Source organism: Dama dama, chromosome 27 (genome assembly GCF_033118175.1).
Source record: "Dama dama isolate Ldn47 chromosome 27, ASM3311817v1, whole genome shotgun sequence".
NCBI classification, from domain to species: domain Eukaryota; kingdom Metazoa; phylum Chordata; class Mammalia; order Artiodactyla; family Cervidae; genus Dama; species Dama dama.
In genome coordinates, this window is record NC_083707.1 from 38,144,420 (window position 1) to 39,297,852 (window position 1,153,433).

Below are 1,153,433 nucleotides of genomic sequence, written 5' to 3' on the forward strand. Positions count from 1 at the left end.
TACCCGAAAGCCGAAGCAACAGTCCAAGGTCCCACACAAGAACAAGAATCCACAGCTGGCTCCTTTTTCTACTTCCAAGTTCAACGTCACATGCAGTGTCAAAACCAGAATCACCATGTGGGGGAAATACTGGGATCATTTTGATTGTCAATAAACCAATACTTACCAGTCACTGGTATGTGCCAGGCACTTCTAAATTGGGGAAAACTAGGAGGGCGGGACAGACAAGGACACTGCGCTTGCACTTCCCTGGTAGTACAGTGGATAAGAATCCGTCTGCCAATGCAGGGGACCCAGGTTCAATTCCTGGTCTGGGAAGATCCCACATGCGGCAGAGCAACTTAAGCCCTGGAGTCAAAACTACTGAGCCTGCGTGCTGCAATGACAAGCTGGAGAGCCTAGGGCCTGTGCCCCTCAACAAGAGAAGCCACCGCAAGGAGAAGCCCTCCCACTGCAAGGAAAGTAGCCCCCTCTCACCACAACTAGAGAAAGCCCATGCAAAGCAATGAAGACCCAGCGCAACCAAAAATAAATTAAAATTTTAAACCTATATATGTGTATTAAAAAAAGAATGCTGCCTTCCTGCGCCTTAGTTTTCTTGTGAGAGGCGAGATCAGGAAGGCATGCCTACATCCTGTGGGAAGCAGAACTGAGGACCTCTGAGATGGTACCTATGGGTTACTGGAAAGAAAAGAAGGGGGTGCCCACATGGAGCTCAGGGCAGAGCTGACCAACCACAGAGGATGCTCCCTCCAAGGTGGGAGCACTGGGAGAGCTCAAGGAAGGACATACAGATGGTATTTGCTGCGGCATCTAAGTGCAGAATCACAGGGCTTTGGGCAGGGAAGAAATGTGAATTATGTTTGAAAAACTCAGCCTGGCTTCTGTGTGTAGAATGGAGGGCAAGAGGAGCAGAAGGAAGGCATCCAGTTAGGAGGCTGTCAACGATGGTCCAGGCAAGACAAGAGGGTGGCTCGAACTGCACAGATGGTCGAGGAGGTGGCTCTCCTCTGACCTCTTTACTCCACTCCAGCCCTGCCTTGTCACCAGCTCTCTGGCATCGTTTTAACCACATTTATTCTTTTGCTCTGCTTAAAGGCAGATTTGAGAAGACTGGGAGATTGAAAAAAGTTTTCAAGATTAAAAACAACTAAAACTATTTCCTGAGTGCCTTATGTTGACCTGACATATCCCATTCTGTTTCATCCATAGTGGTTATAAAGAGAGTAGTGGAATCTAGCACGTTCTATAAGGCACCAAAGCTAGGACCTTGTTCCTCTCTGGTTCAAGAAATATTAGTGATGATAGTGAAAAATCTCTTATAATATCTTTCCTGTTTTTGAGAACAACTCAGTAATGATCTCTGCAATTGACAGTTGATGCCTTGGCCATCACAGTTGGAATGATTGTGTGTTTGTAATCAGGTAGTTCAAACGATACTGAATGCTCTGTAACAGGCATGTTAGACTACTGGCCTTTGAGGCAGGTTTTTAAAATATTATTATTATCCTTATTCTGGGCTTCCCTGGTGTCTCAGACTGTAAAGAATCTGCCTGCAATGCAAAAGACTCGGATTCAGTTCCTGGGTTGGAAAGATCCCCTGGAGAAGGGAATGACCAAACACCCCAATATTCTGGTATTCTACAGATAAAACACCGAGGTGCAGAGAAGTAGCTTTCCAAGGTTACACAAGTGGGAAGCACTGAGACCATAATTTGAGTCCAGTCAATCTAGCCCCAGAATCTGCCCTTCAGGAAAATAATTGGAGTTAACACCACTAGATTCTTAACCATCGTAGAGGAGTTTTAAGAGCTTTCATTATTGCATTTGATCCTCAGAACTCTAGGAGGTGGATAAGGTAGGCATTTTACAGGTGAGCACACTGAGTTAGAGAAGTTACCCCACTTGCTCAACTTTATGTAAGTAGCGTCTGAGCAATGACTAACTTTTAAGCTTTTTGAGTAAGGCAGGGTGCTTCTCATTAAACCTATAATTTCCTAATTCAATAATTAATACCTGTAGCCTAATCAACATCTTTTTCTCATTTGTCAATAAGTATATACTATATATCATATACATGGAAGTCATTTTATTTATAAAATTGAAATTATGTGTAATTATACCTTTAATGGGGCTTCCCCGGTGGCTCAGTAATAAAGCATCCACCTGCAGTGCAGGAGATGCAGAAGACATGGGTTCGATTCCTGGGTCAGGAAGATCCCCTGAAGGAAGAAATGGCAACCCACTCCAGTATTCTTGCCTGAAGAATCCCATGGACACAGGAGCCTGGCGGTCTACAGTCCATGGGGTCACAAAGAGTCAGACATGACTGAAGCAATTTAGCAAGCACGCATAAAAGATAAAAAAGCACATTCTTTGGAATATAAATATATGGCTACTGAAAAATCTGGTGTGAATAGTATGTCATCTGGGAACTATGAGGATAAAAAAGGTGTATCACATACTGAAATTTTGAGAAAAGATTTCTTGGACAGAGAAACGTCGAAGACTACAGATTGCACGTATTGATCGTTGTACGTTATAATCTCAGGTGAATCTTTTTTAGAGCAGGCAATATTGTCACATGCACTTTTAGGGACAATAACCAGAAGGGTCGCTAGATGGCACTAGTATTCTTAGTGCTGTAATAACCTGTTCTTTCATGAACTTGAGAGTGACAAAACATGAATAAAATACGTCGAGAGCATTAGTCCCAATAATGCTGTAACTTTGTCAAAATTGTTTCTCAAAGGGAAAGAATTGATGACAAAATCTATTGCAATTCGTACTATTTCATGAACCCCAAAATTCAGGGAGCAGTCTCGGGGAGTCCTTTTTTACAAACCAGCATTCTTTCATTCATTCATTCACTTACAAATATTTATTGAGTGTTTAGAAAGTGACAGGATCTCAGTGAAGTTCTGGTTATTTTCACACTGAAGAAATGACTTTTGTTGAAAGTAACATCATGGACTTTGCACTAGTAAGAGCTGACTCCTCTACTTACTGGGTCATATTGAGTGAAAGTGAAAGTGAAGTCTCTCAGTTGTGTCCAACTCTTTGCAACCCCATGGACTCTAGCTTACCAGGCTCCTCTGTCCATGGGATTTTCCAGGCAAGAGTACTGGAGTGGGTTACCATTTCCTTCTCCAGGGGATCTTCCCAACCCAGGGATCGAACCCATTGCAGACAGGCACTTTACCATCTGAGCCACCAGGAAAGCCCAGGTCATCTTGAGTAAAAGTAAATTACTATTATTATCATTCCTAATTTTAAGATGAGAAGACTAAAGCACAGAAACAGTGACTGTATGAAAATACTTCATACAACCATGCTCTGTATGTGAATACTATTACTACCCCAAGAATGTCAGGAACTATTTCTAGTAGTAGTAACATTTACATAATAGAATATTAAGTTCAGTTCAGTCACTCAGTCATGTCCGACTCTTTGCGACCCCATGGACTGCAGCACGCCAGGCTTCCCTGTCCATCACCAACTCCCGGAGTTTACTGAAACTCATGTCCATTGAGTTGGTGATGCCATCCAACCATCTCATCTTCTCTTGTTCCTTTCTCCTCCCTCCTTCAGTCTTTCTCAGCATCAATGAGTCAGTTCTTCGCATCAGGTGGCCAAAATACTGGAGCTTCAGCTTCAGTATACGATACAATAAACCATACAATAAACGTGTATTAAGATCTGCCTCATCACAAGTGACCATGAGACAGTTTCTTAGTGTATCTGTTCCCTGCCTCAACATATGTCTTGGAAACATTATCAGAATCAAAATGAAGCAGACAGATCCGAAATGTTTTGGCAGAAGGATGCTGAAAGTATGTGTGGGGTGTATAAGAACGGGTGTGTTTATATATAAAACGTTGTTTCAATGCATCTTGCAGGAAGCCCACCTCATCTCTTACCAGCCCCACTTCTGCAGTTGGTTTTGCTCCCAGCGCACAGTACTTCCTTTCAGATGCTCATTCTGAATGAACATGATGACAATGCTTATTTCCTCCCGGACGTTGCTAACCAGCACAGCAAAAAAAAAATCCGAATACTTTCTTCACATTTTGTAATAATAGAAGTATAAATGACGATGGCTTATTTAGGAAGTTGCGCTCATTGTACTCTACAAGTTACCTTTTTGCATGTGATCTGTTTATTCAGTTCTTCTTTATGGAAGTGGGTGTTACATATGAGTGTCATGGGTGATACAGAGATTCTGATTCTGTTCACACAAAGTGTTATACTGACCAGCCCTTTGGATGCAAGTATTAAAGGTTGGGTTTCTCCCTTTACTGGAGTCCCACACACAGCTGTGCTGTCTGTCTGTGCTGGTACTACGCCAGCTGATTATCTAATAGCTCGCTGAGGACGTTAAAGATGGTTTCTAGAAACTGCCTGCTCTGACAATGACACTCGGGTCTCATTGCTTGCCTTCCTGCCAGCCAATCACGTAGCTAAGAACTCAAGCAAACACATGACACAACAAACAAAAAACCCCCTCGATTTTAAAAGTTGTTTTGAAAATACACAAGATTTCCAGGGCTTCCCTGGTGGTACAGTGGATGAGAATCTGCCTGCCAGTGCAGGGGACATGAGTTCGATCCCTGGTCCTAGAAGCTTCCACATGCCTTGGAGCCCTTAAGCCTGCATGCCGCACTAAGGAAAGACTCCATGTGCTGCAAATGAGACACGACACAGCCAAAGAAATAAATAAATATTTTAAAAAGCAAAAAAAAACAATCAGTCTCAAGAAACAATCACAGTGGCAAATTTCAGTCTGATTCTGAGAAACTTCCCAAGCAAGATAGATTTGTGTCTCACTCTTGCTCTACCTTCATTTCAGGTCTTTTTTTTTTTTTTAATGTTACATTTTAATTTTTATTTATTTATTTTTTGGCCGTGCCAAGAGGCATGCAGGATCTTAGTTCCCTGACTAGGGATGCAACTTGCACCCCCTGCAGTGGAAGCATGGATTCTTAGCCGCTGAACCACCAAGGAAATCCCCCCTCATTTCAGGTCTTAGTTCCAATTCTAAGTGTTTGCAGCAGTCTCTTTCTTGAACTATATCATATTTGTGCAACTTTTTTCCCTACTTCGTCTGTGAGCCCAGCTATTTTCCCTGGGCAAATAGTCAAAAGACAAAAAGAGTCTACAGCCCCAACCTCTTTATAGAACATCAACCCAACTAGAGCAGGAACCTTCCTTTATCTAACAGGCTAGTTATGCAGAGCAGGCAGTCCGTGAACAGCTGTTGACGAGTTGATCCGAAGCAAATCCATTGTATACTCCTCAGGGAGGGGAGGAAGGCAAGTCCGTTGCCAGCCCACCATGGTCACGATGGGAAGATATACACATCCAAGCTGGCTCTTCAAGCCAACGAGATTGGCTGAGAGCTGAGTGGATACAGTGAAATGGAAGGTACATGGATGCAATCAAATTATTACAAAGAAGAAACAGTCAAGGTTGCTCTAAAGACATGAAAAATAAGCATTTCTACACCCTCCACAATCATGGGGATTGAACAGTTAGTATTCTTGCTCATCTTTTCTCTTCAGTGTAGATTTGTCTTTTTATGTGTGTGGTTTTTGTTGTGATTTTCTTCATTTTTACCACCTTTGTTCCAGATGCCTGTCACCTTCAACAATTTGCTGCCTTGCTTGAATATTTCAAAACAGACTTCAATTTTGAAACTCCTCTGTGGCACATTTTTATTTGAAAAGAATGTTTGATTTAGAAAATACAAAGCCAGTGCCCTACTTTCTGTGCATCAGGGCTAAACAGGAAGTAGGCAACAAAACAGGTTACCTCCTGACTAGTGAAAGAGACACTGACCACAACCGTTTGCTTAGCTGCCCTGCTAAGACTGGGAAAGTCCTTGGGCAAACAGAACAGATTGGTCACACTGCCTTCAAGCCCACTATCAGAAAGATTCCCGTAGAGTTCATGAAATAAGCTGAGATAAAATTTAAATGCTTGAATCACAAGGTTTATTGAATAAATTTATTTGTTTAAAGTATTTGTTTATTTGTCTGTGCTGGATCTTAATTGTAGCATGTGGGATCTACTTCCTGGACCAGGGATCGAACCCAGGGACCCCTGCATTGGGTGGTCCATTAGCCACTGGACCACCAGGGAAGTCCCTGAATAAATTTAAAACACACGGGAATAAACACAGGGTAAGACAGACTTCCCTAGTGGTCCAGTGGTTAAGATTTCACTCTCCCAATTCAGGCACCCGGGTTCAATCCCTGGTCAGGGAACTAAGATCCCACATACTGCAACTAAGACCTGATGTGGCCAAAATAAATAAATAAATATTGATGAAGGATGCTGTCACCATGAGGATAGGCTGAAAGTTGGGTGAAAGAGCCACAGCTCATTTTCTCTCTGTCTCTCTCTCATCTTCATTTCCTGCTGCCGGTATGATCACAAGGTCCAGAGCCAAGGGTGAACAAGGGCACTTAGCCTCTGGAGAAGGAAATGGCAGCCCACTCCGGCATTCTTGCCTGGGAAATCTCATGGACAGAGGAGCATGGTGGGCTACTGTCCACAGGGTTGCAAAAGAGTTGGACACGACTTAACCACTAAACAACAACAAGGGGACTCAGCAGGCTGAAGTTATCTGGAGCCAGCACATGCTTACTCGTTCCAAGAGATGAAAGGATGAGTATCTTGGCACACCTGAAACTCACCAATAACTTGCTGAGGAGCTATGATTTATCTGTGAGTTCAGCAGAGGTCACACAGCATAAAGATGATATATGATCTGTGCTGTATTCATATTGTAGGTTTGACTGGTTCTTCCATTCTTTCCTGTCCACAAGTAGCACTCTGGTTTGTTCCATTCTTTTTGTCTATGTTTATCAGACATATGTGGCTTCCCTGGTGGCTCAGAAAGTAAAAAATCTGGCTTCAATAAAGGAGACCTGAGTTCGATCCCTGGGTCTGGAAGATCCCCTGGAGAAGGGAATGGCAACCCACTCCAGTATTCTTGCCTGGAGAATCCCATGGACAGAGGAGCCTGGTGGGCTACAGTCCATGGGGTCACAAAGAGTCGGACCCAACTGAAGCGACTAACACTTTCACTTTCACTTCATCAAACATATGCTCTGTTTAACTTAACAGATTTCTGACTTAGCACATTTGCTATCTTTCCTCAACATGTTTTACGAGTTTCATCTGTTATTCTGCTTTTTTGTATCACTAGTTATTTTCAGAAGAATTGAAGATTCTCAAATAATATGGCACAATCACGTTATAGAAGTGACTGACAGTAGCTCCCATTTAAAGTTTAGGCCCAATATATACCAATTTGTTGTTGTTGTTGTTGTTTAGTTAATAAGTCATGTCCTCCTCTTTGCTACTCTGTGGACTGTACCCCACCAGGCTTCTCTGTGCATTGCATTTCCCAGGCAAGAATACTGGAATGGGTAGCTATTTCCTCCTCCAGGGATCTTCCCAACCTAGGGATCAAAACCGTGTCTCCTGCATTGGCAGGTGGGTTCTTTACCACTGAACCACCAATGGCACTCAAGGAAAAATACGTGTTAGGGAAAGGAGGGAATCGATCCAGTAGTTGTAAAGTTCTAGGACATACCAAAATGACATGGAAGATGGCCTAGATTAGGCAGAAGAGAAGAAAAGCAGCTGCAAGACTTACTTGGGTAAAAGTAAGGGCCCTTGCACAGGGGAATGAGGTGAGGGGAGGCTGGGTGATAAAAGTGGGGCGAGAGGTTGTAAAGATCAATTGCACATAGCCATTCTCAAAAGCCAGTCCAAAATCCCAGAAGCACACAGGACCTTGCTAAAAATATTTTCCCATTCTGACTCATCCAATCAGAATCCCTGGAGAAAGAGCCTTGGAATATGCTTGCCAGGCACCTCTGGAGACTCTGATGTAGAAGAGTCTAGAAACCACTGAACTATATCAGATAATACACTGGATATATTTTTTTTAACCATCTTTCTTTCTTAACTATTTAAACTTTTTTAAAATTTATTTTTGACTGCCCTTGGTCTTCATTGGTGCATATGGGCTTTCTGCAGTTGCAGTGAGTGGGGGTTACTCTCCTTTGTGGTTCTCGGGCTTCTGTTGTTGCAGAGCACAGACTCTAGGCACAGAGTCTTCAGTAGTTGCAGTACTTGGGCTCAGCAGTTGTGGCATACGGGCTTAGTTGCTCTGCGGCATATGGGATCTCCCCAGACCAGGGATCAAACCCATGTCCCCTGAATTGGCAGGCAGCTTCTTATCCACTGTACCACCAGGGAAGTCCCTTAACCATCTTTCTTGCCACCAAGTGCTCATCAACTGACTGCTAGGTAGCCCAGGATAGAATATCACCTAGTACTTTCATTCTTGGTGGGCATGTGGTCATCTGGATATGTGCTATTTCATTTAATGGCTGAAATATTAAAGCCCAGTAGTGAAGCACTTGGACGAATTTAACCTCTGGGGAAGAGTGTGGTGACACCGTTCACATACCAATAATGTTGGATTTTCAGATTAATTAGATGACCACAGCGTTGCCAGGCTCCCAAGGAGTTGGACCTTGGACAAGAAAAATGGAAATAAAACTTGATGGTTATTTACAAGTTTCACTACTCTGTTTTCAGCCAGACCTCACCAAAAGAGGAAAAAGTAAAGACAGAGGAAACTTCAGGCACAATGGCGAAAGCTTGCTGGGCCATCATGACCTGCGAGTTTGACCTTCCTGTCTCCTTGGTCCAACTAACTGTCTTGTGAAACTCTAGTTGGCAGTAACTTGGCTTGGTTGTCAACGCTGTCCTTATATGGGCTAAGTCATTCAGAGGGCAAACGTGGACTTTCAAGGATCCGAGGGAACTGCCTTGTTAGAATGTTCCCGTTATTTCCTCTTTTCATCTGTACATACCCAACCACACACCCTGCTTCATCTTCTGCCGCTAAGATTCCTATTCCTCTTTCTTTGGCCTGGACATTCACCACTTCCTCCAGATCCTACTTGTTTCTTTCCTTTTATCACATCTGTTCCTCATTCTAGTTCAGCCTGCTTCTGATCATGTGTTTCTTGGCATTCCCAAGCATTTCCAGAAATGGTGTAGTGTTTATACTGCATTAGAACCTTGAGGCTACAGGAGGAATTGAATTGAGGATGTTGATATTTTTTCAATACAGTTACTCTTCAGTTCGCGGGTCCAGTAACACCAGTGAATTTTAAAAGCTGAACAAGTTTTACAGATGCTCTGAAAAGTACTGTTTCCTCCTTGGGCCTAAATGACATTTGGTCAGAAATGGAACACCAGCTTTGGTCAATATGCTAAGGTGATAACATGTAAGGGGGTGAGTTTGGTGCCACTTCTAAGTTATTCATCTACCCACTTCCTTACGCACTGGGAAATCACAGAGTACATTCTGTTGCCAATTTGAAATGTTTTTGAATTATTCACTCCATCCTTTCTCGTTGGGTCACATATCCGGAGTGAGGGGAAGGATTCAAATCAGACTCCTTAAGGCTAGGCTCGACTCTTAAAAACCACTACTGTACCATTTTCGACAAACTTGCAAACCTCTTTAAGCCTCATTTTTATCCTCTGTAAAATGGGGATAATATTAGTACTGACTTCATAGGGATGTTGTGATCACTGATTATTATAATCCATGGTAAGCACCTAACACAGTGTCTGGCTCATGATAAGTACTCAAGGCACTTCAGTCACTAATATTTCTCCAAGTTTTGTTGATAAATATTCTGCCTCATAACACAAAACTATCGTGAATTATAAAGGAACTTTTGGTAAAAATGTGTTGTTATGAATATGATCACTCTGATAAGAGAAGACTAAAGACAGAATCAATGAACTGAATTAAATTATTCATGACTTTTAATATAATTTAGTCCAATATGTTCCTTATTTGTGACTCTTACAGCCTTTTGAACATAGGTTGCCATCATAGATTGATCTTGCAGTGACTGCCCAGTGCCAAAAAACAGACTAAGTCATAATTATCTGACAAAAGTTGCCACCTATGATCATGACAAAGGAATTTCGTAAGGTCTGCTAATTTTAATCTTCTACTTTAAAAAAGGTGTCACAACAGCAAGTATTTGTTTGATACAAAACATCAAACTCTGATCCTATGTATACCAAATCATTCAGTGAGGAAACTTTAATAACATTAAAGTTTAATAACTTTAAAGGATTTTTAACTTTAATAAAATGCACATGATAAAAGATTCAGAGTAAATAAGGATGTAAAAGCAGAAGGAAAATTTCCCTACTCCCGCCCACCTCCTTTCCACTCCCAGAGGGAATTAGGCTGACAATTGTTTATCTTTCTGAAAATGTTTTGTAACTTGTATTCTGGTTTATATTCCGGAAGCTCTGTAGTTCAGCTCAGCCTCAGCGTTCTGCCAAATTCTGCTGTTTGGCTTTATCTTTGGCCTGTGGAAGATTGAAGAGTAAAATGCCAACTTACTGTCAACCCTGGCATGCTTAGTCTTGTGCTTGCACAATTATCAGCTACATCAGGGGGTCTGTAATTTCCCACCTTGAAGCCAAACCTAGCTTCTTTTCTGTTTTTGTAAATAAAGTTTTATTGCAACCCATGACACCTGTCTGTTCAGGTAATTATCTATAGCTACTTTCAAACTAGGAGGCATAGTTGTGTAGTTGAAATCGAAATTGGCCTGAGAAGCCTAAAATACTTCCTGTCTGGCCTTTTATGGAAAATGTTTGCCATCTCTGATTCAACTATCACCATAGCTACTCAGCATAAGACCATCTATCCACACAAGGTCTTTTTTTTTAAACTAAATAATTAACTAATTAATTAATTTTGCTGTGCCAAGTCTTAGCTGTGGCATGTGAACTGTTAGTTGGAGCGTGTGGGATCTAGTTCCCTGACCAGGGATTAAACCTGGGCCCCTTGCATCGGTTGCTCAGAGTCTTAGCCACTGGACCACCAGGGAAGCCCCTCAACACAAGTCATTGATTGTCATCATATGAACAATCACTTTTAAACATAGGAGTCATCTTAGATGTAATTTATTATTTTTGTTTGCTTGTTTCTTTTCTTTTTTTTGAATATAATTTAGAGGAAACTATCACCCCAAGTGTTTTATGTGGAAATTCTTTCAGTTAAAGTTTATATTTATCATTGCAAAAGAAAAATGTTGAAATAACTTGTGTAAAAGCTGTTAGGATTGTGAATAAAAGCCATCATTTAGAATTTCAAATAGTTAAGCAAATGAAGCAATAGATCATCAGTGCAAATATTAAGACCGAGTTTGATAACTTTAGGAAAGATTAAAAAGTCCTTTTTGAAGTCAACAGATGTTTATTTAAAAACTAAGTATTAATACAAGGACAGCAATGGAGATTAGAGAGAATTAAAATTCTAGGATCTGAAAAATTGTTTCCTATAGCTCAAATGGTAAAGAGACTTCTATGTAGCTCAAACGGTAAAGAATCTGCCTGCAACGAGGAAGACCAGGATTTAATCCCTGGGTTAGGAAGATCCTCTGGAGAAGAGAATAGCAATCCACTCCAGTATTCTTGCCTGGAGGATCCCATAGACAGAGGAGCCTGGCGGGCTATAGTCCGTGGGGTTGCAAAAAGTTGGACATGATCGAGCAACTAACACACTAACACAGGTAGAGTTGTTTGAAGTGAATGAGCAAAATATCCCTTAAGGATTTTAATTATTTGTCATTTAATTCCAACTGGGCCATGATCATTTCAAGGAAAAAAGAAATTGTTTAGGAATTCCTTCACATCTTCTCAACATGAATCAAATGCAGAATGTCAGCTTTGTTATCAGTTTAGACTTTCCAGAGAAGGAAAACTCCAGGACTTCCCTGGTGATCCAGTGGCTGAGAATCTGCTGGCCAGTGCAGGGACATAGTTCCATCCCTGGTCTGGGAACATCCCGCTTGCTGTGGGGCAACTAAGCTGGTACACCACTAAATACTGAAGTTTGAGAGCTCTAGGGCCTGTGCCGAAACAAAAGAAACCACCACGGTAAGAAGCCCACACACCACAGTGAAGAGTAGCCCCCGCTCACCACAACTAGAGGAAGCCCATGTGCAGCAATGAAGACCCAGTGCAGCTATAAATAAATAAAAAAATTTTTTAAAGAAGAAAAACTCCCAAATCACATATAACAATATATATACACACATAAGAAAGAGTGTGTAAAAGTACACTTTTAGTGTACAGAAATACAGTGTGTAGACGTACAGAGAAAAAGGATTGGCCACAAACTTTGTTCTCATTCTTCTAACTTCAAAAGGGCAGGCTCCGTGGATGAAACCCGAGACCATTATGCTCAGAGAAGTAAGCCAGCCATAAAAGGACCAATACTGTAGTGTTTCATTTATATGAAGTCCCTAGAGTAGACAAATTCATACAAATGGGAAGGAGAATGGTGGTTGCCAGGAGCTGTGGGGAAAGAGGATTGGGATGTTAGTGTTTAATGGGTACAGAATTTCAGTTTTACAAGATGATAAAAGTTCTGGAGATGGATGGGGGTGAAGGTTGCACAACCATATGAATGTACTTAAGGCCACTGAACTGTATACTTATACAAATGGCTAAGCTAGTAAAGTTTATGTTATGTGTATTTTACTACCATTTTATAAAGATCCTATGAGACTACTTTAAAAGACAATCCTGTATAGCTCTGAGTCTACTGCATTCAAAAACTTAAACTGAGCTTTTTGAAATAATTCCTATTCATTGCCAACCATTTTCAATAACTGAAATAAAAAGATTTTGGAGAGTTGACCAATCTATAAATCCTAGGTACAAAGTTCCTTCTAGAAAACATGTTGCTGAAAAATGACTTCCTAAATTGTATTCTGCTCCAATGAAAGAAAGGAAGGAAGGGAAGGAGGGAGGAAAGGAGTTAGCAGAATGAGAACAAAACTTGGGGCCCCTCCTTTTCCTCTGTATTTCTACACACTCTCTCATATCTATATCTATTTATATATATATAGAGAGAGAGAAATACATATCAGTTCAGTTCAGTTCAGTTCAGTCGCTCAGTCCTGTCCAACTCTTTACGACCCCATGGACTGCAGCACATCAGGCTTCCCTGTCCATCACCAACTCCCGGAGCTTGTCCAAACTCATGTCCATAGAGTCAGTGATGCCATCCAACCATCTCATCCTCTGTCATCCCCTTCTCCTCTTGCCTTCAATCTTTCCCAGCATCAGAGTCTTTTCCATTGAGTCAGTTCTTCGCATCAGGTGAAGAATACTTCGCAAAGTATTAGTGCTTCAGCTTCAACATCAGTCCTTCCAATGAATATTCAGGACTGATTTCCTTTAAGATTGACTGGTTTGATCTTCTTGCAGTCCAAGAGACTCTCAAGAGTCTTCGCCAAAAAAAAAAAAAAAAAAAGAGTCTTCTCTAACACCACAGTTCAAAAGCATCAATTCAAAAAAAAAAAAAAAGAAAACAAAAGCATCAATTCTTTGGCGCTCAGTGTTCTTTGTAGTCCAACTCTCACATCCATACATGACTACTGGGAAAACCATAGCTTTGACTAGATGGACCTTTGTTGGCAAAGTAATACCTCTGCTTTTTAATATGCTGTCTAGGTTGGTCATAGCTTTTCTTTCAAGGAGCAAGTGTCTTTTAATTTCATGGCTGCAGTCACCATCTGCAGGGATTTTTGGAGCCCCCCAAAACAAAATCTCTCACTGTTTCCATTGTTTCCGCATCTATTTGCCATGAAGTGATGGGACCAGATGCCATGATCTTAGTTTTCTGAATGTTGAGTTTTAAGCCAACTTTTTCACTCTCCTCTTTCACTTTCATCAAGAGGCTCTTTAGTTCTTCTTCACTTTCTGCCATAAGGGTGGTGACATCTACCATCTATTCGGAAATTGTCAAATAGGAGATTGCAAGAGTGAATATCGACATTTTAGGAAACAGTGAACTAAAGTGGAATGGAATGGGCAAATTTAACTCAGATGACCATTGAATCTACTACTATGGGCAAGAATCCCTTAGAAGAAATGGAGTAGCCCTCAATAGTCAACAAGAGTTCAAACTGCAGTTATTGGGTGCAATCTCACAAACGACAGAATGACTTCTGTTCATTTCCAAGGCAAACCATTCAGTATCACAGTAATCCAAGTCTATGCCCCAACCAGTAATGCTGAAGAAGCTGAAGTTGAATGGTTCTATGAAGACCTTCAAGACCTTCTAGAACTAACACCCAAAACAGATGTCCTTTTCATTATAGGGGACTGGAATGCAAAAGTAGGAAGTCAAGGGATACCTGAATTAACAGGCGAATTTGGCCTTAGTGTACAGAATGAAGCAGGGCAAAGGCTAACAGAATTTTGCCAAGAGAACACACTGGTCATAGCAAACACCCTCTTCCAACAACACAAGAGAAGACTCTACACGTGGACATCACCAGATAGTCAATACTGAAATCAGATTGACTATATTCTTTGCAGCCAAAGATGGAGAAGCTCTATACAGTCAGCAAAAACAAGACCAGAGGGGATTGTGGCTCAGATCATGAACTCCTTATTGCCAAATTCAGGCTTAAATTGAAAAAAGTATGGAAAACCACTAGACCATTCAGGCATGATCTAAATCAAATCCCTTACCATTATACAATGGAAGTGAGAAATAGATTCAAGGGATTATATCTGATAGACAGAGATACATATATATATATACATACATATATATGTATGTGTATATATAAGGAGAGATGGAGGGAGAAAGAAAGGAAGGAAAGAAAGATGAAAAGAAGGAAAAAAAGATGTTATTAAAGATGCCAATGGGAATTCACTGGTGGTCCAGAGGTTAGGATTCTGAGTTCTCACTGCTGAGGGCCTGGGTTCAATCCCTAGTCAGGGAACTAAGATGCCACAGCCACACAGTCAAAAAAAAGCCACACAAATTGAAAGAGTTATTTTCCTGTTGAAAATGTGTGATACCGTGACAGATCTGCTCATCCGCCAACCCTGCTGTGGAACCAGTTCCTGCACCATGATGGTAGTCTTTAAAGGTGTGACTAGTAGGTTTGTAACAATACTGGAAGTTAAGAATAAGTCTGGAATGAAGTTCATTCTAGGATGATATAATCTGTTCCAGTCTGTTTTAACTGAATATTGATTTTTTAACCACCAGCGTTTTGGAATTCAGCCAAATTATGAATTTGATGTTGAAGCATATATAGAATCATGTGCATTTTTAAAATGTACATGAATGAGACCAAAGTATTCGTATTATATTTATTTTTTAGTGAGTCATATATCTTGGCTATCCCTCCATATCAGGATATACCATTCAGAGGTATTTATCCAAGAGAGATTAAGTCCTGTGTCCACATCAGACTTGAACACCGACTTTCACAGCTTCACTTGCAGTAGCTTCAAGCTGGAAACACCATCCAGTTACTAGCGACAGGTAATGGCTAAATGACGTGTATAGCGTTTGTACAATGGAATACAAATCAACAATTTAAAAAAGAATGAACTCTTGATACAAACAACATAGATAAATCTCAAAATATTCATGTTGAATTAAAGAAGCCAGACAACCAAGGGTATCTACAATAATGTATAACTCCATTTATATAAAATTATAAAAATGCAAACTAACTTATAGGAATAAAAAACAAAATGCTGGTGACCTGAGGATTGGGAATGAGGAGGAAGAATAAGGAGGGGAGAAATTACAGAGACACAAAATAAATGAAATTTTTATTAATTAAAAATAAAAATAAATAAAATTAAAGATTTTATATCTGTTGATGATATTCACTCCTTCACTGCTCACACCTGTACATGTGTGCACGACTCTTTTGTGACCCCATGGGCTGTAGCCTACCAGGCTCCTCTGTCCGTGGGATTTCCCAGGCAAGAATAGTGGAGTGGGTTGCCATTTCCTTCTCCTGGAGTTCTTCCCGATCTAGAGACTGAACCCATGTCTCCTAGATTGACAGGTGGATCCTTTACCAACTGCGTCATCTTTTCAGTAATGTGTGTGGCAAATATTTCCTTAATTTTGTTGCTTGTTTTTTTAAAAACTATTTTATGTGATTTTTAGCCACACAGAAACATTATATTTTTATCAAATTAAATGCGTATCCTTTTTGGTTTTGGCTTGTGCTCCTGTGCTCTGCTCAGAAAGAAGTCCAACTTCAAAATTATATATTTATAATTCTCATATGTTTTATTCTAGTGTTTTTATTGTTTTATATTCTATATGAAATTCTGTCATGAATTTATTTTGGAATAAGGCAAAAATCAAAACTTTTTTTCCCCCTAGTCAGTTGAACCAGCACCATTTATTGAATAATCACTTGCCCCAGTCTTGATTTTTATCATCTCAAAATACTTTATATTTTTAGGGGGAGGTGTAGTGGTGGGGGGTCAGAGGAGCTTCACCTGGGGCCTCAGATTCAGGTTGGTATCACTAGGGTTGGCTCTCTATTTTTGCTGTCCTTGGGTTAACACTCCTGCACCAAAGTTCATTAGACTTTACTGGCAGAGTACATTTACTTTTGGATTCTAGCTGCTCTCCAAGTAAGAGGAGAGCCATGAAGCCTTTGCTTCTGACCCAGGAAAAATGGAGACATGTGTTTGCCTCTCTTCCTCTCTACTGCATCTGCCCATCACCTCTCCCTGGCGGCCACATCTCACCCCTACTCATGCAGGAACTAAAAGATAAGTGAAACCCGTGTGTAGGGAAAACCTGCAGGGGGAAGATGGGGTTTCAAATACAGCTTCGATGTCTTTCTTCTTTTTTCGTTCACTTCGTTTAATTTGAGGGGTGATTCTGGGATCTAGCTTCACAAGTTTTCCATTGTATCCTGTTAGTCACTCAGTCGTGTCCGACTCTTTGCAACCCCATGGACTGTAGCCCTCCAGGCTCCACTGTCCTTGGGTTTTCCTAGGCAAGAATACTGGAGTGGGTTGCTATTCCCTTTTCCAGGGGATCTTCCTGACCTAGTGATCCAACCAGGGTCTCCTGCACTGCAGCAGATTCTTTACCATCTGAGCCACCAGGGAAGTCCCTCAAATATCCCTGGATGGAGACAAAGTATGTCATTGCAAATTGGATGGATAAATTTATCAGAATAAGGAAAACTCACTTCTTTCTGGCTCCCATGTCCCCCTCTTGGAAGCCCTCGCCATCCAGGTAGACCTGTCATGACCCTTACTTATCTGAAGATATACGATTATATTTTTCTTAGGAAAGCGATTACTGGATCATTTATAAAATTAAAATTTTACCACATGTAATAACACCCTCTACCTCATGCTGTTGGCTGTTTTTCAGCTCCTAACTCTGTCAGTTATGGTGATCCATAAGTATTTTAACTCAATAAATGAAGACATTTATGACACTTTAAAATAGACCTTCAGGGATGCTTTAGAAACGATCTTGCTGGTGGATTTTACGGCATGATACTCATCTCTTATATTTTCCTCCTTAGACAGCCATCTCCTAAAAAACCAGACTGGCTTGTAATGATAGTCTGGCTCATTTTGAAGGCCCGATTAGAGTGATGAATACTGGTAAATATAATAATTATAACTAACATTTATTGAGCCCTAACTAATAATAACCCCTTGCTTAAACACCGCTTAGTGCTGGAACTAGAGTTATTTATTTCAAAATTAGACTCCTCCACTTTAGCATGAAAATTTCCTTCCTTTGCCCTCCTGTTTTTAATGGTTCACACCTTCCACTCCCTATATCAGTGGTCCCCAGCCTTCCGGGCACCAGGGACTGGTTTCGTGGAAGATAATTTTTCCGTGGATGGCAGGGCGGGGGGTATGGTTTTGGGTTGAATCAAGCCTATTATGTTTATTGTGCACTCTATTTCTATTTGTCTTTGTTTGTCTTGTTTTTATTTCTATTATTATTGCATCAGTTCTACCTCAGATCAACAGGTATTAGGTCCCAGAGTTTGGAGACCCCTGCCATAAATTATAATACTGGCCTCAGTGTCCAAAGAGTAGTCATATATTGTGTCCTCACTTTCTTGCCCACAATCCTGAGAGATACACAAAACTGTAGCTTCGGTTGTATCTTTGTTTCTCTTGCCTCCACTATGCTTTGGGTCAGTCACTCAGGTGTGGTTGGGGACTGTGGCGATTTGATTTTTCATGAACATAATTCGGTAGCTTTGCTTTCTGAGGGTATGAGCGGGGCTGTCACTTTATATCCATCTTTTGGATGGGTAGAGATAGGAAGAGCTTTTCCTTTCCTTTCATCCCCCTCTTTATCTAAAGAATGTAAATTCAGGGAAAGTGTTAGACGCTCAGTCATGTCTGACTCTTTGCAACCCCGATGGATTGTAGCCCATCAGCCTCCTCTATCCATAGCGTTTTCCAGGCAAGAATACTGGGTGGGTTGTCATTCCCTCCTCCAGGGAATCTTCATGACCCAGGGATCGAACCCGAGTCTCCTGCACTGCAGGCAGATTCTTTACCCACTGGTGATTCTGATTTTCATTTGAATACTCATCCCAATCATAAGAGGTGAGTTGAGGTCTTCCTTTTGTTTCAAGCTCAGAAATCCCAATTTTGAGCTTTGAAAATTGAATAGAGTCAGAAATCGAGCAAACTGAATTTGAATCAGAAATCGAGCAAGAAGAGCTAGAATTAGCTCGAGCCTTGAAATGGGCAACCTTTATCTGGGGAGACATTATACCCTGTGAGAACAGAAACAGCAGGTGACTGCTTCCCGTTGCAAGCCAGCCCTGGCACCTTGGGGACTCACTATGAAAACGCGACTTTTCAGCATTTGCCTGTTACTCCTAATACTCATTTCTAGAGCAAAACATCATTTTGTGTCAGCCTGAGGTTTTCTCTCTAATCTGAGTATTCTGATTTTCTTTCACCACTCCTGGAATGCTTGTATTTCTTGTTAAGCAATGTCAAAAAAATATTTGTAAAGAGTAGTTTAAAGGGTGTAGTGCAGTAGGGAAATTATAGATTTTAAATAAATATCAATTGTCATTGTTACTTCAACCTTATAGACTTTTGGTATTACAGTTTTACACCAGATCAGTGGTGAACTTGATACTTACCGTTCACTTCAAGACTGCAGGAAGTTTATATTCAATTGTTTCTTTAGCTTTCCTATTCAAGTCCCAGCTCTCTGACCCTAAGTGGCTGGGGACAGGGTCACTGTCTGCGGGAGGCACAGCTGACTCCACTACCATCAACTTCCTTCAGCAAGTTAGAGCTTTCTCCATCCCCACAGCCCTGCACCCCAAGAAAGGATCTACTCAAAGTAGGCCGAATCACATGAGGTCCGCTGATGGCCAATTGAAAACAACATCAAAACTCTGGACCCAGCTGTACCCTATTGAGAGCTCCCCAACCCCAATCCATTAGTATAGCATACCAGAATTCCCTTCGGAATACAGTTCCTTTCCAACATGCTTTAAGTTGGTGCTTTGGGGTTCCAGAATAATTACCCCCATACTTCAAACAAAGTCCATTTCAAGAGCTCCTTTTCCCCTAACTCCATAAACTCTACAATCATACTACATTTATTCTTTAGTGTTAAGAAAAATAATGTTTCAATATGTGTGTTCTTAGATGGTACATGCTATAGGTGGGCTTCCCAGGTGGCACTAGTGATAAAGGACCTGCCTGCCAGTGCAGGAGACATAAGAGACACAGGTTTGATCCCTGGGTTGGGAAGATCCCCTGAAGGAGGGCTTGGCAACCCACTCCCGTATTCTTGCCTGGAGAATCCCATGGACAGAGGAGCCTGAGGGGCTATAGTCCATGGGGTCGCAAAGAGTTGGACACAACTGAAGCGACTTGGCATGCATGTACACGCTATATGCCCATTTTGGTGACTATGTAAAAGTAGGTATTGATTTCAAGTAAAAGCAGTGAGAAATAACAGCAGGTTTGGAAAGTAGACCTTAAGACTTAAAAAAAAAATCAATGTCCCTCTGTAATGCTTTTCCTCCTTCCATGTAGTTTTCTCTGATCTCTAGAGCATGCTGAAAGTTCAAACACAAATAAACTACAAAAAGAGAAGCTGAGAAAAATTCTTTTAGAAGACATGTATTAAATGAAAGCTCTTTCACACGGTAATTTTTAAAAGAACACAGTGAACAAGGAAGATAAGTTAAAAGATAATAAGGGGATTTTTAAAAAATGGAATAGTTTAGAGCACTTTTGACCCCTCATTCTTATCCAGCCCATCCCCCCATATCATCAGCTGCCTTTTTTTTTTTTTTTTTAATAATGAAGACTTGAAAACTAATCTTCAGTATTAGAGGCCAGGATAATTATCTTTGTGGAATATTGATGGAGTTGGCACAAGGGAACCTGCTGGGTGCTTGAGCTGGATGCTGCCTACAGGGTATGTGTGTGTATGAAAATTCATCAAGCCGAGCATTTATGACTTGAGCCCATTACTAAATGTAAGTTATACCTCCATAAAAAATAATTTAAATACGTGTAAATCTATGGCTGATTCATATCAATGTATGACAAAACCCACTGAAATGTTGTGAAGTAATTAGCCTCCAACTAATTAAAAAAAAAAAAAATAAGATAAAAAAAAAAATTTAAAAATCCGTGATAATTTGACCTAACCTAAATTATAAGTAGGTCCGAGGACTGTTTCTAGCCCCTCTGTATAAGGCGCTGTCCTGCCTGACGATTCACAGGTGTGTTTGGTGGGCAAGACAGGGACCCACACCCTAATTGCACATTGCAGGAATATCCAGGTGCCAGAGAATCAGGTGGGTGTCTAGCTATCAGCAGTGACCTCACTTTGGAGGGGATTGTCTGTTTCAATGCACTTAGGCTACTTCCAAATGATTAAGTGAAAAGCATTGAATAACTATGAGGTCATTAATTCATATATGTGAAGTATGATGTTTTCTGGCAAAGAATCTGCCTACAATGCAGGAGCCCCCGGTTTGATTCCCGGGTCAGGAAGATCCGCCAGAGAAGGGATAGGCTGCCCACTCCAGTATTCTTGGGCTTCCCTGGTGGCTCAGCTGGTAAAGAATCCGTCTGCAATGCAGGAGACCTGGGCTCAATCCCTGGGTTGGGAAGATCCCCTGGAAAAAGGAAAGGCTACCCACTCCAGTATTTTGGCCTGGAGAAGTCCATGGACTCTGTCGTCAATGGGGTCGCAAAGAGTTGGACATGATTGAGCGATTTTCACGCTCACAGCATTCCACGCACATATTTTTCAGGAAGTCATTATTTTACAATGACGTCTAGATTAATTGAATTTTCAGGGTGTATTTGGAGCAATTTCCTGGAGACATCAAAGTAGCAAAGTGCCGTGGTCAGTCACTTGACCAGGGAACTTGACTTCTCCTGGTGCTGTCACCAGCTTGCTCGATCACTGTCACCTGAACTCTCAGTTTCTGGCCCTCAATTTTCAAAAAAAAAAAACATGGTTAAAAAAAAAAAAACTTTAAACAGCACAGAAAGATATAAAATCTCCCTTTCCACCAACTTCTAGTCCCCCAGATAATATTCACCACCTGTAATATATATAATACAGTATAATTACCTATCCTCCAAGACCTTTTGTGCAAGTATCAATGGATGTATATGTAGATCTTAAAATATTTACACAAATGGCATACTAACTACTGTCTATATTTTGCTCTTGTTTTCCACTTAATAATATATGAAACATACAAATTTACCTCTTTCAATAGCTGCATATTATTTCATTGTTGTTGAGTTGCTAAGTCGTGTCTGACTCTTTTCAACCTTACGGACTGCAGCATGCCAGGCTTGCCTGTCCTTCATTATCTTTGAGTTTACTCAAATTCATGTCCATTGAGTTGGTGATGCTATCTAATCATCTCATCCTCTGCTGCCCTCTTCTTCTTTTGCCTTTAATCCTTCCCAGCATCAGGGTCTCTTCCAATGAAGCTCCATATTTCACTGTGCATCATGATTTATTTAATCAGTCTCCTACTTATACATTTCTGGGTTATTGCCAGAATTTTGTAATTACAGTTTTTTTGTCATTACAATTTATGCTGCAATGAGTATCTCTTTATGCATACAAAGAAGTAGACTTTTGCAAATATATCCCAGAAGGTAAATTTCCAGTAATAGAATTATCAGATCAAATGATAAGTGCATTTTAAATTTTGGTAGACTCTGAAATTACTTTTCCTAAAGGTTTACTAATTTATCTTTCAACCAACACTGCATTCGAGTGCCTACTTCCTCCTACCCTTGCCAACACTGGGCATTACCAATCTTTTATGTCTTTGTCAGTTGTATTAATACATAAAAATAAAGTGAGGGGTAGATTTGAAGGTCAGAATTAAATGATGGAAGATTATCGATCTTAATGTATTTCCTTGTATTTGGTTCAACAGAAAGTTTCCTTTCATCTTTAAGTGTTTGATGTTTTGTATCTATCAGCCTGTTGATTTAATTCTATGATAACCTTGGAAGTTTAACAATTAACCAGATTTACTTATGCTACTAAGGACCATCAAGACCCACCTTCCATTGGTATTGGATTTCAGGCCCTCATTTAATTTCAGAAAATTTGCCCTAATGGGTACATCTTCTGCAATTTAACCAGTATAGATGAAGACACAATGAATATCTCACTAGCTACACTGTGTCCTGAGGCTTGAACAGGGTGTGATAGGGCAGTTCCCAGAAAACCCAGGTTAAAAGGAAAAACAGATTATGCTTTATAGAACATGTACCATTTTTTCAGGTTGACTCATTGTGGAGTTTTTCCCTGACCTAGTAGAATTCATTCTTACTAATCCTTCAAGAAGGGAAGAATGCAATACTTTGTCTCAATACCACTTAAGGCAGAAATATAATTGTTGAATATCAAAGCTTCCCAGACTTCTGTAACACAGTTGGTAGGAACATGTCTGGTTACAGAAAGGGAAAAAAATGACACACAGCAACAATAAGCGATGAAATCAGAGGCCTTACTTTGGGGCACAACTGAAATACAGTTTCACACTTGATGACCTTCAGTGCTTTGAAAATTATCACACACCACTAACTTTCACTGCTCCCACAAGAAAATTCAAATAATCTCTAGAAGTTTTTGCAACTTTTCCTCTAAGCTACAAAAACAAGCATCTATCCACTAGGAACAAACCTCCAGAGTTCACTGATAAATGCTGTTTGTCATTTGTGCTGTGCTTAGTCATTCAGTTGTGTCCGACTCTGCGCGACTCCATCGACTGTAGCCTGCCAGGTTCCTCTGTCCATGGAGATTCTCCAGGCAAAAATACTGGAGTGGGTTGCTATATCATCCTCCAGGGGATCTTCCCAACCCGGGGAACTGAACCCAGGTCTGCTGCATTGCAGACGGATTCTCTACTGTCTGAGCCATCAGGGAAGTCCCCCCGCTCTTTTTTTGGTCATTTAAGCCCTCTAAAAAGTATCTGAGAGTATATTTGCCACAGGCTTGGTTTTTAAACAACCACAGTGAAACCTGGGAGAGAAGAGACAAAGGAAGAGACAAGAGGCAGAGAAGGGAGGAAGGAAAAGAACATTGGTGAGGGTGCAACTGAAGAGGACAAGTTCAGCCAAGGGTCAAGGGTGAAAGGGTAGAATTATCTTCACATTTGTGTTGGTCTAGCCTAACGTACTTCTCCAGTTATGCAAGGTCACAAATATTAATTTAGGAGGTTCTCTTAGGTCATGAAGGAAGAAATGTTCACATATTGAGATATGTGAAAGTCATTCTGGCTTATACCAGATTTGGCTTAAACTTTATGCTCACTACAATAACCTGTCTTATGGTCTGTCAAACACGCATTGTACATCTGCTTTAACCGTTAAAGAAAAGAATGTTTTTAAAAATCAAAATGGAGTTACTATGGTTCAGGCATACCAAATAGAGCTAGGCGACCATTGTGGATACAGTTTCAGACACATTTCTGCATCACTGGAACTTAAGTGTTCTTTCTTTTTTTTTTCAAGTTTTTTTTTTCTTTTTATGTGAACTTTTTTTTTAAGTCTTTATTGAATTTGTTACAGTATTGTTTTGTTTTGTTTTTCTTTTTTTTGGCCGTGAGGCATGTGGGATCTTAGCTCTTCCACCAGGGATCAAACCCACACCCCCTGCATTGGAAGGTGAAGTCCTAACCAGTGGACCACCAGGGAAGTCCCAAATCATTTTAATAATCACTTCCTATTGTTGGAAAATAAGTAGGTTTGGATTGGGGAAATAAGTTTAGTTCTGGACTTTGAGGTTCCTGTGAAACATCTGTGTTGTGATCGAGTAGGCATTTATTTATACTAACAAACCTGAAGCCCAGGGACGAGATCTGGCCTGAGGACAGAGGTTTGAAAGACATTTCAGCATATGTAGGAGTGTGGGACCTGCCCAAGAAGCAGGGCCTCCTCCTTCAAAGACAGACCCTAACATGATATCCTCTAGAAGAACCCAGGGACACTGCCCTTTAGCTGCCAACCACTCTTTCCCAGGAATTTAGTAATTCTTTGAAAATACCTTTTCTACAGTTCTTACCATATTGCCCTATCATTATCTATTTATGTATCTGTCTTCCCTGATAAATAGTGTGGTGAGCCAAGACAGGACTATAACTTGATCATATGTTTTATTGTCCTGGAAAGCAAGAAAACCTTCAGTGGCTAAATGGAAGGAAAGGGACTTCCCTGGTGATCCAGAGGTTAAGACTCCATGCTCCCAATGCAGGGGGAGCATGGTTGATCCCTGGTCGGCACAGCAAAAACAAAAAGGAAGAACAAATGAATGAATAAATGAAAGACCACTCACATATAGATAAACGTCAAATAAACACATTAGGAAACAGAAACATGAAAATGAATAGGTATTAGTTTCGAATATTTTACAAGCTAATTTCCTACTAAGCTGGAATTAGAAAATAGTATAGTATATAAAGTTGGAAATGCAAAGAACATGTGTTTAGAATAAATTTCACTTCTCTCTTGAACTTACTCCTTTCCAAAGACTATTTCTGATTACACAGATTTATCCATCTGCTACTTAATGGGGAGAGATTTTCCCACTAGGTTTACAGATTATATTTTGAAAATACTTTTCTTTTTGTATGAACTGAGGAGTAGTAACTGAAAGTGGGGTCCAGCTACTCACCTCTCAAAAGCCGGTAAAGAGGCCAGGTTGGCCTGCTCCCTCCCACGGACAATCAGTGGGCAGAAGCGGTTACACAGAGGAAGGGGGTCCCATGCAGAGCACCGCCAGCTCTGACAGCCGTCTTGAAACTGGTCATGCAGTGGTCTGACCAGCATCATCTTGATGGTATTAGGTACAGTTAGTCTTCAGTTCCAGGGGTGGTTTGTCCCATTTCCTTGAGGTCAAGTTTCAAAATTGTGGCAGCTTATGTCATGGCTGGCTTCCCAGGTGGCACCAGTGGCAAAGAACCTGCCTGCCAATGCCAGAGACGTGAGAGGTGTGGGTTTGACCCCTGGGTCAGGAAGATCCCCTGGGTTGGGAAGATGCTCTGGGTTGGGAAGATCATGAGAATCCCCATGGACAGAGGAGCCTGGCGGGCTGCAGTCCAAGGGGTCACAAAGAGTCAGACAGGACTGAAGCGACTTACCACACTACACACACGTCATGGCTACAGTTTGGATATCATGGAGTTAATTTCTTCCACCTGGTGGGGGTTCAGTATCTACAAGACTGCTCACAGGATATAGCTCAGAATATTGTCTACAGCTCTTGAGGAGGAACTAAAATGTTTTTGACTATGTTTAATGACTAAACTGTTATTATGTGGTATGTGGTCTCCTTTGACTGTTTTTCTTTGTTTCTGCATTTTCTCACTTCTCTGATCAAACTTATTCTTTGGCTCGGGTTCTCCACAAACCAAAGGCAGGCAGAGGACATGGTGGGAAAGGACCACAGGGTCCTGCCCCCTTCCAATAGTAAAAACAAAACAAAGAAACAAACAAAAAGTTGGAAAATGCCTTAAGATTTTGTGAATTACAGAGATCTATGTTTTGTTTTTTTTTTTACTAAATAAAAGATTTAAAATCAATTAAATGGCTTTAAGCACTTCTTTAATCAAAGAATATTGACTATTTTAGGAAATTATTAGGACTACTAATAAAACCTTTTTTATACCACAGAGTGCAACATATTTTATTTAACTCAATAAAATATAGTTGATTTATGTAGATTTTAAGAAGAGTCTGTATAACAATTTAACTCATATGCCCATAGGTTGTTGTTGCTGTTTAGTTGCTAAGTTGTGTCCAACTCTCTTTTTCGACACCGTGGACTGTAGTCTGCCAGGCTCCTCTATGCATGGAATTCTCCAGGCAAGAATACTGGAGTGGGTGGCCATGCCCTCCTCCCGGGGATCTTCCTGACCCAGAATCAAACCTGTGTCTCATGTCTCCCGCATTGGCAGGTGGTTTCTTTACCACTAGCACCACTTGGGAAGCCTGAACATATATACTCTGCTATATGTAAATGGATCACCAGCAAGGACCCACTGTAAAGCCAGGGAACTCTGCTCAATGTTATGGGGCAACCTGGATGGGAGGGGAGTTTGGGGAAGGATGGATACATGTATATGAATGGCTGAGTTCCTTTGCTATTCACCTGAAACTATCACAACATTGTTAATTGGTTATACCCCAATACAAAATAAAAAAAATTTTTTTAAAAAGACATAAAAAACAATCTATTGTTGGAATGTTATCTAGTGTTCAATAAACATATTTGTAATTTAAATAGATGACACATAGTCAGATTTTATAGTGACTCAAAGTATGTCTTTTTAAGTTGGGTGTTACTTTGAAAATAATTTGTTAAGCCATTGTTAAAACTGTTATTTTCAGAATTAAAAAGAATTTGGCCTAATGATTGTTTAAGCAAATTCCTGTGCTAATAACATTCTACCATTGTAAATATCAGCTCTGAATGACATTACATATTTCAGTAAAAATAACCCCCTGGTAATTGAAAAAAAGTAAAAAATAAAAATAAAAAATAAAAAAAGACATAAAAAGAAAGAATGAAAGTAAGTAACCAGCTTAATATACCAAAGAGATGTATTTTGGGGTGGCATATTCTGCTCTCCATCAGGGACTGTTGGAGATCTCTGAAAAGGACTGTACAAGATGCTCCAGAGTCTCTACAATGCTTCTGATAATGTTGCTTAAATAAGTTTGAGATCAAACCACTGGACTGAATAAAGATTGCCAGAACTGTAGTAGAGAAGCAGATGAGTTCATAAAACCACCAACCAAGATCAAGCAGAACAAGAAATAATTACATGGGACTGGATGAACTGATGAAGGATAATTATGGCCTTTGTTTGTAACCTTGCTGTTTCTCTAGTGTTCTGTATCCTGGATTCAAGGAACTCCTTTCTCTTTTCTCTTAAATTATCTGTAACTCTAACAATTTAACAGATTATACTTCTGTAAACAGAAATGAAACATTTATCTTCCTCTCTGCCTGATTCCCTCCAGAATTCAGAAACTGCCATTGTGTTAGGGGACCCACTGACTGAAACCACTCATCCTGGCCAGGCACCCTAGAAGCCGCTTGTGGGAACTATCCTAAACAGGAGGACCTGGTAAGGAATGTGGAACTAACAAGCTACCATCAACTGGAAGAATTTGGGATAGGGCAAAAGCAGAGAGGAGACGCCAGTCCATGTGTCCTACCAACCTCCCAGAATCCTTCTCACTGGACTCCATCTTGACTGGACGATGTGTGCACCACCAGGAAGGACCCTGAGCCACAGTGATTGGCCAGAGACAACCTGGAAACTAAACCCATCACCATAAAACCCGAGACTGTGGGTTTTATGCGGCAGAGCAGCCCTTCTGGGTTCCCTTACCCTCTTGCTCTCCGCCCAGGTGCCCCTTTCCAAGTCTCATGCCTTGTCAGCACGTGTCTCCTCAGATAAAAGCCTGATCTCAAGCCCTGGAGGGGATCCCCCTTCCTGCAACAAAAATATAGGGCAGTGTGTTTAGCTTTTTTTTTTTTCTCTTCTTTTTTTTTGTAATCTGTATTCTTTCCCTTTGCAGGTCTCTTACCTCACAACTTTTAACCAGAGTGTTTTCTCCACAGCAGTCAACTCGGCTCCTTTTCGTGAGATATCCCATTGTATAGGGTATACAGTATTGTATACCCTATACATGTATACTGTATACATTGTATACAGTATCACCCTCTACGTAGCCAGCCAGCTCTTCATGCCTTTTGCATCTAATTTCCTGCCACCCTTCTCCCCTGTTTGTTCCATTTGGCTCCTTTGCTATTCCTGGAACCTGCCAGGCACACCCTTGACTCACGGCCTTTGCATCAGCCATTCCTGGTTTCAAACCCGAGTCCATGTGTCTGAACCACAATGAGGCCAAATGAACCTAGACATCAGAGTTTAGAGCAGACAAAGGGTTAATCCAGGGCTGAGCAAGGACAACTGGCAACTTGTGCTCAAAAGACTTGAACTGCCTGATGGCTTTCAGGGAAGGGTTTTTAAAGGCAATGTTTGGGGTAAGACCTGCAGAGGGGCATGCCTTTCTTCTGATTCGTTAATGGTGAGGTAACAGGGTTACCGACTCAACAGACATGAGTTTGAGCAAGCTCTGGGAGTTGGTGATGGATAGGGAAACCTGGCGTGCTGCAGTCCATGGGGTAGCAAAGAGTCAGACACGTCTGAGCAACTGAACTGACCTGAACAGGGTCAAAAAGTCAAAGTGTTAGTCACTCAGTTGTGTCCAACTCTTTGGGACCCCGTGGACTGTAGCCCACCAGGCTACTCTGTCCATGGGATTTTCCAGGAAGAATATTAGAGTGGGTAGCCATTCCCTTCTCCAAGGGATCTTTCTGACCCAGGGATGGAACTCAGGTCTCCCAAATTGCAGGCAGATTCTTTACCGCCTTAGTCACCAGGGAAGCCCTGAGGTAACAGGGTGACATTCAGGAATTTCAGTCATCAGCCTCTGGTTCTGTGCAGTCTGGGATCTCAGCACATAGTCACCATCCTCCATCTGGGTGTGGGCCTGAAGGCCTCCTCCAGGGGATCTTCCCGACCCAGGGATCGAACTTGTGTCTCTTACATCTCCTGCATTGGCAAGAGAGTTCTTTACCACTAGCACCACCTAGGAAGCCCCTTACTTCCTGCAGAATAACTCAAAGATATGTGTCAGACTGTTATGTGTATGCCTTGAGGCGGAAGTAGGACTCTGTTTTTTTTTTTTTTTTTTCTTGTTTTTCCTCTTTATTTAATGAAAAAGAAAAGATAACAAACTAAAAATCATCCCAGGAGCCTGTGTGTGTTTGGGCTTTTTGTTTTGGTTTTTTTTTGACACTAACACAACATTTTATTTTATTTTTCTCTATTTTTTTTAGTGGTTTTTATCATACATTGACACGAATCAGCCATGGATTTACATGTATTCCCCATCCCGATCCCTGCTCCCACCTCCCTCTCCACCCGATTCCTCTGGGTCTTCCCAGTGCACTAGGCCCGAGCACTTGTCACATGCATCCAGCCTGGGCTGGTGATCTGTTTTATGACTTAACTATTTCTTCTTGACTGCTTCTCCTTTGTTTCTACATTCCCTCATTTCTCAGATTACTAACTGCTTGAATCTGCTCTTTGGAGCTCAGGGAAGGCCTAGGGGACTAAAACCTTTCCTACAAACAAGAAATGACAGGATGGGGGTTGGCAAGGAAGGGCTATTGTAGCTGCCCCCCTCACCCCACCCCACAGAGTCCTGCTAGGTCACATTCCCTCTGTGCTGACTTCTGACTTGCTCACTTTCCTCAGATCTCTCTGGGACTTTCTCCCTGACATTCTCCAGGTCTTCACTCAAATGCTCAACTGTCACCTTAGCTTTCAAAAAAGTCTTCACCGGCAATCTTATATAAAATAGTCCCTGGCAAGTTGGGTTTCCTGGAGGCAAACCCCGAGAGAGAAGTTAGGATGCATGATGTTTATTAGGGATCAGCAGTTAAAAGGAATTTGAAGACTGAAATTCCTGGGAAAGATTGAAAGCAAAAGGAGAAGAGGTTGGCAGAAGATGAGATGGTTAGATAGCCTCACCGACTCAGTGGACATGAATTTGAATAAACTCTGGGAGATAGTGAAGGACAAGGAAGCCTGGCATGCTGCAGTACATAGGGTTGCAAAGAGTCGGACACAACTTATCGACTGAACAACAGCAACGTGAAAGGAAGATCTGGGAAAAGCAAAATTGGCCAGAGAAGTTGAATTGTGACGCCGGCACGCAGAAGGATCGACGAATTTGGCAAGAAACTCTAGAGCAAGTATTGCCCATCAGAATTCTCCTGGTATTGGTCTGAAATGAGCAGGTCTTTATGCCCCTATTGTACTTGGCCATTGGATACGGGCAAAACAGCAGCTGAAACTGACCGTGAAGGAGCTGACAGCCAGAGACTGCTGCTGGACATGCCCCACTCCCCACAGCTGGACAACAAGCTCCTCCTTAAAGTGGAATCTGAGGGGAGCATCTTGGTGCCTAACACCCATCCCTCCACCCCCATTTTAATGAAGCTGCATTAGGGCAGGGACTTAGCCTCTAATAATCACCGATACATTACCAGCACTTAGAATGCTCCCTGGTTCATTATTTGTTAAATGCATGAATGAATGAAACGAATTGGATTAGGTTGGAAACCTAAGCCTATGCATGAAATGATGCTTTAAAAATGTTTTCCCAGTGAATAATAGAGCTCCTTTAGTCTTTCATCTTCCCTGGTGGCTCAGACAGTGAAGACTCTGCCTACAATACAGGAGACCCGGGTTTGATCCCTGGCTGAGGAAGATTCCCTTGAGAAGGGAATGACAACCCTCACCAGTGTTCTTGTCTGGAGAATTCCATGGACAGAAGAGTCTGGCAGGCTCCAGTCCATGAGGTTGCAAAGAGTTGAACACGACTGAAATGACTAACACACACACAATCTTTCATCATGAAAATGTTTTAATCAATTTCCCCATGCCTGTTATTTCATGGAACCATGGACTAACAAAGTGATGGTGCATCTAACAACTGGAAAAGAAGCGTTCTTTGTGTTCTCTGCAGTCAGATTTTCTTTTGGACAGTGTTTTAATCTGCACAGGCTGCCATCACAAATACCATAGACAGGTGTCTTAAACAACAGAAGTTTTTTTCTCAGTTTTGGAGCCTGGAAGTCCAAGATTAAGGCGCTGGCTTACTCAGTGCCTAATGAGAGCTCTCTTTCAGCTTGCAGGCAACCGCCTTCTCCCTGTGGCTTCATGTGGTCTTTCTCCAGTGCATGCATGTGGAGAGAAAGAAAGATCCATTTTTCTTCCTAAAAGGCCGCTAACCCCATCATGAGCATCCCATCCTCATGACTTAATCCAACTCTAATTACCTCCCCAAGTCCTCACCTCCAAATACCATCGAGTTAGGCAGTAAGGCTTCGACATAAGGATTCGGTGGGGGTGAGGCAGAAGCACTCAGCCCATAACGGGCTGCACGGCAGAGTCACAGAGCACTGGACACAGCATCTGAAAACCCAGGTTTTTAGTGCCAGATCTGTTCCTGAAGGACTTTGACCTTGAACAAGCCACAGCTTTCTTGGACATAAGCTTCCTCACCTAAAAATAAGGGAGTTCAGGGACTTCCCTGGTGGCCCAGTGGCTAAGGGTCCATGCTCCCAATGTAGGGGGCCCAGGTTTGACCCCTGATCAGGAAACTAGATCTCACATGCCATAACTAAGAATTCGCATGCCATAACTAAAGATCCCACATGCTGCAATGAAGATGGAAGATCCCAGGCACCTCAACTAAGGTCCAGTACAGCCAAATAAATAAATAAATAAAATTAAAAAATACATAAGGGAGTTCAAGAAAGTAAAGTAACTCCCAGGATTTTTTCCATCTATCACATTCAGTAGTTTTCTTCATTCAGGCCATTGGACTCTACACTTGTGTGATGTTTTGCCTAGTTATCTTGAGATATTTCACTAGAGAATAAAAATACCACAGGGCTATTTGAAGAATGTGGGTGGGTAACAGACACTGTGAGGAGCTGAAAGAGACAGAAGGGGCAAACTGGACAAGCAGTGGCTGGAAGCAGGTGTCTGTGCAAAGGATGCATCTAAGAGATGACATGTCAGGAACAGGCCAGCTCTAAGACTTGGCGTCATCCCAGGGCAGAGGAACCAGATGAGTCCCAAAGCTGACCCTGGTGCTGGCTTCAGCAGCATCTGTACTAAAGCTGTATCTGCGTGAAGTGTGACTGTGTCATCAGATGCACTGTGACAAGGAAAAGGGCATTGTTATCTGCGTTTATCTCTTCCAGAGTCCTTCTTTCTGCAGTATCTTTGAGAAGAGTTGTCAGTACAGAGAAAGCACTCAACCAGTGTTTATTAAATAAAAGATAGGGTCTCAGTAGAAGCAACATTTATACATTTGTTTTAGAAAGTAATCACTGGGACTTCCCTGGTGGCTTAGACAGTAAAGAATCTGCCTGCAATGCAAGAGTCCACAGTTTGATCCCTAGGTCGTAAAGATCCTCTGGAGAAGAAAATGGCAACCCACTCCAGTATTCTTGCCTGGGAAATCCCATGGACAGAGGAGCCTGGTGGGCTACAGCCCATGGGGCTGTGAACAGTCAGATACAACTGAACGCACACAACTGCATGCACACACACGTCCTTCCTACCAACGTGTTAACTCTCTAAGGTGTCATATTAAACTTGAATACGGTGGTCTTCTCAACGGTTTCCCCCCCTTTACAATACCCAGCATGCTGGCTAATTTGTCCCAACGCTCTGCAGACCTGCTCCTAAGCCAATCCATCGTTCCAAATGCCCATTTTCTGTGGTCCACGTGGGAAGAAAGAAATCTACCAACTCAGCAGAATGTCAGATGAGCTGCTTACATCCTCCCACTCCCGAAACTATTCTCTTGGCTCTCACAGTTACAGCGAGCTATTTGATCCAAAGAGTTTTGTAGAAGACTGCCTCACTTCAGATGCCAATTGAAAAGGATGGATCTCCAGCTCCTCACAACTTCTGTTCAGGCTCTGATTTGGCTATAAATCGGAGATTCCCATGATCCTCTAGTTCAATAATTGCTACAGTAGCTCACAGAACCCAGGAAAACAGTTTACTTACTACAGCTGATTTATGATAAAGCACATTTCGAAAGTTACAAATGAACAGCCAGATGGAGAGGTACATAGGGTGAGCTCCAGAAGGGCTCTGCGCCCATGAGCTCCTATCCCATTGGAGTTGGGGTGTATCACTCTCCAGGGATGGAAGATGTATTCATGACCTGGAAGCTCTCTCAACCTCACACTTTGGGGATTTTTATGTCGGCTTCATCACATAGGCATGACCCATCAGAAACAATCTCCTGCTCCTTTCCCCTTCCAGGAAGATGAGAGGTGGGGCTGAAAGTTCCAAACTTCTAATCTTGACTCGGTCTTTCTGGTGACCAACCTTCATCTTGACATTATCCAGGAGCCAGTTAAGAGTTGCCTCTTTAGGACTTTGCTGGCAGTCCAGTGGTTCAGGCCCCACAATTCCAGTGCAGGGAGTGTTAGTTCAATCCCTGGTCAGGGAACTAAGATCCCACATGCTGTGCGCACAGTTGGCGGGTAAGGAGGGTGTGGTATGGAGGAGAAAGAAAGAAAAGAGTTGTCTCATTAGAACACAAGCCACTTCTCTCACCCAGGAAATTCCAAGGGATTTAGAAGCTGTGTGTCAGAAACCCAGTCAAAGACCAAACAACAGGACAAAAGACGACCTAGTGCTGCTTGCATCCTTTAGGAAACTATTAGGGTTTTAGGAGCTCTGGGCCAGAGGTTGGGGACAGAGACCAATATACCTTTTCTCTATTACATCACAATGTCTTATAATTGACCCTTGAAAAATCATTTCCTTATGTCCCTAATTCTCCATCTGTGTTTACAGCTGCTCCAAGGGTAGGTCTGAAGTGGTTCATCAACATCTCTGGTGAAGATTTTGTAGGACACCTTCCTTCCTACTGCCTGGGACCCGGCCCATCTGTTTCCTGCCTGGCAGCTCTCGGCCTCTCTCTAGCCCGAGCTCTCTCAGCCACCTCTGAGCCTTGCCCCAAAGTAAAACAGGACAGGCATTTGTATCATCTTCTTTATATTATATATATGTATAATTTTATTTATTTATGGCCGTGCTGGGTCTTTGTTGTTGTGTGGACTTTTCTCTAGTTTCAGAGAGTGGGGGCTACTCTCTAGTCGTGGTGTGGGGGGCTTCTTGTTGTGGTGACTTCTCGTTGCAGAGCACAGGCTTCAGAGCGAGAGGGCTTCAGTAGCTGCAGCACACGGGTTCTAGAACACAGGTTCAATCATTGTAGCACATGGGCTTAGCTGCCCTGTGGCATGTGGAATCTTCCTGGACCAGGGATTGAACCAGTGTCCCCTCCATTGGCAGGCAGATTCTTATCCCCTGTGCCACCAAGGAAGTCCACCCCTAGAGCTTTTAAAAACTGCCTAGGCTTAGACTCGACTCCTGCTGGACACCCACCACCCTTCTAAGGGCCTGAGAGCAATGCCTCCTGTTGTTCAAAGCAGACATTCACCATTCACACCAAGTGTTACTGTGAAGCTCCTTCGTTTAGTGCTTCTGCATTCTTGATACTTCTCACCATTATCTATGTTTCATTTATCCTGATAGAGAAACTTGCTGCTCCCATCTCTCCACACCTGCTGGCACAAAACACGCCAGTCTTTTATATGAGTGCTGTAGTTGTTCAGTTCTCAGATTTGTTGTTGTTGTTTAGTCACTAAGTCGTGTCTGGCTCTTTGCACTCCATGGACTGTAGCACACCAGGCTTCCTTGTCTCTCACTGTCTTCAGGAGTTCACTCAAATTCATGTCCACTGAGTCAGTGATGCCATCCAACCATCTCATCCTCTGTCATCCCCTTCTCCTCCTGCCCTCAGTCTTTCCAAGCATCAGGGTCTTTTCCAATGAGCCAGCTCTTCGCATCAGGTGGCCAAAATATTGGAGCTGCAGCTTCATTCCTTTCAGTGATTGATTTCCTTTAGGATTGACTGGTTTGATCTCCTTGCAGTTCAAGGGACTCTCAAAAGTCCTCTAGACCACAATTTAAAAGCATTAATTCTTGGGCGATCAGCCTTCTTTATGACCAACTCTCAGATTTATTTATCAAATCCTCTCTTGGGTGATAATATCATGGAGGTGAGAAGGGAAGGTATGACCAGCTGTGCAGCAGAAACAGGGTAAATACCAGAGCCTGCCTGGGAGGAACCGCCCTGGACCACTTGCTCAGAGATGTTTGGGGCTGCCATGCTCTGGAGTCACCTATTTCCCTGTGTCACCCAGGAATGCAGAGGGAACCTCCATCTCCCCTCTGTCCTTCTTGTGACTTGGAAAAATTTTCAGGTTTTTGAAAGCATCCATCCGTGATGATAACAACAATTTTCCCATATGGAATTACCATGTTCTCTAAAACCTGCACTCCTGGAGGGTTATTCATTCATTCCTTCAGAAATCTTGTAGGTTAGATGGAACAGTTATAACCACTTAACAGATGGCATCTCGAGATAAGAGGAAATTGCCCAGGATGGAAGGTTGATCTACCGATTTAACAGAGGTTTCCCAGATGGTGCAGTGGTAAAGAATCCGCCTGCAATGCAGGAGACTCAGGTTCGATCTCTGGGTCAGGAAGATCCCCTGGAGGAGGAAATGGAAACCCTCCCTTTATCCCAGGAACAGAGGAGCCTGGTGGGCTATAGTCCATAGGGTCACAAAAGAGTTGGACACGACTGAGCACGTACACACATAATTAGTTCTGTTCTGAGGGCTTTGCCAGCATTGACTGTGATCTCACAATTTAACATCAACTTTATTTTATAGATGTGAACGCGGGGCATGGAGAGGTTGTCAGTCACAGCATTTGGACACATGAGCAGCAGGCGGCAGGGTGGTCAGATGCTGGAGCCCATAGGTGGTAATACCCAGTGCCCAGCTGGGAATACTGGGTGCCCAGCTGGAAATACCCGGGAGACAGCTGGAAGGGCCCCACCTCTGTCTGCAGAAATGCACTGAATCCCAGCTGCTACATGAGAGAGAGAGAGAGAGACAGCCCTTCACCTCCTGCTCCAGAGTCTCAGAAGGAAAACAGAAAATAAGTGTTTAATAGAACTAAATAATGGGGCTTTTAAACATCACTAAACATCACTAAAGGGCCTGAAAACGGAATTTTAAAATAAGGAGATAGAATGACTTTTATCCTGATGATCTCACCCCCAAGGATGCAGAAAGGTGGAGAAAAAAAACAAAACAAAACTGCCGCTGCTTATTAAATAGAGTTTCTAGAAAGCAGGATCTGGTTACCATTTCCTCTAGTTGTCTTGGTAAGTGAATTCCTGCACAAAGGAGAAAAAGAGGTCATCGAATCTAAATAACTTCAAACCAACTCCTAAAGCACGCCAGGCAATTATTCTGCTGCCAGAAGCCTGAGCAAGCCGGGCTCTAGGGAGAGCCGCTCAGTTGGGTACCGCCCACCGGGGGCTGCGAAGTCAGCCAATAGACACAGGAGGTCCAGGGATATTTGCATGTAGGGTAAACAATGAATAATGTCTTTTATGAGTCCATCCTTGTTGTTCATCCATTTACATTTAGCTGGGCTTTCTGTATTGTTTCTGGCAACTCTACTTCCAACAGTAAAAAAAAAAAGTGTGCATGGTATAAGCTCCCCTAGATGTATTAGTCTTCCTGCCTCAGTACATCCCAAAGAACTAAACTTCTTTCACTAAAGAGGGAAATTGTACATGAAACGATGTAGGAAATTTAAACACATATCTGATATAAATCAAATCAGGATAAAAGGGGTATGAAGTGGATTTTATTACCATCTGTATTCTTTCCTAGTGGGGGATAAAAGGATGCAAAACTACAGGTCTGGGAATGGAGAGAACCAGGGCTTTAGGGGTCCTCCCCTCCAGCCACAGTTTCTTTCCTTCCCCTCTGAACTCAGACCCTGGACTTGAAGAGGAGCAGAGATGGGGAGGTTCATGTACATTTGTGTGACTTGCAGGTCAGGAACAAACTATAGCTTAATATTTTAAAGTGCACATTAATGTAATAAAATAATCAGATATTTTAGCTATTATAGCCATAATATAAGCACCTGCTGTTTTTACTAACAATGAAAGTTATACACGTCTGCCACTGAAGAGAGCTGAGTGAAATGGGAGTCAGCCTCACTCTGCCTCTGGTTAGCCGCAGAGTGGCTGAGTTAGTGCTGCTCCCAGCGGCAGGATTTTTCCAAACGCCAGATCCTTCAGGTGTGGCATGCAAAGTTGGAATGAAGACCTTCGAGGTCTCACTCTGTTCTAGAACTCTTTGACCTGACAACTCATTCCTCAGTGTCCTCAATGGCCTTTCAAAGACTGCAGGGACTTTGTAAGTCAGGGCACTAAGATCCCAACTAAGCCCAGGCATCACAACCACTGAGCCTGCAAGCCACCACTAAGACCCAAAGCAGCCAGAAATAAACAAACAAATACTAGGATGGGGCTGGCTAAATTCTGGTATAGTCATTCAGTGCAGTTTTACTAAGCAGTAAAAAGCAACGAATTATGGATACACTCAACAATATGAAAACACCCTAATGCTGGGAAAGGAGGAGAAGAGGATAACTGAGAATGAGATGGTTGGATGGCATCACCAGTTCAATGGACATAACTTTGTGCAAACTCCAGGAGATGGTGAAGGACAGGGAAGGGCTGCTGTCCATGGGGTCACAAAGAATTGGACACATTTAGCAACTGAACAACGATATGGATGGAACAAATTAATCATGCAGAGCGAAGGAAGTCTTGCACAAGAATTCAGGTATGATTAAGCTTATATGAAATTCTGGAGCAGGCAAAACTAATGTTTGGTGGGGAAAAAATTAGAAACAGTAGCTTTCTGTGGTGGTTGGAGGCAAGGATTGAGTGGGAAGGAGCAGAAGATGACATGTATTCTGAATCTATATTCTATAACTCAGGTTTATGTATTTGCCAAAACATTAAGTTTGTGGTCTTTTGTTATAGGAGCCCTAGAAAACTTCCACAGATGAGGAGGGATATCTGATTATGACTATCTTACATTAAAAAGTCATTAGGTTTTAAATAGTGGTTGTAGAATTTTTATCATACAGATTCCATCCATTCACTCTATTTTTCTGAGTTGTCCTAACATGCAAGTACATATTTTTAATGTTGTCTGTCTTCTACGCTGTTCCTGTAAGTTTGCCATTAAAATACATTATACTAAAAAAAAAAAAAAAAATCCAGCTTTTGAAAAATAAAGTTCATTAAGTTTTAAACAGTTCATTAAGTTTTTCCGTTATGGTCCTTTTCCTTCCCTTGAACCTTTTCACTGAGGTTTCATGGAGTGAATGCTGACACTCCAAGGACCCTGGAATCACTAGTCCACATTTCTCTGTGGTCCCCAAGGATGTCAGGAGAGACTTCTGGCAAATGTTTTACTAAAATAGCACTTTTGACTACACTTCTTCCTGTTCCTCTAGTCAAGCACTACAAAATAGAAACAAGGTTGGCAGGAGCGAGCTCAGATTTCAGCGAAGAGAGAGGAGGGCCTGGCGGTCACCACTTTCTTCAATAAACATGCATGAAGCCCCTTTAATCATCCATTGTGGGGCTCTGCTGAGGCTCTGCTTTAAACTTTCCTGTTGCACTGGAAAATCTGGAACTCATTTGAACATCTCTGGTCTTTGCAGGCTCTCTTTTCCCCTGACTCCTCCCGTTTGGATCATCCTGTGATTGCATCTGCAAGTCCTTCCAGGACCCTGGGGTGTCATTTATCTAAGCCAACAGTCCTGCCCTCGTTGGGAGCAGCTGGGTGTTCCTTTTGCCTCTGTCTTGGTTTGAAGATCGTTCTGCTTGAGAGGACCAAAGCATTATCATCTGTGCGGTTTTATTATACACACTGCACTTACATTGATCTTTTTTCTCTTCTGTCTTTTTGGTTCTGTCAGTACCAATTTTATTCACAAATATCCTTTATACTGCAAAATGTCATGAAGTAGATACCAGCTAAATTCAGGATATTCTATGGAGAGCTGCAATGATTTCCCTGCAGTCTAAAGATCCATTGATTGTTCGTTTGTTCAGTCTCTAAGTCATGTCAGACTTTTTGTGACCCCATGGGAGGCAGCACGCCAGGCTTCCCAGTCCTTCAATGTCTCCTGGAGTTTGCTCAAACTCATGTCCATTGAGTCGGTGATGCTATCTAATCATCTCATCCTCTGTTGCCCTCTTCTCCTTTTGCCCTCAATTTTTCCCAGAATCAGGTCTTTTCCAATGAGTTGGCTCTTTGCATCTGGTGACCAAAGTATTGGAGATTTGGCTTCAGCATCAGTCCTTCCAATGAATATTCAGGGTTGATTTCCTTTAGGATTGACTGGTTTGACCGCCTTGCTGTTCAAGGGACCCTCAAGAGTCTTCTCCTGCACCACAGTTCAAAAGCATCAATTCTTCAGCACTCAGCCTTCTTTATGGTCCAAATCTCACATCCATACATGACTACTGGAAAAACCAGAACTTTGACTAGACAGACATTTGTTGGCAAAGTCATGTCTCTGCTTTTTAATACACTGTCTAGGTTTGTCATAGTTTTTCTTCCAAGGAGCAAACATCTTTTAATTTCATGGTGGCAGTCACCATCTACAGTGATTTTGGAACCCAAGAAAATAAATTTCCATGCATTAGGAAATCAATATTTCCCCAATCCCTTAAAGAGACAAATGAAAAAATGGGTACATGGGCAATTTTCTGAGATTTATTATTAAATGTTTAAATATTCAGACTATTAAAACAATTACAAGTTTGTACAATTGCTCTCATGACTCAGGACTTACGAATTTCTCATGCATTGCCTACAGCTCAGTTACTAGGTTAGACAGACAACATAATGTAACAGAAATAATTGTCTCATGTGTCAGTCAATTAATCATTCAGTTAAGTCAACAGTTACATGACCAATCCCATAGTGGTCACTGCCATTATTGCAAAATCATAATACCGACTTAGAAGAAAACTTTAAGATCATACATTAAGATTATTCATTTGGAATACAAATTATTTTTTTAACACTTCCACTGTATCTCATCACTTTCGATCATCTATTTTAAACCTGTGGACCAGTATTTTATAAATTATACATATACAACAGATGGCTGTTAAAAGGTAACCTGAAGCAAATTAAAAAACTTTAAGGGTCTATTTGAGCAAAAATCCACAAATCAAGCCAGAAGTGTTAGGAGCACTCCAGGGACAGGAGGTCGGGAGGGGGGCGGAGTGGGAAGACTGTTATAGAGAAGATGGGAAGCAAAGGAAGGAATCCACTGGTTGGCTATAGCCTTAGGTTGCCTTATTTGAGAAAGCCTTGTTGTCTGTGATTGGCTGTCCTTGGGTTTTCATTTTTTAACCTTGAGGCATATCCAGCTTAGGTTTTAGTTTGCTTACTGGGCTCCTGAGGCATTAAAGACAACTTAAGCCAATGGCTTCCTTGTTTTATTAATTTAAGGTGACTGATGATAATCTTCCATGGTGGCCTAGTGGTTAAGACTCTGAGCTTCCGTTGCAGCAGGCATGGGTTCAATCCCTGGCTAGGGAACTAAGATCCCACTGGCTATGTGGCACAACCAAAATAAATAAAAATATAATATCAATTGTTAGAAATTGTTTCTATAATTAGCAACTCTAAACTATATTAGATGGGAAAAGTAGATTGATCATGGGATAAATTATCAGAATTCTCCAAACTATCCAGGAGTACTTTTTTTTTTTTAATGTAAAAACAATGGGACTTCCATGGTGGTCCAGAGGTTAAGAATTTGCCTGCCAATGCTGGAAACACAGGTGCAACTCTCTGATCCTTGAAGATTCCTGCACAGCAACTAAGTCCATGTGCCACAACTACTGAACCCATGCGCTGCAACTACTGAAGCCCGAGGCATTACTAGAAGCACCGAACCTCTATTGCCTGTGCTCTGCAACAACAGAAGCCGCCACAAGGAGAAGCCCGCTTATTGCAACTAGAGACAAGCCTGTGTATAGCAACAAAGACCCAGCACAGTCAAAAATAAATATAATATTAAAAAAAATTTTAATGAAAATGCTGTATTTTAAAACACAGTATTTAAATACTATTCCCAGTAAAAGGAAACAGGGGTCCCTGACGCATGGGTGTAACAGAAACGAACTTGGGTGGCCTTGTCCACTGTCCAGCAAAGCCAATTTGCTGACATCAGGTTGTGGTGCTTCTAGTAATGCCTCGGGCTTCAGTAGTTGCGGCACATGGGTTCAGTAGTTGTGGCACATGGACTTAGTTGCTGTTCAGGAATCTTCAAGGATCAGAGAGTTGAGCCTGTGTTTCCAGCATTGGCAGGCAAATTCTTAACCTCTGGACCACCATGGAAGGAAAGCACTGTGTTTGTTTGCGGGGTACCTTGTGCTGATTAGACCTGACCTCCCTGATGCTTTTCAGAGAAGGGTTTTTAAAGGCAATGTTTAGGATGAGGGTTGCAGGGGGCATGTCTTCCTTCTGATTGGCTAGTGGTGAGATAATAGGGTGCTCTTTCAGGAACCTTTATCATCAACCTTCTGGTTCCAACTGCATGCTTGCATTCAGCTTGTAGACACCATCCTCCACCTGGGCAGGGGGGTGGGGAGTGTTAGTTCTGTCAACCACAAATTGGCACTTGCCATGGGTGCTTGCCATCTGCCTCTACAAGGATTAAATCATGTGCTACTGCAGCTGCTGACCTTCAACACTCTTTGAAGGAATTCAGGGTGGAGAGCAGAAATAAGGCACTCTGTGCTCTGGGAAACTGGCAGGACAGGTCTTCAGATATTCTCAGGAACTGATTTTATGAACCCAATTCTTGTATCTCCTCATATCTAGAAAAGCACTAAAATCCTTCATGGTGATGACTGTTCCTCGTAATCAGCAGAAGCTTCACAAGACCAGCAGAAACTTTCTACCAAAAAATGTGTGCTTGATTGCATGTACACAAAGATCACATCTATACTGTCCTTTCCCCCTACCTCTTTGGAAGAGTTTCTCAGAGCTATCTGAGGTGCTGTCTCCCAGGCTGCAGTTCTCATTTTGCCCCAAATAAAACTTAACTCACAGCTCTCACATTGTGCATTTTTTTTTAAGTCGACAGTTCCCACCAAAGAACATAAAGATGTGTGTTAGATTCTTATGTATGTCCCTTGAGGAGGAGTCAGGACTCTGTTTTACTGCTCAACTATTGTCATGGCTTCTCTTGTTTAGCTTCTTTTCCTTAGTTTCTGCATTCTCTCACTTCCTTAATGAGTAACAGGTTGAGTCTGCTCTTTGGAACTCAGGAAGCCTAAGAGACTAAAGATTCTCTCCACAAGAAATGAGGGAGGGCTTTTGTACCTGGGAAGGCCCACAGGGTCATCCTTGGTTTCAGTCCTGCCTTTTCTTTGATACTTCTCAATCCTGAGGGGAGTAGGTGCCGAACAAGAAAGGTAATACAGTTTTGGATAGAGAGGTTAATCATAAACTCAGCATGGGAACTTGGTTTTAGAAGGAAAAGTCAAAAACTAATGGGACCTTTTAGGGACTTCCCTGATGGTCCAGTGGCTAAGACTCTACTTTTCCAATGCAGTTTTTGACCTCGGTTCAACCCCTGGTGAGGGAACTAGATCTCATATGCCACAACCAAGAGTTCAAATGCTGCAACTAAAGATCCCAGATGTCAGAACTAAGACCCAGCACAGCAAAATAAATAATATTAAAAAAAAAAAAAAAAAAGGCACCTTCTAAAAGAGGCTTCTACTGGAAGCAAACTGGAATAGTTTGCTGCTGCTGCTGCTGCAGCTAAGTCACTTCAGTCATGTCCGACTCTATGCGACCCCATAGCCAGTAGCCCACCAGGCTCCCCAGTCCCTGGGATTCTCCAGGCAAGAACACTGGAGTAGGTTGCCATTTCCTTCTCCAATGCATGAAAGTGAAAAGTGAAAGTGAAGTCGCTCAGTCGTGTCTAACTCTTAGTGACCCCATGGACTGCAGCCCACCAGGCTCCTCCTCCGTCCATGGGATTTCCCAGGCAAGAGTACTGGAGTGGGGTACCATTATCTTCTCCGAAATTGGAATAGTTTGAGCATCTAAAAAACAATGATGGCCACAGATTAAATCAAACTGAATTGAAACAGAATCTAGGCATCCAGGACCCTCCAACAAAAAAGTGGCAGTGAGATAGGCTTTGATCTACAGAAGAATCCCAGCTCTGAAATATAAAAGGAGTGATTGATTTAAAAATCATCATTACTTCAACAATTTAATGACTGACTCAAACAGGTATGAACAAAGAATGCTAAAACCATAGGTGAAAACTGCTGGGAAATATAAGATTTGCACTATATCCAAGGATCACTACCCCAGATTGTTTAACTGCAAAGAGGAAATGAGATATAGTATCTGATACCCCTTAGCCAGATGGTCAAACATGATGTTCTGATGTGAGGACCAACTAAGTCACACACCTGCCAATAGGGTGTGCTAAGAAGGACACAACGATGCTCAGGCCTAAGTAATTAACATGAATTTTATTCAGATACATGTAAACAGTCTAGCCTGTTGTTTTGTATCTTAAAAGGAAAACAAAAAACAAAAAAGGTAGTAAACTGAGATTAAAGGAGACTAAAGCCACATGACAATTAATACACAATCCTAGACTGGATCCTGGATGAAAAAAAAAGAAGGGACTTGTCGGGTGGTCCGGTGGTTAAGACTCCATGCTTCCACTGCAGGGGGTGTGGGTTTGATCCTTGGCCAGGAAACTAAGATGCTGCATGATGTGGCCAAGAAGAAAGAAAAAATATGAACAGTGTTTTGGGATAATGGGGGAATTTGATTTTTGTCTGTAAAGGACACCAGAATATGCATCCCAAATGTGTTGTTTTGGCATATGGGTTATTTTGAGCTAATGGGAGATGCATGTAAAGCTCTTTAAAAAATAAAAAGAAAAGAGCAAGAGTTTTCATTTTGAAAAGGAAACAGAAATTCCATTTGTGAGGATGTTTTGCTCCCCAGCATGAGGAAGAGGAAGTCTCTCCTAATTGTTATCCAAGGAGAAGGCACTTAACTTAAATCTGCATAGTAAACCACACAAAACAATCCAAATTTACCACACTACTCCTGGTCACCTTCTCATAACTTGCCTCCCCTGCCCAAAAGTCGAAAGCCCTTTTCCTTTGTTTAGCCTGAGGTAATACACAAAACCAAGTTCTCAACATGTCTTTGGATTACTCATGGCTGGGTGCTGCCATGTGTATATATGCCTGATACACGTTAATAAACTTCTGTTTGTTTTTCTCTTGTTGCTCTGTCTTTGGCCAATCTAATTACAGGCCAAAAAAAAAAAAAATTACAGGCCAGTCTCCCCCAGCTGGAGAACCTAAGATGTGTAGTGGAAAAGATTTTTTTCCCTCCCCTATTGTTCAGTTGCTCAGTCATGTCTCTTTGCAACCCCATGGACTGCAGCATGCCAGGCTTCCCTGTCCCTCACCATCTCCCAGAGCTTGCTCAAACTCACATCCTTTGAGTTGGTGATGCCATCCAACCAGCTAGCCCTCTGTTGTCCCCTTCTCCTACTGCCTTCAATCCTTCCCAGCATCAGGGTCTTTTCCAGTGAGTCAGTCAGCTCTTCTCATCAGGCCAAAGAGCTAACTCATAGCTTTTATTTTTAATATTTTGATAATAAGTGAATATTAGATAATATAGCAATGCCAGATTTCCTGAATATGATCGTGGTATTGTGGCTATGTAAAAAAAGTTTCTTGCTTAGGAGTTAGTGATTAAGTAGTTAGGAATACAGTGTAATGGTGTCTGCAAGTCACTTTCAAATGATTCAGAGAAAATGATTCAGAGGGAGGGCAATAGAAAGGAAGTAAAAGTGGCCAAATGTTAGGGATTTGTGAAGTTCTTTGTGCTGTTCTTTTAACGTTTCTGTAGATTTTTCCAAATAAAAAGTTTGGGGAAAACTGCATTAACAAAACTCCAATAAAAGGGTCCTTACCACCCTTTTGTTTATTTGAGTTTTTGCTTGTTATTACCTAGTCTCATAGGAGCCTGTATTCAGGCTCATTACATATTTTCTAGTACTTTAAAACATTAGTTATTTTGGACCACATGAGATAGATAGCTAATACAGTTAGATTTTTCCTACCTGAAGATCATCTTTTCAGTAAAATGTATTGGAAAAGGAATCATCTAAGTGCCATGCTTTAAACAGATGGCCCTGGTGGTAAAGAATCCACCTGCCAATGCAGGAGACACAGGAGATGTGGGTTCGATATATGCATGTATATTGAAGGGCTTCCCAGGTGGCTCACTAGTAAAGAATCAGCCTGCGAATGCAGATTAGGGTGTGATCCCCAGGTTGGGAAGATCCCCTGGCGAAGGAAATGGCAACCCACTACAGCAGTCTTGCCTGGAAAATCCCATGGAGAGACGCGCCTGGCGGGCTACATGTAGTCCATGGGATCACAAGAGTCGGACTTGACTTAGTGACTAAACAACAACGAAAAAGTAAAAATTTAATGAAAACTATAAAATGATAATGTAAGTTCCCTTGTGAATTATTCCTACCCTTAGTACCATTTTCCAGAAATATATAATAAGATGTTCTGTGTTTGTTTTTCTGTTACAAATTAGCACTTTAAATTCTGTCGCTGTGTTAAGGCTTTATACTTTGCCTTTCACATCCCCTTCCCTCTTCAGCTCTCAGCATTTTAAACTACGGTAATCTTCTGCACAATCGGTATCTAAATATTTACATACGACTCTATAATCTCCGGGGCCTCTGTGGGCTGAGTGGGCTCTGCTGGGTGGGTCTTCCTCTCTAGGAGAGAAGTGGGCTGAGCTGAGTTATCCAACCGTGGCTGATGCTCCTGCAGACTGTTGGCTGCAGCACCTTCGCCCGGCCTTTCCCGGCAGCCTGTGCTTCTCAAAGAGTGGCCACTGGGTCCTGAAAGGCAGTTGGGTTCCAAGAATTTCCAGGGTGAAGAACTCAAAAGTCACCAGTCCTCTCAGAGGTGAGACTCGAACTGGCATGACATCATTCCTTTTTGTTGACTCTGAGCTAAGAGCTTCCCTGGAGCTTCCAGAGAAAAATCTCAAAAATCTCCTACATCTGACATTCTGGGCTGTGGAATTAACCCTTCTCCTGTCCCTGCAAACTCTTCCACTCTCTTCCATGATGACTTCAAACTGTGGGCCACGCTCTTCCGTTGCTTTTCAGCACTCTTGCCATTTGATTGTCTTTTTGACTCTTTTTCAATTTTATCTGTGGGACCTGGGGAACAGGGAAGAGGGGCATATCTTTTAGGTCAACCACCTTCAAGCAGCTCCAAATCTTTTGTTTTTAGCATATTCCTGATGCGAAGAACTGACTCATTTGAAAAGACCCTGATGCTGGGAAAGATTGAAGGCAGGAGGAGAAGGGGACGGCAGATGATGAGATTGTTGGATGGCATCACTGACTCAAGAGACATGAGTTTGAGTAAGCTCCAGGAGTTGGTGATGGACAGGGAGGCCTGGCGTGCTGCGATTCATGGGGTCACAAAGAGTCGGACACAACTGAGTGACTGAACTGAACTGAGGTTTTTAAAAATCTATTACTGCCAAATTATTATTACTTTTCGTTGTGTAAAATGATAAAAATACTTTTCTGGAGCCAAAGTAATCACATTATCAAAAGCAAATTGTGTGTCCTAAGTCACTTCAGTTGTGTCCCAGTCTTTGTGGCCCTATGGGCCATGGCTCACCAGACTCCTCTGTCCATGGGATTCTCCAGGCAAGAATACTGGAGTGGGTTGCCGTGCCTTCCTCCAGGGGAACTTCCTGGCCCAGGGATAGAACCTGCATCTCTTATGTCTCCTGCATTGGCAGGCAGGTTCTTTACCACTATTGCCACCTGGGAAGCTCTTCAAAAGCAATAGGAATCATGGTGATAATGACTCACTTTGTTTAGCAGAAGACAATGTTTATGGCTAATTTATCACTGTCACAACTTCTCCACTTACAGTTTCTAAATGTGATTCTTCTTTCAGACACCAGGTTATTCCTTCAAGTAGATTTTTCAGGAAGATGTCATTAATGCTAAAATCACAAGGTTCTTAAATATTTAAGAATGTATTTTTCAGGTCTTTTACATTTGAAAGATATCTTGGCTATTGAAAGAATTGTGTCATATCCTTTCTTCTCAACGTTGCAGCATTACCTTTTCTGTGTTGTGGATAGAAGTTTAAGCCTGATATATATTATTTTCCTTTAAAGGTGACAAGTCTCATTTGCCTAGATGCTTGTAAAATTTTTTTCATCCTTGAAATTCATTTACTTTGTCAGAATATGTCTTAATCTTGGTAGAACTCATCACTTTTTTCTCTAAGAAAATTACTGTATTTTTTAAAAATTATTTTCAAAAATTGTTTTGTGGCACTGTGGCATGTGGGATCTTAGATCCCCAATCAGGGACTGAATCCATGCCTCTTGCAGTGGAAGCTCAGAGTCTTACCAATGAAGTCCCCTAATCATTTTTTTCTTGATGAGCTCTTTGAACCTGAAGATTCAGAGCTTTTCTTTCCAGAAAATTGTCCCCTTATTAATTCCTTTCTTTTCTCTGAATATTCTCTTCTCTATGATCACCTTTTATGTACGTATTTGCACTCCTTTATTTCTTTTCACATCTATAACTCAGATGTTAGCTAAGGCCTCTTGGCCCTTTAAGGTCTAGTCCCCAGCCAATTCCAGGAACTATGAGACCAAAGGCCTCACAATAGCTATCAACCAAACCCTGTGTCTCTGTTTCTCTCCATATGCTCAGAGATGTGAAACAATGAGCACACAAAACTACCATACCTTGTTTAAAAAAACTGATTTTCCCAAGAAATCAACTGATATCAATAGTGATTTCTAGTTGAATTTACTTAAGACTTGAAAAGATATGGAGAAGGGTTGAATCACAGGGGGCTGGGCGGCAGGAGGGCCATGGGGGTGTCACCTGTCTTCTCCTTTCTTCTCTCTCTACACCTCCTCCCTCTTCTGCTCCTCATCCTGTCCATCCTGACGGCTGCCCCAGGACCAAATTCTTCCCCTGTCTTTTTGCACAGTAACTCCCCCCTTTCCCGAAAACCCTCTCACCAACTTACCAAGCCTAGGGCTGGAAGTGTGTTGGGGTGGGGACATTATCGGTCATTTTCTACTCTTACAGTCTGTTCAGCTGAACAAAGGCCTTAGTCACAGGTGCATTCACATGTTCAAATGATGTCACCAAGATCATGTTTCCCACTCTGCCTCTCAGGTTATGTTTTTCTCTGCTTTTTTTTCTTTTTTATATGTGGCCCAATTCTCTTCTTATACAACTATGCTCATTGTATATGGCAGGAAATATGGCTACTGGTAGCCCTAGTCCTATGGATAACCCTCAAACTCATGGTATAAAAATGAGACACTCTCTCTTTCCTTATATTCTATGTATGAGATCTCTTGGAAAGAAATATGATTGGACTTGCTTGGGGCAGGACCCAGTTAGGTTGTGGAGACTTGGCTGGGGTGTCATGATTGGATAGTGTGGATGGTGTACCCAGCCCAGCAGCCAGTCCCTTGGGAATCCTCTGGGCTCAGAAGATGATTCCCCTGTGTAAAGAAGAGTGTTGTTTTGAGGAGACAAAAAACAAAAAACGAAAAAAAAAAACAAAAAACAAAAAACGACAGATGTCCTCCACACCTCATACCCTTTGGTATGGAAATGTGCCCTGTCAAATGTAGACAGTGAAGAGCAGCAAATGAGAATAAGAAAGTGGGAAAAGATGCAGAAAAATGGCCTCACCAATTCCACCCTTTCAAAGTGAAGTTGTTGCCTGCAGTGGTTCTACACAGCTGGCTCAGTGAGTTAGACGGAGGTTGAGTCATAACAAGGCACTTCTGTTGGTGAAAATGCTGCAGCAACTATCAACAGGTGTCTGAGTGCTGCTAGAATCGAAGAAAAATCCTGCTCTGGAGCTATTTCAGTTCAGTCGCTCAGTCATGTCCGACTCTTTGCGACCCCATGGACTGCAGCACGCCAGGCTTCCCTGTCTATCACCAACTCCCGGAGCTTGCTCAAGCTCATGTCCATCAAGTTGGTGATGCCATCCAACCATCTTACCCTCTGACATCCCCTTCTCCTCCTGCCTTCAATATTTCCCAGCATCAGGGTCTTTTCCAGTGAGTCAGTTCTGGAGCTATTTATTGAAAACAATTCATATTTATTGAGCATTAAGATTTGTCAGGCACTGGGCTAGTAAAGTCATGCTCAAAATTCTCCAAGCCAGGCTTCAGCAATACATGAACTGTGAACTTCCAGATGTTCAAGCTGGATTTAGAAAAGGCAGAGGAACCAGAGATCAAATTGCCAACATCCGCTGGATCATTGAAAAAGCAAGAGAATTCCAGAAAAACATCTATTTCTGCTTTATTGACTATGCCAAAGCCTTTGACTGTGTGGATCACAATAAACTGTGGAAAATTCTGAAAGAGATGGGAATACCAGACCACCTGACCTGTCTCTTGAGAAACCTATATGCAGGTCAGGAAGCAACAGTTAGAACTGGACATGGAACAACAGACGGGTTCCAAATAGGAAAAGGAGTACGTCAAGGCTGTATATTGTCACCCTGCTTATTTAACTTATATGCAGAGTACATCATGAGAAACACTGGGCTGGAAGAAGCACAAGCTGGAATCAAGATTGCCAGGAGAAATATCAGAAATATCTGAGTAACCTCAGATACGCAGATGACACCACCCTTACAGCAGAAAATGAAGAGGAACTAAAAAGCCTCTTGATGAAAGTGAAAGAGGAGAGTGAAAAAGTTGGCTTAAAGTTCAACATTCAGAAAACTAAGATCATGGCATCTGGTCCCATCACTTCGTGGGAAATAGACGGGGAAACAGTGGAAACAGTGTCAGACTTTATTTTTTGGGGCTCCAAAATCACTGCAGATGGTGATTGCAGCCATGAAATTAAAAGACGCTTACTCCTTGGAAGGAAAGTTATGACCAACCTATTAAATAGCAGATAGCCTATTAAAAAGCAGAGACATTACTTTGCTAACAAAGTAGTCTAGTCAAGGCTATGGTTTTTCCAGTGGTCATGTGTGGATATGAGAGTTGGACTATAAAGAAAGCTGAGCGCCGAAGAATTGATGCTTTTGAACTGTGGTGTTGGAGAAGACTCTTGAGAGTCCCTTGGACTGCAAGGAGATCCAACCAGTCCATCCTAAAGGAGATCAGTCCTGGGTGTTCATTGGAAGGGCTGGATGCTGAAGCTGAAACTCCAATACTTTGGCCACCTCATGCGAAAAGTTGACTCATTGGAAAAGACCCTGATGCTGGGAAGGATTGGGGGCAGGAGAAGAAGGGGATGACAGAGGATGAGATGGCTGGATGGCATCACCGACTCGATGGACATGAGTTTGAGTAAACTCTGGGAGTTGGTGATGGACAGGGAGGCCTGGCGTGCTGCGATTCATGGGGTCACAAAGAATCGGACACAACTGAGCGACTGAACTGAACCAGTCTAAGTATCGAGTATAAACATGGGTGATCAAACAGACTATGTCTTAAGACCTTAAAATCTAGCTTTTGTGTCATATAAATCTTTACTTCCTTCATTTGTAAGTGATGATTTTAGATGATTTTACTGTATCGATTTCCTTTGTTTAAAAAATACTTTTAGGGGGACTTCCCTGGCGGTCCAGTGGTTAAGAATCTGCCTTCCAATGCAGGGGCACAAGTTGGATCCCTGGTTGAGGAACTAAGATCCCACATGCCGGGGGGCAATGAAACCTGAACATGCCACAACTACTGAGTCCGTTTGCCACAAAGAAACATCCTGAGTGCTGCAGCTAAGACCAGATGCAGCCAAATAAATTTAAAAATTGTTTAAAAAAAAAAATTAGGGAATTCCCTGATGATCCAGTGGCTAAGACTCCAAGCCCCCTATTAATACAGAGGATCTGAGCTCGATCACCTGGTCAGGGAACTAGATCCCACATGGCATAACTAAGACCCAATGCAGCCAAATAAATAAATAAATTTTAAAAAGAAAAAAGGAAAACCCTCTGCCCTCCCACATTAGCCAAAAGTAGGTCATAACCTTTTAAAGGTGTCCCCCTTCTCTACAAGGAAGGATAGAAATGAATCACCAGGGACGACTCTAGACCCTGTCAGCCTGGAGGTGGCACTAGAGGAATCCACATGACAAACTGCCAACTAGTCCTTTGTTGTTTAGTCACTAAGTCGTGTCTGACTCTTTTGCGACCCCATGGACTATAACCCACCAGGCTCCTCTCCAAGGGATCTCCCAGGCAATAATACTGGAGTGGGTTGCCATTTCCTTCTCCAGGGGATCTTCCTGACCCAGGGATTGAACCTGCATCTCCTGCACTGGCAGGGGATTCTTTACCACTAGCCACCAGGGAAGCCCTTGTCCTTTTCACTTTCCCCATATATTTGCCTCCCTGCAAGTCCCCTAGAAGCTCAGTTGTTTCCCTCTGTCTTGTCACTTTTCTACAAAATTATCAATCTTTTGTTATGATGCTATATAAGCCCAAGTTCCAACCACCAGCTTTGAGTTACTCATTAGTGGGTTATCCTCCATATATGTATGGTGTATGCATTAAAAAGCTTCTGTTTCTCTCCTGTTCATCTGTTTTATTAGTGTGGTTTGCAGGCCCCAAGATGGATAGAAGAAAACATTTCTTTTCTTCCCTTTCAGGTGACACACCTGAATGGCATGCTTTTACTGATGTATTAACGAATATGACCTTATTGAATTTTTGTCATAGTTGTTGGCAGGGAATTGCCCAGAGTTATCCCACACAGATGAGAGGGGTAGCCAAGATCTGAATTAGATGCAGTATTGAAAAATAACACCCCAAATGTAAAAAAAACAAAATGAATGGTTAAGCAACTGTAATACATAGGTTGTAATGTTACATAATCATCAATAATTACTTTTCAAAAAACTTTAATAACATGGGGAAATGCCCCAAATATACTAAATAGAAAAAAAAAAAGCAGGCTAAAAATTCTAAACACATCATATATTAAAGGAACATAATGTGCATTTTTAAATGATGAGAAGGAAATGCAAAGTTAAAACTGAAGAGCAGGATTTTCCTGGTAGTCCAGTGGTTAAGAATCCAGCTGTCAACACAGGGGACGCTGGTTTGATCCCTGGTCCCGGAAGGTCCCACATGCTGCAGAGCAACTAAGCCTGTGCACCACAACTACCGAGCAAGCACTCTAGAGCCCACGCACCACAACTACTGAGCCCACGCGCCACAATTATTGAAGCCCAATCGCCTAGAGCCCCTGCTCCACGACAAGAGAAGCCCAAGCACTACAACTAGAGAAAGCCCATGCACAGGAACGAAGATCCAGAGCAGCCAAAAATAAGTAACTGTAGAGAGGGAGAAAAGCTGTTCAGTGTTGTCCTGGAAAGTGCCGACCCAGAGAGTTCTAGAAACAAGAAAGAGGGAAAAAAAGCTTCTCTGCATCTATGTTGGAGAAGAGGGTTTCGGACCAGAGGGTAGTAGAGCCCAGAGCTGACAGAGGCGTCATAGGTTCTTAGATTTTGGTAAAAACATTGGATAATAGAATAAGCTCCCCTTGTCGGGATCCTACAAGGCTGACCTAGGGTTGGAAGCGTCAGCAGAGTGAAGGTGATGGTCTCCGAGCACCACCCCCAACCCCCCTCCCTACCCCACCCCCAGGCGTCTTGCTGGAATACTGGGCTGCTGTCTGGGTTACAAAGCAGCTCCTGTCTGAACAAAGTGAGACAGTCACCTCATTCACCTCCAAGTGCAGCAGGGAAACTCTGCAACTTCAGAATACAGAAAGCAATCCCTGAATGCAATCGCCTGGCTGCAGCAAAAAGAAGCCAAACAGGTTCAACCTGAAACTGCCCACCTACCTTTCCCATTTCCTCACCCCAGGGAGTTCTGAGATTGTTCAACGCAGGGACCAGCTTTGTAACTGACATTTGGCCCAAAGTAAACCAAATGTAACTGACACTTGGCCCCAAAGTAAACGCTCACACGGAGAATTAAGACTCTCAATGTTTGATCCCTGGGTTAGGAAGATCCCCTGGAGAGGAGGGCATGGCAACCCACTCCAATATTCTTGCCTGGAGAATCCCACGGACAGAGGAGCCTGGCGGGCTACAGTGCACGGGGTCGCAAACAACTGAAGAGACTTAGCATGCAGGCACAAACGCTCCTGTCCTGGGATCGCATACAGCACGCCTTGCCTCAGACCGTCTGTCCCGGGCAGGCACACCCACGTACACTGGAGGCTAAGAAAGAATAAATTCCATAAACAGAAACTGGGAAACCACTGGTTAGTTGCAACCAGGCAAAAAGGCAGACCACAAGCTGGATATGAGTCAACAAAGCAACAACACACACATACACACCATTTGAGAACATTCAATGAAAGCATTGTTTTAAGACAATTCTACCTATTTCCCTGGGTCCCCTCTAGTGAAGACACAAATGCAATACTGTTGTAAAGAGAACCACGATGACAGCATGAAATCTGGAAAACAGATGAGAGAGTGAATAACAGCAAAGATGTTTTATTGAAGTGCAGCAGTAATTAAGACACACAAGGGCTAACGCTTACAAAAATAGTGAGGAAGAGTGAGAAGGGAAGGATTATGGGGGTTCAGTTCAGTTCAGTCGCTTAGTTGTGTCCGACTCTTTGTGACCCCATGGACTGCAGCACGCCAGGTTTCCCTATCACCAACTCCTGGAGTTTACTCAAACCCATGTCCATAGAGTCAGTGATGCCATCCGACCATCTCATCCTCTGTTGTCCCCTTTCTTTTCCTCCCGCCTTCAATCTTTTCCAGCATCGGGGTCTTTTCCAATGAGCTGGTTTTTCGCATCAGGTGGCCAAAGTATTGGAGTTGCAGCTTCAGCACCAGCCCTTCCAATGAATATTCAGGACTGTTTCCTTTAAGATTGACGGGTTTGATCTCCTTGCAGTGCAAGGGATTATCAAGAGTCTTCTCCAACACTCCAGTTCAAAAGCATCAATTCTTTGGCACTCAGCTTTCTTTATAGTCCAACTCTCACATCCATACATGACTACTGGAAAAACCATAGTTTGACTAGATGGGCCTTTGTTGGTAAAATAATGTCTCTGCTTTTTAATATGCTATCTAGGTTGGTCATAACTTTTCTTCCAGGGAGCAAGCATCTTTTAATTTCATGGCTGCAATCACCATCTGCAGTGATTTTGGAGCCCCCCCAAAATAAAGTCTCTCACTGTTTCCTTAGTTCACCCTATTATGAGAGAGTGAATAACAGCAAAGATGTTTTATTGAAGTGTAGCAGTCATTAATAAACACACAAGGGCTGATGTTTACAGAAATAGTGAGGAAGAGTGAGAAGGGAAGGATTGTGGGGATTAGTTCACACTATGCGTTGGCAGAAGCTGCAGTGAAGTCATCTAACACCACTGTTTTAGTTAAGCATTCTGAATTTAAAGAGATGAGAATAGTCTCTTCAGATCTGAGATACACTCCATCAATGGATGATCCATGTAACAGAGGTTCATCCCTGTTGTGCTATGCCATTTCCTATGTACCCTTCTAAGGGCTGGACATTAGCAGCTTACTTCATCCTCACAGAAACACTTTGAACTGGGAGCTCTTACATCCTCATCTTACAGATGAGAAGACGAGGACACAGAAAGGTTAAGCACCTTGACCAAGGTCTTGCTGCTAATAAGTGTCAGTGCAAGGCTATGAGTTCAGGAAACCTGAGTGTTACCCAGGAGACTGGGGCTCCAATTTTCCCACCGTGGACTCACACCTTGGCCTTCCCTCTTTGAGTTTACAATACCTCTGGTCATGTTGATGTACGGCAGAAACCAACACAATACCGTAAAGTAGTTGTTCTGCAATTAAAAATAAATAAAAACTAATAATAACTCTAGGACTTCCCTGGTGGCTCAGTGGTAAAGAATTCGCCTGCCAATGCAGAAGATACGGGTTCCATCCCTGGTCTGGGAAGATCCCACATGCCGCAGAGCAACTAAGCCCCTGGACCACATCTACTGAGCCTGTATTTTAAGAGCCTGGGAGCCACAACTATTGACTCCACACAGCACAACTATTGAAGCCACAACTACTGTACCACAACAAGAGAAGCCACCGCAGTGAGAAGCCTGCGCACTGCAACAAAGACCCAGGGCAGCCGAAATGATGATAATATCTCCATCTACCCAGGAGCTTGGCATAACTTTGACAAGATCAGGCACGTTCAGGGTGGTATGGCATAGACTTGGCATAATAACTTTGAATATTATAAATGACTCTGTATTCAAGCATTCCTTCCTTCCAGCTTCTAGAAACATCTCAGAATCCATAAGAAATACTTTCCATAGTTATGTCTGCTCACCACAAGAATCTCTTAAAATAGATTATTAAGATTTAGAACAATGTGCATTTGTATACAATTTTGTAGTAAGGACTTTCTTACAGATATTTTTGCCTCTTGCAAATCCTGAAATGTCAATGCTAGTACCATTCTCCCCGTCCTAGAGGTGAGATAAGTACGGTTCTGAGAGTTCAGGTGACTTGGGCAAGGAACATAGCTAACATATAACAACCAGACTAGAAACCATGTTCACAGGGTCCCCCACAGAATCAAGCCTCTGGAAACCAGGGTTCTTTGGAGATCTCCCGTCACTAACATGGCAATTCATAACCCATAATAGGTCTTCAGTAAACAGTGTTGACAGATTCTGGTAGCAGGAAGGACTGTAAAGTGCTGGTATAAAACCAAAGCAGTCTACAGCTGATTCATGTTGAGGTTTGACAGAAAACAACAAAATTCTGTAAAGCAATTATCCTGCAATTAAAAAATAAATTAATTAAAAAAAAAAAACAAACAGAGCAGTGTCTGAGTTCAGCAGAGCAGCTCGAATGGGGCCTTTCTTTTGTTCCTTTTCTGAGTCCTTTCTGTCCCTTGTTCTCTGGGAAGCCTAGCAGTTGAGTCACTCACAAGCACGTGTTTTCAAACCAGGTGCTGTTTAATACAGTAATGCGGGTATTAACGCACCTTTCAATAATAACAGAACAGTGGAGGGTCTTTGTGTCAAGCAGAGAGAGCTGTGGTTTTTTTTTTTATCGTGCTTGGGGGATTTCTGCTTCCTTTACCTGAAAGTGGTGGAGGTGAGGCAGTAGAAAAGGAGGAACTGAGCCCCCACAAGACAGCAGTCAGGTGGGGGCAGAGGACAGATGGCCCCAGGGGACCTCAGCTAAAGGGGTGTGGACAGCGGATGCCACTACCAGTGATGGTAGATGATGCAGCCTCTTCTGCAGAACAGTTCCTTTGTGGGTGTTAGCTTCAGACCTTGGGCAAGGGTGTTAAACATGGCAGCCTTGCCTACATCCTTAGGGAAATAAGAGAAGAGGCTCTTATTACGTGGCGTAAGACAGGAGAGCGGGCAGCTGCATGAAGTGGTTATAAAACAGCCAGCGGTGAATGACAGGAGCTGGGGGCGACATGGGGGGAGAGAGGTGAGACCTGACTCCCAGGAGGGAAGTGAGGACTGGACAAGCAGCCCCTCCCTTCCTCAGGGCTCCCCAGCAATCGTTGGGGAGGAGCTCGAGCATGCTGCCCAGCAGAGTGGGAGCTACAGCAGCTCGTGTAGGTTTGTTTTTTTTGCCATGTCCTACAGCATGTGGGATCTTAGTTCCCCTCCCGGGGATGGAGTCTTGCCCCCTGCATTGGGAGCAGAGAGTCGCAACCACTGGACCACTGGGGAAGTCCCATCTTGTGTAGGTTTAAGTGGAAGTGTTCCTTCACCGTCACATGAATGCCTAAATGTACTCACGCGCGCACACACACACACACACACATACACTCTGGCAAGCTAGAGGACCTGGGGAAAAGTCAGGTGACTTTCGTTAAATGAATGAACTTCCATATGTCCTGAAATTTAGCAGACTAACGTGGAAAACCAGAAAACGATACGGCCTCACACTAAAAGTGTCACTGTGGAAGATGGGGGGCCAGGGGCCCACAGTGAGTTACGGGAAATGAAACCACACGAGTGACAGAACTGCAACCACGAGAAAAGTGATTTATGCAAGGCACATATAAATGTGGGCCGTTTTGCAAATATGATTTCGTCCCTCTTGATGATTTCAGACACTTGAAAGGGGCCCTGTGCTACACAGCCTAGACAGATCACAGTCCAGCTGGAATTTAGACTCTGTCAACACACATTTTTATAAAAAATACAGTAGGGCTCTTAGTCATCCCAAACAGCCTTTCATTATTTGCATTTGTGAAATAGTCCCGTTTATACCTTTGATATCTCTTGGACAGCAAGATCAAACCAGTTAAGCCTACAGGAAATCAACTCTGAATATTCATTGGAAAGACTGATGCTGAAGCTGAAGCTCCAAAACTTTCACCACCTAATGTGAAGAGCCGACTCACTGGAAAAGACTCTGGTGCTGGGAAAGATTGGGGGAAGCAGGAAAAGGGGATGACAGAGGATGAGATGGTTGGCTGGCATCACTGACTCAACGCACGTGAGTTTAAGCAAGCTCTGGGAGATAGGGAAGGACAGAGAAGCCTTGGGTGCTGCAGTTCATGGGATTGCAAAGAGTTGGACATGACTTAGGGAAAGACAAATACCTTTGATATAACCTCCTGTCTATTAAAAGGAACGTTAGTATATAGTACATCTAGTCTTAATGAGCATCTAGATATTTCTGGAAGAACCATCAGCAATGAAATAATAATGATGTAAATATTTAAGTGACAATAATGAGACCTGGCATTAAGATGAGCTCCATATTTATTTTAGTCATTTAGTCACAAAAAGGGCAGTCCTCTGAAGGTAATCTTTGCATTCTAAAAAGACCTAGTTTTCATCACAGTGCATTATTTTTTAATACCCTGAAATTGCTTTTGGAGGAATGAATGTAATTCTGTTACTTCTAATGTGATGATAACTCCTGGGAATATTTTAATGTGTGAAAAAATTTAATGCAAATAAAAATTATCCATTGAAGTAATTTGATTTCAGTAATATGATTTCAGTAATATGATTCTAAAATAAATTCAAGATTTAAAAAATCAGGTTTCCTTTGAAAGGACTCTTAACATGTTTTTAGGATACTGCATAGGTATTTGCGTAAGCTAATTCAGAGAATTTTTTGCTATCAATACCTTTATTCATCAGGAAGTGGTTGAAATAGAGCCCTTGTAGAGAGGGAAACTCAGTGAAGATGGTGTTATGGCTTGAACTGTGTCGCCCCAGAAAGACATGTCTAAGTCTTAACTCCCAGGGCCTTGGAAAGCAACCTTAATTGGAAATAGGGTCATTGAAAATGTAATTAGTTAACATGAGGTCATACTGTGCAGGGGAGCCCCTAATCCTTTATGACTGATATCCTCATAAGTAGACAGCCTTGTGATGCTGTGTGCATGCACACACACACTGAATGCCATGTGACCACAAATAGACTGCAGTGATGCAGTGCAAGCCAAGGAGCCTAGAGCTTGTTTGTGAAACCAGGAGCCAAATAAAAGGCATGTGGCAGGTTCTCCCCCGAAGCTGTGAGTACATGGCCCTGCCCACACTTTGTGTTCCTGGCTAGACTAGCCTCCAGAATGGAGCTCGGAGTTTTAGCCACTGGACCTCCAGGGAAGTCCCAGGGTTATGTATTCTTAAATCTCACGCTAACGTTGAGATTTTAGGATAATATAAAGAGGCCAGCAATGCAAAAGTGAAAAAGAAAGAAAGCTGATTTTAAAAGCCATATTATTCATTAGTAATGATTTGGCTGCGAACAGAAAAAACCTACTTGCTGTGGCCTAAAGAATAAGAAATGTGTTATCTGACATAACAAGGGGTCTCCAAGCAGGGAAGCTACAGGGTGGATTTCATCCTATGGTTCTGGGTCTTCATCAAGCATATGAGTTCTTGCCCTCTTTCTCTCTGCCATCTTCACTTTTGTAAGCTTTGTCTGAAGGCTGGCTCCCCTCCCAGCAGCAAAATGTCCCCTGCTCCTTCAGGGTTCACACCAAACAGGACACAATCCTGAAGAGGACACTATGTCTCCCTGGAGAAAGGAAAACTCTCCCATCAACCCGCTGTAGACACCCCCTCCTCACTGGCTAAAACTGTGCCATATGCACCTCTAAATCATTGTTGAAAAGAAGAATGCAACCAGAGGTCATTCATTGTCCCCAGATATCCTCTTCTTTCTTCCTTTTTATGGAGAACTCCCGGAAATTTCATCTGGAAACATAATCAGCAAGCTAGAAGCCACCTTCCCCAGCTTCCTTGCATCCCCGTGTAGCTGTGTGCCTAAGTTCTGGCCATTAGGATGTGACAGGGGATGATGTGGGTCATTCCTGCATTATTCCTTAAAAAGAAGTGTGCTCTCTGCCATCTCAGGTCCTCCCCTCTGCTACTGTTAGGGGAAACACACTGACTGAACTGCCCACCCTGGCCAGGCACCATAGTAACCATTTGCATGAGTTAGTTTATGACAGGAGATCCTAGTAAGGAACACAGAACTAACAAGCCACCACCAACCAGAAGAGTTCGGAAAAGGTCTAAAGGAGACACCACGTGTCCAACCAGCCTCCCAGAATCCTTCTCACTGGCATCCATCTTGGCTGAGCAATGTGTGCACCACCAGGAAGGACCCTGAGTTAAGAGTGATGGGCCAGAGAAAACCCAGAAACTAATCCCATCACCGTAAAACCTGGGCCTTCGAGCCACATGGCACAGCAGGCCTCCTGGGTGCCCATATGCTCCTGCTTTCTGCCTGGGCGCCCCTTTCCAATAGAGTCTCTTGCTTTGTCAGCTCATGTGTCTCCTTGGACAATTCATTTCCAAGTGTGATACATGAGCCCACTCTCAAGCCCTGGAAGGGATCCCCCTTCCAGTAGCACTACCATGAAGATTTGGTCGTGCACAGTCAGCTTCAGCATGAAGACGTGGGTAATTCCTCTGGGGGTGACAACAACAGGTAGAAGGAACCTGGGACCCAAGACATTCTCAAGAAGCTGAGCCCGGCTACCATGCTAGATCCACTCTTTCTGGCTGAAAGTGAAGCCTCCTCTGGAAATCTTTGGCCACACAGAGGTGGAACTCCCTTCCCTCCCAGGGCTCATTGACCACCCTCTCCCATCTCTGCCCTTCTTCACTTCTCAGGTAGGTAGAGAGTGTTAGTCATTTAGTCATGTCTGACTCATGTCTGACTCTACCCCATGGACTTTATTTAGCCCGCCAGGCTCCTCTGTCCATGGGATTTTCCAGGCAAGAATACTGGAGTGGGTGGCCATTCCCTTCTCCAGGGGATCTTCCCAACCCAGGAACCAAACCAAATCTCCTTCATTGGCAGGTGGATTCTTTACTGTCTGAGCCAGCAGGGAAGGTCAAGTATCCAGAGAACAGCAATTTAGTTCCTTTAGGGGCTCAGTCCTTAACAATTGGCCTGCAATTCACGAGACCCGGGTTTGATCCCGGGTCGGGAAGATCACCTGGAGAAGGAAGGAATGGCAACCTGCTCCAGCATTCTTGCCTGGAGAATCCCAAGGATGGAGGAGCCTGGTGTGCTACAATCCATGGGGTCACAAAGAGTCATTCGGCTCATCCAAAGGTGAACTTCTCTTTAGGGCTGATTAAAATCTTCATCTACTTGAGTGGTCTTTCTTATCCTCTTGATGACTCTGAGATAAAAGGAGCTTGGAGGGTCCAATGTCCAGGCCTGCTCTGGCCTCAGGGTGGTACCGCTCATCTGCTGGGTGAAGTGGCTACTTGTTGGAGGAATGGCTGGCCAGCGCCCAATGGGCTCCTGCAGTCACTCCGAGTCTATGCCACACACACCCCCAGGCTCTTGCCCACCCAAGTCTCTGCTCTCACTCTTCCAGTCCCTGTCCCCTTTGTCCCACAAGGCCCTGAGGTTCTCAAGTCAACCACCTCTGTATCTTCCGGGATCCATGAGAGCCGCCTGTGGGAGCTTCAGTCTGGTGGGATGCTTCCTGGGAGCCATCCACTCTCCTCCACCCCGACCCCAGCGTGCAACCTCATCCCAGGCCAGAGAGAGAAACAAATCCATCCAATCACCCAGTCCCTTACCTCGGGCTCCACACGCCTCTCCGCAGTGGCCTTAGGAAGAAGGCAGGCTTTCCCCTCCTCTTCCTGCCCTGAAGACCATCCCCCTTCATCACATCCTCTTTCTTCCAGAGGTGACTCCTGCCCTTGCCCTGGGGTAGAAAGGATTCAGGAAATAGAAACCAGCTTATCGTAAGGAAACACAGCCAGGCATCATTCAAAAACATCTTATCTGTTACAAAGGGGAAAGAAGTCTCTAGAACAACGACTGCCTCAGCTGGGAAAGGCCAGGGCCTGGCGGAAGAGACCAGCCTTCACGGGGAAGCCAAGGTCCCGGTTACAGCCCGGGGCTCCCAAGGCCCTTGTATGCAGGTGGGAGGAGCCCCGAGCAGGGAGGACCCAGGTACGGGAGGGGCGGGGCCTCGTCCTGCCTCCTCTGCGTCGCCAGCTCCCCCAACCCCCCACCCCCACCCCCGTGCTCAGCCCGTCCGGCTGGTGTCTGGCTCAGGTTCTCAGAACATTGTTTTTGAGCCGACTGAACTTATCCTGGCCTTTCAATGACTCACTCTTTGCCCTTGTCAAGCTTCCTTGCTTGAGTCTCAGTTTTTCCCTCAATAAAGTAGAGCTGATAACGAATAAAACCTACTTCACAAGGATTCTTCCAGAGTGAAAAAGAAAATGTATTGAATCTCTCTTGGTGAGCTCAGAAATGTAGTGGGGAGTATAGATTTCTGTTTACCCTGGAGCTTACCTGGTTCTTCCTTATGACAGCTTCCTCTAATGGCCTCTCTACCCGTGAAATTTTAAAAAGAGGTGCCTCATCTCTGAGTCTGATCAGGCCTCAGGACCCCATCCTATTTAAGCACGTGGTTTCCTTTTACCAACACTCTCCACTGAAGTCTCCCTCAATTTTCCTTTAAAATATATTTGAAAACAAAGAAAATGAGGAATTGGGAAGCATTTTTGTTAATTAAAACCTTACAATACTTAATGTCAGAAAGACTGGAGAAAGTGACCATGCAAGCAAAAGGAGAAAGGAGTGAAATATTTATAGCACCGAAAGAAAATCAGCAACCTAGAATTCTGGGTCTAGCAAAATTATCCTTTAAGAGCCAAGGAGAAATAAAGACTTTTTTAAAAAAGCAGAAATTGAGGGAATTTGTCTCCAGTAGACTTGCCTTATAAGAAATTGTTGAAAGATGTTCTTTAGAGAGAAGGAAAATGCTATAGGTCAAAAACTCAGATCTACATAACAAAAGAAAGTTTGAGAAATAAAAATAAAATCTTTTATTTTTCTTATATTTTCTTTGCTTTTTTTTTTAACCACGCTAAATGGCATGTGGGATCACTAGACACAAGGAGTCTTTAACCACTGGATTGCCAGGTAAGTTCCTATTTTTTTTATTCTTAACAGATTAAACAGTTAACCATTAGTTCAAAGGAATAACAGCAACAATGCATTGGATGATTATAGCTTATGAGTAAGTGAAGGGCCTGACAGCAGTGTTGTAAGAGACGGGAGGGAGGTATTAGAACTATTCATTACCCAGTACCTGCACTGCCTTGAAACGGTATAATGTCATTTGAAAGGAGACTTAGATTAGCTATAAAAGTATATTGCAAACTGTAGGGCAATGACTAAAAAAAATTTTAAGGAGGTATATTGATATACAAAGAAAGAAAACTGAGTCATACAAAATGCTTAATGAAAACTGGAGAAGACAGGAAGAGTAGACAACAAAAAAGAAACAAAGAATGACAACAATGAGCAAAAACAGCTATGTATCTGGTTGTATATATGATTGATACTAATACAGCCATATCAGCAATCACTTTAAATGTGCATGGTCCTAATATGCTAATTAAGAAACAGAGACTATGACCAAGCTATATGTTGTCTATAAGAAATCCAATTTAATTATGAAGACACAACAATTTCCCTGGTGGTCCAGTAGCTAAGACCTTGTGCTCCCAATGCAGGGGGCCCAGGTTTGATCCCTGGTCAGAGAACTAGATCCCACATGCTGAAACTTAAGGTTTCTCATGGATCAATTAAGGGCTCACATGCTGCAACTAAAGATTCCCCTTGCCACAATTAAGACCCATGCCCAAACAAATGTTTTTAAAAAAATTTTTTTTAAATAAAGACTCAGATCAAAAATAAAGTGATGGAGACAGATAAACCATGCTACACTGATCAAAAGGAAACTGCACTAGCTAAATTCACTTAGACAAATCATCTCCTGCAATATCTTGGAATATAATCAAATCAATATATGGTATATATGGGACATGCCAATCAGGTCCATAGCTCTAGGAGAAGTGTTTGAGGAAAGTGTGAATGTTTATGTATGTTGGCTGCTTTTTTCTGCCTTTAGCTAAGGTCTGTGAGAGACATAAGTCCAGGCAAAAGCTAGCCAGTTGGAAAGTAAAGTGGAATGGAATACATTTCCACTAAGGAGGTTTTGGAAAGTCTTCTTGAGTGCTCTTTACCAGACAATGGGAGCCAGACAGATTAATAAAGTTTGGTTCCTTTCCAACCCAAGCCTATTGCTTCACGTGGCCTCAGGGTATCCATCATGATACTTCAAATGTGGGTTTGTGCCATGTGCCAGCCAGTGAATCAAAGCAGAGATTCCTCTGGCTTAAGAACTTTTCCCTGACAAGATGTATGGCTATGGTTACAAAGGAACCTTTGGACCAAGGAACTGAATAGAAGGAAAAACACCAGAAACATGTTAAGAGTCCTTCAGGAATCTGTAATTCTTTAACCCCCCAAAGCAAACCTCAGGGTCCTCAAAACTCAACCTACATGAAAGCGTACTCTTCAATACCACTTCTGGTGTAGTCTCAAGGAGGATAATTGATGGAAGAACCTTCCAGAGGCAAAACCAAAGGCCACAGATGATAATGAACAAGGAAATTCCTTGGCAGAGCCAGGGTCTAATGGAGAGACATACTTCATTGCTGGAGCAGAGTCTCAGTGGGTGTTACATCATTGCAGTGGTCCAGTGATTACTGTTTCCCTCCCTTTCTTTCCTTTTCTGGAAGAGTGTTTTTATGATCCTGTTCCTCATTTGCTGTGGTTGTTCAGTTGCTAAGTTGTGTCTGACTCTTTGTGACCCCATGGACTGCAGCATGCCAGGCTTCCCTGTCCTTCACCATCTCCCAGAGTTTGCTCATACTCATGTCCATTGAGTTGGTGATGCCATCCAATCATCTCATCCTCTGTCATCTCCTTCTCCTCCTGCCCTCAATCTTTCCCTGTAGCAGGGTCTTTCCCAGTGAGTTGGCTCTTTGATTCAGGTGGCCAAAGTATTGAAGCTTTAGCATCAGTCCTTCCAATGAATATTCAGGGTTGACTTTGTTTAGGATTGACTGATTTGAACTCCTTGCTGTCCAAGGGACTCTCAAGAGTCTTCTCCAACACTGCAGTTTGAAAGCATCAATTCTTCACCTACTGATATTGAAGGGAAAAGTTCTTAGAAAAGGCTGATGTCACCCTTACAGATAACCTGCTACATGCTAAGTCACTTCAGTCGTGTCTGACTCTGCAAACCCGTGGACTGTAGCACCCACCAGGATCCTCTGTTCATGGGATTTTCCAGGCAAGAATACTGGAGTGGCTTGCTATTTAACCTAGGGGTCATTTAATGTATGATGAATTTATATGTCTATCCTCTGCATTATCTTTAGTTGCTAAGACTGTGGAGAAACAGGAACTCCTATTCATTGCTGGTAGATATGCAAATTGGTACAACCATTGTGAAGTGGAGTTTGGCAACATCTTAAAAAACCACACATGTGTTTGTTTTTGACACAATACTTGCCCTTCTAGGAAGCTGTCCCAGGAAACACCTTCAATTATATGAAAATACTTTAGCCCAAGATTGTTCACTGCAATATTATTTGTATTAATAATTGCATTCTAAATGCCCAAACATAAGAAAGTAATTGAAGTATGATATTATTCATACAGTAAAATATGATAGAACTATAAAATAACAATAATAAGAACGAACTCTATAAACTCAGTTCAGTTCAGTCACTCAGTCATGTCCGACTCTTTGTGACCCCATGAACTGCAGCACGCCAGGCCTTTTTGTTCATCACCAACTCCCGGAGCCTACCCAAACTCATGTCCATTGAGTCAGTGATGCCATCCAACCGTCTCATCCTCTGTCATCCCCTTCTCCTGCCCTCAATCTTTCCCAGCATCAGGGTCTTTTCAAATGAGTCAGCTCTTTGCATCAGGTGGCCAAAGTATTGAAGTTTCAGCTTCAACATCAGTCCTTCCAATGAACAGTCAGGTCTGATCGATCTCCTTTAGGATGAACTGGTTACATTTCCTTGCAGTCTAAGGGACTCTCAAGAGTCTTTTCCAACACCACAATTCAAAAGCATCAATTCTTCGGCACTCAGCTTTCTTTATAGTCCAACTCTCACATCCATACATGACTACTGGAAAAACCATAGCCTTGACTAGACAGACCTTTGTTGGCAAAGTAATGTCTCTGCTTTTTAATATGCTGTCTATAAACTGTCATAGTATAATTGCCAGAATATATTAAGTGAAAAAAGGAAAATCTACCTGTGGTAGCCATTCTCAAAATGTAGTCCACACACACCTTGGGGTCCGTGAGACATTTGCAGGTGGCCCATGAGATCAAAACTATTTTCCTAATAATATGAAGCCACCATTTGCCTTTTTTCAGAGGTGACATTTACACTGATGGTGCAAAATCAATAGGGTAAAACCACAGGGACTATCACAAATCAAGGCTGTGCCATATACTTTCTACTAGCACACTCTCTTGGTTAAAAAAAAAAAGACAATTTCGCTTAAGAATATTCGGATGAAGCAGTAAAAATTAGTAATGCTATCAGACTTGACTTGAGTTCATGTCTTTTTAATAGCCTGTGTAACTGGACTTCCCTGGTGGTGCAGTGGATAAGAAGCCCCTGTCACTGCAGGGGACACAGGTCTGATTCCTGGTCCAGGAAGATCTCACATGCCTCAGAGCAACTAAGCCAATGCAGCACAACTGCTGAGCCCACATGCAGCAACTACTGAAGCCTGAGTACCCAGAGCCTGTGCTTCGAAACAGGAGAAGCAACTACAGTAGAAGCCCACACACTGCAGTGAAGAGGAGACCCCACCCACCACAGCCAGAGAAAGCCTGTGACCAGCAGCAAAGACCCAGCACAGAGATAAAATAAATGAATTACTAGTCTGTTTGACTCAATGGAAAATACCCATGAAGCACTTCTGACACACCCAGTACAATAGTTACCTCAAGGAAAAGGATTTCTCGTATTGTTTGAGTCACAAGCTGAGCTGGCCACTTTCTCATGGAACACCATTTCTACCTGAAAGAATACCTGCCAGACAAACTTGTTATTCGCCCATGGGTATTTGAGAATTGTTTTTATTTTTCTCAGATATAAGTCAGGTGAGCCTCTCTCTTCAAGGAAACAATTGATAGTATATGCTGCCAATGGTAAGACTCAAAACTTTCAAATCAGAATGGGAATTTTGGGAAATTTCTATCCACCACTGTAGGCTCCTTGGGTTCCTAATACTTGAAGACTTTTCTATTGGTGTCAGAGATGATATATTTTTAATATATTTTAATTTAATTTTATTTATTTGGTTGCACTGGGTCTTAGTTGCAGCACAGGATCTCTATCTTCATTGCCGCATGTGGGATCTAGTTCCCCAGCAGGGATCAAACTTGGGCCCCCCGTGTTGGGAGGTCGGAGTAGTCTTAGCTACTGGACCACCAGGGAAGTCCTCAGATGTGATAATATATCAAATAATTTTTGATACTGTATGATGAAATGTGTCCACATTAGGAAGACCTTCATACTTCAATTAATCATCATTTTCCAAATGTACAAAATCCTGCATGGCTAAAGCTACAACCAAAGTATAAGAAAGATCAATGGATTATAAAGTAACAGAACTTTTAAAAGTTTATTAATATGCTTTCAGAGTCCACACTGCAACTACCTTTTAAGAAACTACTACTACTGAGTTTTAGGGTAGTATCAAAGAACATACACAATTTTCTGAAAAGATTGTTAAAATACTCCTCCCTTTTTTAACTACATATCTGTTTGAGGCCAGGACTCTTTATATGTTTCAATGAAAATAATACGCTCCAAGAGATTTCATGAAGCAGATAGAGAATTTAGCTGCACTTCATTAAGTCAGACATTGTAAAACAATGCCTTCTTTCTTTCTATTCTTTTTGTTTGAGAAAATGGAGTTATTTTTCATAAAAATATATTTATATTTCAGAAGCTTATTACTGTTCATTTTAATAAAAATAATAAATATATACTCTTGACAACTTATCAGGGTTTTTTGTTTGTTTGGCTGAGCCATGAGGCATGTGTGATTTTAATTCTCCGACCAGGGATTGAACCTGCGTCCCCTGCATCAGAAGCTTGGAGTTTTAACCACTGGACCACTGAAGTCCCTCAGTTTTAATTTCTAATGCAGTAAATATAACAGAGAAAGCCCGCATACACAAAAGCTCTTTCACTTTTCAATAATTTTTAATTGTGTGAAGAAGCCCTGAGACTAAAAAGTTTGAGAATTGCTGATCCATAGTGTACCACCTATTGTATAACAAAGAAACATACATCTATCTGCTTTTTTTCTTTTTTTGGTAAAATAGATACAGGAAGTAAAGACTAGAAACTAATGATCCTGCAGGAATTCCCTGGCAGTCCAGTGATTAGGACTTAGTGTTTCCACTGCAAGTATCACGGGTTCAAACCCTGGTTGGGAACTAAGATCCTGAGTGCCTCTCTCCGTGGCCAAAAAAGAAAGAAACCAATGATTGTGGGTATTAACAGAGATTACCTATAAGGTGGGAAGGATCAGCAGGAAGTGAACCTGCCACTTAGTTTTTATTTTGTAATCATGCTGTTCTGCATACCAAAAAGGTCATTATCATCATCATAATGATAAAATCAAACAAATGTAGGGCAACCAGAGAAAGGAATATAAATTTAATAAATGAACCAAAAGAAAGAAAGAATAAAAAGTGAACCTAAACGTATTTCAAAACAGTAACAGTCATATGGAAGGAAGAGCTGACTCAAGTAACCTCTGAACATGGTATTTTGACCTTACACACTCAGACTAAAGAGAAGAAACAAAGGAATATTGAATTATAATAGTTTGTTTTTTGTAGAGGCAGGGTTGGTATAGTCTAGGATTGAACAAGTAGTCATTATCTTGAGGGTAATGAGAAACAGGTTCTTTACTGTCAGAGAAGAGTTGCAACCATGAAAAACAAGAGGACTGAAAAGAGTCTGTGGTGATGAATTGAAAATTGGAGCTATCAGTATGAATTCATGGTTTTCAACTGGATGCAGAGTGTGTGTGTGTCTGTGTGTCTGTGTGTCTGTGTGTTCTTCCTCTATCTGTTGAGAGGACCTAGAAGCAATGACAATCTAGTAGTAACATGCATTTTGCACATTTAGAGCCCAGATCTCAGTGTCTATACATCCTTTTCTACTGAAAAGAACCAGGGCTTCTTGGAGAAATGGTAAATTCTAGGGTTGGGCCAGGAAAGCCAATATGAACCTGGAACAAAAAGTTGTACCAGAAAATAAGAAAGTCCTCAAAGAATGATGGAGTAATAGTATCTCAAAAGCACCCTCTCTAATTTATTTATATAAGTATTTCAATATACTTGAACTTCACTGGAGGGATTTTTGAGAGGCTACAATTAATAAATGTGAAAAATATTGGAAAGATAAATACTATACAACTTTCATATCTCTTTTGCACCTACTCTGGGCTTCCCCGGTGACTCAGACAGTAAAGAATCCACCTGCAATGCAGGAGATGCAGGTTCAAGCCCTGGATCAGGAAGATCCCCTGGAGAAGGGAATGGCTACCAGTATTCTTGACTGGAGAATTTCATGGACAGAGAAGCCTGACAGGCTACAGTCCATGAGATCACCTGGGAAGCCCCAATAAGACCAGGTGCAGCCAAATGAATAAAGAAAAATAAATATTTAAAAAATATGGAGAAGAAAATGGCAACCTACTCCAGTAATCTTGCCTGGAAAACCCCATGGACAGAGGAGCCTGGCAGGCTACAGTCCGTGGGATCACAAGAGTCAGACACAACTTAGCGACTAAATCATCCACCACTGCAAAGTGAATATATGCCTAAAGATAATGTCTGAAAAAGATATTTGCCATATACTAGCTAGTTTTTTGGTGGGAGGGTGGGAGTTAAGGAAGACTTGGGGTTATTTTTTCATCAACTTCCATTTTATACTTATTTATAATGGCCATTATTTTTACTAATACTGTAAAACTATGAAAATGAATAAAATACTGAAAGTTTAAAAAAAATAAATAAAAAAGTAATAAAATTAAAAGTTCCAAAATAAAGGTAAATGAGAAAGTAACAAAATTCTGACACGTGTTATAAGAGGCCGGGACCATGAAGACATCATGCTGAGTAAAATCAGCCATATTCAAAGGGACAAATTCCTTAGGATTGGACTTAAATGAGGGACCTACGATGATCAGATTAATAGAGACAGGGAGTAGAATAAGTTACCAGTGGTTGAGGAGAGAGGAGAGGGTGTTTAATGGGGACAGGGTTTCAGTTTGGGAAGATGAAAAAAGTCAGGGAGATGGATGGTGGTGAAAGGTCGCACAGCAATGCAAATATACTTAATGTCAGTGACCATGCACTTAAAAATGGTTAAAATGGCAAATGTCATGCTGTGTATATTTTACCACACAAACAAACAAACAAACAAAAAAGAGGGTTGGCAACCCCAGCTTCAAACTGAGGTTTCATTCTGCAAAAACAGTTAAGGAACTGACTCCTTCCCATCATCTCATCTTGCCAATCAAGGTGAGAAACAGCCTATTTAAGTAAAAGTTATGAGCAGGCCCCGGGAGGCAGGCTTAATCACCACAGTCATTAGCCAACAGCCTGTTTGCAGGCTGACACCTCCCAGGGATGTTTGGAGAAATCCAGCCTTTTCCAAGCCTCTCACACCCTTTGACCTCTGCAGTGTGAACAGGAAAAATAAAGTCGTGTAAAACAGCTGACTTATGCATTCTGAATTGTGACTCCTGCCTGAAAGCTGGCTCTATCCTGGCCTGAAGGGGTTCCCATTCTCATCTAGTTACTCATTATTTTTTTATAGTCTAAACAATGGTAAAGTGTTTTCTGTATTTTAAGTGTTTGTAATAATTGCATGTACAGGCTCAAATAGGCTCAGTAAATCTTATTTTTAGAAACTTAAAGTACCAAGCAAAAAAAAAAATTCCCATTTTCATAGGCACAATGAAATTTCAGGCCTTTAATCTTTTAAAGCCCTATTCACCAGGCGCTTTGCCTCAAACTTGTTCCAGAGAAAACAACAAACTTCATCTCCCTAAAGTACAGCCAAATGTCATCATTTTCTGCAGAATAAGGCCTGACCCCACCTCAGGCTCATGTGTGTCACTTTAGTCATGTCCGACTCTTGACTCTTTGCAATCCCATGGACTGTAGCCTGCCAGGCTCCTCTGTCCCTGGGATTCTCTAGGCAAGAATACTGGAGTGGGTTGCCATCCCCTTTTCCAGGGAATCTTCCCAACCTAGGGATCAAACTTGGGTCTTCTGCATTGGCAGGTGGATTCTTTGGCATCTGAGCCACCAGGGAAGCTCTGTCACTGGCTTTAAACAACAGGCCTGTGTGTGCATGCTAAGTTGTTTCAGTCGTGTCCGACTCTTTGCAACCCTACGGACGATAGCCCTCCATGCTCCTCTGTCCATGGGATTCTCCAGGCAAGAATACTGAAGTGAGTTGCCATGCCTCAAATTCCTGCCAACTCTACTTCCTCCAATTTTTTCTTTTAATGTTTATTTACTTATTTGGCTGTGTTAGGTCTTCTGTGCTTTCCATTACTTTCTATAATTCCCTCTGTATTTGCCAAATCAGACCACCAAACCTCAGAATAAGCCTCCCTAAGTGTAGGGGCTGGAGCCAAGGGTACACCTCTTTCTAGTACATCTGTACTTTGCTGAGTGGCTGTGACTGGCTTTATTTATTTTTTAAAAGATTTTATTATTTTTAAATTTATTTATTTTACTTTGGGCTGTGCTGGGTGAGTTTTTCTCTAGTTGCGGTACGTGGGCTTCTCACTGCAGCAGCTTCTCTAGTTGTGGGGCACAGGCTCTAGGATGCGTGGGTTTCAATAGTTGAGGCACACAGGCTCAGTAGTTGTGGCTTCTGGGTTCTATAGCACAGGCTCAGTAGTTGCATGGGCTTAGTTGCTCCCACGGCATGTGGGATCTTCTTGGACCTGGGATTGAACCTGCATCTCCTGCACTGGCAGATGGATTCTTTACCATTGAGCCACCCAGGGAAGCTCTGTCACTGGCTTTAAACAACAGGCCTCCTTTCCCTCAAATCTCTGCCAACTCTACCTCCTCCAGTTTGTTTTCTTTTAATATTTATTTACATATCTGGCTGTGTTGGGTCTTTATTGCATCATGTGGGAGTCTTTTGTTGTGCTGTGTGGGTTCAGTAGTTTTGGCATAAGTTCTTAGGTGCCCCAAGGCATGTGGGATCTTTGTTCCCCAACCCAGGATCAAACCCTTGTCCCTTGCATTGTGAGGCAGATTCTTAAATTCCTTCAATTCCTCCAATTTTTTAGATGCCCTGAACAAGTTATCTTTTCTCATCCTTTCTCCTCCTGGACACATTCACCTTTTGTTCTTTTCTTATTTATTTTCACACCAAACAGCTTAAAAACTTGACACCTAGTGAGCACACAAGAATAGCTGTCAATCTTTGTCAAATGAATCACTCTTTCAGTTCACTTAGAGCCACCTGTAATTGTGTCTGTACTGTGGTGTTAAGGATAGGCAGATTAAAAATAAAAATTTAAAAGAGAAACATCACTTTTTATGATGATTAAAAGTAAGAGAATCCAAGCTCATTGCAGAAAACTTGCAAAGAGAATGGGTAGGCATAATGCCACCAACTCAGGCACAGGCATTGATACTTAAGGTGACAAATTGTCAAACTTTGCTGTAGATGAAGCTGAATCCTGAAAAAGAGGTATATAATTTTAGTTTAGTTTTGTTTCTATGGACATTAAGATAAGGTCTGGAACGGGTGTGGGTTAGAGAGTAGATCTGTAGACCCTCAAGGTAAAATCCTGGGAGTAAGAGTATAAACTCCTCTTGCATGACCTACAAACCTTCTTAGCTTTCCTTCTGGAGGACAGTTGATAACTGGGACATCTGCTCTGTGAGAGGGGTGGAGGTGAGGCATTCTAATCCCACAGCTAATCAAGGAGGAGTGAGTGTAAACTTCCCATTCCAGGATTTTCAGTTTGTTTTTTTCCAGCTTAGCCCACCTGTTACCAGATAAGGATTCCTTAACAGTAACTTACTCAAATCTTCTTAACACAACTCAAAGTCCAGCAAACACAATTTACATTACTTTTTCCTGGACTAAAGTTGATTTTTGCATTTACTGAGCAAAAATAATTGGACTGTGGCCCTTTGCAAAACAGTAAGAGAACTATTTTCTGGATGGGTGAGGGAGAAATGGGAGGAGCAGGTGTATGTGTAAGTCACTTTAGAGACGAAACTTGGCCTAAACACCATCTTTAGTATGAAAAATGGGTAGGCTATTTTGTGAACTGGATTTCAGAGCTCCATGGAGGGGCTTGTATTTCAGACTGGGGAGGAGGTGTCCCAAGAACCCCTCCTTTCCGTCATTTTTTTTGGAGGCTCAACAAAGTGACAGAAGGCAAAGCATTGTGGTTACAGAAGCATTAATCCCTTTGGTAAATGCACTTTGTGAGCAGACAGATAAGTGACAAATGACTAATCAAATAGAAGCTTGTGGAGGTTTGGCTTTATTCTTTCCCATTAAAAAACTGGTAGGAGGAACATGTTTTATCACATGAAGGCAAAGCGTTCCTAACTTAAAAAATCTAAACCCCGTTTTTAATTGGTTTGTTTAGTTTAAAAAACTAAATGGGATTCTTGTGAAGTATAAAATATTTAGGACTAATTATTGTCCTGTGATTTCCAATGAGGGAAAATGTGTCTAAGGATTATGAGGGGTTGGGGGGGAAGGAAGGAAGGGAGAGAGGGAGGGGGAGGGAGGGAAAAGTCATCAGATAAGCTATGAGGATTCTACTTTTTTTCAAATCCAGTGGTCAGAATATTATGTTTTAAAACTTTGGAATAAGGCCTGTTTGTGGTTTAATGTTACATCTGACTGTTCTGGTTAAAAAAACCTGGATACTGGAAACAAAACTAGAAACAAATCTTTCTAGACTTTACTCCCTCATCTTCCTATTCATTTCTCTCTGTCTCTTACACACACACACACACAGAAGGAAATAATTTGCCTTGAAGTCCATTGTAGCCACGACTTTTTTTTAAGTCATGTTTTTCTTTATAGTCAGTAAAGTAAAACAACATTTCTATAGACCTCAAAGAGAGATACTGATTTGGTGAATATGCTCTCTGAACCAAGGGGAAAAAAAAAATCAGTGCACATTGTCCGACAAGTTCATATTGAAGAAACTGATATAAATGTTTAAGGGTATTACTGTCCAAAAGAGAAAATGTACCACAGTTACTGCTCTAATAGGGGCTAGCAGAACTAAAAGCTTTAAAGCCCCATCTAAGCATAAATGTGGAGCTTCCCAGGTGGCCCTTGTGGTGAAGAATCTGCCTGCTAATGCAGGAGACACAAGAGACGCAGGTTCGATCCCTGGGTCAGGAAGAACCCCTGGAGGAGGGCATGGCAACCCACTCCAGTATTCTTGCCCATTGACAGAGGAGCCTGGCAGGCTACAGTCCACGGGGTCACAAAGAGTCAGGCACAACTGAACGACTCAGCACACACACAAACATAAAATGTAATTGTTCTCTCTGGTAAAAAGAAAATGTTTAACCATAGGAGCAGAAATAGCTAGAAAGTAAAATACAATTGGGCATAATTCGGAGACTTCTTAGCCCTTTCAGTAAACAAACCATTTAGCCCAGAGAGGAAGGTGTTACTGCTGTGGCAAGCAGAGAATTAATTCTAAGCTTATCCAGAAGTGCCTGGGTGTCTGGAATTGGCTTTGATATAATATAGGAGAGAAGGAGGTTGTTGAGGGTATAGGTGAAGCAAGAGTGGCTATGGGTTGATAATTGTTGAAGTTGGATGATTAGAATTTGGGGATTTATTACACTAGGACCTCCACTATTATATTTACATTTTTACATTATTTAAAAAAAAAAAAGATATTCTAGGCAGGACAAAATCCTTGTTTTTGAGATCACCTGGCTATTTTTAAGATTTTTTTTTTTTTTTTAAATAAAATGCATTCAGGACTTCCTTGGCAGTCCAGTGGTTAAGACTCCACACTTCCAATGCAGGGACTCGGATTCAATCCCTCATCAGGGAACTAAGATCTCACAAGCCACATGGTGAAACCAAAAAAAAAAAAGTATTGGAGACTAGCAGACATATGTATGAATTTGTTGCCAAGTGCAAGCTAGGGGGAGAGACAAACAGGGACAGATTTAGACATTCATTTCCCTCTGCTAATCGACCCTGTAAGTGTGTTGCTGAGGAGAGCTTCCAAGATGGACTGGAAAAAATAAAACAAAATATATGTAAGTTTTAAAAGTGGATCCAAGTAGCTTGGCAGTAAATGTGTTTTTATCCCTTTTAAGAGAATACAGAATAATCATTTTGGCTTTTGCATGACATCCCGTGGAAAGCTGATGAAACACTTTAGGAAACAGCTTGTCCCCTGTACTAACACACCCACCAATAGAAAAGAAAGCCTTTACTTGAGTGATCCATTCCATTTACCAGGTATGTGGACTCCAGCCCTACATCCACAACTTTTACTCATTCATTTTGAGGAAAGCATATTGCTCTCTTCTTATATATTATAATGCTTGGCCAAATTTTCTGTAAAATGTGCCTGCATCAGGATTAACCTTTCCAGTTTTGCAGATCTGGCCATCCAATTCAATAGGGTAAATAGTTTGACACCCTTTGATACTTCTTGGAAATAGCAACAAATAATGAAATCCCAGGGTGTCACTGGTGGTTATTTACACTTGCTAATGATTAACCGTCCCTGGTTCTTGGACTGCAGAATCAGACTTTCAAGGCCCCTAATACAGCTCATCCTATTTTAGACCCTCGCTTAGGTTTTCATAGAAGATCTTCAAAAATCCCCTCCAGCTCAAACCAGGACAAAACCGGTGTCCAATAAATGGGGTTTGGTACATAAATTATATCCATAGTTATAATGGACTATTATTTAGTCATCAAAAATGATAGATCCACCTTGTAAAAAAAGGTTAAAAGAAATTTTTTATTTTGGGGGGCTGTGTAGCATGTGGGATCTTAGTTTTCCAACCAGGACTCGAACCTCCATCCCCTGCAGTGGAAATGCAGAGTCCTAACCACTGTCCACAAGGGAATTTCTAAAAGAAATTATTTAAAGAAGGAAAATAAGTCAGAAACTCAGATCTCCATCAAGAAAGGAAGAGCTCAGAAGAAGGAATAAGGTAAGGTAAAATCAAATGATAATGACCAGTCTAGACTGGGGACCTGTCTTCTCCAACTTCATCTCGTACACTTTGTCTCCGTCTCTCATATATCAGGTTTGTACAAAAAAGTATAAGATGAAAAACAGACCCTCCTTATGCATCATTCTCTTCCCCTCTTCCTCCAAAAGTAGACTTTGTTAATATTTCCCTGAGTATCATTCCAAAAAACTACACAGAAAAAATTGTACACAAAAGGAATACTGCTATAATGTTCTGTACTTTGCTTAAAAACAACTTATATATATTATCAACGTTCCTCTATCAGCACAGTCTAATTTACTTTGCTGTTACAATGACTGCACACTAAACTTTTCTTTTTTTTTTCATGTTTCTGTTTATTTGGATTCTTTTTTTTTTTTTTTAATGTGAACAGCTTATCTATAGACTTTGCCCAACTTTTAAAAAATAGGACTCTTTTTTCCTCTGACTTATATGAGTTCTGCATAAGTTTGGTAAATTGATCTTCTGCCTGACATGTGCTGACAGTATTTTTTCCCAGTTGTTTTGCTTTTGAAAATTTTATGAATTTTCCCTCACACACAAGTTTAAAAAAAAAAACAAACTTATACACATGTGTATCTTTTATGACACACATGTGTGTCTTGGATTTTCTGTCCTGGTTAGAAAGGCCTTCCCCACTCCCTGATTGTATTCATGCCTCCTTCCAGGACAAGTTGTCTCTGACTTTCAGACAGGATGATCTTTCCCTGGAGGTCTAGCCTGTGTGCGGTGAAATGGCAACACCCTGGTCTCTATCCGCCAGAGGCCAGAAGCATTTCCTCCCCCCCAACTGTGACCACTGGCAATGTCTCCAGATGTCTCAAATGTCCCCTGGGAGGCAAAGATGCCACGTTTATTCCACCGGGAGAACCACTGTTCTAGAACATACAGAGGTGCATTATTAATTACTCTCACATTTCAATCTTGATTCAGATGAGTTTTATTTTTGTTAGAGTAACATAGCCAGCTTGGTTTTTTGTTTTTTTTAAATTTTATTTTTAATTGGAGGATACGTGCTTTACAGTGTTGTGTTGATTTCTGTCATACAACCACGTGAGTCAGCCATAAGTATACATGTCCCTTCCCCCTTGAACCTCCCTCCCACTCCCCCACCAGTTTGATTTTTAACTAAAAGTAGTTCACTGTCCCAATTCAATTTACCTCTGAAAAGTCACCTTTACCAAAATTGAAATGTCCATATCATATTCTAAACTGTCAAATTGTTCTTTGTGCTCTCATTATTTAACCTCATTATTAACTTCAAAATACACTGTAATATTTGAAGGGGCTTCCACTGCCCTCCTCCCATCCCTAACTCATCTTTCAGTATTTCCCTGGCTTTCTCCAGATGCTTAATTTTGATGAAGTGTAGCAATTAAAGAAAAAAAAAAATCCTGTTGGTATTTTAATAGAAATTGCTTTGAATTTAAAGATCAGTTCAGGGAGGATAAACATCTTTATGCTTTTGTTATTGAATCTTGCTGGAAGGGATAAATTATGTCTTTTATTTTACTTAAGTCTTCCTTTATGTCTGTCAGTAGGGTTTTAAAGTTTTCTTCATAAAACTTGCACTTATTTCTTGTTAATTTTATTCCTAGATATTTCATCATTCTATTGCTGTTATAAATGGGTCCTCTATAGCTTTCAGAAGAGGTAATGGTGATAAATGGAAACGTGTGAGTGGATTAACCCTTTAATGGAAAGAGGAGAAAGGGACCAAGTTAACGGGTGCAGTATTCTGAAGGTCTTACTTTTACCTCATAAATTTGATACTTACCCCAAACAACATGTATTTTTTTCTTTTTTTAATTGGGATGCATCTCCCCCCTGTATTCACTGTTGGTTCATCTAACCCTGTCCCTTTAGTTCTCTGTCAAATGCTTTTAGGCTTATACAAAAACAAGTTGGTTCTTACCATTTTAAAAAGAGAAGAAAGGGAATTCCCTGGCGGTCCAGTGGTCAGGACTTCATGCTTTTACTGATGAGGGCCCCGCTTCAGTCCCTGGTCAGAGAGCTAAGATCCCTACCAGCAGCACTGGCAAAAAAGAAGAGAGAGAGAAGGAAAAAACCTAACAAAATAGAAAACTTGACAAAAGTTACAAATAAGTGAGTAGAAGAAATAAATAAATACACAAAAATGTGCTCACCCTCTCAAACTAAGACATGGGAACCTTAAAAAAAAAAGCTGTCATTTATTTGCCTAAGAGATTGGCAAATATGAAGTTCATTTATTTATCTTTCGGCTGCTGCACCGCATTTGGGGTCTTAGCTCCCTGGATTGGCCGGGTAGAGCCTCGGCCACTGGGCTGCCAGGGAAGTCCTTTGAAATTGATTGGTAATATGCAGTGTTAGTTAGGGTGTAGAGAAAGAGGTTTTCAAATACCTAAGAAGATTGGGTGGGCAATTCGGCAACATCTGTGAAAATTCTGAATGCACAGACCTTTGACTTAGCTAGGGACTCCTACAAATATACTCTCACAAGCCCCTGAAGATCTGCATACAAGCTGACATCCTGCTCAGGTATTCTGGTTCAGTTTACAATCCGAAGGAGCTCTTGGGATTGGTTGGTGTCTGCGCTCTATCAGTTGTTAAATATTTTAAACATAATTGGACTATCTCTTAGTGCTTAGTTACAAACTAGACACTAGACACTTTTAATGCTTAGCACTAAAGCTACTGTTATGTAAATGAAAAAAGCAAATTGCAGAATATCATTATTGTTTGGATCAGGGACCAGGGGTCAGAACTGGGTGGGGATGGAGGGGAAAGATTGACCTGCCATTCTTCACCTGGCAGCTAGGGATGATGATAAGGTGTGCTTCTTAGGATGTTGTCAGGAATAAAGATAAAATATGTGAAGTATTTAACACTGCCTGGCATGCTATTTACAATAATGGATTGTATTCTTATGAATGATTCTTACCATTTCATTTTCATGCATCATTTTGTTTGATAAATATTTATTGGGTCCCTATGATGTGGGAGGTCCTGTACCAATTGCATGAAGATTTAGTAATGCGCGCATATTTTAGTAGGGGAAAAGTGAAAGAAGAAAGTGCTAGTTGCTCAGTCATGGCCACATCTTTGTGACCCCATGGTCTGTCCATGGGATTCTCCAGGACAGAGAATCCACTGGAGTCAATTGCCATTCCCTTTTCCAGGGATCTTCCTGACCCAGGGATTGAACCTGTGTGTTCTGCATTGCAGGCAGCTGCTTTACCATCTCAGCTACCAGGGAGGGTCCGGGCAGGGGCGGGGGGTGGGGGGGATGTCAAAGGACAAGCACATTAACAGTCAAATAAGCAAAATAGTTTAAAAATGTGGTGTCGTGGAAGAAAGAAAGGATTGAGTTAGACCTGTGGTTCTCAACCAGGGGTCTTCCCACCCACACCAATTTCTGTCCCCTCTGGAGGACATTGGGAATGTCTGAAGTTTTGTGTTTTTTTTTTTGGTCACAATCTAGGGGCAAGGTGTTACCGGCCGGATTGGTTAGCCACCAGGGAAACCCCCTACAACCAAGAGTTTTTGTTGTTGTTCAGTTGCTAAGTTGTGTCCAACTCTGCAACCCCATGGTCTGCAGCACACCAAGCTTCCCTATCCTTCACCATCTTCAGGAGTTTGCTCAAACTCATGTCCACTGAGTCGGTGATGCCATCCAACCACCTCATCCTGTCACTCCCATCTCCTCCTGCCTTCAATCTTTCCCAGCATCAGGGTCTTTTCCAATGAGTTGGCTCTTCGCATCAGGTGGCAAAGTATTGGAGCTTCAGCTTCAGCATCACCACATGATTACTGGAAAAATCAGTTTTGCCTCTACGAAACTTAACTGCCAGGGAAGCCCTCTATAACCAAGAGTTATCCAGCCCTAAACAGCAGTTGAGAACCCCTGAGCTAGATAGTGGCAGCAAGGGTAACTAAATTTAGTTTAAGTGGTTACAGAAGACTCCTCTGAGAAGATATTTAGGCCAAACTTTGGGCTTCCCAGGTGGCGCTAGTGGTAAAGAATCCCTGTCAATGCAGCAGCCCTAGAGATGAGTGGGGAAGATCCCCTGGGCATGGCTTCAGTATTCTGTATTCTTGCCTGGAGAATCCCCATGGACAGAGGAGACTGGCGGGACAGAGGAATCCAGAGATGGACAGGACTGAAGCGACTTACGCACATGCAGGCCACACTTTGATGAGAAACAGATATGCAGCCAGTCCTGTGCGGCTATCCCAGGCAGAGTGGACTTGAAAACAACTAATAACAATGAAAAACCCCCTTACATTTGTAGGTAGTATACATATGCGTATATGGAGAGTGAAATAGTCAATTAAGAGGTCTTTCCTATTTCACTTTGTATACTTTCCTGCTTGTAGTTTTGAAAACAAGCTTCCTCCTCTTTTTGTTTTTGTAAAGAAAAAATGAGTGGTTTAAAAAAAGGACAAAATGCAGGTAGATTGGAAGCGAGCTTCTGGTAAAACTCCACGTAGATTTCGGAGAAGAGGCAGATTTTAGAGTAGCCTCCCCGTGTTCAGATGGCCCTTGTCTCATTATCTGTGGTCAGTTCCTGCCCTATACTGCCTTCTTTATCCACCAGACCTTCCACCAGACATGCCCGAGAACACTTGGTTTAAAGTCTGGCCTTTCCTGGTAACTGAGTGATAAACTATATGCCTGCAATGTAGGAGACACTAGTTCGATCCCTGGGTGGGGAAGATCCCCTGGAGAGAAGGAAATGGCAACCCACTCCAGTATTCTTGCCTGGAAAATCCCATGGTCAGAGGAGCCCGGCTGGCCACAGTTTATGAGGTTCGACACCACTTAGCAACTAAACAACAATTTAAGTCCAGTACTTGGTTTTATACCTTTTAGCTTTGTTATATTTGGATGGGTTATCTTGACTATAGGGGAAAAATCATAATTACCTACCTTATTAAATGAATGTTAAATGAGGTCATTTAAACTGTTTCTTAAATTGTAAAGCACAATACTACACTTGGTCTTAGCCAAAAGGGCAGAAAAGCGATGGGGTCAGAGCCAGACAGGACTGAGAGGCTGAACTGAACTGAAAGCACAACATAGAAACACGATGTTGAGAATAGAGAGGGTAAAAAGAAAAAAGAAAAAAAGAGAACAGAGAGGTTAAAGGCTGTGCTCAACAATGATCTTTTTTTCTTTGTCCTGATGAATTCAAATGCCCTCTAGGTAAAGAAAAAGGAGGCCTGTGGCTACAGAGGGAAAAAGGAGGGGGGAGGTGGGCTGGGAAGGGAAATGCAGGCTAGGAGAAAAGTGATTACAAATAGTAGTAGTATTACAAGTTAAGTATTCAGGTTAACTGAGGGGAGGAGAGTTATCCTGATAAGACTGATATAAACACCACACTGATGGGTTGAGTCCTTGAAAAGACAATGGGTGGCTTCTCCTTGAGCAGCCCAAGACCCTCTGACCTGAGATGTGAAGAGATGATTATAGAACCCTTCTGTGGAGCCCAGCAGTCTGCGTATTTTACTTAAAAAAAAAAAAAAATCTGTCCCTTAGTGAGGAGATTCAAAAGGGATCCAGTGACAGGTGAGTCATCCTTCTTCCACCTAAGACAGTGCTGGGTGGAATCAGGCTTTACTATGCAGTCACTTGATGGACCAAGTATCAAAACAGTAACACAGAATGTATTGATGCACTTTCCTGGCTTATTTGCCTTTCCAAGTTTCATTTTTGAGTTTTTGCCTTTGAAGAGTTTGCAGCTATGAAAAGTAACTTAAGTCTGTGTCTTTTCTTGGCCTTGAGGCAGCCTGGGAAGATAAGACACCACATGGAACTTTGTGTGCTTGGAGGGAAAAAAAAATAATAATGGTGTAAAACGTGATCAAGTACCTCGTCTCCCTTCTCTCTCAGGCAACTTTCCAATATAGTTAATATTCATATGAAGTCAGCAAATAATATGTAGTCAATGTGAATCCACCCCCCCCCCCCCCCCCAAACATGGTAAAGAATTTTTAAAAGTCACTGGATCAGTTTTACAGAGAGGCCCGGCCTGGTACATGAAGGGACTCACAGAGCCAGAATTGAAACTTGTTTTTCCACCTTGAGAGAAGCAAATGAACAAAAATATCCTAAGCAATTGCTGGTTCTTCAAGCCCACTCTGTGGGGCTGTCTTCCTGGCCTGTCACACAGATTCCAGGCACTTTCTTCCCAAAATGCACCAAAATTTCAAATCCTCAGACAAGTTTGGGACAGGCTCTTGTGTGGAGGGGTGGGGGGGTGCATCACCCAGAAGGGTGCCTGGGTTCCTCTCCGGGGCGTCTTGCCTGCTTCAATGTGATTCGCTCGAGCAAAAAGGTGAGCATTGCCCGGATCAAGCCGGACTTCCAGCGAGAGAGGAAAATTTGACTTTCCTCCTCCTCCTAGCAGTTTCAAAGAGACTGTTAATCCTCTGCGCCGCTCCCCTCTTCCTCTGCAAAGTTGGTTTTCTAGCTGTAAACTCCGTTCCCATCTCGGTTGCCTTCGAATCGCCGTCAGGAGCCAAGCTGACTTGGAGAAAAGGACACCTTTGTGCACAAAAGGAGAGCCCCCGCGTGGCCGAGCGGAGCCACGCAGGAGGAGGAGACGTTTCGGGCGCGCGCTGGGGCCGGCGGCCGGGGGAGGGCGAGGCCCACCGGAGGCAGTATGTTTCGTGGAGCCGCTTCGAAAGCGGCCGAGGCAGTCGGAGCGGCTTTCGAAGTCAGCAAACAAAGCGTCTCCGCAGTAACCGCCCGGCTCCGCGGGAGGCTCCTGCCACTCAGGCGGCGGAGGCGCCCGGCTCCTCCTCCCGCGGCCCTCCTCCCCCGCCCAGCTCCCTGTCCCAACGGCCGCGAGCCGCCAATCCTGGCGACTGGCCGCCCTTCAAACGCCTAGAGCGCTGCGGCCCCGGAACGGGCAGCCCCCTACCCGCCTCGCGTCGGTGCTGCGCGCGGGCGCAGCCGCTGATTCGTCTCCAGGCGGGCTGGGAAGAACCCGCAAGGGGCAGGGGAGCCTCCGGGTTGGTGGTTCCCCCCCAGGCCTCGGATCCCCTCTCGGCCGTTTCAGACGCGTGTTCTCTTAGGTGCCGAGCCGTCGGCACACCGCGGGGGGGTGTGGGGGTGGGAATCGAAAGGTTGCCGCCGTTTTAGAGTGACGCTGTTTTCCTTGTTTATTCATCTTAAGTCCTGTAATTGGGGGGGGGGGGGCGGGGAAACACCACCAAACACACGCAAGCTTTGTAAACTCTGGCCTTAAGTCACTCGGGGGGTGGGGTGGAGTGGGTGGATGCCTTTTTTGGGGAGGGTGAGTGGGTGGGAGGCTGGCTTTAATTTTAAGTGTAATCCGAAAACAGAGGCTCCAAAGTTTTAGTCAGTTATGGTTTGGCCGCCTTATTTCTTCTTGGGTTGAACCTTATTTCCACAGAACTTCTGCCGGTTCTTCATCGAGGTTACAAAACAAAGTGCAGAGCACAAGCTGGAGGCAGACTCGGGCGCTGACGTCTCTACCGGGGTTATTTATGTTTGGTTTTTTTTTAAATGATGGGGAAAGTCTTAGTGTGGCATGTGACAGTTCGTTGACTTCAAAACAACGGGACAGACACGCAAAAACTACACCCAGAGGAGAGGGCGGGGAGGGGGCTGCATTTCTTGAAATCAGCCTAAAGCATCTGGACTTTTTAAATGGGTAATTTCATCCAGGAACTCCCGCTGGAGCCCGCCTAACTCTCAACCAAAATAAACCAACAGGAACATATGTTTACTTAATGGTTAGTTTCTGTTTGAAATACCGGGGGTGGGGTGAGGGAAAAGGGGTCCCCTAGCAGGATGTTAAGTCCTAAAAGTAGACTGTTTACTGAAACAGACAAGCTGCCCCGGGGGTCCGGGGGTGGGTGTCAGGCCGAGTCTCAGGCGGGGCGGGCGCGCGTCCGGGCCATCCCCAGGCACCGACTTTTAAAGAGCATGTGAGCATGACAAGTGTCTGTCCGCAACATGTCAGATTTCGAAACTGCCTTGCAATCCAGGCCGGAACTCGCAGCTTTAGCCGGGGGGAATAGACTTTCGCCTAGGGTGTCTGTGTCTCATCCTCCCCCCCATCCCCCCGCCCGCCCGCCCCCTACTGTTGCTTTGGGAGGAAGAGCCCCGGGAGAAGGGTGCGTCGCTCCGCGCCCGCGCGTGTCAATGGCAGCCGCGCGTCCTGGAAGAAGTTGGTTCTTTTCCCGAATACTTTTCCTGCGCAGCCCCGCCCCTTGAATCAGCAGCGGCTGTCTACTCCTGCGGCCCGAGTCGGGCCGGTGGAGTTGGGGCAGCTGTCAAAATCGAAAGGGGAGGTTTTTTTCTTCCCGGGGGTGGAGGAGGGAACGGCGTGGGTTTTTTTTTCCCCATCTGTTGCAATTTCCTAACTAAACGCACCCTCGCCAAACCCGGGAAGAAAGGCCCAAGGGAGCAACTCAGGGCTGGTGTCGCCGCCGCCAAGCCGGGGATGCGGGCGGCGGGCGCGCGGCGGGGACAAGGGATCGAGTTCCTGGGCTCGGCCGTCCCCACGAGGGACCGGTGACAGCCGCCCCGGGGGCGCGGGGTGAGGCGGCGCGGCCCGGGCGCTCAGAGCGGTCCTCGGCTGCTGGAAGGTGCGGGGGAGGGGCGGAGGAGCGGCGGGGCGGGCGGGGGACGGGGCGGGCGGCTGGGGGCGGAGGCAGGACCTCCGGTACCTTCCCTCCCTGCCTCGCTCACTCTGACAGCGCCGAGGTGCGCCGAGCAGGAGCCGCGAACAAAGGAGCGGAGTGGGGAGGGGAGCGGGTTGGGCGAGGGAGCGTCCCCGGCCCGCTGCCAGAAGATCCCGGCGGGAGGAAGCCCGAGTGTCACTTGAATTCCGCCCGAGGAGCGGGCGCCTGGGATTCGAGCGCCGCCGGGTGTAGCAATAACGGCTGGAGCGCGTCCTCCAAGTTACGGGAGAGTCGGCCGGGAAGGAGGACGACCGCTCGGCCCCTCCGTCCCCGCTCCTGGCCCCTCGAGACCCCCGCTGTCGCCTGGCGCTGGCCGGGAAACTCCAGAATGAAAAGCAAGAAAGGTAAGGCTCACGGGCGGCGCGCACTCTGGGCGCGGGTCCCGGGGCAACGTGCTCGCCGGGCGGCGCGGGTGACTTGGTGGATTGTCCGCCCCGGGGGCTCGCGGGCCTGAGCCGCGGCCGTCCTCTTTGTGGAAGCTGCGTCTGGAACGGCCGTTGCTGTTTTCCTTCCAGACACAAAATGAGGGGCTGTTGTGGGGAGACGGGCCTCTCCACGCTGCTGGCACGTTGTCAAGGAGCACGCTCCGCGCCTTGTTTGTGCGCCTCCAAGTTTCATTGTCTCCAAACCGACACCCCACGCTCCGCCGAGCCGCCTTGTTGGCTTCTCGCGGGCGGGGGAGTGGGGTCCCGAGTCGGGGGTTACCCCCGCCCCGCTTTTCTCCGTCGGGACCCGGGGTGGCCCGGCCAGCGGGGTCGCGGCGCTTTGTCTGAAAGTTGGGCTCCGGGGCTCTCCACTCGCTCCCGGCAGGGTCCGGGCACGACTTTTCCCGGGATGGGGCGTTTCACCCTCGGAGGAACGTGACTCTGGACCCCCGATCGCCCCCGGGGGGGTCGGTCCCTTTGGGAAAGTTAAGATTTTCCAGAATTCCTAGCGTCACAAAAGTTTTCCCACGATGAATTTGTGGCAAGAGGAAGAGTTAGGACTGAGGGCGTGCAGTGAGAACGAGTCCAAGTGTGACATGCAAAGAGCGAGTCTGTCATTGTTTCCACCAGGCCTTCTGGAAGCTTTACAACTGAAACTTGCCGTCAGTCTGGTTTAAAAACAAAATACACAGAAAGAAAGAAAAAAAAAACCACCACCACCACGAAAGGTCAAAGAATGTTAACTCCCTTTTGAAGTTAACTTTTTGAGTCCCGGGCAGGGAGGCACCCCGAACGTTCCGTCGTGGGCCGGAGCTGGCTTTTCTGTTGTGATTTATGTCGAGTGGTTCAAAACAGAAGTTAATCGCTGGGGGAAGCCAGCGCGGAGGGGCGGGGGGGGGTGGCGGGCGGCGGGGTGTGCTGCGCATGCCCAGACTGGCTCCTGCTCCACGTTCTTCCAGACTCGTGCGGCGAATACGGTTCACAGACTCAAGTTAGAGCCGGCCAGCCCCGGACCGAGAGAGAGCGTGTGTGTCCTCGGCCACGTTTTCACTTTGGACTTACGTTCGATTGACCCCGGGCCGGTGACTCAAACACGCGGAGCCCCGCACCTCCCGCTTTGCGGGCGGGGGTCAAACTCAACGTCCCAACCCCGGGGGTGGGGGGGGTCGTTGGTAGTTGAGGTTGGACCAACTCCCCGCGTCCCCTCGCCGGGGACCTGGGGGGCTCAGAAGTTTGGATGTTTAACTGGACTGGGAGAGAAAACGCGCGCGGGGAGCGCACAGGGGGCGTCGGGGGATGGGGTATGGTGTCAGTTTGGAGAGGACTGACAGGTTCAGACCGTCCCCGGGAGGGAGGCGTTCCCTCCCTCGTGGTGAACTGCCGGGGATAAGTTGGGGGGAAGGGTGTTTCTGATGGGTGCCCCTAGGGGTGCTAGAGCAGGGCTTGGCTTGCCCCATTGTTCGGGTTCTGGCGCGGGCGGCAGGGATGATCCTCCCCGGCCACCCCCGGGCTCTGGGGTATCCCCTCCCCACCGTGCCTCCCGTTCCGCTTCCCTCGAAGCCCCCCTCCCCCAGCCGGGGCCCGGCAGGAGCCCGCCGGTCCCTGGGGAATCTCCGTGGAGCGCTGCCCCGGGGCGCGCGGTCTTGCTGCCGCGCGCCGACTCATGGAAACAATGAAAGGTGACGTGTTGGAGGGGAAACTTAGCCGACTGCTTCAGAGCCCGTGCGGGGGAGCAGAGGCTACCGAGGTGGCCCCGGTTTCTTTCCCTTTTTAGGTTTTCCTGGCAAATCCTCCGCGGGTGGGCAGGCCCCTCCGGACGTTGAGATTCACGGTCCGGTTTCTAGTTTCTTCTTGTAATCTGAAACTCCGAGGCCTGGGCGAGCTCTCTCGCTCGTGAGCTCGGAGGGGCGACTCCGGCGGGGGCCGAAGAACTGGCGGAACAAAAGCCTGCGGGCCGGCGGGGGCCGGGCTCCTCCCTCGGCTCGTTCCGCCCGGCCCTGCTTGCCCCCGCCCAGGCCTCCGGCCACCTGGGGGCCCCGCGCCCAGCGGCCTCCGCCGGGGCTCCGGAAGAGACCTGTCCCCGCCGGGCTCGCCGAGTCCGACTATTGTCTGCCTGTCTTACGAAAGTCTGAAACTCTTTTCAAGTTTTGTTGAAAATAAAAGCGCTTTTTAAAAAAGTCAATCGTGAAGCCGGGGGGGGGGGGGCGGTTGTAAGACTGGTTAGTGATAATAGTGTCCCGCCTTAGAAAACTGAGGATGCCAAAAGGATATCCCCAAGTGACTTTCAAACGAGCAGAAGACTCGTTGAGGAAAATCCCCCAAGTGTCATTGCTCCCGGCTCCTGACGGGGTGGGCTCCTTGGATCTAGTGTCTGGGGTGTTAAGTAGGGTTCCTGTCACTTCTCCCGAGATGTTAAGATCCGGAAACTTGTTAGGTTTGCTTTTTCCTAATAGTACACTTATAAGTTCCTTCGGTTATTCTTATTCCGAGATCCCTTTCTAGCCTCTTTCAGATTTTATTTTTTAAAGTCCAACTTCACAACCGCTATCTCTGACCCTTCCCAGTGCTCTGCCGCTCCCTCTGTTCCTATTCAGGGGGGAAAAAAGTGCTTTTCAGGGTTGTGGAATCCATAGGCCATCTTGTGGCTGTCTAAACAACATTTCCTTGTATGTGGATGGAGTAAGAGGCTTGTGATCCCCGCTTCCCGCCCAACTCCCCCCACCCCCCATCACCACATTTTTTAAAGCGTGAGCAGAGCAAGACGTTTGGAAACAAGTCGTAACCGGGAAAGCGTTCAAAAGCTCTTTGACAATAGGAAATGAGTAACGTGGAAAAGTCTTTTTGTTTTTCCAAGTTGAGCCACAATCCGGAGGGAGAGTTTTAATGGAAACAGCCCTGACAGCAGCAAACGTGGTTTGCTGTAGTGAAATACCAGCTGGGGCAGCCAAGGGACTGAAGTCTTAACTTCCTGTTCCTTCAGCTTTGTTAAGACGTCCGGAGGCCTGGCACTCATTGATTCTAGTGAACTGAGAGCAGAGTAAAGTCACTGCAGTTTGGTATTGCTTAACTGGTATCTACCTTCTGTCACTCGCCTGTTCTGAGAGTGACGGCTTCTTGTCAAACCAAGTAAGCAGATCAAAGGACACACTTTAGGGGGTTTTTGTTTGTTTCAAACTATTTGTGATTATCAGTTTACAGTTGGGAGTTCACTGTTCAGTGTGCCGATTTTAATTTCTTAAGGATTTTTTGGTCAATACTTCTTCACCCAAATTTTAACATGGGTTTTTAAAGGTTTTCATCTGCTCAACAGTGAAAAGCACTTTCAGTTTTAAATGTGCCTCCTTTTTTTGAAACTTCTTTTTAAAAAGCAGTTTAATGAAATCTTCTGGGGAAAGAGACATCAGATATGTGGCAGCGGTTAGAATTTAAGATTCCGGGGCCTTTTACTGATGGCTGTTTGTTCATGAAGCCTTGAGCTGAAGTGAATTTGCAAGATCATCCTCCTCTTTTGTTAGAACTTGCTTTACTTTGTCTTTGGAAGTTTCTGCGTTTTCTGTGGACACTCCCTCTGGCACCTTCTGCCCCCTGCTGTCCAAAGCTGAAAATGTGTCAGCAAGTAGAGTTAGATTCAGTTAACTGGTGATCCATCAAATGCTTTAAAAGAAAGGGGTTTTGGAAAAATTCCTTTAAAAGCCATTGAATGGTTTATCACTCTGAGGAATATTCTGTTTTTATTTCTTACCAAGGTAAACTACTTGAGGTTCTGTCAACAACGTTAATGAGAATGCCTACCTTTACATTTCATGCTACTTTAATTTCTTTTACATAGAAATACTGGTTTTTAGAGCATACTGTAGTATGCTTCAAAAACAAGAATTCATTTTCTTTAGTCAGAGTAGCCTTTTGTATTTTTGAAAGGGGGAAAGTTAAAGTTCAAAATTTGGGGGCAGTTTCTTGGTTAAGACTCCAAGTTTCCAATGCAGGGGGTTCAGGTTCTGTTCCTGGTTGGGGGAACTAAGATCCCATATGCCTCGAGGCAGAGCCAGAAAAAAAAAAAGTCAAAGTTATCTTTAAATGTCTGAAAGGGCCAAGTTTGAATTTTTGTGGAACCCAGTCTAAGTGTGATTTAAATATTCTCTATGGTGTGTGAATTTTTAAAATTTCTGGTAGGATTAAAGTGCCTGTAAACAAAGGAGTTTCCTTTGGGAGTTGCATATTCAAGTTTTCTTTGTCATGTAATGATTTAAAGCGGAATCCTGCTTATTGGTATGTAGTATTCTAGGTTCAGATTAAGCTGGCAATTGCAATTTATAGAAATTTAAAAATCTACTCAGTATTAGGCATCTTTTGAGGTCTTAACATAAATACTAAAAGTAGAAAAAGCTTTTTATGCCATGAAACTGAAAGCATCAGTGGTTGTTTGTATTTAGTAAAAAGTGACTAGTGCTGTCCATTAAAAGTAGGTGTCTAGTTTTGAATAAAAGGAAGTAGCAGTGAAAAGGAAAAGGAACTGGCAGAAGATTCTGGCATGCATTTTATCTTTCGAATACTAACTGGGTTAAGAGTGTAATTTTCCTTCCTTGTATCAGTGGGAAAAAAACTTCCATTTTATTTCAAAACCTGCAGTGGAAGAGGGAGGAAGAACAGCGCTTGAAACATGCATTAAGATACTGGCTGGCCTGTTTTTCCCAGTTAGCAATGACCTCACCGAGGAGGTTGTCAGACACATCCCGTCTGCTCTGCCACCTCTCCTGTTTCACACGTGGCACGCTATTCGCCTTGGGTGCAGCTTTGTTTCGTTTGTTGGATTAGACTTTTCTGAGCTTCACTCAAAAGGAATGTGAGTCGTTGAGTCCTGTAGGAAAGTGGGTACAAAAGGGAACCTGACCGTGGGCTGGGGATCTGGAATACGCTGCGAGTCGAATTACCCTGCAGATTTCAGACGAGCTCTGGTGTTTGAGGACAAAGAAACACCGGTGCTTCCCTGGACTCTCAGAAGTTGAGAAAATGCGGTTGTGCTGAGTGTTTAAAAGAGGTGAGCTTTGCAGTAGGTGCTCTGCTGATAAAAGCAGCTGATAGCTGGCCTCTGTCCTGTCCTAGGTGTTGTGGCCGCGTCTGGCAGTGAGACTGAAGATGATGACAGCATGGACAGTCCCCTGGACCTCTCCTCTTCTGCTGGCTCAGGCAAGAGAAGGCGGAGGGGCAACCTGCCCAAGGAGTCCGTTCAGATTCTCCGCGATTGGCTGTATGAACACCGATACAACGCCTACCCCTCAGAGCAAGAAAAAGCGTTACTGTCCCAGCAAACACACTTATCTACACTACAGGTAAGGAGAAGGCATTCCCAGGGGTGGTGGGATTCCCCCCCCCAGAATCACTTTACAGCATTCCTCTATAGCAAGTCATAAACTGCCTCCTCACTCAAAGGTAGGGGGGGGCATATCTTTTTCTTGTAAAGTTTATAGTGCTAACAGCTAATAACTGTTAGCTATCTAGAGAAACAGAAACACTTGACAGTCATCTGTCAAACAGCATTTCCTTTAATGCCTAAAAGAGCCTTCCTTTATGCACCGAACATAAAAAGGAGGTTAAATCTTACTCTATTGCCCAGGAAACTGGTTTGATATTTAAACAAGGACAGACTTAAGTGAGGTAATTCATGTCCTGTCTGTTGACATAGTCATTTGAACTGGGAAAAAAATCAGTAACTGGGAGGAGTGGCTCTTTTCATACAGGAAGGTTTTCCTGTAGTTGATTAACTTCAATGCTGGGCAGTAGATAATAGGTTAATATGGGGAGAGTTAAAAGGTAAACTTCCCTCTCTAAAATAATTTTCAGACATTTGAGAACGTATACCTTTTTTTTTTTTCTGTCCTGAAAGGATTTAAGGATGATGAGAAGCCAAAAAGGGAATTTGTATTAGAAAAGGAGGAGGTTTATGACAGGAAGCACCTCTCCTTTCTTGGGTGGGCTCAAAATACCTTGAAATAAATTTGTAGGTTCCTATAAGCCTTTTCATGCCTTCTTTAATGCAAAGAGAGAGACCAGTTAGGCATCCTCCAAGAAAGTTCTGGGTTAAAAATCTGCCTGCCAGTGCAGGTGACTTGGGTTTGATCCCTGGGCTGGGAAAATCCCCTGGAGGAGGAAATGGCAACCCATTCTAGGAGAATTCCATGACAGAGGAGCCTGGTAGGCCACAGTCTATGGGGTTGCAGAGAGTTGGACACTACTCAGTGATTCAGCAACAAGATGAAGGAGGTTCTCAGGCGTGTTGGCAGAGTGTTAACATGTCTAAAACATCCCCGTACAATTTCAGGTCTGTAACTGGTTTATCAACGCCCGGCGCAGGCTTCTCCCCGACATGCTGAGAAAGGATGGCAAAGATCCAAATCGGTTCACAATTTCCCGCCGTGGGGCCAAGATGACTGAAGCCAGCTCTGTGGAGTCAGCAGTGAGCATTAGGAACCTCATGCCAGCTCTAGAGGAGAGCCCGTTTCACTCTTGTACAGCTGGGCCCAACCCAGGCCTGGGGAGGCCACTGTCTCCTAAGCCGTCCTCCCCAGGATCCATTTTGGCTCGTCCATCAGTGATCTGTCATACCACCGTGACTGCATTAAAAGATGTGCCTTTCTCTCTCTGCCAGTCAGTTGGTGTGGGACAGAACATAGATACACAGCAGATGGCAAACAGCAGCTTTACAGACACCTCCCTCATGTACGCAGAGGACTCCTGTAGGTCTGGACCAAGTGCAAACACACAGAGTGGTCTTTTCAACACTCCTCCCCCTACTCCGCCGGACCTCAACCAAGATTTCAGTGGATTTCAGCTTCTGGTAGATGTTGCACTCAAACAGGCTGCAGAGATGGAGCTTCAGGCAAAACTTATGGCTTAACCCCCCCTTTTTTTTCCCAAGCAAAAGAGTTCTCAAAAACAAATGTTATGATTGCTGGGATGATAGCAAAAGATGAATTTGCATTATTTTATATATTTTTTTATTAATATTTGCACATGGGATTGCTAAAAATGAAGCTTCCTGTTACTGAAATGTTGTCAATGGAATACAGTCATTCCAAGAACTATAAACTCAGAGCTACTGTAGAAACAAAGGGTTTTCTTTTTTTAATGTTTCTTGGTAGATTATTCATAATGTGAGATGGTTCCCAAGATCATGTGATTTTTTTTTTTTTCCCCCTTCCCTTCCCTTTTTTTTCGTTGGTGTTTTTTTCAGACTGTGCAATACTTAGAGAACCTATAGCATCTTCTCATTCCCATGTGGAACAGGATGCCCACATACTGTCTAATAAATTTTCAATTGTTTTTTCAAACAAGTATGAATCTAGTTGATTGATGCATTTTTTTCATGACATAATAAAGTATTTTCTTTAAAAATTCCTGTAATACAGAGTATTTTGTTGAGGGAGGCACTTCTTAAAAATGAGTAGGAATATAGCACCCTAGTGAGCAGGAAGTTGGGGGTAGGGTGGAGTGTGAGTTGGGGGGGTGTCACTAACTCTTTGAACAACTGTGGACAAGCCAGTCTGTATAAACAGGATGTGTGATATTTACTCTTGATAGGAGGCATAGCAGGCCCTTAAATCTTTTCTTAAAACTGCATGACAAATTGAAATGAATCATTTCCATCGGTGTTTAGCTAACCAAAAATCCCTTGGTGGTCTAGACTGCATATTTTAAGCTGTGACCCATGTTGAAAAGGAAAGTCTTGAAGCACCGGAATGTGGCCTAAGTTTTCAGAAGTAAACAACAACCCAAGCAGTTCTTAGTATTGCCTCTGTCATGTTACCCTAAAATAACTTTTGTTCAGTGGTCCAGTTAGGTAAGGCCTTTACGTTTAAAATCATTTTTCAAAGCACTGTCTAAAATGGTTAAAACAGCAGAGTTGTGTCTCCCACAACTCTGTTAATTTATTAGGTTTCTTTTCTAAGGTCATGGTTTGGGAAAAGTGGTGCCCGACACAAGTGGAGTTTGTTGGAATAGGCAATTCTTTATGAAGCCAGGATGGCTAGAAGGGGATTGGTGGTGTTCCTTTCACTTACATGGTTGAGCGGGTTTGTCACATGCCACAAAACCATTCTTTGTAGTCATGCTTAGTATGAAGTTTCTTTGTTATTATAGTCATGTTCTTTCCAGCCCTGCCCCAGCTATGAATTGTCCAAGTTTGAGGGAGCGTTAGAGCTTCAGTATTGTTTAAAGAATGTAGAAAAATTCTTGCAAACTCAAGTTTGTCTAATTTTGAAATTCTGTTTAGAAGGTCTCTACAGTAAAAAGAGCTAAACTCTTTTCTAAGTGGAAGAGAAAAACTAATGAGGACAACTAAGAGTTGAAAGAAAAACAAGGGAGGAGAAGGCGGATGCTCTAGTCTGAGAGGGAGGCAATAATGAAGGGGGAGCACGTCAGCCTGGCCTAGGCCCACCTCAGAGTCATAGAAATAGACAAAACCAAAAATGAAATATATAAAAGGAACAAAGTAAACAAAAATGAAATAAACTGCAGGCAATTAAGAATCATTACTGGCTTTAATAGCTAGATCAAAGGCTGGAATTCTTTGAGTGCAGATAAGGGAGGCCAGCAAATCCTGAAAGGCTTCCCTTGATAAGACATTTCATTAATCACACAGTGGGGGGAGCAGGAGGAAGCAGTCATAGTGATTTAGAAGAAAAATAAATGTCAAGGGTCAAATGAAACCCAAACATTAAAAAAAGAAAAATCACCCCGAATAGAGCTGGGTGGATAAATAACTGGTATATAATAAACATAACTGGAAAAGTACATGTAATAAAGTATTTATTCAAGTTGGAGACAAATAGAAATAATTTTTATGCTTAGTATCTAAATGGTATATCTTTTCTCATTTAATTTGTGTTTAAAGCTCATCTCTTTTAAGAATAGAATGTATTTGGGTCTTGCTTTTTAATTTAGCCTAACAATCTCTGCCTTTTACTTTGAGTGTTTGGTTGATTTATATTTAATACAATTATTGACATGTTTGGGTTCAGTTTACCATTTGGATTTTTTTTTCCCTCTCCCTGTTCCTGTTTTCCTGCCTTTTTGGGGGTTAGTTGAATATTTTACATACTTTGTTGTAAGTTTTCTATTCTCTTTCAAACTATATTGTTTTTAATGGTTGTTCTTATGGGATTGCAATATACATCTTTGATTTATCACAATCAACTTAGAATTAATATTACACAACCTCATACAAAATATAGAAACTTGCAACAGTATAGTTCCATTTACTCTCTTCTTTTTTGGTTGTTTTATATATATATTTTAGCTATAACTGATAAATCCAACAGTATGTCATAATTTTTGTTTGAACCAGGACTATTTTTTTTTTTTTTTTTTTCAAAAAATAAGAGAAAAGAGAATGTATACAGGCATACCTTGGAGATATTGTGGGTTTGGTTCCAGACCTCCACAATGACAGGAATAGCACAAAGTGAGTCACACAAATTTTTTGATTCCCCAATCCGTATAGAAGTTATGTTTATACTGTATTCTATAAAGTGTATAGAATCATTAATCCAATAAAAAAAGTATATTACTTAATTTAAAAATACTTTATTTGCTAAGAAGTAACTATCACCTCAGCTTTCAGCAAGTCATAATCATTTTGCAACACTTAATAACATCAAAGATCATTGAGGAAATTCCCTGGTGGTCCAGTGGTTAGGACTCTGCTTTTGCTGCCAAGGGCATGGATTTGATCCCTGGCTGGGGAACAAAAATCCCATAAGCTGCAGAGGTGCAGCCAAAGGCAGGAATAAAAAAGATCAATGATTACAGATCACTATAACAAATATGATACAAATGAAATAATTTGAATTACTGTGAGAATTACTAAAAGGTAGCACAGAGACATGAAGTGAACAAATGCTGTGGCATTGATAGACTTGACATAAAACATACAACATCTGTAAAGCACAATGAAGCAAAGTGCAATAAAAACAAGCTATGCCTGTATATAGTATTTTTTTTAATAGTTCAGTTCAGTCACTCAGTCGTGTCTGACTCTTTGTGACCCCATGGACTGCAGCACGCCAGGCTTCCCTATCCATCACCAACTCCTGGCGCTTACTCAAACTCATATCCATAGAGTGATGGTGATGCCATCCAACCATCTCATCCTCTGTCGTCCCCTTCTGCCTTCAGTCTTTCCCAGCATCAGGGTCTTTTCCAATGAGTCAGTTCTTCACATCAGGTGGCCAAGGGACTCGCAAGAATTCTCCAACACCACAGTTCAAAAGTATCAATTCTTTGGCGCTCAGCTTTCTTTATAGTCCAGCTCACACATGCATGCATGACTACTGGATAAACCGTAACTTTGACTAGATGGACCTTTGTTGGCAAAGTAATGTCTCTTTTTTAATATGCTGTCTAGGTTGCTCATAGCTTTTCTTTCAAGGAGCAAGCATCTTTTAATTTCATGGCTGTAGTCATCATCTGCAATGATTTTGGAGCCCCCCAAAATAAAGTCTGTCACTGTTTCCACTGTTTCCCCATCTATTTGCCATGAAGTGTTGGGACTGGATGCCATGATCTTAGTTTTCTGAATGTTGAGTTTTAAGCCAACGTTTTCACTCTTTTCTACTTTCATCAAAAGGCTCTTTAGTTCTTCTTTGCTTTCTGCCATAAGGGTGGTGTCATCTAAACATCTGAGCCACGTCTGATATTCTTTATTCCTTGCGAGTCCAAATGACACTTCAGCTTGAATTTTCTCGAGAATTGTGCAGGGCTGCTGGTGACTAATCGCTTTTTTTTTTTTTTTTTTCATTGAAAATGACTCTTACTTTCATCTTCGAAGGATAGTTTCACTAAAGATAGAATGCTGGGTTGTTTTTTCCATCATTTGAAAGGCATTTATTGTCTGGTTTCCATGGTTTCTAAAGAGACATCAGTTTTCACTTGTATCATTGTTCTTTTGTATCTAATGTCTTTCTCTGGCTCTTTCATCTTTGCATTTCTGCAGTTTGGCTATGATGTGGAAAATTCTGAAAGAGATGGGAATACCAGACCACCTGACTTGCCTCTTGAGAAACCTGTATGCAGGTCAGGAAGCAACAGTTAGAACTGGACATGGAACAACAGACTGGTTCCAAATACGAAAAGGAGTATGTCAAAGCTGTATATTGTCACTCTGCTTATTTAACTTATATGCAGAGTACATCATGAGAAACACTGGGCTGGAAGAAGCACAAGCTGGAATCAAGATTGCCAGGAGAAATATCAATAACCTCAGATATGCACATGACACCACCCATATAGCAGAAAGTAAAGAAGAACTAAAGAGCCTCTTGATGAAAGTGAAAGAAGAGAGTAAAAAAGTTGGCTTAAAGCTCAACATTCAGAAAACTAAGATCATGGCATCCGGTCCCATCACTTGATGGCAAGTGGATGGGGAAACAGTGGAAACAGTGGCTGACTTTATTTTGGGGGGCTCCAAAATCACTGCAGATGGTGACTGCAGCCATGAAATTAAAAGACGCTTACACCTTGCAAGGAAAGTTATGACCAACCTAGACAGCATATTAAAAAGCAGAGACATTACTTTGTCAACAAAGGTCCATCTAGTCAAGGCTATGGTTTTTCCAGTAGTCATGTATGGATGTGAGAGTTGGACTATAAAGAAAGCTGAGTGCCAAAGAATTGATGCTTTTGAACTGTGGCGTTGGAGAAGACTCTCGAGAGTCCCTTGAACTGCAAGGAGATCCAACCAGTCCATCCTAAAGGAGATCAGTCCTGGGTGTTCATTGGAAGGACTGATGTTGAAGCTGCAACTCCAATACTTTGGCCACCTGATGCAAAGAGCTGACTCATTCGAAAAGACCCTGATGTTGGGAAAGATTGAAGGCAGGAGGAGAAGGGGACGACAGAGGATGAGATGGTTGGATGGCATCACTGACTCAATGGACAGGAGTTTGGGTAAATTCCGGGAGTTGGTGATGGACAGGGAGGCCTGGTGTGCTGCGGTTCATGGGGTCACAAAGAGTCGGACATGACTGAGCGACTGAACTGATGATGGGCCTACGTATAATTTGAAAAAACCCTGATGCTGGGAAAGATTGAGGGCAGGAAGAGAAGGGGGCGACAGAGAATGAGATGGTTGGATAGCATCACCAACTTGATGGACATGAGTTTGAGCAAACTCCGGGAGATAGTGAAGGACAGGGAAGCCTGGCGTGCTGCAGTCCATGGAGTTGCAAAGAGTTGGACACGACTGAACAACAAAAGGTATAATTGAAATTATCCTGCTTGGAATTGTTGAGCTTGAATCTGTAAGTTTATTTTGTTTTTTTACCAAATTTAGGAAATACTGGCCATTATATCTTCAAAAATTTTTTTTCTCTTCTGTCCTTAAACTTCAGTAGATTTATATTACATTATTGTCTTAGATTCTGTTTTTCTTTAATCTCATTTCTCTTTATTCTTCAGATTGGATAGTTTGTATTAATTTTTAATTCACTAACTCTTCTACTGTCTCTAATATGCTGTTAAGGCCATCCAGTGAATTTTAGTATTAGTTATTCTATTTTTCACATACAGAATTCCCAATTAGTCCTTTTTTTTTTTATCATTGCTATTTCTCTGCCTAGATTCCCCATCAGTTTATTAATTATGAGTATGTTTCCTTATGTTATTTACTATAGCTTTATTAAAGTATTTGATGTCATTTTGCCTCAGTACGAGTCAAATATTGATGCTGTTTTGCTTGTCTGATGACATTTTATTATACCGTAGACATTATGGATGACATATTAATAAGGACTCTGGATTCTGCTACATTCGTATGAAGAGTGTTAATTTTTGTTCCAGCAGCCAGTTCATTTGGCTGGACTGAAGCCTCAGTCTCCTTCTCCCCTGGAGTAGATAGTAGCTCAGATCTCTGAGCAGTTCTTTCAGCTTCCAGCTGCTGCCGTCCAGTGGCCTCACTGGGATCTCCCTGAACAAGCTGATTTGGATAGAGTTTAGGTTCAGAGTTTGAGGTTTGCTCCTTCTGCAGCTCCTTCCTTTCCAGGATTTCTCTCCTAACTTTCCATCTGTTCCACCAACCCCAATTCTGTCCTTGACATCTCAGGTCAATAAGGCTGCAGCTCTCTGCCACCCTTAGTCTTCTGAAGAGTGAGGTGTGCCCTAAGGAAACCAGTATGCACTTGCACATCTTACCTCCTTGAAGTTCCTTTCTTTTGAAAGTAACTGATCCTTTAGTTACTTTTAAACTCTAAATTAAGAGTTCTCAAATTTATCTGCGCATTGGAAACACCTAGAAAGGTTTGAAAACAACTGTGATTTGGGTTTGGGAATTTTTTAAAGATCCCTTGGTGATTCTAATGTATAGACAAATTTGGGAACCATTGCCCTATTTTTTAGCCATTGTTTCTCTTCGTTATGTAGAACATGGGGAACTGACAGTTTATTTTTTTTCCCAGACCTACCTAGAAAAAAATGTGTGTGCTTTTGTTGTTGTTAAAACAAAAAACAATTTACTGTAAAATTATCACCCAGGTCAACTTAGTCAATGAGAGTTCCATTTGGGCTCATACTATGGTATACATATTTTGTATACTATATTGTACATATTGTAGCTGGTAGCTCAGATGGTAAAGGGTCTGTCTACAATGCAGGTTCAATCCCTGAGTTGGGAAGATCCCCTGGAGAAGGAGATGGCAACCCACTCCAGTATTCTTGCCTGGAAAATCCCATGGACTGAGGATCCTGGTAGGCTACAGTCCATGGGGTCGCAAAGAGTCGGACGCGACTGAGCGACTTCATTTCACATATTGTATATATTATGGTGTACATATTGTATAGCCCATAAAATATGTAAAACCAGGACACTAACCGATAGACCTAACACTGCAGGAAGGTAAACATGCATTCAGATCAAACCAAAAAATAACGTTTATCTCTAGAACCCAGCCAGAGAATAAAAAGCAATGTTCAGAGATCAAGTTTTAAATGGTCTCACTGAAAAAAAACAGACTCTCATCTGAGATGAGTTTGATTCTGAGATTGAAAACAAAATATTCAATGGATGCCTGTGGCTGATGAAAAGAAGTAACTTAAAGTTGACAGTCACAATTGGACAGATGACAAATAAGGACAGCATGATCAAGATATGCAGCCCACAGTAAGTACTATGAGGATTTCACCAAATGTCAAAGAAACAGTTTTTGAATGAAATGTTTCATAGACACTGAAGAATATACAACCTTTGAAGCACCGGGTCAATCACTTACAAATGGGATAAAAGCCCATGATAGGAATTTACTCAGACTTGGACATGCATTTAATATTCCTGTATAGACAAGGAAAATGAAGCCATAGAGGAAACTAGAAGGTAAATTGTTATCCTAGGAAGCCTTGCCAATTTAGGTTTTGTTGGTTAATATTCCAAACTTGTCTTTATAATTAAAATTACTGAAACTTGAACCTGGTCACATTTGATTGGATCACTCAAATTTATGGTGGTTTAGTTGCTAAGTCATGTCTGACTCTTGCAAGCCCATGGACTGTTACCTGCCAGGCTCCTCTGTCCATGGGAATCTCCAGGAAAGAATACTGGAGTGGGTTGCTCCTTCTCCAGGGTATCTTCCCGACCTAGGAATCAAACCTGGGTCTCTTGCATTGTAGGCAGATTCTTTACCAACTGAGCTACAAGGGAAGCCCCTCAAAATTATGATCTTGGGACAAATTCAGCTTTTCTATCTTATCTCAAATTATTGGTAATTATTGCTAATATATATATTTAATACTTTAAAGGCATGTATTCTTATACATTTTCATAGAATAGGGCTTTTAGAGACTAGAAGTAGATTGAAATACAGTAAAAGATAGTCTTTTAACTCTTAATGTAAACTTTAAATAAATTTATGTTAACTTTTGTCTCGTTAACTAATGAGACAAAATAAATAACACAAAATAAATTTGTGTTCACTTTTGTCTCATTATATTAAGGGTCTTAGTTGTGGCATGTGGGATCTAGTTCCCAGACCAGAGATCGAACCACCCAGGTCCTCTGCACTGGGAGTGTGGAGTCCTAACCACTGGACTACCAGGGAAGTACCTGATTTTTGTTTTGAAGTTTGATTTATTCATATGAGTTTGTGAAAAGCCAGTGTATATATATATTTTGTTAGGTAACCTTTCTTTTCCCCTAGCCTATTTGTACAGTCAGTCTCCTCAACCTGGACCATCATATATTTTACATTCTTGAATCAAAAGTCCTTTCAACTGTAACGTGGTTTTCTTGGTAGCATCTGTAAATCTAGTATTGAAATGAAAACTGTTAGACTGATTTTGAAAAGAAAAGATATAATATTATATAAATATAAAATATTGAACACTTTGTTATATTATTATTACAATAGCTCTTGAACACATTTAGCCCTCACAGCCCAGATGAGAGATACTATTCCTACTGTGTAGGTGAGGAACTAGACTCATCTGAGTTCAGTTTGTGTGTGGATACCAGCCATAATAAAGCCATGTTCCCTAGGAGATTCTGCAAGTTCACACTTAAAAAAAAATATGTATTTACTTATTTGGCTGCACCAGGTCTCACCTGTGGCGCGCAGGATCTTCAGTCTTCTTTGCGGCGTGTGGGATCTAGTTCCCTGACCAGGGATCGAACTCAGGCCCCCTGCATTGGGAGCATAGATTCTAAGCCACTGGACCACCAGGGAAGTCCCAAGTTCACACTTTCCACACAATATGCCTAAAATGAAAAAACTTGGAACCGTCCTACTTTTATCAGGCTGTTCAGTAAAGATTTGACTGTCGCTTTGGCAGACAATCATATACAAGTTTTCTCTTTCAAGTACCTGCACTTATGTTTCTGCTCTCCAACACCTCCTCCCCTCCCCACTCCATTTCCTCTTGGCTGCATCTGCTTCTCTGGGAGACTTGCAGGATTTGACACATCCTCCTGATTTCCTAAACTGTATGACGAGCCAGGGCCTGAAATAATGAACTCTCCAAGGCCAAGAAATCTGTTTTGTAGTTTCTCTGTGTAAGTCTTAACACTTAATCTTCTATCCAATGCGGTTTTTTTCCCTTTCTAAGTATCGGCTTTCTGAGCCTGTGACCTTGGCTTACTACCTTGTTTAGTACATTTCTGCTTTTTATTTTGACTGTGAGAATCTTTAGATTTATTCTAGTGGCTTCAGTTACTCTGCACTATTTTCAATTTCCTCTGTAAAAAAAAAAAAAAAAAAAAAAAGCGTCTTTTAAGCTGTATTTCCCCAAATAAAGATGAAGTAACTGCTCTGGGACAAAGCTACAGCTTCATCAAATAACACAGTTTTCTCTTTTCTTTTTTTCCTTTTTGGCCACACTGCACAGCTTGTGGCATCTTAGTTCCTACACCAGGGATCGAACCCAGGTCCTCAGGAGTGAAAGCTCAGAGTCTTAACCACTGGACCTCCAGGGAATTCCTACAGTTGAAGTTTTAAAAAGCAGGTAGAGATTTATGACAGTGTCTCTCCACCCCTCTCTTCCAAATCCCCAAACATCTACCTTTTGCGAAACCAGGCTGTGTAGTTGTTAGAGCCAGAGGTCTTAAGCGGTATACACCATGTGGCAAAGATCAGCTTTAAAATAAATAAATACTTCTATGGGAAGAATATAAAGCAGAGCATTATTTTCCCTTCAGAGGCCTAAGACACAGCAAGAATAAATTTAGCCTGTGTACATTTTCTAAAAGGACCGCCACCTTCAAGTTTGACTAAAAGATGAACTTTCCTTGGTGGGATGTGTTGCTGTTCAAAGGCAGGTGCAGTCCTGATTCGCCAGCTCCCTATTAACCTGAAACTCCAGAGGCACCTTTGATCGCTCGCTCAGAGCCTCACTGGCTTCCACAGTTGGCTCAGAAAACATCAAAAGAACCATAAAGCAGACTCTAATCTCAGCCTTCCTGTTTCTCCTTCTGCCCACTGTGTTCACGCAACAGCACGTTTTCTTCAACTGCACGGTGTTTTCCACAATAATACTTGGAGTCACAATGTCAAACGGATGGGTGAATGGGATTGGGGGTGTCCCTCTTTGTAACTCAAATCTCTGCCAGTGGAGGATCAGGGCTCTTAAGCTCACTTGCAAGGACATGCATGCAGATATGTAAATTAATGTATGCTGGCCTGATGCTCTGTAGACTGGAGAAACTTCAGTTTAGGGGAACTCTTACTAGTACAGTAGCTACTAAGCACGGTATGTTATATCCATCATGACAGCCCTCAGATAACAAGTGTGGGTGAGTTAATTGGGACTCTGGCAGTGGCTTGGAATTCTGAGTTACAAACATATAGCAATGTTCCTTATCAAGATACAGTTATATTTTTTCCAGCATTTTCTGTCAATGCTTTAATTTCATTTAATATTTCCAAAAGGATCTAAATGCTCCTGGAACAAAAAGCAAAAAGGTCAAATGAGTTACTAAGACTATGCAAAGTGTGAAAGTGTTAGTCGTGTCTATTTGAGACCCCATGGGCTATAGCCTGCCAGGCTCCTCTGTCCATGGAATTCTCCAGGCAAGAATACTGGAGTTGGTAGCCATTCCCTTCTCCAAAGGATCTTCCAGGAATCAAACCCAGTTCTCCTGCATTGCAGGATGATTCTCTACCATCTGAGCCACCAGGGAAACCCCCTCTCCTCTATTCCTCAACCACCCAGTTCCCTTTCCTTGAGAAAATCATTATAACCAATTTCTTATTCATTTTTTTCCAGAGCCAAGATGCAGTTATATTTAAGGGTGATAGGTTAGATAATATTGAGTCTTTTTTTAAATTCTACAGTTAATTACAAGTCAGTACTAGTCATTGAGTTTTATTATTTCTCTTTCAAGGTTCATCCAATGTTGGCTTCCAGGATTTCATGCATCTGTATTTGGATTTAAAAAAATGCTTTAGGGGAGAAGGAAATGGCAACCCACTTCAGTGTTCCTGCCTGGAGAATCCCAGGGACGGTGAAGCCTGGTGGGCTGCCGTCTGTGGGGTAGCTCAGAGTCGGATACGACTGAAGCGACTTAGCAGCAGCACAGAAGAGTATTTAGATTGCCAAATCTTTTCAGTAGGACCAAAGTAACCTGTTTTGAGGTCCTTGTTTGCGTCAGTAAAATAAGTGACAGCGTTGTGAATAGGCTCTATTTTTGTTATTTTGGGGAGAATCAAAGCATGTTTTTTAAGAAAGTTGATCAACTTAGAAGAAGGGTAATGGCAATCAATGTTGCCAATAAAATCAGAAAGGGCTATTTGCCATTCAGTATTTTGAATATACAAATGTTCAATTTGTGTTTTTGAAAATGGTACTATTATAGTCTTTGGATCATAACCAGACAATTGTTGAATACGAGTTATCATCTTAAATATTAACTTGCTAACCATATCCACATAAGTAGTCAATAACTTAGTTTGTTTATGAGGCAAAAAGACTCATTCATTTATAGCCTCTGTTTGCCAAATTATTCCTGTAGGAGAATATGGAGTGGGCATAATTAAGGCTGTTATGGGCTAACTTAATTCTACCCTAGTCAATTGTTGATTTTGAATTGCCTGATTAATTTGTTGTATTTCTTTTTTGGCTTCAGGGGTTAAAGAGCGAGGACTGTTTAATTCTCCTTGTAATATATTAAATAGATTTTTTAAGGCATAATTAGGAATCCCTAATACTGGATGAAGTCTGTTAATATCACCAAATAATTTTTGAAAATCATTTAAAGTTTTTAATTGATCAGCTCGAATCTGTGTTTTTTGTGGAGATATTAAGTTTATATTTAATATATATCCCAAATATTGATAAGAAGCTTCAGTTTGAACTTTATCTGCTGCAATAACTAATCCGTATAATTCTAAAATATTTTGGGTTTCTAAAAATATTTGTTGAAGAATTTTCTTATCAAAGTATGCTAATAAAATATCATCCATATAATTAAAAAAAAAAAAAAGCTTTCGGGGCTTCCCTGGTGGCTTAGTGGTAAGGATTCTGAGCTTTCAGTGCTGCTGCCTTGAGTTCAATCCCTGGTCAGGGAACTGAGATCCTGTATGTCTGAGATCCCACAAGGTGAACGGCACAACCGAAAAAAAAAAAAAAAGGCTTTATTTTTTATATTGCTCTAGGAGGTATTTTAGAACTGGGGGCACAGGTGAAAGCGATCTGAATTTATAAAGCCTCAAGCAAGTTATTTGTCCTCTCTCAGACTGGCTGCTGCTTCTCTAAATTTGGTAAAAATGAACCCTAAATCTCAAAGGTCTGAGAGGATTAAATGAAGTAATGAAGGGAGAAACGCCTTACAAGTTTTAGAGCAAAGCAGATGGATCTACAAATGTTGTTGCGCCTTAGATAGAATAAATCTAGCTCCACACACCCACCATTACCTGGCCAGGTGCAGAGTCCTGCCTGACAGAGCCACCTGGCAGGTAAATGTTCCAAATGCAGTTCAGCCTTTGATCTTGTCCTGCCAGACCCGGCCTTGCCTGTTCTTCCCGCCTCCAGCCTGTCTTCACTGACAGCAGCGATTCGGGTCTCCCCAACCCCCACCGCCACACCCGCCCCTCCCCGCCCCTACTGCTGTGTCCACTGCTTTTTCTCTGAAGACAGTCTACAAAAAAAAAAGCAGTTACGAGGACTTCAGAAACGGGTAGTAGGTTGGAGACGGTGGTGGCTTATGCTGAAGACCAGGTAATCATCATCTTTCTCAAACTAGCTATTTCAGTTTTTACCACTGGCATCGTTCCTGCAAAGTTCAAAATAACATTGCTTATTAGTTACTAAAGGCTTCCCTGGTAGCTCAGATGGTAAAGAATCCGCCTGCAATGCAGGAGACTTGGGTTCCATCCCTGGATCGGGAAGATCCCCTGGAGAAGGGAATGACAACCCACTCTAATATTCTTTCCAGGAAAATCCCCTGGACATGGAGCCTGGTGGGCTAGTCCATGGGGTCGCAAAGAGTTGGGACACGACTGAACAACTGACACTTTAGTTATTAAAAGGTTGAGCATCCAGAGCCTCTGACTTGCTCTCTCCTCCATGTTCTGGGCTCACTTAGGACTCCTCTGGAGAGATCTCATTTTGCCTTTTGTTCAGTCGCTCAATCGTGTCTGACTCTGCAACCCCATGGACTGTAACTCACCAGGCCTCCTGTTCTTCACTATCTCCTGGAGTTTGCTCAAACTCACATCCATTGAGTCGGTGATGCTATCCAACCATCTCGTCCTTTGTTGCCCCCTTCTCCTCCTGCCCTCAATCTTTCCCAGCACCAGGGTCTTTTCCAGTGAATTGGCTCTCTGCATCAGGTAGCCAAAGTACTGGAGCTTCAGCTTCAGCATCAATCCTTCCAATGAATTGTCAGGGTTGATTTCCTTTAGGATGGACTGGTTTGATCTCCTCAAGGGACTCTCAAGAATCTTCTGCACCACAGTTTGAAAGCATTACTTCTTTGGCACTCAACCTTCTTTATGGTTCAACTCTCACATCCATATATGCCTCTTGTGATATATTTTTTTAATTAAAATTTTTTTTTATTTTTCAGCCACTCCACTTGGCATGTGGGATCATAGTTCCCCAACCAGAGACTGAACCCACACTCCCTACATTTGAAGCGTGGAGTCTTGACCACTGGACTGCCAGGGAAGTCCCTTTGGTGATTTTTTTTTTTTTTTTTCCTGTTCTTCTGAAAGATGTTAAATTTATTATGACTGGAAATTTTTCATTTCTTCTTGGAGGTAGAAGGACTTCGGGGGATCATTTAGATGAGATAAGAAAACTGAATTTGTCTCTTAACATTTTCAAGTTATTTACTTCTCCAAGCCTCAGTTTCTTCATCTCTCAGTTTTACACTCCAGAGAATATTTATCACATAAGAGAGTTTTTACCAGAAATAAGAACTGGTTGAAGACAATCTCCCTTGTCTGTTCTTGGATGGTTTGCCTTTATTTCCTTCCCTTGTTACTGAAGAACACTTTCTCTCCTTCAACTCTTCCCTTCCTTCATTTTCTGCCCTTTTTTCTGGTCTTTCTTTACCTTTTAAAAAATACCTTTACCAGTTTGTTATAAAGGAGACTTAAAAGATACAGCAGCCAGATAAGGACGTACGTTGGGCAAGGTCCGGAAGGGTCCCCTGTATAGGAGCTTCTGTCTCCAAGGAACTGGGTGCTGCACCCTCCTTGCTTGTGGATGGGTCCATGAACCCAGGAACTTTCTGCCTTCTGTGGAATGGATACACAGTTGGCTCTCTGTATCTGCAGGTGCGAACCCCAGGACACCAGACACTGTATTCAGTGTATTAAGGGGCTGCTTTATACAAGAGACTTGTGCATCCACAGACCCTGAAACCAATCTCCTATGGACGCAGAGGGGCTGATTGAGAAACTGTGGGTAACCACTGGCTTAATCCATTTCACCTGTAACCTGCCTTCGCTAATCAAGATCGTTTCAATTGTTGCTGCGAAAAGCCTGCTTGTCCTCTAAGCAGCATGGAGTCTAAATAACAAGATGTTCTCCAGGAACCCGGATCAGCTGTGTCTAGCTGGAGCTGAGCTGGTTAAGACCGGGAAGGACTACCCACCCTCCACCTGGGCTTGTGTGAGTGTCACTGAGTGACCTTTTGACAGTTAGAGGGCTGACAACTCCACCCTCAGACCTTGCTAAGTGCTTCTTTTTTTGAACTTGCAGAGGCTGTGGCTGAGCTGCGCCTGTGCAGAGCAAAGAGGTCGCACCTCTTTCTCATCACCTTTCCCCGAGAGCCCCACGTACCCACGCCTGGGGATGCCAGCTCATCCCATAAATACCTCAACCCCTTCCTTACGGGAGGTGCATCTGAGTCTTTCTCCTCTCATTTCTACCTTAGGCTGCCTTGCACATAAACCTCATCTCTGCTGCAGAGCTTGGGGTCTCAGCATTTGGCTCGCTGGGCGTTGGGGAAAAGAAACCTAGTTAGGTAACAACTTTACAACTGAAGCTGTCGCCTGGTGCAGAAGGAAAAGCGTTGAGCTGTACTTTAGAAGAACTAAGAATGATACTAGGCCAGTATGACACCGACTTCTCCGTGATGGTTTTCTCACCAGTAAAGCTAAAAGGTTGGGCAGATGATTTTTCTCTTCACCTCTGAAAGCTCTAACTTTCTAAGGACATGAGTACTGTTACATACAGATCTGATAACAGTGTAGGTTGCTTGAAAATCCCCCCAAATACGGATTATCGTAAGTCTAAGTAAAAAGTCTACTGTGTCTACAGTATCCAAGTCTACAGAATCCAAGTAAAAAGTTTAAAATATAGGGGTTCTCCAGAGGTGGGATGAACTGGGAGGTTGGGATTGACATAGATATACTACTATGTATAAAACAGGACTTCCCAGGCAGTAAAGAATGTGCCTGCCAATGCAGGAGACTTAAGAGATGTGGGTTTGATTCCCTAGGGTGGGAAGATCCCCTAGGAAATGGCAACCGACTCCAGTATTCTTGCCTGGAGAATCCCATGGACAGAGGAGCCTAGCAGCCTACAGTCTACGGGGTCACAAAGAGTCTGACACAAGTGAGCTACTGAGCACATGTATAAAATACACAACTATTGAGAACCTATGGTTAGTACAGAGACCTCTACTCAGGGCTCTGTGGTGACCTAAATGAGAAGGAAATCCAAAAAAAACCAGGGGATATATGTATAGGTATAGCTGACTCATTTTGCTCTATGGCAGAAACAAACACAGCATTGTAAAGCAACTATATTTGACTAACATAAAGTTTTAAAAATATAGGGATCTCAAAATGATGAAATGATCCCTTTCTTTGGGCAAAAGTATCAACAGCGTGACTACATTTTAGGGATGATACTTCAGACAAGAGAGGAGTGTATGTTGAAATATTAAATTGGAGAGTCTCATGGTGTTTCACTTCAAGAAGTAAATGGGGATTGATGAGGGGGATACAGGGTGGGGGGAAGGAAGAAGAGGGGAAGATGGGGTGGTTCCACAAGATGGAGGTGGGAGGGGGTGCCCTGTGGCCTCTTGGCTGCGGAGTGCCAGTCGGTCCTGCCAAGACCAGGTGTGGTGGTCTTCATTGGAGACAGAACAGGGGAGCAGCTCAGGGCCCTCTGGGATTTCTTGAGAACAAACAGGGCTCCAGGAAAGCCTGGAGCTGATTAGGAGCTGATTAGGAAAATGACTGTAATTGTAAATGTAGAAATCAGAGGGGCATCTGGAAACCCAACAGGAAAGAACCTTCTGACTCCAAGGAAGAAAAATGTGTAGCCTCTGAAGTCAGGATGGAGTGCATTTAAAACTGAGCAGCCTTTACAGAGTAGCTGGGCAACTGTATGCTTAACATTGAGGACATCTGAAGAATAGTTTAAGTCCTTTTTGAGAGATCCGCAGCTATGCAAGGAGATAATTTTCGTGCTTGGAGAATCTTGTGTTCAGGATTTTACTGGCCCAAGGGGAGAAGGGCAGGGTAGATGGAAGAAGAGAACTCTGGGAAGCCTTTGAAATAGAACCCAGCATCTAGATTCTGGCCACATTAGAATCTTCCAGCAGGAGGCTTTCAAACACAGATGTCTAGGCTCCATAATTCAAATTCTGGGCTGGCTCTGTAATTTGCAGGGATTGGTGCAGAATACACAGCATGAGGCCACTTCAAAAAACAAGAAAAAAATGTCATTAGAGGTACAAAGATGTAAAAGATGTAAAGCTTTTTCCTTTCTGTCTACTTGTCATGATGTTTTGCTATCATTTTGAATTAACAGCATGAATTTTTACCATCCATCTTTATATTGTGCAATGCCAGTTTAAAATACAGTGGCATGTAACACATACAAAATCACCCAAAGGACATACTTTCTATTTCAAAGCTTGTACCTGCACATAACAAAATATATGTATGTGTTCTTCCTAGAACAGGGAACAGTACGTGAAAGTAAACTTAATTTTTTTCCACTCAATATGCTCACATCCTACCAGCATTTTCCATCCTCAGTTGAGTAGGCAGGGTTGGGAGGGAGGAGGCCCCATGGCTGCCCTCTTTCCGTTTCTGTCGTCCTTGTTGGCATAAGTAGTTGGTAACGCAGGGAAGTCATGAGGGCGGGAATAAACGTGATAGGATCCTTTGTGTGTGTTTCTTAGAATGTCACTGCTTTCTTTCTCTAGGAAAGCATAGCTTCTTGGCACCATCAGCTCCTTTGATGACTGGGTTGTAGGTCTAGCAGCTTACCTGGCGCCCAATTTGAGCTTCACTGATGCCCCAGGTATCACGAGTCCACTGGAGCCCTGTGTTCATGGGCATGGGTACCACAACCCAAGGATGAGGCTGCCAGAAATCGCTGCAGACAACACACGCATGCGTACACACATGATGCGCGTCCCTGCTCCGCTCAACGCAAGTCCACCCTCGGACTTAACTTACAAAGCACATATTCGAGGGTACAATGATTAAGACTTGTAAGAGGGTGCTAGCAGAGTGTTACACCCAGCATAGGACCCTCCAAAGCGTGGAGCCCTGGGGACCTCACGTTATCCACCTCCGAACCGCTCTGGCTCTGCATCGGTACTTCCCACCCCAGACTTACCTTCTTGCTGGTAAATGATCCCGGTTCCAAGCCTCCGGCCTCTGAAATGAAGGCCAGGTAAGGGAGAGGGAGGAGGAGCCAGGCCCCACCGGTGGTGCTGAAGGTTGGGGCGAAGACAGAAGGAAAAGGAACTCTGGGTTGCTTTTTTGTCCCTGTCGTCACTGCCAGTGGGGACACTGACGTGTTCACACGCGAAGCTGCTGCAGGCCAGTGCGGGAGAAACTCCTAACGAGGCCCACACTGTGTGATTTTGAGAACTGGACCGAGACAGCCGCTCCCCCACCCCCACCTCCCAGCCCGTGGCTTTGGAGAAGGATATGTCCTTCCCCTCATCCTGAGCTTGACCTTCAGCTCTGCCAGCTGAGGCCAGGGTCTCCTGTCAGGCCCCAGATAGAAACCTGTGTTCTCGGGGAGGGGGGAGGGGCTAGCAGTACACTGTCACCTACAACCCACCTAGCTGTATCAGTTCTGGAATTCCTTGGCACTGCCACGCCTGGGTTCCACCCCTGTTTGGGGAACTGCGATCCCAGGAGCCATGCAGTGTGGCCAAAAACAAAAAACAAACAGCCCCACACACCCTCGAAAAAACCCAAACTGTATCAATCCTAACCTCCCACCCTCCCACTCCCAGAAGTTTGGTGAAGAACACTTGGGCTCTCCCTGCAATCAAGGCTGGTGTGTAACTTACCCTCTGTTTAAACCCCAATGTAGGGGCTTCCCTGGTGGCTCAGTGCTAAAGAATCCACCCGCTAGTGCAGGAGACACCGGTTCGATCCCTGATTTGGGAAGATCCCGCATGTGGTGCAGCAATTAAGCCCGTTCACGCCAACTACCAAGCCTCGGCTCTGGAGCCCGGGAGCGGCAACTCCTGAGCGCTCGTGCCATAAAGCCCGCGCTCTGCAACCAGAGAAGCCGCTGCAATGAGAGGCCCATGCACTGCAACCAGAGTAGCCCCTGCTCACTGCAACTAGAGAACAGCCCTTGTAGCAACAAAGACCCAGCACAGACAAAAATAAGTAAGTAAACCCCAGTGTAGACTAGGTGGCATACAAACTAGTTTTTCACAGTCTTCTCTGGAGATTTAAGATTGTCGTTCACAAAAGTAGTACAGTCAAGAGGAGGTAACTGGAATCTGTTAATGGTTCATATGTTGCTTTCATGGAGTGAAAGTGAAAGTCGCTCAGTTGTGTCCAACTCTTTGTGACCCCATGGACTGTATAGTCCATGGAATTCTCCAGGCTGGAATAGGTGGAGTAGTGGAGTGGGTAGCCTATCACTTCTCCAGCAGATCTTCCTGACCCAAGAATACAAAACGGGGTCTCCTGCATTGCAGGCAGATTCTTTACCAGTTGAGCTATCGGGGAAGACTGTCAAATTACTGGGTGGGGCCCTACTTCCCAATCCTCTCTCAACATGGCGGATGGGGAAAGTGGTCACATTTGTACTATGTACGTGGCATCTCAAGGCTGGCGGGCCTGCCTGGGAACCCCAGAAGCCCCCCACCCCTCGCTCTCCACACACCTCAACTCCATCACTCCGAGGCTTAGGTGCACTGCTCTGGAAGCTCCGTGGTGGTTCCCTTTGTTGGGTCCATTCAAGGGAACTACAGGATTTAGGGGAAAGTGTGGTCACCTGGCTAAGGCAACTGTTTTGCCTTAGGTGCATCTATTTTATAGTAAGACATGCTCTGAAAAATATTAGTCTTGAAAAAAGCACAAACATCTGAAAAATGAAATGGAGAAAATGCTAAAATTTGGCTCTGAATATTGTTGGGGGATCATCCCTCTCAAGGCTAATGCCGTTTCCAGAAAACACGTGAACTGGCTCAGTTTCCACATCTATGGAATGAAGGGAATAAGACTGAATGATCTCCAATGTACCTTTTAGGTCAAAATTCAGGGATTAAGACATGTAAACAAGCATTAAACCCTAATCTGAGATAGGTATGCTGAGGTATCCAAACGTGAATGGCTGCAACTTACTTTGAAATGCATAAAAAGGAGATGGCTGGGTCGGCCTGGGTGAGGATTGGATAGTGAGCAGATTGATGATAAAGTAAGTCCAGGAGGATGTTAACAGTAGGAGCCAGGCAGTGGGTAATGTGGGGGTGATCACCGTCCAAGTCTTCCAATTTGGCTGCAAGTTTGCAATTTTACTTTGAGAAATGTTGGGGGAAAACAATGAGTGCTTTGGCCTCCAGTCTTCATGACTAATGCAGAAAAAATGAACAACACGAAGTAACCTGTCCAACTGGTTAAAAAGTTGTTAGATTTAATAGCTAATCTAAGATGTTGTAACTAAACTATTTTAAGCCTTTGTGCAAGAAACAAAAATTCAAAACTTCTGCTATTGCAAAAATGTGAAGGTACCAATTATCAAGGACTTAACTGTGTTCCAGGACTCTGCTGAAAGTTTCCTCTGAAATGTCATCCCTGCAGCAGCCTACAGAGTATAGGTATCGTCCTCTGCCTTTGACAGACAAGAAAACTGGGGCTGGATGAGCTTCTCCAAGGCCGTGGAGCTGGGCCCTGACAGCACTGGGATTTGAGTTCTGGGCTGAATGATCTCCCGGACAAGACAGCTCTTTGCCAGTATTGAACTCTGCTCCACCTGCTGCTTCAATCTTATTGACACTTAGTCATAAACTCGACAGGAAAGTATGGGTTATACACACACAGTACATGAGCCGACCCTGAATAGCCTCTGAGCAGACCCTTGATGTAGTACAAAGCTATGGTGTGTACCCAGTTCAGCCATGTATCCTGGGCCTGGCTATGAACTTGCTCAAGACACGCGATTCTGCACCTCAGTGTCTTCATGTGTAAACGGAGGCAGATTTCAGGCGGATTCCTCCACAAAGCACTTAGTAACATTCTGGATACATGGACAAGTTTGCTTTCCACCTTGTGCCTTCATGCCTTTTCTGTCATCCTGTGAATTCTCAGTGCATCAGCTCTGGATGACTGGGGTGTGTCGTTCTTTTTGTGTAACCTCAAATTCCAAATCTTCCTGCTTCCTGTGTTCAGTCATCTTAAAATAAAATTTGTCTAAAAGCACTACAGCCCCCATCTTATCCTCTGGGTGGAGTTTAGTATCCACACAATCCCCCATATTTCTGAGAGTTTCTGGGGACTGGTTAGCATTCTCATTCACCATCTTTTAGTCTGAATTGGAGAACTTTTTAAAAATATCTTTTATTTCGCTGTACCGGGTCTTGGTTGCAGCATGTAAACTCTTAGTTGTAGCATGTGGGATCTAATTCCCTGACCAGGGATTGAACCCAGGTCCCCAGCATTGGGAGCATGGAGTCTTAGCCACTGAACCACCAGGGGAGTCCCTAAATTAGAGATTTTACCCTGCTGCCGCCTCGAGTCTTGTGGGAAATATCCTCTTTCCATCCAAGTGACCCCAGGCCCTTTTGACTTCAATTCCCTCTGTAGCTAATCTAACTGGAAAACAAGCAACTGCAGCAACTTTTTAGCAAAGAAATGAGAATAGTGAGAGATTATTAAAGAAGAGGGGAGAAATAGCTTCAGCTGTCATTCATCCACTCAACTAATATTGACTGAGTGCCTTCTATAGACTAGATATTTCTAGATATTTCTGGGTCTGGAAATATCAAAAGGAATAAAACAGACAAGAACAAAGAAATCCCATACCCTCTTAGTTGGGAGATGGGAAGAAGAAATTTTACTCATGCATTTTGTTGATTGTCTCTTTTAGGTTAGATGGTGAGAAGAGGTGGCGAGAGGGGTGCCTGTAGGTAGGGTGGTCATGGGAGTATGTGATTTTAAACAGGGTGATAGGAAAGGACCCACTTAGGAGGAGACCTGGGAGAACAGAGTAACTGGTGTTGTGGGAGTCTTTGGGAAGATTTCAGCTCAGACAAAGATGCTCAGTCACTGCAGAGGCTCTATGAGTGCTGGGTCTAGAGCATGAAGTGTCAAGTATCATGATGAACTTCTGGATTTTATGCATTTGATGCATTTCAATCCATTGCAGTTGATGCTCAGGTTGTCCCATTTGTGGCCAGGGAGAGGAGGATGAGCAAGATGGGGAGCTGCAGAAAGTCAGTGCAGTGAAACTGGTCCCAGACTTCTGTGGCTGAAAGATGTATTCAGAATCCTGCTGGATCTAAATGCTGCATGGATTTGTGTATATTGTGTGTATGTATGCTTTTGACAGTCACTCTGTCTTCTTGCACCCCATATCCTGAATTTATGAAGGCTTTTGGATTGTGTGTGTATGTGCATGTGTCTGTATAGAAATGGAAAGAGGGACTGAGTTTGAGGCCAATTCAACATGATACAGAATATTACTAAACATCGTGTAGCAGGATTCCAAAGACCTAAAAAGACCACAGAATTTAAGTTCCAACCTGAGAATTAATAGAAATCCAGTTACTTTGGACTTTCACAGGTAGGGGTTGGAATGGAGAGGGGGGAAAAACAGAAAGGATAGCTCAAAATAATTGAATTTCTGGGGCCGTGGAAAGCCCATGCAATCTCTGATATTTACATACACATATATCCATGTGACCAACAAGTTTGAGAGCTCTTTTAAGAGCAGGGAGGATGACTCTGGAAGTCAATGAGATCTGCAAATTACCATTTGCAGAAAAATCTGCATCGACTTCTGGGTGAGGGAGGAGGAGTGGCAGCGATTTGATGAGGGGTAGAGCAGTTTGCTTTGGAACCAAGTATGGGGTGTTTGCTCTGACAGAGAACTTTTTCTTTTGTTCTGATTTGTATATCCATCGATACTAACATCTAGAGACAAAAACTCTCACATCTAAATTGTCCTGGAAAATTCAGGATCTGTGGTTTCACCCTTAAAGTTCAGAACTCATTCTTATATAAAATAGCCAGAGAAAATCCCAAATATGACTTACAAGGGGTTCATTGTAGTGTAGGTTGATTAACATAGTCTGTTTACAGACCAAAGTTTTAGGGTCGGGCTGTGCCACAAATTGGCACTGTCTTTTTGCTGTGTAAGATATGAGCTGTCAGACTTGAAGCCCTGGTGGGAGAGTAGCTCTTTGTGCATGCGTTTGTGCTGAGTCACTTCAGTCGTGTCTGACTCCTTGTGACCCGATGGGCTGTAACCCACCAGACTCCTTTGTCCATGGGATTGTCCAGGCAAGACTTCTGGAGTGGGTTGCCATTTCCTTCTCCATGGGATCAAACTCAGGGATCAAACCCGAGTCTCCTACATTGCAGGAGGATTCTTTACTGCTGAGCCACCAGGGAAGCCCCAAATAATTGAGTGCACAGGACCAATATTCTCAAGATTCTAGGATTATTCAAAAATAGGAAAGTTTCTGCTATAGACAATATCTGTGTTGGTCACAGATTCTTATGCTGAAGCCTAATTCTCAGTGTATGTGGAGGTGGAGTCTTTGGGGTGATTAGATTGTGAGGGTGGGGCCCTCATGTATGGGATTAGTTTCCTTATGAAAGAGACCCCAGAGAGCTCCCTTAGCTATCTATGAACTAGGGAGTGGACCCTCACCAAACACTGTATCTACTGGTGCCTTGATCTTCAACTTCCCAGCATCCAGAATTGTAAGAAATAAATGTTTGTTGCTTAAGCCACCCAGTCTATGGTATTTTTGTTATAACAGCCCAAATGGACTAAAACAGTGATAGACAAGAAAACTGTCATTTTAAACTGATTCTTTATAATATGTGATTCTCTTTACCAGGTGACTGCAGAATGGTCTCAGGTGCATAGTAATTGATTCATATTTTATTGCAAAGGGTATTTTGGAAAATAAGCTGATACAAGCTAGTCACTTCATAGAAATACACTGTATGATGTTGCACATTCTACCTTCTGGCTTCTAATTCTCAGAGTGAGAGCCAGACTGACAGAGATGTTTAACCTCAATGGGAAACCTCACTCTTGATGGACTTACTTATGCCCCAGACAGGCTTCCCTTAGATAAAAATGGAGACATTGTGCTCCACAAGCAAGTGGGTCATAAGATTCCTAGTAATGATTTAGGTAACAATAGAGTTTTTGTCCTGTGTGTAGCACACTGGTTCTTATTTGTCCTTGTCCTGGCATATGAGTTAAAGTACATCTTCCACAGTGCATCTGCATTCTAGCCACACCTATGTGCTTAGATGATGGACTCTTCAGACACCTCTACTTTGTCTTTCCTCTGTGCCTCTGTTCAACCCGTTCCTCTTGCTTAAGACACCTCTACAGTGGGGGGTTCTCAGCCTCCGCTGCACCCAAGTTCAGAAGTATAGTCAGTCCTTCCTGCCACCCTCATTCTGATGTAACTGATTTGCTGCACTGATTTCTTAAAGCTTCCCATGTCTAACACTGCTAGTGGACCTGCCTGTGGACTCAAATGGTAGGACTCCCTTGGTGAATCTGTTAGAAACACAAATTGTCTCTCAGAGCAAACGTACTGAGTTAGAATCTGCTTGTGTGTGGTGCTGCTGCTGCTGCTAAGTCACTTCAGTCGTGTCCGACCCTGTGCGACCCCATAGACAGCAGCCCACCAGGTTCCTCTGTCCCTGGGATTCTCCAGGCAAGAACACTGGAGTGGGTTGCCATTTCCTTCTCCAATCATGCATGCTAAGTCGATTCAGTCATGTCCAACTCTGTGTGACCCTATGGACAGCAACCCACCAGCCTCCTCTGTCCACAGGATTCTCTAGGCAAGAATACTGGAGTGGGTTGCCATTTCCTTCTCCATGTGTGTGGTGAGAGAGGGCTGAACAAATTCGGCTCCAAAGGCATCTTTTCAGGTCTGGAGCTGAAATGTTAACCAGACCTTAGGACCCTAAGTGCTGTGTGAAGTCCTCTGTGTGTGTCCCCACGTGGAGGAAAACTCTTCTGGTTTGTTTTTGTTTTTTTCTTTAATTAAAAAAAATTTTTGCCTGTGCCTCACAGCATGTGGGATCTTAGTTCCCCAATTAGGGATCAAACCCACGTCCCGTGTAGTGGAAGCTCCGACTCTTAATCATTGGTCTGCCAAGGAAGTCCTTCTTCTGTCCTAATGTGTGTTAAAAGGCACAGAACAGTTTGCCCTCTGGGTTACGGCACAGACGCCAGTGTAGGGTGGTGACAGCCCCAAGGGACAACAGAGTCTTTCCGCTGAGACAGCTGGGCTGAAAGGGCTACAGCCTTTAGCGTGACACAGAGATGTGTTTGGGAAACAAGAGTTCCTGCTCATAGACCAATCAGTCTCGACAGTCACACGCTCTGATATGGGCCTGTCTGAACAGGAAAAGGAGGACTTCTTATTTGTCAGGAGGTCTGCTAGAAAAGAAAACAAAAAAGACCCACTGAAATATCGCTTACTTCCTACAGGGAAGGACACATTCTTGGACTGAACACAAAGGATGTCAGGCCCAACAAGGATGTCAGTTAACTCTAGGGTTATTTGTTTGCCAAGACTGAAAAATATCACTCAGATTGCTTAAATGAGAGAGGGTTGGTTTTAAAGACACAGTCGTCAGACTCCATTCTTCATGGTCGCTTGTGATTTGAGAGGTCACACCTTAAGTTTTCGGCGTCTGCTCGGTTTGGTAGCTCTTTACACATCGAAGGGGGATTTTTAAAGTTTTGGTGTCTCCAAACTCAGTGAAGTAAACTGTAAAGAACACTGACTGCTTTGCCCTGACTGCCAGGAAGCCTAGAAAGAAATTTAGGATTTACAGGGGGTTACTCTGGCAACTTGGTAAAGTTATTTATCTAGCAATTTTCTTTCTTTTTTCCTTTTTTTTTTGGCCACACCAGCTGCTTGCCTTGTGGTGCAGATGGTAAAGAATCTGTCTGTAATGCAGGAGACCCAGGTGTGATCCCTGGGTTGGGAAGATCCCCTGAAGAAGGGAATGGCTACCTACTCCAGTATTCTTGCCTGGAGAATCCCAGGTACAGAGGAGCCTGGCAGGCTTCAGTCCATGGGGTCCCAAAGAGTCAGACAAGACTGAAAAACTAACACTGCGGCTTGCAGGATCTTACTCCCCCACCGGGATTGAACCTGGACCCTGGCAGTGAAAGCACCAAGACCTAATCATTGAACCACCAGAAAATTCCTCCCAATTTCCTTTTTTTATTTCTTTTTAATTTAAAAAATTGTTCAGTGTTTTATATTTTCATTCTGTAAATCATCTTAAAGACTTTTTAGAAGTGAAGTTTCACTTAAAAAAAAAAAAACTAATAAAACAAGAACAACCATGCATAGCTGCTGGTGTCCTGGTATAAACCTACTCACCATTCAAGTGCGTCCACTCTGCTCCTGTCCTGGCTCTAGCCTGGGGCTTAGCCTAGACCTTGCTGTAGAAGCCAGTGGGGATCTTAAGCTGCTGTCTCAGTTCAGTTCAGTCGCTCAGTCGTGTCCAACTCTTTGCGACCCCATGAATTGCAGCACGCCAGGCTTCCCTGTCCATCACCAACTCCTGGAGCTTACCCAAACTCATGTCCGTCGAGTCGGTGATGCCATCCAACCATCTCATCCTCTGTCGTCCCCTTCTCCTCCTGCCCTCAATCTTTCCCAGCATCAGGGTCTTTTTCAATGAGTCGGCTCTTTGTATCAGGTGGCCAAAGTATTGAAGTTTCAGCTTCAGCATCAGTCCTTCCAATGAATATCCAGGACTGATTTCCTTTAGGATGGACTGGTTTGATCTCCTTGCAGTACCAGGGACTCTCAAGAGTCTTCTCCAACGCCACAGTTCAAAAGCATCAATTCTTTGGCGCTCAGCTTTCTTTATAGTCCAACTCTCACATCCATACATGACTACTGGAAAAACCATAGCCTTGACTAGATGGACCTTTGTTGACAAAGTAATATCTCTGCTTTTTAATATGCTGTCTAGGTTGGTCATAACTTTTCTTCCAAGGAGCAAGCGTCTTTTAATTTCATGGTTGCAGTCACCATCTGCAGTAATTTTGGAGCCCCCCAAAATAAAGTCTGTCACTGTTTCCATTGTTTTCCCATCTATTTGCCTTCAAGTGATGGGACTGGATGCCATGTTCTTAAGTTTTCTGAATGTTGAGCTTTAAGCCAACTTTTTCACTCTCTTCTTTCACTTTCATCAAGAGGCTCTTTAGTTCTTCTTCACTTTCTGCCGTAAGGGTCGTGTCATCTGCATATCTGAGGTTATTGATATTTCTCCCAGCAATCTCCTTTCCCTATTCAGAACCTGTTGTTCCATGTCCAGTTCTAACTGTTTCTTCCTGACCTGCATACAGATTTCTCAAGAGGCAGGTCAGGTGGTCTGGTATTCCCATCTCTTTCAGAATTTTCCAGTTTGTTGTGATCCACACAGTAAAGGTTTTGGCGTAGTCAATAAAGCAGAAATAGATGTTTTTTTGGAACTCTGTTGCTTTTTCAATGATCCCACCATAGAGCCACCAGAACTTACAGAGGACTGGGAAACAGACTCTTGGAGGGCACAAACTAAACCTTGTGTGCATCAGGACCCAGGAGAAATGAGCAGTGACCCCACAAGAGACTGATCCCACCAGACTTGCCTGTGAGTGTCCAGGAGTCTCCGGCAGAGGCATGGGTCGGCGGTGGCCTGCTGCAGGGCTGGGGGCACTGAGTGTAGCAGTGCGTGCATGGGACCTTCTGAAGGAGGTCGCCATTATCTTCATTACCTCCACCATAGTTTGGCCTCAGGTCAAACAACAGCGAGGGAACACAGCCCAGCCCTTCAATAGAAAATTGGATTAAAGATTTACTGAGCATGGCCCCGCCCATCAGAACAAGACCCAGTTTCCCCCTCAGTCAGTCTCTCCCATCAGGAAGCTACCATAAGTCTCTTATCCTTCTCCATCAGAGGGTAGACAGAAAGAAAACCACAATCACAGAAAACTAACCAATCTGATCACATGGACTGTAGCCTTCTCTAACTCAATGAAGGTATGAGCCATGCTGTGTAGGGCCATTCAAGACTGACAGGTCATGGTGGAGAGTTCTGACAAAACATGGTCCACTGGAAAAAGGAATGGCAAACCACTTCAGTATTCTTGCCTTGAGAACCCCATGAACAGTATGAGAAGGCTGCTGTCTAGGGAAAAGTGAAAGTGTTATTCATTCAGTCGTGTCCAACTCTTTGCTAAGCCATGGAATGTAGCCCTCCAGGCTACTCTGTCCATGGAATATCTCGTCCAGGCAAGAATACTGGAGTTGGGAGCCAGGCTGCCATCTAAGGGGTGTGCAATAAGACCCAGTTCCGGGAGGAGTTCACCCCATGGGGTTGATGTTACAGTACATCTACCTCCCCATATTTCTAGAGACATTTTTCCTTCCTTTTTGAAATTCAACTGGAAGATGCCGGTTTTGTGGTTGCTGTTTTAAGCACTCCTCTGAATTTACTTTATGAAAGCTTTGTTTCCTTGTTTGCAAAGGTAGGTGCTGAAACTTATATGTGCTTGGTGAAGTAGAAATCAAAGCAGCCATTTTGGAAGGCCAATTCGCAATATTTAAAAACAAAAGTATGCATTGATTTGTCTAGAAACATAACCCTAAGATACACTTCCGCATGCCCTAAAGATCCACTGTAAAACAATTTTCATTGCAGGTTTTTTTTTTTTTTTGTCATAGCAAATGGTGGAAATAGCCTAAATGTCCATCATTGAGTGTATTATGGTTCGTTCATGAAGTGGAATGTTATGGAACCATTACAGAGAATGGCTGAGTCAGAATGTTCTAAAATGGAGTATTCATTACTAAATGAAAAAGCAAATAGTAGAAGCATGTGTCTAGTATGCTTCCAGCCTGTGGGGAAAGGAAAAAAATATACACTTGAATGTGCATTGAAAAATTTTGAAAGGATGTACAACCAAGTATTCAAATACTACAGCAAAGAACTGGAGTGAAAAGTAGGCTTATATTCATTATATGCCCTCGTTCTTTTTGAAATTTTCATATGTGTGCATTTTTCACCTGAAAAAAACAAATGAAAACACCCAGATACATTGCTTTGTCTTTTTGTCTTGCATAAAAATCTCCCGCATACAAAGGATCTGGAGTTAGATTGGATTCAAATAAGCTCTGTCATTTACCTGTGACCTTGAGGTCTCCCTAATTTATTTGTAGTATCTATTTCATGGGGCTGCTGTGCTGATTAATTACAGGATGCATGTCAAATAGTTCTTTCTCAGTAAATGTGTGGTGATGTTATAGTGAACATTTATTGAATGCTTACCATGTATCAGGCACTGTATTAAGAGCTTTGCCTATATTAATTTGGGGCTTCCCAGGTGGCACAATGATACAGAATCCCCTTGTTAATGTAGGAGATGCAAGAGACTTGGGTTCAATCCCCAGGTCAGTAAGATCCCCTGGAACAGCAGATGACAACCCGCTGCAGTGTTCTTCCTTGGAAAATCCCATGGACAGAGAGCCTGGTGGGCTACAGTCCATGGGATTGCAAAGAGTTGGATGTGACTGAGCATACACACATATATTAATTCATTTAATCCTTAGACCAACCGTATGAGACAAGTACTGTTTTCTTGTTTTAATTTCTATTTTATATCAGAGTATAGTTGATTAATAGCGTTGTGTTAGTTTCAGGTGTACAACAAAGTGACTCAGAGAGGCATACACGTATAACTATTTCAAATTCTTTTCCAATGTAGGTTATTACAGAATATTGAGCCAAGTTCCCTGTGCTATACAGTGGTCCTTATTGGGAAACAGGTACTATTTTCATCCTAATTGTACAGATGGGGAAATTGAGGCACAGAAAGGCTAAGCAACTTGGCCGAAAAGACACAGTGAGCTGAGGATTTGAACCGAGGCAGTCTGGTTCTGTAGCCTGCGTTCTTCCCCACTTGCCCAATGGCCCTGTCCCTACTGGGCAGACAGGTCTACTCAGGGCAGCATGAGGCTGATGAGAGGGTCGGTTCAGTTTCTAAGAGAAAGGCTGAGGCTATTTGTAAATGTCTTATAAGCATTTGGCAATGCTTTCCTACCAACCTCACGTCAGAATGTTACAATCAGAGTGACATGGCAGGGGTGTTTCTGCTGGCGTGTGTGGGGACTTTTCCCTCTGTCTCTGTTTTCTCCCAGCTGGGTCCTATCTGTATGTGTATCTGGAGTCACTGACAGGAGCCCTGCTGGGAAATCTTGACTGCAAGATGAAGCCAACAGGGACCCTGGGGTGTGGAAGGGTGGGGGGACCTGTCTTTTCTGTGTCTATCATCTAACGAACACATCTGAGCACTAAGAGCCACAGAGGACCTGCCCTCCTTCAAGAGGATCATTGAGGTGACAGTTTTGTCAGGATGACCATCTCTGGGGACAGTATACTAGCTCTCTCAGAGTGGTCAAGACCTTGTATTTCTTTAGGCAAGTATTTCCTTAATATTTAACCCAAATTCTCTCAGTTAAATATTTAATCCAACTGTAATGTGCTATTTTTACTGGAAGAATAGCTGGTCTTTGGCTTCCTCATAATCTGTCTTTAAAAGAAGTGCCCTTGACAATGATGACATGTTGAATTCTGCCACTGACAGACCCTGACATTTTTAGATCCCCAAGAGTAGGGTATTTTTCTTTCTTTGTGTCCAGAATTACTCAGAATTATCTGAATACCTATTCCTCACGTCACTACTATTCCCAAAGTGCTTCACAGGCATGTGCGTTCAGTTCTGAAATTGCCGTTTTGTGCTGTGTCATCATCTTTCTTGTGTTCCAACTTTCCAAACTATTGATCAATTACTTACTCTCTCTGTAAGATTTCTTTCAGATTTCATTTTGAACAACCTGCTGGTCAAGGGATCTTTGGGGCACTGACTTGAGACAGAAACAGACACCAGCTCCTTGGAAAGGATCGCCTTTCAGCCATTCCAGACTCCTTACCTTGCCCGACTACCTTAAGAAGCAAGTCGGGAGACTTGAGCTGCTCTTTGAAGTTTGTCAAGTTCAATCTTGGCAGTACCAGGCTGCCCCTGGTCTTCCTGGTCCTGTTCTTGCCAAGGGGCCAGGCTGCAGAGAAGAAACCTGTCAAGTCCTGCCAGCAAAGACAGTGAAAGCAACCAGGCTCTCTTCCCTCTAAGGGAATCTAAGAGTAAATTATTTAACTCACCTCCTTCTTACCTTTGTTTAAGATCTGCCTCTTCAAAAAAAAAAAAAAAGATCTGCCTCTTCTCACACTTGGAAATTTCAAATCACAGACAGACATTGTATTGGCTGAGGTAGCAAAGTACATTAGGCTTTATTCTAGAAAGGAAATGGCGTGATGAAGCTGGTGCTTTTTCTAGCAACGTGCTGCTTGTGGGATCCTAGTTTTCCCCACCAGGGATCGAACCTGTGCCCTCTCCAATGGAAGCATGGAGTCATAACTGCTGGATCTCCAGGGAATTCCCCAAAGCTACTGGTGTTTTAAAAAATGTCATTTATAGACATAAATATTTTCTATAGCAAGAGGTTATTCCCTAAGACTAAAACGCCTTGAAAATGTCACCCCGTTACAGTGAATAGAATATTTTAATTGTAATCTGCAGAAATGACATCCATAGTATTATCTAATTCCCTAGATGTTCCTCTTCATTTTTCATAATAGAAATTGCTGGTAGGCATTGCACTTGAATGCCCTAGAAAGAAGGAAGCGGTCTTCAACCGATCATTACTCGTGTAGATCTCTGAAGGCTAGCTATGCAGGAATGTTTTTTATTCGCAGAGCACTGGTCTTCAGAAGCAGTGAAAGCACCAGAATTTAAGATTATAAAGCTTATAATTTTTCTTTAAAACCTCCTTGACTCTAGTCAGTAGGAAGAATGCATTTTCCCTCTCTGTAATAGAAGAGAAAACTAAGACTATTTGCGTCCCCCATCCTCCTTAAGGTCAACATCTTAATGTCTCACAATTGACTATCAACACTGCTATAGTGTACATGCAGCGATTCTACATGATTCAGTCCTTTACACAATTCCACTGAAATGTAAGTATAATTTTTTTATATGGTATAATCCTTTTGTGATTAATTTCAACTTCATATTTCTTTTGTGGTTGATCTTTGCTGAACTGGGATTTGAAGTTTAAAATTTAGTATTGATCACTTTCATTATATGTCACACTGCTATTCTGGATCCAACCTTCCAGTTTTCCTGTTTAGTGTCTAGCTAGTTGTTTAGCTTTAGTGCATTCTTAGAGTAGGTGGATTCCCTAATAAGACAGATCATTGAACACCTAGAGTTAACATTTTTGGGTTGGGAGAGTAGCATTAAAGAGGAAACTATGTTTAATTTAGATGTAACTTTTGAACTGGTTAATAATATAGGAACAGGAAAATAAGTGAATGTTAGTCATTTACATTTTCTAAAAATCTTTGAAAAGAATCCAATCAGTGTCTGGTTGAAAGGTGAAGGTACATTATGTGATGACTGGGTGATGACTTTTAAGACAAGAAAAAGAAAATAATAGTAATAAAGGGATTTTTTTTTTCTGGACAGAATTGTAAATAATTCTATTTTCAGTTTTGCTACCTGAAATGGTCCTGTTTAACATGATTGTAAATGACTTGGAAGCAAGTGCATAGTGATATTCCAATTGCAGGTAAGAATATATTTGTTTAATAAAATCACAAGATAATAGGGCTAAACTTGATGAATACTTCATATGAATTTATGAGACAAACATTTCATTATTTTTTTAAGAAAAGGTTATGTTTTGAGGTAAGGTGTTTCAGACTCACCCTTAGGATAATAGGGTTTGAATTCTTTTTTTATGCCATAGGAAAAGAAACTGAAAAGCAAGATATTAGTGGGTTCAGTATTGGGAATAATTGTACAGGAAACCCTGTAGATTTGTGGATTAAATATCCTCAATTTTAGCTGATTATTCAGTCAATTTGGCTGCCTCCTATCCTTAACCTGCCTACCTCCTCTGATTGGCAGAAACACATTCTTCTCAAGAGAAGCATTTACTGAGGCTGTCTGATAGCTCTAGAATAGAAAGTAGTAGGTCAAAAATGGAATTTGAAGAGGAAGTCCATTGTTGTCTTGCCCCTTCTAAAAGTATTCTACATTTCTTTTCTTTTATTATGGTAAAGATTTGAAATCCAGGGTGAAATACATCTCAAATCAATTTGTCCACTCTGTGCATGTGTCTGTGTATTTATATATATATGTATATGTGTGTGTGTATACGTATGTATGGGTTTCCCTGATAGCTCAGTGGTAAAGAATTTACCTACCAATGCAGAAGATGTGGTTTCAACCCCTGGGTCAGGAAGATCCCCTGGAGAAGGAAATGGCAACCCACTCCTGTATTTTTGCCTGGGAAATCTCATGGACAAAAGAGCCTGGTGGGCTGCAGTCTATGGGATCATGCAAGAGTTGGACACGACTCAGTGACTAAACAGCAAACATCCTCCTTTACAAAGTGAAAAAGAGGGACTTTCCTGGTGGCCCAGTGGCTAAGATCTGCCCTCCCAATGCAGGGGGCCTGGTTTCGATCACTGGTTAGGGAACTAGATCCCACATGCCGCAATTAAAGAAAGATCAACTAAAAATCCTGCATGCTTCAGTGAAGATTGAAGATCCCAAGTGCTGCAATTAAGACCTGGCACAGTCAAATCAATCAATAAAAAAAAAAAAAATATATATATATATATATATATGTTTTTTAAAGTGAAAGGAGAGGTTTTTTTTTTTTTTTTTTTTTTTTTAATGAAAGAGTCTCTCTCTCTCTTTTAATTTTTAATTTATCTATTTGGCTGCACTGGATTTTAGTTGTGGCATGCCGGATTTTTTTTTTTAGTTGTGGCATATGGGTTCTAATTCCCTGACCAGGGTTCAAACCCTGACCCCCAGCACTGGGGGTGTGGGGTCTTAGCCACTGGAACACCAGGGGAATCCCTAGAAGAATCTCTTTATTAAGTTCTCTGTGACACTGATTTACCTATCAGGTAATCTGGAAAGAGGACATTAACATCTATATCTCCCAGAAGCCAGACTAGAAGCGTGAAGTGGAAGAATTGGCATTTTTCATCTGTTCTAGTGAAAACATATGGTGAATAGCAACAGTTCAATCAGCTACATGGCAGAGTATGACTTTTGATATTTATTAAAATGTTTTCTTGCTTTCAGCCATGTTCTCTAAGTTCAAGCTTGTGCTTATTTGCATACAGGTCATATCAAAATAATCCATTGACTACTGCACTGGGGCTTCCCGTCCCTGTGATTTTCCAATGATGCCTCCCTGGATCAGGAAGAAGCCCAACCAGGAAGAGCACATTGTTTCCTCTCTCTGCTTCAGGGGAAATAAGGGATTTGCAGAGAAATTTAAGATGTATTCTGTAAACTGAGTTGTGAAATGAAAGTAAAAGTTGCTCAGTTGTGTCTGACTCTTTGAGACCCCATGGACTATACAGGCCATGGATTCTCAAGGCCAGAATAATGGAGTGGGTAGCCATTCCCTTCTCCAGGGGATCTTCCCAATCCAGAGATCAAACCCAGGTCTCCCACATTGCAGGTGGATTCTTTATGGCTGAGCCACCAGGGAAGCCCAAGAATATGGGACTGGGTAGCCTATCCCTTCTCCAGCAGATATTCCCGACACAGGAATTGAATTGGAGTCTCCTGCAGTGCAGGCAGATTCTTTACCAGCTGAGCTATGAGGGAAACTGAGTTGACTCATTGGAAAAGACCCTGATGCTGGGAAAGATTGAGGGCAGGAGGAGAAGGGAGCAACAGAGGATGAGATGGTTGGATGGCATCACCAACCTAATGGACACGAGTTTGAGCAAACTCCAGGAGATATTGAAGGACAGGGCAGCCTGGAGTGCTACTGTCCATCGGGTTGAAAAGAGTTGGACATGGCTTAATGACTGAAAAACTGTAAACTTACACCAGTAGAGATGAGTTGGGACCAGAGAGGTTTTCAGGCTGGGCCACTGGTTTCTGTTTGCAAAAGGAGTTGATCTGATTTTGGTTTAGCAGCTGAAAGACAAATAGCCTATCGAACAAACCCCAGGTGGATTTCAACACCCTTTGGTGACAATGGCATTCAAGAATGAACACAGTCAGACACTAGGATTTTTCATATGTCGTTTATTTAAATCAAAATCAATTTATATTTTCAAGGGGCTGGATTTCAAAGCCATAAAAAGAAATTCAAACCATTTTGTTCAATACCTATCTATAAAAAACGAAATTACATTTTGTGGGATGAGTGGACCCTGTAACATAGGAAATTTCTTCATTGAAATTCAAATTTTTGCATGCAAAACCTAATTTCATTTTTGGATTGGCTGAAATGTTCAAGGAGCCCTGATGAAATATCAGAATTTGTTAAAAGTCAAGAAGTATAACCACGGTTCAGACTACGTGGTCAGCGCGTGAGCCAAGGTAGTGAGATCTTTGCAACCTCGCCTGTGTACAGCCACTTGAGCTCTACTCTTCTGAAGCATTTTCAAAAGTACATTGTGTTATTTTGGTGACTAGCACAGGTTCTTGCTTATGTATAAAAATTGGACAAAATGGCTTATTTGCTTAACAATGTCCAAGTCTGTGCCATATAGTTTGGTGGCTCTGCCCAAGAACCTGGTGGGAAGGAGTACTGTGGACACAGGTTTCAGAGTTGTGGCATTTCCAGATCATTGCACGTCCACTTTATAAAGCGTTCTAATTTACTTTGTTTTTGGTGAGTCTCTATTTTTGTGTATAAAGTAAGGTTTACAGATATGACGTAGATGAAAACCAGGGGAGATCAACAGTGGCAGTTACCAATTTTAAATGTGGGAAGAAAGATAAAGACATCACAGAAGACGAAGCTAAATGGAAGTTTGGATTTTGGGCGTAAATTGCTCACTTAATAATTGTGTCATACTGGGTGAGTTACCAAAGCTCAGGGAGTAGTTTTTCATTAGTGCAAGGGTGAAATGAAACCCACAATGCATTACTCTGGTCTTTCCTACCCTGGAGAACTATGTAGGAAACAAAACTGACATGTTTGGCAAGATATGCACATGGGTTAAAATCCATACAGATTTGCACCTGTTTGAGAAACTGATAACTCCTTTCATAAAACATACAGTCCCTGACGTGAACCTTTCAGAAGTGTATGATCATCACAGTAAAAGGACTTTTAGTTTTCTGTATTTAAATCCCTTCCATAAGGGACAAGGTCTACCCACAAGCTCACAGGTACTAGAATATGTGTTGTTACAATGAAAATCAGAATGCTATGCTTCTGAACTGCTTAATTACTCCCCCAAAGACAATTACTTCTCTTCCGGAAGAAGCAGGACTCTGTAGTGAAAACAGAGAGACCTGAAAGCAGTGCATTAATTATTTTATTAATTTCTTTTTACATCATGGGAAACATTCATCTATTTACAATTATTTTTTTGTCCGCACACAATCTAGGTAGATAAGCCTATGAAATTCCAATTCATAAAGCCATAAAAATGTTCCCCACCCCTCCATCTGAAAGCTTTCAAATGAATCTTTTTTTTTTTCCAAACCAAAATAATTTTTAAAAATTACATTTGGGAATTCAGATATGCTAGTGATTTACATTCCAGTTATTTAAAATATGCATCTAGACATGTTTTAAAAAAGAAATGGTAAATTCACAAGGATAAGGCTTAAATTAAAGTGGTAATGCACAGTAAAACATTAAGGAAACATCTATAAATAACAGAAATATAGTACAAATAAATTAGTTCTATTTACCATTTCAAATATTAAAAATCTTTAATCCATTTCTTCATCTCTCTTTACAAAAAGGTTATGTGAGTTGTATGGAAACATCTGCAAAAAATATAATAAATACTTAATTTCTTTGAACGTTTTTTTGATGTGGGAGACAAACTTCTTTTGTAATTCCCCCCTCCCCAAGAAAATACCCAAACACCTTTGTACCAAAGTTAAACAAAATAAGTAATTTTTCAGGGTACATACATTTTCCATTATTAACTAAAAAACATTTCTACAAATTACATCAAAAAGAACAATGTAACAAGGGTTATGCTCATGGATGTCAGGCTTAACAGGGCAAGTGATCAACAAGCAGTTTTATGTGGGGTCATGTCTTAACATCAATAATTAGCTTTTTATAAAGTGTTTGTACAATTGGTGTTTTCAAGGAAGGCAAAGGTCATGATGCCTGTAGGCATTCTGCTAAAAGATTTAAAATTCTTACCAAAAATAGCTTATGAATATACAAATACCATTCATGTAGACAAGATAAATAGGCCACCTCTTGTCTCTCTTAAAATATCCTGGGCTAAACCAGTTTCCAAAGAAAATATTGTAGGATGATCTTTAGAAATCTATTTCTTCATCCAAATCTTATCTCTCCCTCAGGGCACAGAGCTGTGGATGGGAACATGGGTCTTCAAATGGATGCTGTTTCCTTCACGTTAGACTGTGAGTTCTGAGTCATTGTCATGGCTGAACATGACCATAGGCTACCCAAGGTGGCAGTTGGCCTTACCTGATACAAACTTTGTGTGACCTTCCCCGGCTGCTACAGAGTAAAGAAAACGTGTATTCTTTTAAAACCAGAAAATACTTGAAGCTTAAATTCTCTATCTGCTCCAATTTTACAAAGTACTCAAAGGTGCTTTGTCCACTCTAGTTAAAAGTTGGTTTGTTTTTTAATAAGTTAGTAGCCCTTTTCTTGTAAACCACAGCAGTAAACATTTGTGCCCTGTTTATAAAGATAGCTCAAAGCATCAATGGCTCTGAGAGGTAGCGAATTCTCTAGTGGTTTTAGAATATGTCCATGAAAATAGTTGTTGCCAGAACCCATCACTTCTCTTAATTTTTAAAATAAAATTAGCACCTGGCTATGAGAGTGTATTTTTTTTAAAAGCGTCTCTGGTGCAAGTGTATCTGATATATCTTTTTAAAAGTCTTTCATTTTTCAATGGTAATATCTAACACTTTAGGGAGCTGGATAAAATGCCAGTGATCATGTAAGATCACCTCATTCTAAGTGTTTAAACTGCTAGGAGTAAGGGCATTTAAAGATAATGTCAGCTGGCCGCAAAGGTCATATGCCATCCATCATGACTAAAAACAGAAATCAACCTTCTCTGCCAAATCCCTGGGTCTCTTCAGTATTTAGGAACCACAATGCTATCCCCCTCCACATGGCTGCTGAACCTTGCAGGTCAAATTTCTTTTCTCTCTACTTGGGACCTCAAGATGAGTGGCTGCTCTTTGAAATGAGACAGCACGTCTACTGGGACAGAAAGCTTATTTGATGGGTTTGACATAGGACAAAATCCTGATACAGGGGTGTGATAGGACTCTGGAGCAGTGAGGAAAGACTGATGGAGACAAATGTCTGCCCTATGAACTACTGGGTTAAAAGAGACCGAATGTGTAGCATTCGAAGGGGATGATGGGAAAATCCCGACTCTTCTCCGAAAGCAGGCCGGCTGCCATTTACAGCACTTGGTAAGCAGAGATGTACTTCTATCTGTGTAATTAGGTAGGCTCCCCTCCTCCCCAAGATGGACACTAACAAAGTAATGGAACCAACACTTTCCCCTGTAAAGACCTCCCCCCGCCCACCACCACAACAACAATATAATATACATAGTACAAGAAAAGTTGAGAAAACACTTCAGGTCTAAATTGTCTTAAGAATAGGACAAAAGAAAAAAATCCCTTATGTAGTCTCTTAAGCTAGCAGTGCTTCCTTGGTCTTGCCTTTCCCGTCTTCATTTTATTGCCTTTCGGAATAGATGGATGTCCCTGAAAGATCAAATTGACAATCTTCTGCTGAGAGAGACATTTGAAGCAGTGACTGATGACACAACAGTGAGGCAGTTTGTGCAGCTGTGAGCGACGCAGGTACCCGCACCCCACCCCTCCCCCCCGGGCACCTGCAGACTTTGCTTCTCTTCCCCACCCACCACACATCCTGGTCCCCCCGCGCCCAGCCCCTCTTCGTCCCCTCTCGGTGCGTCACTCCTGGACTCTGGTGACAGGGTGTGATGTCTGAGGCTGGACATCAAGCGCTCCAATCTGCTCGCCCAAAATAGGAAGCGTGTCTGGGAAATCAAGGGGATCGGAGCCCTAGTTTCTTTCGCGTGGAAGACGGCGAGGTCCCTAGGGACCCCCGCTTCCCCACCCCCGGCGGGATCCTGGATGTCTGAGATACCCTACGGTTGGATATTGCTGGAATCTAGGGACGGACTAGCTCGAGGAGGACGGAGGATGGATGGCGGGTGACCTAGAGAGGGGCCGCGTCTACGCGGGTGGGCAGGCGCCGGGGAGGCGGCGGCGGCGGCGGCGGCGGCGGCGGGGGCGGCGCGGCGGCCGGGGCCTCAAAGCCGGGTCTGCGCCTCGGGGATGTAGATCTCGATGCTCTCGGCGCTCTCGGTGGCCGAGTTCTGACGGACGGACGCGGCGCGCTTGGCGGCCATCAGGCGCTTGCGGGCCTCCTGGCGCTGCGAGCTCTCCAGCGAGCGCTCCCGGATCAGCGGCGCGGGGCCCTTCGCCGGCTTCTTGGGCACTGGAGGAGGGGCCCTTCGCTCCTGATCAAAGCAGAAGGTTCATGACATTACACAGCTTCTCAGGACAAGCTTGGGGGAAACTGGGATAGGTCAGTAGTTAGCACACATTTCTTTCTTTTTAAGCCTAAGGGTGGTGAAGTTAGTTCTGATCTGCACACCGTATACATATTTACATATATATATATATATATATGTATTGGAGAAGGAAATGGCAACCCACTCCAGTATTCTTGCCCGGAGAATCTCATGGACAGAGGAGCCTGGCGGGCCACAGTCCATGGAGTCTCAAAGAGTCAGACATGACTGAACGACTGAGCACATAAAATGTATATATTTTTTTCTTTAGTATTCTGGCTTGGGTTTTCAAAAAGATGCATGAGGGTAAAAAAAAAATACTGGGAAGTTTAAGGCCAAGGGTAAAGCTGGAGGGCAGAACTAGTCTCTCCAAGGGAAGGATATGGGTATTTAAAATCTAACCAGCCCCCGCCCCCTGCCCCTCACACCTAAAGGCTGCAGCTTCCAGCATATTTACTGTGGTTTTTCTCTGGAGACTCCAGACTCTTCCGGATGCCAGAGATGGGAAGGAGGGGGCAGCGGTCGCCTCTTAGATTGTGCACCCCCTCTAAGCAGGGCGGCAGCGTGTGGGTACCAGCTGGGTTCAGAGTTTAAAAACATCCCTGCCCTCTCCCCGAGCCCACCCAAGCCTAAACAGCCAAACGAGGAAGAAGCGATTGTTAAAACTGTGTTCATTTAGCTTTGCTGGTGTCCCAGTGACTTCCACCCATTTACACATCACACACAGACACACAGAGATGTACTCCGGCAGGGTCACCCTGGAGGGAGGACTTGGACAGTTCCTACCCTTGGGGATGTGGAGTCAGTTCCTAAAACATCCTGCTGGACCATCATGAATTAAGGGCCTCGGGGTGACCTTGGTGGCCCTGAAGGCTGTTTCATCATAGGCACAGACATTGTGCCAGGACATCTGAACACAAGACTGAAAGAGTTCATCCCCGCTCCCCTCCCCCACACCCCCACACCCCCAGCAGCAGCAAACTAAAAAACAGTGGGCTATTTTTAAATGCCACTGCAAAAACAAAAATCATTCATTGCTTGGACTGGAAAAAAGAAAATACAGTGGGAAAGGGAATCTACATCACAAAGGATTTTTAGGAAAAAGATAGTGAGTTTTCAGGCTGCAAAAAGGTCCATGTGAATCTGATGATTTCATCTTGTAACAAAATGCCTTAAATTCTCATAAACCTAAATGTGACAAGTATCTTAAAATATGGATTCCATGATTCTCCAAAGGGCACTCTCTGTGTCCTTCTTTTGCTGGCCTTCGTGAAGTGCCTAGTTACCCTTACTGCAGTGGAGTTGCCCGCCGGTTGTTTAGGGTGGAGTCTCGAGTGGATTAAAAAAAAGGAAGCACAGAGTGCAAACTGTATTCCAGCAACTCTGATTGCATTTGTTCATTGTTTCCCCTCCAGTTCATGGGGTTTGATGCAAAGCTCTGATCACAGATACCATGCATGAAGATTTAGAAATCAAATTAATAATGATTTACCATATAACTGTCACTAGGTACCATATATCAATTCTTAGCTTCACTCCTTTTGGACATTTAAATTCTTCATGATCGGGTCACTCAGTAGATACTTTAGAAAGTACGATTGTTGAAAACTTTTTAGTCATATTTTCCTTTCCTTGCATAGTTTATTTTTCTTTAACAACAATTTAAAAAAATTGATGAATGAGAAATTAGATGGATCAGCTCTAGAAAATCAGTTACCAGTATGTGTGTACATCTGTAATGTTTTCTTAAAACCAGACCAATTAAAAAACTTGTTTAGCAGACAGTTTTAAACCCAGATTAAAGAAAACTAGAATGAATGCAAATGTTTGGCTACCCCAGTGAGAGGCCACACAGGCATCAATGGTACTTTGATGTTTCATACCAAAACCCGCCAGGTGGATGGTGACCGAATTAGAGATGAGGGACAGTGATGAGCGTGGTGGCCCCTTCAATTATGCACCGGCCCTTAGCACTAGATTTCTCCTGGGAGCCCAGGGACTCCAAGAACTCTGATATTATGATGGGCAGCAGCAGAATGGACTGGACTGATAGGTGAAAGGATCAGGAAAAGGCATCACAGAAATGGCTGTGCCTGACTCCAGAAGTTGAACCTCTCAGAATCATTTGACCTCAGGCTGTAGGAAAGCAAAGGGTTAAAAATGTCATGCCTCTCCGCTCAGCCTAAGAGGGTGGACATTGGATACCTGGGCAAGCCTGGTGGAGCCACCGTGATCAAATGTGAAAACTGCAGTTTGTTAATTCAAGTAAAAGAATTTGAGTCTTTATTTCTAAGCTCTTGCATGAGGAACCCAGTGAGCAATACTCCCCAAGGCAAATCAACCAAAGGTAAAACCTTTTTTTTTTTTTAAAAAAAAAGATCCCAACATTTATAATTACTGTGAAACTATACGGTGTGTATATTTTTAGACTTGAACAACAGTGGTTTCTTTATTACTATATTTATGAAATGATTATCAAAGTCGGTTAGTTTGCAGGGCTTCCTATTTTCTCGGAAACACGTTCTAGGGGTGTAAGGAAGTTGAACTCTTGCTCTATGTAATCATGCACTGAAGATGTCATTTATTTTAGTTTAAAAAGCAAAATGGAGGCAGTTCCTTCCAGTGACTAAAATGGTTTAACTTAAAGTTTAATTAACAAAAAAAAAAAATAGCCACATTCCCATTTTCCAATTCACAGACAGGTTTTTCTTTAAAAATATGCCTGAAACATATTACAGATAATATCCCAAATGATTACTATGTAAACATTGTCATTACAATGAAATTAATATGATTTCAGCTCCATTTCACATTGTAAACAGCAAGACTGAGCAGAAGCCTATTTAGACTGTCCAGGGTTTGTGCAGGTTTTTAAATGAACCATACAAAATCTACATTGTTCTACCTTCTTGTCAAGAGGATCCATCTGTTTCCAATTATTGGCCTTTAACTGATGAAGTTCATCAAATTTCATACTAATGTTTTCTATGGACAACTGCAGCATGTCCCAGAACCCCGCCAGATCCTGAGAGGTGGGCCTTGGATGAGCATTGGGATTCTGTGCAAGAGAAAGAAAAACAGTCACGCTTTAGAAGCGATGTTTGTGACAAGCCCAGGATCAACACGGCATTTTCAAATACTTCAAATAACAAAAGGAGGATGAGTTCCTTTTAGTTTTCAGATAGGAGAGAAAAGTGAAGTTAGTGATGGTACTGTGCTGTGCTTAGTCGCTCAGTCGTGTCCGACTCTTTGCGACACCATGGATTGTAGCCCGCCAGACTCCTCTGTCCATGGGGATTCTCTGGGCAAGAATTCTGGAGTGGGTTGCCATGCCCTCCTCACTGATGGTACTTTTATTTGTTTATTTTATATTTTATAGTTACATGTATATATGTTTTATGGGGCTTCCCAGGTGGCACTAGCGGTAAAGAACCCACCTGCCTCGGCAGGACACATAAGAGACAAGGGTTCGATCCCTGGATGGGGAAGATCTCCTGGAGGAGGGCATGACAACACACTCCAGTATTCTTGCCTGGAGAATCCCATGGACAGAGAAGCTTGGCAGGCTACAGTCCATTGGGTCTGAAAGAGTCGGACACGACTGAGTGACTGAGCATATGTGCGTACATTAGATACATATATATATATCCATATATTCACCTTTATTAAGGACTAATTGACAAATAACATTATAAGATATTTAGGATGTACTATGTGATGATTTGATATAGACACACCCTGCATAAGGACTTCCCCATCGAGTTAAGCAGCACATTATCACCTCACATCTTTATCGTTTTTTGTGTGTGTGTAAGAACATTTATCTTCTACTCTTTCTTAGCAAAGCTCAGTTAGACAATACAGTGTTATCAACCATAGTCACCATGTTCTAATTAGGTCCTCAGACCTCATTCATTTTATAGCTGAAACTCTGTATCATTTTACCAACGCCCCTCCGTTTCCCCTACCCTTGAGCCCTTGGCAAACACTTTTATACTCTCTCTATGAATTTGGCTTTTAAAAAAAGAAAAAAGATTCCACTACAAATGATAATTTTATATAATCATTTTAGACACATTTGAGTCACTTATTCTCAATGTCAAGGTAAAATTCTTTTGTAATACAGCATCTATCAGCATGGTATGGCGGGGCGCCTAAACATTTGGAAAAAATCCAGAATGTGTGATGTATGCCAAAATGGATTTAAAACTATATTTAAATGAAAACACCATATTACCAAAAAATACACTCCATTGTTATTAGAGTCAGTATTTGACTCCATGGCATCCAACATACTCAGAGAACAGATAAGGAATCTAAAGTAAGATTCATTTTAATACTTACGTTGAGTGAAATAATAGGGCAAACAAGTGATAAGTAATAAAAGAGTTAGATTTTCAAAGTATTGTGTGTTTAACAATTAAGATATTTCTAATAGGAAGACATTTTATCATATAAGTACTTGGACATAATCATTTGGAAATGAATTGGTTTTAAATTGACCATAACATAATACAGCAAATGTGAGAACACTTGTCTGTACATACACATAGATTTCTGTGCATTTGCTAGATAATATTAAACATTCTTTGATGTCTGGATTGACCTTCTTTGCCCTCATTCACATAACCCTGACAAACACTAGCGAGTAGGAACCACTAATTTATATGATCTGAGACAGAAAAACCATAACTAAGAGACTGAAGGTATTACTACCAGCAATAATCGCTAAAGGTATTCATGGGCAGATAGCAGGGGCTCATACTTATCAGAGGTTTCTATTGAGGTTCCATTTGGTTACCTCTGGGTATCCCAGGCAATTGGAAAGACTGTGAAATCTCATGCCATATAATAACTTGAGGCCCGTTCTTACTTTTAAAACAACCCTAAAGAAATGACATCATCAGAATTTCAGAAAGCACAGGGTCAGTGACCATCAAAGTAAATAGACTGGAAAAAATACTTTTAAGCCTTTTGATGGATGAGTATTATTGGTCTGACTTCAAAATAAATACAAGAATGTATTTATAAACTTATACTTTTAAAACTACCCATAGTTCATTGGAATAAATAAATTCTAAAATTTGTAAGTATTTGGTTCACTGTTAAACTCTATTCCAGTGACACCTGAATTAACAAGAGGGCTTCTCTGTAGCATTTTGATATAGTAAACTAGAATGTTTCTTAATATCTAGGTTCAGAATAGACAGATAATAACTGACAAAGTACTTGTCAACTGGAGTTTTATGATCTCACAATATATTACCTTATCTTATTTGTAATTAAAAGCTAAATTGCTCATACCTTGAAGTTCACTAAAGCCTTCTAGGTCACAAGCCCTGTTGTTAAACTGTGTTAGTGCATTAATAGATAGAATGATAGCATTTAACTCTGTAGTAACACGGGAAATTTGTTCCTTTCCCACCAAGAATCTCTTTGCCCCCTCATCATCCAAGGGATGAATGCGGAAGCAGAGAGAAAGAGTCTGGGTGCTCAGCCAGTCTCTTACTCAGTGGCTCCTGTGACACCCAGCCCAAGAAGTAGTTGTGGAACCTGCCTCAGTCTGAATCAGGTCACTTGGAGGTCAGAGGTGATAGAGGATCAGAAAGATAAGGAGGGCCAGTTTGAGAAATATGGCTTTATATGAACTTTTTAAAGAGTTAAAGAATGATATGAATTAAGATCTGAGATACGTGAGCAAGTTTACAAATTAGAAGGAATTCGGTACCTGACACATAGTGAAGCTCAATAAAATATTTGTTAAATCACTGATCAATATTTGTTAAATCACTGATACGTTTACTAATATATATTATCTCATAATTCAGAATATAATTTCTGAGAAGGTGAAAGAAGGGCCAGGTCATTTTTGCTGAGGAAGGGGTAAACAAACTATAGGTGTGGGGGTTGGGGGTGAGGAGGCAGTAAAGAGAGGTTTCAGAAAGAAAAGCCTGGTGAAGGGGGACAAGAGCACTGACTTGTGCAGACTTTTTATCTGCTCTTGGTTGAGTCTTGTCTAGATAAATCCCATTCAGTCTGTATTTGTCCTTCTTAACAAGATGTGGTTAGAACGCTAAAAAAAAAAAAAAAAAAAAATCGTTTGGGTCAATCACATCACAAATGATTGTGTTTTGAACTTTCCAGAAGATTAAAAAGAATTCCTTTTCATTTTCTTTATTTTAGATGCAGTTTCCACCCCTGGGTCGGGGGTATCCTCTGGAGGAGGAAATGGCTATCCACTCCCGTATTCTTGCCTGGAGAATCTCATGGACAGAGGAGCCTGGCAGGCTACAGTCTATAGGGTCACAAAGAGTTGGACGCAACTAAGCGACTGAGCACACAGATGCAGCTTGATCATTAATTGGCCAATAAAAGCTATTTTTGTGGAATGACACTTGTGGAATGGCAGAATTTAAAAAAAAAAATGTGAGGAAGCTCTTGGCCTTGCATTTTGCTGACAGTTTTTTAAAAATATTGTTGCTGCTAATACAGGTTTTGTCTGTTCTGCTTTATTTCATTTCTGTGTATCCAAGAAAGATGAATGATTCGTTGTTCTCATGGAGATCAAATCTACACTTTCTGACACATTCCATCTCCAGTTCTTGAATTAAAACAGAGCTCTCTGATAAGGAAAAAGGACCCAATGGCTACTTCAGAAAGAAACTCATTATCCAAAATGATTTTTTTCTGAAATATTATTTTTGAAATAGCAGGCTGCTCCAATTGGGTAAGAATAATAAAATCAGGAGGCCAGGAAAATAGAAAATATTCAGCAACCAGAAAAAAAAAAAAAAAAGGATATGGAGTTTTAACTTGATAACTTGATTGGATTCTTTCTTCGAAGATAATTTAATATTTTGTATTATTTTAAAAGATAAATATTTTTAATTTTAAGAAAAGCAGGAAATATATGATTCATTGGAAAATTCTCTCTTTCAGGTTAAGAGAGTCCAGTGAGCCCTGGCTTGGTTCTACTTCAGTTGGACTGGTCTTGACCACGTGTTCTCACGGGGAGGAGCAGGGAAAAAACTAGTATTGACAGGGAAAGATACTTACCAGGTTTTCTTCACACAGTTCTCTGAACTGGTAGAATTTCTGGGCCATAAGAAGTTGGGCACTGCCCACTGCGGTTCGGATTTTCCCTAGAACTGAAAAAAGCAAACAGACAAGAAGTTTACACATGTCTCATTGTTGAGACTTAGTCTGGCAAAGCAAAGAGGAAGTTGCTCTGTAGTAATTGGAGAAGAGCGCATGCAGACCGCACGGCGCGCACACGCACACAGCCAGGTCGTGCCGTCGCTCTGCGCGTCTATGCAACAGAGACTCCTGAGTTAAAGTAGAAAACCAGCTTGGAAAAACCCACATGCTCACCAGGCATCTTTCTTAGGGATAACGGAGTTTTCCATCACAGCCCTGGATGTTATCAGGAGAGGAGGCAAATACTTCTGCTTTGTTTTTTCCCTTTTACTGCAAGGATGAATTTCCAGTGTTTACCAGTCCGGTTAGGGATGTATTTGTGTCAGCAGTCATGGTCTGCTAGCTTGTTTTTCTAATCCGAAACCAAACACAAGGAAAGCAGCCCCGACTTGCAGGCGGGTAGGGATCTCATGGCACTCACCAAATCCCATCCACAGCCTTCCTTATTTTCCCGGAGTTCAGCCACTGGGACTGTCAGGAAAGAGCAAGCCTGGCCAATTGAAAGATTTTGTAAAGAGCGAACATTTTCAGCCCGTTGCCTAGGGAACGCCAGCACTGTCCCAGCTTTTACACTCCACGGACCAACGTTATTGTTAGGTTTAATCCCCTGTGCTCTGTGCTGAAAATCTTCCCCTTTGCAACCTACTTCCTGCCTTGAGTGAAGTTGAAGGGGAGAACCTTCCAGCAGTGGGCGAGCTGAGCAGCCCTGAGCATCTCTGAGCATCCCAAGCTCCGGATTATCCCAGAGGCGCTCGCTCCGCCTGGTGGGGACTGCGCGGCTGGAGCCTGGCCACCCGCCACCACCACCACCGGGCAGGAAGGAAGGGGAGACGGCGGCCGCAGAGAAAAACAGAGCAGGCGGGCCTCCCAGGGGCGCTTGCCCACTTGAATTTCTTCACTGGGCCCGGGGTGAGGGGGGCGGATTTTATGGCACTGCAGCAACATTTTTGCTGCTGTAGTTTTGTTCTGACTTTACCATGCCTGAGACTCAGAGTGGAATTAGATCTCCTTCTCTTGACCCCATTCCCCACAAAGACTGAGAAGACAACAGAAGGACAAGCAATGTCGTTTGGCTCAGGGTTTCCTGGTCAATTGCTTCTCTGTTAGTTTAAGGCTGCCAGGCTGGATGATGGTTCCAGTGGGCCACCACTGGTCTCTACCCAAATACTTCACACACGCTTCTGGGTCAGGAAGATCCTCTGGAAGAGGGGACGGCAACCCACTGCAGTATTCTTGCTTGGAGAATTCCCATGGACAGAGGAGCCAGGCGGACTACAGTCCGTAGAGGCACAAAGAGACACAACTGAAGTGACTGAGCACGCGCACACATGTAACCAGGGCATCTCTGGACTTGGGAAGTCACCAGTCACGCCGGGAGGCTGAAGTGCAGAGACCACTTCCCTAGGGAGAGCTGGGGTCCTCCTTGAGAGCATCTGGCACAATTCTTCAGGTCTAAATGTTGGATTTTTTCAATCTATCTGCTTTTATAATATTTGGGGATGGTTGCATTTTCCTCTTTAATCGATCCATCATGTCTGTGAGGCCTTCCTCCCTTTTCTTTTTTAATTAAAAAATTTTATTGGAGTAAAGTTGCTTTAAAATATTGTGTTAGTTTCTGCGGTACAGCAAAGTGAATCAGCCATACATATACATATATCCCCCTTTGTAGATTTCCTTCCCATTTCAGGTCACCAAAGAGCATTGAGTAGAGTTCCCTGTGCTATGCAATAGGTTCTCATCAGTTACCTATTTTATACATACTGTCACCTCCCTCCATCTCTCAACACCCCAAAGCAGAAAGGACATGGGGAAACAGGGCACCATAGAAGCTAAAGGGTCAGGCTCTGAGCTGGCTGAGGGTCCTCTCTGGAAAATTTAGCATCCATTGCTCTGGACAGGTCACCTAATCTCTGTTTTCTTATACGTAAAATGGGATCGAACCCAGGTCTCCTGTATTGCAGGTGGGTTCTTTACCACCTGAGCCACTGAGGAAGCCCCATTTTTTTTTTTTTTACTGTATGTGGTGGCAATTAACTTTGCAGGGACTGGGCTGGCCCTCAACGCCAAGGCCAAAACAGCCCCAGAGGAGGCTGAAAAGACATGTGGCGTCTCTATAAATGCTGCTGCAAGGACAGTCCATGGGGAGTCTGGGAACTCATTCATTCACTTAGAAATACTGGGACTGGAAGCAATCAAACACCCAGTGCTTCCTGACTATGCCAGCTCCCCCATCAGCATGTCAGATCTCAGCAATAGAGCAGAGGACTTCCCCGGTGGTGCAGTGGATAAGAATCCACCTGCTAAAGAAGGGGACAGAGGTTCCATCTCTGGTCTGGGAAAATTCCACATGCTGCAGAGCAGCCAAGTTTGTGTGCGTCACACTGCTGAGCCCATGTGCTGCAACTACTGAAGCCCACACACCCTAGAACCTACGCTCCACAACAAGAGAAGCCACAGCAATGAGAAGCCCAAACACCACAATGAAGAGGAGCCTCTGCTCGTCACTAGAGAAAACCTGCACAGAGCAACAGAGATCCAGAGCAGCCAAAAATAAATACATAAAAAGTTAAATGGAACTCACAGCTCTTAAAAAAAGAGAGAGAGGGCAGAACAGACATATTTTGTATATCTTCAACCTGTCAATTCAAAGGGGTCAATCTGGCTGTCCTACCAGTGGTGAAGTTTCTACAGTGGGTAGGCTAGGTGAATACCTTCCAGACCCAGCTGCCTACACCTAATTTACCTGTTCTGCTTCCTTGCCTGTCTAACTTCCTCTGTGTAACATACCAGAAAAAGCACAGACGCTGGAGTCTGAAATGCCATTTATCAGCTACGGATCCTGGGAACATTTATTGTACTCAGACTCTGCTCTCTTTATCTGCCGAGTGATCATAATACTATCTTCCTAGGATTGTAGACTGTAGATATAATGAAATCATGTGTGAAAATCCTTAGGGTGTAGCAGGAATTATAACTCCTATATACTTTCGACATTCTTGGTCATTCACCAGGGAAACAAAAGGTGACATATTCCCAAACGGGATTATTTCTCCTGCGAATCTTCACACTCCAAACTTCTTTCCAACAGTGTGGATTGATTGAATGTCCTCTTTTTTGATTGCTGCCATGCAGGCAGACCTAGACAAGTGTCAAGGAGTGGGTGAATCATGTCTTTAATCATGTCTTTGTGTATATAAGGAATCCATAAGAATTCTTCAGGGCCCCAGATTTTCATCCCTATCTGTAGAGTTTGGCATAGCTCCCCACCTATCAGAGCTAGAACAGTGGTTAACTGACAGAGACACACAGAGGAGACAGGACCTTAACCAAGGATGCCTAGACCACCCTGTTGGAGCCTGTGCAGAAAAGAGACTTGCAAAATCAAAGATCAGATTCTTCTCGGGAGCCACAGTTGCTCCAGGCAAACAAGGTCCATCTTCAGGTGCAGAGCAGACCAGATACACCCTGCTGGCCTGCAGGGTGCAGGGCCCTCCCTTCCTTCAGAACTGTCTTTCACCACATGATTGAGAGCCATTCAAATCCGCGGATTCCAAACTCAGTGCGTCTCTTGCTGCTGATCATTAGTCCTTGGAGATGGTCTTGGTCTGCTCCCTCTCTGACCCTCCTTTTCTGACTCTCATTCACTGGCAACTGAATCCCTGCTCCCTTGTCTTTAGCAAAAACCTTGTCTGCTATGAGATGAAGAAAACAGAGGGAATCAGGCATGAATATTCTCAGTGTTCTGCCTCTCCTGACACTTGCCACCCCCCCCATCCATGGTTCCCTAAAACTCTAAAGAGGTGAGGTTTTGCATGATGGATGAGCAGTGATGCGGCTAGCATCAGAGATGGCAGGTGTACGAAGTACTGCCATTCATTCCTGATGGAATCAGCCCAAGATTGACAAGCACCCCTGCGCTAAACAGCTCTCCGCATCAACCTTTCCCATCTCCCTGTATCCTTGGTCCCACTCCCTCCTGGTTGCTCTTCCATCTCAGTCCCTCTTGACAGCTTTACCTGAGAGGCCTGGGAGCCACCTCAAGTCTCTCCCATCCTAAGGGGAAAGTCCTCCCCCATCTTGTGATCCCCTCTAGCTAACATAAAATCCCTCTCCTCCCCTGTTATGGGCTGACTTCTGTCCTCCCCAAAGTCATCTGTTCAAATTCTAACCTCCAGAACCTCTGATCGGGACTGTATTTGGAGATGGCCTTCAAATCTGTAGTTAAGTTAAAGCAAGGTCATTAAGGTGAGCCCTCATCCAACATAACTAGTGTTCTTATAAGACAGTGGAGTTAGGACGTAGATACACACAGAGGGAAGACCAAACCAACGGGAGAGGCCTCGGGAGAAACCGGCACCTTGATCTCAGCCTTCTAGCTGACAAAACTGTGACAAAAGAAATTTCTGTTGGTCAGGCCACCGGGTGGTATTTTGTCACGGCAGCCAGAGCATATGAATACATCCTGTTAGATGCTGGATTCTCCAAAGGGCAGACTCCTTTGCTCTCTACATCCTCAGCTCCCAGTGGTCCTGCCTCCCTGCAGTCTGGCTCTCCCTGCCCGCCCCCTCTTCTGGACCTCTGCATTTGGCACAAGGGAATTTCAGCCCCCTGGGCACTCACAGTGCTCTCTGGTCCTGACCTGGCTTCCCTCTTCCCTCTGCCTCCTGAATGCTGAACACAAAACTCTGTCCTGAGTCTACTTCCCTTGACTCCTGCGAGTGATCTCATCCACGCTCCTGGGTTCAGCTATTCTGTAAAAGAGGTTTATTTTGCTCAAATTTGTAACTGGGGTTATAGCAGCCCCTGGTGTAGCATGTCTGAGCACCTGCTCGACACCTCTTTGGATTTGTGTCCCCAGATCCACATTCCCTTCAGGCAATCCTAGTTGCTTACAGTGAGGGCTACAAGGCTCCATCACCCTTCCCGTGCCAATTTGGAGGTTTGGCTTTGTAAAGGGAGCCGGAGAGATTCTTATCTCATACAATTCTCATGCTTAATAAAACTGTTCTGTGCTCCTCTACCATCCCTAAGATAAGCGAGAAACTCCTTTTAATGGGCCACCTGTTTAGCCTCACCTCTGCCCACTCCTATGATGCCCTAGGCTCCCAATCTCCCAAAGCTGGTCTCTCCACAGTGCCTGTGCTCAGGCTAAACACTGAACTGAGGGCGCCTCCTGCCTTGGGCCCACACTGACCCCACTCACTGGCCCCCGCTCCTTGCTGGCCCCCCCCCTTTAACCTCTCCCTGTCTTTGCACCTCAAATTCCCCTGCACAGATCTGTCTCTGCCCTCTCCAAATTCTTTGCAGCATCATCCATTTGTCTGGCTTTCTAACCAGACCAGGAGCCCCTTGATGGCATAGACTGAGCCGACGTAACTCCTGATATCCTGCAGAAGGAGTAAGTTTCAAAGTGAACTGACTCATCTGTAAACTTTATGTTAACCTGAAAAATTAATGGCAAGATTCCAGGCCTTAAGCATTCCACTTCTTTAAGATTTTACTGTGTCCAGCACCACTTTTTCATTACAATCTTGATTAATTAATTAGCTAATACAGTCTTGGTTGGGTTATTGTTCCTCTTGTATGCTCAGAAGCTTCGGTCATGTCTGACTCTTTGCAACCCTATGGACAGTAGCCCACCAGGCTCCTCTGTCCATGGGATTTTCTAGGCAAGATTGTTCCTTTTGGTTTTCTGTTTATCACACTAGTTGTGCTGACTCTGGCTGGAAGAGCCAGGCCATTTGGGATAAAGTTGAACATGTCTCTGGATGAATTAAACCTCCTTATCATCAACTTTTGACTTTTTTTTACTCACTTGGCCCCCGCCACCATGTTTTATTTTTATTTTTTTTATTTTTTTTTTCCGCCACCATGTTTTAGACTTTAGGGGTAAGGAGGAAAAATGAAGTTTTAAAATAGTAGATCCACCCACTCACTCCAAAGTCATGTGGATTTGTCAGACCAAAATCTGTGTGACTTCAAGTCAGATTATCCACGCGGAGACGTTTTTATTTACATGGGAAAGAATTTTGCCAACCAACTGCCCAGCTGTTTCTCAAATACGTTTGTGATCCAGAGCTGCTGTCAATAAAAGATCTCCACAGAAAACATGGATCTGTTTCATTCCTGGCTGACAACGGCTGCTCTGAATGTAACATGAGCACTTTTTCTTTTTTTTTTTCTTAAAGGAGCCAAAACTTAAATGAATAAAGAATGATGAATTTATTATAGGTTAATGAACAAAGAATAGAATTCTCAAGTAGAAATGATCTCATAGACTAAAACCAGAGCTTCCATGGGGCTAAGCCCTGGGGGAAATATTATTTTGTTTGTAAAGAGCAACTTTTCAAACACTCAGCTAATTTTATTTTTCCCCAACTCTTACTCCAGGAGTCTTACTTGTAAAAGATGTTTATATTCCCATCCATGTCTCCATTTACATCAGCCATGAACTAGAAACAGCATCTACATCACATAGACAGATACAGCCTTTGAAACTGGAATGAGATTAAATGAGTTAGCATTTCCCTTGGGAATTGGGAAGGACTAAAGACTGCATATGAAGTCCATTCCAATGATCCTCCACAGAAATAGTTATGGTTAGAGAAAGCAATGGGGAATTGTGCTCCATGAGGCAAGCCCTCTCTCTGCAATCTCTGCCTCTCTGTTGAGTAGAGATGTCTGGAATATTGAGAACAGCGCTGGCCCAGGAACCAGGAGAGCTGCTTCCAGTCATGGTCCTACTTGCCTCTGTCCATCTCTACCTTTCCCGGCCTTCATGTGTCTGAGCCTCTGAGCCTCAGATCACTCCCAGTAAAACACATCTGCAAAAGGATGTCCAGACCAGCACCAACACCTTCCTCTTTGTGCCCAGCACTGTGCAGAGCAAAATGCACCCAGCATTCTGGAAGGTTAAACATAGGACACATTGCACCCAGTTTTCTTTTCATTACTGCCACTTCCTTTGTGGTCATTAATTTCAGGTTGGTCAGACCTTAAAAAACATGTATGGCTGTGTGTGTATGTGCATGTGTGTGTTGGGGCGTGGAGGTGGGGAGGGACCTTTTGAAGGTCAATTCAAAGGAAAGATGGGACTAGAACCGGAAGGAGCTAGGATGCACCCACCTTACCTGCTTAGAAGCACTCAAGGCTTGAGGCAGCTGAGCTGCAGAAATCACAGCATGCTCCTGTGCCTGCCACCCACCAGTCTTCAGGCTGCAGAGAGGCCACAGGCAGCCCGAGCAGAGCAAGCTTGGGATGGCACCCATCAACCATCGAGGCGATGACTGTGCACAGCTTCCCCACTGTAACTCAACCTGAAACCTGGCAAACCCCATTTCAGGTTTCATTACCAGCCGGACGTCCGCTGCCAAGGCTCCCAGGCCTTCTGGGGGACTCAAGGCCAAGTTTCACTAACAGGGGATGCTTTTACCAGGCAAAATGAAAGTGTTACTAATCTGCCTCCCTCCCACACATGCTTTGGGTTTATCCGTTCCTTTCAGATAAAGCCTGAAAATTCCACATAGAAATTGTCCACAGGTCAGGAGGCAAAGCTAGATTTCCAAGCACAATCAACCAGTACATTTCATCCTGGGGCCACTGAAACCCGAGCCCATGTTTGGAGCCGGTGGTGCTGGACTGCATTCCTGGTGGGAGCCCTGTGCGCTCCATCTGGGCGTTTCATCCTGGTCAGATAAAACCAGACGGGTCCCTGTAACATGCAGGCCCTCTCCAACAGCGTGAGGGACCATCTCCCTGGGACAGCTGTTTCACACAAGGGCCCATTGTCTGAGACAAGCTCGGGTTGGTTTACTTTGAGAGCTGCGGGAACATTCTGTCAGCTGCTACGGCTCCCTTGCTCACTGCAGATTTCTCTTAGTCTGTTATTGAGCCAGAAACCTACCATCAACTGTTAGGGAGGAAGGTTTAACCCAAGAACCAAAGTCTTCACGCTGCTTTTATTTTATCAGGAAAAAGGATAGCTCCCCACATCTGAAAAATTTATAGCTCGATTTTTGGAGAGCGGTGATTGTTAAGTGTTTATTTTCTTCCTGGACTTCCTTAAGTACATTTGTCCAGTTTTGGGGAAAGCAGTGTTTTCCAGTCCTGGAAGGCCACAAACAAGATCCTTAGGAAGCAGCAGTCAGAATTAGGATGATAGCAACGTAAAATGACTGATCACTGAATAATTACTGCAAATTGGGTGACTCTTTTTTTTTTTTTTTTCTTCCTTCAGGGCTTCCCTGGTGGCTCTGATGGTAAAGAGTCCTCCTGCAATACAGGAGACCCAGGTTTGATCCCTGGATCAGGAAGACCCCCTGGAGAAGGAAACGGCTACTTGCTCCAGTATTCTTGCCTGGGAAATCCCATGGACTGTGGAGCCTGGAGGGCTACAGTTCATGGGGTCACAAAGAGTTGGACATGATTGAGCAGCTATCACTTTGTTCCTTCAACTCTCCTATAAAGAAGGATGATTGCAACCAACCCAGGCCCCCAGATCTGAATCTCAGCTTCCCATTAAGCAGTCAGTTCTTTACAGGGGAGGGAGGCTGTGCCATGCGGTCTGTGGGATCTTAGTTCCCCAACCAGGGATCAAACCCACCCCTCTGCACTGGAAGCAGAGAGTCTTAATCACTGGACCTCCAGGGAGGTCCCAGAGCAGACGGGTGCTGCTCCTAACTTCTTTTTTCCCCCCTCAGACATGCTGTGTTTTGATTTAGGAAGATATTTAACTTACATTCCTATAAGCATGATGAATAAGTATGGATGTGATGATAGCAAGTCTGACTCATGTACCTTCAGCAGCTACACAGTATTTTTTGGGGAGGGGGGATATTTTTGTGTGTGTGTGGTGAAATATACATAAGATCTACCATTTCAACCATTTTTAAGTGGGTCATTCAGAGACATTAAGCATATTCACTAAACATTTAAAAATATTTAAAATATGGAATAATTCTTGGGCCCCACAAGATAAATTAAGCAGGTGTGATTAGAATCATCCTTTCTCCCACCCAATCCTGCTTATCTTTCCCTGCTGATGGTGAAGATCAGCTCTCCTGGGAGGGATCGCTCACGGAGCCACCATTGTCCCGTACCCTGAAGGATGACCCTCCTGTCTGGGACTCAACACAAAAGGTGGTTTGACGAGCAGACACAGAGATCTGTGCTTGACCCATCTATCAAAGCCCTTTTTCTGTGTACACAGATTTTTTTTTTTTCCAAAAGCCGGTTACTTAGACATTGGCTATGCCTGCCAAACAGAACTGGCTCCCCTTCCTTACTACCCTCCCCCTTATTTAAAAAAAAAACAAGCAAAGGTTAAATTAGAGACTTACTAAAACAAAGGCCCTCTGCAACCCCAGGCCCACTTATCAGAACAGAAGTGAGGTTGCCAAGGAGGCAGGGGCAGATATGTATGGAGAGCTTTGGAGGAGGCACTCAGGAACACACAAAGTGTTATTGTCTTGTCAGATGTTATTCATGTTGTATCTATTCCACCAGGCGCTTCTGTGTTCTGTGACCTTGGACAAGAGACTGCCAGAGAGCTGTTTTGAGGGCAAATAAAACAACACCTGTCAAGGCCTGTAGCCCACGGCCCGGGGAATGTGAGGACAAGATGGATATTCTTTCATGAGCTCCTATTCTCGATTTCTCCCTGTTCTCTGGTCAGATCCTCACTGATTTCCATTAGCCTTATTTGAAATTGGCAACTCTGACTGCGCATGTGCATGCTCCTCTGTGCTGTTTAGAATTCTGGAACGCTAGTGGGTGGGAGCTTCCGTTTCATACGTCCCAGAGCATGAAAGACAGAGAAAGTTTTCAAGTGCTTGTGAGTGGAATCTCATCCCAAGAGCTAGAAGGGACATGCGGGTTCATCTAGCCCAGGCAACTGACAGACATGAAAGTCCTTTCCAGCCTTTTGGTGGTAGGTGTTCATATCTCTCTACCGGATCCCGCTCTCCACTTCGCCAGGCACTGCCCCTTCCAGCTTTGGGCGACAATAGCAGCGAGTTACTTGTTGAATATTTTGTAAGCTACTTAGGAAGAAAGGTTTGGCTAAAGAAAACACTTCTGTAAAACAGAATTTCCAAAATAGTTTCAGGATTCAAATACATATTTACCAATTCCCTGCTATATGTCAAGAACTGTCAGAGGGACGGGGATATGAAGATGAATGACACAAGAACAATTTCTGTCCTCAGAACTCACTTTTCAGTCGAGGAGAGAGATACATAGATTATCATCAAAAAATGTTGGAAATACCTGGCAGACAAATGTATGGCTATTACAGAAGCACCCAGTTCAGCCCAAGGTAGTGCATTCTGCAAAGACTTCTAGAAGGTGAGGCTCAAGCTGAAGGAGGAGCCTTTTTTTGTCGGCTAGATGGGCTTATATGAACAGACATTAGACATTTCTAATTTGAATCACTTTGATACATTTAAAAAACCATGTAATAAAGGCATTTACCTCTGAACTTTGTGTTAGCTGTTTGAGCTAAAGTTCTAAAACAATATTTTGAAAAATTAATAATTTGGACTTTTCACTATAGATGATTGGTTTTCCAACCAAACTCGAAAAATCTGAGGAGCTTTTTGGTTGGTAGGGAGGGACATTGTTCCAGGGACTGAGACGACAGAACTCTGAGCCCTTATCAAAGAGCTTAAAAAAAAAAAAAAAAAAAAGAGCTTCACTGTTCTTCCTATTATTTTATTGGTGTTGGGTGTATTTTTTTTTTTAAACTGGGAAAAGGGGGCTCTGATATTGAAATATATTTCAAACTACAAAGGGAAACTCACTCCCCAGTGAAACAGGTCTCATTGCATACTTGCCATCTAAGATTACTCAGTTGACTGCTTTAAAGCAAAGCACCAAAAACACTCCCACGCTTAGTTACCTTTGCTTGTTCTGCAGCCATGACCCTCACACCTCCCCCACGCCATCGCCATCCCCAGGCAGCAACCTTGTAAAATAGAGGTAGAGCTAAAAAAATCACTACTCTAAAGAAAATGTCCTTAAGACATATGACTTCTTAACGGTAAGACAAGCAGTACCTTCGTGTACAAACAGCAAATTATTGTTAGAACAATCTAGTTATAACAAAATATTTTCATATGGAATAGGTTTATAAGTCCTATTTATAAATCAATATTTTACTTTATTTTTTAATAAATTAATAGTTTAAATAACATCTGAAGTAAACATTCTGGAACAGTGAATGAATGAGCAGCTCCTTCATGTTCAAGATACAAACATACTTCTCTTTCATCCCAAACACAGGATGAGAATCTGATTTTCTGGCATGATTTTCACCTTTCAAATACACACGCTTGTATCAAAATACATTGACTTGTTTTCATAACTTACACTTACCAGCTATGTAAGTGTCAAGGAAGATTCTCCTAAATCTTTATACATTGGCTATCCTCATGCATCATTACAAAGCTGGGTTGAGAGAAATAGATCTAGTCTCAGATGGGAAGAAAAGATAAGATTAAAAGAAAACACCACATGAACAGCTTCCCGGGTCATACTGGACGTTAACTGGGGGAAGCTAGAACAAGTGTGAATCAATGCAATGAATGACCTGAAATCTGCAAAATAGCTTGCCCTGTTGAGCAGGGCACCCGAGGCCATTGTTCCTTAGATGTGGGCAAGTTTACCACATCCCAGTAAAGTTTACTAGGCTTTGGGTTTGCTCATAAGGGGAAAGGAGAATAAGAAAATGCAACTGCTAAGACTTTCTTGGCTTCCCAGTGGCTCAGTTGGTAAAGAACCTGCCTACTAGTATAGGAGATGTAGGAGACATGGGTTCAATCTCTGGATCGGGATGATCCCCTGGAGGAGGAAATGGCAACCCACTCCAGTATTCTTGCCAGGAGAATCCCATGGACAGAGGAGCCTGGCGGGCTACAGTCCAAAGGGTTGAAAAGAGTCAGACACGACTGAGCATGCATGCATATATATACACATAGAAGACTTTCTTATTGAAACCTGCCCCCACCCACCACTATTAGGTGTTGCTTCATAACCCTGTCACCAGGGCACAGAGCATATTCTCTGTGGCTCCACACCCAGGTGAGCATGCAGTGGCATGGACCGTTGGGGCAAGTGTCAAGGAGATTTGCTTTTCCACTGCTAAGTTGTTTGCACTCATCATGAAAGAACAAAAGGAACATTACAGAAATATACTGATGGGTTTTCTAACCTGCTCTGAAAGGGAACAAATAAGCTAGTCAGTGGGTGGATAGGGGTCTGGAGGAGGAAAGAGCAGAGAAGAGCTGCGAGCAAGATCCAGAGCAGAAATCTTGCAACATGTGAACTGTTATTTTCCAGTCTCCATTCTCATAAAAATACTTCCCTAATGGAAAGCTCACTGCTCCCTGACACAGTTAGCTTGCTTTACTTAGTAAGTTAACTGAACATGATTTATAGAAAGCCCTAGATCTCTTTATTAAGAAATTATTGTTTTTGTTAGGGATGATAATACATGATTGGTTATTAAAAAAAAAAAAATCCTTATCAGAGATGCACAGTGAAGCGACGAGATGTCTTGGATTTTCCTTAAGATCCTCTGGCAAAAATGATGACAACATGGGGGAAGTTGAGACTGGCCACTCATTGAACTGGGTGATAGGTACATGGAGATTTATTATAATAAATGCTCTACTTTTGTATTGTACGTGTTCTAAGATTTTCATGATTAAAAAGTTAAATGATGACTTAAAAGACAAGTCTAAAAAGCCACATCATGACAATACTCTTTCAGGTGGTTCCCACCCCAAAATGAAGGCAGGCTTAGATGCCTACCACTGATTTTCCCTGATTCAAATATATTATCAGTAGGAAGATCCACTGTTCATTCAATAATCGTTTTTCACAGGCATATAAACATCCAACATTGATATACACACTGATTATAAACTATTTTCCAAAAATTTCAGTTTTTGGCAATGCACAAAACATGTCTCAGGACTGTGGACATCTGGTAACTTCTTTGTCGATTGTTAACAAGGATTGTTGTTAAAAGGCCAAGTTTGAAAAGAACGGTGTGTGGGGCCTCCATTATTTATTTAACTTATCCACCCTTTATCATTTATTTAATCTATTAAACTGTGTTACTTGTTTTAGCAGCTGAAGATTTGCTTAAACCTAAGAAGGAAAGTGCAGGCTAAGCAAGGCTAAGAATGTCAATAAGCGTGGCGTCTACCGGCCTAGACACGACCAGCCTCGTTTTAATCTTGTATGTTAGTGAAAGTAGTACGTTTGGAAGATTATAAATATCCAAAGGATGCCTAGATGGGGATCTTGAAACTAGTTAGAATTACTGTTCCTTCCCTGAGGAGTAACACCAATGGGGGAGCGTCTTGGGGAAGAGGAACCATTCAGAAGCCTCAGCACACCCCACCATGGTCCAGAGCCGAAAGTCTCCGACGCAGAGATACAGAAAGTGTGACAGCTACATGAGCAGCTCTGCGCAACAGGAAGGAAGAAAGTGTCCCCGCCCCGCCCCGCCCCATCCCGGATGCCCCGCCCCGCCCCAGATGCCCCGCCCCAGATGCCCCGCCCACAGCACCAGGCGTTTGCGCGTGCGCAGACGCGGCGACGCACTTACTCTCCTCAGGAAGGTTGTTCTCCCGCTCTTCTCTCTCCATCTGCTGGCACCAGCCTTCCATGCGGTCCCGCTCCGCCTGGAGAAGCTTCAGAAACCAGTGGCCGTCCCGGTGGCACACTGATCTCTGCACGGCCTCCAGGGGGTCTTCGGTGATTGAATCAATCCAGGGGTCCGGGGGCGGCAGAATGGAAGGATCGAAGTCCGCGTCGAAGTCCTCGTCGACCGCGCAGGCGTGGTAATGGTTTCCTGAGCCCTGGATGCTGACGGTGGAGGTGCTGGCATCCCGGGAGAACTGTCTGGCCACCGGGCCGGGGCACGAATTGTCCTCTATCGACTCCAGAGAGTTTTCCAGGTTGTCGTGGAAGTCCAGGTCGGCCTGCACGGCCGTCGTCACACTGTTGGAGCGAGTGAACCTGCGGAAGCTTGGAGGGATAGAGAGAGACTAATTAGTTAAGGATGTTTCTTGAAGCAAAACCACATTCTGCTTCTCCTCATGGGTGTGCCAGGAGGGGGCGGGCAGTCCCATCCTCTCCATCTGTGGAGGTAGCTCCTGGCGGCCAGCGCATCAGTTGCCATAGCGCTAGTGTAAAGAACACGATCCCTCCTCTCTGGTCAGTATGGATGGAATGTGAAATCGTATTTGGAGAAAGTTTAGAAGTGGACCAACAGGCACCAGCTCTCAAAGCCAGATCGATGTCCAAGGTCCACCTTCTGCCCCAGTCTGCCATGGCTTGGATCCTTACATACAGTGATCAGTAAACTTGCTGAGGGGTAAGGAAAACAATTCAGTTATATCTTGCTTTGCTGTAATTTTCTTTGAAACAAGGGGCGGGGGGGAAGGGAATCCAACCCAACGTGGACCAAGACTATCTTGAATCCTGCATAACCACATTTCCCAGGGACAGCTCTTACCTGAAGACAAACTAAAATGCCATTAAGCTCCTCTTAAAATTAAAGCTCCTTCCCCTGGTAATTCTTCTCTTGATCACCTGGTCATAGTGATAATTTGGTACAAAGCCTTTGGGGCAAAATTAGCTCAGATCTAGAGTTCTCCAGTATCGTCTTTCCCTGTACCTTTAATGTCCCCTCCACAGTCCTCCCGAGATAAAGTACAAGACAACTTGATAACAGCATTTCGTATGGACATCCATGCAATCAGTGTCTCTCAGCCAAATGGCTGGAGACACCTACAGTGAAGGTGAGGACTTATGGAAGGTGAGAGGGGTGGGGAAGGACAGGGGAGCAGCGAGTTCTTTCTCAGACAAGGGGCAGGGGAAGGCGTGGGTCTGAAGTAATTTAAAGCACACTCGGCAAAGTTTCCCTGGCTTCAAGAGCAGACAGGAAATGACGATTTAACAAGATATAAGAGTTTATAAGTCTATAGAAGGCAGCATCAGGTGTCTGTTACCCCACTTGATACTTATTTTTTTAAGGTAACTTCCTGATCTAATATTTTTTTATTCTGAAGAAATAACACATAACATAAAATTGACTAACAACTTTCAAGTATATGATTCAGTGGCGTTAAGTTTGTTTCCATGGTTGGGCAGCCATCACCACCATCCCCCTCCAGAACTTTTTCATGTTTGTCAGCTGAAACTGTACCCATTAAACAACTCCCCACTCCACCTCCCTTCCCTCCAGCCTCTAGCAGCCACGATTGCACGTTTTGTCTCTCTAAATTTGATTACTTTCAGTCCCTCATGTAAGTAGAATTATACAGTATTTGTCTTTTTGTCGCTGGCTTATTTTACTTAGCATGATGTCTTCAAAGTTCATCTATATTGTAGCATGTGTCAGAATTCCCTTCCCATTTAAGGCTGAATAATATCCCATTATATGTATATACCACATTGTGTTCATTTTTTAATCCATTGATAAACACTTGACTTTGTTTCACTTTGTGGCTATTGTGAATAATTCTTCTATGAACATGGGTATACAAATACATCTTTGAGATTCTGCTTTTATTTGGTCTGGGTACATAGCCGGAAGCAGAATTGTTGAATTATGTGGTAATTCTGTTTTCCCTAGCAGCCATACCATTTTATATTGCAACCAAAAATGCACAAAGTTTTTAATTTCTCCACATCCTTGCCAACGCTGATTTTCTGACTTTTTCTATAGTAGCTGTTTTAATGGGTATGAAGTGGTGGATTTTCTTGGCTGGTTCATGATTATGCCATGTTATGATGGTTTATTTGCCAGTTGATTTTCAATTAACATTCAGTAGCGCCAGCCTTAAAGGAGAGTGCACTAAGGTCCATACAACATTTAATAAACCAGATAATATGTTTTTTTTCTTAACTCTCCTGGAAACTCTGTAAGAGCCAGTGAGCACCAGTATTCTAGTCCCTCAAAAATAAAGAATGAACAGACTGGAAATCACAAAAAGGAAAAGGTATAATCATCTCAATCAGTCCATTTCCCCCCCTAGAGAACAAATACCAAGACAATAATGACTGCACAATTGATATGTATTAATTATTAGGATGATCACAATAATAAAAAAAATGTTGTGATGCTCGCCATTCATTTTATGAGGATAGGCCAGCCAAAAAAGGCTGGTCCATCTCACTGTTTGCTGTTTTCAAGAAATTACTTCTGCAATCAGAGAAGAAGAAATATCGTGTGATATGCTTTATATGCAGGATCTAAAAAGAAATGAATCAGATGAACTTATTTACAAGACAGAAACAGACTTACAGACTTAAGAGAATGAACTTGTGGTTGCCAGTGGGGAAGGATGGGAGGGAGGGATAGTTAGGGAGTTTGGAATCAATATGTACACACTGCTACATATAAAATGAATCACCTACAAGGACCTACTGAATAGCACAGGGAACCCTGCTCAATGTTATGTGGCAGCCTGGATGGGAAGGAAATTTGGGAGAGAATGGATACATGTATATGTATGGCTGAGTCCCTTTGCTGTCCACCTGAAAGGAATTGGCAACCCATTCCAACAGCCTTGCCTGGAGAATTCCATGGACAGAGGAGCCTGAAGGGCCACAGTATGGGGTGGCAAAGAGTTGGACATGACTGAACAACTAACACACACACACACATGGCTGAGTCCCTCTGGTGTTTACCTGAAACTAGAAACTATCACAATATCGTTAATCGGCTATACCCTAAAACAAGATAAAAAGTTAAAAAAAAGTTACTTCTATGTAAGGTATCAGGCATGGTGATTTTATAGGTGGCTCAGTTGGTAAAAAGTCTGCCTGCAATGCAGGAGACCTAGATTCAATTCTTGGATTGTGAAGAGCCTCTGGAGAAGAGAATGGCAACCCACTCCAGTATTCTTGCCCAGAGAATCCCATGAACAGAGGAGCCTGGTGGGCTATAGCCCATGAGTTCGCAGGGAGTCAGACACGACTGAGCAACTCACACTTAACTCTGAAATGGGTCACAGGAAAAACTGCCCAGTGTGAAAGTCTGAAAGAATGTCCTTTCTGGTACTCTCTGTGAAAACAAGAATGATTCTGCCACCGTGATTCTCCCAAAAGTCAGTGGTTTCTTGGCTTTAGGAGGCCACTTCTGCCGCCTTCTTGCTCACCCGCCAACATGTTAAATGACATCTGAAGCTGAGCTGTCTCTCCAGCTGCACGTGTGTGAATTGGATGACTTTCCTCCTAACAGTTGACATCCTGCCTGTTCCACTGACACAAAATCCTGACTATGAAAATACTTGGCTCCACTCTCCAAGATCATGGGCTGCCAGAGGCATGACATTTCCAGACTCAAGGAAGGCCCAGCGCCTTATTGTTTCCAACTGGAGCAAACTTGCCAGAGACAGAGTCTGCCGCGCAGGCAAATCACAGAGACCCACTTTCCTCATGCCTCTGTTTTTATCTACCCAAATCCGTACCACCAGCATTCCTGATAGAGGGCTCCTGGCTATGAATCTTGTAAAGTATCCACCTTCTTAAGAAAAATGACTTGGCAGGAGATGAGTGGAAGTCTGCAGGTTAGTCACCCGGAAAGAAAGAAAGGTAAAATGGTTTGGGATTAAAAGCGGTGCCTTTGAACTCAGGCAGCCCTCTCTGGGTTGCACTGCTTCTCTCAATTAGGTTCCTTAAACGAGTGCTTTATTCTGCCCAGAGTTTTCAAAGAATGTTCTGCTCTGTGAAACACTTTATGTTTTTCATGTGCTGAGTGTCCTCTGGGCGAAGGGTGTGATCAAGTTGTTGTTTAAAAGTTTGATAGGAACACAGAAGGAGTCACTGGATTTATTTCTGTGTTTTTGAAAAGAATGGATCAGTTGCTGGTGGATGGTACGAACCTAAAAGCTGAAACCAGTGGCTTCAAGACAGTTTCCAGTCTTGAAACTTCCTTGGTCCTTCATGCCAAAAGGTAAAATGTGTAATAATTACAAATTCTGAAATGAACTGGCTGATATTCTGCCCAAGGGATTGAAAAACCATGAAATCAAAGACTGAACCAACCAGTACAGGACAGGATACTGTGTCTGTTCTGAAGGCAGGAGAAAGGACACTTATGAGCATTCACCTCTGCTGTCTTTGTGCTCTTTCTATGAAACAAGTTTATGTTTCTGATGAGAGGATTTTCCGTCCCTCTCCCACCACTTTTCTGTTCAGCAGATTACAAATCAAGGAATAGATGGGAAATCTTGGAGGCTTATTCTCATCTCCCTTGTCAGGTGGAGGTGTATTTGAATAAAATGAGTCATGAACAAAAACTAAGCAGAGTCTATATATCTTTAGAACACACATGCTTTGTTCCTGCAAGTTCAGTTATCTGAGCTGCAAATCATAAAGACCCTTGCTCCTTGGAAAAAAAGCTATGACAAGCCTAGACAGCGTATTAAAAAGCCGAGACACCACTTTGCCGACAAAGGTCTGTATTAAAGCTATGGTTTTCTCAGTAGTCATGTATGGATGTGAGAGTTGGTCCATAAAGAAGGCTGAGCACTGAAGCATTTATCCATTTGAATTGTGGTTCTAGAAGACTCTTGAGAGTCCTTTGGACAGCAAGGAGATCAAATCAGTCAACCCTAAACGAAATCAACCCTGAATATTCATTGGAAGGACTGATGCTGAAGCTGAAGCTCCAATACTTTGGCCACCTGATGTGAAGAGCTGACTCATTGGAAAAGACCCTGATGTTGGGAAAGATTGAAGGCAAAAGGAGAAGAGGGCGGCAGAGGATGAGATGGTTGCATGGCTTCACTGACTCAATGGACAAGAATTTGAGCAAACTCCAGGAGATAGTGGAGGACAGAGGAGACTGGTGTGCTGCAGTCCATGCGGTCAAAAAGAGTTGGACATGACTGAGCGACTGAATAACGAGTCATAAACTTATCTTAGGGAAACTCACACCTGTTACAGAATTCTGTACTCCATGTGTCCTATCCACATAAAAGGTGCCTTTCAGGACTAAATCTAGGCTCAAAGAGAGAAACGCCAAGTCCTATGCTGTTCTTTCTTCTTTACACATTTTTTCCTGTACCTCCTGTCAAAGGCTGAATACACATGGAATTTGGAGATACTGTCCTTCAAAAGTTCAGTATCTTGGTGTTTTGGGAAATGGTACTTAACTGATGTAAAAATCCAAGATGTCTCATTACATAAAAGACAGGTGGAAAGGATGGTAAGGGAGGTGACGAGATTGAGATCAAGAATTAAGACAACCTAACAAAGAGATTCACTCTTTCTTGTCAGACCAGCTTCCCAGTTAGAATGGAGGACAGAGGAACCTACGGGTAATGCAGCCCTTGTTCACAAATTCAGTGAAAGTGTCCTGCTCCCCATTTGAATGTGCTTAGCATGGTCCTATTGACAGATTTTAAAACTACTCAACACAAGCATCCATTGGTCATTTAAAACCCTCCATATTCATCATCCTTTTGCCCAAAGCTCTCTTTAAGCAAAGAAAATGAGAATAAGTTTTCTACATGAAGACTCACTCTAGGCCAAATAATTGTAATGCATTGGTCAAGTAAAAGGGAGGGAGTGGTAATGATGAGAGTGGGCTTGGTATTAGCTGATAGTGTCTGTGAGGGCCCGGCTTGTTGCCATTCCCCTGTTAGTGCCAGCTGGGCAGGCTCTGTATCCTTGATGGGCTGTCACCATGGGAACCTTGGTTGGGAGCCTCAACAAAACATCCTTGAGCTGACTGTGCCCCAGAAGGAACCACTTTCCCTCCGCAACAAGAACGTTAGGTCATTTGTTGGCCCCTGACCCCAGGTACCGAACAAAAGCCCGAGAAGTCTCACCTACAGTTGTCTTTCTTTGAGTCCTGTTTTGGGGTCAAATGGGGGCCACTGGCTTGTGAGTCAGATGGTAATTTTTCTTTTTTCAAAGTAAATTATCTTGGAAAGCATGTAAAAAGGAAGCAAGAGAAAGATGGAGGGAAGTAGGAGGAGGAGGCTGGGCAGGAAGGAAAGAACGAAAAAGAGAAGGAAGGAAGGAAGAAAATGTATGAGGCATTTAAGGAATTATGCCAGTTTCCAGGCTTTTGAAATCTGAAATGCATGAATGCCATGCCTTTAAAACTCAGGTGTAGCAGAAGGAACTATTTGGCTAGGCCATAGTATTGTTAACTTGGCAAAGAAAAGAGATTGTTTGTCGAGTATAATAGGGAGGGTGGGTGCTCGTCTGTGCGATGCTCCAGGGGAGCTGAGAGCGGTTGGATTGATTCAAAGCCTCTGGGTTGGCAGATGCTGGATGTTTCTGACTGCCAAAGGTCTTGCCAAGTCTCTGGTCCCTGAACAGGCTGTCAGAAGATGCTGCCTCGATTTTGGCTTTTTGTTTTTAACATCCTGCTTAGTCAAAAAGGCACAAATCGCTGCAAGCCCAAATGTTTACATATTTAAGTCAGTCAGGATCAAAAGAGGTCTTTTGTAGCAGTTGACACAGTGTTAATACAGAGAACAATGCTCCTTTCCCACAGGGTTGTTCCCCCCAGTTTGAGGCTTTAACCAAGTGAAGCTTTAACATGTGAAGCAAGGGAGATATTAAAAACTCAGAACTGTATAGGAATAGAGGTAATTTTGGTGAAGGAACAAAAGCAGGTATTGGTTTCTAGAAATAGGAAACAAGTCCCATAATGGGCGCTCAAGCTTTCCTTCCACACTTGTGTTCAATCTGTGTGTTCACAAATCTGCTGAAATGGCAGGTGTCATTCACAAGCACTTTTTTTTCCTTGCTGCTCAGCATGGCTTGCAGGATCTAAGTTCCCCTAACAGGGATGGAACCCAGGGCCCTGGCAGTGAAAGCAACGAGTCCTAGCCACTGGACTGCTAGGGAATTGCCCACAAGCACATTTTAATGTCAGCATTTCCTCCCTTAAACATTAAGTGTGTCCTGGAGGGTCTCTGTTTTACAAGGGAAGAAGGAGATGGTTCCACCAAGTGGGGATGAGAAAGGCCAGAGGCTAGTATGCAAATCCATCTGCTCCCATTCCCATACCATAAATGAAATATAGATGAAAGATCTTGTTTTCTTTTGCATACACACACCTCCAAATATGCACACCCTGCCCTGAACCAGACAGCATATTAAAAAGCAGAGACATTACTTTGTCAACAAAGGTCCGTCTAGTCAAAGCTATGGTTTTTCCAGTAGTCATGTATGGATGTGAGAGCTGGACCACAAAGAAAGCTGAGTGCCAAACAACTGATGATTTTAAACTGTGGTGTTGGAGAAGACTCTTGAGAGTCCCTTGGGCTGCAAGGGGATCTAACCAGTCAATCCTAAAGGAAATCAGTCCTGAATATTCATTGGAAGGCTGATGCTGAAGCTGAAACTTCAATACTTCGGCCACCTGATGTGAAGAACTGACTCACTGGAAAAGACCCTGACGCTGGGCAAGATTGAAGGCAGGAGGGCAAGGGGACAACAGAGGATGAGATGGTTGGATGGCATCACCAACTTGATGGACATGAGTTTGAGCAAGCTCTGGGAGTTGGTGATGGACAGGGAAGCCTGGTGTGCTGCAGTCCATGGGGTCGCAAAGAGTCGGACACGACTGAGCAACTGAGCTGACTGACTGACTGACTGCCCTGGACATTCACTGTCAGCTAGCCTCACCTATGTAACAAGGAAATGGTGGGGACTGGGGAGTTGATGAAGGAGGAAAAGGCCACAAAATGACTTACTATCCATTTATTCTGGGATAAGTTTTCTCTTCTAGTTCCCTCAGCTCTGAAAGTAAATAGTCTCTTCAGTAACTATCTCTCACTTGGACGATTTCCAGATAAAGAGGCCAGTCAGTTAAGAAGTAGTTTACAAGACATAGGAGGAAATATTAAACACACATATGCTAGGAAAATAACATTCTGGAGTTTTCTTGGCAGAAAATTGCTGTGAGACCAGTAGCTTTTCTCTGTGCATGTCCATTTGTCATTTTGACAATGTTAATAAATAACCCCAAAGCACACCATTTTGAAGCTTTCAGCTCCCCTTAACTCTTTCAGTTGCGAAGACCAAAGATGATTGCTTTATAAATTGTTCAAAAATACATCACAAATATCTAACCTTATAAAATGTAGTTGAGTTGGGATGGGGATAGGAGACTGGAACCTGTACTGAATGCTTATCCACACTTGTCTCTTGTTTCTGAACTAGATATTATGAGGGCAATATAGTGACCTGGGAAATGTAGGAATAAACAGAAAGGCAAGACCCAGGAGATTGGGTCTAGACATCAACTAAGAGTCTTCATCTTGGGATTTCCCTGGTGGTCCAGTGGCTAAGACTCTGAGCTCCCAATGCCGGGGGCCTGGGTTTGATTCCTGGTCAGGGAACTAGATCCCACACACCACAACTAAAGATCCTGTGTGCCTCAATTAAGACCCAGAGCAGCTAAATAATTAAAAAAAAAAAAGAGTTTCCATCTGTGTGTAATGCTCTTTCAAAATTGAGGGAACACTGCTGGAATGTTGAATCAGAGAACATATACCTAAAAATGGTATAGGTGGTCACTACATCCAACTCAAAAACTTTAGATATGGAAAGGTAAAGTTACTTTTAATTTGGATCTCTTTGTCTGGAATGCTCTTTTTCTCCCTGTGATTCCAGTATATTCCACGACCTTCCAACCAGAGAGGAGTGCTGATAACTGGGCTTACCCCATCCACAGGCCAAATAAAACCTACATTGATGACTTCTGCTTCTGGCCAAGAATAGAGTAAGAATGACTGAACCGATTTACACGTCTCTCTGAAACAACTGTAAAAGACTTACATACACGCAAATAAATTGTATTTACATGACCTAACAATGGACAATTGGAAATGGAAATAAAAATAAATTTACAACAGCAAGAAAAATATGAAATATCAGTGGGTAAACTGACAAAATATGTGCAGGACCTAAAATAGCTGTAAAAATTTTAAAAAGCACTTTGAAAAAGAAGGAAGTTGGTGGACTTATATTACCTGATTTCAAGACTTACTATAAAGCTACAATAGTCAAGACAGTGTTGCATCGGTGTGAAGATGGATAATTAGATAAATGGAACAACACAGAGAAGGCAAAATTATATCTATCTTTATATTAATAAATATTTGAGAGAAGGTTAAAAGGATATTCATATGCAAAAATTAAGCTTTGATCCATACCTCACACCATGTATAAAAATTACTTGAAATATAGGTCCTAGACCATAAAATCTAAAATGACATTCTGGAAGAAAACATAGAAAAACCTTGTTACCTTGAATTAGCTAAAGATTTCTTAGCTATGACACTGAAAGCACAATCCAGGGACAGGAGGAGGCTTTGGGGAGTGATGGATGTGTTCTCTGGGTTTCTCCAAAGGCTCAGCAGTAAAGAATCTGCCTGCAATGCTGGAGACCCAAGTTTGATCCCTGGGTCGGGAAGGTCCCCTGGAGAAGGGAATGGCAGCCCACTCCAGTATTCTTGCCTGGAGAATCCAATGGCCAGAGGAGCCTGGTGGGCTACAGTCCATGGGGTTGCAAAGAGCTGGACATGACTGAGCACACATGCAGTGTGAAGTTCTACCTCCTGCACATTTTTTTTTTTTCTTTTTAAAAACGTGCTTAATGTTTATGTGTACTTGTGCTTAGTCGCTCCAGGGAATCTTCCCAATCCAGGGATTGAACCCAGTCTCCCACATTGCAGGCGGATTCTTCACCATCTGAGGCACCAGGGAAGTTTTATGAACAAAAGTTTTATGTACTTAACACTTAATCCTCAAAATTCCCCCAGGTGTATAAGCATCTTCTCCATGCATTGGATCAGATTAGGAATTTCACCAGTCTTCCTGAAGAAATCTTTAACAGCTTCTGACCTGTCCCCTCTCACCCGGCCTCTCACCAGACTTGCCTCACCACCGTTGTCAGGAGATTCCTCTCCATCATCCTGAGACTTCCCTTTCCCCTTTCTTGTGCTGGATCACCTGTTTCCTGGATTCCATATTTACTTCTTTTTTAAAAAATATTTATTTATTTTGGCTACGTCGGGTCCCACATGTAGCATGTGGGATCTAGCTCCCTGACCAAGGATGGAACCCAGGTCCCTTGCATTGGGAATGCAGAGTCTTAGCCACTGGACCACCAGGGAAGTCCCTGTATATTTACTTCTTTCTTTGCTTTTTTCCTTTTTGTACTTTTTTCTAGAAATGTCTTCAGTTTTATCTTTCAACTCTTCTGTTGGGTTTTCCAGTTCTCTGTTAAGTTTTTTAATTTTTAAGAGCCCTTTTCTTTCCATCCCACCTCTCCACTCCCCACCAGGTATACAGGAAGATGCTCTGTAAGGGACTGCATCAATTTCCACTTCCTTCACAGGGACTTCTTGCCTAACCTTCCTCTCTTTTCTCTTAAAAAAAAAAAAAAAAAACTTTAAAAATTTCTGGATTTTCCTGAAAATGTTTGGTTCTCATTTCATGGCTTTTTTCTGGTCTCTGTGAGTTTGCTGATTCTTAGCTGTCTGCTCCTCCTTGAAAGTCATAGAAAAAGCCTCCTGAGAAGTCTGTGCTTTGGAGACAGGCTCATTCATTGTGATCCTCAGCGTTGGGTGATCCAACTGCCGAATCCCTGATGACAGTTTCTTTGGTTCTTTGGGCTCAGACTGGCCCATTCCTCCACTGCAGGCTGTTCATACACCTACACAGAGGGAATGTGTTTGGCTGCCGGGATCCTGGGAGCCGAGAGAGCATAGAATACTTAGGGCAGGTGCCTCGACATTCTGTTTGTGAATTTTCATTTATCCTCCTATTTTCAGTACAGCAACCCTGCCCTCAACTGTTTGCCTGTCTTCCAGACCCAGGACCATTTGTTTTGGCCTCTTAAGGGAAGCCTCCAGCTTCCTGCCAGAGTAGGGAAGAGCCATCTGTCACCTGACTGCAGATTCAGGCAGTTTTAGCTCCACCCCCAGCCCTATGTCCAGTGCTGTCAATGCCCACGCCTTTTATAGGTTCTGAAACTTAAGTTGAATTATATCTTAGATTTCTGCATGGCTAGCTTTAGATTCAGCTTTCTCTGGTCACCTAAGCCAATTATCATGTGTCTATCTGCCTTCCAGCTCCTGCTGCTGTATTTTTTCCTCTCTTGTTCTCATCCTCCACAACTTGTGCCAAAACAAACACAAAATCCTTTTACTGTCATTTAGTTTCAGAAGGCCTCAAAGATCGATGTGTATATATTTTTTTCACCACCTTTAATCAAAAGTCAATCTAGCAATAATGCACATATTCAACAGGGAGAGAAATTTAATTCATATTCTTAAATATTGTATAACTATTAAAAGAAGTATTTGTCATGAATTTTTAATAATGAGAACACTTTTGTTGTAATATTAGTTGATTTTTAAAATATTACTGAGTTTTTTACAAAAGAAGATTTCAACAACTTTCAAAATGTTCATGGAGAAAGCATAGGTAAAAATATACCCCTCTATTAGTTCATGGTTAATGAGTAGGATTATGGAAATTTTTATTTTTATTTCTGCAATTTATAAATTTTCATAGTATATAAATATTATCTTTTCTTGTCATTAATAAGATTACTTAATGATTCACAATTATAGAAAAAGTATTGTTGTTGCTTAGTTGCTAAGTCATATAATACTTAAAAAGGTATCTGTCTATCCACACATATAATCACAGTTTTTTCAGTTGCTCCAAAGTTCACTGGAGAGTTATAGACTGTTAACATGCTGCTGTATGTTTTCCTCTCAGTAAATATGCATGCTATTTTTATAATAAAAATAATAATATTCTTCCTCTTTGTATCCACTGTTAAGACTTTTGGAGTCAGTCATGGGCTAAGGTAAGAAAGTCTAGTTTGAACTACTGTTGAAATACAGTTGTTACTTGGAAAGAAAGGGGAGATCCCTGGGAGCTTTTTAGCTTTCTCATCTTAGTCAATGGAAAGGATTGGTTTACTAGATTTGCTAATTATCAGCTTGGAAGACAGGAAGACCATGAGAACTCCTGGGGACCAGTCCAGGGAATGGGAGGGGATGGAAGCAGGATGCTTGGAGGGCCTGGGATAGAGCACAGAGCATGGCTGAGGGGAGCGTTCCTAGGAGAGGGCTTGACCCACTTTGCTTAGGATCATTCCCGCAGAGCAGCAAAAATAATGCCATGTGGATCCTATCGAATAATCCTACTGGCTGACCTGTGAAACAGGAATTGGGGACAGATAGCTAATGTTGGGGGCCTCCCAGGTGGTGCTAGTGGTAAAGAATCTGCCTGCCAGTGCAGGAGATACAGGAGACAAGGATTCCATCCCTGGGTTGGAAAGATTTCCTGGAGGAGGAAATGGCAACCCACTCCAGTATTCTTGTCTGGAGAATTCCATGGTCAGAGGATTCTGGCAGGCTATAGTCCATGAGGCTGCAAAGAATCAGACACGGCTGAGTGACTGAGCACATAAAGCACACAGCTAATGTTGGATGGAGAGGAGACATTGCTTTATTAGCCTAAAGGAAGTTTTGAAGTCTTACTTCAAAACCCCATGCATTCATCGACCCTGGCTTGGTGCTGCCATAGCATTTAAACTAGTGACCTCCAGACAGCCTTCCTCTGTGCATGGTCCCTGCCTGCAAATAAGTGAGGAAGATTTGTGATCCTCTGTTTGGATTCCTTTTCTTGAAGTAGATCGGTTATCAGTGCATCTTATCTTTTTAGTAATGAGTTACTAACTTTTTCTTTTGTTTCAATAGGGAGCACTGAATAACACCCTGAATTTACAAGTCTACCTTTTAATAGATGAATCAGCCAGATGGACTCTGCTGTTGGATTTAGTTCCTAAACTGTGATGGTTTCAAAAAGTGATGTTGAGTCTCAGCCTCTTACAAAGTCTTTTTTTTTTTTTTAATTAATTTGCTTTTATTTTTGGCTGCACTGGGTCTTCGTTGTGCTGTGTGGGCTTTCTCTAGTTGCAGCAAGCAGGGGCTACTCTTCACTGAGGTAGGTGGGCTTCTCATCGCGGTGGCTTCTCTTGCTTCTGAGCTTGGGCTCTAGGGTGCGTGGGGTTCGGTAGTTGGTGGCTTGATGGCTCTAGAGCACAGACTCAGTAGTTGTGGTACATGGGCTTATTTACTCCAAGGCATGTGGGATTTTCCCAGACCAGGGATGGCACCCATGCGTTGGCTGGCAGGTTCTTATCCACTGCCACCAGGAAGCCCATCTTACAAAGTCTTTTAATTTTCCTCTCTTTGCACTATCTCTTTGTTTCTCTTGCTATATTTTCTTTCTTTTTTCACTTTTTGTTAGGCTAGTGTCATTTATCAGTCTGTTTATTTGGGAAAGTGAGAGATGGATTGTAATAGCCATTCAATGTGAAAACAACAGTCCTATCTTTTATCATTAGATAATTAAAAAATAATTTAAAATATTAAAAAAAAACCCAGCTGTCTTTAAGAAAGCTCATCTACCCAGTTTTGTATTTTAAGATAAGATCCTATCTAAATGAATGACTACCAGCAAAATTATAAAAAGAATTAAAATTAGAGACAGAAGAAACAAGCAATCTCTGCTTGTTTGACAGCAAATTTCTTACGGCAAGGTTGAAAACAATCATGAACATCAATTTTTAATGCTTATTTATTTCATAGCAGTTAACTACATAGTGACCTTTGAGAATGGGTATGGTTTGGAAGTTTAAGCACCACCAAAATTGGGGCTGCCAGCTTTTTGGGGGGATGTCTTTAAAAGAAATTACTCAGTTTACTGAGGAACAGCAATAATTTATTAAATGTTCAACTTTTTAATAACATGATAAAAATAGCTCATTTGAAGTTTGGGGGTTGCTATTAAGCATATAATGTTTAACATTCCTACAGAAATGGACAAGCATCAGGGCATGAATTCGATCATATAGAATTGCTAACTGCAGGGGAAATGTTTGAAGTACATTTAAAAAATTAGGATGATTTTCTCTTATCTTTAAAGAAAAGATGGTATAATTGCTTTCTTGAGACTTCACTCTTTAGAGAGATTTATTCATGTTATATATAATATAATGTAATATCCTTCCTTATCTCTGATAATTTTTCTTACTCCGAAGGCTCCTCTGTCTGAAATTAATATAGCAGCTCCTGTTTTTTTTGTTGTTGTTGTTTTGTTTTTGCTTTTTTTTTTTAAACTTTATTTTTGGCTGCGCTGGGTCTTCATTGCTGCTTGAGGGCTTCTCTCTAGTTGCTTCAAGCAGAGGCTACTCTCTAGTTGTGGTGCACAGGCTTTTCATTGTGGTGGCTTCTCTTGTTGTGGAGCATGGCCTCTAGGCATGCAGGCTTCAGTAGTTGTGGTGCATGGACTTAGTTGTTCCGTGGCAATGTGGGATCTTCCTAGACCAGGGATTGAACCTGTGTCCTCTGCATTGGTAGGCAGATTCTTAACCACTGGACCACCAGGGAAGTTCACTCCTGCTTTCTTTTGACTAGTATTAATACAGAATGGACCTAATAGAAGCAGAAGATATTAAGAAGAGGTGGCAATAATACACAGAAGAACTATACAAAAAAGATCTTCATGACCCAGATAACCACGATGATGTGATCACTCACCTAGAGCCAGACATCCTGGAATGTGAAGTCAAGTGGGCCTTAGGAAGCATTACTACAAACAAGGCTAGTGGAGGTGATGGAATTCCAGCTGAGCTATTTCAAATCCTAAAAGATGATGCTGTGAAAGTGCTGTACTCAATATGCCAGCACATTTGGAAAACTCAGCAGTGGCCACAGGACTGGAAAAGGTCAGTTTTCATTCTAATCCCAAAGAAAGGCAATGCCAAAGAATGCTCAAACTACCGCACAATTGCACTCATCTCTCAACACTAGCAAAGTAATGCTCAAAATTCACCAAGCCAGGCTTCAACAGTACATGAACCATGAACTTCCATATATTCAAGCTGGACTTAGAAAAGGCAGAGGAACCAGAGATCAAATTGCCAACATCCATTGGATCATCAAAAAAATGAGAGTTCCAGAAAAATATCTATTTCTGCTTTATTGACTATGCTAAAGCCTTTGACTGTGTGAATCACAACAAATTGTGGAAAATTCTTAAAGAGATGGGAATCCTAAACCACCTTACATGCCTCTTGAGAACTCTGTGTGCAGATCAAGAAGGAATAGTTAGAACTGGACATGGAACAACAGACTGGTTCCAAATTGGGAAAGGAGTATGTCAAGACTGTATATTGTCACTCTGCTTATTTAACTTATATGCAGAGTACATCCTGTGAAATGCCAGCTGGATGAAGCACAAACTGGAATTAAAATTGCTGGAGAAATATCAGTAACCTCAGATATGCAGATGACACCACCCTTATGGCAGAAAGCGAAGAACTAAAGAGCCTCTTGATGAAAGTGAAAGAAGAGAGTGAAAAAGTTGGCTTAAAACTCAACATTCGGAAAACTAAGATCATGGCATCTGGTCCCATCACTTCATGGCAAATAAATGGGGAAACAATGGAAACAGTGACAGACTTTATTTTTTGGGCTCCAAAATCACTGCAGATGGTGACTGCAGCCATGATATTAAAAGACGCTTGCTCCTTGGAAGAAAAGCTATGACCAACCTAGATGGCATATTAAAAAGCAGAGACGTTACTTTACCAACAAAGGTCCGTCTAGTCAAAGCTATAGTTTTTCCAGTAGTCATTAATGGATGTGAGAGTTGGACCACAAAAAAAGCTGAGTTCCAAAGAATTGATGCTTTTGAACTGTGGTGTTGGAGAAGATTCTTGAGAGTCCCTTGGACTTTAAGGAGATCAAACCGGTCAATCCTAAAGCAATCCTGAATATTCATTGGAAGACTGATGCTGAAGCTGAAACTTCAATACTTTGGCCACCTGATGTGAAGAACTGACTCATTGGAAAAGACCCTGATGCTGGGAAAGATTGAAGGCAGGAGGAGAAGGGGACAACAGAGGATGAGATGGTTGGATGGCATCACCGAGTCGACGGACATGAGCTTGAGCAAGTTCCAAGAGTTGGTGATGGACAGGGAAGCCTGGCATGCTGCAGTCCATGGGGTCTCAAAGAGTCGGACACAGTTGAGTGACTGAACTGAACTGAACTGAATGCAGTATATTTTTCTCCATCACCTTACTTTTAAACTGTCTTTTAACATGGATTTTAACATGGATTTCTTATAGAAAATACAAAGTTGGGTATTATTTTTTATGCATTCTGACAACCTTGGTCTTCTAATTGATGTATTTAGACCACTGACAAAATGATTATTGATATAGCTGGATTAATTTCTACGAGATTTCTGTTTCCTTGTCCTCTGTTCCTATTTTTGTCTTCCGCATATTTCCCTCTTAGCATATATGTTATACTTTCTTGTTTTTACTTTTTTTAGTGGTTGCCTTAGTAGATTTACAACTGGTCCAAGTTCATTTTCAAATAATACTATATCACTTCAAGAGTGTTGAAATACTTTATAATAATTAAGTAGCCCTAATCTTACTTCTCATCCTTTGTATTATTGCTGTCATTCAATTTACTTTTACTAAAGAGTATAAGATATTCATATATATTGTTCCTATTATTATTTTGAAAAAAGTATTACCTGTTAGATCCATTAAGAATAAGACAAAGAAGGTTTTATTTTACTTTCATTTATTCTCTGATGCTCTTCCTTTCTTCATGGAGATCTGAGTTTCTGGCTTATATAATTTTCTTTCTCTCTGAAAAACTTTTTTTAACATTTCTTACAAGTTGGATCTACACATTTACAAATTTCCTCAATTTTTGTTTGTCTGAGAAAGTTTTTATTTTTTCTTGTCTTTAGAAGGATAGTTTCACAGCACACAGGATTCTAGGTTGGTGTTTTTATCTTTCAATATTAAATATTTCACTCTATTTTCTTCTTACTAGTGTGGTTTTTGAGGAAAAGTCACATACAATCCTTATTTAGCTCCTCCATAAGAAAAATGTTTTCCTTCTGGCTTTTTTCAGGATTTTTTTTCCCTTGGTTTTCTTTGAATATAGCATGCCTAGCTGTGATGAATTGGGCATTTATCCTGCTTGGCCTTCTGTGAGCTTCCTGGATCTGTGGTTTGGTGTCTGACACTCATTTGGGGCCGTTCTCAGTCACTGTTGGTTCAAATATTTCTTCTGTTCCTTTTTCTCTTTTCCTTCTGGTGTTCTCATTATGTATGTTAAACTTATATAATTGCCTCATTATTCTTGGATATTTTGTTGTGATTTTTTTTCAGGGTTGTTTTTTTCCCTCTTTGCTTCCAGTTTGGGGAGTTTCTGTTGTTGCATCCTCAAGCTCAGAGGTTCTTTCCTCATCTGTAGCTTATCTGCTAATAAGCCCATCAAAAGCATTCTTCATTTCTGGTAGTGTTTCTCATCCCTAGCATTTGTTTTTTATTCTTTCTTAGAGTTTCCATCTCTCTGCTAACATTGTTCATCTATTTTTATATGCTGCCTACTCTTTCCATTATGGTCCTTAGCATTTTAATTATGGTTTAAAAAATACCTGGTCTGATATGTCCAACATTGTTATAGGTGCCTCTGGGTTAATGCTTGTTCAATCTTAACAAGTTGTATTTTTACCTTTTAGTATACCTTGTAGGGTTTCCCTGGTGGCTCAGCTGGTGAAGAATCTGCCTGCAATGTGGGAGACCTGGGTTTGATCCCTAGGTTGGGAAGATCCCCTGGAGAAGGGAATGACAACCTATGCCTTGTAAATCATTGTTGAAAGATAGACATGATGTAGTGGCTAAAAGGAACTGTGGTGCGTAATAAGTGAAGTGAAGTGAAAGTTGCTTAGTTGTGTCTGACTCTTTGTGACCCCATGGACTATACAGTCCATGGAATTCTCCAGGCCAGAATACTGGAGTGGGTAGACTTTCCCTTCACCAGGGGATCTTCCCAACCCAGGGATCAAACCTAGGTTTCCCACATTGCAGGCAGATTCTTTACTAGTTGAGCCACAAGGAAAGCCCAAGCATACTGGAGTGGGTAGCCTATCCCTTCTCCAGCGGATCTTCCTGACCCAGGAATCGAACCAGGGTCTCCTACATTGCAGGTGGATTCTCTACCAACTGAGCTATCAGGGAAGCCCATGGTGAGTAATAAGTGTTTAGTAAATGCAGTGGTTAGGTGAGTGTTGAGGGGAAGCATTTTCTAGCCCTATGATTAGGTCAGTCAGTGAGCCTGTGCCCTTGGACAGTGAATTTCTCCTCCTCTTCCCCTGCCCACCGTGGTACAAGTTTGCAAGAGGGGGCTGAGGTTAGGCATTTCCCTTCTCTCTTCTCATTAGAAACCCAATAGATTAGGCTTTGGGCTTCCCGGGTGGCTCAGCAGTAATGAGTCTGCCTGCCTGCCAATTCAGGAGACATGGGTTTGATCCCTAGGTCAGGAAGATCCCCCGACCTAGAAGGAAGGAAATGGCAACCCACTCCAGTATTCTTGCCTGGAGAATCTTATGGACAGAGGATCCTGGTGGACTGCAGTCTGTGGGGTCCCAAAGAGTTGAACCCAACTGAGCAACTGAGCAACAACAAGATTAGACTCTGGTAAGTTAGTTTCTCCCGCAGGCAGAGCTTTTTAGGAACAGAACGCTCTGGTGTATTTCAGAATGGTTCCTTACCCCCTCTTTATTCCAGAAGCACAGGGTGGGGATGGGGCTCTTCTCTGCTTTCTACCGTGAGGACTTGGTAGAGCTTCTGCAGGTAAAACTCATGAACTATGGAGGCCCCCCCATAACTGGGTCCCCATTAAGTTTTTAACTCTCAAACTTGTCCTCACTGAGCTGCCAGCAGCTCATCAATCACTGTTCAGGTTTTCCTGTCCTGGCACTGGTTCCCGTGGGGCTTTCTTTTGTGGGTTTCTACTCCAGCAAAAACAAGACTGGGAGCTGACATGGCTCAGACCATGAACTCCTTATTGCCAAATTCAAACTTAAATTGAAGAAAGTGGGGAAAACCACTAGACCATTCAGGTATGACCTAAATCAAATCCCTTATGATTATACAGTGGAAGTGAGAAATAGATTTAAGGGACTAGATCTGATAGAGTGCCCGATGAACTATGGACGGAAGTTCATGCCATTGTACAGGAGACAGGGATTAAGACCATCCCCAAGAAAAAGAAATGCAAAAAAGCAAAATGGGTGTCTGAGGAGGCCTTACAAATAGCTCTGAGAAGAAGAGAAGCGAAAAGGAAAGATTATACCCATTTGAATGCAGAGTTCCAAAGAATAGCAAGGAGAGATAAGAAAGCCTTCTTCAGTGATCAATGCAAAGAAATAGAGGAAAACAATAGAATAGGAAAGACTAGAGATCTCTTCAAGAAAATTAGAGATACCAAGGGAACATTTCATGCAAAGATGGACTCAATAAAGGACAGAAATGGTAAGGACCTAGCAGAAGCAGAAGATACTAAGCAGAGGGGGCAAGAATACACAGAAGAACTATATAAAAAAGATCTTCATGACCTAGGTAATCACAGTGGTGTGAACACTAACCTAGAGCCAGACATCCTGGAATGTGAAGTCAAGTGGGCCTTAGGAAGAATCACTATGAACAAAGCTAGTGGAGGTGATGGAATTCCAGCTGAGCTATTTCAAATCCTAAAAGATGATGCTGTGAAAGTGCTGCACTCAATATGCCAGCACATTTGGAAAACTCAGCAGTGGCCACAGGACTGGAAAAGGTCAGTTTTCATTCTAATCCCAAAGAAAGGCAAGGCCAAAGAATGCTCAAACTACCTCACAATTGCACTTATCTCACATGCCAGTAAAGTAATGCTCAAAATTCTCCAAGCCAGGCTTCAGCAATATGTGAACCATGAACTTCCAGATGTTCAAGCTGGTTTTATTTATTTTTCAAGCTGGTTTTAGAAAAGGCAGAGGAACCAGAGATCAACATGCCAACATCCAGTGGATCATTGAAAAAGCAAGAGAGTTCCAGAAAAACATCTATTTCTGCTTTATTGACTATGCCAAAGCCTTTGACTGTGTCAATCACAACAAACTGTGGAAAATTCTGAAAGAGATGGGAATACCAGACCACCTGACCTGCCTCTTCAGAAACCTGTATGCAGGTTAGGAAGCAACAGTTAGAATTGGATATGGAACAACAGAATGGTTCCAAATCGGGAAAGGAGTACGTCAAGGCTGTATACTGTCACCCTGCTTATTTAACTTATATGCAGAGTACATCATGAGAAACGCTGGGCTGGAAGAAGCACAAGCTGGAATCAAGATTGCCAGGAGAAATATCAATAACCTCAGATATGCAGATGACATCACCCTTATGGCAGAAACTGAAGAAGAATTACAGAGCCTCTTGATGAAAGTGAAAGAGGAGAGTGAAAAAGTTGGCTTAAAACTCAACATTCAGAAAACTAAGAGCTTGGCATCCGTTCCCATCACTTCATGGCAAATAGATGGGGAAACAGTGGAAACAGTAGCTAACTTTAATTTTTTGGGCTCCAAAATCACTGTGGATGGTGACTGCAGCCATGAAATTAAAAGACGGTTACTCCTTGGAAGGAACATTATGACCAACCTAGATAGTCTATTAAAAAGCAGAGACATTACTTTGTCAACAAAGGTCCTTCTAGTCAAGGCTATGGTTTTTCCAGTAGTCATGTATGGATGTGAGAGTTGGATTATAAAGAAAGCTGAGCACCAAAGAGTTGATGCTTTTGAAACATGTTGGAGAAGATTCTTGAGAGTCCCTTGGACTACAAGAATATCAAGCCATTCAATCCTAAAGAAAATCAGTCCTGAATATTCATTGGAAGGACTGATGCTAAAGCTGAAACTCCAATACTTCGGCCACCTGATGCAAAGAGCTGACTCACTGGAAAAGACCCCGATGCTGGGAAAGATTGAGGGCGGGAAGAGAAGGGGATGACAGAGCATGAGATGGTTGGATGGCATCACCGACTCAATGGTCATGAGTTTGAGTAAACTCTGGGAGTTGGTGATGGACAGGGAGGCCTGGCATGCTGTGGTTCATGGAATTGCAAAGAGTCGGACACGACTGAGCGACTGAACTGAACTCCAGTAAGTTGTGATTCTCTGTGTGTCTGTTTGTCTCTTTGGTTCTTAGAGCAGTAATTTGCCCTGTGGCTTCACATCTCTGCCTGGTTTAAGAAGAATTGTTGATTTTTCAGTTTGAAAAGTTTTTTACTTGTTAAGACAGAGTGATGACTTCTAAGCTCTTTACCTGCTGGACCAGAAACTGCCTGTTATCTTCTTTTTACATATAAAGAAACCAAGGCACAAAGAAGTTTAATAATTTGATCAAAGCCTCCCAGCTAGTATGTGGTAGTGCCAGGATTCAAATCTCGGTGCTTTAGCTCAGGAATCTGTGCCCTTAACCGTCATTGAGGAGAACAGGCAAGTTGGGCCAGTGGGGGAAGGAGAAATGTGTTTTCTTACCATGAGATCTTTTATATCTCCTAAGTTTACATTTTCTTTTGAATTTTTTTTTTTTGGCCATGCCTTGTGGCATGCCATCTAGTTCCCAGATCAGGGATTGAACCCATGTCCCCTGTGTTGGGAGCTCAAAGTCTTAACCACTAAGACCACCAGGGAAGTCATTACATTTTTTTCAAAACATTTTATAAAACCGTGAAAGGAACATGTGCCAGAAGGGTTGGTTTGAAAATGATGATTACTATAACTTGAAGTAGATATAATAATTAAACATTTTAGAGTAAAGGGGGGAAAAATTCACTCCTAAATCTACAATTTTTACAGATTACATTTCAGTCCTTATCCATCTTTGTGAATATTGTATGTGGGTATTATGTCCTCTTTTTCACTTAACGTTGTACCATGGGAATTTCTCCCATGTTTCCATATCTTCTTTACAAATCATATTTAATAGCTGTATAATAGCCTGTCTTGGCAATGTGCTATAATTTACAAAACCATTCTTGTTTTGCTTGACATTTGATAACTGATTTTTTTTTTTTTTTTTTACAATAATAGATAATGTTCCACAGTTGTTTCCCTTTCACTGAGTGATTTCATTCAGGATAGCCTCATGAGAGGAATTACTGGGTCAATGTATCTGGATAGATATATAATTATCACCAATTTTTGTCATATTAATTTCTAGAAGGACTGTACCAATTATCTGGGCTTCCAGCATTGTATAATTACATCAAATATAACAATATAAAAGGTTATATGTACATATATGGAAAATCTTTTAGATGCAAGGGTAGTGTCAAACTAAGAGACTGTAAAATAAGACTCCTTCCATGAACTGAAACATGGCTTATTCTCAGATTTAAGTTTATGTTACATGGGGCCTTGCATATAGGAGACATTCCATAGAATTTTTTTTTTTGGATGTGGACCATTTTTAAAGTCTTTATTGAAGTTGTTTCAATATTGCTTCTGTTTTATGTTTTGGTTTTTTAGCCTTGAGGCATGTGGGATCTTAACTCCCTAACCAGGGATTAAACCTGCACCCACTCCTTTAGAAGCTGAAGTCTTAACCACTGGGCCGCCAGGGAAGTCCCTATATATATTTATTGATTGGATAGATGATGAATGGATGGATGAATGACATCCAAGTGATTTCTCCTAATTAACACTTAAAAAGTTAGTGACAAAGTCAAAATGATTTCCTGATTTAGGATATAGAGTTCTTTCACCTATGATAACTGCATTCTTACCCCATCCAGTCAGCAGTTACTATAAACTTAGTATATGAAAAGCATGGTCTGGAAGCTGAGGGTCCTGTGTTATCAGTAAACATAGTCCCATCCATCATGGTCCTCACAGTTTGACTGGGAAACTCACCTACCTCTCCAGACCAAATCCTCATTATAAAATGAAGATGCTGACCTCAGAAGTTCCCTTCAGCTTCTGGATTCAGTGATCTTCTCAAACTCTAAATTTGTTACTTCTGGATACTAAGACTCTAAGCATATTTTAAAGAGTAATCTAAAAGGACTTTCTTGGTGGCCCAGTGGTTGAGAGTCCACTTGCCAAAGCAGGGGACACGGGTTCTGACCCTGATCTGGGAAGATTCCACATGTGGCAGAAACCTGTGTTTTCCACAACTGCTGAGCTACTTCAGAAGCCTGTGCGCCTTAGAACTTGTGCTCTGAAGCAACAGCAGCCACCACAATGAGAAGCCCTCGTCCTGCAGCTAGAGAAAGCCTGTGTGCAGCATTGAAGACCCAGTGCAGCCAAAAATAAATAAGTAAATCAAAATATTTTTTAAAATCTAGTTTTTTTTTTGTTTTTTTTTTTTTTAAAGAGCAACCTAAAGAAACTAGTGATTCTGTGTAATGACAGGAAGTCTTCTTCCTACTCCTCATTTGTTCTTTCGGTCATCATTCTTTGAGCACATGCTAAACATGAGCCACTATTTAGTTCTAGAAATAAGAAAGAAAAAAAAAAAAGAGAGAAAGCCATCTTCTCTTAAAACGTCTTATCATCTAAGATGGGAAAGCTTTCTGATGAAGAGGAGTAGTTTGGGAACACAGCAGTACTTCACACAATGCTTGTATGTATGTGTGAACGGGATGTGCTTGTTCTGCTGTCAGGGAGGGGAGAGGCTCCCCTTTGCTCCTCTCCGAGTTCCTGAGGCTAGACCAATCATAACATTGACACAAGACAGCTTTACAGGAGAAAAAGAAAAATTTAATTTGTGTGCACAGAGGTCGCAGAGAAATGGAATCTAAGAAGTGGCCAAAGCAAATAGCCTTTTACTTTGTAGACAAAGAAGCAATAAATTTGAGAGGGAGTGACAGGACAAAGAAACAGGTTTGGGTGTTTAATTAGTAAGGAATTTAAGCAGAGTTTGGACTTGGGTAGTGATTTAATAAAGAAACAACAAGCATGCAGGCTTCTCAGCCCTGAATTCTGTCTCTGGTGATAACAATATCTTTCCAGCTCCCAATACAAGAGGGGCATCTTTCATGTGGAAGATTTATTTCCTGCTTTCAGGGATTCTAGAAAGGGTAAAGGTATCATTCTTTGCATTGACTGTTCCTTAAGTAATTTTAATTCAAACTAATCATCATGCTATTGAGGCCTATTTTGGGCCCCAATACTATTATTCTGGGACTTCCCAGGTAGCACTAGTGGTAAAGAACCCACCTTCCAGTGCAGGAGACTTAAGAGATGCGGGTTCAATCCCTGGGTCTGGAAGATCCCCTGGAGGAGGGCATGGCAACCCACTCCAGTATTCTTGCCTGGAGAATCCCATGGACAGAGGAGCCTGGCGGGCTACAGCCCATAGTGTTGCAAAGAGTGGGGCACAACTGAAGCAACTTAGCATGCACTACTATTCTAGCTAAAATGTAAATAAAATGGTCTCCAGTAATAAAGCAGAGAAAGGAACAGCTAATACTGACTTAGGCTTACCCTCTAATGCTCCCAGAAGCTAATGGGAATTATCACTGAATATTGAAGGTTTATCATGGGGAAAAATACTTGTATTTTTGTACTTGCCAACATGAAGATGAAAGAGGATGAATGGTAGACTCACCATTTCTCTTCTTCTACTTGCACTCCTACGGACTGGAACTTACTGGGTGCTTTATTTCCCCCTGTCTTGTCAGGTTCTTCAGCATCATCCACCTGAAGAAATAGCCACAAGTAGAGGTGCTCTATTTTAGTCATCTTGCTTGAAAAACAAAGTCTCATTTCATTAGAAACATCTGTAGTATTACTGGAATGTTTGGTGATATGTTCAATATTTGTGTATTTGATGAACAGCATCACTACATAATTAGCGTGTACTTTGACTCTGCTGATCTTAGTAAAATGCAGTTTTGTTCACTCCTAAGTTGCCCAATAAATGTCTGATTCCTGCAGAACTTTGTTAGGATGTACTTACTTGTGAGCGCTATATTAGGAAGAAGTACCTCATGGGATGGGCTTCCCTGTTAGCTCAGATAAAGAATCCACCTGTAATGCAGGAGACCCTGGTTCAGTCCCTGGGTCGGGAAGATCCTCTGGAGAAGGGATAGGCTACCCACTCCAGTATGCTTGGGCTTCCCTTGTGGCTCAACTAGTAAAGAATCTACCTGTAATGAGGGAGACATGGGTTTGATCCCTGGGTTGGGAAGATCCCCTGGAGAAGGGAAAGGCTACCCACTCCAGTATTCTGGCCTGGAGAATTCCATGGACTACAGTCCATGGGGTCACAAAGAGTCAGACACGACTGAGCGACTTTCACTTTCACCTCATGGGATTGTGCTTTTTAAAGTTTTGAATTTGCACATAACAAAATACAAAAGAAGGAAGAAATTTCACTTATTGTAGTTAGAATTGTTGATACTGGGATATTGAGCTATAAACTTATAAACTGTAGAGTACTTCATTTTTTTCCCCTTAAATTAAGGAATTGGCTTTGGATATCACTTCATAGCTTCTAAATAGCTATGAGCATGTTATAATTCATATAGAAAATATATCTAAATATAACTGATAGTTTATGTGACAGATCAGACCCAACCCACATTTGAAACAAATTTTGTGACTATTCAGAGCAATTAGTTTTATTCATCTTTTTTCTTAATAAATTATTTCTTTTCTGAATATAAAAACAATTTAATGTAAGTCTTATAAAACTAAAACACAACTACTAAGTTTGAGAGCCACAACTAGTGAAGTCCATGTGCCTAAAGTATGTGCTCTGCAACAAGAGAAGCCACTGCAATGAGAAGCCCACACATTGCAACTAGGGAAAGCCCACATGGAGCAACAATGACCCAATACAACCATAAAAAAAAAAAAAACAAAAGAACCAGGATGAGCCACGCCCTGAGAAAAGGAGAAAGAAAGGAAGCAGGGGTCCGAGGATGGGAGAGGAAGCTGCTGTTTCCTGTCCTAGACTCGCCCCCACATCCAGACGCATAGCTTATTTGCATCAAAGTGTTGTCATCTTCTTAAGCTTTAGTCATTGCCAGTAAATTTATCTCTGACTTTAATCCCCTTAGATCCAAATATTGACAAACGTCACCTCTCTCATATAGTGTGTGGGCTAATCTATTTAAACTTTTGAAGAGACACTTAAAATTTTGAAATATGTTGCAGGATTAATTAAATCTCTGTCCTGAAAAAACTAAGAAAGCCCATGGCAGATGATACAATTTTAGCATTGTTTGGATAATCATCATCTTAAAGGAGGATGGGCTTCCCTGGTGGCTCAGCTGGTAAAGAATCCACCCGAAATGCGAGAGACCTGGTTTAATCCCTGGGTTGGGAAGATCCCCTGGAGAAGGGAACGGCTACCCACTCCAGTATTCTGGCCTGGAGAATTCCATGAACTGTATAGTCCATGGGGTCATAAAGGGTCGGACACGACTGAGTGACTTTCACTTCACTTCAACTTATTATCACTGTTACTTTTCTTGCTCATTCCCCGGTGGCTCAGATGGTAAAGAATCTACCTGCAATGCAGGAGATGTGGGGTTGATCCCTGGGTTGGGAAGATCCCCTGGAGGAGGAAATGGCAACCCAGTCCAATATTCTTGCTTGGGAAATCTCATGGACAGAGGATCCTGGCAGGCTACAGTCCATGGGGTGGCAAAGATTCAGACAAGACTGAGTGACTAACACTTAAAGGAGGATAATACTAATAATAACAACTAAGCCCAATATTTATTGAGCCCTTAGTATGCCAGGCACTATGCTTTGAACTTTACATAGTTGTACCCATCAGTTTGTATTATAACCTATAAAGTACCAGTGCAACAGCACCTATTATTATTCTTATTTTCCAGATGAGGAAACTATTAAGTAATTGGCCTAAGTTCACACAGGTTGTGAAATAAATGGTTATAATGTTAACTATTAGATATAGATTAAATTTAAAATGTTGGAAAAGATTTGAGAATTCTGACCCTAAAAAGGTAAAACTGTGAGGAGTCTGAGGACCTAGTAATAATCTCACATATTTGAGGGATTCAGATTTAAATTGGATTGCAGTGTAGTGAAATTTGGTGACTATTTTGTAGCCTAAATTGTAATTTACTTGTTGTTGTTCAGTCGCTAAGTCGTGTCCGATTTTTTGCAACCCCATGGACTGCAGCACACTAGGCTTCCCTGTATTCCACAATCTTCTGGAGTTTGTTCATGTCCATTGAGTCAGTGATGCTATCTATCTCATCCTCTGCCACCCTCTTTTCCTTTTGCCTTCTATTATTATTCTTCATCAAAGAAGCTGCATCACATGGTCACATTAAATGTGAAGGCGTAGGGATCTTCCTGATGGTCCAGTGGTTTAGACTTCAAGCTGTCAATGAAGGGGCCTGGGTTTGATCCCTGGTTGGGGAAGTAAGATCCCTCATGCCATGTGGCATAGCCAAAAGATTAAAAAAAAAAGAATAAATTAATTAAAAATAAATGTAAAGGTACAATCTAGGCTCTGTCAACATAAGAAGTGTGACCTTGGGTTCTCATTTCTGGGGAATTGGTGATCATACCACATATACCAGAAGGCTGCTGGCACATGTAGGGGCTGGATGAGACAACCATATAAAGCGTGCAGCCCTCTCATATAACTTCTGTAGCTGTGAACAAAGATTTGCAGAAGAGCAAGAACAATTCTTTGGCTCACTAAAATATCCAGATATTCAAGAAGCAGTGCAACCTCTGAAACAAAGTCTTTGTTCTCAATATTTTTTGTGAATTTCAGAGTAGTTCCATCTTACTGGCTAATAATAATAATACAAGTTGGATGTCATGTAGTGCATGAATGCTTTATTATTTGGAGAGTTACCTAACCAACCAGTGGACCTGGGAGGTGATAAAGATAGAAGCTTTTAAATAAAGTGAACAATAAGACTGATAAATAATTACCTTTAAATTATATTGTTAAGTAAAAAGGGCAAGATATAGACTAGTGAGAGGTATATGCTGCTAATATTTGGGTTAAAAAAAAGGGTATAAATAAAACATATATGTGGTTGACTATGCGCAAAATAGGGATTCCCTGGTAGCTCAGCTGGTAAAGAATCTGCCTGCAATGCAGGAGGCCCCAGTTCAATTCCTGGGTCAGGAAGATTGCCTGGAGGAAGGGACAGGCTACCACTTCAGTATTCTTGGGCTTCTCTGGTGGCTCAGACAGTAAAGAATCTGCCTGCAATGCCTGAGACCTGGGTTCAATCCCTGGGTTGGGAGGATCCCCTGGAGGAGGGCATGGCAACCCACTCCAGTATTCTTGCCTGGAGAATCTCCATGGGCAGAGGAATCTGGTGGGCTATAGTCCACAGGGTCACAAAGAGTCAGACATGACTGAGTGACTAAGCATGTGTGCAAAATAACCCTGTAGGGAGATGCAAATATTGGTAATATTAATTCTCTCCAGAAAGGAGAACTGACTGGTTATTCCTTCTCCCCTGGAGAAGGAAATGGCAACCCAGTCCAATATTCTGGCCTGGGAAATCCCCTGGACAGAGGAACCTGGCTGGCTACAGTCCATGGGGTCACAAAGAGTTGGACACGACTTAGCAACTAAACGAACAACAGCAGCAAAATGGACATAATATAAAATTCTCCATATTAACCTGTTTTAAGTGTCCATTTCCAGTGGCATTAGGTACATCCACATTGTTGCACTATCAGCAGCATTATCCATCCCCAGAATCTTTTTTCATCATCCCTAATGAAACCCTCACAGAAAGCTGCATTCTGTAAACTCAGCCCTCCAAATAACCCTAGGTGGGCTATATTAGAAAACAGACTCCGGAAGATGAAATAATTTGCCTGGGACAACACAGAGGAGGGACCTCTGCTCTTCCCCACTCCTCAGAATCCTCTGGGCAGTGAGAAGGAATCAGCTCCTGGGATGTGGTTGGGGCAAGGGTGGGTGGAGACTCGCTCCAGACCCGGCCTCCTGCTAGGTCATCTGGTCCCAAGCCACCAGCGCTACAAGTTCTTTTGGGAAACGACAACTCGTGCCATGGTAACCTGTAGGTTACATAAAAGCATTTGACTCGTTGCTACCAGAGAAAGTCTAATTGCCCTTTCAAAGTGGACGCTGCAGAGTGGATGGTGAACATCCATCATCGCTGTGAAAACGTACCCCATGCCTGCTCTCAGATGTGCCTTAGAGTTGGTTTAGCATGGACAGATTTATTGGCTGCCATGTCAGGAAGTTATTATTCAAAGGGCACCTGCATAATGGTACAGCGCAACAAAAACAGGGGAAAGAATGACTCCTCTACATTGATGGAAGGAACCTTCCAACAGAGTAAGCCAAGCTGAACCAATCTACCAACCAAGAATCAGTCCGATCTTATCACCTGGCAACAGAAAACAGTGACCTGAACTGAGAAGCCTGCCAGAGTATCCACCTTTTTAATGACACGCATGATTAAGTAACCCACAATCACACTGGCCCTGGTGCACATTCTTCTCTCATGATGCTGTGATGTGAGTTATTGCTTTCCATGCTGTCCATCCCTTTTGGTTTCACTGGTCATCACTCCCACGTCTGTGCGAAGTATTTCACATTTTTGTTCTCATGCGGTTACTCAGTAGCATCAAACACACCGTAACACCACCCAGCAACCCAGGTTTTTCTTGGATGCCCACTCTTTTTTTGAGACTTAAGATGTGCCTCAGGAATTGAGGGCACTTCATGTTTGATATTGAATCCATGTTTGTTTAATTATCATCCCCTTGTCTCACAACATTCAATTTGAAGAACAAAAATAAAAGCAGCTAATCAACTATTCTTCAATTTTTAAAAAATGGAATATTTTTTGGGAAAAAATTGCTAATAATGTCTATAGACAAACACTTTCATAATTTTTTTAAATCACTTTTTTTTTTTTTTTGGCCACATGGCTTACAAAATCTTAGTTCTCTGACCAAGGTTTGAACCTGTACCCGTGGCAGTGAAATCGTGGAGTCCTAACCACTGGACCACCAGGGAACTCCCTAAAATTACATTTAACTTAGGGGAGTCCAGAGCCAATAATTTGAGAGTCTGGTTCTACAATAGCTACATCATCCAAAATGGCAAGAGAGCAAATCTTCTGGGAAGACAAAAAGTTTACATTTCTTGATTTTGGGTTCCTATTTCAAAGGACAGAAAGTGAAGTTGTTGGGACTTCCCTTGTGGTCCAGTGGTTAAGAATCTGCCTGCCAATGCAGGGAACATGGGTTGGATCCCTGGTCCAGGAAGATTCCACATGCTACGGAACAACTAAGCCCATACACCACAACTGAGCCCGTGCTTCCCAACAAGAGAAGCTACCGCAATGAGAAGCCCTCACACGGCAAATGGAGAGTAGTCCCTGCTCACTGCAACTAGAGAAAGCCTGTGCGCAGGAACAAAGACCAGAGCAGCCAAAAATAGCTCGTTCAGTCATGCCCGACTCTTTGCAACCCCATGGACTATTACAGTCCATGGAGTTCTCCAGGCCAGAATACTGGAGTGGATAGCTGTTCCCTTCCCCAGGGGATCTTCCCCACCCAGGGATCAAACCCAAGTCTCCTGCATTGCAGGCAGATTCTTTACCAGCTGAGCCACCAGGGAAGCTCCCCAAAATATAACTAATTAATTAATTTTTTTTAAGGAAGGGAGGCTGTTACCTGGATCCCAATGGACAGGCATCGGTTTTTCTTGAAGTGGTCCTTCTTCCTGTCTTCTGCAGTGATGGTGGCCATGGCGGTGGTGGTGGTGATGGTGGCGGCGTTGTTGCCCATGTGTTGACTCGCAGGGCCATGGATCTGGGCATTGGCGGCCTCGATGGCGGCTGTCAGAGCCTTCATACTGTCCAGGCTCTCCGTGGAGTTGCTCAGTCCAGACTGGCTGATAATATCCCCTCGCTGGCCCTGTCCGTCCATGTAGGCGTCCTGGGCTGACTCTGTGCTACTCTGGGCTGTGATAGAAATGAAAGGTTTCGTGGTAGTTCTGGGTGGGACTGGAGGTGGTGTCTTCTTATATGTTGTAATGCAAGATGACACTGGAAGACAGCGAAAACAAAGACACTGATTTCTGCATGGGTTTTAACTGCTGATACTGTAACTGACACCCACTGGATATCAGGGCCCACGAAACACATCAAGACATTGAACATGAAAGCAGGTCTGTCGATAGACTAAGGTCCCTGCTTAGGGGGCAGGTGTGGGCCTCCTCCAAGGTGACACCCCCCACAAGACTGAAGGAGAAAGAGACTGAAAAACACCGATCTCTGAGATGGAAGTTTCTGAAACGGAGATTAATATGAACCGACATAAAACAGACAGGACTGGCCATCTGTAGAAATCTTCCCAGGCAACAGGGAACCCTGAGAAATAATGAGTAACACGGATGAGGCCAGGGGCAGTCTGCCTTCTCGGGAAAATATTAACCACAGCTAACGCTGAACAAAGTAGCTCATGAAGATTCTGGTGGTTCATAAAGAACATGGGGAAAAAAAAAAGAACATTGGAAAAAAGAAGAAAGCAAAGAGGTTGTAAACCTGTGTGTTCTAACCCTGAGAACAGGGTAAAGTGCTGGTGGAGGGGGGTTTGGATGGGAAAGGAGAGAGGGCTGGGGAGGGGGTGAGCTGAGCACACTGTTGCACACCTCCTGCAACTTGTGTTCAACTGCACTCAGTTCCTCCTCCCTTTCTTCATGCCTTTCTTTTCCTTTGTCTTCCCTCCCTCCCTCTCTCCTCCTTTCCTTCCTTCCCTTTTCTGGGTATGTGCTCACTATATAAACTTTTGTTCTGAGTTGTGTTGTTGTTTCTGAGAGGGATGACGCTGCACATGCATCTCCTATTAGAAAATATGTAAAATATTGTAAAAATGCACCCACTAGCGGGAGATCGGGCTTCCCTAGTGGCTCGGATGGTAAAGTGTCTGCCTGCGATGCAGGAGACCAGGGTTCGATCCCTGGGTCAGGAAGATTCCCTGGAGAAGGAAATGGCAACCCACTGTAGTAGTCTTGCCTGGACAATTCCATGGATGGAGGAGCCCGTAGGCTACAGTACCTGGGGTCGCAAAGAGTCAGACAAGACTGAGCGACTTAAACTTCACTTTCACTTAGTGGGAGGTCAGCCCTCAGGCAGCCCATAGGAGCCCACTCCCTGAAGCGCTGTCCTTCAGGGGGTGTGACCAGCACGGGTGCCTGAGTCTCTGCAGCCACCAGTCCTTCCCTGCAAGCATCTGAGGGTGACCCCTTGGTCTTGAGGAAGCTGGATACACTATTCTCAGCTTTGCCTGTATGGAGCACGATGGAGGAAAACACAGAAATGAAGGAAGTTTCGAAGTGGGAACTAGCCCCTTGGTAAAGAACGAGTCCTTAAACAGCTTTCCACAGACCCCTTAAAAAGTGGTTCAGACCATTGTGTTTCCGTCCCTTTCTCCCCCACCTCATTCCCAGCCCCACCCCCAGCCTTTGGGACTGTCGTTAACACTCACAGCAAATGCCAGCTAGTTACCCCGGTTCTAGCTGCCACTTGGGCCATACTTGCTTCAATATTCAGGGTGTCTCTTGAGGTCACTAAAAAAAAAGTGTCCTGTGATGAACAGTGAACAGGAGGATTGATTTTCTCTGTCCTGCTGTTCTGCTGCCCTGAGATTTGGCGTAATTTCCTAGCCCATAAAAGACAGGGACAGAGATACTTGACTACTTCCTAAGGGTTGTCTAAGAGTTGAAGGAAGAGGAAAGCACAGATGAAACATTTCGGTATCAGGTGTGCTCTGAGAGCGGGGGCAATGAGAATAATAGACATGTGGCCTCTGCTTAGTTACCTGGGGCTGGCAGAGGCTCCCCCGGGAAAACCTTCCATCCCAGCTCTGCGTGACTCACACATCTTTACATTTGAACACAGCTCAGCAGTCTGCACTCCATCCTCTGCAGTTTTTAGCTAAGATGCCTGAGAGATAACAGGGCCAGCAGAGGCTCACGGTAGCCAGTGGAGGCAGAGCTGGAGCAGGGCTAGGCTGGGCTCAGGTTCCCCACGAGCACAGAGAAACCAAGGGATGCAGACAGGTGCATGGTTGATGGCTCCCCTCACTCGACTGAGTTTCCTGCACTGTAACCACAAGGGAGCTACCTTCTGACTCGCAGGAAGTTTGGAGGGGACAATGCTCAGTGTCACTTACTCATCTGCGGACCACAGTGGGTGGGACAGGGAGTGGCCATCATTAGGGCGTGTGTGTTACTCGCTCAGTTGTGTCTGACTCTTTGTGACCCTGTGGACTATTAACTTGCCAGGTTCCTCTGTTCATGGGATTCTCCAGGCAAGAATACTGGGGTGGGTTGCCATTTCCTTCTCCAGGGGATCTTCCAGACCCGGGGATCGAACCAGTGTCTCCCACATTGCAGGTAGATTTTTTACTGCCTGAGTCACCATCTGATCTAAGAAACTAGATCATCTTGGGACTTCTACAGTGTGAACTCATTATTTTGTTCAAAATGGGTTCTCCACACATTCGGCCCACTGATACACCAACAAAATGAAATTCCACCTTCCAACATCAGATGCCTGATATTCTGAATAATCTTTTGATTGCATGTCACCTATCCCGTTTCCTTTCAGCATGGATAATCAAAACAGGATAATGCAGCCAAATACAGTATCATATCATTTGCTGTGATTTACAGTAAAAATCCTGCCACAATGTGATACCTGTGATTTGGGGGGTGGGGAGTGTCACATTATTCCTAGAGTGATGATGGGGTTGGCTACACGCCCCATAGGGCCAAATACAACTTGGCGCCATCTAGTGACCCTTATCATCTCTTCTTCCATGTCAATAGGAATCATGTCAATGATTCTGGAGGCTGACCACCTGACCTGCCTCCTGAGAAATCTGTATGCAGGTCAAGAAGAGACAGTTAGAACTGGACATGGAACAACAGACTGGTTCCAAATTGGGAAAAAGGAGTACATCAAGGCTGTATATTGTCACCCTGCTTATTTAACTTATATGCAGAGTACATCATGAGAAATGCCAAGCTGGATGAAGTACAAACTGGAATCAAGATTGCCGGGAAAAATAGCAATAACCTCAGATATGCAGATGACACTGCCCTTATGGCAGAAAGTGAAGAAGAACTAAAGAGCCTCTTGATGAAAGTGAAAGAGAGTGAAAAAGTTGGCTTAAAACTCAACATTCAGAAGACTAAGATCATGGCATTTGGTCCCATCACTTCATGGCAAGTAGATGGGGAAACAATGGAAACAGTGACAGACTTTATTGTTTTGGGCTCCAAAATCACTGCAGATGGTGACTTCAGCCATGAAATTAAAAGACGCTTTCTCCTTGGAAGAAAAGCTATGACCAACCTAGACAATGTATTAAAAAGCAGAGACATGACTTTACCAACAAAGGTCCGTCTAGTCAAAGCTATGTTTTTCCAGTAGTCATGTATGGATGTGAGAATTGGACTATAAAGAAAGCTGAGTGCCAAAGAATTGTGCTTTTGAACTGTGGTTTTGGAGAAAACTCTTGAGAGTCCCTTAGACTGCTAGGAGATCAAACCAGTCCATCCTAAAGGAAATCAGTCCTGAATATTCATTGGAAGGACTGATGCTGAAGCTGAAACTCCAGAACTTTGGCCACCTGATGTGAAGAACTGACTCACTGGAAAAGACCCTGATCCTGGGAAAGATTGAAGGCAGGAGGAGAAAGAGGATGAAAGAGGATGAGACGGTTGGATGACATCATCAACTCGGTGGACATGAGTTTGAGTAAGCTCTGGGAGTTGGTTATGCACATGGAAGTCTGGTGTGCTGCAGTCCATGGGGTCGCAAAGAGTCGGACACAACTGAGCGACTGAACTGAACTGAACTGGACTGAACTGGAGGCTTGGATCAACCGGGACTCTCAGGGCAGGGATATCAGACATCTACTAGGCTCAGACTGGACAGAAAGAAACCCTAGGACATTGCTTCCCCAACAAGTTGGTCAAGCCCCAGTGCCCAAAGGAGGTAAGAATTTGTGACTGGCTCCCTCTGAAACAGGGAACCGTCCATCATGGGGTCGCATCCCAGGGGCTTCTGTGTTGTCATCATTGTTCAGTCCCTCGACTCTTTATGACCCCACGCACTGCAGCACACCAGGCTTCCTTGTCCTTCACCATCTCCCAGAGTTTGCTCAAACTCATGTCCATTGAATCAGTGATGCCATCCAGTCACCTCATCCTCTGTCACCCCTTCTGCCCTCAATCTTTCCCAGCATCAGGGTCTTTTTCAATGAGTCAACTCTTTGCATGAGGTGGCCATAGTATTGGAGCTTCAGCTTCAGCCTCAGTCCTTCCAATGAATATTCAGGGTTGATTTCCGTTAGGATTGACTGGTTTGATTTCCTTGCAGTCCAAGGGACTCTCAAGAGTCTTCCCCAGCACCTCAATTCAAAAGCATAAATTCTTTAGCACTTGGCTTTCTTTATGGTCCAACTCTCACATCTGTATATGCTACTGGAAAAACCATAGCTTTGACAATATGGACCTTTGTTAGCAAAATGATGTCTCTGCTTTTTAATATGCTAAGTTTGTCATAGCTGTTCTTCCAGGGGTTTTACTATGAGATTTTTATTGGTGTGTAGAGCCTGGCATGATTCTGCCAGGGTTATTGGAGTCAAAGAAGTACCACCTGTCGGTCATCAAATAGGAAGTTAAAAGAAATTCAGATCTCTCATACTGTACTTTGAGGACAAAACTCAGACAAGTACATCCCCCAATTTTCCCCAGCATCACTCTTTCTTCATTTTGCAAACTAAACACTCTCTTCTCTCTTGTTTTCTTTTTTCTTTTTTTTCCCTTCTTATAAATTCTACTTTCACGATTCAGCACCACGAATGATTTAGAATCCACTGAGGGGGGCATCCCTGGTGGTTCGGTGGTTAAGAATCTGCTTGCCAATCCAGGGGACACGGGTTTCATCCCTGTTCTGGAAGATTCCACATGCTGTGGGACAACTAAGCCCATGCGCCACAACTACTGAGCCTACACGCCCTAGAGCCTGTGCTCGCCAACACGAGAAACCACTGCAATGAGAAGCCTGAGCGCCCCAACAAAGAGTAGCCGACACTCCCCGAAGTTAGAGAAAGTTCATATGTGGCAACGAAGATCCAGTGCAGCCCAGAACAAATAAGAAAATAAAGCCTTCTGTCCAAAAAAAAGAATCCACGGAGGTCTGAGCTCTAGGGGGGGTGTAGTAGAGTGAGGCCCAAGGATGGGGAACATAATAAATCTCATCAAGAGAGAAACAGAAAGTGAGGGGCTTACATGCAGTAAGGGAAACACTTCATTTGTTTAAGAGGAAAATTCTCAAAAAGATTGATTAAAAAAATGCACGTGGCCCTTCTATTCCAGTGGAACTTGAAAAAGAAATGATGCTGTAGATTTAATCGTTATGGCTGCTTTCTTTTGTCTGGCTTCCCTGGTGGCTCAGATGGTAAAGAATCTGCCTGCCAATGCAGGAAACCTGGATTTGATTCCTGGGTTGGGAAGATCCCTTGGAGAAAGAAATGTCAACCCACTCCCAGTATTCTTGCCCGGAGGATCCCATGGACAGAGAAGCCTGGCAGGCTGCTGTCCATGGAGTCCCAAAGAGTTGGACAGGACTGAACAACTAACACTTTTTTCACTTTCACACTTTTCCCCTGGTAGTCCGGTGGTTAAGATTTTGTACCCCCAATGCAGGGGGCCCGGGGTTCGATTCTTCATCAGGGAACTAGATCCTACATGTCGAAATTAAGCCTTCACATACCACAACCAAAGATCCCATGAGACAACGAAGGGCGAAGATGCCTCCTGCAGCAACAAAGACCTGGAGCAGCCAAATAAATATTAAAAAATACATAAAGGGACCTAAATGCTATTTCTTCATTCCCATTAAAAAAGAAATTCAATAGACATGGTTTCATGACCCAGGAATACGGATCTCACTGAACCCATTTGTTTGATAGTAAGACTGAGGCTCAGGGCAGGTAACTAACTTTGCTGAATCATGCCACTCACAGGGCCTCAAATCCCATCTCTTCTGTTCAGCCAAACCACCTGTGTTCATCCACCTAGTAAACCTTCCCTGAAATACCGTGTCCAGTAGAAGACAATGCTCTCCAAGAGGACCTCCATGAAACTGCTTCTAACTCAGTTGTCTGGGTCTAAGGTCTGGAGGATGACTACATTTGGAGTGGTCAGCAAGGGGTGCCCAGGTGCGACCTTAAAACACTGCAAAAGGAGAGAAACTGCACGAAAACAAAATACACATGGAAAAAGCGCTCCCTTATTTCAAAATATTTACAGCTTAACGTTTCCAGGCCACCCAGAGTGTGGTGGTCAGCGGTCTCACCGGCCCCACGGTGAGGAGGCGGTGATCAGAGGGCTCCGGGGGACGGGGCGCAGGGCTCCTGGGGTTGGGGGCAGGGCTTCTTCTGGCCTCTGTCCTGGTTAGTTTTGGCTCAAGGGCTGTGGCCAGGAGACCGATTTCCACCAGAGCCACCCTCCACGTAAACCACAGAAAGGAGTTAAACTTTTCCTCCTTGTTAAGTAGAGAGAAGCAGGCTTGTGTGCGGTGGAGGAGGGCGGAGAGGGATGTGGACAGAGGGCGGGGCGGTGTCATAACTCTTGTAGTCATAGGACTGGCCAGTTGGTAGTTACCAGTGTTCCAGACACTTCCTAATGCCAGACAAATGCCCCAAGCCCCAGCTTGTCTGGCTTCGAGATCTATTCAACCGATAGCAGCCGGGCTCCACCGGGGAAAGCCGACTTCTAGCGAGCCTCCGCGGCTAATCAAACGCAACATTGTTTTCAGAAGGAAGAATGGAAAGGTTTGTTTCAGAGTCACAGCTTTTTTTTTTTTTTTTTAAAGAGGCACCCAAGTTGTTTTAACAAGCTGCTAACAAAACTTGGGCTTCCTGAGGTGAGGCTGTCGTGCACAGTGCATGTACTGTCCCAAACTCCAAGGAGGCAGGGATCCGAAAATTAGTTATTAAAAAAAAAAAAGCCCCGGGCACTTCATGCCTGGAAATGATGTAAGACGCAGCCACTCCTCTGTTACAACTACAACCAAACTGCTCGGCGATCGCAGCAGCTGCTTTCCAAATGTCAGCGCCCAGCCGGGGCAAAGGGCTGCAGAGCCACCGAGCCCGAGGACTGTGCGCGCTACCTCTGTCGCCCACATTTTCTCCAGGCACTCGCAGGACCCTGGCAACAGGTAACGTGGCAACCTTGGCCTTCTAAACTGGCAAGCGGCAAGATTACAGAGAACAAAAGGATTTTTTTTTGAAAACCAGCTGCATCTCCCTCGCCACCCCCACCCTTCCCTCCGCCCCTTGCCCTTCCCCCGCCTCCCAACTGAAAGTCTGAGAAAACAGAAGTATCGCTCCGGGCAGCTCTGCTCGCGCGCGCCCCCTGGTGACCAAAGCTCGGAACATCATTGATGTACCTTGAACTCCGGGTCTGGGCTCCCAGGTAAGCCACGCTGGGAAAGGGGATGGACCTCCCGGGTGGCTCAGTGGTAAAAGAATCCGTCTGCCAATGCAGGAGACGCGGGTTCGATCCCTGGATCGGAAAGATCCCCCTGGCGAAAGATATGGCAAACCCATTCCAGTATTCTTGCCTGGAAAAGCCCATGGACAGAAGAGCCTGGCGAACTGCAGTCCATGGGGTCCCCGAAAGATTAGCCCAGCGACTACTGGGCTAAACAACAACGGGCTGCGTTGCTCTTCTCAAAAAAACGCAGAGTAGAAGTCACGACTCAGAATGTCTTGCTTTTTAACTTATCACCTCAACAAAATTTTTCCCCTTACTGAAAGGTAAGACCTGTGGGTTGAGGTTGCTGTTCTTCCCCCGCCAACCAGCACCTGAGGCAGCAGTGTTTGCTTCCTTGGCAAGTTGCAAAGCAAAAACTGCTGTGGCCTTGTGGTTAGGTGGATGGCTGTGAGGATGAATAGCCGGGAAACTGAGGATTCCTGTTGGGTGGGACTTGCATTTTCCATTTCTGTCTGAATTTGTCTTTAGTTTGCAGGAGACTTTTAGGGTAGAAGCATTTCTAATTCCCATCGCTGGTTTCCGGTTTGTTGATTTGCAAGGATGACTGAAGATTTCCAAGATGCAGGCCCAGCTTCCAGAGAACTTGCTTTGCAGCACATTGTCACCCCCCACCCCCAACCCTTTTATCTGTGTGTGGGGCAAACACCCATGAAAATGCCAAGGGCAGGATTTTCGACCAGCCTTCTTCCTCTCAGGCTCCTCCCACCCTCCCAGGTCTCTGATTTGGAGGAAAAACTGCAGTTGTGAGCTGCTGGTAGCTCCACCCCTCACCCCACTCTTGTCTTGCTCTGGAAATGTTAACCGGAAACTAAGAAAGAGGTTCAGATCAAAGTAACTGTTCCCTTCAGAAAATTCCATTAATTAAGTAAATTAAAGGAAGTTAAATGATGTTTGGAGGAAAGTCATTTTAGAAGGCCCAGGTCCAGGGACTGAGGTCAAAAGCCTCTAATGTGGATCTTTAATGAAGCTTGGCAACCTGTTAAACCCTAGAGAAATTGAGGGTTGCCCTTTGTAAAACCAGTTGTTGCCTAAAATCAATCATTTCAAAGGAACATCTTGAAAGTACATGGACATTTGGCTAGCGGTTGCCTCGATCATTTAATATTAAAGGTTAAAAACAGAGCTCTGAGTAAGAATCATTTGACCGGTAACTCAGGTGAGTCACAGCCTTCATAGAACTGGGCACAAAGGTTCCAGGCAGGATGTTGAGAACGCCCGGTTTACTAATTTGCCAGGTGGGGCCGTTGCTTCTAGCAGGGAATGCCTTCAGGATTTCACGGCTCATTTTCCCAGCTTCTCCAACAGGTGCTACTGAGTCATCCACGCACACAAGTAACTGCCCCGGCAGTGTCATCTGTTAGGATTAGACTTCCATTTGTTCCATGACTTTATGAAGTGATTTCTAACCACTGAATCAGATATACCACTTCCTCTAGGGCCTAGGGATTTTTTTTTTTTTTTCTTTTTTAATGTCTGTAACATTTTGTGCAGTTTTCGAAATTTGTCCCTGCCAGGTCAGCAAGTCTTCCTGGGTTGAATGGACTGTTGACAAGAGGGGAAGGTTTGGGGCTCAAGGTCAGGGATACAGAATGAAGTAAAGTTTCCTGTTTGGGCAGCTGGTCCCCTATTTCCTCAGGCTCCAGCAGACTTGAGTCTTGTAAGACAAGCCTGGGAAGCCTGTGGTGAGGATGGTGTCAGGAGTGGGGAAGGACATTTTTCTATTAAGCTTCTCATCAGCCAGCTTTCCTTTCTTGTGAGATGTCACTTCTCAGCAACATTTGCCTATATTCTCTGTTAGCTGAATTTCCCCCCTGTCCCCAGACTGAGACAGAGTAATTAGTTAAGGATGTAAGGATCACAAGGTCAGGCATTGTTGTCCGTTGTGTTCATGATGACTGCAGTACTTGGATCATGCATGGCACATAGTGGAATGGTGGTAAATACTTGTTACCTGAAGGAAGGAACAGGGATGAGAAGGGACTTCCTGGAGAAGAAAAAGGGACTAATAATCAGGAAAGCAAGGTCACCAGGGTAGAAAGAAAAATGAATACTCAGCAAAGCCAGTCTGTGACCTTGGATGTTGTGACACAACCTCCTGTCACCGACACCCGTTTCTCTTTGGCCTTGGTTGAGTGCTGGCCAAGTCCAGCTGTGACTGGCCGACTTTTGACATGGACTGTGAATGGCCCACCTCTGTCAGCTGGAAGCAATGAGTCCTGTGGATTTATCTTCTGAACTTCCTCCACCCTCTCTGTTGGGTTTTACCCTGGGGCACAAGTAGCTGGCTGTGGGAGGTGCCAAGTGCTCACTGCCCTTGCCCCAGGCAGCTGCCCTTCCTCCTCAGCTCCTTCCACTTTTACGCTTTGTTGTTGTTCAGTCCCTAAGTCCTGTCTGACTCTGTGACCCCATGGACTGCAGCACGCCGGCCTTCCCTCTCCTTCACCATCTCCCAGAATCTGCTCAAACTTATGTCCGTTGACTCTGATGCCATCCAACCATCTCCTCCTGCCCTCAGTCTTTCCCAGCATCAGGGTCTTTTCCAATGAATCGGCTCTTCGCATCAGGTGGCCAAAGTATTGGAGCTTCAGCATCAATGAACATTCAGGGTTGATTTCCTTTAGGATTGACTGGTTTGATCTCCTTGCAGTCCAAGGGACTCTCAAGAGTCTTCTCCAACACCACAGTTTATTCTTTGGCTCCTCATTATTCCTGGTCTCATTTCATGAGAACTAGTGTCACATGCACCATGGGACCTGAAAAGCAAAAGACACCCACCATACAAACACAGCCCAGCAGGACTCTTCCATGGGGCTGTGTCTGGGCCATACAGCAGACCTCAGGGATGCCAACCCCCCCCCTGGAGAGAGTGACTGATGGGCACCAGCTGGGAGTCGGGTCTTGGGCACACACTGCCCACTGGTCTCCCTTGAAACAGTGAGCTGGCCATGCAGAGTCAGTGACCTGTGTCCAAACCAAGTGAGGCCAGGAGTGTCTGTCAGGCTGAGTGAAACGTGTGGCTGAATTGATCAGGAACCTCTGCTCACTGGTCAACCCTCTGGACTCCGGAGAGAAGGCAGAACTCGTGATGCTGCTGCCCTGTGGACACAGCGTCTGGTGGAAGAGCTCGGCCTGGAGCAGAAGCTTCTGCTCCAGACAAACCTGGCAAGACAGGCAGGATGTATGAGGAAGCAAAGGAGCAAGAAGCTGCCTCCAGCTCACCTTCTTGCGGGCTGGAGTACGATGAGGAGGAATGATTACTTGTGTCTGCAGAGCAGGGCATGTGAGGGCCTGGTCTGTGCAGTGAGGCAGCTAATTATTCATCCGGCTCCTTTCCTCCTTCCTCCCTGGAACCCCCCTTCTCAAAGGAAAACCAGGAAAGACCCTGTGGGTTAAATTGTGGAATACCATCTACCAGCTCACTGGGCCCAGACAGAACGCCAGCGGCCCCTTGCTGACTCCCAGATGACAGGATCAGCCTTCAAACGACACCTCATTAACCAGCTGTGTCACTGACAGATGAGGACACAGGTCCAGAGAATTTGGCCAGGCCCCAACCTCCCAACCCCCCACCGGTCTCTCTCTATCCACACCACACAGCAAACACCATCAGCCTTTACAGTGGAGGGGGTAAAGGGCCATTTACAGACTGAATTTCCATTTCCACTCTTCAGTGGGGTTTTGGTCATTGCCACCATTGAATAACATCCAAGGAACCCTCCCACACTGTTGGTGGGAATGCAAACTGGTACAGCCACTATGGAGAACAGTTCCTTAAAAAACTAAAAACAGAAAAAAAAAAAAAAACAAAAACTAAAAACAGAACTGCCATTTGATCCTGCAATCACTCCTGGCCATATATCCAGGGAAAGCCATTAAGAAATAAAAAAGATTCATGTACCCCATTATTCCTTGCAGCACTATTTAAAACAGCAAAGATATGGAAGCAACCTAAATGCCACTGACAGAAAGACTAGATAAGAAGATGTGGTTTATATATATATATACACACACACACAATGGGCCATGAAAAAGAACAAAATAATGCCATTTGCAGCAACATGGATGGACCTAGATATTATCATAGTAAGTGAAGTAAGTCAGGGAAAGAGAATATCACATGATATATAGCTTATATGTGGAATCTAATTTCTTTTTCTTTTTTTGGCCATGCCATGCAGCTTGTGGGATCTTAGTTTCCTGACCAGGGATGGAACCTGGGCTCATCTGCATTGAAAGTACAGAGTCTTAACCACTGAACTGCCAGAGAGTTCCCTGTGGCATCTAGTTTTTTTAAAAAATGACACAAATGAACTTGTTTACAAAACAGAAACAGACTTACAGATATCGAAAACAAACTTAGGATTACTAAAGGGGAAACATGGTGGGGATACACACATTCTCCACCTTGGGGTCTGATTGGAACCTGGGTTCTTCCCATCTAAGCCTTCTTTCTCTTCTGTTAAAGAGCCATCCTATACTTGGGTCCTTAAGAGTCTCCGTTGAACCCTCATGAGAACAGTGTCCAAAAGCCCTTTTCTGACTCTCTCAGTCAAACGTGCTAGGGACTTGTAACTTCTTGGATTGTAGAAAACTGATATGCGTGACACACCCCGGGAGCATGCGGACGCTAAGGTGTCTGTCTGCTGGAAGAGGTGAAATGGTCACGCTGCAAGTAGCTGCCAGGTCAGGTTTTGGTCTCTGGTTTTCAGAACCTCTGGAGGCTTCTAGTGGCTCAGTAGTAAAGAATCCACCTGTCAACGCACGAGACACAGGAAACTCAGGTTTGATCCCTGGGTCAGAAAGATCCCCTGGAGAAGGAAATGGAGAATTCCATTAACAGAGAAGCCTGGCGGCCTATCGCCCACGGGGTTGCAGAGTCACTGAAGGATGGTGGCCACAGCTTCAGGTGCCTCGGGCATCAGAGCCTCCTTCTCCCAGGCTTGTCTGGTCCTGGCTAGAACTCTGTCCCAGCCCAGCCCAGGAGGAGGGTAGTTGATGGGTACTGACTGGGCGGTGGTGGGCTTGCCCTGGTGGGCGGGCAAGGTTTCTAAGAAAAGGTTTAAAGGAAAAGAGGAATCAAATTCAATAATACTTTTAACAACTTCTCTCCGTCCTTGACCGTGTGGAGTTGTGGACGTTTGTTGGTTTGTCACTGTGTGTGTTTTCACATGCTGTCCTTAGAAACATTTTTTTTTTTTAAATAATGGTAATAGATGCTAAGTCGTTTCAGTCCTGTCCCACTCTTTATGACCCCATGGACTGTACCTGCGGGGCTTATTTGTCCACGAGATTCTCCAGGCAAGAATACTGGAGTGGGTTGCCATTCCCTCCTTCAGGGGATCTTCCCGACCGAGGAATCGAACCCCTATCTTTTGCCTCCTGCATTGGCGGGTGGGTTCTTTACCACTAGCACCACTTGGAAAGGGGTACTAATAGTGGCTTTTAACTGGCATCTTTCTACAGTGTGGAATGTTATCTTCATAAATTACAGAATGCAGTAGTCTGATGTGTCCTTGGAGATAAAAACACTTCATATCTGCAAGGTTGTGTGTGTTCTGTGTGTGTTTTGAGTCATTCCTTCCATCATTCTCTTCCCCATTCTCACCCCCTACCCTCAGCTGTGATCTGACTTCAGGGCAAAAGAGATAAAAGTAACATTCTTCTCCTCGACCCACCCTCATGTGTCCTGACAGGAGGGTGGTTCTGAGCTAAGTCCAGGCTGGGTGCAGCACTCTCTTGATGCAACTCAGGAGTCGACACAACTGAACGACTAGGCATAGCACAGCACAGCTCAGGACACTGGCCTAGAAGAGCATTCCTCACTCACTAAGGCTCTACCCAGGACACAGTTGGAAAATCATTTTCAAAACAGAAGTTTTTAATCCCACATTTCCCATCCAAGAGATAACCCAGAGAATCCATGTAAAACAAGCTTGATTTAAGAATAAACCAATGTGTGTCAGTGAACTGCAAACAGAAATACATCAAGCATGAATTCTTAAAATAATCTAAAACAAGGATCCATGTACATGTATAGCAGTCTGTTCACTCTTCACCTGAAACTATCACAACACTTTGTTAATTGGCCATCCTCCGCTACGAAATAAAAAGTTTTTGTTTTTAATTTTATAAAAGTAAAAGAAGCCCTGAACTGCCTCCTGATGTAACCTTGGCTAGTAAAGGTAATAGAGTTTGATTCTTTTGGATTTCTACTGTCATAGGGGAAGGGTTTTATTAATCAATTCTTTGAAAAAAAGCAACTATGCCCACTGCAAAGCTACCAAATGAGAACTTTAAACTATTCTGTGGGTTGTACCTTTGGGGCCGTGGTTAGAATGCCAAGCTTCTGTTACAGGATTGGCTGGCAGTTGCAATTTACACCGTACATCTGTACATGGCTGAAGTGTAGGAATGCGGAAACACTGGAGGAAACCACCAGCGCTGGTCTTTGGATCAAAATTAACTACCAATAATGAGTTAGGAAATTGATCCCAGTGAAGGGAAAGCATCTTAATGGCCACTGCTCAAAGGTTCAGCCCCTTTCAGTTGCTGATAACCTTGTCACGTCTCCAGATAAAAGGCAGCCTTGTCACCCCCAGGCACCTGGCTGAGAGGTAATAAAACGGTTACCTTATCTTCTAAGGGTGGGGTTAGTCCAACCTCAGCCCGAAGTAATTACAGTAAACTGAAATTGCCTGTCATTTACAAAAAAGGGGGAGGGAAAGGCCTAAGACGGAGGAGACGTTTGTCTCTCCCTCCCTGGATTTTAAAAAAGAAAGGGAACAAAACAGCCAGAAGTCTTCCAGGGAGTAAGAAAAACAGCCTGGCGTGGCTGCCGGCTCCTGGGAGGTCAGGATGGCTGCCGGCTCAGGTTACCGCGACGATCTGAAAAAGCGGCTCAAGCTGATGAAAATCCGAGCAATCTTCTTAGGAGCCGTCCTTTCTAAATGTAAATGCCTGAGAGTCAGAGCCCTGCCAGGGAGGGGAGGAAGTCTCAGCCACACTGAGTGACTCATCCAGTGCTGTTAGCTCCGGCAGTTGGATAAAAAGTTCCAGGGAAAGCAGCAACAAATCTACTTTAAATACTAGCACAGAAAGGAAATTCCTCTCTTTGAGGCCGAATGCAGTCCACACAAAAGAGCTCCTGTCGACATCTCATTTACAATCCCCCCCAGGACACCGACAGGACCATTTCAATAAACCCGGCTCAGAAACACCTATTGTTCAAAATCTTCAACTAGCCACAGGCTACCACCCCTCCCTATTGTTTTGTAAAAGAAAAGATTTAGAAGGAGCCAGATTGGGACTCTGGAAAGCTCTCAAAAGAGGAAGGGAAAAAAGCCCCTTTGACCTGATGCTGTCGGAGAGCGTGCGTGAAGAATAAAGTTAATGGATTTTCATTTTTTACAAGAAGTGCATAAGCAACGCCTGCTCCCTTCCTGAACTAGCGATCAGGGGTTCTAAAAGTGGTGCCAACTTTGTAAAGCAATTAGCTCCTGCCAACGGTTTGCTATGTGAAAAGTCAAAGGCTATACTTACCCTGTTCTCAGTCTTAGAAAAGCTGGTGGCAGCCACAGCAAAGAACCAGGTGAGACTTTGATCTGGGTTATTTCCTGGGGATGTGAGCTTGCCTGTTCTTTCTAAGTAGGATTTTGAGGCTCGCTGCAGAGCCTCCCCAGGAATGATTTCTTCCATTTCAGTGCCACCATTCTGCTCCCTCTTTTAGTAAAACTTGACCATTTTCTGGAGTTACATAATTTAATCTTTAGTTTTTCTTCAGATAGACCTCAAATGAAGGGCTACACTTGTACTGACCAAACAAAATGGGATTTTTTTTTTTTTCCAAACACCCAGTATCTTTACCCTCCAGGTAGATTCTTCAAGTTAACATACCCCATCTTAGCCAAAGACTAGTTTTCATATGAGTTCAAGCCACAACCTCTTAATTCCTTTAGGCCCTAACCCTCCTCTCTCTTAAATCCTTCTGGAATCTTTCCACCTCCTACAATCCTCCTTTCTGCTTTCCTGGATCCTGTTATCTCCTCTCTGGAGGATGACAGCCAAAATTCCTACCTCCAGGTGCCTCAGACTACCAGGTGTGACTTATTAATGGGTCATGAGTCAATTGAGGTGGGTCCCATAGTTTCACCATTAAAAAAAGGAAAAAAAAAAAAAAAAAAAAGTGGATTAGAAAACTTAAGAGTCCATCAAACAAAGGCAGTCAGTTCAGTTTTGTGACGCTTGTTTCAGTGTGTGTCCCCAGGTCTGGGTACATCCTGGCTTAGCACGTAAAATGTAACTTGTTTGTCCAAAGAGCTTGAGAAATATTTTTTCTAATCAGTCTCACTGAGTCTGTCTGGTCCTCGCCTCCAAACTGTTGTACATTCTCTGAACAGCAGTGGGAGATTCTGAACGGATCCAGCTGACAGTTCTGCCCTCGGGATAAAGACCAGCGTCCAGGGCTTTGGAGATTCTGAATTACTTAGTTTCTCATCTTTAAGGTCTCAGAACTTCATATCCTCTTGACAGCTTTTACCTTTAGATGTTTGAGCCACTGAGCTCCCTGGCCTCTGCAGATGGAATTTCCCTGCAGGAACTTTCTGCTCTCTTTCTCCTTCATGTACCAGCTGGGATGTCACCTCTTCCAGGAAGGCTTCCAGAAGTCCTCCTAAATGCCCTTAGTTCTCATGAGAACACCTCACTTTTTATCTGACAGAGCACTTACTACATCATGATTATCTTCAGTTCCTTTTTTTTTTTTTTTAAAATCTTCAGTTCTTTACTGGATTTTAAGTTCCAAGGGGGTATCCCATAAATATTTGGAGGGGGGTAAATATTGTGCATAGAATGTGTCACGTCTTAGTTCACATTTCTTTCCTACAAACCCATTTGGATAGTTATTATAAAGAATCATACCTATTTCTCAAGGCCTTAGTTTTCATTCTTTGATACTGAAGTCTCTTGTTCATTTGCTCTTGAAACACAACCCAATTAATTTCTAAATTCACTGGACTCCTTTTAAAAATCAAAATGTTAATAGAACACTGGGGAAGCTGTCGGACTTTTGGCTGGTCACTCACCCTCTCTGAGTCCCAGATCGTAAGGAGGAGCAGAGCTCCGTGATCTCTAAGATCTCTTCCAAGCTGCCACTGTGAACCTCTGCCTTGAACTTTCTGAGGACCAGAGAGGTTAAGTAACTTTCCCAAAGTCATACGGCTCTCTGGTGGAAGGATACTGTTTGTCTTTCAGTAGATTTTTAACAGCATGCAGCAAGCAAACCATTTACCCAGAAACCAGTAGTGCCACTAACAAGTGTGCCTGAAAGAGAGTCATAAAAATAAAGAAAAAGAGGGCTTAAAAAAAACAAAAGCCAGCAGCATTCATAACAGATTCCTGCCCAGGCAGGTTCCAGCATTTCTAAAAGCAGCCTTGCTGTTGTTTGCTGTTAGATGCAGAGATGTTCAGATTTCCTTTTAAGAATTGAAAGTGCAGGGGCTTTCCTGGTGACCCAGTGGCTAAGACTGTGCTCCCAATGCAGGGGGCCTGGGTTTGACCCTTGGTCAAAGAACTAGATCCCACAAACCAGGACTGAGACCCAATGTAGCCAAATATATATTAAAAAAGTGGAAATACAAAATTAAACTCTTGCTCACCCTGCCCCCTTGTAGGGGCTGCTTCGAAGAGGACAGACAGACAAAGCCTTTCTGAACATGCCAATGTGAGCACTCTAGTGGCTTTTCTAGAGCTGAGGCCCCGGTGCCCTGGCCTGATGTAACTCTGAGGACCACGGCTGTAAACCAAGGCTGTAACTCACCAGGCTGAGACTTGGCCTCGGTTCCCGTACCTGGTTCCCCGTTCCTCCCAACCAGAGCTACCCCGCAGACCTGGCTCTCAAGGATATACTTGTGTTCTTTCCTCACTTACAGAGCTGGCGGGGTTAGACCTGCTCTGTAAAACAGAAAGTCAACAAACCAGAAAGACACCCCTTTAGGGAAAAAAAGAAAGAAAACAATGACAATTCTTCCCCTCTGCCCATGTTATGTGCCATGTTTCACTCTGTAACTCAACCTGTATATTTATTTGTTGCTTTCCCCCCTCTAAACGGACTGGCAGTAGCTTGCCTTCATTTGGCAGAAAATTTGAAGTCACTTTCGACTGCGACTCTAGATAAACACACTCGGCACTGAGTCGTGATAACCAAGTGGTGGTCTGTGGATGATTTTTACTTTATACTTTGGGCTTCTCGGAATTTTCCAATTTAAAAAAAAAAACAGTGAACATGCATTACTACTATAATCACAAAAAAGTACAAATGTCAGAATAAAAATTAGGTACACTAATATTTCTTTACTCCTGAGGCCTGATTAAATAGTTTTACTATATATGGTTTTGTCCATTTTGTCTTTTTTTAAACCATTTGTTTTTGAAGGAAATTTCATACAATTGCCACATTAAAAAAAATAATGAAAACCTCTTAACATTGTTATTTTACTGATTTTTTTTCTTTTTCTTTTTTATTTATTTATTTTTTATTTTTTTTATTGATATTTTAAACGTAAGGAACATGTACCTGTGAGATAGCCAAACACTGGCATATAATCCCTCTTCCACCCGACTGCAGTGTCTATCAGGCTTTCCAGCTGGCGATTGTTGTAAAGAACCCATCTGCCAGTGCAGGAGACGAAAGAGACCTGGGTTTTATCTCTGGGTGGGTAAGATCCCCTGGAGGAGGGCATGGAATATTTCCATTGACAGAGGAACCTGGCAGGCTACAGCCCATGGGTCGCAAAGAGTCGGACTTGACTGAAGCACGTACGCACGCAGTGTATAATTTTAGCCTCTCCCGACATTTTCACAAGTAACAACTATGGGCATGCATGACTTTTCAGGGAGGTAGACCCCTCCCTAGATGTGAAGGCTCAATCTTCACCGTTCTGCAAGATAAAGGATGAGAAGAAAATTCTCTTGCAAGTGCTTTGTTGAAAGTTAGCCTCCTGTTTTTTTTTTTACAGTGACACAAGTCAGGGACATCCCTTTTCTTCCGCTGGACATTGTCATCAGTGAGAGACACCTTGAACTGTGGCTGTCATCTGGGGACCACAAGGAGCCTCGACTCCAGAAGACAGAAGATGACAAGAAGCCGGTTTTGTATATTCATTGGCTGCCCTGCCTCTAGACTTGCTGTGATTGGAGAAAATGAATGCCTTTAACATCTGAGTCACTCTTCATTTTACTCTTAAACCTTTTATTGATTTACTAATTGATCTGTTTGGCCTGGCACTTAGGCAGTGACTTTACAGATGCTAAGCCTCCTTCCTGGCTTGGGAAACTTCATGCTTCAGGATTCACTTCCTTTGTGTTCCGTGAGCATCTCCTACCTATCTTTCCTGTAGCACTTGTCACGCTCTGCTTATTCCGGTCCTGCGCTGATGCTTTTGGGATGAGAGCAGAGAGAAATTAGTGATAAAGTAGGTCTTTGACTCCTGCTCGACTCGAATGTTGGCTTAAATGATTTTGTTTGGCAAATGCGATAACACAAGAGATCACCAAACCAGGTCATCTCTATTTCAGAGATGTGCTCAGCTGTGGTGGCCCAGCTTCCTCCAGTGGTGCCTTAAAGGTGACCAGAGCTGGTTCAATCCTGACTTGCCAGTTACTGGAGGGACTTCAGATGACTCAGCTCTCACCCTGTTTCCTTATCCATTGAGTTAGGGTGATGGCATCCATGACCTCACAGTGTCACAAGACAGATGATGTCTTTTTTTTTTTTTCCATTTATTTGGGGGCACCAGGTCTTAGTTGCAGCAAGCACAATCTAGTTCCCTGACCAGGGATTGAACCCAGCACCCCTGCATTAAAGAACAGGGAGTCTAACCCACTGGACCACCAGGGAAGTCCCAATGATATAGTTGATATCATAAAAGAGGATTTGGTGTGGCACTAACGTCTCAGACACAGGAAAAGTGATAGTCGCTCAGTCATGTCCGACTCTTTTTCAACCCAGTGGACTGTAGCCCGCCAGGCTCCTCCATCCATGGAATTTTCCAGGCAAGAATACTGGAGTGGGTAGCCATTGCAACCCAGAATCAAACCTGGGTCTCCTCCACTGCAGGCAGATGTTTTATTTCTAAGCCAGCAGGGAAGCCCCACAAACACAGGAAGGAGGCTCTTTCTTCTTTCCTTCTATGTTATTTGATACAACAAAATTCCAGTATTGCAAAAACCATCTTGAAACCTCCCTGAGGAGGTTTTACTGGAGCAGGGAGATCCTGTCCTTTTCAGACGTTGGGGTTTCTCCAGCATAAAGAGTCCACGTGGACGTCCCATGTGTGAAATAGCACACTTCCAGACGCTGTCCCTAGTGCTCACTGTTAAACTTTCTTCTCATCTCTCTGGTCTCAGCTCATAAATCCTCTCTTTAGAGAGGCCTTTCTTTACCACTCAGCTTCGAGCAGCCCCATGCTCTCCCTCCCAGCCGTGGAGCCATCCACTGAGAGGAGGAGATGCGGAGATAAAATGGCCTGTGAAAGTCTTGCACCTTTGCTAAGCTCGAGCCCTCCCCTCTGGTGGGGGTTTGTGGCTTGCCTGGTCCATTTTTATCAGCTTTGCCCCACTGCGCCCCATCCCCAAGTGGGCTTTCCAGGTGGTGCAGTGGTAGAGAACCCACCTGCCAATGACCAATGCAGGAGATGCAAAGGACTCAGGTTTGATCCTTGGGTCGGGAAGATCGCCTGGAGAAGGAAAAGGCAATCCACTCCAGTATTCTTGCCTGGAGAATTCCATGGAGAGAGAAGACCTGCGGACTACAGTCTATGGGGTCGCAAAGAGTCAGACACAACTGAGCCCGAGCACACACACATACACACACGCCCCATTTCCATCCTCTGAAGCTTCCACCTCCTGAAATCACATGGATGACTGGCCCCGGCCTCTGTTGTCTTGTACCTTGGAAAATGCAGACATTGCAATGAATTTCTGAGGTCTTGCAGGATGGATCCCCATCAGTGATTAAAACTTTTTTCCTACTTTCTATATAATATAGAAAGTTCATAAAAGGCAAAACAGACAAACCAAAGACATTTTCAAGTATGTTTTCCTTTGCACTCACAGTCAACACGATTGACTTCCAGCTAGAGAGGACTGGAGAGCAGGATGTGCATGGGACTAGCTCGCTCTGTTTAAGTTCAAGTGCTTGAGAATTTAAAAGCACAGACCCTCTCCAAGCTCTACTTAAGGCCAGTCAACTAAATTTCCCTAGTTTGCACAGTAATTAGGTAGGATACTAGTCTTAACATGATGCACTTAAATTACTAAAAACTTATCAAACAGACAACAATAACTTTATATCTGTTTTCAAGAGGCAATCGTGCATGATGTCTCAGAATATAAGTTTTGGAGGCAGGCCTAAGGAAGGCTGTTTAATCTGTTTAATAATCAGTTGTTATTTTAACTATGTGAAGTGAGGGTAGTAACCCTTGCAGGGTTGTTGGGAGGATGAAATGAAGTACTATCTGAGAAATGCTAAGACTATTACCTGACACATAGTAAGTGCTCAGTTAATAGTATACGGCTTCCTAGGTGGCTCAGTGGCAAAGAATCTGCCTGCAATGCAGGAGATGTGGGTTCTATCGCTGGGTTGGGAAGATCCCTTGGAGTAAGAAATGGCAACCCTCTCCAGTATGCTTGTCTGGGAAATCCCATGGACAGAGGAGCCTGACAGGCTATATATAGTAAGTGGGGTCCCAAAGAGTTGCACATGACTTATCGACTAAACAACAACAACATCAACTATTTCAAAACGGAAATCTGTTTTGTCTATCAGCTAGTAAGCTGGCAGTACCCCTGCTCCTGTGCAGAAGGCCTGCAAAACTCTGAAGCTATACTTGTACGCAGATGTGGTCAAATGATGCCATCTCATCTCATTGGCAACCAGATGTCTCAGTTGCTGTCTGGTGCCAGGTAGGTGGTAAGTGATGAAACAAACTGAATCTCAGGCTAAAACTCTGTCGTCCAGTACATCCACCAGCTGTTGCTCCTATTACAGACACACACACACAAATCCTGATTTCATGTGACCTTTACATTCACAATTTTAGTCAGAAAAGTACAAACACTGACCACATCAGACGCGTTTTTATTTTTAGTTACTCCCCAGATGTTTACCTGAGCTAAAAATAAGCAAAACAACCAAAGCTTTTCTACTAAATGTGTCTCAAAGGCTCTCATTTTAGTCCATTTTCCTATTGCTAACCTAAGAGGGTTACGAAGTATGTTCTCAAAAAATGTTTTTGAGCTTAAGAGAATGGTTGCTCATGCTTAGTGGCTCAGTCATCTCCAACTCTTTTCCACCCCATCAACTGCAGCCCGCCAGGCTCCTCTGTCCACGGGATTCTCCGGGCAAGAATACTGGAGTGGGTTGCCATTTTCTTCTCCAGGGGATCTTTCCCACCCAGGAATTGAATCCATGTCTCCTGCATTATGTGCAAGTGGATTCTTTACCACTGAGCCACCAGGGAAGCAGATGGTTGAAATGGTTGGAAGAGAATGGTTGGCAGCACTTTGTAAGTGATCACTTTGTAAGTGATACTGGATATAAAATGAACAAAAGCATTCTGCAGAAAGGAGTAATGGAAGCAATGTTGGCTGAAAGGGCCCAGTACCTGGCACACTTAGGAAGTATGAATTAATGAAGTATGAATTTAAGCCAAAGTATGAATGGAGCCAAAGTCCTTGGAATTCCAGGTCCGTCAATGAGTAGGTCTGTGATCTAGGGCAATATACAACAATCTGTAGAACGGGATAGTAACTATAAAATGACTGTTATTAGAGTGAACGCTGAGGAGGTGGAGCTTGTAAAAGCCCTTTGGTAATGGCAAAGGTTCTGGGCCGAGGTTACAGTAGGAGGAGCACAGGTTATAGTAGTGACAGTTGTTACTTTTTTGGCAGCCCGCTGAGTAATGTTTCCAAACCATAATTCTTCCTGGAGCAGCATAAACTCAACTGGCCTTTGACTGAAACTGAGTTGGGATTCTGCAGATACCAGAAGGTGTTCTACAAAATTTGCACAAAATTGCAAGTTTCAGCAAAGTAAGATGGGGAAAATGCTGTAAAAATTAATAGGGCCAAAGGGAATGGTCTCTAATCACTTAGTCACAAATGTCCCCTCCCCACTGCCCCCCAAACACTCATAACATTTGATGTGAAAATAACACAGCAACAAATAGGTACAATGAAAAGGAACGATTCTTCCGACAGCTCAGGGTGAAGCTAAGTAGATTTTTAAGAGTGATTGGAGTCAAACATATCTTGGAGAGGAGATAGAATATAATTTTTTAAAATGATGCACACATACAGTTGTTAATTTCAGTGGTTTTTGGGTCCATGAGTAGGATAGTTGGGACTGGTCAGTCTAATGTTACCCCTGAAAGGGCCTGTTTAGGGTCTCTGTTTTCTTAGGCTAGAAGCTTTCCTCTAGAGAGAGAGTTCAGAAGCTTTGAATAACCAGGCTCTCGAAGGACCTGGTTCAAATGTGGAGCAAGGAAGAAAGCAGAGTCACAGGCAGATCATCTTCTGGAGAATTGGCCTTGGAAATATCCAGGGGAGGAGAGAAAACATCCGAGGGAGATTTGGGCCAGTGGAGGAGCTTGGGGCAGAGATAACAAGTCTGGGCACTTGGAAAGGGAGGCAACGGGCAAAGGGAGGGCAAGAAAATATTTTTCATTGCTTTGTCTGGGGCAGAGGCAGCCCTGAGCTCAACCGTGAAGCAGGTCAAATTTCATGTGCTTTTCTCTCCTGAGGCCACCGGAGACCCGCCACTGCCATGCTGTTCCCCAACTCACTCAATTCCAAATTTACCAGGTTGCCCCAGCCCCTTAGATATTTGCTCCTTGGAAGATAAAAATCTAGTGAGTCCAATAAAATAATGCACTGGAGGATGGGAAGGATTGCATTTTTAAAAGAATTCTTGCAAACAGATCCTTCCTCCAGAGTAATAAATATGTGTTTAAATAGAGGGCGTCTGTAAAGTCTGCCTAAATTCCAAGGTCTAAATTGGGAATTTTTGACAGCTAATAGACCTATACCAGCAGTAAACCCCTTTCAGTGACTCTCAAATCATAACTAAGCCTGGAAGGAGAAGAACTGTTATAGGCATAGAATTGTGCTAAGTACATTTTACATACGATCATCATTCCTTTTTTATGGGCTTTCCAGGTAACGCAGTGGGAAAGAATTCACCTGCCAATGCAGGAGACGCAAGAGACTCGGGTTCGATCTTTGGGTTAGGAAGAGCCCCTGAAGCAGGAAATGGCAACCCACTCCAGTATTCTTGCCTCAGAAATCCCATGGACAGAGGAGCCTGGTGGGCTACAGTCCATGGGGTCGCAAAGAGTCGAACACAACTGAACACACACACACACACACACACACACACACACCATTACTTTTTATAGGTTTGGAGACCCTGGTAAACTTCAGAGAGGCTGGTAACCTGCCTGCAGCCAATATCATACCCCAAAGGTGGCTAAAACAATCTTGTCCATCTAACAAGGTCTTCTAGAACAGGGTCAGGAAACTTTTCTATAAAGAGCTGTACAGTAAATATTTTTGGCTTTGCAGACCACATAGTATCTGTCCCAAACACTCAACTTTGACTTTGTGGCAAAGCCACAGACAAGATATAAACACATGGACATGGCTGCCTTGGAGAGGTGAGCCTGGTTTGGTCCAATGGTCATAATTTGCCAACTCTACTCTAGAACTCTGCCACTCCCCATCCTGAGGTGGAGACTAATACCCCTCCCCTTGAACTTGGGGAAGTGTGTGATTTGCTTGTGACCAAGACAGTATGAAGGAACTGAGGGTGCGTGCTTCCGAGGCTGCATCAGAAGGCAACGCCGCTTCTCCCTCTGTCTCTGACACACCTGCCTGCTTGGAGCCCTGAGCCACCACAGAAGCATTCCATTGTCCTGAGGCCGCCATGCTGAAAGGAAGCCCAAGTCAGCCCTGTGAAGAAGCCTTGAGACTCTAAGAAGAGGGGGAGATACTTGGCCAGCCTCCAGTGTTCCAGCCCTCCACCCACCCAACTGCAAGCTGGGGAGAGATCTTGGGCCAGAACGACCCAACTGAAGCTCTTTACAAATTCCTGCCCACCAGGAACGGAGAAATATTATTAGTAAAACTTAGAAGGCACTAAATAAAAAAACTCAGAACACTGTCCCAAAACTAGTGAGTGGCAGATATGAGATTCAAACTTAGGTTTGCTTGACCCCAGCCACGAGTCTGTTCTACTACATGATTGCCAACAGCAGCCTTTTAAAAATATGGTGCTAAGATATACATAACATAAAATGTACCATGTTCCATTTTTAAGTGTACAGTTAAGTAAGTACATTCACACTGTTGTGCAACCAATCTCCAGGCCCTTTTCATCTTGCAAAACTGAAACTCTTTACATTAAATGAGAACTTCCCCTTCCCCCTCCCCAGCCCTGGCAATCACCCTTCTACTCTCTGTCTCTGAATTTAACGACTAGGCCTCTCATGTAAGTGGGATCATATAGTGTTTGTTCTTTTTGTGATGGGCATGTTTCACTTTGTATAAAGATATATTTATATATATATAGGGGCTTCCCAGTTGGCGCTAGTGGTAAAGAACCCACCTGCCAGTGCAGGAGACACAGGAGACGTGGGTTCGATACCTGGGTCAGGAAGATCCCCTAGAGGAGGAGATGGCAACTCACTGCAGTATTCTTGGCTGGAAAACTCCATGAACAGAAGAGCCTGGTGGTCTGCAGTCCACGGGATCACAAAGAGTCAGATGTGACTGAGCATGCACATGGGTTACACTTAAGCACTTATGTATATTTATTTTTTTAAGCCCATGTTGGGTAGTGAGTCTGACCAGTGAGTAGCAAAGATCTGTCAGGGAAAAATGTCAGAGATCCCAGGTGTTATGAGTCACAGATGCGAGGTCCCAGGAGGAACTTTGCACCAGCAGTTACTCTGATAATGACAGTTCATAGTGTCCTGCCTCTAAAGGCTTCCTTTGAAGAAAGAGGAACCCATGAATCAAGAATAAGATAAGGCTGTTTGGTTTGTTTCAACTTGTGGGCTGTTTGACTTCCTTCTCAGAGCCATGCCTTGAGGATGAAATCATTTTCTACCACACAGACCTTGCAGAAGGCCGTCAAACACAAGCCCTTACTGTTTGCTTCTTTATTCCCTCTGAGTCCAGGGTGTGTATTGACTTGATGGAGTGCCTGTGACTTGCTGTAAATTGTGTATCCAGCAAAAAACCTTCTGCAGGGAACCGGCTCTTGGGAGGGTGAGCCTTAAAATGCTGCTTCTTGGTTATAGAGACTAAGACCCAGCCTGCGGGGGCTCTCTTGACCTCCTCTCCCTTCCTCCCATCCCTGTTCGAGGACCAAGAGGCAGAGCTCGGCTGAGATGCACACTGTGACCATCCCAGCTTGACCTTCCCCTCCCCACACCTGCCTTAATTGCATCAAGCCCACCTGTTACACAGAGAGAGCGGACAGAAGTGAACTTTACGAGTTTCCCAGGGCCGCGGCCCACGGTTATGAGCTGAGGGTGTGCTCCCCAAAATTCAACTGTTGAAGTCCTCACTCTTAGGACCTCAGAAGGCAACTGTGTTTGGAGATATGGCCTTTAAAGAGGAACTTCCCTGGTGGTTTACTAGTTAGGACTTAGCCTTCCAATGAAGGAATGTGGACTCCATCCCTGGTCAGGGAACTAAGATCCCACATGCTTCCTGGGCAAATAAAACAAACAATATTGTAACAAATTCAATAAAGACTTAAAAAAAAAAAAGGCCTTTAAAGAGGTGATTAAGTCAAAACGAGGTCAAATGAGGGTGAGCTGGAATCCATAGGATTGGGTCCTAATAATAAGTGAGAGGTGCCAGGGGAGCGTGCTCACAGAGGAAGGGCCACCTGAGGACAAAGGAGAAGACAGACGTCTGCAAGCCGACAAGAGGGGCTCCAGGACACACAGCCTGCTCACGCCCTGCCCTCAGACTTCCAGGCCCCAGCACTGTGAGAAGTGTATTTCTGTATTTCTGTTGTCTGAGCCGGCCAGTCTGGTAGTTTTACAGAAGCCCGAGCAAGTGAATGCACTGATAGAAAGTTCACAGCCTGGAGGCTGGGACTTCAGCCCAGAAAAGCTCTGCAGGTCATCCTGGGAAACTCAAAAGGCAAGAAAACTTTTAGTACAGTTCCTCTTTCTCCGTCTCTCACAAGTGCTTGCTGGAAGGTTTGGGAGGTAGTTTGGAAGGTTTGGAGGCTCCCAGCACAGAGGGAGCACCCTGGCTCTAGGTTCTAGAAAGTCTGGAAATGTGGGGAGAGATTTACAGGTGTTTGGGGCCTGGTCTAAGAGGCACTTTGCTAACTCCCTTGGGGCTCCTGCCTTCCTCCCCACATCCCCCTCCCCCCCCGACTCCCCCTTTCTGTATCTCTGCAAGATGGCTTGATTACCAGGAGTGTCTGAAGGCAGGGTTGCATCATGCAAATCCTGACTCAGTTTTGGTTTCGGTGCTTCTTTGGTGGGAAGGGTGCTGTGCTTTAGGAGGGTAAGCAGTTGTCGGGTGGCTAGGGTGCTGGACAGAAAGAAGGCCTCTGAAGATGCCCACGTCCTAATCTTCAAAATCTGTGTACGCTCCCTTCCTTGGCAAAGGGGACTTTCCTGTGTGATTAAGTTGTGAAAGTGTCAGTCGCTCAGTCGTGTCCGACTGTTTGTGACTCCATGGACTGTAGCCTTCCAGGCTCTGCTGTCCATGGGATTCTCCAGGAACGACCACCAGAGTGAGTTGAGTTAACGGTCTTAAAATGGAATGATTATTTTGGATTGTCGAGGTAAGATTATTGGGGTAGGTCAGTGAAATCACAAGGACTTCTAGGAGGGAGGCAGGAGGGTCAGACTCAGAGAAGAAGAGGTGGTTCTAGAAGCAGACAGGGTGTGTGTGTGTGTTTAAGAGAGAGAGGTTTGAAGATGCTACTCCACTGCTGTTTTTGAGGACCCAGGAGGAAGGGGTGACAAGCCAAGGAGTGCAGGCAACCTCTGGAAGCTGGAAGAGGCAAGAAGTTGGATTCTCCCCTGGAAGCTCCATAATGGAGAGGCCCTTGCAGACTCCTTTTAGACTTCTGATTTCCAAAACTGTAAGATGACTAGTGTTGTCTTAAGTCCCTAAATGTGTGGTAATAATGTTACAACAGCAATAAGAAACCAATACAGGTGGTAAGGATGAACAGCTGCTATCACAATTAAACAGGCAGAGACAGGTGCTCAGAAATGTAATCACAAAGCTAAAGCTTCCATCCCTTAAAACAATGGTTTTCAAACATGGTCCCCCAAACAGCAGAGTCAGCAGCACCAGGAACCTGTGGGTCAAGTTCCCAGGCCTGACCCAGACCCAGGATTCAGAAGCTTTGGGAGAGGGGGCTGGCAATCTGTGTTTTAAAAAGCCCTTCGGGTGATTCTGGTGCAGGCCGAGGTTCACCTACAAAATGAGTGACCTTGGCTAGCTCTTCAGCGATGAAGGGCACCTGTGTTTCCTTGGATGTGTGTGTGTGTTCCTAGTGAACTTACAATTAAACTAGTTATGTCGTGGTTTATGTTGGCTTGGGATCTGGAAGTGATGGGCATAATCTAGGCTCCAAGATGGGCTCTGAAGGGGAAACGTGGTGGGGGAGAGGGCTAAAATTCAGCCTCCCTGTGTCTATGGGTTCCCACCCTCTTCACAACCTATGCGGCGCTAAACAGAGTAAGGCTGGATCGTGGTTACAGAACCCACGCAAGATCTTGCAAGATCTCGCGAGATCCTGCACACTACCCCTGCTCCCCTATCCTGGGCATGCCGAAGGGGAAACTTTTCTGAGTTACCCAAGGCAATCCCAACCTGGCTAGTTGGAAAGATATTCAGTTTGAAAACGTGAGTGTGGCCATCCCTTCCTGCCGGAGCTTACAGTTATGCAATCACACAGACAGGGCTTTCAGTCCTGGGTCAGCCTTGGGTTTAGCTGGGTGATCTCCGAGTCCTTGTCAGTGAAGTGGGCATGCAGATAGTACTTCTCTGAGAGATCATTGAGAGGTTAAGTGAGATAATACAGGGGAAGGTCCCAGTGTAGGGACCTGGAACAAAGTAAATGCTGAAATTCACTACTGTGGTGAATTGTAATTGATTGTAGTTAATGTTATAAATTGCAATTAACAGCAATTGTTTACACCAGCCCTGGAATCTCCTATTTCCAGGCTTCTCACCTATAATGGATCCGATACACAAGTTCACCTATGTAAGGGATTCAGTCTATTTCAAGTTCTGCTAACAACATCTCTCCTTGAGATTCCTCAAGGCTCTGTGAAAAGGAAAAGTTTTCCCTTTTATAACCTGAGTGCATTTCTCCTAGCTTCCCAGTAATGGAACTTTTCCACACAGCCTGGGCCTCCAGCTGGGGTGTGTGTGTGTGTGTGTGTGTGTGTGTGTGTGTGTAGAGTGGGTTGCTCACTGGACCTCAGCAGGGATATTCCCATCACCCCATACACCCCAAAACACACATGCAAGCTCAAACAGGGTGTGATGACCGAAAGGTCTTCCTCATAGGTCTTGGCCACCAAAGCTAGTAGATGGCATGTGCCCAAATCCTTACATAAGCTCTGCATTGTTGTAGGATGTGCCCATCACAAAATCATTAGGCAGGTAATATAAAGGTTCCCATGAAGGAGGAGGTTAAGCCTGCTAGGAATTGCTGCCAGGAGCCTCGAGGCAGTAGAGGCAGAGGAACCCAAACTTGAGTTCCCCTACACTCCTCCCCTCCGAACAGACCCATGAGGTAGAAGGTGCTAGTGGAGCTCGTGTCGTTCCTCATCCTCTGTCTCTATGGTCTTCATTCTATACTTTTGAGCCTTAAAATCATCCCATTGATTCTTTTTTTTTTTTTTTGCAAATTGAAGAAGCATAGTTTGCCTTGTAATAGAATATTTTGTTAAAGGTCTCCCTTCTCTCTCTGTTCTTTTAATATTCTTTTTATTTTTCTTTCTTTTTTATATGCTTTGGCCATACCACGTGGTGTAGGGGAACTTAGTTCCCTGACCAAGTCTTGAACTTGCACCCCTTACATTGGCAGCAGAGAGTCTTAACCAATGGACCACCAGGGAAGTCCTGATTCTGATTACTTTTTAAAAAATGCTTTTCTACTTCTTAAAAAATATGTAAATATAATAGAGGTTTGGTAAGGACCAGCTCCAAATAAGTTGGAAAGACTACTACTTGACTCTTCCTTCATGCTAGCTAGCACTTTACATATTTTCCATTCATAAATCAACTGCGTTTCACTATGAATTCTGGGGATTTGTTTATTTTTCTGCTGGGAAGCTGTTTTTCTTTTTTATCTCATGATCTCATCCTTTTATTTTCTTCTCTCAGTTGCATTAATGTGTATCTCACTGCTTTGAATGTCATACTGTTAATGGAAAAATTTTATACTTTGTAAAGATCATAGTGAGTAGTCTGTTAATCTTACATTTTTAAGAGTGGGAACATTTAAAGAATAAAAACAAGGCATTGTGTATTTGCTGTTCCTAACAGAAATATTTGACTCCATCAGTCCTTGATACCGTCAGTCTTTAAGTCCTATTTTATCTGGAAAATAAGCCTGTTTGTCGTATAAACTTCATCAAGATCCTAAAGTTTGTCATATCAGTTTATGGTATCAAAGTGGATATTAGACAGGCCTTGATGGTTGTATAATAAGTCTCATTTTGTTTAATCTATTTCATCTAACCATCTTCCGTGATAAGCCCACAAGAACTCAAACACCTAACCTTCCATTTCCTAATAGAGCTTTCTACACTCATTGCATGCATGCTAAGTCGCTTCAGTCATGTCTGACTTTTTGTGACCCTATGGAATGTAGCCTGTCAGGCTCCTCTGTCCATTGGATTCTCCAGGCAAGAATACTGGAGTGGATTGCCATTTCCTCCTGCAGGGGATCTTCCCAACCCAGGGATTGAACCTGCGATTCTTAGGTCTCCTGAACTGGCAGGGGGGTTCTTTACCACTAGTGCCACCTGGGAAACCCAGGCTTATACAGTACTGTGTGTCAATTATATCTCAATACAACTGGAAGGAAAAATTTATCTAAATAAAAGAAGTGACAAGAAGGAAAAAAAAGGAGAACAAAAGCTCCACAAGGCCAGTAGAGCTTTCGTTTATGAAATCAAAGCACACCAGATCTATGATCAAAGCATCACATCCCATGTGAACTGAAACCGCAGCATCCCTCCAAAAGGTGCATCCAAAGTGGGTGACATCCAAAGTGGATGGGGGCTTGTGTCACCACCTTGCCTCTTAGATTTCTTCCTAGAGGCTCATCTATTCCCATTTTTTAAGATGCGGAACTTTTCCAAAGAAGCCAAACTTCATTCCCTCATAGAGGCTCTCGAAAGAATTTGACATCATTTTGAGATTTTGGATTGCCTCCCTACCTACAGGGGATGAACAAGTTGCCTTCGAGGCAAGTCTCCTCACAGAGTGTGCTGGGTTATCAGTCGCAAAGCCTTGTCCTCAGCATCCAGCAGCCTCCCAGCCCCAAGGTCCCTCCTGTCCACTGAACAAACCAAGTGAGTCAGATGAAGATCTTCTCTCTGGAGCCGGACCCTCCCTCCCCGGGCAGGATGTCAGGGCCATTCCAACCCAGTCATGACTCAGTTCTTCCATGACCTCCCTTCCCATTTTGCTTGGATAAGCTGGTAGGCTGGTCTTCTTTGTGGAAATATGTACCTCTTCCTGCTCCAATTTCAAGAGGGAAAAATCCCTTTTAAGAGGAATATTTAGAAGATTCTGTCATGGAATTCTTGCCATTACCCCAACTATCTCTTCTTCTCCCCAGTTTGGTGTCTGGATGTTTCCCTCTTACCCCAATTTTCTTTTCATTTTTGGGGGCCACGCTTGTGGGATCTTAGTTCCCTGACCAGGGATCAAACCCAGGCCCTCAGCAGTGAAAGTGTGGAGTCCTAAGCGCTGGGTCACCAAGGATTTTCCCCTAATTTTCTGAATTTGGGGTTATGAATCTAAAATTAGAGTCCAGAACCCATGAGTGTTATCAACAAAGCTTTGCAATTATTTCTTTCAAATTTTTTTCCTGTTCAAATATTTTTTCTTCATCACAAAATATTGACGAGTGTTTCTGTTTCAATGTAAGGTCTTTAAAACATGAAAGGACCGTTCACTTTTAACCTTACTGTTGGTGTGATATAAATAGCTTTTTTTTCTTTCTGATGATTTAAAAAGCTTACACAAAGCTGCAAAATGCTGAAGGAGGCACCGTGCTTCAGAGAAAGAGAACGGACCAACCCCCATAACAAAAATACTCAGCAGGAAGTAGCCCATGGATTCCCTGTTGATTTTCTCTTATGACTGTAACCATTGTTTTTCCTTAAAAAGAAGAGAAAAAAAGAAAAGGATAACCTACCTACAACATTAATGTCATTTTCAGAGTTCTAGGATAAATCCGGAACAGAGTCATTTTTAAAGAAAAGGAAATACGTTCCATTCTGGCAGTGGATCCCCTCCACTGATTTGCGTATTTCTTGCCGTGATAAGCTGTAGAAGCTGCCTTGAGTTCATTTGGCAGATGGAAAACAGCAAGAAAAGAGCTAAGCATTCATAAGGACCACCATCTGAGGTTTGACTTCCCATAGAGACAAGAGAGTCCAACACACATCCCACAGAGCATGCCCATCAAACTCTCCCCTTCCAGATGCATGAGAACGCATGCGTGGAATAACAACCCCCCCCCCCCACCCCGAACACACACACGACAACTGTGTCCTGGGGAGCCCCTGGGCACACAAAGGTTCTAACACATTTACAACTCAGCATGCTACCAAGCCTTCAAGCTGCTACAGCCCCCAGCCAAGAAACTGCCAAAAAGATGCTCAAGCAGCAGTCCAAATAGTCCTGACCTCTGGTACCCATGACCATTCCCTGTGAGCCCCGGGAACTCAGAGGAGACCCTGTGATGATGAGGCTGCTCAAAAAGCCCCAGACAGTCATTCAGCTCCCTGCCCTTACTTTCCCTCACTCTTCTTTTTCTCTGAAGACCATAAACCTCTTTGGGGAGGGTTCGGATAAGCCACGCTACCAGAAGTAACCATAGCAGTGAGCAAAATGGTGATGGGGACATTGTTCTAGCAGAATAATAATTTTTAAAATTATCTAGTGTCCTCTTGGCTTTCTGGCTTTTTAAAAAATGTTTTCCATCCTTTTGTTGTAAGTGGACTACTGTGCTTAAGCCAAGCAGGCAAGAGAAAGCTCTGACTTTAAAGCCAGTTGTTGATAACACATCTGAACAGCCCAGGGTGGACCCACTGTTATCCACAGATAATTAACTGAAACCTGGGGTGACTTGCCCCTGGGGGTTCCCACAGGCAGAGTCATTCTCATGGTCCCGCTTGCTTTGGTAGCTGTGTCTTCTGTGTTTCTAAGTCAGGGGGCGGTTTGGATCTTCTCTCAATAAAATTCCGTGTTTTCAGGCAGAGGGATCTTGAATCCCTGCTTGGCCACACAAGGACCTGCCACATGCAAGGTGTCCTCCCTTGTTCCTATAGGTCCATCCTTTGATTCCTCTCTTGACTCTGAACCGCCATAGCCTGTACTGTTTCCCAGCCCCTTCCTTATTTGAGATAGCAGTGCACTTTCTGCTGTGAATGTCAGAATTAGTGCCTTCTTAATGTGCTTTTCTAAATGTGATGGCACTAAATCTACTAAAGGAGCGGAGTCCACCTCTCTGGATGTGCCAACCCTGTGGGGACATTTCCGAGTCCTTTTCCCATCTCCCAGCCTGCACACTCCAGCCCACCCAGTCCTTTTGCTTGAGTCAAGCAGGTGGTCTCACCACTAGAGCCCCTCCTCCTCGTGCTTTCCGTCTCCCACCTCCATGCATTGCCCATTCACGAAGCCACATCTCTCCTTACATTTGAAAATTCACCTTAAAGCCCACCACCTCTTCCAAGGAACCTCCCCTGATAAAATGGGGATGAAGAACCCTCCAAAGCATGACAAACTCCCAATAAACGAGCACACACACACACACACACACACACACACACACCCACCCACAATAAACACAGACACTCACAAAGAGAGAGCGTGACATATTCCCTACTTACAAGATACATGCTCCTCTTAGGGCAAGGTGGTCAATTTTATACCAATAACCAATGAGTCATTTCAAAAAATGAGGTGTTTTTAACATTCTTGGGGGTCACTCAGTGAAACACGGCTGTGTGGTCTCTCCCCCACCAACCCTCCTCTTTTTTTAAATCTCTCTTCTTTTTCTTCTCAGCGTCTTGGATGCATAATTCCAAGGAACCACCTGGTGTGAGTGACATGGATGACACTCAAGGAAGCTGGTTCTTGCAATACCTCCTGGGCGGCACCTCGTGACTTGAGACTAGCCATCAGGAAGTTTTAATGACTCCATGCCTACATATTTCCTGGGCAAACATGTCTGCTATATTGGGATGAGGAAACAAAAACCCTCTAGAAAAGGTCCTACTGAAAGATGGGGCGGCAGAGTTCCTGACAAGACTCAAGGTCCAGCCTCAGATAAGGATGCCGTAGAGGATAAGGATGCTCTCTAAGGAGCAGTGGTCCTGAGGCCGTCCCATCAGGGGCAGAACCACCCCTGCTCGCCCTCATCAGTGCTGTCTCAGGGGATCAGTGTTAAGGCCACTCACTGGGGAGCTGAGAGACGTGTGGCATAAGAGAACCAGGACAAGGAGAAACACAGATGGAAAGGCGGTAGCTGGCGATTAGAACATGGCTTCAGACACCACGGCCACAGAAGCGGTCTAGCTACAAAGCCACGCGGTGCGATCTTGAAGCAAAACGTTATTGATTTTGTGGTTGTAAAAACGTACCTTCAACTGCAGAACTCAGTTTAATGACACCTTGAATAAAAACAAAAAGTCGCAGTTATAGAACGGACCCAAATTACTTTGCCAGGCTTCGCACATTACACACATGCTTCAAATCTGGATTTTTGTTGTTGTTGCTGTTGGCTTTTTGAGAATTTAAGTAAACAAACGTCAATGTCAAAAACGAAGTAATTTTCAGTCATTGATTAACCTTCATGAGTGTCTTCATCTCTCACTAATATCACTTGGAAGCATTTTTCACTAAATAAAGGATTGGCCATGTTTTGGGATGAAAATAAGGCCAAGTCTCGATAGTCTGACCGGCTATTTCTGTATCTAAGTCATACTGGATGAAGGATTGATAAAACTTCACTCAGAAGGACATCAGGGCCTAGTATTTCCTACTTAAGCTGCACATAGAGATCATCTGATAGGTGTTGGGACAGGGCTTCTGTTGAAATATGTAACAAGTGGTTAGAAACCATGGCGTGATCTGGCAACTTCCTTCTATGAGGTGGTTGGACCAGAGGCCATTTCTGGTATCCTGTGTTCAGTGTTCCCATTCTCTGCAGATCAGTGGAGGGGCTGAGCTTGTCAAACTGTTCATGAAGCAAACAGACACTACCCTTGACTGGCTATCCACGTGACTTTTTGATGAACTGAAAGGTCAAAATACTAAACTAAAATAAATTAGACCTGGTCCAATCATTTGATTTTGAAAGTTCATTTTCTTCCTTGTAAGTCATAAGTATAAACAATATTTCTCAAACTCTGTGTGATAGCCACAATACCTTAGGCTGAAAAAAAAAAGTCTGCAGTTTCATTGGGTAGAAATTCTGGTTCTCTTTCAAACCCGAGGAGTCTCAAATGAAAAATGGAAACAAAATGCTTTTCAATACTGGTAAACCAAACTGGTTATCAGCATGACCACCCACTGATTGGTAACAGATTCTATTCACAAAGAGACAAACTTGCTCTCTTTTATAACTTTCTGAAAAAAAACAACAACCTTCTTTTAAGTTACCAGTTGAATTTCATCTTTTGGGTGGAACCAGTCATGTCTGGTCAATGTTTAACAAGGGGAAAAATATGCCTGTATTATGTGTGTATATTATGGGTTTTACCAATATAAGTGATGTGTAGTACACAATCTATACATAATAATAAAATATACAGTCTTCTTTATTGCAGGTTCCATGTAGCCAACAAATTCTCACAGAAGACTTTTGCTGATTTGGACCAAACCGTAGGATTCACAGCCAGCAAATCAATCATGATTTGACAAAAATAATGCTCTGAATTGCATCCCAATTTGTTCTTTTCCCAGTAAATTCATTATCATTATATCTTTTATGTGATCTCTTGAACTATTAAACTGTTCAACTTTTGTAGAAATTATTTTGATTAAGTTAAAACTCTTTCGATGTCAAGACTATGAAAACACTCCCACTGTGGCCTATTTCAAGCTTCCAGCTTTGATGTCACTGGACTATGATAGCAAAACCATCATGGAGTAAATATTTCACCACACAAGGATAGCAGAGGTAAAGAACCCCAAGAGCATGGATAGTAAAATGTAGTCAAACAATCAGGAAGTAAAGACTTTAAGGTATTTATCACCTTTGTTTTTAACATAATTATAATTGCAAGTTTGTCTAATTTAATTTGTAATCACGGGTGTGTTTAATAATGGACTTACAAAATTCCCAAAAATGTAACAGTTGGCTCTTGCAACCTGGTATGAACCAGGTCTGACACACCATGACTGTAACTGATGTTTCTTTTTACTCATGACTGGGAGAAGAGAATCTTGACCTTCAGAATACTTTGAGTTATTCACAAAAGGAGTTATAATTTAACTGAACAAGCCAAATATGAATAAGCTGAGCATTGACCATGATTTTGCCCATAATTTCACATCCTCTTAAACCTGTCATACACAAAAATATACTCTATATAGATTACCTTGGAAATAACAGTCATTGAGCATCAGCTAGGAGCACACGCTAAATGGACTTGGCATTCTTTTGGTCAGGCAACCATTCCAAGAGGTATGAGTCATTGGCATAGTAAGCGATGATTCTGTCTTTTTTGAACTGTAGAAGCTTTATGCAGGAAACCATCAGAGTATTGATTTTTTTTTATCCATGTTTATTTTTGTGCATAACCATGGGTGTCAGCAACTGTCACTCAAGTGAAAGGACATTAGTGTGACCTAATCAGTGTGTGGAAACAGACTTGATGTAAAGAAAGCAAGGAAGTCTAAAGAATTTCTTATGGGAGATGTGGGTGGTGGTGGATGAGAGCTCAGGGATTTATTTATAGAGTGAAGGGAAAAAGATCTATTAAAAAACAGAAGACTGACTTTAGAACTCTAGTTATAAACATAATTTTAAATAGACAGTTATTTGTTCCTCCATGTGAATTTCTCTTATATTTTTCAAACCCTAAATACAGGTTTCCCCTACAGCAAGATAGGCTTCCATATTGCAAGGTAACTATGCTATAGTGAAAATCTAGAATTGGCTAAATATGGTTAGAGTGCTAATATTAACATTATACAAAAACTTATAGAATGAAACGATATTTCCTTTATCTTAAAATATAAATATTTAAAAAATATGAATATTTAAAGAATGACTGATGTTGGTGCTGAAAAGCTACACATAGCACTGCCGACTTCTAGGACACACAACAGACATTATCTGGTGACTGGCTGACGTTGACATTGCCTGGAATTTAGGGTAAGCCATAACACATACATAAATATATATACACACATGGACCCTCCTCTCCTCCTCTGCATTTAATTCTTCAAGTCTTCGGAAATGCTTTTTCCACCTAATGACTCACTTCAGTTGATCTAAAGTAATTCTTAGGAGAAAGTGTCAGGTTAAAATAATTCATGCTAAAGTGTGAATGACTGGGGCTCACTAAAACCCTCCAATGACATCTCATTGTTTTTGAAATACTAATAGAATTTTTAGCCCTAGCCATTGAGGCCGTATAGGATGTATTCCTGCTTATTTTCTTATTTCTTTTAATTCATTTCAGGTGACTTCCTCACTCACTCAAATGCTTTAACCACTTTGATTTTCTCTCAGTGCTTTGCAGAGCTAATTCCTTTTTGCCTCTGCTCTAAACCCCCACACTTGCTGCTCCCTCCCTCCCAAACCACTGGATCTCCTCACAGCTAACTTTCTCTTCATTCTGCTGTTACTTCAAATGTCACTTTCTCGAAGAGTCCTTCCTTGATTACTGTACTTACAGCAGCCCCAATAAGAACTCCCGGGCCCATTTCTCTCTCTCTCTTTTTCAGAGACATCACTTTGCTGACAAAAGTCCGTCTAGTCAAAGCTATGTTTTTCCAGTAGTCATGTATGGATGTGAAAGTTGGACCATAAAGAAGGCTGAGTGCCAAAGAATTGATGGCTTTCGAACTGTGGTGCTGGAGAAGACTCTTAAGACATCCTTGGACAGCAAGAAGATCAAACTCCTTTATTGACTCCTAAAGGAAATCAACCCTGAATATTCATTGGAAGGACTATTGCTGAAGCTGAAGCTCCAATACTATGGCCACCTGATGTGAAGAGCCGACTTATTAGAAAAGACCCTGATGCTGGGAAAGATTGAAGGATGGAGGAGAAGGGGATGACAGAGGATGAGATGGAGGATGGCATCACTGACTCAATGGACAAAAATTTGAGCAAGCTCTGGGAGATAGTGGGGGACAGGGAAGTCTGGTGTGTTATAGTCCATGGTGTTGCAAAGAGTTGGACACAACTTAGCGACTGAACAGCAATGACAACATTACTACTTAAAATTATCTTTTTGGTTTATTACTTGGTTCTTTGTTCTGGGGTGTCTTCCTCATTTCAACATCAGCAGAAAGAGCAGGAATCTGGTCTTTCTTGCTTGCTGCTATAACTCCCTTAACTAGAACAGTCCCAGGCATATAGTAATTACTTAAAATATTTATCAAATGAATAAGCAAGCATTCCTAAGTGTTTCCAGATGTCAGAAAAGAAAATTTGATCTGTCCTAGCAAGTATAATTCAATAGTGGATATCACTGACCAGAATCCTAGATTTTATTATTTTGACCAATGACTATTTCTAAACAGAGACTGGTCTTCATGGAGGTTAGTGAACACTGATGTGTGACGTGAATATACATGAGTTACAGTAGAGATTTAGGCTTCAGGATTATAATGTAAAAAAGTCCCAAAGAAGTAAGTTTATCAATGTTAGGGCTAGGGTTGGAAAAAAAGATTATGTATGCCCTAAGTGGACTTCAAGGAATATTAGCTTATTGATTTCATATCCAGATATCTCTAGAATCTGTAGCTTCTTGCCTTTTCTGTCATTGTGCTCAGTTGCTCAGTCATGTCTGACTCTTTGAGACCCCATGGATTGTAGCCTGTCAGTCTCCTCTGTCAGTGGGGATTCTCCAGGCAAGAATACTGGAACGGGTAACCTTTCCCTTCTCCAGGGGAGCTTCCCAACCCAGGGACTGAACCCAGGTCTCCCACATTGCAGGTGGATTCTTTACCCTATGAGCCACCAGGGAAGTCCAACCCTGGGCCAAATTGTCATAGTAATGTTCACATAAATCTGTATGATAAGGTATATATAGAGAAAGAGGAACTAAGAAAGAACCATTCAGTTTTTAATAACCTCCTTCCGATGCATTCTTATACTGCAGCTGGAACAATCTTTTCAAAAGGCAAGTCCAATGATATGATATCCTTTACTTTTTAAAAGTCTTCAATGGCGCTTCATTATTTTTAAGATGAAAGCCTTTATTTGAAAGCCTTAACATGACTTGCAAAGCCCTGTATGATGTCACCCAGAGTGGAATAAAAATGGCCACAAATCCTTCGTACACTTCCCGTAGGGAGATGTGGGTTATGTCCCCTTTTCTTGAATTAGGGCAGCTCTGACCTATAAAGCACAGTGTCAGTGACACCCTCCTCATGTCTGTGCCCAGGCTTGATGTAACAGGCAGCCTCTTTTTTTGTGTCTCTTGGAGCCCTCCCTCTGGAGACCCTGACATACCAGGTTGGAAGCCCTTGGACTGCCATGATGGAAAGACCAGGTGGAGACATTCTGGCAAACAACATCTGCCGAGGGAAGAAGCTAGAAGGTCTTGAGAAGACTGCTGGTGAAAGCTCAGAGGACAGGGGAAAATGGTCCCAGACTGGGAGGCTAGAGGAAGGACAACCCTTCTGATGTAGAGACGGAACGCTTGGCAACACTGTCACCTGTAGTAACATGGAAACTAAAAATATCCCTGATGAATTTATAGATTTTAGTGAGGAGATTTCCCGGTAGGATGCTTAAAGTGCCAGTTGGTTCTTTAAAAAGTTGCATATGATAAAATATAGATAAAGATGAGTTTTTTTTTTTTTTAAGGACCTGTTCAGTTTTCAAGCAAAATTTAGGAAAAAATAGAGCTAGTACTTGTTGGTTTAAAAAAGATGAAAGGGTTTCACATTCCTAATCTTTTCAAAGGCAAAAGGCTTTCAACCTAGAAATTGATTGATATTGGAGAACATCTCAAGGGGGTGGCCAGAAGAACCTTTTTTATAACTTCAGAAAGACTTAAGTATATGCCTCACAAAGCTTCTAAAAGAGACACAAATGCTTCTAAGAATCCTCAGGGTGTGGTCCCCACAGCACCCTGACTGAGCCCAGGCCAAAGCAGGGACTGTCTTGAGGAGAATTGAGGATGTATGTTTTGTCTAACAGAGTGAAGTCTAATAAGATTCATAGGAAGGAAGTCTAATAAGATTTATAACTTAGAAGGTGAAACCAAGCATTTTCAGGGTGGTGGCCAGAACTGCTGAGAGTCTGGGAGCAGGACTGGGCCCCCCCAAGTTAAGGAACCAGCAATATATGGATTTCAGAACTGCTGGGTGCCGGTGATAGCTCTGTGCCTCTTGTTTCCCCACTCTTTGAACGAACATGCTCAATGCATTGATTTCACCCCTGTGTTATCAGTATATGATGTGTTTGTGTGTGTGTGTGTGTGTGTGTGTGTGTGTGTGTGTGTGTGGTGGGGCTATGATATACATTTCATTTCAGTTCACAAGTCTTTATATTGAGAGCAACTGTATCAGAGAACTACATCAAAGGTGCCTTATCAGCACTTGACCCTTACTTATTTTATTTTTTAAACTTATTTATGTATTTATTTACTGGCCACACCCCAAGGCGTGTGGGATCTTAGTTCCTTGACCAGGGATTGAACTCGAGATCCCTGCATTGAAAGCACAGAGTTTTAATCACTGGACTACAAGGGAAGTCCGTTGATCATTATTTAGATGGTCAGAATCTGGACCTCACACTTGAACTTCATGCCCTAAGGAGATGCCATTTCTGGACAGCTTTAGGAATGAGGATATTTGGCCTACAGGGGAATGTAAATAGTTTGTGTCTGATGGTGAACCATGGCTGACTAACGATGACCACAAATTATTCGAAAGGTTTCATGTTGAGAACAGTTGTTCTCCTTGACCCAGGTGGGTCCTGTGACTGTTCTGGCCAATACAGTACCTTGAAAATGATGCTGTCTGGCTGGATCTTAATACTTCCTGTCTCCCGGGCACTCTCTCTGGGAGCCCTGAGCTGCCACGTCAGACGCCTTGAAGCTGCAGTATTGCAGGGGCCACTTATGGGTGCTCAGTAGTCTCAGCTGAGCACACTCTCCCAGACATTGAAACCAAGGTAGCAGTGTTAGTCGCTCAGCTGTGTCTGACTCATTGCGATCCCATGAACTGTAGCCCTCCAGGCTCCTCTATCCCTGGGATTCTCCAGGGAAGAATCCTCGAGTGGAATGCCATCCCCTTCTCCAGAGGATCTTCCTGACCCAGGGATCAAACCCAGGTCTCCTGCATTGCAGGCAGATTCTTTACCACCTGAGCTACAAGGAAGATCCTGAAACCAAGGTACCAGAAGAATAATTCCATCCTGGATCTCCTAGACAGCCTAACCTCCAGTTGAATGTGAAACAGAAGAATCACCCAGGTGAAGCCCATGTAAGTTCATGTCCCATAAGATTGTAGGATAAAAATAAAGGGGTTGTTTATTAGCTCCTTTGCTACACTTTGCAGTCATAGCAACAGGTAATTGAACTTGAGTTCCAATTCTCTGACCTTACCTGGCATCTCAGCCCCTAATAATCTGTACTCTGGTCACACCACTCTTCCAGTTCTTTGAATATTAACATGTGCATTCCCTCACTCTTCTTGATCTTTCAGCTCTTAGCTTATGAGGATTTTCTCAGGGAGGTTCACTCTGACCCTGTAAAATTAGTTCCTTTGTTACAGCAGATTCTCCTGCAAGAACTGTGTTCCTTTTGGAGCAGTTATCTCTGTGATTATTTCATAAATGCCAGCCTCCACTTCTAGACTGTGAGCAAGCCTCTTTGATCATCACTGATTTTCAGAGTCCAGTAGTGTGTCTACACATAAGCACTGAATAAATATTTAAGCAGATGAACAGAATTATTTGATGCAGCTGATAAGGACTCCCTCCTCACCAGCGCCTTTAACAACTATGTCACTATCCTTTCTCACACATTGTGGACTTTTGGATTCAAAGCCATTGTAACTGGGGAAAGCTAAGTCACTTTAGTCGTGTCCAACCCTTCTCGACCCTATGGACTGTAGCCCGTCTGGCTCTTCTGTCCATAGGCATTCTCCAGGCAAGAATACTGGAGTGGGTTGCCATGCCTTCCTCTAGGGGATCTTCCCGACCCAGGATCTACCCCACATCTCTTATGTCTCCTGAATTGGCAGGCAGGTTCTTTACCACTAGTGCCACCTGGGCAGCCCAGTGTGACTTAATATCTGTCTGTGACAGCCGCTCAGCACAAATGAAGTTGCTGAAGTTCCTTTTGGTCATCTCTGTGCAAAGAAAAGGAAGCTGAAGATTGCTTCTGGCGTGTGTGGGCATAGGAGAGCAGAGGAAAAGAAAACAATCAGTGTTCTCACATTTATGTATTTGCTGGAAATTGGGGAGCTCTCCTGAGAATCGAAAGGATGTTAGCTCAACTTTCTAAATGATTTCTAAATTTAAGTTTTGAAATAATTTCTTACTGGATTGGTGAGCTCTTCTCTGCTTTACCCTTTCATCCAAAACTGTGGCCAGAAAAACAACGGGATGGCTGATGTCTGGGTAAAAGATTCTATATCTTCTATTACCTCTGCTTGCAAGACTATTTTCTGAATATCTAGTTTGCAGTCTACTGTTTGTTTGTTTTTAATGTATTTCCCTACTTATTGAGTCTTGCGCATGCGGGAAATAGATGGATCCATTGGAAACTGTCTTTCTTAAAAATCTTCTGCTGTTTCCTTAAGTCCTTTGTCATTTTTGCTGTATGTGAAATAAGGTCCCTATAAATGGCCTTAAAATGTCTACTTCATAATTTTAAAAGACTTTTCCTTTGCCTTGTACAGCTCTCTTAACAGCAGTCCTCAGATGGGCTGGTGTACAATATATTTTTTTTGGTTTTATTTTTTATTGTTTAATGTTGGCTGAACTGCACAGCTTGTGGGATCTTTGTTCCAGGACCAGGGATCAAACTGGGTCCACAGTAGTGAAAGCCTGAGTCTTAACCACTGGATTGCCAGAGAATTCCCTTCAATGTCTCTTTTTATTTCATATCAGAGTTCCCCAATGGTTCAGCTGGTAAAGAGTGCACCTGTAATGCAGGAGATGTAAGTTCCATTCCTGAGTGGGGAAAATCCTCTGGAAGAGGAAAGGGCAATCCACTCTAGTATTCTTGCCTGAAAAAGCCCCTGGACAGAGGAACCTGGCGGGCTATAGTTCAAAGGGTCTCAAAGAGTTGGACAGGACTGAGTACTCCAAAAGATAGCCAATTAACAATGCTGTCATAGTTTCAGGTGGATAGCAAACAGACTCAGCCATACATATACATGCATCCATTCTCTCCCAAACTTCCCTCCTATCCAGGCTGCCACATAACATTGAGTGGAGTTCCCTATGCTGCATACCTACTATATATATATATATATATATATATATATATATATATATATATTTTTTTTTTTTTAACAAGGGTTTAGCAGGGCTCCAATAAATTGCCAACATCTGTTGGATCATCAGAAAAGCCAGAGGATTCCAAAAAAACATCTACTTCTGTTTTATTGACAATGCCAAAGTCTTTGACTGTATGGATCACAACAAATTGGAAAATTCTTAAAGAGATGGGTTCGACCACCTGACCCACCTCCTGAGAAATCTGTATGCAGGTCAAGAAGCAACAGTTAGAACTGGACATGGAACAACAGACTGGTTCCAAGTCGGGAAAGGAGTATGTCAAAGCTGTATATTATCACCCTGCTTATTTAACTTATAAGCAGAGTACATCATGAAAAATGCTGGACTGGATGAAGCACAAGCTGGAATCAAGATTGCCAGGAGAAATATCAATAACCTCAGATATGCAGATGACACTACACTTAGGGCAGAAAGTGAAGAAGAACTAAAAAGCCTCTTGATGAAAGTGAAAGAGAAGAGTGAAAAAATTGGCTTAAAGCTCAACACTCAGAAAACTAAGATCAGGGCATCTGGTCCCATCACTTCATGGCAAATAGATGGGGAAACAGTGGAAACAGTGACAGACTTTATTTTTTGGGCTCCAAAATCACTGCAGATGGTGACTTCAGCCGTGAAATTAAAAGACGCTTGCTCCTTGGAAGAAAAGTTATGACCAACCTAGACAGCATATTAAAAAGCAGAGACATTATTTTGCCAACAAAGGTCCATCTAGTCAAAGCTATGGTTTTTCCAGTAGTCATGTATGGATGTGAGAGTTGGACTATAAAGAAAGCTGAGCGCCGAAGAATTGATGCTTTTGAATTGTCGTGTTGGAGAAGATTCTTGAGAGTCCTTTGGATTGCAAGGAGATCCAACTAGTCAGTCCAAAAGGAAATCAGCCCTAATACTCATTGGAAGGACTGATGCTGAAGCTGAAACTCCAATACTTTGGCCACCTGATGTGAAGAACTGACTCATTGGAAAAGACCCTGATGCTGGGAAAGATTGAAGGCTGGAGGAGAAGGGGGTGACAGAGGATGAGATGGTTGGATGGTATCACGGACTCAATGGACATGCCTTTGCCTAAGGTCTGGGAGTTGGTGATGGACAGGGAAGCCTGGCATGCTGCAGTCCATGGGGTCCCAAAGAGTAAGACACGACTGAGGGACCGAACTGAAAACTGAATCAAATTTCCATGTACGCATTCTATTCATAGTAGAATTGAAAAGAAAACACTCCCTAAATGGCAGGGCTACTATGTAGACTGACATATTCCTCATCATCTGAGTGCGTCCACAAACTCTGGGACGTCGGCCATGTCCACAGCTCTGATTTCTATCCCCATCCTGCGCGCACAGTACTGTACTTGTCCCTTTTGAACATGTAACAGATTAAAGAGCTGGGCAGGAGGCAGATGCAGAAACACCTTTGATCTCTCATCCTTGGGGGTTAAGGGAGGGCAGACACCTGGCGGCTGCTGAGCCGGAAACAAAACACAGGCGGGATTGGAATTACCTTCAAGGGAGCCGCGCAGCTCCGCGGAGGAGGCAGCTGGACGCGCCGCGTGGGCGCGAGGAGGGGAGGGCCTGTGTTGGGCTGAGGACGCTAGAGCCCCAGCGAGGTGAAATCCGGCTAGCTGGGGGCTACTCACATTCCTTAGGCAGAGGATTGGGAAGATCAGGCAGCTGCATTGAGCAAAAAATTGAAGTCATTCTTTTGCAAATAGTATTGCAAAACGTTCAGCTGTGCGCAATTGCTGAAAGGCAATTTTGATCGCAATTCAGGAAGCTTTCAAAGAAAGGATGTTTTTCAACTTTTTTTTTTCCTTAGCGAAACTCTCTTTATTAGGGATTTCACCTTTGCAACAGGATGCTGTGAAGGCTCTTAGCCAAAACAGGATCTGGAGCATTTCCTGTGATCTTTGGTGAAATCGCATTGCCCCCTGGCGTTTGCGTGCTGTTCTACAGCATCGCACTGAGAGCCCAGAGAATGACAATCAAGTCGTTTAAGAAGGCTGCTTCCAGCCTCATCCGCGGTCCGAGAACATAGACGTGGTTTGACAAGACAAGGAATGAAAATTTAAAATGCAGATTCTTAGGACTTCCATGGTGGTCCAATGGCTAAGAGTCTGTGCTCCCATTGCAGGAGGCCGGGGTTTGGTCCCTGATCAGGGAACCAGATTCCACATGCTGTAATTAAGACCAGCGCAGCCAAATAAATAGCTAAATTAAAAAATAAAATTCAGATTCTTTTCTTCTGTACCCTCTGCAGCATCCTCTGAGATTTTCAAGTGGCTCTTGAAAGAAATTTATCAGATGATAATCTGCCACTTTTTGTTTTTTGTATATAAGTTTTCATGTGAGTGACTGTTTCACATCCATTTTTTTCAGAACGAACTCAAATATCTCCTGTGTTGTAAAATCTTTCCTGGAATCTGCTCCCTGTTTTGTACAAACCTGAACTGTCCCACCTTTCTCTGCCTTCATGTTTCTTTCTCTGATAGAAACTTGAAATAGAGGATTACACCTGATTTCTATCTGTGTTCACTATGACTAGCAAGGTGCCTGGCAGACAGTATATGTCAACAAAAAGTGTGTTGTTTGTTGGTTGCATGTAACAGTGCTGCTCACAAAAGGATCAACTACACTTCCTAATCAACAGCAACTGAATATCACCATGCCCGCAGAGTTGGAGGAAGGAGAGGGGTCCTTGTATGGGACATAGAGGGTCCTTAAGCACCCTGAAACTGCGCAGGCACAGTGTCCAATTAAGGAGGAGAATGGTTAGAATAACCTAAGGTTAGAATATCTCTACCTCTAATAATCTATAAAAAATCATTCAAACTTCTGTTTCTTCCCCTGAGAACCTCTGCTCTAGAAAGATCATGAGCATATTCATTGTCACCAATTTAATAACAAGTTTCTTTGGGGCAGACATTTCTAGGAGTAAGTGTCAAGTTTCTGAATGATGTCCTTGAAGATGTGGAGGCATGTTGACTGAGGCCATTGTCTGTCCCCGAACTGAGCGACAATGAACAGATCTGGGGTCTAGGGCAGGTTGTGAGTATTGAGGGGCAGTCTATTTAAAGGAATAGGAACTGTGAATCAAGGGTGCCTCTACTTGAGTATGATGTATACATAGATGTCACCTTAGGGCAGAGAAATGATCAGATCTGAAGATTCCATTATATTAGGATGGGTGGGGAGGGTGATACTATTAGCAAGACTGCTTTTTAGGTTATAATATTGTCATATTAATACTAATCCATAAAAGCTCCTTGAAGTCATTTATTATACTTTTATCTAGTTAAAATTAAAAAAAAAATTCAAGGAAGGAGGCCCTCATAACAGAGGCACAATTCATGGTTGTTAAAAGCTTGATTTTTTTTTTTTAATTACTACATGCTAGTGACTTTACTTTTTATTGCTTTTGGCCTCACTCCGAAGCTTGCAGGATCCCCTAACCAGGGATGGAACCCAGCTCCCCCACCCAGTGGAAACGTGGAGTCCTTACCACTGGACTGCCAGGGAATTCCCAAGAGCTTGAATTTTGGAGTCAAGCTGAATAGGTACAATTACTGACTGGGTCACTGACCAGTCACTTGACCTGGGAAAAGTCTCCAAACTTTTCTATGTCTCAGTTTCCTCAAACTGAGGAAACGAGATCAAAACGAGTCTGGTGCTGGTAAACATCTCTAGTGTTTACTGCTGAGGAGGGCCACGTGAGCTTCCCATTATGAGCAGCTAAGGGGAGATTAAAAAAAAAAATGTCTTACTGTTGAAGAAATCCATTCTATGAGACATCATTCATGTCCTACTCTTTGCGACCCTGTGGACTCTAGCCCACCAGGCTCCTCTCTCCATGGTATTCTCCAGACAAGAATACTGGAGTGGGTAGTCATTCCTTTCTCCAGAGGATCTTCCTGACCCAGGGATCGGTCCCAGGTCTCCTGCATCGCAGGCAGATTCTTAACCATATGAGCCACCAGGGAAGCCCCTGAGACATCATTAAAACTCCCCAATACAAAGGAATATGCTAGGTAACAGAGTTGTAATAGAGCACAGCTAAGGGCTTCAAGGTAGTTGCTCTGCGCCACCGACTCTGTTACCATGCAAACAGGTACCATTAGAGGCTCAGCCATTGGTCAGCGCTGCAGTGGGCCCCTCCCCCAAGTGACCAACTGTCAGTGAGCGGCCGTTAGCGGCCCTGCTCAGCCATTGGTCAGCGCTGCAGTGGGCCCCTCCCCCAAGTGACCAACTGTCAGTGAGCAGCCGTTAGCGGCCCTGCTCAGCCATTGGTCAGTGCTGCAGTTGGCCCCACCCACAAACAAGCAACTGTCAATAGATGACCGTTAGTGGCCCATGCAGCCAAAGGTTGGTGGAGCAGTGGTTGTCAAGTGGAGAATCAGGTAAGAGGCAGATCCTCTCCTTCTGCCTGGGGGCCCACCAATTCACCTGGCCTTGGGCCAATGGGTGAGCTGGGGGCCCAGGGAACAGGGGGCTGGGTCCTGCAGGGCTCCAGAGCCCTCACAAGGGTCACCCACTTGCCAAGCCCAGGCCTTGAGGTAGTGGTGAATCTCTCCCCCAGCCCTGCCTCTGTGACCTAACGGCAGTGGCTGCCTGTATAGAACACAGTCTGAGGGACCTGCCCCGCTGTGCAGGCGGCCTGAGGAGCCTGAGGGCCAATTGGGTCCTGGGCTTCTGGCTCCCTCAGTGATAGTGGCTGGGCAGGCTCTGGGGACCCAGCCCTGAGGAAGCCACCAGCTGAGCTCTGCCTCCTCTCAGCCAGGACTGGACCTCAGAAGGGTAAAGTTATGCCTGGAGACCATGTCCTTTCTTATCAGAACAGAGAATAACATTTGTTTGGTGAAGGTTTACAGAAACATTGTTACCTGACCATGAAAGTGAGTGTTAGTCGCTCAGTGGTGTCGACTCCGTGACTCCATGGACTGTAGCCCACCAGGCTCCTCTGTCCATAGAATTCTCCAGGCAAGAATACTGGAGTGGAGTGCCATTCCCTTCTCCGGGGGATCTCCCCAGTCCAGGAATTGAACCCTGGTGTCCTGCATTGCAGGCGGATTCTTTATCATCTGACCCACCAGGGAAGCCCAGTAAGAGGGTATATAAGCCTCAAATTCTAACTAATACCTCCTTGAGTGATATTTTCCTGTGAATTTCCACAGGCACCTGAATTAAAATTGTGTTTTTCCCCCCAGCTAATCTGTCTTTGGTCAGTTTAATTTGCAGGCCTCCAAGAACAGAGCATAAGAGGGTAGAGGGGAAATATTTCCTCCCCAACACATTCCTATATGACTTTGGCCAAATATTGTACTGTACTATGCTAAATCTCTAAGAGGTGCCTCAGAACTAGCTTGGCACCTTGCTTCAGAATATCCTCAGTTAAGGAGTTGTGGCAAACTTAAGTCCACCATAAATGAGCAGTAGAATGCCCCATGTAATATTTGATGTGTTAGTATTTGTAGAGCACCTTTGAACAATGGCTGACAAATACAAGTTCTAGATAAGTGTTTGTTATTAATAGATAAAAATATTTACTTCATTGTACAATCCTAATCTTTAAGACAAAGTCATGCAGACTAGTTCTAGGGTTCCAAGCCTGCTAGATACCTATTTTGTCTTGCACTGCCTCTTTATAACCTTGCACATATGATGATGTAAACAGTGAATACTGTTAAGAAAGCTAAAACTTTTAAATTGTTGGAATAAGATAATCATTGTGAGTTCATTTTAGCTAACCCTTCTGTCTTCTTAAGTGTAACTGAGAATGTCATTTGTAAACGTGTGCAAGGCATATTCAGACTTATACAAAAGGGACCATGGGGATTACTGGAGAGATAAATGGTGGTAATAACCACTAACAATGGTGTAAAATTATGCATCCTGGGGGAGCCTGGAAATGTATATTCTTTTTCAGGAGGAGATGAGACTTAGAAAATTGGTCTCTAATGTGATTTCTAAAGGCTGATGATCATCAGTGAGCAAAATGGGGCTTCTGGGGAATTCCAGTGCATTCCAAGCAAACCTAGCAACTGATAGCTTCCTGGACAGCTGTTTCTCCCATCTATTCCCCCAATTCTTTTTGTTAGTTGTCAGCTAAATCTTTATGTGAATGTAACAGCCACTCTGCAGAAACAAATTTGTCTTAGAGGTTTTCATTTTCATCTGGCAAATGATATGCAAAAATTCTGTCATTCTCAAAGCCTACAGTGAAAATGCAAGGGTATAGTTTCTACAAATGCAATCAAGCATAACATTGTGTTAGGTTTAGGAGATATTTCTAAGTAATTTCTATTTCACTGTCCCCAAATGTATAGAACAATTCTGCTTAAATTAACCATTTGTGTGTGCTAAGTCGCTTCAATCGTGTCCGACTCTTTGTGACCCTATGGACCGTAGCCCGCCAGGCTCTTCTATCCATGGAATTCTCCAGGCAAGAATACTGGAGTGGGTTGCCATGCTCTCCTCCAGGGGATATTCCTGACCCAGGGATCAAACCCGCATTGGCAGGTGGGTTCTTTACCACTGGCACCACCTGGGACACCCTATATTAACCATATCCTCAAATTAATAATTGACAACTGTCAAGTAAGCATGTGTGTGTGTGCATGCACGCACATGCTCTCTCAGTTGTGTCTGACTTTTTTGACCCCATGGACTGTAGCCCACCAAGTTCCTCTGTCCATGGAATTTTCCAGGCAAGAATAAAGCTTATTGGTCTATAAATCACCTAACATTAATTTTCCATAACTAAGCACATTGAGATGAGGTCAGTCTATTAGTTTTATGTTATTATTTTTAATCAAGACTATCTATGTATGTATATATGTATGCCTGAGTCCCTTCACTATCCACCTGAAACTATCACAACATTGTTAATCGGCTATACCCAATACAAAATAAAAAGTTAAAAAAAAAAAGAACATGTATGGTGACAAAAGTTAACTAGACTTATTGAGGTGATAATTCTACAATATAAACAAACATTGAAGTGCTATGCTGTATATCTGAAACTAACATAATGTTAGCTGTCAATCATACTGCAAAAAAACAATGTCTGAGACGGCTAAGCTGCTTGACTCTTGTTTGAAACCATTTCCTTACCTCCTATCACAGAATTTTCAAAATCTTTCAGATGGTGAATGACATTCTGGGTTATTTGGCTCTCACTACTTCTTCCTTTATCTTAGACCACGAGCATCTTCATCCTCTCTTTCCCCACTACTAATCTCTGTCTTCTAGTGACACTGGCTTTTTCATTAATAGTTAACTTTTTCTTCTCATTGTTGGCCTATGCCCTTTGCTGTTCCCTCACCTGGAATTCAAGGAACACTTCCTTGAGGAAAGGGCAGTGAATTTTCCCTGACCACACACTTCACAGTTGATCTAGAATCTTAACACCTTTATTTCTGTCTTTATAGCAGCTTGTAACTGAGGTAAACAATTATACACATAAACATTACCACCCCCTCCCCCCACCCAAATCTCAGATTATCTGCTCCTTGAGATTGGGGCAGAGCCTGAGTCTGTGATATTGCTGTGTCCTCAGGAGCAGCCCAGTGTGTGGCACACAGTAGGTGCTCAATAAATGCTTGATAAACATGGAAAGCCATTATTAATCCTAGCTACTCTTAAACTGGTAATTCATGCTTTCCTGCTTCATGGCTGTGTGTGCTTGTGTGCTAAGTTGCTACAGTCATGTCTGACACTTTGTGACCCCATGGGTTGTAGCCCACAGGGCTCCTTTGTCCTTGGGATTCTCCAGGCAAGAATCGGGGTGGGTTGCCATACCCCCATCCAGAGGTTCTACCCTACTAGGACTGAACCTGAGTCTCTTATCTCTTGTGCATTGGCAAGTGGGTTCTTTAGCACTAATGGCCCCACTTGAGAAGCCCTTATTGGTATGTGTCAGGGGGAATGAAATTATAAGGTCCTTGTAAGTAAAAGAGGAATGCAGGAGGGTCAGAGGCCGAGTGATGCAGAGTGAGGATTTGGCTGGCATTGGTGCCTCTGAAGATGGAGGAAGGAGCCACCAGCCAAGGAATATGGGTGGCTTCTAAGGGATGAAAAAGGCAGGAAATGGATGCTTCCACAGAGACCCCAGAGGGTACTCAGTATCCCTGCCTGCCATCTTGATTTTAGCTCAGTGACCCCCCATTCATACTTCTAGCCTCTCAGAGGTAATACATTTGAGCTGAGTCACCAGTTTCTCATAATTTATTACAGCAGCTACAGGAAACTGACACAGGCACCCTCTCTCAAGTCTTCACATTGAGGGTAACTTTGGGTGCTTCAGCTGATGGGTGCCCAACTAGGAGGATTTTCTGATTATATTACCCTGTTTTCATTTCATAAAATGGAAAGATGGTTTAAAAAATTAAGGATAATACTAATCATGTGAGCATAGAAAACACCATAATAGCAAGGTTGACTTGCTTTGCTATAGTACTTTGTTAATCATTGTTAAACACTTTACACATTAAACAAACAGGGTGATGATCTTATCAGAGTTGTTAAGAAATTGGCTCCCAAATTTAGAATTATCAAGAAGAATGAAGAACATCTGCTTTTTAAAATGAGGAGCTGAGAGAATTCCCTGGCCACCCAATGGTTGGCGGGGGGGCCGGGGTGGGGGGTGGGGAGTAGGATCAGTCCCTGGTGGGGTAATTAAGATCCTGCAAGCTGTGTGTTATGCCCCCCCGCCCAAAAAAAGCAGAGTTCTAAATATATCAAGCTTTGAGAATATTAACTAATGATGTGAAGTGACTATAATGCAAAGGTGCTTTTAGAAATACTGAAAGTATTGAAGGTGCATGTAGGAATTAAAAAATGACTTGTAGAACCATATATAATATTTTCATAAGAAAAAACTGGAAACTTAATGCCAAAACACATAAGCAGAGCAAATGTTATTACCATAAGCAAAAATATGTAAGGTGATGATAAAAATGGCCAGAGAAGACAAATGACCAACCTATCATATGAAATGAGAAATTCTGAAAAAATCGCAGCTCTCTTCTAAGGAGTACAATGATTCCAAACCTTAAAGATGGACTTAAAATGTAATCACATTACAGGACACAATTATTGTCCATCCAAAATGTATGTGGTTCATAGTTATCAACTCTCCATTTCTTGATTCATAGGGAATAATCTGTGCGACTTAAAATCAGACAGAGGCATGAACTACAAAGTAGAAATCCAACACTGGGAAGAGAAGCAGAGGGAGGTAATGGTCAGAAATGGAACAGATGCAACTCTATGGGGCATTCTGGTGACTTAAGAGAAAGATGGAAGTAATTCTGAAAAGTCATAAGCAAAAAAGAAAAATGTGAAATACCTCTTCCTGTAAAGCTACTTCAATATCTTAGAACAAATTTTAGAATGTTGCTGTTGGTAATATTTGCCTTTCTCCTATTAGGTTTAAGGCATTTTATTCTAGGTATATATATCAAAAAAAGACAAAACAAAAAGAAACAGAAATGTGTTCCACCTAAAGATGACAACAGGCTGAGTTAAGGAATGGGTTAAGGGGTAGCCTGGGATGGTTTGCAAACATCTGGGAGTGTCTGCACTCCCACTGCCCTCACTGCCCCCGTGCCCCACCCCTTGTGGATTCTTCACATGTTTGCACAGACTTCACTGACATGTGAGCCTGTGGATTCTCTTATCCAGCTTCCTTTCTGGTCTCTAGATTCTCTGAGGCCCTTCACTATTGACTCCAGTGCAAGGAAGTAATTATGAGAAACATTACAGAAATGCTGCAGTTTTAAGTTGTGGGTTCAGTTCATTTATACCCAGCACATCTTTGCATGCATGCTAAGTCGCTTCAGTCGTATCCGACTCTGTGCTACCTTATGGACTGTAGCCTGCCTGGCTCCTCTGTCCATGGGATTCTCCAGGCAAGAATACTGGGATGGGTTGCCATGCCCTCTTCCAGGGGATCTTCCCAACTCAGGGATTGAACCTGTGTCTCTTCTGTCACCTGCATTGGCAGGTGAGTTCTTCACCACTAGCTTCACCTGGGAAGCCCCCAGCACACCTTTAGCAGTTCCCTATTTTGCCCCAGGTTTCACACATTCCCTACTATTTATGTGCACATACCTAACTCTTGAGAAAAATTATAAGATCCGACCCTCAGATTCTCTTTCAGCACAGTATTTTTGCAGACTATTGCATTGAATGAAGAGGCTACTAAAGAATCTTTGAAGAAGAGTCTTTGTATTATTATTGCTTGATTATATTATTTGCAAGGCAGGATTAGTGGTTTCTCGCAGAATTTAAGTTCATTTATTTCCCTGTTCAGGTTAAATGCTCCAAACTTCTCCCAAACGTCAAACTATAATTGAGCTCCTCAAACAACAAAACCTTTCATCAACTAGATCAACAAAGTGGAAAACCTAGCTGCCAAATAAGCTCTATTTTCCATTCGACCTTTGATGGATTTCAGAAATGTAATTTTAGATTCCCCATCAGGGTCAGGTTGCCCTCATTTTGGTGATGTTCTGAACTGTCTGAAAAATCATTGAAGTGCTGTGTATCAGACAAAATGTATCGTGTCCTTTTTTAGTGGCTCTATCATTTTCCACCTCTTCGCATCATCATCAAAAAGAAAAGGTTATCAAACCATTTCAAGAGGAAGCTGATATATGTTGAGACTTGTTACCTACCTCAGCAAACCAAAACACGGGTGATGGATATAATGGTACATTTTTCTGTGTCTAGGGCTTGGACCCCCACAAATATACCCAAATACAGAAAATCAACATAGCATAATTGTTGTTCAAATATTTCCCAAATGTAAGCCTTGGAAGACCAGGTATGAGACATATACAAGTAGATTTAGAAGGGGAAAAAAAAAGATTTTGTGATGAAAGCAATTTGTACAGTTCTGGATCGATTAGAATTGAAGAGGTTGCTTTACTATAGGGTTTCTTAGAGTTGTCAATATGGAAACAAGCACAGTGACTTCCTAAAAGGTTTGCTACATATTCAAACATATCTCCATAAGTGAGCTATAGACTTAACTAATTTTTTTTTTTCTAACACCTCATGAAATCCTGGAATACAGTTTGAGAAATGCCAACAAGCCTCCCTTGACCCCCCTCCCTTTGGTGGAATTCCTAAGCATCTAGGATTATTGGTGGTATCCTGAGGGAGGCATCAAGACTTGGGTGGGCAATACCAAGGAAGGAGAGATTTACTTGGCCTTGGAGAAACTTCTGGGGATTCCAAGATGACCTGGAGCTCTTGATTCTGAAGCACCATGACTTTTGAATGGCTTAGAATGGACTGCTAGTCCCAGGATCTTTTTTTTTCTTTTAAATTAATTTTTATTGGCATATAGTTGCTTTAGTCCCAGGATCTTTGACAGTGGGTTCTGGGATGAAGTAGCCCACGTGCTCAGAGGAAGGGAAGGCTGATAGAAGCACATTAGATAAAAGAATTTGTAGTTTTTAAAAAAATTTATTTTAAAAATTTGCTTATTTTTTGGTCAAGTGGCTTGTAGGATCTTAGTTTCCCCACCAGGGATTGAACCCATACCCCTTGCAGTGGGAAGCCTGGAGCCTTAACCACTGGCCCACCAGGGAAGTCCCGAGAGGAGAGTTTTAAGAAGCAAGTGATTGATATTTTGGTTTTCCCATTTCTTCCTCAATTATTTCTTTTTTTTTTTTTTCCTCAATTATTTCTTTTTAAGGAAATTTTCTTATGTCTGTTTTTTAGTTTTGATTTTTTTCCCTTCAAGTTTCCTATTAGTTTTGTTTGTTTGGTTTTTTTAACCACCAACATCAGAATTAGACTCTGAACCTCATGTGACTATTCTCTGAGACCAAGGCTTAAGGTTCAGAGGTGCTCAGGGTGGCTCTAGTTTTTAATAATGTCAGGAAGAAGCAAATATAACAGGAAAAATGGGACACAATTGGCTCGCCACGCAGAGCAGGGTTTGGCAGAGACCAAAGGCACACGTGAGCGTTTGGTTTAATACCCTCAAGAGCACCCACATCAAGAGTTTTATATATAACTCACCCATATAAAGACCATTCCTGATAAAGGAAGCACCCTATTGTATTTGGGCATACAACTTCCATAGGTAATGGGCTGCTTTGAAAAAACATGAGTCAGATGAACAAAATTTACTGAAAGGTTATAGTATTGTGAGTATGGCTTTAGCAAGTAAACTTTAAAAAAATCTTTAAGTTTAATGGTCTGTATTTACATATATGATTATAACAATAAAATATGGGCCTGAATAATTCCATAATTCTACCATACAATACTATTTTTAAAGAGAGTTGAATTAGTTTAATATTTCACATAAGACAAGGGAAAAATGCCTAAAATGACAAAACAGTGGCCCATATTTTTCTCTGTATTTGCTCAAGTTGATGTTTTCTTTACTTCATGTCAATGCAGAAGGAGTTATCCTTAGGAGAACTCTGAGCAATTTAGTAATTATTTTAACAGATCATCAAAACTATATCAAGGGAAACAAATTCCTGGCTGCTTTATAAGCTACCTTTGGTAATGGAATTTAGATCAAGATCAAAGGTTAAGTGCCTCTTACCAGAGGAGAGAAGTAATCCTTTCTATTTAATGCATTTTCTCAAGAGTATTTTTATTGTTAAAATGAAATGCAATGGACTCTCTCCCCTCCCCCTTCCCAACTCCAAATCATCAGTAGTTGTGTTTAGGCATCCAAAAACACACAAGAGTCAATTATAAAGTTCTCCTGATCTCCAGAGTTCAAAAGCAATTTTATCATTTTAATTAGCAATTTATTCTTTTATCAGGCATCAGAGTCCGCTACAGCCCACCCTCACTCCCAACTGACAGTGGAATAGGAGTATTAGCTCTCCAAGGTCGCTCAGTACCTGCCCCCATGTGTTTATGTTGGCAGTGATTCAGGCCCTGGGAAGTCAACCTTGTTTCTACAAGCCGGGGCCAGATGATCCAGCGGAGATCTGCTTACGGCAGCTGTCTGCTAACTACTTAGCACTTAGAGCTTCCAAGTGCTCTTCTGTGATGAAGTCTCCTGGTACACTCATGGGGAAATGGACATTAGCTCTGAATTACTCTCATCAACCACCTTCTTTATAAACTTTTCCATTAGGAAATCAAGCTCTGTCCTTGGAAATTCAACTCGCTTCTCTCTGTTCCACAAGAAACGAAAGAGGTGGGCTTGCCGGCAATGTGGAGATGGAATCTAGGTTACTAGTCCTTGTTGTTGTTCAGTCGCTAAGTTGTGTACGCCTCTTCACGACCCCATGTTCTGCAGCACGTCAGGCTCTCCTGTCCTCCACTGTCTCCTAGAGTTTGCTCAAATTCATGTCCATTGAGTCAGCGATGCTATCTAAGCATCTCATCTTCTGCTGGCCCCTTCTCCTTTTGCCTTCAATCTTTCCAGCCTGGCCTTGCTCAGTCTGAAGAAAGTCAGTAGCCTGGCTATCAGGAAAGCAGCGCCCAGGTCTCCATTAAATTAATGCCCAATGCTTTCCTTCAGGCATTCGGGGTTTCTAACTATAAAAGCCTCATTTCTTTGCACTGTTGAGCTCAAGGAGGCAAACAATGCAAATTCTACTCTTAATCCTTGATTTTTTTCTTGTCCACCTATGGTGATCTATCTGCATGTTGAAGAAATGCAAAATATTTAATTATAAGACAGCCAGGCAGAAACTTGTCAGAAAAAACCTATTCTAATATGGAGATCATCACAGCACAGATGCCCATCAGTCATATCAGTGGGCTATCTCCTTACTCAGTAGGATTAGACAGAGAGAAAAGGGAAACTCAGGCTAATTGACTCAATACAACTTGGTTTGTAATTATCCACAGCGCCATGAATCCTCTGTGACTTTATAGCTGAAGTCAGAGGGTCCTGATACATTTAAAATGGAAGTTTCTTCCACTGCTGAAAATATGCTTATTTGGGAAGGACAAAAGGGAGCATTCATTGGTTGAGAAAGATGCTGGGGGTGCATTTTGTCTTTGCATTTTTGCTGATTGGTTTTTAGTGTTGGTACTGCCTGCATTTGCTGACGTAAGAGCTTTTTATTTTATTCTATTTCATTTTTTTTGTGCTATGTAAAAATTACATTTATTTATGTGCATGTATGGATGTGAGAGCTGGACCATAAAGAAGACGATTCTTGGGAGTCCCTTGGACAGCAAGGGGATCAAACCAGTCAATCCTAAAGGAAATCAAGCCTGAATATTCATTGGAAGGACTGATGCTGAAGCTCCAATACTTTGGCCACCTGATGAGAAGAGTCGATTCATTGGAAAAGACCATGATGCTGGGAAAGATTGAGGGCAGGAGAAGGGGATGACAGAGGATGAGATGGTTGGATGGCATTACCGACTCAATGGACATGAATCTGAGCAAATTCCGGGAGATACTGAAGGACAGGGGAGGCTGGCACGCTGCGGTTCAACAGGGTCGCAGAGAGTCAGACACAACTTAGCGACTGAACAACAATTTATTTTCATGACTTTTTAGTCATGTACAAATGGTCTCATCTCATGGAGGGAGGGAAACAGTACAAGAAGCAGGGAGAAATAACCACTGTCCTCAGGAGTCTTCAGGATGAAGGCATTCTGGAGTTATTCTCCATCCTGCCACAGCAGCATGTGACATTCTGGTTGACGGTGAGAAGTTAGGGCAGGGCCTGTGTTGGGGACTCTGAGTGAAACAAGCCCTCCCTCCAAATGAGTGGGTGAGGACTCTGTTGCTAAAAAAAGATTAAAATCATAATAGGGGATTAGGAGAATAAACACTGCAGAGTCAAAGAAAATATCAGGGCAAGGAAGAAGGAGTATTCTAAACACATTTATGTGATGAATTTTGTGCAAGTGAGTTGAGCTGGGGATCCCAAGGGGCTGGGAGTTGTGAAGAACCTGGGGTGTGGTTGGCCGGTGGAGTTGGAGGGGAGAAGAGGCTGATGCAGAGAAGGTGTAGGGGTGAGGCTAGGAGCAGAAAAGTTTCCTTCTGAATCCGTGTTGGTCTATTTCCAGCCCAGAGGAGAAAGAGATCTTTCTCAGTAGGATAAATGGAGATAATTCAGCCAGCATCTGACAGGTGGATGGAGAGAGAGAGAATGCAATATAATGAAAACAAGAATCACAGAGAAGTCCTGGGGTGAGAGTTCGTTCCTGCAAGTGATGGTTTCAGATATTAAACCTGGGTCAAGACGCCGGCTCTACGTTGAGATGCATGTATTCATATTATCTTTTACCTATGGGTTTCCTGGGGGCTTCCTTGGTGGCTCAGTGGTAAAGAATCTGCCTGCAATGCAGAAGACGCAGGAGACCCGGGTTCAATCCCTGGGTCGGGAAGATCCCCTGGAGGAGGAAGTGGCAACCTACTCCAGTATTCTGCCTGGGAAATCCCTCGGACAGAAGAGCCTGGCGGGTCACAGTCCACGGGGTCACAGAGAGTTGAAGAGACTGAGTACACGCACACACCCCCGTGATTAGGCCTCCATGCTTTCATTGTAAACAGCATGGGTTCAATCCCTGGTCGGGGAACTAAGATCCCACAAGCCGAGCCCCACCCCCCACCCCCCAAAAGAAAGAAAGTTCCCTCGATGTGCATAAATTCTCTGTTTTCTTGACATCTTTTGGCCCGCAACTTCCTGGAAGGCATCTCAACTACCGGTAAGTCTGTCCCCTGCACGCACGTCAGCAGCCGCCAGGGGGAGACGTCACCCAGCAGCGCTCAATGGAGAATCTCCGTGGCGACGAAAATGCCCTAAATTAGACAAATTCCTCCCCGAAGTCGCTTTCCCATGCGGAGACGCTAATCCTGACGGTTTCCAGAGCAGCAGGCATGGCTACACGGGGGCAGTTACACTACTGGGAACATTAAGATGGCTTTGTAAAGCCATAAAGCACCCAGGAACAGATTCTTTTAAAAAAAGGTAAAAACAAGCCTTCAGTGGCAGCGGTTAGATCTTGGAAGCTTAGTCACCTCACAGCACCTCCTCACATCCTGTTGATGAGGGGAAGTTGTGCGCAGCCTCCCGCAGGGGCTGTGTGCTGGGCACCAGGGGACCCCAAGGGCTGGTGCAGTTGGCTTTGCACTGAGAACCTGGGTGGGGAGGAGGCGATTATTTCTTCAAATCTTCTCAAAACAGCTTTGAACTAAAACCTCTGTGAGAACATGGGACTCTTGTCTTTTGTTTAGTTGCTAGGTCATGTCTGCCTTTATTGTGACCCCATGGACTGTAGCCCACCAGGCTCCTCTGTCCATGGGATTTCCCAGGCAAGAATACTGGAGTGGGTTGCCATTTTGTTCTTCAGGGAATCTTCCCCACCCAAGGATCGAACCAGTGTCTCCTATGTTAACAGGTGGGTCCTCTACCCCTGAGCCACTAGGGAAGCCCTCTTCCCCCTAGCTGTCCCACCAACTGGCCTATTGGGTCATACTTATTTTTCCTGGAGGAAGTATTTTTAACTTGAGTTTTATGTGTTTGTTCCTGAGCTGATGTCATGGAAACTGGCTTGTTGCAGGCAATTACAGGAAGAAAGAACACCTCCTGGATGTATCAGTATTTACTGTCTTTTGGATGTTTTGATAGGAGGCTTGTGTGAAGAGAAAAGACATGAATATGTATTGATAGAAAAGCAAACAGAAGAACTCAGCATACCATTCTATTTTGGGGTTCTAGAATTTGGCACTACAGGGGAAAATGTGTGGATCTTTAAGGAATTATTTCTGTAGTTTGGTTCACAAAATGCAGAGCGAGGGTAAGTTTAATAGAAATAAGAAATTTAGTTTTTGTTTTAGAAATTCAGTGTTTTTTTATTATAAAGAAACACATAATTGGGTAGGGTTATTTTAATTTTTTGAGCCAAACAGATTTTGTTGGTCTGACGATTTCAGCAAACCATCTGCAAGGCTATCTGAAAGGAATCTAAAATAAAAGAAGGGGTTATTTCGGTTTGTTTTTTGGAAAAAATATTTTAAACTTCTCAGACTACTTCTCAGGAAACTTCAGCGGGTGGAGTGGAAATGCAGCTTTGTTGTGCTTTATTCACCTCCTGGTCAATCAGTGTTGTACTTGTATAAATATTGCAGCTGGAATGAAAGATCTGTGTTTGCCTCTCAGACGGATCACTCTTCAGTGATCACAGTGACATTCTTTATATGAGGCTGCTCTACCCAAACCATCAGCAAAAGAGCATTAGGACACAGCTTCATCTAGGGCCCTGGGCTTAGACACAGTTCCAGACTCAAAATGCCATTTCAGTTTATTGTTGAGTCACTCAATTGTGTCTGCTCTTTGTAACTCCATGGACTGCAGCACGCCAGGCTCCCCTGTCCACTCTCTCCCAGAGTTTGCTCAGATTCATGTCCACTGAGTCAGTGATGTTATCTAACCATTTCATCCTCTGCTGCCCTCTTCTCAATCTTCCCAAGCATCAGGATCTTCTCCAATGAATCAGTTCTTTGCATCAGGTGGCCAAAGTACTGGGGCTTCAGCTTTAGCATCAGTCCTTCCAATGAATATTAGGGTTGATTTCCTTTAGGATTGACTGGCTTGAACTCCTTGCAGTCCAAGGAACTCTCAAGAGTCTTCTCCAGCACCACAGTTCAAAAGTTCTTTGATGCTCAGCCTTCTTTATGGTCCAACTCTCACATCCATATATGACTACTAAAAAACCCATAGCTTTGACTATGTGGACCTTTGTCAGCAAAGTGATGTCTCTGCTTTTTAATACTCTGTCTAGGTTTGTCATAGCTTTCCTTCCAAGGAGCAAGTGTATATCTCAGTGTAATTATTAATGGTATCCTTTTCACTCTCCAAAGGGACTCAATTTTGCCTGTGCATTTAATACCTGTCCCACAGCAGGTGGGTGCTGATCAGAGGCGGGATGTTCCATCTCTACACTCAGGTAAAGACTGGTGGCTCAGTGCACATTGGCTGGGTCCCTTCCCTTGGTCCTCCCTGCAGAGTTCACACAACAGCTTCAGGGCAAGGGCAGATAATGGGAAACATGATACAGATTCTCTTGCTCAAAGTACTGGCAGGCATGAGGACATAATTGTACTCTGAAGATGTAAATGTTGATTCTGAGCATTGAAGACAAGGCCCACTGCAGACATGTATCTGTGACATTGGTGATTGGCTGAGGGCTTCCTCAGTGGCTCAAGCAGTAAAGAATCCGCCTGCAATGTAGGAGACACAAGAGACACACGTTCGATCCCTGGGTTGGGAAGATCCCCTGGAGGAGTTTGTAAAGGCAACCCACTCCAGTACTCTTCCCTGGGAAATCCCATGGACAGAGAAGCCTGGAGAGCTACACTCCATGGGGTTGCAAAAGAGTTGGACATGACTGGGTAAGCATTCACCTGGTTCACCTGAGTGACATTATCCTCTGAATGCAGAGAGAAAGGGGAGCTGACAAAATGATGGGGTACAGATCAGACAGAGCCTGTACTCCCATCCTCGAAGGATGTGAACTTCCCAGGGACAAGGAAGCAAGAAAGTCAGGAGCAATGAAGCACTAGAGTCATATATCCTGGGAGAAAAAGTTCCCCAATGAGAACTTGATAGAGAAGTATTCATAAGGATCTAGTAGATGATGTTGGAAACTTTGAGCTTAGGGCTTGGGGGGAAAATGGATTTTGATATAAAATTTAAGAGAAGACTCGAATTCAGAAAGGGAGAAATGAATATCACCAGGCATTATGGATGATGTTGTGGGTTAGCTCTGTAGGACTGAAATGGAGAAACCAGTTGCTAAAAGCCTGATGAATTAGTAAGCTGAGATCTAGTATCTGTCTGCTGATCTCATATACCCACGTGACTTCACCTATCTGAATACAGTCAACCCCCACTGTATTCCTTCCTTCACTCTGGGCTGGTCCATTCAGCCTCTGGCCAGTCACCAGAAGACACTCCTTTAGAAATCCTTGACTCCAAAGGATGCATTTTCAGAATCCTTCCCTGTACATGGATAAATCAAGAGCAGTATCGAACCAGCTCCTCTGATCTGAGAAGCTCTATTTGAATGTAAGCTGTACAGTTAGCGCTTTCAAGCCGGAACTGAATTTCCATCGAGATGCTTGAGGAGTTCAAAGTTATTGCACTTGTCAACCATCTAAAATCCTGTAACAATTCAGGGAGACAGATTACACCAGGGTTTTCAGCCTCTTTTCAGCCTGCAGAGAACATGTCTATTTACACCAGATCCTAGAAAATTCTGCTACTGTAAAAGCAGTACAAAAATCAGGCATTTTGCCTTTTTAAAAAAATAATTGCAAAGGAGTGAAACACTTAGGTTTATTTAAAAAACTTGTTTACGTTCTAATACTATTTTTTTTTCAAACATTTCTCTACATTGGAGTATAATTGCTTTACAATGTTATGTTAGTTTCTGCTGTACAACAGTGTTAATCAGCTGTATGCTGCATATATTCCTTCCCTCTTGAGCCTCCCCACGGTCCTGTTCCATTCCTCTAGGTCATCACAGAGCACCAAGCTGAGCTCCCTGTGCGATACAGCGGTGTACCCCGAACTCACTATTTTACACATTAAAGTAGTGTATATATGTCATTGCTACTTCCTCAAAATGGCAGCGAAATGAAAAGTGCTGGTTTCAGTGCTGGACTGGGAACACCCTGCGCAGGGATGCTTTCTTATCAGGTTGATGTTCCTGGCCCTCAGCTTGGGTTTGGTGCAGAGAAATAAGTGTCTTTGGGGCTGAAGGATTAGACGATACCAGATCTCTTTTCTCCCCATTTCCATTACTGCCATGTTTCTCTGGTACAGAAATCAGAGGGAGGTGGTACAGGAACAGCAGAATGCTGTCCTGACTCTGAGATCCGAGGGCATCTTCCCAGGATAGACCTGAATCTGGCTCTCTTTGTAGATCGGCACAGAAACTAAAGCTTAGGTCCACTGATGGTGAATCACTGTTATGAGTCTAGCCCAGGCATTTTAAATAGTTTAAGACAAACAGCTTTGGGTGTGGATGGATCTATGCTTCTCCATGCACTGGGTTCTCTCCAAGAATATCCTATGGTCCTTCATTTTACACTAGGAGCGACCACCTACCCTAAACCAAGACCGCTTCAAACTGTATCTTTCCTACCCTCTCCAAATCCCTGGTTGAGAGAAGGTATATTTAGGAAAGGCGATTGGAAAGGTTTGTGGCTCATGCTTCTTTTTGGTAATCTGAAAACTCTCAGCGACCTCCCCCAGCACTACCCCATTGCACCCCTAGCTCTAGGCTCTGCAGGGGGACCTGGGATTTTTTTCCTATATCAAAAGAGGGCATGGGTTCAAAAGGCTGAAGACTCTGGTCTGATGGGTTCACACTGTTTCCAGAAAACTCCCATGAGGGTTTTTTTCACATCTATGGGGAGAGACGTCAGCTCTCTCTCACATATTCATTCCACAGATATTTAAAAAAAATTTTTTTTAATTTTTTGTTGCATGGCATGTAGGATCTTAGTTCCCTGACCAGGACTCTTGAACTGGTGCCCCCTGCAATGGAAGCACAATCCTTAACCATCTGGCCTCCAGGGATACCATCCTGCAGATATTTTCAGGCATCCATTGAAGACATCACTCTTTTAAGAGCTGGGAACATAGTAGTGAAGAAGACAAAGAAATTCTGTCTAGAATTAAATGACAGATACCTAGGTATTGAATTTCACAACATTTAGCAGTAAGTGTCATGAAAAAGAAAGCATAGCAAGAGACAGAAGAGTACCACGGGGGCGGGAGGGGAGGGAGGTGGTCCTGAGAGAGCCGAGGGACGAGGACCCAGGGGTGGGGTGGGGGTGGGGGTGAGGGAGGGGGTGGAGGAGTCCAGGAAGAAGCACATAAGGCAGGAATGAGCTCGCGGAGGTGCAGAAGGTCAGAGCTCCCCATCTTGTGTCCCCTGAGCAGCTAATAGGTCTCAGATGTCTGGAGAAGGCAGAGTGCTCAGGCCGGAGGCAGCCTTGGGATGTGCTGTAGGCAGGGAGGCAACAAGAAGGCCATGTGTCTGAAAAGGGCCAAGAGGTGGGAGGGGCCATACAGGACAAGGCCTGGGCTGCAAGTACAGGGGTCTCAGCCCTTGGTTGTAAGAGGGTAACATGTGGTGATTCAGTCCATAAGTCATGTCCCTATGGATTGCAGCCCTCCAGGCTCCTCTGTCCATGGAATTCTCCAGGCAAGAATACTGGAGTGGGTTGTCATTTCCTTCTCCAGGGGATCTTCCCAACCCAGGGATCATACCCTGGTCTCCTGCATTGGAGGTGGAGTCTCTTCCGACTGAGCCACTATCTAAGGCTAACATAGAAGGAAGTAAAAAATCAGCCAGCATATCACATTTGGTTTCAGGCCCTGACATCTGATAAGAATCCATAGTGGGAGTGGATCCATGCCATAGCCCAAGGCCTCCAAAATGATTCCAGTGATCATGTCTTTCATCCTAAAAGTGAATCAGATCATATCGCAATGGAGTATAAACACAGAGTTAAACAAGAGTTTAACTCTTCTTTAAAAAAGGGAAATGTTTAAAATTCCCTTTAAAGATTTTAATTTAAACATTAGAAAGTGTTTAAAATGTTTAAAAAAAGGGAAATGTTTATGCTCAATTGGCCTACTAGAACACAAATGGAATGAAAAGACAGAAAGAAAGAGCCACCCAGGTGAGATAGTCTAGCCCTGAAAAGTGGTGCGTGCAGTCCACGCAGACAGTCAGCTGTGCTGATGCATTGAGAGTCAGCCCTAAGTCTGACTTGGTCGGTTTGAGATGCCTGAGGGGCAGGCGGTAGGGCTGAGGCCGGAGAAGGACGTGGGATGTGCACTGCAGCGCCCTAAGGGATGGTGCCTGAGTCCAGGGAGGAGGTCCTCTTGGTGAGTCAACACTGGGAATCCTCCGGGGGAGGTATTTTTTGTGGGGGAGAGGTGGGCGGCTGTTGCAAGGAGTCACTGACTGGTTAATGGCTTGAAGTTTTTGGTTTTCATTTTGCTTTGTCCTAAAGCCTGAGGTTGCAACCCCAAAATGATCACTTAGGAAATGGAGAATCTTACTGTACTTACTGCCTTTTTGGTCCCTCTAGAGAAGTGCACCCCCGTCTCTTGACTGTCCTAGTGTGTGGTGACAGTGTGGGCTGTAGAGGGGCTCAGAGGGGGGCCTCTGCGCCTGGCTGGACTTGGGGGGCAGGGGCAGGGTTGGGTATGTGGACTTGGAGGGTGGGGCTGTGTTGGGTGTGGGGCCAACTCTCTCTTCTTTGGCATCTGTTTCACATGGAGAAGACCTTCAGTCTTCTGTTTACTGAGTTCCCACTGGACCATCTTATCCTGGGCCTCTCCTTCGGGAAATACCTGACCACCTTATTCAATCTCAGTTACTAAGAGCTGATAACTGCTTGGGGTGTTATATCCTTCGAGTAACAAATAGGCTGTGATTTTATTTTTTGGCTGCATCGTTCGGCATGTGAGATCTTAGTTCCCTGACCTGGGAATGAGCCTGAGCCCCCTGCACTGGGAGTGTGGAGTCTTAACCACTGGACCACCAGAGACCACCACTAGGCTGTGATGTGGAGCAGGCCCACTGAAGGGAACTAAAGTTGGGGTGTCCAACGGCAGGTGGGTCGGGAGCTAATTGTTGGCAGGGAGTTGTCACCGACCTGCTATTCTGGTAATTCCCTGCCCACTGCAGCTCAAGCCGTGGGGGCCTGGAGCAGAGAAAAGGGGCAGGCAAGAGAGACGATGATGTTTTAGTTAAAATGCCAAATGGCCACTTTGCAGCTTCCAGAGCTCCATCTTTGCATAGCAAACATAGTAGCAACTCTATCTCGATTGAACCAATCCTCTCTCCATCAGCTCAACATAAGGTAAATTGAAAGCCAAACATAAGTTTGAAAGCCAAACATAAGATAGTGAAGCAGTCCTATTGCTATTCTTTTCTTTCCAGAATTACCCTTCAGATGTGCTCAGATTGATGGGGGTGTGGTGGGTGGGTGGCGGAGGGTATGGGGAATATTTGTGCAAAATCCATTATCACCATTTACAGCTGCTATTGTTATCAATGACTCCTCATAAGATGGTGTCTTGGTACAGAATCAGACACTGGATTCTGGGGACTCTGTATGTACAGGGCAGAACCTAAAAACCAAGTACAATCAGGGTTAATTCTGAATCAAGGTAATTCTACCAATTCTCCCCCTCCCGGCTTCTCCCCCTCCCGGCTTCTGCCCCATCATCCACTGCGTTATCAGCAGAGTTTGGTGCAGCTGCAACTGATTGAACCTCCAGAATATTTACTAGGCACTGAAACTGATAACAGCTGATATTAACCATGCGCGGGAAAAGATGAGGAGGACGGAGCGATAAGGCTGAAGGATAATTCCAAGATGGATGGGCTTGGAGCCTGCGGACACATAACTCAGACAGTCGAGGCTTACGCAGTAATTGGCAAGATTTGTCAAGCTGGAGGAGGCTTTAGTTGAAAAGACGAGATGAGTAAATTTTCCAGTAGCTTGTCAGGAGTTAGGAGTAAAGAGGATGCGCAAATTGCCTTTGGGGATAAGAGGAAGGCATCCGGGATGGGAAAGAAGCAGTCTCCGAGGAGGAAGGATTGAGCAGCAAATTGATAATTACGCTTTTGCTTATGTTTCTGTTCTCAAAACTCAACATTTGCTTATAGTCTTCCACTTGACCACAAACTTCAGTACATCATAAGTATTTGGTGGTTCTTCCTCTGACACGCAGTGTGATGTGTGCAATGTGAAAACAGCTGCCTGTGAAACTGCACGCATGTTTAGAAGCCTGACATCCTGGAGATGTCTGATGGGCACCTGTGTGTCCACGTGTGCTCTGGCACACTCTGAGGAAGTGCCCAAGAAGCAGAATTGATCAATATGCCTATTTCATTAAGGCTTCAGCTATTTGCCTCTGCCTTTTCATCAGCCTGTTTGGGAAGAGAGAAAATGGACATATGGGGAATCCAAAAATAAAAGGTTTTGAGGATGATTTACCATTTTGAGTTAACATAGAAAAACACAGGCAGGCAGGCGGGGACACTTTGATGATTCTGCCCTATTCTGAATCTTCCAAATGCTTCTGGAGGTGTTTTAACATCAGAAATAGCTCCTTAAGAAAGAACTTTATCCAAGGGCCACAGGTTTCTTCATCTCCACCCCACTCATTTTAAAAAGAAAAAACAAAACAAAACCAACATAATTTTGATTCAGAACCAATTTGAGGGGAGAGAAGTGTGGGTGTCCTGCTCAGTTAATATAATCCTATTAAGACTTTCTTTGGAAGGAAAACAAAACCATGAGTGATTTTCTAAGATGTTTAGGACTTGCCTATTATGTAGTTGAAACCAAGAGGAGTGTATTTGGAAAGGTCCATTACAAATGACACACAGGTTCAGAGAGTCAATTGGTTTTCAAACAGAACCAGAGGTTGAGAATGAGTGGATGGAGATAGAGGCTCAGAAGGAAGACTCCAAAGGAACACATACAGTGATCATGGCAGACCTGTAAAACTCAGGCAGGAAGTAAGCCTCAATCCACTCAGCATCTGGTTAAAATTTCCTCTTGTTGCATACATTCAGCTTGCATGCTGTAGATCTACCACCAGGTTGAAATGTACAAATTAACATATGTAGGTTTTAAAATTCAGTAGACAACACAGCAGAGGTATCTCTTTCACTCCTAGATGAAGGCTTCACAATGCTCCTGATACAACTAACACATCCTATATGATCATGGTTGGGAAAAGTTAGCTCACAGTAGTTTTGTCCAAGGCCGTGTGACCACGTGAATGAAGGGAACTCAACTGCCTGTTTCTGAGCCCCATTCACGCTGTGTTGCCTCAAACAGTTTTAGGAGAACACAGGTGAGAAAAGAGAACTGGTTAGCGTGGTAGCTTTCACCTTTCCTGAAGTTTCCCTTTGAGTTGCATGGGTAAGAAAAGGCCAAGGGCTTTTGAGTTCTCTCTGGAAGAGAATAATGAAAAGAGGAGGCAAAGACAAAGTTAGGAAAAGGGAGATGTTGTAATGAGAGTCACCAAAGAACCTGGTGACGTTCGATTCCAGAGCCAGCAGAGTGCTGTGCTGAGGGCCACAGGTATCCCCCTACAGCACTAGCCTTTGTTTTGTGGCTTTGATGCTTCTCATGAAGCAAGAGTCTTCATCCCTTTTTGGTGTAAATTTGTCAGAATCATTTTAATGAATTAGGATGGTGAATATCTTCCAGGACTAAGCACAGTCCCATCCAGCGTTTTCCTTTTTCCACTTTCTAAAGAGTCCTCGCCTTTCTAAAAACACAGGTGGCCTCCTCTATTGTATTAGATCGTATTGGTGGCAGAAACCCTTTCTTTCTCCGTAATTGCTTGGGGAGCTTTTCTGGCTGGAACACAGGTACCAGCCGACAGCATGCCTCTGAGGGTTCAGCTTTGTCAGCCTAAGAACTACAAAGGCATGGATTTATGTTTCAAAGATCCCTTAAGCTGGTTTTATGTAGCTTTACGTTTTGTCCTAAATGCCCTTCTCTTCAAAAACCACCTGCAACTGCCGTTTGCAAATGAACCGCCTCTGACATCTGAAGGCAAAAAAAAAAAAAAAAGGCAAAATCTACAAAAAGCTCACCTGCTACCCTTATGACAGGCAGGGACGGCAAAGCAAAGGCTCCTTAAAAAATGTAATTTTTAAGAATTCTTTCCAAGAAGGAGTTACTATATGCTTAGACAAATAACAAGCATCACTAAGCAGCATCTTTCTCACGATTATCTTCATTTATCCAGTGTAACCACTGAACCCAGGAGACTTCATTTAACCAAGAAAAAAGGTGAAATTGAAGGATATGAGATGTAGTATTGGTTCTAAATGGAAACTTAACCCTGAAATGTAATCTATTAATATTTTTGTTTTAAAAATAAAATTCATTTTATGTATTATGAAAGTAAAACATGCCCACTGCAGAAATAAAGTATAAAGAAATACCCAAACCGTCTTTGGCTCCAATAGCAAAGGTAATTATTGTTTAACATTTTAGTGCATTTATTTCTGCCCAGTTTTTTTTTTCCCTGTGTGCAGTTTCTTAACATAGTTCTGCATTATGTATGCATATTTGTGTGTATACAACACATACACAAACATGCAATTTTGGACAGTGCTTCACTGTACTGTAGAAATTTGGCTTGATCTAAGAAGTTCTTCCACTCAATATTACCATAAGTTCTTTCTAAATGTAATTTTAGTGGCTGACATAATAGTTCATTGAAGTGAATGTTTCATAATTTGCCTAACAGTTCCCTTGTGGTGGTATTTTTCAGTAGCTAAGGGGTGTCTGACTCTTTGTGACCCCATGGATTTGTAGCCCACCAGGTTCCTCTGTCCTTCATTATCTCCCAGAATTTGCTCAAATTCATATCCACTGAGTTAGTGATGCTAACCATCTCATTCTCGACTGCCCCCTTCTCTTTTTTCCTTCAATCTTTCCCAATATCAGGGTCTAGGAAATGGCAACCTACTTCAGTATTCTTGCCACAAGAACCCCATGAACAACATTTCCCTACTGGCAGACAAATTTTCACTTATCATCAAAGGTGTTTTTCACCATCATAAATACTGTGGTAAACATCTTCACAAAATTTCTCTCAGATTGTTTCTGCAGAACAATTTCATAGAAGGAAAACAGAGGTAAAAAACGATGAATATCCAAAAGTTTTTAGAGACTTCAACACCTGGCTTGGGTTGTATCTTATGGCTTGGATAGGTGAAAGAGTGAGAGTTTTGCTGCTTTAAAAAAAAAAAAAGGAATTAAAAATAGAGAAGAAGTTACATGTTCTCAGCACCTTTAGAGATTATCAGTATTTTTTTTCTGGCCTTTCATGGTACTCTAGAGTTTGGAGGATGAATAATATGATGCATTTTAAGAGAAAGTTGGGAAAAAATAGAATCAGTGACTATACAAATGCTTTATAGATTTTCTCATAGTTTAGTATTCATTCCACGGATGGGCTCAGCAATCCATAAAGTCCTCCGTATTCAGATATTCATAGGTTAAACATAGATTTGAGACCAAGTCAGGATTGAAGCTGCTAATATTAGGATAACTTTTAAATTCACAGATAAGAAAGGGAAAAGGAGGTGTAACCTCCCTGGGACTTTGTGACTAGGAGAAGTGGGGAGAAAGAACATAAAGTAGAATTAAGAGTCTAAGAATAAATGGAAGCCTTTATTTGCAGAAGTTAACATTTACCAGTCTCCTTGAGTCTCACCATTTTACCCATTTTGGGAAGTCCATTCCCCAAATAAAAAATGATTGAAACTTTGTTTCTCAAGATGGTGTGGGGGAGACATGTGACCATCCCACTCTTTCTAAAATGAAGTGGTTTATTTTCAGGTGCTTGAGAAAAAAAGTAAAGAACTTTCTGCTTCTGTATAGATGTTGGAGTCATCCTAGAAACTTAGGGAATTCAGTGAAGTAGAGAATTTCCTGAGGAACTCTTACATTTTCACCTATCAATCAACTATCAACAAATGTTCTTGGCCAAATTTTGTATGTGAGAACTGTAGCTTTGTGTTGTGAAGACTAATGTGCAACAGCTGCAAAGCGATACATTAAGTGGTGTTTAAAGTGTTTAAGCACACATGCCTGACCCAAACTATAAGTTAGTCACTTCAGTCCTGTCTGACTCTTTGGGACCCCATGGACTAAAGTCCTCCAAGCTCCTTGGTTGGTGGAATTCTCCAGGCCAGAATGCTGGAGTAGGTTGCCATTTCCTCCTCCAGGGGACCTTCCCCACCCAGGGATGGAACCTCTGTCTCAGTCTCATGATTTGGCGGGAGGATTCTTTACCAGTAGTGCCACCTATAAGTTTGGTCACAAGGTACTAACTGAGACCTTAAACCATGTGAGACTAGTGGAGTTAGACTGATCAAGGCCAAAGTTAAGAGCTTGCATTCTTTTGATTTAAGCAATTAAAAAAGCATTGAGGACTTGTGGAATGTGGCTTTCTTTTTTTTCCTGATGGATAGCTATTCATGTTTTAGGTAACTAATTTTTTATTGTTTAAATTTTTTAAATTTTGAACTTTTTATTACTTTAGTTATGAAAGAAGGAAAATTTAAAGTATAATTGACTAGTTTCAAGTGTATAACACTGTGATTTGATATTTCCACACATTACAAAATGATCATCACCACAGTCTAGTTACCAACTGCCACTATGTAAAGTTACTACAATATTACTGATTATATTTCCCATGCCGTACATTATATGCTGTGACTATGCTATAACTGGAAGGCTGTGCCTCAATCTCCTTCACCTATTTCTCTTGTTCCCTCATTCCACTTCCCTGTAGCAACCATCTGTTTGTTCTCTGAGTCCGGTAGTCATTTTCTGCTTGTTAATTTGCTTTTTATATTCCACATGTAAGTGAAATCATACGATATTTGTCTTTCTTTTTCATTATTTCATTAAGTATGATACCCTCTAGTTCTGTCCATGTTGCAAATCTCATTCTTTTTCGTGGCTAAGTAATGTTCCACTGTGTAAGTGTGTAGAAAACGTTCTCTTTATCCATTTATCTGCTGATGGACACTTAGTTGGTTTCCACATATTGGCTACTGTAAATAATACTGCAATGAACATAGGTATACATACATCTTTTTTTTTTTTTTTTTTAATTTGTGGGTTTTTTTTCCTTTGGAAAAATATCCAGAAGTAGAATTGCTGGATCATATGGTACCTATATTTTTAATTTTTTGAGAACCCTTCATACTGTTTTCCACAGTGTTTGTATCAGATAATTAAAAAAATTTTTAAATTTATCTATTTTTGGCTGTGCTGCATCTTTATTGCTGCATGTGGGCTTCCTCTAGTGTGGTGAGCAGGGGCTTCTCTTCATTATAGAGCATGTACTCTAGGTGTGTGAGTTTCAGTCATTGTGGTATGTGGGCTCAGTAGTTGTATCACAAGGGCTTAACTGCTCCATGGCATGTGGAGTCTTTCTGGACCAGGGATCGAACTGTATCCCCTGCATTGGCAGGCAGATTCTTATCCATTGTGCCACCAGGGAAATCCCCAGGTAACTAATTTTTAAGTGAAAAGAGGTTCTTTAAACATTCTTTTAATTTAATGGGATGCAGTAAATGTGCTGTAAATCTGGAAAAGATACTGATGTAGTTGCCATCTGAACTGAACAAACACATGGCAATTCCAAAAGCTAAGCAAACAATGTCTGGTGCTTGCATTACTTTTTAAGACAAGTTGTGCTTTATTAAAATTCCACTCTGGTTGATATGCCACTAAAGTCATCCTTGATGACTTGAAAGACAATGGATACTGCTGTCCTTGAGAATTCTTTGTCTTCACTTTTTTCTCAATCACAATTGTTGAGTTTTGGTTTTGAGCTGCGGCGGCTGCTGCTAAGTCGCTTCAGTCATCTCCGACTCTGTGCGACCCCACAGACGGCAGCCCACCAGGCTCTGTAGTCCCTGGGATTCTTCAGGCAGGAACACTGGAGTGGGTTGCCATTTCCTTCTCCAATGTATGAAAGTGAAAAGTGAAGGTGAAGTTGCTCAGTCGTGTCTGACTCTTCATGACCCCATGGACTGTAGCCTACAAGGCTCCTCTGTCCATGGGATTTTCCAGGCAAGAGTACTGGAGTGGGTTACCATTGCCTTCGCCGTAGTTTTGAGCAGTTGAAGATTTTTAAAGCGTGTATAATTTAGCTTATAGGTTGCAGAGTGGTGAGAAAAAAAATACTTGGACAGGATTGGGAAGGAGGATAAGGGACTGACAGTGATAGGAGGCATTGAGTACAGGGTGTAGAGCAAAATATAATTTTGTGTGGCACCCATAAGTGAAAATTGGGTCATGTTAGGTGGGGCATATCTATGTGTGGAAAGCACGGCTTCAATGTTTGATGGGCAGAGGGAGTTACATAATAGAGATGAAAACAAGGCCTGCCCACCCATGCATGTCCTCTTCAAAGGAAACCCTGTTCAAACCACCCATTGAAGAAGTCATGGCTACTGGGTCCCTGGAGTCCCAGAAGGGTAGGAGAGGGAGGGTAAGGATGAAAAAGTGATTACAGAAATGACAGCTGAAAATTTCCCAAACTTGGCAATATGGCAAAAAAAAAAAGGCATAAATACAATAGACTTTCTCCTCTGAAATTTTCTGCATTATGTATGACATTTGAAGTAAAAAGTATAACGTGTGATGTGCTTCTCAATGTGGAGAAAATATTTAAGATGACTAGATTATATATGGGAGAAAGCAAAGGGACCTGAAGGCAGGTTTGGTTTCTATACCTCATTCAACCTGGTAAAATGTGGACAAGATAGATCTTTGTCCTGATGGAGACCCCCTGGAGGAGGGCATGGTAACCGACTGCAGTGTTCTTGCCTGGAGAATCCCCATGGACAGAGATGCTTGGCAGGCTACACTGCATGGGGTTGCAAAGAGTTGGACACAACTGAGTGACTAACACACACAATGGTTCTGCATCTTGATTGTGGTGGTGGTTATAAGAGTCTGCACTTGGATAATTACCCATGTACATCGTACCAATGTCGATTTGCTGCTTTTGATATTGTATGGTTAGCTACAATGTAACCATTGGGGGAGACTGGGTGACTGGATGTAAGTAATTGCTGTACAATTGTTGCAATTTCCTATAGTTATATAATTATTTCTAAATAAAAAATTAAAAGATGATGGAAAGAAGTTCTGTGAAAATGATAAAAGTCAACATTTAATATCTCATACCTTTCTGGCCATAATAATCATTTTGGGAGAGAAGAGTACTTCAGAGGCAAAGCAGTGCGTAATATGGACTCACTAATTTTCTTAAATTATAAAACTTAATTATAGAGGGGATATATAGTAGGATATTAGATGAAAAATAAAAAAATAAAAAAAAAAACCCCCCCAAAACAACAACAACAAAAAAAGAATATTAGATGAAAAACAAGTTCAAGATTGGATTTTGAGAGCAAAAGGATGGCAACCCTACTCAGAAATTCCAGGTGAGCTTCTGGCTTCATCATCTGATATACCTCATCAGGGATACACTTCTAAGGTATAAAATGGGTTAAGCAAAGTTTATTTTAATAATATCATATATCCCCTTGAGACCATAAAGCTGAAAAAAATACTGTCGGGATTAAAAAGTAATTAAATTTTGACAGGGTGTCATATATTTTAGCAATAATTTAGACTAGTTATTTTCTTCTGTAAGTTAAAGTAGAAGTTATTATTAGAATTAGTAGTCTTAATAATACTGATAATTGATAGAAAAGGGAAAAAAAGAGCAGCAGCATGAATTGACCTAGAGATTATCATACTAAGTGAAGTAAGAAAAAGAAAGACAAATACCATGTTTCCTTTACACGTGGAATCTAAAATATGGCACAAATGAACTTATCTACAAAACAGAAACAGACTCACAGAGAAGAGATGTGCTGTTGACAAGGGGGATAGTGGGGGGTGGGGGAAGGGGTGGACTGAGGGTTTAGGGTTAGTGGATGCAAACTATTACATATAGAATGGGTAAACAACGAAGTCCTACTGTATAGCACAAGCAACTATATCCAATCTCCTGCGATAAACTATAATGAAAAAGAATATAAAAAAGAATGTATATATGTGTATAATCAAATCACTTTACTGTATAGCAGAATTAACATTGTAAATTATAGTTCAACTAAAAATGGCCAAAAAATGGGTAAAAGAGAAAAGTTATCTTTTGTATGCTGGTGGAATTTACCTGTCAGTAGGATACCAGCAGATGGCAAAGAAAACTTTCAGTGTTAATAGTGACATGGCCACTGATCTCTCATTACAATAAATATAAGACTATTTCATATATACTTGCTACTGTAGTAAAATCATGATACTATTCATCTTGGTCTTCTCTTTTTAAATAAGGACTCTTGGCAATAGTAAAGGGTCATCCTGAATGCTTGACAGAAAGTCAATTGCAAGAGGAATAGACAGAGACACTAACCCTTGGCTGGAGCTGTGAAGGGATGTCCAAGTGCCAGCATTAATCACACGTATGGTTTTCAGTTGCTACTAGTTTGCTATATTTGTTAAAGTTCAATATGAATGGGATCAGACAACGTCAAACTTTGAAGAGTTTTAAAAATGTCTGTTTATTCCATTATAAAACAGTGTCTATGGAGGTATCAGAAAGATTAAAAAGTGAATTTTCAGGTTCCGTGTTGTCATTAATTTTTTGGGAGAAATTTCCCATATAACAAACATTCACAGGAAAAGAGTGTGATTTTCTAATGTGTGTTTTCTGATTGATCCTGGTAACTGGGTTGTGAATACTCAACCCAGCCAAGAGACTAGCCAGATCAGGAGTAAATCATTGTAGTATTTTTTTTTACTTAGTCCAAGGCAGAGACCAATGATGACTTCATCAGCCACAACACAAAATCTACCACCTGCTTACTTTACACATGAGTAGGTAAAGATTCCTTTTTCCATTCAGTGCTTTCTGACAGCTCTATAACTAGATCAAGGGGTTGGATATTTGATCTTTTAAATCCATCAAAATGTCAAAATGACAAAGTATAATATGAAATTTTAAACCCAAGTAGTGTATTTTAGTTTTTGAGGTTTCGTCTCTATTCATTGTCATTCCTCTCTCTCTTTTTTTTTAACATCTTTAATTTCACTTTAGATATTGCAGGGATAGACAAACCAGCATGAAACATGGTGTTGCTAATATGTGATCAAAACATTTCTTTTAAAGAGGGATTTTCAGAAAATTTTATGAAAAACACAGATTTCAAACATGGCAGGAACTAAATGAATATTTGTGGGAAGAAAAATGAAGTAAGAGTTTTTGGGCATCTCATTCTGTAGACAAATTTGTATTAAATTAGTTCAGGGTATAATATACTTTACCAAGCACTTATTGATGAGTAAAGAGAATTTAAATGTGGACTTCCCTGGTGGTCCAGTGGTTAAGACTCTGTGCTTTCAATGCAGGGGGCAAGGGTTTAATCCCTGGTCAGGGAACTAAGATCCCATATGCCATGCACTGTGGCCAATAAATAAATAAATTTCAAGTTCTTCGTCTTTCTACTGTATCTTTAAAAAAATAAAGAGAATTTAAGAGCCTGCTCTGTCACTTACTAACTTGGTCAAGCTGTTTAAACTTGCTAATAAGCCTTAATATTTTTTCCTGTATTGTGAAAACAATGATATCATATCCTGTACATGTCATAGACTACTCGTGAGGATTACACGAGATAATTTCCACAGCTGGTTCATAGTGCTTGCCAAGGAGTAAATGCTCCAAGATTAGCCATTATCATCATTATTAAACTAAAGCAGATTGAGAGATTTAAAATCAAAGTCAACAGAGAGACATTATGTGTATTGTACACAGTGCTTCCTTATTAATGGTATTGTTTGAACCTCACAACAACCCTCAAGGCTGGAAGACACTGGGACTCCATCACTACTAGCCCTGTGACAACCCCTCAGGTGGGCAAAGGCAGATTTGCAGGCTGTTTATGGAGCATGATACCTCCAGGCTGGCACTCTGGTCCTGAGAGGTGATTTTTTAAAAAAAATATTATTTTATTAAAATATAGTTGATTTACAATGCTGTGTTAGTTACAATGTTGTATATAATAAAGAGATTCATTTATACATATATATACATTCTTTTTCATATTCTTTTCCATTCTGGCTTATCACAGGATGTGAATATAGTTCCCTGTGCTATACAGTAGGACCTTGTTGTTATCCATTTTCTATATAATAGTTGGCATCTGCTAACCCCAAACTCCTGGATCCCTTTCCTACCCTCTCCCCCTTGGCAACCAAAGTTTGTTCTCTATGTCTGTGAGTCTGTTTCTGGTTTGTAGATAAATTCATTTGTGTCATAGTTTAGATTCCACATATAAATGATATCATATGGTGTTTGTCTTTCTCTTTCCGAGAGAAAAAGTTCATCCATGTTGCTGCAAATGGCATTATTTCATTCTTTTTTTATGGCTGAGTAGTATTCTATGGTGTGTGTATATATACTACATCTTCTTTATCCTTTCATCTGTTGATGGGTATTTAAGTTGCTTCCATGTTTTGGATACTGTGAGTAGTGCTGCTTGTTTTGGATATTGTTGAGTAGTGCTGCTTGTTTTGGATATTGTGAGTAGTGCTGCTATGAACACAGGGGTGCGTGTAAGCTTTTGAATCATAGTTTTCTCCAGATATCTGCCCAGAAGTGGGATTTGCAGGATCATATGGTAGCTCTATCTTTAGTTTTTGAGGAACTTCTATGCTGTTCTCCATAGTGGCTGTACCAGTTTACATGCCCACCAACAGTGTAAGAAGGTTCCCTTCTCTTCATACCCCTGAGAGGTGATTTATATGTGACAAAACTGCTGGAGGAGACAGACCCTCTATCTTCTTCAGTGTTGACAGGACTTCTGTATTTTATGACTTCATAATATTTCTATTTAGAGTACAGAAGAATGCCACCTTGAGGGCCCCAAAGAAGAAATGTTACAACCAAGTTCTTCCCAGAATCGTCACTGGCAGTTTTCTCAGATATTAAAAAACACAGAAGTTGCCTCACAAAGAGGCATAGTTTTTACTACAAATCTTGTTCTTTTTTTTCTGGTCTAAGCCTCCTAAGATGGGAGGAAGTGGACGTCTCCAGTCCTACATGGATATTTGGAGAAATTCAAGGAAGGGAGCCTCATAAGCAGAGGGACAAGAAACCAGTCCAGGCAAGATCTGAAATTTATTGCTTGATCTTATCTTGAGTAGAAAAGAAAGGTTCTTTGTTTAAAAAAACTTCTGGCCGATATCTGTCCTTTGGACTTCTGAACCTTTCCCTCATTGCTTTATAAAAACAACCTGTTAATTAACTTCATGCCTGTTAGAAAGAAGTGAACTTCCTCTGAACTCGAAGGATTCTCGGTGAATTTGTAGAGCTGGGGCTCAAAGAAGCAAAGGCTGGCTGACCTGGGGTTTATTCTGACTTTGCTTTCTGCTAGAGGCCCACCACTTTGGGTCTTAGTTTTCCTACCTTAAAATGAGTTCTGTGGATGAGATCAGTGATGATAACTTTTTTCAGTAAAAGGCCAGAGAGCAAATGCTTTTGACTTTCTGGACCATACGGTCTGCAGCAACTACTGAGTTCTGCTGTGAAAGGGTAAAAGCAGGCACAGATAATATGTAAACAAATGAGTGTGACTTTGTGTTCATAAAACTTTATTTATAAAAATAGGAAGCAGGTTAGATTTGGCCCCTAGGTTGTGGTTTACAGACCTGTGGACTGGATGATGCAGAATTTTCTTCTATTGCTAATATTTTATGATTCAGTCTGTTTTAATAGCAATACTATTTCCCGGAGAAGGAAATGATAACCCACTCCAGTAGTCTTGCCTGGAGAATCCCATGGACAAAGGAGCCTGGTGGGCTACAGTCCATGGGGTCACAAAAGAGTCAGACACGACTGAGCAACTAACACACACATTTCCCTGGAAAAGTCACCTTGATTATGCAAACATCTGTTGAATATGGAGTTTGTGAGGTACTTAAATATTATTCTGCTGGTTACTGCAGCATTCCTTGAGAAGGAAATGGCAACCCACTCCAGTATTCTTGCCTGGAGAATTCCATGGACAAAGGAGCCTGGCAGGCTACAGTTCATGGGGTTGCAAAGAGTCAGACACGACTGAGCGACTATCATTCATACTCATTGCAGCATTATTCACAATGACCAAATATGGAAACAATCTAAGTGTCCATGGAGGAATGGATGGATGAAGATATAGTATATAGGTACACAATAAAATATTTTTTAATTTTAATTTTTTAAATTAAAAAAACTTTTTTTCTTTTATATTGCAGTATAGCTGATTAACAATGCTGTGATAGTTTCAGGGGCACAGCATAGCCACTCAGTCATATACACACATGTATCCATTCTGCCTCAACCCCCCCAACCCGCATCCGGGCTGCCACATAACACTGAGCAGAGTTCCCTCTGCTATACAGTAGGTCCTTGTTGGTGATCCATTTTAAACAGAGCAGTGTGTACATAACCTTCCCAAACTCCCTAACTATCCCTTCTCCCCACCCTTCCTTCTATCCTTCCCCTCAGCAACCATAAATTCATCGTCTCAGTCGGTAAGTCTGTTTCTGCTTTGTAAGTCCATTTGATATACAATGGAGTATTATTCAGTAATGAAAAGGAAGAAATACTGCCATTTGTGACAATATGGGTGGACCTTGAAGGTATGATGTTAAATGAAATAAGTTAGAGAAAGGCAAATACTACATTATCTCACACATATATGGAATCTAGAAAAGCTGAGGCAGAGAATACATTGGTGGTTCCTGGGGGCTGGAGGGTGGGGGGAAGGCGGAGATGGTGATCTAAGGAACAAACTGCCAATTAGAAGATGAATAAGTTCTGGAGATTAATGTACACCATCATGATTATAGTGTTGCATGACACTATAATCATGCAACACTGTGTTGTATTCTAAGTTGCTAAGAGAATAGACCTTAAATGTTCTCACCACCAAAAAGAAATGATAAGTATGTGAAGTGATGGAGGTGTTAGCTAACACTGTGGTGGTCACCATGTAGCGATACATTCATGTATCAAATCAACTCATCGTACACCCTAAATGTACACAATGTGGTATCTGTCTGGTTTTGGTATCAGGGTGATGGTGACCTCATAGAATGAGTTTGGGAGTGTTCCTTCCTCTGCAGTTTTTAAAAACAGTTTCAGAAGGCTAGGTGTTAACTCTTCCTTAAACGTTTGCTAGAACTCGCCTGTGAAGCCATCTGGTTCTGGACTTTTGTTTGTTGGGAGTTTTTAAATCACAGTTTCTTAAACTTACACAGTGTAATATGTCATGATACCAGAGTAAAACAAGTATTTTTCTGTATCTTCTCTTACTTTTCTCTCTCCATTACTGAGTGCCTACCATGTGTATTATAAATATAAGTTACTACCTTAATGTCATTTTGCTCAAGATCTTGTGTTCAGGGTTTGTTGTTGGGGGTGGGTGCGTGGGGAGCAGGCTGTATGGAGGGTGGGATGAGGGAAGGTACGTTCAGTGTGGTTTTCTGTATGGAATGGCTGACCAGGTGTGATGACCCAAACCTGTGACAACTCCCAGACGTTAGCCCCAACCTCAGGTGCTCTAGAAGGTAACTGCTTCTGTATATGGAGCTGGGAGAGTGTGTGAGGTTAAGATTATGGAAAAGCATGTCTCTGTTTAAAGGGGAATGTGACTGCTCTTGTTGGAAAAATCAAACTGGAAATACATGTTGTGATCATGTGGCCCCAAGCCACACTCACAGGGCAAACTGTGTTGAACTCCCTGCTTGAGGACCCTGGCTGTTCGCCCAGGGGGATGCTCTGTCCTGGACCCTTGCTGCCCTTCCTGGGGTCTCCAGGAAGGACAGGAGACCAGTTCAACCCCATTCACTTTTAAGAGCTTCCCCTAATGAAAAGAATATAGCACACCAGCCAAATATCAGGAGCAACAGTGTGGCACATGCTTACTCTTCATAAAGTCACATTATTGTTACATAAGTCTGCCTTGAAAACTCTTGTAATGTAGGAGAGGAAATGTCTTAAAAGACCAGAGAGAATCACGTATCATGATAGCTCACCTATTTCTGTGAAAGAGTATTATTTTAACTCAAATATTATATTGGCTTTCAAATCATAAAAAGCAGTAAGTGTTTATTTAAAACATCTCCCTCTGTCCACACCCACTGACCCTCTGGCTTCTATGTGCTGGGTCACCACTGCAAACGACATATTTTGTGTCCTTCCTGACCACGTGTGTGTGTGTGTGTGTGTATCTGCATGAGCGTGTCCATTGATGATGATGCACTGTTTATGCTTATCCAGGCTCTTGTGTCCCCAGATTGAAGTCTGTCTAGCTGCAATGTGGCAATGCTTTCAAGAGATCTTGGATGCTTAGCATAGGAAGTAAAAAGAAATCTCATCCTTAAACACATAAAATTGCATTTGTATATTTCACAGGAGGCCAGCTGAATCCAGTTCTCTTAAGTGGAGGTTTGGGTCTATTTCTAGCACCAAGTTCTACTTTTACCTAAAATATTCAGACAATTGAGGTAACGGTGCTTGTTTTCCCACAGTCATGAGGCTAACTGACCACTTAAAAATTTTACTTTCCTAGTATTAGTTGTTCAGGCGTGTCTGATTCTTTTCGACCCCATGGACTATAGCCCACTGTGCTCCACTATCCATGGGATTCTCCAGGCAAGAATACCAGAGTGGGTGGTCATTCCCATCTCCAGAGGATCTTCCTGACCCAGGGATCGGACCCAGGTCTCCCACATTTCGGGCAGATTCTTTATCATCTAAGCCACCAAGGAACAGTACCTCTAATCCTCACCAAATAGTCCAATGGTGCAATGATTATATAGGAACTTAGTTGAATCTATTAGGTGGAGAGGTATCTGAGTGCTTGAAGCAGATAATAAAGGGAGATAATATAGGACTGTATCATAGTTAGATAAACCATAATGTCAATTAACCAAAAGAAGCACAACTATACATCACTCCCCAACTCAGTTCCTACTTGGCTCTTAGTCTCCACTAATCCTTGGTCATATCCCCAGGGGCTCCCTAGGGCCCCTTGGAGCTGAGCCCATCTTCCTGACTCTCCCACATGACAGTAGACATTTCTGTGGACCTTTCTCAGTGGTTTCTTTTTGCTCATATGAGGAATGGGCAAGATATGGAGGAGAAAAGCTTAGTAGTCTAGTTTACTAAACATCTGAACCATTTAAAATGGGCTGACAAAAATCAAAGACAGAATGTGGACTCTTGTGGGGGGAAGTTAATAGCTATTAACTGCAGTTGACAAAAATGAAGAATTGTTTTTCTGACAAAGGAGAGTTTAGGAAATTTAAAATCTATTGTGAATGTCCAAAATAATGAGCAAAGGCGAAATCTATGACACATCCTACTGAACACAGATGTAAATCTGACCTGTGTGCATAAGGGAAATGGTTAAAATTAGAGCAGAGCCATTTCCTGATTAACACAGATGAGTGCATGCTTTCAAAAACTAGTAGGTCCTATGAGAAGGCAGATTTTCTATGGAAGGAAACCAGTAGAAGAAAATATATTAATAATAGCACTGACGTCATCATGACAGAGAAAAGGAAAACTCTGTGTATATGTGTGTGTGTGAGACAGAGAAGAGGAGTAAGAAGGAAATACAGAAAGTCTGACAGAAGTAGAATTAAGGGCACAGAATCTTATTATATCCTAAAATGACTTTTTTTTAAAAGAACAAATCCATAGTATAAACTTTGAAAAGTGATATTAGAGTTCTAAAGGCTTTACTTAGAATCTATGACAGCATTTAGTTCTTAAACTGTTTGCTTATTTTTCTATGACTGTGAGGACGATATATCATAATGTTGACTTGGATGATGAAGGGTGACATCACCAGCTGTCCTGTACACAAATCTGGTATTTTATGCTTTTCACCATTCCCCATGACAAGTTCCATCTTCATGCCCCTAACCCCCTGCAGCTGCAGCCAAGCCTGGAGTCTTGCCACCCAGACAGGGCTCAGGACGTAGGACAAGGCTCCTAGAGCCCAAGGTGGAGCGGATGTTGTCAGCTCTGTGGGGTTCTCGTTGACTGCTCCCTGTTTTTGGCTGTTCTCCCACACAGGGCTAAAGCCTCTCCAGTTCTAAATGGAACAATACAAGACACCCCACCCCAGGCCGCCTTCACTTCCTTCTCTGATAGGCTAGTCACATTTGGCAAACACTACAGATGTCACAGATAATTCTGTAGTGTAAGTAGGTCCCATGAAAGATTTGGGATATACTGACACTACAAAATGATTCACTATTGATCTGAAATTCACATGTAACTGGCAACTTGGATTTTACCTGGTGACCTTATTATCTGAACTCTGGGAACCCCCAGTGTACCTGGGAAGGGTCTTAGGAAGGTCAGAATAGGGTATTTTGGGTGAGACGCACGGCACAAAGAGTAAATACATTGTCTATTAAAGGACAAAACACAAAATCCTCTTAGTTCATCTGAAAACAGTCATTCCTGAAGTCCTTGTCACGTTACCCACAACACTGCTCCTGGGTGTGGGGGGGGGGTGGTTCCCTTTTCCTTCCCTCCACCCTTCTGGCAAGGATCTGAATTTTGCGTATTTAAGGAGCAATTGCAGCACAGAAGAGTAGCTGGCAAGTGATGAATCTACTGTACAGAGAACAGATCAGACAGGTCTCGGGGGAGATGGTTGGGGAGGGGGCGGGGAAACAGGGAAACACCAAAGACGAAGCTAGAGACGCAGCCACACCTTCAAGCTACACTTATTGCACAGATGTAAACACGCACAAATATGCCCGTGAATGAATTTAAAAATGTGTTCATTTCCTGAACCAACTTTATTTAACTTATTAACCTTGTCTGTGGCTGTTTGTGCAGAATCTCCTAGTGAGCAAGAACGCACACCTGCCGTCTCTGGTGGGAATCGGCCACCCAGGGCCAGAGGTGCTGGGATACAGTGGGTCAGCTGAGCCACAGTGCTGTCTAGAAGCATCTCTTCCCTAATCCTGAGATCCTAATTTGCCTTGGTCCAGAAGGAACACCTGTTGTTTAACCTCTAATGGCTTTCTTACAAGTAAGATGAGAACCTATTAGTTCTCAAGCCAGCAAAAGTTCTAAGCTGAATGATAATTGCTGACATTTGAGGCACCTAGAATGAAAACTGAATAGTTTAGCATAGATTTTTCCTTCTGGTTAATTCATCATTTATCTTGACTTGATGTGATGATCTTTTTTATCAAACTAGTCTTTATTGGAGTAATGCTGAATTCTACCAAAGTTAAGACTAGTTATAATGGAGAGGATTTTCTTCTTGGACCCAAATGTTATTTTAAAAAAAGCATCCTGAAAGCCTCCAAAACAATACATACACTGTCACACACAATCCATGGCTATATTCCTACATAGGTCTAGTGTCATGGAAACCAGCTAAGCTCTTCTGTGCCTCTCTGATGAAAATCTGATCAAAAGACAGTGTAGTGGCATAAATCTTAAACTCAGTTTAGAGTGAAAAGGAGGTGCTGGGTGCATATAGATAGTCAGGAGGTTTAAAATAAAATGAAATAAATCTGCCTTTGGTTATAATGAAAGAAAACATAAGTTGTTCAATCAGTGTTACTGCATCATCCATTTCTTATTTTCTCACAGTGATAGTTCAGGTCTTTTGGGAGAGTCATTTTGTGTGTATCTTGGGATTTTAAAAGCTTTCCAGGTCTGCGATGCTCAACAATCAGGGTGTCTGATTCGTGGAGAAGGTCATAGCCCTGAACGGGAAGGTTTGCTGATCGAGAGCAGGAGTTGGCTGGGATGAGAGTACTGGTCCTAGGATGCTGTTTGGGCGTCTTGGGAACATCTCCCCCCTGTGCTGTCCCGAGTAGCAGTTTCCTCTGGTGATACCAGAGACGCAGATGGAGGAAGAAGGGGGTGCCTGACTGTGGCCGGAGGTTGGGATGCCTCGCGGGAAGTGGGTGGGGTTTGGTGTCTGGAGACCGTGTGATACCCGCGAGAGGACCACGTGCAGCGTCTGGGGGCAGTTGAGGGGCCGCCCGCCGGGGAGGGGTGCGCGGGGCCGGCTCCGCACACTCACCCGTGCTGCTCTGGATGGTCCTCACGGTGGTGGTGGTGCGCGGTGGGGAGGAGGACCGCAGCGACACGCACTCGTCGTCCTGCGAACAGCCCTTCTCGATGGCTCGCACGTAGCTGTGGCTCCGCATGCGGAAGCAGCCAGGCATCGGCAGGTCCAGGGCCTCCACCGCCTGCGACTCCAGCTCGCTGAACACCGACTCGCAGACCGACTCGAACTGCCCGTTCACCTCCATCTCGCTTACCTGCGGGGCCAGATGGGACGTTAGCAACCGCTCTTCCTGGGGAGAAGCCAACTCGCCCTCCGAGCATCTCCAAACCGCATCCCCCAGAGGAACACCCCATCAGATAGCATTAAATTCGAACGCATTTTAGCTTCTCAGCAAAAAAATCAGACCAGTCAATCCTAAAGGAAATTAACCCTGACCAGGACGAAGCTCCCATACTTGGCCACCTGATGCGAAGAGCTGACTCATTGGAAAAGACTCTAATGCTGGGAAAGACTGTGGGCAGGAGGTGAAGGGGACGACAGAGGATGAGATAGTTGGATGGCATCACTGACTCCATGGACATGAGTTTGAGTAAGCTCCGGGAGTTGGTGATGGACAGGGAAGCCTGACGTGCTGCAGTCCTTGGGGGTCACAAAGAGACACAACTGAGCCACTGAATGGCAGTCTCCTTACAGACTAATGGGGTGGTATCTAGCTTATAGTCAATTAAACTCTAAAGAAAGAGAACTTTGTTTTTAGAATGCAAGGAAGCATGGTGTTGGGAAATCATTCCTCCAGCTCATGCTGAGATGCTAATTTTCCTTTATCCCTTCTCCAGCAGATATAAATGCAAACCTAGGGGCCAATGTTACAGCCCACGGTCAGAGTTCATGTACTTCAATGGGGCAATTTTTGGCACAAACGTTTTAGAAGCTAGTATTTTTATTGTGCCTTTGGAAGTGACTAGTTCGTCAAATAATTTGTGTTGGCTGGAGTGTAATTTAGTGCAAAGTCTAGAAACAGGCCCTATATTTTCTGGCAAGATATATACATTCTGCACAAAAATAGGTCAACCCAGATATGTCAGTCTTGAAAGACACTATTATTGAGATTTTCAAACTATATACATACTATCTAAAAAAGGTTTACTCTTCTCTATAAAAAGCTGATATGGTCCACAAATTGTTTTTAAAATCTTCCAAATAAATTCTTCCCCTTTTTGAGGAATCAGTGTTTATTTACTTATATTCCTCTGTATATAACTTACACTGGATTTGAACACCACATTAAAAAAAAAAAAGCCAGACCAGGTTGTTTAATCGCTCAGTTGTGTCCAACTCTCTTGCCACCCCACGGACTGCAGGCCTCCAGGCTTCTCTGCCCATTGGATTTCCCAGGCAAGAACACTGGAGTGGGCTGTCATTGTCTCCAGGGGATCAAACTGTGTCTCTTACATCTCCTGCTTTGGCAGTTGGATTCTTTACCACTAGCACCACCCGAGAAGCCCCATATTATATTTATATGTATATCTTTATTCCATACTAAAGATCTTGGTTTTCAAGGACACAGAAAATGATAGAATTGGGATATTCCACAATGATTCATTGGTTTCTTCCACAGTATATACACAACAGCCTCAGAATAGCAAACTAATATCACTTCTGCGCATACCACTATTAAAAACAGTTCACAATTCCTTCCTTTTGCATGTGCTCTCTCTGTTCGTTCCTCATTTAAAAATAGTTGTGCTATAGAATGAGGCCAGGCTCCACCTTTGCAGTACCAGGTGCTACTGCCAGTTCTGACAACCCTAAAAACTTGAACTTCACTTCTGGGGGAGTAATCTGAAATGTAGATTTGAGAATTACTGGTTGGGGGGAAATAGCATTTAAAGTTGGAAGTTGTGTGTGCAAGATTGTGTATGAGTATTTTTGTATTAAAAAAATTTAAAGGCAAAAGAAAAAATTGTTGTGCTATTTTGATATTATCAGAGCACATCACATACATGTTCTTTCCCACTGTAGCTCTCATTAGTCCTAGTTTTACAAATGACTATATAGTTAATGTTTGTCACTACTTTTTTATACAAAAAGGTGATTCTTTATCCAGCCTAGACACACATATAGGTCAAGTAGCTCTAGATGGCTTATTAAGACCAAGAGTGAGCCCCCAACCCACCCCCAATTCTTCCTCCCCAGAAGAACCATTTTCAATTCTTCCAGGTGAATCTTACAGTATTTGCATCTATATTGCCAGACACATGCTTATGTGAATCTCCTGATATGTTCAGAGACCTCTGATAACCTCTTGGTTTCCTTCCTGCCCTTGAAACGTCTGTCTGGGTGCCTCCTACCACAATCTATGGCTGCTAAGCCCACTGCTGTGCTGGGATCTCCCTTCCCCATCATTCCAGGGGTGCCTTTCATTATTTAACTGGTGGTGGTGCCCCAGTTCCCCTTCCCCTGTTTTATTCCCTCTTTTCAGTGGAGCACATCTTCCAGTGCTTTCTTGGGAAGGCGGCCCCCTTCACATCGTTGGAAATGTCTGTACCACCTCCACCGTTAAGGGACAGCATGCTTGCATTTAGAGTTTTAGCTGCATCCCTCCTTTTTTCAGGTGTTTCTGGGCTTCTCTCCTTGTCTCTTAGCCTCCGTGTGTGCTAGAGACTGAGAAAACGGATGTCGTTCTCACCTCTGAGCCTTTCTGTGTGCGCTGGTTTGCCCCATCCCTTCTGGAAGCTTTTTAGGGTTTTTTTTTTTTTTTTTTTGGTCCTGAGTGATCTAATGTTTCTCCATGGCATTCCCTGTAGGGATCTTTCTCCATTCATTATACTAGGTACTGGGTGGGCCCTCTCAACCTGAAGAGTCATATCTTTCAATTCTGGGACCATTTCTGGGACCATCATTTCATTAGTAATTGCCTTCCTTCTGTTTCACTGCTCAGATTTTAAATTCATTTGGATTTATTTTTTATCTGGTTTAATGCCATGAGTGGGACTATAGAGAAGGCTGAATGCTGAAGAATTGATGCTTTCAAACAGTGATGTTTGATAAGATTCTTGAGAGTCCCTTGGACAGTAAGGAGATCAAACCAGTCAATCCTAAAGGAAATCAACCCTGAATATTCATTGGAAGGACTGGTGCTGAAGCTGAAGCTCCAATCCTTTGGCGACCTGATGCAAAGAGCTGACTCATTGGAAAAGAACCTGGTGCTGGGAATGATTGAAGGCAGGAGGAGAAGGGAATGACAGAGGATGAGGTGGTTGGATGGCATTACTGACTCAATGGACATGAGTCTGAGCAAACTCCAGGAGATACTGAAGGACAGGGAAGCTTGGCATGCTGCAGTTCATGGGGTTGCAAAAAATTGGACATGACTTAGCAATTGAACAACAGCAATGCTGTTTCTACTATATCATGGGCAATTCACTTGAATTCTCTGAGCCTCACTTTTCTCATCTGTAAAATGGGTATAGTAATACCTACCTCACAGGATGCTTTTTTTTTTTTTTTTTTTAGATTTTTGGCGCCGGCCGAGGCGAGGCGCCGTGCGGAACCGCGGCCCCGGGGGCGCACCCGGCGGGGGTGACCGGCGCGCCCGCCGCCGCGGGCAGCGAGGGGCGGCGGGGCGGCGGGGGTGTGGCGCGGCGCGACAGGGATGCTTTTAAGGAGAAAAATAAAATATACAAGTGAAACTTACTAGGCACATAGTAGGCATTCCACAAGTACTAGATATTATTTTATGAGAGAGTGTGGTGGGAAGAATGAGAAAAATTACTCTAATTCTCTGAAGTTCATAAATTAAAAAATGATCTTTCTTATGCGTGTGTGCATGTCTGTAGTCTGCCAGGCTCCTCTGTCATGGGATTTTCCAGGCAAGAATACTGGAGTGGGTTGCCATTTCCTTCTCCAGGGGATCTTCCAGACCCACGGATCGAACCCATGTCTCCTGCATTGGCAGGCATATTCTTTATGACTGAGCTACCTAGGAAGCCAATCTTTCTTACAGTTGATATGAAATTAATGAGATAATATGCAAAGCTTATAGCATATGTCAGGTAAATGATATATAGTAACTATTCCATTTGTTCTCATTTCCATTATTACTACTGCTATTATTGGCAATATTATTGCCACTAATAACCCAATTCCAGCAGATATTGAAGAAAGTTATGAGTTAGGAGTCAGGACACCTAGGTGTTCCAGGTTCTGTCACTGACTAGCTGTGTGCTCATAGATGCTTAATTCATCTCCGTTTACATTTCTGGTACATATACAAGGAAGGGATGGTTTAGGTCAAAAGTCACCACTAACCTGCTGGTACTACCATCAAGTACAATAACTGCCCTATTACATTTACATTTTTAAAATGGTGTACAAACCCAAACATCACTGGACAAAATATATCTGTGGGCTTCTAGTTTATCATTCTAGGTGAAGATGTTTGATTTGGACTTGAAATAAATTGAGAAGTAAATTAAGCTAATTTGGAAATGAGAGTTATTATGCCAAATATTTTTAAAAATGTGACTTTCTCAAATTCTTCTCAAGTCTTACTTTAAAAGCCCCCATTTTTTAGATATGTATATAGGGAAAAAAAAGTAGAAAGGGAATAAACATATAAAAAGATATTTGGTTTTCCTCATAATCCAAGCGCAATCTGTTTTTATGGATATTTTATTTCTATAAGGTATGAATGGCAGAAACAATTTAGTTATTCTATACCAATTTCTTAACTTACAGCATTTTACTTTGATCTTTATAGGAGCCTTTGATGAATAATATATCAGGTTTTAAGAAGGAATAGGATATAATGCACTTAAATTCTATACTATTAGAGCTGCTACTGAAGATCTGTAAGAGAGATATCTCCAACATCACAACAACCAACTACTTTTTTAAAAGCCTAGAATATATATAATAGGATTACTTAGAAGAAGAAATCATTCTCTTTGAATAATGACAATGCTGGGACGGTGACAGAAAATTTGAAATCATCCTTCCTGATACTCTGTTCCTTGAAAAATGAATATGATACTAGAAAAATGGTGTGTCATTAGGAATCCATTTAGGATGGCTCTGCTTCCTGTATTTTACTTAAGGTGAAATGATCACAGCACTGAATCGCAGACTTGACCCCCCCAGATCAGGGCCCACATGTGCCTCTTCAGTGATTTGTCGACATTGTACTAAATTGTCACCAGAAAGTGACACTGTCTCAAGGAAGGTCAGATCTATGGCGCAGAGACTAAAAGCAGGCAGCTGCATAAGTGTGTGTCCTGATAGAGAAGCTCTCCTGTTTTAACTATGTGAAATTATGAAAGCAGTGGGTGTGTATAAACATTTTCAGCAAAATATTCTAAACCCATGGATGTATTCTTCAGGTGTGACACCTGAGATTTATAGACTATTTTACAATTCTGGAAGGCTATGTGACCACGAGCCTGTCCAGAATAAAGATAAGTTTGAAGAAGTTTTAAAAATTATATTGTTTATATTGAAAAAAAGTAAGAACAAAGCAAAGTTCAAATTTCACCAAATGAGACACCAAATATTCACCTAAGAGTTGGGATAGTGAGCTTCTCTGGACAGCAGTAGCTGGCACAAATAGATACGTGTACTCTTGGAGATTTCTTTAAGGAAATGTACAGTGGGCAAACACTGGAATCCAATATGCCAACTTTTCCTGACTTCCACCCTACCCCGATATTGGAGCCTTGCTGTGGTCCCTGTCTTTGCTTTTCAAGGGTACCTTTTAGCAGGAAGCTCTATTTTGATGGTGGGGACAAAACGGGAGGAGTGGTCCTATTTCACGGCCTTCCTCTGATAGATCAGAGATGCTTCAGGGCTTAGCCTACTATTCAACACCACCACCTTTACCATCTTCACCACTACCAGCATCATTAGCATCATCTTTACCACCACCATCATGACCAGCACCCTCATCACACTCCTCACCACCATTACCGGCACCATCTCCATCAACACTATTGCCACTATCAGCAGCAGCAGCAGCAGCACGACGACCACCACCAGTAATATTAATTCTCACCTTGAGGATCACAAAGTCTTTCAAACTAGCCTCTCTGCCTCTTCAGGCTCTTTCTCATTCTCTCCAATTTTCCTACAATTAATTTTTTTGAGGGGAGGCTGGATTAACTATCCTTCATCAAAGTTCTGATCATCTGTTTTACCTGCATAAAAGCTGAAGTTTTAATTAATCTTCAATCAGTCCCTCTCCTAATGAATAAGATCCAGTCCCCTGGGCCATGCATGGAAGGCCGTGCATGAAAGATGCCTCCAAGACAAAATTCAGAACAGATTGCCCATTGCTGCGGCTACAAGTATTCTGAATTCCAACCACACACTATTGCTTGCATGTGCTTTGGGGCTTCCAATGTGGTGCTAGCGGTAACTGTTTTAGGCCAGCATTTTTCAAAGTTCAGATATATACTATTTTAATAAATACTTCTTTATTAATACATTACTTATTAGAATCACCTGGAATATCTGTTAAAATGTACATTCCTAGACCCCATGCCTAGAAGCTCTCTCTTTAGAATCCTGGGCACTGAATACTTTTTTTTTTTTTAATTCTCTTGGGGATCTCATTGACAATTTCATGACCACAAAGTCCCATTTAACTTTTGGTTACTTACATATCTTACAGAGTGTTTATAAGGATTAATATTATGAACACATAAAGCAGTTGGCACAGTGCCTGACCCAGTAAAGTTGGCTCTTATGGTTAATTCTTGTCCTACCTACCTCAGTGTTTTTCTGGTGTTCAAGTAAATAATGTTTGTTATTTATTTTTTGGTATAACCTCCATTAAACTGTAAATTTAGGGGGAGCAGGAATGAGGCATTATTCACCACTGAATAACTTGCAAAATCTAGCCCAGTGTTTTGCTCAATAATATTAGCTGAGTTAACAGTATAGTGCTTTTTAAAATAATTAATTAATTTTTGTCTGCTCTGGGTCTTCTTTGCTGTGCATGGGTTTTCTCTAGCTTTGGCAGGTGGGGGCTACTCTCTAGTTGCAGAGCTTGGGCTTCTCACTGTGGGGGCTCCTCCTGCTATGGAGCACAGACTCTGGGTACTTGAGTTTCCGTAGTTGTGGCTCTCAGGCCCAGCAGTCTGGGCGCATGGGCTTAGTTGCCCTTAAACCAGGGATCAAACCCGTGTCCCCTGCATTGGCAGGTGGATTCTTAACCCTGGACCACCAAGGAAGTCCCAAGTATGGTGCTTATTTTTAAAAACTGATAAAAATTAAAATTCAGAACTCCTAAACATTTCAGAAAAAAATACCCTTTTTTTGTCCTTCCAGAAGAAGCATCTCTTGCTCCTCTGGTGGCCCCTGAAAGCTGCAGTGTCCACCCTCTAGGAGTCCTAGGTTTGGCCCTCCCTTGCGCTGAGGCAGCCTAACCCCTTCTCATATTCTCTGAGACCATCAGTGGAAGGCACTAAGAAGCTTTAGCTGAGTATTTCAGATGCAGTATTAAGTCAACTTTACTGAGTCTCCATCCCTAATTCTGGGTACCAGTTCTTAGAAGTAGATTTGTGTCTTAACAACCAAGACACAATATTCACCTAGGACCCAGCTGGAATAAACAGATCTCATTTCCCAGCCTTTGTCCCTGTTTTGATGACTTGCTTAATACTTTTAGGATTAGACACTGCCTGGGTTTTGCCAATGATGTCCACCCTGTCCTTCTATCCTTCAAATGTCTTTGCAGCTGAAGCCTCATCCATCAACTTCTTAATGACAAATGTGCTGGTGCAGGCTGACTGCTGAAGAGTTTCCTCAAGGACTCCCCCCACGTGCTTTATACCCCGTCTGCCCCAAGGTCCCTTCTGCTGCTGGTAGAGCTGTTGGTCCCCAGAGCCGGCTGTGGCCAATCACAGGCAGCATTTAGACTGAGGCCTCTGCCTGACCACCAGCATCACTCGGAGGATGTCAACCTCCTCGCGTCACACCCCCTGGGTTTCCCCAACTCCCCCGTGCAGTTCACTGCGCATGGCCGCGGGGCTCACCTGGCTGATGGTGCTCATGGCGCGCATGTAGCTCTCGTTCCTGGAGCGGAACTTCGGGGACGTGAGCAGCCCCGCAGGGTCAAGGCTGTCGAGGCTTCGGTTGATGGAGACCTCACTGACCGCCCTCAGGTAACTGTGACTCCGGATCTGGAGTTTGGGGGAGTGCTCATTGGAAATCCTGGAGGAGAACAATGGAGAGTGCGCATCGAGTCCTGTTCCACCGTGCAGGCGGGAATAAGACAGGGCAAGTCCCGACTGCCATGGCCACCCTACACACTAGCGCGAGCAACACAGATGCCCTCCCGTGGTCTACACTCCCCCGTGGGGTCTGGAAAGAAAGCTTTTGGTGGGAAATCATTGAGAGCAATTATAATTCCTTCAGCCCATGCAATAATGTCCTCAATCGCATTTTCCTAGATATCCTAGAGGGCATCTTGTAGCTGCCATGCCTGCCCTAGAATTCTTCCTGGTTGTAATTTGTGAGCTTTCCCTTTGTACTCATTTCTTTTCTATGCCATCTTCTATTTTACTTTTTATTGTGGTAAAAGTCACATAATATATAAAATGCACTATTCAACTGTATTTAACTGTTGAGTTCCATGGCACTAAGTATATTCACATTGTTGTGCAACTCTCACCATCATCCATCTCCCGAATGTTTCACCTTCCTAAACTGAAACTCTGTCCCCAGTAAACACTAACTCCCCATCCCCTGATCCCCCCTCCCCTCCACACCCAAAGCCCCTGGCATCTACCAATCTACTTTCTGACTCTATGAATTTGACTATTCTAGGTATCTCACATAGGTGGAATCAAACAGTATTTGTACCTACTGTATATTGGAATGCACTTTTAAGGTTAGTTTAATATATGTCCTACAAACAAGACTGTCTTTTTGGATTTTCTGTTAATGGCAGATGGGTGTCTGTCTGTAACTCTACCAATCTCTCTCTCTCTTGATTCATCTTTCTACCATCTGTTTAATCTTTTCTCATTTAGTTGAGATTTAACAGTGAACAAAACTTATATTTTAGATGTTAACATGTGCACATCTCTAAATCTTGATATCCAAAGACAAATCTTACATACATTATACTCGTAAGACTATTTCCCAAGATGCATTTTAAAATTATAAAAGCAGAAACTGTACTTTGCAAAAAGCCAAGCTATCCAGAAGTGCACAGAGCAGAAAGTGGGTCTCTCTGTCCCCTTGTTCCTGCTCCAGAATTCCACTCCCCTGAAAGAGCTGCCCATAGCAACTTGCTGTATAGCCTTCCTTGCCTTTTCTGTACACATAAAAACAATTGTTTTAGTAATTAAAAATTTTTTATTGAAATATAGTTGATTTACAATGTTGTGTTAGTTTCAAGTGTATAGCAAAGTGGTTTAATTATATATTCTTTTTCTTTAGACACTATTACAAGATATTGAACATAGTTCCTTATGCTATACAATAGGACCTTGGTTTATTTTTTTTAATCTATTTTATATACAGCAGTATATTTTAATCCTAAACTCCTAATTTATCCCTCCTCCCCCCTTTCCCCTATGGTAACCATAAGTTTGTTTTCTGTGTCTGTGTTTTTTAAGTAATTTTTGAAGTTTGTTTTTGTGTGGGATTCAGGGTGATTTTGTTTCTTTCATTATTAAATTAAAAAAATTTGCTATAATATTGTTTGCGATTTAAAAAGTTGATAAGGAAAAAGATGTAGGCCCAATAAGCTTCTATTATTTATAATTTTTCTGGAGATTGTAGCCAATGAAATTAGAAACAAAAAAAGAAGTAGAGAATATAAATATTATGAAGAAAGAGAGAAACTTTGAGTATTTACAGATTATACAATTAATTAGCTAGAAGATAAAATCAACTGAAAACTTTTAGAACTAATAAGACTGATTCCCCAAATTGTTACATACAGGGTAAAAATAGAGAAATCAATAGTTTTTCTATTTACTGCCACAACCAAATAGAAATTCTAATTTAAAAATCCATTCAAAATGATAAACATAATAAGTAGAAGCTATGAAAAAGAGGTGCACCAAAAATTTTTGAAAAAGTAATAAAACTTTATGCAAGGCAATAAGCAAGTCGTAAATAAAAACAATTTTCCCGGATGTGAAACTCAATATTGTAAAAAATTTTAAACTTCCTAAATTAATCTATAAATTTAATACTTGTTGTTCAATAGCTAAGTGGTGTCCAACTCTTTGTCACCCCATGAACTGCAGCATGCCAGGCTCCTCTGTCCTCTACTGTCTCCTCTGTCCTCAGTATCTTGAGGAGTTTGCTCAGACTCATGTCCATTCCTGACCCAGGGATCCAACCCAGGTCTCCTCCATTGCAGGCAGATTCTTGACCATCTGAGCACCAGGGAAGCCCTTGGTAAATTTAATACTAAAAGCTGAGGATTTGATTAATGGCCACTTTTTGCAACTACATTGAAGTGAAGTGAAGTTGCTCAGTTGTGTCCGACTCTTTGCAATCCCATGGACTGTAGCCTACCGGGCTCCTCCGTCTATGGGATTTTCCAGGCAAGAATACTGGAGTGGGTTGCCATTTCCTTTTCCAGGAGATCTTCCCGACCCAGGGATCGAACCCAAGTCTCCCGCATTGTAGGCAGACGCTTTACCGTCTGAATCACCAGGGAAGACTACACTGAAGGAGGGGCCAAATTAGAATAGATCTGGAATTTAGCATCAAAAGGAAACCTCTTGTGTATTTTACTAATACAAAAGAGAAACTGTTCTAGCAATGTTCCCTATGGATCCTAAAAGTAGCTGCCAAACATAAAAATACCTCTGCCAGATCAGGCAAGTATTTTGCATGCATTATGTGCCATTATGGAGAGTCACCATGGACCACTTTATAAATGCTTGTGCCAAAAATCCCTGTCAGAAAACAAATACACTGACGAGTAAATTTTCCCATTGAGATCTCTTCTAGGGAAAGAGAGCCTTCGCTAGAAGCATTTACAGCCTAAAGTTCACGTCCACTAGAACTTGAGAGAAGACAAATGTGTTTCTTTGTCTATTTTGTAGCATGACCCAGAGCAATGGTATTGCCAATATAAATGATGCTGCGCTTCCAAACAGTTATCAGGGCAGCAATGGGGGCAGCTGTTTCATAAATGGTCTACATTCAAAAGAAAAAGTGAAAAGCTCAGTGTTTTGAAAAATGAGTGTGTGTCTGCTGGCTGAGATGGAGAAACTCTGGCCACTCGTTATGAAATAAAGCATAATTCCAAACTGGAAAATCATTCAGAAGAGATCGAATAGTTCTACTTTGGTGAGTCATTCCTCACCACCTCACATGTTGTTTCATGTGATGAAACAACACATACTTTAATGATACACGAAATATAAGGAAATGAGCTTTTTGATCTTGTCCACTTAGACAGCAGAGCCCACAGCTTTCATTATAAAGGGTACAGTATGTACGTGTGCTCCTGATGATGAAACACTCATGAAAGAAACACCAAAAAGAATGAGTTGATTACCAACTCTAGAGGAAGTTGCTAAGAAGAAAAGGAATGTGCATATTCAGAAACATTAGCTCTTATGTTAATGATCGATGTTAACCTATTCAAATGACAGCCATCATATTTCACTTTCTCCCTAAATTGCTTATGCTAAGTTAACCTTTCATGGCTTATCCCAATGGAATTGAGATTTTGGCCTGGTTGAGCCCCATTCATTATCATGTCCTTTAACTGCACCCAAAGATGGGATGCCCTTAGATGGCAGTGAGACAGCTAGACAAACAAGTTTGGCCAGTGAATCAGTAAGGTTTCCATTGCAAAAAGAAAAAAAGCAATAATACTTGGAAAACAACATTTAATACATTTTATTTTTTGAATATAGTTTTATTAATTTTAATTGTGTTTATTTTAAAAGATATTTTAATTTTATTGGAGTATAGTTAATTTACCATAATGGGAAAGAATATGAAAAAGAATGCATGTGTGTGTATATATATATATATATGAATCACTTTGCTGCACAGCAGAAATTAACACAATATTGTAAATCAACTACACTGCATATTCTGTGATAACCTATATTAAGTAAGTTGATTTACAATGTTGTGTTAATTTCTGCTGTACAGTAAAATGATTCATACACACACACACATGCACACACATATATATATAATCCATTTTTTTCATATTCTTTTCCATTATGGTTTATCACAGGATATTGAATATAGTTCCCTGTACTATACAGTAGGACCTTGTGGTTTATGCATTCTCTATACAATAGTTTACCTCTGTTAATTTCAAACTCCCAATCCATCCCTCCCCCTGCCCCCCTTTAACTTTGGCAACCACAAGTCTGTTCTCTCTGTCTGAGAACACAAATTTTAAATCAGGGTTCCCAAAGAGAAAATGATTAATCCTGTAATATATCACTGAAATTATAACCCCACAAGATGAATAAGCTCCAGGGATCTAATGTACGGCACAGTGCATGTGTCCTATCACTCAGTCATGTCCGACTCTTTGCGACCCCGTGGACTGTAGCCCTCCAGGCTCCTCTGTCCATGGGATTCTCCAGGCAAGAACACTGGAGTGGGTTGCTATACTCTCCTCCAGGGGCTCTTCCCAACCCAGGGATCGAACCCAGGTCTCCTGCATTGCAGGCAGATTCTTTACCACTGAGTCACCAATAACTACATGATAACAAATAAAATGGAAAACTTACTCAAGGGGCTCAGAGCAAGCCCCATGAAAAAGAATAAACCTGAAGAGAGATTATGCAGGCTGAGAAATTAAAAGAAAACAATAAGGAAGAACAAACAGACCTTCAAAGATGGTGGGACACCATCAAACACACCAACATACATGTAATTGGAGTTCCAGAAGGAGGGGTAGAAAATACATTTGAAGAATTAGTGGCCAAAAACATCCCATATCTGATGAAAACTCATATATCTAAGAAGCTTAAAAAAACTCAAAATACTATAAACTCAGTGAGATCCACACCTCATCCTTGTAGAAGTGTCAAAAGGCAAAGACAATGAGAAAATCTTGAAAGCAGAAAGAAATGACTCATCACTTACTACAGGGAATCATCAATAAGGTTAAAAGCTGACTTCTCATCATAAATCAAGGGTGCTAGAGGGCACTGAGATGAAATATTCCAAGTACTGAATGAAAAAGATTGTCAACAAAGAAGTCTATATACAGAAAAACTGTTTTTCAAAAAAGAAGTTAAGACATTCCCAGAAATAGACTGAGAGATTCATTGCCAGCCACCTAGAGTCTTTTTTCAAACTTCTTTTTGCAACACCATATTGTTCCTTAAACGCTTCATTTTCCTTCTGTTTCTTAGAACTTTAACTTCATAAAGGGATCCATTTCACCAACTGATTAGCCCCATCAGAACAGCACAGCTTAGACACAGGAGCAACTTCTACATTTTAAGATTCAGACTGAAGAAACAAACTCCCCTAGGCCCCTTGTTATGTTCTTTGTTGCTCTTCCTCCATAAATGCATGACGTGGGGAATGAATGTCAGCACTATTTCTGGGAGACATGACACTGCCAAGTGTTGTAGACCTTGCTATCTCTTAGAAGTCCAGGGTGGGGTAAATGGAAGATGAGGAAATCATCTTGGGGATTTTTCTTTGCTCCATTAGCTTCACTCTGTAGAGAAAAAAACTGATATGGGTGGGGATTTGTTGACTGTTCTACTGGGAAGATTATCAAAGAGCCACAGGCTGAGTATCTGCAAAGCCATATGCTAGAAGCTGGGATAATGCATTTTAGTTATAAAGTGGATCTTGTCCAAAATAAAGGTGCAGTTCTTCTGACAATAATTCATCAACCCTAGCAACTTTCAACATAAAATGCAGTTCTTACAGGGTGCCAAATATGTTTATCCATTATATTTAGGCTCTTCTGACACTTGGAAGGACTTCCCAGGTGGTGCTAGTGGTAAAGAACTCACCTGAGAAGAACTCAATGCAGGAGATGCAAGAGACTCGGGTTTGATCCCTGGGTCAGGAAGAGCCCCTGGAGAAGGGCACAGAAATTCCTGGAACCGTGCAATCCCCTGGAGGAGGGCACAGAATTCCAAGAAAGATACTTGGAATTCAAACATTCTTTCCTATAGATTCTCTAGACTGTGCAACATTAGATTTAAAACAATACAAATCAGATGCCAACTATTCATAATGCTTGTGCTAGATGCTGCAGAGAACATGTGATTCCTGCTTTTGATAACATCAGTCTCCAGACAGAGACAAATATGCCGAACGAACTTGAAGATAATCTGTGTTGTGCTTATAACAGGGCTTCCCAGTTGGCGTTAGTGGTAAAGAACCCACCTGCCAATGCAGGAGACATATGAGATGCGGGTTTGACCCCTGGGTTGGGAAGATCCCTTGGAGGAAGGCATGGCAACGCCAGTATTCTTGCCTGGAGAATGCCATGAACAGAGGAGCCTGGCAGGCTACAGCCCATGGGGCCACAGAGCTGGATACGACTGAAGCAACTTAGTACACACACACGTGCTTATAATAAGTGTTCAAGAAAGAAGCAAGAAGAAGGTAGCAAAGAAGAGACTCATTTGGAGTAGAGGTATTAGGAAAAGCTTTGGAGAGAGGACAGCTTGGAGTCCTCTCAGACCCTGATAGACTGTCACCAGGTAAGAGTGAGCCAGACAGAAGTCATTCCAGACCCAGGGAGCAAAAACTTGGAGGCTCAGGGCAGAGGACAGTGCCCAGGAAGCTGATATGTACAGAGCTGGGCCTGCTTTCATCAGAGGCTTATTGCAGTTGTAACTGCCTGCTGGCCAGTCTCCCCCATAAAACTGTGGGTTCTGGAAGGTAGCGACCACATCTGGGGTCATGGGATTATATGGAGTCATCACTGTGTTCCCAAAGCTTAGCAAAGTGGCTGGCATACACTGTTGTTGTTGTTCAGTTGCTAAGTCATGTCCACCTCTTTGCAACCCCATGGACTGTAGCACACCAGGCTTCCCTGTCCTTCACTATCTCCTGGAATTTGCTCAGATTCATGTCCATTGAGTCAGTGATGCCATCTAACTATCTCATCCTCTGTCATCCCCTTCTCCTCCTGCCCTCAATCTTTCCCAGCAACAGGGTCTTTTCCAATGAGTCGGCTCTTTGCATCATATTATTAGATCTCCTTAAAAATTTGTTGAATAAGTGTGTGGGAGGGAAATGTGGAGAGTCTGAAGTCCATCAAGGCATTGTGACAAGAAGCCCAGTAAGACCCTGATGAGGACCTGAAGAGAATCAAGGCACCATGGAAGGTGAAGACTTGAGGGGACAGACTTGAGAGGACAGACCTCAAGACTTGAGGTCCCTTTGGAGATCTATTCCTCAGTGAAGGAAAGTGTTAGTCACTCAGTCATGTCCTACTCTTTGCGACCCCATGGACTGTAGCCTGCCAGGCTCCTCAGTCCATGGAATTATCCAGGCCAGAATACTGGAATGGGTTGCCATTTCCTTCTCCAGGGGATCTTCCCCACTCAGGGATCAAACCCAGGTCTCCTGCATTGCAGGCAGATTCTTTACCGTCTGAGCCACCAGGGAAGCCCTAAGCAGGATGGTAACGCCACTCATCATGTTATATAGACTATAGTCAGACCCAAGGGAATTGATCTCTCTCTCTCTCTCTCTCTCTCTCTCTCTCTCTCTGGGAGCAGCAAGGAAAGAACCTTTCTTAATATTCAGATGTGCCCAGCAGAGTTTTGTTGATGGCTGACCGAGGATACAGTGCTTCATACAAAAAGAATTGCTTCCAAGACCTGCATGCAGGAATTTGGGAGCTCTGGTATGCTTTCAGCATCCGAGGAGGTCTGTGTGAGTACACAGCACGTGTCCATGAAGGCAGATCCCGCCTAGAACTGAACAGCAGGTGCAGCACTGAGCTCTTTTGCTTTCTTCGGCTCCGGGTGGCCAGTTTTATAAAAACAAGTCTTATGTATCACCTCAAAATGATCCCTACAATTCTCTTCCCTTTAGCTTGATTAAGACCAAAATGATCACTAAATTGATTACAATAATTCAGAGAGAAATGCGATCTGTGGAGCGGCAGTTGCCCTTAGTGGACTTCCCTGGTGGCTCAGCGGTAAAGAATCCGATCAAGCGGCTTCACAGCAGGGAACTTGCTCTGCTGAACTTGGCTCCATGTTGTAACGAGCTGGCTTCAAATCTCAGTTGGCACCTTGGTACTGGGGAAGCCACGCTTCCCCCTTGTTTAAAATAGAGAAGAACACCGCCTTGTAGAGCTGTGAGCGTTTTTCTTTCTCTTGGCAGCACCGCATGGCATGCCTGCGTTCGTGCTAAGTCCCTTCAGTCGTGTCTGACTCTTTGTGACCCCATGGACTGTAGCCCGCCAGGCTCCTCTGTCCACGGGATTCTCCAGGCAAGAATACTGGAGGGGTTGCTATGCCCTCTTCCAGGGAGTCTTCCCAATCCAGGGATCGAACTCCTGTCTCTTATGTCTCCTGCATATCCAGGTGGGTTCTTTATCACTAGCGCCACCTAGGAAGTCCACCACATGGTATATGGGATCTTAATTCCCCACCCAGGGATGAAACCCTCAGCTCCTGCATTGGAAGGCAGAGTCTAAACCGCTGGACTTAACCACCTTAACTAAGGAAAGTCCCTTAGAGCTGTGAGAATTTACTGGATAATTAGCATCTCTCTCTCATTGTGGCAAATATAAATAACATAAAACCCATCATTTCAACCTTTTTTTTTTGTTTTTTAATTCTAATTGGAGGATAATTGCTTTATAATATTGTGTTCTTTTCTTCCATACATCAACATGAATCAGCCACAGGTATACATATGTCCACTCCCTCTCGAAATTCCTTCCCACATCCCACCCTATCCCACCCCTCTAGGTTGTCACAGAGCACTGGGCTGAACTTCCTGCATCACAGAGCAAATTCCCACTGGCTATCTATTTTACATACGGTAATGTGTATGTTTCCATGCTCCTCTCTCCATGCGTCCCACCCTCTCCTTCCCCCGCCGTGTCCACAAGTCTGTTCTCTATGTCTGCGTCTCCATTGCTGCCCTGCAAATAGGTTCATCAGTACCATCTTTCTAGATTCCATATGCATGGTTAATATACAGTATTTGTCTTTCTCTTTCTGACTTACTTCACTCTGTACCCTAGGCTCTGGGTTCATCCGCCTCATTAGCACTGACTCAAATGTGTTCTTTTTTTTATAGCTGAGTAAATATTCCATCATCCATTTTTAAGTGTACAGTTGGGTAGCATTAAGAACTTTTACAGTGTTGTACAACTGTCACCATCATCTAACCACAAAACCTTTTCATCATCTTAAACTGAAACTCTACCCATTAAACACTAACTCCCCACCCTTCCTTCCCTGACCATTTTACTTTCTGTCTCTATGAGTTCGACGACTCTGAAGTACCTCACATAAGTGGAATCATAGTGTTTGTCTGGCTTGTTTTGCTTAGCATAATGTCTTCAAGGTTCATCCATATGGCAGCATGTGTCAGAATTTCCTTGCTTTAATATTACTTAGTAATATTCCATAATTCTATACACCACATTCTGTTTATCCATTCATCCATCAACAGACACCTGGATTGCTTCTACCTGTTAACTATTGTGAATAACACTGCTATAATCTTAAGTGTACAAATATCTGTTTGAGTCCCTGCTTTCAATTCTTTTGAGTATATACTCGAAAGTAGAAATCTTACTTTAACAGAAATACTTAACTTTTCTATTTCATTTCTTAGCAATTAAGCTAAGCAACTTTGGGGACCAATATAATCAAAACAAACTGTCATTTTTTTTTCCTCCAAAAAGATACTCTATTGATCATTTAAGGTAAGTTTTAGGGACACACAATAAGGTAGTATTTCAGGACTATTATTGCTATGGCTGAAAACAGAAAAATACTTCTATTTGGTGAAAAGTATAGTAATAAATCTGAGTATAATTTTACTGCTCTAGTGATTGCAAAACAGTAATGTAATTAAAACTTGATACAGCAACATTGAGACTAAATTGCATTGCCATGATTAAGACATCCAGGAAAATAATTCTACAAGCAGTTAGAGATTACAGAAAGACTGTTGGGGTACTCTTTTGCCCCCTTCTGATGCCTATGTCAGAAGCTTTCTCTATCTCTTTTATACTTTAATAAAACTTTATTACACAAAAGCTCTGAGCGATCCAGCCTCGGCTCTGGCCCCGGATTGAATTCATCTCTTCCGGAGGCCAAGAATCCCGCGTCTCATCGTTCAGTGACAAACTTTCATCTTGGGGGCTCATCCGGGATCCTTCAGGACAAGATGGGCCTGATAATCTATGTGAGCCTACTTCTGCTGACTCCAGAAATCCTGAGTCTGCCGTTTGATCCTCAAGACAATGCCTTCCTGTCTTGGGCTCACTCCTATGATGCATTCCACAATCGGTCTAACTGCTGGGTCTGCGGAGCACTCCCCTCTTCATCAGCGGAAGGCTTCCTGTGGTGGACATCTCCACTTCAAGGAAAAGACTTTCTCCAAGTCTGCGAATACCTTCAACAATCGCATGTGATGCCTCTTCTTAAACTGATGACATCTAACAACCTTAAGATGGACTGATGTAACTATGGACATAATGTGACTTTTCATTTTGATTTTAACTTGGTTTAATGACTATTTTGCCTTACATCTGTAACTGTATAATGGGGTTTTCTAACCATCTAAAAGCTTTTAATTTACAAATAGTTGTCCAAGCTCCTATGAGTGCCACAGCCTCCTCCAACTATTACTTGGAGCCCCTGGATCAGACATCCTCACTATGAGGATTAGGAGAATATGTTGCCTCACCAATTTAGGGACAACGCCCCTTGTCAGCTCAGAAGCAGTTATGGAAAGAGAACGATGCCCCCTTTCCCTAGGCAACATAATTCTCCTAAAAGAAAAGGGGGGAATGAGAGAGTCATTTCCTAGGCAGGTTGATAAGAAGTCTAGGGGTCCCCAAGGAGAGAGAGGTCTGGGATATTCAAGGAGGAAGAAAGGACAAACTTTTTTACTTTTTTTCCTCTACATTCCTTAGGATTATATAACAATAATGTATCCTGCCTGAGGACAGTCTTTGGATTAAACCCTCTGGCTAATTCTGTTATCTTAAAACATAAATTATGGGAGTAGGTCTGGTGAGGTCTTTACAACCTCCAGACATTCTTTGGATTCATTGGAGAGTATATAACTCCATTGCTAACACTAGCAAGGGGGTACTCTTTTGCCCCCTTCTGATGCCTATGTCAGAAGCTTTCTCTATCTCCTTTATACTTTAATAAAACTTTATTACACACACACACACAAAAAAAAGAAAGACTGTTGACAGGAGTGTCAGTCTATGAACCGGTTAAATAAAGAAATGACGTCATCACTAAAGAAGACGGGATGACAATTCAAATGTACTAGTTAGTAAAGAGCCCTAATTCTTAGGAGGGATGTAAATGCTGCTTTGAGCTGAAGGGAGAGTATTTCTTTCAATTTAAAAAGTGTCAGGGCAGAAGAGGTGTACTTACACAGATGTAAGCTGACATTGACGAATCGGGAGTCATTAAAGCCTGTGTGAAAGTCTTTTGATAGATTTTTTTTCATAAAGTGCTTCATTTTCTGACTTAACTTGAGGAAGAGAAAAACGCAACTAAAGACAGTCTTAAATAATTCTTCTAGTGTTGGCTTCCTTCTAATCCCCCTGGTTGGATGCTCTGTGTCTACATTCACTTCTAGCCTCGAAAAAGGTCTCAAAGAAGACCTCCCTCCCGTCCATGTGTCAGTCTTCAGTTGTTCAGAACACAGGTGTCAAGCCCTAGCTAAGCCTCCCTTCTCCTGGTGACACGTCCTCCTTCCTCTGGTCCTGTACGTCGAGATTTGTAGGCGCTTCACTACCTTGATAACTCATCTCTAAAGTAGGTCCTATTTGTTATTTTTTCTTTGATAACTGAGTACCTGGAACCAAACTCAACCTTTCAAACATGGGTTGACAAGAGTGGAATACAGAATGGCTATTGCTTTCTGTTCTGTAGAAAATCATCTTGGGGTGAAGTCTAAAAAGCTTTGGACTTATTGTTTGGCTTATAGTCACCCTGTTGGCTTCTGGTAAGCTTCCTTTGGACAACTTTTATTTATTTATTATTTTTTAAACTTATTATTTTGTATTGGAGTATAGCTGATTAACAATGTTGTGATAGTTTCAGGTAGACAGCAAAGGGACTCAGCCATACATACATGTGAGTCCCCCAAACTCCCTTCTCATCCAGGCTGCCACATAGCATTGAGTAGAGTTCCATGTGCTATACAGTAGGGACCTTGCTGGTTATCCATTTTAAATGTAGCAATGTGTACATGCCTTCGGACAACTTTTAGATCTTCACCTCAAAGGATGTTAACTCATTACGATTTTTGACCCTTTTCTTCCTGTGAAATTGACACCAAGGTTTATCCTGTCAACCCCATACAATATATGCACCCTATTCCTTTTTTCTTTTTGGTTGCACTGGGTCTTCATTGCTGTGAGTGGGCTTTCTCTGGTTGCAGCGAGTGGAGGCTACTCTTGGTTGCGGTGAACAGGCTTCTCATTGTGGTGGCTTCTCTTGTTGTGGAGCACAGGGTCCAGGCTGCGTGGGTTTCAGAAGTTGCAGCACACAAGCTCAGTAGTCGCAGATCGAGGGCTTAGATGTTCCACAACATGTGGAATCGTCCCAGAACAGGGATCAAATCCACATTGGCAGGTGGATTCCCATCCACTGTGCCACCAGGGAAGTCCATATCAGCTATTCTTGCTAGTTGTGTCATCAGCAAATGTGATAACAGAAGCAAGTTTAATAAAATCCCAAGTCAGTGAGTGTTACAAAGTTCTATGCTTTACCTACAATGTCTTATTCAGTTAGCACACCAATATTATGAGTCATTCTAACAGTTATGAAGCATTTTTATTCCTATTTTATAGATAAGGAAACTGAGGCTGATGAGTTTGTAAACTTAGAATTGGAAGCTTGGCCTATCTAATTTCTGTCATCTTAACTACCTTGTGGCCTCCCCATAAGCATGCCACGTATTTTCTTACCCCATCACCTGTAAAATTATTGACTAGGATCAGGCAAATCCATTGTCTTTGGAGTTGGCTCAGTCCATTAACAGCATAGTCTTTGATAGGCTCTTTATCATGTACCTCTGTGACCCAGCCCATGCTTCTCTGATGTCAGTTTTTTCCCCGCAAGCCTATTGGGATCTACTGTTTAAATGTTTTAAATGCAGTTCCATTCCTCTGATATGTCTCAACCAGTTCAGAGAGGAAAAATATAGGCAGTCCTGTATGTTCCTTTTTAGTCAGTCTATGCTGGCTCCTTCTTTTCTAAATCATCATAAACCATCCGTTTAAAAATCCATTCTGAAGTTGCCCCAGGGATTTACATTAGATTAACTATTTGAAATTTTTAGAATCCTCTCTTTAGAAAACTGAGATAATATTTACTTCTTTTCTGGCACTTTCCCTATGGTTCCCAAAATATTACCAATATTGATTCTACAATTACATCTGCATTCCTTTAGATGGAAATTAAATTTTCTTGGCTTTATGTATTTGCTTCTTATTTGTGGCAGTTACCTACTTGTGTTCTAAGTTGGGCTTAGGTAAGTTGGCCATATTCTTTTTGTATGCCCAGTTCAATTAAGTTTTAACTCAGAAAGCTATTATGTATTGGGGAAGTATATTGTAACCAAATATAAACATGGTTCCTAGACATTTAGGGCTGCTTCTCACCTATGCCATGCTTCTGTACAAATTAGAAAAAGATGCCCCTTTCTCAAATAAAAAAGTGCTTAGATAATTATATTATGGTGTAACCTGAATAATTTATGGTAGATTCCATCCTAACGTGGCTCTTTGGCTCTAGCTGCATGATACAAATGCTCACATTTTGACCCAATCTCACATAAGACAGAACTATTTTAGACAATGACTGCTGAGATTGGAGGCATGGTTTCCACACTTCACTCAGACTGGTAAGAATGATGATTCCAATACACTGTGATAAGCTGTAATTCCTAAAACTACCACTAAAAAAGCTATACAAGAAGATACACTAAAAAACACTGTAGGTAAATCAAAATGGAATTCTAAAAAAATATTGAAGTTTCTCCTAACAAATCAGGAAAAAACCCAGGGAAACAAAAAAGTAAAAACTAACCAGAAAATCAGAAAATTAAGAAAATCAAATGGAAGCCTTAAATCCTAAGATAGTAATTAAATTAAATGTAACTAATTGAATGCATGAATTAAAAGAGTTGCAGGCAGGATTAAAAAACATGACCCAACTATAAGCTGTCTAATGATGAACCTAGACAGCATATTAAAAAGCAGAGACATCACTTTGCTGACAAAGGTTCCTATGGTCAAATCTATGGTTTTTCCAGTAGTCATGTATGGATGTGAGAGTTAGACCAGAAAGAAAGCTGAGCACCGAAGAATTGATGCGTTTTGAACTGTGGTGTTGGAGAAGACTCCTGTGAGTCCCTTGGACAGCTAGGAGATCAAACCAGTCAATCCTAAAGGAAATCAACCCTGAATATTCATTGGAAGGACTGATACTGAAGCTGAAGCTCCAATAATTTGGCCACCTGATGTGAAGAGCTGACTCATTGGAAAAGACCCTGATACTGGGAAAGATTGAGGGCAGGAGGGAAAGGGAGCAGCAGAAGGTAAATGGTTGGATGGCATCACTGACTAAAAATGGTCTATGTCAAATAATTCTTAAAAAAGGAAGAAAATTATAGAGATAAGGGCAAAAATCAATGAAATTGAAGAGAGAAAAACAATATAGAAAATCAGTGAAACAAAGAGCTGATTCTTTGAAAAGATCAATAAAATCGACAAACTCTTGCCTAACAATGAATAAAAGAAGACAGAAATCACCATTATGAAAAACATGGGAAAAAAATAAATTAAAAAAAGAAATCACCATTATGAGGAATGAGACAAAGTACATCACTACAGACATAAAAATGATAACAAAGGGATACTATGAATGAATGTACACAGATAAATTCAACAATTTAGATGAAATGGACCAATTCTTTGAAAAACACAAAGGACCAAATTCACCCAATATGAAACAGTCAACAGAGCTGTAACTCATAAATATATCAAATTTTTAATTAAAAACTCACCCAAAAAAATATCCGGCCCAGGTGTTTTCACAGGAGAATTCTACCAAAATTTAAAACCAAATTAAAACCAATTATACAAAATCTTTTCTAGAAAACAGAAGGGAAGTTAATGTTTCCTGACTCATTTTATGAAGCTAGCATTACCCTGATACCAAAAGCAGAAAAAGAAAACCACAGATCTTGTGAATAAAGACAGAAATGTCCTTAACAAAACACTGGCAAATAGAATTCAGCAACATATATAAAGAATTATATACCAAGAGCAGGTCAAGTTTATTTTACTTAGATGAGGTATTCCACTTGCACAGATGCAAGACTGATTTAAAATTTGAAAATCAGTCAATGTAATCCACCTTATTAATAAGCTAAAGGGGGAAAATTACACAATCTTACCGACTGATGCAGAAAATGCATTTGACAACAACTCGTTCGTTATAAAACCTCTCAGAAAAATAGAAATAAAAGGGAACGTCCTCAATTTGACAAAGATTATCTACAAAAAACCTACAGCTAGCAACAAGGCAAGGATGTCCATTCTCACCATTCTTACTCAACATTGTGCTGGAAGCCCTAGCCAGTGCAGTAAGGAAGCAAAAAGCATACACATTAGGAAAGAAGAAATAAAACTGTCCCTATTGTAGGTGACATGATTGCCAACATAAAAAATCCCAAGGAATCTGCCAAAAATTCCTGAACTAGTAAGTAAATTTAGCAAAGTCACAGGATATAAGATGCTAAAAAATCAACTGTATTTCTAAATACCAGCCTGAACATATGGACACTGCAAGTAGATATGCAACACCATTTACAATCACTTAAAAATACTTAGGTGTAGTCTGACCACATGTTGTAAACAAAACATGTGCAGGACTTGCATACTGGAAACTAAGCAACACTGATGAAAGAAATCAAAGAAGATCTAGATAAATGCAGATGCATACCACATTTATGAATTTAAATACTCAACATAGTCAAGATGTCAATTTCCCCCAAACTGATATGCAGGTTTAATGCATTTCCTATCAACATCACATACTTTTGTAGATATAGACAAGACTGTTCTAAAATTTACATGGAAAGTTAAAGGAACTAGAATAGCTAAAATAATTTTTAAAAGTAAAGTAAGATTTACTGTACGCTTTTTGTGGGGAGTTTAACACACAGATCAATGGAACAGAATAGAGAATCTAGAAATAAACTGAAAGAAATATGTCCAACTGATTATTGACAAAAGTGCAAGAGCAATTCAAGGAGGAAATATAGCCTTTTCATAAATGGTGTTGGAGTAAACATTCATAGATATTTACTTTGAACTTTAAGTCTCACAGCTTACACAAGAATAAACTAAAAATGGATCCTGGACTTCAATGTAAAGTAGACTTTTAGGGGGAAAAAAGACATTAAAGAAAATCTTTGGGGTTCTAGACTAGGTTCTTAGATTTGGCACAAAGAATGATCCATAAAAGGGAAACTTGATAAATTCACCTTCATCAAAAGCTTTTCTTCTGTGAAAGACTATTAAAGTAAAAAAAAACAAAGCTAGACATGAGAAGGTATTTGAATATCACACATAAGACAAAGAACTTATAGTTTGATTAAAAAAAATAACTTAAAAACCCAACCCAAAAAGCCCAACCAGCAAATGGGCAAAGGATGGAAAGAGACATTTCACAAATAAGCCCAACAAGAAAGTCAACATCAGAAGCCACTGAGGAAACGCAAATGAAATCCATGAGAAAGCCCTACACACCAATCAGAATGACTAATATAAGAAAAAATAATGACCACAAATACTGATGAGGATTTAAAGAAACAGAATCACTCATGGATGGCTTGTGGGAATATAAAATGGTGTAGTCACTCTAAAAAAATAGTATGACAGCTCCTTCAAAAATGAAACATGCAACTATTCTATGACTAACCATTGTATTCCTGGGAATTTATCTTAGAGAAATGAAGCCTATATTCACTGAAAAGCCTCCACAGGAATGTTATCACAGCTTTATCCATAATAAATTGGGAACAGCCCAGATGTCCTTCAACAGTTGAGTGACTAAACAAACTGCGGTACACCCTTATCACGCAAGACCACTCGGCCAGCCTGGAGGAATCCTCAGAGCATGGTGAAAGGTTTTGCATTTTGACTATCCTGGCTGTGATATTGTACTATAGTTCTGCAAGATGTTTTCATCAGAAGAAACTGTGTAAAGGGGACAGGGGATCTCCCTGTATTATTTTTTATTACTATATGAGAATCTACAAGGTAAAAATTTAATTAAAAAATAATTCTACCCTCAGAGAATGAATGGGTTAGAATATAGAAGAAACGAATAACATGATTTCTCACCTCGTCCTAAGCTGAATGTTGGAACTATGTTCACACCTGAGAATAAGGAGAACCAAGTTAATCTCCAGATTTTTAAACTTCTGCCATGACGAAGCCGCGTCTGTGTCTGTGGCGATGAGTAATGCACGCCTTAAGCATGTACCTGTGATACAAGTCCATTTCTGGGTATTTATCCAAAGAAAATGAAAACACTAATTTGAAAAGATATATGCACACTTATATTCACTGCAGCATTATCTACAATACCAACCTAAGTGCCCGTCAACAGATGAATGGATAAAGATGTGTTTTATATTTATATATATATATACATATACACAATGGAATACTACTCAGCCAGAAAAAGGAATGAAATCCTGCCAATTGCCACGAAAATGGATGGATCTAGAGGGTACTACGCTAAATGAAATGTTACACAGGGAAAGACAAATACCATCTGATTTCATTTATATGTGGAGTCTTAAAAAACAAAGGAACAAACAAATCAAAACAGAGACAGATGCATAGATACAGAGGATAAATGGGTGTTTGTCAGAGGGGAGGGGAGTGGAGGGTTGGGTGACAACAGTGAAGGGGATTAAGAGTACAGACTACCAGTTATAAAATAAATAAGTCACAGGGATGTAACACACCACATACAGAATGGTGGTGGTGGTTTAGTCGCTAAGTAGTGTCTGACTCTTGCGGTCCCATGGACTGTAGCCTGCCAGGCTCCTCTGTCTATGAGAGTCTCCAGGCGAAAATACTGGAGTGGGTTGCCATTTCCTTCTCAAGAGGATCTTCCCTACCCAGGAATTGAATCCAGGTCTCCTGCACTGTAGGCAGATTCTTTACCAACTGAGCTATGAGGGAAGCCCCTACATATGGAATACGGCCAATAATATTGCAATAACTTTGTATTTTGTGCGCTGAGGGATGGTTACTAGACTTCAGCATGGTGACCAACTTGTAATGCATATAAATACCAAGAATGTACTCATGGGTGTGGGCTTGAGGGCTGATTAGGCACCATTGTCTGAGGCTTCTCGAATATTCCATCTCCCTGCGGAGTGGCTCAGCGCTGTGGTTGGGAAAGGGAGGTAGGCAGGAGTCGAGGGACAGTGGGACTGTCCTCTTTCTCTATTCTCTGGAAGATGCAGGTAGTTTCTAGTAACTGGATTCTGTTTCTCTGACCCCCTGCCATTCTAACACTTCACTGGCCACTACCATTATAGCCACACTGATGCCTTAATTAAGACATGAAAAAGATGAGGGAACCACAGGAAAAGCACTTGAAATACAATATTTTTTAAAAAATATTTTTATTTTTAAATTTTGCCCTGTCCAGAGTGGCATGTGGGATATTATTTCCCCAGTCAAGGATGGAACCCATACCCCTGGCATTGAAAGTGCAGAGTCTTAATCACTGGAGTGCCAGGGAAGTCCTTAAAACACAATTTCGATGTCTCATGAGACACACAGGAATGCACATTCGTCGGCTATGCTTTACATCTGCTTTAGCTGTAGAAATACAATGATTCTGAAACTCATATTTAGAGAGAAAGTAACTACCCACTCATCTGAACAAAAAGGAGAAAAAAAAAAAAACGTTTTTCAGGAAATGTGAAGAATCATTAACTTCACAGATTTTGCACAGAAAGCATAATTGCCTACAATACAAGGCAGAAACACACTCTAAAGCATTTGTGAGCAAAATGGAGACATGGCCCATTAATCCTTTATCATCAGAATCAAATAGTACTCAAATGACCACATGGACTGTGACTAAATCAATTAGGTACAAAGATGGTAATAATTAGGGCTGTTGGCAGTCAAAAGCTCTCCCAGAAATGTGCTTAGATGTTGAAAAGACGACTTCCACCCACTTTTATTACCTTTGTGCTGCGGTAAATTATAGTAATTTCTTATGCTTTGAGTGAGGGAAAATGGGAAGATAATATTCAGCTTACTGAGGATGGTTTAACTTTTCTATAGACAAGCACTGAACAATCATTTACCTACATATAATGAGGGATATAAAGCTTTCTGGCCAAAATGTACTCTGTTATGGTAGTAACCTAATAGATATGCATATTCTGGCTTGGAAAATCCCAAGATTCTGATAAGCATTGTGTAGGAAGCAAAGAGCTAGAGGATTAGACAGTCCGTAAACAAAGCTCCCTTTACAGATGCTGCTGTTGGGACAGCTAAGACTTGCCTCCTGTCCTTCCCTTTCCCAACCCCTGAGGGCCCTTCCTCCCCTCCGGGTCTTTATTAGTTGGCCTTTGTCGCTCCTCTTATGAAAAAGACACTTATTTTCTGTTCTGCTCTTTCTCGTGCCCAGTGTCCACTTGGAGGAAAGAGTCTGTATTTCCAAGGAGACCTTCGCAGACCACCAGGCGAGTCAGTCCCGGGGAGCGCCTGCAGGGGGCGGTCGACACCGTGGAATGAACAGACGGCGCTGGCCGCCCTGGGGGTCCCGGACCTGCTGCAGGACAAGCCTGGGAGACCAATAAGCAGGAAAGGGGGCCTTCTAGAAAATCAAAGGTAATCCGCTCAAGTCAAGTTGTTAAATGTCTGCCATTGGTGACATTTGATTGGTGAATCAAAGGAGGTCGGGGGCCTGGATTGATGGCGGGGTGGGGGCTCATCTTTTCTAAGGCTCTCACTGCGCGAATGTGCAGTTGAGGCTCAGAGGAGGCCTGTGGTCTAACCAGCTAGTTAGTAGCACTGCTGATGCAAGGACTGAGGTTGACTAACAGCCTGGACCCTTTAAGAGATTCCAGGCGGCTCCGTCTGTATTTATTTACAAGATAAATATCTAAAGTAAAAAGAACACTCTCCACTTCTGAGTTATCATCTCTAGGAGTTAAGCTGAAAGTGGTGAAGCTTATTAGGGGGGAAATAGGCACTAATTTGAAATAAGATAGGATTATGAATACATTGCACTATCCGTCTATGTTATAACAGCCGTAGGCTCTGATGGTAAAAACAGTTAATAAGTTAGGTGGTGGCTGTTTCTTGCTTTTTAAAAAATCTAGCTGTACCACCTGTTTTATTTATATATATTGAAACAAGGAGTCTTTTCTGGTGAATGACACATTTATGAGATCATTTGGGAGTTCTGGTATTATTTTCACCCGCTCTTCTCTTTCTGAGCTCCAGTGCAGAACAATTAATTTAGTTTCCCAGGGTATTTTCAAAAGCAAGCTGCTCAAAATGTGGTTCTAGGACCAGCATCACTTGGGAGCTTGTTACAAATGCAGTGTGTCAGCAGGATTTCCAGGCAGTTCTTAGGTCACTGCATCCTGGAGAGAACAACTGTATCACTCCAATACTACCTCGCAGAGCCCCTACTTCATTGTTCCTTAGGCTGACCTGGGCTCCTAGTCCTTAACCTGGGTGTTCCTGCCAAGAATGAGCATCAGCATCTTCCGTTTAAAAGAAGAGCATCACTTGTGCTTTAAAATGAGGCAGGAAGAGTAATGGAGTGGAGTTTGTGATGCGGTCCTGTAGATTCCTTAATGGGACTTTATTTTACGTGGAAGAGCACTGTGTTGATAACTATATAAGAAAGGTTTAAAAGTCCTCATATGCAACTCATGGAAGCTAATAAACCAGTTTCTTGGCTGACTCTAGTCCCAGTACCTGACTCACTCCTAATAAGTTGGGGTCTGAACATCCTCATAAACCCTGTCAGCTCCCCAGACAGAAGGACATGTGGTGATGAACCTGTGCTTGCACAGACCGTAGCTTCTCATCATTTTTGTTTCTTCCCACCACCAAGTCTAGAATTGTGTTCTGTATCCAACACCTGCCTAACTATCCTTGCCAGCTATAACACTAGATAAATATTTACTGAGTCCCCCTCTCCCCCCACCACCATGCATAAAATACTGTTGGATCAAAATGTTTTCCTAATTAGTTAACATAAACTGATGTCGGACTGCTAGTTAGTGCAAGGATGTAGGTTGAAAGGCATATTTAGATGAGTTTTTCTGATGTCCCTGTTCTACAGGTAAAATCACATATCCATTTGCTTCTTTACACATCTCCAGGGAGTTATCAATTTGGGAGACAAATGAGTTACTGCATTATGGTGCTGTCAGACTCAAGCATTTTGGAATTTGTGGAATTAAACTCATGCTGGTTTGTTTATTTTCTATGTCTAGAAAATTGATGATGTAAATGTTGGAGTGCTTAAAAGAATGCACTTTAGAAGGGTGGTTTAATACATGACTTCAAGTCTTGGAGTTTGAGTGCTGGAGAAGAAGCTTCCACAGAGTAGATTGGGGTTTTCCAGAACCAGTCACATCCTCACTGGCCGGTTCCCCTGGCAGGCAGCCGCTGCCAGGCCCCTCCTTTGGGAGGTCTGGTTCTGTGGGGGAGGGAGCCTAGGCAGCCAGTGCCATCGGCCAGAGGGTGTACCTCAGAGACCAGGTGTGGATCACCAGTGCCCATCTATTCAGGGTGCTTGTAGGCAGTGATGGAAGCAAGGTCCACTGTACCCTGTTGTAAATTTGAGACAGACGGACAATATAGCTCTGGGTGAATAACAGTTTGTTTTCTTTTATTTTTATCTTTATTTATTTTTGGCTGCACTGTGTCTTTGTTGCTGTGCGTGGGCTTTCTTTAGTTGTGGCGAGTGGGGGCTACTCTCTAGTTGTGGTGTGAGGGCTTCTCACTGGAGTGACTTCTCTTGTTGTGGAGCACGAGCTTTAAGTGTGCGGGCTTCAGTACCTGCAGCGCTAGAGTTTCGACTTGCGACTCTAGAGCATGGGCTCAGTAGTTTTGCACAGGCTTAGCTGCCTCAAGGCAATGGAATCTTCCCAGACCAGGGACTGAACCATTGTCCTGTATTGGCAGGTGGATTCTTATCCACTGGAGCACCAGGGAAGTCCTATTTTTTAATATGAACTATAGTTGACTTACAATATTGTATTAGTTTTAAGTGATTCAGTTATATGTATATGTATATATGTATTCCTTTTCAGATTATTTTCCAGTATAAGTTATTATAAGATATTGAATATAGTTTTTTGTGCTATATAGTAAATCCTTGTTGGTTATCTATTTTATATATATTGGTGTGTATCTATAAATCCCCTACCCCTAATTTATCCCTCTCCCTCCCCTTTCCCCTTTGGTAACCGTGTTTGTTTTCTATGTCTGTGAATCTGTGTCTGTTTTGTAAATGAGTTGGTTTGTATTATTTTCTAAGATTCCACATTGAATGAAAAACATTTTCAATGTTCATATTAAACTCAGGAGTGATATGGTACCACAGATAATATCTGCAATGATGATGACATTTCACTATTAATTAAGATCTTCCATAATGATTATTTTAATGTTGAGTTAGAAACATTTTTATGATGAAGATCAATGAAGAAAAAAATGTGAATAGAAAGTTCAGCCAAAGGTGAGTTTAAACAGAGCAGCCTATTTGAAGATATTTCTCTGTGGAGACTCTTGCCTTACAGGTCTTCTAATATTAGCTTATTAGGCATTCCAGACACAAAAGTCACATGAGAAAATGGTGAGACTCTCCTCTCAATCAACCCCAAATTGACTTTGATCAGGACTAGTATTTCTCCATCAAGGTAGGAATATTGCCATAGGAGGGATTGGGCACATACCAGATACCATAAATGAGTTAACATCTCCAGATACTAAGTCAAAAAGCTGAAAAAATATAGACTATCTCAACAGGCAAAAGTGCAACGTCTTTGAGTGGTATATGAAATTTCCATCAAAATGGCTTGATCTGGAAGGGTTTTATAAAAATAAACTGCTTTTCCAGCCCTGTACTCTTCTCCCCCTGGGAACCCAGTGGTCAGTGGCTGCAGACAGCAGCCTCCTCGGTAGTGTATGCAGCCTGTTGTCTGTACAGGTTGCCCTAAGGGACCTTGGAGACAGCCCTTTCCAGTGGACATTCATGACTGGCATGCTGGACCCAGTCTAGGCTCCAGACAGGTATGTGTGTTGCCTTTGGAAAGCCCCAAGGTGAAGTGGCCAGTGTCCACACCGGCCAAGTCTTTATGTCTATCTGCACCTACCTGCAGAACAAGGAGCATGTGACTGAGGCCCTCCGCAGGGCCAGGTTCAAGTTCCCTGGCCACCAGAAGATCCACATCTCCAAGAAGTGGGGATTTACTAAGTTTCATGTGGATGAATTTGAAAAAACCACGGAGGCAGAAAAGCGGCTCATCCCCGATGACTGTGAGGTCAAATAGTGATGGTCTCTGGACAAATGACGGCCCTGCACTCATGAGAGCCTCGGTGCTGTTCTCTCCTTAGTCACACCCACCAATCAATTCTACTTTCACTGTAAGTACAAAAACTGTTTGTTTTTTGTAAACAAACAAAAAAAGCTGCTGTCCTTGCTCTGTGAATGTGTTAAGGTTAATGCAACCCTAAGTTTGTTCATAAATGTATAATAATTATAAATGCTGGAAAGAAGACACATACACACCTCTCTTTGTGGAGGCTTTTGTGTGTCATCTGTTAAAAATTATCTGTCCATTTAGTTTGTCCCTTGGACTGCAAGAAGAACAAACCAGTCAATCCTAAAGGGAATCAGTCCTAAATATTCATTGGAAGGACTGATGCTGAAGCAGAAGCTCCAATACTTTGGCCACCTGATGCAAAGAACTTATGCATTGGAAAAGACCCTGATTCTGGGAAAGACTGAAGGCAGGAGAAGGGGACAACAGAGGATGAGATGGTTGGATGGTATCACCAACTTGATGGACATGAGTATGAGCAAGCTCCGGGAGTTGGTGATGGACAGGGAAGCCTGGCATGCTGCAATCCATGGGGTCACAAAAAGTCGGACATGACTGAGAGACTGAACGGAACTTAGTTTGTCCATTTGTTCTAAAGTTTTGTCATACATTGACATGAATCAGCCATGGATTTACATGTATTCTGCATCCCGATCCCCTCCTCCCACCTCCCTCTCTACTCGATCCTTCTGGGTCTTCCCAGTGCACCAGGCCCGAGCACTTGTCTCAAGTCAATGTATGACAAAAACCACTACAATATTGTAAAGAAATTAGCCTCCAACTAATAAAAATAAATGGTAAAAAAAGTTTTGAGCTGGAATTGCAAAAGACATTAGTTGTTCAATTTAACACAGGCTTAAAATTGTCAAAGCATTCAGATTTCTAAGTCTCTGTCTTTATCAGGAAAGGGTATTTTCCTGTCGAATGATACTGACAATGAAAAAAACCTTATCGGGCCCATGAAGTCACCTTGAAACACAAATAATCTCTTCCAGGTGGAGAACGGCTTATGTGGGCGGCCCTGAATGATCTAGCTTTTGAAAAGGCAGCAGAGGGCCACCTGGCTGTTAAGACTCAGGCTCCAGAAGAAGCGCCACCAAACTGGTCCTCTTCGGCACCTCCCTACAGATGCCAGGTACCACCTTGGGTGCCAGATGCTATGTCTCTCCCTTTGCCTTGTTGCCTAGTAACAGGTGCCACGTGCTCATCCCTCCCTGTTGTCACGACCACAACGTGATAGAGAAGCTGTATAGTCCCGCTCATAATCAGTGGGCCGATCGAGTAGGTCATTTATCCAAATTCCTTTACTTATTTAGCAATTATGTATTGAGTACCTGTTAGGTATCAGGTACCACGCTAGGTGCTAGGATAATAGGGAATAAGTTAATCTAATTCTCACCCTCAAGGTGCTTATAATTTAGGGACCTGGGGGGAGCACAAGCCTGAGCACAGAACAAACCAACAAGGGAGCAGTCTAATAAAAGTCCCCATGACATGTATGATAAAAGATATGGTGCACAGTTCCTGGAGACTCCCGGACAGAGGAGCCTGGCAGGCTGTGGTCCATAGGGTCGCAAAGAGTCAGACACGACTGAAGCAACTTAGCATAAAGGATATAAGTGAAGGCTGAGATAGAAAATAGATGGAGAGTCTGTGGATTTCTGGCTTGAGTGACCGGGTAGAGTGATGACCACGGAAAGAGCACTGAGCTGGAGTGAAGGGCAGGTGCAAGTGTCCTGAGGTGGGTGTGCCTCCCTCTGCAGCAGGGAGGGAAGTGTGGCCCAAGGGGAAGAAACAGAGGAGACTCACAGGAGAGGGCATCAGAGAGGAGATGGGTGTGTGTGTGTGTGTGTGTTCCGGGAGAGGAGTCCAGGCTGGAGAATGTCAGGTCATCACACCTCTTAAAGCTTCCAGTGACCCATTGTGGGTAAGGTCATGGGCAAAGTGTTGGTATTTAAAATAAACATGCTTTTGCTCTAAAAAATGGTAACACGGAAGCTGATGGTTTAAGTAGTTTACCCAAAGGTCACTTTCCCAATTCCCTGGTGAGTGTTTTTCATGGTAAATGATGTTCCCTCTCATATTTCTGCTGATTTCAAAGAAATCATGCTGATTCATTACCTAAAAGTAATCTCACCTGGGGGCCAGATATTAATCTTTGCCCCAATATGATTTCTTTTTTTTTTTTTTTCATCCAACAAGAAGCCATAACTTTATTAATGATAGAAACAGTACAAATTTCAAACCCAGCTGCAGTTACTCTTTTGAAACACCAAAAAAAGGTCCTCTTTTCAGATGGTTACATTGTTAATTCCATAATAGCATTTACAATATCATTATTGTTGTTCTTCAGGGCTCGGACTGCCTTTGCCCTAGACACGTTTGCTTGTGACATGACCAATTCTATGTCCTTAACTTCCACACCTGTTTCATCAACCTCTTCCTCTTCACTCTCCTCTTGTACAGTTGGAGTCTGTGTGTTTTCTTGGATGTTTGAGACAGCTTCACCTTGAACTTTGAATTTCTCAGCAGCTGCTAACTGTGCTTGCTGAGATAAATCCTCAATCTTGGCTTCCCCCAAAACAATGTAGGTATCTGAAGCTGGGCTCTTGTACACATCTGGTTTTGTGATGACAAAAAGGATATTCTTAGATTTCCGGATAGTGACTCTAGTAACCCCTGTAACCTGTCGAAGGCCCAGTTTGGACATAGCCTTCCGTGCCTTCTTTTCACTCCGGCTCTGTTTTGCTTTACTGACTGGTTCTTCATCGATTTCAGCTGCCGCTGCCAGCTGAGCTTGCTGTGTGGTTGCCTGTGTAGAATCCTGCTCCTCAAGCTCTGGGACTGATTCATCACTCTCAGATTCTGTTCCAGACCCTGTCTCAGCCTGGGGCTGTGGCAACTCCTGCTCTGTAGCAGGGACGGTTTTTGTGGCTTCACCGGGCATTTCTTTTTTTTGTCGCTCCTCTTCACTCCGCGGAGAGCGGATTGCCCAGTGCCCAGGGATTCGTTTTATTCCACACTCCAAATCCCACACAGAAGCAATTATCACTGCGTTCTCAACCCGAGGGACAGGATCCCGGTCTGGCTCTGTGCGGGGAACGCGGAACCAAGATGGCGGCAGAAAGAGCCCCAGTATGATTTCTTTCTGCCTCTTGGCAGTCATTCCAGCAGAGAACCTGGCAGAGTAAACCTTGCTCAACATTGACACTTGGCTGAGAGTTGGCAGGAGGGCGAAGGGCTGCCGAGGTGTCCTGAGAGGCTGTCGGACTTGCTTATGTGAAACTAGACTTCGATTTCATTTCTGAGTTATTCATTGTTTATTTTGTATGTAGTGCAGATGTGCCAGGAGTCCTTAATGAGGAAAGCAAAATGGCAGAAGACCCAAATAGACATTTGAAAACTGAGCAGAAGACCTAAATAGACATATCTCCAAAGAAGATATACAGATGGTCAACGGGCACATAAAAAGATGCTCAATGTTGCTAATTATTAGAGAATCAAATCAAAACTACAATAAGGTACCACCTCACACTAGTCAGAACAAATCTACAATGAGGTACAACTTCACAGTGGTCAGAATGGCCATCGTCAAAAAGTCTACACATTTTAAATGGCACTCACATTTAAAAGTAATATTTATGCGATTTCTCTTCATACAAATCTGAGGTTCACTGCGTGTTTATCCATCCTGGGGGGTACTCAGGGTGGAACTGACTTTCCACTTCCACAGTGTCTTCTTTTTTGGAGGTATCTCCATACTGTTCTCCATAGTGGCTGCACTAATTTACAATCCTATCATCAGTGTAGGAGGGTTCCCTTTTTTTCCATATCTTATCCAGCATTTGTTGTTTGTAGACTTTTTGATGATAGTCATTCTGACCAGTGTGAGGTCATACCTCATGTAATTTTGATTTGCATTTCTCTAATAATTAGTGATGCTGAGCATCTTTTCATGTGCCTGTTGGCCATCTGTATGTCTTCTTTGGAGAAATGTCTCTTTAGATCCTCTACCCATTTTTTGACTGGGTCTTTTTGTTGTTGTTGTTACTGGGTTGTGTGAGCTGTTTGGAAATTAAGCCATTGTTGGTTACATCATTTGCAAATATTTTCTCTCATTTGTAGATTGTCTTTTCATTTTTTTTTTAATGGTTTCCTTTACTGTGCAAAAGCTTATAAGTGTGATTAGGTCCCATTTTTAAAAAAATTATTTATTTTAATTGGAGGCTAATTACTTTACAATATTGTGGTGGTTTTTGGCATCCATCAACATGAATCAGCCACAGGTGTACATGTGGCCCACCATCCTGAACCCCCCTCCCACCTCGCTCCCTACCCCATCCCTCTGGGTTGTCCCAGAGCACCAGCTTTGGGCGCCCTGCTTTGTGCATCTAATTTGCACTGGTCATCTATTTTACATATGGTAATATACATCTTTAAATGCGATTATCTTATTTTTGCTTTTATTTCTATTGCCTTGGGAGACTGACCTGAAAAAACATTGGTACGAATTTATGTCAGATAATGTTTTGCCTATGTTCTCCTCTAGGAGTTTTATGGTGTCATGAGAGTGAAAGTGTTAGTCACTCAGTCGTGTCTGACTCTGCAACCCCATGGACTGTAGCCCGCCAGGCTCCTCTGTCCATGGGATTCTCCAGGGAAGAATACTGGAGTGGGTTGCCATTCCCTTCTCTAGGGAATCTTCCCAACCCAGAGATTGAACCTGGGTCTCCTGCATTCCAGGCGGATTCTTTACCATCTTAGCCACAAGGGAAGCCCTTACACCACAGAACCATAGTGTCATAGTTCTAGACTATTTTAAAGCGGAGGCCCAACTTTGTAGCAAAGAGTGCTCTGAGTCTGGAGCTAGATTATGAAATAATCATAGCATAAAAAAACCAGAATAGTCCATCTTAAGTCATCTGCCCTCTTAATGAAGCAAGAAGCTGACAGAGGTCAAAAAAGAAAAAAAAAATGATAATGCCAGATATGACATGATCTCCCCTGATAAGTTTAATTACAGTCAGAACTGAAACAATGAATTTGTGGGTTCTCTCCCAGAAATAAGGAGAACTAATTCAGATCATCACAAGTGTCATCTTGGCTCCCCGGAGGTCCAGTGGTTAAGACTCTGAGCTTCCAATGCTAGGGGCACAGCTTTGATCCCTGGTTGGTGAACTAAGATCTCACATATTGCTGCTGTAGCAAAAAAAAAAAAAAAGCACTAAAACCAGACCAATAAAGCCATGAAAAGCTAGAAGGAACCTTAAATACATATTATAAAGTGAAGGAAGCCAACTGGAAAAGGCTACATACTGTATGATTCCAACTCTATGACATTCTAGAAAAGGCAAAACTATGGAGACAGTGAAAAGATCCATGGTGACCAGGGTTTGAGGGGAGGGAGGGATGAAGGGGCAGAGCACCGAGGATTTCTGGGGCTCAGAAGCTGTTCTGTCTGACATGACAGAGGTGGATTATTGTAATTTTGTCACAAATCATAGAATGTGCAAAGGAGTGAACTGTAATGTAAATTATGGGCTCTGGGTGATACTGGTGTGTCAGTGTAGGTTTATCAGTTGTCACAAATGTACCTCTTTGGTGGGGGATGTTGATAATGGGGGAGTCTGTGCATGTGGAAGCAGGGAGTGTAATGGAAATCTCTACTTTCCACTCAATTTTGCTGTAAATATAAAATTACTCTAAAAAGATAAAATCTACTTTGAAAAATGAAAAGGGTGAGAAAGCCTGGAAATGAGATCATTGTGTTCTAAGCCCTGGCAAGGATCATTGATGGTCAAACTAGCTGATGAGAGAACCTCGGGCAGGTGGGCCGAATCGATCAATAAGCACTTCTGTTCTCTCTCCACTATACCAATCATGCAAGTTTATTTGTTCACTCAACAAAATGCGTTGCCTTCTGGCTGTGTGCCAGGTACTATGCTTGAGCCTGTGATATACAAAGAAGTCACTGGCCCAAGGAAGCCCATAGCCATCAGTGGAAACAGACAAGTAGTTGGACAATAAAAGTCTTGGATGATAGGGACTTCCGTGGTGGTCACGTGATGAACACATTGTTCTTCCACTGCAGCGGGTATGGAAGTTGGGGAGCTAAGATCCTGTACGCTGTGCCGTGCAGTAAACAAACACACACACACATGCATGGTAAGATTCCATCGCTCAGTCCTGTCTGACTCTTTGTGACCCCATGGACTGTAGCCCGCCAGGATCCTCTGTCCATGGGATTTCTCAGGCAAGAGTACTGGAGTGGGTTGTCATTTCCTCCTCCAGGGGATCTTCCTGACTCAGGGATTGAACCCGAGTCTCCTGTGGCTCCTGCATCGCTGGTGGATTCTTTACTCTCTGAGCCATCAGGGAAACTTCTATTTAAAAAAAATCTTGGATGATAAATATCACGATAAAGATTTCTACCAGAAATTATTAAGCTGGGTTTCTAGTACAATTCTATACTGACAATTTGGATCAATGATTCCAGCTCTCCTGTTTACTTTCAGATTAGAAGATTAGAGGTGAAAGTCAGATCTGATGGTCCCCGTTCTTATATAACTAACTGCAGGTCTCTTGAATAACTTCTTCCCCTACTGATAAAAATATCTAGCCAAATTAATTTCAATTGATTGCTAAATATTTTCTGTTTTTAACTGATATTATATGCTATATATTAGTAAATACATTCCACGCTGTTCTGGGAATACCAGAGGCTGGTTCTACATTAATGCAAGCAAATTAAAGAGGAAAATAGATTCACACTCTGCTAATATTTCTGTGTAGCTTGACAGTCAGATGTTAGAAGCTATAAATTGCCAAGTTAAAAAGTAACAAAAAGAACCAAAATACATTTTTCTGTTATTGGGAATCCAAGCTGAGAAAGAAGACTTCTTTCTACCCCTAAATTAGGGCTGCTTACCTCCCACCCCCCAACCCCATCTCCCAGCAGCTGGTACCCCACCTCCACCCTCCTACTATCAGAAATAATTTTCAGTAGCTGTCTGAGGAAAGTTCTGCAGTCATTGCCAAATTTCGGGCTTCAGTTGCGTCCGTACGCTGTTCCTGTAACTCTGTGCCAATATCTTCCTATGGGCGTGTGATCAGGTACAAGCAGCTCAGATCTCCCATGTGAACCTTAATGAAAACCAGGGCCATGCTCAACCTGCCGGGCACCCAAAGCCTCATCTTCCTTTTCCTCCTAGTGACAAGGTAACTGATCAGGAAGAATATGTAAGGTCAGTGACAGGACTTGCAGTAATTGCAGGTTCTTAGAAGCAAGAGTTTTGAGAAGTCATTTGTGGTCTCCTTATTATCTGGAATGTCATGGAATGTTGGTGATGTCGCCTGTTTGAGGCTCACTTAGGCGCCCCTATCTGTGATGCTGTCCACTGCTAGAAAAGCAGGCCTGCCAACTGCCGCTTTTCCTCTCGCTGCTGGCAGGAACGCTCATCATTAAAGGGATGGCGGCCGTGGGCCCAGTCTTTCCATTCTTTCTACTTGGCCCAACTTCTTAAATTGTTTTTGGAATCAACTGAGAGATTAGCATTGAAACATATATGTTACCGTATATAAAACAGCTAGTGGGAAGTGACTGTATAACACAGGGAGCTCAACCCAGGGCTCTGTGATGACCTAGAGGGGTTGGATGGGGTAGGGGGCAAGGGAGGTTCAAGAGGGAGGGGATCTATCTATACTTAGAGCTGACTCACGGTATTGTATGGCAGAAACTAACGCAACATTGTAAAGCTATTATCCTCCAATTAAAAATTAATTTAAAAACCAAAGAAATATAAAAAAGAAATACTCATTAAAAATTTTTTCTATTGAAATACAATATATATGCAAAAAAAAAAAGAATATAAGTTTACAACTGGTTGCTGTGTACTCTCAGTCATGTCCCGACTCTTTGCGACCCCATGGGCTGTAGCCCGCCAGGCTCCTCTGTCTATGGGATTTTCCAGGCAAGTATACTGGAGTGCCTTGTCCCAAGGAGCCTCCCCCACCCCACCCCCATCAAGGAAGAGAACATGATGAGTGTTCCAGAGGCTTGCTGCCAGTCCCCATCTCCTCTCTTCCCCAGAGGTTCCTGCCCTCCTCGCATCTCACACCCCGGATTTGTTCAGCTTGCTTTTAACTCAGATAAGTGGGATCATAAAGGGTGTGTCCTTTTGTGTGTCTGGGTCCTTCACTCAACATGATGTGTATGAGATTAGTCCTGGTTGTTTGGCGCAGCTGTTGTTTACTTAACTGGTGTAAGTGCCCATTGTTTGCCTTTCCTCTCATTTATTTATCTGTTCTGTTGTGGACGGACATTTGCACTTTGGGGCTGTTAAAAGTATACTGCTATGAATTACTTGTATGTCTTTTGGTGGCATGGGCTTGCATTTCGGTTGGGTATATATATTATACACTGGGTTGGAATAATTACTGTAATGACTGGCTCATAAGCTCTGCCTTTTAGGGGAAGGGACAGTTCACCCTGGGCCCCAAGAACCCCTGCATGGCTTTCCCAAGGGTGCAGACATCAAGCCACAATATCCCTGATACTGAGCAGTTCCTGTAGCAGTTCACACAGATAAGGCAGGTCCAGGTGAGCATGGTGTGGTTACTGCTTGCTCCTCAGGGGAAACGGGATTGGCTTGTTTGCTGCTTCCTTCCAAAGGTGCTGAGCCCCAGGTCCTACGTCCCTCAACTGCAGAGCAGCCTGCTGAGTGACTGGCTTTCATCTGGACCCACCATGTGGCCCAGTGGGCTCGGGAGGCACAGGAGCCAGCATGACCATTTGACGTTCCTGCTGGTTGCTGTGCTGCTGGTAATAAACTGTGTTGCTCTGATTTATCACATCTCAGAGACCACTTCTGGCTACTGTGGGGTGTGGCAGCCCTGCTCTGCTCGTCACCCAGGCTTCTCCTTTGGGGTCTTATTATCCCTCGCTTGTCTATGAGGCTGGGGTTCTTGCCTGATAGAGCTCATCAGCTGTAGTGGGTGATGCTAATCATTTCCCAAAGTAGTGTGTGAGATTTCTTGTTCTTCTGAGCCCCCCCCCCCTTTTTTTTTTTTAAAAACTGAAGTATAGTTAATTTACAGTATTGTGTTACTTTCAAGTGTACGACAAAGTGATTCAGATATCTATATCTAACTATATGTATGTGTGTGCATGTGTGCTAATTCAGTCGTGTCCAACTCTTTGAGACCCTATGAACTGTAGCCTGCTAGGCTCCTCTGTCCATGGGATTCTCCAGACAAGAATACAGGAGTGGGTTGCCATGTCCTCTTCTAGGGGATCTTCCTGACCAACTATATGTGTGTGTGTGTGAGTGTAAAATTCAGATTATTTTCCATTACAGGTTATTAGAAGATATTGAGTAGGTCCTTGTTTACCTGTTTTATATATAATAGTGTGTATATGTTAATCCCAAACTCTGAATTCATATCTCCCTTCCCCCTCACTGTTCCTTTTGGTAACCATTGTTTGTTTTCTATGTCTGTGAATCTATTTCAGTTTTTAAATAAGTTTATTTGTATCATTTTTTAGATTCCATATCTAAGTGATATCATATGGTATTTCTCTTTCTGACTTCATTTAGTAGGATAATCTCTAGGTCCATCCATGTTGCTGCAAATGGCATTATTTTGTTCTTTTTTATGACTGAGTAATATTACATTGTGTATATATACCACATCTTCTTTATCCATTCATCTGTCAGTGGTTATTTGGATTGCTTCCGTGTCTTGGCTATTGTATAAAGTTGACCCAAATTTTTAAGACTCTTCTATCACTATTTTACTGATGATTGTACATGTGATACTTTCATATTATCAAATAGGATAATTCTGACAGCTCTGTGAGGTCAGAATTATTTTACAGATTAGGGCACTGAAGACAGAGGGTTAAGGGACACAGTTGGTTTTATGCAACTATGATCACAACAGTAACCATCACATATAAACGAGTTACCTATTGCCTATCAGCCCCTGTGTTGGGCGCTTTATATCTGAGTCATTCATAACAAAGCTCCAACACAGGTATTACAATCATTCCCAGTGACCAGCTCAATGAATCGACATGCAGTGAAGTGAATTCACATGTCCACAGCCACACAAACAGTTGTTGGCAGAGCTGAGGTTTCAAGGTTTCAATCCAGGGTGAGCCTGACCTCTGGCCATCACATTCCTGGTCTAGATCTGGTACGTACTTGAACCCACGTTCTCAGAATCCAGAATTGGTGCTCAGTTCACCACCCATTTTGCTGACCTCAAGCCTCCAACAACTCACCCTGTTTGTCTTTCCTGCTGCTGCTGCTGCTAAGTCACTTCAGTCGTGTCCAACACTGTGCAACCCCATAGACGGCAGCCCACCAGGCTCCCCCATCCCTGGGATTCTCCAGGCAAGAACACTGGAGTGGGTTGCCATTTCCTTCTCCAATGCGTGAAAGTGAAAAGTGAAAGTGAAGTTGCTCAGTTGTGTCTGACTCTTAGCGACCCCATGGACTGCAGCCCACCAGGCTCCTTCGTCCATGGGATTTTCCAGGCAAGAGTACTGGAGTGGGGTGCCATTGCCTTCTCCTTGTCTTTCCTACTAGTGCACAATTTAATGACCAATGATCAGGCAGAGTGAAAAGAGAGGCATCTGTGCTAAGTTGCTTCAGTCATGTCTGACTCCTTGTGACCTCATGGACTGTAGCCCACCAGGCTTCTCTGTCGATAGGATTCTCCAGGCAGGAATACTGGAGTGGGTTGCCATGCCCTCCTCCAGGGAATCTTCCCAACCCTGGAATCGAACCTGCTTCTCTTGCATATTAGCAAGCAGGTTCTTTATCACTAATACCACCTGGGAAACCCAAAAAGAGAGGGAGGAGAATGGAAAGTTTGTCTCATTCCTGTACCAGATCATCAGCCTCTGGATAACAGATCGTTCCCTGAATATATTAATAAAATTACATTCAAAGGGGAATGTAAATCCCTGGAAATTGAGAAGAGTATGTGTGGCTAATTTTAAAGGAAAAGTTAATTTTGCTTTTGAAGGTTCTCCCTCTCATCACCACCATCTGGAGCTCTCTGTCTCCAGGGAACTCGGTTCTAGAAGGTCAGGAGGGGTGCATAGTCATGCGTCTGTGTTAGCAGAGCCCAGAGGAAATGAATGCTCAGAAATTCACCGGTCTCATGGTTTTTGGTCTCACTCTGCTACAGTGGCCTCAGCCTGCCCTCCCTGAGGAGCAGACACATGATTAACTTCACACCCACCCAATTCTTGGCTTCTTTGCTTCAGGACCTTGGCCACTCTTGGGGCTAAGCTGACTCTCCATCATAATCTGAAAGTGAAAGTGCTTTTCTAACTTACCGCCCCCCTCCCCTGCCTCACTGCCAGCATGTTTCTTCCATGACATCACACTATTTCTCTAACCCTGAATATGATAAAGGGAGAAATTATGTAACATTTGCTTAGTTGCCATTTTAAGAAGCCAATTCAAAGAGATACTTGGGAAAATTATTTTAAATGCATGTTTATAAAATCACTTTCTACATTTTAAAAACCTGTATTTCAATGATGGTTCAAAGTTTCTCTTTAAATATCCATCCATATATGCGACTGGGTACTGGCAGAGTGGGAGTAGGGATTTAACATGGATGTTCAGTGGGAAATTCTGAAATATTCCCCAGCAACTGGGAGCTTCTCACCAAATAACATGCTCAGCCTCTCAGTCGTGTCCAACTCTTTGTGGCCTCACGGACTCTAGCCCACCAGGCTCCTCTGTCCGTGGGATTCTCCAGGCAAGAATACCAGAGTGGGTAGCCATTCACTTCTCTAGCGGATCTTTCTGACCCAGGGATTGAACCTGCATCTCTTGCGTCTCCTGCATTGGCAGGTGGATTCTTTACCACTAGTGTCACCTGAGAAGCCCTCTCACGGGGTTGGAGGGGGGATTTTAATAACAACTTCTGTGCTCCAAAGTGATCATTTCAGGAAATAAACTAAAGGGAATATGATGAATAAAAAAAAGTAGATAATTTCACAAAAATGGAGGTGGTGGAAAATCTGCATGCATGGCTGGAAGAGGGGTGAACAGGGGTATACATGCTTGTATCGTAAAATAAATCCCCTCGAATCCTGTTAGTTATTGTTTCTTACCGAAAGTAAGGGAAAGAAAGCAATTTTCAGCATTTGTACTTGGGATTGTTTATACAATATTGTTACGGTCATCTAGTCTTGGAAAAAACAAACGAACAACAACAAAAAAAAACAGAGATGTAAATGTCATCTCAAGAGTGTCTTGGGTAGAGCCTTCTGTTTTGATTCTGAAAAGTATTTCAAATCTATGCTACGTTTGAGTGGATCCATAAGATCAGATCAGAAAAATGCCTTGCATTTGATGTTAAATACTGTTTCTTTCAATAGAATAGAACAATTAAGCCAACAATAGTTGGTCCTTTGACCCCCTGGGTATGAAAGAGGAAAAAGTTGATGAGAGGCGAATTCTTCAGATCTAATGTAGGATTTGTGGGATGGGGACATCATCTTCTGAGATCAGGGAAATGACTATATGTGTGTGAATCTGTAGAACCCAAGCAGAACAAATCCTCCCAAAGCAAGTGGCCCATTCTTTTGTTTTTGCTTTTTGTCAGCTCCTCACTTTGCATGTTTGCCAGTGAGACCCACTCGAGAAGAATTTCTGAGATACTAGGAAAGACCTAGTATCTATAAAAGAAAAATTTAATTGTGCGTATCGGGGTTTTGAACTAATTACCTCTTATGATGCACGTAAAAACCAGGTCATGCCTCTTACTTTAGCAGATGTCAGGAAGATGAACCTTTCTGATGGAAGCATCTAAGTCATCTGTAAAGGCAGATTTCTTGACAGTGTGGGCTGCGGGCCCAGGTTTCTCAGGGCTCCTGGGGAATCTCTCACTAGAATCTTAACAGAGAGAGGCCCAAGCGCAGTGGCAGAGCCTGAAGACACACACACACCCCTGAGAATACGCAGAGTGCAAGATTTCTGGAGCTGAACCGCTATGTTGGTGAATAGAAAGGCTAAATGTGGCTCTGGGAAAGAACAAATGATCACTGAGCTGGGGATGAAAGTCCCCTGGGAGGGCAGGTGGCTAGGTGAAGAGAAAGGATGAGGATGTCACAGAAAGGTGGATCCTGCTGTGGGGACACAGGTGGTTATATGCTGTGTAGGCTCTGGCTATGGCCCTGAGCCCACTCTCCATGGTACCTCCCAGTCCTGGAGCCTGACAAGTCACCCAGCACCTTCCCAGGAGACTCCCTTCGGGACTTCCCAGGCGGTCCAGAGGTTAAGACTCCATGCTTCCAATGCAGGGGGCATGGGTTTGATCCCTGGTCAGGGAACTAAGATCCCACATGCCATGCAGTGTACCCCCTGCCCCCTCCAAAAAAGATAAGAGAATCCACTGGCATCTAAAACTCAGTTTTTCCCAACCCGCCCTCACCCCCACATTTCTTGCTACTCTGCTTCCTCCTCCTGCCAGCCCACAGCTGCAGAGTGATGAACTCTTCCTGCCCTGCCTTCTATAGCAGCTCCCAAATTTTTCTCCGCATTGCCCTCTTCCCTTCTGTTCTAATCTCAGAGCCTTAACGATGGTGGGGTCTTCCTGTCTGTCTCCCTAATCTGAAAAAGTAACACAATCAGTTTTTTCCATAGTGCCAAAACCTTCATAGGTTTCCATCACCTACCAAATAAAGCCCAAACCCACAAGAATCCATCCAAGCCTCTGGGATCAGGGATTAATGCTCTCGTGGATGGTGAAGCCACCTGTTCTACTGAATATCATGCAAATTAAGCTCAAGGGTCTTTCCCTGTACTTGGACCATCCCTGTGTTCTAAATGTAGCCTCTTCATTTTGATCGCCTCCTCTCTCTTTGCTTGTCAATAGTCTATTTATTTGGGGCTTCCCTGATAGCTCAGCTGGTAAAGAATCTGCCCTCAATGCAGGAGATCCCCTCCTCTCTCTTTGTCAATATTCCATTTATTTAAGATCCAGTTTAAAATGCACCTCCTCAGGAACCTTGCTCTCTTGCAAACAGATGGAAGCTATCTTTTCCTCCTCAACATCCTTATAATAGTCAGTGCACACTTTCTTTCTTTCTTCTTTTCTTTGGCCACATGGTGAAAGCAAAGTCATCACTTTGCTGACAAAGGTCCATCTAGTCAAAGCTATGGTTTTGCCAGTAGCCATGTACGGATGTGACAGTTGGACCATAAAGAAGGCTAAGTGCTGAAGAATTGATGCTTTTGAATTATGCTGGAGAAGACTCTTGAGAGTCCCTTGGACTGCAAGATCAAACCAGTCAATCCTAAAGGAAATCAACAGTGAATATTCACTGGAAGGACTGATGCTGAAGCTCTAATACTTTGATCATCTGATGCGAATAGCTGACTCACTGGAAAAGACTCTGATGCTGGGAAAGATTGAGGGCCAAAGAAGAAGAGGGCAGCAGAGGATGAGATGGTTGGATGTCATCACTGACTCAATGGTTATGAATTTGAGCAAACTCCAGGAGATAGTGAAGGACAGGGAAGCCTGGAGTGCTACAATCCACACCAATGCAAAGTTGGACACAACTTGGTGACTGAAGAACAACATATGGGAACTTAGCTCCTTAACCAGGGTGCAAAACTATGCCTTCTGCAGTGGAAGAACAGAGTCTTAGGTACTGGGCCATCAGGGACTTCTCTTTTTAAATAAATTATTTTTAATCTCCTTATTTTAAAGTCAGCTGATTAATAACCTTAATTTCATCTGCAACCTACCCTCTCTCTTGCCAAATAGCATATTCACAGGCTCTGGGATTAGGGTGTGGACATCTTTGAGGGCTGGTATTCTGCTTATCACAGGATCCTTCCATGTATTTTTCTCTTTTATATTGACATATCAATATTGTTATAAAGACATTTATTTTTTTAATATGTGATTTTTAAAAGCGTGAGATACTATATATATATATATATATGGTATTATATATTTTGCTTTTCTCAATGAATAATTTATCTTGTATAGTTTTTTGGGGTCAGTTCTTTTGGAAGCTGTCACTGTTAACAATTGCATAGTATCCCATAGTTTATTACTATTAATGCATGTTTAGGCAGCTTTAACATTTTTCACCCTTGATCGTGTATATCTGTGATCTTAGACAAGACTGACTACAGCACACATGTCTATAAGTGGACCCACTGGGAGCAAAGAACATATGTATATTTTCAAAGGGCATTTAAAATTTTTATTTAAAGTTTTAAACCATGTTTGCTGATTACGTATCATTAAGTAGTGTAGAAAATTTTAAATATAAGATTATTTATTGTCCAAATTCTTAAAAACTCAGTAAGTTTACATCTTTATTTTTGACTAGTTGATTGACTCACCTGCCGCTCACCTGTGTGCACAGTATGAAACCACACGACTTGATTTTATTAAAATAAAGCTATTGTTGTTGTTACTGTTGCTTATTTGTTTTTTAAAAACCTGTACAGGAGATTTCTGGATAGAATTTCTGTATCCCAAACTGTTCTCAATAACCATCTTGGTTGGGAAGTGAAAAGGATGCCTTAGGGTCATTAAAATTCACTTTTGCTTCGAGAATTTATTATGAAATGTTAGGTACAAACCTAACTGGACCAAACAAGTCATGCAAAAAGGGACTTTGCTAGTGTTTATGGCCCATGTGTTAGACAGCTTGGGGAGAAGGTAGCAAAGACCCAGAATCCCTTTAATGGCCTAGCTTGATTTTGAGAAAGAAGAAAACACTGGCAGTGACTCACGAAGGCCCACCCAACCTTGCCTTTCTTGGGGTCATTACATTACTTATGTGACTGTACCTCTGAAAGGTGGCCTCTTCCTAAGGATCCTAAATGAAAGTGAGAGTGTTCGTAGCTCAATTGTGTCTGACTCTTTGCGACCCCATGGACTGCAGTCTACTAGGCTCCTCTCTCCGTAGGATTTCCCAGGCAAGGATACTGGAGTCAGCTGCCATTTCCTTCTCCAGGGAGTCTTCCTGACCCAGGGATTAAGCCCAGGTCTTCTGCATTGCAGGTAGATTCTGTACCACCTGAGCCACCAGGGAAGCCCCAGAGATGCTGCTAAGTCTGTCTGCAAGCTTGGCTTATGCAAAGTGTGGGTGTTGAGGTGACAAGGAAATGAGCCGTTTCCAAGCCAAGAGAGCTTTATTTTAAATATTCTGAAAGTTAAAATCTCAACTAACAAAACCACTGCAGTGGTTTTACTCCTCTGACAAACTCTCCAACCTCTTTACAGACCTCGAGTGTCCTGTTTTCCTTTATTCCCCTAAACAGGAACAGGACTTCCCTTCTTTTCAAACTTGTAATTGGATAATTTCCTTTAAAATGTTCTTGACCTCTTTTATTGTAATCCATATTGTTTTTTAAAATTGTGTATTTTAATCCCAGTTTGTTCAGAAAGATTGCAGGGTATAAGATCAATATATAAAAATCAATTTGATTTCTACATCCTAGCTATGAACAAAGTGAAAATTAAATTACAGAAACAACTCTATTTACAGTAGCATCAAAAAGAATAAAATCCTTAGGTCTATATTTGACAAAAGATGTGCAAAACTTATACTCTGAAAACCACGAAACTACAAAGTCAATGAAGTAAATTAAAGAAGACCTAAATAGATGGACAGACCTAAGTAAATGATTACTTATTGGGAGACTTAATATTGTAAGATGACAGTACTCTTCAAACTAATCTACAGATGCAGTGCAATCCCTATCAGAATCCAAGCTGACTTCTTTGCAGAAATTGACAAGCTGATCCTAAAATTCCCATGGACATTCAAGGGACCCGGAGTAGCCAAAATCATCTTTAAAAAGAACAAAATTGGAGGACTCACATTTCCCAGTTTCAAAACTTACAAAAGCTGCAGTAATGAAGATAGAAACTAAAGAAAACACAGATAAATTGGACTTCATCAACATTAAAAACATTTGCAATTCTAAGAACACCATCATGAAAATGGAAGGAAAACTCACAGAACGGGCTAAACATTTTGCATATTTCTGATGAGGAACTCACCTCTATAAGAACTCCTACAACCAACTCAATAATAAAAAGACAAATAACCCACTTAAAAATGAGTTAAGGTTCTGAATAGATAGTTCTCCAAAGAAGATATACAAGTGACCAATAAGCCCTGGAAAAGATGCTCAATATCATTAGCTATCATAAAATGCAAATCAAAACCACAATGAAATATCACTTTACATCCACTAGGATGGCTATAATCAATAATATAGGTAATAACAAGGCTTGGCCAAGGTGTGGAGAAACTGGAATCCACCACATGTGGTGGGAATGTAAAATGGTGCAACCACTTTGGAAAACAGTCTGGCAGTTTCTCAAAAGGTTAAAGATTAAGTTGTCATATGACCTAGCAGGACCACTCCTAGGTCTGTACTCAGGAGAAATGAAAACACGCCACATAGTTCATGGCAGCATTATTCATCATAGTCAACACCTGGGAGCAATCCAAATGTCCATCAGCTGATGAATGGATAAATAAAACATGGTACATTCATACAACAGAATATTATTAAGACCTAAAAGGAAATGAAGTGGTTAAACATGCTACAACATGGATTAGCCTTGGAAAGATGCTAAGTCAACCACAAAGGACCACATTTATGAAATGAATATCCAGAAGAGATGAGTCCATAGAGACAGAAAGTAGATTGAGGGTTGTCTAGGGCTGGAGGAGGGGGTGAGGGGAAATAGGAAAAGAGGCATAGGAGTTTTGGAGGTGATAAAAATGTGTTAAAATTGATTATGGTGGTGTTTGCTTGACTGTGAAGATGCTAACAGCCATTTTACTGACCACAGTAAACGGGTGAAATACATGGTATGTACATTTTATCTCAATAAGACTGTAATAAAAAGAAAGTAATATCCTTTAGAAGTTTCTTACTTATGAATATAAGTAAGATTTTCCCTTACTGTGGATCCTGAAGCGATTTCTGGAGGGGGTGGTGATGCTGGTGGGAATTCTGTGTGTCCTCATATGTAAAGTCACTATAGACATAGAGAAGAAATGTATGGATGCCAAAGAGGGAAGGGAGTGGCGGGATGAATTGGGAGATGAGGGCTGACATGCATATGCTATTGACACTATGTATAAAATAGATAACTAATGAGAACCTTCTTTATAGCACAGGAAACTGCTCAGTGCTCTCTGGTGACTTACATGGGAAGGAAATCCAAAAGAGAGGGGATATACGTATATGCATAGCTGATTCACTTTGCTGTATAGCAGAAACTAACGCAACACTGTAAAGCAACTATACTCCAATTAAAAAAAATAAATAAAGTCACTTGGTTAAGCACTGAGTTAAGATTATTTCCGGGGCTTCCCTGACAATGCAGCAGATGCAGGTTTGATCCCTGGTTTGGGAAGATCACCTGGCGAAGGAAATGGCAACACACTCCAGTATTCTTGCCTGGGAAATCCCATGGACAGAGGAGCCTGACGGGCTATAGAGTTGGACACAACTTAGCAAGTGAGCATGCACACAAGGTTATTTCTGCCTGGGAGACTGCCTGATGGCCTTCATTCTTTCCCTAGCAGATTTTGAGTGTTCAAAACCCCGTAATTTCAAAATATTGAGTATGTGGTCTTTAGTCCACAGCAGAGGGGTCATTTGGAAGACTAGAGTGGAAAGAGACAGTGTTTGTGTGTGTGGCTGCACACACGTGTGTAAGGGGAGAGGTGGATGAAGGGAGAAGCAAAACTTTCTAAGCTATAGTGCATCCCTGGTCGCCAGGGCAAGGGGTGCCTAGAGGCGGCTGGGTCCAGGGTTTCAGGCACTAGAACGAGATGCCTGACCTGGGCTGCTTCCTTCTCCAGCTCCCGGGCACTGGGTCTCTGGGCCCTAGCAACCTGGGCTTCATGGAATCGTTCACTATCCTCTTCCCCAGTTCTCTATTCTGTCAGAGTAGCTGCTCCATTTTCTTCTTCTTTCCCCCTCTCTAACTGCTCTAGTCTCAGAAAAGATTTGGATCTGCTTCCTGTGTGTGTGTGTCTTATTTTTTTAAAAAAATCCTGGGGATTCTATTTTTACTCCTCTGTTCAGGTGTCCAAATGATGAAGATATTTTCTCCCAATCAGCAGCAGCCCACCCACAGTGTCACTGTGTTCCGTGATTAGGCTCCTTAATGACTGGGGTCCCCTCCTGCCCCCGGGCTGTTCTTCAGCACGCCCACTCCAGCTGCTGCCACAAGGAAAATGTGCACTGGGCCAGATCTGGAGCCAGAGCCGGGGGAAGGGGCATTCTGGAAAGCCCGTCTCACTAGAGATGAAATCCAGGAGACAAAAATGAGCTCTGGAAGTACTCTCAAGTTCAAAGTTTTGAGTGAAACCTGTAAACCTTACAGGCCAGGGCTCTGCCACCTCCTTGCCATATCTTCTGCCTCCAGCCACTCGCCCACTCCCTGCCACTCAACCGCCTTCCTGCTGCTGCTTCTCTCTGACAACCATATTCCTGCCTCGAGGCTTTTTCTGGATTTGTAAAATGACACCCAAGACCCACTTTTTAGATATCCAGCTCACATTATGGACTGAGAAAGTAACATCCACTTCTGTTCTCATGGTTTTTAGTAGTTTGTGCAGCTGTGATGTGTTCATTTTATTTGTGTCTGTAAATATCCCGTCATTGATGGGAAGATTTTGGAAGGCAAGGTGTATTATTCTCCTATTTGCTGCTGTAACATATTACCCTGAACTAAGTGCCAGGTAGGGCCACCCAAGATGGGTGGAGAGTTCTGACAAAATGTCGTCCACTGGAGAAGGGAATAGCAAACCACTTCAGTATTCTTGCCTTGAGAACCCCATGAACAGTATGAAAAGGCAAAAAGATAGGACACTGAAAGATGAACTCCCCAGGTTGGTAGGTGCTCAGCATGCTACTGGAGATCAGTGGAGAAATAATTCCAGAAAGAATGAAGAGACAGAGCCAAGGCAAAAATGACGCCCAGTTGTGGTTGTGACTGGTAATAGAAGCAAGGTCTGATGCTGTAAAGAGCAATATTGCATAGCAACCTGGAATGTTAGGTCCATGAATCAAGGAAAATTGGAAGTGGTCAAACGGGAGATGGCAAGAGTGAATGTTGACATTCTAGGAATCAGCTAACTAAAATGGACTGAAATGGGTGAATTTAACTCAGATGACCGTTATATCTACTACTGTGAGCAGGAATCCCTTAGAAGAAATGGAGGAGCCATCATAGTAAACAAGATTCCGAAATGCAGTACTTGGATGCAATCTCACAAACGACAGAATGATCTCTGTTCGTTTCCAAGGCAAACCATTCAGTATCATGGTAATCCAAGTCTATGCCCCGACCAGTAATGCTGAAGAAGCGAAAGTTGAACAGTTCTGTGAAGACCTATAAGACCTTCTAGAACTAACACCCAAAAAATATGTCCTTTTCATTATAGGGAACTGGAATGCAAAAGTATGAAGTCAAGAAAACCTGGAGTAACAGGCAAATTTGGCCTTGGAGTACAGAATGAAGCAGGGCAAAGGCTAATAGAGTTTTGCTAAGAGAACGCACTGGTCATAGCAAACACCCTCTTCCAACAACACAAGAGAAGACTCTACACATGGACATCACCAGATGGTCAACACTGAAATCAGACTGATTATATTCTTTGCAGCCAAAGATGGAGAAGCTCTATACAGTCAGCAAAAACAAGACCAGGAGCTGACTGTGGCTCAGATCATGAACTCCTTATTGCCAAATTCAGACTTAAATTGAAGCAAGTATGGAAAACCACTAGACCATTCAGGTATGACCTAAATCAAATCCCTTACAATTATACAGTGGAAGTGAGAAATAGACTCAAGGGATTAGATCTGATAGAGTGCCTGAAGAAATATGGATGGAGGTTTGCGACATTGTACAGGAGACAGGAATCAAGACCATCCCCAAGAAAAAGAAATGCAAAAAAAGCAAAATGGCTGCCTGAGGAGGCCTTACAAATAGCTGTGAAAAGAAGAGAAGCAAGGAGAGATAAGAAAGCTTTCCTCAGTGATCAGTGCAAAGAAAGAGAGGAAAACAATAGAATGGGAAAGACTAGAGATCTCTTCAAGAAAATTAGAGATACCAAGGGAATATTTCATGCAAAGATGGGCTCAATAAAGGACAAAAATGGTATGGACCTAACAGAAGCAGAAGATATTAAGAAGAGGTGGCAAGAATACACATAACAACTATACAAAAAAGATCTTCATGACCCAGATAACCACAATGGTGTGATCACTCACCTAGAACCAGACATCCTGGAATGTGAAGTCAAATGGGCCTTAGAAAGCATCACTATGAACAAAGCTAGTGGAGGTGATGGAATTCCAGTCCATTTGGAATTTGAGCTATTTCAAATCCTAAAAGATAATGCTGTGAAAGTGCTGCACTCAATAAGTCAGCAAATTTGGAAAATTCAGCAGTGGCCGCAGGACTGGAAAAGGTCAGTTTTCATTCCAATCCCTAAGAAAGGCAATGCCAAAGAATGCTCAAACTACTGCAGAATTGCATTCATCTCACACGCTAGTAAAGTAATGCTCAAAATTCTCCAAGCCAGTCTTCAGCAATACGTGAACCATGAACTTCCAGATGTTCAAGCTGGTTTTAGAAAAGGCAGAGGAACCAGAGATCAAATTGCCAACATCCGCTGGATCATCAAAAAAGCAAGAGTTCCAGAAAAACATCTGCTTTATTGACTATGCCAAAGCCTTTGACTGTATGGATCACAATAAACTGTGGAAAATTCTGAAGGAGATGGGAATACCAGACCACCTGACCTGCCTCTTGAGAAACCTGTATGCAGGTCAGGAAGCAACAGTTAGAACTGGACATGGAACAACAGACTGGTTCCAAATAGGAAAAGGAGTACGTCAAGGCTGTGTACTGTCACCGTGCTTGTTTAACTTATATGCAGAGTACATAATGAAAAACACTGGGCTGGATGAAACACAAGCTGGAATCAAGATTGCTGGGAGAAATATCAATAACCTCAGATATGCAGATGATACCACCCTTATGGCAGAAACCGAAGAAGAACTAAAGAGCCTGTTGATGAAAGTGAAAGAGGAGAGTGAAAAAGTTGGCTTAAAGCTCAGCATTCAAAAAATGAAAAAATCACGGCATCTGGTCCCATCACTTCATGGCAAATAGATGGAGAAACAGTGGCAGACTTTATTTTTTTGGGCTCCAAAATCGCTGCAGATGGTGACTGCAGCCATGAAATTAAAAGACACTCCTTGGAAGGAAAGTTATGACCAACCTAGATAGCATATTAAAAAGCAGAGACATTGCTTTGCCAGCAAAAGTTCATCTACTCAAGGCTATGGTTTTTCCAGTAGTCATGTGTGGATGTGAGGGTTGGACTATAAAGAAAGCTGAGTGCTAAAGAATTGATGCTTTTGAACTGTGGTGTTGGAGAAGATTCTTGAGAGTCCCTTGGACTGCAAGGAGATCCAACCAGTTCAACTAAAGGAAATCAGTCCTGAATATTCATTGGAAGGACTGATGTTGAAGCTGAAACTCCAATACTTTGGCTACCTGATTCAAAGAACTGTTTCATCTGAAAAGACCTGGATGCTGGGAAAGATTGAAGATGGGAGGAGAAGGGGACGACAGAGGATGAGATGGTTGGATGGCATCACCGACTCAATGGACATGAGTTTGAGTAAACACCGGGAGTTAGTGATGGATAGGGAGGCCTGGCATGCTGCAGTCCATGGGGTAGGAAAGAGTCAGACAGGACTGAGTGACTGAACTGAATTGAACTGAAGTGGCTTAAAACACACAGATTTAGAATCTACCCCTAAGCCAGGGATCTGGCTTCCCTGGTGGCTCAGATGGTAAAGAATCTGCCTTCAATGCAGGAGACCTGAGTTTGATCCCTGGGTCAGGAAGATCCCCTGGAGGAGGCCATGGCAACCCACTCCAGTACTCTTGCCTGGAGAATTCCATGGACAAAGGAGCCTGGTGGGTTACAGTCCGTGGAGTTGAAAATAGTCAGACCTGACTTAGTGACTAACACTTCCACCCTTGTAGATCTGCTTTTTGACAAAACAATGCTAGAGGCAGGTTCTCAGATGGAAAGATAATGATACCAGAGTGAAAATTAGAACATGAAGAATTCAAGAAAAACAACCAAAAAGGTAGATATATAGCTAATGAGACTATTTTTCACCTTTCAAGTTCTTTAAATATGTTTGTTATGGAAAGCAAATGTAGAACATCATTTAATGGAATTTTTGATATGTGAAAATTAATAAAAATGAGGATTATAACAAAAGGGGGGAAAAGAAGATGGTCTTATATCGTTGGGGGAAATATTAACTCTAAGTAGAATGTGGAAAGTTAAGTATATAGTAAGCAATCATGAAAATAACCATTCAAAGATGTATACAAAGAGATAGTCACAGAGTCAATACAAAAATTAAAATGAAATACAAGTGCTACTAGAATAATCAAAAGAAGACAGGAGTGAGGACACAGAGGAACAAAAATCATGGAGGAAAACAGAAAATGACACTAACATTGTAAACTGATGTCCAGTCATAGTCATAATTGTATTAAATGTAAATGATCTAAAAAAAATTCCTACAAATTTATCTTACAGTTCTGGGGGTAGGAAGTCCAAAATGGGTCTTACTGGCCATAGTCAGAGTCAGCAGGGCTGAATTGCCTATGGATGCTCCAGGGATAAAAAAATAGGAACTTCCCTGGTGGTCCAGTGGCTAGGACTCTATGTTACCGGTGCAGGGGGCCCAGGTTTGATCCCTGGTCAGGGAACTAGATCCCACATGCCACAAAAAAAGATCCTGCGTGTTGTAACGAAGATCAAAGATCCTGTGTGTCACAACTAAGACCTGGAGCAGCCAAAAAAAAAAAAAAAAAATTATGTTCTCTTGTCTTTTCCCCTCTAGAGGCAGCCCTCATTCCTTGGCTTCTGGCCCTTTCCTTCATCTTTAAAGCCAGAAGTGTAGCATTATCTCGTCTCTCCTCCTCTGTCCTCTGCATCTGTCATCATCTCCTTCTCTGACTCTGACCCTCCTACCCTTTGATAGAATGTCTTGTGACTATATTTCCATCTCAAGATCCTTAGTCACATTTGCAAAGTTCCTCTGGTATGGAAGGTAACATAGGCGCAGGCTCTGGGGATTAGCACATGGTCATTTTTTGGGTGGGGGAATCATTTTTCTACTTTCCATAGAGATTAATGACTCACATAGTTCCAATGCATTATTTTAGGCCAGATGCTTCCACTTGCCTTTTATGATGATAACTAGATAGTCCCCTATTTAGGGTCAGAAGAGATAAAGTGCTGTGCTGTGCTTAGTCACTCAGTCGTGTCCGACTCTTTGTGACTCCATGGACTGTAGCCCACCAGGCTCCTCTGTCCGTGGGGATTCACTACACATGAATACTGGAGTGGGTTGCCATGCCCTTCTCCAGGGGATCTTCCCGACCCAGGAATTGAACCGGGGTCTCCTGCATTGCAGGCATATTCTTTGCCAGTTGAGCTACCAGTACAGGTAATAGAAACAAGCCCAGAAGAAATCTCAGGAAGAAACCTCATTGCGGATCCTCAGATATAGGAAAATGGATTTCTATTATTTATATTTGTCTGGTAGATTTTATGGGAAGAGTGAGAGCCTGTATTATTGATGTCTGAAATGTTTCCTTTACCTTGAATTTCTAGAAAAGCAAAGCTTGGAAGTAACTCATTTTCTGAAAGATTTTAGAATTATTTTTTTTTTGGTGCAGCTATGTTAAAATATCTAATGAGAATAAATGAGTAAAAGTAGCAAAGAAGTAGATGCGAGTTCAATGATTAAGTATCTTTCCGATGAAGAGAGTTGTCATCAGTGGAAAAGGTGCTGTGTTGTTGTTTCGTTGCTCAGTCATTCCAGACTCTTTGTAATGCTATAGACTGTAGCCCACCAGCCTCCCCTGTCCATGGGATTCTCCAGGCAAGAATACTGGAGGGGGTTGCCATTTCCTTCTCCAGGGATCTTCCTGACCCAGGAATAGAACCTGCATCTTCTGCATTGGCAGGTGGATTCTTTACCAGGGAAGCCCAACAAGCCCCATCAGTGGTACGTGTACCCTTAAACTAGAGAAATGTAAGCAAATGATTGGACTAAATGTGCTGATGGTAACAGAGACTCCTCAGACTCTAACAGTCCTTGATTCTAATAAGAAAGTCTCAGCATTTGGGCAATCTGCCATCACACCTGAGAGCACGAGGTTCTCACTGAGCAAAGACCAAACCTGTTGAGCGAACCTCAAAAATAAGCTAAGTTAACGGAGAGGATGGGTGATTAGTACGATTTTCATTTGTAAATTACTTTTAAGCAATGCACATGTTGTATAAAACAAAGCAATTGCGCTCAAAAAGTTTTTCAATGATTTCATTTACCAAAAGGTGACTCCAAAATTATTTCATTTATAAACAGGTGACTCCAAAGCAACCAAGGAAACAAAATGCTTCTGCCTGGCCTCCTCACTTACTTTCTTCAGTGCTTACTGCTTTGGGAAGGTAGTTTATTAGTCTGCTCTGCCTTCAAAGGGGGAGACAAAGGAGAGTGAGTTGTTTCTAGTCTACAAACATATTTCAAACCTATAAGATACTAAAAGTAATTTCTACTTGTACACACTGTTTCTCTGAGGATGACAAACAACTATGATTAGGGTTATTTGGCAAATGGGAAAATTTGGGCTTTGAGTTAAAGAGGTTTTCAAAGTTATCACATGTTGGCAGGCTCCTCTGGCACTCAGCGCTGTGTATCAGGTGTAATCCTCCCAGGGCTGGCTTGGTAATTCCCTCACTATTATTCTGGGATTACTTTTGTCATATAATGTAGCCATTACCAAGGAGAACTATAAAGCCTACATAAGCACATGGAGAAATGGATGGCTACAAATCAATGCTTAAGTGGGAAAAAGCAGAACACAGAATTATAAGTCCATTATTATCATAACTAAGGTTTCCCTCGTGGCTCAGACAGTAAAGAGCTGGCTCATCCGCCTGCAGTACAGGAGATCCAGGTTCAATCCCTGGATTGGGAAGATCCCTTGGAGAAGCAAATGACAACCCACTCCAGTATTCTTGCCTGGAGAACTCATGGACAGAGGAACCTGGTGGGTTATAGGCCATGGGGTCACAAAGAGTGACTTAGTGACTAACACTTTCACTTTCACACTATTATCATAACTACCAAAAAAGGGTAACTTTATTTTGTATTGGTGTATAGCAGATTAACGACGTTGTGATAGTTTCGGGTGGACAGCAAAGGGGTTCAGCTATATACATACATGTACCCATTCTCCCCAAAGCCCCCTCCAGTCTAGGTCAAACGAACTTTTTAATCAACCCAACATTTTTTTGTAGGGACAGTTTCAGAGTCTCCCTGAGTCTTTGTTTCTCTAATCTCTCAACTGAGGAAGTGGGATTAAATTGTGATTTTCAGTATCCAGTTTATTCCAGAAAAGCAGGGAACAGACCCTAGATTTAACTGAAGGAAGAGTACTTGCCTGTATTTCTTTCCTATATGATGTGTCCATGACAGAATCGGAGGAGAAGGGGAGAACTCAAGGCTTTTAGAGCTGTGAATACTATGGGGTTTTGACTTTGGGAAGCAGCACAGGTCCCTCTGAGGGAGTCACTGTAAGGATATTTGGTGGGGTGACAGCATCCATCACAAAGAGGTTGGGAGACTTACATGCTTCCTTGGGAGGGTCCTGAACTTGCATTCAGCCCGAGATAAGTCACTGTCACTCTGCAGCCAGGTGCAGACAAACGTGGAGGCTACTTTTGCTTCATTAAAACAAAAAGACCCACCAGGTTCCCACAGAAGTGGTTTCTGCCTCTTAGAAATGATGGAATCAATTGGTGCAGGTTCACCTCCATGGGGTGCCCTGGGCAGGACTTCTGGGCTGAGGCAATAACGACCTGTCAACCAGGATGCTGTTTCTGGGGAACAGGTGGGGAAGAGGTGGCAGCTCCTCGGGCTAAAGGAAATGATGCCCCTTGGAAGAGTAGGTACATTGTCATGATACTTGACAGGCATACTGTCTTCTAGCGACTCTGCAAGGCATGATGATAATTACTAATCACAGTTGGCTCAATTTAGCATGGCAGTGTTCACTGGAAATCAGCAGAGATGGGAAAGCTGTAAAAACACAGTGTTTTTTCTTCCCCCTTGTAATTTCATATATGTTTGTTACTACAGTGCGGTCAGAAAACTCAAAGTGCCTCCTAAGAACAATGGGCTCTGGATTCATAAAGCTGGCTCGAATCCAGAGTTGTCAAATCTAGTGTGGGTTGCATGATGCTGTTTATTAAACCAAAGTGCTGTGTGTGCTTATTGAGACAAAAACACACAATATTTACTTAGATGTCAATAGTCATCATTATGTGATGGTATTACACATAGATGTGGCTCAGCAGTGAAGAATCCCCCTGCAATGTAGGAGATGCTGGAGACATGGGTTTGATCCCTGAGTCGGGAAGATCCCCTGGAGGGGGACATGGCAACCCACTCCAGCATTCTTGCCAGAAAATCCTATGGAGACAGGAACCTGGTGGGCTACAGGGTTGCAGAGTTGGATTCAACTGAGCACACACAACATACATAGATACCCATGTACTACATGTGAATTAAAATATATTTTACTAAAAAGTGTAACAGTCTCAGCATTTTAAAGTCAGATGCTCAGGGTAAGCAACTGAAATGGAGTACAATTAAAACAGGCAATTAGGCAGACTTTCATTTCTAATGGCAAAGTCATGTGTCAGCCCCCCTCTGCTCCCACCTCTACGTGGTAGATCCTCCACCTACAGTTGGCTGTCTTGAGCCCTAACCCAGCGGTCCCAATGTTTTGGCACCAGGGACCAGTTTTTGTGGACGACAGTTTTTCCATGGATGGAGGAGGGGGAGATGGTTTCAGGATGATTAAAATGCATTAAATTTATTGTGCACTTTACTTCTCTTATTATTACATCAGCTCCACCTCAGATCACAGGCACTAGATCCTAGAAGTTGGGGGCCCTGACCTAACCCGCTCTGTATCCACCTGCGTTTCATCCCAGGAGCCCCAGCCGCATGGCTGCCCGGTCCTCGGATCCTCACTTGTCTGCCCGGCAGTGGCCTCCTGCCCTCCGTGGAGCTGGGGCTGCTCCAGATGTTACGATGGAACATCCTGCTTTGTGTCATGCAGACATCTCTGATGGAGACCCTGACCTCTCACTTTCCTCCTCTCAGCCTGTCCACCCTGGAGGTGGGACACTGGGCCCTGTGTCTCCCCTGCTGGGGCAGCGTCTGCTGCAGACCAGGCAGGAACCAGGTGATTCTCTGACCTGACAGCGTGTGTGACCACCATCTGCAGCTGCCCTCGCCACTCCTCAGCCCGCAGCCTGCCTTCCTCAGGCACTGGTGTCAGTCCAGATGGAGCCTGTGTTGGTTGAACTGCCCATAGAATGTACTGGATGCAGTTTACATGCCTGCCAGGTCCTTCCGGTTCTGCCTGACCCTTTGGCCTCAGCCCCCAGGAAGCTGCTGGGTCCGTGGAGCCTCAGGCTTCTTTACTGGGTCACTGGAGGAACCCCCAATCAATACCCCATGGGAGCAAGTTTTGACCAAGGAGAGACAGGAAGCCAGGAGGAACCAGAGGAGAAACTGCCCTTTTGCTCTCTGATGGAATGTTCCAGACAGGATACAGTGTTTCCATATGGTCTCACTAGTGTGTGCCAAGCTGCTTCAGTCATGTCCAACTCTTTGTGACCCTGTGGACTGTGGCACACCAGGTTCCTCTGTCCATGGGATTCTCCAGGCGAGAATACTGGAGTGGGTTGCCATTTCCTTCTCCAAGAGATCTTCCCCACCCAGGGATTGAAGCCTAGTCTCTTATGTCTCCTGCATCAGCAAGCAGGTTCTTTACCACTAGTGCCACCTAAGAAGTCCCCAGTCTCCTCGGAGACATCCCATGTAACCAAATAACCAGCTCTGTTTTCCTGCAAAGTCCTGGCCTGCCTGGTAATGTCCTGTCTTGCATTCACTCTGCCTTTTTCCCAGCCTCACATCACCTGCCCCATCTTCTCCTTCCCTTTGAGGAAGAGCATGGAGACTCTACCTATGGTACCATTTCTGGGGAGCTGGGTTGGAACAGACATCATGACCTGGATGGCAAGATGCCCTGGCAGAAGGAGGGTCCACTTATAGGCCAGCCACCCTAGGCTCCACGCCATCCACTCATCACTTTTCTGGTCCCTTCTCGTCTGTAGTTGAAGTTCAAGCCTGTGTCACTCCTGCAGTCAAGCAGGTTATGGCAAAAAAATGGGTGGATTCTTGGATATTTTGGTAATTGTATGCTATGGCCATATGTTCTGGGGCCTGGAACCAGAAGAAGAGGTTTTGGCTTATTAGTTATAATTTCTAGCAGCCCCAAACAGAACAGGTTCTCTCTGGCAGGAATGGTGACTTAGTGACAGGCTTGTAGAGAAGCTCAACCTTGGGTTGGTAACCATGCTTGGCAAGATAGTAAGGAGCTGTGATGCACAGGCTTGATTTTGCAGGAGGATCGATTCTGTGAAGACATGCTTACAGCATTGATTGTTTCTTAAATATTTACCAATTCACATTTTTAAAGATTGCAGCACTGTTCTTGTTACAAGGGCAATTTTGTGAAATAAATGCCATCGAAACGTCCTATGGGGACCACCCCTACTCTGTGCCTCAACATACTTCATGTGGGCTCGGGCTCATGGATTTCCTGAGGCTGTGAGCAAGATACAGTGTGTGTGTGGGAGTCCTGTTTGGGGAGCATGCTCATAGCTTACATTGGCTCTTCAAAAGGGCATGTGACTTAAATAAGTAAGTAGATACTTAGAGACTTCCCTGGTCCCTAAGTCCAATGGTTAAGACTTCGCCTTCCAATGCAGGGGGTGCGGGTTCAATTCCTGGTCTCAGAGCTAAGATCCTACATACCTCTCGGTCAAAAAAACCAAAAAACATAAAACAGAAGTAATACTGTAGCAAATTCAATAAAGATTTAAAAAATGGTCCACACCAAAAAGATCTTTAAAAAGTACTTAAAGAATCGATCCTTGGCCTAATAAAAAGTGTTTAAAATCTACCTGATATGAAAGAAATGAGCCTAAACATTCCAGAAGTCTTGACAGGAGAGCAATTGTTAGAAAGTCACAGTGAAGGTACAGGGCCTTTAACAAGGAGGCCCCGGAAACTTCTTTTTGGATTTCTGACTGTTTTTGTACACTAAAAGAGGCAGAAAGGACCTCTGTCCTTTCTCCCCAAAACTGCTCCTCTCACAGTCCCCCCCGAGTCCTTCTCCAGCCCAAACCCGTGCCTAACCCTTGCCTTCACAAACCACATCTGATGCTGCACACACCCCCGGGCTCAGCCCCCACCCCAGCACTGCCACGCGGCCAGGCCACACAGTTGCTCCCCGGGAATGCTGCCACCGCGTCCTCCCCGACTCCATCCTGTTCCCCTTTTACTTTCTCCTCTAAAAAAGCAGCCTGACCAGTTCTCTTACAATGCTACTTCTTTACCTGAAAGCTTTCTGATATCTTCCCACCTCACTCGGTGAAGTCCAGAGTCCTCACACAGCCCGCAGGCCCAGAGTCAATCTGCCTCTGCGCCCTCCAGGACCCTTCCTCCACCACTCTCCCCTTGCCCACCCTGCTCTGCCACACAGGCCCTCAGGCTGGGCCTCAGACAGGCCAGGCGACCTCAGGGACTTTGCACCGACGGGTCCCTACCTGAGGTCTCTCCCCTCTGACCACTGCAGGCCTCCCACCTGCACCTTCTTCAGGCCTTCGCCCATGGACGCCTTCCCCGGCTTCACGTTTTCCTTCCCAGCACTTGATCTCCATCTGAAGCCCCGTGGTCTCCTCCTGACACTTGATCCAAATCTGTCATACTCTCTTCTTCATTCACCCATCCCGCTTATTTTTGTCTCCTCTGCTGGATTGCAAGCTCTCCAGAAGGTGCTGTCTGTCTTGTTCACTGTGGTGCTCCTGGAATAGATGCTCTGTACACAGCGAGTGTTAAGTACCTGTTGAATAGATGGATGACTGAACAAGCAAGGCTGTCACTTGCATGTCCATGTTTCGCATCTAAATGTACACATCTCCCCCTTTCTCCTCTGAAGCGTAAGGTGTAGCCGGTCTGGTCCCAGGTGGTCTGTTAGTACCGCCTGTCCTGACACCCCCATCTGGCGGCCCCTCCTTCTTTAATCCTTCCTTAACCACGACAACGTGGCCAGGCAATAAGACAGGAAGCTAGTCAGCTGGGACCTGATATATAAATAAGACTCTGTGTAATCACCAACATGCATTACTGTGATACACATTTGAAGTGCATCTCAATTACAGGCAGCTGTTCATTTTTTTTTTTTCTTTTTCTGACTTCAGAATCCTCTGTGTTACTTGCTCCTAACTCCTAGTTGAACCTGACTAGGGCAATGGGAAGTGAAGCCTGAGGACAACCCGGGAATAACCCACCTAGCATCCCTGTTTGGCGCTTACATTATGCTGAACACAGAAGGTTCCTCTCTGTGGAGCGAGCCGGTCCCACTTGGGGACTTTGGGGCAGGGTTGGGGGGACGGGAAAGGCTGACACTATACAATGGGATTGAAGCACCAGTGGGCTCACACACTGCCACAAAGGCTTGGCTTGGCCAGCTGCCTCCCACAGGGTAGGCTGCAGAAGCTGGCAGGGACTCCATCGGTTATCAAGGTGGCTGCGTGGCTGTGAGCCATTGTCCAAGCCACCCAGCAGCAGACGGAGCTCTGCCAGTTCTCTGAACACAGGATCTGGCTAATTTGATTAACATATGGTGGAGACAAAGTGCGTCACCGGTTTCCTCTCCCCCCACAGCTGACTTCTGCAAGCTGTTGTCTCCTCAGCTCCCACTGCGATGCCCCGTGTATGCATCCCTGTGCAGTGGAATTGGTATTTTACAGGAGACAGAATATCTTCAAGATCATAGAACGATCCAGTGAAAACTTACTTATTGTTATGGAAGAAAGTAACTTTCCTCGGTGGGAAAATGAGTTGGCCACTTATTTTCAAATTGGCCTGACCCTGATGCCCTGGACATTTGTAACTGACCAGGATCAGGAGGATCACAGAGCCTCCTACTGGGTTTCATAACAACAGGGTCTCTGGATGTCATGAGAAGCCAGGAAGAGGTCCCCAGATCCCTTGCAATAGACAAAGGGCTTTTCTTATGGGGGCTAAGCTAGATGCTCATTAAAAATGTTTTTTCTATTATTCTTACCAGTTTTCATACAGTTGCATGGGTTGTTGAGTGCAAATCATTCACATAAAACACAAATGTTCTGCTGGTCCGTACTACCCCAAACCCACAACAAAATTGATTGTCTTATTGTATGAGAGATCCAGCAAAGCTAAAAGGCTGAGCAGTGGAGTCAGCAAAACTATATAGGTCTTGGTTTATCAGAGAGAGAGGAGATGGCATCGCTTGATAAGGGTGAACATGATTAAGGAAATGAGAATCAACACCTCCCACTGGGTGGTTTTTCTCAGAAACCTCAGGCTGCCCACTGTCCTGTGTGCTGGACATCTATCCTGGGTTCCAGTGTAGACAGAGAAATTAATTTGTGATTAAGACAGGCACAGCACTTAGAACTCTATAGACGCAAGACTCTAGACTCAGTAGCCAAGACATGGAAACAATCTAAATGTCCATCGACAGATGAATGGATAAAGATGTGGCGTGTATGGATGTATGTGTGTATATATAGATACACACACACACACACACACACACACATATATATATATATATACATGGGACCGAGGGGTATGTGTGTGTGGCTCAAACGGAAAGAATCTGCCTGCAATGCAAGAGACGTGGGTTTAATCTCTGGGTTGGGAAGATTCCCTGGAGAAGGAAATGGCAACCCACTTCAGTATTCTTGCCTGGAGAATTCCATGGACATAGGAACCTGGCTGGCTACAGTTCATGGGGTCTCAAAGTGTCAGACACAACTGAGTGAATAACACACACACACTGAAATATTACTCAGTCATAAAAAAGAATGGAATAATGCCATTTGCAGCAACATGGATGGACTGAGATTATCATACTAAGCGAAGTAAGTCAGAAAAAGAAAGACAAATACCATATGATATCACTTGTATGTGGAATCTAAAATATGACCCAAATGAACTGATTTACAAAAAAGAAACAGATTCACATAAAGAGAACAGACTTGTGCTTGCCAAGGGGGCCAGGAGAGGGATGGATTGAGAGTTTGGAATTAGCAGATGCAAACTATTAAATATGGAACAGATAAACAGCAAGGTCCTACTCTACAGAACAAGGAACTATATTCAATATCCTGGGATTAAACCATAATGGAAAAGAATATGAAAAAACATACATGTATAGCCAAACCATTCTGCTATACAGCAGAAATTAACACAGCATTGTAAATCAACTATACTTCGATAAAATAAATTTTTAAGAAATCTTAGTTAAAAAGAAATTGTGTCCTTTACCCATTCTGCACTGGCAATTAGTATCTTGAAGAACATTCTGGCTGAAGAGTAAGGAGACCTGACCTGAGCTCCAGTTCTGCTCCTAACCTGTAACAGGTGGAGTAGATTTTCTTGCAGAGAAAGAGGGGCTGTTTAAAGATCACATGAGTTATGATGGCAAACTTTTACAAATGTGAAAGCTGCATAAAAATGAAATAGCTCTCATAACCACTGCGCTTGAGAAAGGTTTCCCACAGTCAAAACACTCCTTCTGACGAAGTTGAGATTTAACGCAGTCACCTCCAGAACACAGGAAGGGATGAGAGAAGGTGGATGGAGGCTCACCACGCTGTTTTCCACACTGCTCAGCTCAGCTTCTTCCAGTGTGGGTGGTTGCTATGTGCAACTACTTAACCAAACTCAGGGAAGGTCCGGGGGTTAAATAGCACAGGAACTTAATAGATTTACCTTATTTTAGGAAAACAAGACAAAACAACGTAAGATTTTTTTCCCCTAAAGATCACTTCTCCCTCCTGCTAATACTAAGAATTTCTTCCACGTAAGATGATAGCTGTTTTTTCAAGATAGCCAGGGCCGGAGGAGTGGGAGGATCTTAACCTATTCTCTAAGCAGTCTATCCTAAAGGAGATCAGTCCTGGGTGTTCATTGGAAGGACTGATGTTGAAGCTGAAACTCCAATACTTTGGCCACCTGATTCGAAGAGCTGACTCATTTGAAAAGACCCTGATGCTGGGAAAGATTGAGGGCAGGAGGAGAAGGGGACGACAGAGGATGAGATGATTGGATGGTATCACTGACTCAATGAACATAGGTTTGGGTGGACTCCGGGAGTTGGTGATGGACAGGGAGGCCTGGCATGCTGTGGTTCATGGGGTCGCAAAGAGTCGGACATGACTGAACAACTGAACTGAACTGAATTAAGCAGTTCAATGGATCTCAGTATATTCAGAAACGAGAAGCTGGAAATTTCTAGCTGTTGATCAAAAGATCATGACTGTCAGTTAAAAACTGCAAACCAAAAAATCCACTTCTTTTTACAATGGCCAGTGGATTGTTTTTCCAGTAGTAGGTTGGTTGTTTTCAGCCCCTGCGTGGCATTGTCTTAGAACCCAGTCCTGCATGCAGGGAAGTGAAAAGGCAGACTTTATGAGTAAAGCTTTGGATTTTGGTGGCTGGGGACATATTTCACTTTATATCATGCTTTTTGCTTCCTTTTCATTCTCTTCAAATGATCAAAAGCTTTGAGATCCTAAGCCTTCACGTTTGTTAAAATTACTTTTAAACTCTTAGCTTATTACTGTGTTCTTGCCCACGATTTAGAATCCCTTAACCAAAGAGAAATAGCTCTTTTCTTATAGCAAGTCCTTTTTACCTTCTATAGCTTTGCATAAAGAATACTCCCCATTAAAGAGGGAAGAGGTTACCTAAATTATTGTTCACACATACAATGGGATACTTTGCAGTTGTTAAGAATTTTAAAAGGAAAGTTAATCTACCTGCCTTTATGTAAAATACTGTTTAAGAATTTTAATTGGAAAGAATAAATTGTAGAATAGCATGCATAAAGAAAATGTAGATGTGTGTGTAAGATATGCATAGAACATTTCTGTAAGGATACACAAGAAATGGTTCCAATTCTGGTCTCTAACGAGGGGCAAAACAGGGATTGGAGAGGGGAGGAAGACTTTTACATACTATTCAAGCACACTTTGGTGCTGTTAGAATTTTTACAAGTATTTAAAAAAAATTTATTTATTTATTTGGCTGCACTGGGTCTACACTGTGATGTGAGGTATCTTTGATCTTCATTGTGGCATGCAGGATCTTTAGTTGCCGCATGTGGGATCTAGTTCCCTGACCAGGGATCAAACCTGGGTCCCCTGCATTGGGAGAGTGGAGTCTTAGCCACTGGGCCGTCAGGGAAGTCCCAAGTGTTCTTTCTATAATACTGTAATCAAGAAGGAAACCTTTCCATCATTCCTAAGCAGAAAGGAGAGGTGTGTAGGCATGGCATTTGTTGTGGTGTAGGCTATCATCACAACAAACAATAGAAAATAGCAATAAAAAGGGAAATGACCCACTCATCTCCTGGTGGACTTTTGATTTTTGGTATTTTTATTTAACTAGTCAATCCTAAAAGAAATCACCCGTGAATATTCATTGGAAGGACTAATGCTTAAACTGAAGCTCCAATACTTTGGTCACTTGATGCAAAGAGCTGACTCACTGGAAAAGACCCTGATGCTGGGAAAGACTGAGGGTAGGAGGAGAAGGGGGTGACAGAGGATGAGATGGTTGGATAGCATCACCAACTCAATGGACATGAGTTTGAACAAACTCTGGGAAATAGTGACGGACAGGGAAGCCTGGGGTCGCAGAGAGTCGGACATGACTGAAGCGACTGAGCATTCATCTCAAAGAGTTTTGAGATCCTAAGCCTTCACGTTTATTAAAATTACTTTTAAACTCTTAGCTCATTACTGTGTTCTTGCCCACCCATGGGCAAGCGACTGCCCACCCATGCATCGCTGATAAGCAATGTTGTGATAGTTTCAGGCGAACAGCGAAGGGACTCAGCCGCCCATACACATGTATCCATTGTCCTCCCAAATTCATTTTTAACTGGAAGATAATTGTTTTACAATGTTGTGTTGGTTTCTGCTGTACAGCAGCATGAATCAGCTGATGTATACATACATCTCCACCCTCTTGAGCCTCCCTCCACCTCCCCATCCTTCCCCTCTAGGTCATCACAGAGCATGGAGCTGAGCTTCCCGTGCTACATAGCAGCTTCCCACCAGCTATGTATTTTACATACGGTAATGTATATATGTCAACGCTACTCTCTCAATTCATCCTATGTATTTTTTTTTTTTTTTTTTTACTGCTCAGAAGTCTTAAGAGCAGAGAGAGGTGAACACAGGAAGACTGGCTAAACTGATGGTAGAAAGATAGGGTACCTGAGCATCAGACCAGTTACTGCTCTTCTCTTCCTCCAAACCTATGAAAATTCCACATGGTACCCAATTTACTAGGGGACACCCACTACACTGAAAAACGTTTTTCTCTTCCAAGGACGGAGTTTGAGCAACCATCTCTGTCGCCCTCTATTCTTCAACAGGCAAGACAACAGTTCACCGTCATTTTTTGTTGTTGTTCAGTCACTAAGTCTTGCCCAACTTTTTGCCACCCCACGGACTGCAGCACCCCAGGCTCCTCTGTCTTCCGCCGTCTCCCGAATTTGCTCAGATTCACATCCTTTGAGTCGGTGATGCTATCTAACCATCTCATCCTCTGCTGCTCCCTCCTCCTTTTGCCTTCATCTTCTCCAGGATCGGTCTTTTCCAATGAGTCGGCTCTTCGTATCAGGTGGCCAAAGTATTGGAGCTTCTTCTCTGTGCTACCATTGCATCCCTCAGACTTATTTCTCAGAGTCTGTTTCCATTATCCCTCCCTCGTCCGCCCCTGGAGCTCCATTTCTTCTTACAGTCCATGTCTTAAGCTTCCATCATGCTCAGCTACTTAGGAGTCTTAGCGATGTCTAGTTTAATGGGATTTAAAGAGGCGCACAAAGAAAAACAGGGGAGTACATTAGGAAAGCAAACATTCCTACATGATACAACCCATAATCTACTCTTTTATTTCTTGACGATGTTTTGACTGGAGCTCATTATTTTTCTAGAAGTTTGAAGCATTCTATCCCTCATGAGAAAAAAAGATCCCCATATCCTGGAATTCTAGTTCCCCAAAAAAGAAAACTATATTTTTGTTCCTACTTCTTTGACATTTAAGTCCATTCCCCCCACCCCACCCCTCCTTCCTCCCCAGCAATTCACAGCTTTAGGGATGAATCATAGACATGAACCAAGATAACTAAAATTAGCCAAGTGAGATGGGGCAAACATTTTGTTTGAGGTTTTCAGCTCCCATCTTCTCTCAGGAATGTTGGAAAGGAGGCACTGCCACACTCTTGTACATGGTTTTTCTTTCTTCCTTTCCATTTTCTGTTTTCCAGAGGCATCTTGACGGCTTATTTCTGAGGCTGGTTTTCATCAGCTACTTAATGTCAGTGATTGTGTCTTCCGATAGGTAAGGCCTAAGGTCAGTGGAATGTTCTGGAGTCAGAAGGAGTCCTGAGACAATCAGCTTCATCTTCAGGCTGCAAAGCTCCTGGAGCAGTCTCTCTCCTCACTCTTTAATTTCGCTGCTACACCCTGGGGACCATCACCTCTCTCACTCCCTTCTCTTCTCCCACAGATCGTAAAACATCCCTTCCCCTTGCTGCTAGAGTGTCCTTCTTTCTTCACTATTTTTTATATTTATTTTTTAATTGGAGGAAAATTGCTTTACAACGTTGTGTTGGTTTCTGCAGCACGGCAACGTAAAGCGGGCATAGTTATACGTGTGTCTCCTCCCTTTTGTGCCTTCGTCCCCTCCCCCTACCCCACCCCTCTAGGTCACCCCAGAGCACCAGGCTGGGCTCCCTGTGTTATAGAGCAATTTCCCACTAGCTCTCTGTTTTACACATGGTAGCGTATATGTGTCGATGCTGCAATGTTCTTCATTATTAACTAACAATGATTTGAAATAACACATCACCCAAGAACATTAGTATTTTCGAAAAGGTCTTCTGAATGTTTAAGAGTAAGTTCTCAGGCAAGGAGGACAGAGGTTTGGAGGCCTGAGTTCCCTCAAAGCAGGTCACCTCAGCTTGGCTCTGATGAAGGATTTAAGTCTTTTACTTGGATTGGCTAGAATATGCTATTTATTCTGGAAAGGAGACAACTGTCTGCTCCATGATTAGTCAAAGCCATGTCCAAATCCCAACTTGGACTTTTATTCAATAGACTGTAAGAAGAACATTAAAAAAATACTGGTAAGTGAGCTGTCATTTAGAAGATTCTCAAGTTAAATTCAAATTAATGTCCATTAATCCTCAGCAAATAACACTTTAAAATCTCTTCGTAGTTCTTTATCCCTTCATCCAAGCACTAAGAAAAATTTTCTCCTGGAAAAATAATCAGTCTCTAATGTTATAGACTTTGAAACTCTTCCAAAATCAGTGAGAAGGGCCCCAGGTGTCTGTGCTTGACTGGCTCAGGAAAGGACCAGCCAGAGCTTCCTGCAATATTGATAAAGTAACAAAAGACTTCAGGAAGATTTATTTTCAATTCTAAATGCCTTGAGGGCAGATGTTTCCATTTTCAGGATGGTTAGTCCTTGAAATCATCATTCTTTTTCTAATCCTGAAACTTAAAAAAAATATAAATAGCTCTGTGGCTTTTGGCAATGGTTTCATGTCTCTGAGCCCCATCCCCACCCCCAAATTAAATGAGAGTCTCGTGCTCTTAACTTGGATGGTCCACTTAGATGGCTCCCTCTCAGACCCACCCCAGGCCCTTGCAAATAGCATTAGCGGATCCCAGCGTTAATGGATCCCAGTTGTGTTAGTGTTAGTTGCTCAGTCGTGTCCGACTCTGCGACCCCACGGACTATAGCCCACCAGGTTCTTCTGTCCATAGAATTCTCCAGGCAAGAATACTGGAGTGGGTTGCAGTCCCTTCTCCAGGGGATCTTTCTGACCCAGGGATCGAACCTGGGTCTCCTGCATTGCAGAAGATGGATCCAAAGGATCCCAGCTCCCCTCCAGATAAGTACAGGGTTCTGGGCCTCAGAAGCCTCCTCAACTGAGCTTCAGCCACACTTCTCAGTGACTGCCATTGTTAGGGGAAGCACACTGATTGAAACTGCCCACCCTGGCCAGGCACCATAGTAACCATTTGCATGAGTTGTTTTATGACAGGAGATCCTGATAAGGAATACGGAACTAATAAGCCACCACCAACCGGAAGAGTTCGGGAAAGGTCAAAAGGAAACACCGTGTGTCTATCCACTTCCCAGAATCCCTCTTGCTAGCATCCATCTTGGCTGAGCGATGCGTGCGCCGCCAGGAAAGACTCTGAATTAGAATGATTGGCCAAAGACTACCCGGAAACGAATCCCATCACCATAAAACCCAAGACTGCGAGCCACGCGCAGAGCAGTTCTCCTGGGTTCCCTTACCTACTGCTCTCCACCCGGGTGCCCTTTCCCAATAAAATCTCTTGCTTTGTCAGCATGTGTCTCCTCGGACAATTCATTTCCGAGTGTTAGACAAGAGCCCAGTTTCGGGCCCTGGAAGGGGTCCCCCTCCCTGCAAACCATCACCCAAGGTGCTGTCCCTCATCTCCTTGGTCTTAAGGAAGCTTTCAGCGCTGATGAAGCACAAAGCTCTGGCAGTTCACGGTTTAAAGACAAAAGAAGGTCGTGCTGGTAAACAAAATAATATGAGAAGAGACAAAGGGGTTGTTCTCCTACAGCCTTAATTCTGGGAACTTAAATCCATTCTGCATCAGGAACCCCAGCCTGTGGCCTCTCGCTGGAGTCTCTTGTTTGGCTTCTCTTTTGTAGAAGTTTCCTTTCTCTCTTTGCCCCCCTCTAGCCAGACTGTGTCCTCAGCTGTGTCTTCACATTCCACATGCCCTCCTGCCCACCTGCAGCTCCTCGTGTTCCTCCTCTTCCCAGAAAAAGGAGGGGCACAGGCCACGAAGAGGGGAGTGGGACGATTTTTTTTTACCTGTGAATGTGAACCACATTGAAGAACGTAGCCATGTACATCTTCCCTTCTTAGTCCTAAGTGGAGGGAAATGCCTCTGTTTTCCTTTGCTGTCTATTTTGCCCAAATGACAAAATGACATCCCTCTCCAGTCCCTCAGTAACTAACATGTAACAGCACATGCTCCTTCCAACGGGAGGGTGAACAGCCTAGTATGACCTAACGCTACAAACTTGTGCGTTTACATCCTCATCGACAAACTCAGGATACTTTCCCATCTCTCCCTGACCATGACACTGTCTTCTTTTGTCTTTTATCCTATCAACTACCTGCAACTCCCTAAAAAGTAAGAAGTGGAGAAAGTTTAAAACAGAGAAACTCATTCATTTAGTCATAGACAAATTATTTAAATACTTTCCAACCTTCTTCAAGAAAAGAAACAAAGCTCGGTTAAAAGACAAATAGTACCTAGTATTATTTTGTGTGCTTTTAACTTTTAAAAAGTGTATGTCTTTCATTCTGCATTTGGTATTTACCCATATTGGTATACGTGCGTGCTAAGTTGCTTCAGTTGTGTCTGGTTCTTTGTGATCCTATGGACTGTAGCCCTCCAGGCTCCTCTGTCCATGGGATTTCCCAGGCAAGAATACTGGAGAGGGTTGCCATTTCCTTCGTCAGGGGATCTTCCCAACCCAGGGATCGAACACGGGTCTGTTACATCTCCTGCACTGGCAGGCAGGTTCTTTACCACCAGCACCACCGCTGGCACCCTTTGATAACGCATTTTATGAATCTGCCACAGTTATTTATCCCTTCTCCTGCTGGTATGTATTTAAGTTGTTTCCAACTTTTCACTATTACAATACTGCTACAATAAACATCAATGAGCATCTAAAAATATAGACAAAACTAGTACAAGAAATTGTCTATTATATTTAGCCCCTGTCATCACGCCCAGTTTAAAAAAAAATAGGTTTGTATTTGGGGTGTGAATACCCTCCTCCAAATGAGATGGGCGTGTGACTCTTGTAGTCCGTACCCTGTCCTCGTCTCTTGCTATAGAATTGCTCTTTATAAAAGGCTGTTTGGATCCTGCACTGTCCCTGCAATGATCACAGCCTCAGAGAGGAAAGAACTATGTATCTTTGAGGGAGCTGAAGGAATGAAAGGGAATTTAGATGCTTTTTAGAGAGAAGGAATGGAAAGTTTAAAACACAGGAGAGAGATTTCAGTTTTAATTAGGTTCTAAGTGCCCGATCAAGTACTCAGGGCTCACATTAGCTTTGTTTTATCACTGTAACTCTATACATGAGGCTGTCCCCACTTCACAAATGAGGAATCTCTGTCTTAGGAAGATTCAATAACTCGTCCATGGTTGCACAGCAACTAGCTGTCAGAGCGAAGATGTGAGGCCCAGAGTTGAAAGCAGAAAGAATAAAGAGCTGCTTGAAATAATGGACTCACCAAGACTGCTGAGGTGAGCAAAAGATACGACAGTGGGTCCAAATGGAGGAGAAAAGGAAAACCAACTGGGTGCCTAGGAAGAGGAGCCACTCAAAGCACACTGGGAGAATGCAGAGCAGATTGAGGGAGATGCCAGAGGCTGCAGTGAAGTGGGTTCTGACCTGGAAATGCAAGCAGGAAGTGCAGCTGAAACAGGAAGGGCCGTGAGAATATCTTGACTCATGCTTGGCCTGGGGTGAAAAGAGGAAGGACTGAATGACCAAAGGATTGAGGAGATTCAGAGTTAAGTAGGCATTGTTTGATGTTTCCTGAAAGCTCAGTTGGTAAAGAATCTGCCTTCAATGCAGCACACCCCGGTTTGAATCTTGGGTTGGGAAGATCCCCTGGAGAAGGGATAGGCTACACATTCCAGTATTCTTGAGCTTCCCTCATGGCTCAGCTGGTAAAGAATTTGCCTGCAATGTGGGAGACCCGGATTTGATCCGTAGGTTGGGAAGATCCCCTGGAGAAGGGAATGGCTACCCACTTGAGTATTCTGGCCTGGAGAATTCCATGGACTGTATAGTCCATGGGGTCACAGAGTCGGACATGACTGAGCAACTTTGACTTTCTTTCTGGCTGATGTGAGTCCTGGGGTGGAGCCTGGGTTCTGCTCCCTGGAACAACTTCCCTGGTCCTTGTCCATGTTGTTTAGCTCCGTGGGAGAGTTCTCCATTTCTGTTGTCCTGTATGACCACATCCAAAATATCCAAAGTACACATTAGGAAATATTGGCTCCTTGGAGCCAATACAAAAATTTATTTGTATTTATTTTTTGGCTGTTCTGGGTCTTTGTTGCTGCATGGGCTTTTTTTTTTTCCCTAGCTGCAGCTAGTGGGGGCTACTCTCTAGATGTGGTGTGCGGCTTCTCATTGCGGTGGCTTCTCTTGCTGCCGGGCACAGGCTTCAGTAGTTGCGCATGTAGGTTCACTAGTTGTGGTGCACAGGCCTAGTTACTTCGTGGCATGTGGGATCCTCCCATATCAGGGGTAGAAACTCTGTCTCCTGCACCTACAGGTGGATTCTTTGCCACTGAACTACTAGGGAAGCCACACAGTCAACTTCTTACCTACTGGCTCCAGTGAGTTCCATGTAGCAGGCATCATACTCGTAGACCCCTTGGAGATGCCATGACCATCTCTGTCTTATTTGTTTGCCTTCCTACCCTCATGCCTCTCTATCTCATGTACTCTCAGCTTACCAACCTATCCACTGCTCTTCTCTGAAGCATTTTAATCTAGTTAAAAATATTTACTTAATTGCATCTTCATTCTAAATCATCCGATTCCACTCAAAGCATGAAGAATGGAGCAGGGAGTCATGTCCTTTTTGATTTTTAACTTAAAAAATATTTATTTATCTACTTGTCATTGGACTGGGTCTTCGTCACTGCACCTGGGCTTTCTTGAGTTGTGGTTCATGGGGGTTACTCTCTAAATAAATGCAATGTGTGGGCTTCTCATTGCAGTGGCTTCTCTTATGGATCATGGGCTCAAGAACTCGGGATCAGTGGTGCACAGGCTTAGTTGTGCCAGGGAATGTGGAATCTTCCTGGACCCATGTCCCTTGCATTGGCAGGCGGATTCTTAACCACTCGACCACCAGGGAAGTCTGGGGCCATGTTCTTGATTTGAACATTGCCACACGGGATAGTTTTCATCCTATCTTCTTCATTCAAGTGCTTTCTCAGATTTACCTTTTACAAACTGGATTGAGATAAATTGCTTCTTCCAGTCACACAAGTCCACAAATGTCTAGACTCTTCTTATTCCCTTTCATTACTACTTGTATTGTAACCAATTCTTTTCCGAGTCTATTTCAAATCACAGAACACGGTGTTGAAGGCTGCCAAGAGCAACCGACGCATTCTGTTAACAGTGTTTTGCAACTACTTTCCCTAGAGTTAGAGTTCATTTGTTACCTCATCTACCGTCCATGTTCTAGACAACAATTTACCAAATGACTCACCACTGCATAACATGGATCAGTATGTACCAGCCTCTGATAATTACCTTGCTTTCTGCTACCAAATCCTATAATCAGTCATATGTTTTAGTTTATTTTGTTGTTACATGAGTACTCCATTCCTAGTATCAATTTATGTATAAGTTAGGATAGGACAAGTTTGGCTCTGTTGATAAACAGCTGCAAATCACCCAAGTTTATTTCTTGCTCACAACTTAATTTCTTGGACATGTTTCTTGTGTCCATATCATGAGCTGGCAGGAGGCTCTGTTCATTGCATTCACTCAGATACCCAGAAAGACAGAAGGTATATCTCAATCGGTGTTCCCATGGTCCTCAAATCAGAAAAGTGGACCCAGGGAGTAGGGCCGCACTTCCTGGAAGTGATACACAACACTTCTGTTCAAATTTCATCGCTAAAGCCACGTACATGACCACACTGATTTCAAAGAGGCAGAGAAGTGCAACGTTGCCACGTACCGAGAAAAGGAGAGCTGCGTGTACATAGTGAACAGTAAAAATAATGGTACCTCGAAGCCATTCCCCACGATATACCCCAGGAATGCCATCTCGTTTTTCATCTGTTCTTTCAAAAAAGACTTAGGACGGCATGTTGCTCAAGAGCACAGGCTCTGAGGGGAGATGATCTGGGTTCAAAACCGTAGCTCTGTCACTTCTAGAAGGGCTACTGTGGGAAAGTTATTTAACTGTTCTGTGTCTCAATTTTGTTGTCAGCTTTACATGGATGGTTATATATCCTACCTCAAGAGTAACTGTGTATGTGTATGTGAAAAGATAGTGTATGTGAAACACTTAGAAGAGTACCTCGCAATGATCAGTGCCCCCTTTCATGTTAGCTCTGTGTGTGTGTGTGTGTGTGTGTGTGTGCATGCACACACTCAGTTGTTCAGTCATGTCTAACTCATTGTGGCCCCATGGACTGTAGCCCACCAGGCTCCTCTGTCCATGGGATTTTCCAGGCAAGAATACTGCAGTGGGGTGTCATTTCCTACTCCAGGAGATCTTCCCAACCCACTGATCAAATTCGTGTCTCTCTTGTCTCCTGCATTGGCAGGTGGATTCTTTACCACTAGCGCCACCTGGGAAGTCCATTCATATTCATTAGTTATTACATCATTATTATGATTGCTGGCCACCTCCTATGTGCTAAGCATTGGGATATATCAGTAGTCAGGATTTCCAGTAGGATAGAACTTACAATCTAAAGGTGGAGAAGAGTAGAAGAAAGTTTCCATTATTTTCAGTCTTCCTCTCAAATTTAACCTCTCCCTGTTGGCTGTTATTTCTTCTCAAGAACTCTGGCAGCACTCTGTTGAAACCTTTCTCAAGGTTGTTACAACCTTCTCACACACTTTCCTATTTTCTCTGTACACCATGCCCAAGGGGGTTCAAATGTTAGCTAAACATGATTGTCGGGACTTCCCTGGTGGTGCTCAAGCTCTGGACATGCACTACAGGAGGCATGGGTTCCATTCCTGGTTGGGAAATTAAGATCCCACATGCCATGCAGCATGACCAAATATAAAATAAAGATGATTGTGAAGCACTTGGGAGTATTGTCACAACCCCAAGGAGATGCAAGCAATGCTACCTCACCATTACACAATCCCTATATGCTACAGCACCTTGATCAGTAGCTTCCCGGAGTAGCTTTACCTGTAGTTGTTGAGTTGAATTGTCATCTCACACCTGTCCACCACCCCCCCACCCTTTGGCTGCATCTGTGCTGGCTCAGACTCTTCACCCTACCCCTTCAAGCCTTGCCTCTGAAGCCATGGTTCTCTGAAAGCTCCCTGTTCCTTCTCAATTCCACTGAGCATCGCTAGCCCACCTGGAGTCTGGGAACTCGGTCTGGCAGGTTAAAAATACCAATGAAGCCATGCCTTGTACTGTCATCCACTCTCAACATGAATGTATTTCCCTCTGTTCATCTGGGGAATCCCGTTCTTTCTAGTTCTGTGGGGAGGAGGGGAGTGGCTGTAACAAACCAGCACTAACTATTCCCTTCAGAACTGGAGAAGTGTTCTTCTCAGTGATCGTGTTAACTGCTTCACATGCTTTCAAACTTATCTGTGAGCCCAGAGGAACCAATGAATAGGAAGTATATTTGATCATCCATCCTGATCACTAGGAATATATTCATTTGTTTCCAAGCCTTTTTTACAAGGTAAGTAATTGTGAACAACAGTTTACCAAGTGCTTTCAGTATCTCTCATTTGATTCTCCCAGTGGCCTCAGAAGGAACTCAGCATTGACTTTAAACAATACAGACAAACCACTAGGGACCACTGATCTACACTATTTTATCACTCAGTCATCTGAAAAATTCAAGAGTTTTTTAAGGAAGCATTGCCCTGCAGATTTGATGGCTAAACAAACAACCAAGAGTGGGAATACACAGACACCCTCATTGATGAGAACTCCTAATTCTCTTTAGAAGCCATTCTGGATTGTTGCACTCTTTCTGGAGGATGGTGGTTCATCTTATGCTCTATGCAAAACACACCTGGATACCATGTCTTTGAAGGCACTGGGATGTATGTCAGACCCAAGGTCAAAACGAATAGACTCTTCAATATATCATGCTGCTCCACCTGTGGGATGTTGTTTGCCACACTTACTCTAGAAGCTGTATGATCGGATCATAAGGGATAAAACAGGAAGTGGGGTATGGGAAGTAGAGTATTGGAAACACTCACTTGAGAGTGGTGAGTTCTGTGAGGGATGGCTGAGTCGCCTTGAGATAGCTTTCCCTTCGCGCAGCCACTTTGGGAGAAGGCTTGGGGCTGGTGTCCGAGTCACCGCTGTCTTCATCTCCCATGGCCTTGATGTAGCTGCCGCTCCGCATTCTTCGGCAGGGGATTTCATCATCTTTACCTCGAGGGGTGTACCCTGTCCATTCATCCTGAGGGACCTATGCAGATATAAAACAGAGAGTTCATTCTGTATAAAAGTCTACCTTCGGGACTTCCCTGGTGGTGCGGTGGCTAAGACTGCTTGCTCCCAAATGTAGGGGCCTGGGTTTGATCCCTGGTCAGGGAACTAAATCCCACATGCCACAGCTACAGATCCTCCATGCCACAACTAAGACCCAGTGCAGCCAAATAAATAAATACACATAAATATTAAAAAATAGCTTATCTTCTTCTTTCCTGACCCTGAATATGGGTAATGCCAGTAATTATTGAAAACTTTAGACATTAACTTTCAACAATAATACTTTACCATAATTTTTTAGTCTGAAAATATTTTCAATACATGCTAATCCATGTCTCAATCTTTGAAAGAACCTGTGTACTAGGGAAAATTAGAACCATCAGATTCACTTATACTTCTCAGTTTTCTCATGCTGGAAGTAATAGGCATATACAGATGCCACTAGAGAGCGGTTTTATTTGAGCTTTGCAATGATTTGTTTTCAATTGTCATTGGAAATTCAAGAATGTTTCTGTTTTGTTGACATCTTTCCTGCGTCTTCCATCTTTAGCATCTTGTATCCAATCTTGCTTCCTCCCAAACCACTGGTCTACACCAGCTATGTTCACTTCCCAACCACCGATTCTTTCTGAATCCTCTTAATTTGGATTTAGCCTCTATAGGTTGCTTGACACACTCTTTGAAGGTTTCCAATGACCTCCTCATGAAAACTAGTGGCATTTTCTTAATTTTAATTTTTCTTGGCCTCTACACACACACCCCGCCATGTACCCAAACACATACCATGTCTTAAAGAGTTTTTCACCTTCTGGCTTTCTGGTTACCCTACTTACCCGATTGAGCCACTACTTAGCTGTTCTTTTCCTCTTGTTTTGTTGGATCCTGCTCCAAGTCCCTAATTGTGAGGAACCCACAAGATAATGCTCTCAGTACATGACTCATTTGTCTTTCTATTGGGTTGGCCAGAAGAGTTTCTTCAGTTAGTGAACATGTTGTTCAATAAAGTTCTGGGTGAAAATGAAAAATATGTCTTTTTATTTTTACTTAAAACCGAATGAACTTTTTGGCTCACCCAAAGCAATCATTTCCCTTGAGTTCATCAGGGCACCATCCTATGACAGAAAGGCTTGTTTCTGACCTTATTTTTAGTTCTTAGGGTTTCCCTAGTGGATCAGATGGGTAAAAGAATCCATCTGTAATGCAGGAGACTCGTGCTTGATTCCTGGGTCGGGCAGATCCCCTGGAGAAGGGAATGGCTACCCACTCCAGTATTCTTGCCTGCAGAATTCCATGGGCAGAGGAGCCTGGCGGGCTACAGTCCACGGTATCACAGAGTCGGACCCGACGGAGTGACTAAGCACAGCACAGCAGAGTTCAGTGTGGATCCACACTAGGATTTCATTCCTCCTCCATTTGTTAAATAAAAAAATACATAACAATGGCTACTCTTTTTATCCATTAAGATATAATGACCAACCTATGAACTGTGCACAGAACAGGGCACAGGGCTTAATTAAAAGAGACCAGAAAACAAGGAGGCTGCCTCTTGCCCTCAAAATGCTGATAATGGAGATATGAAGACAAAGCAGACAAAAGGTTGGGAACAGTTCCAAGTCAAGGTGTTACCAAGCCTCAGCTGTGGTCCCGTAAATGGAGTATGAGCTAAGGAGACACTGGAAACAGGAGTTATGTAATGGTGATGGAGAAGGAGGATCCAGGAAGGTCTCCTAGAAGTGGCCACGTTGGCAATGAGAAGGTAAAAAAGTATTTAACATTTTCATGCTAACTGCTGGATTGGCCAAAAGTTCATCTGGTGTTTTCCGTAACATCTTAACAAATGAACTTATTGGCCAACCCAATATTTACTGATTATCCATTAAATAATGCCATGTTTCATTATTAACATTTAAGTATGCTATGCAGTTTGCTTATAGGATCTTATTTCATCAACACAACAACTCTATTTTTTTTTAATTTCTCAAATGAGAAGCAGAAGCTCAGAGGACTTAAGAAATCTGCCCGAGAACACACAGCTAAGAAATGGCAGCACTGGAATTCAAAGCATTTTTGGTTTAATTCAAAGATCAGAGTTTACTTAATTTAAAATTTATGATTAATAACATGAATTTTAAATCTAATAAAATTGTTTTAATAATTTTGTGTTATTAAAATTAATAAAATTGTCTACAATGTGTTAATAAAATTGTCTACAATGATACACATGTACAGAGTAGACATAGATTTCTAAGTCATAGTTTCTAGGAACTGAGAATAGACATTCCACTGAAAAAAAAGCACTATTCTTCCTTAACTCATACATTTAACTATTTTGAAAGCTTGCAATATCTAGAAACATCAGACTGAAGAGATGCTACTATTCCTGGACCTGAAAACAGTGATTTGTAGGTTCTAATGCTGAAAACTACCAGCGAAATTTGGTTAAGCTTCACTATGCAGCTTATTTTAACTAACTCAAATGATGCGTCCTGTGTGCAGGTTCTGTTCTAAATGCTTTATAAGTGTTAACTCATTTGTTCCATACAACTAAGAGTATTATTATTATTATCCCCATTTTACAAATGAGGAAAGTGAGGTTCGGTAACTTGCCCAAAAATCTCAGCTACAAAGGGGAAGAGTTCCAGCCCAACAGCTCCTATGTCTTGCCGAGACCATATCTGATGCTGTCTTTCTGTCTCTGATCTCATGGTACCTACAGAACTGAACAACGATAGTCCCATGACATCATCCATCATGCCTGATCCATTTGCCATTTATCAATTATGGTAGTAACAATGTAGAGTTCTTGCTTTTTGAGCTAAAAAGCATCAACATTACCATGGCAACAGGAAGGCTTCTTAGGGAAATTATAAATGTTGAGAACAGTCTTGTTTTCCTTCCATTGGCAGGTGAGTCACTGCAGAGATATGATCATATTCAGCACCTCATTATTGGCTCAGTAATTACATTTTATAAATTAAGTTGGTACAGCTGAGGGTCACAGAGGATGCAGCCAACACTTGCAGTTTCTCAGCACTGAGGCACAGCTTTGTTAGAGACCAGTGACACCTTATTAGCTCATATTGCTTATAAAACAAAACATGGCAAATTTTTCTTTAGGTGGTTTTTTTCCCCAAAGTTAGTTTATGGTAGAAACTTGGTCTTATACTAGAAACAGGCTACAATTGTTGCTAAGAAAACCAGCTGGGAAGTATTTAATGTGTATATGTTTCAATTAAACATATTTTTCAAATGAGAGTACCTAAAGAAGTTTATGGAAGTGATCTGCAAGGAATGGATTTTAAAAATCAATACATTATTCATACACTGAGAGAAAACCTACAGTAAGTTATTACAATTTTACAATTATTACAATACATGTAAACTAATACAGAAACTGGCTCCAGGAAAAATGTAAGGAAATCTGAACATCAAGACTTTGGAGAAGAGAAATACTGTTGCTGAACAATCAGGGCCAGTAAAATTGCTACTGTTGAGCCACTGTTTTTATTATGAGTCTCTTAAACTCAGAAGCAAAAGAGAGGCAGTGGTTGGTTACAGTATTTTCAAAGAAAGCAGGCTAGTTTGTCCCTGGGCCCAGAGCATGAAGTATCAGGTGCTGCAGCTACATTGTGATCTAGTCAAGGCTGCTGTGTCCTTCTGCATCACTTGCACAGAGAGAAAAGCTTCAGGTAAATCCACAGAAAAAAAATTAACCTTGCAGCTGTCTGAGAAGGTCTTCCTATTACTGGTCCTTGTGGTTTACAAAATGGAAGTCTTTGTATTAATAACAAAGGGAAGCTGGAGCAGACAGAGGAGTGGCCTGGACACTTGTTGATGACAGGCAAGCCAGACGTCCTGATTGCCTGCAGGAGCTCGGTGGGGCAGTTAGATGCAAATGTTAAAAGAAATCGCAATAAATGTTGCATGCATGCATGCTAAGTTGCTTCCATCATGTCCGACTCTTTGTGACCCCATGGACTGTAGCCCACCAGGTTCCTTGTCCATGGGATTTTCCAGGCAAGAATACTGGAGTGGGTTGCCATTTCCTTCTCCAGGGGATCTTCCCGACCCAGGGGTCGAACCTGGGTCTCCAACATTGCAGACAGACGCTTTACCGTCTGAGCCACCAGGGAAGTCCAGAGATAGCCAGACTATACCTTAAACCATATGTCATGGTTCAGGAGGACAGAAGACCTATCTCTGATAAGGAATGACCATACCTAGCTGCTGTCATCCTCTAAGTACAGAATAAAGATGCTTTCGTAGTTGAAATAGTGTCATGGGCACTGAATCATGGGCCCTCGTAATGCAACAAGAGAAAATTATTTTAAAAATCTAATATGTATGAAAATTATAAAATATATCATTGTGTTATATATATATGTCCTATAGTAAAAATTCTCTCTCCTAAATTGGCCTACCATCTCAGAAATGTATTTATCTCTCTTCTAAGATCTTTGGAAGTGGACTATTTCTGTGATACTGCCAATTTTTTTATTTTAGCCTTCCCAAAACTCAGTTGAAATAGTGTCATATTAGTTCCAGGAGACCTGTGAACTAAAGTATAATAACCTGGGGGTCCTTAAAAAAATCTCCTCTCACTTTAAAGGGACCTTTAAAGTGGTATCATTCAAGGTAATTTCTTCTTTCTGAATGTCTCAAACTCTTGGCTGATTTTTTTTTTGGGTGGGGGGGAGCAGTTATCTTATCCCGCCTTGGTTAATAGAATCTCCATTCTGAATAGACAAGGTACTTCCACTTTTACCCTTCTTCCACTTGCCCCTAAGCTCCAAATGCCCAGGTTTACTGAATCCAAGATACCAGTGCAAGCTCCTCGATATTTTTTGTATCACTAAGAAAGAAAGAAATACCACCAATTAAACTCTGACACTCTGTAGATTACATGATACATTCCAATATCAAAGATGCTAAAATGTGAAAAAATATGGAGCTCAGAAAGCAATCCAACAGCCCTTTAAAGAATATGTACAAAAATAAGAATAAGAATGGGTGTATTCTGGGATAGTGATGATAGGATGCAATATTCATATTTCTTAGTGATCAAATTAATAACAATTAGCATTCATTTATGTCATGCTTTTGCAAAAAAAACGTAAGTTTACACAGTCTCATGACCATTACAACTGCCTTGAAGGATAAGGAGCATAAGTAAGTATTATAATCTCAGCTTATGAAATAAAGAAACTGAAGTCCAGAGGGGTTGCAGTTCGCTCAGAGAGACACCGTGCCCAAGCAGGGGTCTGCTGTACACAGTCCAGAGATTTTTTTTCCCTCTATGTTTAGATCTTGGCTGTTTTTGGACGAACAATTGTCATTCTGTGTGCCTGTGTGCTTCAGTCGTGTCCGACTCTTTGTGACCCCATGGACTGCAGCCCACCAGGCTCCTCTGTCCATGGGATTTTCCAGGCAAGAATACTGGAGGGGTTGCCATTTCCTCCTCCGGGGGATCTTCCTCACCCAGGGACCGAACCCACATCTCCTGCAATTCTTTACCACTGAGCCACCTGGAAGGCCCCCAGTTGTCATTTTATGATCATCTAAAGAACACATTTCAGATAAGACAACAACTTCTGAGAGTTTTAAACTCTCTCTGGAGGAAAATTCATAAACAAAGACTTACATGCCTTGAAATTAAAGCTATAAGAAATACTGTTGTAGACATGGAAAGGCTTACTTTAATAGGCCCTTCCAATGTGCATGGGGTTTGGCTAAGCTGCTGTCATAGAGTCTAACTCAATGTAGACAGAGTCAGACATTCTGTGCCAGCGATGGGCTGGAAGACGATGGGCTGGGAGATGAAGCCATGTGCAAGTGACTCCTCGAGAGTGGATTATCTCAGGATGGGAGGTTGGATGGTGCGGTTTGGGGTGATGGAAATGCGTGAGATTTGGGGAAATCTGAGAGCCACAAAAGGAATGCAGACACTTAGAAAGCCGGGACAGCTGAAATGGAGCATGTATCCTGAAATATACCAGGGGAGACTGGGGCCATTCTGTGAGCAGTTCTGGACTGTAGAGATTTGGGGAGGGAAAACACATAAACCTAAGACAGAGGTGAATTTAAAGCAGGTTTCTATTTCATTAGGGACCAAAGAAGCTGGAATAGATAACTCTGGCATTTGGTTCATTAGGTAGAAATAAAGACGATATAGCAAGGAAGAGCTGTGATTAAAATGGTGGGTGTCAATAATAGGCTTATCTTTGCAAGGCTACCCTTTAGCGGTTGTTGATTTCTTCAACAATTGAGTATTTCAATTAAAGTAAAGAGGTAAATAAGGGTATGTGGCTACGGCTGAGGGGGGGGGGTCAACCTGTTTGACCTTTCCTGAGCCTGGTGAGGAAAGATATACATGAGAAGAGCCTGTACTGAGGAAAGGAGAGCTGAGGACCTGATATTTATGGAATAACCTTGCATTTCTAGAGTAATCTCAAAGGGCTGGAGGGGATACCTTGTGACTCTATTTTAATCCCTCTAGCTGTCCTGTGAAACAGACGCTCCCATTTCCACTTTACTGCTGCAAAACTGAGACTCAAAAAGCTGGACTGACCTGCCCAAGGTCATCATCACAAATAGGAATCTGCTTCTCTCTGATGCCAGGGCTTTGCGTGTATCACCCCGCCTCTGAGGAAGGCATGTTGATTGAGTGCGTGAACAGAAAAACTTAAAAAAATGGAGTTCATGCTCCCACACTCTGTACTTTTCAAAAATGTACCAAAAAAAAAAAAAAAAAAAAGTCACTATTAAAATAAGCATACAGGGACTTCCCTGGTGGTCCAGTGGTTGGGACTTCACCTTTCAGTGACTGGGGAGGAGGTTTGATCCCTGCACTGGGAACTAAGATCCCACATGCCTTGTGGCCAAAAGATAAAACAAGCTATATTGTAAAAAAATTCAATTAAGACTTCAAAAAATGGTCCACATCAAGAAAAAAATCTTGAAAAAATAAGCATACATATTATCTAATCCCTAACTGGCTAGCACAGATAAAAGTTTTAAAATAATAATAAAATAATAAATATGGAACATAATTATGAGATAAAGCAGCGTTGCTTCTTCACCATTTTGTGTTGCCCTTACCAATGATTGTTATCAATTTTTACTTGAAATACATGGACAGTTTTCGGGGAATCAGAACACCTGCAGGACGGCCACACTCCCAAGAGTGCTATGGGGACCTCCAAGCACTCCGGTAGCTTTTCAGCATTTGTAAGAAGACTTCGCCCTGAGTTTCAGGGTCTAGCCTTGCTCTGTACTCTGTACGGAAATGGCTGGGATGCACTGGCCTTCTAAGCACTTTTAGTGAGCTCTCAGATTCCCTACTCACTCTGCTCCTTTGCATCTTCTTTGCAGCTGGGAGAACTGCCTTCCTGCTCCACACAGCTTTCAACTTGACAAATGCGACTTGGCATAAATGTCCCTGTAGCCTTTTTAGCTTGCTCTTCTCAGAGCAAAAGCAGGAAAAAAAAAAAAAAAAAGAGCAAGAATAGGAAAATTACAATTACACGATGTGTAGATCCCAAGGCCTGATTGGTGTTTTGCAAGCAGATTTCCCTGGCAACCGCCCTTTCCAACTCCCCTTGAAGCCCGAAGCTGGTGTAAAACTTAATTTGCTTCCAGATTGCCTAAAAAATTACCTTTTAAGGATAGGAGTAAATACCTACCTCTTTTTTTTTCCCCTGGGTAAAATTCTTTTTTTTTTAAACTTTTTATTTTGTATTGGGGAATAGCCGATTAACAGTGTTGTGATAGTTTCAAGTGGACAGCAAAGGGACTCAGCCATACATACACATGTATCCATTCTCCCCCAAACTCCTTATCCCATACAGGCTATCACATGACATTGAGCAGAGTTCCCTGTGCTGTTGGTTATCCATTAAAAATACAGCAGTGTGTACATGTCCATCCCAAACTCCCCAACTATCCCTTCCACGCATCCTTCCCTTGCAGCAATTATAAGTTCATTTTCTAAGTCTGTCTCTTTTCTGTTTTGCAAGTAAATTCATTTCTATCATTTCTTTTTAGACTCCACATATAGGGTTAATACCCTTTGCCACATCTTTTTCCAAATAACATTTTTTATAGTTACTTTTTAAAATTAAAAAAAAATTTCTACAGTGTTGTGTTGCTTTCTGCCATACAACAACACAGATGCCCTTGAATAGAACTTTGTAATAGTGCTCTTTGATGGTAATTCACTCACTGTTACCCTACAGAGCTGTCTCACCTGTGAACATTCACAGGTATCTACAGGGTACCATGCACCAGGGCAGGTGCCAGGGAGATACACGAAAAACATTTTACAAAACACAGTCTGGTCTCAAAAGGGCTGACAAGTTTTAAGTGGATCAGACAAATCTGGGGATGGATGAAGGAAAAAGAGTAAAAACAGCTTTAAAACAAATCAAGTTGGATTGAGTATTACATTTTAGTGCCTCTGTTTACCTACTGGGCTTGTATTCAATAGTTCATATCAATCCTCTTGGTGGTAAAACTGTTCCTTTGGAGTTGAATGGATCTGTGCGAAGTGCATGCCACTGGGAAATGGGTCTGCAGGAGAAGCACGGAGGGGCAAGGCCTGCGAGCCCTCAAAGGAGGGGAGGGAGCCACGGCTCTTCGGGTGTTGGCAGAAAATACTACCAAGGGGATGTTGATGTCAAAGCAGGTACGATCTGGGAAGACACCCTTGTGATCCCATAGCAAGAAAGTGACTACAATACAGTATATACTGGTATGATATGAGGACAGGGGAGGACAATGAATTTTTATTCATTGCCCACCCTGTATTTCGATTGTAGTGAACATCTGAGGGTTTTGCTGCCCGGGGTTTGCTACTTCTGATTTTTGTTGTCACATCCCCGTGGTTTTGCTTGGGGGAAACCTTGCTCCTTCCACGTGTCCATGTGTTTCAGGAGTAGCAGAAGAGCTGGCTTATCATGTCCTCCAGCACTGCGGCTTCTCTCAGGGCTGAGTGTGTGGCCTCAGCCTGTTCAATCAGCAAGCACCTCTGGACCTTGGCTTGGGATCTGGGACAAGATATTTCCTCCCTTCAGTGCCTCTGTAGGGGAGCAATGAGCCTCAGGACCTGCTGGTAGCCATTTTATAATCCCTGCCACACAAACTTTCTCTCATGTAATATTATACAAAACCCCAGTGTTGTTATTCATTACATTGGAAAGATGATAAAATTGAGACTTACTGCTATTAAATAATGTACTCGAAATTTTATAGCTAGTAAATCATAGAACTGAAAGCCATGTTTGTCTCATTCAAATTTCTATGCTCTTTTCATCATATCATTCTTCTGACTGCAATTTCAAAACTTAGTAATTTTCCATTAAACATAAAACTCAGGCATTAAGTTGCTAGGGGATACAATGCTGTAACCTTTTTTTTTGTTGTTTGTTTTTTGCTAAGTGGCATTCAGAGGTAAAGAACTCGCCTCCCAATACAGGAGACATCAGAGATTCAGGTTCAGTCCCTGGGTAACGATGATCCCCTGGAGGAGAGCATGGCAACCCACTCCAGTATTGTTGCCATGGATGGAGGAGCCTTGGAGGTTGCAGTCCATAGGGTCGCAAAGAGTCAGACATAACTGAAGCAAATTAACATATGCGGAATCTTAGTTCCTTGTCTAGGGATTAAACCTATGTCCCCTGCAGTGGAAGTGTGGAGGCTTAACCATTGGACCACCAGAGAAGTCCCCAGTGCTATGACATTTTGAAACCCATGACAGATGGTGACAGTTGCTTGAAAGTACTAAAAGACTTTCAAAAGTAATGTTCACAGAATGCCCGTCACTCAGCAGTAATAGCTGGCTACAAGTTTTAGTGAAATATGAGCAAGAACACAGACATTTTAATAGATAGCAACATAAAAACAACAGAGGATTTAGGTCTATAATAAATATGTTATATTCAGTTTCACTGACTATATAGAAGATAAGCTAATTTAGAGCCCTGTCTTAGTTTTTAAAGCAACTATTCACTGCTAACATTTCTTTCTGACATACTGGAGGCATGTCTGTTGGTTGGCATAGCTAGTTGAGCCATCATCTTCTTCCAATATTTTTGCAGTCACTAGTGTGTAGGTGTCTGTGCTATATGGTTCCATAAGTTGAATCCTCTGAGGTAAACAAGAATTCTGTGTCTGTTGTTCAGAAGCAGAGATATGGGTAGAAGGTTAGTAATCTTCCTCCTGGGGTCAATAGAAGCCCAGGTGTAGAAAAACTGTCCATCAAAACTGAACTTTAGTGTTGGCTAAAATTTTATAAATCTCCCAGCGTGTATGGAGACCCTCTGCATGCTTTCTAAGTCACTTCAGTCATGTCTGACTGTATGCGACCCAATGGACTGTAGCTTGCCAGGCTCCTCTGTCCATGGGGATTCTCCAGGCAAGAATACTGGAGTGGGTGTCCGTGCCCTCCTCCAAGGTATCCTCTCAACCTAAGGATTGAACCCATGTCTCTTAAGTCTCCTGTACTGGCAGGCAGGTTCTTTACTACTAGCACCACCTGGGAAGCCCATGGAGAACCCAGACCTTGTCAAATGCTATGAGCATGGATCTTTTCCCTTAGAACTTCAGTTCAGTTCAGTTCAGTCTCTCAGTTGTGTCCGACTCTTTGTGACCCCATGGACTGTGGCATGCCAGGCCTCCCTGTCCATCACCAACTCCTGGAGTTTACTCAAACTCATGTCCATTGAGTTGGTGATGCCATCCAACCATCTCATCCTCTGTCGTCCCCTTTTCTTCCTGCCTTCAATCTTTCCCAGCATCAGGGTCTTTTCAAATGAGTCAGTTCTTCACATCATGTGGCCAAAGTTTTGGAGTTTCAGCTTCAGCATCAGTCCTTCCAATGAATATTCAGGACTGATTTCCTTTAGGATGGACTGGTTGGATCTCCTTGCTGTTCAAGGGACTCTCAAGAGTCTTCTCCAACAGCACAGTTCAAAAGCATCAATTTTTCAGCGCTCAGCTTTCTTTATAGTCCAACTCTCACATCCACACCCTTAGAATTCTCACACCCTTAGAACTTAAAAGTCTGATAATCTTCTTGGGAACAAATGTTACAGCTCATTTAGAGTCTATGAAATATCAAGTCCATCATTTCCAGTATTAATACTTAACTTCAAAATTATGAGTTTTGAATTGAATTTCAGCAAATATTTTTCTTTGTGCTGAAGACACTAAGTTTCTCAGATGAGGCTATAAATTATGACACTTGTGAATCATTCACTTAGCTATTTGACATCTATTTTTAAGAAAACTCAGTAGATTTAAGAAGAGACCCAAGTAGAAATTTTTTGCTTTTTACCACTATTATCTGATTATTACTCCATCTTGGTGCTGTTTGGACTTTTTATTCCAAGTTACAGTTACAACACCTCAAAGTGTAATGCATTCAAATGGACCAAAATAGAATGTTTCCTTTATAATGATACCATCATCTTTCAAATTATGTGAATCTAGAAATAATTGAATATTCTAAGTGTCCTTTGCACACGTGTAACACAGAGTATTCCACTTCCATCATCACTGGATGGGAAAATGGTCTCCTGAGGATCTGCTTTTTAAGCCTGTATTTCAACCCACGTCCTCCAGGCAGCAAGATATCTAGAACTAATAGGAGTTGTCACTAAGGCCTGTGCACAGATGAGAGTGATAGATACATCCATCCAACAGCTACCCCAACCAGGATTTCCAAGATAGTTCAAGGTCGACTGAAAGGGCATGTTCACCTGGAGTACTCATTGCAGGGTTTGAGGTAAGGTTTCTTAAAGCAAGCTTTATGATGGTGCTCTTTTCCTTTGCTTAGTTGTTAAGCTGGAGGTAAACATTTCTTCTGTGACTTTTTTTCAAAATGCTGTAAAAGTATTCATTCACTTATCCAATGCATATTTATTATTCAGTGCACATTACTGTGAAATAGATGCTGTTTATCCACTCAGGACATGGCAATGTATAAACAGAAAAATAATCTGCCTTCGTGGGGAACTAGGAAAATGGACATTGATAAGATAAAATGTACGTTAGATGGAGTGTGCTATGGAGAAACAGGAAGCTGGGGAGGGGACCAGAGGGTGCCTGTGGAAGAGGGAGCCTGGCAGGCTGTGCGGTATTGAAGGGTGTGCACGGTCACGAAAGGTCTCATCGAGAAGGTGAGTTATGAATACTCCAAGGGTTTTGGCCTCATCAGTGGATGGATTGAATTCCCATTAGCTGAGATGAGAAGGCCTAAGGGAGGTGCAGATGGGGAACAGAGATTAGGAGTTCATCTGGGGATGTATTCAGTTGGAATATTCAGATGTCTCCCAGGAGACATCTCAGTGGAGAGGTTGAATGGGGACTTGGGTATGCAAGCCTGGGAGTTCGGACAGTGTGGCTAGAAAACCAAATATGGGCATTCCCATGGTATTTAAAGCTCTGAGAATGATGAGGTGACCCACGCAGAATAGAGAAGTGCCCAAGAGCTGTGCCCATTGGGCACTGATGAAACCTCAGGAACCAGAGAGGAACAAGCAGGACATCTGAGACGGGTCCCCGAGGTGTGTGGTCCAGGAGTCTGAGGGCCCAGAATTTGAGGAGGATGTAGGAGTAATGAACAGTCACGGTGATTTTTTTTTCCAGAGGACATAGGAGTAATCAACAGTCATGGTGATTTTTCTCCTGGTCATAATCCCATGGGTGGCTCAGATGGTAAAGAATCTGCCTGCAATGTGGGAGATCTGGGTTTGATCCCTGGGTTGGGAAGATCCCCTGGAGAAGGAAATGGCAACCCACCCCAGTATTCTTGCCTGGAAAATCCGATGGATGGAGGAGCCTAGCAGGCTACAGTCCGTGGGGCCACAAAGAGTCAGACACGACTGAGCAACTAACACTAACACAGTAAGAATCCCATGGGGGATTGCAAAATCAGCAAGGTTCATTTTAGCCCTGAGTCATGAGCTCCTTTATCCAAAGAGTTCTGTGTTCATTAATGAGCTTTATCTTCCCAGCAAGCTGCAAGCTTCTTGAGCCCAAGGCTTTTGTTTTCTTCTTTCTCTCTCTTTAAAGCAGGAGCTTTTAAACAGTTTTTGACTGTGTGTCACAGTAAGAAGTACATCTTACTTTGGAAACCAGTACAAGCACATACACCACTGAAAGAAAGAACTACTTAACCTCTCTGCGTGCCATGTACTCTCTCTCCTTTCCTACTTTCTTCTACTGTATTCTATTTAATTAAAAATAATGTTGTTTGTGACCCACTGGATTAATTTCACCAATCACTAATTGGTTGAGGCCACTGGTTTGAAAAACACTGCTTTTTTCGACCATCCAGTATACAGCCCACCACGCTCATTATTCATCAGAGACAATGTGATCCATCTTTGTTTCTCCCAAAGCACCTTCTATAAAGTAAATGCTTAAGATGTGCTTGCTTGTTGGATAGATAGCTATGAGACCCTAAAGTAAGACTTCTTGAATAGAGCACTCTGACTCTTAGTTACATTTCCATTTACTGATTGTGTTTCCATAAAAGAATATTTTTTCAGTGGCTCTCTAACTTTAGAAAAAGGACAAACAGAAGTGTATTTCTGATTGGGCCCCTATAGCTGAGAGTCAGAGGACACAGTGACCAGGGTTGGAGATGCCTAATTAGAAGGTCAGGCCATCAGCTGGGTTGGTACAATATGTGCAGAGTGAGAGTAGGCAGCCTGATGCTTGAATGTATTTGCATGTTCTTTTTTAAAAAATTGACATAAACTTGACTTATATTAGTTGCAGATGTACAAATAGCGATTCCATAGTTTTATAGACTGTACTTCATGTAAAGTTATAAAATATTGGTTATATTCCCTAAGCTGTACGTTACACCCTTGTACACGTAGGTATTTTATACCTAGTAGTTTGCACCTCGAAATGTAACACACAAAACTCCTAGAAGAAAACACAGGTAGTACGCTCTGACACTGTCTTAGCAATAATTATTGTGGATCTGTTTCCTCAAGAAAGGAAAACAAAACCAAAAGTAAGCAAATAGGACCTAGTCAAACTTAAAAGTTTTGCATGGTGAAGGAAACCATTAACAAGACGAAAAGGTATTTGCATGTTATTCTATATCAACCTCGGAGGACCAGAGGCTGTGGGATTCAAAATATTTTTTAGAAACTAAAATAAATAAATTAAAACACTTTCATTCGCCTTACAACAATCCTGTCTTTTAGTTTTAATTGATGTGGTACTTGATGTCAGTGTGAAACCGCTGTCATTTAAGAACAAGAGAGAAAAACTCATTAAATATCTATGACCAAAATAGATGGGCTGGGGCAAAAAACCATTAGGAATAACATGTTTTAGAATCTTGAAGTGTCCAGATATAGAAATGATATATAATTCAACCTAAATGTTTCATTAAAGGAATCTATCTATCTATCTATCTATCTGCTGTGTTGTGCTTAGTCACTCAGTTGTGTCTGACTCTTTGCAATGCCATGGACTGTAGCCTGCCAGGCACCTCTGTTCGTGGGGATTCTCCAAGCAATACTGGAGTGGGTAGCCTATCCCTTCTCCAGGATCTATCTTTATGTTTAAGATTAAAACAATTATTTTGGCCATGCTGCACACCTTTTGTGACCTTAGTTCCCTGACCAGGAATTGAACCCAGGCCCCCTGCAGTGAAAGTGCAGAGTCCTAACCACTACACAACCAGGGAATTCCCAAAGGAATCTTTAAAATAAGCTCCTGGCACATAGTAAGCTCTGAATAAATGTTAGGTAATGTCTAAATCCTTCTCCACCCAGCACACCTACAAACGTGGCACAGAAGAAAATGGAATATTTTGCCACCATGCAGAATATTTTGCCACCAGATAGTTTTTCACTTATAGGGAAGAATCATAGTACAATGAATGTAGTACGGAGTCTGGAATCAGGTAAACCTGGGTTCAAATGTGACTATACTACTTAGCAAGTGTGATTTTGGCCCAGCGACCTTAGTCTCTTTTAACCCCAATATTCTCAAACACACCCTTTGTGGATCACAGTTTTGCTGTGGCAAAGGGGCTTGTGTAACTCAATGAAGCTATGAGTCATGCCATGTGGGGATATCCAAGACCAACACGTCATGGAGAAGAGTTCTGACAAAACATGGTCCATTGGAGGAGGGAGTGCAAATAGCTCTGATATTCTTGCTGTGAGAACCCCACGAATAGTATGAAAAGGCACAAAGATAGGACACTGGAAGATGGGCCCCCCAGGTCAGAAGGTGTCCAACATGCTACTGGGGAAGAGTGGAGGGCAATTACGAATAGCTTCAGAAAGAATGAAGCGGTTGGGCCAAAGCAGAAATGATGCTCAGTTGTGGATGTGTCTGGTGGTGAAAGTCTGATGCTGTAAAGAACAATATTGCATAGGAACCTGGAATGTTAGGTTCATGATTCAAGCAAAAGAAGAAGAGGGTGGCAGAGGATGAGATGGTTAGATAGCATCACTGATTCAATGGACATGAGTTTGACCAAACTCCAGGAGACAGTGAAGGTCAGGGAAGCCTGGTATGCTCCCTGAAAAGCATCAGACATGACTTAGCAACTGAACAATCACAACAACAATTCTCAAACATAATATGAGGATAGGAACATGTACTCAGGGACTTACAGTAAGAATAAAGATTATATGAACTTACACACACACACACACACACATATATAATAGAGATAATGTCTATTAAGTAAAAACTTATCCTTTGGAATTCAGAAGGTATTTTCATATGGAAATCATGTGGTAAGTGATGGTTAAGTTCCCATGGGGGGCCAATCCCTACAGCTTATTTAATTCATGATAGGGTTGAACCGTGATGGACTGTGGGATAGTTCCAAGGAGCTTTTAGCCTGAGGGTGGGAGGGCTTTGGGGTGGGATGGTCAGTGCACTTGGGGGCTCTCAAGAGACCTGTGTGTAAGGGGTGATAGCTCAGTCCACCTTCTCAGAGCAGAACAGAATCACTCGAGATTTCTTTGAAGGAACTGGCACATGGCCTTGTGGATAGCCTGCACATGACCAAGGGTGAAATCTGATGGGCAGGTTGGCAGGCTGGAAACTCATGCCAGATCTGACATTGCTGTCTGCAGGCAGAGTTTCTTCTGTTCCTGAAAAGAATTTCTCTCTTAGCCTTTCACCTGATTAGACGAGGCCCACCTGCACTTTCAGGGGTAAGCTTCTGTCCTTAGTCGACAGATTGTAGATATTAATTCACATAATTCCTTCCCAGTGACACCTTGATTAGCATTTGACTAAATAACTGGGTCCCCAGCCTAGCCAGGTGGACACTCAGAACCAAGCATCACAGGTGGGAACTTGAGTGATGGCTTCTGGGGCAGCGGATGTGAGATTCCAGGGGCAGACAGGGCCCCGCACCACTGGTTGATAGGCAGGCTGTCTTTACTCGTGAGCTGTATAAGCTCTGTTCGTTCTCTAGGAGTTAGTTTGGGTCAAAACCTACAGGTAAGTATCAGCTCCTTGACCAGCTGCTCAGGAGTCCCGCAGAGGTGGTCTAAGCAGAGGGAGCTTCGACTGTGTGGACTTTGCACCCAGTGCTTAGTGGAGCACCTGCCAGTCATGTGAATTTACTTAAGAAGCTTTTTAAGGGCAAGGGGGTCATTTGTGATATATTTGTTTCTTGTTGACAAATATAGAGGAAAAGCTACACATCACACCATGTGGAATAAAAAGGCATCTCAGAGACTTCTGCATTCTGAAAGACCAATGGGACTTCCCTGGCTGTTCAGAGGTTAAGACTCTGAGCCCCCAAAGAGGGGGCATGGGTTTGATCCCTGATTGGGGAGCTAAGATCCCACATGCCTAGTAGGGCAGCCAAAAAAAAAAAAAAAAAACCTCAAGAATTCTATAATGACCTGCCTTCATAAAACAAATGTAGAGCTCACCTAAAAAAACCAATTTACCTTAACAACACGCACATACTACTAATGTAACACCATCGCTATATTTTAAACTCACTCATTTACAAATCCGTCTCACCCACCCATTTGTAAGCAACTAGAGAGGAGGGAAGATGTCATTCCTCTGCAGAGACTTTTATTCATGCCTACATTCCCAGTTCCAAGCAGACTACCCAATAAAATAAAAATAAAATAAAAGGAGACAAAATAAAAGTGCTCATGAAATCTTTGATTATATCACCTGAGTTTCACCCGGGTTTTGGATCAGTTGGAATGTAAGTGTGGGAACCTTCATTCCTGGATTCTCCTCTACAAATGGCAGGGAAGCAGTCTGCCATCTGATGTTTGGAGTTGGGGGGCGCTATGCAGGCAGGAGCTGGTGGGGGGTGTAGTATCATGGTGGTGGGTTTGGGGGATTGGATTTATAACTAGCATCCAGAAGACAGTCTTTGGTGGCCTCCAGGGAGCAGCAGTTGGCTGTTTCTGTGGTCTTCAGGGAACTGCAACCATAGCAGGGTCAATGGAATACTGTTAGACCAAAGAGCTTCATCACCCAACCATGGCAGGACCAGCCAAAAGGACTCACCCTAAAACTGTTGTCTCTCCCGGTATATTCCAAAGCACATTCTGTGGATCACTCATCCATAGAAATGCTCTATGGAAGGGGGTTCCAAGAATGGAGGAGGTTTGGGAGGTGCTCTCTACTTTCCAGTTTTCTTAGAGTTGCCATTCATATTAGCATCTTAAAGATTGCAGTGTGCTCAGTCGCTCAGTTGTCCCTTTGTGGTCCCATTGACTGTAGTCCACCTACAGACTGTAGGAAGTGGGTTGCCACTTCCTACTCCAGGGGATCTTCCCAACCCAAGAATTGAACCCACGTCTTATGCATTGCAGATGGATTCTTTACCACCTGCATCAACTGGGAAGCCCAGAAGATTGCAGAATGTCTGCTGATAGGAAAACCTGAGTATATTACTTGGTTTGTCAAATTCAATTCCTTCTCTTCAGACAAACATCTATTCACATCATGCTTTGGTAAATGTCATCATTTACAAATGAGGAAACTGAAACCCAAAATGTAAATTATAGTTTATACAGCTAATAAGTGGCAGAACTGGGCTAGAATTCAGATCTCTTCTCTTGGACCTGTGTGGTTTCAGCCTCGTCATACTGCAACTATTTATCCTCTGAACTCAACAAAATGAGAAAATGATTCATCTTCATGAGTTCTTTTCACAATTTGCAAAACTGTTTTGATCTTCCTCTATGGATATGCAAAGGACAAAAATGGAGGGTAGCTTCTGTGTGTAGATGGGAAAAATCACAACAAAATGCAGTCTTTGGGAACTTATACTTTTTGTAAAGCTTATGCCATGATTTGTTTCATTCAAAGGAATCTATGCAAACAAAATACAGCAAATAGAGACATGAAGTGGCATTGGCTTATAACAATAGGTACATGTCACATGTCATGCACTGAATCATGAGCCTAGACCATGGCAACCTTTTATGATAAAAACTATCATGAGTAAGAATCTTACTCAAGATAATGAATGATTTATCTTTGTAGAAAACTCTTTGCTAATGGCACATTCCATGATTCCTTCTATCCCTAAATATTGACTGGAATTCAGTCTCTAGAATTGCCTCGTGTACATACACGGACACAGACCCACATTTCATATTCAACAATGGTGTTTTTCCAATACAGAAGTTGTGAACTCCTATAGACAGTAAAAATGCAGATATGTTTCATTTGAGAAAGACTTTTTTTTTTGAGGGGGTGTCTTTTATTCCTGATCTTTACCTTTTGGGTAATGAGTCAAACTGACCTGATTTGGGTTCTTCAGATAGTCAAGCTTCCTGCTAGTAACAACGCTGGCTCTCTGTAATTCATGTACACCTCATTGCCACTGTATGAGTGGGCACTTCACCTCCCACTCAAGTTTGCAATTGTTTGTGCAGAGGAAAAATTTTTGAATTAATAGAAAAGTGTTAAATTAAGCTCTACTTATGATATTCCATTTGACAAAAAGTAATTATTTTATTTTTCCCCTTGAGACAGACTTGGACAGCTTCCAGAAAACAAAACAAAATAAACTCTTTTGTGTCAGGGTGTCCACAGAGAATTTTTTTTTTTAAAGAGGACATAGTTCTTAAATAAGAAAGAAAATTAAGTGGCTTCCTAGTTTCTCCCCAAACTAGTCAAATATTCCAATATCACTGGAAAAAGTTCCTAACAAGAGAATATTTTGGGGGGCTTGGTGGGACCTTGTGGGGTAGGAAGAGGCAGAAAAGGGAATATTTCTTTTCTTCTTTGGTTCAAAGTGCTTCTAGATATAAATTTTGACCTGATTTCAGTTTTAATACATAATACAGGGCACAGAGGCAATAGAAACCCAGAAGTAGTTTTCCCCATCGGGTGTTTTAGGGATGGCTCTTTGAACAAGAATCACATAAGTAACAATTGATTTTCTGCTCAGTTTTGCAGGAGGTATACTTTTCTTGAATTTTCTATAGAGAAATACACTTATTTGTTTTTATCTACAAAACATCCTTCTTTTGTTCTTATATTATGGAAACAAAAAGGAGACATAAAAATTATGTCTGGGAGGCATTTGGGTATCATGAAATGTTTAAATCAGAACTTTCTAGCATGTGGACTCAATCATAGTAGAGAGAAACTAGAATCTCTATCCTGCTTCCCCTTTGAAGCATTAACCTAGGCTAATCCAGGAGGATTCAATTAAGATAAAATTTTAATATCTTTCAAGGTACTTGATGAAGAAGGGAATGGAAACCCACTCCAGTATTCTTGCCTGGGAAATCCTTTGGACAAAGGAGCCTGGCAGGCTACAGTCCATGGAGTCACATAGGGTCACACATGACTTAGCGACTGAGCACAAGGTACTTGAGGATGTGGATTTATGAAAGAGAATTTGGAAAAATTCTATAATTGTATTACTTTAACTCACAATGAAAAATTGACAGCCCATTTCTTGGTTGATGACATAAAGAAAGCACTGACTGAAAGACTGAATGTATAAAAATAATATCTGCAATATCTTCAACTGATGAATTAGTTTAAAGATTAATGGGCAATTCATTATGGCAGCATTTGTAAAAAGTTAAAAGGGTGATAATGAATGACGTTTCTTTCCACGTATTTTTTAATTTAATTTTTATTTTTTATTGGAGGATAGTTGATTTACAATGTTGTGTTAGTTTCAGGTACACAAAGTGATTCTGTTATACACATACATATATCCATTCTTTTTCAGATTCATTTCCCATTTGGTTAATACAGAATGCTGAGCAGAGTTCCCTGTGCTATTATAGAAGGGCCTTGTTGATTATCTATTTTATATATGATAAATGTGTTTATGTTAATCCCAAACTCCTAATTTTTCTCTTTTCTCCTTTCCCTTTTGGTAATCATAAGTTTATTTTCAAAGTCTGTGAGTCTATTTCTGTCTTGTAATAAGTTCCTTTGTATCATTTTTTTAGATTCTGCACATAAATGGTATCATAAGATACTTGGCTTTCTCTGTGTGACTTATTTCACTTAATATGACAATCTCTAGGTCCATTCAGGTTACTGCAAATGGCATTATTTCATTCATTTTTTTTAAATGGCTGAGTAATATGCCATTGTATGTGTGTACCACATCTTCTTTATCCATTCCTCTGTCGATAGACATCCAGGTTGCTTCTGTGTCTTAGCTATTGTAAATAGCACTGTAATGAACATTGGGGTACATGTATCTTTTAGAATTATGGCTTTCTCTGGATATATATGCCCAGGAGTAGGATTACTGGGTCATATGGTAGTTCTGTTTGTGGTTTTTTTAAGGAACCTCCATACTGTTCTCCATAGTGGTGTACCAATTTACATTCCCACGAACAATATAAGATTCCCTTTTCTCCACACCCTCTCTAGCATTTATTGTTTGTAGACTTTTTGTTGATGGCCGTTCTGACAGGTGTGACATGATAACCTCATTGTAGTCTTGATTTGCATTTCTCTAAGAATGAGTGACGTGGAGCATCTTTTCATGTGCTTTCTGCCCATGTGTCTTCTTTGGAGAAAAGTCTAGACCTTCTGCCCACTTTTCACTTGGGTTGTTAGTGTTTTTGACAATGAGCTATTTGTATATTCTGGAGACAGATTAAGGAATTAATCTATGTATGTAAATATGCCAGCTCCTCAACATGTAGAATTTGATCTTCTTGAAGGCAGGGATTTTGTTTTGTCCAATTCTGTATTCTCAATGTCTGGAAGTGTGTCCAGCATATGGTATATGAGCATTAAACGTTTGCTAAATGAATGAACACATCTATGTAATGAAGCATGTCATAACTGCTAACAAAAAACCAGGGTGGATCTCTGTACTAACAGACAAGACCCACATGGTTGGACCTTTGAGCAAGGCGGGTTTGAACTGCATGGATCCACTTATATGTGGATTCTTTTCAATAGTAAATGTTAGAGAACTACATGATTGTGATTTGTTGTTTAGTTGCTAAGTCGTGTCCAACTCTTTTGCAACCCCATGAACTATAGGCTGCCAGGCTCCTCTATCCATGGGATTTCCCAGGCAAGAATACTGGAGTGGTTGCCATTTCCTTCTCCAGGGGATCTTCCTGACCCAGGGATTGAACCCACATCTCCCGCACTGGCAGGCGGATTATTTACCACTGAGCCACCAGGGAAGCCAGATGAGTCCAAAGATCTGGAACCTCAGATATGGAGGGACCACCTAGAGGGAGAGCTGACTATAAATTATATGCAAATCTTCTTCGTGGAGGGTTGGTGCCCCAACCCCCACGTTGTCCAAGGGTCAACTGTATATTTTATAAAGTAGAATGGTCACATGCTGAATAGTATTTATAGTGTATACACACATACATATTCATATATTTTTGAGTTTGAATATCTGTGAGAAATATGAGAAGGAAAATGTTAAAATGATAGTAGTGGTGGTCATCTTTAGGAAGTGGTGGTGGGAGAACAGGGGCTGAAAACAGGGAAACGGGGGATGACTTTTAACTCTGTACCATTCTGTACTGTTTGTATTTTTCCAGCATTAACCTGTATTAATCTTATTAAAATATGAATTCTGTGGGGAAAACTCCAAACCCACTTTTCTTTAAAAAAATAAAATCTGTGGAAAGACCACAAATTTATAAGCATACAGGTTTGCTTTTTAGAATTTCTGTCATCTTTACATGATCTCAATCTATAAGTTCTATTCCATCACTGGCAAAGATAATCTAAGGAACACGTTTTAACTGGAAATTGAGGAAAACTGAGTAAGAGATCATAAATTAGAATATTTTAAGAACTATTATTAAAGATATTTTGCTTTCCTATTTTTTCAGCTTGGGTTAGAATTTTATACTTAAAGTTAAGAAAATGCACATATAATCATATGCAAAGACCCGTATGTTCTGTATCACTCTGTGCCACTTATTTTCAATGAGATAAAACAGCTTACTTAAAGTTGAATTTCCCCATTGAGTTTAGACGAATCAGCTGTTTATCCAGCAGCACTTTGCTTAAAAATAGATGGGATGACATTTGTGGGTGCTTTTAAAAAATATCCTTTGGAGAAAGAAGCAGAACTCTAATGCCACTTTTACCATTTCCATTACATAAGAAAGGCACATTTTTTTGTTATGAGGACTTCTTGTAACTTATTCTTCTTCCTCACCCATACACTTTTAGAACAAGTAACAATCATTGGATGTATAAGGGCATCTCACCTGAATTTTATGTTTTAGTGACTGAAATTAATTTAATGGAAACCTTAAATATGGTTAGAAAGAGTTTCTTCTGATTGCATATGGAGATTTCTTTTTTTCATCCTTCTAATTATGGGCTCTCCCATCATTCTTTTATCTGCTAGTTATTGAGCGCCTGCTATGTGACAGGCACTGTGGTTACAAAAATGAACATAAAGATGATTTTGAGTGCATTTCACTTGATCGTATAGACCAATTTAATAATTGTGTATACCAACCTTCCAAAAATAAGAAGTGGTTGTTGTTACCTTAAACCTGCTGTCATATGATTCCACGGAGTCTAGGATTAGCATTAAAATAGGCTGAGCTGAAAATATATTGTCACCCCAAATTTCAAACTGAGTAGATATACAGGAGAACTCTAGTCAATTAAAGTATGAAATATTAAAATCAGTGTCCCAATCTTGGTAGCATTGCTGATGTAGCGAAGGATTAGGACACTGGGAGGAAATGAAACCAAATGCATCCTTTTCCTACCCAGAAAAATATACCTATGTTAGGATCCTATCAACCTTATTTATCTAAAAAATGTACTTTGGGAAACTGCATCTATTAGGTAATGTGAAAGAGGAAATCAGGTCTGTGTGAAGGTGGGGGTGTATGACATCACCAGGTCACATTCTTATTCTCGGTTTTTATGAAGTTTGCTCTGAATTCTCATACAAGTAATGGATTAGATTCTCTTTCTTTCTTTGTTGAGCATTCCCTGACCCTGAGTGCTGTGACATAGACGGCAGGTGAATAGTATCTGCCCGCTGGGGAGGAAAGTCACTCCCACCTGCCTCCTGCTATGTGACTTGAATACCTGGCTCACTCCACTGCTGGCCCGCCACTGGCTCCCGCTCCCAGGCAGCCTGCCGCCAGAGCCATCACGGTGGGTGGTCAGGTTAAGAAGGAGAGAGGGTTCTCAGCCACCCATTCATCCCTGGCCCCTGGGAATCCACCTCTCAGAGCCAGCCTGCCAGATGCACCGTTTCATCACTCCTGTAGTTTCCTTTTCTTAGATTCTGTGAATGCTTTTAATGGTCTGGATCACCCTCCTCACCAAGTACAGGGATTTTGTATTTTATTCTGAATAGCAAGGTATGGTTCTGAGCACCCTGTGGCATTTGATAAAAGTGATAAATACTAATGATGAACAACTAAGCAGCCTCTGAGGCTCTCGCGGTCCTGAGGCTGGCTACAGGAGAACTCAGAATGAGGGGAAAAATAAGTCAATTTTGAACACAAAGGCAAGATTTAGCCTCTCATTAGATCCAACTGCTCCATGTGAAAAAGTGTGTTAATAAAACAGCAGTGGGATTTTTGAGGGGAGAGGCATGTGTGTGTGGACTAGGTTTTCAAGATGTGTTTTCCGTCTTCCCAATTTGGGGTGTTATGATATAATAGGATTTCGAAATCCAAACATATGTTATTGTCTTTCTCCTTTCCCTTTTATGTTTAAAACCTCTGCTATAATGAATTAGCTCTCCCTTCTCAGTAACTTAGAGTGTTTATTTCTTTTCTATAGAAATGAAGCACTTAGACATAGATGATATTTAAGTCTATTTCCTTTTACGGTCCCTTCAACTCGATTTGTATGTGATTTTTGACTCTGTGTGAATACATTAATTTGGCCAAGCAATGAATACTATTAATATTATATTTCATACAACAGGGCTTCCCTGTTAGCTCAAATGGTAAAGAATCTGCCTGCAATGCAGAAGACCCGGGTTCTATCCCTGGGTCGGGAAGGTCCCCTGGAGAAGGGAATGGCAACCCACTACAGTATTCTTGCCTGGAGAATTCCATGGACAGACCATGGATTCTCAAAGAGTCAGAAATGACTGAGTGACTAACACTTTCACTTTCATCCTCTTCATAAATAAAACTTTCAAAAATTTCAAATTTTTGAAAAATCTTAAGACTTGATTTAGAATTCTGTTTTGAGAAAGCAAAATATCCCAGCTTATAAAAGTCATGTGCAAATATAGTACCTTTCTTCCTCTCTCTAGATTACTTGGTAGTTTAGAAGAGACAATTAAAAAAAAAGACCAGTACATTACTAGTTGATGACATCTAATTTCTTAGTAACTTTAAAATAATATAGATTGGGATGGAGCCATTGAGTTAAAACCACAGAGAGGAGAGAGAGAAGGCAGGAACCATATTAGAATAATAGCCAACCGTTTGTGATAAAGTTTCAGCAAGTGGGTAAAACAACTGAGTTTTCCAGCGTAACACGAGAGAGTAAAAATATTACTGGTTTACTTGAAGTCATTGAAGAAATATTTAAGAAATATTAAATATTAACTTCAATATTAACTTGAAGTTAATTTAAGTCAATAACTTAAATATTAACTTCAATATTAACTTGAAGAAATATTAAAATGTTAGTTGGTCTTTTTTCAAGGCAATTATTTTAAAGCAGTTCGTCAGTTTTAATCATGCTGGCCAGGGTCTTTGAGATGTTAAGAATCAGTCCATTGTGTGGTTTATAAACAAAAAAGACTAGAAATTCTCAGCAGTTGTAAAGCACAGGACTGGGCATGGTTGGTACACATGCTTGTATCGCCTACGATACAATCGCCCACGATTGCCTTGTACAAAAGTGTTCACATTTTACATGTTTGATGCATGAGGGAAGGACAGAATTTTACTTCTCCCCACCATCACCCAATCCAGTAGCAAGCTGCAAGTTTTTCCTGTTCACATGCATGTGTGCATGCTCAGTCACTTCAGCTGTGTCTGACTCTATGTGACCCCATGGACTGCAGTCCATCTGGCTCCTCTGTCCATGGGATTCTCCAGGCAAGAATACCGGGGTGGGTTGCCATGCCCTCCTTCAGGGGATCGTCCCGACCCAGGGATTGAAACTGCGTCTCTTGTGTCTCCTACATTGGCAGGTGTGTTCTTTAGCACTAGCGCCACCTGTGAAGCACCTTTCCTGTTCACACTAGTGAGTAAACTCTTAGAGCTTATTAACTATGCAATTTAAAGTTTACAAAATCCTTTCAAAAGATGTAGAATAAGGATAAAGTAGTTTCTAAGTTAAACTTGAGGCTTGGACATACTACTTGGGCCTTTTGAATTGCTTGCTGTGGGTAGATGCTGTAGATATTTAATCACTTGGTAATTTATTAGTAATGTATTTAATGCCTATAAGATAACTGAATATAATTGATATAATTGAAGTACAGTTGAGCTGGCTCTCCTGGTGGCTTGGTGGTAAAGAATCCGCCTGCTAATGCAGGGTTTGATCCCTGGGTCTGGAAGATCACCTGGAGAAGGAAACGGCAACTCACTCCTATGGACAGAGGAGCCTAATAAGGCTATAGTCCATGGAGGGTGCAAAAGAGTCTGACATGACTTAGCGACTAAACAACAACAACATAGTTAAGTTACAATATTGTGTTAGTTTCAGGTGTAGAGCATAGTGATTCAGTATTTTTTCAGATTATACTCCATTTCCAGTTATTATAAGACAATGGGTGTAATTCCCTGTTCTATACAGCATATCCTTGTTGTTTATCTATTTTACATATAGTAGTTTGTATCTGTTAATCCTATACCTCTAATTTATCCCTCCCTCCTTCTCTCTTCCCTTTGGTAACCACAAGTTTTATTTCTATATCTGTGAGTCTATTCATGTATGTTTATTTTACTCAAAATATGAACATGACATTTTGACTACTGCTCTTACTTTTCATTTTTATTAAAAAGATAGTAGCAGCAATAATAAACAATAGTATTAAAATCATGCATTGAACACATTTATCTTTTTTAAAAAATTGTGAATTTTAAACAATTTTTCCTCAAATCTGAAATATAGCAAGTAGGTAAAAATCTACTTGTGGTTTTTATTATACTTGAAAATAAATCAGTGTACATTTAACATGGTATTTTGTTGTTCTCTTTGGACAGCCTATTGCGGTTAAAAAAATCATTGTAGGAGAAAGGCAAAATGGATCTGGAAGTCAAGAAAACTTGTTCTGAATTCTGGCTCAGATTTCGAGTTGTTTGAACCATACAACAGACAGCAAGGGGATTAATTAATACCTCTTTCATACAGTTCTGGTGTTATTTCTTCTTATAATTTCTCGTTTTTGAAACAATAGGGTAGAAAACCTTACTTTCTCTAGATGCTGATCCTAGAATTCATGAACTTTATGATTTTCATTACTCCATGATAACTGCCCACTGGATACAATTAATAAATCCACCCACTCATCCATTCACATTTATTTTTTTGTTCTTAAAGCCCCCTCATATACTATTCTGTGTGTATGCTGTTTTCAGCTTTACTGACCTAAAACTGATGTATCACATTGTGGTCATTTAAGGAGTATAACCTATTGATTTTATGTACTTACATACTATAAAATGGTGACCAGCATAGCTTTCAGTACGGTGAAAGCTTGTCACATCACTTAAACACCATTTTTTTTTTTTTTATTTTTGCACTGAGAATGTTTAAAATCTACCCTCTTAGCAACCATTCATATTTATTGAGGGCTTCCTATATGCCAGGCACTATGGGAGCAGAAGATGCAAGTATTAATAGACTTATTTGCCCCCAGGGATCTCAATCTTTATTGGAGAGAAAGGTGGAATTAGTTGGGGGAGGGAAGCAAGAAGCACTCAAGTGTGGTTGCAATGAAGTGAAGGCATTGCTGGAAAATACATACTAGAGAGTGCAATGACCACAGAAGCTGCTTCAAGGAGGTCATCCTTGACCTGACACTTGGATGGTGGTCCAGACTGCCAGCTGGGCACGGGGAGAAGAAGAGGGTGTTACGGGAGAGGAAACAGCATAAGTGGACGCATGGCCTTGAGGAAAGGCAGTGTGTTCTACCGGAAGCACCAGATTACGGATAATACATGGAGAGTTGAGAACTTCACTGCAGACCGAGCCTGTCCGGGTGGGGCCCCTCTGGAGATGTAACTGGAGGCACCGGATCCCCTGCTACTGCTCTCGACTTGGTTTAAAGCGCAGCAGGTCTTTTTCAAAATGCCTTTTTTGGACTGCCATTTAGTATCAGTAAAGGGTGCTGAGAATCAGTAAAGGGCGCTGAGAACAACAGAAAATGGGTCCTTTTGTTTCTGTGGATCTGTTCCAAGTCCACATTTCTTCCTTCTCAGGGAACTCCCGCAACCACCCGTGCTTTCTTCTGAACCGAACACTCCTTGCTGAGCACGGTATTCCACCCTCTGCTCCGCACCCTCCCCGCCCACCACATCCCACCCTCGACCACCACTCACCACCTCCATCTCCACAAGACCTCTCTTCTGGGTATGCCTAAAATCCCCACCCGGCCGACACCCTTCCACCTTCTTCTCCTGGCCCTCCTTTAACAGAGGCACTGCAGCATCTCCAGCCACATTTCAGGTGCACAGCTAATACTCAGAGGGTCTCCCCACCTCCCTCAGCATGCAGCAGTCTCTGCAATACCCCCTTTCTTTACTGGAGTCGTCTTTCATTTCCCGAAATATCACCACTGTATTAGTTTCCTGTGGCTGCTGTATCAAATGACACACACTCGGTGGCTTCAAACAGCTCACATTTCTTCTCTGACACTTCCGGAGGTCAGAAGTCCACACTGATTTACTTGGCTAAAATCAAGCTATCAGCAGCCCTGAGCTCCCTCTGTAAGTCCTAGGCAAAGGGTCCATGTCCTTGTCTCACCCACCTTCCCTCCACTTCAAAACCAACAGCCCAGCATCTTCAAATCTCTGTTTGAGTGGTCACGTGGCCTTCCTCTGCGGTCAAGTCTCTATCTGTTTCCCTCTTACAAGGACCCTTGTAAGTTCCCTTGAGGGGAATGGAGTCCTCTCATTATTATCATGCATTATTATCCATTATTCCAGGATAATCTTCCCATCCCAAGATCCTTAGCATAGTCGCACCTGCAAAGTCACATTTGCCATCAACAGTCACATTCACAATTTTCTAGGATGAGGGTGGACTATATTCAGGGCCATTTTTCCATATACACCCTCCACCCTGCCCTAACCACCGACACGACCAACGTGGGAGAGGACTTACTCTGTGCCAGGAAGACATTTTATGAGCTGGGCACCATTATTATCTATTTAACAGATGAGGAAACTGAAGCACAGAAAAGTCAAATGACATCTCAAGTCCACATAGATAGAGAAATAGTAGAAAGAGCCTCAAACTGAGCTCCATCAGTCTTGAAAGCCTCTGCCCCTCACATGACAATGTATTATTGTCCCTTCACTCTTGGGACCGTGTGTGTCTGTATGTTGGTTTGGATTCCCAGGACCCTGAAGACAATCACAGCAGACACAAAATGAATCATTGCCCAGAAGTTGTATACGCCCCTTCTCGAGTTGCACTTCTAGCAACTTCTCCCGCAGAGAGCAGCGCTGATGAAGTGGGTGGGTGGTAAAAGCAGCAGTCTGCTGCCCCTTGAAAGGCCAGTGGAAGCCCCCTAAGTAGTCTGATGTCAACCCATGACTGATGAACGTTGAGATCTAACTGGGCTCAGGCAAAAGCGCTGTGGAAAGAGTAATCACAGAGCAGGACCAGGAGAAAAATTTGTGTTGAAAAGGACAATGGAAATGCAGCAGAAATGTGAGACCCAGTGACTCTCACCATGGAGAGAGCAAGAAAGGCAGAAAACTCCAGCCACCACTAAAGCTGGAGAAGAAAGAATACAGCACAAAGGAAGGTACTTTGAGGTTAACAATGATGGAAAAATACACTCGGGATGGACCAGGGGAGGTTAGGAAGCAAATGAACAGGCAGGCAGTGAAAAAGCAAGGGTTTTTCTACCATTCACCATTCATTTTCTGTTTCTGGACATTTATTAGATTTTCTCTGAAAACTTGACTCCTTTATTTCAAGAATCTTTACCTATCACTTAAGCCACAGATTCCCAGTCACGTTATCATCATCCACTACAGCTTAATTACAATTGTTGTACGGTTTTTTGCTTACCACTGTTTATTCTTTATCTTTCCCTATTGTTATGATTAACTTACTTGATGGGCAACTTTTTTGAGGATTTGCCTCAAATATGCTCTGTGAGTGATATATTCTCTGAATCCTTACTTAAGTGCTAATGTCTTCTCTTGTTGTTGTGGTTTAGTTGCTCAGTTGTATCTGGTTTCTTTTTCAACCCTTTGGACTGTAGCCCACCAGTCTCCTCTGTCCATGGGATTTTCTGGGCAAGAATATTGGAATGGTTTGTCATTTCCTTCTCCAGGTAGCTATTCATTTTTAAGATTAAATTTTATTTCCCCTACTCTAAGGCAGCAAGGGGCCATGTGGTGGATAGAAAGAGCTGGCTCCAGGAGTCAAACAGACTGGAGGGGACCATTCATTAGCATTAGTGTTACTCAGGGCAACTTGAGCCTCAGTTCTCCTGTTTACAAAATGGGAATAAGAACGTGAAGATTAAAGAATGCATATGAAAGGCATTGGCAGAATACTTTGCAGGAATGAGTAACAAAGAATCCTTGCTTTCAGTTTCTATAACCTCATCAGAACAAAAGTTAATGAAGTCATTCAGGAGGCCAAGTTTCCATTCATGCATTTGGATAGAATTTCCTTTGGGCTTGTTTGTGGCCACGACTGTGAATAAGAGACCAGATATCTACCATCATGGAATTGATCGGCTAGTGGAATAGTCAACTCTATGAAAGACATGAAAAGGAAATAACAGATAGGTGAGAATTATGGAGAGATATTGGACTCAACTATGGCCAGTCACAGAGGACTTCCTGGAGGAAGAGACATCTCAGCCAAGACTAAAAGGTTGAAAAGGGCTAAGTAGAGAAGAGACGAGTTTGGGGTGAGTGGATACAAGAGATAAAATAGGAAGAAGCTCATGAAAAGTCCCTGAGAAGGAGAGAACGGAACCCAGGAGAAAATGAAAAGTACATACATCAGTGTGTCTGAAATGCAGAGTGGACATAGGAAGTGTTGAGAAGTTAGGCTGTGGAGGAAAAAGGTTCCCCATTATGTCACACCCTGTAAGTCATGGTAAGAAGTTTGGACTCTACCATTGGGAGTATGGAGGACCCATTGAAGGATTTAGTAAGTAAAAGATTTACTGATTCTATTTGTGTTTTAGAAATGTCATTTGGACTCTAGTACATAGAATGAATTGGATTAAAGGAAACCTAGAGGCTGGAAGACCACGTAGGAGTTATTTATACTAATCTAGGAGAGAAACTATGGTGATTCAATGGGGCAGCAGCTGATGAAGGGATGAAGAGAAGCGAATAGAAATAGAATCTATTAGACTTGGTGATATTCCCACCCCTTCATTCATCCATCTGACTAACTCTTAGGAGTCTACCTTAAGTGATATGAGGGGAGGTAGAGGGGAAAGTGAAGGTTTTCCCCTCTCTTTCTGGGTTGGAAAAAAGGGGTGGACAGTTGTCCTATTTATAAGAGTAGGAAATGCAGGTTAAGGAGGCCAGTTTTAGAGATGCTCTTTTGAGCTTACCTTTGTGGCTTCTTCCCAGGTGGCTCAATGGTAAAGAATCTGCCTGTCAATGCAGGAGACGCAGGTTCTATCCCTGGGTTGAGAACATCCCTGGAGCAGGAAATGGCCACCCATTCCAGTATTCTTGCCTGGAGAATGCCATGGACAGAGGAGCCTGGTGGGCTACAGTCCACAGGATCACAAAGAGCTGGACATGACTGATCATGCACACATGCACACACCTTACTTTCATAATGCAGACGGTCTGCCAGCCTGTGTGCATCAATGAGGTAACCTTAGTGATATTAACCAAGTCTAGCGATATTCCAGTCCTCTCTCATCTTTGCTCCTCCTCCACTTAATTCTGATTGTCCCCAAGAATGGGCTTCACGTGTATTTGGGAACAAATCTGTCTGCCGCCTTCTGCTCAAGCCTCCTTGCCATGTGCCAGGAACTTGTTAGGATGGTGGGCCATCTGTGACCGTGCTGCTGCCTCAGTTACCACTGTCCTCAGCGGACGGCTGCGCTGTGGTCTCTGCTGTGTGTGTGGTGGGGGGTGGGGGGTGAGGTGTGAAGGCACAGTTGCTGCTTTCTCTAGATTTTCTCCATTAATTAACTAACCCAGGGAGTTAATGTGTGAGTCTGTAGGTAACACCCGCCTTCATCTGGCATCACTCAGAGTGCCTGAAAGGACTAGGAACTTTGCATCTCATGTTGAAGGGTGAGTGGTAAACATTGTAGACAAAAAGAATCATGAAGAGGATGCTGGTCAAAAACCTTGCATTTGAAATCATCAGGTTGGCTTTAGGTAGTAGTAGTGGATAAAAAGTCACACTGGTATCAAAGTTTTCTTACTGTACAAATGACAGAAAATAGACAGCAACTTTGCGGTTATCAAAGTTTTCTAGGTTGTTTCTTCCAACTTTCCAAAGGATACAGTGCAACTCATAGGCTCTGGACCGATGATGCTGGGGAGAAGGGAACTAGCAGGGGGGAAACACCAGAAATAAAGAAACAATAAAAGTGCAGGGGACAGTCAAGGATGGTCTGGAGTGATGAGGTATGAGAGAGAAATTGGGGAAAGAGGGAAAGAAAATGAACACCTCCCAAACCCCAAAGAGCCCGCCATATTTGACCTTCCAACCGAGTCCCGCACGCAGAGAAGAGCCGTGAAATTGAACATATTTTAAAACCTTGAAGTATGACTAGGTAACATATGTTCTTAAAAATGAGCTGTGATAGACTCAAATGCTACACTCCTACTTCTCATAGGTTTACTAAAGTAGAGGTTTTTTCCAGAGAAATGTCTAAAATTTGTAGGTGGAACAAGGGGGACATGTAAATGGAACTCAGTCTTTAGTAGTGGCTGGTCCTTGTCTGTATACTTAGCACCCATTTACACTTCTAGGAAAAACAGATACTGCGAACAATTTAGAGGATGGGGAGAAGAAAAATTCTTCCTTTTCTATAACAGCCTGATTGCAATGTTTAAAGATTTCTGCGAAACAAAAATATCTGGTGGCACAGCTAGTTTCCCACGCAGAAAAACAAAATGGGAAGGTCAGGTAGGAAGAAGAGAACCATTTCCTTTCCATGTCTCCAAAATTTCCCACATACTTGGCTGTTTTGAATAGATCTTCTGAAATATCTTTTGAGGTCACCTACTTTGAGAGAATAGAGACTCTGGTTTTCAGGTGACACAGCAGTGAGCCCAGAAAACAGAAATCACATTTTTCATTTTTGTCGTTCTTAAGAGAAAAGAAAAGATGGTAATTTCTTCCCCATCTTGCTAAGCTTTTGCTAGTCTCAGGGATTTGTGCTCCGATCTGCCTAAAATAAAAATCCTTGTGTTAAACCCTGAGAAGCTAGATCACAAAAAAGAAAACCCAACCTAGTAATTGTTTTATCACTTTTAGTTTTTAAGATAGAGTAGCTAAGGTAGCCATGAAAATCTCACAGGGATCTGATGGTTTTTTATCCCCTGAACTTCATGGGACAAACAAGTACATTTTCCACACGAACAGAAATCCTTGCAGCTCCGGTAAATCAAGAAAGTAATAAGGAAAATGCACATTACCGGCAGGCTGCTGTTTTAAAAACAATCTCACCAAATAAAACCCACCTAAACCGGAGCTGTGGAATAATTTTAGCAATTGAAAATTACTACCTTCTCTAGGATAACATGTACTTAGAAATGAAATGACTCATAAACCAACATGATGTATGTATTCTGCTTTCCTTAGAGCATATTCAACGTTAATTTACAACACATCACGCTAAATACATTCAGTCACCAGGGCTTCAATCATTTTATCTGTCTTTGCTGTATCTACCTACATGGCTCTTTAGCTAAATTCACTTTGCACTACAGATGATAACACTATTATTACACAGATGCTGTTCTTACTAAAAAGCTAGATTTCTCCCTCAGCCCCTCCAGTACCATAAGCAACCAAATCAAAGGAAAAGGGTACGCTGGGGGCTACTCTGTATTAAACTGTTCATCCCAAATTCACAGACATTGTGAAACATGAAAGTAACTCCAGCACGTTAAAAGAAAAATTATGGATTAGCACAGGAAGCAAACACAGAGACTATTTATCTTGTTTTCCCTAGCCCAGAATTGCCCTTAGCTTACCTTATTAGCTGAAATGCCAAACAGAATGTCTTTATGGAAAAGCAAGTTCATTATTCATCTCAGCTTTGATTAGGTCTAAAGCAGCAGAGAACATTTAGCTTCTCCCTGTGATTTGCCGATGCAAAGTGGGTGAGTAAGGCAGTAAACACAGAACTTGGGAGGTGGGGAGTGGATGGCTCACAACTCCAGACTCAAAACTTTGCATTTTCATTCATATGAAGATACTTAATGAAATCAGATCTTATCACCAGAGAAGAACACTGAAGTGACTTCTTAGCGGAGATGTTTTTTTAAGCCCATGCACTTTGGCAGAGCAGTTGCAATTATCATGACCTGCCTGTTCACTGTCCCAACAAAATTACCTTGCTGTCCATCTTTAGCTTGGTGGAATCTGGGGCTATTGATTCACTTTGCAGTACGTCAGTGGATTATATATATTTTTTGTCAAGGAGAAATCTATGTGGGGGACTGATCTCTGCAATTTTCTTTAAAAAACAAAACAAAACAAAACTTGCTTGTCTGACCCATGATGGAAATATAGATGCATTTCACAACTTTGATGTTAGGTGTACAGATACACACAACATTGTCTTGGATGCAATGACAGAGATATTAGGGGTCCAGGAGTAAACCACCAGTAGACATCTGTCCTTAGGACATAAAATTCTCTTTTAGGGAAAAGTCATATTCCTTAACAATTCATTAATTTTCTTCAAATGAATTAAACATCTTTTAGAAAGCATTGGGCAAATACTTTTTATTTTCTAAAAAATGACTTCTGTAGAAAACATCCCAGAAGAACCTTATTTAGTGAAAGTGTTCTATTTCCAGCTGGGCAAAGGAGCTGTTGCAGCTTCCCCTTTCAAGTGTTTCACTTCACAGAACTTGAGCAGTCTCATCTATTAAAATCCAGTTTTACCAAGTAAAACGTGCAACCACAACAGTGAGACAAGTCCTGGGTAATCAATAGATAAGGAGAGCGTTACTGAGCAAAGCAATGTCAGCCTTAAAGACTTTTTAGACCTTTCTTGACTTCGTCACCACACAAAATCAAGCCCCCATTCTCCTCTCCTGAATAAATGAGAGCACGGCTGCTTCTAATGAGAGATGGTAAAGAAAAAGCAATAATGACAGATTTGCAAAATGTTAAACACAGAGTTACTGAATGACTCAGCAATTCTTCTCTTAGGTGTATACTTGAGAGAAATGAAAACACGTGTTCACACAGAAAGCTGTACACAGATGTTCACAGCATCATTGCTGACAAGAGCCTCAAAACGGAAACAGTTTTAATCCATCAGTTGATGAATGGATATAAAAATGTGATAGAGCCATACAGTGGAATGTTATTTTAGTATTAAAAACCAAGTATTGGCACATGCTATAACATGGATGAATCCTGAAAACAGTTTGCTGCTTCAAAGAAGCCGGTCACAGAAGATCACATAGTATATGATCCCATTTATAAGAAACTTCCAGAAGAGGCAGAATTTATAGACAGAAAGTAGCTCAGTGGTTGCCCTGGGCTTAGGGGCAGTAATACTAGCAAGGGGATACAAATAGGCACCGGTTCTCTTACTGGGGTGCTGAAAATGTTCTTCTATTAGGTGGTGGTGATGTTTACACAACTCTGTGAATATACTAGAGCCACTCAGTTGTATATTTTAAATAGGTGTATTTTATTTTTGCAAATACTATCTCAAACTATTTAGGTTTGCAAATGCTATCTCAACATACATGCTGAGTGCCAAAGAATTGATGCTTTCAAATTGTGGTGCTGGAGAAGATTCTTGAGAGTCCCTTGGAAGAAAGTGCCGGGGAAATACCAATAACCTCAGACATGCAGATGACACCACCCTTATGGCAGAAAACAAAAAGGACCTAAAGAGCCTCTTGATGAAAGTGAAAGAGGAGAGTGAAAAAACTGGCTTAAAACTCAACATTCAAAAAACAAAGATCATGGCATCTGGTCCCATCACTTCATGGCAAATAAATGGGGAAACAATGGAAACAGTGACAGACTTTATTTTTTTGGGCTCCAAAATCACTGCAGATGGTGACTGCAGCCATGAAATTAAAAGATGCTTGCTCCTTGGAAGAAAAGCTATGACCAACCTAGACAGCATATTAAAAAGCAGAGATATTACTTTGCCAACAAAGGTCTGTCTAGTCAAAGCTATGGTTTTTCCAGCAGTCATGGATGGATGTAAGAGTTGGACCGTAAAGAAAGCTGAGCACTGAAGAATTGATGCTTTTGAACTGTGGTGTTGGAGAAGACTCTTGAGAGTCCCTTGGACTAAAAGGAGATCAAACCAGTCCATCCTAAAGGAAATCAGTCCTGAATATTCATTGGAATAACTGATGCTGAAGCTGAAGTTCCAGTTCTTTGGCCACCTGTTGCAAAGAACTGACTCATTTGAAAAGACCCTGATGCTAGGAAAGATAGAAGGCAGGAGGAGAAGGGGATGACAGACGACGAGATGGTGGAATGGTATCACTGATGCGATGGACATGAGTTTGAGCAAGCTCCTGAAGTACAGGAAAGCCTGGCGTGCTGCAGTCTATGGGGTCACAAAGAACTGGACAGGACTGAGCAACTGAACTGAACTGGACAGGACAGCAAGGAGATCAAGCCAGTCAATCCTAAAGGAAATCAACTCTGAATATTCATTGGATGACTATTCATTCATCACTCTTTCTCAATATCTAATCAAAAACAAGTCTCCCCCTGATGCAAAAGCTGAATCTCCAATACTTTGGTCACCTGATGTGAGGAGCCAACTCATTGAAAAAGACCTTGATGCCGGGAAAGATTGAAGGCAGGAGGAAATGAGGGTGGCAGAAAATGAGATGGTTAGATAGCATCACCAACTCAATGGGCATGAATTTGGGCAAACTCCAGGAGATAGTGAAGGACAGGGGAGCCTGGCATGCTGCAATCCATGGGGTCACAAAGAGTTGGACACAACTTAGTGACTAAACAACAACATAATAAATTAATATAATTATTAATTATGACAATTACAAGAGTTTGTTGTACATAATAAATTCTATTATATATAATAGACAACATTCTATTGTATGGAATTTATCATATATAACAAAGATGGGGAAAATGTAAAGATAACCTCAAACCTGGAAAATCCATGAGGACTCAAGGGATGTAGACCTATCTAAAGAACCTTGTGTGCTGGTGTTTCATCAAAGCTAATTTTCAATAAGGAAAAAAAATCCCAAATCTCAGTGAGAGCAAGAGGAAGAAGAGGAGAGGGATAGAGGAGGAAGATGGGGAGAAAGAGGAAGGGAGGGACTTGTTTTGATTAGATAATGAGAAAGGGCAGATGATTTAAGAAGGAAACTAGGATCAGCAAACCTTAATTCTGATGATATAATAGCACAAGATCAAGATGAGAACAAAAGAAGAAGGCCTTTAAAAGAGACCAAAAGAATTGAACAAGGAGGGTTTTGAAGTGCTCAGATGAAAAGACCTTGTTTCTAGAATGAGAGATGGGTTCGCAATCAAGGGAGAATATAGATAAGGGATGAGCCTCCACAAGAACTGTATCAAGAGTGCTGAAACCCAGAATGAAATGAAGTTTGAATTAAATAATAGAAAGAATAAAAAAGCCAGGGACAGTAAAAAAAAAAAAAGCCCTTTTAAAAAGCATATATTAAAAAAAAAGCATATGAATTGGAACAAATAGAAGAATAAGGACAATCCCAAGACTTGGTCCAGATGGTGTAATGTGAGCAGATGATGATGAAGGAGGAGGAAGGGGAGAGGAGCAGAGGGGAGGAGGAGGAGGAGGAGGAGGAGGGCTGAACATCAAACTCTCAAACTTTACCATTTTCTCTATCAGAGAAAAGGATCTTCAAATTGGAAAGGTTAGAAGAAGAAGCACGATGAAGAGAAATCTGAATTCCAGGAAAACCTCTTGTATGCAGATGACTCATACATTTATATTTTCAAAACTAAAAATATAGTTGCCATATGATCCCACAATCCCACTCCTGAGCATATATCCAGAGAAAACTATAATTCAAGAAGATACATGCATTGCAGTGTTCATTGCAGCAGTATTTACAATAGCCAAGACACAGAAGCAACCTAAATGTCTGATGACAGAGGAATGGATAAAGAAGATGTGGTGTATACATACATACATACATACATATATATATATATATATATATATATATATTGGGTTGGCCAAAAAGTTCATTTAAATCATCTGTAAGATGTTATAGACAGACTTGAAAGAACTTTTTGGCCAACCCATACAACGGACTATTACTTAGCCATTAAAAAGAATGAAATAACACCATTAAAAGCAACATGGATGGACCTAGAGATTATTATACTAAGTGACGTAAGTCAGATGGGGAAACTATCCACCTTCCTCAATATCGCTGTCACCATCCTAGTCCCAGTCACTATTTTCTTTCACCTGAAATGTTATACTTAGTTTTTAACTGGTTCTCTTTCTTTTTTCTTTTCTTCTCATTGAAAAGATAAATGAAGATAACTTTATTTATCTTTTCATTTCCTCTAAAGAGATGTTTTCAGAAGGCAAAGTGGATACCATCTTTGCCTACACCTGCCCTCCTACAGACACAAGCAAGGATGTAAAGATTCAAATTTTAAACACAACCTCTAGGACCCCACTAAAAGAGTCCTACATGACTTCCCAGACTCATTTTGTACCATTTGGGTGACCTAACCAAATTAGATTTATTTTTAACCCTTTTGTTTCTTCCTGTCTTTGCCTGATCCCCCTGGTTCATTGTCTAATTGGCTAAGTCTTCCTTCAGGTCCAATCCCACTGCTTCCTAGGGTATGTGTCTCCATATTTCTTAAGTAAATCTGCTATCACAGTATTATAGCCTCCTTTGTAGGTACTGAGCAAAGTGATCGCTTGGAATAGGCTTTTATGCGCAGAGGGTTTGTTTGGAAGTTGCTTGGGCTACTACACTCTTGGCATCTTTAAAGACATCTGCTTAGGTTGTCTCTTAGTTTTAAACTCACTATGGGGAATTCCCAGAGAAAGATGAAGATGGACAAGTCTTCTGAATCTTCCAAAAGACAATAGCTTGATGGGCCTGAGTTGACAAAGCAGCAGCATCTAGAACAGGCTGTTAGAGGAAGATCTTTGAGTAGGAAAAGCAGCAGCCTGGGTTTATGAAGGAGCAGTAGGCTAAGCTGACTCCATTTTATTTTTGAAGATTAACTTGGTTGATAGGTAAACACACACCCTGAGCTTCCTTATGCAAAGTTATCTGTATTAAAAAACAAACAAACAAGAGGAATTGGGATAGTAGCACTGACACACACACTATCATGTATAAAACAGATAACTAGTGGGAAGCTGGTGTATAGCGCCGGGAGCTCAGCTTGGTGCTCTGTGATGATTTAGAGGGGTGGGGTGGGGGGCGGCAGGAGAGAGGCTCAAGAGGGAGTTGATCCATGTATACATATAACGGATTTATTTTGCTCTACAGCAGAAACTAACACGACATTGTAAAGCAATTATCCTCCAAGTAAAAAAAATAAATAACAAACAGCAACAAGAAAACCCCCAGAAAATGATCAGCTACAAAAGTGGAAAAGAAAAAAAAAAAAGGAGGGAAATATTTTTAAATGTTAAGCGGACTGGTTTCCACTGAATTTTTTCACTTCTAGTCCTGGAATCCATTCCAAACAACAAAAACAATAACACAATGAAATAAGGGGAAATACCCACAAATCACATTTTCAGCAAAACCAGCAGAACATTTACAAACTCCCAAGGTCGCATCATGCAGAGAGCCAAGGAGGGAAGGGATAGCCACGTGGCCGGTAAATGCGAGGTGTGAAGGGGCCCCAGCCGTAGTAGAGCTCAGAAAGCTCTGTCATGTACACACTCTCCTGAAGTGAGGACTTCGGTTTAAGAGTAATGCACTGTGGAAAGGCTGCAACTAATAGAGGTGGTGGAGGGTGAACGGGCAAATCTCACTAAAGGCCAGAAAAATTCTTTCTAAAAATGACTATCGTTTCTGTCCCCACGTGATTGGCAACCTGTGAAGTCATCCATGAAGTGACTGAGGGAAAAACAAACTGAGGTTTGTCTGAGTCAGAGGATGTGTGAGTCCACAGATGCATCATATTATATAGAGACACAGACAAAGAAAACAAATGTATGGACACCAAGGCGAGAAAGGGAAGGGTGAGATAAATTGGGAGATTGGGATTGACATATACACTACTAAGTATTAAAAAAGATAACTGATGAGAACCTACTGGATAGCACAGGGGAAAAAAAGAAGGTACAGTCCATTTGTTGGACATAAACATTAAGTTAACTTTAAAAATGCATCCCAATAGACATTAGGTGCAGACAAACACTGTTTGATTCTACTTGTATGAAAGGACTTCCTGGTGGCTCAGATGGTTAAGAATCTGCCTGCAATGCAGGGGCCCGGGTTTGATCCCTGAGTTGGGAAGATCCCCTGGAGAAGGAAATGGCAACCCACTCCGGTATTTTTGCCTGGAGAATCCTATGGACAGAGGAGTCTGGTGGGCTACAGTTCATGGGGTTGCAGAGTTGGACATGACTGAGCAACTAACATTTTCACAGAATAGTCAAATTCATAGAGCCAGGAAGCACACTGATGGATGCCAGGGCCCAGTGTGGGGGGAGGGAGAATGGGGCATTAGTGTTCAGCGGGGACAGAGTTTCAGTTTACGAAGGTGAAACATTTGGGAGATGGACGATGGTGAGAGTTGCACAACAATGTGAAGGTACCTGGTGCCACTGAACTGTGCAGTTGAATACGGTTAAAATAGTATGTTTTATATTATGTGACTTTTACCACACTCAAACACACTTTTTAAAAAATAAGCAATTTATAACTGTAGCAACAGCAAAGGAAGCCCTTGATTCATGAATGCTTGGAAAATGAGTGCCTGACTTCTTCTGAGTCTCTTAAAAAACTCGCTGAAATAAGAGTAACATAAAAGGAATATGCGTGCAGGTCCTATAGGGGATATGGAAAACAGCAGCCACAAATTTCTTGTAAATAATAAAAATGCACTGGGAAAATATGTTGCCACAAGGAAGATTAAAAGCATAACCCAAAATCAAGACAGTAATTCATGAAGCAGTTACAGCAGCTGTAAAGGAAGACCACAGAGCAGAATTATAAACTTGGGCAAAAAAGTGAGAAAACGAAGGTTGCTGGTAGACACTTAGAGGATGTGAGATAGGTACTGAACTGCCTACTTGAAGGAAAGGAAGGTAAATAAAGGGACATAAAAAACTAAATAAAAAGAGCAAAGAAATGGTACAGGGATAAAAAGATAAAGACAGATTAGAGAAACAAGGCAATATAGCCAGTGCAATATAGCCGGGCTTCCCCGGTGGTGTTAGTGGTTAAGAATTCACCTTCCAAAGCAGGAGACACAAGAGACGTGGGTTCAGTCCCTGGGTCAAGAAGATCCCCTGGAGAAGGAAATGGCAACCCACTCCAGTATTCTTGCCTGGAAAATCCCACAGACAGAAGAGCCTGACAGGCTACAGTCCATGGGGTCACAAAGAGTCAGACACGATTGAGCGACTGAGTACCCACACACACATGCATAACTGTGATTCTGAAAAAATGTCAAAGCAATGAAATAGAATAATTATCTTAAAATATAATGCAAGAGAGCTTTTCTGAAATAAAAGATTTCAGCCTATTGAATAAAAGGTAAACATTTTATCAGTGAGAAGTCATTTAGAATGGTCAATGTAAAGAAATACCTCAGAAAAAGTTTTGAAAAGAATCCCTTTGGCAGCTGGGCAAAAAGATAAAATGAGGTTAGGGAAAGAAAAGGAGGTTGATGCCAGGCTTACCTGCAGCATTGGGAAGAGATCAAGCCAAGAAAGCAGGAATCAGTGATTTTCTATCTAGTTAAGTTCTCCTTCCAATGTGAAGACTCAAGAAAAAGAGCTTTGGACATGCCAGGATTTGGGTATTTTCAGAAAAATATCAAAGAACCAGTGACCAACAGCTCCATGTTTATTGCAGCTGTATTGCCAACAGTCAAGACATGGATGCAACCTAAATGTTCATCAATGGATGGATGGATAAAGAAGATGTTTTATATATATATGTATATGTATATATATATGTATATATATATGTATATATATATATATATATATATATATATATATCACAGGATGTTCATAACATGGTACAAAAATACCCAAATGAACTTTCTGGCCAACCTGTTTTAGAAAAGGCAGAGAAATCAGAGATCAAATTGCCAACATCTGCTCGATCATCGAAAAAGCAAGAGAGTTCCAGAAAACATCTATTTCTGCTTTATTGACTATGCCAAAGCCTTTGACTGTGTGGATCACAATAAACTGTGGAAAATTCTGAAAGAGATGGGAATACCAGACCACCTGACCTGCCTCTTGAGAAACCTGTATGCAGGTCAGGAAGCAATAGTTAGAACTGGACATGGAACAACAGACTGGTTCCAAATAGGGAAAGGAGTACGTCAAGGCTGTATATCATCACCCTGCTTATTAACTTATATGCAGAGTACATAATGAAAAACACTGGGCTGGATGAAGCACAAGCTGGAATCAAGATTGCCGGGAGAAATATCAATAACCTCAGATATGCAGATGACACCACCCTTATGGCAGAAAGTGAAGAGGAACTAAAGAGCCTCTTGATGAAAGTGAAAGAAGAGAGTGAAAAAGTTGGCTTAAAGCTCAACATTCAGAAAACTAAGATAATGGCATCCAGTCCCATCACTTCACGGCAAATAGATGGGGAAACAGTGGACACAGTGCCTGACTTTATTTTTCTGGGCTCCAAAATCACTGCAGATGGAGATTGCAGCCATGAAATTAAAAGATGCTTACTCCTTGGAAGGAAAGTTATGACCAACCCAGACAGCATATTAAAAAGCAGAGACATTACTTTGCCAACAAAAGTCCATCTAGTCAAGGCTATGGTTTTTCCAGTGGTCATGTATGGAAATGAGAGTTGGACTATAAAGAAGGCTGAGCGCCAAAGAATTGATGCTTTTGAACTGTGGTGTTGGAGAAGACTCTTGAGAGTCCCTTGGACAACCAGGAGATCCAACCAGTCCATCCTAAAGGAAATCAGTTCTTGGTGTTCATTGGAAGGACTGATGTTGAAGCTGAAACTCCAATATTTTAGCCACCTGACGAGAAGAGCTGACTCATTGGAAAAGACCCTGATGCTGGGAAAGATTGAGGGCAGGAGGAGAAGGGGACGACAGAGGATGAGATGGTTGGATGGCATCACCGACTCAATGGACATGGGTTTGGGTGGACTCCGGGAGTTGGTGATGGACAGGGATGTGCTGGTGTGCTGGTGTGCTGCAATTCATTGGGTCGCAAAGAGTCAGACACGACTGAGTGACTGAACTGAACGAACTGAATATATATTTAAGAAATAATGAAATATTGCCATTTGTGACAACATGGGTGGACCTTGAAGGCCTTGGTGGTGATTTAGTTGCTAAGCTGTGTCCGACTCTTTGCCACCCCATGGACTGCAGCCCGCTAGGCTCGTCTGTCCATGAGATTTTCCCAGCAAGAATACTGGTGTGAGTTGCCATTTCCTCCTCCAGGAGATCTTCCTGACTCTGGGATTGAACCCACATTTCCTGTATCTCCTGCATTGGCAGAAGGATTCCTTATCACTAGCGCCACCTAGGAAGCCCTTGAGGACCTTTGTTAAGTGAAATAAGTAAGAGAGGAAGAGAAATACTGTATGATCTCACTGGTATGAGGAAGTGAAAAAATAACTGAGCTCATAGATATAGAGAACAGATTGATGGTTGCCAGAGACAGGGGTTGGTGGTTAGGTAAAATGGGTGAATGGGGTCAAAAGGTACAAACGTCCAGCTATAAAATAATGTATGGCATGGTGATAATAGTAATAATACCGTATTGCATATTTCAAAGTTGCTAAGAGAGAATATCTTAAAAATTATCACAAGATAAAAAGTTTTAACTGTGTATGCTAACAGATGTTAACTAGATTTACTGTGGTGATCATTTTGCAATATATGTAAACACTGATTGTAGCATGTCTAGAATATATAATGTTATATGCCAGTTATACCTCAATAATCATTAAAAAATAACCAGTGGTCAAAACCTAGCTCAGGACATTTTAGAAGAGGTATATCATTTTCATGGATATAAATGGAATATTTTTATGATGCAATATTACATGAAGTTTCTGTATCTCTCTATATATTAATATGTATACTTTAAGAAGATTTATCTACTTCTGGTTTTTTATCCTTTTTTACTAAATCATTAATGGCTGTCGAATATTACAAAATTATGTATATATTGAGATAGTATTATGTGCTTTCTCCTTTAATCTCCTAGTGCTGTGAGTTACATGAATATTTATTTAATGCTAATGCTTCCTTTCATCAGCAAATAAATCCCATCAGATCATGTTATTTCACATTATTTATAATTATTTAATTTTATTGAAATAGTAATATTTATTAAGAATTTTTGCATGAGGTTCATGAGAAATTGCATTACAATTTTCCTTTCTCAAATTGTCCTCGTTTGTTTAGACTATTGTTGTTTAGTCGCTCAGTCATATTCAACTCTGTGACACCATGGACTGTAGCCTGCCAGGATCCTCTGTCCATGGGATTTCCCAGGCAAGAATACTGGAGTGGGTTGCCATTTCCTTCTGCAGAGGATCTTCCCAATGCAGGGATTGAACCCGTGTCTCTTGCATTGGCAGGCAGATTCTTTACCGCTGAGCCACTAGGAAGTCCTATAAAATCCTTAAATGAATTGGACAGCTTTTCTTTTGCTCAGATTTCTAAAAGAACTTTTGTATGACAAGGATTACCTTTTTCTTGCAGGCTTCATGAAACTGTTTGGGTCTGGTCCTTTTTTATCTGTGCTTAGTCACTCAGTCATGTCTGACTCTTTGAGACCCCATGACTCAGAGCCCGTCAGGCCCCTCGGTCCATGGGATTCTCCAAGCAAGAATACTGGAGTGGGTTGCTATGCACTTCTCCAGGGTATCTTCCTAACCCAGGGATCGAACCTAAGTCTCCCGCATTGCAGGAAGATTCTTTACCATCTGAGCCACCAGGGAAGCCCCCCAACTTTTTTTCCCCTGGAATAAATGTTAAACTAATGTGTCAATTTCTTACATTGTTATGGATATATTCAAGGTGCTTATTTTCACTGAGTTTTTGATGAGTTTATTTTTCTAAGAAATTATCCACTTAAGTTTTCAATATATTGAAATAAAATTTATTTCTGTTCTATTCCTATGATAGGTTTAATAGCTTCTGTAAATTTATCCCTGTTCCTTTCTTAATTCCTAACAGTGTTTATATCTTCTTTTTCTTTTTGGTCAGCTTATTCAGAGGTTTATTGATATCAGTATTTTCAAAGAACAGCAACAACACAAAAATCTTTCAGTAATTATCTCTGGGTGAGTTCAATCATCTTCTTTATTTTCTTATGTATTTTACAAAAATTCCCCAATAAATGTATATTAATTTTATGAACCTCTCCAATAATACCTGTAATAAAATGATACACTTTTGAACAAAATTTCAAAAGTGGACTAAATAGGACCTTGACAACTGGTTGAATGGCTTCCCCTAGAAGCCATAAAAAAAATATATATATATATATAAAATATATATAAAAAATTCATGAAAAACTATAGCTCTTCAGTAGTATGCATAAGGGGCTTTCCAGGTAACTCAGTGGTAAACAACCTGCCTGCCAATGCAAGAGTTGTAAGTGGGTCAGGAAGATCCCCTGGAGAAGGAAATGGCAACCCATTCCAATATTCTTACCTGGGGGGTCCTACGGACAGAGGAGCCTGGAGGGCTACAGACCATAGCATAGAAAAAGAGTTAAACATGACTGAACAGCAGCAGCAAGTATGTGTTAAGTCTTTCTTTTTGACCCTATTCTGAACATTTTTTTCATCATCAACTTCAATTATGATGTAATAGGTACTATTATGAGACTTACAATATAATGCATCCTGTTCTTGTTGTTCAGTTGCTCAGTCGTGTCCAGCTCTTTGTGATCCCATGAACTGCGGCATGCCAGGCTTCCCTGTCCTTTACTATTTCTCAGAGTACGCTCAAACGCATGTCCATTGAGTCAGTGATGCCATCCAACCTTCCCATCCTTTATTGCCCCCTTCTCCTGCCCTCAATCTTTCCCAGCATTAGAGTCTTTTCCAAAGAGTTGGCTCTTTGAATCAGGTGGCCAAAGTATTGGAGCTTCAGCTTTAGTATCAGTCCTTCCAATGAGTATTCAGGGTTGATTTCCTTTAGGATTGACTGGTTTGATCTCCTTGCAGCCAAAGGGACTCTTCTCCAGCAGCACAGTTTGAAAGCATCAATTCTTTGGCGCTCAGCCTTCTGTATGGTCCAACTCTCACATCCATACATGACTACTGGAAAAACCATAACTTTGACTATGTGGACCTCTGTCAGAAGAGTGATGTCTCTGCTTTTTAATATGCTGTCTAGGTTGGTCATAGCTTTCCTTTCAAGGAGCAAGCATCTTTTAATTTCATGACTGCAGTCACTGTTTGCTGTGATTTTGGAGCCCAAGAAAATAAAATTTGTCACTGCTTCCAATTTTACCCTCTTCTATTTGCTGTGAAATGATGGAACTGGATGCCATGATCTCTGTTTTCTGAATGTTGAGTTTTAAGCCAGCTTTTTTACTCTCCTCTTTCACCTTCATCAAGAGGCTCTTAGATAGTTCCTTTTTGCTTTCTGCCTTTCGAGTGGTATCATCTGCATATCTGAGGTTGTTGATATTTCTCCTAGCAATCTTGATACCAGCTTGTGAGTCATCCAGCCCAACATTTCACATGATGTACTATGCATATAAATTAAATAAGCAGGGTGACAATATACAGCCTTAATGTACTCCTTTTGTGATTTTGAATCATGTCCGGTTCTAACTGTTGCTTTTTGTCCTGCATACAGGTTTCTCAGTAGACAGGTAAGGTGGTCTGGTATTCCCATCTGTATAAGAATTTTCCACAGTTTTTTGTGATCTACACAAAGGCTTTAGCATAGTCAAGGAAGCAGAAGTAGATGTGTTTTTGCAATTTCTTTGCTTTTTCTATGATTCAACCCATGTTGGTGATTGAATCTCTGGTTCCCCTGCCTTTTCTAAATCCAGCTTGTACATCTGGAAGTCCCCAGTTTATGTACTGTTGAATACATAATACATCTTGGCAAATATTTAAAATATTGGATTTCAGATTTAATATTTCTCCAGTTTTGACAGCAGAAGCATTCTTTTTGGTAGTCCAAATGGCACTTTTAGGTGGGTGAATTAGAAAGAAGCTGTTCCTTCCTCAAGATTCTATTGTCATTTGCTGTAAAATTATGGTAATAAATAGATAACTACTCATATAAGTGATGTTCCCTAGTGCACAATAGTAAAGAGTGACCCTTGGCTAGAAAGACATACTTGTATTTGTAAGATGACATTTAATAAAAGTAAACATAATATTCCACATTATGTTAAACCATCTAAGTGCACAATACAAAGTAAGTGAAACATGTCAGAATGATTTCCTATGAATGAATGGCTCAAAAATTTTATCTGAATGTGAGACAGGTGAGCATAGTTGCCAGACAAGCTGGTACCTTGACAGAAAGAGGGTGTTCCTATCCAAAGATTTTCAGTGGATGCTATGAAGTCCAAATTCAACAGAAATACTGCTCACACAGAAATACTGAAAGTTAAGAGAGATACTGCTTTTCTTGGAACAAAATACAATTTGTCTGTTGTCAGCTAGAACGGCTTGACGTCCTGTTCTCAGAGAATTGCTGAAGGAACTAGGTCTTTTGGAGACAGAACAAAGACTACTCAGGGATAAACAATAGTTTTCATCAAACATTTGAGAGACTGCCTTATAGAAGAAAAATTTGATTTATTTCACACAGCTCTATATCTAAATTAAAGAGAGGTGGGCTTGGATTCACAATAGAGAAGAATCTTCTATAAAGGGTGTCAAGAATGGAAACTGCTTCTAGAGTGAAAGTTCAGGAATCCTTTCTAGGGGTCATTTGGTAATGTGCAAAAATCTTACCATTTGGCATCCCCATTGGCCCAGCAAGCCCAGGAATTTCTACTGAATAAATAATTGGATGTTTCTTGAGGCATTTGTAACAGTGAAAGATTTGGGTAGCTTACTAAGTAAATAAAGGAAAAGAAAAAAGAAATGTGGGATAAAAAACAAAGCAGAATGGGGGCATTGGAACAGAAACTACTATTCTAAGTACAGGGCTGGAAAGGAGCATGCGATATTATTAGAAAAGCACCAGTCAAAATAGGGTTGAATGCAGGCCACTGAGGCAGTGGCCCAATTTTTTTGTTAATTAGATGAGAGAATTGTGATTGCTAAAATAAAACTTAGATTGAGGATCTCTAGTGAAGTGAGGTCAACAAAAAAAGCTAATAGATGGGAAATTACTTTAGTCATTTGCAAGTGAAGAAATCTATTACTAATGGATGTTAAATGGTTTGTAATGTAGAGAAAGGAAACAGATTCCTGTACAGGTTATTAGTCACTACGATGCTGCATTAATAGTGGGCTTTAGGATGTAATATACTAAGCAAACGCTGGGTTTGGAAGTGTGCATCCCACATTAGACAATAGTCCAAATGTTTGTGATCTAAATGGCAAACAAGTCTCTACAGAATAATTATTTAAAATCAGAATATTTAAATTATTTGAAGATACTAAGATTTACTTGAATGTCTTTTTTTTTTTTTTAATTGAAGAAGAGTGCATAATGTTTGGGAATAAAAACCAGAAAAAAATTTGCACATTTTCTTGAAAAAGACTTTTATGACATTCATAATGGTGAAAAATGTAAAAAAATTCAAATGAAAATAACTGAGGTGTGTTAACATACTTTAATATCCACAGTCTTTTTATTAAAAGGATAGACATGAAAAATAATAAGCACTTATTAAAATGATAAGCATATAGATACAAACCATGTATACAAAAGGATACATTATGATAGTTATGAAACTACTGGTAAATTTAATAGTTACTTCCTAACTGCCATATTCATTGATAGACTTTTCATTCCATGTCTTTCGAGGGGTCCAACTCAACTCCTCTTTGGTAGTTGGCCTCATTCAACTTTTCCTATTTTTTGAGATCTGTTCTTCCTTTACTTCTATGCTGTTTTGATTTCCTTTCTGTCTTGCTGCCCTTCATTCTAGCATTGTTTTCTTTCACTACCTGTCTGTTCTTCAGTGTCTGTGTAGACCAGGAAACTGGTCTGTGCTGCCTTATCTTCTAACTTACTTATGCCCCAATGCCATCTCACTCACTCTCCAACTTCCGTCTACCTTCTATGTGACAGCTCCCAGCTAAGCTTTCTCCAGCCTTGACAGCTTCCAAAACTCCAGACTCACAAATTCAGCTGCTTTCACTTCTCTGTCTTCTTCACCAGAGGACTTTTGACCAACCTGGCACCTTTAAGATACACTAGAAACATGCCTTTTCTTCTTTCCATCTTTATTGCTTCTCACCTAGTCTGAACCATAATCATCTCTTGTCTGAATTATTGTAATACTCTCCTAAATAGTATTTGGATAAGTGAAGGCTTGGCAATGGGACACCTTCAACTGGATATTCTATAGGCACATTAGATTCAAGATGTCTGGAACTAACTCATCTTCTTTATTCAAATTTACATTTTCTCTCATATTACCTACCTCAGTTGGAAGTACTGACATGTACCTAGTTTTTCAAACCATAAATTGGTCTTCATTTCTACTTTTCTCTTCCCTGACGACCAAGTCATTCAGTCTCTAAGTCTAGGCAATTCTGTACATTTTAAACATTAAAAAAAAAAACTTTTACCATCAGTATCCCTCCCCCCTTCCACTATGGTGAGAAATACTTGAGGACAGGAGTTGTGTTTCTCAATTTCTTTGAAGATTTTTTTTAATGTGGACCATTTTTAAAGTCTTTATTGAGTTTGCTCCAATATTGCTTCTGTTTTATGTTGGTTGTTTGGCCACGAGGCATGTGAGATCCTAGCTTCTTGACCAGGGATTGAACCCACACCCCTGCATTGAAAGGCGAACTCTTAACCACTGGACTGCCTTGAAAGTCCCTCAGTTTAGTATGTCCAGCGTTTAACAGACTCTTGACATGTAGTTAGTGCTCACAAGTGTTTGAACTAAAAATTATATAATGTACAACAAAAGTAAAAAATATATGAAGCGTATTAATTGCAAGTGTGTAAAATGTACATATTTACATTTACAGATACTGGATTATCTTCAGGTGATACAAGAATTGGCATTTTAGTGTAAGATTGAGTGAATAATAAGGGCTCCCCGGGTGGCTGTAGTGGTAAAGAACCTGCTTGCCAAGGCAGGAGACAGAAGAGATGCGAGTTCAATCCCTGGGTCAGGAAGATCCCCTGAAGTAGGAAATGGCAACCCACTCCAATATTCTTGCCTGGGGAATCCCATGGACAGAAGAACCGGGAGGGCGACAGTCCATGGGGTCGCAAAGAGTCAGACACAACTGAAGCGACTTAGCACGCAGCATGTTGTAGGTGAAAGAGGGAAGCAGGAAAGTCAGGAAAGAAGATGTGACCACAGAAGCAGAGATCAGAGATGTGACTGCCAGCTTTGAAGATGACATGAGGAGCCCGTAGTCAAGGAGAACAGGGAACTTCTCAAAGCTGGGAAATTGGCAAGTGGATTCTAGAGCCTCCAGAAGGGGTGAAGTCCTGTGGATATTGTGATTTTAGCTCAGTGAGACCCATTTTCAGACTTCTGATCCCCGGAAGTGTACGGTAATACATTTGTGCTTTAAACCACTAGATTCGTGATAACTTCTTATAGCAGCAATAGGAAATGAGTACATGTGCTGTAGAATTTCATTTCATCAAAATCCTAACTAAATGAAATTGTGTTTTCTAACAGTAACTTCTGCAATGCTTCTTAAATTTGCTGTTTTGTTTTGGTTCATCTGGGTGCCACCATGTTTTCAGGCATAATAATAATAATAACATTTGAGGTAATATATAATGTCCCTTTCCAAGCATGGTTCTACATCTTTTGCATGAGATTCATCCATTTAATCCTCCCTAGACCCCTATATTATAAGGATTGTTATTAATTCCATATTACAAAGGAGGAGACCATGGCAGAGAGAGGTTAAATAACTCACTCACAGTTGCTTAATCAGTAAAACACAGGGTTTGAACACAGCTCTCTGGCCCTAAAGTTGCATTAGTTCTTCCTGGAAGAAGAACAAATGAACTTTCAATGGCATGGTTGTTAATAAAGGTGCCCTCCTCACCAATTTACTATGTGTATGGATTCTGTTGTTAACTATTATGGTAGGCAGAATTTTGGCTATGGTGATCTTTATCCACTGTTTCATTGGCAAAAAGGACTTTGCAGATATCAGTAAGGTTACTAGTTGGTGGGTGATCTTAAAATAGATTATGCTGGATTAATCTGGTGGTGGCTGGGCTCCAAAATCACTGCAGACGGTGATTGCAGCTATGAAATTAAAAGATGCATATTCCTTGGAAGGAAAGTTATGACTAACCTAGGCAACATATTAAAAAGCAGAGACATTACTTTGCCAACAAAGGTCCGTCTAGTCAAGGTTATGGTTTTTCTAGTGGTCATGTATGGAAATGAGAGTTGGACTATAAAGAAAGCTGAGCGCAGAGGAATTGATGCTTTTGAACTGTAGTGTTGGAGAAGACTCTTGAGAGTCCCTTGGACTGCAAGGAGATCCAACCCAGTCCATCCTAAAGGGGATCAGTCCTGGGTGTTCACTGGAAGGATTGATGCTGAAGCTGAAACTCCAATATTTTGGCCACCTGATGTGAAGAGCTGACTCATTGGAAAAGACCCTGATGCTGGGAAAGATTGAAGGCAGGAGGAGAAGGGGACGACAGAGGATGAGATGGTTGGATGGCATCACCAACTCAATGGACATGGGCTTGGGTGGACTCCAGGATTTGGTGATGGACAGGGAGGCCTGGCATGCTGCGGTTCATGGGGTCGCAAAGAGTTGGACACGACTGAGCGACTGAACTGAACTGAATCTGGTGGTGGTGGTTGTTGTTTACTCACTAAGTTATGTATGACTTTTTTGTGACCCTGTGGTCTATAGCCCGCCAAGCTCCTCTGTCTGTGGGATTTTCCAGGCAAGAATACTGGAGTGGGTTGCCATTGCCTTCTCCAGGGGCTCTTCCTGACCCAGAGATCAAACCCATGTCTCCTGCATTGGCAGGCAGATTCTTTACCACCGAGCCACCAAGTAAACCCCTGATTTGGATGGACCCAATGTTATCTCATGAGGCCCTTAAAAGAAGAGCTTTATGTTATGTTTATGTTATCATAATAAAATAAAATTTAAAAAATAGTTTTCTTTTCTCTTGGCTGAGGGCAGAAGAGAAAGTCAGAGAGATGGGTGGCAGAAATTCAAAGCATGATCAAAGATTCGATATGACTCAGCTTGCAGAACAAGGACCTCAGTTGTATAGCTGCAAGGAATTGAACTTTGCCATCTGCCTAAATTCGTCTGGAAGCAGAATCTTCTGCAGAGCCTACAGATAAGAACCAAGCCCAGTGGGTATCTTTTTTTAGCCTTGGAAGGCCTTGAGTGCACCTGTCAGCTGAGCCAGGCTTGCCCAGACTTGGGACCCACAGAAATGTCCACGTTTCTAAACTCTTTTCCCATAAGACTCTGAACTGAGGTGGCTGCTGATGTTGTGAACTCTGTTTTCTTTTTCTCTCCCACCCTCCCTCTCTCTGTGCCTTCCTTCTCGTCTGCCTGTCATCTATCCATCCATTCCCTTATCCATCCTTCCACACCTAAATGGTGTCTGTTAGGCACTAAGTTAGACATGGGAGATACAGAGCTAAATTTCTGAGCGATTAGTAAAAATGGGAAAAAGCGAAGAGGAATCTCTGCCAGTATGCTTTCACAGAAATGGTACCAAAGTTTCAGTGATATATATATAGCATTTCAAATGGGGAAAGCTTTCTTCTCCTCTGTCTACCCTTTCCTAAGCCTCAAGTTGGAGTTCTTCCTATAAATCTTCATATTCTTTGTTCAGGTATCTTTATGCAGCTTCTTACTTCTCCTTGTATTCTATTTCTCTAACCACCCAGTGTTTCACTAGACTATAAACTCCCTGAAAGCAGAAGCTGTTTTACTAATCTTTGAATTCCGATCTCCTCTCAGCTTCAACCCTTGAACACAGCAGATCCTCACTTTTTGTTACTTGGTCACTCAGGAAAAGCTTCTTCATGATAAATCCTATTACACGCTTTACTTTGTAGTAGACTCTCCAAGTTCCAACAAGGATCTATCTCTTGCAGATGATAGGCACCCACAATGATAATTCTTTAAAAACTACACATTCCTCAGAGAATTCTAAGGTTGTAACCCGAAAGACTTTTCTAATGAGATGTTATAAGGAAGAAGGAAAGTCATCAATTTTAAGTTTTTAAGGAAAAAGCTACTTAGTGTTTTAAAATGTTTTGTTGAAATATGGTTGATTTACAATGTTGTGTTAGTTTCAGATGTAAAGTGATTTAATTATATATATATATTGTTTTTTTTTAAACATTCTCTTACATTATATGTTATTACAAGATGTTTAGTATATTATTGTAGGTCCTTGTTGGTATATCTATTTTATGTACTGTAATGTGTATATTTTAATCCTAAACTCCTAATTTATCCCTTCCCCACTTTTGGTAACCATGTTTGTTTTCTATGTCTGTGGGTCTGTTTCTGTTTAGTAAACAAGTTCATTTGTATCCTTTTCTTTTAGATTTCACATATAAGCAATATCATATCTTTATCTATCTGGCTTAACTTCACTTAGTATGATAATCTCTAGGTCTATCCATATTGCTGCAAATGGCATTATTTCATTCTTTTTTATGGCTGAGTAGTAGTTCATTGTACATATGTACCACATCTTCTTTACCCATGCATCTGTCAATGGACATTTAGTTATGCATCTGTCAATGGACATTTACAATAGCTTGGCTATTGTAAATAGTGCTGCAGTGAACATAGAGATTCATCTTTTCAAATTATGTCTTTCTCTGGATATGCACCCAGGAGTGGGACTGCCAGATTATATGGGGAAAAATCTACCTAATTTAAATGATATTGTAACTTAAATTTGTTAGTGGCCCTTATTCTCTTTGGGTGACATGCTAAAAGCTAAGGACTTTTCTCCAGAGCAGGGTAAACACAAACATCCCCTTCCTTGATGTTTTAAGTTCAAGAGTTCATGACCCCCTAAAGTCCATTCCTTCACACCCTGTCCACAGTCGCAGACTAAGAGCACTTGAATGAGGTGGATGGGTGTGCCCTGCCTTCCTGCACCTAAGTTCTCCTCAAATCCCACCCCATTATCCAGCCCACCAAATGGTTTTCTCAAGGTAGGATCACTTCCAAAGTCAGTTAGATGTGCAGGCTCATCACTTCCACTTCTGGGCAGTCCTGGTGCTGTAACTAATCTTCCTGGGATGCCCCTGGGCCTGGAAACACTCTTCCTCTTACAGTCTGCATTACGGACCCCTGCCCTGTAAGTTTTTCTATAAAAGCGTTTTCTGGAAAGCAAGCTTTCCAACTGGCTTGCCAACAACGGCATTTTTTTGGCTTGCAGGACTGAATAGATCTCTTTCCAGCCCTCAACATTGGCCAAAGAACACTTGGTTTCAGGGAACCATGTGAGAAAATACAACTTTTGCAGTTTGGTGAGTAAATAAATGTGGCCAGACAGCATGTTTTTTGTGACACCATTTCCCTGAAAACAGAAGATTACAAAGTCCATGCTGGTTATTCCATGAGATTACTGCCTGTTTTCTAAACAGGTGATTCTTTTCACAACCCAGAATGGTGTGACAACTCACTGGCACCCATCCATCAGAACATGGAAGAACTAGAAGATGTGAGTAGCAAAGTGGGTTATTTGATGTCACGTCATGACTAGGTGGAGGAACAGGTGTTCCCACAGGCAGCCCTCACTCTCACGTGGCGCACAGGAAAGTTCTGGCAAGTTCTGACACCTCTGAGCATTGGGGCATCACAACAGGAGGTTGCCTTCTCCAGGCAAAGCCCAGATCTAGTAGCACTCAATATATTAAAATAGACAAGAAACAAGGAGAACCATGCAGTCGAACAGAGCTTTCTGCAGTGCTGGGCATGTTTATATCTGTGTTGTCCAATATGGTAAACACCAGCCACACAAGAGGATCGAGCGCTAGAAATGTGGCTACGGGGACCAAGGGGCTGAATTTTTCCTTTTCTTTAACTTTAATTACTGTAAACTGAAATAGCTACATGTGGCTGGTGGCTACCATATTGAACAGCACAGAACGAGGCTACTTGATTTGAAAGGAACCCTGGGGGCCGCCTGCCCTCATTTCCCCAATAGGGAAGTTTCCTTGCTCTCTCCCTGACATGTGTGGCTAGCCTCTTGTTACACATTTTTAATAACAAGAAGCTCTTTTTCACCTTGCTTGGGATCTGATGCTTTTGTTGGGAAAACATCTTTCCAGTCTAACAGCTGCCTCCTCGGGTGTATGAGCTGGGGATACAGTGTTTGCGTTGTTGTATGATAAAGCCATTCATTATTCCCTGGGGTTATCTTCTGACCTGCTCCTCCTCTGCTCTCCTCACGCCCGTGGACTTTTCGGTCTCCCAGGGCAGGCCCAGCTGCCTCTCAGTGGGGGTGCAGTGTGGTGCTGCCACCCACAGAATCCAGGTGAATCCATCCTGCTGTCTGACTGCTGAGCTGAGCTCAGGATGATGTGTGAATGTGAGGATGCTCTTCCCCCAGTGGTACTCGCTGTCTATCCAGATTTCTTCTCCAGGGCCTGGGCAGCCCCACCATCTCTGGGGCCAGAAGCCTGGTTCTTGGGCTCAGACTGATTGTGGTCTCAGGCCTCCTATGCACCTTCTGGGGCATCTGACCCTGCTCTTCCTCATCTCATACCATTGCTTGTCCTGAGATGCTGCCCAGAGAGTTAAATTGCTTGGGCTTGGCCTCCAGGCTAGACTGTATCCTCCGTTTTGGGGAAACTTATGGGAAAATTCCATATCACCTAGTCATCTAGAGACTCAGTCATGGCCTCCGTTTACTTCCTCTCACCAGCTGGGGGTCATCGCCCCATCTGTTTGTTCCTGTCCCATGCTCGTCTCTCCCTTTCCCACGTTAGTCTAGTCACCTCTCCCAGAGTTCAGTGTGGGTCAAACAGTTGCTAAATAAATCTTGGTTGAATGAAAGATGTTGAGAATGGTTGTCCTTGTATTGTTTAACATTTAAATATATAACATTTAACATGATCTGCTCACAATCGAGACTACAAAAAGGGGCCGTAGATTATGATAGCTGGGTGAAATAATGGCTGGTTGAATCTAAGAAATATAATGTTTACAAATATCAATGAGAATTAAATTGGCATGATTTAATTTTAGTGAATTCTTTCATTTCTTAGTTACTTACATGTCCCTGTGAAGTGAATAACTAACATTTCCTTCTTATGCATGGGGATATTTGATAAAATATTGGATCAAGAGAAAGTGGGAGCTGTTGAAACATTAAGACTGTGATATAAATTTACATGAACTTCATCTGGGCTTAAATAAAGGAGAGAGAGGGCATGAAATCAGGGCTTGTTAGAACAATGAATTCTCTGTGATGAGACACATGTACATGAAGAAGAGTCCAAAATGAGTTGAGAAGCAAGATCCTAAAGACTCCACAACTTCCATGCTCCTCACTGAGTATGGCACTTTTTATCCTGATGTAGTTCAGAAGCCTGACCATCCTGTCTTGTTATCTGCTACAGGAATTTAGTTTAAACCCTGATGATATTCCCTAATAGTACTATTTGTCAGATATATTAATATGTACCCCTTGGCAAATGGCCCACTTAATTCAGTTATATAAATGATTAACAAGCATTCTAAAGGTTGACCATTACACAGACATATTTTTTTCCTTTGGACCTGTGGTAATTTAACAAATAGTAAAATTCGCGAACTTCCCAAATATTTAGTTAACCATCTGGGATGTGTGGAGCTCACGTCCCCAGCAGAATTCTGGCTCAAAATATGCCTTTGAGATAACTTTCTGGTCTCCCCAAAAGGCAAACATAGAAAGTCACACTGCCTTAGAGGGAAATTTGGTTTGGGAATTCCTAGCTTCCTTCCTCATCATTTCAGTGCCATTAATTTTTATAGAAGAAAACATCCCTGAATTAATACAAGCAAAGGATATTAAATGGGCAAATAGTCCTAATTGGGACATAAACTTTTAGTGTTTTAGCAATGCTATAACTACAGTTAGGTTGGCAGTCTCAAGGGATAAACACTATTGTTTCTCACTGAAAAAAAAAAAAAAAGCACAACGGCCTTGAGTGATGGTTTTTTCCATCGGCTGATATATAATTTTCCAGTTACATGAAATAATATTCTATTCCAAATGCATTATACATCTGACTTTGCAAATGAACCTCATGTGTTATTTGCTTTCTAACATGACCACTTTTCAAACTAGATTTATTTTTATACCTGATCATAGAGGTGCAATCTGTTTTTTCATCAGTTAACCATTTAAAAAATTTAACATTTAAATTTAACAATTAAAAAAATTGTCATCAAATTCTCATCGAGAAACAATTCTTCAGGAAAAGATCAGAGGAATATTGACCAAGCAGAGGCAGCACAGAGTGGTGGAAGGCAAACAGATAGTGGAATCAGACCAGGGTTTAAATTTCCATTCTGTCATTCATCAGCAACACAATCTTGGGCAAATTAATTACCTCTACTTTGTATAAAACGAGGGTACGAATAGCTACCCTAGTAACTTTCAGAAGTAAGGACAATATATGTTAAGCATAGACCTATTGGACTTTCTCAGTAAATGTTAGTCCTTCTTTTTCTCCCTTTTCTTCTCCTTCATCATCAGCTTATTATCCTAGCCATCATTCATTATCCCACGGAAGAGCCTTGAGCATGGGATGAAGATGAGGAAATGTCCAGTCTGTGTCTGGGCAGAGCGCTGGCCTGGGACTGAAAGGCTTGCCTGTTCTTAGAGAAGTCAGTTCCTCTCTCTGGGTCACAGCTGAGGAGAAGGAATGAAAGTGAACTTGTCTGTTCAAGTCAAGAAGTGCATTTATACTGTGAGCCAGTCAGGACCCCCTGGCACCCACCATCACTTGTTGTTTGCAGGAAAGTCAGGGCCTGGGAGAGCTGCCAATTACATTACCAAACTTGGGACAGCTAACTACTAACATTTTCGGACTTTATCAGGGTTTTCTGATATATCTGATCTATTAAGAGTGGATATACACTCCCCTCCTCTGCTCCATCCTGGGCCCTCTCATTCCTGTGTCTCTACCCCTCCCCCAACCCCATCATTTAACTCTGCCTTAGCTTGAAACAGTGACTATAGCCCACCAGGCTCCTCTGTCCATGGGATTTCCCAGGCAAGAATATTGGAGTGGGTTGCCATTGCCTTCTCCAGGGGATCTTCCCAACCCAGGGATCAAACCCAGGTCTCCTGCACTGCAGGCAGATTCTCTACTCTCTGAGCCACCTGGGAAGTCCTTAGCTTAGGCCTGCTTAAAGGGAAAGGAATGGGTAACAGGTTTCAAGCTCTGCTTTGGAAGCTCCCCACCGCCCTGCCCCTGAGGGAAACTTGGATGCAGGGCAGTGGGTGGGAGGAGAGGGGATTTAGGTTTGAATTCTCCTATTCTTGTTTTCTAGGTTCCACCTGCAATGCAGGAGACACAAATTCAATCCCTGTGTCAGGAAGATCCCCCGGAGAAGGAAATGGCAACCCACTCCAGTATTCTTGCCTGGGGAAATCCCATGGACAGAGGAACCTGCCGGGTTATAGACCATGGGGTTGCAAAAGAGTCAGACACGACTTAGAGACTAAACAACAACAGCAAAGTCTTGTTTCAATGTGAGTACTACAGTCATCTCTTGGTATCCAGGGATGCTCAAGTCCCTTATATGAAATGGTATAGTATTTGCATGGAAACTATGCACATCTTCGTGTACTTTAAATCATCTCTAGATTACTTATAATACCTCATATGATGTAAATGCTTCACAAATAGATGTAAATACAATGGAAATGCTATGGAAACAGTTGCTGGCAAATTCAAGTTTCCATTTTGGAACTTTCTGAAATTTATTATTTTTCTAATATTTTCCATTCCTGGAACCCACAGATACAGAGTGGGGACTGCTCTGGGTTTTATACTTTCTGCTTTATATGAACAAAGAACTCCATGGTTAAAAATGTCAGAGGCACTGGGCTCACTGTCATTTGCAGTTCTTCCTCATATTTGTGTTGACTGTGCATGTTCAGTGCACAAAGAGGAAAGCCCTAACCAGATGCACTTTCTAGAAACCTTAGCAATAGACTAAACCATAACCACACTAGGCCCAGTGCCTAGAATGGAAAAATCAGAGAGTGGGGCTCGTGACAGAAATTTTCTTTTTTTCAATTAAAAAAAAAAGGAGTATAATTGCTTTGGGCTTCCCTGGTGGCTCCGTGGTAAAGAACCCTCCTGCAAATGCAGGAGACATGGGTTCGATCCCTGGGTTGGGAAGATCCCTTAGAGAAGAAAATGGCAACTCACTCCATTATTCTTGCCTGGGAAATCCCATGGACAGAGGATCCTGGTGGGCTACAGTCCAAGGGGTCACAAAAGAGTCAGACACGACTTAGCGACTAAACAACAACAAATAATTGCTTTACAACGTTGTTAGTTTCTGCTGTACAGCAATGTGAATCAGATCTGTATAAACATATATCCCCTCCCCCTTGAGCTTCCCTCCTGCTCCACCTCCCCACCCCGTGCCCCTCCATCACACCCCTCTAGGTCATCACAGAACACTGCCCTGGGCTCCCTGTGCTACACAACAGCTTCCCTGGGCTCCCTGTGCTACACAACAGCTGTACCATTACACATGGTAGTGTTTACATGTCAGTGCTACTCTCTCAGTGTTTCTTGAGTAGACAGAACAGCAAGACCAACAACTGTCTTGTGCTCCATGATTGAGGAACACTAATGGGGGCAGGGAGGGGGCAGGAAAAGGAAGTGAGGAAGAAACCCCACCCTCTCTACAACGGAGGAGACTGGGGAACGCTAGTTAATCTCTGTGAGCCTCAGGTTCCTCACCTGTAAGCATGGTCTGGGGACAATTTCCCATTGCAAATTACACAATAAAACAGCTAAACCCAGTTCTCCTTTGCTTGGTAGGGTGTGGAGGAAGGGAAGGAGCATAATTAGCATCATGTATCTGATGTTTAAGGGTCATTTCGGTGAGGTCAGTGAAGGCTGGTGTTATTGTCCTGGCCTAGCTGGGCGCAGTCTTCCAGGAGGTTCCATGACATCACCCTGGGAGATTTAAGGGTGTTGTTGGGGTAGCATAGGGGACTGAGTATACAGGCCAGACGGTAAATGCTCTCTGTGAACAATGACAGTTTGGAGGAGAAACGCAAAGTAGTTTCAAATTTCCTATCCTGTAATAGCTATAGGAATTGGTGATCTGGATTTACCAATGGAAAAGAAATAACAGTTGGCTTTGGGATTAAAAAAAAAAAAAACGCAGCGTGACAGTCAAAATACAATGAAAGCTTGTATAAGACATTTTTGATTGATTGTTCAGTTCATGAGATCAGCTGGCATGAAATAAAATGTTTCTTTTTCTGGGCAGTGATTAGATAAGTCGAATATGGCGAAGCGACCCACAGGACAGTCATCAGCCTACAGATCAATTGTCAGCCTATGGATCGGGTTTATCATAAGCGTCACTGCGCAGCCCTCACAGAGAGCTCTTGTTTCTGGTGGATTTGTTTCACCTCCTTCGTGAAAGCCTTAAAGAGAAGGCAGCAAGCGGGAAAATCAGCTATTTATAGGCATTTTTGACTAAAAGTGTCTGCTCAGCGTGCCATGAAATACTTCCAAGAGGTGGGAGCACAGGAAACTATCTCAAATCACCGAGAAGCCTGGAGGAGTGTGATGGGGAGAAGAATTTTCAGAAAGCTCAAGTTCATTTGCAAACAAATGACAGTTACTTGCACTGACACCCCCTGAGTTACCGAAAAGCTAGCTGAACTTGTATTAGTTAGGAGAGGAGAAGGGGGTGGGAGAAGATGAATTATCTAAGGATTACAAGTCCTTGGGATCTTTTAAGGGTCTTTAATGGGGCCAGTAGGTGGCCTGTGACAGAGGTGGCTTCTGAGAATGGAGAGGAGTGATCAGGGATTTCGGACATGAGTCAAAACAGTGATCGACAAGGACCTATTGTCATCTGCCAGCAATAGTGGAAGAACTCCACTCATCGAAGCTGCCCTGGTAGAAAGACTCATCGGAGAACCAAGAAAGGAGGTGAGTGGATAAAGTCCCCTTTAGACAAGCCCCAGAGCTGTTGCTGTTGAGTAATGTACAACTCTTTGCAACCCTTGGACTGTAGCACCCTGTCCTGCGCTATCTCCCAGAGTTTGCTCAAACTCATGTCCACTGACTTGGTGATATCATCCAACTATCTCATCCTTTGTTGATGTTAAGTAAACCTGCCCTGTGGACTAACCAAAGCTGCCTGCAGTGAGGCAGCAGGGTCTTGACAGACTTAAGATCTGAAAACAAAAGTAGGTTTTGTTTAAACATACACGAAAGCTTGAGGAGACAGAACGACAGAAAAATTGTGTTCTATCAGCAAACATGGAGCCATGGGGAAACCTGACTGACAGAAGCTGAGCTGTCAAAAGATGTTCCCCTTGTGATCTTTTCATCTGCAAACAAAAGCTCTATGTGTTTAGCTGGCATTTGCGGCAGGAAGCCTTCAATCTACCCAGTGATGGACTTGTCATCCGACTTTGGGAAACTGCTTTTCTTTCCCAGAGAATCAGATGTGTTCATGCTAACCTTGGTTTAATCAAAGTTCAGTCAAGCAACATGTAAAAGAAAAAGTGATACATGAAACAGGTGAAGAAGCAGTTTTTGAAACTGCTGAGGATTTGAAAACTCGAAACATTTCACACTGTATTTTTCACTTTTTCCCCAAACCTGAAATGTTTTTCTATGACCTCAGCAAACACAAGAGTCATCATTATGCCCATTTTGCAGATCTAAAAATGGAGGTACTAAGTAGAGGGGGCCCAGAGTCCTATGGGAAGTCCGCGGCAACATTAAAGTCAATGTTTTCATTTGTTAGACTCTACTGCCCCCTTCAGTAAATACAAAGATGAATCTAATCTGCTAGTTCTAGAGCATCGGGTAGAAGGGTGGTTCTTAGATGGATCTCTGCCCTGGATTCTTCCCAGATTTACAGAATCATAATCTCTTGGATTGATGCCACAAATCCTCATTTTATAGACATCCTCAAGGTGATACTTGTGCACACAAACTTAAGGAACAGTTGCCCTAAATATTCAATGACAGAGTAAGTGGCCACACATGTATATGACTCTGCACATGCAGGCGAATGTGGCATCATTGTGCTGCCGCCTACCTATATGAACGCCACTAGGTAATGTTCCACACAGCATTTCCAACTTCAGAGCTAGATCTTCTTTCCATTGGCTTGCTTTTGACTATCAAAAGCAATGACCAAGAGATCAACCTGTAGCCTTTGATGTCTCCTATGCATTATTTCTTTCACATTTTCTAGAGTTACTCTGATTTAATATACTTGGCCCCGTTGTCCAATATATTCTCTACTATGTGTCACATTTTACACAGACACACATTACTTTGGAAAATACAGTTTCAGCTATGTTTACAATCTTTAATCTAGGAAAGTGAGGTGAGAGGTAAGAGGACTGGCTGCCAAGACAGTGGGAGATGACAGAGAGAAGTGTGTTGCGCTTACAACCCAGTCCCAGGGCTCTGAGTGTAATGCCTACAGATCACACATCCAAACTTGGAGCAGTTCTGTTCCCTTTGTCCTCTGTTGGTACAGGATTTCCTCCTAATAAAACCATCAGGATGCAGGAGAGATGAGCAGGGATAACAGGAAGAAAAATACCCATTTCTTTTACTTAGACATTAAAAACCCTACCCTGCCATGTGTAACCATAGAGTTACAGACTGCAGGTAATTATTTAGTTAACAACTGTCTTTATCACTTGTGAACTTTTTAAGAAACAGCCATGCTTCAAATCTAACTTTCAGATTAGGTCTTTGCCCCTCTGTGCCTTGACCTCACTGCCTTAAACGGATGGAGTAAGAAAGGATAAGCTGGCCTCTGAAAAGCACCTTAAAGGTTTACATAGATGTGAAAGACTTAATGGGCAGTAGCAGGGCAGTGAGTCTGCTAGGCTCAGCCTGCTGCTCATGAGGTGACTAATATGTGTTAGTCAAGGTATCTCCTTAGGGTTTATTTCTCCCACTTTTAGAAGGAGTGGGTTGGACTAAGTAATTGCAAATAATTCTTCCATAAGGGGATTACTAGGTGAGAAATAGGGAGGTAGAAAGATGCTATGCCTACCTTACAGGGAGGATTTTGTGAATGAGAAGGAATACCAGATGGCCTTCCAGTGAGGTGATTTGGGAATGCTATTGTAAAACTGTCATTTTTTTGAAAAATAAATAAATAAAACCTTCTAGGGTCTCTCATTATACACTTTCATATTTTAGAGACCTGGAGAGTAAAATCAGGGAGGAGTTAGACAATCCTGAAAGTATGTAATTAACAGTGGATAAAAAACACGAGAGGAACAGAAGTCATTTCCTTTCATTGTTATTGGATGACTCTCTGTATGAAAGGTATTTATCCTTACCCCAGGGAAGCAGGATACCTTGAACTTGTTTATACTGATGGTCTGAGATTTAATGTACTCCCTGTAAAAGGGAGGTAAGGAGTTTTCTAGTGGGATGCATAAAAGTTTGTTTCCCCACTTTAAAGTCATTCTGCTTTTGTGAAATGGTACACTTGAAACAGATCTTATGTCACGAATCAGAGATGGAAGAAAGCATATGCAAGAGTGCATGTTTTAGAAGTATGGCTACGGGAATGCCTATGCAGATATAATGTGTCTATATGGACCTAGACACACGCATACAACATATAGTAACCCTAGACTCCACACAGCTCTGCTTCCTGGAAGGCTCTGTGACAGTCCAAGCGTGAATTTTGTAGGAAGTTTTAAATTCTGGGAGAACAAAGAGTAAAGCTTCAATGGACAGAGAAGAGTGACTTTAAGGTACATAAAAGAAAAGATATGCTTATCTAGAAAACATTTTGTGAATGTAATTAGAAGTCTCTTTATTTTAGAAATGGGAACAAGGCAGGGCATTTTGCTAAATACTAACAAATAGTAAAAAAAAAACAAAACCCAATTTAAAAAAGATAGTGGTATATAGTCTCAAATTAAAAAGATCACAGCACCAGAAGAGGTCTTTCCTTGGTCACGTAAGTGTTCTCCAAGAAATCAAAGTGTTAAAAAACAGTATAAATAAGAAATTGGCCACGGTCAATGAAGCAGTGAGCTGATGAGTGTCTCCTTACACTCTGATCCCTCCTTTTCCTTTGCTAATTATTTAAAAGTAATTAGCTCTTTTTCTTTTATTGGCGTATAGTTGCCTTACAATGTTGTGGTAGTTTCTGGTGTACCGCAAAGTGATCCAGCTATGTGTATACCTATATCCTCTCCATTTTGGATTTCCTTCCCATCGAGGTCGCCACAAAGCATCGAGGAGAGTTCTCTGTGCTATACAGTAGGTTTTCATTGTTGTTGTTCAGTCCCTAAGTCATGCCTGACTCTTTGTGACCCCATGGACTGCAGCACGCCAGGCTTCCCTGTCCTTCAGTTTCTCCTGGAGTTTGCTAAAACTCATGTCCATTGACTGGGCGATGCCATCCAATGGGTGATGCTGGGCGATGCTCAACACCACTAATTATTAGAGAAATGCTACAATGAAGTATCACCTCACACAGGTCAGAATGGCCATCACCAAAAGGCTACAAACAATAAATGTTGGAGAGAGTATGGAGAAAAGGGGACCTTCTTACACTGTTTGTGGGACAGTAAACAGTAATTAGCTCTTTATCTTTACCTTTTAGCTGCAAACTGGACTGGGTTGAAGGAGAATAAATCATTTACTGAAAAAAAATTAAAGCACTCCCTTCCCATGGTTTTGGTCTAAGAATTTATTAATATGCACTTATAAAAATAGAGTAACATGATTTTTCCTATGTCCTAACGTGTTTCAAATGGCAGTTAATAGGAACACAGCCTGCAGGTGGGGGAGGAGGCAAGATGGTTTGAGAAGAGGATAAATGAACCTTTGATGTGAAGTCCGACATGCATGTTATTTTTATCCAACAGGAAAAGTTACGGGTTCAAAATTTCAAATGAGTAACATAATCATAGTAAGGTCATATGACTTCTATTGTATCACAGTAATAGTAACCTGATTTGACCTGAAAAGGCCAAGTTTTATTTCTCTATGAAGCTATCCTGGCAAGTGACAGAAAAAAAAATCTGACTGTTCAGAGATATTGTAGTTTGAACCACATGAAGTTTCTGATTTCAACTGTTTAGAACAATAAAGCTGGAATTTCTCCATGGTTCAGCTCACATCAATGAACATAGTAAGCTACAACACAGAGGTTGTTGTTTTTTGAGCCTAAAACCAAAGTGGTAAAAACCATAATCTAGTCACCAAGTCAAAGCCAGCCTGGCAATACTGCATATATGTTTAACGGCCCCTGTAATACCTAAGGGGCTTCCCTGGTACCTCAGTGGTAAAGAATCCTCCTGTCAATTCAGGAGACCTGGGTTCAATCCCTAGGTTGGGAAAATCCCCTGGAGAAGGAAACAGCAACCCACTCCAGTATTCTTGCCTGGGAAAACCCATGGAAAGAGGAGCCTGGGGGGCTACAGTCCATGGGGTCACAAAAGAGTCAGACACAACTAAATAACAATACAACAAAATAACACCCAAGCAAAAAACACTAATGTGTTCTACAATTCGTAAGTCATTGTTTGTGTTGGTTTGTGTAAAGGCATGATCTCAAATGGACCAGAGATTATGGATGAGTCTTTCTTTACTGAATGGTAAATGTTTACCCTGGCTCCTGAATTTAATTTGCAACTGATCAAACTGTGCTCTAAGCAGAAGGGAGAAGGAGCAGATAAATCCCCTGGCCACTAAGAGATCCAGGCCAGTTGTTGTCTTTTACTCTGCTAACCAATGCTAGACCTTCCATGAGTAGACTGGATTCTGAGGGATATGAAAGCCTGTGTGGGGAGACCTTTGACTGTGGCTAACTAAGGACTTTCGGTGCTGCTGAAAATGTCTTTAGAATCATGCAAATTGCAGACCAAGAATAGTAAAGTTTAACAACTTTCAAGAAGGATCTCCTGTCTCTTTTCGATCTTTCTTTTACTACCACTGACTCTGAACCTCTGCTTTCTCCCAGTGTTTTGTCAATTGTCCACACCCCCACCCCCAAAACTTGGATGTGGGCAACATCGAGAATTACAGAGAATCGGAGAAAGAACTACCACCGATTCTTCGTGCCAAGTTACGATCAGGCAGAAGTAACCTCGTTTTTCTGTTATATCAAGAAACAAGGACATCTCTACTAAGACCAAGGTAAAATAGGGAGAAGATTGTACAAGCCAAATAGGAAATACAGTCAAGAATCTTGAACCCTCCCCACCTTTTTTTGCTGGATTATTGAGGCAATTTAAATTGAAAATAAAGAAAATCATCAATCTGGTCCATTTTTTTAAAGGCAGCAAGGAAACATTGCAGTAACCAAAGCCACTAGTAGAACTGCTCAGCACAGTCACACATTTCATGGAAAGTAGTTTTTAAAAACTGACTTCACATAATTTAAATTGTTCTAAAACAAGAGGAAGGAAAACCTCAGACGAGAAAGAAAACCCCACTGGGCAGAGACTGACATAATCTTGAACAACGTTTTGAAAAATAGTTGTACCTGCATTGAAAAAAATAGTGCTGGGTTCATGTCTGTTATGAATGACTCTTCAGTGATCTTTTGTGGAGTCTTATTTAACCAACAGGGAAAAAAAGTCGCAAGAAAATCCACAAAACCCCCAACCATCCAGAAATTTTAATTTTGCAAAGGAACAGTTAAGCATTCACCATTCTTGTCAAAGAAAACCACAGATCACATTTCAACCACTAGACACACAACATCCTCTCATGGCACCTAGCACCTGCGATCATCTGTCAATTAAAGATTTTATGAAGCCTCCTGGAGACACAGATGTGTGGGTATCTGATGTCTCTACCTGCTTTCTTACCATCTGTACACACATCAGTACTTAGCCCTTTCAGTTGGACTAGCTATTGTTTAGAGAACAAATAAAATAACAACAAAAACTACTCCCCACCACCACCAAAAAAAAAGAAAAAAACCACTTAAACCAACAACACACTATCACCAAATACATAGTAATAAAAGAGTTGTACTCAAACCTGGTCAATCCTTCCATTTCTTGAAACTTGCACACAAACTGAAGAAACCCACTCAGCCTTAAAAAGGTCGATCATTTTGCTCTCCTAAAATTTCATCTCTGAGCGTGCTGGCTTTCTTGTCTGTCTCGTGTGCGGGCTCTCCCTCTCTCTCTCTCCCCCTGTGTCTCTCTCTCTCTACTTTTACCGGAGAGCGTTTTGTTTCCTTTTTCCTGTTTCTGCTGCTAGATGAATGCAAAAATACACAATTTGAAGGGTTTTTTTTTTTTTTTTTTTTTTAGGCTAACAGTTGGAAATCTAAAATCTTGCTCTCCTGAATAGCTTATTATGCCAGTCATTCAACATGCAACGTTTTACATAAAAAGGCATTTACAGAATCAAGAATTCTGTTTTCTTAAAGCAAAAACAAATCAACAACCAAAACTCCCTCTACTCCTCTGACCCCCTTCCTATTTTCTTGACTTAACGATTAGCACTTACCCTGAGATGTGCCATAAATGCTCTATTCCAAATGTACAAAAGCCAACCACATCTCAACTGAGAATTAAACAGTTTTAATGTCTTCAGATCCATGTCCCTGCTCCAAATTCTGATACAGACAGTCACTGGCAGCCGTACAATAGTTCTAAACAGCAGACATCTGATTCTTGACATTTAAAAATAACAATATTGGGGGAAAAAAGGGAGTCTTTTTTAAATCAACCACAGACAGCTTGTGAGGCAGCACATCTAAGCAACTGACTATATTAACTGGAACTTGAAATAATTTCAAGCTACAGTATTTTCTTTCTACATCAATGTCAGATGGAGGCTAGACACCTACAGACCTCTCATTTTCTATATAATCATGGCAATGACCGAAGTTAAATAATTTCTAAGTGATAATTCAATATAGAAAGAAACAGAACTTTTTAGTATTTAGAATTCTATTATTGGTGAATATTAACCTGTGTTCAGTCTGGAATCAAATTAGGAACATTTCAGCCATTCATCTGAGATGGGTCACATTTCATGGACATGCATTCTTAACCATGTGCAAACAGAGGAGGTCAAGTGAATGCATACCTTTGCTGCAGAACAGAACTAATATTAAAATGAGAAAAATGCATTTGTTTCTATTTCTGAAGCACTTTATAGACCCAGACAGATTTGCAGTCAAGTCTTAGCTCTCTCATTTACTACCCATGAGTTCCTGAAGACGGAATTTCATCTTTTGTGCCTCAGTTTTGTCATCCATAAAACTGGAGTAAATAGTAATATTAATACTAATTTTACAAAGGTTTTTTGGGTACTAAATGGATACTCTATGATTTCTGGTACATAACAGGCAGAGGGTATATGCTGCTTCTTCCCTCTGTTTTATATATGGTCTGGGCAGGGATCAGACATAATTAATGGAGAAATCCAGGTTTGAAAGCAGATGAATCAGGTTAGACCCTCCATGTTGCCATGTACTAGCTGTGTGTCCTTGGGCAAGTGACTTAATCTAACTTACTAAATCGCAGTTCCTTTAACTGTAAAATACTTCATAGAGTTTCTGAGAGCAAATTAGATATCTTTGGAAAAGCATGTACTTCAAGCATTTAATGGTAGCTCCAGGCCTTTACAACTCTTGAAAACGGCTCTAATTAGTGCTTTGCCTGTGTAACTGAGGCATCTGAAGATGTGGACTGGGACCCCAGGCCTTCTCAACCAAGTGCCTCACTCTATAATAGAAGAAAGAGACTTTGGAGAGCTGAAATGGTGGTCCTAAGCCGCATCACTAGTTAGTGATCACCAACTAGTTAGTGGCCAACAGGGACTAAAACATAAATCCTCTTATTTAAAGTTCAATGCTTTGTCCGCTAAACGTTCTGACACTGAAATCAAACACATCTGTACATCAGTTTCAATATTAGTTGGTAATTGGGGCTTTCCTGTTGGCTCAGAGAATCTGCCTGCAATGCAAGAGATCCTGTTCTATCCCTGCGTCGGGAAGATCCCCTGCAGAAGGAAATGGCAACTCACTCCAGTATTCTTGTCTGGAGAATCCCATGGACAGGGAGCCTGGTGGGCTACAGTCCGTGGGGTCTCAAAGAGTCAGACATGACTGAGCAACTAGCACTTTCACTTTTTCACAAAGCAATATGACTAGAAAACAAACCCCTCTATGTTCCCAAATTTGCTTCTAAGAATGAGTTTACAAGTGAAATTATTCTATGGGAGCTAACAGGTGCTGGCTAAACCTATCTTCCTAAGAGGAACTTCTGCAGGACATAGATTCTCCTTTCCCTGTAAAGCAAGAAGAGAGCTAGAGAGGATTCCAGTTCTTAGGAGTGTCCCATTTCCTCCTCCCCCATGTGAATGTCCAGCTTCTTCCTTTTCTTTAGAGGAACTCCTCATCTCAGCATACTGGTTGGGGGGAGTACACTGCATTTACTATGTCCCCACACTGATATATAAAAAATATTTTTTTCAGTTTGAAAGTCTTGTGCAGAATGCTGTGCTGGCTCAGTCATGTCCACTTCTTTGTGACCCCACAGACTGTAGCCAACCAGGCTTCAATGTCCATGGGATTTCCCAAGCAAGAATACTGGAGTGGGTTGCCATTTCCTTCTCCAGGGGATCTTACTGACACAGGGATTGAACCCACAACTCCTGCATTGGCAGGTGAATTCTTTCTGCTGAGCCACCAGGGAAATGCTTTAATTTGATATTTCTTATCTGATCTTATCACTACTGATTATGGTTCAATTTTTAAAATTAAATTTTGTTTTTGCCACTAGTCACAGAACCTTCATAGACAAAAATGTATTCTCTTCTAGGTTTTCTGTCTCATTACTCATCCTTTCTTCAAGACAGATACCTTATCAAAATATTTTATTCTCAGTAGTGGATGAGATTTATGTGGTTAAAGAATTTCTAAGGCTTTCAGTTATAATATTTATAATGGTCTTTTCTATGAGCTAAGAGTCTTGAGTTCTGGTCTTACCTCTGCCATATATTAACAGTGTGACTTATAAGGCCTTTACCTTTCTTTGAGTCTAGTTTTTTATATTCTAAATGAAGAGGTTTGGTTAGATGATCCCTTTAGCTTTAAACTTCTGTTAGTGATTCCTGATAACTTAATTAACACGTATAACAACCTTATAGGGCTTCCTAGGTGGTGCAGTGGTAAAGAATATGCCTGCCAAATATGGGTTTGATCCTTGGGTTGGGAAGATCCCTGGAGTAGGAAATGGTAACTCATTCCAGTATTCTTGCCTGGAAAGTGCCACGGACAGCAGAGCCAGGTGGGCTCTAGTCCATGGGGTCACAAAGGGTGGGCACGACTGAGGACAACCTTATAGTAAATTAAATGCTGCCACCTTCAGTAGAAAATATTGTGTTGTTTGTGAAAACTATCCACACAATGGTGGCCTCTTCTGAAGTCTGGGGATGGGTCTGGCACTGTCCCTACCCAGTGACTGCCAGTCTGGAATATCTTCAGAACTTGGTAGCAGCAATCCCAAGGGAGTCAGCTTTGCCAGAAGAGATCCAAAGAGAGCAAAAAAGATGAAGGTCTTGGTGGAAGACTTTTACTTGCATTTATTCTTAAGAGTGGGAAATGATTATGTCATGATTTTAAATTCCAGTAAAACCTTTTTTTAAAACAGACAAGGCTAGGAAGGGAGGGCTAGGAAGAGAAAACGTACACTTTGAAAAGAAAAAATGTGAGGATCCCTCTTATGAAACGTTGTGTCTCAGTAAAAATGACAACTCTAAAGGGAGGCAGTAGGGGAAAAAGAGACTCTTCCCCTGATATTTTTATCCAGGTGAAATCTGGTTTCAGTGGATTGGAGGGCAGTAGGAAAAAGAGGAGTCTGCAGAAGGGGAGGAGCGGCCTTGGGTCTGTGCGTGTGGGATTTACATACTGACACTAATTGTATTTTATTGTGCAGATGCTTCCCCTTCTTTTCCTCCTCTTCTCTGTTGTCCTGAGTCTCTGCAGCTGTACTTGTCAGGTCCCCAAACTGGTTCCATCTCCACCTCCTCAGGGTGCAGGGCATCACCCCAACTCCTTATGCTCTGGGGATGAGGACTTAGGTGGGGGTGTGATTAGCTTCGTTGTGGTGTGAAAATTGCAATGGTGAAGATGTTGATCAATTTTCCCAAACTAACAGCTTGGGGCAGAATCTTAAATAATAATAACAAAAACCCCGGAATAGAACTAATTAAACTCTTTCCAGAATTCCAAAGATCATTGTTGACTTTTGTAAAAAAGGTGGCTTTATTTTAAAATTCTGTGTAAACTCCCCTTTTCTCCCCTCCTTATCCTACAATCCCTCAGACAAAAGAGGAACACAAAACATTAATAACTCCTTGCCTTTTTGTAGGCGTGCTTTTCAAAGCACTTTTATATCCAGTATCTCAAGATAACTGGATGAGGTTGCTAGCAGGCCTGTTTCCTGATAGGAGTCCTCAGCCCACAAAATGCTAAATAATTTGCTCAGGTTCACACAGAGAATTTATAGTAAAGCCAACACTATGCCCCAGGAGAAAATACCATGCAATCAGCAGGTACAACTTCTAAGCACCCATCCCTCCATATAAATGGTACCTGAAGGTACTGGCAGGAACGTTCTTGTTGACACGACTCTGACTTCACCATGGCCTGGTCCATGTTGACCGAGGCTTTCTGGTAAACCTCTCGGGCTCGACTCACGGTCAGTGTGGAGGACCAGGCACTCTTCTTGAGCAGCGGTGCGTCTAGGGTGACGGGCAGGTTGGCGCAGGTGGAGCACTTGACATCGTTGTTACTCCGGGAGGCCTTCACCGCCTGCTCGCTGATGGTGTTGTAGGCCTCCATGAAGTACTGAGAGGCCGAGCGGTCGGGGCACCTGCCCATGGTCATCACACCCGAGGGGGAGTGGTAGATGCACATGTCGCCGTCGAGGTTGTCGTCAGAACTCCACCAGCCCGGGGATGTGTTGTTGCGCGGCTTGGGCTCCGGGCGCCGCTCCTTGCTTTTGCTGCGCTTGCCGTACCTCACGGTCTGCGTCTCGTCCGGGCTGGCCTTGCCCCCGTTGACGCTGCCCTTGGATGGCCCCTCCAGGGAGTGCGATTTGGTGAAGAGCTTCTGGACCGAGTGGACCAGGTGGCGGATGCGGCCGGGGCTGTCGCTGCGGTGCTCCACGGCCGTGCGCTTGTACTGCAAAGTGTGGTAGCCATCCCGGCTGAGAGGCAGCTGCCTCTCAAACTGGTCCAGGAGGTTGGCGGGGATGCGGTTGGCCTTGGTGGCCAGGGTGCGGGGCACCAGGGCACACTCGTCCTTCAGCTCCTGCTGCGAGGTGTAGTGCCGCCGCGGGAAGGTGCTGCTGGCCAGCGGGTCGCTGAAGGGGCCCACACACTCGGCCTGGAAGGAGGTCCGCTGAGTGTAATAGGGGTGGTCGGCCGGGTGGTGCTCCACTGGGCTCAGCAGGTATGGCTTGCGGTCCGCGTGGTGCGACAGCGAGTCACAGGCTGAATCGCAGGTGACTCCGTGATGATGGCTGCGGCTGCCCGATAACCCTTTCATCGCTGACGGGGCACAGCCACGGGGGTCATGGACACCCGGGGGTGTGGTTCCAGACCCGTCTCCCGCAACGACCTGGGGGAATGAAGGAGAGAGGGACAGTGGTTAACCCTTCCCTTGGTAAATAGATAGTGCTCTTTCCCTGTGCATCGGCTCCTGAGTTGGTTTTCTGGCAGAAGAACTCATGAAAAGTCAAAGTGTAGTCCCTCAGTCCTGTTGGATTCTTTGCAACCCAATGGACTATAGCCCACCAGGCTCCTCTGTCCATGGGATTTCCCAGGCAAGAATACTGGAGTGGGTTGCCATTTCCTCCTCCAGGGAATCTTCCTGCCCCAAGGATTGAACCTGCATCTCCTGCATTGCAGGCAGATTCTTTACCACCTGAGCCTCATTGACTCTCCCTAAAAGGAGCTTTAATGCATTGATGGAAAAGCCCTATTACCTCTATATCTTGGCAAAGACCCCTCCAATCACACAGGAGAGACAGGGTGAAAGCTAGTTAACCCAAAAAAGAAACTATAAAAATGTTAAATTATTTTTAAATGATTTGGGAGAAAAACTCCCCCTCCCTCCAGGATTCTAATAACTATATATTTCCCCTGCTGCTCTGGTTTTATTCTTAACTTTATGTTAGTTATCAGGCTAGCAGACCACAAGGGCTCAGTTTCTCTGGGAGGCTTTTGCTGATCCCCCTTACAGAGAGAATTAGTTCTGTGCTTGGAGAGCATCTGCTGCATACTCTCCAGCTCCTCTGGAATGCTTTGTGCCATGTTTTCCCCACTAGCTCAAGCTCCCTGAGGTTAGTTTACTTCTTAGTCACCTGTACATCTCCCTACCTCATACCAGGGGCTTCCCTGGTGGCTCAGTGGTAAAGAATCCACCTGCAACGAAGGAGACCTGGGTTCAACCCCTGGGTTGGGAAGATCCCCTGGAGAAGGGAATGGCTACCCACTCCAGTATTCTTGCCTGGAGAATTCCACGGATAGAGGAGCCTGTCGGGCTCCAGTCCATGGTGTCTCATACAACTGAGCAACTAGCACTTTTACTTTCACTTCACTTCATACCAGTTGGGCCATATAGACACACAAGCACGCCATATATGTGAGCGGAAAACATAAATAAAAGAGGCTACTGGCACCTTATAACTTTAGGATATATTTCTACATCTTCTTTCACATACTTTCCCGTTAGAATGCCATGGTGACAATTACAACAAACAATCCCCGCTTTCCCATGGTAATTAGAGTTGGAAAAACTAATGGTAGGGCAAATACATCAGAGCTGTAGAGAAAACCTGCCCATGTATTTCTGTCATCAGAGAATTAAAGAGTTTCTTGTCTACAATCTGAGAGCAGATGAAGAACAAATAAGCTTGAATCAGCTCATCTGACTATCAGGGCATTTCCTTTTGCTGGTTTAAGAGTTTATGGTAAATATTTCCAAGCTATGGCAAGATGGACAAAGGAAAGACTCTTGAATATTCCTGAGGAAACATGAACATTCCTGAGGAAACATGAAGGGCCTGAACCCAAGGGTCGGGTGTGCCTGGGAGAGAAATAACTCCTACAGATGCAGCTGAGCAAAACACAGTCACCCCAAGCCTTCCCCATCCTCCAAGACCAGAAGCTGCTGTTCTGGGCAGAGTATGTCCTTTGGACTCTAATAGAGTGAGTTCATCAGTAGCTGAATGCGTTCCTCCTGACAGTCTTGTTTTTTTGTTTTTTAAATAAAGCTTTCTACAATACAAAAATTATCATATGGAAAGTTGTCCAGAAAAGCCAATGTGACTTTCCAAAAAATCACAAATGTAATTTTAGATTGACAGGGAGAGATAATTGGTTTAATTGTTAAAAAAAAATCCTGTAAAACAAAACAGAACACCCATGTATAGCCTAATGAAGAAAAACATGGAGTCTTGAGGGATCAGGACTTGTCAGTTCCGTGGGATATGCTGTATGCGGGAGCCCAACTGTTGAAAATCTCTAACCGTGCTTTATGAAGCTCCTTTTCTCCTCCTAGTCTCTCTGTTTGTGGATTAATTGAAGGAAGTTGATGAGAGGTTTTAATCACTGGAGTCTTTTGAAATTGGTCAGTCTATCAAATTAGGAGCTTCTTGAGGATGAGATTATGTTTTATGCATTCAGTGGTCAGCAGAGTGCTTGGCTGATGGTGGGAACTCAGTAAAGTAGTTAGTGAAATAATGCATCAGTGAAAAATTTCCCAGGGTGGTCCATCCTGTAGTTCAAATCACGTCTATTGTGTTTGAAAAGGAAACGGCCAGGGAAGGAAGGAAGGCACCATCTTATGGGCATTTTAGAGACAGTGGTTTTCCAGGTGAGGCATGAGGCATATGGGTGAATGTTTCTTATGCTGCTTGTTTGTTTGCCTTCAACTTCTGCCTCTCCATGTCCCATCAATGAATATCTCACCTCTTAAAGTTCTCCCTGCTTTGAGCTTAAAATCTGGGAGTTTACCTGATCTGCTGACTACAGAATGTCTAGACAGAAGACAATCTGTTTAAAGAAGAGAAAGCAAATGACACCTGAAGAGACAAAAAGGGAAAGAAAGACTGGTTCAGGAAGAGCCTGTAAATCAAAACTTGCCCACTGAGGAGCTAATATAAGGGAAATTTTAGCATAAAATACCTAGGGACTACTTTGTACAAAGTTATGATCCCAAGAGTAGGCTGTGGCAAGGAGGGATAGAGAAGATTAAATACACATTTTTAGCAAAACTGTGGCACAAACTAATTTAGGTTGAAAAATCCACTGCATGAGGAAGTTTCTCTATATAAAACAGGTCTCATCGAAGACATTTTTGTCTATTAAATATAGACTTAAAAATAAAAGACAAAAATAGGAAGCCGGTTGGGTTATGGTCACATAATAAGTCTTATGATTCCACATAATATAACTCAATATATGAAATAATATGAAATAATGCTTCAATCTTTCCTTCTGAAGCAGCTGGGTCTTGGGTGGATATTTTCTGCTAAATAAAATGTGAATCTGGCAAGAGCCAAAAACATGAATTATACATATTCACTCCAAAATGGAGATTATTTGAAATCATGTGTTCAATATTTATATAATTATCTTTAATTTGTGAATGGCATTTCATGTGAGATGATGTTGCCTGAGGACACACAGAGCAACCAAAGAGCCTTTTTAAGGCCATTAATGATGAATTTGTTCAATGATGTAACGGATGATTATTTTGGTAAGTTAAACATGCACAGTGTGATTTTTACTAAAGTTTAAGTGGGCTATTTTCAGCCTAGTGATAAGCACTTATATTTTCATAGAGAGTAAAACATTGAATCAAGGAAAATAAGTTAACTTTCATTCTTCTTCATATCTGTAAAAAGATACTGAGATCTTGATCCTTTTCCTCTGTGCCATATGAAATATGTTAATAAATGCTCATAAACATTTCTAAATGCTCTATCTATCTTTCTGGTTAAGACCAGATAAAATGACTTAATACCCTAGCCTTTCTAAGGGAAAAATCTTACAGTCTCTTTTAGTCTCTTGTCTTTTAAAAAGGAAAACAGATTAATTAGTGATTACAAATTACAGCAACACATTCAGTGACTTCTTGATGAGTGAGGGAGATGACCTAAAACCCTCAATGGCTAAATAATGGTTGTGATACCTACCACGGGGGTCCTGCTCTTCCTCCCCTCATTCTTTGTCTTCTCTTCTTACTCATGAATTCTATTTCTAGCCTACTTCTTTCTGCCACTTCCTTCTCTCTCTCTCCTAATTCATGTTCGTAAGTGGCAACCTGGACTTGACTTGCTCCAGCCCATGTGTGCCTAACACCATCCCCGGGAAGAATTAACCGAGCATCCTTCCCATGCAGGGCTCAGTCTTTGCTGCTGCAGATGACCAAATGCAACCAGCAAATCTCTAATGCTGAGAGAGACGTGACCTAGTCATGAAAAAAGATAAACAGCAATGCTCATTACCCTCTGCATTCTTGGAAAAATTAGCCCCGGAATTAAGTTTTAAGGGGCCGTAAAAGATTTCTGAAAATAGAAAGGGAAATTGTCTTTCGTGCCTTCCTCTCTGAGCCAGGATGGAGAATGTGAGTCAACGTGCCTCTGTAAGGGTTTCTATGACGACGGTGATCATCCCTCATTTTTGCCTTGTTCACTATGACTTCAAAATGATGCTTTGTTGTCCTCCTAAGTACGATTTTACCAACAGACGACAGGCCCTCATCGTTGGCTTGGAAAATGTGTTGACTGTATTGGCTACCATAAGATGAGCTCTGGGTGTGAGAGACAGTGGTTTTTAAAGAGTTCCCACACCTGGGGCAGAAGCACTGCTGTCCAGATGATGACTAAAGCAGGAACGATCCAGCACAGGTAAAGTAAGTTCTCAAGGCAGGTAATTTATTAGCACCAAGGGAAAAACAAACAAACTACATGTTAGAAGATGCTGACTGGATGGAAAATAGTCTCGCAAAGCTGGCAAGTCCTTACTTTGATTTCTGTGCTTGTCTTTATTTAGAGCTGCTGTGCTTGGCTTTTCTTTACATACAGAGAAAGGATCCGCCCAAAGGGTGTCTACTCTCTCTTTCAATGAGGACTGACAGCTGGGCAATCACAACTTGCCTTAGAAAGGACAGCGTGGGGGACCCTGCCCAGGAGAAGAGGGAGCACTGTGTTCTCGTTTGGGGAGATGCTGGGAAGACAAAACCTCCATGAATTATCTCAGGGTTGAGTCACTTTTTTGCCTCTCCCCATTTTACCGGTGACCTGCCCAGGCCAGGTTATAATAGTCAACGGAAGAGAAAGAAGGAATTCTCTTACTGAGAGTAAAACCTCTCCCAGACTAGTGACTTGCTTCCCAGTCTCTCTAGATGCACACAGGTGACTAATTCTGGCTAATGGAGTATAACTGAAAATGGCAGGTGCAGTTTCTGGAAAATGACTCTTAAGTGAAGGACATACCTTCTTTACCCCCTTCCCTGGCTGGAATTCAGACTTCAGGCTTGGCTAAGGAGTGATCTTGGTCCATGAGGTGGAAGTGACAGTCTGAGGATGGGAGCAGCCCAAGATAATGGGCCCAGCCAGAATAGAGTGTCTATCAGCCTGAACGAGTACCTCTGCATCTTGTTTATGGGGGAAGGAATGGACCTGTATCTTTGTCTACACCACTGTGATGTGTTTTCTGACCCTTGCATCTGAACCAAGTCCTAAGTGACAAGGGTGGATAGGGCTGACTCCTGGAGAATTTTTGTCAGCTCTGCTATAATATGAAGGACTTGACTCTGCTGGTGGTGGTCAACCATGAGAGCAATTTAAATCAGGCAGTGATACAGCCACACGTATACTAGATATTTCTCTGGCTGTAGTTAGAGAATGCTTCTCAGTTGGCTCGGTGGTAAAGCACCCACCTGCCAATGCAGGAGACACAAGAGACACAGGTTCAATCCCTGGGTTGGGAAGATCCCCTGAAGGAGGAAATGGCAATCCACTCCAGTATTCTTGCCTGAAAAATTCCATGGACAGAGGAACCTGGCAGGCTACAGTCCATGGGGTCACAAAGAGTTGGACACGACTAAGCAATTGAGCATGAGAGTTAGGGAATAGATTTAGGGATCAGAAGCAAGAAAATCTGAAAGCAGCAATTCTTTCTTTCTTGGGAAGTTCATGAGAGAAGACTAAAAGGGGATAAAGAGTAACCCTCCAAAGAGTAAGAATGTCCTGGGTGGTGGAGGGGTGCCTCCCACTTCTGCCCTTCTACCCACTCGTGTGTTTCCACTACAGTCTAAACACACAGGGCGCTTCTTCCAGGCAGAACAAACTTCTATGCAACGTTGATGCAGACTTTTTATTAGTAATTTTTTCCTCTACTAATAATCCCAATTCTATAGAGATTGAGAATGAAGAGCAATGTGAATGTTTAGCAGGCTTATAATTTTAAATATTTTTTTAAAATAAGTGACTGATTCTCATTAATATGCTACTAACACATGAAGCCATGCCATTTTAGGGTAAAAGTAAATAGAAAACTCACATGAATTAATTTTGCCCAAAGGTCCACTTTGGGGATATTTTCTGACCTTCTGAATTTGTAGCTGCAAAAGATAACCGAATGCCATTTTCTTTCATTTTTTCAGGCTTCCCCACTCACAGACTTTCATGTGCTATGTACTTAAAATCGTGCAAATGCCATTAGAACACCTTTGAATAAGCACAGGCTGAAATACACCAGTTCTTTTGCTCAAAGCACAATGCTAAGCCATTTTATATACGCAGAGTGTATTTTGGCTTTTCATGAACTCAATTGCTATCCTAATCATCTGTAGCTTGATTTTGTTTGTGAATACCTCCTTCCGTCAGTCTGCTCCTACAAATAAATGCCTTTGAAACATTTCCCCTTCAAAAGATATGGTATTATATAAAAAACAAAACAACAACCCAGATCTCCTCCAATTTGGTCACAGTAGGCAACACAACTAAAATTGCCTTTGTCTTTCACACAAAGCTTTCAGATGTGGCTTCATGATGGTTTTTGAGAATAAAAAGGTGGAGGGTAGTGTTCCTTGAGAAATGGTTAGTAAGTCGTCATTAATATTGGTCTTACACTTACTGCTGGTTGGTAAAATGCCATGGGACTTAGGAGAGGACTTTTATGTGGAGATGACTGAAGCAGGACATTATAAAACGTCCTATCATTATTCTGCATTGGCCCAAGTAGGAAGGTAACTGTCCTGACTCTATGTGACTTTGGACATGTGCTCCCCATGGGATTACCCTCATTTGGATCATTCTAGAAGAGGGTGTATGTTTCCCAGGTGGTTTGGTGGTAAAGAATCCGCCTGCAATGCAGGAGACGCGGGTTCAATCCCTGGGTTGGGATGACCCCCTGGAGGAGGAGACGGCAACTCACTCCAGTGTTCTTGCCTGGGAAATCCCATGGACAAAGGAGCCTGGAGGGCTACAGTCCATGGGGCCACAAAGAGTAGGATGTGACTGAGCATGCATGCACACAGATGAGGGTGTGATTATCTCAGCTAAGCCTGCAGATGGATTTCCCTGGGAGTCGCTAAGAGAATGTGGTCACCTTGACCAGCAGTGGCCAACAGCTCTTCAGGGGGTGCTGTGGGCAGAGGCCACCGTACATTATGGAGATAAAACAGATAATCTTCACAGAGAATAACACAAACCACCACTTTTTTGGTCCATTCCAAAAAAAAAAAAAAAAAAAAAGCTGACAAAAATACGCAAGTCATTGACTAATCTAGGAGAAGCAGAAATGATGATAGAGTGAAACCGTTTAATGGAAAATAAAGAAAACCATGATGGAAAATGGAAATATACAAAACTATGACAATTGATACAGACACAATGCAACTTGAAAAGAAGCAATGAAAATAGCCTCTGATGAAAATGGAGTTGCTTTTGTCTACAGCTCTCATGACCAGCTGAATAGTTCTGTGAACGTGTTCTGGCACATTTTGGACAATTTGCTTCACAGCTAGACTATCACCTATTTATCTATCTACCAGAATCAAAAGTTTCCTCTCATAAATTCTTTTCTTTTAAATGCTGTTGCTTTTCTTACCAAGCTTGCTGTAAAGAAGTGCCAAGGCCCAGAAATCACCAACAGTGCCCCTGGTTGTGGTAGCCGTTCAGCTGACACCTGCGTTGGGGGATTTTGTCCCCTGACCACAGCATCCACTGACGCTGTCCTGGCCAGGAATATCACGGTGGTCACCATACCTCTGAGTTGACTGAACCTGGTTTGAAGTCCTAACTCAGGGGCATCTATGCAGAGGCTCAACTGGGTTAATCAGATGCTGGCTCCTAGAAATTTAAATGAGAATGTTCCTAGAGTCACACTGAACACTGGTGAGCTTATCTGCAAGGTCAAGTACAGGAGGGCTGATGCTGGCATCACTGGAAGCCGGAGTCATGTGCTGTTTCAAACCGTGGGGCAGCAGAAACAAGGGCCCTGCAGAGGGAGCATGTGAGGAGAGAGGAGCAAACTTACAGGGAGAAACAGATGCAGAGTCCGGGAGCCCAGGAGAGAAACAGAGAGGCTGCCGGACAACCTTCAGGTCTGCTCAGGCCCGGCTTCCTGCTCCCAGCAGCTGAGACCCTGTACTATCTGTGGCAGAACCATGGGAGACCCACTAAAGCTTACTTGTCTGAGTAAAGTTTACCCTCCCGCCCAGCTGGGCAGCTGTAGCATATTAGAATCACCACCTGGGAGAAAAGAGAGCCCTCCTGGACTGTTGGTGGGAAAGTAAATTGGTGCAGCCATTGTGGAAAACAGTATGGAGGTTCCTCCAGAAACTAAAAATAAAGCTACCAAATGATCCAGTGGTCTCACTCCTGGGCATATATCTGGAGAAAACTATAACTCAAAAAGATACATGCACCCCCATGTTCATAGCAGCACTACTCACAATAGCAAAGACATGGGGACAACCTAAATGCCCATCAACAGAGGAATGGATAAAGAAGATGTGGTACATATATACAATGGGCTATTACTCAGGCATAAAAAAGAATGAAATAATGCCATTTGTAGCAACATGGATGGACCTAGGGATTATCTTACTCAGTGAAGTCAGTCAGAAAAAGACAAATATAACATGATATCACTTATGTAGAACCTAAAATATGACACAAATGAACTTATCCATGAAACAGAAACAGATTTACAGACATAGCAGATTTGTGCTTGCGATGGGGAGCGAGGGTGGGGGAGGGAAGGATTGGGAATTTGGGGTTAGCAGATACAAACTAGTATATACAGAATGGATAAACAACAAGGTCCTACTGGATAGCACAGGGAACTATATTCGGTACCTTGTGAGAAACCATAATGGAAAAGCATATGAAAAAGAATATATATAAATATATAACTGAATCACTTTGTTGTACAGCAGAAACTAAAACATTGTAAATCAAATATCCTTCAATAAAATATAAACAAATAAAGCCTCCTCTCAAATATTCCCTGTGCCAAAGGACACATGGAAATGAGAGGATTTATCTAATTTATGGTCCAGTTAAGAAATAAACCACATAAATGTAAAATAATCAGGAATAATACAAGCTGGAATCTAATCAAGCTCTAGATTGTGTGATCTGTGTTGCAGATGTAATGCATCAGGTAAAAAGCTTTTGAAAAAAAAAAAATAAGTCTAGAAGATGCAAAGGTTAAGGGATAGAGAGACATCTCAATTTAGGAGGTTGAGTCCAGAGCAGCACAATGTTCAAAGCTGATGCTCTTAGGATGACATGCAAAACATGTTCGGTGTTCTGTTCAGTTTGAACCATCCCATCCTCTCCTCCAGCTTCTTTTTCACATTTATTTATTTACTTGGCTGCATCGGGCCTAGTGGTGGCACATGGAATCTTCACTGATTATGCGGGTCTTTTGTGGTGGTGGTAGGACTCTGTAGTCGTGGCACACAGCTCCCAGAAAGTGACAGCATGGGTTAGGTGCTCTGTGGCCTCTGGGATCTTAGTTTCCCGACCAGGGATCAAACCTGTGTCCCCTGCATTGCCAGCTGGATTCTTAACCACTGGACAATCAGGGAAGTCCCTCCTCTGGCTTTTTATTGTTAGTGCTTCCATGTCTACCTCTCTTTCATTTCTGAGGATACGGTCCAGATGTGAGTCAGATGGTCTGAGTGAAAGCTACAAACCTGACTTCATTGGTAAGGCCTCCCACTGGACTCCTTTCATTGAAGTCTCTCTGATAATAAGCCCGTGTCAGGGAATTATAAGATGCTGATGTTTATACTTGTGTGGTTTTTACTGTCAGGATGTCATCTACCTCTGCAAGAAGTGTAGATGTGTGATGAGGAAATCCCTCTCAGGTCTTAGTACTAGCAAAACTGTGTGTTTAACAACTGCCCATTCATCGTGCAGGCAGTTACTCTTGTCAGGTGACTGTGCTTCCATCTATATTTGAATACTGGGAAGTTTATTGGGAAATTTAGCATAAAATAGTAATGGTTATTGCTTTTCTACTTTTATTCTTTATATTTGTTTTCTCTGGCTGTGCACCTTGTCCCTTTGAATAATACAGGTAATCATGTAGCCTGCTTCCATCTTTTGTTTGATGACAAATTTGTATGCAGGTAGCTCTGTACCATATAAAATACAAATATTTGGCTAATACATTTTCTTCTTCCCTTGATACCATCAGCTGACTGTAACAATGGTTCTCAGAGTTGACTGTGCAGGAAATTAGCTCAGGGCTCGTTAAGAGACAGATTGCTGGGCCCAGTCCTCAGAGTTTTGGGGGATGTTCCCAAGATTTTACATTTCTAACAAATTCTCTGGTGATGCTTGTGCTGGTTCAGGAATCACAGTCTGAACCACTGAACCAGACCTTGTTTCTTACATCTGTGATTCTTCCTGGGATGTACATGGTCCTTCCCTCCATTAGACTAAACTCAAACACCTTTTTTAAGTCCCAGCCCTGTCCTTTGGTGATGTCTTTGCTGAACCAAGGGGGGCAGAACTGACAGCCCCACATCATGTGTTTTCTCACGTACATCATCCAGAGAGCTACCAGGTACTGGATATGTCTGTGGTCACTTATGGCCTTTTATGTAGCTTTCTCCCAGGGGACCATGAGATTCTGGTGGCCATAAGGGTTTCCTTCATTTTCGTATAACCATTCCCTGCAAAAGTCCCTGGATCACAGGATGTGCTCAATAAATGTTGGCTGACTAAATACATGAATGGGAGGTCTCCTGTTTGGAAAACACAAGGTTTTTCTTTTTTAATTTTGAAAAACACAGTATATTTAAAAAATTTTTAATTGATGTATAAAGATCCCCTGGAGGAGGGTATGGCAGCCCACTCCAGTATTCTTGCCTGGAGAATCCCCATGTGCAGAGGAGCCAGGCAGGCTACAGTCCATGGGGTCACAAAGAGTCATGACTGAAGTGACTAGCATAGTGGATTTACGATATCGTGAAAGTTTCAGGGGTATAGCACAGTGATTCAGTTAGACACACAGACTCACACACACACACACACACACACACACACATATTCTGTTTTGGATTATTTTCCCTTATAGATAGTTCCCTGTGCTATACAATAGGTCCTTGTTGGTTATCTATTTTTTTAAACATAATAGTATATATACGTTAATCCCAGCCTCCTAATTTAGATATGATATTTTTATGTAAAAAAGGTAGTAATTTATAAATAATATGACTATCTTTGTCCCAGGAATAGTGTGTCTCTGTGTGAGCACTGTACTAATTAGTGTGCGTGTAGAGTCTCATGGGGGCTTCCCTGGTGGCTCAGTAAGGAACCTGCCTGCCAATTCAGAGAATGCGGGTTTGATCCCTGGGTCAGAAAGATCCCCTGGAGGAGGAAATGGCAACCCACTCCAGTATTCTTGCCTGGAGAATCCCATGGATAGAGGAGTCTGGCGGGCTACAATCCACAGGGTCACAAAGAGTCAGAATGACTGAGCAATGAGGATGCAGCATGCATTGAGGAGGTAGTTCAGGTAAGTGTACACTTGTTGGTATATTTCAGCAAGCATTAGACTGATAGGTCTATGTGCCAGACCCTGCCCTGGGCACTTTATAGGCATCATCACACTTAATTATGACTGCAGCCCTAGCAGGTAGGCACTCTTATTGTCTGCATTTCCCAGAGGAGGAAAATGAGACCCAGAGAGGTTAACTCATTTACTCTGAGCTAATCCAGGAAGCTGGACCCCAGTGCTCGCACTGTGTACCCCTAATGATCAGTGACAAAGTCTGTCTTTGTCATTCCACCACAGCGATGGGATGTCACCAAGACTGCAGCACATGGTCACACGCTGCGTGCAGCACACCTGCTGGGACGAGCTGACGTCCTGGGCGGTGGCAGCTCTGTGCTTGGCTATCACTGATGTACTTTTATTTAAATACCAGTCACATGAGCATAATTTAAAAGAGGGCCCTGGAGAAAAATCATTCTTTCCAACATCCACTAGAAGTAGGATTATTCATCTGCTTTTGTTATTACCTAAGAAGACAATAATCGAAACCATGGAAATTACGTACAGATTTCAGAGACACAGACATGTACTTAACCTCTGTGGTGGTGGATTAGTTGCTAGGTCGTGTCTGACTCTTGCGACTCCATGGGCTGTAGCCCACCAGGCTCCTCTGTCCGTGGGACTTCCCAGGCAAGCATACTGGAGAGGGTTGCCAGTTCCTTCTCCAACTTAACATATATGTGATACTTTTAGACAGGCCATTGAAAGGGAAAAATATGAGAAACTAGGATTTATAAACTTCCAGTTCATAAAAGATGCCTTTTTTCTCTGCACATCTCTAAGCTTAACCTGGAAAATGTCAATTTCTGCATGGCTGCTTATCCTCACCATCTGCTGATGCTGACTTGGGGCAGGGGGCGGTAATTCACATGGTTCACGGAGCCAGCCTACGCTACAGCGATAAGTAAAGACCCAAGACCTGTAAGACAAATGAAGAAAATCAGAGGGGGGAGAGAAGCCCCCATCAACACTTCAGTGGACCAGCATCTCACGAGTGGTCCCTGTTGTAACTGCTGCCCACAGCAGCTTTCCTTCTTATCACAGATGGGTATTGTTTCCTCTACCTGGATCTGTATCAAGACAAAATTCCACTGAAGGAGGCTTGTAAGTTTCATTTTCCAGCCAAGTAAACAAGCAGCTGAAAATTCCAGCCAAGCAGATCTGAGCATGAGCAAAGGGTGGTGAGACCCAACTGTGTAGGTCGGAAGAAAAGTGGCTTCAAATGGGAGTAGGAATGTTAAAAGAGTGCTGCTTGTGGGAAAAGAGGTCATTTTAGACTCCAAGAAAACTTTTGGATGAAATGAGATTCAAGACCAGGATGTTTCTGCCCTATTCCTTATCCTCTGGACCCAAGATGCCCAGGGTGAGTCAGATTTCAGCAAACATCCTTGCCGTTGCCTCGAGTTTCGAGCACATAGCATGTTTAACTAGAAACAGGGCATCTTCTCTTACTAGCTCACTCTTTGCTTGAGTGGCATTAGCAACATGTGGCTTAGTGGGTTGGGAAGATGCCCTGGAAAAGGAAATGGCAACCCACTCCCCTACTCAAGTAGTTCTTGCCTGGATAATTCCCCTGTGGAAAGAGCCACATTTTAGTGCTTTCTAAGCATTTACCTCGTAAGAGCAGTCATTATTTTGTCTACTCCCCTAACGTGAACTCCTCAAGGTGATCTCAGGTGGCCTTGACTTGAAGCAGGATTTCAGTTCCCAGATAGAGATTGAAGTCAGGCCGTGGCAATGACAATGCTGAATCCTGGCCACTAGACCCAGTGGCCAGTGACAAGACCCTGGCCCTTTGACTTTGAAGAAATGAATTCTTACAAAGACACAGAAAGCAGTGAAACAAGTGTTCTTTCCAAAGGGCTGTGAGATGCCAGGGTCCAGGACTCAGAGATGGAGGGAGGAGGGGTGGGGAGGTCCCTGGGAGCCCACAGGTGCCAATGAAGAATGGCAACATCTTGTGCTTTACTTACCCAAGTTTCATAAGGAAGGCATTTATGGCACTTTAAAGAGGAAGAAGGGTACATGTAGATAGATGCCTGGGTGGACTCAGAGAGCACTGCACCCTTGTGCTGGTGTTAATCACTTTTATGGAGCATTTGGAACTGAAACATACTGGGCATGTGAACTGAACTGATAGGGCATTTGGGCTCCAAAATCACTGCAAATGGTGACTGCAGCCATGAAATTAAAAGATGCTTGTTCCTTGGAAGAAAAGCTATGACCAACCTAGACAGCATATTAAAAAGCAGGGACATTACTTTGCCGACAAAGGTCCATCTAGTCAAAGCTGTGGTTTTTCCATTAGTCATGTATGGATGTGAGAGTTGGACTATAAAGAAGCTGAGCACTGAAGAACTGATGCTTTTGAACTGTGATGTTGGAGAAGACACTTGAGAGTCCCTTGGACTGCAAGGAGATCAAGGCAGGAAATCAGTCCTGAATGTTCATTGGAGGGATTGATGCTGAAGCTGGAACTCCAATACTTTGGCCACCTGATGTGAAGAACTGACTCAATGGAAAAGACCCTGATGCTGGGAAAGATTGAAGGCAGGAGGAAAAGGGGAAAACAGAGGTTAAGATGGTTGAATGGCATCACCTACTCAATGGACATGAGTTTGAGCAAGCTCCGGGAGCTGGTGATGGACAGGGAAGCCTGGTGTGCTGCAGTCCACGGGGTCGCATAGAGTTGGACACAACTGAGAGATTGAACTGAATGGAACTGATGGGGCATTTCTTCCATGTTTCCTCTGGCCAATCACCTTGCTTGGCCTGGTTCTGAGTCTGTATTTGGTTTAGTTCGGGGTCCTTGCCTGGGTGTGCATGCCTCTTTAGCTAAGAAGGATTCTAGTGAAGAGGCCTATGGGTAGGTTGACATCACTTACTATGGGGTGGTGCCCCCTCCCTTTTGACCTCCAAGGAACCTTTTAGAATGTGTAGTCAGGAAGGTCTCCTTGACCTCAAGAATGGTCTTGACCTCAAGAATGGTCAAGGAGACCTTCCTGATCTCTTTTCTGGGCAGGGCTCAGCTCCTCTCTCATTCTTCTATAATCTTCATCTTGGAGTATCTGCCCTCTGGGGACAAACTCCAGTGGCTCAGTTTAGGCCCATCTGTCTCCTGCTTCAAATGGGTCTGATTGCTCAGCACCTACCCACTGCCAGGCATGGAGTAAGCACTCAAGTGCTGAATGAATAAAACAAAAGAAGGGAAAAATCTCATCAGTTTGCCAGCAAAGTTGCATGTCCCATAAATGCATTTGAGTCAATACTCTGAGACATGTGAAAGAGGAACAGGACGCCTTGGGGAAGCAAGAGGAACCACACATGTTAGATTCGATGATGGATTAGAACAAAAAAGAAATCTGACTTTGGAAAGCTATTTTCTCCAATGTGGGTTTCGTTACAATGGAATCCTGCCATAGACATCCCTTTTTTGGTTTGTGGGTACTGAGAACAGGAAAATTGGCCAAGGAGACAGAGATTTAGAAATGGGAAAAATGATTTTCAAGTCCCACTGCCTCTTCCATTCACCTCCTCTTCCATATTCTTCCAGAACAATCTTCTCAACTCCTCATCTAATCACGTTTCTTCCCTGAGCAAAATTATCTCCATTCCCATCAACAGAAAACCTGACCCCTGGAATAGCCTGCGAGCCCCTTGTGGCCATGCTGTGAATACCTGCCAGCCTCACCTCTACCCCCTCATCATCCCCCAGGCCTCGGGCTACAACCCCCACACCACCCACCATTTCTTATCCATCCTGCTCTCCTGTTCTTTTTTTTAAAGATTTTTTTTTTTTTGATGTGGACAATTTTTAAAGTCTTTATTGAATTTGTTACCATATTGTTTTTGTTTTATGGGTTTTTTTGTTGTTGTTGCTGAGAGGCGTGTGGGAATCTTAACTCACTAACCAGGGGTCGACTTGCACCCCCTGCCTTGGAAGGTGAAGTCTTAACCACTGGACCACCAGGGAAGTCCCTTGTTCTGTTCTTTATGTCTTTTGTGTGGTGCTTACGTTCTCCACTTTGGGAGTGCCCTTCACTGCCTAGTGATTCCTATTCATCTTTCAAAAGGCAACTGCTTCCCAGCCCCACCACTGTATTCACCACTCCCAGCATCACATGGATAAGGTTCTGCCATTGTTTCCCCAACCCCCCTGCACCCATCTTTCCTTCTAGTGACCTCCTCTCTCACTGTGGGGTGGCTTCTGTTGCTCTTATAGCCAATACACTCTCTAATTTACACCCAGCCCACTGCTCCTCAACAATTTTTTTTTGAGGAGCTTTATTTTTTAAATATTTATTTATTTGACTGCATCAGGTCTTAGTTGTGGCACACAGGCTCCCTAGTTGTGGCATGCTGGTCTGTGGGCTTAGTTACATGGCATGTGGAATCTTAGTTCCCCAAGCAGGGATCAAACTTGGATCCCCTGCATTGCAAGGCAAATTCTTAACCTCTGGACCACCAGAGAACTCCCAATAGTGAGCTCTGTGTGTGTGTTAGTTACTCAGGTGTGTCCAACTCCTTGCGGCCCCATGGACTGCAGCCCGCCAGGCTCCTCTGTGCATGGGATTCTCCAGGCAAGAATACTGGATTGGGTAGCCATTTCCTTTCCCCAGGGGATCTTCCCCACCCAGGGATTGAACCCAGGTCGCCTGCATTACAGGCAGATTCTTTACCATCTGAGCCACCAGGGAAGCTCATAACAATAAGCTTTATAAGCTCCTAAAAATATAAAAGCTGAACCACATGGAGGAACTTGGAGAGCTGGTTGCCAAGGGACAGCGGGCTCCGTGCCCCCAGTTCTCAGAGCGTCAATCTCGGGCTGGTCTAAGAGGTCTATTCTTCTTATGGTGTAGCTCTGATTTGGGGCAAAGGATCTGACAGCTTCTTACATGGAAGTATTTTACCACCTACTTGGGGTGACTCCCCACCCTGTTTTAACATTTCTGCTCAGCCTAAGAAATCTCCCCCTTTGTTTTCTCAGAAAATAAAGGCAGGTTGTTATGCTTGTTCTTAGCAACTAGATGGAAGCAGCCCACATATGTGAAGTAGGAATTAAACGCTAGAACTAGGATTCAATTTTCACGTAATTAAGAGCTGAGGAAGAGTCTAAGAGGAACACCTTAGATCCCAGCAGTGTCCTGGGGTGTCCACCACACACCATGGGCTTTCTCCTTGCCCTGTTGGGATTCATTTATGGGCTTCCTGTTATCCTGCTCAGCCAAGCTCTCTGAAAACAGAGGGTGATATTCATCTCTGCATCCCCAGGACCCAGTGCTGGAGCTGGCTCGGAGCACAGCACCCCAGTACCCACACATAATGAGAAAGCCATTTCCATTTCATTGAGTTTCCACCCATTGAGTTTAGTCAAAGCAGAAAAATCTCTGCTTGTTGCTGGTATTTTTAACATCTCTTTTCACTTTTCCTCCCTTTTAAGCAGGCTTCGGTGGACACAACCTCTCCCTTAGTGATTAACTTATTTTGTTTGGCTTGTTCTTATTTTTATTGTTAGCTTCTATTGGAGGCAAGGCAAGTGCAAGTGAAATCTAACTTCTTTGAAAAAGATGATGTTTTTAAAAATTGAAAATGAGTCTTTTGCAGAAAAATATTAAGTGAAAAAATAATACCAGGGACTTTCCTGGTGATCCAGCACTTAGGACTCCACACTTTCAACTCCAGGGGGTGTGGGTTCCATCCCTGGTGGTAACTAAGATCCCACATGCCATGCAGTGAGCTGAATAATAATAATAACAGTAGAAGTGGATATGGCAAAAATTATGATAGTGGTATATAAATGAGGGATGTTCGGAAGACAGAGGCATACAGCTGGCACTTGATACTTGCTAATTTAATGGATTAATGGATCTCTCTCACACCTCCCCTCTTCTTTTGACGTCTCTAACTTCCATGCCAGATCTGGCTCTGCCTCCAGTTTGATGACTGCATTTATCTCCTATTCTGAGCTGTCTTCCTCCTTCTACCTTCTGCCCACACCACCTCCCCACCCCAATGCGAGAGCCTGACCTACTAACATCCCATGGTTCCCTCTTGCTTAGCAATAAAGTCCTAACTTCAGACTTTCAAGGTCCTTGATAACCTGGCTCAGATCTATTTTCCAAACACATTAGCCCAAGCTCTTCTACATAAACCCTGTGGATATTTATGACTCTGAGAATATGCCTTGTATCTTCTTGACCCAAAGACTTTAAGTGGAAACCCCTCAGATTCTTACTCATCTTTTAAGACCCTTCAAACCCTCCTCCCTCTGTGAAGCCTTCTTTGTTCATCCCATCTGGGGGTGGTCTGCCTCTCCTTGAAGCTCTGACAGCATTTTGCCTGTGGGGAAATATTGATAGCATGTATACCTTATATTTAATGTGTTCCTTCATTGTTTTCCTAAGTGCCCTGTTTCCCCTTTTAGATTGCAGGTTCTCAGAAGGCAAGAACTAATTCTTACACATGTTTTTGTGTGCGTGCTCAGTCACATCTGACTCTCGACCCCATGGACTGTAGCCCACCAGGCTCCTCTGTCCATGGGATTTCTCAGGCAAGAATACTGGAGCGGGTTGCCATTCCTTGCTCCAGGGGATCTTCCCTATCCAGTGGCCAAACCCACGTCTCCTGCATTGGCAGGTGGACTCTTTACCACTGAGCCACCTGGGAAGCCCATACATCTTTCTTGCTGTTGTTGTCAGTTGCTCAATGGTGTCTGACTCTGCGACCCCGTGGGCTGCAGGACACCAGCCTTCTCTGTCCTTCACTATCTCCTGCACTTTGTGCAAACTCATGTCCATTGAAGCAGTGATGCCATCCAAACATCTCATCCTTTGTCATCCCCTTCTCTTCCTGCCCTCAATCTTTCCCAGCTTCAGTGTCTTTTCCAAAGAGTTGGCTCTTCGCATCAGGTGACCAAGGTACTGGACATCTTTCTACCCTACCCTGATTTTGTTAACTAAATACCTTACTGACTGAATTAAAAAACAAATGGGGATGTTTGGGACTATGCCGAAGGAAGGAAAAGCAGAAAATCAACACACTGCTTACAAATGCTTCCTCCACTGAGTTCACGCAAACTCAGCAGAAAGAAAAGCTCTCTAGGGTTTGGGATGTGGTGATTCAGCCAATCTGTTGAAATCTACCTCCTTTAAAAAATGATATGTATAACACATTTTTGAAATGATATATAATAATAGTAAAAAAAATTTTTTTTTTACTATTGAATGTTGTTTATGTGAAAGTGATAGTTGCTCAGTCATGTCTGACTCTTTGCTACCCCCCAGACTGTAGCCTACCAGGCTACTCTGTCCATGGAATTCTCCAGGCAGGAATACTAGAGTAGGTTGCCATTCCCTTCTCTAGAGGATCTTCCCGACCCAGGGATTGAACCCGAGTCTCTTGCGCCTCCTGCATTACAGGTGGATCGTTTACCATCTGAGCCACCAGGGAAGTCCCAATATTGTTTATAATCTAGTCCATACCCTTCCATTTTAGAGGCCAACATATTGAGATAATACCATGAATATAATGTCTGGACATATATAAACTTATTTGTGACTAGCCCAATGTTCACACTACAAATATGGTAAAAATGGCCTATTGGTTCTTTGCAGACTGTGTTTCAAATCTCAGAGGAAATCACACCCTTTAAAATTTCCTCCACCTAGAAAGAGCCATGAGCAGTAAGAGCCATAATTGTGCTATGAGGTCTGCTCTGCCGGCTCTGATATTTTTGGGTCTTCATAGGAACAGTGGAGCAAGCTTTCTCTGGCTTCTTATGCTTACCATCCCTTCCAGATTACCATGGAACACATTTCAAAGAAGACCCTCTACAGTAGCTGCCTCTGACCTCTAATGTTGCTTTGTTTCATATCATATGCCTCATTAGAAAAATAACAATACTGAAATGGCAGTATCATTAAGTAACATTCACAGGTCAAGAACTATTCAGCAAAAAGCACATAAGACAAAAACAGAAGAGATTATCTTGTGACTTACTTTTGGACTCAGTGAAATTTTATTGGCCTGATATGCCAGAGAGATGGGTCCCTTTTTTTTTAAAGAAACATCAGTAATCACGCTTACAACTCTGGGCTGGAGGAAATGTTTTCCTTCCTGACCCTTACCTGGTGAGAATTCCCTTTCTCTCCATTTTATACCTGAAATGTAGGAGATGCGGGTTCAATCTCTTGGTCCGGAAGATCCCCTGGAGAAGGGAATGGCTACCCACTCCAGTATTCCTGTCTTGGAAATCCCATGGACAGAGGAGCCTGGTGGGCTATAGTCCATGGGGCCACAAAAGGGTCGCACAAGACTGAAGGACTAGCACATTCCATGCTATACCAACAGAATTGAGGAGATCCACTCTCAGGCATGGCATTTAGGTTACATGTGGACAAATTCTCTTGGTAACCAAAGGCTGGGAAGGATGACATGTGAGATCAGAATCCTTTTGCAGGGTGCTACCCAGACAGATGCTTAACAGGCATCTTGGTCTGTAGCCCGTGGGGCCAAGCCTTGCAGGGGAGGGTCTAGAACAGGTTTGGGTTGCTCTATGTTCAACAGTGGCAATCTGGTCCCGTAGGTGGCACTGAAGAAGTGAAGTGAAGTCATTTAGCCGTGTCCGACCCTCTGTGACCCTATGGACTGTAGCCTACCAGGCTCCTCTGTCCATGGGATTTTCCAGGCAAGAGTACTGGAGTGGGGTGCTATGTCCAGTATGTGGCACTTGATTGGGTGAAGTCCACAAACATTGCAGCAGTGCTGACTTGACTTCAGAATGACCTCAACCTTTAAGGAAATATAATTTTAGGAATTTTACTTATTCTTCTGGGGTCCTCAAGCCTGGGGTAAAGCCAAGGGCAGGCTGGGGCTCTGAGGATGCCATTGGCAAAATAGGGTCCATGGGTTTCACCTGGTCCTCCAAACCTCAGTCTACAGGGTCAGACCATAACAGTATTGACCACAGCATCCTTGGGGCTGTGTTTTCTGGGTTTTTAGTGATAATTAAAGAATCCATTCAAACTGCTGTACACATTTTCCCCCCCATTATTGTAGTCTATCAGCGGCTTACTTGGTGTCAAGGAAAAGATCAAAAGAAGGTGCTGGTAAATTTCCATCCCCTTCCTGACTTTGCTCAAGCTTTCGTCTTTTACAAATGATCCCCACTGAATCTCTGGCCATTTCCAATGCCTTGTTTGTTAAAAGTCTCAATGAGTCAATGACATAGGCTAGGGAATTTGGAGCTAGAAAGGACTACAGAGAGAGCTGGGCCAGAATTCCTCCAGAGTGTTCTGTGGATCTTTAGTCCTGAGAGAGATTCTATGGGAAAAAAAAAAAGATATTTGGCACAATATATTTGGGAGAAGTTGTCTATTACCTCCTCTTTAAAGAGATTCACAAATCCTTTGGCTTATTAAAAGCTGTGAGGTTTTGTAGTAAAGTTAAACATTTTTACCCCAGCATTTTGTAAAACTGTCTGGTCACTGAATCTTTTGAAGACTATCTCATCGTTTTTTTCAGAATAATCAAACTGCTGAACAGACCAGAGGAATCACGAGTGAGGCCAGATTCCCCATTTCACAGAAGAGAAAATTGAGCAGAGCTCAACTTCTTTCCACCTAACTCATGCTGACCCACGAGAACCTCGGGTAAGTCTGGATAACAGGATTTGAAGCTGAAAAGAACTTAGTCTAGCTTCATAAAAAAACAAAAACAAAAAACCCCACTGAACTCTAGGAATTCTACTTGATTTACTCAGTGTCACAAATTAAGCAGTATCTGTCTAAAATCTAGAATTTCCTCCTTTCTGCTTTTTCCTTCCCCATCAAAAAGTGCTCTTTCTGCTATAGGAGGACATTTTTCTGAAATTACTATAGTTTGCATGGCACAGGGGTAAAGGAGACACAAGAGACATAGGATTGTCTCCTTGGGTCTGGAAGATCCCCGGGAGAAGGAAATGGCTACCCACCTCAGTATTCTTGCCTGAAAAATTCCATGGACAAAAGAGCCTGGTGGACTGCAGTCCATGGAATCACAAAGAGTCAGACATGACTGAGTGACTGAGCACACATTTTGCTTTATCTCGGGTTGAATCTTTTTTTTTTAATGCAGCAGAAACCTTTTTCACAAAACACCCAACTTAGTTCCCAGCTGAATGGACCCTCTTCATCCTCTCTGGGAAAATAGCCAGGCTGCCCACGGTTCAAGAAACGCTCACTCTATCAAGCTACTTCCTCAAACCTATTTATGTTAGTCTAACTTGGTGCTACAATTATGTAATTAAATTAAATATTACAGAGTGTTGGAATATGAATGCAGAAGAGCCATTTCTCTAAAATCCCTTTAAAAAAGAGTTTAAAGAAACTGTTTGTCTTTCAATTTAGAAAGCTCTGCAAAGATTGAATAGACAAAGAGTTGTTAAAAATTGCTGCCAGAGTAGTTGTGGGTGAGACAAGTGTAAATCATGAGAAAAAATACTGACAATTTAGAAGGAGTCTGCATTCAGTTTTGCACATCCCAGCTTAAAGAAACCTAAAACAAAAATCTACAGACAACACGTCATTAATGTGCTTCATGTAAGAAAGATAACTTGGAACTTCCATCAATAGACTCACTTCAAAGTAAGACCTTGATGCTTCATGAAAAGGTTCGTGAATGAATAAACATGTGCACATTTTAAGTTAAAACTAAATGTTTCAGGACAGTGCTTTTAAATGACTGTATGCTTTATCTAGCCTTTAAAAATTGGTGATTACCAGTATAAACAAATTGAACAGTTTAGAGTGTTGTTATTATATGTCTAAACATTAAAAAAAATAACTTGTTCAAAGTGCTAGCAAACTGCCACATCCCTGTGTGGCAGGTTAAACTTTGAATTGCTCTGTGTTGTATCTTATTTCTCTGATTCCCTGGGTCCTCTGACTATTAAAACTAGGCTGGAAGGTGAAGCTAATGGGCCTCGGGATAGGAAGGACACAGGGGAACAAAGAAGACAGGAATGAAAATGTCCTCAGAAGTGGTTGTTATGAATGTCCTGACTTGACATTGGGAGGACCAGACAGAGGAGACAGAAAAGCCAGACGTAGGAAAGTCTGCAAGGCTCAGAGTATAGATTACAAAATAAATCCAAGAGGAGAGAGCTTAAAGGGTGATTCTACAGGAGTGTTTTTTTGTTGTTGTTGTTGTTGTTTGTTTGTTTGTTTACTGGGAAAGCCAGAGATGGCAGAGATAAAAGCTCTGATTGATGGATTGGAGAGTTTAAAAAGGGACAGGATGAGAAAACAGAGTTTCTGATCTTTTTTTGACTAAAAATACACTAGAAATACAGTTTAATTCTTGATCCTGTATTTAAATAAAGAATACAGCAAGATGTTTTCTTCTAGATGACCCTGTCCTATTGGATCTCATTTAATTTAAAAATCCTGGCTACAAACACAATTATTTCCTGACCTACAGTTCAGAAAACAGTGTGTAAATAATGATTGGTGTGAAGTCAGGCAGTGTGGTGCCCCTGGCTCTCTTCTTCTTTCTCAAGATTGCTTTGGCTCTTCAGGGTCTTTTGTGTTTCTAGACAAATTTTGAAAGAAGGCTCTTTTCTCATCCTGTCAACTACTAGGATCGAAACTTGGTGTGGGCTCAGGTGAGACAGGCCTGGGAGCATCCCAGATCCCTGCCTGCATCTCAAGCTTGGAAAGATGGCAAGCTAATTAGGGAGGCGTCACATTCAGGCTTGGTTCACACTAGAATTGGCGAGGGCCTGGGGCTGATCTGGTGGACAGGTGACCTCAGAGAGCCCCTCACTCCCTGGTTAGGGGAGGAAGGAGCAGTTCTGAGTAGCTGCAGAAGTGGTGGAGCCATCTGAGGCTGAGGGAGGGGCGGAGAGGACACAGGTGCACCCACTTGATGACCAGCGGCTATGGTGGGGACCACAGGTGTTCACAACACTTGGCGGCACGGGGCAGGGACCAGGCAGGTGGAGCTGCTGCTTGAAGACGCCGAGGAGGAGGAGAAGGAGGCAGCCTCGTGTGGGATGCTGGGTAAGTCTCCTAGCGTGAAGGAAGAAGATCTAATCTGACCAGATCTTTCTCAAAGAGAGAACCTCACGCAGAGACTGCAACTTTCATGGCGCCAGGATCCCAAGTTGTCCGTCTAGACTGGAGTCAGGATCTCAAGAGGTAAGCTTCATTTACTTGTAGAAGATGAGAAAAAGTTACATTCCTACATGTGTGATTTGTAACTGCAGACTTTAAACCTGATACACCTGCAAGAACAAATATTGGGTGTATGAAGCAGCACACAGTTTCCGCTGGTTTTTTTTTTTTTTTAACACTTAACTCAGTGCCAATGTTCTAGACACTGTTCTGAACACTGAGTCAGACATGAATCCCTGTTAGGTTGGCTCATTGGCAAAATGAGAAGAGCACAGTACACAAAGATACAGTGTGGTGGGAAATGGGACTGATGCACTGTTATGAATGTGGTATATTTAGGAAGCATGAATAAAAACATCGCCTGACATGTTATTTAGAGGTAACTTACATGGGACAAAAGCTGTGTGCTCCTAAGTCTTTGATTAAATGTCTCAAAAAGAGTGTATGACTATCGAATTTTGCTCTTAACTCTGTCTGGCTGTGGTTCGGGGTCATCATCAGCACCCCTGAGAAAAGATTTCTGGCTCCCCACTCATGAAAACCTGGAGTTTGGCGTGGGCATCTGTGTTTTCAGAATGTCCTCTTGGTGACTCTGCTGTGGTGGCTGCTGCTGTAGAAAGTTGGGTGTGTGTGTGTTTTTAAGAGATTCTCTGTTTGTTCCTGATTATTTTATGTAGCATGTGTAAGAGAGGAGGAATCATTTAGGTTATCTACAAATATGCTTTCTCAGTGAGAAAATACCCTTAAACATAATATTATCATGTAGCATCCAATTCTGCATTAATTAGGATACACTGTTAATCAACTTTGTGAAAAGAAACTCACAAAACTACGTTTGAAGTATCCTGTTAGGACAGCCTATTCCTAAATCTTGAATGCTGAATATTGTTCTGAGGCAAGGACCGATGTGTTTTAGTTTTTAAGATGCTTGATCCACAGTCATTGGAGCCTCACTGATTTTGTTTTTCATGGTTCTGGTGGCAGGGTGTGTTTGTTGAGGAAATTCTAGCTTGAATTGCTAAAACCAGTAAATGCAAATCATACTAGCTAAAAACCGTTGTTGGTGGTTGGTTAGAATGAGCTTTTAACTTAGAAATGAACTTTTGTCTGCTTTGAAAAATCTAACAGTGATGATTCTAAGTTCAAGACTACCTGGGTGTTTGCTTATTGCTACGATAGCCTTTTGCTGCAGAGGGCAGTGGTGAAAAGTTCTGGCTTAAACAGTTGAAAGCAATTGCTGAAGATCTTTGCTAAGTGAGGTTTTCTTTTTTTTCCCCATGTTATTAAAATTTGTTTTTATTGTGATAGAAAACACATATCATAAAATTTACTATCTTGACCATTTTTAAGAACACAGATCAGCGATGTTTTTTGGTTTATTTACATTGTTGTGAAAAAGATCTCCAGAACCTTTTCATCTGGTAAAAACTGAAACTCTATACCAATTAAACAGCTCGCTTTGCCCTCTCCTCCAGCCCCTGGCAACTGCCATTCTACCTTCTTTATCGATGAATTCAACTACCTTAGATGCCTTGCATAAGTGGATTCATGGTGTTTGTCCTTTTTTTTCCCCATAGGGGTGTAGCTGCTTTACAATGTTGTTACTTTCTGCTGTACAGAGAAGTGAATCATTTACATGTATTTGTCCTTTTATGGCCCGCTTATTTCACTTAGTATTAGGTCCTCAAGGTTCATCCGTTTTGTGACTGAAAATTTCCACTGTAGCCAAGAAAGACTTTTGGAGTCATAGTGTCCAGGTTTTTAGTACCTAAGTTTTCTCATTCAAGACCTGACATCCCATAAACCAAATGGCTGGATGAAAGGTGAGGTGTTAGTCCTTAACTAGTCATAAAGTTCATCTGTACTTTATTAAATTAATGTCATGGATTACAGCACCTTAATTGACTATTGACTGCAACTTTTAGTATTCTCAGGCTGAGTTTTAAAAGGGTCCAGCTGGTCTAGAGGTGACACCTGAGAACCCTGGATGCTAGCTTGCTATTACTGACCATGGATCTTTTCTTGCTTTTGATTTCTTTATTAGTGGTAATTCCTTCTATTTCACTGAGTGGTTGAATAAAAAAAAAAAACACTTGGAACTATTAAACTTTATGGGCTTTTCTTTCCCTCATTCTTCTAAATAAACCACATTGATCATGAGTAAATTCCTTGAACGGCAGGGACCATAAATTTCCATTTTTAGCATTTCTCTGGTTGACTGCACACAGAAGGTGTTCAGTTATTGACTGTCTGCCTTAATAGACATCTTCTATGTAAGTTCATTTTTTTGTTTTCCTAGAATGCTGGAAAACTGTAAGTAGATACTCAATACAAGATTTTCTCTTGCCTAGATCTCAAACTATGGTATGTTTGACCAATTTTGAGCTTTCTAGAAGAAATAATTTTTCCTCCTATTTTTAAGTCAACTTAAGTTTAAGGGAAAGATTCTGATGCTGGGAGGGACTGCGGGCAGGAGGAGAAGGGGACAACAGAGGATGAGAGGGTTGGATGGCATCACCGACTCGATGGACATGGGTTTGAGTGGACTCCGGGAGTTGGTGATGGACAGGGAGGCCTGGTGTGCTGTGATTCATGGGGTCACAAAGAGTCGGACACGACTGACTGACTGAACTGAAGTTTAAGGGTTATATAGATAAACTTCAGCTTTCTTGATCTAGCATTATTTCTGATGGTTTAATAAGGGGTTCTTGCAAATGCTCTTCTGGTGGCCTAGGAACAGAAAGGCATCATTTGCTATTCTTTCATGGTTAAAAACTTTTAAAGGTTAGTAGTTGAACTATAAAAGTGAATGCCTGCTATCTAGATTCTAGCTAATATTAAGGAATAATTAATATTACTGGGAAAATGTTTTATATTGTTCAAATAGTAGCATCCCCAAAGCAGTAATTGGAAAATGTTATCATCTGCAGAACCACTTTCTCCCCCATACCCTCATTTGCGAAGAAGTGAAAATGTAATGTATTTGCTAGCAGTTTCTATGTGGGTATGACCCACAGCAGAATGAGTATAAATTGATTTAAAACAAGGCAGGCAGAATTAGGTTTGGCTTAAAAAAAAAAAAAAAAAAGTCAAGTAGTTCCAGAACAAAAATTCCATCCATTATAACCTACTGTTTCCTAGCAGCCAAATTCAAATTGAATAATAACTGAGAACAAAACACAGCCTTTGGGTAAGTGACCGCAGGTGGGACTAAGGTTTTCGCTGTCTTCTTGGTGCACTCTAGAGTGGTGAAAACTCTACAGATGACTGCTTAGAATAAGGCTAAATTGGTGATGAGAAACCACTGCCACTGTGAGCGCCTGCTGCCCTGGGAGCATCCGGGGGCCGTCAGTGATGAAGCGGGATGCCCTGCCAGCCTCAGTGAAGTGACTCACCTCCTCCCCTGGATAGAATTAAAGGATTGAGAAGGGATACCTCGTTTTCTAAATATATGAAAATATTGAAGAAAACGAGAATAGGAATCTTTCTGATGTCATCAGGAGTGTCTAAAAACCACAAATGCTAACAAAAGGCTGGGCGGAGGCGGGAGAATTTCTACAAAACCTGAGAGGATGATTGCTTGCTGGGACTTAGAAGGAGTCATAGTTCTAATCCTGGTTTTGGCCCGTGAATTGCTCTAGGATAAGGCACTGAAACCCTCCAGAATTTAATTTCTCCAGCTGTGAGTTGAGAAAGCCCTGGCTTAATTAGGCGAGTACAAACAGAACAAATACATAAGTCCTACTAGAAAGTTCTGGATGGTAAATGCCTACCAGGTCAAGTGGCTTTCTCTTTGAAGGCAAAATTTGCTGGACACCTAGTTTGAATCCGTTTTGGGGACATATTCCTTGTTTTGCGTTAGCTATGCAGACCTCTAGGATGAAGGCTGGATCTTACACATATTTGACTTTTCTCAGCACAGTGGTTGGCTTAGCAGTCCTCGGTGTTTGTTGAATTGTTGTTTAGTTGCTAAGTCATGTCCAACTCTTTGCGACCCAATGAACTGCAGTAGTCTAGGCTTTCCTGTCCTTCACTATCTTCTTGAGTTTGCTCAAACTCATGTTCATTGAGTCAGTGATGCCATCCAACCATCTCATCTTCTGTTGCCCCTTTCTCCTCTTGCCCTCAATCTTTCCTAGCATCAGGGACTTTTTCAATGAGTGGGCTCTTCTGAATTGATTTTGCATAAATTATTTCATATAAATTAAGGGAAAATATTTTTTCTGATGTCAGGTGAAGGGGGATGATGGTAGTAATTATGCAAAGAAAGTCAAGAGTAGATCCTTATGAAAATGAAGGGGTTCTTTTCCTTCCTCATCATGTGACTGAATTTCCTTTCATTTCATTTGCTATTTTCTAAACTTTTATTGATGCATGGTTGATTCATGGGCTTTTTTGGCTCAGATGGTAAAGAGTCTGCCTCTAACATGGGAGACTTGACTTTGATCCCTGGAGGAGGAAATGGCAACCCACTCCAGTAATCTTGCCTGGAGAAGTCCATGGACAGAGAGGCCAGGCGGGCTAAAGTCCGTGGGGTTGCAGAGAGTTGGACATGACTCAGTGACTAACACACACACACAGTTGATTCATAACATGTTAATGTCTGCTGTACAGTAATCATACACATACTTTTTCATGTTCTTTTCCATTATGGTTTATCACAGGATATTGAATATATTTCCCTGTGCTATACAACAGGACCTTGTAGTTTATCCATCCCATGTGTAATAGTTTGCATCTGCTAATCCCAACTCTCCATCCTCCCCTTCCCGAAGCCCCTTCTGCCCTTGGCAACTGCCAACAACCATGTCAGTTCTCTGTGTCTGAGTCTTCTGTTTCACAGATAAGTTCATTTGTAGTTTAGATTCTACAGGTAAGTGATATCTGCTATCTGTCTTTTCTGACTTGCTTAGTATGGTAATCTCTAGGTCCATCCATGTTGCTGCATATGGCATTATTTCTGAAGGTGCCTTCATTTTCTGTGGTTATCAGGAGAAATGTATTCCCCATACTGTCAGTAGTTGGATCTGAACACTTAATTAGGAAGTTGCTCACTTTCAAGAAGTCTAGCAACCAGAGGACTGCTCATAGGGAGGTGTCTGGACATGTGACAGCTCACTGAGTCACCTGGCAAGGAAATGACATCAGTTTTCAACCCTACAATGTGGCAGTCTATGACGGTTTCCTAATGAGCTGAGTGGTGGCTCCTCTGTGACATATTTAGCTGGAATTGAAATAAATCCTGATTCCTTTTACTGAATCATAGCCCTTCCCTTGCCTTTCTGGCAGCCCAGCTACAAAAGGGGAGGTTAATTGATAATGTCTATTAGCTGCTCCATGCTCAGCCTGTGCCAGGGGCTGAAAACTTAATGCCAAATTAGCATCTCCATGTAAGGTCAGTGATGGCTCTTTCTCAAAGTAGGTCCCTGGACCTGCAGCATCCATATCACCTGGGACCTTGTTTAAAATGCAGATTCTTAGACCACAGGTCCAGTGACTGAAGCTGTTTAAACAAGTGTTTCGGGTGATTCCAACACTGGCTGATGTTCTGAAACCCCTGATCTCTGATATTTAACACTCTAAACAACTAAGGGTTATTCTTAGGTCTGCTTTCATTTGGAAAATGAGATTACAGATAAACCTGAATTTCTAAACTTCAACAAACCCAAATCAAATTTCTTGTATTCCTAACAACTCCAGTGCTTTACCTAATGTGGGCCATCATTCTAGGGGTGGGGGGGCAACTTTAGTTCATACCAGTCACTGCTCATGGTCCAAGCGCCTGCTTCATATAAAGTACAGTGTGTGTGTGTTGGGCGGGGGTGGGGTGGGGGGGAAGTGTGAAGGAATGAGACAACCTTTTTCCTTCCAGGGTCTTACAATTGAGTGGGGGTATTCATCTTTTAATTTTTATTTTATATTGGAGTATAGCTGATTTCCCAGGTGGCTCAGTGGTAAAGAATCCGTCTGCTAATGCAGGAGATGTGGGTTTAATTCCTGGCTTGGGAAGATCCCCTGGAGATGGAAATGGCAACCCACTCCAGTATTCTTGCCTGGGAAATCCCATGGACAGAGGAGCCTGAGAGCTACAGTCCGTGGGGTCCCAGAGTCTGACACAACTGAGCAGTCAGTTGATTTACAATGTTGTTATTTTCAAGTTTATAGCAAAGTGATTCAGTTATACATATACTTAAATCTATTTAAATACACAAACACATAAAGTAAATACACAGCATCACATAATTGCCCTGGAGAGGAGCCTGGGAGGGGACAGAGGTTGAACTCAAACAAAAATGGGTTGTGTTGTGGGAGGCAGGTGAGCCCGGCTAAGCCAAGGTGAGTCCCCTTTCTGTGCCCCTGTGTCCTTGCTTCTAGAAGAGTTGGAGGTGGGGCTAGAACTGGGATTGAGAAAGGCCCCTTGCTGACTTGGAAGGTTGGGAGAAACCAAGTTGGGGAAAGTCTGTGTCTTTTCTGCTTCAACCAGAACAGCAACTTGTGTCTCTTTGTCAGGCCCCTGTGTAAATTTTTGTTTAGAAAAAGTTTTTCATGGCTAAATTAAAAAACAATTCCTGGACTTGATGATGTCAGGCTTGTTTCAGCTCTGCAGGTCAGTGGTCTCTACTTCTCTGTAAGGTTCTGGAAGGATTCATCAGTAGGAAGAGAGAACTTGAACTATTTGGGGGGAGTTGTTCTGGCACTATTAGGTGAAATAATATTCCTGTCAAACACAGCTCAGTGGGATATAAAAATAGTGAATTCCTGCATTTTCCTTAAGAGGAATATAATTCTCTTTTCTGTTTATCCTGATCTGAGAACAGAGAACAATTTCTGTGGCAAAACTGAAATATAGACCCTTTTGGACTTGGACCAAAATTTCAAAAGAGATCAAAATCTCAATGGAAAGAATAAAAGTCTCCGAGACTTCAGGTTCTCATTATTCTTGCTCCTTAAACTTAAATTCCCTTCTTCAGTGAGTCTATTCATGAATAATCAGTGTCTGAAATCATGTTCCCTCCTTAATTCACTGCCATATGTCTCACTAACTTCAAAACATTACAATAAAGATGACATTTTTTTCTTCCCCCAAGCAGAAACCAAGAGAATAGTACTCAAATCAGTGACAAATGGGAACCCCATAGCTAGTTTGGGTTGGAAAACTATTCTGTTTTACTTTCAGAGCAATGTACCAATTCAGCCTTAATTAAAAGCACTTCAGTGGTCACCATGGCTTCCTTTAAAACAAATTTTAACAGTTTTATTGTGAGCTGAGTTTAATAAGCTCAGCTGTGAGAACTGTGCACAAGAGGAAGTGAGAATACATAGAGCACATGGAATGAGCCACAATCAGGGGTCTTGGAAGTGAATCTCAGAGATTTAAGGTGGTGGGTGAGCCGGTAGAAAGGTGCCAACTTGCTGCACCAGAGCTCAGGGAAGGAGTAAAGCCCCATTAGGACCTAAGGTGGTGGTTAAGATTAAAAAGGAACTGGCAGATGAATGCATAAAGACATGGTACATAAATACAATGGAATATTACTCAGCCATAAAAAGGAACAAAATAAGGTCATTTGTAGAGATGTGGATGGACCTAGAATCTGTTATACAGAGTGAAAAACAAATACTGTATATTAATGCATATATGTGGAATCTAGAAAGATGTACAGAGGAACCTATTTGCAGGGCAGGAATACAGATGAAGACGTAGAAAATGCACATGGATACAGGGCAGGAAGGGGAGGGTGGGACAGATAACTAGTGGAAAGCTGCTATATAACACAGGGAGCCCTGCTTGGTGCTCTGTGAAGATCTAGAGGGGTGGGATGGGAGGGAGGATCAAGAGGGAGGGGGTTTAAGTATACATGTGGGAGGTTCACGTTGTTGTAAAGCAGAGACTAACAGCACTGTAAAGTAATTATACTCCCCCCCCCCAAAAAAAAAAACCAAGAAAGCTGGAAAGGAAAAGAAAGATGGAAACTGCTAGTTGTCATTAACAAGGGTATTGTAGAACCAAATCTCAAACAGAAGATGTAATTAATCAGTTCCTGGGAATCCTTTTGGAGAGTTTCAAATCAATTAAGCTTTTGATTTTTAAAAGTGATCACAAGGGGGAAAAAGATAAGGAAAACAGTGTACCCAGCCCCAAACAGGTTATTTCTGAAATACCAGTTGCACTTGGATATAGAATGCACAAATTCCATTGGGAGAATGTTACTGCCTTAAAGATGAGTGAACTCTGACAAGTCTGAGACCTTTGAGAATAAAAGTCACTGAAAACAGAAGATTCTCTGCTCTCTCTGGCTAGGCAGATGCCCAACAGCCTGTAGAAATGATGCTATGCCAAACAGTATCACCCCTGTTCAACTGAGCTGATTGGAAACCCCAGATACCTCCGTAGACTTACAGGACTTATAGCCCAACATCTGAGAGCCTGACAGGCAATGGAATATGTTCAACTTGCTGGAGACCCGTGTGGTGCTAAATAGCCCGAGGACAGGGATGCTGCTAGAGAGACACCCACGGGCACGGCTGCAGCAGCCAAATCTGCAAGCATGCCCGTGCCTTCCTGGAGAACAGAGCAGCATATGGAAGGTTCGGGCTCACTGCCATCTGTCGAGAGTGGGCAGGCCTGCACATGCATCCCCAGGCGGCACCCAGGCTTGGGAGATGATCATTTGCATAGCGAGAGGTCTGCTACCTTTGGATAAGAATGGGGACCAGGAGAAGCCACTCAGCAGAAACAGCTTGGTTATTCCCCCAGATACACCCCAAGATTTGGGGGGAGAGAATCCTTACCTCTGTCTAGTGTGTCCTGAGCTTGTTCATTCATATGCTATAGAATATCATCATCATCATCATTGCAAATAATAGTAACTGCTGCTCAGAAACTCTTCCCTTTAACCTCTAAGAACTTGCACCATGTTAGACCTTCATCCATGAAACTGAGACCTGGATACTGCTCTCTTCCATTTCAACCTGTGCTCCTAACCAGGAAGTAGGGAAATGACAGTGGTAATTAATTTTAATAAAAACCTGAAATTCTGATTTTTCTAGCATCCTCTTTTATCACCCTGAAAATTTCACCCTTCCTTCTACCTTGGACCAACATGTATAAGATGAAACAATACAAGCCATAGTTAATATGATTCCTCTATGTAAGGAAATGAATGGCTCAACAAGGTTACCAAACAAGATTTCTTTTCAAAGCTTGTCCTGACTTACCACTATGAATCTCCTGAGTTATTCCTCCAACCTGTCTGCCAGCAGTTTACTTATTGAGCAGGATATACCCAAAGAATAAACATCTGTTTCAGATGCCCTGTTCTTTATATATTCCAGCTCATCAAATCCTATTAAGAATTCTACAGTACAGGTACTATTAAAGCCTCCCTTTTACAAATGAGACAGGTGTGGCACAAAGAAACAGGATAACCTACCCCCAGTGCTGCAGTCGGGGGTATGGTGGGAGCCAGGAGGCCAGTGAAGAAAAGCTGGCCCTGGGGTCTGTCTGTAACCATTAGGCACCACTGCCTCCCATCTAATCTAAGGGCCGATGCCAGAGGTCAGTGTAAGAGTGATGACTGCAGTTCAAGGAACTTAGTATCTTTCTTTCTTTTAAAAATACATATTTTTGACTATGCCGGATCTTCATTGCTTTGTGTGGGCTGTCTGTAGTTTCGGAGCTACTCTTTGTCGCGGGGTGCGGACTTCTCATTGGGGTGGCTCTCTTGTTGTGGACAGGGGGCTCCAGCGGCTCTAGTTGTGGCTCCCAGGCTCTAGAGCACAGGCTCAGTAGTTGCGGTGCACGGGCTTAGCTGCTCTGCAGCATGTGGGATCTTCCCGGACCAGGGATCAAACGCATCTCTCTTGCATTGGTGGGTGGATTCTTTACCACTGAGCCACTAGGAAAGCCCCAAGGAGCTTAGTGTTTTTCTCCATCAGTTTTGTTACCTTTATGTCCTCAAATATATTTTACATCATATAATAGAGTAACAAGTGACACTTGTTCAGTCCTCTGCTGTGTCCGACTCTCTGTGACCCCATGGACTATAGCACTCCAGGCTTCCCAGCCTTCACTATCTCCTGGAATTTGCTCAAAGTCCTGTCCATCGAGTCAGTGATGCTGTCTAAACATCTCATCCTATGCTGTCCTCTTCTCCTTCTGCCTTCAATCCTTTCCAGCACTAGAGTCTTTTCCAATGAGTCAGAAACAAGTGAAACTAATATTGATAAATGTGGAGTCTGTCAAGTCATTAGTCATGTGACCAACCTTAAGAGTCTGCTCCATTCATCCGTCATTTGTTACTAAGTAAATAGCACAAGAGAAGACTTGGGCTTTGACAATCATTGAGCATATTTTGGGTGGGGTTTTTTTTTTTTTTCAGTTTCCAAGTTTTTATTTAAAATCAGCAAAATGAAAAAAATTACCAAAATGAAAACTTAAATGAAATCCCAATATTTTTAAAATAATTGTTTTCAATTAATTATTTTAATTGGATAATTAATTATTTTACAGTATTGTGATGGCTTTTTGCCATACATCAACATGAATTGGCCACGGGTACACATGTGTCCCTCCCACCCGCCCCGGGGCTCCCACCTTCCTCCCCACCCCGTCCCTCTGGGTTGTCCCAGAGCACTGGCTTTGGGTGCCATGCTTCATGCATGGGACGGGGCACTGGTCATCTATTTTACATATGGTAATACACATGTTTCAGTGCTGTTCTCTCAAATCATCCCATTTTGCGTGGTTCTTAATGCAGCATTCTGTAAGATATAGAGTGAATACTCTTGCTAGAGTAAATAATAATCATACTAAGATTACATTGTGAAAACTATATATGGGAAAGTCGGTACCTGGAGGAAAAGGGAAGATGTCAGATAACAAGATCACAAGGAACAAAAAACACACCTTCCCTCAGACTGAGGATGTGGTGTGGTGGTGGTAGGGTGGATTTTAGGAAGGAGGTTAAAAGAAAAAAGTGAATCTGGTTCAAGGAGCTCACTTTCCCTACCCCCTCTGTTAATTTGCGTTAAAGAAAAAAAAAAAGGGAAGACTTCTCCAGATTTCCTTGTGTCTGAAAGGGGGGGAGAGGGTCTGGTAGAGAAGAAAGTGCTGGGATGTTAACATTCTGAAGGATGGAGATCTGGGGGCACGTTGTCCTCGTTCCTTACAATCATCTTTATTCAAGCTGAGCTCTGAAACACACCCTACCTGTTATTACCCAACTCGTGCACTGGCTGTGTGCCTTGTTGTTGTTGTTGCTAAAGTATCGTGTCTGTTACTATGAAAACGAAGCACTCCTGACAAAGGTTTGACATAAACATGCTGACTACAGGAGACATAGCCACGCAGAACATTTCTCGCTTTTAATGCACCTACGCCAGAGCAGTCGCTTCACCTTTCTGAGTCTCAGTTTCTTTGAAATAAGAAACGCCCTGTTTGATGTTTTCCAGGCTCTCTTTAGCCACTTAGAGTCGGTGGAAAGTGACAAACAGCCAACTAACAACTGAATCTAACGGGCACTAAAGGGGGGAGAAGCAATCAGGTGACATTCAGGGGACTGAAGCTCAGACATTTTGCTTCAGGAACTAGAGGTGCAGCCTCTTAGGCCATTAAGTCTTGTTTCTGGAGCCTTTCTGCACATGTTTTCTCTGCTGAAAGTGTGATTTCTATAGCATTATGTGTTGCTCTGGGGACTGTCTCCTGAGTGGGGGTGGGGTGGGGGACAGTGGCAGTCATGCAATGCAGAAAGAGGAGAACTGGGGGTGATGATTGAAATAGAAGGAGCAGTGATGGGACCCTGAACTGGGGAGGACTGGAAAGGGAGGGGCAGATGGAAAGAAAATGGAGAAGCTGAGCTGCAGAAGCAGCAGCGCTCAGGAGAGGACCTGTGCTGACCAGCAGCACTGGGTGTCCCAGCTCTCCAGTGCAGGTCCCCACGGGTTCCCAAGAGTGAAGCACAGCCCCGGTGAAGCTCTGCAAAGGGATGGAGGGAACATTCGGATAAGCTAAGACATGCACAGCCCGTGAGAGCTCGGCCAAGATAACACACCTGCTGTGTCAGAGATTCCTGAATGTGGACACAGTTGATCCACTAGAAAGCTTGGTGAAGGATGTGCCCCCTTCTCAGGCACTCTGTTTCATAGGCATCTTGAGTAATTTCAATCTCCTTGGTAGGCACTTGGGGAAGACCTGTAATCCCCACATCTCCCATCCTTAGCTTTGTGGGAAGTTTCCTGTTGGAGATTCTGTGTCCCTTCCCTGGGAGTTAAAGGACCTTGGTATCATTCACTGATGTTACCAGGTCTTCACTTGCAAGGGTAGCTCACTATCATGCATCAGGAGGAGACCATGAAGATCCCCGATGGGCTTAACTGGGAGATAAGGCAGAAAAGTTAGGTTGAGGCTAGATTGTGGAAGACTTGGTTTTTTAGTTTGCTGGGTTGACAAGAAGGAGCTAATGATGGCCTGTGCACATGAGAGTACCACCATCAACATTCTGGTTTACCAAATTAATATGGTGGCAATGGAAAAATGGATCCATCAAAATAGGACTCTTGAGTCAAGCTATCAAATATGAACCTGCTGAAATGGACTAGGTGTAGGGCAATACAATTGTAGTGGCCACTGTGTCATGCCAGGCATGTGCTGAATAAAGTGCTTGAGCTGTATAACCTCAGTCCTTACAGGATGCTGCAGTGGTATCACTCATTTAATGATGAGTACATAGAAGCTCAGAGAATTCAGGGCTCTTGCCCAAGGCCACACAGCTAGTAAGTGACAAAGACTTCAACAAAGATCCACCTGATTTCAAACCTCTGCTCTGAACCAGTAAAGGAAGAAAATGACACCAATAACGAAGAGCTGGTGCAAGACACACTGTGAAATAGAGGCCATGTGGTTAGACAAAGCTGCCTGGGAGGGGAGAGTCACTGCCTGATGATTTTCTGCAGATGTTATGAGCCTGGGAAAAGAAAGCTTCTTTTTTACATCAATCACTTTGAACGTAAGAAAGAGTTTACAAATGCTTGGAGGCAGAACTAGTAGGATGGGGTCGATCTGCCATGGTGGTTGCTCTCACCATTCCTCTGATGGGTTGGTTCTAAGCCAGGATGCCACCGAGTTCACCAAGATTGTAGTGCATCATTTCTAAGCTCTCTACCTTCCCTCTGGTCCCAGCTGGCATGACCAGTCTATGCCTCATTTCTTTTCCAGAGTATATTGAGTGTTGCTTACTGCCTTAAGTTTTTCCCTGATAGCTATGAGGTGAATGTCTGTGTTGTTGTGTTGGATTGCACTGGACTTGGAGCCAGAGCACAGCTTGCTCTCCCATCCTACTCCACCCCACCCAAAGATAAATGGCAAGGTATCCATGAAGCAATGTCTATTGATGTACAAGGTCTTGTTGACCAGACAGCAAAAAATCAATAGTCACGCCTTCTCTCAAGGATGAGATCACTTCTTGTCACTTGCGTCCCTTCCCCAATAGTTTTCCTGAACGGTCAAGTGCTACATTCTGATTCACACAAGTAATTTTATGCCAGTTTTCTACGTTCTTCTGGCAAAAGTGAAACTTTCAGTGCTGATAACTGCCAGAAAGGATGATTAATCTTTTGCCTTTGCAACAACAGTCCTAGCCATTAAAAATTCAACTTCTACGTTTATCAAACTGTAGTTCTGCTACACTTACAATCACTATGTAGTAAAAGGGATTATTTAATTTCCTAATGTACTGATGCAATTTGGGTTGATTCTGTAGCTCAACAGGGGTAGAAAGCACTTTTCAGGGAAGCATTCTTTTATGATCCACAAATGTAAAGAAAATTAGGAACTCTGACATCTGCAGTTTTGCTATTTGCAATCTGGGTAATACTGGGCAAGATCATTCAATATATTCAGCCACAGTTTCCCCAATTATTATATTATTACATATTATTATGGGAAGACTACTTCAAAGTAACACAAGAGTTTGAGGGAAAAAGTATGAATATGTGTGTGCACATGTTTCTCTGTGTAGAATGAAAACATCTCCGGCAGAGAAACTTACATAGTGTCTGCAATTCCTACACAATTGAGCAAAGCAGGAACTGGTAGAAAGAATACACTTTTGAGTCAGAAGATACAGGTTTGAAGCTTGGCCCCATCCAAGCCTATGAATGTGCATTTAAGAATGTAATTAGAGTTAAATTTCTTGCTTTTAAAAAAAGGCAGGGGGATAGTAGGAGAGGACTATCAAGATGATTGAATAAAAATGTTGATCAGATCACGTTGTAAACTGTAAAGTAATATGTAGATGTCTGGATAAATAGAACAGCTCATAAGGACATGCTGCTAGTAAATAGACTGGAGGTGACTACTTCCTTACCTAGTTTCTGAGGCCTGCTGCAGAGATGAGCAGTTCCAGGTCACTGGTCAGCATCAAAGTAGCTCATCTGCAAGCAGTAAGTAGAGTTAGGTGTAATAAAATCTACTTTAGACTTGATACAGTAGGTGACTATGGGGCCATAGGAAGTAGATACCCAGCAAAGAGCTGGACTCGAGGTTCTGGACCTCAGAAGAATGCTCTGTTGAGAGATCTAGATTTAGAAATAGACGCCATATGACTGGTTTTGGTTTTATTTTGATTGCCTTTTGATTACATTCTATAATATCATCTAAAAATCTGCTCTCGAGTTGTAAATGGGAGTTCAAACTGTATCATCCTTGAATAAACTGGCCTGGTAGCATTACTTTACATAAACCTGTTTTTGTTTTATTTCCATTTAGTAACAGCCTCATGGGACTTTTTTTTTTTTAAAAGATTCCAAAGAATGTGTCATCTCCAAATGTAGAAATTTTAGTTCGCACTGCCTCTACTGCAGCTGCTAACAGTAGTGCCTCTATGCTGAGATGGACCCATTATCTCTAACTTAGATATGAAGGCTGAGCACTGTTTTTTAACCCTGAGCAAATTGCTTTCAGGCCCTGGTCCCTCCTGCCACAGCCCTGGCATCCCCTTGTTGTCATAATTTGAATTTTAACCTGTTCTTTTAAGGCTAGTGTGTAATCTGAAAATATAAGATGATCCTGGAACTTCTTGTTATGTCATAAAGTAAGGAAAAACTTAAGAAACGCTGGGAAATACCAAAATGACATAAGGGTTTGCCTGAAGGTACTCCCTCTGACCAAATATGGGGCAAAAGATTCAGAAAATTTCAGCAGCAACATAAATAGAGTTGAATAACCTCTTTTGGTATAAGAAATTGAGCCAGAAAATCACACAGGCCAATAGGGTGAATACATTTAAAGACTTTCATATGCCAGGACGTATGGACCTAAGTAAATAATAGTTTATTTTCAGAGCTACAAGTGTAAAGAAGAGCAAACCAATAAAGCTTGGGTAGTTCTCCTGCATTAAGTAGATTCAGGAAAAAACAACCCAAGTAAGTTGAGAATACAGTACTTTGACTCTCTTCAGGCTGTTTATGCTTAGTTGCTCAGTCGTGTCTGACTCTTTGCGACCCCAGGGGCTGTAGCCCACCAGGCCCCTCTGTCCATGGGATTCTTCAGGCAAGAATACTGGGGCAGGGGGCCACTTCTTTCTCCAGGGGATCTTCCTGACCCAGGGATGGAACCCAGGGCCTCTTGCACTGCAGGCAGACTCTTCACCATCTGCACCACCAGGGAAGCCCCAAGACCAAAAAAAAAAAAAAAAAAAACCCAATATAAAAGAAATGCCATCTAGACAAATCCTATACATAGGTTTGTTTTTCTGCAGAGAGATGGGATAACATGTCAGAAATATACTTTCTGTGTATTCGAGGATTGATCTCATAAGGAAGCACACTGTGGCTGGAGGTGGTTCTGTTTCTCACTGTTACAGGAAATGTAGGAACCACCACTGGTGCTGGATTGAGATTCAAGATAACCTTACAGTCAGGACTTCTCAACTTCAGCACTACTGACATTTTGGATGCAATAATCCTTCATCATGGGGGCTTGTCCTATACTTTGCAGGATATTTTGCATCTCTGGCTTCTACTTAGTAAATGGGAGAGGTAACCAGATCTGTCCCCCAACCCCCCAGCTCTAACAACCAGAACTGTCTGTTCAGTTCAGTTCAGTTGCTCAGTCATGTCCGACTCTTTGAGACCCCATGAACCGGAGCACGCCAGATCTCCCTGTCCATCACCAACTCCTGGAGTTTACTTAAACTTGTGTCCATTGAGTTGGTGATGCCATCTGACCATCTCATCCTCTGTTGTCCCCTTTCCCCCCACCTTTAATCTTTCCCAACATCAGGGTCTTTTCAAATGAGTCAGCTCTTCACATCAGGTGGCCAAAATATTGGAGTTTCAGCTTCAACATCAGTCCTTCCAATGAACACCAAGAACTGATTTCCTTTAGGATGGACTGGTTGGATCTCCTGGTTGTCCAAGGGACTCTCAAGAGTCTTCTCCAACACCACAGTTCTAAAGCATTAATTCTTCTGCACTCAGCTTTCTTTATAGTCCACCTCTCACATCCATACATGACTACTGGAAAAACCATAGCCTTGACTAGATGGACCTTTGTTGACAAAGTAATGTCTCTGCTTTTTAATATATCTGTAGACATCACCAAATGTCTGTTGGGGACAAAATCTCCCTGGTGGAGAACCACTGGTCTAAGCAAATGATTTTTAATAGGTGTAGATAAAGATATGTGTGTGTGCATGTGTGTGCATGAGCACATACATACATATATTTCCTAGTTCTATTGAGGGGAGCTGGAAGCAATGACAGTGTTGTAGCTATGAGTACATTCATCACCCAGGTCTTGGGTTCTAACTACCATTCTTGACTAAAAGGAAGCAGAGTTCCTTGGGGAAATGGCTTCTCTATAAAATCTAATACTGGGGCCTGGAAAATATAAGATGATCCTGGAACTTCTTGTTATGTCATAAAGTAAGGAAAAGCTTAAGAAACTCTGGGAAATATCAAAATGACATAAGGGTTTGCCTGAAGGTACTCCCTCTGACCAAATATGGGGCAAAAGATTCAGAAAACTTCAGCAGCAACATAAATAGAATTGAAAAAAATAAGAATATATAGTCAATACTAAATAAATAAGAGTTATTTTTTTTTTATGGTAGAATATCAATCAGTGAACCTAGACATGATGGTGATTCTATCATTAGGAGATAACATAGGCTAGTTAATAATTGATTCAGGTAAGAATAATAGGTGCTAAAACCATGGGGTGAGAGTGGATGACTAACAGTATGTTTACTTCTTAAAATTTTTGGAAAGTCAATGGCTTGATTGAAGGGCATATTATTCTTATTTAAATGCCTTTATTGAAAGAAATCTAAATTATGGAACATTCCATATTCAAATGAGCATATATAATTATACTAATCAGCATCAATGCCTGGAAAAATAAATATTTGTTGAATGAATGATGCATCCTTACTAAGCATGATAAATGGCTGTTGCATTGATTTAAGAATCAGAAATGTGCCATTGTGACATATGAGGATAGCAGTCAGTTGCAATTGCCTTAGCCTAAACAGATGTTTATTACATCATGAGAGAAGTTTTAAATGTTAGGCTTCAGCTATGCATATGATTCAGTGTTTTGATGCTGGAAAAAAACATTCCTATGGAATAAGGAAGACAAAACTGAATTGTTCTTTTATATTCATTATCTTTTATTTTTTTCATACTTGAAAATTGACTTTGTTTTCTGTATTTTCTTTATGGAGTTCATACGATAGTATGTTGGAGTGTCTTAATCTATTTTTCCTGTTTCTTTTTTAAAAAAATTTTTATTGGAGTACAGTTGCTTTACAATGTTATGTTTCTACTGCACAGCAAAATGAATCGGCCATTCATAGACATGTCCTCTCCCTTTTGGATTTCCTTCATTCAGGTCATTACAGTGCATTAAGTAGAGTTCCTCTGCAGCCAAAGGGGCAAGGTAAAATCCCACAAGACCAGATAAATGAAGCTATTAATGTCTTGTCTTTTAATATGAAGTCCACTGGAGTAAATTGATAAGAATACCAGCAGGTGAATTTAAGGAAGGCAAATTGTAAAATGTACATGGTACACTAGGTCATTAATTGGCTTGTATATTGACCTTACTGTGTGCCAGGCATGGTTCCAAGTCCTTTAGATACATTAGCTCACTGACACTTGATAACAATAGTGTGAAGCAGGTACAGTGATCCTTCCCGCTTTTAAGATGAAGAGATGAAAAGGTTAAATAATTTTTTCAACATAAGAAAGCTGGTAAATCTTGGGAACAGGGCTAAATACAAGGGTCTGGTACCAGAGTGTGGGCCCTCATCTCCTCCCCCCTACTCTGCCCCACTTCTGCCTTATGATTTCCATATACAGTTTGCTTGCCTTTTTGGATGATTCACTTAAAAATGTTTAAAAATTGTTGCCATTAATAATTCACTTTACACATTTATATGTATTCTATTTTTGAGATAAACATTAATATGATAATTACATAAGGAATCCTTTTTTTATCTGCCCACTTCATGTTTTTTATTTTTTATTGAAGCATAGTTGATTTACAATGTTGTGTTAGTTTCAGCTGTACATCAAAGTGATTCAGTTATGCATATTATTCGTTTTCAGATTCTTTTCCCATTTAGGTTATTACAAAGTAATGAGTACAGTTCACTGTGATACATAGTCCGTCTTTACTGGTTATCATTGTATTTATAGTAGTGTGTATATGTTAATTCCAAACTTCCCATTTATCCTTCCCATCCTTCCCTTTACCCTTTGGTAACCATAAATTTGTTTTCTATGTCTGTGAGTCTATTTCTGCTTTGTAAATAAGTTCATTTGCATCATGGTTGTTTTTTTAGATTTCACGTATATTATGACATTTGTCTTTCTCTGCGTGGCTCACTTCACTTGTATGATAATCTCCAGGTCCACCCCTGTTGCTGTGAATGGCAGTATTTCACTCTTTCTTTATGGTTGATTAGTATTCCACTGCGTATATATGTGCCAGAGCTTTTTTATTCATTCATCTGTCAGTGGACATTCAGGTTGCGTGTATGTCTTGGCCATTGTCAGTAGCGCTGCAGTGAACATCGGGGTGCATGTATCTTTTTGAATTCTAGTTTTCTCCAGATATATGTCCAGGAGTGGGTTTACAGGGTCATATGGTAGCTCTGTGTTCAGTTTTTTCATTTTTAGATGGAAGGAACTTTAAAATAAGGTTGTTTACCTCATCTAATCACTCTCTAAGCCCAGACCTTGAAATCTGAAGTATATTCTCCCCATGGTTTTGCAGGTGAATTTGAATAAGTTGGCAAAACAAATCTCACGGTCCTGACAGTCCCAGCGATGGCTCTGGGTCATTGCGTCTGTGTGGGACGAGAGGAGGCCCTGAAGGGTGAAGGTGTGTGATTCATCTAAGTCGAGGCTACATCTGTGGTTTTCTGCTTAAGTGCAAGCACTCATGCTCTCCTAACTGCTTCTCATCCAGTGACAACATTCAGAGGCCGAGAGGGACCCTGCTGCGTGCCACTTGGAGGCCCCCTCCAGAACTGTCTGGGCTCTGGTGTGTGCTGAGAAATGAGTCCATTGATTGCTCCCTGGGGGCAGATAAATCCACTAAAACATTGTCTAACTCTATGATATGTGTATTTTCACAGAAGCAGCCATAATGTGGACTAGATTTATATCTCCTACTGAACTTTAAATTTTCTGCTATGGATTTTTGTTGTCTCCTTCTAGCAAAGCTGCCTTACTGTGTTTGTCAAAGTTTCTGTGAAGGGCAGGTGTTCAGTGGGTAAGGAAGGCCTCAGCTGGGGCCTGAGGTGTCAAGTTCTTTTAAAACTGCTGAAGAAACAAACTAGTGAGCCCAGGAGACAGGGTATAGACCAGAGGGTGCATAGATCATGCAACAGATCATGCAGCTTCTAATGAATTAGAAGACTTTACAGAGGCTGAGTAGCAACAAGATTTCTCCTCAAAAAGAGTTTGAGGGTGATCATATTGAATGGGAGAAGGGTTGGGGGAATACCTAAATTTAGCCAAAACCCTGAATCTTCAGGAAGTTAGAAGGATAACTGAAGACTAGCAGCAGTATCAGAGGGCTTCCCAGGTGGTTCAGTGACAGAGAATCCACCTGCCAATGGAGGAGACTCGGGTTCGATCCCTGGGTCAGGAAGATTCCCTGGAGTAGGAAATGAAAACTGACTCCAGTACTCTTGCCTGGGAAATCCCATGGACAATGAAGCCTGGAGGGCTACAGTCCATGGAGTCACAAAGAGTTAGACACGATTGAGCATGCACGCACAGAGCAGTCTCTTGACTTGATATAAACATACATCTATCAAGGATCAAATACTGGCAGCTGAGAAACAGAGTATGTGACCCACCAAATCATGGAGGGGGATCAGCTCCTCAACTCCAGTCCTGCTGACCCTGGGCCTCTTCCCCACAGAGCAAGGAACATCAGCACAGAGCAAATCTCATCCAGGAGCTGAGTCAGGTTCGGGGTCCTCAGCACAGCTTACAAGGCTTCCTGCTTCTGACTCTGTCCCCTCCCGCTCCCTCCCCACCTAACCCCAGCCTACAGCCTCCGGGTCTTTGCGTTGCAACTCTGAGTGAATTTCTCTGCTGGGGCTGTTCCTTCTGCCAGCAACACGGCCCCTTTCTTTTCCTTAGCAGCCCGCTTGACTTAAATGGTAATTACCCCTTCCTTCAGGAAGCCCTCTTTTCTTTGGCTCCTGAAGTCTTGGTTAGCGATCCCTCCTATATTTCCCTGAGCTGGAACATATCAGTACCATCCTGCAATGACTTGTTTGCACTTCTACACTCACTCCCCTACTAATTCTGATCTGGAGACTAGTACCGGTGCTAATAATCGTGTTAACAGTAAAACAAGTACTAGCTGATAGTTAACAGCTAACACACACGCTTGTCTTTCCAGCACCAGCAGAGTCTGGCGTATATAAGTTCTCTATAAATATTAGTCAGATGATAAGGGATCCCAGATTAGACATGCATTTAAGTCTTGGACAATGTCCTGAAGTCATAAAAGTCAAGATTGTTTATTGCTTTTCTTAATATAGAAGCAATGTTTAGGCACTACAGAAAAATCAGAAAATGCTGTGAAGCAGAGCAAAACAATACATTTGTAATTCCACCACACATAGGCAGTCACTGTTAGCACACATTGTATTTTTCTCACCTTAAGTTTTGCAAGCTCCCTTTCCCAATACAGTAAATTCTCTACCTATGGAACTATAAGTTGCAAACTTCTGAATATGTGAGCATGCATTTGTATGTCCGATCATGTAAGTTAACTCATGTGTCTGGTGTACGTAGTCATGTGCCTGCATCGTCCACTAGTGGTTGTGCTTTAACGTACTTTATTGTACAGTACTACTTTTGAGTACGGTAGTGCAGTACCTTTATTTCAAGCCCAGGATGTCCAGAAGCAAGCGTAAAAGCAGCGGTGATATAGCTGGCACAGACCTACCTAGACATCACTGCACCTTTTTCTCAAGAGGGTAAATAGAATTGAGTTCAGCAAGGAACCACAACCTGTGCCATCAGCATCAGCATGAGTGAACTGGCAGCTTCACCTGTCCCCTGTTGCTGATGATCCTCCAGCTCCACCGTCTCCCACCTCCTCTCCCTGCTCCAGGCAGTAACTCTCCTTGCCTGTTCACTCGGTGCCAGCCCCTGGTGCCAGCTGCTGTACTGTACTACGGTATTTCTCAAGTTACTGTTGTTGCTGAGGCATGTCCAGCTCTTGGCGACCCCACGGACTACAGCATGCCAGGCCCCTCTGTCTGTCGCTGTCCCCCAGAGTTTGCGCAAATTCATGTCCATTGAGTCGGTGATGCTATCTAACCATCTCATCAAGTTACCGTACTGTAAGGGTAAAAATGTTTATTTTTTGTGTTTTTTATGTTTTATTTGCCTGAAAAGTATTACAACATGTTACAATACAGTACTATATAGCTGATTGTATTAGTTGGGTACCTAGGCTAACTTTGTTGGACTCACAAACAAATTCGATTTACAAACATGCTCTTGGAATGGAACTCATTCATATGTAGGGGACTTGCAGTATTGGCTATCCTGACCATCTTTGCATGATAACAAAGACAGTCTGTAACATCATTTGTGCCTCTGAATATCTTTACATTGTATGGTGATCTCTTTAGCTAAACATCTTTTGTTAAATATTTAGATAAGTCCTAGCTTTTTGCATTAATAAATGTATGAGGAACATTCTGTAGATAAGTATTTGTGCATGTTCTTAGAATGAATTCCCTACATGTAGAATTACTGTATCAAGGTACATACAAATATTTCCAAAGTCTGTAATCTTGTAAGATGAATTGGCAGGTCACTTTTCAGAAAGGTTATGAGTGTTCAACTGCAATGAACTGGGCATTATCTTAAAATACAACAAACAGTAAAGCAAATTTTGTAAATTCAGTGTATGGGGAAGAGTTTTATTATTTGATTTTTAACAAGGAAGAGATTTTATGCACTTTGTGGGCTGTCTGAACCTCACCTTTTGTGAACTGTCTGCTGTGGGCTCTTTCTTATTTTTCTATCAACTTGTAGAAAGCTCTGTTTTAATGACAGTGACAGTTACAACTTATCATGCAGTTACTGTGTCTGGTGCTGGGCTGAGCCCACCGCTACCAAATACACAGCAAATATTTCCCCAGGCGGTTTGCATTTTAAAATACTCTCCTACTGAAGCCATTGCTCCTATTTCTCGAGGCGGCTTTTGGAGTGGTCTGTTTTAGAAGTCTGCATTAGTTCATATTTAGTATGTAGCATCTTGAGTTGGGGACAGAGGCTCAGAGTCTGTGTAGGCTGCCCTTGAGTCTGTGCAGCTCTGAGCCCATTCATCATCAGAAAGGCCCCACCCTGCTGGGGTGTCCACGGGGTCGCTACCCTAAATGCTCTGGCCTGGGACTCTGGGTGGTAACCTCAGAGTGTGGTCCCCAGGACTCAGTGGGGTCCCCTCTGTGCCCCCTGCTCCCTCTCTGCACCAATTCCTAAGAGGCAGAACCACGAGAGTAGGTGTGACAAGGTGACAATGGCACCACTGTCCAGTGACGCTGAAATATGGGGTCAGAACAGCCTGGAGAGCTCTTGGACATTGATCCAAGCACCCGTAGGAAACCACCCAGGGTCATGACCAAGGAAGAAGACCAATGACCCACTGGCTCTCGAAACATCCTGAAACAGACGCATCCCTCTTGTGCATTTGGGCACTGTTTACCCTGTTGTCATTGTTATGTGGAAGCCGGTCTAAAATGGTCCTAAGGTAGCTTCTTCAACTGGCTCAGACAGTAAAGAATCTGCTTGCAATGCAGGAGACCTGGGTTCGATCTCTGGGTTGGAAAGATCCCCTGGAGAAGGAAATGGCAACCCACTTCAGTATTCTTGCCTGAGAATCCCATGGACGGAGGAGCGTGGAGGGCTACAGTCCACAGGGTCACAAAAGAGTAGGATACAATTGAGCGACTAATACTCTCACTTTCAAGGCAGCTTCTGAGCGGGGCCACCGTTTTCTCTGTCTGCCCCTTCTCTTCCCTAACAAGGCCTGAGGGGCATAGCATCCTTCTGGGTGCAGAGGCTGTGCCCACCCGAAGGGGGGCAGCCCCTCTGAGTGTTCCCCACTCCCCCTGTCTGCTTGGCAGCAAATACACACTCACCTGTGATCCCTTCAGCCTCTGACCAGCTTCTGCCTGGTCGTCCTCACTTCCCCTGCATGGAGAGGTGAGATGCAAGCTTCAGGTTTGGGAGCTGGGGACGGAATACGGCAAAGTGGTCTTTCCGTTGACTTTGGCTCCAGCCCTTTAGGCTGATGGACTTGGGCAAGGGGCATTCCAGGCTGTCCTGCTCTGCCTCTCACCCCCCACCGCCTTGGATCTGGGCCTGGAAACCAGATGTCATTGGTTTCCTCTCTGGGCACCTGCCTTCCCCGGGGACTGGAGGCGAGGGGCAGGACCAGACAGTAGTCTGGTAGTAGTTTTCAGATCTGTATGAAATGCGAGGAAAAAACAGATGGCCTCTCCCTTCGTGTAGCTTCCTGTCTGGCGAGGCAGACAGACATGAATCAATGACCAAATAAGTATATACTCTGGGTCAGAACCTACAGTCAAAACTCTGGGGTCGGAGACAGAACGTTCTCTGTTCTGTATCTGAACTCTATTTGTTCTCTAGACCCCATGTCTGCAAAGAACCTGAAGGAGTCTTATTCATACTTTTTTGGGTAATTTCACGGTCAATTTAGAAAGCAGGCTTGATTGATTCAGAATTTCAGCTCCATGACTGGGTCTCCTCCATTGTCCGGGGTTGATCTTCCTCTCTACGTTTATATACAGGAACAGAGAAAGCAGCAAAAAGGAGCAGGAGGCACAGCCCTGGGCGGGGGGCTGCTGCTCCCGCTGCTTGTTCTCTTTCTGAAAGCCTGGCCCTCCCGGTCATTGGCCACCAGCCTTGACCGCAGCCTGCTTGCCTTGTGCCCAGTCCCTTCTTGGTGTGGACACTCCCCCCTCACACCCTGACTGGTTTGGGACCTGATCTGTTCAGACAGAATTGAGGGACAGGGGGAGGGCCTTGGGCTAACAGAAGAGGACTGGGATAGTGCCTCCCAGTGGCCACGATTGTCTAGAAAAGCTGGCAGGCTCCTTAAATTGGTGATGACACTCTGTCACTAAGTTGTGTCTGACTCTTTTCCACCCCATAGGCTGTAGCATGCCAGCCTCCCCTGCCCTTCACTATCTCCTGGAGTTTACTCAAATTCATGTCCATTGAGTTGGTGGTGCCATCCAACCATCTCAGCTTTTGCCACCCCCTTCTCCTCCTGCCCTCAATCTTTCCCAGCATCAGGGTCTTTTCCAATGAATTGGCTCTTTGCATTGGATGGCTAAAGTATTGGAGCTTCAGCATCAAGCTTTCCAGTGAATATTCCGAGATGATTTCCTTTAGGATTGACTGGTTTGATTCTCCTTGCAGTCCAAGAGACTCTCCTTGAATTGACATTCTTTTCAAAACAGATGTATCTTCCTGTGCAATATTCCACAATAGTCTGCCATAGACACTCTGGTCTGAAGACAACAGCCTGCTGTTGTCAGTCGGAGTCTTTAAAAGCAGTCAAGTGAGCTAGCTCTTAAACTCGCAACTACGGATCTTTGAGTTGCCCCAGGCAGGGAGCACTGTGGAAATAGTTTCTCTGGGTAGATCTGCTAACTGTTACTTTTATTTAGTCACTCTGCCTAGTCACTAAAAACAAAACTGCATTTACTGAGAAAATGTACTGACAAAGAACAGGTACTTCCAGTGTGGTTTCTTCATTCATCTTGATTACTGACTGTACACGGGACCCTGGAAGAGGAGGCTGCAGTCAAATGAATTTCCCTAAGGGTGCTGGGCCTGAAGGGAATGCTTTCAAGGTCTATAAACAGTAGATAAGCCAGGAGGCTCCAGGAAAGAGGAGGCCCCTGGGGGTCACAGACAAGGACAAGGCTTTTCGAGAAGTGTTAAAATGTACAGTGGATCTAGCCTCATACCTTGTTGATGGGAATGTAAACTGGTGTAGCCACTATGAAAAGCAGTATGGAGGGTCCTCAAAAAATTAAAAATAGAACTACCATACGATCTAGCAATTCCACTTCTGGGTATTTATCCCATGAAAACAAAATTCGAAAGATCTATGCAGCATTAGCCGAGATGTGCAAGTGACCAAAGTGACCATCTGTAGGTGAATGGATGAAGAGGATGTGGCGTGTGTGTGGGGGAAGTATACACACACACACGCACATGCAATGGAATATTACTCAGCTATTTAAAAAATGAAAGTTTGTCATTTGCAACAAACTGAATGGATCTAAAGTGGCTGCCCACTCCGTTATTCTTGCTTGAAGAATTCCACGGAGAGAGGAGGCTGGCAGGCTGTAGTCCATGGGGTCGCAAAGAGTTGGACACGACTGAGTGACCAACACTTGTGCTTTCACACAGGAGTGTTGGTCTGTAAGCTATGCCCAAAGATGGACTGAGGACACAATCTGTCCCAGTTTCAGCACCAACAAGAAAGGTTTTCTGGTCCACCTGCTGTTCTGTCTCCCTCTTCTTTGCAAAGCAATGATGCTGATGAGAACAGCAATGTAAGTGGCTCATAGTTCCTGGGGTCTGAGTCCCAACAGTGGACCAGAGCTGTGTGTAGATAGTAGAACATTGCAGGTGAGGGCTGTTATGATCAGAGAGGTTTGGTAACTTGTCTAGGGTCACACAGCTAGTGCTAGGATATAGATTTGAACCTGCTCTCCTTCCAAAGTCCAAGCTTGTTCCACTTTGCCTTCGGGGTTGGAGAAGCTGTCTTTTACCACGGAAAAGAAAATGTTGTGTTCATATAAATCCCACACCCTCAATTTTGACTTCACTAATTGCTTCTAATAAAAAACACTTAGCCCATAATACACAGTTCTCTCCTTGCAGCCATCTTGGGGTCATCCTCTAGAGGTCAAGCCACCATCTTAAGAGTCCTGCCTTGCTATGGGGATATAGTCTGAACCCCTCAGACTCACTGGGTACCCCCTACTCTCCCCTTGCCAGTCCAGCCTCCACACACACGTCGGTCGTTGAAGCTGTGATCTCATCCTGACATGAATCAATTCCCGAACCTTCACCATCACTGAGGCTGGCACGACCCTGCCTGTCTCAGCTCTACTCCTGTTTCCTCCTTGTTCTGTGCCCCCCACCCTTCGCCACTCTAGAGACATATCAATTCTAGGTTCTCCCTACAGATCATGTCATTCCCAGCAGGAGACAAGTCTTTCCCTTTCCTGTATCTTAGACTTTTCACATGCCCAGCTCCCCATAATAGGTCTTGCATTTTAAAAGGAAGAAATTCTCCCTTTGTTCCCAGATGGGTATTCCCTCACCCTCACCAAGTGCCTCCATAATTTCATATGCATTCTTCCATGATTTCCCTAGCAACACAGTATCACAATCATTTGGGTATAGTCTTGTCTATTAGTGAATGGCTTGAGTGAAGGCCCAGGGGTCTGTCTGATCACATTTGCAGGATTTCTGGTCTATAGTAAGAAGCTAAATACGATGTTTGAATTAATGAGTGAATGAATGGACACAATACTGTTGAGGAGCATTCTAGAAAGGTTCCAACCCTCCAACAGTCACAGAACTATTCAGCTTGGAGACCTATATGGGGTAACATGAAAACTGTCAGCTTCTCCCAGAGCAAAGAATCAGGAGTGAAGACCCACCACTGAGAAGTTCTGATCCTCATGTTGAAAGCTGATGGATATTGACGGAGAAAGAGACACTCAGCTTGTGTGGGTGTTTCAAGTCAGCTCTGACACATAAGCTACCTGCCTCAACTCTTACTAAAAGTCGATTTGCAGGAGACTCATAGAGGGAGCACATGGAGGACTCATAAACAGGGAAAGAATGAGCTGTGAATGGAGGCTAAACGTGGGTACCCCCAGGAGAAGTCAGCTTTGGAAACATGGAGGAGGTGGAGGGGACGCTCTAGATCATGCGACTTTACACATGCTTTCAAGGTACTCTCTTGCATGTCTTGCAACTCTGCTGCTTAGAGAATATAGCTTACACATTTAGAATGTAGCCCCTGATGCTTTGTGTTTCTTTTCTTTTCTTTCTTTTAAACTGAAGACAGAGGAATCTGGCAGGCTACAGTCCTGGGGTCCCAAAAGAGTTGGACACAACTTATGACTAACAAGGATCACTGATTACAACGTTACATCAGTTTCCGGTGCCCAGCGAAGTGGTTCAGTTACACATACGTAGTGCCGTGCTGTGTTTAGTTGCTCAGTCCTGTCCAACTCTTTGCGACCCCATGCACTGTAGCCCACCAGGTTACTCTGTCTATGGGGGATTCTTCAGGCAAGAATACTGGAGTGGGTTGCCATGCCCTCCTCCATGTATATCTATTTTTTTCAGATTCCTTTTTAAAGCAGAAAAAGATTTATTATAAACTCTTTATTTCTTATTTGCTAGTTTTTCTTAAGTTATAGCTTAATTTACAAACAATATTGACATGCACTGTCACTGATTCCATGGCAGAATTTTCTTCTCGTTATGCCGAGGAGGAAACTTGAAAGCACTGCTGGCTCGCCCAGTCTCTTAATCTGTGAATTATTCTTTGAAGTGGCCATTGACCTTGTTCTTCATGTTTTCCAGGTTCAAATGTCTAAGGATTGATTGCTAATTATATGAAAAAATGGTTTCTTCACATATATTTCCTTCATTTTACTCCAATTTCTTAAAAAAAAAAGGATACAAACGAGTTTGACCTAATAGTGGTATTAATATAATGATAATTGTAACTTGCTTACAGATTCTTTTCCCTTATAGGTTATTACAAATATTGAGTATAGCTCCCTGTGCTACAACAGTGGGTCCTTGTTAGTTATGTTTTGAATAGCCCTGGGATGCTTTGCAGGGCTTCCCAGATGAGGTAGTGGTAAAGAATCCGCCGGCCAATGCAAGAGACACAGGAGATGTGGGCTCAATCCCTAGGTCAGGAAGATCCGCTGGAGAAGGGAATAGCAACCCATTCTAGTATTTTTGCCTGGAGAATCCGATGGACAGAGGAGCCTGGTGGGCTAAGTCCACGGGGTCAGAAAGACTCAGGCATGACTGAGCACACACACATATGATACTGTGATCTCCCTGAGATGCAGTGCTGAGGTAACCAAAATGGGCACATATCAAAGTTGATGCCCCTTCCTGATAGATGGCCCTCTCCAAAACACTGAGTCAATTTTTCTTTCTTTATATGCACTTCTAGAAAGGGATAAGCTTGTATGACTATGGTTAAGCATGAGGGCTGTGGAGCCAGGCTGTGCCGATTCTAATTTGGCTCTGACATTTATTAGCTGAGTCACCAGAAATGCAGTATTTATATTCTTCAAACCTCAGTTTCCTAAACTGAACAGTGGGGATAATAATAGACTGCAACTGATAGGATTGTCATGAGGATGAAGGCGCTGGGCAGTCACTGGCTGCTATTATGAGATGTGGTTGTCTAGTTTCCAAGCTCGGAGTGGATAAGAAGCAGCAGATGAGCTGGTGTGGCTGAGGCCAGTGTGCTGAGAGCTGTGTCATCTGAGCTCCTGGCAGTAACAGGCATCAGAACACAAACACAAATATAAAATGGTCGGCACTTTGGGGCTATGGATCCAGTCACTGGAAACAATAAAAAATGCCCTGCCCTCCTGCATCTTTCCGGTCTGGCCGGGGAGCTGATACTGAAGAGCTGAACCTATAATGTCAGTTATGATGGGGATTTGAGGGAAAATAACGCAGCCTGTGGGGAGAGAAAATGATGAGGTCAGAAGGAACCTCTCTGGGGAGGAGCCTGGGCTGAGACCCACATGCTGAGAGGGGGCGATCATATAGAAATGTGGGGAGAAGCATTGCAGGTGCGGAGGAAACAGCAGGGGCCAGGCCAGGATCCTGGGTGCTTGGTGGGTGTCTGACATCAGAATGAAGGTCTATTTTGTCCACTGCTGTACTCCAGGTACCTAGAAGGATGCTGGGCAGATAGTGGTTGCTCGATTAATGTGCTGGAATGAAGAATCAAAGAAGGGAGATCTATGCAACTGGACTGTTGGAAGCAAGAAGGCTGGAGGGAGAGTTCAGCAGGAGAGCAGGGTCTAGACCATGCCAGGCCCTGCGGCCCCGGGGCGGGCAGTCAGATGTCACAGAGATGGATGGGAGGTCCCTCGGGGCTTGGAGCAAGTGGATGACATGAGATGACTCAGTCTTTAAAAGCATCATTGCTGGCTGCTGGGTGAGACTAGATTATAGCGGATAGCTTGGGAATTACGGGTGGCAGGCAGGAGGTGATGGACTGGAGCGCAGTGAAGGCAGACAGCAGTCCGTGGCCACGTTCTGGTGTACACTGTGTTCACAACTGCGTAGCCTGAGGGAGAGAGGACTGGAGGACAAGGTAACCAACAAGAAGGGAGGAGACAGGTAAAATGGGACCTTTGTGTATGACTGAGAATTGTGCAGCAATGAACTTAACTTACAAATAGGGACCAGAGTAGACATCTAAAACATGGTACAAAGCGTACACTTCAGAAAGACAAACACCTATGGCACAATCCCATTTATGTATATTTAAAAAATTTTATTGGCGTATACCTTCTTTATAATGTTGTGTTAGTTTGTACTGTGCAGAAGAATGAATGTCATATATATATATTTGCTGTTCAGTCACTAAGTCATCTCTGACTCTCTGACCCTGTGGACTGTAGCCCGCCAGGCTCCTCTGTCCATGGGATTTCCCAGGCAAGAATACTGGAGTGGGTTGCCATTTGCCTCTCCAGGGGATCTTCCTGACCCAGGGAGAGAACCTGTGTTTCTTGCATTGCGGGTGAATTCTTCACCACAGGGCCACTGGGGAAGCCTACATATGCACATATCCCCTCCCTTCTGGAAGTCCTCCCCATTCAGATCACCACAGTGCATTAAGGAGAGTTCCCTACGCTACACATTAGTTATCTATTTTATACACAGTACCAATCGTGTCAATCCCAAACGCCCAATTCCTTCCACCACGCCCCGCCTCCTCCTTAGTATCCATATATTTATCACTACCTCTGTGTCTATTCTGCTTTGCAAGTAAGATCATCTGTATCATTTAAAAAATAGCTTTCAAACCTCATGTAGCTTACAGGCATATATACTACATACATACATGTATATCCAAGGATAGACATTAAAGCTTACTGGAAGGAAATAGATGGAAATTCTCCATTTTAAAAAACACGGAATAATAATAAGAGAGTCTGTGCCAACCCAGTGGTGGTACCATGCCGTGAATCAAACATGCTGAACTCGAGAGTAAAGGGTCTTGACCCCTGAGGCTCAACAAAAATAATCCAATTCTTCGATAAACACATGTAGTTTATAAAAACCTTTTTACTGTTGTGGTCCCTAGTCTCCAAGATGGTCCTTAACCACCACTGATTCCTGAGATTCACTTGTTTAGTTTTTTCTCACATGAAACAGGGTTTGACTTGTGAACCAGTGAGGATGTTACAGAAATTTCTTGACCATGTGGGACTTGAAGGCTGGGTCATCCATGTTGTTTTGGCTTGTGCCCTGTTATCTGGGGCTTCCCTCACAGCTCAGTCAGTAAGGAATCTGCCTGCAATGCAGGACACCTGGGTTCGAATCATGGGTTGGGAAGATCCTCTGGAGAAGGAGATGGCAACCCACTCCAGTCTTCTTACCTGGAAAATCCCATGGACAGGAGAGCCTGGCATGCGTCCATGGGGTCACAAGAGTCGGACATGACTTATCAACTAAACCACCACCTCCCATTCTCTGGACTTTGAGGCTGGGACATCAATGCCATTTTGGCTGCTGCTTTGCTCTCAGTCACCTGCTCTTGGGGAAGCAGCTCCGTGGAGAGGTCCACATGGCTGGGACCCGAGGCCTCCTGCCAACAACCAGAGTGACCTTGATTCACTCACCCAGCACTCGAATGAAGCATCTCAGAACGAAATCCTCCAGCCCCTGTGAAGTGTAAGGGAGACCTAGACCCCTGGCCACATTGTCAGCCCAACCTCATGAGAGCCAGAGCCAGAACATGTAAATACAGTTGACTCTCAACCAACACAGGTTTAAATTGCATGCATCCACTTCTAAATGGGTTTATTTCAATAGTACATACGACAATGCTGCACAATCTACAGATGGTTGGACCTGAGGATGTGGAACCATGGATACAGAAGACCTGGGATGCAGAGGGCTGACTATAAGTTCAGTGGATTTTCAACTAGGGGCAGAGGGTCTGTGCCACTAACCCCCTACCCCTCAGTGTTGTTTGACTGGTCAACTGTAAACCACTCCCAGAATTCCTGGCTCACAGAAACTGGGTGGGTAGTAAATGGTTATCATTGTTGCTAAGTTTTGGGGTAATTTGTAATGCTACAATAGATTCAGTGGACCCCATTTAAGTCAGTACTTTGAACTCTCTCCCAGCACTGCCTTACTAAGGAGTGCTGGGGAGTAAGAGCATTTTCTGGCTTGGGACTTTAGACAGGTAACTGCCTAGTTCAGGTAAACTCAAGTCCTATGACACTGGGGAAGATTGCAGTCAGGAGGAGAAGGGGATGACAGAGGACGAGATGGTTGGATGGCATCACTGACTCGATGGACACAAGCTTAAGCAAGCTCCAAGAGATGGTGAAGGACAGAGAAACCCGGTGTGCTGCAGTCCCTGGGGTCGCATAGAGTCAGAGACGACTGAGCTACTGAACAACAACAAAATCAAGCACTGGCACTGTAGTCAGGCCTAGGTCTTTAAACAGATCTTTTTCTTCATCATCCAGACTTCTGAAAAAGCATCAACTTGCTTGGAAACCTCTTCTGTTTGTTCTCTTTACAGAGTTTTAAAAGACAGATGTGCAGCCCACATACAAACAGAGGAGCTGAGATGAGTGAGATGACTTGTATTTCCTGACTTTTAGTAAGGACTTAAACTTCCCACAGAAGGGAGGTGAGCCGGGGCACAGAGAATGGCATGTAAAAGATCCTTGAGTCTGTTAAGGAGCTTGGCAGGAGCAAGTGAACACCTTAGTGCATCATGGAGGAGAAAGTCAAGATGAAGCTGCGGAGCACTTTTTTCCCTTGTCGGAGGCAATGTCTGCTAGTTGCCACCATACTTTAAACATGCAGTGAACAGAAAAATACTGGGTTGGCCAAAAAGTTTGGTTGTAAGTAAAACTAGAAGATATCGTCTTCATTTTCGCTAAGAATTTGATTGAACAACAAACTTGATGCCTGAACAACCTTTTTGGCTGGAGTGGGTTGCCATTCCCTTCTCCAAATATAATGATTGAATTCTAGTAAATCAGAAGACCAGAGAGTGAATGGAACTTGCCACCTGGGGCAAACACACTTACCTTTGATGGAATTCAGAACTGGCCCATGATCTAGGGTTCTCACTTGCCAGATGAGGGACACAGTGCAGGGACTGTTTCCTGTTGTTCAGTTGGTCAGTCATGACTGACTCTTTGCCACCATATGGACTATAGCCCTACCAGGCTCCTCTGTCCATGGGGTCTCCCAGGCAAGAATACTGGGGTGGGTTGCCATTTCCTTCTCCAGGAGATCTTCCCCACCCAGGGATTGAACCAGAGTCTCCTGCCTTGGCAGGTGGATTCTTTACCACTGAGACATCTGGGAAGCCTTATGGTACAGGATACCAGGCTCAAAATGGACGTGGAAACCAGTTCAGACAGGAGAGAAATGTGTCCTGGCCTCCGGCGAGAACTCAGGGATGTGTCACTTCTCTCATGGCGCCACTCAGCCTCAACTGAGATGCTGGCAAGAGCCCTGGGGCGGCCAAGGCTGAGCAAAGGAGGAAGGGGTCTTAACAACTATATGACACATAGAACAGGCCAGATGGAAAATAAAAGGCGGAGATAAAAGGTTCATTCCCAGAATGTGGAGACAGAGAATTCCAGAAAAGGCAGAGGGGAAAACTGTAAGATCAGAAGCCGGAAGATTCTTGGGATTCAGAGAGAAGGAGAAATACCTTCTTTATGTAAGAGGAGGGTCACTCAGGGTCACCCATCTGATTAACACTAAGAGAAGCAAATCCTTACTGAGAGCCTTCACTACATCCAGGCCCAGTGCCCAGCTATTTGTACACACAGTCTTAACAACGATCCTCAGTGATGTTATCTTTCCTGAATGATGAAACTGAGGCCAAAAGAGAGGTTACATCACTTGCCCGAGGCCTCAGAGCTAAAAGAGCTGGTGTCAGGAGGCAGGCATCTGACTGTGGTCCGAGCTCTCCATCTCTCCTTGAGATGACCTCCTCACTGGGAGGGCAAGGCTGCAGAGGAGCAGAGGTACCGCAGGTGCCAAGACAGAAGAGATGACCTGGGGAAATCACATTCAGATTTGGAAGCGAGTTCTTACAAGGATGAGCACAGCTATTAGATGTGAATGTAGCAACTGCATTTGCCTTAGAGAGGGCTTGTCTTGTCCCTTTGCATCCTAGTCTCACATGCGTCCAGAACAGGAGGAAGGGAGCAAAATGTGATGGGGTGTAGGTGCCCCTCCGTGGGCCAGTCTGCAGCCAGAGTCACAACCAGAAACCTTTATCCGTTCTGGGCTTGTTTTCCCTCTCAAGGGCAGAAATTTATTTTGTATAGTACCTAACCCATGAAGGTGAAAGTGTCAGCCACCAAGTCATATCTGACTCTTTTGTGACCCCCATGGACTGTAGCCTGGACAGCAACTCTGTCCATGGAATTCTCCAGACAAGAATACTAGAGTGAGTTGCCATTTCCTTCTCCAGGGGATCTTCTTGATCCAGGGATTGAACCCTGGTCTCCTGCATTGCAGGCAGATTCTTTACCATCTGAGCCACTGGGGAAGCCCAAAGCCTAATGGAGGATGTGGTCACTGACCTCACTACTTCTCACATGCCAAGCGAGCGCTCTGCCATTTGAGCTAATCCTAACACATAATCTGTCCTTAATGTTTCTTAAACTGAAATCATTTGTTTAAAAAATTCTTATGAAAAATTCTTTGTCCAAACCATGAAGAAAATTAATTTTTTTCTGCACCTAATACACCCTCTAGGGACTAGATTTGGGGGGTGGTGGTTTGGATAGAATTTGGGAAACAGGGCACCTGGTGAGGAAGATTCAGTCTAAAGGATGAGGATCAGAACTAGTAACATTTAAAGGTTTGTTTTTTTTCCCCCCTATGAAAACCATCTCGATGCAGCTATTAAAAATAAATATGAAGTGGTTTCATTTTCAGCTTTCTTTACCGTTCACTTTCAAAGAAAATTGGTTTCCATTGTCTTTCCTGTTCTCCATTCAGCTTCCTATTTCACATCTCTTTTCTGGTTATTTAGTTTTCTGGGATCAATCTTCTATCTTAATTTCACTGAGTCCTATAGTCTTCCTCGACTCCTGAATCTGCTCTTCTGTCATTTTCCAAGAATCAAAGAGGTTAAATTGAGAAATATATATTTCAGGAGGAAGGAAGGAGAAAAGGAAAAACAAACTACTTGGGTATTGAAAAGTCTGACTTCATAGAGTGCCAGGTTTGGGTTCACTTAATGATGAGACACTATTTTGATTTTGGTATCATCAGAGAACTTATTATTTGAAGACTTTTTAATGGCCCTTCTGACCGGTGTGAGCTGTTAGCTCATTGTCGCTTTGATATGTATTTCTCTAACAGTAACGTTGAGCATCGTTCCGTGTGCCTGTGGGCCATCTGGAAGAATCACATTTTCATCGAGAAGGTCCCTGGTGTGTTTGTACCTTTGGGGTGGACAGAGGGACCCATCCAGTCTGTGCAGAGCCACAGAGGGCCTGGAACCTGTCTACGGTATTCCAAAGGAAACAGTGAAAGTGACTCCCTAACAACTGAGTTTGGTTGCTTTTAACAAACAACGGGGTAGCCTTTTATCATATTTGTTTTCTTTTCAAAAACCCTTCCAATTCTTGACATCTGAGGTAAGAGTCTCAGAGCCAGACTCTGAGGCCAGAGAGCCTGGGTCTGAACCTCACCTACCCTTGACTAACCTCTGTGTGCTTCTCCGTTTCCCTGTCTCTAAGATGGGAACAGTAAGAATATTCACATCATCAGACCGACATGAAGATGAAGGGAGTTAACATGGATACATGTAAAATCTTTCACAGTGCCTGGTATGTGAGCTCAGTAACATTATCTATTAGAGTATGTCCGTGTGGAGTGCTGTCCTAAGGCGCTTCAGTCGTGTCCACTCTTCCGCGACCCCGTGGACGGTAGCCCTCCAGGCACCTCTTTCCATGGGATTTCCCAGGCAAAGGATACTGGAGCAGGTTGCCATTTCCTTCTCCAGGGGATCTTCCCTACCCAGTGGTCGAATCCACATCTCTTAAATCTCCTGCATTGGCATTCTTTACCACTGTACCTAATAATGTGATTGAGGAAGAAAGTGGGACTTGCCAGCCAAAGTATGAACCACCTGATAAGATAGAAGCATCCTGAAGCAACAGGATACCACTCTCCATGCCTCATAGTTTGGGAACATAGAATAATACCTAAAAGATAGTGTAGTTGGGGGCAGGTTGTAGGGCTTGGAAGTACCCTCAGCAGTACCGTTAGTTCTAACTTTAAAGTAGATACAAAAAAGGTGAAAGTGAAGGTCAAAGTAAATTTTTTTCAAAGAGAAAAGAACCATCATCAAGAATTCTTAAATATACTTGCTGAGTACGTTTCAAATAAAAGAAACATAAGAGCATCTTCTTACGGGATTTCAAGAGTTCATATTTTCTGTAAAGCAATAGTTTGAAGTAATGAGGTTTCCTTCCAATATAATGAAAGTATTAATGTACAGTTCCAGGAACAGATGCCCAAGATCATTTTAGACGACACATTGAGAATCACTGTGGGTGAAAATTATTAAAGAAGCCGAGACTGGGGATGATGCCCTGGGCCACCTCATCTTCTAGGACACTGCATCCCCAAACTGTGATCTTAAGGATGCCCAACGATGGTTTTGATGCTGGCAGAAAGCTACAGCAGGTGACCTTACTATCACCGTTTGTCTGATTAGGGGCTTCATAGCTTAGATTACCTTATTCCCCGCTCATTTCTTAAATCTTTTAGTAGCACAGACAATTTTAAAAGGATCAAAAATGATGAGTTTCTCCCATAAAAACCTCCTTATTCTCCATTGCTGTCTCAGATGGCAGGGCAATGGTAGTTTTACTCAATTTGACAATATGGGAGGGAGTTAGGAGGCAAGAAGTCTATGGTTTGATGCATTTGTTCTCTGTGCTTCATATTGTTTATTAAACCGGATCACTTTAGGGCCTTGACTCATGTGTCAGTGGTATGGTTTCCATAGCAACAGGTATCAATTGAAAAAAAATCAACATTCGTATGGTATAGGAAACTCCACTCAAGATTCTGTAATAACCTATATGGGAAAAGAATAAGAAAAACAATGGACATATGTATAACTGAATTACTTTGTTGTACACCTGAAACAACACTGCAAATCAACTAGACTCCAACATAAAACAAAAATTAAAAAAGCTACATCTCCCCTATAAAGTCAAACACTAAGGAATTGTTGTCTCCCAAGCCAATTCAAAACAGATTTGACCAACTATAATTATATTTTATTACTTGATCAGATTGTCTACATTATCATATCAGTAAGTAGATTTTTTTTTCTGGGAATTTCCCAAATCTGAAACAAACACATCAACAACACTAAATCTTAAAAAAGTAGTTCCTCTGAAGAAAATTATGAAGTATTAAAATTAATTTTGGCCTCTAACCGATGAAAACCTTTTTGGAAAAGTCCTATCGTTTTCTCTGTGGACTAAAGTGACTCATAATTAAAGGTTCTGACTTGCTGCTAATAGAGGATGCCAGAAATGATCTGAGTCACTGCTAAAATTAACACCAAGTTTTGATTCAATGAAACAATTAATCACATTTGTCTCATTTCATTTAAACCCTGATATGATGCTTTTGGAACTTCCTGCCTTAATTTGAAGATGTATTTATAAGATTTTCCACTAAGTTCTTGATATTGTTAGGGGGCAGCTTTACATGATGAACGGGATAAAGCTCTGTGTTCGATTCCTCAAATGGATCTCAACAATAGAGAAGGCAGGCTGGAGGGTGGGAAGGCTGGCCCGCCATGCTCCACCCCCCCCCAAACCCCCCCAGTCCCTAAACCCACCATTTTCCCCATCATAACCACTACATTCCAGTCTATACACTTTGGGTGGGAGGAGGGCATGGCAACCCACTCCAGTATTCTTGCCTGGAGAATCCCCATGGACAGAGGAGTCTTGTGGGCTACAGTCCATGGGGTTGCGAAGAGTCGGACACGACTGAGCGACCAAGTGTACACACACACACACACATAGACTAGTTGCCCAGTCCCCCGCTGCTGTTAGGGTTTCATAGACTTCCTTCTTTGTACTTTGCACTTCTACATTGCCTGGCTATGTCTCCAGCCTGGCTTTTCAAGCACTGCAGATGAGTAAATCTAGTTGGTTTGGTGTTTTGTTTTTTTTTAAACATGGGACTAGCCAAGCACTGACGCCTACATTGGTGAAAGTATAGAAGGAAAAAATAACACATTTGGTAAGAAACAGATAAAAGTGGCTCTGAGAAAAGACTGTTTCAGAGAAAAGGTTAAGAAAATGAAGTACTCACGGTCCTAGTGCTTGGAAACCTTAGGCAGGGGACCATCAGCATCATCTCCTAGCTCTGAGCCAGTCATCTGTCTGTCCTTCCCCTGCTCTGCATCACGAGGCTAGTGGCAAACTCCATGCCCAGCCTTCCCTGCAACTGGTTTTGAGTTAAGTCGGGTTGGTGGGAAACTTGGATAGACACTGAAGGGCGAAGTCAGGATATTTCTCCCTGTCTCTGTAGCTGTGACCTTGGTTATTGTAGGAGTGATGCAGCTCCGCCTTTGGGTTCTGGTTACACACCTTTCGTCTGTGTCTCCATCCACAGCTCCAGGGTGGTGGAGGTTTCCTGCTGCTATTGTGTTTTTTAGCTCTTGCCACCATCTTTGTAACCAATTCCCTGTATTAACCGACCTCTACTGAAACATGTGGCATGGGTTCTGCTTTCCTTACAGGACTCTAGCTGTTACAGCTCCGTCATCTTACTCTATGGTCAGAGTATTTTTTCTTTATTAAACAATGCTTTTTTTCCTACATTGTTGTTCTTCAGTCACTAAGTTGTGTTCGACTCTTTGTGACCACGTGGATGGTAGCAAGCCAGGCTTCCCTGCCCTTCACCATCTCCTGGAGTTTGTTCAAACTCATGTCCATTGAGTTGGTGATGCCATTCAACCATCTCATCCTCTGCTGCCCGCTTCTCCTTTTGCCTTCAGTCTTTCCCAGCACCAGGGTCTTTTCCAACGAGTCAGCTCTTCACATGACAGGGTCAAAGTATTGGAGCTTCAGCTTCAGAATCGGTCCTTCCAATGAATATTCAGGGTTGATTTCCTTTATACAACAGCATCATCTGAGTTACGCTGAACTGACTGCATGTGGCTGACCCAGTGTAATACGTAATTGGTTGCATTGAATATCAGATAGATAAAACCTTTGGCATAAATACTAGTTTATTCTTTGTTCTCAAAAAGAAATCTGTTATTTTCTCCCTAAGAAGATCATTTAAAGGATGGGTGAGGTGTTAGTAATAATTAGACTAAACAGTAGCATAAATCACATTGGAAAAAATGTATCTTATTGAGGAGCACCTGTCTACACATTTTGTAGTCCACATGATATTTTGTTTTCTTCAAGGAAAACAAAATCATTAACTCCTAACACACAGACGGTATTAATATATGCTAGAAGAAACATTAGAAGGGATGCAGGTTTAAAATACCAGAGATCCAAAGTCAGAGTGAGAAGTTCACGTTATGCAAAGATTTTTCAAGCTACCAATTAAATATCTCCATGTGCAAGAACAAGCTGATCAGGGCTCTTTGCCTATGACTCAGCGTACAATTGCTTGAGCAGCCCTCATAATCTTACAGGACTAGTTAATAAACCTAACAGGACAGGAACTGCAAAAAAGAGGCAGAAGTCAATATTTCATCATTCAATGATTTCTCTTGCCTGCCTAGTTAACTCCTCTCATCCTTCAAACAGGGGGTCAGTTGGCACCTCCTCATGGAACCAAATACTTTCTGTTACAGTCAAGTTACAGAGACCCTGCCTACCCTCAGCTGCATACACACTTAAGTCCATTCCAGCTGGCTGAATTGTTAGAAGGGATCGCTCTCTCTCCCCCACTGCATAGAAAGCCCTGTGAAGGCAGGAACCGTTTCTGCTATTGTTTGTTTTTATTTTCTTAGTGGGTAAGCATGAGTACTTAATACAAGACAACTGAAGGAGTGAATGAGAATAGAAAGGCCCAGAAGATTCCAAACTTAGGAACTAGTGACAGCAAAGGAACTGGCCCCAACTTCTGCTTAAAGTGATTCTTCTGACCTCTGCTTTCATTTGTCCTAGTCTGAGGCAAATTCACCCAGCCAATGATGTCATCCCTACCAGTCCTCAAAAGGGGCTGTTTGTTCATGGTGTTTTTCTAATTGTAGTAGTATAATAAAGTGGAGGATTTTGATAGGTCAGCATTTTAAAAGAAAAGCATAGATAGATCAAGGTGAATTACTGCATGTGATGACAGCAATCCACACTTAACGAATGGACAGACTGGAGGGGAATCCAAACGTGGGGGCAGGGAAGACAAAGTGAGAAACCATTCCTTAAACAACAGCACAAGAAGGCCAGTCACTCAAGTAAGAGTTACCTTATCTGCCCTTCATATTAAAAAAAAAAAAGGGTGCTGTAACCCAGGCTGCCGTCTTTATTTTGTCCCAAATAAAATTTAATTGCCCCCCCCCCCCAAAAAAAAGAAAAATCAAGCAGTTTTGGGTCAGCAGACCATAGGCAACAACTGAAGAAAGGTGATCTTGTTTCTACATGTTTGCCTCATACTTCAGGCCTGATGTCATTTGTCTGGAGCTCATTCAAGTATTGATACTCTAGAACAAAATAAGTGAATTAGAATGTGATGAACAGTAGTTTTGTCAAAGTAGTTTTTAATTTCAGCACTCAAAAGCATCAAATGCACACACAGGCATACATACATAATATTTTTGGAGGAGGACATCCCTGTAATATAGTAGAAACAGACATCTGATACACGTTAGTTGATATAATTCTCAAATGTTGACTTTAAAATTTTTCTGTGAAGTGCGTCTTTTGATGAATATATTAGGGAACTTTTGGAAAGTAGCTGTCCAAGTATGTTGAAACTGGTATGCTGGTTCTTTATCTTCATTTTTCTGCTGTTTACTGATTTACTGTTTGATCTAACTGACTTTAAAAAAAACTTTATATACTTATTTTTGGCTGTGCTGGGTCTTCACTGCTTTGAGCAGGATTTTCTTTAGTTGTGGCAAGCAGAGGCTTCTCTAGCTGCTGTGGGCTCATTCAGTGGTTTCTCATTGTGGAGCTCTGGCTCTAGGGCATTGGGGCTTCAGTAGTTGCAGCTCCTGGGCTGTAGGTGCGCAGTCTCAATAGTTATGGCACACAGGTTTAGTTGCTCATGGCAAGTGGGATCTTCCCGGATCAGGGATCGAACCTGTGTCTCCTGCATTGGCAGGTGGATTCTTATATCCACAGGGCCACCACGGCAGTGCTCTGACCTTAATTTTAAATCCATCCACTAAAATCTTTTGTAATTCCAAAATCTCTTTGGTTTTCAAAGGAGAAAAGTTGACTGATTAACTGAATGTTAATTTTCTTGAAGACTCAGGTTATCAGAATTATCCAGATATTTTATGGGAAATGCAGAATGGTAGAAATTGCTATACTAGAGGGAGACAGTTCCCACTGGCATATTATTGATACATTCTTGCTAGTGATTAGCTGGTTTTCAAGATGCCCATCTGTGGAGCATTTGACCAAAAAAATCAACTAACCTTCAACTCAGATCAGAACTTCTTGGGAGGAAAAAAAGCATTTCCCCTTTCAGGGATGATTTTTACTGCTTTTATTTTTTAAACCCTAGATGAAAAAAAATCATTGACATTTCCTTTAAACCCCCTTTAACATGTGTGCTTCAACATGTGTGCTAAGTCACTTCAGTCATGTCTGAGTCTTTGCAACACCGTGGACTGCAGCCCTCCAGGCTCCTCTGTCCATGGGATCCTCCAGGCGAGAATACTGGACTGGGTAGCCATGCCCTCCTCCAGGGGATCTTCCTGACCCAGGGATGGAACCCTCATCTCTTAAGTCTCCTGCATTAGTAGGTGGGTTCTTTATCACTAGTACCACCTGGCTCTTTCAGTTCAGTTCAGTCGCTCAGTCATGTCTGACTCGTTGCAACCCCATGAATTGCAGCACGCCAGGCCTCCCTGTCCATCACCAACTCCTGGAGTTTACTCAAACTCATGTCCATTGAGTCGGTGATACCATCCAGCCATCTCATACTCTGTCGTCCCCTTCTCCTCCTGCCCCCGACCCCTCCCAGCATCAGGGTCTTTTCCAATGAGTCAACTCTTCGCATGAGGTGGCCAAAGTATTGGAGTTTCAGCTTCAGCATCAGTCCTTCCAATGAACACCCAGGACTGATCTCCTTTAGGATGGACTGGGTTGGATCTCCTTGAAGTTCAAGGGACTCTCAAGAGTCTTCTCCAACACCACAGTTCAAAAGCATCAGTTTTTCGACACTCAGCTTTCTTCACAGTCCACCTCTCACATCCATACATGACCACTGGAGAAACCATAGCCTTGATATGACCTGGCTCTTTACCATATCTCAAATCATGGTTTTCTGTTAATGTGATCAAGCCTACAAACAGCCTCCGAGCAGGTTTTCCTTTGGTGCAAAGGCTGTTCTGAGTTAACATCACACTGCTGACAAGTTCCCCTTGTGATATTCATTAACCAGTTACCTAAATGGAAATACCTGGGTGGCTTCTGACCATTGCAAGGGGTTGGTTTTCCAAGAGTGAACTGGCTGACCTTCAACCGGCAGCCTTGATCCCAAAAGCCTTGTGCTTCCACTGACTGAGTTGGGCAAGAGGTGATGCAAAAGAATGTGCTGAGATTTGAAACAGAACCATGGCAAATGTTCACAGAGAAGAGGCTAAATTAATAGTGATCACTTAACTAAACATATATTCATTTATCAAACTTTAGTGAGACTGTCTTACATAAAGAAAGATGGTTATCAAGTGAATAATGTTATCTTTAAGTATACGAACAAGGTTGGAGGATGCAGAGCAATTTATCTTCATTGCCACAGAATCATAAGCAATGAAATAAAATTACAAGTGAGAGAGAGTTTATGATAAGTAAATAAGCACTTGAATCTCTCTAAACCATCCAAGACAGATTGTGACATGTTCCTCTATTAATGTCTGGGGTTCTTTGCCTACTTAATGATGGAAGGATTCATCTATGTATTTTGTTGTTGTTTAGTTGCTAAGCTGTGCCTGAATCTCTGTGACTCCATGGACTGTAGCCCGCTAGGCTCCTCTGTCCATGGGATTCTCCAGGCAAGAGTACTGGGGTGGGTTGCCATTTCCTTCTCTGGGGGATCTTTCCAACCCAGGGATAGAACCCTCATCTCTTACGTCTCTGCATTGGCAGGCAGATTCTTTACCACTGAGCCACCAGGGAACTGAGTTTCTACCAGGGTTAGGTTCTATGTTCAGCTCTTAGGAGACCGAAGGTGCTCTCCAGGTTGATTAGTTATAAATCAAACAGCATAGAAAATAAGCTAATTCTTTAGAAAATTAAAAGTCTTCAGAAACTGCTTTAGTTCAGATTTTTGAGTAAACAATCACTTAGACTTCCTTAGCTCTTGCAATGGGAGAGGGAAATAGCAGCCCACTCCAGTACTCTTGCCTGGAAAATTCCATGGACGGGGGAGCCTGGCATACTGCAGTCCATGGGGTCGCTAAGAGTCAGACACAACCGAGTGACTTCACTTTCACTTTTCACTTTCATGCATTGGAGAAGGAAATGGCAACCCACTCCAGTGTTCTTGCCTGGAGAGACCCAGAGACGGGGGAGCCTGGTGGGCTGCTGTCTATGGGGTCGCACAGAGTCGGACACGACTGATGCGACTAAGCAGCAGCAGCAGCAGCTCCTGCAATGGTATGTCCCAGTGATAGCTTACAGTGAATGATGTTAGATTTGTGATCAGGGACCAGGCTTGATCACTCAAGAGCTTTAGTGTAGCAAAGTTTTATTAATGTGAAAAAAGGACAGGAAAAGCTTCTGACATAGACATCAGAAGGGGGGATGGAGAGTGCCTCATCAAGGGAGTTATATACTTTTTCAACTGGTTATTACAGTAAATCAAAAGAATGTCTCAAGGTTCTAAAGGTCTTAGGAGACCCACTCCCACAATATATATTTTAAGATAACACAATTAGAACTAACAATAGAAAGATCTACTAGACCCACTCCCATAATATAATGTTAAGATTAGTCAGAAGGTTCTCAAGGAAAAACATGTTCTCAAGCAGGATACTTTGTTATAGTGACTAAGACAAAGCAATGTAGATAAAAACAGTTTGTCCTTTTCTCCTCCTTGAGAACTCCTTACCCCCTCTCTCCTCCTTGGGGATCCTGGACTTATTATCAACCTACCAAGAAACTGACTCTCTCACCAGGGTTCTACTCTAAATTTTCCAAATGGAAATATTTCAACCATTGAGGTGGTGGTGATGGTTTAGTCGCTAAGTCGTGTCCGACTCTTGCGACCCCATGGACTGTAGCCTGCCAGACTCCTCTGTCCACAGGATTTTCCAGGCAAGGATACTGGAGTGGGTTGCCATTTCCTTCTCCAACCATTGAGATACTGATGCTTAAATGATGATAATGTCTGATATTTCAATCAGTATAACACACACACACTAAGCTTTTAGAGAAATGAGAAAAGTATATTTGAAATGTATATTTCATCCCTTTTTCTGGCACAGAGCTTTCAAAGCTCTTGAATTTCCTAAGAGAAGAGAGCTAACATATCTTTTGTTATGTTAATAAGGTGCCTTTTGGACCACAACTGAGGATGCGGGCTGGCTGGCAGGAAAACCAACCAGGACCTTGTAGGGCTGGAACCTTCACTCCCACCTCCTTGACCTCTGGGGAGGGGAGAAGGCTAGAGGTTGAGTTCAGTCACCAGTGGACAGTATTTTAATCAGCTGTGCCTATGTAACAAAGCACTCATATAACCCCCAAAAGACAAGGGTTTAGAGAGCTTCTGGGCTGGAAAACACATGCCTGGAGGGGGCATGGAAGCTCTGTGCCTTCCCTTCATAGCTTGCCCTGATGCTGGGAAAGATTGAAGGTGGGACGAGAAGGGGATGACCCAGGATGAGATGGTTGGATGGCATCACCGACTCAATGGACATGAGTTTGAGTAAACTCTTTCAGGAGTTGGTGATGGACAGGGAAGCCTGGTATGCTGCAGCCCACGGGGTCACAAAGAGTTGGACGCAACTGAACTGAACTCGGGCTCTTGTTGTTGTTCAGTCACCAAGTCACATCCAACTCTTCGTGACCCTGTGGACTGCAGCATGCCAGGCTTCCCTGTCCCCCATCACCTCCTAGAGTTTGCTCAAACTCATGTCCATTGAGTTGGTGATGCATCTAACTAGGCTCCCTGAGTCTCGAACTTGGATCGCTGGATTCAGAGTGAAGAGTGCTCATCATTACACCATGGAACCATGGTTGGCCTGCTGCTTCCACTGCTGAGTCAGGCCAGGCACAGTCTAGAACGAGACTCTAGTTACATGGAAAGAAATGGCTGAAGGGACTGGACTCCATGGCTTAGATGAAATTCTTTCATCCAAGACTTTTTGCTTGGGCCTTTTTATCTCTGTCAGACTGTACTGAAGAAAGAAAATGCTTTTCAACATTATTATTTTGAGAAGACACTTCATCTCTTGCCCTCAACATTAGGTAAATATATATTTTTTTCCTCAGTGTATGAAGGTTATAGGCAGTGGTTTATCATTTGTGAATGCATGGGTATTTTACTGTAAGGAAGGAAATGGTCAAATGTTGAAAAGATAAAAACTGAAGAGAACTGAAAAATCAAACATATTTTAGAATTAAGCACTCTTCCTAAAAAAGATATTATCTTAAAAACATGTCCTTTCTCATCATAAATTACAATCATGTTTATATGATGCCACTCAGGGCCCCGCAGGGCACAGTCCCTGTTCAGAAGCCTCTGATACCAAACTGTCAAAACATGGTATTTGATGTTAAGTGGTGTGAACAGATTTTATTTTAACTGACACGCTGGAAGATGATTAATAGGATGAGTGAAACATCAAACAGTGAATGTACTTCAATGCAAGTTGAACAATATTTTAATAAGTAAAATAAGAAAACTATTTCACACTAGAAAATTCCAGTCACACTTAATGATTTTAAAGCAAAAAGTTATTTGACTTATCTCTCTAGATCCACAGCATTGTGGTTAAGTAAATGGAAAGTCTCAGAATTGTCTTTGAGAAACCTGTGAAGGAACTTTTTAAGATAATGATAAATAAGAGATTAGGAAATTCTCAGAGCGTCTATAAATTGCTAGTGTGTGTGCGCACATGTGTGTCAGTCGCTTAGTCTTGTTCGACTCTTTGCAACCCCATGGACTAACCAGGCTCCTCTGTCCATGGGATTTTCCAGGTGAGAACACTGTAGTCAGATGCCTTGTAGTGACTTGTCTCCAGACAAGTCCAAGGAGACCAAGGCAGATGGAGCTCTCGGGACGGAGTACCAAAGAGGAGAACTACAGTCTGGTGTTGTAGTGGAAACTTCAAGGCTATTATTAAAATAAGAAAATAAGAGAAAATACAATATGGCAGAAGAAAAAAAAACACTACAGGATGAGCAAGAAGTAGTTTCTTAGCCAAGTCAAGTACTTAGGATCGGCCAAGAAAACACATGAAGACTGAGAGAAAGGAGATAAACAGTGTTTACAATTTGAGAAACAGAAAGTTTATAACAGTTTAATCCTCCTTTTTTTTTTTTTGAATAGTTGATTTACAATTTGGCACATGTACAGCAAAGTGATTCATTACTTATCTATACATATCTATATAAACATATGTTTTTCAGATTCCTTTCCATCATAGGCTTTTACAAGATATTGAATATAGTTCCCTGTGCTATACAGTAGGTCCTAGTTGTTTATCTATTTTATATACATGTATGCGTGCTAAGTTACTTCAGTTGTGTCTGACTCTTTGTGACCCTATGGACTGCAGCTTGCCAGGCTCCTCTGTCCATGATCCATGAGATTCTCCAGCAAGAACACTGGAGTGGGTAGCCATTCCCTTCTCCAGGGGATCTTCCCAACCCAGGAATCGAACCTAGGTCTCTTACCCGCATCTCCTACATTGGCAGGTGGTTTCTTTCCCACTAGCACCACCTGGGAAGCCCATTTTATGTACAGTAATGTGTATTCGTTCACCTCAAATTCCAAATTTATCCCTTCACCCCCCTGCCTTCTCCTTTGGTAACCTTAAGTTTTTTTTTTTTTTTCTATGTCTGAGTCTACTTCTGTTTTGTAAATAAGTTCATGTGTATCTTTTTTGTAGTGATATCATATGATATTTAAGTGATATCATGGTATCATGTGATATTCTTCTCTGACTTACTTCACTTAGCAGGACAATCTCTAGGCCCATCCATGTTGCTGTAGTTTAATCCTATTGAGGATAAAAGCTTTTGAAGGTTCTGTGAAATTTGAGTATATGGAGTTATAAATAGCCTAATTTCTGCAGCATCTTTTCTCTGTCCTGTGTGCCCTCCAAACATTGAGAGGAAGTTTTTGAGTGACACGTATGCAGAAGGCAATAAGTTGCCTTTAAAAAAAGTCCCCAGTGAGCACTGTCCTCCCATTTGCTTTAGTCACTAGTACCAGACCCTCCCTAGGTCCTTAGGGACTCCCAAGTCCTCATAGACATTTGAGGCATTTCTGAGATAGACTCACCTATAACATCACACAGAAGACTGATGGACATCTTATTCTTACACCTTAATCTTTCTGCTTGAGCATGAACCCAAAAAAGCCAGGGATGATGGTTGGTCTTTTTCCTTCCTTTATCCACCAGTAGTTCAGCTTGACCTACTAGTTGGAGACTTCTTGCAAACATGGAAGAAATTTCATCAACAAATTATATCCTCATTCAATGAACTCATCTTTTCCTTGACAGATTTAAATACGTAGCCCGTCTTTTATCGGTTAACCTCTATATCTTTATAACCTCCTTGGGGTTTGTTTGTTTGTTTTTTTTCTTTTTAAGGGGCAGAAACATTTTTTCTCTCAATATTGTAAGACGTAATTTAATGCGAGGAGAATCTTGAACCAGTTGCACGTGGTGTTTTCCTTAGATCCTTATGTTGACCTGACATTTCTACACTCTTTTTTTCAAACTTTTTTAGACTTTCTTTCACTCTAGACCAGACTTCTCCATTAGAAAGAATATGTGAGCCACAAATGCAAGTGAAAATTTTACTAGCCTCATTAAAAAAGAAAAAGAGGGGCAATTAATTTTGAGACTACATTTAAAACCATCTATCAAAAAGCATTATTCTTTTGACAAGTAATCAGTATAAAATTACTGTGGGGTTATCATCCATTTTCTCTTTTTATCTGAGGCTTGGGTACAGAGGGCATTTTATGTCGATGGCAGATTTCAATTCAGATGAGCCGCATCCCAAATGCTCAAGAGTCGCACTTGTCAAGCAGTTCAGGTGCTGAAACACATGGCACTAATTTCTCTCCCTTCTTGTCCCCAGGAAAGTCCTTGCCTGAGGATTACTTCATTTCCTGTGTCTTCAGTTTTCCATTGGATTATTTTCCTCTGCCTTTAAGCTGCACAGGCCTCCCCTTAAGCCCTTCGCTTGCAGTGTTGCTGCTTTGGGTTCAGTTGATCAATTTCCTGTCCTCCTAAGCTCTCTAAGTAAAATCCAGGCCTCTTCACTGCCTTAGATGCTGCCAACAACTCTCTGCTTCCTGCCTGGATGGCTTTCACAGATACATGCTCATTCCCCTCTTCCTGCTGCTTTGCAGATTCATCCTGATAGTGAGGAGGGTGGGGGGCCCAGGCCATGATTCTCAAACCTGAGTGCAAGCATGGAAGAAATTTCATTGCCTGGGAACGCCAGTTACCATATTGCTGGGCCCACTCCCACAGAGGTAGATTTCAGAGGTCTAGGGTGAAGTGGGAGAATTTGTATTTCTAATCAGTTTCTAGGTGATGCTGTGGGTCTGGGGATCCCACTTGCAGATGCCCCGCTCTAAATGTCAGTCCTTGGCCCTCTGGCCTTCTTCCCCAGGAGCCACACCCCCTCTCCTGACCAACAAAGCCTTGGTTTGGTTCAGTGTCCCGGTGGCCTGTGCTTCATGGCCACCTGGTATTAGCCGGAGTCAGTGCTGGCCAAGGGGAAAGATACTTTCTCTGGCCAGTGGTGGGTTCTGGCAGGTGAGACCTGGGGGATGGGGGAGTTTCTAGGAACCTTTCAGACTCTATAAAAGGAACCCCAAGCCAGGCTGACTTTTTTCCTGCTTCTGAACATCATTGTCTAAGAACATCCCTGAGGACTAGCATCATCATTCTGGGCCCCCGAGGGCAACGGCCGAAGAGGCCAGGCTGTGTACTGACGGCAAAGAAAAAGATGGGAGGGAGGGAGGAGGTTACGGAGGGGGTCGTGCAGCCAGTGGAGGAAACCATGTGGGGCCTCCCTCCTGTGCTGTGTGCAGTAATGAGCATACCTGTTGTTTCGGCCACTTTTAATGTTGTGCAGGAAACCTCCCAACACCTCTGAGCGCTTTCATCTCTTCCCTCTGCAATAGCCAAATAGGCTGGTGTTTTCTCGAACACCACTGTCAACCCCACTGCTTCATCTACTGAACTGTCTCTCCCTTCCCTGCCTTTTTTGCTCTGCTGAAGTAGAGGGAGCCCAGTCCCTGACACTCCGGGGGCTTAGGACAGGGACACAAGTGACGGTCCTCGCTCATCTCTCTTCCCACACCTGGATGCGTCCCGTGCTGTCAGTGGGATGCGTGTGGGCACCTGCATGTGACTCCGGGCTCTGCCAAAAGCCCCCGCTCCCTGCGAGCTGCATCCCCTGGCCAGCCTTCCTCGGAGGGGTGTGGGCACTGGTGCCTGGTCAGCCAGGGCTGGCGGGGGCGGCGTGAACTGGGGAAGAGCTAGGCAGGCATGGAGGTTGGTTCAGGGCGGCCTGGCTGGGAACTGTAGCTTCCCAGGTACGTGGAGTGTGGTTTACAGGTGGGGTGATGGGAAGTGTGGATTTCAGGGAGCCCACAGACTGCTCATGCTCCTGTGGGGCGCATAGCCAGAGGAAGGCCCCGGTGGACCTTCTAAAGCAGGGTGCCCAGGCCAGTGGTCCCCGCTGCTCAGGTGTCAGAACTGGATCAGAGTTGCTGATGTGATTGGGCAAATCCTTAGACTCTGAGTCACAAAAACAGTAAAGGCTTTCCTGGTGATAGTGACACCTGACATCTAATACTTTGATCCTCCTTGGAGTCAAGATAATACCCTAGCCATATTGACTTTGTGAAAAGATCTGGAAATTTTAGTATGAGACTTTATTTTTTATTGTATCATGTACAATCAGGCATTAAACCTTCGTGGTAAGACTTTCCCTCTAGTGTTATTTCTAATGCCCTATTCCTTCCTCCTCCTCAGATACATTTGCCGAAATAAATTCTCTAGTTATTTTTTTTAAGAAAGGACCTCATTTGGTTAAGCTTATTCAGTATACTCTGTTTTTCCACATTAAATTTGAGTATGAATGAGATGCAAGCTACTATTCATTAACCCTCCACGCTTGGAAGGCCAGCCCCAAGCATGCTGACGCTGCGTCACTGATGACAAGTCTGGCCCACCTGCTCCTCACTCCCTTGTAATTAATCTGTGTCCACACCTCCCTCTGTGTTGAAGATTTTATATATGCATATCATATTTATTTATATCTGAATATTCTGGAGCTGAACCATGCTGTGTCCTTCAGTTTAGGGAAGTTTTCTTTAAAGTCACTCAGCATTTTCTTTCCTCCAGTGTCTGCTCTTCTTAAACTCCTATTAGACAGATGTCTAAGAATTTGGCTCTATTTCCTATTCCTACATGTCCTGACTCATCTCCTTCTACCCATCCCGACATTTGTTTACATGATATTTTAGAGATCCCTTCCAGAACATTCATTTCTGCTCTCCAATCTTTAAACTGTGTACTTGTTTTTTGACCATATAGTTAATTCCCAGGAATTTAAAAAATAGTAGCTTGTTCTAATTTTGTTAAGTATTGATGATTTGAGGAGGGGGATTATCTTGTTTTCATATTTTCAAGTTGTCTTCGTTTTCTATTGACGCTGTTTCCTTAGAGTGAGTTCTTCAATTTGTTGCATTCGATGTTTCTCTTTGAAGGGTTTTCTTTCAAAGTTTGATGATTCTTGGTTTTCTGTTCACACTTATATTCAAGGACAGGATTGAAGATTGAGTTTCCTGAGCTGAAATAAGAAACCCTATTAACTTTATCCATTAATGCGAGTTCTGATCTCAGCAGTCTGCCTTCCATCGTTGTGGGGAGGGCAAGGTGGGTGAGGGAGACCTGCAGCAAAGCCTGGGGGCCCCTCCTGTTAGAGTGCCCACCTCCAAATACATCCTCAGTGCCCTGCCCTGTGGCCGACACCAGCCTCACTGGCCCCATTTAATTCCCCTGGGTTCCAGTCTGTTTCTCTTAAAAAGAAACCAGCAGAAAAGCTTTCACTTAGTTGAGACAACAGTTCTTGAGCTGTTTAGCTTGGAGGAGAGGGTCACAGCTGCTTGGGCTCAGAGATGCTCTGATGCATGAAGATGAGATGCTCTGCATACCTTGCTCTTCCCAAGGCTCTGTCTTAATTACTGACTCACCTGCCCTGTCTAGTGCCTGGAACAGTGTGTCTCTAGCTCTTGGGATTTTTTTTTTTAAACTTTATTTTTGAAGGTCCATTCTCTTGTGTGTATTTTAGGCTATGAGGCTTTGTTTTGTTTTGACTTGAGATACGACTGACATGTAATGTTGTGTAAGTTTACGGTGTACAATGTGTTTGATCTGACCCACTTATATACAGCAAGATGACTGCCACTCTAGTGTCTGCTCACGCCTCTATCACATCAGATAATGATAATTTCTTTTTTTGTGGTGAGAACACTTAAGATCTGGTCTCGAGCAATTCAGGTATGTATGTTTGACTATAATCGTGATTCCCTGCATTCAATCTCCAGGAACTATTTGCCTTCCATTGCAAGTTTTCCCCTTTGTCCAACATTTTCCTAATCTGGGCTGTGGTCTTATCCTCAGTTTGATTCTGTCATCTTTATAAGTTCTTTCCTGATTGCTCCCTTCATATTTTTGAGTGTGATTATAGATTGGTTCTTTGTTTTCATTGCCAGTATCTTAATATATGGCGTATCACTCACTGATGCTATAGGTATTAATATATGCATTCCTATAAGTATCTGCCGCACTCCAGTTCACCCCCTATAGTAATGTCATCAAATATAATAGCTGCTGGCCACATGAGGCCACTGAGCACTTGACTTTTGAAGACTCCGAACAAAGAAAAAGGACTGTGATCTATTAAAATTTTTAATGTAATTTATAGTTTGAAGTTTTAATATTTTAGATGCATTGGCTTAAATTGAATGTAGTTGTAAAATTAATGTCACTGGTTCCTTTTTACTCTTACAATGTGGATACTAGACAATGTAAAATTGCATGTGTGTGTGTGTGGCTCATATTTCCATCGAACAAGGCTACCTACATTGCCATAGGAGTCATTCCTTAGATAAAGTTAGGAGGAGGAGGTCAAGATACGACTCTCGAATATGTATGGATGTAGAATAGCCATCCATCCTCAAATCTTGCCAAAGGACACTAAAGAGTGAGATAAATTACTTTAGAAAAAAGTGGTGGTGTGGGTGGAAAGGAAAGGTCAGGCCAGAGGTGTCATATCTTTAGTAGAATCTATGTCATTCAGGAAACAGTTTATTATGGGTAGAAGCTAAGGAAACAATTCAGTGTTTTCCATGGTCGGTCATAGTCCTGTCCGTCGTGTGAATAGGGATGTCACACAGGAAGAAAGGAGTCATAGTAGACCAGGCAGTACAGTTAGGAAGATAATGAGCTTGGCTTGGGATCTGTGGTGTATGAGGTGTCTCTGGGCATCTGCACATCCCCACAGGCAGATGACAACATGAGCAACTCTAGGAGCACAGGGCCTGGGGGTAGACATGGGGGTCCTCAGTGCGGTATATAAATCCCCCTGGGGCATGCACCTCAATGCTGGACTTTGGGAAAACCACCGTGGAAGAGCAGGCTGACAAGCAAGAGCCTTGAAGGAAAAGGGTCTATTAGCAAAAGGAACCATGACCAGTTTATATACTCTTGAGACCTAGTGCAGCAAAGGTAAAAGGCAGGCCTCAGGGGGACACTCGTGTAAATAAGTGCAAGTCGCTCAGTTGTGTCTGACTCTGCGACTCCATGGACTGTAGCCCGCCAGGCTCCTCTGTCCATGGAATTCGCTAGGCAAGAATCCTGGAGTGGGTAGCTGTTCCCTTCTCCAGGGGATCTTCCCAACCCAGGGATTGAAGCCAGGTCCCCCACATTGCAGGCAGATTATTTACTGTCTGAGCCACCAAGGGAAGCCTATCCCTTCTCCAGGGGGTCTTCCTGACCCAGGAATTGAACCAGGGTCTCCTGCCTTGCAGGCAGATTCTTTACCAGCTGAGTTAGGGAAGCCTCATAGCTTTCAATACACTTAGTGTTTCAGGAGTTACTAGAGGGTGAGGTTTGCTTTAACCAGTGGAAACTTTTATCAGGCAAGGGTTTTTAAGAGGTGGCATGTAAACAGAGGAAGAAACTACAAAGCTGTGGACAAAGGGAGTTTGGTGCGAAAATGAGGGAGTCTCAACTAGAATAGTCTAGTTGGGATAAATGAATCTTCTATTCCTGCAGTTTATAGGCGCTAAGAGCTCCCTGCGCTATACGGCAGCTTCCCACGAGCTATTTATTTTACGCATGGTAGTGTGTATATATGTCAATCCTAGTCTCCCAGTTCATCTCACCCTCTCCTCACCCACCTGTGTTCACATGTCCATTCTCTCTGGGTCTCTGCAAACAGGTTCATCTGTACCATTTTTCTGGATCCCACATATTTGTGTTAACATACAATATTTGCTTGGTGCTCTGTGATGACCTAGATGGGTGTGATGAGTGGGAGGGAGACTCAAAAGGGAGGGGATATATGTATATGCATAGCTGATTCACTTCATTGTACATTAGCAACTACCACACAATTGTAAAGCAACTATATCCCACTTAAAAAAAAAAAAAAGATTCTACTAAGAGAATTAACTGTCTGTGGTGGGAAATGTAGCCAAATTTAGGTTAATTCCAAATCTAAAACAGAGCACAAGTTCTTCTTTAGATTTCAAACCCCAAGTACCCAGACAAAAGGAGATTCCTGTTGTTTTTAATGCTGTAGTAATAGAACTGAAACACAGAACAAAAACCCCCAAAATTCTGTACACAACTTGAGGCATGGTATCTTTCTTTCTTTTCTGTGGCCTAAATTCAGAGCACAAAATGCTGAACAGCACCAAAAAGCATATAATCACCACCAGATATTTTTGAGCGAGGGCATATAGTCAGTGTGGGAACTTCAATTAATTTTCAAGTTGATGTCTATCTAGAATATTCTTGAGGACCTGAATGAAAAACCTGATCTTGTTTGTAACATTTGAAAAATACTAGTCAGAAGGAGTTTGTGTGGAGTTGGGAACAACTCATCTTGAGGATATTAGGGTTGACTATGATCAAATTATGAAATAATATCGATACATTAAGAGGCATCAGGATGGTGTTGTAGAAGAAAAACAGACTTAAAGTTCATCAATTCAACATGCTTTTGTGGTGTACAATCTTCTAAATGACCTGGGATGAAAAAGACAAAATCCCTGCCTGCTTGGAGCTGACATTCCAGTTGCCAGATACAGATACATATTTAAATAAACAATGATTTAAATAATTTTAAGTAAGAGCTTGGAAAGAAAGAAAAATAGGATAGAGAGTGATGGGGTGGTGGAGAACCACTCTGGCGAGTAGGTAGGAAAAGGGGTTGGAAGGAGACACCACAGGCAAGAGGGAACAGCAGCTGTAAAAGGCGAAAGCCAGGAGGTAGGAGAAGCTTGTTATGTTCAAGAAGGAGAAGGAAGGGCAGGGTGGCTGAGATTCCATTGGCCGGCTGGGTAGGGTAGTGGTGGAAGGTGAGGGGAGGGAAGTAGTGTCCTATAGTCATGGTAAGAGACTTGGATTTTATTGCATTTGTGTGTGATGGGGGAGCCTTTGGCAGGTTACAATCAGAGGATTGTTAGAGTCTGATTCACATTAAGACAAAATCACTCAGGCTGCTTAGTGGAGCATGGACCAGTGGAGGTGAATGAGTTTATGGAGCTCTTGAAATGGATTAAAGGAAGAGAGGAGGTGGTTTCCACTGTGGCTGCCAAAGGGGAGACAGTACCAAGGATTTGGTCCAGAAAAACTGTGGGAGCAAAAGTTGACCAAAGGGGTTTGTGGAAAGCCAGCACGGCAACCAAATCCAAGGTGGTGCCTAAAGTTTTGGCTTGAATAACTGATACACAGGGGTGATATCTACTAAAAGGAATAAGACTAAGGACAAGTAGGGTTAAAGCAGATGAAGATTCTGTTTTGAACCTCTGACGTTTGAGATGCTCATTGGGTATTCAAGTGGAGATGCCAGGCTGGCAGCTGGATGAGTGAGTGTGGAGCCACGAGGGAAGTGTGGGCTGCAGATGCGGACCAGGGTGACCTTGGCATTCCAGCATTGTCCACAGCCCCGGGACTGGGTGAGATGGTCAGGACAAGAACTACCTGCTGCCTTAGATTTTTCCATAAGTAGGGACTATAGTACTAAATATGAGTTCAATCGTGTCCAACTCTTGGAGACCCCATGGACTGTAGTTCGCCAGGCTCCTCTGTCCATGGAATTTCTCAGGCAAGAACAGTGGAGTGGGTTGCCATTTCCTACTCCAGGTACTAAATATGATGCCTTGCATACAGGGGTAAGGGAGCAAATACTATATTTTGTGAAATTTTCTAGTTGGAAAGATCTACATTTGAAGCTGGGGCTTCTCTGGTGGCTCAGATGAGAAAAAAATCCACCTGCAATGCAGGATTCAATCCCTGGGTCAGGAAGATCCCCTGGAGAAGGGAATGGCAACCCATTCCAGTATTCTCGCCTGGAGAACTCCATGGACAGATGAGCCTGGTGGACTACAGTCCATGGGGTCTCCAAGAATTGGACATGACTAAGTAACTAGTGCTCACTCACACTTGTAGTTAGTTGTGACTTCTATTATCTTTATTTGGCACTAAGATCAGATTCTGAAATAAATGCTATTAGTTTAGGAACTTAGGGTATGTCAGTAACTTGGCATTTTATTCTTTTGTCAGAGCTGTATCAATGAGTTAATACTTTTGTGCACGTGAAAGTGCCTCTCTGCGTTCACAGAGCAATGTGCCAGCCACATTCATGGAGGGCATTCTCACGATGCTGATTTGCCTCCCTTCCTCAGAGCAGTTACTGGGTCACTTACATGCCAGGCACTGTGGTAGGTAGGTACGCAGAGAATCAGCAGTGAATGAGAAGTAGATCCTGAACACTGGAGCTCTGGCAGCTTTAACCACTACACACATCTGATTTAGAACAGTGGTTCTCAACATGTGGTGTCCGACCATCAGCCTCAGCAGCACCCTGGAACTTATTAGACATGTAAATTGCAGCCCCCACCCCAGATCTATTGAGTCAGAAACTGAATCAGCAGTCTATGTTGCAGACGATCCTAGTGCATGCTCAAGTTTGAGAACCACTGGTAAGGAGGGAGGCAGGCTGTCACCCAGGAGGTTCATTCATTTAAGCTCCATCTGAGACTGACAGTATCTAAGGAGAAGACATCAAATACAGTCAGCCTGCCATGTCTGGGGTTCTGCATTGGTGGATTCAGCCAACCACAGATCAAAAATATTCTTAAAAAAAATCCAGAAAGTTCCAAAAGCAAAACTTGAATTTGCCACGTGCTGGCAACTATCTTCATATAATTTATGTTGTATTAGGTATTATAAGTAATCTAGAGATGATTTAAAGTATACAAGAGGATGTATATAAAGTGATAGTCTTAGTCACTAAGTCATGTCTGACTCTTTGCGACCCCATGGACTGTAGCCCGCCAGGCTCCCTCTGTTTATGGAATTCTCAGGCAAGAACACTGGAGTGGGTAGCCACTCCCTTCTCCAGGGAATCTTCCTGACCCAGGGATCAAACCTTGGCCTCCTGCATTGCAGGCAGATTCTTTACTGTCTGAGAGGATGTGCATAGGTTCTATGCGAATACCATGCCATTTTATTATATAAGGGCCTTGAGCATCCGTGGATTTTGGTATCCACTGGAGTTCTGGACTCAATCCTCCTTGGTTACCGAGGAATGATGACTCCATAGAGGTGATGGTGGTATTTGTCACTCTCTCTCCCATTTTTTGAAACCTGTCCTTGGTTATTTTGGCTTAAGTCATTTTTGAGTCTACTTTTGGCTTCAGACAATGTGAAGCTATTTAAAAATTGGGGGTTTATTTATTTCCATTATGTAAGTTAGACTGTCGAGTGCTTCTGAGAAAATCACCCAGCTGCACAGATTGGTCCCAGTATAAATGTATAACTCTCGGCTGCACCGGACACCGGATGCCAAGTGAAGGCCCACGTTCTCCTTGTCACCGCTCCCCCGTGTTCTCCTAGGAGCTGTTTTGAACATTCTTTCTGCCTACTTGTTAATCATTCCTAACAAATCATCCTAACCTCTTACTCTTCACTGGTAAAATAACTTACTGGAAAATATTTCTAACACTTACCCGGAACATGGTACCTAACTCCACCATATCTTTCCTCCTTTGAGGATGCTTAGAGGAGGGAGCTGTAATTGCTCTAACATAAGCATAAGTTCACCGGGTCCTCATCTCTCCCTCTTCTTCTCTTGTATCTTAAACCCTTCACTCTCCATGAGTATCTTTCCATCAGCATTTAATCATGGTTAAGAGGCTCTTTCATCTTAAAAGGAAAAGCTAAATCTTGCCTCAATTTCATACCACTTTTAAGCCATTGATCTCTATCTTTTATTTTGTGCAGCAAAATTTCTAGTATGTGTCCATCTTGTTTTCTTTATAGTCCCTTCAGCCGGCCTGTCATTTGTTTATTGGCAGACAGTTGACTAACATTTGATGAATACAATGGCTGAATGCACATCTTAAAGAAAGCTTGAAAATACAGAAAGTTAAAAAAATGTATATCATGTACTATCTCTTTACCTAGAGAAAACCATCATGGACATTTTAAATAGTTAGCATCTTCATATTTATATTCTTGGACTTCAAAAGACAAATAATAGTCTTATTCAGTTTTAGAAAGAGCACAGTAATGTCTGCAGAATGATTTAGAACTGCTATTCAGTAAATTGTGCAAAGATTATTGAGAAAAAGTAGAGATAATTGAAATTCAAAGGAAATACCTTTTCTTACACCATTAAATCATTGTACTGGATCAAACCTCTATTGGAACATCTAATAAGTGACATCAAGGAAAGGAGGTTTTAATTTTTTAAATGTTTATTGATTTTTTTTGATGTGGATCATTTTTCAAGTTTTACTGAATTTGTTACAATATTGCTTCTGTTTTATGTTATGGGTTTTTTTGGCCACAAGACATGTGAGATTTTAGCTCCCTGAGCACAAATGGAACCCTCACCCCCTGCATTGGAAGCCACAGTCTTAACTACTGGACCACCAGGGAAGTCCTAGAAAGGAGGTTTTAAATTTCTCCTTCTCCCTGTCCAATTTTATGGAGAGAATGATCAGAACAACAGACAACTAGTGGTAAACAAAACAACTGATTTTTGGAGGAAGAGCATTCTTCCTCCACTTTTCTTCTAAAAGACATCTGTTTCAGGTGTTAACAGGCTGATGGGACAAAAAAGGAGAAAGAGGTAACTAATGAATGAACAGCATTGAGAAGACAAGGGTCTATTATGAAAGAGAAAATTATTTTCCCTAATAATATTCAAAGAAAACAATGACTGGATTTTGTTGCTCTGAGAATGTTAAAGAGGAAAAATCCTGAAGATTAAGGTAATTTATCTCTCCAGGTCAAAATACTTGAATTTGCATATACCAAACTTTAGAGTACCCTAATATTATGGATCTTCCCTACACAGGGATTGAACCCAGGTCTCCCGCATTGCAGGCAGACTCTTTACCACCTAAGCCACCAGGGAAACCCGATATTATGGAGCTCTATTAGGAATCTCACTAATTATCAGTTGGTCAATTAACACATCCAGTAATTCTTTAAATTAGTCTTTAGTCATTTCTTCTTAAAGATTAACTGGCAGAGAATCACAATGAGGTCTCTTACTATATAGCAGGGCTTCCCTGGTAGCTCAGCTAGTAAAGAATCTTCCTGCAATGCAGGAGACCCTGGTTTGATTCCTGGGTCAGGAAGATCCCTTGGAGAAGGGACAGGCTCCCTGCTCCAGTATTCTTGGGCTTCCCTGGTGGCTTGGACAGTAAAGAATCTGCCTGCAATGTGGGGACCTGGGTTCAATCCCTGGGTTGGGAAGATCCCCTGAAAGAAGGGCATGGCAACCCACTCCAGTATTCTTGCCTGGAGAACCCCCATGGACAGAGCGGCCTGGCAGGCTACAGTCCAGGGGGTCACAAAGAGTTGGACATGACAGAGCGACTAGGCACAGTACATTATATAGCAACCACTGGTTTTTGCAAAATATCCTGTGCATTCTACTCCACATGTTACACCACTGACACACTCCTTTAGGAAAATAATAGAAGGGTGCATGCGCTCCAAAAATACATATAGAAAGAAGAGAGTGGCCCTGGACCTAATTTATAAAAGATACCTGGAGTCAAGTAAAGAGACCTTTTCTCACAGAAAAGGAGAACCATAGTATAAGCACAGAAGTTGTGCAATTTCAGTTTGTTCTTAAAAAGAAATTTCACAGATACAGCCCTTCAGGTTCTTACTTGAGCTGTGAATATCCACAAAACTATGAAAAACCAAAATTATTGCCCTTACTTAATAAGAGTGCCAGCTTCCTTCTGCCAACTCTCCTGTGTCTGTCAGCTTGCCACTAAGGAGGCTGTATTCAAAACTGATGTTTATTTAATGCTTTAATGTGTCTCATTTAAAGGGCCTCTTATGTGTAGACTACGTAAAGGAAGATTCTAGGATTAAATATCTTTGATAAAAGGCCCTCTTGTTGGGAATTCCCTGGAGGTCCAGCGGTTAGACTCTGCACTTCCACAGCAGTGGGCACAGGGTCGATCCCTGGTCGGGGAATAAAGATCCGGTAATGACTTGCCTGGAGAATCCCATGGACAGAGGAGCCTGGCAGGCTACAGTCCATAGGGTCACAAAGAGTCAGACATGACTGAAGCGGCTTAGCATGCACGCACACACATGCCACGCGGTATGACCAAAAAATAACGGCCCTCTTTCTATCGTATCTGTGTTAAGACAGAGGCACATGCAGAGAAGCTAGCAGGTTTGTGTTAGCCTGTGGGTGTTTAATCAGTGCTTACTAATATTGGCAAGTTTGATTAATGTTTGTCATTGTAAGTATAGCAACAGAACTTAGTTTTTCAGAGTAGGATGAAGCAAATATATCATAAAAGTGAAATTGCTGAATTTAAGATGAGCTGAATCCCACTGTACTCAAACAATTTATCCCTCCCTTATTTCATATAAAAATGTGATTTCACTAACTGATCAGAGATTTCATTTTGAGTCTCCTAGAGAACATATGAGATGATTTGTTTGCATTTCAAACCCTGGGGTCTGGGAAAATAGGGTAACTAAAAAGAATTTCATTCTAGTTTTCTTGTTACTACATAACTTGATCCTACTGGCTCCAACAACAATAAAAAGTCCTCCAAAGAAAGAGCCCCTTGGTACTGAACATACTTTGTACTCAGGTACAACTGTTAAATGCTGTGCTACAACAAATGTCATTGCTACAAATCATAGCAAATGTGTACTGCAAACATATGGGAGGTGAGGAAGAAATGCTGGACTAACCAGCTTTTTTTAAAAAAAAGTGATGTACCTTTTAGAGAATTTTTAAAATTTACTTTATAAAAATTTATTTCTAATTGGAGGAGAGAATTTTTTTAAAAGTGAAACTAAAGATAGAAATAAACATCTTGACCTCTAATGAGGCTGCAAAATAGTCATAGTTAATTAACACTAGGTTAACAAAATCTAGAACCTACACACTGGAAGAAAATATTTGCAAACCATATGATTGACAAGGGATTAATTTCCAGTTAGAATACACGAACAGTTCATATAGCTCAATATCAAAACAACAAACAACCCAACCAAAAAATACATGGGCAGGAGATCTAAAGAGACATTTCTCCAAAGAAGAAATACAGGTGGCCAACAGGCACATGAAAAAATGCTCAATACCGCTAATTATTAGAGAAATGCAAATCAAAACTACGATTAGAACCAAGGATATTAAGTTATACTGCAGGTATCTTAGTATTACTATTAACATTAAAGATAGGCAAAAGGAAGTTTTTTCCCCCCAGTGTAACTAAAATTCACTTTAATATGAAATGGGATTTAAGAGGTTAGCATAAGCTCTGTGGATCCCAGAGAAGCCTACACCTGGGGCTTATGGGTCTGCTTCCAGCCCAGTTTCTAGTTCTGCTGTGGAACATTTCATTTCCTGAAACCAGGAATGTTGGAATACAGGCCTAAAGCCCAGTCAAGCATTGAGACAGCTGTGTTGGCCTCTGATTCCACAACTGCCCCACCTCTGCACCCCTAGTCTGTCTCCAAGAACTGCCATCCCCACCTGCTTCTTTCAGTAGCTAGAGCACAACCTCGAGGTCTCTCTTGCCCACCTAGACTTCAGTCTGTAGCACTGATCCATAGTAGGAACCAGACTCTGGGCCTCTACATTAATGAGTCTTGGTGCTCCAAAAGGAAAACAGAAAAAAGCATGAACTGAAGAAAGCAGTCTTCTGTTGCAGGCTTGCTGTGTTTAATAGTTTTAATTTTTAAAAATCTCAACAAATCCCTGCCCAGGAGGACTTCATTTTGACAGTATTAAGTTATCATCATCTGACTCTCTTAATTCAAGTTAAGTGATCAAATATTTATTGAATATTTACTATCTACAAAACACTTTTCAAGATGCTATAAGGCATACAGAGAAACATAATACTGGATCCAGCTTTTCAGTTGCCTCTAATTAGAAAAAAACAACTTTCAGTACATGATACTAGGCAGAGCAAATAGAGAATTATCTGGTTTTTCTTGCCTGCATTATTCAGGGTTTTCCAGTGAATTGGCTCTTGTGATTGTAGGGGCTGACAACTCCCAAATTGGCAGAACAGGCCAGTAGGCTGCAGACTTAGGGACTATTACAGCTCAAGTTTGAAAGCAGTCTGGGGGCAGAATCCCTCATCTTCTGGGGACCGCCATCTTTTTTTCCTCTTAAGTACTTCAACTGATTAGATGAGGCCCACCCACATCATGGAGCATAATCTGCTTTTCTCAATATCTGATTCAGATTTTAATCTCATCTAAAAAATGCACTTGCAGCATTGTTTAGGCTGAGGTTTGGCTAAATACTTAGACACCATCACCTAGCCAAGCTGACATCAAATTAACTTATTAGGTTGCTCTTTGCAAACAAGCCAATAAATTTGTTTTTAAAGAGGCTATAAGATTTTTTCTAGAGTCAATAACAAGATACCGTCCCCCCCTCCACCACCTCAGGAAGAACCCTGTTATCTTCTGCCCCTTTTAGTGGGGACCAAATAGCCTGTTGGGAACTGATACTTCTTTTGGAAGAGGGAGTGACAGTGCAAGAGTTTATGTGGCCCTGGCTTAGGTGTCAGGAGCTACTGGCTTCCTTCTTGGGCTTTGGCCTCCTGAGTGAGCATCCCCTGGGGAACACGCTTCTGGTTTCATGGCATGTACTTCTGCTGCTGGAGTTGTTGTCGCTTTTCAGTTGTGTCTGACTCTCTGCGACCCCATGGACTGCAGCATGCCAGGTTTCCCTGTCCTTCACTATCTCCCACAGTTTGCTCATGCTCACGTCCATTGAGTTGATGATGCCATTCAACCATCTCATCCTCTGTCCCCTCTTTCTCCTCTTGCCCTCAATCTTTCCCAGCATTGCGGTCTTTTCTAATGAGTCTGTTCTTCCCATCAGGTGGCCAAAGTATTGGAGCTTCAGCATTAGTCCTTCCAATGAATACTCAATTCTAGGTTTTTTGGCCAAATTGCACGCCAAATTGTTGTTGTTGTTGTTTTCCTGCTCTATTTTAGATAATTTTGTTCTTTCTGAAAACCGACGAGCTGAATCTAAGCTGTAAAGTTACAAAGAAGGCCCAGGAGTTCATGGGAGAAGAGAGAAGATAATGTATTAGGGTCTTTCAATTTAGAACTTTTAAATATTTTCTGAAGAACTTTTTAACTTTCTAAGGGGAGCTTTGGATTTCAATATCTTTCAGCCAAAAAAGACCTCTGTATAGGAGCAGAGGAAAAAGCCAGACTCTCCCAGAATATATCAGGCGTCTGTCTCTCCCAGCAAAGCCACTGAATGCTGTTCTTTGTGGGCCTAACTGTTCTAAAGCTCTTGCTTTCATTTAAAAGTGAGACATAAGGAACTTACTATGAAGCCAGTAAATGAGAGCATGACACTGAAGAAATTCAATGTCAAAAGGCCTACTGTAGAAAAGCAGAGAAGGTCAGTATGAGATTCATATGGCAGGGGAGGATTTTTAAATCTATAACTAAAAAATATAAAAGTGATACAATATATACAATGGAATATGGCCCTGGGCAGGGGTAGGGGGGAGACTCCTGTCACATTCTACAACATGGATGTACTTGAGGGTATTATGCTAAGTAAAATAAGCTGGTCATAAAGTGACAAATCGTGTCTGATTGTACTTATATGAGGTGACTCAAGAAGTCACACCCATAGAAGCATGGTTAAGCATTGCAGAATGGGGAGTTAGTGTTAAATGAGTATGGACTTTCTGTTTTGCAAGATGATAAAGTCCTGGAGGTCTCTTACGAAACGATGAAATGTACTTAATGCTGTTGAACTGTACACCGAGTGGTTAAAATGGTTGTGTTTCTATTTATGTATATTTTATTGCAATGGAAACAAAATGCATTGTAGAAAATGTGGAGAATAGACAAAATTAAATAAGCATCATCCCCCTCCCCTTTGGCAACCACAAGCCTGTTTTCTAGGTCTGAGCCTGTTTCTGATTTGTAGACAGGTTCATTTGTGCCATATTTTAGATTCCACATATAAGTGATATTATATGGTATTTGTCTTTTTATTTCTGACTTACTTCACTTATGATCATCTCTAGTTGCATTCATGTTGCTGCAAATGACATTATTTCATTCTTTTTATGGCTGAATAATACACCACTGTATATATGTACCACATCTTCCTTATCCACTCATCTGTCTATGGACATTTAGGTTGTTTGCATGACTTGACTTTTATGAATAGTGCTGCTATGAACACAGGGGTCCATAGCAGAGGAAAACATAACATCATTTTGAGTTATAGTTTTATACAGTATATGTTCAAGGATGGGACTGATAGAGCATATGATAATTCTATTTTTAGTTTTCTGAGGCATCTCCACACTGTTTTCCATGGTGGCTGCACCAACTTACATTCTCACCAGCAGTGTAGGAGCTTTCCCTTTCTCTATAGCCTCTCCAGAGCTTGTTATTGGTAGACTTTTTAATCATGGACATTCTGATCAGTGTGAGGTGATAACTCACTGGAGTTATGATTTGCATTTCTCTAATAATTAGTAGTGTTGAGCATCTTTTCATGTGTCTACTGGCTGGTCTGGGGTTTCCAAGGTGGTGAAGTGGTAAAGAATCTGCTTGCTAATACAGGAGACATAGGAGATGTGGGTTCAATCTTGGGTTGGGAAGAGCCCCTAGAGGAGGTAATGGCAACCCACTCCAGTGTTCTTGCCTGGAGAATTCCATGGACAGAGGAGCCTGGTGGGCTACAGTCCATAGAGTCGCAAAGAATCAGACATGACTGAGCAGACACACACACACACACTGGCATCTATATGTGTTTTTTGGAGAAATGTCTATTAAGGTCCTCTGACCAGTTTTTGACTGGGTTGTTTGCTTTTTTGTTGAGTTTTATGAGTGGTTTTTGTATATTTTGGAGATTAAGCCCTTGTTGCATCATTTGCAAATATTTCCTCCCATTCTATAGGTTGTCGTTTCAATTTTTTTTATGGTTCTCTTTGTTTGCAAAAGCTTTTAAGTTTAATTCGGTCCCACTTGTTTATTTTTGTTTTTATTTCTATCGTCTTGGGAGACTCAATATTGTACTGTTTTGATCACTATAGCTTTGTAATATTGTTTGATAACTGGGAACAGGATATATCCAGCTTTGCTCTTGCATCTCTTGCTTTGGTTACTCGGGATCTTTGGTGGTTCTGTACAAATTCTAGAATTGTTTGTTCTATTTCTGTGAAAAATGTCGTTGGAATTTTGATGGAAATTGCTTTGAATCTGTAGATTGCTTGTGGTAACGTGGACATTTTTACAATATTCTTCCAATCCATGAGTACAGTCTATCTTTCCATTTATTTTTATCTTCAGTTTCTTTCATCCATGTCTTATAATTTTTTGCAGTCTTCTACCTCAGTTAAATTTATTCCTGGGTATTTCATTCTTTTTGATGCACTGTAAATGAAATGCTTTCTTAATTTTTCTTTCTGATAGTAAAACTGTTAGTGTATAAACGCTGCAAATTGCAGAATTTTCTTCTTTTGTATGGAAGAATAATTTTCAGTTGTGTGTGTGTATATATGCATACCACATTTTCTGTATCCATTCATCTGTTAATAAGCACTAGGTTTCTTTTATGTCTGGCTATTATAAATAATGCTTCAGTGAACATAGGAATACAGATACATTTTTTGATACAGTAATTTTGTTTGCTTTGGATATATACTCAGAAATTGATTGCTTGATTACATGGTATTTCTGTTTTTAATTTTCTGAGACACCTCCATGTTGTTCTTATTAATGGCTACACCAATCTTCATTCTCACCAACAGCACACAGGCATACCCTTTTCTCCATGTGCTCCTTAGCACTTAAAATTTTTTGTCTTTTTTATAATAGTCAAACAGGTGTGAAGCAATATCTCATTGTGCTTTTGATTTGCATTTCCCTGATGATTAGTGAAACTGAGCATCTTTTCATGTACCTATTGGCCATCTGTGTCTTCTTGAGAAAAATGTTTATCTAGATCTTCTTCCCATTTTTTAATTGGATTTTTTTTGCTATTGAGTAGTACGAGTTCTTTATATATTTTGATATTAGCTTATTTTATACTTCAAATAAATGAAATGCAAACATTTTCTCCCTTTCCATAGGTTGTCTTTTCATTTTGTTGAAGATTTCCTTTGTTGTACAAAAGCTGTTCAGTTGAATGCAGTTCCACTCAATTACTTTTTATTTTGTATTTGTTTTTGGTATCAGATTTAAAAAAATCATTGCCAAGAGTGATGTCAAAAGAACTTACCCCATATATATATAATTTTTTTCCCCCCAGATGTTTTATGGCTTTGAGTTCAGGTTTTATGGTTCAAGTCCTTAACCCACTTTGCTGATTTTGTGTATAATGTTAAACAGTGGTCCAGTTTCATTCTTTTGCATGTTGCTGTCCAGTTTTCCCAGCACTATTTATTGAAGAAACTATATTGTTTTCTTAAGATAATTGCTTGTTATAGAATCTTTGAGTCAAAGCCCAGGCATGAGTCCATTCTTAGCATTTAATGTATGCTCAAAATTGCTTTTCAAGAGATTAAGTAACACAATAAAATATAAAAGCACTCTTATCATCATGACCTAATCTTTGATGAAAGATTAAAATACATTAATTTAACATCAATAGAAAAAATCTTGTATTTCATAATTTAAACTTGCATTTCAAAAAATTACTAGTGACATTAAATTATAGTCATATCTCTATGATGATTTAGCAGTTACCTTTTCCCTCTTTAAAATTGTCTTGACACATATATAGATACTTTTAGATAGCTTTTTGTTAATGGTTTACATTTAAAGCCATATATAAATATTAACATGTTATATTATTATATATGATATTATCAATTGATTCTTACTATTACAGTTTATCGTTCCAAAGCTTAAACGTTCTTCTCATTCTAAAACTTTTTAAAGACCATTTCATTCTTTTAAAATCTAGTTTGCTTATGGCTGGATTTTGTAGTCTCCTGTTCCATTTGGAATTTTCTGCCACGTATAGGACAGATTTTGACTGGCAGTGAGGTAGTAGAGGGCATATAAACTAGGGAAACAGCACAACAAAATTTTAGAAATAGAATTAAATGAAGAGTATGTGGAGAGCACAAGAATAACTCACTTGTCTGAGTGAAGTTGCTGCACTGATCATGATGGTATAATGAGAGGCAGAAATGGCAAGAAAGGAGAAGAATCTGATCTGATGCAACATGGGCTACTCAGAGGTGGCCCACCCTGCCTCAATGGGTCTTGGCTAGCTGTGGGTAGGAGGACCTGGGAACAGTAACCCAGCTTTTACCACAAACATCAGCTAGGTAAGAAAGACTCTGCCAAATTTGAGATATCAGGTCTTAGAGCAGTGCTTGCTAAGCAGGAAATACTTATGTGCTTATTAATAATCTTTCCAGAATGAGGTAGAATTTCCATACTTGCCAACAGCAATTTTGTTCACTGTGATTTAAATTGTGTTTTCAAAGGATGTTTTCCTAATTTCTAGCAGAAATAATTAAGTTTTGCATTAGATGTGCAGGTGTAACCACCGCATATCTTTCTTATTCCTCTCTGAAAAGAATAAAAAATCATTCAACTTTCATTGCATTGTTCTTCCTCTAGGGTCCAGATAATACACCCATATGCTCACTGCCGCCCATATTCAAAGGTTACTTTTTAAAGACAAGATCTTAGTTCATTTTTATATAGACAAGATCTTAGTTCATTTTTATATAGATTCCTATTTTTAAAGAATGCTCAAATAAAGAGTGCACTGAAAACACCAGAACTTCAAAATACAAGAGAATTAAAAATAAAAAATGCCTGCCTACAAAAGGCCCATATTTCTGGACAGGCAGAATGAACAGTATTTTTCCCTATGGAAAAAAAATGTATTTATTTAATAAGAACACCTTTTAAAAAGACTTGGATCATAATCAGATTTGGAGAAGCCTTGGTTTTCCTCCCCACTTTCTCCTCTGTCACCTTTAGTGATATGACTCAAATTCAGCAAGGAGGCAGACACAATGTAACTCAGATATATCTGAGATGACAGCCATATAAAAGAGGAAAGCAGGACTTTGGTGTGGAGGTGTTAAAAGGTAATGAAAAGATTTAGGGACCAAAGCAGAAGGAAAGGAAAGAAGAGTTCCTGGGGACTGTTCTGGTCTCATTGCAAAGTTGTAGCTCCTCCTGCTCCAGAAGTTCCAATAGCTAAGGGCAAGGACTTGGAAAGGGCTCAGAGAAGAGTTGGCAAGGCAGGAAAAGTCATAGCGAATTTCCAGTACCCTTCAGTTCTGCATGGGTTGGAACCACATGCTTGAAATTGAAATAAAGAATTGGTTGAGTATTATCAATACTGTCTGGTTGTCCTGTGATGGATTGGACTGGATAATGGAGAATCGTGGGGTACTGGACCACATAGATACACAGGATATAGTGTTGGCTTATACTCTGTATGAATTTTCTTGGTCTTTATTTTTTTGGCTGGGTTCGGTCTTCATTGCTGGGTGCAGGCTTTCTAGTTGTGGCAAGTGGGGGCTACTCTTTGTTGCAGTGCATGAGCTTCTCATTGCAGTGGTTTCTCTTCTTGGGGAGCACAGGATCTAGAGCACAGGCTCAATAGTAGTGGCGCACCAACTCAGGTGCTCCGTGGCATGTGGGATCTTCCCGGACTAGGGACTGAACTGATGTCCCTTGGATTGCAAGGTGGACTCTTCACCACTGGACTACCAGGAAAGCCTTCCTTGCTCCTCTTAATTCAATCATCCTTGCCTCTTCTGATCTCCTAAAACACATAGTTTTCATCACTATTACCGTGTGACATCTCTCTTGCAATTCTCTTGACTATTTATTACTAGCATGTTGTTGGTTGCTGTTTAACTTTTCATGATGGGAATTGTAATATAGGAAATATCAATGCTTAATACTTTGGCCACCTGGTGCGAAGAGCTGACTCATTGGAAAAGACCCTGATGCTGGGAAAGACTGAAGGCAGGAGGAGAAGGGGGCAACAGAGGATGAGATGGTTGGATGGTATCACTGACTTAATGGACATGGGAGATGGTGAACGACAGGGAAGCCTGGCGTGCTTCAGTCCACGGGGTTGCAAAGAGTTGGATATGACTGAGCGACTGAACAATGAACAACAACAAATGTCAATACAATATCTAAAGAGGACAGAACTGTGATGTAGGGCTGGCAGTTTACCTTCTCTGAGCATCAATGGGTCAGGCGCCTCTCGGGCATGTGGTGAGGTTTCAGTGACAGTCTAGACAGTCTATAGCAGTTCTTACTACTTATGTGCCTGTCACACAGTAGGCCCTTCAGACATTTACATCTCTTTACCATTATGCCTTTTCTCCCCAGCTATCTGGAAAACAGCTGATTTTATACTTGCATATTCCACAGCAATTTAGCCTTACAGAGTTCAGGTGATTAATAGCATGGAAACATATACATTACCATATGTAAAACAGATAGCAAGTGGGAATTTGCTTTGTAACATGGGGAGCTCAACCCAGTGCTTTGTGATAACCTAGAGAAGTGGAATGGGGAGGGATATGGGAGGACAGTCCAAGAGGGAGGGCACATATGTATATCTCTGGCTGATTCATGTTAATGTATGGCAGAAACCAACACAATATTGTAAAATAATTGTCCTCTAATTTAAAAAAATGCACATGTAACATATAGTATAAAAAATAGTTACTTGTTAATTTGGTCTGAGAATATGATGGAAAAAGGATAAAACAAGCTTCCGTTGCTTATATTTTAAGAGACAAGTTAAAATTTTTTTAAAAGGGTAGTTTCCTACAATTACTAAACTTTCATATGATAACTTTGAAGAGTAAAATGTAATCACTCATATTTATATCCAAGTGTTACAATAACACACCAGAGACATCAGTTCAGTTGCTCAGTTGTGTCCAACTCTTTGTGACCCCATGGACTGCAGCATGCCAGGCTTCCCTGTCCATCACCAACTCCTGGAGCTTACTCTAACTCATGTCCATTGAGTTGGTGATGACATCCAACCTTCTCATCCTCTGTCGTCCCCTTCTCCTCCCACCTTGAATCTTTCCCAGCATCAGGGTCTTTTCCAATGAGTCAGTTCTTCACATCAGGTGACCAAAGTATTGAAGTTTCAGCTTCAGCACCAGTCCTTCCAACGAATATTTAGGACTGAGAACCAGAAACATAGGTTCCTATAAAATTTACTTACAGAAAATGTTAAGAGAAATCAAAGAAATGCATATAGATATGTCTTTTAAGAAGGAAATCCTACTCTATGTGATACCATGGATGAACCTGGAAGGTAGTTAAATAAAACAAGCCAGTTACAGAAGAATAAACATAGCATGATTCTACTGACATGAGAAATAAAATAGTCAAACTCACAGAAACGGAAATTAGAACGGTGGTTGCTGGGGCCAGGGTGCAGGAAAAATGGGGAGTTTCTGTTCAATGAGTATAAAGTTTCAATTATGCTAGGTGATCAAGCTCAAGAGATCTGCTGTACATTATTATGTCTACAGTTAACAGTATTGTATGGTACAGTTAACAATGTGTTGAGAATAGGTCTCATGTTAAGTGTTCATACCCACAAAAAATAGAAAAGAATATTTGTTACTTAGATTCATTTTGCCTTATTTGAAATTTCAGAACAAAGTTAAAAGCATGACTGTTTCTTACAAATCTTGCATTTGCAAGAGTTTAGGGGATATTCAGCAGGAAAAGGCAAGAGCTACCTTGAATTAATGATCATAATCTTAACAGCTGCCATTTCTTGATCCAACTTTATACTAGGGACTCATTTAATCTCACTGCAGTCCAGAAGGACAAGGACCTTTGTATGTTCTAACAGAATCCTAAACTCAATATTTTCAAAATAAAACTCATTTTTCTGTCTCAATCTCTGCTGTTAGCAGATGAGGTGGTTCAGACCCACAAAGGATCTTTCACTTGTTTAGTTCCACTAGCTGTTCCACTACTTTCGCTAGTAAAGAAACTGCAATGCAGGAGACCTGGGTTCAATCCCTGGGCTGGGAAGATCCCCTGGAGAAGGGAATGGCAACCCACTCCAGTATTCTTGCCTGGAGAATCCCCTGGACAGAGGAGACTGGCAGGTTACAGTCCATAGGGTTCCAAGAAATCGGAAAAGACCCAGCAACTAACACTACACTCACAACATACAAATGCAGACAGTAGTGTGTAATTCCCTGGTCCTTTGCTTCTGGTGATGCTATAATGCTCATTCTTTTTCTCATTTAAGAGTTTTCTCACCTTCTATTATGGGCTGAATTGTGTCCCTTCAGATTTCCTATGTGGAAGTTCTAAGCCCTAGTATCTCAGAATATGGCTATATTTGGAAACAAAGTCTTTAACTACATTATTAAGTTTAAATTGAGGTCCTCGGGGCCCCCAAATCCAGTCTGACTGATGTCCTTATAAGAGGAGGTTAGGACACAGAAATGTATAGAGTGGTGACCATGTGAGGACACAGGGAGAAGACAGCCATCTGCAAGCCAAGGAGAGAGGCCCCAGGAGAGGCCAGCACCTTGATCTGCCTCCAAAATTGTGGGAAAATAAATCTCTGTCCATTGAACCACCCAGGTTGTGGTCCTTTGTTACATCAATCCTAACAAACAAACATGCCTCCTAAGTGCAGGTAACCTCCACCTGTTCCCCAGTCTAGTCTGGACACTTTTTTCTCAGCATTCCTTAAGATCTCATCAATCAGTCACCCTGAATGTCCCCTTTTCCTGATTGCTGAAATAGAAATTGCAGGTCTCAACTTGATAGATCCTGGCTGCAGTTCCCCAAATGAAATTAATTATTTAAAAAATATTTTAATTGCATTAGAGTATACTTGATTTACAATGCTGCGTTAGAGCAAGGTGATTCAGTTACATTAATATATATATATATATGTGCATGTATATATATATATATGTATATATATATATATGTTCATTCTTTTGTAGATTCTTTCTCAATATTCACAGACTATTGAGTAGAGTTCCCTGTGCTATACAGTAGGTCCTTGTTGGTTATCTATCTTATATATAGTAGTGTGTGTGTGTTCATCCCAAGCTCCTGAGTTATGTCTCCCTCCCCTGGCCCCACCCCATGTTTCCCCTTTAGTAAACCTAAGTTTGTTTTCATTATCTGTAAGTCTCTGTTTTGTAAATAAGGTCATTTGTTTCTTTTTTTAAAAATTACATTCCATGTATGAGTCATATATTTGTTTTTCTCTGACTTATTTCACTTAGTATGGTAATCTCTAGGTCCATCCATGTAGCTGCAAGGGGCTGTGTTTCATTCTTTTTTATGGCTGAGTAATATTCCATTGTATAATATGTACCACATCTTCTTTATCTGTTCCTGTTGATGGACATTCGGGGTGCCTCCATGTCTTGTCTATTGTAAATAGTGCTGTAGTGAACATTGAGGTGCATATATCTATTTGAATTATGATTTTCTCCAGATATGTGCCAGGAGTGGAACTGTTGTGTATGTAATATGGCAGTTCTATTTTTATTTTTTTTAAGGGCCTCCACACTGTTCTCTGCAGTGGCTGTAAGTTCACTATGCTTTAGAAGTTGGTGAGGTTTGTTCCTTCTGTCCATCACTAGCATGAGCTCAGCCAGCACCTTAAGCTCAGTGCTGTGTCCAAAATAACTTCCTGTCCAATGAGACAGGTTCCTCTGACCACTTTCATCTGGTCATCCCAGCCTCAGACTCTAGAGCCATCTTTAGTTTTTCCCTCTGGCCGCTTCTCACAGTTCAGTAGTTCTCCCCTTCCTCTGTGGCTGCTCCCTTTCCCTTTCTTTGGCCTTCTCTCTGCTGGGTAGGCCCTGTCTCATTTTCCCCTAGGTGGTCTACATCAGTTCAGTTCAGTTGCTCAGTCATGTCTGACTCTGTGCGAACCCATGGACTGCAACACGCCAGGCTTCCCTGTCCATCACCAACTCCCGGAGCTTGCTCAAATTTATGTCCATTGAGTCGGTGATGCCATCCAACCATCTCATCCTCTGTTGCCCCCTTCTCCTCATGTACTTACTCTTTCCCAGCATCAGGGTCTTTTCTAATGAGTCAGTTCTTCACATCAGGTGGCCAAAGTATTGGTTTCAGCTTCAGCATCTGTCCTTCCAATGAACACTCAGGGCTGATCTCCTTTAGGATTGACTGGTTTGATCTCCTTGCTGTCCAAAGGACTTGCAAGAGTCTTCCCCAACACCACAATTCAAAAGCATCAATTCTTTGGTGCTCAGCTTTCTTTATAGTCCAACTCTCATATCCATACATGACTACTGAAAAAAATCATAGCTTTGACTGGATGGACCTTTGTTGGCAAAGTAATGTCTCTGCTTTTTAATATGCTGTCTATGTTGGTCATAGTTTTTCTTCCAAGGAGCAAGCGTCTTTTAATTTCATGACTGCAACAAACTCCTAAACAGGAGGTCTACAGCAAACTCCTAAACAGATGCTTGCTGCCAGCCCTGCAGTCTGGCCATGAATGTCGCACTCAGCCCATAATAATATTCCTGCTGCTAGCCAATTTCAGTCTTGGACCCTTTTTCCTGCCCTGCAGACTTTGACTCCTGACCATGCCTGTCTCCATTATTCCCCAAGTGTGTCCTTCATTCTAATTGCACAGGCTTATTTACTGATTGGAGGAGCGTGACTAGTTAGACCATGAGTTGTGACCATCCTGTGTCTGCCTCACTCTTTTTGCTCAAGCCACTTCCCTGCTCAGAAACCCTGTCCACAGACTGACTCTTACCCATTCTTCAGAGGCAATTTCAGATCTAATTCCTACGTGAGTCCTTATTCAAAGATACCAGCAGGAGGAACTGCCACCTTGAGCTTCTGTAACATCCTGTTTCCCTTTCTTTTTTGATTAGCAAGTACCTCTGGGTCATTGCGGTGATCCTCTCTGACAGCCACCTCTTGTCTCAGGTCACCGTCACACTCCCCTGTCTCCTCTCAATGTGGTTGATGCTATTTCTTTTAGTCCCATTTTAAACTGTCTTTAGAATACACAGTTTTCTAACAGGAGGCCTTAAATGCACAGGGACTGGATCATAGTAAGGTCTCAATAGACACCAAGGATTAACTATATTAACGATTAACTATGATTGACCAGGGGATATTTTCCAGAAACTAAAGCTTGTAGCTGGCAATTTGTTATATAAGTGAATATTGAAACACTCCAGTCAATAACATTTGGGTAACAAAAGATATATTAATATGTCCTTGGTCAACAGTTGTTAATGATTATATAGTAATTATATTAATGTTAATAACACTATATTAATATATCTTAATATAGAGTCTACATTAATTGTACATAGTAATATAATCAATATATAACACAATAGCTTTATATAATAATTACATATAACTAATATGTAATTATTAAGCAAATAGGGCTTCCCTGGTGGCTCAGAGGTAAAGAATCTTCCTGCAATTCAGGAGACATAGGTTCAATCCCTGGATCAGGAAGATTCCCTGGAGGAGGAAATGGCAACCCACTCCAGTATTCTTGCCTGAAAAACTCCATGAGAAGAGGAGTCTGGCATGCTACAGTCCATGGGACTGCAAAGAGTTGTACATGAATAAAGTGACTGAACACACACATACATGAGCAAACAAGTTATGCCAATTACTGCCCTTGACACTCATGCTGTCATTAGAAAGATCACTTTTCATTACTGTTGTTGTTCAGTTGCTATGTCATGTCTGACTCTTTGCAATCCTGTGGACTGCAGCATGCCAGGCTCTCCTGTCCTTCAGTATCTCTCAGAGTATGCTCAAAACTCATGGCCATTGAATTGGTGTTGCCATCCATCCAACTCATCCTCTGTTGCTCCATTCTCCTCCTGCTCTCAATCTTTCCCAGCATCAGAGTCTTTTCCAATAAGTTGACTCCTCACATCAGGTGGCCAAAGTATTGGAACTTCAGCATCAGTGCTTCCATTGATATTCAGGGTTGATTTTCTGTAGGATTGACGGTTTGATCTCCTCGCTGTCCAAGGGACTCTCAAGAGTCTTCTCCAGGACCACAGTCTGAAAGCATCAATTCTTTAGCGCTCAGCTTGTTCACAGTCCAACTCTCACATCCATACATGACTACTGGAAAACCACAGCTTTGACTATACAGACTTTTGTCAGCAAAGTGATGTCTCTGCTTTTCAATATGCTGTCTAGGTTTGTCATAGCTTTTCTTCCAAGGAGCAAGTGTCTTTTAATTTCATGGCTACAGTCACCATCCACAGTGATTTTGGAGCCCAGGAATATAAAATCTGCCACTGTTACCATTATTTCCCCATCTATTTGCCATTAAGTGATGGGACTGGATGCCATGATCTTCGTTTTTTGAATGTTGAGTTTTAAGCCAGCTTTTTCATTCTCATCTCCCACCTTCATCAAGAGGCTCTTTAGTCCCTCTTCACTTTCTGACACTAGGGTGGTATCATCTGCATATCTGAGGTTGTTGATGTTTCACTGTTAGCTATGTTTTTTGGGGTATATATCTTTCTCATCATACTTTACTCCTTAAAGGCTCGGGCCTTTGTCTTAAGATTTTTATTTTGCATAAAACAATGCTTGGCACAAATAAGTAATCAGTAGTTGTTCTCTGTTCTCTGGAAATAAATGAAGCACCTCTTAGGAAGTCTTGTGTGTTTTTGCAGACGAATCCGGAAGAAGAGCTTACCGTTCAGTATACTTCGTTCATAAATGTAGAAACACCTGCTGTGGGGTCTTAGGGAGCCGTTCTTTTTCCTTTACATTTTTACAGGCTTGAAAAATAGTTGTGCTCCATAAATATCCCAGGATGAGTCATTTGCTTAACCAAACAGCTGCTTACTCATTAGTCAAATGCTCTTCCCTTGAAGTCACACATCTAAATCAATTTTCTCCTGTGCCTCCCTCCTTCCCCCAGGAGCCAGAAAAGTGAGGCACAGGTAATATTTCTGGAATATAAAAGAGGGCCCAGTCTGCCTTTGATATGGGAGAGTCTAAACTTCATGAAGCCACAGGAAGCCATCTGAGCTCAAGTTAAGCAGTCATTTGAACCCACTTTGCTGGTCCCTCTGACATAGCCTCCTGTTCCTGTCTCTCCCCAAGCATCTCCGAGCATCTTCCTCCCATTCAGTCCAGCCTACCAGTTTTCCCATCTGAGGCTCCTTGCAGGTCTTCATTTTTCCTCCTGTCACCATCACCTGCCTATTATGTAGGTAACTAGTCTGTGTCAAGAACCACTGGTAATGTCATTTATTTCAGTAAGTCCAAGAGAATGACAAGTATTTTTGTAAATTCTATTAAGATGCATCCACTTCTACAATTAGCAGCTCTGAGCTATTTGGATTGTTCAACTTATACTTTAAATGATGAATACAAAGCAGTCAGTTGCACTTTCTATCCCAGACCACAACTGTTCCAACTTTCTGCAGTGACCTGTGTTTAAGAATTTTAACTTTACAATAGTTCTTTATCACAAATTCACTTATAGCAATGAATATTTGGTTCACATTGCTTTATCTCATCTAAGAGAGGTGATTTATACTGTTGACCTTGAAAAATGGTTATCATCACTAGGAGCTCTTTCTTTTGGAAGAAAACATGCTAAATGTTTTGGAAGAGGCCAGAGGAGAGTAGAGCTTTAATATCTAGAAAGATCAAATGAGAGGATATAGACATTGTTCTATAGAGTTTCTATCCTAGAATAGCTATTCTTAACAGGATTCCAATCCTATGTGGATTTTTTTTTCCAGCAGAGGGCATACCAGATATCCAGAGATGACATTTATCTGGTGTGTATTCAGTATAACTATACACTGTTGAAATCAACCGTTTTTTTTTTTTTTTTTAATATACCTAAAAAATTGAAGTATAGTTGATTTACAATGTTATGCTACTTCTGTGACTCAGTTATATATATGTGTATGTGTTACATTCCTTTCCATGATGGCTTGTCATAGAATATTGACTATAGCTCCCTGTGCTATACAGTAGGACCTTGTTGTTTATCCAGCCTATATATAATAGTTTGTTTCTGCTAATCTCAAACTCCTATTCCTTCTCTCCTCTACCTCCTTGGCAACCATAAGTCTATTCTCTGTGATTTTTTTTTTTCATTTTTATTTTGTAGATATATATGGAATCTAAAATAAGATACAAATCAACATAAGTATTATCATTTTGTCTTTCTCTTTTTGACTTCACTTACATTGATAATCTCTAGGTCGATCCAAGTTGCTGCAAATGGCATTGTTCCTCTTTATGCCCAAGTAATATTCCATTGCACACATGCACCACATCTTTATATGTTCATCTTTTGATGGGTGCTTAGGTTGTTTCCAGGTCTTGGCTATTGTAAATGGTGTTGCTATGAACATAGAGGTGCATGTATCTTTTGAAATTACAGTTTTATCTCGGTATATGCCCAGAAGTGGGATTGCTGGATCATATAGCAACTCTAAGTTTTCTGAGGCACCTCCATACTATTTTCCATAGTGGCTGCATCAGTTTACATTCCCACCAACAGGAAACCACTTTGACACTAAAGTTGTTCCATCACTTTGGTACTGAAGGTATGAGACCCCTGGTTCCTCAGTCCTTCCATGGTGACATCCATCTCTCACAAATAATGCTTTGTAATGCAGTAACTAGTGAGTAGACCTGAATATGAGAGGCCACAGCTAGACAGAGATTTTGGTTGGCAAGCATCTGTTTTCAGGTAGAACTGGTATTAGTTATTTTCTAGGACGCAATCGGAAAGGTGTTGGCTTTGGGAATAGGGGCATTTCCCTCGCTAGGGTTTGTTTTCCTCATCTGTGAGATGGTGAGGTACCTTGGCTTAGTTCTCATAGTGGGTTCCAGAGTTACCCAGGGGATTTGCCTGATGCTAGGACTATGAGCCCCATTTCAAGCAGAGGCTCCTCTTAATCTACTCACTGGGGTCCACTCGACATTTTCTGTTTGCAGAAAGGATTTTTTTTAAAGTTTTGCTGCTTAAAAAGAAGTTGAAAACCACTGACTCGAATGCTAGTCTTTCATCCTATTTTAAAATTCTAATATTCAATCTTAGCCATAATTATTTTAAAAACTCTAGACTAACAGTAAGTACTTGTAATGGGCCTACTCAGCCAGGTCTTGTTCCAAGTGCTTTATGTATTTGGACTCAATCGACAGATCAGCACTAGGAGCTAGTCTTTTAGTTATCATTCTAACTATTAAAGAAGAGTACATTCAGATACATTCATTTTCACTTTTATAACTTCCTTAGATAAAGTTGAGGTCATAATTTATTCAAAGGTCATAATTTATACAGGGCTTCCCTGGTGGCTCAGTGGTAAAGAATTCACCTCCCGATGCAGGAGACTCAGGTTTATTCCCTGGGTCAGGAAAATACCCTGGCAAAGGAAATGGGAACCTGCTCGCCAAGTATTCTTGCCTGGGAAATCCCAAGGACAGAGGAGACTGACGGGCTACAGTAAATGGCGTTGCAAAAGAGTCAGACATGACTTAGGGACTAAATAACAATAACCCTACAATGATTATTTAATGGAACATAAATCACAATATTTGTCCTGCCTTGACATACTTTCTATATGGAAGTCCATGGAAGAATGCACTTGCGATTATTTCTAAAAATTACAAAGAGAAACTGGACCTTGGACATCTATATCACAGAATTCCCCTCTCCCCCGATGGCTCATCCAACCACGTGGTTCCACAGTAACCAGGATAAATCTAGCCTAATAAGACAGTGCAAAGCAGAAAAATCCTCTTACTCTGCAATTTCTCTCTATAGCCTAAAAAATATTCATTAAAACTTCCTACCTAGTTGGTTTACCTTCTTAGAGTTGTTACCTCTATTTTCAATGATTTAAAGCATTAAAAAAATGTCTTGTTTGGAACACCCCTAGCCAAGCAGCTCTTTTGTGAACTGGGGAAGGCTGGTGGCCCACCTTGTTCCTTTGAACTGAAATAATATCTATATTTTTTAAGACACAGATTTATTAGCTTTTTATCTTCCTTTTCCCCCCACAAAATTCACCTAAAAGCAACCTATTTTAGTTAGATCTGTTAGTAACTTGTACAACCTGTACAAATAAACTATAAATACTGGCATCGGTAAATGTACAACATTTAAAAATCAATTAAAATCTTTGTAGTAACTCTCAAGATTATTTAGCTAACAGTGGTCCTTGGAAGACCCTTTAGACCTATTTGGAAAAGTTGTGAGAGAATGTACACACCATGTAATCACAGGAGAATCCAGCAATATTAAATCCACTCTAACAGAGGTAGCAGAATCTAGTTGTTAATTCTGCTCAGAACGGTTAAAAGACAGTCAAGTCTGTTTTGTGATTGGGTTGCCTATAGGAAGGGCTCACCCCTGGCAGAAATGTACAGACCCACTCCATTTTTTGCCTTTCTGCCAGCGATTTATACTCGGAAGCAAGTAGATGACAAGACAAAACTTGCTTGGGCAAAGCCCACACACCTGAGACCCACTCAGTGTAGCAGTGATGTAAGTGGGAATAAGATAGGAACGAACAGTGCAGGAGAAACAGAAAGAAAAAGTGTTTGGAAAAAATAAGACCAGGCTTCCTCTGCATAATGCAGAGGACTCTCGGGGGAGGAAAAAAATAACAGAATAAATTTTTATTCACTGATTCAATTTGAGAATAATGCACTCTGAAAGAAAGTCATCGGCTTTAATCAGTTGCTTTCTCACAGTTTTGCCTGTGCTTCTGTGACAAAATCATCATTTAATGATGTGTAATTAGAATGAAATCATCAAGATTTCCTTTTCTTTCATCCTTTCAGTAAAGATCAGGAAGGGGAGGTGGGGTGAGGCAAGCGGGGGTGGCGGGGACACGATGAGAGTCACATTTTATGAAAGGGACAACATGGTTTTCGCATTTGGATTTTTTTCCTGCAGGAGTTTCAAATAGATTATAATAAGGAAAGGTAATGCTGTAGATTAGCCAAACAAGTAGGTGAGATTCCTGTGGTCCAGGCTGGGGATGCTGAGTTGAGCTGGGACTTTCCTGGCAAGTCCTTACACATACAGGAGGGAATGAATCCAGTCTCCTTTCTCAGTGGATCACTGAGCTCTCCAAACTCCGGAAGCAGTGATTTCATCGAATCCACTTAAAAGCCTGTCATGTTGGGATATTGAAAAGAAACAGTTCTAGGCTTTTCTAGCACAGGCAGTGCTTCCTTTTGGATCACACAAAGAACAAGATACATGTGGTAAGGGATACAGATTCCATCTAGAAGCCTGGCGTGAGTAACGAAGCATTTCCTTAAAATACCATTTATGCTTTAGTTTGCAAGAATGTGGGGAGTGAAGTAAAAAGCTAAGGGAGGTCAAACCAATATTGTAAAGCAAATATCAATCAGTTAAAAATGAATAAATATTTTTTAAAAACAGGGTACTACAAAAAAACAAAAAAAACAAAAAAAACAAAAAAAACCTAAGGGAGAGATCATACAGGCCAGCTTCAGCAGTGAGTCTGTATTGAGCCAGTCTGTTGAGTGGTCCACCCTTCCTTGCTGAGCTCTAGAAGGTCAAGTGAGGCACTGGTGGAGAGCAGTGGGTGGGAGGACAGACAGATGGTGGGTCTGTCTGGCGTGGATCCTCCCAGCAGCCGGGTTCAGGAGTGGTCCCTCTAGAATGGCAGCTCCTCCACAGCTCCAGGGCTCACAGCCTCTGGAAATATTCTTTCTTTCACTCTCCCATCCATTCACACCTAGGGTGGGACCACTTCCCACTGTGCCAATTTTTGGGTAATTCAGCCTCTCTGGTTGCTTTCTCTTAATCCTGTCCACTTCCCTGTAAACAGCGGCTGCTTTAAATTCTCCCCCCTTGAAGGGAGGTCTCTGTGCAATGGGATACTGACTGATATGGTGAGACTAAAAATACCTCCAATCTGAAGAAACCCTGGCGAGCTGCAATTTCTAGTTGCCAAAAGCCAGATGATGGCCACCATATGGAGGCGAGCATTTATTGTTTATTAAAAAATCCTAGGAAAAATAGGTTAAAGGAATTCTAGGCACAATTTCAAGGCCAAAAAAGATCTGAAGAAATGAATCAAAATCAACTAGGATTAATTATATTTATCATGTACTTTTATAGTCACCTGAACCACCTGCTGTGAAATTATATATATTCCAAAAGAAACTTCGAGAATTGTTCAAAACTAAGATGAACTCTCTAGAATAACTTATTAAAATAATTCAAAGTATCACTTATAAAGTTGTTGTTTAGTTGCTAAGTTGTGTCTGACTCTTTGTGACCCCAAGGACTCCCCACCAGGCTTCTCTGTCCATGGGCTTCACCAGGCAAGAATGCTGGAGGCGGCTGCCATTTCTCTCCTAATTGAAAAAGAAAAATACCTGATTTGTTACTTGAATATTAGAAAGTTTGATGCCAAAATCTCAGCTTCTCTGTACACCGGTGCCGAATTAAATCTTGGAGACAGGTTTGGGTGAAGTAGAAAAGAACAGTTTTATTGCTTTCCTAGGCAAAGGGGGCCAACAGCAGGCTAATGCCCTCAAAACTGTGTGTCCCGCCCTGGAGGGGTTAGTGAGTTTTACAGTAATTGTTCAAAGAGGGAGTGATGAGCTCATGGACATTCTTTTGATGGGTTGGTGGTGAGATAAATAGGAGTCAGCATCATCAACCTGCAGGTCCAACTAGTCTGGCGTCGACATGATTGTGGGCAGCCTACCATCATTAATCGTTAACTTATCAGGCCTGGAGAGGGTTTCAGTATCTGCAGAATAGCTCAAAGATATTGTTGTGGGTATCCGAAGATGGAGAAACGGGAACTTGCCCCAAGGCTGCTCTTGACTGTGTGTATTTCTCCCTGGTCTCGCATCACCTCCCTTCCCTGATTAACAACTGCTTGAATCTGCCCATTGGAACTCCGGGAAGGTCACGGAGGCTCAATGAAGCCTGTTTCCTGTAATCAAAGAAATGTGGGACACAGAAAGGCCTTGTGCCCAGGCGTCCCACAGGGCCCTGCTTTAGCATCATAGTAAAAGGCATTGGAACTCGGCGGTCTGCTTGTTCTGCATCTGACATGTCAAGGACTATCTCATTATCACAGAGTAAGGATCTATACGTTATGTCCAGTACTCTTTGCACAATATACTATCAAGTAACTGCTCACAAGAACTTTAGGCCCTCTAAAAAGACAAAAATATAATTTTAGAAACAATAAAGATTTCCATAGTTTTCGATTTTTAAGTTTTGACCCTATGCTTTTTGTAGGTAGTGAGAGGCAGAATGGGTAATTACTACTTTTGTGTGTGTGTTTTTAATTAGTTATATTACAATATTGTGATGGTTTTTGCCTTACATGAGCATGAATGGGCATTAGGTAAACATATGTCCCGTCCCTCTTGAGGCTCCCCCGCTGCCCCGCCACCTCCCTTCCCACCCCACCCCTCTAGCTCGTCACAGAACACTGGCTTTGGTTCCCTGCGTCATACACCAAACTCCCACTGGCTATCTATTTTACATATGGTACTTTTAAACTTGGCCAAAAGGCTGAGAAATGGTAGGGCTAATTACTTACTATGCTTTTGCTGCTTGGAATTCAACTGATCTTAACTGAATTGAGGATGTCACCAGAAGACTGTCATGAAGCTAAAGGGTTCAGGATTTCAGTAAATCGTCTCTTCCAAGAAGTAGTCGTCAATTTGCATATGGTCCGTATAACTTCACAGAAGGAAGATGAACCAAACACACGCTTCTGTTGCTATTTATCACATTAGTCATATGTACGCGGAGCTGAGCTGGTCTTTCCAAGCCCCAAGAGGTCTTTGCCCTAACCGCACACTGCCCTCTAGTGGTCTCCTGCTGTGGTGCAGCGTAAGTAAAGGAAAAAAAAATTCCACTGTTAAAGATATCTGCGAGTTGGTAAGACCTATGTTTTCTCTCCTGGTCAAAGATTAAAGCATGCTAAACATGCAAACTTTTTTCATAAATGAGTAACAATCGAAGTAAAAGTTTAGATACCATTAAATAATTTTATTTAATAAACTGAAAGACAATTTACCTAATTTTAGGGTTACCTATTATGTCAAGCATGTAAAAAATGTCACGTTAAAATTGAAATATAAGTGTACATAAGTTAATACCTATCCTGCCTTTTTATAGTAAATTTAGTCATTTGATGTTTAATTTGGGGGACCACAGTAAAGCTGAAAGAGAGGATGGACAGAATTAAAATATTTCACATGTCTAATTTGGCTTTGTTACATTTTAATCAAAAGTATTTTAAATTAAGTTCATTCTCATGAGCTACAGGAATGCTATTTGGAGCTTTAAGGACATAGTAAATTTTAAACCAAGGCTTTCTAATGGTATAGAGATAATAATTATGCCTGTATATAGCTGTAAAGCTGAGATAATAAGGTTTTCTGTTTAGAAGTTGTTCAGGAGAAACAAATACATATCAGTGTTTTGCATAGTGTAGTTCACATACCACTGGTAATAAAATAAATTACTTTTGGCAATGCAAAGATAGCTTTTAATTGTTACACATTTATTTTTATGAGCAACAGTGAGAATATAATTGAGAAATCTTGATTTCATAGATATCAATATTCATGATTACCTCTACATGAATTACAATGATCAGGCATACACATTTTTGTTAACCTTGACTAGTTAAAATGGATTAGAAATATGAATTGCAGTGATTCCAAAAATCCTGGATTTTGTTATTTCCATTTTTCTGGTGCCATGTAACATGTTCCTCTGTCCCAGGTATTTCCTGTAAGTTGTACTGAAAACTGGAGCAGGGCTGTCCAAACAGAAACATAATATTAACCATAATTTTATATGACCATTTACACACATTTTTTTTTTTACCATAGATACCCTTAAATTTTATAAGACATTTTAAAAGGGAAAAGAATTAGTTTTAATTCATTTTAAGGATATCATTTTAATACCTAATATATACAACTATTATTTCAGCATGTATTCAGTATTAAATATTATTAAGGTATTTTACATGCTTTTTTTCATACTGAGTTTCTACCCTCAGGTGTGTATTTTACATTTAAAACACATTTCCACTTGGCCTGGCCACATTCAGAATGCTTGATACCTCCATGGAGTCAGTATTGAGTAGGGATGTCACTAGATTAAGGTTCAGTTTTTGGCAAAAAATATCCCCTAGGTGGTGACGTATACCTCCTCTGGAAGCACACGCCCCATGGCTTTTGGGTGACATCGGCAGTCAGTGACTACCACAGTCTGAATCTGATGATTGATTAAAGGTTGTAGAATGGTGGTAATGAAACTTTAAAATTCTCTCTTCATTTATTAGATGAGGGGCTTCCCTGGTGGCTCAGACAGTAAAGGATCTGCCTGCAATTCAGGAGACCTGGGTTCAATCCCTGGCTTGGGACGATCCCCTGGAGAAGGGAAAGGCTACCCACTCCAGTATTCTTGCCTGGAGAATTCCATGGACAGAGGAGCCTTGGGGGCTACAGTCCATGGGGTTGCAAAGAGTCTGACATGACTGAGTAACACTTATTAGATGAAATACTTCTATAAAAAGAAACATCTCATCACCTACTTGGTTACTTGGAATAGTTTGTATAGAGAAAGCAGAATATATGATCTTTCCCCTTTATTTTTTTTTAACTGAAGTAATTTACAAAGTTGTTCATTTTTGTACAGAAAATGATTCAGTAATATGCACACACACAAATACACATTCTTTTTCATATTCTTTTCTATTATGGTTTGTGACAGGATATTGAACATAATTCCCTGGGCTATACACTAGGACCTTGTTGTTTATCCATCCTATATTTAATAGTGTGCATCTGCTAACCCCTAACTTCCACCCCATTCACCCCCATCTTCCCTGATCTCTCTCCTTTCTTTGCTAGTTTGTAATTACTTTGGTTTCTCCACATTTTCAAGGATGGTCCATAGTATTTTATTTTCATGGTATCATTAGGAATACATGAATTTTAACACCCTTAATATATTTCAACTTATGGCAGTTACTGGCTTTACTATTGTTCAAGTTTTCTCATCACCAGCTGCTGGGAGCCTTTTTAACTTAATATCAGCATTCTAATATCAAAGCTGCCTTTGCTATTCTGGGATTCTCTTGTACATTTCCTGCCACAGAGCTGTAATCAGCTGTTTAGAAAATGGTATGTGGAGACTATGATCTCAGTATGCAGGATTTAGCCCTTGTTTCTAAGTCTTTCCAGAAGACAAAGCTAAAGATCATTTAGTTTAATAAAATAATGTATATCATAAAATACTACTTATTCAAATTCAGCAGTAGAGAATTTTATGTTTTGCTGTGTCTTTCCCTTATGTCGAATATTCATATTTTCAATGATACAATAATATACACATGGCATCAGAACAAATAATAAGAAATTATCAAGAAAATGACCAAGAAATGAGTTGACGCTCCTTTGCAGTTGTTTTTGTCCTTATGGTGAGTAACCTTCCACTTAGGACAACAGTCAAATGCCTGTCTCAGTCATCTGTTTGAGAAACTAGAAGAGTCTGCCTGGTGGTGTTATGCCACCTGCTGGACAAAAGGTGCAACTGTCACATTTTGATGTAGAGATTGCTTTATATTAAATTTAATTGTTTTATAATTCTATAAATTCTTATTCTTATCCCCATGTACTATCTCCTTCCTCTACCTTTTGGTTACTATTTTATTTTTAAATGCTCTGATTTAGCCTTTCATTAATGCTAATATTTGTTTATATATGTATTAACTCTACATGTTTCTATGTTATATATATATTTTATCCTCTTTATTAGGTAAGTGTTAGCATAATTTTCAGATTTTCTGTCTGAAAAAATTACATATACTATTCCAAGTGGGGAAAGTATACATATATAAAATATATATAATATCAATAGAATTCAACAGTCCGTGTTAATATAAGTAACCTGAAAACCCTTTCTAAAAATTCATGAATTAGAGCCATTTTACATTTATTAATAGGATCTAAATGTTTGACCTATTAAAAAATAAATTGAGACATATTCAAAAAATTTAAGATTTTATTTGAGCAAAAATTGATTCAAAAAGATAGGAGCTCCACCAATAGAAGCTTGGGGAGAAAATTACAGAGAAAAGGTGGGAACAAATTAAAAAATAAGGATATTACCAATCGGCTGTAGCTTAAAGCCCAGCTGGCTCTTTGGGCTGGGTTCTACTTAGGTACCAACTTTGTAACGTTGGAAGCATTCACAGGCTGAGGTTTTGCTTTGCTTACACAGGGCTCTGTGGCGTCAGGGCATGAGTCTAATGGTTTCCTTGTTTAATAAACAGAATCCGTTTGTCATTCATTTTATGTATATTTCTACATACCCCTAATCTTACTGCTGGACTGGATGAAGCACAAGCTGGAATCAAGATTGCCAGGAGAAGTATCAATAACCTCAGATATGCAGATGACACCACCCTTATGGCAGAACATGAAGAAGAACTAAAGAGCCTCTTGATCAAAGTGAAAGAGGGGAAAAGTTGGCTTAAAACTCAACATTCAGAAAACTAAGATCATGGCATCCGGTCCCATCACTTCATGGCAAATAGATGGGGAACCAGTGGTTGACTTTATTCTTGGGGGCTCCAAAATCACTGCAGATGGTGACTGCAGACATGAAATTAAAAGATGCTTGCACCTTGGAAGGAAAGTTATGACCAACCTAGAGAGCATATTAGACATTACTTTGCCAACAAAGGTCTGTCCAGTGAAAGCTTTGGTTTTTCCATTGGTCATGTATGGATGTGAGTTGGACTATAAAGAAAGCTGAGTGCTGAAGAATTGATGCTTTTGAACTGTGGTGTTGGAGAAGACTCTTGAGAGTCCCTTGGACTGCAAGGAGATCCAACCAGTCCATCCTAAAGGAGATCAGTCCTGGGTGTTCATTGGAAGGACTGATGCTGAAGCTGAAACTTCAATACTTTGGCCACCTGATGTGAAGAGCTGACTCATTGGAAAAGACCCTGATGCTGGGAAAGATTGAAGGTGGGAAGCGAAGGGGATGACAGAGGATGAGATGGTTGGATGGCATCACTGACTCAATGGACATGAGTTTGAGTAAGCTCCAGGAGTTCGTGATGAACAGGGAAGCCTGATGTGATGTAGCCCATGGGGTCACAAAGAGTTAAACCTGACTGAGCAACTGAACTGACTGAATCTTACTGCTTTACAGTCCTATTCCTTCACTGTGTGGTTTATACCCGTGCTGATCCATGAACAAAGCCATGAAAGTGAAAGAAAACATTTAGAAATGCTTAGGCAATCTGCCATAAAGTCCAAGCATGTGATTTTATATTTTGTAAAGCAGTTTGCCATTGTCTGGGGTCGGGGACACAAAAGACTGCTCACCTGGTCTATAGCATTTGCTTGTTCTGTCACTTTTGCGTATCTTTTTGTATTTAGAAAGGTTTGTGTTTCTTTGTTCTGAGGCAGTTCTGTTAGTATCTTGATGTGGAACTTAAACGAAGTATGATCTTACTAATACATGTGTGTGTGACAGGCTTCCCCGGTGGCTCAGACATTAAAGAATCTGCCTGCCAATGCAGGAGGCTTGGATTTGATCTCTGGGTTGGGAAGATCCCCTGAAGAAGGGAATGCTTACCCACTCCAGGATTCTTGCCTGGAGAATCCCATGGACAGAGCAGTCTGGTGGGCTACAGTCCATGGGGTCTCAAAGTGGAGAAGTTCAAATAACTGACAGACTCACTGGAGTCCTAGTGGATGAAGAGTTTAAATAGCACCAAATATTCAGGATGAATTCTGAGGGATCCAAAGAAATTCTAGGGGATTAGCTTAAGGTTCTATCAGAATTAGATAACTCTTATATGTTTTCCTTAAGCAAGACTTGTTGACTTCAGAAAGAGAATCAGATTTCTATTTCTGCTTACATTTTCTATTTCAGATGCTGTTTCTTCCACAATTAAAGAAAGATCTTAGGACTTGAGGTAATTGAAACTGTTTTCCTCTTTAAAAAAATATTAATGCCATAATCTGTCTTGTTTGCTGAGTAAGATGGATGGAGCAGGTAGGCTAATACTTAAGAGCTACAAGGGCTTCCTCTTCCACCTCGATAACCCTCATTTCCCTTTCAAGCCTTCTTAGCCCGTTCTTCACAGAAGGTTATGTGAACATTCTCCAATCCTAACCTCAGTCAATGTTAGCGTTCTATGTTCTGAACTATACATCAATTAGATTATTAGGATATTCACTGATGCATACTGTGAAAATGCCAATGAAAAGGAAAACCATATGAGTCAGAGAAGGAAAAAGTGAGTCACTAAAATGAAGGTGTTTCTGATTTATCAATTTTGGTTACACGGTATATAACAACCAGTATGTGAAAGATTTTCAGCTGTCACCATTTTCAGCACTATGTAAAATCACGCAGAGATCAAGGTGGAAGTATTGGGGCACATTTTTACAGTTAAAATGTTAGTGTTCGAGCTTGGATAAACAGAAGACAGTGGTGATTTCTGACTGTGCATTAACCTTGCCCTCAGGCATTTCTTTCTCTATTAGGGTTACTCAGAAGTCAAGCATTTACTCAATAGACTCTTTGGGTCCCTCGTTGCTCCAGGCAATTGTGTGTCTGTGTACTGTTGGGTGGAGTGTGCTGGACTAGGGAGGCATAGTGGGAAGCAGGCAGTTGGATTTGAAATAAACATTAGACATTCCCTATAACCTTAACCCTTCCCTACTTTATCTGTGGTTCACAAGCACCATTCTTCCCACCTTGCTTCTCCATCGTGACTTACTGTTCTTAGCCTCTTTGTCATTCGATCACGATTTCTCTGGAGCAGATAATCAGACCCTCTAGCGGCACCCAGTGAATCTCAGAGTATATATTTAGCCTGTTAGAAGCATCATGCATATTTCAGTGCCCTGGTCAAATGCAAATGAAACAACAGGGAGTGATGGAAACTTACGAGCCTCACCTCTTCCTTCTGTACACTGGCTTGTCAAACATTTGAACCTCTGTCGTCATGTCTGTTTACTGAAACCTAGTAAGTCTAAAACTGGAATTATGTTTTTTCCCTAACTGTTCATTTTTCTGAATTTCCTTATGGTGTTGTAGTGATACTGTATTCCATAGCCCCTGCCAGGTTTTCCTGGTTCCTGCCCCCCCATTTATTTACTTGATTCAGTTATTTATTCAACAAATACTCTGTTAGTTGAGATACTGGGCACTCTGGGTGGGGCAGTGGACACTGGTGTGTCCTCAGGACTTTGATACAGTGGACTAATGTCTGCACACCCGCTTCCTTCTGTCTACTCCTCCATCACCATCAGTGTATCTTTGTGTCTCGCTTCTTCCTTGTCATCCCTGCTTAGCCACCTGGACAGGGATGCCCCCCCCCCCCCCCCCCCGCCACCCCATCACTCCTGATCCACAGCAATCCATTGTTCACTGTCGTCTCTGAAACTCAGAGCATCCAGAATCCAGTTCCTGATATCTGACTTGTTCCAGCAGTTCTCAACCCTAGTCATGCATCAAGTTCTGTTGGTAATTTTACTTGGTCATTTGTTTTCAACACGGTTGTCCAGGAACCACCTGGAAAAAGCAGGTGAGTCAGTGAAGTTCCCCATGGAAGAGATGTGGAAAAGACTTAGTCTCTCTTTGTCACTTACCTAAACCTTCACCTTGTGCAGGTAAACATCTAAAATCACCATTCTTCAAAAATGTCACACACACCCCTCCCTGCCTCTGGGTCCTCATTCCACTCTGCAGCTAGTGTTTCTCCTCTTATCAAAGCCCTAATTGCAAATGCCATGCTGTATTCATCTTTGACTTTCCCAAGGGTTAAGAACTGGTCATTGAATGGGCAGATTACGCCATCCTAAAATATGCTTCTTTGGTATAAGGACAATTTTGAGCTAAAGAAGCTTGAAATACAGGAGAGGCTTTCTCCGAATTCCCCAAAAGAGAGATCCTCCTAAAGGAACTCAACTTTCGTCCATCCCCTTCTGGGAATTTCACCAACCAGGGAAGACTGACTCTTATCATACAAGAGAACACTGGAAGTCCTTATCACAGCCAGACAAGCTCTGTCACGACCTTCATGCCTTCTATCTGCTCTTCCATGGGCCCATCATTATTCTTAAAAATCATTTACTCTCCTCTACGGGGCCAACATTCTCCCTCCACGTCACCTATTAAGATGGTATATGAATTCTCAAATCTCTTTTAGGTATTCACATTTTTTTTTTGCCTGTGACACCCCCATGGATGTAAATTAAAAATTATTGTATTTATATACTTTCCCCCCTGTTAGTCTGTGTTGTTATAGTTTCGTTCATAGACCCAACTATTGAACCTGGAACAGTAGAGGGACAAATGCATGACCCAGCGTCCATCCCACTCACTCCCCAATATTTAAATCTTCATACTTCAGGTGTTAAGTCTTCAGCAGTTTATTTTTCTTTGTAATTTTTATAGTTGATTAGCAATGTTGTATTAGTTTTAGGTATACAGCAAAGTGATTCAGTTATACATGCATCTATGCTTTTTCAAATTCTTTTCTCATTTAGAATATTACAAAATATTGAGTAGAGTTTCCTGTGCTATGAGGTAGGTGCTTGTTGGTTATCTAATTTATCTCCCTTCACCTTTCCTCTTTGGTAACCATAAGTTACTACAGGGTAACTGGACAGCTAAACCTAAAAGTACACAAGTAGATAATGGGTAAAGGTAACATGGTTCATATACACAAGGAAATACTAGCCATTAAAAAGAATGAAATAATGCCATTTGCAGCAAAATGGATGGACCTGGAGATTATTATACTGAGTGAAATAAGTCAGACCAAGATAAATATCATGTGATATCAATTATATGTGGAATCTAATAAAATGATACAAGTGAACTTATTTATGAAACAGACTCACAGGCTTAGAAAACAAACTGATTAAGATTTGTTTTGTGGCCTAATACATGATCTACCCTTAAGAATGTTCCATGTGCACTTGAAGACTGTGTATTCTGTTGCTTTTTTTAGATGGTATGTTCTATATGTGTCTGTTAAGTTCACTGATGGTCTTAACACCAGACTTAACTAATTTTATTTAAGGCTCATATTTCCATACTGATTCTGTCTGGATGATCTATCCATTGATTAACATCCCTACTCTGATCATGAAGTGAAAGTGAAACTCACTCAGTTGTGTCTGACTCTTTGTGACCCCATGGACCATACAATCCATTGAATTCTCTAGGCCAGAACACTGGAGTGGATTGCCATTTCCTTCTCCAGAGATCGTCCCAACCCAGGGACTGAACCCTGGTCTCCTGCATATTGCTGTCTTTTTCTCCCTTTATGTATGTTAATATTTGGTGCATAAATATTTACAAGTGTTATATTCTCTTGGTAGATTGACCCCTTTTTAATGACCTTCTTTGTTTCTTTGTACAGTCTTAGTCTTAGAGTCAGTTTTCTCTGATTAAAGTACAGCTACTTCAGTTTTCTTTTGGTTTTCATTTGCATGGATTGTTTTTCCATCTCTTCATGTGTATTCTATATGTGCTCTTACATCTGAATTGAGTCTCTTTTACACAGCATATAGATGTATCTTGTTTTTTTTTTAATCCACTCAGCCTCTTGATTGGAGTATTTAGTCCATTTAAAGTAATTATTGATAGCTATTATTGCCATTAAAATTTTTTTTTTCTGGTTTTCTGTAATCCCTTTGTTCCTTGTCTTGCTCTTTTATGATTTGGTGATTGTAGTGGTATGCATAGATGCCTTTAGATTTTTGCTTGGTGTTTACCACAAGACTTACATAAAACACCTTCTAACAGTCTATTTTAAGTTGTTGACAACTTAAGTTTGAATGCATTCTAAAGCTTTATGTTTTTGCCTTGCTCCTCCATTTTTGTGTTTCTGATGTCACCATATACTCTTGTGTATCCATAAACTATTGTAATTACAGTTATTTTTATCTCTTCTGGCTTTCCCTGGTGGTTCAGATGGCAAGAATCTGCCGGCAATGCAAGAGACCCAGGTTTGAGCCCTGGGTTGGGAAGAACCCCCGGAGAATCCCATGGACAGAGGAGCCTGGCGGGCTACAGTCCATGGGGTCGCAAAGAGTCAGACACAACTGAGCGACTAAGTACTTACCATTTCTGCCTTTTAACCTTCATATTAGATTTATAAATTGTTAACCCATCACATTTACATCATTAGATTATACTAAATTTTACTGTTTACCTTTACCAGTGAAATTTATATTGCTATATGTTTTCTTATTATGAATTACAACCCTATAATTAGAAGGTATTTGCACATTCTTTGTTCTTTAAATCCAAGCAGCAAAGACTCTATGCAGAAAAATGGGGAGCTTTTTATCATGCTACAAGTTTTTTAAGAGTCAAGCTTTTCAAGAACAGTTACAGCTATTGGATAGAAATAGCTTCTGAAGACTTATCACCTCTGTCCAAAAAAGAAAATGCTGAGCATGAAAAATGATTTTCAAAATTTCACAGAACAATGCAGAAGGTGTTTTATTCTCATGTTGTGAAAGGTAGACAAACCCAAACCAATTATAGGGAAAAATAATGATCTCTATTTCTATACAATTACCATAGCTTTTTATTCAAGTAGCACAAGTGCTCAGCATGCTGCTTTGGGGGGTTATATTTAACTTTTCTGACTTTTGAACCAGTGTGTGAAAGGGAAATATGGTTATTCAACGGCAGAAGTAGAAGAACAATACTGATGAAGGCTTGGGATAGGAAATAGGAAGGGAGTGATAGTGGCCAATTGTCTTTTGACTTTTGCTCCAAACTCCTCCTGACTTCTGCTCCTTTCCCTGAATGAGTAGATGCAGTTGACAGGGGTTTTGCTTTACTGTCTTGCATTAGTAATCCTCTGTGAACAGTATTAACCAAACATCCATTGGGATCCATCATTATTTCTGTGTTTCAGCTGATGCTGGGACATCCACCATGTCAGCACCAAATATCTGCCTAGTCATTACATATTCACTCATTTGACAAATTAATGAAAAAATTGTAGACATAAAGAGTACCAGGCACAAGTCTGGGGTTAGAATAGAAGAGACAATCACTTGCCCATGGCAGGATGGGGTTCTCCCTTCCCTTTGTGACATTTTCCCGTTCTTCTCCTTACTCTGGTGGAAATGTTGTTGTTTAATCACCAAGTCGTGTCTGGCTCTTTTGTGACCCTATAGGCTGTAGCCCACTAGGCTCCTCTGTCCATGGAATTTCCCAGGCAAGAATACTGGACTGGGTTGCCATTCCTTTCCCAGGGGATCTTCCCGACCCAGGGATGGAACCCACATATCCTGCATTGCAGGCAGATTCTTTACCACTGAGCCACCAGGAAAGTCTCTTTCGCAAATAGAAAATGTTAACTTAGCATAATAACACATGAAAGTTATGGTATAGGTGTGGTTAAAGACTGTCTCTCTTGGTGGGAAAATAAACTGGCTCAGCCATTAGGGAAAACAGTACAGTGGTCCCTTGAATAATTAAAAATGGAACTATTACATGATCTAACAACCTAGCTTCTGGGTATACATATGAAGGAAATGAAATCATCTTGTGAAGCAGTTTCTGCACCTCCCCCCATGTACACTGCAGCATTATTTACAGTAGCCAAGACATAGAGACAACCTAAGTGTCTGTAAACAGATGAATGGATAAAGACAATGTGGTATAAATGTATATACATAATGGAATATCATTCAGCCATAAAAAAGGAAACTATCTTTTGTAACAATATGGATGGACCTTGAGAACATTATGCTAAGTGAAATAAGTGAGATTATGTAGTATTGGACACAACTGAGTGTCCAATACCATATAACACTTTTCTTTTTTAAGATTCTACACAAAGTCAAAGAAAGAAAAGTTGAACTCATAGAAACAGAGATTGAATGGTGGTTGCCAGGGGTGGGAAACTGGGAGATGTTGGTCAGAGAATAAACTTTTACTTATAAAATGAGTAAGGGGTGATGTAATGTACAGCATGGTGACGAGACATAATAATACTGTACTATATACTCAACAGTGGTCAAGAGAGTAAATCTTAAATGTTCTAACCACCCACACAGTAACTATGCAAGGTGATGTATGTGTTAATTAATCCTTATCATTTTATAATATATACATGTATCAAATCATGATGCTGTACACCTTCAAACTATTAACTATATCTCAGTACAGCAGGAGGGGTGGGAATGACACTACCCATCCCTACTCTTCCGGGAACAGGAACCACTGGGTGAATGAGTCCCTTCACCAGGTCACAGGAGGTAGCAGTGGGATAGGCTGGGTTATGGGGAAAGAACAGGGCAGTGGAAAAGAAGAGAAGCCTGCCAGGAGACAAAAGGATTTTGGGGCTGCCATATCTGACTGTCTCAAAGACTAAAGATGTAGAAAAGCCAAAAAATGATTTGCCCCACATCCTAGAATTTGAGTGTATTTGTAATCAACTCGGAGCTGTGATAGTAGAGTGGTTAGTACCCTGAGTAGTGTACTCAACGAAAAGTTGGACTGCGCTGTTTTTCATAACAAGCTCTACCTGCAAGCTCTTCCAGACATTACGGACACACTGCAGGGTCACATTATTTCTCTAATTTTTTCACTGAGGCAAAAATTTGTAACCAGCTGAGCATATACACAGCTACATGGAAATCATAATAAATTTAAGAATCATTAGGGCACTTTTGTTAGTTAGGGAGGCTTCCCTGGTGGCTCAGATGGTAAAGCGTCTGCCTGCAATATGGAGGACCTGGGTTCAATCCCTGGGTCGGGAAGATCCCCTGGAGAAGGAAATGGCAACCCACTCCAGTATTCTTGCCTGGAAAATTCCATGGACAGAGGAGCCTCGTGGGCTACACAGTCCATGGGGTTGCAAAGAAATCGGACACGACTCTTAATTACCAAAAGTTAAATACTGCTAGATGGTATTAGCTGTGATTGTCTATAGTGGAAAACCCTATGTTTGTATTTGGTCCTTTGGTAGTCCAGACCCAGATACTTGCTATCTTAATGCTCTTCCTTTCTAGAACTACTCTCCAAATTTAAGGTCAACTCTTGTTCCAAGACAGCTGCTAGGGTGCCAGCCATCAGGCACAGGGTCAGAAGGAGGGAGTCTAAAAGGATAAATCTTCCAGGTGAGTCAGTTCTTTATGACGAGTCACTACTGCTACTATAAGCAGTAGTCCATACTACCTTGTCCCTACCATCTCATTAGCCAGAACTGATTTACAGGACCACATATTGGTCCACTGCAAGCTGGCAAATGTGGTCTTTCAGCCACTCACATTGCTATTTCAAGTAAAACTGGGGTTCTGATACTATGAGAAAGAGACGAACATATCAGGTAAACTACTCACAAAAAGCTATGTGTGTCCTAAGAGTTAAAGGTTGTTGTTACTCAGTCGTGTCCAACTCTTTGCGACCCCATGGACTGCAGTATACCAGGGCTTCCCTGTCCTTCACCATTTCTTGGACTTTGCTCAAACTCATGTCCATTGAGTTGGTGATGCCATCCAACCATCTCGTCCTCTGTCGTCCCCTTCCCCTCTTGCCCTCAATTTTTCCCAGCATCAACCATTTCAGTGTGTGAATGATATGTTTACTTTGAGTATGCTATGTATGTACAATTATAGAAAGCTGGCTGTTAGGGAAGAGAAAAAAGAAATTACTCTTTCCTTTCTCAGTGCAAGTGTGTTCACATGCTGCTAAGCAGTTTCCTTATAAGAAAACTGCTAACTTTGAAGGAACTAAAAGAACTGGAATCATACAACTGTGTAGACTTTACAAGAATGGAAGGGGGGCTAGTGCTAGTTCAAGGTTCATACCTTTCCAGTCTCCTTATTCTTATTAATTAGTCCGAACAGCTACTGCTCACCTATTACATCTTAGGTTCTCTGTTCATCACAAAGATGAAAACATCTTTACCACTAGATGGAGATCGTTGGGAGGATAAAGATGCTCACTGAGCACAACGACCACATTTCACATGTGCTACAAGAGAGAAGAGGACAAGGATAAGCAGCCAGGCTCATCTGGAGGTGAGCAAAGCCTTCAGAGAAGAGGCAATGCAGGGCAAAGGGCAGTTCAGGAGCCTTCTAGATTATCCAGGCTGGGCAGATTATATATTCCAGACAGGAAATAGCCTGAAAATAGTTTGAGATAGACTGCAGAAGGTGATGGTGGCGAGGTTGCTAATGATGTAACTTTCTGGACCTAACAGAGGCTATGAGACACAACACCCCCAGAGCTGTGACATCTATGTCTACCTCAGTTTCCTACCCTGGCACCTCATTAGCACACCCCACACAAACTGCTGCTGGTACCTGCCAATATTTCACTGGTCTCCCCTCCCTCTAACCTCTCTCCCTGACTCCATCAGGCTTTCCCCTTTCACCTGGGCAGTTCCTTAAGTGTCAGCCTTTACCCCTGGTCCATCCCACCTGCCTCTTCGATCTCCTCCACCTGCCAAAGGAGTAACGTTTTGGAAGTACGCATCTGCTGATTATACTGTCTACAGCAAACCAACACTTCAGTAGATCTCCTGCAGCCTCCAAGGTCACTGTGCCCACTTGCCAGTCTCCCCTCTGCCATGGCCAAAGACAAGCACGACCCTGGTCACCGTTTACTGAGGACTGGGCTTGGGAATGACATATCACTTCTCAGGTTTCAGGGGGCATAACTCCTGCTTTCGACCACACCAAACTGCAGGGGAGGGTGGAGATGCAGTCTGGCTGTGGCACAGAAAGAAGAGAAAGCCAATTTTATTGAAGAGTCTGCTGCGGAGCTCCTGGTCATCTATCTTGTTAAGTAGTCTTCCCAAGTAGCACTAGTGGTAAAAAACCCATGTGCCAGTGCAGGAGACATGAGTTCGATCCCTGGGTCAGGAAGATCCCCTGGAGGAGGAAATGGCAACCCACTCCAGTATTCTTGCCTGGAGAATCCCATGGACAGAGGAGCCAGGCAGGCTACAGTCCATGGAGTCGCAAAGAGTCGGAAACAACTAAAGTGACTGAGCACGCATGCATCTTGGTAAAAAACTGCTCCGGTTTCATGATTGCAATAGCTTCTCAATATTCTGTATTAGTAATTTAAAATTCTACTTTCTAAAAGTTGTTTTTATTTAATTTAAAAAAGTGCTTTCTTCAAATTCTTTTACCACCAGAATCCTTTATTTGGAAGGCCCTTCATTTTAGCTTGTCTCTGGTGCTGTTGCTTTTCCTTAACTATTGCTAACACTTGCTTTCTGTGTATCAGGTACTACTGCCATAGAGGTAAGCCTTTACCTACAGCAGTCATATTTACAACACTTGTCAAGGTGGGGCCTGTTATTTCCCCATCATGCAAATGCGGAAACCAGCACAGAGCGTTACTTGCCCAACATCACATACCTGCTGAGCTTGCTGGACCCAACTCAAGATAAGCTGACCCTAAATTCATATGGTATATACTGAGTATATTTTGGTTATCTGTTCATGGTTAAAACTGAAGCATTAAGTTGGGTAGCTGACAGACTTATTTGCTTTTAGCAAAACAAATGACAGCGTTCATTTCTAGTATGTTCTCCTCAAACCTCTGACATTGCTCCCTCTCCTGGGCAGCTTCCCCCAACTTCATGGAGAAACAGAAGCCACCAGATGGAAGCCACTGCATATTTCCAGCCCATTTCTATAGGACGCTTCTAATCATCGTAAAGTTAAGGAATACTAAATTCCTTAAGAAGTGCTCAATTTTCGTGGCTTTACTTACTGGTGAGCATTAAATATTAAAACATAAATTGAACATATCTTGTCATAGCTATTGCCTGAGTAACCTAGTCTCTGAATTAAACACCATAAAATCTATTTAATGGCCAAAGTTACAAACAATACATTTCTATAGTCCTGAACTGGTAAGATGAATTTAGAGGTTAATAAAACAACATATATTTCTTTATTCCTAAACTAAAATGATGATTTTAAATCTACCAAAGACTCTGTATACTTGTCTATGTATGGTCACAGTTTTGGGGACAAGTTTATTCTGGGAGATACTCATTTTATGGACAATTCCCACCCTGCTGTCCTTGACAGCAAATAGCAAAAAGAAAAATGCTGGTCACTCAGTCATGTCCAGCTCTTTTGTGACTGCATGGACTGTAGCCTGCCAGGCTCTTATGTCCATGGAATTCTCCAGGGGCTCTTCCTGACCCAGGGATAGAACCTGGGTCTCCTGCGTTGCAGATTCTTTACTACTTTTGTTATGGTGGCTCCAATGGTAATTAATTACTATATGCTCATGAAAATAAGCCTAATCTGGACAGGACCCAATTCAACACCGGGTCCTCATTTTCTGGCACAGAGAAGACCCTCAAGAAGCAGTATCTGATGGACTCTGCAGAGGTTCTCCCTCACCTTTCCCTGCCAGGCAGGTGTCCGAGCCAGCCCGGTGAGGCCCTCAGTTCTCCCAAGATAGCGGTGACCTGCGTTGGCTTTGATCATCAGAGCATGTGGCCCTGCTTTAATCAGCAGCACAGAACGCTGGCCCTTGCCAGAGAAGTGGGCCTTTGAACTGTGCGCTGCTCACCTTTTATTGAAAGCCCTTGACAGAAACATTGAAGAGGGTTTAAAGGATATGAGATCAATGCATTCCTGACTGTGACCCTTTCATGGACTGAAAGCTCTGAAGTCTCTACCTAGAAAAACATACTTAGAGAAACACACATCAGATAGTGTGTAGCATCGGGGGCTTGAGTGCTCTCTCAAACACATATCGACCCCAGAGAATCCCGTTCATGATGACAGAGGCTCCCATTTTTGCCAATTCTAAGCCATCGGTAGCACCAGCCAAGAGCACTGTTTTGAATGAACGTGAACCCCATCTTGCCTTTGCACAAAAGAGCTCTATGACCTGGTTCCTACCGTGTGTGGGGAAGCAAAGTGCCACCCAGCTGCTGGGCTCTGTTTCTGACATCCTTGTTCTGGTGATTAAGGTGGACAGATTCCCTACAAGCTAATACACAGTGTTGTCTTTTGATTTAGCTTTTAACACATTACTGACCAGGGGATTTTTGCAGAAACTAACGCCTATGGCCAGTGATTTGTTATGTAAGTGAATGCTGAAACACTCCAGTCAATAACATTGCAATAACAAAAGACATTGTTATGTCTCCAGTCAGTAAGTTGTTAAGAAGGTCAGCTTTAATGTAAGTATTCAGGATCTTACATTCAGCCTACATTGACACTAATTTTTATCTATTGATCCACTGATAACTATCCTTATATGGCCACTCCAAACAAAGCAGGATATATAGAAACAAACAATAATATTTCACATGTCAGTACTTTAAGTCCTCGATGAGACACAAACTTCCCTCATTTGGCCTCAGACAATTCATTAAATTTACAACTTTAGGATTGAAGAGTATGGCTTCAAGAGTCTTTAAAACATACTCTTAACAGAACTACATGTCTCTGGCCACCATCATGAAGGATGCCTCCAATGTCACACCCATTTTGTCAGCATGTCCTCTCACACCCACGAGGCTCTATTATTAAAATGCATTTTAAAGCACATTTGTTTTGAAATGTGAAAAAAAAAATGCTTCTTGGACTTGGGAAATGATTTCTCCAGCTCTGGGTCCAATGGTAAGTCTCAGAGACCAGAGTGGGCTATTTCTACCTGCAGAATTAGCACAGCAGGGAAGAGGCAGGGGGACCTGGGTCCAGTCCTGGCTCAGACTGATACCATTTTTGTCTTCTCCAGAACACACATATAGCCTGTATGTAAGGTTCAACTTTCTTTACATAAAATAGGGATAAAGATAGCATCCAGCCCAAACTCACAGTGCAGATTAAATGCCATATCTTACATAAAGGACATAATAGAATAGACATTATCTCAATTGTATCTAACTCCTTGTGACCCCGTGAACTGTAGCCCGCTAGGCTCCTCTGTACATGGGACTGCCCAGGCAAGAATACTGGAGTGGGCTGCCATCTCCTTCTCCAGGGGATCTTTCCAACCCAGGGGTTGAACCTGCGTCTGTTTCATCTCCTGCATTGGCAGGTGCATTCTTACCACTAGTCCCACCTGGGAAGCCCATATTATACTAAATACTAAATAAACATTCCCTCCCTTCACCAGCCCCTCATTCCTCCAGCAATATTTACAAGTGACGCAGAGGAAGGTGATAACATTCAGTCTTATATGCACCAAAAATCACATTTCAGTAGTCAAAAGGGACCATATATCTTGTGTATATACAGTGGAACAGAATTCAGCCACAGAAATGAACAAAATAATGCCATTTGCAGCAACATGGATGAACCCAGGGCTTTTCATACTAAGTGAAGTAAGTCAGAGAAAGACAAATAGCATATGATCTATGAAACAGACTCACAGGCATAGAGAGCAGACTTGTAGTTGGCAAGGTGGAGCAACGGTGGGGGAGGAAAAGATTGAGAGTCTGAGATGAGCAGATGCAACCTGCTGCTGCTGCTAAGTCGCTTCAGTTGTGTCTGACCCTGTGCAACCCCACAGACGGCAGCCCACCAGGCTCCCCTGTCCCTGGGATTCTCCAGGCAATGACACTGGAGTGGGTTGCCATTTCCTTCTCCAATGCATGAAAGTGAAAAGTGAAGTCGCTCAGTCGTGTCTGACTCTTAGCGACCCCATGGACTGCAGCCTACCAGGCTCCTCCGTCCATGGGATTTTCCAGGCAAGAGTACTGGAGTGGGGCGCCATTGCCTTTTCCGAGATGCAACCTATTACATGTAAAATGGATAAACAACAAGGTCCTACTGTATAGCACAGGGAATTATATTTAATATCCTATGATAAACCATAATGGAAAAGAACATGAACATGAAAAAGAACATATATTTATAACTGAATTACTTTGCTGTACAGCACATTGCAAAATTAACACACTGTAAATTAATTATTCTTCGATAAAATTTATTTAAAAAGCAACCATATAATCTAAGCAAATAAGTAAGCCACATGATCTGAGAATAGAACAGAATAATTAAAAGAAGGTCTGTGTGTGCAGAAACTCTGCAGATGTGCTCCATAAAATTGCTGCTTCCTTTCCTAGCTCCTCCCTCCCTGCCCCTCATGGGTGATGGAATAAAGAAAGTGGACAAAGATAGGAACTCAGGGTAGGGACAGAACAGGTAGTTATGTTCCCTGATGTGTCCCAAGTGTGAAGGTCAGGGTCCTCTTAGATGGATTTGGTGCTTCATAAATATATGATAAAGAGAACTGAATAGCGAGAAAGAAAACAGGAACATTGTAGGACTTGATATTCTGTTTTCCTTTAAGCTCAGGGATGAAAATAATGACACTAACAGAAAACAGAAGAAAGTCTTTCCACCACAGAAAAGGTGTTTGTCTTGTTCATGTTCCTCAAGTACATGCAGAAAACATTGTGAGCTGGCTCAGGAGCCCCAGGGTAACAGGTGAAGAATCCAGTGAACAGGGGCCCTGCTAACATGATGCCTCTCCCAAGATGAGGCCCCTGCTCTCTTCTGATGTGGCCTGAATTTAAGGAAAAGGTGCAAAGGCTGAGGCCTGATCCTATAAATTTTTATTTTATAATGTAATAATGTAGTATGGATACTTACTGTAATTTAAAAATTTTTTACTGAAGTATAGTTGATTTAGTATATCATGTAAGTTTCACAAAAGACCAACATAGTCAAAGGCTTGAGAAAGAAAAATGGAGCTGGAGGAATCAGGCTTTCTGACTTCAGACTCTACTACCACGCTACAGTCATCAAGACTGTATGGAACTGACAGAACAACAACAGAAGTATAGCTCAATGGAATAGGATAGAAAGCCTAGAAAGAAATCCATTTACCTACGGTCAATTAATCTATCACAAATGAGGCAAGAATATATAATGGAGAAAAGACAGACTTTTCAATAAGTCATGCTGGGAAAACTGGACAGTTACATGTGCAAGGATAAAATGAGAACACTTCCTAACACCATACACAAATAAAAACTCAATGGACTAAAGGCCTAAATGTAAGAATGGGTACTAGAAAGCTTGTAGAGGGAAACATAGGAAGAACATTCTTTGGCATTAAAAGCAGTAATATCTTTTGGATTTGCCTTCTAGAGCAACGGAAATTAAAACAAAAGTCAATAAATGAGACCCAAGTTCACTAGTTCTTACTGTTTGCTCTCATTGCTCTGATGGGCAGAACAATCTATGAAGTCTGCTTGAAGCATAATGTGCTGCACGAGAAATTAGGTCAATAGGAGTCAACTGAGAACATTCTCCCAGATGAGTTAATGATTCAGTTGGCTTTTAAAAACAGACTAACACCAGGAACCTGTCTTATCACTCCCTTTAAGCATAATCTGGACACTGAGCATCCCTCACTTGACACCAGTTATATTGCAAAGTTTAGAGGGAAAATCTCAAAAATATCTTGTTTGATGGTTATTATCTGATAAGCAACAGCCATCTGAGCTTCCCAGGTGGCGCTAGGGGTAAAGAACTCACCTGCCAATGCAAGAGACTTAAAAAGACTGGGTTCAACCCCTGGGTCAGGAAGATCCCCTGGAGGAGGGGATGGATGGCAGCCCACTCCAGTATTCTTGCCTGGAGAATCCCATGGACAGAGGAGCCTGGCAGGCTACAGTCCGTGGGGTGGCAAAGAGTCAGACATGACTGAAGCAACTTAGCACGCACGAACTTTGGTACCACAATTAGAGTGCTGCTCTGACTATGAACAGAGATGATGGAAACAATAGAGGGAACTGTGAAGAATGGTGGAGACAGGGCATGTTCCAGGGTTTATGGGTTAGCTTGGGTTCCCTGAAGACGGACCCTGAGATGGATCATTAGAGCAATGGGCCTTGGATGTGGGCTGCCCAGGGTGTGGGGAAGCATAACCTTGAGTGAGGCAGCTCCATTTATCCAAAGACAATGCCCAGAAAGGATGCAGTTGAGAGCCATCAGCTGCTAACACTCCCAGCAGGGGTGCAATAAATAGTTTGGTCCTTAAGAGTTACCTGGATGGCAAATTACAGCATCTGCCGCAACTGGAAGTTTAAAAAAAACACTGTATTTAAGAGATAATTGACTCATACTTTGCATTAGAGGACATTTCATAAATACTTATTGAATGAGTAGATATTATGAGGGAAGAATAATAAGCATTGGTTTTAAACTTCATCAGAAGGAATGTAAAAGAGGCTACAGGAAAATACACAATTCACTCAGAACCAGGAGAAGCTGCATCTCAGATATCCACTTTGTACTTTGTCATTTGATTGAATCATTAAATTATTCAGATTCTGCATTTATTAAGCCTGGGGAGAGGTAGAAAGAAAAGTCCCAAAAGGGGCTCTGATTTAGGGAATCACGTTTTAACAAGGCACCTCCCTTTCACAAGCATTATTCCACTACATAAGAATTTGATTTAAAAAAAAAATCATATCTTTAGAAAAGAAATAATTAGTTTTGTGGAAAGCAGCAGAGAGAAATGAAAAGCATCACTGATTGACTCCTTTCAGAATTAACAACTCTTCCTGCTTGGAGCCCTTTCAACTAATGTAACCATCACCTAAAGCTTTTGGCGAAGGTCATTTCTGAGCACAGTCTATGCTGCTCAGTCTAACGGTCTAGCACCTTTTCCTCTGAGTGTTTAGACCCACTCACCTTGCAGCCAGCAATTTAATCACAAAGACACTTTCCCGACATTATGCATTCCGCATTAGATGATGTCCTTTACTCAACATCCACATTAAAAAAAGATATATAAATTAGATGCTTGCAATCAATCAGTTTTATTCCTTGACTTCTATGGTGTTTCCAAAGAAGCTTCACCTTCTTCTTCAAACTAGGCTTTCTTAGCCCATAAGCATTTCTGCTTTCCAAGATTTATCTGATTAAAGACTTTTAAAGATAAATTATCAAACAGCTTTAAACTATCATGATACTGTAACAAAAAAGCATAAATTCAATGTGTTAACTATAAAGTTTTTACTGTGACGAACTGATTTGTTCCTGTTAAGATGAAATCATTTTTGTACAGATCCCAAATGATCTGCCATCTCTAGTTGCACTGAAAGAATCCTGATATAGCAAGGAAACTGACTCAAGTATTTTAAAAATGACCACTTAAATATTAAGTATATTTAAAATAATTTATTTTTTTATGCCAAAGAGCCAGTTTTTTCTTAAAATGCTTTTAGTTTTTACTAGATAAATATGTATTTTCCAGACTAGCTTGTTTGACTCTTCCCTATGGGGTCACAAAGAGTCGGACACGACTGAACAACAAAACAAATTAGCTTATATCAGCTTAGTTTAAGGGATTATTGGATATTTGCCAGGATTTTTTCTCTAACAGTAAGAGTTATTAAAGAATACCTCTATCTTGCAGAACTAACCAATATGCTGAGATCAAGCCTATGCCTGTGTATGGAATCTGCAACAGGCGACACATGCACACTTGCCATGTGTACATCTGCGTATCCCTTGAAGCTTGAAATTCTACCAACAGCAAATTATATACCCTTTCTATCAAGATTAGACCTTCTCATGCTTTCCTGTTAAAATATCCCTAAACAAGGTTATCAATAAGATGATGAAACAGAGGTACAGAAATATTTCTTTAGCTATGTTAGAGGGAAGAACTGCTAAATTTTGCCCAGATATATATCTTATGTATGCATCAGCACTGAAAAAAAATCAGAATAATTAAAAAACAATAATGAAAAATCTAACCTTTCATTTACTGACAGGCAATACTAAGGTATACATTTTTTAAAGCCATGAATAAAAGACAATAGTCAATAGTCACTGTAACTTCATGAACAATTTTGTAGATGTTTTTGCTTTTCTACTGTTATCACTAACCTTCACTTTCAACTGAGAGAATGATAAAATGTTACAGTAGAACCATCCCTTTCTTGCAGCCATAAATGAAGTCAGTGCTTGGTTAAGCCATGCTTTTAATCCAGCTTTAGTCTAAAGGAAGAAAAATAATCTGGATCCCTATTTTGAAAACCTGGCCCGTAATATAAACCCAGGAACAAACACACCAGCACTGGTCTCTATCTGCAGTGAATGTCATGACAAGTCTCAACTGAATTTTCAGGATGGAGTCCAACTGATACAGCTATTCCTTAATAGAAACACCTATCTCCTGTTTCCTTATTTGCCCTAAGGTTTCATTACAAGAATAATACTTGCTTTTAAAACAGGAATTAATTCATTCTGTAGACTTGGGTGTCTGTTACATGCCGGGTCCCCTGCTGGGGTGTGTGCTCTGTCGCTCAGTCATGTCTGGCTCTCTGCGACCCCATGGACTGTAGCCCGCCAGGCTCCTCTGTCCATGGGATTCTCCAGGCAAGAATACTGGAGTGGGTTGCCATGCCCTGCTCCAGCGGATATTCCCAGTCCAGGGATTGGACCCAGGTCTCCTGCACTGCAGGCAGAGTCTTTACTGTCTGAGTCACCAATTGGGGGGAACCCTCAAATGAATTCGATGCAGTACCCACCCTTACCTGCTGTGACCACCACATGTTTTTAATGTCTTTGCTCTTCCAGGAGAGAATGACTTGCCCTCCAAACCCCGTGTTAAGTGAAGCCCAGCTCCCACAAAAGCTGTCAAACAGAGCTGGTGCTTTTATGGTTGTTTTTCACATGTTCTTATTTTGTTTTTCTCAACTCCGAAAGTTTGAAATGAAAAAAAAAGTATGGACTTCAATGGAGCCACTATGGTGAACAGTATGGAGGTTCGTTAAAAAAATAAAAATGGAGTTACCATATAGCAATCCTGCTACTGGGCATATATCCAGAGAAAACTCTAATTCAAAAAGATACACACACCCCAATGTTCTGCAAAAGGGAAGACACGGACACAACCTAAATATCCATTTACAGATGAACGGATGAAGGAGATGTGGTACATGTACACACTGGAATATTACTCAGCCATAAAAAGAATGACATAATGCCATTTGCAGCAACATGGATGGACCTAGAGATGATCATACTGATTGAAGTAAGTCAAAGAAAGATGAATACCATATGATATCACTTATATTTGGAATCTAAAAAATGATATAAATGACCTTATTTACAAAACAGAAACAGACTTACATATAATGAAAACAAACTTATGGTTACCAAAAGGGATTGGGGGGGCGTAAATTAGGAGTTTTAGATGACCATATGAACACTACTATACATAAAATAGATAAACAACAAGCACCTACTGTATAGCACAGGGAACTATACTAAATATTTTGTAATAACCTATAATGGAAAAGAATTTGGAAAAGAATACATATAGCTATAAGTGAATCATTTTGCTGTATGCTTGAAACTAACATCACATTGTTAATTAACTATACTTAAAAAGACACAAAAATATGAACCTTAGATAAGCAGATTATCTTGGGGGAAAAAAATAAACTTTTGACTCGTACAAAACATCTTTTCAGTTAGGTGATAAGAGATTTTTTTTTTTTTTTGGTCTAAGACTGGTTGCTTTTATTTATTTATTTATTTATTTTTATTAGTTGGAGGCCAATCACTTCACAACATTTCAGTGGGTTTTGTCATACATTGATATGAATCAGCCATGGATTTACACGTATTCCCCATCCTGATCCCCGCTCCCACCTCCCTCTCCACCCGATTCCTCTGGGTCTTCCCAGTGCACCAGGCCTGAGCACTTGTCTCATGCATCCCACCTGGGCTGGTGATCTGTTTCACCACAGATAGTATACATGCTGTTCTTTTGAAATATCCCACCCTCACATTCTCCCACAGAGTTCAAAAGTCTGTTCTGTATTTCTGTGTCTCTTTTTCTGTTTTGCATATAGGGTTATCGTTACCATCTTTCTAAATTCCATATATATGTGTTAGTATGCTGTAATGTTCTTTATCTTTCTGGCTTACTTCACTCTGTATAAGGGGCTCCAGCTTCATCCATCTCATTAGGACTGGTTCAAATGAATTCTTTTTAACGGCTGAGTAATATTCCATGGTGTATATGTACCACAGCTTCCTTATCCATTCGTCTGCTGACGGGCATCTAGGTTGCTTCCATGTCCTGGCTATTATAAACAGTGCTGCGATGAACATTGGGGTGCACGTGTCTCTTTCAGATCTGGTTTCCTCAGTGTGTATGCCCAGAAGTGGGATTGCTGGGTCATATGGCAGTTCTAAAAAAATAAACTTTTGACTCGTACAAAACATCTTTTCAGTTAGGTGATAAGAGATGTTTTTAAAAATATTAATAACAATATTGGAATAAAAATGGGTCCAAAGAAAGTACAGGAATGCAAATACACTCACTGGAAGGGGAACTATAACAGAGGTTACATGTCACATATGGCTGTTAAGTTTGCTGGAAGCCATGACAGTTCCCCATGGACTTGATCTGGAAGAGTGGTGGGGCTTGATCTCAGCTGTTGTGTCCGAGACCCAGATGGCCAACGTCTGAGATAATAATCCAGAGGTGAAACAGATATCAGGTGGTGTGAAGGGGGCAGGTGGAGGCAGAAAGATTGGGATGCTGGGCAACTAGGATAAGAGCACAAACCCACCTGCCTGCCCACCTGCCTTCTTGAAGTACCTCTTGGGCACTGACCAAGTGACAAGCACAATTCTGCATTCTGGGGATGGAGGAGGAAATGAGAGGGCTGGAGGATGCACAACAATTATAAAGGACCCTGAGCCTGGAGCACGTGCAGGGACATGGCACTGACCCTGTCCAAGGTCAGGTACATGCACCCTCCATATGCCTGAGCATTTCTTGCACATGTTGCATTTGATAGCTGTGACAACTCAAGGAGGTATCCTTGTCATAACCATTCCACTAATGTGGTGACAGTCCTCCAGGGCATTAGGTAAAGCCAGTGGCCCCTAATCACACAAGTGACCCAAGACTTGGGTCTCTTGATTCCAACAACCCCTTTCACTTTACTTTTGGACTGTGATGCTGCCATTTTCAGTAGAACACAAACACCAAATGAAAAGTTTTCTGAGTAGCTCTTTACTTTCTAAGATTACTGTTCCATACCTGAGTCCTATTTGCTGTGATAACAAATGTAAACAAAAAAAAAATTGTTAATCTAACCACAGACACAGGACATTCCTTGGATTCTTTCCATGACTCTCAAGGAATTTCTCAAATTGACATTTTACATTGCCAGGCAGATCTATTAGAAGTAGTTACAGAAAACAGTTACTTTGCTTTGAAATAATCTCTTGCTCTGAGACAAGTGGTCTTATCTTGAAAACAGCCCAACACAGACACCCCAAGATGAGTGAATCTGAATCTGCTTCCTCATGGTGGGAGAGGAGTCTGAAGGTCAGAATAGCACCTCAAGGTCAAAACAGCACCTCTTCTTTTGCATCGACATCATGTAAACACGTGCTGTTGGGTTCTTGTAGCTACAGTGGTGCTTTCATTTATAAAAGACAAAGGTGGTTCTTAAGCAGATTCCCCTTAATCTCTGCACTGCCACCCCCCACCGCCCCCATCAAACATGCATACACACTCTTTGGGCTAAGCTGAATTTAGTTTAAGTGCTAGGAAAAGGCTTCGGAGCCACTGTAAACCATTCCAGGTATTAGTAGTTTTTTGACAAACAGAGTCACACAAATGTCCCTCGCTTTTGCAGTGTGAGATACCTGGTCTCACACATCGTCACATAGCCAGAAGAAAAAAGGAGTAGAAAGTGTTGCCTCCAGAAAATAATGAGGCCAAAGTTTTCTTCTCTAGTTTAGAATGCTTTTTGCATTTTTCAGGGTAAAATACTGAAACCTCCAAATATACTGGGTCATAAATACATGGAGGTTGGGTGTTACCAGAGGATGTAAAAAAGCACCAGAAGAGAACAGTTGAGAGAATAGAAACTTCTAAGTCTACACCACCTTCTCGAAGGCGGGGCTCTGATTCTACGCAGTCATCTCTGGTTTTGGAAACTAGAAGAATCACCAGAAGGCCATCTGAACACTTCATTAGCTAGACAGTTATCTGCTGGCGGCGCAGTGGTAAGGAATCTGCCTGCCAATGCAGGGGATGCAGGAGACGAGGTTCGATCCCTGGATTGGGAAGATCCCCACTTAGAATAAGGAATGACAACCCACTCTGGTATTCTTGCCTGGGAAATTCTATGGACAGAGAAGCCTGGTGGGCTGTAAAGTTCATGGCAGTCGCAAAGAGCTGGACAAGACTGAGTGACGGAGAACGCACAGCACACATCTGTTTACTAGCACCCAAGTCCCTACTTCTGATTCTTTGCTCCCACAATGACTCTGGGCTGCAAGAGAAGCTCCTCAGACAAACCACCTACCAGAAAGGAGATGCAAAAACCTGCTCCCTGGTCGTCTTAGCCCTGGAATATCTCACAAAATAAATGCACTGGTTGGCATCAGGTCCTGTGAGTCAGATTGAGGGTTCTGGTACTTCCCAAAGTTAAGAAGTAACTGTCATTACCAAGATAATGAATTCCAGGGGTGGAGGCTCAGCCCCAGTGATAATGCATGAATCAGCTGCTGCCTTGGCCATGCCCCCAGGAACAGACAACACCTGTTTCCTGGAACCCCCATCTCTGAGATTCAGTGTCAGGTGAACCCTGGACCTGCGCAATCCATCAGTGGCTAGCTAATGGGAGTCATCATGCTTTTTGGGGGTAAAAGTATGGAGATTTTGGAAGCTTTTTTTTTTTTTTACTATGTAATGACTGTAAGATTTGCCTGAATCTCAGTTTCCCTGTTAAAAAACAGGAATAACAATCTACTGTACTAAGCTTAAATGAAATGGCATATTTTACTATATAGTACAGAATCTGGAGCATAGTAAGTATTCAAAAAAGCATTCATTCTCTCATATTCCCTCCTGTCTCCATAGGGGGAGGCAAGTTCTCTAATTCTTGTTCATACAGAACCACTTGCTATACAAAATGTTCATTTATTTGAGATGAATTTCAAATAGAGCTGCAGCAAAAGAGAAGATCAAACATACCTCTGTCTATGGCGACTCGAGTCAAGACTCTCCAGCTCAACAGCTCTGGGCAGAGCTTGAGGAATAAGTGACCTTGAATCTGACTTACTTCACTAAGAGCCGAAATTTAAAACCATTCTTCATGGGGCCTTCATGATGGTTTTGCTTAAATAGCGCATGATGGCAATGTCCTCCCTCAGCGGCCCTTGGTAAGCCAATCAGTTTCAGTCTCATCTACTTCAATAAGAAAGAAGGAAAAAAAAAAAAAAAGCATTCCAAGTTGGAGAAGAATCAAGTGTGTTTTCTTTCCTAGAAACAGCTGTAAAGTCGACCCAAATAGAAAAACCTAGAAATAAATGCGAAGCTGATGGGAACATTCTAAAAATTCCACTTGTCCTTTCCCTGATGAGGTGCTGTTAGTGCAAAGGCGGTCTCAGGCACATGAATTTTTAATCACCAAAGGTCACCCGAAGCATGTAAATCTACAGGGCCCATCTCTCTGTGTGGTATTTATTACCTAGCTATCCATTACTTTCAGTGCGTGTGTGTTAGTCGCTCAGTCCCATCTGACTCTTTGCAATCCCACGGACTGTAGCCCACCAGGCTCCTCTGTCCGTGGAATTGTCCAGGCAAGAATAATGGAGTGGGTAGCCATTTCCTTCTCCAGGGAATCTTCCCAACCCAGGGATTGAACCCAGGTCTCCTGCATTGCAGGCAGATTCTTTATCATCTGAGCCACCAGGCAAGGCCCACTTTTGTGGCTCTACGCAAAGTATAGTTTTAAAGAAAAGTAAAAGCATGTGATGACCCATAAAATGAACATGTTGAGAATGGCACTGCCTGGATATCTTCCATGGGAGACCAGTGTCCTAACTGGCTTGTACACTTCAATTGGCAGCAGACCTTGGACAGCACAACACACTATACCATGGGTTGAAATGATATGTCACATCAAACTAAATAGGAGCTTTCATGAGACTAACAGTGGTACCAGCAGGTGAAGTCTGTTTCCCTTTCATCGCTTTATCCTCATCACTCCTGTACAAGCATACTGGTCTGTTTCAGGGAATGAGGTATTTGGCATAATCACGATTTCCAGATTATTGAGGTTTAACCTTGAAGCGCTGAATCCTTTCACTGGAGGCATTTGTGATGAGCTTCCTTAAGTGCATCTTGTGTTTCCCCGCCTTGTGAATTTGACGTGCTGATAAAGGCCCTCTAATCTCCTCTGAATGACTAAGTTATTCATGAGCAAATAGCGATAGAATTTTAGAGTAGGGAAAAAACTCAGAAATGATTTCATTCCCCAAGCCCATCCCCATATTTTATACTTGAACTTCACAAATGCTGAGTGACTTGCTAATTAACAGTCATGAAGATATTACAGGAGCTCACCCTATAATCTGGGTCTCCTAATTCCAAATTTCAGGGTTTTTTCTGTACACAGTAAATCCCAATCATACTAGGTCTTCGCTATGTGCTTCTTCCCTTGCCCGTCACACTCTACCCTCAGATTCACGTACACCTTACTCTCTCATCTCCTTCGGGGTTTGTTCACAACTGTCTCCTTTTCAGCACGATCCTCCTTGATGGCTCTGTTTAAATGTGCAATCCTCTCTCTGTTCTCTGGCATTATTTTCACTTTCCCCAGATTTGTTTTTTGTCTACAGCGTTTGTCACATTCTAAATTTCTATATATGCAATCTACCTTTTTTTTGGTTTATTTCCTTTAGCCACTAGAATGACAATTCCATGAAGAAAAGGTTTTTGTGTGTTTTATTTTTAACTCTATTCTAGTGCTAGGACAGTGCCTGGCCAATAGGAGGTGCTGACTAAATAATTATTAAGTGAATCACTAACCTAAATGATTAAAACGTCACAGAAATTTGGTGTGAATAAGTCTGGTGTTATAATGTTTGTAATATAGGACTTCCTGCGTTATTCTCTCTCATTGGTGAAGAAAGTTAAGAAATTATTTATTCAAAAACCCAAATTATTTGTTAAGCAAAGTCCTCCAGTTAAAGAAAAGTAAAGCTGAATTTTAGGTGGCTGATCTTTAGCATAAAATTTGCTTTCAGACAATAGAACAAAACATATGCTGCATTTACTAATATATTTTTACCAAACTACTGAAAGCAATGATGCCTGTGCCATCAACAAAAATAAAATGATGACCTACTTAGGAAAATCCTCTGTACGTGTACCCAGTAGGTACACAATGTTTTGGTCTGTCTGCCCCCAAAACGGTCTTTCTTGTTTGTAGGGAGTTCATGTGGCCACTTTAAAGTTAGTTGATAGGAAATCAACAACAGTGTTTGTCAAATAACTATTTGTAAAAACCCTACGGGTTGCTAGGTAGTTTAAAGAGCGATCTTCAATAAGGGACATAAAAGAGCTTTACAGCAGTGAGAGTCAAAGGAGGATGAGTCTTTGAAAAATCTGATTGAAAATAATGAAAAATATAATAAATGTTAAGCTGTTCTTTGTGGTTTCATTGTAGGGGATGATTACAAGGAACTCAACTCAATAGCAATAAGGAAATTAGTAAATTGTTGACTGGAGAATGGTGCTTCAACTAAAATGGTAACTATAAAGAACAACTTGGAAAATAATAGTAAATTCTTTACATATTTGAAACCACACGTGGTGACTGCAGCCATGTAAAAACATGCATGTGGACAAACTTGAAGGTGACATGATGAGTAAGAAGCAAAATGATTTCTTTTCCCCATTTTCCCAGCTTTGATACTCTATATTATGCTTTTTATATAATATAGGTTATATTATATATAGAATAGATATTATATATAGAATAGATTATAATATATAAACAGTATTTGATATGCTGTATTATAACTAATAGAATAATAATAATAATAGAAACATACTGATTATGGAGCATAAATGAGAGCAGTTCCTAAGGTAACTAAGGAAAAATTGGTTCATGTGGAAGGAAGTTACTGACATTTTTGGACTGACATTTGAAAGGGATTTCCCAAACTGTTTCTTCAGAATTTTCCATACTGTACTAACCACACACAAAAGAGACATGAGACAAATGAACTTATCTACAAAGCAAAAGACTCAAATGCATAGAGAACAGACTGGGGATTGCCAAGAGGGAGGAGGTTGGGAGAGGGATGGATTCGGAGTTTGGGGTTAGTAGATGCATTCTACTATATAGAGAACGGATAAACAACAAGGTCCTCCTGAATAGCACAGGGAACTATATTCAATATCCGGTGATAAGCCAGAATGGAAAAGAACGTGAAAAAGAATATGTACATATAATTGAATCACTTTGCCGTACAGCAAAAAATTAATACAACATGGTCAATCAACTATACTTGAATTTTAAAAAAGGGATGTAACATTAAATAGGATTTTTACCCTTACTGGAGATTCATGATATGACTATTAATTAAAGGCTCTGAAAATCTCTGTTGTAAAACAAATGATTCGGCTTCATGTTATCGTCCCCCTCGATCATCTGACCAAATGCCACTTCCTTCCTAGTCTACCTGTGAATACCCCGAGAAGGACCACCGTTTTGGAGAACACAACTGGGGAAGAGCACAGTCAGCGCAGAGCGGCCTTGGTGTTTCTCCAGTGAAGCTTCAACTATAAGGAAACATAGAAGAAATCAAGGGGAAAAAAAAAGAAAAGAGAACAAGTTGAGTGGTAGTTGGGCCTAGGTTGCTTTATCCTTGCGGGCGGGGGTTTCTGAGAAAGATTAGTCTTAAATTTAATTGTTGAAGTTGGGAGGCAAAGAGGAAACTTCCCTCTGAAAAAAGGAAGAGCCAAATAAAAACCTATCCATAGAGACCTTGAATAGCAGGGCTGAGTCAGTTCCAGGGACCGGTGATCAGGCCACACTGTTGGGAGATGAGCCACTGGGAAGTCAAAGACTTAGATATTATAAAACAGAGTTAGGAGCTACAAGGAAGGTTCTGGAACCCATGTACTCCAACATACTCTGTATGCACAACAATGAGAGCATTCTTCATTTTCCCTGGGATTGTTCTTAATAGGTTGTAAGCTCCTTCCTTCCTCTCTCCTTCCCTTGTCTCCCCCCAACCCCACCCCACCCCGCCCCGCCCCATAAGCTTCTTGATCACATCAATCATTATGGTCACCACTTACGGTACCCATAGTGGCTGGGACTCAGATGGTGTTGAATAATTATAAATGAAATAAACAACAGAAAGAGTTAATGAGTGTTCTTGTGCTCTATAAAATATTGGACCGGATAAACACATTTTTCCAACTGTAGCTCTTTAATAGTCCTTAATAAATATTCTGTATTTCTATTAGATTGGAAAGTACTAGAATAATAGTTCTTAGTTAAAGTGTTAGCCACTCAGACTCTTTTTCCGCCCTATGGCTGTAGCCTGCCAGGCCTCTCTATCCGTGGAATTCTCCTGGCAAGAATTCTGGAATGAGTTGCCATTTCCTTCTCCAAGGGATCTTCCCGACCCAGGGAACGAACCCAGGTCTTCTAAATTGCAGGCAGATTCTTTACCATCTGAGCCACCAGGGAAGCCTCAATAGCGCTTAGCCCTTTCCTAATTTCTGTTCTGCTGATTATGTTAAAATTCATATTTATTTTTATAATAAATGACATTGTGAAACATTCAGACATTTCAGATTAAGCTAACTCATCTACCAATAATGATGCTGGAAATCAGGCAGGTGGTTTGACACAGAAGATCACTGTCTTTGAGGTCTTTCTAGTTAAGGAAATATGGATTACTGACATTTTTAATGGCTGCAAGAGGATTTCATAAAATAGTTGCTGTAAGCTACTGAATTTTTCCCTGCTGATAAGACACTTAGGTGTTAACATGACTTGCTATTAAGAGAAATGCAGTGATGAACATCTTGTATTCTAGATCAGATATTGAGAAACAAAATTGTTTTATCATAAATTTAAAAACTGAAACAGTGCTGAATTGCCATCCCCCAAAATGACTCATTAAATTACACTGCTGCCAGCAATGGAAAGCTCATGCATTTTCTATACTTATACCAAAATATTTTTATCAAATTAAATGTTTTTATAATAATCTGAGTGAAATACGCTATCTTATTTTGAACTTCTCAGATAACTGCTGAAGTTTAGCAAGTTTTTATATAGAATTTGTCACTATATTATTTTCAGTTAACATATTTTTGATCATGTTAAAAATACAAAAACCATGTCATCACTGTAAGTTATCTAGCCTTACTGCCTTATTGTAAGCAAGACTGAACCAAAAATACAGTTATCTATTCATGTGATCCTGAAAGATCTCCAGCACGGGTTTTACAATCTTCCTCACTGGAAGGTTAAACACCTTACAGAAAAGTTGGTCAACTTTCTGGACAAACAGTTCTTACTCCAAGAAAACATCACTTCTTCCACCTTCTAAGTGAACCTCCACTCACCTGTGTTACTGCACTGTGGACAGAGATGACGTGTCTACTTCTGTAGCCTTTATGCCTAGCACAGGACTTGTTGCATTGAGAACAGATAGACTACAATTGTAACAGATCTAGCCACTCGGGCACAGAAAAAGCTTTCAAATGCTAGAAACCACCTTCTTTCTCTCCCTGCTTTTCTCTACCTAAACTCTAATTCCACTGTTGGTGGGGGGAAAAAAATGGCTATAGTCCTGTGCTGTTAAGTAGTAAAATCATAATCACAAGTCAAGAGAGTATTAGGATCAAAGTGTAAAAAGCTATCAATTGAATTATCTGAACATAGTGGCACATAAAAATCTCTTTATAAGCAAAACTGAATAATGTAGACAGTTCTTGGGTGTAAGAGATTAAATGGACACCTACAGGTATTAAGATATTTTAAATACACACACACAACATCCTGAATAGTTGTCAGATGGTATTTGACCAATAATGCTGGGTATTTTTTGAACTAATAATTTTTTGGAACAGGGATTATTAAGGTAAGAAAATTGTTACAAAAGGAGAAACATAGTTCTTGATTTTTTCAAACTACAATTTATTTGTCCCGAACAATTCTGTAATTTTAAACAATGAGTTTGCTTTTATTTTTAAAAAGATCATTATTAAGAAGAATGTAAATTCCCATTCCCAGTGTATAGACTTTCAAATACTTTGCTTCCTATTTATGTTCTGTCAAAGTAATTTTTAAATTGCTAAACATGAAAATAATTTTCTATATACGTTACTCATTATTTATTGATTTGGTGAAAATAAATGAGATTGTTTCAGATTCAGGAAAATTTAAGTACTTGAGGTATTTTAAAAGAAATACAGTTTACTTTTTGGGGGCTTCCCTGGTGACTCAGTGGTAAAGAATCTGCCTGCCAATGCAGGAGACTCAGGTTTGATCCCTGGGTAGGGAAGATCCCCTGGAGAAGGATATGGCAACTCATTCCAGTATTCTTGCCTGGAGAATCCCATGGACAGAGGAGGCTGGCGGGCTACCGTCCATGGGCTTGCAGAAGAGTCAGACACGACATAAGCAACTAAACAACAACATAGTGTACTTTAGCGCCTTGAATAATATAACTTGAAAGCCTTCTAGCTTCTAAACTTCTAAACAACCTCACTGAATTTCATAATCAAGTGTGAAAAAGCTCAATGTGAGGATCTGGAGGTTCCATACAGACCTGGGCTCTGACCCTAAATACCCATGCAACAAAGGGCAGTTCTTGCAATTATTTTTCTGAACTTTGGCATTTTATTGAACAAAACAAGGGATTTATCTAGATGGAGGGAAATTCCATGTCCTTGATTTGCCTTCCAACAGTTGAAAACAATCAAGAGATTTCACACAAAGACAAGTATTTCATGTATTTTCTGAAATCTTGGGTGAACCAACAATGTGAGTCCATCAACCCTTCATTTTAACCACCAGCTAGAGCCAAGGGACCGCTGTCCACTCTGGGGCACAGACTTCCTTGCTGAATGATAACTCTGCCTTAGCGTCCACTTGAAGAAATGTACATTATTTTTATTATTCATGTGCTAAGTCACTTCAGTTGTATCTGACTATGATCCCATGGACTGTAGCCAGTCAGGCTCCTCTGTCCATGGGATTCTCCAGGCAAGAATACTGCAGTGGGTTGCCATTTCCTCCTCCAGGAGGTATTCACAGGGATCTGTAAAAAATCTGGACAGTCCTAATTAGCACTTAAATAAAGAACAGTGGCTTGAAGAAGCATTAGAAGCATAAGTCATCAGATAGAAACAGACTTAATATATTTGAGATGAAATTCACAAGAAGGAACAGTACGTGTCTCTAGTAACTATAGAGTCCATTTTTTTTAAAGAGTCTATTAGCTCTCTCTCAAGGCATTTTTGGCATCATCATAGAAATATGTACGTGAGTAACATAAACCTATTATTTTTTTTAGTAACTAGCTATAGGGTCATTTAATATTTTCTCTCCTCAGATTTTGAAGTATGTTGACTCTTAGAAACCAGTTTTTAACTCCAACTTCCATTTACAGTATTTCCTGTTGTTGTTCAGTCACTAAGTTCTATCTGACTCTTTGTGTCCCCACGGACTGCAGCATGCCAGGCTTCCCTGTCTTTCACCATCTCCCAGAGTTCGCTCAGACTCATGTTCATTGACAGTATTTCTACACCATTATTTCCTATTTATCTCCATATTACACCTGCCTCACTCGCTTTGACTGTACTGAAATATCCCATATAACCGTCAACATTGTACCTATAGTTTTCAAAATGTAATTGGCACAAGACTGTTTCTGTTCTCTGTACAAGTTTCCACTTGGCTGTCTTACTCTATCAGGTGAGATTTTCTTTCTTTACAACTACAGAGAAAAGAATATCTACTAAATTACAGGTTATAAAGGTATCTGAGTCCATGTTCAAGATACTGAAATGCAGTTAGTTAAAGAATGTAAGTCAGGTGGCTTGTTCTAAGGGCGTTTCATATTTTATGCCATTGATGAAAAAAATGAATTAAATTTCCAGGGATGGAAAGACATAAAAACTGATCATTTGCTCCACAGAAAACACTATTTTAGATGAGGGGAGATAATAAACTTTTACCTCACTAGGTTCTGGGTCATAGGACTCTTCCTGAAATAAGTCAGTTGAGCTGAGAACAATAGGAAATTGCCACTTACATGCCCTTTAAAAAGCTTCTGTGCTGCCTCAAAGCCACCTACTCACTTGACACTGTACCAGTTGCTAATGGTTTCAGGCTAAGGGTTTTATCTTCATCACCAAGAGATCACCTCTTTCCAAATCAATCACATCCCACTGGCTAATCTGATTCTAAAATACAGGTCTCAGTTCCGTTGTGAAAATCCTTAAGCACACTGTCCATCCAATTTCAGTGACAACGGATTCAGCATTCACAGTTTACGTCCATTTCTGGGACAGACGTTGCTCGGAAAAACCCAAAGGTATCACTCACACATCCTTTGGGAGAGATTAGGGTTTAGTCATTTGTTTTTCAGTTATGGAAAAACAGGCCACAGACCTTTAAAGCTAGTAGTTCTCTATGACAGTTTTGAAAGATTTTTCTTAAGCCGATTAGATAGGATTGTACAAACCCAGCACCGAGCATGGGGGAACGCTAGAAACAGCACAGCTGGTCTCCAATTTCAGCGTCTTTTAAAAGCAGCTGTGTTAAAAAGCCATAGCAGGTGTGAGGAGAACTTGAAAATGAGTCTTGCTGGAAAAGTGCATTTGGAAATACAGCATCTGGGCAGGGTACTGCACGAAGAAATTTGAGTCAACACCGACTGTGGTGGCCCCACTCCCAGACTTGACAGCTCAGTTTACTTGAGTAGAATGCTCCTCATTTCCCTACCAGTATCTCTCTCATGGCTCCGCAGGTAAGCAATCTGCCTGCCAGTGCAAGAGACACAGGAGACTCGGGTTCGATCCCTGGGTCGGGAAGATCCCCTGGAGAAGGGGAATGACAACCTGCTCCAGTATTCTTGCCTGGGAACATGGACAGAGAAGCCTGATGGGCTACAGTCCACGGGTTGCAAAGAGTTGGACATGACTGAACAAATAAACACACACATAAGCATCTCTCTCCTGAGGCCCCTTAGAAGAGAACAGGGATGTCACCTTGTAGATTCTTTACCAAAACACACATAAGTATTTGCATCACTGTGCATCTTTGTTCTAGGTACTATTTCAAGAGAAAGGAAAGCTGGTCACACTGACATGAAGCTTGTGTTTAGCTTTCTTGATCTCTCGGTACAGATTACACATTTTAAGCCTCAGCTGGGTACCATTCAATCCACTGTAATTTGAATTTTTTTTTCCCCTCAGTTTGTGACAAAGGGGAAGTTGAAATTTCTCAGAATAGAATTCAGCACCAAAATAAAGAAAGTTAAACAGAAGTATTCAATGAAAGAAAAACAGCATTTGTTTCCTCTTCAGTATATTCTATCCTTCAAATTCTAGTAACATTTTCTTTGTTAATGCAAAATAGTGTGAAACTGCTTTGGGATGATAGATTTCCTTTGAGAATTCTGTAAATTGTGAACCCAATTTCCATTACTTCAGACTAGGAGAGTCCATGTTGGACAGGGTAACAAATAATTCTCTTTGCCTATCAATTTATGAGAACTGATCACTGGCTGGCACTGAAATACTCGAAGGCAAAGTGACTGAACCCTCACCACATGCTTGGAAGGTGAAATCTTAATGACTGGACCACTAGGATAGACAGAATTGGTCCCTGGATACAGCTTTTTAATGCAGAGAACACAGAGTGAATTTACACATTTGAACTTCCACATGTTCAAGCTGGTTTTAGAAAAGGCAGAGGAACCAGAGATCAAATTGCCAACATCTGCTGGATCACCGAAAAAGAGAGTTCCAGAAAAACATCTATTTCTGCTTTATTGACTATGCCAAAGCCTTTGATTGTGTGGATCTCAATAAACTGTGGAAAATTCTGAAAGAGATGGGAATACCAGACCACCTGACCTGCCTCTTGAGAAACCTGTATGCAGGTCAGGAAGCAACAGTTAGACTGGACATGGAACAACAGACTGGTTCCAAATAGGAAAAGGAATACGTCAAGGCTGTATATTGTCACCCTGCTTATTTAACTTATATGCAGAGTACATCATGAGAAACGCTGGGCTGGAGGAAACACAAGCTGGAATCAAGATTGCTGGGAGAAATATCAATAACCTCAGACACACAGATGACACCACCCTTATGGCAGAAAGAGAAAAAGAACTAAAGAGCCTCTTGATGAAAGTGAAAGAGGAGAGTGAAAAAGTTGCTGAAAGCTCAACATTCAGAAAACTAAGACCATGGCATCTGGTCTCATTACTTCATGGCAAATAGATGGGCAAAGAGTGGAAACAGTGGCTGACTTTATCTTTCCGGGCTCCAAAATCACTGCGGATGGTGATTGCAGCCATGAAATTAAAAGATGCTTTCTCCTTGGAAGGAAAGTTATGACCAACCTAGACAGCATATTAAAAAGCAGAGACATTACTTTGCCAACAAAGGTCCGTCTAGTCAAGGCTATGGTTTTTCCAGTAGTCATGTATGGATGTGAGAGTTGGACTATAAAGAAAGCTGAGCGCCAAAGAATTGATGCTTTTGAACTGTGGTGTTGGAGAAGACTCTTGAGAGTTCCTTGGACTGCAAGGAGATCCAACCAGTCCATCCTAAAGGAGATCAGTCCTGGGTGTTCATTGGAGGGACTGATGTTGAAGCTGAAACTCCAATATTTGGCCACCTGATGTGGAGAGCTGACTCATTTGGAAAGACCCTGATGCTGGGAAAGATTGAGGGCAGGAGGAGAAAGGGACGACAGAGAATGAGATGGCTGGATGGCATCACCGACACAGTGGACATGGGTTTGGGTGGACTCTGGGAGTTGGTGATGGACAGGGAGCTGGTGTGCTGCAGTTCATGGGGTCGCAGAGAGTCGGATATGACTGAGCGACTGAACTGAAGAGGGAAAGACATGGTTAATCATATCCCTAAATTTCTTCTGATAGTCTTTCAGTGATAAATTTGCTCATTCTGATAAGCATTATCAGATTTGCTCATTCTTATTAAGCAATGCAGGCATACTTTCCCATAGATTTAAAGAATGATTTCTCATTGTGGATATCAGAATTACAAAGAAGCAAACTGATCCTACATCAGAGCCAAGAGACTTGGTAATACATTTTGCCAATATTAAATAATGGTTCAAACACGGATTAACTCTAACTTATGATGCATTTGGTTGATTCTGGTTGTTGCTTCATGCTTTGATGAACACACCTCACGCATGGTGCTGAGGCTGGGAAACCACAGTATGCTTGTTGGATCTGGAGTCATTATCAAGGACTTGCTACTTTCTGTCCGATAATGTCATCTGATTTTTATTTGACTGTCCCAGCATCATTCTTTTTTTTTTTTTCCCATCTGCATCACACAGCATGTGGGATCTTAGTTCCCCCACCAGGAATCAAACCCAAGCCCCCTGCATTGGAAACACGGAGTCTTAACCACTGGACCACCAGGGAAGTCCCTGTTCCAGCATCTTTGAGTTCCTGAGGTGGCTCACCACCCTGCCTTTGGAAGACAGTCTGGTTATGGTTTGATACCAAGCTGCCGTTCTTGGGTTCCAAATATATTAACATATATTTGGTTCCAAATACCTACTAGTTTATCACTTGGACTTCCGGACACTCAAGTGGTTTTGAGCCATTCTTTCAGTCAGTGTTGAAAATTTTTTAGTAACTTATTTTCATATAGATTCACATAAACACACACCCTTAAAGGCTTAGGTGTGGGCCTTCGTTCTATAGTACTTATGAATCATTCACAGTCAAAAGCAGAGCCCTAAAGAAAGCAGTAACAGAACAAGAATGAAAAAGCCTGCGGACAGTCCTAATTTTTATCTCCCTCCATTTCAAATCTGTTTTATAAAGTAGGCTTATTTAAGCTTTTTGTTTTCTCTTTAATAAGCTGTAAAATCGACAAAAATTGTGTCTGAAAATAGCAAAAAAGAGCAGTTAAGGGTCTAGAAGTCCATAAACAATAACTAACATTGATTAAGTAACAAGACTCAACATAGAAAATATTTTCAAAGTGCTTTATAGGTGGTTTTTCCTTTTGTTATTTTTCCCCTCCTTTTCCTTCCCACTATTGAGGCTCATTACCAGATACTGTAAACACGAGTGAGTCATGTAACTTCCTAGAGTATAAGCCTTAGAATGTAAAATGGTAATAACACCAATTTACTTATTTTTGAGATGGTTAAATATTATGCAAAAGAAGCAGTGATAAAACAATAAGAAGCAATATTTTTAATGTGCACACTATTTTACATGCATTTAATATTTCAATCCTCATAGTATTAAAAGGATTACACGCAAAATCCTTTGTATAATGTTGCAAATATTAGTTCTAATTATTGAAGATATATAACTTTTCAGTTAGTGCCATACATTTATGTATTGAGGACATAATAAAACTTAGAAAAATGCCTTCCTTTATGTTAGCTCCTTTCGATTGACATGGAGAAGAGCTTTGTATTCAAGGACTCCCAATGGGGGCAAATGAGCATTTAAAATAATGCAGTTTTCTAAAGACATTTAAACTAATATGCTGTTCAGAACAGCTATAACGCAGTGATCAAGAGTTCAGACTCTGTGGGTTCAAACAACACATTCACCACCAGCCAGCTGAGTTCTTAACCCTCTGTGTGTATTAGTCTTTGGAACACCTTTCACAGAGGAGCAAGACAAGTGGGAAATATCCCTCTTAAGCTACTATCACAGGGGTCAAATTGTTACAGGACAGAGAAACATGGAGCAAAGGTGAATCCACTAGGCTCACTGCTGAGAGATTCTACTCAGGGAAAGATTTTCTTCCTCCACTAGGCACCATATACAAAGGATCGGACCAATTGCTCTGCATCTCTGTTTGGGAATCAAACAGTAAATTTCTTACCATATTAATGCAAGATACAAAGAGGTTAGCAATAAAGGTTTAAAGAAAAATCTTATTTTGTGAATCTCTTTTAAAAGAAAATGCTGGAAATCCCAGGTTGCTCTCACTGTGACCTTGGGCAGAGGTGCTGAATGGCACAAGCAATATGCTGATTTCTATAGAAAATAGTCTTTTCATTCCATTGTGTTACATAAATGTTTTGATGAGACCAACATTTTTAACAACCATGTGTCCCTTTAAAAAGGGGAACAATAGAAGAAATAAATGTTCCAAAGATTGATGTGCCAATTTTTTAAAAACAGATTTGCCATTCTTCCCATAATACTAGAGTGGACAGTTTTGGCGTTGGTGAATTTCATAATGTATTATTATAATCATTCGAGTCACTTGGAAAGGTTACAAAAATCAAGTGCCTTTAAAGTCCTAGTTAACATAAGTAATACTCTTTTCTTCATTCCCCATAAAGTGTAACTTATTTCACATTTGTGGTTTAAAAAAAAACATCAAACTTTTCCAAATTCCTCTTAAGTAATGTACTGCATGATATCTGCTAAAATGATGAAGTTTGTATCTGCAAGACTGGAATTTATAGGCAGTTTATTTTTCCCCAAGCTGAAGACAGCCTTCAGAAAGCTGTACCACAAGAGTTTTATGGTAGGCAGATCTAAAGATGGCCCCATGGTTATTCAATCAACCAACAACCTAGGTGCTGCTGTAAAAACAATTGTTGTTGTTGAGTTGCTAAGTCATGTCCGACTCTTTTACCACCCCATCAACTGTAGCCTACTAGGTTCCTCTGCCCATGAGATTTCCCAGGTAATGGAGTGAATTGCCATTTTCTTCTCCAGGGGATCTTCCTGACCCAGGGATTGAACCCTCATCTACTGCTTGGCAGGAGGATTCTTTACCACTGAGCCCATTTAAAAAGAAAAAAAAAATTAGGCAGCTGTAGTTAGTCTCACGGAGAAGGCAATGGCACCCCACTCCAGCACTCTTGCCTGGAGAATCCCATGGATGGAGGAGCCTTGTAGGCTGCAGTCCATGGGGTCGCTAATAGTCGTACACGACTGAGCGACTTCACTCTCACTTTTCACTTTCATGCATTGGAGAAGGAAATGGCAACCCACTCCAGTGTTCTCGCCTGGAGAATCCCACAGATGGGGGAGCCTGGTGGGCTGCTGTCTATGGCGTCGCACAGAGTCAGACACGACTGAAGCGACTTGGCAGCAGCAGCAATTAGTCTCAAGTAGGGTGACCTTAGACTATGAACATTATCATCTTGACTTGATCTGATCACATGAACCCTTTTAAAGGCAGAAAGGAAGTCAGAGAGACCAGAAGCACAGAGGGAGTCAACATGCCATTACTATTTTTGAAGACGGAGGAGGCCACAGCCAAGGAATACAGTTATCCTCCAGAGGCTGAGAAAACTACTGGCCAACAGCTAGCAAGGAAGCAGAAACCTCAGTTCTGTTAGCTGCAGGGAACTAAGCTATGCCAATAACCCAAATAAGTCTGGAAGCAAATTCTTCCCCAGTGAATCTAAGTTAAGAGTCCAGGCCAGGTGACACCTTGATTTTAATCTTGTGGTACCCTAAGCAGAGAACCCAGCCAAACTGCCTGGACTTGGAGATACTCGAATGCTATTCTAAGCCACTAAGTTTGAGTTAAATTTGTTCAGCTACAGAATGCCAATACAGATTCTGACACCCCCTGTGATTATTAGTTAATCTATTTAAAAAATACAGTTCAAAGTATCAATGCAGAAAATGTCTTTTAATTTTTATTAGTATGTGAACTAAACCATCTCAATTTTCCCCAAAGATAGTCCTTATTGGCTAAAATAAATATCCTAAAATATTCAAAGCTTATATATGATTAATAGTTAACAGTAGAAGAGAGGGTGATTTTTCTCTTTCTAAAAGATTCATTTATAACATATGAAGTTGACACAAAATATAATATTTTACATTCCAACCACTAAAAATATGTTTATATCTCTACCCAACAAAAATGCAGACTTTACTTTTTCTTTCGATCTTTTTCTTTGGAAGCAGAGGGATAAGTAAAGCTTCTCATGTGATTTTTTTTCATTACTATAGTAATATTTGCACATATTTAATTTCTACTGGAAATATTTACTACAATATCATTTCTTTACCACTATAGGCAATACAGTGAAATTTAATTAAAGGAAAGTATTTGCATAGTCGCTCTGGCTGGACCTTATGCAAATACAGAAAATGACAAGTCTGAAATTAATCACCAACTGACTGACATTAAAACAGAAATTTATCAAAGCAGGGATGTATGAGTCATAACAGTATCTAATTCCATGGTTCCTGAGCAGATCCCCTTCTATAGTCTGATGAAACTCGCACTTGTTTATATTAAAACCCTCCAACAGACCATGACTTATACTTGGCTCCACTGTAAAATCTCCAGGCAGAAAACGTTCTCTGTGTGGAAGATTTCAAAGGATAATCAGTTTCGATGTAACAGAGCTCTCATTTTCTGTCTTTTCACCTCTGTTGAGGGTCTTGGAAAGACAGACACATTTTGTTTTCTACATGTCAATGTCCCAGACTTTATCTAATAAGCTACAGCAGCCAAGTACAGAAAGCTTTACGGAACCAATACCCTGATTTATAACATCCACTGAGCAATCTGTTTTTCCCTTTGTGTGTGTCTTTCAAGGATACACCAGAGCAACAGGACTACTACCTCTCAGGAAAACTGAGAGAAAGAAACAGCTGAGTCAGACACTTGATGGTGAGACTCTGATTTATCTCAAGTGTTAGTAACTGAAAACTGTGTGTGCGTGTGGGAAGAAATCAATACTAGTTCTGAACGGTGTCTTAACAGTGAATAATGAAGACTGCTAAATCACAACCATACATTTTAAAAGCACTGACAAGCAGCACTAACTGTAAGCTAAGTAATGTAGATGATACCTTCTGTACTATGTATTGAATGCAGTAAATGGGCAACATCAATGACAGGATGGAAAAATGGGATAAGCAAGTAAAAAATGAGAAGAAATGCCAAGTTCAACTCTGGCAAACCAGAATTCTTTCAAAAAAATCTAAATCAAAGGACACCACATTTCTTACAAGAGGCAAGGGCAAAGTACAAAGGACAAGTGATATTTCTTTTCCAGGGTCTACTAAAATGTGGTTTCTCTTTCTTACAGAGGTCAGTCACTAATGCCTGGTTTGGGGCCATTCATGGCTGGACCACCCCAGAATGAATGGACACTGTCTGAATGCTGTTCAGGGCCGCACAGTTAAAGGGTATGACTTCCCATCGTAAAGAGCCATGAAAATCTCTTCATATCCCCATTTGATGGCATGTAATCAGCACGTAATTAAATAGACATTTCCCCAGATGGGCCACTGTTGAGAAGCAACAAGAAAATCTCCAGTCGTGACCTTGGGTAAACTGAAGCATGTCTCCAGGAAGGAGTTCTGGGTATCTGCATGAGCATGTGAGACTTGCTGAGTCTGACCACTGGGAGGGAAGATCCCAAGAAATAATGCATATTAAATACCTCCCTAGAGAGTGGAGCGTTCTGACGAAATGTGGTCCACTAGAGAAGGGAACGGCAAACCACTTCAGTATTCTTGCCTTGAGAACCCCATGAACAGTATGAAAAGGCAAAAAGATAGGACACTGAAAGATGAACTCCCCAGGTTGGTAGGTGCCCAATATGCTACTGGAAAAGAGTGTAGAAATAACTCCAGAAAGAATGAAGAGACAGAGCCAAAGCAAAAACACCACCCAGGTGTTGACGTGACTGGTGATAGAGATAAAGTCCAATGCTGTAAAGAACAATATTGCATAGAAACCTGGAACATTAGGTCCATGAATCAAGGTAAACTGGAAGTGGTCAAACAGCAGAAGGCAAGAGGGAACGTCGACATTTTAGGAATCAGTGAACTAAAATGGACTAGAATGGGAAAATTTAACTCAGATGACCACCCTTCTATCTACTACTGTGGGCAAGAAACCCCTGGAAGAAATGGAATAGCCCTCATAGTCAGCAAAAGAACCCAAAATGCAGTACTTGGGTGCAACCTCGAAAATGACAGAATGATCTCTGTTCATTTCCAAGGCAAACCGTTCAATATCACAGTAATCCAAGTCTATTCCCCAACCAGTAATCCTGGAGAAGCTGAAGTTGAATGGTTCTTTGAAGACCTACAAGACCTTCTACAACTAACACTGAAAAAAGATGTCCTTTTCATTACAGGGGTCTGGAATGCAAAAGTAGGAAGTCAAAAGATATCTGGAGTAACAGGCAAATTTGGTTTTGGAGTACAAAGTGAAGCAGAGCAAAAGCTAACAGAATTTTGCCAAGAGCATGCACTTATCATAGCAAACACCCTCTTCCAACAACACAAGAGAAAACTCTACACATGGACATCACCAGATGGTCAATACCAAAATCAGATTGATTATATTCTTTTCAGCCAAAGATGGAGGAGCTCTATACAGTCAGCAAAAACAAGACCAAGAGCTAACTGTGGCTCAGATCATTAACTCCTTATTGAAAAATTCAGACTTAAATTGAAGAAAGTAGGGAAAACCACTAGAGATCATTCAGGTATGATCTAAATCAAATCCCTTACGAATATACAGTGGAAGTGACAAATAGATTCAAGGGATTCGATCTGATATAGTGCTTGAAGAACTATGGACAGAGGTTTGTGCCACCTACAGGAGGCAGTGATCAACACCATCCTCAAGGAAAAGAAATGCAAAATGGCAGAATGGTTGTCTGAGGAGGGCTTACAGATAGCTGAAGATGAAATTCCAATACTCTGGCCACCTGATGTGAAGAACTGACTCATTGGAAAAGACCCTGATGCTATGAAAGACTGAAGACAGGAGGAGAAGGGGACGACAAAGGATGAGATGGTTGGATGGCATCACCAACTCGATGGACATGAGTTTGAGCAAGCTCTGGGAGTTGGTGAAGGACAGAGAAGGACATGACTGAGCGACTGAATTGAACCACTTCCCTTCCCCACAAAGAAAACACATAGCAACAAACATAAATGTACATGAAATAACTGTATCCACAGGAAGTGAATAACAAAACAAGTTATGATAATGGACCCAAGTGGATTTCCCAAGTCCATGTTACATGCTTATCCCTGCTAAGGGATAGATCTGTTCTTGTGGGCAAGACTGATCCAAGGCCGGTCACTGTTATCTCTTACTAACTTAATTGTTCCACTCACTCAGGTCCCTTAGTCTCTCCTTATTACAAGGTCTTAGCCTCTTAATTACATTCCATGGATCCCTCTTCTAATCATTTCCTACCTCCATTTGAAAACATATGTGTATATATATATATATATATTTATGTATGTATATATATATATAAAACTTTCAGATGCATCCAAAATAAAGGGAAAAAAGGAACTGATAACTCTTTGTACTCTTTCAATAATTACTGATCATGGGCTTTCAATGTCTAGAATAATCCACACTTTGAGTTTCTAGGAAGCAGAGATCAAATTGTAGCAACGACTACAAAATGTGTAAAAGCATTTTTGTTGTCATAAACTTTATTACCACATTTCCCTTCTACCATTTAATTAATATAAGGGGACATATCAGTGTTGTCTGGCCTCACTGTGTGTCGAGCACACAGACTTGCATTCGCTAACATTTTTACTCCATCTGTGTCAGATATCTCAAGACATGGGGCTCCCCTCATAGCTCAGTTGGTAAAGAATCCATCTGCAATGTAGGAGACCCCGGTTCGATTCCTGGGTCGGGAAGATCCCCTGGAGAAGAGAAAGGCTACCCACTCCAGTATTCTGGCCTGGAGAATTCCACGGGCTGTATAGTCCATGGGGTAGCAAAGAGTTGGACGCGACTGAGCGACTTTCATTTTCACATGACATATACTACCCTGAGGAGAAAACCTGGGTCAGTGACTTGCATCCAAATCAAGAACTGAGTTCTCGGCTTATCAGCCATCAAATGGCTTCTCCCATTACACTGCCTAGGTCTGAGGAGGAACAAAAGCTTCTACTTGGAGACTTCAGAACCATTCCAAAGAAAAAGAAAAAGAAGGCAAAGTGGTTGTCTGAGAAGGTGTTACAAATAGCCAAGGAAATAAGAGATGCAAAATGCAAGGAAGAAAGGGAAAGATGCCATTGAATGCGGCGTTCCAGAGAAAAGCAAGGAGGGATAAGGAAGCCTTTTAAAGTGAACAACGCAAAGAAGCAGAGGGAAACAATAGAATGGGAAAGACTAGAGATCTCTTCAAGAAAACTGGAGATACCAAGGGAACATTTCATGCAAGGACGGGCATAATAAAGGAAGAGACAGTAAGGACCTAACAGAAGCAGATTAAGTAGAAGTGGCAAGAATACAGAGAAGAACAATATAAAAAAGGTCTCAATGATCTGGATAACCACGATGGTATGGTCACTCACCTAGAGCCGGACATCTTGAAGTGTGAAGTCAAGTGGGCCTAAAGAAGAATTACTATGAACAAAGCTACTGGAGGTGATAGAATTCCAGCTGAGCTATTTAAAATCCTAAAAGAGGATGTTGTTAAGGTGCTGCATGTAATATGTCAGTAAACTTGGAAAACTCAGCAATGGCAACAGGACTGGAAAAGGTTGGTTTTCATTCCAATCCCAAAGAAGAGCAATGCAAAAGACTGTTCAAACCATCATATAACTGTGCTCATTTCACTTGCTAGCAAGGTTATGCTCAAAAGCCTTCAAGCTAGGTTTCAGCAGCATATGAACCAAGAACTTCCAGATAGACAAGTTGGGTTTAGAAAAGGCAGAAGAATCCGAGATCAAATTGCCAACATTCACTGGATCATGGAGAAAGCTAGAGAATTCCAGAAAAACATCTGCTTCATTGACTGCGCTGAAGCCTTTGACTGTGTGGATCACAACAAACTGTGGAAAATTCTTAGAGATGGGAGTACCAGATCATCTTACCTGTCTCCTGAAAAACCTGTATGCAGGTCAAGAAGCAACAGTTAGAACTGGACATAGAACAACTGACTGATTCAAAATTGGAAAAGGAGCATGACAAGGCTGTATATAATCACTCTTCTTATTTAACTTATAAGCAGAGTACATCATGCAAAATGCCAGGTTGGATGAATCACAGGCTGGAATCAAGATGGCTGGGAGAAATATCAACAACCTCAGATAGGCAGATGATACCACTCTAATGGCAGAAAGTGAAGAGGAACTACAGAGCCTCTTCATGAGGGTAAAAAAGGAGAGTGAAAAAGCTGGCTTAAAACTCAACATTCAAAAAATGAAGATCATGGTATCCAGTCCCATCACTTCATGGCAAATAGATGAAGCAGTCACAAGTTTCTCTTCTTGGGCTCCAAAATCATTGCAGACAGTGACTGTAGCCATGAAATTAAAAGATGCTTGCTCTTTGGAAGGAAAGTGATGACAAACCGAGACAGCATATTAAAAAGCAGAGACATCCCTTTACTGACAAAGGTCTGTATAGCCAAAGTTATGATTTTTCCAGTAGTCATGTACGGATGTGAGAGTTGCACCATAAAGAAGACTGAGCACCAAAGAATCGATGCTTTCGAATTGTGCCGGAGAGGACTCTTGAGAGTCCCTTGGACTGCAAGGAGATCAAACCAGTCAATCCTAAAGGAAATCAACCCTGAATACTCACTGGAAGGACTGATCCTGAAGCTGAAGCTCTAGTACTTTAGCCACCTGATGCAAAGAGCTCATTGGAAAAGACCCTGCTGGCTGGGAAAGACTGAAGGCAAAAGGAGAAGAGGGCAGCACAGGATGAGACGGTTAGACAGCATCACCCACTGAATGGACATGAATTTGAGCAAACTCTGGGAGACAGTGGAGGACCAGGGAGCCTGGTGTGTTGCAGTCCATGGGGTCACTAACAGTCGGACACAACTTAGCAACTGAACAACAACATCAGGCAATCCAGTGGTTAAGAATCTGCCTCGCAATGCAGGGGACATGGGTTCGATCCCTGGAAGCAGAACTAAATCGCACATGTCACAGCTAAGCTGCAACTACTGAGCCTGCAGGCCACAACTAGACAGTCTGTGGGCTGGCCACAAAAGATCCCACATGCCACAAATAAGACCAGATTTAAAAAAACAACAAAGCTTGTATTTGAATTAGGAGACTGTCCACTCCCACTCTCATGCTCACTCGCGTTGCTGTTGTTCAGTAGCTCAGGTGTGTCTGACTCTTTGCGACCCCTCCATGGACTGCAGCACGCCAGGTTCCCCTGTCTTCCGCTGTCTCCCAGAGTTCACTCAAATTCATCTGAGTAGATTATTAGAAAAAATGTAAAACTTAAAAATTGTGTATTGTATCATACCACAGAGTATGTACAGACTCTCATCAGCCGTTTCCAGAAGTGTGTCAGTTTCTGAAGACATACAATTGCTCAGATTAAGGAGGAAGAATTGAAACACTAATCTAAGCCATCAAAGCCCATTCTTGACATTTTCCAGTAATGAGATTCAAGTCTGGCCTTTTATACTTATCTTGCACCATATCGATTTTAAGTCACGTGGAGTTTTTCACAGCATGACAAAGCATGAAGCGTGGGGTTTGCCAAATCTTTTTTGGTCCAAGTGGCATTTGTCGTGAGTCCTGTCAGTCAAGCCATGCCCACTCACCCATTCAGTGTGATCATCTAAACTAGATTTAGGAGGAATATTAATAATTTTATTCTTTTTTCCTTTAACAGTCAAACAGATCCCAGAGTGTGGAGGCACTGAAAGAAACTGGAAATTATGACCTAATCTGTGGTCTCTGTTAGGTCAAGCCTACACCAAACCAGGCAAGAGCATGGGGTCCACTTTGACCGTAAGTGCCAAGAATTACGGAAAATCTGAAAATCTGTTACCAAGGTAGAAGCAGCAGGAAAATGCTGCCGTGGGATTGAAAAGGAGCTGACATTTCTGTCTCTAGAATCACACACTGCTTTTTAGGTGCACCATATAACCTGGGAACTGTGTGTCTGCATAGTTTTGTAAAGTATCTTTATCCTTTGCAAGCCACTAGTCTGCATGTGACCCTGACTCTCATATCAGAGTGAAAAACTTGACGCCCGTGGGGACTGATGATGGGGACACGCAGACGGCAGCCACCAGCTGGGCTCCACTGAGCTCCCTTCTCACTCATGTTGCCCCCATGCCAACTCTGTTCTGCCCCAATTCCAAAGTCAGGCTTGGCCGGGTCATTGTGGGTCTCCTCCTCCTATTTGGCCAATGCACTCATGCTGGTTGTCACATCTGTGCTCCTGAAACGATTCTCCAGGTCCAGCCTCCCCTCATTTCCCTGTTCTTAAAATGATGCTCTTGCTTGGCCCAATCCTGACCCTCCTCCTGGGCTTTAATTCCTAAGTCTGAGGTTTTTATCTCAGTCCACTTATGAAATTTCCTTTTCCTTTTCCTTTTTTTTTAAATTGATAAGCATTCCATATCCATTCTGGGAGCTGAGACATCTACCTTAGGCCCATTTCTGAGTTTGATTTCTGCTAATCTATGATCTGACTGCCTGGCGCTGGTGACTCTCTCTTGGCATGTTACCCAAGAACAGACTCCCCAGATGTGGTTGGTCAGGTGGGCCAAATTATTGAGTGCCAGCCTTGTATTCTCTTTTAGGATACCCCACTGTAATCACAAGGGCTACGCTGGTGGTTCAGTCAGTAAACAATCCACCTGCAATGCAGGAGACACAGGTTTGATCCCTGGTTGGGAAGATGCCCTGGAGAAGGGAATGGCTACCTACTCCAGTATTCTTGCCTGGGAAACCTCATGGACAGAAGAGCCTGGCAGGCGACAGTCCGTGGGGTTGCAGAGTCGGAAACAACTGAGTGACTAAGCATGCGCTATTGTAATCATGGATTTGGACTAGGTTTTGACTTTTCCCCCTGACTGTAGTGATAATTGCTTCTAGGATTATCCATCCATCCATCTACCCACCCACCCACCTATCCAGCTTTTCATTCATTTTTCTTTTCATTCTTACACATTAGAGCTTACTTTATGCCAGACCTAGGTTTAGAACTGAAGATACAGTGTTTCCTAAGACAGATATATCCCTGCTCTAGCAGGAGAGACAGATAATTAAACAATTGTGATACAACCTGATAAGCAGTTCTCCACCCATCTTCTTAAGTAGGTAGGTACAATGCCAAGTTTCCACATACTCTTGGCTGTCCTGTGAGCACAGTCATACCTTACTGAGGCCAAATAGGCTAGTATTTTCAGTTCTCTCATTGAGAACTTCAGGGGACAACAGCATTGCAAGTCAGGAGAGCAGGCATTAATATCATAGGCATATTTACATAAGAACCCCTTGGATTTCCAGGGAATTTTACAATATGCAAATTCTTTTATTTACAGATCTTATTTCACCTTCAGAGCATATCTGTGAGGTACAGGTAGGGTAAGCATTATTTTAGCCTCATTTTATAGCAAAGAAACTTAGGTTCCCAGAAGTTAAAATAGCCATGGTAAAGTTTAGAGCTGACACTAAAACAAGACCCAGTATTCCTAATAAGAAATGCGATCCATTTTATGAGTAATTCAATAGAAACTGGTAGTTTCTAAAACCTTAGTAATGGCAGTTTGAGGTATTACTGTCTACATTTTTAAACAGGTTAAGGCTCACAGGATAGGCCTGTGTGTGACCTGTTCTGGAAAAGTGACATACAAAAATGTACTTCACACTCCAATGTGTGGGTTTATCTTCATTAAGTGTTTACTGGGCTTCCCAGTTGGCTCAGCGGTAAAGAATCCACCAGCCAATACAGGAGACACGGATCCAATCCCTGGGTCAGAAAGATCCCCTGGAGAAGGAAATAACAACCCACTCCAGTGTTCTTATCTGGGAAAGCCCATGGACAGAGGAACCTGGTGGGCTACAGTCCATGGGGTCACAAAGAATCAGACACGACTGAGAGACTGAGTGCCCAGAATTCTAACCCAGGTACGATGGTTCTTTGGAACACGAGCCTTGCATCTTCTCGGTCCCTATTCCTTGCCCCAGCAACTCGCCCCTCGATTGACTGGCCTGTCCTGCAGTGAGCAATACCCACTTGGATTCAGTAAGCATGAGTGGTATGTTTTTAAGGCTACCACACTTGGTGCTTAGGCTTTATCATTTTCAGTGTCAGCACGAGTCTTACTTGGACAGTACGGTTCCAAAGGAAGCTAACAACTGGTGCACTAACGAGCAAGCTTTATAGAGGTTAAGGAATGATAATTCATCACTGAAACCAAACCGGCTGTTACCTGGGGCTGCAATCTGAATCCTTGTACTGTCTGCGCAGAAACTCAGCCAAGGCAATCCTGCAGAGGAGGCGTCCCCTCTACTTACCTGAACATATAAGATGCAGAAGAGAGAGTGGACTTTGTGTCTGTTTTCAAATACAAACCTTTTCTCATGGAAACCACCTCTCATTTCACCCACCTGGAACAGCCTTACAGATCTAATACCTATCCAATCTTTTAAGATCTAGCATTGGCATCCCAAAGTCCATTGCTCTAGATCTAATATTCTGTTATTCTAATATCTGTTATATCTAATATTCTAGGACTGATATTCTATAGAGATTCTCTACACCACAATCTAGTCATAGGTTCTATCTTGGTTTTCTCACTAACTGATCTTCATCAGGTTTAAAGGGATAGTATCTTATGTATCTTGCACTTTTCAATCAGCTTTTACATTATACACACACACACACACAGACACACACATATATACACACACAAACTCAACATTCAAAAAACTAAGATCCAGTCCCATCACTTCATGGCAAATAGATGGGGAAAAACTGGAAGCAGTCACAGATTTTCTCTTCTTGAACTCCAAAATCACTGCAGATGGTGACTGCAACCATGAAATTAAAAGACACTTGCCCCTTGGAAGGAAAGCTATGATAAACCAAGATAGCATATTAAAAAGCACAGACATCACCTTGCTGACAAAGGTCCATATAGTTAAAGCTATGGTTTTCCCAGTGGTCATGTACGGATGTGAGAGTTGGACCATAAAAGGCTGAGCACCAAAGAATTGATGCTTTCGGATTGTGGTATTGGAGAAGACTCTTGAGAGTCCCTTGGACAGCCAGGGATCAGTCAATCCTAAAGGAAACCAACTCTGAAGATTCACTATAAGGACTGATGCTGAAGCTGAAACTCCAATACTTTGGCCACCTGATGTGAAGAGCTGACTCATTGGAGAAGACCCTGAGGCTGGGAAAGATTGAGGGCAAAAGGAGAAGAGGGCAGCAGAAAAGGAGATGGTTGGATAGCATCACCAATTCAATGCACATAAATTTGAGCAAACTCCGGGAGATACTGAAGGACATGGAAACCTGTTGTGCTGCAGTCCATGGGGTCTCAAAGAGTAGGACACAACTTAGCAACTGAACAATAACAGCAACACACACAATGCATATATTAATGTATCTTTTTGTAAATAAGATATAAGCACACCCTCCATCCCCACATGAACATTCCTCTTCTGATTTTTCTATCTTGCATTTATTACTCTCTGACAGACCATATATAATTATACTCTCTTTTTACTCAATCATCTGTTGCCTCCTCAAAGTAACACAGGCTCAGTAAGGGCAAAATTAGTTGTCTGTCTGTCTACTACTGAGTCTCTAGCTTTAGAATTGTGTTTCACTTACTATCTGTTGAGTAAATAATGAATGAATGAATGAGTGAATTATACACTTCACATTTTGGTATACATTTTAAATTATATATATTAATGTTGCATATGTTTACATTTGCAGTGATAGCTCAGTTGGTAGAGAATCCGCCTGCAATGTAGGAGACCCCGGTTTGACTCCTGGATCTGGAAGATCCTCTGGAGAAGGGATAGGCTACCCACTCCAGTATTCTGGCTTGGAGAATTCCATGGACTGTAAAGAGCCAGACACGACTGAGCAACTTTCACTTTCATATCTATATTTTATGTATAATAGAGAGATGTTATGTATTTTTATGTGTGTTTACATTCCGAAGCAATAACTTTAATCTGATTTTCAGATGTCTGAAATACCAACGATAAGGTGGATTGGTTTAGATAAGCTGGTCTTTGATCTGTGCTGCCATCTGCTGGGTGTTGGTGAAACAGCAGCAAACATGTCTAATATCTAGACCTGACAGCTGGGAAGGACTTTGTAAACCATTCAAACCAACTTCTGTCTGTACAGGTTAGCAAGACGGACCTGAGAAATGAAGTGACCTGAAGTGACGTGTTCTCTGTCTTGATACCAGCAGAGCAGAATGTGGAGGAAGTGCTAGGTAGGGGCAAACACGTGAGTTCTGGAGTCAGACAGACTTACGTTAGCATTTTAACTGCATGGCCTTAAGCAAGTTACTTAGACTTTCTGAGTTTTTAGACTTTCTGAATTTTAATGTACTTTTGGGATTAATATTTACACTATATGATTTATAGGAGAATTAACTGTGATTCTTTCTTTCCTTCTTTCCTTCATTCTGACTGAAAGAGATATTTCCATACAGATAAAAAGGTTTATTCCACAAAGAAGATATAACAATTATAAACACACAGAAACCACAGTTTTTCAAATACCTACAGCTAAAATAATAAAAACCAAAAAGGGTCAAATCATGTTGGGACACTTTACTACATGTCCCCTCAGACATCTATCAGGTGGTTTTTTTCTTTTTAAGTGAGGATCAAAGTACCATTTCTCAGACTTTAGTGACCGTGAGAAGCCTCAGAAACTAGCCCTGCATAAAAGACTGGTGCTACTACAGAGCCATTATCTTTCTTCTCATCTCTACTCAACCAAGACACGCTTCTTTGGGAACCCCTCATAGTTTGTAAAGAACGTGTTTTATCAGAGATAACCCAAGTTAATGTGGGAGACTGACCATGTGACTATTTGGGGATATTTTAGATGCTTCAAAACTTTACTATTATATCTAATTCTATAATTGTGAGCATCAATATTTGACTTATTTTCTTAGACTATTTAGAAGGGGGAAATACTAATTTTAAACCTAAAGTGTAAACATAATATATACATATATACACCTGGGTATGCATATTTTATATCTGAATATATATCTATATATAAAAATCTGATTAAAATATTGGGTTTACCCAAAAGTTCATTAGGGTTTTTCCTAAGATGTTGTGGAAAAACCTGAACAAACGTTTTGGCCATCCCAGTATTTCTTGAAAAAGCAAAATTATTAAGACTCTTCTGTTGGCCCCTAGGTGAATCTTTCCTGGGGACAATTTCAATATTAACACTTTCTCCCAAGGAGATAATATACACATCAAAATGCTAAACTGATAAGTCATAATTGTTTACATTTCTCCTGGTCATTTGTCCATTTATTCTTTAAAATGCTGTATTATTTAATGATGTGAAGCCCAGCTAATCAACTCTCAGACCACCCAGTACATTGCTCATTCCGGTATCTCTCAAGAATTACATGTCAGCATCCTTTCAGGAAAAGGATAGGGTTATCTATCTATGGTAGAATTACCTCTAATAACAGCCCTAGTATTTTAGTGATTCCTATTTCACAAAGTGTAACAATTATACTATTTTGAAATCCCTAACTGCGAATTAGTTTTCCTGAGATATTGTAACATGAGCAAAAGATGCTTGTCTGAGCTACCTTGAAGGAGAAGGGCAAGAGACAATGAGAGCCTCTGACTTGCAGGCTGTCATGATTTCTCTAAGTCTGTTCAGATATCCATTCATGTTACAGAGGGAATGTCACCTCAGCAACTCAAACCTCCCATTGTTGCTAAAGTGTACTGCAGCCCCTACAGCTGGGCCGCAAGAAGAGAGTCTAAGTCTGACTTAAGGTCACACCCTTTCTCCCACTGAAAAGTATTTCTTTATACAGAGGATAAAGAATGTGCTCACATATGTGTGTCTCAATTTCGATTATCTCGTGGCTCCTCCAGCTGCCTCATAAGAACAGAGGACGTCGTGTGCCTGGCTGTGCTACACGCCCCGGTATAATGGATGATGAATATTAAACAGGTTACATCGATTCCATGTACACATTCATTGTTGTGGAGCCAAGACTCCAAATCTATGTTTCCACAGACAACTTCTTTAGAACAATTCTTTAAAGCCCAGAAAGCTGTGTTTTTAGTTGAAATATGACTTCATTTTTGGCAAGGTGGAACTTCTCTCTTCTCATAGATTGAGATTGGCTTCTCTTAATCATGATCTGTCCTAGATGGTTACTGTTATCAATCGTATTAGAAATCAACAGTCTTCATCTTCATTGTCATCATCATCATCATCACTATTATCTTTACAGTTATTTTTACTGCCAGGAATTACATGTAACTGTTAATTAACTCAGTTAATCCTCTCAACTCCAAGAGGCCAGTATTATTATTACACCTTGAGGTGACACAAGACGAGATAAAGGCAGGGGGATTTAAATAAGTTGCATGTGGTCACAGAATTAGTAATGCTGGCGTCAGAACTTGGGCTCTGGAGTGAGTCTGCTTGGATTCAAACTCTGGCTCCTGTACAATAAACAGTGTGGCTGGAGGAAGGTTTCTTCACTTCCCTGAAGCTAAGTTTCATCTGTAAAAGTGGGGCAGAGAAAGGGACGGTGGGGATTAAGATGCGCTGGGGGACAGGGAGAGTACGAACTGTAGGAAGAGGAAAGACTGGGCCAGCGGGATGGCACTGGCTTGCATTACTAGTCATCATTTTTTATATTTAGTCTACGCAGGCGACACAGGGGCTGTGCTTCGCTCCTTGGGTCAGGAAGATCCCCTGGAGGAGGAAATGGCAACTCACTCCAGTATTCTTGCCTGAAAAATCCCATGGACAGAGGAGCCTGGTGGGCTATAGGCTAGAGGGTCACAGAGAGTCAGACATGACTGGATGACTAAGCATGCGTGCACACACACACACAAATGTCTAAGTATCCCGGCTCTGAACCCATAACCAAATTACACAAATAAAAGGGTTGGCAAATGCCACTTTCTGATGCAAAGTAGATTTGAAGGTAAAAATCTACACAAATCCTAGAAGACATAGCTGTTTATCTGAGGGGAAAATGGAATTAAGAGTTCACACTTTGGTAAGGAGAGAGTGAAGATATTAAAATGTCCTGTCATCACTAATAAAGCACATTTTCCCAGAAAGAAGATGAATTTATTTTAATCCTCCAACTTCACACTTTCGAATCAGGAAAGTCACCTTCAGGCAGTGCTATCTGAGGATAATGAAGGGCAAAAGAAAAGAAATAAGCAAATCTAAAAATTTCTGATGAGTGTTTTAATGCATAACTCAAAGTGACCTTTATTTTAATGTTAGCTAGAAACAAACTAAATAAGCAAAGAGGTTCTTTACATACTTAGCAAACTAAGTAGACAGAAATTCTAGCAACTGCTTGTGAATGATTTTCTTTCAACATCAGTTGCTCAATAAGAAACAGAAAAAAAAAAAGAAAAACCTCTGTTGACACTGGGAGGAAGTGATATTTAGACACTAACAATCATTCTATTTTGGAGCTCCTTAGAGAAGTCAATGAAAGTCAGATTATTTATAGCAAAGATTTTCTTAGTTCACAATTTAAACTCTGATAATTTAAATACCACATACAACTAACACAGTAGGACTTTCTGGAGCTATAATAGAGACAAAAAGAATGAAATAAAAATGTTTTCAACCAAAAGGTATAAGATAGTGGTGAAGGCACTGAAGAACAAATAAGTTCTTTCTAACTTACTTACAAGCTGATATCCTTATTTATATGAATAGATTGTTTTGAAGAAAATAAGTGAAATTCATCTTTTCCCTACAACCAATACTTATAAAGCTTGAAATACTTACTCATCAAGAGATACGCAAAGGAAACCAAAGCAGAAACAAATGGGACGTAATCAAACTTAAAAGCTTTTGCACAGCAAACAAAGCCATCAACAAAATGAAAAGACAGCCTACTAAATAGCAGAAAAAAAATCTGTAAATAATATGAATACATAAACAGCTCAGACAGCAATAAAATAAACAACTCAATTAAAAACTGGACAGAAGATCTGAACAGAAATTTTTCCAAAGAAGATATTCAAATGGCCAACAGATACATGAAAAGCTGCTCAACATTGTAAATCATCAGGAAAATGCAAATCAAAAGTGCATTGAGATATTATTTCATACCTGTCAGAAGGGCTATCATCAAAAAGTCCACAAATAACAAATGCTGGCAAGGATGTGGAGGAAAGGTAACCCTTGTGCATTGCTGGTGGGAAGGTAACTAGCACAGCTACTGTGGAAAACATTACGGAAACTTCTCAGGAAAACTAAAAATAGAACTACCAGAAATTCCACTTATCTGTATGTCTGAAGAAAACGCTAACTAAAAAAGAGACATGCACCCCAATGTTCAAAACAGCATTATTTACAAGAGCCAAGATACGGAAGCAACCTAAGTGTCTATGAATGGATAAAGAAGCTGTGGTAATATAATATACACAATGAAATACTACTCAGTCATAAAAAAAACCAAAATCTTCCCATTTGCCACAACATGGATGGACTTGGAGGGCATTTTGCTAAGTGAAATAAGTCAGACAGAGAAAGACAAATACTATATGATATCACACATATTTGGAATCAAAAATACAACAAACTGGTGAATATAACAAAAAAGAACAGACTCAGAGATAACAAACCAGTGGTTAACAGTGGGGAAAGGGAAGGTGAGGGGTAGGAGATTAAGAGGTGCAAACTACTATACATAAAACAAATAAGCTACAATAATATATTGTACAACACAGGTAATATAGCCAATATTTTATAGTAACTATAAATGAAGTATAACTTATAAAAGTTGTGAATCACTGTTGTATACCTGAAACTTACACAGTATTTTACATAAACTATGCATCAATTTTTTTAAAAAAGAGATATGCCTGCAGGAGGTGTAAGAATTGTTATTGTTAAGTTGTGTCTGACTCTTTGCAACCCCAGGGACTACAGCACGCCAGGCATCCCTGTCCTTCACTATCTCTCGGAATTTGCTCAAACTCATGTCCATTGAATCAGTGATGCCATCCAATCACCTCACCCTCTGCCCTCTTCTCCTGCCCTCAGTCTTTCCCAGCATCAAGGTATTTTCCAGTGAGTCGGCTCTTCACATAAGAGGCTAAAGTATTGGAGCGTCAGCTGCAGCATTAGAACTTCCAAAGAGTATTCAGGGTTGATTTCCTTTAGGATTGACTGATTTGATTTCCATGCTGTCCAAGGGATTCTCAAGAGTCTTTGCCAGCACCACAATTCAAAAGCATCAATTCTTTGGTGCTCAGCCTTCTTTATGGTCCAACTCTCGCATCTGTACATGACTAATGGAAAAAACCATAGCTTTGACTAGATGGACCTTTGCTGGCAAAGTGATGTCTTTGCTTTTTAATACACTGTCTAGCTTTGTCATAGCTTTCCTTCCAAGAAGCAAGTGTCTTCTAATTTCATGGCTGCAGTCACCATCCACAGTGATTTTGAAGCCCAGGAACAGAAAATCTATCACTGCTTCCACTTTCCCCTCTTCTATAGGTATGAGAATGCTTCATGCAAATAAACAGCTTTGAACTAGGAGCCAATAAATGTGGATTCCAGATCCAGTTCTACTATCTGCCCAAACTATGCTAAGTTTATTCACCTCTCTGTGCATCAATGACATTTTTGGATCAGATTTTTGGATGGATATATTATGTGTAAGGTTCTTTCCACTTTAATACTCTAGAAAGACATACTGTTTAATTATTTGGTATCTTAGGGGTTCAAGGGGTTCAGCAAACTTCTCTCAATGAAATTTTCATAAAAACGGCTAAGGAGAAGGAGAATCTGCTTCATGAAAATAAATATATTTTAAAAATCTCACTGTTGTCAATTTTCTACAATTTCAGCATGACCTTCAAAAACTCATTTTAATATTAGCCTTAATTTTGGAAGGCAAATCAATTGCCAAAAAATAAAAGACATTACTATAAGATTTCAAAATAATTCAGCCACTTACATTATCATGCCAATGTCTCCTATCCAAGATCCAAGGAGATTTTTTTTAACATTTTATTTAAAGTATCAAACCATAGCTAATCTACATTCACCAAGCTTAACTTATATCATAAACTCTTAACTGAAGAAACACAATAGTTTCTTGAAAAATCTCAGATAAAGACCATTTTGTTCTCAAATGTGTTATTCTTTCTTGTCCTGTAAATGTAAACATATACTTTTAATGAGTACATCTCATGCAGGTGTATAGCGGGCACTTAAGAAAACATTTCCTGAATAAGGAGATCAGTCCTCCCACCTGACATACACAGGACAGATCAGAGTATTAAAACTATTGCTAAAGAAACTTTGCTTTCTGCTCGCAGCATGCACCTCCTTTTTCTCCATTAAGCTTCTTGAAGGTCAAATCTTCCTCTTGACAGTAAAATGACTTAAACCTTTTCCCACTTCAGAATTACCAAAATTTACCAATGGAAATCTTCCTCTTGCTTACTTTGTGGGGGCAGCCACTTGACATTCAATAGCTTTCTCAGCCTCAATACATCAAAAGAAAAAAACCAGTGGCAATGATTTATCCAGATATGCTTCCATATTGCAACACCATTGGGTGCTGGCAACTAATAGCAAGAAATCATCAAACATTTTAATATCATTGCTAGACCTAGACTTCTAAGGTATTACTGGGTCAACCTTTCTTTATATTGTGAAAAGAAGTAACTAGGAAAGAAATGAAAATGCATTCTTTCCCTTCCTTTCTGAACAAATATAACAGACTAAAAACCATTCAACCAAGTGGAATAGAAAATGACCTGAATCTCAAATCACTAGAAAACATTTTATCAACTACTCTCTACTTGAATGTATCCATACTTTTTATGGCTACCCTGAGATGGGAAAATGAAACTGGGCTTCTATTTCCTTTGATTACTTCATTTGCTGGTACACTCTTCCCAAAACATAGACAGTAAATGATGAGTGACAAAGATCTCACTGACCAAAATCCAAGACAACTCTTTGTCTAGCATGACTGACCTGGAAAATGACAGCAAGCACAGAATGCTATTCAGTGATATAAAACATAAGTATTAGCGTAGTGTTAGCTGGTCAGTCATGTCCGACTCTTTGTGACCCCGCAGACTGTAGCCCACCAGGCTCCTCTGTCCATGGGATTCTCCAGGCAAGAATAATGGAGCAGCTTGCCATTCTCTTCTCCAGAGGATCTTCCTGACCCAGGGATGAAACCCAGCTCTCCCGCACTGCAGGCAGATTTTTAACAGTATGAGCTACAGGGATTAATGACTCCATTAAGTGAGGTGGTAACAGATTCAATGTTATTTCCTTCCAACAGCAATAAACCAAGCACTGTCTCTTAGCATCACAACTTTGTTCAACTGGATCTAAATGCAACATGAGTTTGCAATGCCTTCCCAGACACACTGATTATCTAAAAAGGAATGTAAAGATTTTTAACAAAATGTATTGTCTGTAATCTAAGAATGGAGCTTATTGTTAGATCTGGACCTGAGAAAGGAGAGATATGGGCCCCATGCTGAGCAGCTGGAATTTCAAGATAAAGACCTCTGCTTGAGTAAAGATAAGGAGGCCACATTTTTCTTGGGATCAAAGAGACCCCCAAGACCACACATGCACAGAAAAGATCCCTGGAGGTCAGGAAAGGAAGAGGTTGCCAGCACATTATACATTTTGCCAACCTCCCCAAAACCTTCACAACGGAATCCAAATTGGCTGAAAGGTGTGTGTGTACATTGGGGAGGGCCCTGAGTCAGATCAGATATGGGCAACAAGCAAGATGATTGGCCAGAAGGAACCTAGAAGATGGCCCCCATATAACCAACTTAAGCCACCCTAAAAGCGTGCAGCTCACTTCAAGCCCAGCAGCATCTTTTTCCACATGTACTGCATTTCTAATAAACTCTCTACCCACTTCAGTACCTCCGTCTCTTTTCTGAATTCTTTCTTCTAAGAATACAGGGATTGAGGTCCTGTTTCAAGCCTGCTTGCCCTCATAGTCTAGAGGTTAGGATGCAGTGCTTTACTACCATGGCCTAGATTTGAGTCCCAGTCAGGGAACTAAGATCCTGCTTTAGGTTGCTGTACCCCATGGCCCCCCAAGATTAGACCCACTAGAGCTCTGTGTTTCCTTCCAAAGTTAACTCTCAATATCTCATGTTATCTCATCTCTTTCTTCTCCTTCCTTGTCCTCCTGTTCCTCCCTCAATGATACTGCCCTCCTGAGACTTCTGTTTTCTGATGACTTTCTTCTCTCCAGTGCACTTGAAGCTGAGCTTCACTTTTTTAGTTCTAAGCTTGGTTTACTGCAAATATGCTGTTTTTTCTTGTCCTGCTAGAACGACACTATATATTTCACTTTTTAGAAGTTGGATCTGGCATAAATTCTCTCCAGTGAGAAAGAGCCTCATCTACCTTATCCATACTCAGAAAATTGCCCCCATATAAGCAACTCAAGCCACCCTAAAAGCATGCAGCTCACTTCAAGCCCACTACCATCTTCTTCCACATGTACTTCATTTCTAATAAACACTCTACCCACTTGACTACTTCCGTCTCTTTGCTGAATTATTTCTTCTAAGAATACAAGGATTGAGGTCCGTGTGAAGTGCTGACACTATATTTTCATGCATGGGCTTGACCCAAAATGGGGAATTAACACAATGAAGGAGAGAAAAAAAAAAGAAAAAACTCTAATGCAAAAGAGCTAAGTTTTGGGAAAATGAAGGTTTGCAGGCTGTATCTTAAGGCATCATCACTAAGGTCTGTGTCTTGATAAAAATGTTATGCCCTCTGCACATCTATTAAATTGTCCTCCTTTTTTTCTCACGCACATACCTGTTTTCTTTCTTCACTATGTTTACCACTGTTTGTTATTATATAATACATGCCTATTTGCTGCATGTTTGTTTCCTCTACAGACTGAAAGAAGCCAGAAGGGTAGGAAATGATTCTGCTCAGAGCAGGTCTCCAATAGATTCTGATTGAATCAATTTATGAATAGGTCACCTTCACACTATGATATCCAAAGCAGAGACATTACTTTGCTGACAAAGGTCCAACTAGTCAAAGCTATGGTTTTTCCAGTAGTCATGCATGGATGTGAGAGCTGGACCATAAAGAAGGCTGAGCACCAAAGAATCGATGCTTTTGAACTGTGGTACTGGAGAAGACTCTTAAGAGTCCTTTGGACTGAAAGGACATCAAACCAGTCAATCCTAAAGGAAATCAATCCTGAAAATTCACTTGAAGGAATGATGCTGAAGCTGAAGTGCCAATACTTTGGCCACCTGATGCAAAGAACCAACTCACTGGAAAAGATTGAGGGCAGGAGAAGAGGGCAACAGAGGATGAGATGGTTAGATGGCCTCACTGAATCAATGGACATGATTTCAGTAGGCTCTGGGAGATGGTGAAGGACAGGGAGGCCTGTTATGCTCCTGTCCATGGGGTCACATGGGGTCGCAAAGAGTTGGACATGACTGAGTGAATGAACAACAACAAATCCAAAGGGTCATGCAGGGTTAAAGAATCAGATTTTGTCTTTTGATTATCTTTTAAATGCATGATTAATGCAAAAATGTTAAGAAAATGAATAAGATAGGTTAAACATCCAAATTTTTTTTGGCATGTGTGACATTAATTTTAAAGGCATTCACTTCTAAGTAGAGAAGAGTCATGTTTGAAATGAACATTCCCACTGGTATTCATTTACCTTCCCAAATCTTAAAGATGATGCTAAGAAAAGTAAGCTATTTAGGAGCCTGAAGGTGCCAAAGCTATATGTAAATTTAAACTACCTATTGGGTCATTTTTGCATTTAGGTGTTCTATGAAGGTAAGCATTTGGTACTCAAGAGCTCTGAACCACAGAAGTGACAAGTTTATCTAGTAGGAATTTAAACAATCCATGTAAACAGGCAGAATGCCAAAGATCACAGTAGAATATGGACTAGACACTGTGCGCAACGGTCTGACTGCCGTGAAAAATGTCACCGTTTTCAGTGTTGGTAGTTTTCCTACTCACTGAAAACAACAGATACTTTCCTAGATGCCTTTTTAGTTTTCAAAATTTAAGGTAAATTAGATCTTTCCTCAGGGAAGTAAGTTGTTTAAAGCTTAGTAGACTTGACAGAATTACAATGGAATCTAATCTTTAATATCATCATATATATGCTTCTAGAAAGGCCATTCCATGTAACTAATAAACTGACCCTGAAATATCGAAAGGTTAAAGTACCTACAATCAAAAACAGAGGCAAACAGGGTCAGCATTAGATCAGCTGTTTTGACTCAGAAAACTCTGCAGGACACATTTTCAAAGTTTTACCCACTTATACTTGAAAGAAGTCATTGAGTAGCTGGCCCAGTTTAAGACAAGGGGTCATAAAGGACACTCAGGATCTCCGGGGAGGGACACAGCTCCCCATGATGACCCCTGTGCAATCAGGGTTGACAACCTCCAGTGTAGCTGACAGCGTAAATATGGAGTGAAGTACCAGATGTTTCAGACACCGGATCTGATTAAATCCTCAAAATCTCCATCTTGCAGATGAAAAAAAAAATGGTGCACAAAGAGGTTATATAAATGTATATGGTAACATGAGAGCCACAATGTTACAAAATGTCACTAGTCTCTCTCATTTACTTTGAAGTGTATGTGTGGATCACAATAAACTGTGGAAAATTCTGAAAGAGATGGGAATACCAGGCCACCTGACCCACCTCTTGAGAAACCTATATGCAGGTCAGGAAGCAACAGTTAGAACTGGACATGGAACAACAGACTGGTTCCAAATAGGAAAAGGAGTATATCAAGGCTGTATATCATCACCCTGCTTATTTAACTTATATGCAGAGTACATCATGAGAAACACTGGGCTGGAAGAAGCACAAGCTGGAATCAAGATTGCCAGGAGAAATATCAAGAAGCTCAGATATGCAGATGACACCACCCTTATGGCAGAAAGTGAAGAGGAACTAAAAAGCCTCCTGATGAAAGTGAAAGAGGAGAGTGAAAAAGTTGGGTTAAAGCTCAACATTCAGAAAACTAAGACAATGGCATCTGGTCCCGTCACTTCATGGGAAATAGATGGGGAAACAATGCAAACAGTGTCAGACTTTATTTTTTGGGCTCCAAAATCACTGCAGATGGTGATTGCAGCCATGAAATTAAAAGATGCTTACTCCTTGGAAGGAAAGTTATGACCAACCTAGATAGCATATTAAAAAGCAGAGACATTACTTTGCTAACAAAGGTCCGTCTAGTCAAGGCCATGTTTTTTCCAGTGGTCATGTATGGATGTGAGAGTTGGACTGTGAAGGAAGTTGAGTGCCAAAAAATTGATGCTTTTGAACTGTGGTGTTGGAGAAGACTCTTGAGAGTCCCTTGGACTGCAAGGAGATCCAACCAGTCCATCCTAAAGGAGATCAGTCCTGGGTGTTCATTAGAAGGCCTGATGCTGAAGCTGAAACTCCAATACTTTGGCCACCTCATGTGAAGAGTTGACTCATTGGAAAAGACCCTGATGCTGGGAGGGGTTGGGGGCAGGAGGAGAAGGGGACGACAGAGGATGAGATGGCTGGATGGCATCACCGACTCGAAGGACATGAGTTTGAGTAAACTCCAGGAGTGGGTGATGGACAGGGAGGCCTGGCGTGCTGCGGTTCATGGGGTCGCAGAGTCGGACACGACTGAGCGGCTGAGCTGAACTTCACCTACTCTCGAAACCTACTACTCAGTACTGTTTCTTGGCTGGATGAATAGAGGGTTTGAGTGAAGAAGGTGAAGATACAGATGAACACAGAATTAGATGCGAGTTTCCCAAAAACCTGAGAACTCTTAGGTAACACAGTTTGCCGAGCCCAGGTTTATGCCCTGTGACTTAGTCCCCATGTGGACCAGTGAGCAGTTCTCTCTTTTATGGTCACAGATCATATCCCTAAACGTTGAGTGTATCACAGACAGGTTCTCCAGTTCATAAAGCTTACGTGATGGGAATGTGGCTTGAGAACTAACAGACCATGATTATTGCCAGAAGACCCCCACACATGGATAGGGGCCAGTTAGAAGCATCAACTTCCCATGTAAATTCAACACAAACAGAAGGTGAATGGGGCAGGATTGAGCTGTGTGCCCCACGAGGCATACACTCATATCCATCCTCCATCAGCTTGAGGAGAGAAAGGAAGTAAGAAAGAGCTGGTGGGAGGGGGTGTGTTGGAATGCTTTCCATAGATATGAACCAAGGGGTTCACTTTCAGTCTTTTTGTTTTCTTCCAGATTCAGGACCTGGTAGTTGGTCCAGGGGATAAAATATCCTGCACATACAGTAGAGTCATAGAAAAAGAGGTAGATCTCTTGACCATGAGAAAGAAAACCAGTAAGAAGAAAGCTGTGCTTTGATCTTAACACACTGAAAATCTGACAAAATACTGTTTTATTTCTACATGAATATGAGGTTAATTGAGTGTGTCTGTCTAACTGCACTGTGCATAAGAATCACTAGCTTGTTAACATTAAGATTTCTGAGACTCAACACCAGAGTCTCAGATTTGGTAAATCCAGAGTGAAGCCAGGAATCTGTGATTTAAACAGTTTTCCTCTAGTGAACCTTACACACTCTTGGAGAAAACAGAGGCCCAAACCACCTATTAACCAACAGATGTACCTATTATAATAACTTTCTGTCATAGTTTAATTTAGGATATTGTAGTGTTTGTTCATCAAATTCTTCTTGGTTAAGAATGTTCAGAAGTAAGTCAACAATAAAATTGGTATTATAAACTGCCTAGGAGCCATTTCTTTTCTCTTTGCTGGGTAATTTCAAGAAAATTTCAAGTTAGAGTTTGTTCTATTAAAAACGCTTTTGACATTTATTCAAAGCTCCACATTCCTATTTACCAAGAATGTGAAGTAAGGGAATAATTGACTCAGAGTGCTTCTTTATGCCCCCAATTAGACACAGTGTAGTGCTTTCCTTTGTACTATCTGCTTTTGAGGAACCAGGATTTAATTTTAAATCCTATTTCACTGCACCACTGTTGCTCTTCATGAAATACTTTATTTTTGATAACTGGAGCTATCCAAAGTAAGAGATAAATTAAGGATATGAACAGGAATTTTCTAGATGGTTATTTGCCTCTGTACGAGGGAAGGAAGCTTAATTTCACCAAGCACTAGGTAGCAAACTAGATGGTGCCACATGGCCCCACCCTTCCCTCTATATATTTTTTTATAAATTTTCAATTCTCTGGCTCTACAAAGTCCAGCTTGCTCCTCCCCATTCCTACCCCACAGTCAACTCACTCATCCTCCCTTTCAAGTGACCTTGCTACAAAGTGCGTTAGAGTTTAGCTCACACAGGATTCGTGTCCCTAATACAACAGTGAACGACTGAACAGAATCTGTCTTTACCACTGTAACTAGCCTCTGGCTTTGACATGAGTCACTGTACCTGGTCTTTTACATAGAAGACCTCTTTAGATAACTTCCATTTTTGCAGAAGTGGGGAAATGGGGCAGGCAGCCGGTGTCAGAACTAAGATTCCAACTGAGACCTGTCTTCCTCCTGAGCACATCCTCTCTTTGGGGCTGGCTTTGCTTTATGGGCTACTTGTATGGTCGCCAGGACCCCATTCCTGGAAGGGCCCCCTGCTTGCTCTAAGGCTCTGCTGTAGCTGCTCTGAAATCCTTAAAAAAAAATTTAACATGGGGCTCTACATTTTCATTCTGCAGAAAAGTCCTGCAAATTATGTAGCTTAGTTCATTTCCATGGCCTACTTCAGGCTGGAATCCTCAAATATTTCAGACTTGAAGCTAGAAATTCAGATCAAGTTCTACTAAGAAGGAGTAAGTGTACACACGATCCCCACTATAATGAGGGGAAAAGTATGAAACTGCTCAGGGTAAAAATGTCTGGAATACTACACTTAAGTGTTGTTGAGGATTTATCACTAATAGGGTAATGATCTGATAAATTCTGTTATTTAGGTTGCTGGCCAAATGACTTAATTCTATTTTGTAATTTCAAAATTTGTAATTTTGTTTTTATTTCTTAACTTCTTCTGGATACATTAGGGACAAAGCACTTTTAGGAGGTGCTCATTTTTCTGCTTCTGTAAAAACAATGTATCTCCTTTTGATATAATAAAAGTAATGCATGTTTCTTATGGAAAATATGAAGAAGAAAAAGAATTACCTACAGTTAGTTAAGTGGAGAAAATATTTTGTTACATATTTTTCCTTAGGCATTAATAGACGTCTAGGTACACATTTTTACATTTACTGATGGCCATCTATTGATCAATCAACTGACTGCTTGATCTATCATCTATCTGGAATCACAAAATTTATGGTTTGATTTTGAATCCTGTGGTTTTCTTTTTTCATTTAATTTATTCTAAGGATTTCCCTTATGGTGAAAGAGGACTCTTTACAAGAACCTTTTTAACAACTTCTTTATTGTGAAAAATTAGATTTGCTCTCTTTCTTTTCAAACATTGTTTTTTATAGTTGATTCTGAAGGGAAGGGGCAGGTATCAGTTACATTCTGGATAGTTAATGGAGAGTATGCAACATACTCAACATTGCAGATTACAAGTCTATGAATCAAGAGGGTTTTCTATACTTACACGTTGCAAATTTAGAACAGATCATTCTATATTATTCTATATATACCAGAAGAAAATTACTGAGGCAGATCAGGCTGTCTTGGTGCAACTGAATGGTAGAATTAAATGGGTAAGTGAAAAAGGAGAGGGAAAATATTCTTTGCAGAATCTTTCCAAATGTCAACCTCTTTAAATCAAGAAGCTAATTATTTACTGCACAGACAACTCACCAAGGCAGAAAAAAAAAAATATGGGCAGTCTTGGGGTTTGATTATTTTCCCCAAGCAGTGATTATATGCATCAGCATCCGATTCACTTACATGTTAATTAGAGGCTTTAATCTTCATTGAAGAATCTGCTTCCTTTGTTAATTCAGCAAAACCAGCTTAAAAAGAAGTTTGCTACTTAGGAAACTTTATCCTCTTTTTATCACAGGAAAAACTTCCTTCACATTTAGCACTAGACTACCAGTTAGTATTCAGTCTAGATCTAGAGTGTCGTGTAGTGTTTTTATACATCAATTTAATAACATATGGCAATAGAGAGCAAAACTTTCTGTCAGTTTATAAGGTTGAGTTCCTTTTATGCGGCTTTTAAATCAAAGGGCTTTGTACTGGCAAACTCATCTTGTCTGATCTCAGTCCCTGTACCAGAAGAACACATAATGTATTTTTCCACTTTAAACACAGAGGGATCTCCTTAGATAATTCAGAATATAATTACCTGGTCCACTTAAATGATCAGAAATTGTGTTCTGCAAATTTCTCTGACCTGACGCCTTCTTCCTTCCATTTTTCAAAGGTCTTTTTACTTTCCTTCTCTTTTGAATTCCCAATTATCTCCATTTTGCTCATGGTGGGAACTTCTTTTCAAAGTGATTATTGACTTTGCCATCACCTTGGTGTGATTGAATAATTTGAAACTTAAGCTGGGCAGAAACTGGAAGAAAAGTTTGTGACAAATAATTACCTTTCAGTTATTTGAGAGGTGGAGATTACACAACTGCTCAGCTCTGCTTCTCCTTGGTGGGGACTAGCTAAGCTATGGCAAAGTTTGGACCTGGGAGCCAGTGTAGCAGGTAGCGTGTGATACCACGTGGGTGGTGAAGCCGGAGGAGAACCAGGGGAAGCTGCCGGATCAATCTTCAGAAAGAGAGAGTTGAGAAGGCATTCCAGACACCACAGGGTTTTGAAGAACAGGCTGTCCGCCTTTCACTACATCTGGGTTTGGATTTAATCATTTTGTCTTGGTCTCCTCAGAGCAAAGACCAAATTAGTATGAATAAGACTGCTCTTTAAAGTGCTAAATAGGTATACCTATGGCTGATTCATGTTGATGCTGACGTTTGGCAGAAGTCAACACAATCCTGTAAAGCAATTATCATTCAATTAAAAAGAAATAAATTTTTTAAAGTGCTAAATAAAAGTTATAGCCTTACTAACTTAATTAAATTCACCTATAACTTAATCTTTCCATTAGTAAAAGCACTGATTCTTCTGTAATTACTGTTTTAAATGTGTCCCACAAGTTTTGATATGTACTGCTTTCATTTTCACTCCTTTCAGAATGTTCTAATTAATGTTTCCATTATGACATTTTCTTTGACCTAGGAGTTATTTAGTAGCATTTTTTCTATCTAGCTTTGAGATATAATTGACATAATATTGGGTAAGTTTAAGGTGTACCGTGGGTTTCCCGGGTGGCTCAGTGGGAAAGCAGCCACCTGCCAATGCAGGACATACAAGAGACTCGGGTTTGGTCCCTGGGTTGGGAAGATCCCCTGGAAGAGGAGATGGCAACCCGCTCCAGTATTCTTCCCTGGGAAATTTCATGGACAGAGGAGCCTGGAGGGCTATGGTCCATGGGGATGCAAAGAGTCGTACACGGCCGAGTCACTGAGCACACACACAGGGAGTAGTACTATGTAATGATTTCATGTCTGTATATGTCGCAACATGATTACCACGATAAGGACAATAAGGGTAGTTAATACATCGTTACCTCACATCATTCCTTTTTTTTTTTTTTTCCTGGTGAGAACTTAAAAAAATGAACTCTCAGAAACTTTTAAATATACAACACAGTTTAAATGTACAACACAGTACATTAACTATAGTCACCACATTATACACCACATCCCCAGAACTATTTGGTACTTAACTGTGGTTTATATTGATTATGGGAAAGTAGTTTGATTTAGAATATCCATGAATGTTATTCTCTTATGTTAACAAAGACAAAAAAATGTACAGTTAGATATTTTATAATACTAATTACTATGGTTAAGGGAATTTAAATTTTTGTAACCGGTAAGTGGGGGTATATAGGAAAACTGTTTATTGATTTCTATTCTTGCCAACGTGACTAAATCTTTTCTAACTCAAATACTTAGTTAGCTGTTTATCTTTGATTTCTACATGGAGGATAATATTTTGAATAATGAAAGTTTGCTCCTCTTATATCACTACGCTTTGGGATTAACTGCACTCACCAGGAATTCTATCCTGTTGAACAGCTGAGATACTTTTACTGATATTCAGTTTATTTCCTAGTATTGATTACAATGGTTGCTATAGCAAGTTAGAGGAAGTACTCTCTACTGTCTATTGGCTATTCTCTTTGGAAATCAGCAATGGGTTTTATGTTTTATTATACATTTTCTTCAACATGCAACCATACTTTTTTCCCCTTTAACACTGAGAATAACATTCATGGATATTCTAAATTAATCTACCTTCACACAGTCAATATAAACCACACTTCGTCAAAATGTTTAATTCTTTAGATGAATTGTTATTTCAATTTATTTAGGAGTTTTGCTTTAGTATTTACAAGTGAGATTGGATTACAGTTTTTCCTTTTTACAAGTATCTCCTTTCATCTAGTTTGGTATCAGAGTTTTCCTGGCTTTGTCTGATTAGCCAAGATATTTTCAATATTTTTCTGTTATCTGAACATGGCTTTATGTTTCTTTATTTTATAGACATCATTTCTAATAAAAAAATTATCTATTCACATTACATAAATATATCATAATTATGTTAATATTACATACTATGTTATCAACACTATATTAAGAATGAGTAAGAAATAATGTATCAGTCTCATTTTTATAATATAAAAATTATCTATTTATTTAAGGTTTGGTAGGAATTACCTATAAAGTTTTTTTTGAATCTCATTCCTATTTTAGGGACAGATATTTGATTGCTTTAATTTCTTCTATGATTATTGCTTTCTTGAAATTTTCTATTCCTCTATCAAATTTTGACAATGTATGTTATCTTAGAAAATAATTGCATCTAGACTATCCAAATGTGTATAAAGTAATTTCTTATGCTTTCTTGAATCTGCCACCACCTTATCTGTAGTTACATCCCGGTTCTTATTTCTAGCATCATTTATTTTTACGGTTTCCCTGTTTACCCTTGATCAGCCTTGCAACAGACTTGCCAATTTTACCGGTCACTTTAGGAACCAAGTGGATTTATCATTTAACTCTAGTCTTTTCTATTTTTCTTCTCCAATCATTACTGTCTTGTACACTCTTCATTTCTAAACAGTCTTCAGATATCCTGATTTTCTGGTAACATCCTGTTTTTAGATTACTGATTACATATGTTATACATATTTTCTCTTTTCTTCATTCCAGAATATATACTAGGAAACAAGAATGTTAATAATAAGAGATTGGTTTTGGTGACTCAACCAAGGATTTTTTTTCTCTGTTTCGAATAAAATAGAATAAGGTACAAGTTTTCCTATAATTACTCTACAACTCCTTTAATCCTATTAGGTTTACCTAATCTTCCCTTCCTTTGCATTCAGTTCAGTTGCTCAACTGTGTCTGACTCTTTGCGACTCCATGGACTGCAGAACGCCAGGCCTCCCGGTCCATCACTAACTCCCGGAGTTTACTCAAACTCATGTCCACTGAGTTGGTGATGCCATCCAACCATCTCATCCTGTCATCCCCTTATCCTGCCTTCAATCTTTCCCAGCATCAGGGTCTTTTCAAATAAGTCAGCTCTTTGCATCAGGTGGCCAAATTATTGGAGTTTCAGCTTCAACATCAATCCTTCCAATGAACATTCAGGACTGATATCCTTTAGGATGGACTGGTTGGATCTCCTTGCAGTCCAAGGGACTCTCAAGAGTCTTCTCCAACACCATAGTTCAAAAGCATCAATTTTTTGGCACTCAGCTTTCTTCATAGTCCAACTCTCGCATCCATACATGACTACTGGAAAAACCATAGCCTTGACTAGATGGACCTTTGTTGGCAAAGTAATGTCTCTGCTTTTTAATATGCTATCTAGGTTGGTCATAAGTTTTCTTCCAAGGAGCAAGCATCTTGAAATTATGGCTGCAGTCATCAAATGCAGTGATTTTGGAACAATTATTGAAACACACACACACACACACACACACACAAACATCCTGCGAAGCTGGCACCATGTTGGGTGCTGGTGACACACCAGAAAACAAAATAGTGTCACCGCGTAAAAGTCCCTCCAGTGGCAAGGGAGACAAGGACACATAAGGTGTGTGATCGTGAGATTAAGCGACGAGAGTGCTCAGTGTTCTAAAACTGAGACTAGCTGGATGGATGTTCAGGAAGTATCATTAGTCCCAAGTGACTGATGGGTACATGAAACAAAGAGCAGGCACACAGGTGGTGCTCAGACACACAGCCTCACCTCATCACCACACTGAGCTTTCCTCCACCTTTGACCTGACGCAGCAAGGCTTGGTAAGCTCTGAAAGTGAATTTTAGATACCATTTCCTGGGGAAAAGGAGAACCAATAAAACCCAAGAATATACTATAGAAAATAAAAGAAGTCTGATTTCAGAGGTAGAAGGGCCATTTGAAATTAAGCCATAAATCTGGTCTAAACCTCAAGTTTTAAATTATCTTAGTAAATGCCACCTGAAGTCACAGTATACTCATTTATCATTGAGTTTGCGCACAAAACATATTTAATTCAACTAGTGATTTTGATCCAGCTTTGAACCTTTGGGTTAACCCACAAAAACATATAGATGACAGAAAATGCACTGTTATTTAAAATAATTCCAGTACAATCGACTTCCAAAAGTGTTCGCTGCTTCTTTAATCCCAACATTCAAGTATCTAAGAGAAAGGAGGACTGAAAAGCAGTAATTAAGCATAAAACCACTTAAGTCGAAAAAATAATTTTTTAAAGCAGAAGCAGTTTACTATCTCTAGTTTAAAGATGATACATGCAAGAAAAAGAGGTTTGTCATGTCCTGAACTCAGAGAACGGGCACATTCAGTGCCAAGATATTTACAATATTGTAAAGTAACTGACATAACTATTGGTCATGCACAATCCTGGATCCTCCCTGAGAACTCTCCACACACAAGACTTCCTATTCTGAAAGAAATTTCTTTTTACACCCATCACATGTCTGTCTAACTGCCTGACACACGGCTGTCTTTTCAGCTGTCAGATCCCCCAAGCCCGGTGGGGATCACTTTCCCACGGTCTGAGGGCGAAGGAAGAGAGGGTGGGAGAAATTTCCTTGGCCTTTGGAAATTTTAACATGGACTACTGCATTTTATTCAGCTCTTTAAATTGTGGCAGAGGAGGAAACGAGCTGCCAGGCTTGCAAAAACCAAACGCACGCATGCCAGCAATACTTCTCCTCAGCCAGCAGAGGGAACAGAGGAACAGAACTCCTGACACCTAGTAACATGCTGCTTATCTCCACTGGCAGAATAAACAACAACTGTTTGCTCTTGTTGGCCTTAGAAAACTAGCATAGGGAAAAACAGCATTTTTGCATAAGTCCGTTTACCAGGGCTTCTCATATCAGGCAGAACAATACCTAATTTAGTTCTTGATGTTTCTGATGTAAAAAAAGTCCAGACGCACCCAACCTGGGGTTGAGATGAGGTAAAACAGGGTAAACAGCCAGTGCTACCATCATTCTTAGATCAATTCAGAGTTTATAATTCTCAGGGAGCTAAGACTCTTACATTTGGTTATAGCTGTTGGCCTTTAATGAGCATTCGTCAGTTAAAAATAAATTTTCTAGATTTTCTTTAACACCCTGGTCCCTAGAATTTAGAAAGAAAGGAAGAAAATGAAAGGAAATCACATAGCCTTATGAAAAGCACCCCAGTACAAGTATTTGTTTCTCAATTTCCTAATGAAAACAGCACCACTGGATGACAATTGCCCCTTTGCTGAAGCAAAACTCAGGGCTCAGCTTCTACTTCAGTCTGAACCTCTTGGAAAGGAAAGGGCGGGTGCAGTGGTGAGGGATGCAATTCACAATGCAGCCTTTATTCAAGCCCTGATACTCCCGCTAGGGTTATATGGAACCACAGCAGGAATTTTCCACAAGCTCAGTCAGTTTCCCAGGCAAAACTGTTGTGAGGAGGTCTGCTTTCTGACAGAAGCTTGGGAGCCCAGGGTGATCTTCAGAAAATATAGACGTGCCTTTATTCATCTCCCGCTCTCATTTTCCTTCCCCCTTCCCAGATTACTTGGTCCCCTGACTCTGAGTGGATGACAATGCCATCTGCCTCACCATGATGGGGAAAGGGATTTGGGGATGGGGGGGATCTTTCTGGGGGATGAAATGTTCTAACATTAGACCATGGTGATGGCTCACTGTGAATGAATATACTAAAAACTACTGAGGCACACATTCTAAGTGGGAGAATTGTATGATGTGAGTTATTTTTCAATAAAGCTGTTTTAAAAAGAAATTTCACTCAATAATGAATTTAGCTAGCAATGTTTTGCCTCTCTTGCTTTTCAGCTAAAACAAGAACTGAGCTAAAGTTGGCAGTCCAGTGGTTAAGACTTTACCTTCCAATGCAGGGGGTGCAGGTTCGATCCCTGGATGGGGAGCTAAGATGCCACATTCCCCATAGCCCAAAAAGCCAAGACATAAAACAGAAGGAATGTTGTAAGAAATTCAATAAAGAGTTTTAAAACAATGCACACCAAAAAGATCTTTTTTTTTTTAAAGTAATGTCTCTGCTTTTTATTTTTTTATTTTATTTTTTTTTAAAATTATTATTATTTTTTATTATTATTATTATTTTTTGGTCATACATTGATATGAATCAGCCATAGATTTACACGTATTCCCCATTCCGATCCCCCCTCCCACCTCCCTCTCCACCCAATTCCTCCGGGTCTTCCCAGTGCACCAGGTCCGAGCACTTGTCTCATGCATCCCACCTGGGCTGGTGATCTGTTTCACCATAGATAGTATACATGCTGTTCTTTTGAAATATCCCACCCTCACATTCTCCCACAGAGTTCAAAAGTCTGTTCTGTATTTCTGTGCCTCTTTTTCTGTTTTGCATATGGGGTTATCGTTACCATCTTTCTAAATTCCATATATATGTGTTAGTATGCTGTAATGTTCTTTAAAAGATAAATGAGAGTCATAATAATATACTTTGGCTACTGGATTCTATTTCCTTTACATTTTGTTAGGTTCCCGTGTATGTTTTTTTTTGTGTGTGTGTGTGATTTTCTTTCTAGATTTCCCTTTTAAAGCATCTGGCCTGACTACAACTTTGTCTTGTTTCTTTACAAGCAAAGATTTGAAAAACTATTACAAAATCAAAGAGAATCCAACAGCATCTTATATTTGTTTCATTTTTAAATCCTATTTATTAACTAATGCCATTGGTTATGCACCTATATGCAAAACAAGGTTGGGGATCACTTCCTGATTTATGAACATAAGCTCTTTAGATGATGCAATTACAAAAGATTTTAAGGTCATTTTAGCCAGCATTTATTAAAGAGAGATGCTAAGTCTGAGGAAGGGCATGGTAAAACAGTTCATGGTTACTGTGATGTCTGGAGAAGGCTCAAACTCCTGGAATCTTTGCTCTTGGACCCCAACCTATGTCAAGTTCAGAGAGGATCCCAGTCCAATGCTAACAAATCTAATTACCATTAGTCCTAACTCAAATCATTCCAAGAATTATTTTTCTTCTTAAATCATCAACTTTTATTAATTCCTTTTTCCTTTCCTAGCTTGTTTTTTGGGAGACAATTTAAGTCTTGGAATGCTGAATAAATATAAAGATATATATCTCTGCTCAGATGCTCAATTGTGTCTGACTCTTTGTGACCCCAAGGACTGTAGCCTGCCAGGCTCCTCTATCCATGAGATTCTCTAGGCAAGAATCATATTATCCATGCCCTCCTCCCAACACAGGGATTGAACCTGCGTCTCTTACATCTCCTGCATTGGCAGGCGTGTTCTTTACCACTAGCGCCATCTGGGAAGCCCAAAGATACATATAATATATATGATAAAATCTCTATGTATATACACACATATGCATATATACATAGACACACACACGTGTATATATATATATATATATAAATACACGCATGACATATTTAGAAGATTTGTCTTTTGTGTAGAAAAAGAAAGCATATACATTGGGCTATGGGGTTTACTTCCAAGTCATTTAATCCCCCCAGTGTATCCAGGGAAGGGAATCTGATTGTAGAATTAAGGTTAATAAACCATAATTAGGAAAATAAATCATGTAAAAAATGTTGTGTATGGGCAATCTCCCCCGCCTCCTTTTCCTCCATGGGCTAATATTGTTTTTGTTTTCTTGGTCCTTTATTTGTGTACTTGGGGCTTCCCTGGTGTCTCAGACAGGAAAGAATCTTTAGTGACTTGAAATCTACATCCCCCACTGTGTGTAGACGCTTGTTTTATGTTTTATCCTAACTACCTAGGAATTTCTCCTGGGAAAGCACAAACCACTTATTGGTCAAAGGCTGTGCTGAAGCTCTATTAGCCAGTTATATTTTCACTCTTTACCACTGGATGTTTGTGTGGCTCGCACGCTGCCATCACAGTTTAGTGGTTTATGCGGCTGCTTCTCCACTTACTGAGGGAATATCAGCTGGGGTTTCTCCTCTCCCAGCACTGCAGAGAAGGTGCAGCCTCAGGCGCACACAGACTGCCAAATGGTAGGTGTGAATTTGTTCGTAAGCCTGCCTTCCTAGGAGTTTTGCCTCTGGGTCAAGGTAGATTGGCGTTCAGTCAGTTTTTGGTAAAACCCCTGGTGCCTGTGAGGCTGAGTGAAGAGCCGACTCATTGGAAAAGAGCCCGATGCTGGTAAAGACTGAAGGCAGGAGGAGAAGGGGGCAATAGAAGATGAGATGGTTGGATGGTATCACTGACTCAATGGACGTGAATCTGAGCAAACTCCAAGAGATGGTTGAAGGACAGGGAAGCCTGGTGTGCTGCAGTCCATTAGGTTGCAAAGAGTCTGATACGGCTGAGCGACTGAACAACTAGTGCCTGTGAGGCTTTTGCCCTTTGTTGACTGATCTGTGAATGGGTTGGGGGTGGTTTTAGGTCTGTCCACATCTAGCTCTGATTGCTCCTAAGTGCAGCCCAACACGTGTGCACAGCCCTCTGACCACCATGACCTCAGGACGGCTCTTCTTGGCTCTCTCCACTGTTTCTCTCTGTTAAACTTCTGATTGCTCTGCTACTGGGCTTGTTGCTGCTTGTTTCATGGAGCTACGAGCTCCTGCTTAACTGCTTTCTAACAAGATATCCATTGTTTTTTTCCTTTTATTTACTTATTTATTTTGGGTTGCACCATGCAGCATATGGGATCCTAAGTTTCTTGACCAGGGATTGAACCTGCGCCCCCTGCAGCGGAAGCACGGAGTTCTAACCCCTGGATCACCAGGTAAGTCCCCACTGCTTTTGACATTGTCTTCAGGGATGGGGTTTTCCACGCTCTGTTCCCAGCAGAATCAACTCCTTCCAGCAGAGCTGTGGAGTCCCTCGTCCCTGAAGCGTACCTCTTCCCCAGGTGAGGCCTCCATACCACCACAAAGAGTTTGGGCGGAACACAGTGGCTTGCTTTTCCCAGAGTGACCAGCAGGGGGGGTGACAGAGAAGGCCCTCTGGCTCACTCTTCCCCATCTGGAACCCTGAGTTTATAAGTGAGCTGGGGTGAGGGTCATCGGGCACTTGTATTCTTGGTTTGCTATGCCTGGGTGAGCGTTTCTGCCTGTAAGTGGGGGTTAAGTGGAGGAAAGGAGTCCTTTGATCTCTTAGTCACAACTGCCTGCAAAATAGTTTTTGAAAAATGGGGAGAAAGCCAGCAGCCTGTCCTTCCCTGGGTTAAAGTGTGGCTCCAGACTGGGAGCTGGGGGATGCGGGAGCTCCATCTTCTTGGTTGCACCTGCCTCGATTAGAGCATCTGAACTCAGGGTGTGAAATGGGGGTCAGAGTTCAAACGCCACAGACTCCTGCCTTAAAGGAGACTGAGTAGATTTTTTTCCTTTTCTATTTGCTATACGTCCCGAAGACAATTTTGTTTGGTTTTGGCCACGCCATGCAGCATGTGGGATCTTAGTTCCCCGACCAGGGATCAAACTTGCGTCCCCTGCATGGGGGACTTAACCCCATGGAGTCTTAACCGCTGGGCCATCCAAGAAGTCCCAGGACAATTCTTTTAAAATGTTTAATTAAAAAAAAAATAACTGTACACAGTTAAGTTACAGCTTTTGGGAAGAGAACCTACATGACCCTCATCCCTGTTCCCTGGAAAGTGGTGGGAATGTTCTTACCATATGGACAGTGAGGATGACTGGCTAAGGGCAGCCAAGTGATTGGTGGCATAGCTAGACTAGCATCCAGGGTCCCCGACGTCCAATTCTTGTTCTTTTCAATAGAAAAAAATGCTCTTTGAAAAATCTGTTTATTTTCTGTCTACTTATCTACCCACAAGGATTAGATCATTATTAAACTGGAAATTTTCTCTTTCCACATTTTAATTCAGGAACAATGTGGTGAAACCTGGGCTTTTGATACGATTTCCTATGAAATGAGACATCATTTGGATATATAAATATTCTCACTGATGAAATGACTTGACATCCACACCTGTTCTTTATTTGATACAATGACTGAATTTTAAGTATCTTTTTGATGTTTAAAAAAAAAAACTATTGAAAATGGAAAGAAATACTTTTTAATGGCAGAGGGGGCTGGCTGAATTAAGAGAATGTGCTGAATTACAGTTCATGTTTAGCTGGAGTATTCTCTTCAATACAATCACTACCCTGAAAATGGATATTTATCTTGACTAAAAATTAATGAAGATTAATTATAATACTATTGTTAAGAGACCTTTAAAAGCCATTACTTATTTGAAAGACACCCATAAAATTAAGCCTCGAGTTGTTCAGATAATATTAGCAATTTTTAAAAAGAGCAGTGAGCTGCTACTAAATTTATCAGCATGCCCCATTAATTACAGGTCATTGAATGGCATCACTGACTCGTAGAAAAGCTGAAGGCATAGACTTCATCAAAAAGGAAACAATCAGACAATATAGGTTCCACGTGTAACCATGTTGTGACAGAAATCCAATAGGAAAGGTGAATTTCACATCCCTCCTTTTCAAAGTCATTGTCCACAGGTGAATCTTGAAGTGAAGCACTGAGAGATAACTGGGAATTTTAAGACAGGCAGTGTTAGCTGAGCAATGATGGAGAGGTTAAGAATGAGATCTGTGTTGCAAGCATCTGGGGAGAGCCGAAAATTCCTCCTGACAAAAGGAGACATTGAAAGATGGCAGAGTGATTGGCCACCATTTCTACTGGTTCTTTCTCTGCCAAATATTGGGCTGGCAAAAATATTTCGTTCAGGGTTTTCCTGTTACCGGAAAAACGTGAACGAACTTTTGGACCAACCCAATACAAACTCATCAGTCATGCTGACAAAACAACCATGGTTCCTTCCTTCTTCCTTTTCCTTTGTCTCTCTCCCTCCTTCTCCTACCCTACTCCCTTCATTACTTTTATTCATTCAATACATACATATTGAATGATGACAGTAAGCTGGACACTTTGGTAGAAACTGGCAACACCACGTAAGGTAAGCACTCTCCCCCTTCTCAACACTCACATTGTAACAGTGATGCTTGGAGGAGGTGCGGACAGTTTAACAAGTAAACACAAGGTGACTTCACATTAAGGTGAGTGTCAGGAAAGAAGTTAGCAGCTTGACATGGCTGATGTGTCTAAAGCAGGGCTGGGGGGGATGGGGTGAGACAGGTGCAGCTGGGAGCGCTCTGGTTGGGCCATTCGGGAGAGCTTTCCTGGAGACACCCATCCCAGACCTGAGTGTGAGAAGGAATGGTCTGTGAGAACATTCTGGGCTGAGGACACAGTAAGAGCAGAAATCTGGAAAGGCACCAAAGGGAAAATGCATAGGCTTTATCACAATCAGCTCAGACTGTGGCAGAGAAACACTGTTTTGACAGGAACATATTAAATTGAGAATCTCAAGTAATATTTAATGTAGTATCACCAAGTGACCCTAGGTGACCAGGTGGGCTGAACAATTAGAAATGACAATGCTGCCCTTGAACCTTGGAAGAAATAACTAGAGATACTGAATAGCTTAATGACTGAAGAGGTTCTGGAACTGCCCTATGAATATAAAAGTGAAATTTATCCTTTCCCTTCCTCTTAATCTAAGTCAACTTTTCAGAGATTTTGGGCAAAACCCCAACAGAATGCTGGGTACAAGGAAAATTCCTGATGACATTGTGAGTTGATTTTGTCCCCAAAAAGAATATAGTCACAGTAGAGTATTACTGGGAAAAATGTCTGAATACTACTGTCTCTAAAAGTAGTCCTGTCTCTGACCAACTATAAAGAGCTTGTGTTAAAGTGTTAGTTTAGTTGCTCAGCCATGTCTGATTCTTTGTGACCCTATGGACTGTAGCCCGCCAGGCTCCTCTGTCCCAGGGATTTCCCAGGCAAGAATACTGGAGTGGGTAATCATTTCCTTCTACAGGGGATCTTCTCGACCCAGGGATCAAACTGGGATCTCCCACACTGCAGGCAGATTCTTTACTGTCTGAGCCACCAGAGAAGCCAGAAAGGAAGATCTCCGGCATTTTGGGTCCCAGATCCTGAAGCAATGATAGAGGAGGTCCCCTGGGTCACAAGAACCAAAACAGCTTCTGACCCCAGAGAGAACCTGGGTTCTAGCTGACACCACTGCTCACTTTGAAATAACAGTCCTAAATTTTCAGCATCTATCTGCCATAAAATATTTTGCTATCTCAATAATCACTGTCAAAGGGATAAAGATGATTCATTCAATACATTTTGTTTTCTGATTAAATAGGAAGACCTTGGCATGTTCTTTCAAGGATTTAGAGTTTGTAAGAATCATATTATCTTGATAGGAATTATTTTTTTCCAGCCTGAGACAGAGAAAGCAACTGTGCAAGGTGTTTAACCACTGTCAACAGATGTAGAAACTTCAATGTACGTTATGGAAACCATCCCCAACTAGCAAGAATGGGCAAGACGAGGCACATGGGAGTCGGATCCCAGGGCACTAGGCAATCAGCATGTATTCTAGGTGGGTGGCCAAGTGTCGTAGCTTAAGCTCAGATGATGGCCAACAAAGGTGAGGGATAGTTAGATGAAGCTTGGGGTCAATATAAAGGAGCGAGGCAAAGGGTGAGTTATGAGAATTAGCACACAGAAACACACACCTGAACATTTATTCATTCACCCAAGAAACATAAAAAATCCCATCCTTGTACCTCGCATCAGGAGATACCCAGAGCATGGTGTGTGGCAGGAAAGTGGAAAACGTATAAATAAATGATTATAATATAAGTCCAAGTCTGTATTTGAAATAGGCATAGGCCATGAGGAGGGCACAGTGAGAGCGCTCCTAGCCCTGCCTGGCAGGGGGGGGTGTGGGGCACAGAGGGAGGCCAGAGACGCCTTCATGAATCGCTACTCAAGCTGAGCCACAACAGATGCAGAGAAACTAATCAGACTGAAAAAAAAAAAAAAAAAAAAAAATTCCAGGCGTTAGGGACAACAGGCTGGTCTCAAATTGTGTTGCTAAGGATTGCAAAGACCCAAACAATATTAGCGAAAACCCAGGTCCTGTATCTGGCTGTGCAGAAATAGGGCTGGAATAATGCAGATTGAAGGGCAAGGTCTCTAAGGTCCATGGACAGAGCCAGGAAATGCGGTCAACCCAAGAAGGCTGAGCCAGCCAGGGACTCAAAAAAATTCATAATCCCAGGCTATGAACTCCGATCACAGGGAAAACTGAGGGACACTAAAGAAACTCGATTCAAGCTGCCAAGTCATTGAGATGAGATTCAGAGTGACTTGTTTCTTGGCTGGAGATTTACTGCTTGCCATATCTAGGTCTGGGGCCAACAATCTGCCTCAAAATCCGTGCACGGAGCTGGGTCCACAGGTGGGTGCTACCCCTTCTGCAGGTCCAGGGTGACCGGAACCACGAGGGACCACAGAGATTAAGGGACAGGGCAGCTGCAAAGCTGGAAATGAGGGCACCAGCCAGAGTCAGAGAGACTTGATGAGGGAGGCAGTTTTCTGACCTAGTTCAGGCTTCCTCTCCGGTTTCCCACAGTGGCAGGAATTGATCCCCACACAGCTGGGCTCCAGCTTCTTGTCGGAAGCTGGCAATTAGAAGCACCTGGCCAAGACAGTGCACGCAGAGCCCCGGCGCAGCTGAAGCTTTGTGTAAGTGAGCCTGCTCGTGGGCAGGGGCGGGGGAGCACGTTTAAAAAAATAAAATAAAACCGACTGCAAAGATGGATGCTGTGGCACTCTCTGCCATTATTAAACAAACACTTTGTCTCTGAGCAGACCCTGCCCTGCCTTTAAGACTGCACCAGGCATCTAGGCTGTGCACAACCTCATTTGCTTAGGATTACAAAGGGACAACTCTCTGGTAAAAGAGTGGGTTGGCCAAAAAGTGTATTCAGGTTTTTCCTGTAACACCTTATGGGAAAACTCATACCACCTTTTTAGCCAACCCAAGACAAAGCTCATATTTAAAAGCCCAGGTTTGACCGGATGTGTTAAACACCATGCAGAAATACATAAAGAGACTGAAATAGCATATTTTTAACCATCTCCATTATTGCTCAAATATTCATATGATACACACAAATACATATAGTGTAAATATACAGAATATGTATGTATGTCTATGTATTTTATCTACATATCTATAGTTCTAAAAACAAGTCAGTCCTAAAGGAAATCAACCCTGAATATTCACTGGAGGGACTGATGCTGAGGCTGAAATTCCAATACTTTGACCACCTGATGTGAAGAACCAATCACTGGAAAAGACCCTTATGCTGGGAAAGACTGAAGGCAGGAGGAACAGGGGATGCAAGAGAGTGAGATGGTTGGAAGGCAACACCAACTCAATGGACATGAGTTTGAGCAAGCTCCGGGAGATGGTGAAGGACAGGGAAGCCTGGCATGCTGCAGTCTATGGGTTTGCAAAGAGTCAGACAACTTAGCGACTGAACAACAACAACAAAAATGTCTACCTTTTGGAAGTTCTTTTTAAGGAGATATAAGCTGCTTGAAACCATAAAATGGCTTTTCCCCTGATCTGCCATATATCTCTTGTGCAACCTCACAGTAGCAGCCCTATGACTCTTAACAGTGGTTACATATGGTGCTGAACTTTTTAGTTTTAAGTCATAGAAACCCAAATATACAGGTTTCAAAGCCACTTTTCAAAGGCAGCCTCTAAAAAGGATAAAACCTCTACAGATATCTGTCCCAGATTAATGAAACCTTTTCCTCCCTGCTTGAGGGAAAACGGAAACATCCTACAAGAAAGCCAAAGGTAGTCTAATAGTATGTCCAGAGGATGAATTTTCTTCACTTGATTTTTATGGCCATTTATAGCAGTAGCCTCTGGCTGCACTTTAAAGACAAAAATTTGCATAATAACATTTTTGCATTCCTAGTCATTTGACCTGTAATATCAGCTGAAGTTTCTAGGAACAACTATATTTTTTCAGGAAAGGATCTAGAAGCCACCATGTGAGTTGAAGTATAAAGAGGGAAATTTTGGTCATCCACACAGACTACAGCCCTGTGTGTGTGAGCTCAGTAGCTTCAGTTGTGTCTGACTCTCTGTAATTCTACGGACTGTAAACCCCCGGCTCCCCTGTCCATGGGATTCTCCAGGCAAGAACACTGGAGTGGGTTGCCATGCCCTTCTCCAGGGGATCTTCCTGACTCAAGGATCGAACTCAAGTTTCCTGCAGTGCAGACGGATTCCCTTTACCCACGGAGATACCTGGGAAGCACCATACACCCTCAAGTTTATTCAAAAACCATCTTCCTACCTATATCCACTCAGTGCAAAGTAGGGTATGATACTGGATAGCTGAGAAAAATACTTGGTTGGCCAGAAAGGTTGTTTGGTAGGGAATATGTTCCTTTAATAAAGTTCTTTGTGAAAATGAAAATTAGGTCTTGTTTTTACTTGAAACGGAACAAACTTTTTGGACAACCCATTAGCTTCGTAGCCAGTAGTACACTTTCAAAAGAATACGCATTTGTCCAACAGGAAAAAAGTTATTTAAGTTCCTCTTACTAACCTACCAGGATGTTGATGACTGACCCCCTTCTTATCATCATTAGTCAAATTCCAGAGTAACATATCAGGGAAAAGAAGGAGGTGGAAAAGTAGGTAATAGGGATACCTCGGATTCAGAGAAATGAGAGCAGAGGAAGCATTCAGAAGCATTTATTTAGTTGATTAATTGATGAAACAAAAAATTGACGTCAAGAAGCAAACTTGGCATTGTAATACTGCTGCTGCCGCTCAGTCACTTCAATTGTGTCCAACACTTTGCCACCCCATGGACTGTAGCCCGCCAGGCTCCTCTGCCCATGGTGATTCTCCAGGCAAGAACACTGGGGTGGGTTGCCATTTCCTTCTCCAGGGGATCTTCCTGACCCAGGGATCGAACCTGTGTGTCCTGCAATGCAGGCAGACTCTTTACTGCTGAACCACTGAGGAAGCCCCATTTTAATTCTATGTTCATGTAACTCACTAGCAATTAACTTGGTTTTTCAGAAAAAAAAAAAAAAATCTGAAAAGCATAACTGAGCACAACTGTGAGGGCCACGTGTTTGCTATAAAATAGAAAAACAGATGCTAAAATACTATTTTGTTGCTAATTTCTCTTCTAACAAAATAGTAAATTAAGACCTCAAAAAATACAACCTAAGAGGAGATTTTAAAGATTATAATCCCATGTATGCTATAGAAAGTCTTCATATGTAATTTAGTGGCTTGCTGCCTTAAATCATCTACTTCTTGTGAAACATGGGAAAATGCATTTGACATGGCTCAAGACTGTGTAAAATAAGTTCAGGTGTCCAGAAAAATCACAGAATAGTTCACAGCAAGATCGAGTTTTTTAGAAAGCATATTGAGTATGGGATAAACCTTTAATGGGAACTTGTCGTCTTTGTTAGTTACTTAATATTTTCCCCAAAACCACCAGTGGGGTTCTTTTAACACAGCATTCTCAGTCACTAGAGGCAATTGTGTCTCCTGTAAATGCTGATTTCACACATGAGAAAAATGACTATAACAACTTCTTATTTATGTCACTTTCTGTTTTCTAAATGCTTCACAGTCTCATGTTATTCAAATGAGCAGAGAAGAAAGGCATGGGAACAGAGACAAGGCTGAGTACTTACAAAGAAAAGCAGATCCTTAAAAGATAATATTGCATTGAGAAGCAAGAAAACAGAGTGTGACATCAGCAAAAATCCAAGTTAATTCCCCAAAGCTCTGTGGCCATGTACTGAAATGGAGGGCAAAATATATGCTCGAGGTCAAGCATCATGACTGATATATGCACCATCAGTCAATGGTGATGCCAGAAACAAATGCAAGATCTGTTGACTTTCAATGTGACATTTCAGGCCATGGAAGATGATGGCGCGCCAATGACCTACAGAACTGCTAAGTGGTGGTAAAAACTGGAAATAAGTCTTCCGAGTTTTCCCAAAATGCTTGCAAATTTTTCATTTAAAGGTTATACTCGATATTCCAGAATAAATGAAGGCTATATTCAGAATAATTCAAGAGCCTAAGGCATCAGAAGTTTCCTGCCTCAGTAGGGGAAGGGAATGGAGAGATACTTGCTGTCAAAGGCCATTCCATAGCACAACTGTGCTATCCAAACCTAATTAGCAAAACCAGATAGAAGGCCTGCCGTAATGTGATGGCTAGATCACAACTCATCGCACACAGTACAAGAAATGAAGATGTGCTTTCGATAAGTTCCATAGAAAGAAAAACTGACAGTGAAATGAGGGCATGAAGAAAGGAAGAGCCTTTAGAGCTACTGAATGTATGGGCTGGGCAAGCATGCAGCGGACAAAAAGAAGACTATCTGCAGTAAATAAAATCTCAGCAGCCTGTCTCTTGTGTTAGTCACTCAGTCGTGTCTGACCCTTTGGGACCCCATGGACTGTAGCCCATCAAGCTTCTATGTCCATGGAATTCTCCAGGCAAGAATATTGGAGTGGGTTGTTATTTCCTTCTCCCGGGGCTCTTCCCAAGCCAGAGATCAAACTCGGATGTCCCGCTGCAGGCAGATTGTTTACTGTCTGAACTACCAGGGAAGTCTCTTATAAGGGCTATTAAAAATCTCATGAGGCCTCATTGGTTGACTCTTGTTTTTTTTCCCTAATCAGAAAGAAGAAAGTAGGAAATACTGGTGCATCCTGGGATGAGAGGTGTCAGGTACCCTGGTCCAACACCCACACATGTCAATCTGCAACCTTACAAATGCACAGGTCTCCTGATTACAAGGATGCTGCAGCCTCCCCTGAGACATGTGGCTCACAGGAAGTGAAGGTGGATCAGTGGGAAGGTTTGGATCATTTTAAGTTGCCTCTGACCACTCTACTCCCTGCCAACTCTGACACTGGCTTAATGAAGTATGTTAGGACTACAAGATTCAGTCTATTGGAATTCCAGAATAGGTATGATTCCTTAGGCAAATAATTTCTTTCTGAAATGGTTATTGGAAGAGATGATATAATAATCTATAAAATCATGTTTCAAAGCGACCACCAGGTAAACAATTATTTGCAACAATTAATGATACAACAAGATCAGTACCATCCTGAACTATTTATTACATAACTGAATAGGACATTCTGGGCACTCTCTAGAGCATTTTAAACAGATGTCTCATCATATTTGCTTGGCAAAGTTTAATCACATCGTCATTCACATGCCTTTCTGTCATGTCTAAACATTCTTCAACATTGGGATTTCAACTATTGGAGTCCGTTTGATCTCATTACAAGAACATTAAATGCCTTTCCTCTCTGTTGGTCTTTCATGCTGTTCTTAAAGTTCCATGTCATCTAAAATCCTTCCTCAGTTACAGGGACAATTATTTTTTATTTCCCGAAGTTTCTGAGTAAGTAAATTCCAGAGGCATCACACATACAAATACACCCACATCACTGCTCCTGAAGGAAGGGAACACAGATGGCACCTAAAATAATGATCATTCAATGACAAGTGATCAATTAATAAGTGAATACATAATTGGCAACAGCAAAAATGGGTAAAGATCCCAATGACCTTTGAATGTGCCTTAATATCTCTATTTCAACATTTCTAATTTCAGGACATTCATTTATTTGGTATTTCTTGATTGAGCGCCTACTATATTAGAAACTAGAAAAACAGTGGTGAATAAGACAGATTCTGTCCTTGACTTTAGGAAGTTTATATTCCAGTAGAAAAGACAGGTATGACCCCTCTACACATGTGCAAACACACACCACAAACATGGACAGTAGGCAGACTCCATATTGCGATGAGTGTCACAAATGTCAACAAAACAAGAGCTGACGTAGACATTGAAGGGTGGTTAGGGAATGCTGAGACTATGACATTTTAGCAAAGACCTCAAGGAGGTCACCTGAAGCAGGAAAAAGACCAGGGAGCATCTGGGCAGAAGCAGTGGCAAGAAGCTGACCTTCGGAAAAACCTATGAAGAAACTGTCCCCCCTTGGTTGACGAGGAGGGAGCCAATGGCAGGGATCAGAAGAAAGGGTGATGAGAGAGCAGGGGCCATATGGGGAAGGATTTACTGAAGAAGGGACTGTTTGCATCTGATTCTGGCAAAAATGATAGTCACAAACATATGGGCTACTAATAAATTACGCTTTTAAATGATCATAGATGACATTATTATGTCCTTCTCAGAAATACATTATAGAACATTTTGTATCTTAGGGCGACTGGAAACATTCAGAATGTGCTCAGTTTACCAGCTTCAGTGCGTGCCTCTGTGTGTGTGTGTGTGTGTGAGACCAGCTTCAGAGCCTGTGTGTGTGTGTGTGTGTGTGTGCGCTCATGCATGAGAGAATTACTTACTAGACACTGTGGGAACCATATGTAGGGTCTTTGTGTTTATACTGTTTACTCTGTCACAATCATTTTATTCCACATGACAAATGAAAGAAGAAATAATGAGATTGAAGAATAAAACACAGAAAGAGCTGCAATAATTAGGTAGAAGGTGGCAAGTGTTTTTCTCCAAAGGCCAGATGGTGGCATGGGAAAGTCCCAGGAAAGAATGACAAAGAGATCCTGCTGGACTGGACTGGCTAAATATTCTAATATTTGACTAGCCAAATGTACAAAATTATGTCATAGCATAAAAAAAATCCACTGTTTCTATTGACTCCCCATCAATGTTAGAGGAATACTTGTCAAACATCTTATTTTTTAAATGGGTGTGAACATTTCTGGCATTAAGTACAAAGTTGGCACAGAGGATCCCAATGCTCTGAGCCAGCTCTAAAATCCGATGATTCCAAAATTTAAATTATAATACAATTACTAATATATGGCAGAATTTCAAACAGCAGTTGAAATGGTGTTTTATAACTTCTTTTTCCTGGCTTAACATTTGTGCAAATTCTAGAATGCTAATTCCTGAAGCTTGGCAGTTCAAATGATAATTGACTATTTTCTAGTCACTTTGCAATTGCCTTCTTTTAATTGCAGATGAATCAGTACAGCATGTAAAATCTGAAAACTAAAAATGATTACTTTAGACAATGCATTTTTTTCACTGAAATGAGTCAACCATCACTAAGTAATAATTCTACTTTTATACATCAGCTAATGAATACCCTCAATCATACCTCCCACCATCATAAGAACACATTCACTGACCATCTATTAGAACCTGAAATCAACACTGATATAGTCGGGGGCAATGATCCCCAACCTTTATGACACCCGGGAGTGGTTTCATGGAAGACAGATTTTCCATGAACTGGAGTGGGGAGATGGTTTTGGGATGATTTAAGTGCATTACGTTTACTGTGCACTTTATTTCTACATGTTGATGTTATTACATCAACTCCACCTCAGATCATCAGATATTGATCCCAGAGGTTGGGGATCCTGGTCTAGGGTATAAAAATACTTCTTCTTTGTCTTTTTTTAAATTTGCTTTTGTTTTTTTGGTTTTTAAAAATTTATTTATTTTTAAATTGAAGGAAAATTGCTTTACAGAATTTTGTTGGTTTCTGCCAAACATCAACATAAAAATACTTCTTAATTGAAGGAGTGAACATAGACTCTGCATCATGCTGGCAGCGTTCAAATTCCAGCTCTGCCATTGACCAGGTGTGTGACCTTGGGGAATATAATGAACTTTTCTGTGACTTCTGTGCTTATTAGCAAAACGGTATTAAAAATAATACCCACCAAAAAAAATACCCACTTCATAGGGCATGAGGAGAATAAAATAATATAGTCTATAAAGTGAATGGCATAGAGCCTGCTACCTGGTCAAGTTTCCATAAAAGCTGATAATATTATTTCCACCTCTATTTTCATTCTACCAGGTCTGATAGTGATTGAGCATGCACACATCACATAATTCTAGGGCAAAAATGGCCTTCCTAGAGAGTCTGGCATTATACTAATTTCTGGCAAAAAGTATTCCCTTAAAACCTTACTCTAAAGTATCTTGCATTCAAAATGATATAAATACAGGCAGACCTTTTTGTTTTCTTACTGTGTTTGGCTTTAATGCACTTCCCAGATATTGAATTTATTTATTTGTTTTACAAATTGAAGGTCTGTGCCAACCTGAGTTGAGCAAGTCTACTGGTGGTGTTTTTCCAACAGCATTTGCTCACTTGGGGTCTCTGTGTCACACTGGTAATTCTCACAATATTTCTAACATTTTCATTATTATTAATGTTTGTTAGGTTGATCTGAGGTCAGTGATTTTTTTATATCGCTGCTACAACTTGCTGAGAGCTCAAATGATGATTAACCTTTTTAAGCAATAAAGTATATCTTTATTAAGGTGGGTACTTTTTTTTTTTAAGACATAATGCTATTGTATACTTACTAGAGTAAGGTACAGTGCATGTGTCTTTTATGTGTACTGGGATACCAAAAACCTCCTGTGACCCACTTTTTTACGCTATTTTCTTTATTGTGGTGGTCTGGAATGAAACCTGTAATACCTGAGGTCTGCCCGCAACAAAAAATAAAGACCTGTTAAATAAATCAAGTACTTTTATTTGCTTTTATGTAATGTAATACACTTTGTATTATGAGGGATGCAAATGAATGGGGGAAAAATCAGTCCTATTATCTAGGAGTTAGCTTTTTTTTTTTTCATGCAATAAAACATATCAATACAAGCAGACATATCAATATATTTGAAAGAAATCACTCTATTCAGAATTTGGCCACCTGATGCGAAGAGCTGACTCATTTGAAAAGACCCTGATGCTGGGAAAGATTGAGGGCAGGAGGAGAAGGGGATGACAGAGGATGATTGGATGGCATCACTGACTTGATGGACATGGGTTTGGGTAGACTCCGGGAGTTGGTGATGGACAGGGAGGCCTGGTGTGCTGCGATTCATGGGGTCACTAAGAGTCAGACACGACTGAGTGACTGAACTGAACTGAATTCAGAATTAGGACATGATCACATTAATTACGTTTGCTAGGCTGAATCCTGAAACTTTCTTTTTCACTGTCCTGACAAAAAACAACCCTGTTCTCCTGGCTCTCTTTGCCTCCTCTGACCAACACTATCTGTGACTAAGCAGTTCATCTCCTTGAAGCCTCAAGGCCTTCCCCTTAGGCTCATCCTCGTTGGGCTTGCATCACCCAGTTGTAGCAAGAATTTTGCTAAGTCAGTTTAGGCAGAACACCCCACCTTCCGTAACTGATCGCCTTGTGATCTGATCAAATTCTTCACCCTCCACCTTTGATATCTGGTCACCCTGGTCTGCCTTTAGCAAGAATCCTATCAGGCCTGTTTAACCAGAATCTTCCTTTGCTCCTGATGTTTCCTCTTAGTAATTTCCATCCACTGACTCCCACCTGCTTCTTACTTATAATTCCCTTGTTTTTGTTAAGTGAACGTCGCTCAGTCATGTCCGACTCTTCGCGACCCCATGGACTGTAAATTCTCCAGGACAGAATACTGGAGTGGGTAGCCTTTCCCTTCTCCAGAGGATCTTCCCAGCCCAGGGATTGAACCCAGGTCTCCCACATTGCAGGTGGATTCTTTACCAGCTGAGTCACAAGGGAAACCCATTCTTGTCCATAATTTATTTAAGTATAAGTCCCTAATTGTCCATAATTTATTTGGAATTGAAATCAATTTGTTACCAAGGTCTGTTTGGCCCTATTGCAATAGTCCTGAATTAAATCCCTTTCTAACTGCTTTAACCACTGTCTAGCTAATTTTAACTACCCAGCTAATTCCTTCTTCTGCCCCCTACATGAGGGCCTTCCCTTGGAGTTCGATCTATAATTCTCTTTTTTTTTCCCTGTTAACTGTCTCCCTGGGTTGGGAGGTTGGGGGGCATGGATCCTCTTACTGTTAAAATCCTATTGGGACTCAGGTCTTCAGTCTACCTGCCTGAGGCACCTTCCTTCATATGCTAACTAAGCAAAATTTCTCACACCTAGAAAATGGTTCAAGTGAAAAATAATGACAATAAAATGATCGAGAAAGAAGCAGTAATTTACAGGTCAAGGAAGATACATTACTCCAACTTTTTAATACTAATGCACACATTATTTTGCCAGTAACTTCTCTTAAATAAAAATAGATAAAAATACATGAAACTATCCATGTATCCCTCATGAAATATTTTCTTATATGTAACATTTAGAGTTTCTTGATCTTCCTAGCAGATTAAAATACATGCCCAATTAAGCCCCACTATAAGTTTCCATTTGAAACTTTTGAGTGTCTTATTACTTAAGACCCAGGAAGTCTCTGATTAGGAAAGCTGCCTTGCCAGGGAAGTGATTATTTTTTCCTGGGGGACATAATTAAAGAGGGCAATACTGCTGAGAGCTGTTTGTGCCAGAGGCCATATGCGGTAGCTTTCAACAAATCCAATGCCTTCACAGAGACGAGAAAATCTCTCAGCTGTTCCACAGTGGATGTTCCCTGTGGGTATTACATGAAACACCAACAACACACCACCACTAACAAAATGCAGAAACATAAAACCATACATGGGGATGGAATAGTGTGGCCAGAAACCCAAACACGTGAGAAAACACCAGAGCATAACGTCTCATCACCACACTCTGACTGTAATCACCCAACCAGCTGGGCATTCACATATTATATGGGTAATATAGAACTTCATTCAACAAATTTGATTAAATTTTCCAAAAGTGGTGGGAGGAGTGATTTCCCAGATGACTCCCAGGTTTCCAGCTTAAGCAAGAGGGTGTGTGGGTCACGGTGACAGAGATGGGGACAGAAAGCCGCAGAGGAGGGAGGAACAGATGGAAGGGGGAATTTATGGGTTGAGTACTGAAAATAATGAGTTTGACGTGACCATGAAACATTAGTGGGATGTCCTCCTATTTCACACACAGGAACCTAAACATGACCAATACTTCAGGGGTGGGTTATTAACGAGAATGAATTTACAGTAGTAATTCAATCTATGTCATTCTTGCTTTGCTTTTGCTATTTAAACATTTAGCAACTATTTAATTCTAATCTACTTTAATTTATGGTAGCGGCTTCCCAGGTCACGCCATTGGTAAAGACTCTGCCTGCCAATGCGGAGATACATGAGACACAGCTTCCATCCCTGGGTGGGGAAGATCCCCTGGAGAAGGAAATGGCAATCCACTCTAGTATTCTTGCCTGGGAAATCCCATGGACAGAAGAGTCTGGCAGCCTACAGTCCATGGGGTCACAAAGAGATGGGCATGACTGGGCACACACACCCCCCCAGCGCATTGTGCCTATGTATTTGTATGTAGGCATGTGTGTGTGTGCAAATAATTTATGGTGTGAATTTTCTCCTAAATCTAGTGTCATTATCACTCTGATTGGTTTACCTCAAATCGGGCACATCCTTGATTTCAAATGTAATCTAAAAAACTGGGGTAATCCTAGCCCTCTTGGCCTGGTATGTAAATTTCAATAACCTCTTAAAGACCAGCTCTCTGCTCTTCGCCTGTAGGACAGAGTGGTGCGGACAGACAATGTAGGAGTCAGGTGGCTCTGGCTGCCAAGGGTCTGCGTCCTGCTCTGCCACGTACTAGTTCTGTGTTCATCGGCAAGTTCTTTAGTTTCCTCATGCCTCAGTTTCTTCATCTGTGAAATGCAGAGTACATTTCCATCTTGGTTTGTCGTTGTTATCCAGTCGCTAACTTGGGTCCAACTCTTGCAACCCCGTGGGCCGCAACCCATCAGCCTCCTCTGTCTATGGAATGCTCCAGGCAAGAATACTGGAGTGGGCTGCCATTTCCTTCTCCAGGGGATCTTTCCCACCCAGAGATTGAACCCACATCTCCTGCCCTGCAGGTAGATTCTTTACCACTGAACCACCTGCGAAGCCTCAGTCTTGGTTTATGGCTCAGTAATTTTTAAATATTATATGAGAAATGAAGAAGAACTGGTATTCTCTAACTGTTGATTTTAACAGTCCATTTAAGACCATTAAATGAAGTTTCTTAGTGTGTGTTCATACCTTCTATGTCTTCAGTGAGGTCTTTATGAGTTTCCTCTAACAAGAAGAAAAATAGTTTGAAATCTATTTCTATGATGGTGGATTTGTCAATTTTTCCCTGAAGTTGTATAAAATGTTCTCATAGGTTAGAGTCAGGATTAAGTGAGGTCTCAGATAAAGTGTTCAAGACAATGCCTGGAAGGTAAACATGCCACTTTGGCATAAGGGTTATTGAGTCAAAGGCACTTGAAAAACAGTAGGTACAAGGAGAACATTGTGTTCTGAGGTCTCTTCACTTCCTAAAAGCAGAAGATAAAACTCCCATATGAAAGATTCCCCCTGTAGGGGGAACACATTATTATTCCCAGAGACAGGGCATGGAGGATGAGAGAATTCTATACAAAGAGATCTCATTAAAATAACTCTTATCTTCCTTTAGGCCACCTGTGTATTTTAGTTACGTTTCCACAATTCTATCTCTTTGTTCAACTTCGTATATAAACACTTAAGATTCTGCTACTTTTCATCTTTATTTTCTTATGAAGACAATCAAGTCACATAAAGCTTATATTGAATTCATTTGTGCAATTTTCTGTTCACTTACATCAACTTAATTCTCAGGCCAAGTCAAAGACTCTAAAAGGGTAGATATAAAATTGTTCCCCCCTGTACAGGTAAAAATCTAAGTATCCGACATATGTTTGCTATTATATTTTCAATCATAAATAAATACAAAGACCTCAAATGTTTGACATGCCAGAGAGAAATAAATTGTGTGTAACTGCAGCTATTTTGTCAAATTTGTACTTTACATGATTTATAATTCCCAAATCATATTGGAATGGCAAGAAAAATCCCTGCACTCATGCTGGTTGTTTTAAGTGGGATCATCTTTTCCCTAAATTTAGCTTTAAGTAAATATTTTAGATGAAAATTTCTAGCACATTATGAGAATATAGCAGGAATGAAAAAAAATTAGCCAATATGCATTTTGTTTTTTTTCCCCTTATAATTCTCATCTTTTTGTTGTTCAGTCACTCAGTTGTGTCTGACTCTTTGAAACCCCATGGACTATATAGCCTTCCAGGCTTCCCTGTCCACCATCTCTTGGAGTTTGCTCAGACTTAGGTCCATTTACTCGGTGATGCCATCCAACCATCTCATCCTCTGTTGCCCCCTTCTCCTCCTGCCTTCAATCTTTCCCAGCATCAGGGTCTTTTCCAATGAGGCAACTCATCACATCAGGTGGTCAAAGTATTGGAGCTTCAGCATCAGTCTTTCCAATGAATATTCAGGGTTGATTTCCTTTAGGAGTGACTGGTTTGATCTCCTTGCTATCCAGGGGACTTTTAAGAGTCTTTCTCCAGCACCACAATTCAAAAGCATCAATTCTTCTGCGCTCAGCCTTCTTTACAGTCCAACTCTTTTACTATAGAGTAAATGTTATCCTTGAGGATTTTAAAAATGTCAACAAATACTAAAAAAAATGTGAGCTGTGATAAATTCTATTATACTCTGTTTTACAAAGAAATGATTCTATCATACAATGGAGAACATGTGTCCTTCAGATAGTACTTAATAGATCTTTTAATAGAAAAGGCCAATTTTGGTAATAATTGATTTATGTAGAAATTAAATACACTACTGTGGATGACTGAGTTGCTAACTAGACAACACCAAACCATCATCTCCACCACTACCCCACCACACACTGAGGGAGTAGGTGGTATGCTGACACACACATGTATCTATCTCCCAGAGCTTGAAACAGCCTCATCAGTATGATTTTCATCTTCATGGTGATATGTCTCAGAGACATGACAAATAAACACAACAGCCCACAATTAGATTTTAGTTGTCTTACAGGTGTCTAAAGTAATCAATGTCCTCAAACAGCACCAGCAGTTCCTGGCTCTGAATCATTTCTCATGAAAAAGCATAGAGGAATAAAATATAGTAAGCTTTATCTCAAAAGACATTAACTTGCAGAGGATTTATAAAATATTGAAAGAGTAAAGAAGCCCACAGGGTTAAACCCTCTGCTAAGATTGATGAAATCGTCCACCAAAACTTTATTGATCTACTCCTATTAAGGAGGAAGTTCTGAATTTCTACTGAGGAAGGACTGAGGTTAACCAGTATCAAGGTGACAATTCAACCTCAAAAAATTAATAAATGAAAAGAGCAGAAAAATATTCAATAGTTGCATGGATCCTATAGTAAACAAATCATCTTTGCCCCAAATGTAATTTATCTGGGTACAAATTGGCTATAAACAAATTTTCAGAGGACAAGAAAGAAAAAAGTAAGGCATACCTTTGAACTTACTGGAATCAGATATAAATCAAGAGCACAGCAACATTTATTCAGGGTAAACTGAAGTCTTAAAGAGGCTTTCATTTCTGCCCAAACTGTGGCCACATAACAAAGTCAGAGTCAGAATGCAATTTGCAAACCTCAAGCTTTGACACCGAAGGAGTCAGTCTTGATGAAAAGGGCCTTGCTTGCTCCGTATAAATTACTCACAATATATGGAACCAGATGTCCTGTCAAGATGAAAACCCACTGCTGAATTTTTCTATTTGTCTTGCCAGGTCTCAGATGACTAAATTACAGGTACATTTTCCAAACTGAGTTCATCGTTTAGAGTCACAGATGTACATTTCTTAGCCTTGTAGAATTATAGTGGAGAAGAAGAATGGAATTACACTGATCACTAAAACCACGGTGTGGGCTCACTGGCTTAGAGGCCTGCGGAGGTCCTTAGAGCTCACTGTGCTCAGCTGGAAGTGCTGGGTATTCTTCAGATTATCCCGTTTTTAAAGCAACCTGGCAGATGATAACAACACTGCCCCCATTTTACAGATGAAGAAACTGAGGCACACCGAAGGGTGCAGTCAATTCTCCAAGCTCATGCTGTTAATATGTGGAAGACCTGAGTTTTGAACACAGATCTTTCTGCACCCTAAACCATGGTCTTTCAATTTTACCTCCAAAAGGTTGCCGTATTAGTTGATGAACTGACTCACTCATATTCTCATACCTGATTTTAAGCAGCATTTCATATGACCTGCATCTTGACATTACAAGATAAGGAACCAGAATGAACTCCTTAGTGACATTTATCCTAAATCCTTCTTTTTATAATGGAGGTAGCTGAGGCCTGAGGACTCAGCCAAGGACACACATCAAGGTAACAAGGTTAGAACTCGTCCTTTTCTCGACGCTTAACACCAGGTATGCCCTAGCAGCAGGTGACATTTTCTACAATTAAAGTAAATGATGAAATCAATTGTTAAAATAAATTTTCAAGATTCCTGTTTTCATTCACTGTTATTATTTATGCTGATACATAATTATAAGAGGCGCGTTTCGAAGTTGGTGCCAACACAGAACCTATAACAGAAAGAAACAAGTAGGAACCTGGTTTAAAAACACAGAATAAATTTCATGCTGAGCTCTAAAAGTAGGCCTTGAGCCCAATTTCAGGACTAAATCAAAGAGCAGGCAGAAAGCAGACAGCAGGAACAGTTATTTTAGTAAGTAAAGTAGGATAAATTTATAAACCAATCACGAGGTGATATGCGCAGATAAAAGATGTAGAGAAAGAATTTGCAACAGTGATACATGAACACATCTGAACGCAAGAAAGCAAAAAACCAGAAAGCACAATTGTCTGAAATGTGAATAAACATTCAAATGATGCTGCAGCTGCAAAATTTAAACTCAAGGAAGAGACATTTGCAAAGGAATTCATTAAATAGATGTGATTTCCTGCTTGCACATAGCCAGTGGCTCTTTTATAAAGTAAAATGTACAATTTGTCTTGATAGAAATGACATCTCTCCTCTGCTGAACTCAATCAAACAGCAAAAGTCTTTTGTGAAAGACTCTGCTTATTATAGAGCACAATACTATTGATACCCAGATGCTCAGGCTCTGACTCCATTGTTATCCCACCTAATCAAATGTCTGAAATAAGGAGTACGTTCTTATACAATAAGGAGGTTTTCGTGTGATGGTAATTAGTCTTTTCCTAATGGCATTTACCATGGCAATTTCTTTGTAGGCATGAAGTTTCTTGCTGAAATCAATGCTTGCTTGCCAAACCTGTCTGTTCCTCTCTCCTTCTCCCCTTCCTCTCTTTCCATCCATCCATCTATCCAATAAACATTTATAAATCTATAACACAGCAGGGGATATATAAATGTATCAAGAAGCTTACTGTGGGGGATTTTATGACACTAAGAAGGTATTTGACCAGGAGACAGACCTTGTTCTTAATCTAGTACACAGTACAACAATGGTTTTGCTGGCAAGCAAGCCTTTTTATTGCAATCGGTCTTTGATTTAAACTGCAATGTAGAAACCATAGTGTCAGCCTGGATCATTTGTTTTTCCAGAGTGATTCTCAAAGTAAGGTTCCTGGACCAGCAATAGTGACATAGCCTGGCAACATTTTAACAAGGCAAATTCTTGGGTCTGGTCCTAGACTCACCTATGTTTGAGAACCCAAATGCACCCAAACCACTTGGAAGACCAGATACATCACAGAATTTGCAGTACTAATCAATGATCTAGACCACTGGTGGGTGGCATCAAGGAGCAAGAAAGTTAAGCCTGAAAACAAGAGTAGCAGGTTCTAAATATCTGATTAAGAAATTTGGACAATGATGACTTGGTAAATAAGGGAATATTTTCTGAGCAAAGAGCAGATGGGATCAGAGCTTTTATTTGGGAGGCCTTGGAATCTAATGAGACCACAGAGAGGAAGACAAAGGAGACAACTGTGCTGTTTAGGTGAGAAGAAGCATTAATTGATGCTTCCTGTGATGACCCAGGAATTTATCAGGCCTCAACTGAACTGAGACCATTTGCTCAGCCTGCATCCCGGGCTCAAGATGAGGTCTGCTCTAAGAGGTATCTCTCCACTGCTGTGGGATTCTCTTATTTCTGCAGTTTCATTCTGTCCACTTTGGGGGTTTCTGTCTCGCCACCTGTCACTGTTTTCTTGGTCCCCCTGCCTTGCCTCTTCTGGCCACCCTTACCCTTCTTCCACCATTTTCAGTTCCCTCATTAGGAATTTGCATGTTCATTTTAACAGTTGAAATGTTGCTTATTCATGTGATTGCAGAGTTGCTCCTTAGAGTTCCCTGGTAACATCTCTCTGAACAAAGGATCTTCTAGGTCACAACAAACCACAGCCTTTACCTGGCTTTATTTTCATCTGCTGAATGTCCTCATTGCCAAAAACCAACCAACAAACCAACCCCGATTCACTTTAATGTGTTAAATCTATTTTGTCAGCTGACCATCCTTGTAATTTTATGCTCGGACATGCATAATTACAGTCACGCTTTTCACACCAATAATGACACTGCTACTGGGGCTATTTCCAAATAGGAAAGACAATAATTATACTTTTGTGCATCCACAGACACCTTCCTGTACGAAATCAATATACAGTGAATAATATGTATAGGCACTATAAAATCTAATTCCATTATCTCTTTTCCAATATTTTGGTCATACTTCAAATCTTACTATATAATGTCCAAAGTACACATGGACCAGGATGCACTTTTCACCTCTGAACACGGACAATTTATTGAATAAGAAGTTAGTTTTGAAACAAGTGCTCGGGCCTGGTGCACTGGGAAGACCCAGAGGAATGGGTGGAGAGGGAGGTGGGAGGGGGGATCGGGACAGGGAATACATGTAAATCCATGGCTGATTCATGTCAATGTATGACAAAAACCACTACAATATTGTAAAGTAATTAGCCTCCAACTAATAAAAATAAATGGGAAAAAAAAAAAGAAAGAGAGTTCCTTTTGGTTCTATGCCATTTGGATATCACTCATCAATGTCTTTAAAACACAAGACATTTTCTTCCTGGAAATAGTTCATTTAGGAGGATTATGTGATTTATTTGACTATTGAAAATAAAGTAAAAAGAACTACAATAGACACTTCTGGTCCCTGCTTCATACCTTGTTGGTCCACCTCTGATTTCAGCCATGGCTGCACAGATGGACAGTTCTGAACCAACTCAAATTCTCTTTGCCTTTACAGTGTCCACCACAATGACCAGTGCCAGCACTGCTCAGCACTGTGGGGGGTTTAATGACCCAGGAGCAACCCACAACCAAGGGAAAAAAGCCAATGAGTGAACCTTTGGCTATACGTGCTTCAGGTGGAAATTCCAGGGGGGATCTCACACCCTCCTGGAAGTCCCAGGGGAACCATGTTCCCACGTCCACCTTGGAGAACTCATTCATTTGCTCTTATTTTGGTCTGTGTTTCTTTCCCCATTCACTCTCCCCAATCCTTGGAACCAACTCCCCAGTAAATAGCCATGCTCAAGTAGTTGTCCCAGGCAAGCAATCAAAACAATCAATTATTAACATATTTGGCAATATTAATTCCCTTTAGATCTGGTATCACATATTGTCAAGACCATTCTTTTTTCTTTTCATAAACTACACAATAAAATGAAAGGAGTGGAGACCATACCATTATTTCAAGTGTTTCCATTGTCTTCCTTACCTCACATAAATCAAGTTGATCAGTTTGTGGTGATAAATTCAAATCTGTCCAACACTCCCAAGAAAAAAGAAGCTGATACTGCATCATTTACTTCCATGATTCCATGCCTAACCTAAAGTGCAACATTTCAGCCCAAAGACTTAAAAAAATGCATCGCCCTGCTCTGCCACTCTAGATCAACAGCAAGAATGAAGATTAAACATATAAAACACATCTGGTCCAAATTCTGAAGAGGCAATTAAGGAGTTAAAATAACAGTAGAGTATGTCAGCAGCATATTAATACACCTTGAATTATAAGCCAGAAATATGTTTGTTAAACTTCACCACACAATCATAAAAGAAAAAAATTGCTTCACACATGGTGACTGAAGAGGAAGCTGTAGGAATATATAATTTTAAGGAAAAGGAGACAGTTTTACCTTTGATGATCAATTTTCCATTTTTCTTGCTTCTAACGCAGGAAAGATCCAAACTTTACAGCTTTTGTTTTTGATATGCCTTTTGGCGTGTGATGCTCAGCTGTACTGAAATATAACAAAATGCAGTAATTAGATGCAGTGTGTGTGTATGTCTTAGTCAATCAGTCATGTCCAACTCTTTGCAACCCCACAGACTACAGCCCGCCAGGCTCCTCTGTCCATGGAATTCTCCAGGCAAGAATACTGGAGTGGGTTGCCATTTCCTTCTCCAGGGCATCTTCCCAACCCAGGGATCAAACCTGGGTCTCCCACATTGCAGGCAGATTCTTTACAGTCTGAACCACCAGGGAAGCCCAGATACAGTAACTACCCTGAAACAAAAAGTTACTTAAGAAGATCACAATGACTCTGGAAGCCGTTAAATTCAATGATGTGAGAAGAGTGTTTCATAGAAAATTCGCCTGGCAGAGTTCTCGCATGATGCTACACTTTACTTTCATGCTTTTCAAAAGAAAATCAAGCCTAAAAAATACAGAACAATGTCACCATAATAAATAGGTTTGCTACTCTACCGTCTATTAATACCTTTCTATCATTAATGCTTATATTCTCTTTAAAAAGTAATAACATGCAAGCATTGGTCATGTCGTTTTGTAAGATATATTACACACAAAATTGTGTTCACTTCCTGTGCAATATTCGTTTTAACAATGCTGCAACTAAATAACTGTAACCAAAGAAAAAGGGGGGGGGGGCGTTAAAAAGTATTCTTTCCAGGGTAATTCCTTTGATATCACAAGAGGACACCAATCGTGGCAGACTCTTCCTAAGAGTATTACTAGACCTAGGTGCTGTGCGTGCTCAGTAACATCTGACTCTTTGCAGCCCCATGGGCCATAACCCGCTAGGTTCCTCTGTCCATGGAATTTTCCAGGCAAGAATACTGGAGGGGGTAGTCCTTTCCTTCTGCAGGGGATCTTCCTGACTCAAGGACAGAATCATACCTCCTGCCTTGGCAGGCAGATTCTTTATCACTGAGTCACCTGGGAAGCCCCTACTAGATACTGGCTGAGGCCTAAACCAAACCATTAGCTCCAACTAGTAACAATATTTTCTCATGAAAGTGATAAAATGGAACTTCTAAATGGGCTCAGACTTAAGGAGGGGGGTACCTATTATGGTCATATCACATGCTTTACGCTGACCTATGTTTTTCCTTTCTGAAAAGTCATGGAGGCAAGGACTTGTGTTACAGGCACAAATGATTGGTACTGAAAAATGAAGGTACCAACAGAGTTCTGTTCCTGTTTGCTTCTAAGCAATATGATTTTGTGGCCTGTGGTAGCACATTCAAATAACGTCAGAGGCACTATGACAGTGTCTGAATAAATGGAGAAATCACTTCACAGAAGAGGAACTAGAGGCCACAAGAGGTGACAGGGCTTGACTAATTTTATTAAGAGACAAAGGCAGAATGACATCTCAGAATTTCTGCCTCCAAGTTCGATCCCTTTTGAAACCCATGAGACTGTATTTGTTTCCACAAATCACACTGGTCATTCAAAAAGTTCAGGGCTAATATAATTCTCTGCAGAAGTTGTTTTAGCAAGACTGTGAGGCTGGCAAAGTTGACAGGTTGCGAATTAGGATGCCATGGGTGGCTGAAAACAAGAATGAAAGGAGCACAAAAATATCACATATTTTCATAGCACATAAAGCACCTTGGGGATAGTATACTTTCACATGCATCTAGTTCATCTATACTATAAAGGATAGAAATGGTTCTCCGTTATCAAAAATGTTCAAGTATAATTATCCTTATGAGTCTTGGTTTATATATGGTTATTCTGTTACGTATTCTTAATGTTGAAGGATACCAGATGAACTCTGAATTTTTTTCCTACATACGAGAAATAGGTTACCCAAGGAGATACTAAAAATACCAATTTTTTAAACATTTGGAACTGATCACTTATTCATTCATAAATATTGAGAAACTATTTTGTGTTAGACATTGTTCTTAATTTTCTGTAGAAAAAAATTAAAAGATTATGCAATTTTTGACAGAAACACCCAGATACACAATAAAAGTCAATCTTACTACAATTGTGATAATTTCTGATTTGAATAATATTTAGGTAAACAAATATCTTAAACAATGGAACAATGGGAGGGGGGAGGTTGTCTCAAATGTCATCAAATCTAGTGATTCCAGAGTGGCTGATCGTCACAATTGTCTGGAAAACTGGTAAAAAATACAAACTACAGAATTTCATGTAAGCTCGATTAAATCAGTCTATTCATGGGTAGATTCAGGGAAATGTGAATTTTGCAAATGCTCCCTGGCTCATTCCCCTGATCAAGTTGAGAAACTTACTGATTCTTGCCCAATCTCCTTATTCTAAAGCTGAACAAACTAAAACCAAGGAAATGACTTGCCCAAGGCATTGGACTTTGGTGACAGAATTGAGATTAGAATGCAGAACTCCTGATTCTCTGGTACTTTTTTCCTTTCTAAGAGTCCCTTTTTAATTTTTTCTTCCTGTTTTTTTTTTTTTTTTTTTTTTTTAATCACTGAGTAGCAATATTTAGTTTCTATATCTGAGAAAGAACAAGAGCAAAGGAAAGGTAAACAAAACTCTGACACACACACACACACACAGTGAAATTTGACCTTACGTTGCTTGATTCAATAGCAAACTTCAGTACTCCACTGGGTTGTTACAGAGTCAACTACTTGGGTCATCTGCTTGGCCCCTTTCTCTAGGATCTGTCCAGCATCCTACCACTTTCCTCAACCTTCAAAGGTGCCCACTATCCACTGTGCATCATTGAATCCTCACCTCTGGCCTTTGTTGACTGTGGGGTGGTAAGGGGACCTCAGTAAGAAAGTGCCATGTAACCAAGTCCTTGGAGGATGCGAGGGGGTTAGTCATGCGCAAGAGAAGGGTGTTTCAGCAGACGGAATGGCCAAGGTTAAGGCCCGAAGGTGGGAGAGTCCCCAGGGCTGTTCCTGGAATTGCTAGAGGGTCAGTGGGAATGGAGTGTCACTGGGAAGGGGGGGTCAAAGGCAGAGGAATGAAGGGGTAGCAGGGGGGCTACTGTGTGGGCAGAGGTGGAGGGAGGGCAAATCAAAGGCAGCTCAAGGCTTTTTGGCTTTTACTCTGAGAGTGAAATGGGAGCCACTGCAGGAGGTTGAGCTCAGAATTGATATTAGTTCTGTTTCTACAACCTTTTTCCAGCTGCTGCATGGGAAGAGACCACGGGGCTGGCCGCCAGGGTGGAGGCAGGTGGAAAGATCATCTTCTTGGACAGAGACGCTGGCTCAGACTGAGGGAGTGCTGCTAAGGAGGGCTCAGGTCCAGGCTGGGCTTCTTCTGAAGGAGAGGCAAGAGGATCTCCTGATGGACTGGGTGGAGGAGATAAGGAGAGAGGGTGGCAAGTGTGTCCTCAAGGGTTTTAGCCCGCACAACAGAAGAGAGCAGTGCCGTCACTTAGATGAGAAAGGCTGTGGCTAGAGAAGGGACTTTCCATGTGGCGGCAGTGGCGAAGAACCTGCCCGCCAATCCAGGAGATGCAAGGGTCAGTCCCTTAGTCAGGAAGATCCCCTGGAGGAGGACATGGCAACCCACTCCAGTATTCTTGCCTGGAGAATTCTATGGACAGAGGAGCCTGGTGGGCTACAATCCATGGAGTCGAAAAGAGCTGGACACAAACAAAGCAACTAGAGAAGGCTTTGTGGGGAAAAGGTGAGCTTAATTTGGCCACACTGACTTTGAGAAATCAGTACTAAGTGGGCTTCTCAGGTAGGCTGTTGGACATATAATACTGGAATGGAAGCTTCCAGATGGCTTTCTGGCCTCACATGGACAGTATTCTTATTTTCACCTACCACAATGACTATGTGGATATTAAACACAAAAATACATGTAAAGAACAGTAACTGGTACATAACAGAACTCAGCACATTTTAATTCTCTTTTTCCAGCTTTTACTTTCAAATATTTATTTCTCTATTGACTATAAGATTAAGTCTATCTCTGTGTGAAAAAAAATCAATTTTCCACAAGATGTAATAAAAACCATGTTCTACATTGTGGCAGTCCTTCCTCAAATATGGAGAAAAAAATCTGATGAAATATTAATAACACTACTCAATAAGTCATAAAGTAGAACTTTCAGGGAGCAAGGTAAATTATGGTTGGGGCACAAGCTGAAAGCTCTAAAGTAAAAACAAAAAACAGAACTTAAATAAATCCTATAAAGTCACTCAACTTCTTTCAAATCTTCCTCGATTGTTAGTCAACAATCAATCGTCCTCTGGGATAAGAAGATGCGGAAATGGAAGAGATATGGTCACTGAGCCATAGGAACCAGTGCACAGCTGATGAAGTATAACTGGGAGCTCTGGAAATTCTAGGAACAATTCTTTAAATTCTACTATTGTATCTTTAACATAAATTTCTTGATTTATAAGTGCCTCTTCAACTGAACACGTTAAACTCAAAACCATCCAAGTTCATTTTTTGAAGTCTCATGTTTTACTGTAAAATTTTACTCAAATGCATAGACCAGAAAACATGGTGTTTGTTTAAAACCAAGTTAAACTAGCCATCTGCCTCCAGGCCCTCTTACCCTTGCAGATCTCAGAGTAAGAATCAATTTCAGAAGTAGGTCTGCAATTATTCTGTGACTCCCATATGTCTGAGGCAGCCTCTGATCAAATCAAAATCAAACAAGGAAGACGAGCGAGTTGCTACTTCCATTGCAAACCCCTTTGCTACTTGTGTCCTCATCTGTGTTTAAGAAACTTATAAGCAGGGCTGGATGCATGGATGCATGTCCTGGGCAGCTCCGCGGGGCTCCATGCTCAGAACAGCCCTATGCTCCGCTTAATGCTTTTATATTTGAACCAGTGTTCTGTGGGTGCAGTCCAATGGGATAATGGAGCATACACAGGAACAGGGGCATCAATACACCTGAACAGTAATATACCTGTCCCCAGACCTTGCTGCCTCATCCACATATAACATGCAAGAAGTTGAATTCTGGTAGACCCATGACTCCTGGGAGGTCAGTGAGATTTGTATGACTATGGCTGAGCAAGTAAGGAAGCTGATCATCCACCAGCCACGTTTTTCCTGGGAATGAGAATCTGCATCCGACTTTGAGAAGGCAATGCTATTCAAAGAAACACAGATGACCAAGAAACTCTAGCATATCCTTTGTTTATTGCATTTTCTCCCTTGTATTAGCCAGCTGCTTATGCTGAAAATGATACATAAAAAGACAAAGAAAGGGCAAGCCACAGTTCTTTTTCTCTTTCAGTCATCAGTAAGCCTAAGGGAGACTGTGTATCAAGACATGAAATTAAAATGGTAGAATAAGTTTTGTGCAGTGTTTCCACCGTTTCGCTGAGAAAGACATATGTATGCACGATCTATGACATACAAATTGCATGATTCTACATGAAAGTTAGATAGCCTTATATTTGCATTGCACAGTATCAAGATGAATGGTTAAATTCATGCTAATAATTTAAACTTGTGCTTTTCTTTATACTTGGAACTACATTAGCCAATAAAAACAATGCTATGAAAAGCTGAGAGAGAGATAGTGGAAGAAAGGAAATGGTTTTAGATTTTTGCACATGTAACAACTCTCTGCCTTGCTTTTTTTTTTGGCTGTGCCGAGTCTTCGCTGCACAGGCTTTTCTCTAGTTGTGCTAAGTGGGTGCGACTCTCCACCTGCAGTGCATGGGTTTCTCATTGCAGTGGCTTCCCTTGTTGTGGAGCACAGGCTCTAGGGCCCGTGAGCTCAGCAGCTGTGGCTTCCAGACTCTAGAGCACAGGCTCAGTAGTTGTGAACCACAGGCTTAGTTGCTCTGAGGCATGTGGGATCTTCCCGGACCAGGGATTGAACCTGTGTCTCCCGCATTGGCCGGCGGATTCTTTACCATTGAGCCACCAGGGATGCCCTGTCCTGCTTTTTGAATCTAAGGGTCCTGCCCTTTCATTTTGCCCTGGGCCCTGCTAATTACTTAGTCATTTACAGTCATCCTGTTGTAATGAGCTGGCACAGACTCTAACAAGAGCTTCAAGCATTATTAAATTATGGTTTAAGCACTGTATAAAGAATTTTGGAAATGGCCCATCTGCTTCTGAAAATCCTGGAATAAACGTGAATTAAATGAATCTAGTCTCTCTTCTCTTCAAATGTCCCAATGTCTTCTTTACCAGTTGACTCCTTGAACATTTGATCAAAGTTCTCTACCGCAAGCCAACTCACCTTAGATGTCCCTCAGTTTTAATTTCTAATTTAATTTTAATCTTCCATTTGAAACTCCATTGCCTTCAAGGTCAAATCCTCAGTTGGGGAAGAGAGAAAAGTAAAAAAATGAAAGTGATTTACTTTGAAGTGTAAACAGTGAAGACATCTGACACCTTCAAAGGATATTTACATTTTAAAGCTGAACTTATGTATTGTACTGTGTAAGAAACAATGCTTGTAAGGGAGAAAACTTTCTATTACTCTCTGCTAAGAAGGCCCTTCTACCCCAATCTACTTGAATAAGTCAACCTATTTCTGAATAAGTACATGTTTTTCTTTTTATTGAAGTATAGTTACTGCACACTATTATGTAAGTTACAGGTGTATGACATAGTGATTTGCAACTTTTAAAGGTTATACTATGTTTACAGTTACTGTAATTGGTTATCTTCCATGTGTTGTAAAATATATCCTTGTAGATTATTTTATAGCTAGTTTGTACTTCCTAATCCCTCACCCCTCTCTTGCCCCTCTCCACTTCCCTTTTCCCACTGGTAACCACTAGTTTCTTCTCTTTATTTGTGAAATCTGCTCTTTGTTATATTCACTGTTTTGTTATATTTTCAAGATTCCATATATGTGATATCATACAGTATTTCTCTCTCTCTGACCTATTTACTCTAACATAATGCCCTCCAAGTCCATCCAAATAGCTACAAGTGGCAAGACTTCATTCTTTTTCATGGCTGAATAGTATTCCACTGTGTATATGTGAATACACACAAAAACACACATATACTATGTTTTCTTTATCCATTCATCTGTTGATGGACACTCAGGTTGCTTCTATGTCTTGGCTATTGCAAATAATGCTGCCATGAACACGGGAGTGCATGTATCTTTTTGAATTACTGTTTTGAGAGGATATATATCCAGGAATGGAATTGCTGGGTCATACAGTAGTTCCATTTTCAGTTTTTTGAGAAGCCTCCACAGTGTTTTCACAGTGCCTATTCCAATTTATATTCTCACCAATAGTGTATGAGAGTTCCCCTTCCTCCACATTTTCACCAACATTTTTTTTTTTTATGATGGCCATTCTGACGGGTACTATCAGTGAGGTGTTTTCTCATTGTGGTTTTGGTTTACATTTCCCTAATAATTAAAAATGTTGAGCATCTTTTCATATGCCTGTTGGTCATCAGCAAGTCCTCTTTGGAAAAACGTCTATTCATTTCTTCTGCCCATTTTTTAATTGGGTTGTTTTTGTACACAATTTTTAAAAAAATGGGGTGTGCTCAGACATAGCCAAAATTTCCTGATCAACTGGAAAAGGATTCAGTCATGAAACACACAGGCTTTCTTCATGTCTCTTTAAAGCTTACCACAAAGAAATACACTTTAAAGTGCTAGCTGCAAACTTAGCCTCTATTTTATTCTTTATTTGACCTGCATTCTTTCCATCCTGCCTTCACATCTCAACTTATTTTGTGACAGCTTTGCAGCTTCAAGAATTTGGCTAAATGACCCCCTGTGCTGAGATGTTCGGGTACTGCCCCCCCCAAACTCACTTCTCTATACATAATAATTTGGGGCTCACCGGTAAACACATGGTAGGTAATGACTCACTGTGGTATCACAGCTACTGCCCGATTACAAAAAGACTGATAATCTATTTACAGCTAACTGTTAGTGCATGATTAAGCCTTATCTTTTAACCCACATAGCTGAAGAGGAAAGGACCTTTTCCCTATGGCAGCTTTCTTAAAAAAAGTTTCACCACCCAAGAATAAACTAGGGACTCTGATATTTATTATCAATGATCCAACATCTTGGATGTGCACAGCCTTTCTTTTCTCCAGTATGTTTACAGTAGTTTTTAAAACACTACAAACAAACAAACCCCCTCTTCCAAGCCCCTAGGCTATGATAATCTCCTTGGTCCTACTGGATCTACATTGCTTTCTCTTCATTTACCAGGCTAGCAGTCTTCTGTGTCCCTTTTAATTTCCCCTCCGTGTGAACTTAATGGAACAAAGTAAGAATAACTTCATTTATTGAGTGCTGATTATCCACTAGGCATTGCTCTAAGCACGTTACATGGATTTTTCCACAGAACATTCAGAATAACCCTAAGAGGGAGGTGCTATTATTAGCTCCAGTTTATGGATGAGAAAACTGAGATGCAGAGATGGTTAGAAACTGACCAAATTATTAATGTTAGTGAGTAAAGGTACCAGCTAATTTATATCAGACCTGGACAGTCTGATCTCAGCCATGTACTCAACCACTATTTCACCTCTTGGTGGTTGCCTCAAGCCAAATATACAGATTTATCTTTCATCGATTCGTTTCTATCCACCTGCCTAATTCCTTTATATCAGCCTGGCTGTAAGACTTTAAAAGTTTACCATGTCCCTAAAACTACCAATAAATGATTTCATTTAGATATCATCATTATTCGATTTTATTGATGCCAAAATGGAGGCACAGAAATTAAATTACTTGGCCAAGGTCACAGAAAATATTGGAACAAGGATTTAAATCTAGTTCTTTTTTTTTTTTTAATCATTGAGCTACATTTTACTCTCCTGTGTCAGATTCAGCTTTCCTTATTCTTAAAAATCACTATTCCATGCCAGACTACACAAAAGCTTTTTCTTTTTTTCCCCCTTTCTTTTAGTAAGCTGATGATTAGTTCAACTGTTAGAGCCAAAATTTTAGTAGCCAGGGACCCAAGTCTTAGTTCCAAACCCCAGACATGCCAGTTGGCAACATGGGTTCCAGGGCCACAAATTCTAATTTTGTTTCTAAGCAGATACTTCCCAAAACCATCCTGCCAATCACCAATCAGTGAGTTATGTACTTTTAAACATGGACTGGGCTTTATCATTCATAAAATCTAATTTCTTCATTTCAGAGATAAGAAAGGCACAGAGGTTGACTATCATACTTGAGATCACACAGCAGATTAGTAGCAGAGCCAAGACAATCACTAAGATTTCCTAACATGAAAACTAGGGTCTTCATCCTATACAAAGGCAGCCTAATTAGCTATTTTTCACAGCATCTTAAAAAATATGTTCATACAGTCAACAAAGATCTAGGGGTTACTATGGGCCAAGTGCTGTTCCACGTATTGGGGATGGGCTAGTAAATAAAAGAGAAAAATTCCTTTCTGGGTGGAGTTTTATAATTTGGCATCAGGAGGAGGAAATGGCAACCCACTCCAGTTTTCTTGCCTGGAAAATTCCATGGACAGAGGAGCCTGGCAGGCTATAATCCATGGAGTCGCAGAGTTGGACAAGACTGAGTGGGCACACATATCATAATGGCACAATAAACTGTATTAAAAAAAATTAGAGTTGCTTTACAATGCTGTATTCGTTTCTGCCGTACGGCAAAGTGGATCAGCCACACGAAAACAACAGCCCCTCTGTTGGGACGTCCTTCCCGTGTCGGTCAGCACAGCGCCGTGTTGAGTTCTCTGTGCCCTACAGTGGGTTCTCACTAGGTATCTATTTTGGACACAGCAGTGTACATAGATCAATCCCAGTCTCCCAAGTCATCCCACCTCCATCCCCGCTCCCCTTGGTATCCATATACTTGCTCTCTACATCTGTGTCTCTATTTCTGCCTTGCAAACAAATTCATCGCTATCATTTTCTAGATTCCACATACATGCATTAATATATTATATTTGCAGCACTAATTACAATAGCTTAGGACATGGCAGCAACCTAAATGTCCATCAACAGAGGAATGGATAAAGATGATATCAGTCAGTTAGTTCAGTCATGTTCAACTCCCTGCAACCCCATGGACTGCAGCATGCCAGGCTTCCGTGTCCATCACCAACTCCAAGAGCTTAAAGATGATGTGACATATACATATATATACATACACACACACACACAGGAATGTTACTCAGCCATATAATTATGCAATTTGCAGAGACATGGATGGACCTAAAGACTGTTATAGAGAATGAAGTAAGTCTGAAAGAGAAAAACAAGTATTATATATGGGCTGCATTTTAAAACAATATGACAAACAGATTTAACCACTGGAAAAAAAAAATAAAACAATATGACATTATACAGTTTAGGTTAGTTTGAATTTAATCATTGTTTTTTTTTTCATTTATTTTTATTAGTTGGAGGCTAATTACTTTATAATATTGTAGTGGTTTTTGTCATACATTGACATGAATCAGCCATGGATTTACATGTATTCCCCATCCCGATCCCCCCTCCCACCTCCCTCTTCACCCGATTCCTCTGGGTCCTCCCAGTGCACCAGGCCTAATCATTGTTTTTTTTAAAAAGTGGTTATTTAAGAAGCACTGGTTTGAAATATGGAAGCCATCGTAGATGGAAGAACCTGTTCTATCTACTACTTAGTACATACACTTGAAGCCCAGTCATTACACATAAACAGGGGTGGTAGTGGGTTTCGTGATACCAACAGAGAGATGGGGAAGATGAGGTGCCTGCCCTCAAGGAGTTTTAAGATGAAGCCTGAGCCACCTAGCTTAGAGGAGAGGGTTTCCCCTTAGATTAAACCTCTTTAAGCAAATTCTTTAACATTTAAAAATCATCTTTCACTCTCCAACAGTTAAAACTCATTCTATATAGCTGCTGTTAATTGCTACTACAGTCAGACAAATCACCTGAAATCCTGAAGCCCCAGTTAAAATTTTCTGAAACTGATCTAGTTAAAGTCTTTTAAAACAATGTGTACCATATTTTGTGTCAACTTGGACAGTGGCAGAAAAATAACAACAGTAAAATGTAAATTCCCTTAGAAATCAACATACCACCTCTTTCTCTTGCCAGTAATTATTATAACAAAGTCACAAAATTGAGCTCTTGGTCACAAAGGCTGGCTGTATTTGCTATTAGTCTGAAAAGAAACAGCCATTCTAAAGCTATTTCAATAATGGAAAACAAAAAGCAGTGTGATTTAAGGTACTATATTAAGCCTATTCTTTAATTATAATATTTTGCAATGTCAGTAACACCATTATCTGCAGTAACCAGGGATTAAAAAATATATGATATAGTTATGTTTCGATCACAAACTAGGCTTTGGTTATCTTCCAAGATACTAAATGCTTCAGTCCCTCTCTCCCACTTAATAAGCATGTCGAGTAGATGGGGCTGATATCATGTTCCCTTGAAGTCTCTGAACAGAGGGTCAATACTAAAACATCCTGATTAAATCCCAGCAACAGAGACACATCAGAAGCCAGTGTGTATGTTGTTATCAGGTCATAACTGCCTTTACTCCTGAACCTGCATACATCCAGAGCTATAGAGGATGTGCTATTCACAATATGTTTTCATCTCTCATGAATTCCTTATTTGCTGCTTCTGAAAGTGAAAGTCGCTCAGTTGTGTCCGACTCTTTGCGACCCCATGGACTATACAGTCTACGGAATTCTCCAGGCCAGAATTCTGGAGTGGGTAGCCTTTCCCTTCTCCAGGGGATCTTCCCAACCCAGGGATCGAATCCAGGTCTCCCACATTGCAGGTGGATTCTTCACTAGCTGAGCCACAAGAGAAGACCATGAATACTGGAGTGGGTAGCCTATCCCTTCTCCAGCAGATCTTCCTGACCCAGTAATTGAACCAGGGCCTCCTGCATTGCAGGCAGATTCTTTACCTTCCTGATATAAGAGGGGGTAAATATACAAGAATTCACACTCAGAAAATGTTCTGAATGGCAACTTTTGGAGAAACATCTAAAGGGTTAGCAAATGTGGTTGAATGAACTTTTATTATTCATTCCTACTTTCTTCACTGTGTCTTTAAAAAACCCAGTGAGGGAACCCTATTTCAGATGGCAAGGCTAGCTAATCTGTATGAAAGCATGCTGGGAAAAATTGCAGGCAAAAGGCAGGGGAGGCAGAGGATAAGATAGTTAGACAGCATCACCGACTGAATGGACATGAATTTGAGTAAACTCCAGGAGATAGTGGAGGACAGGGAAGCCTGGTGAGCTGCAGTCCATGGGGTTGCAAAGAGTCAGACACGGCTTAGTGACTAAACAATAACAATGCTGTAACCGTCAAGTGCCCATTATAAACAAAAGAAAACAAAGCCCCAGAAAATGACAAGTGTTCACAAATGTGAAAAAATTGGAACTGATGTGCATGGTTCATGAGACTCAATAGTGAAAAGCCAAGCAATCTGATTAAAAATGGGCAGAAGAACTGAATATACATTTTCCAAAGAAGACTTACAGATGGTCAACAGGCACATGCAAAAAGTGCTAAAAATCATTAATCATCATGGAATGCAAATAAAATCACAATGATATAGCACCTCAAACCTGTGAGAATGGCAATCATGAAAATATAAGAGATAAGTGTTCATGAGGATGTGGAGAAAAAAGAACACTTGGGCACTGTTGATGGAAATATATGGAAACATTTGGAGATTCTTGAAAATATTAAATACAGAACTTCCATATGATCCAGGAATCCCACTTCTGGGTATTTCAAAGAAATGAAAACTAGACTGCAAACAGGTATCTGCACTCCCATGTTCACTGCAGCAGCATCAACAATAGCCAAGATGTATAAACAACTGTCCATCAATGGATGAATGGATAAACACACAAATGGAATATTATTCAGTCATCAGAAAGAAGAAAATCTTCCCATTAGTGACAATATGGATGGAACTTGAGGACACTGTGCTAAGTGAAATAAGTCAGACAAGATAAAGAGAATACTACATGATATCACTTAAACGATTCATGGAGTCTAAAATAACTGAACTCATAGAAATAGAGAGTAGATTAGTATTTGCCAAGGGCTGAGAGGGGGTAGGAAATGGAGAGATGTTGGTCAAGTACAAACCTTCAGTTATAGCATGAGTAAGTTCTGGGGATCTAATGTACAGTATGATTAGTATAGTCAATAGTACTGTGTTGTACATTCAAAAGTTGCAAAGAGAATAGATCTTAAAAATTCTTAGCACAAAAAAAGGAAAGGCAATCATGTGACATGATAAAAGTGTCAATTAACATTATGGTGGTAACCATTCAGTAATATGTAAGTTTATCAAATCAACCATTTGTATAACTTATATTTACATAATGTTATATGTAATTACGGGCTTCCCTGGTGGCTCAGCAGGAAAGAACTTACCTGAAATTTAGGAGACATAGGTTCAATCCCTAGGTTGGGAAGATCCCCTGGAGTAGTAAATGGCACCCCCCTCTAGTATTCTTGCCTGGGAAATTCCATGGACGGAGGAGCCTGGTGGGTACAGTCCATGGGGTCACAAAAGAGTCATAAGTGACTAAACAACAACAATATGTAATTGTATCTCAATAAAGCTGGAGATAAAATAACAAAACGCTGAAGCCATTGCAAAAAAAAAACCAATATGGTAGTTCCTCAAAAAGCTAAATATTAAATTAGCATGTGATCCAATAATTCTCCTCTAAGTCTATACCCAAAAGAATCAAAAGTAGGGACTCAAAGAGATATTTATATTCACAGCAGCATTACTCGAAAAAGCCAAAAGGTGAAAATAACTCACACATCCATTAACAAATGAAAAACAAATGTATTCCTAGAATGGAATATTATTCAGCCTTATGAAATGCTGATGCATGCTACAGCATGGGTACACTTAGAAGATATTATGTTAAGTGAAATAAGCCAGATGCAAAATGACACATATTGCATGATTCCACTTATATGAGGTTTCTAGAACAAAGAAATTCACACAGAGAGAAAGAATAGTGAGAGAAATGGAGAGTGTAGTGATACAGAATTTCAGTTTGGGATAATGAAAAAGTTCTGGAGAAGAAAGTGATGATCGTGAATGTATTTAAGGCCACTGAACTGGATATACTTAAATGTGGTTAAAATGGTGACTGTTACATATATTTTAACACAATAAAAACAATATAAATAGATCAAGAAAAATTCAAAAGTAATTAATCTACATAAAGGCAAGAAAAGACAAATAGGAGAACAAGAATGAGAGGAAGCAAACAGAAAACAAGTGAAGAAATGGCCAATTTATACACTACCATTTCAGCAAGTATCTTAATTACACATGGTCTAAATACACTACCTAAAAGATGGAGATTTATAGAGTGAATGAATACATGACCCAACTAAATGCCATTTATAAGAAGCCCACTTTGATTCCAATAGCAAAAAATATAGCATGTGAACATTAATTTTAAAAAACAGGTGTGGTTATACTGATATCAGATAAAGTAGTCATCAGAACAAGGACAATTATTAGAGAAAAAGAAATAACAAAATGATGCAAACACCAATCTGGTAGGAAGACATACTATCCTTTTCCTACATGTGTACTCAACAAATAGAGCATGCAAACATGAGCCTGAATATCAGAGAAACTGATGTTACTCTAAAGAAAAATAGAGAAACCCGAATTATGGTTGATGACTTCCAACACTCTCCTCTCAAAATCGATAAAACGGTTTTAAGAAAATCAGAAAAAATATAGAAGATCTAAGCAACACAGTCAACTAACTGAGCCAAGCTGACATGTGAGAACACTACACCCAACAATAGCTGAGTACACAGTTTTTTCTTGAAACACCCACTGGACCTTTACCAAGACTGACCAGCTCTTGGCCATAAAACCAACTTCAACAAAATTTAAAGTAGTGAAATCACACATAGTGTGTTTTCTGATCTATGGAATCAAATCAGAAATTAGCAATAGAAGGCTAACAAAATTTCTAAATGTGCCAATATTAAAATAGATACTTCTAAATAACCCATGTGTCAAAGAGCAAGTCTCAAAGAAGTTTTTAAAAATATCAGGCTGAACGAAAATAAAAACTTAAAATACATGGGATGCAGTTAAAGCCATGCTCAGGGTGAAACTTCTATTCCCTCATTAGAAATGAGGAAAGGTCTTAAATCAGTAATCTAAATTCCCATGTGAGAAACTAGAAAAAGATGAGCCAAATAAACCCAAAGCAGAAAAGCAGAAATAGAGATATCAGTGAAACAGAAAGCTTATTGTTTGGGGGAGGGGGGGAGGAAATCAACAAAATTTATAAAGTTTTAACAAGACTGACAAAGATAAAGGATGCATATCACAAAGTTCAAAAATGACACAAATAACAACATAGATTCTGCAACCGTTAAAAAGAAAGTAAAAGAATACAATGAAAACTTTTCTAAGAAATTCAACAACTTGGGGGGAAAAAGGACCAATTTCCTCGAAGACTGTAAGCCTACAAAACAGCTAAGAGGTGACAAATAATATGAATAGCCCTAATACCAAAGAAAGAAATCGCCAAACCCAGATAGATTCCCTGGAAAATCATACCATACATTTAAGGACACAGCCAATTTTCACAATCTTCTCTAGAAAACAGAAACACAAGGAAGAAGTCCCACCTTATTTTATAATATAAAAACCAAAGAAAACACAAAATAATAAAACTTCAGACCAATATCTCTCATGAATATAAACGCAAAAGTCCTCAACAAGAGTTGTTCTGCCATGTTACACAACTCACACTTCAGGCCACCTAGAAAGCACTTATGGGAGTAAATAAGAATAACACCATGTCCCTCCCTCCCAAATACTGTCCTCCCGAAAGAATCATTCATGTTATTTTGTACATCTTGAAACAGAACACTAGTGTTTGTCCAGATCTTTACATTTCTTTGTCTGCTTTTGTGGGGAGGGTAGATGGAAGGGGGAGATGAGGACACAGCTTGAGCCCAACATATGTTTCTGTTCTTATTCCTTCACTGAGCTCTGCTTCTAAATATACCATAATTTTAAGGCTTAAATATGGAGAGGAATAAATATATTATACCATCATGAATTGGATATGGAAACTATTCATGTTTTGAAGTTCTTTTCAGTTATCATTTTCTATCTAGAAGGCAAAAATCTTACCTTTTATTCAAGAATACAATATTTTTATTGTAAAATTTTTATGTGTATTTACATATATGTATGTACCTCACTCAGATGTTAAAGAAAATGCCTATAGTGCAGGAGACCTGGGTTTGAGCCCTGGGTTGGGAAGATCCCCTGGAGAATGGCATGGCAACCCACTTCAGCATTCTTCCCTGGAGAATTCCGTGGATAGAGGAGCCTGATGGTCTATAGTCCATGGGGTCACAAACAGTCAGACATTACTGAGCGACTAACACTTTCACTGTGTATCTCACTAGTCTGAAAAGACCTATATGCATAAAAAAATTTCTTGAAATTAATTTCAATTGTGTTTTCAGCAACCCAAATGCTTTCAGCCTCTTTAACTGCTAAAGACAGAAAGCAATTTGGGGGTAGGGATTATTGAGATAAAAAAAAAAAAATCTACTCAGCAGCTGAGAAGCAATGTTTTCAGGAAGTGATTCAATGTATTTGCTAAAATAAATTTTACTTTGGAAATGTCAAAATCACTCAGAAATGTATTTTCCAGCACAGTAATGACAAGGCATGGTCCTTATATGCTTCTAAGAAGTAATAGCTATATTCCTCAATATTAAGCCAATTTACTTATGGCCCATTTATAAGCCTACTTGTGAATGTATATTTAGAAAAATTACACATTCAGGTCCTGTCCTGTTTAAATAAACAGACTAGTGACTAAGTCACCAGGGCACAGAAGCTCCCAGATCTTGTTTTCCAAAGGTTGTTTCTCCTGGCATTTGGGGAAAAAAGAAAGATCAAGAAAGGACATCATCATCATCATCATAATGAATTTCTTTTTTTTTTTCTCTCTCTCTTGAAAGAGTCTCAGATTTTGACAATTTGAAAGTTTGGCATTTGTCTGAAATATTCAATTAATGTCACCATATCATGGAGACAAGAAAAGCTCATTAGAAAATTGGTTTGATAGTAGAGAAGATTTACCAGAGATACATGCTATCTGAAGGCAGAGAGGAGAGCAGAGAATTGCTTTTATGGCAAATAAATCCCAAACAGCAGTCATTATATTCGTTTTCACAGCTGCCAATGAAGTTGATAGAATGTGGACCCCTCCAACTTGAAATAACTTTTCTGTTCATGAGAACTGTGTAAATATCAACATTCATCCCTTTTCTCTGAGCCTCATGACTGAAGAGTCCCATGTCCTGCATACAGGCACATTTCTAAATATACCTCATCTAGTGTTACATGCGTGTCTATGTGCATGTGTCCTGCACAGACCACTTGAATTCTTAATAAGTTTTCTAAAGAGAGAAATAGGTGGATTCCTTTGTGTCTAATTTCAGTTCTTTCAAAGCTGATCAACATTATTGAGCTTATCCATCGAATTAAGATAAAACAGCATGATTCAACACAGAAAAATGTCAACTGCTGAACATAAGGGTGCTGAAATAACCAATCCTAGTCTGGCAAACACCCAAGGCAACCCCCATAGCAACAGAGCTGATGGCATAGCAACGGCAGCTGCCTCACCACACAAAAAGTAGAAGAAATATTCTTGGAAAAAAGCGTAATCCACGTTAAAGTCAAATATGACATTTTTCTTCAACAATTAAAAAAAAAAAACCTCTAGTGAGACTGCATATGTTCAACGATACTATTCCTTAGCAACTGTAAATGCTCCAGTACGGGGTGAAAGCCACTTTGATGGCAGCACTCAAGACCAAGTGCTTTGAAGCAAAAACTTCCTAGGCTGTTCTCAGCCAAACTGTTATGTGCCTTGAAAAGTTAGAGAACAATTTTTTAAACTATTTTGCTAAGATAAAAAGTTTTCCATAATTTTTTAAGGAACCATTTCAAAGAAAAAAAATTACTGTAGTTACAAATCCACTTCATCAGCACCTGAGTAATATTAAGATCTAAAATGAAATATATCGATTAAAAATCAACATTCTTCAATTTTCATTAACATGAAAATAGGGAGAATTTGACTTGACAGGCCTATGAGCTGAGGATTTGCACCTGTTATAGCCACATTTCACATCTGATCACTGGACATTTCCAGAGCGCAGGTAACTCTGATTCTTTCCCTTGTGACTCAAAGGCCAATGCACCATCCATAACACAGTCTCAGTCTTGAAAGGAACAACGCCTGTGAACACCAGCTCTTTTCTGAGTTTGGATGAAAATGTCATCCTGAGGGATCCAGGGCATCCAAAGGTGAGAGAACAGCTAGAAGAGCCAAGAGCAGAACCAGTCTAGCCTTCTTGGATGGACCATCACGTCAGCTAGGCTGTGTGGGACTCAAGGTCTTGTGCAGAGCCCTGGTCTCAGGACGTTCTGTAGGTATTCCACGCTGATTTTATCTAGAAGCCCCTATGACTATAGGGAGTCAAGGCAGACTTTCAAACTTGTCTCTGAAATGGATCAGGTCCTTTCTCACTAGGAGAGGTGAGGTGGCCATGGAATGTCTCTCTTCTAGTGTACGGGTAGACTGGGAAGATGTCCAACCACTTCAAGCATTCATTATTTTAATCAATTAATTTTCCTTTTCTTCTATCTGAAAATTAGTAAACCTAAGTTCTACTTTCTAAAGTCTGAAGAGTACCTCAAATACTCTTCCTATGAAACATGACCCCACAGCCCACTCCAACCACAAAGTCTCAGCCAAGAGGAGGAAGAGAATGCACACATGAAGCCCGTAACACTGGGACCTGGGAAACCTTCTCTTGAGCTGATGAGAGATAAGATAATGAAGTGAACAGAAGCTGGTGGGAACATGAGATCTGTAATGGCTACTCAGAGTTCTCTCCCAGACAAAAAGGCAATTTCAAACGTATGGTCCTTTCCCTCCCTTCTCCCATGACTGCACCCAGCTGGGTCCACTCAGGGCTTCTCTTGGCTTCCAGGATATCTCTAGTTTCTTTATCCATAGAGGAAAAACCTGTGTCAATATTTGTACAAATTCCACTTCACTTTCTGCACCCCTACCTCTGACTTCCATTTCTCCCACTTTCCACTTTGTAAGAGAGAAATAAATTATTCCTTTAGAAGTAGGAATTACCCAGTCTCTACCCTCTGCCCCTAACCTCTTTGGATGAACCAGACATCTGATTCTTTGTCTGCAGGCTTCCCTTGTGGCTCAGTGGTAAACAATCTGCCTGCCAATGCAGAACATTCGGGTTCAATCCCTGGTCAGAAAGATTACCTGGAGGAGGAAATGGCAAACCTGGTCCAGTATTTTTGCATGGAAAATTCCATGGACAGAGAAGCCTGGTCGATGGACAAAGGGCTAGAGTCGTTAGGGTTGTAAAGAGTCGGACATGACTTGGCAACTGAGTGCACACGCATGCCGCAGGGTGCAAGTCCTAGGTGCCCTGAACTACCCACAATACTCCTAACCATCTTAACCTGAATTATATCCTAGCCCACACCGGAGCCCATCTTTTTCCCAGAAAGAGGTTTTCCATTTGTGTCATGAAGTCCACTCGATATGTCAAGGACTGAAGGCTGCCCTGAGTTGCCTGGACTTACTCTTTAATTTTACCCATCCCTCAGTTTTTCTCCAGGTAAACCTAGAACCTGTTTCTCCAGGTAAACCTAGAACCTGTTTCTCCAGGTAAACCTAGAACCTGTTTCTCCAGGTAAACCTGGGTCAGAAGCTCGTACTACCTGACTTTCCTTCTGGCCACATGTTCAAGTTGACACTGACATAAAAGACACTATGTCTCGTATGAAAATCACAGTATGTTAGAAACTCGGTTCCTATCACTAAAACTATAAAAAGTTTGCATCTGAGGTGTGATCTGTATAAAGGTAGCTCCTTTGATCTTATCTTTGTTAACAGTCAATCAGCAGTCAACAGAGCAGGGACTAAAAGGGAATCCCACCTTCAAACTTAAAAAAAGTAAAATTTTAATTTATCAGCTTTGGTACATCTGTTATTTTTCTTTTTAGCCTTCCAACTGATAGGGATTATGGAACATGAAAATGTCATCACGAGTTAAGTGAGATTGTCATTGTTCCCGGGAATTATCTGTGAGTGCTCTGTATTCTGCTAAATGACATCAGCAGCTGGAACAGTTGTCTGAAGTAATAGGCCTGAGGATGCTCCATAGGCAGTAATGCTCACTGTTCATCAAATGCATACAGCTAGTTTCTGCATCAGTGAAAATTCCTACATCGTCTCCTCTTAACATTAAAATAGTTCTGACTACTTGCTATTATTGTATTCAGTGAGTTAGGGCTTCTGCCCACTACATACTATGGAATGTTTTACACTCACTACAGGAAGGATTACTATGATTCCACGAAAGTCATGGAAAATGAAATAGGAGGTAACTTCTTCAAGGTCACACAGCCAGTGGAGCTGGCACTTTGACCCAGATAAACACACTCACCCAAGCTCTGGCCTCTAGAAGCCTCACTCTAGCCTCTGTGGCTTCAGAAGCTTGATAATTTTATCTTTAATAAAATCAAAATTAATGACAGCCCTGTCCCACCTCTATTTAGAACCTGAATCTTTGACTCAAAACTTCATGCATTTTGAATCTTTTTCCCCAGGGCCTCACCAAACACGTAGCTAGCCATTTATTAAATCACACTTATTCTTGAAATCTCTTCCTTCACTTCTATTCCAGTGAATGACTATATATAATAAATCTTTATTTTATTTATTAAACAAACCCATGTTCAAAACAGGGCTTGGACTTAAAAGTGGGGGAAAATGCAAGACAAATTTTTGCTCTTCATAGCATGATCATTTCATTGGTGGCAATGGTCAAATACCATGTTAAATCATCTTTTATACACTTGTTATTTTTTATAGTAATTCTATAGGTAATGTAATCCTACAAATAATGTAAATTTGTATCAATTTTATGTATGATAAAAGAAACTGGAAGCTCTAATAGCACAGGTTCTCAGACCAAGGCCACAGGCTACCTCTCCTGTGATCAAGGAGCTCTTGAATTTAACCTAGATGAAACACACTCCATATTCTCTTAACCCATTATACTGTTTTTCAATTAACTATCCAAAAGGGAAGGACTATGTGAATGTTACAAATAAAATATACCAGGTGTTCAGAAGGCAGAAAAATCAGTTCTAGCTGCATTAGTATCAGAATTCGCATGGAGGGAGCATGATTTCAGGCTGGGTAGGTTTTGGTGGGTGGAGTCTGAGGACGACACACCCCCAGGGACTGGCTGCACCCCAACTAGGAAGTGGTGAGAGGTATGGCGAACACAGGGCTTCCTATGGAAAAGTTATAACCTATAAACCTGGAACAGAAAAGCCAGAATCTGGAGGCAGAGAGTGGCGTGATTTCTAATTCTGCAAGAGCAGCTGGATTTCCTTGGGAGTGGGCACGTCATCTCTCTGACCTTTCAGTTTCCATGTCTGCAAACTGGGCATATTAATACTAGCCTTACAAAGTTAAGTTTGGGGCTTGTTGGTGAGGAAGAGTCAGTTAGATAGCCCTGGACATGTGACAGTTCTTATGAGCAAGTCTTTCCTTCTACGTCAAGGAGCCTGGATTCATTGAGTAGGCAGAGGGAATCTATGAACAACAGAGCAACACAGATCTTTGACCTGGTCTCCTTCTCTAAACAATCATGTGAATCGATGATTACTTTTCCATTAACACAACTTACACTTCCTACAACACAACTCTCCCCTGCTGTAGTTCAGGTTTGCTGGTTTTCCCACTCTGCAGGGAATGAAGCTGAACTGCTTCTGCTGGGAATGTATGGTTCTGCTCAAGCCCTGTCTCTCAGCTCTCCTGACACTGGCTTTTGGCATCAGCTATATCCATTTGTTCAGAGTCCCCTTAAAGTAAGGTGACCAATTCATCCATTCCCATTTGTCTGGGATTTCTTACATCTAGCACTGAAACTCTTGTCTGTGAACCCCTCTGTGCCATAGGAACTGGGCAAGTTGGTCACCCTCTCTCAGAAGCATTCCACTTTCCAAAATTTCCCCATGTTTGACTTTTCCCCTGTGCTGCTTCATGAGACAGGGCACACCTTGCAAGGCTTTATCTGAACACAACAAGATAACCATGTGGATCGCCTGGGGTAACTGGAGCAGGTGGCTCTTACAAATCCATCTTACTTGGTCTGATGGATTGGGATCAGATACTGAATGTATTTTTCTTTTAACATTTGCTTGGAAATAAAATTTAAATACAAAAAAGTTGCCAGAATAAGTATAGTACAGTAACCTTTTGGTATCCAATGGGAATTGATTCTAGGGTCACCACAGATACCAAAATTCATGGATGCTGAAGTCCCTAATATAAACATACATGGCACAGTATTTGCCTATAATCTATGTTACATGTACTTCAAATCATCTCTAGATTACTTAAAGTATGTGATAAAATGTAAATGATATGCAAATTCAGTTGACCCTTTTAATAACCACTTCAAGGGCCTGCTTACATAAAGTTTCTTTTCACTAACCACTGTACTATAGAACCACACGCGCCTAGGCTGATTAAAGGTGAAGATGTAGAATGGTGGATACAGGGCTGACCATAAAGTTATACTTAGATTTACAACTTCAAGGAAGGTCAGTGCCCCTAACCTTGGCATCGTGTAAGAGTCCACTGTAGTTGTTAAAACAATGTAAATGCTACCCAAATGGCTGTAAATAAAATGCAAATGGTTGCCAGTGCAGCAAATTCAAGTCTTCCTTTTTGAAACTTCCTGGAATTCTTCCCCCCTCCAATATTTTCCATCCCCAGTTGGTTGCATCTGTGAATACAGAAACCATACAGATACAGATATGGAAGGCAGACTGTACAAAGAATATTCCTAGACTTTTTACCCAGATTCCCCAGACAAATGTTAATACGTTTTACCCTCTATCATATGTGTTCTCTCTGTCACACAAAATAGTCTTGTAGTAATTTTTTAGACCAGTTCAGGTCTGAAAAATGTGTACCGCAGTGTGGTCGTCTAGTGGCTCATGGTAAAGAATCCACCTGCCAACGCAGGATACCGGAGCTCAATCCCTGCATCGCAAAGACTCCCTGGAGAAGGAAATGGCAACCCACTCCAGTATTCTTGCCTGGAGAGTCCCGAGGACAAAGGAGCCTGGTGGGGTACAGTCCATGGGGTCACAGAGAGACAGACATGACTTAGAGACTAAACCACAACAACAACATAATGTAGGCAGATTCCGAGGTGGGAGACATCACCTAACCAGAAGGAACTGGCCACAAGCAAAGACTTATTGGGAGGTTAAAAGTTCCAAGTTCTGCTTTAGAAAGATAACAGCACAAGGGTGTCTAGTATGAGGTCTAGCAAGAAGAAAAGTCTGGAAACAGAGAGCCTAATCAGCAGGGAGCCCAGCAGTTTCAGCCCCCAAAACCTTTGCTGATGGACAGGAGCTACTGCTGGGTTGGAGTGAAAATGAAATCGTGTTCTCTTTCTGCCCAACTTAGATAATAATGCCTCACATCTCCTCGACTGTTTGACCTGATTTACAAAGATGACTTTCATCTAAGCTTTTTCCCATTTCTTTTAAGAAACAGACCCATTTCCCACAGCCATTTTCTCACCTTGGCTGTTGAGAAATGGAGTGACAAAGTTAGGGACCATGGAAAGAATTGGGTCCCTGTTACTTTGTGTGATGGACTGGCTTCTTGGCAGAGTGACGTGGGGGTGAGTTAAGTGTAACAACCGCAAATATTCATCACTCCTGAAACACTGGAATTCTGCTTTTAATTATCATTGAAATGCCACTGGAGGTGCACTGAGCAGTTTTTGATCAGATACAAACTAACACAGTGTATCCAACTGCTTCAGGGAGAATTTTTTAATTTCACAGTTGATTGAAAAATATACAGTCACAGTATAAAGGAGTAAATTCAACAAGGGCTACCTGTGCTACGAGAATATACATCAGCAAATGAGAAGAAACACTAGCATCCTTATTGAGAAATTTTAATCCAAAACAAAACCTGAAGTTCCTCTATCTGATCTGCTAATACAACTTTAAGGATTCACTGTGTGTTTTTTTACTGCTCTCTCTGGACCAAAAAATCAACCTTTCATTTACTTTATTGCTCCCTTGTTAAAAATCTCTTTGGATTTCTTCTCAAATGTATTTCTAACAAATACATCTACAGCTGGTACTTTGGGTTGATAATGTTCTGTTTGCTCCAAGGAAAGAAATTATAGGAGATCTTACTGAGAAAGCAGCAGCGGTGGTTCTAATAAATCCAGGGGCTGTTTCGCTCCAAGAGAAGACATATCAATAGCAGCATGTGTATCCCAATTCTAAGCACTACAAACCAAAAATTCTCTGTAGAAATAAAAAGTACATTAAATAAAATTCTTGGCACCCTTATTATGCCAGAAAGTTGAATACACAAGGCATGCTGAAAGCTATCAGTTCCTTTTGTGCGTAACTTAGTATCTATGGAGCAAATTCTAGATCAGGTTTAATTCTAGCACAAAACAGAATGACTTGATTGATTTAATGTGAAAGACAAATTGAGGAAATAAATATTTTGAAAGAGGGATATGTCAGGATTTCTTAGATGATGTGAGACTAGACAGATCAAGGAGAATATTTGTGTGTTGTGTATACTGTGTGTATATATTTACACACACACATATATAAATTATAATGTTTACCAAAAGTAGGCAGTGTTGAAAAATAAAAGATTATTTCATGATAAAGTCACATCAACAAAACTCTCATCTCATTATTCTTTAAAAATTGTGCTCTGACTGCTTCATTGTGGCCCTTATCTTCTTTCCTTCAGAAAGGTAAGATTCATGGATTTCAATCTTCCTTCTAAAAGCCAAGCACTAAGCTCCATGCAAATTCCCATGAAGACCATCGAATAATTCCCATGAGTTGCACACAGAACCATTTCTTTAACAATGCAAAGCATTCTGCCTCCTAATTTCCTACTAAGATCTGCAAAACACTTGTTCTTCACATCAAATATGGTCTTAGTAGTTTTCCATTTTATTTTTCCAGAAAACTTTCAGTCAAAAAGAGAGACCTGAGGGTATTTTCTCATCTTGTTACAGACGGTGACAGAACAAAATGTGCATAAATGCCCACACAGGAAAGTTAATAATACTCTATGCAGAGTCTATTTTTAGACTAATAGAACTAGTTTAGGCAAAGCAGATCTGTACTGAGAAAAGATCTTCAAATATTTGATATAATTCTGGATAAACATTTAGAGAAAAGTAACCTTTTCTTTTCTGACATTGGATCTAAAATAATTAAATGAATTAGAAGTCTGAGCCACTTTACAAAAACTGTCTAATGGCCCATATTGATCACAATCTAAATTTGCTTCTGCAGTAAGTTTATAGAGCTGCATTAAGCACCAGAGCCAAAGCCTTGAAGAAAGAAAATCCACAGCCATCCCAAGTAGTACCAAATGGCAGAACAATTGTTTACACTTGTTAATACGGAGACAAAGATCATTTGGGAGGAGACGAGATAACTAGGCCTCTACTGGTTAAAGCTGTATTAAAATGTACTGTTTCCAAAGCCAAGAATTCTCTCACCAGGGTTTTGGCCACTCATAATTTTACCTTATTCAGAAAAGACAAATCTCTCAGTGTGGAGGCAAGGTCATTATTCTGAGTTGATTCAATAAACTGGAGTTATACAAGGCCCTCACAAATGTGTGATCTGGAATTACACATGACGCACTGATTTTGTTCACTGGTCACATTTCTAGCTATCCACAGCCCCCTACCTTTTCTTTTTTAATATAACAGGGAAATTTCATGTGCTTTTTTTATTGCTTTTTTCCCCTAAACTTACTTTATATTGGGGTATAGCTGATTAACAATGTTGTTTCATGTGAATAGTGAAGGGATTTAGCCATGCATATACACGTATCCATTCTCCCCCCAAACTCCCCTCTCATCTAGGCTGCCACATAACATTGAGCAGAGTTCCCCGTGCTATATAGTAAATCCTTGTTAGTTATCCATTTAAAATATAGCAGTGTGTACATACCCATCCCAAATTCCCTAACTATCCCTTTCACCCCCCCCCCTTCCCCCTGGCAAGCACTGCTTTTCTTACTTGTAATACAGAACTATAATTATAAATCTCATTGTGCTTTTATGCAAACTACCATGTGTATCCAGCTTTAATAGAGGAATGCTTTCTTCCAAGAACCTTCCAAAAGCCATCTATATTTTGAGGACTGAATATACGTGACACAGTATCCAGCACCCAGACTCAAGAGATTCTTCCCTTCCCCCAGCAACCACCTGGGTCCTTTGAAGTTCTGGGAAGGAATGTGCATCAGATCACTTAATGCAGTTTATTTGAATGATCCGCACGGATTCCTGCCTTCCTATTAGACTATGTACTTCCTTAATCATCCTTACGTTTTTCATCTTTTCATTCCCAGGCTCTGGACAGTGCCCCTTAGATACTGTGATCTCAAGGTTTAACGAACATATAAGACACAAGCTCTAACTGCATTTCCAAGATATGTACCAAACAAGTATTTGTTTTTAAAGTTTTAATTTTCTCTTTAAAATATTTTACTTGATATATTAGATGGAAATTTTAGATGATGAAGTATTAAAAACTAAAGCCAGTTTTGAGAAAACCACTTTTGAATTCTTAGCACATTAATACTGCACATATATTATACCACATATAATATATACTCATATCATACATATACACAGAACGCAAAGAGACATATGACTCATTTAGTGTGAATATTATCATCCATTTTCTGTATTATTGGTGTGAGATTTGGCCTATTCCTATACAAAATCATTTTACTAAAAGCATGACTGCAAAAGACTAATCTTTTGAAATAAATACATTATTTTAAAAATTCAATCAGCAATTCAACTGAGTTTGTTTTAAAATAAATTGTATAACTAGAATTTATACCTAAAGAGCAGTGGTATCTGATTATCTTTCCCTCTTTGTTTTGACTGATCAGATAATTCTAGTAACTTTTCAAAAATTTAAGTTATGGGGACTTTCCTGGTGGTCCAGTGGCCCAGACTACACATTCCCAAAGCAGGGCACCCAGTTCGATCCCTGATCCGGGAACTAGACCCTGCATGATGCAACTAAGATCCTGCATGTTGCAACTAAAGATCTCATGTGCAGCCAAATAAATAAACATCTTTTTTTCTAATCATGTAATGCATTTTTCTGTTGCTTGCTTATATTGTTTTCATCTGAAAAACTGGTCAGTACTTTCTTTCTTTCTGTCCCTATTATTATTCACTTTAAAATGCAGTCACTTATTCAGTATCAAAACATGTACTGAAAACCAACTATTCTCTAAGTATTAGTTTCCAAGTAGATTCGTTCACTTAAGTTACCTCAGATTCTCTCTGCAACAGAGCAAAATAGCATTTAAAGTCCCTGACAGATTAAATCAAATAAACAGACCTTTTAATCACTGAGATTCTTTTGCAGAAATAATATCTTTGCAGGTACTATTTTTGAATGATGTTGTCAGTGGTTTATTATTTCACATTTAGTCATATTAAGTTCATCTGTCTCAGGGCAAAGACTCAATAATTATGAACTATGACTTTTTTTCAGGTTCTTTTCTAATTTGTAGAGGAACAAATATTATAAATATCCAAGAATCACAACACCAGAAGTAAAAACTATCATCTCTGTGCAATGAATGCTGTGAAACTAGGGCCTTGTCATCAATGACTATGTCATTATAAAAGTTATGAAAGAAATTGTTTCTTGCTACTACATAATTATTGGTGACTTCCTTGGTGGCTCAGACAGTAAAGAAATCTGCCTGCAGTGCAGGAGACCTGGGTTTAATCCCTGGGCTGGGAAGATCCCCAGGAGAAGGGAATGGCAACCCACTCCAATATTCTTGCCTGGACAATTCCATGGATAGGCCATAGGGTTGCAAAGAGTCAGACATTCCTGAGCAACTATCACTTTCAATTCATAATTGTTACTGATATAGGTCTTATTTTTATTTTATTAAGACCTTCCCAGATGCTGCAACTTATGTTTTTGTTTTGATGACCAGAGAATACTATTGGCATTTTAAAATATGGCAGTTTATAAATGAGGTACCAATAAATAAATAAATGAGGTACCACCTCACGCTGGTCAGAATGGCCCTCATTAAAGAGTTGACAATTAGCAAATGTTTCAGAGGCTGTTGAGAAAAGAAAACCTTCCTGCTATTAGTGGGAATGTAAATTGGTGCAGTCACTATGGAAAACAATATGAAGTTTCAAAAAAAAAATAAAATAAAACGGTTCCCATATGATCCAACAATACCACTCTTAGGCATATATACAGACAAAACTATAATTCAAAAAGATATATGCACCCCTAGGTTCACAGAAGCATTATTTATAATAGCCAAGACGTGGAAACAACCTACATATCCATTGACAAATAAATGGATAAAGAAGATGTGGTGTACACACACACACACACACACACACACACACACACACTGTAGAATGTTAGTCACAAAAAAGGAATGAAATGATGGCATTTGCTGCAACAGGGATGAAAATAGAGGTTATCATACTAAGTGAAGTCATACAGAGAAAGAAAAATATCATATGATATTACTTATACATGGAATCTAAACTATGACACAAATGAACGTATCACAAAACAGAAACAGACTCACAGACATGGAGAATGGACTTGTGATTGCCAAGGAAGAGGCAGGTGGGGAGAGGGATGGACTGGGAGACTGGGATTAGCAGATGCAAACTATTACATATAGAATAGATAAACAACAAGGTCCTATTGTAGAGCATATATTCAACATCTTGTGATAAACCATAACAGAAAGAACATGAAAAATAATATATATATGTAAGTATAACTGAACCACTTTTCTGTACAGCAGAAAATAATAAAACATTATAAATCAACTATACGTCAATAAACTTAAAAAAAATCATGGTAGTTTACAAGCTTTAACAAAATGATATCATATTTAGGTTGAAAAATTTTAACTTCCATATCAGGTCACCTACAAGATAAACATTGAAAACTATAAAACTTTAACACAAGATATCAAAGAAGATCTAAATAAAGCACAAAAAACATAGTATTATCAAGGTGTCAATTTTTACCTAACTTGGTCTATAGGTTCAACAGAATCTTAACCAAAACTTTATTTTATGGATACTGACAAACTGGTTCTAAAGTGTATATGCAAAAGCTAAGACCCAGAAGAGCCAACATAATGTTCGACGAGAAAAACAAAACTGAAAGAGTGAGTCTACCTGACTCTAGGATTTACTAAGGAACCATAGTGATTAAAACAGTGCAAGATATGTGAAAATTAGACAGAAAGATTAGATCAACAGAACAGATTAGAGAACCCAGAAACAGACCAACACAAAAACAGTCAACTGATCTTTGACAAAGAGCAAAGGCAATTCAATGAAAAAATGACAGACTTTGCAACAAATGGTACTGGGACAACGAGACATCAACATGCAAAAAAAAAAAAAACAAGGAAACTAGACCTTATAATGTAACAGGAACTCTCATCACTGCTCACAGGAATGCAAAAATGCCACAGCCGCTATGCAACACCAGCTAGAAATTTCTTACAAAGCTTAACATAAGCTTAGAATACAAGCCAGCAAGGGCACTCCCGGGTATTTATTCAAAGTAGTTGAAAACTTATGTCCTCATAAAAACTTGCACACAAATATTTATAGCAGCTTTATTCACAACTGCTTAAACTGGAAGCAACCAAGATGTTTTTAATAGATGAATGGATAAACAAATTATGGTGCATTTATGTAATGGAATATCACTCAGCAATATAAGAAATGAGCTATCAAGCTATAGAAAAAGACATTGAGGACCTTACCTATTGCTGAGTGAAAGAAGCCAGTCTTCAAAACCAACTATGGTTCTAATTATTTGCCATTCTGGAAAAGGGAAAACTATGGAAATAATCGAACGAGTCCCGGTTGCCAGGGACTCAAAGGGTCAGGAGGTGGAGGTAAAGAGCAGAAACACAAATAGATTTTTAGGGCAGTGAAACTACAGTGTATGATACTGTAATGGTGGATGTATGATATTTTATACTTGTTACAACTCATAAGATGTACAATACAAAGAGTGAGCCCTAACATGAACTATGGAATTTAGTTAATATGTAAATATTGGCTTGTCAATTGTGAAAAAATGTAACACACTAACACAAGATGCTAATAATTATATCAACTATATGAAGAAGGAAGCAGGGTATGTGGGAACTTTCTGTACTTTCTGAATTGTTTTTTTTTTGTAAATGTGAAAGTGCTTCCAGAAAATAAAATCTATAAAAAAGTAAATACTGTTTCCTGCTTCATATGTAATGAATTTTCAGTGAAACTTTGCCTCCAGATTTGGAGGTAAGAAGAAAGTAAGTTCATATAAGTTCAAAGGGCTGAGATTTTCTTCTCGTCCAATAAAGCAAAGTGTTAGTCACTCAGTCATATCTGACTCTTTGTGATTCTATGAACTGTAGCCCTCCAGGATCCTCTGTCCATGGGATTCTCCAGGTAAGAACACTGGAGTGGTAGCCATTTCCTACTCCAGGGGATCTTCCCCACCCAGGGACTGAACTCAAGTCTCCTGCATTGGCAGGTGGGTTCTTTACCATCTGAGCCCTCGGAGCCACCAGGTAAGTGGAGTTAATCTGTTTTCTGAAATAATATGCAATTATTCTTGGAACAGAGAAATTTTATTTGTGAACAATTTTCACTTAAAATATTTCAAAGTATAGTAACCTCATATGTGTGATATATATCAAATAAGAAACTAATGACACGAATCTTTTTTTATTAATCTCTAATTTAGAAAGAAAAATTATCTAGAAAGTATGTATTTTATATATATCCTCATCAAAAGTTATCACAAGTTACAAATTTTCCTTCATGAAGGCGTATTTAAAATTGATGTTTTTTCCTTTAAAAAACTGTTTTGTTATATTTAGCACATCAAAATACATTTCCATAATGACAGATCAGATGACATTTTCCTACAGTCTTACATTTATTTCTATCTTTTAGGACTGCATCATGAATTTTTGATTACTCTATGAGATGGGATAAACCAAGCATATTTCTCCATGTTTTTTTTTTTTCAACTCAACAATTCATACTAAAGAAACCTTTGTATGAATTTTACTCTAAATAAAGCCTGACTGCTACATGATGAAAACCACAATGCCTGTGTGTGGTAAGTCGCTTCAGTTGTATCCGACTCTTGGCAACCCTATGGATCGTAGCCCACCAGGCTCTTTTGTCCATGGGACTCTCCAGGCAAGAATACTGGAGTGGGTTGCCATGCTCTTCTCCAGGGGATCTTCCCAATCCAGGGATTGAACCCTAATGTCCTGTGGCTCCTGTTTTGCAGACATATTCTTTATTGTTGGGCCACCAGGGAAGCCCTATTCCAGAGGAGGTTAGGATACCGTTTATAGTCTCTGCTTCCTCTGGAGCACTTGTCCAAAAGTAAGGATGCAGTGATATGTAGAATTTATCTTTTCCAATGGAAAGTAAGTTCCATGGGTGCACAAGATGTGCGTTTATCCTTCAAATCCAGCCCAGGGCCCAGTACCTATATGTCCAAACATATTTCTTGAATGACTCACTCATCAAGAGCAACAAAAAGTAACACAAGAATTCACTGTAAAGATATGATAGAAAGACAGGGATAATCAAATTTAGATAACATAATTAACTAAATGGGGAAAGAATCAATAATACATTTACTTCGGGACACCATGTTTTCCCTGACCACCAAAAAACTCTTTTATATAAAATTTCCTAAGGGTAAGGGAATATGATTCAATTTGTCACAATCAAACGTGATCCTCAGAAAAACATTAAAAATACCCCCCAAAATTCTGGGGTGAATGTGTATTCTATTCCAAAGTGTACGATGAGTCCAGTGACTGAGTAAAAGAAAGCTGAGTGAATAAAACAATCATGGATTGTGTAAGTCTATCTTTCAAAGGATGGGGATATTCGAAGCATGTGATTTGATAATGTCTGTAACTTAGTCTTCTCCCCAGAAGAACCAGTCCTTAGAAGTGGTATTGGAATAAAAGGAAGTAATCTAATTCTTAAAAGCAGAAGCTATCACGGGAACATACTGTGATTTTTTTTAAAAATTATATTTATATAGTTTATTTTTATTTATTTATATATGTAATATATTATTATATATTACATATATAAATTATTTGTATTTATATAATTTTTAAATTTAAATATTTTAAATTTAAAATATATTATTTATATTTATATAATTATATATATATATAACTAATTTTTTAAATTATACTGTGATAATTTACGCCGAAACCTCAACTAGTCTGAACTCTGCTGTCTGCACTGCTCTTTCAGGCATCCTTTTAGAAGGATGGAACAGGAATAGACTTGGTGAAGGTAGAATCTGTTGATCTGTTTCTATTTCTCTGATGTGTAACAATATTATGTTCCTCTGAGAAGAAGAAACATTGAAGCCAAGAGGAGGGGGCCAAGAAAAAACACAGAGAAAGCAAAATCCAGGCAAAGGGAAGAGTGAGTGTTTCCGTAATGGAAATTACATAGTGGGAATCAAAGGCAACCAGGGTGGCTGCTGCAGATGGAGGGATAACGTGGAAGCTGTAGGCAGATCAAGTCACAGGTTTTAGAGGCTCAAGAGGAACTCAGGTTATAGTTTGGGTAAAGAGTTGACACGAACTGCTGTCAAATTGCAGGTGAGAAAGGAGGTGAAGAGAGGAAACAACTGCTGATTGAAGAAAGGCAGGCACTGATGGCCCAGATCCCAGGGCCAGACATCTTACTCCACTCACACTGGAAGGGTGATGGAAAACTACACAGGATGGTAAATTTCCGTGTCTCTCCTTGTGGATACTCCCTTTCCATTTCTGATGCGATGTATCCTGTTTGCAGGCTGCTCAGGCAGCCATGGAACAGAACCGGAAACCAGGGCCATCACAGACACCCTCGGAGGAGAGGTATGAGGAACTGACTATCCCCACGCCCCCTGAGATGACAATGTGGCTCTTCTGAAACAGGCTGCAGCGAAAAGGCTGAGCTGGACACAGGCCTGGCTTGGGTTTCACAACTGGGAAACAGCCAGTGCTGTGGCAAGAATCCATTTTTGATCTCATTTTTTAATGTGCTTTCTTTATATTTTCCAAATTATGCATACATTAGTGAAACTAGGTCAAACGAAATCATCAGCTAAATAGAGTTTATCAATTCACCTTTGCAATTTGTCCTACGCCAATCTAAATGCTCAGGGAAGGCCTGTAGTTGTACTAAAGTGGAGCCAACATCACGACTTTGTGAAATGGCCTCAAACTCACAGCTTTATGGAAAAAAAAGTCAGGCCTTGGACTGACACCAATTTAATCCTGGAATCTATGAAAAATTAATTTAACAACAAATCAAATGAAGCAGCTTTGTGGTTTTTCATTTAAAAAAAGACATGATTTTAGCAATGACTATATATTGTAGGATTTTATAAATGGATGTTTTGATGATGCTTAGAGAAAAAACATGTGTCTTGTTATGTGTTTTATAAATATTGGTTAAATCAAATAATGAATGAGTGTGAGACAGAAAATTAAGAGAAATAAAGCCAAAAGCCAGAGCTTTGAATATTCTTCTCTACATTGGCTTCTTGATTTAAAAAAAAAAAAAAAGAAATTAAGATTTTTTTTGGATTTGGACCATTAAAAAAAAAAAATCTTTATTGAATTTGTTACAATGTTACTTCTGTTTTATGGTGGGTTGTTTTGTTTGTTTGTTTTTTGGCTTTTTGGCCACAAAACATGTGGAATCTTAGCTCCCCAGCCAGGGATCGAACATGCACCCTCTGCACTAAAAGGTGAAGTCTGAACCCCTGAATCACCAGGGAAGTCCCTCCTTGACTTTTCTGTTTTTGAGTATATTTTTGAAATCAAGATGAATTAAAAAACACCCCCAGAAATAGAGGATTGTCAATGGCTCAGATTCTAAAGCTCAAGGGAAAAACTGGAAGTTTAACTGAATAGCTTAGGTACAGAAAAGATTAACTTCCAGAAGTTGTTATTTTAAAGATTTTTCTTGGTTTCTCTCTTTCTAATGTTGAAACTAAAGTTGAAATTTTGAAATGGTTTGTAAGGTTGTTGAAAGATACAGCAATAAAAGGATTAACATGCATATATATCCTTCAAGCTTTAAATCACTAGCTTAGCTACTGGTGAAAAATCTCATCAAGTTTTAATAATAAATTCAAGGCTAAAGATACACTGAAATTGTTTAGAACACCAAGAAAGACTTTATGTTAATAATTATATGTATGCGTTTAAGACAGGTCCTAATGTTTCACTTAATATTTTATAGATTTATAAATTATTTTTGAGTCAAAACCTAGTAAGAACTCTACCTATATAGTTATTAATTCTGCCTTTATATTTTAAAAAATATTAGTATATTATGTCAGTTTTGAAATGTAGGGATACTTTCTATTATTTAATAGAGTTTATAAGGATTTGTCACTTACAGTAACAAATCTCATTTGAAGGAAAAAAATAATTGAAATTGTTGTCACTAATGACTACATTTTCAGAAAAGCAGGAATACAGAATACAGTAAAGTAGAAAATTTTATCACAGACAGTCCAAAGGCACTTGAAGACTACTACATTAAGCCATTTCCATTCAAAATTCATGAGACATACATTATAAGAGATTATAAAAATCCCTATCAGCTTGATAGGACTTGCAATTAATTAAACACGGAGAATAAGAGGGAGCATGAAGTTACAGAAGATCCCAATGTTTCCAGCCTGGATTACTGATATGACAGTAATGTTTCACATGAGATACAAAACAGAGGAGGGGCAGGGAGAAGAGGGATGATGACTCCACTCATACAGAGTTCAAGAGGTCAGCAGAATATATATATAGGACCACTCCAGTGTTCTTGCCTGGAGAATCCCAAGGACGGGGGAGCCTGGTGGGCTGCCATCTATGGGGTTGCACAGGGTCAGACACGACTGAAGCGACTTAGCAGCAGCAGCAGGATTTCTAGAGGAGAAGGCAATGGCACCCCACTCCAGTATTCTTGCCTGGAAAATCCCATGGTCGGAGAAGCCTGGTGGGCTGCAGTCCATTGGGTCGCTAGGAGTTGGGACATGACTGAGTGACTTCACTTTCACTTTTCACTTTCATGCATTGGAGAAGGAAATGGCAACCCACTCCAGTGTTCTTGCCTGGAGGATCCCAGGGACAGGGGAGCCTGGTGGTCTGCTGTCTATGGGGTCGCACAGAGTCAGACACGACTGAAGCGACTTAGCAGCAGCAGGATTTCTAGAAGTTAGGATGCAAAGACTTGAAAACTATTTACATTCAGGAGTCAGCTGAAACTCTTGAGTACTGGAGATGAAGTAGGGAGAATACACTGACTGAGATGGGTAGGAAGATAGCACTGCTTGCCCAGAGCCCCACAGCTGCTTCACTATGTGGGAAACTGAAAAGTTTTGTGGAGAAAGACACTGACGCAGATTCTTGGACTCCTGAGAGAGGGTTGCGATCTATCTGAGATACACCCCACATCTGGAGACAAGACCAGAACCCAAGGGCATCTCAAATCTGGCTTTTATCAATAAAAGCAATCAACCTCTGTCTCCATAAATGCCCTGACGTTTGCTTCTTTTCCAATACTAAAACAATTAGTGTGCCCCACTAGACTACAGTAGAGATCAAAGAACGTATATGAATAATTCATATTTAAATAATACATCAGACAGATGTCACTCTTTCCAATCTTTTAAAAACATACTTGGATTGTCACTGATGGTACTATAAAAACTGTATAACCTCAAAAGTGAAGTGCCTCAAATTTCATAGGATAAAAGAGTTTTACTCATTGCTAGGGATGTCAGCAAACTGCTTGACTCTGAAGTGAGGATGTTTTTGTAAAAGGCTCCAAATTTGTAATTAAAAAAAAAATTACCTCTTTAACAGAACCACCTGACTTAGGGCAGGATATTTACCGTGTTTGGCCTCAAGCTACAATTCACCTTTCTCCCTGAACTCTTTATACATATCAAATCCTTTGTTACATACTGAAGTTTCTCAAGGATATACTTAAAACCAATTAAGAGACAGTTAGTGTTATCCCCAGAACAAAGGCATCCTCATTTACCACACTGGAGTGATGGAGTAACAGGCAAACAACACAGTATCTTGGATGGGGCTCAAGAAAAGCAAGCATCGTGGTCAGAGGAGGAACTGGAAACTAAAAGGGAGGGGGTTGCCAAGAGGCAGTCTCCACCCCCACTTGCTCCTCACTTCCAACACAGGTGGGCAGAGCTCTGAACAAGGGGCCCCACTTTGCACCTGCCCTGTTCTTATTGGCAGTAAATGGTGATGGGGTATTTATTAGTGGAAACCAATGCAAAAGCAATTCAAGCCCGTGGACAAACTGCTCAGGGAACAGCATAGAAGCTCTGATTCCCCCTTAAGGAGATCTGGCCTCCTGCCTGCCCTAGAGGCTCACATTTCTGGCTTCTTTTGCTAGCATTCAGACATCTATTCCTGAGTAGGGTTAAGAACGAGTGACTGTCAGCAAGTTAGAATCATGTTTTCATCCATGTTAATGCATTTTAGAAACACTTTAATGTCTATGAAATAGGACGCTTCTTAAAACCAGTGGCATGTCACAGTTTAAACTCCCCCCCCCTCCCCGCCCCGAGTCACAGGGTATCTATGGTGTGATTTACACCTGGAATAAGATGTGGTTAATTAAGATAATTAGATTACATATTATAAACTTTCCAATAAGATTAGAAAATAAGATAATTCCCGGGTGGTGCTAGTTAAGAACCCGCTCGCCAATGCAGGAGATATAAGAGATGTGGGTTCGATCCCTGGGTCAGGAAGATACCCTGGAGAAGAGATGACAACCAACTATTGTGTTCTTGCCTGGGAAATAACATGGACAGAGGAGCCTGGCAGGCTATAGTCCATGGGGTTGCAAAGAGTAGGACACGACTGAGTTTCACTTTTTTTTTTTTTTTCATTGTATGTATAGACAGTTTTCTATCTTGTGTCTATTTAGTTAAAATTGGATTACAAGTATTTACTTAGCGGTATGCAGACTGTTAAATGTCACCTTTAAGGCTGCTCAATAGTTTCTTAAATGAAAACTGTACCTTACATGTAATTTTCCCTATCGTTTTCTAGAAGCTATTGGATTGGTCAGAAAGTTCATTTGGGTTTTTCCGTAAGATCAGAAAACCCAAACGAACTTTGGGAAACCCAATATAACATTCATGTATTTTGAAATATTTAGACAGAATCTAAGAAACAAGATTTAGGATGTCAATGGGTGCTCATTTTATTATAACTTTTGTATAACAAATATACTTGTATCTGTGTACTATTTATAATAGTGCAGATGTTATATAGACTCTAGCTAGCGAAGTTGATTGGTTTCACTTTAATTGTGAGCTTTTTTTAATGGATGAGAAATTAAGCCTAACTTCATTTCTTAATTAAACGTTGAGAACTTTTCACAGGTTTTCTGTTTATCAGTTGTCTCTGTTTTGAGTTACTTAGTTTTCTCATTCAAATTGTCATAGTATTTTTGCATAAATATTAAACATTTCAAAGGGCTCAGATTTGTCTGAGGGAAATACTTTAGGAACAGGTAGAATCTAGTTCCTTTTTTAAGATCTTTATGTAGAAGTGATTATCAATTAATCTGCTAAAATACACATTGGTTTTGCCACGGATTTTAAAGGCTTCTACTTTGACGCACGTTAAAACTCTCAGGTCTCATGTAATTTAATGAGAATATTTTCATCATTCACGGTGCCCAGAAAATAACCCTATCCTTCCTCTCTTCTTCCTGTTCTTCCTCCCCAACACAAAAGATGAGTCTCTGTCTAAATTAAGGCTGTGTGTAAGGCTCTTGAGAATGCACTGGTGACTAATTGTACATGATACTCTTCTTAAAGTTCACAGGCCAGTGAGGATGCAGAAATATACGCATCTAATTACCACATATCCTGGTACATTCAGTGAAACACACACGTCTACACAGGGTGCTTTGGAGCAGAAAACAAGGTGCTTTCACAGAATCGGAGGAGGTCAGAAAGGAATAAAAGAGGAGGAAGCTGGGTTAACATTTAAATTCTTCCTCAGCATTCATTCTTGATACCATTCCCACAAAATCAAGAGACTTAAGATTACTACCATTTTCAGACTTAGGTCAGTCCAGAAGTGGTTCCTAATTTCAAATCTGGTTGACTATAGAACTCTTCACAATAAAAATAGGAAGTAACAGAAATCCAGTCATTATGTATTCATTTTCTATAATATTCAACTCTGCTTAATAGCCATAATTCTTTCAACTGTCTGTACAAAATAGTGTCAGTGAAACTAGAATAGCCTGAATAGGTACAAAGGAATGAACAGAGTCTTTTAAATCATCATTTATTTTAAATGGTAATAACAGCGTCCTCAGAAACATAGCAGATTGCTTTGTTTTCCATAAAATCAGGACAAGAAGAATGCTATTCTCTTCACCCTCCAGTGAGCTCAAAAGGTGGTAATGTTGCCAAGATAATTCAATGAGCAAGAAGTCATTCTCCCAGGAAATTTTGAAAATATCATTAATTCACTTTGAGTTTTTACAATGATTATAAAACATTTATAAGACTGGCTGTATCTAGCAGTTTTAATTGACAGGATTTTTTTTTCCTCTACTGCAGTGCATCATTTTAAAAATATCCTCCCCTCCACTACCCACCTCCCCCCCATCAATTTCACAATGGAAAATTCAGGCAAAGTGTTTTATTCTTGCTTAACCTTGAAAGATATATGGTGTACTCAATGAAAAAAATCTATCATTTAATTAGCTTTTAGAGATTTGACATCAAGCAGGAACACATCTGAAATACAGACAAAGGAAGAAGCAAAATAATTCAGTTTGGAACTGTAAAGGAAAATGTTAGATGTGCTATGAAGGTCAAAGTCAACTCATTCCCTTAAATTCCTCCAAAAGACTTCTATGCACAGAGTAGGCAGTGGTGATCACTGGGGTGCTGCTCTTCCCACTTTATTTTCATTGTTCCTTTTCATAATTCATTTCAAATTTAGCTTGAATCTTTTTTCCCTTGCAATATACTTAGTTATCTATCATAGGTAATAATTTTGAAACCGACTGTCTAATTGACTACTTAAGCAGAAAATTAAATTTGGATAACAGCTAAGGAAATAAATAACTGCCGTTCAGTAGTTGAATGCTTTATTAAGGGATATACATATTTTAATGGGAGCCCTGAAAAAAGAAGTCAATGGATGCCTGAGGAGATGGAAGAAGGTTTTTCAGGAGTCACACTTAAGCATTCTTTCAGGATTTATAGGTGCTCACAGAAGGTTAAGAGAAAGAATGTACCAGATAAAAACACACACAAATCAAGGCACACACAGAACGAGTCAGAACGTGAGGTCCTTTTGGAACTTTGAGGAGAAAAGAAACTGTGCAAGTCTATAGCATATGTACCGAATGGGTGAGATAGAGGAAAGCTGTGGGTAGTCCAGGAAGGATCTTACACACCATGCCAATAATTCTGGAGTTTATCCCTTCAACTTTCATTCTCCAATATGACAGCCACTGTCTACCTATGGCTCTTTAAATTAAAATAAACCCAAGGAACATTTCAATTCCTCAGTTGCCCAAGCCACATTTCAAATGCTCAGTCACAATGTGTAACGAGCGGCTACCATATTAGACAGAAGGATATAGAAGGTTTACCACTGAAAGTTCTATTGGACAGTGATGTCTTCAGTTCAGTTGTTCAGTCATGTCCGACTCTTTGTGACCCCATGAACCGCAGCATGCCAGGCCTCCCTGTCCATCACCAACTCCCGGAGTTTACCCAGACTCATGGCCATTTAGTCAGTGATGCCATCCAACCATCTCATCCTCTGCCGTCCCCTTCTCCTCCTGCCCTCAATCCTTCCCAGCATCAGGGTCTTTTCAAACGAGTCAGTTCTTTACATTAGGTGGCCAAAGTACTGGAGTTTCAGCTTCAACATCAGTCCCTCTAATGAACACCCAGGATGGATCTCCTTTAGGATGGATTGGTTGGATCTCCTTGCTATACACGGAACTCTCAAGAGTCTTTTTCCAACACCACAGTTCAAAAGCATCTATTCTTCGGTGCTCAGCTTTCTTTATAGTCCAACTCTCACATCCAGACATGACTACTGGAAAAACCATAGCCTTGAGTAGACGGACCTTTGTTGACAAAGTAGTCTCTGCTTTTTAATATGCTATGTTGGTCATAATTTTCCTTCCAAGGAGTAAGCATCTTAATTTCATGGCTGCAGGCACCATCTGCAGTGATTTTGGAGACCCCAAAACTAAAGTCAGCCACTGTTTCCCCATCTATTTGCCATGAAGTGATGGAACTGGATGCCATGATCTTAGTTTTCTGAATGTTGAGCTTTAAGCCAACTCTCCTCTTTTACTTTCATCAAGAGGCCCTTTAGTTCTTCTTCACTTTCTGCCATAAGGGTGGTGTCATCTGCATATCTGAGGTTATTGATATTCCTCCCAGCAATCTTGATTCCAGCCTGTGCTTCTTCTAGCCCAGCGTTTCTCATAATGCATTCTGTATGTAAGTTAAAAAAGCAGGGTGACAATATACAGCCTTGATGTACTCCTTTTCCTATTTGGAACCAGTCTGTTGCTCCATGTCCAGGTCTAACTGTTGCTACCTGACCTGCATACAGGTTTCTCAAGAGGCAGGTCAGGTGGTCTGGTATTCCCATCTCTTTCATGTTCAAGCTGGTTTTGGAAAAGGTAGAGGCACGAGAGATCAAATTGCCAACATCCACTGGATCATAGAAAAAGCAAAAGAGTTCCAGAAAAACATCTATTTCTGCTTTATTGACTATGCCAAAGCCTTTGACTGTGTGGATCACAATAAACTGGAATATTCTGAAAGAGATGAGTGATTTCTTAGAAGAGGATAAAGTGAAAGTGTTAGTCGCTTAGCAGTGTCTGACTCTTTGCAACCCCCATGGACTGTAGCTGCTGTCAATGGAATTCTCCAGGCCAGAATACTGGAGTGGGCAGCCATCCCCTTCTCCAAGGGATTTCCTCAACCTAGGGATCAAGAATCTCTACTACAGGGAGATTCTTTACAGTCAGAGCCACCAAGGAAGCCCAGAATAGGAGAAATCACATCCAACTGCTAATTTCAAAGCAAGAAATTGACCTGATTAAAACTTTGCTTGATTAAAAAAGGTAACTCATAGAGTGTGAAAGATCAGCATAGAGGGTCAAGAGAAGGAAGTTGTGTATGACTGAAATCCAACTGTAGTTGTGGGAAAGTGGAGGGAAGTTGCCTATTTCAGAAGATTTGGAGGGGCAGAACCAAGAGGACCACGCAGAGTTTTTAGTGAAGATGACTGGGAGGAAGGTGATGCCTCAACAGGAAGATGTCAGAGGAACGTAGTACGCTAGAGAGTAAAGAGAGTTAATTTTTCGACCTATTGAGATGTAGATGCCTGGACCTTAGGGGGTTTGGGCCAATAGGTCTCAAAAGTACTATAGTGCCCTTTGCCCTTTACAGTGGACTTGCTTTCCCAACGACCTATAATAAGCAATATCTGCCACTAAGATTTCCTGTACAGGCTGTCTCCACCTGCACTGCTGTGATAGGAAGTTCACATATAAATTGTGTGTTTGGAACAGAGAACCTAATTTTCATGGAAAAATATTACAAATTATAATTAAGTCTCCAAGCCAACTCAGACAAGCAAAGTTGAGACACAGTGTGCCTGAAATACCATATATTTGCATGAAATCATAGAAAAGAGCATATGGAATCATAGCTTGTTTTCCTTTACGTTCATGGAAATACATTTTGCACCAATGCAAAAACAGTTTCCTCAGCTTGACTAATTGAATGCTGGGGTCTTAGTCACAGGTGGAGCTGGAAGCACATTTGGGCCCGTTTCCATTACACCAGTAACATAATACAGTACTGGCATTTAGGAGGAATGGGACAATAAGAGAAAACATGTTGATTGCCACAAACTTTAAACTCCAAATAACAAAGGTGGTCCCCTTGGGACCCAAGGACCAACTGGGTGGGGGTGAGAGAGAGAGAGAGAGAGAGAGAGAGAGAGAGAGAGAGAGAGAGAGAAACAAGCAGGAAAGACAGAGGGGGAGAGAAGGGAGGGAGGGAGGGATGATGAGAGTTGTGAGAACAGGCGTCCCCTCGGGTGGCAGGTAAAATGGTGGTTACCATAGGCAGAGAGGAGAAAGATCCCACAGACCACACAGCAGCTGTGGGTGGTGATTAAGTTGCCCAGTAGTGGGAAGAGAAGTAAAGAACAGCAACTCTCCTCAGGTGACAAAAATCTGAGGAAAGGAAAAAAAAAAAAAAAAAAGCTGCCCCCCCGCCCCAAAACTACCATATGATCCAGCAAGCCCGCCACTGGGCATATACCCTGAGAAAACCGTAACTCAAAAAAGATACATGTACCCCTGAGTTGACAGCAGCACGGCTTACAATCGCCAGGACATGGAAGCAACCTAAACATCCATCTACAGATGAACGGGTAAAGAAGATGTGGTATGTATACACAATGGAATATTATTCAACCATAAACAGGAATGAAATTGGGTCAATTGCAGTGATATGGATGACCCTAGAGCCTGTTATACAGAGTCAAGTAAGTCAGAAAGAGAAAAACAAATATTGCATATCTAAGCATATGTATGGAATTTGGGAAAATGGTATAGATGAACCAATTTTCAGGACAGGGATAGAGGGAGATGTAGAGAATGGACTCGTGGACACAATGGAGGAGGAGAGGGTAGGGTGAATTGAGAGAGCAGTACTGACATATATACACTTGCGGTGGTGGTTTAGTCACTCAGTCATGTCCAAACTCTTTGCAACTCCACGGCATGTAGCCTGCCAGGTTTCTCTGTCCATGGGATTTCCCAAGAAAGAATACTGGTGAGGGTTGCCATTTCTTTCTCCAGGGGATCTTCCCAACCCAGGAATTGAACCCAGTCTTCTGCATTGCAGGCAGATTCTTTACGGACTGAGCCTCCAGCGAAGTCCCATATATACACTACAGTGTGTGAAATAGACAGCTAGTGGGAAGCTGCTATATAGCACAGAGGCTCAGCGCAGTGTGCTGTGATGACCTAGAGGGGTAGGAGGGAGGCTCCCAAGGGGGCAGACATATGTATATGCAGAGCTGATTCATGCTATTGTATACCAGAGATGAACACAGCATTCTAAGGCTATTACATTCCAATTAAAAAATAAAAAACTCAAAAAACGACTAATGACTAGGAAATGTGAAGATGCAGAAACAAAGAACAGCTGTTGGCTAGGAAGCTGGTAACAATTTAGTCTATAAACAGCAGAATCACCAAGCTCCCAGTTCCCTGAAAGCCATGAAGAGCTGACACACATTTCTAAGTCTTTTTTTACAGGAAGCAGACTGCCATCAGATGAAAACTGCTGACCACAGAACACAGACCCTAGACTGGTTGAAACTAGAGGCTGATGATCTTGAAACTTCATCTTGATGCCAATCAATCCAGATTGTCCACAAGCTGATCACACACTCAGCAGCCCCCTCCCTAACATTGCTTTCAAAACCTCTCCCCAGAAAGTCATCTAAGAATCTGGGTCTTTTCAACCTGAACTGCCCCTTCTCCTTGCTTGGTGCCCTGCAATCGACACTGCATTTTCCTTCACCACAGCCAGATGTCAGCAGACGGGCTTTACTGCACATGAAAGCGCAGACCTGACTTTGGTTCAGTAACAGGTGGAAGCAGAGTGTGCAAAGACACATTTCTAATTTCAATGCCATCTGTGATAAATTCAGCATTGATTTATAGCATGCAATGAGTAGAGGAAAGCCCTATATACCTTCCTACCCCTGAATCCACCTACTCTAATACAAATGCAAATCATGATCTCATAAATGTTGACCACTGGATGGCTAAGCTAGTTATTAATTTAGCCAGGAGACTGGAATTAATTAACCTTAGCAGTGAACTGCATTTTGACCTTGGTCTAATCAGGCCAATTTTCCACTCTGGAGAATATGATTAATTATCTGGTTCATTCAGGGAAGGAACCCCAACAGAACAAAACATACAAACACACACCAGAATTTTTACTTTAATTGTTAGGATTATAATGCAATTATTGATAGTGTCTTTCCTTTGATAAGAAAATGCACAATAAAATAAACACTTTAGACTTATAAACAGTTAAGGAAAGAGAAGTGGAAAGTTCAGGCTACTTTATAAGGAAAGCTGTGATTTATTTCACTCTAATATCAGATGCATTCTTTTCATTATCTTTATTTCATTGTACTTTGCACCAGCCACATTTTATGTAGACTTCTCAGGTGGTGCAGTAGTAAAGAAACCATCTGCCAATGCAGAAGATGGGGCTTCAATCCCTAGGTTGGGAAGATTCTCTAGAGAAGGAAATGGCAACCCACTCCAGTGTTCTTGCCTGGAAGATTCCATGGAGAGAGGAACCTGGCAGGCTACAGTTCATAGGTCACAAAAACTGAGGTAACATGAGTGAGTGACTCAACACACACATACCATTTATGTAAGATGCAAGATAATTCTGTGCTATTCATATCCAATTATATCTAACAGAGAATATGATAAACTCTTCTAAAATACTTAAAAATTATGCCATATATAAAAATTATTTTTGTTGTATACTTTAACACCCCTGATTTTTAAAAAACTTAAATGTTATGAAAACACAAGGATATTATTTAGATGTACATCAACTGAGAGAGATCATGATGAAATATCTTAAAATAAAGCCTAGGTAGGACAAAACACTATTTTATGTAGCATTTATGCTGCTAACAATGACCTATGTCAATATTGAAAGAAAAATTCACACAACTTCTAGGACTGTCAAGAGAAAGTGTGAACATATGAACAGATGCTGAAAGGGATACACAGAGTCTCATTCTTCGTACATTCATAAGATCCAGGTTTCCAACAGCTACACTGCGTGCTTTTATTAAATTGACTGACCAAATAAGCTTGCAAAGTAAATACTCTTGGAAGTAAAGCCACCATTCTGCTACTTTGGTTAGTATTTCTGGTTCTACGTGGCAAGTAAAAGGCACATTTTCCTGCCCCGCCCCATCATTAAAACAGATTGGCTCACTTACTAGCCAAAAGTGACCAGGCTCAGCTTTAATCTAGAGCATCCTTTCTCTGCCAAGGACGTTGACAGGTATTAAACACACAAATAATGGCTTGATGTGTTTTTAAAACACGCTCTAATGCAGTTTCCACAGCAAAGGTAAAAACATCACGTTGCTGGCAGGGCAGCCTCTCTGCAGGTCAGTGTAGCTTTTCTTCGCCAAGCATGTGAGTAGGAATTGGTTTTGGAAGGAGGAAGGACATTGGGAATTCACTGGACCGAGTCAGGTTTATACCAAAGAAGGAGAGCCAAAACGGAATATGCCTGGAGCAACTTTAGAACATGCTGCTTCCTGCAAATTCACTGCCTCTTACGAACTGATGGTAAGTTAGCTGTGCTCTCTTTCTCTTTTCTTCCTTATTATCTTTTATCCATATTCACGAACTGTTTAAAGAGTATTTCAAATGCTTAGGAGAGACATGTGCATGTCATACACAAACATCTCTAGACACATTCACATTTATTTTGCTAAACATTAAAAAATGTATCATAGCTTAAAATACACTGAATAAAATTAATGAGTGTGCTGGTGTACCTTGCCTCTGTCATTGGAAGATTTGGTTTTTGAGACAAGTACAAAACACTTAAGAGGAGGTAACAGCTATCTGATTCTTCCAAATAGTGGGTTAAGGAATTGGATGAGTATTGATTTTCAATATTGATAGATTATAGCTGGAGCAGTTCAAGGTTTATAGAAAAATTCAACAGAGTGTATAGAAAGTCCCCTTCTCATCCTCCATGGTTTCCCCTATAATTAACATCTCCCATTAGTATGGTCCATTTGTTACAACTGATGAACCAACACTAACATGTTATTAATCGCCAACGTCTATAGCTTGCATTAAGGTTCATTCTTTATGTTGTACAGTTTATGCGTTTTCACAAATGTCTAATGACATGCATCCCCCATCACAGTATCACGCAGAATAGTTTCAGTCTGTGCCCTGTCTTACTCATGCCTCCAAATATTGTCTGTGCCCTGTCTTACTCATTCCTCCTTCACTCTACAGGAATTCCTGGGAACCAGTGATCTTTTTACTGTCTCCATAGTTTTACCTTCTTCAGAGCATCACTTACAGTTGGCCTTTGAACCACATGGGTTTGAAGTGCATTAGTTCAGTCGCTCAGTCATGTCCAACTCTTCGTGATCCTATGAACTGCAGCACACCAGGCTTTCCTGTCCATCACTAACTCCTGAAGCTTGCCCAAACTCATGTCTATCTGAGTCGGTGATGCCATCCAACCATCTCAGCCTCTGTCATCCCCTTCTCTTCCTGCCCTCAATCTTTCCCAGCATCATGGGCTTTTCCAATGCGTCAGTTCTTTGCATCAGGTGGCCAAAGTATTGGAGCTTCAGCATCACTCCTTCCAGTGAATATTCAGGACTGATTTCCTTTAGGATTGACTGGTTGGATCTCCTGGCAGTTCAAGGGACTCTCAAACACCACAGTTCAAAAGCATCAATTCTTCTCAGTGCTCAGCTTTCTTTATAGTCCAAATATCACATCCATACATGACTACTGGAAAAACCATAGCTTTGACTAGAAGGACCTTTGTTGGACCTTTGTACTTGTTACCTCTGCTTTTTAATATGCTGTCTAGGCTGGTCATAACTTTTCTTCCAAGGAGCAAGCATCTTTTAATTTCATGGCTGCAATCGCCATCTGCAGTGATTCTGGAGCCCAAGAAAATAAAGTCTGTCACTGTTTCCATTGTTTCCCCATCTATTTGCTATGAAGTGATGGGACCGGATGCCATGATTTTCATTTTCTGCATGTTGAATTTTAAGTCAGCTTTTTTACCCTCCTCTTTCACTTTCATCAAGAGGCTCTCTAGTTTCTCTTCACTTTCTGCCACAAGGGTGGTGTCATCTGCATATCTGAGGTTATTGATATTTCTCCCAGCAATCTTGATTCTAGCTTGTGTTTCATCCAGCCTGGCATTTCACGTGATGTATTCTGCATATAAGTTAAATAAGCAGGGTGACAATATAGAGCCTTGATGTACTCCCTTCCCAATCTGGAACCAGTCCATTGTTCCATGTCTGATTCTAACTGTTGTTTCTTGACCTGCATATGGATTTCTCAGGAAGCAGGGAAGGTGGTCTGGTATTCCCATCTCTTTAAGAATTTTCCACGGTTTGTTGTAATGCACAGTCAAAGGCTTTAGCATAGTCAATGAAGCAGATATTTTCTAGAACTCTCTTGCTTTTTTCAACAGCAGATCTTGAACTGCACAGGTTGTCTAATAACCATGCTTTTTCCAAAAGTAAATACTACACCACTACACAACCTGCTATTGGGTGGATCTATGGACATGGAACTGCAGATTCAGGGGAAACAATCATATATATGAAGGACTAACTATAAGTTATACTCAGATTTCTGACTGCAAAAAAGGTCAGCCAACCTTAACCCCTGCTTCATTCAAGGGCCAATTATAATTGAAATTATATAATATGTAACCTTTTCAAACTGGCTTCTTTTACTTAATAATATGCAATTAATGTTCCTCTATGTCTTCTCATGGCCTAATAGCTCATATTTTCAGTAGTGAATATTATTTTATTGCCTGGATATTCTATCATTTATTTATGCATTCACTACTCAAGGATATCTTGGTTGCTTCCAAGTTTTGGCAATTGTGAACAAAGCTCCTATAAACATCTGTGGGCACGTTTTTGTGTGGATGTTGGTTTTCTACTCATTTGGGTATATACTAAGGAGCCCAATTACTGGATCATATGCTAAAAATATATATTTTTTATTCAAAACTGCCCAATCACCTTTCAAGGTGGCTGTACCATTTCGCATTCCTACTAGCAATGAATGTTGTTCATATTATTCCATATCCTCACCAGCAGTTGGTGTTGCCTGTGTTCTGAATTTTGGCCATTCTAAGATGTAGTGGTAACTGTTGTTTTAATTTGCATTTCCCTAAGGGATGATGATGGGTTTCCATGGTGGCTCAGTGGAAGAACCCACCTGTAAATGCAGGAGATATGGATTCAATACCTGAGTCTGGGAAGATCCCATGGAGAAGGAAATGGCAACTCACTTCAATATTCTTGCCTGGAGAATTCCATGGAAAGAGGAGCCTGGTGGGCTACAGTCTATGGGTCACAAAGAATCGGACACAACTTAGTGACTAAACAACAACAAAGCATGATACAAGACATGGAGCATCTTTTTATATGATTATTTGCCATTTGTACATATTCTTTCCTGCAGTATCTGTTCTAGTTGTTTGCTCATTTTTTAATTCAGATTGTGTGGGTTTTAAGAGTTCTTAGTATATTTTGTATATAACAGTCCTTTATTAGATATGTCTTTTGCAAATATTTTCCCTCAGTCTGTGGCTTTTCTTCTCCTGATAGTGTCTTCAACAGAGCAGATGTTTTTCATTTTAGTAAATCCCAACTTAATATTTTCTTTCATAGACGGTGCTTTTAGTACTGCATCTAAAAAATCATCATCAAACCCAAAGTCATCTAGCTTACTCTCTTGTTAATTTCTAGAAGTGTTAGAGTTTTGTGATTTACATTTTTGTCTATGATCCATTTTTTTTTGTGAAAAGTGTAAGGTCTGTATAGATTATTATTTTTATATATGCATGTCCAATTGTTAAGATAGCACTTGTTGAAAAGTCAGTTCTGCCTCCACTGAATTGCCTTTTCTCGCTTGTAAAATGTCAGCTGATTATAAATGGATAAATCTATTTCTGGACTATTTTATTCCACTGATATATTATTTCTATCCTTTTACCACCACTATACCATCTCACTTACTATAGCTTTATATTAAGTTTTGAGGTCAAGCAGTATTAATTTGTTAGTTCTCTGGCTTTGTTCTTTTTCTTTAGTATCATATCGGCTATTCTTGACCTTTTGCCTTTCCATGCATACTTTATAATCAGTTGGTAGATGGCCCCCAAAAAACTTGCTGGGAAAATTTATTTGGATTCTGTTAAATCATCTGACCAAATTAGGAAGGAATGAAATCTTAACCACAGAGACTCTGCCTATCCATGGACATGGGATACCCATCTATTCAGACCTTTGATTTCTTTCATCAGGGTTTATAGTTTTCCTCATACAAATTCTGAACCTGGTTTTTGGATTTATATCTAAGTATTTTAAGTTTTCTGGTGCTAATTTAAATGCTACCGTATTTTAAGTTTCAAATTCCAACTGTTCATTGCTGGTATATAAAAAAGATGACCTTTGTATACTAATATTACTCTTTTTGTAATTGTAACCTTGATATAATTGCTTATTAGTTCCACTAGTGCTTTTGTCAATTCTTTGTGTGGTTTTCTGCATAGACAATCATGCCATCTGTGAAGAGACAGCTTTATTTCATCTTTCTCAATTTGTATGAGTTTTATTTCCTTTTTAGTTTTATTTCATTCGCAGGGACTTCCAGCACAGTGTTGAACAGGAGTGGAGGAGATTACTGGTTTGGTCTCAGTCTTAAGGATAAAAGCTTCTGGTTTCTCACCATTAAGTATAATGTTAGCTGTGGGAAGTTTGGAGAGATTCTTTACCAAGTTGAAGAATTTCTCTTTATTCCTAGTTTGCTGATAGTTTTCTTTATCATGAATGAGTGTTGGGTTTTGTCAGGTGCTTTTTCTGAAGATTAGATTTTTTTGTTCCCTATCTACAATTACTCCTCCTAGTTTCTTGGGGGAAAAGAACTATTCATTGAAAAGCATGATACTTCGGAAGGCCAGTATGTCTCTCTTCTTGTCACCAGAAGCTAAAGATAACCAGATCACTCTTTATTCATCAAAGCTGCTGTCACCAGCACACAGGCTCTCTCCTATGACAATGGATGTCTTCAGAACACAGTGGGTAAACCATCCAACTTCATAGTCTCCTAATCCACCCACTTGCTCACATTCCAAAACTTGCCACCACCCTGAACTCCTCAAACCCCAAATGAATGACTGTAAGCCACTCACTTCCTACACGTCCTCTCTGAGTTTATATGTTGGATAACATCTACTGCTCCCTCATCATCAATCTCCAGTTTGATCTGCCTTCATCTCAGTGCATCAGATCTTTTTTATCTTGGCTGCACTCTTTTCAGCTAAGATTTCATGGGTCATAATTTCAATTACACTCTTGCCAAGAACTTAATATCCTTTGCCCTTCTTATTTCTTCACTTCCATCTGGCAAGACCCCAACTGGATGAATACAATTCAACTGCTTTATTCTGCCTGCACCTAAGCAAATACAGCAAGAGAAAAAAACAAGAGGGTAGATGATGACACTATAAGTTTATAATCAGAAAAATCAAATTTATTCTCAGGACCGTTTAACAATTTGAGTGTATCTTTTGTTCCATTCTCTCTACTCTTCTCCACAGTGAGTATTTCAAAACTTCTCCACTTTCCTCGATGTAGGACACCTTCCTTAATTCCCTCCATTGTCCTGGTATATTTCTTGTATTCTACTTCACAAAGCAAAGAGAAAATCTCATATATATTGGAATTCTATCTAGCACCCTCTAAAAAACCTACAAATCTATTTAGAGGAGTTCTTATTCCTTTTTAAAATTTTATTTCATTAGTGAGGGAGAAACTTCTACCTAGGGCCAGGGCCACCCTTCATAAATTGGATCCTATTTCTTAGAAACCTCAAAATACCAACCAGACCCTGTTTTCCCAATACAGTCAATAATTCTCTTACAGCTAGATTCATTCCCATGGCAATTAAGCACTATTAATTATCTCTGATAAAAAGTCTCTCAATCATATGGTCTCTCATTTCCCACTGTCCTCACTTACAATAAAAATAGTGAAAAAATTTTCTATACATGTGAGATCTTAACCATATTAGATTACATATTTACTTAAATATTCTCTCCCCATTCACGTTAAGTCTGGCCATGTGACTTTCTTTAGTTAATGAAACTATATGTGAACATGGGGCTTCCCTGGTGGCTCAGATGGTAAAGAGTCTGCCTGTGATGCCAGAGACCTGGGTTCGATCCATGGATTGGGAAGATCCCCTGGAGAAGGCAATGGCAATCCACTCCCAGTATTCTTGCCTGGAAAATCCTATGGATGGAGGAGTCTGGCAGGCTATATATAGTCCATGGGTCACAAAGAGTTGGACACAACTGAGCGACTAACACTTTCACTTTTCCTTTCACTTTTATGTGAATGTGATAGGTGACACTTTCAAGAAGCAGCTTCTACAACAATTTCATGGTCCTGTCACTTTCTTTATTTTCCCCACTATGAGACCAACAATGTCCCTGATAATAGCTGCCACTTCCTACTAGTTCTAAATGATTCAAGACATCAGCAGAGTTGATGTGAACCCACAGTGGATTAACAGTTGAGCAGCAAATCAACCTTTGCCATCTCGTGCACATCGAAATTTCAAGGTTGCTTTTTATTGCCTCATACATTAGCCCACACTGCTTTGCATAAGACATCATGCCTCCATTTTCTCGCTCTCCCTTACTCTTCAATCCACTGTCGTCTGATTTCAGGGCCATCTTATTTAAACAGTGTACTATAATCTGCGAACACAGACATTGCTGTTTTCTAATTCCATGTTACTTCCTCTCAGTCTTCATTTCCCATTTCCTTGGCCAGTGAACAGTGGAATTTCTCAAGATCTATCCTAAGACTTCATCTCTTCTCACTCTACATAATGATTTTATACTATTTTCTTCCTTTACCTATATGATGTCCAAACTTAGCATGTTCAATCCAAATTTTTCTGAGTTTATATATATACACACATACATATATATATATATATATATATATATATTATCCACTTTGTATCTCCACTTAAAAACTTTCAAGATGCATCATATTCAATATACCCAAAACCAGCTTTGTTTCTAGTATTTATTTCATTTTCTCTCATTTCTTCACAAGCTTCATGACACAGAGCCCATGTCTATTTTTGACTGTTACAGTGAGTACCTTTGAGAAGGTACAAAAATTCCTAGCATGATAAAACAACAACAACAATTACTCACAGGGTGAAACTGCAGAGTAAGACACAATTTGAAAAAGTGAAGAGAGAAGGTGTTTGTCATTAGAGGATTGACTATAAACAGCTGATTTCTGAGAAATAACAGTGAGAGCCAAAAGTTAGCTGAATTATAAATTTAAAGGGCTACAAGAACACACTCTCAACCTAGTGTTGTATAATCAGTGAAAATATCTTTCAAGAACAAAACAGAACTAGGTACTTATTCATATGAAATAAAAATTAAAGAGGATGCAGTGCCAGTGGCTACTCTCTAAAGGTAATTTAAAAAGATACATTTTAGGCAGAAGAAAAATGATGCCAGATGGAATCTGAGATGTAAAAATAATGTGGGATAGGAAAGTGGCAAATATGTGGGTAAATCTACACAAACATTTACTGAAAAAAACCATAATGTCTACCATGGAGAAGTTAAAATATAGGAGGCAAAATAAAAGGACATAATTCAAAGTCAAAGGCTTTGGTATAGTCAATAAAGCAGAAGTAGATGTTTTTCTGGAACTCTTGCTTTTTTGATGATCCAAAGGATGTTAGCAATTTGATCTCTGGTTCCTCTGTCTTTTCTAAATCCAGTTTGAACATCTGGAAGTTCACAGTTCACATACTGTTGAAACCTGGCTTGGGGAATTTTGAGCATTATTTTGCTAGCATGTGAGATTAGTGCAATTGTGCTGTAGTCTGAGCATTCCTTGGCATTGCCTTTCTTTGGTATTGGAATGAAAACTGACCTTTTCCAGTCCTGTGGCCACTGCTGAGTTTTCCAAACTTGCTGGCATATTGAGTGCAGCACTTTCACAGCATCATCTTTTAGGATCTGAAATAACTCAACTGGCAATCCATCACCTCCACTAGCTTTGTTCGTAGTGATGCTTCCTAAGGCTCACTTGACTTTGCATTCCAGGATGTCTGGCTCTAGGTGAGTGATCACACCATCGTGATTATCTGGGTCGTGAAGATCTTTTTGGACAGTTCATCTGTGTATTCTTGCCACCTCTTCTTAATATCTTCTGCTTCTTTTAGGTCCCTACCATTTCTGTCCTTTATTTTGCCCATCCTTGCATGAAATGTTCCCGTGGTATCTCTAATTTTCTTGAAGAGATCTTTCCCGTTCTACTGTTTTCCTCTATTTCTTTGCATTGATCACTGAGGAAGATTTTCTTATCTCTCCTTGCAATTCTTTGGAACTCTGCATTCAAATGGGTATATCACTCCTTTTCTCCTTTGCCTTTCACTTCTCTTCTTTTCACAGCTATTTGTAAGGCCTCCTCAGACAACCATTTTGCCTTTTTGCATTTCTTTTTCTTGGGAATGGTTTTGATCACTGCCTCCTGTACAATGTCATGAACCTCTGTCCATAGTTCTTCAGGCAGTCTGTTTATCAGATCTCATCTCTTGAATCCATTTGTCACTTCCACTGTATAATCGTAAGGGATTTGATTTAGATTATACCTGAATAGTCTAGTGGTTTTCCCCACTTTCTTCAATTTCAGTCTGAATTTTGCAATAAGGAGTTCATGATCTGAGCCACAGTCAGCTCCCGGTCTTGTTTTTGCTGACTGTATAGAGCTTCTCCATGTTTGGCTGCAAAGAATATAATCAATCTGATTTCGGTGTTATTACCTGGTGATGTCCATGTGTAGAGTCTTCTTATGTGTTGTTGGAGGAGGGGGTTTGACCATACGCACTGTATGACCAGTGTGTTCTCTCGGCAAAACCCTGCTAGCCTTTGCCCTGCTTCACTGTGTACTTCAAGGCCAAATTTGCCTGTTAGTCCAAGTATGTCTTGACCTCCTACTTTTGCACTTCAGTCCCCTGTAATGAAAAGGACATCTTTTTTGGGGTTAGTTCTAGAAGGTCTTGTAGGTATTCATAGAAACATTCAACTTCAACTTCCTCAGCGTTACTGGTAGGGGCATAGACTTGGATTACTGTGATACTGAATGGTTTGCCTTGGAAACAAACAAAGATCATTCTGTTGCTCTTGAGATTGCACTCAAGTATTGCATTTCAGACTCTTGTTTACTATGATGGGTACTCCATTTCTTCTAAGGGATTCTTGCCCACAGTAGTAGACATAATGGTCATCTGAGTTAAATTCACCCAATCCAGTCCATTTTAGTTTGCTGATTCCTAAAATATCGATGTTCACTCTTGCCATCTCCTGTTTGACCACTTCCAATTTGCCTTGATTCATGGACCTAACATTCCATGTTCCTATGCAATAGTGCTCTTTACAGCATCAGACTTTACTTCCATCACCAGTCACATCCAGAACTGGGTGTTCATTTTGCTTTGGCTCCATCTCTTCATTCTTTCTGGAGTTATTTTTCCACTCATCTCCAGTAGCATACTGGGCACCTACCAACCTGGGGAGTTCATCTTTCTGTGTCCTATCTTTTTGCCTTTTCATACTGTTCATGGGGTTCTCAAGGCAAGAATACTGAAGTGGTTTGCCATTCCCTTCTCCAGTGCACCACGTTTTGTCAGAACTCTCCACCATGTGAGTCTTGCTTGGCCCTACACGGCATGGCTCATAGTTTCATTGAGTTAGACAAGGCTGTGGTCCATGTGATCAGATTGGTTAGTTTTCTGTGATTGTCATTTCCATTCTGTCTGCCCTCTGATGGAGAAGGACAAGAGGCTTATGGAAGCTTCCTGATGGGAGACACTGACTGAGGGGGAAACCGGGTCTTGTTCTGATGGGCAGGGCCATGCTCAGTAAATCTTTAACCCAATTTTCTGTTGATCAGCAGGACTATGTTCCCTCCCTGTTATTTGACCTGAGGCCAAACTATGGTGGAGGTAATGAAGAGAATGGCGACCTCCTTCAAAAGGTCCCATGCACGCACTGCTACACTCAGTGCCCCCAGCCCTGCAGCAGGCCACCGCTGACCCACGCCTCCAGCAGGGACTCCTGGACACTCATGGGCAAGTCTGGGGCAGTCTCGTGTGGGGTCACTGCTCCTTTCTCCTGGGTCCTGGTGCACACAAGGTTCTGTTTGTGGCCTCCAAGAGTCTGTTTCCCAGTCTTTTGTAAGTTCTGATGGCTCTCTGGTGGGGTTAATGGAGACCTCCTCCAAGAGGGCTTATGCCATACCCACATCTACTGCACCCAGAGCCCCTGTCCCCGCGGCAGGCCACTGCTGACCTGTACGTCTGCAGGAGACACCCAAACACAGTTCTGTCTCAGTCTCTGTGGGGTCTCTAGGTCCTGGTGCACACAGGGTTTGTTTGAGCCCTCTGAGCGTCTCTGGCCAGGTGTGGGGTTTGATTCTAAACGTGATTTTGTCCCTCCTGCTGTCTTGCTGGTATGTGGACAAGATGGGCTAAATGCAAAACACCCCAGTATTATATTATTTTGTTTTAAAGGAAATGATCTAGTCAATACAGTTGGGAAAATGTGCTTAGTGAGGTCATCTGGAATTGCATTATCTATAATGATCCTAATAAATCTCAAGATTATGTAACAACAGTTGAAGGTCACTTGCTATTTAAAGCCATTACCATAGTTCTAAAAGCTACTCCAAATTATTACAATATTGTGCCAGAAATGCAAATTTTCTTGAAGCTGTAGTGGTGAAAAACTTTTCCAGCACCCAGTTCTGCAACACAAAATATCATCTTCCACAATTTATATACAGAAGAGATTTAGTCTTAAGAGGATCATCATGGCAGATGCTCACAGGTCCTGCCATAAGAGAGAAAACATACAGAACAAAGAGCCTGATCATTTTAACTAAGTTTTTAGCTGTAATCTCATAACATGTTTATAAAACCAGTCAGACAATAGCTTCAATCATTTCAATATAACTTGAGAAATAAAGCTAGAGAAATAGGAAATGCACAGTATACTGTTGAAAACCACAGAGCAACCGTGTGAGCTCTGTCCACGGTCCTGAAGAGGCCACCCACTGGGGTTTGTTTTTTGTATGGTCAATACTTACATCAAGATTACTTATCACTAACTTTATATTACTTATTTATTTTCTGAAATGTATATGCCATATTCAGGGATACTGTAATTATTTCAATTTATATTAATATTTGAAAAAAAAATCTCAAACAACTACAATTTTTCTTCTATTTACGTACATTTTCAGTATGACCTAAGAAGATCAGAATGCTTGCTACCAATAAAGCAATTTCATATGAAGGTACGCTAGCTGTCCTCCATTGTTCCCTTTCCAAGATTCCTTCTTCATACTTCTCTGCTCTGCTTTGAAGACCTGGGTGGCTGATCTCTAGTACATACTGTTATGTTAGCATCTGATTGGATACTGTATGTAAGAAGCATCTGCAGGACAGCAGATCAGCAAATAGGGTGAGAGAGACTGAGATATTCCTTCTTTGCATATTCACTGCTCAGGCAAAGTTTTTAGAAACAATTATAACTTTTGAAGACTATCCCTTCAGCAGAATGATCTCTTCTAAGGCTCTAGCCCTCTCTGGGCTCATCCCCCTGTTTCTTAGTTTTTAACAGATGTAACTTCTTCCTACCATTGCTATTCTCTGGGTACTGCAACATCTTTTCTTTCCTTAGTCCAGCCAACCACTCCACAAGTAGACTTTTACTTTGAAAAGTTTCTTCATTTAAACCACCTGAGTGCAACTTACTTCCTGCCAGGGCCATGAGTAATACAGAAAGTGTTTAAATCATAACTAATATCAATATACCCAGCTGAGAAGGCAGAATATCAGTAGGCAAGAAGTCAACATTAAATGTCCATAAAATATACAAATTAGTGGGGAACAGGCCACAGGCACTGTGAATGTAAACATATGTCTACTTTTGCATGTAAGTCAAGATTGATTCATGTGTCCATTATAAATAGTAGATATCAGTAAATACTTTAAAAAATATTTGGAGTGTATCAAAATAGCTCAAAATTTTAGCATAAGGTGTTACTAAAATCAATGTTTTGTTTAGTTATACTTAGGCTAAATTTACTCATTAATTTACTTAATATTATGTATTAGTTTCACAAAGAGAAAACAATTGGGTATAGAACTGCCCCCAGAATTCCTGCCACCTAACACATAAATAGATGCCATTGGTAAAGAATGCAATATTAGTTACAGGAAAATTTTATCTGATGTCTTACTCTACTGATAGATTGCTCACATTCAAAAACATTTTTCACACTTGAAAGAAGCTCAACTGAAGGTTAATGTGGCTTAAAGTGCAACCCTGTGGACTATAACCCACCAGGCTCCTCTGGTGGTCCATGGAATTCTCTAGGAAGAATACTGGAGTGGGTAACAATTCCCTTCTCCAGGGGATCTTCCCAACCCAGTGATCTAACCTGACTCTCCAGTATTGCAGGCAGATTTTGTTTTTTTTTTTTTTTTAACTGTCTGAGCCACAGGGAAGCCCTTAAGTAACTGTATTTATCATCAATTAGTGCTCAGCTTCTAAGTCATGTCTGACTCTTTATGACACCATGGACTGTAGACTTCCAGGCTTCTCTGTCCATGGAATTTTCCAGGTGAGAATACTGATTGGTCTGCCATTTCCTCCTCCCGGGCATCTTCCAATGCCCAGGATCGAACATGCATCTCCTGCAATTGCCTGAATTGAAGGCAGATTTTTTTTTTTACCATCTGAGCCACCCAGGAAGCCTTAAGTAATTGTAGTCATCATCCATTAATGCATAACCAAATAGTGCAAAGATTAACAGCTTAAGACAATAAAGTGAAAGTGAAAGCCGCTCAGTCATGTCTGACTCTTTGCGACCCCATGAACTGTCCATGGAATTCTCCAGGCCAGAATACTGGAGTGGGTAGCCTTTCCCTTCTCCAGGGGATCTTCCTAACCCAGGGATCGAACCCAGGTCTCCCGCATTGCAGGCAGATTCTTTACCAGCTGAGCCACAAGGGAAGCCCAAAAATACTGAAGTGGGTAGCCTATCCCTTCTCCAGGGGATATTCTTGACCCAGGAATCAAACTGGGGTTCCTGCATTGCAGGTGGATTCTTTACCAACTGAGCTATCAGTGAAGCCCTGCTTAAAACAGTGGTCATTATCAATTTGGTATTTTTGATGCAAAGTTACTCATGAGATTAAAGATAGATGTTGGCTGGGCTCTGGATATATGAAAGCCTAACTGAAGCTAGAAAATCATTTATTAGGTGGTTCACACACAGGCTTAATTACTAGGTTGGTGCTGCCTATTAGACAGAGGTCTTACTCCTTTCTACACAGGATTTCCCACAGGTTTGCAGAGAGTCTTCACACACCTGGAGGTCAACTTCCTCCTACAGCAAGTAACCCGGGAGATCAAGATAAAAGCCACAACATCTTTTGAGGATCTAACCTTGGAAAGCACAAATCATCCTTTTTGTAGTATACTGGTACACAGCTCAGTCCTGATTCAACAAGAAAGGAATGTGCACAAGTGTGGGAATACAGAAGGCAAAGATTATATAGACAGTCATCTTGGAACTTGTTTACCAGGGTAACTAATTATGATAATCATGACGTCTCCTGAATTGCATATATCTCATGAATTGCAAATATCTTTAAAAATAAAGATGTTTTAAAAATTTTTTTATCTTGAAATAATTTTAGATTTATAAGACTTATTACAAAAAGTTTCTAATAATCTTCACCTAGTCTGTCTGACGTTATCCTACATAACCCGAGAACAAACAAGAGCTAAGAAATGTTGGTACAATACTATGACCTAAACTAAGGACCTTACTTGGATTTGCACAGTTTTCCCACTACTGTTCATTTCTGGCCTTGATCTCTGCCAGAAAAAAAAAAAAAAAAAACACTTTGAATTTTGTCGTCTTGTCACCTTTGTCTGCTATACTTCATGTGATTTCCTTAGTCTTTCCTTCTCCTTCCAAACCTTGAAAATTTTGGAAAGTAATGATCCGATATATTGTAGAAATGTCCCTTCATTTGGAATTTTCTGGTATTTTTCACACAAATAGACTGGAGATATGGGTTTGGGGAAAGGTGAAATTGCATACCGTGTTGGGACGCCTGAGGACAACATGACATCATTGGTGGGATAAGTCATTGATCTAAACTTGGTTAAGATGATGTATACCAATTCTCTGCACTCTAGTTACAGTTTTTCCCTTTTCATACTCTACATGTCATTAAGCCCCACCCCACTCAAGGAGATAGAAGTTAAGCATCCCTGCCCGGAGGGAGTATTCCCAAGGAATTTGTGCACATATGTTAAACTTACAATAGTGATGAATTAGTTTTTGACTGAAGAGAGAATATAGTTTTTGGTGGGGATAGAGAATTGCATAGGAAAGAGATAACACCAAAGGACATCTGGGAAAAATATTTCTACTTCTTTATGATTACTCATAGCCTGTCACCATTTCTTTATTCCTATTCTTATTTTAATACAAGTAAACACAGTACACGTAAGTTATATCTTCTCCTGTCATGACTCCACTATACCAAAAAAAAAAAAAAATTGTCATGTTTTGATGAGCATGGTTTTGAAGCCTATGTATCTCAGTTTTCACCTCAAATTCAATGTGAGAAGTATTTAACATGTTTATAAACAATCACACCAACAAAACAAACAAACAAAAAAACCCAAAACAAAACTGTTCTCCAAACTCAAGATATGTAAAGTTTCTTCTTTTTTTTGTTTCTTGGATGGAAGGTCAACTAGACAGAACTAGAATGGTCCCAAATGAATACAAATAACAGGACATCTCGACCAAGTACTGGAGAGGTTCCCAGACAGCAGATTCTTAAGAGAGCAAATTATATTAGCAGCTAATTAAAATTCAATTTTAATTAGCCATGACACTTATATATACTTTAGGACTGATGAAGCGCTCTTCAGACTAACAATTCTTAATAAGCTCTGCTTAAATTTAATTTCTATTTCCATTCGACAGTAGCCAAGGAAAACTTATGATTCAACCCAACGCTCAATACCACCTAGTTCAAGGCCTCTAAGTCTTCAGTCAGCTCTTGCTTATTCACCCAGTCAATTTAATTTCCAAACCACAAACTCTTCCATTCTCCCTTCTGAGAACAAGAATTTCCTTTGGAACATTTCTATAAGTTTTCAACTTTGACTACAAAGACTATATCAAATAGAAAACATTTTAGATCATCCGGTCCTTCTGTTTTACAAGTTATCAAAATATACACACTTCTTTGAATTATATTTTAGCAGAAATATAGTCCTTTAGAAGAACTATGATAAGTAAATGAATGCCGTGCTCCTCTGATAGCCAGCAATTATATAAGAGGGAGAAATAGTTTCAGCCTTACCCTCAAGAAATGACACACCCCTCTCTCCTCATTGAGATCTAATACATCTTGACATTCTCTGTCTCTTTTCTTACTGAATCATAAAAACGAATCTAAAAAGAAGAGTTTTGGTGTTTACTGCAGAAGGAACAGAAAAACTGGCTGATCCTAGAACTTATTGTTTAAACTCTTTTTTTGGTACAGGACGAAAAAGGAAATTTCAGAGTCTATACCTCATCTGCCAATGGTATCCTGACTTCTGCCCAGGTCAGTGCTGTTCCCTTTGCTGAGCTCATCCAGGGCATTTTCATTCTTCTCTTCTAAGACACGTCCTCCTCAGGCCTATTTTCCAGCTCACTGGAAGCACATCTTCTTCTGCCACTTGATGAAGTGTTTCTTGGAACCAAAGGGCACAGTGCATTCATCTTGTACCCTCACAGTGTCCAAAACACAGTGGACACCCATTAAATACGTGTTAAATGGAACTCCAAAGCATGTGTTTTTTTTAAATTCAAAATCACACATATTTAATGAAGAAAAATAAGTGCCATAAGAAAAAAAAAATGACCCATAAAGTGAGTACTATCATTATCCCCTTTCACAGATGTAGAAATTAAGGCTAAGAAATGTTACATGGCCCAAGGAACTGCCTCCTATGTCAGTTTCCCAACCATTGTGTGATACTGAAAAGGGTTATAGGTGTTGCTAGTCAATGGGTATTAATAAACCATCTGACACTGGAAATCATAAATGTGTGACAGTCAGTTAGGAGAGATGTTGTATCTTTTTCATGCACTTACTGACTCATAAATCATATATTTAATATCTCCCTGCCAAATATTAGAAATTGGGTATAGTAGATACTCTCTAGCTGTTTAAAAGAGAAGCAGAAGGGAAACTGAGGTTGGATTTAAGATTAGGATCAGGACATGTCAAGCCCAGTGCCTATGGGGCAAAGGAACTGAGGGAGCTGTTGCAAATCCTAATGGAATGACTAGTCGGGGAGGAAATAAAATTACCCAGGAGAGACTGAGAGTCCAGAAAAATAAGAAGTGAAGTGATGGCGGGGCAACGTCAGTTACATTTTAAAAAGAAAAGGAATAATAAGAATAAAAGACAGGAATAATATCGGAACAGTTTGCTGTCAATTAAAAATTTCACATATGGAGTTGTTGGGTAATGGCAAGGTTCAAGATGTTCTAATATGGGGAAATTAGTAAAATAAGGTACAGGTGAAATAAGGCTGGAATCAGGGAAAGGAAATGTGATCTTGTCACCTGTACTCATCACCTACTGCAGAGGAAATGAGCCTGGTGCCTTTCCTTTCACCCTCACATGTGAGGAAGTGAGCTGAAGCCCAGGGGTGACATCAGGACGGAACAGGGTATTAAAGGAGCATGACCCACATGAAAACTGTTAATGTTTGACAGATTGACATATGCACACGATTGATACTATGTACAGAATAGATAACTAATGACCTACTGTATAGCACAGGGAAGTATATTATAATAACCTATAAAGGAAAAGAATCTACAAAGAGTATACATATATGTATAAACAAATAAAAATGCAAACACTTTGCTGTACTCTTGAAAGAACACTGTGGATTAACTATACTTTAATTTTTAAAAATGGCTACAAAAGTAAGTCACAAAGTCTGCCCACAAACAAGAGGGGATTACACAGAAGTGTGGCTACTAGGGCAGTAGGAATTACTAGTGCCATTTTAGAATTATGCCTGCGACAGATGCAGACATGGAGAGGAATACAAATTCTCAATGGATATTCCTTTGATCCATTTTGCTTTTTGAAGTATGTGAATTTATCACTCAAAAATAAAATAAAATTTTAAATCTTTGGGGAAAGAAGACTATGATAACTCCACTGTTTCCCAGAGGATGAAAGAAGACTGGATGCCAAAGAGCTGATGCTTTCAAATTGTGGCTGGATAAGACTCCTGAGAGTCCCCTGGACTGTAAGGAGATCAAACCAGTCAATCCTAAAGGAAATCAACTCTGAATACTCATTGGAAGGACTGATGCTGAAGCTCTAATACTTCGGTCACCTGCTGCGAAGAGCCAACTCATTGGAAAAGAACTTGATGCTGGGAAAGATTGAGGGCAGGAGGAGCAGGGGGCGATAGAGCACAAGAGGACTAGATAGCATCATAGACTGAACGGACATCAGTGTGAGCAAACACTGGGAGACAGTGAAGGACAGAGGAGCCGGGCATGCTACAGCCAGTGGGGTCGCAAAGAGTTGGACATGACTCAGCAACTGAACAAGAAAGTGGTCAATGGCTGCTGAGTGGCTCAGGCTTAGGATGGAGGAAGCCCCCCGGAGGGGGATGCTCAGGGTGACTTGGTTATTAGTCCCGAACTCACCAATTATCAAATTAAGCCAAGGTCCTCCCCATTTGTAATCCAGTGTAGTTCCTTCACTGGAAACCTTTTCAATTCATATTGTAACAATTTACTCCCACCTCTCCCTTGAATCATGGCTTCACTAGTGTAGACATGTGGTGAAGGGGGCAGGCTCCAGTATACTTGCATTCTCCTGTATGTCTCTAGGAAATTGCTTAAGCTTTTTGCTCCCAATTATACTTTCTACATGGTTAATTTGTAATAGAGAGAAATAATACCATATAGTTAAAACATAGTAATGGCCACCATTTTTTTGACTTATGAGCAGTTTGGTAGCCCTTCCTCATACAAGTGAAGAATCAGGGTTCTTCTGCTTTATTCTCTTGTATTCAGAGATGTATACTATGGTCAGAGTTCCAATTTAACATAATGTTTTTAAAAAGTTTGGAACCAGACTGGAGGAACTCTGACCCTCACAATCATCATCTAAGGAATGAACATAGTAATTGTGGTTGCAAAAATTGTTGCAGGATTCAGTTATATAATATAGGTGGACCATCTAGCATATCATACAAACTATTAAATCATCATTCTCCTATAATGTTTGTGTGTTTTTTTTCCTTGACTTTGTAAAGTTACAAGTCATGGTGGGGTGGGACGCATAGGACCTGGCATAGATGCATCTCACTAACATTTTTTCATTCTTACTTTCTTCATCTGTAAAGTTGAGGAACAGGATAAGATGGTCTCTAGCTAAGAAAACAGGTAACACTGTCACTGCGCTGATGCTATGAAACCAACACAAGGCACAGTCATTATCACTGGGAGCTACGCACAGTCCCTCTCTCAGGATTCTACACACAGAAGCATCACCTCTTAGGGCATCTCTGTAATCATCCTTAGAAACCCTATTGTCTTCTTTTAGAGACCTGGTCCTCCCACAATCCTCAACAAATGGTAAAATGTTATTAAAAGTTGTTCCAAAAATCCATGCATAAAGTATAGTTAAGACATAATTCTTATGTGTGTGTATGATGTGTTAAGACGTGTGTTAAAATATAAGTTAAGACAGATAGGCATGCATATGTACCTAAAAGTCCAAAATGAAAAGAGCATGACCATCAAAATGTTAACAATGTCTTTAGGGAGTGGTAGTATTATAAGAAAGTTTCATTTTGTTATTTGTACTTTTCTTTATTGACTTGCAGTTTACACTGTGCAAGAATCATCTTTATGATACAAAAAAATTAAACTTATAATGGACATTGTTCAGTCACTGGCCTTGAACAATGGTTCACTGGTTTTTCCCCACACGCCTCTCCACAGCAAAAAGGATGAATTTTAGCGGGTAATGTGAGAGACGGAAGGAAGCAGGCTCACACAGCCTCTGCCCCTTCTTTCTTTTGGGTTCATCTGCCAGGGAGAAGGCCACAGCTGGTCTGCATGCCGCCTTGAAATTGGGGCCTCTGCTGGGGGCGCCTGAACTCACAGCTTCATGAGTGTCCATGTGGGTTAAGAGGGGAGTTTGGTAAGGCCTACTGGCTGCAATCCTCACTGAGTGGATTCCACTCACTGAGGCTAGTGGACCTCATTCTCCAGTCCATTTTATTGTGATTTAAAGAGGTGACACTGTTGCTTCTGATCTGTGCCTCTGCGTATATGCAAGTGTATATATGTGAGTGTGTGCATGTGGATGCATGCATACACGTTTATATGCAAATGTGCATAATGTGTGTGCACATAAGTGTGTACATGTTGTGTGCATGTGCATACATACATTTATGTGTCTGTATGCATGTATGCATGTGTGTGTACTCATGTGCACGAAACTCAGGAGAGTAACAAAGAGTTTATTTATTACTCTTTTCCCTCTGTTGGGAGAGATCTGCTTTCTTCTTCTTCACCAGTTAACATTCATTACCCTTCTTAACAGTACTTCTAGTTCCTTTTGGGGGATTGCCCCACCTCCAAAGGGTCTAGTCTTAGGGAGACGGTAAGTCCTGGAAGCTAGAAGGGCCCCTGGAAGTCTATCAGGAATCAGAACGGAGCAGAGAAACCTAAGATGGAGGCATGGTGAGCATTTACGCCTCGACTCTGGGGAGTCGGGTACTTGGTGCTTCAGTCACGATGGCCCTGCCACCAAGAGCTCTGGAGCATCCGGGTCCTGCCTCTCTGACACTGACTCTGTGCCTTCCCTTCAAAGGTATTACTTTCCCCAAGACCCTTCTAATGAATTCCTGACGTGCTTACATTCGAATGAGTTTCTCTTTGTAGCAAGAAATCCTAAACAATGCCCTTTGGGGACCAAAAAAAGGAAAGCAATTGTTGCCTGAGTTTTGAGTAGAAGAAATTCAATATGTGCAAATGGCTCCACTGACAGCATAAATGATGAAACTTAAACTAAGTTATGTTAACATGAATCACTTTGTAATTACTTCCTATCGCTGATCATGACTAGCGTGAAATGAGTTACAAGTTGTAAAGCTATAATGAAAATATTATGGAGCAATATTATTATATATGCCAAATGAAAAACGCATTAGGATTCCTTACCTGCAAAAACAATCTGTAGATGACATGTACCATTTAGAGTATTTCAGGTATATCATCCTTCTATTTGCAGAAGGCAGACTGCTTCTCAGTCTGCTTCATCATTTGTAGGAGAATGCCACCTTCCTCAGAGTACCATGAATTAAATGAGATTATATCCATAGAAGTTCTTAGCAGACCCTCCATAAATTGTGACCCAAATCTAAACAGCAATTCCAAACTATTTTCTATTGATAACCTAACATGTATACCTTTGTCAAGTGGAAAAAAAGAAGCTGACATCTGAAGTTAGATTCTAAAAAAGAAAAAAGTTAGCCTTTTAAGACAATTTGACAATTCCAGAAAAACATTTTGATGGATTGTGTTCTCTTTTAATTAAGTAGAATCTTTAGTCTTTAAGCAAAATCTTTTTGGTGTTGAAAAAAATTTTTTTTCAACTGTTCAAACATACAGTGGAAGTTTGAGAAATCATCTCATCTCACTCTTCATTTTTGGTCTGCTTCCTTCAAAAATTAAATCCAGTAACTACTGAGAAGATTTATTTAGTAAAAAAGAACATGATGATACAATATAATGGATTATACAATTATAGTAGCATCATTAATTCTAATTGAAATATGTAGCTGCCCCTATTGGCCACTGACAGCAAATGCACTGGCAACTGAAGCTGCTCCCTTTCAGATGATTCGAAATGAATCGTCATAAAGATCTTCGAGAATAATCCACAGACCCCCTGTGTCTAAATTACTTGGAGTAACTTTCTGGCAGATTGGATGTGTGAAATGTCCCCCAAGCCTCTGACTTATGAAATTACAATTTCTTGAGAAGTAGAAACAAGAATGAACACTGATAACAAATGATCCGTGTTTTTTCCCCAACATCTAAATCTGATCTTCCTGGATGACTTGCTGAGTAAAGAATCTGCCTGCAATGCAAGAAACATAAGGAGACTCGAGTTCGATTCCTGGGTAGGGAAGATCACCTGGAGAAGGAAATAGCAACCCACTTCAGTAACCTTGCCTGGAAAATCCCATGGACTGACTAGCCTAGTGGGTTACAGCCCATGGGGCTGCAAAAGAGCCAAACATGACTGAGTGACTAAACAATAAGAAAGCCTCAGTGATGAACGCCATTAAGCATGGGCTTTATGAAGGGTTGCACTGTGATCTACCCTCTATATGTTAAATAAAATATTGACAGTATCTGGAAGATTCATTTGATGGAACCTAGGTTTTACAAGGAGCTAGAGAAATAAAAATACTTTGTTATAAAGTTTAGACTGTTTAAGTATTGGTTAAGCAATTTTAGCTAATGGGCATGGTTGGTTTTGAGTCTATAGTTACTTAGTATACACTTATAAGATCTCTGAAGATTAAAAGAAAAAGAAAACTATTTTAAAAATACATATCTTCTTTTGGAAATACTACAAAAACCTGATGTGCTTGTTTAAACAACAGTCTCACATTATAAAAACTAGCCAGCAGTGAAGTGATAATCAGGGTCAGTAGCTCTGAGAGCTACAATCAAAATTGCAGCATCTCACACCTGTTTTTCTCAAATTGCATGCTAAGCAAAGTGTCTTCAATTTAAAATCAAACTACACAAGCCTTCTTGGTCATCTGCATGTTCATGGATATTTTCAACAATAGAGTCTAAAATAATATTGCTTCAGAAAGGAAAAAGTGAGATCCTTCCTCTTGGAAGGTCATCCAACTTGGTCCAATTCAAGTGTGTTGTTCAGTCTGGATGTAGTTCAACAAATCAACACTGAGTCCACCTCGACCTTTCATAGCATTTCCCTACCCATATCTTTCATCCTCTTTTTCCATGCTCTGTTTATCTAAATATCTTCTTTCATCTTCTTAGCTCTTCAAGCATGTCAAGTTTGCCTTCTAAAGCGGTACTTCGTCATGTCATTTACTTGTGTGAGAAATTCTCGGGTAGGCAAAAAATGTAGTACTAGTTATCAGATTCAAGTTGTTGTTTTTAATACTAAGGAAATCCCAGTGAATGACTGTTTCTTTGGTTTTCACAGTATTTATATATATGCATGTGTGTGTGTGCTAGTCATGTCTGACTTTTTGCAGCCTCATGGACTGCAGCCTGCCAGGCTCCTCTGTACTCTGATGTATAGGTATATATATATTATAATGCATATTTTTTCTTATACCCCTGGCAATGTACTTTTATCACATTTATGCATCAAAATGAAGTTGGTCTATTTTATCAGTTAGAATAAGCTAACTGATAAAAGTTAGCCATGACTTTATTATATACTATTGCAGATATGCTACTGGATTTAAATATTATTGTTTAAAAAAAACAATATTGTTGTTTAGTTGCTGAGCCATATCTGACTCTTTTGTGACCCCACAGACTGTAGACTGCCTGGCTCCTCTGGTGGAATTCCCCAAGCAAGAATACTGAAGTGGGTTGCCATTTCCTTCTCCAAGGGATCTTCCAAACTCCGGGATTGAACCCACGTCTCCTATTATCAGCAGGTGGGTTCTACACCACTGAAACACCAGAGAAGTCCAACTTAAATATTATCAGATTTAAATACACTATTACAGAACAAAAGTTACTATAAAAATATATCTTAGGAAAGAATTGAGAATTGAGAGGAAAAGGATTTAGGATTCTCAGAAAACAACCTATTAATTTAAAAGTTTCTAGAAAATCAGTATTAGACTAATAACATCAGATCATAACATCAGACTAATAATAATTGTTGTTGTTCAGTCATTCAGTCATGTCCGATTCTTTGTGACCCCATGAATTGCAGCACGCCAGGATTACCTATCCTTCACTATCTTCAGAGTTTGCTCAAACTCATGTCCACTGACTCGATGATGCTATCTAACCATCTCATCCTCTGCCAACCCCTTCCTCTTCTTGCCCTCAATCTTTCCCAGCATCAGAGTTTTTTCCAAAGAGTCAGCTCTTCACACCAGGTGGCCAAAGTAGTGGAGCTACAGCATCAGTCCTTCCAGTGAATATTCAGGACTGATTTCCTTTAGGACTGACTGGTTTGATCTCCTTGCAGTCCAGGGGACTCTCAAGCGTCTTCTCCAGCACCACATTTCAAAAGCACCAATTCTTCAGCACTCTGCCTTTTTTATGGTCTAACTTTCTCATCCATACATGACTACTGGAAAAACTATAGCTTTGACTATAGGACCTTTGTTGGCAAAAACACCAGACTAATAATCTTGTAATCAGATTTTCTGATAAAAGTAAAATTTACATAAAATGATAGTAAACCTAGAGAAAAAAGATTAAGCCATGCAATAATTTTCTCTTCCTAAATATGGATAAATGTGAAAATAAAACAATTACATTAAAATCATAAGTGTTCTAGCATGACACACATAATCGGATCCTTCTGGATAAATTTAGCTATGATCCATAGAAATTACTTTATCTTTTATGATGTAAATTGAGTTGCTCAGAGTACTGAAATGTAAAAAAGTATTTTATTGGTAATTGGCAAAATTTTGGCAACTATTTCAAGGTATGCTGAAAGATCCACAATTTATGGGATTCTTATATGAACCATGTGGTGTCCAGGCCACCATTCTGGCTCAGTGATGATGGAGAGCAAATATTCTACAAGATGCACATGGCCTCTGAGCTCACTGTTCACAGGGTCATCACTATCACTTACTTCCCATTTTATGGAGACACTGACAGCTAGAGCAGAAAAAAGCAGCCTTTTCACCTCTTCTTGGTTAACTTGAGAAATTCGCTTTTGTTCTACTCATAGTCTAAGCAATAAATTACCAGGCTCTGGGCCATGTCTCCCACCACTGTTCAAAATCTGCCATGTTGCTGGCTGCTTCTACTACGCTCTCTGGGGATGGGGCTCAGTCTGTGTGACTGAGCAAACCTCCAAGGGACTCTAGTACTTGGTGGTCTTCAAATATTGTATTTCTGATGCCTGATCAGTGGGTCTGAGGTTAGGCCCCCAAATTTGCATTTCTAACAAGTTTCTAGACCTCCGTGGTGGCTCAGTGGTAAAGAATCTGCTTGCCAATGTAGGAGGAGGAAATGGCAACCCACGCCAGTATTCTTGCCTGGAGAACCCAATGGACAGACTTGCCTGGAGGGCTACAGTCCACGGGGTCTCAAAGAGTTGGACATGACTGAGCTACTGAACAACAAGAAATTTCCAGGTGACACTGATGCTTCTGCCTGGGAAGCACATGCTGGTTGTAGCACTGAGTGAAACCAATCTGTGAATTTTCCTAGAGTGCCTTGCATTTGCATTAAGTTATTATGATGAAATCTCACCATGAGTCTGTAGATACAACAAGACAAGAATACACCACATCAGCTTAAAATACAACCCTTAGAAAAAATGGTTTTATTTAAACCCTACTACACTGTTGGTGGAAATATGAATTGGTTCAGCCACTAAGGAAAACAGTATGAAGGTTCCTCAAAAAACTGAAACTAGAACTACCATATGATCCAGCAATTCTACTCTTGAGCAGAATCTATCTGAAGAAAATAAAAACACCAATCCCAAAAGATACATGCATCATCTCAGTGTTTATCACGGCACTATTTACAATAGCCAAGATCTGGAAACAACTGAAGTGTCCATCATCAGATGAATGGATAAAGAAGATGTGCATACACATACATGCACACACATACACACACAGATATTACTAAGCCATAGAAGAATGAAATTTTGCCACATGGATGGACCTGGAGGATATTGTGCTTAGTGAAATAAGTCAGACAGAGAAAGACAAATACTGTTATCAGTTTTATGTGGATATATATCACTTCTATATATACTGTTATCATTTATGCTTCCCTGGTGGATCAGACAGACGGTAAAGATTTTGCCTGCAATCTAAGAGACCTGGGTTCAATCCCTGGGTCAGGAAGATCCCCTGCAGAAGGAAATGACAACCCACTCCATTATTCTTGCCTGAACAATCCCATGGATAGAGAAGTCTGGCGTGCTACAGTCCATAGGGTCGCAAAGAGCCGGACATGACTGAGTGACTAACACTTTATATGTGGAATCTAAAAAATAAAACAAATGAATGAATATAATGAAATAGAAACATTCACAGATATAGAGAACAAAGTAGTGCTCACCAGTGAGGAGAGGGATGGGGGAAGGACAAGACACGGGTAGGAATTAAGAAGTATAAACTACTGTGAGTGTGTGTGTGCTCAGTTGTGCCCGATTCTTTGTGACCCCATGGACTGTATCCCACCAGGCTCCTCTGTCCATAGGACTCTGCAGGCAAGAATACTGGGGTGGGCTGCCATTTCCTCCTGCAGGGGGGTCTTCCCAACTCGGGGGTCGAACCCACACCCCCTGTGTCTCCTGCAATGCAGGTGGATTCCTTACCCTGAGGCATATACCTGTCCTCTGGCTAAGCTATCAGGGAAGGTCATAAACTACTCCATATAAAATAAATAAGATGCAGGACATATTGTACAGCACAGGAAATACAGCCAATATTTTATAACTTTAAAGAGGGAAAGAATATATGTGTACATACAGCTGATTCACTTTGTTGTACAGCATAAACACAACACTGTAAAGAAATTATACACCAATAAAAATAAGTGAAAAAAATGAAGCATAATTTATAAAAATATTGAATCACTACATTGTTTACCCAAACTATTATAAACCAACTTTGCACTAATAAACATTTTTTAATGGTTTCATATAAAATGTAAACATACAATAGAAGTTACACAGCACCTACAAACAGATAAATTTTTATTGAATGGATGAATGAGGAAAAGGAAATAATTTACTGCCAATCTGAAACTAACAGAAATGCAAAATCCCAAAGCCCCGGCTATAAGAGATGGGGTGACACCAGCAATAAAAAGGATATCACCTCATTCCTCCCTTTATTAAAACTCTTTAAAACATGGTTTTTGTGCACAGCCATTATACTGCTACACACCAGTACGTGCCTGAATAGTTTGGATTCTGTAAGCATACTGAGAGGCCAGAGATGTTCTCTGGGATGGTCTCCTGCCCTTATGTAGAAAAAAGGCCTTCCTTCATGGAAACCATGAGGTACCGATATATCTGCTACTCAAAAATGGTTCCCCTTTATCCTTCTAGCGTTTGATCGATTATTGCATAATTTAAATTTTTTTTTTTTTTTTTACAGACTGTGGCTTTTCATAACAACAAAATTCATTCCATTTTATAGTTTCCTCCCCAGTCTTTTTAGAGGTCAAAGGAATACTGTCCACATGATCACTTTACCAAGATTCATCTTGAACTATTTTATGCATTCTACTATTTTTTTTTTTTCACATCCAGGGAATTAACTTGGTCTGTGTGGATCACCTTTTCAAGGACACTAGCTGTTCACTTAGCTGGCTGCTCCGGTGTATGTGAGCATGTAGGCCCAGCATTCCAGGAGACAAATCTGAAATGATGGAGAACACGAGTGGCCAGATGTGAAGGACAGCTGGGGACAGAGCTGGCCTTGAAAGTAAACACGAGCTTAGAAAAAAAAAATCTGTTATCTTAGAAAGAGTCACAATTTCGTTTAAGATGTGGCAGGGAACAAAGAGATTTTCCTAATTTGCTCATTGAAAAGTTCTTTTCAGAAACAGGACAGGAGGAGACTTCCCTGTCAGTCCAGTGGTTACAACTTGGCCTTCCAATGTAGGGATATGGGTTCAGTTCCTGGTCAGGGAGCTAGCATCCCACATGCCTCGTGGCCAAAAAACCAAAACATAAGAGAGAAGCAATACTGTAAGAAATTCAATAAAGATTTTTAAAATGGTCCACATCAAAAGAGAATTAAAAAATAAAAATTAAAAAACAGGACACCAGGGTGGTGACCAGGGGAGAGGGGTAGGCAGGACCAGGAATTAGGCGTCTGGGCTGCCTGCCTGGGGCTGGAGATGTGGTCGTGCAACATGGCCTGAGCTGCTCAGCTGTTGCAGGTCACACGAGTGTGGTGACAGCGTACCACACAGAGGGGGAAAGTGCACACACATCTGTTAACCTCTCCTCCCCCGCCCCACACCCTAGGCTGATCTTGTGGATGAAGCTGCCCTTAAGAACAACACTTTGTGAGGCTTGTGCACAGAAGGGTGGGGTGGGGGGGTGTATTTTAGAGAGATCATTCTGAGATTATTTTAGATTTTCAACATCTCCATATTAAATTTATCTTTTGAAAAAATTATCTAATTCAGATGATTTACGCAAAATCATGTAGAACCTACTCTGCACTAAATACTGCTTTATATGCGACAGCAATCATATTTATATAGGTCACCAAGTTAGTGATAGGAGAAATGGCAATGACAAGAAAATATCACTGGTCACTCTCCACTGGTTTTGTTTCAAAGGCTGTCCCTCTCCCAAGCCTTATCTTGTGGCTACAGATAAGTTCCTGGGTTTGTGCATCGTTGTCTACAACTATCTAACAGGAAGGATTATATCACTAGCTTTAGCACAAAGATACTAAGAGGCTATAGAATATAGGATGAAACTGCTTTGAGTTCATACGTGATTGGGCATAACATAAATTCCAGCTATGTGAGGTTCAATAATGTCTGCTGTAGCCCAGTGTCACTGTGAGGGTCTCAGTCAAGTACACTGTGACAGTATACCAAGTTTTTGGAACTTTTCTTATAGACATGAAGCCAATGTCTGGTAGTACATTTTCTGAACAGTTCATAAAATTCCATAAACCTTCAGCGCATCTTTATTCTTAGTATAATCATAGTAATGTTAAGTCCTGTGAAATGACCGCTTTATAGATTAATGATCCAGCATTAGCAATTCTGTGTTGTTCAACCTGGCAGTTGTGATAGCTACGTTCTGCTACTACTCTTCTAACAACGACTGCTATTACTCAGAACATTACTCTGATATTCAAACGGTGGTGCTGGTGGTAAAGAACCCACCTCCCAATGCAGGAGATGTTAGAGATATGGGTTCAACCCCTGGGCCGGGAAGATCCCCTGGAGGAGGAAATGGCAACCCACTCCCGTATTCTTGCCTGGAGAATCCTATTGACAGAGGAACCTGGCGGGCTACAGTCCATGAGGTCACAAAGAACTGAAGTGACTTAGTACACACATACTGTATGTGCTTAGAACACCAGGCCCAGTCATGAGCACTGTGGCTCAGTCCAGTAATTCTGCAGAGTCCAAATACTCCCATATTAACCTACCATTGAAGCTCTAACATTTTATGCATATGGTTTCCTCCATCAGTATTACAAATATATATATTTTGATGGGAGTTTCCCTGGTAGCTCCATGGTAAAGAACCTGCTTGCCAATGCAGGAGATGCAGGTTCAATTCCTGGGGCAGCAAGATCCCCTGGAGAAGGAAGTGGCAACCCACTCCAGTATTCTTGCCTGTGAAATCCCAAGGACAGAGGAGACTGGCGGGCTATAGTCCATGCACTCACAAGGAGGTCAGAAATGACTTAGCAACTACATAACAACAAATATTGTGATGCGTTACAAATGTGGCCTGGCATCCACAAAAGACATATGCTCACATTCGAAAGCTTATGTTACAAAGAGATTTTTCAGCACATTTCTTTAATAAAGTAAGCCATTTCAGGGGGAAAAAAGCAAAGCTTGCTGTTTTAGCAGGTTTACTGCTCTGCTTTAAAAAAAAAAAAAAAAAAGAAGCAATAAAACAAACATTCAATCTCTTAAAAGTCCTAATCCAAGCAAAGCTATCTTTCTTTATAAGCAATAGGCCCACAATGTAAAAGGAGCAGTAAGTTCCAGATAACAGCGGCGCAGAGATAATACACAGACTCCCAGACCAATTCATTGCCCTTACAGCTGGAAATAATGATGTATCGTCAGAACCCACTTGGGCAGTATCACTTTGCAAAGAAGCATTAGGCTCCCTTTTCAAGTCAGATTTGATTTTGCTGCTATTTCTGAGAGCTTGAGAGCATTTATATCAATGAAATGTATACATGTTATTTATCCACCCAACATAATCACACCTACGTGCTGAAGAAAAAGCAAAGAGGTTGGGGGAAGGGTTCAGATCCATCATTTTTTTTTTCCTGTATCCAAGGTTCCACTTTAAGTCATCTTTATGGAATGGGGAACCTTTGGTAAAAACCCAATGCCTTAAGCGCATGTTAAAACATAAACACTGAAAACCTGTCATTTTTAGCTCCATTTGCTGATGAGAAGGGGTTTCCCACGTGGTTCAGTGGTAAAGAATCCGCCTGCCCACGCAGGAGATACAGGTTCGATTCCACAACATCCTTTTCCCAGGGCCAGGGTGTGCCTCAATGGTCCACAGTATATATCCCCACAGCCCCCCCCCCTCCGCACCCACAATTTACCTACACCACACCTCTTTGGTTACCAAGGCTTCAGTCTTGAGGGTAATCCTTCAGAGTAGCAAACCAGATGCTTCTGGTTTATCACGGGATGAAAAGAGTAACAAAAATGAGAGAGGTTGTCTGAGAATCCTGGTCTACACCACAGACGGACATCACCGCACATGATTTCACAGATAAGGAGTGAGAAGGCGTCAAGTTTAGTTACGCAAAGTGAAGCGAAGTCGCTCACTCATGTCTGACTCCTTGAGACCCCGTGGACTGTAGCCTACCAGGCTCCTCCGTCCATGGAATTTTCCAGGCAAAAGTACTGGAGCGGGTTGCCATTTCCATCTCCAGGGGATCTTCCTGACCCAGGGATTGAGCCCGGGTCTCCCGAATTGCAGGCAGATGCTGCTAATTCTTTGTAATACTTGTTCACTCATTTTCCCTTTATTTCTCCATTCAGGAAAAAAAAAAAAAGAGGGAGAGAGATAGTAACTCTTTCATCACAATATCTTATTTCAGAACTGTGAAGCCCCACCAGGTAAGGTCTCTTATTTCAAACTGAAGTCTTAGGATGTTTGTAGTGAAGCAGCTTGGGCAGGTTTAGAATTTCATGGACAGCAGCAGCTGGGGTGGGGGCAGGGGAGGCAGAGGAAGGGACCAGGAGCACCAGGACTGATCCTCACACTCCCGGGAGGGATGCCTCCTGTAACTCACGGCTGCAGGAATTCGTGAGTTTGGCACTGTTATTTTTTAGGATTAGGCGTATCATCTTCAGAACCGTCTGGGATAGTAGACAGAATACTCCCAGTCCTCATTTTTCAGATGAGGAAACTGGAAACAGAGGTTAAAAAACTTGGCCGAGTTCACCTGGCTAGTAAGGAACAGAACCATAATTTGAACGGACATGGCTCAGCCTCAGCTTTCACAGTTTCACCGACTATAGTGTGCTGCTTCATTTCTACACCATATTGCTGCAAAAAAAGGAAAAAATCCACGACATTCTTAGAAATGTTAACCTAGATGTCCATTGACAGATGAATGGATAAAGAAGTTGTTGTACATACATACAATGGAATATATACAGTGGCACATATACACAAAGGTATATCACTCAGCCATAAAAAGGAATGAAGTTGAGTCAGTTCTAGTGAGGTAGATGAACCTAGAACCTGTGATACAGAGTGGAGTAAGTCAGAGAGAGAAAAACAAATACCACATATTAACCCATACATATGGAATCAAGAAAAATGGTACTGATGAATCTATCTGTAGGGCAAGAATAGAGACGCAGATGTCAAGAACAGAGTTGTAGACGCAGCAAGGGAAGGAGAAGGTGGGATGAACTGAGAGAGCAACCCTGACATATATATTAGTACACCACCCTATGTAAAATAGACAGCTGGCAGGAAGATGCCGTGTAGTGCAGGGAGCTCAGCTTGGTGGTCTGTGACAACCTAGGGTCTGGGATAGGGGCGTGGGAGAGAGGTTTAAGAGGGAGGGGATCTATGTATACATATAGCTGATTCATGCTGTTGTACAGAAGAAACTAACGTACCATTGTAAAGCAATTATCCTCCAATTAAAAAAAAAATTTTAAAGCAATGAATGTTATCCTGTATGTGTTTCACAGCAAAGGTTTGACAGATGAAGATACTGCAGTCAAGACGACTGAATGTCATCTCCAAAGTCACTGAAGGAGAGAGATGGGAATGGAACCCAAGTTTTCATTCTGTTTCTGCTATATAATTACATCCCTATCTTCTAAGAACTTGATATATACTTGAGATCTCAAATTCAATATGCCAGTGACAGACATAGCAAAATTATTTTAATTCTGCCGATGTAAGAGATTCAGGTTTGATCCTCGGGTCGGGAAAAGCCCCTGCAGGAGGGCATGGCAACCCACTCCAGTATTCTTGCCTAGGAGAATCCCACGGACCAAGGAGTGTGGTGGGCTACAGTCCATGGGGTCTCAAAGAGTTGGACACCACTGAAGTGACTTATCACACACGCACTCATGGGTATTAACATGGCACTGAGGGATGCAGAGATGAACAAAACTGTGGTGATTTTGCTCAGAGTCACCCTCAAATGGCAGAGTAAGACATGGCCTCCTGGCTCCCCGGCCCTTCCCACAGGAGCTCTGGCTGCAGGCCCTGTGCTGACTTCCGCAGGCCGGTCCTGGGGTTCCTATATTATGGCATTAATTAGCTTAGTAGGAAGAAAAAAAAAAAAAACTTTAAGAAGCAAGAATGGATGTTGACTTTAAAACTCAAAGGAAACAATTAACAATGACCTTCACGGTGAAATAAAGAACACAAGACGGGAACTCTAACCATATCTTCAGTTCCTTAAGACTATTTATGCCTTCAAGTCCACAACACTTGTGAACATTTCACTGCATAAGGATTTATTTTCTCCTGAAGTCAAACTTTCTCATTATTTTCCAGCAAATCAGCCTCACAAATGGCTCTCTACTTTAATTAACTGCCTTTTATATCATTATCTTACCGAAGCTGCTGAATCTGGTTAATTATTCAAGGGGGCAGAGAGAAGACGTGTTAGACACACCACCATGATTACATATTAAAAAAAAAGAGAGAGCTGGGAACATCAGGAGGAAGCACCCCTGGACCCCAGGCTCATCCATCAAGCTGCCCCTTGCCATCTTCACCCAGATGTCTGTTCTAACAGTACTTCTCAAGCTTACAAAAGACCTCATTTCTCCCTTTCAATCTATTTTCAGCCCAGTAGCCAGACTGAGCCTCTTAAAAAGTCAATCATTTCTAAAATGAATATCTTATATGTCAATTATATCTCAAAAAAAAAAAAAGTCAAATCACATTTCTCAAAACCTAGGAAGTGGCTTCCTTTCTCTCTGAGCATAAAGCTAAAGTCATCACAGTGCAATCCAGGTCCAGGTCCTATCTGATGTCTGGGCCCTACTGGACTCAGCCCCCTCCATCACGCCTGCTGCATCAGTATACTGGTTTGCACTGGTCTTATCTGTTATCTGACAGGGGAACTATTTAGGTAGGAGAAGTTATCGTCCCATTCACCTTGGCAATAATAACTGGTAGTGAGCTCATGTCTGCTACTGGGGCTTCTCCGATGGCTCAGACAGTAAAGAATTGGCCTGCAATGTGGGAGACCCAGGTTCGATCTCTGGGTTGGGAAGACCCCCTGGAGAAGGGAATAGCACCACTCCAGTATTCTCGTCTGGAGAATTCCATGGACAGAGAAGTCCATGGGATAGCAGAGAGTCAGACACGACTGAGCAACTAACACTTTCACTTTTGTGTTTGCTATTAGGCCCAACATTCACACTTGTCACCTCCCTGAGTAGTTAACAGGGACAAAAAAATTAACTCAGCAGCTCTGGTGTCACATTTTCTGTACCTGAGAAAGTCCTCATCCAACAGCTTTGAAGATGACCGTGAACATGTATTTTGCTACTGCTATATAGTTTATGTTTAATTAGATTGTGTGTATGCCCAGTTATGTCTGACTCTTTTGCAACCCAGTGGACTATAGCACACCAGGCTCCTCTGTTCATGGAATCCTCCAGGCAAGAATACTGGAGTGGGTTGCCATTTCCTCCTCCTCCAGGGGATCTTCCTGACTCAGATCAAAACCCATGTCTCATGTCTCCTGCATTGGCAAGTGGATTCTTTACGACAATTAGATTACTGAGGGGCTAATTTGTCAGCTCAGGAACATTTGTTCTTATAACTTTGTGTTTAGAATTAGTGGTCACCATCATTCTTAAGAAGGATTTTCACTGGGAAATATCACTTCAAGGAGAAAAGCTGAATCTTCAGACCTGTTCCATGTGACTTCCTACTATGAATGGAGTGACAGTATGTCACCTACAGACTCTCCATGTAGAGCTGACTATAAAGGAAGAATTTTTTTAAAAAGTCTAATTGCCTAGGTCATTTATTTAAAAGCAGGTAATATTGAAAAGAGAAAAAAAAAATCCTAAGGTATGAATTTAGGAAGACTATACCCACATAAATTGACTCAGGTGTCATATCTGATTCATTCAATACCCCAAAACAAAAAGTCTACCAAGGCCCAGGAAACCGAGTCAAACTGGAATGTTAGAGCACCAAACACTCCGAGAAACACAGAAGTAAAGGGGATTCTAAGAGAATCCAGCCTCCAGCAAAACGTACTTAGATGCATTCACTGAGAAAGAAAGAGAGAGGCGGGTTGGCTGTTTATCTTTCTCTCTAAAATCCTCATAGACATCAATCCTACAAATTGTTTATCTTTTTAGGAAAGTTTTCCAGGCAAGGGATTATATAACTTCTAGAGCTGGAAAGTCTGTCAAGTTCATTTAGTCTAAGAACTTGACCTTACAGATGGGAGCATAGGGCTCTGGAGAAGAATTAGTCATGGTCAAGCAGATGGAATCAGAGGGGGCCCCCAACTCCACCCTCTGTGTTCTCAGTAGGGAAAGTTGCAGAAAACCTGCCTTACCACGCTTTCTTTGCAGAATTTGCTTAGTGTTTAAAAAGACTAAGAATTCACTGTCTCATTCTGAAACTGTGAATGTGCAAATCATATCTATGCATTTAGGCCACTGTAAATAGGAACCTGATATAAGAGCAATTAGGGATGGGGGTAATATTCTTATGAAAATAAATAAAACTCTTTTTAGTACTGATAGGGGGATCTGGGAAAGGATCTGAAGTTGGGGCTAGCCACGGCTTCACTGAATCCACTGAAAATAATTTACATGGAAGCAAGTCAGAAAGAAAAAAGAAAAAAAATCAGCAATATTCTCATAAAGCATTGTATTCTAGACTCCTTTGTTAAACACAAAAGAACACTCCTCACTCTTACAGCAGTGGGCTTTTAAAACACTTATGCTTTCCCTATAAACCAGCAGCCCAGAAAGGAGAAGCTGAATATTCCACACTAAACAAAGCAGTCAGATTTACCTTCAGATTCAAATAGTATTTGCCTAATTCAAGTGTCGCCATTGAAGATAAAAATTTGCTGTGGATGAGACAAAAGAACACTGTCCCAGATGTTTATCGCTGGAGAGCTGGAGAATATCAGAAACCATTTCACAACTCACAATGGCTGCTCCTCTAATCATAACCCATCTTTTTTTGCATAAACAAAGTCTCATTTTTCTTACTTTTGAGAATTTCTGAAGCTGGATGCTTCTAAGACACTTGGAGATTGATCTTCAGACTCAAAGCACCAGAGCAGCTAAAGATTTTATCAACAAGCCCAGCGCTGGTGCTGGCATTTGAAATCCCTAGAAGAGGATAAAGGCAGACAATTGATGCAGGAAGCACCTTATATGGTTATGTATCAGCATAGACTCAACCACTTGCTCTTCAAAGAACTGTTCATTGACTTGTAAAGTCTCATAAAAGAAAAATCCTAGGAAATACAGTCATCTATGCGGTAGGATTTTATGGCCATTCAACTCCATTCATCCAGGATGCTATAATGAGTTACACAGGAAAAGTTTCAGTGAGAAAAGGAAAATAACATGAAACATTCAAACACAGCAGACAAAAGAGAGAATTCTTAGAACTCTTCTTATCAAAGGTCATTATCTCTGCTTCTAAGGTGACCCCATTTAGGTTCTAGATACTGATAACTTTGGAGCAGAATAAGCACAAATGCTTAACCAATCCCTGGTTGATTTTGCTGAAGACAAGACTAACTTCCTCTGGAATTCAACTAAATATCAGTAATTCCTTCCTTTTATGTCTGTACTTAGTACACCATTTCTACTTTTTAAAAATAATTTTGGGGTCTTTACTTTTTAATTGAAATGTAGTTGATTTACAATATTGTGTTAGTTTCAGCATGCAGCAAAGTGATTCAGCTATATACACACATATATAAATGTATTCTTTTTCAGAGTCTTTTCCATTCTAAGTTAGTACAAGATATTGATAGAGTTCCCTGTGCTATACAGTGGGCCCTTGTTGGTTATCTATTTTATGTAAAGTAACGTGTGTGGTGCTAAGTTGCTTCAGTCATGTCCAACTCTGCGATGTTATGGACTGTAGTCAGCCAGGCTCTTCTGTCCATGGGATTCTCCCAGCAAGAATACCAGAGTGGGTTGCCATGCCTTCCTCCAGGGGACCATCCCATCTCCTGCATTGGCAAGCAGGTTCTTTACCACTAGTACCACCTGGGAAATCCATATGTAATAGTGTATATATGTTAATCCCAAACTCCTAATTTATTCCTCCCCTCATTCCCCTTTGGTAACCCCAAGTTAGTTTTCTATGTCTGTGGGTCTTTTTCTGTTTTATAAATAACTTCATTTTGGATTTCACATATAAGTGTGTTTCTACCTTCTTTCGTTCTCAGGTTTGACACTCTTATCTACCACCATTGGGTCAGTCCCTACCTGTTTCCATCACCTCTGTAACATTTACACGCTTCAGAGAAGACAAAAATAAGACTCTGTGGCACTAGTGGTAAAGAATTCACCTGCCAAGACATAAAAGATGCGGGTTTGATCCCTGGGTCAGGAAGATCCCTTGGAGGAGGGCATGGCAACCCACTCTAGTATTCTTGCCTGGAGAATTCCATGGACAGAGGAGTCTGAAGGACTACAGTCCACGGGGTCCCAAAGAGTCGGACACAACTGAGTGACATAGCACAGGTGACGTCTCACATTTCATCCTGCCTCCCCTTCTTTCTCCCCCTTGATCCACAACAGCTTTGAAGATCAGCACAAATATATTGTGTCCATGTTGTGCTATGTTAAGGAGGAGACAGCTGATAAGAGAGAAGGAAGACTCATCCATGGCAAATGGTACCCAGGAGATTCCTTCTTCTCAAGACCTAAATTTGGCATCCTAATTCCTAGAAATTATTCTTCTAAGTGTCATGATCCACAGGTACCCTATTTTGCACAAAAAGTTACTTCTACTGATGATTGCAATTATCAACAATTAAATAAAAACCAAAACTTTGGAGCTGTAAGGTTGATCAGAGATGGATAAACTAGTACAAACTGTGTTGGAGTTGAAGACATTCATAACCAGAGAAGGTAATGTTGGCTTAAAAAATAGTCACAACCTAAAGGTGAGAGTTTGTTTCATTCAGTAGAAATTTTTAGGACTTCAAGCCTAGGAGATAACATCTCAAGTAACCCAGAGAGAACTGCTCCTAGGAGAAGTGGGGATGACTCATGTTATATAGAAGTTTGCAACCAAGGACAGGTAGTCTGAACATCAGAAGTATTTTTGTGAATTAAAGTAAACCAGATATCTCAAGGAATTTAGTGCTTCTCTATGTATGGAAAGATGCAAGAGTCTGGGCTCACTGAAATCATTCCTTTCATATGCATCTCAGCTCTCTAGGGTCAGTACCCTGAGTGTTTCAAGTCCTAAGTCCCTCAGTGCTCACCTTAGGAAGTGGCTACAGCCTGATCATAGGTACTGTTATCCTTTCTGAGTGCCCAGAGGAGCTGGAATCCCTGATGACTGTGACATCCTTGCTTACTGACAAGGCAGGAAATACTCCATTTCTCAGTAAATACCATGCCCATGATCACCAAGCTTATGAATAGATGTCAATTCAGAGACACTCAGCAGCTGGTAATCGGGTCAGATCTAATATCTACATATTATTAGACTCAATCATGACCCATTCAAGACATCACTCTTACCTCTAGTCAACTTGTCCTGTGTTTTGGGAGCACATTCAGAATCTAAAATAACACTTGTCAATCTCATTGCTTATATTTTGCAGAAGACACACAATGATATCACATTCTGAGGTCAAAAAGCAAGAAATCATTAAAATTTTAGCACATTTTTACATCACCATGCACATCTTGGCCTGGTCCGGCTTATGGAAATTTGGTAACAGTTGAAGTTAAAAACATTTTTTCCCATCTGACTATTTTCCTAATTCTCACAGAAACACCTAGAATCAGGGAATGTTGATTCATTGACAGCTGTAGAAACACAAATGGATAAGACCTGACCCAAGGTAGCTCTCTCACAGGAAGATATTAACATACCAAAGCATGAATCATGACAGTCTGCCATCAGGGGCTAAACTTTCAGGAACAGAAAGCAGTTCAATAGAACAAACTCTAGGAAGACAGGCAGAGCCTTTAAAAGGTGGAGAGGCAGAAACCATAATAAATAAAGGCTCCAAATGAGCAGCACCGACCAGTGAGGAAATCAAACCAAGCTGATCAAAGCAGAGAAGAGGTGCTGGGACAGAGTGGGAAATAAAGGCAGGAATTTGTTCCAGGCAGGCCAAATTGAAAGCCCAGCACAGGGATTGAGACTGAATATGTTGTGGCATAGGGTACACGTTCAGGTTTCTCTACCCCTTAGGACTGACCTCTGCCACAGTTTACTGAACTTGTTTGGGAAGCATAGGCAGAAACCAGCGAACTGACAAAGGAACACGAAAACCTGTTTTCACTGAGATCTAAGATGCAGATTTCTGTAGTTTTTAACTCATGCCATTATTAAAAGGCAAGTTTTCTTCTCCACCATCTCGCCACAGAAATTATTTTTCTCACCCTTGGCTTTGACTTTCTTTCAAACTGACTTTACTCATTTATATTATATATAAAAGCTTTTAACTTCAACTGTTTCCAATTTCCATAAATAGCAACAGGCCAAGATGTGCGCATTTATGTAAAAGTATGCTAAAATTTTATTGATTTCTTGCTTACTGACCTCAGAATGTAGTATCATAGTCTTCTGCCAAATAAACAATGTGATTGACAATAAGCCTTATTTTAGACCCTGGATGTGCTTCCAAATGCAGAAAAGTTGACTAGAGGTAAGAGTGGGGTCTTGGATGGGTCATGATTGAGTCTAATAATATGTAGATATTAAGTATATATATTTTTCCTTTTTCAAAGCAAACTCATTAGTGACCATTGTTCTCCCCATCCTGCAAAGTGCCAGATTTGAGCATGAAAAGAACAGCATCACCACCAAAACTCAGCACCCCCCTACCACTGTTACACCAGCCCTGAAGTCTGGGCCATTTTATATACATCTCTTCCATATGACCCTGATTTAAAACCAAGGCTGAGGGATGTTACTCCTTAAATCTCAGTTGGGATGATATAAATTAAGCTTTTCCCCAAATAAACTAAATATAAACAATTTTTGTTGCCAAAGAAACTACAAAGACATGATGGTTAAGGTCAAATGCTGTAAACTTTTTATCTAGAAAATTTCAACAAATCCTAAGGAAACTCACAATCAATCATTCTTATTTGGGTTCTTTGGCAGAAGAATGAAAGATTAGACACTACTGAGCCACGCAATCACTCACCTTATGTTCACACGCAGGAACACGGACTACAGGAAAGAACAGAATGCTGACAACTCAGGGCAACACACAAGTGTGCAGACACTAATGCAAGCTGAACCCGACTCTCCACATTACTCAAGCAAAGCACTGGGTGCTCTGCCCTCTGGCCGGCCCTGTGGCAATACCTCCTCAAACGCAATCCTAGCAAATAAAAATCATACTTTTGTACACACGTTCTACTACTTCAAAAGAATTCATTTCACTTCAGTATGTTTTGCTAAATTTCCTTTGACTTGTTCAACTTGTAATTCTTAGGGGAAAAGTGTGAGTGAATGAGTGTGTGTGAAGCATACACATCATGACTGACTAAGGTTTCCATTTTACAATTACATGTATTTTATGTTAAAGCTTTGAAAAAGTATGTTGGATTGTATTAACGATCTCTCTTGAGAGAACTTGAAGTATTGAAATTATATAAATCACTGAAACTGTATCCTCCTTGAAAAGCAGAAAGAGCTATGAAGACAACTGGACTATTTCTGGTCTTGAATGCAAGGCCTTCTTGATAGCGCAAGGACACAAGGGAAAAGTGCCATGATGAAGAGAAAGGATTAAGATGGCTGGGAAGAAGAGTAAGAGCCCATGTCTGGGTCCTTTCCCCGGCACAGAACAAATGTCAGAGCTCCCACAATGAGGCTGTGGCATTGGTTCTGACCAAGAAAAGGAGCAAAAATAAGACACTGCTAGGGACTGCATTGTGGTTGTTCAATTGCTAAGTTGTGTCTGACTCTTCATAACCTCGTGGACTGCAGTACATCAGGTTTCCCTGTCCTTCACCGTCTCCCAGAGTTTGCTCAAACTCATGTCCATTGAGTCAGTCAGCCATCCAACCATCTCATCCTCTGTCGCCCCCTTCTCCTCCTGCCTTCAATCTTTCCCAGCATCGGGGGCTTTTCCAATGAGTCGGTTCTTGGCATCAGGTGGTCAAAGTATTGGAGCTTCAGCATCACTCCTTTCAGTGAATATTCACTGTTGACTTCCCTTAGGATTGACTGCTTTGATCTCCTTGCTGTCCAACAAGACAAGACTCTCAAGAGTCTTCTCCAGCACCACAATTTGAAAGCATCAATTAAAAGATACCTGCTCCTTGGAAGAAAAGCTATGACAAAACTAGACAGCATACTGAAAAAAACAGAGACATCACTTTGCCGACAAAGGTCTGTTTAAGTCAAGTCTCTGGTTTCTCCAGTAGTCACGTAAGGATGTGAGAGCTGAGCACCAAAGACTTGATGCTTTCGAGGGACTGTATAACAGTGATGTATTTATTCTCCTTTAAGGGGAGGAGAACTGTGCAGAGTAAAGAGATTACTTATGTTTACACTTGGAGAACCTAGAAAGTACAGGATACTGAAAAGTCAGGGTAAGCAGAAAGGTGTGGTGATCCATAACAATGAGATGAGAGAAGTGGTGAACAAAATGTGCACATTGTATAAACAATGCCTAAAGCATCAACATGGCCAGATGGACCACTATCTGACTTAGGGGCTGGAGGAGGAGGAGGACGCTCAGCTGAAGTCCTACAGGTCTGAAGGGAAAAGATAGCCCAATGCCAACTTACTAGGTTGTTACATCTACAATTCAGCATTTATAATGTACACTAATGTGAATACCATGCGACTTAGCAGCATCTGGCTAACCACCTAGGATTTAATATGGAAATTGTGCTATTTTAGAATTCTGAACAAAACCTTGTTTTTAAAAGCATAATTGGAATTCTCTGACAGTCCTGTGAACTCCATAATTCTACTGCAGAAGGCATGGTTCTATTCCTGTTTGGAGAACTAAGATCCTGCAGGCTGCAGGGTACAAAAAATGCAATTAAAAAATAATAAAGCCATAATTATTAAAGAAAGGTAGCCATCATTTACTTCTCTCAATAAACTGTCTCTCAGAATATTTATTGATATTGTTGTTCAGTCACTAAGCCTTGTACAACTCTGCGACCCCAGAACTTCAGCACACCAGGCTCCCATGTCCTTCACTATCTCCCGTAGTTTGCTCAGATTCATGTCCATTGAGTCGGTGATGCTATCTAACCATCTCATCCTCTGCCACGGCCTTCTCCTTTTGCCTTCAATCTTTTCCAGCATCAGGGTCTTTTCTAATCCTCTGGCTCTTTGCATCAGGTGGCCAAAGTACTGGTGCTTCAGCTTCAGCATCAGTCCTTCCACTGAATACTCAGGGTTGATTTCCTTTAAGACTGACTAGTTTGCCATAGCGGCTGTACTAGTTTGCATTCCCACCAACAGTGTAAGAGGGTTCCCTTTTCTCCACACCCTCTCCAGCATTTATTGCTTGTAGACTTTTGGATAGCAGCCATCCTGACTGGTGTGTAATGGTACCTCATTGTGGTTTTGATTTGCATTTCTCTAATAATGAGTGATGTTGAGCATCTTTTCATGTGTTTGTTAGCCATCTGTATGTCTTCTTTGGAGAAATGTCTGTTTAGTTCTTTGGCCCATTTTTTGATTGGGTCATTTATTTTTCTGGAATTGAGCTGCAGGAGTTGCTTATATATTTTTGAGATTAATCCTTTGTCTGTTTCTTCATTTGCTATTATTTTCTCCCAATCTGAGGGCTGTCTTTTCACCTTACTTATAGTTTCCTTTGTAGTGCAAAAGCTTTTAAGTTTCATTAGGTCCCATTTGTTTAGTTTTGCTTTTATTTCCAATATTCTGGGAGGTGGGTCATAGAGGATCTTGCTTTGATTTATGTCGGAGAGTGTTTTGCCTATGTTCTCCTCTAGGAGTTTTATAGTTTCTGGTCTTACATTTAGATCTTTAATCCATTTTGAGTTTATTTTTGTGTATGGTGTTAGAAAGTGTTCTAGTTTCATTCTTTTACAAGTGGTTGACCAGTTTTCCCAGCACCACTTGTTAAAGAGGTTGTCTTTTTTCCATTGTATATCCTTGCCTCCTTTGTCAAAGATAAGGTGTCCATAGGTTCGTGGATTTATCTCTGGGCTTTCTATTCTGTTCCATTGATCTATATTTCTGTCTTTGTGCCAGTACCATACTGTCTTGATGACTGTGGCTTTGTAGTAGAGTCTGAAGTCAGGCAGGTTGATTCCTCCAGCTCCATTCTTCTTTCTCAAGATTACTTTGGCTATTCGAGGTTTTTTGTATTTCCATACAAATTGTGAAATTCTTTGGTCTAGTTCTGTGAAAAATACCGTTGGTAGCTTGATAGGGATTGCATTGAATCTATAGACTGCTTTGGGTAGAATAGCCATTTTGACAATATTAATTCTTCCAATCCATGAACACGGTATGTTTCTCCATCTGTTTGTGTCCTCTTTGATTTCTTTCATCAGTGTTTTATAGTTTTCTATGTATAGGTCCTTTGTTTCTTTAGGTAGATATACTCCTAAGTATTTTATTCTTTTTGTTGCAATGGTGAATGGTATTGTTTCCTTAATTTCTCTGTCTGTTTTTTCATTGTTAGTATATAGGAATGCAAGGGATTTCTGTGTGTTAATTTTATATCCTGCAACTTTACTATATTCATTGATTAGCTCTAGTAATTTTCTGGTAGAGTCTTTAGGGTTTTCTATGTAGAGGATCATGTCATCTGCAAACAGTGAGAGTTTTACTTCTTCTTTTCCTATCTGGATTCCTTTTACTTCTTTTTCTGCTCTGATTGCTGTGGCCAGCACTTCCAACACTATGTTGAATAGTAGTGGTGAGAGTGGGCACCCTTGTCTTGTTCCTGATTTCAGGGGAAATGCCTTCAATTTTTCACCATTGAGGGTGATGCTTGCTGTGGGTTTGTCATATATAGCTTTTATTATGTTGAGGTATGTTCCTTCTATTCCTGCTTTTTGGAGAGTTTTAATCATAAATGAGTGTTGAATTTTGTCAAAGGCTTTCTCTGCATCTGTTGAGAGAATCATATGGTTTTTATCTTTCAATTTGTTAATGTGGTGTATTACATTGATTGATTTGCGGATATTAAAGAATCCTTGCATTCCTGGGATAAAGCCCACTTGGTCATGGTGTATGATTTTTTTAATATGTTGTTGGATTCTGTTTGCTAGAATTTTGTTAAGGATTTTTGCATCTATGTTCATCAGTGATATTGGCCTGTAGTTTTCTTTTTTTGTGGCATCTTTGTCTGGTTTTGGAATTAGGGTGATGGTGGCCTCATAGAATGAGTTTGGAAGCTTACCTTCTTCTGCAATTTTCTGGAAGAGTTTGAGTAAGATAGGTGTTAGCTCTTCTCTAAATTTTTGGTAGAATTCAGCTGTGAAGCCATCTGGTCCTGGGCTTTTGTTTGCTGGAAGATTTTTGATGACAGTTTGCTGTTCAAGGGACTCTCAAGAGTCTTCTCCAGCACCATAGTTTGAAAGCATCAATTCTTCAGTGCTCAGCCTTCTTTATGGTCCAACTCAGATTTAAGACCTAAAGCTCTATTTCTCTTCCTTGATTAATTTTATTTTCAGAATTTTCTGATTTTATGCTACTCCCTGACTTCCTATCTTCCAAAATATAAACTAACCCAGCAATGAGTAAACCCTTAGGAATTAATGTGATTCTCAACATGAAAGGAATTATTTTAAAAAGTATTTATTGGCCACTTCATTTTCTATTTCCTTACTAAGCAATTGCTCACTTTTCTGACAAAGGTCGATATAGTCAAAGTTATGGTTTTTGCAGTAGTCATGTATGGATGTGAGAGTTGGCCTGGAGAATTCCATGGACTGTATAGTCCACCAGTTCGCAAAGAGTGGGACATGACTGAGCGACTTTTACTTTCTTTCCTTGTTATTATATAAAATTGTTTTCATCTTCAAAGGAGTTCTTGTCCTCATAATAACAAAGACATGATCTTAAACCAAGGAAAGAGAATGTATAATTTCAGGATCATATAAGTTGGGGGAAAAAAGGAATATTTATTTTATCATTAAATATTTAACGCCTTTACCTTTGTCTGAACTAGAAAATAAAACAAATTGACATCACTTTCTTTAGGGACATGTGTTCCAGTTCATTTTGTTATGTGCTGACATATTACATAAAAATGAATGTTTGATATGTTAAGTTGCTTTTGTTATGTAATAGTCATATTTTGAGATAAATATTAGGTATAGAGTTTGTATGGGGGAGAGGAGTGAGAATTCTCATTTCTTTTACAAAGCATCAAATTCTCAGAAGCAAATAGATCTGTGCTACTTTGCCCCAAGATGCAATATCTATCATCAGATAGGTAAATAGCAAAAGTTAAGTCTGAGATTTCATCAGAGACAAACTCTGAATTCTGATGATCTCATCAAGAAGTCAAGATGAGGCATGGTGAACTGGGTGAAACCTAATATCATCAAGAAATGCACAGAGATTAATCAAAATAAAACAACATTAAGAAAGGATTGGAAAGCCTTGGCTAAAAATAGGCCATCTGAGAAAGACTGAACATTTTAATTGGCTATCCACTCAGGTGCATTAACAGTATGATGATATGACTTATCAAAAAGGGAGCATAGACAGATGCTATTCATGGAACCAGAGTGGAAATGAAAGACACACTCTCTTGGTACCCTGATATTGTCAGGAGACAAAATTTGGTGCAGTTTGTTTGTTATGGATTATTTATGTGAAAAGTATTTTAAACCTATTACAATGCAGTACTATATAACTTACTGTGTTAATTGGGCACCTAGGCTAACTTTGTTAGACTTATGAACAAACTGGACTTACAAACATGCTCTTGGAATGGAACTCATTTGTATGTAGGAGATTTACTTTAATTACAATGATCCCTGTATACTTCTGTCTCTTAAGCCCCAAAACTGGAAAGCAGAGACTCAATCTAACTTCTAGTGGCTGTGAACAGCCATTAGCTGGATTGAGTTGAATAGTCACTGTGTTAAAAGGTGAATGAGTTTTCATCAACCGTCAGAGTATATTGCACTCTTACTAAGGGCCAAGCAGTGAGGCAGTGACTACGTTGACTAACACCAGAGACAAAAGAAAAAGTGAGTAGAAACTCATCTCAATGATGGAATATCTTTTAAATAATTAGATCTGCTTGAAAATGGAACAGAACACCTAGTGAAGAATACATTGGCTAATACCAGAGACAAAGAAAACATGAGTAGAAACTCCTCTCAATGATGGAGTAACTTTTAAATAACTAGATCTGCTTGAAAATGGAACAGAACAACACCTAGTGAAGAAGTTTGTCCACCATCATTCAAAGTGCCAGGAATACTATTTAAAAATTATTTCTTTTTTTTAATTTTTTTAAAAAATAAACTTAAGGTTCCAAGGGGGTGGGGAAAGGGACAAATTATACCCTTGTATCCCTAACTGGTTCGTCAGATTCTTTCTCTATCTACATCTACTCTTCAACTCTGCATTCCCCTCCACCTCATGCCTGCCTCTCCCCCGTCTGGACTTCTGCCCAGGCTGCCTGCCACCCGGCTTCTCAGCATCCCTGCCTTGGACCAAATTCTGATACTATTCCTTAATCTCACTGGATTTTTTCTTCAACTTTTCACAGTGAAGGATCAAAATACACAAGGAAATGCAAGCAATTCTGGTAAGTCTAGATGAACCAGGTTAGTCCTTGGGGACTCTGAGATGAAGGGATAGAACCTAAGATGGTGAGCCTTTCCAATTGCTTCTGGAAGTTTACCTCCTACAGAGGCAAACTGGAAGCAGGGGCCGACAGCAGATGGTGGGGATTTCTCCAGGTACACCAACTGCTACCATGGCCCAAGGCAAAACTATGGAGAAGGCAGAGTTTATCTATGGAAACTTCCACTCTCACCTATGAATTTCCTTTTATGTTTTTCACTTGCTTCCTCATGTTCCTCTGGCTGTGCAATAAACACCTACCTAGAACTCAGATTCCTCCTCCTCTCTCCTGGGCATCAGTTAAAACCCTCCCTCTCAAAGAATGATAGATTTTTGGGTAAGTCTTCAGCGGATTAATGCAATTAACACTGAATTGTTCTGTATGAGGAACTCTCTCATGATATTTTGCTTCCTACAATGTGATTACTAATCTCAATGATTTAATGGAATATGAAATTTGTAGAATACATGACAGATTATTTTGACCAGAGAGCTATTTTTTTTTTTAGCTGATTTTCTAAAATAAATGACACTGACTAACACAGCACAAACTCCCAGCACTTCTCTTGGTAAGTACTTCTACATTCCACCTAACTGTTAGAACAAACAGCTCTCTATTTAGGAAAGAAGGGGAATTTGTGTTTGCCACAGATAAAGCATCCAGAGGTTTCATTAACTGCTTGCTCGGATGGTTGAGAAAACCATGATATCCACCCATTTTCTGTGTTTCAGGAGCACAGAAAATCCGTACAGTGGCGACGAGGGTAGAAATGCTCACCTTAAGGACTGGAGGACTCCGAGGGGTCTAAGTGTGTCTGTGTGTCTGACTAGTTAAATGATCAGCATAGACCTGTTCAGGCTTCCTTTTGGTCTGCTCACTTTATCCCTATTTCACTGCTCATGGGCATGCCCATTAAAAAGGACCTAGAAATGGTCATACAGAATGAAACAAATCAGAAAAAGGAAACAAAAAAACAACACTGTATATTAACACATATATGTGGAATCGAGAAAAACGGTACACATGAACCTATCTGCAGGGCAGGAAGACAGACAGACATAGAGAACAACCGTATGGACAATATCCAAATTTATCCTCCCAAGTCAGGGGGATAAATTGGGAGATTGGCATTGACATATATATATATATACTACTATATATGAAACAGATAACTAACGAGAATCTACTGTATAGCACTTACTCAGTGCTCTGTGGTGACCTAAATGGGAAGAAAATCTAAAAAAGAGAAGATATATATACATATACATACATAGCTGGTTGAATTTGCTATACAATAGAAACCTAACACAACATTGTAAAGCAACTATACTCCAATAATTTTTTTGTTTTTCCAAAAAATGACTAGAAGAAGAAGGGAGTCAAGGTAATTACTTCAATTGCTTTCTCATCCCTGCAGGGATCCAGGCAGGGAGAAAGTTAAAACCAAACTAAGCATTTGTAAGGGAATTTCGGAAGATGACACTTATCTATGTGTTGCAACAGCAGTCATCGAGGATGGCTTTTGCCTTCCATGCAAAAAAAAAAGGGGGGGGTGGCTCTGGGATATTCTTACTTGAAGACTTCTGACATCAGCATGTGGGCTGTATGTACAACCTTTAGTCATTTATTAGGTAATACAAACAAAAAATCTGAGAGCAAACTTTATATAAATCTGATTTCCTAGGTAAGTCTGATATCAGAGACTTACATCAAGCATAAGTTTACTAACGTGCTCCCTCACACACTATGTAAATTAGCTGAACAAACCTTACTCTACTGCATCTATTCTCCATTTTCTCCCTTTTGTTTGAATTTTTCTTATGTTTACATATTGATCTGGGATATTTTTATGACAACAGGTTTAAACAAACACAAAGATCCTAGCAAGATAGTTAGGAGATCAATATTTGTTCTGATCACTGTAATGTAAGGTAAATACATATTTATTAATAATATATATATATCAGACAAAATATATTTCAGACAAATATCTAATTTTTCAAACAAACGCTGTCTGAATACTATGATTAATGTGAGGCTGTCTGCATATTAGCTCTCCTAATCTTTGGAATTTCTAATTTGTAGCAGAGATGAATAGGCTATCAGTAGGAAACCATAAAAATTTCTTGGTATTTATCTTTCCCTTTCAGAAACATTTTATTACCCCTATAATTACTTCAGCTAAATCCTATGTTACAATTGTCTGCTTATCATGTGTAATGAGAAACTTCTTCCCACTTACAGTTTTTAAAAAACCACTAGTAGAACGATATGTTGGCAACCGTAAAATCCAATTCTGCACCTAAAGGAAATATTTCTGTCAGACGGTTTGTTACTTATTGAAAGCTACAAAACAAATAAGTTAAAAACTCAGCAGCCGAAAATAGCCAAGGTTTGTTCGAGTACAGAGTTTCTGAGATTCAAGAATGTGGTGGTGGCTTAGCTCAGGATCTCTCAGGGGGTTGCAGTTAAGCTATTAGCTCAGGATGTCATCATTTGAATGCTGGACTGGGGCAGGAAGACCTGCTTCTAAGCTCACTCAGGAGGCGGCTGGTGGAAGGCTTTAGTCTGTCAACTGCAAATGTTCCTCACCACACACATGCGTTCGCAGAGCTGCTGACAACATGGCAGCCAGCTTCCCTCAGAGTCACTGAGCCAAGAAAGCAAGAGTGACTGACCACAAGAGATAAAGCAGTGGCTCTTACAACCTAATCTTGGAAGTGACAAAATATTACTTCTGTCGGGTCCGATCTGTCACAGATAATGACTAAAATTTGGAACAGGACTACACAAAGGTATGACTACCACAGGTCAACGGAAGCTGCTGGCAACCACAGATGCTTGTTCAGTTTCTGACAAGAACGATCACTACCACAGATGGCAGTGCGTTACACTTCTGTACCGTCAGACAAGCTAAGGCAAACTCTTCAGTGACGTGAAAGTCGCTCAGTCGTGTCTGACTCTTTGCAACCCCATGGACTACACAGCTCATGGAATTCTCCAGGCCAGAATACTGGAGTGGGTAGCCATTGCCTTCTCCGGGGGATCTTTCCAACCCAAGGACTGAACCCAGGTCTCCCCACATTGCAGGTGGATTCTTTACCAGCTGAGCCACAAGGGAAGCCCAACAATACTGGAGTGGGTAGCCTTTCCCTTCTCCGGGGGATCGTCCCGACCCAGGAATCAAACTGGAGTCTCCTGCATGGCAGGCAGATTCTTTACCAACTGAGCTATCAGAGACAGCCCAAATTCACCTTCATAAGAGTTGGTTGGACAGAACAAGGATAAATCAGTAGATTTTAATAATTATAGACTTTTTAAATTATTGGAAAATGAGAGTTTCAATTTGGTTGTTCTTTTGGTAACTCTTGAAAGAGAATAAGCACAGCATTTTCAAATAATTTTACTCTAAAGTATGACTAACTAAAAAGTATACCAGAGAAGGAAAAAAAAATCACAGATGAAGGAGAAAGGGAGATGCAAATGTAGACAGAGGAGTAAAGGCTTATTTGATAGTAAAGTAGGTGTTAGGCTGGGGCTTCCCTGATAGCTCAGTGGTAAAGAATCCGCCTGCCAAAGCAGGAGATGTAGGTTCACTCCCTGGGTTGGGAACATCGCCTGGAGAAGGAAATGGCAACCCAATCCAGTATTCATGCCTGGGAAATCCCACAGACAGGAGCCTGGCAGGCTACAGTCCACGGGGTCACAATGGCCGGACACTGGCTTCGAGTCGGACATGGCTAAGACACTAAGCAACAAAAAATTATACATATCAGAATGATGAATTATTAAAAATTGCTCTATCAGGATAGTCATAATGAATATTAACTATGCAGTGGTATCAGGAAGTCCTTTTTATAAATCTATTTCTATTTATCAAATTTCTGCCAAATTACTGCAAAATATCATCAGTGTATCTAGGAATTACCAGTTTGACCTTTGAATATGTTTATTTCATTTTCACATGATATTAACTATAACTCTGACTCTCTTGTAAGTAGAAATAACTTCCCTTAGGAAACAAATAACAATGCCATTCATTTTCTAATACTATTTTATTTTCACTCAGAAATAAAAACCATGGGAAAGGAGCAATTGGAAGCTTCTATAATTATTGCTACAACTAGGAAGGAAAAATGTCAATGTCTACTTAATGAGCATCATAGACATGCTACAAATGTATACAGTTATCTAGAAAGTTTGAACTATGAGAACTCATCAGATACTTGACCTCCAAAATAATTTTATCCTGGGCTGCTGTCTATTTTAAATTGTTTCTAATGTTCTCTAACTCTTCTTTAGAAATTGCTTCTCTGTTGCACCTTGTTTCAAACTTCATGACAGACTCCTCCACATTTTATAGTAATATAATTTTATCACTAATTGTTCAGAAGCTCCGTGTTAACAGTGAGTTGCAGACAAAATGCTCAAAGTTGCTCTCACTAGGGGCACCAAATCTCATGCTCTGAAAACATCAGTTTTCTGGATGGAACACACAGCTGTACTATTTAAAGTTTTAGGGAGTGACTGATACCAGGCAGATTCATTCACATGTGGCACCTCTTATATAGACCACTTTACACTGATTTTATTTTTCTGTCCTTTTCAAGGCTGCAGCCTATGGAAAGTACAATGCAAAGCCATGCCCCATGCTGCTAGACCACTGGAGGCATCTGCTCTCAAGAACAATTTTGCAAGAGCTCATCTCAGTGGTTCAAACGGCACCCTTTTGGAGGAGAACAAAGGGGTCAGTATAGGACAGATGATCTCTTCATTCACAATCTCAGACGTGAGTTTTTTATGATAATAATTTAGTGATAAATTAACATTCCACCAAATGGACTACTCTTTTAGTAGCTTCATCACACAAAAGTAATAATTTTTAAATGTTTGGAATAATGATTTTCTTAACAGGAACTCTTACTGAAAACAAAGGGCATTTTAAAAAAAACCCACACCACAGAAATGGTATCACTATTTTTCCTTAATAATAAAATAGCTTTTAGATTATATATTAAATTTAGAAGATGGAAGCTCCCAACTCTTCCTGCCCACCTCTCTCCCAATTAACTCCTCCAAACCAACATTCTGTGGCTTTTACTAGTACATTTAGTTTTCTTTATTCAGTAATCAGATGCTCTTTTGCAAGCTTACTTTCCAAAAGTAAAGTTCCAGGAACAATTTTCTACAAACTACAGTTACGCATTTTGTGTGGCTGTATCAGACACTGTTCTAAGATGTTGACTTACACCTTAAATAGTTTTTGTGATAAATATTATTCCTCATTTGTCACATCCTTTTATTGTTTGATCCTGTCATTCCAATGTTTATGAAGTAACAGTTTTCATAAGGGAAACTTTCTTTCCCCATGGATTACTTTTTAAAGTCTTGATACAGGATTTCAGCGGCAACTCTCCTCCTGATTCATTCTAGAAGGCACAAATGCCAAAGGCACAACTCAAACCCCCATCTTGTTGAGATGTTCCCAGATGCTACAACTTTTGTTCTTGCTTTTGTTTTGATGATTGGAAAATATTATGCAGTATTTTTAAATAGTGGTAGTTTACAATGAAGTGCCACCTCACACCAGTCAGGATGGCCATCATTAAAAAGTCTACAATAATAAATGCTGGGGAGGGTGTGGAGAAAAGGAAACTCTCCTATGCTGTTGGTAGGAATGTAAATTTTTACTACAGATAACAGTATGGAGGTTCCTTAAAAAACTAAACATATTTCTCCTTCTTCCTGAATTGCCTTCCCATCTCCCACCCTATCCCACAAGGTATACCTGGGACACATGTATACCTGTGGCTGGTTCATGTTGATGTGTGGCAGATGTCAACACAATATTGTAGAGTAACTGTCCTCCATGAAAAAAAAAAGACAAAAAAAACCACAAAACTAAACATAGTACATACATCATGTAATGACTATATACCATCGAAATTCTATGTGACACCTTTAACCTAAAAGTAATGCTTTAAAAAAGGAATATAGTTTCTACGTATCTATTGCCAGGAGAAATATCAATAACCTCAGATATGCAGATGACACCACCTTTATGGCAGAAAGTGAAGAACTAAAGAGCCTCTTGATGAAAGTGAAAGAGGAGAGTGAATAAGTTGGCTTAAAACTCGACATTCAGAAAACAAAGATCATGGCTTCCAGTCCGCAGCACTTCATGGCAAATAGATGGTGAAACAATGGAAATGGTGACAGATGTTATTTTGGGAGGGGGGCTCCAAATTTACCGCAGATGGTGAATGCAGCTATGAAATTAAATGACACTTGCTCCTTGGAAGAGAAGCTATGACCAACCTAGACAGCATATTAAAAAGCAGAGACATTACTTTGCCAACAAAGGTCCGTCTAGTCAAGGCTATGGTTTTTCCAGTGGTCATGTATGGATGTGAGAGTTGGACTGTGAAGAAAGCTGAGCACCAAAGAATTGATGCTTTTGAACTGTGGTGTTGGAGAAGACTCTTGAGAGTCCCTTGGACTGCAAGGAGATCCAACCAGTCCATCCTGAAGGAGATCAGTCCTGGGTGTTCATTGGAAGGACTGATGTTGAAGCTGAAACTCCAGTACTTTGGCCACCTGATGTGAAGAACTGACTCAATGGAAAAGACTCTGATGCTGGGAAAGATTGAAGGCAGGAGGAGAAGGGGATGGCAGAGGATGAGATGGTTGGATGGAATCACCAACTCGATGGTCATGAGTTTGAGTAAGCTCCGGGAGTTGGTGATGAATAGGGAGGCCTGGTGTGCTGCAGTTCATGGGGTCACAAAGAGTCAGACATGACTGAGCGACTGAACTGAACTCATACACACTTTTATTTGTGCACAAATATAAATATATACTATACATTATATATAATGCTAGTCACTCAGTCGTGTTTGACTCGTTGCTACCTCATGAACTGTAGTCTGCCAGCAAGGCTCCTCTGTCCATGGAATTCTCCAGGCAAGAATACTGGAGTGGGTAGCCATTTCCTTCTCCAGGGGATCTTCCTGGTCCAGGGAGCAAACTGGAGTCTCCTGCATTCCAGGCAGATTCTTTATCATCTGAGCCACCAGGGAAGCCCATACATTACACAGGCATGCATATATGTAGAACATTTTATACATATATAAATAAAATATGTAAGTAATATTTAAAGAAATATCTTATTTACTAAATATTCATAAATAATGGTCTTAGTTTCATTACCTATTTTGCTTGCTTGTTAAGCTAGGAGAATAGTCTCTAACCATAAGAAACTTTCTTAACAAGTTAGCTCATGCTGGTTTTTAAAAAGGAGAAAAAGTTGAAATAAAATGTTTTCACCAAAACTGTGGGAGGTTTCTCTCCCTCTCAGTGTAGTGAGTTTTTTTTTTATCATTTTACTATGAATGTAGGTGACATAGAGGACTGTGAAAAACAGACAGACTTTGATCTGGGACTGTGGAGAATGGAGGGCCTCCTAATCCAATAACACTGCTTCTTCCACCAAACAGAATTCCAATAAACACATGGAATTGCACAAAACTTGCCTATGGAATTCTTCAATTTTTATTTACAATCAAACTTCACACATTCACACATGTTTGTACACCAGTGTACACTGTTTAACTGATAATTTTTGGATGTCATGTTGACTGTGAACCCAAAGCATGTTCGTATTCGGAAAGTAATAACAGTTTGTATGGGTTTCACGTGGGGGGAAGATATACACCATGTGCTCCATGAAGGAAGTCTAGTAGATTAGTACATGAACCATAGACTATTTTCTGCATCTTAAAAGAAAGCTGCTCAGAGCTGGCTCATATTTTAAAAGCCATTTTTTTAAATTGCACTGGCTGCTGTAACTATCTTTTCTGGGGTTATTTAGTGCTAATAATGTGTAGTGGGTTGTTACCACATCTTACTGTAACCCAGAGAGTTTCTAGAGATACTATGGTGTCAGAACTCAGAAGGATAGCACAAAGCTATTTGCTACTTTCCCTTTATGTAGTTAGGCTGCCTGAATTTTTATTTGCCCAAATAGCAATAACATTGGCTTCAAATTCTATTTATGGAGTTTCAGTAATTAGAAATACAATGTGTGCCCTGACTCTGTGCCCAGTCCTCTAAAACCCTTTTCCTCACCTTCTTTATCTTACAAATCTACTGTCCAATAGCCTTTTAATTATGGGACCTGACACTGAAGACAGCTTTTTATTTTCTGATTTCTGCATATGTGCAAATTGATTTAGATGATAATAAAAGGCCTTCCTTACCTTTGGTTCTTTGTTATTATTTTTAATTGAAGTATAATTGCTTTATAGTGTGATATTTCTACTGTATAGCAGTGTGAATCAGCCATCCATATACATGTATCCCCTCCATCCGGAACCTCCCCTCTAATCCCAGTCCTCTAGGTCATCACAGAGAACCAAGCCGAGCTCCCTGTGCTACACAAGATTCCCACTAGTTATCTATTTTACACACAAGAGTGTATACCCTCAATGTACTCTAACAATTCATCCCACCCTCCCCTTTCCTCCACCCCAGATCCACATGTCCATTCTTTACATCTGTGTCTGTTGTAGCTGTTGTTTGTATTGATAATAATGTCCTCATTACAAACTATAGTTTATACAATATGGCACATCGTGTAAGATAAATATGCACGGGAGGGTTATTTTGCATTGTGACAACAGCACCTCCACTCTCAGCATGATGATCTGAAAGAGCGCCATGGTTCTCGTAAGTGAACAACACAAATCTTTACCTCTTCTCTCCAAAACAAGCATAAAATCCTTATCCTTGGATACAGGATACATCTTACCCTTGGATGCAGGTGTAAACACTAGTACAGTCTGTCTAGTCACTGCTCGGGCAAGCTAGAATCCTACCAGAAGCTGCCATATGTGAAGCCAATGCTTTGTATGGGCCGTGGTGTCACAGGGAATAATCAGGAAGCCAGCAGGAGCAGACCTGGATTTCAGTTCTTACTGGTTCCTTGTAGCTGTGTGACTATATTTAGGTCACTTAAATTTTCTGTGCCTCTTCTTTCATCAAACAGAAGTAATAACACTTCACAGAGTCCTCTGAGTAACATATGTGGCAATAGATTATGAAATGAAAAACCTTAAACATCCTTAAAGTTTTGACTTTTGATAATATTAGGTTAAATCCAAAAGTGGCACTGGTATCAACACATCTTTTTTTTTCTTGGCCAATATCCCCAGTCTTGGGCATTTTAGATGCACCAAGTAATGTCTTTTTACAGTGATTGCAAGAGGCTGTGAACATTTGTTTTCACCTGGCTTTGAGATCAGTCGACATAAAGCACTGTATAAGTTTAAGGTGTACAAGATGATAATCTGATATGTGTAGATGCTGTGAAGTGCCTATCATAATTTTGGTTATCACAAGAGGTTGTTAAGTTAGACTAAGCATAAGGTACTAGCCAAAGGACCTTTTTATGTGGGAAAGATTTCATGGGCTTTAAAAACAAAATGTTGATTGAATCTTGGTCTTAGTGAAAAAGTGCATGATGAGTAAAATTCAGACATAATTGTAGGTAAACAAATTATCTGGTCTCCCCATAGTCCAAATGTTTGAATGCCTATATCTTTATTTTAAAAATGATTTAAATGTGTTTAACATTCTAAATATCATTAAGAAAATATAAATGAATCAGCTATTTCCTTAATTAAATATTTTTTTGCAAAGCAGGTAAATCCTATTGTATCAAATTTATAAATAATAAAAAATGACTTTCAACTGTTCAAATATGGATAAAACTTAAGTATATAATGCCAATATTGTGAGTCTCATTAATTTTATATTTTATATATTCAACTAAACCATGTCAGACAATTTTATTGATGCTAATTCATATTACTACAATGAAAATTATCAAGGTATACCTGTGATTGCTTTTTAACCAAAAAGCTGATTTATTCATAAAACAGTTATTATATAATAGTTTGCCCAATTTATTTTTCATTATAATGAATAAAAATAAGTTGACATTTTATAATCGCCAGGCACTGTTCCTAGTTCTTATTTTCTTGAAATATTGCTAACAGTTTTCTGACATTTACATTCTTCTCAATTGATTTTATCAAATAAGGAACACTGGCTTTTGGTTGCTATTTAACTTTAGCAAGAACTTCACATTCCTAATACTGAATGAAATCTTAATATCTGTATAAGATAGTTTTCAGATTTTTTAAGCATGCATAAGTCCTGGCAACCCTTCAAGGCAAAAATTAATTAAAGTATATAATGTGAATCTAGGCTTCTCAGGTGGCGCTAATGGTGAAGAACCCACCTGCCAATGCAGGTTAGACATAAAAGACACAGGTTCGATCCTTAGGTCGGGAAGATCCCCTGGAGGAGGGCACAGCAACCCACTCCAGTATTCTTGCCTGGAGCGTCCCATGGACAGAGGAGCCTGGAGGTCTACAGTCCATGGGGTCACAGAGAGTCAGACACAACTGAATGTGAATCCACCTACCTACTCTGGCAATTATTCATTCATTCCTTCATCTATTCAACAAATGTTAATGGAAAAACAACCTTGCCAGGCACTCATCTTAGTTCTTGTACTGCATCAATGAACAAAACAGGTTTTACCTCTGATTCATGGCTTCACTTAAGACAGATGAGAAAACTGAGGTCCAGCATGAATAAATTACTTGTTCAAAAGCATGTGAATAGTCTATTTTTAAGTGTTTTCCCAGGCTAGGGATACTCCCACAATTCCACACTGCTCTTCCCTCTTCCCGCCTCACCAACTCCTCACTGGCTTGTACTAAGTTTAAACATTAATTTACCATATGTGGATGTATACTTTTCTAGAGTTTGATAAAAACAACACAATGACACATTCTTTTTTAGATTTCTTTCTACAGAAGGTTCCATGCGTCTTATCTTGCCAATCATAAAATAAGTAAGAACCCCCATCTTATACTTGGGCGAATCTGACAGTAATGGGCACAGAGAATTGACAGGACATACTCAATGATGGATTCCTTCTGACACAGAATTATCAGGAAAATGTTAAGCTATCATTACTAATTCCAACCACTGCATTCTCCTAAAATAAGCCTATTTTCTGTTTTTAATGAACTCAGTCATATCCATCTCCCTCTAATCCTAAAATTGCCTTTGGTTAAATAGTGACACAGCCTACAAGAAATATATTAATTCTGCCTGCTAATATATTAATAATTATATTAGTAATACATTATATTTGAAATAAACTACCTAACTTTATCCTAGTTTTGGCTTTCATGATTTGAACTCTCCAAAAGGAATACCTGTTAGATGATCAAAATTTATATCAATGCTATGTCAATGGCCTGAAGGCAACTGCTTCTGAGATACAAAAAAACTGGAGAAATGTTAGAGTACACTGTAGTATTTTGTTTTTTTGTTTGTTTGCTTGCTTTCAAATTATAGAAAATGTATTACATCTACAAAGCTTGCATGGATGCTGGTTATATTTACCATAATTTGCTTTCACTCACCACTATGTGTCAGCTTCTGTTTTATATGATTTCCCACATCACAGCTATTTTTCTACAGTAAGTAGAAAAGTAAGTATTCAGGGTTTCTCTGGAAAACACAAAGTTGAGCTCACTTCTTAAATTCCTTAGGTTAATACATACACACATGCTACACAGAAATAAAAATATGGATAAATGCATGCATGAATATATATAAATATTTATACTTCCTATATCTGTGATTTTGTCTTGTATCACAGATTTTTTTGAGTGAAAGTCCTGTAAGAATGGTGGTTAATTTAATGAACTCAAAAATCATCCTACTTAAAAAAAATCATCCTACTTTATCAAAAGTACTTATGTCACTAAGAAATGTCTAAAACTTTTCATTAGTAATCTACCTGATCAGTATTCCTAATTGCTAAAAATATCTATAATTTTTTTTACAAAAGTAAACATTATAAATTTTTCTGATGATGAGACAAAATAATTCATGAATAGAGTTGGCACAGGCAAGTAAGGACAACATCCACTCCAATAAATCAGTCCCTTGTAGAAATGAAAATAGTTGTACACAGCCATAAATTAACTTTAATTAAGCTCATCAAACTTCTCTGCAATCTAACTGAAGGAATACATTTGATATATGTTAAACTTTGCCAGCATTTCAGAAACAGTAAAATGCTACAGACCTCAAAAAAGGGGTTTGCCATGGAAGACACTAATGCCATCGTTAAAGCATTAACAAATCTTTAACAATATTTGTTGAAAAACCAAAGGATTGCTAAATTTATGCACTTATAAAGTAGAAGCAACATGATCTGTGGTTGTGGCACTGGTCCAGCATTGAAAGACAAGAGCATTCTCTCCAATTCTGCCACGGCCGCTGCCTCTAATTTATATTGTACAGAAGATGGATGTGATCACGGAAAATAATTACAGGAAATATGTAATAAACCAGTCCACACTATAATAAACTATCTTGACTGTTTTGTCCGTCATGTCTTTTGATAATATTTACTTTCAGAAATAAGGGCTTCTCTGGTAGCTCATGTGGTGAAGAATCCGCCTGCAATACAGGAGACCCCAGTTCGATTCCTGGGTCAGGAAGATCCCCTGGAGAAGGGATAGGCTACCATCTCCAGTATTCTTGGGCTTCCTAGGTAGCTCAGATGGTAAAGAATCCACCCGCAATGTGGGAGATCCGGTTTTGATCCCTAGGTTGAGAAGACCCCCTGGAGAAAGGAAAGGCTACCCACCCCAGTATTCTGGCCTGGAGAATTCCACAGACAGAGGGGCCTGGCTGGCTACAGCCCATGGGGTCGCAAAGAGTCGAACGTGACTGAGTGTCAAAAAGTGTAATGAGTTTGTTTATAAGCTCAATCTTAGCCACATATAGGATGGGGAACACTTGTTTGGATAGTGGGTCAAGTGAAAAATAACAAAATGAGTGAGATAAGCAACAGGATATGGTTTTAGGGCTCAATATTGGTCTACTGTATAGATGACTGTCAAAAAAGGCTAATGATGCATTTGGCTGCAGAACTGAAGTAATAAACACAGTAAGAACATGATTATCTCACTGGACTGCACAAATTGGACCCCATCTGGTGTATAGTGCTAATTTCTGGGAGTCATTTTTCAACACAAACATTGATGACTTCAAGGGCTTTCCAAATTACATAAATGATCCTGAAACTCTGTAAAATGCGATAGTTAAGAAAATATTTGTCTTTAAATATTTTAAGAGATATTGTCTACGATATGAGAAGAAGATTTAGGCTTACTAAGGCAGTGCTAACACCTAAATAGATTAGTTGTATGGGTTAAGATCCCTACAAAATCAATATGAGAATTAAAAACCAAGATGGATTGCCAGCTCTGATGAGAATAATTTCATTATATTTCTCTCTACACACCTTTTCCTCAAGAATCCTTGTGTGCAACTTTAACTAGAATATGAAAGACTTCATCATGAATAGAGCTTGGAAAGTAAGTTTTCGAAAGATAAAGCAGTCTGGGGTAAGAATCTTTTAAACATACTAAATATGATAATGAAGACATAATTAGTAAGTAGACATTGCCAAGAAGTCAGCCACATATCTGCACACATTTTATTCAATGATATTAACACATCAGTGTGAGAGTTGGACCATAAAGAAAGCTGAGCACCAAAGAATTGATGCTTTAGAATTGTGGCGCTGGAGAAGACTCTTGAGAGTTTCTTGGCCAGCCAGGAAATCAACCCTGAATATTCATTGGAAGGACTGACACTGAAGCTCCAATATTTTGACCACCTAATGTGACGAGTCCAGTCACTGGAAAAGACCCTGATGCTAGGAAAGATTGAAGGCAAAAGAGGAAGACGGAAGCAAAGGATGAGATAGTTAGATAGCATCACTGAGTCAATGGACATGAATTTGAGCGAACTATGGAAGATAGTGAAGGACAGAGAAGCCTGGCACGATGCAGTCCATGGGGTCACAAACATTTAGAACATCAGAGGCTGGTTCCTCGTGAGAAGCAGTAACAAGACAAAAAGGATGACCCAAGGACCTACTAAAAAGTAGCTTTCTATATTCTAGCTGTTACCAGGTTTGATAGGTATATATTCCTTAAAGAATATATTTTGGATTATTTCTCATATATACATATACACAAATTTAATGCCAACAATAGGTCTCAGAAATTACAATGAGGGAGGTACAGCTGTGGCTATTGTATGAAATATAACTATGGTGCTACGTAGTACTGTATATCTCACTATTAATTCACATTGAGTTGACAGTTAAAATCTTTTTTTTCTTTATTGCTGCACCATGAGGCTTGTGAGATCTTAGTTCCTTGAAATGAAGTGAAATGAAAGTTTCTCAGTCGTGTCTGACTCTTAGTGACCCCATCAACTACACAGTCCATGAAATTCTCCAGATCAGAATACTGGAGTGGGTAGTCCTTCCCTTCTCCAGGGGATCTTTCCAATGCAGGGATTGAACCCAGGTCTCCTGCATTGCAGGTGAATGCTTGACCAGCTGAGCCACAAGGGAAGCCCAAGAATACTAGAGTGAGTAGCCTATCCCTTCTCCAGGGAGTCTTCCCAACTCTGGAATCAAAACAGGATCTCCTGCATTGCAGGTCGATTCTTTACCAATTGAGCTATGAGGGAATTCCTTAGTTCCCTGATCAGCGATCAAACCCAGGCCCCCAGCAAAGGAAGCATGGCGTCTTAACCACTGGACTACCAGGGAGTTATCGATAGCTGGAATTTTTTTCCTGGCAAAAGGAAGCTGAAGAAGGTACTAGCTCTGTACACACTTAGAAATTTAATGAATACTGATAATCATAAGAAAAAAATTATGAAGAACTGATCCTAAAGGAAGAAAAAGTTCAAACTGCAGAAAAATAAAATTAAGAGAGCAAAAGTATTTTGTCAAAGCTTCCTCTAGGCTAGCAGATCCCAAATTGGGGCTGTATGTCAGAACTGCTGGGGGCACTGTTTTAAGATACATTTGTCAGAGTCCTACACACAGATTCTGATTCAGTAGGTGACAAATATTTCTGCCAAAATCCCCACAATGTACTGAAATCACTGTTCAATGGTTTTCATCTAAAACATTACAAACAGGTGTTTTCAATCCATTTGCTGCCATTAATGAACTCAATGTTCAAAGCTGAATAGCATAAGTAATATGAAATTGCCCTAATTAAGTAGAGATAGCAACCATAAAAATGGGCCCAACCATGAAAAACATCCTTGTTATGGAAATTATTTTTTCTCATTGTTTAAATTTTTAATTACATACACAATAAATGACTGGTCTTGGGAAGCAGAAATAAAAGCAAAAAGCCTAATCACTCATTATCAAAATGTTCAGTAACTGCCACTGCTATGAAAATATTTTAGTGTCTTCTTAAAATCACTTAACATACACTTAAAATCACTGCAGACGGTGACTGCAGCCATGAAATTAAAAGACTTGTGCTCCTTGGAAGAAAAGCTATGACAAACCTAGACAGAATATTAAAGAAACAGAGATATTACTTTGCCAACAAAGGTCTGTCTAGTCAAAGCTATGGTTTTTCCAGTAGTCATGTATGGATGTGAGAGTTGGACTATAAAGAAAGCTAAGCACTGAAGAATTGATGCTTTTGAACTGTGGTGCTGGAGAAGACTCTTGAGAGTCCATTGGACAGCAAGGAGATCAAACCTGTCAATCCTAAAAGAATCAGTCCTGCATTGGAAGGACTGATGCTGAAGCTGAAATTCCAATACACTGGTCACTTGATGCAAAGAGCCAACTCATTAGAAAAGACCTTGATGCTGGGAAAGATTGAAGGCATGAGGAGAAGGAGACAACAGAGGATGAGATGGTTGGATGGCATCACCAACTCAATGGACATGGGTTTGAGCAAGCTTCAGGAGATGAAGGACAGGGAAGCCTGGCATGCTGCAGTCCATGGGGTCACAGAGAGTCAGATACAACTGAGTGACTGAACAACAAAGACTTTTATTGGATTATAGTTGATTTAATTTTTGGCTGCTTGAATATATGTTTTTAAATCAGATCAGTAGACTTATTCTAGCGAGATGCTTATTTAGTAACAAATGAACATTTTGTATGTTGTCAGTCTCATAGTCTCATGATTTATCTTTGTTCATACAATAAAACAGTTCACTAGTTTCTCATTATTTACAAAATTAGAAGAAAAATATCTATTATAGTGTTCTTTGATTATGCCCTGAACAGCAAGTATTTCCCTACATCTTTTAAATTAGTATCTTTCTAGGAATGGGCTTTGGGGTTAAATACACACACACACACACACAGCTCTGTATCACAGTTTCTTATAAGCAAAAATTAGATCTGATAGAAATTTCAAGATGTTTTTCCCCCAAAGGGAAAAAGAGAGACACAGGTTAAAAAGATGGTGAAGTATACTGTGAGATGGGACCAAACATCCCACAGCAGAGGCCCAACACTGCTTTCAATGCCTGAGGTCTGTCCCCATCCTCCTGGGGACTAACAAGAGCCTGAGTGAGCAGAGGAGATTCTGGAGCCCACTTATGGGTTCCCACCAAGGGGACAGCTTTGGAATTTTGAATATTATCACTTACCCAGTTGGATAAAGCTGTACTTACAATAGACACAGTATTCCCCAAGCGACAGTGATAGTCACTCAGTTGTGTCTGACTCTTTGTGGCCCTATGGACTGTAGTCCACCAGGCTCCTCTCTCTATGGAATTCTCCAGGCAAGAATGCTAGTGTGGGTTGCCATGCCCTTCTCCAGGTAATCCTCCCAACCCAGGGATCAGACCTCGGTCTCCCGCATTGCAGGCAGATTCTTAACCATCTGAGCCACCAGGAAACTTGCAATACACATAGTATTTCAAAGGACATAGGAAAAAGGAGACAGAATCTATGGTGGGTCAAGGAGCTCTTTAAGAAAAAAGGTAATTATGATTCTATGCCTGGAAGCTGCTGCCTTGTGCTCCTTCTCTGCCCAGAGCAAGATGATAGAAGAAAACAGGAAAGGACTGACTCCAAGAAGGAAGCATGGTCATCACACATATGCACTTGGGAACAGAGAACACACTACCTACAAATATACCTCCAAAAATGCCTGTGATGGAGTCGGTGAGTGGACAGTCAACTTTGGCTCAGAAACAAGTCTCCTAATTTCTAGGAAAAAGGATAGGTAAGATCCAGTCTATGTGTTAATAAAGATCACAATATTAACAGAGATCATAGCTACAATGATTAAAATAAGAACTCTATTTCATGCAAAATCAGATTAAACAACAGACCCAAACAATACTGATTCATTTAAAAGCACAGTGCCCTCCTGGAGGTTTCCATTCACAAAGACAAAACCATTAGGTCACAGAACACCAAATTCTCTAGACACTGCATGTGGGCATGCTCAGTCGTGTCTGACTCTTTGAGACACCATGGACTCTAGACCGCCAGGCTCCTCTGTCCACGGAATTTCCCAGGCAAGAACACTGGAATGGGTTGTCATTTCCTCTTCCAAGGGATCTTCTCAACCCCAAGGATCAAACCTGCATCTCCTGCATTGGCAGGTGGATTCTTTACCATTGAGTCATCTGGGAAGCCCCTCTCCAGACTACATGTCATTATTAAGATTCATTTTTATCCACATATGAATAAGACCATTTGGCATTTGTTAAAGATGTTATGTTCGCATTCTTTTTCCTGAATACAGAATCAATATTTTTATGACAAAAAGGTTTAGCTCAGAAAAACCCTTATAGCACTGAAAATCATGAATGCAGCATTTCAGTCATTTTCTGTGGCCCATTTTCTATCCACTGTACCTGTAACCCTAGACTGTACCAAAGGGAGGATTTAATGTTTTAAGCAAAAGGTGATCACTATTAAAAACTACATGCCCACTTCACTTTCTGAATTTAATACACGTTTAGGAGACTTCTCACTCAGGAGGACAACAGACTTCAAATTTAGTGCATAAAAGTAATGACTTCATTACAGTGGGTGAACCTGTAAAGCTAATATCTACAAGGACAGATCAAATACATCAACTTACTAAGGGCCTAATCCACTTTAGGAATAAGGGCTAGATAAATCATAATTTACGTAAAATTATATAGTGTTATAATATAGTACAGTGTTAGTCACACAGTTGTTTCTGACTCCACAACCCCATGGACTGTCACCTGCTAAGTTCCTCTGTCCATGGATTTTCCAGGCAAGAATACCCGGTGGGTTGCCACTCCCTTCTCCTTGTTCTACCAAACTGTCTAAAGTCAGCAAATCAGATGCATGAAGCCTTCTCTCACATTATACAATGATTTAACCTGGGGGTACGCCAAAAATGTATGTCTTTTAAACTCTGTACTTTCTATTTCTTTGTCTCCATCCAGTTCTTTCCCATCCCAAACTATAAACAAATCAGTGACATAAATTCCAAGGGTTTAAATTGAGCCAAATGTTGGAGTATCTCATACTCACAGTTTTTTTTTTTTTTTTCCCTTCATTAGGTTTCTTTTTTTTTTTTTTTTTAATTTTTTTTATTATTATTATTATTTTTTTTTTCCAGTGGGTTTTGTCATACATTGATATGAATCAGCCATGGATTTACATGTATTCCCAATCCCGATATACTCACAGTTTTTTATCTTTTGAGACATGCCTTTGATTTTCACTTGTGAATCAAGCACTCTCCTCGCCATGACATTCACAGCCTTTTATCAAATTGAGTATAAATAACTCTCCCTACCTCACTTCCTGCTCATCCTCCTGAAAATATTCTATTTTCTAATCAGGCCAAACCATATATTCTCCCCAGATGGACCACACTTGCTATGTTCTATTTCCAGCTAAAGTGCTTCCCGGATATTTACCACTTATCCTTCTAGACATCACCAACTCAACAGACATGAATTTGAGCAAACTCTGGGAGATAGTAAAGGACAGCGAAGCCTGGTATGCTGCAGTCCATGGGGTTGCAAACAGTCAGACACGACCTAGCTACTGAACTGTTACCATGCAGTTTTTTGAGAGGCCTCTCCTACACTCAGAAAAGGCTTTTATTAAATGTGTTTAAAGATGCTAATGATTAAAGTAAGAGTCAGCTGAGCCAGTGTTTACTGAATGCTTACTATGGCCTAGTCATCCATCATTTCATTTATCTTTACTGTATTATACAATTTTAGTCATGAGGAAACAGGCTAAAAGGATAACAACAGGCTCAAGGTTAATCAAGATCAAGGAGTACAATTTGAGATTCTCATTTCAAAATCTGAACTCTTGGAAAATATTCAACACTCAAGCCAACTTTTGTGAAGATAGACACACACTATGGCCCAGTCTCCCTTTGTCTTGATGTTGCTAAGACTTTGCCTTATTATCATTTTATGCATTCCCTTCCTTTCCATTTCTCATCACCTGTAAATTCATTCAGGACAGAGACTGTGTCACTCACCTTTACAGCCTTCCCAAAACCAGAGGCCACACAAGCGAGCACAGATGTGCACACAACACACAGATGTGTAACACAAAAGAAGGGGAAAGACTGGCTCTACTTTGGTGGGAAAAAGCAAAGCAGACCGAAGGCTAGGCCAGTCTCAGAACCACACTGGCCATGAGCAAATAAATCAGACCACCCAAATGGAACACACGCTCACACTCACGGTTACACATTCTCTGCTATAATAACTTGAATTTCTACAATCTAGAATTCAGTTAGTTCTATTTTCAATCTTCAATCTCTTTATAGTTTAATTCCAGTTTCTTTCTCTCCTAAATCCTCCAGTTAATACCACTTTCAGCTTGGTTGCCTGGATGAATAGCTCTGTAATACGTACATTCTCTGTTGGATAAAACATTTTGTGTTCCAAAGTAATTCTTTACAGCTAGATGTTGGCAACCTCAGCTTCAGGGGAATAAATAACTACCTGGAAGCACATTCATGAGGCCAGGCGATGGTCCTTAGAAACCTTATTTTCCCATCTTCCCATCACCTGTGGACTAATGGGTAGAACAGGGGGCATCTGCCTGGGAAGTCTCCTGGCAAAGCAGCTGTTTCCTGCTCAGGCAATGAATGGATTTAAACTTGCAACATCTTTAATCAAAGAGCACTTTTCCGTAAGTGGTGAGTCATCTGGAGTTATTCCAGGTAAGGGCACTCGTATTTCACATCAATTGGACATGGGATAGGTCTGCGTGTTAGTTTGGAATGGCTGGGGACTCTGGCTATGGCACACACAATAATTATTCAACATCTTTTATGTCGTAGGTGTCGTACAAAGCAGTGTGTGTGTGTGTGTGTGTATGTGCACGCGCGCGCATGTGTTCAGCCACTCAGTCCTGTCTGACTCTTTGTAACCTCCATGGACTGTAGCCCGCCAGGCTCCTTTGTCCATGGAATTTTCCAGGGAAGAATACTGGAGCAGGTTGTCATTTCCTTCTCCAGGGGATCTTCCCAACCTAGGGATCGAACCTGAATCTCTTGTGGTCTCCTGCATTGGCAGGCAGATTCTTTACCACTAGCGCCACCTGGGATGCCCATACAAAGCGCTAGGTATATATTATTTTTATCTCCTAATAGAATAAGAAGGGTATGCTGATTTTACAAAGAATAAATCTGGGGTTCAGAGAGGTTACATAAGGTTTAGAATCCAGAGAAGAGATGAATATGTGGCAAAGGAGTTCTCAAGCCAGTGAATCTGACCACAGATGCTCTCTTTCAACCATGCAGCCTTGCGACCTGGAGAAAATGCACCTCTGCCGAACAGCACCTAAGAAACTGTATCATGGACAAAGTAACACGGAAGTCTAACACATACAGGCCTTCCCTGGTGGCTCAGCTGGTAAAGAATCCACCTGCAATGCAGGAGACCCCAGTTTGATTCCTGGGTCAAGAAGATCCCCTGGAGAAGGGATACTGGAGCTACCCGCTCCAGTATTCTTGGCCTTCCCTGGTGGCTCAGATGGTAAAGAATCGCTTGCAATACAGGAGACCTGGGTTTGATCCCTGGGAGAAAGGAAAGGTTACCCACTCCAGTATTCTGGCCTGGAGAATTCCATGGACAGAGGGGCCTGGCAGGCTATAGTCCATGGGGTCCCAAAGAATCAGACACCAATAAGCAACTTTCATTTTTCACATTTCATAGTACACACATGAGAAAATGAGCAACTCCTTACTAAAACTTATTAATGAAGAGGAACTAAAAATACATTTAATTATAAATTGTCAATGACTGTCTCTCTCACCTATCCACTATACCCACTATGGGAACACTGGTCTCTGGTTATTTTATTGTCCTGGGCTATTTTCACACTTTCATAGCATCCTGGGATTCTGAGCCAAGGGTACTGCAAGGATCTCTGCATCTCAGGCAGCCTGAGAAGCTAGCGATAGGATCTCCATTAGGACGGAGAACACTGGAGACAAGATCTTCTTCCTGAGCCTCTGGGAGCGATCTGCTTACCTTCCAGGATAAAGGAAAATCAATCTCTCTCTCTGTGATACAGGCAGGCAGATGGGCCAGCAGCCAACAAAAGTTCAGAGTCTCCTAACTGAGGTCTTCCTCTTCTAGGATACAAACATACTGTAAGCACAGGTGAACACCATTCTTATAGCATTGCCGGGCTTCCCTGGTAGCTCAGCTGGTAAAGAATCCACCCTGCAATGCATGAGATGCCAGTTGGATTCCTAGACCGGGAAGATCCTCTGGAGACAGGACAAGCTACCCACTCCAGTATTTCTGGGCTTCCTTGGTGGCTCAGATGGTAAAGAATCCTCCTGTAATGTGGGAGATGTGGGTTTGATCCCTGGGTTGGGAAGATCCCCTGGAGAAGGGTATGGCAACCCACTCCAGTATTCTTGCCTGGAGAATCCCCATGGACAGAGGAGCCTGGCAGGGTACAGTCCGTGCGGTGGCAGAGAGTCAGACATGCCCGAGTGAACTGAACACCGCACAGGGTACACTGGCGGGGTGGGGGGGGGACCAGAGGAAAGACAGCTCTCAGGCTGTGACTTCTGCTGTAATAAATCATCTGTGTTTCCAGGGTCTAGCGTCTTCTATGCGTATTTGTGCGTGAAACTGTGACAGGCTCAGCTGCTAGCTTACAAGCAGGCTCTGAGAGCCTTCCCAGCGTCAGAATTAACACCAGAGGTTCTTAAAGTGCGTTCCTAGGCCAGCCGTGTGAACGTCGCTTGGAAACTTGTTAGAGAATGACTTGTTAGAGTCACTAGCAGATGACTGGACCTCAGCCCAGACCTATTGAATCAGTAACTCTGGGATTGAAGCTTAGCAATTTCCTCTTCAATAAGCCATCTGAGTAATTCTGATACACAATATAACTTATGAACCACTGAAATGTACTATATTCATGTATTTCTAGTCATAATAATACCATTTAACAGCACCCTGCTCACATAAATTTATTTTGAAAGAACATCCAACAGGTCTATCTCTAAAACATTTTGGATTTCTTGGAAGAAATAACTCTTGCGTGTAAATCACTCCTATGTGTTTCAAGTTATTTGAAAACTCTCTGATGTAGTACAAATGCTAACTTCATGACCATGATTTAGCACCAAAGAGTTGCCTCAATTCTAAACATATTACTTAGTTGAGCCAAAAAGAGCCTGTAATGAGCATCTATGAAAATGAAAAGCTCCTTTCGTTATTCTGTCTCTAAGTAGAAATGTCTTGCTTTTTAAAATATAACTGATTTTTTAAATTGTGATGACTCATCATAAAAACTCAGAGTATGTGAAAAACAGTGGGGGAAAAAAATTAAACATCATTAACATCTGTCCTACATTCTGCCAGAATGTTTTTGCCAAAAGAATTACCCAAGGATAATATCGGATATCAGGTTTTAATGACTGTATAGTATTCTTCTAAACTGTAATTTGTCTATCACCAATCCATCCTCTACTGTATCACTGAAATTTTTCTATTTTTTAAACTTCTGTTGTAAAACATATTGCCCAGGGGTACGAGTAATTCCTTAAGATAAGTTCAATTAGAAAATTATTAAAACTGTATGCAAATGTTTCATTACAAGCAATCAATAGCTTTCGCATATACCAACAAATCCTCTCAGAACATTCAGAAGAAACACAGTCTAACAAAACGGCAAATTTTCTTTCTCATTTGTGTGATAAAACTTGGCTCACTTCTTTATTTGTAAAAAAGAGTGAGACTTTTCATTTTGGATAAGCTGTTTATACAAAATACACAGAAAGATACTGCTTTTTGATTCATTCTAAGAGAGTTTGTCTTTTAACAGAGGATTTAACCTGCAACAGCAATAATATCTGATCTTACTCTTCCATCTTATTTATGACTTTGTTAATATTATTGTTATAATATCACTTTGGCATCATTTTGCTAATATACTAGTTTTTTAAAAATCCTTAACCACTTATAAATTATGCCTGCCAACTCTACTCTACCATGAAAGTGAAAGCAAAAGCATTAGATGCTCAGCTGTGTCCAACTCTTTGCAACGCTATGGGCTATAGCCCACCAGGCTCCTCTGTCCATGGGATTCTCCAGGCAAAATACTAGGGTTGGTTGTCATTTCCTTCTCCAAGGGATCTCCTGCAACCCAAGGACTGAATCTCAACCGGGTCTCCTCCATTTCGGGCAGATTCTTTACAATCTGAGTTACCACCACTGGTCAATAAATTTTTAACTTCTTTGATCTCTATCAAAGTCAAATAAAAAACAAAACTTTGAGCAGAGTTTCCCTCAGGCTTTCCCCAATAGCTCTTCTCGTCCTGCATAAAAACATACTCACAAATACACGTCATGCTCTTCCAGACTTTACAGTTTTAAAAAATTCTATATTTTCCCTCCAGGAATCCTTTTTTTAATATTTGCATTAAACCTCACACCTGTACTAACAAAAACAATAGTCTAGACCTGGCTCTGAGCACTAATATTATTTCTGTTCACCACTATTTTTGCTCTAAAATGACCTCTCTCATTATTCAAATCAGATAAAATAGTTCAAGTATCTTATTCATGATATAGATGGAGATGCTACACATTCTGAACTGTGGTGCTGGAGAAGATTTTTGAGAGTCCCTTGGACAGCAAGAAGATCAAACCAGCCAACCCTAAAGGAAATCAACCCTGAATATTCATTGGAAGGACTGAGGCTGAAGCTGAAGCTCCAATACTTTGGCTACCTGATGCAAAGAGCTGACTTACTGGAAAAGACCCTGATGCTTCATAATATTGAGGGCAGGAGGAGAAGGGGAAGACAGAGGATGAGATGGTTGGATGGCATCACTAACTCAATGGACATGAGTTTGAACAAACTCTGGGAGATGGTGAAGGTCAGGGAAGCCTAGCGTACTGCAGTCCACAGGGGTAGCAAAGAGTCGGTCAGACACAACTTAGTGACTGAACAAAAATACATCTGACTCCTAACATATTGAAATATGTTTGTGTGGTTTTTTTTTTTTTTGTCATTGCCCCTTGAATGATAGGTTATTGATCTGTAGGAATTCTTTTTTTTTTTTTTTAAATAAGCAAGGTTTTTTATTATTATTATTTTTTTTTTTCCCCAGTGGGTTTTGTCATACGTTGATATGAATCAGCCATGGATTTACATGTATTCCCAATCCTGATCCCCCCTCCCACCTCCCTCTTCACCCGATTCCTCTGGGTCTTCCCAGTGCACCAGGCCGGAGCACTTGTCTCGTGCATCCCACCTGGGCTGGTGATCTCTTTCACCATAGATAGTATACATGCTGTTCTTTTGAAATATCCCACCCTCACATTCTCCCACAAAGTTCAAAAGTCTGTTCTGTATTTCTGTGTCTCTTTTTCTGTTCTGTATATAAGGTTATCGTTATCACCTTTCTAAATTCCATATACATGTGTCAGTATGCTGTAATGTTCTTTATCTTTCTGGCTTACTTCACTCTGTATAATGGGCTCCAGTTTCATCCATCTCATTAGGACTGGTTCAAATGAATTCTTTTTAATGGCTGAGTAATATTCCATGGTGTATATGTACCACAGCTTCCTTATCCATTCATCTGCTGATGGGCATCTAGGTTGCTTCCATGTCCTGGCTGTTATAAACAGTGCTGCGATGAACATTGGGGTGCACGTGTCTCTTTCAGATCTGGTTTCCTCAGTGTGTATGCCCAGAAGTGGGATTGCTGGGTCATATGGCAGTTCTATTTCCAGTTTTTTAAGAAATCTCCACACTGTTTTCCATAGCGGCTGTACTAGTTTGCATTCCCCCCAACAGTGTAAGAGGGTTCCCTTTTCTCCACACCCTCTCCAGCATTTATTGCTTGTAGACTTTTGGATAGCAGCCATCCTGACTGGCGTGTAATGGTACCTCATTGTGGTTTTGATTTGCATTTCTCTGATAATGAGTGATGTTGAGCATCTTTTCATGTGTTTGTTAGCCATCTGTATGTCTTCTTTGGAGAAATGTCTGTTTAGTTCTTTGGCCCATTTTTTGATTGGGTCATTTATTTTTCTGGAATTGAGCTGCAGGAGTTTCTTGTATATTTTTGAGATTAATCCTTTGTCTGTTTCTTCATTTGCTATTATTTTCTCCCAATCTGAGGGCTGTCTTTTCACCTTACTTATAGTTTCCTTTGTAGTGCAAAAGCTTTTAAGTTTCATTAGGTCCCATTTGTTTAGTTTTGCTTTTATTTCCAATATTCTGGGAGGTGGGTCATAGAGGATCTTGCTGTGATTTATGTCGGAGAGTGTTTTGCCTATGTTCTCCTCTAGGAGTTTTATAGTTTCTGGTCTTACATTTAGATCTTTAATCCATTTTGAGCTTATTTTTGTGTATGGTGTTAGAAAGTGTTCTAGTTTCATTCTTTTACAAGTGGTTGACCAGTTTTCCCAGCACCACTTGTTAAAGAGGTTGTCTTTTTTCCATTGTATATCCTTGCCTCCTTTGTCAAAGATAAGGTGTCCATAGGTTCGTGGATTTATCTCTGGGCTTTCTATTCTGTTCCACTGATCTATATTTCTGTCTTTGTGCCAGTACCATACTGTCTTGATGACTGTGGCTTTGTAGTAGAGTCTGAAGTCAGGCAGGTTGATTCCTCCAGTTCCATTCTTCTTTCTCAAGATTACTTTGGCTATTCGAGGTTTTTTGTATTTCCATACAAATTGTGAAATTCTTTGGTCTAGTTCTGTGAAAAATACCGTTGGTAGCTTGATAGGGATTGCATTGAATCTATAGACTGCTTTGGGTAGAATAGCCATTTTGACAATATTAATTCTTCCAATCCATGAACACGGTATGTTTCTCCATCTGTTTGTGTCCTCTTTGATTTCTTTCATCAGTGTTTTATAGTTTTCTATGTATAGGTCCTTTGTTTCTTTAGGTAGATATACTCCTAAGTATTTTATTCTTTTTGTTGCAATGGTGAATGGTATTGTTTCCTTAATTTCTCTGTCTGTTTTTTCATTGTTAGTATATAGGAATGCAAGGGATTTCTGTGTGTTAATTTTATATCCTGCAACTTTACTATATTCATTGATTAGCTCTAGTAATTTTCTGGTAGAGTCTTTAGGGTTTTCTATGTAGAGGATCATGTCATCTGCAAACAGCGAGAGTTTCACTTCTTCTTTTCCTATCTGCATTCCTTTTACTTCTTTTTCTGCTCTGATTGCTGTGGCCAAAACTTCCAACACTATGTTGAATAGTAGTGGTGAGAGTGGGCACCCTTGTCTTGTTCCTGATTTCAGGGGAAATGCCTTCAATTTTTCACCATTGAGGGTGATGCTTGCTGTGGGTTTGTCATATATAGCTTTTATTATGTTGAGGTATGTTCCTTCTATTCCTGCTTTTTGGAGAGTTTTAATCATAAATGAGTGTTGAATTTTGTCAAAGGCTTTCTCTGCATCTGTTGAGAGAATCATATGGTTTTTATCTTTCAATTTGTTAATGTGGTGTATTACATTGATTGATTTGCGGATATTAAAGAATCCTTGCATTCCTGGGATAAAGCCCACTTGGTCGTGGTGTATGATTTTTTTAACATGTTGTTGGATTCTGTTTGCTAGAATTTTGTTAAGGATTTTTGCATCTATGTTCATCAGTGATATTGGCCTGTAGTTTTCTTTTTTTGTGGCATCTTTGTCTGGTTTTGGAATTAGGGTGATGGTGGCCTCATAGAATGAGTTTGGAAGCTTACCTTCTTCTGCAATTTTCTGGAAGAGTTTGAGTAAGATAGGTGTTAGCTCTTCTCTAAATTTTTGGTAGAATTCAGCTGTGAAGCCATCTGGTCCTGGGCTTTTGTTTGCTGGAAGATTTTTGATGACAGTTTCGATTTCCTTGCTTGTGATGGGTCTGTTAAGATCTTCTATTTCTTCCTGGTTCAGTTTTGGAAAGTTATACTTTTCTAAGAATTTGTCCATTTCATCCAAGTTGTCCATTTTATTGGCATAGAGCTGCTGGTAGTAGTCTCTTATGATCCTTTGTATTTCAGTGTTGTCTGTTGTGATCTCTCCATTTTCATTTCTAATTTTGTTAATTTGGTTTTTCTCTCTTTGTTTCTTAATGAGTCTTGCTAATGGTTGTCAATTTTGTTTATTTTTTCAAAAAACCAGCTTTTAGCTTTGTTGATTTTTGCTATGGTCTCTTTAGTTTCTTTTGCATTTATTTCTGCCCTGATTTTTAAGATTTCTTTCCTTCTGCTAACTCTGGGGTTCTTCATTTCTTCCTTCTCTAATTGCTTTAGGTGTAGAGTTAGGTTATTTAATTGGTTTTTTTCCTGTTTCTTGATGTAAGCCTGTAATGCTATGAACCTTCCCCTTAGCACTGCTTTTACAGTGTCCCATAGGTTTTGGGTTGTTGTGTTTTCATTTTCATTCATTTCTATACATATTTTGATTTCTTTTTTGATTTCTTCTATGATTTGTTGGTTATTCAGAAGCGTGTTATTTAGCCTCCATATGTTTGAAGTTTTAACAATTTTTTCCCTGTAATTGAGATCTAATCTTACTGCACAGTGGTCAGAAAAGATGACTGGAATGATTTCAATTTTTTTGAATTTTCCAAGACCAGATTTATGGCCCAGGATGTGATCTATTCTGGAGAATGTTCCGTGTGCACTTGAGAAAAAGGTGAAGTTGATTGTTTTGGGGTGAAATGTCCTATAGATATCAATTAGGTCTAGCTGGTCCATTGTGTCATTTAAGGTTTGTGTTTCCTTGTTAATTTTCTGTTTAGTTGATCTATCCATAGTTGTGAGTGGGGTATTAAAGTCTCCCACTATTATTGTGTTACTATTAATTTCCTCTTTCATACTCGTTAGCGTTTGCCGTACATATTGCGGTGCTCCTATGTTGGGTGCATATATATTTATAATTGTTATATCTTCTTTTTTGATTGATCCTTTGATCATTATGTAGTGTCCTTCTTTGTCTCTTTTCACTTCCTTTATTTGAAAGTCTATTTTATCTGATATGAGTATTGTGACTCCTGCTTTCTTTTGGTCTCCGTTTGCATGAAATATTTTTTTCCAGCCCTTCACTTTTAGTCTGTATGTGTCTCTTGTTTTGAGGTGGGTCTCTTGTAGACAGCATATATAGGGGTCTTGTTTTTGTATCCATTCAGCCAATCTTTGTCTTTTGGTTGGGGCATTCAACCCATTTACATTTAGGGTAATTATTGATAGGTGTGGTCCCGTTGCCATTTACTTTGTTGTTTTGGGTTCACGTTTATACAACCTTTCTGCATTTCCTGTCTAGAGAAGATCCTTTAGCATTTGTTGAAGAGCTGGTTTGGTGGTGCTGAATTCTCTCAGCTTTTGCTTATCTGTAAAGCTTTTGAATTCTCCTTCATATCTGAATGAGATCCTTGCTGGATACAGTAATCTAGGTTGTAGGTTATTCTCTTTCATTACTTTCAGTACATCCTGCCATTCCCTTCTGGCCTGGAGGGTTTCTATTGATAGATCAGCTGTTATCCTTATGGGAATCCCTTTGTGTGTTATTTGTTGTTTCTCCCTTGCTGCTTTTAATATTTGTTCTTTGTGTTTGATCTTTGTTAATTTGATTAATATGTGTCTTGGGGTGTTTCGCCTTGGGTTTATCCTGTTTGGGACTCTCTGGGTTTCTTGGATTTGGGTGGCTATTTCCTTCCCCATTTTAGGGAAGTTTTCAGCTATTATCTCCTCGAGTATTTTCTCATTCTCTTTCTTTTTGTCTTCTTCTTCTGGAACTCCTATGATTCGAATGTTGGGGCGTTTCACAGTGTCCCAGAGGTCCCTGAGGTTGTCCTCATTTCTTTTGATACTTTTTTCTTTTTTCCTCTCTGCTTCATTTATTTCCACCATTTTATCTTCTACCTCACTTATCCTATCTTCTGCCTCCGTTATTCTACTCTTGGTTCCCTCCAAAGTGTTTTTGATCTCATTCATTGCATTATTCATTTGTAATTGACTCTTTTTTATTTCTTCTAGGTCTTTATTAAACAGTTCTTGAATCTTTTCAATCTTTGTTTCCAGGCTATTTATCTGTAACTCCATTTTGTTTTCAAGATTTTGGATCATTTTTATTATCATTATTCTAAATTCTTTTTCAGGTAGATTCTCTATCTCCTCCTCTTTTGCTTGACTTGGTGGGCATTTTTCATGTTCCTTTACCTGTTGGGTATTTCTTTGCCTTTTCATCTTGTTTAGATTGCTGTATCTGGAGTGGGCTTTCTGTATTCTGGAGGTCTGTGGTTCCTTTTTGTTGTGGAGGATTAACCCAGTGGGTGGGGTTAGACGATTGGCTTGTCGAGATTTCCTGGTTAGGGAAGCTTGCGTCAGTGTTCTGGTGCGTGGAACTTGATTTCTTCTCTTTGGAGAGCAATGGAGTGCCCAGTAATGAGTTTTGAAATGGGTCTATGTGTTAGGTGTGACCTTGGGCAGCCTGTATGTTGATGTTCAGGGCTATGTTCCTGCGTTGCTGGAGAATTTGTGTGGTATGTCTTGCTCTAAAACTTATTGGCTCTTGTGTGGTGGTTGGTTTCAGTGTAGGTATGGAGGCTTTTGGACAGTCACTTATTACTTAAAGTTCCTTGTAGTCAGGAGTTTTCTAGTGTTCTCAGGTTTTGGGCTTAAGTCTCCTGCCTCTGGATTTCAGTTTTATTCTTCCTGTAGTCTCAGGACTTCTCCAACTATACAGCCCTGATAAGAAAACTTCTAGCTTAATGGCTAAAAGATTCTCCCCCGTTAGGGACACCCAGAGAGGTTCACAGAGTCACATGAAGAAGAGGAGAGGGAGGAGGGAGATAGAGATGAGCAGGAGGAGAAAAAGGGGGACTCAAGAGGAGAGAGACAGATCTACGCAGCTGTCTGTTCCCAGAGTGTTCTCCGTAGCCCAGTCACCTACAAAGATTCACAGAATTGGATTGGGAAGAGAAGGGGAAAGTAGGAAATAGAGGTGTTCTGAGGTAGAAAACAGAGAGTCAAGATTGGGAGAGAATAATCTTCGGTTTAAAAATAGGGCTTCTCTTCTTCTTCTTTTTTTTTTTTTTGTAAGGTTATAAGTGTATTGAAAATGAAAATTAAGGAGTAGTAGAGGAGTACTAGAGGACTTTAAAAGAAATAAGAGAAAAAGAAAAATAGAAAATAGAAGAGAAAAATGAAAGAAAAAAAAGAAAGAAAAAGAAAAAAGAAAAAAAAAAAACAAAAAAAAATTTTTTTTTTGGTTTGTTTTTTTTTTTGTTTTTTTCCCCCTAATTAAAAAATCGCAAAAGTCTATGGAAATGAAAGTTAAGGAGTAATGGGGGAGCAATAGGGGATTTTAAAGGAAAATAAAAGAGAAAAAAGAAAAAAGAAAAAAATAAAAAAAAAAATAAAAAAAAAGAGAAAAAAGTAAAACTATATCTAGGAGTTTCTCTGGAGCTGTTGCGGTCAGTGTGGGTTCGGCTCAGTTTCAGATAGCTCCTCGTTCCAGCTTACGCTTCTCGATATCTACGGGCTCCTCCGGTGTAGTCAATGTTTCCTAGAGGGATTTTAATCTGTTGCACCAGTCCCTTCTGAAGCGGTTCCCTTTATTTGGCTTCTGTTTGCCGGTCTCTTCAAAGCCTCATTTCCGCCCTGACACAGGCGGGCGGAGGTGGACTCTTATTCAGGTAGCTAGTTCCGTCGCTCCGCGGGGAGGGGGGGTGGTGCTTGCGCTGCGGGGAGAGGCTGGCGCTGTGGGCACGGGCCTGCGCCGCGGGGATGGGCTGGGGCTGCCGGGAGGGGCCGACGCTGCTCTCTCCGTCTGCGCTGCTCAGGCTCCCGGCTGCGCGAGGTTCCAGCCCTCGGGTGTTCCACAAAAGCGCGGAAGGAAAAGCTGTAGGAATTCTTTATATATTCTATCCCATTAGGGTCTTCTAGCTGTTCCCTTTGGAAAAGTACTCACTCATTTCAGGAGTGCATTTCACAGTCAGGCAATTTTTTGTCATTCAATTGTCAGATCAAAGGCCACTTTCTTTGCTGACCACCAAATCCAAAGATACTCACTTTACTGGATCATGTGTTGTGTTTAATTTTCTCAGTAGCACTTACCACTAAGAAAAATGGTCTCATTTATTTGTTTGTTTATATTTATTTCTGCCCACTAGAGTTTATAAGAGCTGGAATTTTTTCTGTTGAGTGTTGGATTCCCATCTCCCAGAATAGTGACTGGTTCTTAGAAGGCATGGGGGAAAAAAATCAATGAAGGAAAGCGTAGAGTCCAGTTAGTCCAATACTGGTAGATTATCTGAGTGGCTTTGGTTCATTTCTTTCTCTCTGAACTGAAGGAAGAAAGGTTTTAGTCTATCCAGTCTTAACACTATTAAATAAATGCATTCATTAATTCAATAAATATTTCTCTTCTATCATATGCCAAGCCCTGGAGTGGGGATACAGAAGAAAACAACAACACTTAGGTCAAGAAGTTCCTGGCCTGGGTGTCCATGTAAGGCCAGATGAGGAAGTTAGCACAGGGGAATAGGAATGGAGGGAGAAAAGGCAATGAGCACAGTTACAGTAAGAGTAACAAGAAGAAACAATCATAACAATTAAGTCACACGGCGTCCATAAGGACACATGTGTAATACATATGCTGTCCCAGATAAGACTCCACAATTTTCTAAGTGAACTACCATAGTTATTCCAACTTTACAAACAATAAAGTCATGGTCAGAAAGAGATGATACCATTCTCAGTATCTGAAGCCAGTAATTTGAAGTATCCATCTCTGTCCTTCTGACTTCAAAGCCCATGGTTTTAATCACTTCACTATATTACTCATCATGTTCAATGTTAAAACAACCTACGATGGAAAGAAGACTGTGGAAACTAGGAAGAGAGTTCAGGGAAACTTGGCATAACAGCAGTTCACTTGTCAGAGGAATTTTAGTTTTGTTTTCAGAGAAGTTGCTGAGTACAGTGATGTCAGTCTCCTGAATGATCCCACTTCTGAAATATCATATAGAGGGAATTACAGAAGACATGGTGAGAGCAAGGCAATTTTGAATCTGGAAAGTGACAGATGACTGATAAAGGCATAATCAGACTACAGGAAGCCATCGCCTAGGCTCTAAGAGAAGGAAGCTTGCTGGCAAGTGGATTCACACATCTGACTCCCAGGTTCTCAGGAAAGTGAGCACAAGGGTGCATGAGAAGCGGCTGACAGAAAACCTGCATTGGAAGCAGGGAGACAACAGCTGGTTTTCCTTCTTCAAACAATCAGATTACTTTCCCTCCACAAATTTTAACATAAGTGGCTCAGAAGGTGAGGAATCTGCCTTCGATGCAGCAGACCTGGGTTCGATAACTGGGTTGGGAAGATCCCCTGGAGAAGGGAATGGTCTTGTCTGGAGAAGTCCTTCAATAGAGGAACCTGGTGGGCTACAGTCCATGAGGCCGCAGAGAGTCGGACACAACTGAGAGACTACCACTGAAACATACTAGAAGGATATAAGGATAAAAAGAGAATGAGAGAAAGAGAAGGAGAGAGAATATCGGGTTGGGGGGTGGGCAGTAACTTATGTTTTCCCATCTTGAGTCTCCTCAGGGTGTACCTTTGGGTGGGTGGGGTGGGGTGGGGTAGGGTGGTGGGCCACAGTGGCTGAGGGCTTGAAGGCGGGCATCCTCTTTCCATCCTGAGTTCCCTCAGGGCTCACCATGGGGCACGGCAGCTGTAATGTGATGGCTTGAATGTTATAACATCCTTTGTTTACTGATATGGCAGCAACATTTGTTATTCACATTACTCACATATGCACATGAGGAAAACAAGGGTTACTTAGACTATATAACTGGAGGAAGACTGTGTACCTGACCACTGGCCAAGTGGGCACAAGATGTGACCCCCCACGCTATCCTGAGTCTGAGCCTCTTCCTGCTGGGCTGTTGCCTTCACCCTATGCTTAAACTGCTTGCTGCCTAAATATCTGTAGCCAAATACAGGCTCCCTGTGGCCGTGAGCTGACTTCCTCTAAACACTTAGTAAACGCTGATTTATTTCGCGCCACATACAAAGAAGGGCATGGCAACCCATTTCAGGATTCTTGCCTGGAGAATTCCATAGACGGAGGAGCCTGGCGGGCAACAGGCCATGGGGTCACAAATAGTTGGACACAACTGAGTGACTAACACACAACAACACAACATATAAAAAGCAGCTATTAAATATACCAGAAACATGAAATAGGAGTTGAAATTACTGTATCCAACAGCTTGGAGGCTGTCATAGCTACCTCAAGTGGTGTTTCCAATTTATGGAAGATATAAATCAAATGAGAAAACCCTAAGTAAGAAGAGAATTCACTACTTTGGGACTATATATATATATATAACTTTAAACATCTTTTTTTTTTTCCCCAGAAGAAAGGAAATCAAACCTTTCCATCAGATTAACAATAAAAATGCAGAGACTGTCCTGTGGTTACTCAACAAAGAATTCCAAAAGAAAGAACAGGCTGTGTTCACAAATTAAAGATTTAAATTCGTACAAGTGTAACAGATCTATTATTGAACCTTCCTTGAGGAAAGAAAAAAAGGAGGAAAACGCTAAAGGACAACTTCAATTTCAATGTGAAAAGCTGGCAGCAAACCAGGGAGCCTCAAGCTAAGAAAGTGCTATCACACTCTTTGCCAAGTAAGATGAACTTCACCTTTTAAACGCTCCAGCCAAGCTAAAATAAGTTACTAGACAGTAAGACACATGAAATCCAAGCCTCTTCATGATGAAGAAACCAGAAGAACAAGTGTGATAGTTTCATTCATTAGCAAGTGAGTTGAAAAGTAAACACCTTCTGATCATTATCACAATGAAGTCATATAAGTACATTTATTCTGATGCAGTGTCAAATGATACAATGCATAGAGGGATATTCCACAAACTACAGACCTATACATAATCAGGTTAGATGCTGGTAGCCAGAATATGACAATACACACAATTTCAATTTTCAATTCGGAACTTGGTTACTGACATCCTCTCTGACAAGAGCTTTCATTGAAAATGTGTGATCAGCATTGTGCTTCAGGGTCAGTAGTCAGAGCGTCGTTTGTGCACACTGGGCCTTTAACCACATAGGGAAGTGAAAATAATGCACACAGAAATAATGTACACACAGAAATACATGGGAAATGAAAATAGTGCACAGAGAAATAACGCAACATACATGGGGAGGTATAAGCCAGTGCTGAATTTTGTAGGTCAGAAAAGACAAGTTTTAAAACGCTGAGTTAGGTGTCAAAAGCAAGCGAGAACAAGGGAATTTGCACCGAGTTCTGCAGTCTGACTGGGAATTTGAAGATACCAGAGCAGGTGTGGACGAGGAGATCAGCTCTGAAAGGCCAGTCACCATAGTCTAAGCACTTCCTTCTAAATGGTAGCCTCTGCCTTCTCCAAAACTTTAATCAGAACTGAACTCTAAAGAGACGTAAAGAAACTTCTGTTTAGCTCACGCTTTCTTCCTTAGCCCAAAGTCTTCAAGATAAACCAAAAAGGGAAGGCAATTATGAAAGTCAAGGAGGTAACATGGCAGAGTCAACATGGCAGGTGACAAAAGCCAAGAGTGTTTACGGCTTAGGAATGAAGGCAAACCTTCATTCTAGAACTTTTACTTCTGCAACCTGCAAGTTATTTAGCATTTCTAAACCTCAGTTTTATTCTGTAAAATGGGGGCAATACGACTTCATTTGTAGTGCTTTGAAAAAGGAAATTCTTAACATAAGGTCTCTCTCTCCTCTTCACACCACTTCTCAAAATCTAGAGAAGGAAGACTAGAGTGTTTGCTCTGAAATAGTATGAGTGGTTTCTCGGATTTCTGCAATGATCTATGAAATCAGTTTTGCTTTCTTCTAAGCTACACTTGGAAAGCTAAAAATGTGGTGATCTATCCATATTTTATCCTCTAGTTAAATGACAGGAGAAAAAGGAAAGCCTCAGATGAGGCATTTTGCCATCCTTATTAGAATCCCTGGACTCTGTCCTTGGTTATGGGACAATAAAAATCTATACCAGGGTTTGGTCTGCCTGGAATCCTTCCTGTGGGAAATGCTAGTACTCATTCAGAAGATACTTCTCAATTCCTTGGCCACCAGTTTCGTTTAACCGCACTCAATTATACATTGTTTTCATCCTCTTTTTAGCACTCCTGTGTGTTTCTGTGTGTGTACAATGAGTGTACACAAGTATGTGCAGTTAATTTGGTGTTTTTCAAGTTATAACTCTTATGATGAAGTTTCTTTCTTTTTTTTTTTTTATTAGTTGGAGGCTAATTACTTCACAACATTTCAGTGGGTTTTGTCATACATTGATATGAATCAGCCATAGATTTACACGTATTCCCCATCCCAATCCCCCCTCCCACCTCCCTCTCCACCCGATTCCTCTGGGTCTTCCCAGTGCACCAGGCCCGAGCACTTGTCTCATGCATCCCACCTGGGCTGGTGATCTGTTTCACCATAGATAGTATACATGCTGTTCTTTTGAAATATCCCACCCTCACCTTCTCCCACAGAGTTCAAAAGTCTGTTCTGTATTTCTGTGTCTCTTTTTCTGTTTTGCATATAGGGTTATCATTGCCCTCTTTCTAAATTCCATATATATGTGTTAGTATGCTGTAATGTTCTTTATCTTTCTGGCTTACTTCACTCTGTATAATGGGCTCCAGCTTCATCCATCTCATTAGGACTGATTCAAATGAATTCTTTTTAACGGCTGAGTAATATTCCATGGTGTATATGTACCACAGCTTCCTTATCCATTCATCTGCTGATGGGCATCTAGGTTGTTTCCATGTCCTGGCTGTTATAAACAGTGCTGCGATGAACATTGGGGTGCACGTGTCTCTTTCAGATCTGGTTTCCTCAGTGTGTATGCCCAGAAGTGGGATTGCTGGGTCATATGGCAGGTCTATTTCCAGTTTTTTAAGAAATCTCCACACTGTTTTCCATAGCGGTTGTACTAGTTTGCATTCCCACCAACAGTGTAAGAGGGTTCCCTTTTCTCCACACCCTCTCCAGCATTTATTGCTTGTAGACTTTTGGATAGCAGCCATCCTGACTGGCGTGTAATGGTACCTCACTGTGGTTTTGATTTGCATTTCTCTGATAATGAGTGATGTTGAGCATCTTTTCATATGTTTTATGATGAAGTTTCAATTGTTGTCTTCCCCAGGAAACTCTCCATTTCATTTTCTTTTAAATTGTAGTATAGTTGATTTTCAAGGTCATGTTAGGTTCAGGTGTATAACACAATGATTCAGTTATACACAGATAGAAACATGGATAGATGGATCTATCTATGCTTTTTTAGATTCTTTTCCCTTATAGGTTGCTACTAAATACTCAGTATAGTTCCCTGTGCTATACAGTAGGTCATTGTTGGTTATCTATTTTATTTACAGTAGTGTGTGTATATATTAATTCCAAACTCCTAATTTATCCCTCCACAGCCCCTGCCTTTCCCCTTGGGTTCCCATCTCATTCTCTATTAGCTCATCTGTCACTACTTCAAGAAGGTTCCTGGAACCCACTCCTCTCCTCCAATCTGATTAGAGGTCTCTTTCATTTCATAATCCCATGAATATATCTTTAGCATTGTGCTTCCCATAGCATATCTGTTTTTACAGTCTTCCCTATACCAGGCTATGAGTTCTTTGAGGACAGGAACCATCTGATTCCTCTTTGTATCCTGGGTTAAGTTCCCCGGCATGTAAACAGGCACTCACTAGGTAAGAACACAAGACACTCACCACAAAGCACCAAAAATGTCACCTTCACTTTTACTATTTAAATAGTAAATATTATTCTATATACACAAAGGGAAGGGGTTCATTCACTCTTGTTTCCAGGCTTCTCCAAGTCACTCTGGAACATAAGATTCCTTATCCTGGGCGGGGGCGGGGAAGACATATGTGCACTCGTAGCTGATTCATATGGATGTGTGGCAAAAACCACTACAATATCGTAAAGTAAATAGCCACCAATTAAAATTAATTCATTTTTTTAAAGGCAAAAAAAGAAGGGTTGGGAGGAAAGGAATAGAATTCTTTTAGAATTCCAGAATGACTTAGCTAATTGCTCCCACACAGTAGGGGAAGAACCACAGGGAACAGCTGCACAGTGAATGTGGAATGGAAGCCTGACTCTGCATCAGCTTCAGAGTTAGTTGTTCCCACTTGGGTGTTTTCCTTTTGCTCTGCAGAAAAGGGGAAAATGCGGACGGTTTCCAGAGGTCGGGGTGAAGGGGAGCAAAATGGGTGAAAGATACCAAGAGGTACAAACTTCAGTTATAAAATAAGTCCTGGGGATGTGATGTACAGCCTGGTAACTGGAGTTATTAATTCTGTATTGTATATTGGAAAGTTGGTAAAAGAGTTGATATTAAAAGTTCTTATTACAAGAAGGAAAAAATGTAAAAAAAAAAAAAAAAAAGAAAAAAAAGAAAAGAAAAGATTCCCTATCCCGGCTCTTCACAAATATCAGCAATTCTCCAATCCTATGCCTCATGCACCTTCTTAGCAATTCTCTCTTCGATTAATTCTTTCAAGCTCTTCTTTACTTAGGCCATTAAGGTAAGGCCATTCTTTACCCTATGCTTGCATGCAAACAATGCTGACTTATTTCTTTCTCTAAAGTCTAGGTCTAAAGAGAAAAACAACTCCAAAACTCTGGAGCAATAAAGAAAGGAAGCCTAGGCATCAGTCAAAGTAAAATTGCAATGCATTAGGCACAAGCATCCTATTTGATTAAGGAAGTGCTCTCCCTCTGGGCAAAATCCATATGCATCTAGGCTCCTGGGCACTAACTATTCAGCATTTTATTGCATCAGCTAAACTTTGACAAAGACAAAATCTTTTTACCCTCTAAATCATAAAACCTCCTAATTTATGCCTCAGCCTCACTTTTTTAGAATGCCCACTGGGATAATTATAGTGGTTGTTTCACTTCTGTCTGCTTTATTTAGATAATAAGCCCCAAAGGCCAGGGATGCCTTTCCACTTTCTATCTATATCACCAAATACAATATATGAGAACAACGTTTGTGAAATAATAATATTAGGTTTTAATAGCTTTCGGTAACAAGTTCTGAACAATCCAGGCGCCATATTAAAGTCAAGTTCTGTTTACTTCCTTCTTGAGATTTCTACATAGATTCCGACACAAGAAATTATAGGCCATTAGTGTATCATTCAGAAATTTTTATCCTTGAACATTTTTAGCAGTGCATTACTGGTACTTAATTCTATTTTTGTATCATACATACGGTTTCCTCTAGATCCAATGCCAAGAATTTCATTAAAATTTTTTTCTAAGGGATAGCTCAGTAATGAGTGTTATTGGTACCAACACTTTGTCAGGCACTTTTTAAAGTGCTTTACATATAAAAAATTGAAAAATATTTAAAAACCTGTTCGGAATCCTACAACTAAGATGATGCAGTCTGAGATTTGAACACAGATGTCCATGATCTTTACCACCACATTTCACGTAGTCTGAACTCCACTGAGTGAAGAACTCCAATTTTGAAGAAAAAGGAGTTGAACATAATGGGTCATAATAATTACTAATCTAATCTCATACTGCATTTCATGATGTACTAAATTCTACACCAACATACAGAATTTTTTATTATGTCTAGCGTTTATTAAAATATAAATGCTTTTAAAGTATAATAAAATGTTAGTTGCTCAATCATGTCCAACTCAAGAGAAAATATCTGCCACATGGCGCTTACACCATAGCACCAAAGACAGACAATAAACGTTTGTTGCGCCTAGTAAGGGACCTTTATGGTGGGTTAGAAGGTGCTATGTGCTGTGGAATTAAAAAAAAAAAAAAGAAAAAAACAGTGCTGGGCTGGTTAACAAAGGGCCTGGGAATGGAAGTGGAGGTAGCCATGACCTTACACAGGGTGGTCAGAGTAGGTGTCATGGAAAACATCTGAGGCAAAGACTTGACTAAGAGAAGGTTTGAGCCCTGAAGCTCTACAAGGGAAGTTTGTCCTGGTGGGTTGAGGATCTCTCTTTCACTAAAAACTGATTGTAAAAACTAACTCATGTGAGCAGGAGCACAAGAGAAAACTTTGGCAGTTCACTGAAAGTGAAAACTTGAGCTGTAAAGAACCAGATGGATCATCTAACAGCCTAAGCATCATCTCTCCCTTACAAGTGGGTCCTGGCTTACTAGCATTTCTGAGATAAGAAAAATTCACAGGCTTTCACCTGAACAAAAAGAGGGGTCGCCAACCTGGAGAACTGGGAGAGCAAGAAGACTGCCAGCAAGCAGCCTTCTGAAATGATGGCGTCTCTTACTGGAAAAAATAAAAGATGACAACGAAGAAGCTGAATGTCACTAAAGTGGTGGTGGTTGTTATTCAGTTACCAAGTCATGTCCAACTCTGCAACCCCACGGACTGCAACAACCCAGGCTCCCCCATCCTCCACTATCTCCTGGAGTTTGCTCAAACTCATGTCCATTGAGTAGGTGGTGACATCCAACCACCTCATCCTCTGTGGTCCCCTTCTCCTCCCACCCTCAATCTTTCTCAGTGTCAGGGTCTTTTCCAATGAGTAGGCTCTTCACACCAGATGGCTGAAGTTAAAGGCTAGGGCCAAGTATAGAGATAGAGAGCTTCAGAGACCAGCTTCAAAACCTGCAGCTACCCATAAGAGTAGAGAGAGATGAGGATTCTGTGGGGAAGAAAGACAGCTCTCGTCCTCTTGTAATGAAATAGAGCAAATCTAGATCTGTGTCTAGACAACCACTGGAAGTTGATTTTTCAAATGCCTGAGCAATAGCCAAATGCTGACATCAAACTGACTCAGAGCTGGGCAAGCAGATTCTGATTCTAGAAACTACACCCAGAAGAAACCACCCACTACATAACAATGCCTGGGATCCGCAGAAGGACATCTGGAAGGAGAAACCAAGTGCCGAGCTGAGAACTGAACACAATTTCATGAACCTTTGTGATTTTCCAAACTGCAAATGTCTCATTGCTGTTATTCTCATTTATTTCTCATTTCGAATATTACTTCCTTTAAGAAGGCTTCACAAATCCCCTACTACGTGAAGTTGCCTGGCTTCAGAATCTCATAGGACTTCTATGGGTGCTGCGTTAGTCACTCAGTCGTGTCCGACTCTCTGTGGCCCCATGGACTGCAGCCCACCAGGCTCCTCTGTCCATGGAATTCTACAGGCAAGAATACTGGAGTGGGTTGCCATTTCCTTCTCCAGTGATAGGACTTCTATAATTGTAATTAAATAACTGATCATACAATGATGATTTATAGCATGACTCTCCCTCTAAAATATAAACTTCATAACAGCAAGAATCAGGTTTGCTGGTCTTGTTCCCCACTGCTTCCCCAGCACCTGGCCCAGTGTCTGGATAAATGAAACACACGTGTTCAAATAAATGAATGAGGACATCCAGAAAACAGAACATTACGGCATAACATGCAGCCACTTATTTCAGTGGAATGGAGTGCAGGCATATGACAAAGAAAGAAAAAAGAAATCACAGAGGTTTGACAAGAGGAGACAATGAGATACAGAAATGTAGACATTTCTGTCTACAGAAATGAAAATAATGTGGGATTTCAACAAGCTAAAACAGCTATACTTTCATGGTTTACAGAGGGACAATATAAACATTTATCTGAAGAACAATATCAATTTTTCCTCAAGATTAAATCTTAAGAATTAAATTAAAATGTATTATCTATAATGTCTAAAACTCAATATAGGCATTAACTTAATTTGAAGGAGGGTTTGTGAGCAGGAACCCTAAGATCAAACTGCTAGGGTGGTGTGCTCAGCTACATCTCCGAGTAGATGAGCAACTAACTTAATTTCAAGTTCCTCATCTGCAAAATTGGATTAGTAGCCATCAACTGAACCTTAGAGTTGTAAGAACATAATTATACATGTAACATGATTACATTAGTACCTGCCATATGGCAAGTGGTGTATACATTATTGCTATTAAATAAATACTTTTAGATAATAATGTGGACTGCATAGGCCACCATGTTACTTTTTAAACATTTTTGCAATGAATTAAATTTGTATTTGGTATAAAAATATCCCTGGAAATTCTTTCTCCTGTTATTAATAATTAGTTTTTGACAGGGCTTCTAAAGTGGCACAGTGGTAAAGAAAAACACCTGCCAATGCAAGAGATTTAGGTTCGATCCCTGGGTCAGGAAGATCCCCTCGAGGAGGAAATGGCAACCCACTCCAGGATTCTTGCCTGGAAAATTCCACGGACAGAGGAACCGGGCAGGCTACATTCCATGGGGTCAAAAAGAGTCAGACACGACTGAGCAACTGAGCACACACGAGTCTTTTGAACAGTCTCTAATTACATTGATTTTCAGGAGTTTTAAAACAGCAAATTACCTCAAATTCTTTGTAGAATTAGACAATGGAAAAGTTATAATCTTTTAAGTATGATGGATAAAATGATATTTATTATAATTACCAAGTCCACTGCAATTATATCTTTGAAATTAGACTGAAGGTCAACTAATTTTAAAAGAAAGCAATTTTCAAAGTTAAATTAATAAAAGTTAATTCAGCTCAGGTACCAGTTATTAAAGAAAAAATAACCTCACAAATCTTTTAAATATACTTCATAATATTCAGATTATCTCTAATATCTGCATGATATATCATATTAATTGTCTTACTCTGAAGCAGGAATGAGTCTAGAAGCACAAAATTTAGCACACAGAAAGCACTCAATGAAAGCTGACTGAATGGATGAAGGTTTGACCTGAGAGATTTCACATGTGATGGCTAATGTTTGCCTGTGTATTATTAATCCATAGCATGGCATCTTCTGAAAGCAATAATAATCTCACACAGGCATCACAAGGAGCTCAACAGTTGTGGGTAACATGCCTCAGTTCAGTTCAGTCACTCAGTTATGTCCAACTCTTTGCGACCCCATGAATCGCAGCACGCCAGGCCTCCCTGTCCATCACAAACTCCCGGAGTTTGCTCAGACTCATGCCCATCGAGTCGGTGATGCGGTCCAGCCATCTCATCCTCTGTCGTCCCCTTCTCCTCCTGCCCCCAATCCCTCCCAGCATCAGGGTCTTTTCCAGTGAGTCAACTCTTTGGTAACATGCTTAGTAGGTGACAAATGCCAATCATTCTGTGAGCTCCTTGGTATAAACATGTAAGGAAAAGCTTGGAAGAACTGACGTAAGAAAACTATTTTCAAGTTATTTTACTACCGTACAGCTGACTGACAAAGTTGTATTAATTCCTACTGTACAGAAAGTGGCTCAATTTTACATGTTGCTATTGTTTAGTCCCTCAGTCATGTCTGACTCTCTGTGACTCCATGGACTGTAGCCTGCCGGGCTCCTCCGCCCATGGGATTTCCCAGGAAAGAACACTGGAGTGGGTTGCCATTTCCTTCTCCACCCATTTTACATATGCATTCTTTTTTCATATTCTTTTCCATTAAGGTTTATGACAGGATATTGAATATAGTTCCCTGTGCCATAGAGTGGGAAGGGCAGACAGGGTAAAGAGAACTCTGTATGCTTGCCCATTCCCTGCACATGGTCATGTGCATGTGCGCTCAATCGCTCACTCATGTCTGACTGTTGAGACCCCATGGACTGTAGCCAGTCAGGCTCCTCTGACCATAGAATTTTTCTGGCAAGAATACTGAAGCAGGTTGCCATTTCCTACTCCAGGGGATCATCCCAATCCAGGGATTGAAACTGCGCCTCTTGCCTCTCCTGCATTGGCAGGTGGATATGGTCACAGTTACATTGTAGACCACAGATTCCTTGCTACTCTGCCCTCCCACAGTGGGGACACCTATTCATGACTGGCTGTTGGATTTCTGTTAACACACAACTCCTAATCTGTTACTATCTTTTCTGAATTATATGGGCCACTTACATGACTCAATTTATTAACGTGTTTGATCTGCTCTAATAACATTTGCCAGACCATGACCTACCACAACATAATGTATAAACATGATACACAGTAATTGTTTTCAATTAGTACTATAATTTTTCAGGTATCAAGGAATGGAGTTATCTTTGAAAATTTATTCAATGTAGTTTTCTCTGTATTCTAACAATAAAGGAGTGTATTTCTTTTTATATATTCTGCTTCTGAAATTAAGAGTAAAGGATTGTAAAGAAAAGTTTTCTGGAGCACTGGACTCACTATTTTATGAATAATTCTTACTGAATTCACAGATATTAAAAAGTCTGAAAGTTAACAACCTCCCAAGTGGGCTGCATACTCGCTATTCATCCATGGTTTTGTTTCTATTTAAGTATCTTTGTATCCCTCCAGAATCTCAAATACAGATTGGGATGGAAGAGAAAGTCAGAGAGTTGAAGAATAATTAGAATTTGATCCCCCAAATGATTTAACACAAACTTTAGCAGCTGTCGCAACTGGGAATATACAAAAAAGTGACTAAAATACATCAAAATTTAAAACTTTCTTTTTAATAGGGATATTATTCTACTCCCAAGAAGTGATATTAAAAAGGAAAGATCTAGCCAAAAACAAATAAACACAGCATAGCATCCAGATATGACAAATGGTTCACACACTTCCCAGGATTCTTTCTTTTTCAGACATCATTAAAACAAGAACGTTTCACCTATGGTTTCAACCTTCATAAATGGAAGGAAAATGTAGTGCATTGCAACTGCTTAACACAACAAAATTTATAAATCTATATAAAGAATGAAGTGAAGTGAAGTCACTCAGTCGTATCTGACTCTTTGCTCAGTGGTATTTAACTCCTTGTGCCCCACGGACTGCAGCCCGCCAGGCTCCTCCGTGCATGGGATTTTCTAGGCGAGAATACTGGAGTGGGTTGCCATTTCTTTCTCTAAGAATTATTTAAGATGTGAACTGTTGGACCATAAAACTGCAAGGCCTGAAAAATGGTAGGAAATCTAAACGTTTTAACATGATGTTAAAATTCAAAGCCCAATTCAAGTGCAGGCAAACTCTAACAAAACAATACACTAAGCCAATTTTCAGTGCAACTTTTTAGTAACCTGATGTGGAATTGCTTTCCAAGTAGAGAACAGGGCAGGGGAAAGTACTGTGAGAAAAATTCAGCAAGGCCTTTCTGGAGAAAGTACTGGAGACTTCCATTTGAGGCAAAAAAAAAAAAAAAAATCTGGGCAAAGCAAGGTTTCTTCTATTTTTCAAAAATGTCATTTTCAATTTGCAAGTTAATTAGGAACTTATATGGTGACTTAAGGCACCATTCTTCAATATTTCTAAAAACTGTATTAACCTGCCTAAATAAGAACATTATCCTGAAGATAATCTTTCATATTCAAGTCCTGAAATGTCTTCGGTTTGTTATTAATATTTAAAATATTTCACTGGACTTCTGATTAATATAAAATTTTTCATCAAGACATATCTGAGTCTTGGTTTCTCCACAAGAAAACAAGCTCTGCTTGTCTTACCAATACTTGCCTCTGTCATATAAATTTTAAAAGTTATAAATGTACCATCTTAAGAACAGCAAAGAATAGTAAGACTATCTTCCATAGCCTTAATTCCTTTTTGAGATTTTCTAAACATGACAACCATATCTTAAATGATTTTCTTCTATATATTCAATATTAAACATTTAGTGGTTATCTAACCATGCTATATTGTCACCCTGCTTATTTAACTTATATGCAGAGTACATCATGAGAAACGATGGGCTGGCTGGAAGAAGCACAAGCTGGAATCAAGATTGCTGGGAGAAATATCACAAACCTCAGATATGCAGATGACACCACCCTTGTGGCAGAAAGTGAAGAGGAACTAAAAAGCCTCCTGATGAAAGTGAAAGAGGAGAGTGAAAAAGTTGGGTTAAAGCTCAACATTCAGAAAACTAAGATCATGGCCTCTGGTCCCGTCACTTCATGGGAAATAGATAGGGAAACAGTGGCACACTTTACTTTTTTGGGCTCCAAAATCACTGCAGATAGTGACTGCAGCCATGAAATTAAAAGACGCTTACTCCTTGGAAGGAAAATTATGACCAACCTAGATAGCATATTAAAAAGCAGAAACATTACTTTGCCAACAAAGGTCCATCTAGTCAAGGCTATGGTTTTTCCAGTGGTCACGTATGGATGTGAGAGTTGGACTGTGAAGAAAGCTGAGCGCCGAAGAATTGATGCTTTTGAACTGTGGTGTTGGAGAAGACTCCTGAGGGTCCCTTGGACTGCAAGGAGATCCAATCAGTCCATCCTAAAGGAGATCAGTCCTAGTGTTCATTGGTAGGACTGATGCTGAAGCTGAAACTCCAGTATTTTGGCCACCTCATGTGAAGAGTTGACTCACTGGAAAAGACCCTGATGCTGGGAGGGATTGGGGGCAGGAGGAGAAGGGGATGACAGAGGATGAGATGGCTGGATGGCATCACTGACTCAATGGACATGAGTTTGAGTAAACTCCGGGAGTTTGTGATGGACAGGGAGGTCTAGCATGCTACAACTCATGGGGTCGCAGAGTCAGACATGACTGAGCAACTGAACTGACTGAATCATACTATATTATAAATGCTAAGAATGAAGACAAGACAAAGAGAAAATGCAGTACATAATCCAGTGTGGGGCCCAAAATGGATAAACCTAGTAAATGAGACAAACTCTATTATACATGAATTAACAAACCAGAAGGAAGGTTCCAGAACAGAAATTAACTTTACCACTTACAGGGAGTTATAGACTATTATGAAAGGCAGAAACATTTCAACTGGGTACAATAGGAACACAAGGTAGGGAAAGATATTCTTGAAAAGGTTGAAATCTTCTGGTTACATGAAGGATGCAGCATCTCAAGGGATAGGATAAATGTGAGAATGAGGAATAAGAGAAGGCTGGTCATTCGTGTCCTTAATCCTCCATGTGATCTATATACTACAGACAGTAGCCATTGAAATTTTCTGAGTTGAAAGTAACAGCTGAACTTCAGACACAGAACTTAGCAGCACTTGGAGGAACCCTCACCCCCTGACTTCCATCCTTGCCATCTTCAATTCTGTGGCCACCTCCATCCACCCTTCTCAGCACTCAACCCTCCAAGGGAACTTGGCCCAACACTGGTCTCTTCTCTTCTCCACCTTCAACCTTGTCTTTGCCATTAATACTTCTTGGTTAGAATTTCATTATCAAGTTTTAATTACATTCCAGAAGAATCACTTTCAAAGATATTCTGGAACAAAGTAGAAGGTCCCTAGGGTCACTTTCCCCTGCTAAACACAGCATGTTATTGAAAGGCAGTCGTTAAAAGAAAGAGAGATACTGCATAATTGCTCATATTTCTACTGTTTGTTCCTCCCACGATTTTACAGCTGTTTGCGTCATCTTAGCTGGTGGGCTGGCGGAAGTGACCATAACAACACCAAACATAGAAGAAGATACCTGATTGATGAACTCTGTTTTTCTTTCTAGATGCATTCAAGCTTAAGAGCTAAACTGAATGAACATTTTAAAGGTTTGTTTGAATTAAATATATTTATTTTTTAATTTTAGCTCAAGAAATGGTATATTCTGTCACAGTCTGAAGAGTTGTAATTCTCTTGTTCTCTTGATCACACCCCCACAGCACATTCTGACTCTCTTCTTAGCCAAAGCAGTAGCAAAACTTGAGTAGGAGGCAAAAATACAAAACCAACAGGAAAGCTGTCAAGTGAGGGACTGTACACTCCACGGGCCGCAGTCCCTTATTCTCTCTTCTGGAAGCAAAATCAAAAACTATGATTTTAATTCATTCTTGCTCTCATTTATAATGGATTAAAGTTGCCCTTTTCAGGCTTGAAATAAATTTGAGGTGGAAACCACAGTTACAATTTTACACACACACACACACAGCAAACATATAAACCCAAAATATTGAAAAGGACTAACTCATGATTCTCAAATGTTGTTTAAAGGAAGTGGAAAATTACCAAACTTGCTATCCCCATATCTGTTATCCACTATGAAATTTAATGAAGCTTTTCTGGACGCTAACACTAAAATAACCTTTCAACACTTTCACTCTCAGTGTTTCAGGATGGAAATGTAGATAGTTTTGAATAAATAGCCCTATATACAATTGGAAAAAACAGTTATTTTGTCATTGGTCATAAAATAAAAAGCTTTACAAAGGAGTATCACTACTTTTTCTCATCTTAATTTAAGGACTCTACAGTCAAATACAGAAAATAATTTTCAACAGGCAAAACCTAGATACTTCAGTGTTGTCAGTAGTTATATTCACTCTAAATTTATAAACACATGAGATTAATATTAAGATAAAATGAGTTGGTAGAAATACAGTGTATGAGCATGCTCAGTTACTAAGTTGTGTCCAACTCTTTTGCAAACCCATGGACAATAGCCGCCAGGCTCCTTGGTCCATGGGACTTCCCAGGCATGAATAGTGGAGCTGGAGTTGGTTGCCATTTCCTTCTCCTGGGAATCTCCCCGACCCAGGGATCAAACCTGTGTCTTCTGCACTGGCAGATGGATTCTTTACTACTGAGCTACCAGAGAAGCCCAGAAATACAGCACATAGGATCAATCTGTGTTGGCCGTACAAATACAATGTAATTATAAGTATTATGATGAATAATCATAAACATTTTACCAGTTACTAGGCTTCATCGTCATGGGGAGCACACAGTCACTTCATAAGGAGAGGCCACTATAGCAAAATACTCAGTAATTCCAAGCCTGGGGGTGGGGATGATTTGTCACTGACCCTTTAGTTATGGTGGAAAATAGCCAAGCTACTGTGTATGGTACTTGAGAGTTTATCTATCTCTACCCAGCTTTCACATCCAAGTAGCCTCCACCCCACAGACCACACTGTCTTTAAAATCTGCCTCTAAGATCACTGATGATCCCTCATCAGTGTCTATCTACACAGACACTAAAGACAGCTTTTGAACACCTAGAGAAAAGCCAGAGCAGATCAACAGAACATCACCTGGGGAAAATACTAAACCAATTCAGTTTGATGATTGAAAATAATAATGTGCTGGAGAGGACATGGGGAAAAAGGAATCCTTTTGCACTGCTGGTGGGAATGTAAGTTGATATAGCCACTATGGAGAATAGTATGCTGATTTATTTAAAAAACTAGGAATAAAACTACAATATGACCCAGCAATCCCACTACTGGGCTTATACCCTGAGAAAATCATAATCCAAAAAAAACACATGTACCCCAATGTTCACTGAAGCACTATTTACATTAGCCAGGACATGGAAGTAACCTAGATGTCTGTTAACAGGTGAATGGATAAAGAAGTTGTGGTACATATATACAATGGAATGTTACTCAGCCATAAAAAAATACATGTGAGTCAGTTCTAAGGAGGTGGATGAACCTATAGAGAGTGAAGCAAGTCAGAAAGAGGAAAAAAAAAAAGCAGATATCATATATTAACACATATATATGGAATCTAGAAAAATGGTACTGATGAGCCTATTTTCAGGGCAGGAATAGACTCAGACATAGAGAACAGACTTATGGACACATCAAGGGAAGGACAGGGTGGGATGAATTGAGAAACTAGCATTGAAACGTATATATTACCATATGTAAAACAGATAGCTAAAGGGAAGTTGCTGTCCAGTGCAGGGAGCTCAGCCCCGTGCTGACAACTCTAAGAGGTAGGATGGGGTGGGAGGTGGGAGGGAGGCTCAAGAGGGAAGGGACATGTGTATACCTATGGCTGATTCATGCTGATATATGGCAAAAATCAACACAACACTGTAAAGCAATTATCCTCCAATTAATAAATAAAAATTTTTAAAAAAGGAAAACAGTAATGGCAATGTAGAAATTATTGCAAGAACATGCTGTTTTACCACTTATGACATTTCTTGATTCTGGGTATTATGTAATAAAATGAGGAGGTAGCCAGGCATAAAGTGCCTTGTTTCTGATTTAACAATGAAAAATAACTGTTAAATATGGCATCCTTTATAAAGCTGAAGAGTATCCCATCTATTTGTTTCAAGTTCTTGCTATGGATTTTGTTAATTTTTTTTTTGCATTTACTGAGATAATTGTGTGAGTTATAATTTTTACACTGTTAATGATGAATTACACTGACTTCTGAAGGTTAAATAAATCTCTCATCCTTGCAATGTAACACAGTTGTTCCATGTTATCTGTCTTTCCTAATAGTAACTTGCTTATCTTTTCTTCTCTGATCAGTCTGGCTAAAGATTTCCCAGTTTCATTAGTATTTTTTAAAATCCTGCCTTTTTATTTTTCTGTTTCTATTTCAGTGAGTTATTGATTTATGCTTATTATTTCCTTCCTTCTGCTCGCTTTGGGTTTAATTTTCTCATATTGCTATAGTCTCATTAGCAGTAGCTTAGCCCATTAATTTGATACTTCTGTTCTAACATAAGCATTTAATACAAAAAATTTCCCTCTAATTATTATTTAGCTGCATCTTATCCATTTTGATCTGAAATTATTTCATTCTCAGTCAGTTAAAAATATTTTCTCATTTCCCCTGTGATTTTGTCTTTCAAATATGGATTATTTATGTGTTGTTTGGTCTCCAAGCATTTACCAAATTTTAAGATACTCTTACAAAGATCCAGTTTAATTCTTTTGTGCTCAAAGACCATCCACTACATGACTTCAATTCTCTTTAGTTTGTTGAGATTTGTTTTATAGCCCAGCATATGATCTCTCCCAGTGAATGTTCTGGGTGTATGTTCCCTGCTGCTATGTGAAATATTCAAGCAGATCATGTATGACAGCAATGCTGATCAAGTCTTCTATACCTTACCTACCTCCTCCACCTATTTCATCAGTTACAAGGAATAGAGTATTGAAATATCCAACTATGATTGTGGACTTCTCTATTTCTCCTTTCCATCAAACTCACCTTCATGTGATGGGAGGCTCTGTTCTCAGATACAGACACATTTAGGACTATTGATGAATTGACCTCTTTATCATTGTGAAATATTCTTGTTTTTCTCTGGGTAGTATTTCTTGTTCTAAAGTCTCCTTGTTGACAGTAATAAAGCCACCTTAGCTTTCTTTCCATTAATGCCTGTGTGGTACACTGATTTCCATCTTTTCACTCACAGAACTGTGGTTTCTCCACCCCTACTCCAATGTATTGGCACCACGCACAGGTTTTTTAGCATCAGTGAATGAAACATCAGACACTCAATCACTAAGGACAGAAACATGGGAAATATGCCAATTCCTCTTTATCTGTCAAGCACATCCCAATGATTCTTCAGAAAACATCACAAATTCATCTATTTTTCTCCATACTCTAAGCATGAACCGAGAAGAGGCCAAAACCCTCACTACATCAGAGATTCTGACCCACCTCCTAAGCCCTCCCACTCTGCACAGGAGCAAGAGTGACCTCAGGACACATGACATCATCACCCTCTTTTAAACCCTGCAGTCTCTACCCCACTGCCCTTAAACGCTCTCACCATGACCTAGAAAGCCCCACATGCACGTGGTCCTCACTCCCTCCCTGAACCCATCTTCCCCTGTGGATCACCTAGCTTTGGTTTTGCCTGGACTTGCTGCTACTTGATTGTATTAAACTCTTTCCACTTAGGACCTCAGCTGTTGCCTCTGACCAGAATAAATTCACCTCACCTTTCCACTGTTAGCATTTAAACTAAGGCCCCATAGAAGCAGAAGAACTCTCTTTTTTTTCTCCAAACATTTGTTCAGTTCCTAGTAGATGCCAGACACTGAGCTTCATGCTGAGAACAAAACAGTAAATGTAAAGATATTTGGTCATTGCTCTCAAAAAGCTTACAATTCGATGAAGACAACAGATTTCATTCAGTGAACATGCAAACAAACTCTCAAAGAGGTCCCATAAAGAAAGTGAGCACAGCTCGATGAAACCCCTAATAAAACTGAAACAGTTTTGTAAATAAGGCCTCTTTGGGGAGGTTCTTTGACCATGATCTGAAGAAGTAGAGTTAAACAGCATATTGTGAATTCAGTAGAGCTAAAAAGCATATTAATTGAATTTCAGCTCATATACATGTACTGTTAACAAGATATATTATGACAATTTTGATTAGACCCTGATTAGCAATTAGTTACAACAACTCTCAATTTGGCACAATCTTGTCATATATTGAAAAGCAAAAGTATGGGTTAATCATTTCAAATGCAGAAGAATGGTATTTTGTGCACAGTAAGATAGAAGAGCTAAGAAAAGAGTAAACAGAATGCTTTTTAACTAACTTCTCATTCCTAACTTGTAAACTGAGTGAAGTAAAACTTCTTTACGTGACTGGAGAGATTAGTACAAGCACTTGCTTTTCCAAACACACATTTTTTTAGGCCTCATCCAAATTTCACAACCCAATTAAACTCTTGATCTGAACTTAAAACTAGAATCATAACAGAGGGAATATAAGGGACAGAATCATTAGAATATTTCAGGTTTATTTCTGGGGCTATCACCTCAAATGGCCTGGGCTGGAAGTAAGCTAGAACTTTCACGGAGGTGAGATCATCTGGATATATTTCACCAAATTAACTAAAAAGTTAAGATTTTACATTTAAGTCCCATGTTTCCTTCTTGCCTCCCAGTTATGTCTCATCATCTATCATGTCCTTTTTGCTCTCATATATACCCAAATTCTGCTCAGATTTTACAGTTAACCTTAAAACTAAACTCTTCTTCCCCAACTTGCCCTCTTTCTAAAATTCTCTGTCTGCAAACTCCGGTAATCTAAGCTTGATGATAGTGTATGTCACCTGCCTTCCAATGGAACTGTTTTAAAGGAGTACTGCTCTCACATACTATGTTAGTTAACCCTTGCCGTTTAATAAACCACCTCCAAATTCAATGGGTGAATACAACACACCCACACTTAGTTCAAATAAATGTTCTGGGTCAGGTTCAACTGATCTCAGGTCACACATTTCAGATCAGCTGGAGGGTCAACTGAGTCTGCCGGGTCACCATGTCCTCACTCAAAGGTTTGGCAGTTGGCTAGTGATGAGCCACGTGCTTCTCATCATCTAACAAGCTGCCCAGTGCTGCTTCTCATGGATACTAGGATCAGAAGCATCAAAAGGGAGAGCTTCACCAAGCAAGCACCTTTCAAGCCTCTATTTGCATCATTTTTGCTTATGTCCCATTGGCCAAAACAAACTACTTTTGGATGGGAACATTTATAACTTCACCCTCAATCCCCAGGAGGGAAAAAATTATGGATATTTTGTAACTGACCACATCCTTAGATTAAAACAAGAGCAACAAGCAGCTCTTCCTTTGAATCCCCACATCTGGGCCACTCATGTATGAAAGGCTCTCCACACATATTTTCAACTGAATACTTAAAATGAATGAATAGATGGATGAAAGTTCCCCACTTCAGCTCATTTCACATCTCAGTCTTTGACAATTTAAATATCAATTGACATTTTCTATGTTTAATGCCGTTTGTATATAAGATGACCAAAAGAAATAAGGTAAGTCAACTTCTTGATTGGCCAGCATGAAACCTGAGAATTCGCAATGATTTCCTGGCCTGATTTGATTGTCCAGAAGTATCTCACTACCAGTGTATGTAGGAAATTAAGTTCTCCAGATCTAATGATGACTGGAAGCGTCTTGACCTCCATTTGCAAAAGAGGAGAACAAGAGAAAACAAACAAACAAAAAGGTCCCAGCCTGAGTTTAGAGATGTGTCTTCACAGCATCAAATCAAACAGGTGAAATTCAAACCTCATTTAACAGAGGGCTCAATTCTGGAGGAATAGTAGGTACAGAGGAGAACAGAAGTTTCCAGTCTCCTTAAGGGAGACAGAGAAGAGGCTTGAAAATTACAACCTCAACCATTAATAATACCATATCTCACTTTGAGACCCACTTCTGTCTTAGTTTGGATTTTATCTTAGGAATGCTTTTAAATAAAAGCAATATATTCCTTTGAGTTTTGACTTTAAATTATAGAAAATATGACATTAGCAATACATCCTAGTGGTACTCCAAATCTTTGGGGCAAAAAAAAAAATTAATGAAGAAAGCTATGAGGAATTTCTAAAGCTCAATAGTGTCTACATTTGACTTTGAACAAGTATTAATAATGTGTGCAAATCTATATATCATTTAATGCAATAGATGTATCAAGACTCTAATATGATTAAAAGTAAATTCATTTAAGAATCATTTTATGAAATGCAGACCAAACAGCCACAAGAAGACATGATAATGCAGATAAAAGTTAACACCTCAAAATAAAAAAACAGTTGGCTGGGCAATCAACAATGATCCTAATAAGGGTGAATTTCTAGAGTTGAAGCAGTCATCTTTATGTGGATGGCTTTAAAGTTATGTCCAAGAACAAGCAAGAATATCGAATTAAATGGCAAATGTTGCAAATAGGAAACTTGTTGTTTATCCCTCCCCTCACTCTCTCCCACAACACTATCCACAGAGGGGAAAAAGAACAAGAATCACTACTAGGGCCTCAGCAATGAACTTAAGAGCTCTGCATAGTAAAAGTAATAAAAACTGAATACATAATTCAATAGTTCAAGAAGCCTCATCAAACCTCATTAAACAGCAATTTAAGCTTGTTTTAGTTGCACTTGGATTCTTAGGTTTATATGGTAGTTGAAAATTCAGATGATTGGGACTGAAATGAAACGTGCTGGAGTTTGACATAGTTGTGGTTTGAAAAAAAAAAAGGTAAGGAGACACTCAGCAGGAAATAAGGTCCACTTTCTAAGTAATGTGTCCAAGTCTGGACATCAAAGCATACAAGCTAAGCTTGAGAATGTAAAAAGAGTGTGTGCATGCGTGCATGCTAAATTGTTTCAGCTGAGTCCAGCTCTTTGCTACGTTATGGGCTGTAGCCCACAGAGCTCCTCTGTCCAAGGGATTCTCCAGGCAAGAATACTGGAGTGGGTTGCTGTACCCTCCTTCAGGGGATCTTCCTGTCCCAGGGATCAAACTCCTGTTTCCTGCATTGGCAGGCAGGTTCTTTTCCACTAGCACCACCTGGGAAGCCCATAAAATGACCCATATCCTGTTTGAAGTCATCAAGAACCAAATATCCCAGATTTTTGGTGCAAGATGTATCCAAAGAAGGCAATCAGCCATGTCACAGAATTGAAATGCTATGGTGTTACAGGAAGTATGAATGTCATTCAACTCTTAAATTAAAAATTATACCAGCAATTTATCACATTCAAGTATTTAAAGTATGCATATTAAATATATGCCATGAATCACTTGTGACATTTTTATAATGTAGAAATATAAGACTATTGGTTGGTTTCTGCTATTTAGGGGACAAATTGATGTATCAAAATATATGCTTTCTATTTATCATCTAAGAAGCACAAAAAATCAACCATAAATGCCAATCTGCCTATAAATATTAAGACACTATGATTCATCTATTACTATACAGGAGCCAACCTGTCCCCACACTCCATTCTTGGGTCTCTGTGTTGCCCACTGGCATAGAGGGAGCTTATATATGTGCCATGTAACCCCACTCTCCTAACTACTGCTTACTGGGTTTAAATGAATAATAATCAAGGTGAATCAATCGCACTCATACAAGAAGTGGAATCAGGTCCACAGCTGCTGCTGCTGCTAAGTCACTTCAGTCGTGTCTGACTCTGTGCGACCCCATAGATGGCAGCCCACCAGGCTCCCCCGTCCCAGGGATTCTCCAGGCAAGAACACTGGAGTGGGTTGCCATTTCCTTCTGCAATATATGAAAGTGGAAAGTGAAAGTGAAGTCGCTCAGTCGTGTCCGACTCTTCGCGACCCCATGGACTGCAGCCCACCAGGCTCCTCCGTCCATGGGATTTTCCAGGCAAGAGTACTGGAGTGGGGTGCCATTGCCTTTTCCACAGAGAAGGTCCACAGAGTTGGAGTCAGTTCTGGACAGCCATTCTGGAAAGTCTGTCTGAAATACATTTGGGAGACCAGTGCACTGGCCACATGTAAATATGGAAGGAGCAGTTCTGAGGGTAGAAAGATGACAATGAGGTAGATTTAAACAAAATACAAAAGAGGAGAGGCCACGTAACCCACCAAGATCGTCAGCCCGAGGCAGGGCTGCCTGTCTGCCAGGCTGAACTCCTAAAGCAAACCTACAGTAAACACTCCTCGTGTGTCACCCCAGTAAATCCCCCTTATCTAAGCTAGCTAGAAAGGAACTCTGTTCCTTATAACAAAACGGTCCTATGACATCTAATCTCCTCTTTGCTCATACAAGGTGTTGGCTCAATGGCTAATTCAAAGACTATCATCCACTCGAATTTAGATTGATTTTTATACTAACATTTGAGGGCTTTATGTTAGGAGCTGATTGCCAATGCCAATTAATAAAGAAATAAGGAGAGTTATCGGCCAGTCCAAATCAAAAATTAAATCAATACTTAACTGGTAATCTCATTAACATTACTGATAGTAATGGAATACTTGCATCCATCTGCTACTCTTTTACGTAAGCAATTTTAGTTTTTTAACATACCTTTGCAGGGCTACAATGAATATCTATTTAGATGCTATATTTCACAATATTCCTTTCTATATCCTTTGCCACCAGTCTTTCTCCCCACCGTCTCAGTATTTCCTTCCTTTTGTATGTATTTTTTTTAATTATTAGTGGAATCTGAAATAGCACTATATTTATTTATTTTTTGGATTCTTTTTCTTATTTATTGTTTTTTTTCTTTTTTATTTTATTTTATTTTTTTTTATTAGTTGGAGGCTAATTACTTCACAACATTTCAGTGGGTTTTGTCATACATTGATATGAATCAGCCATAGATTTAACACGAATTCCCCATCCCGATCCCCCCTCCCACCTCCCTCTCCACCCGATTCCTCTGGGTCTTCCCAGTGCACCAGGCCTGAGCACTTGTCTCATGCATCCCACCTGGGCTGGTGATCTGTTTCACCATAGATAATATACATGCTTTTCTTTCAAAACATCCCACCCTCACCTTCTCCCAGAGTTCAAAAGTCTGTTCTGTACTTCTGTGTCTCTTTTTCTGTTTTGCATATAGGGTTATCGTTACCATCTTTCTAAATTCCATATATATGTGTTAGTATGCTGTAATGTTCTTTATCTTTCTGGCTTACTTCACTCTGTATAATGGGCTCCAGTTTCACCCATCTCATTAGAACTGATTCAAATGAATTCTTTTTAACGGCTGAGTAATATTCCACGGTGTATATGTACCACAGCTTCCTTATCCATTCATCTGCTGATGGGCATCTAGGTTGCTTCCATGTCCTGGCTATGAAATAGCACTATATTTAAAAACAGAGTTGAAAACTATGAAATAAAATATACTCTGCTGAACTTAATATAATGAATTCTGAACAGTGATCTAATCTTATCACTATGTTTAATACCACTTAAAAACCCAAGCAGTCTTAATTCATGGACCACTGAGTATTTTGTGAAACTTTACATTTATTTTCCACTGTTAGGGCAATTGCTTTTGAAACTAAAGTCATAAATAACTTCTTGAAAAATTGCATTTTAGTTTTATAAAAGATTTAAAAGTATGACCAGGTGTACTTTTATTAGCTAGAATGCAAGGCCCATTAAGGTTGGGCTTTTCATCAATTTTGCTTATTAATGTATCCTTGGTATCTAGGGAAGCACTGGGTACACAGTACACATCTAATAAATACTGCTTGAATAAATGAGTCACAAAATGTGTCACTAGGTAAGAAATAAAAAATAAGACTTTCACGATCGTTATGACACCGACTTGTTATATGACCCTGGGCCTGTACTTGATTATTTTTATCCAGATTTCATTTCCTAAATGTTTATTGAGTGCCTACAATTTGCCAGGAACTCTAGTTGAGAACAAGGACACCAAGATGAACAGATCACAGACCATTCCCTCTAGGAGCTCATGATGAAAGGATCACTGTCAAGTGTGCAGTCTTTGTAGGACAAGATGATAAGTAGGACACACGTTGAATAAATAAAATGTTAAGTGAACTTAGAGCATAGAGTTGCTTATTCTTTAAAATAAGATTATGAAAATAAACTATTTCTCCTATGTAGTCATACATGAATCATTCTACAGGTCACCAAGGTACCAGTCAAGACATTAAAAGGGTCATTTGTTAGATGTAAAAGGTTTAAAATTAGTAGCAGAGCTTTAAAAATATCTTTCTTGTTCATGCATTAAAAATTTCCTTCAAAACAACTTACTATAAGCACTTTACAATTTACATCATGCTGAGACTGATGTCCAACTGATGGAGACAGAAGAGGCTTCTAACATACTGCAGATCATGATCTCCTTTATAATATACATGAAGAAGGTAAGCAAGGTGCTAAAGAGCCTTGACTATGGACTCAGACAAAACTGGGTTTCGATACCACCTCATGAATTTCCACATCATCTAACTCAGTAAGTCAGGACCAAGTTTTTATCTACATCAGAAAAACTATCTCCTTGGTGTCTAGAAACAGAGTTCATAAAGGCAAACTTATGCCTATTATAAATTACCTTTCCTGATCACATATAATATGATCACATATCAATATGATATAAAAGGACATACATTTCACTCCAGTTTCCAATTTATATTATGGAACATAAATAATTTTAATTAACCTCATCAGAACTGCTAAATTTATACAGTCTTTACTATTCCTTGCTTAAAATTTCTCTGACACCAGTGACAGGGAACTCAAGTCTTCTGAATAATCTACCAAGGGTTTAATATTTAACAAAAAGCATTAAATGTCAGTATTTACCATTTACTCTGAACATATATGTTCTATCCACAAAAATCAGAAATCATCATGTGCTAGATGAAAGGAGACATGTAAGAGCAAGTGTGATATTAAACCCACTGAAAATGCTTATCTTTGTAATTCTTTAAATTGAAAGATTTAACAGAAATTTAGACTCTCTAAACTCCTGTAATAAAAGCTCTCATGTTACACCACTGGTAACTGCAATATCCACATGCACCATTTCCAAAGAGCCTTAAAGTTCAAACACACTTTCACAAATATTAACTCATTTAATTCTGACAATAATCCAGTAAAGTGTGTTTGTTAAGGAAAAATAAACTAAATCTCAAGAGGCCGAGAAACTGAGTGCCCAAAAATCAGAGTTAGCAACCTAGTTTTCTGACTTCATGTTCAGAGTTCAGTCCTTCCTTCACACAGACTTAGTTTCAGGGCAAACATAAAAGCTGGAAGGTATTTGTGGACCCACTTTATTCTTTGCTTGACAATCACCCTGACTTCTTAATTATATGGTCAGATTTTCAATACACCTGAGTAGATCTTTGAGTAAATATGCCAAGAAACATTTGCCGTTCCTAGATAAAATCAACTTTTAGAAAGAATATAAAAGCAAAATTGACCAGATCACAATCTTCTTAAAATTATATTATAAAAGTGAACCTGAATTAGAGAGACTACAGATGAAATGACTCTGCTAGAAAAATTTCTATATTGTTAAAACAATTGGAGTTTTGATACTATTTAAGAACTAAGGTGAATATGTTTCATAAATATAATTTATTTAATTCCAGGCCTGTATGAAATTCTATGCTCTTTCCTGAGAATTCATACCAAGAATTATGAGTTACTGCTATTATCTATATGCTTTCAGAATAAGAATATAAAAGTAAAATAAGAAAGATGTAGATAAGGGGAAAACTATCAGCTTTCTTATAAAGCAGACAAAGTCGCTCAGGTTGTGTCCAACTCTTTGCAACCCCATGGACTATACAGTCCATGGAATTCTCCGGGCCAGAATACTGGACTCGGTAGCCTTTCCCTTCTCCAGGGGATCTTCCCAACCCAGGGATCGAACCCATGTCTCTCACATTGCAGGAAGATTGTTTACCAGCTGAGCCACAAGGGAAGCCCAAGAATATACTGGAGTGGGTAGCCTCTTTTCTCCAGGGGGTCTTCCTGACCCAGGAATTAACCCAGGGTCTCCTGCATTGCTGGTGGATTCTTTACCAACTGAGCTATGAGGACTTCCCTGGTAGCTCAGCTGGTAAAGAATCTGCCTGTAATGCAGAAGACCCCGGTTTAATTCCTGGGTTGGGAAGATCCTCTAGAGAAGGGATAGCTACCCACTCCAGTTATCTGGCCTGGAGAATTCCATGAACTGTATAGTCCATGGGGTCGCAAAGAGTTGGACATGACTGAGTGACTTTCACTTTCAGTATAAAGTAGAAATAAAAATAAATAAGAACTTAGACTAAGTCGAATAATACATTATACACTTCGAAAAATAAAAAAATCTTAAGTATGAAGTGCTGTCTCTGCAGACTTCCCAACACAATTCAAATTAATGAAACACAACACCTGGGTTATCAGTAAACACTGTAATAAACAATATAAATGCAATTAGGTAATGACTTAATGAGAGGTCACTGCACCTAAAGTTGGCCTTAAATTTTTGTTAACCACCAATATCAATGGGCTTCCCAGGTGGCTCAATGGCTAAAGAATCCACCTGCAATGCAGGAGACACAGGTTCAATCCCTGGGTCAGGAAGGTTCCCTGGAAAAGAAAATGGAAACCCTCTCCAGTATTCTTGCCTGGAGAATCCCATGGACAAAGGAACCTGGCCGGTTACAGTCCTCAGGGTCGCAAAGAGTAGGACACTACTGAAGCGACTGAGCACACACACAATACCAATACCAAATATTTCGTTTCCTTCAGAACACTGGAGAAGTAACAGGATTTTCCTTCTCAGGAACTGTCCTGGGATACACTAGAAGCATGCAATCAGACACCTCAAGTTTCTCCTTACACCTTTCCCATTCTACAAAAAAAGTCCCAATTTCCATTCCTCCCTTTCCTAGAAAACAATCAAAAGAGTTCTCAGAAACTAAAATAGGATGGATTGTCCAGAAATGTTAAGAAAGTGGCACTGACATGCTTGACACTGTTTATTTCTGTGAGACATCAAACACCAGAGAAATTACTGTTGACCTTACTTCACAGGATATTTTACCCTCAAAAAGTCTCTGATAAAACAGTTACGGAGAAAACATGATAAAATGAAAGGCAAGACTAAACACTTGGGGATGAAACACACTCCAAAACTGACAATCTCCTCTGATCACCTAATTTTGCAATGGAGTCTTTCTAGAAACACTGAGTGTTTCTATTCAGTAACAATGAGATCACCTAAAACAAATACCCTGCATGTGATAATGTTTGGAATTTAATGGTAGGCAATGAGATTTTTTCTAATTTCTTATTTTTGAACTATAAAAATTATACTGAAAGATATGTAGAAAATACACTAAATGTTTGGATAAACAGTCATAAAGTTCTTCAATTTTAAACATTAGGAAGGAAATATTTTATACTACTAAAGAGAAAGTGGTTTTAAAATTTTGCTGTCTCTTCAGTAAAAAGTTTCTAACTTTTATATATAATTTAAGTCCTTTTTTTCTATACAGATACTTGAAGTGGCAAATAAAGTTATAAAAGGTATTCAGATGACTTAATGTTACCTTGTTGCCAACTTTGAAAGATCTCATGATATACTTACTTGTCAAAGCTTCAGTGAAGTAATTTCATTACATTGTTCTTGTCAAAAATCTGGTTTAGGCCGAGATTACATAAAAAGGTAAATTAGCTCTACTGAAAATTTACTTTATTGGTTAATCCTACATATGCCATAAATCTTTAGATATATGTTGTTGAAACATTTGATACAGTCTTATTCCTATTTGCTCACACAATTTATTTAAAAACATTTTGGAAATAAAACCAGAAAAAGAAAATAAAATGGGGGAAAAACTTTTTTTAATTGATTTTACTGTTTACAACAGTTCATAGTGAACATTATCATGAACCCTGGAGCACAGCTCTGCATGGTCAATATCAGATCATAATATGAAAGAAGCCACTTTTTTCACTTTTCTAAAATTCACTGGTTATTTCAAACCCAGTACTGCATTACGGCAGATAAAACCTGAGTCAGGTAAGGCTGGATTATGGAATCAAGTTCTAAACATTCAGAACCATAGAGATAAGACAGAGTACAAAGTTAGAAAGACTGGATGGATAAAAGAGACAAACTCTGGTATAAAGTATCACCATGAAAATAACAGCATCACGAAAATTAGATTGGTGTTCAAATGAAATATACTATAATTCGATGGAACAAAATGATGGTGAATCATGTTTTCAAAAGTTAAAAAGTGGTATAAGACTTTGCATATATCAGTATTTTATTAACAACTGCAGAATATTCTGCTTAAAGTTCCACAAATTAAATACTGACATCACAATCACATCAGGAGTAAACAAGTATGTGATTAAGAAGAGGTACAGTAAGCGTAGTAATAGTCATGGTAACCACATGTATTGAGTACTTCTGTGTCATGCACTGTAACTTACATATTTATTCTGCACAAAAAGTGTCAGATATTCTGTTCCCATTTCAAAGATAAGACTATTTAGAAAAGTTAGACAATTTACCCTGTATTAGATGCTAGAAAGTAGTATATTTTATATCATAAAACTTAAAATACCAATGATCTTGAGAAATATGATACATGACAGCCAACCATCTCCTCTTGAAAAATACAGTAATGTCTTTCCAACTGGGCTGGCCAGGTGAAATTAAGGGAAAATCAACACACTAGGCAGGTTTACAGATGAGAAACTTAAGTCCTCACAGAGAAAACGATAATAAGATCAGCAGCAGTTGTAGCCACAGTGTTAGTCACTCAGCTGTATCCGACTCTTTGCAACCCCATGAAGTATAGCCTCCCAGGCTCTTCCATCCATGGGATTCTCCAAGCAAGAATACTGGAGTGGATTGCCATTTCCTTCTCCAAGGGATCTTCCTGATCCAGGGATCGAACCCAAGTCTCCTGCATTGCTGGCAGATTCTTTACCATCTGAGCCACAGGGAAGATCTAAAGCAGTAGCAGCACTACCACGGGAGTTGTTGCCAAAAGGTGGCAGTATCAGGACGCAAGCCAGAAAAACTGATCTGTGCCCCTATGGCCCATGTAATCAGCCACCATGCTATGACCAGGGGCATTTTCACACTTTCAGGCTTCCTAATTTTCATCTCCCAGGCTATGCTCACTAGGATATCTTTATGACACCCCTTCCCCTACATTGTATATGAAATACTTGAAAAACTGTTACACATTGTACATGAATATGCATTCCATGAGGTCTAGTCCATGAAAATGTCTATTTCATTTTCAGAAGTACTGACTCACCTTGAATCTCAGATACCTAAGATGCAGAATAAGTCATATACTTGAGAAGGAAAACATTTCAATAACCTTTATTTCTCAACATCCATCCACCCAAGATAACTTCACATCATGACCAAAATATCTATTCCATCCCTTCTTTTCTGCCCAGGTACTGGCCACTGGACCATCTTTCTAAGTGATACAGAGCAATCTTGCTCTTCTCTTCATCTCCCCAAACAATCCCAGCAGTAACTATTCCAACACTGCCACTCAATTCGATTTTACTACCTTTTCCCAGCCTCAATTCTGTTTCAATGATTAACCCCAAATGGACTGACCGGCAATTTAAAAGTACATTGGAACAGAAAGTTTTAACCTTTCAGAAAAAGGTATGCAGCAGAAAAGTTACATGCACTAGAAGTACGGGTAAGGAAAGCTCACTGTCAGGGTAGAATTTGCATAAAGATAATCATATTAGGTATATTTTCATCACAACCAATTTCCAAGAGATAGCCTCTCCAATTTCATTACTGTTTTTATAGCAGTAGAAACAGCATAGTTTGTAGCAATTACAGGTTTCATAAAATCAAACTGCAGTTATATTTTAAAAGAAGAATGCTTGTCATGAAATTCCCCTTGCAATAATGTTAACACATTATACTTTACATTAAGTAATAAAAAAATCTTCAAACATATCAGCACACGCTTATCTAATAAATATAGCAATCAATATATCAAAGTCTTTTTATAGTAGCCTATATTTTCCCTCCGCCATGGGTCTATTTAGTTATTGTAACTTTCCGACTGATATCAAGGCAGAAATATTTCAGAAGAGGTCATGACATCAAAAATCATCCTCAAGAGGAAGTAAATATTTAAACTCTTACCTTGTCTTAGTGAGACAAGCAGTATCCGGTCTGCAGCAACCCCATGAATCTGGAATTGAACTGGATGCTTGCTGATCCTTTGGAGAAAGTGTTCCCCAGAACAGGTGTGAGTGGTCCTCACAGAAGGCGCTCAACAGCACCATTCACCTGCAACACAAGAAGTGCAAATCTGTTAATCGAGTTTCCAACATTATTTACACACATGAGTAGCAGCCTTACTCTCCTCTTTACACTCACAGCTCAGAGGCAGGCTCATCTAGACATCAAGAGCATGGTCTTCAGGTCAGAGGAACAAACTTCATGTCACAGCCCAGCCACCCATCCTATCTTTTCAAGAAGCTACGTGTGCCCTCCACGGCTACAAAAAGAATCATGAAATTAATACAAATAAAATGCTTTTAACAGTGATCCATGAAAAGCAGGCATTTTACTCCTCCTCTTTTTTTTTCCTGTTCTTGGTTAAAAGTTAGGAAGATTATCGTCCATTTACTGAGCACATAATATAAAGCACTTGGTTGGTGCTTTATAGAAATGACATCATTTCATCCTCAAAACAGATGTTACTCCTTTTATTTTATAAATAAGGAGACTGAGATTTGGGGGATTAGCAATATTATGAAGTTAGACAACAAAGTAGTAGCACTGGCACTTAAACCAGATCTGATGCTCTTCAACATTCTTGTTGCATCTGAATGCTTTCGTATTGGAGGGGCTGTCTGTTATAGTTTGATGCCTCCACAGAAAAGCAAACAATATGGCAAATTCAACTATTTAATATAAAATGCTATTTTTATAAATGCATCTCAAATTTACTCAGTTTTAGGAGATAGACTGATTCAGAAACAAATTAGTAAGTTTCAGCACATGAAACAAACACATTTAAACAACATTCAAAGAAATTTCTCTCCCTCTCTATAATGGAGGATCTGATTCATGGTGGAATTTACCATCATGAAAAGATGAAAGGCAACTTTTCAAATTGCTTACAGTCATATTTACAGAACAATGATGACTGTGTACTAAAGTCAAATTGATAAAAACTATGTTTTTATTATAAAATTAGTATCTTCATTACAGATCTGCAGAGAATAAAAGATAGTTAACACAAATATTTATAAAAATATTTAACTACATCATCATAGTCATTGCTAATAATATGGTGCATTTTCTTCTGGACTATTTTTCTATGGTTTCCTTTTTTTCTAGGTATAATAATACTAAATCTTATTTTAATAGAACATAAATCAAAGTTTTAATAGTTTGTAAATATTTTATATTTACATTTTATATTTTCTGGAGGAGGTCCAGTAGCTCTACTATTTTTCACTTTATTATTAGTATTAGCAAATGCAATCAGATGAAATAAATCAAGAATAATAAGTGGTAAAACTATTTCTACTAGTTGATGTGATACCTGGAAAATACTGAGGAATCAATATAAACAGTACCTCAAACAATAAAAGAATTTGGTAAGGCCATAGAAGATGACAATATTCATAAATTAACACCTTCCATAGACACTGCATTATAAATAAGTAACATAACCATAATGAAAAAGATGGGAAACAACAGAACTAACCTAAATAAACTTCAGAAACAGTGTTCTGATTGTATACATTAAAGCTGAAGACAAAAAGAACTGTACGCATACTGCACTCTAGTTAAAGATTTGGCTTTTCACAGAGGTATAAAATTGCAATTGTGAAACTACTTTATGTACATTTCCAGACTGAGTTAATAACTACATTGATGATAATGAACATAAAGTTCCTTGGTGTTAAAAACAAGAGCTACTAGAAACAGAAATTGTCTAGAATGAACTCTGTGATGATGGATTAGAATCAGAATGAATCAATATGAACTCATCATTATGTGTGTGTGTATATACACACAAATAGATATAAAACAGACATAGACATGTGTATGCGCACATGTGCATTTATATATATACAACTATCTCCTATTTCTGTCAGGGGAGAGAAATCCTAGAAGCAATTGTGAAAATTCATTGAACACACCAAGAACCCAGAACTTGGTTTCCAAGTATCCTTCTTCAATAAAAGGAACCCAAAATCCTGGGAGGAAGGCTGATCTCAGGAATGCGTCAGAGATGAGCATGACAAGGGAATGGGACAAGATTAGTCCTCAAGATCCTATGGGGCCAGAAAGTCAGCACGGTGCTCAGATTGTGACGGCAGATCAAAAGGGAGCAGGAGCCAGCCTGAAGGTGCTCCTGATGGCCAGATGATAATAATGAACTTTATCTCAAGGAATAACAAACATCCTTGAGTTCATACTCCACGTAAGTGACTGAACAAATAAGAATGAGATAGCTCACTCTCAGAGTAGAATTCAAACTAGTAAATACAGAAGGAATGATGCAAATAGAAAAATCAACCTCTCACAACCACCACCATAACAACTCTTACAGCGCCATGAGTCAGGGATGGAGGCTAAAATTGGCGGAAAGATACATGAGAAAACAGGATACCTGTATATTTCAAACTATCTCCCCACAAGATACTTACGAACTACAAAGGGGAAAAAATGTAAATTTATAGTGCAGAAAACTGATAAACTCCGCCTCAGTTAAAGTGATCAAACTTATCACCACCAGGAATAAGGCATGTCAACATCGTTTACCTCCTTATTTGACTCACTGAGGTCACACCATCACTTCTGGGGTATTCTTGCCAAAAATGAGTAATCTAAATTTCATCATGAAGAAACATCAGACAAATCCAAATTGAACAACAATCCTCAAATTAACTAGCCCCCACTCTTCAGAAATGTCAAGGTCATAAAGATAGACAAAGTCTAGAGAAGTTCTTCAAGTCAAAGAATAAAGAGACATGACAGCTAAATACAATATGTCATCCTAGATTTGATCCTGAAATAGGAAAAAGACATTTGTGGCACAACTGGAAAAATTTAAAGAAGGCTTATAAATGGTACCAATTTTTATAGCTAATATTAATTTCATGATTTTTTAATTGTACTACAGTTACATAAGATGTCAACATGTAGTGAAGCTAGGTGATGAGTTTATACAATCTCTTTGTCCTACTTTTGCAAACATTTTGTAACTCAACTTACTTCAAAATGAAAGTTTAAAAACATTTCAAAAGTACTTGGGAAATGAATACCAAACTAAATTCAAATATAATAGGTGAAAGAAATGAATAAAAATGAATAGGAAAACAATTGAGTAGAAGTAAGATATACAATGAAAAAAACCCAACTATGCCAAAATTTGTTTTTTTAAACTCTTCATAAGACAATGAAGGACAATGAAATTGAGCAATACCACATCTCTACAGTAAATAAAAGGGTGTTAGAAATAGCTTTACCATTAGTAACTTATAAAACAGAACAGCTAGAAAGGATGTGGAGAAAAGGGAACCCTCTTGCACTGTTGGTAGGGATATAAACTGATATAGACACTATAGAGAAGGTCCATCTAGTCAAAGCTATGGTTTTTCCAGTAGTCATGTAAGAATGTGACAGTTGGGACTATAAAGAAAGCTGAGCGCCGAAGAATTGATGCTTTTGAACTGTGGTGCTGGAGAAGACTCTTGAGAGTTCCTTGGACTGCAAGGAGATCCAACCAGTCCATCCTAAAGGAAATCAGTCCTGAATACTCATTGGAAGGACTGATGTTGAAGCTGAAATCCCAATACTTTGGCCACCTGATGTGAAGAATTGACTCGTTAGAAAAGACCCTGAGGCTGGGAAAGATTGAAGGCAGGAAGATAAGGGGACGAAAGAGGATGAGATGGCCGAATGGCATCACTGACCCGATGGACATGAGTTTGAGCAAGCTTTGGGAGCTGGTGAAGGACAGGGAAGCCTGGCATGCTACAGTCCATGGCGTCGCAAAGAGTTGGACATGACTGAGCGACTGGACTGAACTGATGGAGAACAGTATGATGATTTCTTTAGGAAAAAAACAGGAATAAAACTACCATATGACCCAACAATCTCACTATGGAACATACACCCTGAGAAAATGATAACTGAAAAAGACACATGTACCCCAATGTTCACTGAAGCACTATTTACAATAGCTAGGACATGGAAGCAACCTATTTCCACTGACAGATGAATGGATAAAGAAGTTGTGGTACATGTACACAATGGAATGTTACTCAGCTATTAAAAGGAACAAACTTGAGTCAGTTTTAGCGAGGTGGATGAACATAGAGCCTGTTACAGAGAGTGAAGTAAGATAGGGAAAAATAAATATCATATATTAATGCATACATACAGAATCTAGACAAATGGTACTGATGAACCTACCTGGAGGGCAGCAATAGAGGCTCAGACATAGAGAATGGACTTACACACAGCAGGGGCAGGAGAGTGTGGAACTAATTAAGAGAACAGGATTCACATACATACATAACTGTATGAATAATAGTTAATGGGAAGTTGCCATAGAACACAGGGAGCTCAATCTGGGCTTTGTGACAACCTAGAGGAGTGCGATGGGGTGGAAGGTGGGAGGGAGATTCAACAGGGAGGGAACATGTGTATCCTCGTGGCTGATTTATGCTGATATTTGGCAGAAACCAATGTAATGATGTAAAGCAATTATTCTCCAATTAAAATAAATTTAAAAAATAAAAAACAGAACAAAGTCAAGAACTCACCACATATATGGCTGTCTCATTTATGACAAAGATGCCATCCCATTAAGTATGGAAAACAACGAATCAACTTTTCCAATAAATAGACTTGACTGAAAATGAAAAAAAAATGACTACTTCTCCCACACTATATCCAAAATGGAAAAAATAATTCCAAATAGACTGTAGACTAACATGAGAGGTAAAACAAGACAGCTTCGAGAAAAATGACTAAAATTACAAAAACCAAGTGTTGAAAATGATATAAAGGAAGTAGAATTCTTATATGACTGGTCCACATGTAAATTGGACAGAAGAATCATGAGAGCTGATTTATTCATAAAAGCCAAAACTTAGCATCAAAGCAAATGTCTATCAATAACAGAATCACTTAATAAATCACACCACATTTATAAAATTGACTGCTCTATAGCCATAAGGAACAAACAACTGTTGCCTACTGCACACAGCAACCAGACATAATACATAGTTACAAAATTCAAAAGAACATAGCTTATCATTCCAATGATATAAACTCAAGAAACCAATGATGCTAATTTATAGTAAAAAAAAAATGCATTATACTGGTTACTTCTGGAAGGTATTAAGCAATCAACAAGGGAGTTCTTTGAGCTGGTGATTCTTTGTCTTCCTATCAGTAGGGGTTATATGGGTGTAGTAACACCTTGTCTTCATTAAGCTGTACATTTTAACATTCATGCACATGCATGTGTCATATTGTATGTAAGTAATAAATCAGTAAAAATTGAAAGGTTTTTTTTTTTCTTGAATGAATCCTCTTGTCTTCATTTTCATAGTTTAAATATTTTACCTATCAGACAGAGCTTTCCAAGGGATGCAATTAAAACCAGGTATTAATTTCTGAGAATCCATTTCTCCATCATGTAACAGAAAAAAGGAAAAGAATGGCTTTTTATTGTCCAGCTCCTTTCCTGAAAATAGATGCTTAGCTCTCTGTTCATTACTCTTAAGAGTGAGAGAAGATTATCCTGTCTCTTATAGTAAATGCTGACTATTCCATCTGTTCAAAGTGTTTATTTCTTTTAAAAAAAAAAAATTGAGAGAAATGTTATTGGATGCTGAACAGTTCAGTACTCTGGGATGTCTTAGAAAAATATTTTATGTGTACCAAATCTGACTGTTTGAGAAAAAAACAAACTTAAAATGAGGCATAATAAAGTAATGCACTACATTTTTTCTAAATAAATACTTCCAGTTATATAAAGCTACTAATGCAAAACATATTTAAACTCTCCTTAACATTAAAAAATGTAATCACATTTTCCCTCAATAATAGTGAAATTTCTCGAATTTTCCATTTCCATCAACTCTCATTTGTTTGAAATTTCTTTAAACTGTAGTCTTCCGTGATTTTTTTCTCTGAAAGTTATACTTTTAAAAAAGTGAATGATAAACTTTTAATAAACTAAATAATAAACTTTTCTTTTCTTTCCAGATTTCATATTCTGTCCCAGAAGACAAAATGCTACAATATTTCTAAAGACACAGTTGACATAGGAAAGGCAGGGACTAGTCACAGAGGTACTGACATCTACCAAGAGCATATAAAATGTTCAAGGTCTCCATTAGCCTCTACACTACTCAGGTCCTATAATACAGTGTGTTGAACATGGCCAGGTACCAATGTATATTTTTTCTAAATTCCATAAGGGAAACACATAAGGCAAAAAGCAAAAGTTCAATTATGAGCAATATCTTCTGTGAAGAGAAAAAACTGGGAAACACATACAGTCATGTATAAAAAGCAAAATAATACAATAACTCCAATCTGGCAGTTGGGATATGTTCCCATTATCTAGAAATTTTACTTATTTATCACCCTTCTGTTCAACACCATTGCCATGTAAGTGAGGTATTACTGTCTATTCCTAAAACGTCATTGCCAGACCCAGGAACAAAAAAGAAACTGTCATAGGACCATTTCAGTTCAGTTCCTGTCGTGTCCAACTCTGCGACCCATGGACTGCAGCAGGCCAGGCTTCCATGTCCATCACCAACTCCCAGAGCTTACTCAAATTCATGTCCATAAAGTCAGTGATGCCATCCAACCATCTCATCCTCTGTCATCCCCTTCTCCTTCTGCCTTCAATCTTTCACAGCATCAGGGTCTTTTCTTCGCATCAGGTGGCCAAAGTAGTGGAGCTTCAGCTTCAGTCCTTCCAATGAATATTCAGTTGATTGCCTTTAGGATTGACTGGTTTGATCTCCTTGCAGTCCAAGGGACTCTCAGGAGACTTGTCCAACACCACACAGTTCAAAAGCATCAATTCTTTGGTGCTTAGCCTTCTTTATGGACCAACTCTCACATCCATACATGACCACTGGAAAAACCATAGCTTTGACCAGATGGACCTTTGTCGGCAAAGTAATGTCTCTCTGCTTTCTTAATATGCTGTCCAGGTTGGTCATAGGTTTTCTTCCAAGAAACAAGCGTCTTTTAATTTCATGGCTGCAGTCACCATCTGCAACGATTTTGGAACCCAAGAAAATAAAGCCTCTCACTGTTTCCCCATCTAATTGCCATGAAATGATGGGACTGGATGCCATGATCTTAGCTTTCTGAATGCTTAGTTTTAAGCCAACTTTTTCACTCTCCTCTTTCACTTTCATCAAGAGGCTCTTTAGTTCCTCTTTGCTTTCTGCCATAAGGATGGTGTCATCTGCATCTGAGGTTATTGATATTTCTCCTGGCAGTCTTGATTCCAGATCTCGCATGATGTACCCTGCATATAAGTTAAATAAATAGGGTGACAATCTATAGCCTTGATGTACTCCTTTCCCAATTTGGAAACAGTCTGTTGTTCCATTTCTGATTGTTTCTTGTCTTGCATACAGATTTCTCAGGAGGCAGGTTAGGTGGTCTGGTATTCCCATATCTTTAAGAATTTTCCACAGTTTCTTGCGATCCACAGTCAAAGGCTTTAGCATAGTCAACGAAGGAGAAGTTGATGTTTATCTGGAATTCTCTTGCTTTTTCTATGACCCAACGGATGTTGGCAGTTTTATCTTTGGTTCCTCTGCCTTTTCTAAATCCAGTTTAAACATAGGACCATTTGGGAAATCTTATTTCCCCTAGAACTTTGATAGAGTTTCATAACATATAAATATTTTGATCCATTATATTTCAATGGTCCTCTTTTGACTTTTGATCTACTCTTTTCACATAGAGAAGGAAATGGCAACCCTTTCCAGTATTCTTGCTTGGAAAATTCCATGGACAGAGGAGCCTGGCAGGCTACAATCCATGGGGGTCTCAAAGAGTCAGACACGACTGAGCAACTAACACTTTTGCTTTTCTACTCTTTTTCACAAAATAGAGTTTCTCAGTTTCTCTGAGTTCAATTCTTCCTAAGCCATTACCAATGTTTCAATTTGCAGGCTGGATCTAACTACTGAAGCATTTATCAGAACCCAGGTAGCAATGTGTTATTATCTTACTAATTAATGCTCCCCAGGAGACTCTGGAATGAATATAGGCCACTCTGCACAAATGACGACCACTGAAATCATAGCCCTGACACCCGTAAGGCTGCACACCCTAATACAGTCCATTTCATTAGGACTTTAGTAAAAGATGAAGAGGCTAACTCAAGAAACCTGCAGAGCAGCATAAAGATGATATGGGCTTGTGGCTATAAGGAAAAGCTACCTTAAAACACAGTCCCCAGTTCTGCCTTTATGATTCTGATAGTGATGCAAACGCCACAGAAAGAAATATTAAAGAAGAATTACATAATCCTCTCTCAACCAATTGTTAGCTTGTTTGCTGTATATTTAAACACTGCCACAGGCTTCTAGTGGCTGGCAACTCACACTGTGGGAAATGTCATTGGCTTTTGCTATTCTACTAGCTGTGCTCCCCGGAGCAGAAAATTAAGCCTGACATATTTGGGGGAGGACTTTTCTGGTTTGTAAGAACTTAGAAAAATAGCCATACTTATTTATTCCAGGGTCACATTTATAAGTTCTTGGTTGCGCTGAGATAAACAATTTTAATACACGTGCTAAGTTCTTAGTTCCCTCCCTAAGGCAAACAGATTTTCATTTCTAACTTTAAAAGAAACACACAGACAGAAAAAGAAAATACTTTTGTATCTACATATATGTATGTCTTACGTATATGTGAAAATAAAAAAATCAATATCTAAAATGATACATTTCTGCTTCAGTTTATTCTGACTCCTCCTGAATAAAGTCTAAGTATTATAACTAGTCACTTATCAAAATATTAGCATTTCATGATGAATAACTTAGATTTGATGCACAAATATGAATCATGAATTTCAGACATAAATTTACTTTGTTTCATACATTATTTGAATTGTGCTATAATGTAAGACTAATGATCTCTCTTTAGTTGGAGGTTTTTGCATATTTGCAGCATTTAGATGCATCTTTTCCATCTGTTATAGGTGACATGTAGTTCTACCATAGGAATCACACAGGCTACCTGACCAAACTTAAATTTACAAATGTGGAATAAAACTATGAGTTACTGAAATGAGCCATAGAGTAAGATCCTCACTGAAGAAAAATACAGTAGTGTTTCTGGAAAAGTTTCTGGAAAACCACAGACTTAATCATTCAGAGGCATCTGTCAACTTCATCAAAACAAGGACATACCTCCCTATTTCTTGCCAAATTTCTTTCTTCCCCAACTTTGTTCTTTCATGCAATCTCGAAGGAAGGAACTGTATCAGGCATCTAGATTCTATCTATAATAGGGACAAACAAACCTGACTCCACACTGGATCTGTTTCTTTTACTTTAACCTTTATATTCTATTACTTTTTAAGTAATAGGGAGCTCAAATCCAGTGCTCTGTAACAACCTAGAGGGGTGGGATGGGGTGGGAGGGATGTCCAAGAGTGAGGGGACATATATATATTGTTGATTCACACTGATATTTGGCAGAAATCAGCACAGAATTGTAAAGCAATTATCCTCCAATCAAAAAAAAATGTAGTCTAATTGCTTGAAATATTCAAGATAGCCCATTCTCAAGACTCTCACCTTTAAAGGTATAACACTTTTCCATTCCTGAAGAGACAAAAAGTTGCAGAATAGAGAATAACATGTGCCTGGCTGGAGGTTGACAGGCACATCATGACCTAACCTAGGAGGGCAGTGGCAAGAACAAGGGATTCCAGCACCAAGAAGTTTGCAACAACCAACCACACCTTCTCCCCCTCTTGGCCTTTAAAAATGCTTTGCTGCTTCAAGGAGTTTGGGGTTTGGGGTGTGAGCCACCCATCTCCTTGTATGGCCTTGCAATAAACCTTTCTTTCCCCCAAACCTTGGTGTTTCAGTGTCTTTGGCCTCACTGTGTACTGGGCACACACATGCATTTGGTAACGTATCCATCACATGGCAGGTCCATTTTATTATACGTGACAAGAATAACAGCCTTTGGAGAAAAAAAGGTCCCAAAGCTCTGTCTCTCCCCAGCTCCTCATGTTTGTGCAAAGCCAGCAGTCTCACAGCACTGCTTTCTCTCACCGTGGCTTGGAAAGACATCCTCTGTCTTTTTAAAGTTCTATTGATCAAGCTAATGACATTTACTCACACCTGCTGAGCAAAAGTCACAGTTCCACCTGCTCTAAGGACACAGAAATGCACAGGCCATGGCATGGCTTTCCTTCAACAAAGATGAATGTCCTCTGATTGCTGTTTTATAAAGTAGCCCTGGATGCCTGACATGTCCTTCCGGTCCTAGCAGCCAAAAAAATCTCTCATCCACTTACCCACACCTGTCATCTTGTCTTTCCCATCTTGCTTGCTCGCGTGTTTGCTCCATCGTGTTCGACTCTTTGTGACCCCATGGACTGTAGCCCACTAGGCTCTTCTGTCCGTGGAATTTTCCAGAGAAAAATACTGGAGTGGGTTGCCATCTCCAGGGAATCTTCCCAAGGGGAGAATCTCCAGGGGATCCAGGAGATCAAACCCACATCTCTGCCATCTCCTGCACTGGCAGGTGGATTCTTTACCACTGAGCCACCTGGTAAGCCCTGTCTTTCCCGTAAGTGTTTCCATCCGAATGAAGAAAAGCCAGCATTCCCTCCACCAGCCACCACCATTCAATCTGTACATGCTCTTCTCTTCAGACAGACAGTGATGACAGTATTTTGCAGGAAATGTCTAAGCCTTAATTCTTATCTGATTTAATGCTTCTTCATCGATGATTCTCAGAGTGTGACTCACCATTACCTTTGCATGAGTGATTGCAAATCCCTAGAGAAGAGAGATCTATTTTGACTTTTTGAGCCCTCAGCACAATTAAACACTACTGTCCTCTGTGATTATGAGGACGATCAACCCAGAATTACAGCTGCTCCTTTACGCCAAAGAGTCTTCCAAGCAGAAACGCAGGCCAAAAGGCTACCTATAAAGTCCAGGGACCAAGGGCAAGCAAGCAAGCATCTGGGTAACAATTCTGTTTCTTAGAAAACTCTCCTGTTTTAAATGATGTCAAGGATTTACTGCATTTAAAATACAAACTGACACACGCTGAAGCTCTCTGGTTTTTACGACATTCAGAACCCTGGGCTGCTTCTCTCCTATTTTGTTTTGCTTTATATTGTCTTGTTCTTTTCCTCTTTCTGGGTCCTGAGGTCTGCCCTGGATCAATGAAAGCTTCCCCAGAACATAGGGCAGCAAATCATAAGGCTGTGTGCAACACCTTTCTCCAGTTGACATGTTCTCCAGATGTGACATGAAGTGTCCACATCTGTTCTCTTAAGTCATTATAAGCATCACCAAAAGGGAGCGCCACAACAAACCAAACCACCCCAGCCCAGCCTCCTCCAGGTCCTCAAGAGGCAGCAACCAACATTAGCAAGGTCCTTGTCTCCCATCACAAGGCTATCCCTGCTCGTTGTAAAAGGCTTTCTGTGGCCTTTGGTTGTTTTTTTTTTTTTTTTTTTTTTTTATGATGAGCAAATTTGGCTTAGAGAAAGCATTATTTTCAGACTGAAAAGTATTCTGTGTCTTAAAAATGTAGAAATCTTGAAACTGTATATGTATAATATACTTTATTTATACAGACACATCGCAGAGATATAACAGGCCTGCTTCCAGGTCACTGCAATAAGGCAAATAATCCAACAGAGCAAGTCATGCACATTTTTTGGTTTCCTGGAGTTTATGAAAGTTACATTTATACTACATTGTAGAGTATGAAGCATGCAACGACACTGTGTCTAGCAAAATAATGTACATGTCCAATTAAAAATACTTCATTGCTAAAAAATGCTAATCACCATCTGAACCTTCAGCAAGTTATAAATCTTTTCTGCAATAGTAACATCAGAGATCACTGATCACAGATCATCAGAACAAATGTAACAACAATGAAAAGGTCTGAAATTGTGGGAGACAAAATGTGGCACAGAGACACAAAGTGAGCAAACAAAGAGAAAAGCAGTAAAACCGGGATGTGGGGGTGGAATCTGAGGTCGCTATATTATCTAAACTGTCCAGTTTTCAGCAAGAGCCTTGAGACATGCAAAGAACAGGAAATTGCAATCTGTAGTCAGGAAAAGGGCTTCCCCGGTAGCTCAGCTGGTAAAGAATCTTCCTGCCAATGCAGGAACCCCGGTTTGATTTCTGGGTAGGGAAGTTCCCCTGGAGAAGGGATAGGCTAACCCACCCCAGTATTCTTGGGCTTCCCTGGTTTCTCACATGAAGAAGAATCTGCCTGCGATGTGGGAGACCTGGGTTCGATCCCTGAGTTGGGAAGATCCCCTGGAGGAGGGCATGGCAACCCACTGCAGTATTCCTGCCTGGAGAATCCCCATGGACAGAGGAGCCTGGCAGGTTACAGTCCCTGGGTTCGCAGTTTGACATGACTGAGCGACAGGAAAAGGGCATAAAACAGAACTGAGTCTAGATGTAGAATTTAGAACAAAGAGACTGCAAAGTAGCTCTTATAAATATATTCAAGGAACTAAAGAAGCCAAATTAAAAGAATTAAAGTATGATGACGATGAGATTTTAACTAGAGAATACAAGAGAAATTGTAAAGAAAATGAAAAGTTGTAGAGTTAAAAAATACAGTAGCTGCAAACAAAAAGTCACAAAGAACTCAAAAGCATGTCTGAATTGGCATAAGAAAGTAAACATTTAAACAGGGGATCAATAGAAATCTTACAAAATTAAAAACAGAAATAAAAGAACAGGGAATGAACAGACACCTAGAGCCTACCAACAAGAACAGTAACAGATGTGCAAATCAGGGTCCCAGAAGGAGATGAGAGAGAAAAAGGAAGACACTATTTTTGAAGAAATAATGGCCAAAAAATTTCCAAACTTGATGACAAACTTAGTCCACAAAAAGCCTAAAGAATTCCAATAAACAAAAAGAGCTACATCTAGGAACATCATGGACAAATGGCTGAAATGCTAACATAAAGATAAAATCGTGAAAGACACAAGAAAAAAGAAATGACATATCACAGAGAGCTCAGGAGGAGGAGGACGTATTTAGAATGTTGGGGACAAAAAACCCAACGGAGAATCTTATATCCAGCAGGATTTTCCAGCAGGATTTCCCTTCAGACATGAAGATGTAGAAAAGATACTCACAGATAAGCAAGGGCTGAGATAACTCACTGCTAGCAGACCTGCCCTAAAAGAAATTCTAAAGAAAGTCTTTTGGCTGAAAGGAAATTACACCAGATGGTAACTTAAATCCACAAGAAGAAATACAGTGCCAGAAAAGATAAATGTATAGGATAATATATAAAAACTGTGTAAATATATTTTTTCTTCAGCAGTAAAGCTAACAGTATAAAATAAGTAATGCACATCTCTATTGTTGGATTTATAACAGAGATGTAAAAATATGACAGTAGTAACACAAGGATATGAAAGAAATGTAGCCATATTGCACCAAAGTTTCCCTCTTAAAAAAACTAGAAGCAGAACAGCAATCTAAACCCAAAGCAAGCAGACTCCATTACTTGGAAAAGTTTAGAAAAGGCAAATTTACACAGACAGAAAGCAGCTTAGTGGCTACCTGGGGTATAAAGGCAGGAACAAGAATTGACTGCAAACAGCCTAAAGGGTTATTCTGAGGTGATACAAAATAGCGTAAAACTGGATCAGAATAATGACTGTGTAACTCTACAGGTGCACCTTAAAATCACTGAATTAAACAGCCAAAATTAATGAATTTAATTGTATGTAATGTATACCTCAATAAAGCTATTAAAATATAAATTATTTGATTGGTAGTGGAAAAATAAGCATGAGAATTGCACAAACAAATGAAAATCTGTGTTACTAAACTGAGGTATCATAGGCAGAGACTTAAAAGTAAAGAAATTCACTTGATCCTTTCCTTACAATTTTATAATCAATAAAATATCATCTAGTTTAATCCATTAGAAATGAAATACTTACACTATTTGGCTGTTGTCTTTTGTCTTAACTATTGAAAGTTGTTTTTTTTTTAATGTCAGTATAAATACATCTTGTCTTTCCTCTTAAGCAAGATACTATGATTTTTTTTCAAGTAGAAAAACATTAAGATTGCAACAAATTATGACAATCTCGGCCAAAAATCTATAAACATCTAGATATTGTCAGATGATGCAAATATATATATTCTGCAATAAAATGCCTTGTGATCTGGATTCTACTGAGCAAATTTCCAACATAAAATAAACCTAAGTCATCCTGAAGCCTGAAAACAGACTACTTAGATCCCAAATAATCATCTCTTAAGATTATTTTAGTTGTAAATAAATCTATGTTAAATCAAACCATCAAAAAATGGAAAAATCTGAACCATTAAAAGGGATTTGGGGAAGTTGAATTTTTCTTGGAAAATTAAAGTGCTGAGAAAAAAATCTGATTTTCTTTAATATAAAACTATCCATTCCTAAGTCTGATAGAAAAAATCTAAGAAAGAAAAAGTCATGTATGAATACAAGGACTGTTTCTTGCAGGAAGTGAAAAATCTTAGATACTTTATTCCAAGGGTCAGAGAATGTGAATGGAACAGAGTCTAAATCATGTATTAAAGTTTCATGAAGGAGTGATTAGAAAAAAAAAAAAAAATGTCCACATATGGGTAAATGTCCTGAGTGGGACAATGATGAAAAGAAGCTGTAATAGTGTAGATGAACTTAAACGAATGATTTCAAAAAATTTATTTGGTTCTTCCCTGACTCCTAATTCTTAAAGATTCTCACTATACTAAGAAACTGTCAGTCACCCTTTCAAAAGTGAACTCTTCCCACCTCAATTAAGAACTGCCAAACGCTTTCCACGCACACTTCTAGAGGCAATATCCAAAGTCAGTAGTGCTTCTGATCTTTCATGCCATGAATCAAACACAAACTAGACAAACATATAGACAGGCAGCAAAGTAATCTTGTAGAAAAACTGATGTTTTGCTCTTCACTTTTGTAATATGTAAATGGTATGTAACAATTTAGGATATCGCTCGGTCAGTCCGGGAGGGAGGGACAAAGTTTTCTTATTCTGCAGCTGCTGAACAAAAACAGCTAAAACTGTGCTAATCTAGTACACTGGCATTTTCTTTGCTGACCTAAATTACAAAGCACTTGCTTCAAGACGATCAAGCAGACTAATTTTAAACACCAATTACGTCTAACACATAATATAGTTAGTTATTCAGAAAGAGCAGTGTAGACACATCAGACAAACTGGCATAGTCTAATTTCAGAGAAATTAGCTGGCACATGGCTTTCAGAAGTCTTTGAAAAATCACCTGGTCAATGATTTGAGTCAATATTTTTAGATTAAAAAATGTATCCTTTATGATCACTTTCCTAATTTTATCCTCTTTAAATTGCTTTCACTTCATCTTACCAAATAAGTTTTCCTTTACAACAAAAACTGAAAACTTTCTAATTAAATTCAAAGTATCTACTTCTCTCAGAAGCACTAAGAAATCAAGTTATTTAAGAAATTTAGCAATTCAACCAAATGTTAGACAAAATTAAAATGATTTACAGGGACAGAGGGAACACTCAGAAATAGTAAATTAGCTTCTTAAGGAAACTTAAGTTTTTTTTTTAAAAGGTACTACTTTAGCATTTAGCTGGTTACCTGTTTTGTTCAAAATGCTAAAAAGAATTGGTCAATCTTTTTTATCAACATTTATTTGTACAAAGGACATAAGCAACATACAATTTTCTTGGGCTCCAAAATCACTCTGGATGGTGATTGCAGCCATAATATTAAAAGATGTTTGCTCCTTGGAAGAAAAGCTACAACAAACCTAGACAGCATATTAAAAAGCAGAGACATCACTTTGTTGACAAAGGTCCAAATAGTCAAAGCTATGGTTTTCCCAGTAGTCATGTACAGATGTGAGAGTTGGACCATAAAGAAGAATGAGCACTTAAGAATTGATGCTTTTGAGGTGTGGTGCCACAGAAGACTCTTGAGAGTCTCTTGGACAGCAAGGAGATCAAACCAGTCAATCCTAAAGGAAATCAACCCTGAATAATCAATGGAATTGATGCTAAAGCTCCAATACTTTAGTCACCTGATCTGAAGAGCCAACTCATCGGAAAAGACCCTGATACTGAGAAAGACTGAGGGCAGAAGGAGAAGGGGGTGACAGAAGATGAGATGGTTGGATGGCATCACCAACTTAATGGACTGAGTTTGAGCAACTCCAAGAGATAGTGAAGGATACAGAAGCCTGGCACACTGCAGTCCATGGAGTTGCAGAGTTGGACATGACTTAGCAACTGAACAACAATAAATACACAATGTATCTTTAGCAAACTCTAAAACAAACAGCAATACCCATATGGGTATGACTACACTGGGGTAAATTCATGATTCTCGGGGAAAAAAATCCATTTGAATACAATACCAAAGACATAGCTTTAATGGTGGTAAAATCAGACATATCACCATCACTACAGTTTTATTCTGATGTGTGAAGCATTTTCTAACTAATCTTTCCTTCCTATTCTCTCCCAATTGGGCCAATGATCCTTAAATTTTATGGTTTAGACATTGTGAGGTTTAACTTTGTGTCACCTTGGCTAGGCCCCAGTATCCAGGTATTTGGTCAAACGTGTCTGGATGTTGGGCCTCCCTGATAACTAAGTTGGTAAAGAATCCACCTGCAATACAGGAGACTCCGGTTCGATTCCTGGGTCGGGAAGATCTGCTGGAGAAGGGATAGGCCACACACTCCAGGATTCTTGGATGCTGCTGTATTTTCCAATGAGATTAACAAAGAAAACAGATTTTCTTCCATAAAGTGTACAGGCCTCCTCCCATCAGTTGAGGGACTTTAGAAAAAGACTTGCCCCAAGGAAGAGGGAATTCTGCCAAGTGACTGCCTTGAAACTTCAATTGCAATGTTAACTCTTTCCTGGGTCTCCAGACTTCTGGCCAGCCCGGCAGACTGTGGACTTGCCAGCCCCAGGTTCTTAAAATAAATCACTGGATACATAGATTATATTATATCTAGATACATTTAGTATTCCTTAAGTTCTATTTCTTTGGAGCATTCTGACTACTACAGATTTATAATGCTTTTTAAAATTTTAACAGTGGTAAAATATTACTGAAAGGTCTTTAATAGAGAAATGATTAACTCCTCCATGGAATGCCATTTGAAATAAAACTGTTATTATAATTCATACTTCTCTTGGTTGATTAAGAGGACAGGGAAAACTGAAGGCAGATAACTGGTCTTTCTTCCATTTCCTCTATTTCTCTATTGCAAACACTGATGCAGCAGTAACTGTGGAGTGAAGTAAAAGACTGCTATAAAATTTTAAGCAAAGCAGCTGACCTCTGCCCTATAGAGAGCGCTAGCTATTTTTCCAGTGCAAGGAAACAGGTTCAGATAAGCAAAGACAAGTCTGGAAGGTCACAAAATCATCTGATGGAAGAGCCAGAAATAGAAAGGCCCCTCCTGTGTCTGAGATGTACTCATCAGCTGGTACATTTTTGTACAAGTTTTTGGTACATTTATGTGTGTGTGTGTATTTCATTGAGAACAAACATTTGTTCTACTTTGTCTCTAGTTGAGAAGAACCTACCCAGCCTTACATTCAAATGCAAACTGTCATCAAGAACTACAATCATTACACAATTTCTTACTTGTCCACAACTTCTACTTCCTTTTCCTTACTTCAAATAAATTAACGTTGTCTGTTTCCCCTGGAACTATGACAGCTGTCTAAGGACCCTGCCTTAGTCTTTCCATAGTCAAAATGAACAGCCAGGCAAAATGTCAAGAAGTAAAATCACAGGCTTCACTTTGATGCCACAGTGAGTGTCGGACAGAGAGTCAGACCCAGGCTCTTGCAGACTGGAGAGGACAGGAATTTTGCCCAGAATAAAAGGGAATAGAAAGAAGTATGCGGATGGAGTTGGGAGATTGTTAGATGGATTTAGGGAAGAAAATCTGGTACAACTCTTGCCTCGGTAATAAAAAAAAAAGAGAGAGAGAGAATGGTACTCAAAGAAATGGGACTAACACAATTCAGTGATAGAGACACAAATGACTAGGCAGGTGATCAAGCTGGAGCATCCTTCAGTAGGGGAGTGATACAGATATGAATGCGCTGCTATACCTATTGCTATTACAGGAGTAGAACCAAGGAGCACCACTGTTGGCTGGAAACTAGAGGCTGGAAACCACAGTTGTCCTTTGGAATTCATGGGGCATTGGTTCCAGAATGCCCCAAGGGTACCAAAATCCGGAAGGCACAGACACCAAGGGCAGATTGTAATTAAGAGGACAGCACTATAGTTTAGGTGAAAAAGACAGACTTAAGTCTTAGGGAACAGGTAGTAAGGCTAGAGGGAATGGGTGGATCTGATCCACCCATTTGTCCAGGAGGCAAAATAAGCAGGATCTACTGAATATTTTGAATGTGGAGAAGAAAGATTTTGGCATGAAGCATGATCTGAAGATATGAGTTGGGTTAGAGAAGGGAGATGAAACACAGGTCTTGGGGAGAGGAGAATGGAGGAGGGAGATGGTAACATGATAAATACAAAGTTCTCATGGGATATTCAAAAGGAAATGTTCATTCATTTACTGAAGATGGAGGCTCACAAAAGAAGTTGAGATAGTAATTTGAGAATCAATGATTCACAAGTAGTTAAATTCATAGTCATTCATAAAACAGCTCAGGCAAAGCACCTTTTGTAAGTGGAATGGTTTGTTGAGTTTTTCTCATCTTTTTTTTTTTTTTAATCAGCACCATCTACCTAATCTTGCTTTAGAATTTAATGGCATCAAGAACTAATTCCAGTTTTGTGTTTCTGGACAGGAAAATGAAGCAAAGCTTGGGTTTTTGCTATTCAGTCGCTAAGTCATGTCTGACTCTTTGCAGTCCCATGGGCTTCCCTGATGGCTCAGATGGTAAAGAATCTGCCTGCAACGCGGGAGACCTGGGTTCGATCCCTGAGTCCAATCCCGGGGTTGGGAAGATTCCCCCGGAGGAGGGCACTGGCAACCCACTCCAGCATTCTTGCCTGGAGAATCCCCACGGACAGAGAAAGCTGGCAGGTTACAGCCCACAGGGTCGCAGAGTCGGACATGACTGAGTGCCTAAGCACTGCACTGCACAAGCTTGCATTTAAGAATCATGGCTTTAAGAACTTGCATTTTCCCACCTATCCATGTAACATTTATTAAGGCAAATCATGTCTCCTGCATTTGTGATTTAAACAGACAACTCTCAACCCACAAAGACTGGGATGACTCAAACCACATCTCACCTCCAATGTTATTATGATCTCCTGCTCTATTCCACCACTGCTCTAAGGGTTTTTAATCACCCTTGTAACTTCTAGTTTTAATTATTCAGTCTTTAATCACTGTCTGTTAAAACTAGGCTTTGTACATCTATTTCAGCTAGGAACAGAAAAATGCAAGAAGATTGCAAATGCATGAGGCTTTCACACAGAGCAAATATTTTGCTATCTGCGATTAACCTGAGGCAAAATGGCAAAGCCAGTAAAACCATGTTTGTTTCTGAATCCTCCTCCTCCTCTGTCCTTTGAGAGAGCCCTCTTCATGTACAGGGGGCTGTATTTGACCTCGGGCTGCCCCAAGACCTTGACCATCCAACTCGGATTAAGGTGTGCCTGTTTTAACGTCCTACATGAAGATAGACACATGAACAGGTGCTAATTCTTAACCTGAAATAATGCATCTCTCTAGAGGTGGGATTTTTAAGACCAGGTTGCTATTCTCAGGTACAGAAAATAATCTCTTCCTTTAAATCACACCAGAGCACACACCTCTAACCAGCTGGACATCAACAATGTACTCAACTGCCACATGATCCAGTAATCCCACTCCCGGTCACATATCTGGGCAAAACTTTAATTCAAAAACATACATGCATTCCCTATGTCCAAAGCAGCACTGGTCACGATAGCCAAGACACGGAAACAACCAAAATGTCCATTGACAAGATGAAAAAAGATGTGGTACATACACACAATGGAATATTAATCAGTCAATAAAAAAGAATGAAATAATTCCATTTGCAGCTATGTGGATGGACCTAGGGATTATCACACTATGCAAAGTCAGTCAGAAAGATACCATATGATATGACTTACACATGGAATTTAAAATATGACACAAATGAACTTATTTAAGAAACAGAAACAGACTCACAGACACAGAGAACAGACTTGAATGGGATGGGGATCCCTGCGCTGCTAAGGCTGAGTCTTGAAGAAACGGACTGGGCAGGGGGAAGGCAGTGGGACACATCATTTGTAAAGCTACAGATCAAAGAAAGAACAGACACATATTATGAAATAGGAACAGAGTGCACATGATTGTGGTTGGCTGGAGCACAGAGAGCGTATAGTAGTCAGTCAGAAAAGAACCTGCCGATAGGTCCCACGCCATGCTCAAGAGGTCAGCTCCAACCTATTTAGTACAGACAGCAGGGCGCTACCGGGAAAACTTCATCAAGAGACAGATGCATGTGCATTTTGGCAGAATCACTCTAAGAATAAGGCTAAAAATTGATTAAAGGGGAAAAGGAAATACAATGGCTACAGTAACAATCTAAGGGGGCAGGATGCAGGCCGACAGACAAAGGCAGGAACTGAAGACCAGCAGTGATGGTGGGCAGCAAAGGCCAGACCAGAAGCACGATCAGCCAACAACAGGGCTAATGTTCCAGGGGCAACAGGAGTGAGAAAATAAGGTGAGGAAATGGGAGGAACCCAAGTAGCCTCACAGTGTTCTAATCTGGGTGCAAAAGGAATCCAAGACCTAGGAGTGAAGTGGATCCAGGAACCTCATGTCTCCCCTGATGACACACAGCGCCACCTGCAGGCCAGTCTTGCGATCACTGTATCAGCATGCATGCACGTGCGTGCCGGTGCACATACACACACACAGTTGATCAATCTCTCTATTCCTCTTTTGTGTATCTTCTCCTTTTCCTCAAGTCTCTCTAACACGCACTCTGTAATTTTCAATTTATCCTTTTCCTATGTAGCATGATTTATTAGTCTTTCTCTTTTCTTCAGTTTCTTTCCCATCACCCTGCCCATTCAAAGAACGGATAAAACCTCTCTAGATCAGCATTTCTTGGGCATCTGGGGAGTAGAAAAGTCAGTGTAAATACCTGACTTAACACATTCATCTTGTCACATCAGTGGAGGACTGTCAGTGAGCATTGAAGCCACTCAAAAGAAGAACTGAGACTAAAGCAAATGCAGGATTAGATTAGGATTACAGAAGACACTGAAAATACTACTGCCAAAGTTCAGAGAAAGTTTTAAAATGGGATGCAGGCTAAAGATTCTCATTTCCTTTCCTTTAGAGCTCAGGGATATGTCATTTGAATCTGATAAATCAAACCGTGGTGACTTTCAGTGTATTTACCAGTAAAAAGGTAAATGTCAGGAAACAATCAAGTAACGAGAAAAAGAGTTAAGATGTAAGAAATAGAAAATACAGTGATTTTTAATATCAATTCATATTATGGCATAAAAAATACTATTTGAGATAATATGGGTTGAATGTAAATGTGTACTTTCAATATAACTAGTTGATTGGAAATAAAGAACGGGAAACATATAACTTTTGATTATTAATAAAAATTGATCAGAAAAAATTAAAATAGCACTTTTCTTCTAGTAATGTAGAGGGCTTAATACTTTTCAAACCAACAACTTCTGCATAATTTCCAGAGAAGAAATTTGGTCCATTATTCTGAGAGAAAATTCAGAAATTAAATTGTGCTTAAGTGCTTCATAATTATGAGCTCTTTTTCTTTTATCAGATATAATTTTATCATACCAATGTTTACCATAACATTTGCTACCAATCCATGCATCTCAAACATATCTTTAAAGAAATATTAATAAATGGATGCCAATAAGGAACCAAAGGAAGTTACAGAATGACATTCCAAGGTCATACAGCAGAATTTTGAGTAAGTGGATTAGTGCCCAAATTTAAATCCTATTGATACTTTTCAGCCAATCTGAGTTTCAACAAAAAGTTTCATTACCGGTATTCAGTCAGCTGTTAACCAAACATATCAAAATACTCATTTGCTCAGTACCCTTTCATAGTAATATGCAATTCTAGAATTCAGCCATCCCCTGTGTGATCTATACATGTAGGTATTTCAGAGTGAGATTAAACAACCCAAGACCAAAAAGCTGAGTTCTTCATTCTAAGAGCAAATTATTTTCTAAGCATTGTTTTATTTATAAGAGCCCCCAGGATCAATTTGATGCAATATTACATTTAAAGAAAGCAATGGAGCAATTTAATTCTCTTTACTGTAAGCGTCATACTAGCTTGTAGATGCCGTGAGTGAAAGCAATTCTTTTGTCCCTTTCCTGTTTACCCATTTCTGTCCCCATCTTAACCTTGCCTGGAAAATCCCATGGACAGAGGAGCCTGGAAGACTACACTCCATGGGGTTGCAAAAAGTTGGACATGACTGAGCGACCAAGCATATACACTAAACTTAAAAGAACGTTATTATAGAAATAACTGAAACCCACTCCTGACTTATGCCCTCCTGAATGCACACCATGACTTGTCTGTCCTGTTGGTTCTTTGCCTAGATAAAATTTAGTAAGAATAAAGGATTAAGCAGCTCAAAAATGGCTATCCCCAACAGCCGGCTAAGTCATTCTGCAGGTAGATCACACAGGTGAGAAAACGTCTGGAGAGAGTGTCAACCAGTCTGCTGCACTCAGTGAAGAAGGATGCAGAACCTAACCTCCTACCTGGATGAGCCACGGAGATTCTCCCCTCCCCAATCCCATTTCTCCCTTTAAAAACTGCCATGGCTGAGCAGCATCAGAGGTGGTCTGTGGATATGAGTCCACCTTCTCCACAGATCGCAAGCTTTTCTTACTAAAGCATCTTTTTTTCCTACTGACATTTGCTCTTGAATTACTGGCTTGTGAGTGGTGAGCAGCCAAACTTGTGTTCAACGACATGAGGACAAGGCTTCTGACTCTCCACACCCAGCCTCGCCCCAGGCACAGCACCTGGCATGTAATAGGATCTCAGAATGTACTGGCCCCAAGTCCTAGGCTGAAGAAGCAGCAACAGCATAAAATCCTTTAAATTATGACTTGAAAGTTAAATTTATCATATGAGGGCTTTTTTCAAACAGAGCAAACCCTTATTTCCATTTAATATTTATGAGTATATATGAGTCCTACTGGTTCTAACTATACGAAACAATCATTTTCTCTTCATCAGTCTGAATTCAATTTATAAATGTTGATATAGGACATTTGGCAAACATAGGTAGTTTTCATTTATAATACACTTACACACTATATCAATATAGAGAGAAATCGGTAGATTCTAAAAACCTTCTAGAAGAGTATGAAAACAAATGAAAAACACTGAATCATATTTGATCATAGAAAATATCAAATAGCTACATAAAACCATCCCAAGCATAAAGAACACTTGGCATATATAATGGCATTATTTCAATAAGAGTATGTGGTCCAAGGCAATAACCAGCTGTTAATATCACTGAGCTCTCCTATGCAACTTAATTATTTTTCAGTATATCTACTAATAACTGTTGGCATGCATTCGAGTTCCATATCTTGTTGTCTATCCCAAGAGCTTTCAACCTGATTGCATTTTTCATGGTGTAAAACCCTAACTCCTTTATTGGAATCCAAGTATCAAGAGCAGAATTCTGTGTCTCTCTCCCTCTGCTTTTCCCTCGTGTAGACTTATGCTGTTGGAAATGGTTACTTGAATTTCAGTAGACACCGAAGTGATATATCCTTACCACAATCTCAGTCGATAGGAACTCTACAGTCCCCATCTGAGTGTGATCTTCGTCAACACTTATGAAGCAATATTCACCAACTTAGGAAGTCTTAGTTTTAGCCAAGATAGTATCAACAGGAAACTTTCCAAGTCAGAAGAGTAAATGGTCTTTTGTCTTCAAAGTGTAACCAAGCAGGACCCCATAGGTCCTCTCCAGGGAAGGTCCTACTCCCCATCCTCTTTGAAGTACCCAGGTAACAAAATCTGATGCATATTTCCTGAATTGTTTTGCAGATGCTATTAATAAAACTCCCACCAAATGGAAGAAATTAACACATCCCCTCTGAAGTCTGACCAAGCCAGGAAATACTTGCAATAGCTCATAGCCTTTTCACTTTACCACCAACCGATCGGAGAATTGTGCATGAGCTGATCACATATCCTGGATGCCCCCCTCTTACCTCACCTTTAAAAGTGTTTTGCTGAATCCCACAGAGGAGTTCAGGCTTTCTGAGCACTAGCTGTCCCTAACTTTTTGCATAGCACCCTGCAATAAATGCTGCGTTTTCCTTCAGTCAGTGGATTGGCTTTACTTCAGGTGAGCCAACCCAAGTTTTGGTTCAGTAACAAAGGGAGAGTTTCACAACATAGTCAGGGTTTATCTGACAGAAGATTCAGAGCACTTGGCCAGTGACTCTTAGTTAGCAATATCTCTCTCCTTTAGTCCTTGGTGAACACGAAATAAATTTTATTTAACAGATTCCTCAAGTGCTTACTGGACACAAAGAAGTGTCCTGGGTTTTTAGGTGTTTGGAACCTGGCATGTGCTTCGGGGCACTGACAAGATGAACCCACAACCATCCAGGGGGCTTAAAATACTATTTCTTCAATAACAGTTAACTTAGATTTCTTAGTGCTTAGGTCATTTAAAGTGAGCATAATTTTTTTGTTTGTTTTTTTGGCTGTGCCACTTGGCTTAATGGATCTTAGTTACCCAACTAGAGACTGAACTCAGGCCCTTGGCAGTGAAATCACCAAGTCCTAACCACTGGACCACCAGGGAATCCCCAAACTGAGTATAAGTTTGATAGAGCTTTCTGATTCCATAAATTTTGACTCCATCCAGTGAGTTATTGGGAGGAACTATTCCCTTCCTAACACTGTGTGTGTGTGTGTGTGTAGACACGTGCTCAGTCATGTCTGATTCTTTGCAACCCCATGGACTGCAGCCCTCCAGGCTCCTCTGTCCATGTGATTTTCCAGGCAAGAATACTGGAATGAGTTGCCATTTCCTACTCCAGTGAATCTTCCTGACTCAGGGATCGAACCTGTGTCTCATGTGTCTCTTTCATTAGCAGGTGATTCTTTACCACTGTGCCACCTGGGAAGCCTCCAACATAAGGAGGCTTCAAAGGTCTGGACTTTTTCCACGGAACCCACGCATTTCAAGAATTTTGGAGCACAATTCTGGATGTTTGTTATTCTTTCTCCATACACACACATACACACACACTTATGTGTGTGTGTGTGTGCAAAGTTCAGGTATGATGCTTGCATTTGTTAACTATTACTCCCTTCAAATATGACTATAGAAGAAGCAAAGGAAAGGTCAATGATGTGTTCTGTCTTTAGCAATTTGGAGAGATCATTTACCACCATTCTAATCAGCTCAAAAAGAATCAAGTTCAGAATAGACAAGAACTGGCATATTCCTCTAACCTCATTATTCCCAGACTCTGAGCTAATTTTTTTCAGCAAAGACATTGCTTGAAAATGTCAAGTATTTATAAAAAGCTCTAAAACCCTTTAGTCATCGGCCATGTTTTTCTTGTTTAAGAAAATATGGAGCATATTTTGATCTCAATGAGTTGGGTGTCATAAACATTTCCTTTTAAAGGATAAACAAGTTTGACTGAAGAGATTATAGTCTTTAGGATTTTAAAATTAACTTAATCTTCAATCACACTTAAAAATTCTCTTATATCATCCTTCTACTGTGACATGTGCATGATCTTACTTTCTTATAAAATATATAACCCATACCACTATGGTAATATAAACACAATCATGAACCACTTTGAAAGGATAAGAAAACATTCTTTATGGAACTAGCACAAGAATAGAAAGCAAGCAATCTCACACCCTGTTGGTGGGAGTGTAAGTTAGTACAGCTGTTTTGGAAGGCATCTTGGCTGTACAAAAATTTAAAGAGTAAATATGCTTTGATCCAAAACTTCTACAATTTGTAATCTATCATATCAGGTATAATTATATGTGCACAAAAATATGTATAAGAGTTTACTGCATAAATACTGAAAGTATAATTCCTTAACTTTTATTGGGCATGAACCTAGGGCATGTCTAAATTAAATCCATAATATGCAATAATATGCAGCAGTTAAAGATAGTGACATAGGGACACAGGCACTGAACATGGAAAGACACGCTGCTAAAAGAAAAATAAAAGGTCAAGTTTAACAGTAATGTATCCAGCATGATGCCATTTTTGTAAAAATTAAGACTCTACTTATTTATTTATCCATCCATCCATGTGTTTGTTCTAATATACACATCCACTCACCCACACCAAGTCCAAAAGTACTGTAAGCTATGGTTATCTACAGTGTATATAGTAGGTTGGGAAAGAGGAAATGGGGAAGCCAGGAAGCAGGTGAGCACGTTTTACTTCTCACATTTCTCATTTAGTTCTGTACTACTTGAATGTTTTATAATAAACATAGACTTATCACTCTCCAATTCAATATTTAAAAGCAAGTTAACAAGAGCAATGCAATACACTGTAACAAAATCATGCAGTACAGTTGAACATCTCAATTATATGCTGATGAAATGGAATTACTACCTAAATTCAAGTGAGCAGTAGTTCTATAGTATTGGTAAGTTAGTCTGATACTTCTAGAAAAAATCAAGTTACTTTCTGTGAATCTACAGCCTGAATTATAATTAAAAACAATAGAAAAATAAAAAGACAAAACCAGCTTCTCACATGCTGGTGGACTGGGGAGAAAGAAGATGAGGAAGCACCCAACACAGTATGTAAGTACCCACAATGCCTGGTACATAGTATGCATTTTGTACATATTAGTATAATGTTCTCTTGCACACTTTCCCTTCCTGTTTAATCTGAACCCATTTTATCCATTTTTACTTCCTCCTTTTTCTAAAGGCAGATATTGTCTTCTAACAGCTTGGTAATCTCACAGTTCCATCAACACCATGCCATTCTTCCTATGTACCTTTGCATTTGATGCACTTGGGATGCCTTCTCAGCAAACACTCCCTTTTCTGAGAGTCTTCAGAGAACTGCACACCCATCACTTCCTTTGAGAGATTGGGTCCCTACTTACATGTTTCGAACATGGGATTTCCTGTCTCCACTGCCTACCCCTAGTCCAAGTTGGATGATCAGGTTGTTTCTCAGGAATTTCACCAAGCTAGTCATAGGCTCCAGGACTAAATTAATTACTATGTGTTCTTGGGATGAGAAAATCATGTAGGATCAGAAGCTGTAGGAGCTCCTGGAGCTACCTGTGCTAATTTCTAAACAGAGAGAGACGGCAGACAATCAGAAGCAGAAACGAGAACCAAAGGATGAACAGTGAGAACAAGAAACGAAGCACATAACCTCTGCATTAAAGGAAGCACCATTGAGTTACTCATCCTATCGAAGTCATTGTGTCACAGATGAAAACTACTCCCAACTAAGCTTAAATTAGGAAGCATGTACTATGTGGTGTTTTCAGGGAAGGAATAATTGGTATAAACTGGAATTGTCTTTATCCTCTCATGTGATTCAAGAAAAAGAATTTGGGTGGGACTTGAAAGATGGATTTAGAACTGATAGTGACATACAGTCCAAGGGACATTCGCTATGGAGTATCTAAGTCAATACACAATCACTAACAAATTTATTATAAGATGAAGTAATATAAACACAATCATGATTCACTTTGAAAGGATACCAAGAAAGCATTATTTATAGAACTGGTGAGAGAATAGAAAACAAGTACTCTCACACACTGTTGGTGTGAGTGTAAGTTAGCACAGCCTTTTTCGAAGGCATCTGCTGCTGTTGCTGCTAAATCGCTTCAGTCATGTCTGACTCTGTGCAACCCCATAGACGGCAGCCCACCAGGCTCCTCTATCCCCGGGATTCTCCAGGCAAGAACACTGGAGTGGGTTGCCATTTCCTTCTCTAATGCATGAAGGTGAAAAGTGAAAGTGAAGTCACTCACTCGTGTCTGACTTCGTGACCCCATGGACTGCAGCCTACCAGGCTCCTCTGTCCATGGGATTTTCCAGGCAAGAGTACCGGAGTGGGTTGCCATTGCCTTCTCCTTGGAAGGCATCTAGGCTGTATGAAAATATAAAGAGTACCTATGCTTTAATCCAAAAATTCATTCAACTTTAGTGATTAAGGCATGTATTCTACAACTGAGATCTAGTAAAAATATTTAAGTGAAAGAAGAGGTCTCTAAAGAGACACTATCTACTAGAAAATGGGAGTCAATTTCAAAAAATGAATAAAGCAATATACGCTTAGACATTTAGTTAAAGTACACATACAAGTACCAATTTCATGTTCAAAACCCAGATGCAATCTCATGAAAAAAGAAAGAAGGCAAATAAAATATTGTTGATGTACTGCATTCCTTATACACACATATTCTCCTGGGAATAGAATAAATGAGATCAATGAAAATCTTAAGCAAAATTATTCTCATGACTGTTAAAAGGAGTTGAGTCTAATGGGTAATACAAGGCATAACATACAATTCTTAATAACGTCCTAAATGTTATTCACTAGAAAATGAAGGGAATATATTTCAATTTTGAAAATTAGTCTTGTTCTAATTTTCACTACAACATAATAAAATAGCTACCCCTTCGAAATTACAATGACCTTTAAACATCTGCCAATTCAACAAGCAGAACAGGATAAGCACTTGTCTGTGGCTGGAGAAAAGTACTGATAGAATAAAAATGGGAGGTAAGGAGTCATAGAAGAAAGAAAACAAGATACATATTAACACATCTTTATCTCTTTCCCAGAGCACTCCCTCTTCCCATTGACTAAAGATGATCTATGTGCAGGTGACAGACCTGTTTGCAGAAGCATGTAAGGTGAGCATTAAAGGACAGGTTCAGAGTAGAGTCTAACCTAACAGATACGCAGCACCAACGATCTCTTCATCTTTATGAACCTCTAACTTTGTCTGGCCCATTCAAGCTTTGTCTTATCATTAATACGTTTCCCATGATCTCAACTCCCTTCACTATATGAGTTTACCAGTCTCATCTCCTCTGCTCAGGCACAGCACTAATGAGATGTCTTAGTCTTAGATCCGCTGTCAGAGCATCAGGACTCAGCCTCTATGCAGATATATTCCAGAAGGCAACTTAACAATGCAGGTGCCAGTTCAGTCCTTCCCTGCTACATGCACACAATGTCTCTCACCGCTGAGCTGATCAAAGCAGACAGTTCAAGTGTGAGGCACACTTGACGTTTAAGGAGCATTAGCAAACCATCAAGGATGCTATTTCTTTTAATTGTGTGTGTGTTTAAGTTGCTCAGTCATCTCCGACTCTTTGCAACTCCATGGACTGTATAGCTTGCCAGGCTCCTCTGTCCATGGAATTCTCCAGGCAAGAACCCAAGTCTCCTGCACTGCAGGTGGATTCTTTATTGCCTGAGCCAATTAATTTCCCACAAACATTATAATCATTATTCCAACCAGTCTATCATGCAGCATTTGTAAGTGGTTAATACTGCTCAAAGACATACGTATATACACACATATATGTGCATATATATATACACACACATAGTATACAAATCCATATACTATCCAAAGATATACATATTGCATATATATATATACTAGTGCATGTAGATATATGTATATCTTTGAGTAGTATATGTGCGTACTTTATATACATATTTATAAAATATATTATATATCTATAAACTTTGAATGGTTGACACATGACTTACTGCAAAATTTTCTCATGTTAAAATTATCAAGCTTCTACTCTCTTAAGGCCTAGAATTTTGAGACCATGTATGGTATTACTGTATTAGAATGGACCTGCAATTATTTTCAGAGGCGGGTAGGTAGACAGACATAAAAAATGAAAGACTAATTTGATATCCAGAATCACATTTATTCTGTAAAACACAATCATATTGCTATCTAATTGCTAGAAACCCTTGGGAGTACACATTTCAAGAGTCAGTCCACTGGTCATATTCAATGAATCTGATTCTTCTCTCCAAATCTTCAAAAATCATCTTTCATGGAGCAAAGTGAAATAATCTGGTTCATTGGCATATTGTGCCTATTACTTCATACTGGGTTGGCCACAAAAGTTCAACTGGGTTTTTCTATAACATCTTACAGAAAAGCCCAAAGGAACTTTTGTGGACAACCCAATATTTAAGGTCCACTACATCATTTTCTAACTATCTGTCTCAATTTTCATTTCGGGTTCCAACAGATAGGAAGGGGCTAGACAGAAGTCTCCAGTGTCCCATTCCTTTGGTATTTCACCTTTCCACTCACTGCTCTGCTGCTCGGTCGGGTCTGACTCTTTGCAGCCCCGTGAACTGTAGCCCACCAGGATCCTCTGTCCTTGGAATTCTCCAGGCAACAATACTGGATTAGGGGCCATTTCCTACTCCAGGCAATCTTCCTGACTCAGGGATCGAACCCCACTTGCATCGGCAGGCGGGTTCTTTACCACTGAGCCATTAAGGAAGCCTCTCCACTCACTAGGGTTAAAATTAAATGGAGACCTGGCCTGAGAATCTCCTATACTGAGAAAACCAGTAAACCCTGTAAGCAAAACCTTAATCTAGCTTATTCTGCATCACAAGCAAAATTTAGGTTATCTTCTGTAAATGCCTCCAGTAATTATAAACAAAACTATAATCATTATCCTAAAATGGTATTAGATAATCACTTTTCACCACCCCCCTGCATCTGCGGACCTCCAATGTTAGAACCAGCCATTGTAAAGGTTAAACAGCTGTTGCAATCTCACTTTACAAACTGACCTATCATAGTGCACTTTGGGGCTTCCTTCTCCTTTCAGTTTGCAGGCTCCCAGTTCATGAACTGTTTTTTTATGCACAATAAACTCTTAATTAAAATTTTAATTGTTCTGATGTTATTTTTAACCCTAGCATGTGTGTGCTCAAATCCAATTCATCATTCAAAGTCACACTAAGGCACCACTGTCTGTGTGACATATTTCTCAACTCCTTTATACTGAGAGCATCTCTCTCTATACTCTACACTACCAAGCACTTGTTTCCATCTTTCTAATTGTTCCTGCCTCACGCGGTCAGATACAGTGACTCAGTCCAAGCTCTGCACTCATTCACCTGAATTCCACTTCCAAGCTCAGCTCACTAAACTTTAATTCATATATGACTTACGTATGTTACAAATGTAATAAACTTTATATAAATTTTATTTACATATATAATTATGTATATTATAGGTAACCAACAAGGACCTACTGCATAGCACTTGGAACTCTACTAAATACTCTGTCATACCTATGAGAAAAGAGCCTGAAAAAAAACTCTCGTTCTTGTCCTCGTTTCTGACTCTTTGCGACCCCACGGACTGCAGCATGCCAGGCTTCCCTGTTCTTCACTATCTCCTGGAGTTTGCTCAAACTCATGTCCACTGACTCAGTGATGCCACCCAATCATCTCATCCTCTGTCACCCCCTTCTCCTCATGCCCTCAATCTTTCCCAGAATCACGGTCTTTTCCAATGAGTTGTTTCTTTGCACTTGAAAAAGGATACATGTGTAAATAATGTATACTTGAAACTAACACAACATTGTAACTATACTTCAATATAAAATAAAACTGTTTAAAAATTATTTATGTATATAAAAGGATAGTTGTAGGAATCATCTCTTAGACTTGTGGCATTTTTGAAATATTAAGTTTTAGCCATTTTTAATCATTTGTATTTTGCATTACAGAAATGATTTTCATTATTATTTTTCTCAAGCTGAATTAACAGATTTTCCTGGTAGGCAAAATTTCAGAACATAGAAATAAGATTGAACAACTATGGGATAATAAAAACAAAGCATTGTTTTTCGATAGAAATATTATATCTTGATATGAAATTACTTTTGAAAAGTTTCATTCTATATGATGAATGCAAGTATAGCGCTTCTATGGAGAAAAATCAATTACTTTCCAATTTAAAATAAATTCTCTCTTATGTAGATTTCTGGTCTTTAACTCTTGGTTTTAAATAAAATATATGGAATGCTAATCCATTTTTTGGAAAAGGCTACATAAAAAATGAAAGCTTTCCTGTATCATTGGTTTTATATTTTATGTTCTTTCATATATAAACAGTTCTCACATCAAGCACAGTAATTAAGACAGCAAGAATCTAATAAAGATTGTCTAATGGCTCTTCTGAAATTCTTTTGTATTTTTATGTTGAGGTGCAGTTGATTTATAATGTGTTATTTCAGTTATACATCAAAGTGATTCAGAGAAATAAATACATGTATCTATTTTTTTTTTTCAAATTCTTTTCCATTTAGGTTATTATAAAATACTGATAGAGGCCCCTGTACTTACACAGAAGAGGTCCTTGTTGGTTATCTATTTTAAATATAGTTGTGTGTATATGTTAATCCCAAAGAAGTTCTTTAAATCAAACACGAATTTGACACATTTTTAGCACTACCGGGCTAAACAGCAACACACTGAATTACCTTAAGGCCAGGGCAACCACAAACCTCGGAAACCAAACATGGGTGGGGCCAGTGGGTATTTCAGTAACAGTATTTAGAATTAGCAGATGATTCCTGACCATGTCTTTTGCCCAGCAGAGGTCACAGGATCCACCTGCCAGCTAACAGAGTTTAGCAAAGAAATCAGAGGCTAATTACCTTCACTCCCTCGTCTCACAAAGACTCCATGTCCTAGGAATTAAGGTATCATCTTCCAGACAGCACAAAAGCATAAACTAAACATCACCTGGGGAATGATGTTCTAATATTCATCCAACTGAAAGGTCATTATCTTTGGAATTTTAACTTTGAAGATTCAAGCATATTTTTGTTACTTGGTCACTAAGTTGTGTCTGACTCTCTGAGACTCCACGGGCTGTAGCCAGTCAGGGTCCTCCGTCCTTCACTATCTCCCAGAGTTTGCTCAAATTCAGGTCCATTGAGTCAGTGATGCTATCTAACCATCTCATCCACTGCTGCCCCCTTCTCCTTTTGCCTTCAATCTTTCCCAGCATCAGGGTCTTTTCTAATGAGTTAGGCATATTTATTATGGAATAAAATATTATGTACTTAAACTCCAAATATTCAGTATACTAAGATTTTCATGTTTCCATTAGTATTTTTTCTTATATAATTAAAGTTTGAAAAATAATCTAATAAAATTAGAATGTAAGACATCTCGCTCTGGTTTAATGACAGGAGACCATGCCAGCAATAACACTCCTTGGGTAAAGAGACCTGGGTTCTAGACTTAGTAAGGATTTGTATAAAACTAAGCACTCCTAGACATAAAATAAGGAAAACACATACTTCAAAGTGATATTTACTCAGGAGGATCAAGCAGGATTGTTTGGGGACTCTGTTATGTAGAGTACAAAATATTCAAATAAAATGGATTACTATCCTTCCTTTTCAATCCATATCATGTGGATTATTATATTATCCATATAATAATTATATATAATAATTATATTATTATATCAGGTGGCCTTAAGTAACCAAATGGAGAAAATCCATGTATGACAGTAAAAAAGCTACATTCTTCCATATCCATTGGAATCTACGTAACCTGTACTGTGGCACTTCCCACGTGGCTCAGTGGGTAAAGAATCTGCAGGAGACATGAGTTCAATTCCTGGGTCAGGAAGATCCCCTGGAGGAGGAAATGGCAACCCACTCCAGTATTCTTGCCAGGAGAATCCCATGGACAGAGGAGACTGGAGAGCTAGAGTCCATGGGTCACAGACAGCTGGACACGGCTGAAGCTACTGAACATGCACGCATGCGTACAACCGTCCTGTACATAATCTGCAACTAAGGATAAAGTTAGCTGAGATCATTTCAATGGCTCTTACGGTAGCTCAGATGGTAAAGCGTCTGTCTACAACGCCTACAATGTGGGAGACCCGGGTTCAATCCCTCGGTCAGGAAGATCTCCTGGAGAAGGAAATGGCAACCCACTCCAGTATTCTTGCCTGGAGAATCCCATGGACAGTGGAACCTGGTAGGCTACAGTCCATGGGGTCGCAAACAGTCGGACATGACAGAGTGACAGCCACTACCTATTCAATAAGAAAAAAAAGATTAGATCAGTTCTCAGAAACTCAGTGATAATCTGAAAAGATCGGTGCAAAATGTCCTTTGCTATGGCAATAAAATGAGCAAAAGTCAATAAAGCTTCCAAACACTATGGTTAAGCCATAAAACGGCAAATTATTCCCTGAAGCAACAAGCAATTTGCATCCCCAGAGGTAGCTTTGGTCAACAGGAGCTGAGGGGTTTCCTCATAAGTAGAGTATTAACATGAGAAAGAAATGTGTGCTTCAATACTGTATCTGACAAATAGAGAAGTAACTACCTACCCTACCTATTATCAGCTTAATCAAGGTTCCCTGGGGTCCAGTGAGGACATTTTTAAGGGCTAAATTTGCATTATGAAGGTAACTGCCCACACCAAGTAGGATTTCAAAAGATCCCCCTTGTCAGACAAGTTACTGGCATACTGAAATTGATCAGAGCAGTGCCTGGATTTTATGAAGAACTTAAGAAGTTGAGATCCTTAGGATTATTATTACTGATCTGTTTGCTATTTGTGTTTTTGTCTAAAACCATAGGAGTTCACTTCAAAAACAGAAGAATTAATCTATTTTCACATACCATGTCTTGTTCAAAATAATTTTATTCATTCATCTCTGGAATACAAGTTGAACCTTAACACCAGCAGTGGCAAAACATATATTTTTTAATATCAGGGCTGCCTCCAGCTCAAGTACTTTCTCTATATTCCCTCATTGTGACATGGCTAAAATTATCCTAACACCATTGATCATCTGGACACGCATAAAAGGTAAGACTGATGGCCAGATCATGAAAGACTATATTGCTGTCTCACGGTTAGATCTTGTAAAATTTCATCAGCAGTATCCTCTTAGAAGAGTATTCCACTGTTTTATCTTTTTTTTTTTTTAACTATTAGAAAAATAAATAGAGCTACTTTATTGGCTTGCCTTAGTCAACATGAATCAAAATTTTCCATTATCGGACATTTGAAATTTGACTACCTTTGGAGCTTTGCCACATCCATCCTACATCTTTGCTGTCAGAGTCCTACATACCCCCACACTCCTTTCCCTTTATCTTTGCTGATTCTCAACTCCACTGTGGCTGTCACACCTCCCTGATGCCTAAAACGGTGCCTTGTTGCCATGGAAATAATCACTTTAAAAAACAATACAATAAAATAAGTAATAATGAAAGCTTCAGCAGCCTGTATCAAAGCCCGGAAGGGGAGGGGAGAGCCAGAAATAGAACTCAGCCTTCTTGACAGGAACGACTCCCTTGATGGAGCCATCAGACCACTAGGTTTCCCTCTCCTCTTTCCACTGTCATTTATGCACTCCCAGACGATGTCAGGCAGCATGCAGATTTTGCATCAAGAGAATGCCAGAGTCTCAGTGAGACACTGAAGCTTGTTCTCTGATTACTTGAGATTATTTTCATCTGGTCCGCAATCACCTTATTCAGGATGTTGGTTAGCTCTTAAACTGCCTTCCTCAGATCCCCCCAAAATCTGCGTCAAGCTGGTGTTAAGTAGATTGGATATTGACTTTTCATCTTTTCTCAGTCAGATACTGACATACATTCATGTTGTCACTGGTCCATACCTTAGCAGAAAGCCCTTCTGCGGCTAATCACATCTGATTTGAGAGATGCAGATTGCTTCTTGCTGTAGGGAATAATTTACCACATCATATAAATCAAAGAAGAGCCATGGGAATTGGCATATGGACCTCAAAAAACCACAGGCTATCATACAATTGACAGGCTATTCCAGTCAAAGAAATTTACATATTTAGGATTCTTGCCATGCTGAGACTTCTAAAACAAGATACACAATAAAAAAATATACAACTATACATACATATGATAAAGGAAAATACAGTTTTCACATTTTCCTTTTGTCACTTCAGTTATAAATAATCCCATATTAATGTTAGAAAAGAGTTAGGATAAAGATGCACCTAAATTGACAATGTTATGCTACTTACTGTTCACGTCACTTTTGTAGAGAATACGAAATTTTTGTAGATTTTTAGAGGAAATTAGACAAAAGCTTTACAAGCACAAAGAATGAATAGAATACAAACCATGACTTTAAAAAACTGCCATGAAGATTTAAAACATGTACTGATGTGGGCTGACACAGTGTCTAAGGGTCATTTACTCTAGAAAATATTTAAGCACATTTGTGCCTGTGGGTGGGCTGTAGGGTAATTACAGGTAGGTAATGATGGCTATGACCTCCGTTGGCAGCTAAGCATCTCTTCAGGAGCTTATGGCTCACTGCATACGGCAAATCACCAAATATAATTACATTTCATCATGATTAATGCTACTTTAGCAATATGTAGCGGAGAAGGCAATGGCACCCCACTCCAGTACTCTTGCCTGGAAAACCCCATGGATGGAGGAGCCTGGTAGGCTGAAGACCATGGGGTCTCGAAGAGTCGGATACAACTGAGTGACTTCCCTTTCACTTTTCACTTTCATGCATTGGAGAAGGAAATGGCAACCCACTCCAGTGTTCTTGCCTGGAGAATCCCAGGGACGGGGCAGCCTGGTGCGCTGCCGTCTATGGGGTCGCAGAGAGTCGGACACGACTGAAGTGACTTAGCAGCAGCAGCAGCAATACGTAGAGGCAAACATTCCAGGTACCACCCATGTCTAAGTCAGCCACACCTGGGTAGGCCAACACACCTGTCTAAGGTCAAGGAGCTGCTTAAGAGTTCACACAGGTATGCACACCTGTAACTTACATTTTCCACCAACTATACTTCAATTAAATGGAAAAAAAAAAACTTTAAAAGAACACAGGTGGTCATTAGAACATATGGGCAAGAGTCCTCTCAGATTCTTGTATTAATGAGAAGGATCAGCGTTTAGGAGGAAATAGAGTAGCATGCAGCAACTATTTTAGAGACAATTATAAGATCATTAGCTGGGATCTCAACATAAGACTGAGAAATATAAGAATGAAAAGAAGCAGGCAGAGGCAGGACTACATTCAGAATGGAGGAGATGGCAGTGAAAACAAAGGAAATTAGGCAAAGAAAGAAAATAGTGAAGCACCATAATTGCATAATAGATAAGATTAGGGTATAAAAGGGCTTTCCAGGTGGCTCAGCAGTAAAGAATGCCTACCAATGCAGGAGACATGGGTTCGATTCCTGGTCTGGGAAGATCCCCTGGAGAAGGAACAGCAACCCATTCCAGTATTATAGCCCAGAGAATCCCACGAACAGAAGAACTTGGCAGGCTACAGTCCATGGGGGTTGCAGAAGAGTCAGACACAACTTAGCAACTAAACAATAACAACAAGGCTATAAAGTCTATGGAGCAAGAGTGTTTGGGGTAAAAGAAAAGAGATGCCTCTGTAATACTCAGGCACACATTAAGAGTCAAATGACTTATTCTAATGTGTCTTGTAAATGAAACAAGATTTAAGTTAAAATGGGAAGTAAGCTGTTTTACTGTTTGTTAAGCACCCACAGTCTTCTAACCACTCAGTAGTTAAAAAAAAAAAAAAAAGAACCATAGGATGGATGAATGAATGGATGGAAGAATGGATGAAAAGGGTAGAATTAAGAAATGATGGGTCAAAGTGGAACGGAGAAGTAGATATTAATCAACTGAAAGACATTTATCTAGCTTTGATTACAAACACATCTACAAGGCATTCTGTCTTATGATTTGAGGTGTGAAATAGAATTTAATGGCCTAGCTGGGAAATAAGAGATAGAAGAATGATAAACAACACAAGGTCATTTTTATAAATCTCTGTGCTAAAGATTAAAACAAGGCTGTATCACTGACCGGATGATGATTTAAAAATGTTATTGAAAGTAACTGTGATGGAAATTGATTTCATAAGTGAAATAAATGTACTTTCTTTTAATTTAATGAATCTTATACCATTTATTCTAGGGAAGACTTCTCTGACCTTGAATGAGCAAACTGTATGACTTTGCTTTAAAAGTAATAAAACTTTACTGCAGGAAGGAAATGGAGAGAATATCTAACTTTCAAATGATAACACTGAGTCCTGATAAGTTATATTGGAAGTTCAAGATCACATGGCTATTCCATGACAGAAAGTCTGAACTAACACCCAGACCTCCAACTCTCTCCAGCAATTTCCACCACCCGCCGCTATCACTCTTCCAGGTCAATTTTTGTGAGTTCTGTCTCTTACCTTAAGGTGGTTGATTTAAGTTAGATCATAAATATTTCTCATCACAACCAGATAGGGAGAGCCAAATTCATATAAATTTTGAGTCATCACTTGAGAAATGTTGGGGAAAGTAGCTTTTTCTTTACTAATGTGATATCTAAAGTTAATGCAGGGACTTCCCTGGTGGTCCAGTGGTTAAGACTTCACCTTCCAATGCAGAGGGTTCAGTCCCTGGTCAGGAAGCTAAGATCCCACATGCCTCACAGCCAAATAAGAAACCAAAACATACAACAGAAGCAATACTGTAATGAATTCAATAAAGACTTTAAAAATGGCCCACATGAAAAGAACTTAATTTTTTAAAGTAAAGTAAATACAGACTTTAAGAAAATGCCGGCCATCTTGATGGCCATCATTTCAGTATTTCTTCACTCCTTATTTCTCTCCATCATCTGCCTTTGCCCACCCCTGAGATGCTACTGACCACAGGACTCTGTCCCTGAATTACAAGCTCTCATTAGGCAAGCTCATCTTGCCCCTTGGCTCCTGTCAGCGTCTCTTCACAGAAGACTCCTAGCTCTCGATTTCCAAGTGAAGTACTCCCAGGTTCCAAAACTACACCCTCACCTGCCTCCTATACATTTCCAAAGGGTTGTTCCAGGGATTCACATCCAAAATGGAAGTCATTTTCTTTCCTTCAAAATCTTCTCAGTTATTTGCTTCACTATCCCCTGATTCGAAACTCTGAACTCATTCTAGAATTCTCTCTCTCCCTAACCTACCTCACCTCACCCTGTCTATTCCATTTTGTAATGGCAGCACTGCTATTCTGCTAACCAGTCTCATTTCTCTCTTGCAACACTGCAAAGATCTACAAACTCACCTTAATGTTTGTAACTAATTTCCAATCCATCCTCCAAACCATTTGCCCCAATACTTACCGCTAAGCCACTCCATCCCTATAGGAGAAGGTCCAATCTCTTGAACTTAGCACAAGACACACTTTAGTATCTAGTGTTTCCTTAATTAACCTTTCCAATTTCACCTCTTCCTCATTCTCATCTCACTCTGGAGTAACAGCATTCTACAAAACTGAGACGTCCCCCAAAACATCCCAAAACAGGGCCAAGACTACTCATTCCTGTGAGCAGCAGACAACACAATGATGATTACAATATCAAAAACTTACAGGAAGATGACAGAATGTTTCACAGAGGATGCTTGCTATCCAGTGACAGTTAACAAGTATCACAGGAAGGGTGGCTGAATCAGAGCCCAGAGATGAAAATATTAATCCCAGAAATAACCGACAGTGGTGAAAATCTTTGGATGAAACATTGGATAATTGTAAATTACCTCTTGCTGAGTAATATTTCATGGTCTGATGGAGCCAGTGCATTTAGTTGAGGGTCAATCAGCTTATAATAGATAAAACTGGGATCTGAACCCTGATGTTCCTAACTCAGCAATCCATTCTGCTCCCTCACAGGAACATCTCTTAAAGAGTATTCCCTGAAATATAGACCATTCTCTGCATAATACATCAAAATAGGGATTTTGAATGCAGAAATTCTCCAAAATGTAATGTGGGAGTCCCTCAAAATACTTAAACTTCTGTTTCAATGAATTTGAAAGGAAGTTACATATTACCCACAGCCAAAGACATTTCTAACCATTAAAGAATTTATCAGTTTTGGATTAACATATACATACATTCTATATAAAATAGATAACCTACACGGGCCTACTGTATAGCACAGGGATGACTGATAAGGGAAGAGAACATAAAAAAATATGTATATACTTATATATATATAGTTGAATCACTTCACCATACATCTGAAACATTATAAGTCAACTATAGTTCAATAAAAAAAATGAAAATTACTTCATATATCAAAACTACCTCAAAAATGTATCTCTATGAGATTTCACCTCACCCCATCATGATATTTACTATTTAAAATGTTTATTAAAAATAAGCATTGGCAAGGAAGTAGAGAAATTATCACCCTTATGCACTGTTGGTAGGAATGTGCAGTCAATACGACAAACAGTATTGCAGCTCTTCAAAAAATTAAAGATTATCATGTGTGCTATGTGTATGTGCTAAGTCACCTCAGTTGTGTCTGACTCTTTGTGACCCTATGGACTGTAGCCCACCAGGCTCCTCTGTCCATGGGATTCTCCAGGCAAGAATACTGGAGCGGGTTGCCATTTCCCCCTCCAGGGGATCTTCCTGACCAAGGGATCAAACTCATATGTCTTATGTCTCCTGCATTGCAGGTGGGTTCCTTACCACTAGCGTCACCTGAGAAGCCCATATACAGTAATTCCACTCTGGGGTATATACCCAGAAAAATTGAAAGCTGCATCTTGAAGAGATTATTTGTACATCCACATTCATAGCTGCATTATTCACAGTAGTCAAATGGTGGAAGAAACCTATGTGTCTACCAAGAGATGAATGGATAAACAAAACACAGTATAGCACACAATGGATATGATTTAGCCTTAACAATTCTTATACATACTACAATATGGATGCGCCTAGAAAACATTATACTAAGTGAGATAAGCCAGTCACAAAAGGCCAAATATTGTGTGATTCCCCTGATACAGGTGTGATCAAATTCACAGACACAGCACAGAGCGGTGGTTACCAATGGCTAAGGAGACAGGGAAATGCAGATTTGTTGTTCCAGTAGTCATGTATGATGTGAAAGCTGGACCATAAAGAAGGCTGAGTGCTAAAGAATTGATGTTTTTGTACTGTTGCTGGAGAAGACTCTTGAGAGTCCCTTGGACAAGGAGGGATCAAACCAGTCAATCCTCAAGGAAATCAACCCTGAATATTCATTGGATGGACTGCTGCTGAAACTGAAGCTCCAATACTTTGGCCACCTGATGTGAAGAACTGACTTACTGGAAAAGACCCTGATGCTTGGAAAGATTGAGGCCAGGAGGAGAGGAGGACGGCAGAGGATGAGATGGCTGGATGGAATCATTGACTCAATGGACATGAGTTTGAGAAAACTCCAGGAGATAGTGAAGAACAGGGAAGCCTGGTGTGCTGCAGTCCATGGAGTGGCGAAGAGTCAGACACAATTTTAGCAACTGAACAACAGGGACCAAATTTCAGTTTTGCAAGATGAAAAATTCTTGGGGATTGAGTGTACAAATTTGAAAGTACTGAACACTCCTGAACTGTATATCATACTGCATCATATCTATTAATAATACTTCATTGTCCTAAAAATCCTGTGTTCCACCTATTCATCTCATCTCTCCCACCCTCCTAAATACCTGGTAACCATTCATCTTCTGTCTCCACGGTTATGCCTTTTCCAGAATGTTGTGTGATTGGAATCATACAGTAGATTCCTTTTCAAAATAGCTTTTATAGAGTAATACGCATATGGTTTGATGGCTTTTTCTCAGCACAGAATAATATTCCATAATCTGAATGTACCACAGTTTATTTATCCATTCACCTACTAAAGGAGCCCTTGGTTACTTCCAAGTTTTGGCAATTATGACTAACACTGCCCTAAACATGCATGTGTGGGTGCATTTGTTCCCTTTGAGCCCTTCTTCTCTTAGACCTCTTTTATGGTTCCCCCATGTCTTCTTTTTTCTCTGACCTGTACCTGGAGTGCTCACCATTGGGCCAGCCCCACTATTCCGCACACATCCCAAGAGAAAGTAGCTTGGTGCAGGACTGTAAGCTGTCCAACAAGCACATCAATCATAAGCAACATTATTTATTGCCTCAACTGTGAAGGACAGGGAAGCCTGGCATGCCGCAATACATGGGGTCGCACAGAGTCGGACACAACTGAAGCAACTTAGCAGCAGCAGCAGCAGCAGCATGGATAAATATCATCTTTATGTTTTAGGACTCCCACACTTATATTCCCTCCCCCCAGAACAGGTCTCAAGGCTGAGGTTCAGTCTTGTATTTCAAGCGCCTATCTGGCATCTTAACATTGGTATTTCAAGGTCATTTCAAATTTAGACTGACCCAGATAAAACATTGGAATCCTGACTTCCCTGCTTTTAGCTCCAAATTTCTCCTTCTCAGGATGAAGTACTGGCGGTGACCCGTGAGACTAGAAACATAAAAGTTGCCCTTGTTTCCTCCTCATCCGCCCTCATCCCCCCTCCCTAATCCATCAGCAAGGCATGCCTACTCAAGCTCTAAACATGAAGGCATGGTTTTACTTTTTCCTCTGCTACCATCTTGAACCAGATATTCATCACCTCTTACTACTTAGACTCCAAGATGACTGCCAAATCTAACTCCTATCAGTGGAGTTTCTAAAAGCTAGCAGAAAAAAATCTTAAGGCAGCAATTAGGTTTTGTCAATCACATGCTTGATCAATTCTGGTGATTTCCTTCTGTATTTAAAATCCTAATTTCTTCCTGTGACCTTGGAAAATATGCCTAGACTCCTATTTATTTGCCTCTGTAGAGATCACTGTCTACTGTTAATCAGGAGGAAACAAGGAACTATTGAAGGTGTGAAATAATTCAAAAATTTCCTTTTTCTTTATTCCCTACTTCACTGGCATTTCAACAAGAACTTGCTTTAATCTACATAAGACAACATCTCAACAATTAAGCAACAGCCCATGAAAATGCAGTTTTGTAAATGGAAAGATTCTCTTGAAGAATTATAGACTTTTACCTTATCCCACATCTTTCTCTGCTTCAACCACAGGAGTCTTCCCTCCCATTTCCTGAATATGCTGATTTCTTTTCCACCCAAAGACTTTTGCACATATTTGCACATACCTGAAATGCACACTGCCTCCAATTATACATGTGGTTGACTCTCAACATCTAGACTCCCATCTCAAATGGGATTTCCTTCAAGGTCTTCCTAGGCCAACCTATTTAAACCTCGCCCCGACTCATTCTTTATCTGAATTCACAGTCTGTTTACTTCGTGACACTGTAATTACATATTTGCCTGTGTGGGTCTGTTTCTGTGTCTCTCTCGCTAACTTATCAACTAAGGGTAAACACGATGTTTCACTCTCTCTTAAATCTCCAAGCCCTAAACCAATAATACATAGAAGGCATGCAATAAGTGTTTATTGAATAAATGAATACAAAAATAGCTATGTGGCTGAATATGGTAATAAGACAAGATAGCTTCTACATATGTAAAAAAAAAAAAAAAATCGGTAAAAAGAAGCCACCATAAGGCCTACAAAGGGTCCTGTGAACCTCAAAAGGTATCCTTTTACTAGATATCATGGATTTTGCTGTTGGCATAAACTATTGAAATTTTAGTAAGCATCATCAGATGTCTACTGTTCTTAATGAAGAGGAAACAATGAGCTATTGAAGGTGTGAGATAAGAATTTAAACATTTCCTTTTTCTTCACTCATTATTTCACTGGCATTTTGGAAAGAACTGACTTCCATCTCAGAGAAGGCAATGGCAACCCACTCCAGTGTTCTTGCCTGGAGAATCCCAGGGTCGGGGGAGCCTGGTGGGCTGCCATCTATGGGGTCACACAGAGTCGGACAAGACTGAAGCGATTTAGCAGCAGCAGCCTTCCATCTAAATAAGACAACATCTAAGCAATCAAGCAACAGCACAGAAAAATGCATGTGTAAATGGAAAGATTCTCTTGGAGAAGAACTGAAGAGAAAAACTCCCCCCGTAGGAAAGCTCTTACATCTGTGGCTTTAAATGTTTTCTAATTTTTAAATTGAAGGACAATTGCTTCACAATCTTGTGCCAGATTGTACACAATGTGAGTCAGGCGTGTGTGTACATATACCCAGCCCCCCTGAGCCTCCGTCCGACCTCCCCAGTCCTACCCCTCTAGGTCATCACAGAGCACCAGGCTGGGCACTGCTTTTTGAAAGAAGGAGCTTAATTATTCATAAAAATGCAGCTCTTAAATGAAAAATTTCAGCTTTATTGTTAAAATATTCCTTTGAAATACAAATTCCTCTGAGTCAGATGATTTTCAGCAGGTGGGAACAAATATATTTTTAGAAATCAAGATTTTGATGATCTTAGAAATTAGCAAGGTTCTCTGATGTCAATAGTGACATTTTAAGATGTCTTTCCTCTTCAAGGATTTCAGAAATTGCTTTATGTGGGTTTCAGTCTTCATGTGCTGAGGATAAAGAGCGTTTGGTTCCAGGAAATGAACATGAGACACACATGGAGAATATCTTCATTAGGCCCAGCTATGCTGAAATAACCATGGAGGAAGGGCATGGCAATCCACTCTAGGATTCCTGCCTGGAGAACCCATGGACAGAGGAGCCTGGCGGGCTACAGTCCACAGATAGTGGCAAAGAGTCAGACACGACTGAAGCAAATGAGTAGGCACACACGCATGCTGAAATAAGTCATTACTCAGAAATTAAATCTTCCTCAAAATAGTCAAGGAATACTATTAAACAGCATCAAATGGAAGAAGGAAGAGTTCTATTTATTTACCAAGAAGTGTCAATGTTAAATTTCCACTCTGATTTTCAGTCTTCCATTTGAACTATGTAAAATTTAACGTTCCAACGCAAAATACTTGTAAAAGAGACGGCATATTGCATTTGGCATTCCGTATCTGAGCTCACATTTTCCCCTATCAGCACATAGAATACAAAGACAAAATTCCAAGTGAGTACTTACTTCTATGTAATCTTTTTTCTCTTTTTATATTGCTGTTAGTATCCCTAAAAAAAAATTAGGGCAGTAAGTATTGCAGCCTCTTGGCTTCAAAGAAATTGAGACCAACTCATTCGGAATCAAGCTGCAAGTTTAAAATAAAGATTTTGGTTTCAGCTTAAAAATCATTATTTTTAAACAGCAATATCTATCTCAGTGAGAGAACTCAGTGTGTATCACTTCCAGCCAGATATTGATGACTTCTTAACCTAAAAAATCTACTGGGCATACGGCAGGGTCTCTATAAATGTCTGCCATTAAGAGTAGGGATGGAAACAGATGCAGAAAAGATGAAAAGGTCAATCAGACAGACACAGTGGTAAATGCAGATAGATACAGTGTGTATTCTGAGGACCAAACAGCATTTTTTACAACCTAGTGATGTGAATACTAGAAGCGTTTATAACAAACTGAAGTCAATACACACTGAATTTAAAAACTGCTAATTTACAGGCAAGAAAGCACCGTGTACAGTGTCTTCATATCACCAGAAAGGAAGACAAAAACACTTGAGTCAATTGCCCTGCTAACACTGAATGTGTGAGCTGCAATTTAGGTAATGTTTCTAAACTCTGGGGTAAAGACAGATTCACGATTGCATGCTCTCTGACCCCCACACCACTGGAAAAGTGACAGGCTCTCAGGGCAATTCAGGCTTCCCTGGTGACTCAGATGGTAAAGAATCTGCCTGTAATGCAGGAGACTTGGGTTAGATCCCTGGGTTGGGAAGATCCCCTGGAGGAGGAAATGGCAACCCACCCTAGTATTCTTGCCTGGAGAATCCCATGGACAGAGGAGCCTGGCAGGCTCAAGTTCTTGGGGTCACAGAAGAGTCAGACACGACTGAGCGATCAACACTTTCACTGAGGGCAATTCAGGATCTCTCTGACCCAAGAAACGCACATCATGCGACAGTATCATATGGAGAAGCCACCCTGAGCTTAACTGAGATACACGAGTGGAAGTTTCCACCCCAGGAGTTTCAGGCAAGCAGCGAGCTTGAAGAACTGCCTGTAAATAAATATGCAAACAATGCTGAACTAGTCTCTTCTAGGTGATTTTTGGGCTTCCCAAATGGCACAGCAGGTAAAGAACCTGCCTGCGATGCAGGGGATGCAGGAGACCCAGGTTCAATCCCAGGGTCAGGAAGATCCCCTGGAAAAGGAAATGACAATTCACTCCAGTATTCTTGCTTTAAAAATCCCATGGACAGAGGAGCCTGGTGGGCTATTTATAGTCCATAGGGTTGATTTTTGCTTCTATTACTCAGTAAGAAGAAATAAAAAGGTAACACTTGATTCCAAGTCCTAGAAAACCAAGTAAAGAAAGGGAGAGAGCAAACTGAGGAATCTTCTACATCCAAAGTCTGCTCTGCAAAGATACAGAGAAATACCAAGAATGGTCCATTATATTCAAAGCTAAGACCACCAGGAAACCCAGCAGGGAATATCATCACCATCCCAAGGGCAGGGATCAGAACCCCTCTGTAGAGCAAGTGAACTTCATGATGGTGAAGACGAAGAATTTCTCCAAAGCAGCAAAGTCAAATAAGGAGATTGTGTTATTCTCAGTTAATGATGTTCTCCTATTACTCTGAGGCCCCAGAGAGAGTAAAGAAGATCCTTGCAAGCATGCATGCTGTCGTGTTCGACCCTTTGTGACCCCATGGACTGTAGCCCACCAGGATCCACTGTCCATGGGATTTTTTTCAGGCAAGAACACTGGAGTGGGTTGCCATTTCTTCCTCGAGGGGATCTTCCTGACCCAGGGATCAAACTCAGGTCTCCTGCATTGCGGGTGGATTCTTTACCTGCTGAGTCAACGAGGAAGCCCAGCAAGAGCCCTTACCAGGAATAAAAGACCGAGAGTTTTCTGTACAGCAAACCCTGTGGACAGGAGCACTGGTATTGGATATCCTCAAGAGAAAGCCCAATGCCCTTCCCTTTCAAGACCGATCTGGCTGGTTCGTTTGGGAAGGGAGGAACTCACACTAAAGCTGAGTAGTCAAAAAACAGGAACTAGAGAGAAAATGACATCTTCCTTGCGACATGAGTCAGGAGGAGGAGGAGGAGTACCTTCTAGATAGGTGAAAGCGGCCCATGGCCTGGAGGGCAGGGCTGGAGGTTCACTGAATTAAGGGGTCCTCGCTGGGTTTTGCTCAGTATTTCTGAAACCTGTGCTGCATAACTTGTACTGGCTGTTCTCAAAGCTATCTGGAGTATCACCTGTGACACCTCACAGTAAGGGAAGAACTGAAAACAAGAGGGAAAGGCGCTGGGTTATGTTAGACCAAACAGGACCACCACGGGCTCTGGAGCCAGACACACCTGCGGTCTGAGTCCAGGGCTCCTAATGCGCCACATTACCCAGTCAGGTCACTGAAATTCTCCGAGCCTCTGTGCCACTTGTTACCTATGAAATGGGTATGGTAAAGCATTTGCCATAGGGTAATTTCCAGAAGACAATAAATCCCTTAATGTGCTTAGAACAATACCTAGGAGATAACAAGTGTAACAAGTCCTTGTGATCTTTATTATGAGTAGTAGTTTTCTTAATAACCATGACTCAGTCATTAAAAGGCCATCTTTCCTTAGTTTGGCACCACAAGGCTGATTTTGGTGAACTGTAATTGATGTCAAAGTTAGAGCTAGCAGTGGCCTTAAGAAAGGCCACTTGATGTTATATGACAATTTCAAATTTGATTATTTAATAAGTTCTTAGAAGCCACCCTTTATTTACATCAAAATACTTCCTGGAAAACATGTTCATCTTCTTTGGATAACATCCAGTTGAAATTATCAGCATCCTTCTATATATTTTAAGGAAATATTTTAAAGTCCAAGTATGTTTTTCCTCAAATATATTCATTGTTCTTAATTACACTAACAGGCGTAACAAGTCCTTTTTTCATAAATAGCAAAGAAATCCTACAATTTTTAGTGCAGCGAAACCACCACAAATCTGGAATTAATAGCGCCAAAATTGGTCAATTTCATCATTACATTTCTAGTTAATAAAACGTTAAGACACATGAGGCTGAACCTTTTGAAGCTCAGTCTTAACACATCTTAGGAACTGGTGATATTTAAAATTTAAATTAACCAGCTCTAAGTAGAGTTCTTAATCCTACTCTTTTGCTCAGGACTATTTATCTGGCTATTAAGCAGAGTTTATGAGTGAATAAAGCTGTTTTACAGATCAGTCATCAATACGTTACTCTAATTTATTTTTTTATTTTTAAGATTTAGTGACTTCCTAAAGCATTAATGCTAAACAGAGAATGGGGCATATGGCCCATATCAGTTAATGGTATATGTATTCAGGTATATGTGATTTCTGCCACATACATTTTTTAGAAATGTCAGTGTATACCTAGTACTAATTTAAATTCAGTGAGTATTTCCAAGCTCTTTACTATGTGTTCAGAACCACAGGACATATAAAATCATCCTGGGAGATAAGGCACATTCATGTGAAACAAACACTAACAAAAAGAACCGCCTATGTTTAAGCATTTTAAACATTTTAAACCTATGTTTAACATTTTAAGTATTAAAAGCAAGACAATAGTTAAAGAATCTGCCTGAAATGCAGGAGACCTGAGTTCAATCCCTGGGTCAGGAAGATCCCCTGGAGGAGAGCATGGCAACCCACTCCAGTATATTTGCCCGGAGAATCCCATGAACAGAGGAGCCTGGCGGGCTACAGTCCATGGGGTCACAGAGTCAGACACGACTGAGCAACTAACACTTCCAATTTTCAGGCCTAAAATGCAGTCATTTATGCTAAGTCCCACGTCACCAAGCTGAGACTTAATTATGGTCCCTGGCTCTCCCAGAAATGGAATCTTTAAGCAGTCCATCGACAACAGCCTGATAAGCACTTGTTAGGAAATCATCCTGATAGACCCCTGCCTCCTTCCAAAGGAGAGATACAATAACTAACCCACGTTCCGCCCAGGATAACTTCCTCAGTCCTGCTCCCTTTGGCCTATTGAGTCTTCCACACTGAACAGCTCCTTGGAGCTCCATTTTACCTACCAAATTGGATGCTTCTCCATTCATAAATTGTTGGATAAAGTCTGCAAGATCTTTGAAATTCAGTTGAATTTTGTTGTTTTTCAACAATAGGCAACATTCAACATGAATTCCTGCACATTTTGATTTGTCCCTAAGATTCTGCATTTAATTCCAATGTGTATGTAGGATTTTCCCCACACCAGGCAATTGGCCAATACCAGCTGGTTGTCCTACAATCAACTCAATTCTAACACCCCACCTGAAATGAGTGTCAGGTGCCACCAGTTAGAGGTTCAAACTCACAAGACCCCCCCACCACCACCCTGCTTCAAACAATTCCAAGTTGTCACCTATGCTTCTAATTAAGTCATGACCCTCCCAAGGCAACCTGTCACCTCCTCTCTTCTCTGAGAACCCTAGTGCAGAAGACAGTTCGGTATACACCCTCAAATGGTAATTCTTAGATTTGTCATTCACCAATGGTTTGGAGAATGTTTTCCTAGCTCAATGGATTCCCTCTTAATCAATAAACATTTCACTACCACATAAACACTATCAATTGAAAATATCACTCTGGCTTAGTATATGTCTTTAATTACATCATGATTTAAATTTGAAAAGGCCTCTGTATGATCATTATACATGGGAACAACAACATCTCACTAATGTGGCATTATATGGAGGGGTCCACGCCATGCGTGGCTTCCCACATATGGGAAGGTAGGTAAAGAATCTACCTACCAATTCAGGACACAGGGGAGAACAGGGGTTCAATTCTGGGTTAGGACGATCTCCTGGAGTAGGAAATGGCTACCCACTCTAGTTTTCTTACCGGGAAAATTGTGTGGACAGAGGAGCCTGCTGGACTGCAGTCCATGGGGTCACGGGAGAGTCAGACATGACTGAGCAAGTGAGCACACCTGTGTTTCCAGCCAATGAGCTCTTAAACAGAGGTTCCCCAGACCCCTTCCTCGAGTTCAATTATTTTGCTGGAGCACCTCACAGAACTCAGATAAATATTTTACTTACCTGCTGGCCTGTTTCTTACAATGGCTATAACTCAGGAACAGCCAGGTAAGAGAGATGCTCAAGGCCAGGCACACAGGGAAAAGACAAGAAGCTTCCCTCTCTCTCTGACAGCATGACTCTTCTAGCACCTCCCCGTGCTCACCATCCCGGAAGTTCTCTGGAGACTGCCCAAGTGGGTTTTTATGGAGGCTTCCTTAGGTAGGAATGATTGACATAGCATTGGCCACTGGCAATTGAACTCAATCTCCAGCCCCTCTCTTCTCCCAGGAAGTCAGGGGGTGGGACTAGAAGTTCCCACCCTCTAGTCACGTGGTTGGCCCCCCTGGCAACCTGCCTCCATCCCCAGGTGCTTTCCAAAAGTCACCTCATTAACCTAACAAAGGGCATCCTTGTTGCTCTCTGCATTTAGGAAATTCTTAGGATTTGGGGAGTTCAGTATCATAAAGGAGTCCAATTCCAAATATATATTATTATCACAGTTCCCTTTGCTTTTCTGCAGGAATAAAGGGGAAAAAATATTTTAATAAAGTGACTTTTTTCATTACTAGGAATATGACTTTTCAATTTTCCCAATTACCTTACAAGTTGAAGTCAAACACAGTGAAAGTGGAAACTGCATGTGCATTTAGTGGATATACTAACTTGAAATTACACAGGCCTGGACCCCTCTCTTCTGGACAAACTGTTTACCAACTCGAAGTCTAGCAGGCTGCAATGTCTATTAACTTAACAGCTACTACAGAAAATGTTTTGAAACTGATGGAAGATGATGATGGGAGTGAAAGTTAAAAGCATTACTGCTGCTCCTAAAAGAAAACTACAGAAACCTCTTCACAAACACTTAGAAATCAGTCAATGGAGAACAACTGTTATCTCTTTGCTTTCATCTGTGTCACTTAAATCAATTTTCTATGTGCCCATCAGGCCAGGGATAAAGTCACTAAATTTCAAAATGGGGAAGAATTCTTAGAGTTGAGTCATCTAAGACAAGCAGACCTCTTCCGCCTCCAATGTGACCTATTTTAAAGACCTTTAGGGGAGATGATTTCAAAACATCTTTTTGATAATTCACTTCAATGTCAAACTGTTAAAAGGATATATTTCTATTTTTAAAAACCACTTTCTGAGCATTTCTACATTGCAAATAAATGTTCTACTCCCAACATGAAGTCTGAAAAAAAAAATGAATAACAAAAGATAGTTACCATCTTTTAAACATTGACTTATGTACATTCTCTTGTTTAATTACATCTAGCACATAAAATAACCCCATAAAATAGGTATTATGATCCCACTTTAAAGTGATGAAACTAAGGGTCAGAAAACTATTGAGCCAAGCTGAAACACCTATGGAGTAGAGGAACAAAAATGTAAACATGGGAAATGATGCTAAGTGTTTTGAGGGTCTTTTTTTTCCTCCCCTAAATGCTAGGATGTTTAGGGAAGATTTTTCCTCATCTTGAAATCCTTTGTTGAGGCTGTTGGAAGTAAAGCCAACACTCTGGCAGCATAATTAGCTCCAAAGTCTGAGATGCTTAACTTTTTCAAATTACAGGTGTAGGGGGTCTGTTAAGAGAGACAGGTGGAGAAGCAGGTCAGCATAGAGATAGTCAGCTATTGGAGGAATTAAAAACAAAAAGGAAAGAAACCTTGAAGGTGTGTGGAGCCACAGCTCCTATTCTGTAAGCATCCTGGATTTCCCAAAACCTGTCTGTTCTCCTGTGCATAATTGTGTATGTAAGTACAGCCTAGTTATTACCCATTCTAAGTAGCAATTTGATGTGAGCTAAAAGCTCTAAGTCAAGTCTCCGAATGGCTCTGAGAATATTACTGTCAAAGTCAGCCCTGTCTACAGAAGGCCCTGGAATGCCAGCAAATCCAGGATCTGTCCCATATACATAGGCAGCTACGAACAGGGCAGGTATGGCAATTAGGAACAGAAAGGAGAAAGTTAATTGCTCACTGGTGTCCGACTCTTTGCAACCCCATGGACTATAACCTACCAGGCTCATCTGTCCAGGCAAGAATACTAGGGCAAGAACCCATTCCCTTTTCCAGGAGATCTTCCCAACTTAGGGATCGAATCCAGGTCTCCTGCATTGCAGGCAGATTCTTTACCGTCTGAACCACTTACCTAGTTCTAAGGAAACCACTAAAGATTCTAACAGATATTAAGAGGTAGTTGATCTGGTGAATTTTAGCTAGAGACAAGCTGACCAGGATTATTCTGTAAAAATATTCCAGTTTCCCTACATATATCATAAAGGACAGTTCTCTTGCTGTTGTTCTGAACAGAGAAAGGACAGGCAGAGTTGTCTAGCCTGCTGCTTCAGCATCTGCTGGTGGTGAATGGCAGCTACTGAAAAAGGCTGGGCCAGAAGCACTGATCTAGATCAATGGAAATAAACCATCAGGTTTTACATTAGGAATGTTGAAAGAATGCGTACTTGGCCTGCATGATGGGGCTCACAAACGATGCTTCAGAGCAGTGGTTCTCAATCTCTAGCACCCATACGAACCATCTGGAGGGCCTGTTAATGCACAAACTGCTGCACCCACGTGCGTCTGGGTTTCTGATTCAGTCCATCTGGGGTAGGGCCTGAAAATCTGCATTTTTGACAAGCTCCCTGTGTCCTGATCCTGCTGGAAAACACATTAAGAACATAGCTGTAGAACAATCTACTCTGGCTTCAAAGGTTTGAAGATTTTCTTTCCTTGATCTCATGTACCTACCAAAGTTTGTCATTTCTGAGAACAATAGATGTCCTTTTCCCCCAATATTCTATCATACATTAACTCTTCTTTTGGATAGCTAAAAAAAAAAAAAAGGCAAATCTTCCAAATTCCTCTGAAGTCTAGACATTATCAGGATCACTAGACTAACAGGTTGGATAAATCATGTAAAAAGCAGGAAATCAAGTTACACAGTGTCACTAATGTCAGTGAAAGCACTCCCAAATGGTCAATGGTCAGATGAAAAATTTCAACCATTTCTTTCAGCTGGAGGTTGAGCCCAACCAATGTCCATTACGGTTGGCCACACAACACTCTTGTGCCACTCAGATACTAAAATTTCTTAGCTGACATTCACAGGCCTTGGTTGGAAGAAAGGTGGGAAAGAAGTTGAAATCTTTAAAACTCATCTTTGCATCTCCAGGTTTTATTAATTTTTTTCACAAAAACAATGCTGCCTATCAGACAGAACAACAACAACAAAAAGCTAGTCACAGCTGTTGGCAAAAAAAAAATCTAAAATGAAAGTGTGTCTCATTATCTTAGGCATGATAAAGGTTTCCCCCCCTCTTGCTGTTCAATCGCTAAGTTATGTCTGACTCTTTCCAAACCCATGGACTGCAGCACACCAGGCTTCCCTGCCCTTCACTGTCTCCAGAGTTTGCTCGAACTCACGTCCATTGAATCAGTTATGCCATCCAACCATCTCATCCTCTGTTGCCTCATTCTCTTCCTGCTCTCAATCTTTCCCATCATCGAGGTCTTTTCCAATGAGTTGGCATCAGGTGACCAAAGTATTGGAGCTTCAGCATCAGTCCTTCCAATGAATATTCAGGATTGATTTCCTTTAGGATTGACTGGCTTGATCTCCTTGCTGTCCAACTCCCTTGAGTTTTCCTTATATAAAATATAGAAGAATTCATTATCCTCACTTATTTGTCAGACACTAAGAATTTAGCAGCCAAGAAATAGTAATGTGGAATCATTAGTATACATCATCAGTATATACCATATCACCTGGTGATCTTATTAGACAAGTGCAATCCCAAGGTCACATAGGCAAATGGCCAGGAATCTGTATTTTAACAAGTGTGACTTAAATATCACAGAAGCACAGACAAAATAATGCATCCAAGGGTCCCTAAAAGACAGGACTTAGCCCAACAGAGGGGACAACTGATTGTAGTTTTCCAGGGCAGGAAGATTTATTATGCCAGGTAGCCACTGGTGGCTCAGAAGGTAAAGAATCTGCCTGCAATGCAAGAGACCGGGGTTCAATCCCTGGGTCAGGAAGATCCCCTGGAGAAGGGAATGGTTACCCACTCCAGTATTCTTGCCTGGGAAATCTCATGGACAGAGGAGCCTGGTGGGCTACTGCCCAAGGGGTCACAAAGAGTCAGACTCAACTGAGAGACTAACACAGAACAATTGCTGAGATCAGCTACTCAATGGCCAGTAAGTACCTAAACAGCAATCAATAACTTTGTATTACCCAACTATGAAAACAAATATTAAGTTTATAATTCCTTCAGGACATTAAGATATATGAGGGGTCAAAACTAAACTCATAACTATATTATTAAAATGTTTTATTAAATCCACTAAATGTGAGGAAATTAATTTTATATTGATGAATGAAGTAGGTTAATCAGAAACAGACCCTTCCATTTACATTATGAATGTTAGGAACTAAAACATAATAATCCCATGCTTTCATTTAAAGCTGCTGTTTCAAAATAGCAAATAACGTGATGATGGATAACCAAGCTTATTATGGTGATCATTTTGCAGTAAAGACAAATATTGAATCATTATGCTATACACCTGAAGCTAATTTAATGTTCTATGTCAACTATATAAAATTTATACCAATATAAAACAAAAACAAAATAACGATATTTATTACCTGATCTGCTTTTCAAGAAAACTCGGTGAGGCAGGCAGGGCAAGCATGGCTAATTCTATTTTATAGGAAAGAAAGATGTGGATGGATCAAAATTACATTTCCAAAGTCACCTGGCCCATGAATATCAGATTGCAAAGCCATGTTTTCTGACTTTAAGACTTTACCACTATAGAGTATGGCTTTGTTATTATTACTAAAAAGCACTAAATAGGTTTTTTTTTTAAGTTGCTTTGTAAAAGGAAAAATCTATCTAAAACAAATAAAATAATTATGATTATTTTCAGTTATCTACTTGCCTAGGGAAGATCTGAGCTTCCCAGATAATGCTAGTGGTAAAGAACCTGTCAGTGCAGGAGACATGAGAGACTTGGGTTCGATCCTTGGGTCGGGAACATCCCGTGGAAGAGCACATGGCAACCCACTCCAGTATTCTTGCCTAGAGAATTCCATGGACAGAAGAGCCTGGCGGACTATAGACCACAGCATCACAAAGAGTCAGACAACTGACGCAGCTTAGCACACAGCATAGGGAAGATTTATGCCCAAATACCTGAAGTTCCTATTCAGTGTTGCCATTTTGCATCCCTTTTAGGTGGGACCTTTTTATGCTGTAAATTATACTGTTTTCACTTTACTCCTACTCACATTTTCTAGTCAGTATTTCAGTTTCAAAGAGGTTTTCCATAGGCAAACCATGGGGAAAATTCCACAGGCAACATTAGAGAAAGTCAAAAGACCTGTAGATGGCCATAATGAAGCCTGTAGCCAGCAAATATGGGGTCTGGCCCACTGTTCTCCCCACAACTCCCACCAAAATTTCTGTTTCTCTCCCAAAGTAATCATTGAGAATGCTTACAAGCCAGCTTTGATGGAGACTATACAGATTTATACTTCCCAGGTAGATCAGAGGTAAAGAATCCACCTGCCAATGCAGGAGATGCAGGAGACGTGAGTTCGATCCCTGAGTCAGGAAGCTCCCTTGGAGAAGGGAATGGCACCCCACTCCAGTATTCTTGCCAGGGAAGTTCCACGGACAGAGGAGCCTGGTGGGCTACAGTCCATGTGGTGGCAAAGAGTTGGACAGCTGCTGCTGCTAAGTCACTTCAGTCATGTTCGACTCTATGCAACCCCATAGATGGCAGCCCACCAGGCTCCCCCGTTCCTGGGATTCTTCAGGCAAGAACACTGGAGTGGGTTGCCATTTCCTTCTCCAAACATGCAGAATACATACAGATTTATAGATATTTTATCTCCAACAATATTGCATATTTTGGAATCCTTACTTAGTATCATGCTACAAAAGATAATGAATCAATCTATCAGGGTAGAACTCTAGCTCCGGCTAATATCAGATTAAAAAGTATCCTTACCATTTTTCTTTTTTCAAAATAATAGTGCAAACTGAAGGCTTATTTTCTAAACAAACTGACATGAGGCATTAGCAGTCCTGCTTTGGAAACATCAGCAAATTTCAAAATAACTTAATTTACCTTATAATTTATAATACAAGCCCTATGGCTGTTTAGAAGTCTCCATTGTCATATGTGAAGAGTTAGTCACTGGTGGAGATTAACAGAATGTGATGTTTACCTATAAACGAAGTAGTGAAGTTCTGCCAAAAACGCCACCCACTTATGATCAACTAGAATATACCGAGAACATACAGGTTGAATTTTTAAACTTCAGAAAATATAATTTGACTATGATAATAGCAGTTTTAATTATTTATTTTCTCTTTCAAATTCAGTAATAAAATAATGATGTTTAATACTACCCATGTCTTTAAAAAAAGAGAAAAAAAAAAAGCAATGTCTTTAGCTAAAAATTCTCCTTAAGAAAACAGTTTTTGAAATGACAGGCAATACTTCACCATGCGGTCTTTAAGATATAAAAATTCCAACGATAAAGTTTCACGCCCCCCCCCCCACCCCGTGAAGTCTACGTCCTGCCAAATTCTAAATTACACTTTCAGAAATGTTTCAATTATGCAAATCGATGTTTTGTTACATTTTAAAATGAGGAAACTTGTTCTCATGTTCATGAACATTAAAGGGAAAAAAATGAGAAGAAAGGCTGAGGTGATCTCCTGGAATGGACATAGCCAGCCTGCCTTCCTTCTTCCCTCACTCTCTCCGTCCTTTCTTTCCTCCTTTTTTGCCAAACTCTAGTTGAGAGTCCATGGCTGATTTGTAGGGTCAATTTGATATTCTCAGAGAAAATGTTGCATGTAATGGATCACCAACCAAGACCTACCTTACAGCTCCGGGAACGCTGCTCAGTGTTACGTGGTGGCCTGGGTAGGAGGGGGCTTTGGGGAGAATGGATACACATATATGGATGGCTGAGTCCCTTCACTGGTCACCTGAAACTATCACAACACTGTTAAACAGCTTTACCCCAATACAAAATGTTTTTGGTGTTAAAAAAATTTAAAAAAAGAAAATTCTGTGTGTATGTATATATTACGTTTTTTTGTGTGTGCATACATATATATTAAGTCCAACAATATTACAGAGAACTGAATCTCACATTCCTTTCTTCTCTCAGTTCTCTTCTGCAGCACCTTTTTCCACTTGCTCGGTTCAGGCTACATCTTCCCAACCAATCTGGTCATCAACCTCTAAGCATCCCAGCTCCAGTCAAAACTCCTCTGCTGGGGGCTTCCCTGGTGGTCCAGTGGTAAAGAATCCGTCTGCCAACGCAGGACGCACGGCTTCGATCCCTGGTCTGGGAAGATCCCACGTGCCAAGGAGCAACTAAGCTTGTGCAGCACACTGCTGAGCCTGTGCTCTAGACCCTGGGAGCTGCGACCACTGAAACCACGTGCTGCTGAGGCCTGAGTGCCCTAGAGCCTGTGCTTCACAAGAGAAACCCGCGCACTGCAGCTAGAGAAAGCCCGCATACAGAACCAAAGACCCAGCACGGCCAAAAATAAATTAATTAAAAAGCAAAAAGCTCCTCTGCTACATGGCTCTCAGGTTCGGGGCTCTAAAGACACCCAATATGGCCAGTGTGGAATGAGGAAGGCTTCCTGGCAGACACCAGAGTCATAGGACTCTATGAGGAGGGAAGGGGCAGACATCTGGGATGGTGATGAAAATGTTTTTCAACCAATGATTTTTTATTTCTACCAGCCTATCGGTGTCCCAGGACATCCTACTAGGAAAGGACAGGCAAAGCTTAATGATATGCAGCAATCAGTGTGAGCAAATGAAATCTCATGTAATAGCATTAGATAAGACAGAAGTCAGTTCCTGCTTAGTTTGAAATACATTTTTATTTTTTTCCTATGAAGACAGTTTTCCTTCCTAATAATTATATAAATGAGTTTGCATTTAGTGAGCACATGCCAACTGCTCTGTGAGATAGTAAGAAAATGTGGCAGGTAGAAGGAAGAGATGAGAAAAAAAGCTTATAAAATAAATATATGTGTGTGTGGGTGTGTGTGTGTGTATATATATATATATATATATATATATATATATATATATATACATACATACATATACACCATAGGTAATAAATAATTGAAGCTTCAGCATCAGTCCTTCCAATGAATATTCAGGGTTGATTTCCTTTAGGATTGACTGGTTTGATCTCCTTGTTATCCAAGGCACTCTCCAGAGTCATCTCCAGGACTACAATTTGAAAGTACCATAAGCAACTTAAAAACAAAACAAAAAAAATCTTCTCCCCATGCCTACCTATGGTCTTGAAATAAAAGCTAAAAATAGGAACACCAATATCCTCCCAGTTCTTTGAGCAAATTGCTGATAGAGAAAAACCCTGATGGAGAAAGGTACCTTTACTCTCCAGAAACAGAATAGGAATAACCGAGATCTATCTACTTAACACAAAGTATACTCAGGTCCACACAGTTGGAAAAACATTCACGTCCGTAAGTGGAATTTCAGCGTTTGGTGCAGTTAGTGGGTGAAAAAGGAAAGGGAGTTTTTCTACACAGTTATTAAGGATAATACAACTTGAAACTGAATTTGCATCATTACCCAGAAACCTGCAGTCAAGGAGGAATGCCAACGCCACAGGTATTCCCTGATGGGACCCAAGTCACAGGGCAGCACCTGGCCTATCTCCCAAGGTGGTCAACACGAACAGTGGATTTACCTTGTTTCCTCTGGGTCCTTCCTGTAATCTGAAGACAACAAAGAAAGGCCTGCCATTAATTGAGAAGGGACAGGAGGAAGAGAGTCCCATATTTCCTCAGGCCAGCACTGCCTCATGCACGACTCAAAAAACAAGAAAATAAATATTTTTCAAAGTGCCAGCTTTCTGTCTCAGAAAAATGTGTTTTTGTCTAATAATTTAAAAACTATAACCACAGGCGCAGATGGTGCGGATGGGCTAGAACAGCTTCCTAGTCTCTCCTTTCGGAGAAGGCGATGGCACCCCACTCCAGTACTCTTGCCTGGAAAACCCCATGGACGGAGGAGCCTGGTAGGCTGCAGTCCATGGGGTCGCAAAGAGTTGGACATGACTGAGCGACTTCACTTTTACTTTTCACTTTCACGCATTGCAGAAGGAAATGGCAACCCACTCCAGTGTTCTTGCCTGGAGAATCCCAGGGACGGGGGAGCCTGGTGGGCTGCCGTCTATGGGGTCGCGCAGAGTCGGACACGACTGAAGCGACTTAGCAGCGGCAGCAGCAGTCTCTCCTTTGACCTCTTCCATTCTTACATCTAACGCAAAATGGCTTTTTGACCATGTCTCATCTAACCGGCTTATGTTTAGAACACTTTTCGTCTGGACAGAAACCGGGTCCAGGGGCTTCCTGTCAGCACCAAGGTCAATGGTGTCCCTCCCAGGGAACCAAAAGCAGCTTAAAGGATTGACTGGCCTCCAAGGAAGGTGCCAGGGTGTTAAGTAAATGACATCACGCACATCCTGAGTTTTCCCTACGAAGGGCACATTCCTGGAGCTGGACAGAAGAGAAACTCAAACAAAACGCACCTTGTCTCAGGGACAAGAAATAAGAACAGATAAGAGTTTCAATAACCAGCACATGAACAGGAGCAAAGGACAGGCTGCAAGTGTTTTGCTCCAAGAGAGAGTTGATGAGGGAGAGAACTCAGACAATCCAGTGGGGGCTTGGCCATCCAGGAGGCTTGCTGACACGGGATTAGACCTTCCCCCGAATGGTCCACGGGACAGACATACAGCTCTGGGACACTGTCCCACTGATCGCAAGGTCGTTCTGGTGAGGTCCTTATAGTGGCTGCTGTGCACACCATTTAACCTGTAAAACCACTTAGTGAGGTGGGAGACACACTATCATCCCTTATAGCTGGGAATATCAAGAGTAACAGAGGGCTTCCCTGGTGGCTCAGATGGTAAAGAATCTGCCTGCAGTGCAGGAGAACTGGGTTCAATCCTTGGGTAGGGAAGGTTCCCCTGGAGGAGGGAATAGCTACCCACTCCAGGATTCTTGCCTGGAAAATTCCATGGACAGAGGAGCCTGGTGGGCTATTGTCCACTGAGTCACAAAGAATCAGACATGACCGAGTGATTAACAACAACAGAGGTTCAGTGAATGTCCAAGGTCACACTGCCAGGAAGCGGCAGGTATCCTTTCACCAGGTAGGAAGAGAGGCAGAGGTAAGCCTATGTTCTGCAATCCCAAGTTCATTAGAACTACATGGATATGGATTGGGAGAAGGTGTGGGACAGAGTGAAATGGGTAAGAAAAAGAGGCCAGTTAAGAATACTGCAATGGCCCAAGTATATAACTGAGTACATAAGTTAGTAGGTTCCCAACAAACAGGCATTCAGTGGAGAGATAGAGGAGCAATAGAACTTGTTATAGGAAGAAACCTTACAATAATTAGAACTATATAAAATTAGTGGTGATATGAGAAGATGCAAGTGGAAGCAATTTAGTCAAAAGCTAAATAAACACATTTCTACAATGTTGACTCTGGTGATATGAAGAGACAGTAATTTCTATGGTCACTTCCAATTCAAAAGAAGTCAATGACTTTATGATCACCTGGATATTAACTTTTAAAACCATGCTCTCCTGTCACATTAAATGAGTTTTGTGTTAGTTACTGAACCATGCAATCCATTTACTTTATGGAAGAAGGTGGCTTATTCCATGCAATTCTAGCCACAAAACAATAACCATTAAGCTTAATCCCACTTTAGCAATACAAATTTTACCAACCAGAAAAAACAATGGGCAAAACACAATTTAGTTAAAAGGAAAAAAGTAGCATTTTCAGTAAGAAACAAGAGAACTGGGAGTGGGAGGACTTTTGGGTCTAAACAAAATAGACAAGTCTTCCATAAAACCACCTAAAAGTATTATTTGGCTATTCCAGTTTTTCCCTTTAAGGAGAAAGAGATCGCATCTTTACACAAGTACATGAGAGTTCCAGCTGGCTGAAAGCTAGGTAAGAAAAAGAGAGGATTTGGATGTGAATTTTCTGAATTGAGTATCTGTGCAGAAGATAACCATTCCTGGTCCTTGCAACCTCAAGCAAAACAGCAGCAATGGGATACAGTACACACACACACATACACACACACACACACACAAATGATCTTATTTCCAAAACAAGAGACTCACAGACATGGAAAACAAACTTATGGTTACCAAAAGAGAAAGGGGTGAGGGCGGGATAACTTAGGAGTCTGGGATTAACATACACACACTACTATGTATAAAATAATCAACAAGGACCTACTACACAGCAAAGAACTATACTCATTGTTATGCAATAACCTGTAAAGTAAACAGAATCCAAAAAAATATGTGTGTGTGTGTGTTGGGGGGGGGGGGAGGGGGGCGGTCTTCCCTGGTGGCTCAGATTCTAAAGAGTCTGCCTGCAATGCAGGAGATCTGGGTTCGATCCCTGGGTTGAGAAGATCCTCTGAAGAAGGGAATGGCTACTCACTCCAATAAGAACACTCCAGCAAGAATGCCTGGAGAATTCCATGGACAGAGGAGCCTGGCAGGCTACAGTCCATGGGGTCTCAAAGAGTCGGACATGACTGAGCAACTAACACTTGGCTGGCCAAAAGGTTCATTTGGTTTCTTTCTGTAACATACATATATGACTGAGCAACACACACTTATATATAAAACTAATCACTGTGCTGTATACCTAAAATTCACACAATAATATACTTCAATAAAATATTTTTTTAAAGAACACAGTCTTGGAAATAGGCTAGGCTTCTCAGCAGCCTTCTAAGCCTGGGCAAATTATATCCATCAATTGTGCATCTGCAAGTACTCAACAGACATCTGTTGTGCAACTATCCTACATTCGGCGGGGGTGGGGGGGGAGGTGGGGAGCGGGGCAGGTAGGTGGAGAGGGACATAACACAAATTTTGTCCAAAAAATTTACAGTTCAGTAGGAGCATGCAAGCCTGTAATCAATTTACAGGCTTGAAGTGTTGGAGGTGTTCTAATAGCTTCTTTGGGGGTGGTAGAGGGAACAAGCAGAAAAGAACAGTCAACTCTACCGAGAGGAGGAAGAAAACAGACTTAGCAAAGGCTCAAAGAGAAGGTCATCTTTGATCGAAGTCTTGACAAAAGGGTTGATATTTACCAGGTGCTTATTCTTGGTAGCGGTTATAGTGATGTATATGTATTTGTATGTGTGGAGGTGGAGTGCTTTTGCCAGGCATAGAAAATACCATGAAAAAGCACAGAACTAGAACAGTAACAGGTCACTCTGGCTGACACACTAATTTGAGATCTAAATTAGAGGAAAACCTTGGGGTTTGAAAGGTCTTAAAAGCATAAGGCTAAATCATAACTCATAAACAATAAACAAAAAATGAATTTGTCAAAATTACAGTAAGAATTGAAAAACAAAGGAAAGATACAAACTTGACATTGACATATAGACTATGGGACATGAGCCATATTGGCATATGGAAAAGCAAAGGGTTTACAGCTGGTAGTAATTGATAAAAGATGCATAAACCAATTAAAAACAGATGAAAGACAATTTGCAAGAGAAATAATAAAATGGCCAATAAAAATATGCTAATATATTCAGCCTCACTATGAAACAAGGAATGAAATTTAAAGCAATAACATATATTATTCATAGTATCAGGCTGGCAAAAGTGATACACTGCAAATAATGTCAATAAAAGTGCAGGAAAATGTATACCCAACAGCAAAGGTAAGACACTACCAAATAAGATTCTGGAGGTGATTTGACAATATCTAAAAAAATTCTTAAACCCAATATAATAGGCCCTTTCAGAATTTAAGCTTAATTAATCAAACTAACACAAAAAGCCATATTTTATAGATATATAAAATTAGCATTATTTAGAAGACCCAAGAAATAAATCTAAATGTTTGGCAGTAATTTATTTAAATAAATTCTGATATATCTAAACTATGGAATATATTAAATAAAATGATGATGCAGATTTTTTTTTCTTTTTTGACAAGGGGGATAACCATAACAAAATGTTAGGTGAGAAAAAGCACCTGATTTTGGCATATTGACAGTGTTCATTAAAAGAAATGATGCTGAAAGAAGATGACACCTTAGACTAAGGTTAAATTTTTTGTTTCCTCCTAAGGTGGTTAAAATTTTCAGGAAAGCCCATGTGTTGAAGGCAGTCAGCCACAACAAGGTATCCATGAACTTGGACCCCATCATAGATACACATCATGTGGGGAAATATTGGTTGGCTAAAAGCTTCATTCAGTTTCTTTATGTAACATCTTAAGGAAAAATCCAAATGATACTTTTGGCCAACCCAGTAGTACCATTTTGGTCTTCAGCCTCTATCAAAGAATACACAAATCCAGAAAACATAATAACTACAGATTTATCTCCTTTTAAAGGGATCCAGAGACATAAAATTAACATTGTTGAAAGGAAAACCAATCCTTTCAATTACATATGCTAAAGATTTAAGCAGATAAAAATTAAACTGGTAGAAAAATTCAATAAATGTTTAATATCATATATTAAAACAACAAAATAAAGCTAACTTTGACCTTTTTAAACTTTAGTGAATTCCAAAGATTTCTAAATAATGTATCATTTAGTTGAGAATAATCAGAAATACTCATACATGTATGTTATATGAAGTATCATATTTCCAACAATTAAAAGGAAATATGAAACTATATATAATGAAACCCTCATACATTCCTGATGAAAGTATGAGTTGGTTAAAACATCTTAGAAAACTGTATTTGCTAAAGCTGGACTGACATATACACTGTGACCCAGCAATTTTGCTCCTAGGTATATAATCCTCTCAAATACAGAAACATACATATGGGCTTCCCTGGTGGCTCAGACGATAAAGGATCTACCTGCAGTGCAGGAGACCCAGGTTCTATCCCTGGGTCGGGATGATCCCCTGGAGAAGGGAATGGCTATCCACTCCAATATTTCACATCTTAGTTCAAATTCTCCCCCTGCCTAAGCTGCTTCCCTCATTCCCTTATAGATGTTGTTGCCAAAGGGGCTCCCAGGTAAACTTGCTTCATGCAAACCTCTGAGTTTCAGAGTGTTTTCTGGTGGACTCAAGAAAGCTTGTACCAGAAATATAGCAACAACAGCCATCAGACAACAAGGAGGACCCACCACCAGCAGAGAACTGACAGCCCCTGGGATCTGATAAGGGTGTAGTGATGAAAACTTTCACCAGTGGATAGGAATACGCTGTACAATATCATGCTCTCTGAAAGGTCTGGGTGAAGTAGTCATTACAAGGGCAGTGGGATCAGCTTGCTCTTGCAGCTGCTATTGTTCAGTTGCTAAGTCACATCCAACTCTTTGCGATCCCATGGACTGCAGCACACCAGGCTTCCCTGTCCTTCACTATCTCCCTGAGTTTGCTCAAACTCATGTCCATTGAGTCGGTGATGCCATCCAACTATCTTATCCTCTGCTCCCCCTTCCTCCTACCCTCAATCTTTCCCAGCATCAGGATCAGCTCCTTGCTGAGGATACACTAGAGAAAGACACAAAACAGGGGCCACCAATGTTCAGCGCAGTGTGAAGTTTAAGGGCACTCTCTCTGATCTGCACTGACAACCTTAGTGGCTTAATATAATGCTCGTTTTATTCTCTCCTGTTATCTGTGAGCTGACTGCACTCAACTGGGCAGCTTTGCTCCTCCATGTGGTGTTCCCTGCGGTTGTCTCATGAAATATGGCTCACTCCTATGGTTGGCACTGGACTCTGGCTCTAAGACGTCAGCTTAGCGTTTCAACTGGAGCACCTCAACTGTCCTTCATGTTGACCTTTCCATGGAGCTTGGGTTCCTCATTGCATGGTGGCTGGGTTCCAATAGAACAAGAAAGCTGCCAGGCCTCCTATGGGTTCAGAAGTCCAGGAACCTAACCATCACTTCAGCCCCATTCTGTTTGGTCATAGCGAGTCACAACCTCAGCCCCAATGCAAGGAGAACAGAAATAAGCACCATTTCTTGATGGGACACACTTAGGCACACTCATGTAGGGAGAATCAGCAGGGGTGATGGGGTATTCTCAACTCGTGAGACTAACCACACAGCCTCCTTGGAACGTATACAGAGACTCCCAGCTCCTGCAGTCAGAGAGAAGAAAAAGCTGACGAGGAGGCCTCAGGCTCAAATATAAGAGGAAACTTGACTTCTCAGCCAGCCTGAGCAAGTCTGCTGTGCCAAGGTCATGGCCTTTCTGCGAAGGAGAGGGACCCTGAGATTCCCGATAAGAGCATCTCAGTAAAGACAATTGAAAAGACTGCCTCACAAAACTTCCATTAACTTGTTGGCCTAACCAAGTGGCCCACTCCCCTCTCTAAGGCTTCACCAATCTGTGTACAAAGATGCTGAAGCCTCTGCCTGGCAAGAAAACAAGTATTACCATCACAATACAGTCCACTTCCCCTGTAAGCATCCAGAAAAATTACTAGGTCAAGTCACAACGCGGCTGTGCCCGTGCTGGGTCTGCTGGGGGAGGAGAAGGTCTAGATACTGAAGGAGTTGTGGGACCAGACCTACACACATGGTCAGAGCTGCCAGAATGGGTTCAGGTGGGATGCTGAGAGTCCCGGACCTAGTGGGGAAAAACATACAATTTAATAAAGGACAGGTCACTGATACAGAAATAATTGTCATCCATCATATAAGATGGAACTCCCTAAAACTGAACCTAGAAGACAGTACGAACACACTGCTAAGGTGATTCTTTAAAATTTGGAGAAAGCAACAGTCCACACTATGGCAGACAACAGAAGAAAGGGCGTAAAGATAAAGACATATGGTAGCATATGTTTTCCAGGACATACGAAGGCCAGAAAACCTCCCAGGTGACCACATGCTGTAGGAGGTCCCAGAAGACACACAGTTTACCAAAGCAAGAAGAAACGTACCAGTTACATAGGTACAGACAACACTGTCATTGTTGGTGGTGCTGTCCTTCAAGCCCAGGGCTGATCGTAGGAGACACTATTACAGAGCAATGTTCCTGACAGCAAGGCTGAGCACAATTATCATCAAGAATGGCAGCTGGAATGGCAGCCAGGAATTGTTGACCTATTCAGGGTAACAGGGATGGTTAATAAAACTAAGCAATTTTTATGGAAAGATAGACGGACAGCAGCAAGGATAGTGTCCAATGATATGATCAAAACAAATCAAAGGTGGATGAATAGGAAGTTGAGAAGGGCTGCCTCAACAAAATTCATGATCCTTTGCCTAATGTCTGGACCTGAGCCAGTTTTTAGACACCAAGCCAACTAACTAAAAGAAAAGCTGGGTTCCTAAGAAGGACTTGGAAACCATGGCAAGTATGTACGTTAATGATTCATCCGGTCCTTCCTTCTGCAAAGGGGTCTACAGTCACTTGCTCAGATATTCACAGACTAGGAAAGGGGAGTACTCAGAGGTGCCAAGGACTGTTGGACCCAGCAAGCAAGATTCCAGGCAGTGTTGCATGACTTGCCTGGCTGGTCCGAGGTCTGGAAGGAGAATGACCAGAAGACTGGGAGGAAGCAAGGTCCTAGGGTAAAGCACCAGGAACCATATATTCAACCTCCTATGATAAACCATTAGGGGAAAGAATATGAATAATAATTTATTAAGTATATAACTGAGTCACTTTGCTATACAGCAGAAATTAACACAACATTGTAAATCAATAAAAATTTTTAAAAAGATTGGGAGGTGTTGAGGTTTGACAGAAAACAACAAAATTCTGTAAAGCAATTATCCTTCAATAAAAAAATTAATTAAAAAGAAAAAAAAAAGATTGGGAGGAAAAAGGTCTGGGGAGAGGGTCTTTAAAGGGCCATGAGAGTGAGCACAAAGTACGAAGAGCTTGAAGGACTTGTTAACCTATGTTGGAGCCTTCCAGGGAGAAGCCAACACAGAAGAGGCAGATACAAGGGCCAGATAGATGATGTGGTCAAATGACGTCAGCCAGCACCCCCTTGACCACCCAAGGGGTAGCACAATCGGTGCAAGAATGGGGAAGCCACAGTAGTGGACATGGATGCTGAGCCACTGACTGCCCCAGCCACTTGTCAAATCTACCAGCGGCAGAAACTAACACTGATACCCTCACAGGCCACTAACCCCCTGGGAGGACCAGCTGGCCAGCTGAAATAGCCTGGAAACATGACACTCTGGAAAAGGCAGTGATTCATCTTAATCTGAACTGATACCTACTCCAAGTATGAGCGTGCTTTAATTCCAAAGGATCTCAGCCAGCACCACAGTCCACAGGCTTGCAGAGTACTTAGTCCGCAGGCAAAGAATGCTGGGTAGCATCACATTGGAACAGAGGTTCACCTACACCAAAGAATGGATGGAAGTAGACACATAACCATGAGGATCCACTGGTCCCATCACAAGTCACACCCCCAAAAAGCTACTAGCCCGAGAGAGGATGGAATGGCCTTTTGAACTTTTTGCGTGACTCATAAAAAGTACATGCTTGTGTGCTAAGTTGCTTCAGTCATGTCCAACTCTTTGTGACCCCATGGACTGTGGCCTGTCAGACTCCTCTATCCATGGGATTCTCCAGGCAAGAATATTGGAGTGGGTTGTCATTTCCTGCTCCAGGGGATCTTACCGACCCAGGGATCAAACCTGCATCTCTTAAGTCTCCCACATTCTCAGGTGAATTCTTTACCACTGATGTCACCTGGGAAGCCCAAAAAGTACATAATGTTATCTAATTATTTTGATTTGGAGTCCATGGAAGAATTATGTTTACATGATGCTAAATATGTTATCAATGTTATTACAACAAATGCTTACTCTGTTACGAAAATTGTAACAAGTAACATAGAGACTACGGTCTCTCTCAGCACAGTGACGGTCGCTAGCATCTTCATATTGTCAAATGAATGTGTGATACTTTCATATGAATATGATTTTGCCAACTCATATTTTCATATAAATATTGACTTTTCCAATTACAAGTTGCACAATACGTACAAGTTGGTTCTCTTGTGAATCTATAGTTCTTCATCTCTCAAGGAAAGATGGTGCTCATTCTACAGGATTTTGTGATATTATATAAATCAACACTGAACACTAGGTCCACTGAAACACAGTCTCCTACCCCTCCTCCTTCTGATGGCCAAGAACATGGTGTTTACATAACGGCGATTAATATTAGAGGAACAATACTCAGTCAATGAATAATTTTCAAAGAGCTCTTAAATCAAATGCCCTGATACTCCCTGAAAAACCTTAGTAAATTAAATTTTTTTAATCAGACTTCTACGCAGTAAGTCAGGTTACTGATTTGTCAAATCTTCAGATATAGCTCCGCATACTGAATTGCCGTTTAACAAAGAATTGACAACTCAAATTTCTAAGCACAAGAATTAATATTTCAACTATAAATTTGGCTTACCTCTTCTCAACTGCTGCAAAAGTAAGCTTGGTGGAATATGAGTTACATATATAGATCTGGCATTTTGGTTGATACAGGCTCAAATATAAGCTTTGGGTTTGGGGCTAAGTCTCCTACATCTCTGAACCTCAGTTTTTCCATCTGCAAAATGGGAGTATTAACCCCCTCTCAAGGGTAATTGTGAAACAATCTCAGGAAAGAGTCTAACACAATGAGTTCAATAAAGCAGGCTATTCATATCATGGGCATTTGCATTATGAATGATATTGGTGTGTGCCTGAGAATTGATTTAGCTTCAGTTCTTTCCCTCTTTCCTTCTCTTTTCATCACTTTGAGGTTTTGCAGTAAAATACAAACCTGCAACCCTATTCATTATGTTTATGCTGTTCAATAAACACATTCCAGCATTCCAATTCTGGCACTAGTATCTTGGCAAGCATTCTGGCTAGAATATATTTTATGCTTCAGGACCTAAATGTGTAGTGACACATTAATACATCATGAAATTCAACAAAGATGCAGTGGACTTGAAGAAAGAACAAAGCATATGTTTACACACACTCCATCATATACACAGACTCCATCATGTCTATCCTCTCACTATTTATCATCAGGGGTCCTGACACCTGCAAGCTTCATGGATAATTTACAATAACTCCGAATTCCAACATGAGCTGTTCCGAGGTTAGACCACTAACCAGCAGCTAATCTGAGTTATGCTACACTAGAAAAGAATATCAAAATAGGTATATTTTATTAATAACAAATTCTATATTTCAACTTCCTTTTACTCATAAAAAATGAGTCATATGTTGAAAACAATCATTTTCAAGTACAAATCTTACCATAGCCTATTTGTAGAACAACATACAATGTTAACTTTTGAAAAGTATTAAACATGCTTGGTTAATATCTGAAACAGTAAGAAATTTACAAATTGCCTGTATACACATGTTGTTACTATTCAGCCGCTAAGTCATGTCCAACTGTTTGCAACACCATAGACTATAGCCCCAACAGGCTTCCCTGTCCATGGAATTCTCCAGGCAACAATACTGGAGTGGGTTGCCATTTCCTTCTCCAGGGGATCTTTCCGATCCAGGGATTGAACCTGGGTCTCCTGCATTGCAGGCAGATTCTTTACGCTCTGAGCCACTGGAGAAGCCCCTGGACACATATCAGTTAAGTTCAGTTCAGTTCAGTTCAGTTCAGTCGCTCAGTCGTGTCCGATTCTTTGCGACCCCATGAATCGCAGCATGCCAGGCCTCCCTGTCCACCACCAACTCCCAGAGTTTACTCAAACTCATGTCCATCGAGTCGGTGATGCCATCCAGCCATCTCATCCTCTGTCTTCCCCTTCTCCTCCTGCCCCCAATCCCTCCCAGCATCAGGGTCTTTTCCAATGAGTCAGTTCTTCACATCAGATGGCCAAAGTATTGGAGTTTCAGCTTCAGCATCAGTCCTTCCAATGAATACTCAGGACTGATTTCCTTCAGGATGGACTGGTTGGATCTCCTTGCAGTCCAAGGGACTCTCAAGAGTCTTCTCCAACACCACAGTTCAAAAGCATCAATTCTTTGGTGCTCAGCTTTCTTTATAGTCCAACTCTCACACCCATACATGACTACTGGAAAAACCATAGCCTTGACTAGATGGACCTTTGTTGGCAAAGTAATGTCTGTGCTTTTTAACATGCTATCTAGGTTGGTCATAACTTTCCTTCCAAGGAGTAAGTGTCTTTTAATTTCATGGCTGCAATCTCCATCTGCAGTGATTTTGGAGCCCCGCAAAAAAGTCTGACACTGTTTCCACTGTTTCCCCATCTATTTCCCATGAAGTGATGGGACCAGACGCCATGATCTTAGTTTTCTGAATGTTAAGCTTTAACCCAACTTTTTCACTCTCCTCTTTCACTTTCATCAAGAGGCTTTTTAGTTCCTCTTCACTTTCTGCCATAAGGGTGGTATCATCTGCATATCTGAGGTTCTTGATATTTCTCCCGGCAATCTTGATTCCAGCTTGTGCTTCTTCCAGCCCAGCGCTTCTCATGATGTACTCTGCATATAAGTTAAATAAGCAGGGTGACAACATACAGCCTTGATGTACTCCTTTTCCTATTTGGAACCAGTCTGTTGTTCCATGTCCAGTTCTAACTGTTGCTTCCAGACCTGTATATAGGTTTCTCAAGAGGCAGGTCAGGTGGTCTGGTATTCCCATCTCTTTCAGAATTTTCCACAGTTTATTGTGAATATAATTCTAAATATCCAAAGGTAATGCTCATGACTTAGCTTTATACAAGATTCAACAATCTTCAAATATTATTGATAGCTATACAAGGTGAGAAATGCCATAGGAAAGAGGAGCCAACGGTGGGGTGACCTTAGGCATGTCTGTTTTCCAATCCACCAAGGACAGAAGGGCACCAGAGAAAGCCTAGGCTTAGAGATGGGTCAACCTAGGCTCAAACATGACTTGAGTCCCTTTCTAGATCCATGTCTGCCTTTATATTTTTCCCTTTCCTAAGATCTCAAAAATGTAGCATATTACAAGAAAATTGAACTTTCTAATACACTGGGACTTGATAAATATTCCTTAGAATGAGGGTTAGAAGATAGGAGTATAGCTTCATTTCCTCACGTTGGAGGAGGTCAATCCCATTTTGTTTAGAGGGTCTGCAAAGTCAAACCTATTTTCATAATAATACTAAAACTCCATTCCTACTTTTCACTCTCATTTCCTCATGCGTTAACAGTGGAATTATCCAGAGGTTATATGATGCCACACAGTAACCCACTGAATGCAGAAAAGAAAGATAAGACTCCAACCGCACTGTCTCTTAAAACAAACAACAAAGAGATTTGAGACATTATAAAAACAATCAGTAAAATATTTATCACTAAATATATTTTGTTCTATAAATGTGTTTAATTTTCCAAAGAATTATGTTAATATATTACGGGCTTATTATTCTTATTTTTAAACTAGTTAATAAATTATTTAAACATATATCAGTTGAGAAAGATTGAGGGCCAAAGAAGAAGGGGTGGCAGAGGATGAGATGGTCAGATAGCATCACCAACTCAATGGACATGAAGTGGGGCAAACTCCGGGAGATAAAGGAGGTCAGAGGCTACAGGCCATGGGGTTGCAAAGCATCAGACATGGTTTAGCAACTGAAGAACAATAACAGTATCAGCTTTAATTTCTAATACAGGAAGTATCTACTTATATAACCTACAGAAACAAAAGATCTTTATGATTTTCAATAAATTTTATGTAACAGGGTCCTGAGACCAAAAGATATCGTAAATGATGCCTTAGTGTAATGATTTATTAAGAAAACAAGAGCTCTGGGGACTTTCAATTGCCTCTCGGAGATATGGAAAGGAAGAAAAAGATTGCTCCCACACTTACAATGAAAATCTGGACACAGAGAAAATTCATGACTGTTTTGTACCCACAGGAGAGCTGAGGTTGTGAGGCAAACAACAGGCCCCACATCTGAGGAGAGAGAGCTGACTGCAGGGAGAGATAATCTGTTCTCATTTTATTTTGTTTTGTATTTATTTATTTATTTTCTTGGCTGTTCCACATGGCATGTGGGACCTTGGCCCCCCGACCAGGAATCAAACCCATGCTCCCTCCACTCTGGAAGGGAGGTCTCTGGAGAGATAATGTGAACAGAAAATGTAAACACATAAATAATGTGTTTATTTATGAGAGATACACCTGGATGCCAGGAAGCAGACTTCAGTCGGGGTTGGGGCTAGGGGTGAAGTGGCAAGAGACTGAGAAGTCCCTGGCAGTCACAGAAATTAAAGGAGTCCAACCATCTTCAGGGGATGATTTCTCCCCAAATCCCTACCCAGTGCTCACAGAAAAGCTTAGAAAACGTCTAAGCAGAGCATGCCTTATAATGCACACCTGGGGAAAGGGAAGAGTCAGTTCCACGGGAGGAGCACAGAACTCTACCTGGAAGGTTTCCCTCTTTCTCCTGCGGAACTAAAGCACTCATCTTCCGGAGGAAGAGAAACCCCAGCAGCCTTAAGTGCTGGAGAAAACCCACTGCAGCCAAGGGAAGAAAGCAGATGAAAAGAGAACCATCAGTGACCTACTCCTGAGGGAGGAGCTCAGAATCACAGATGGGGAAGGGGCAAGAGATCTCAGGAGACCACACCTTGAACATCCGGGGTTACAGTCTCTGCTCTTAGGGATGTTAAACTCCCTCTGTGCATGCTGAGTCTCTTCCATCGTGTCTGACTCATTGTGACCCTATGGACTATAGCCCGCCAGGATCCTCTGTCCATGGGATTTCCCAGGCAAGAATACTGGAGTGGGTTGCCATGCCCTCCTTCAGGGGATCTTGCCAACCCAGGGGTTGAACCTGCATCTCTTATGTCTTGGGCATTGGCAGGCAGGTTCTTTACCACATCTAAGAAGCCAGAGCTCAAATAACAAGTGATAGAAAACACTGCTCAGTGAGGAATAGAAGTGTGGAAGGAGACCTGATCTGAGGTGAAGCAAAGAGGAAACTCAAGCTGAGAATGGAGAAGACAATGAGGGAAAACAAAACGCTCTGACAACCCAGCCCGATCTCGAACACAAGACACCACTAGAGGAGTCTTAAATCGATGGTTCACTGAGGTTCATGATAGGAACAACAGACTTGAAGCCTAATCCATGTCCTAACTACATTTACTCAAACTCTTGCACTAAGGGACTAGAAAAAAGGAAAGTCATGTCCATTTCTAAGCATAAAAACTGTTTACTTCAGTCTCTGTTGAACTGTGCAAGGTACCCAGTTTTCAACAGCAAAAAAATCACAGGGCAGATGAAAAGGCATGTGGGATCTTTACTCCTTGACTAGGGATTGAACCTGCACCCCTCGCATTGGAAGTGTGAAATACTAACCACTGGACTGCCAGGGAAGTCCTACCACAGTCTTTTTAATATTTGGAAAAAAACCTGGACATAGCCTAAAATGCTTAATACTAGGGGCTTAAACAGGATTTAACTTATCTGTGTGTATATGTATATATATTGAATTCAATGATATGTAAAAAGCCATAAAAATTGGTAACATAATTCCACATTTATAACATGTAAAAGGATTCACAATATCCTCAAAAAGTTTATAAAATGACATGTATAATAATATTTTAGTAAATAAAAAGGTACATCCAAAATAATCTTGATGAGTTGATCATACAAATATTAACTGGACCACTAGGACTTTATTGATTCATTTTACTTATAATTTTGAATTTTTCTTCAGTGAGTTTACTTAAAATATTCTTAAATAACTGAAAAGTGAATTAATGTATCAGACACATATTAACTTTTCTTTAAAATATAGTTATAACCCTCCATAAATTTTCAGGTATTTCACTGTAATTTAGCCATAAACTATCCTTTGGTATCTTTTGGTAGACAAAAAATAAAACTATAAAGAAATATATATAAATGAATTTTGGGAAAAAAGACAAGTATCTGTTTTCTGAATATAACAAAGTCCAAATATGAAAGATATTTGAGCACGTAAGTAAAAATAATAATAGCATTACCTATTTACATGATAAATGAAAGTAAAATGTTTATTCATAAGTGTAATAAACCTTCACTATTTTAAAAAATAGCCTATAGCTGTAAATATACTCTACAAGCCATTTTTAAAAGCCAGTAATGTGTATGCATGCTTGGTAAATGAGACTCTGAATGAATTATATCTATAAACTTATACACATAAATTATAAAATTTAATTATTTCTGGAAGAGGTTCTAATCTTAATTATTAAGCATCATGATTAGTGATGCCACTTCCTACAAAATGCATCTTTTGAGATTTATTTTGATTGATCACTAAATCATAAAAGAATGATCTCTTTTATTACTAGGACAGAATATACTTTATAGCTCAAACCTAAAAAAAAAAAATCATGAAATTGCTCTTTTGCTATCATTAAATGTGACCCATCAATTCTTCTAAAACCAATAAATATTCACTTCTATGGTTATTTGCTTCCTCATCTGGAAAAAGGATTAATCAAAAAATGTCTTAGAGCTTTTATGGAGAACTTTATGTAGCTCTTCATAAAATGAATAATGAAAATTATGCCCTGTTCACTGGCAGAACATCTGCATTAATATTAAGGTGAGAAGTAGTTCACAATTCATTTAACTATGACAGTGATTAGGCAGTTGATTTTTTTTTTTCTAAACTCACTGTGACTATCTGTTTGCCTACCAAGTGCAAGGCCTTGCACATCAAGCTATGGAAATGGTTTTCCTAGATTGTTGCTGTAGGTTGGAACATTAAGTCTTGGACAACAAATTGTAGTAAAATGACTCAACTTTGTTCACCTCACAAATAATCTATGAGAAAATCTTCCAAATTCATATTTTATCAACAGAATTTGCTAGAAAACAGGGCAGACGTGCTCATCCACACCTCTGTCTTTCTGGGCAAGAACTCAGGGCTTTCTACATGAGCCTCTAATACGGAAACTCATCACGGAAAAGCTGCCTCAATTCTGTAAATTCAGAATATGCTTAAAAGGTGGTGTTGGAGAAGACTCTTGAGAATCCCTTGGACTGCAAGATCAAACCACTTATTCCTAAAGGAAATCAATCCTGAATATTCATTGGAAGGACTGAAGCTGAAGCTGAAGCTCCAATACTTTGGCCACATGATGCAAAGAGCTGACTCATTAGAAAAGGCCCTAATGCTTGGGAAGACTGAAGGCAAAAGGAGAAGGGGGCAACAGAGGATGAGATGATTGACAGTAACACCAACTCAACAGACATGAATTAGAGCAAATTCTGGGAGAAAGTGGAGGACAGAGGAACCTGGCATACTGCAATCCATGGGGTTGCAGAAAGTCAGACACAACCTCTCAACTGAACAAATTCAGAACAACATTTATAGATATCCTGGGAAGGTGACAGACTGCAACAGACAACAGGTCACTGGGAGGTGGTCAGAACAGCATCGAAACATGTATATTATCTATGGTGAAACAGATCACCAGCCCAGGTTGGATGCATGAGACAAGTGCTCAGGGCTGGTGCACTGGGAAGACCCAGAGGAATCGGGTAGAGAGGGAGGTGGGGGGGGGGGGGGGAATCGGGATGGGGAATACATGTAAATCCATGGCTGACTCATGTCAATGTATGGCAAAAACCACTACAATACTGTAAAGTAATTAGCCTCCAACTAATAAAAATAAATGGAAAAAAAAAAGATCTTATTACTGCCTGGGGGAATAGAGGGCAGTGAATTTGAAGCCACTTGAATTTACTAGGCTCTCTGTGAAGACCGAAGGAGTCCTAAAAATACACAGTAGGATCCTTGTAGATGGAGAGCGAACCTAGGCAAACCTGTCCTCCTCTCCATCAGGTTAGCCAATCCATAGTTTTCCATGACTCCAGATAAATAAAACTGAGCTGATAACATGCTGCATTCTGTATCTCAAGACCCCAGGATCCTCTCTCCAGTTGAGAGAAAGCATAAACAATTAATACACACTTGCTAGAATTCAGCTCTTCTGTTTCTGGTGGTTACACCATCTTCCCAGTTTCAGCATTATCAATTTTTAAAATATAAATTTAAATTCATGCACACTTGATATTAGGAAAATACAAAGTTATCACAGCCATTAAGATAGAGGGACCTTTGTAATTTCAAGGATAAAATTAGTCATTTATCCTGCATTCCTGTAAAATTAGTTTTTCTTTAAAACCATCTGGGAATGCCTTCAAACTGTGACCAAATATTAAGCATACTGTTCTCTGTGGGAATCTGATTTAATTCATGGCGTATCTGAAAGTACAGAGTTATTCATCACAAATTGGAAAAAAGAAAAAGAAGCAGTAGTTTGGCTTAAGTATTTATTTCTTATCTTTTATCTTTTTCTCCTCTTTTGGGAAGGAAAGTGTGAATACAAGAGATGGTGACGTTAATGACTAAATCTGCACCCCATTCTTCATTTACTTTTCCAAAATCAATGCACTGGTAGATTTCCTTGCTGTGCTTAGTCTTTGTGACCCTACAGACTGAAGCCTGCCAGGCTTCTCTGTCCAGAGAAATTTTCCAGGCAAGAATACTGGAGTGGATTGCCATCCCTCCTCCAGGGCATCTTCCCAACCTAGGCATTGAACCCAGGTCTCGCGCATTGCAGGCAGATTCTTTATCATCAGGGAAGCCTTCGTTAGCAGCATGAATCTGACATTTACTGCCATTGTTTATTCTACTGGAAGAAACTTCTGTTAAACCTAAAATATAGTTAGGTCCATCTACTCATTCATCCCAACATGTATGTAATGCCTAGTAAACACTAAACTCTTTGCAAGCATCCATGGAAATCAAACAGAGCTACATATTCTTCAGTGGGCTAAAAATTGATGTTCATTTTCTTTGTCACTGCTATTTTTTTTAGTTCAAAACAATTTCAAAACTAGCAAAAGTATTAATTAAAAAAAAATAGCTCCACAAATCACAAGAGAGTTAACAAAAGAGTTCATTTGTATTTGAGCAAAATAATACACTGTACATCATTCCTGAAATCCAATTGTAAAACTGACTTTAATATTTGGCCACCAGTACTGAAGGTGGCCACTAGGGACTAACCACACGCGCGCTCTTATTTTGGCCTGATTTGAGCTCAGGCTCTTATGGTCCCACTGCTGAGGTTAAGATGAAGGAAGGCATCAGTTCTGATTTCCAGGGACCAGCTCAGTGGTCCAGCCTCTGTGACAGGACATACCTAACACAACCCTGCGGACAGAATTGAACCTGAGCCAAGGATGATTACCTGCCAGCTAAAAGACACAAAGTTAGTTCTGTGGATGTGACTTTCAGGTATATAGAAAACTATTTGCCTATATTTTTCAGCTCTAAATGTCTTTTCACTCATACATTCAAACATTTAATGAACATCTTTCCAGACTAGGCACTATGCCAGGTGCTCATGGCATTGCAGGGACCAGGACAGACATGAACACTGCCTTCTTGGAATCTAAACAACAGGGCACACAAAAGGGACACGCTACTCCTTATGTCTCTCCATCTGCAAATCCCCTAACACCTCCATATTACAATGGTTGGAGAGTTACTTCCATAAAACCATTATTTCATAATGGCTTGAAGGTTATTGGGCTTCCCAATAACTATCTGGTGGCTCAGATGGTAAAGAATCCACCTGCAATGCAGGAGACCCGGGTTCAACCCTGGATCAGGAAGATCCCCTGGAGAAGGGAACAGCAACCCACTCCAGTATTCTTGCCTGGGAAATCCCACGGACAGAGGTGCCTGGCAGGTTACAGTCCATGGAGTAGCAAAGAGTCAGACATGACTGAGCAGCTAACACTGACAGTTGTTAAGTTTGTTTGGGAGTTTTTCTCTAGTGAATTTGATCTCTTCTCTCTAACATGATAGTAAACTCTTTCAGCCAGAAATCAGACATCATAGAAATTTGTATGACTTCCTCTAACACCCAATTGCCCAACGGTCCATCTTGACCCAGCACTTTCTCTGCAAAATGGATAAGATCATTTTGCTTCCAGGAAAACGCGATAGCAAAAGGAAATAAGAGCACTCAGAATCCAGTGAAGCACAGATAAGATCCAGGTTCTCAATAGAGCAGGGTGATTGTATAGTGGTTGTGTTGGTCAGGTGACCACACAACTGACACTCTACGTGCATACAACCCACTGATCCTTTCTGGTCCCCCCAGCTATCCTCACTCCCAGCTCCACATCCCCAGTACAGGTAGGACATCAGTATGGCTGGATGTGAGGCCACGGTAGGAGAAAGACTACACTCTACTATCCTCTCCTTCAATGTCTCTCCCCCAGCGGTCTCGGAAAGGCATGTGGATGTCCTGTCCTGCTCATGCCTTTGCATTAAGAGCCCAGAAAGTCCCTTTTAAAGTATAAATACTGGCTGTGATTGCTTTTGCTTTTGAATTCTTATACTATTTCTTCCCATTCTCTCAGACCAAGTAACAGATTTATTTATTTAAAAGACCTGTCTTTAGGGGGAAAGTGGGAGAGAGATATATTAGGGTATGAGATTAGCAGGTACACACTACTATGTAAACAACAGAGAGGCAACAAAGACCTACTGTCAGGCCTAAGGAACTGCTCAATGTCTTGTAATAACCTCTAATGGAAAAGGATGTGAAAAAGGATATCCATGCACACACACATATATAAAACTGAACCACTCTGCTCTACATCTGACACTAATAGAATACTGTAAATCAACTATAGCTCGATTTTAAGAGTTTTTTAAAATTTAAAAGACCTGTCTTGTTCAGAAAAGATTTAAAGATGATAAAATATATACCATATTGATAAAGAAGTTGAGACCAGAGATAAAGAATGTTGGAACAGGGTCAGATATCTCATATTTGCATCCTCTCTCCACTGGTTCCATGAGTTAGTCCCTGTGTGACCATGGACAATTCCATACCTCAGTTTCCTTATCTATAAAATGAGGATAAGAACATTACTACATCAATGATTAACTGTAAGAATTAAATAAAAATGCACATCATGCACACAGCAAACTGTCATCTCCCTCAGACCAAATAAGATTTCAATGAATTTTCTAGGTGTTTTAAAATTGCTATGTTTTCCCCTTTTGTATGCATTATCTCTTCAATTAGAGCTGAAATCATGTAAAACCAATAAAATATGATTGGGTACTTTCCAGAACATCAACTAGCAGCGATCAGAAGGGAAATACATTATAATGAAAAAGGAAAGATACTAGGTTCAATGAAAAGTATACAAAATGTATTTGGTTATGAAGATCATTTGTTGAGAAATGATTATGAGATGATTAACATTCAGCTAGTTCAGTTCAGTTGCTCAGTCGTGTCCGATTCTTTGCAACCCCATGAATCGCAGCATGCCAGGCCTCCCTGTCCATCACCAACTCCCAGAGTTTACTCAAATTCATGTCCATTCAGTTGGTGATGCCATCCAGCCAGCTCATCCTCTGTTGTCCCCTTCTTCTGCCCCCAATCCCTCCCAGAATCAGGGTCTTTTCCAATGAGTCAACTCTTCGCATGAGGTGGTCAAACTATTGGAGTTTCAGCTTCAGCATCAGTCCTTCCAATGAACACCAGGACTGATCTCCTTTAGGATGGACTGGTTGGATCTCCTTGCAGTCCAAGGGACTCTCAAGAGTCTTCTCCAACACCACAGTTCAAAAGCATCAATTCTTCGGCACTCAGCTTTCTTCACAGTCCAACTTTCACATCCATACATGATCACTGGAAAAACCATAGCCTTGACTAGATGGACCTTTGTTGGCTAAGTAATGTCTCTGCTTTTTAATATGCTATCAAGGTTGGTCATAACTTTCCTTCCAAGAAGTAAGCATCTTTTAATTTCATGGCTGCAATCACCATTTGCAGTGATTTTGGAGCCCAAAAAAATAAAGTCAGCCACTGTTTCCCCATCTATTTCCCATGAAGTGATGGGACCAGATGCCATGATCTTAGTTTTCTCAATGTTGAGCTTTAAGCCAACTTTTTCAAAAAGCCTCTTGATTAATATTACTGTAGATTATAGAACTACCATTGTAGATTTTGAGTTAGTGGAAATAGAATGCCTTAATGTAGTGGGTTTGGAAAACTGTAGTTCATTTGGTGTTATACCTGAAGTGCACGAAAAGTAGGAAGGGAAAGTTTTAGTTTGTATCATCTTGTAAATGTAAGAACAAGGTGAGCCACAGACACAGTCGGAGACTAATTAACCAAATGGAGCAGAGAGATGGCTTTCCCAGGCTCGCAATACCATATGGAGCAAAGTCACATGCAGAGGAAGCAGACAGAACAACAAGCAGATGGGTTAGGTCCACCTTGGGTGAAGGTTGGCAGTGGAGTTAGGAGGGAGTTATGCAATTGACGGAAGGACAGAGCCCCAAGGGACACCCTTGGCTGTCCTCCAATTGTCAACTCCGAAACTTCTGGAAGTTGGTTCCATAGGTAAAACAGGTGTTTGGGAATCCACTTCCCCCCCCTCCCAGTTTTCTGTGGGACCTCATGATACCACAAAGGCATCGAGGATCCAGAGAGCTTATTCTTTCGGAGGCTTTCATCAGCTGGATGGCTTCTGGCAATTTCCACATCTCAAAATTAAGATTGTGTCCTCGGCTGCCATCAACAGGTTAGACCCACCCAGAGAGAGTAGGAGGGGTGGGTGGGAATCTAGTGTGCCTCAGTCAGTCAGTAAGTTCAGTCGCTCAGTCGTGTCTGACTCTTTGTGACCCCATGAATCGCAGCACACCAGGCCTCCCTGTCCATTACCAACTTCCGGAGTTCACTCAAACTCATGCCCATCAAGGTGGTGATGCCATCCAGCCATCTCATCCTCTCTTGTCCCCTTCTCCTCCTGTCCCCAATCCCTCCCAGCATCAGGGTCTTTTCCAATGAGTCAACTCTTCGCATGAGGTGGCCAAAGTACTGGAGTTTCAGCTTCAGCATCAGTCCTTCCAGTGAACACCCAGGACTGATCTCCTTTAGGATGGACTGGTTGGATCTCCTTGCAGTCCAAGGGACTCTCAAGAGTTCTTCTCCAACACCACAGTTCAAAAGCATCAATTTTTCGGTGCTCAGCTTTCTTCACAGTCCAACTCTCACATCCATACATGACCATTGGAAAAACCGTAGCCTTGACCAGACGGATCTTTGCTGGCAAAGTAATGTCTCTGCTTTTTAATATGCTATCAAGGTTGGTCACAACTTTCCTTCCAAGGAGTAAGCGTCTTTTAATTTCATGGCTGCAGTCACCATCCACAGTGATTTTGGAGCCCAAAAAAATGAAGTCTGACACTGTTTCCACTGTCTCCCCATCTATTTCCCATGAGTCCCTAGACCTGTTCAATTTAACTTCAGACAGCAAAACCACCTGCTGCTAGAGTCCAACTGCTTTAGAAACTCTGGGATGGTCACAGGTTAAACGCTGAGCTCCCAGTGGGTCCTAAAATAAATCTGGTCTCCTAACTCTGTCCGTTCTGATTCTTGCTGGGTGACCATCCCAAGTCGTTAAGGCAACTGTAATGCCTGAAGTGACCCACTGTGTCCATGCTCAGTGTCTCATTATTGAATACTTCACAACACGAAGACCGTCTTTTCTGTCAAAGCTGAATACACACTGTCCAGATCTGTGATCATAGATGGAGACATGTATTCAATCTCATTTAACTTCAGGCATTTACTGGATCTTCACCAAAAGATGTTCCACTTCTCTGGGTTTGAGCATCTATCTTTGGTCACAAGTTATTAGAGCAAAATCACTCTTACTTGATCACTGGAGGGTGGCAGTGGGTACCAAGGATTCCAAAATTTTACCACTCCATTAAAAAAGGAAGTGAGTGTTACCGCATTGGGCTTACCCAATGGCTCAGCAGTAAAGAAATCACCTGCAATGCAGGAGACACAGGAGACTCAGGTTCCATCCTTGGGTCAGGAAAGTTCCCTGAAGGAGGAAATGGCAACCCACTCCAGCACTCTTGCCTGAGAAACCCCATGGACAGAGGAATCTGACCAGCTAGAGTCCATGGGGTAGCATAGAGTCAGACAGGGCTGAGCATGCGCACTGCCCCATCAGATCCCCCTGGGGCAGAAAACAACCTGTAACCTGACCCTGTGTCACATCACTGGGGTCATTAGATGTCACAAAAGCATAGGCAGGGGACTTCTCAACCAAGGATGCAGGAGGGTTAAAAAACTGAAACTGTGAAAATCTCAAAACAGCCCAAAGAGTTAGTGTTAATCCTTCTGTAAACCTTGCAGTGTAACCTATTTAGGTCAGTATAAGACTCACATATATACAAATGTAGTGGTTTTTGCCATACATTGACATGAATTAGCCATGGATTTACAAATGTAATGTATACACATATATGTAAATATAAATCCCATCTTTACTATATTCTCTTCCAAGATGAGCTAAAAAACCTAGTATAAAATGAATAACTATGAATAATTGAACTTCATTTAATTAATTCAAGGTTATCATTAAATATTAATGAACATGAAAGTATGATTGAAAGTATCAACAGCCATCACTCTAACTGCGTGAAAAACCATCTCTCCTCTAACATTTTAGACTTTCTTCACATGACTGAGCTGTATGTTTTCCTTAATCATTTTGCCTAAAGTGAATATTTATCAGTTCAGTTCAGTCACTCAAGTCATGTCTGACTCTTTGTGACTTCAGGAACCACAACACTCCAGGCCTCCCTGTCCACTGCCAACTCCCGGAGTTTACTCAAACTCATGTCCATTGAGTCGGTGATGCCATCCAACCATCTCATCCTCTGTCTTCCCCTTCTCCTCCTGCCCCCAATCCCTCCCAGCATCAGGGTCTTTTCCAATGAGTCAACTCTTCACGTGAGGTGGCCAAAATATTGGAGTTTCAGCTTCAGCATCAGTCCTATCAATGAACACCCAGGACTGATCTCCTTTAGGATGGACTGATTGGATCTCCTTGCAGTCCAAGGGACTCTCAAGAGTCTTCTCCAACACCACAGCTCAAAAGCATCAATTCTTTGGCGCTCAGCTTTCTTTATGGTACAACTCTCACATCCATACATGACCACTGGAAAAACCATAGCCTTGACTAGATGGACCTTTGTTGGCAAAGTAATGCCTCTGCTTTTTAATATGCTGTCTAGGTTGGTCATAACTTTCCTCCCAAGGAGTCAGCATCTTTTAATTTCATGGCTGCAATCACCATTTGCAGTGATTTTGGAGCCCAAAAAATAAAGTCAGCCACTGTTTTCACTGTTTCCCCATCTCTTTGCCGTGAAGTGATGGGACTGGATGCCATAATCTTAGTTTCCTGAATGTTAAGCTTTAAGCCAACTTTTTCACTCTCCTCTTTCACTTTCATCAAGAGGCTCTTTAGTTCTTTTTCACTTTTTGCCTTATTTTGGCATCCCCTTGTAATATGGCCCATATATTTCTTTCAGAAATACATTAGATCCCAAATCACAATAAAAATCACCTTTGAATGCTAATATCCACACACTAGATTGGCTAAAATTAAGAAGGTTGGTGACGCTAAGTGTTGGCAATGATTTAGAACATCGAGGACTCTCAGATGCCACTGGTGGGAGTTCAAATTGGCACAGCCACTTTGCGAAACAGCTGCATATTATCTTGAAACGTTGGGACACTGCCTAGCCCAGCTTCTTCCATACATTTATCACCAGACATGCCTAAGAATGTCTGTAGCAGCCTGGCTGGTAAGAGCAAAAACAAACAAAAGTAACCATCAAACAAACCAAATACACAAAGATGAGAGAATGGATGAACAAACCATGAGTAACTGGAGTTCGCACAACACTGAAAACAGATTGACCGTGTCCATCAGCATGAATGGATCTTCAAAGCACACCTGTTGGATTTGTTGGAGTATATGTAAGGGAGGAAGCAGATTGCTTCTGTAATTAAATATTAAAGGAATAACGAGACAAAATAATAATTATTATACATTTTAGATTATGCCCTGAGTTCTGCTTATTTAATACACCAGTCATTCTGCCAACAAACCAAAACAAAATATATGCACAAGGAATGAACCTAATAAAATCTGAATTAACAACAACAAAAGCATACCGTTCAATGAAACAAGCAAGGTACAGAAGAATACAAACATTTTGCTGTCATTTTCAAGTACAAAAGCAAGCAAAATTTTAAAAAAATAGATTTTTAGGAATAATGCATATAATGGTCAAAGATTAAAGAACACAGAGAGAATGACAGAAAGGAAAGCTCCAGAGAGTAGCTCAATGTAAAGGATGGATGATGGGGACTGAGCACCAGAAGCATTTTGTGGCTGGTGATGAGGTCCAAAATCACTGCAGATGATGATTGCAGCCATGAAATTAAAAGACTCTTGCTCCTTGGAAGAAAAGTCATGACCAAGCTAGACAGCATATTAAAAAGCAGAGATGTTACTTTGCCAACAAAGGTCCATCTAGTCAAAGCTATGGTTTTTCCAGTAGTCATGTATGGATGTGAGAGTTGGACTATAAAGAAAGTGGACTGCCGAAGAATTGATGCTTTTGAACTGTGGTGTTGGAGAAAACGCTTGAGAGTCCCTTGGACTGCAAGGAGATCCAACCAGTCCATCCTAAAGGAGATCAGTCCTGGTGTTCATTGGAAGGACTGATACTGAAGCAGAAACTCCAATACTTTGGCCACCTGATGTGAAAAACTGTTTCATTTGAAAAGACCCTGATGCAGGGAAAGATTGAGGGCAGGAGGAGAAGAGGACGACAGAGGACGAGATGGCTGGATGGCATCACCGATCAATGGACATGCTGCTGCTGCTGCTAAGTCGCTTCATTAGTGTCTGACTCTGTGCAACCCTATAGACGGCAGCCCACCAGGCTCCCCCATCTGTGGGATTTTCCAAGCAAGAACACTGGAGTGGGTTGCCATTTCCTTCTCCAATGCATGAAAGTGTAAAGTGAAAGTGAAGTTGCTCAGCCGTGTCTGACTCTTAGCGACCCCAAGGACTGCAGCCTACCAGGCTCCTCCGTCCATGGGATTTTCCAGGCAAGAGTACTGGAGTGGGGTGCCATCGCCTTCTCCACAATGGACATAAGATTGAGTAAACTCCAGGAGTTGGCGATGGACAGGGAGGCCTGGTGTGCTACAGTCCATGGGGTCGCAGAGTCGGACATGACTGAGTGACTGAACTGAAGTGAACAGATGAGGTTCTACCTGGAAGTGGATATCATGTTTACGGGATATGTTGAGCTAAGTTTCATATCATAAATAAACATTTAACAATTAAAATATGTCTAAAGTGGCTGATTCATGTCAATGTATGGCAAAAAACCACCACAATGTTGTAAAGTAATTAACCTCCAATTAAAATAAATTAATTAATTTTTAAAAAATGCATCACCTTAAACCCAAGGATTTCCTTCAAGGTGATGCATTTTACAACTGAAAACCAATATTCACTTCTCTCAAATTAAGAGTTCTGGTTTTCTGCTTCTGAAGGAGTCACTCACTGTTTTGTGACCTTGGACATGTCACTTAAACTCTCTAAGGATCTTCTTCTTTCAATCTGAAAATACATGCCTTAAGTAATCATCTCTTGGGGATTTTCTAGAGAACATTCCTATTACTGTATAAATCTTCAAACCTTCTACCTTAGGCAATGTCCAGTCTACCTGAATTTATTTCCTAAAAGCAAGCCCACAAGCACTTAATCAATGTCCACATGTGTCTTTTCTAAACACTAACTTATTTAACTAGACACAGTGTCAATTTCCTCTGCAGCTCCTGAGTTTTGTCACCTGAGGATTTAAATTTCTCTCTGGGGATTTCACAGAGCTAGATGGAGATTTTTTTTTTCTCCTACAGTTTCAGCTAAGATCTGATTTGAAAATTAAAGTGGAATGCAGCCTTATACAATGGAAGTAACACTGACTGTGTATTAGAAGCCATCTCCTAATTTTGGTTTCAACATTTACCAGTTGAATGACTGTTTACATGTACAGTGGTTACATCATTTAACTTCTCTAGACCTCAATCTATTCATCTGTAATAAAGCACCAGAAATGGATTAAAGCTCTCTAGAAACAGTTTCCATTCTAGCAGAGTTTGATTATACCTAATTTAGATTTCCTCTTGGGAACAACTTTTTGACCTAATTCAAATCAACTGTTAACCAAAAAAAGTGTTTAAATAGCTTAAAAAATTCAGGAACCAAACCAAAATTTCTAAAATTAAGTTTTTGAAGAGGTTAAAAGGAAATGGGTACACAGACTGATGGAGTAACATACAAAAATTCTCAAATCCGTTTGTTAATCTGAGTTTTGAAAATATACTAGAAGTTGTTCTAGCCACTGTAAACATAACAGCCCTCATGGACCTTTGGGCTTCCCAAGTGGTTCCAGTGGTAAAGAACCCACCTGGCCAATGCAGGAGACATAAAAGACGTGGGTTTGATCCCTGGGTTGAGAAGATCCCTTGGAGGAAGGCATGGCAACCCACTCCAGTATTCTTGCCTGGAGAGTCCCATGGACAGAGGAGCCTGGAGAACTACATTATAGGGTCACAGAGTCAGACATGACTGAAGCAACTCAGCATGCATGCATGCATGGGAATAAATCATGCTGTATGATCTTGATTTTGTTTATTAATTTCTATTCAGGGGGTATGTGAAGTAAATAATGGGACCTTCCTGATGGCCCAGTGGCTGAGACTCCATGCTCCCAATGCAGGGGGCCTGGGTTCAATCCCTGGTTAGGAAACTAGATCCCACATGCCACACCTAAGACCTGGTGCAGACAAATAAATAAAAGTAAATAATTATTTTTAAAAATAATAATGGTTCAAAGATGTCTTGTTATTATAAAAAAGTTTTAAGTCATTGAGAAAGTCATTCGCATTCATTCTTTGGATAAATATTTATTAAGAAGCAAACTGACAAATATTTATTAAGAACCTCTATGCCAACCAGGCTTCTGAGAAGAGAATATGGTAACAGATTGAACTACTGGGCAAATGGTGGAAAAGAGTGGCATTAATGAGAACAAAACAAATAGTCATGTGAAAATGAGGTGGGAGGATGGAGGGAGAAAAATTCCAGGCAGATTGAACAAAACATCTTAGAAAATATTAATTATCCTTCCATTATTATAACTAAACATATGACTGTGTGATGGGGTGGCTCAATTTCAATGATACAATCTCTAATAAAATGTTTTGACTCATGCATACTCCATACGTGTGTATACAAGTTAATTTTAAGACTATGTCTAATATTGAAAAAATTAATTTCAATCTCCTTGTAGATTGAAAAATGGTTAAGCCTTTGGCCATATATTTCCTGTCTTCAAAAACTTAATGCATTACTATTCACATTACCTTTACTAATACTTGTCTAGAACTTCCACTAAGTTTACACCCTAGTCAATTCAAAACTCAAATTTATTTCATGTAATAAGGACTGTAAAGCTATTCCAAACAAAAGCATTAGAAATAATCTACATAGAAACATGGGAAAAAAGGGCAAAGACACTGCACTTATAAAATGCATTTGTTTTCTTTGACATTATGCCAGCAGCAGCTTTATAAATGCTCACTCTTCTAGTTCGACATGTATCCATCTTCATTTCAACTTCTGATGATTTACATGAGCCAAACATCCCAAAGCAGTATTTATTTATTTGAGATAGAGGTGCTTATATAGTCAGCTTGTCTTTTCCTTAAAAAATTAAAGTAAAATAGAAACTATAGCAGGCTTGTAGTAGTTTGTATGCCACTTGAATTACCTTGCTCTTGAGTTGAGGCTACAATGGTGTTGATTTATCAATGTCTGTTTAAATAGATTTAAGTGTTTAATTCTATCAGGCTCAACCACAAAGAATTCCAAGAGGCAATGAGTTCTATCCTGCTGGGACTTCATAGGAGGATAATCTAACATCTTTTTTCCCCCCATTTTTCCATTACAGTCCTTATCTGAACCTTGCCAAAGGTGTGTCAGGTTCATTCACTGTGTTCCCTAAATTCTGTGCTGCCTGCCGGCATCACCCGTGTGAGTGCTGCTTCCTTTTGGAGAGATGTTCTAAATGTCCTTTCCAAATAGATTACTCAATGGGAAGCAGAAGCTCAAGTCTCTCCTGCTGCTGACAGATCCCTTCCTGGAAAGAAAAGACTGACTTTCTTCCGAGCAAGCACAGATGGTCCCACCCTTGGAAGGCTCCACAGAGACTCACCTCTGTCACACAAATTTCCCTGACGATGAAAAGGCAGGTGGTGAGCCAAAGTGGAAAGTAAGCCAAACACAATGTATTGATGCCCTTGGTTTCTGGTGCCATTGAAATGTCTGCATCCTGGAAGAACCCATCAAGCAGGCACCAGTCACCATTGAGGCAAAACTCAGGAAAAGAATCCGTGGAGATACCGTCATATAACAGACACTGCAGAACAAAAAGCCTCACCTTCAGACTAGAGGGTTAGGATTTTAGCAGAAGTAATTCTATTCCTATTACACTCTCTGCAAATGAGATGAGTGGAAACAAGAGGAAGGAATGCAAGAAAAATAAAACGAGAGGCACTTCATGAAGCCTGTTGTATGGAGTGAAGTAAGTCAGAAACAGAAAAATAACTATCGTGTATCAACAGACATATATGGAATCTAGAAAAATGGTACTGATAAACCCACCTGCAGACAAGAAATGGAGATGCAGACGTAGAGAACAGACATGTGGACACAGTGGGGCAAGAAGGGGGTGGGATAAATTGAGAAAGTAGCACTGACACGTATACACTATCATGTATAAAACTGACAGCTAGTGGGCAGCTTCTGTATAGCACAGGAAGCCCAGCTGGGTGCTCTGTGATGACCTAGGAGGGGTTGGATGGGGTGAGGGGTAGAAGGGAAGTCTCAAGAGGGAGGGGATATTATGTATACTTATGACTGATTCGTGTTGTTGTCCGACAGAAACCAATACAACATTGTAAAGCAATTATCCTCCATGGGGTGGGGAGGGAGGTGGGGTGGGGGGGGGGGGGTCGGGATGGGGAATACATGTAAATCCATGGCTGATTCATGTCAATGTATGGCAAAAACCACTACAATATTGTAAAGTAATTAGCCTCCAACTAATAAAAATAAATGGAAAAAAATCATTTGTTCTATAAAAAAAAAAAATAAAAAATAAAAATATTAAAGGTTAAAAAAAAAAAGAATTTCCAAATAACCACTTGCTGGGCCAGCTAGGACATCAAGTAAAACAATTTAAAACAAGAGGGAATAGATTTTGCAGGCAGCTGGAGACACATTTCGGAGGCACATTTGTCAGTTTCACAATACTGTCACTTATTTGATTTCACTCTGTATTTCTTCAATGGTAACCAAATGCCCGGCACTGCATTAGGCACCAGGGAGGGGTACAGAACCCGGCACGAAGAGAACTTGATTCAGTGTCAGCTCTACCCATGATACTTCTGTGGTCTAAGTATATATTCTCTAAAGCATGGTATCACTTTCTGCATAGGGGTGGCATAATATGCTTAGCATATAATAAGCATTCAGTAAGATTATAATAAGTATGATTATTACTAGCAGTATTACTATAGGGATATTTTTTAAGGAGCATGCCCTATGTTGTTATAGTTCATGATCTAGCAGGAGATTAAAAACCACAAGCAGCTACAATGCAATATGGTAGATACCACAGCTGAAAAGTACACAGACTGCTATTCAGGCAGAAAGGATTAAAGAAGGACACAGCGGTGAACATCACTGCACACCTCTCCAAGAGCCTTGTCAAATCCCAAAGCTAGAACCTTTTAAGAGAAGGTCTGAATTTTTTTTAATGTGTTAAACAAAAAAAAAGCTTGTTTCTTTCTATACTGGAAATCTATCAAAGAACAGTACTTCAAGAATCCTGCTCATCTGGTTCTATTTTTTTTTTCATAACTGTTATTCCTTCTAACACGTGAAAAGAAGTTTGTTTATTGTTTGCTGTTTCTTTGCACTCTAATGTAACCTTCACAGGGCACGCCTTTCGTCTTCTGTTCTGGCTGTTGCTTGAGACGGAATTCAAAGTACCCAGAATTGTGCCTGGCGTGTTCGAGTTATTCGATAAATTGTTGTTAGTTGAGGGGACTTTGCTGGTGGCCCAGTGGTTAAGAATCCACCTTTCAATGCAGAGGATGCAGGTTCGAACCCTGGTCAGGGAACTAAGATCCCACATGCCTCAGAGCAACTAAGCCCACTCGCTACAACCATGAGCACATGCGCTCTGGAGCCCATGTGCCACAACTGGAGAAGCCTGTGCACCTCAGTGAGTGTCACAACTAAGATATGATACAGGCAAAAATGAATAAATAAGCAAATATTTTTAAAAACTTGGTCAGAGCAGTGAAAAATCCAGCTTTATATAAAAAACTGTTGTTAGCTGAATAAATGAATGAATCAGTAATTCCCATCATTCAACCATGGGAATCTTCAGGATCTGAAAGGGAAAAAAATGTTTCCCTTCTGCATAGGTAAAAAATTTGGGGACGATGACTTAGGTACAAAGTAATATATTTCCACCTATCACTCCTAACTTACTGACATCTGACTTACAAATCATCTACACACATCTTGGTTCTCAGTGTAGAACATGGTACAGGCAACTGAGTTATACGAGACTTTTCTTCTTTCATTCAAGTATTCAAATAAAGAGCAGTGGTTTATATAAATAATGCTATTTAATTATTAGTGCCCATCAGGAAGACTCTTGCTTCCCTCATCTCCTCACTAAATCTGATCCTGGATCAAGAGGAAACCACACCACTGTGTTGGCAGCGTGGCTGGCTGGGTATGGTCCAGTAGCTGACCCTTGGCAGAGCCAAAGTGTTCCTAAATCTGTGGCCAAAAGAGTGGAATGGTCCTAACTTATAATTCCTTTTTTCCCCCCATAGATATAGGGTCCTGAATTTTAGATAGCTATGGTTTTCATTATAGTAATACTAGTTTGCTTGTAGAAAATGGGTGAAAAAAGACTCTGTAACTTTAACTTCAGCTACTATCTGATACACAGTTTCTATAGGAAATTCTTTTGGGTGTCCAAAAATAGTCAGTTTATAAGCATACCTATAGAATATAACCTCTTGGTAAACTATAATAGTATTGCCAATATTTTAATTACATTTAATGTGAGTTTATCATCTCCCTTTGAAACATATCAAGCCAGTTTATGTGTGTCAACATTTCTACTGAAGAGGAATCCGTGAAAGAATTAAGGACATGAGAAAAACAATTTTGCATTTGGGTCTATGGGGCTTTGGGCTTCCCTGGTGGTACAGTGGTAAGGAATCTGCCTGCAATGCAGAGCGATCCCTGAGTCAGGAAAATCTCTTGGTCAAGGAAATGGAAACCCACTCCAGTATTCTTGCCTGGGAAATCCCTTGGACAGAGAAGCCTGGCAGGTTACAGTCCACGGAGTCACAAAGAGTCAGACATGACTTAGCGACTAAACAACAGCAACAACTATGGGGTTTTAAACCTAAATCACAAAGATAAGAAATATCATACTGCTTTAACATAAAAATTCTACAAAACCCAAATAATCTAGTTGTAACTGCCAAGAAACATTTCCCTGAATGAGAAAACAATAAAATTTCCCCATCTAATCAATCAGTAAACTTCTCATTCTATTTAGTACTGGCTTCTCATCTGCTGAGCCCCTTCTCAGAGAGGAGCTGTGAGCTGAAAAAGAAGACACACGACTCGGAAGCAGAAGATAAGCCCCACACAGGAGAAGAAGGTGGATGTGATCAGCAACTGAGTGCTCCACCTGCCAAACTACAATGAACAAGGTTTCACTGTGTCCATTAGGAGATGCTCCTCCATAAGAATCAAGCATAACTGCCTCTTAATTTCTTCCATATCCCATCTTGCCTTCACAAATATGCATTCTGGCCAGAGTAAATGAAAATGTACACTTTGAATGTTGCTTTAAATACTTAGTTTCACAATTAAATCTTCCTTGGGGAGAAAGACATGCCTTTGACTTCTGTTGTCATCTCTTCACATCCCATGGTGCCATGTCAGACAGGGCTGAGTTGTAGGGGTTGTGGGCCTCTTTCCCTGTAAATCCAGCCTATGAGGCTACAGTCCACAGGGTAAAAAAAAGAGTTGACCATGACTTAGTGACTAAGCAATAACAATAACAGCATTTATTCATTGCCCACCATAAGCCCACCATTGAACTAGATACTTTACAAAGGTTGGCTCACTGAATCCTTTCAAAAACTCTGATATGTAAGTTTAAGTATCCTCCTTATTCACATGAGGAAGCTGAACTCCGAGAAATTAATTAACTTGCCCAAAGTCATCTACTTAGTTAAATATCAGAATAGTGGAATCAGGATTAGGGAGGTGAGGGTAAGATTCCCACCTGGAATCTTACAGACACAGCTGCCCCTATCCTGAATCTAATAATCTCCTTCCAGCAGAGAACACCCTAATCAACATCTCAAATCTTTACATTTCATAAAACTCAGCTCTAATGTTCTCCAAGTTGTTGATGGGTCATGTCATCTGAAACATCAACATAATCAAAACAGAGCTCAAATCTGTCACTATAATTTAGCCCCCTATCCCAAATCCTTACATATTCCAGTTATATCACTATTTTCAATGTCTTTAAACTGCAAATCTCCACTCAGCCCAGGACATCTCCAATAACTAATTACAATCATCAAGAAAGCAGCTGCTACCCTTAAAAAAAAAAACAAACAAAAACAAAATCAACAACAACACTCTGCTGGCTCCTGGGTTTAGGCCCAAGAGAGAGACAAAAGCTCAGAAGCCAATTCACTACTTGAAGGAGCTGCAAATCTCTGAGTATTCACATAAAAGTTTAACATGTAAATCATAAAGTAAATGATCCAGAAAAATGCAACTGGAACTCAGAGGAGAGTTTACCCTGGGCTGGAGTAGTCATAAAACACTTCATGAGAGAGGTAAGATTAGCCTGGGCCTTGAAGGATAGAGGAAACTTTGAAATCATGGTTTTTTACAAGAAGGTCTTGCTCATGGTAGAACCCTCAAACTGTACAGAAGAACACGAAGCAAAGAGATGGTCCCAGAGTCCTCTTGTCCCAGCTCTAGGAGAATAGGCTGCGGCTGATTCTGTCAACTGGACAGAAATTAAATATAGGAAGGAAAAAGAAACAAAGAAAGAGGAGAGAGGGGCCAGAATAGCACAGTCCTGACAAGCAGGGGTGGTCATGGTAGAGGAGAGGTTTGATGTAAGGACTAACTTAGAAATGTTAGGATGGGGTTGTAAATTAGGAGTTTGGGATTAACATATACACACTACTATATATAAAGCATATAAACAAGGACCTACTGTACAGGACAGGGAACTATACTCAATATCTTATAATAACCTATAATAGAAGAGAATCTAAAAAATAATATATATACACACACATATATAACTGAATCACTTTGTTGTACACCTGAAATTAACACACTGTAAATCAACTTTGGGCTTCCCAGGTGGCTCAGTGGTAAAGAACCCAACTACCAATGCAGGAGATGCAAGAGACATGGGTTCGATCCCTGGGCCAGGAAGATCCCCTGGCATAAGAAATGGCAACCCACTCCAGGATTCTTGCCTGGGAAATTCCATGGACAGAAGAGCCCGGCAGGCTACAGTTCCCGGAGTGGCAAACAGTTGGACATGACTGAACACACATATTATAACAAAAAAAAAAAAAAAACTACATTTCAATAAAAATATTAAGAAAAAGAAATGGAGCTGAGCCATGAAGGGAGCCAGCTGTGCTTTCATGAATTTGTCCCACTCACATATCTGAGGACCAACCAACCATGATCCAGGTCTGTGCTCTGATGCAGGTCATGGTTGCTGCTCTCAAGGTCTCAAGGTCAGAATTGGAGGAGTCTCACAATGACTCTGATAGGTCTTTAGAAAAGTAAATCTATATGCAAGTTGAATCAGAAGGAGATCCCTTAGGCAAGAAGTTCCATTAAGAGACTTCTGAGCACTCCCAACAGAACATGAGGAAGTCTTGAAGCAGAGGACCAGGAGCAGAAGTCACACACAGTGCTTCAAAGCCTAACTTCATGAGGGAGAAATTCAGACCAAGAGACGTTACATGCTGTGCCCAAATTTGGAAAGTGATTAAGGCCTTTATAAAATAATCTTTGATAAGAAAGTCTTGAAAATTAAATGTGAAAATAAAACTTTACTAGTCTATGAGATACAAAAGGGTGACACCTTTAGCACCTAGAATTGGCAAAAAGATTTCTTAAACAAGGTATCTATAAAATAAAGAGAAGAATCAATCTTCAATCAACACATATTGTTTAAATTTTTAAAAGAATCTTTTCACCCAAACACATTCTAAAAATGAAAAGACAAGCCACTAGTTGGGAGAAGCCCATTGAAACGAGTTTCCTTTCATTTCTAGAATGAAATTACAGAAAATTAAACAAACAAAAAAAACCCCTGATATCCAGAATACGTGAATAACTCCCAGAAGTCTATGAATTTTTTTTAACAGTGGGTGAGTGAACAATATGTATGCCTATGCATTGCAAAGAAATCTGAATGTTAAGACACAGAAAAAAATGGTCAACATTATTAGCAGTCAGTCATTAAACACAGTCATTAACTGCACATTAAAACTACAAGGAGGTACAATTTCACATCCTAAAGACTGGCAAAAATAACATACATTATCAAGTGTTGACAATGATACAGGAAAAAAAAAGAAGCTCTTTATAGATGGCTGGGTGGGAGGATAAAACCCTTTTTGATAGGGTTTTTCAACAGGCAAAACCCTTTTTGGTAATTTGGCATCATCTTCTAAATGGGATGGTACAAATCCACTCTCTGGCAATTCTCCTAAGAAGATACCCTAAGAAAAGGCTCCTGTGTTAGCACAGGGAGATGTGTGTATGATCCTGCATAGTGGCCTTGTTGGAAAATATCCAAAATGTCCATCAACAGAAGACTGATATGTTATTCACTATTTTTTACACAATGGAATACCACAGGGTGGTTAAAAAAAAAAAAATGAGTAAGTAATACCTACTCATATCAGTAGGCTTCTGAGGTGGCCATAGTAGTAAAAAATCCATCTGCCCATGCAGGAGACACAAGAGACATGGGTTAGGTCCCTGGGTCGAGAAGATCCCCTGGAGGAGGACATGGCAACCCGCTCCAGTATTCTTGCCTGGGAAATCCCATGGACAGACGAGCCCGGTGGTCTACCACCCATGGCGTTGCAAAGAGTTGGCATTGACTGAAGCAACTTGGCATGCAGGTATGCACACATATCAACAAAAGACTAATCAATTAAAGTTAAGTAAAGACCACAAAGCCACAAAGAGCATGGTGTTTCTATGCAGACAGAGTTTTAAAACAGCAAAACAAGACAGTACTTGTAGGTACATACATACCTAGCAAAGCATGAGGAAATGCGTGGCAACGATAAACACAGAATTCAGCGTACGGGGTACCAGTGAGGGGAGACAGGCTTGGAGAGACTCTGAGAGTATCAGCAGTGTCTGCAGTGATTGGGGATATCAGTCTTTATAGTAATATTTAATTTTCTGTTGTTGCTGAAATATTTCACAATAATTGTCAACTAATAATAAAGAACTGTAGTTTGAGGCACAGGTATAAAGAAGAGAGTCAAATATCACTTGAAAACTTTCCAATTTTGCACGCCTTCTTTTCTTCCCTAGACCTGGGGCTCATCATTTATGCTGAATTAACACAACAGCCCCCTAACACATCCCTCTGTCCCAATCTGATGGCAAACTGATCTATTCCCATCCATCCCAGAGGCCACTTCTTCATGTCACTGTCTATACAGAGTCCTTCAGTGCTCCTATCAACTCTAAACATTCCTGTATAGTCAGTAACACCCTACAGAGTGCATCTCTATTCTTTTCAATCAAATTTACCTCCAGGTCTCAGTAAAAGACACTAGAGAAGCTGGCGTAGCAGACCATCTCTCTGAGCCAGGGATCTGCCAAGCTGGCTTGCATCTCCATGTCTTTGTCACAGTTTTGCCTCATCCCTTCCTCCTACTTAACTCCTACCATCTAGGAACGTCCAGCTTAAGACCTTCCTCTTTAGGAAGCATTCTAAAACAATCCCACTCCTTTGGGTTTGATTTTCAGCTGCCCAAGGATTTGAACTAAATTTTGCACTTCGACAGTCTCCACCCTCATGAATGCATGGAAGATCATAGAATTTCATTTGCCTGTTTGCCTGTTCTTAGAAAGGCTACATCCTACATCCGCCATCACTCATCTAAATCTCTTGGGATCCTTAGCATCAAAGCAGAATATTTTAAATTATCAATCAAGTAAATGCAAACCTAGAAAAATGATGATGCATATTATAAAACCATGGGTCATGTCCCTGCTGAGTCTCACATGTCTTCACAGATCTTTAAGGCTGAACAGTGGTGTAACATCTAAAGCAGGGTACCAAGAGCAGGTTAGCATATCTGTGCTGTTGGTCCACACCCTCCATCATTCCAATACCTTGAAGTGTAGATCAAATATACTACATGCCTGGCCAGAAACTAGTATAAGTCATGAACATACCGAGAAGGCTGTGAACCCATGCAATTTAAAAGGGTAGATTCCAACATCCCCTGTGATCAAGAACCCTCCTCCCACAGGTACTAAGTCAGTCCCTCTACAGATATCAGCAAGAAAGTCAGTTGTAACCACTTCTGCCCCCTCCCACTTCCTACCTCCCATCCCTGTGATCTGATTCAACTTATCAATCCTCAATGAACATTTGCATCCCTTCCACTGGCAAGCCCTCTGCTAGCCCTGTTATCCCTTGATCTTAAGGTCTCACAGAGACTGACAAGCACATCAACTGAAAAATGGAATATAAATATGCATCTGACTTAGTGGAGACAGAGAAGGAATGTTCGATCCCATGGGGTAAGGGGAGGGAAAAGAGCTTGTGCTTAGAATCAAAGGGCAGGGGTGGAATTCAATAAAGGCACTGGGGTGGTTAAGCTATTCAAATGTTTTGTTTCAGGTAAGGAGGAGGAGAAAGGAGGAGGAGAGGAGGGTTTTTTTTTTTGGGGGGGGGGGGTGGGGAGCAGGAGTTGTTTTGTATTGCTTTGTCTTTCTAACCCTTATCTCATTTTGGAAACTCCCTCTGGTGACCAGAACACCAGGTATAATCACAGTAAACTTAGGACCAAAGAATGCAGAGTTTGAGATTGCAAGGAGGGCATGCAAAAGTCATGTAATACTATGCTTGGTCCTTACACCATTGGAATATAGACTTACATGCACTCTTTATTCATTCATTTATTCACTCAATCAATGTCTACAGACCACTTACTAAGTTCCAAGGTGCTGTGCCAGGCATCAGTGATATCTCACGAATGGGCAATTCTTGTCTTGGCTCTCATGAAATACACAGCTCAGTGAGGAAGATAGTCGATCAGATAATCACAAAAGACAAGGCATCAATATTTACTATAAAAGGACCATGATAAAAAGTATCAAGCACTGAAATTCCCTGCAACTGGAGGGCTTCATTGAGTCAATGACTTCTCAGCTGAAGTCTAGAGAAAGGAAATAATAATAAGAAACACATTCCTGGGAGTTCACACAGAAAACTTCTAAATGCATCAGTGCTTCAAGGTTCCCCTACAGCGGCTTCCCAGCTCCAAATGGGAAAGCTCATCCCAGTCTGAAACACTGAAAAGGTAACTTGGCTTCTGCCTCAACATCTGCAAAAAGAGCTTCAAGCAGAGTAACTGCCCTGCCTTCTTGCTAGAGTAGTCTGATGAATCATATCAAAGAAGAGCTGTTTGTAAAGTCTGAGACAAGATCAAAATGCCATTTTCCCCTCCAAAGGCAGCATGTGTTTTGCAAGGAAATCTCTGCGATTATCTACCAGGGAAATTTCTAGTCCAGAAATAGACATCACACTGAGTTTCCACTGAAATTGAAACCCAAAAAGCAAGGATGCCCAAGGCAGGGGTTGTAATCTGCAGGTTACAGTGAGGGTTAATGCCAGTCCTCCTATCAGATATGCATAAACATTCTCCAGTAGTAGAATTAAAAGGGAAGTTACTCTAGCAGATGTTTTCAAATTAGCCAAATCCATGTCAGGGAGTAAAATGAAGCGGCAGAGCTGGAAATGTGCCTGGAGAGGGAGAGACCTTCCCACAAGCTGCCTGATGGAGCCACTGAAATACCCCTGAGCTCTCCCGGTGAGGATGGGAGTGCGGGAGTGGAGAGAGAGGTCCCAGCACGAATCCTTCTCTCCTAATTGCTCATCCATGACTCCAACGAGACCACTGCTCTATTGAATGCTAGGATATCCGCACAGGATCGGGCAGCTCATACACTGCCAAACCACAGTCTTCACACTTGCTTTTTAGGCTGCTGCCTACAAATTCGACAAGAAACGTTGGGAGAAGATACAGAAATTGTCCATGATGACAGAGGAGCAAACTGTGATACGTGAATGTGAAAATGAACAGTTCAGTCTCGGGCAAATCCCAGGAGAAGGGATGGTGTGCATCTTCACAGGAGATCCAGGGCAGCGACACCTAGTTCACAGAAACCCCAAACAGGACAATGATGATCCCACTACACAGTGCTCACCTACCCAAGAGGAAAAAAGGCCCAAGAATCTGAGCCAAAAATCTGTGGCTACATAATCCAGAGGGCTTCCTGCATCCTGGGTGCGAGCTGGGCCCCCACCTGGGCTGTCACTTGTTACCCAGTAATCACCACCTCCCACAGAAGGAGAAAACAATAAACACCATCCAGGAAAAACCTTAGGTCAATAGAAGCAGAGACTATCTCCAGCTTTTCATTGGTACACCAGCTGTCTGGCCCTACCACAGTCCAGAGTGAAAGATGTAACATTTCTGGGTCAGTGTATTTCATATGCAACACCAATTTCTGCACAATCACAGAGGGGAAGAAAAGTCCTCAAAGAAAAGCCACTCACCATGTTTAACCACCTTATAACCAAAATCCATTTTTTTCTGTCCTCCACCATATGCTTTCCTTTTCAGGGTTACCAAAAGAAAAAAAGAAGTAGCCAATTACATAGGGCAGGAGGAGAAAGGGACAACAGAGGACGAGATGGCTGGGTGGCATCACCAACTCAATGTGACATGAGTTTGAGCAAAGTCCGGGAGGTAGTAAAGGACAGGGAAACCTGGTCTGCTGCAGTCCGTGGGGTCACCAAGAGTTGGACATGTATATATATCAGGGCTTCCCAGGTGGTGCAGTGGTGAAGAGTCTGCCTGCCAATGCAGGAGACACCAGAGACATGGGTTTGATCCCTGGATTGGGAACATCTCCTGGAGAAGGGAGTGGCAACCCACTCCAGTATTCTTGCCTGGAGCATTCCATGAAGAGAAGAGCCTGGCAGGCTATGGTCCATAGGGTCACTAAGAGTTGGACACAACTGAAGCAACTGAGTGTACACACACACACACACACACACACACACACACACACACACGTATGCTGTATGCATCAATGGTATATTATATAGAGCAAATATGCATTTTGCCTAAGCCAAAGAGGTATGTGTTAGAAGAAAAGGAACTGGTAGCTGGTATCTCAAACAACGAGTTATCAGTGGGTGTTTAATAAAGAGGAAGACTGACAGTTCTAAATCCTCCCCTGTGCTAGAAGAACAGTTTAGACCTTCCTAGAAACCCCATCTTTGACAATTCCGGAGAGACCACACAGTGAAAGTCACCTTCATTGGGCAGTAACAGGAAGCAGGCTACACATGCCCTGTGATTAAAAAAAAAAAAAAAAAAAAAAAGGAAGAAGGTCAAAGAAGACATTATTCCTTTCTTCGAAAATGAAGAATTACAAGCCCCAAGAATCTTCTGGAAATAAGAGACAACACAAAACATTATGGGGTGCTTTTGAACCTCCAAGTGTATCAGCAACACAAAATTTTTAGAATTCTAGAAAATGGTCTTCTTGTGATTATGTTTCTATAAAATAAAAATGTACAAAGAAAACAGCATCTCATAGACATAAGCTATAAGTGTGGGAGTCGAGGATTGGAGACAAGGGTTTCGATTTTTCCAAAGTTCTTTAATGATGCTCTTTTAACTGGGTAAAGGAGAAAAAGAAACAAAAGAACTTACAACTACCATCCTTTCCTTAAATTAACCCAGGAGAGGCAAGCGTGGTTTCTATAGAGATGAAATATTCATGACAGTCTTCCAATGGAATGCCTCCTAAAAAGAGACAGATTCTTCTGCGTGTAGCAGAGTTGCTCTGATTAAAGGTAGAACAATTTGTGGGAATGATCCAGAAGACACCATCATGTGAATTTGACTCCGTCATAGAAAACTCACTATGAAAACACACATTTAGATGGCATTTTATTATTCTTTCTGAATCTGAAATAGTACATGAAATCAAAGTCAGAATGGTGAACCCTGTTTTCAGAAGTTGCTATTCAAAGAATATGTTACTTGTCTCAATTGAGTTGTAGCAGGAACTATTACTAGGCTACAAATCTCTAAAGGAGTACTTAAAACTCCATTTCCCTTCTTCACAATTTTGAATTTATACTTAAAAATTAATCAATCTAGACGGCTATGTGGAACAAAGGCATACATACCTAACAGAATTACATCAAAGAGCATGCAATTTGTATTTCCGAATCTGATTCAATAAAATACTTAAGCTTAGACAGACTTAGAAAGTAGAACAACTTACAGTTCAGTCTATATCTCTGTATGGGCCACATGATATTTTGAGAAGGTGGTCTTGAATTCAATAATCACTCATATCAAGGTTTTAGTCCTGGCGGAACAAAGTTTATACTGAAGGAAAAATTACAGATGCTAAACCAAGAAAATTCCCCACAAGGAATACTCAAGTATTATTCCCCTCAAAGCACAATTGCTAGTGTGTGATTTGAAGAGTTGTCAGAAAATGACTCCATAATTTTTTAAAGAATCTGTTTACCAGTTCATTTTGCCAGTATTTATATCATCTATAATTTCTGAGACCAAATATTTTATTTGGCAAACTAGCCTTAGATAGAAATATACAGGGAAACAGACAGATGTAATTTTCGAAATAGCCTGTATTTGAAGGCACTCAAGTCTCTTCTCATATAAGTAGCTAATAGTTTCTCTTAAGTGAGTCATTTAACAGTCATGGAATTATAGATCTAGAACTAGGAATATTTCAAGGCAGTGACTTTACTGTAGCAACTTTAAACTGAACTAATACATCCAAGGAAATTATTAACAAGGCCATTGATACTAGACTTGTATGAACTTTCCTGTTTCATGCCAGAATATGAATTTTCTGAACCAAGGGTAGCTTTTGTCAACTAATCGTTTAAACTTCATATGTTTTGCAAGATATTCGATATTTCTTTACGACTTTGGGTTTCCTTTTTTAAAATGTAAGCAAAACTTTATCCTTTGACATTAGATAAATCAGGATACTTGTAACATCTCTTGCCTTCCTGTCATTTCCGTTCAAGTTGGGATAAAGATTGCCGCTATACATGCAAAATTACATAGGCCAATAGAAAGTTGCTCCCTGAAGCCGAAATTCGGCTATAAATAACAGACAAAAGGCAGTTAACTCCTTCCTGTTTTTTTTTTTTTTTTTTAAGATGACAATTTGCAAAATGTTTGCATTTGGTCCTAACATTGCTTTCCAGGCTCTGAACATTCCTCATCCCAGGGTCTGACTATAAGCCAGACTGATCCATCATCACTTTACAAAGCCATCTGCGAAGACTATAAAAGCTAAAGCTCCGTCTTCAGTTGTTACTTTTATTATACACCTTTCATCACTGTAATTCCATAACTTCACGCGTTATGCTGGGGGACGGGGGGGTGGGGGAGACAGAGAGCAGCGATCTCTCAAGAACAGAACCAGCTCACCGTGTCAGGAGGGGACAGTCTCGCCAGAGTCCAGAAAGGAGATAACCTCTCACTCTCGGTGGCAAGGGGCGGGGGTGGGTGGGGGGCTGTCCCGGCCTTCTCCCCGCCTCAAACCCCCTCCCCTATCCGACAGAAAATTCCGCAGCCTCCAGACCAGGAGGGGAGGCGAGCCCGGGGGAGGGAGCGCGGGGCGGAAACAGCGCCGGCATCGGGCACCTGAGCTGCCCCTTCCCACCGCCTCCCGTGGCCACAGCACCAGGCGAGGCGCGCAGCCTCTCAGCCCTGCGGGCTGAATTTCCATTTTCGCGCCCCCCAGACCGGAGGTCCAACCCCCGCAGCTGCGGCGGCCCCTCCAGGAAAGCGCAATTTTTATCCCTCCGGGCCCAGAGGAGGGGTCCCTGCCTGGTCCCGGCTCATCCAGGCTAGTTCAGTTCCCTGAACACCCGCCGCGCCGAGACTGGCCAGGAACTGGCCTCGGCCTCGGCCGCGGGCAGGGGGCGACTCTCCGGCGATCGCTCCCTAGGACCGCGTTTCTCCGCGTGTCTATCTGAATCTCTGTGTCTCCCTGTGTGCCTCTGTCTCTCTTTGTGTCTCTGCTTCTCTGGCTTTCTCTCTCTTTCTTGCTTGCTTGCTTGCTTGCGCGCGCGCACACACACACACACACACACACACACACACATATTCACACAGGGGAGGGGGCTGTCTCCACTCCCAAAGCCAAAATGTCACCCAGAAAACAAGTGCAACAACTTGCTTCGCCCACGACTCGGGAGCCGGTGGAGAAAGGCCCTGCAGCGAGCAGCCCCCTCCTCCCCGGCAAGGTGCTCGGGGTTGGGGGCGGGGGGCGGGAAAGCGGCCGGTGGACGTGCCGGGGACGGCCGTTCGGCTCCCCTCCCCCTCTGAGACCCCGTCGCAATTAGAAATCCGTCCGCTGCCCTGCCCAGGGGTGGGGTGCGGGGGGCGGTTAGTCGCGAGGACCGCACACCCGGAGAGGGGCGCGCCGGCCCCCGGCTCTCCAGGGGTCGCAGAAGTGCGCCCCAGGCGGCGGAAGGGGAAGGAGAAGCCGGCTAGCGGTCCGGGGAGCCCAGCCCGGAGTCCCTCCACCGGCAAGAGCAGCGGCGACCGCGCAGCGGGGGAAAAGCCACCGGGAACTCGCGGTGGCGGCGGCCCGGGCTCCGGTGGCCCCGGCCGCAAGCGCACGCCCCAGCCCCCGGCGCAGCCCGGCGTTACCTTGCCGCTGCCCGCAGTCCGGCCCTCGCTCGCCGCGGCCGTCCGTCGGTTCCCGCGAGCTTCGGAGGCAGGACGAAAGAGGTGTCCCCGTGGCTGGGACAGGCTCTCAGCGACGCGAGGCGAAGGACTCGAGAGAGGAGCTGAGGCGGCTGCGACCGCTCCCGCTGCGGATGCCGCCGATTCCCCGGGGCCGGAGGTGTCGGAGAGGCCGGGTCCTCGGGATTGCGGCGCCCGGAGCGCAGCGCTCGCCTCTGGCGCGGAGGCTCAGTGGCGGGACGCGGCGGGCTGGGGCGGCGAGGCTGGGCTGGTCACCCGCCCCTGGGTGCATGTTAATACGGTGGGGAGGAGGAGTCCCGCGCTTCCTCCGCCCAACCGCCGGAGCCGGCGGGCGAGTGACGGCCGAGGCCCGGAGCCCGCGCTCCCACCCGCCCCGGCTACTACGGTGCGGCCACCAGCCCTGGCCCCGGCCCGGCACGTGCGCCCGGGCCGCGGGGAGGCGCCCGGCGTCCTGCGGGTGATGCCCGCTCCGCCTCCGGGCGGCAAGTGCGCTCACACGGGACGCAGAGGCCAGCCCCGCATCCCAGCGAAGGAACCCGGAGGCGGCCGCGCGTTGGTGGGCGTGCCCCGTGCGTTCCCCGGCGCTGCATCCGCGGAGAATGGAACCTGCCCCGCCTCACCTGCCAGCTCTGGTCCCCTAATCTTATCAGGAGCGCTCCACACTTTATATAGGAGATCACGTAGGCGGGTAAAGGGTTTGCCCTTTTCTCTCCATCCTCGGGGTCCCTAGTAGAATTTTTGAAAACGCAGTCGCCAGGGAGGAGCCCGGGTTGTGGACCTAGTCTAGACTCACCAGGACCGACGGCTCACACCCGGGGCCCTTACTTCCAAACAGTTATTCCTCAGAGCCTCAGTTTCCCCATCTGTACAACGAAGGCTCTTGGGGGCGGGAAGGAGGATTGTGGATTAGATTACACAATATATATTCCACCGGTTTCTCTAGGTATTTAGAGAAAACCAAAAGTAATTAGGGAAATGAATCCCTTTTCTTCCTGTCTTCTGACCTCAGTAAACGCTCAGCACTCCATTTCAACTGCATTTGGGAGCCACGCCCATTCGCACAGGCTGAGGACCACAAGGCCACGAGCTCTGAAAGTAAAAAACATCCGTAAGTCTTCTAAGTAAGAACAGAAATAAATCTTCTGTGAATAGGTGAGATTTGGGTCAAAGAGAGAACGGAGTCAATCAATTAAGTGTTTATTGAGCTCCTGCTCAACCCACTTAAGTACTAGGTTCTGGATGATAAAAGTTAAAATAGAGGTTAATCACCGTCTTCCGTTTTCCCTCTACTCAATAAAGAATGGGCAACTTCACGGAGAAGGTCTGTCCTTTGTTCTACGGCTTCCAGAGAGAACATTATGCCGGAGAGTATATAATCTTCTTTATGTAATTGTACCCATAAACTTATAGCATAATATTTAGCATCTGCTTTGTGTGATATCTAATTATAAATATTAATAGAATATCCTTTTTAAAGAAAACACTTCTAAAAATGCAGAGAAGTGAAAAACAGTTTCCATAAAAATATGACTCAGATAAATAATCACTTTTCCGCAATTTCACTGAGTGATTTTCCATTAAAGAGGGGAAAAAAATCTTTAAACCACTAAACACTCAAAGAAATGGAGGTAAATCCTCAGAATAGTAGTACCATGATTATAATGCTTTAACAAAGCTCCGAAGGATATTGGCAGCCAATTCCAGAGTGACTATGTAGGAGCATTTATTTTTCAAATAAGACTCCATTCAGTTCAGTTCAGTTGCTCAGTCATGTCCGACTCTCTGCGACCCCATGGACCCAGCACACCAGGCCTCCCTATCCATCACCAAGACGCCATGAAAAGGCCAAATACTGACATAGGAAAAATAGCCTTCATAATCTAGAGAGAGCAAACTACCTTGCATTCCCAGTTTTGTAAGTATGTTTAATCCACAGAATTTTTAAAGTGGTCACATAAATAAGAAGACCATTATAACTGTCAGGCCCTAAATCAAATTAGGTGACTTCAGTGAATAAATTTGCTTGAGCAGAAAATCAATTTTCCTACAAAATTCTTATGGTAGATTCAACCAGGCAACAACAATATTTATATAACCCCGCTATTGTTAGTGCTTACTGATTGTTAGTGACAGAAACCTAACTTGGCAAACTAAAAAGTATTTATTGGAAAGATATTGAAAACTTTGCAGTCTTCAAACAGGCAGAGTTTGAGGCAATACTGTAGCTCTAGGAAGTTAGAAAGAGCAGTTTTGTTTAGTGTTGCAGTCAATGAAATTTACAGTTTACAGTCAGTAAATGCAACTCCTATTTTGAACGTCACATTACTGGAGCAAGATTCAAGTCACAGAGCAGAGCATTTGACCAGTCAGACTTTGATCAGGCACCAGCTCCTTGACTGGTCCAAAAGAGGGGTAGGAAACATTTGGTTCTTTGATTTCCAGAATGAAAGGTAGGTACCTGGATTTTTCGTGTTTCCAAAACTACATATGACTGGAGGTAGTAATTCCTCAAAACAATTTATGGGAACTTTGAAGAAGGAGAATTTGATGCTGAGGTTGAAAAAAATCAATGTCTGTTACATTGTCTGGCTGTGAAGTTTACCCTGTAATGCTTAGTTATTTGGATATAAGCAATGATGCTGTACCAGTAAAACTGAAAGTTTGTTTCAGTTAAAGAATGCTATTTAATATTTCATGTATGGCCAGTTACCTTATTAACATAAGCATTCATTGCAGTTGTTGTTTTCGTTGCCAGACAAGTCTGACTCTTTGCAACCTCATGGACTGTAGCCCACCAGGCTCTGCATCCATGGGATTTCCCAGGCAAGAATACTGGAGTGGGTTGCCATTTCCTTCTCCAGGGGAGCTTTCCAACCCAGGGACTGAACCTGTGTCTCCTGCTTGACAGGCAGATTCTTTACCACTGAGCCACCTGGGAAGCCTAATAGAAGCATGAAAGTGTTAGTCATTCAGTGGCGTCTACTCTTTGTGACCCCATGGACTGTAGCCCTCCAGGCTCCCCTGTCCATGGGATTTCCCAAGCAAGAATACTGGAGTGGATTGCCATTTCCTCCTTCAGGAGATCTTCTCCACCCAGGGATCGAACCATTGCAGGCAGATTCCTTAATGTCTGAAGCATAGTACCTATTATAAGTACTACTACTGGGAGCCAGGGTGAGCAGCTATGTTCATTTCTTGTCAAGGATAGTATAGTAGCTGTATTACAGTGGCCCTGGAAAGATGTCCATGTCCTAATCCCTGGAGCCAATGAATGTTATCTTACATGGAAATTCGCAGATGTGATTAAGTAAAGGGTTTTGAGATGGGAAGTTTATCCCAGATTACCTCAGTGGGCACAATACAATAAAAAAAAAACCTCTTACAAGAGGAAAACAAGAAAGTCAAAGGCAGAAGAAACAGGTAGGATGATGGAAGCAGAGGTTGGAGAAATGCGTTTTGAAGACAGAGTAAGGAGGTCATGTGCAAAGGGATACAGAGATAAAAAAAGTTAAAGATTCTCTCCTAGAGGCTCCAGAACTCATGCCAGGCTGCTAACATGTTGATTTTATCCTAAATCGATTTCCGATTTCCAGGACTGAAAGATAATAAATTCATGTTGCTTTAAGTCACCAAGTTTCTGTAATAGCAGCTGGAGGAAACTAATCCAAATCCAGGGAACATCCTTCCCAGAGCAGGTGTTGTTAGCAGGTGGCATGAGAGCATTTACTGTAGAAGAAACCCAGAAAGGTATAGCTACTCCTGAAGAAGATAGCTCAAAGGAGGCCAAGTCAGCAATAAGCTGGCAAGAGCAGGAAATTAGAAACCACAGACAGACAGGGCTCCTATTCAGGAGCTTCTGTTTCTATGGTTAAATCAATATGGTGGCACTCCCCCTAGACCACCACATGGTCAAACAGGTAAAATCCCATTAAAGTGAAAGAAGAAAAACTCAAAGGACAACATGAACAGTAGGTGTGAAACACAAGTTTTCTTCTACACTAACAAAGCATTCTCTCTGACTCTCATGATTTTAAGTAATATTTAAATGGTGATTCCATATCTGTATCTTCAGCCTTGACCTCTCAGCTGGGTTTCATATTTGGCCATCCAAAGACCTGCTACACACATCCACTTGCAACTTTCACTGGCACCGAGGTCCAAATTAATCTCATCCCTCTCTGCTCTTTCTATCCAGACTTTTATTCCTTTTCCTGTTATATTCTATGGACTCATGGCATCTTATACCAAGTCATCAACACCAGAAATCTGTGAGTTAACGTAGACTTACACGTGCACCAATCACCTAATTCATCACCCAATACTATTAACTTCTCCTACCATCTGAACTGATCTCTATTTTTTAAAAAAAGTCTGTCTCTTAAAAAATTTTTATTTGACTGTGTTAGACTTCCCAGGTGACACTCATGGTAAAGATCACATCTGCCAATGCAGAAGACACAAGAGACTTGGGCTTAATCCCTGAGTGGGGAAGATCCCCTGGAGGAAGAAATGGCAACCCACTCCAGTATTCTTGCCTGGAGAATCCCACAGATGAAGGAGCCTGGTGGGCTACAGTCCACAGGGCTGCAGAGTCAGACATGACTGATACAACTTAGCTCATGTTGGGTCTTAGTTGCAGCATGCAGAGATGATCTTTGTTGCATCATTCAGGCTCCAGAGTGCTCAGGCTTAGTAAACTGCGGTACACAGCCCTTACTTGCCCTGCGACACATGGGATCTTAGTTCCCTGATCAGAGATTAAGTCCGCATCGCCAGCATTGCAAGGTAGATTCTTAACTACTGGACCACCAGGGAAGTCCCCCATTTGAACTCATCTTGGAATCCCTCCTAAATTTCCACTTCTATTATATACTCCCTTTGTATATCATATATCTCTATAAGACTTGGTCATCTCACCCTGGGTTTTATCCTCTTCTCTCCTATGCAGATGACACCACCCTTATGGCAGAAAGTGAAGAAGAACTAAAGAGCCTCTTGATGAAAGTGAAAGAGGAGAGTGAAAAAGTTGGCTTAATGGTCAACATTCAGAAAACTAAGATCATGGCATCTGGTCCCATGGCAAATAGATGGGGAAACAGTGGAAACAGACTTCATTTTTTTGAGCTCCAAAATCACTGCAGATTGTGACTACAGCCATGAACTTAAAAGATGCTTACTTTAGGTTGTCTATGACCAAGCTAGACAGCATATTAAAAAGCAGAGACATTACTTTGCCAACAAAGGTCCATTTAGTGAAAACTTTGGTTTTTCCAGTAGTCATGTATGGATGTGAGAGTTGGACTATAAAGAAAGCTGAGCACCAAACAATTGATGCTTTTGAACTGTGGTGGTGGAGAAGACTCTTGAGAGTCCCTTGGACTGCAAGGAGATCCAACCAGTCCATCCTAAAGAAAATCAGTCCTGAATATTCATTGGAAGGACTGATGTTGAAGCTGAAACTCCAATACTTTGGCTACCTGATGCAAAAAACTGACTCATTTGAAAAGACCCTGATGCTGGGAAAGATTGAAGGCGGGAGGAGAAGGGAATGACAGAGGATGAGATGGTTGGATGGTATCACCGACTCAATGGACATGAGTTGAGTAAACTCCGGGAGTTGGTGATGGACAGGGAGGCCTGGTGCTCTGCAGTCCATGGGGTCACAAAGAGTCCCACACAACTGAGCGACTGAACTGAACTCCTGCCTCCTTTTCATCTCAGCAAAATGATCTTATAAAAACACAACTCAGACAACGTTACACCTATGGTTTAGTGCCTTATAAATCTATAAAGTTCAGTTCCTTGGAATGATATACAGGGCTCTCTATAAACTTGCTTTTATCTCTGTCTTTGGCCTTCATTCTTATGATTTATACATTATGCTTCAGTAAACCAGATTGCAGCTTATAATGCCATTCATGTAACATGCTCTGGAATATTTCTGTAGCTTTCTCATACTAATCTTTCTGTCTTGCATGCCCTCTCTCTGTTTTTGCTGGCTAGTATTTATTTCTCCTTCAAGGCTTTCTTCAAGGGACCCCATGCCTGAATCATCAGCTTGGATTAAGTCTTGCCCATGCTCATTGAACCTACTATTATCTTGGTTTGTATGACTTTGTATTAAGTTTTTCAGGTTATCTGGGTTGTATTTTGAGACTGAGCTATTTCTATATGGATCCCCAACCTAGCATAGCAATTGCCTCTCAATAGAAAGTCAATGTATATTTGTGGGACTGAATTAACCTGAACGGCTTTGAGAATATTTTCTGATGTCCATATATATATTAATATAGGGTAGAGGAGCCCATGTGTGATGTAATATAACCTGTAGCCAAATTTTAAATCCCATCACTCGTCAGGTTTAATAAATGGAAAGCTTTCATTTTCCTGCTAAATGAATGCCAAAAACAAAAATTGAGCAAACACGTATGAAGACATTGTGTCTAGTTTTTCATTTTAAAAGCCATTCGCTGGTGAAGGGAAATGGCCTTGTTATCCTCAAATGGTTTTCAGTGAACATGTTTGCTTTATTTATTTCTTTATATTTGGCTACGCTGGGTTTTCGTTGCTGTGCGCAGACCTTCTCCAGTTGCGGCGAATGGAGGCTTCTCATTGTGGTGGCTTCTCTTGCTGCGGAGCGCAGGTTCTAGGGTGCCCAAGATTCAGTAGGTGTGGTACATGGGCTCATTGTAGGCTTAGCTGCCCTACACTATATGGAATCTTCCCAACCCAGGGATCGAAGCTGTGTCCCTTGTGTTGGCAGGTGGGTTCTCTACCACTGAGTCATCTGGGAAGCCTTAGTTTATGTTTTATTCAATATTTTTTTAATTAAATATATACAAGCTGGAAAACAACTAATTTAGCTTCTGTCCCAAGTCTTCTTTTTGTACCTTATCATTCTTGTTTACCTGGAGAAGGAAATGGCAACCCTTTCCAGTATTCTTGCCTGGCAGATCCCATGGACCTGGGAGCTCGGCAGGCTACCTACAGTCCACGCAGTAGCAAAGAGCTGGACACGACTGAGCACACATGTACATGTTCTTATTTTCACATTAATCTATACACACTGGGTCCCTTCCTATCGCCTCCCCAACGCCCTCTTTTACTCTCACACCCATTGCAATGTGGTGTGAGCCCGATGTACTGCAAGCTGACTTTGTTCTGTAAAGGCGATACAGTTTTCCCAACAAGAAGACCCATCGTCGCTCCCCATTTTCTTAATCTGCTGCTTAGAATTTTATGCAGTGGCTACCTGATTTTTCAAAATTTCCGCTAGAAACGATCATTATTTTACTATCTCCTGATTTTCCTTCTAGTTCTCTGCTCCCAAATCTTCCTACCACCTCTCCCAAGCTGTAATTATTGTGCCCCCAAGATGGTGGCTGAGGCCACAGGTGGAAGTGAGATCACTGAAGACAAAGGACCTTGGCCGGGACCCCGGGGAGTCGTGGCCATGCCCACTGGTGAAGGAGGAAGGGCCCGACATTAGAGGTGGGAAGAGACTCAGGAGAGCAGTGCCATGAGATGGGCAGTTCCACAGAGACCAAAGAAGGAGAGCACTTTGGAGACAGGTTTTGGTGCTGAATTTCAAACCAGCACATCTATACATGTAATACCTCCACCTGCAAGAAATATACAAACCAAACAGTCCATCTTCCATCCGGAATTAACTCTTTCCCACACAGTCTTCCCACTGATGGTCCCCCTCTACCATATACCCAAATACCAAAGCCAGAAATTTAGAAGTCATTCAGATACCCCTTCTCCCAGCTTATCGACTGACTCTATCTAATTAGTCACCAAGTTTTATCAAATTCCTAAAACAGTAAGTTATCTTACTCTATTGCTTGAAATTATTCAGTACATCCTCCTTGTCAGACCTTCACAGTCTGATTCTTTCTTCATTAAATTATCAAGTTGATTTATTTGAGTGGGGTGGCTCTTCACATATTGTATTAAAAACTTTATTAAAATAAATTTTGATCAGTTTGGAAATTAAGATTTATAGTTAAGAATGAAAATGAGTGAATTCAAGAACAATAAATGCAAAAAAGAACATAGATTCACCCATATATACAAGAGACTGCTAATATGTGTGTGTGTGTGTGTATATATATATATATATGTATATATATATACAGAGAGAGAGAGAGAGAGAGAAGACGCCCCTAGGCAAACTACATATCATCATATAGTAAAAGGAGGAGAAAGAATCAGAATATCTTGATAACAAAAAAATTACTATATTATGGTATACATTTTGAGAAAAGACACTACAGTTTTTTGTTGTTGTTTAGGAATACTATATTTAAGAGTTCCCTTTAAAACAATCCCAGTCTCTAAAATTTAACCAAAGAGATGAAAGACCTTACACTGAAAACTATAAGACATTGAGAAAAGAAACTGAAGAAAACACAAATAAATGGAAAGAGTTTCTATGTTCATAGATTGGAAGAATTAATAAAATGTCCACACTGCCCAATCTACTGATCAAATGTAATTCCTATCAAAATTCCAACAGCATTTTTTCCAGAAATGAGAATTCACAGCATTTCTCCCATTTTTGAACCATTCTTCTATGTCAGTTCTACAAAATTTCTTGTAACTTTATAAATATTTTTAAAAGATATAGTTTTTAAAGTATTTAATATTCTGCTAATTTTATTTTGAATTGTAAGTGTCAAGTATTCTGTTTAGGGGGTTTTATGTTTTATTATACTTTGCTGAAAAGAAAAAAATTGTACATTTTTAGAATGTTTTTATGAATAAATTGAATGTACTGAAACTAAAAATTAAATTTAAAAAAAAGAAATAGAAAAACCAATCCTAAAATGTATATGGAATCACAAAAACCCCTGAAGAGCCAAAGCAATCTTGAGGAGTGAAAGGTTTGGACCCCACATCTATCAATCCAACATTTAAAAAAATTTATCTGATTGATGTATAGTATTTACAGTGTTGTGTTCATTTCTACAAATGTACAGCAAAGTGACCCAATTATACATACACAGGTATACTTTTAATTTTTATTTTATATTAGGGTATAGGTGATTTAGAATATTGTGTGAGTTTCATGTGTACAACAGAGTGATTCAGTTATACATGTACCTATATATCACTCCAACACTTAAGACAACCACTGGGAAAGAAGGCCTCTAAAACACCTAGCTCTGAAAGCCAACAGGCTTGTGTCCAGGGATCCACAAGAAGACAGCAAAGAAAATTCCTGACAGGCACCCAGCCTATCACCCTGAGGGCTCAGCACTGAGGAAGCAGGAAAATCACCCATTTCCCAGTCTTTCTCTTATAAAGGTTATCTACACTGTTTAAAAACTGCTGCCTGAGGGCCAGGCTTCTAATTCAGCAGTTACTAAGGGCTGGCTGTGGTCCTCCCCACAGACCAGGGAAGCCAGTGGAATCTCTCGTACTTCTTCCCTCTAACCTGCTCCAGTAACACCAGCAAGGTGCCAGTGTCTCCAAGGAAGGAGTTTGGATACATGTCTGTGACTCCAGCTTTCGTGGCTGTCACCCGAGGGAGTGGCCTGGATTTCCTGGCCTTGATAGTCAATGGGGCTTGTATTCATGGGTCCCCTAGGATTCTAGCAAACAAAGAAGCAGTTCCTAATGAGCCTGAGAGCATCCCCTCACCGTGGCTCTAGATCTCAGCCCAGCAAAGAGGAAGCAGGCAAAAAGGCCCATCCCAGTCTCTCCCTGGAAGGGACTTACACTACCGTCTTCCCAGCTGCTGCCAAAGGGTCCAGCTTCCAGTCAACCTGCATCTAGTGCAGACTGCCATCCTCTCCTTTAGGACAGAGATAGATCCTGGCACAGCCCCGACAACTGGGGGCCACTAAGAACAAAGAAGGAGGCTTGGAAATCACCAGAGTTTGAGAGACAGCTCTGAGGTTGTGCCAGACTGATAGAAGCCCTGTTAGCGATATCCGAGGTATAGAAGCAAATTGAATGTCCATCCACAGAAGGATGGATAAAGTATGGTACAGATATACCATGGAACATCATGCAGCCTTTAAAAAGGAGATCCTGCCATTTGCCACACCAAGGATGAAACTGCAGGGCTTACTTACACTAAGTGAAATAAGCCCCAGAGAGAATGAAAAAATATTTCGTGGTATCACTTATATGCGGAATCACTTTAAAAAAAAGTCAAATTCATAGAAACAGAGTAGAAAAGTGATTGTCAGGAGCTGTGAGGTGGAAGAAATCGAGAGAAGTTGATAAAAGGGAACAAACTTTCATCTATACAATGAATAACATCTGAGGATCTAATGCATTGGATTGGCCAAAAAGTCTGTTTGGGTTTTTCCATAAGATATCACAAATAACTGAAATGAACCTTAGGGCCAACCCAATATTTTGTGGTGACTATACCACAGTAGTTGATACCACTATTATGTATAATAACTGAAATTTGCTGAAAGTAGAACTGAAATATTCTCACCAAATAAATAAATAAAATGAATAATATGTGAGGTGATGGATGTGTTAATTAATCCAATATGAGGGATCCTTTCACAACGTACATTTGTGTCAAGTCCTCATGATGTGTACTTTGAATATCTTACCATTTATTTGCCAATTATACCTCAATAAAGCTGAAAAAATAGTTCTCCCTTAAGTATTTTAATTGAGCAAGACTGTTTACCCTTCTGAGATATTGCTTATAATTATGTATCTTCTAATTTCTCCAGAGACATAAATGCTCTTGACATACTACATTAAGTAAAATTGTTTAAAAACAAATAATAGGATCAGAATTTGACCTTTAATTTTACATGCAAAATATCCAGTCAACTGAAAGAATACATCATTACATTATTAGTCTCAATAATTCTTTTTTGCATTACACTTAATTTGACTGCTTTTTTCAACTCCATTTCTTATTTAAAATTTTCACATAAAGATAGATATGAACTTGATATGTCTGGAGGGAAAATGTCATTTTAAACATTATCTCTGTTTCAGAGAATCTAGATTAAAGAATGATTTATAAAGTTGAAATGACCTCAAATTAGCATAAACCAGCAGGTAAACCAGCAAAGAGCATACACACTTTTGCAGGATTGTTTTGCTTTTATTGCTGTGTTCAAAAGCAAAACATCTTCCGTTTTTAGTGAAAGAATGTGTAATTTAAGGAAAGTCAGCAATAAATTCCTAGTGATCATGTGGATAGCTGAATAAATTACATGCAAAAAATTCTGTAAATAAGCCATATTCTCTCAAGAATCAGTTTCTGTAGATACAAATTTGTTATAGGATAAAATTTACTGAATCTTCAGAAGCATAGCTCCCAGACAGGCATTATTAATATTGATATGTCCATTTTAAAATATCTTAAGACACATTTTAAAATATGGTGAGCATACATTCATCTCTGGGAAGCTACAAAAATTGAAGTAGATTTCCTAGATGTTAAGCTTCTGTGTGGAGTGTTAGTCGCTCAGTCGTGTCAAATTCTTTGTGACCCCATGGACTGTAGCCTGCCAGGCTCCTCTGTCCAAGGGATTCTCCAAACAAGAATACTGAAGTAGGCTGCCATTTCCTTCTCTAGGGGTCTGTGTCTAATATTAATTCCTTCAAAAAATATCAGTCATAGTCTGTTTTTACTATACTCAACTTCAGAATACTTGAAGGAAAAAAAAAAGATATGCCTCTGTCCTTAAGAATCTGTTGTTTGAGTTCCTAAATCGTGTCCACCTCTTTTGTGATCCCATGGCCAGGCTCCTCTGTCCTTGGGATTTTCCAAGCATGAATACTGGAACAGATTGCCATTTCCTTCTCCAGGGGATTTTCCCAACCCAGGGATCGAATCCCCATCTCCTGCATTGGCAGGTGAGTTCCTTACCACTGAGCCACCAGGGAAGCCCATCCTTAAGAATGCTTCACTCTAAAATAGAAATTAATGAAGTAATATTGACAAAATGCAGAGTTTGATGCTTGTTGGAAAGTTGGCATTCAAGAAATTGTAGCTGATGACATCCTCAGGGATGATGACTATTATAATTTTGTAAGCATTAGTATTTAGAGTCATAATGAATCATTTAAGAATTCACATATCAGTAACCTTAACTTTGAACTATAACCCTGACCTAAGCTCTATAAAACAAATGGGTATTACTAAGACTATATCCTAGAGCTCATTTGAATATTTCTCAGACTTTCTTTCTTGATCTGCACAGGGAAAATGGCAGAAACATGCTAGCTGCTCACCAAAATTTGGTTTCCATTTCTTTCTAGGCTATGGCCGTAAGACTGTGTCCTGGTGAATGATATATGCTACTTCAAAACCTGGCCCACAGAAACCTATCAAAATATCTTGCACTTACTCTTTCTGCATATAAACAATCTGCCTGAAATGCAGGAGACCCCAGTTTGTTTCTTGGGTTGGTAAGATCTGCTGGAGAAGGGATAGGCTACCCACTCCAGTATTCTTGGGCTTCCCTGGTGGCTTAGCTGATAAAGAATCCACCTGCAATGCGGGGGGACCTGAGTTCGATCCCTGGGTTGGGAAGATCCCCTCGAGAAGGGAACAGCTATCCACTTCAGTATTCTGGTCTGGATAATTCCATAGACTATATAGTCCATGGGGTCATAAAGAGTCAGATACAACTGAGCAGCTTTCACTTTTCACTTTCAGCTGAATATTGATGCTTGCGGTGTGTCTTTTACTGTATGTCAAAGACCCCAAAAAGCTACCCTGATCCACCTACTCTCTGCTACCAATTGGACATTACATGAACAATAAGTAAATTTCCATTTCACTTAGCTATTGAGATTTGGGGGCTTTAACAGCTATAGAATTAGGGTTAATTCATCTAATACAACAAATGTGTGCATGCTAAATCACTTCAGTCATGTCTGACTCTTTGCGACCCTAGGGACTATAGCCTGCCAGGCTCCTCTGTCTTGCCTCTCCAGGCAAGAATATTGAACTGGATTGCCATACCCTTCTTCATAGGATCTTTCCGACCCAGAGATCAAACCTATATCTGTCTCCTGCATCAGCAGGGGAGTTCTTTACCACCAGCATCACCTGGGAAGCCCCAGTACAATGAATAAAGGAATGCAAAAATCCAAAGTGTCTGGCCAGTGGTAAAGAATCCGCCTGCCAATGCAGGAGACTCAGGTTCTATCCCTGGGTTGGGAAGATCCCCTGGAGAAGTAAATGGCAACCCTCTCCAGTATTCTTACCTGGAAAATCCCATGGACAGAGGAGTCTGGTGGGCTACAGCCAATGGGGTTGCAAGAGTCGAACATGACTTAGCGACTACACCACCACCAAGAGAAGAATAACGAGGTGGCCAGAAAAAGAACCTCAGAGAATTTAGACTTCAGCACAGTTCTCATCTTAGCCTTCCTGATAATGCACAGACATTCAGACAGAGATTTTAAGTAGAAATGTGAATATTTTCTGTTTCAAAGCTCAGCTCTTTGGGTTTTATTTCACAGCATAACACCTTTGACTCTTCGCTTGCAGGTCAGTACTCAACTCTTCAACACCCTTGAGAAACAAGAGGGTCAAGTTTTGAAGCTGTGAAAGTGTTGGCTGGCTCTGTTGTACACTCACACACAGTCAGTACAGCACAAGGAAGGCCACCAACTCAGCCTCCGTGAGCGAGATGCAGTGAGCTGTGATGGAGCTGGCGGTAGGGAGCTGCTGCTCAAATAAAGTCCTGGAAAATATTCATCCTTCGTGCTCTTGAAATCAGTAACAGGAAAATGCAGGGAAATAGAAAACGAAGAATTGGAAGAATAAACTGAAGAAAAGGGGGCGTTTTGATGACCCTTTGGTTCCTAACATGATCTTGGTAGGATCATGAAGCATGACAATCAGAGGGCAGCCCATTTCTGACAGTCATACCTTAGCCTAACGAAAAATGGAACAGATTTGATCATTTTAATGAGTTTAAGTTATTTTGGTAGAATTTTTTTTTTTTGCCTTTTTTTGGGAGGGGGGTAAAAGTGGGAATATAAAATTTCTGATTTCACCTTTACAATGTGCCTGAGAAATGTGCCATTTTTTAAACAAATAATGTTCCACTGAGGAGAACTTCACAAAGACCAGATATAATTTTTAAAAATTCTATTCTTTCAAGAGCCAATACATTTATAAAAAGTGCTTGAAGGTCACAGCAATGTTACATTTCTAGAAGACTTTTTGAATGTTTACTCTTATTTTTGGTATTCATCTCCCCACAGACCAACGACAAATATTTAGCAAACCAGCTCCAGCCCATTGTCTTATTAGAGAAGCTGAGAAAGAGAATCAAGTGTCAAGGGTTTAGTCATCTATAGGTCAAGTGGTCCACCCCAGTGCACAGAGGAGGCCATGTAACCTGGGACACCATCTAGCATCTCAGCTATTTCTGCTTTTAGTATTCCTCTAATGACAATCAGGCATCACTAAATTATTTAAGGTCACTTGTCTTTAAGCCATAGGCTTCCCCTTGTCCCTCCTCAGATAATCAGTCTGTCAACCTTAGTGCCTTGGCAGGATGGGAATGGAGTTGGCTTCCTCAAGGACCTTGCTCTTCTGTATCATTGCTGGTATGTTTCAAATGTGGCTGGAGACACGGTTATTGAAGAGGTTTCCATTGGTTGGTCCAACAAATGTCTAGTCAGTATCCTCTCCTCAGAGGCAGTGGTTACTTACAGTATACTTTTCCTTTCTCTTTAGAAGGGGCTTTATGACGAGGGATAAGTGTTCCAAAGGCATGAACAAATGAGAGAGCTATTCATTTCCGGAGAGTTCTAGGTCTTTGTGCTTGAAAATCACTGGCTTTGGGGAAATCCTAAAATCGAGATTGGGTAAGAACTAGAGTGAAAGTCTTGTGATGAGATCTAAGTAGAAGGTGGCAATGGATGACTGTGAGACATCGTAAGTTAATATACATAATGACACTGGGCAAACCTTCCTCCTACTGTGTACCCACACTGGGCAGATGTATGAGTCTAGAAATGGACACACAGTCACGCTGCACCATCTCTGAAGATGCTGAAGATCACTAAGCATGGTTGGTCCCTACTGCTGCACTGACTCAGTCCATCGGAACCATTTCACATCTTAATTGCCTTGTTTATGTTTTTGTCAAAACTCAAAGAATTGTACACCAAATTCAATTATATTGTGTGAGAATTAAAATGATAACACCAAAAACAGTGAAGAGAAAGACAAGAAACACATAAGCTATTGGATTTGGTTAAAAAATACAAATAAAATATTAAGGATCCATAGAATTCATAAAAAGATAGGTCATAAGAAATCCACACATACATACATTCCTGTACATTCTCATAACACTAAGAATAAACAAATTTAAGTCTAAGAGAGAGAGAGAGAATATAAAACTTAAAAAGCCATTAGGATCCCACTGATGGAAGATTTATAAAAAATAATATATATTCTCTACTGATCAATCTGTCATGAGTATAAAATAAAGACAGTATGCCATAATGTGTGTATGTGCATGCTTAGTTGTCTCAGCTGTAATTTAACTCTTTGTGACCCTGTGGACTGTAGCTCACCAGACTCCTCTGTCCATAGGATTCTCCAGGAAAGAATACTAGAGTGGGTTGCCATGCCCTCCTCCAGGGCATCTTTCCAAGCCAGGAATTGAACTCATGTCTCCCATGTCTCCTGAAATGCACGTGGATTCTTTACCACTAAGCCGCAGGAGAAGCCCATAAGCCATAATGACAGCTGAAAAAAACTGTATTGAAACATAGTTGATTTACTTTCATATATATATATTCTCTTTAGATTCTCTTCCATTATGCTATTATAAGATATTGAGTATAGTTCCTTGTGATATATATTAGGCCCTTACTGTTTATTTTATATATAATAATGTGGTATCTGTTAGGCCCAAACTCCTAATTTATCCCTCCCCCATGCTTCATAACCATAAGTTTGTTTTCTATGTGTGTTTTCTATATCTGTTTTTGTTTTCTAAATAAATTCATTTGTATCCTTTTATAAAATTCCATATACAAGCAATATCATATGGTATATGTCTTTCTCTGTCTGACTTACTTCACTCAGGATGGCAGTCTCTAGGCTCATCCATGTTGCTGTAAATGGCATTATTTCATTCTCTTTTATGGCTGAATAATATTCTGCTATGTATACATACCACATCTTCTTTATGCACTCATCTGCCAAGGAACACAGGTTGTTTCCATGCCCTGGCTATTGTAAATAGTGTTGCTATGAACACTGGGGGGCATGTATCTTTTCAAATTATAGTTTTCTTCAGTTATATGCCCGGGGTGGAATTTTGGGATCATATGTTGACTCTAGTTTTTTAAGGAATCTTCATTCTGTTTATTTTTGATGTCCTCATTCTGAGGAAATTTCCTGAGGTTCTCCTCCTTAGGTAAAACAAGCATAAAAATCAAGGAAGAGGAACACTGAAATTGTGTTGGGAATGCAGTGAAACAAACACTGCAATGACTTTCTTTTAATAATCCTAGAAAGTAATTGGATCAAATTAAGTCCTTAAGACAATGACCTTCAAGAAGAATATCTTTTAAAAGAAAGGGTTACATTCCAAACAATAAATGAAATAATAGGAAACTGGAGATTCTCGTGTTACGTTGAAGAACTGTTGTTGTTCAGTCACTAAGTCATGTCTGACTCTTTGTGATCTCATGATTTGCAGCACGCCATGCTTCCCTGTCCTTCTCTATCTCTTGGAGTTTGCTCAAACTCATGTCCACTGAGTCAGTGATGCCATCCAACCATCTCATCCTCAGCCGTCCCCTTCTCCTCTTGCCCCTAGAAGTATTTATTCTCTCAGCCACAAAAAATGTAGGGAAAATGAAAAATTCTTAAAAAAAAAGGTTATGTTAAGAATTCACGGTGAATTCATGAAACAAAATTAAATAAGGCAGGATTTCAGGCAACTGAAGAAGTATATAAAAAGTCCATTTGGGGGGGGCGGATTTGAGAAACATTCTTCTCAAATGTTCCTGAGTATGTGACATTGAACTTGAAGAGATTAAAATGGTATCCTAGATCAGAGTGTTCTTTCACACAGCTGTCATTATGTGAGTGCTATTTATTGAGTTTCAAATAATCAACTTACACAATAGATCATTATGCATATCATTGGTATTGCCATTGTAAAAATAAAGCTATACCTGACAGAATTTAGAAGGCAGAAGTAAGGAAGATGAGAAGTATAATTTGAAGAGCTGGTATCTTCAACTGGAGGAGAGACTGTCAGAAAGTAATAGATAAAGATTACAAAATTAAGCAATGACCAAACGAAAATACAGGCAAATCTTGGACATAAGGTAGTTCAATTCCAAATTAACTATAACAACTAAGCAAATATCACAATAAAGAGAGTCACATGAATTTTTTGAGTGCATATAAAAGTTTTGTTTATAATATACTATAGTCTGTTATATGCGTATTAGCACTATGTCTAAAAATCAATGCATATAACTTACTTAAAAAATACTTTATTGCTAAAAATGCTAACCATCATCTGAGACTTCAGTGAGTCATAAGCTTTGTAATAGTAACATCAAAGGTCACTGATTATTACAGTTCACTGTAACAAATATAACAATGAAAATATTTGAAATATTGTGAAAACTACCAAAATGTGACATAGACACAAAGTGGGTAAATACAGATGGAAAAATGCTACCAGTAGACTTGCTCAAGGAGTGTTGCCACAACCATCAATTTGTTAAAAACACAGTATATATGAAGTGCAACAAAGCAAAGCCCAATAAAACAAGGTCTACCTGTTATAACATAACTGATAAAATTGAGAGTATTAAGAGTCAACTAGATGGGGTATTTGAAATTAACTAATTCTTAGTCATTTGTAGGAGAATCAAAATTTTGTTTAATAAGTCAAGAAATTTTTTTAAGAAATGTTTTTATATTAATAGAGCTGTAACCACCAGAAGAGACACTAGAAGAACTTTAAAAAGTGTTTGCTTGCCAGTAGCAGAATTGGAAATGGTGGGGAATGAGACGAAATGCTCTGTGAAATATGTAATGCTATTTTTCTTTACCACGTGTATGAGTTAGTTTTGTAAATATAAAACAAGAAAATTTTTGAATGAATTAGAAGTAAAATGACAGAAGGAGTAATTATAATGATAGGAAATAGGGTTGTAATCAAATATAACTCCTTTCCAAAATACATATGCTTTAATAATGAGAAAGTCTTCACAAATTAACACTCAATGGGGGTGAAACATTCTAACATTAATACAATCACAAATTATTCTGAATGGACAGAGCAAAACTTCAAAAAATAACCAAAATCAATTTCAAATGGGGTATTCTGCTGAGCTCAGATTTTGAAAATTATAACTTTAAATATTGTGAAGACACTCACAGACATAGAAAACAAATTTAGGGTTACCAGAAGGGAAAAGGGAGGAAGGGTAAATTAGGAGTTTGGGATTAAAACACACAGACTACTATATATAAAACAGATAAAAAATGAGTACCTACTGCTTAGCACAGGGAAATATATTATCCTCGTACGTGAGTGCGTCCATCTCTTTGCAACCATATGGACTATAGCCCGCTAGACTCCTCTGTCCATGGGATTTTGCAGGCAAGAATACTGGAGTGGACTGCCACTACCTTCTCAAGGGGATCTTCCTGACCCAGGGATCAAACCCACGTCTCTTATGTCTCCTGCACTGATAAGTGGGTTCTTTACCACTAGGGCTACCTGGGAAGCCCATACTATCCTCAGGGTCTTGTAATAACTTATAATGGAAAGGAATATAAGAAAGAATACATATACACACACAACTGAGTCACTTTGCCGTATACCTGAAACCAATACAGCATTTTAAATCAATTATATTTAAATAAAAATCTTTTAAAAAAGAAAGAGAGAAACACATAACTGAGTATCTATGAAAGCATGGTCCAGACTCCATCATTATGATTTTAGTATAAAGGAAACAGAAAAATTGGAATAAGACCACAGATGACCTCAGTATTATACAAGCAGGCAGCTTTTATATCTTTTAGACAAGGAAATAATAAAGCTGTGAGGAATTGACAAGTAAAATGGGTTTGGGCTTGGGGTAGCAACTTAGTGAAGAAGTAACAAGCTATTTTTATACAACTTCCTTGGCCCTAAATTCTCTGGCAAGAAGGATGCCTTCTACCTCATGGTACCAGGAAGAGACCTTTCATGTGGGAGATTCATTTCCTGCCTCCAGGTCAAATGAAGTTAGAGTGTCTATCTTGCACTGATTGTTTCTTAAGTAGCTTTAATTTAAAATAATCAATGGAACTTTGATATAGTTCCATGTATTTTGGCACCTAATATTACTGCTAAAAGACTAGGAAGCTTACTAGTGATTTTTTTAAAAACATTGAATGAGGCTTGAAACTTCTAATTCAGTTCTGAGAATATAAAGAAGTACTATGTTTTAAAAAAAGAATGTCTATATGTGTATAACAGTCACTTTGCTATACAGCAGAGATTGGCACAACATTGTAAATCAACTATACGTCAATAAAAAAATTAAATTAATCAATGGAATACTAATCAGCAATAAAAAAAAGCTAAATAATACCATTTGCAGCAACATAGATGGACCTAGAGATTATCATACTAAGTGAAGTAAGTCACACAGAGAAAGATAAATATCATATGATTTCACTTACACGTGGAATCTAATTTTTAAAAAAAGATACAAATGAACTTATTCATAAAACAGAAACAGACCTATAGATATGAAAAGAAAACTTATGGTACCAAAGGGGAAACATGGTGGTGGGAGGAATAAATCAGGAGCTTAGGATGAACATATATATACCATTATATATAAGATAGGTAACTAACAAGGACCTACTGTATAGCACAAGGAACTCAATGTTCTGAAATAACCTACATGAGAAAAGAATCTGAAAAAGAATGAGTATATGTATAACTTAATCACTTAGCTGTACACCTAAAAGTTAATCAACTATAATCCAATAACATTTTTTAAAATAAAAATTGAAAATAGCTGCAATAGCCGCAACTACTGAGCTTGCATGCCACAACTACTGAAGCCAGTGCACCCTAGAGCATGTGCTCTGCAAGCAAGAGAAGCCATTGCAATGAGAAACCCGTGCACTACAACAGAGAGTAGCGCCTGCAACTAGAGAAAGCCTCTGTGCAGCAGTGAAGACCCAGTGCAGCCAAAAATAAGTAATAAATCTTTTTAAAAAATCAGCATGCCAAACGGCTTATTTTGGGGTGGCAGAGTCTGCTCCCCTTCTATATATCACTCACAGACTGTGGAACTGTGGATTGTATTACAGTCCAGTTAGTTGAAATCATATTTAACTAAACAATATTATCCCAGAAAGTGCTGGTGAAGGCAATGTGTTAGTCGCTGAGGATTCCAGGCAGAATAATCAAGAACTGCATAGAACAGCGTTCTTCCATGTCCTTTTTACAACTGGATTTTGTCACTGAACTGAATAAATTAGCCAAGCTGGTTAACTCTCCAGTGCTTCAGCTGCTACAGGCCCCACATCAGAGGACCAATGAACTACTCATAAAATCCTGGCGTGCTCAGACAATGAGTTACAACAGCATGAAACCTAATAAGCATAAATGTTAAGGCCTCTTGTTAGGATGTTTTTTTTTTTTCCTTGAAGTTTTAAAAGATCACTTGATTAAGCATAAGGGGAAATTTTACTGACTATTTTTTAAAATGACAAGCTCATAAGCAGCTCAATGTGAAACCAAAGTAGGTATGTCAACCTCAAAATTTAATGTACAATATAATTTCATTAGCAGATGTAATAGTTCTTTGATCTGGGGAACTGAGCCTGTTAGTGTTTACAATTTATCTCAGTCAATGGCTGAAGGGTTAAAATTTCAATCTGCTGGCTATATTTCAAGTTGACTGATAAGAAAAATGGAACATGACCAGAGCAGGACAAGCAGATGATGCAGAAACTAGAATCCTACTAGAAACTAGAATACTACATAAGAAAGATTTGAAAACACAGCGACTAGTTAGCCCAGAAAATAGAGAATTTCTTCATCTTGTATTTTCAGTTCCTAATAAAGTTGTCAGTAATTGCTCATGGAAAGATTAAATGTGTTGTGTTAATACAAAGGTATATACAAGAGCGATTACATTCCTCTAAGACCAAGAGGTCTTTTTCACGTGTATAGAACTCACATACTAATGGTATTTTACTTCTTGTCTTGAATTGAGATGTACTCTTTTGTGATACCTCAAACATTATTTCCTTTGTTTGGGACACTTCAAAGTGAGTCAAAGTTTACAATGATAGTGAAATTGTTAGTCACTCAGTCTCGACCCCATGGATTATAGCCCGCCAGTCTCCTCTGTCCATGGAATTCTCCAAGCAAGAATAACAGAGTGTGTTGCTATTCCCTCTTCCAGGGTATCTTCCAGATGCAGGAATTGAACCCTGAATCTCTTATGCCTCCTGCATTGGCAGGTGGGTTCTTTACCACTAGCACCACCTAACAGCTATTAAATTTTACTTCATTGATAGAAGAAAGGAAACTATTAAGAGAGTGATTCCCTCCATTTTGTCCTTCCTCCCCTTTAATGACCACTCAAACTGTGACCACCAGCAACAACACAGGGTTTTCTTAGCAACAGTTATTGCCAGGGAGTATACTGTTGTTAATCATTATTTTGGAAACTGCAATTACCTCCAAACCTTAGATTCTTAATTTAGATATGCTATTTTCTCGTTGTTTGGTAAGCCCTTGAGCCACACAGTGCCTACATGGAAGTATTTATAAAAGTTTATTTAAGACTGATTAAGAAGAAAACCGCAGGCCTAAGAAGGCATCACTTGTGCTAAAGCCTGTGAGACTGAACTTAGATTTAATACCTTACCTCTTTGTAGTTTCAACCTTCTGCAGAAATGTAATCTTAATTGGCCAGTGTGGAATTTTCTGCTCAGTACAAATGAGGTGATCTGTCACATGGATTGTCTCCATCAGCCTCAAAGGAAGCAGAGACATCTGTGTGGTTATAGAGGCTCACCCTTCCCTTCAAAGAAGGTGAGCTGGCTTAAAAAAACAATCCTTTCTTTTGCCAGTAGCTTCCATGTGCCACCATCCTTCTGCCTATAAAAGTCTTCCATTTTATACAGTCCCTTGGAGCACCCTTGTATTGACTGGAAAGATGCTGCGGGATTTGTGAATCATTCAATAAAGCCAGTTGGATCTTCAAATTTATTCAGCTGAATTTTATTTTCTAACAGCTTGACTAGCCAAACTGTGTGTTAGGATCACCTCATGTAATTGATGGAACCATTAAAGTAAGTGCTGTTTCCTGCAGCTGGTTTGTGATTTATCTTGCATGGCCAATGATTTTATTAGTTGTTTTTGATTTCATAAAAGTGTCTTTATTAATTTAAAAGCACCAATAGCTGTATTTTCTACTTTTTATCTATAAATAGCTTTATGTGTCCCATCAGAGCAAGCAATCAAAAACAAACAAAAAAAAAACCAAAAACTTTAAATATAAATCAAATATGTTTCTCAATACTTAATTGCAATGTGCTTCACTCTTTAGAGTTTATATTATGCATTTCTGCTTAACTTCTGTCTCATGCCTACTCAGTCCCTGGCCCTTTTTATAACACCTGATTTTCCTAATCCAGCCTGGAAGCACTGGTTGACTTCAAGCACTTACCTACGGCTCCTTGTTCTGTCCAGAGGCACTGATGCCCTCTTTCTTCTGGTCTAGTTTGTCACTTGGATTGCTTCCAAGAATTCTTCATTCATGCTTTTTCCTGTTGTCTGTCTCTCGGGCAGTCTCCTCTTACACACAAGGAAGTTCATGCATGTCTCCTCTATGGTTCCTTCTCCATCCGCCCTCTTAATTTTCCTGTAGTTTATCTTGTATCTGCACTTTCCAGCTGAGTTTCCATCTACTGAAAAGAGTGAATGACTCAGTCTGAAAAAGTCAGTTCAGTTCAGTTGCTCAGTTATGTTCGACTCTTTGCAACCCCGTGGACTGCAGCACGCCAGGCCTTCCTGTCCATCACCCACTCCCGGGGTTTACTCAGACTCATGTCCATTGAGCTGGTGATTCCATCCAACCATCCCCTGAACTGCAAGGAGATCCAACTAAAGAAATAAATCCTGAATATTCATTGGAAGGACTGGTGCTGAAGCTGAAACTCCAATACTTTGGCCACCTGATGCAAAGAACCAACTCATTGGAAAAGACCCTGATGCTGGGAAAGATTGAAGGCGGGAGGAGAAGGGGACAACAGAGGATGAGATGGTTGGATGGCATCACCAACTCAATGGACGTGAGTTTGAGTAAATTCCGAAAGTTGGTGATGGACAGGGAGGTCTGGCATGCCACAGTCCATGGGGTCGCAGAGTCGGACATGACTGAGCGACTGAACTAAACTGAACTGAAACTATGGTGGAGGTAATGAAGATAACGGCTGACCTCCTTCAAAAGGTCCCATGCATGCCCTGCTTCACTCAGTGCCCCCAGCCCTGCAGCAGGCCCCAACCAACCCACACCTCTGCCGGAGACTCCTGGATACTCATGGGCAAGTCTGGGTCAGTCTTTTGTGGAGTCACTGCTCCTTTCTCCTGGATTCTGGTGGCCACAAAGGTTCTGTTTGTGCCCTCCAAGAGTCTGTTTCCCCAGTCCTGTGTAAGTTCTGGCGGCTCTATGTTGGGGTTAATGGAGCCGCTCTAGTGCCTACTGTCTCAAAGAGTAGTCACTTGTAAACATTTCCTATCTCTTCAAGGCTTCCTCAGCAGCTCAGTGGGAAATCCTGATGGAATTTACAAGGCAAGAATACTGGAGTGGGTTGCCATTTTCCTCCTTCAGGGACTCTTCCCAACCCAGGGATTGAACCCCAGTCTCCTGTATTGGCAGGCAGATTCTTTACCACTGAGCCACTTGGGAAGCCCTGTGCATAAATAATAGGGTGAAAAATTCCTTACGTGTTCAATAAAGAATACAATTTGCTTCTGTTGCAGCAACTTAAATACCTGAAACAGGTTTTCTTAGCCTGCTGCTACTGCTGCTAAGTCGCCTCAGTCGTGTCCGACTCTGTGCGACCCCATAGATGGCAACTCACCAGGCTCCCCCGTCCCTGGAGACCACATCTATCTTTAGTGTCAGTGCTTAACTCAATATATCATGTTTAGTCTAAGTTTCTAGCTGAGATGGAGTTGTCAAATTATTTATAAATCTCTAATCATTTCAAAACTATTTTCAGTGGTTGAATGAAAAAAAGTCCTTATGGAATTCTTTATTCACTCATATTTGCAAAACAGTTGTTAATGAACTGTACATGGCCACACTTTAAGAAAGTAATCATTTCTTTGGTTTCCTCCATATCTACAATATTAATATAAACTTTATTTTTTGCTGAAAGCACTTTATCAATATTGTATTTGGTTGGATGAAAACCAAACATGATTTTCATCATTTCTTAATGGCAAATTTCCTAAAGAACCTGCCAAAACTTCAGTATCTCCAACCCTTGTGTTTAAATGTAACACTGAATACAAATATTCCAAAGCTTTTGCACTTGTCCCCTGTCACAATAGACATTAATTTTTGCGACCCACTTGAATATCTTTACACTTCGTTTTGAATATTTTGATAGATTTCCCCTTGCTATCTTGGGGGTACTTCAAAATTATGCTGAATTTGATTAGTTTAATTTTGTTCTCTAAATGTATGATACAGAATGGAATAGAATAAATTTTACTGCTAGTTCATAAAAATATTTATTTCTATACATTTTATACAAAAAAATTTACTGAGATAAAATTGACATATACCATTATATTAGTTTCAAGTGTACAACATAATGACTCAATATGTCTACATATGGTGAAGTGATCACCACAATTAGACTAGTTAACATCTGTCACTATATGTAGTTATAAAATAAAAAAATTATTTTCTTTGTGGCAAAGTCTTTTAAAATCTACTCTCTTAGTAACTCTCAGATATGCAATACAATGTTATTAACTATAGTCACCGTGCTGCAAATTACATCTCTAAGACTGACTTTCTCACTGAGGGCTGGACATTTTGACTCCCTTCACCCATTTTACCCACCTTCTACCCCCTGCTTCTGGTAACCACCATTCTTTTATCAGTATTTATGACTTGTTTTGTTTGTTTTCTAAATTCTAAATATAAATGAGATCATATAGTATTTGTCTCTGTCTGACTTATTTCACTTAGCATAATGCTCTCAAGTTCCATCCATGTTGTCACAAATGGCAAAATTTAAATTTTTATGGCTAAATAGTATTCCACTGTATATATATGCCACATCTTCTTATCCATTCATCTATTGATGGACACTTAGGTTGTTTCTAAACCCACTCCAGTACTCTTGCCTGGAAAATCCCATGGACGGAGGAGCCTGGTAGGCTGTAGTCCATGGGGTCACTAAGAGTCAGACATGACTGAGCGACTTCACTTTCACTTTCATACATTGGAGAAGGAAAGGGCAACCCACTCCAGTGTTCTTGCCTGAAGAATCCCAGGAATGGGGGAGCCTGGTGGGCTGCCGTCTATGGGGTCACACAGAGTTGGACACAACTGAAGCGACTTAGCAGCAGCAGTAGGTTGTTTCTATGTGCATATATCTTCTCAAATTAGTAATTCAGTTTTCTTCAGGTAAATATCAAAGTGGAAATGCTGGATCATAGGGTAGTTTTTAATTTTTTGAAGAATCCCTGAACTGTTTTCCACAGTGGCTGAGCCCATTTATACTCCAACCAACAGTGCGCAAGAGTTTCTTTTTCTCTACTTTCTCATTAAGACCTGTTATTTCTTGTCTTTTTGATAAAAGCCATTCTAACAGGTATAAGGTAAAACCTCTTTGCTTTTGATTTGCATTTCCCTGATGATTAGTGATGTTGAGTATCTTTTCATGTACTTACAAGTCATTTGTATGTCTTCTTCAGATCCTCTGTCCACTTTTTTCCTCTGTCCATTTTTAATTGGATTTTTTTCTTTGCTATTGAGTTATATAAGTTCTTTGAATATTTTGGATATTAACCCCTCATCAGGTATACGATTTGCAAATATTTTCTCCCATTTAATATGTTGCCATTTCATTTTGTTAATGATTTCCCTTGCTGTGTAAAAGTTTTTTAGTTTGGTATAGTCAACATTTTATACAATTTAATGACATTTTAGAGGTTTTTTTATAGGTTATATTTTTGAAACACTAAGTTACTTATTTACTCTTCACAACTCTTTGTTGACATATATTGTTTGCTACCAGTAATATTACATTTCTATTACTCGCTTTGTTTTTATGTTTTAAATTTTTTCTTTTAAATTATTTGCCCACAATGGGATAACCAACAATAAAGTATGAAACAAAAACCAACAAAAACACCAAGGACAGGCCCTTCCATTCTCTACCTTCTATGTAATAATGAAACTAATGCCACATTTTTTGGTTATGGCAGTGCCTACTTCTGACATCAATTTCTATTTTGATTGTCTGCTGCAGTGTAGTAAACCACCCCAAAACTTAGTATCCCTTAAAAAAAAAAACAATTTTACTACTTCTCATGATTCAAGAATGGCAACCCACTCCAGTATTCTTGCCTGGAGAATCCTAGGGACGGGGGAGACTGGTGGGCTGCCATCTGTGGGGGTCGCACAGAGTTGGACACGACTGAAGCGACTTAGCAGCAGCAGCAGCATGATTCAAGAGTTGACTAAAATTCACCTGAGTGGTTCTTTAGTAGTCGTGGTCTGGGTCTGTTTCCCTGCTGCAGTTCGATGCAGATGGTGCTGAGCTTTACGCCTCCAGGATGTCTTCGGTCATGTGACTGTGTCTTACCAGAGACAGAAGGAACTCTGGGCTCAGCTGGGACACTGGGGTGGCTGGACTTCTCTCTCTTTCTGCATGTGATTCCAGGTCTTCTCCCCTCCACATGGCTTTTCTACATGGTCTTGTCACACAGTCTCTCTAGCAGAGAAACCAGACTTCTTAACTGGTGGCTCAGACCTTTCTAAATCACAAGTCAAAAGGGTGGGGTCTTCTTAAAGATTGGGTCTGAAAATGGCAAACATCATTTCTGCCACATCCTGTGGGTTAGAGCAACTCACCTAGATTCAATGGGGCAGGTAACTAAAATTTGCTTGAAAACAGAAACTAGTGGTTCATTGGGGATTGTTTTTGTGGATGGGCTATTATACATGTTACTATAAATGTGTTACAATTAGACAATGCTGGTGTCTGTATTACCTAAAATGATATTTTGTTTCACCAGTGGCAGGCAATTTACTTTTTGGGAAACATTGGTTTATCTGTGCTAACTCTGTGTCCTATATTTATCTAGAATCATCAACACCAATGATAAACATTTTAGAGCAATTTAAATAATACAATGTAGCATGAAATTATTTAACTATCTTTTTCAAAGATTTCACAGTTATTAATGAACTGCCTTTTTCCCTTTTTTCTTAGTGAGAACAGACACTTCATATTCTAGTCAAAATAGAGTAGTTTCCTCAAGCAATGTGATTTTAAAAAATGGTTTAGACAGACTGTCAAAGCCTTCTTTAAGAGAGTTTGGAGACACTTAATAATCTGAAGAGAGAAGCGGGTGAGACCTATTGGTTAAGAACAGCAGAAAGTACGTATGATAATAATTTACTTATAAAAATATAGTATGCTTCTTTATACAGCTTTACAAAATAGGTATGAAATTGCCTGAAGCCCATTTATTCTGCTGTTTGAAGTAAAATACCATTTTAAAATAAGCTTTATACAAGACAACAAATATGTCAGGTAGCTGAAAGGGAATATTTGTAGTATGTCTTCAAAACACATAATTTTCACCAAAAGTAACTCTTTTTTTTGTAAATAGAGGTGCCAAGTAAGCTATTACTGTTGCAAAATATAATGCCTGCGTTGATTTATTATTGACAATATTGGCAACAACATTTCAAGCTACATGATACATATAATTATTAACTTTATCAAGTGTTTTTGTTCCTTAAAATCAAATTATTCATCATATGACTCCCTATGTAACTATTTAAAATTTTGTATAACTTGGATGTTTAAGTACTTTTAATTTAACTATTTTACAAAGTCCTTTTCTCTTAAATGGCAAAAATTCCTTCTGGGATGCCTTTCATGCCCAAGGAAGTAAAGCATTTTAGAACCTAATTTGTGTCTTATAGCACTAATACCAAAGTTATTGATGGTCATAGTCTGTAGTAATTGTAACTTGGTTAAACATTTGCCTATTTCTTGTCAGAAAATTCTCTTCATATATACTTAATTTATTAAAATAAGATACTTACTAACCAAGTATCAGAAAAAATGACATACTCAACAGATAATTCCCCAAGTATTCAGCAGCACACAACCCTCATCTACACTCATGCTTAACTAATGCAAATTCTATTTCATCATTCACAAGCATTTGTTGTTGTTGTTCAGTCATAAATCCAACTCTTTACAACCCCATGTATGATAGCACGCTAGGCTTCCCTGTCCTTCACTACTTCCCAGAGTTTGCTCAAACTCATGACCTTTGAGTTGGTGATGCTATTTAACCATCTCATCCTTTCTTGTCCCCCTTCTCTTCTTGCCCTCCATCTTTCCCAGCATCAGAGTCTTTTCCAATGAGTCAGCATCTCCTTAACACGCTATCAGCCAGCCATGATTCTAGGTACTGGAGTATTTGAATGCACAGGACAGTTTGTAAGTGAAGAAGCCTAGCCTCTACTGGGAAAGTTTAGTTGGTAAAAACTTATATCTGAGTATAAAACATATTTTATTTCAGAAAAAGTATAACCATTTTATATTTGAGTCCTAATCAGCCTTCACTCATGCACAGTCTTCCATGCTAGAGAACACTCTCTCATTATTTTGAAAGTTGATGGTTAAAAAAGATACTACCCAAACCATCAGTAGTTTCTTTGGCTGCTTAGAGAATTCAACAGATAGAAACAGAAGTGGGTAAAAAAAAAAATTAATGCAAATTTGCTAATTATTCTTGGTTTATATCATGGTTTTGAGTATTGAATGTTATTATAAGTAATCTGTTCATATATCACTTCAAGGAACAATAGACTAAACAGTTATCTGTGAAGACTGCAAATCTACATCCACAGGAGAATTACAGAAAGAAAGGACCTGCTATAGTGTTCTGCAAATGGCTGTTTGTGTTCAGTCAAATTTTCAGTTTTACTACTGTACATGGGTCCGAAATCTGAATCTCAAACAATAATCATGTTAGAGCATTCAAAACACAGTTTCAGTGATGATGAAGATACATTTTTAGAAAGGAATGTACATAGTTAAAGAAAACATTTTCAGGAAATTAATACAGGGAGTGTGATGATGATGATGAAATCAGAACTCTTCAGAAAAACAGATGTCAATATAGAGGCCATTAGAGCAAAGCCTACCGTATGAATACCCAGTTGGTACCCAGATTATAATCTCAAGTTATAAAGTTCAACTTAAAATCTCACAGAACCAAGAGAAAGTTTGATATTTTTCTTTTAAGGGACAATGACAGTGGTGAGAAATATACGTTACATTTAATTTTAAATTAAATTTCACAAAATATTAACTTCTACCATACATTATACAATGACTTGTGTATGCTGTCCTTTTCTGTCCTTTTTACTCTATTCCATTCCACTTTCTTTGATGTCACAAAAGAGGGATGACCGCGACCAACCAAACTGATTTCATAAATTAATCCGGAAAGTAACGTGTGTGAAAAACGCCACTCTAGCCCTCCCTGCCTTTCTCATATTGTTACCACGGGGCCAAAATGAGTCTGTACGTCACTGGAAATAAACATGGCTGCAGTTTCTTAAATTATGTTTTATTCTTATCTGTTGCTCTTAATACTATAAACAGTCTTTCAATAGAAAAATATTGAGTTACACTTGTCAATATGGTTTATAAGGCTCAGGGTCTTCCATGAATAATTCAACATATGTTCATCTATTATTTTCATATTTGTCATGTAAGGAGAACAGGGAGGTTTTCAGTCTGTCCAAGTGTTTATGAGTAAATGTTATCATTTTGATAAAGCTCTTCAAGGCAGTAAAACAGATAAGACAGCAGATAGTAATGTGTTGATGTCATGCATTCCTTGTACAGATTCAGCTCCTGTTTACCAGGGAGAAATGGAATGAATAAAACCACTGAAATTAGAGAGAATTTGCATTGACTTAAGAAAATAGATATTGGCAGTGATAGGACATTCAGTTTAGTTCAGTCGCTCTGTTGTGTCTGACTCTTTGCAACCCCATGAATCGCAACACATTAGTGGAAATCTACTCGTTAACTATGGATTTTACAATGGACACCACCACAGAACAGAAAACCATGAGTGGGAGAAAAAAAATGATGAGAACCAAGAATAGTATCTTTACATAAAGTATGTATTTCTGAAAGATAATTATTTACTTGTGGCTTTCTTACTGACTTCTTTTTGTTTCATTCTCTGATCTTTTTAAATGTCAAAGTTCCTTCAAGCAGAAGCAAAAGAAGAAAAAATGATATCGATAGTAATATTAACAGCTATTTCATTCTACCTTATTTTGATCTTTTCTTTTTGTCAATTAGTATTTCCTCTTATACTTTTACAATTCTATAGCTGTTTTATTATTTTTTCTTTTTAAAAACAGAGAATAAAATTGAATTTTAAGATGATTTTGTATATTATGATAAAATGGTTTTTTATGGCAGTAACTTTTGGATAAATAATTATGACCATAAAAGTGTCAAGAAGATTCCAGAAACTTAACAGACTTTTTAATTGCCTAAAAACATTCATCAGTTTTTCAAGTGATAAACTACTGTCATAGTCTTGCACCTAAAAGGTCACCATCTTTGTATTTGATAATGACTGGCCCAGGGCTATCAGCAGAACCACTAGGAAAAATGACTCTACTGTTGGGCATCAGAGAAGTCATAATGAGAAGGTCATTTCTCTTTGCTCCGAAAACAACAGCACTAGGGAAATAGACGCCTCAGTGATGACAAGATGATAGAGAAATAAATTAAAAGGAAATTAGGAAGAGAAAAAAAATTACTGAATAAAGAAAGCAATAGCAAAATAATAAGAGTGGTCCCATATGAGAAAAAGGACCTTTAGTTATGAGGGAAGACCTTGCTGACAGCCTCCTGAGTGCACTAAGTGCATGATTGAAAGAGATGTCATTAGAAACAATTTTCAAATACAGCATTTACTAGCATTGGCTAGAGAAAATTGCTGAAAATAGGAAACAGTAAAAAATCGTTCCATAGGAAAGCAGAAGATTTTTTTTATCACTGATTCTTGACTTGCACATTTAAAAATAATAAATGTGTGATTCTAAATACACCTGAAGAGGCAGGCACTCTGCTAACTTCTGGGCATATGGTGGTTTATCAGTCAAGGTCCCCCACCTTACAGGGTGACAATTTAACGAGGACACATGCAAGAAAGTGGTGATTGCATGTCAGGGTGAGAAGGGCAACTGCAGGACAGGACACAGGAGAGGAGCCAGGCCAAGAGTGAACACTTCAGAGCCTTTCTGAAGGCTATATGACATGAAGGGAGGGTAGAACTTAAAGAAAAGAGTTTAAGAATAGGAAAGAATATTCTAAGCAAGAAAATAGTGTACAAAAATGATAGGCAGCAAGAAAATATGACACAGTCTGGAAACAGCAGTCCTTACCAGCTGAAAGGTTACATTTTAGAAATGTATTGTGGATGGCAAAGCATGGTTGACATAGGCAAAATCTCACTAAAAGGCCCAAATCAAGTATAACAAATGTGGGAAGCAGGAGGATAGCCCAGAGATAGTACACATGCTCAGCATGCATGAGGCCCTGGGTTCAGCTCACAGCAACTCCATATCGGTTAATTTTAAAAAATAAACCATTAAAAAGACTTCGCTGTAGAGCAGAGATGAATGAACCATTGAAAGTCAACTCTACTTCAATCAAAAAAGATGAATCTTTTTATAAATAAATAAATAAAATGACAAAGCAGAGACAAAAGACACAGAGAGAAAGCATAGAGAAGACAGAAAAGGCATCCATAAAAAGGAATTAGAGAAGAAATAGCAGTGTGGCATAGAAGCCAGGAAAATAGAAATTTTTTTTTTGAAATTTTTTTTAAAGGAAGTTTAAAAGGAAGTTTTCAGTGTCAAATGCCTATAGTTAACACTGCAGCATGATATACAGGAAAGTTGTCTAGAGAGGAGATCCTAAGAGTTCTCATCACAAGGGGAATTTTTTCTTTTGTTTTCACTGTAATCATAGGAGATGTTGGATGTTAACTAAACCTATTGTGGCAGTCATTTCAAGACATATGTAAATCTTCATCCCAATGTTCATAGCAACACTATTTACAATAGCCAAGGCATGGAAGCAACCTAAATGTTCATCAACAGATGAATGGATAAAGAAGATGTGGTATATACATACAATGGAATATTACTCAGCCATATAAAAGAATGAAATAATGCCATTTGCAGCAACATGAATGGACCTAGAGATTATTATACTTAGTGAAGTAAGCCAGACAAAGAAAGACAAATTATCATATGCTATCACTTATATATGGAATATAAAAACTGGTACAAATTAATTTATTTACAAAACAGACTCACAGCCAAAAATCATACCTATGGTTACCAAAGGGGAAAGCAGGGTGGGGGGCAGGGAGGATAAACTAGGAGTTTGGGATTAACAGATACACACTACTATATACAAAATAGAAAATAAAAAAGGACCTATTGTATAGCTTAGGGAACTATATTCAGTATCTTTTAATAACCTATAATGGAAAATAATCTGAAAAAGAACACATACACTATTGCTGTCCACAAGAATCTAACACAACACTGTAAATCAACTATATTTTTTTAAAAAACCTGTATGTATATCAAATCATCATGCTATATATCTTAAACTTACATACTGATGCATGTCAATTACTTCATAATAAAACTGGAAAAAAAGATCATGTTAAATAGAAACTTTAAGTCAACCATGGGATACAGCAATATGAAGATTATCGATAACAATGAAGATAGTCTTTTAGTAGAGTGTTAAGGATAGAAGCCAGCTTCAATTGTTTTTTTTCTCTGATAAGAAAAAATGGAAAAGTGGAGAGTACAATGGTTCAAGAAGTTTGACAATGAGGGGGAGGAGAAGTTGAGGGGGATGTTGGTTCTAGAAAGCCTCTTAACAATTAGAGATACTTACATATGTTTAAATGCTGTCATAAAGGAGGCACACAGCCAGGCTTCCCGTGGAGGGAACAAAAGGTCAAGCTTTGATTCATAGTTTTCTTATTTCAGTCACCAGGCGGTGTTTTCTGCTCATTGACTAAACCAAGTCATCAGGGAGATGCAGTATGTACATGCTGATAACTGACATTTTGGTAAGACGTGAACATTCTGCATCTCCTTTTCTCCTGAGGAACATCACTGCTAAAATTAAAAGACTCAACTATGAGATATGTTAAACATAGACAATATAAGTGGGGTTCCCTGCTGATAGGAGCTTACTAGCTATGAGGCTCTTGCACTAATTATAAAAGGATATGTTTGGCCATGTCTGATTACTGTCCATCACCATGAGAATATGGAAAGAAACTGGCATGAGTACGGGATGTGGATGGGGCTGGGTGCTTTTCTTCCTCTGGGCTGGCAGTTCACAGAATGATGACATGAATGGATATGTAGGAGGTTCATTTCAAATTAAAGTACCTCTATGATGGAAAGAAGCAAAAATGGGCAGCAAAGCATATATTACTATATCAACTGGTATATTACCTAGGGTAAATACTGATTTTGTGAATTTACAAATACTTAATAATTTTGAACCTATTCACAATCCTTTATTTTTATTTCTCCCATAACCCATAAAAGAGAAGTAGGCTGTTAGTTTGTTTTAAAATCAAATTTATTTTTCTTTTCCTGATTTTAAATGTGACACATGTTCATTATAGAGGTATACATAGTAAATAACTGTTCAAGCAGAAAATTAAAATGTCACTCATGTATTCTACTCATATATGAGAGCTATTTTCATTTATGATTTATTTCCCTTTAGACTTTATTTGCTATATAAGATTTCTTTCTTAGGCAAATATGTTAAAAATGGATAAAAATAATTCTATTTTAAAATATAATTTTACCTAGTGACTTAGCAACTGAACAATATAATAGCATTATTTAAAAATACAAATCTGATATTCAATTATTAATGTACAAAAATAAAATAGTCAATAATATAAAATTATAATTTATTTAACCATTATACTGTTCTTGGCCAGTCAAGAGTACTCTAAATAATTCATTTATTAAGATCTTTGCAGCTAATTATTTGTTTGGCTTTCCCCACTTAGGATAGAGCCATAGAATGATGGAATTATGAGAATTATTAAATATTATTTTATGAAGTAGTACAAGAATAGATTATTAAATAGTAATACTAAAGAGTTCATTTTTAATCTCTAACCATTAAATTCCTGCCACCAGTACATGAGACTGATCATTTCAATGGTTTTCCTTTTACTTGGTAACTTTGAGATGGGCCTCCACGATTTGTTTTAATCTTTGCTAATTTGAACGTGAAATAGCATTGCTTTGACTTATACTTCTTTGTCTAGACTACACTTTTAAAAATTATTATTGTATAGTATAGTTGAGTGGTTAACATCATGAGATTTGGAGTCAGACACATTGGGTTTAAACTTCAGGAGCTCCCCTACTAGTAGTATCCCTCTGATTAGTAACTTAACCTCTTTAAGCCTGTTTTTTCCAATATAATAATAGTAGCTAACATTTAGGAAATGTCAGGCACTATTCTAAGAACACTTTATATATCAGTTCAGGTAATCTTCATAACTCCATACAAAAACAGCATTCCTGTTATATCACAATTTATGTTGCTAGCCCTTGTACCACGCTGCCCCACAGGACTGCTGAAAGGCTTAAATGAGACAGTATCTGTATATAAAACACTTTCATATTATACCAAGACAAAGAGAATGCATGATAATTAGGAGCCAAAAATATTTTTCCTGTAAATTCACTACATACTTTATTCATTAGTATTTCTGAAATTTTCTTATCAAAGTATGGACTTTTTTAAGAGTATTGCTATAAATTATTTCTCACTTGTTGCAAGCTTTCCCACCCAAAATCCTATTAAACTAAAACAATCATATTTTTGATGCCTCTCAAAAATATGAATGATTAAACACAGAAAGTTTTAGACCAAAGTACACTAAGGACACAAAATCAGTTCATTTTTAATTGGTACACAGGCTATGGGGTTGCAAAGAGTCAGACACGACTAAGCGACTAACATTTTCAGTTATTTATTTTGGCTTCATTGTAAGAGGCAGTTTCTATTTAGCATGGAATGGAGAATAGGAAGTAGCTCTGAGCAGTGAGGCAGGCAACTTCCCTGTCTTCGGCAATCAAACCTACAGTTAGTCTTTGTTATGAATTTTTAGACTGTCAAGCATACATATTCAAAGATGTTAAGAGGTGATAAGATTGCAGTTGATCTTGAATAATGATTTCTACTTACATAAAGGGGAGGAAATAGCATTCTAGGAAAGGGATTAACAAGAGTAAAGTCAGAGCAATAGTCATAGGTTTGAAAAGGGTGGAACATGTAATGTTTGGGGGCCTATCTGCTGGCAGAGTGGTAGATGCTGTGGATACAAAGATAAATATGACACGGTCTTTGTCCTCAAGTTTAGCCTATGGAAAATAATCCCACCTAATACAGCATGAAATGTGCAAAAATCAAAGTTGAAAACTAATTAGGTTAAGGAGCAAGATGAATGACTGTGTTCCACAAAAGGCAGAATTAGACAAGAATTCACAGGCTTTGTCGAAGTGATGAATTGTGTCCTCAGTGACAAATAGTAATGTGTTGGCCGAACAAAGATGGGTAGGGTACTGGAAGTGCAAAATATGAAGGTGAGAAGCAACATGAGGAGAGAACTCGTATTTTATCTCTGGACAAAAGGATCATCACACATTGAGCCCCGTAAAACCTCATGTGTTCATTAGCTCATGGTTTGGGTGGGATAGGAGTCTGGGGATGGTCGACCTGTGATCTTAGCTTCAGAGTCTCCACCTTGCAATCCAGCTGTCAGCAAGCACTGCAGATTCATCCTAGAAGCCTGACTATGGAAAGATCCACTTCCAAACTCATGCCAGCTGTTGGCAGAATTCATCCATCTGTTGCTACAGCACTGAGCTCACCAGGTGCTGGAGGTAGGCTTCCCCTTTTGAAGGATCTACCCGGTTCTTAACTATATGAAACCCCCCAACCGGGCCACTTACTTTATCAAGCCAGCAAGAGAGAGCGTCTCCTCAGAAGATGGGTGTTGAATCTCTATATAATGTAATCACATGCATGTAATCACACAGATTTGATGAATACCTGTATTATAGCCAAAATGCCTTAATACACATGTTAGATGGAGAGATTTAGATTTAGATAGACGGGAGGTATAGGAAGGAGACATACCATAAAAAGCCCAAGGAACCTGGACTTGCCATTTAAGTGAAAAGGACACACCAAAAAGTTTGAAGAAGAAGATTGACAGATAATATATTTAAATACAATATGACATTAATATAATAATATATTAATAGGCTCATATTATGTTCAGTAGGGAACAAAAGGATGAATTTCAAAAAAGTGAGATTAGCTAAAAAATAATTCAAGTATAGACTATAAGGAAATGAGTTTCCTCAATTACATTAAACTCCCTGAAAATAAATAGAAATTTCCTACATAGGGAACAGCAGGTAGAAATTGTCTTCAGCCTCTGTTATCTGTGATTCATTGTTTCCTTGGGATATTTCCCCTGGTCTTTTACCAGCACCCTGGTCTTGAGTGGGTTAGTGTTATTCTTGAAAATATCTATGAAGTAACAACTCTGATTTCCTTCATTACTTTAGACACAAAGCTACGGTTGCTGCTAAGTCGTTTCAGTCATGTCCAACTCTATGTGACCCCACAGACAGCAGCCCACCAGGCTCCTCTGTCCCTGGGATTCTACACGCAAGAATACTAAAGTGGGTTGCCATTTCCTTCTCCAAAACACAAAGCTAGAAAATTTAAACTACCTCCTTTGAAAATACAGGGTTATAAAGTGTGTTTCATACCTGACATGATAAAGATGTTGATAATGGAAATAAAGATAGCAGAGAGTAAACTTTAAAAACACTGAAAAGAATAATAGGATATAATGAAAAAGTGGAGGCAGATGATTTAATAAAAGAAAATATTAAGAATGAAGCCTAAGTTCAACTCAAATATTTTATGTTTCTTTGACTGCATAAATCTACACTCAAGTCTGAGACAATTCATGGGACAAGATAGCAAGATAAAGTCAAAACAAAACAAATATAAGATTAAGAGCTCTACCAACTGCTTTTTCCCCCTTTCGGCCCAAGTGCCTTCTTCAACAACTTGGACAAAAAATGTACTGGTTTTGCAGTTAACAAAGAGTAAGAGGACCCTCTCCAAACTCCTAATTGCTGAAAAAATGTTTCCTCGTATTAAAAAACATAGTCTTTAAGATATAATTAGAAGTGTTTACATTTCCAAAAAAGGCAGACTAGCTTCCTGCTGAAAAATTCTCCCACTGAGATGAACCCTAATTGCTGGAAATGAAAAGCATAAGTGTTACCATCAAAAAGCTAACAAAAGGCAGTGAGTGCTTAATGTGTAAAGGTCCCAGAGAGAAGGAATGAACCTACATTTGACATACCTCTTAACCTAGCCATTTGCAAATTCCTAAGGAAAGATGAAAAAGCTTAGCCCTGATTTCAAAATTGTAATAGTTTGACATTCAAAAGTTGAAGAGAAGGAAGTTTTTCATTACATTACCGGAAAGTTGGCTACACTCCAGAAACAGGAGTGAATCACAGCTAAGCCCAATTTCCACAAAGCCTAAAGCATGCATAAAGTTAACTCAATCTCTGCCCCTGCACAACTGCCTTCCAGAAGTAAAGGCATACCTCCTTCAGTTGTGTCTCCCTTAATCATGTTTTGCAGATATTGCTTTTTTTTTTTTAATAAATTGAAGGTTTGTGACAACTTTGCATCAGGCAAATCTATCAACATCATTTTCCCAACAGTATTTGCTCACTTTGTGTCTCTATGTCACACTTTGGTAATTTTCACAATATTTTGAACTTTTCATTATTATTATTTCTGTTATGGTGATGTGTGTTATCTTTGATGTTACTACTGCAAAAAGATCATGGCTTGCTGAAGCTTCAGATTATGGTCAACATTTTTTAGCAAGAATTTTTTTTTTTTAATTAAGGTATGTACATCAGTTTTTTTTTTTTTTTTTTTTACATATACAGCTATTGCACACTTAATAGATTAAAGTACAGTGTAAACAATTTTTATACATACTGAAAACAAAAAAATTCATGTGACTCATTTTACTGTGATATTTGCTTTATTATGGTGGTCTGGATCTGAGCTGTTACTATACCCAAGGTATGCCTGTAATAGCAAATCCATTCTGGAAGAAGGTAACACTGGGTGGGTCTGTGTTAGTTGCTTAATCATGTTCATCCCTTTGTGATCCCATGGACTGTAGCCTGTCAGGCTCCTCTGTCCATGGAATTCTCCAGGCAAGAATGCTGGAGTGGGTGCCATTCCCATATCCAAAGGTAACATTAAACAAAACCTAAAATTATCTCTACAATTATTTGTATACAATGAGTGGCATTCATTTAGATATTATCAGATATATTAGGAAATAAAACCAAATGACCAGCAGAGGGGGGGAAATAGACCTTATAGTTAGCACAGTGGGTGTTAGTCACTCAGTCGTGTCCAACTCTTTGTGACCCCATGGATCGTAGCCCTCCAGGCTCCTCTGTCCATGGGATTTTCCAGGCAAGAATACTGCAGTGGGTTGCCATTTCCTTCTCCATAGTTAGCAGAGGCAGACTGTTAAGTATAAAAAGTATGATTAATATGCTTAGAAATTTGAAGACAGGATGGAGATTTAAGAGACTATAAAAAAGAACCAAATGGCAGTTCTAGAACTCAAAATACAAAACTGGACTTAAAAATTCTACTGGTGTGTTCAGTAGCATATTAGACACAGTTGAAGAAAGAACTAGTAGAATGGAAAACAGGCCGGAAAAACATATCCAGACAGAGTTTATAGAGGAAAAAAAAGGAAAATATAAAAAGTATTTATGAGACATATGTAACACAGTGAAGAGTCCTATTATACATGCAATTATATTTCACATAAGAATACAGAAAGAATGGAATAAAAGCAGTTTTTGAACAAATAATTAATGAGCATTTTCCAAAACTGATAAAAGGCAACAAATTATATATTAAAAGTTAAAATGTATTTCAAGAATAATAAAAAATATGACAATTACAGCTTGGTACATAGTTACACTGTTGAAAATCTAAGACAAAGAAAAGTCTTAAAAGCAACAAGAGATTAAAAAATCTTACTTTCAAAGCAGCAAAAATAAGACCAATGCCTAAATGAATTATCAACTACAAAACAATGAGAGCAGAAAACAATTGAACTGCATATTCAAATGCTGAGAGGAATGAAAAAACCTACCAAACTAAAATTCAACCCCTAAAATCACCATTTAAAGTGAGGGAATAATAAAGACATTTTGACACAAAGGAAAACTGAAATGTGAGTCACCAGAAGACCCACTGTAAGGGAATAATAGAGGAATTTTTTTTAAGGCAGAAGGAAAATTATCCCAATTAAAGTATGGAGATGTTAGGAGGAAGAAAGAGCAATGGAAAGAGTAAATATGTGGATAAATAAAAGCAAAAGATAAAAAATGTTGGCAAGAACATGGAGAAATTAGAACACTTGTACGTTATTGGTGGACATGTAAAATGGTGCCACTATTATGGAAAACGGTACGGAAGTTCCTCAGAAAAGTAAAATAGAATTACCATGTGATCAAGCAATCCCACTTCTGGGTATATATCCAAAGAAATTAAAATATATCTTGAAGAGAGATCTACACACTCAGGTTCATTGCAGCAGTACTCACAATAGCCAAGATACAAAAACAAACCAAATGGCCAGTGACAGAAGAACGGGTAAGAAAAATGTGTCCTATACACAAAATGTATACACACAAAAAAATACAGCTTTACAAAGGAAGGAAATCCTACCATTTGTGACAACATAGGTGAACCTGGAAGACGTTATGCAAAGTAAAACAAACCAGTCTTAGAAGGAAAAGCACAGTATGACTCCACTTACATGAGGTATTTGAAATAGTTCAATTCATATAAGCAGAGAAAAGAATGATGACTTCCAGGGGATGGGGATAGGAGGAAATAGGGAAATGTTCAATGGGTATAAAATTTCATTTAAGCAAGATGGATAAGTACTGGGGATTCATTATAAAACATAGTACTGGGGCTTCCCTAGTGACTCATTGTTAAAAAAAGAAAAACAACAAAAAAAAAAAACATAATCTGCCTGCAATGCAGGAGACACAGGTTTGATCCCTGACCTGGGAAGATTCCACATGCCACAAAGCAACCAAGCCCGTGCACCACAGCTAATGAGCCTGTGCTCTAGAGCCCATGCTTGTAGAGGCAATGGATGAATTTATTCCCTTGATTGTGCTGATAGAATTATGAGTATATTGATATGTTCAAATTCATTACATTGTTCTTTTAAACATGTGTGGGGGTTTTTTTGTTTTTTGTTTTTTGTTTTTTTTTTGTATACAGCTCATATCTCAATAAAGCTCTTGAAAAAAATCAGTTGTTACATCTTCAAACTCCTACTTCAGTACCTCTTTCCCAAACCTTCATTCAAACTAGGTGACTAGAGTATCTGAAAGGCAAAAGAATAAAACTTCTTGAAAATAGGAGAGTATCTTTACAATCATGGAATAGTCAAAGTTTTCTACAAAAGGACACAAAAATCACTGATGGTAAGAGTAGAGGATGATAAATGCACTGATCTAAAATTCAGTTCAGTTCAGTCATTTAGTCGTGTCTGACTCCTTGTGACTCCATGGACTGCAGCACGCCAGGCTTCCCTCTCCATCACCAACTCCCAGAGCATACTCAAACTCGCGTCCATTGAGTTGGTGATGCCATCCAACCATCTCATCCTCTGTCGTCCCCTTCTCCTCCTGCCTTCAATCTTTCCCAGCATCAGGGTCTTTTCCAATGAGTCAGTTCTTCACATCAGATGGCCAAAGTATTGGAGGTTCAGCTTCAGCACCACAAAGAATATTCAGGACTGATTTCCTTTAGGATGGACTGGTAGGATCTCCTTGCAGTCCAAGGGACCCTCAAGAGTCTTCTCCAACACCATAGTTCAAAAGCATCAATTCTTCAGTGCTCAGCTTTCTTTACAGTCCAACTCTAATATCCATACATGACTACTGGAAAAATCATAGCTTTGACTAGATGGACCATTGCTGGCAAAGTAGTGTCTCTGATTTTTAATATGCTGTCTGGGTTAATCATAACTTTTCTTCCAAGGAGCAAGCATCTTTTAATTTCATGGCTGAAATCACCATCTGCAGTGATTTTGGAGCCCCCAAAAATAAAGTCTGTCACTGTTTCCACTGTTTCCCCATCTATTTGCCATGAAATGATGGGACTGGATACCATGATCTTAGTTTTCTGAATGTTGAGTTTTAAGCCAACTTTTTCACTCTCCTCTTTCACTTTCATCAAGAGGCTCTTTAGTTCTTCACTTTCTGCCATACGTGTGGTGTCATCTGCATATCTGAGGTTATTGATATTTCTCCCGGCAATCTTGATTCCAGCTTGTGCTTCATCCAGTCCAGAATTTTTCAAATTTCTAAAATAGGTGTCATCAAAAGAGAACATCATGAAAATGACAAGGCAAGACACTGAGTGGGAGAAGAATATACGTAAAATCCACAAAAGACTGGTGTCGTGAAAATATAAAGAATTCTTTATATAACAAAGAGATGATCAAAAATGGGAAAAGACATGGATAGTCATTCACAAAAGAAGATATCCAAATAGCCAATGAACATAAAGCATTGAGAAGCTTCATGCATCATCAGGGAATTGATAATTTGAGCCACAATAGGTAAGTGGAAAAGACTGACAACGCCAGCACATCCTTGGGCAAAAGAAGCTAGCCATAAAGCAGTATTTTTATTTTTACATAAATTTCCAGAACTTTGTGATATTGGAAGTCAGCTTAGTTGCTGCAGTTGGGAAGGAGGTTGGTGGGTGTGGTTGGAAAGGGACAAAAAGAGACTTCAAGGATTCTGGTATTGCTGTATTTCTTGATGGTCTCACTGATATTTTCACTTTGTTATAATTCATCAACTTGTATGAGTTGGTCTTTTCTGTAGGTTATATATATTTCAATAAAAAGTTTGGATAACAAAATTAGTAGCTATGTACATACAAATTTATTCAGGCTGAAAAACAGAATACTTGACTGAAGAATGTTTACAAAATATAGAATGTGTGACTAAACTATTTCCCACCTGGTAAAATGTAAGACTAGCCACCCCTGGCTAAATTTTTCATCTTAATTTACCTGTTCTCATAGATATGAACATTATTCCATTAAGAAATAAACATGATGACCTATCCCTCATTTTTCTATCCTGTACAGGCTCATAGTAAGTTACATTATAATCATTATTATAGTATATTTATAATATATATAAATTATTATAGATTTGTAACATTATATTAACCTTTAATCATAGTTTCACAGTTGTTAGCCTTTGTTTCATATGAAAATTATTAAATGCTAATAACCTAACTCTTAATCATAGCTTTGCCAGTCAACTTGTTTGTTGATTGGCGTTTATTCTCAACAAATATTTTTCAAGAAGTAGATTCATAGAGGCTATAAGTCCTTAATTAGTTAATGTTTGAGAATTTGTGTCTCTTGGTTTCTTAAATGACAAGTTTCTGTGTAAAAATGTCTTTCATTAGAATTTTTTGCATTTAGTTATTATCTCATCATTGAATATGGCAGTGAAGAACTATGAGACCAATACAATATTTTGTCCAGAGCCCAATACGATTATTTCTTTATCCTTGAAGTTCAGTAATTTTACTAATTTATCTACTGGTGCTTACTATTCTGTATCTTTGAATCTTTTTTTCTCTCTTTCTCCATATTAAGGAAGTTTTCGCTTATGTGTTTAAAATATGTTTTTTCTTTTTCCATTTGTCCTATTGTGTTTATAACAGCAGATATTGATTATATTTTGGCCATTGTGCCACTTCTTCTTTTCCACTTAACTCTTTAAACAGTATGTTCTTTTCTATTCCATTTTGCTTAAATATCTAAAACCTATCCTTCAGATCTCTGTTTCCAATGATGTCAACATCCTTTTTATTGCTTTTGATTCATTATTCATGTTTGTAATTATTTAATTTTATCTTCATTTATTAGAACTCTTCCAGCTCATAAAATATTTTTGAGCAATACATCATATATAAAATGAGTTTAATATACAATCACACAATTTAAATAATGATAATATAAACACCCCAATACTAGCCATCCTACTTAAGAAACAGAACCAAACCAATCTTTTAAGGATTTGGCATATCTCTCCTCTCTTATTCTCTGAAATCAAACAATCGTGATAATAAAATCACAGTCATTTGTTTGTCTTTTATTTTTAATGGTTTAAAATGAATCAATATCATTTTTATGTACATTTTATGGTCTTATTTACAGGTACCTCTGTTACTCTGAGGTCAACTGACACAGTGAACAAACGTGATGTTCTGCCAAACATCCAGAAAATCTGGTTCCTTTCAGTCTGTATCAGGACAAAAAGCACAAGTCGCAAGGAAAGACATGGCACTGGGAGAAGACAATAAATATATTTTGTTGTGTATTTTAAGGAACGCGAGCTGCTTTGATCCTTTCTGGTTAGGAGTTAAAAAGAATGCATGTGGTCACATATGAATTTCCTACCTACCTAAATAGCTGGAAAGAATAAATACTTTCTATTACTAGCTCCAAATTGTTGTTGTTCCCAGCCAATATGGTAGACCTTGTTGAATTCCCACCGTATTCTGAGCACAATGCTTAATGTATCTCCATCTTTTTTTCCCTAATTTCCAAAACAGCTCTGCCAGAGAAAGCTTTTGTTGTTGTTCAGTCGCTAAGTCATACCCGACTCTTTGTGACCCCATGGACTGCAGCACCAGACTTCTCCGTCCTTTACTATCTCCCAGTTTGCTCAAATTTATGTCCAATGAGTTGCTGATGCCATCCAACTGTCTCATCCTCTATTGCCCCCTTCTCCTCCTGCACCAGAGTCTTTTCCAAAGAGTTGACCTTTCCTATCAGGTGGCCAAAGTATTGGAGATTCAGCATCAGTCCTTCCAGTGAATATTCAGGGTTGATTTCCTTTAGGATTGACTGGTTTGATCTCCACGCCATTCAAGAAACTCTCAAGAGTCTTCTCTTCACAATTCTTCTGAATTATGGTGCTAGAGAAGACTCTTGAGAGTTCCAAATGGTCTGAATATGGAAACATGGGCCTTAAGATCAAAAATACATGAAGAACTCTATATCCCAATAAAAAATGCAAACAACCCAATTAAAAATGGGCAAAATATTTGAGCAGACATTTTTCTAAGGTAGACACATAAATGACAAAAAGCACATCAAAGGTGTTTAACATCATTATTCATCATGCATATGCAAGGATAAAATAGAATGATCCCATGTAAAGAATTTCAGAAGAAGAATAGATGATGGAAAAGAATCAATATTCAAATACAAGGTTAAGTAAAATAATTTTATAACTGGATATACTGTACTAAAATTTTAGAAAAGTAAAACAAACAGAAAATCTTAAAAGTAATCGGATAGGAAAAAACAGGTTGCTTACAAAGAAAGAGTGATTTGTTACACAGTAAACTTAATAATAACCCTTCATGCTAAAATATGAGGCTGGGGAAACCAGTAGAACTGGGAGTTTTTCTAGGACAGTAAATCAAAACATGAGTTCTGCAAAGAGAAACTCAATACAGATCTCTACCCTTGGGTCAAAAACCTATTTTTTTTCCTGACCAGAACAAATAACCGTTCTATGGAAGAATGCTGAAGCATATAATAACTTTTTATTTAGGTTATTTTTTTGGTCATTTTTTATGTTTAGGATAAAGAAACGGAAATCTCTGAGCTCTGGTACTAGTCCCTTGCCTTCATATTTTACATTGTCATAAATAAGAGAAAAAGTTTTCCATCCTAAACAATATTATATTTGATAGAGATTTATAGTTAAATGCTAATTAAGTTGGGCACTATTGACATGAAGAGTAGTAGCACTGCAAATATCCCAACAGGTTATCAACAATAATGCATATTTTTGTCTTCAAAAATCACACCAAGTTTAAAAATCCTTATGAAGAATCTAATACACACCTGCTCGTTGTTGTCACTGTAGCTTTGAAATTGAGGATGGTCCAGAGCAGGGACCATGCACACTTCTAATATTCTAGACCTAAAAACATTTGGCACACTTGTATTGTACATGTTGATTGTACTCTTAACTCATTTAATTAACCACAATTTAAAAAATCTGTGGGTCCACAGTGATTCTAAAATGAGGGACAGGGCTTTTCTCTATGGAAGAATGGCAACTAATGAAAGCAAAAGGAATGGTACACTCAGAAAAGTCACCACTTTGCAACCATTATTGTAATAAATTATGCAGGCTAAAATCACAATTTGGTAGTAAAAAAAAAAAAACCACAATGTGACCAGTTGACAGATAACAGGACATACAAAATTCTCAGCATCCCTTCAGAGATTACTCATTAATTAAGACGGAGACAGGGGAACCTAGGTGATGAAATCTAGTGGATACTCCCAGACATCAAACTGAACCTCACAAGGGGTGAGACATTGTATACCTCCTGCCTGAGGCACTGAGAAGGAAGCAGCATCAGTTATGCGACACTCAGACCATCCAGCCAAGAATTTGAACCTGAATCTGGGGCCCAAGAAACAATCAGACAGTCAACTTAAGGGACGATCTGTGATACAACTGATCTATAGACCTCAAATCAACTATCATGAAAGAAGAGAAAAAAAATGCCGAGAATTTTTAGAATAAGAAAGACAAAAGAAACATGACAATAAAATGCAAATAATGATCCCGGATTAGTGCCAAAAAAACAAATAAAAAGAAAACAGTTATAAAGATTGAAATAAAATAGAAGTTAAAAAGAATATTATTAAAACAAAAATAAAATGAAGGTTAAAATAAAAATAAACCAGCTGTAAAGAACTTTATTTCGGCAATTGGGAAAATTTGAACATCAACTGTATGTTACATAATAGTAGCAGATCAACGTCAGGCATCTTGAATGTGAGCCTAACACTGAGGGCATGAGGCAGAATGCCCTTGTTTGTAGGAGATTTATGCAAATATATTTAAATATGAAGAAGGAGAGATGCAGTTAATGTGGAAAAAGTGAACAATTGGCAAATTGTTGTGAATATATGATGGTCAATGTAATATTCTGGAAAGTTTTCGGCGTGTGTGAAATTTTTCAAAATAAAGAGTTGGGGAAAATGGGATTAAGTCTTTTATTTGTTAACTTATAAATTAATAACTCAAATAATTTGTAAAAATTTTCAGAAAACAGATATTACCACTATTTCACAGCCTATAAGATTTTATCTATGTACTATGTTAATAATAAATATTATTTGTATAATGAATCCTACACTATGTCAGATAGTATGCTAAGTACTTTAAATATAATCTCTCAAAGGGAACCCTCCTACGCCGTTGGTGGGAATGTAAATTGGTGCTGCCACTATAGAAAACAGTATGGAGGTTCCTAAAAACCTAAAGATAGAGTTGCCATACGATCCAAAAATCCCACTCCTGGGCATACAGACAAGACTATAATTCAAAAAGATACTTGCACCTCAGTGTGATTCAGCTGTAAGCTGTGAGCTTCCTATACAGGCGGACAGTTTCATTCTGAAGAAATGAAAATGAATGCAAAAGAGGGTTAAGAACAATAATAAATACAATCACTTTACAAAATGATTAACACTACTTTGAGTGAACTGATGGAATTTTTCAAAATATGTAAATATACACACATTTTTATTTCTCACATTTGCAAGAATCTTTTCTTGGCCTACCACTTACTAGGTCCTGTTATGACATAACTCTCATTCTTCATGTAGATTTTAAAAAGGGACAAAGTGAAAGCCTCTCAGTCGTGTCTGACTCTTTGCGACCCCATGCACTATATAGACCATGGAATTCTCCAGGCCAGCATACTGGAGTGGGTAGCCTTTCCCTTCTCCAGGGGATCTTCCCAACTCAGGGATCGAACCCAGGTCTCCCGTGTGTGTGTGTGTGTGTGTGTGTGTGTGTGTGTGTGTGTGTGTGTGTGTGTGTGTGTGTTGTGTGTGTGTTAGTTGTTCAGTTGTGTCCAACCCCATAGACTATAGTCTGCCAGGTTCCTCTGTCCATGGGGTTCTCCAGGCAAGAATACTGGAACGGGTTGCCATTTACTTCTCCAAAAAAAGGGATGAGAAAGATTCATACCATCTTATTTACACATAAGAAGACAAATTCTCTGAAGATGCTTTAAAAATTGAGTTCTACTTTTATCTTTCTTTGAATGTCTTTATCTTTCTGTTCTCTAAGATAGCAAAGCAACATCACATAATGCCTTATAGTAATTTTAATAATTATATTGATAGACTTCAACATTTTTCCTATTAAGACTGTAGGAAATGATGTGTCAATAATATTTCAGCTATTGTATATGGAATCAACAGAAACACAGCAAAATGGTACTTTAGCAATAAGACTAAGTATATTTAATATATTTGAAAACATCTATTGCAAAAGAGAAATATACACAAAATAGAAAAGATCTATTGGCTCTAGAAATACTTTTTATTCTGATTCACATAGAAAATTATCCAATTCATAACAATTTCTTTAAGCCTAAGAGCACATCTTACAGTTTGTAGAAAACTACTCAGTATACTTGTCTTCAATTGTATATTTGTCCATTCACTTATTTACACAGCTATAAACTTTTATTTAAAGATGTTTGTTTATTTGGCTCTTATGTGCCAGAAACTGTGCTGGTTACTTGAGAGATAAACTATCACTAAGATACAGTGGTGATCCCGTTGCATTTCATAAATATGGACAGCAAATTAAATTATCTTCGAATAGATCAATTCATCAATGTCATTACCTCATGAGCTGGTCTTTTAATGAAGCTTCTACTAAATATTAGAAGATTTTAGCCATTGGCAAGAACTGTAGGTCAGAGCAGAGAGTATTAAATTCTGCATGTTTAATTCCTCTAAGTTGAGTAAAACACAGAAACCTCTGTTTTTTTTAAGGCAAAAGAGTAATCGGGTTGATGACTCAGAAGGAAACACTGCCATTTTCTAAAGGTCAAAAATGTATGACTTTGAGCCAATTAACCAATGGGCTGATGCCATCAAGATGTTTTCCAAACCAAGTAGCTGTTTTCTAATCATTACGTCAAAGGTTAAATTCTACCCACCTTGCTTCCTCTGAGTATTCCAAGGTAAATGAACCATCCAGTGACATCTACGAATCCAATACCAATGCAAGAGAAAAAACTATCCAAAAGGGAAATCAAGTGAAGATCATAAAAATATATCGCCAACTTACGAAATGAACATAAACTTGTAGGTTAACCTTGACGGCTAGTACTACATAAAAGGCAACATAAAAACTACCTTAAAAAGTACTCTACATTTTAAAAATTCTAAAAATAAAGAGAAGAGCAATAAATTTGTCAGTGACCCTAGAATACTGTCAATATGGAGACTGAAGTTGATTTGATTCGGGCACTGATCAAGGGCTTGACACAAAAACAGTATCAAGCCGAAGGCACCGCGTGGGAGGAAGGTGGTGATGAGGTGGCTGGAAGGCATGGGATGGGTTTTGTGGAATTTTTGCATTTAATCATTTTTCCTTGATATTCCTCCTATACCTTGAACATGCTGTTATTAACCTCATCCATTATGCCATGTGTGATTAATTCCTCTCTATGTAACAGAGAATGGAAGAGCCCCTGGCAAAACCTCTTTGTGTTTCCTATACATACTTTTGAAGATAAAAGAGGAAAAAAATCATGAAAACGCCTAAAAGTCAGATTGACGATAGAATATTTTTAGTGTCCTTTCAGTGTCCCTTCTGTTGTGAGTGACACAAGTGGAACACGAACTACATTAAACAAAAATGGGATTTATCAGATTAAAAGACAGAGAAGCCTAAGGCTGTCTGGCCTTTATATACAGCAGGATCCAGCACTCAAAGGATTCCATCAAGGCTCTCCTGTTACCGGGAACTCTCGGCTCTGCTTGTCATGCGGCAGCTTCATTCTGCATCCAGCTCTAAGCATAGGACAGGCTGTTCACATATACATTCCAGAAAGTGATTCTGGGTGGTCCAGTGGCTGACTCCATGCTCCCAAGGCAGGGAGCTCAAGTTCAATCCCCAGTCAGGGAACTAGATCCCACGTGCTGCAACTAAGATCCCGTACAGCCAAATAAATAAATAAAAAGAGAAAATAGTTCTGATTGTCTCAACCTGGATCTCACTCACACCTCTATCTCAAGATTATGGGAAGGAACAGTGACTGAAAGCTTTACCCCATGTGCAGGTTTAAATAGGTATAGAAACAAGAGAGAAAAGCTTAGATGGTAATTTGGGAGGGGGAACCCAGGATCAGAAAAATGAAATTAGGACATCACAGTGTTTCTGACAGCTCAAAATAATTGAATCATGCTCTCTACATGTTGCTATTTTCTTACATTGTGTATCTTGCCTTCTTCATATAAAATTCAGCAAAAACCATATTGCCTAGTTTTCCTTGCCACTAAAGTGCAGACATGTGACTTATATTCCATTCCTGGGATACACTCATGTAAGTCAGCTCAGATTGGAGCTGTCTGACGGGGAGGCATTGATTTGGGGGTGCCAGTAGGGAGGCCACACCATCTGGGCTCAGACAGCTCTGAGCTGTGATTTTGAAAAATGAAAGTGTTAATCTGACTCTTTGAGATTCCATGAACTGTAGCCCACCAGGCTCCTCTGTCCATGGGGATTCTTCAGGCAAGAACACTGGTGGGTTGCCATACCCTCCTCCAACCCAGGGCTCAGGGGCCTCCTGCATTTCAGGCAGATACTTTACCATTTGAGCCGTCAGGGATTCTGGGGGTTGCTTAACATGAACTCTGTCCTTACAGAGTTGCCAAAGACTCTGAGAGCTATCTAACATTTTGTAAAACAAACATAAACAAATACAATTTCTCCACTTCACTGGGATTCATTTTTTTCCCTTGTGAAGCCTAATCACAGAGGCCTCTGTTGTTTATTCATAAAACTGAGAAAATTATATTTCTGCAGGCCTTTCAGGAGCTGCAAGAATGAAATAGGTAATATATATGAAACATCTTGAAAGGTATTAAATAATGATACATATGTAAGATTTTATCATGGAATGGGCCTATTTTCTGCTGCTCCAAAAGGCAAACCTAAGTTACCCTGGAGCCATTGCAAAGATAGAAAATTTGAATAAATTTTCCAAGAGATTACAGCCAGTGTTAGGACAGGCAGCCTGATAAAGGAATGAGCTTCTCATAAAGAAGATATTTAAGCATAATTGGGTCATCAACTAACAGACATACAGTAAATGGGACTTCTATTTCTGAAACAGACTTGAACTAGAGGCTACTAAGGTCTCCTTATAATTCTAATATTCCCTGAGTGTGCTTTGGCAATTTTATATCAAGAGATTTTCTGGTTCATTTTCTATATTTTTTTCCATGTGTATATTGTATCATATTTATATAATTGTATGCTCTGATAATATATAAAATATTAATATTTTGTACCCCATATAAATATGCACATTCACTAAATTTATAAGTATGTGAAATATATATACATATATAGCAAAATATCAAATATATTGATATATACCAATAAATTAAAATACATGTGTAAAATATATACTATATTAAAATGTAGTATAATTATATTGTGAACATGTAAAAACATATAGGTACACTGTATCAGTTCAGTTCAGTCACTCAGTCATGTCCGACTCCTTGCGACTCCATGGACTGTAGCACGCCAGGCTTCCCTGTCTATCACCAACCCCCGGAGCTTACTCAAACTCATATCCATCGAGTCTGTGATGCCATCCAACCATCTCATCCTCTGTTGTCCCCTTCTCCTCCTGCCTTCAATCTTTCCCAGCATCAGGGTCTTTTCAAATGAGTCAGTTCTTCACATCAGATGGCCAAAGTATTGGAGTTTCAGCTTCAGCATCAGTCCTTCCAATGAATATTCAGGACTGATCTCCTTTAGGATGGACTGGTTGGATCTCCTTGTAGTCCAAGGGACTCTCAAAAGTCTTCTCCAACACCACAGTTCAAAAGCATCAATTGTTTGGTTCTCAGCTTTCTTTATAGTCCAACTCTCACATCCATACATGACTACTGGAAAAACCATAGCTTTGTAGCTTTGACTAGATGGGCCTTTGTTGGCAAAGTAATGTCTCTGCTTTTCGTGCTGTCCAGGTTGGTCACAGTTTTGTATTCATTTACATAAAAACTCTTCATGGTGTGATTTCATGCTTATGTAGGGCTTTTTTTTTTCAATTTTTATGAAGAAAGAGAAGATGTTTTATACTATATTTCAATTTGAAATATATAATTTTATTTGGGGTAAGTTCAGTATGCAGGTGCTTCTGAGTTCACAAACTCAATCACAAAATGTTATGAGAGTAAACACATATGTGCATAATATCTTAAGTATATCCTCTTTTCATTTTGCTCCAAGGGACTCTTTGGATTCTTCTATTATCACTTAAGTATGTATTCACTTGTCATTCTCTCCAGCTGAATTGGGAACTCTTCAATGATACGGCTTGTTAAAATCACAACTAGTGCTGTGCATGGCCCCCACTTAGTGCAATATAGATATATATATATTCGGACAATGACTGGCAATAAGCCAACGGGACTGACCTTTCCTGTTGACTGTTTTGAGAAGAATGTGTAATCTGCCTTTGTTGGATGTTTCACTTTATAAGCATACATAAGTGTACATATATATATATACACACACACACAAACACACACATATACATATGTGATAGATACATGATCTATCGGGTAAAAGGAACAGCTGTAAATAGACCTTTAGTAGTGTGGTGGCGATGTGTGGAGTTGGAAAAGCATGCTATAGTCCTAAGCTTAGGACTCAGTCCTTTAATGAGCCTCTGTCTCTGGACTGTGAACTTCCCAAGTATTTCTCAGGTTTTCATTCTCCCGCCTCAGGTGGGACATGATGGTCAGAGTGGGCCTGAGTCGGATATTTCCCTTCACCAGGTCAGACAGACTCTGACAACACCCCATCATGTTAGGCTCTGGTTCAGTACCTTCCCCTGATGGTAGACCTTGTAAACAGAGCACTCTGGTATATTTCAGAATTTCCTTTTTCCTCCTCTCTGCTGGAAGCACAAGGGGATTTTCCCCAGTGTTTACTGTGGAAACCTGGTAGAATTCCTGGAGGTAAACCTCACAACCTCGTGGGGTCCTTCCTATGACTGAATTTCCCTGGAGTTTTTAACGCTGAACATCGTCTCCATCGAGCCTCTAGCAACTCATCAATACATTTCAGGTTTTCCTACCCTGACACTGGTTCCTGTGAAGGTCTCTGCCTGAGAGTCTGCTCTGATAAGTCTGGATGACCTGTATTCACCTGTCTGTCTCTCTAATCTTGAGGGCAGTGGTTTATCATTGCATTCTCCCCCCTCTTATGGATCTAAGAATTGCTGTTGATTTTTCAGAATATGTAGCCTTTTATTTATTGTTAGGATGGAGTAACAATCTCCAAGCTCCTTACATGTGGAACTGGAAACTGGAAGTCCCTGCTTACTGTTTTAACAGGTCACTAATTGCACAACTGTGGTAGATTCCTATAGATCTGTAACAGTAGATTAGAAAAAAAGTACTCCAAGCCTTAATTCTGCCATATGTTCAATACAGGAGATATGTCTAAGCTCTGTGGTGAAAAGGGCCCGACCCAAGGTCAGACAAATACAAACTGCTCAGGTACTTGGTACCTGCTTTTTTTGTTATGTAACTATTTCTTGCCTGTAACACCCTTCTATGTTCTTGTCAACTCCATTCTTGTATGTAGGTGACAAAGTTAAATTTACAAGAATTGCAACTTTGATTTTTTTTCAAAACAGGAAAAAAAAAAGTCTATTTTGGCATTTTAGTTTTTATATTCTTCTGTATTACATAAGTCCCAAAACTAGAAATGTCAAATGAGAAAGCTAGCCATCTTGGAATAGAGAATATATGGTGTCCATTTTTACCATGTGCCAGACGTTGTGCTATGTTATATATACAATCTCATTTTCCCTTTATCCCAGCAATGCAGGTAGGTTCCATTATAATGTTTGTTTTAAGAAAGAAAAACCAAAGCACAGTTAGGTTGAATGCCTTAACCAAAGTCAGAAGTAGAAAATTCTGGAAGCAGTATTGGAATGCAGATATGATCAATTCCAGAGCCCATAGCTCAATAAATAAATGCAAAAGGTATCACCATTGTAACATTCCCATTTTGTGAATAAGGAAAATAAGACCTCAGGATATTTAATGATTAAGTCTAATTATATAGGGCTAAAGAGCAGTTGTTCAGACTGTGCTCTACACAAACCTAGGGGTATCAGTTACATCATGCTCCTGGTTTAACACATTTTTTTTCATGATAATGCTTTGAATATTTGCAGATTCCTAAAAATCTTATGTGAACCTAAAAACTCCACATATCTGCTCTTTATCTTTACTCACATGATTCTAATTCCTTGTCAACTTCTCTTAATTTCTAACATAGTAAGATTCATTTGTCATAGCCTACGTTATGTCCTGGGATCCATGACATATTAATTGAGCTTAAAACTTTTTTTCCGTACAGTAAAATTCACCTTTTGCAATGTCCAATTCTGTGGGTTGTGACAGGGGTAGAGTCATGTATCTATCAAGCCAGTATAATTTAGGGTACTTCATCTAGGATCACCAACAACCTTGGTTTGCCTGGAAGTAAGAGGAACTGGTATGCAGGTTGTGTAATTTAAATTCAGAACATTCATAAACTAAGAAATTCAGAACATGCATAAACTAAGTCAAGTAGTTGCTCACCCTTCTATCATCCTAAAACTTCTCTCCTGCAGTTCCTTCATAGTCAACCCCATCTCCAAACCTCCTTGGCAACCACTGATCTGTCTTCTATCTCTGTGGCTTTGCTTTCTCCAGTATATCATGTAAATGGCATCATATACTATATATTATTTGGGCTTCGGCTCTGTTAACCTCAGTTCTCTGATGGATTTAAGAAAAGTCATTGATTTACACTTTATCCAGGTTTTTCCTTACTGTAGGGGGTGGTTGTGTTGATCTTTTTCCAGTTCTTTATGTTTCTAAGCTAAAACTATTCATCTACTTTTTAAATGAAGGGAGAAATAGTGTCTTAACATCAAACCCAAAAGGTGATCAACATGTATGATTTGCTGACATATAGTTAGCAAAATTAAATATATGACAGTCTTTTTTTCAAAGGTGATGCGGGAAAAGGAGTAAGCAAAACACAAAAAGGAAACAAAAATGTTTAAAATCATAGAGAATACAAAATGAACGCTACTTCGGCTATAGGAAGACAGCAGTCCCTTTATGACCATCCAGGGGGAAAAAAATGTAGCTTTAAGCAGTCCTCCACTAGCTGTTAGTGTTCTCTGCTATTGCCAATTAAAGACCAACATTTGAGGGAAAACTGTTCTTGGTATCATAATTCTCTTTACATGGTTCTATAAGGGATAAACAGTTGGCAATTGCTGTTTCCTAATTGACTCATCCACTCACAACAATAATAAAATTATTACTCAGCCACCTTGTAAATGATTACAAATTACTGCAATAAGCAAAAGGTATTCAACCTCATCACTGCGCTGTCAACGCATTTCAAGATTAATCAAAGACATCAGTAATGAACAAATGAGGCATTTCTTTTCACAAATAGAAATGGATATTGTTCTCTACCTCCACCTTCTTTGCAGGTTTGAAAATGTAAAAGGAAATTACGGTCCTCTTCAAAACACTGCTGCTCACCACACAGCCCAATTCTTAGATTTGCATCTAAGCCTTCTTTATTGAACCCAACAGTAATAATTTTATGTCAATATTTAAAGAGGGAAATTTTACCCTGAGTAGCTGAAGAGTAAGGAAGAAGGCAAATACTGTATAATTCAGGCTTCTAAATAATTTTAAAAATTAAAGCTGGCAAAAAAATTTTTTTTGATTAATTTCAGAATCATCAGAAGCAACATTAAACCCTAAAGTCAAAACAAGGCAAGACCATTCCTCTCCACCATCTTCTATAACACAGACTTTAAGCTGTATTGAGAGAGAAACATAAAAACACAGACACACATACAGAGATGAATTCACTGACTAAATCTGGATATAGAGTGAGAACTGCTCTTGGAGACAAGACAGAAAAACCCAGTTGCTAGAAGTGATTTGATCTGATGCTGATCCCAAGAGCTTGCTCCTAGATCATGAAACCCTTTCCACTGTAAGGATTTCAAAGCTAAGTCTGTAGTTTTAGGTAGAATAGCTTGAGATGATTATAAAGGAAAGGTGACAAAAGTGGCTAAGTTGGCCAAGTCTAACTGCAGGACAGCCACGGAGACCCAGACATAGAGAACAGATTTGTGGACACAGTGGGGGAAGGAGATGGTAGGACGAATCGAGAGTAAAGTAAAAAACATGTACTCTACCACATGTAAAATAGATAGCCAGTGGAAATTTGCTATATGACTTAGGGAGCTCAAACCGGTACTCTGACAACCTAGCGGGGTAGGATGGGGTGGGAGGTGGGCGGGAGGGGACATATGTGTACCTATGGCGGATTCATTTTGATGTACGACCAAAACAGCATGGTAAAGCAATTATCCTCCAATTAAAAACAAATACATTTATAAAAAATAAAGGAGCTAGTGAAAAAGCACCCGTATGCTTGGGAAGTACATCTATAATGCCTACTCAACTCGCCCTTCCAAATCAATCTCAAAGAGGGCGCAGGAGTACAATTATAAGAGGCCACATGTTCTTGTGGATTTCAAGATCCCCTTGTAAGGCAAAGGGGATAGTTGCTTCCTCCAGCGTCCACTTCCCCTTCGCTTCCTGTAACAGAACCACAAATGGTAGCTGGGTGCACTGCCTCCCAGAGATAGAGACCACATACCCTACCCTATCTGACAGGGTCCAGGCCTCTCTAGAAGTTATTTGAGAGAAATAACTTACCACCTTCTCTTTTCTACTTGTTGTGATTTTCTGGTTTGGTTTTGTTTACTGAGCCTGTTCTTATAATTTATTTCAAAAACACAGAAAGGTGTCAGTCATCTCAGAAAAGGGAATAATGTTGACACAAGGGAATGGATTTTTCAATTATTTTCTCTAACACTTCCAACAATGTACTCTCACCCTCCCCCAGGTTGAGAAACTGTGATGTCAGCACCCAGGACAAGAGAGGTGCATTCTGCTCATGGCTTGATGTTGTTAGAGCTTTGTTGGGGCGGGTTCTCGTCTTCCTTTTCTACCCATTTATCTGAAATGTCTGCCTGATCTAAGAGAGACTTAGGAACCACCACAGTGGTTTCTGTGCGCTCTCTGTCTTGCATGGCATGCCTGGGCATGCTCAGTCATGTCCAACTCTTTGCAACCCCATGGACTGTAGCCCGTCAGGCTCCTCTGTCCGTGGGATTTCCCAGGTGGGTTTCCAGTTCCTCCTCCAGCGGATCTTCCCCTTTCAGGGATCAAACCTGAGTCTCCTGCTTTAACAGGCAGGTTCTTTACCATGGAGTCGCCGGGGAATGATACAAATGAACTGTTGTTTCCTCATACATATTGATATAATTTATTTGCCACATAAAGTCTTTCATGAAAAATATCTATATTGCAAAGAATTCTTATTACAATGCCAAATGCACACAAATCACAACAGAATGAATGCTTAACCATGATTAAATTAATTTTGTAAGGTTCAGGAATAAATTGCTTTTTGTCTGGGCCTACAATATACAAAGAAAAATTTGAAAGTCATCATGCAAAACTCACTGGAATTAGAAGCCTGTGAAAGGAAAAATACTAAAATTTTCTAATCACTTTAGAAGCTTACCTAGCTCTCCAACTCACTGTCATTCTCCATTAGCTGGTACTCTAGGGATCAATAAAAGCTATTCTGGTTGGAAAACTCTAACTACTAGTGCAGAAAAGAGTTGTGTTTGGTTTATTTAGTCATGTCATGAAGCCTTAAGGAAGACAATAAAAATCTCTGATACTCTCCAGAAAAGCAGAAGCTTACCACACAGAAACCAATGTTATAAAAAGTCTTTAGCCATTGGAAAAAAGAAATAGCTCAACACATTTAATGAAGAGAATGAGATGATATCTATTCATGGAATATGTAATCAGATGGAATTAAAGAATTCTTACGGGAATAAAAAGAAACATAACCCAATTTAAAAACTGACAAAGGAGCTGAACAGAAATTTCTCAAATGAATAGATTTGAATAGCTAGTAAGCACAGGAAGAGATTTTAAACACTGTTAGCCATCAGGGAAATACAAATCAAAACAATGATGAGGTGCCACTTCATACCACATTAGAATGGCTAAGATTAAATGATGGATAACAGCAAGTGTTGGCAAGAACATAGAAAAATTGGAACCCTCATACACTGTTGGAGGGGAGGTAAAATGGTGTAACTTCTCTAATAGTTGCTCAATAAACTCTGGTAGTAGCTCAAAGGATGAAACATAATACCTTATGAACCAAAAATTCCACTCCTATGTATATACACAAGATAAATGAAAACATGTCAACACAAAAACTTGAACACCAATATTCACATTTGCATTATTCATGACAGTCAAAAACTGGAACCAACTCAAAGGGTACATCAGCTGATCAATGGATAAACAAAATGTGGTATGTCCATATAATCGAATAGTATTTCACCATAAGAAATGAGGTTCTGACATATGCTACAATCATATAAGAATCTTGAAAACTTTAGGTTAACTGGAAAAAAACAGTCACAAAAGCTGCATATTATATGATTCCATTTATACAAAATATCCTGACTAGGGAAATCTATAAAAACAGGATGAAGATTAGTGGCTGCTCAGTGCTAGAGAGGATGGGGATTTAGGTGGGTGCTAGCTAAAGTTACAACATTTTGCCGACAAAGGTCTGTGTAGTAAAAGCTGTGGTTTTTTCCAGTAGTCATGTACAGATGTGAGAGTTGGACCATAAAAAAATCTGAGCGTCAAAGAATTAAAGCTTTCAAACTGTGGTGATGGAGAAGACTCTCAACAGTCCCTTGGAGAGTAAGGAGATCAAACCAGTCAATCCTAAAGGAAATTAGTCCTGAATACTCACTGAGAAGACTGATGCTGAAGCTGAAGCTCCAATATTTGGCCCCCGATGGGAAGAGTCAACTCATTGGAAAAGACCCGGATGCTGGGAAAGATTTAAGGCAAAAGAGAAGAGGGTGGCAGAAGATGAGATGGTTAGATAGAATCACTAACTCAATGGACATGAGTTTGAGCAAAGTCCAGGAGTTGGTGATGGACAGGGAAGCCTGGTGTGCTGCAGTCCCTGGGGTCACAAAGAGTCAAATGTGACTGAACAAAAACAGCTAAAGGTACAGAGTTTATTTTAGAGGTGATAAAATGGTCTAAAAATGACGGTAGTGATGATTGTACATATCCATGAATATACTAAATCCACTGAATTGTATGCTTTAAATGGATAAGTTGTATGGGGTAGGTGAATTATTTCTAAATACTGTTTTTAAAAAAAAAAAAAAAACCTTGAGAAGGTAAATTATTACCCATTTAACTGGTTGCCACCTCTGATTATGTTTAGCACAGATTTTATTATGAATTCAAAAACCATAAGTGTCTGGTGCAGAATGATACTCAAATCATATTATTGTAACACCTTAAAGAGGTAAATACTTTGAGGTACTGCAAAATTAGCTTTTCTGAAATACACAGGGCCTCTGTCACAACAATAAATATCCTTCTCAGAAGCTGGAGGTCAAAAAGTATGTGGGTTACACTAGTATTTAAAGGACTGTTTCATTTCTTGTATACTGTTTAGCAGAAAAGATAGCCCTTGTTAAAGCACTTAACTACTTATGTTCCCTGGTAGCTCAGATGGTAAAGAGTCTGCCTGCCATGTGGGAGACCTGAGTTCGATCCCTGGATCAGGAAGATTCCCTGGAGAAGGAAATGGCAACCCACTCCAGTTTTCTTGTCTGGAAAACCCCATAGATGGAGGAGCCTGGCGGGCTACAGTCCGTGGGGTTGCAAAGAGTCAGACACAACTGAGCAACTAACACTTTATTTCACTTACATTTATAAAATATGATTTTACAAAATATCCTTGGGGTTGAACTCCAGATTTAAAAATAAGATGATAAACAACAATCTATTCATTCTAATTTCAGAACAACTTATTTTTACTTAGGTTTTGGGCAGAGAGTAGTCCTTCCCAGGTGACTCAGTGTGTAAAGAATCTGCCTGTAATGCAGGAGATGCAGGAGAGTCAGGTTTGATCCCTGGGTTGGGAAGATCCCGTGGAGGAGGAAATGGAAACCCACTTCAGTATTCTTGCCTGGAGAATCCCATGGACAGAGGAGCCAGGTAGGCTGCAGTCCATGGGTTGCAAAGAGTTGGACGTGGCTGAAGCAACTGAGCATGAGCAGCTTGATATCAGCACGAGTCGGACACTGTGTGTGCGTGCTTAGTCTTCACTCTAAACATGCAGATTTTGGGGGGCTTTTCTCAATTTCAAATTACTTATTTCACTACCTCCATATACTGATAGCCATCAGGCAGCATGTCCAGATTTTTCACTTGTAAAATATGATTGCTCTATTTGTGTAGAGGAAATGCCTGAAACTAGAAATGCAAACGGTCACTAACTTAGCTTTAAAATAGACACAAAATCATTGAATTAAATGAATAAAGTAACACAAATCAGTTATTTTCGAGATTTCTTTGAGAAGTTCAATCAAGTATACTAGAGGCCTCTGCCATAAGGACAAAAACACACCGTATGCTGGGCTGTTACTTCTACGGTACTGAATTACCATCGCTACGCAGGACAAAACAAGGCTTCCTCCAAAGTGGAATCCCACTAGCTGGTCTCTGGAGGTCTCCCCCTAAGTATTCCCTTTGGTTCAAGATGTGATCAGAGAGTATGATTCCAGACGCCTGTCTGAATGCCGTGAAAAGTGAAAGTGTTAGTTGCTCAGTCATGTCTGACTCTGCGACCCCATGGACCATAGCCTGCCAGGCTCCTCTGTCCATGGGATTCTCCAGGCAAGAATACTGGAATAGCTTGCCATTTCCTCCTTCAGGGGATCTTCCTGACCCAGGCATGCAAACCCCGTCTCTTGCATTGTAGATGGATTCTTTCCTGTCTGAGCCACCAGTGGATTTAAGTACCATAATTCTCTGTATTCCACAAAACCTCCTAGGTATATTATATCCATTTAAAATTTCAATGATTTTAAAATTGAAATATGGTTAATTTAAAATATCACAGTAGTTTCAAATGTACAGTAAAGTGATTCATATACATATATATTTTTTTAAGGTTCTTTTCCATTATATGCTATAAGATATCAAATATTATTCCCTGTGCTATACAGTAGATCCTATTTTATATATAGCAGTGTATATATAATCCCAAACTCCCTCCTCTACCACTTCCCCTTTGGTAATCATAAATTTGTTTTTTCCTCCATGAGTCTGTTTTGTAAATTAGTTCATTTGTATCATTTTTTAGATTCCACATGTAAATGAAATCGTATGATATTTGTCTTTGTCTGTCTGACTTACTTCACTTAATATGATAATCTCTAGGTCCATCCGTGTTGCTGTAAATGGCATTATTTCATTCTTTTCTTCTGGCTGCCAGCTGTTGCCAAAAAGTCATTTCCTAATCGAGTCCCAGGAAATAACTGCCTCCACATCCAGGTGGGAGAAGTTTACCAAGTCAGTGCCATATAAACGTTGGTTATTCAATTGTGGTGGTTTAGTCGCTAAATCATGTCTGACTCTTGCGACCCCATAGACTGTAGCCTTCCAGACTCCTCTGTCCATGGGATTCTCCAGGCAAGAACACTGGAGTGGGTTGTCATTTAATGTATGCTAAATCTAACAACCAATGTCTTTGAATACCTCAGTTGTTCACACCCCAATAGCTTACTGTCATAAAACTACTATCAAAACCTTAAAACTTGGAAGTACCTACCAATTTGTAATGAGCCAGGTCTTTCCGAGGCTTCAGCTTTGAGCAGGCTGGGTAAGCTAATTTTAGAGGCTGTATTAACTCTTTAAAACCACCAGGGATCTATTTAGTAAACTGCTAGTTTTGTGCTAATTTACATGGCTGACTTGATCTAATTTTCAGTAGGGATGGGAACTTGCTAGTGCAGAGTGAATGAGCAGAGTTATTGCCAATGACTCTAAGAGAGGAGCTGAGTTATAACAACTGAACATGAGTAAGAACTTGATAGTTTACAAAATGTTTGCAATAGTTAACAGGCAGAAGTGTTGTAACAAAGAGACTTCAAATTCTAGCAGTTCAAATAAAGGAGGTAAACATTTCTCTTTTATACAATGGCTCAGTGATAAAGAATCTGCTTGCCAATGGAGGGGAAGTGGGTTCGATCCCTGGGTCGGGAAGATACCCTGGGGAAGGAAATATCTAACCAATCCGGTATTTTTGCCTGGAAAATCCCATGGACAGAGGAGCCTCGTGAACTACAGTCCATGGGTTCACAAAAGAATCAGATAGGACTTAGTGACTAAACAACATTGGAATACAGGATAATAAAGGTCTGTCATCTCTATTAGCTACCCAAATTGGTGGCAAACTGCTGATGTAGGGTGCGGAGGACCATTCCGCTTCCTGAACTCATCCAGTGACTAAGGGTCCTTGTATCTTGCTGCTTATATTTTAAGGAGTTTTGGTTCTGGAGTCAAAGTTATTTTACACCTGAATATTTGCCTTCCAGCGTATTGGAAGGATGAGAGAGAAGACTGGGAACAGTGACAATTCCTTGTAAGGAAATGGCCCTCATTATTCCTATTAATATTCCATGGGTGGAAACGGCCACACAGCCACTCCCAGACGCAATGAAACCTGGGCAGGCATGTTCCCTGGTAAGATGCCGCGAGTTTCTATAACAAGAGTGGAGGACGGAGGATGTTCCCGTGGGTCAAAGGGAGGTTCCATTCACTCAGGGCAGTGACCGAGCTCTGAGATCCACTTTGAGGCACACAGCAATCCAGTGGTTGAATGTTTACTGTTGTCTCATATTTTACAGAAGAAGAAATTAAAGCTGGAAAGAAGAAAACGAGTTTAAATGTGTACCTATTGTAACTGAAGTCAACAGATTATTTCTAAAAGAGATAAGTAAAGAAATAGGGTAAATAATAGAAAAAGTTAATGCTGGAAGAAATAGGTTTAAAAGTTAAAAGTGAATGCCTTTAGGGAATAGTGTTTGAGGTTTGGGGAGGCTGAGAAAAAGACAGCTGCTTTTCATGGTTAATATTTTGGTTTAAACTGATTTGTTAAAATATATGTATATATTACTTTGATAAGAGTTTAAAATACAAAGAACAAATATATATATGTATATATATATATATGATTATAAATCAACCAGCAGCCATAATTTAGGCAGATTGCTTACACTTATCTCTAATGGCCCCTGATAACACCAATCCAGTCTCTAAATGTTCACTAGGGAATGTTAAATTCCAAGTAATGATGTCTTTTTGAAAAGAGATATGTCAAAAAATTCACCCCCTCACACTGAGCTTAGACCTCACCACCTCCACACCAGAAAATCACTGCGTATTTGGGTGGTTAGATGGAGAAAACACAGCTGTTGATGCTTCATTGGCTGAACATGTGCGAACACCTCCAATTTCAGTAAGTAATGCCCTTCATCCAGTTCTATTCCACTAGGAGTCTACAGGCAGCAATGCCCTTGGAGGTTACTGTATGCTTGGTCAAAAAATGAAGCTTATATGGGATACCTCTGATAATTGCGTGGGTGTTCAGCATCTTCTCAAACTTTTCACGTGACAAGAGCTGACCACCTCACATGCCATTCATCCCATAAGCTCAGTATATCCCTCAATCTCTCTATCTGTATCCCCATCCCCAACCCCATCTGTATCATCCCACTTCTTGTGTTTCCCTCTGTGCTTTACAGGGCAAGGTAATATTTTTAAATTTAAAATTTTGGTATATTTCTGCTTTCAGCTATTTCTCATGATCCTTAGGATGAAGTCCTAGGGCCTTACATCTTTACTCCTCTCTGAGCTTCGCAACAAGCTGCTTCTTCTGCCTGGAACATTGTTTTATTTCCCATTCCTGTATTTGAAGTGAAAAGTGCTCAGTAGGGTCTGACTCTTTGTGACCCTATGGACTCAGTGTTTCTTTACCCACGAGCCACCTGGGAACCCCAGAATGAGTTTACTACCACTTATACCTGGCTCCTGTGAACATGGGGGCTAGAATAGTGCAATCATCAAGAACCTGGTTTTGCAGAGTAGATGCACTTTCCCTTAATCATTGTTTTCTGATGCCCTGCGATGGAGAGCTAAGAATGCCTTTTCATACTGACTCATCTATAGAAGGTCAGCTCCACCACCAATCAAGAATGAATGATAGTGACCCCCTAGTAAGGTAAGTCATGGGATAAGAGAACAGATATGTCACCCTATTCGAAGTCTCTCCATATAGAAGTAAGAGGCAAGACAAAAGGCATTTCCCTTCTAAAACTGTAGCTAAACCAGGCTTTCCAACCCTCTTTTGTGCCATTAATTTGTATAACTTTAGTGAAGGCATTTAATTTTTATTCCTGGCAAAATTTATTATTAATTTCAGATCATAATTCTAGACTGTCAACTTCACTGTGTATATTGATCCCCCACTTAATTGATTTACTACTGTTTCTAACCTGGCATAAACTACGATTTTGATCTGTAGCTCTATTTTCATCAAAGTCATTGGCTATCCTCTTTGACAGAATGATCGATACAGAATCCTGACAGGAGACTAGAGATTTCTGATCACTGTAAAATCACCCCAGGGAGGATGTTGTACCTGAATATGCCACTTATTCCCACAGCCATTATGCATCCTTGTGCTATTGCATATGGCAGTCAAAAGCAGGGGCCATGCACTATTCTTTGAGGCAGCAAAAACAACAGCAACTACAACAAATGTTGTGTCCATGCCCTGTCACTTCTTGGATTTTAGATCTATTTCCTTGACTTTACTTCCAATCAATAGGCTGTTTTCTGTGTAGACACACCTTCTTAGATGTAGAAGTATGCAGAAAACAAAGCCCCGTTGAATACTCTTTCTACTTTCTTATAACAAATTATTTCCTGTAACCACAGAAGTCTTTTAATCTTTCAAGAGAAAGTCTCCACTTAATGCTTTATGGTTGTAGGTACACTATACCCTGTAGAGCTAATCCAGTCTTTTCATTCCTTCTTTTTCTTACACATTTGTCAGAGAGGCAAGGAAATTATCATGTGATTTACTCAAGGATCACTGCACTTCACACATCTCTGAAGTGAGACTGTATCATTACACCTGTGTCATCTGTGGTTACCATATTGTTGTTCCTAAAAAAAAAAAAAATAAAATCCTCTGTTTTTGAAAAACAAAATTATACTGTTTCTTACTACAGCTTGCCACTTTTCTTTGTCCTAGGTACATACAAGAACAGGAACATATTTTCACTTCTTCTTTCAATACTTGAAACTTTATTACTCTATCCTATCTTACTGCCTTAGCCAAGACCCCCCAGTATAATGCTGTACAGAAATGGACACGGGAGGCATCTTTTTTTAAATCAGCCTCAAGGGAAAATATTTTATGTCTTCCGCCAAGATTCTCACCTTAAACTTTCTGTGGATACAGTGAAAAAGTCAGCAAAAATGATTCAATAAGAAAGTTACCCATGACTCTGGTCAATTTCTTTTACCCTCTATTCCTATCCTCCAGCACCTCTTACCATCTCCAGGTACAAGTAAAAGTGAAAACACTGAAAGGGTTAGTTGCTCAGTCTATGAGTATATAAATAAAACAGTGATAAGGTCTATGCGTGCATGCTAAGTCACTTCAGTCGTGTCTGGCTCTTTGTGACCCTATGGACTGTAGCCCGCCAGGCTCCTCTGTCCATGGGATTCTCCAGGCAAGAATACTGGAGTGGATAGCCTTTCCTTTCTCCAGGGGATCTTCCTGACCTAGGGATCAAACCTGGGTCTCCTACATTACAGGCAAATTCTTTACCATCTGAGCCCACCAGGGAAGCCCAGTAACAGGGACCAAATCATCATTACCTTCAAAGGCTGCTAAGTGCTTCTACTGATCCCACTCTTTCCTTCTTCTCCATATAACCATCAGATGACATTTGTTCTTGTTCCCATCAGTGATTCCCATCCCTTCCATAGCCCACAAGACTCCCAAGCTGGGCCTGATACATGCTAATCTCAACTCATCTTTTTCCTTCACTCATGATATTCCAGCCACCAGCCTCCTCCAAGCTGATCCTCGAACCCTCAGACTGGACCTTGGCCTCAAAGTCTCCCTCACACCTAGTATCTGAATGGTTCAGTTCCTATGTTTCCTTTAGGTCTAAGCACAAATATTACTTGAAGAGTAAAGCCAAAGATGTTGGCACTGATACTTAGCCATCTATATTCTCCCTTTTGGGGGGCATTTAGACCTTATCAGGCTTCCCAAATGGTGCTAGTGGTAAAGAACCCACTTGAACCTGCTTGCCAATGCAGGAGACGTAAGAGATGCAGGTTTGATCCCTGCTTGAAGGATCACCTGGAGGAGGAAATGGCAACCCAACCCAGTATTCTTGCCTGGAGAATCCCAAGGACAGAGGAGCCTGGTGGGCTACAGTCCATAGGGTCACAAAGGGTCAGACACAACTGAAGTGATTTAGCATACACACATCGACCTTATCACTGTTTTATTTAAATACTCATTTTTTTAATTTGTAGCTTCTCTCCACTATAATTTAAGTCTATAATAGCAGGCAGTATTTGCCATTTTTGTCCATTATGATATCCTCAGCACCCAGAACAGTGCCTGACATCAATCACTTAAATAGTTTCCAGATATTTTAGATCTATGGGTATTAATTAAGGACATAGGAAAACAATCTATTATATTCTCAATTTTCACAATTTTTCTTAGAGTTTTGTTCCTGAGGGACCTGCTAACTTTAAAAAAATAACTTCTTGGGTTTTTTTTTTTTTTTTTTTGATGACAAAAAGGAGATAGACAAACCCTAACTTGCATATAAAAGTTCAATGAAAAAACAGTTCAATGAAACATGCCTTTAGAAGCACAAAACTCCAGTGTGCAGCCTCTGTCTGTGGCATTGGCTTTGTAGCTAGACTGTCTCTTAGCCAATTCTCTGATGAAGATACTAGACATTAAGAACCCTGCATGTCCATCTTCCACCATCAAGTTATCCTCTAAGACATAATCCATTAGTCAAATGGAAAATAAACATTCTATTGCCATTTTCAATTGTTTTTACCTCTTACTATATGTTGCTATTGTCATTATATTTGGATTTCATCAGCTTTGGCCCTTTTTGGTCAGCATGCCGCTATTGCTGCTAAGTTGCTTCAGTTGTGTCCGACTCTGTGCGACCCCATAGATGGCAGCCCACCAGGCTCCCCCATCCCTGGGATTCTCCAGGCAAGAACACTGGAGTGGGTTGCCATTTCCTTCTCCAATGCATGAAAGTGAAAAGTGAAAGTGAAGTTGCTCAGTCGTGCCCGACTCTTAGCGACCCCATGGACTGCAGCCTACCAGGCTCCTCCGTCCAAGGGATTTTCCAGGCAAGAGTACTGGAGTGGGTAGCCACTGCCTTCTCCGCTTAGTCAGCATATACATACTTAAAAATATATTTGTGAAATAAATTTTTCCATATCCAAAATCATTCAGCAAGTCTAACTTAACATTTTTTTCAACAGCATGGAACTGTTGTTGAAAATTCGTCCTGTGAACCAAGTGCTACAGAAATTCCATTTAAGATGAATGTAGAAGGAAGAAATGGAGATATTTTCACAGCAGAAAGTAACCTGGAGTTTCCTTAAGGCACAGAGGCTATTAAGGAAATCAACATGTTAAATTTCCTCAAATTTCCTAACATTTGGACATTTCCTCAAAAAGTTTATAGTGCCAAAATCCTAGGATCCACCCCAACTTAAAAATTGTTCTACAAAATGCAGTACAAAGGATAGCTTAAATGATGCTACTAATAACCTCTGTTGTGAATTGAGAGCTTATACTACTGAAACCACTGATCAACTTGATTATCAGTACATTGTAGTATATTGAATGGGCTCTAAGTAAATGTGTCTTGAATTAAAAACTAAAGGAGTTCACTGTAAATTTTTTTGGCATCAAGTGAATAAAATTTAGACTGAGCAGAAAAACAAGCCTCCTGCCTTAGTGAGGAAATTCTAATCAACAGTAAAATGACATAAAGGCTGGCAGCAGAAGGTGAAATAAATTTTTATATTCTCTAGCTATTACCTATTTTACTTTCATATTATAGTGATGTTTATGGCAGCAAATAAGAGGGAAAATCTTGTTATTCAGCCTATAATTTATAGTGTATGGAGATGATGGGCCTTGAACTAAGAGCTTTTACATTTCTTATGTTTTATAAGAAAAGGAAGGAAGGAAGAAAAAGCAGCAGCAGTGAGAGCACCACCAATAGAGACCATGTGTGGTCAGCAAGGAGATCAAAGCAGTCAGTCTTCAAGGTAACCAACCCTGAACATTCACTGGAAGGACTGATGCTGCGGCTGAAGCTCCAATACTTTGGCCACCTGATATGAACAGCTGACTCATTGGAAAAGTCCCTGATGCTGGGAAAGATTGAACGCCGGAGGAGAAGGGGGCAACAGAGGATGAGATGGTTGAATGGCATCACCGACTCAAAGGACATGGGTTTGAGCAAACTCTGGGAGAAAGTGGAGGACAAAAGAGCCTGACGTGCTGTGGTCCATAGGGTCACAAATAGTCAGACACAACTTAGCAACTGAACAGCGAGTGATCTACAAAGCCTGAAAGATTTGCTACCTGACCCTTTACAGAAGAAATTTGCCAACCCCACATCTAGAACGTTGAGTATTATATAGTGATCAGACGTGACAGTATAGACATACACATGTCAGATGAACTGACATTATTGTGTATCAAGCTTTAAAAGCAAGTAAAAGGATTCTGGGAAGAAGCCCAGTAGGAATCCCCAGTATTCTCTCTCCATCTAGATAACAATTGCAATGGCAGAACCTGTCTTTTGGAACTCTAGCATCTACTGAAGGTTTGTAACTTCCAGGTTAGCTTGGACAGTGAATTAATGCTGTTAATTTTAGTCAATTTCAGTTTTTAGTGTGGTAGTGGCTCCCAATCCCCCACCCCTAGCCATGTGGCAGGCAGCTGTGCACACATTCCAAATTAACCAACCCGTCCACCACTTGCAGGAGCCAGGATGGGCAAAATGGACTGGATAGTGGCTCTCAAATATCACGGATCTGTACTGTGATCACCGATTTCTGCCTCTGAGTACAGAGGTGCTAAAAGGCAGGTAGCCACTGTTGCTGTGTCTTTCACCGTTGTTACAAGCCCCTCCTCCATCAGCTGAAATGGCTTTCAGTGTAACTAAAGGGCCAGCACTCTTCCCCCTCCCATTTATTTTTCTCTTTTTCCCCTTTTGGGAATTAGGCATCAAAGACTAGACACTGAAGAGCAACTGCATATAGTAACTGCTGTGGCAAAGCTTCTCAAAAAATTAAAACTAGAATTACCATGGGATCCCACAATTCCACTTTGGGGTATGCATCCAAAACAATTGGAAACAGGGTCTCAAAAAGATACTATTGAGATACTTATATACATCAGTGTTTGTTCATAGCAGCATTATGCATAATAGCTAAAATATGGAAGCAACCCAAGTGTCCCTGGTTGTATGGATGGATAAGCAAAGCGTGGCATACACTGCAATGGATTATTATTCAGTCTCACAAAGAAAGGCAATTCTGACATATGCTGCAACATGGATAAGCCTTGATTGCATTATGCTAAATGAAAAACACAAATGCTGCATAATTCCACTTCAGTGAAGTACTTAGGATAGTCAAAATCATAACAACAGAGTAAAGTGGTTATCAGGGGCTTGGGGAAGTGGGAACTATTATTTAATGGGTATTTTCAGTTCTGCAAGATAGAATTAGGGAGATGGGTAGTTGTACAACATTATGAATGCACTTATCCCATTGAACTGTACACTTTAAATGGTTAAGGTGGTATTTTTATGTTATACATATTTTAACACAAAAATTAGAAAAAAGCTAATTTTATTTGTAAAAATGGGACAGATATAGATACATACACAGATATATAGATACATATCTCTATATACACACATATATACTATATATATAGTATATATGTATGTGTGTGTATATATGAGTATATATGTACAGATATATATATATAGATATTTAAGTGTATACATAAATACAGACTATATATATGGAAAAGGCAGAATACAAATTTAGAATTATTAAAAATTATTCCCTTTGAATGGTGGAATTATCAGGAATTTTTGTTTATTTCCTGACAAAATCTTTTCTAATTTTTTTATGGTAAGAATAAGGGAAGCTTTATTGCTACAAGAGATGAGGGCTGGTGGTGGGTACACAGGGACACATCTCAACAGGAAGAGTATCATTTGAAAGGAAAGCAGGAGAAGCTGTCAGATAGGCAATAAATACATGACTCCAGTGCCGTCTGACAAGAATCTGCAGACAGAGCAGGTCTGAGTCTCACTATGTCCCTGGTCTGACAGCTGCATGTGCAAAGAGGCACGGTCCTTCCCTCCTAGACCCCTTTGGCTGTACTTGAGGGTTTTTTCCCTAGTGGTCCTGGCTACACACTTAGGGTTAGACACTGTCTCAGCCAGCAGCAGGCAGCACAGCAACTAAATGCTATGATGCATGTTATCCACAAAGTCAGCAGGTGACCACAGGGTCTGAGAAGTGAAATTTTGGGGTATGGAAGCTCCCTTCCAGAGCCCTGTTCATGAAGCAGAAGTCATGCAAAAACCAGCAGCAACTGAACCAGAAGTTCTGAGCATCCCAAAGCCCCCTGGTAACAGCAGAAAACAGTCAACAGGACACTATGAGCTGCACCAGCAGGTCCTCCATTGCCTCCAACCTTGAATAAGATATGCTCCAAGAATGTTGCTACCCTTGAAGCAACAGGCTGCCCAGGAGCAGGCTTGAGACAGTAAACCAGAGCCACAAAGGGTTAATGTGGCATCTGGAAACAGTCTGGTACTGCCAGTAGAGATACTGGTACAGGTGGCTACCTATGTATATACTGAATCCCCTGGAGAAGGATATGGCAACCTAGCCCAGTATTCTTTCCTGAGAAATCCCCTGGACAGAGGAACCTGGCGGGTTACAGTTCATGGGGTTGCTAAGAGTCAGACACGCCTGAGTGACTAACAAGCACAATTATAGACTTGACCTTGTCCATTAAATTCTCTAACTTCAGACACTTATTGTCATCGTCTGCCAGATGTCTTCAACAGTACAAGGGCATTACAATTTCTATTCCCCTTTTAAAAATCCTAACTTAAAGCTTTTACTTCAACTGGTTTGATTTCGAATATGTGAATATAATGGAAAACAACAGGTTCCAGTTGCTATCTCTTTAAAAAAAATGATTAGTCTGTTACAGAGCTGAGAGTTTGGTTCCTTAAATGACTGTGACCCTTGACAGTGCAGAAATCATGTCCTTCAGGTTTTTGCCACCCTTGAAGTTCTGTGATTTTTTTTTTAAAGTCATCACAAGGAGAACCAACAAAACTGCTAACACATTTTTATCACTTCATTGACAAGAGATGATATTTGGTGCCTATTTAGAGGTAGTTATGTGTTTTCATGTACATAAATTTGCATAAAATTTGTGTAAATTTCAATGTTTAATTTATTAAAACTTAATATGATGATCTTTAAAAAGCACAATTTGTATTCTCACAAGCAAAAAGAAAAAAAAAAAGAAAAAGAAATCCCAAACCAAAACAAAACCCCAAATTTCTGCAGGGCAGTAAAGGAAACCAAGGCAATTTTTCTCTTCCCTGTAGGGTACAACAGAATTATCTTAATCAGATACTGCTGATATATTGTATCTGCTTAGGTCTTGTTTACAAGCTACAGAAACCACTCTATTCAGTTTAGCAGAAGGAGATCTATTGAAGGAATCACACAGCCTTGCAGAATTGGTAGAGGAATGGCAGGATCCAAAGAGAACCAGAGAGATTTCTGCCTCTGAACGAGATGGAATAGAGACCAGATTACACTCCCACCAGAAATACTCACAACTCGGTAAATACAAATGGAGCTATGGTTTTCAAGACCCTGGATATCAGATGAATAAGGACAGGGATTCCTGAGAGAAAGTAAATGAAGTGAATCCTGTGAGGGTCCCAGCTCACAGCCTGGAGACGTTTCCAGGATGCCATAAACGGGAAGCATCAAGGCAGACTCCCCAGATTCAGGAGACAGAGCTCAGACTCCAGGGAGAACAGGTAACTAGAGTTCATGCAAGAAAGTGCCCAAGAACAGAGAACTGCTCGGAGAGAGAACCCCATACATCTGCTGAGAGTTCTTCTGAGCATTCAGCTAAAAACTGATGAGATCATGCTTGTGAAGAGATGACCCAAGGCTGGGGAAAGGGCCATCAAATCAGGACTGACATATATTCATTTCTATGTATAAAATAGAAAACTAATGAGAACCTGCTGTATAGCATAGGGAACTCTACTCAATACTTGGTAGCAATCTAAACAGGAAGGAAATTCAAAACAGATGATATGCACGTGCATGTACATATATCCCCTCTTTTTTTTTCCTTTTTTGTAGCCTGGTGGGCTACAAAAATTATCTTAAAAATTTTTTGACAAAACTTTGGATTAGGCAAAGTTTCTTGATGAATTAACACTTCTTGATGTGTTCCACTCCATGGGGTTGCAAGAGTCAGATATAACTGAGTGACTAACATTTTCACTTTTGTATATACATATTGCTGATTCGTTTTGCCATAAAGCAGAAAGTAACAAAACACTGTAAAGCAACTACACTCCAAACCTTTTTAAGAAAAAATGGTTAGAGATGACAATGCCAGTGCCAATTCTGACTGAAACTTTATGAGAAGGATTTATAGGAGGGTTTTGCCTCAATGCTGGAGAACAGTAAGCTCTGGCCCAAGTTCTGCTCCAGTTTTGCTAAACAACTCAAAAAGTAAGACTGAAAAGCAGGTGTCAACAAACTATGGCCTGTGAACCAAATCCAGCTCATAACCTATTTTTTGTGGTCTGTTGGTTAGTAATGTTTAAAATTTTTTCAACATTAGTCAAGAGTCTTAAGAAAACAAAGTATGAAGAATACTCAACAGAGATCATGTATAGTCCACAAAATCTAAAATATGTACTTTTTGGTTCTTTACAGAGAAAAAACACTTCAAGTCTGAATAAAAGAGATAAAATGATTTAAATTTAAAGACACATAAAGATTTAAAGTAAGATGAAAAACTATAACATGCCAATAGTAGTTCAAAGAAAGTTGAAGTGGCTATATAAATGTCAAACAAAGTAGAGTTCAGAGCAAAGAGTATTACAATGGATAAAGCAAGCTATTCCAGAATTACAGAGGTGTTAATTCATCAAGAAATTTTTCCTAACCCAAAGTTTTGTCAAAAAATTTTTTTAGATATGACACCAAAAGCACAAGTCATTAAAAGAATGTTTGCTAAACTGGAATTCATCAAAAGTAAAAATTTGTGCTTTAGAAAAACACTTAAGAAAATAAAAAGACAGTCACAGACTGTGAGAAATTGTTTGTATACTGTACTCTTGATGAAAAAGCAAACAGCTTATATCCAGAATAAATACAGGACTCCCAAAACTCAGTAAGAAAAATATAACCTAATAAGTACATGGACAAATTATTTGAACAGATATTTCATGGTGGATGATATATGGATTGAAAAATAAGTACATGAGAAATACTCATTATTTTTAGTCATCAGGGAAATTCAAATTATAACCCCTATGAAATGGCACTACACATTTGGTAAACTAGCTAAAATTTCTGAGATTGACCATACCAAGTGTTAGTGAAGAACCTGTAACTCTCATACACTTCTGATGAGAATATAAAATGGCATAACCATCTTGGAATTTCTTTATTTTTAAAATACACACTTCCCACATGATGGAAGCATTCCATTCATAGGTATTTATCCAAGAGTAATGAAAGCATATGTCAGTACAAAATGAAGTCCATGAATAATCATAGCAACTTCACTTCTAATACCTTGAAACTTGAAGTAATTCGAATTTCCATCAACAGATGAATAAGCCAACTCTTATACAATGGTATACTACTCAGCAATAAAAATGGAACAGACTATTGATATTTGCTACCACATGGATGAACCTCAAATAGGCTGAGTGAAAGAAGACAAAAACATACTCATTTGATATGATTCTATCCATATAAAATGTTAGGATATGCAAGCTAATCAAAAGTGGCAGAAGATCAGTGGTTGCCTGAGGAACAGGGGGTACTGAGGAGATGGAGGAAGGGATGACCAAGAGGCACAGGAAGCTTTGAGGAAGATGGATACAGATTGTGATGATAATTTCATGCCAGTCTATAAATGTTAAAGCGTACCAAAATGTACACTTAAAATGGGCTTCCCTGGTGGCTCAGATGGTAAAGAATCTGACTGCAATGTGGGAGACCTGGGTTCGATCCCTGGGTTGGGAAAACCCCCTGGAGGAGGGCATGGCAACCCACTCCAATGTTCTTGCCTGGAGAATTCCATGGACAGAGGAGCTGGGCGGGCTACAGTCCATGGGATCATAAAGAGCTGAACACAGCTGAGCGACTAAGCACAGTACAGCACCTACTTAAAATATGTGTACTATGTTGTATGTTTATTATAGCTCAATAAGGATGTTAATAAAATGAAGAAAGCTGGCAGCAATTAAAGTTGCAGAGGGATAAATGGTCAAGAAGTACCAGGAAGCAGGAAAGACAAGGATGACAAGCCAGCAGACACAACAAGCCACTAATGACACAGTGGCTACTGCAGATTGAGCATCCCAGGAGAGAGAACCTGATTGGCTAAGCTGATGTCATATGACAACCCTGGTGGTACTCTCATCTCTACTATGGGGAGTGGGCACCTGGAGTGAGCCTCCCTTCAAAACTACACATGATGTGGGGAAGGGTGATTCCCCAAAGCAAACACAGGATGAGTTGAAAAGGAAATGTACGCAAGACAGCCAAAACACCAGTAGTCACAGTGACTATACATCACCTTAGGGATTTTGTTATTTTCGTTTTTGGTGTTTATGTTTCCATGCCTTGTGAAGTGACGAGTAGTGAAGAATCTATTTAACCCATCCATTTATTTTCATTTTTCCTTATCGGAATTCTCATACTTTAATGTTTAGGAAGGTTTTGTTTTATACAGATGTGTTGCTATGACTCAGCATATTCTTTCATTTGTGTGTGTTTGTGTGTGCACCAGATATCTATCCCTAAATGAGTTTAAAAAAATCTCATGACTCTCAGAACAGCTTGCTTTGCTATTCACTACTTCTTAATGAAGTAAAAATGTTCTTTGTTCATCTTTTAAATTCAGTAGCATGCCTTATTCACTTGAATTTAATGACAGTTTGCTGGCACTCACTGTGTACCTGACATAATATCCGCTCCATCATCACACTACAACCTAAAAAAGCTGGAGTTTCACATGCTAACTGCACTATATTATACTAATTTTCTTTGTCTCCAAAACAGAGAGACATAATCCTTTTTTTCTTAGAAATGTTCACCCATGAATTTCGCATGTTTTCTGCCAAAAGCAGAATGTAGGGGCGACTTGTAAGAGGCTGCACAGTTAGCACATGGAGGAGAAGACAGTTCTCATGGGTTTATTTTTGCTTTTCCTGGTTCATTTCACAGAAAATTCACTTTTCTGTGTCTTAATTTCCCCAGCTACAAAGAAAGAAGAAACCCTTTCTTCTGTGAACACAGGAGTAGATGAAGATTCAATGACTAGGTTTAATGGATTCCTTTAATGTCCTACCTAGATCTGTTAGTAAATAATGTTTTAATTAGAAAAAAAAAAAAGTGGATAGTTTCAAGGCTGCCAGCTCACAAAACCCATACATTAGAACCAACTGGTTTGTACACACTGCTGTGACTACAGAAATTCCTATGCATATGGTTTGAGAAATACATCATGATGCTATGAAAAAGTGGATAAAAATGACCTTAAGTTGAATTTAATAAGTTATGTTCCAAAGTCAAAGGTAAAACAGAAAAGAATATAAGGACTTCCCTGGTGGTACAGTAGCTAAGACACCACACTCCCAATGCAGGGCGCTCAGGTTCAATCCATGGTCAAGGAACTAGGTCCCGCATGTCGCAGCTAAGACCTGATGCAGCCAAATAAATAAATATTTTTTTAAAAAATATGATTTGTAAAGCACCAACTCAACAATGAACTTTTCTCTTCTTTGTTTGAGACACTATTTGCATAGCTTTGTCTAAAAATCATTTCTTTACACCGGGCTGAGCTCTCTGTGCTACGCAGCTTGAAATCAAGCAGCCTATGCTTCTCTATGCTTGTGACTTTGCCTCTGAGTTTCCTAGAGTCTGTCCCAACACAAATACCATATTAATACTGAAAACATATACATGGAATCTAGAAAAATGAACCTATGTGCAGGACAGGAATAGAGACACAAACATAGAAAACAGACATGAGGCTATGGGAGGGGGAAAAGGTGGGTGGGACAAATTGAGAGAGTAGCACTGACATATATACACTCAGTTCAGTTCAGTTCAGTCGCTCAGTCGTATCCGACTCTTGGTGACCTCATGGACTGCAGCTTGTCAGGCCTCCCTGTCCATCACCAACATGGGAGTATATACAAACTACCACGTGTAAAATAGCTAGCTAGTGGGAAGCTGCTGTGTAGCACAGGGAGATCAGCTCAGTGTTCCGTGACGACCTCGAGGGGTGGGAGGGAGGCTCTAGAGAGACGGGATGTATGTATATGTATGGCAGAAACTGAGGCTTCCCAGGTGGCTTAGTGGTAAAGAATCTGCCTGCCAACGCAGGAGACACGGGTTCGATCCCTGGGTCAGGAAGACCACCGGAGAAGGAAATGGCAGCCCACTCCAGCATCCTTGCCTGGGAAACCTCATGGACAGAGGAGACTGGCAGGCTACAGTCCATGAGGTCGCAAAGAGTCAGACATGACAAAGAGACTAAACAACAACAGCAACACGGTAGAAGCTAACACAACACTGTAAAGCAATTATAGTTCAAGAACAGAAAAAATACTGAAAACTCAGCACAAACATTACAAGTGATGCATCTCATATGCTATTTGGGATTCTTTTTAGTTTATCCAGTTTTACTCCCAGCACCTATTCCAGTCACTGGCCCCATGCCTGGCATACAATGGCCACTCAGGGAATACTGATCAAATGAATAAATGTTGCCATGTCTATAGTCAGTATTACTTTAAAAGTATACCTTAACAATATTTTCTTTTTATGGAACATCAGTCTGCTATTCTGTAGAGTCTCCACTGATCATTTTCCAGGCAGAATCTTACTTGGTTTCCGATCCCAAGTTTTATCTTAGTTCTCGCCTGATTGACTGTTTATTCTCATTTCAGCAATTTATTTGGACCCCACAAGTAAGAGTTCAACCACAGACAATTCTTATCTGTTGGAACAGTAATGATGCCTTGAATATACTGACTTTTTCTACGCAAAAGCAGTAGCCTGACAGAAGAGCAGTCAATTGCCAAATTGGGAAGAGCCTTGACTGATTGAAGAACAGATGCTCTTGAGTATAATTAGTAGAGACTTGCAATGACCTAGGTGGTTATTTAACTAAAAAAGGAAACATAAAAGAAACACAAATTGAACTATTTTGAGGGGATTTCCTGGTGAGTCAGTGAACAGGACTTGACGACACAAAAAGAACAAATTGGTAAGCCAGTGTTTATAGTAAAGTATATGGAATTAGAGTCAAGACAACTTAAAACCGATGACAAATTTTTTTCTTAACTATTTTGAGCTAACAGAATAGCCGGCTATCTTACCTAACTGAGTTATAAATGATAACAGACAGGCTACAAAAAACCACAAAAGCACACAAGTTTAGAGTGTGCTTACCAGTGATATTTCCTACAAGTAACTACAAGTATATTGAGTAGCAAATAATCTTTAAAAAGTTCCTGACATATACATCAGACAAACAAGAGTATTGAAATCATTGTATTTCTCCCAGATTGAAAGTCATTCAGTTGTGTCCAACTCTTTGCAACCCATGGACTGTAGACCTCCAAGCTCCTCTGTTCATAGGATTCTCCGGCCAAGAATAATGGAGTGGGCTGCCATTCCCTTCTCCAGGGGATCTTCCTGACCCAGGGATCAAACCCAGGTTTCCTGCATTGCAGGCAGATCTTTACTTTCTGAGCCATCAAGGAAGCCCATATTTCTCCCAAACACCACTGCAAATCCAGAGATGAAGGTTTGGGACAGCATCAAATACTGGATATAAGACAGTACTTACATCTACCACAGTGTATAAGAAAGGACCCAGGACAGGGTCTTCCCTGGGGGTCCAGTGGTTAAGACTTTGCCTTCCAATACAGGGGGTGCAGGTTCAATTGTTGGTTGGGGAGCCAAGATCTCATATGCCTTGTGGTCAAAGAACCAAAACATAAAACAGAAGCGATACTTTAACAAATTCAAAAAAGACTTTTAAAATGGTCCACATCAAAAAAAATCTTTAAAAAAAGAAAAGAACTAGGACGGAAAGAGAACAAAGACATACTTCAAAAAGCTGCTGGCAAGAGCTAGAAAAGGATTAAAGGGCAGAGAGGAGCCCCAGAGGAACATGTAGCCGATGCTAATTGTACTGTAGCCACCAGCGGCCTCACTGAGTTCCTTTCTAGCTGGTATAACTTCTCCCAAAGCAGAGGGTACCAGTTGCCATCCTCCAAGGATGATTCTGTACAGCTCAAGAAGCAAGCGTCCCATATATATGTACATATATGTACTGAATTGAAAGAGAGGTGACCAAAATAAGATGGAGATGTTGTCATTAAGTAAGAGGGAGAAAGTGTTTAATTAGCACTAAACAATATGGGAAGGCTTCCCTCATAGCTCAGTCAGTAAAGAATCTGCCTGCAGTGCAGGTGACCCAGGTTGATCCCTGGGTCGGGAAGATCCCCTGGAGAAGGAAATGGCAACCCACTCCAGTACACTTGCCTGGAAAATTCCATGGACAGAAGAACCTGGTGGGCTGTAGTCCATGGGGTCACAAAGAGTCGGGCACGACTGAGTGACTAACACTTCACTTCAAACAATATGGGAAGACCTAGCAGGATGGAGAGAGCTGCTCTTCAAATGCCACTCAGAAGTTATGGTCAAGACAAGCGTCTGCATAAACATCAACAACTCATATGGCATGATGTTGCCTATTAATTGTAGCAATGATTTCTAGTAGGTCCAAAATAAACTTGTGAATTCTGCCTACATGTGGTCAAGCTGCCTTGGCTTTTTTTTGCCCCCTCTTGGCAATCTCTGATCTAAATAGCAATTTCAAGCCACTTTTTAAGAATCCAAAGAGCCTTCTTCTCAGGTCTGTCCATTTCCAAAGAGGACCATGCTCCACAGCTTTCCCCTCCCTCCCAGATTCAAATGTTGAATACCTAACTGGCAATGTGACAGCAGCTGGAGTGGAGCCTTTAGGAAGTAGTCAGGTTTAGGTGAGATCATGAGGGTGGAGCACCCTGATGGGATTGTTCAACATCTCAAATGTCTGACCCTTTGTGACACCATGGACTGTAGCATGCCAGGCTTCCCTGTCCTTTACTATCTCCTGGAGCTTGCTCAAATTCATGCTCACTGAGTTGGTGATGCTATCTAACCATCTCATCTTCTGCCGCCCCCTTCTCCTTTTGCCTTCAATCTTTCCCAGCATCAGGGTCTTTTCCAATGAATCGGCTCCCTGCATCAGGTGGCCAAAGAATTGGAGCTTCAGGTTCAACATCAGTCCTTCCAAAGAATATTCAGGGTTGATTTCCTTTAGGATTGACGGGTTTGATCTCCTTGCTGTCCTAGGGACTCTCAAGAGTCTTCTCCAGGATCACAATTCTAAAGCATCAGTTCTTTGGCGCTCAGCCTTTCTTATGATCCAACTCTCACATCCATAACATGACTACAGGAAAAATTATAACTTTGAGTAGATGGACTTTTTTGGCAAAGTGATGTCTCTGCTTTTTAATACGCTGTCAAGGTTTGTCATAGCTTTCCTGCCAAGGAGCAAGTGTTTTTTATTTTCATGGCTGCAGTCACCATCCAGTTATTTTGGAGCCCAAGAAAATAAAGTCTCTCATTGTTTCCATTTTATCACCATCCATTTGCCATGGAATGATGGGACCAGATGCCATGATCTTAGTTTTTTGAATGTTGAATTTTTAAGCCAGTTTTTCCACTCTCTTGTACCTTAATCAAGAGGTTTTTTTAGTTCCTCTTTGCTCTCTGTCATTAGAGTGGTATCATCTACATAATCTTTTCTAGAGCTGCTTCTTTGTCAAATGAAGACAACTGGCATATGCTCTGAGAAGAGCAGTTCCCCACTGCTCATTTTAGACCCCATGGCATTTATCTCCACCATCGTGATAGAAAAACAAGGGCTAGCAAATTGACCTTCTGCTTCTGCAGCTGCTGACCCCTGGTAAGGAATGTTAGAACAGACATAAGCTAGCCCTGGAGATTTGGACTAGGTCCAACAGCAATAAATACAGCTTGTTCTGTGCTTGTCACCCTGTCCTAGGACTGAATGACCAACAGAAACCACCACTTCACATTGGGATGCTCTGAATCTCTGGTTCTGCTGAGCTGATGCTGGCAGAGTGTCTTTGTAGGAAAAGTCAAGTTCACCAGGATATCCGAGGTCAGGTAACCCTGCACCTGGCTAAGGTTACTACCAAAATGATACCATCTCAGGCATTCCCCTAGGCAAAGAAATCAATTTTGCAACATCTAAAAGGCAACCATCTCTATCTGATTCCTGTCATCTCAGACTTCAAATGTATCTGCAAAGCCACCTTCTAGGGTACATGAAAATCACTCCAAGGTACTTGACAAGATAGGCTCATGCTATTCTGGGATGTCTATTTGGGTTATTTCAGTCCCTGACTAAAATGTAAATGGTATATAATAGCAACATTGTACTCAAAGAAAAAGGACTTTTCTTCAAACAGTAGGTAAAGAAAAGCAATTTAAATGACAATCCTTTTAACTTTTCCTCACCTCTGCCCAGGCAACTTTGCCCTTGTCCATCTAAATTCTAGCAGAGTGGAACTAATGAAAAGGGAACTCTGAAATAAAGGCAAATTCGAATGACTGAGACAGATGAAGGATGCCTTTAAGAGTTATTTGGACTAAAAATAACTTTGGTAATTCTTACAGATTTCTGAGGAAGCCATGAAAAAAATAAAAAAGAAAAAAAAAAAAAGAAAAACTACCCAGGATGCAGTGTATTCACAATAAGAATAGGACTTTGGCTTCTGAAAAAGATAGTCCTTAAGTATTGGGAATTGGGAAAATGTTTTAAGTAAAATATAACAAAAACCAGGGGTAGTTCCAGGAAAATGTTTTGAAATACTAAATCTATAAAACTATTGTATATTCAGTTGTGGGAAACAATGATGAATTTGATCCAGAAAATAATGCTCCTTTAAGTATTAATTTTAGAATTATGTTCTCTAGGAGTCAATCGTAAATATGCAGAACAACTATGGATCATACAGACTTAAAGCAGTGTTTCACAAGAGGTTGTTTTGCTTCCCAGGGATATTATAACTTTTTCATTCATTAAATGAGTATTTGTTAACTACCTATGGTAAGGCGAGTGCAGAGAAAAAGCTAGCTGGGCAGTCAGGCAAAGAAAAGGAAATTTATCAGAGGGAAACAAGAGGGTGACTGTCTCTTAAGGAGAACCAGCATCCTCCCTTTCTGATGGAGTCTTTCTTATATCCCACCAATGAAAAATTCTCTGAAGGGGTGGTTAATTTTTAGCCCATAGCTGAGTCCTATGGTCACACAGCCAGAGGTCTGGAATCCAGCGGTCTCATATCCTTGAGAAGGTAGGCGCCAGTGGGAAAACAGAATTTGGGCAATTTGGTCAGTCTCAAGGCTCACTGTGATTTTATTCTTTGTTTGCAAGGTCAATATGAGGAGACATTTTAACAGTAAGCCCCCACATAGGCTCTATCACCTACTATGTGTCAGCCCTGGGATGCTGCTGAGCACACAGTGACTGCTCCCCTTGTTGTGATGGAACTTCATATCCAGATGGGAAGGTGGACTTTCTTCAAAGGAATTACTATGCAAGTCATTACTGTAAATGAGGAGGCTTAATTTAGGGGATTATAACACAGTCTGTAAATCAGAAAGCCCTTCCAATTAGATAACTTAAATAGTGGGTAGAATTACCCAGCTAAAAAAAACAGTCAAAGGTGGGAGAAGAGGTCAAAGAAGTGGTTTAAACAAAATATCATTAGTACTTTTCGCCTCTCAGATAGGTTAAAGTTCAGGAAAAAATAAGCATACATGATGAGAATAAAAATTTTTCCATATACCTCCCAATTCCCTTAGTACTATTCTTCTAGGTCCCTGTACTTATTCCTGTTGAATTCCTGCCTCCGGAAACCATGACTATGGCATCTTTCAAAAGCTCCAGGATGCCCTTTGAATTATTCTTTCTCTTGCTTCCCTTCATTTGCGAGGACGTCTAGAGATTACTCTATAAATGAAAGAACTTATTTGTTCATCTTAACAAGAATAGTTGACAGTGACGTTGACTAGATCGCGGAACATGCTGCTGTGAGCACCGGTCTGCAGTCTCTGCTTTAATGGTTAGATGAAGTAAAGTTCAAGAGTAGTTGCTTGCAGGCTTCAATGAATATATTCTGCTTTTATTAAAACCATATTGGTGCTAAGGTGCCAAGACAATTCAATTGAAATGAAATTAACAAAAAAAGTGCCAGAACAGCTGGATATCCACATATGAAAGAATGAAGTTGAACCAATACCTAGTACTATCAACAAAACTGACTCCAAATGAATCAATATAGAAAGCAATCTTACTCTTAGAGTAAATCTTCATGATCTTCAATTAGCCAAAATCTTCTTAGAAATAATACCAACTGATGGATCATGCAGAACCGATACAGAAACTACCCTGAAGGAGCTTCTAAGAGCCAAAGCTAGAGCAATTTGAACAATAAAATAAACAATAATATTATTGCATTGTAAACCCACAGACTAAAATAAATATCCATGAGTCCATATTGACATTGGTGGTTTAGTCGCTCAATTGTATCTGACTCTTGTGACCCCATGGGCTGTACCTCGCCAGGCTCCTCTGTCCATGGGATTTCTCAGGCAAGAGTACTGGAGTGGGTTGCCATTTCCTTCTCCAGGGAATCTTTCAAACCCAGGAATCAAACCCAAGTCTCCTGCATTGCAGACAGATTCTTTACTGACTGAGCTATGAGGGAATCTAAAAATACTCAAAGAAATAATACCAAAACACAGTGACCAATAAAAAAATCAGCAAGTAGGTTGGACTCCATCAAAATTAAAAACTTTTGTGCTTCAAAGGACACCATCAAGAAAGTGAAAATACAAAACACAAAATGAGGGAAAATATTTGCCAATCATACATCTGAGAAGTGACTTGTATTCAGAACATATTAAAAACTCTTACATAATAAAAAGGCAAATAACCCAATTTAAAAATGGCAAAGAATCTGAGTAGATATTGCTCCAAAAAGATATGCAAATTTCCAATAAGTGCATGAAAAGGTATTCAACATAAGTAGCCATTGGGGAAATGCAAAAACAAATCAAAAACCACTCTGAAATACAAATTTATACCCACTGTGATGACTAGAATCAAAATGTCAGATACATTTTGTTAGCAAGTGTTAGCAAGGATGTGAAGGTAGAATTCTCATACATTGCTGGTGAAAATGTAACATAGTGTAGCCATCAAGGAAAAGTTTAGTGGTTCCTCCAATGAGTTAAGGAGGAGGCATGACAACCCACTCCAGTTTTCCTGCCTGGAAAATCCCAAGGACAGAGGCTACAGTCCATAGAGCTGCAGAGAGTCAGACACGACTGCTCCTGAGCATGCACACATGCACCAATGGGTTACACACAGAGTCACCACGTGACGAACCAGCTCCACCCTCAGGTGTGTATCCAGGAGAGACGAAAATACACGTCCACACAAGTGTACACGTGGGTGTTTACAGCAGCATGAGTCACAGCAGCCAGACACAGAAAACAATCAGTGGTACATCCATACAATGGAATACTACTCAGCCAATAAAAGGAATGAATTACTGATGCATGCCAGAACACGGTTGAACCTTGAAAACACTATGCTCGGTGAGAAAAGCCAGTCACATAAGACCACACATTATATGATTACATTTATAGTTGATTCCCAGAATTGTCACATTTATGTATAGAGAGGGTATATTAATGATTGTCTAGGGCCAGGGTGGAGGGGAGGTGATGAACAGTAACTGTTGTTTTTTGTTTTTTTTAATTTTTTTTTTTCCAGTGGGTTTTGTCATACATTGATATGAATCAGCCACGGATTTACATGTATTCCCAATCCCGATCCCCCCTCCCACCTCCCTCTCCACCCGATTCCTCTGGGTCTTCCCAGTGCACCAGGCCGGAGCACTTGTCTCGTGCATCCCACCTGGGCTGGTGATCTGTTTCACCATAGATAGTATACATGCTGTTCTTTTGAAATATCCCACCCTCACCTTCTCCCACAAAGTTCAAAAGTCTGTTCTGTATTTCTGTGTCTCTTTTTCTGTTCTGCATATAGGGTTATCGTTATCACCTTTCTAAATTCCATATATATGTGTTAGTATGCTGTAATGTTCTTTATCTTTCTGGCTTACTTCACTCTGTATAAGGGGCTCCAGCTTCATCCATCTCATTAGGACTGGTTCAAATGAATTCTTTTTAATGGCTGAGTAATATTCCATGGTGTATATGTACCACAGCTTCCTTATCCATTCATCTGCTGATGGGCATCTAGGTTGCTTCCATGTCCTGGCTATTATAAACAGTGCTGCGATGAACATTGGGGTGCACGTGTCTCTTTCAGATCTGGTTTCCTCAGTGTGTATGCCCAGAAGTGGGATTGCTGGGTCATATGGCAGTTCTATTTCCAGTTTTTTAAGAAATCTCCACACTGTTTTCCATAGCGGCTGTACTAGTTTGCATTCCCACCAACAGTGTAAGAGGGTTCCCTTTTCTCCACACCCTCTCCAGCATTTATTGCTTGTAGACTGTTGGATAGCAGCCATCCTGACTGGCGTGTAATGGTACCTCATTGTGGTTTTGATTTGCATTTCTCTAATAATGAGTGAGGTTGAGCATCTTTTCATGTGTTTGTTAGCCATCTGTATGTCTTCTTTGGAGAAATGTCTGTTTAGTTCTTTGGCCCATTTTTTGATTGGGTCATTTATTTTTCTGGAATTGAGCTGCAGGAGTTGCTTGTATATTTTTGAGATTAATCCTTTGTCTGTTGCTTCATTTGCTATTATTTTCTCCCAATCTGAGGGCTGTCTTTTCACCTTACTTATAGTTTCCTTTGTAGTGCAAAAGCTTTTAAGTTTCATTAGGTCCCATTTGTTTATTTTTGCTTTTATTTCCAATATTCTGGGAGGTGGGTCATAGAGGATCTTGCTGTGATTTATGTCGGAGAGTGTTTTGCCTATGTTCTCCTCTAGGAGTTTTATAGTTTCTGGTCTTACATTTAGATCTTTAATCCATTTTGAGTTTATTTTTGTGTATGGTGTTAGAAAGTGTTCTAGTTTCATTCTTTTACAAGTGGTTGACCAGTTTTCCCAGCACCACTTGTTAAAGAGGTTGTCTTTTTTCCATTGTATATCCTTGGTTTTTTTGGTGATGAAAGTGTTCTAAAATTGGACTGTGTTCATGGATGCACAACTGTCAATATATTAAAGACAATGAACTGTTTTCAATATAAACAAGGAAATGGTATGGTCTATGAATTAAGTCTCAATAAAGCAGTTAAAGAGAGCTTCCCTGGTGGCTCAGATGGTAAAGAATCTCTCTCCAATGCGGGAGACCTGGGTTTGATCCCTGGGTCAGGAAGATCCCCTGGAGAAGGGAATGGCTACCCATTCCAGTATTCTTGCCTAGAGAATTCCGTGGAGAATTCCACAGGAACCTCATGGGCTACAGTCCAGGAGCTTTTAAAATTATATTGGTGTTACAAGTTTTATCTGTGAATCCTTCTGAATTTGGGGATGGAGAAGTGGAAATCATGCTTTAAAGTTTAGAACTTAGGGAAAAGTTAATTCATCCCATCTGAATGGTTTCCATTACTTCATTGAGTTTGACAATTAACTGATGTGTTGCTTTACTTCAATGCTTACATTCATTCATTATGCCTGGTTACTGTTTATAGCATAAGCACTGGAGATGGAGACATGAAGAGAATACACTTGCTTCCAAGGTCACCAAATAACAGGGGGAATTACATGCAGTAAGTATGATAGAAATAGGGAATCAGTGCAAAAGGACCACAGTGTGGAGGACCTGATTGCGCCTCTGTGTGTGTGTGTGTGTGTAGATGAAGGTGATCAAGAGGAATTGCTTTCAAGGGCAAGTGGAGTTTATCAAGTGGTCAAAAGAGGACATACACACCAGAGTGTAGATGATACAGAAGAAGCAAGAGACAAAGCTGAAATTGCTTCCTTTAATACTTATGGATTTCACAGACTGTTGATCTTAGACTGATCATTAGGAAATAAAACAGTACAGTTAACTATGAAGAGTCATTTTTCTAACCATGTTCACAAAAGATTACTTTTGGCCTGATAAATGGAGGTTTTCACCTTCTGTTTTGTCTATACTGACAAGGGTTGTCCTCCACTGAAATATCACAGTATGTAGCCATTTTCTAGATCTGCAAGTTTTATGGAGAGTACCTCTAGGTAAAAAGGAAATGAGTTGGAATTTCTTCCCTATTACTAACTAGCTATAAACTCTGTGTGACCCTTGATTTCTTATAAATCACATGAAAATAAAGAGTTAACTGATATGGTTCTGTAAAGATGAAAGGAATAAAGCATACAAAGTACTTTGTACATGGTAGAATTTCAATACATGGTATCTAGTCTTGTTCTGTCTTTAATATTTTCTTATACAGAAAATATAATAATATATGTAATTATAAAAGCATAAATATATATTTTATTATATATGTTATATAAAACCTATATACATATATATATTTCCACAGGAGAGTTCAATCTTACAGCCTTTTCACCTTAATGAGCATGACCTAGATCATTCAAAGAATCTATTCGCTGACAACTATAATCAAGGCATAAAGAGATACAAAATTGTTCCTCTGTTAGAATAAAAATGCCAGAGCCCAAATGCACAGGGACAAAGCCTAAGGAAAAGCAAACCAAAGAGGCAAAGAAAATCAGGCCACATATGGGTAAGACAAGACAAGGCGAAAGCTGCTTATAAAACAGGCAGACAATCTAGTTAAGGTGGAGAGCAGGCTGGACTCAGGTCAAGTTCAGCAGCAGGTAGAGGTGTCAGGCAACAATTTAGAGCCAGGAAATTAACAGAGACTGAAACACAGTAGCTGGTATTTGCTTCCTAAACTAAATATCTCTTTGGGGTCTGATTTCCAGGGAAGAAGGTGTAATATTCTCACGGAGTTCCCATACCTCTTAGCAGACTGACTGATTTGCATAGTTAGAAGGATTTCCACTGAGAAATTGAACATATCTATGTATCTACATGGAGAAGGAAATGGCAACCCACTCCAGTGTTCTTGCCTGGAGAATCCCAGGGACAGAGGAGCCTGGTGGGCTGCCGTCTATGGGGTTGCACAGAGTCAGACACGACTGAAGCGACTTAGCAGCAGCAGCATGTATCTACACATATGTACACACTCATATGCACATTCATGTATATACTCATGAGACATTTTTGCCACATACATTGTAGATTTCTTCTGGAGTTAACTAGCCTAAGTGCCATTTCTTTCCACGTGTGGCTGCTTTTCCTGAAACCACTCCTAGTGTTCCCCTCTGTAGCATCTGTGGTTGGAAAGCTGATAGTTTCTTTTATAGTTCTCGAAAGTTGGGTTTTGATGGTTTCTGAAATATCTGCACTGAAAAGTGGAGAATAGAAAAGTGTCAGTTCCTGTACTTGACTTTCATCACACTTCCAATGGCTTTTCAAAAAGCTCCTCCATGGAGGCAGGAAAAATGCTTGAAAAAACAGCTAGATATGCAGAGAGAAGGCACCATAATTACTATCAGTTCAAGTTCCTGCTTGTCCCAAGAATGGTCTTCACTCACAGACTCTCCTTTGTTTAACCACTTTCTTTACAAAATAAATGGAATAGGCATTCAATGTCCCTCTAATGAATAAAGGTTATTATGTCCTCACAGTATGATTTTTCAGACCTACTTTTAAACTTGCTTCTGAAAAGAAAATTCACTAATTGCTTAGATTATTATAATTGTCATTAATAAGCATCTGGTATGTCATTAAAAAAAACAATAGGTCCTCTTGGTAAAGATTCCATTGAACTTAATGCCAGGGATTGTAACTTATTCATTGTTGCTGCCCAGTGAATTTAGAGTAATCATTGTAAGAGTGGTTATGAGACATTGGGGAGAAACATTACATTAAAAGTAATAGAGGTTTGGGGTGCACTCATTTGAAATCCACTTTTCTGCACAGAGTAATCTTTTACTATGATTCTAACTTCTGGGGGACATGTTTAATAATGCTTTTTTTTTTTTTAAGTATTTTACATCATATGCAGTACAGTTTTGCATGAATCTCTGACACTTATCACAGTAGTGAGTTGTTTTGGTCCCACTGCTAAAATAAGTTGGAGCCAGGGCAATTTTTAAAAATGGAAATAAAGCTTTTATTTTCCTAGTGAGACTTGCTATGTAAACTTCTAGCATTACTGGGTCTTGGCTGTTTTTCAGTTGCAGTCTAATTTTAATTATCATTTTTCAAAACATATAACTTAGTGACACTTCAATAAATATTATTTGAGTGCTTGCTATATATTGATACTTTGGAGATATGGAAGAAATATCCAACTTCAAGAAGTATACATTCTTTATGAGGCGAGATTGTAGATTTCAAACTTTATTTCCAATGGCATCACTAAAAATAATTCTCTATTTGCTAATAAAAAGATATCATCAGGAAAAAATGAGAAGACAAAGTCTACTTGTTCTTAAACTATGTGGTTTCAGGTACAATGCAGTCAAATCTTCCTCCTGTCAGATTATATTTCTTATTACTTTCAACCCTCTCCTGACTGCTGGTATGGAAAGCACACAGGCCACAACTGTTCATTTTCTTTGTTGTTTTTCAGTTGCTAAGTCATGTCCAACTCTTTGTAGTCCCACGGACTGCAGCACGCCAGGATTCTCTGTCCTTCACTATCTCCCAGAGTTTGCTCAAACTCATGTCCATTGGGCTGGTGATGCCATCCCATCATCTTATCCTCTTGTTGCCCCCTTCTCCTCCTGCCCTCAATCTTTCCCAGCATCAGGGTCTTTTCCAACGAGTTGGATCTTTGCATCAGGTGCCCAAGTATTAGAGCTTCAACTTCAGCATCAACCCACGCAATGAATTTTTAGGGTTGATTTCCTTTAGGATTGATTGGTTTGATCTCCTTGCAGTTCAAGGGACTCTCAAGAGTCTTCTCTAGCATCAAAATTCAAAAGCATCAATTCAAAAGTCATCAGCCTTCTTTATGTATCTCACATTTATTTTTAAGAACCTAGAAACTACATCCAAGGGCAAAGCTACTATAGCACCTGTTTTTCAGGTTGTATGTGTGATGAATTTGCCAAGTACTTTAATCCTTTTTCTGACTTATCAACAACTACTCTGTGAGGTATGACTCTCCAACTTAATAGATGAGGTAACTGAGTTTTAGAGCTGCAAAGTGATGGCACAAGACCTCAGCGCCAAATGAGTAATGTACACAAGATCACAGGGCACAGCTATGTCTGACTCTGCTTCTCACCAACTCCATGATCTGCGGTCTTAACTACCTCATCTTCCTTCTTTAAAACTCTGTGTATAATACAGTCTGCTACAATTTAAGATAATCAAGTATGTCATGTATTTTGTTTGCAGTCTGTAGTTTTGGCAGTTTGGATGGAAAGAAATCTCTTTTCACGAAAGTGAATGGGATTGGACTTAATAGAAAAAATACCATACAACTGGGAGGGTTTGAGATGGAAAGAAAAAGAAGTTAAATAATTTCCTAGTAATTTTTAAGCCAAAAGTCTTCTGTTGATCATCATCAATTATCAAGTTTAAATTCTTAAGTGAAAGTCTGTACAAAAATTCCTTGCAAAAACATTATGCAAGCAACTGGAAAAAAAGACACTTTTTTCTCTTCAAATAAAAACAGCTAGAATAATGTACATAATTTTCTAACCAAAATCTATTGATTCCCCTCCTCAGGCAAATTTGTGTACTTCAATTTTATATTAATATGTTTGTGTGTGTATACGTCACCGACTCAGTGGACATGAGTTTGAGTAAACTCCGGGAGTTGGTGATGGACAGGGAGGCCTGGCATACTGCAGTCCATGGGGTTGCAAACAGTCAGACATGACTGAGCCACTAAACTGAACTGAACTGAACTGTGTGTATACTTGTCAATTTAACACAAGAAGTATCAGATTTAGACATGGAAAAGTTAAAATATTGATGAGAAAAAAATTTTTTTAATTCAGCTAAATAGAGACAACCCATGTTCTTGAATGTTCACATTGTGAAGATGAAAATTCCTTCAAATTTGGCTATAGATTCAATTCAATCCCTATCAAAATTTCTGCAAACGTCTTGAAGAAATTTACAAAATGAGCCACAAATTTACACGAAATTGCAGAAGACTAAGAATAGCCAAAACTATTTTCAGAAAGAGCAAAGTTGGGAAACTTTCACCTCCCAAATCAAAATTTATTCTAAAGTACAATTATGAAGACAACATGTTCCACTGGCATAAAATCAGATGAGTATGGCAATGAAATAGAACTGAGAGTCTACAAATAAATCCTTATATTTATGGTCACTGATTTCTGACAAAGGTGATAATTTATTTCATTCATGAGTAACGGGTAGCCTTTTTAACAAATAGTGGTTGAACAATTGAATATTGACATGCAAGATAATGAACTTATGACATTGTCTCACACCAAACACAAAAACTAACTCAAAATAGATTATAGATTTGAATGTAAGAATTTAAAATTGAGAATTTTAGAAGATAATATAGGATAGAAATCTGACAACTTGGGTTAGGCAAATTTCTTATATGATACAAAAAGCATGATCTATAAGACCTGAAATTGATAAATTAGGCCTCATACAGAAAAAAACTTCTGCCATTTAGAAGACACCAATAAGAAAATGAAAACATAAGTCAGACTAGGAAGAAATATTTGCAAAACATATTTATACAAGACTGTGTCCACGCCAGTCAGGATGGCTGCTATCCAAAAGTCTACAAGCAATAAATGCTGGAGAGGGTGTGGAGAAAAGGGAACCCTCTTACACTGTTGGTGGGAATGCAAACTAGTACAGCCGCTATGGAAAACAGTGTGGAGATTTCTTAAAAAACTGGAAATAGAACTGCCATATGACCCAGCAATCCCACTTCTGGGCATACACACTGAGGAAACCAGATCTGAAAGAGACACGTGCACCCCAATGTTCATCGCAGCACTGTTTATAATAGCCAGGACATGGAAGCAACCTAGATGCCCATCAGCAGATGAATGGATAAGGAAGCTGTGGTACATATACACCATGGAATATTACTCAGCCGTTAAAAAGAATTCATTTGAACCAGTCCTAATGAGATGGATGAAGCTGGAGCCCCTTATACAGAGTGAAGTAAGCCAGAAAGATAAAGAACATTACAGCATACTAACACATATATATGGAATTTAGAAAGATGGTAACGATAACCCTATATGCAAAACAGAAAAAGAGACACAGAAATACAGAACAGACTTTTGAACTCTGTGGGAGAATGTGAGGGTGGGATATTTCAAAAGAACAGCATGTATACTATCTATGGTGAAACAGATCACCAGCCCAGGTGGGATGCATGAGACAAGTGCTCCGGCCTGGTGCACTGGGAAGACCCAGAGGAATCGGGTGGAGAGGGAGGTGGGAGCGGGGATCGGGATGGGGAATACGTGTAAATCCGTGGCTGATTCATATCAATGTATGACAAAACGCACTGAAAAAAAAAAAAAAAAAAGACTGTGTCTAAAATATTGGAGAAGGTAATGGCAACCCACTCCAGTGTTCTTGCCTGGAGAGTCCCGTGGATGGAGGAGCCTGGTGGGCTGCCGTCTACGGGGTCGCACAGAATCAGACACGACTGAAGCGACTTAGCAGCAGCAGCAGTGCCCAAAATATACAAAATCATATGCTTCAATAAGATGAGAAACAACTCAAAACATAGGCAAGATATTTGAATAGGCATTTCACCAACAAATATATATGAATGTTTAATAAACATGAAAAGATGCTCAAAATCACTAATCAATAGCAAAAAGCAAACTAGAATGACTAGAAAGGCTATAAAAAGTATAGACAATAACATTGATGGATGAGGATGTGGAGAAACAGGAACCTTGATACAACAGTGGTGGAAATGTAAAATGATTCAGCTACTTTGGAAACAGTTTGGAAATTTCTTCAAAAGTTAAATATAAATTTACCATGCAATGGTGTTCCAAGTTGCCCTGCTCACCACCAATGTTGTGATCTGACTTTCAATCCCATCACCCCACAAAGCCCAGAGAAATAATCTCACTCACACAATTTTGATAATAACATTCCAATGTTTCAATTGTCCTTATACCTCTCAAGTTTCTGCGTGGTTTTACAGTTGTGCCTCTTCTTTTGACTAATTTACTTCTTATACAATTGGCTTTGGTGCCTCAGTTTCTGAAAACTGCAGCTTCTACCAGGCTCAATTCACCCAATTAATTCATGAACATTTTTTACAGTCTTGAAGCAGAGGAAGAGTTTTGATCAGCACTGAGAAACTCAGTTTGTGTGTAGGGAAAAAAAGATAATGTTTTTGCCAATGCTGTTGCTATGCAACCACTGTAATATGACAACTAGCACTAAAATGAAATGTAACTTCATAAGTGGAGGATGGTTTTTAAAAGAATGGTTAGAGACTGTTAATCAAAGGCAACACTGCTGGAACCTCCTAAAAAGAATGAGCTGGAGAGGAAGTCAAAGGCTTTATGAGAGTTTATAGAGTTTTGTTTTTTTTTAAAGAAGTCCAAGAGCAAACCCATGGGGTTGTTCCTTAAATTCTATATTTATCTCAGGCAGTGCATCTAGAATGCACAACTGATGATGATTAAAGCAGTAAAGGGCCACCTACACCAGTTATGATGCAAAAGAGACACATCACCATTCAGCTTTCTTAAACACTTAAACTGTAGCTGAAATAGGAGGTACATCTTTGTAACAGTGAGTGCGTGAGCACAAAGACAGAAACATGAAATCTACAGTTTCTCCATACAACAGTGTAAAACCCAGTCATCTGAATAAGTGCTATTTTTTAAAAGAATGTATCATTTTCAGAAAAGTTATAAAATCAAATAAAAGCGTCAAGTATTACAGAAAATAAGACATTTATTGGGAATAGCGTCTCTATATGAAACAAAGCACTTTCTATCACTCTTGTTATCTTTTCCCTTTTGGGGGGAGTGCCAAAGTGTAGCCACTAAAGTCTCATCTAGATGAAGACCTTCCACTTGTCCTTTCTTTAGGAAAATGAAAGTAATTATAGGTTCTGGAGCATTCCTGGTGGCCAGTAGATAAGACTCAGTGCTCCCAACGCAGGGGGCTGGGGTTTGATCACTGGTCAGGGAACTACATCCCACATGCCTCAAATAAAGACCCTGTATGCTGCAATGAAATGAAACATCCAATATGCCAAAACTAAGACCAGGTGCAGCCAAATACATAAATTTTTTTAAAAAAGAAAGTAATTATTAGAGCCTATATTAGGGTTTTCAAGAGAAGCAGAAACAACAGGACATATTGCCTATAGAGAGAAACTGGTAGAAAAATTGATGCTTAAAAGATGACCAAAGGAAACAACTATCACAGGAGTGTGGAAGTCCTTAGCACCATAGGCTGAGCACAAGGGGAGAATATTTTCTGTAATTTCCTCAGAATATAGGATGATTCTAAACCCAGAATAGCCACTTATTATAAGTTTGATGATTGACTGGATGACCTCTTCATTAATCTGTACCAAAGCCTGAACCCACTTTTGGAATACCCTTTAAAAACCAGGACTTCATCCTGCAATGCCCCATCTTAAATACTCAGAATTAAAAGTCATCTTGAAATTTTCCTTCAGCTTTGACTTCTTATGCTGCAAGCTGAACTATTACTACAGTTGTTGTTGCTTGGTCACTAAGTTATCTCCAACTCTTTGTGACCCCATGGACTGTAGCCCACAAGGCCCTTTGTCCATGGGACTTTCCAGGCAAGAATACTGGAGTGGGTTGCCATTTCCTTCACCAGTGGATCTTCTCAATACAGGGGTCGAAACTGCATTGTTTTCTGCATTGGCAGGGAAGTTCTTTACCATTGAACCGCCAGGGAAGCCCATTTATCCTTTATAAATCTCTTTGCAAAATTTTCAGTGATTCATTTGAATGAAATTTTATTAATCATAATGGGTAAAAATTTACTAAAAATCACAGCCATTGTGTTTATCAGTTCTTAGACAGAAATCCTGAGTGCCGGTGACACCAAAATATACTATTAAGAAAAAGAAACAAAATTCAGGCTTTAAAAGAGTAAGCCTACCTAAATACAACTAGTATTTAAATTTTCTACCTAATATAGTCTATAAGTTTGTCAATTTTATGATTTTCTTTCTAGCTGTAAGTTTCAGTAATAAAACTCTAGCCATAACACAGGACACTAAGAATGCAAACTGGCTAAATATGCCAGAACATGCAAAAATTCTCACTAATTATATGCAGATAAATGATAGCTATTTTTTAATATATGGTTATGTATCATCAAAATTTTAAAAATTAGAACATTTCCTCACATCACAAAAAATAAACTCAAAATGAATTAAAGGCCTAAATGTAAGACCTGAATTCGTAAAACTCCTAGAGGAAAACATAAGCAGAACACTCTGACATAAATCACAGCAATGTTTTATTGGATCTGTCTCCTAAGGCAAAAGAAATGAAAGCAAAAATAAACAAATGGGACCTAATTAAACTTACAAGCTTTTCCACACCAAAAGAAACCATCGATAAAACAGACACCCTACTGAAAGAGAGAAAATCTTTGCAAATGGTATGACTGGTGAGATTAATATCTAAATTATACAAAAAGCTCATACAAATTAACATAAAAATCCAATTAAAAATGGGCAAAAGATTTGAATAGGCATTTAAAAAAAATACAGTGGCCAACAGGTACATGAAAAACATTCGGCATTACTAATCACTCGGTTTAATTCAGTTCAGTCACTCAGTCATGTCCGACTCTTTCTGACCCCATGCACTGCCGTAGGCCAGGCTTCCCTGTCCATCACCAATTCTCAGAGGCTTATTCAAACTCACGACCGTTGAGTCAGTGATGCCATCCAACCATCTCATCCTCTGGCGTCCCCTTCTCCTTCCGCCTTCAATCGTTCCCAGCATCAGGGTCTTTTCAAATGAGTCAGTTCTTCACATCAGGTGACCAAAGTATTGGAGTTTCAGCTTCAGCATCAGTCCTTCCAATGAATATTTAGGGCTGATTTCCTTTAGGATGGACTCGTTGGATCTCCTTGCTGTCCAAGGGATTCTCAAGAGTCTTCTCCAACACCACAGTTCAAAAGCATCAATTCTTTGGTGCTCAGCTTTCTTTATAGTCCCACTCTCACATCCATACATAACTACTGGAAAAACCAAAACTTTGACTAGATGGACCTTTGTTGGCAAAGTAGTGTCTATGCTTTTTAATATGCTGTCTAGGTTGGTCATAACTTCTCTTCCAAGGAGAAAGTGTCTTTTAATTTCATGGCTGCAGTCACCATCTGCAGTGATTTTGGAGTCCAAAAAAATAGTCTGTCACTGTTTCCATTGTTTCCCCATCTATTTCCCATGAAGTGATGGGACCAGATGCCATGATCTTAGTTTTCTGAATGTTGAGTTTTAAGCCAAATTTTTCACTCTCCTCTTTCACTTTCATCAAGAGTCTCTGTAGTTCCTCTTCACTTTCTGCCATAAGGGTGGTGTCATCTGCATATCTGAGGTTATTGGCATTTCTCCCAGCAATCTTGTGCTTCATCCAGCCCAGTATTTTTCATGATGTCCTCTGCATATAAGTTAAATAAGCAGGGTGACAGTATGCAGCCTTGATATACTCCTTTCCTGATTTGGAACCAGTCTATTGTTCCATGTCCAGTTCTAACTGTTGCTTCTTGACCTGCATACAGATTTCTCAGGAGGCAGGTCAGGTGGTCTGGTATTCCCACCTCTTGAAGAATTGAGAAATGCAAATCAAAACCACAGTTAGCTAACACCTCACACCTGTAAGAATGGTTCTCATTAGAATCTACAAATGTTTGTAAGAATGTGAAGAAGAGAATAGTTGTTGGTAGGAATGTAAATTGGTGCAGCCACCATGGAAAACAGTATGGAGTTTTCTTAAAATCGAACTACCGTATGACCCATCAATTCCATTCCTGGATATATACTCAAGGAAAATGAAAACACTAATTTGAAAAGATACATGCAGCCCAAAGTTTAATGCAATTTAATTTACTATTTTAAAACTTTAAAAACTAACTAGTAAGTTGTCATATATAATGAAGTAGTCACTAGCATCTCCTAAATCAAGAGCCAAAAAAATAGAAGATAAAACAAAAGGAATATTTTTCATTCACAAAAGCAAAAAAAAAAAAAAAAAACAACACATGAAATATCTAGAATTAGCACATTTGCAATTCCTAAGGAAAAAAGCTATATAACTTATTTGGAAGATACAAATAGAGATCAGATATATTAAGATACACACTTTTTTGTGTGTGTGTGTGTGTGTAATAGAGTTTTATTAAAGTATAAAAGGCATAGAGAAAGCTTCTGACATAGACATCAGAAGGGGGCAGAAAGAGTGCCCCCTTACTAGTGTTAGCAATGAAGTTATATACTTTTTAACTACTTATTACAGTGAATCAAAAGAATGTCTGGAGGTTGTAAAGACCTCACTAGACCCACTCCCATAATTTACATTTTAAGATAACAGGATTAGCCAGAAGGTTTTTTCCAGAGACTGTCCTCAAGCAGGATACATTATTGTTATATAAGCCTAAGGAATGTAGAGAGAAAAAAAGTTTGTCCTTTCCTCCTCCTTGAGAATTCCAGACCTCTCTCTCCTTGGGGACACCCGGACTTCTTATCAACCTGCCTAGGAATTGACTCTCTCATTCCCCCTTTTTCTTTTAGGAGAATTATGTTGCCAAGGGAAAGGGGCATCATTTTCGTTCCATAACTACTTCCTGCTGTTTAGGGGCATGGTCCCTAAATTGTTGAGGCAACATATTCTCCTAACCCTCATATTGAGGGTCTCTGATCCATGGTATCCAAGTAATAGTTGGAGGAGATTGTGGCACTCGTAGGAGCTTGGACAACCATTTGTAACTTAAAAGCTTTTAGACGGTTAGAAAACCCCATTATACAGTTATAGATGTAAGGCAAAATAGTCATTAAACCAAGTTAAAATCAAAATGAAAAGTCACATTATGTCCATAGTTACATTAGTCCATCTTAGGATTGTTAGATGTCATCACAGAGTTGAAGAAAGTCCTTTCCTTGAAGTGAAGAAACCCACCATGGGAAGTCTTCCACTTGAGGCGGGGAGTGCTCTGCAGACCCAGCAATTAGACCGATTGTGGAATGTGGCATAGGAATGAGTCAGGACAGGAAGGCGTTGTCTTGAGGGGCAAACAGTAGACTCAGGATTTTTGGAGTCAGCAGAAGTAGACTCACATAGATTATCAGGCCCATCTTGTCCTTGTCCCGGACGAGCCCCCAAGATGAAAGGTTGCTGCTGAACCACGAAAGATGCCGGGATTCTTGGCCTCCAGAGGAGAAGAATTCAATCTGGGGCTCTGTGCTCATGGCTGAATAATTTTCAAACTCTGACGTCCCTATTTAACTCATTGTCCAGCCTTTCCATTCTCTGTGTCATTTGGATATTCATCATGCAGACGGTGACAAGTTTTCAATGTTTCTCCCTGTGTATCCTTCCGTTTATGACTCCACCAGGCGTTGTCTCCAAGAGTCCAATCCAAATGGGCCACATCACAACATTCCCTGCTGCTTCTGCCTTGCTGAAGACAGCTTTTTCTAAGACACAGCTGCCAGTAAACTGGAAGGACCGATGCTGAAGCTCTAGTATTTTGGTCATCAAACAGCCGATTCACTGGAAAAGTCCCTGATGCAGAGGTCCTGAGTGGGGCGATGGCATATCTAGGGGACCAGAGGCTGGCTCCGGACTTGAGGTCCGAGCACCAGAAGGGCAAGAAGAGAGAGAGAGAGAGAGGACGGGGGAATCCGGAGCAGGAACGCTAGCGGATACACACTTTTTTTTAAACCCAGAAGTGTTAAATAGTATTGAAAAGTCAACATTTCCCAAATTAATATAATGATTTAATTCTATTGTGCTTTTTTTTCTGAGAACTTGACAAAAATTACTCTAAAGTTTATTGGGAAGAATAAGTACAATAATAGTCTTTAAAAGTCTCAAACAGAAATGTTAGGATAGTAACAGCAACTACTCATGGAACATAAAACATATAAAATTACTATAAATAAAATAGTGTGGAATTTGTGCAAAATATTGTGCAAGGGTGAGACAGGATAAATATCCTGAAGCATAGCCTAGTAGTGGGATGTTACAGACAATAATAGGATGTAATAAAAAAAAAGGACCATCACAAAACATTGGGGTTACACTATTTAAAAAGAGTTTTGGGGGAAATTGGTCCTCGGGGAGAATAATCATCAAATCCAGATCTCCCTTTATACTCTAACATGAAGAGTTAAATGCAAAAAAAGAAAAATTGGAAATATATATATTTAACTGAAATATATATATATATATATATATATAAAACATTTAACTGATCTTTGGATGAGCAAAGAAACTCTTTGCCTAAATATATGAGAAATGAAAGAACACACAAAGAAAAGATAATGCAAGTTCCAGGTAAAAACTGTCAAGCTATGCTTACTGATGAAGGCTGTTTTCACTCACCTCTTACTGGCTTCAAGGCTGACCCATGTCTGACATCAGAAAGTCAAGACCAATTTCCTCATTTCCAGCCCTTCATGTTTCTTCTGAAATTTTGAGTCTTTTGGGGTTTTTTGTTGGCCAGGCCATGCAGCTCCCAGGATCTTAGTTCTGAGACCTTGGAGCAAACCCATGCCCCCACAGCTGAGTCCTAACCACTTGGATCACCAGGGTTCAAGGAAGACCTGACATTGAGTCTTGTTCTCTGAGTTCTGGTTTGCCCCAAGGTTGCAACTCTCTTCTTTACTCCCGTAGCTCCACTTGCCCAAGCAAGAAGCTCGACACCCTGGAGTTCATGGTGGAACTCAAATTTGTTCAATAATGCTTGATTATCACCTGTGCTTCCGTGCTCAGTTGTGTTCAACTCTTGGCGACATCATGGACTGTAGCCCACCAGGCTCCTCTGTCCATGGGATTTCCCAGGCAAATGGGAAGTGGGTTGCCATTTTCTCCGCCAGGGGATCTTCCCAACTCAGGGGTTGAACCAGGGTCTCCTGGGTCTCCTGCACTGGCAGGTGGATTCTATATCACTGAGTCACCTGGGAAGCCCTTGATGATCAATTGCTCAACACTAACTAGATTCACTTAGAACTGGACATGGAACGACAGACTGGTTCCAAATCAGGAAAGGAATATGTCAAGGCTATACATTATCACCCTGCTTATTTAATGTATATGTAGCGGACATCATGAGAAACGATGGGCTGGTTGAAACACAAGATTGCCGGGAGAAATACCAATAACCTCAGATATGCAGATGACACCACCCTTATGGCAGAAAGTGAAGAGGAACTACAGAGACTCTTGATGAAAGTGAAAGAGGAGAGTGAAAAAGTTGGCTTAAAACTCAACTTTCAGAAAACTAAGATCATGGCATCTGGTCCCATCACTTCATGGGAAATAGATGGGGAAACAATGGAAACAGTGACAGACTTTATTTTTGGGGGCTCCAAAATCACTGTAGATGGTGATTGCAGCCATGAAATTAAAAGACGCTTGCTCCTTGGAAGAGAAGTTATGACCAACCTAGACAGCATATTCAGAGAAGGCAATGGCACCCTACTCCACTACTCTTGCCTGGAAAATCCCATGGATGGAGGAGCCTGGTGGGCTGCCGTCTATGGGGTCGCACAGAGTCGGACACAACTGAAGCGACTTAACAGCAGCAGCAGCAGCAGACAGAATATTAAAAAGCAGAGACACTACTTTGCCAACAAAGGTCCATCTAGTCGAAGCTTTGGTTTTTCCAGTAGTCATGTATGGATGTAAGAGTTGGACTATAAAGAAAGCTGAGTGCTGAAGAACTGATGCTTTTGAACTGTGGTGTTGGAGAAGACTCTTGAGAATCCCTTGGACAGCAAGGAGGTCCAACGAGTCCATCCTAAAGGAAATCAGCCCTAAATGTTCATTGAAAGGACTGATGATGAAGCTGAAACTCTAATACTTTGGCCACCTGATGCGAAGAACTGACTCATTTGAAAAGACACTGATGCTGGGGATGATTGAAGGCGGGAGGAGAAGGGGATGCCAGAGGATGAGATAGTTGGATGGCATCATTGACGCAATGGACATGAGTTTGAGTAAGCTCCGGGAGTTGGTGATGGACAGAGAAGCCTAGCGTACTACAGTCCATGGGGTCACATAGAGTCGGGCATGATTGAGTGACTGAACTGAACTGAGCTAGAATCAGGTATTACTGATTCAATGAGCCAAACTGCCCTACATCTTACTGGATGATCCCTATAACAGTCTCTAGGAAACCACAAGTGAAATAATTCCTGTTTTTCTCTGGACATTTGGTTTTGAACTAAACTTCTGAAGTCCACCATTTCAAACACTTGTTTTCTAGTCCGTGCAGACTTCCAACTACAGCTTTTATAGCTCTTCCTCAAAGCTGGCCGCTCCTGCAGGAATTCAGCGGCCTCTTCTAAGAACACTTACATCCTTTCCTCTGAGACCATCCAACCTCTTCCTCTTGCAGGTTGAAAGACTTTTTACCTGACCCACACTGGCCACCAAAACCCCAGGAAGTTTCATTACAGCTGGAGGGCTAAGGGGGCTTCCCAGGTGGCTCAGATGGTAAAGAATTCACCTGCAAAGAACCTGCAGCAGACGCAGTTTCGATCCCTAGGCTGGGAAGATCCCCTGGAGGAGGAAATGTCAACCCACTCCAGTATTCTTGCCTGAAGAATCCCATGGAGAGAAGAGCCTTGTGGTCCAAAGGGTTGCAAATACTCAGACATGACTGAGTATGCCTGCACGGTGGACTAGGGGGACACCGTCAAGTTTGAAGCAGGTTTACCACTTATTTGTTGATCATTTAAACTGAGATGCAAGTAAATACTGCCTCTAACATCTAAACATACAAATGGCAGTTCTACAAATATAAACAAGGAAATTAGCTCACAATCTTTTACCCATAAGATAGGTCTTTGTCTCCTTTTTAGTGCAGAAGCAGAGGTATCAATCACTCTGTTTCTCCACCTGAACATCCCGAATCAATTCCTTGCTGCCTTTGCCATGTGCCATGTTGTTATTCTGGTACCTACCTGGGCCAGTGGGACCTGTGCCTTTCTTATACCAATTGCAAAATACATAGCCTAGCCCAAAGAAATGGCAAATAGCTCTTAATTCAAAAATCGCTCCCTCCCCATACAGAACCACATGCCATGTTCCTAGACCCTCAGAACATCTCTATGTAGATATTTCTGGGTCAGTGGAGTGTGTATCTGCTGCCTTTCCTTCATCCAGTCTCTCCTCCCCCCTGTATATTTCTGTACCTGTTTATACTGCACTTTATATGCGAAAGCAGAAACTTTCATGTTCACGTGTGTATCTGCCAAATAGCCCCTGGTACGTAGTAGACGTTAAGGAAATGTTAATCAAATGAAAAATGAATAAATGATATAAACTCCATTTGCAAATAGCCTCTCTGTTATCAACTGCAGATGTCTGGCCTGGAGATTCTCTAGTTGGCATGTATACCAGGGAGAGAGAGAGCATCAGTTTCTAAAGGAGATGGCAGTGAAAGGACAGGGATGACACAGAGAGAAACTATTTTGAGATACAATTAGAATGTCACTTAGAGGAGAAAGGTTGAAAGTAGGAAGGGATTGGTTTGATTCAATTAAATCTCAGGATGGTGAAGTCATCTATTTTTACCTCCACTCTCCTAAGAAGAAAAATTGTTCTATTGCCCAGAAGATATGAGTCTTTTGGCCTCCACCAGCCTCTGCCCTGATTTGCTCTGTTAATATCTTCCCATGACTTTATTCGATTCTCTATAAATGGGGATATGGCACCATGCACGGAGCCATTTAGAAAGGCTTTCTTTCTAAGGTTAGAGTCATTTAAAAATGTGTTTTCAGACTTCTCTGGTGGTACAGTGGATAGGAATCTGCCTGCCAATATGGGGACACAGGTTCAATCCCTGGTCCAGGAAGATTCCACATGCCACACAGCAGTTAAGCCCATGCACCACAACTACTGAGCCTATACTCTACAGCCCGTGCTCTGCAACAAGAGAAGCCACCGCGATGAGAAGCCCACACACTGCAACGAAGAGTAGCCCCTGCTGTCTGCAACTAGAGAAGGCCCATGCAGCAATGGAGATCCAGTGCAATCAAAATAAAAATAATTAAAAATATTTTTTTTCTTTAAAAGCATAATACCATACTGAACCTTGTTCTGAGTCCATAGTTATTATATTTTAATTTGTTTCTTCATTATATATTTTCCCACCCTCTGCCTTTTTTTTTTTCCTGTGAGCATGCCTGTAGAATTAAACTAGTGTACTTGAAAGTAAATTATTTCCCTTTATTTATTAAGCTAAAATCTTACTTGTTCTTGGGCACTTTTTCTCTGAAACTGATTCCTAAAATTTAAATGTTTTAAACCAATCACAGTATAAAATTATCATGGTTCCTTGATAGACAAAGAAACCCTCCAAAACATCCTTTCTTAGAGTTATGAAAATAATATTAATTTAGAATTTTCAGAACGACTTTCATGAACATTAGTCTTACAATAGCTGAGATATTTTTGTCTTATCCACTACAGTATAATTTAACTATTTGCTTTTATAAGTTAATTTGGCCTAATGTTCACTCCTATGATTTATTCATTTTTTAAATATTAGAGACAATTTACATTTACTGAAAAAAAAAATCTCAAGGGTGAAGATAACATAGGTCTTGTTCTCAAATGATTTATCTATTTCTTCTCAAACTTCTTAAAAATACTTCAAAATAAAAACAAAAATATTTACTGTAACAGAAGTAGATTTTAATTTTGCTTCAGGTAATACTAAAATATCAGTATAAAACTATCAAAAATTGTAATAACTTGGGATTGAAGAAAGTAAGATCAAATATATACACAAGTATCCAGAAGTCCTTTACAATGAAATCTAGTGATCATTAATATTTTCCAATAATATTGTCTGTGTTATTTTTTTTGACACCATTCATTTTTCTCTAGTCATTTTTCTTTCTAGAATAAGGTAGATAATCTGAAGGGACACATGTACACCTGTGGCTGTTTCATGTCAATGTATGGCAAAACCACCAAAATATTGTAATTAGCATCCAATTAAAATAAAAAAATAAATTTATATATATATATATATATAGGTTGGTTATATTGTATATTGTAATGACTTGCAACTATTTCCTGATGAATTTTTAAACTAAAAAATACATATTTTAAAATTTGAAGGAAAAAAAACAACCTTGCAGAAACAATTGCAGAGGATGCAAAACAGTTGTCTAGGTGGTCAACGATTCATTATATACACATAGCAATTTGAAGACTGACTATCTTAACACAAAGCTTCAAATAACAACAAAAAGTGGCATCTCATTGCTACTAACTATGGTCTTCAAAACTGAACTATCACTGACTCTTTGAAAGTTCCATTCAAATTTGAGAATAGTTATTGGACTTGACGACTTTGTGGATATATTGCATTTAAGGTCTGCAGGCAAGTTCAGGGATTTGAGTGATGTTTTTGAAAAATCTGAACTGTTTCATATTCCTGATGTAAATAGCCTGCTGGGGCTGCTGCTGCTAAGTCACTTCAGTCATGTTCGACTCTATGTGACCCCATAGACGACAGCCCACCAGGCTTCCCTAGGCTAAAGGGAGGGAGATGGTATAATTCAATATTTTTTCCCTGAGCATACTTTGAGAAGCCTCTATGGTACTTCTTTTGTGAATTCTGTAATTTCTGGAAGCAACATTATATACTCCTGAAATATTTATTTACTAAGTGAACATTAAGCTCTCTGCCAAAAGTAAAAAAGGACCACTAGAAGATGTCAGTGTTGACTTCAAGTATAGACCAATATTAAAGACTCTGTCTGCCGCTGCTGCTGCATCACTTCAGTCGTGTCCGACTCTGTGCGACCCCACAGATGGCAGCCCATCAGGCTCCCCCGTCCCTGGGATTCTCCAGGCAAGAACAGTGGAGTGGGCTGCCAAGTTGCTTGCAAATTGAGGTGGTGGCTGTAGGCAATACTATCAAAAGTGAAAATGCTAGTTGCTAAGTCGTGTCCGACTCTTTGGGACCCCATAGACTGTAGCCCACCAGGCTCCTCTCTCCATGGGATTTTCCAGGCAAGAATACTGGAGTGGGTTGCCATTCCCTACTCCAGGGTATCTTTCTGACCCAGGGATTGAACCCGGGTCTCCAGCATTGGCAGGCAAATTCTTTACCACCTGAGCCACCAGAGATGCCCTTAGGCAACACTGCGTCCTCCTGTAAATTCCATCATGACAGATTATCAGTTCCAGTAAGTTTAGCACATAGATTTGATGTTTGGACAGATTACTAGAAGTTTAAACAGAACCAGAGACCTGGACGTATTGGCTTTTTGCCACATACTAATCATCTTCAGTTAGGCTGAAAGAAAGATGGCACTTCACCAAGCAGTCAAAAACCTACTATAGACATGGCTCGAGAAATCACTTCTGGTTAAGATCCAGACATGAAAAGCACGTTAGTGTGGAGAAAATGGACACTCTATTTTAAAAAGAAACTGTCATTTTAAACATCACAAATATGTAAGAATGCAAATTACAGCATTACTGGGTACAGCCAAGACATCTTGAAAGTGCAAAATTAAAAAAAGGAAGATAATGAACATGAAATTAAAATAATATTCAGTTCAGTTCAGTTGCTCATTCATGTCCGACTCTTTGCGACCCCATGAATCGCAGCACGCCAGGCCTCCCTGTCCATCACCAGCTCCCGGAGTTTACTCAAACTCATGCCCATCGAGTCGGTGATGCCATCCAGCCATCTCATCCTCTGTTGTCCCCTTCTCCTCCTGCCCCCAATCTCTCCCAGCTTCAGGGTCTTTTCCAATGAGTCAACTCTTCGCATGAGGTGGCCAAAGTATTGGAGTTTCAGCTTCAGCATCAGTCCTTCCAATGAACACCCAGGACTTATCTCCTTCAGGATGGACTAGTTAGATCTCCTTGCAGTCCAAAGGACTCTCAAGAGTCTTCTCCAACACCACAGTTCAAAAGCATCAAGTTTTCGGCACTCAGCTTTCTTCACAGTCCAACTCTCATATCCATACATGACCACTGGAAAAACCATAGCCTTGACCAGACGAACCTTTGTTGGTAAAGTAATGTCTCTGCTTTTTAACATGCTATCTAGGTTGGTCATCACTTTCCTTTCAAGGAGTAAGCGTCTTTTAATTTCATGGCTGCAGTCACCATCCGCAGTGATTTTGGAGCCCAAAAAAACAAAGTCTGACACTGTTTCCACTGTCTCCCCATCTATTTCCCATGAGGTGGTGGGACCAGATGCCATGATCTTAGTTTTCTGAATGTTAAGCTTTAAGCCAACTTTTTCACTCTCCTCTTTCACTTTCATCAAGAGGCTTTTTAGTTCCTCTTCACTCTCTGCCATAAGGGTGGTGTCATCTGCATATCTGAGGTTATTGATATTTCTCCCGGCAATCTTGATTCCAGCTTGTGCTTCTTCCAGCCTAGTGTTTCTCATGATGTACTCTGCATAGAAGTTAAATAAACAGGGTGACAACATACAGCCTTGATGTGCTCCTTTTCCAATTTGGAACCAGTCAGTTGTTCCATGCCCAGTTCTAACTGTTGCTTCCTGACCTGCATACAGGTTTCTCAAGAGGCAGGTCAGGTGATCTGGTATTCCCACCTCTTTCAAAATTTTCCACTTTATTGTGATCCACAGTCGAAGGCTTTGGCGTAGTCAATAAAGCAGAAATAGATGTTTTTCTGGAACTCTCTTGCTTTTTCGATGATCCAGCAGATATTGGCAATTTGATTTCTGGTTCCTCTGCCTTTTCTAAAAGCAGCTTGAACATCTGGAAGTTCACGGTTCATGTATTGCTGAAGCCTGGCTTGGAGAATTTTGAGCATTACTTTACTAGCGTGTGAGATGAGTGCAATTGTGCGGTAGTTTGAGCATTCTTTGGCATTGCCTTTCTTAGGGACTGGAATGAAAACTGACCTTTTCCAGTCCTGTGGCCACTGCTGAGTTTTCCAAATTTTCTGGCACATTGAGAGCAGCACTTTCACAGCATCATCTTTCAGGATTTGAAATAGCTCAACTGGAATTCCATCACATCCACTAGCTTTGTTCATAGTGATGCTTTCTAAGGCCCACTTGACTTCACATTCCAGGATGTCTGGCTCTAGGTAAGGGATCACAAAATAATATTACTCTGTATTTAATGCTTATTATTTGCCAACAATTATGCTACTGCTGCTGCTAAGTCACTTCAAGTATGCTAAGTCTTACTCTATTACTTATCATTTTAAAAATCCTTACAAGGACTGGTGCTACCATCATATACTCATTATCTAGATGAGGAATTTGTGGCTTAGGGAGGTTTTATAATTTTGTTAAGTTTATGCAGCTACCACTAGTTGTAAAGAATCTGCCTGCCAATGCAAGAGACACAGGTTTGATCCCTGGGCTGAGAAGGTCCCCTGGAGCAGGAAATGGAACCCTACTCCAGTATTCTTGCCTGGAAAATTCATGGGCAGAGGCACCTGACAGGTTACAGTCCAAAGAGGGGTCACAAAGAGTTGGATACAACTGAGCAACTGAGCACAATGTAGCAGGGGATATGGGTCTCAAGTTTAGTTCTGCCTCTTGCCAAATTCTAGGTTTTTATTTCTTCTACAGACTGCATCTGATCAATTAGATGAAGCTAAATCTCCTGAATTCTACAAGACAATGACAGCAGGCAAAATCTTCAGGAAAGAGAAATATGATGTCTCTTATCCAACAGTTGACAAGATGAGAGAAAGCAGGGAAAAGAAAAAAATGAAGCCCTCAAAGCTAAATCTGATCCAGAAATCACTGGGGAGAATACTGTTCTTATACAAGAAAAGCTTGTGGGTAAAAGTAACTTTACAAGAGTCAGTTTTGCTTGAAATTTATAGAGGAAAAGAAAGCAAATATTGTGGGGAAAGAGTTCAGAGAATTCATAAGAGAACAGAATTTCTAGTCCCAGAAGAAATTGTGCTCCATAACCACAGGAACCGAACAGGGCAAATGTAATGAGAAAAGTCACTGGAGGAAAGAGAGGACATTGGGGAACATGTCATGAAAATACACAAATGTGTTGCAAGAGACACAATATAAAACAGGAAGTTATACTGTAAACTGCAACCATACAGCATATTTTTGAGTGAGGCCAGACTAAAGTTATTTTTAAATAATATAAAAAAAACAATGTTGATAAATAACAGTGATTGAACTTCCACACTAGTCAACAAAGGAAAAGTCCCCTACAAAAGGGTATATTTTTATGTTTACCACTCTAAGAAGTGGGCATCTGAAAGATAAAATTCTCAGAATGTGTACAGTACATTGTAACTTGGAGGGAATAAATATTAGTAATCTCGATTTAAAGAAATTAAACACCTGGAGAAGGGAATGGCAACCCAATCCAGTATTCTTACCTGGAGAATCCCATGGACAGAGGAGCCTGGTGGGCTACAGTCCATAGGGTCACAAAAAATCAGACACAACTGAGTGACTAACACACAAACATTTAAATAGAAATTCCAAAGTATTCTTATTTAAACTGCAGCCTAAAAATTATATTAAGAAGAGAATAAGAAAATGATTCAGTCTATCAGTCAAGATTTATTTATAAGAGCTAGTAAAAGTGTGGAAAAAAAAAATGTGATCAAACCATTCAAAAGTGGACCTGCTTTCTCAGAAGAAAGAAAATTTGACATCAACATAGTAAAGGTGAAGAAATTCTTAAAAGATTAAAAACCACATGAAAATTAATTAAAGCATTATAAGTTAAAAAAGAAAAGACGGTACTCCAAAAGAAAGAATGGTTAACTTTAAAATGTACTTTTGGAACTATTTTAAAGGAAAAATAAAGAAAAAAATGGTACAGGTCAAAGATGAAATATCAAAGACAAGACCAAGAAAACACATTTTTTGTGTTCCTATTTGTGATCCTATGGACTGTGGCCCACCAGGCTTCTCTGTCTGTGGGATTATCCAGGCAAGAATACTGGAGTGGGTTGCCATTTCCCCCTCCAGAAGATCTTCCCAACCTAAGGATCGAACCTGTATCTCCTGAGTCTCAAGCATCGGCAGGTAATTCTTTACCACTCGCTCCATCTGGTAAGCCTAGAAAACACATAATCTAACATAAAGCATCAATACTGAAATGTGAGCAGGGACTTCTGTGGTGGTCCAGTGGCTAAGACTCTATGCTCCCAGTGCAGGGGGCCCAGGTTTGATAACTGGTCAAGGAAATAGATCCCACATGCTGCAACTAAGATCCATTGCAGACAAAATAAATAAATAATTTTTTTTTTAAAAAAAGAAAGAAGTATCTTTTAAAAATGAAAGAAATGCTTGCTCATTTTGTACAGGAGTTTTTAACAAAAAGACACAGTCCTTTGGTTCTTTTCCGAAAGTTTTACAGGAGACTAAACAAATGACAAATGACTGGTAACATGGGAGAGGTTTTAAGTAAAGACAGTTTCAAAAGGAGATGGTGAAGGAAAAATCTTATAGTCAGGCATGCCAGGTCTTTCTTTAAACCATCTGCTTTACCAGAAAAGTAGCTGAAAAATCCATTGTCTTCATTCATCATACCAAACTGTGATTTATTTTCTCACATATATGCATTACATGTAGACTTTAACTTCTAGAGGACAGGAAACATGTCTTATTCATCTTTGAATGTCAGATGTTAAGAATATAGCAAGTACTCCATGGACTTTCATTGAGCTGCGTTGGATATGTGAATATACCATATATTGGTGCAGTGAGATACCCTTATACTAATCCATGAATGAGAAAAAAAAATTAAAAGTAATCTATAGGCTGGGTTGAGGTTGACCCTGTACTGTGATCAGTAGAAGACTCAAAAGCAAACACATATCAAAATAGAAAGTAGTCAACTATAAAGTTGAAAAGGGATTTGGCACACAACATGAGTGCAGATGACATCACTTCTGATAGCACTTTCTTGCTCTACCAAGATGACAGTTCTAATCCCGGTGATACTGCTGATCAGGTGGGAAGAGAAGAAAGTGGTTAGTACTTAAGATATACAAATTGTTCCTCGTCTGTTTATTTGAATAACATTGAGGGTGGACTTCTGGTGGGCCAGACTGTCAACAGAGAGACCAGTTGAAAGGTTCATGTGAGATACTAAGGAGAATGAGAATTCTGTACCCCAAAGCTCATGTGTTGAAGTCTTAGCTCCTAATGCCTTGGGATGTGACAGGATTTGAAGACAGGGTGTTTAAAGAGGGAATTAAGGTTTAATGAGGGCTTCCCAGGTGGCACGAGTGGTAAAGAATCTGCCTCCCAGTGCAGGAGATAAAAGAGATGAGTGTTGGATCCCTGGAGTGGGAAGATCCCCGGAGGAGGGAATGGCCTACTCCAGTATTCTTGCCTAGAGAATTCCATGGACAAAGGAGCCTCGAAGGCTATGGTCCACAGGATCTCGAAGAGTCTTTAGACGACTGAAATGACTTAGCATGCATGCACAAGGACACTGTGGGGGCCCTAATTCAATATGGTTGATCATCTTATAATGTCGTCCTTGTTGCTGTTTGTTCAGTTGCCCAGTCAGGTCCCGCGCTTTGCAGCCCCACGGGCTGCAGCACATTATACCTCCCTGTCCCTCGCCATCTATAATAAGAGGTCATCAATTCACAGGAGTGCATAACTAATCAAAATAGATAGATAGATAATAGGGAGGGAAGGAAGGAAGGAGGAGAAGAAGAAAAAGACATAGATAATACAGGCAAAAGGATAAGATAAAAAGAAACCAGGCATGGACCAATTCACAGAGTATTTCATCAACCCAAGAATTTGATTAATTCTATAAAGCACACTTTTAATAAGATAAAAGAGAAAAGAAGAGGAAAATTAACCAGAGATAAAGCATTTGCCTTTAATCATATGGAAGGCTGCTTCACCTACTGTAACGTGACCAAAGTGGATGAGAATAGATTTGTATGCGAAAACATTTGTAACCGCAAAGTGAGAGAAGGGAGGTGGAGTCATCCAAGGCTGATGTTCCCAAGTTCCTTGAGTAAGTGGGAAACCAGATAACCCTGGGGTGAGAGGAGGGATGGAGAACTGAAATGAATGGTAAAGATTTGGAACAGCTGGTGGTGGATGAAAAAAGAATTAAGAATAGTTACATATTCAAACCCCTTTTCTTTGATAGTATTAAAATATACAGTGAGTTATAAATTTTCTAAGTCAATATCAATAATGAACAAATAAAGAAAAGCTCTTGTTTATAGTAGAAGGCTAAGAGCTTGTAGAGGGGCTGCTGGGTTGGAAAATGATCACTTTGCAACTATCACAGGAAGGGGGTCAGCTCAGGACCATCCATAGAAGTTAAAGATAGGAGGAAATTGTGCTGGTGAGCAGGTTATTTGTGTGATCAGAAAACGTCTCTCCATAGACCACTTATTAATTGTAAGGGAGAAAAGCAAACTGTTTTTATACAGTGGAGAAATCAGGCCAGTCCTTCACCAACTCATAGCACCCATGAGGCGTAGACGAACATTGCTCACCTTCAGAAGTGATACCTTGAGAAGGACACAGCATCACTTCTGCAGTTTTCTGGCCAAGAATGTATAATCTCATCCTAGTTATGAGGAAATATCATAAAAATAAACTGCTGGATGTTCTATTAATAAAAAGGTAGATTTGGGAGTGTATTCTTCCAAATGTCAATGTTACAAAAGGAAAAAAAAAAAAGGCTGTGGAGGTGTCTCTGAATAAAGCATACTAAGAATTCATGATAGCAAAAGACAGTATCTGACTCCACACTGGGTTCTGTTGCGGAGAGAACCATTGGGCTCTAACAGACTTTGTTAGGTGAACAACAAGACTGGAATCTAGACAGAAGATCAGATAAAAATATCCTATCAACACGAATTTATGAAGTTGAGAACTGGACTGGGTTATGTAAGTGAATATCGCCAATCAATGAAGCATTTAGGAGTAAAAGATCTTAATGTGCATAATTTACTTTCAAATTTTTCTCAGGAGAATAATCATGCTAGTATGTATATACATATATATATGCATATATAGTATATATGCATATATATATATATAAAATAGGTAGATATATGGACATAAGTAGAGAGAAAGAGTAGGGAAAAAAAAAAACAACAATCTTCCCCCCAAAAATAAAACAAAAAGAGAACAGAACATATAAGAAATGATAAAGGAAACAGGTAAATAGACAGCAGGTAAACCTAGTACAGTGTATGTGGGTGTTTTCTGTGTTACTTTTGTAACCTTTTCAAATTTGGAATTATTTCTCCTTCCCAAATGTTTAATTTAAAAACTTGAGGGTAACCACCATAGGAATAGAAGAGTAATTATAAATTCCACTAAGGGTCTCTAGATGTAGTAAGGCTTGAGCTGGGTCCCCAAGAAGACAACGTAGAAAGGCCTGACTAATTATGACAATAGCGTGTGTTACTTGATGTGCCTGACATGGAATGCAGCCTCCCCCTCCCTCTGAACCCTATTTCCATTCGATACCCTTAATGTCACAAGAACACAAAACAAAGGATGCCACCAAAACTCATCAAGCCAAGGGAAAACACGAAAGTGACGATAGGGCCACACTAGTGGCTCAGTGGCAAAGAATTCGCCTGCCACTGCAGGAGACGTGGGTTTGATCCCTGATCAAAATGGGAAAATGGGAAAATCCCACATGCCTCAGAGCAACTCAGCCCGTGAGCCACAACTATTGAGCCTGTGCTTGACAGCCTGGGAGCCACAACTACTGAGCCCACGGGCTGCAACTCCTGAAAACCAAGCACCTAGAGCCTGTGCTCTGAAACAAGAGAAGCCACTGCAATGAGAAGCCCACACACCACTAGAGAGTAGCCCCTACTTGCTGCAACTAGGGGAAAGCACGTGCAGCAATGAAGACCCAGGACAGCCAAAATAAATAAAGAAATAAAAATATTTTTTAAAAAGAAATGAATGATAAACCTCCATTAACAAATTAATAAGGTGGCTTCTCCTTTTCTCTATCTTAAGAGACTCTGTTGTGATGAATGATAAAATCAAATTTACAATTTGTGTAAAGGAGAAAGATTCTCAACTAATTAATGCCTTGAAATACATTGTAAGTGATGCGAACCATGTTAAGAGAATTCTTTTTCGGTCACTGAAATATAATCCAGTTTTTCAAGACAGTTTAGCTTATATAATTTTCATTCACCACATATTCACATTAATGGGTATTTCCCTCAGTGGCTCAAGTTTTAGACGATTTTTCCTCAGTTTTAGTCCATAAAATACAGGGAAAGTGTCAATAACACAGAGAAGCATATCAAAACAAAATTTACACTTTGGGATACCTCAAGGATATTTCATGCTTCTTTTATGATATTGCTGTGTTTTGAGTCCTCTATGAAAACAGGTGTTTTTTTTTAACATGGTCCTATTGTCTTGTGTTTAGCAAAATATCCAATTTACAACCCTATTTAAAAGGAAAAGTCTAATAAAAAGATTGATCCAACAGTCAACAACCCACTTTCGAGAACCAAATAACAATTGTGAAAGTTAACATCCCTCCCCAAAAAAGATGGATAAAAAGTTGGACATTCATGGCGTTCATTTAGTGATCAATTACAAATGTTGAGATACCTGACTTTTTATTCAAAATCCTCTTGCTGCCTTCAGCTGAGCGCTTACCTTAACATTATATACATTGACTATTTAATGAATTTTATTTGCAGTGTTTTGGCAGGAATCCATTTGGGGAAAGCCTGTCTCATCAGTCATGCACACAGATTAGATTTTTGCCATTTTCAGGTGTCTGTTCTCTCTAGTTCCTGCTCCTCAGCAGCATTTTGCTGCCTGTCCACACTGGTGTTTTCCACCCTACTGACTTCTCCAGATATCTTCAAGCATGAGAATCTGTGAAACCATCAAAGCCCTCGTAGTGAAGCCTTTCTAATATTCTTTATTCATTAAATGTTGGGCTTTAGACTATAATACACATAGCTGTAAACTCTGATGCAAATACACCATTGAGAATTTCCATTGCAAAACTTCAACCCCTAGAAACCACAGAGAGTTGTATATATTAACAGCAACTTACATTGTAAATAGCTTCCTACCTCCTAGACATGAAATCCATTACAGCCAAGTTCTCTTGATTGAAGAAGAAATATATTTCCAAAATGGAACATACTATCACTCCAAATCATTTCACTCCCGTTGTAATGACCCCAGGAGACCATAGTGAAGGGATATGATCATGTGACCAGTTTAGGAATACAGCAGTCTTCCCCTGCAACTGTGTTTTTGCTGTCCACAGTTTGTTATTCGTGGTCAACCACAGTCTGTAAATATTAAATGAAAAATGTCAGAATTAAACAATTCATAAGGCTTAAAATATTTTCCTTTCTGAGTAGCCTGATGAAATCTTTGCTTGCCCTGCTCCATCTGGCCAGGAGCATGAATCATTCATTTGTCCAGAGCATCTTTCCCATTAGTCATTTGGTACCCACTCTCTAGGTATCAGACAAACTGTCTCTGTGGTGCTTGTGTTCAAATGACCCTTATTTTACTTAACAATGGCCCCAAAGTTCAAGAGTAGTGATGCTGACAATTCAGATACTGTTACTGTGCCTAATTTATAACTTTATCATAGGTATGTATGTATAGGAAAAATCATAGTGCATATAGGACCCAGTTATATCTGCAGTTTCTGGCATCCACCGAAGGTCTTGGAATGCATTCCTCATGCATAAAATGTAAGGGATGGGGACAACTGTATACCAGCTACAACTTTGCATTCTGTCTCCAGTTATGATGTTCTTGTTGAGTAACAGCTTGAAGAGATGGGAAGGCGATAGAGACAGGGGATCCCATTTTGAACTTTGGCCTCTGCTGGGTTTCAGGTAGGTTACTTACAGTATCTCTCTATAAACTGTCAGGTTTATTTAGCCAAGCTTACAGAATTTTAAAGATAAGACTACTTAGTACTAGTGAAGTGAAGTGAAGTCGCTCAGTAATGTCTGACTCTTTGTGACCCCATGGACTGCAGCCTACCAGGCTCCTCTGACCATGGGATTTTCCAGGCAAGGGTACTGGAGTGGGTTGCTATTTCCTTAGTACAGGAGCTAATTTAATATGTCTCAGTATGGCTTGGGCTTCCCTGATGGTTCAGCAGGTAAAGAATCCTCCTGCCAATGCAGGAGACACAGGAGACATGGGTTTCATCCCTGGGTCTGGAAGATCACCTGGAGGAGGAAAATGACAACCCACTTCAGTATTCTTGCCTGAAAAATCCCATGGACAGAGGAGCCTGGTGGTCTACAGCCCAAAGAATCACAAAGAGTCAGACATAACTGAACAACTACGGAGGAATGCAAGTAGTATGCCTCTGCCCTAATGGGACAAATTTCAGGGAACATTCTCAGTACAAGAGAAGACCTGCCAGAACAAGGAAATCACCAAACTCTGGTCACATAACAGAACATTTATGCCTAGGCTTTGTATTTCCATCCTGAAAGACAAAACACTCCTAATATATGCTTTTTCTTTTAAGGGGGTTACACATATGTGTGGTTGTAATGGTTCTTGATGCAATTTGTGTGTGTTAGTTGCTTAGTTGTGTCCAGTTCTTTGCGACCCCATGGGCTGTAGCCCTTCAGGCTCCTCTGTCCATGAAATTCTCCAGGCAAGAATACTAGAGTGGGTTGCCATTTCCTTCTCCAGGGAATCTTCCCAACTCAGGGATTGAACCCAGGTCTCCTACATTGCAGGCGAGTGCTTTACTGTCTGAGCTACTAGGGAAGCCTTGATGCATTTTAACCACCAACAAATTCACATCTGGGAGGAGAAACAATAATCAACTCTCACTATCTAGGCTCATTCCCAGAGACCCAGGAATGCATTTCCTCATAACGCACTCCCTGATTGTTGAGGGGATTTGAACCTGAGTTTGGGCTGAGAACTATGATCACCAAGCCATTTCCCCTGTAGTCAGATTTTTGCTGGAGTTTATACAAAAAGACTAGAGTCTAGGCACTGTAAGGCAATTACTTAATTGCTCATTATTACTGCTTAAAGTGTTTATGCATTTAAACTACTAAGAAGACATAGCTCTCTCTAACCTCTCTCTCTCTAAAATGTCAGTTCTTTCTAACAAATACCAAGCCTTGCTTATTTATGAAATAATGAAAAACAGATGTTTTAAAAACCTCAATAACTCTCCTCTTGAGGTTCTTTATTTGGTTTAAATAGCTGGTTAGCATCAGTTAATTTGAAAGACTATTGAAAATTTTCAGAGGAAAAATCCACCCCCTCTTAAAGCAGCATTCAAGAATAACTTTTAAACATAAAACAAATTATTTCAGTGCTCCTCTTGTCAAAAAGTCAAAACCATTATTATGATGTTCCTTAGATTTTATTTTTCCTATGTGCCAAGCACAGCTGAAAAACAAATGATGACCGTTTAATACCATTCTCTATGAAAATGGCTCTTAAAATTATTTGTGAACCTGAGCATTTTAAGAAGTTAAAAAAAAGAGTCTCATAAAGGAGCCATGGGCATAGGAAAGGCTACTATCAGGGAAAATATCTTAAAACAATAAAAGCAGGCACATTAATTTAAATTTAAAATATGTGATATTTTGGGCAAGAAGAAAAGATTGGTAGAAAGAAAGTGTTATAGATATTCAGAATTATATAAATTATCATGAATATACTAAGTAAATTTGCACTGTGATGACTTCAACGACATGTAAAACTTTAAAAAGATATGTGTTATACTTATTAATATTAATGGTATAATTAAACATATTGGATAGCAAGAAGATCAAACTAGTCAGTCTTAAAGGAAATCAACCCTGAAAACTCATTGGAAGGACTGATGCTAAAGCTGAAGCTCCAATACTTTGGTCACCTGATGTGAAGAGTTGACTCATTGGAAAAGACCCTGATGTTGGGGAAAGATTGAAGGCAGAAGGAGAAAAGGGCAACAGAGGCTGAGATGGTTGAATGGCATCACCAATTCAATGGACATGAGTTTGAGCAAACTTGGGGAGATGATGAGGGACAGAAAAGCTTGGCGTGCTGCAGTCCACAGGGTCCCGGGAGTCAGACATGACTTAGCGACTGAACAACAACAACAAAATCAAACATATATAAATTCATATGTAGTTTTGTGGTAGTAATAAATCATGTTAAAATTGGAAAAAAGAAAAAAAAGTTTTCTCAACTTGGTAAAGAATATCTACAAAAAACCTACAGTTAACATCACACTTAATGGGAAGAAAATAGAATCTTTCCTGTTAATACCAGAAACAAGGCAAGGATGTTCCCTCTCACCGTTTTTTCAGCATTCTACTGTAACTCCTAGCTAATGCAAAAGTGACAAGAAAAGGAAATAAAATTATACATATTGGGAAGTAAGACATAAAATTGTCTTTGTTCATTGATGACATGATTACTTATGCAGAAAATCTGGAAGAATCAACCAAAAACTCATGGAACTAATAAGTGATTATAGCATTATTGCAGAACATAAGATCACCATACACAAGTCAATTGCTTTCCTACATATAGCAATAAACAACTGGAATTTGAAATAAAAAACACAGTAACTTGTTTGATGAAGTGTAGTGAACTTACTTCCATTTATGTCATTTTACCTTCAGTTCAGTTCAGTTTAGTCACTCAGTCATGTCCGACTCTTTGTGACTCCATGAACACCAGGCCTCCCTGTCCATCACCAACTCCGGAGTTCACCCAAACCCATGTCCATTGAGTCAGTGATGCCATCCAACCATCTCATCCTCTGTCGTCCCCTTCTCCTCCTGCCCTCAATCTTTCCCAGCATCAGGGTCTTTTCAAATGAGTCAGCTCTTCACATCAGGTGGCCAAAGTATTGGAGTTTCAGCTTCAACATCAGTCCTTCCAATGAAATTTATAATTGTCTTAAATATTTTCCCTACAAACATTGAAAACCACACCAGGCAGTGTTATAATTTTTGCTTCAACAATCAAACATAATTTAGAAAATAAGAGAAGAAAATAAACTTTAGCCTTACGTTTGCTCTTTCCATTGTTCATTCTTTTTGGTAAAGTTCATTTCTTTCCTATTTAGCGAATTTCTTTTAGCCATTATTTTAGGATAGATCTCCCAGTGACAAATGCTCTTTGTTTTCCCTCATCTGAGAATGTCTAAATTTTCCCTTATATGAAGAATATTTTGCTGCATAGAATTCTAGGTCAATTGTTTTTAAATTACTTTTAAGATTCTAAAGGTAATAAAAATTACTTCTCTCTGCTAAAGGTTCATTAGGTATTTATGTGTCAGAATGTACTTATCTTTTCTTTTTTTTTCCTGAAATTTTCTTGCTGTTTCCTCCATTCACTTCCTTCCTCCATTCATTTCCTTCCAGCATTTCCCACTGAACTGTAGTTTCCTTGAGAAGAACAGGTCTCTTATGTAATTCATCCGCATTTCTCAAAGAGTTTAGTTCGGCATCTCTCACATACCATTTGTTCAATAAACTGTTGTTAAATTCTAGCCATGGGAATGCTGTATCAGTGTTTCAGTTATCTTTTTTCATCAGTGCACTAAACAGCTTCTTAGTAAACTAATTGAACCAATGGATCTTCTTTAGCTTCCTAAGTCACAAACAGGGAATCATTTAGGAGATAGACTTGCTGAAAACATCTCCAGGGTTTATGTTGCTATAGAAACAGGGAAAATTCCTTATCACTTACCATAATTGATAACCAATTTTAGGGATTATACGAACACAACTATCAACTAACTCATACACACAACCACCTACAGAGAATTCCAGTGGATGGGAAAACATAAATTACCAGGAGTCTAGAAGGTAGAAAAGTTTCCAGAAAACAAACTGGGTATTAGTTCTAATTTAAAAAATTTCTTTGACAAAATAGGGTGGCCAAAATAGAATCCAGAGAATTGAAAAATAATGTCTTTTAATGGAAATTTTGTAACAGTAAAATGGGCTGCCCTTACCAATATTGCCCTAAATTATAGTAAAGCATTATTGTTTGAAGCCAATGGAAACAAAATACATGGTGAATTCTTCACACCTTATCGGGTGGATGACACTGTACAGATACTACGTTCATTGTCTTGAGGATTATAACGGTCACTGAAGACAGAAGAGCCCTGCATTCAACAGCTTACAATTCTAGGCAACGAATATCTTTTCAGCACCCTGCAGACATTAGGCAACTCTGAATTGTGAAAGAGGACATGGCCTCATCCCACAGGAAACTGCCTCTTTCCAACGCTGCCTCCCTTAGCAGTCACCCTGCCTCCATTATACTCATACTGCTTTTTCCCCCCATATTCTCTCTTTCCTTCTTCTCTTCCATTTTCCTTCTATAAGGGCTGTGTTGGAACAGAAATAGATGTGCTTAAGTGGCCACTTCATATTTACATCATCTTCTTCTGGCTGGCTGGGTCTTTATTATGGCTCGTGGCTTCTCTAGTTGTGTTGCGTGGGCTCTAGAGTGTTGGCTCAGTAGTTGCAGCCTGAGGATTTATGTTAATAGCTGCCCCGTGGCATGTGGGGATCTTAGTTCTCCAGCCAGGGACTGAACCCACATCCCCTGCACTGGAAGGCGGATTCTTAACAACTAGACCACCAGGGAAGTGAAGTAAAAGTCGCTCAGTCGTGTCTGACTCTTTGCGACCCCAGTGGAATTCTCCAGGCCAGAACACTGGAGTGCGTAGGCTTTCTCTTCTCCATGGGATCTTCCCAACCCAAAAATCAAACCCGGGTCTCCTGCATTGCAGGTGGATTCTTTACCAGCTGAGCCACAAGGGAAGCAGATCATCCAAAAGGTCCTATGTTTTCTTCTTACTGATACCTAACTTCACCATCTTCAACAGGTAGAGGGCGTTTGCACATTTGCTGCAGTGGATTACAAGCCGCGTGAGTACAGGGGTAAAGCCTTTACCAGTGACCCATCGGCAATGACTTATAACTGTTGAGTGTATAAACGAACATATGAATGAACTTCATGGAAAAGAAGATTATCTTAGAATTACACTTATTCACATGCTAACATTTCTCATTTCAGGTGAAGGAGAACTAAAAAGCAAATCCACTAGGATTTTGAATTGTCAGGTTTAAGTCTCTTTTTGTTACTTTTGGTAGAGTTGTCCTTTCTCCTATGTTGTTCTCTGATTCCCTCCTGGGTAAAGTGGAGTCCGCAAGACAGGACAGCAATTTCAAGACAAGCATATCAAAACAGGAGCACTTAGGCTTCTGAGTAAAATGCTGTTGATGGATTTGTTTTCATATTGCTCATTCATGGGCACTTATTTCTCCCGGGAAAAGCCTACTATGAGGAGAACAAAGCTCTTGACCTGGAAGAATGTCTTGATTACTTTCCAGAGGGTTCATTCTGGGACCATGTTGGGCTCTGTGGTAAGAGCACCAGTGAGTAGCTGGATGCATCTCTCACCAGGGAGCAGGATTAGTACTGTATCTCCTGGTGGCCAGGGAGGTTCTTCTCCTGATCTAGTTCAAACTCACTTCTCAATGGGTAGGTCAAGGAAAGTGAGCCTTTAGCTTGGTAGTGCTCTGTGTTAGGCAACAGCATATGCCCCAGAATCATCTTCTCCCTTGTTCTTGCCTCTGTGTTGATTCTCCATGGGTAGCATTTTATTTTAGGAAATAGAAATGACAAACAGGTTGTTTATGTCATTCTCAGAAAAGTATGTATTTCCAAAGCCCAAGTCACTCAGGAGCCAAAGTTTTGGGGGAAAACATAAGATGCAATGGTTCCCCAAGGAACTGACCTTGAGCTGAAGCAGTACTAACCACAGAAGGAGGGGGGTGAGGTCGCTTGTATGGAAGATGGGAAATAGAAGGTTGCTTGAGCTGTGCCCAATACAAGAGTAAAGAATCAAAGTGTAAAAGAATGAATTTTATTGGAAAAGTTATCTGCTTGCCAAGCTTCTGGATAACACTCACCTTTCACTCAACTCAGAAGTACTAGATGCACTGGCCTCTAATGTGAGATATTAAGTGAAATAACAAGGATTTACAGGGAAAATCCCGAAAGCCACGTTGGGCTGTAGGTGAGAGTCACAGGAGCTAGAGGTCCTCTGAAATGCATTTCTAAAACTTCCTATAGGAATGCTTTAGATGCTAGTCTCCAAAAGAAGAATCTGGGAGCTGGGAAAACAAACCCCACCTTCCTGCTCCCAGGATATAAAAATTTTAATGCCACTATTCACTTCTTCTTGGCACATTTCACCTGGCTGCCTGTTAGGTTTAAATGTTGCCTTGGCCCTAAAGGTGCTATTTAACCAGCATTCTGACAAAGATGCTACCAAGTGTTTCTATTTTCTTCATGATAATATTTATATTTGGCTGTTAGTTATGGTTATCAGTAACAATTGAGATCACTCCCACTTTGTGTAGAAGGTACAGTTCTCGTGTGCATTTGACTGAACAGCAGGGTCAGCTGTAACATAAGATGAAGTGTAGAATGTGGGGGAGGTGTGTGTTTTATGTAACCACCCTCCAGTGCTGTCTCCATCTTAGGGAAGTATGATGGATTGTGTGCCCCTACCTGTTGTCATCTCCCTTAAGCTGATGGGATAAACATTTCCAAGCCGGGGCGTGTAAAGAATGATCCTAGAGGGCTTCCCTGGTGGCTCAGTGGTGAAGAATCTGCCTGACAGTACAAGACACATGGGTGGATCCCTGATCCAGGAAAATCCCACATGCTCCAGGGCAACCAAACTCTTGTGCCACAACTACTGAACCAGCGCTCAAGAGCCCAGGATTTGCAACTAGTGAGCCCACGTGCTGCAACTACTGAAGCCCAAGCACCCTAGAGTCCTTGCTCCTCAACAAGAGAAGGTACCACAGTGAGAAGCTCACGTGCCGCAACTAGAGAGTAGCCTCCACTCGCCACAACTAGAGAAAAGCCCGTGCAGCAACAAAGACTCAGCACAGGCAAAATAAATAAATAAATAAATTTTTAAAGAAAGTAATCATCTTTGATTTCTCTCTTTCTCTCTCATCCATATCCAACCCTCCTAAAATGTTCTGTCAATCTTCAACACCTGAACGAAACACCACCTCTCCTCTCCACTATCCTAGTCATAATTAGCATCATCTCACCTGGACAACTAGCTTTCACTTTCACTCCTATAGCCCAGTCTCCACAGAGGAGACCAAGTGATGATTTCACCAAATATGACTATGTCAATGCCTTCCTCAGGACATCCCATAGCTGTGATCACATCATAATAAAATCCAGAATCTTCACCATACCTATGAGGCTCCACATGATCTGGTCCTTTCACTTCTGTCTGAGCTCATTTTCTGACATTCTGCAACACACTTATCTACAAATCACACCTGCATGTCCTTCAAAATCCAAACTCCCTCCTGTTTTAATGCTGTGGCTTGGCAGTTTGTTAGCCCTGTTTCCATCTTGTCCTACAATTAATTTTTTAACCCAGAGATATGATCTTTACTCCCATGGTTTAGTCCTTTGGGGTTTTGATGGTTGGATGGCATCATCAACTCAATGGACATGAGTCGGAGTGAACTCTGGGAGACGGTGAAGGACAGGGAAGCCTGGCGTGCTGCAGTCCATGGGGTCACAAACAGTTAGACATGACTGAGTGACTGAACAAGAACCCAGGGTACTGTCTACGTCTCTCTATCTTCCTAAGATTCAGAAGCCTCTACACCCCTGTGATGGCAGTTGCTGAAATACCTGTTCAGTTCTTTTAACTCTCCAGCTATTTCCTCCCCTTGGATCCTTATAATCTTAACCTTATCCAGACCAAGAGTCAGCAAAGATTTAAGGGGGTTTACATACAAATTCGGAAGCTTCCCCCATGGTTCTGCTTCCTAGAATCACTCCTCTCCTCTTCTCAATCAGCTTCCAGTAACTCTGGCAGCCTCAGTCTCCATCTTCTGACTCCTCAGGCCACTAGGACCCAGTTTTCTACTTGAACTCTATCTGCATTGCTCCCCAAGAACTGGGAAATGCCCCATGGGGAGGGATGCATAAAATAAGAATCAGTGTAATGACCTTCTTGTAATGGTGGATTCCTCTCCAATTTCTTCTTCTTCTGACCATTCTTCATTGCCTCAGATAGTTGCTTTTTATATTTTATTTGGCTTTCACAGTTGTTATTTTCTAGTTCAAGCTGATAAAATCAACTCTGACATGAAGGAAGCTGCTCCCCTAATAAGGGTTGAAGTGCTCTGTTCCGATTTTCCCCATCTGTCCATAGCTATCCCATTTTTCACAGGATAGTTCCCACAAAGGCTTTTATTATATACTCTCTGCATCTTTAAGGAGGGACCTCTCAATAAATTTTCATTATCTGGCATGCTTCTGGGAGAGTTGTTTTCCATCAAAGTCCTAATCATGGGCTGAAGATTTCATAATATCCAGATCTCATTACTCGCCCGTTGCTCTCTCTGCTTCAGCCACACGGGCTGCTTGTAATTCATCAAACATGATGGCATTTTTCTCGAGCAAGGCTTTTGAACTTCAGAGTCCACCTGCCTGAGACAATCTTCCACTGGTTATTCATGTGTCCCACTTCCTCTAGGTCTTCCCTCAATGTCACCTTCCCAGGGCAGCCTCTTTCACCCCATCTTTAAGTCACCACCCCGTCATCATTCCCTATTTCTTTCATGTCCATGACATGTATCGCCATCAGACATACTACCTGCTATACTGACTCACCTTATTTATCTTATCTGTATTCCCATGAGCAGGTAAATTCACTAAAGACAGGGATTTGGGCTCATTTTGCTCACTGCTTTTCCCTAGTCTGGTTTCCCCCTGGCGCAGAGAATTTGTGAATAAACTAGTGGAGTCTAGCTGAGATGAGTGGGCCTATATTCCTCTGTTAGATTTCTCTGCACTTTGGTCACTGATCTGCTAACAGTCTTTATCACCTGTTTTTCTAGTACTTTTACAAGCAATTACGATCAAGACCATCTCTTTTTTATACAGGTCAAGTTTGTCCTCCAAGAGGTCAAGCCTCCCATAAAATATATAGCTCTTTAGCTTCATTTTCCCAGTGTTTCTTTTGTCTGTATTCTCCTCTTAGGAAAATATTTTGTTTCTGTAGTGAGTCAAAGTAAGCTTTCATGAAGTAGCAAGACCAGATCAACATAAACTACAAACTGAGATCAACTCTGCAGACAACAGAAAAAAGCTGAAGATTTAAATGTACTGACCTAAAAATGCAGCAGTGAAAAGTCCTGATAGAAGAACCACGTCATTTGCATTCATATCCCAACTCTTCTACCTCTGGGCTCTATGACCCTGGGGAGTTAATTATGTCTTTTGGGTCCTCAGTTTCCTCATCTGTAAAGTGGAAGTAGTACCTGTAATTATACCTACTTCACAAGGTTGTCTTCTGGCTTTTAATTCATGTAAAATACTGAGAACAGTGTCAGACACATGGTGAGCACTAAATACACAAGAGTATATTTAATGGGAGGGAAGAGCCTTGTAGGTGAGCCTGGAGATGGGGGCAGAGGAAGGTGGGTAGGTGATTGATTCAGCTTTCTAAGGCAGCAGAAAGAGTCCCTTCTATAAGCTACCCAACTCTGCCTGCTGCCTCTGGAGAGAGTTTTGTAAGGAAAGCCCTTTCAGCAGAATTAAACTGAAGCAGAGAGAAGCAAAGAAAGCCTTAAAGATCAGATGTACAGGAGAAATTAGTGAAATCTTTAAGAGGATCTCAAGACCTACAGTAAATTCTCCCAAACTGAGGAAAAGAGTAAAGTGGAGGAAACAGTCTAGACATGGCAAAAAAGTCAAGGTTCTCAATCTGAGAAGCTTTGCACATCTTCAAGTGCTAATGATGTTCCCAACTAATACACAAATAGTGGTAATCTCAGTTACATCCAGATAGTAAATGATTTCTGAGGAAACAAACAGAGACGTGGCAATCTGAAAAGAAGGTTATTGCGAAGGTGAAAGGGTAATAAGGAGTCAGTCAAGGGCCAACGGGTGTCTGAATTCTCTGAAGGCAAGAGTGAGTGAGACAGAAGTTGTGCATGGAAATTGGTGAGGTCAATTCAAGGTCAAAGAAACAAAGCCAGCCAGGAAAGCTTAAGGCATGATTAGAAAACACTAATTATTTGAGAACCAGAATAAATAGAAAGAGGAGATTAATTTAATGGATTACTACAGCTCTAGGCTCCTGGGAAATATTGGATTGGGCCAAAATTTCATTCAGATTTTTCCATAACATCTTACGGAAAAGTCTGAATGAACTTTTTGGCCAACTCAATAGATACATGTAATTTTCCCTCTCAATCCACAGTTCCCCTGACCCTTTCCTTCCCAGTTTGCCTCTTCCCTCTTCTCTTCAATCTGCAAGGTCTTCATGCTGGTTTACTTCTCTGCAGAGCACCCTGCTGACACCCAGGAAAATTCTGTGGGGTTTCTTTTCCCTGGTCCCCCTCCCAGGATCCCAGCTGGATAACTGGAGGGCAGTAGCAGATGAGTGAGTCCCTAAGAGGCCACATGCTTTTAACCTTATAGGTTAAACACGTGTGCTAGTGCTTGGGCATGACCTTGAATGATGACAATTTATACAACATGAAAATCAGCATAAAAAAATAAAATGAGGTCCTGCTGAGTGAGACTGACAGGCTCTCAAGTAAGGCCACATGGGCCCCTCTGTGATAAGGCCAGCCAAACAGAGGCAAGCCCGAGCATTTTGGTATCTAACTATGCTTCTTCGGGGAGTATGTGTTAGTAATCCATCTCCTTGGAATTTCTGACTTGCTCTGTTTCCTTGTTTCTTTGATGGTTTTCAGCATATTTTATAAAGCAAACTTTAATAGCTCTATTTCATATCCTAACAGTAGTTCTACAAAATAAGTACTCTTTGTTTTTTTTAATTTGTGCTTTATATTGGAGAAGAGTTGATTAACAATTCAACTAACATTAATTAACAATGTGTTAGTTTCAGGGTACATCAAAATGATTGTTATATGTATACATGTATCTATTCTTTTTCAAATTCTTTTCCCATTTAGGTAGTTCCAGAATATTGAGTAGAGTTTCTTGTGCTCTACAGTAGGTCCTTGTTGGTTATCTATCTTAAATATAGTATAATTATTATCCAAGTGGCAGTTGTTTTCACAGATGTGGGAATGCCATACTTTCCTGGGAGAAATCTAGAAGGTTTCTAACGGGATTTCTCTGTATTTTTAGTATAACTGACTATTTCCTGAATTAGGAAGTTGCACTTAATGTATATGGAGTTCAGGTTTAATAGCAATATATAAGGCTTCATTACCCTTCGTGCATTGCATAGCGTACAGAGATGGAGAAGCTTCCCAGGTGGCTCAGTGGTAAAGAAACCCCCTGCCAATGCAGGAGATGTGGGTTCAATCCCCAGGTCAGGAAGATCCCCTGGAGAATAACCACTCCAGTATTCTTGCCTGGAGAATCCCAAGGACAGAGGAGCCTGACAGTCACAGTCCATGGGGTCGCAAAGAGTCAGACACAACTGAGCAACTAAACAACAGCAACATAGAGATGGAGCCTGGGCAGGATAACCCGGAGTCACACAGCCCTTAGGTTATGAAAGCAGACATCACAGGCGTCTGAACGCCTGTCCAGGGTGCGTCAGCTATGCAGACACAACCCCCTTGATCTTCCAAGGACTCCCTGTGTTCCTGCGTCACCCTTTCTTGCCATGTGCAGTTGACAGATTTGATTCATACCAGGGTGCCCTCTTCTAACAAACGCTGACTAACTGCCAGGGGTGGGACTGGATTAGGAAAATTCAGATTTTCTCTATGCCCGCACAGAAACAGGATCAAGGACACTGTTTCCTTCCCATTTCCTCACAGTCAAGCCTTGCCTCCCTCCCCACACCAGCACAAATTCTCCCTGACATGTGCTTTTCCCCCTCACACTCAGGTCACATCATCTTCGCTCCATAAACAGAGGGTTTGTAAAAATAAAGCTTCAAGTCTCACAAAAACATGCTTGGAAACTGCCACTGTTCTGTAACATCTGGTACACACATCTGCCTGAAATTTCTTTTCTAGAAATTAGAGCCCATCATGGCTTCTCTCTCCCTTTAATTCTGGCTTCCCAATGGATCTACAAATGATAGAACCAAATTAATTCCCACGACAAGTGGCCAGTGTGACAGAGCTTGAAACATTCTTAGCTTATGTGTATGCTTCATTTCATGCCTCTTCAGAGAATCATCGCTATCATGATTCTTGCAAGTTTTTGACAATCGATTAGCCAGGAGACGTTTTTTGGAGTGTCCTCAGTTTTCAAGCTAAGTTTCAGGAATAGGGTCAGAAATACTAGGTTTTATCTGGAGAAGTTGACATGTACCCTCCTTGCCCCTTGTGCTACTCAGAAACTCACCCCATGACCAGAGAATTTACCCCTTGACTCCGCTTGGCCATGGCATTTGATCAGATGAAAGTCAAGGTCTGATTTCCTCAGTTTGGGTACATTATGCCCCGGCTCTCAGGAGGCTCTTCCAAAATAGTAGATAAAATCTTCTCATGGCCAAAATGATTCTACCATCTAAAATAATGTGACACCACCATAACCACCATGGTTCTTTAAAATTTCCTCTGTTGGAATGTAGAGTTTGAAAACATCAGTGAAGCTTTCCTGCTTCATTGGCCTGTCTTACACTTTGAATAGAACTTCTGCCCATGCACATTTTTGTAATATCATACTTAGGTCATGTGGAAAATATTGATACATCAAGTTCAGCACATTTTCCTAACAATGACACATTTTGTTAGAAAATATTAAAAATCACATTTATTAATATCACCATCAGTCTTATCAACAAAGTCTTTTAAGTGTTGGGAAGTGATCCAGCTTATAGGGTAGAATACATATTCTACAAAATTCTAACTTTAGCATTGGCAACAAAGATGGTCAGTTTATTTTCTCAGAATGACAGGCTTGCTTTGTTCATTCTTGAGGAAATATCTGCCAAATATTCAAATCTGAATAATCATAGTTTGTCAGTTACTCTTTCAAGTAATGATGGTGTTTCATGGAAGAAAAAAAATTTTTTAGTTCAGCTTGCAAATCAAATAATTGCACAAGTGCTTTTCTTCTAGACCAGCATCCTCAAATTATGATCAGGAGAGGCTTAATCTAGATTTAAGCTTATTGGAGTAAATAAAGACTAACTGGAACACAACCAGGAAAAAACCATACTGTTGGAAAGACTGAAGAGAGCATAGCCTATGCAGTAGTGATAAGAGGATGGTTAAAGGCAGTGAGAATGGGAGGCACTGGGAGTTTGGGGCAAGTGATATAAAAGCTGAATGTCTTTGGACTAGCTTATTGATGCTTTTGAACTGTGGTGTTGGAGAAGACTCTTGAGAGTCCCTTGGACTGCAAGGAGATCCAACCAGTCCATCCTAAAGGAGATCAGTCCTGGGTGTTCATTGGAAGGACTGATGCTGAAGCTGAAACTCCAATACTTTGGCCACCTCATGTGAAGAGCTGACTCATTGGAAAAGACCCTGATGCTGGGAGGGATTGGGGGAAGGAGGAGAAGGGGACGACAGAGGATGAGATGGCTGGATGGCATCACCGACTCGATGGGCATGAGTTTGAGTAAACTTTGGGAGCTGGTGATGGACAGGGAGGCCTGGCATGCTGCGATTCATGGGGTCACAAAGAGTCGGACACGACTGAGCAACTGAACTGACTGACTGACTGACTGATTCAGCTCTAACCTTACTTGTCATTAGCTTCCACTTGAACATGCCCTTTGGGTCACATAATGACTGTTTCTAGCCCAGTCCAAATGCTGGTTCCTAGGAAGTGGTTCTCTCTTTCTCTCTGCCCTTCAGCTTATGAACAAGCTTTCTTTTATTTTTTAAATACTGATTTTATTGAAGTATAGTTGATTTGCAACATTGTGTTAATTTCTGCTGTATAGAAAAGTGACAGTTAAGAATGCATATATATTTCATATTCTTTTCCATTATGGTTTATCACAGGGTATTGAATATAGTTCCCCATGCTATAAGGTAAGACCTTATTGTTTATCCATTCCATATATAATAGTTTTGCATCTATTCCTCCCAAACTTCCAATCCTTCTCTCTCCCATTCCTCCTCCCCCCTGGCAAGGCAAGTCTGTTCTCTAGGTCTGTGAGTCTTGAACAAGCTTTCTTAACGAGACTTACAGCCTCATAGAGCATCTTTAAGAGTCTGCATGCCAATCATCTTCTCTGGATCCCGTCAGATGCCCCTAAAATAGACCACTGACCGAACGACGCCCCTCTTCCCTCACAGGCTGAGGACTATGATGGCAGTGATAAGAGGCCAATTAGCACCTCAGAGCAGCGGCAGCGGCAACTTCGCCTTCCCTGTGCACTCACCGGGCGCTTTGTGCTCCAGAAATTTCTCCATAGCAATGTTACAGGCTGTTCTTTTTTACCCTGAGAGGTGAAAACAAAATAGGAACTAAAATTGGAGTGTGCAAAGCCATCTGGATCAGATGTGGCACAAATGAGATAGCCTGGAAACTTTTCCATTCCCTGTTATAAAAAGAGCTGCCCAGGGCCAAGATAACAAACTCTGTCCAAGCGGACGGAGGTGACAAAGGCAACAAGCCGTTTTAATTTCCCTGTCAAAAAGCCCTCCCCTAAAAACACCTAAAAGCACTGGGCACTTCCCTTCTCCTAGTTCTGCATCACGTCATTGGGAAAGTCACAACGAAAATTCTCTGGTTTCTCTCTAAGAGTTGCTCTGGAAGAATCCCTCAAACACATTTCTATGTGTTTTTCTTCTTTAATAACCAAGAACCTGAACATTCAATAGCACAATATTTCACTTCTGGACTCCTGAAACCACTTCCAGGCTCTTGACATTATGGGAAAAACACAGAATTTAAAAAGACATGATCTGGGTTCAAGTCCCAGACTGGCTACTTCTAGCTGTGTGTCCTGGGTAAACTGCTTGCAGCACCCGTATTTAAGTTTCTTAATCTGCAAAATGGGCATAATACTCTAACACCTGCCTTCCTGACCCCAAGAACCATAAAATAAAGCACAGGGAAGTACTGATACTATTACCTATGCCATATAATCCCTATTATTTTAAATAGAATGGTTTAATATTTCCGACTTTAAAATTACATATGCTCATTCCAAAAATTTCCAGAAAATACAGGAATACAGAAAAGAGAGTGGAAAATGTTTCTTTTTTCCAAAGAGATAACCTTATGATAACTATTAACATTTTTATAATTTTCCCTCCAGACTGTCTTTGTGCACACAATCCCATTTTACAAAATAACTGGGGCTTCCCTGGTGTCTCAAATGGTAGGAATGTAATATAGGAAACCAGGGTTTGATCCCGGGGTCAGGAAGATCCCCTGGAGAAGGAATTGCAACCCATTCCAGGATTCTTGCCTGGAGAATCCCACGGATAGAGGAGCCTGGCGGGCTACAGTCCATAGGGTCACAAAGAATCTGACAGCACTGAGTGACTAACACTTTCACTTTTCATAAGATCATACTAATTACCTGTAAAATTAAATTTTTATTTAATGTCATGTGAATCAATGTGAATTGTTATTATTTTTACTATAACAACACAAGTAGCCTAGATGAAAAAATTTAAGGAAGCACAAATAGAACCAGCATATGGTATTGCTCAGCTGTGTCAAAGTGAATTATTCATAAGCATTTGTCAGAAATATCCAAGGTTACTGAGCTATTCTGGAACAACAGGGTACAAATTCTGAGGCTGGGATGGATATGTTCGATGAAACCTGTTTCCTTTTCCTCGTGGGCACAGAGCAAAGCTGTATATTTGCATCACATGGGGTCATGTGACTGAGTTCTAACCAATAGGATGGGAGTAGAAAGATACACATCAATTGCAGATGGAAGTTGTGAGGAAGAGGATACGTCTTCACTCTAGAACCTCTTCTTCTCTGCCAACTCAATGGAAAGAGCCTAAAAACTTGGTCCTGGAATGACCATGACATAGACCACCCGCCAAGCATGTACTGGACTTAACATCAGTAAGAAATAAACTTATACACAGCTACTGAATCTCTGACATTTAATTTACAGCTGCTAGCTTTACCTACTGCAATCAGTGAAATGTTTAACATTCTTCCAAGTTACAAGAATAGATGGAAACTTGCAGTAGATCTAGAACTTTCCTTCCATGTAGGCAGAGCTGAAACTCACTGAGTTTTCATTTCAGAAGTACGGAGAAAGAATTACCCTTTCTCACTTATTTGGAACAAGTAAATCTCCACCCACTCCTTCATTAAAAATTCTTCAATGGCTGTTCCCAGATCTTTCTTCCTATATATAAAATTAAGACTTCAAATGCAAATATCCCTGAGAGAGACAACACATTCATTTGACTAAATGATCCAAACTGTATTCAGGATGGTGTCAGGGATTATGCAAAGAGATTGTTGACAAAGAGATTCTCTACTCTCAAAGAACAGATTATACTATCATAAAGGCAACAAAGCCAACAGGAATTTCATTTCATGGGTACAGTACATATATCACTGCTGGAATATAAAGTGAGGACTTTGTCTTTCCCTCACTCCTTCAGAGCACCCAGCACATAGTAGGCTCTCAACAAAATCTGCTGAAAGACTACTGAACTAAATGATGGGAGAACTAATCATCAAATTGTACATCACTATGAACTAGAATTCCCAGGGAAAGCTTATGAAGAAAATGGGAGTTGGGTCATGTTCCCTACAGTTTCCAGGAGGGCGAACATAGTAACTAATCACATCTCTTTAGTTCAGTGGGGCAAACAGGGCTTCTTGCAGTCAAAGTGGTAGCTATCAAGTTCCCACTGATTGCCTGCACTCACCTCAGTGGTGCAGGGCGGCCCCCTGGCTGGGTGGCCCTGCCTGAAGGCTTTGCAGCTGCAGCCATGGGAGAGAAGTGGATGTCCACGGAGGGCCAGGGCTCTGTTCAAACGTGACTATGGACAATACCAGCAAGTATGTTTGCAATGGAGAAAGATTTGGAAGAACTTTAACGTCTCTATTGAGATGTAAAAGAAAAACAAAGATAATGGCATCCGGTCCCATCACTTCATGGCATATAGATGGGGAAGCAATGGACACAGTGAAAGACTTCATTTTCTTGGGCTCCAAAATCACTGTGGTTGGTGACTGCAGCCATGAAATTAAAAGATGCTTTCTCCTTGGAAGAAAAGCTATGACAAACCTAGACAGCATGTTAAAAAACAGAGACATTACTTTGTTGATAAAGATTCATATAGTCAAAGCTATGGTTTTTCCAGTAGTCATGTATGGATGTGAGAGTTGGTCTATAAAGAAGGCTAAGCACCAAAGAATTGATGCTTTTGAACTGTGTGGTGTTGGACAAGTCTCCTGAGAGTCCCTTGGACTGCAAGGAGATCAAATCAATCAATCCTAAAGGAAATCAACCCTGAATATTCATTGGAAGGACTGATGATGAAGCTCCAATTTGACCATCTGAAGCGAAGAGCCAACTCATTGGAAAAGACCCTGATGCTGGGAAAAATAGAAGGCAGGAGGAGGAGGGGTCAACAGAGGATGAGATAGATGGATGGCATCACCAACTCAATGAAGAAGAGTCTGAGCAAGCTCCAGGAGACGGTGAAGGACAGGGAAGCCTGGCATGCTGCAGTCCATAGGGTTGCAAAGAGTCAGACATGACTGAGCAACTGAACAAGTCTCAGTTCAATTTTGAAACCAGGGAATAATCTTTGTACTTGTTAAGAAGATGAAAGGGAATGATAAATTGAAATTTTTCTCCTTACATGGTGCCTGGCTTATAACAAATGTTCAAGAAGTGTTCACTATTAGTGAGGAAGCAATTATAGTCCTTGATGGTGGCAATGGGAAGCAGAGTTGACCTCCACGACTAGTCCCCACCCCCTTGGACCCCACCCTGTGAACACCAAGGCTCAGGTTCCCCTGGGATTGCTTCCATCCAATGACTGGGCAGTGGGGGGGCCCCATGGCCATGCCTCTAGACTGGGGACTTTCTCACTTTGCCACCAGGATGCTGCTCTAGGCACTAGCACTGCCCTGAGGTTTGATTCTCTTTCTGCTCCATCCTCTACCAGCCCTGCTTCCGTCTCCTATCACCACACATGCCAGGCCAAGCGCCTCGCTGTCTTTCATGATTCTTCCCATGATCCTCCCTGGGCACTCTTTTCATCACTGCCCTGCATGTCTGATCCCTTCCTGGTGTCTTCTGTCCAAAGGATTCCAACTAACACAGGTGGTAGAAGCTTGGTTCAATGAGACGGGCTGAAGAATAGCCAGGGCCAGGCTGCCTCACTGACCACCCAGGTGCCAAAGAGGACACCATCCTGAGCAGTGTCTTGCACACTTAGACTCAGATCTAAGCAGTAACCCAGTTGCTGCAGAGTTCTTTGTTGGTGACCTAGAAAGACATCCTGGCATAGGGGAAGCCCCTCCAAGGGCAGCAATCCAGGCGCGGGAAAGATACGAGGGAGTAATTGCCACAAGGACAGTAGAGTTGGCTGGATATTGCTAAATTGCATTGAGACGCCTCAGAAGCATAATGAGAAACCGAGGGCCATGAACAAACAATTAGAGGTAGCACAGGGAACTATATTCAATATTTTGTAATAACCTATAAGGGAGAAGAGACTTCCCAGGTAGCTCAGTGGTAAGAATCTGCCTGCCAATGAGACGCTGGAGACGGGTTTGATCTCTGGGTCGGGAAGATCCCCTGGAAGAGGGCATGGTAACCCACTCCAGTATTCTTGCTTGGAAAATCCCATGAACAGAGGAGCCTAGCGGGCTATGGTCCATAGGGTCTCTAGAGTCGGACACAACTGAAGCAACTTAGCATGCACACACATAAGGGAAAAGAATCTGAAGAATAATATGTATATGTATAACTGGATCACCTGAAACTTACATAACATTGTAAATCAACTATACTTCAATAAAATACGTAAATAAAAATCCAATGGTAATTAAAAACCTGATGCTGGGAAGGCTGAAGGCAGAAGGAGAAGAGGGCAACAGAGGAAGAGATGATTGGATGGCATCACCCACTCAATGGAAGTGAATTTGGGCAAACTCTGGGACATAGTGAAGGACAGGGGAGCCTGGCATGCTGCAGTCCATGGGGTTGCAAAGAGTTGGACACGACTTGGCAACAGAACAACAACAACAGCAAAAAGGTAACAGTAAGAAACAGAAGCCTTTTTGGTTGCTTTCAAAATGACCCTCTTGCCTGTCATCAGAGATCTGACTCAGAAGAGGAACCAGACTTACTCACTAGAAACACAGAGCTCCAGAGGAACTGAAGTCAGCCAAGACAGTCTGGAGTCCTGGATGAGGAAATTAGACCTTGAAGCATGAGATAGGACAGCTGGATGGATGTTCCAGTAGAGTTTGGCTCTGTAGACCCTGACCCCTAGAACTCCAGGATGTGACCACCTTTGCTGGCTATAAAGCCAGCACTTCCTCCATGCTGGGAGGTGTTGCTGAGCCCTCTCCCCAAAAAGGTACCTACTTCCTTCAAGAGATGCTCCCATCTCCTCTCCTAGGTACCAGGTTGATGAAAGTTTTAGTTGCTCAGTCTTCCCAACCCAGGGATCAAACCCAGGTATCCCGTGTTGCAGGCAGATTCTCTACCATCTGAGCCGCCAGGAAAGCAGGCTGATAACTAGAGTTAAATCCTGGCATCACTCAACTGGGAATACCTGGAGCCTGATAATGCAGGAAAGAGATTCTCTCTTGCAAGGACTGCAGCCACGAATTGCATGTTGCCACAATTCAGTGGGAATGGATGTTGAGGGTGATGATGCTCAGGAGGAAACTCATGGAAGCTAAATATGTAAAATACTCCCACTGTGATAGGACTTCAAGGTCACCTGTGGATAGAGAGCATCCCTCAGCATCCAGAATGGACATGGCTCTTGGAGTGACTGAGAAACAATGTGCTAGAACCAGGGAATTTGAATACTGATGACACTCAAATAGCCCAAGAAAAGTATTCACAGTTGGCCTTGGGCATTCATTCGTGAGTGTGAAATAATTTCTGATTTTTCCTAAGAGTTTGGTCTTAGCAGAGAAAAAGCAAACCTAGAAGTGTCTCCCTCAGGGTCATGCTGAGCCTTAAGTCAATCAAAACACAAAGTGAAGTTTAAGATGCTGAGGTTAAACCTGTCCTGTCTCACAACACTGTCTAAATTGGGGTCTTGTCTTTTCCTGAGAGCCACAGGTGAGCATTCTAAAGAACAAAATCATTTGCTAGATATGTTGTTCTGATTTTTGGTTTTGATCCTATGAAGGATATAAAATAAATGGCTTGTGGCTAAAAGACCCACATCAGCAGCATCACTCATCCTTCACAACCATCAGAAATGAGAACCCCCAGCCCTACCTCACACCTATGGAATCAGAACCTGTGTTTTAACAAGGGCCTCGAGACACATGGACACATTTAAGTTTGAGACGACTGGCATAGCTCAGTGCCCAGGCTAAGCATCTGGAAAATTGGCTTAGGTTTCTGACTCCACCGCTTACTGGCTGACAAATTGCTCAGTATCCTTGTAATTTGAAGTCCTCATCTGTTGCATGGAGGTACTGTCTGTTCTTTCCCTTATTTCCAGTCTTTGTTTTCCCCCCACCTTGTATTTCATGTTTCTGATATGTAAATGTTCTTCCCTTATTTGCATTTTTACTGAATGCCTTTGGTTAAGGAAGAGGGAATAGACACACCCACACATCACTATGCAAGCATCCCAGCCCAGCTCCCTTTAGGTCAATGAAATTGACGTCAGGTTGTTTAATGAATATAAAAATTGTGTTATTACTTAAAAGCTTTCCCCTGTATGCCAAACAGTTTGAAGATTTAGGGCCAATATCTGAATGAATAGCCAATTTGTACAGAACTGGTCAATATAAAATATGTCTTTCTAGCAGATTCTAAATATACTATACTATGCTTTGCTTTTGTTTGAGAAGCTAATGTCAAGCAAAATGTATGACTGATGACATATAAACTATTGTCCTGGACTTTCCTTGTGGTACAGGTGGATAGGAATCTGCCTGCCAATGTAGAGGACACAGGTTCGATCCCTGGTCCAGGAAGATTCCACGTGCTGCAAAGCAACTAAGCCTGTGTGCCACAACTACTGAGTCTGTGCTCTAGAGTCCATGAGCCACAACTATTGAAGCCCAAGCGCTCTGGGGTCCGTGTTCCGCAACAACAGAAGCCACGGCAATGAGAAGCCCACACACCGTAACTAGAGAAAGCCAGCGCAGCAGCAAAGACCAGCACTGCCAAAAATAATTAAATAAATAAATTTTTAAAAATGCTTGGCCTTACATTAACCAAAATGTCATGCCTCAGTTTCCATATAAAGAAGCCTTGCTCTAAATCATTTTGATGCCCCCTTCCAGCTCTAAAAGCCTATGATTCTAATTTGAGGATTGCTCAGACAGAAACTTTTGTGATTAAAGATTGAAAACCAGGGAAACAAGATTTCATGTGTTCTCCGCGAGACTTCAATTACGAGCATCCATCTGGAGCAGAGACTTGACCCAAAAGGCCTCCCAGATTCAGTTCATTTCATCTCAACAAAACTCAGGCTCTCAGAAGTTCAAGGACTCTCTGGTCAAATGGTTTTAAGCAAGCTCTTTAAAATTTTAATCCCAAGCCTCCTTTCAACTCAATTATTTATCTCATTGCAAATTTCTAACATCCCTATCAATTTCCTAAAGATAAATATGCATGAGATTTGGACCCCAAAATTATACTCTGGGATTTTGAGGTTGATTTTTAAATAAAGCTGGACAGCAATTCAGCTTCTAAAGAAAAATCTACGGGAGTGTGTAATGGAATCACTTAGCACTCCGTAAGGAGGAGAAAACCCTTTCTACAAATATTCCTTTTCCTGTAAGTGCCATGTGATTTTCTGACTATAAATCTTGATGGAGTTGGACATTTAAATTCCGATGCACTGCTGCATCCTTAGTTAATCACACAAAATTACAAATTTTCAGAAGAATGAGTTCTTTAGAGAATGCATTACCAGCTCTTGAACAGAAATAAAAAGCCCTTCATCTCAGAAAATAGAAACATATGTCAATGTCTATCTGATCAGAACAACAGACATTTAACCCTCAAGGTGTGCAGCCATTTCCGATAGAGACTGAAGATTGATGACTGTGATAACAATAGATCATGTTTACATGTTAGCTACTGACTTCTCATTGGTTTCCTCTCTCTTAGCTATGGATTTTATAAAACCTCAGTAGATTTACCTGCTCTGTGGATGAGAAAGGATGACCCACTTTGGATAAAATCACAGCAACAGTTGACCTTTACCAATTACTCAGGATGCACCAAAGGTGTCTTAAGAGCCTTCCTTGTGGTGGTACATTTCATCTTCACAACTGTCTTTTACAGATGAGGACATTCAGTTATGGAAAGATCATACAGGCGGTAACCAGCAGAGTGACCATTTGAACCCAGACTGCCTGACCTCAGAGTCCATATCCTTAATCTTGACCTTGACTTTAAACTTGATTTGCTGCTGTTGCTGCTGCTAAGTCGCTTCAGTCGTGTCCGACTCTGTGTGACCGCACAGACGGCAGCCCACCAGGCTCCTCTATCCCCGGGATTCTCCAGGCAAGAACACTGGAGTGGGTTGCCATTTCCTTCTCCAATGCATGAAAGTGAAAAGTGAAAGTGAAGTCACTCAGTCATGTCCAACTCTTCCCGATCCCATGGACTGCAGCCTACCAGACTCCAAATCGAACATACATTTAATTAGATGAGGCTAGGTTATACCATAACATAGGCTTCCCAGGTGATACAGTAGTAAAGAATCTGCCTGCCAATGCAAGAGATGTAAGAGACGTAGGTTCAATCTCTGAGTCAGGAAGAGCCCCTGGAGTAGGAAAAGGCAATCCACTCCAGCTCTAGTATTCTTGTCTGGGAAATCCCATGGACAGAGGAACCTGGCTGCTACAGTCCACGGGGTCACAGAGTTGGACATAACTGTGCCCCTATGCGTGCACACATATCATAATATGTCATATTCTACCCCTGTATTAAGAATTTATGATATCATACTATATTATGCAATATTACATTTTCTATGATGGTGGTAGTAAGGTTTAGAAACAGTCATTCTAATTCAGGTTTATTAGGCTGAGGAACCCCTACTGTCTTCTCTAACTTGTAACTTTAGTTGATCTGTTGGGCTCATACCTTAAAATTAATTAATACATAAAGTAAAAAAAATAACCCAAGCACCAGCAAACCCATTTGCTAGCTCTTACTTCATAATAAATGCCAGGGTCCTGGGGCCCCAGTTAATGTCCTTCTCCCTCAGAGGCTGAAGACTCAGCTGCCTGGAGGTATAGAACCAACTCTGAACAGTGGGCTCAGCCTGGAGGTGTGGGAGGGGCTCGCCTGCACTGCACATGCCCGTCTGCAGGGGGCGCCACTCAGCACCACCCCGGGGCTGTGGTGGCCCTCAGGGAATGGTAGTCCAGCATCATCAGACTCTGTAATTTACCCACAGAGGTCAGAAATAATAAGTCATAAAATTTGACACTAAATTTAAAAACCCATCCTAAAACACTGGAAAGACGGAAGAATTCATGCAGGTAACACTCAAGGTCTAAATGCCATCTGGGCTTCAGTTTGTACCACAGTGTTTCTGGTCTCTGCTTTCCATGCAGTGACCTCACCTACCTCCTTGGCCTCAAAGCCCGTCTAACGCTTGTGCTCCTTGCTTATATGCTAAATTGCATTAGTCATATCCGACTTTGTGACCCCATGGACCACAGCCTGCCAGGCTCCTCTGTCCATGGGATTTCACAGGCAAGAATACTGGAGTGGGCTGCTATTTCCTTCTCTAGGCTATCTTTCCCACCCAGGGATTGAACCCGAGTCTCTTGTATCTCCGGCACTGGCAGGCAGATTCTTTACCACCAGCACCACCTGAGAAGCTCCTTAATGCTTATGACTCCCTTGCTTATATCTGAACTTACACCTGAGCCGCAGATCCCAGTCTTTAATCACCTCCTAGGCAGATCCTTGCCTGGAGGAACCTCATACACGATGGATGAGTTAATGAGAATCTCCTCCTTTTGGAGTGGTAGCTACCCTGGTTAATGCAATCACTTCTAAGGAATCACCCAAGATCATCAACTCTTCATTTTTTAACCACACAGCTGTTGTTAATAAGCAAGTCCAATGGAATCTACCTCAAGATATTTTTTAAATCCCTCCAATAATTCCTATGTGCTGTTTAAGTTGGGAGTTTTTCATTTTTAAGCTGCAAAATATTTTCTTTTAACACCATTTTACCCAACTCAAAGAAGGCTCCAAAGCCCCCAAGTTTCAAGGAACCTTGGCGTATCATCTCCTTAGGGGTTTACTTGTCAAAAGGAGCCCAGCTGCATAGAAAGTTTAACTAATTTGAAGATAAAGAATTCTAGTGTACATGTTTAGTAACTTAAGGACAAATTAATTATTTACTGTTTAAAAGAAACTGACAATTTCACTCTGCAGAGAGTTTTCTGCTCTACTCACAACTATTTTGGGATATACAACACATCCTAGAAATAAGTCTGATTTCTTTCATTCCTTCCCTTGTTGGCCACACCCACACTGACTGGCATCACTTTTCATGGAATGGCCACAAACCCCTCATTTGACTTTCATCCTCCCACCAATCAATATCTGAACTCTCAACTGGCCTGGGCCACCATTTTGTATTTCTCTTTTCTCAAAACTTCAGCACCTTCTGCAACATCCCCACTTTTTGCTGATCACTTTGCCTTTTACTTTTTTACAGTAATTAAGCATACTGAAGCAGTCAGAGGAAATCTCCCCAACTCTCTCACCACCACAGCTCCTCACCTTCCCAGTCTGTCCCATACACTCTATACTAAATTCTATATCTCGTTTACCCTGGGACATCTTCCAGCAAACCTATCTCCTACATCACTCTCATCACTCATGTTCCTGTTTCTACTACATCATTCTCATCAGCAAACAAATGTATTTTTTTCCTTGGAATTAAAAAATAAAACCTAAATAACTCCTATAGATCCTATTTCCTCTCCTATTTCTATCCCTCCCTCTTTGTTCAATTTTATTTTCATATGAATTGTATGAATCTTTGCTTCTCTGGTGCTTCCATGGTACTTGGCACAATATACTCCCTCCAAAGAAGTATTTTGGAAATACTAACTGTGTAGTTGTATAAAATGATCACTATAAAGCTGATACAGTATTTAATAAAAATGTATGTAACATTGTGCTGAATTAAACAATCAGCAAACAAATATTACATATGCACTATTTATATAAAATGTGAACATATTTTGACAAAGAACAGAAGCTGTTATACAAAAATGATGAGACAGTTTTGTCATATTAGAAGGAGTAATGATGATTGAGTGCCAGTCTATGAGAAGCTCTTCAATGTTTATTCACATATATAAAGTCAAGCAAAAGGAAACAAGGCCTCCATCACAGCCAGGCTTCAGAAGCAAACACATTGGTCACTTAGTAGAACTATGTGCAGGGGGAAGTCAAGCTACACAAATCCAGGCCAAATAGACACAGCTCACAACAGGCCTATTTCTTGATTCAAGTGGTAGTTACACATATGTCTACAAAACTCAAAACAATGTATACTGAAATCTGGCATTTCACTATTTATAAAACTTTCCTCAATTTTTAAAAAGTATTCTTTATACACATATTCTTTCTTTGTATGCTGACTTACATTAAAATTCTAAGTCTCTGAGTACCATCCTCTCTATTAATTTTTCATTCTCCAAATGAAAATAAATCAACCCCAAAAAGGATTTTGAATCCTTTCTCTTCTTCCTTCCACCTCCCATGGGGCTGCTGTGCAAGAGTAAGTGCAGTTTCCCCTAAGACACATCAACATGAATTCTATTTAACAGAGTGAAACTGCCCAAAGTGATACAAGAACAAAACCTGGACTGTACTCCTCACACTCTGATTCTTAAATCCATCTCGATCTTTTTGACACAAGCTATCCTGCTAAATGAAAACTAGTATCATGAGATAAAGTAGAAGGGATAGAGTGAGATCAAATACTGAAGTTGTCACCCAGAGGAAAGGATGACTAGTGACTAGCAAATAAGTGACAGATGGCTGAGAAGCTAATAAGACTAGAACACTATCTACAAAACATCAACCATGAAACTAGAGTTCATGAAGCCTCCATTGGAAAAATATTTTGGAGAATATTTTAACAAATGGATACTGAGATTGTGGCAGTACAAGCTACAGATTACAAAGAAAGATATAACTTGTTTATTATATATATATTTTAAAGTTTAGCCATTAAAAAATTTAAATTTTTCTCCAGCTATTTTCTTTCTCTATTGCTGTTGACACGTGATCCCAGATGTAGAGCCTTAACACAATAGAATCTTGGCATCTTACAGTTCTCTTAGGCTCACTGGACTGAGTCAAGATCTCACGGGCTGGTTCATTTCTGGCATATCTAGAAGAGAACTGATACCCGTGTTTTTTTCTAGTGGCCACATGGATTCTCTGATGGGTGACACCCCTCTTTCACTTACAAAGCCAGAGCCAAAAACTAAAGATCAACTCCTTCTTACTTAGCCATCTCTTTCATTTTTGAACTAGGAAAGTCCTTCACTTTTAAGATTTGGTTGAGCTCACTCAAGGTATCCAGAATAATCTCCTCTTTTCAAGATTCCTCACCTTAGTCACATTGGCATAGTCCCTTTTCCTATGTAAAATAACATATTTACAGGTTCTGAGAAGTGGGGCATGGTCATCGTTGGGGGACCTTACTTTTGCCTACAGCAATGGTTATCAAAGTATGCTTCCTAGACAGGCATGATGCTCAACTGAGGTACTGAAAAATGGATAAAAAGGAGTTCTGCTTCTGAACATGATGGAGAGACTGAATTTACCCTTTTGGTAACAGCAACAAAAAAGACAAAATACGTTGCTTTCAGGCACTGAATATCCGACATCACAGGACAGTGATCTCAGAGCAAGGAGATGGCATGAACTTTAGATTGCTTCAGCTTGGCGCCTTTGAGAGAGATTCTAGGTTGTAACTCAAGGAGAAGTCCAGAGATCTTCCATAGTGGAAGAAAAAGAGATGGAAATGGAGAAGCCAGGGCTACCGTACATCACAGAGAAGATTATCAGAAAGCAGAGAGCTACATAGAGAGAATGCAGAGACCTACAGAGTCTCCAGAAGTCATCAACTAAGCACTGATCAGCGCAGCATGTGTGGAAACCACCCGACATCAAGGAAGGATCCACCCAAAAGGATTAGAGAGAACAAACTCCAGAACTTCCACAAGGCTGAGGATATTTTAAAACAATGTCAATTATAGTAGTATCAAAAATACAAAATAGTTAGAGACAAATCTCATACTCTAACACACTGGAAACTGTAAAACACTACTGGGAGAAATGAAAGAAAACCCGAATAAATAGAGAGAGATATCATACTCATATATCTCTTTATGGATGAAGATAGTATTTTTAAGATGTCACTTCTCCCTCACATGGTCTATAGATACATTAAAACCCTAAGGGAAACATAATCCCAGCAGTCATTTTTTGGTAGAAATTGACAATATAGTTCTAAAACTGATATGTAAGAATAAAGTTAGATGATTTATACTATATTATTATAAGACTTACTCTAAAGCTATTGTAATCAAGACAATGGGACAAAACAGTTTAGAAACAGACCTATACAGACATAGTCAACTGGAATTTTGACAAAGATGCAAATGAAATTGAATAGAAAAAGATTATCATCTTTCAACAAATGGTGCTGGAACAACTGGATGGTCATATAAAGATTAAAAATGAACCTCGTGTGTGTCAGTTGCTCAGTCACTTCCCATTCTTTGTGACCCCATGAACTATAGCATGATAGGCTTCATTATCCTTCACTAAAGAATACTGAAGTGGGTTGCCATTTCCTTCTCCAGGGGACCTTCCCATCCCAGGGATCAAACCCCAGTCTCGTGCATTGCAGGCAGTATCTTTACTGTCTGAGCTACCAGGGAAACCCCTTGACTCTCATCTAACACTACATACAAATAATAAATCAAAATACATCATAGATGGGAAGGTAAGGGATAAAACTATAAAACTATTAGAACAGAACATAGAAAAACATCTTAGTGACCTTAAGTTTGGCAAAATTTCTTAGATAAGATACAACAAACATAAACTCTAAAGGAAAAAACAGTCTGTAAATTATATCTCATTGAGTGTAAAAAAGCACTGTTAAGGAAATGAAAAGGCAAACCACAGGTGGAGGAAGGTATTTACAAAACATCCAACAAAGAGCTGTGTCTAGAATATATTTAAAAAAAAAATAGCTCAATAATAAGAAACAACTCAAGAATGGCCAAAAGATGAGAACAGACACTTTATCAAAAAAGAGATACAGATAGCCAATAAGCACATAAATATAAATTCAACCTCAGTAGTCATTAGGGAAATGCAAATGAAAACCATAATATGATACCACTACACATCCAGTCAAAAGCCTAAAGCCAAACACCAAGTGTTTTGTGAGACAGTGAAGTAACAATATTTTGGCCACCTGATGCAAAGAGCTGACTCACTTGAAGAGACCCTGATGTTGGGAAAGATTGAAGGCAGGAGGAGAAGGGGATGACAGAGGATGAGATGGTTAGATGGCATCACTGACTCAATGGACATGAGTTTGGGTAAACTCCGGGAGTTGGTGATGGACAGGTAGGCCTGGCGTGCTGCGGTTCATGGGGTCGCAAAGAGTCGGACACGACTGAGCGACTAAACTGAACTGAACTGAAGTAACAGAATCACACTCTGCCATTTGTGATGTATATTGTTACAACTATTTTTCAAGACTTTGGCAGTTTTCTAAAAAGTTAAACATACTCCTACCGAATGACCCAGATATTCCACTCTTAGATACTTAGCCAGAGTAATAAAAACATATGTCCAAACAAGGATTGGAAAATGACTACTCAGTTTCATTTATAATAGCCCCAAACTGGAAACAATCCAAATGTCTTTTAGGAAATGAATAAACAAATCACTGCATAACCATACAATGGGATATTTTTAACCCTTTATTCCTTTTTATAATACTCAGTCTATTCCCTTTCATTCTGCTTCGTTTTTGTCTATATTGCTTTTTTACAGGCTTGTATATGAGTCCATAATCAGAAAAACAATAAATGGGTGTACAATTATACACAGAAAATTGAGAATGATTTTACATATTCTAAATACATCCACACTCTTTGTAGAAAAAAATAATAAGAACCATGCATTATTAGCACAATATCACATCTAAAAGAAACTGTTCTTATTTGCATTTTACATGATTCATTATTATTCAATTTTTATTTCTGCTATTGTATTTACTATTGAATTAAAAGAATCACTAATGATCTCCTAAGTATTTCCTTTATCCATGAACCACACTTTCTTCATCTAGACACTGGCAAAAGGAATGGTAAGGAGGTGTTCTAAGTGCCTCATACAATTCTAGTGAAAGTATCACTCCATTCCCCATATACACTCTCCAACTCACTAAAACCAATCCAGCCCAGGAAACGGACTACAAATAGAATAGTACCTTTCTATGAGAAAGCCTCAGGGCATCCCAGCACATGCCCTGTGCCCCTTGGGAGACAAGATGACCAGTCCTCACTTCTGGACACTTTCCCAGCCAACATGAAACTCTTTCCAGTCACTTCTGGAACTCGTAGTCTAACATCACCAAATCCCTCCTCCTCTTCTCTGGATATTCTCCAAATCTTCTGCTTTAACTCAGCCTACATTCACTTCTGAAGACTTGACTTTTCTTGGCATCATTCTCAAACTGGGGCTATTTTTTTTCTGCCCTATCCCACATGGTACTGGGTTCCCAGGGTTTGGGTTCATAGTCACATCTAGACCATGTCCCCCTCTTTGTTCTCTGAAAAGAAAATACCATCTCCTTGGAGGCTTGGGCCAATAAGTCCTAGCCCTCCACCCCTCCATACTGACCAAGGAGACCCCACATACTGTCATAAAGAAGAGGTGAAGTGAAGTGAAAGTCGCTCAGCCATGTCCGACTCTTTGCGACCCCATGAACTATACAGTCCATGGAATTCTCCAGGTCAGAATCCTGGAGTAGGTAGCCTTTCCCTTCTCCAGGGGATCTTCCTAACCCAGGGATCGAACTCAGGTCTCCCACATTGCAGAAGGATTCTTTACTGGCTGAGCCACAAGGGAAGCCCAAGAATACTGGAGTGGGTAGCCTATCCCTTCTCTAGCAGATATTCCTGACCCAGGAATCGAACTAGGGTCTCCTGCATTGCAGGTGTACTCTTCACCAACTGAGCTATAAAGAAGGCTGAGTGAAAAAAAAAAATGATGCTTTCAAACTGTGGTTCTGGAGAAGACTCTGGAGAGTGCCTTGGAGAGCAAGGAGATCAAACCAGTCAATCCTAAAGGAACTCAACTCTGAATATTCATTGGGAGGACTGATGTTGAAGTTGAAGCTCCAATACTTTGGCTACCTGATGCAAACCAGCCAACTCATTGGAAAAGACCCTGATAGTCTGGGAAAGATTGAGGGCAGGAGAAAGGGGCAACAGAGGATGAGATAGTTCGATTGCATCATCAACTCAATGGACATAAATTTGAGCAAACTCCAGGACATAGCGATGGACAGGGAAGCCTGGTGTGCTGCAGTCCATGGGGTCACAAATAGTCGGACACGACTGAGCATCTGAACAACAACGGCATGGTGCCTGGCCATTGCATCTGTCCTTCAACTGTCAATGTACATTGAAAGTGAAAGTCGCTCAGTCGTGTCCAACTCTTTGCGCCCATGGACTATACAGTTCATGGAATTCTCCAGGCCAGAAAACTGGAGTGGGTAGCATTTCCCTTCTCCAGGGGATCTTCCCAACCCATGGATCGAACCCAGGTCTCCTGCATTTCAAACACAAGGAAAGCCACTGTACATTGCTACTCTCCAAAACGCCTATTTAACACCTCTTCCCAAATCTACAGCACCACTTCCCTCTCCAGACACTAAGCTTGACAACCTCATTTCTTATTTTTCTCAGAAGGAAAGAGAAACAATCACAGGAAATAGATGCCCTTTTTCCATAATAAAATTTACCAAGCATATGGGCACCTTTCCTTCTGTTATAATAGGTTAACTGTCCAGGACACAATCTAAGGTCAACCCCTAGGCTATGCCCATCTCCTCTCACCTACTCAAGGACATCACTATTGCAATTAACCTCTCTTTCTAAAAATATCAATGCCTCCCTACAGCAATCCCATTAATGAACGTACCACAATGTCTTTTTTTTTTAAACAAATGGACAAAAACTCATGTTTGACTTATCATTACCTTCCACCCAGTGCTCCCTTATAATGAAACTCAGAGAGTCATTTAAATTTGTTTTCTCCAATTTTTCATCCTGTCTCACTTCCCCAAACCACTCCAAGCAGGTTTTGTAATCAACATTCTCAGTGAATCAGTTCAGTTATAAGGTCAACAGTGATCTCTACATCACCAAGTTCAAGACTTAATCCATATTTCACTGAACTTCTCAACAACATTTGGCCTGTTGGTCACACACTCCTCCTTGAAATATTTTCTTCGCCTGACTTCCTGGACTCCACTCTGACCTCTCACCTCCACAGCTGCAACTGACTCTTTCTCTGGTTTCTATCATCACCCTGGCTTCCTTACACTGAAGTTCCCAGGGGTCAGCTTTGAACCTCTTTTTTAACCTTCTCACTCTCTACTTCACTGTATTCAATGCCTCAGGATGTATATACCATTTTGATGGCTCCTATGTATTTGATCTTTAATTCTGAACTCATGACTAAGCTCCAGACTCACATATGAATCTGAAAATGCCCATCCAATGATTGGTCTTTTGTTTTAGATATAAATCACAAATAAACACCACTAAAATTATTTAATGTGTAATTTTTCTGTCATATGTAACTCTAGCATTCTCATGTCTGTTCTTAATTGGGGAATTTATACAGTTTCTAAATTTCCTGCAATAAATAATATTGGACTTCAATTCTCTCTATGAGCCAGGTGGCCAAGGACTTACTCATCTTCTTACTTTTATTACTTCATCTCTTCTTAAGCTTCAGAAGCTTTATCTGTATGATGGGGAGAACCTGACCTCTCTCGTGTGGGAGGATCATAGACTACATAGAACAGTGCAGAGAACTTACCATTCAGCCAACATTGCTATTAACTCTACCTTTGTGCCTGAATCCTTCAGCACATTCCAGATTCTTACCTTGCTATGAATTCCTATAGAGTCTAATTACACTGTCAGTGTATAGGAACACTTTCATTGCTCTCAATAGACGTTGACAAGGGACTTTTCAGAAAGACTGTACCTATTCATCCTTCTGCCAGTTTATGTGAGTACTTGCTATAAGAACTATTACCTCTGTGTATAAATTTAATTAGCAGCTTAATATAAACACATACTTCTTTTATCAGACATAATCCTAGTTATGGGCTTCCCTGGTGACTCAGATGGTAAAGAATCCACCTGCCATGCAGGAGACCCAGGTTCAATCCCTGGGTCAGGAAGATCCCCTGGAGAAGAGAATGGCAACTCACTCCAGCATTCTTGCCTGGAGAATTCCATGGACAGAGGAGCCTGGCAGGCAGAGTCCATGGGGTCTCAAAGAGTTGGACATGATTGAGCAACTGAGCTACTTAGATATAATCCTAGTTATGGTGCCAACTTGTCAAATGACTTAATCTAACTTTGCCTCAGTTTCTCCATCTGTGAAATGGGGACAAGTTTGTGGTTAGAAGAGGAGATATATAATTGGTCTAATCAAGCAGCACAGTGGTTTGGCAAAGATAGGGTACTCAGGGCATGTGATTTTACCACATGGTATATTCAGAATATCCCAATCAAAATCAAGTACGCATTGAAAGAGAATTCTGAGCATAATTCCGCTGATGAAGGCTGCCAGGAAGGCAGCCTTGTTTCTTTGGGAGCAGCTGGCTTGTCTGAATTGCTTGTGCTGTACAGTAGCCTTGCAATTACGATGTATGGGCCAATGCGCTTTCTTCTTACAAAATCATCTCCACGTTCATCTGCGTTGTCATTGTTTTATGGCGGAAGTTGAATGCCTAATGAAACTACAGATTAGAACTGCTTTATGGCCTCTAAGAAAATCTCATTTACCATGGAGTAGCTGTGAAAAGATGTGAATGACAGATGCAAGTGTACAGTGTTATTATAAATGGGAGAGAGAAATTAGCTCCAAGAGCAACAAAACTGGTATCATTTTTCACCATTTCCTCCTCCACTTGATCCTCCACCCTTTCATCTTTTGTTCATTCATTCATTCATCCATAGACAGGTTGTTGTTGTTTAGTCACTCAATGGACATGAGTTTGGGTAACCTCTGGGAGTTGGTGATGGACAGGGAGACCTGGAGTCCTGTGGTTCATGGGGTCGCAAAGAGTCAGACACAACTGAGTGACTGAACTGAACTGAAGTTGTAACCAACTCTTTTCGACCCCATGGGTTATAGTCCACCAGGCTCCTCTGTCTATGTGATTTCCCAGCCAAGAATACTGGTGCAGGTTGCCATTTCCTTCTCCAGGGGATCTTCTTGATCCAGGAATCAAGTTCACATCTCCCGCATTGGCAGGCAGATTCTTTTTTTTTTTTTTTTTGGCAGGCAGATTCTTTACCGCTGAGCTACTTGGGAAGCCCTCACTTTATTGTAGCTATACTATAAAAGACAATATCTTGTGCTAAGATTGTGGACTTTCCATCTCCCATATCCCCATCCCCATTGTGTCTTTTTAAACGGGGTCAACATCATTCATCAAATAACAAATATTTACTGTTCTATAAAGGCACCATGCTGCAAGATTGGGGTCTAAAAATAGTACATGATTCCATTTCTCATTGTGTTTAGGTAGAGTGGAAAAGACACACAAGAAAGTAAGTTCTTACAATGCAATATAAATGCTGGAGGATAACAAGGTCCAGGGGAGTTGAGAAGAGGAGGGAAGGGGTCACAAATCATGGAAAAGGCCAAGTCAGTTTGGAGATAAGAATAGAAGCACAGAAACAGCAGATGGAGAAAAATGTTCCCCCTGTGCTCTGCTGCTGCTAAGTCACTTCAGTCGTGTCCAACTCTGTGTGATCCCATAGACGGCAGCCCACCAGGCACCCCCGTCCCTGGGATTCTCCAGGCAAGAACACTGGAGTGGGTTGCCATTCCCTTCTCCAATGTGAGAGAGGGAAAAGTGAAAGTGAAGTCGCTCAGTCGTGTCTGACTCTGAGTGACCCCATGGACCGCAGCCTACCAGGCTCCTCCATCCATGGGATTTTCCAGGAAAGAGTACTGGTGTGGGGTGCCATTGCCTTCTCTCCCTGTGCTCAAGTAGTGTCCAACTCTTTGCAACACCATGGACTGTAGCCCGCTGGGCTTCTCTGTCCATGGAATTTTCCAGGCAAGAATACTGGAGTGGGTTGCCATTTGCTACTCCAGGAGATCTTCCCAACCCAGGGATGAAACCTGCATCTCCTGCACTGGCAGGCAGGTTCTTTACTACTAACATCACCTGGGAAACCTGGTCCCCCCTGAGAAAACCGGAACTGCTCCACCAACCTAAAAGCACAGAATCTGTTGGAGTCGACAGAGAGTCCAAAGCAACTCCAGCTCTGTCGGAGGAGGTAACGAAAGATGAGGCTGAGAGAGAACAGGGTTTAACCCTCAGGGTCCTGCGTGCTATTAAAGAGTTCAGACTTTATCTGAGTTCTCCTCTGCCTTCTAAGGAACAGCACCCATCCAGAGGAAGAGGAATCTGCAACATGATCTTTTTCCATTTTTTTGTTTGTTTGTTTGCTTTTTACTTGAAATGATGGTTTTTGATGGGGAAGGGGGTGCACAGCTTGGGATGGAACCTGGATATTCTGAATCCCATGAGGTCAACACCTGGCTTAACACAGCTTCCCTGCTGGCCCCCACTTCTAAGGGAAGCATCTTCTGTTTCAAGGCCAAAGAGACTTGACTCAGCAAGACTATATGAGGAGAAAAATCATCCCGGACAAGGACACTCAAGAGACACGTTGCTTCAGACTTAACCCCCTGGAACAGACTCTAGAGCAGTGGGGCGGAGCCGTCTGCCAGGCAGGAAGTTCGAAGCATCCTTGCTGAGGCCGCGTGAGGACGGACACAGCTGTGAACACTTGTATTGCCAGCAAAGCAGTGACAGAGCCAACGCTCTTCCTGACGCTGAGAATGATCCCTGATTACTTGGGGAACAGAGACAGAAGAACACACAGTGGATATTTTAGGCCCGTGGCCTTTGAGGAATCATCTTGTGCTCTGCTAGGTTATTCTTGGGGACAGCTAAGTTTGCATCCTAGGAGCTGAATACGACCGTCACTTATAAGGACGGGAAGGGGGTGAGGGGTGGGGCAGATGGAGTCCATAGATTGGTTCTGGACAGTAGCTCCTTGGCTTTTTAGATCTCTCTTTCTCCTTCTCCTCCCCTCCTCTACCTTTTTCTTTCTTAGCATCAAAACTAGGGGGAAGGAAGAGGTGAGAAAGAAGAAAAGTGCATTCCATATTATGATAAGCTTCAATAAAGTGAGTCAGATTTTTTAAAAATTATTTTGAAGTGGGGGAAAATTCTTTACAATGTTGAGTTGGTTTCTGCCATACAATACTGTAAATTAGCCATAATTATACATATCCCCTCCCTCTTGAGGGGCTTCCCCACTAGCTCTGATGGGAAAGAATCTGCCTGCAATGCAGGAGACTCAGGTTTGATGCCTGGGTTGGGAAGATCCCCTGTAGAAGGGAATGACAACACACTCCAGTATTCTTGCCTGGAGAAGCCCATGGACAGAGGAGTCTGGTGGGCTACAGTCCACGGGGCTGCAAAGCTTTGGACACAACAGAGTGATTAAGCATGTCTCGCTCCTCTTCCCCCTTCCCACTCCTCTAGGTCATCACAGAGCACCAGGCTGGCTCCCTATGCTACACAGCAATTTCTCTCCATTTATCTGTTCTACACATGGTGGTGGATCTCTGTCAGTGCTACTTTCTCCATTAGTCCCACTCCCTCCTGATCCCATTGTATCCACAAGCACATCTCTATATCTGAGCCTCCATTCCCTCCCTGCAAGTGGGTTCATCGGCATTACTTTTCTATCCATATATATGTGTTAATATATGATATTGGTTTTCCTCTTTCTGACTTAGTTCACTCTCTATAACAGGCTCTAGGTTCATCCACTTCATTATAACTAAGGGAGTTGGATTTTTTTGGAACCTAACTTCATTCTGGATTATGCTCTGTGCTTTGAACAGTAAAGAGTAGAACCCTCTGCTTCTGTGTGCTGTTTGCATCTCCCCGGCATCTGAGAGACAATGGGATCAACCCTTACACAGCTGTCCAGGTCTGCAAAGCTGGTCTGAGACAGAAGCCCCAGGTTTTTCCGGGCCCCCAAGAAAATCAGAGAGCTGTGCGCCTAATGTCTGTACATAGAGGCCTTGCAAACATTAAGTACTGCTCCCACTTTCATTAGAATATTTTCCCATGTTGTGTTCTAGCCCTTCTCTCCTTAATTGCTCGGAGATTTCTGACATCACTTCAGCATCCTTATTTATTAGTTTTCTCCTACCATCAATGATATTAGTCAGGCAAACAGTCATGGATGCGTTCAGAATAGTTAAGTGAGAGCTGCTGTTTCTTCACCCACCTGGGTTCTCCACTGCCCCCTCCATGTCTGCCCCATTTGAGTTTGAAGATCTTTGCCCTTCACAGTGTCTCCATAAGGAGAGAAACAAAATGAGAGAGATTTCTGTTTCTCTTCATTGGCTCCAAACCTCTGGCCTAGCCCTGGCACTAGTCTGTAAGCCACCTAGAAGTGGACAGGGAAAGTGACCTTCCTGTCTGGGGTCCTACACTGTACCTGGAGCATCCTGTGTGCTTGGTAAATGCCCTCTAAACAGAACCAGGTCTCTGTCTCCCCACAAGGCAAACACATCCTGGGTGACCCCCCAGTATGTCACGTCCTTGTGGAATCCCATCTCCTGAGAGTCAGTGGAAACTGTGACCCACTTCTAACCAATAGAATATGGCAGAAATGATGGGGTGTTGCTCATGTGATGTGTTACCTCCTGTGGTAAAACATAAGGGACTTTTCAGATGTAATTAAGGTCCCTAATCAGTTGACTTTGAGTTAATCAAAACAAAGATTACCCAGGAAGGGTGTGACCCAATCCATGAGGTCCTTTATGAGAAGGTTTGTAAGAGGGTCTTCCTTAAGCTCAGAGATTCAAACAGCAGACTCTCTCTCTCCCCTTCCTCTATCTCTCTTTTTCTCTCACTGGCCCTGAACAAGCAAGTCATCACAGGGTCCACAGCTGCAAGGAAGTAGACTCTGCCAACAACCACATGAGTTTCAAAGAGAACCCCAGCCTCACATGAGATCACAACCCAGACAACATGTTGATTTCAGCTTTGTGAGACTGAGTGGAGGACCCAGCTAGGCTGTGCCAAGACCCTAACCCATGGAAACTGTGAGATAATAAATGAGGGTTTGAAGTACATTTTTATGTAATCGTAGAAAACAAATACAATGAAAACAAATAAAATTGCCCTTTGTGGTAAGAAACACCTAGAGTAACACGCAAATTTGGCCTTGGAGTATGGAATGAAGCAGGGCAAAGACTAATAGAGTTTTGCCAAGAGAACGCACTGGTCATAGCAAACACCCTCTTCCAACAACCCAAGAGAAGACTCTACACATGGACATCACCAGATGGTCAACACCAAAATCAGACTGATTATATTCTTTGCAGCCAAAGATGGAGAAGCTCTATACAGTCAGCAAAAACAAGACCGGGAGCTGACTGTGGCTCAGATCATGAACTCCTTATTGCCAAATTCAGACTTAAACTGAAGAAAGTAGGGAAAACCACTAGACCATTCAGGTATGACCTAAATCAAATCCTTTATGACTATACAGTGGAAGTGAGAAATAGATTTAAGGGACTAGATCTGATAGACAGAGAGCCTGATGAACTATGGATGGAGGTTCATGACATTGTACAGGAGATAGGGATCAAGACCATCCCCAAGGAAAAGAAATGCAAAAAGGCAAAATGGTTGTCTAAGGAGGCCTTACAAATAGCTATGAAAAGAAGAGAAGCAAAAAGCAAAGGAGAAAAGGAAAGATATACCCATTTGAATGCAGAGTTCCAAACAATAGCCAGGAGAGATAAAAAAAAGCCTTCCTCAGGGATCAATGCAAAGAAATAGAGGAAAACAACAGAATGGGAAACACTAGAGATCTCTTCAAGAAAATTAGAGATACCAAGGGAATATTTCATGCAAAAATGGGTTCAATAAAGGACAGAAATGGTATGGACCTAACAGAAGCAGAAGATATTAAGAAGAAGTGGCAAGAATACACAGAAGAACTGTACAAAAAAGATCTTCATGACCCAGATAATCACAATGGTGTGATCACTCACCTAGAGCCAGACATCCTGGAATGTGAAGTCAAATGGGCCTTAGAAAGAAAGCATCACTGCAAACAAGCTAGTGGATGTGATGGAATTTGAGTTGAGCTATTTCAAATCCTGAAAGATGATGCTATGAAAGTGCTGCACTCAATATGCCAGCAAATTTGGAAAACTCAGCAGTGGCCACAGGACTGGAAAAGGTCAGTTTTCATTCTAGTCCCTAAGAAAGGCAATCCCAAAGAATGTTCAAACTACCGCACAATTGCACTCATCTCACATGCTAGTAAAGTAATGCTCAAAATTCTCCAAGCCAGGCTTCAGCAATACATGAACCAAGAACTTCCAGATGTTCAAGCTGGTTTTAGAAAAGGCAGAGGAACCAGAGATCAAATTGCCAATATCCGCTGGATCATCGAAAAAGCGAGAGTTCCAGAAAAACATCTATTTCTGCTTTATTGACTACGCCAAAGCCTTCGACTGTGTGGATCACAATAAACTGGAAAATTTTGAAAGAGGTGGGAATACCAGACCACCTGACCTGCCTCTTGAGAAACCTATATACAGGTCTGGAAGCAACAGTTAGAACTGGGCGTGGAACAACCGACTGGTTCCAAATAGGAAAAGGAGTACATCAAGGCTGTATGTTGTCACCCTACTTATTTAACTTCTATGCAGAGTACATCATGAGAAACGCTGGGCTGGAAGAAGCACAAGCTGGAATCAAGATTGCCGGGAGAAATATCAATAACCTCAGATATGCAGATGACACCACCCTTATGGCAGAGAGTGAAGAGGAACTAAAAAGCCTCTTGATGAAAGTGAAACAGGAGAGTGAAAAAGTTGGCTTAAAGCTTAACATTCAGAAAACTAAGATCATTACATCTGGTTCCATCACCTCATGGGAAATAGATGGGGAGACAGTGGAAACAGTGTCAGACTTTGTTTTTTTGGGCTCCAAAATCACTGCGGATGCTGACTGCAGCCATGAAATTAAAAGACGCTTACTCCTTGGAAGGAAAGTGATGACCAACCTAGATAGCATATTAAAAAGCAGAGACATTACTTTGCCAAGAAAGGTCTGCCTGGTCAAGGCTATGGTTTTTCCAGTGGTCATGTATGGATGTGAGAGTTGGACTGTGAAGAAAGCTGAGTGCCGAAAACTTGATGCTTTTGAACTGTGGTGTTGGAGAAGACTCTTGAGAGTCCCTTGGACTGCAAGAAGATCCAACCAGTCCATCCTGAAGGAGATAAGTCCTGGGTGTTCATTGGAAGGACTGATGCTGAAGCTGAAACTCCAGTACTTTGGCCACCTCATGTGAAGAGTTTACTCATTGGAAAAGACGCTGAAGCTGGGAGGGATTGGGGGCAGGAGGAGAAGGGGGTGACAGAGGATGAGATGGCTAGATGGCATCACTGACTCAACGGGCATGAGTCTGAGTAAACTCCGGGAGTTTGTGATGGACAGGGAAGACTGGTGTGCTGCAATTGATGGGGTCGCAAAGAGTCGGACACGACTGAGTGACTGAACTGAACTGAACTGAACTTGTGATTGTTACTGGACTTCTTTGAAAACCTTAACTGTTTTACTACAGATTCTTTCTGACATAATTTTTGAAAGTTCTGTCTTGGGTTATTTTGCTTCCTTTTTCCTATTATACATATGATTTTAAAAATCGTGTTCCTTGGGGAACTGCCTGGCTTCACCAGGCCAGCTAGATTCTTTAGGACCTGGGGCTTTCTTCCTTGTTGAAGTCAAAAACAGTGACACAAGCAGAATTTCATTTCTGAAAGATGACTCTCTTCAGCTCTCTTCTCCCTCAGGAATTTTGTGGCATAAATTCAGGCAGCCTTTGAAACTTTGAAAAACCTATCACATAGGGTTGTTGTGAAGGCAAACCAAAATATAGAGCATCAGAATGCCTGTGATCACTTTGCTGAGTTTCACATTTTATAAAGATCCTTTGAAAATAGAATTAGAGCCTCTAAATGATCCCATGAGGTGGGAGGATTAAGTATCCTGGGGCTGCTTCTGAAGAAGTCTTTGATTTATAAATGAAGAAATAGAACCCTTATGGGTTAAGGATGATTTCCAAGGCAGCACAGCTTAGCGACTAAAGAACAGCAGCTAGTAACTGAGATTGATGAGCCCAAGAGAGCCAACCCCGAATATCATTCTCTTTGCACTCCCTTCCAGACTCTAGCAAGTGATTCTTATACTACATGTGCTCAGTCGCTCAGTCACATCCAATTCTTTTGCAACCCCATGTACTGAAGCCCGCCAGGCTCCTCCTCTGTCCATGGAATTTTCCAGGCAAGAATACTGGAGTGGGTTGCCATTTCCTTGTCCAGGGGATCTTCTCAACCCAGGGATATAACCTGAGTCTCTTGGGTCTCATGCATTGCAGGTGGATTCTTTACCACTAAGCCACCTTATACTACATACTCAAAGTCAAAGTGGACCCTTCTGATCATCAGCCTGGTGAGCTTCATGTTGCAGAATCTGAGACATCACTTCAGACCCCAGGGATCCCTGGGAGGTATAAATCAGCAGTGTGCATTCTGCCAAATTGCCTCTTCTCACCTCCTAAAGAGGGAGCCTCACTGCTCTAAGATAATGGCTATGTTTCCTCAGGTTTTCATCTTTTTAAGAAATTTATTTATTTATTATTGCTTGTGCTGGTCTTTTTCTATAGTGGCAGAGAGTGGAGGCTACTCTTCACTGTAGTGCATGGGTTTCTCATTGCAGTGACTTCGCTTGTTACAGAGCACAGGCTTCAGTAGTTGTGGTACATGGGCTTAATGGCCCTGTCGTATGTGGGATCTGCCGAGATCAGGGATCTAACCCATGTCCCTTTCATTGGCAGGCAGATTCTTAACCACTGGACCACCAGGGAAGTCCGCAAGTTTCCATCTTATCTTTCTCCTTCTCAAGTTAGTTCCTTTTTGGGGTCAAAAGTATGCCCCAAGTCATCCTGTCTTAGTTGTCTCCTTCATCTGTTGGGAGACGTGACTGTCAGCAAGCTGGGCTGGTGACAAAGTCATCTATGACTGAGAAAGCTTTAGCAGATGTCTGGTGATGGAGGTTGTCTAACTCTACTATTACCTGAAAACAGTGCAGAAATTCATATCAGAACTGAAACTCCCTTTTTTCTTCTTGGTTTGGAACATGGTGATGAAATAAAGAATTTTCTTCTACGAAGGACTTAGAGAAAGGTGAGCTGGTGGGAGGCAGATGCCAAAGCACATAAGCATCTCTTAAACCTTGCCCTGTGTGGATGACTGGACCACACTGGGATAAGGGAAGACATCCGTCAGTTTGGTTTAATGATTAGTCAACGAATCTAGAGTCAAAGGCATGGGTTTATGGGTCAGCCGCTATTTATCAGCCAATCATTTTATGTTCCTTCTTGCCTGCAGCCTTGTTTTTTCCATCTTTAACATATGGATCACTGGAATTTGCCCAATCTACCTAATGGGAGTGCTGTGAGGGAAAACTAAAGTAAAATGAAATAATGTGGATCCTATGTAAAAAAAAAAAAAAAAGAACACCATCCACATGTGACAGGGACATGTCTGTTTTTCCACGGCTGTATAGGGGAACCTGGCAGAGCTGAGACATGAACAAGGTGCATTTTTTTCAGTTTCTGGGTTGACTGATTGAAAATACATAACTCTGGCAGTGTGAAAATATTACTCAGGGAGATTCCTTGTGTGTGGCTAGCCCTGGAGAGTGAAATCCTAAGAGAATATTTTATAGTCCAGAGACAAGTGCATGGAAAAAATGGTCATAGGAGCCCAGAGCTGCTCTGCCCTTGAGTAAGAGAGTGGCTTTGAGAGGACAGAGGGAGTGTAGTGTTCATGGCCTTAGGAAGAAAGCTCAGGGAAGGATGGAGCAGGGGAATACTGGGAAACAGGATGTCACAGGGAGCTTGTGCATTCCTTCACTCATCCACTCACCCATCCACTCACCTATTCACTCAACAAACACTGACTGAACAATTACCATGTGCCAGGGGTCAAGTGAGCTGCTGGGAATAGAAAGATGAAAATATGGTTTCTAGCCTCAAGGAAGTTTCTGCTGTAAGGAGACAGATTCATTTCACATATTTAGTACAGAGCATGGGAGGTGCTGGAGTAGAAATACACAGTCAGCTATCAGGGCATGGAGGAGGGTCCCTTAACTCAGTTTGAGAAACAAAGAATGTTTCTCAGAGGAAGTGATACTTAGGAGGAATCTTGAAGGACAAGTAAGAATTACCTAGGGAAGGAGCAGGTAAAAGTGAACTAGGAAGAAGGCACAAAGAATAAAAGTGCAACATGGAATGAGAGATAAAAGGATCATTTGTGAATAATGCAAGTAAAGACAGGCATGTGACCAGACAGAAGGATGTGTAAGAGAAGGTGATGATCAAACAAGTTGGAGAGACAGGTCCATGACACATTGTGAATGACCCTATATGACACGCAGAAGATGTTAGATTTTATCCTAAAGGCACTGGGAGTCACTGAAAAAATCTAAGTGGGATAATGTCATAAACAAACTTTTTACAAAATAAATTCTTTTTTTCAACTATTTTTTCACAATTTATTTTCAAATCATACTCAGTTTGAGTTTAAATAGCTCAAAAATCAATATTATGTTCCAAGATGCTTACACTTATTAAACAGCCCAATTAAAAAATATCCAACTCACACTTTAAATTTATTATGTAGGTAAAATTAAAAACTATTATAAATATTTAATAATGCTTTATATTTTGCTTTTATATTACAGTACACTACTAAAGACACATAAGAGTAGAATTATCTAATTAAAACATTTTCCCTAAGTGCATTTCTAACTCTGAAAACTATAAAAACAATCAATAAAATTTATAGTACATAATTTTTAAAAATAAAACTGACATATCCTGCTACCAACTTTATGGAAAAATGACTGGTACAAGCTCTGGAATGTTAGGAACTTTGAAAAAATAGATTTGGAATCATAAGTTGGTATATTTGAGTAAGAAAACACAAATGGACTAAATTCTCATTATAACAGCTTCAGATTTCTGTATCAACTGCTTTTATTCCCAAATATTCAATCTGGATAGGAAAGTGAGAGAGAAAATCTGTTCTAAAAAGAGACATAATTAAATTATTTAATACTTAAAGATTTTGCCCACTAATCAACCTTTATGCTACTCACAGTGGGGAGGGCTGTGACCCAGGAAAAAATGGAAAAATGGGTTCATAATGAAGTCAGAGGTAGAATCTCAGAGTCACACAGGACAGCCTTACATCAGCCCCACCAAAATGAATACAGTGACTGCAGTTACACTTAGGCTTGGGGGACCATCTGCTTATTGAAACTTCCCATCTTTAAAAGCACCTAGGCTATAGTAGGGTCTTAATAACTTCTTGAACAGTAGATGAATGAGTATCTGTTTGAACTTATCATAGTGTTTCTAGCTGGATCGTTTCATTATAATATTCCTAAACGCGCCTCGGTGACAATGACAGATGAAACAATAGGATGGATTGTGGGATGTGGGCAGCAGAGCATCCTGTTGCTATCTGGCATTATTCAATGTCTGGCTGCCACAATCCCACAAATTCATAGGTGAATATTTGGGAAACAACTTGTGCAAAATGTTTTGAAATAGAAAACAACCAAAGAAATGCGAAAACAGCCAAAGATATACTCTCCAAAGAGATAGAGAAAATATTTGCTACAAAACAAGAATGCAATAGAAAGCATTATTAGAGTTGTATTTCTAGAAGACACATTAACATTAAAAGAATTAATCTTGAAAAGCCAAAGAGGCCCTTCCAGGAATTCCAGCAAGTACAGACAGTGAGAAACATCCCACTGAAGCCAAGTCGTTTTGTAATTACAATAGCTCTGTGTGTTCCTCTAGAGCCGGTGACTTTGGACAACTGTCCGTCTTCCCCATCAGCCATGGGACATTTCTATCACGCTTTATCCCACATGGCCAGCACTGATCTTTTGCTTTCCCTCCACCAACACCTACAGATCTTCCTATGATCTTTCTTTCATTTGGTCACCATCAACCAGTCACCCAATCCAGAAACTCTGTAGTTAAACTCTTTTCTCCTCTTGATACTCGAAACTAGTCACCAGTCCATAAGATTCTGATTTCTAAGCAGTTTTCATATTTATTGCTTCTTCTGTTTTCTTGTAGTCCCTGCCTCAGATGAGGTCCTTAGCAACTCCCATCTAGGGAACTGACTGCTTTAGTCAATTAAGGGATCTCTCTGCCTTCCTCATTATCTGCCACACTGACACCAAAAATGACTTTTAAAAATGAAAGTATGTATATATCACTGTCCAATCTTAAAATCATTCAGCAATTCTCCATCCCATGAGCCTGGTATAGAAGCAGGGTGACCATCTCACCCTGTTTGTGCAGTGTTGACCGCTGTTCCAATATCCGTTATTTATTTACTTAGTTTTGGCTGGGCTGGGTCTTCACTGCTGCGTGGGCTTTCTCTAGTTGCAGGGAGTGGGGGCTACTCTGTCGTTGCGATGCTCAGGCTCTCATTGCAGGGGCTTCTCTTGTTTCAGAGCATGGGCTCTACAGCAGGTGAGCTTCAGCAGTTGCCACTCCTGGGCTCGGAAGTGGTAGCTTTTTTTTTTTTTTTCCAGTGGGTTTTGTCATACATTGATATGAATCAGCCATGGATTTACATGTATTCCCAATCCCGATCCCCCCTCCCACCTCCCTCTCCACCCGATTCCTCTGGGTCTTCCCAGTGCACCAGGCCCGAGCACTTGTCTCATGCATCCCACCTGGGCTGGTGATCTGTTTCACCATAGATAGTATACATGCTGTTCTTTTGAAATATCCCACCCTCACATTCTCCCACAAAGTTCAAAAGTCTGTTCTGTATTTCTGTGTCTCTTTTTCTGTTTTGCATATAGGGTTATCGTTATCACCTTTCTAAATTCCATATATATGTGTTAGTATGCTGTAATGTTCTTTATCTTTCTGGCTTACTTCACTCTGTATAATGGGCTCCAGCTTCATCCATCTCATTAGGACTGGTTCAAATGAATTCTTTTTAATGGCTGAGTAATATTCCATGGTGTATATGTACCACAGCTTCCTTATCCATTCGTCTGCTGATGGGCATCTAGGTTGCTTCCATGTCCTGGCTATTATAAACAGTGCTGCGATGAACATTGGAAGTGGTAGCTTTTTAAAGCACAGGCTCAACAGTTGTGGCACACAGGCTTAGCTGCCTCCTGGCATGTGGGATCTTCCTGGACCAGGGATCAAACCTACGTTCCCTGCACTTGCAGGTGGATTCTTATCCACTGGACCACCAGGGAAGTGCCCCGGCACTATTATTAAATAACTCTCTTTCAATATCAAAAGTTCCCCTATTTGAACAATACATGATTAGGTAACTTAAGGATGTTCTTCATGATCTAGCCTCCACCCACTTTTTGGCTGTCTGACTAGTGGATAGCTTTTCATCCTAAGTCAGTTGTTTCACTATGACTACCTATTCTCTGAAAGCTGCTCACCCAAAGTCAGAGCTTCTTCTGACCTCCCCCAAGGTTCTGTTATTATACATGAATATCTTGTATACTTTATGATAGGAGGTGGACAGAAACCAACCCACAGTTATTTCTGCAACACTAGATCCTAGTAAAGGATCAGACACGCCAGTGCATCTTTATTTTTTTTTTTTTTTCTTTTTTAATTTTTATTATTATTATTTTTTTTTCCCAGTGGGTTTTGTCATACATTGATATGAATCAGCCATGGATTTACAGTGCATCTTATAGAGACAGATGGAACACTGCTTTGGTAGCAGTTGAAAACACCATATTTCCCAACATCAAATCAGTCACCAAGATCTATGTACAAAATAAATGATTAAAATATGCTTTACAAATAGCACCTATGTTTTTAAATGTTTTAACATTTACAACTAATCTGAGATCATACAAGCTATTCTATTTATTTCATTACTAATAATAGTAAAAATAATGCCAAGAATTATTACTTAAGATAAGTTTAGCATATATAAGGATGTACCGGTGATCAATTAAAAATCAATTCTTTTTGTGGACTATACATCTCTATTCAGGTCAGAGACTGTATTTTTCCTACAGTCTATAAGGTGTCTTACACACTGTCAACACTCTTACAGAGTGTAAAATAGCAGTGATAATTAGGCTTTTATATTTGTGCTCATTATTCAGAACAAAGGGTGTACATGGTGCTAAGGCACAATGACTTCTCTCATTTGAATATTTACAGTTCTGCCAACTTGAAAAGAATATTATGTAGCATTAATCAAAGGAAGAGTTTTCCATTCTTCTCACAAGCAAAGGATACACTTTTTAGGTAAAAATTAGAATCCACAAGCATTTGACCTTAAAAACAGAAAAAATAATTCCATAGAAATCAAGGACACCTGAATATGGGAGCCAACTCACAGCACAAATTTGTTGAATCCTTTATTTTTTATGAATATTAAGTCTTAGAAGAAGCCAGAGCAATGTCAATAGTTTGCAGGCTCTACTTGGGTGGTCTCTAACTTAGGTTTTGTTTCCCTCTTTCCCTTCAAATAGCATTCATTGCAGTCATTAAAGAGGAGTTTCCTCCACTCATGGGGTCTCCCTAGATGATGACACCAATGCTACTGTTAGGACCAGCAGAACACACATCTTCAGTCTCCAAGGAGCAACCGTTAAGGTGGATATTAACTCATTCTGGTCAGTGTTCATATTGCAAAGGCAGCGTCTTCATGCTCTCCCTGCAGAACTAAAATTGGTGCTCAGGACCTGGAGGATTTAAAAAATCTACATAATCGGGGACCTCATAAGGCTGATAATTATCATTTATATCAACTAAGGCTTTTCATGAGAAGAGGACAGGTAAGCATAGCAATGATATAGTCTGTTATGAAAATAATACTGGACTTGAAATTCAAAAGCCTTAAGTTGCAGGTCTAGGTATGATGATAATAGTAATAAGAACAATATCAGCAATAATAATAATAAGAGCCATTGTGCTCAGTCGCTTCAGTCACGTCTGTTTGCAACATAATGGAGTGTAGCCTCCCAGGCTCCTCTTCACCATAGGATTCTCTAGGCAAGGATACTGGAGGGGGGTAGCCATTCCCTTCTCCAGATCTTCCTGTAGGAATGGAACCCACATCTCCTGTGTCTTCTGCATTGCAGGCAGATTCTTTACCCACTGAGCCATTATCGAACACCAAATTTATAACAGACACTATTAAGAGGCCACGTGGGGGACAGCTAGTCAGTGGGGATGAGAGAGAAGGGGTCAGTGAAGACTTCTTAGAAGAGTTCCGGTAGAAATTGACATCTGGTGAGTGAGTAAAAGTTAGTGAGATGAACTTAAGAGGGAAAAGGGAAAGATGCTCCTGGAAGAAAGCTGCAAATACTAAAGTATGTGCCAGTCAGTCTGATGCATTTACAGGGTCTTCCATCATTCAGTTTGTCTGAATCACAGAATTTTAGGATAAGGGAATAAAAACTTTTTAACCCAGAAAATGCAGCAGAGGCAAGATTATGAAGTGCCTTGAATAGATCAATAAAGTAATACAGAATAATTTAAAAACTTTAAACAGGGTTGGGGGGGACATCAAAGAGGATATGAAATCTTGAACACTGAGGGAGACAGTGCTTTAAATAGGAGGGACTGCTTATGAAGACATATGTTTCAAAGAAGTTTAACAAAGTAAATACTTGGAAGTGACCACTGAATTTAGATCTTAGATGATCTGAAATTGCTTCCATAAAGCCATCAGATGACAGTGGGTTGAAGAGTTAATTTAAGTAAAGCAAGAAACAGGATTCTTCCGATAAGCTTGATGGTGAAGGGAAGGGAAGAACATGACCTGCCAGTCACGTCCACTAGAACACTGATCTAGCGAGGGTTGCTTTGTTATGAGGGAAATATCACACCAAAGGGAAATGTCACAACAAAGATGCCATAAAAAGGGAAATGATAATATAGAATGTAGAGAGTGGGTTATTAATGGACCACTAAAGGACCATTAAAGTACCATGTCCAAGTACTAAGGACGTGAAAGTGGATAGGATTCAGAACAAAAAAAGGAGGATTAAGCTGGAAGGGGTTGTGGGGAGTCATTATCTCACAGTGAAAACAAAGGCGGAAGGATGTATGGAAATGCTGATAAGTTTAAGCTTAGGGAAAGTTGCTCAGTCGTGTCCGACTCTTTGTGACCCCATGGACTGTAGGTCATGGAATTCTCCAGGCCAGAATACTGGAATGGGTAGCCTTTCCCTTCTACAGGGGATCTTCCCAACCCAGGGATTGAACCCAAGTCTCCCACATTGCAGGTGGATTCTTTACCATCTGAGCCACAAGGGAAGCCCTCAATATAGAGCCCTCAATAAAGAGTCAAAACCATTTGCTGAGAGTTGAGATTCAGTCATAGCAGAGTGGGCTTGAAAAAAATTAGATTAAAAAGTAGCATGAACAGATAAAGGAGACAATGGATTAGAAAAACAGGTTTGCCAGGCAGATCAAAGGTCCCAGCTTTGGTTGAAGCACATGAACGCATGAACTGAGAGAGGCACCAAAATATGAGCTTTCAAGTTTTCTCTAGGGGGTCTCCTCAGTGAGGTGGAGGCAGTGAGAGATGAGATTTTTGGACTGACCTCAAACCAGGCATTGATGAGCAGGTGCATTGAAAGGGTATTGAGTAGACAGAGATGAAGTAGTACCTTGTTTCATTGACTCCTCCTCACATTTTTATTACAAAATATTAATAATACAAAAAAAGCTCTCTTTACCCTCAGTTTTACAGAGGATGGAACTATCATTTATTGAGGGTTATGCACACCCTGTCACCCAGCTACACAGACTGGGTGGAGGGTCAGCTGGGCCTTTTGGACCAAGTCTTCGCTCCTTCACTGCAACCCACTGCCTCTGTGTGTGCTTCACGTCACTAACCTCAACAGAAAAAAAAGAGGGACACGCTTGTTCTGTTCCCATCCGAGGGCAACTCTGCTCCCTCTGTTCTGGAACATAAAGCCAGGTTGTACATACAAGGCATTTTAGCCCCTCTAAGAAAAGCATTCTGCTAATTTAGAGGACAGATAAACGGCCTCCCCAATTGCTCAGAGCAATGTTCATATGGTCATAAGCTCGTTTACAATATAAGACAATGAAAACCCCATCTATGTTTTTCTTTTTGGTTCCAACTGATTTTCAATTGCCTTAGCAGCAGCTGCTCTATACTGGGAAGAAGAAAAACGATCTGCAGAGACAGCCTTGTAAGGCTTTATGGCAAAAAACGTAAACCCAAGTCACACACTCATCCAAGCCCAGCCTTCACGCCCTCACCCCATCCGTGGTGATTTACGCCCTTGGACTGAAGCTACTCTCAAAAACACTGGATCATATTTTATGATCAGGTATGTGATTGTAGCTGAGGAATGTGAAATGTTTTAACAAGGCTGTTTCAATTCCTACTTTATAAATAGGGAACTCAACAAAGACAGACAGGTCCTTGCCTTTGGGTTCTGAGGCTCTGGGTAAAATTCTCAGCTGCCCCCAGAGAGCTCGACTAGCTGAAAAGACAGTGTGTGCTGTGTGCTCAGTCGTGTCTGACTCCTTGCGACTCCATGGACCATGGCCCACCAGGCTACTCCATCCACGGGATTTCCCAGGAAAGAACACTGGAATGGGGTGGCATTTCCTCCTCCAGGGGATCTCCCTGACCCAGGGATCAAACCTGGGTCTCCCACAGATCCTTTACTACCACAGATATAATATTTTATATTATAAAATATAAAACTGTGGGTCTCCCACAGATCCTTTACTACCTGAACCATCAGGGAAGCCCAGAACTGATGCATTTTGATGGCTGGACTGTTTGAGAGAGGGGACCTATGTGAGTCCAATAAATGCATTGATTTTGTTAAGAGAATGTATGGATATCTTTTTTCAGAGCCCCCAAATATGGCCTGATCCCTAGAGGTTCAGGAGAAATGATGTAGCAAGCTGGTGCCTACCTGAGCACTGAAGTTGTGTTGAAGTGAAAGTTGTTCAGTCGTGTCCTACTCTTTGCGACTGCATGGACTATACAGTTCACGGAATTCTCCAGGCCAGAATACTGGAGTGGGTAGCCTATCCCTTCTCCAAGGGATCTTCCTCACCCAGGAACTGAACCGAAGTCTTCTGCATTACAGGCGGATTCTTTACCAACTGAGCTATCAGGGAATCCCTAACACCTCCTTTTCCCAGTGCTTCTTCTTCACCTTCCTTCCTCGTTTTGCAGAGGAATAGCTAGTCAGAGGCCCTGAAGATGTTCTGTACATCCCACCCAGGGGCATGGACACCCAGAAGAAAGGCAGCCCTGATGGAGCCCAATAAGCCAACCCAGGTCAGAACAGGCTCAAGAAATGGGAAGGGCTCCATTCCATTCAGTCCCTTATCAGATCTACTGGGAAGCAGTACTATGCAGGAACTCAGTTACCTCTGGTCTGGCCCATGATAAATGTCTAAAACAGAATTCACCAATAAAACTGCTATGAACCTGCTTATTATACCATTAAATGATGAATGTATACATTGAAAAAAAAAACTAGAGTCAAATGTACTTTAAAAGGCAATATGCAGGGCTCAGGGGTAAAGAATCTGCCTACCAATGCAGGAGACACAGGTTTAATCCCTGATATAGAAAGATCCCACATGCCACAAAGCAACTAAGCCCTTGAGCCACAACTACTGAGCCTGTGCTCTGGAGCCCACGAGACGCAACTACGGAGCCAATGTGTTGCAACTATGGAAGCCTGAGTTCCCTAGAGCCCATGCTCTAGGAAAAGCCACCGCAATAAGAGGCCCAAGCACCACGACTGGAGAATAGCCCCCACAGCAGCGAAGACTCAGCAAGCCAAAAATAATTGTTTTTTTTTTTTAATTTTAAACAGGTAATATGCAATTTACCCATTTTCTTTCAAGCTATTAGATTACAAGTTTTGTGTTTTCTCTTATATAGATCATGAGGAACCTGCTACAGTCTTTACAATATAAGTCGAACAGAATTAGCATCTGTTCTGACTGGAACTTTGTACTTTGGTAACACTGTTAGCTGGACATGATTGCCTATTGCAAAGAAGCCCATTATTCTACATCAAGTATATACAACAGACATCTATAATGAGACAATCACGGGACACGAATGTTTGAACTCCTCTATCTTGTGTCATCATACTTTAAAGTTCCTCAAACTTACTAACGCATGGAGAGCAATCTGTATCATCTAAGACAGTCCTCTTGGATTTCTGCTCTTTCCCCACTGGACTGTTGGAAACAATTATTTTCCTAACTGTGTATTTCTGGTTGGCACATACGATTCTGTCTTATCTAAAAGGTTAGTTAGAAAGGAAGCAGTTCTTTCACAAGTAAAGAAAATGTTATTTTCTATTAACTTAGACGGTGACGAAGCTGATGTTCTACACCATCTGATGTGATGTGAGATGTCCAGAACCAGCTCTGGATGATTGTTTCTGAAAATGTTCATGCTGAAGGCAATGGGACCTTAGTCCTGCACTGCCCAGGAAGGCAGCTTTCAGCTACACATATCCACTGAGCTCTCAGGTGTGACCCATCCAGAGTGAGATGCATGAGCATAAAATACACGAAATTCAGAAAAATGGTACAGAGGAACCTATTTGCAGGGCAGGAACAGAGATGCAGACGTGAGAAGGGACATGTGGACATGGGGGTGAGGGCAAGGGGGAGTGAACAGGGGGAGTAGCATTGACATATATACACCACCACGTGTAGAACAGATAGCTAGTAGGAAGCTGCTGCATGGAATAGGGGGCCAGCTAGGTGCTCGGTGGTGACCTAGAGGTGGGGTGGGGGGCGTAGGTGTGAGGAGGGAGGTCCAAGAGGGAGAGGATATGTGCATACAGACAGCTGATTCACTTCCCTGTACAGCAGAAACTATGACAAAATTGTAAACAACTATACCCCGCTTAAAAAAATATACACTGGAGTTCAAGTAGAGCAAAAAAATAAAAAGTAAAATGGCTCATCAGTAATTATTATACCGATTGCATGTTTAAGTGATTCTACTTGGGGTCTATTCAGTTAACTAAAATATATGATTAAAATGAACTTTGTACCTTGGTGCAGCAACTAGGAAATTTAAAATCACAACTGTGGTTCTCCCTTGAGGCTCTCGTTACATTTCTATGGGAGAATGCTGCCTCGCACTCAACTTCTAGGTTATGGGAAATACTAAAGAAAGAAGTTAAAAGACACTAAGTGGAAACAATTAGCCAAAATCAGAATGAGGAGCAAGGCTTCCCCGGGTGGTGCTATTGGTAAAGAGCCTGCCTGCCGATGAGGAGGAGGAGGAGCCTCCTACAGCAAGTGAAGGGACACGCTACAGCAGAGTTCCCTAGAGTGTGGATCACAGACTGCTGTGGTCCTAACTGTTTGTTATCAGACCACAAGACTGGGAGTGTGCATAAGAATCTAAATCAACCGTGTCACCTCCTACACCTGCTGTAGGTTCAGATGACCTCACTTTCATAGCAATACTGGATTATCACAGAAAACTTCTCCCTTCACATTGAGGAGAGGACATGTGAGACATCTGGGGACAAATGGCGAAATATGACAAGAAGCAGCTTAAATGTGCCTTCTCACTTCAGGCCATTCTTTTGGATGAACTTCCTGAGGCAGAGTTTGAAAGAGAAGCCAGTAAACTCTTCCTGGGCTGGACTGCAGACTCAGAGACAAAGAGCCACCTAACAAGATATTGTACCTTATTACCAGCTTGTGGAGTGCAACAGCAGAAGCAGATTAAAACATACTTCATTTTTTAAAGGAAGCATACTGCCCAAGAGATCCCAAGCCTGGCCATCAATCCTATGCGTTTTCTAAATCTCTTGTAGAGGAAAAAATGTTTTCCTTCCCTCTCTTCGAGGTTCTTTGGTGGATCTAATAATTAAGTCGACATAAGACAGGCACAGAGAACAAAGGTATGGCCAGCAAGGGGGGAAAGGGTAGGGTGAGATGAATTGGTATATCGGGATTGACACATATACATTACTGATACTACGTATAAAGTAGATAACTAATGAGAACCTATGATTTTTTCCAGAAGTCATGTAGGGGTGTGAAAGTTGGACCATAAAGAGGCTGAGTGTCAAAGAATTAATGCTTTTGAACTGTGGTGCTAGAGAAGACTCTCGGGAGTCTCTTGGACTGCAAGGAGATCAAACCAGTCAATCATAAAGGAAATCAATTCTGAATATGCATTGGAAGGACTGATGCCAAAGCTCCAACAAAACTGGCCACCTGATGAGATCTAACTCATTGGAAGAGACCCAGATGCTGGGAAAGATTGAGGGTAGGAGGAGAAAGAGGTGATAGAGGATGAGATGGTTGGATGGCATCAATGATTCAATGGACATGAGTTTGGGCAAACTCTTGGAGACGGTGAAGGACAGGCAAGCCTGGTGTGCTGCAGTCCATGGGGTTGCAAAGAGTCAGACACAACTTAGCGACTTAACAACAACAACAACTGTACAGGTCAGGGAACTCTAGTCAGTGCTCTGTGGTGACAAGGAGGGAAGATGTGTACACTTGTGACTGATTCACTTTGATGTACAGCAAAAGTAATACAACTTTGTAAAGTAACTACACTCCAATAAAAATTAATTTTAAAAAAAGATTAATAGGAGAAAAACAAATTTAATTTCATACACACTGAATTCCCAGAAACACACAAAAGTCTCCTGGTGGCTAGGTAATTGAAGCTTATACACCATGAGCTTCAACTGAGCAAAGGAGAAAGGGCTACAGGTCTGGGGTCTCAAATGGAAGGAAGATAAAACCCAGAAAGATAAGAGCCAGTGTTTGGTAGATACATGTTTGCCAGGCAGTGCAGAGAAATTTCTCTGTTATAAAAAGTTACTTTGGTGTATGCTCTCTGCTGGTACAGGCCCTTCATCTAAATTATTTTAAAGGCAGGTAAGAAGGAGGTGAAAACCTCTTCTTGAGTCTATAGGACTTTGACTTTGCTCAGAATAATCCATAAGCCAAAGTGATAACTTCTGGTGTCACATGTTTTGCTCCCTGTCACCCTAAAGCAATGCCTAGACTCTGAACTCATGTCAACACAAAGTGAGTCACTTCAAAATACTGCTCCCAAAAAGGTCATCTTCTAGCTCATTCATCTCAGGTGATCATAGAGGGTAATAGACAAGACAGATTCTCCCAACTTCAACACCGAGAAGAGCCAGGCATTTGACTCCCTAGTCAAAAGATGACGTCTCCATCCTTCTTCAGGGCCAGAAGTCCTTTCTAACTTTGTCCGATGTGTTGTTAGTGTATTGTTTCCACACTCTCCCTTACCAGTGTGAGAGCATTTGTTTTAATCTTCATTATGAAAATTTTAAACACATACAAAACTAGAAGAAATCATATAATGAATAATTACTCAACAATAACCAACATTTTGACGATCTTTTCCTATCTCTGATCTCCCATTTTCTTCACTGCAGCGTTTTAAAGCCAATACTGGTGATCACACTACGTCATGCAAAAATTAAGTGGGAGTTTCTAACTTTTTCTACTGCATCTGTGTGTTGTTGCTCAGTCATGTCAGACTTTTTGTGAACCCATGGACTATAGCCTGCCAGGCTCCTCTGTCCATGGGATTCTCCAGGCGAGATTATTGGAGTGGGTTGCCATGGTCTCCTCCAGGGGATCTTCCTGCTCTTCTTTCTCTGTCTACCATTGTATTGAATTGCCTACAGTGATAAGCTTTTTATTGTACACATGCAACCACATTAGAAGCTACATGCCTTCAGCCTAAGACACAGAGGTCCTAAAACCTGCAGCTGAGCTCAATAACTGAGGAGCCTCTCTTTGGTAAAGAGGCAAGTATGTTTCCAGTTCCACATGATTAGGGATTTTTGAAGGTGTATAATCATCTGTGAAAACAATATGAAGACCACATTGCTCTCCCTGGGTTTCAAACTCCCATATTTCTTTGGTAAGAAACATCTTTCCAAGTCAAATATAAAATTCAAGTGATTCCAAAACTAATCATTCCTTGTGCTTGCTTAGGGCTCAAAATGCACTTTCATGGGAGAAGCCTTTTTTTTTTTTTTTTCATGATGCAAAGGGTTCTGAATAATTCAAAGGCTTTGAAACCTAAATCTAAATCTAGTAGTCAAGTCATTGTAGGCTCTGAACCAGATAAGGTGCAGGATCTTTTTCTATGTCAAACTCAGGGGAGGAAAAACAGCTTGATTTGCATTATCCTCAAGAAATTTAAATGAAAATGGAGGTGTTAGAGGAGGTGTGTAAGAAAGACTTTGGCACTAGGTGGGGGAAGGAGGGCAGAGATCGCTAAGGTAACAACTAAAGTGGTGCAGCGACTTCCTCTTTTCGTTCTCACTCCAGTAGGCAGGCTTTTCTGGGGATGAGCTGAAGAGGCCACACGCTGTCAGCCACAATATTGATGATGCTAAGATCTCACGCAGTTTAAAAATTCCATTTACTGGCCACAGGAAAGCAGTGACTGTTCCAAAGTTTCTTCCAGTTTGAGCCTTCTAGGTTTCCTCGCTTCTTAGTCACATAGTACAACATTTGTTAGGGGTGCAGACGTCTAAAATAGGTCACCCTCCTCTCTGTGAAGAGGTAGTTCACACCTGGTAAAAACTACTTACTCATTTTAAAAGAGCCTCAAGGAGAAATGGCCACGACATTGAAGAGAAGATGTCCTAGGATATAATAGGGAAATAAAAATGAGTTTTCCTTTAAGAACTTCTTTGAGATCATTATTTTCTGGCTAAATATTTGTTTTGGTTTCTTTTCTTTCTTTTTTTTTTTTTTGCTTTTTGGAAGCGCTATGTGGCACACAGGATCTCAGTTTCCTGACTAGGGATTGAACCCCGGGCCCCATGCAGTAGAAGCACTGAGTCCTAATCAGTGGACTGCCAGTGAAGTCCCTTGGGTTTCTTTTATTGCATTATTTTTTTCCCTTAATTAAAAAAAATGATTGAGATAGAATTGATGTACAATGCTGTGTTAATTTAAATGTACAGCAAAGTAATTCAGTTATGTGTATATGCATATATACATTCTTTTTCAGATTTCTTTCCATTATACGTTATTACAAGATATTGAATAATTAGTTCCCATTGCAATATAAGGCTTCCCTGGTGGCTCAGATGGTAAAGCGTCTGTCTGCAATGCTGGAGACCCAGGTTCAATCCCTGGGCCAGTAAGATTCCCTGGAGAAGGAAATGGCAACCCACTCCAGTACTCTTGCCTGGAAAATCACATGGACAGAGGAGCCTGGTAGGCTACAGACCATGGGGTCACAAAGAGTCGGACACGACTGAGTGACTTTACTTTACTTTGCAATATAATATGACCTTGTTGTTTATCTATTTTATATAGTGTGTATCTGTTAACCCCATACTTCTAATTTATCTCTCCCCTTTTCCCCTTTCAGTTCAGTTCAGTTCAGTTCAGTTCAGTTCAGTTCAGTCGCTCAGTCGTGTCCGACTCTGCGACCCCATGAATCGCAGCACGCCAGGCCTCCCTATCACCAACTCCCGGAGTTTACTCAAACTCATGTCCATCAAGTCGGTGATGCCATCCAGCCATCTCATCCTCTGTCATCCCCTTCTCCTCCTGCCCCCAATTCCTCCCAGCATCAGGGTCTTTTCCAATGAGTCAACTCTTCTCATCAGGTAGCCAAAGTATTGGAGCTTCAGCTTCAGCATCAGTCCTTCCAATGAACACCCAGGACTGATCTCCTTTAGGATGGACTGGTTGGATCTCCTTGCAGTCTAAGGGGCTCTCAAGAGTCTTCTCCAACACCACAGTTCAAAACATCAATTTTTTGGCGCTCAGCTTTCTTCACAGTCCAACTCTCACATCCATACATAACCACTGGAAAAACCATAGCCTTGACTAGATGGACATTTGTTGAAGTAATGTCTCTGCTTTTTTCTTTTTTTTTTTTTTTTTGGCTCTGCTTTTTAATATGCTATCTAGGTTGGTCATAACTTTCCTTCCAAAGAGTAAGCATCTTTTAATTTCATGGCTGCAATCACCATCTGCAGTAATTTTTCCCATTGGTAACCATAAATTCATTTTCAATGTCTGAGTCTGTTTTACAAACAAGCTCATTTATATAATTTTTTAAAGATTCTACATATAAGTGACATCATATGATATTTGGCTTTCTCTGATTTTCTTCAGACATTTAGAATGCTTCCATGTCTTGGCTATTGTAAATAGTACTGCTATGAACATTGGGGGGCATGTATCTTTTTGATATCTTTTTTGAGTTAGAATTTCTGTCTTTTCTGGATATATGCCCAGGAGTAGGATCATTGGAACATATGACAACTCTATTTTTAGTTTTTTGAGGAACCTCCATACTGTTCTCCATAGTGGCTTCACCAATCTATAGTCCCATCAACAATGTAGAAGGGTTCTTTTTTCTCCATATCCTCTCCAGCATTTATTATTAATATTTGTAGACTTTTTAATAATGGGCATTCTGACCAGGGTGAGGTTTTGTTGTATTAAATTTTTTAAATGAGCAAACTTTTAGCTGAAATGTTTTACATACTTTGTTATCTGTGTGAAGCAAATAAGTTTATCATTGCATTCATCATTTTAATCATGACCCTGAAAATGTACCTCAACAGCATAAGGAGAAAAGTAAAACGATATTCAGAGTTCTGTACATAACTGTAAGAGACTGAATACACAAATGGACAGTGACTGTATCACATGTGACAACAGAACTCAGACCCACAACCTGTAGCAAAAAGCCCAGACAATCAGGACTTTATCAAAGACTGACAGCTTCCCTATTTTATGTCCCTGCTTCCAACTCAGAACCAACCAGAAAGAGGCAACTGCACACTTCAAACCAATCCCAGAAGAGGCCCATTTCTAGTTAGCACACCCTCAGCTCACATGGGCTTCCCAGGTGGTGCTAGTGGTCAAGAATCTGCCTGCCAATGAAGGAGACACGGGAGCTGTGGGCTCGATTCCTGGGTCAGGAAGATCCCCTGAAGAAGGAAATAGAAACCCACTCTTGTATTCTTGCCTGGAGAATTCCATGGACAGAGGAGTCTGGCAAACTGCAGTCTATGGGATTGCAAAGGGCCAGACACAACTGAGCAAATGAGCACACACACAGTTTTCCCAACCAAAAACCTCCAATTGTTACTGAGTCCAAGTTCACACTGCTGCTGGACAATAGGCCACTAAATTGAGAGATGAGTTATTTGGACAAAACTTTATTCAGAAAGACAGTAGACTGACAAGATGGTAGAGTAATGTCTCAAAGAACCATCTTAACCTGATTTAGAAGTCAGACTTCTTTTATTCTAAAAGAGGAGGTGGTGTGGGTGGTTGTCACAAACTTCTTGGTGCCAGAATCCCTTGTTTTTGCAGCTGTCCATGTAGGTCTGGTCATAATGTCCTATAAACCTCCAACAAGACAAATGTTATTCACTGTTCTGCAACTTTTTACTTCTATATGAATGGGAAAGTGTTATACGTTTAAGGGTCAGAGACTTGAGAATGGGAAAATATCTTGAGAAATATATTATTTTACCAAAGGTGCAGAACTAGCACAACTAAATTCAGGCAACAGTGCACAGAGGTTAGAGCCAAAGGAATAGATCCAACATGGAGTGAGGTTTGTTGTTCTCTGTTACATGATGAGAGCACACCAGGGCCTTCCTTTTGACTGGGGGTCTTCAATGATCAGCTTGGGAAGATTTGATTTGAACAAAACTGTTCATTTAAGAGGCGTCACAGGAAAGAAATGCCATAAGATTTCACAAGCCAAATGGTATGTGAAAGCCAAATGGTACTTTGAGAGGTATGCATGTAACAGGGAAGAGTCTGTTATGACTCTTCTATGCTAGATCTCTTTCTTTTACTTTTACCCTTGGTGTGTTTTTTTTGCCACTTTTATTATTATAATCATACATAATGACTTGTCTCAGAGAATCCTGCCCCCTAACACCCAAAACCTTAAACTAAATTATCTTTGTTTAGCTCACAGAGAGATAATCTGACCCTGCCCACCTGTGAATGACTATAAGAAAGATGAAACTAATACACTCCCTGAGGCTTGCCATTCTAGGAGATATTTGCAAAAATTAAATGGTCTTTTTACTTTGTTTCCTCACCTCCCCCCATCTCTGATCCATAAATGAACCTGGCATCCAGATTGACAAGATGGTTATTTTGAGATGTTAGTCTGCCATCTTCTCAGTCAGCTGTCTTTCTGAATAGTCATATCCCTTGCCTCAACATCTCATCTCTCAGATTCACTGGCCTCTCATGCAGCGAGTGAATGAGCTTGATATCATGCAGAGGACTCCAAAGGTAATTCTCACTGAAATCCTATTTCACTAAAAGATTTGTTTGGCCAAAGTGAATGAGCCCACTGACAAACTCAAAGAATAAGCTAAACTCATTTTCCGAGTGAATATCCCTCCTGCCTTCTTGTCTTCCAGTTGCCTTCCAAGACCTGGGTGTGTCTCCTCCCATGTATCCTTCTGATTTCTCTCCTCCTGCACCTCCTCTTTATTATTCTTCTTGTCCAGGCCCCCTATTCTTTCTCCCAAACTCTCCCAATACCCCAAATGTCACTTGCCTCTAAGGATCCATATCTCTCAATAGCAGAGAACTAAAAATTACCTGCATGTTGGAGCTTTCCCTTTCTTGTCACTGGAATCCTTTATTCCACATGGAAAGAAGCCCAAGACAGACTCCTGGAGGATGAAAGTGCCAGGGTCCAGCCTCGGCAGGACCCAGGGGGTACCCTCAGGATGAATGGTGTCAGCAAGAGAGGGAGAGTGAAAGAGAGAAAGAAAGAAAGAGAGACAGACAGAGAGACCAGACTGGGGGTGTGCAGCAGAGTCTGGTAAATCTTTATTTTTTACCGTAGCTTTTATATTCTAAGTTAGTACATTTTTAAGGGGAAGATAGTTTAATATTACATCAGCTTATCCTTCACGAAACCAGGGTGTTTTCTGCATACTTCTTTGTGAGAGTCTTGTACATTATCTTCTGGCCATGGGGCCTATTGACATTTTATGACCTAGGTGAATGCAAAGCTGTTTTCCATAATCTATTCTTTAATGAACACAAAGGTCAGTCCTTTTGCAAAAGTTATCAGTTAAATTTATCTAAAAGGTTTACCACACAAAGACTCTGCAGCTCTGGTGAGGCAGCCCCTGTTTAGCATTCCTGGTTAAAATGAACAATTCTAAACACTTATTTTTCTAAATCTTTAACTATAACCACTTTTAGAATAATATTTTTTATGTTCTCTAATAGGGTTTCCTCACCCCCCGAAGGGCTCTCTGCCTATTAGGGCCTTTATGTGATAAATGCTGTTTTATGATTGGGGTATTATGAGCAGTCATGCATATTAGTACCGAGGGCATAAACGCATTTGCCAAACAAACTAAAATGCCAGCAAAGGAGTTTAAATTGAAACACTCCTTTCATCCTGGATAATCTTATAGGGTACCACCGTCCGGGGGACATATTGATTAAAGTTCTAAGTTGATTCTGTTTGGAAAGAGATCGGGGAAGGCCTTCTACCTGTGTCACAGAAATTAGGGAGTAGTCTAATACAGCAAGCATCAGAAAGACAGAGATCATCTTTAAGGTGAGCGCCGGGGCAGCTTTTCAAAATCCCTGAGGTCCTGATCTGCCTTGCTTGTCAGGTCTTCTCATCATGACCTTGTCATGGGTGGGATCTCGTGTGCTGGCTCCCGGCATGAAAGACCACATGGCCAGACTCTGGTCCTCCTTTCCCTCCCCGCCATCTCTGAATCCCTGGACATGTGACTTAGGCCATCCTAGATCATACAGTACCTGAAAAATCTCCTACCCAACCCCAATATCAGCAGAAATAATAAATCTGTGCTCTCAGAGGGGAAAAGTCATTTCTATTTGACTTTAGAATATATTTTAAAATATATTTTCCTGTTAATTTAAATTATATTTCAGAAATAGATGCCACTTTAAAGACAAATGAATCCAAACAATGAACCTCTAAGTGAGTAAGAATTTTTTTTAAAAATCCATTTAATTGCCAGTTCAATATTCATGCTTGATCCTCCATCCAAAAACCCACACATCCAGCTTTCAGACTAACACGAAGTTGTTGCTGTTCAGTTGCTAAGTCGTGTCCAACTCATTATGACCCCATGGACTGCAGCACACCAGGCTTCCCTGTCCTTCACTATCTCCCAGAGTTTGCTCAAATTCATGTCCATTGAGTTGGTGATGCCATCCAAACATCTCCTCCTCTTGTTGTCCCCTCTTCCTCTTTACCTCCATTTTTCCCAGCACCAGCGTCTTTTCCAGTGAGCTGGCTCTTCACATCACGTGACCAAAGTTTTAGCAAGTACCAGCAGAAACTTACCTCTGAGACTGATACACTCTTTCATGGGGAGTAATAATTAAAATCTTTTGATTTAAAAGGCTTCCCACTAGACAAAAGACTATATTATGGTGTAAGCATAGATATAAAACATTAAATTTTGGCTACATTAGGTATTAGGCTCTTTTGAGCTGTAACTAATAAAAATTTTAAGGCAATATTTGTTTCATGTTATTCACTGTAGTCTGTGAATTGCATGGGAAGATGGGGAGCCTGAATTTGATTCCTGGATTTGGAAATAGCTCCGTAATTATGTATTTTGTCTCCTGGTGATTTAGCTTCCCAATCTATAAAATTTTTGCATTCACACCTTACTGTTTTCAAAATAGGTCAGAAACTCTTTGAGTGCTTAGGGAAAAGCAAGCCCAGTTCTCTGCTTTAAGTTTACAACAGTGAAAATATACTTTCCCAGCAATTCTCCTTTCCTGAGATTTATTAAGAAACTGTCGCTGCCTTATAAACACTCCTGGTGGTTCTGTGGACGTGAGAAAGCCACAAGTCTATTTTCACTGAAATAACAATGCTCTTCGTGGTTTTCTCTTCTTTTATTCCTTCTAAAATAGGCTAAGCAGCCCTTGGAACATAGATACAAAAGCGATGAAACTGAAATGATTTCTCATTTCAGCCCAGATTAGTGCAAATACCTGTCCTTTTGACAAAGAGCCCAGAGCAAAACTCATTATTTCTTCATCTGTTACTTCTCTTTTTCAACAAATAGAGGAGTTTTTGTTTTTGTTTTCGTTTTGAGCCAACGATGTTCTTGGTCAAGGTTCTTTTGAGGAAATTAAAAAGAATTAGACATGAATTGTGATAACAAAACCCTTATGACCTAAGAAGTGATCAAATAAAAGTAACAAAGTTTGCTAAAACCCAAGGCAGGATGTGGAAAGTATATTAGAGAAGAACAAATCTGACTCCATATTGGATATGTTTCTTTTACTTTAACCTTTGTACTCTATTGCTTTTCTAAAAGTTATGAATGTTACCTCGGAGAAGGCAATGGCACCCCACTCCAGTACTCTTGCCTGGAAAATCCCATGGACAGAGGAGCCTGGTAGGCTGCAGTCCATGGGGTCGCCAAGAGTAGGACACACCTGAGCAACTTCACTTTCACTTTTCACTTTCATGCATTGGAGAAGGAAATGGCAACCCACTCCAGTGTTCTTGCCTGGAGAATCTCAGGGACGGGGGAGACTGGTGGGCTGCCGTCTGTGGGGTTACACAGAGTCGGACACGACTGAAGTGACTTAGCAGCAGCAGCAGCCGCAGCAAAAATGTTACCTATAGCCTGAAATATATAAAGTATCCCATTCTTCAAGTTTCTGATCTTTAATGGTACAACACTTTCCCATTTATACAGAGATAAGAACTGCAGAGCAGAGAATAATGCTTTGTTTGAGGTTTAAAGGAACATCATAGCCTGTGGACATACTGGAACCTGGCAAGAACAAAGGATTCCTGCACCAGGAAGTCTGTAATAAGCAGCCACAACTCCTCCGCCTTGAGTAGAAAGGAAGCCTGGATTTTAACTCTGGTAATATGGTTCTCTGGGACACTAGTCTCATCTTCTTGGCCTGCTGGCTTTCTGAATGAGTGAATGAATGAAGTGAAAGTTGCTCAGTCATGTCCAACTCTTTGTGACCCCATGGACTATACAGTCCCTGGAATTCTCCAGGCCAGAATACTGGAGTGGGTAGCCTTTCCCTTCTCCAGGGGATCTTCCCAACCCAATGATCAAACACAGGACTCCCGCATTGCGGGTGGATTCTTTACCACCTGAACCACAAGGGAAGTCCAAGAATACTGGAGTGGGTAGCCTATCCCTTCTCCAGGGGATCGTCCCGACCCAGGAATCGAACCGGGGTCTCCTGCATTGCAGGTGGATTCTTTACCAACTGAGCTATCAGGGAAGCCTGGCTTTCTGAATAACATTGCTATAATAGGAAAGAACAAATCTGACTCCATGTTAGATCTTTTCCTTTTTCCTTTAACCTTTGTGCTTTTTTGTCTGTGCTCAGTCATGCTGACTCTGCCCATTCTTGTGACCCCAGCCTGACCTCACCTAGCCTGGGGTCTGCACCTTTTGTAAAAGAATGTTGCCTATGGCCTGAAATATCTAGGATAGCCCATTCTCAAGGCTCTCACCTTTAAAGGTATAATACTTTTCCATTCATAAGAAGATAACAAGGTGCAGAACAGAGAATAACATTTGTTCTGTGGAGGTTTACAGGAACATCGTGACCTGACCTACATGGACAGCTGCTAGAACAAAGAATACATCACCAAGAAGTTTGCAACAACTAACCAGCTCTTCCCTCATCTTACCTTGAAAAATGCTTTGCTGAAAGCCTTCAGGGAGTTGGGAGTTTTTCTTGGGCATAAGCCACCTGTCTCTTTGCATGGCTCTGCAATAACCTTTCTCTGCTCCAAACTCTGATGTTTTGGTAATGTTTCCCTTCACTGTGTGTCCAGCACACGGACTTATATCCAGAAACATTGGTATTGCTTGCCCCAAAACTCAACTCTTGATTTATTGACCTGTTGTGCAGTGACCAATATGAGCTTGGACTCAATAACAAGAGGGAAATGATAAGCAAATACTTGCAGATATTTAGAGAGGGAGAGAGAACAATCAAGTGTACCTCGGGGAAGACTTATGCAGTGTTTGAAATGGGCCTGGATGGGTGGGTAGAATTGCCAGAGGCTTGCAGGACAGATTCCCTGTCTGAGATTGCTGTCCTTACTATTGATCATAGAGGGAGGGAGCAGTCCTGAAGAGAGATCTTAAGTTCCTTGCCGAGGAATTGAACCTGGGTAACCTGAATGAGACTGAGCAACTGAACTGACTGACTGAACCTGAATGAAAACCAAGAATCCTAGTCACTAGACCACCAGGGGCTAGAAGATAGAAGCAAAGTGGCACTGGTTCTCTCCCCTTTTTGAAACCAAGAGGAGTCCAGGAGGCAAAAACGGGTACAGAGTTTATTACTATAGACACAGCACAATGTATGGGAGAGTACACAGAAAAAGTTTATTTACGACAGAAGTAAGACAGAACTACACACCCCACACCCAGAGAGAAAGGGTGTGGGCATCCTGAGTGAGGAGAATAGTCAGTCAGAAACTCGGCAGAGACATACTCCTGGAGAGGAGTGCAGCTGTCCTGAATGAGGAGGAGCACAGTAGAGAAGTGATCTAAATCACCTGTATAGGACAGTTCTGCTTGCCAATTATCTTGTTTCTTTCTTCACACCTGACTGGTCCACGGACTCTCCCCAAGATGCGTGCGTAAATTTTTCTAAGATGGATCCCACCCCAGAGGACTATGGGTGCATGTCCATACTTACTCTGGGGTGGGGCCCCTTTTTGACCCCCAAGGAGCCTTCCTGAGCACATGCAGACAGAGAAGTCTTCCTTGACCTCAGGAGTGGACACCTTATCTCTTTGCTCTAGCAGAGCTCTGCTTTTACCACTAGCTTTGTCCTTGGAGTGTCTGGGTGAGAACAAAGCTTGAATTTTATTCCACTTGACAAATACCAGGTGTCCAGCCCAGAGGCCCACTATCTCCTACCTCACTAGAACAGAGCAAAATTCCTGAAGAGGATGGATCCCAGGGAGATATTATTCAGAGCTGGTAAGTGAGCTTGGGACCATTCAAGCAGGAAACACAAGGTTTCTGGTACCCACAGTGTGGTATAGAAGGGAGGGAGTGAAGACTATTGGTAGAAGCAAGCCTTGAGCCTGTGGACTCCTTGCCCCATGAGGAGGGTTGTACCTGATGATGAGCCAGAGCAGGGTCCACTAAAGCTAGAGTTCAAAGCAGGTGCCTCTTGTGCCAGGCCTGAGGATGACGCTAAAATGTGCAGCCATCTTGGTCCTCCTTAGGACTTAAAGAAACTTTATTCCCAGACATAAACCCCTTCCTTCCTAATCACTTCCTGTCAAAAGAATGAGTGCTCTTGGTTGCGTGGGTTTTCCTTTTTAACATGCAGAAAATACAAAATAAACTTGGCAACAGGCAGAACTTGCCCTTCTGTTCTTGAGATATTTCTAGCATCACTTGGGCGGAAGCTATGTGGCAGATCAGCATGTTAGTCAGATGCCTCATCCCAAGGGCAGTTCACTGTGTCTACCTTCCCAGATACTCTGAGCCCCTGACACAGTCCTGGATGCAGGAAAAGATGAAAATCCAAGAAAATCCTCAGACCCCAAGAGGACGATGTGAGCCAAGGCATTCCCATCCTGGACTGAAAATCCCAGCAGGACGGATGTGTGGCCTTGAGCAATAGTCTCCTAATTTATTCCCTTAGTCCATTAGGGCATTTAGTGAGCACCGCATCTGAGCCTAGCACATGGCCAAGTATTGTGTGTCAAACAACACGTAAAATCACCCCATGAGCATTCCTATAACTATATGCTAGCATTACCTATAGGGCTTCCCTGGTAGCTCAGGTGGTGAAGAATTTGCCTGCCATGCAAGAGACCTAGGTTTGACCACTGGATCAGGAAGATCTCCTGGAGGAGGGCATGGCAAACCTGCTCCAGTTTTCTTGCCTGGTGAATTCCATGGGCAGGGGAGCCTTGTGGGCCACAGTCCACCGAGTCACAAAGAGTTGGACACGACTGAGCAACTAACACACACACACACACACACACACATACACACACAGCATTACTTATCCTGTTTTAAGATCACTTTCTACTAATTACCATGATTACCACTGTAGAATTATTGTATAAGGATGCTATGTTATCATTTCTTTTATGGTTTAGAAATTCACACATGCCCATTTTGGACTCTTTTGCCATCATTTCATTTTAAATGATACAGAGATGTCAAACAAATAAACTTCTTCCTACAGCTAATGTACCAAGGTCACATCACTTATTATTCTCCTGAGAAAAAAGCAATAGTTAAACATAACCCATTATGCTATAGATTGAATGCATTTCTTGATGACTCTTTTTGTGTTGTTTGGTTTTTGGCACAGTTTTAGAACAACAGTTCAGAAAGCAAAAAGAGGCAATAGCTATGTTAAGTGCTTTCTATTTTGCAAAATATTTAGAAAAAAGAAGAGTGTTTTGAATGGAGACTAAACAAGATGAATCAAATAGCAAGACCCAGTCTTTGTGCTTTGACACCAGCAACACTGATGGCTGACATGATCTTGATTTCAAGTCTCTTTGTTAAGTTTAAACCTAAGAAGGTGATGGCCGTGACACTGGATTCTAACATTAGCCCACTACTGAGAACAATGTTAGTTTATAGTGGTCTATTCTCCTGTAATGAGAAGCATGCAGGGAAGAGTCAAGCATACTTTCTAATGTACCTGGCAGTACTGTTTCTTCATTAGATTGAGGTGCTTCTTTCTATTCCAGACTCTGTATGTTTTGATAGAGTGAGTCTGGCCAGCTGTATCAGAAACAAGCCTGAATGTTCCCATTTTCAGATTCTGAACCATGATGACCAAGACACTCACATGTGAACTTGAACTCTAATGCCCCTAGCAAGAGAAGACCCAATAAAGTCTTAACAGGAGACGTATATTGATATGCAATGTAGTAGTGCTTTAGTCGCTAAGTCCTGTCCAACTCTTGCAACCCCATGGACTGTCGCCTACCAGGCTCCTCTGTCCATGGGATTTCCCAGGCAAGCATACTAGAGTGGGTTGCCATTTCCTCCTTCAAGGGATCTTCTCAACCCCAGGATGGAACCCACGTCTCTTACATCTCCTGCATTGCAGGCGGATTCTTTACCACTGAGGCACCAGGGAAGCCCTGATACTCAGTTTAGGTGAGTTCTAGGCCACTTCCTGACTGCTCAGTCAAATAATGTGCATAGACTGTGCCTCCTCTGACCCCATGCTGCCCCCACATGGGTGCATCCCTTTGGAAGGACCTCCCTGGGTATTCTGATGTCTGTCTCTGTATTGCCACTACTTCAAACTTCAGCCTTGCTATGGGGTGATCAAACAGCTTATTGAACTTTGATTTTCATTTTTTTCTTTAGTGTTTTTTTTTTAAGTGCATTTCTTTTGAGAGTAGGCTCCAGAATTTAAATTCTAATCCCGCACCTAAAATAAGCATGTCACATTTCTCAGTGCTAGGGATGGATGCTTTCTGAATGACTCTGGTCCAAAAAAAAAAAAAAAACAGAGGAGGAGATTGTAAAACCTCTCTCCGAGTATCAACAGCATGAATTCCAGTGATGTCAGAAAAGTTGGTCACAGGCGGCTTCTCCCATGCAAAATGTCAGGAAGACATATCACAGCATCACAAAGCAAAAAGGCAGTGATGTAGCTTGTACAGTAGTAGAAAATGAATGAACACTGGCACCACTTATTCACCACGTATTAGATAAAGTCCCAAAATTCTGCCTTGAGTTTATAGGGATCAGGCTCACCAGAATTTTGGAAGTAACAGATTGTTCTTACTATGATAGTGGTAGGCTGCCAATGTAAGACTGTGCAGAGAATCCAATCTTCTTTTTCCTCCTGAAAGTTGAAGTTGAAGCAGCAATGGTAAAAATATGAAACTAAAATCAGCACTAGTGTCTGTGAGGGTTTAAACACTCAGTGAGATTACTTTGGATTTTACTCTAAAACTCGAGTGTTCCTATCACTCATGAAAGCACACACAGATAACCACTTGAGGTTATATTTGGATCTGAAATCATGGGAAAATCCCACCCAGATCCCCCTCTAAGATACAAGCCTTATTCCTCCAGCTTCTGGCCATCTTGATAAACAAGCATCTGAAACCTGCTCTAGGACTGATATTGGGACATACGTAGCACTCAAGATGATATCCCTCCAGGACTGGCCCACAGGAGCTACCTCCATCAAGGTTATGGCCCTTCCCATGAGCAGTCGCCAAGGACTGGCCTATTCCAGGGTGTAAAGAACCCCTCCCTCCCTCACCTCATCAGCAGCTCTGCAGAGGATCAACTGCAGAGCTTTGGTGCAACCACATCTTAGCCTAGCTTTCTTCCTCTGCCTAGTCCTGCTTCCTGGCCTCCCCTATCCATAATGATGGCAAGGACACCCCCCAATAAAGCCTGTGCATCCTTGGGAGTGGGCCGTTCTCCAGAACTGCCCAGGGCTCCAGGCCCAGGAGGGAATATCTGTGCTCTAGCATCTCTGCCCAGGAAGTGATCCTACTTTACTCTGCTCAGGCTGCCATAACAAAATACTGAGACTGGGTGATTGAACAAGGTTCCAGGGGCTAGAAGTCCTCAACCAAGAAGTCAGAATGGTCAGGTTCTGGTGAGAAGCTTGCCAGTGGGCCACCTTCTTATTGTGTCCTTCCTAGCTGGGAAAGATCCCCGGAGAAGGAAATGGCAACCCACTCCAGTATTCTTGCCTGGAGAATCCCATGGACAGAGGAGCCTGGCAGGCTGCAGTCCATGGGGTCTCAAAGAGTTGGACACAATTTAGCGACTAAACCACCATGTAGACACAGTAAGCCGTCTGATGGTTCTCCTAAAAGGACATGACTCCATCATGATGGCCACACCTTCATGATGTCATCTCAACCTAACTGCCTCCCAAAGGTCTCATCTCCAAACACCACCCCACTAGGGGTTAGAACTTCAACAGAGGAATTTGTGGGGCACACAAATACTCAGTCCATAGAAGATCCTGACGTCCCACACCTTCAGACAGCCTTCATGTCCTCTTAACAAGCTGTACGTTGGGAAGAATTACAGGCATTGGTTAAAGCCACAGTTCTAGAGTTCCACTGTGCACGTGTATAAGGCTGAGTCCACCATGTCTGAATGTTATAATCTTGGGCAAGTTACTTAACTCTCTGAGCCCAACTTCCTCATCAGTAAAATGAGGAAGGTAATAGCAGCATCACTACAAAAGATCATTGTGAAAGTGTGGAGTGTTAGGTACAGGGTCCCAGTGTCATACAAAACAGGAAGAGGGATAGATTAGGGGTTTGAGACTGAGATATACACTCTACTATATGCAAAATAGATAACCAACAAGGACCTATTGCATAGCACAGGGAACTATACTCAGTATCTTGTAATAACCTGTAATGGAAGAGAATGAAAGTGTATATGTATATGTGTGTGTATATATATATATATATATAACTGATTCACTTTGCTGTACACCTGAAACTAACACAACATTGTAAATCAACTGTATTTCAATAAAAATTTTAAAAATCAATAGATATAATTATGACTGTCACAGTGTCCTATGTTTGGGTGTTCAAATTTTAAGGCATGGGCTTCCCTGGTGGCTCAGGGATGAAGAATCTGCCTGCCAATGCAGAAGACATGGGTTCCATCCCTGATCTGGGAAGATCCCACATACCATAGGGCAACTAAACCAGAGCACCACAACTACTGAACCTGTGCTCTAGAGCCCAGGAGCCGCAACTACTGAAACCCACTCACCCTAGAGCCTGTGCTCTGCAACAGGAGAAGCCACCAGAGCGAGAAGCCCACACATTGCAACTAGAGAGTCACCCCCGCTCGCTGCAACTAGAGAAAAGCCTGTGCAGCAACAAAGACCCTGCACAGTCAAAAACAGATAAATAATTATTTTTTAAAAATTTAGGGCATGCATTGAAGTTTTCCTGCCATGTCCTTCCTGCCCCATTGGGCTGCCTCTGGGGTGGAAACCAAGTGATTCACAGTCTGCGTTCCCTCTCCCTGGGGCCACACCTGACATGGAGTGAGCATTCAGACACTGCGGAACTGATTCATGAAGGCTGGGGAAACTTAGCAGGAATGAAGGCGATGAATAGATTTTAGGATTTTGCTGAAGGCCTAACTAAATAAGCAGTTAACCGTGATAGGCCATTGCTCAGGAATGACTGAAATACATTTTTATGCTCATTGATTTCCATAAGCTAGCATTTCTTTTATTCGTAACCCATTTACATTAGAGGTCTGTCTGTTTTGTTGATAATGCAAACACTTTAGAATCTGGACATCCTGGAGAAAAATGTTGTTCCAACATGGGTAACGTACACTGTGTTACCAACAACAGAAATCATGAAAGCTAATTGGTTTTAATAATGTGTTTTAGGTGAGAAAATCACAAAGTTCCCTGAGAGCTTATTACAGCAGTCATAGCAGCAAATGAGAACACCGGGATTTTGAAATATGGTTTGTCATGAGTCCCCTTCCTACACCCACCTCCAGCCTCCACTGTCTGTTCTACCTTCTGGTCTGAAACTTCCCAAGTTTTTCTCTCACTGTCAGACGTCTCTGTGACTTGTATGTCATCATCGTCAATATCTTTTCATGCCATCTACCCTAGTCTCTGTACTTAGGCCTGGGCCATGGGTGCTCTAGGTGCTATCGGCTATGAGTGAACCTCAGGAAACTTTATGTCACACTTTGAATAAATAGGCAGTAAAATCAACTGAAGCATTTTTAACCTCACATTTGAGTATTTGTCATTTGTAAAGGCAAAGTCATGCAAAATTCCCTCATCTGCTGTTAGCATTTTGCCATGCTTCCCTCTAGACAATATCAGATAAAGGTCTTCTGTTTGTAGCAGCAGCCACAATCCTCGCTGATATAAACAAAACCCCGGACCTAGTAGATGGGTGCTGGCATCACTCAGAGAATCAAAGGAAATGCCGAGTTGCCAGGCTTCAGGGAAGCGGGAATCCACACAGAAGACCTGGCAGTCAGAGAATTCGGAATCTCCAGGGGCCCCTGTGAATGTGACTCAATTCCAGTGACTGCCGGGCTGCGGGCTGGCTTTCAGTTTTGGGGAGAGACAGTTTGATCAGCCAGGTACAGCCAGATGCTCCTCCCTTGGTGAATTAGCTCAGGCTGGGAAGGCAGAGTGATAAAAAGTCCTGGAGGACAAGGGCAGGGTCAGAGTCACAGACCCACCACTGGGCTGGTGGATCAGGAGTGCCAGTGGGGTGTTCTCTTTGCAGTGCCTCCCCACCGCCCCGCTTAGAGATGCAAGGTGAAGTCGGGGGTGGGAAGCCCAGGGTATGTCTCCAAGTGGAAAAGGGAATCTTGGGGAATAAAAGAAGAAATACTCAGAATCCTCATTTTGTTACACGTGTATGTAATTCTAAAGATGTCCATGTATATATAACAAAAGTATTACACACAGTTGGAGAATCTGCCTTTTTCACTGGGTGTTATAATGTGAACGTATTTTCATTTATAAGAAGCGTGCATGCTCAGTCATATCCAACTCTTCTGCAAACCTGTGGACTGTATCCCACCAGGCTCCTCTGTTCATGGAGTTTCCCAGGCAAGAATACTGAAGTGGGTTTCCATTTCCTTCTCCAGGGGTCTTCCCAACCCAGGGACCAAACCTGCGCCTCTTAGGTCTACCTGCATTGACAGGTGGGTTCTTTACCACTGAGCCACTAAGGAAACCATTTTCATTTACAGCCAAATGATTCAAAGTGTGGACTCTGGAGCCAGGCTTCCTGGATTAAAATCCAGTCTCTGCTATTCAGTGTCTTGGGCAAGACACTTCATTGCTCTGTGCCTCAGTTTCCCCACCTATAAAAGAGAGACCATATCTCTCTCATGGAAAAGCTATGCTGGCAAAACGAATTCATATATGTAAAGTGCTTGGAATAATGTCTGGTATCCAGTAAGGGCTTTAAAAGGTGAGAAGCTCTTGGTGAACAGTCATGTAGATACACACATCCTTAGACATTCTTTTTCTGATAATTTTTTTAAAGCAAATGCTTGAAAGTGAAGTTTTTAGGTCAAAGACTGAATATATCTTTAAGACTTTAATAGGAAACCTATGTGAGATCATGGCTCTTCTTAGCTTAAAAAAAAAAATAATAATAATAATGGTCCAGTGTCTGCTGACATCACTCAGAAAAAGTAGAATTTTCTCATCCTTGTCAATGATTCCCCACACCACCTGGCCGCTGACGCCTCTGTGACGTCACCTCCTCCTGTTCTCCGTCACTTCCTGAACTTCCTTGAGGAAGGTCCTCCCTTTCCTCCCCAGAACGCCTGCCCTCTTCTCTCCTTGGAATATTCTTCCCCCAGAATCCCGCCTGGCCGGCTATTCTCCTCCGCTCAAAAGCAGCTGCTCCAGAACGGCCGTGCTCGCCCACCCCACCTAAAACGGCAACCTCCATGCTGCATGGCCATCTCCACACGTTTCAAAAATTAATTTCGTGGGAGTATAGTTGCTTTACAATGTTGTGTTAGTTTCTGCTCTACAGCAAAGTGAACCAGCTATATGCATACACATATCCTCCCTTTTTCAGATTTCCTGTGTATTGCCTGGTGGCTTGGAGGGTAAAGCGCCTGCCCGCCATGCAGGAGACCTGGGTTCGATCCCTGGGTTGGGAAGATCCCCTGGAGAAGGAAATGGCAACCCACTCCCGTACTCTTCCCTGGAAAATCCCATGGATGGAGAAGCCTGGTAGGCTACAGCCCATGGGGTTGCAAAGAGTTGGACATGACTGAGTGATTTCACTTTCACTTTCTTTCTTTTAGGTCACCACAGAGCACTGAATAAAGACCCCTGTGTTAAACAGTAGGTTCTCATTAGTTATCTATTTTATACATACTATCAATAATGTACACACGCCAATCCCAAATCTCCTAATTCATCCCACTCCCCACTTTCCCCCTTGGTAACCCCACCTTTGTTCTCTACATCTGTCTCTATTTCAGATTTGCAAATTTGCTGTTGTTCAGTTGCTCAGTTGTGTCTGACTCTTTGCAACCTCATAGACTTGCCTGCAAAGTCTTGCCTGTTTCATGGAGTTTTCTCAAACTCATGTCCATTGAGTCGACGATGCTTTGCAAATAAGATCATCTAAACCATTTTTCTAGATTCAATATACATATGTTAACATACAATGTTTTTCTCTTTCTGACTTCACTTCGTATGACAGTCTCTAGGTCCATCCACACTTGACTTTCTTATGAGTTCTTGTCACTAATATCCCTGATATACAATATATTCATATCATGTTTATTTCCTGTCCCCTTTTATAAAATAAGATTGGGACTGAACATAGTTTGCCAGATTCCCCTTTAAGAAGGCTCCACCATGTAAACCCCAGCAGTGGGTGTGTGTGAATCTCTGCACTGTGGCGATTCCCAACATTTTAAGGCTTTGCCAGTCTCACAGGCAAAGCATCTCTAATTGTTTTTGCTACAGCACCTCTGACAGAAGTCATCTAGTTCCTGCTGATGCTTCCAGCCACAGAGAGCTCTTTCCACCCATTAAGGGACAAGTCCCACAGTTGGAAAGTCCAGCCCCGCTTATGGTGAGCCAAAATCAGCCTGACAGACGTCCCTGTGAAACCCCACTCTAAATCACCCTGTCCTTTGGCCACTCTCACAGTCAGGATTCCTGCAGGCATGTGGCTCTTTCATGAACAGTGTTGGGTCCATGGCAAATAGAAGGGGAAAAAATGGAAGCAGTGACAGACTTTATCTTCTCAGGCTCCAAAATCACTGTGGACGGTGACTGCACCCATGAAATTAAAAAATGTTTGCTCCTTGGAAGGGAAGATATGATAAATCTAGACAAAAAGCAGAGACATCATTTTGCTGACAAATCTTCATATAGTCAAAGCTATAGTTTTCCAGGAGTCATGTACGGATGTGAGGGAAGGACTATGAAGATGGCTGAGCACTGTAGAATTGATGCTTTTGAATTGTGCTGTTGGAGAAGACTCCTGAGAGTTCCTTGGACTTCAAAGAGGAGAAACCAGTCTATCCTAAAGGAAATCAACACTGAATACTCATTGGAAAGACTGATGCTGAAGTTCCAATACTCTGGCCACCTGATATGAAGAGTCAACTCATTGGAAAAGACCCTGATGCTGGGAAAGGTTGAAGGCAGGAGGAAAAGGGGGTGACAGAGGATGAAATGATTGGATGGCATCATCGAGTCAATGGACATGAGTTTGAGAAAAATCGGGGAGATGGTGAAGGACAGGGAAGCCTGGCGTGGTACAGTCCATGGGATCAGAGAGTCAGACATGACTCAGCGACTGAACAACTGGTTCCATGATGTTAAAGAGGGCTGGGATAACAAGCAGCAAGTGAGGTTTCATGAACCCGGGAGCCCAGAGAAGAGGCTCCGTGCTTACCATAGACGAGACTGTTGGAAGTTGTACCAGCACCTCTCAGGGGAATGAGTGAAGCTGTTTCTGGTGGTGTCAAAACCAAATGGCTGCCAGAGTCAACTGGTACTGTTGGAGTGATGCCAAAAGGCACCAGAAAAACCAGGAGGGAAACCCATTCTCCATTCCTGCCACCTTCCAATTTCCCTTCTGTTGGCCAAGATTTGAGTCAACCAGCAAGCAAGTCTGGGAAACAGAGTTTGCAGAGGCCCGACCTCAGCATCACACAGAAGAGAAGATGACAACAGTGAAAAGAGATAACAGCGAAAACAAGCACACCCGTTCTACAGTAAATGTCAGAAAGGGAGTAGAGAAGAGGGAACCCTTGAATACCATGGATAGGAATGTAAATTGGTTCAGCCTCCATGGAAACCAGAGTGGAGGTTTCTCAAAAAAACTGAAAACAGAACTACCCTCAGTTCAGTTCAGTTCAGTTCAGTTCAGTCGCTCAGTCATGTCCGACTCTTTGTGACCCCATGAATCACAGCACGCCAGGCCTCCCTGTCCACCACAAACTCCCGGAGTTTACTCAAACTCATGTGACCCAGCAATTCCACTCCTGGGTATATATATATATATATATATATCTGACAAAAGTCAAAAACAATAACTTGAAAAGATACATGCACCCCAAGTCCACAGTAGCATTATTTACAATTGCCAGCCATGAAAACAACCTATGTGTCCATCAATGGGTGAATGGATAAACAAGCTGTGGTATATATGTACACAATGGAATACTATTTGGCCATAAAATATAATGAAATTTTGCCATCTGTAGCAACATGGATGGACTTGGAGGGCATTATGCTAAGTGAAATAAGTCAGAGAAAGACAAATCCTCTATTATACCACTTATATGTGAAATCTAAAAAATACAACAAACTAGTGAATATTAAAAAAAAAAAAGCAGCAGCAGCAGCAGACTCACAGATCTAGAGAACAAGCTCGTGGTCACCAGTGAGGGGCGGGGCAATGTAGGGGTGGGGAATACAAGGTACAAACTATTAGGTGTAAGATGGGCTCAAGGATGTACTGTACAATATGGAGAGCATAGCCAATACTTTGCAATAACTGTAAATGGAAAGTAGCTTTTAAAAATTACATAAAAAATTAAAAATAAGCACACCCACTAATCTTCCTTCCTTCCTTAAAACTGTTCCAGAATGACTGGGAATAATTTAGCCCTGCTATTTTCATTATCATTAGAGAGTGATGACAGATTATGAACCGTAAGATACAAAAGCAATCAAAATGAAAGTGCATTTTGCCCTCAGTTCTCCAGTCATAAGGCTCAAAGATCAATTTTATACACACACGACATCCCACATAGGAGGTGTACTGAGGTGCAGAAAACTCAGGTGCTGTGAGCAGGTATTTCACTATGGACTCTCCTTCTTGTATATCACCTGCTTCCTCTGCAACTCAGCCAGTTGAGGAGATAGCTGATTGGCTCAGATGCATTGAAATAGTTTGGCAGACTTTTAAACCCTAAACAACAAGCCTCTCTCTCATCTGTTAGGTCTACTCTTTACCCTTCTGTATAGTTTCTCTCTTAAAAGGAAAAAACAGAATTGATACCAAGTACAGAGGGAATATACCACATTATTGCAACAACCTGCTGATGTGACTGTCTTCAAGAAAGTTTTAAAAAGGAAGGACACCGAAACCTCAACTGCTAGAGGCCTGATCTTAGAAATGATTCAATATTTAAGCTATATGTATGTATATGTGTGTCTGTCAGTCACTCAGTCATGTCTGACTCTTTGTGACCCCACGGACTGTAGCCCACCAGGATCCTCTGTCCATGGGATTCTCCAGGCAAGAATGCTGGAGTGGGTAGCCAGTTCCCTTCTCCAGGGGATCTTCCCAACTGAGGGATTGAACCCAGGTCTCCCACATTGCAGGCAGATTCTTTACTGTCTGAGCTACCAGTGAAGTCATCCTCAGTAATACTGACTTTGAGACCTCAGTTTTTCCATCCATCACTAGGGCAGTATTTTTCTAGAAAAGTCCTTTGAGAATGTGGGAGAAAGTCAAGTAAGTCCAAAGAGTTCATCACCGATGTGTGTTTAAAATATTCCAGCTGACAAGTGGTGGCAATACAGCCTGCTTTAGTCACCCTGGTGCCTGTCAATTCTATCTCCATTTTTGGTACATATCAAAAGAGTCTAATGCCAAGCGATGGAGAGCATTCTTCCTGCATCATCACCATCTGTTTCCTTGGCACCCACTCCAGCCAGCTGTGTTGCCAGCTTTCAAGCTGTTTATTGGTGTATCACACAGAGAAGTTATGGACGCACGGACTGGATCTCCTGAAAATTGGGCATTTTTATTTCTCTCTGAAATGTTTTCTCAATGTCTTGTCATTCTTACAGAACGTCCAACAAGCACTTACTGAATGACTCCAGCTTGCCCCTGGCAACAAGGTAGACTTATAATTGTGAACAAGTTCAGTTCAGTTCATTTCAGTCACTCAGTCATGTCCAACTCTTTGTGATCCCATGTACTGCAGCACACCAGGCTTCCCTGTCCATCACCAACTCCCAGAGCTTGCTCAAGCTCATGTCCATTGAATCGTTGATGCCATCCAACCATTTCATCCTCTGTCATCCCCTTCTCCTCCTGCCTTCAGTCTTTCCCAGCATCAGGGTCTTTTCCAAGGAGTCAGTTCTTCACATCAGGTGCCCAAATTATTGGAGTTTCAGCTTCACCATCAGTCCTTCCAATGAATATTCAGGACTGATTTCCTTTAGGATGGACTGGTTGGATCTCCTTGCAGTCCAAGAGACTCGCAAGAATCTTCTCCAACACCACAGTTCAAAAGCATCAATTCTTCAGTGCTCAGCTTTCTTTAGAATCCAGCTCTCACAATTATACATGACTACCAGAAAAACCATAGCTTTGACTAGACGGACCTTTGTCAGAAAAGTAATGTCTCTGCTTTTCAATATGCTGTCTAGGTTTGTCATAGTTTTTCTTCCAAGGAGCAAGCGTCTTTTAATTTCATGGCTGCAGTCACCATCTGCAGTGATTTGGGAGCCCCAAAAAATAAAGTCTCTCACTAAACAAGTTACAGTGTAAAAAAAAAAATTACACCAGTGTTAACTCTCAGGAAAGCTATAAACAAAACTAGAAAAAAAATAGAAAAAGCAAAAAGAAATGGTCAAGTGGGAAGAAGCCTCACCCTGTGAGCAGAATGAGAAAGTCTGCATGCAAGTGTGCAGTGGTAGAGGGACTTTTCTGGTGGTCCAGTGGCTAAGAATCCACACTCCCAATACAAGGGGTACAAGTTTGGTCCCTGATCAGGGAACTAAGATCCCACATGCCAGATGACACGGCCAAAATCTTTTAAAAATTAAAAATAAGACTGTGCAGTGGTGGAGACAGAGAGACAACTAAAATGTCCGTTACAATGATCTGTGTGATAGAATGGTTCTGGGATTCTGGGCCGTGCTAATTAAGGTGGGAGGGAAGGATGGATAAATGTAGAATAAATAGTCTGTCTTTGAATAATAGTAATAAGTCTAACATTTCTGTCATCTAGCTTTTAAAAAAGCTAGAAAATTAATTCCAAAATTAATACATGAAACTGAAGTGAAAGTGTTAGTCGCTCAGTCATGTGTGATTCTTCGTGACCCCAAGGATTGTAGCCCACCAGGCTCCTCTGTCTATGGAATTCTCCAGGCAAGAATACTGGAGTGTGGAGCCATTCCCTTCTCCAGGGAATCTTCCAGATCCAGGGGTCAAAACTAGGTCTCCTGCATTGCCGGCAGATTCTTCCCTGGTCTGAGCCACCCGCGAAGCCCATATTAATATTATGTATACATATATACATGTATACATATATGTGATTTTATTTATTTTTTTTTTAGAGAAGAGAAACCCAAGCCATTTGGGGAAAAGTTCTTTCACAAAAGGCCCTTCAAGTTCACTATAACAGGCAGAATATCAGACCAGAGGCAACATAGCACAGGCTGTCTAGGTTGGTCATAGTTTTTCTTCCAAGGAGCAAGCGTCTTTTAATTTCATGGCTGCAGTCACCATCTGCAGTGATTTTGGAGCCCAAGAAAATAAAGTCTGTCACTGTCTCCATTTTTTCTCCATCTATTTGCCATGGAGTGATGGGACTGGATGCCATGATCTTAGATTTTTCAATGTTGAGTTTTAAGCCAGCTTTTTCACTCTCCTCTTTCACTTTCATCAAGAGTCTCTTTAGTTCCTCCTCACTTTCTGAAAAGATAATCAGGTAAACAAGTTTCCAGTCCTTGAGTAATTTATAAACAATAGAGATGATCAGATATAAATATATACCTATGCAATATATATAGTGGGCGTGCCTTGTAGCTCAGTTGTTAAAGAATCTGCCTGCAATGAAGGATATCCAGGTTCAACTCCTGGATCGGGAAGATCCCCTGGAGAAGAAAAGGGCAACCCACTCCAGTATTCTCGCCTGGAGAATCCCATGGACAAAGGAACCTGGCAGGCTATAGTCCATGGGGTCACAAGAATCGGGCACGATTTAGTGACTAAACCACCATGCATTATATATAAACACATACATGTACTCACTATTAAGTACATATAGAAGGTGAATGCTACACAAAAAGGTTATGAACCAAGTCAGATGATTTGGAGAATCATTACATCTATTGTTACATACATCTATTACATCGTTATATCTATGGTTACATACATCTATTACATCATTACATCTATGGTTCAGAGAAGGCAGCAATCATTTCCAGTTTGAGAGATGAGAAACTGCTTCTTGGAAAAAGTATCATTTAAACTGCATCTTTTATTATTTTTGGCCATGTTGCGGGGGGATCTTAGTTCCATAACTAGGAATTGTACCTGCGCCCTTGGCAATGAAAGCACAGAGTCCTAACCACTGGACCCTGCCAGGGAATTCCCTAATATCAGCAAAACTTTAATTTTAAAATCTGATAAAAAGCATAAGAAGATTTTGCATACAGCTGAAACTGCATGCTTGCTCAGTTGCTCAGTCATGGCTGACTCTTTTGAAGCCCAATAGAATGGAGCCCGCCAGGCTCCTCTGTCCATGGAATTGTCCAAGCAAGAATACTGGAGCAGGTTGCCATTTCCTACTCCAGGGGATCTTCCCCACCCAGGGACTGAACCCATGTCTCCTGCATTGGCAGGAGAATTCTTTACCACTGTGCCACCTGGGAAACCCACAACTGAAAGTTGACATTAATCCAAACAAAATTCCTGTGAATTAAGATAACTGGGGAATCTCTAAAACAGTAGCACAAAATATAACCTAATCTGCATCTTAATGAATTAGCTGAGCTTGATTATCACACTCAGACAAAGAAATATTTCATCCCAAAAGAACTATGAGTGAAGCAGGAAAGAAGGAAGCCTGGAATCACATTTGATACAAGGGAAATGTTCAGATGGTGTAGAACCTGGAGTGCTTAGAGGTTGAGTAGTGGTCTGTGATACGAAGATTCCACTGGATGTCACTTCACAAAGGATTTTGGATGGTATCCTAAAGAGTTTAAACCTTTAAGCTTTTCAATAAGAGGGTGATGTGATCAGCTCTGTAGGATAAATTGAAAGAGATTAGAGGCAGGAAGGTCAGCTTTAGGGCAATGATGGTAGTCTCTGACTAAAGCATGTTCCTGCTAAAAAGGACTTAAGAGTTCCTTATTAGTTCATCTGTTTATTTTACAAATTAAAAACCTGAGGACTAGACAGATACAGTGATACTCTAAGCTCACTGAATGAATAATGGTAGATCCAAACTAAAACCCAATTTATGACTCTAATTCCAAAAAGGGAGAGATCCAAAGGAACTTGTAAGTTTTGAGCCCTCCACCCACCTTCCTGGGCTTCCCAGGTAGAGCTAATGGTAAAGAACTTGCCTGACAATGCAGGAGACATTAGGACCCAGGTTCAATCCCTGGGTCCAGATTTCCTGGAGGAGGACATGGCAACCCACTCCAGTATCCTTGCCTGGAGAATCCCATGGACAGAGGAGCCTGGCGGGCTACAATCCATGGGACTGCAAAGAGTTGAACACGACTGAAGTGACTTAATATGCACCTACCTTCCTGGACTTACTGCCTACATGGGGACCCTTGCCTCCACCACCAGACCTGCACATCTCTTCTCCAGCCTCCCCTGCTCACCAGCTCAACCACCTGTCCTCTCCCAGTCTGCAGCTCAAAGGTCCCTACGGCCCCTCCCTCTTTCATACTCTTATATATGCTGTGTAACAATTTACCACACACTGAGTGCCTTAGAACAATACCGGATTTTTTGGCTCACAGTTCTGTTGGTCAGAAGTCCAGCACAAGGGGACATATGTATACGTAAGGCTGATTCATGTTGCTGTATGGCAGAAACCAACACAATATAGTAAAGCAGTTACCCTTCAATTAGACATAAACAAATTTTAAAAATGGTAACAGTAACTATCGCCTAAAAAATACAAAGAACTGAATATATTAAACTTTGGAAATGTTGTAGCATTTCTCTTATCCAACATACCTTACTACATATATATAATAAACTGAAAATAAATGCTGCCACATGTATAACCGCCATGGAAAAAAAAAAGAAAACTAAAGTCATTACAAGAATGTATTAACATGGAAAATGATTCAGTAAATCATGTTAGAAATATTTTAAAAAATAAAGAAGTCCAGCACAACATGGCTGGGTTCCCTGCTCAGGGATCATGAGGCCAAAATCAAGGTGTCAGCCTGGCTGAATGCTCGTCTGAAGGTTCTTGGGAAGACTCCACTTCCAAGCGTACTCTTATCATTGGGAGAATTCAGATCCTTGTGGTTATAGGACTAAGGTCACCACTGCCTGGGTGCCTATCATTCAGGAGCCATTCTCAGCTCCTGGAGATGAACTGCATTCTCGACAGATGGCCCCTCCACCTTCAGGCCAACGAGGATCCATCAAATCCTTCTTGGGCGTTCCATCTGTGATTTCTTCTACCTCTGACCTCTAAACTCAGATTTAAGGGACCTCTGAGATTAGGTCAGACCTTCCTGAATGATCTCCTTAAGATCCACTGTGTTGTGGAGTGGAAGCTAATCCATGAGTAAAATCCACTGTATTCATAGTCCTGGGGACTAAGCGGGGTGTGTACACCATGGGATCAGGGAATCTTGGGGACCATATCAGAATTCTACCTCCACACTCTCTTCACTCTTACAAGAGTTTCATTTCTTTCAGCCAGGTTAGAGACTACAATTTAATTCCATCCAGAACAATAGTGAGAATACTACAGCTTCTTCTGATAACCTTGTTTTTCAAGGACAAGTTTTTTTTCATTAAGCTAAAATGATTTCCTGGTGGAATTTCAGGCAACATTGTAGAGAGATTTGCCATTTCCATCTCCAGAGGATCTTCCTGATTTTTTGGAGAGATTTGAAGTTAGGTGTGTTGATGAGTAGAGCTTATGTTCAAGCTATGAGTATCCATTGACCCCGCTGTTTACACCACTCTACACTTCTGGGAATGTGGGTTCTTACACTTGAGCTAAGAGAATACAGAGGATCAGTCACCCTGAGTCAGAGTTACCAAGTCAGGTTATTTTTCCTCTTTTCCTCCATCTTTAAGGGCTTAACCTGCTGCACTGGCCTCAGCATCCTCATTTATAACCAGGAAGTTATTGGGGGAAAAAATTAAGTCAATTACAATCTAATTTTCCATGGCTGATTCATGTCAATGTATGGCAAAAACCACTACAATATTGTAATTAGCCTCCAACTAATAAAAATAAATGAAAAAAAAAAAAGGAAAAAGAAAGCCAATCAGTGCATTGCAACATTCAGCACACTCAACATAGCAAGAGGACCACCAAGTTGCCAGCTACTCTCTATTCAGCCTTCCTTCTTTCAGTGATCATTCTACAACTACCACTGGCACCTTGTGCCTAATTAGATATTACTGTGACATATGGGCATGAAATGTATGTGTTCCTTAGTCACCCCACTTTACTGTTAAATTGTCTGCAGAGATTTTTCCAAAAAATGAATCATTCAGCTTATTTCTTTGTCTCTTATTTTTCCAATTCCCTTAGATTCTATTCAGGTGATATAATTATCCTGTATCCATGGTAATGCTCATTATCTACATCTATAGGTGAAATCTTTGGGGGCTGCTGGTAAAACAATTTTTTTGCCCTTAATCTGGCTTCAATCTGTGCGCCCATGAATGATGAAGCCGTTTAAAGTCACTGGTGCTAATGTGGATTTACGCTTTAGTTAGCACTGCAAGCTAATGCTCACATTCAATTCCCCACTGCATTTCTTTTTGCTTAAGTTTGACAGAGAAATACATAACCCCCTTATCTCCATCCCAGTTTCTGTTCTAATGAACTGCTCAATTATAATGCCTGAACTACATAACTCTTCTGAAATGGTTGTGATATTTGTAGACGAGGTATAAGCAAGAGTTCAAAATTTAAATAATATGTTCCACAAATCACTCCAAAACAGATTAACTTCCAAGTATCAAAGCATTTAATAAAAGTCACCACTCTGACACCTTAAGGTACTGATCTTGCTGATCACGCCTCATGTCCTACTTTTAACGACTTTGCTGGTTGTGTGTGTTGGTTGCTCAGTCGTGTCCTATTCTTTGCAACCCCATGGACTATAGCTCAACAGGCTCCTCTGTCCATGGCACTCTCCAAGCAAGAATACTGGAGTGGGTTGCCATTCCCTTCTCCATGGCTGGTTGTAACACACTGTTAATGAGTAAACACCAAAAGGATGTGGAGTCAAAAGACAAGGCTTTGAATTTCAGTCCTTCCACTTTCTACCTTAAGGCCACCAGTAAGTTACTGAACTTGTTCCCAGTCTCAAGTTTCCTTAACTGAAGACTTGGAATAATAATAATAATAACTTCATGAGATTCTCGTGAAGATTAGAGAGAATATGCTTAGCACCTAGTAAGTGCCCAACAGATGGTGCTGTGATTTTTACTGCTGGAGTGATCCTGGTCTGGAGCTCTGTGGGAAGGCGGACTTTTAGCCCATGACCCAGAACTTCTGAATCAGAACCTTCAGTCTCGCGAGATCCTTGGGTGATCTGGGTGCACGTTAAAACCTGGGCAGCACTGGTGCTGAAAACAGAAAACTTGTGGATTGCGGATGTTTCATTTTGGCCATGGAAATGTTTCACGGGTTCTTGTCTAATACATCATTTGAAATGACATTCTTTCCAATTTTTTGCCTGTGTTGACAAAAATGAAAGAATTCCTCCTCTTTTCACCCTTAGGTTAACAGAAAAATAAAATAACACATCTACAGAGACCTTAAAGACTCTATAGTCTATACCTCACCTCAAGGCCAAGGAGATGAATGGGTTAGTGGCGGATCTTGCATTACATTCTCCTGACTGGTTTAACATAAACGTCCTCTAGATCACACAGTTAATTCAGTAAAAGGAGGTGAAAGCTTTTATTTTCTTGAATGAACATAAGCCCAGCTACTTTAATAAGTTACTTAATAGGAACAGGGAGGAAAGAATTAGGGTACAAACATGATGTAGACAAATTAAAAGAGTGCTTAAGAGGTTAGACTTTGGAGTCAGGTTCAAAACCTGCCTGAGGCATCAGGCAGGTACTGAACTCCCTTCATCCTGAACTCTCTGAGCCTTGGTTTGTTCATCTGTGACATAAAGTTACTAAAAGGTGTTTTATAAAGTTGTGGATACTAAATGAGATCACATGCAAAGATATGGTATAGAGCAAGATACATGATAATTGCTCCGTAAATGATAACGGTATTATTACTGACTTTTTAATCAAGCATGTATATTTTTTATTGGACTATAATTGCTTTACAATGTTGTGTTGGCTTTAGCTGTATGACAAAGTGAGTCAGCCATATGTATACATACATCCCCGCCTTTTCCGTCTCCCTCCCACTCCTCCATCCCACCCCTGTAGGTCACCACAGAGTGCCAAGCTGAGCTCCCTAGGCGATACCGCAGCTTCCCACTAGCTGTCTATTTTATGCATGGTAGTGTATATTTACATTACTATCTGGCATGGCTAATGAGCTCACAGATAAGCCGGGAGAAAATATGAATGTGGGTAATTCACTCAGTGTCCTAAAAACAATTGATGTAATTTGTTTCCTTTTAATGGAAATAAATGTTCTACGAAGAACTAGTCAGTAGGTACGTAAGAACAGAAAAGGCAAAAAGAGGACACCAGAGGATCCCAGAGTGAGCAGTTGCAGGAAGTAGGGTGAGGATTGCGGCAAAAGGTGAAGAGGGTAGAAGTATTAAAATTTAGGAGCTTGGAGGAGGCAGCCTGTGAAACCAGAAGTTGGATCTCGGAGATGACAGTGCTTCTTGGCTGGTGTCTCTGATGAAGGACATCATACATCTGGTTCTGGAGATATGGAGATAACTACAAACTGGACTTCATGCTGCCACTGGACAGAATTTTCTGCAGCCTCCAGCTCACAGCTCGGGAAAACAGGAAGCTAACAGCACAGAGCAGGCTCTTCTTCCTCCTCTAGCTTTCCTGTCTCCCTCTATTGTTCCCTATTTAGACAGCCTAACAGGGAGCAGCTGGCAAAGAAAGCATGTGGCTTGTAGAGCAACAGCCCAGCTGGCAGCCCAAAGCCAGGAACTGAAGGATGGATTTGAGGCTGAGAGACAACAGCTTTCTAACCGGCACTACAGGTTGCCATAATGCAAGACCGCTTGATAAGGACCATAAGAAAGACTGCATTTTGGGGAAGAAGGGTCTAGAGAAATTAAAATAATGACTTCCAGGTGGGTACATGATTGTCGTGAGCTATGCCTTGAAAAGGAAGTAAGAGTTTGCCCCATGGAGTTTCTGCCTCCTCCGTTTTTCCCTTTCCCACCTCTGTTGTAACAAACATGGAAAAATGAGGAACTGGGAGCTTGAGCATCGTTACTGCAGTCTTCCACAAACCTGGCATATATATGATTACCGGAGGCAGAGGGAAGAAGGAACAACGATGAACCCAATCTTCACAAAGCTCTTCTTGTTTTCCATTTTTGTCTGTGGTTTGCCTCTGACTACTTAGGGGTTTTGGAAGTTTCTTGTGATTGCATTCCTGATAGAATAATGGGGATCCATGTACAAGAACAGTAACCATGAAACGCATAGAATCAAAGACATTGAGTGGGGTGTGCATTTTCCATGCTTGGCTATAGCCTCCCTCCCCCAAATGAAGGGTTCTAATTATGTATGCTCCTGAGTTGGGTCACTCATCAGCAAACCACATGCCAAATGGTTAACAAAGATAAAACTTCTGCTTTCTCATAGATGGAACTCAGACAGCATTATGACATTAGCTTTACCATCAGAAGAAAAAAAAAAAAAGAGAGATCCCTCAGAGAAAGTATCCTGGGAAAAACCCACCAGGATGTAAAAGGGACCAAGAAAACAACTGGGATGCAGCATCAAAGATGGAGGGAGGGTAGAAATCACATGTGTGTTTGCATATTCCCCATTCTAGCCTAAATGCCACCAATTTTTTTGTATTATGCATCATATGTATATCAAACACAAGAACTGAGGGACAAGTCATGTATTTATTTTTTAAGAAAGAGGTGTGTATATACCTAGTTCTTTGAATTTATAGGTGATATGCATCATCTTTCTTTTTTATGCTATATCTCTATGAAGTGAAAGTTGTTCAGTGGTGTCTGACTCTCAGCGACCCTATGGACTGCAGCCTGCTAGGCTCCTCTGCCCATGGAATTCTCCAGGCCAGAATACTATACAGGGTAGCCAGTCCCTTCTCCAGGGGATCTTCCCAACTCAGGAATCGAACCAGGGTCTCCTGCATTGCAGGTGCATTCTTTACCAGCTGAGCTACCAGGCGACCCGTATAAAATTATTTTATCATTGGAATATAATTGCTTTACATGTTGGGTTAGTTTCTGCTGCAAAAACAAAGTGAATAAGCTATATGTATACATATATCCCCTCCCTTTTGAGCCTACCTCCCATCCCCACCCCCATCTCACCCCTCTAGGTGATCACAGAACACCAAGCTGAGCTTCCAGGGCTATACAACAGCGTCCCACTAGCTATCTATTTTACACATGGTAGTGTATATATGTCAATATACTCTCCCAATTTGTCCCACCCTCCCCTTCCTCTACCTGTGTCTACATATCTGTTCTCTATGTCTGTGTCTCTCCTGTGTATGTATGTGTTAGTTGCTCAATCATGTCCAACTCTTTGCAACCCCATGGACTGTAGTCCACCAGGCAACCTGGTCCACAGAATTCTCCAGGCAAGAATACTGGAGTGGGTTGCCATTTCCTTCTCCAGGGGATCTTACCAGGGATAGAACCCAGGTCTCGTGCATTGCAGGCAGATTCTTTACCATTTGAGCCACAAGGGAAGCCCTGGTATCTCTATTCCTGCCCTGCAAATAGGTTCATCTGTACCCTTTAATAGAGTCCATAAATATGTGTTAATATACAATATTTGTTTTTCTCCTTCTGGTGTTAGAAAAGTACAACCTTCCAAGACTAAACCAGGAAGAAATAGAAAATATACATCTTTCTTAAGGAACCAAATAGATTTATTCAAAATATATACCAGACAGATAGACTGTAGGCAGTGACCTCATTTAAGTTTGTCAAGGACAGTCTGCTCAAAGTGATTGTCAATGTACTGACTCAGGTATATATGACTATGAGGCAATACCACCCCTTCTCTGTGCCATTATTCTTTATGTGAAAGATCATTGGTTAAGATGAATTTTGTATGCAGTTTGCTGTCATTTAGTCACTAAATCATGTCCGACACTTTACAACCCTATGGACGGTAGCTTACCAGGCTTGTCTGTCCATGAGATTCTCCAGGCAAGAATACTGGAGTCGAAAAAAAAAAAAAGAATACTGGAGTCGGTTGCTATTTCCTTCTCCAGGGGATCTCCCCGACCCAGGGATTGAACCCATGTCTCTTATGTGTCCTGTATTGGCAGGAGAGTTCTTTACCACTGAGCCACCAACGGAGCCCTTTGTATGCAGACATATAGCCAAAAAATCGAACACAACAAAAATAGATAAGGGACCCTTCACCTTATATGCATAATTATTCATAAACTGCATTTGAATAGAAGGTGACACTCCATATAAATCTTTTGTGCAGACTGAGACCAACACTAATGAGGTCCATTTTGCTGCCTATCAAAAAGCATTCTTCTTTGCCAATAGCTACCCACTGTGGATGAGGCGCTGCAGTCTCCATAGTGACAGAGATGGTCAGCATTTCAAAGGTGCCAATATCTTCAACTGAACAAAACCAATTGAATACGAATGTATTGGCTATAATCTCCAAGTGGAAGAGCCCTGTTCAGAATTCCCAAAGCAAAACAGCACAATGTCTTTGTCCTGAAGCAAATCCTACTCAAAGTGATACTGACTCCCATGAAAACAGGTTAGTCCATGAAAAATTATTAAACAGCTATTTTCTGCTTAAGATTCTTTGCTTTAATGAATCTCAGTCCCAAAGGTTTTCTTCTTTTTTTGCTTCTTTGAGCAAAGGTTTTGCTTCTTTGAGCAAAATGTGGGCTCATCCTTTGCAGAAATATAAAAGTTGGCAGTGTTGTGATGTTATATCCCTTAATGTGTTTTGTGTAGGGAGAAAAAACCTGCAAAACCTGGTGTTTACAGCATTTTCATGGACGGTCCCAATGGATAAGTCACACAATTTTTAATCTAAGAATGAACTTTAAAAATCTTCACCCAACTTTACACTGTTGCCAATGTTCTAGATATGAAATGCTTAAGGAATAACTATCCCATTGTTAGCAGTTTTTCTCCCTTCTCCTGCTCATATCTCTTGACAAGATATAATAAAATCACTTAGATAAATTCTAACACTGTTGGGTTTGCAATGAGATTCTTCTTTGAAGTTCAGTTATGTTCCCATGATTATGCCATAGGTGATGAAAATCACATGAATTTAAGGGACATAAGAAAAAAAATTGTATTATGCAAGTGTTTTATGTGGGACTCTTCATAAAATTTGGGACTTTTCTGCACAGTTTGAGTTACATAATAATTCCACTGACTATAGATTTTAAAAAGAATACCCTTGATAGTTGTGTAGCTGTGGTTTCACGCTGTTGTCTTGCTGCAGAGCTGGGTAGCTACGCACAGACTCTGTTCCTCCCACCTGCTCATTTAAAAATAAACTTCTCAAGAACTTGAATGCAAAAGCATTAGCTTAACATTTCATTAATAATTTCAATGCAAAAAAGCAAAAGTAAGATGAAATCACCCACACGGAATATGTAATATTCTTGAGTTCCTGTTATATTTGTAAAAAATGATTCTTAATTTAGAAGGGAAAGATCTAGGTTATCAAAGGAGTATTCATCCAAAAAAAAGTTAACTTTTGTTTTAAAACTTTTTGAAGATACTTGTTTTTAAAGACAATAAAACTAGAACAGATTTTCAACCAATTTGTATTCCTATGCTTGATGGGATCTAAATATATATATTGCAATTTTGCAATTATGATAAAACTATTGTTCTTTTTACTTTATTATTACTTTAGTGAAGGACAGGGAAGCCTGGCATGTTGCAGTCCATGGGGTCACAAAGAGTCAGACACGACTTAGCAACTAAACAACAATTACTTTTAAAGACTATTATTTTATAGTAGAACATTATAATATGTGTTATTTTATTAATGACAACATGTTTCACATGAGACATATATAAAAAGTGAATAGAATGTGAATATAAATATAAAATGTAAAGAAATGAATTCAGATCAGAGTAATTTTTCAAAAGAAGACACAAATATTAAACTATGACAATAATCTTTTACATGAAAATGCTCTCTTGATTGTTCCTCAGACTTCTTAACCTTTAGTAGGCTCAATTTTACCACTCATGGCATAAATGAAGAATGAGGAAAATACTTAGTAAAAGGTATCCAAATGCACTATTCTGAATATCATAATGAACATTTTATACCATGTGGGTGTTGCTTGCAATAATTTTCTGTGCTTCTTGTTCACATGGTTATCCATCAGCATTAAAAGAAAAGACATTAAAAACACGATTTAGAGTTTTTCAAAATAACCTAGCCTTGTCCTACGAATAAAGGAACTCAGGACAGGCTGAAAACATTGCTAGGTGGAGTCTACAGTCATAAAGAGTCAGGTAGGATACTCAGCAGATTTCCATTTTAGAGAGGAAAGAAGTAGGTAGCTTCTTGTATCTCATATAAACTGGAGCTAACCAACCCCCCACTCCAGTATTCTTGCCTGGAGAATCCCCATGGACAGAGGGGCCTGGCGGGCTACAGTCCATGGGGTCGCAAAGAGTTGGACACAACTGAGCGACTAAGTACAGTGTAACCAAACCCCCCAGTAGACACACATGATCTGGCAATCAGTTCTAGCTTGGGGTCCACTGGAAAGAATCTTAGGTGCAGAAAGCCAAGGTTTGGGCATCCACAGTGCACAAGCCTGACCACTGTCTAGCTTGGGAGTAACCATGTGATAGGTTCATGGAGGGTACAAGATACACAGTCTTACAGATGAATTAGATACATGATGGCCTTCTTGTTTATTCCTTTAAACCATAGTTCACTGAAAGTGAAATTCCTGACAGCTTCCTACTATGCCTGCTGCTTATTACTAATAAACCTACCGAAGCAGAGAGTAATGATAATCAGAGCCCTAGAAATCCACAGAAAGGAAATAAACAAAAGTTTGGTAAAATATTCAGCCTCACAGGAAACCTCAATTTTAACACAATTATATCTTTTAGAATTTTCACCTGTCATGTTGTCCAATATTTTTTAAAAATAATAAGCAATGCTAGCAAAGATCAAGCACACATGTTTTCTCATACACTACTGGTCTCAGCAAAAGCACAGACACCTTGGGATGCAGTATGGCCGTGTGTTTCAAGGGATTTGATGATGACCACCATCACCGTGCCAGCAAGTCCACCGTGAAGATCGGATACTTAGGGGAAAAACTAATAAAACAGTGAAGAACTATGTGCATAGATGATCCTCACAGAATCATTCATCAAGGCAAAGAAATGGAAATTCGCATGTACTCCAGACAGTTCATCTCTAACAAATGTTGAGGGGCTCAGCTGCTGCTTAGAATATAGAATGTGGAGGAGAAGGTCTGTTTTTGTTGTTCTGTTGCTATGTCATATCCAACTCTTTTGGGACCCCATGGACTGTAGCCTGGCTCCTCTGTCCATAGAATTTCCCAGGCAAGAATACTGGTTGTTATTCAATTGCTAAATTGTGTCCAACTCTTTGTGACCTCATGGACTGCAGTAGGCCAGACTTCTCTGGCCAGTATCTCCCAGAGTTTGCTCAAACTCATGTCCTTTGAGTTGGTGATGCCATCCAACCATCTCATCCTCTGTTGTCCCCTTCTTCTCCTGCCCTCAATCTTTCCCAGCATCAGAGTCTTTTCCAATGAGTCAGCTCTTCACATCAGGTGGCCAAAGTATTGGAGCATTGGCTTCAGCATCAACCCTTCCAAAGAATATTCAGGATTGATTTCCTTTAGGATTGACTGGGTTGATCACCTTGCTGTCCAAGGGACTCTCAAGAGTCATCTTCAGCATCACAATTTGAAAGCATCGGTTCTTTCGGTGCTCAGCCTTCTCTTTCTCTGGTATTTTAGATACCTCATACCTATTAGTCTGGGTCCTTATTCTTTAGAGACACAGAACCAACTGGAAACATATAAAGAAATGAGATATAGATAGAAAGAGAGAGAGAGATGGATGGATAGGTGGAAGGATAGATTGATAGACTGATAGAAAGAAATAGGTTTGCTATAGACATTGACTCACACAGTTATGAAGTTTGAGAAGTACCACTATTTGCAATATGTAAAACCAGGAAAGCCAGTAGTATAAATCAGTCCAATATCAAAGGCCTCAGCACAGGAGTGCTGATGTCCAAAAGCATGAAAAGATGGATGTCCCAGCTCAGGAAGAAAGTGAGTTCACACTTCCTTTGCCTTTTTGTTCTATTCAGGCCCTCAAAGGACTGGATGATATGCCCATCCACTATGGTGAAGGTGGATCTCTTTACTCAGTTTAATAAATCAAATGCTAATTTCAGCCATGAAATTAAAAGATGCTTGCTCCTTGGAAGAAAAGCTATGACAAACCTAGACATCATATTAAAAAGCAGAGACATTACTTTGCCCTCAAAGGCCTGTCTAGTCAAAGCTGTGCTTTTTTCAGCAGTCATGTATGGATGTGAGAGTTGGACCATAAAGAGAGCTGAGCACTAAAGAATTGGTGCTTTTGAACTGTGGTGTTGGAGAAGACTCTTGAGAGTCCCTTGGACTGCAAGGACATCAAACCAGTCCATCCTAAAGGAAATAAGTCCTGAATATTCATTGAAAGGACTGGTGCTGAAGCTGAGGCTCCAATACTTTGACCACCTGGTGTGAAGAGCTGACTCACTGGAAAGACCCTGATGCTGGGAAAGATTGAAGGCAGGAGGAGACGGGGACAACAGGATGAGATGGTTAAATGGCATCACTGACTCAATAGGCATGACTCTGAGTAAGCTCCAGGAGATGGTAAAGGACAGGGAAGCCTGGCGTGCTGCAGTTCATGGGGTCGCAAAGAGTCAGACACAACTGAGCAACTGAACAACAATCTCTTCCCAAAACAGCCCTCATTGACACACTCAAATAGTATTTTACCAACTATGTGGGCATCCCTTAGCCCAGTCAAGCTAACATAAATTAATCATAACATCATGTCAGTAGAATTATGCGGGATTTGTCTTTCTGTGACTGGCTTATATAACTTCTCATGATGTCCTCCAGGTTCATTCATGCTATAACATACTGCAGAATGTTTATACGAACATCTTCTTTAGCCATTCATCCATTAATGGGCATTGGTTATTCCTACATCTTGGTTATTGTAAATAATGCTGCAGGAAATATGGGATTGCTGATATATTTTCAAGATCCTGCTTTCAGTTCTTTTGGGTAAATACTCAGTAACACAATTGTTGGATCATATGAAGTTGTATTCTTTTTTTTTTTTTTTTTGAGGAACCGTCATGTTTTTCATAGAAACTGCACAATTTTGCTTCCCACCAACAGAATGCAAGGGCTTCAGTTTCTCCACAATCTATCCAACACTTATCTTTTGCTTTAATAATAACTCACAAATATAAGTTGATATTTCATATTTCTTTGCATTTCCATCATAATTAGTTATGTTGAGAATCTTTCTATATATCTCTTGGCCATTTGTGTTTTCTCTTTGAAAAAATGTGTGCTCAACACCTTTGCACATTTTTTAATCAGGTTATTTATTTTTTCTATTGAGCTGTACGAGGTCCTCAGATATCTTAGGTATTAACTCCTTACCAGCTATGTAGTTTGCAAGCATTTTCTCCCATTTTGTAGGCTGCCTTTTCACTCAGTTCATTGTTTGTTGCTATGCAGAAGCTTTTTAATTTGATGTAGTCCCACTTGTTTATTTTTGCTTTTGTTGCCTGAGCTTTTGGTGTCATATCCAAGAAATCATTGCCAACACCAATGTCATGAAACTATTTCCTTCACTTCTCCATCTGCTTCTTAGTTTCCAAAATAATGCCTCTCTTTTCCTGTTGCTACCTCTTTACTGTAAAGGGGGAGTGGCAATACATGTGTGCATCCAATCCGCCTTGCTCTGATGAAAGTTGTTTTTTAAATTTTACATGTATATGGATTTACAGAGAAGTCAAACTAGTCTACATGAGTTGCATGAGGTTAATGATAAGAACGTGTATGTGTGCGCTCAGTGGTGTCTGACTCTTTGTAACCGCGTGGACTGTAGCCTGCCAGGTTCCTCTGTCCATGGAATTTTCCAGGTAAGAATACTGGAGTGGGTTACCATTTCCTTCTTCAGGGGATCTTCCCAACCCAGGGATAGAACCAGTGTCTCTTGTGTCTCCTGCATTGGCATAAGAGGATTCTTAACCACTAGCACCACGTGGGAGGCACTCAGTGATTAGAATAAAGAGCTATTATCATTGAACACTACTAGTATATGCCACGGAGAAGGCAATGGCACCCCACTCCAGTACTGATGCCTGGAAAATCCCATGGATGGAGGAGCCTGGTGGGCTGCAGTCCATGGGGTCACGAAGAGTCAGACACGACTGAGCGACTTCACTTTCACTTCTCACTTTCATGCACTGGAGAAGGAAATGACAACCCACTCCAGTGTTCTTGCCTGGAGAATCCCAGGGACAGGGGAGCCTGGTGGGCTGCCGTCTATGGGGTCGCACAGAGTCGGACACGACTGAAGCAATGCAGTAGCAGCAGCAGCAGCAGCAGTATATGCCAGGGACGTGATTTTATTTAGGTTCTAAACAACCCTGAGAGATTGGGACAGTTACTATCCTCATTTTACTGATAAGGAAACTGGGATTAGAGGTTAAACATTTATCCAGTATTATAAATCTTCTAACTGCATAAATTTCCACTAGGAGCAGAGAGAGGACTGAGATCCAGATACTTTGATTTCAGAGCCTAAGCTTTAACCACAACAGTGCAATGCTTTTATCTTAGCTTAAAGGAATATGCGTACATCACCGATAAGGCTAGCAGCGATTGGTTTCTCTGGCAACCTAGACTGCATATTTCTCACCAGAGGGGATCTAGAATAAAAAATGGAAGGCTGTAAATTATTTCTTAGGTAACAATAGTTTCCCCATTAATTATTCTGACATTTCAACTAATGCAAAGGAAGCAGTAAATATCCCTTCTCACCAAGAGTTCTCATACTTTCCAGAAAGGACTAGAAAAATGATTCATTCTAAGGGAAAATGAGTTTTAACCTTTCCAAGGTATTACACGTTAACCAGAATTACAAAATATTAAACTAAATAAGAGTGGTAGATAGGTAACAATATCCCACTCCTCTCAGCATCCAGATCTTTCTAACATGACCTTATGGCTCCTCCAGCTGAGAAGTGGAGTCTGTCTTCCTACACATTAAGCCTCGACTGGTCTTAATGACTCTCTCCTGCTGATAGAATGTTCCAGAAAGTACAGAGTGTCAGTTTCAGTCCCTTGCATGCACCTCTCCTCTTGCTCAGTCCCTTGATGTGGCCTGGAGAATCTGTTGGAGGGTGAGGGCCCTTGGGAGCAGACCCAGTCACCCAGTTCTCCCAGCCAAGGCCCAAGTCTGGGAGCAAATTTAGCCAAGAACCTACTGGACCCACAGGGGACTGCTGAGGCCTGAGAGAGCCCAGCTGATCCCAGCCAACACTTGTGAACCACAGAACTGTGAGATGAATAAGTGTTTGTTGTTTTGATCCATCAAGTTGTTAAGTGGCTCATAAAACATCATCACTGTGGTTACAGTTAATTGATGCAAAGGCCAGAGTGGCTTCTCTACAGTTTCAAGTACTGCTGTCTGCACAGCCTGGAATTGGAGAACCTTAGTCTCTAGATTAGAATTAAAGCTTGGGACTAATCCATTGTCCTTCCTAGAACAGCTGTGAGCCTCCCCTATCAGCCAAAACCAGGGTAGCTGAACACTCCATCTGGGAAGAAAGGCATTCTCATCACTTGCACAAAGAGGACTCTCTCTCCCTCCCTCATATCTGGAATCTAATGTTGAGGGCCTTTATTTTAACAAGCAGTATAAGATATTTGCATTAACCATATATTTCTAGATTTGTTATTACTTATACATGGAATCTAAAAGATGAAACAAATGAATGAATATAACAAAAGAAAAACAGACATAGATACAGAAAACAAACTAGTAGTTACTGATGGTGGGGAGGGACATGATAGGGGAAGGAGATTAAGAGGTACAAATTACCATGTATAAAATAAATAAGTTACAAGGATATACTGTATGACCCAGGGGATATAGCCAATATTTTATAATTTTAAATGAAATATAATCTATAAAAATATTGAATCACTATGTTGCACACCTGAAACCAATAAAATACTATAAATCAACTATATTTCAATACAAAATAAGACTTCGATTTAAAATAAATGTAGTGTTTGTCTAGAGCACATCTAGGACATGTCAAAAACTACTTTCATGTACACATTTACTTCCTCCTTGTTAATTTAGACACAAGGAGGGAAAGCTGGGAACTAGCTGTGGCAGAGATTACTAACTTTCCTCCAATATTCACTGTCCCTTCTTCTATCAGAGTCTTAATTATGCCAGACATATGACCACCCAGGATGAAAAGCACAGCTCTCCATCTCTGTTGCAGCCAGGTCTGGCCATGCAAGGATGTTCAGGCCACTGGGATGTGAGAAGTAAGGTGTTCTATTTCTCCATGCTTCCCTCCTCCTCCCACTCACTGGATTGAGGGTACATGGCTGAGCCATCAGTCACGACTACAGGGACAACAAGGGCAACAGCTCAAACAGGTGAAGCAACAAGATAGAAAGGACCCCAGTCCAGGGACAGCCTCAAAGAGAAGAAATCTGGGGACCAGGACCTGTCCTAGAAAGGACACAAAAGGGTATAAAATACAGATAAGACGTAGGAGAACATTCTAATATACATGCATATGGAGTTTCAGAAGTAATACAGACAATAAACAGAATAGAAGCAATGCTTGAAGAGGTAATTGCCCAGAATCTTTCAAAACTGACTGAGGAAACCAAGCTATCACATGACATTAAGAATCCCAACAGAACCCAAGCCAGATAAGATATAAAGAAAGCCACACCTAGAGGAAAACTATTGAGAAAATTATTAAAATGTTAATGAAGCACACCCCCAAAATCCCCAGAGAAACAGTGAGATACACTATTTTCATGGACAAGAAGATTCACTATTATGATAACATAGGCTTTCTAAAATAACCTGTAAAATTCAAAGCAAGTGAAAACAAAACCCCAATGGTATATTTCATGCAATTTAACAAGCTATCTCCAAGAAGTACATGAAAACATAAAGGGTCATGAAATTTTAAAAAGTATGAAAGCACTCCTGAGAAAGAATGAAGGGAGATGCTTACCCTACAACAGATTGAGGCTTTTTTTTATAACAATGTGGTGTAAGCACAGAAATAGACAAAGGACCACACTGTACAGAGAAGAGTCTAAAATTATCCAGGCATAAATTAAAATCTATTCCACATTAGTGCTATCATGGTGGATCATGGGAAAAGGAGGAAAATTTTAAATGCTAATGGGCAATAGTGGAAAAAAGAAAAGGAAATTTGTATACTGAATTATACATGGAAACAAATTTTGGGTGGATTGCATTCTGTGAAAAGCGGGGTGTAAAGCACATAGAAAAAAACCTAAGAGAATTTTATATACACTGGGTTTAGTAAAGGATTTCTTAATCAAAATATGAAAAGCACAAACTGTGAAGAAACAATCTAATTCAGCTGAATAATCATTTTAAAACTTTCAGGTATTAAAATCCAGGATTTAAAAGGCTCAAGAACAAGATGAAAAATACTGGGAGAAGTATTTGCCTCACATTAACCAGAAAAAGGGTAGTTATTCATAATGCCTAGTTTTAAGACAATGATAGAATGGACAAAAGAAATAAATAGGCATTTTATAGATCCATAAATGCCCCCAAAACAACAAAGTGCTTATTCTTAAGTATAATTACAAAAAAGTCAGTATGAAATACCATTTTAAATGCACATGAGTAAAACCGGAGAAAGTTTCAGAGTATCACTGTTACATGAATATATAACAAAGGGGACACATACACTATTGTTGACTGGTAGACCCACTTGGAAGATAATTTAGTAATGATCAGTGAAGATGATGATGTATATTCCACAGTTTACAGCAATTCAACTTTTGGATCTATACATTCTAGAATAGGTCTTGTACAAGTGTACCAGAAAAAAGGTGCATACAAGAGTTATGGAAGCTTTGCGTAAAACAGAAGGAAATCAGAATAAAACAGATGTCCCTTATCAGAAGGATGACACACACACACAAAAAAGTATGGTGTCATCATACAATGAAATACTATATATCAGTGAATAGGAATGAAAGGGGCTACAAGTATCAACATTGATGAATATAACCAGCAGAATATTAAGAAGGAAAAATCAATGCAAAATAATGCATACAGTATATATATGTAAAGTTTTTTTTAATCTCTACATTGTTTATAATGAGTTAAATATAGAGAAAAATTATAAATACAATCAAAGGAATGATAAAAATTCAAGACAGTGATTACCTCTGAAGGGAGGCAGGGATATTCAAATAGCGAAGGGACACACAGTTGCCTTCAAAGGCGTAAGTAATGTTTTACTACTTCTGTGTGTGCATTTGCACTGAGAAATATGAACTATATTTGTCTTCACATTTTCTATATTTATCATATACCTTTTAGTATATGGGCTTCCCTGGTGGTTCAGTGGTAAAGAATCTGCTTGCAATGCAGGAGATGCAGGTTCAATCCCTGGGTCAGGAAGATCCCCTGGAGAAGGGAACCGGCTACCCACTCCAGTATTCTTACCTGGAGAATCCCATGGACAGAGGAGCCTGGCAGGCTATATAGTCCATGGGGTTGCCAAGAGTTGGACATGACTGAGCGACTAACACTTTCTAATGTATACACAAAGATTTCATAATACATTTAGAAAAAAATAATAATAATGTTGACACATCATTGTATAAAATAGGAAAAACTCAAAAATGCTTAAGCGGATATATGCAATTATTATTGTATGCAAGCAATTCTTCCAGAGCCAAACTAGTACATAAGTCAAAGATGTATGATTGATATAAATACTACATGTCATCTATAAAACATCACTTCCTTCCTGCCTCATTTTTAATAGAACCCTGATTTTTTTCCTGTGTTTAATGTCCAGATGCAGAAAGGGATTCTGAATAAACTCCAGTAATAGTTATTTGAACAGGAGGATGTAAGCAGCACAAACTGATCCAATTAATTTTATCCAATCAAACTGAAGGGAAGGAATTATATTCCATTGTTGGGGAGAAGTTCCCTTCCCTCTCCTAATACACACAAACAAGGAATCACATAGCTATAATTAGCCAAATCTAGTGACCAAAGATGGAGAAGGCAATGGCACCCCACTCCAGGACTCTTGCCTGGAAAATCCCATGGATAGAGGAGCCTGGTGGGCTGCAGTCCATCAGGTCATTACGAGTCAGACACAACTGAGCGACTTCACTTTCACTTTTCACTTTCACACAATGGAGAAGGAAATGGCAACCCACCCCAGTGTTCTTGCCTTGAGAACCCCAGGGACAGGCAAGCCTGGTGGGCTGCTGTCTATGGGGTTGCACAGGGTCGGACACGACTGAAGTGACTTAGCAGCAGCAGCAGTGACCAAAGGGGAACCACACGTAGGTTAAAGACTGCTTTTTGTTGTCTAGTCGCTCAGTTGTGTCTGACTCTTTTGGACTGTAGTCCACCAGGCTCCTCTGTCCATGGTATTTTCAAGGCAAGGATACTAGAGTGGGTTTCCATTTCCTACTTCAGGGGATCTTCCCAACCCAAGGATCAAACCCATGTCTCCTGCATTGACAGTCAGGTTCTTTACCACTGAGCCACCAGGGACATCTCAATGACACTTTAGAAAACCTCAGTGAAGAGGAAGGACCTTATACCCTTGAAGACAACATTGGAGTAGCCCTAACTCTAGATTTCCATGTAGATGAGATAATATTATAGTTTAAAAGCAACCTGAGTCAACGTCTCTGTATTTACAACTGAAATAAGTCTGACTGATAAAAGAACTTCATGGAGAAGGTGAGGATTAAGGAAGGAATTGAAAATAAGTAAGTTGGATAGACAGGGACTATTGGGTTGGGCATTTGTTGGGCAGAAAATATTTTTTTAGTTGAACTAACTTTTGTTGCATCAATTCTGGATGCCAACTTCCCTTAGTTCCACTTTAGTTACCCGGCTCCAGTGTGGGATCCCATCTAGTCACTCAAATGTCAATATGGTTCATCTGAGCATCCTTCCTCCCCCTCTGAGGGTAGCACTCACTTTGGAGGAGTAGAAAGAAGCAAACAGTCAAGATGCTGTCTTTCTTTTCCCTTCCCACTTATCCTTATCAGTTTTCTCAGATACCTATCCTTGAAAATGATTCCAAAATCTCAGATATCTGAATATGCAAATAGAAAAGTTCATTTCATATTTTAAGAAGTAGCCCTAGGACTCATACTTTGAGAGGCAGTCTTGTATAGCAGTCACAGAAGCAAAGTTTTGGAATCAAAGCTTAGTAGACATATGATATGAATTGTACTTAATCTCTCCAAGTCTCCATTTATCCATCTGTATGACGGGTATGTTGTAACAAGAGTTAAGATTTCAGTGACTCAGCATATATAAAGTACCTACAAATAAAAAGCTCCAATATGTTGGCCACCTGATGCGAAGACCTGACTCTCTGGAAAAGACCCTGATGCTGGGAAAGATTGAAGGCAAAAGGAGAAGGGGACAGCAGAGGATGAGATGGTTAGATAGCATCACCAACTCAAGACATGAATTTGAGCAAACTCCAGGAGATAGTAAAGGATAGGGAAGCCTGGCATGTTGCAGTTCATGGTGTTGCAAAACGTTGGACATGACTTAGCTGCTGAAAAACAATAACTATGTATATAGTTGCTTCTATTGCTTCTGTTTAGCTAAAGAATTTTAATACATCTATTGATTTACAACAAGAAAAAAGTCTTGAAAGTTAAATGTCAACTTGACTGAATAACTTTGAACCAGATTCCAATTCTTTTGTGATTATACAGAAAATTGTATGGATAATATAACAATTCTCATAAATTGATACCACAGGATACTGATTATTCTATATACTCATCATCTTGAAAAATCACTACCAAAGAAAAGCCATCCACTACATTTCCAACACTACATTTGTATCTCTCTTATATATCTTTCATTGCTTGTGATTTCAGTGGTGGTAATATACCATGGGTTTTCTGTGGCTAATAATCTTCTATTAGCATATAATTATACTAGCAGTAGGACAGTGTTAGCCCCTTTTGGATGAGTAATGGTCCTCAAATGATTATAATTTTGCCTACTGCTTTTAATAAAATCACAGCTAATCTATGAAACCATAACATTGGACCTCTATCAAGAAAAAATAAATTCTAATTTTATGAAGTATATGTATAAATGAGATTCATATTTCAGGGTGTTTGTTAGATGAATATTCTAAATAATCATCCCCAAACCACACAAAAAAGAACCATTTGCAAAGTCATCATAAGAATTTAAAACTGCTCTTGGGTTGATGGTGAGACATATAGTTTCTTCCCCAAAATGTGCTGAATACTGTCAGAGGCAATGATGAAATAATTAACCTTTTACATTTGTAAATGCTAGGGTAATAATTTAAAAGGTGTTAGAAATTATAAACCATTTCTGAATAATGAAACTTCCAAAGATATCAACTTCCATATGTGACCTCAACAACATTTACATCATTCTAACAGGTTTCATCTATTTTAAAATACCAAGAGAGTCTGACTTCAATTAACTTTATATCCTAGTCATGATAATGGTCTATATGATAGTTAGTGGCGGGTATAATTCTTTTACTGCTAGTTTTAAATTAAAAGTTTTGGCTCTTTGGATAATTTAAAGGAGAAGTTATTGCTAGCTGCCATAACAAAATTTTGCCAGTGACAAAATTCCAACATAACGTCTGCAGGTGTTTTTGAGTTTCTAAGCCTAGTTAGTGATCATATCTCTCTGTATTCCCCCTCCTCTCCTCCACTGCTCATGTCTTTTTAATCAGCCATTTTAATTAATTGCTGATTTTTTAACAGCTCTATTACAATATCTTTGACAAAGCTCTCACATCTTGGCTGAATGGTTCAAATACATCCTGTCCAAAGTACTTTCCTCCAGATTTTCCCTTGCCAACCAACATTCTACTCTCTAGCAGAGTTCTTTGTATTTCCCCAGTCTCAAAATGGGAACATTTGCTTCTGAATCAAGTTCCTCAGTCTCCTTTGCCTATGGGATGAATCCCTAACTCAGTGTGACATACCAGGCTCTTCATAATCTTTCCCCTGCTAACTCTGTAAACATTCTGCTGTTGCACCCAAGAAGCTTCACCACCCACAACTATGAAATGTATCCTTCCCTCAAAATGGCGGGCTTTCTCCCCCAACATGGCGCGCTTCCTCATCCCTCTGCGCCTCCTCATAATGCCAGTCCCTCCCTCCTCCCACTGAACCCTTCCTTATCTTCTCAGCTGACAAAACCACGCTTCCCTTGACACATTTCTCCTCAGCACTTTGTGCCCAGGGTACTCTTAACCTACGGCACTTACCAAGTCTTACTATAACTAAAGTGTATGCACCTCTCTGCCATGAGGACATGACCTCCTGATGAACAGGAACCAGACATTCTTCGTTGTGTGCCACCCACCCACAAGGACTACGGGAGTGCCCCCACTTAGTAGGTGCTCAACACCTACTGTGCGTAAAGTAGTAAAACATAACTTTCACTGGACTGAGTCACAGGTTGCCTCGGGCAAAGGATTTTTAGAAAGAGAATACACAGCAACATGGATGTACCTACAGATTGTCATACTGAGTGAAGTAAGTCACAGAGACACACACACACATATATATACCACTCATGTCTGGAATTTTTAAAAAAATGGTACAAATGAATCTATTTATAAAATAGAAATAGAGTCACAGATGTAGAAATCTTATGATTACCAAGGAAGAAATGGGGGGGAGAGTTAATTGGAAGATTGGGATTGACATATACATGCTATAATATATAAAAGGTAAATAATCCATTTGCAATGCAGGAGACCCTGGTTTGATTCCTGGGTTGGGAAGATTCACTGGAGAAGGGATAGGCTACCCACTCCAGTATTCTGACCTGGAGAATTCCATGGACAGAGGAACCTGGCAGGCTACAGTTCATAGAGTCAGAAAGAGTCGGACATGACTTAGAGACTTTCACTTCATTTCATATACAAAATATATAACTAATAAGGACCTATTGTATAGCACAGAAAACTCCACTCAATACTCTGTAATGACCTATATGGAAATAGAATCTAAGAAAAGAATAGATATAACTGACTCACTTTGCTGTTGTACATCTGAAGCTTACATAACATTGTAACACTCCAATAAAAATCAATTAAAAAATTTTTTAAATGATGATAGAATGTAGATTCTAAATTTTGGCAAATGTTTTCACATTTCAAAGCTAAATCCAATTTAAGACCCGAGTCATTCTTTCAGTTCATCTCACCAAGCCATCCTCTCACTGCATCAGAGATCACCTGGCCTCTCCGCTGTGGTCCGCCTGACCTAATTCACAGCCACTCCACCAATCTCACTGTGATCCACTGTGTGTCTTTTACGGGATGGTCCCTCCTTTGTCTTCAGCATCAGAAGCAGCCCATCTTAGAGGGCTGCCTCCAGACCTGTCGTTTGAAAGGCACATCTCTCTTAACTCATGATTTATAACAGGGGCCAAACATGTAACGTAACTTATCATTTTCTAATTACTGCGTGTAAACTTGCTTTTTTTCTAAACAAACTCAGATAATTCTTCAGGAATGGTTTATACTCAGTACTCGTTTCAGCAGCCTTGGTCCCCTAACTCCCACCACACCTAAATTATGCCAGACATGGAGGCCTCAATAGACTGGGTACGAAGTTCATTTAGTACTTCTTTTAAAAGGAAAAAAACAAAACAAAACAGGGTTTCCCTGGTGGCTCAGTAGTAAAGAATCTGCCTGCCAATGCAGGAGACGTGGGTTTGGTCCTTGATCTGGGAAGATCCCACACGCCATGGAGCGACTGAGTCCATGCACCACAACTGCAGAGTCTGCAGTCTAGAGCCCTCGAGCCGCAAGTCCTGAGCCTGCACGCTTCAGTGACTGAAGCCCGCACGCCCTAGAGCCCATGGTCTGCAACGAGAAGCCACCGCAATGAGCAGCCCTTGCACCACAGCTAGAGAGTAGCCCTTGCTCGCCACAACTAGAGAAAAGCCCATGCAGCAATGAAGACTGAGCACAGCCAAAAATAAAAAATTATATTTAAAAAACTGTTGCTAAGTTATATAACAAAAAATTTGAACAAAACAGCATTTTCAGAAACACTGTACAATGGTACAGTGATTTTTTTTTTTTTTTTTTTTGCCCTGTATCATTGTCATCGTTCTGCTTGAACAGATCCATAAAGTTAAATTAGAGGAAAATATTTAGTTTCCATAAATATCTGAATTCTGATTCTATGCTTCCTGAACTAGCTCATATTCTACTTGATAAAGTCAGCTTGTAGAAAGCAAATACAATTTACAGAATGGACTTTTCTGTTGCATTATCTGATAAGCTATGGTCACAATGGAAAAGTCTCATAGAGACCTAAAATACAATTTGAAATAAATATAAAGACTTCCACAAGGATTGAGAATCTTGGATACTTTTCTATAAATGTAAAACACTCTTGCCTGATACCACACATGATACATTTTTGTGAAATCATCATTTATTTCTCTTTTCCATTATAGTTAGATACCATCCATAAGAAGCCAACTCGAAAAAATAAGTTCACATTGTCTTATATGACTATTATGTGTTTTTATTTTAATAAAGGCATTCCTTAACTCATTAGAGGGAAACCACATAAACAATATGTCAACTTGCTTTCACTAATATAAATATTTTCTATTAATAAGAGAGCTTTCCGGTTGTCTAATGTAATCATTGTGGATCCTTAACTTGATGGACACAATAAACTTGAGATCTGAGACCAAAAAAAGAAAAATCTAGCTGATTTTCTCAGCCATGCCTCATACTTATCTGTAAGACGCTAAGCAGATCATATGATTAAGAAATAAAGAGACCTCCACTACACTATTTACAGAATTACTGTAAGAACACAGTGTTAGAATACAGGGAGGCAAGATGTACACATTTTTATAAAATGTGAAACTAATGAATGCAAATGAATGTAAATTATTATTACCGAGGCATCTCAACATCCTAACTTAATTTATGTAATATTTAGCAGTATTAAAGAAACAACTTTTGATGACTGTTTCTTGCAGATGAGTGTTTCAAATTTGATTAATGTGCTGAGGATTGGTGTACATTTGAAAAGCCTGTGAGGTCAAAAGTGATGAGTCAATTAGAGATAATTTGGTCTCCTCCTACCAGACTTGTCCACTGCTTACAAACTCAAGTCTAAACACTACTTCCCAGGAGAGCAGTTCTTCATTTAATCATCATTGGTGAATATTTATGGGGCCTACCTACAGCCGAGGTACCACAGCCGGCAACCTTAGGTTGGTTCATTAATCCATGACACATTTGTGCAGGCAGGCAGTTGTTTCTGATGTCTTTATTGGAAAGAAATTTGGTTTGTGAATATGGGTTAAGTTCATGTTTTTGCAATCACCAAATGCTTGTTTTCACAGGCATCATTCAAGGTTCCCAAGAGCAGAGGTGTCCCTGTTGACTGCAGACCCAACGGGAGATGACAGACTGGCGAAGGGGGTTAATTGTATACAAAATTTTGCATGGATATGTGTCTGGATTCACTTCTAGGCTAAGGGTTGCTGCCTGCCATCAAGGTCTCTAGGGAAAATGTAACTCCTGTGATAATAGATTTCTGCGATGATACATCCTTACTCTAGAGAAGGGTGCTTGCGGAGACCCCACTGTGTGTAATGTGGAGACTGCTCCCCAGAGTAGATGTTCTGAACATCAAGTCAACGTGAGAAGCTCTTTTTAAGACTTTTAACCCTTTTCTTGGAAGAAATTCTATTTTTAGCACTTTTGATTTCTTCACGTATCATTTTCCTTATTCCTTTAAGTTTTCTGACATTTTTGAAAGTCTAAACTGTGTTATGTTTAGCAATCTGTTAAATAGTTAGCTCGGTGATTCACATCTACCATGTAACCATTTCCACTGATTTATTCTTGTTTATTAAAAAATAATTTAGAATTCCATTTACTATTAGATCATCAACTATCTACTCAGGGTCTTCATCTAATCTTTTAATCAAATCTTCAGGGTATTTTTCTAAAAATCTCAAGGTGACAATACATTTAATAGTATGGCAATAAATAATCTACAATTTTTACCAATCATACCACTATCCTAGATAGTTACTATCACAGCTTAAAAAATGACACTCAACTCTCTTTTGTTGTGCTGTCTTTATCTCAAAGTCATAGCAAATAAATCCATAACTCTTTAAAACAGATGGTCATTGCTCCAGAAATAGTGTTAATGGTGAAATATTTTTTTCAACTTATTTATCCAGATTGAGTCACTTGTCTTCTCTGTTTCTATTGGGATAAAACTGATGATTATTGGCTAATTGTCTTGGGCTATGAGACTAAAGTTGCTTTTTTTAAATGCCACATTAGTGATCATTTGTAGATTATAGACTCTGCCTATTTCAGTATGGCTACTTTCTTAGCAGTCATTAGTCATATCTGTCATTTATATATGTGAAAATCTGAGTATATAGCCCATTTGGTTTTTGAGATGTTAGAGAATATTTTAATGAATAAATACTAAGAAGAAAGCAGTTATGAGAGGCTAGAAGATTAAGAGCTGGAACATTTGATCTGGTCTACATTATTTAACTTTAGCAATTATTTCAACTCATGATCACATGAGTGGTGATTTGAAATATTCTGAAGAATTCTGAATGTAGAATTTCTTTAGTTAAGACAGGGGTTGAGTTCAGAACCTATAACTGTCATGGGCTATGTGGGATTTTGACATCATGATCCTCAAAATTCTATTCTAGGTTTTGAAGATCATAGTGAAGATTCAACAACAGCATTTCCCAAAAGAGCTAATATTATACATGATAAAGTGATTAACATATTTTGGGAGCAATTTAATGTTTAAGAAGATGACTAATTATTTAGAATTTAGGTAAGTTATGTGGGATATGCAGGTGAAGGGCATAGATTTTAAATCAGTGCATATTTTCAGTACCTTCTTTGATGATCCAGATAAAGAATTCTTATAGATTTATTTGTTTATTAGGGCTAAACAATTTGGTGGTCACTTACATTTGGTTCATCTTTGAAACTGTATAATAATAAAGTTGGAATCCTTCACATTTCTATTATTTACTATGAATGACTACTGTAATGTGAATATCTATTTAACCATGTATATTAGATGCAAAAGAGGTTATGCATGGAAGTAAAGCAACATATTGAGTTCCCTGGTGGCACAGATGGTAAAGCATCTGCCTATAAGGCGGGAGACCTGGGTTCAATCCCTGGGTCAGGAAGATCTCCTGGAGAAGGAAACGGCAACCCACTCCAGTATTCTTGCCTGGAAAATCCCATGGACAGAGGAGCCTGATAGGCTACAATCCATGGGGTTGCAAAGAGTTGGACATGACTGAGCTACTTGACTTTCACTTTCAAAGCAACATTTTGGGGGCTACAATATTGAGAAATATCTTAGATAATTCTGGATACTTTTCCAAATCACAAAGTAGGTGATATATTTATTTGCACAATGTTTAAAAAAAAACAAAAACAAAGCCTGTGTATGTGTGTGTGTACTTGAGTCCTCTAAGGAAAATGCTTTTAAATTGGAGGCATTTGCCAATCCATGTTGGAGAAGGCAATGGCAACCCACTCCAGTGTTCTTGCCTGGAGAATCCCAGGGACAGGGAAGCCTGGTGGGCTGCCGCCTGTGGGGTCACACAGAGTCGGACACGACTGAAGCGACTTAGCAGCAGCAGCAGCAGCAGCATCAGCCAATCCATGTTACAGCTTCTTGCCCCTTCTCAAGGAATGTTTTTGCTATGGTGGTAGAGAAGACAGGATAAGATTATGAGAAATATTTCAATGAATTGATGGTGTTTAACCTCTTTGTTGTTGTTGTTTAGTTGCTAAGTCATGTCCGACCCTTTGCAACCCCATGGACTATAACCCATCAGGCTCCTCTGTCCATGGAATTCTCCAGGCAAGAATACTGGAGTGGGTTGCCATGCCCTTCTCCAAGGAATCTTCCCTACCCAGGGACTGAACCTGCATCCTACATTGGCAGGTGGATTCTTTATAGCTAAACCACCAGAGAAGCCCATTTAATCTCTCATCCAGATTCTTATCCAGGCTCTACTGGCACTTCAAAACTTACTACCCTTTCAATGGCATTGGTGATCTCTTTACACTGCTGTGATTCAAATTTGGTTGCTTAAAAAAATGATACTTTAAGGAAAAGAAGAAAGTCATTGAGACAACTGATTTAGAATAGGGAAGATTAGTGTCATTTGAAGTATGTGAAGTTCAAAGTTTAAAGCGGATATTTACCTAGAGGAAGATGTCCAATGGGAATTGTGAATGGAGGACAGAAGTTTATGAGCTAAAGGGTTAACAATATATTCATAAATCATACTTGGCATTTATGAGAGTGAACATGATCAGCCCAAGGGAAGGATTATTAACCTGGGGTCAGTGAATCCCCTAAGGGTATTCATGAATTCCTGAATTTATATCAGATATGTTATAAGAATCTATTTCTTTTAAAAGAGCCTATAACTTTAAATAGATTCTCAAAAGAGGCTATGATCCAAAAATTGTTTTTAAAAGTTGGACCAAGGAAAGGACAAATGAGAATATAAAGAAAGGACTTTAATGTGGATAGTGAGGGGATATTTGATTAAAAGCTATTAAACCATCATTTCTTGAAAACCAATGATATGCCAGGCAATGTCGTAGGGAATTTCATATAGAAAGTCTCACTTAATCTTCTCAACAGTCCTGTGAGGCTGAGATCACTAACATGGTTTTACACATGAGATAAATGAAGCTCAGAGATTAAAAGGATTTTTCAAAATCCAACAGTAACTAGGCAACAGGGCAATTCCTGTTCGGAGGGCATGATTCCAAGTATGGTGCTCAGTATCATAGCTACAGTAAGAACTAAAGAGATGAGTGGTAGGGGAAAAAAATGTGCAAATACCAAGATATACACTCTTAAGTAGGAAACAGTAGTAACAAAGAATTTTATGCAGCCTAAAGTAGATTTGACAGGATGAATGTCCATGGAATATTACAGTAACAAAATTTAGCTGTAAGTATCTTTAACAATTAAGTTGGGGAAACCTCAAACATATTTAAAATTTCTAATGATAAGTTAAAAAATAATTTCCTTGCTTATTAAAAATCATCCATTTAGAGATTATTCAAAATCTTTTACTAATAATTTCACTCATTCTTTCACCTTCCTTGTTGCCAGGTACTGCACTATAAAGCAGTTTAAACAACTTCAATAAAGTTTTTCATTATGATTGTGTCATTTTTGAGTATTGAACACTTGTCAGAAAATTGTTACATAACATATGCAATGAATAATACTGAAATATATGAAATATGTTACTATATCTTCAATTCACTGAGTTGATATGATCCAGAGAACGAGTTTGGAAATTATCTCGTAGTTAAAGAGTAACAGTAACATTTGATAAAAGCATCTTTATTGTGTTAAATTCCAGTTAAGGGATAGTAAAAGAGAAAGTTTTATGGATGAAAATGTAGTTTCTATAGTATGAGACACAAAAGCTATATGTTTTCTTTAATGTTTTTTAAAACTAAAATTATTCTTTCAGAAAGATCAGGCTGCCACCACTTAAATCTCTTGACCAGTATTAATATCAATAAAATCAAGAAAACCAACATCATGTGCGTTATAACATAATGCAATAGAAAGTACACAACACCATCTCTGAGATATTTTGGCCTAAAAAAATTAAACTTATATCTCATAAGAATCATTAGTCTAACTATTAATAGTTAGGAATATAACAATGGATTTGGATAGCATTATGAAAAAGTAGGATGTTCCCAAGAGCATGAAGTGAAGTTGGAGGGGTAGCTGGCTGGAGCTGAGAAGGTCAAGGATGGGTTGTTTGACTAAAACACTGAAATTGAGAAAGAATACATAGTAGGAATGGAATGGAATGACATCATGGAAAGAAGGAGGAAGGGATATGCATGTGGGGAAGAGGAAGACATGGTGATTATTAAGTACTTTTGTTCACATCTTCCCAACGTGGTAAGCTAAATAAGGGATCAAAGTATTATTTATAATTTTGCAAATAAAAAGTCATACTCAGAAATGTTAAGCAAATTCACAAAGATCACATATTTATTTAGTGACAAATCTGTGTGTGTGTGTGTGTGTGGGCACCCTGTCCTGTCCAACTCTTTGTGACCCCATGAACTGTAGCCTACCAGGCTTTTCTGTCCATGAAATTTCCCAGGCAAGAATACTGGAGTGGGTTGCCATTTCCTCTTCCATGGGATCTTCTCAACCCAGGGATCGAAACCCCGTCTCCTGTGTCTCCTGCACTGGCAGGCGGATTCATTACCACTGTGCCCTGCTGCTGCTGTTACTAAGTCCCTACAGTCGTGTTCAACTCTGTGCGGCCCCATAGACGGCAGCCCACCAGGCTCCGCTGTCCCTGGGATTCTCCAGGCAAGAACACTGGAGTGGGTTGCCATTTCCTTTTCCAATGCATGAAAGTGAAAAGTGAAAGTGAAGTCTCTCAGTCATGTCCGACTCCTAGACACCCCATGGACTGCAGCCCACCAGGCTCCTCCGTCCATGGGATTTTCCAGGAAGAGTACTGGAGTGGGGTGCCATTGCCTTCTCCACTGTGTCCAGGGCTGCACAAAACCTTCTGACTACAAATCTAGTAGGAAATCAGCACTCATTTAACTTAGATGCTCTTTTATCCTGGATTAGAACACAGGCAGAGGCATGAAAGCTAAGAGTCCTTCCTGAAAACGTGAGCAAAACAGACTCTTCTAAAAATAGTGAGATTTTTTTTTTTCCTATAGGTGCGCTTTGTCCTCTAATTGAAAGCTGCCTCATTTCAAGCTTGTCTAATGAGGTGCAATACAGCCATGCCTGAAATAACTTTGGGTAATGAGACGACTTTCATTAATCTACTTATGAAAGAGTCTCTTCATTAATTAGCCTGGACAGCACAAAAGCCAAAACAGTGACACTCCTATTTCAGAGTGACAACCAGAATCTAATTAGAAATTAGTGGCTGAAAGACTCAAACACCCGCACTTGCACTGATACTGGCCTACAAGTGCTCAGCCATGATGCTAACGCATTTCACACGTGAGACAGCTTGGGCAGAGGAGCAGGGCGTGAGCGGATAGGTGGCAGAGAGCACGTCAATGTCAGGGCCAGCTTTCAGGCAAGCTCCTTCATCTCCCAAGATAAGAGGGTTATTAGGAAAGTAGGGGGCTTCCAGGTGGTATGCAAGCAGCAAAGAATCCACCTGCCAATGCAGGAGATGTGGGTTCGATCCCTGGGTTGGGAAGATCCCCTAGAGAAGGGCATAGCAACCCACTCCAGTATTCTTGCTTGGAGAATTCCATGGACAGAGGAGCTAGCAGGCTACAGTCCATGGGGTTGCAAAGAGTCGGACACAACTGAGCGCACATACACACAGGAGAGTAGAATGAAAAACTTATTGCTTCATCTTTCTTCTCTCTGTGCGTGCATTGCTCTTTCTCTCCCTAGCTGTCTTTAATCATACACACACACACACACACACACACACACACACACACACACCCCATCACATAGCTGTTTACAAAACTACATGTCACTATGGAAAACAGACTGTGGTCACCCAGGGAAGGGGAGTATGATAGAGGAGGACTGGGGTGAGAGTTCAGGGTTAATAGATGCAAACTATTCCATATAGGATGGAAAAGCAGCAAGGTCCTACTGTATAGCACAGGGGACTATATTCAACATCCTATGATAAACCATAATGGAAAAGATTATGAAAAATAGTGTGTGTGTATATATACATATAACTGAATCACTCTGCTATACGGCAGAAATTAATGTGTTGTAAATCAACTATACTTGAATAAAAAAAAAATTTTTAAATCTACACATAAGTAACAATATGAGTTGTTGTTGTTCAGACACTATCGTGTCCGACTCTGTGACCCCATGAACTGCAGCACACCAGGCTTCCCTGTCCTCCACCATCACCTGGAGTTTGCTCAGACTCATGTCCATCGAGTCGGTGATGCCATCCAACCATCTCATCCTCTATTGCCCCCTTCTCCTCCTGTCCTCAGTCTTTCCCAGCATCAGGGTCTCTTCCAATGAATAGGTTCTTCGCATCAAATGGTCAAAGTATTGGAGCTTCAGCTTCAGCATCAGTCCTTCCAATAAATATTCAGAGTTGATTTTCTTTAGGATTGACTGGTTTGATTTCCTTGCTGTCCAAGGGACTCTCAAGAGTCTTCTGATTATACACTTATTTAACTGATCTTTTATTTCCCACAAATTCTAAGTTAACAAAATAACCAATTTCAATGCCTATCTCCCTCCCTCCCTCTCTCCTTCTCTCCTCCTCCCACTATAAAACAAAAATAAAAGCTCCCCAAATTAACCTTTCAAAGATTCCTAGACACTCGTTCTTTCAGAAAAGGAAGAAAAAGTCCATCCTGAGGCAAGAGATGATTACTGAGTGATTTTAAAGATCAAGGGAGTCCATTCATGTTCAAGAGTAATATTCTGAGGAAAAGGCACTTCAGTATTATCAATTCCTTTTAAACCATTTTATCTAAGTTGAATTGCCTCTTTTATGTAAGTATGTTGTATAATATTTCTTTGCCTTTCAGCTCTATGTGGGCTTAGGTTTTTCTCATAATATTTTCTTAAGCAACTCAACTGGGTCTAATTCCCAGGTTAGGTTTTCATCTTGAAATCATGAAATAATCCACTACCCTTTAACCCATGTCCCATTAGAGAGTCTCTGAAAGCTGAATCAGGCAGTAGATCTTAGGCAAGAAAATGAATTATTCTGTAACAATTTACTGCTTTCTAAAGAAATGTGGCACACAGAATACCTAACTTTGCTCAAGATAAATATGTATTGAGTGAATGGAATAAGGACTGAATTGGGAGTTTCGTTATTGTCACAAAACAGAGATCAAAGGAATACCCAGTCTGAGCTTTCCAAAAGGAGGTAATGTCTTTAGACTCTTCATTTCCAAGATACACACCTGGCATGAGAAGGTACACAACCATCATTCATTCATTCATACTCATCTCATGTAAGGTGTAAGCATTTGGACTTCCCTGCTGGCTCAGTGGGAAAGAATCTGCCTGCTGAGGCAGGGGACACAGATTTGATCCCTGACCTGGGAGGATCCCACATTCTGTGGAGCAACTGAGCCTGTTTCTCTAGAGCCCGAAAACTGCAACTCCTGAACCCACGTGCCACAAGTACTGAGGCTCACCTACCCTAGAGCCTGTGCTCGGCAACAAGAGAAGCCACTACAATGAGAAGTCCACATACCCTGCATCTAGAGAGCAGCCCCCACTTGCTACAACTAGAGAAAAGCCCACACAGCAATAAAAACTAAGAGCAACCAAATTAAATTAATTAAAAAAAAAGAAAAGTAAGCATTCAGCTTGTGATTCACGATACTCGGGAATTCAGGCCTGCCTGTATTTCAATTCATAGTCATCCTCCTCATACTGAGGATGGATCCTTCCCACCTCTCGAATCCCAGCTCTGATCTCATCATCTCTTGAACGCTACGTGGCAGTCACAACACTCTCCTTGAGTCAGCCCCGCTCTGCTGATTTTCACATTCCCTTCCTTTGTTCACTGCAGCTCCTAATATACATCCACCAAATCCTCTTCCTACTTCCTCCTGGGCATATGGCTAGTCCACCATCTTTCCTAGCCCTCCTTACAATCAGTAAGGCTACATGATTGACTTCTGGCCAATGGAGGGTGGGTGAAAGTGACACATGTTCTTCCAGGCCTGGCCCTTAACAACAACCAGCATGATGCTTCAGAATGCCTGCAGAGGGTTCTGGAGAACACAGAGGATGGAGCCGAGTTATGGAAGGAACCTGGGTCTCTGAATCATTGGCCCTGGAGAAGACTGAACCAAGAGAGTCATTCGGCCAGGGGCACTGTGTAGAACTGATGTATAAATAAGAAATAACTTCCATTGCCTTAACCCACTGAAATGCGGGGATTGTCTGTTACACTGGTTAATTTATATGACTCATTCTCATGATGCCCCTTCTTCCTAGCAGGTCCATTCCAACCTTTCCTATTTGACAAAGGCCTTCTGAGCTTTCATATTTACTTTAAGGAACAACTTCTACCTGAAAGTCCTCTCTCTCCCTGCCTTTAGTAAACTTACCGTTTCCTCATTTTATGCTTCTATCTCCCTCTGAAGTCAGTATTTTGTGGATCCCATGGGCAAAGCAGAGTGCCTACACCACAGTAAGGTGAATCGATGAATTAAAGACTGAATTCTTCCCACAATGTCTTCCCCTCGATGCTCCTGAATTGGACTCATGGAAACTGCTTGCTTTTCTCATCACCCTGCTCTGTACCCCCTGCTCTTATGCTTAGGATGCCCTTTACTCCTTGCTTGCTGGGTTGAACACACTCCCTCTTGGACTGTGGGAGTCTTACAGATGGAAATGATTAATGCTTGCAGGATGTACACATTTACATTAAGAGTTTGACAAAATTTTCCAGATTAAGTAAAAATCTGGATCCATGTTTCTGCTCATAAAAGATTGCAATGTATCCAACATCCACGATTCCTGGAGAGAGTCTCTCCTCCCTTTGGTTATAAGAGTGTTCAAGGGCCCTAAAACGAAAGTGAAAGTGTTAGTCGCTCAGCCGTGTCCAACTCTTTGCGACCCCACGGACTGTAGCTCGCCAGGGTCCTCTGTCCATAGGATTCTCCAGGCAAGCATACTGGAGAGGGGAGACATTCCCTTCTCCAGGGGATCTTCCTGACCCAGGGATTGAATCCACATCTCCTGCATTGGTAAATGCAGGATGGTAAAGCAGATTCTTTACCATCTGAGCCATCAGGGAAGCCCCCAAATTGAGAAGTTCTGTGTGCTTTACAATTTGGTCATCACTCAGTCAGTCATTGCCTGGTCTTTTTGGGGTAATAGAGGGCAGGACTCTGTTCCCCTTGACCTCACACCCAGTAAACTTGAGGCCAGTGACACCAAGCCTGGTTCCTAATGGAGCATAAGGAAGAGGAAAGTATCTCATCTACTGTCTGAATTCTTTTCATCTAAGTTAGTCAATAGGAAAACAAGGCATAATTCATTTTACTAACCGGTTTTTCTGCCACAAAAAAAATTATAAAATGTTGGTTAAATCCAGATATACTTACACTGCTGCTTAGGAAAATCATTTTACTTCTACATGTTATGATTTATTAAAAGGGGTAAAAATAAAGAAAGAATGGGAATGGAGGGTTTATAGTCACCTTTAAGCTTTCTAAAAGCAAATTTAAACTATTTAACCAAGAAAAAGTTGAAGTGAATTTACCTTCTGTCAGAAACAAGTAAAAAGGTAATTGAAAAACTAAACCATGGCCCAGAGCTTCTACTATTAGACCATAAATATTCAGAAAAACCTCTAAATAAAACAAAGCAATATTTATTCTACCTTGAGAGAAAGCCTCCTCCCCAAGGCAAAGTCGGCACAATCAAACAAGCAAACAAAAAGTAACCCTGACAATCTCCTTTCTATATAAAACTCACCATCTTCCGGCGCCCTCTTTGACCTACCAGACCCTATTCTAAGCGTCAGGATACGAAGATAAATAATAGATCATTTCAGCTCACAGTGAGTTCCAAGCTTGGAAGGTGAGAGATGCAGGCAAATACCTATACAATGTAAAAAGTGAGACAATCACAGAAGAGAAAAAGCGCAAGTAAATTATAAAGGTGATGGAGAAAAGACTCAGCATCTCAGCATGAGAGGAACACAATACCATGAAGCTTCTTCCACTGCTGCTGCCTGCAGAGTATGTTCCTTTGCATTTACTGTGAGCCCATCAGACTCACATTGCCTTACATCATTCACTTCCTCCGGAATTAGAGCTTATGACATTTTTATATCTAGAATGAACACATGGCATATGAGCAAAAACCCAGTTTCTGAATTTAGTAACAAACACTCCTTGCCATCTGATATTTTCAAAAGTACATTCAACATCATTCATAATAAAATTAATTCTTACATACTAGCTTGAGTACCTTTCTACTAAAAAGATTCAACTTTTGCAACCCATTTGTTGCAGTTCATTTTTTAACTGTTTAACTACCAATGAAACACACCAATCATAGCATCAAAACAATACAGAAGGGTTTGGAATAAAAAGCAATATTTTACTCCAACAGAAATTAGTGGCTAAGAGATATTACACCTGAAATGCTCGTGTGAGGAAAGAAGTACTGTCAAAGTTTTAAAAATCAACAAAGTATGAGTTAAGATTGTCCTGTCTGAGGAACAGATGAAAAGGAAGGAAAAAATGACCAGAGCCTGGGAGAACTGAGACACTGTCAAGCATGTCAGTATCTGTATAATGAGTGTTCCAGTTGGCAAGCAGACAGATAAAGGGGCAGAAATAATATTTGAAGAGATAATGACCCAAAACTTCCCAAATTTGTTTTAAAAAAATCATTTACATATCTAAAGCCCAATCAACAAGTAGTATGATCCCCAAAAGATATATATTGTAAGTAAGCTGTTCAAAGATACAAAAAGAACGCTGAAGGCAGTGAAAGGAATGACTTGTCAAGGGGTGTAAAAGGCACCCTCAATATGATTAACAGCTGATTTCACATCACAAACCATGGTGGTCAGAAGGCAGTGAGATGATACATTCAAAGTGCTGAAAGAAAAAAACCATAAACCAAGAATTCTACATTGGCAAAATTATTCTTAAAACATGGAAGAGATAATAAGACATTCCCAGGTTTAACCAAAAAAAAAAAAAGAAAAACAGAATTTGTCACTAGCAAGCCTACCCTGTAAGAAATACTAAAGAAAATCCTTTAGGCTGAAATAAACGGATATTAGACAGTAAGTCCAATTCACACAGGGGAGAAAAAAAGAGCCCTGGTAAAGATAATATTGATAAAGATAAAAGGCAACATATATGTATTTTTATTTGTACCTCTTTCTCCTCTTCCATCTGACCTAAAAGACAGCTGCGTGAAACAATAATTCTAAAACTATGCTGATGGGCTTATGATATATAAAGATGAAATGTGGATGACAATGGCGCAGAAGAGGGGACGGAACAAAGCTATGTAAGAACAGAGTTTTGTATACTGTTGTACTACATTGTTTGAATATAAGTAATAATCTGAACACAAGGTAATGTGTTCACTGTAATGCCCAAGGCAGCCACTGAGGAAATAACTCTTAAAATTTTAGTAAGAGAAGCAAGGGAATTAAAATGATACAATATAAAGTATTTCTTCTAGAGAAGGCAATTATGAAGAGAGGAATGAAAAATATGTTAGACGCAAATATCAGACAAAAATCCTATAATAGTAATTAAATGTAAAGGGACTAATTACTCCTCAACAATGAAAAGACTGTCAGACTGAATTTTTTTAAAATATAGGCTACCTACAAGAGACACACTTTAGATCCAAAGGCACAAGTAGGTTAAAGTAAAAGGATGGAAAGGTTTAGATGTGTAAAGTTATTGAAAGAGGGCTTCGGTCACTGTACTAACATCAGTCAAAACGATAGAATTTAAAACTAAATTGTTAACTGAGACAAAGAAGGACATTTAAAAATGAGGCAAGGGTCAACCTCTCCAAGAATGACAATTACACCAAAAGAGACAATTCAAAAATAATGGTGACTTGAACTACAGAGACAGAATGATTAAAAACCAGTTAGATCTACCAGACATCAGTAGAAACCTTCGCAAGAGCAGAAAACACATTCTCCTCAAGGTTACAAGGAACACTGTGCAGGACAGAACTCATAATTCAACAATAATCAACAATAAAATTATAATCAACAATAAAAAGGCAAAGACCCAAGTTTAAAAATAGCTTAAGGGTTTGAACAGAACTTTTTTTCCCAAAGAAGATATACAAATAGCCAATAAGCCCTTAAAGAGAAGCTCAACATCACCCCTCACCACAGAAATGCAAATCAAAACCACGAAGAGATACCACTTCACACCCACTAGAATGGCTACCATAAAAGAGATTAAAAAAAAAAAGTGTGTGAGATGTAAATGGATTGAATCCTCATAAATTGAGTGATGGGAATGTAAAATGGTACAGCTGTGGAAAACAGTTCAGCTGTTTCTCAAAAAGTCAAGGTTACTTGAGGGAACTGGAGCAGCCTACAGAGACAGCCATGTTGAGAAGGACCAGCCCACAAAACCAGCTGGGCTCCCAGCCAGAGCCGGTTCCAGCTTGCCAGCAGTGTGAGGGAACCGTCTCAAAAGTGGGTCCCCCAGCTCCCACCTGAGCAACCCCAACTGAAACCACATCGAGCAGAGACAATCCATCCCCATTCAGGTGTGCCTGAATTCCAGATTCATAAGCAAAATGAATTAATGTTGTTTGTAAGTCACACAACAAAAGTCAGGCATACTGTTACATATGACCCAACAACTCTACTAAATATTTACTCAAAAGAAATGAAAATGTATCTACATATAAAAATTTGTATATGAAGGTTTACTGTAGCATTCTTTATAGTTATCAAAAAGCAGAAAACTCACATGTCACTGAGTCGTGTCCAACTCTTTGCAACCCCATGGACTGTAGCCCGCCAGGCTCCTCTGTCCATGGAATTCTCCAGGCAAGCATACCGGAGTGGGTAGCCACTTCCTTCTCCAGGGGATCTTCCCGACCCAGGGATCAAACATGGGTTTCCTGCATTGGAGGCAGATTCTTGACCATCTGAGCCACCACAACATGGATGAATCTTAAAAACATTATGTTATTCATTGATTAGCTCTAGTAATTTTCTGGTAGAGTCTTTAGGGTTTTCTATGTAGAGGATCATGTCATCTGCAAACAGTGAGAGTTTCACTTCTTCTTTTCCTATCTGGATTCCTTTTACTTCTTTTTCTGCTCTGATCGCTGTGGCCAAAACTTTCAACACTATGTTGAATAGTAGTGGTGAGAGTGGGCACCCTTGTCTTGTTCCTGATTTCAGGGGAAATGCTTTCAATTTTTCACCATTGAGGGTGATGCTTGCTGTGGGTTTGTCATATATAGCTTTTATTATGTTGAGGTATGTTCCTTCTATTCCTGCATTTTGGAGAGTTTTAATCATAAATGAGTGTTGAATTTTGTCAAAGGCTTTCTCTGCATCTATTGAGAGAATCATATGGTTTTTATCTTTCAATTTGTTAATGTGGTGTATTACATTGATTGATTTGCGGATATTAAAGAATCCTTGCATTCCTGGGATAAAGCCCACTTGGTCATGGTGTATGATTTTTTTAATATGTTGTTGGATTCTGTTTGCTAGAATTTTGTTAAGGATTTTTGCATCTATGTTCATCAGTGATATTGGCCTGTAGTTTTCTTTTTTTGTGACATCTTTGTCTGGTTTTGGAATTAGGGTGATGGTGGCCTCATAGAATGAGTTTGGAAGCTTACCTTCCTCTGCAATTTTCTGGAAGAGTTTAAGTAAGATAGATGTTAGCTCAGCTAATCAATGAATATAGTAAAGTTGCAGGATATAAAATTAACACACAGAAATCCCTTGCATTCCTATATACTAACAATGAAAAAACAGAAAGAGAAATTAAAGAAACAATACCATTCACCATTGCAACAAAAAGAATAAAATACTTAGGAGTATATCTACCTAAAGAAACAAAAGACCTATACATAGAAAACTATAAAACACTGATGAAAGAAATCAAAGAGGACACAAACAGATGGAGAAACATACCGTGTTCATGGATTGGAAGAATCAATATTGTCAAAATGGCTATTCTACCCAAAGCAATCTATAGATTCAATGCAATCCCTATCAAGTTACCAACGGTATTTTTCACAGAACTAGACCAAAGAATTTCACAATTTGTATGGAAATACAAAAAAACTCGAATAGCCAAAGTAATCTTGAGAAAGAAGAATGGAACTGGAGGAATCAAGCTGCCTGACTTCAGACTCTACTACAAAGCCACAGTCATCAAGACAGTATGGTACTGGCACAAAGACAGAAATATAGATCAATGGAACAGAATAGAAAGCCCAGAGATAAATCCACGGACCTATGGACACCTTATCTTTGACAAAGGAGGCAAGGATATACAATGGAAAAAAGACAACCTCTTTAACAAGTGGTGCTGGGAAAACTGGTCAACCACTTGTAAAAGAATGAAACTAGAACACTTTCTAACACCATACACAAAAATAAACTCAAAATGGATTAAAGATCTAAATGTAAGACCAGAAACTATAAAACTCCTAGAGGAGAACATAGGCAAAACACTCTCCGACATAATTCACAGCAAGATCCTCTATGACCCACCTCCCAGAATATTGGAAATAAAAGCAAAAATAAACAAATGGGACCTAATGAAACTTAAAAGCTTTTGCACTACAAAGGAAACTATAAGTAAGGTGAAAAGACAGCCCTCAGATTGGGAGAAAATAATAGCAAATGAAGCAACAGACAAAGGATTAATCTCAAAAATATACAAGCAACTCCTGCAGCTCAATTCCAGAAAAATAAATGACCCAATCAAAAAATGGGCCAAAGAACTAAACAGACATTTCTCCAAAGAAGACATACAGATGGCTAACAAACACATGAAAAGATGCTCAACCTCACTCATTATTAGAGAAATGCAAATCAAAACCACAATGAGGTACCATTACACGCCAGTCAGGATGGCTGCTATCCAACAGTCTACAAGCAATAAATGCTGGAGAGGGTGTGGAGAAAAGGGAACCCTCTTACACTGTTGGTGGGAATGCAAACTAGTACAGCCGCTATGGAAAACAGTGTGGAGATTTCTTAAAAAACTGGAAATAGAACTGCCATATGACCCAGCAATCCCACTTCTGAATGAGTTTGGAAGCTTACCTTCCTCTGCATACACACTGAGGAAACCAGATCTGAAAGAGACACGTGCACCCCAATGTTCATTGCAGCACTGTTTATAATAGCCAGAACATGGAAGCAACCTAGATGCCCATCAGCAGATGAATGGATAAGGAAGCTGTGGTACATATACACCATGGAATATTACTCAGCCGTTAAAAAGAATTCATTTGCATCAGTTCTAATGAGATGGATGAAACTGGAGCCCCTTATACAGAGTGAAGTAAGCCAGAAAGATAAAGAACATTACAGCATACTAACACATATATATGGAATTTAGAAAGATGGTAACGATAACCCCATATGCAAAACAGAAAAAGAGGCACAGAAATACAGAACAGACTTTTGAACTCTGTGGGAGAATGTGAGGGTGGGATATTTCAAAAGAACAGCATGTATACTATCTATGGTGAAACAGATCACCAGCCCAGGTGGGATGCATGAGACAAGTGCTCCGGCCTGGTGCACTGGGAAGACCCAGAGGAATTGGGTGGAGAGGGAGGTGGGAGGGGGGATCGGGATGGGGAATACGTGTAAATCTATGGCTGATTCATATCAATGTATGACCAAAAAAAAATAATAATAATAAAAAAAAATTAAAAAAAAACATTATGTTAACAGAGGGATGGGTAAATAAGATGTGGTACATTTATACAAAGGAATATTACTCAGCCATTAAAGAGAATGAAATAATGTCATTTGAAGCATCACAGATGGACCTAGAGAGTGTCATACTAAGTGAAATAAGTCAGACAGAGAAGGAGAAATATCATATAACATCTCTTAAATGCAGAATCTGAAAAGGAATGGTACAGATGAACTTACAAAACAGAAACAGACGCACAGACTTAGAGAACAAACTTATGGTTTCCAGGGCGGAAGGATGGGGGTGAGGGATAGTTAGGGAGTTTGGGATAGACATGTACACTCTGCTACATTTAAAATGGATAACCAATAAGGACCTATTTATACAGCACAGGGAACTCTGTTCAGTGCTATCACAACATTGTTAATCAGCTATACCCCAATACAAAATAAAAAAAAATTTTTTTAATGGATTACCAACAAGGACCTATTGTATAGCACAGGGAATTCTACTCAATATTATGTGACAACCCGGATGGGAGGGGAGTTTGGGGGAGAATGGATACATGTGTATGTATGGCTGAGTTCCTTTGCTGTCCACCTAAAACTATTACAGCATTGTTAATTGGTTTTACCCCAACACAAAATGTTTTGGGTGTAAAAAAATATAATATTTTTTAAAAAGCTTCCCTGGTGGTTCAGATGGTAAAGAATCTGTCTGCAATACAGGAGACCTGGGTTTAATTCCTGGATCAGGAAGATCCCCTGGAGAAGGGAATGTCTACCCACCCCAGTGTTCTTGCCTGGAGAATTCCATGGAGAGAGGAGCCTGGTGGACTACAGTCCATGGGTTTGCAAAGAGTCAGATACGACTGACCAACTAATACTTTGACTTTCATTATAAACGCGCACACACACAACATTATGTGAAGTGAAAGAAACCAGACACAAGTGGTCATATAATGTATGACTGTTTATATGAAATGGCTAGAATAAGTAAATCCACAGGGACAGAAAACAGATTAGTGGTTGCCAGGGGTTGGTTGGGGCATGGAAACAGGGGAATAGAGAGCAAGTGCTTAAAAGACATGAGGGCCTTTGGTCAAGATGAAATGTTCTGGAAGCATTTGTGTCAATGATCATACAACTTTGCGAGTATCCTAAAACTTCTGGATCACACCCTCTAAAAGGGGATTTCAGGTTATACGTATTACGTCTCAATTTAAAAGTTGCATGGTTTTGCTCCCAACAAATGCCACTAATACAATTCTGGAAATGTGAAATTACTATATGCAGTGGAAATATACACATGTTGGGTACCCAGCACACATGAGACATCTTACATGCATAATTTCCTCCAGTCCTCACCTCATCACTCTTGCATAAGTAAATCTTGGAGTTTCAAGATGTAAAATAACTTGTCAGAGTCATATTACTAATACGGAAGGAGATGGATTTGAGCTCAGATCGTCTGATTCAAAATTCTATACTGTCTGCCGCCCCACAACTTGTCCTGAGGTACAAACTGTGTCCTAATTAGGATCACGGCAAAGGTCTGCTTATGTGACAACAGTGAAAACTGAAGGCGAGTCGCATATAGCAAGTGGAAGATAAGCCAAGAAAGAGAGGCTCAGTCTTTTCGCCTTTGCATTTCTACCAAAGCTCTTACATTCAGGCTGATGTATATTTACTGTTGCCAGACATGTCTTTAATTACTGCCATATTTAATTTGTGAGTATACTTCTTGACCTAGATAACAAAGTGCTTATGGTAGGCCATGTCATGCAGCGTCAGAAGCAGAATTACAAAGTACTTCTGTAAACCAGGTATCTGGATGTCATTATATAAAGAAAGGATCTCACAGTAGCAGCTGCTGGTCCTGACCTTGACATTCACGGAGAGATGTCCCAAAGGTGCTCTGCTCTTTAATCTGCTTTGCCACCAAAGTCACCCTTGGCTTTCATTATTTATAAAATCATTAGTCACAGCATAGATGCATATCAGAGAGATGAATTTTCAATTGTAGATCCTGAATCTTGCAAACTCCATGTGCTCATGCGAGGAGAGACACACACTTATTAGGCCTGTCTCCTGCAGGTTTCATTCTAGTTATAATGAAAAAAAAAAATTACGTAGAAAATGTCCTATTTTCCTACCTATCTCTATCTATCCATCTATCCTATCTATTTATTTGCAGGGCAGGAATACAGACACAGACATAGAGAACAGACTTGTAGACACACTGGCAGAAGGGGAGGATGAGACAAGCTGGAAGAGCAGCATTGACATATATACCCTAACATGTGTGAAATAGACAGTGGGAAGCTGCTATATAGCATAGGAAGCTCAACTCAGGGCTCTGTGATGACCCAGATGGGTGGGAAGGAGGCCGGGGGCGGAAGGGAGCGCCAAGAGTGCAGAGATATATGTATACATACAGCCGATTCACTTCATTCATTCATAGCAGAAACTAACACAACAGTGTAAAGCAATTATACTCCAATTTTTTTTTAAAGCCAAAAAAAAAAAAAAAAAATAGAAAAGAAAGAAAGTATCCTATGCCATAGCTGTCTTTTAAACAAGGTAATGCAATCAAGTGAGGACAACTTTTTTCCCAGGTCATAATGCCCCTAGAACTTTTCTTTCTGCCCTACAGAGCTTAATTACTATTTTAGTAAATACATCTTAGGAAGATATTGATAGATCACACAAAAATATTAGAACTGACCTAAGGAGTAGATTTTGTGAGATAATTTTGGTCAACAGGATAGTTCTAAAGGGTGACTAGGAGTATGAAGTTATTATGCTCCCAAAACCACCCCCCCAAAATTAAAAACAATATCTTATCCAAATGTAAGTCTAGCATGACTTGTTGCCTTCCCTTCCAACCAAATTGCCCCCAGCCTTTTAAAAGCCACATCAGTGTTACCATGGCTAACTCACTAAGCCAGGAACATAATTTCTCATTTTCTAGCACCATGTTCATAGTCAAGGACTTATAAAGTACCAATTACACAGGGAAACAGAAGAGGGTATGATGAAAGAATTTTGAAATCCCATCAGAAAACTCAGCAGCCAAACACAGCTGGGACTTCAATCTGATCAACTCAGAGTTCAGAAATATATCCTAAATTAGAACCTCTTTTCAGGCTGATGAGGTATATTGATACATTGTTTCCCAGAATTCTCCTCCTTTATTTGTTTTTTTTGCATACTCTTTTTCCATGTAAATTGTGCAAAATAATCTCTTGGAATTTTTCCATACCTTATATAAACCTTTTGGAAAATTCCTAACTATTGCTTTCTACAGCCCCAAGAGCAGCTGCTTAATCAAGAAAAAAAAAAAATGCTGAAATTTTACTGATGATGAACTGAAGGTGGAAAATACCACTCTTCTATGAATAATCACAAACTAATAACACTGAATATTTATTGCATCTTCCTATATGCTAAGTAATGTGCACAGCAGTAAAGCTATCATTTTCAACGCAAATTTCCCAAGGAAAGGATGCGGTGGGCAAAAATGACAAGGCAGGACCTTCCATTGAGAACATCAAGGGAAAAGTCTTGGAGGGTTTAGCTCCCATGTACACTTGTTGTTGTTCAGTTGCTAAGCTGTGTCCGACTCTTTGTGACCCCATGGACTGCAGCATGCCAGACTTCCCTGTCCTTCACCATCTCCCAGAGTTTGCTCAAACTCATGTCCATTGAGTCAATGATGCCAGCCAACCATCTCATCCTCTGTTGTCCCCTTCTCCTCCCACCCTCAATCTTTCCCAGCATCAGGGTCTTTTCCAACGAGTCAGCTCTTCGCAAAGTATTGGAGCCAAAGTACTGGACCTTCAGCTTCAGCATCAGTCCTTTTAGTGAATATTTACAGTTGATTTCCTTTAGGATTGACTGGTTTGATGGCCTTGCAGTCCAAGGGACTCTCAAGAGTCTTCTCCAGCATCACAATTCAAAAGCATAAGTAGAGAGCTGCAAACAGTTCCCTATGTCTGGAGGAAATGACATGAGATAAAGAAGGACTATATGCACAATTATGTTTACATATGTATAAAATATACTTGAGAAGATCCCCAAAATTTAACATTGTTTTGCCTGGGGAAAGAACAGAGCTCACCTGGGATGGATGAGATTCTTTGTGCCATTTAACATTCTACTACATATTTTTCAATCAAAAAACTAATTATAAAATTACTCAATGAGATGTTTCATTAATATTACTTCTGCTGTATCATAAAAAATAAGTTTTCTAGGAAGAGGAAAGAGTCTTATGCTAAGCAAAAGAAGAACAAGTCAAGAAGGAGAGGAATGACTCTATGGGCAACAGGAAATAAACAGGAATACATTCAATAATTGCTAACTTGGGGCTCAACCAGGTTCAAGGTCCATTAATTTGCAGAGAATTTTCTCCATCATTATACAACCTTTGTATAACCACCAGTAAGCAACTGGCTGAAAAGTGAACTTGCTGAATATGGATCAAAGACAAGGAGGCATAGAACTTGTGGGGATCAGACAGAAAGGGGTGAGGGGGATAGTCATGTACCTAGGATTTTTACTGCTTAACGGAACAAAGCCAGGTGAGAAATGATGAACTGAGTAAACAATGACAGGAAATTCTAAAGATGCCAAAGAACAGATGTGGTGGAAATGAAGGAGGGAAAGAGCCAAAAGAAGAGAGATCTTGGCCAGCCAGAGAGACCAGGTTTATTATTTCAGAGAGGAGCATGGGTGTGGTCATGGGAGATGCTGACTGAAGAGCCATGAAGGTAACACTTAGGAGAACTGGGCGGGTCCAGGAACTTCGAGTCTTCAATGGCTAATGTGGCTTGTATGGATATGTTGCCTAGAATGACCTTTGTTGTTTAGTCGCTCAGTCTTGTCCAACTCTTTGCGACCGCATGGGCTATAGCCCACTAGGCTCCTTTGTCCATGGGATTTCCCAGGGAAGAATACTGGGGTGGGTTGCCATTCCCTTCTCCAGGAGATCTTCCCAACCCAGGGATCAAACCATTGTCTCTTGGATTGGCAGGCAGATTCTTTACCACTGAGCCACCTGAGAAGCCCCAGAATGACCTTAGAACCTGGAATTTCTGGCTCATGACCATAAAAAGGTATTCTTCACATTGACCTGGAATAAATTTATCTGCAGCTGGGATAACCCTGAGAAAGTACAGATGATTTGGTGGAGGCAGTAAAGGAAAAAAAATAAACCTTTTAAATGGACTACAGATGCATGAAAAACTAGTGGCAAACGTCTCAGGGAAGAAATGTGCCAAAGAAGTGACCATTGAAGCAGGTCTTGAAGTTTAAAAAAAGAAATCAACTGGCAAAAAACAGACACCATGGGTAAAGCATTTCACCCTGTAGGAAGGGTATAAACAGAGCCTAGGGTCTCTGTATCTGTCCTTACTCAGCTTGAAATTTGAAAATGTGAAATTCTATCATTCTTTCATCCTTATATACAAGCCACTCTTTGACTTGTCTTTTCTTTCAGACAAATTCACCCCCTCCTTTGTGGGGCACATACTAATGGGCACACAATAAATAAGTGGGCACTTCTATTTGTTTCATGTTCCAATTATTTTTGTTTCCTTCCCACATGAAAGAGACCATAGCCCAGCCTAGCAATTAGAGGAGAAATTCTTTAAACTGGTTGCAAATTATGTAATGAGTATATTGTAAATGCAATTCAAGTGATTAGAATTTGAATTAAATCTGCTTTGTGAAATTAAACATCTTAAGAAGTGTCTATAGCACTTGAAGAAGGAAGTTGTTCAAAAGTCCTAGGGGGAGGCTTTAAAATATATAATTCAAGAGGAACTGGTGTGTATAGTTTGTGAGGCTGGGGCTGAGTTGACAGGCCAAAATAATTCATAAAATTATGAATGTGCCTCCAACAACTGTATGCTGCTGCTAAGTCATTTCAGTCGTGTCCGACCCTGTGTGACCCCATAGACGGTAGCCCAGGCTCCTCCGTCTCTGGGATTCTTCAGGCAAGAATACTGGAGTGGGTTGCCATTTCTTTCTCCAAGGCATACATGCACGCTAAGTCACTTCAGTCGTGTCTGACTCTATGCGACCCTGTGGACAGCAGCCCACCAGGCTCCTCTGTCCACAGGATTCTCTAGGCAAGAATACTGGAGTGGGCTGCCATTTCTTTCTCCACCAACAACTGTATACATCAAGATAAATCACAGAGGATTGGAGCTTCTACCCCAATAAGGGAGGATATGAAACATTTGAGACCATATTTTAAATTCCAGTATGGCATACAATTCTTAGCCATTCTTTTAAACAGCTAAAGCTTTAAATAATGTCAGTATAAACATGTAATTGTAAATTTACAAATAAACACTCCAGTTGTGGAGTCATCAGACACAGATTTTGCTTTTGGCTTGTCTCATTGACCCTCAGTCAGTATATTAACAATAAAATAAAATGAGTTTTCTTTGCCACTGACACAAGGCAAATGACTCTCCCACTTTTGACATGTAACTAATAACAATCCTTTCTAAAATCATTGGGGCTCAGTGGGTAAAGAATCCACCTGCAATGCAGGAGACACAGGAGACGTGGGTTCCCTCCTTGGGTTGAGAAGATCCCCCGGAGAAGGGAATAGCAAGCCACTCCAGTATTCTTGACTGAAAAATCTCATGGACAGAGAAGCCTGGCAGGCTATAGTCCAAAGGGTTGCAAAGAGTCGGATACAACTGAGCAATTAAGCTTTACTAAAATCATTATTAATGATTTTTAGATATTTTATGCAGGTTAATCTTCTATACTAAATAGGAATTATCAGACATAGACTTGCTTTCGGCCAGTCTAAGGAATGGCTAAGAATTGTATGCCATATTGGAATTTAAAATATGGTCTCAGATGTTATTTAAGCTAAATAACCTTAGCCTCATGCTATGTTTCTCAACTCCAAGACAAGGAACTCATCCCAGGATAGCTTCTAAGTCAGTGACTAATGCCACAGAAGGAAGGAGACAGAGGAGGTGAGAGAGATGGAGGAAAGAACAATCCAGTTTGCCACGACAGTGTGATTTAAGGACCAAGACCCAAAAGTGCAGACAATATTGAGAAAATAGTGGGTGTTCCAATCTCAGTCTAAAGCTGTTTGCACCAAGGAATCAGAGATATGGAGAAAGATAAAGAGAGAGAGATTAAGATTATTGAAATCTAGCAATAATACATCAGAAATGAACTCAAATTTCTAAGAAGTTTGGACTTTAATGGGGAAGTCCTAAATAAACTGTATGAACAGAGTGTCTTGATGATCTGGCAGCTGGTGTATTATCTTCTATTAAAAAAAGTCTGTACTTTATGATTTAAAATATAATTTAGGTCAGGATGATCAAGACCTGAAAACAAATTCAATGTTCCAATAACCGACCATAACAGGCAACTCTCCAGTGTGTTCTCTGAGGTTTTAAAGGCAGCTGGAAGGTAATAAAGGCTTAAGAATGTTCACTGAGATCAACTCCACATTGACATTTTTTATGTATGGATCTCCCATTCTTCCCTACAAAGACTCACATCCTTAAAAGGTAGTCTGAGAGGTTATTTGTTAATGAGGTTTAACGAAATCTAGCTTCAAAACATGGATGAGTCAGGAACTTAAATTTATGGGTCTAATAATTGGAAGTAGGCAGACTTTCCTTCCCCTTAAAAGAAGTTTATACAATAATGCAAAACTGATGCTTATTGATCCATCTATTCATTTCTCTTAGAATTTTTCCATGTTTACCTATTAGAAAATGAACACCAGTTGAAAAGGGGCAGTAAGAATAGCAGCTGCTTCACCTTCCTAGTTCTAACCTAATATAGCATCTATTGCAAAAATTATATATTTTATGAAATGGTTGAGGTGCCCATGGCAGAAACTCAGCACAAAATTTTATACTGTCAAAATGGCTCAATGGCAGAACAAAAAATGAGTGTACATGGAGTCATATTCTGAAAGGACTGGATTGAGGATGTTAGGACCATTAGGACTCACTTATTCTTCTTTTATCTGCTTTTTTCCTTGACCTTTTATGTACTCTTTTTTTTTTTTTAATCTGTGTAGATTTGCTATTTCTTCATGGCTGGAATCATGACCACAGACAATTCTGAACCTTCCATAAGGGTTCCCATGACATTTTAAAGCTGGGCCATTCTTTCTTTGAGAGATCTGTTTTGTGGAATGTAGCCTGTTTAGCAGTCTCTCTGGTCTCTGACCAATGGTCTCCCCTCTCCTGAGCTGTAACAACCAGAAACCAAACATTGTCAAATGTCCCCTGAGAGGAAAAAGTGTCCCCACTTGAGAATCACTGCCTTGCATGCTTAAAGTCAGAGAAGAAGGAGCTGTCATTCAACCAACTTTCATTTGGAAAGATCCTACAGAATTGCTTTGTTCATGTGTGGAGCATATACCTATCCTAAACCACACTTTTTGACAAGGAGGAAAAACAAGAACAACTTTATGACTTTGGGTTATGTCTTTGGACATATAAAACACAAATTATAAAATAAAAAGGTGATAAATTGATCATCAAAATTAGTTTTACTCTTTGACAGGCACTGATAAAAAAAATGGAAAGCCACAGATTGGCAAAACAAATATCTGATAAAGGATTCTATTCAGAACATAGAATGAACTCTTACCACTCCTTCAAAAGAAGATGGCAACCCAGTAAAACATTGGCAAAAGATTTGGACACCTCACCAAAGAAGATACATAAATGAAAAACAAGCATAGGAAAAGATGTTCATCATCATGAGAAAAATACACATTAAAACCACAATGAGCTACACCCACTAGGATGACTAACATGAAAAGTACCAGCTGTTGGTGAAGATGTTAAGAATTTGGTGGGGATGCACACAGACAAGGATAACAGACACTTTGGAAAAGTTTGGCAGTTTCCTATCAAGCTAAACATGTACTTAACATCCAGAAATTCCTCCTCCAGGCATTTCACCAAGAGAAATAGAGCATATGTCTACACAAAGATCTAGATGCAAATATTCGCATAAGCTTTATTCATCATGCCAAACTCTGGGAACAACACATCAGCTGATGAATAGATACATTGTTGTCCTCCTTCCTTAGAATGGAATGTGTCTCTCTAAATGGAATACAGCAACAAAAAGAAAAAAACTATTAATATGTGCAAAAATACGGATGATTCTCAAAATAATTATGCTAAATGAAAGAAGCATGATATAATATACCACCTTATACTGTATGTAATTCTAGTCATTTAATATTCTGAAAAGCCAAAACTAAAAGGAGAGAAATCAATTCTAGGATCTAAGAGTAGATGGAAAGAACTCACTATGAAGAACCAGGAGTAATCCTTTTGAGGAGATGAAAATGTTCTATATCCTCACTGTCCTGGTGGTCACATGACTGTGCATGCAGGCATGCTAAGTCGCTTTAGTCGTGTCTGACTCTTTGCGACTGCATCAACCCCACAGGGAAGGAAAGGGGTTGCCATTTCCTACTTCATACGTGACTCTGTAGACGTGTCAAATTTCACCAAACTTTACATTTCAAAGGAGTGAACTTCATTGGGAATATATGTAAATGAAACTTCAATATATCTTATTTAAAACCATGTATCATTTTTAAAAACATAGCTCAACCCTAAATTTAATATGACCTAACCACTTTCTTCATGAAACAGGAAGTTCTTCAAAGAAGTCAATACTAGCTGCGTATAATGATGTCATTAATTTGTTCATTCATTCATCCAATAGTTGTTTATGTTATATCTACTATTTGCTGGGAGCTGATCTAATGCTTAGGACACATCTATGGATAAAATCAAAGATACTTGCATTTAGGGAACTTAAATTCTATACACAGGAAAACAGATTTAAAAAATAATGTCTATAAGAAGAAAAAGGAAATTCTATCCTACTCTTATTTAGTTGCTAAGTCAGGTCTGACTCTGGACCATAGCCCACTGTCCAGGGCTTTCCCAGGCAAGAATACTGGAGTAGGTTGTCATTTCCTTCTCCAGAGGATCTTCTTGACCCAGGGATCAAAACTGATTCTCCCATATTGCAGGCAAAATTCTTTACCACTGAACCACCAGGGAAGCCCTCAAGCCTACTCCGGGTGATATAAAAGAAAAAAGAGAAAAGAGGGGGAAAGGATTAGGAGATATGGAATGAGCAGAAAAGAGGACTGTGTAGTGTCTATAACTTTCGGCCTGTTGAGAAGGTGAGCTGTGAGCAAACACAGGAAGATTAGAAATTTAACAGAGGAAAAACCTGGCAGAACTCTTCAGGACAGAACCCTAAAGCAAAGTTCCCGTAACAGGAATGTGACGAAATATTTGAGGAACAATATGGAGACCAGTGTGGCTGGAAAGGAGTGGGGGTGGGGGGAGGTGGAGAGGGGAAGAAGGGGAGAAGGGGGAGGGGGGAGAAGGAGGAGGAGAGAGTTTTACAATGTAGGTTTTGTCCTCATTCAAGAACCGTGAGGCCAGCAGAGGACTACCATTAACAAGAGAGTAGTGACTCCCAGCTCCCAAGGGGAGGAGGCTCCCCACACGACAGAGAGGAAGCCCCAGGGTCCCAGCCAAGAGGCAGAAGGAGTTTGGGGGAAGCACAGACGAGAACCCTGATTGTGATTTCCTAGGAAAAGAACAAGCGAGGCAGGGTAAGCAGGTCTAGAAACTAGAGCACCAAGAATACAGAAAGTTTTCCTGTTTGGCTTCAGTGAAGGCTCAACCAATGACAGGCTCCAGGAGATGGGGGGGGGAGAGGAGTGGAAGGATGGGTACTTCCCTGGTTCCAGGTCTTCCAAGATGCTGCGGGCTGGCTGCATCTCTCCACTGAAGGCCTCCACCCTCCAGGACAGCCGCTACCCTCTCCAGGTTCAGGTACCCACCCCATCCCTTGGCTCTTTACACCTACTAACAGCTCCTCACTTCTGCTTCCTTTGGGATCCAGAACAATTGCTCGTCTGTTTCCTTTAAACCCATCTTCTTTTTTTTTTGCAAACATGTTTTCTTCGTATCCGCTCAATTATCTTATCTGAATGGGCCACCTTCTTCCTGTTCGGACCCTGACTTTTACAAAGACCAAATTCATTCACGATGAGATTCAAGTAAGCACCCACTGGACAGATTTGTGAGTTGTCTAGTCTTAGTTCCCTAAAGATAGTACAATGGACTCACCCAAAAAAGTGTTGACTGGCACTATATCTGACAAGCCATGATTTAATTTAGCCAATGCTTCATTTTCTGCCTAAGATCCATTCAGTTCTTAAGACTTTAGCACCAGTTATTAAGACTAAGAACTAAGCATTCAGTTCTTAAGACTTCTTCATTTCAATCACCAACATACTTTAACTTCTTGTTTTATATTGGAGTATAGCCAATTAACAACGTTGTGATAGTCTCGGGTGGATGGCAAAGGGGCTCATCATACATATATGTGTATCCATTCTCCCCCAAACTCCCCCCGCATCCAGGCTGCCACATAACAGTGAGCAGACTTGCCTGTGTCAACCACCAACATGTTTTAAAGCCATTTCGCACGCGCGCGCACACATACACACACAGCCCCCAGGACATTATAGTTGTTTTATCACTTTGTATGAACTATCGGCAGCAGACAATAAAAGAAATAATAAAGTCGAGTTGGGAGATGAGCAGCTAAGCACTCCCACCAGCTAACCTCTCTATACCCGTAACTGAGACGTACACCTCAGCAATATTACACATGATTCACACATCCCAGACCATCAGAGGTGCTGACAACCAGGCCAGGCCCTGACTATAACGGTCATGAATGCAAACAGCCTCATGAACCACTGTGTGAATCCATGTGTCATCTCCAGGCAAGGGTGGCCTATAAAACAGTATCACCAGATGGATTCGTTGAGCATGACATCCTCTAATAACAAATTCTCAAAGTAGGCACTATTTTTATTTCCATTTTCAAACGAGGAAATGGAGAAACACACAAGTTAAGGAAATTACCCAAATTCACAGAATTAATAAGTGTTAGAGCTGGCGTAGGATAGAATAATGGCTCTTAGATATAAACCAGTAAGTAGATGGTCAGATGAGTCCTCCATTAATCCTTGCTAAAGATGATGTTGGAAAAGACCCTGAAGCTGGGAAAGATTGAAAGCAGGAAGAAAAGGGGGTGACAGAGGATGAGATGGTTGGAAGGCATCACTGACTCAATGGACATGAATCTGAGCAAACTCCAGGAGACAGTGAAGGACAGGGAAGTCTGGCATACTGCAGTCCATAGGGTCACAAAGAGTCAGACACAACTTAGCGACCGAACAACAACAAAGATTAAATGGCCAATCCTGTATCCTCTTCAGACTCCATTGCCACATACAGGAAACAGAGATCATAAAAGTGACAACAGATAATGCTGTTGTAATAAATTGGATTAAATGAAAAAATGAAAGTGAGGTACTTGGTTTGGTAAATTTTACAGAATACCATTTTCTTAAGTTTCTGGAAATATCTGTCAAATGCAATTGTTTTCATTAGAGTGTTAACATCTTAAATATTGTTTCTCAATGTTGTCTCCAAGATAGCAAAATAAAGCATCTATTTCTCCCACATTATAATAAAAAGCTATAAAATCCACATAGAAGAGGCTATTATTAATTCTTCAACTTTTATAACAAATGTACATCCAAATGCAAAATTCAGCCAGGTCCAGAGAGAAAATTATGTTCCACAGGTTCCCCAGAGGTGAAAAACCAAACTTTCCTCAGATGTGTCTGATGGAAAATTTGAACCCCACTCTGAAGAATCTCAATGTGTTGGGTTCTTTCCTACCCTAAAGCCACACTCTTCTCAGAAGAACACGGGCCAGAGCAGCTCATGGCACTATAGGAAATCCGGCATCTTCCTTGCAACATATTCTTGTTTCTGATCCTGGTTTCATTATACCTGGTAGGTAAGATTTAGGGTGAAATCTACTATTTTTTATTGGAGTGGAGTGATGGAAAATATCATGAATTCATATGGAATAAAAGCATGTGCTAAGTCACTTCAGTTGTGTCCAACTCTGCAACCCCATGGACTGTAGCCCACCAGGCTCCTCCGTCTGTGGGATTCTCCAGGCAAGAATACTAGAGTGGCTTGCTGTTTCCTCCTCCAGGAGATCTTCCCAAACCAGGGATTGAACCTCTGTCTCCTGAATTGGCAGGTGGGTTATTTACCACTAGCACCATCTGGGAATGCCATGGTACCAATAGTCCTACATGCAGGGCAGCAAAGGAGACACAGACATAAAGAACAGACTTTTGGACTCAGTGGGAGAAGGTGAGGATGGGATGATTTGAGAGAATAGAATTGAAACATATAAATTACCACATGTAAAAAAGATGACCAGTGCAAGTTCGATGCATGAAACAGGGCACCCAAAGCTGGTGCTCTGGGATAACCTACAGGGACGGAGTGGGGGGGACGGTGGGAGGGGGTTTCAGTATGGGGGGGACACATGTATACCGATGGCCAATTCACGCTGATGTATGGCAAAAATCATCACAATATTATAAAGTAATTATCCTCCAGTTAAAATAAACTAATTAATTTAAAAGCATAGAAATTTCACAAAGTCAACAAATTTAATGTCTTATTTCACTCCCAAGGTGCATACACAGATATTGTAGCCCAGTTTCTCCAATGGACACGTGATACAGGTAGTCTGGGAGAAAAACCAGAGCATCCAACACTGACGGCTGCCTCTGTGACTCAATGCCCATCAAAACATGTCTTGTCCTGGCCCTCTGCCCACTGACGAACATCAATGATTTTGCCAGTCACATAGCTATCCATGAGAGCTATCATATCTTTTAAGAAAGCTTAAAGATCAGAAATACGGTACATATGTTTAGAAAGTCAACTATGTTTCAAGGTCACTTAAAAACAATTTTATTATTTTTTAAAAAACATGAAAATATTATGGGCTATGATTCACAAGTCACATTAATTTTTATAAAGAAATAGAAAATTTTTTAAGGAATTTGACTCCTGGTTCAGGTTTTTTAAGCCAGAACCCCCAGTCCCATAATGTCTAAGCTACGCGTTTCTCTTTTGACAATGGTAGTTTAATGAGAATTAAAGGAATCATTCTACAAGGCAGATGATAGCACCCTGTGTTAGTTATGGAATGTTAGGAGGCTTTGCCATTGAAGTCTTTCTCTAATACTGCCTAATAATGCCACTGACTTCTTGTATATGCTGCATAAGATTATATGTAGAAGCATTTCTATAGTTAGGTAACCCAAAGACATGAAGTTTTTTATTCAAAATGAGCATGTGGAATAGGAGAAGGGGAGGACATGCTGAGAGCAGCAAGCCTATTCCATTGTTTGGATGTTAATTTCAAGGTAGTAGTGAGATGCAGGTTCTAGAGTGTAAAAGAATAAGTAATGAGGACTCTATGTTAACTTGCCCACTTTAACCCAAAACTGGTTCCCATCTACACACACAAAGACACACACATACACATAGTCACTAAAAATAGAATAAAGAAACTGACTTTAAAAATTAAAACAAACACATGAAAAGATGCTCGACATCACTCATTATCAGAGAAATGTAAATAAAACCACAACGAGGTACCATTACATGCCAGTTAGGATGGCTGCTATCCAAAAGTCTACAAGCAATAAATGCTGGAGAGGGTGTAGAGAAAAGGGAACCCTCTTACACTGCTGGTGGGAATGCAAACTAGTACAGCCACTATGGAGAACAGTGTGGAGATTCCTTAAAAAACTGGACATAGAACTGCCATATGACCCAGCAATCCCACTCCTGAGCATACACACCAAGGAAACCAGATCTGAAAGAGACATGTGCACCCCAATATTCATCGCAGCACTGTTTATAATAGCCAGGACATGGAAGCAACCTAGATGCCCATCAGCAGACGAATGGATAAGGAAGCTGTGGTACATATACACAATGGAATATTACTCAGCCATTAAAAAGAATACATTTGAATCAGTTCTAATGAGATGGATGAAACTGGAGCCCCTTATACAGAGTGAAGAAAGCCAGAAAGATAAAGACCAATACAGTATACTAACGCATATATATGGAATTTAAAAAGATGGTAACGATAACCCTTATGCAAAACAGAAAAAGAGACACAGATGTACAGAACAGACTTTTAGACTCTGTGGGAGAAGGCAAGGGTGGGATGATCTGAGAGAATAGCATTGAAACAAGTATACTATCAAGGGTGAAACAGATCACCAGCCCAGGTTGGATGCATGAGACAAGTGCTCAGGGCTGGTGCACTGGGAAGACCCAGAGGGATGGGATGGGGAGGGAGGTGGGAGGGGGGATCGGGATGGGGAACACATGTAAATCAATGGCTGATTCATGTCAATGTATGGCAAAAACCACTACAATATTGTAAAGTAATTAGCCTTCAACTAATAAAAAAGAGAAAGAAAGAAAACATTCAAAAAAAATTAAAACTAAACTACGCTCGTTTTTTGACCACTAGATAATGAATAATAGTCTATCCAAGAGAAGGAAATGGCAACCCATTTCAGTACTCTTGCCTGGAAAATTCCATGAACGGAGGAGCCTGGTAGGTTACAGTCCATGGGATCGCAGAGTCGGACATGACTGAGCAACTTCACTTCAGCCTCAGCATCAGTCCTTCCTTCAGAATAGCTCTACCGTACCACCTATTTGGGCTCCCCGGGTGGCGCTAGTGGTAAAAAACCCGCCTGCCAATGCAGGAGACATAAGAGACATGGGTTTGGGCCCTGGGTCGGGAAGATCCCCTGAGGAGGGCGTGGCAACACACTCCACTATTCTTGCCTGGAGAATCCCAGGAACAGTGGAGACTGGTGGGCTACAGTCCATAGGGTCAAAAAAGTCAGGCATGACTGAAGTGACTTCCCACCCACTCACACAATACCACCTGCTTATCTTCATGTCAGATGTTGCCCTTAAAAATCAAGACATCAAATGGTTAATGAGAAAACAGGCAAAAGCTTGAAGGGATAATTCAGCAAATTAATCCTTTCATTTCAAAATGTTTAACTCAATATAATGAGTGACATAAACTAAAATTCTGTTCGTATTTGAGATACTACTATTTAGTTTCAACTAAATAAATATTTTGTTATAAGAACTTATAAGATCTTATTATAAAAACTTAAAGATATGACTTTAAATTCAGTATCATTAGTTTGGAAAGATCTAAGTTGTTCTGTAAGTATACTTGAGGTTTACCTGCTGAATTTGTCTTGGAATACATGTTCCAGTGTCTTATTTCTCTGTTGCTTGAAGAGTTATTAGCCTGGAGAGTTTTTTTTAAGCCTTGAAACTTGAAAAATGTCATTTCTTTATCATCATCATTAACAGCCTTGTAATTTTTGGGTAAGAGTATTCTCTCAGGGCTTTCTGAGCACTGGGAGCTGGTACATGAGATTGGTGGAAGGTGTAACTCACTTGGTAACATTACTTTCCTAACTCTGAATCTGTGACCATATTACAGAAGCTTGAAAATCTCCTGTTATACTTTTTCATTTCATTGTTTTCTGACATGCACACACAGCAGAGAACTGTACACACAGTCTCCTATATTATCTAGCTCTTCTTGTTCTATTCTGCTCATAATGAATTCAAATTGTATTCAAGAGCTCATTCTCCAGCATGAGAATTTTTAAGAGGAAACCAACCTCCAAGTTTTAACTCTGCCATTATTCCCTAAAAAGGCAAGACACTATTAGATTCACTTTATTTAATTATGCCTTCTCCAACCCAGTAAAACATTAATGTCTCTAATAACAAAGTACAGGATGGATATTTCCAAAGAGAACCTCTGGATGCTAGACTTCTGGGAGGCAAGTCTGTTAAGTGGCTATTCTTTCAAGGTTAAAACTTGCTGTTCTTGTTCATGGGATATTTTAAGACCTGCACTCTTCCATCTAACTTTTAAATACATACTCAACAGACACCATGTGCTGTTATTGGAGCCTTAGACTCAGAAGCAATGTAATATTTAATATTCTAAGAGGAGAGCTATATCAGTTCAGTTCAGTCACTCAGTCAAGTCTGACTCCTTGCGATCCCATGGAATGCAGCACACCAGGCTTCCCTGTCCATCACCAACTCCTGGAGCTTACACAAACTCATGTCCATCGAGTCGGTGATGCCATCCAACCATCTCATCCTCTGTGGAGGAGCTGTATAATGTACAAATAAATAAAATAATTTTGGATAGCAGTAAGTGCAATGAAATTAAAAGACGCTTGCTCCTTGGGAGAAAAGCTATGACAAACCTAGACAGTGTATTAAAAAGCAGAGACATCACTTTTTCCACAAAGGTCTGTATAGTCAAAGCTCTGGTTTTTCCAGTATTCAGGTCCAGATGTGAGAGCTGGACCATAAAGAAGGCTGAGTGCTGAAGAATTGATGCTCTCAAATTGTGGTGCTGGAGAAGACTCTTGAAAGTCCCTTGGACAGCAAGGATATCAAACCAGTCAATCTCTAGAGAAAATCAACCCTGAATATTCATTGGAAGGACTGATGCTGAAGCTCCAATATTTTGGCTACCTGATGCATAGACCTGACTCCTTGGAAAAGGCCCTGATGCTGGGAAAGATTGAGGGCAGGAGGAGAAGGGGGCAAAAGAGGATGAGGTGGTTGGGTGGTATCCCCTACTCAATGGACATGAGTTTCAGAAAACTCAGGGAGATAGTGAAGGACAGGGAAGCCTGGCATGCTGCAATCCATGGGGTCACAAAGAATTGGACATGACTTAGCAACTGAACAAAAACAAAGTGCAATGAAGAAGTATCAAATGAAATGACATGCTAGTGAATGACTGAGTAGGAACTGGTTGCAGAAGTTCTTTCTGAGAAACTGACATTTGAGCTGAGAATCAAACAAGGATCCAATCATGCAGAAGTCTAAGGGAACTGGATCTGGGCAGGAAGAGGAGAAAGAGCAGGAAGAACATAACTGGAGTGGCCAAGGAATAGGGAAACAGGCCAACTAAATGAGGAGCAAGAGAGCAGTAAAGATGTTGGAGAACTAGTCCCAGATCAGAACACTGGCAACCTGGAATTTTTTTCTAAGAACCACGAGAGGTCACCAGAAAATCTTAGGCAGAAGAATACCATGATAAGTTTTTATTTTTCCAGAGAAATTACCCTGGCTTCTAAAATTTTATTCATTTGAAAAGTGTACTCAAGAGGAAAAGAGTTGCAGAAGCCAATAGTTGTCCATGTGAAATAACCCAATGCTAGGCTCCAGTAGGAACACCATCCAAGGTTATGCTTTCCAAAGCCAAGGCCATGTTAGAACAACCTGGCAAGTTTTTAAAGGCATTAAAAACACAGATTTCTAGGCCTTCTTCAAGTTTCTGATTCGGTCTAGGGTTGAAGCCAAGACTCTGTATTTTAAAAATCTCCCCAGATGTCTCTGAGGCACAACCCTGCTAAAAAAAAAAAAAAAAAAAAAAAAAAAAACCCTGATCTGGGCTTCCCTGGTGGCTAGGTGGTAAAGAATCTGCCTGCCAATGCAGGAGACATGGGTTTGACCCCTGGTCCAGGAAGATCCCACATGCTGTGGAGCAACGAAGCCCATAGGCCACAACTACTGAGCCCATGCTCCACAATAAGATAAGCTGCCTCAATGAGAAGCCAGCACACAGCAATGAAGAATAGCCCCCAGTCACCGAAACTAGTGAAGATCCCACACAGCAAAGACCCAGCACAGTCAAAATAAAATTAATTAATTAATTAAAATTATTTTTTTAAAAACCTTATCTAAGCCACATCTATCTAAAATAGTTGAGAAAATTATTTTAAATCCCAAATAAATTTTCCATATTAAAAAACTGTACACTGAATACACATTTTTAAAATGTTTTCCTATGGTTACCAAAGGAGGAAAGGGTGAGAGGGATAAATTAGGAGTTTGGGATTAACAGATACACACTACTATATATAAAACAGACAAACAACAAGGACCTACTGTGTAACACAGGTAACTATACTCAGTATCTTGTAACAAGGAACAATGGAAAAGAATCTGAAAAAGAATGTATACGTGTACAATTGAATCACTTTCCTGTATACCTCAAACTAACAACTATATATCAATAAAGAAAAATTTAATGTTAAAAAATTAATTTTCTCACAATTATTTTTCATAACATGGAAGGAATCCATGTTATTTATGGATAAGAACACAGATACTGAATTGTTCCCTTTGATATTCCTTCTGTTCACTATTTGTCACTTGCAACCTCTCGTAAAGCTAGTCAATGCAGGGAAAGACAAATATGGTATCAGTTACACGTGAAATCTAAAATATGACACAAATGAACGTATGGACAAAACAGAAACAGACTCACAGATGTACAGAAATGAGGTATGTTTACCAAAAGAGAAAATAGGGTGGGGTGGATAAATTAGCAGTTTGGGTATTGACATGTGCACACTACTATATACATAAAATAGATGAACAACAAGGACCTATTATTGTATAGAACAGGGAACTATACTAAGTATCTTGTAATGATATAAATAGAAAAAATCTGAAAAACATATGCATATAAAACTGGATCAATTTGCTGCATAACTGAAACACAATGTTGTAAATCAATTATACTTCAATAGAAAAAATTAAATTTTATAAAGCTTCTATGTTGTGCGTTTGGCAGTCCCTCTTAACTGTCTCTCCATTCAACATTACTTGGGCAAACAGACCCAGGAATGCCCCTTGCTCCAGCCTCCCATCACCCTTCAACCTTTAATTTGGTTGCAACCTTGGGAATCAGCTACTCAGGTCTCCTGGAACACTTAGACCAGCCAATGCCATTTTTTGAGCTTAACTCATTACCGATCAACCATGAGCTCCCAGATTCATCAGAATTATTCTACCCAGTGGAGGCCGTGGTCAACCACCACCATCTCTCCGGACTTCTATTTCAACTGCAACAATGTGGCTCTGGAGGCATGGGCCATTATTTCCAGGAATTGGCCAAGAAGAAGCACCAGGGCACCAAGCATCTCTTGAAAATGCAAGATCAATATGGCAGCCATGCCCTCTGCCAGGACGTGCAGAAGCCATCTCAAGATGACTGGGGTAATAAACCAGGACGCGATGGAGACCACCCTTCTCATGGAGAAGAGCCTAGACCAAGCCCTTTTGGATCTGCAAGACCTGGATTCTCCCCGTGCAGACTCAGCCTCTGACTTCCTGGAGAGACACATCCTAGATGAGCAGGTAAAACTTATCAAGAAGATGGGCTGGTCCCCAAGCCAGACTGAGTGAGAATCTCTTCCAAAGGTTCACCCTCCAACACAACTAGAAGCCTCTGAAGCGCAGTGGCCTTTGAGGAGCGCCCCTTAGCGTTGAGGCTTCTACCTGAAACCCCTCTCTGCAGCTGGTTGGTGGCTTTTTTTTAACATCCTGGAGCCCTCACTCAAGCCTTGGACCAAATGGAAACAATATAACTTTTTGCAGCAAAAAGAAAAAAAAAAAGCTTCTATGTTTGTCTTTGTTACTTTCATCTTCCTACCACTTTGCCAGAGTCATCTTAATTAGACTGGATGTCAGTGTCCTTTTTGTGTGTGCCAATTTTCTTACCACATTCTAATGAAGTAAAACTGAGAAATAGTTAATTTTGACCAAAAAAAAAAATCTTTTTTTCTAAGCTGGTCAGTTTATTTCCTCCTTTACACATAGTCTATACAGAGTTGCACCAAAAAATTTAGGTTTCTATTGACCTTTAACCTAAGAGTTCAGCCTCACTGCTACTTCATTTTCTGGTTTCCTTTGATCACCCTTTACACACTTCAGGACATCCATTCTAAGCCTGGAGTTCCTTGGTTACTTCAGGCTAATAACTTTTCTGCTCCTTTAGTTAATTCTGAAGTACCACATAGGGTTTTGCCTCATGCGGCTGACCTGGCCAGTTGTGTTTATCATTTCCTCCTCTCCTGACAAACTCAGTAGCCTCCACCTAACCTATCTTCAGCCTCCTTGGTGGATCCAAGTGCTGGGTAAGTTAAAAGAATTAGGTCAGACATTGGCCTTGGAATTCTCCAGGCAAGAATACTGGAGTGGGTTGCCATTTCCTTCTCCAGGGGATCTTCCCAACCCAGGGATTGAACCCGCATCTCTCATGTCTCTTGCACTGGCAGGCGGGTTCTTTACCACCAGCGCCATCTGGGAAGCCCAGAACCCAAATAATAACCTCTCAACTTACTGGTTTCTCTGAGCCTGAGTCAGAATCCTCACCATGCCCTCAGGAGTAAGGCGACATCACTTCCCGACGTCAGAGGAGTCAGAACCCCCTGACTGGACAAGCCTCCATTTTCCTCACCTCACTCTCATTCACCAGCCTGGGTGTGGTTCTCTTAGGAAATGTCAGAACTGATTTTGTGTGGCTCCTGCAACCGGCAGTTTTTTCATCTTCTCCTACTGGCAGAGTTTATAAGATGCTTCTCCAGTGGGTGGATGTAGACAGACTGGGACCTGGGACCCTTTGCTGCAGCGCTTGCACCTGGACCAACATCTCCTCCGGTAGCAAAATACAAAGAAACTACAGGGACTAAAAATAACTGTATACATGCACATATTCAGTCATTTCAGTCGTGTCCGACTCTGCGACCCCGTGGACTATAGTCCACCAGGCTCCTCTGTCCATGGGATTCTCCAGGCAAGAATACTGGAGTGGGTTGCCATGCCCTCTTCCAGGGGGCCTTCCTGACCTAGGGATCAAACCCGCATCTCTTGCATCTCCTGCATTGGCAGGCAGATTCTTTTACCACTGTGCAACCTGGGAAGCCCCAAGACCATGGAGATCTTCCTAGAAACAGGAGAAGGTGAAGCATCCTTCTCACAGAGGAGTGGTTTTCAACTGCAGTTATATTGGTTTGGCCAGAAGGTTAATTTTCCCCAAGTTTTCCCTTCCATAAGATGTTACAAACCTTTTAGCCAACCAGATACTACCTTCTACTGGACACTATGGAAGCGTGCAGGGGAGTTTTTGTTTTGTTTTTTTTCACTGACATATAGTTGAATTACAGTATTGTATCACTTTCAGATCTACGGCAAGGTGATTCCATTATAGATACATTTTCAGATTATTTTCCTTGATAGGTTATTATATTAAACATAGTTCCTTGTGCTCTACAGTTAATCCTTATTGCAGATTGGTTCAAGATAACAGACAGGTACTCATTTTCTCCCGCCAGAGCACCAAAATCACAACTAGCAGTTGAACAGCCATTAACAGGAAGACACTAGAACCCACCAAAAAAAAGACACCCCCATCCAAGGACAAAGGAGAAGCCAAAACCAAACAGTAGGTAGGAGGGGCATAATCACAATAAAATCAAATCCTATACCTGCTGGGTGGGCAACCCACAAGCAGGAGAACAGAAATACCAAAGAAGTTCTCTTACTGTTGAGAAGGTTCTAGGCCCCACATCAGGCTCCCCAGCCTGGGGATCTGGCCAAGAACTGGGAATCCCCAGGGAATCTGACTTTGAGGGCCAGTGGGATTTGATTACAAGACCCTCAAGGGACTGGGGGAAACAGAGACTCCACTCTTGGAGGGCACAAACAAAACCTTCTGTGCACCAGGACTCAGGGGAAAGAAACACTGACCCAGCAGGAGACAGAGCCAGGCCTACCTGTGAGTGTTTGAGGGTCTCCTGCAGAAGTGTGGGTTGGCAGCGGTCCATCTCAGGGACAGGGGCACTGGTAACAGCAGTCCTGGGAGATACATGTTGGCTTTAAGTCCTCTTGGATGTTGCCAATAGCCCTACCATAGAGCGTGTAGACTCCAGGACTGGGTGGCCTCAGGTCAAACAACTAATAGGGAGGGAGCACAACCTCACACATCAACAGTTTTACTGAGTTTTACTAAGTTTTACTGAGTTTTACTAATAGGGAGGGAGCGCAACCTCACCCATCAACAGTTTTACTGAGCACAGCCCTGCCCACCAGAGCAAGACCCAGTTTTCCCCATAGCCAGTCCCTCAGGAAGCTTGCACAAGCCTCTTCATCGTCATCTGCCAGAGGGCAGACAGAAGTAAATCCTTGTTGCTTATGTATTGTTGCTTATGTAAAGCAGTTTGTGTCTGTTAATCCCATGTTCAGTTGCTAAGTCATGTTGAACTCGCTGTGAACCCGTGGAGAGCTACACACCAGGTTTCTCTGTCTTCCACTGTCTGCCAGGGTTTGCTTAAATTCACATCCATAGAGTCTGTGGTGTTATCTAACTATCTCTGTTAATCCCACACTCCTAATTTATCCCTCCCCCTCTTCTCTTTTTGATAACCATAAATTCATTTTCTATACCTGTGAGTCTGTTTCTGTTTTGTATATAGATTCATGTGTATTGGTTTTTTAGATTCCACATACAAGTGATGTCATGTAATATGTGTCTTTCTCTGATTTATTTCACTCAGGATGATAATCTCTAGGTCCATCCATGTTGTTACAAATGGCAATATCTTATTGGGCTTCCCTGATGGCTCAGCTGGTAAAGAATCTGCCCGCAATGCCGGAGACCTGGGTTCGATCTCTGGTTTGGGAAGATCCCCTGGAGAAGAGAACGGCTACCCACTCCAGTATTCTGGAGAATTCCATGGACTGTATAGCCCATGGAATCACAAGGAATCAGACACAACTGAGCAACTTTCACTTTCACTTTTTTCTTTATTATGGCTGAGTAATATTCCACAGCGTATATCTTCTTAAGCCAACTTTCTCCTTTGACTATGACAAAAGTTAGACAGCACTACTAGCATTTAGTGGTGAAGATGGGGGGAGGGGGGAGATGCTTTATGACCCACAATGTGAAGAATACTCTTGCCCAATAAAAAATTGCTTCATGTCCTGCACTAATTTTGAATGTCCCACAGAACAGTTAGCACAAGTGAAAAATCTATTTGTAAGCTTCCAATTCTAGAGTCTAAGTCTATTTTACATTTAAATATAGTGTGTTGCGCAGTTTTAATATAAACTGAATTATGCAATGATACAATTACAAAGTGAAATAAGGAAACGTGCTCCTCTGATTTGTTGGAAACTCCAGGAGCTCTTGGTTGTTTCATGAAATCATGTTACCAGTAATTGTGCCACTTCTGGTATTTGAATCAGCTCTCTCAACATCACCTTAGAACTGTCCACTAGCAGCGATTCTATGTTTGGGGACATCCCGGCATCACCTGACCACTTCACTCTGCTTTCCAGAGCAGTGGTGCCTATGTGTTTGCATATTAAATACACATTTTATTGTGAATGTCTTCCTTAGATTTTCCCTTTATATTACATTAGAACATCATACTGATTTTTAAAAATATTTTACATGTGGTTAAGCTATATTAGATGTGAATTTTATTTCACGAAAAAGAAGTGCTTTAAAAACAAAAAACGACCACCTCTGGTGGCACAGACAGTAAACAGTCTGCCTTAAATGCAGACTCGGTCAGGAAGAGCCCCTGGAGAAGGGAATGGCTACCCACTCTAGTATTCTTGCCTGGAAAACCCCAAGGGCAGAGAAGTCTGGCAGGTGACATTCCATAGAATCACAAGGAGTCAGACACGACTGTGCAACTTTCACTTCCACTTACTGTTATAAAAAGGAGGCCTTGTCCAGTAAGATTGGGAATGTCTATTAATAGACTTTATAAAACTCAAATAAGCCCAATCTGCCACCTCCCTACCCAACACTCACTCATGCACTCATTTGGCGCTCAGTCGTGTCTGACTCCTTGCAACCCCACAAACTGTAGCCCACCAGGTTCCTCTGTTCATGGAATTCTCCAGGCAAGCATACTACAGCAAGTTGCCATTCCTTTCTCCAAGGGATCTTCCTGACCCAGAGATGGAACCTGGGTCTCCTGCATTACATGCAAATTCTTTACTATCTGAGCCACCAGGGAAGACCCTGCACTAGTAGCAAAAAAGCCCGTTGGTGACAAAACCTTCTTATACCAAACATAACAACAGTTCTGATTAACTGAACACCTATGATGTACCAAGCCCTATGCTACACATTTTCCATATATCATGTCTAACCCTCAACTCACCAAGGGAGGTAGTATTTATTATGAGCTCTATTTTACAGGCAGGAAATACACACAGCACAAAGGCTAGATAACTGACTGAAGTCACACATCTGTAAGTGATTTGATTCAAGGCAATCAAATTCAGGAAAGGCTACCCACTCCAGTATTCTGGCCCTGAGAATTCCATGGACTGTATAGTCCATGGGGTCGCGAAGTGTTGAATACGACTGAGTAACTTTCACTTCACTTCACTTCAATCAAATTCCAGTGTCTTTGACTTTGCCGAAGACAGATGGGTCAGAATTTCAAAACTTGAGAGTTGGTAAGTAGCCAGGAAAAGTCATGCTCAATTTGGCTGAATTAACTGTGGAAAAGTGAAAGGAAAGAATAAACAGGACACTTGTCACCACCTATCGCCTTCACCCGAACATTCAGACTCACACTCAAGCACCCACAGTTTCCACCCCACCTCAGGTCTTCAGCAACAGCAATTGAAAAGTGGTTTGTCTGAACTGAAATGTGTTAGACATGTCAAATACACATCAAATTTTCTAAGACTGGGCACAGAAAAAAGGACAGCAAACTATCTCATCAATTCTTGTTCTTCAGTCCCTAAGTCATGTTCAGCTCTCTGCCATCCCATGGACTGCAGTACACCAGGATTCCCTCTCCTTCACTATCTCCTGGAGTTTGCTCAAATTCATATCCATTGAGTTGGTGATGCCATCCAACTACCTCATCCTCTGGGAAAGATTGAGGGCAGGAGGAGAAGGGGATGATAGAAGATGAGATGGTTGGATGGCATCACCAACTCAATGGACATGAGTTTGAGCAAACTCCAGGAGATAGTGAAGGAGAGGGAATCCTGGTTTACTGCAGTCCATCCGGTCCCATCACTTCACAGCAAATAGATGAGGAAACAGTGGAAACAGTGTCAGACTTTATTTTGGGGGGCTCCAAAATCACTACAGATGGTGATTGCAGCCATGAAATTAAAAGATGCTTACTCCTTGGAAGGAAAGTGATGACCAACCTAGATAGCATATTAAAAAGCAGAGACATCACTTTGTCAACAAAGGTCCATCTAGTCAAGGCTATGGTTTTTCCAGTGGTCATGTATGGATGTGAGAGTTGGACTATAAAGAAAGCTGAGTGCTGAAGAATTGATGCTTTTGTACTGTGGTGTTGGAGAAGACTCTTGAGAGTCCCTTGGACAGCAAGGAGATCCAACTAATCCATCCTAAATGAGATCAGTCCTGGGTGTTCATTGGAAGGCCTGATACTGAAGCTGAAACTCCAATACCTTGGCCACCCATGCAAAGAGCTGACTCAATTGAAAAGACCCTGATGTTGGGAAAGATTGAGGGCAGGAGGAGAAGGGGACGACAGAGGATGAGATAGTTGGATGTTATCACCGACACAATGGACATGGGTTTGGGTGGACTCCGGGAGTTGGTGATGGACAGGAGGGCCTGGTGTGCTGTGGTTCATGGGGTCACAAAGAGTCAGACATGACTGTGTGACTGAAATGGACTGATATGTTCTCATGATAATGTTTTTGGATATACTGGGTAAAAAATAGATTAAAATTCATTTCACTTATTTCTTATTATCAAGGTTTCTAATGAGACTATGAAGTTTTCTTAATTATAGTGGCTCACTTAATATTCGCAGTGGACAGAGCTGCGATGGATGACTTTCCTGTTGGTCAGTATCCTTTCCCAGCACCATAGGAATCTGCAAAAGCTCAGAGTCTAGGGTAGCTCCTTCTGGGAGTGACCACTCAGGCCACTGAAAGCAGCAGGAGAAGAGCATGGGTGTGTGGGGAGGGCAAGGTCAACAGAAGTTCCTACACATTTTCATTGTGTCCCTTTGGTCACTCAGATCATGGGGACCACATGTTCACACCCTATTTATTACTATTATCTTTATCCCATATGCTTCTCACAACTGCCGGCACATGGGAGCAGTAGGCAAAATCTGGAACAAAAGCTGTGCTTAAATACACGTGTTAAGAAAAGTCAAAATATTTGGTGTATTACCTAAATATGATATTGTTTACATTTACAAACAGCAAAGATGTTAGCTGGTAGTTCTGCGGAAACCCAGACAAGTGGCATGAGCTCATCACAGCCTGAAAGCACTAGCAATGGTTTCAACATAAGCAACTGAAAGGCAGGGGAAAGATGTCTGTGATCTCACAAGATCAGACAGACCCTCAGCTTCTGTACTCTGATCCAGTACTGATTGCAAAATCCACACAGACAAAACACAGGAAGGAAACTGAACTGAGAGAACTGGACTACAGATGTCAAGATTTTACTCACACTCATTCGCTGACCAAAATATCAAGTTAAAAAAAGAGAAAGTTTCTGGACAAAGCATGTGTACCCGTTCGGGGTCTGTGAATAGACTGGCTCGTTATTTCTTATATATCCTAACTGTGAAATATGACATACTTTCGGGGAGGGAAAGAGAGAGAAGGAGGGATTGAGGAGTGAGGAAAGAATGAAGGAAGGAAGAGGAGGAGGCAGTAAGGAGGGAGGCAGACGGGAAACTTCAACTCAAAATGGTCCAAAGTGTATCGTCGTCTGTTGTGGTTTCCTCCCACCACAAGTCATATTCTTTAGAGAAACTCAACACACTTGTCTGATACACAAGACCTGGCCCTGCCGGAAAGAACAAAGAAGAGCTTCTCATAATTACGTGGACAACAGTGTGAAGCCACTATTTTAACTACTTGGCTCGGGTCTCTGAGCTCATTACTGGGCACATCCTCATGAGGACCATTTGAGTCTTCTGCTGAGCCAGCTGAGCTGGCTGAAATCATACAGATTGTTGTTGTTGTTTACTCGTTAAGTTGTGTTTGAGTCTTTTGTGACCTCGGGGACTGTAGCCCACCAGCCTCCTCTGTCCATGGGCTTCCTCAAGCAAGAATACCAGAGTGGATTGCCATTTCCTTCTCCAGGGGATTTCCCCAGATCAGGGATCAAACCAGCATCCCCTGCATTGACAGGCAGATTTTTAACACTGAGCTACTAGGGAAATATTTTCTGATTATAAGAAATCAAACTAAAAATCAGTAACAAAGATGCCAGAAAACTTGCCATATACTTGGAAACCAAGCAACACATTTCTAAATAAGTATGTCTAAGGGAAAGTCACAAAGGAAATTAGAAAGTATTTTTAATTGAATGAAATTGAAAACACAATGTATCAACATCTATGAAATGCAGCTAATGGAGTGTTTAAAAGGAAATTTATCCCAATAAATGTTCATATTACAGAAGAGTCTAAAATCAATTATCTAAGCTTCTACCTTAAAGAGATGGAAAAGAAGATGCTGCCGCAGACTAGACTGCCAGGTTCTTCTGTCCATGGGATCTCCATGGACAAAGAATAAAAGAAATCAAAACCCAAAGAAATCCAAAGGGAGGGAAAGATGGAGAGCAGAGCAGAAATCAATGGAATTGTAAGTAAACAAAAAAAGGAGAAAATTGAAGAATCAAAAATCTGGGCTTTTTAAGATCAATAACATCAAAATTTTTACAGTCAAACTGATCACAACAAGAGAAAGAAGGCCCATATTGCCCATATGAAGGATAAAAGAAAAGACAAAGCTATAGTTCCTACTATGGAGATGGGAATGGCAACCCACTCCAGTATTCTTGCTTGGAGAATCCTGTGGACAGAGGAGCCTGGCAGGCTACAGTCTTTGGGGGAGCAAAGAGTCAGACACAACTAAGCAACTAACACTATAGTTCCTACAGATATTAAAGGAATGAAAAAAATATAGCAAATGAATTCTTACAGTAATTACTCCTTTATATACGTCTCCTTCTGTTTAGCATTTTTAGGGGGAGATTCATTCGAGGTGTTGTGTATAAAAGTTAATTGATTTCATTGTGATGTAGTATGTCTCTCTATGAATATACCATAATTTGTTTACTTATGCTACTGTAAATTGGCTTTTTTATTTTCTCCATTTGAGGGCTATTGGCATAGCTATAAAACTGTCATATAAAGATTCTTGTGTGTGTCTTTTGGTGCACTTTACAAAGTCAGTTCTGTTAGACACCAGGAGTGGAATTTCTGCATTACTGGCTATGCATGTGTTTAGTTTTACTACATACTGCCAGAGGATTTTTCAAAGTGACTGTGAATTTATACTTCAAACACTAGTTTACAAGTGTTGCTTTAGCTCTTCATTACTTGAAGGACTCATGAATGATTACCTTCATTGTAGTTGACAGTATTTATTCTTATGCAAAGCCCTTTCTTATTTCCAAAGACTGCTAACCTTTCCTCAGGCAAAAGTCAGGCACAGTGTCCTGGAGTGACCTCGTGTGTGGGGACTGGACAGGAAGATGTAATAAGCTTAAACAGTTCTCTGAATACATTCTCACTGTGCTTGAAGCAGGGAAGACAGAGCCCCATTCTTCTGTTTAGAGGGATGGAACTCACAGCATGACAACAGCTATCTCTCTTTTTTAAACTGTGGTGAAATTGGACTTCTCTGGCAGTCCAGTGGTTAAGACTCAAGAGACAGCAGAGGGCACAGGTTCGATCCCTGATTGGGAAACTAAGATCCCGCATGCCATGCAGTGCAGCCAATAAATAAATAAATAAAGCATGAAAAAAAATCACAGTAATATTTTAAAAGGATAAAATAAAATTTAAAATATATATAACACAAAGCTATTTGAACCATTTTTAAGCATACAATTCAGTGGCATTAATCACATTAGCAATGTTATTCAGCTATCATCACTCTCAATTTCCACAACTTTTTCATCATCCCAAAGAGAAACTCCGTACCCACAAACCAATAACTCCCACAACTCTCTCCCCCATGCCTGGAAAGCACCATTCTATTCTCTGGTTCTGTATCCACAGCTTTCTCTTAAATGTCATCACCAAATCTCCTCCCTACATTAAAGCAGCTGAACTTTCTATGCCACTGTGATACGTACAATGCCAAAGAATCATAAAACACAGTCCCAAATACTTCCGCTGAGAATTTTTCGTCTGACTCCCACACTCCGGAATTTCATTCTTTGTATATGTTGATGGCTCAGTCCAAATTTCTCCATGAAAATCCTATTACTTTAGTGAACTACTTATTATCCCTTTAATCCTCCTGCATCTCTGACTGTATTTTTGTACTGTCCTTCTAAAGAGTCAGAAATTTTTTCACAGAAGAGTTTCCATGAGTTCTGCTTGCCATAACGTGGCTGACGATTGAACTCCCTGCTTTGGTTTTGGCAATTCAGGAAGCGGAATATTTCCTAATTTGGGAAATGTGGGTTTAATAGATCCTACAGTGCATCAGTTGGAATGGTATGAATTTAGCTACTACCGTGGGAGTTCCCCAATAACTCAGCATTTCTATAAATGTATCATCCTTGCAAAAGGATGTTCTTACATGTTTGCACAGCACTTTTGGCCTCTCCAGCAAATTGAAGATAATGAAAACCGGTAGTAAAGTGTTAGAAATTGTCTCCTTTGGTGATACTTGGAGGAATTGCCCATAAATTGTGATCTATTACCTGTAACAAGTTCTTTTGAAATCTCCTTAAGAGCAAAAGAGATCCTTCATCTCTCAAATGACATCCAGCCTGGATAAAGAGTGCTTTTCCTCCCAATAGAATGAAGCACCTGCCTCATATGAAGAAGTGTATATATGTATTTTAGTAACGAATCTTCCCCAGATTGCTGTCATTTCACATTGCTAGCACTGTACACTAGAACTTACACTGGAAAGGACCTCAGGAAATCTTTCATTCATCATCATTTCAGAGGAAACTGCCCAAACTGGCAGGAGGAATCTTTCTGCCAACTGTGTAATAGTACCAATGATCCCACAGACCAGCGAGCATCTTGACAAAAGGGCAAGCCTTCCTCACCTACAGAAAGCTGTCCTAGGTAACAATCTTCCCATTTAAGCTCCATATCAGAAGTCTCAAACTTGTCCCCTTAAGGGCCAGAGAGCAAATATTTTATATTTTCTGGGCCTTCTAGTGTCTGTCACAACTACTCAGCTCTGCCATTGTAGTGCAAAAGCAGAATATGGAAACAAAATGGGTTTTGTTACAATAAAACTTTTATTTGCACAAACCAGCAAGGGGGCGCCATCTGACCCACCTTCAGTAGGATGCCAACACCTGCCTACATAGTCCTGAATTTTAAATCAGTTATTATGCCTTTGCATTAAAAACTGTCCTTGGCTGGACTTCCCTGGTTGTGCAGTGGATAAGAATCCACCCGCAGTGGACACAGGTTCAATCCCTGCTCCAGGAAGATTCCACAGGCTGTGGAGCAGCTGCACCTACGGGCCACAACTACTGAAGCCTATGCGCCTAGAGTCCATGCTCTGCAACAATGAGAAGCCACCACAATGAGAAGCCAGAGCACCACACCTAGAGAATAGCCCCATTCTCTGCTACTAGACAAAGCCCACAAGCAGCAGCAAAGACCCAATGCAGCCAAAAATAGATGAACAAATGAATAAATAAAGCAGTGTGTACACATAAAAAACATCTTAATAAAGAATTGTCCTTGGCCTGAGAAGGTAACTAAGTCTGTATTATTATCAAAAATTCCTTATTTTTAAGGAATTTAAATATATATATGGCAGACCCCAAACCATATCTTTTCAGCTTGGGTTCTCCTAAACCTGCTTCAGTTGCTGGCCAATTAATTTATGACAAAGGAGTCCACAGTATACAGTGGGAAAAGGGCCAGTCTCTTCAGTAAATGGTTTTAATAACTATTTAACCACCAATGTTTAATAACTATTTAACACCTACTATATGAACAGATCCTACAGTGTATATATGTATATTTATATACCCCATCCTTTGGAATATCACAGATTAGGGTGGCATCACAGGGCAAGGAAACAGGCAAATCTGAATTCAGAGCCCCACTGTGCCTCTCTGCCATCTGAGTGAGCTTGGATTAGGTACCTCAGTTCTGTAGTTTCTTCATCTGAGGAACGGGGACAGTGTTACCTACATCCTATGTCTCTATGCACGTCAGTGAGATTGTGTACATAAAGCCCCAGGCAGAACCTGAACACAGAAGCCCTTCAGAAATCAATTTCTTTCCCTGCT

General features: G+C 40.9%; 3 protein-coding genes, 1 long non-coding RNA gene and 1 other non-coding gene across 7 annotated transcripts; 3 read left to right on the forward strand and 2 right to left on the reverse strand.

Annotated features, from left to right (window-relative positions):
- The first annotated feature begins 84,537 nt into the window (after positions 1-84,537).
- On the forward strand, positions 84,538-92,278 carry TGIF1 (TGFB induced factor homeobox 1). Of its 2 annotated transcripts, none has more exons than XM_061131415.1 (3): positions 84,538-84,866; positions 90,048-90,274; positions 91,264-92,278. In XM_061131415.1, the coding sequence occupies exons 1-3, from the start codon at positions 84,851-84,853 to the stop codon at positions 91,837-91,839; spliced, it is 819 nt and encodes a 272-aa protein (XP_060987398.1). In that variant the 5' UTR covers positions 84,538-84,850; the 3' UTR covers positions 91,840-92,278. The 2 variants fall into 2 exon arrangements, with proteins under 2 accessions (XP_060987398.1, XP_060987399.1); XM_061131416.1 differs by lacking the exon at positions 84,538-84,866 and adding an exon at positions 86,360-86,626.
- Positions 92,279-95,930: 3,652 nt separating this feature from the next.
- On the forward strand, positions 95,931-115,713 carry LOC133047482 (uncharacterized). The gene is made up of 3 exons (XR_009690762.1): positions 95,931-97,196; positions 105,484-107,029; positions 111,907-115,713. It is a non-coding gene; the product is annotated as an uncharacterized LOC133047482 (long non-coding RNA).
- A 15,058-nt stretch (positions 115,714-130,771) lies between these two features.
- On the reverse strand, positions 130,772-885,086 carry DLGAP1 (DLG associated protein 1). 2 transcript variants are annotated; one of them, XM_061130894.1, is made up of 13 exons: positions 885,003-885,086; positions 781,601-781,747; positions 627,133-627,237; positions 418,844-419,872; positions 346,637-346,851; positions 276,446-276,623; positions 268,425-268,665; positions 182,837-183,210; positions 176,775-176,866; positions 151,848-152,269; positions 138,092-138,183; positions 133,941-134,093; positions 130,772-130,981 (listed from the first exon to the last, which is right to left on the reverse strand). In XM_061130894.1, exons 4-13 carry the CDS (start codon positions 419,798-419,800, stop codon positions 130,772-130,774), a joined length of 2,934 nt encoding a protein of 977 aa, XP_060986877.1. In that variant the 5' UTR covers positions 419,801-419,872; positions 627,133-627,237; positions 781,601-781,747; positions 885,003-885,086. The 2 variants fall into 2 exon arrangements, with proteins under 2 accessions (XP_060986877.1, XP_060986878.1); XM_061130895.1 differs by lacking the exons at positions 418,844-419,872; positions 627,133-627,237; positions 781,601-781,747; positions 885,003-885,086 and adding an exon at positions 414,268-414,386.
- On the forward strand, positions 299,753-299,882 carry LOC133047868 (small nucleolar RNA SNORA70). The gene has a single exon (XR_009690875.1). It is a non-coding gene; the product is annotated as a small nucleolar RNA SNORA70 (small nucleolar RNA).
- LOC133047600 (nascent polypeptide-associated complex subunit alpha-like) lies at positions 302,421-303,373 on the reverse strand. The gene has a single exon (XM_061130897.1). The coding sequence runs from the start codon at positions 303,193-303,195 to the stop codon at positions 302,548-302,550; it is 648 nt and encodes a 215-aa protein (XP_060986880.1). The 5' UTR covers positions 303,196-303,373; the 3' UTR covers positions 302,421-302,547.
- Positions 885,087-1,153,433: the final 268,347 nt, after the last annotated feature.

Excerpts from the sequence above, each read along its gene's own strand:
- TGIF1 (XM_061131415.1), top strand. Across the intron at positions 90,275-91,263 it reads CACACTTATCTACACTACAG|GTCTGTAACTGGTTTATCAA; the intron begins GTAAGGAGAAGG and ends GTACAATTTCAG.
- LOC133047600 (XM_061130897.1), bottom strand. The coding sequence starts at position 303,195 with ATGCCCGGTGAAGCCACAAAAACCGTCCCTGCTACAGAGCAGGAGTTG.
- DLGAP1 (XM_061130894.1), bottom strand. The coding sequence starts at position 419,800 with ATGAAAGGGTTATCGGGCAGCCGCAGCCATCATCACGGAGTCACCTGC. Across the intron at positions 276,624-346,636 it reads ACAGAACTCACCACTCTCAA|GATTTCCAATGAGCACTCCC; the intron begins GTGAGTGTTTCC and ends GTTCTCCTCCAG. Across the intron at positions 138,184-151,847 it reads GAACAACCTTCCTGAGGAGA|TTCTAGGGAAAATCCGAACC; the intron begins GTAAGTGCGTCG and ends TGCTTTTTTCAG.